The sequence below is a fragment of the Acipenser ruthenus genome, chromosome 24 (genome assembly GCF_902713425.1).
Source record: "Acipenser ruthenus chromosome 24, fAciRut3.2 maternal haplotype, whole genome shotgun sequence".
Classification (NCBI taxonomy): Eukaryota; Metazoa; Chordata; class Actinopteri; order Acipenseriformes; family Acipenseridae; genus Acipenser; species Acipenser ruthenus.
Genome location: NC_081212.1, coordinates 23,052,937 through 24,008,015, shown reverse-complemented (window position 1 = coordinate 24,008,015; position 955,079 = coordinate 23,052,937). Strand labels below are relative to the sequence as shown.

Sequence of the window (955,079 nt, the reverse complement as noted above, 5' to 3'; positions counted from 1 at the left end):
TGTGTGGGAGTTATAAAATGGTTGAGCATGGCTAGTGCTCAGACTAGTCCTCATTTTAATTCAATGTGTGTCTTTGATCACAGGTGTCTTTTTCCGAATCCGGTTCCTTGGGTAATTCTTCTGGCAGTGATATCACTTCTTTGTCCTCCCAGTTACCAGACACTCCGAACAGCATGGTACCGAGCCCCGTGGAGACGTGAGACCGAGCGAGGAGCAACAGGTTCTGGACCCAGCATGTTCCCACTGCCCCGCATGAGAACAGACCAGTCTTAGCTCATCACAACATCAAAAAAACGTTTTTATTTTTCATTTGAAAACAAAGAAGATGTGACTTGAAAGCTACCACAACATTGAACATTGTCCTGGAAACTTGAGACACGGTCCTGCATTGTTGGGATGTCGTTGTCTGTCTAGAACTTGGTTTAATTCCATTGGACTCCAAGATACAGGAAAAAAACCCAACTCTTCTGAAGGATATATAAACCAGCCTTCCTGAAATTGGCGGAGAGCCAGTGACTCATCTCGACTGAATCTTGTCATTCGGACTATCTTTCATCATGATCGCCATTATGTCTTGTTGCTTCAACACGTGACACTTGGTTTTTGTTCATCCCGTGCTCTTTCCTGACTTCAGAAACCCTTCCCCGTGTTTGTCTTAATTCGCATGATTGCCGGAGATGATGTAAAACAGACTATTGTTGTAAAATATTTTATCTTATGGATTGAGGACATATTGTTTGAGCCTCTAACGAACAAAAGTAAGTTATTGTTATTTATTGTCAGAACAGCAGTTTCGAACAACAGGGATTGATATTTGATCTTTAATAAAACGATGTAAATGCTGCTTAGTGTCGGAAAACTTGATTTCACACACACGGGGCTGCCGGCTGCTTTTTGCACTGTCAATTCTAACTGAGCACTGAAAAGCATTGTGTTAAACTGATCAGCAATGGGCGAATGGGTTTGGGTTGATTAGGAATTCTACAACGCGCACCGTTGAAAGATGGAAGTCAGACCCCCCAATAGTTAATTAATCTATTGACGTCCCGCCCACCTCGTTCAATTGAGATACAATTTAAAATAATTACATGCATTTCTTCCCAGTTCCATTCTGGGGCTAAATTCACAACGCATTTACCGCCATGATATGTGTGCACGTTTTTTACTTTTTTTTTTTTTTTTTTAAACAGACTGATGTTACTGAACTAACAAGAAACAGCAAGATGCACGCATAAGCTCCTAAAATATAATATTTTGCCACCAGACATTTAAGTGTGTGGCCAATTTTTAAGCTAAGACAAGAAAATGTGTCAGATTAAACCCATTTGAATGGTATAAAGCTACACGTGAGGAGGCGGTTATATCTGCTCCAGTGTCTTGCTGGTTTTATACCGTTAACATGGTCATACTCTGCTTTGTGCTACCGTGTCTATTTAACACAGTTCCTCCACACAATTGTAAGTAGTCAGGCTTATTCAAATATGTTATGGAAGTATTAACATACACTTTCATTTGCTGACGACTCATCTCTTATCAGATTTTAATATGCATAACGGTTTGCACTGTCTACAAGTCATGAACCGCAGGCTGCAAGAAACTGGAACCTGTACCGCGATTACTGAAAATATGCTCTTCAGTGTCTAAGTATTGCGCATATAAAGTGTGGGTTATAACAGCGAATGTCCCAATAGAAAGGCACGGGTTCAGAGGGAAACCTGTGTGGAAATAAATTAACAACGTAACGTAATACCTTTAAACAAGGATACCCGATTACAAATGCCGTGTAGAGAATTCAAAAAAAGATTACAGTACATGCTTTTTAGTAATACCTGTGTGGATATTTGGTACCACATTAAAACAGGATTTCAATGTCCCCCCATTTTTTATACATTTTGATTTTTTCTTTTCCTAACAGTGATATTATTTTCTGAACTGTCTTGCATCATGCTCAACCCCCTGCATTGAAATATCACCACTTATTTGTGGTATTAGGTGTATCTCGATTCTCTGTGTGGTCGAAGGTTAAATAAATATTTAAAAGGCTGGTGGAAGTGACTATATGAACTCATCTATTGTTACAAAATGCATTTTTCTTAACAATGCCAAATCTGGTTCACATTGTTGACTTTTCAGAACCATTTCACTTATAATTGGGTAACATACATTTCGTGTTGGTTGGAGGTTCGGTTTGATTTGACATATGGCATATGTAATATTTTAAAAACAAAGAGAAATGTCTGTCTAGAAAGAGGAAAAAATGGAACATTTTAACTTATAAATAAGATCAGCTAAAATAAGTATAAGACTCACCCAAACTAATAACACATGGCCAACTTAAAAACGTACTGGCCACAACACACAATTCTTGGATAACCATAAGTGCACGTCCAAGCTTTTCATTCGTAAATCCGTTTTAAGCATGGCTAACCCTTTAAGTGCCGGTGCAAATAAAAACACCGGCGGCGATGAATTTGGTGGTATTGTTGGTCCTTCAACCACCTCTGCGGATTGCGATGTGATCAATCCAGTTTCACTTGTTACGTCACAAGTCTAGACAGCGGACAAGGATCGGCGGCTCCTTATCTGTGCTTGGCATCACCTGCAAACGATACATTGAATGAAGCCACAACAAACCCGCTTCTTTCTTTCACATGAGGTTGTATTGAAGGGAAGTCCACCTCCCAGACCCACTCTGGCGTGTCCACGGTTTATTTTCATTCAATCGCAGGGTTCGGGCTGGGAATCGCCGCTGGCCACAGAATGCCCAGGTCAACCCGGATTGACATAGACCTCAACAATTTGTTTCTGAGGATCGGCTTTGTGATCGCAGGAAATAACAGAGTTACTTGAAATCTCCAACAGACTTCGGGGCATAGATGGAAACTTAAGACTGGTGTTTTCATTCAACGAATTATTTAACCCGTTCGCTTCCAACAACAGGGCCATAAACAAACGACCTTTGTTTTTACGCATACACTATCTATCTATCTATCTATCTATCTATCTATCTATCTATCTATCTATCTATCTATCTATCTATAACGTACTTATAAAAAATACATGTATAATATTTTTGTCGTTTTTTATTTTATTGAACTCTTTAAATTATTTAATATATGCAGTAGTTAGGATATACAATTGATTTCTGAGAATGCCATCTCATTGATTGCTTTGTTTCAGAGGATGCGTTAAAGATCGGAAATAATCCAGACACAAGTTCTAACGGCAGATGATCACTTTAAGTCTTTCAGGGTCTTCAGGAAACATTGCAGTGAGTTAAGAGACGAGCGCGGAGAGCAGGCGGGGCGCCTCACGAGTAGCCTACTACTGCCTTCACACCACACAGACTGACCCAAGCCCAACTTTCATGGAGGACCAAACCGCCGTGACCTTTGCATTCAAATCTGATACGCGAGACCCTTAAATAATAACATAAGAGTGTGGGTGTTATTAGAGCGGAGGCATGGCGCTATCCCCTATTCCTGATTAATATAAATTCAGTGAACTATTTAAAAAAAAAAGTTATTATTATTATTATTATTATTATTATTATTATTATTATTATTATTATTATTATTATTTATTTCTTAGCAGACTCCCTTATCCAGGGCGACTTACAATCGTAAGCAAATACATTTCAAGTGTTACAATACAAGTAATACAATAAGAGCAAGAAATACAATAATTTTTGTTCAAGTGTGACAAACCACAATTCAATAATACAGCAAATAATAGTGATAGTTACATCAGGATATGATTAAATAGTGATAGTTACATCAGGATATGATTAAGTACAAAATACTACAGGTTAAACACTTGGCAGATTACAGTATTCTGAAGTACAGGATTAAATGCAGTAAAATAGGGGGCAGATAAGAGCAAAATAAAGCACATTTAAATGAAGGGTGATAGTGTCCCAGGATACAAACAGAGGAGTTCTACAGGTGCTGTTTGAAGAGGTAAGTCATATATACCATTAGGTTTAGACAATAATCTCTGACATTTTAAAACTACAAGCTGATATTTAATACAGGTATATATATATATATATATATATATATATATATATATATATATATATATATATATATATGTATATATATATATATATATATATATATATATATATATATATATATATATATATATATACACCTACCTGTATTAAACTTTTCTCGAACAAATTTAGGTGTTTAGGCCAGAAAGCATAGACTATGTTATACCCCTATCTATCAATGATAACGTGGGATTCAATGTGTGAATATGACAATATAAAAACAGGGAGGGTTGCTACATATCTGATAACACATGCTGAAACATGCAACAAAATGTTTACTTTCCTATAGCAAGAACCATTCAAACACGTTTTTATCACAAATAAGCATTAATCATTCGCAATGTATCGTGGCTGATTCCAGTTAGTATGGGTTGAAAGGAACACCGTCTACACTTCCACGAAATCACCTATTCCTTGTTATTTATTTAACCAAATAATCTGATTTTCAAACACGGTCGTTGTTTTTTCGCTCTCTCTCACCCAAATCTCACAAGGGGGCAATTGTGACAGTTACAATAGTACATTGACCCCGCCCCCTCTCCACCCACCTCGGCAGATCTCAATAGAACCATGTAGGGATTTAAAAGTAAAGATTAAAACAAGATGTTTGTATACACCTGGGAATCAAAAGCTCCCACACTGTGGAACGCAAAAAAAAGAAAGAAGTGGTAGGTCATTCTTATCTACAGCGTTATGTATGGCACACAAGTTTAAGATCGTGATTGACATTAGGGGCACACTAAGAAAAGCCTGGAGGGTCTGTTGCAAATGGTTTATGAAAAGGGGATTGGCTAGAACGGGAGAATTTAAACTGGGTTCGTTGGAACGTTCTGAACCATTTCAAAATACTCGTCGCGATTTAGGAACTGAAATGTAACTGAAACGTGTAAACTCTCGAAATTATTATTATTATTATTATTATTATTATTATTATTATTATTATTAATAGTAATCCGTTTATACTAAAAAGGAGGTTATTTATAACTTTTTTTTTTTTTTTAAATTAGTCACAAAATCCGGCGGGTTTAAAAACTGTATTTATTTATTCACTTTTATGAAACAGTGCTGGTATATAATGAGAGATGCATTTAAATATATTGTGTTATTTTTAGTTTATTTTTTAATTATGTTGTGCACTCATGGTGTAGTGGTCCAGAAATAATCTTAGGTCTGTATTCAAGAGGCAACGCTTATTATATTATTAATGAAATATGAATAATTGCATACTATATATATATATATATATATATATATATATATATATATATATATATATATATATATATATATATATAGTGAGAGAACAGCCAGATAAACAGTCAATTATGTCTACAAAAGCAAGTTAATTGTACGACTTGGTATGAGCATCAGACAAAACCAACAGACGTCGATGCCAAAGTGAACTCATCACGAATACCATTCAATTAAATATTTTTAAACGATTAAATAAACACATTTTTCACTTAACACCACACACAAACCCAATTTAAGCAAAAACGGGGAATTATAAATATTTGGCATTTGCAACAGTGTACCGTCTTTAGTAAAATACATCTTAATTAATACATCTCTGAAACAAACAGATTATCACAACTTTGCTTCCTTCAACGACACGATTTAACTGAGCAAATCAGAGCTTTAAAATTAAATTCACATGCCAAAGCTGATTCATATTTTAGAAATAATTACAATTGAGTACATTTGCTGAGGTATGATTATGTATTCTGGTAAAGCTATATTACACTGTGTTGTTATTAATTCTCATTAGGGTTATTGTTTGAATCCACTATCATAAATCCCTACACCTTTACACAGCAGCCAAATGGCCTTGAGGTTATAGGCATCGACATGGAATTGTAAGCACTGGGCTTTTGTTGCCAAAACAAGTATATTGCCAATATATCTGAAAAGCGTAACTGTGGTTTACTGTGGCTATATAGACTATACTACAAAGTAGTCCAGACTACTATATAACTCATTGCGGCAATAACTACAAAGCATTGACCCCTGTGCTAAATGTGCCCCAAGGAAAATACAATTTAGGGTTTATTTTAATCTCAAGGATTATTTGAAGATCACACCAACGTTTGGTTAATGTTTAAGAAAAAAAAAAGAAAAAAAACACACCATTCAGCAATAGGTTTAATTTTATTTGAATATCGTTCTATATCGCGCTGAATCGCGAACCACGTTGTCAAATTATATTTTTATTCTGATGTTTATTCTCTTTCTGCAATGGATGTAAGCCATTTTTATAGCTATTTTTTAATCGCTGTAGTCCCTGCATTTCCTTTTATATCTTCAACATGAACACCTTTTAGTACGTCACTCTTTACATTTAAATTGACGTTCAAGTTTCATTCATGGATTGCAATTCCCTGTTCCACGTTTCCTTCACTTAAATACACGGGGTTGGGTAATATAGGCTCATTATATTTCAGTTCAACACCAGTCCCAGGCAACTCTGTATTAAGGTATCTCTGTATGAAGTTTACTTTACAGCTCTACGCGGAACGGCATATCTCTGCCTATCATAACATATAGCTGCTTCCAAAAGCTTAGTTTTATAAACAGTAATTTATAAAAACAATATTGAATGATCGTGAAAAAACCAGATCATATACGTCACTTATTCTCGAAGAGCTCTACAAAGCAAAGCAGACAGCATCAGGTTATTGTGTGGATAGTGCACGGCAGGCATTTGAGTGCTTGTATGAGAAATCCATCAATGCCATGGCAGATAATGGATGCGTACAGGATGACAAATTAACCTTTGTGCTGACACTGTAAATATCCAAATATTTCAAAAGATGTTCAATGTATTAAAATAAAATGTAAACTCCGCCACTGTGAGGAGTACTTTATTCTGTAAACATTTCTATGTTGCTAAAGAGGTATCTTTTATTAATTTGAGGAAAGTTAAAAAGTAATAATTCTACTTTTTACAGCAAACTGGAAATATATATATAAATAAGTATCTCATTAAAATTGCTTAAATGATAACCAATGACCATTGGGTTTTGTAACAAGGCAATACAAATAGGCTATTGAAAGTGCAACTTACAGAGTTAACCACAGTATTAATCAATAATGCGAAAAGGTAACAAATACAAAGACATACTTTATCCTTAAATATCATATGCACATTCACCCAGATTATTATTTGCAGTATAATCAGTTCCAATGGGATGCTCAATTTAGGCATCTCTTCTTATCAGCATTTTCAATATATCGTTTCTAGGCTGGTCATAAGCAGAAGAAAAAAACAAACAGTGCGATAAACTTCTCCCAGGAGTCTGATAATATACAGAGCTCAAAGCAGTAGCATGAACATAGACGGTGTAATCCTCATCAGAAAGGCACTTCAGTTCTGCGCTATTGCAGTAATAATTAGTCTGTCTAATTGGATTGCATTTCCTGTCTCATTTACCTCATACAAGTATCTGATTACAGAAGTTTAATTATATGAACTAAATATACCACATGGGTCTGATATATCTGTATAACTTGCAATTGTAACAAAGCCACAGTAATATGTCCCTATACATACTTCTGAAAGCAATTCAAAACTATTCAAACTTGTTAAAAACCAAAAAGAATATTAACGGCACATTTTGAAGAGCAATGCATTATTTTATTACTGGCACATTCACTTCTAAATAAATATTATTATGTTGTACAGTTTCACACAGGGTTGCTAAACAGCAGGTAGGAAAACAAACACAATGTACGAAAAAACACAACCGTTCATAAATACAAAAAGGGAGCATGTTATATACAATAAATACAAGGATTGTGCAAATTACAGAAATTAACAAAAAAAAACCAAAAGGTCATACAAAACATCTTTTTTTTTTTTTTTTTTTTTTTTTTTTTTTTTTTTTTAACAACAGCAAAATGTGCCCAGGCTGATTTTGGTGACACTTTACATTAAAAGGAAAAACATACATTTTTTAATTCAGAATTTACTGGGAATGGCAACAGTTCCCAGCTTTACAAAGCAGCTCTGGCTTGCGACATTCTTGTTTTTATTCAATTCATTTTAGAATTCCTACTGCAGCATTTTACTATAAGCAGGGAAAAGGATAATACATGAAAGAGTTAAATGCATCAGCTTTATTCACAATTTGCTGCAGTGCAAAGTCTGTACTATGCCAATGTTACAAAACGTTTTTGCTCTTTTACATAAAAACGGGTGTAAACGCTGCACTCTTAATGAATCCATCCCACTGTACTCAGAGCCTGCGGTGCTCCTATACTTCAATAATATATTTAGATGTCACTGTAGTGTAAAGATTTTTCTCTTACTACCCATTCACCCCACTTATTCAGTTAATAAAATAATATTTACAGTCCATTTAACAAAATCAATTGTCTTGCTTTTTAAGGAAAAACTGCAGGGCTGCGTCCCATTGTTCTCTGGGGAAACGATTTGACAGCTCGAGGTAGTCCAGAGACTGGGAGACTTTTTCTGAAAAAAAGAAAATAATAAATTAGAAAACACATTTACACACATCTAAAGAGCACAGCTATATGACTTCTGTGACATGTCAAAACTCATACCTTTATTACCAGTGAAAATGCGTACCTTAAAAAAAACGAAATATATACAAGAGGTTTGGTTTTAATATTACAAGTTGTTACATCTTACCAAACATTTAGAGCAACATTTAATGGTATGACCAGGTACGATTTGACCATTAACAAAGAGAAACAGTGAAAAGATACCTGCTTGCTGAGACGTTCTGTTTTCAGGCTGGCTTGAACTCGGTGCAGAGTCCTAAGAAAGAAGGCATTGTTATTTAGCTTTAAAAAAACAAACAAATACCCTTCGATGTATGTACATGAGGAGGTGAATATACAGTCAGAATGTTAATGTCTGCAATAAGGACAGAGAGACATTCTATATCTGTATTAACAGGCTATTCCAAAACATAAACTTATTCACCCTCATGCCAGTCAAGCTTTGGAAGTTCCCCTAAAGTAATCACTGATCCATCAATGACAAGCACTCTGCACTCTGTTTCACTGGGCTGCTCATTGGCAAGCACGGTCTCAGGGCAAGCTCTCTGTTAGAACAGCATTGCACTCTCAGCGAGAGAGACTGCGTGGAAGGTGGCGAGGGTCTTCTATAGCACAGCACAGAATACCCTTTACACATTGGGCTGGACTATTTACAGTACCCATAGGCACACACGTCGGTATGGTTTTAAACTGTTATGGAAAGTAAGGGTGATTTCCAATCCAGTTTGCACTAATATGAAGTAATTAAATTATAGTCTTCAATCTAAGGATGCTTTTATTTGAACTCTTCTGAATACAACCAATGATTCTAGAATGAACTAGGTTTCCAAGGTACATATGCACAAGCCTGCAACTGAATCTAGTACATGGAATTCTTTTATTTATCATTAACTCTATACAATAGAATCTAATAACAAATGATTGACTTGATATTCATATTTAAGAACAACTGCTATCTTCTAATTTTCTTATCTTTTTTCATCTGTCAGGTAAAAATGAAGCTAGTAATTACATTTAAATCGTTCCAGTCTAGGCTGGAGTTAACTTGCAGAGACAACAACTGTAATATGTGAAAGCTTAGGTTACAGGAAAAAAAGGAGAGTGCCAACATTTCTCATTTAGAATATCACGAGAATATGACAAGTGATGTTTTTTATAAATTGCGACAGACAGGCTTATGAGAACTTTTTACCAAAGTTATGAAAATGGTGTGAAAGAAAGGGCGAAGTGATGTATTAGCAGCCCACAATACTTTATATTTAAACACAGACCCTTTGTTACCTAGCTGGCACTCCGTATAAGTTAAAAACAGAAATATACCAGCCCCCCATATATCTTTTCATTGTTTGAGTAATGTGACATTTTTTCTCTCTCAAAATAAAAAACGAATCTTAAAATAATTAATCTAGGTAGCAGGGCAACGAGAGGCCTGAGCAGCAAGGAAGATAAAAGAGATAACTTGTGTTCTGGAGGGCTTGCCAGTGGCAGGTAAAGCCGGCATAAATGACCAGCAAGTAATTTGTTTGCTAACAGCATCAGTAGCTGTATTGCAAAACTATGTAAAGGAATGTGTTCACTCTTTTCCCTTAGACACAGCTGTGCCAAAAATGAGTTTTCAGTACAGGTTACAAAATACAGTTGGAAAACTGCAAAGAGGCATGAGGAGTGATCTTTTGTGGTTTCAGTTATGTGAATTATGTGTTGAATCCTTCAGTACATAAACAAAATCAAGTATGTATCAAATATGGAAAAAGCTAAGAATGTCCAAACAAGTACGCAGAGAGCTGTTCTCTCCATATACTCGTGTTCCCCTAAGACATTCCACTGGTACCTGAATAAAGATCTTCTCCTTCACTTTCACCACATCTAACCAACAATCAAACCAGCCGTAAAGGACAAAATCTCTGCTTTTCAAGAAACTAGCCTGTGGCATTTGACCCTCTCTGAGATGAGTATCTAATTTGGTGGAAAACCAAAAAAAAAAAACAAGCCAGGATGTGGGTTGTCAAAATCAAACAGCAAGTGAGAGCAAAGTTTCTTTTGATTAACAGATTAGTGCTAAACTGTTGAACAATATCATGTTTTGGTGTCATTCTTCGCTATTGGACAATGCTGATCAACTTTTATTTAAATTTTAAAGCTCAATTGGCTTTTATAGACCTGTCACATCCATCGTGCTACACACAGAGGGTGTGAATTCGCTCTTCATCCAGCTGGCTGTCATAGAATTTGCATTTGGCAGACAATGCTGTACACAAATTGGCATACACGTACCTGTATGAAAGTGGCCAGTAATATACAGCTCATTTCTTGCTCCAGGATGACCTTGTTCTGGCTGTTGTTGTAGCAAGCTGAGATGAGAGTTGGGAAGAGCACTTTGATCAGCCTCGGATCGCTGAAATACTGGAAAGGCAGTTGACACAGTTTCTGCAGCACACTGGGCTGGCGGCCAGACTGCACGATTACCTGGAACACACAGAACAAAAAACACATTCGTGTCATCATGTTAATAGATACGCAATCGTACAGTTCAATTCAAATACAAAAACAGCTGAAAAAGATGAAACACACATATAAATGGAAATGATATCAAACAAAAGAGGAAAGTAATAATGTATGATAAATCAATGTGTGTTTTGCGGCAACCTTTATCATCTGTAGGCCAATTAGATGCATTAAAAGGGGATAACAGCATTCCTTCTATGGGCAATCCATTGGCTCTATGGGCTTATGCTACTGCCCAGTTTTGGCTCTTTTCTGAAAGTGCCCAGGTAACTCTAATATCCATTAGTTTTTACCTACTCCCGAGTGAGACAGTTAACCAGCCCCCAGATATTAATTTCTGAATTCTGTTTGTAAAAACCCAATCCAAGGACTGATACCATAGCCTCTCACTCCAAAAACCACAATATAAATCTATGGTGTTCAATATAGAAAAACATTTGCAGCACTTTGACATCTCTACAATCCACAACTGTTCAAACACCATACCATCACAGTCAAGACAACCACAGAGGAGGAAATTGTGTTCTAAAAGCAGACCCCCCCCCCATCTGTGCTACTTTATCAGGGAGCTCGATCAGTGTAGCCGGGCCCCAGAGAAGGGCTGTTTGGATAAATGAGGCTCTCGTCATAAAGCTGGCCCCGTTTACAGAGTGTCATCGGCACATTAAGAAATGAAGCAATACCATTAATGGAATCCTCGCTGGGCTCACATCCTGCTAGCTTCACCAAACCCTTTCAAATCAAGGCATTAAACCCAGCTCACCAATATTAAAATCAAATCACTCCCAGACTAGTTTGATTACAAAGGAACAAAACAAAAGAATAGCTTGACCTACCGTTGGCTCTTCCTAGAGCCTGGGAGGCAGGCTGCAGCAGGCTTAGCAACATTGTAAAACTGTACGGCATGATTGTAAATTGTAGCTGGAAAAACACAGCTTTACAGGTGTGCACACCCAGACAGAGTGGAGCTCAAATTGAAACCAGAAGGGCAGGGTGAAGCTCCTCAACTACAATGACATAAATTACTGGGATTTACAAGATTTTTAAAGCACTTTTAACAATACTCTTAGAATACACTCACTGTTTAATAATGCACTTTAGAGTTTAATAGCATGACAAACAAACTAATAATTCACATTTTTATCATTTCAAGGTGAAGTACTTCTGGACCATGTTCCACACCAATTCTCAAAAGGAAATAAAATGGACATCGTGTCAAATTAAGATCACTTGACGTTTTAGTGTGCAAAGTCTTGAAAATAAACACACAACAGAGTGGAGTAAGTAATGGAAGAAAAGCATGGTCCAACATCTTTGATTTTTCAAAAAAACATTGCCTGAAATGCAAATATGGACATGTTATATAACTTATACATCAGTATACCAAAAAGCTATCGTGCATCTTTTTATGTTATATACACTTTGTTGTTTTGATAATAAATGCTTATGGAGCTTGACTGCAGAACGTTTCTCATCCCAGTGCTTTTTGTTGATAATCAGACTGCGAGGGTATAGGGTACCAGACACTTCAACAGAAGCATACTCACATGTCCATCATTTTCAAGTGGCTCTTGCGCCCACAACAATGACTCTTGTAACACACAAAGGAGCTTAACATGGGTTTCACTTTTGACGCCATGTGAATCAAGCCACAGTTATTAGCCCCGATTGCTGTACAAAGAAGCACGAAAGGCAGATTTCCATCGGCTGCCATAAAACAAGGGCAAATATATAAAGGGGGACCTGTCTGTGTTGCTTTCAAGGAGGTAAGGGTTAAGTTGGGTCTCATAAAAAGAATTGACATCCATTTGAAAGTATTTGATGCTTCACTAAATATAAATCTCTCCACTGACAGTCTGTTTAAAAACCAACCAGCAAAAAACGCATTCAATACATTTTAAAATGGTTTACTGAGAAAATGCATCTTTCAACAGGGCATCAAACATTATAAGCCATAAAAAATAAAGAATAACTCTTTCCCCCTGGGAACATCAGTGCTAGGCCTCATAAATGTAAGCATTCAGAAGTAGCAGGACTTAACACAACTGGTGCCTGTGCTAGAGGAAGAAAAAAAAAAAAAGGTTCACTGAACACTATTCCACAAATCACTGAGCTATCTCATAATCCTACAAGATTCAGTGCAGGACCTTCAAGAATCTAAACAAATTGTCTGCTCTGAAGTGAGCACTGGAGGGGAGACAAGAAATCCTTCCTGTCTGGAAGGAAGAAAAGCAGAGGATTCCTTTAACCATCTGTGTGCTGATTTTCAAAAATATATAAATCTCCCATGTGTTCAAACAAACCATACTAAATATAATTTGGCATTATCTATCTATCTATCTAACTTCAGAGTTTTATCAATTCCACTGAGTGTTTTTTTTTAATGGGCTCCTCACAGGCTATGGAAACAAGCTCTTTACACCCTCAATACACTCAATACACTCCTCTGGGTTTAAAAGTCCTCTTATGCATGTCATGCAGCTTCTGCAAAACATTTCCCAATAAACGTTGGTGCCGCTATTAAGGAAGCCCAGTCAAGTTAATGATAAGAAAAAAAGCAAACATCATGAAAGGAAGTCACTGCTTGAAGTACTTATCTAAACGCATCATCAGGGCAGCCATCGATGGGTTTATGTGTACTCTATACTTAAAATGCCCTGATTCAGGCAATCAAGAGGCCTCTGTTGAAGGCAATTCAAGATTACACTTTTTGTTTTTTATTGAAACCTGCATACCTATGTTCCTTTAGAAAATGTTTTACAGCACTAATTAGATCACAACAAAAATGTGGCTTCAAGGGTTGTAGCTGAGCCCCTAAACTCTCACTTGTAGCTACCTGATAGCACCCAAGAAACGTACAGCAGCTGCCAATAACCCTGCAGTCAGAACTGCTTTTGATTATATCCGTACTGTGTTTATTGTCAACTTTTGAAGTGTTTTGAGCATAACCTTTCTAGTAAAATACGATAATCTATTGGCTCTGGTCTGCACAAGTGATATTTAGCTCCCGGATGATGACTATTTGGAGGCCTCTGCACTAAACGATTAGTAAAATATGTGTATTACAATTAATGAGGATTTACAATACCGTCCAGGCTATCGATCATAAAGTCAAGAAACACTAATCTGAAATTAAAAAAAATAATAATAATGAGAATGGTTTTGTACCTTGGTGTCATTCACTTGACTGGATTTTGCAATTCTTCATTGTTTTCTTGCAACAGCTGCCCTCTGGCAATATGTGGTGTTCTCTCACGCTGGAATATCTTACAGTGCTATCTGGCAGTGAATGCTGCTTAGTACCAAGGGTATCTAATAATCATTATCATGAAAGGGGACACTTTGCTTGATTTTCCTTAGTGTTTTTCAATTTTGTTTGGCATGTCATACAGCCTAAATCAATATCATGAAAGTCACAGATAGAACCAGACAAAGAACTTTAGATTTGCTACTTAGTGCCATAGTATGAAACCAGAAAAGAGACACATTTAATCTATTCATACACAATGAATTGATATATTACGGTAGCAACATCTCCAAAGTATCTGTACAAGTGGATATGTGTTTCAAATTCACAACACCAGTTATGCCTCTTTTCTGGAAATAATCAAGAGACTTTAAAACTGCAGGAATATGCTATATAAACGGAAACATGCCATTGTTATTGTTTAAATTAGGGTGTAAATAGATTTTGTGAATTCAGCGTATTATTTATATCCTCAGAGAAGGGGTATTTTTCATTGTGGATAGTAGTCTCCCTTTAAAGTTTTTTATGATCTGCATTATTTCTTGTGCACATACATAAACAAACCTCAAGCTGCCAGCACTGAATCAGCAGACTATGTCACCACTTGGGCCCTCAGGTCAATGCTGCTTTCTTGTGCCGCCAGTGCTTACATTAAGTATGTGAAAGGCTAAAGCTGTTCTAAATATTCCTTCTAAACATTTATCCTTCTTAACCCCCCCCCCTCGACAGCAGCATTCCAGGAACAAAAACACTACCCAGGATCATCTTTCGTACCATTACAAAATATAATTCATAAAGATTTTTTTACGCTTTCCGTACTCCGGTTTTGTTAAAGATTCACGACTTTGTCAGCTTTCAATCAATCTTGTTAATTTAAAGCAGCTTATAAACTTAACATGTTAAGGCTGTTTAAGGGGTAAACATAGAGGATGATGTTAACTGCCAATCAAACATATTAAAAAAATATAATAATAATAATAATAATAATAATAATAATAATAATAATAATAATACTGTACATACAGTAATAATACTGCCTGTGTTGAATGAAAATTAGAAATCTATAGACTCCTTATAATACATAATAAGTAGTAAACATATCTGTGTTGATTAAACATTATAAGAATTGTATTTGGACTCTTAAGTATGAATCATTATTAACCTCATTCATATTAGGTCGTGTTTACACTTGTCTCTTCCATTGTCAGGAGCAATCGACTGAGCTCACAGCGGCTGCTGTTTAGACTGTAGGGTTTCTGTTTCTTTAAGAGTCGGAAGTGTACTGTAGTGACAGGCCTGTAATTGGTGGGGTTAATCATTCTAACAGAACTAGTTTCGCTAGATTTGTAAGCCGTCACATCAAATCACGTAGGGTGATGTTGACAATTAAAAAAAAAAAGTTTCGTTTGTTTGTTTCAAATAAACCAAAGCTACTGTGTAACTTGTGTGGAAATCAGTAGTTTTCTTTAAAAAAAATTAAATAAATAAAATGTAGACAGCCACAACTATCAGTGGGTTAATTTGGGGGCAAGTAAAAGTCATTAATTACTCAGACTACCACCTGCCTGTTAATTTCAGAAGTCATTGGAAAATGAGATAGGGTTTCATTTTGACAGACAGTTCTCTGCGTTTTTTGATTTGTGTGGACAGCAGGAGGCCCTCCATAAGCCTTGCATTAAATAATGCTTGAATCATGCACAGGCCCCACATTGATAGGCTGTGTTTACATTATAGAAATCTCTCTAAAATGGCTGGCTCTGTAGACGTTCCACCCATCTTGCTTTTTTTGAATGTGTTGTATATTGGCAAGAGCAAGCCTTTTGACAAATACACCCACTGTGAATGTCTCAACTGAGACACAGCAGACAAACAAACAAGTGACTCAGGTCATTTTATTTTAATAAACATAAGAAAGAATGTGTTCTTCTTATGATTTTTTTTTTCCCCAACAAATACATCTGCCCAGAAAAAAAAGCATTTCTGCCGTGTCAATGCTAAACAAATTGATCACACAAGTTTTATACTTTTTTTTAACCTTGGTATTGCATACTATAAGTAAGAGGAGACAAAAGACAGATATACAGACCTATATTCTCTGTCATCAATGTATAATATATTAACGATCAGGAAATACATCCCAGTCTAGTTTTAGAACTTGAATTAGAAATATTAACACATATATAAAAAAGTAAAATCAATTTGATTTAAAGAACCATAGCTGCGCTTCCTTGAAAGTATTTTATTCCTCCTGTCATTCTGCTCACTTGTGTTGATGGCATTTTTAATAATATCAGCTGAAAAGGGGCCAAGAATGAAGTAACACAGCAGCATGTGTCCTGCAGCTAAGATCAGAAGTTTAAAGACTACTGCAACAGATTTTTATAAATTAACAAAATGCTTTCGGATTAAATGAATATGCAAAAGCAGCTATTCCCAACGTGGTCATTCAGCTAACTTTTCTGTGTATGAACAAAGCTGATTCATCTGTCATCCCCACTAATTTAATCATCAGCTCTCATTCAATTATCCAATATAATATGCAAATGAAATGAACAATTGCCAGCACATGCTAATTATGTACATCAGAATAATTAAATTGGATAGGAGTGGTGGAAGGGAACTGAACTGTCATAAAATCCAAGCGGATTCTTTAATTAAGACTACAAAAATTTAATTAGAATCTGTAATCTGCCCGTAAATTGTTGAATGGCTTTAGTATGTATGAGGACATTATTCTTATTACAAAGTTTTCCCTAAAGGGTCCACCCTTGGCATCATGGGACATGCTTCACTTAACTAAAGAACGGCCAACTGTGGCAGATTGTGAACCAGTGCCAAATCTATGGACCATGCAAACAAGCCAGTTAAGACCCAGTGCCCAGCAGAGTAATCCGCTTCGGCTACACGCATTCAGGCTCTGCTACCTTAGAACAAACCCAACACAGGCTGCCTGTTCAACTGAAAACAATAGATCACTTTGAGATGCCGAGCAGACAGCACACTGGTGGACTGGACTGGTGGTGCCAAGGCATTTAAAAAATTTAAGAGGCTCCTTTTGTTGCTTTTGTGTTTCCTTACACAAAACCTTGCAGTGCTGTTCCCTTTAATTAGTGCATCTTCATGGGCTATCGAGAGTATACATATACCAAAGGCGCCGCCAAAAAGCTCTCTACTGAACACACACAGACAATGAAATAAAAAGCAGAAAAAAAACACTAAACCTGTTATTTTTGCAATAAAAAAAAAAAACTAGCTTCTCCAGCAAAAGCATAACTGCCCAGTTTTAAGAGTTACCTGGTTGTCTTGGTGGTTGACTGTGAAGTATCCAACACAGATGATGACCTCATGAAGCAGGTGCTCGCAGGTGTGATGGGAGCAATACCACAGCAGGGAGCTGATAATGTGTCGGAAAGCCAGAGAGAGGCCCTCAGCTCCTAACACAGACTGACAAGAGAAAGAACAACCATTTATACACCATTTAACAAAATAACGCACTATATATTCTGGGGCAGAATGATCTAAACAGAGGCGTATTTAAATTCCACCTCCTTTTAACTACTGTTGCTATTTTTTCCCAGTAATAACTTATTTAAGCTTTTTTTATTATTATTACCATCACTAAATAAATACAATATAAATGCTATGAAAACAGGGTTTGTGGATATTTAGACACTGTTTAGATCGTAGACCACATTGGAATTGGCGTAAGTACTACAACCTCAAAGCTGCTGTCGGCATTCCACAGAACTGTGCTGACCTTAAGATGTTCAGCAGCAATTCAAAATGTTTTCATCTGTCAGATTTGTCGACTTGGTACTTCCATTGCCTGCCTCCAGTCAGGAAGGTCCACTAAGATATGACTCCTTGTTCACCCTGACCAATCCTGCTGATGGATTTCGGCTACCGTACCGTAGCTGATGTTTCAGGCAGGCAAAAGCTTTTCGCAGAACACTCAATTTAGTTTCCATTAAGGGCTGGCACATTTTAATTAGAACATTGTTTTATATAAATATGATATAAAACTGAATCTGCTTTTAATTACAGATTAGAATCCACCTATGTCAACCCCAGTGAAGTTATGCTTGCCCTTTTGTGTAATAAATGTTTTATGGATGCGTAAAAAGATAATAAAGTCAGTCACATCATTTTGTATTTTATTTTTTCTAAACTATTTTATAGATCAATAGTGAGTATATATTTTTATTACCAGAATATAAGAAATAACGTAAGAAATAAATGTTATTCAATAAGAGTCAAGGATATTCACAATGTTGCCTTAACCAGAGAGAGATATTTTTGTCCATCAACAGCTTTGCTTATTTTTGGACATAAAAAAAAACAATGACTTCACCAAATATTTTTCAGTTATCCCGAATATAACTGTGTTTCAACTAAATGTATTGTATCAATGAATTAAAACACATCTTAAAAGTACAAACTAGAACTGCTTAACCATGCTCCTTTATGACAAAAAAAGAGTTTTCCTGCAGTACTTTTACAGATTGCTCCGAGATGTTTACGATCTTCACTGACTTTAAAAGACTTTTGTACAATGAAATCCATTATCATGGACGAAGCAATTGCAGGTCTCTGTTTGAGGATGCAGTCACAGTGCTCTAAAGATCAGATTGTATCTGAAACCCACAGCCTGTATTTACTAAACATGTCAAAGTGACAGAGCAGCAAAGGGTCAGGAGAGAATCGAATCAAACCAAGAGGGACATCCAAACAGCCTCACAAACAATAACACCTGAGGAGCTTTTATATAATCTTCTACGCAGTGAAATTCTTCCTTTGGTTTACATTCCAGTCCCTGCCATACATACTGTCCTAATTAAGCTGTTCCTTCTTATAAACTTCTGCAACTACCTTCTTTACAAAAACCAACCTCAGATCTCTGATAGGAAACCCAATTACAGACTGCACTGCTGAAGCACTGGAAGCCAGTAGAACCTCAGGCGACGTTGCTCATGAATAGAAAAGTGTTAAACAAGTAAAGGATTCACCTTTCCTAGTATCTATTAGTCACCAGCATGATATCATTTAAAACACAAGGTGATTACAATTTTAGTTAATAAAGTGTTTAATTAAAAAAATATACATAAAAACTACTAAGAAACTACCGCGGCAAGCAGATGTTTCAAATACACTTAAAACAAAAAACTGCTGGAGATCATTGCTAGTAGTAAAAAATGAATGATGTCAATATGTCCGCCTCTGTGGTTGGCTGTTTGTCACTGATTTAGCACAAGGGATTTGCATCTACTTCTCATCGGCGGTGCAGTTGGGACTGGCTCCTATACTAATTGTACATGATCACCCATGTTGTGACCTAACGCTCTGTGTCTAACCTTAACAGATTACTAAAGGTTAGAGGGCGCACAAGTTTATGTACAAAAGGTCAGCTTTGTTCTGAAGGAAATGTTGCTTCCCAATGGCAACTTTGGCGCTCCAAATGGGCAGCTGTCTAAATGATTTGCAGACTATGTTTGTATTTGTCTGGGCATGTTTGTTTGTTTGTTTGTCTGTTTGTTTGTTTGCCAAGTGGGTGAGTGCAGGCATCTGAGGACTGCTTGGCAACAACTTTAATACAGTGGTTTGGAAAAAACACACCTTAAATTGTGTCGGTCTTTATAACTGGCATGACAAACATGCTGAATACCGATCAGTAGTAGTCTCTGTGGACATTGCCGTTCCTTAAAGATTTGTGATACAGTTTCATTTCCCAGCTTCAGTCTTGCTGTGCACCCATATTATCATTCAAACTGTTAACAACAACTGCTCTTCATGTGCATAACATTGCCTAATAATGAACCTTCTTTATATCCAAAAAGATTTCATTTAAAGCCAGCGGTTGTCAACTCTAGTATTCACAAGTAACCCTAACTGGCTAACTTTTCATTTTCCAGAGCACTGTTGGAGGACCAGGGTTGAACACCATCGGTAGAAAGGATCATGTTTACCTGGAATGCCGACAGGTCCAAAAGTGCAAAACTATTCAAGAAGCGAATGCTGTGGATGGCAACTTGGATGACGCTTTCTGGGTAGCCCTCGACAGGACTGGCTGTGTTGGGATCTGGGGTAGACCCGTGAAGGAGGATGCAATAGAGCATGTGGAGCACTCCCACCAGATCAGTGGACTGAAGCAGGGCAGTTAGCCCTGTGGGATCCTGGCGTTTATTGTCAAAAATGCTAGGAGACCTGTCAGAGAAAAGGAGAACTAATTAGAAAGCCTGCCATTAGGAGGTCGGTGGGGTGTGGCAGTGTTAATACCCAGTATTGGTTATTAGTCAGGATATAGTTAAATACCAATGCATATTACTGTCAGCATGTAGGTATACCTGCTTTTTAAAAGATAAAGAGGCTTCCATGTCTTGTCAAAATACATCACAAGAAACACTAATGCAGTATGAAGATGTCTGGCTCCTATGACTGAGCTGGGTTAGTTTAACTGACTTGCTCGAACCTTGTTTCTTTATGATGTAAATGGGAACTACTTGTGTTGCTTCTTAAACAAATTCCATATTTGTTATAACATGTATTCATCCAAATACACAGGTTAAAAAATTACACTCTGTCACTGGCCAAACTCTTAAACAAAATGGTATTAATTCACAAGCTTATGTCTAAAGTGGTATTGCAGTGAGGCTCCCAGCCCTCCTTCAAAACTTCAAATCCACGCAATCCTTTACATCTTGACATGACCTTCTTTGCATAATTTATATCAGCTACGTCGTCTGTGTCTTTCCTGAAAATTATTTCCAGGTTCGTTTCTCTTAGTGGGTAGCTCCAACATAAAAGTTTGTCTAATGTTACCAGAGACAGTAAACTAGAAATGCCACTTATAAAACCGCAGCTCTGAAAACAAAGCAGCAGTTATCTACAGTATTAGTATATTTTCTTCTCCTTCTTGGCTAGCAGATTTTCTAACTATGAAAATAAGCACACCACACTACTATTTTCTAGATAAAAAAACCCAAAAAACTAATAATAAAACGCACAGATTTCAACATTTAAAAGCTCATAATGTGGATTTTTAGATATAGTTAGTAACACCTTTCTGGCAATCCTCAGTGTTTTTAAAACATATTCAATTAAGGATATTCTTCTGGCATTTAAAACAACAGTGAAGCAGTTAGCCAGGCTAACCCAAAGCAGATTTTGGTGCAGGCTCACTTCACATGCTTAGAAATGTCAAGCCCTGCAGGTGAAGACAGAGCTCACACTCAGAACTGCAAGACTGCTTGCAAAAATACCAGTGTTCATTTTTGGGGGGGGAAATAAAAACTACATTACAGAAGTTTAAATAAATCAGACTGTCCCTTTCCACTAATGAAACAAATCCTCTATAATAGAATATATATGCCTAGACTTCTACTTTAATACACCCGTACAATAAATATTATGTAAACAGGCTAATGGCTAACAGAATAATGATACTGTTGTACTAATAATAATAATAATAATAATAATATTAATAATAATAATAATAATAATATACAGATAGATATTAAAAGGCAAGCCACCACTACGAAAACAGGGCAAATTACTAATACAGTATCATACACAGTTCTGTATGTATCTACGATAGAAAAATGTGCGGTTACATATTTTTAAAGTTGGGCTCTAAAGTTTCCATTTTGTTTTGCTTTATCTTCTTTAAAGTCTGACTCCCAAACTAAAGACACAAACTTTTGAACTATTCAGGAAATGAATGAGCCTTACTTCAGCTGTCTAACAAATATTTGTGCATCTTAGAAAACGGTAAGAGTGTTTAAGTGCATGTTTTGCTTTAGCTATTGTGCTCCAACTATAGAAACTTTTTCTTTTTGTTAAATATTCTTTGTCCTAACCAATCCCTGTCTCATCGTTTGATGTTGAAAGCCCAGTGCCTAATCGGACATTGAGTCTCCCCTCCAAAAGCAGACATTTTAGTGCTGCATCAGTGACTCAGTGATCTCAAGAAGACAGTAGAAGAGAGATGACTGACCCCCACAAAGCTTCCAGCCCTACAGGCCAGCCTCTCAGGTGAAAGAGGTAATAGCATGAAAGTAAAAAAAATACTTTGCCTTTATTTACTTACATTAGACACACACACAAACTCCCTGAGAGTCTCGTGCACACACTGCTGTCAGCAATGTCAATCGCCACTCAAGAACTAAAGAGGTCAAAAGTCAGCACTTGATGTCACAATCAGAGACAGAACTGGAGACAAATGTGTCTGAATTTATTGTACAGATTCCAAATGGGCCTGTGTTTGTTTAACGTTAGAAGCCCCTAATAACTAGGTGGAAGTAATAGGAATTCTCTGCAGGTTTTGGTGTGTTCTTCAGATAAAACGCCACGGAGACCTGAAGCCTTGCACAGGTTACAGTCATTTAGCTTCATGCTTTTTTCCCCCATATTATTATTATTATTATTTGTTTATTTAGCAGACGCCTTTATCCAAGGCGACTTACAGAGACTAGGGTGTGTGAACTATGCATCAGCTACAGAGTCACTTACAACTACATCTCACCCGAAAGACGGAGCACAAGGAGGTGAAGTGACTTGCTCAGGGTCACACAATGAGTCAGTGGTTGAGGTGGGATTTGAACCGGGGACTTTCTGGTTACAAGCCCGTTTCTTTAACCACTCGACCACACAGCCATCCACCCTGCCATTACATTGTTTTTAATCACCTGAAACTGAACCAATGCTGAGATGTCAATCTCTGTCCTGCTGGGCCTACTGCTACTGCATGCACAGTTTACTTGGGCTTCTGTGCTTATTGAATGTTTGCCTGCACGGCTGCCAACTGAGAAGAAGTACATTAAAAAGACTTCTGTCCATGATGTCCAATCAGGCCGACAACTGGCCCAAAGTTTGTCACACATTAGTAGGAGTAAAACAATGGTAATGTTATAAACTAACAAGGAACAACACTGATGCGGGCAGGAGCATTGAAATTAGCGTATTCTGTTTCTTACTATATTAATAACAGTAGATAAAATGGGGACAAATTATGCCCAGAAGGTAATTGAAGTCCAAAGTCATCTATTCAGTGGCATATTAAGAAAAGCTAAACCCTATGATTATAGGGTATCTTCTTTGACTAGTTTGAACAGTTTTCCATGAGGTTTACAGCTTATAGGAGATTTTTTAATTACAGAAGTGGCACAAGGAGAAGCATAAGGAACACTTTACAATCCACTCCCTGTGCCGTAGTTATAACTGAGTTACAGAGCTCCAATAAAAATAACTATAAAAATTATGAATTGCTCCTAGTTAATTAAAAGACCTAATCTGCATACGAGTTGCTGAACACGCCACCCATGCTGTGAAACCAATTCTACCCCCCCAAAAAACTGCCAAATGGAGCTTCGTTTAAAACATTTTAATGATCAATTGGACTTTGACATGTCTGTGCATAAAATATAAATAACAAAAGAGGTCAAATAATTTGTTACCCACAACTGCATACTGGAAATTGAAATGTACAGTCATCAGCCTCCGTTTATGGAGTGCTTACAGTCTGTAACGGAATGGAATGTTGATGTTAAGGAGTCTGAATGGGGTTAGACATTGGCTTGCACTGCTGGGAAGTGCAGGTAAAGAAGACGATTCTACAAATGCAACTACTTAAGAGATTATTCCTAGCTATTGGAATGCATATTGGTTTAAGATCAACAGTTCACTGTACTGGTTCCACGTCAGCATTTGTGGATGGCTTTTTAGAGGCTGAATTACCCGCTCATCCCCATATGGGTGGTCCCTTTAGGGCAGGAATGAGGGACACTCATTACATACTGTGGGAAAGCTTTAGTCTTTAGTGCCATCTATCCAGTACATTTCAAAACCATGTGAACTCTTAAGAGAAAAAAATACAGCAGTGTTACAACAGAAACCAGTTTCTATTTGTATATTAATATCTATCATTTATACTAACCAAAAATAAACACAAATTTTATTTGTATAAAACTGCGTATGTATAACCACAAGTACTGACTGCATAAACGTATATGGTAATGCGTTTTGTACCAATATTATATGAAAACTTTGTTTAAAAGACAGCGAAAAACTAAAACTTAAAAAAAAAAAAATCACACAACAGCAACATTGAGCTTGATGTAATCATCTTTCAAGTCTACCAACTCAGGCCATTGTGACACAGAAAAGAGCAAAGCATTGAAAAGCAAGTCAGACAGGAATTCCTGTTAATCAGGGAGTCTTGTAAAGCAACAGACAGTGTATATTCCCTGACATATATGTATCATTTATCAATCATAAAACTGGTTTAGGTGCTTAAACTGGACAGGTAGGAACTCTTTGAGAATATTAGAATCAGCCACCAATAACTGACTTCTGATGGCTAACAAAGAGGATGAATTCTTAGAGTGCAAAGACCCTCTGGTGTTTTACAAACAGTGGAGAGGAAAAGCCTTTTTAGTTTTCAGAGAGTAGTAGCTGGTATGATGAAATATAAAATACTAGTTTCTTCTTGTTAGAAATGTATGGCCACATTACTGTACGACAAATTAATGACGAAAGCCTAATCCACGTTTATTATTATTATTATTATTATTTATTTATTTATTTATTAGCAGACGCCCTTATCCAGGGTGACTTGCAATTGTTACAAGATACCACATTATTTTTTTTACATACAATTACCCATTTATACAGTTGGGTTTTTACTGGAGCAATCTAGGTAAAGTACCTTGCTCAAGGATACAGCAGCAGTGTCCCCCACCTGGGATTAAACCCACAACCCTCTGGTCAAGAGACCAGAGCCCTAACCACTACTCCACACTGCTGCTTAAAGTCATGAAGGGTGAGAAAGTATTCTCTCTTCTGATACTTTTTTTTTGTAAACCTATAGGAGGCTGTATGGTCCAGTGGTTAAAGAAACAGGCTTGTAACCAGAAGGTCCCCGGTTCAAATCCCACCTCAGCCACTGACTCATTGTGTGACCCTGAGCAAGTCACTTAACCTCCTTGTGCTCCGTCTTTCGGGTGAGACGTAGTTGTAATGACTCTGCAGCTGATGCGTAGTTCACACACCCTAGTCTCTGTAAGTCGCCTTGGATAAAGGCGTCTGCTAAATAAACAAATAATAATAATAATATAGAAGTACCCTAAATCTCTAAAACACTGTGTTAATCACATTAAGCTACTGATTATACAAATTGGTGAACCGTTTAAACAGGCAATTCCTTCATTATTTGGTTAACTAATGTCAATGTATATAGAATGCCGCACTTATCACCTGAGGCATGATAAAATTGTTCTCATAACCAGGCTGTTCACAGAACAGACTTAATCTGAAACAGCAAGTCACATGACTAGACAATGAATGAACAAAACAAACAGTAAGTGTCATGTTTTAGTACACACTCTCAGCGAGTCACTGGACTACATATAGTAAATATAAACCAAACAATTAATAATAAATAGTCATAGCCTTATGTCTAGAGCTTTCTATTGTTGCAACACAGTAAAGTGTCCTCTAAATCTGTTTGTGGATTGCAACCCAGTACTGCCGGGAGCAGCCTTGGCAGGCTGATTTGTAGGTTGTCAAATGCAATCATTGCAGGTTGTTTCCTGGTACAGTAATGTCAAAAGTCATATAAAGGAATGAATGAATTCAATTCTGAATAGATCTGCGGTCCGCTGCTTTCATCTGTAGGAAACAAATCCAGTTTCATGGCTAACAAGACTATATTTATCATACCAGAGCCAGTCAATAGTAGCTGACTGGAAGAAAATGGAAGCAAAAAGACACTGCAGGTCTTTGACACCAGGGTTTTCTCTCCTTTAGGTTAAAATGTTACATCAGGATGCTCAATCTAGCACGACACACAAATAGTGACTTGCTGACTTACACTTACTCAAAAACAGTACTGTGTAATTACTAACATTTTCATGTTAACCCAGTAGGAAATGACACCATTTATTAATACAAATAAATTGAAGATTTTATCATCAGGTTCAATTTTGCTTTGTGTTTACTATGGAAAATGAGAACTGTTAAGTTGACCAAATACATATTATTTTAACATCAAGTAATTACAGAAGAAAAGTGGAGCAAACTTTGCACTGGAGCAAAAGCTTATTAAATCTAGCCCAAGAAGTCTTGGCAAAGTAAATCCAATCCATGGAGCCCATCCACTGGGCATCTTACCTGCCAGTCACAGCAAAGCACAACTTGCACATGCCATGTAAGAGCTCTGTAGCGTGTTGGAGGAAGGTTGCCATCTTTGGATTCTCATCAACAGGGCCTTGTATAGAGAGGAAGCAGCCATACAACTTGTCAATCAAGCCCATGTACACTAAGTAACTGGAAAAGAAACAGAAAGGACAAAGGTTTTCATTACAATTAAAAAGTGTTTACATACTGCTTATCAGGATCAAAGAAAACCTGTACTAACCCCATAGTCCCCCACAGAATCACTTACAGGAGATACACATAGCCAGCAGTTCACCGCCAAACCTGTTCTCCCTTCACGCTCTCAATGCAGCTACTGAACTGAGATCCACTGGGTGGGTTCTGCCATAATCCCACTGTTTGGAGGCTTTTTGGTGTCAGAAATTGTTATTATTTGCAGAAAAGAGGGATTGTTTCATTTATATAATTCCTTCACAGTATATCCTGTGGTTTGAACATTACATCCCATAACACAAATATGGGAAATTTAAGTTTACAGGCTCAGTATTTATTGAAGAACTAAACTGCGGTGTTAACTTGTTTGTTTGGACAGTAGTTACCACAATACAAAACAAAACAAAAAATGAAAACAAGTATATGAATTTTTGTAAGACAACCAAAAAAAAACAAAAAAACACATAGAACAGCAAGAAGAAAAACAGCCTTGCAAGAAAATGACAGACATATGTATAGTTTCATTAGGAATCTTCATAAAAACATTACACAGAGTGGATTCATCAGGAAATACTAAATGGGAAAATGTATTTTGAGGCTTTAATAATTTAGAAACCCAGCTAAAATATTTAACATGAACTTCCTGAGCCCCAGAAGAACAACGAGCTACACTGTAATTTGTACCCAAAACACCAAAGCGGACACCTGATACGGTACCTTGAAGGTAGCCTCCCAGTGTGACAACTTCTTATTATAATATTGCTAATTTGTCTGTTTGTGACAGGTTTGAAGAGAATTCTCTCCACTCAGTAACAAATCACTCTTATATGCACGATTACCCTGTCTCCATGTCTTTAACCACCCTGCTCAGCATAAGGCCCCTCCAGAGAGCCCCAGGGCCTGGGGCCCTGAGGAGTGCCTGGGTTTAGCCCACCTAGTGTCATATGACCAGGAGTACGAAACTATCAATCAGCAGACCTCCCACCATGTCATCCCTATTCACTTCAGAAGAAAACAGCCTTCTGAAAATGTAACTTCAAATCTTTTTTTTTTTTTGTCTTCTCAAAGAGGTGCTCTCAAATGTTGGTAATTAAAAAAAAAAAGTTCTACAGGGTACGTGTCACTAGAACTAAAGCTTATAATTCTGACTTTATCCTTTACTATACTTTCCTTAGACAAAAGGAATACAAAGTGTTTTTTGCTTTGATGACTTAAAGGGTGTATCAATGTTCTAGCAGTATTTGTGCGAGAATGTAGATTCTTGTACAGCGTGTTACTTATGTTACCAGTAAATGCATTTTACTAAAACATTTGTGCTTCTTAGAACGTTTGGACTATTAATGGATAAGATATATATCTTTTAAGATCTTTTTGTCTGTTTGTTATCCATTAGTGCATGCTTATCTTTTTGTACAGTACATAATATTTACAACAATGGTCATTTGCAGCTGGTTTTATACTCTACTGCTGTAATTCATGATATCGCTGAGGTACATAAAACAGCTCCACGTGCACCAATGTTTAGACTTTGTACATCTAAAAATCCTCATATTTTGAAAACTGAAGAAATGTATAAATCCACTGAACTGTTGCAGTGAAAAGTTGTTTATCTGATACAGAGTAGAAACATAAATGAAAGCAAGGCATGTCTGTAAAATGTAAAAAAAAAAAATAATAAAAAAAAATCTTTGACAAACAATTTGATGCGGTCTCAACACTGATATCAGTACTTAATGGGACTTAAATACTAATTGTTTCGCATTTATGACACACACTTTCCAGTAACGGCAACTAGCCATTACCAAATACTACCTCCCAGCCAAGAATATAGATAACAAATCAAAAAGGTGCCATGAAAAAATGGGTTACCTTGACCTACATCAACAGCATTTAGAATTGCACATCCAGAGATTCCCAAGATACATCCTTCACTGTGAGCAACACTCACACAACTGGAATTCATAAAGTTTAATCAAATTTGGGCAAGTGGTTTTGAAGACATAGCATTACTTTAATATCAGGTTTCAACACAGATAGATTTGTTTCTCGAGATACAGGTAAAGATTTAAATGTGACATGTTTAACTATGTACGGCCACCTACACTTTTAACCCTGTTGTAAATATTCATTTGATCTTGTCAGGTAGCAACCTTTTATGACCAATATCTATCTTTGATGACTGTTGAGCTGCTATACTAGTATCAATAGGGAAGAATTACGTTTCTAAAGGAGGAAAGGGTTCATGAGGACTTTTCTACAACTTATACATCTGATGTAGGGTTTATATTTTCATAATTAAAATCGGATGCATCAACTGACCACCATCAAGTAAGTACACAATTTTTAGGGAAATCCAAGGCAGCAGAAGAATGCTTTAATCTTTCAAAGATGCACTGAAAATGTATATGTTTTCTTTCAGTCTTTGTCCTTAATGAAACACAGACAGCCTTCACTTAAACTAGGAGTGTCACATCTTGAACACAGCAGATTTTGGCTCCACTCAATAGAAATAGAAGACAGACATAAGATTTAGTCTTAAGCTTCAGCATGAAAGACATAAACAAAGCTTTAGCATGAAACACAAACTTTAAAATGCCAGTATGAAACGTTGTTATTATTATTATTATTATTATTATTATTATTATTATGGACATTTTAGAGAGCCGCAATGTCTGTTCTGGGTCACGCTGCCTTGTATCCAATATCTTAGTTTCCTTAGAAGAAACTGATTGTCCAGGCCAGTGTGGGCAACAGTGAAACCTGATCCCATTCTGATCTCCTCCCATCCCAAGTGCCCACATATTGTCTGTATCTTATTGTGACGGGGTGCCCACCCCTTGTATATATAAATTTATTTATGTATGTATTTTCATTTGTATTGCTGTTATTATTATTATTATTATTATTATTATTATTATTACATTGTGTTTGTGTACGGACATACGAAAGCCGTCCGATATTATTATTTATTATTTTAGACTGGCGAAAAGGTTAAATCCCCACCCTGATAAAGCCAGTGGGAATGTGGCTGGAGCCTTAATAAGGTAATTGTTTAACAGGTAATTAAAGCTCCAGCCACAGTATAAAAGACCCACTCCAGGCTCAGAGCAATTGAGAATAGAGAGGAGTTAAGAAAGCAAACTAAAGTACGTGTTATACAAAATAATCATTATTGTTTGTGTTATTTTACTTTGGCCAATGTGCCCATTTGTTTTGGTGTGTTTGGTTTGTTTAATTAATGAATAAAAAGCTGAGCACCACTGCGGCTCAGTTTAGCCCCGTACGTTTTTGTGTTTCTGTTTCATTTCCTGGTCTGACGTCCCCACTGCAGCTCTCACTGCCACACTTATGTATCAATCTATTCTTCTGATGCTGCATGATTATAATGAACTGCTGTCACTAGAGACAGCTTTTATGCTTAGAATTTTCAAGAAGGAAGGGGTTAATAACAGCACACAGCCACAGTGGTATGTGTGTGTGAGCATGTATGTGTGTGAGTATATGTGTGAGTGAGTATGTGTGTGTAGTTTTGAACTCATTTTTACCTGATGAGGTCTTGTACCCTGCAATTTAAGGCCTCGTTTGGGGAAGGCTTGTTTTTCGTTTCCTGTGTTGATATTCTGGGTGTGCCGGGCTGACTGTTCCCCTCAGGGAGATTGGAGAGCAGGAATCCCAGAACTGATGCAGTGGTCTTAAGGAGTCCTGTGGTCAGCCCTTCAAATACCTGTTTGCTTACACTCCTTCCAAAAATAGTTTTATCTTCATCAGGAACATGCAACTAAAGGGGGAAGACAAAAGAAAAGAAAACCCCAAATCAACTAAACTTCTTTACCACTCTGTTAAATAGCTGGACTTCCACAGTTTCAAAGTTGGAGGCCTGTAAAGGTGTTTCTCAAACTTATTTTGCCTGTACTGGGATTTACATTTTCTGCTTCACTCAAGTCATTTTTGGTCTCAGTTTCTCTCTACTCCTGTGCTGCTTGGCTGCAGTGGCAAAGCAGTATTGCAGTATTTATTTTAAATCTTTAAACAGGATTAGCTGCTGTGATGAATTTTGGAGCTCACAGAGGTGTCCTATTCTGACAACAGTTGAAAAATGACACTTACTAATGATAATACAAGACCTAGAAGCAAACTATACTGTCTGCAGAAGTGAGAAAAAAAACAAAATAGTATGACTGTGGCCAAAAGTTTTGCATTACCCTATAAAATGAACACATTATGCTTTATAAAGTCGAATGAAACCTGCTGAATAATGTTACGTTAGCACATTGAATTACATACCGCTTTGTAGTTTTCCATATATATATATAAAAAAACTGAAAAAATGGAAAAATGTGACGAAGGAATAATAATTGTGTACTGAATAAGGATATTCAGTACACAATATCTGAAAGACACTGATGGTTCGATATAATCTTAACTGCTAGGATGCCTGAAGTTTGATCATCTACTCTGAAGCCAGTTAGCAATCATGATTCTTCAAATGATCTCTCTAATATATTTGTAAGATTGTTTCCAGTTTCTATTTAAAACTGCTTGCATTTTTTATGACTGGGATATTCAAAATATTAATAAAATATGAGCTACATTCAAGCTTTCAGGCAAGGCCTGTCAGACTGTATTATTATAATGCCAACCTGACCAAAGCTAGCTAATGCTATTGTAAATCTGTGATGATAGACCAGCAGAAAGGCTTTCTGTTTAATAGAAATTGTGCATACTGATGGGAAAGCAATTTCAGACAATCAATAGTGTTATATGTTTGACTGCTATTTAATTTCACTAATATTATATGCTTTGTCATTTCATGAAATTATGTATTTAATGCTTAGAAGTGTAGAATCACAATGATCAACTCCAAATCTCAATTCAGTGACCCCTAAAGAAAATGTTAAAAATATATATGAAACAGCAAGAAGTCCCTCCATGTTTTGCAATTGTTTTTGTATTATAATTATAATGTTGTTATCAATAGCTGCTAATTGAAAGATAAATGGTAATTTAACATGTGGTGCTTATATTTTACAATGCATTAAAATTAGCCTATATCCTTTTAATTAACACACCCCTCCCTTGCTTAGGTCATTAGAAATCTAAGTTTGAATCTTGTAACACTTGATGACAAAGAACAACATGCATGTTATTTTACTATTCATTAGCTTTGGGCTTTAAGTTGGTGGTTAAAACTCACAGTGGCAGACTATTTCTGGTTAAATGCCAGGAGTCAGCCAGTGAGAAGTCTCTGAAGCATGCACAGATAAGGGAAACCAAAAGTCAGCATAACTCAATGGAGATAACACATGTGGTTAACTGAGGACATTTTATATGAATCATCTAAATGGGAAATCAACATCCACAAAATATTGAATTAATTACTACTTCTTCTTCAACATATTTCTATAAAAAGTGTATGAAGATTCCTGGCTATTGTCATATAGACAGCATTGGTAAATAAAGAGGGCTACTCTACTTAATTGTGCTCATTACAGGGCAGCACAGAACCAGGTTCATGCAGCTCACCCACACACACTTTGACATGATTCTGCACGTGCCTCTAGCGGGTAGCAACTTCTATCAACGCAAGAGGCTTCTCTAGGTGTAGTAGACAGCCCTGCAGCCACACACCTGACATAACTAACTCAAAAGAAGGGATTTAGAGTGTAAGAGGCAATACAAAAATACTCTTCATATGTTTAATAAACAGATCGATCAGCAACTAGATTTTCGAGTTGTGTATTTTTGGTCACGTATCAAACTGGTTTCATTAGTCAACAGCAGGAATATGTAAGAAACGTTAAGTTGCACATTTCAAGAAGCATAATGCACTGAAAATGAAATGATTATTAAATGAAATGATTATTAAGATGCTTGGTAATTCCACCAGGAATCATCTACACCTGCGGCCCGGTTAAAACTCTCACAGAATGACTATTGTTTGCAGCTAAATTGGTATCTGTGAAACCAGCTATTAATGTTCAGATGCTTCCACTATATCCCCATTGCCAGGGATATGCATCCCCAGCAGGAGATAAGAAAAACACAGGAAGTATGAACCCCATCTAAACACTGACAAAAGAGCAACATTTGAGCTCTTTAGAGATAAGTGTGTACGATTCAATCTGTGATACGGGAAAGAATAAACTCAAAACAGGCAATATGTTTACTAAACAGCTCAGCTATCTAGGTTCTTATTACCTGCTTTAGGAACGGAAAAGACAAAACAGGCATGCCAGCTGGAACATAGCTGTGTGGTTCAGGTACTTACTCATTACAAGTAACAATGAGAGGATGAGGGGCTCAGGTGTTTGGCATCATTTTTGCCATTTACTGCCTGCACTGAAGGTGTTGAAGGATTTCTTCTCATGTGCAACTAGCCACACTGTGTGCTGGCTCGTTCACTGAGAAGAAAACAGGGCTGTGGCTGAACGAGTGTCTGGCATCTACCTTTCACTGCTTTTAATTCAAACTACATGCATAAGATACTTTCTACAAGAAATGTGGCGAACAGACTCACAATTCTATTCTTTTGTTATGGTTTCAAATGTAAAATGAAAATACACTGTATACATTTTTAACAACTGTAAATTGAATACATAGTTATGTTTAGACAAAATATAAGTGAGAGAGACAAGGCCCTATCTTTATGTGTTTTTTTTTTTTTTTTTTTTTAATATAACCTAGCATTTATAACAATTTTGCAAACAACATTTATATTAATTAGAACAACTCATTATGGGTTCCAAATAAATATTCCTCGAAATTTTGTGTATTGTATAGTGAATCAATATTTTTCCCCCAAAATACTTTTTTTCAGCAAAAGATTTGCCTAACGACTGATATGTGCACAGACAGATAGGAGCTGTTCAATTGAAAAAATGGGTTAGAAACATTTTAATATAGGACACATACCGTTAACTGATGAATAAGCATGTCCATTAGGAAAGTGATCTTGTTACCAAATAGAACGTAAGCGCAGTTGCTCTGGCAGCTACTGCATGCCAAGTAGTATGTATTTACAGCACTGCACAAGGACCTGTGGAGAAGAAGAGAAGATAGTGGTTAGCCAGCTTAAGACGGACGAATATAGAAGCATCACAAGTGTCTGTTTGTGGACGTTAACCTTTTCATGATAAAAGCAGCATATCAATCACAGAAGAAATGGGACTATAGCGACAACATGGAAGGACAAAAGAATACTGCAGTTCTGCACTAGGCTCAACTAAGCATCTATACTTCAAAGAAATTGTTACAGAGAGAAAGAGGAAGCCCAGGCCTTATCAGGCTTGAAATGGCATAGTATCCAGATAAAAAGGGCACGGCAATGATTGTGTTCATAATATTTCAGTTTGGCGAGGATTACTTAACTTGCTGTAAAGCACAAAAGACCTCCGCAGATCTCTGCAAATGTCTACTCTTGGCACTATCTACTAAAGTGGTCTTAAAAATAGATTTTGGAAACGATCGTCCTGCAAAGTTTTAGCATAACTATCTGCCTACTTCAAATGAAAAAGTTTTGAATTCTAACATTGGGATTAAACCATAAACAAATATTAAAAAGATAAGATTTAACTGAAGACAAAACGACTGAGTTTACACAATGCTACTTTTGTGCAAGTGTGTTCCGATTTGCCAGGCTTTCACTCCCTTAATGAGACTCCCAGGTAGGGTCCTGCAGTTCTCTGGTATATGGCCTGTTCTACAGTAAAGGGTCGTGGACATTCAACCCATTAACTTAATTGAAAAGAGAAATGTAATTCTAATTTTGTTTTGATATTTATTAGTTTTGCTCGTGGACTTGCAGGTGTATTTAAATATTATTCTGGTTAGACATCTGGTGGTAACTACAACTAGAATAGCCAAATCAGGTTAAAGCTACCTTGATATGAATTTTAATAGGATCATCCTCTAACATTCGGAAGAACAAACAGAGCAAAATCCTGACTTGAATTTTAATCATACCGTCTCTTGTTCTGGTATCGTAACAGCAGTTTTATTTCACAATATCTTTAGCATTTAAGTTTCTTCTTGACATTCTTTGAAATCTTTACAATAAAGGTATCATTACTTCTTCTACATTCTTGTCATGAAAATAACAGTTCGAAATTCAGACCCAGAAGTCTAATTAAGTTCGAGGCTACAAATATCTCAGATAAACTATAGTGTCAGAGTTTGGGAAATATTGAAACAAAATGCCATGCTACATCAATGGCACTAGTCTTAAATCAGATGAACGTCAATAGCATATAAACCCTGATAGCTCACTCAGTGTATTGGTATTCTTGTATTGAAAGTAATAAATGCCTTTATAAAGATATATGCAAAAAACTGACTGACCATTGAGCCTCTGGAGATGTGGTCTGCTCAAGCCTATCCCTAACCCTTCCATGATTTAAAAGAATCACTGGAGTATAGTGGAGTTACGATACTGCCTCCATTCAGTCAGAATACATAAGTAACGTGAGAACTGTTCCAAGCTGTGCATACTGGGCACGGCACCAGCTTTGAAAATGAGGGATTGATTTAACTGGAAAAAGGCACATTTGTATACCTTTGCCAACCATACTTTTCGGTAATGGAATTCCGTCCCATTTCAGGTTTCTGTCTGAATTGAAAAACACTTTTAAAAACAGTATTTCCAGCTTGTTTCTGTTACCGTCTCTGGATCCCACTCCATCATTTGATGTCTGGTCAAAGTGCATTTGTGATAAATCAATGTATGCTACTGTCTCACATGCAACTCTGTTTTGAGGGGATTCTGGCCACCTTGTTTGCTCACAGAAACAAGTACGTTTTAATAGTTGGACAGGAAGGACTTCAGCAAAAGAAAGAAACAGTTATGATAAGAACACTGTCATGGCACCATCAATTCGGGAGATTTTATAATGCACACAATGAAATAATACGTTTCATTTTCATACCTGTAATATTTCAAACTGGTAAAGTGAGAGCTCTTATGATGTGTATAGAGAAGGACTCTGCTTGCTCTCTGGGGTTCAGCTATACAAGAGTTCATTAGCAATGCAGAGTGTATGGGACAAGGCAGGCCCCAGGTGGCTTGCAATGTTAAATGGTAGATTAAAGAGCGTACAACTAATTTCTTTACTCTAATCTTATTAGAGGAAAAACAGCTGTCAACTGGCACCGTTTGAGCACAAACCTTCTGTGACAAGAACACAAAAGGCCCTGCATTCTAGTCATGAAGGTACAAGGAGGTGCTGCTCAAACTTGTCACTCTCTATATATTTTAATCAACTGCTTGCTTTTTTTTTCACTCAATTATTGTTATCATTTGCAAATTATTCACCTGAGCTATTTATTTTAAAGTACGCTAGCAGCCGGCTAATTCAGATAGGGGCAAAATAAATCTATTATAAATAAAGATGGAGAAATAATTAGGATTTTGCTGAACCAAAACAAATCCTGTAAATAGATGAAGTTGGCTTGGAGGCATACCTCCTACACACCTACAAACCAGTGCTGTAGGAAACCCCACTCCACTGCATTTCGTTATAGGTGGAGCGGTCATGTCCCTCCCATCACAGAAAATGTTATATATTCTATGTATATTATCTTTAAAGTGTTCAGATTTTTTGAAATGCAAAAACAAACTGGGTTTTATAAAACAAATATCAGAGTATAAGCCAATATACTTGAGCTGGTATAAAGACAAATCTGATTGTCTCTGCAACTGGTATGTACTGCTAGACTGCCTAATTGAATGAAATAGTTGTGTCTACTACTGTGCAAGTGCAGCACTCTATGCAGGTTTTATTCTCAGTTGGGATGAGATGATTCTTCATTTTGACTTATATTGTGTGTTACTTGTGGCCAATGGTAATGGTACTAGGCTTGGATGAGATGCTGTGATATTTGTGTGAGTAGCAATGCACCCACACATACACATGCTCGCCTAATAATCAACTAACAGACTGCAGCCTGGTATCCTCCCTGCTTTACTGCCACATTACCACACTTCAAACACAACCAGAATTGTCTTGGAAGAGAGATACAAGCCTCCTGCAACAGCTGTTTTTTGATGTGTTTTTTTATTATTATTTAACAAATCAGGACACGACTTATATGATTTGTTAATTATTTAAACATAGCCCTTTAAAATAGCCATCATGTGCAAAATACAGCAATATTGTAATAATATGTGATACCTAATATCACCCTTTCTAAATCCAAAAAAAAAAAAAAAAACACAGGATACCTTCACTACTGACAATCCATGTCAATGACCTGGAGAAGTATTTTGTTGAACTGACATTTCCAAGTAACACGAGAATGAAAAGTATATTTGACTAATTCCTCCTGATTCATCAGAATGCTGCATTCCTGTTCAAAGGACTGGAGGCTTCAAGCACAGGTCTTCTTACCAAGGTCTCCCTTCCTAGACCTTTTAAACTCACATCCGACGCCATTCTGGTCACAAACTTTTCCAGCACTTAGTACCCTTACTGCCAGCGACTGCCAGATTGTGCAGAGCAAAACAACAGGCATATTGTTAATCTTTTTATAATAAAGCTTTATCTTGTAGACATGGGATTAAATATCCGAGCTGCACCATGCTGCCAGGATTTGTGGAAAGAGAGATGCGGATAATAAGATGTGTAATCTCCTCACCTACTCTAAACAGCTTAACCTTGTCACCGGCAGCAGACTCACTCCCTTGTTAGAGGTGGACACAAATGGTTAATAAGTGTAATTCATGGAATTTGGACCGTGCTCTGTATTCACAGCGAATCCGAAACACTGAGACGTTCTTTTTCAGGTTTTTAAGAGAGATGTGCCAGCCAAATGGCAAGATATTGCCTAGGATTGGGAGGTCATCGGTTTCACCCCCTGACCAGGGCTGACTTTATTTAAGACTATAAGAACTTCATTCTGTATTTTGGGGCCTGCTGGCTGTTCTTCCACGTGGTAGAAAATCCACTTAGTCTTTGGTGTAGAGACAGGTGCTTGCTTGCAGAATAAGCTAACAGAAACTCCCCTATGTTGTCCAGCAGAAATATGCAGTTAGTGAGTAAACAGACAAACACATTTTACATCCTCAGGAGTGTTATGCGGATTGTGTATTTACAGAGAACACCTCTGCATACCTATGTAATCCATTCTCTGGATATACGCCCACACCCCCTGCCTCTTTAAGCTAACTGCTTACTTTAATTTAAAAGCCATTACTAAACAGAAACCCTGTTGTACCATAGCTTGTTTTTTTGCTGATGTATCACCTTTACTTTAAAAATAACCCAACTGTGCTCTACAGCAGCACCTGCTGGGGACTAGTTAGATTTCACAGAGCTAGGTAACCCCCTAACCATTCACACAAACCAACCTTGCTGTCATTACTCTTTGGAAGGCTTGCCACTTTGAACCGTGGTCAATAACAAGTAAAACAATAGGAGTATATGAAAAAGACTCAGGCCTACGCTTGATAGGTTTTCAGGTGTTCCATGTGTAAAACAACCACAAACACACAGACGCTCAAGGCAGTGTGCAGTGCCAAGGATCTAAGATGATTTTCAGCTGCTTTTTTTTTTACTCCCCCAGAGGGCAACCACTAATTTCACCACTGAAGAGAGTGAATGACAGGTAGGGGATTCAAACCAGCATAGGCAACATGTCCCTGCACTGCCCCATGTGTAACACAGTGAGGTCAACAATGCTTAGGGAATATTTGCTCAAGAGCCACACTAAGCTGTTGCAGGTAGGCATGAAGCACAGGAGTACAATGAAGAACTTGCCTGTGATATTAACAAAACTGTTCTACATGGTTGTTGGTTTCTTGAACAATTTAGAAACGACTCCAAAACGTTTTTGATTTACTGCCTCTTCTTGTTACAGTACACTCCTTTTTCTTGACCATTGCTCAAGACACTTGCATTTACTTCTTACATAGTGCTCAAACATTCTATTACGAATTAATGCTACGTATTAAGCTTTACTGTTTACACAATTTAACCTATATATAATAAAAATGATACGTATATTTTTATATTTTTGGTGCCCCTCTATTTGCCAGTACTGGCTCTCAAAAGCCTGTCTTGTTTCCTTACTCTCCTCTCATACTGGTAGAGTTCAGTAATTACTTAGAAAGAAGGGAACAAACCACGTTGTAAATCATTTTTAAATACATGGTGTATTTATAGGGGACTTTACAGGTCAATTTCGGGAAGACACATCAGTTTCATGCATATTCCAAGGCACTCACATGACAATTATTCACAGAGACGAAAGATGCCTTTTCTAACTGCGCACATCCGACCTTCATTTCCTTCAACTCTGTGCCCCAGAAATCTCGAGGGGGAACGCCACATAACCATAGCAAGATATTAAAATTGTTTTGCAGAATAATTAGCTCAATGTAATGGTAACAAGATGGAAATACACTAGGACACATCAGCAGCTGTCTTCTTGGCAAATCAGTAAACTTTTTTAAAATGAGATAATCAATATTGTTGCATCACAATATACAGACAAGCTGAAGTACACTGATGGGGCTGTCTCACTGCCCATTAGGAAATGAAAAAATCCAGATGAAAAATAATGATTGCTGCATAACAACATTTTTTAATGTTATAACAAGGTAATGGGTGGAAAATCCTCTCTGAACACTTAAAATCTAAAATTCCGGTGTTTTTACTTTCATGGTTTTCTCTTAGTTAGAAAGCTAGCTGTTGAGTGGGACTGGCTGTCTTATTACTGCTGTTCTGTATTGATGTACCTTGACAAGGTTATTGTAGGTTTAGTAGAATGCTCAGTGCCCCTCTGGAAGGTTACAACTCTAAATCAAGCCTTGCTTGATAAGTCATTGGTATATGCCAAGCACCATCTGTAGGTGATCTAGTCTAGTTTAGATTACAAAAGGATTTGTGCCATAGAGCAATACAACCAGTCAGGTAATAGCAGACCATGGTGAACTTTATATAACCACCTAATATGAAGTCACTATCTCAGATGGCTTATGAGATATGAGGCTTTGACACGGTCAGCAGCAGCATTAGAAAATACTGGGAATGAAAGGATTACTTTTCCTTGTACAAAACCCACAATCGACTATTAGTGAAGGGTGCCATTAGATTTTCCTCAGTGTGTTTCCATAACACTGAAACTATGAAGTTGCAAGATTAAATGGGTTAGTAGTTGTAAGAACCGTGGTGGGGGACTTACAGATTCATAAAAAGCTCTAGTGATGCTATAATAGCACCTAGTATATAACAAAATGTATCAAGCAAACTCTCCTAATCTCCATGATCAACTGTTGTTACCTGCCAATTTTCATTGCTCTACGGTACATGCATTTTCCCTGCCACAACTGTGAACTGGTCAAGGGACTTGTGAACCACCTTGTAAAAGTTAACATGTTGGTCAATTAAATGTCTGCTACAGATCGATTTTAAATTGCTACAAAATTACACTAATTGTAACACGGAGCTGTACTTTACTTTTTCACATGTATAGACATGACAATACTTAAGCTCTGAAAGAAGGTGACTCCAAGGCCATTCTTTCATCATTACTAAAAGGTCGATCCAGCTTTTAATTGAACACGCACAAGTAAAATGAAAGAGCTGCCTTTCAAGAAAAATGTTCTCTCTCTTTTTCCAGGCCTTACCAGACAACAGCTTTACCACATGCCAGGGAGATCTCTCGATACAGAAAGTTTCCCCAGTTACCGACCAGCCCTAGCTTGCAGAAACAATGCAATTGTCTGTAAAGGGACCACACCCTGTGTACACAGACTCTGTTCTGAGACTGCACATCTATTTTAATACAATAGTGGCTTCATTCTCAAAGAGTCCTCGGATTGGGAACCAGTTGCCACAAGACGCATCTTCCCAAAGCAATTCAAATATAATTACCATTTTGACTATAATGGGAAGAAAGGAAATACTAATAAGGAAATTACATGGCCATTCAGCCCATTAGCTTGTCTCTCCAGGAGAAAGGACTGGCTTCTAAGAATTACTTATCAGTCTGCAGAGCATTCAAATTGCAAATGGGATCAGCTAAAAGGCAGAATAAATTAAATAAAATAGAAAGTTTTGTTAATGTTGACGACATTTGAAACTTTCTTTTGTTGGTTTCCTTTTCATCTCAAAATAATTACCTTTAAAAAAAAAAAAAAAAGGCAATATCTGTATTTTGAGGAAGGGCAAGACATGTTACCTTCTTGATTCCAGTCCTGTGGTAATTAGATTATACAGGTTATAATTTTCTTTGCCCCTGCTGTGATAACTTTTCATAAAATGGGAAAGGAAAGTCCCTGGAAACTAATTATGGCATCTTGTAGGCAAATGGACAATTTCATGGCAATTAGGATCAGAGAGTGGGGTGGAATTGGAGTGTCCCCACACTGGTTTAGCCTGTGCATGCTGCTGATTCAGGAACAGAAGAAAGAAAAAGAGAATCAATATACTGTAACTGGCAAACTGTCTAAAGGGAAACCTGTTTTTTTTATTCTACCTGAGCCTCTGCTTGGTAGAATGGCAGTACTTACTTTAATGGAATGCGTGGGACTGCATTAGGACAGGAGGCTGCAGTGACTACCTGGAGAATCTGTTCCAGGGCTGAGAGCCCCCCTCCGACCTGAAATGCTACTTGATCTGCATTGTTCTGTGAGGGAAGAACAAGAAACATTGTCAGGAATACCAAGCCGAGCTGGGGTATCAAGTTATTTTCACAGAGGAAATATTTAGTTTTTACTCCCTCTAAAGGGGGAGCTGAACTGAAATCTGAAACAAAACGATCCCTAAAGAATTCCTGCACAAACTCAAAAAAGTTTCCCCTGTGACTTAACATGGTACAAAAGTTTTTTTTTAACAAAATAGAAGAGGAACAAGATATCTACAGCCATATATTTTAATATAAAATACAAAATATGTAATCTACAGGGGTAGTCTAAAACAGTGTGGCTCCTTTAATCCATTGGTAAAAAAGGGTTTAACTTTTAAAAAACTAAAAATGTAAATTCTTCTGATTGCAATCTGCTATTTGTTATTTGTAGGAGTTAAGGGAATAGTTTTCAAGATACTACTACAGTGAACCTTTACTGAATCAATGAAGAAGACAATAGAAATCTCTTGTGCAGGCAGGTACAGTAGGTGGCAGGGAGGTGCACAGACCTTATAATTAGTGCACACACACTGATAATTAGATAAAGACCTACCTAATATGGTAAAACAAATGATAATTTATCAGCCCATTAGCATAGATTTTGGGGCTAATATCACATTTCCCTTTTATAAGTGTTAGTGTTTGCATAAAAATAGCCAAACAGCTGTTTTTATGAACATTGAGTGATTGGTTTCCATAGTTTAAATGCAAGGCTTATTTCAATGACTGTGCAGTTTGCAATGTTAAACAGGTATCTATGGCTGAGTTATTGAGTAAATATCTCGACTGAGATCAAAAGTATCCACTATTTTGTTTTAATAGGGAGGGGCGAGCTGAACAATACTGAACAATAAGTCAACTGTTACAATTCCTATTCCAACATCTAAAACCCATGTTTGTTTTGTGATGGACTGATGAAGTAAGACTGGATGGTAAATAGCAAGAAGCCCTTAATTCTTTGTTTCTGTAAATAACTCACGTTCTACTGTTAGATACTCTGCAGAGGTTTGAGTTTAAGGCAAACAAGTCTGAACACATTTAGATTTTTTTTTTTTTTTTAATTTTTTTAAATAGTTGAGCACAAGCTCTGTCTGTGTCAATCATGTCTGGCACCTGTATAATTCTTTATAGTTTGGTGGCCAAGAACTATTCAGCTTCTTTGAGTTCTGAGATCAGGTTTCAAGCAATAGTGTGCATACAGGGAAGCCTTGCATTCTCCGTCAAGCTTTTAAGTGGCGTTTTGTGTAGATTAAGCAAACTTTCTCCCATCAATAGTAAGAACATGTCTGACGTCTGGCAATCGGTAGGCATGGATGTCAAGACATTCTCCGCAAGTAAGTTTATGATGCCGAATCAATACTCGCACCTACTGAGGAGGGCTTAGTTTGCTTTAAATAGCCCATCAGTGAGCGCTCGAAAAGCTTTGCAGAGACGGAAATGGGTTTATGGCAGCTTGTTAAATGGTCCTGGGAAGGGAAGGAGGCTGATGAAGATCTTGTCTTGCAGTGGGGATGGGGGCAGTGCAACCCATTTCTTGCCAGCTGCAGTGCCAGGTGCTATCTGGTCCCGCTGGGAAGCTCAGTTTGGTTTTCCAGCTGGTGTGCTGTAGTTAGGCACAGGGGCTTTGGTTGGAAAGACTACTTCCAAAGAGCCATTATTGTCTTTTTGTAAATAGAGTACAGCCTCTTTATAAAGACTTTAACCTTGAAAACATTATTGGTTAGGGTATACCCAATTGAAAAAAACAGAATACCGGTTATGGAATTCCCACTAAAACACTGTTTTATTAATTAATAATTATGTGTGTCATAAGAAAAATATATTTTTTGTAAAAGGTGAATGATTCTGCACTGTGTTCCAATCAGCCCCTGTTGTAATTCTAGCAGCCAAAAGGTTTTCCTTTCAAAAGAGAGTGAAACATCTGCCTTTAATAAGATCTTTTCAACAGCTGTATTGGAGGAAAAAAGTTTGTATGGTTTATTTAATATTTAATTTGATGTGATTTTTTTATTATTTTGTATAGAGAGCTAAATAAGGCATTGACATGTAAGTCTTTGAAAGGGATCTAAATAAATAAAACTTTAATGTAATCATTTACATTGGCCATATAGCCAACCAAATTAGATCCATCATAACCGAGCAGTAAATTATGCACAAATTAACAGATTAAGTGCATTTCAGCACACATACAGACACACACGTGCTGTAAATTTGCCCTATGGACAGTGTTTCAGTTTGGTATAAATGCACATGTAATGGAAACCCTATGTCATTTTTCATGCTTTGCTTGACATGCAGCTCATATTCAAGCACTGAAAAAAAAAATGTATTTAACAACTTGGCTGCAGGAAAATTCTGAAGTTTATTTGGCCGTGGCATGAGGATTTTGTCAAAAATTGAAGCCTGGATTAGACAAATGAAAATGGCTTGGAGCCAAGTTTAGAAAAGTGTTGCCACAATCCCTCAGGTCGGAGGCTGGTTGCTGCCAACTCTTATTATATTTGCAGAGCTAAACAGTGCTGCCTCATCCTCCACCCTGACTGACAGCTGACTAATAGCATTAGAGGCGGCCATCCAGTAACATGGCTCAACTACAGACCAGCAAAAAAGACAACCCAAACCTGAATTACATGGCCTAGGAATCCGATCCAATTATTATCTAAAGTAACTGTTATTACACAGCCTAATCAAAGGCTAAACAGCTGCTAATCTCCGGTGGGTCACTGTGTATTAGCAGCCAGGCTGGACATCCCCATCTCTGTACTCGCCTCCCACAACTAATTACTGTGCAGTGAAGCAGGGGGAAGGGATTCCCAGCCCCTCAGACCCCAGGCAACAGATGGGGAACAACTGTTTGGATGTTCATTAGAAGGGCAGGGTGCATTTCAGCAGGGCTCGGCATCTGCGACACCTTCCCACTCCCCACCTCTGATGCAAGTAGGTTTGACAGGTCAGCGCCTCCACAAAGCAAACATCTTGTGAACAGGAGATGCTGTAACTGAAGTAGATGTTCTTTAGGGGGGTTTCGTCACCGTTTGTTGTTCAGCTTCTGGATATCTGGCTCAATGTAACACTTATTAGATTATTTCTTTAACCCTTTACCCCCTGGAAACAGCAGGGACGAAACGGCTTCCATTTCAGAACGTACAAAGCAAACAGTGCCTTTGGAAGAAGCTTTGTAGAAACAGAAGTTTAAGGCAAAAGTTTTTATTTGGCTTGAAATCTTACAAAATAATGTTATCACGACGGGCACTAGCAATGTAAACCAGAGCTCTTCAGAGAGATTAATCTAAGCTTCTTCGTGCCAAACAAAGATCACAACATATTAAAGGAATGCCAGTAAAATTAAAACAAAACACTGCTGTTTGCCCTAATACTTAAAAAAGAAATCTGCTTTGGTTAAAAAATATCAAAACATATACTGTAATCCCTTAAAGTTTCAAAACATAAACTACTTCCAGGAGAAGTTTGAAAATAAGACTCTTATTGCATCTCATTGAGGTTACAGCCATGCCAGTTTTAATGCAAGCTGAATTCGACACTGTAGAGAACACCAACTTATCATTTGAGGAAGCAAATAGTAAAACCTTTGCTCTGATTTTACTGTATTTGCTAGAGCTTGCGAGGCTCAGACTCAGTAAACACATGAGCAGTAGAGCGTTTTCTGAAGTCTCCTGGCTGACTTCCAAACATGACTTACTTAAGGTAAATATTAAAGAGCAAGAGTAGATATTTAAAAAGGTAAAGAGTTTCATGATACTTATTTATGACACATTTAGCAGTCTTCAATATAACGCTACATGAAACGTAATAGCATTCTCCTCCATAGCATTTGTATGTGGTTAGTTTATACTATAATCCTCATAGTTTGCTGTTTTATGCAACACTAAAGAAGGAAGATGTTTTAACCTCTGGGTACTGACTGCATTTAACCACCACTGAAGCTGGTAATTTAAGAGCACTGGCAATTCAATTGGAATTTTGAGCTATGCTAACTTTACATTAAAATTACAAAAGATGAAGATTATGTCTTTTTAATATTACCACAAAAGCCAATAGTGGCCTGAGGTTACGCCAGTCATTGAAACCTTTTTGCCATGGCATTCGGTGCCATCTAAATCCTTAAAAGGTTAAAAAAAAAAAAAAAAAAAAAAAAAACCCTGAGATTGTACTTTCCAGGAAGTAACTCAGAAGTAAGCTTTGCAAAATGCAACAAAGCCAGCTCAAGAAAAATACAATCCGGAAAACACTGCATGCTTGTTTCTCAGAGGAGTTATCCAGGAAGTCACCAAAAGTATGGTAATTGGTGGTGTACACAGATTTACAAATATTTAGGAGAATTCTATATAGTGTACTACTGTGTTTCTGATACAAGAGATGTGTGTTCTACAGGGCATGCAGCCCTGAGGAGCTCAGTCAGTAGAGACAGCTGAACAGGGTTCACTACAGATATTACATACTCTGAAAAGGGGAGAGAGTGGCACCGTTAGTTCAGAACAGCAGGGATATATGGATATCTTTTGCTATAGCAATTACAAGTTAGCATTCGCAACAAAAGAAAACACTTTGCATCCCAGTAAAGAACAGCCCGATGTTTCTCCTTCAATATTAGTGTGCATGCTACCCTTAAAAATACAACCATCATAAACTATAAATACACTAACAGCAACGCATGACTCCAGAATAGCTCCCTGTAAATGAGTCATGTCATATACTTCTGCTGCTTTACTGTCTCTGAGCTGAGATGGAATAATGTGTGGAATAAGATACATTCTTATTGTATGTATTTTAGTTACTGAAGCAAATATGAATCTCTGCAAGAACATTGTCAATCAACTTCAAAAGTGCCAGTAGTTTTCTGAAGCAGCAGATGCTTGTGAAAAAAAGCAAAACCAAAAGCAAAAGGATGATTGCGGGTACCATAAAAAATCCAGAATGAAATGCTCACCCTTCAATCTAACAGGGAGATTCAGGGATTTCTTTAAATGTTTCACTGCCTTGGTTTTCTTGTGATTTTGCAAGCATAACTACCTGGTTGGTTTTGTTTGTACAACTGCCCTTAAACAAGCTCAAAAAGGGCAACAGACCACGCAACCTGACCATAGTAAACAAACACTTCCCGTCTCCGAGCAGTCACACTATAAAACACAACGGCCATAGGTGCATCCACATTCCTATTCTCCACATAAAACACACAATAACTGAACTTTTCATGTAAAACAGCACTGAACAATTCCTCTTGCGTTATAAAAGTAACCTCAATTGTGCAGTAATACTCTTGTAGCCCTTAGGCAGTAGTTTAGAAGAACTGACTTTAAACCCAGACATTATTTATATGACACACACACGCACACACTTGAATGGAGACTGTACAGTATCTTTCTATTCAAATACAGTAGATGTTTTATACCTTAAAACCAAACATGCAGAGAAAAGGTATTTTTTCTTACGAATGTGACTTTATTTCTAACATAAAACATTTAGTCAATATGATTATATCATTTACATCATCACAAAGTGTATTTTAAGTGCAGTGGCCGGCCTTCTTTAGGTAGTAAACACTGTCTGCTTGCAGACAGGGCAGTTAAGGAAGCTGTCAGTGCAACTCTAAACACCTCAGCTGGCACTTATTCAAATCTGTATACTGAGACAATCCTTCCTAAAACAGGTTATACAATTTCAAATTTGGGAAAGGAGAGGGCATTTAACAGGCATGTCCCTCGTTATAATGTAAGGATTACTAAAATTCCAAGAACGTGTATTACTGTTACACGAAAATAGTTAATGTATAGGAACTACAGATTTGGTGTATGCAGTTCACGATATCGTTATGTTGTCACTTTGTGGTTTATCGTACTGATTTTATAGAGTGCTATTTAGTACCCTAACTGCTTAAATACACAATTCTGCTTTCAAAAAAAGGCTCATAAACATTAATGTGTTTTGCTGCCACTTCTCTGTAAAGGGACCCAAAAAAAGGTTGCAACAAATCCACAATACAGCATCTGAATTACCTCTCCCACTTTGTCATGACAATTCAAAATGACACAGTGTTCTAATAAGATGATATCTACAGATATGTGCATTAAGGTTTTTTTTCCTTTGGTATTTAGGAGTCCCAAAACATGTGAGCTTCTGTCAGCACTGCATTGCCTGCCAAAAAAACATCATCAAAACCTTATTTCGTTTTTTTTTTTTTTTTTTTTTAATTGTTCAAAACATTTTGAATATAATAAGACATATTTTCATCTTTAAAAAATCTGTAACAAAAGGATAAAGGCAATTCTACTTTTATTTATTTTTTACTTTTGGACTGGTTTCTAAGTCATTCTCTGTTTCAGAAGCCCTGAGGTGTTACATTCAATATCAATGATATTAGCAGTTGGAGTAGCGCAGCCCGCAGCAGCTTGACAAAGGCAAAGATGATGCCCTCGCAGTGATGCCTAATAGGTCTGTAGGAACACGGACCCCTAGGGTGAAATTCAAAACTTTCTTTTTTTCTGAAGAGCAGTTTTTTTAATATGATTGATGTTACACTCAGAAGGGCAGTGGGATGATATTAATCTGCATGATATTCCAGAATGAAAGCCTCTTATCCAAGCAATATGTGGGTTATTACAAACATAAAACGTTAACAAAATGAACCCTCTCATCACTCTGTGTTTTTTAGTGGGGGTTTTTTTGTTTGTTTTTTTAAATCTGATACAAAACTTGACTTTGTCAGATTATATTTTCCAAGTATATTAAAAAAGGTATACTTTTACTGCATGGATAGTATTTAGAAAATGCTCAGAGGTGCCGAGATTGCTGCCGAGACATATGCCTCAAATAAAGTAAACTATTAGGAGTCTTGCCACCTAGTGGCTAAATCCAAAAGTGATCACAGCTTTTAACACTTTCTGCAATTCAGTGAGACTTTGTTTGGACTGAATTTGTTTATTTAAAAAGGGTAACACTAATTAAGCCAAGATTGAAGCCCTACCCCACCGAATGAACCATGCTTTCAGCAGCGATCTGAACTAGAGTAAAAAAAAAAAAATACAGTATGATGCCAATTTTGAATACAGTACGATGCCGTTAATCTGCCCCCTTGTCACTGGGTCCCCACATACATTGTTATGCTTTTAAAATCTACTAACTGGCTGAAAAATATAAACAGGATAAGAGATGTGAGCTATCTAAATCTACTGGCAGCAATCTAAAGCAGTTTAAAATTATGAAACATTAAACAGTTATCACTGCCAATAAATAGTGTGTTTAAATTAAGTTACACTTGAAATGGTATGTGCCCCTAGGTAACTCCAAACATTTCCTGCATCACATATTATAGTTTATATGTTCTTACTACAAAGAATTACAATCCCTGACCATCCCTGTGCTAGATAAGGCAAAGCAGCAGCACTGTCTTCTCAGTCTATGACTCGGTGGATTATTTGCTTACAAATGCAGTAAAGAACAAAGCTTCTTAAATAGTTTTTGAAGTGTTCTTTAGACTTGCTTTTCTAAGAGTTATTTTTCCCAATGCTTTTTTTTTCTGTTTATGTTTGCCATATTAGTCATCCCCAACCATGTTCTGTCAAAGCTTTCAAATCAGTTGATGGACAGTTTTCAGATAAGACAGCTCAGTAGGTAAGTCTTTTCTACTGGTGCATCATCTACCAGTCGGTCACAATAGCGACGTCAGTTCTGGCAGTTTGTAAATGAAAATGTAAATACTGGCCCTGCTCTGAAGTACTGAGACCAACTGTTCCTGACAGTCCTCACTGTGTGATAAACACTATCGGTCTCAGGCTACCTTCTATTTGAAAGCTATGACAAACATTTTACTGAAATGTAAATACCTGACCTCATGGCTGGTGGAACAGAAATCTGAAAATGTATCTGAAATTCAGGAAAACAAAAAATCTTGGTTGACACAAAATAAACTATTAGTGGCCACAGAGGGAGAGGCTTGCAGGGGTCAAAAGTACTGCAGACAGAAAAAAGAGCAGAAAAAAAAAAAACAAGAGATGAAAGCAAAGCAGGGTTTGTAAAATCTGTCACCCAGGGAGGGGGTGGGGGGGAGTGGGGGGGGGGGGGGAGTATAAAAACTACATTTAGTTACAGACGTCGCATTGATAGAGAGAACGTATTTTTTGTAATTCTTTTTGCTCTGGGATTAGAAGAAAAGAAGCCAGCGCAAGGCTGAGTGCTGTGTGGCTCACACACTGAAGCGCTGTACTACTGACACTCTTGGTTTGAATGTTGGGACTTCCAGCCCAGGCTCTGCTTTGCAGTCTGGGATTAGGCTGACTTTAGCGGACACACACAAGCTAAACTGCCATCTGCTGTGATGGGGGACAGTGATGACTCTTTGACCTAATTATCACAGACCATTCAAAACTAACTACATGGCTGGTGGGTGACTATCAGGGGCATACAATGACAGGCCTTGGGTGAGGGGAAGCCCTTGACCATGATGTACTCGCTGCATGTGATGCTAGGTTGAGAAACAAGGAATATTTTACAGAGGAAAAGCATTTAACTGTTGCATCTCAAAAGCTGCCCCCCCCCCCCCCCCCCGGCTGCTTTGAAATGGACACTCCTGTAGCTCTAGATTCATTGTACACCTTCACGAATGTTTGAACAGACTATAGCACACGACATTCAGACTGAGGTTACACACACACAAAAGAAGATAGAACACACACAAGCTTTTAAATAGCACTGATTAAGTTGTTCACCAATGAAACTCAAATACACACGCCTTAATATTGATCTAGACGCAGCAGCTCCCCACTGTGCACTATCAACAAGCCCTGGAAGAGGACAGGAGGCTGTGAACTCTTGTCTTCCCCTCAGGCCAATGCTTTATCCAGCCCAGACCATTAACAGATGCACATCAATGCAACAGACTCTCATTCCCCCTGACAGCTTGGAAGGTTACTGCTTCCTGGCTGGCTCCTCCTCTTCCATCAGGCTAGAGGGTTTTTGTCTGCCTCCCAGGGGAAATTCATTAACAGCCTCTGTCCCCTCCCCTTCAGTCAATGATTGACACCATCAACTTTCTATCCACTGCCCACTGACATGTGAGATGTGTCTACTGATTTCTTGACCTACAAGTTAGCAGGAAAATTACAGCTCTCCACTATAAACGACTGTATATTTCCCTCTTCATATACACAATGACAGCTACTCAAATCAATCTCACCTGACCTTATTGATCAGGACACACAGGGAGTAATGAGGCTACACTGGTGGCAGGGTAATACCTTGAAAACCTTAATGCTTTAAGTTTTAGCTTGATTTTCGCTGTGTCTATGTCCCTCAAGTCATCAATACTAATTCTACTTCCAACCTTCATATAGTATATAAGTAATAGTTCATGATATAAAAGATATTTTTCAAAAATATGAATTAATTCAATACAAAAAAATAATTAAATACAAAGAAAATACAAAAAGTTTAAAAAGGAGAGACTAGCCAACTGTAACAAATGTGCTTATACACCCTAATACAACTCTATTACCAGACCTGGGATAAACAGTTATAAATATGGTTTGTGAATTTGAAAATAATTAAATACAAATTGTAAATAATTGAAAATAATTAAATACAGGATTGCAGAAAGTAACTATTATTTGAATACAGATTGCAGAAAGTAACTATTTCAAAATATTTAAATATGGTTTGTGGAAAGCAATTTCTATTTGAAAATATTTAAATATGAGTAAAGTAGTTGAAATACTTTAAACTCTTCATAAATATGTAACTAACATACAGCAGCCTAATTATTATCCTGTAGTTTCTTTGATTACATGATGTTAAATAAATAAATTATGTTCATATAGTTCACTGGGTACAGCAGGGCACATGAACCTGGAAAGGAAATGCCATATGCAGCTGCTGCTGGCCAAAAATGGGACAGAGAGTAATCAAAAATGGAGCCTTGCCAAACCTGAATCTCATGGATGATTATCTCATATTTGAAGGTTATAATAACACCAAAATACAGATTAACTTGAAATGTAAAATAAAGAACAAACATGGGATATCTCCAGGGGGACAGCACAAATTGCCAAATTGCTACACCTTTTCTACAACATTGGATGCCCTGTGTGCTCTGCACAGAAATCATGTGTTCATTGTCACCACTGCCAAATACGACTTTGAAAGGCTGGAGAAAAATGGCTTTAAAATCCTTGAAAAACGAGTCTCTTCAATGTTTTTCACATTCTGTAGGAATTATTTCCACAGCAATGACTATGTATGTCACGTTGTGACATCTATTTTGGCAACAGGTGACAGTGAGAGGAAGGTCACACGACAGTCTCGTCTTTCTGCACACTGTTGTCTTTGGGTGCTGCACTATAAGAAGCTCAATAACCTTTTACTGTTGGCAAGAGCTCTGACATTTTTGAATGATTGTTTTTTTAGTTGGCCCATTTCCAAATTAGTCTGTGTATTCCATTTCTTTTTGACGGCTGCAGACATTTTGGAGGTAGGATAGAATAAATATGCCAGGAAAAAACGAGGCAATATATTTTTTCAATCCACCTATACCGACTACAGAACAACTATTTTCTGTAAGTTATACACCCCTTTATGGTATACAGGGCAGTTCACAAAACAGACGATTCCTCATGGTTACTCGAACCGATTACTGGCTACAATACTTTATTGTATTTGTTCATTCATTGAACCCTGAGGAAGACATGTCAAAACAATGGGATATGCATAAGCAATAAAAGAAGTAAACAAGGTACATAGAATTTGCTAAATGTTTGTTCTATGGTCATATAATTAATTTACACACCTGCTTCAATTCTATAGTCATACTATACGAAAAAGAAACTTATACAAATTCTGTGAAACATTTGTGCAAGAAGTCTTTTTCAATTAAAAAAAAACACTGAGAAAGACTTCTAGAAATGATCCTCATAGAATTTTCTTTTAGAATTCCAACATATGCCACCGTCGAGTGCTGACAAAGTATATACAGCAGCACCTAGAAAATCGGAATCTGAAACATTTAAAATAGGAATCAAAAAAGCTGCTATTCCTCTGGAAAGAACAGTACCTGTTTCTCCAAGATCCTTGAGATCTCTCCGAGTGTTCTGTCTAGGCCAGACACCTTGTTGTTTGTCCAGTGACCACTATCTTGCCCTGGGAGCTGCTTCACCAGGTCCTTTACCAGCCTCTGTAGCCTGTGGTGCAATAAAGAACAAATTGTAATCACAGGAACCAAACCAAAAACTCGCTTCTAAGATAAAGTCTAGCATTCCCCTGCACATGTTCACTATTAGGAAACCCATATTCATTTCTCATTTATTTATTTCCCTGTATATGTTCATGAGGCTTGTGAACAGTACAGCTGCACATATCAGATGGGTGCTTTACTACCTTCAGGGCTGTGTTCGAAGCTCTAAACCACCAGTAAAATTCATACAAACTGCTTTTTCAGATCTGACGTTGCAGTAGAATTTCTTAACCTTGGTACACCAAGATCCATATTGTAACCACTTAAACATTTAGTGGTATTTAAAATCAGCCCAGGATCTCCCTAAACACACCATTTTAACATTTTAGGGTTAATTGAGATGAATGTTTGTTTGTCTTTGTTTGCTGTGCATGAGATGACACAATAAATAAAAAATAAATGTACCGGTATCTTTGAAAATCAGGCGTCTTGATTGGTACTTAATTTAAAATCCCCAAACATACAAGATCCATACAGGTTAATTAACCACAAATATTCTGCAGTAATATATTCAGCACATTTTGCCTGTGAAGTGTTCAGGTGGATTTCAATAACCCAGACTAAATGGACAGCCCATGCAAATTCTAATCAGGCCATTAGAATATGTAGTTAAACAGGCTACTCACTTGGCTTTATGTGGTGAGTCAGGAACCTGACATTTTGGTTCTAGAGAGGTTTCATACTCTTTTCCCCTTTAGAAAAAGAAAAATAAAAGTTAAACAATAACTGAACACAAATCCTACCTATTCAACAAATGTAGGAGCACAAGATCATTTAGGAACAGGAAAAGGTCATTAGGCCAAACAAGCCTGTCCCTTTTGTTTGTTTACCTTATCTCCACTTTCTTGCTTGTTCCTCGTACCCCCCTGTAAGCCTCTTTCCCAAAGACACAAGCAGCTCTCTCTTAAATAGGGTTACCCTTGTACTGTGTGGTCACTTAGCGAAGCAGAAATAATGTTGCTTTTCTCAGAATCGGTTTGAGTGACAAGATTTCTAAGATGCAAATACTGTTTTCAATTAAAAAAGTGTAATTAACATCAAACCAGTCCATGCAATTACAATACATTCATAGGGCATGTAATATTTAAAAAGTGTTTGCTACACCCCAAAGCCATACAAAGGTTACAAACTGAAGGTTACAGTACAGTACAGTGCAGTACACCAAAGTCCTGTTTAGTGCAGGAAGCAATCATATTTTCTGACTATCTTTCCTGTTTGGTTGCTCTATGCAGACATTTAGTTATCAGCATTTATGAGTGTTACAAGAAATCATGAAGTTTTGAAAGCCACAGGCAGAAATTACTTCAGGATACAAACTCAGTGTGTCATCCAGTGAGACAAGCCAACAGCATTATGCTCAAAGTGGATACATTGATGGTCTAAATTCACAAATCCATAGCGCAACATATTATTCGGGTAAAACAGAATACATCTTGCAATCTGTAAACAGTAAGATGTGGATACTTTCCAAAGGCACAGAGGAACCAGTGGAAAGAACTCTGTCTGATATAAACCCCAGGACAACAGATAAGGCCAGTCAGTCAATGAGATCCTGTCAGACAGTCAGAGGGATTTACTGTCAGTGTCAAGGAGATGAAACAAAAATGTCATGTTAAAATACATTCCCGGAAAACTTCAGTATGACTGGAATCGTTTAGCCAATGACTTCGCTTCAATAGAAGAACACAAGAAGCCCAAGATCAAAAAAATGAAGAAAACGAAAAAGGTAATATCTGTATAGGAACCCTGACAAAGAACAAAAAAAGAAAATTATAGAGCTGATAGCGAGTTCTTGATGTGACAGTAATTTGCACTTGGAATGCCATGAGAAAGTAAGAATGGAGTTGAAATATGAGACAAAACAAAATGTTCTTTAATCTTATCATATTAATCTTCTAGACAGGGTAACATTACCAGCTATCCCCAGAATTATAGTAGTCTAGTTAAGATATCTTTGACCAGTGCTCACGTGATACAGAACACAAACTACCTTGGTAGCCCACAAAAGCTATTGAGCAGTGCTCTGACCTACTGACCAGGACTCAATAACAATTATCCATTCAGTAAAACAGCTTGCAGTCACCACAGATACGTGGACATGGCAGGAACCCAGCCAACAACATAAAACAAGCCGTGCGTTTCCTGCCAGCGACAATGACAATGTGATCAAACCACAAAGAACCTGCTGCTCACAGATTATTATAAACTGCAAATGCCAAGGGAACCTAATGGAGCAAGCTGTTTTCAGGAAATCTTTATGGACTGTTGTATAGAAAGAAGCATTAAAAAACAGATCCAGTTCTTTCAGTACCTCTTTCCAAACTAGCTGCCCATGTCAGGTATTTATGTACTACAATGTCTTCTACAGATGTTTTTAAATACGATTTCTTCGGTTGTGTCCAAAATGGAATAATCTTAAATTAAGCTTGGGTTAATATGAACAATGTTAATACCATCTCTTCCACCAATCCCTCTCCTCCCCAACAACAAAGCGTAATTTATAAATACTTAATGGATACATTTATTTATATGGCTCACAACAGCAGTGCATGTTTTACATTGTGCCTCTTTCCATGATATATGGTTTGCTGGTAATCACATAAACTGCAGATAAACAGCTTTTACAACTTGAACCCCGCTGGGTGTCATTTCATAGTTGTGGTTTGGTAATCCAGAGAACTGTGAATGAGTTTCGGATCTTTGTTTTATCGTGCTAGCTGAAGAAACCTGTTCAGACACTTTGGAGTATTTGTGTTTATGCTGGCGGAGAGCCAAAGCTATAGAGGATCTCAGACAGGGCTGCTCTGCTGCTGCCTACAGTGGCTCCAACACGCCTGGAAATCACAGGTGAAAGCCATCATTTGCCAATCAGCCTTAGCCAGACTTCACTACAATCTATCTGCATTAGAAACTGCTTTGGCAGCAGCACAGTTTGGTTAGAAAATAAACAGGAAAGGTGTGCGCTTTATCAGTGCTTGAACAAAAGAAATGCAGAAAAGCCTTCACACACGTAAACCATTGGGGCATTAAGATGCAAGAATTTAGTATATATCTAAAGAATATGATGTTAATTAGAAACTGGCAATTGTTTCTTGAAGGACTATATTAAAAAAAAAAAACAGAGATAATTTGATAGCTGCCAAAAGGGCCGTTTGGCTATTTAGGTTCTGCATTCTTCGAATAAACTTTAGAGGCTGGTATAGCATTTTATACATTGTCATCTATTGTATTTTAACATTCAGAAAGTTGGACAAAACAAGCACCTTATTTTACCAGTTCTGGTTGAGGAAGTTTAATACAACATGGCTTGGTTAACAATTCAATGAGAGATAACAGTAAGCCATGAACACACACACACACACACAAACCGGCTTGTTCAAATGGCACTTCTAATCTACACATTGCTGATCCGTCAGAGCCTAGGTGCAGTGCTGATTACATTTGCTATCGGGACCACTGACACTATATACAAACATACTGCAATAACATGACACAATCCCAGAGTATCAATCCTGCGTGTCATTCCAGAGTAAACAAACCTGCTTGCACCAGTTAATTATAATGCAGATTGTGGGCACTTAGATAAAGGGAATTCTTATTAATGGAGACATTTTCCTTATTAGGTCAAAACTGATGTCCTGATACATGGGATGAAACTTGTAATGTGGGAAATGAAGTTCAGCTTTCTGTAGAAATTGGTGAGAATTAAAGAGCTGCTTTGCGCACACTGCTCTTTCCATTTTGTCGGTTGCTAATATAATGAATTATAGGACAATGCTGAAGACAGCCCTCCCTTAGGGCTACGCAGTTGTTTTGCTTTGAGGAGATGTCTCCAGTGAACCCTGACTGGAAGACGCTCTGTCTCCATTACCTGGTGGGACTGGCTTGGGCGGAAACACCTGAAAGCGTCTCGTCAGCCAATTCCCATGTTTTCTTTGGGGTCAAAAGCAGGACGTGTTGGAAGGTGCCGGTATAGTTAGCAGAGTTTCTCTACCATCTCCACCTTTAACTGCAGATAAATCTACCCTATGCAACTTGATTAGTGAATTACTGCCAAATTGCTTTTATTTCATGCTTTTGATTGTAATATGCACATATAAATATGTCCCATTTCATGCATTTCGAAACTCAGCTCACTCATGTACCTACCTGATTAATACGCCTACATTATTAGGATGGCAACAATTTGCATTGCTTTAAGATCTCAGCTATAGAGATTAACCATTCCAGTGACCTCAATTTACATATGGTGTATACTATTTTAATTGTGCCAATGGTAGATCTCAAGAGACCATATGAGTAAATGGTTTAAACAAATAGTGACAAGGCAAAATGACTTTTATCACCACCCCTACTGGAAACAAGCAAGATCCATACACTCAATACACAATATAGCTTTTTAAATGGAACACTTATTGGGCTATAGATCTGGCTGGTTAAATAAATCATTCTTTAAAAAAAAAAAAAAAAGCCTCTGTTTTTATTGGTCAATTTAAAGAGCTTGCATTGGCTGGAATTGCTCCTAGATGCTTGAATTTAAGAAAGATTCTTATCCTGTTACTTTTGAAAAGAACAGACATAGAAGTTCATCTCAGCTGGTTTGTCCATCCAACTATTTCATATTTACTGTAATAATGCTTTTCACAATCACAGCATCATTTAAAAGCACGTGCTAACAGTTACATTATAAATTAAGGCAATCCCTGTATCATTATTATGCCTTTTTTAAATATATGCGTGAGCTCTAATATCTCCATCAGTGTTGTATGTACATTAAAATCAATTTCTGAGCAAATTACTGAAATTCAATAGCATGTAAACAAGGGGAGGTTTGAAGTGTAGCTTTAATTAAGACTGCTTTCATTTATATACCCTGCGCCAAATGACCAAACAGGCATGGCAGAATCCGTGACTTTGTAAACTTGAAGCTAAAAGATACAAGGCTTACACAACACAATTAACACATATACAGATGCTTACCCACTAAAGCTTGAGCCCACTGCTACAAATGACTTCAAGGCACGAAGTGCATTACTACTACTGTTTATGCATACTGGTACAGAAAGTATTCTTATATTCTTATTGCTCTATGCAAGACATTTATCAGCTATACATCACAGGTGAAATGTAAACCGCTTCAGATTTCATATAAACCTCAGACAATATTCCCCTACTTTATCAATGTAGATATTACGCTGTTCTACTGTGACAGGTTTACAGTCACTGAGGTTAAACGAGAGGCAATTGCTAAGCAATATATTACCTGCTACAGCAGGCTCAGTTAAATGGGCTTAGGTTATAAATATTAGTAATCAGTTTAAAAAACACAAAGCTACAATGCAGAACTAATAATCAATTAATCATGAACCGTCCCTTCGTTCACCTTAACTGGCTGTGGTATACAGCTAATACTAAAGGAATGCAACTTGTAAAGGGAAAATGCATTTCTTAAAAGTGACAGTATATTCAAAAACCTAAATGTATTTTCAAGGTAATCAACATTTTCATATTACCGGACACTATGGCTCAAATAGATTCACGATTTCCCTATTTTATATCTTAACAGAAACAAACAAAATAATGAATACTTGTAACCTATATGTACAAGTATAAAGTTCAAAATATGTTGTTAATCCACAAGAATGTATTAAGGTAAAAAGACATAAATATCACAAATGCTAGGTAGGTCAAGTCAATAAGAAAAAGGTGCTATAAGAGTTTCCTAAGTATTAAGTTTGAGCATTGTTCAGGGTGCAAAGTCAGCTAAGCTTTTAATCTATATGAATTTTATGAAAAACACATTTTATGAAAATAACATCCTTTTTACAAGTGTATCAAACAGCAATCTCAAGTCATGCAACAGCTTAGATCACCTTTTTGCTGAATAAACAGAGCTTCTATTGTAAAATATATCTCGAGAAATTAAAATCAAACAGTGAGGATTGTGTTAGTGCTCCTCTGAAGGACGCACACAAAGCATTGAATACGTTGTCAGCCATAAAATAAAACTACTAAAATTGAAACACCCCATAATTACACACAGGAGGACAATCAAGCAATCCCTTTGTTTAAAAACAGCATTATCACTTCTTGATAGGTGTCATCCTTGAATTTGAGAAGGATTTTTTTTCTACAGCAGCAGTGCAAAATGGTAGAGCGACTTCACAATCCCCTTGTATATTATTGATAAAATCAATAATTTACACACAGTAGTAGCCCATACAACAGGAAAGTCTCACAGCTGAGGTGAGGCTGACCACTAGCCTTTTTATAAAAACATTTTTGTACATTCATGGCCTTTAAAAGCCAGTAAGTACTTCTCACAGCAGGGTGAGGGAAGTGAATGACAGGGAATATTTTACAGTCCTGCTTTCCGCATTGCAGAACCAAGACCTGGCGACTAGCAGATTGGGGTACTGCATTAATGAAAGAAAATGTATTTTGCTTTTACAAGAGCGTTGCATTTTAGTGTGAAAGTACAAGAACAGAGCGAGTCCGAAAATGTAAGTTTCATGCTTCGTAACAGCTGAACCAAATGCACCTCAAAAACTCAATGAAACACTTTATAAATGGTCTTCCGTGTCTCTGGAAACTAGAATTTAGTGCCAATTAAAATACAGTCAGTGGGGAAACTTCTGTACTTTATTTTATGTGCAGGTCCAATTTAGGCATTTAATTATTCCCACTTGGACATTTTTGAGAACTATAAAATGAGAAAAACACAGCATTGTCAAAACTCAAAGAAAGTGTGTGTAAGTACAAGGTTGTCGGGGGAGGGGAGCCAGTGTTATTTATTTGAAAACTTGTTAATCCAAAGAGATGTCTTGGCGATGACAAATGCAGAGAGGCGCTGAAACATTATGACCCAGGAAGTGCAAACACACATAAAAGGTTGTCTATCAAAAGGTCACTTTGAATATGCCCCTCTTCAGCTTGCATTTTCACAGGCTTATTTAGCAGTCACCCGTAAAGCAACGTCTTAGTTCAGAAACTGATGGTACAATGATAAGACAAAATAAACAAAAAAAGGGATTGCTGTGAAACACTTTAAAAGAAGGATAACATGTTAGCAAGAACTTCTTGTATTGTGGAATATACTGTACCGATCCCTCATTAAAACAGGCATGATGCAAAATTTGTCATTCATTTTGGGTTGCAATCATAAAGGTTTCAATGTGCTAATAAACACTCTTAAGCCCATGAATATCTCAGCATGCTAATGCCTCTATGAATACATCTCTTTGTGTAAAAAGCCACTGAACACCGAACCATTGTATGCACAAATTTTTTTTTTTTTTAAATGCTGTGACGGTCACCATCTTTGAAGATTTATCGAGCGTTGAGGTGATAATGGCAGTCTCTGCCAAAGTTTCATATGCATATACACTGCCAACTGGAGTCCCCCCCTATATCTGTAAGTTACCTTACAGTCTCAACAGTGGATGTAAACGTTACGGTGTGCACTCAATAATTACTTACATGGCTCCTTTGAAGCAGTTGGTGCTGAAAAGGAATGTCAGGTAGACTGTATGTTTCACAGTTCAGTTAAAGATTCATTAAGGTTGTTAGACAAGTCTTTGATTCTGTCCCACTGGGGGTAACACGATACAGGACCCTCGGATGTGGTAATGTCTTAAATAGAAATAACTACAGCAGGTGACACTGAAGTCACAAAGTGACTCGAGGAAGATGATGCAATGAGCTTGGTTCAACCCAATGACAAACTGCGCATCCGATCACTCACTTTCCATTTCAAGATGTTTTCAACTTTTTTTTTTTTTTCTTGTAGTGACAGGCAACAAAATTGATTAAGCTCAGCCCTGGGAACTGACACTAAAGCACGCTGCCTTCTATTTGTTGATTACTATTGATTTTCTTTGATACTTCATTTAAAAATCAATAGCAGGGAAGAAAAATAGGCATGGTTTACACATACTTTAACATACTATTGTACACTAGAGGAGGCTCCAGTTTTGGCAGCCTGCTGGCAGCCAATTATGTGAAAAGCTCTTAACAGGTGAAAGCAAGGGCTCCAGATCGATTTTCAGTTTTCTCCCCCAATCACAGAAAGTGGCTATAAATTAAGCTCATCAGTGTTATTTTTAAGACAACCATGAAGCAAATAACTGTATGCTTTTCCTCAGCTTGTTATATGTAATGCCCTTCCTTTCTTTGTTGAAAAGCACACAAGATGGGATGGACGCGTTACCTGGAGTTCATCCGAGCTCGAAGCTTCTTCGCTTTCTTCCTCGCTTTCTGTTTCTCCTCTCCGTCTTTCAGCGTCTCCACCGGGACAGAGCTATCAGTCACAATGTCCACAATGTACTTCTTTAAGGAAAGGTGTTCCTAAATGGAGATGTTTAAAACAAATTAGAAATACGTTCCGCCTTATTTTACTTTTATTATTATGAGGATTTCCACGCTATCAAAATCTAATAACATCATTCAATTACTGGATGCTTTAATGCTTTATTTTTAAAACTAGAAAAATAAAGATATATGCACAAACATGCAGTTAAAACCCCACTTAATACAAATGCAACCAACCATGATCTCATCAAAGATGACCTCTGTCAAATTACACCTTCAACCCATGAAAGGTAGGTATGTTTGCAGAACTCTTCCCCTTATAAGAGACTGGAATCTGAAACTATTGTTTTTCTGTCTTTAGTCTCTGTGCAATGGTACAATTTTAACCCAGATAACCTGAGTTTTGTATTTCTTATTAAAAAAAAAAAGACAAAAAAAACAGTAAATCTTACCGTAGGTCATATTTTGAAGCAAATGCTAAGGCACATTTTCAGAGATGACTAAAACAGTTTTAGTGGAATAAAACGTGCACAAAACAATAATTGAAGCTTTTTCTTGCGATATCTATACTGTTTAATTCTGTTCCATTTCCCTGTCTCCAAAATAGCGCTCTACATGTCTTTCTAAAACATTACTTGTTGATACTGTGCATCCATGCATATATAAAGAAACTTTAACATGATCATAAAATGACCTTTCCAAGTTTCAAGGCCAGCAGTCTATTGCTTTGCACAATTACAGCACTTCAAACAAAGTGTGTCTTTTTGTCATTTTTCTTATTGCTGTGAACAGCTTCATTGCACCCAGCTAATCAGTATCTAAAGAGACAACAACTTCCAGAGGAATTTGCCATTGAGTAGTGCACCAACTAGTGATGGCTTCCGGTTCCAAATAAGGCTTTGTCATTTCAAATGAAAAGCTTATTGTGGAGGAATGATGTGGCAAACATGTCAAGCACAACCACCCTGCTGTTTTTTTACTATACCTTTTCATACAAGCTTCACCAAAACAGTGTAGGAATTTGTGTGAGATAGGTGTGATATCTGCAAAGCTGTTCAAAATGGATTTTAAAATTGAAAATAAACACTATAGTAATAGATAATCCGACCTAATTTATATATGAAGGTATACAACAAGATCTAATTTATATATAAAGGTTAATGGCAAACAGTCATTATCATTGCATCATTATAATATTATAGTTCTGCCAATCTCTCACTACTCACTGTTAAATGCTATTAAAACAAGTGCAACAGGTGGGTGCAACGCATTGGTTTTGCTTTTTAAACAGAGGACATAAAGTTTACCTTGTACAATTCACTTTATGTCCTGGCTGAGCAAATTCATGCTAACAAGCTTAGCATTGTTTGAAGGGGGTTGATTCTCTGGCTGGTGTCATGCCTGACTGCTCTAGTCTTTCACAGATTTTATACCAGGTATCCATTCCCATCTGGATCAGCTGGATACAGAATGGCAAGCACCTGAGCTATAAAAACAATCTGTACATGCTTTCAAAATGTATAACATATCAGAAAATAGGCAACGTGCCATCTCAGTAAAATGACATATTTCAGTGTATTTCTGTTTGTCCATCCAGCTGAGAGAGTGGATAGCACAGCGACGAGACCCTATGATCAAGGAGATGATATGGGCTGGAATATACTGGGTCAATAAAATGACAAAAAAAACATTTATAAAAAATGTGGCAACAGCAAGATCCACTGTTTATTACAGAATTGATCTGGACATATTGCACCCAGAAGGAGGCTGTGTGGTCCAGTGGTTAAAGAAAAGGGCTTGTAACCAGGAGGTCCCCGGTTCAAATCCCACCTCAGCCACTGACTCACTGTGTGACCCTGAGCAAGTCACTTAACCTCCTTGTGCTCCGTCTTTCGGGTGAGACGTAGTTGTAAGTGACTCTGCAGCTGATGCACAGTTCACACACCCTAGTCTCTGTAAGTAGCCTTGGATAAAGGAGTCTGCTAAATAAACAAATAATAATAAGGTTTGGGAGAAGTAAGGCAAGTGAACCAACCCCCAAACGAGACACCCAGTGAATAACGACTAACGATTTACCTTTGGGGCGATTGTCGTTTTCTGTCCACTGACAAAATTATTGCAAATGAACACCTTCCTTGGCATTTCAGTTCAGTCTGTTTGGGTGTGGGTGGTGGGGATGAAACGTAACCAGTCTATCTACCTGCAGGTGTAGAATACAGGGCTGTGCTTATCAGGACTACAATCTGCCCAGCAATGCCCCTTCTTGTTCCAAGTGACAGCAGAAACTAAACACGGCTAATCCCTGCCTCTGAAATATATACTACCTGAAAGACGGCTAACCAGTCATCTTCAGAAACAAGGAGCAGCCAACCAGCTGTCCGCCCTTGCCGCCCTGTGACAATCACAAACACTGTCCTCATGAGGACAAGGCAGGATGATGAATGAGGAAGCAGCCAGCGTCCCGCTACCGACTCTCATCCCCCTCTCTGATCTAATCTGGGGTTTAATAGACGACTCAAATAGCACTACAAAGTTCAACGAGCTTATTCATTTATCAGCCCACAAGGGCCTGCAGAGCTGGGAGCTGTCAGGCGCACAACAAGAGAAAGAATGCTGTGCTGCCAAAGTGGAGATCCCGGGCTCAAGGTGTTTCTCAGCGTTCTCACCTTTCATGTGCAGCAGGCTGGATTAATATAATAAAAAAAAAAAAAAAAAAAAAAAAAACTGCGGCTGTAACGCCTTCTGTTGCAACAAATAGGAAGACAAAAATGCCCTGAAGATAGACTGGAGAAATCAAAAGTGTGCTCCCCAGCTTAAAGCTGAAGTTCCATCCAAAGGACTTTGAAATACATTAAAAAAAAAAATAAAAAAATACAATGTTTTAGACTTTCCCAACACAGAAATGATTCACTGTATAGGAACTACAAGAGAACTGAAAAGTAAAATGAGAGGGATTTACTTAAACTAAAGATCGTGTATGTTTAAAAACAAACATTTTGTTAAACAGTACATGCATGAGGGAGTCTTGTCTATAGAAACAGCAGATGTCTCTGCTTCATGTAGCCTTCAGAAACACAGGAATGACGAGTATACCTGTTTATATCTGGCAGCCAATACTTGTGCATGAAGGGTTAATCTAAACTGTATTAAATCAAAATGAACCTTTTACTTGAAAGGACATATACATATTATTAAAAAATGGTTTGTCACACATGAATTATTGTTCAAATATTAAAGCCATCTTAAAACAAGTTTCATTTTTTTCTTTTTAAATCAATAAACTCGACATGGTTTTGTATAGTTTATGCATACACTTTTATGAGCTTTATGAGCTATACTTCTATTAAAATATTATTGACACTGCAGTGCCAAAATAAACGTTAGAAGAAAAAAAAGTATTATTATTGGCTAGAAGTGTTATGTAGTTTACAGGCCATTTTCTACACTGGCTATTCTAGTGCACTCCAAGGAATAATCAAATGCATCCCGGTCCACAATGCTACTTCATCCAGCCCAGCCTGACCTGACCTGACCCGACAGATGCTCTGCAATCTTCCTAAAAGGGGCAACACTTATCTTGTTTACTGTTTACCTAGACGGGATTATTTCTGTAGCACCTTTAAAAAAAATAAGCCTGAACAATGGCTGTCTTGGGGCCTTATAAACTGCGTTAAAAGGATTAGGTTTGTCCAAACCTTTTTCCTAAAAGATGATATATAAGAAGAATCTTCCTGACCAGATAATATACAGTACACAACATCTGTTAGAAAGCTGACACCACAGCGACTACAGCCCAGATGTCAATACTATTAGTATCAGAAGAGCTGTTTGCTACAAGAGGTACATTTTAATGTTGTTTAGTTCTGTATTCCATTACTAAGGAAAATATATTGCTATTTTTGAATTCTTGAATTCTCTCAAGGCAAGAAACTTACTTGTCTTTAAATTACAACTTCTGATACTGCTACATAACTAATGGCTGCAACTTTAATATTTTCGCAGAAGAAAAGATTTATTGAACAGCTTCAAATTTATTCAGTAATCTGACTAACTATGTAATATGTAACTTTTGTAAAAGCTGAGAATTCAAGAAAAAAAACATCCCCAACTGTTTGGGATTAATGGCGCTTTTGCAGGAAAAAGACAAAAGGACACAAAGAGGGTAGCCCGGGGCCGAAGAGGCTGACAATAACACTGTCTGCTTTTTGTCAGGGTAATATGAGAGACTATTTAAAATATCACACCTATGGTGGCAGTAAAACTGTCATTTTATTATCTCATTATGTCAAAATGATATGTTCACCTATCTTCTCTCTTTTGTTTCCTCACTCTGCTACAAAGGGCTCTCAAGCTGGCTTCACCAGTTATGGGAAATGATAGATTTGATGCCCCTTCTATATATAATAGGATACGGCAAGGCACAGTTCAAAGGATATGCCAGTGATGGACAGCGTGGAGAGACTGCAGTGGCAACCTGCTTACATAGTCACAGAAGGCTTCATTACTCATTATTTAAACATAACTTTTACATTATTAATATTCACTTCATATAATAGTAAATGGAAAGTATATTTAAGCTGTTTCTAAACTATCAAGTATTATAAGGGCTATTGCATATTTCTGTGGGGTTTTTTTCTCTTACATTAATACACAATAGGGTTAAAAGGCCAACTCCACACCTGCCTGCCCCACACAGCTTCTGACCTTACACCATCAACTCCCAGCTAACCTGACTGAAGCACAAACCCACTACCTTCTACACTGAAGTCTAGCCACATGACTACTGTATTCCACTAACATTTTAAACTACATTAACCATTATACATTAAATGTGTGAAACTTCAACAACTAAAACAGACTCCGCATTTGACACAACAATTGCCACCAGTAGCTGTGTTAATTGGCAGTGGATTTAAAGGTCAATCTCAGAACCGGTTTTAAAATTAATTTAAATTCTGTTTTCTGTTCTTTGCAGAGCTCCCCAATTTATATAAATAAGGTAGAGGATTTAATAAAATACACTAGATCTAAATATACCCACACGCTACAGATTAATATTGCAGAATGAGTGTTTTTTTAAAGCCACTGTCCTGGCTTAGGAATTGGTCTAATGCATGCAGCATACAGAGCGTCTGACCACTTCCATGGAATGGATTTTGTGTTGGGAAGTAAGACCTGCCCTGTGAGATGACTGAGTACCCATGAGCCAGCGGAGTGAGTGGGTGGGAACGGTTCAAGGGTTCTGCTCACACCCCGGGAATTTCAATTTAGTCTTCTATTACAACTGCAATTTATGAATGTGACCTTTAACTTGTGCCTGACCTGGATATGGAACCCCTCACACCCCCCACTTCATCAAGTGATGGCTACCTGATTCCTTGCAGCCCTTAAATGAAATGCCCTCACTTCAAAAATAAAAATGTGTCAAAGAGCACAAGAGGGAAGGAGCTGGAGTGTCAGCTTTGAGAGGTCAGTGATCATTTCTTTGTATGAGGCTAGAGGTGAACAATAAAGAATCCAATATGTCAAACACAAGGGGTCACGGGCATAGCATATATAATATTAAAACAGGACAGAAGACAAGCAATAACTGTAAGTACCAAATACATATTGCAAAGCTACGCATTCACATAAGCTGCTGTATTCTCCAGAGGCACATCCAATACTGCTCATAATAATCTGGGTTTCTATTACAAGCCTTCAAAAATGCCTGGGATCTTCAGTTGCCAAATAGCCTATAAAAAGTGAAGAACTAGGTTATGAATTCTGTATAGTTGAGCCAAACACCTCCATATCTAAAATCGTTAAAAATTAGCCATTATATTTAAATACATTTAAATTGTAGGAAGAACCGAAAATGCATGATTTTAATTTAGCTGTTTATTCACAAAATTTCCAAAACTTCCTTTAAATGGTTCATTCTTATAGGCACGATCATCTCATATGTCTGCTTTGGGCAGTGTATCACCAGCATGTGAAAGTGTCTTGCCACAAATACCGCTGTTTATTATTTAGGCCAGCAGAAAAGAGACTGAAGAACTGACATAATGAATTAAAGTGGAAGTGGAAGGCATTAGAGATTGCACATGGAAGAGGTTAGAATGAAGAAGGTATGGAGGTCAAAAGGTGAGGCATATAACACAGCAGTTGTCAAAAGTACAGGAGGGCTGTGATATGGCTAATCTCCTATTGCAAGCAGGACCGTGAAAGCTTCTCTCTGCAATTAGCGTACCACTTCCTCGTCTGAGAGCTCCCTGCCCTGGATGCTGCTGCTGTCTCTCACTGCCTGCTGGTGCCCCTTCCCTTTGATGTGGCTGAACAGGTACACCTCAGAGGTGATCTGCAATCAGAGAAGGAGAACAGGAACAGTTGGTAGAGCTGGCTCTATGGGTAAGAACATATGACCACGAGCAGGTGTGATGGCTCAATACATCAGTGCTATGCTACTGGCAGTCATCAAGGCAATTCATATGAAAGGGTGGCAGATCTCAATATATTTACAACTGTTCAAATGGGACCCTCGCTGGTATTTACGTATTTTCTCACGTGCAGGGTTAGATGTTTGACTGTCATTTTTGTTATGAATCAAACATTGGCAGTATTAGGATCAATTGTGCAATGATAGGCCAAATGGCCTGCTCATGTTCATAAACTGTAAGTTCTTTAGTTGCTTTAGATATTTGCCTATTTTTTTTATGTATACAAAAATACATACTAATAATATAGAACTAAGTAAAGTATTGCAGTTCTGGTCAACAGTGTGTCTTATCCAAATAATGAACCCCAGATAACTAGTGGCTGACAGATCCGGTTGTGAAGTTTGACAGCACTCTTACCATGGTCCTGTCTGTACTAGATCAGTGACCTTCTGATGAGCCATGCATTTCATCTTTCTCTCATACAGTTTGATAATATTGCTAGTAAAAGGTGATGGATTGACAGCATGTGTGACAGCACACCTCTTTCCCCCTACAGATCAATTAAACTGCCCAGCTGGTCCCCCTAATGGGCAGAATACCTGATCGGTAGCACTACCCTGTTTAATGGTTCGAGCAGTTTAAACTCTGTGTTCATTAAAACCTCTGGGCTTCTTTTTCAGCAACAGCTACCAAACTTGTCATGTGTTGTCATTATGAGAAGGGAAACTAACCTCACAAAACAAAGTTCACTATTCCATGCAGGACCTTGATAGGCTACAGTAACTATGCAGATTCCTGTTGAGCTTACTTACAGCTAGAAACAAACAAATAATATAATTCCATAATACCAAGATTTTTAGTATCACAAAGTGTTCTCCAATAGAAAAGGCACATTATGAAAAAAAATAAAAATAATAATTGATACAGTCTTTGTGGGGCCTGTCCATGCCACAGTAACCAATACACTGGCTATTCTCTTCTCTTGAGGTGAAACCAAAAGCATGCTGTCTTTTCTTCATCATCTGTGTTGGTAATACTCCAACAGAAATCTTGTAGTGCAATCTTTCAGTTTGAACTTTATCCAGGCCCTGTGGTGATACGTATTGGGTCTGTGACCCTTCATTCGAACAGAACTTGATACCTAAGGCCTGAATCACTGCAACCTGGCACATTTAAATTGTTCCTTTATGGCTTTATTGTCTGGATAACCCTGGTCTGTAAATGAACTGTTGCAGCTTGACTATTAATACCTCCTGGTGGCCGAGAGCCCTATAAATGTCACTTTTCTCTCATGTCCTCGGAGGAGTACTGCCCTCGGGGTTTAAGAAGGGGTAAACATCTGTACAACTGTCATCTTCTTTAAATTTGATTTAGAGTTGTTTTAATTGGAACCAGCAATAATTACTCAGGGAGACTGAGTTCCTGGAGTTTAGAATAGTTTGCTTTCTACATATTTGTTTAAACCAATATCTATGACTGCAATGTCACTACTACTGACAATGCTAAGGAGTGGACAAGTCATATAATCATGAATTTATTTGGTTTCCATTGGTGCTCCGACCCAAGAACAGCATTCCCTTTGAATAAAAAGCTATGCAGCTCTATGGTAATATGTTTTGGTTAAATAATTACCAATAATATTTTGCTTGAAGGTTTGCCCTGGGCTACATGGATCAATATTGATTATACACAGCAGTCTCTTAGTCTGTACCGGGCTCATCCCCAAGGTTTTATTTGATCTTTCTTGATTTTTACAAGGTTTTACTTCTACTTTGTTCCACTCCAGTGTTTTTTAGTGTTCACTGAAACCAGACTTTAAAAGGCTTTGCAAGGGCACTTTGGCAGGAGGCCCTTAACATCTTCACTGGCATCAGAATTCCTTCCTCAGCTCAGTCCTGAAGGTGTAAATGATCTCTCTGAAGCCTTTTTTTCTTTATCTATCGTTATCTTCCTTTTTCTGTGACCAAATACATCCTTTCTTGGAGCTACATTTCTTTGATTGCTATATTTAGTATAAACCATTATATTAAAAAAAACAGCACCTGCAGCATAAATAGTTATTTAAATCTTTAATGTATTTTATGTTAGTTGATTTAAGCCAATGTATGCATTTCAAATTCTGTTGTAAGCTTTTCTCTCTTCAGAGTACTACCTTCCCCATAGCTTTTCATATAGAACAGTCGCCCAATTATAATAGGCAACTGTAAACAATTGTAATTATTGTTATTCCTACAATGCTTTCTTAACTCTGTATAACATGCATTTCCAGTCATTCCTGTAATTCTTTATTCAACACTTATAAAGTGGATATAAAGCGTATAGAAAACTGTAAGAAAATGTACACTACAAATTACAGTTTTAAACTGTAATCAGTCTAAAAATAACCAAATATTAAATATTCTTGCTTTGTAATCAACCCACATGTTCCAGTCTTTTGTTTTGCATAAAACAAAACTGTGTATGCCGTTTGTCAAGACTTGAAACACGTATTTAAAAATGTAGGGAGTTTTATTCTGGCTTTTTCTTTCTGAATTTTGACCAGGAAGATCTATGGGGTTCGGATTAGTGTCTGTATCAGGGAGAAGAGAAGGTAAAAAACAACAACCTCAAGCTGGCCAATATCATTAAACGGAGTGCTTGCTGCTGACCTAAGGATGATCACTTGAGTCGAATGCTGGCCAAGGGCAAAAAACACTGAGAAAGGTCACAATCTCCAAGGTGCTTCTTTCTGCTTGTTCTGAAAGAAGCATGTTCCAGATAATTGGATGCTTTCAGATGGGTTTCCTTCTGCTTTATTAAGAATAACCATCTAAACATTAAACGTACTTGTGTTTAACAGTTCATGTTTTAAATGTAAATGTTACGTGTTGTATTTTGCAATGCAGATGCATACTTCACTTATCAAGATAATTTGTTTAGTTGTGTCCCAGAGCACCTGCCACCATTTGGCTTTAGCGCTTTTAAACTGGTTCCTACACACCTCCTGCCTGCTCGCACTTCAGTCTTTCACAGGAAGGCTTGCTGATCGCCACAGTGTATGGTACCCAAAAGCTATGTCATGGACAGGAAGACTACAAAGAATACAGTAACAAAAGAGAGGAAAGCCAGTAAAGCAGTACGTATTGAATAATTGTGGGTTGTACCTAAAGACGGCTTCTCTCTTACCGTCACATTACAGAGGGAACACTGTTTTTTGCGCTCATAAGGTGTGAGCTTGGGTGCGTAGTCAGTATTGGCGTGTCTTCCACTGCTCAGCTCTGCAGCCTTTTCTTTCCTCTGTTCAATCTGTTCCATGTGCCTGCGGCTGCTTTCGTCATGCTGAATTGAAAAAGGAGGATACATCTTTTTTTTTCTTTTTTTTTTTTTAAATAAAAACATTTGTAAAGAGGTAGCATTTTCATATTCTGACCTATACAGGTATGTATCCTCTTCAGTTACATCAAGGTCTGGAGGTATCTTCAGATAATCACATCTAAACAATGTCATTTTAATAATAACCTGCCTGACACGAAGGAGGGTGAGATCTGAGCTAATGAGGCTACTTAAGTTAGTGGACAGCTGCTGAAGACTATAACATGTGCTTTAAAGAGTAAATCAATCCCATTAAATCAATGTACTGTTCAATGGTACTAGTACTGCTACACGGTAGCCTTTTAAAATCATTGCCATGTCCTGGCTGACACAGCAGCTCAATGACATGCACCAGGGCTTCAGACGGTGCGAGTCTGTATTGATAAGTAGCAATAGTAGCAGTGCAGTTTAGAAGGATGTTTGTCTCCTTGAATTTAATGTTCACCTTCCTATTGACACACTATATTGCTTATGCATGCACCTTTTGCTGTATCTTTTTCTGCAGTTCCTCCATGGCTTCCTGTTGAGCTGCACTCAGGGCAGCAAGTCGCTCCTCTCGATCTCTAGAAGAGAAGAATACAGAAGACACATTTAACCAGACTATAAAAGCATTATATTAACATATTTCCTCCTTAAGAGTCTGCAACGTAAAAAATGCATGTGCTCGTATGTATATGAATGTGTATGTCTACTATTTTCATCAAGTATCAGGTCAGCCGATACGGTCTCAGAAATAACAATTTGAAGAAAAAAACCTCTGAGAATCTATCCCCCCCCATTTGTTTTCATGAGATCAGGCTATACATTCTTGGAACATTATGACATACTGAACAAGTATTTTAAATATCTTTCAATCACCAGACTACTTCTTAATAGGCATAGGTCTCAAATGGGCAGAAACACCCTCCTCTCCCTCAAGATGTTCCGATATAGAGCTGGTCTGGAAAGAGGTGTAGCCTGTGCCAGCAGACTCATTTCAAACCGAGTAAACTCAAAGTAAAAAAAAAAAAATCGACAATTTCCTAATGAAAAAGAGCCTTGGTTAACCACTACTGTTTGTCTGGTAATGCTGCCACATTACACAATTCTCAAAAGCAAAACAAACAAACAAAAAAAAGATCAGTGAGCTGCCTGGCTGCCTGTCAAGGCCACAGACCTGGCTCTTTCCCGTGCCGCATCCTCCCGCGCCCGCTCTCTCTCCTGTCTCTGCAGTTCGATTCGAGCTTCCTGCTCTTTCCTCCTTATCAATAACTCTTCCACCCGGGCCTGCCGTTCGGCTTCAAGGGCTCGTTTGCGCTCCTGCCAAAACAAAATATCTTCAGCAGTGCCCCCAGTACTGTGTCCTGCTCTCAAATGTATGTAGCCATGGTTCATAGATAGTTTGAACTATGCCACAAGCAGGGAGAAAAAGCCTGTTTTACATGAAGTAAGTTTCATTTTTTTTTTGTCCCTTGACTACTGTAAAATATGTCCCAGTTCCCAGGGCAGTGATAATTATTTTCCAGTGGGGTCTAGTAAGCCAAGTTTTCAGCACCTTGTCAATGGAACTTAGCCTCCCATCCATTAAAAGGACAAGCTGGCCAGTTTACAGCTCAGTCCCTGTCCCTTTTAGGAGGTGATCATTTGTGACCACAGTGACACCTACTGCTAGAAACATAACAGCTCGAGATGAGGGCTCTCCAATGACCATGGCAGGAGCCCGCTGCCACTAAAATATATGCAATGCATTTCTCCAGCATTTGCTCTAAAGAGAGATTATTAATTAAACAACATGAGAAATTGGCCACCAAACCTTATATCAGTAATCTGGAAACTGGCCAAAATCTGGACATTTAAAAACAGTTAAATCTATACAAAAAAAAAAAAAAAAAAAAGCAGCTTTTTAAACAACAATGCTTCTCTCTGCCTAGGGCATGTACAGTGGCATGTAACATTATATATTTGTAACATCTGTTTATTTAAAATATCTATTAAGGTAATAATGACCCAGTGAGAATTACAGGGTGACCCGTCAGCAGCTGCGGCAATACATTAAGACGACCATCAAACACACAGTATCAGAGGAAATATAGTACAGTAGTCTGATGCTAAATAAGTTCATCTTAAAGTACACTGGAGAAGGGATTGCTAAACTATAAAAACAAGAAGGTATAATGCTCCTATTAAATACCAGTGAATAATGCAATTCCCCTGCGGTACAAAACAACTCGTCTTCGGTTTTCATCACAAGGCCTTTTTTTTATGTGCTTCTGTTATAAATGTTAAAGTATTAAAACAGGCTTTAGCTCCATTTCTGGATTTAAAAACACAATATTGTGAACCACAGCAGAACAACACAATGTATGGGCTTCACTCTGGTGGGTTACGATTTAATACCATTTTGGAATTACCAAAAACACATGGCAAGCTGCACTGGATCTATACCTGCACAGCCTCATCGCGCGCCTGCTTGTCCTCCTGTCTCCGCTGGCGTTCCTCCTGCAGCTCGTTCAGCCTCTGTTCGTACTCTTTCAGCTTGGCCAGCACATCATGCCTTTTGTTCTGTGCTTCAAGAGTGTTTATAAAAGCAATCTCATTCACCTGCAGAGATACAGAAATGGAAAAGGTCACCAAGTCTGTTAGATGGGCAAGTGAAGAGGATCAAATACGGCACATTAAAGAAACACTGCTAATCGTTTAGACTTGTGCAACTGCTTTCAATTCCCCAAAGAAATGCGCATGAACGTCCACTTCTGGGTCAGTGAAGAATGTGCAGCTCAAATGTGTAAAATCTTTTCAAGGAGAAAACCAACTATATAGGCACCAAGGAAAACATTGTAAATACACTACATCTAGTTCAGATGAAAGAATTTAAGAAGTTACCAACAAAATCTCAAATTTGAAATGACGGAAACCTCTTACTACAGATGTTTTGCATTAACTTACATCAGCTAAGTTATGCGAATGTCTACCTATCAAGCCACAAAAAGAGAAACCGCAAAACCTGGGAGTCCAGAAGCCTGATGCAAGGTCTCAGGGAGCCGCCAGATTTTCTGCTCTGCTAACTGACTGGAACACATTAACAGCCAGGATTTCTCAGTTCAATGACTAGCAACCAGAATGGGAATACGAACAGGCATGCTGGGGCTAGCAACCAATGATACAGCTTTACTGCATCATACCTCAAAGCAGCTTTTGCAGTCCCACTTGAAACCAATTAACTTTGACCTTTAGGAGGCCCTAGAGCAAAGTTAAATTCAAAAGGTGGGGTGCAAACAAGGATAGAAAACATCTGCCCTGCAAGAAGACATGTCAATTCATTAATATATATGAAGCATGCATGTCATCATAAAACAGTTATGAAGGTTTAAGAAAATGCGTTAATTACGCAAGAAAATATTTTCATTAACACAAAGGTGGGTTAGCAGCATATCCACTGGTAAAAATGGCCATCCAGATACTTCCTGTGCTAAAACACGACCCTTTACTTTAACCTTTTAAGCCACATCAATAGACTAAAATGACAAACTAGCAGCTACTACAAAACAGCAACACCCTTGAAAGGAGGGTGCGGTATTGAGTGATTACAGGGAATGGAACCCAATTAAATATTGATCCTGTTATTTTCTCACCTTAGCGTCTTCCTCTTGTGCCTTTTTAACGATGGCCTGTAACTGCAGCTCTCGTTTAAACTCTGCATGAAGCAATTTCTCATCCATCATCTTCCGTCTCTGATCCAAGAGCTCCTCCTTCCACTTCCTGACCTCCTTCTCCTGAGGAAGAGAGCAGAACAGGGCAGGGTCAGCACGCTGCAGCCATTCCACAGGTACTCTCATTTCATCAGGTTTATTTTTTCCAAAGACTTGAGTTGGAAACTTCACAAAACTACCACAGAATTGTCACCAGTTGGAAACTTCACAAAACTACCACAGAATTGTCACCGGTCACCTTTGGAGGCATTCTCAAAAAGAAAGGTCAATGCTTGGATAGGCAGCAGTTAAACTGTCCCCTCACCTCTTAATTGTCATTGTCATAAAAAGTTGCTGTTTATTTATGAAATAGAGCCATGTTATCAAATGACAAATGTACTCACCCTTTCTAACAACTTCTGCAGTTTGTGAGTTTGTTCTTCTCTTAGTTTTTTTCGGAGCTGCTGCGCCTTTAGCTGCTTTTCTTCGTGTTTCCTTTTAGATTCCGCTATTGTCCTGTCAACAAATATTGAATATATTTACAAGCCTTATAGCATTGTGTTAAAAGAAACAACAAAACCTTCTCCAACTTTCAGAGGAGAGGGCATTCAGCTATGGCAGTGGGTCATTATGGACGCTGCTTTCCTAAGAAATGTTGTTCATGGAAGTCGTTATTTGCCGTCTTTTAATAAAATGGGAATTGGCAAATAATTTATAAAAAATTACAAGCATATGAGATGCACACCAAGGCCAGAAGATCACTACACGGCTGTGCCACAGTAGACTCTGCATACATGGTGCAGTATTAGCTAGGGGTGTCTTGTCCTGTTACGTCACATGTCATGAAAACTTATTCCTCGTCTAAAACTAGCAAGTGTTGTCGCAGTGCATTTAACTCTCTGTGCTCATGAGAACTCCCTACAGGTAGAAAGTACTAGTTGTCATCACAGCATGTGTTAATCATTTTTATAATACAATGAACATAAAATATCACAAACAGCATCCATTTCCAGGGGCTGTTTTTGACATGCTACATGGCTGATTTTTGGGTTAAGTCATGATGCAACCTTTGCTTTAAGCTTTTCCTCCCATAAAAACTGTCACCACAAAGAAAAACAAATTCTGAATGCTAAGTTAAGGCCTACTATGTATACGTCATTTATAGCTTTGAAACATTACAACTGAGGACTAAGCAATTCTGGGAAACTACCGTACAAAGTTATAGCTCTCCTGTGAGGTCTGAAAGGTTCAGAAGGCAGTATTCCTGCCAATAAGCAGACATTCTGAAAGTCCTAAGATCCCAGTTTTAGACCTGCTACACTTGCTAATCCAGCACACTCCACACAGCTAGAAGAGGGCACAAGAAGCAGCAGCTGTAGGTGCAATTGCAGGGCTGCTACCATCCTGCCTCTCTCAACATGTCTTTGTGTGCAGCATTGGGGTTTGTTTTTCTTAAAACAAGATGGAATGGATTTAATATTTAATATTAAAGGCAGAGGCTCACCTTTTCCGTGAAGGGGAGGAGAGCTTCTCATGCATGTGAATCCCATGGCCAGGAGGGCGGGCTGGTTCTTCCTCCACTATATCCCCCCAGGAAGTGCTCTGCCGCCATGGCTCTCGGGCTAAAGACAAGGAAATCCAATGCAACATCAACACAATGCAACAAAATGTGAACATCTTTTAGCCTTTATTATTGTTTGGGGAAGAGGATCAAGTTTGTTTCTGCATTGTGGAACGGAACAAAATGCTTTACAAATAACAAACGATAACAGGAGACATTTCTAAAAGGTGGTAAAAAATACCTTCATAATCAGCCAAGACTTCATTCCAATCCAAGGACAGGCCACAGATACTTCCACTGCCTATGCTAGCCTGTAACAACAGAAAAGAGAGTGAAAAATGGAATGCAATCAGTTCAGATGACACAATATCATTTTTACAGTCCCAGCAAAATTCTTATTTTCCCCACAGAGCACCAAAATGAAGTCTTCTCAATACTAAATTACCAAACTGGTTGAGCCTCACAAGAATCTGCTCTTTCATTAAACACAATCCCATTTTCCAAATTGAAAGAATGAAGGTTAAGATTTTTTGAAAAGACCAGGCGAGGAATTCCATCGAACACGTTTCCTTTGACGATCAAATTCTCATTTTCTCCAAAAGACAGGCAGATGTACTTACAGAGAAGTCGCCCTCACTGTCAGCCTCCAGGTTGTAGTCATTGTTCTCCTCAGCCTGGATCTCCCTCGTCAGCTGCTCCTCTTCAGCAATAGCGCTGGCGATGGCTTCCTCGTTTGCCTTCTCCAGCCGGTCTGCCAGCTCTTCCTTCTTTGCTAAAACTTCTGCCATGGATTGGGTCTGAAATTGTTTTTTTTTTAATAAAATATTGAGTGTTGGCAATGCTGCAATTACAGATAAAAATGTCCACGTGCTTGCATGATATACAAATTCCACACTGTCAAGCCTTCTTGCTTTGTTGATAGATGATTTATTTATGTATAAAAAAGTATATTTGTTTTAGAATATTGTTATATACTCTACTGGGTCAGACATGCATCAATACTTATTCCCTTATAAACACTAAAAACAAAACAAAACTGAACACTTACATTCACCAAAATACAAACCTACTTAAAACAGTTTGTTCTCATACTGAACAATACACATAAAATAAACCTTTATCTACTTCACCAGTTAAGTCTACAACAAACACATTAAAATGGAATGAATTCGTTTGAAGGAAAATCTAAAACTAAGAATCCTACTTTATCTGTAAGGTAAACACTTAGCAACACTCCAAAAAAACATCCCAAAAATGTCCGTTGGCTGCCGAGATGGAATGAGAAAACCCAAAGAACAGTTAGAAAAGTTAGAGGCAGCTGAGCTCAGAACTACAGATGGCGGCCAGTATAATGTACCAGGATGGACATTACATATAAATTTGAGCCACTCCATGCACTACTGTGAGCTTAAGCCAGTGTGAGTAATTAGGATCAAATTCCTAAGCAATTTCAATCCATGGCATACTACACTGCATTTGAATCTGATATCAAGCCAACTCTTTTTTTTTTTTGCACAACCGAAACAATAACGGAATGAATGACTTAACAATAGAACAATAGTTCTTTAAGGAGAGTGCTATGCAATGTAACTAATGAAGGAAATGTGAATGACCTTTCTCTCAACACCATGGCTGTTCATCTAACAAGCACCACTGTGGAGTCTAAACACTGCAATACTTATCTAAAGCCACCCAGAGAGGTGTCTCGGCCACTAGAACACAAACCAAAATCCCTGTTTGATCTTGGTTTAGATAACACTCCCGTACGACCATTAAAAAGCCATTTATCTCACTATTTTAAGCAGGCCTTCATATTCAAGCCCAAGTGCTGCCAGATAAACTTTGATGCTAGCCATAAAGTTGGAGGGACCATCGCTGGTTAACTCATGAAATGCTGATCATTATTAAAAACAGCAGTAAGCATCTGAAGTGTAAACTGCTTATAGAAGAAAAAACAAGCGTCTAATTAACTTATTCAGATTCTAGAGGTAGAGGTCAAAAAGTGAGGTATAGGTCAAAAAGTAACTGGAACAGGACCCAATAAACAATACAGACCTGAGAAAAATCGATTCCTCTTTAGTATACAGTTTTCCACCTGTTCATGAAAAACTTTAGTAGCTTTCAACATGAGGCAACTGGTTTAAAGGCAGGAAAAAAATAACAAAAAACATTTTTAGACGCAATTAGACCGAGGGGGAAAAAAAAAAAGAAACTCTGGAAAGTGAAAAATGATATCTGGAAATGATCATGAACAGCAGTCAGCTCAGTGTCATATGGCTTGCAAGGAACCGAGTCCTTCAATTAAAAAACTGAAAGCTCCAGACCCCAGCTTCACTAAACCCCCTCAGATACTACTGGAAACTGGAATTGACATTTTACATGATGTGAATGTTTCATATTAGTTTAAATAAGATACAGCAGTCACTATATTACAAATGGGACTTAACTACAATACCACGACTACCAAATGCCAAGCTCTCTAAATGTAAAAAAAAAAAAATGTGAACGAATTCAGTAATTAGTAGATAATATGTCTGAAGGGGAAAAGGTTGAACAAATAGCTTATTTAAAAAAAAATCTTTGAATGGCACAAACTAAATACAGCAAGTAACATTTTAATTATACAGAAAACTAGTCTCTCCTTGTGAACAATACAGCAAAGGCAGGAAACAGCAACTGCCTGTGTTGTAACCCCAGCTTACCAATCTATAAAGTGTAATTTACATCTGGGACTGGAAATTTAAGACAAGGTCCCCTCATCTGGTACGAAACCTCTTCTCCAGCAGCATACCCAACCTACGGATACTTGTAATCCCCACAGACAATGACAGCCGTGCCTGTCAGTTCTACAGAGCTACTGTCAAATCGTCTTTGAAAATGTGGCTCTCAACTTTCTGGGCATGCTATATAAAACCCACACACACAGAATCATTTATAATACCCAACTGAAAACATATGCTAACATTGTGATCTTTTTTTAAATATAGCTGGAAAAAATCTACATTACGTTATTAAGTTGTTTTTTTTTTGACAATGTGTTAGTTATCCAATAGAGAACTGAAAATTTTTTATTCACTTTGTTTAGGCAGTGGAATCCCAGTGGGACATCTTCCCAATCTCTCAGCACTCACATTTGAAAGCTCTGTGGGGTCTAGTTCACTCTCCAGTTTCACTGTTTCAATTGGAGTCTGGTTTGTACCAGATGCTGCAGGAGCCACTTCGACCCTCAGTCCCTCTGAAGGACAGACAGCGTCTGTGTGAACCTCTGGAGTTTCTGCCCAGGGCTCCCTGGAAATCTCCTGCAAGGGCAAGCTGCCAGACTTCTCTGAATCCTCGGGACTGTCTGCTGTGAACTAATGTAACACAATCCTTAATCAACCAAATGCACCAAGGGCATTCTTTAAAATATTGATATTGATTTTTGTTAAAAACCAAGCACATAGAACAAGAAATTAAAAGAAAATAAACATTTCACCGCTTGTATCTGATAAATGGACTGTAAACATCGGTCACATGACAATACAAAGAAAGGGAGTTTAATAATACACCAGGCTATTCTAGATAATAAAAAAAAATAAAAAAATAAAAGCAAGATTATAATATTTTATAAAACCGTTTTGACGAGCAATTCCACGAGACAAGAGAATGCTCAAGACAGTTTTAGGGGTCAGTTTTATAATATAAATGATTCTAATGAAGGCCACCAAGTGGCAGTGTTTTAACAGAGCAAAAATAGTGGGTCTACAATGCAGTCATGTGGTGTCAAATATTAAACACAGCAACACACGGTACAATTACGGCAGCTGGAACAGTAACAAGCTGAAAACAGTGTTTTACAGGGTTGCCTAAACTGGGTGTCTCTCCACATTGATTGTATGCTATGTGGCCTCAGACTTACATAAATCTCACAAAGTAACTAGTACCTGCATTGTGTCCTTTGTCTGGGTGTCTGGTTTCTCTTCTGTAAGTTCTGCGGTTCTCGGTTTTTCCAGATCCAGCTGTTCTCTGTCTGGGTATACTTGTGCAGGACCCCGTTGTGTATTTTCCTTATCGCTGTCATCCTTTGGGCTCTGGGGAGCTGGGGCTGCAGTCATCTTGGCTACCATAACAGCAGATCTGGGCCTCGCTGGTCTTCCACGCTGCACGGTTTCCCAGCCTTCTGCGTCTTTTTTACCTGCGTTAAAATAAACAAAAAAAGAAAAAACATTATTAGAAACTCACACAGGTACGTCAGTCTGATTGAAAAATCACGATAGTGACAAAACACAGTCCCAGACTTTCCAGCAGTATTAAAATGGTCTCATAATAAACATCTGATTCACTTGAAATACTGACAGATTTTAAACAAAAAAAAGCAGGGCACGATATAAGGACTAAGGAAAGGTTTGAATTATAAAAATATGAATTAAATGGAATGAAATGTTTTTTTTCCTTAATTATTATTTTTTTCTTTCATTAAACCCCTCTGGATCTAACCATAGCTTTAGTGCAATGGGACAGATTAAGTATCAAACCAGTAAAACAAACCAGTTCATGCATCTGGTGCTGCATGGCACTGCAAATCAGCAGGTGGGATCCAAGAAGCTTATTCAGTTTACAGGCCTGTGTGAAGTCCCCTTTTCAGAGTATCTGGCATGTAGTTAAACTGAATATGGCTCCTTGGATTTAGCCTGGGTAATCTCACTTGATTGTATGACTTGGCTACGACTTTAGGAATAATGAAAAGCAAGAAAACATTTAATAAAAAAGCAACATCATACAATTATGCATCTCAATATCCCCTTCGGTCTATTTTATTTTTTATAGAAATTTTAAAAGTCTGTGAAAACTCTATGGAGTTTGAGAAGATGCCTTATAATATGCATTATAAAATCGATACCTAGATAGTAAACTTAATATGGTACAATTATGCACGCAGCGATTGAAGGGGATATTTTCATTGCATTGCTATGCCAATTGGACCTTACCACTCTGAATTGTCAAATTTACGTGTGGGAGTCAGAGTCAAGCTCAAAGGCCACAGACTCACTGGTTCTTGCATGCGGACTGACGCTGCTTTTTAACTGTGTTAAAGAAGTGTGTGGATTTTGTTTTTGTGGTGGTGGTGTTGCTGTGACTGTAAAGCAGAAATAGTAAAAAGGCTTCACAGTACCTTTCTGACCGTGTTTCTCAGCTGGTTTCCGCAGCGTGTTCTGAGAGGCTGGCTGACAAAGCCCGGATCCAGTCCGGTTGGCTGCTGTGGCTGTATGAGCAGACTTGACCTTATCTGCCCAGCTGGACCCAGTGGGGGTGAGGCGTGAGGCTGACAGTGTGGGAGGAGGTCCCCTAAACAGGAAAATAAGCAGTTTGGGTTGTGTGGGTTTGGTGTGATGTTATAGGCTACAATAAGCAGTTTGGGTTGTGTGGGTTTGGTGTGATGTTATAGGCTACAATAAGCAGTTCGGGTTGTGTGGGTTTGGGGTGATATTATAGGCTACATTTCAGGTGGTTTAAGAGGTTCTCCACCCCCCCCCCCCCAGTTACTCCCAGTGTATTGGTAACAAGCTCACGCTTAGTAAACCCATAGTAAAACCAGGAATGGATTAAACTGCTATGCAATGGTCATCCTATTTCCCTCCCTATATTATATGCATTTATATTTCACTGTGAATAACCCGAATACCAAATACCACATAACACTGATTCTAAGGAAAAATTTTTATAAGCTCTTCCAAATGTTAAGAAATGTGTAAAGAATGTACAGTACCTATTAAATTATTACCATCAGATTAATCTAAAATATAATACAAAAACAGAGTAGAGGCAGCAAAAATAAAAAACCACACACACAGATAGACTGTGGTGTGTAATCTCCGACTGCTTCTAAAAAGGCACATTACAGAATCACTACTTGTTGACTGTTTCGTGACCTGTAAAAATGCTGCTCCCTGACTCTTCTGTAAAGGATAAATGGCAATTGTAGTCGACAGTGTTCCATTATAATCAATATATATTTCCTGCAGTGTTGAACTACAAAATAATGTACATATTGAACCAACGCTTCAGCAGTCTTTAACCACAATTATATCTGAACAGCTCTTTGTTTCTCTGTGTTTAAGGAAAGGAAATCCCTCAAAATCACATTAAACAAATGATTGATTCTCCTTTTACCGATGGGTGTGCAAATTCCACCCAATTAGTGCATGTGTAGCACTTGGAGATCTTATCACGATATTGACTTATTTAAAGTTTAATGTACTTTTGATCTAATTTGCCATTTTGTTTCCTCTCAGCAAGAATTATTTATATTGCTCTCAAAGCTTCATACTCTATAAAGTGTAATCTTTCAAGTTACAAAATAAGAAATATACAATGTTAATCTTCTTTTAATGTGAATTTTATATATTAGTTTAAACATTCGGAAGTAAAACTGTAAGATTCTAAGTGAAGTAACAGAAGTAATATAACTTGTTGGCTAAGAGTAGCAACATATTGTTGCTCCTGAAGTAAAATGAACAGCCACTAGCACCAGCATAAACCCCTAACAATGTCACATGTAAAGCTGCTAAGCATCCCCGGTGCCAGGAAAAATGAATCCAACTGCACCTTAGGCATTTCTATTGTGTTCACTGGCGAGGTAACTCTTGGGTCACACATACAATGTCATTGATCTTGTCTACTGTATTTTTCCTGCAACTCTTTGTTGGAATGTATGCTTGGGGGCTAACATTACTGCATTGCTGTTGTCACGCCTACATTTTGAAAGCCCTCTTGTCCTAGCTTTTTAATTCTCCACAATTACGCTGCTAAATTCTTGTAAATTGTTCTCAATGACAGATCAGGTTGGCAGAAACAACTGGCTTTGATAATCCTCCCAGTTTTTTGGGTTTTTTTTTTTTATGGGAAACTGCTTAACGACTTTATATTCCTTTTCCATTTCCGTGTGGAACACCCCTCAGAACTGTGGGTTACAGCAAGTTAATTAGATTGAGATAAATGCTCATGACGAAGCTGTGAAACAAAAGTTAATGATGAACCCTACCCGAAGTTCAGGGACCTGCGGGCGCTCGGAGTGGGATTAATTCTGTCTGTAGATGGACTGGAGATCACATGACGCCCTGGAGACATTTTCCTCACCTCCCACGCCAGGGATGTGGGTCTGCATTGAACCAACATGTAAAAAGTTATAGTTGGTGTTGAGCCACTCATCATTTCACAATCATGTATGAAAAGGCAAAGTCGTAAAATTACAAAAAAAAATAATAATAAATTATATATATATAAATAAACCTATAAATACCTCCAATGTTTGGATTCAAACACAGGCTCCCTTCAGAAAGATATGTACAACATATCGAAACGTCGGGCAGCTGGCTCTTTGAGCTAATATATATATATATATATATATATATATATATATATATTATAATAATACAAAATCTAACATACAATGAATTTTAATAATGTATTAAAAGTTCATTACATTACTAGCCTTTTTGGATATAAGTTCGGTCACCTATTGTGCATTATAAAACAACTTTACAGCTTTAGGACTGCTTACTCTGCTTTTTATGAGCAGATGAAGCAGCCCAAACCTGCACGCTTCTGAAATTGTAACACTTATGACTATTACAAAAACAGACAACAACAGAAACACACATATGAATAAAAACAGCCTGAACAAACCAGCCAGGGATAATCAGTACTTCTGAAAAGCTTTGAAAATGAAGTTGCTCAACACTGGAATGTGCTTTTTCATTGACTCTTAACTGACTGGTGCCGACTATTTGATTCAATTTCCAGAGCACTACGAGTATTGCTGTAGAGTATTACATTTTAATTTTTTTTGTACAGTTTCTGCACTCCGACATCAGTGTATTATACATTAGGAGCAATCTTTGAGTAATATTGGAACAGTAAGTTTGTCTAAAATGTTCCACTGCAGATCTTTAACAAACTCACTGTGTTTCTGGGCTGGAAGATATTACCAGTGCACACGCCTAACGGTAATTTTTTTTTGTTGTTTTTAATGACCTCAATACAGAAACCTTACTCAAGCTTGCTCAGAGACTGCCTCAAAAGTAAAGCTAAATATCCTGGAAACTGAGTGCAGAACTGTAGTAAGTAAAAATAAAAAATACTCCTTTATGTTAAATGTTAACTTGCTGTTAATGAAAAAGCTGGTAAAAAAAGACCACACAAGTTCAGCACAAGTAACACGATAAATACAATGGACAAAATGCAAAGATATGCTTGAAACAAACAACATTTAAAAAAAATGCTTAGTTCTGGATTTCTATCCCTGCTGTATCACCGTGATAAAGCCCACAGCTCTACCTCCACCCATCACAGCAATGACTGAATCTTATAATATTATCATCATAACATCACAACAAGACAGAGGAAGTCTCTTTTAAACTGTGATTTTAACTTAAATGCACAGATTATAAAAAAAGAGACTGTTGTTTAATGTCATGGTAAAAAAAAAAAAAAATTATTTCAGTTTCATATTCGGAGTAATACCGGATATATGTAATTGGTTTGAAATAATTATTTAGAAATTATGAGTTTTATATTTCCTAAAAGGTCATGTGTTTCTGCATCAGGTCAGTTACACAAAGCTTAAACTAGAATTCTAACTTCTCTCTAACTGACTGACTGTAGCCTCTTTGCACAGGAAGTATTTTGGATCTGTGCTGCTCCAGAGGCACTGGCTGCTCTGCTTCATGTCACTTACATTACAGATACTGTAAAATGTAATGCAAAAGAGAAGAACAAGTTCAAGGGCACAAACTAGTGTCTGTGTGCTTTGTCTAAAACGTTATAGTGGTTTAATGTCAGTTTTCCCCACTTGTCAATGACTTTTGATGTTGCCAGGTAGAAATAAGTAAAGACACATTTTGACAAACTGTAATGCAATCTTCAATTAGGCCTGCTGACAGCTCTACAAAGCAGAGAAGACGAAGACAGCTTCTAAGGGGTCTTTGCTGTTATTCCCCTATAAAGAGCTGTGATATCGCTTAGCGGTTGGTCTTCTGTTAAAGCCTTTTCTAAAGGGGAAGAGGTTAATCTAATATTAAAACAAAAAGGAAGGGGCCATGTCAGCATGTGAAGTTCAAAGAACCCAAAAAAAAAAATAATAATAATTTTTTAAAAAGTTAAATCTGTGATTGAGACGTATAGAATGGAGGAAGATACCTGCAAAGAGATAAAAACAGTTATGCAACTGAAGACATTACAAAATAGACTGCTTACACAAATCATGCTTTTCACGAGCCCTTAAAACTGCTGAAGTGCTTGGGCAATATATACTGGAATATACTGCCAGCATGGTTGTATTTATAGCTGGAAGCAAAGACAGTCTGTTAAAAGGGTTTTGTGCTTGAATCAATATATTTGTGTAGCAGTCCTTTCTACTGCTAAAGGACAAGCCAATGAACTTGTGGATTGCCTTGAAATATACTTTACCCAATTGATTTGTGACAGCTATTTCCTACTGCAAGTTTTACACAGTAGTGCTGTTGTAAGTTGTACAGGTTTGCCATGCAAATTCAAGAGTTTGCTCCCTGTAAGTGTCTGAATACATTTGAAACTTACCTGTTCAGGGCATCTGTTTTCTCCAGCTTTTCCTGCAGCTGTATCCAGTCGATTAAAGCTTTGAAATCTCGTACATAGTTATCTAACATCATAAGCACCTCCTGTGGAAAGAGGGCACACAACACACATTTGATTTTGTTGCGGTAGTAGGACATTTGCCAATATAGGTTAGCCTTGTTGATTTAGTATATTAAGTTTTTATTCAAGGTGGATTCATTCTGCATTATTTTTTCATTTTCAAAGTCAAAGCTGAAGAATTAAGCAACCCAGAGTATTTACAGAGACTATGGAACGTTTTTTGGCAGGTAATAGAAGATGAGAAGGGCACGGTTGTGATAATAATGTCAGTGAAGACGTGTATATTTTGTTGTTCTTTCTTTTCATTCTTGATGTATTTAAGGTTCTGTATTCTTACTTCCAGGAGGTCGCAGATTAAAATGTAATAAACAAAAATCATTCAACATAATTCAGCCTATATAGGGTATAATTTCCAAATAAGCACAACAATGTAGCTGTTTTATTACTTCTCATAAAACAACATGTGGAAAAAAAAACCCTGGAACTGAATCCCAGTAAAAGCTGTAGAATTATTTTTTTTATTTTCAGTTGAGTGACAATGTAATAACACACTGATGACTTTTGAAAGCAGTCAGTCTGGTATACTGTGTTTACTGTGCTTTCTAATTCAGTAGCAAAAATAAACTTGTGAAGGTTGGAAGGGTCATTGCAAATAGGGATTGCAGGTCTAAACACCCCACAACCAAAAATCTGTCAGCAAACATCTGAGCATCTGTATTTAACATATAAGATACACAGCAAAAATGCTGTGCTTAGCATCATCAAGTCAAAAGGGATGATTCTGTGTAGTTCAATATGATGGAATAAGCACTCTAAAATGTGCAATGCAAAATACGTGTGCCTATTATTATTATTATTATTATTATTATTATTATTTATTTCTTAGCAGACGCCCTTATCCAGGGCGACTTACAATTGTTACAAGATATCACATTATTTTTACATACAGTTACCCATATATACAGTTGGGTTTTTACTGGAGCAATCTAGGTAAAGTACCTTGCTCAAGGGTACAGCAGCAGTGTCCCCTACCAGGGATTGAACCCACAACCATCCGGTCAAGAGCCCAGAGCCCTAACCACTACTCCACACTGCTGCCTAACCTTGTATTTTACAGCTCAGCGATTTGAATTCATTGTTGAACTATTAAAATCCTTACTTAATGCTTTAAACGATGCAGGCTTCAGTATGGATGCAATTAAAAGCGAGACGGTGCCGTTTCAGACCTGCATGATATTCACAAGTGCCCCTATCTAAAATCAAAATGCCACTGACTGAGCATGAGGAAAGTTATACGGCCCAGGACCTTGACTTGTATTCTGAGGAAATGGTTTGATGGGATTTCAGCAGGGTGTTATCAGCTCCAATCACAGGCAGCCCGGAGTGGCCGTAACTGGAGTTGTGTTTTACGAACAAGGAAATACAAACAAGACAAGCAGCTGGAGCAGGCCCACACTCACTGGGGCGCAGCTTGCTCCCTGTAGCTATGAAGGCCATTTTGTTCAGGCAGGATGGTGGAGAACAAAAGTCCCTTAGAAAGCTCCTTCCCAGCCCCGCAGATAACAGCGTCTAGATGCACAGCTAAAATTACCAATTAGTTTACCAATTGGCTGCAACGGATTCGATTGGTTTGTAATTAATTCTAGTTACTGGCGCGTAGAGCAGGACGGATGGCGCCATCCCTTTGTCCTACTGACACACAATACGGGTGCTCTGAGCCCAAGGGGTCCTGGACATCAATAAAGCACTGCAGCTCACCTACAAGAGCTGCTACAGCAGATACGCTCTGCAGTGCTGAAGCAATGGAAACTTCAACCGCATGAGAAGGAGCTGACAAAAAAGCAGCCTTTCTCCAGCGGGCTGTGATAGTGCAAGTGCACAAGCCCCAGTGGAGGTCAGACATCTCACTGATGCCTTCTCACCCTTGAAGGTCAAGTCCAGCACACAGGGGGAAATGAAAACAGCTCGACAACAACCTCCTGGATTTATAATAGGAAGGACACAAATACAAGGATTTTTTACCTTAAGATTTTTTATTTATTTATTTTTTTTAAATAGAATTATACATTTCTATTATTAAAAGACTTAATTTGTAAAATAATAAACAATTCATAAATAAATAAATATAGTAGTTTCAAATACGTAAAAAGGCGATACGTTAATGATATCTTTCCCTTTGCACGGCTGACTAACAGCGTATGCAAATCTCTTTAAAAAGTACTTTGCAGCAGACTGGCTGGCTTACTGTCCAAGAAGCAGTAAATCCAAATTATCAAGTTGGAAAAACGACCACAGAGATCAAAACTATTGAGGCCTGATCTCCAGCTCTACAAAATTTTCCTAATTTACTTATTTTATTTATTTATTTATTTAACGAGAAAAAAACAACAACATTGAGATAAGCATCTCATTTGTAAGGGTCTCCCAGGGTTGTATGTGGACTGGGATTAACTAAAGCCTTACCATTTTTTGTAGGTGGTAATTGTAGTTAGACTTCTGTAACTCATTTAGTGAACAGGCAAATCAACGACTAACAGATGCTTTGGCAAGCCCTAAGTACGCAGTACAATTAGTTAACCACACAAGGCTACAGAGACGCATTATTACATTTGTTCGACCGGTAGAAAGAGTACTGTATTTATTACATTGCTGTGACAACCTACATACATACATACTAATGACATTATTGTTTTGTAATACAGGTACACAACACACATGTTTAAAGGATACTTACTGTACTGCTCTAATCAGAGGATCAAGATCTCGTGTACCTGCATATCAAACATGTCACTACATTCAACACTGAACTGCATTTCTGATTTCACATTTCATTTATTCTGTAATTTAACAGTGTGACCTCCTTAGTAAAAACCTTGATATCCCCCTGTTAACATGACCTCTACTGCGAGTCTTACTGTACCTCAATCCTATGCTACTCAATTACAGTCTACCGGCTTTACTGAGTCGAAGAGATGAAAACCTCTATATGAACCAGTGAGATAGTCTTCTGATAAACGACAATAAGCACCAATCCTGCTCACTTTTCAAAATGTCACCGTAACGAAGCCTACATTAATATTGCTAATTGTTAATAAAGTTAAGTGAATTTGAGCAATTGATCTGCTTTTGTTGTTTGTTTGTGTTTTCTTTTTAGATGGTACTCCACATTACAGATTACACTTCCTCTTAGACACTGCTCTCCCCTTTCTATCTCTCATTGGTTACACAACAAGCTTTATTCAGTAAAAAGAATGTTTCGGCTAATGCCTTTGTTAGCGTTTCTTGTTCCATCACAGGCCTCAGTTTAACTGTACGGCCTTGGAAGTTGCTGTTTGTGTTGTACGCAGCGTTCAAGCATATAATACAGTATTTATAAAACCCTCGGGTATCGTCAGCAAAGAGAATCAAAGCTCTCTGCTTCCCCTAAGGCTAATTTAACCATTTATCAGCATGTCCATTAGCTTAAAGCATCAGCACGGAAACAGTGGGTGCATTTGTGGTTGTGAGTACTTGAACGCTGAGCCATTAAGAGGAGTTACCATGGTACAGCCTCAGGCGGTGTCCAAATGCTGGGGGGGAAATGTACACAACAGCTGATCCTCTTACACAGCTCCGCTGTCTGCATCCTAACCGCAATCCTCCTAGCTGCAGCTTCAACCACAAGTAATCAACAGAGCCTCGGACTGCCGGCACAGAGCTGAACATTATACTCAATGACACTCCAATCGATAATCATGCACACTGCTGCATAGCATAACACAAATGTAATGGGTATATACCTGCTTAAAATAAACAAACAAGATCTCCTCTAATAGCCTACACCCTCCCATGTGTTTCACGTTACTTCAGGAAAAATGAAATAACCAGACAACACCACCTCCCTAGCTGACAACACTGGTCACAAAAGGAGTTTTGTGTGCGTGATTCATTTTTTGTTGTAAAAAAAAAAAAGTCGTAAAAACATTCAATTCAACAAAAATTCTATCTTTATCCTGGTATTTTAAGTAAGCCAGCACAGAGTTTCATTCAAAATGAGCTTGTTATCCTGTCTGTGCAAAGGTCAGAAACTGTCTAGTTCATCACATTCAAGTTGACAGTTTTGGAAGAGATTGCAATTCTACCACAGATTACCGTGATCCTTTCTCTGCTACCTGTACAATAAGAGCCAGTTCTCCATTTTATAAACACAGTTTATGATGCATTTCACAATCCTTGCAGGCATGTGTGTGCGTCGTAATGTCTTCCTCTCACACTGTACATGTACATTTTTATATATTCTTTGTTTAAATGCAGTACTGGGGCACAACCGTGTAATCTGATACTAGTTCAAGCAGCATGGCTGAGCAGCACAATGGCAGCGTGTGGTCATTTTCATTTTTAATTTCGTAAGTGCCCAACATAATACAGGAGACGAGCACATGCAATTCCTATTGTGCTCGATTGTGTGTACCTACGAGATGAAAAGGGGATATCCAGTGATCCAGAGGAAAAGCAATCACAGTCAACTATACTGTACAACAGTCTCTCAATAAGCAAGAGGTTGCCAAACATTAGACGTGAACAGGTTTTAATCCTTCAAATGACAGCAACATTGTATTTACCTTCTGCACCTTCCTAAAACGGCCCCCTGTGCGGATTACGGCAGGTCAAAACCCACATATTCATGTACAGGGGAACATGTCTATAAAAATTCAGCATTATTTCAATAGCATTTTTCTGTATGATACAATGTGTTCTTTGTACTATTTACTGAAAGCACTGTTTAATGCAGGAAATGAATAATAAACGGTAGTGGTTTTCTAAACTATACCCAAAATAAGGAAGACAAATCCTTTATTGCTGAATGAATTAAAACTAAAACCCCCGATCATACCTACAGTAGACCCACTTATTACATTCCCTATGGTGCAAAAACAAAAACCAAAAAAAAAAAAGTTATCTATAATTACAAACCACCTTTCAGTGATATCCCACCCACACACTGTTTACAGTATGTCATCAATCTCATGCTTTTACATTGTGATAATTCTCTCAACGGGAAGCATTCAAAGCTCAATTTGACATAAACCAGAAAACAAAAGGAATGTGGGGGGCGGGAGGCAGAGGACAAAAACAAAAATGATCTCAACAGCACCATCTACTGATACACAAGAAAACAAATCATGTTCCTTAAAGAGTCTTGATTTACATCCTGGTACAGATTTTATAACATAAACACAACCAAAAACGTCATCTGGAGTTTGCGTGAACTACTAAGCAGTCTAATTAGTGATCTGCTGAGAAACTAAATGTAGTTCTTAAAAGCTCTGTCCCACATATTTGATTATATTCAAAAGATAACCCATATTGTTTCTAGAACATCTTGGCAAACACAATGAAATCTACATCAACACCCCATGTAGCAGCTCTTTAAATTTGATGCTGCATACCTTGCATTCCACTACGCTCTGGTCGGATTCGCAGGTGACGTAAATTTCATCCACAGCCCTCCTCAGGTTGTCAAAGAGAAAAGCCCAGTAGCGAGCTCTCAGGTCCACCTTTCTCGGCTGCCTGGCCTTGCTTGGGCTCTTCTCTGCGTTCTTCTCCAGAACAACAGCTGCTGTCTTGCTGTCCAGGGAGGCATTCTGTGAAACAACAAAATAATTGCATTTCAGTATTTACCAGACCACCAGCAGACCCCTGTAACAACACTTGACTGAAAGCGCATCAAAACATCACACCACAACGCAGTGCCCTGTAACTCAACAATATTGCTCTTATGTACCGCACTCATGGGCAAGGCAGCCAAAATCTTATAAATGTTTGAAAATACTTCTGTTTAAAACACACAGAAAGAACAGTAAGAGATTGGAAGATGAAGGGTGAGGAAATAATTGCAATGCTGTACAGTATTCCCCCCACCCCCCAAATTCAGTTTGCAGAACTTTATTTAAACAGCTGATGCATATTTGTTACACTTTTATAAAGACATTATTAAAATGAATGGCTGGACTTGATGTTGCTTCACACTAACAAACTGAGGTTTCTTGCTATCTCCGGACTAAATAAACCCATTCTGCACTAAAAAAAAAATCCCTTAGGAACTGCTTTTAAAACACTCCACCTCCACAGCCAATATAACACCAAAGGGTCTTTAGAAACCACAAATGTGGATTAATGAAACATTGAAGCCCCACAAATTATTATTGCTACCTTACAACAAGGTAAAGGGTTGACCAATTGGCGCTTCTGATCAATAGAAAACCAGAACCTATTGATCACATGAGATCAAAGTGTACTGAAGCTCTGCTCACCGAGAGCTCTGCTGTGCTGGGGAAGGTGGGTTACCCTCATTGAACTGAATGAACCCACTTAGTGAAGAAGCACACTGGCATCAAGTGGCCTTCTCCTTGTCAATTAAAGGATGTGACTATCGTCTGGAGAGGAAAGCACGCGGGAGAGCCAGCAACCCCTCTGTGCGCGGTGATCGCCTCGCTGAGGATGGAGTGCAGAAAGCAGCAGGCTCAGGGCCGCAGGGGAGCCCCAGGCTACTTCACCCTCTCCTCTCCTAGTCGGAGGTCCCGTCAAAGCAATCTGTCCATAGGGCAAATTAGTTCTACACTAGGGAGGTTATGTGATGTGCATTCAGGCACACTGGAGACAAGGCTGTGACTGACTGAACTGAACCCAGAAAAAAAAAAAAAAAAGATTGCCAGCTACTGTCTACAATGCATAGTCAGTATTTACTTATTCATTCTTTAACCAGGAATAAACCCATTGAGACTGAAGCCTCGTTTACAAGAGTGTCCTGGCACGAGGACAGCAGTAATATCTCCATTCTTACTGCTGTGTTGTGAATAACACAGCATCTACTAAACAGAGGGGGTAAAGCAGCTCAGCCATGCGGTAGTGGTAAAGAGTACAGAGGTAGAATTCGTTTTACATTCATGTACTTTTAAAAGCATTATGGGACCAATACGAGAACAAGTTCACTGAAAGTCTAGTCAGGTCCTATGAAGCAAAAAACATGTCATTATTCCATTAAAAAAAAAAAAAAAAGTTTTTAAAGCCCAGTGGTGTTCACCACCAGCACATGTATAATCATTAGATAAAAGAGCGTTTAGTAATAATACATTCATGGCAGAATTAACCATTATATTAGAAGTGAGGTTTTATGTACATCCCGATGAAGACTGTGAAAAGTTAAATAAATACAAACATGGCACAGCAAACGTTTGAAAAATGACTCCTCTCCCAGCTGTTACTACTGAAGTATATTATGACAGCCACTACTGATTATCACATTACAGCAACAGTACAGCCAGCATATAATTAGGGCTATATCTGTCAAATCCATTTAACTAAATGTGTCCTGTATCCACACAATTACATTTTATTTTGATTTTTTATTTTTTTTAGGTACTTGACAGCGCAGTCACTAGTGGGGGAATAATTGTGAAGTAGACCAAATAATAGGAAGAACTCCAGTATTTTAATCAAAAAAACAAAAATATTATTTATTCAAATAACTTCAACCTGAAAAATCCCAGCACTGGGAAAAATCAGGGCAACCACAAACACCTTGAAAGCACCTATAAATGAGGTTATGCAGCACATTGCCCGCTCGTGTAACCCTATCTAAGAGCAGGGAGTTTGGTCGTGGCTGGTTAATGGAAAGATCGTTTGGAATCCCCAGGTAGCAGGCAGGACTGACACGGCTGGTTTGTCACAGTTCAATAACTGCCACTCAGGGGAGAAGGAGCCTGCCCCTGGGAGCAGCCACTCACAGCACAGCTGAGTCCTGGTATTTTACCCTCCATTAGCTCTTTAGAACAGGGTCACAGGAAACCTGCAGGACACCAGCTCTGTAAGTGCAATGCATGGTGGCTGATCACACACAGCATTAAAAAAACTAGAGCAGGTAATATGAAATTCAAATGGGGAACAAAAAGTTACATTTTATATTACACATATTATATATATATATATATATATATATTTTTTTAAATCACTATTTTAATAATTAGCCTTAACGTTTCAACTTCCACCTTCTCCTGATAGAATGGTAGAAATAGCTAGGTAGACTGATAATTAATATTAATTAAATTATTATACATATGTTTACTAGCATTATTAAAGATAAAGATTGTTTTTATTTTGAATCACTAGATCTGTCTCGCTTCTCTTTTCTCTTTTTTCATTGTTTCCTTCTCTCAGTCTTTTTTCCTTTTTTACAGTTCTATTGTTCCTCCTCTCTCTCAAGTTGTGACCATAGTACATTCATTTCGCATCGATCAGATTGATATACAAAAAAACATTTACATTACCTAAAGTTTAAATGAAGAAAACGGGGCTAATATACAAAATACAAGCTCAATGATGTATGCTTTTATAAATGGTAAATATTTTACAACCACAAATATATATCTTTAAACAGTAAGATTTGACCAAATGCAATCCACTGTTATTCTGTACCTTGAAATCAACAGGAAATTAAATTTAATTATTATTATTATTATTATTATTATTATTATTATTATTATTATTATTTTACTTATCTTAAGTTGTTCATGCAGTCATTTTTCCATGCAATCGATAGATGCCTCATGGTTCAGCCATGTGTTGCTTATAGGCTGCCACGGCAAAGCTGCCCTATCGGCTTTAGCACCAAGTACTATGCCACCAATTTGGGAACAAAACAGTGATTTTGTAATGTTTCTCTGGTGAATATTAGATTGACTCCATGGGGATCCAGCGAAATTGCCTTGGAAATCAGGACTTCAAGTCTCTGTCTCCCTCTGCTGGTAACTCCGGTTAGTTGCATAAATCACTCTGAAGTTCACGAAATAAACAAAGGCCTGATTTTTAAAACTTGGTCAGTGGAAGTGATTTATTTAGTTTCAAAAGTAGCAGCTGCAACTGTGAAAAAATATGTTGTTATTTATTTATGTATCTACGTATTTATTATTATTATTATTATTATTATTATTATTATTATTATTATTATTATTATTACAATGCTGACTACAGAACGAAATGCTACTGTGTCAATTTATATAATACCTGTTTTTTGTTTCTATGTAGTCCTGCAGTGATGCGTTGTGATCTTAGACTGCTTGGAACTTGGGGCTTGGCCTTTCCTGTGAAGATAATAAAATATATAAGTTACACATCGATCAAACCACATACCCAGATAGAAGAGGCTAAGGCTTTAGATGCTCTATTTGCAACCACTATGTTGGAAAAGAATGAATTCAGTAATATCCCCTATTTCTGTTAGCTAATAACCGTTGTGCCAATTACAAAGTGTATACCACAAATACTTAAAACATTTAAAAAATGAGCACAAGAATATAGAGACAATAACATAAAGACATAAAGACACTTTTAAAAACCTTACATTTGAAATCACTCACACACACACACAAAAAAAAGAAGTCAATTAAAAAGGAGCTTCTTTTAGTTTTGGTGGCTATCAGAAGATATGACTTTATGACTTTTTAGCACTGCTACTAGCTTTTGTCTCTTTCAAGCCAATCCAGCTGAGGAATTTGTTCCAGCCACGCCCTTCATTACTGAATGAAGTAGTCAGGAGGCTTGATTCATCCCAGGCTCTAGCTGGTTAGCTGAACCTACAGCAGGTGTTGAAATAAAGGAGCTGGCCAGAACAAGATTGCAGTATTACAGTTTTCCTATCAAGTCTTTTTTTCTTAACATCTCTCTGTTGCAATTTGGAGAATGTGCTGCAAGATCTCTTAGTATATAAACACTGCAGCAACGTACAGAGCCAAAGACAAAGAATACCTTTATTGACTCCTCGATAAGAAATGTTAGTGACCAGACTCCTCCGAGATCTGTTATCCCATCCCTCACAGCATGGAAATCGGCAAATAAACACAGATAATCTGACAAATATTATCTGATGCGTGGCTATAATGTACATACAAAATGACTTAGCGAAGCAAACCATCATTACAAGCAGATTCAAAGCTAGAATTGTGCTGAATTTACAAAACGACAAACCCCAGTCCCCCTGTATTGACGTTCTTGTGGTACGAAGAGCATCGACCCTTTCAAGCTCTAGCCCATCTTGCGTATTGATTTTTTTACTATTTGACCATGTAACCTGACCGCTGACAGCCCATTCGGAGGATCTACTTTCCCAATAATCGATAGCTGTCCCCCGTTTCAACTCTCAGATTTTAACACTGGACCAGCTGATAAAGTGCCGGATGGCAAACGCAGTCTCTGCAAGTGGCAGGAAAATGACTAGACAATGATAAAAAGAGAAACACTGGAAGATCAGTATACACTGCCATCACTGGAATACTAGCAACAGATAATCAGATGCTGCAGGCTTTCAACATAGCAGTGCATAAAGGGAGCCTTAAGTTACATTGGTTTTAGCAGGTTAGGTACAATACATTATATTTCAAGTAAGACTTGGGACACCCATGTGCAATTTGTTTAGCTACAGAGTTAAAGCTTCCCCTCATTCCCGTTTTCCAACCAAATCTAACATGGAGGGAAGCTAAGAAAACATGCCACTGTACGTTAATTCTGAAACCTGTCCACTAGGCAGAAAAAACACTGCAGCCCACTTCGCACCTCCCCTAGCCTCTTCAAGATATAAAAAATAAAATAAATGAAAATGTTACATGTTACATGGAAACTAAATATGCCTCAGTGTTCTAAGGAAGATAGACAGTCATGTTTAGGCTACATAGCGTCCTGTAGATTTCTTACTTTTCAACACACCTTGCCAACCTGTCCAAATTATTTAACTAAAAGTCTAACAAAAACAAGGGGCTGTCTGTGCCTGATCAAGCCAATAGCCACATGGATCTGTTGCCATGGGCACCTTCAACAGGATACAAGCAATGGATTGTATTTAGTGTCAAAATATTCTTAACCTAAACTTCCAGCACAAACTACATGAAACATATGTTAAAAATAATTAGCTAAAACAAATTTCACTCAAGTCGAATCACAGGTGTGTACCAGTTATGTGTGCTAACAGTTGCATTTGCAAGAATGACATGACGAAAGTGAAAAGCATTGGGATTGTTGTACAGCCTGAACACTCTTTGCAGGTTCAACAACTTTTTCAATGTAACATTTCAAAGCAGCAATACTGGTACTATCAATAATCTACATGAACAGATCTGAAGCTGGACATATTTAGTTTTTTTTTTTTCGAAAGAAACAAAATAAAATGTGTCTCTAAATAGGCTGTTGTTACGGTTCGTTCCAATCTGAACTTATGAATGGTACCATTTCCACCTGTCCTGCATATGATGAAACACCTTGTTCCTTACACATCACTTCTTTACAAAACCCCCAAAATGTTTTTGTGAGAATCAGAATCGCAGGGTTCAGTCTCTGTACTAACCCCCATCTTCTTTGCTTTCCAAGGGCACACTCCAGGCAATCAGATTGCGCGCACTGCGGCCTTCCTCTGCCACAATCTTCCTCACCTTGTCATGGCTGTTTGAGCGCTGAAAGGAAGTCTAAATAAATGATGCAAGAAAGCAAGTTACTATTATACACACAGCTGCATAAGGAAACATTTAGATATTTATATCTGAAAAACACATGCCATTATTTTATGAAGTTTTTTGATAACAAAAAAAAAAATGTATGCAACACAAAAAAAAAAATAGAAAGCTAGAAGGAATTTAGATTCCTAGAAATTTCAAAATGTACCATATAATAATGAATTATTATATATGGTACATCTAGCCAACTCTAGCAGAACCCCTGGTTTACACATGGCAATCACTTACTAGATCTATAAACTCTATCAGCTTTAAACACTGAATCATATATTATTAAGTAAAGTTACAGAAGAAAACCAATAAACTTCTCTTGCCAGGTAAGACTGATGTATTACCTTTGAGAGCAGCTTCAGTGCTACTGTAACAAAAGCGAAACATTTTAACTTGCACTGGATTTTACTGCCACCTAGTGTTAAAACGAGATAAAACACTTATTGAAATCCCTACAGAACCTTGAAACTGAACAACTGCTAATGTGAGAGCGAAGCTGGCCTACTATTCAATTAGTTTGACAGGGGTTCTAACCGAGTAGGCTAGATTTAAACTGGATTTCAGTAATGAAAAATGCTGTCACTGTAGCATGGCCGCTGAAGTGCATTCAAACATCCCAGCCTTAGTGATCTGATATTTTATTAGGATTTCTATATAATCTTGTAACAAACTGTTTATTCCAGTTCTGTCTCAAGGTATAATGCAAATATATTAAGAGCAATCATGTTTTATGCTACCACTTTAATAACAGCCAAGGTCATTACTTTAAATGTTTTAATGTAGCCACCATCAAAAATGCTATTAAATATACTGAACTATATAGCGATGACCAAACGTTTCACATCACCCTGTAGAATTAACACATTTTGCTTCATAAAGTCAAATGAAACCAGCTGAACAATGTTACGTTAACATATTGAATTACATACCGAGGCACTTTGTAGTTTTCCATGTACTTAACGATAAACTGACAAAGAAAAATTTGACATTTCGAGATCTAACATGAAATACTGTACTACTGTTACAGCTGCCGGTAGACTTCTGCGATATCATTTTTTGTTTCTTTGATTACATGATTTTAAATATAAGATGTAAATTATGTTCATATACAGTAGTTAATAATAATAATAATAATAATAATAATAATAATAATAATAATAATAATAATATTATTATTATTATTATTATTATTATTATTATTATTATTATTATTATTATTATTATTATTCCTCAACCCTAAAACTATAGGTGATGCAAAATCTTTGGCCATAACTATTCAAAACTGCACAGCTGTGAGCTCTAGCAAATGGAAGCAAAAACAAGGAAAAGAGAAGACTTATTTAAAGTTCAGAAAATCTTAGATCGTATATAGTTAACCCAAGTCACTTCTTCAAATCCATCTTTTTAAATATACAGGGTGTTTCTAAACCCAGGTACATTTCAGGGCTGCTGTAAAAAGAAACACAGAGAGATACAACAGAGCAATAAAACGTGAAAGACGACGCACAGTAACGCCTTGAAGTCAATCAATCAATCTTTCTTTAATATAGCACCCTTTGCAACAAGTTGCCACGGAGCGCTTCACATGGGCAAAACAAGAAAATGACATCGCAGTAAGCATTAGAAGCAGACCAACAAATTAATAAATACAATACAGAAGTACAATACAATAATAAAAACAATAAAACACAGTAAAAAGGCAATAATATAATAGACTATAAAAATGTCTTCAGCCTACTTTTAAAAGCTACCATAGCTGGTGCCTCTCTTACAGAGACTGGCAATTTGTTCCACAGTTCAGGGGTCCTATAGCCGAATGCTCTGCCACCTGTGTTCTTTTTTAACATTTTTGGAACATTCTGAGACCGGAGCGACCTGGAACACATGGGACCAATAAGTCACTCAGGTAGGATGGAGCTAACCCATTTAAGGCTGCATAGGTTAAAAGCAGGACTTTAAAATCAACCCTGTATCGTACTGGGATCCTGTGGCATCCTGTGCTGAGAGAAAGCGTCTTAATTTAGCGATATTGCTTAGATGGAAAAAAGACACCTTAGTTACGTTCCTCATGTGGGATTCAAATGAAAGATCAGGGTCAAAAATGACACCCAGATTTCGACACCCAATTTGTTTTGAAGAAGGATTCCAAAAAAATATGGTAGCATTTTCACTTCATGGCTATCTGTTAGAAACAGGCTTTCTCTTCTGGAAAGCTGTACAAAAAAATGATTTAAAATGATTTAAATTATATTAAAGTACTGTTTTACACACAGCAAGATCCCTGAAGATGTATATTTGTTTTTGATATGTAGGCAGGTGACATAGGGCCAATTTACGCTTCAGGATTCTGTTAATTCTGCCATACATGTTCAAATTATCTTTTGCATTTCATCATATGTTTCCATTATAGTATGAAGATGGGATCTGATAATCTTTCCTCTGGTTTTAAAGATCATATCAGGGAATTGCTTAGAACCTCCTACCCATGCTTCTCCATAACAAATAGATGTCTTATTTATTCTATTCTTTGTATGTTGCTGATCAAGTCTGAACAGTACATGTTTTTATTGTGTTGTTTAATTATTTAATTAGGTTTAAATCATAAAACCAGAAGATATTTTAATTCAATATATATGCAAATAAAGCACTAGCTCTTCCGGACAATCTGAGCCACACAGGTTCCTAATATTTGCTTCAGTACAGTAGTGAACTGGTATCCAGCTCAACGTGTACTTGGCATTGGAATGTTTTGGCAGCTGCTAAACTGGGTCCATTTTGTAAATCCAAACCATGTTACCACTGAGTACAATATAACGTGTTCATTTTATAGCTAAAACACTCCCTCCAAGCTCTTCAATCCAACAATTTTCAGCATTGAAACAGCCACTTTTCAGAAACAGCATTTGCTAGTAAATCAGGTCGCTTAAATTCATTGGCCTGTAAACTGTCCTTGCCTGCCTGTGGGGGCGGAGAGCTTGATATTTATAACCGACCTACTTATGAAAATCAAGACTGCAAATATTGTGAAGGAAAAAAATATTCAGATAAATACCCAGGACGTGTCTAATAAATACTCTAGTATTGAGAAAAAACTAAGTTATCATCTTGTAAACAACATGTATCCTAATTTTGCACATCACACAACATATGAATTACTATTGATGCCTGGAAGCCCAATACTGGGAAAGTAATCAGTAAACAGTGAATCGATTGCAACTCTGAGCGACTTTGCCCCAGTGTCTTGTTGTCCCTGCCTTCATGTGCTACTGAATTAACTGTGACAGCTCAGGATTAACTACAGCCTCTCCTAATCTATCAATCAGCTACAGGCCTTTGCCACCTGTCTCTTGACTCCCTAACAAGAGTTGCTGGTTTCTTAGGTTGTTTTTTTCCTCCCACAATGTCAACAGCAATAGTCAATAACTTACACAGTCTGTGTACTGTAGCTCACACAAATCTGTATCAAATACTGTGCTGCCAACAGCAGGGGTATAAAATCTGGAGATCACGTGCAATCAGGTCAACTGCAAACAACAGGAGCTCTGACACATACCAAGCAAAAGGCAGCGGGGGAAAAAAAGGTACGTACAGAATAGAAGTAGAGTCTGTAAGCAGGTTCCTCTTCACTCTCCGGTAATGACATACTTCTAATCGAAGTAGAGTCTGTAAGCAGGTTCCTCTTCACTCTCCGGTAATGACATACTTCTGCCTGTCAGACTTCAGGCAACCTGTTTCTTTGCTAGCACAGCTGCTCATACTCAACTTGGCGACACCATCATCATCATCTGACTGCAGACCAAAATAGATCTGCATGTATCCCTGGCAAGTTGTCCAGCTGTGAGAACTTTCCACCAATCGCGATGTAGTGCTTGGTACTTCACTGACCCGGAGACCTTTAACCCTGCCTGCTGGAGCCTGTGCTGTGCTGGCAGCAATCAGAGGGCCTCTGCTGCTTGTTTGCTGGCTGCTCTGCACTATCCAGTGCTCTGAAGCTCTCTGCTTTGTTTACAGCACAATACAAAGGGACTGCATTCCAAACCCTCAGTCAGAACAATGATAGCAGAACAGTCATCTGTAGCTGTCAGGCATCATCACCTGCCCTGAGGTTAGCCAAATGCTGCTGGCATGATTATCTGCTGCATGCTGTACTGCTGATATTGATATGCAAATCACACTGCATTAGTAATTTGACGGTCTTATTTTTATAATATGTATTTGTTAAGGGTGATACTGCATATAAAATGCTAGTCTTAGTACTATGCATCTTAAAATTACCTGTGTGTACGGATGCATTGATTGATTAAAACGTAGGCTACCCATACTGCAAGTGGTGAACATTAGCTGCCTTGCACAAGCTTTAAAAAGAAATTGACCTGACACACGGACAAGAAAATATTGTTGTTTTTTTTATACCCTTGAAGTCTTTGGCTTAAGCAATTTTATGAAAGAAAGTTCTTGAATTCAGTCCATCAGAACTGTCCATCAGTACTGGCTCCAAACTAGTTTTTGTTTTCTTTCTTAAAAGGAAACAGGCATTGATTGTTTCAGGCACTGAGAAAAACACTTTAACCAACGATCCCAGTTGCCTCTCCCCATTTTGGAAAAGCTGCCAAATTGCACTCTTGGCAAAAGTTGTAAAGGGCCAACATGCACAAGACTTGATGAATGGTAGTTTAACATTAATAATCACACAGCATGCACCTGTAGAGAAAAACATCATGATTATGAGCATTCATTCTCCCAGTGAGGATGCATAGTTAAGATCAAATGAATAAATGTACCTACCGTAATCATAGCAGCTATTATGGCTTTCTGCACAGGTGGACAGTGTGTTTGATGATGCAGCCGCATATAAGACTAAAAGTTAATTCTCTAACTGCTTGATCACAGAGATCTATTATTAAATGTGGGTACTGTGGCTGTAATTATTGTGAATAACACTCATTTGTTTCTGTTTCCCTAACAAACTGCATGGATGCAGCATATTTATTGATTAATAGAACAATGCAAGTGAAAGAGTATTATGGGTGAAAAGGGAGGCATTACCATTACTATGGACTTCTATTCCAATTTTCTATTCCCTTTTAAGTGTGTATCATCCCTAAAGAGACTCTCATCATTTCTGCAGTGGAACAAAGAGATCCCAAGGACATTTCTTTTTCAAAGCAGCCCAAGCAGATGTTTGCAAATGTAACAGGGTGGAGGCTGGCTGGGCTTGTCTGCATCTGTGGGGTTACAGAGCTTTTAATTTCACTCACCGACAGGACACCATTCGTAACATCAAACAGCACTGCCTGACACTAATAACTGTTGAAATAGCCTCCATCATTTTTGTCACTGCTGTCATATGATTATTGGTAAGAGCAAAAAAAAAAAAAAAAAAACTTGAACATTTATTAGGAACATTTTAGTAACATGCCCCTACATTAAATGCTATATCCCAGAAATGAGCCAAGCACTATGAAATAGGTGTGACTATAGAAAGTGTGATTATAGTTTACTGATGGGTTTTCCACTTTACTAAATAGGTCATTGTTATTATAGCACATTAGAAAATAAACCCATAGAAACAAACAAAAAAATGCTGGCATGTTACATCTGTACTTAGGTCATGGCTTGGTTAGATGGCCAATTGACAAAATATTACTAATACACATATCAGGATAGCTATGTATGAAGAAGCACTAACATTTTGAATGGCAGTACCCCTTTTGGTCTGGTTTTGAATCACTATTAGAATGCTTGCATTGTTTTCAAGCTCTAGCCTGTATTTTAAATGTGTACCTGTGCTACCAGTGGACCTCCCCTGTGAAGGAGGGACCAGTAAACAGAGAGAGAAGTGAAAAGTTCTGAATATTAAGGTTTTGCTTACAGTATTTCTTGGCTCACTCTGTTGTACAGTAAACTGTTATAAAATAATTGATATTTGATTTTAAGCAAAATGCTTATGTTCAAAGAACAAAGAGCTCTGTTAGGTAATAACCGTTGTTTTGAAGTAAGTGCAAGACACAATAAGTATCTCATTTGATACCATCGCATGTCTAAAAATGGGCCTTTGCCTTCATAATAGGGCCTGTCGTTTATTTATTTACCAGACGTACAGCCCTGAACTAAAATAAAGTCAATAGTCAGAGTCCCCTGTCTTGATTGTGCATATGTGACATAACAGGTTGCACAACAAATACAAATATGACCCACATTGTATAGCAGTTTGATGCACTCCTGGTGTTTTACTATGAGTTTAATGAGACACACCTGAGCTTGTATACACTGGGGCACATAATAAAACCTGGAATGGCTGAAACTGCTATGCAGTAGGAGTCTTATTTCCATCCCTATATGCTGTCTTACCCATTGGGACTGAAACTTGCTTGCTTACAGAACACAAGTCAGTAACCTATTTTCAGAACAAAGTAAATCAATCACGTGAGAGACAGCACACTTAAATATGCTACATGCTGCGACATGAAATTATGCAAATACACTCCTGTGCAGTTCTGAATGGTCTATAATGGCAGGTTGCTAAGACAAACGAACACATTGCAATTATTAATGACAACCCCCTTGTATAGAATGGCTACATCTGTAGCTACTTTAAAATACAATTATCGTATTTTGTGCCCTTGCATTAGTTTGAAAAACAACTGTACACTGGCAGTTTTCATTACCAACTCGAACCAGGCATTACACACAAACTAGAGCCGGGTTCTTACCTTGAGGCTAATGTTAATGGGCGTGTTCCTCCCCTTGCCTCCACCATGCGACGATCCCGAGCTGTTGCTGCCGGATCTCTCCCTGCCATCCCCGCCACCGGGGCCCACTCTCTTCCCCGCTCTCTCTTTGCCATCAAGCCCCGACCCAAGGCGGTGCTGACCGGCTCCTCGCCGCCTGCCTTCGCTGCGGCAATCATTAGACATCGGCCTAAAAATGTATATTCTTTCAACGGACACTAGATAATAATATTATTTGATTTTAGTCAAATGCAACCCTTCACTGACAACAACAGCATAGGCTACAGCTGACAGCTCAAAACAACCTAACTAGAAGCAGAAAGCGTTACAATACATTTCTGATTGGCATCAAGAACAGCCAATCACGATAGCGCTATTTCCAGTGTGGCAAATCAGAGAAGAGAAAAGGTGGGGTCAAACTGTGTAATGTTTAGGTTGGGCTTCGGCTACCAGGTAACCGAAGGCAGGACGAACAGACACGTACTTTGATTGGTTCGTTTAGACAGCGACCAATTGCGCGAAATATGTAAACCATGTTAACTGCCATTTACATTAAACACGGTTTGTAATGTAAATAACATCCGTTTAAAACTATAATATACGGTTTAACAGCGTATCATTTTAATATGAAATATTCCTGCAGAAAACAATGTTTTACACATTGCCAATACCATCAAATGAGTACATTACTTATACACTATAAATGAAACATCCTTCCCACGATTTTAATGTACTGAATGTGTACATGGGACAGTCTAATATCCTGTAGACTTGCCTGAAATGCAAACACCGCCCACTACGATTGGTCCTGCCCAAACCGGAACTGACGCAAAATGGCAGTCTGTCGCTCCTGACAACCGGTCGAGCGAGAAAACGTTTGAAATTAAGGTGAGTTTTGAATGTATTGTTATCTTATCTTACGATGGAGAAAAACGCAACATGGTCATCGTGTAGATATTACAATAAGATCGCGATTACAAAGAGTTTACCATTCCTATCTGTTAGCGGCCATTTATTAAACGTAGTTGTTTGTACAACCAAGGTAGATGGTCAAATGAAATGGTCACCGAAGTTATATCATCTCTCTGTCCAATGGGTCACGCTAAGCATGACTACAAGCTAGTAAAACTGTATAAGTTTTGGAAATTTGTGAATTATTGTCTACATTCCTCACTGCGAATTTTTTTCAAAGAGCCAGCAGGTAATTCGTTTGTAATATTAAAACACTGTTTTTCGTGTTGTGCATTTAAGATTTGTATACGTTTTAGAACAGTTTATTACAGGGTTTTCAGGATGTGAAGTTTAGGTTATCATTGAACTAATCACAGGTGTACCAACTTGATAACTCAAAAAGGATGATTACAACTTTCTAGAACCTCACAATTTGCCTAACTAAACGGAACAGCAAATGTGCGGTTTACATTTGCCAGAGATTGTATTATAAAGATCACTGGTCAAAGAGCATATTTTAATAAGACCTCAACCGATTAGACCTCAAGCTTTGCAAAATAAAGCTGAATTTAACGATTGCGCACATCAGCAGCTCCATGGAGGAAAACAGACTTGAGGGCTGTCCGTTGTAAATAAGGCTTTCGCATCTAAATCCAAGTCAGTTTTGTTGTTATTAGAGAAAGTGGTTTATGTGAAGTCATTGCCAGTCACATAACAGTAACGGTTAATGTTTTCACAATTTTAATTCCTGGACCAACTTGCAAATTAAGCAGCTGCTGCTGTAGGTCAAATCCGTGTTAGTTTCATACTGAGGCAGTACCACTGAGCATCATGCAGATGGCACCACGACACAAGCAAAAGCAAGGAAAAATGTGACTTGATGTAATTCTCTATGTTAAATATTTGTATTTTTCAGATTGCACACTTCTGTATTCGATGTTTCAGAAGATGCAGTCTATATTATATCTGACTTGTGCATTTCTTGCACTGGGTTGTGCTGACATTGAACATCATCAACAGGATTATCTCAGTGAAGAGCACTATGTAGATGGGGAGCACAATGCTGAGTATGACAGGGACGCCTTCTTTGGAGATGAGGTACTAACGTCTCAAACAGATCGTGCTTTTTAGATATTTTAGGTAGATTTCATATTTTATTGCTAAATCCATTCAGTATTGAATATTGTGCTTTACAGTATGTTTCTCCTGTAAGCATTCTGTTTTTACACACAGGAAGAGGAGGAGGAATATGCCAAGCTCAGTCCACTTGAACAACAGGAGAGATTGATATCTATTGTGAAGAAAATTGATACCAATTCAGATGGCTTTATCTCTGATGGTTTGTTGTATAATGTATTTATAGCAATAGTTTATTATTAATTATTGTTACAGGATGCTGTCTTTTTCAGTGTCCTATAACATTAAGTTCCATTTAAAGAACAAGTGCAAAAACAGACCTTAAAACTAATTCACTAGTGTGCACCTATATTAATATATTGGAAGCATACTGTACCTTTTTAAATTTCAAATATTTACAGTGTCTAAAACTGACCTATGTTTGTAAATTCAAAGACTAAGCATAAAGCTTGCATATCCCTCAAAAATGCAACTGCACATATTTTGACATTGTTCACCTAGTGATTTGGTTGGTCTACCTTCCCCTAATTTCATAATATGACAGAGAGGAGGTGAAGCACTACATACAGTAGTACATATAAATAGGCAGTTTAGTACTGAAACTTTGATTGTTTTAATATTTGTTTGCAGTTTTTTTTCTTAATACTTTGTCATGCTTGTTCCCAAGATGAGCTCAGCACATGGATACAGAAGTCTTTCAGACATTATTCAACTGAGGAGACAGCACATCGATTTCCAGAGTATGATACCAACCATGATGGAATTGTATCGTGGGAGGAATATAACATGCATATGTATGACCGTGTCATCAGATTTGATGAGGATGTCGTCCTGAATGATTCAGAGGAAGAATCTTTTAGACTGGTAAGCTTTACAGTTTCTGAAAAATATTTTTTATTTTACATTAAAGAACTTTACACATTATTTCTTTACATATTCCAAAGGAAGGATTCAAAAATATAAAAACATGTCTTTGCTTGTTCATAATGTTTGTTGCTTCAAGTAAGATGTTACAAAGTCTTTCTTTCTTTCTTTCTTTCTTTCCTAGCTACATTTAAAGGATAAGAAACGCTTTGAACATGCAGACATTAATGACGTTCCTGGACTAAACTTGACAGAATTTATAGCGTTTGAACATCCATCTGAAGTGGATTACATGATGGTAAGTTCACATGCAGTACAGCAGGTTTGCATTGTTACAGAATCACTGTTTTCCATATCTGTTTTTTAGAAGTAAAGTATATTTTGAGTACCACATTAGTTTAAAGGTTTGTCTGGTAAAAAAAAGTGAATTAATTGCAATAAATTGTTATCTGATTTTTAAGAGGATACTTGTAAAATGATCCACTATAAAAGGCATGAGACAAGCTTAGTATATCAGGACAAATCCATGAGACTGCATAAAACAAATTCTGGCTACATTTTTAAGTGGAACTGTTATTTTATCCTGTATTTATGTATGTGATTCGCCTTGATAAACACTAAAATAAAAATGTAATCATGTGTTTGAACAGCAGTATGTAAGTACATAGGGAAAGTCACTCAAAGGAATGGGGATAGTGAATAATATATTTGTATTGGGTAAAGTCTAGTCAGAAGCCTGTGATAAATGTTAGTTATGAAAAAGGTCTTTAAGCATTTGCCAAACTGCAGGATTACGTCAAGCAAGATGCATTAGAAGAACATGATAGAAATGGAGATGGGTTTATCAGTCTAAATGAGTATCTTGGGGACTACAGGAGAGATCCAGGTAAGTATATGCTTGTGACTGAAACTGTAGTTCATATATAATGTATAGCAGATAAGATGCATGCTGTTGCTTAAAAAATCTACTTCATTTATTATATATACTAATAAATAAGCATTTAGATAGAGCATGGTCCATTAAGATACAGTACAATTCCACCTAAACGTTTACACAAATGCTAAGTTCAAGATCTAATCCTGTTTAATACATGTTTCCTTGTTCTAGGTGCAGAAAATGATGCTGAGTGGACAATTGTAGAAAGAGAACGCTTTGAAAATGTTTATGATAAGGATCAAGATGGTAAACTTAGCCCTGAGGAGTTGCTTAATTGGGTGGTGCCCAACAATCTGGATGCTGCAAAAGAGGAAGTAAGTACAATGACCCCTTTTAAATTGCACTGATGCAATACAACTTTCTAATATAGCTGACCTGATGGTTTCTTGCCTGGAACATGTCACACAAGTCTTTACTGTGGTGGAACCTTGTTCTGTACCTGAGGTTTTGGGTAACTCCCCATTTCACTAAAGCATTTAATATATCTATTTACATGAAACAGTTTTTTTGTATATGCTTGTACTCTGGTATTAGTGATTGCAGTTCAGTATGAACCCCAATAATTGTAAAAAAAATCTGTTTATGACTTGGTTATGTAATTCTTTTTTATTTCTTTTACAGGCTGTTCATCTTATCAAAGAAATGGACACAAATGGTGATGGGAAGCTGACGGAGAATGAAGTTTTGAGCAACCAGGAGCTTTTCCTCAGCAGTGAAGCCACTGACTACGGCAGACAGCTACATGATGAGCATTTCTACCATGACGAGCTCTAATCCTCCATTGGACGCTTTGGACGCCCGGGTTAACTGTTTACACCCAAATCCAAATGAATTTGAACATCTGCCTTTATTAGGTTTTAGAAAAACCGACATTATATCTGCCAAATTAAAAAACATATATGTTCTAAAATATATTTAAAAACCTGGTTATAATGTTGTTGGTATTATTTGTAAAATGTAAGGTCTGTAATCTCTATTTTATTTACATGTTTTATTATTTAATTTTGAAAGCGTTGCTAAATGTAAAGGGTTTTTTTCCTCGTGTTTACAGAGTTAAGGGTTTTTGTTTTTGTTTTCTAATTCACCTTACATTCACTATACTTGCTAACTAATCTCAAACTGACACAGGACCTGGTTTTTCATTTTTTTTCCAAAATGGAAATAAATACGTTAATATTTTCGAACTAGTAATTCATGTTATTTTAAGAGTTTTTGTGTGCATGATTGATTGGAGGAAAAAAAAAAAGCAAAATCTTAGTTTATCAAGAATGCTTCTGAAAGTTGGCCAAATAATGTTTTTGAAACAAAACCTTTTAAGATTTGTTAATGCCAGTTACAATTCTCTTATGCTTTATGGTTAACCACTTACTTTGCCTAGTGTATTTTTTTATGTGTTAAAACCCAGTGTTTAAATCAACAGTTGTGGTCTTTCCATGATCAGTCTGGCAATAACACCAGTTATTTGCCTCTTTCAGAAATTGCAACAGTATTATAGTACATAGAGTAGAGTTCTAATTTTTCATCATTTTATTTAATTTGGTGCTAACGCAGTACAGGACAGTACAATATTGGATAAAAATTACCTAAAATGATGGAGATCCCTACTTGAAATAAAATAGTTTTTTTAGTATGCTAAATATACAGAGCATCAAAAGAAACTTATCACTATTATAACACATTTATTTTCAAAAAAATAAGGTATATAAATAATGGACATTGACAAAATGTTTTTGGTTTCTTTTTAATCACTCGATCATTCATCCTTGACCATGACACGCTTGAGTGACTATGACTGAAGCATATGCACTTAATCACCTAATTCGAGAGACAGTTGATTGGACACTGGCTATGGAGTGATTTCAGCTGTTGAATCAATTGCAATTAATTGCAAGCTTGAATAAAAGTAATAAAGAAAAACAATATGCCACCTCTGTCAAGAGAGCAGCGCCTTCGTGCAATCGGCATGTTGGAGACTGGACTAGGGCAGTGTACAGTGACTCACCGTCTTGGGTGCTCACAGCCAGCAATTTCAAACCTGACGCGATGGTATAACCAGACACACTCTGTCAATGACAGGCCACAAACTGCTAGACCAAGAGTCACAGCACCTACCCAAGATCGACAGATCATTTTGTAGCATCTTCGTGATGTCAGTTGTTAATCGGCACAATAAAAAGTCACTGCACTTGCTCTAAAACAGAGTTTGTAGTTTTTCGATCACATCTAGTGAATTTTATCCAAATATAAGTTTCTTTTGATGCTCAGTAATATAAAGATTAGTGGCCACTAGGGGGCAAAGTGGGACGGACCCTTTCCCCAGTGGTGACAGGCTGCTAGAATAAATAGGTAATATGTTACACAATGTAATGGCCCATCACCTGTTAAAGTTGTTTAAAAAAAATAATAAAACAATTGTAAGCATATATTATAATGGCCACACTGATCTAAATGTTTAATATTGCATTTAAATTGTTTACTGCGTTTTTCCTGCTCTCTGTGTGCAGCTAGCATGCGTCTGTGGTTAATGACATCATTTGACAGATCTAGGTTCCTCATTTTGGTAGAACCCGCTTACCAGAAGAAATCGGTCTCTGGCATGGTTCTTTTCTGATATTGCGCTCTGTCAACAAGCAATCATTCATTCTGTTTTAATAATCAACTTGTAAAAGTCAGCTGTCATAATCTGCATATACCAGTACAGCTTTGTGGTTTGTTTTGTGGATCAGTTGAAAGTTTTTGAAAATAAGAAGAAACTTGCTATAAGAAGCCCTGTTGTGTCAAAGAGGATGACAGAGTCCCATTTCAAAGATGCTTTCTGGGTAAGTGGATTGACATATTTTGCAGATAATGGTAAAAAAAAAAAAAAGATGTTCTGTTTTCATAATATCCCATGCCTAATAATGCCCAATAATACAGGGCTACTTTTTAATAGTACGGATTCATCTATTGGACTGGTGTAATTCATGCATAAACAATTGCTGCCTGCATTTGCATTTTCCTTCTTCAGTGCCTGAGAGACTGCATCTTTTGTGCAGCCATGTTTAAGAATGAAATGTGCTGATATTGTAACTTTAAATGAATGAGCTATAGGTTCTAGCGGGTGCTGAGACAAATAGCAGAGAGGGTTCTATCTGTAGTCACGTTATTATAAAGTTCACCTTTTATAGTCCTACCTATGACAGTACATGTAGTAAATATAACGGAGGTGCTGTACAAGCCGGTGTTCTAGGGTGAAAATGAGCTATACTATATTTTTATAATATATAGAGAATAATTAAACAGTATAACTAATCCTAATATGGTGTCATTTCCATCGGATACAGACTAACTGATATAAGCCATCTGGTACACTGTATCTGATACAAAGACATTTCTGAATGCTGTATCACATCAAGCTCGGGGTCTACAATGTATATACAATGCAATATTGTGGTTCGTGCTGAAATACAAAATGATGCTTACAGTTCTGTGTGGAACACGATCATTGGAGCATGCTGCTTCAAACATTCCAATGTCCTATCTTCCTGTTGAAATGTTAAATATCACGTATCATATACTCCTGAGATGTATTTACATTTTAAAACTGTAATGATAAAAGCACATGAAAGCAATCCCACCTGTAAAACTGCTTGAATTCAAAATGTTTAAAATGAATGGGGCCTGTGTTTTAGGAAGTTATATGGAGTGGGTTGATTGAAGGAAGTCTTAATAGTAAGATTATTCACTCTCTCTCATAATGTTTAGATTGCTGCCAGTTAGTAAAACTAAATACAGATAGTGACACCATGCCATTTTACTATATGATTTTACTATGGTATTAAATTGCAGAAGTTAGTTTTTTTATCAAGTGGATTCAACCAGCTTTTCCGAAGCAGCATTATAGTTATTGTAACTTACTATTGAATTTCCTATTTGAAGATTTAAAACCTGTTGTCTTATTCATCATAATGTCTATCTAACTTTGTGATGATTCTTTAGTGTAGAAACAGACCTGTCATTGTTTTTATTTTGAGTTTGCGCTTTGAAGAAATGTTCTTGCTTTGTAAATGACTAAATACGAGGCACGCTTTGACTGGTTAGAACACTAAAATGACACATTATGTAAGGACAGTGCTTGCTGTAAAAAGCCAGGAAGAAAGAACCAACAGGAATTAACCTTTTTGCAACATTTGCATGTTTTTTTGTGTTGCGTATATACATGAGATAATGTACAGGGTTGTCCAAAAGTCACGCAACATAAGGGTTTTTTCCATTGCGGGGGTGGGGGGGTATCGTTTCCTGGAAATAAGCAACTGTTAAAGAGCTTTAACTACTGTTTATCTAGCTGCAAAAGGTTGCTGTTTTTGTAACATAATTTTCTTTTTCATTACAAATAGTTACATATTTGCACTAGATTCTGAGCGTCAAATGACACCCATCAAAACCATCAAGGTTATTAAATGATGTCCACTTTAATAAATGCTGCAACCAATGCTATAAACCACCCCCCACAGTGGTCAGCATATGCTGTATTCTGTATTTTTCTTTCAAAAGTCATTTCCTGTGTACAGATGCTGTTAGTTTTAACCATTCAAGTTGAAAAGAAACAAACATTAGTAGTATTCACAAACAAGCGACAGCATCAATTATTTTCACCATGAATAGTGAGGTACAATCAATGACCCTGCCCTAATAAAAGTTTTCCACTGTATTTTTGTGTGGTATTTTTGCAGTTTTAACATGCTTTTCCCATTGTTATACTATGAATTTACCATAGTTTGCCTGTTTGCCATGTTTATTAATATGCTTTACTGTATCTTGCAATTCTTTATAAAGCTTACCTGGGCTTTACCATGCTTTTACTATGCTTCTTACAGTTTGCTATGCTTTTACCAATTTTACCAGCAGGAAAAACCCAGTAAATAACGGTGGCTTCCACGCCCAACATCTAAAGCCTGACCTGAACTGTCCTTGACTCCCTCAAGCAGAGATTGACAATTGTCATAAACTTCGTGGTAGTTTTGCATTGTGTGCCAATGTGATCTGAGCCAGATTCAAACCCAGGCCTCCCAGAGGTGAAAGACAGGAAAAGCATGAGAATGAGCTAGTGGATTAACCAGATTTGAATCAGCCTCCACTGTCCAGGGCACAGTGAACCACGGTCATGAAAACCAGCATGCTGCAGACAGGAGAAGCATGAGAATGAGCTAGCAGATTAACCAGATCTGAATCAGCCTCCACTGTCCAGGGCACAGTGAACCACGGTCATGTAAACCAGCATGCTGCATGCATGTCTCTTCAGTGAATTGTTTAACTATCCAAATTTGGAAAACATGAAGGAGAACGGCTGTGAAATTTAGACTGTGTTAAGCTTTAATGCATCAAACAAGCCTACCGCTATTACCTTTTTGTAACTTTACAGTGAACTGCATTAGTTGTTGGATAGGGCCTTATCCTTTCATTATTTAAATTGTCTGACACATTTGGCACTTTCTGTCATAGGTGGTTTAACAAGTAGACACCTCTTCTTCCTTTTTTTGGGGGGGGGGTGGACTTTGATCTGTAGTAAGTAACTATACTGTATATATGAAGTTAGATGTAATTTGATGCAATACTAAACAGGCTGCAATAGCATTCAGAGAATAATCTTTTTACTTTTTTCTATTCAGATTTCAAAGTCGAAACGCCGCTTGTCATCCACAAAACGACTATCCATTGAGCACATCTAATAAAATAAAATATATAGGAGAGACGGGTGCAACATTATATACAATAATACAGAAACACCTCTCAAACATAAGAAATAAAAAAGCTAATGAACCAATAGTTCAACACTTTACAAAAAATAAACATAACATGAATGACTGAATGTAGTTTTAGAAGAAACAAAATTAGATAATGTACAATATAGAAGAATAAAGGAAAATAAATGGATAAATAGAGTCAATATCATGATGCCTGAAGGTTTACATAGAAAGGAATAGTAGATCGTTACAGCATTAACTGTAGTAAATTACATTAAGAATTAAATCAAAATAAATATGTGGTTACCATGGCATCAAAAGCCTATAATTACCTCCGCTGTTTGTTTTCAAACACACTTTCCCTTGACAAAGACATGTTAAACATACCAAAACGTTGGGAAGTTGGCTCGTTTCAATTGCGTACAGATTATTCAGTATCACCAGATTCGTGATCAAATTGACAAGAATGATTCATTAGTTTCCAGCTGTCTCGCACATTTTAATTTCTGATTGCTTTAAACCATTTTTAGACTGACATAAAGATAACTGGATAGAGCTACAGTACAAGCCAGGACTAATTGGCCGCATCCCCTGCTCTCGTTTAAAAAATGAGTATGTGGACTTGAAAATAAGGAAAAGCAGACCTTAGTTTAACACCCAACACTTCCAAGAACTGACCGGGCTTAACTTCTCTTTGCTACAGTGTATACAGAGTATAGAATAGAGCATAGAATTAACTTCATGGATTCCGTTTCACAGTGAGTGTTAAAACATACAGGAACTGGCAGAGTACGAAGTGAGATTGAAACCAAAGTGTGCAGCGTAAGCAGCAGAAGAAAATCTGCTTTTTAAAACAATCCTATTGCTTGTGTTTGTGCAGCAGGAAGTTCAGAATCCAATGAGGAACAGATTAGGCCTGCTAGATTAAGGCTGTTGCTCTGTAGAAATGAAAGAAAGGTTATCTTTAATTACACTGTAATTCATCTTTTTGTAAAGAGTACCTGTTATCTATCATTTCTTGAGAGAAAGGGAACCACAATTTAAAGGTTTCACTTCCAGGATTTGTAGTAGTACATTGGCTCCAGAGAAAGGGTTATCTGAGATAAACTCCCATGAAGAAACTACCACATTAACCAGCTCACCACAGCACTGTGTGTGTTAACCCATTTTCTATTTTTAGGCAGTTGTAGTTGAGTTTCTTCAATACTTGTATGTGAATTGCTCTGCTTGGCTGTGTTTTTATCATACTGTACCATGCTATACTACAATGTAGTATGTTTTTGGCACAAGTTCTCGCTGGAGCTCAAGTAGCCTGATTTAAAACAGTCCAGAGCAGTTCTGTGCACAGGGAACTTCTAATAAAACAGATTTTATGAACAGGGAACTGTGCTAAAGTTCAGATACATGAACCCAGTCATGGACAGATCTAGCTAATGCGAAAAAAAACAAAAAAACACTAATGTTGTATCCTAATTTGGCGTGTCAAATATTAGAGATATTACTTAAAGGAACTGAGCCAAAATGGTGACAATAAACACAACTGCCGTGATCAGGATGCCATCAATAACTTGCATTCACTCAAATTCAAGTTTTTTTAAATACTTATTTATATTTAAAAAAAAAAAAACATTGAAATGTAACCCGAGTTATGTTGTTAACCTTATTTGTGCTTGCTGGTTCTGTGGTGTTTTACCATGTAGTCTTAGCGCAGCGTATCTCAAGCAGCGTGCATATTCAGTGGTAGTGTAACCCAGTTCTTAGATGGGAAGTGAAACTCCAGTGTAATTCTGCTTGAGGCAGGGGATCATTACCCTGGGAACACACCCTCACCAAACACTGAACACTGAAAAGAAACGTGTGTGAATTAATGGGAAATGAAGTGAAAAAGAGTTTAATAGGATTTACCTATTCCTTTCTTTTGTGTGAAAAATAGAATTGTTATTATTATTATTATTGTTATGACAGTTTGCCCTTTGATATTAACACTATGAAAGTGAACTACTTTAATATTTGAGCAAAAAATAGGCTGCATTTATCATTGCAACTACAGTTCATAAAAACAGGAAGAAGAATAGTTCAAGTGAGGCTTGTTTTGCTGTAGGTGAAAATGGAAAGCATATTTCTAGTGAGAAGGTTACAGGTATAAAATCTAGTTAATGACATGAGAGATGTCTTAATTGTGTGGATTTATACATTTATAAGAGAAAAAAATAATATCTCCCTGTAAGGAAACTTGAACAGAAGTTGGTTATGTTTTTATACCTTATGTAATGCATTTAAATCAAGGTTTAATCTTGATTTATACAAAACTAAACCCATTCATGCAGAGCTAAAATGTGCAGCACCATCATGCATTTTAGTCAAATGATATATTCTTCTCTGCTGTTTTGTTGGGAAGAAGGTTTATGGGGTATACCTGCTCTGATATCTCTGTATGGAGCACTGCTGTATACCTGCTCTGATATTTCTGTATGGAGCACTGCTGTGTACCTGCTCTGATATCTCTGTATGGAGCACTGCTGTGTACCTGCTCTGATATCTCTGTATGGAGTACTGCTGTGTACCTGCTCTGATATCTCTGTATGGAGCACTGCTGTGTACCTGCTCTGATATCTCTGTATGGAGCACTGCTGTGTACCTGCTCTGATATCTCTGTATGGAGCACTGCTGTGTACCTGCTCTGATATCTCTGTATGGAGCACTGCTGTGTACCTGCTCTGATATCTCTGTATGGAGCACTGCTGTGTACCTGCTCTGATATCTCTGTATGGAGCACTGCTGTGTACCTGCTCTGATATCTCTGTATGGAGCACTGCTGTGTACCTGCTCTGATATCTCTGTATGGAGCACTGCTGTGTACCTGCTCTGATATCTCTGTATGGAGCACTGCTGTATACCTGCTCTGATGTTTCTGTATGGAGCACTGCTGTGTACCTGCTCTGATATTTATGTTTTGCCACAGAGTTCTGATTTCACCAGCCATACTGGGTATGAAGTTGTGGTGCAGAGACTGCATGAAGGCCGGCGGGTGTGCAAAGATATGGAAGAGTTGCTGAAGATGAGGTAAGAAAACAACAGGGGTTAATATACTGCATACGCACACGCACACACACACACACACACTCACATACTCACATACTCACCCACTCACCCACTCACAAAAAAATATGTCTTAAAAATAATGCTGTTCTGCAACCATATTCAGTATCTTTTATAAATAGATTGCTAAATCGAAACCTTACGCATAGCAGCGCAGGTCCGTGTTCACACACTTCGAGAGGTTTTGTTCTTGCACTTTGCAAAACCGTTCAGGATGCACGCACTTTCTCCCACTGCCATCAACAGTAAGGGTTCTTATTTGGAAATGTTTGCTAAAATCTTGTATCAACGTGCATTAGTGGTCAAAGGTAATGTCAAACAGTTAAAAACGTTTACATTATTTTGGGGTATAGTTTAATTTCACCTTATATCTTCACGCTATACAGTTATAAGGATAGAGAACATGCTGTTTAGATTGGCTGCTGTTTAGATCATAGACATCTTTGTTCTTTAGAAACACTTTGAAATGTTTATCCTCCTTCTTTTTAGATTACTGAAAATAGTATGATTGAGCGTTTACATTGATGTTTGTAAAGTACAGTATAACATTAAAAAGGGGTTGGGAGTCAAATATCCTACATGTACATGCCTACAAAAGAAGAATCTATATTCTCCCCCCTCCCCTCCCCTCCCCGCCCCCCCAGTTACTGTAGGGAATTTTAGACGTGTTCACAGGTGAGCAAACATGCCAATCAACAATGAAAGTGCACTTAGAATTCCAACATGTAAACTGTTTGAAACGTATCTTTTTCACTGCCCCACAGGGCGCTGGCTGAAGAGAAATACGGCAAGGAGCTAGTGACGATAGCCCGCAAAGCGGGAGGACAGACTGAGATCAAGTAGGTCTTTGTTTATTGCATTCAAGAAGGTAATGCCATGATAAGAAATTCCCTGCAGCCTCAGTTTGTGAAAGATTTACTTGGGCCTTGAAGGTTCTTGGAAACTGCTTGCAACTTTATTGAGCACAAACATGAATTTTAAAATGGGCCCCATTCACAAAGCTTTAGAGATTCAGCTCATGGATTATTTAAACTGAAGATAGCTCTAGTAGTGAAAACAGCATAACCTTAAACATACATAATACACTCAAATCCAGAAACATTTAAATGACAGGGTCTAGTGCTGCAAGAGTTCATTAAAGTTTGATATTCGTGAAGTGATCCAGACTGTTTTTGGTTTCTTTAAAGCTCCATACATGTAATGTGTTTAATTAAAACAGACTTTAAAGTAGGTCTTGATCTAAAGCTTTGTGATAATATCAGTATCTATGACAGTAGGGATATCATATGACTTCATGTACACTAGGACCGTTTGGGAGAGTTCAACTCACACCCCAATACATTCTGGTAAGTTTAGTCCTGCTGTGACAGGTACCTTAGACAGGTACAACGTACCAGAATGCATTTCGATGTGAGCTGAAAAGCCTGAACTGTCCCACTCTATCCTAGTGTACACGGAGCACTGACTGTGGAACATACGCAGTAGGCTTACAAAGTGAAGCTACACCAACCACAACTCTGCTATTATTTTTTCTTCTTACCACAATTTTGTATAAATAAATAAGAACAGAGCTAAGTTAGTTACCCACCTGGATACATGAAGATGAATATAGTTCTTGAAAGGCACTGTACAAATGATGTGTTCTGGGGAAAATCCCTGGGCATGGTGTTGAAAGCTGGCTGAGGTTTTTACAGCTAAAATGATCGATGTAAGACCACAGGCTGTGTCTGAGATATGCCATGAGTCGTCTCACCTAAACTTCCCCCTTGAGGTAAGCTCTGAATAAACAGTCGACAGTCGCAATACAGGGACTGAGACCAGTGGGTGGAATACAAGCTTTCTGTTATTAATTGTTTTCGTTGTTCAGATATGCCTAAGCACATATATGTCTTATTTACAATGGAAACTGTGTGCACCCCCTCCCCCATCACATGGAAACCTGTACCACTATTACATGCTAAAAGTACCAGAAAGGGTCTGAGTACGAATAGGGAAAAGAATGATTCATTGGGAATGATTGGGATGGTGAAACTTGGAATTAGCTTGGAAGTTTAATATGTGAAAGTCATATAACTAAAAACACTGTGGGGATTCCTTTGTACACTACATGCTATCCATCTGTCTGTCACACTCTCTGCCAGTGTCCCCAGAGACTTCACATCAATGCTATAGCAAGGAATTTCAACAGGCTGTTTTTATTTTAACAACGCGTGCGGATTGTTATGCTCAGCCTGAAAAGACATGAGATACATTCAGAATTCCAGCCTCAACACCAATCCGCAAGACTGCTTCTCCACAGTGTGGTTAAAGCGCTTTCAAGTATAACAACAGAGAGCTGTATTATCCTGCTACATCACTGAGTGAATCACACAAAATGATGTTATGATTCACCAAACGAGCTCACAGCCAGCTGATTAGACAAAAATTATAATAACTTAATATTGGAAAAATAGAAAAACCAGCATTATATAATAGTAAAGGAAAGTGTAAATCTACTTCTTTGAATGTTAATTTAGGAGCTCCTACATGCATCTTAGTTATTTCTTGGTAGTTCTTCCACAACCCCATACCTTAAAAAGGGCTTGAATGATTTAAATGTGCTTACTTCTGCACAGCATCATCTTCAATTTCACACTACAATATAATTCTCTGGTTTACAACATTCTCTCATATGCTAGCCATGCATGCACGCTATTGACTGTCCAGTTTGTTTAAGGTAGTGTAAATACAGTAGTAGAGACATAACATGCCCCTTCATTGCCACTATAATGCACCTGGCACTGCTTACAGAAGTAGAATGCTATGTAATATCTTTATGCTGTCTATAATGTTTTTAACATACTGATAACATTGTATATGAAAAATATTCTTCTTAAATATGTTTTTCTTTTAAAAAGCAAAGAATAAAAAGCAAACACGTTTTGACAGCTGAGTGTGACTTATTTTAGCTTGAGTGTATAGATCACACATTGGTGAGTCAGCTTGCAGCCCTGAATGGAAACATTGCTCTTAGGTGAGCAGGAAGGAAGAGTGAAGCATGTGTGTGTAAGTCTGGGGTTGACAGCTGCTTAACAATTCTCAGAGAGCTTCTAATCAGATCACAAAGGACCTCATAGTTCCTTTCATCGCTGATTAGGCACACATTAACCCAGGAATGTACTTTTTTTCAGACATAAACTAGAATATTTATGAAACAAGACACTACCTCTTATACATACCAAACATATATAATTAACAGCTCTTGCATAATGTGTCACATATTCAGCTATCAGTATTTGTTTTTTTATTTTCACAATCTGTACTGCTCACACTGGTATGGGCTGGGCACATTCAAAGACAAGCATGTTCTGAATATAGAACTATGACTATGAGGCATATCTTTGTTAGTTATTCCAAGTGCAGATTTTATTTTTCATTAAAAGATTAGGCGGAAACAATTAAGGTAAATGTAGATGATGAAATTGAAAAAAACAAACAAGTCGAAACATTTGGCATGACATTTATTTCGTCATTACAGTCCATTCCTATCTTTTACTGAAAATGTCCCATGTTTTAATGATGGTATGCTTAAGTGTTTTTTTTTTTCCTTTGCCAGTACTCTGAGGACGTCCTTTGACACGCTTAAAACACGTAAGTTATAGTGTTCTTGTAAGGAGTGCTAAAATATTATTAGTATTAATGAATGCTTAGTATTATTCATAATGGCAAATGAGTTGCTGCTATTTTTCTAAGTTGTGAATGTATACAGAAACATTTGAGTATTTTATTATTATGCCATTTTCAACGCTGCATGTCATTTTACATAGCATCCAGTATTTCATGGTTTTGAATAGTGGGCTGAGGTGCAGAGGAATCAAATTCCAGCACTTAAAGGGTATCCAGGCAGCTGTCCCAGTTGTGGATGGCTTAATCTGAGGAAGGCCAAAGAAACCATACTGCTGCTTCAAACACTCTTGGATCGATATCAAAGTGCTTCATTTCAGAATCTGGTGATTGAGGAAAAAACTATCCCAGTACCTCCACAGTGTCTATTAATTCCATACCTCATAGTAATCTTTTTATAGATACAGTGCACTTCAAAAAACAGGTCCATTAACAGCATTAAATTATATTCCTAATCGTGTACAATGTAGCTACAGTGCAGTTCAAAAGAAAGACTGCACCCTAACCATAACCCAAACACTGATTCTACACCTTCCTCTATCCAACATCAACATGTAGACCACCAAACAAACAACACAGTGTTTCTGGTGCAAAGTGGTCCTGAATCATGCCTCTGTACACTCACAGTATGTGTCTAATATGCAGTCATTTATACTGCAGAAATAGAGAAGGTTGGGCATTTGCACATCCAGCTGGCTGTTATGTTAAAGGAAGAAATAAAGAGAATGGAGCAATTCAGGGAGAGGCAGAAAGAACAGAGGAAAAAGGTGAGAAGGAATGCTATTTTATTTTTCATTGGACGAGGTCTGATCGTGCTCAAACAAGCTCAGCTTAAAAAAAGCAACCTGGGAATGGAAAATAACTCAAGTTCACTTTCGGTTGGTTTTCAGTGTTGCCTGTGTGTGCATGTGCACGCAGTTATCAATGTGCATTGTCTGCATTCAGATCTCTGTAGGAACATTTTAAGATTAAGTTAAGTATTACAATGTTGTCAAAGCATGTAGGTGATGTAAATCTACAACCTATTTTAGCAGCATGCATAGCTTAATAGAACACCAATGATTACTACTGGTGTACAGTAAATATTTAGCGACCAAACAATTAACAATTAACCTTGTTCCTTTGCTGCAGTTTGAAGGAGTTATGGAAAAAATTCAGAAGGCTAAAGTCTCTTTACACAAGAAAACATTAGAGGTAAGCAGAGCGTTGCTTGATTTGTTTCAACTCAGTAGATATGCCCTTGTTGTAAAGAGGATTCACCACATTAAACACATTTAACACTGATGATGTGGTGAATACCATTGGGATTAACCCTAGCAAAAAAAAACCTTAGCATGACCAGTAATTGCAGCCCAACGGATCTGGAACACCAGTGCTTCTAAGCACAGTTGCTCATTTTGAGCATATTTTTACTTTACTGGGTTTGGTATTGTTCTTCCTGTGTTGACTTTCAGCTGGGCTTGCTGAGTTACTACTTGTATTTACTTCCTTGCTTAAGAATTTAAAGACTTTGCTGCTCTTCCTGTTGATTATTCATTTTATTATCAATTATTATTTAATTATTTGGCAGACGTTTCTATCCAAAGCGACTTACAGAAATTAAACAGAATATAAAAGTATTAAAAGTATTTTAGGAGCTGGAAAAAAAGGGACTTTCCACAAAAAAAAATGAGCCAGGCTGTTAATCACTACCCATCACACTGCTTGGAAATGAATTAATCACCAAGGATAGTCTGAGGATGTGTGAAGCAGTCTGGATCAACAGATAATTCAGTCTCTAGTGTGTTCTGCACCACAGACTGCAGAGAAAGCTCTATTGTTGGTAGCTAACATGATAAGGAGGGGGTGGGGGTGCCTGGATTGCCATCAATGTGTCGCAGGTGAATTACAGGGGAAGTTAGGTAAATACATCAGCAGTATTATTATACATACTGTAGACCAAATCTACTTGTCTTCTAGACTCAAGAAGACTCAAGGATGTGAAGCTTCAGTTTTGAAAACATGTTTCTGATTTATGAGTTTTAATAAAACCAGCCCTATGAATAGAGATATTATACCAGCTAGAACCACAGGGGGATCCGGAAAACAAAGGGTTAAACAGGAAGTCCCGTTCCCCCCCCCCTCTCACTAGTCATTCCCGTGAGCTGAGCCTGGTTATGAATAATCACGAACGGAAGTCAGTCATATTGTTGAACTGAAACATAACAGACTCATCGCACAGTCAGACTGAAAGCAGAGGGCTTGGTACTGAATGAGGTACTGTAGCTCATAACAAGCGGGACATATTTGTTATCACGGGGGTATAATGTTAGTTTTGTAATAAAAACATCAGCTAAATCAATACCATTTCATTGTCCTGCTAGACATCAGCACCCCTAGTCTCCAGCTGTAGCAACTAACAAGACCTATAGGCCGGGTACACAACCGGAGTCCAACACGTATTGGACTGTACTAGGATGCAGGGTATTGCTCTTCTGAATAAAAGAGGATATTAATATATTCTTCCCAAAAAATGGTGAGTGTACATCATTGCTGGTCAGTGGGCTATTATTAGGTTTCCATAGAGACATGTGTTGTGGTTACAGGACAACTAAATAAAGTTTTGAAGTGGCTGCTGTTCAGTGTATAGCTCACTGATCTCATTAACATGCTTCCTCAATTTGAGCAAGCTTTTTAGCAGCTGTGTTTTACTTTGTATAAATTGTTTTATAAATCGCTGAGATGAAAGCAGGGTCTTTATACATAAGCTACATATTTATACTTGTATTCTTGGAAAAGCTTGATCTGAGTCTCGGTACCCGGCAGTGAAACGGAACATTTTCTTTTGCACTTACATTTAGTCTATCAAAATAACAGGAAAACATATTTGAGGTTGTGACTTGTTGTGATCTCCAGTGGCAACATCACCAGGTGACAAGGCCAGTGTTTAAACTGTAGTGTGGCCAAGAGACGTCATGTTGCTGCGCTTATGGACAATTTCCTGATGCTGCACCTTAACCATCGTTTGCAATAATACACATGCTTGTCACTGGAGATCACCAGACACAATGTCAAAGAGTTTTAACCTGTTATTGAGACACAGAGAAAGAACAGCGATGTGTTGGATTCAATCTTTCATGAGATGAACTCCCTTACAAATGATTTATTTTCCAGTAAAAAATATTCCACATGTATATGAAAAAAGCATGGTTTTGTATTAGAACGTGATTCGTTTTTAAGGGAGTTTATCTTGAATTCCTGGTAACTGCGGTTCATACGCAAATGCAAAATCCAGCCTCCCCCTCTTCACTCGCAGCCAGGGTTTGGTTCTGTGACAAAGATGCCTTGCTCTGCCTGCTGCAAAAAAGTGTGGTTACGACACTGGTATCAAGGGCTCGATCTCTACATGTAACACATAGGACAGGAAGTTATTTTTTTACTTATTGTAAATTGTATTTTATTTTCGTTCTCACTTCTGTTCAGTAATTTGCTGCTTTTAGACACGTTGCTACAAACTCGATTTTTGCAGCGGCTTCCTGTAAGCAAACTGCACCCCAAAGTAGAGAGAATGTTAGTTTCAGCGCTAGTCCAGACTGGGCTAGGAAATCCTCAACTGCACTGCGCCCTAGTCACAAGTTCTGTGAACTACTGTAAGCAGATAATGAATTAGGAAATGGACACTGCTGTGGTGAGAAGACCGGTATCTGCATGAGCTTGTATCCACTTCTCAGAATAGTTCCTGATCTTCTGTTTCTAAATTAGCAGAAGACTGTACCCCACCTTTACCAGGTCACCACTAGCTAATACTAAATGCTACATGAACCCACTACCTAAGCTGTAGAATATTCTACTGATTATTGCTACAGTGATATGAATATTCATGTTCATTTAGAAATTAGAACCAACACGTTTAAACCCCCTTGCACTATCTGTTGATTTCGGGTTTGCCCACTAGCTGAGTGTTTTTCTTTGTTCATGCAGGATGCAGCAGTATATAAGTGCATATGCCATGCACTACAGTTAGTTAAGCAGATCTTTGTATTCCAGACAGAATAGCACATTCCTAGTTTGCTAATAACGCTGTGATCCGTGCTCTCTTCCCCAGTCCAAGAAGAGCTATGAACACAAGTGTAAAGAGGCTGATGAAGCTGAGCAGGCTCATGAACGGATAAACAGCACACTGACAGCCACCCCAAAGCAAGTAGACAAGGTACAAGCACATATATATACAGTCATGGATTCAGATGGGCTTGTTCTGTATCTGTGAGGGGTGGGTTTTCCAAAGTCCCTGAAGATCTAGTGTTATCCCCAAGTGAATGGGGCTCTTTCCAAGCTATTGGTACCTGTAACTGTCTCATGATAGCTGGTGGTGAAGGGGGGTAGAATGGGGTGGGGTTCTGGCACAGCCTGGTGCTGATTCTGATTCCTGCCTGTTGCTAATTTCTCTTCACCATAACAGGTGCAAAACAGGGCAAAGCAGTGCAGGGAGGCAGCGAATGAGGCAGGTAGGCACCCGAGTCTCTCTCTTTGTCTCTTTGACCGTTCTCTTTTATTCTTTATGCTGAAGCCTTATACAAATAAAGCCAGAGTACAGTACATGAGCACTGTGAGTCTGAGTGTCAGGGCTAGCTCTCTCCACAGAGGAGAGTGAAATGTCACGCAGAGCCAGACAGGTGAAGAGGGATTATAGCTCTGCTGAGGGTGTGTATCGCGTAAGAGTAGAACTATTAGATGTATATTCTTCAATAGGCAAGAGATTCTGTCAGCTTGCAAAGGGCCATAACACTTGACATATCCTCAGTTGTACGGTATGCACCTAACCAAAAGAAAGAGCAAGTAAACTGAAATGAAAGGGCAGTTGTGTTGAACTTCAGAGTGTGGATTGCAGTTCAGCAGTCAGAATGATGTTACAGCAGCGTAACTGGTGATAAACTTGCATCTGAATATACATTTTCAAGTTTTGAGTAACTAACTAACAGCTCCTTTATCAATAAATGGCTTCGCCACATGTGGTGTAGCACTTAGTTTTTAACCTGGTTTACTGAATGTAACAGAATGTGACAAACTCCTCAAGCCTCTCTGTGTTTCCTGTTGAAGTACTGAAGCATGTGTTTCAGTTGAAACTGAATCCACAGAACGCATGCTGGGGCCTGATGTGCTCATTTTAGAATAATACAGACGTGTTCTTTTTTGTTTCTGTAGAGAAGCAATATAAATCCAATATAGAACAGCTGGACAATATTCGGCAAGACTGGGAACAGACCCATGTGAGCACTTGCGAGGTAATTATGGATTTATTTGTTTAATTTGAGCTTTCTTATTGTTCTCATTTTGAATTTGACAACACTAAGGACTGAAGTCGCTCCTGTGTCTATAGAGCAGGACTGGCATTCAGTGGAAGAGTCCTCACAACCCCAGCGAGACTGTCTGCCCTGCAGTGAATATCTTCTCTTCATCGTTCAGTCGTAAAGTCGTAAAAGTCTGTAACAGCAGTTCTCAATGACTGACTGTGTGTGCTTGTGTTGTGAACCGTTAACCACCAAGGGCTCAATTGCACCACCAAGCTCATTTGAAAAGCATTCATCTACTCACTGTGCCCCAATATAGATCGTTATGTATTCTAACAACAGAGAACTTTCAAATCAGAGAATCAAACCAGCAGTGTGGAGTAGTGGAGTAGTGGTTAGGGCTCTGGACTCTTGACTGGAGGGTTGTGGGTTCAATCCCTGGTGGACGACACTGCTGCTATACCCTTGAGCATGGTACTTTACCTAGATTGCTCCAGTAAAAACCCAACTGTATAAATGGGTAATTGTATGTAAAAAAAATAATGTAATTGTATGTAAAAATAATGTGATATATTGTAACAATTGTAAGTTGCCCTGGATAAGGGTGTCTGCTAAGAAAATAATACAGTGAGCAGCCCTACACAGATAATGATTTTCAGGACTCATATCTGACAATCACACCTTGGAGAATGTGTATATATATGAACAGAATTTAGATCCTTTATTTAACATTATGTAATCAGAGAAACTACTACAGATATTGCAAAAGTCTGCCGGAAGCCAGAACAGTAGTACAGTGTTTCATGTTAGATTTCGAAATGTCAGATTTTTCAGTTGTTGTCAGTTTTATGGAAAACTACAAAGCGGTATGTAATTCAATATGTTAACATAACATTATTCAGCTGGTTTCATTCGACTTTATCAAGCAAAATGTGTTAATTCTATTGGGGGATGCAAAACTTTTGGCCATAGCTGTAGATCTCTACAGTCCTAAGAAGTCGTCACAGGATGTTCTTTAACACCTGAACCATGCTCAGCATACACACAGTTCACTTGTATTCCTGTGCTCTCGTCTCCTCCCAGCAGCGGAATGACCTCTTATTTGTGTTTCAGGTGTTCGAGCAGCAGGAAGTTGACCGGATTAACATCCTGAGGAACTCAATGTGGGTTCACTGTAACCACTTCTCACTGCAGTGTGTGACGGATGACGAGGTACACAACGCAGGATTGTAAAAACCCTGGCTAGCCACTTAAGTAGTTTGTGGTTGGACTAACTGGAAGTAACATTGATCCTGATACCATGGGTGTAAACATATCAAAATGCATGACTTACTACAGAGTATGCCGTGCAGGTTTTGACACTTACAGCAGCAATTCATGCCTCGTGAAAAGTACCTATACCAGCATTAGTGCATTTCCCAGACTTGGTAAGGATTTGAGTTTTTTCTGTTGTATAACCACACTGATATCTCTATACTGGGAGAGCCAGAGGAAGAAGTAGACATTTTAATGTTGTTGGCAGTCCTCTATTTAAACCAAGCAAATTCACTTATTTTTACCAGTAACCAGTCTTAATGCACCCCCAAATACAGAGCTCCACCGAACGACTTAGGAAGGTTTGTTTGATGGACTAATGTGTATTGATCTCTGTTGACAGATGTATGAGGAGGTGAGGAAGACTCTGGAACAGTGTGATGTAACTGCTGATATCAACAGCTTTATCCAGACAAAAGCCACTGGGACCAGTCCGCCAGGTTACACTTATTATTATTATTATTATTATTATTATTATTATTATTATTATTATTATTCGTAGGGCTATTATTACTGCATTATACCGATCGTTCCCATTTCAGTCACGTTGCATAATTTTACTATACTGTTGATTCTTAGTAATTTAAGATTCAGGGCCATATTTTCATATACATAAGTGTTTACTCCAGTTATGAGGAAATCCCTGTTTAGAACTAAACAACTTGGTAATGTGGTTAAAGGTCTGGTAAGCTCTCTCAAGTTAAACCAGGAATGTTTTTTCTTATTAAATACAGGAGTAAACACACTGAGCAGTTGTCATCCAGTTGAGAATGCTCTCCCTAATCCCTGGCACTTCAAAGATTGCTATTAGATTTTGTGAACCTGTGGAGTGCTCTTTGGTAGTGCAGCAGCTGCTAGGGAACGGAACTCGTTCTACAAAGGCTTTGTGGAAGGTACAGGAGCTCTAAACCTACACAGAATCCTGTTGACATCTTGTTGTTGGCATTATCATTCACAGCTCCAATACTTTACATTAGCTACTACGAGCAACAGGGCGTTGCTGACAGCAATGGAAGTTTGCGTTCGGCAGGGGGAGGAGTGATGAAAAGGTCAGTCACACCTTAAACTCGCATACAGTGTGTCAGCTGACCTGACGTTCAGGGACAAAGCATGTGCTTTTATTATTAATTCAATGGAACCCCTAGATGGAAATTGAGACTATTATACAGTATGCAGCTGTGTTTTTGTTTTTTTTCTGAAAGAAGACATAAAACATTAACATTACAAAAAATTTCTTCATATATTTCTTCATTGTCGTTGCAACATCTTCCACAGTTATCCTAGCTGCATAAAGCTGACTGATGCAATCATAAACCCACATCCTATTGTTTCTGTATGCAATCCCATACAAAGCACAAGACACACCACTAATTATGCAATTTTTCAAATTGACACCGGAGGGAGCTCTTTGCACAGTTTTGCCCCCAGTTCAAAATCCTTTAACTTCAAAAGCCATTTCTTTCTTTGATTATTTTTTTACATGCTTATGTGCAAATTAGCTAAGAAGGGCAGGGGTTATAGTCCCAGTTTTGGTTTTAATTCCTCAGTTTGTAATGATGGCCCTGTTCTTTTTTCTCTCAGGTTTTCAAATCTACTACCGGGACACTGCAGTGGCTCAAGGCAAGATATCAATGAAGCAGATTACCCTACAGCACCCCCTACAGGTCCGCATGCTTTAGTTACATCAGTTTGCACTGGAAGTGACTTTTCAATGCTATACTGCACATTTATTAAGTGTTTTTAAGGTGGTCTTATAGCGAATGAAATAACTCCATAAATCTTAACTGTCGCGCACAGTGATTTGCTGTGTTGATATTATATGTGCAGTTTTGAAAGAAGCACATGTTATCACAAACATTTTTTTTAAATGTATATTTAATAGACTGATATCATTCTAGATAAAGAAATCTCATCACATTCCTTACTTTCAGGTAGTTTCTTACACTTTATAGTTTCCTTTTCATATTTATGTACAGTAGGAAATGTTTTAACTGTCGTTTAGAACATGATTTGCAGATTCAAATCCCTGCTCACTCACTGACATTGTGTGACCCTGAGCAAGTCACTTAACATCCTTGTGCTCCGTCTTTCGGGTGAGACGTTGTTGTAAGTGACTCTACAGCTGATGCATAGTTCAACACTCTAGTCTTTGTAAATCACCTTGGATAAAGCAAACAAATAATAATAATAATAATAATAATAATAATAATAATAATAATAATAATAATAATAATAATAATAATAATAATAATGGCACTCAAACCCTTTTCAAAGCTTTTTTTGCAGCAGCAGCAGTGTGAAAGTATATATAATTCAATGAGTTGCGTTTTCCACTTTCATAACACAAACAGGTGTAAATCGCAATGAAGCAGCACGTCTTTTGAAAATGTTCTTCATGGTTTTCTTTCGCAGATGAAAAAGTAGACGGAGTTTACGCTGCTATACCTGTCCTTCGAGGTGGAGCGCAAGCAAACACTGATTCTCTAACAATGGGCTACAAGGTGTTGTATGAGTACACTGCACAGGTGAGACCAGGGGATAGTAACTACTGTTACCTGTACCTGCTTAAGGGGAAAGGTGTGGACCTCGGTTTCATTATTTACTGGGAACAACGGGACAATTACACAAAATAGTCACAGGCTGATTTTCATGTTCATATTTTATTAATTGCATTTACTATTTTCTTTTTTTTTTTATTGTAATTGCATATGTGTTTGTTATTTTAACAGAGTAACCCAGGCTACTAATAAATGCAATTGTCAGTGGCTGGTAATCACCAGGTGTCTCAATTTCAATCTGTGTATATATATATATATATATATATATATATATATATATATATATATATATATATATAATTTTTTCCCAATGCAAATTAAATAGTGCATGCATGATTACACTGGCTGTCTGAGCTCTTGCTCACTTTTCACAGAATGACGATGAGCTGTCCATAGCGATGGGAGACGTTGTGGAAGTGATCGAGCAAGGGGAGGACGGGTGGTGGATAGTGACCAGGAATGGAAACCAAGGACTCGTCCCGGGATCCTATCTGGAGAAGATTTGTGGAAGCCACGTGGCATGAGGAGCTTGAGCCTGCCTAAAGCCATATGTTTATAAATAATGCACTTAAGTTATTTTGAACATTGGTGCACTGGCTGGCCAAAAAAAAAAGAGAATACACATGCAATCAAAGTGCGCCATGTGATCAACTGTATTGAATGTACACTAATATCAGCTGTGTTAGAGTGGTGTGCAACTATTCAGCAACAATCATTGAAAAGGATCTTGGTGACTTCACAAGGGATGTGATAGCAGGTGCCTATGCATTGAACTACATGTCTGTCAGGACTGTCTTCAGGTGTACCTGGAATGACAGTGTCTGCAGATAACCGTCACCGGAACACAGTAGTAATGACAGATTCATCCCCAAGATGTGTGCAATTTATTGTGACATGCGACAGAAGTGATAGTGTCCCAAAACAATATAACCTTCAGCACTGGACAAGACAAGCCTGTTTCAAACAAAGCACAGGGAACTATCCACACTGAAGGCCAGTCTCTAATATTTTGGCCAGCCAGTGTATGTATTATCCATTTTGAAATGAACCTAGACCTTGCTACAGTACCATTCATGTGATCATGCACACTGAAATCAGTACATGAGGTGTTGCTTGTACAGTACTTTTTGTTGTTGCTTTCCTTCAGACGCCTGGCAGTACCAGTATAAAGAGTCAGTATTGCAGCTTCTTAAAAGTGTTTCCTCAGCAGTATACCCCAAGGTGAGTCTGCCTTTTGTTCACTGGTTCTCTCATGGTAGGGGTCTGCTGTGCCCAAGACCACTTGCAAATGTGCACCTACTGTTATCTGCATTCAAATCCAGCCCTTCTTAAAGGTGTAGTCTCGTAAAATTCATTTCTCTTCCCTTTTTTAGCTCCGGAGCCTTTTTCCGCTGCATTGTGTTTCTCCTGCATTATGCATTTTCTTAATTTTGAAATGTTAAAGGTGTAATGCTGTAGAGCAGCTCTCTATCCTCGATACTGTTCCACGCCTCTTTGAGACTCCCTAAGGAAGGAAAGTGGATTTTAAAACCTTAGTTAAAAACCCTTTGAGCAATACAATTAGAATGTGACAACTGTAGCTTTATTAATAAATAAAAACAATCCAATTATTTAGATTTTATTTAAGTATGGCTGTTTTTAGACCACGAGACTACTGTCACCTCATGCCTCCCTGTTAGTCATCTAGAGCTGTTTTAGTTAAAGGTTGATTTCAAGGTCATGAAAAGGATTTTTGGCAGGGTGGCTATTTTTTAGAATCCCTAATTAACAATCAGGGGACAATGGGGATTTTTTTTTTTGCTTCCATACCCACCCAGTCACTGGCATCTTGCACTCTGCCAGTTCAGGCACCAATCAATGGTGCTGTGATGGGTTTTGAATGTACACTAATATTTGGGCTGCTGTCATATATATCTGAACTACTGGGTAACTCATCACCCCCTCAAATACATTTATTTGGCTCAAAACACTGATTAACTAGGTCTTAGGTCAACATCCTAGAAGTATCACAAACATTTTTTCAATACCATTGTTTTTAATCCTAACAATGACCAGTCGTTCCTGTTTCATAATGTCACAAGTTGTAAAGCATCCCCACAACATATAACAAAAAAAGCTTAAAAATAAATAAATACATTGATAAATAAATATGGACAGCGTCCACCTCAAACACATAAACCTAGACATCATAATGTTAATCTGAATAGAAATACCTATTTTAGAGTAACACACATTAAGTTGGCTACAAACACGCGGCTTTAGGTCAGGCTGCTGTGAAAGCAGTTCAGTGTAGGCTACAGTATGTCACAGGATCACCACACAACCAGTGCTATTGGTTGTCTTCCCTTGAAATGTTCTGTTCAGTGTGGATGATGCACAGGCAGAACAGTGTGGTAAAACTTGGCAGAGAGTACCTTTCCTTTCCTGATCAGATTATTTATTTTAAATACTAAATGGCTCTCAGTCTCTGGTGCCATCAAGTCTTACTTTACACAGCAGGACTGTAAAAAAATAAATTAAAAAAAACCTCTATTTATCAATCTATGTAATACTCGGCACATACCCTGGGACAGCTTTGTTAAATTAAGATTGTGAAATAACTGAATACAGGCTTTCACCCTGGTTTACCACTAAATGAATGCTCAGTCTGGCTGCCGTTTAAAACCTTTTTTATTTCCAGGACTTTTGGCTTGGCATGACATGCTAATGGAGTGTGGAAATTTATTTTATTAGTTTACGTAGCTTTACTCAATACACGTTATAATCTGGTGGGTGTTTAAGCACAATTGCCAAGGGTGCCTTGCTGTTATCTTTGACTATTATCTAGCCTATACACACAAAATGGCAATTATGTGATATAAGCTATAAAATGAAAATCCTGCAAACGTGAGCTTAATAGTGACACACATTACAATACAGGAAAAAACTGTACATATGAATACAAATTCTCCATCACCGAAGACACATACCAATTCATTCCTTCTCTGGGGACTATCAATAGCAGCACTTGGATTATTTTACCTCACTGACAGGCTTCACAGACTGATCTTTGGTTATCCAGTTACAAAAAAATCTCTGTACCTGTTTGAAGAATATTCCATTAAAAACACAGAAAATGTTGGAAAATGAGTGGCAATACAAATCAACTCTGCTCTCACTCTAATCTGGGTCTGAAAAAAGCAAGATGCTTTCTGCTGGAAAGTCATGAAGCTCTGCTGCACATTGAACATATAGCAGTATAGGAATGAGGATTTACTTAACAGTCAATTAATGTGTATACACGTAGTGCACAGCTAAATGAGGCTATGACAATATTTGACTTAATTGTATTTATTTATTGGGCATATATTTCTATACCTATCGTAATATATTAGTTCTCTGGTCTTTCATTTCAAGACCTGTGTACAGGCCTGCAGTGTTGAAACGCCTGCAGTTAAAGCAGGCGCAGCATTAATTCAAAGTACAAACTCTGTTGTACTTGTCCTGCCCAGCTAGCAGTTAAAAAGCCCCCCAGTTTTTTTGTTGTTTTGTCGCCCCCTCCCCCCAATGCAAGTTCCAATGCTACAATCAAATCCACCCTCCATTGCATTCAAACATTCCTGGGAAACCAGTGCACTTTAACCCCTTCATGATAAGGATAGTATACTAGGGTGGGGATCTTGACTCCAACAAGAAAGGAACTAGACAATACATCATTGTGTGTCAGCATGCTTTGTCTGGAGACACACACACTGTGTAACCCTAATTGCATAGACATTCCTATAGACTTGATCAGCTGCAGAGAACTATGCAGTATTGTCATGTGTGTCCATTTATTCCAGCCATCTGATTCCTGTGGCTTTATATTCTGACTTGGTTGGGATACTACTTAAAAACTCACTCACAGATCTGAATTTGTGAACACCTACATTTCTATCCACAATGCTTTACATCTGTTTGTCTACGCCATTTGATAAAAAAAATATATAATAATAAAATGCAACACAGAATACATTGTAGAGAGATTTATTCATTGAAAGTTGTTTTTTAATTCTATTTACATTGACTCTATTCAGTTTGACATAATAGTGTTAATCTACATGGCTACATATTTTTCCCCAAATCAACTTTAAAACTTTTACTGTAACGGCACACTCCACATACAACTGCAACAGAAAAAAAAAAAAAAAACCAAACTACCAAAACAAAACATTTTAATACAGAATGTGTAGTGCATATTGATTACTCCCAAAAGGCCAGTTCTTTGACATCACTGTCATTAAAGAGTTGAACTAGTGGAAGATCTGATATTCAGGTACTGGACTTAACCATTCATTTGTAATTTAATTACTTTCATTGGGAGTAGACAGTTATATACAATCCTTTTTCTACATGAAGACTGTGTGTACAGCGATACTACTCGTACTTAGAAATGAAAACTGGTGATGGGTAGGCAATAATAATTTTAAAAATTCCATTTCAGTAGCATGAGGCAGCCGTATACAAAGTGATTCTCACCTTCAGTATTTACATGTAGTATTACATTTTTATATATAAAAAAAAAAATGTCCAGTCCTACACACAGTGCGTCAGACAACTGCTAAACAGAAAAACAGTTCCAAAACTTCTGGTTTGAAGAAGTACATTTTCATATCACATTTGCAACAGTTGCTCCAATGTTCATGGTATAGCAGGGTACATATTTTTTTTATTTACTTTTTTTCTTCCTTACCCCAGCAAACAGGAGAGATTTTAATATTTATTTTGCAGTTTTGGCCAGTAGCATTTAAACAGTTTAAATAAAATACCAACTTGTAAAGCATGCAAATAAATAGTATATTTGAGGCTTTACCCATCACCAGTGTACACTTCAGCAGTCCCAAATTGTGCAAGGCGTGCTTTAGCTTACTATAAGATAGGAAAGTTAGCGTGCCGGTCCTCTGACTTCCAATACAAATAAGATGTCAAGCTCAAGTATGCGTTTTCCTTTATGCATAGGTTCCTCCAGTGATGAGCAGCTCGTAGGCTGGGTCCCGACTCCTTCGGCACAGCACAACGCATGCACACAGCATACCCAGCATCTAGAAGAAAACACACACAGCTGAATATAAGGCAGTGTTTTATGCTTTGTGATATTTTCACACTCACTACCCTGACACTAAGAACCTGTCCCCATTTGCCAGAATAGTTTAATTCTATATTAGTACATTAAAATCATGTAACATGGCTTAAATGCCTCCACTATTAAAATAATGTGAATGTTAAAAAGGCAGACCACCCTTAGCATTAGTGACATAAAAAGTAAGTAAATTAAAGTTTTGTATTGCTCATCTAAAGCAAGAACACACACAAAGCTTTACTTAAACATAGGCTCTCCTTCATTAAATAAGGTTTGGTATTCCTGAAATATTTCTGAAGATGTTTGTAGAAAGGATATAGTGTTTTTATTTTTCATGACAGTCTCTAAACACAGAGAACATTTACAGTACAAAACACATTTTAAATAAAGTGAGAGTGAATAAAGCCCATGGATTTAGATTGTCAGCCTTTGAAACAGGACTGAGAAAACCACAGAGAAAGTACTTGTGGGAAATCCTGACCAGTAGCCCATGCATGCTGAGCTGTTCACACTGCCCATTGTTACTCGCATCAAGGAGATTAAATGGAGAAAACAATGTGGATAATGTTACATTTTGCAAAAGGATACCCTTTTATATTAATTTATTGACAACCTTTCCCACAGCCAGATCTCCTGAACTACTGCTGTGCAGCTGCAGGGCTTCAACTTTGTAACCTCACCAATTCCTTGCTTGATCTGGATTTTCCATGAAGTACTCTGGTCATTGTTGTACTAAACTAAAGAGGAATCAACATGATCGGATTACGACACTATACATATGGCAAGACTAGAAAAGTTTCCCTCTTATAGTCTTAGAATGCCTTCTGGCAGCAGTATCCACTGCCATCAAAATCAGCATTAATACAGGCTCCTGCACGCACTTCAAGATATAAAGGGTTAATCACAGATACTTTTTTTCCCTTAACCTTTCTAGGGGAACGTGCCTAACGATCCTTTAACCTTGACAGGAAGAGGAAATATAAGAGCTAATAAGAGTTTCACTGCACCACTACTCACTGCCATTTGCCTTTTTTACCCATCCCACAAGAAAATAAAATTACTCAGCAGAGGAAAGTGTCCCCATGCTGTGTCCTAATAAGCATTCAGGTCTCAGAGCAAGGCTTTACTTTATATTGTAGACCACATGGTTTTATAATGAAACTCATTGTAATGCTACGGTAACAGAAAACCATACTACACACTAGGTCAAAAGAAAAAATAAAAGTAACTATCATTAACTTAACAACTTTTGTCTTCCAGATGTTGGGCAAAAGAGAGTCTCTGGGTAGCTGATGATTCATGAAATTTGAACCTTTCGAACTAAAAAAGTAACTATTCATGGGTGCTTGAAAGAAGTTTCCCGAGGGTATTACTCAAATGATGTATTTTAAAGTTGTGACACAATCAGGTCAGTGTGCAAGCTCAAAGGCTCGCTCTGAAATCTCTCTGCTGACTGGAATTACTGCAGCTCTAATTCACATCCGCAAGGTCAAACCCTCACTACTTACTCACTGACAGATCAGGTCCTAAATCTGTAAAACACTGAAACAAAAATGCAGCAGTGTTTTACCCGAATATAAAACAACAAAAAATACCAAACATTCTATTCATGCCTTTCAGTATTTGGTTTACAGAAGAACATGATTTTGGAATACGTATTTTTGCTATATGAGCAAAATATTCAGCATGAGAGACAATGAATATATTCTTTTGCTGAATATATTTTTGTAATTTACCGTTTAATAATGCAACCCACTAAGTTTGTTATATAATGTGCTGCTGTGACCTGTCCTGAACACCCTCAAATACATCTAAAAAAGGGAGTTTCAGGTTGTTTTTTAAAAAAAAAAAAAAACACAGGTATATAATGCATTGACATGTATGGAGTGAACTTTGATGAGATAAGGATTTCCATCTTAATAGGACTGAGAATTCTCAGCTCACTTAATCTTACCTGAATAACAGCGAATGCCAGTGCTGCCCAGATAACGTACATCATAATCTCCTGCAGCTTCTTGACAACCAGAGCCTCACATCCCTGGAAAAAGTAATTCATATATTAAATCCTTTCATAGTCCATACAAAATACTGGTATACTGGTATGCTGGTAAACTGGTACCACCTCCCACACCACACACAATAAAAGATAATACAGGGACATGGGGGGTGCAAGACCAAAACCACAGTAATGTGATTTTCCAAGCTGTATTTGTGATACACGATTGAATTTTGAAACTTGTGTAAAGGGACTAGTGTAAAAAGCATCAAAAGAGTGATACATTAATAACACACACAAATGCACGTATACATTCATTTATAAATGGACATTCAGCTTAAACCAAGAAGAGCCAGATGGTAGTTTCAATGAAACAGTATTTCTTACAGATCAACAGTTTTGCCTCGTTTCAATTTAAAACGATTCCCGGCCGATATACTTGTTCTGCGTTTCAAGGTTATTGTGATAATTTACTAAATTGCTCATATTTTCAATAAGTGTATAATCTTACCTCTGAGTAAAGATCTCCTGGACGGTTAAGAGTCCCTGTACAATTAATAATGCTTGCTTTGCAACAACTTAAAGGGACACTGTTGTTTCTGGCTTCTATAAACCAGGTTGTCTTCTTCCAGTCGGAGTAGCTGTGGATTCCACAGCAGTGAAGCTGCGAGACAAGACATGTTTTAACAAATCATACACAAATAGAAAATATAGGTTGCATCTCTGGTTCTAAAGAAATTGAAAACCAAAATACAACTGTCCAGGTTAATTAAATATTCAAAAGGTCGACTGTGATGCAAAGCAATTTCTTGCAGTTAAACAGAAGACAATTCTTTACTACCCTGGTCAATAACAATCTGTATTTCAATGGCTCAATTAAAACTTATTCCCTGAGGAAATAAAGTGAAAGTGTGGGGAAATATTTATTTGTATTTGATTCACACATTATGATTTTTTTTTGTTTTGTTTTCTGTAAATTAAACTATGGTTATCAAACTGTAGTCTCTCAGTTAGTGTAATCAATTTTTCCAGTCATGAAAAATACACACATCCTCTCACCAGATGACACATACAGTAAAGTATATCAATAAAACAGATGGCCTCTAGTGTTACTGTCAAGCGCAAATACTTGAATACCATAAACACTTTATTAGTGGATGACGTAACCCAACCCAACTGTATTTGAATGATCTCACCTGTCTCTGTATATAGTCAATAGCTCTGCTCGCTGCATCTGGGTTTGTTCCATTGTATTTATTATACACTTTCTGAATGGAGTTGTCAACCTCATCTTCAACCTGTACAAAGTCAAAGAACAAGTTTCATCATTATCATGGAGATAAAAAATACTTTAAGATGTACAGGTAGTGCAATTTTAAAACAATTCACACTCTCTAAAGAGTTAAGTAATTGGTAGATTTACAGACTCTATAAAATTCCCACAATCACTAAATTCAAATCCAGCAGTGTATGGTCAACATTACATAGACCCAGAAACCACAATGAGACCAGTACAAATGAATCCAATTTCATTTTAAGTGGTAAACACTTGTTTGATGGTACTCACTCTTAAATTTTAAAACCACCATCACAATTTAACAAGCATAATTACACACTTACCTTTGCTCTGTAAATATATCCAAGCACCACTACAGCTACTTCCGTAACAAAAACCAACAGCAGGATGATCACAAACTGCAAAACGAAAATAAAAAAGATCATATTTACCATTAACAATGACTGACTTCACTATGTTTTTACTGTGTGTATTCTATTTTACAATACCATAAAATTGTAGTAACTTAATGGCATCTCTAAATAATTTAATTTGTATTGCTTTATTGCCTTCCTTCACTCTGGTATTACATACAAGTCTTGAAGAAATGTATTAAGACTCCAACTACCAGTTTTCTAAACAAAAAAGCAGGGCACAGTGTTGACTATTACTGCTTAATTCAGAGCAATATAAAATAGGGAAAAGCACTACATTCTTTAAACTAGATAAACCGGAATGGTAACCTGCTAGTGGTTAAGCATACAGCTATTTGAATAATGTATTACAGGAAACTAAAACAAAACTACTCAGTTAACTTACGGTTGCCAGCCCACAGCGACTTTCTCTGATTGTTGCACAGCATCCGATTAATCCAATGATAAACAGGAGAGTCCCGACAGCGATTATTATAACAGCTGGAATCAGGGTGTACACATCTTCAAAGAAATGGTCATAATCATCATATGTGATAAACACATAGGCTCCAACATAGCACAGAATACCTGCCGCTGCCTGCAAAACATTAAAACAATTCTGTTAAAAAGACTCATGGTGGAGGACACTGAAACTGACTCTTCAAACTTCTACATTAAAACCATATTCAATGTGCAAGCAGGTCAGTAACATACAACCCCTGCGAAAGTTGTAAATGCTTTACAAAAAAAAAAAATCAATCCATCGTGTCACCATGACCTACATCCACAGTATGTACAAATATGAGTGTGGCATAAACAAACTACCCCCTCCCATTACCCTCTATCATTTTTCAATACTATAAATACAATTGAGGAGCTACTGCAATCCATGGCTTCTGATTTCCCTCCAATGAATGGTTCCTTTCTTGAAAATGTAAATATGGAAAACAGATTGCAAGTTCAGCATTAAAAAGGTCACTGGGATTCTCCTGACAAAGGAGTCCTGTAGGGCTGTGTTCGAAGGTTTGTTCGCTAGCCAGGGGTTCGAAGGTTGTTTTAAACCTCCGAAGGTTCATCAGACGCCATTAAACACTTTTTTTTTTGTTTTTTTCTCTTGTTAACAGAAACTGTTTGACAATATATGAATAATATAAATCACACATTAAAATGTCACTCACATACAAAATTCGATCTTTTGATTTGTATAATGCATACTACGTAAACAAAAGTTGCTGTATTAAAATCCGCTACCTAACCATTATATCTAGCAACTCTATATGGTGCCGCTGCCATGTATGGAGCAGGGTACGGTATCCGAAGCACTGGGGCAGTACGGTTGTAGTGCTTCAGTAAAATACATAATGAATATCTAGTGTACAAGACAGTGTAAGAGAAGTGCTATGGTAGAATATGTTTGAAACATACAAAATATACGCTAACACTAATAATTTTAACACGTCTTCAATCTGTTAACACACCAAGCTACATTGATTTCCAGCACTCATCCTCATGGAAAAAGTGAACTAACAGTATTTACTGTTGAGAGTGCTGTCAGAACAACCAAGAACAATGGCGCAAAAGAAATATGATTTGAATGTAATAAGGGCTTTTTTAATTCTGTGCATTTCAGTTAAAAATTGATGTTTCACAAAAAAGTAACTTTCAATTTTTGCTCAAGATACTCTTTGGAAGACAATATACAATCATTTAGTTTAGCTGCTTTTATATCAAGTCTGCGTTAATATTACCTTTATTAGGATCTAAATCGGCACAATTCCACTTCACCTTTAGAAAGGTGAAAAAAGAGGATACAAATATAACAAGACAAGCTGGGGAAAGGGCACTTAACAATACAATCTCAAGCAGCAAATGGTTACTTATTTCAGGCGTTAAATAAAGTGGCAAATGTTTAAAGTAAGCCCTGGAGTGTGCAAAATTGTGGTAACGATCCCCTGCTGGTAACTAGTGGGGTGTCTTTCTATTCCAACTCTTGACAGACAGCTAGCAGCAGCTGGGGCAGAGTTCACTTTAAAACATTCAAATCAACAGAGGTTGGTTGGGGGAGAAGTCAGCTGATTATGTAGTGGGCAGTAGTGTGGAGTAGTGGTTAGGGCTCTGGACTCTTGACCAGAGGGTTGTGGGTTCAATCCCCGGTGGGGGACACTGCTGCTGCACCCTTGAGCAAGGTACTTTACCTAGATTGCTCCAGTAAAAACCCAGCTGTATAAATGGGTAATTGTATGTAAAAAAATAATGTGATATCTGTATAAAGTGAAATAATGTATAATGTGATAACTTGTAACAATTGTAAGTCGCCCTGGATAAGGGTGTCTGCTAAGAAATAAATAAATAATAATTATCCAACTGCTGGTTTAAAACGTTGGGTCTTATTTTCAATAGAAATTATACATGAGATATAATTTATTCCTTCCAGCTACTAACCAAAATGGCAATACAGCTTACATGTTAAGTCTTTTTAACTACGCAGTAATGCAAGTAAGCAGCATAGCTTACAAAACAGGACTTCAAATATAGCCTTCTGAAATGTTCATGAAGATGTTAAGTATTAGCGTTATTTACACTATCATACCATGATTACGAATTGTACAAACACCGCACGCCTACAATACAAACATTAGCATTTCAATTATGCATTACTGTATACACTTAGTGAAAATCATTTGAAATCCAACCCAGATAAATGACGAATCGTAATAGACGGCTTTAAATCTAAACTAAAACTCCGACTGGTTACTCGGTATCCCATTAAAAACCAATCTTTATTGATATACATTTGTTTTAAAAAGCGTAAACCAACGCGTTTCGACACATAAGCGCCTTAAGCAGGTTACAAGACAAGAGATCTACAGGAGTGTGCTGCCACAAAGGTTTGTCACAGGGTACAAGTGGACTATACTACAACCAGCTGTATCAGAGCCAATTATATTTAAATATCTATTCCTTTGTGGTAAGCACCTCGACACGTTAAACTTCTTGTGTACGAATGTCTTTATAAAATGTTTTAAATATATATATGTATTACAAAAACGGGCATAGAAAACAAATGCAATATTTTTTTTATCTTTATAAACACATGGGATATTAATACAGACCCGCTTGCCCGAGAAGGAATCAATAACACCGCAGAGGCCTATCCATCCTGACTGAATATTTGACTGCGTAGAACTGTCCTATCCGCCTGGAATCTGCAGTGCTAGGGCATTTTAAAAAGACATTCACAGCAATAGATTTTTCTTACCCAAAAGATGAGGTTAAGGAACACGAGCACGGTTTTTGACGAGGTAATGCCACACTGCCCCATGGCTGCCACTATTATGTTTAATAACTGTATTTCTTTTTGTTTTTTTTAATTTATAAAATGGCTGTCCGTTTCTCACGTTCCTGTCGCCGGTCTCTTTCTCCCTCACTGTATCCCAAAACGCCACAGCAACCAACCAGCTAGGACGAGTCACGTGACAGGGTGAGGTCATCCTTTCTGCAGCAGCAAAGCCAGTCTTAAAGAGACATGGAGTTGAAGTTATTGTCTTTTTGTTTGGTTGCTGTAACAAAGTAATATGGTAATATTAATTACATATGGTTCCCCAGTGCTTTCACCCTTCTTCCATTGTTATTGACAACATAATGTAGCGTAATCAACTTAAAAGGCAAAGTATCTCCTTCTACCCAGAGCAGTAAAACACCTTTAGAATATCTTTTACGTTTGATTTTTATTTTTTGAACCCCAGCTTTTCTTAATACAGTATACAACACTTGGTGCACGTTGGACAAGAAGTAGTTCTGCTAATGGAAGCAGGAATAGCATGTAAGATCTGTCTTGCGTGCAAAGAGGAAGCTCCATGGATGACTCGTGACAGGCTTTCCAGAAGGAATAGAATGTATTGTATATCAATACGTATTATGCCATCATACAATGCCATGACAGAAATATCACGTACTTTTCGCAACCTTGTGGACACAATTACACTGAAATACCAAAAATCTGGGATAGTGCATATATTTTAATTTAGTAGAATAATGCCTTTGTATACTGCAGTAGTTTCTGCTGCCCTCTTCTGGTTATAGGAGGTAGAACTAAAGCAGGATATTCTTCTTCTTCTTCTTCTTCTTCTTCTTCTTCTTCTTCTTATTATTATTATTATTATTATTCATCGTTTTGTATTTGAAGGAAAGGAATTTTTAATTGCTAAGTTGTTTTCTGAAAAGAAAAGCATGTTAAGACCCACCTGAACAATCTGAAAAGCAGATACAAAGTTTCAAGTAGAAGGACTTCACCAACATTTTTAATTGTAATGTAAAGCTGTCTTTTCTAAATAAAAACGCTAGTATATGAATGCTATGAATGCAGATTAATACCTCAATTGTATCCCTCTGGTGTGTGTGTGGTAAAGTATAGTTCAGATTGTATACATAACAGGGTGCAGGCAAGGAACAAACGTGAACAAATAAAGACATGGGCATATTGGAGCATCAATCCTGAAGTGATTGCAAACACCATCAAAGATAGGAGAGGAGAAAAACAAACCACAATTAAACTGTTTGCACTATAGTCCAACTTTTGCATGAACTGCGTTTATTAATTATGAAAACATTTCCAGTGCAAGTGGAGTAGGAAAGTGATATTGACCACCTTGTGGAAATACAAGCAGGTACCAGGGAGTGCACAATCAGACTCTGGGTAGTATTAGGTATCACTGGCTCCCAGCATTATTTATACCTTTACTAACAATGAGGAGCATTCAGTCTAGTTGCCTAGTTACCTATGCTGTCCTTTATCGACCGATTGCCCCTAATAACAAGGCTTTGTTCATTGCTGGTAAAGTGACATGGTCTCCACTCAAAGACTAAGCTCTCAGACTTTCAGTTCTCAGAGATGAAAGCCAGGTGTCCACAATTCACTTCAGTTGGCCACCGCTGCTTGGATCTTGGCTATAAATACCTAAAACAAACAGCTTGCAGTTTACCAGGATGAATGATGCAATGCTAGCGCCTATTTGATCATATGGTCATACAGTACTTGTGTGTAAAGTGTCAATGACCTTTCTAAGTGTTATAATATAAATGAAGACAAATCAGACTCCTTGAGAAAAGTGGAACAGGTGTGAAGGTGCATCTATATGTTTAACTGGAATGGGATTGTATTCTGCTACAGCTAATCAAATTTCAAGGGGCCTCTTGCTTCATTTGATCCTGAAACTCTGATCACGATCAAGTGACACAGGCTCCCCCTAAAACATTTATAACCATTTAATGGTACCTGATAAAGTACCTTACATTGTGCAAGAGAACACCATGGTGTCCTCTTTCTGTTGCATATGTTTTATTAGTCATAGAAAACTTATTTCCAATACAGCAGGAGCCAAACCATTAAAAAAAAGATTAAATTCACATAAGGAGAGAGCATTCTTTTTCATTGTAATGAGAACCGTACGTGTGTTTGTTTTCATGCTTCGGATGAGAAACTTCCTGTGCGGTGATTGTGTGTAATGTACATGTCTTTCTTTTTGATACAGTCTAAAAAAAAAACTGAGAATGACATTTCACCGTTTTAAGTGGAACGCTGTTTTACGAAACCGGAAGAACATGATTCCATACGGACGGTGAGTTGTACAGTCAATACCCAGCGCCTGACAGCTCGAAGTCCAACAAGCTGTAGGGAAACTCTGCATAGAAGGTAACTTGATTTCACGAGATCTTAAAAAAAAAAGATGTTTACAAAAAAAATAATGCTTCTTTGTATTCAGAATATTTTTTAACGGAACGTTGTAGCCTATGTGTTGTTTTGTTTTCCAATGCGGAGAGTAGTAATAACAGCTTTGTAGGTAGGTGCGCTGAACAACTACTTGTAACAACAAGTTTTCATAACGACAGTTGTTATAGTGTAAAAATAATGCACAGTAAAGCTTGCTAACAGCTCAGATGCACTTCAGAATCCACGAGTTAAAGTGTACTACAGCACTTTATTTAATTTTTACAAATATATACAGTACAACATGCATTTGTTTTGTTAGCACGCAGTTTCGTGATTGGGAGGATCGAACCTTTTTTCACGAAAAAAGTGGCATGACAACAATTCCATTCCTCTTATGGGAGCTGTTTTTTTTATTTTTTATAACCATACAGACCCTGCCACCTTCGTGATTGAATATCCTGCAAATGAACCAGCTGGAATTTAAATTAAAAAACATACCCTGGATTTGTGAGGCTCTTGAAATCAGATACTGTGTGTAGCGAATGCACATTCGGATTATTTGATTATTCGGATAAGATCACCACAGCTGAGGGTCATTGGTGTTGATTGGGCTGATTTACCATTCCAAGGGAAACTCTGAAGAAACAGCTGCTTGGACATGTGATCGATCATTGCACAGTCCAAGAAAAGCAGCGATCATCACACATCCAGCAAGTCTTTCTTCTCTTGTTTCATTCGGAATGCTAAATTAGCCCCATTAAACAACAGTGACCCTTACCTGATTGTCAGCGCCTGATTTCAGCGGAGAGCACATTTTTGGTGGGTACATTACAGTATCAGAATATACAGCCCTCCCTTTCTTTTAGATTAGGGAAAGCTAATCAATCTTTTCATTGATGTTTTATCAGACCAAATAAGCATGCTGCCCTCTGGTGACATTATACACTAGCACAGTAGTCCAGATTACAAAACGAATTAAACACAATTTTAACTACCAGGGCTCCTTAAAAAGACAGACTCAAAAAAGAGGTACATGAATACAGTAATTGTGTAAGCATAGAGGACTTCATTGCTTCATAATTGAACAGCTGTTAACAGACGATGAGGATTGATTTTAAGAGTGTTCAGAATTTTTTTAAAAAGGCTGATTAGACTGTTGGGAAAACATCTTTATTTACAGGGATGGAAATAAGACTCCTATTGCATAGCAGTTTGATCCGTTCCTGGTTTTACTATGAGTTTAAGAAAACACACCTGAGCTTTTTATCTATACACTGTGGCTAATCAAGCTTGTAATATAACCTGGAATGGGTGAAACTGCTGTGCAATTGGAGTCTTATGTCCATGCCTGATTTATTATGGTAATTACTTTTTACAGTGTTTCCAATGGAAAACCAAGAAGAGCCTTCTCCAGAGCCACAAACAGAAAAGGAAAATCAGAAGCAGACAGTTCTTTCCAATACCGGCAGCAACCCCACGGCTGAGCGGGTCTGTCGATTCTACTCACAGGGAAGACATTGCCACTTTGGGAGAAGATGCAGATTTCTCCATCAGTGGGTGGAAGCAAAAGGGATTTTGAAAGGAGCTGAAAACAAAACCGATAATACTTTAAGCAGCAATCCCACTGAAGATGGGAAACTTAACGATTCTGCAAATACAGTTCTTCAATACCCCGAGCAGGTTCAAAATACAGGTCAAGCGTCGACCGTCAGGCATGTTTCAAACAAGTGCGACCAGCCGTCTTTGAACAACAAAGCTTCTTCAGGTAGAAAAGAAAGACCAAGGAGGCCATGTCGCTATTTTTTGTCTGGCAACTGTGCCATGGAAGACAGGTGCCGCTTTTGGCACCCGGAACAGCTGCCTTCCCTTAAAGACGACTCGGATCAGAGAGAGAGAGAAAGAGGTACTACTGAAAGACCATGGCCTCCAATAGTGCGACCCTCTGCGATCCGGGAGGAGGTGAAGTTAAGTGAGTTCACTGAAGAGCTGTCCAAGCAGCTACGAGAAACTGAGATCAACCAACTGAGTAAAAGGTTCCCGAAGGACAGACTGATTGTCCAAGAGCGAGAAGATGGCAAAGTCACCTATTATCGAGTTACTGTTCAACCTACCGATCCAGATTGGGTAAGGTCTGCTCCGATGTTGTGCAGTTAACCTGCCAGCCCCTATATAAACTCAAGTTCATGACGGTTACGTTTCTAATTGGAATAAGAAGCTACTAATGTTTTAAAACACAAAATAGGTGTTTTTAGAAGACTTCTGCCTACATCTGGATAGTTTGGGAAAGTTAACAGCTTTTTATTACACTCAGACAAGAGTGGAGCAAACGTTGGGTTAAGCAGAACTCAGTGGTTGCTCTATCATATTTGTTTTTTCTTTTCTTTACAGCCCTTTGACTTGAAAGACATAGACATCATGGTTAGCTTCCCAGACGAGTACCCACTACAAGTAAGTGCCAGAATAATCTATATCTAATTAGGTATGGAGATATGCAGCACTACAGTACAGAACAATAAAGGATGTTCATTGAAGTCTTGGTGCAAGAGTGAGCTGACCTATTGGTCTGTGCTTTCTCATTTATAGGACTGCCTTAAAGGATTGTATGAGAAGGGGTGTGTGGGATATGGAATAAATCAAAGTCTTTATCCAAAACGTCAGGGTTAGCCCCTCTTGCAAGGCTGATAAGATATGTGAAAAGTTTTGTTTGTTTTGAAGGTGTTTTCTTTGGAAATCCCAGAGGACCAAGATTTACCATCTATTATGGGGAGGTAAAGCATTCCTTTTGATTGTTTTTGTATGTTGAAAAATGTTAGAAGCAGGAGCCTTAAATTTGAAATACACATATATCCAATCCTCTTTAGACTCTTTGTCCTGGCAAACCCTTCTATGTAAATGGACAACACAGGGATACAGCACAGACACAGTGATGAGTTTCTTGTTAACACTGCAAGTTTTTTTTGTTTTTTTTTTAACATATTCCCTAATACAGGCATGTGTGCAAAGCATCAGAGGAGTGGGTGCAAGCTAAACATGCCACTAATGAACTGATGGGGAAGGTGGAGCTTCTGTTCCGCCCATTTCTGCGATGGCTGGATCGCAATTTGGAGAAGCTTTTTACAGAAGGAGCCAGACTGGTAATCCCAGCTGCTAATTCATGTTTGGCATCATGTTTATTAGTGTATTTGTGTATTTCCTGTTGTCTTCATATTTTTGGTTTATTTATGTATTTTATTGGTGTTTCCTTCCTCTTGCGTCCGCAGCTGAAGAGAGATATCGAGGCCGAGCGATCTGGCTTAGAGTTTGTTCCATACGAGCAGCTGAAAGTAACGTCTCCCTCCTCCACTGAGTGCACAGCAGACCCCTCAGAGAGCTGCGGAGAAGAAGACAGTGATGCAGATAGCCACAGTGACTGTGAAGGGGAACAAGAGGAGAGCTGTGGGGCTGATGGTCCCTCCTCTGGGGTTGATGGTGACGGAGAGGCTACAAGTCACTGTGTGGAGAATGTGAAAAGCACTGAACCCAGGAAGGGTACGGAGGTGAAGCTGGTGGGTCTGCATCTGGGTGAAGGGACAGCCACAGTGGTGGCCAGTCGAATCACTGTATCATTACAGTGCAGCAGGTATGAAATGTACCGGCACATGTTACACACGTCATATCTGTGGTTATTGTTCTCTAAAGATCACATGTTGTTGGTTATTTGACTCAACAGAAAAATTATCAATGTCAATGCACTTCACAACCTCCAGGCAGAATGACAGAATACATTACAGGAATGGAAATCAGACTCCTATTGCATAGCAATAACCACAATGCAACAAGCTCAGCTGTGTCTTATTAAACTCAATAATAAAACAGTGAATGGATCAAACTGCTATGCAGTGGGAGTCTTGTTTCCATCCCTGCGTTGTTCAAAGTCACCTATTTTTTTTCTTTCTTGGAAGGTGTAAGATTATAGCCGACCTGACCATGGCAAGGGATCACCCCTACACAGCCCAGTGTGAGAAGTGCAGTGCACACATCAGTGCCACTTTTCGCCCCAGCATGCTGCATCATTACTCTGCTGTCCTCGGCTATCTGGACCTGAGTGCTGCCGTCCCAGTGGACCTGGTTCTGCAGGACTGTGAGCTTGTGGTGGGCTGCCTCAGCTGCTCCAAGGAGGAGCCATTGCAGGTAAGGCACATCACATATCTTCAGACTACACTGCAGTAATAAATACAATTTAAAAATCTTTTTTCCCCCCTATGATTTTTTCCTAGAACGTGCTGTACGGTCAGAACAAAGAGTTCAACTGCCTGCATTGTCACAGCAAGCTGAGTATACTGGTGGAGACGACCCGATTTCAGTACCTCCAGCCACGCTCCAGAAATGAAAGAGGTTTGCTGTCTTACAACAACCTGTCATTCAGTTAACAAGTGCAGGACGTAGAGTATTATATAGGCTACACTTTACATTTTACAGCTTCCCAGTCCATCCAGAGAACAGTTGAATTGTATTGTTTTTTTCTTCTTTGGTGACCTTTTAACATTCATGTTTTTTCTTGTCTCTTTCTTGAAGGAGACAAAGGCTCTCTTCAGCAGAGACCGAAGTTTTACAGAGACCCTGCTGTGCAGCCTGGGAAACCACTCCCTCAAAAAGGAACCTGCAGACATTATAAACAGAGCTACCGCTGGCTGCGGTATGTAAAGAGTTCACGATTGCACTCGCTTATCACGGAGGATCTGCAAGTAGATACTGGTTTTATGATGAGATTTTCAGGGTGATTCCACAGTGCTGTGTAAAATCCATCTGTGTCCCAATAGGATGATCAAATCGACCCCTTGTATCATATTTATATATATATATATACACGTTCTATTTAAATCTGCGAATGTGTTTGTGTGGAGTTACTTCAGTCTTGCAGGGTTGTAATAAATGAAGTATTCATCACTGTGTCTTCCCTCCCTAGGTTTCCTTGCTGTGGGAGAGCGTACCCTTGTGATACGTGCCACGATGAAGACCAGAACCATGAGATGGAGCTGGCCACCAGAATGATATGTGGCTACTGTGCAAAAGAGCAAGTAAGGCATTCAAAACATACAACATCGCATGGGTGTTTGGTGAGAGCAGTGCTTGGCTTCTCCCTGTGAACTTTCATCTCAAGAGTTTGAGGTCAATTAATCCGATCAGTCGGTGCAGTGGATGCTTTCTTTATCAATATGATTATTTAAGTTGGCTTTCAGTCCGTTGTTTCTTTGTCTGCAGCCCTATACCAGTGGGAAGCCCTGTATCTCCTGTGGGAGCATGGTGACAAGGGGACCTCACTCCAGTCACTGGGAAGGAGGCCAGGGATGTAGGAACAAAATTAAAATGTGCAGGTACATTCTGTAGTGTGAGCGGGGCTTTTATATTTAAAAAAAAAACAACTGTTGAGTAAATGGTTTTAATAGTAACTTGAACAAAAATAATGCAGCGAATTTAGTTATTTGGCATATGACAATGTTCATCTTGATTAGTAAAATGAAGGGGACTTTAATGTGTTATGTGTCTGTTTTGTACTTAACAGGAATGACCGGCAAAAGTATGCAAATACAGGAAAAACTGTGTCCCGTAAATCAGCAAGCCAGCAAAAGTAAAAGGAAAATGGAACGGAAGAATTCTGCTAAAAAAAAAAAAAAGTTTTTCCTGAAATGAACAATTAGGAAATGCATAATAAGAACAGTGACTTCAAATACATGTTGGTTTGTGTTCAAAATAAAGAAATAAAGAAATAAACAACGAGCTTTATGTACTAAATGTTACTGGTGGTAGTTTCTATTTAACACTTTGTGATCTCGTTTCAGGCCTGTGCCTAACCTTTCACTCGGATCTAAACAGCAGCAGATCTCAGTGCTTGGGGCTCAGTTAATCACGCTGTACATTTCCCTCTAGTGGAGAGATTGAAAATTACAGTACATTTACAGTCAGATCGAACCAGTCCTTTATATTATGGCTAATATACTGTATACGACTATTAATCAGATTTTGAAGCACTGTGCGTCCGCTGTATGTTGAAACTGTAATCTTCACAGTCAGTATGGTTCACATTCACACAGTATGAGCAGAATCCAAGAATGGGGCCACTCCTGTTTTGGGTAAAATAAGAAAAAATACTTTTTAATTACATATAATGTGCTCTTCCACGGACCCAGTAGATCTTACCTTTGTTTGTTTAAAGTTTAGACATGACCATGTCTGTAAAGTCATGCAGCTCAGAAGATTAGACTATTTACTGTTATGGTCGCATAGCGTGCCTAACACCTGCAGTAAGAAAGCACCCAATATTTCAAGGAGCCAATAATAATGGGCCCTCTTGTGGAAAGATCATGAAGTGCAGCAGATGCTCTCGCCCCTTGTTAAGAATGTTAAATATTATCACGTGCCCTCGATTTTACTGTACCGACCAAAATCTCTTAATTCCCAAATCTGTGTGACCTGTTTAAATGCAATACTGGCAGATTGTGTGGCCAAGTCTTCAATATAAAAACGGATCATCTATTCCACTCTTGGCATCATGCCAACCCTTTAAAGCGGATCAAGATTAATGTTCATTTGAACAGCACCGCTGCCTTGCAGTTTCCGTGTTTTATTAGAAGTGCCTCCTCCAATTTGATCTGGCAGGGTTTCTGGGACTACATTAAACTACGAGCCTGTGGTGAGATCCCCCTTCATAGTTTTCATAGCTTTATTGGGTAAGACCTCGTGAGTGAAAAGTTCCCCTATACCAATACTGCAAGATGCAGAAGGACAGGCTCCCCACGTTGCGCATGATGGTGACATGCTTGTGGAAGACGCTCTACAACCACGTAGTGTTTGTGTTTCCGTCAGTGATGGTGAACTACTTTAATTTTGTGCGCATCTGCTTGTCGGTGGAAGAGCACATTGGCTATGACCTGCCCTGGGCGCTCAAACACCTGACACGCTTCGGGCTGTATTGAGGAGCCGTAGCTCATGACACGCACCATAAAAAACCAAACATGAAGTTTGCTCCTTTCTTCAGACATTGGGACTCTTTTGAACCAGTGGCAGTAGTATCATTTTTGTCAAACCGTGCAAAGCATTTGTAAGATTTAAAAAAAAACTGCAAATCATCAGGTGGGTCTGTTCTTTTTGTTTCTAGAGTGTTTTGAACAAGGAGAAAAAAAAAAAAAAAAAACCTTCGTGTGGTGCCCAAAGCAGATGTCTATTCTGTTTGACATCAAAAAAGAGACCATTTTGATAGTACAATGCCCTCTAGTGGTGTGATGGTGGAAGTACCATTTTAGAACCGAATTCAAAGATGCGGTCATGTTTTTATTTATTTTTTTAATTGACCTATTGCTTTCTTAAACAGATGTGGTTAAACCGGCTTCATGTTGGCTTAATCTATAGCAGAATGTATATTCTAAATGATGATAAATGCCCTTTTATTTACGTAGCACAAATAATAAAAAATAAAAAGGTTAAACAGCACATGCAATTAAATATTTTTTTCTTAGCAACATTTGAGAAAAACGAAATAAGCATTTTATGATGAATAAAGGGTGACACGGAGCAACTTGCGTATAGCGTAGTAAGATTCCCACAAAGTGACAGGTTTACTTCGCTGTGTGACGCTAATAGGCGGATTCAACAATAACCAACCAGCCCGCTAGAAATCCTTTAAACTTTAATATACCTCTATGTTGAGAGTAATTTGCAATCTCCAGAGGCCAGCTAATTAGTGAAATAACACAGTACACGAATTTTCTATTGCATGTTAATATAGCCAGATCCATGTTTAACCCTTTAATCTACACGACCAGTCTAACAAACACTGGTTAGGAATTACTAATACAGTCTGTATGATACCCTTAAGAGAGATCCACACGCACTGCTTGAAGCTGTCAGGGCAATAGGCTTGAATTATTCGATCCTTTCAGAGCAACGGTGCTTTGTTACGTGACACAATCACTATGCAATTTGTATTACTTAACACAAAGCTATATTAAATCCTCCAGCTCTGGAGTCTAAATAACATTTAGAGTGGTTTTAGAGACTGGAACTCACACTTCTAAGTCCCGGTTGAATAATTAGATACAGCCACAATCAGGGCCGGATTAACGCATAGGCAAACTAGCAAACTAGGCATGTGCCTAGGGCCGAACTAGAAACGGTTATGCGTTTTTTATTATTATTATTATTATTATTATTTACATATACAGATTTGTGCCTAAGCTGGAAAACCGTTCATTCATTGTCATTCGAACCGAGGCATGTATCTCAAAATCAAATTGTGCTGACAGGTGTTCAGATTTCTGTACCCCATAGAATTCTGTACCCACACACATTGGCGATTTCTCTGCTCTGGAGAAGAGGTCAACCCACCCATCAACGAAAAAAAAAAAAAGGAAATATTATTGACGATTTTGCGTGCAGTAAAACTAACGTATTTGACTACACAACAATGTACAGGTATGTTTGTTTTTTACTATTTATTTTTGTGGAGCTACCGTCAGTGAACACAAGTTTGAGCATCCTTGTATATATGACTTTTTTCAACTTCATATGGTGTTCCTTGTTTGTTTGAACTGTTGCCTTTTTATTCAGTAAATCAGGAACACTCATTGTCGAGCTGTGCTACAGGATTTAACGCAGGCTTCAGTTTTTATCCAGGTTTTATTCTGAAATGTATTTAGCATTCCCCCTATAGTTTAATTTTCTGTCAGATTCATTCAGTCGTTCATAATAAGTTAAAACTGAGACTTGTGCCTGCTGTAAAAGGGTGGAGGTCTAGTCATAAAGGCTGTAGTGTATACAGAGGCGTGCGTGCGTGTGTGTGGCTGTTTGTTCAGGGGTAGGGGGCCCCAAAGTGTATGCTTGCCTAGGGCCCAGTGATGGGTTAATCCGGCCCTGAGCATAATAAGCACATGTCTTTCATATACAATTTAGCAGGTTGTGTGGCAGTAATGAATAAATATATGGTGGCAAACACATGTATATCTTGCCATTGAATGGTAAAGTTGGATTGTACGTCGCCCTGGATAAGGGCGTCTGCTAAGAAATAAATAATAATAATAATAATAATAATAATAATAATAATAATAATAATAATAATAATAATAATAATAATAATAACAAATTAATTGCAAAATGTTTAGATGCCAATTCTAATTATTATTTTTTTTGACAAGAAAGATTGTGAATTGCTAAAACTGTTCATTAAACAGAGGAGGCATAAATTAGTCCAAAGTAATACTGTATATGTTACATTCAGGTAGAAACGGAATCAGTGTATATTTTGCAAACTCTTGTCAAATGTATTTGTAAACTAAAATGATTTGACAGCCAGACCACTGGGAAACACAAAAACAATGAATTCCTTTGTATGGTCATCTTTTGTCTTGAAGAGATCTTCCATTGAGATAACATATAAAAAGAACCTAATGCCACATTTCCATAGAGAAGGATAACACATTTTACAGGACACAGTAGGATGGGTTAATCCTTCAATGTTTTTTTTGTTTGTTTGTTTTTTTAGGAATGGTTTCATTTTTTCCAACAGAACCACCTAGAACATGTGTTTATCGAACAAAGAATCTGGGTTAGACAAAGAAACGCAACAAGAACAACTTCTCCAAAGAAAAGGCACAGAAATCGTTCTTCATTCTAATCCACCTTATTGTGTGATGTCCTGTCTTCCGTTTGAACTGCAATAAGTGTCTGTGGAAGGATTAAAAACGAATCAATGCATAGATTAGTTACTTTCCTCTGTCCAAGCGCTTGATGGCAGTTTTTCACCTTGCATCCAAAATATGTGAGCCAGCCATGCATAATTGAACAGAAAGCAGCTCAATTAGTTTAGACCTTTCAGGCACTTGCAAATCTCTGCAGAAGATATTTCATTGCAGTGGACTCAAGGTAAGATTAAAAAGATCTACGTTTCCAATGCTGTCACACCAAATTAAATTCTACACTTTTGCTGTGAAACATGCGGAAAGACTTGGTAAGGTTTTCTGAGGAGCAATGCGGATCTTTGTTTCTGACACTAAACCACTTACACTAAAGTAAAACGGCTTTTTATATGGCTTTCCCTTTACAAAACAACACCGTGGCTGAACTGAGCCATATTGATGAAGAACTGGCAAACCCATTTCATTTGAAATGATTTAAGCACACGGTACCTAGAGTGTAGAGTCTTTTACTGCAGAGTAAAAGACTCTGACGACATTGTATCGGATCGAATTCAGCGGGGGTGGAGAGAATTGCGGCACAGCACAGCCTGAGACATCAAGAATTCGGGCTCTTAAAGCTTATGTCAAAATGACACCTTATACCTCTGATACACTGCCCAGCCTTCAGGTTAACATAGTTTGTGTTGATTTTTAAAAATTTGAAAATTGGTCACAGCCCGCTTGTGCCGTTAACAATGAAGTAAGCTCTATAGTAATGTGATCCGTTCTGTTTGGTTGCACTGGGACATGTGTAGCCTTTATGCACCTATAGTCCCCTTGTATTGGGGGCTGATAGGAACTCTCAAATTCCAATGCTTAGGGCGTCAGTAGAGGCTCTGTGTTGACCTTACCCTTCCATATTAAACACAGCATGCCATTTCAATAGTTTGTACTGGAAACAGGCGAATACGGCTCTTCAGTGTTTTCCAAGGGGGGTTCTGTTAAGAAGGGAGAACTGAAGTGAAGAACGCAGCACTCGCAACACCTCTGAGGTCACTCATGCAGGTTTACTCCCAGCTCCATCTCATTATTGAAGAGTGGCTGCTTTGATCTGTCGTCTTTGTCAACTGAAAGGATTAAAAGCCACAAGCAAGTGATAATATCACCTACTATAACCGAGCATGTTTTCTGACATATCTATTTCAGCTTGTAGAAAAAACTCACTACTGCCTGAAAGGAAAATTATTTTGCATTATGCGCCGTGTCACACTCACAAAAGCGGATAGCTGTGCTCTAAATTCCACTGCATAAATCTCCGAAGCCCTCCGAACTTCAATCACTCTTTTCTGTAAAAGACAGTTTGCTATTTTAATATCTTTGGTTTTCTACTCTACAGATCCAGCCAGAACATTGCACAGGGAATTGAGCAGGCATGAATTCCCATCAAACACAGAGGATGCGGTCATTTAATTAGGAACGTTTTGCTATGGTGAGCTTGTTGAATACTTTAAATCGGCTCTGGTTGTGTTCATTATTGACAGCTGGGTGTGCATTACTAACGGCTAGTGACCGATCAAGCATGAGCACAGCAGCGGATGTAACACATATGCCTATACAGACCGCTGCTCCTCATGCAAATCTGAAATTGAGAAAATTAATAGGTTACAAATTGTTTACTATTTAAAACCCTGGAATGCGTGAACCACAAAAATTGCATGCTGTAGCACAGTGGTTAGATTAACCCTTTATTTAGTAAGATAAAAAAAAAAAAGCTTTATTCTCTTAATTTCAACTTAATAACTGCATATGTTTTAACAGCATACCTGCCATTAAAGAAAAATAGCTGTAACTAAGAGATAAAGAGCATATTTAATAACTTAAGCACCCCCAGGAGCACCACCTGTAGCATCGTCTTTTCAGGCTGTACCGTTCACCTTACACCTAAGATGTTCAGATACGATTATACAGGAAGACATTATTTTGCAAGCTGCATTTCAATGAGACGAAGGATCCAATCCAGGTAACAGTAGTGGGTAAACTGGTTTGCAAGGGCAAGTTAATCACCTTGTCAACAACATTTTTGGTATTTGATGTAATTACCATATTACATGGTTTTGCCCTAATCTATGCTACCAGTTAACTTCCTGTGTTAGATGACAGGTTGCCCTATGGGTAATACAGAACACACATCTATGCTGCACAGGAAATGAACCAAAGTGGCTGGAAAAAAATGAAAATAATGTCTGTTTTGTAGATTTCTTAATATTACTTTGTCTTCAAATGAACAGGCCGACACATCTAACAGTGCTCACAGTTGTAGCTCAGTACTTCCACGGCTTTGACGTGATGGAAATTGGGATGTTGGTTGCCCACGGTAACCCTACACCCCATCAGTGGTGTTACGGCAGGAGTTTCATTTCCTTCTCTATCCCCTGTAGTTTTGATTAACGCTCCGTTAAGAACATTAATAGAGACTCTATGGATCAAACACTGCAGCTGCATTAATCTAAGAGTGCTGTGTGCTTTTTCTAGCCTCAGATCACATTAGAGTTTCACCATTAGAATTACTTAATTAGGTTCGCTTCTATTTCCTTAGCACTTCTGTTACAACTAGTAAATCACAGACGCTTGTGTGCTAGCACACATGCCATCACCTGAAGCTAAAGCTGGCGAGGTAAACTGCAGTAAATTAACACCAAAGCCATTATGGATAAAGCATTAAAATGATCCTTTTACAGGAAAATTCAAATGGGGGAGAGCTGTTTCATGCGGTAAATGATCAAACACAAAATAAGTGCACTAAAGGGACCGAGCAGTTTTGTTTGTTTTATTAAATTTTTTTATTAGGCACAGTAATACTTGAAATGTATTATACATTTTAAAAATATATATCTCAAATTAAAAGACATAAAATCTCCAGTAAGTAATGTCATTTTGGAACTTAGTAAAACAATTTTTATGCCTCCAAAAATATAATGGGTTGTATTAAAAAAAAAAAAAAAAAAAAAAAAAGATCCTGTCCACATCGCAAACTACAACAATCCCTGTTAAGAATAACAAAACAAAAAGCCTTAATGTATACTCTTGTTTAAATATTGTACAAACATGTTGGCTATTTTTCCAATATTTTCTGTGGGATGCATCTTGGTGTAGCTGATAAACTGGCGCCGCAGTTTTCGTAGCTCTGCCATGTTCAGGCTTCTGGTCAGCTCGATGTATGAAGATGTTAAGGCAAAATAAATAAATAAAAAAGGAGGCAAAAGATGTTTCAGGCATTCAGATCCTGATGTCAATTTATCAATTTGCAAAGCTCCCTAAAAGACTGATGATGCTGTGCAAATACTACACTTAAATAAAACAGATTTCACAGTCAGTCGAGCCCAGAATTGCATATAGCAGTATTCAAGTCTCCAAGTTTACAAAATAACTATGAATTAATCTTTGTCACCTGAAATAGGATCAAAATGATGGCACTCTAAGTGCATTGTGTGAGAAAATGCTCTCCTTACCATTTCTTTACAACACATGTGCAAGCAACAGCATCCTGGAAAGGAATCCTGGAAATTGGGCAGGACCCAGTCTACTCGTGGAAGAAATCCCAGTAAATAAACAGAAACTTCTTTCCTAGTTTAAGCTGTGCATTTCATCAAGATTTCACACCTGGCTGGCTGTTAAGATCGATTGAGCATCTCTTTGTGAAATTACCTCAGCAGAATGAATGCATCGCTGCTTCTCGTTGCTTTAAAGATTTGATGACAGGCAGATAAGAGCAATCTACAACATGTCTCAGCAAGGATATTTTCTCAGAGGCTTCGGGTACAGCTATAAGATCTCCAGGGACGCTTGTCTTTTGGGCATTTAATACAGCCTGAAACAGAATGGACGGCAATTACAATTAGTTTAAAAACCCTTCTGCTAATGTCATTAAATTAAGCACTTCTACTAATGTCATTAGATTTACTCAATACACTACAATAAGACTTCCCAGCCCTTAAACAAAATGACCTTTCAGGTTTACACAAGAAAACATATACTTCAAAGACACTGAACCTACCGTCACCACATCCTGGGTAACTTTGTCCAATTCGTACAAAAAGTTTGAAGATGAAAGAGGTTGCTGCAAGAAAACAGAAATGAGAAACCATTTTGTTGATGAACAGATTATTTTATAATACAATCAATGCAATACAGTAATTGGGAAATGACTCACGCTTTGTGTAGACTGGTTAGGCGGGGGTGCTTTTCTGTGGAAGATAGCATCAGAGATTGCTTCAAAAGGTAGTGTATCTTCTTTCTGTATGGTAAACAGGGGGCTGTCCCATCTGTTCCGTGAGTCGGGTGCTTCAAACCTCATAACAAGGGCATCTAAACTGCAACATGAAAAGCAGATATTGTACAGTCAAAACAATGCTGTACTTCAAGTTGTTATAGCAGAAGTAAACTGACAGTTCATATTTAAGAGACATTGTTACTGTAAGTCTAGCGTTAAATAACTAACACTTACATTTGTTGGGTGTACTGCTTTTCACATGCTCTGTTGTTGTTCCACGTAGAGCTAACGTCTGGTGATGTCAAGCAATAAATCTACACATGCAAACAAACAATTAGGCAGGGCCACTTTAAAACAAAAACCTTAACAACTTTAAACCAAGTTTCTTGTGGTTATGAGTTGAAGAGTTCACCAGTCACCATGATATTTACAAGCCCAGTGCAGACAACTGCCATGTTTACCATATAAAAATAGGGATGGAAAGAAGACTTCCATATAAAAATAGCGATGGAAAATAGACTTCCATTGCATAGCAGGTTGATCCATTACAGATTTTACTATGGAGTTTAATAAGACACCCCTGAGCTTGTTACCGATACACTGTGGTTAATCAAGCTTGTAGTAAAAGCTGAAATGGGTGAAACTGCTATGCAATAGGAGTCTTATTTCTATCCCTGAAACAGGTTTATGCATACCCTGAAAATGTAGATCAGCGACCATGCTTAAGGAGATGTATGTGAAGTGAGCTCAGGGTAAAAAGATGACAGTGTGTCATTTCTTTAGTGTTAACAGGCTTCTATTGCTGTTTTAAATAAGTGAGCCAATACTACACATACCCTTCAAATAATTCTAACACATAAATGCTAAAAGATGGCTAGTCCACATGGTTGCAACTGAAAGGCTGCTTTCAAATTCAGATCATGGCCACTTGAACTAACAGAACATGTTCATGAAAGCATCAGACTACCATTCACCAAGTTCTGCTTGCATTTACTAGAACAGAGAAAATTAAACACAACCTTCCCATAAAATGTCAGTAGGAATTGTATCACTAATTCGTAAGCAGCGGGTGATATGATGAACACACTTTTAAAAACCAATTAGGTTTTAATCTTCACTGAATCAGAGAATGATGCATATAAGCATTTACATTTACCGCAATTACTCGAACAACTGCGATAAAAATCACTGCACCATAATGTAATAACAAGCAAACCAGCTACTTACATACCAGACAGTGTGGAGTCTGGGCGTGTTTGATAAGACAAAAAAGTTCATATCTGTAACCTGAAAAAGAAAAAATACAAACAAGATAAAATACTTACGACAAAACAACCACTCACTCTGCAAATCCTCGGGGAAAATAATAAAGCAGTCAGTGGAGAACTGGACAAAAGTGTCAGTGGATATAAACGCCAACTGATTTGTAATATATGTATTGCTCTGATAGGTTTACATCCCACTTTAAATATGAATAAATCAATACCGAGTTGACTTCTTTGCAATGTTATTGTATACTAACCAACATCATGCCTTTATACTTTGCTTTATTTAACCCAGCAGAAAACAGAATTCAGATGCCTAATGAGATTATCAATTTAAAATGAATTTGAGCTTTTATCCTGCAGCTTGTTTTCACCGGATCACCCCTGCTGTGAAGGATCCCCCTGTACCTGCGAATACGTTCTTATTACACCGTGTAACAATTTTTTTTTTTTTTTTTTGTTCCTGGGTAGTAAGTGTTATTTCCTAACTGCTTATGCCTCAAAAGTATAGAAAATGGCTATTATTCCCCACAAACTTTGCTTTTGTGACCAGGACAGTGATATTTTGAAATTTACCTATTTTCCAGAACATTCCAGATAGATTCAGTGCTGAGTAAACATGGAGTAACTTCTAGAACTTTCTAGAACTTTCCAGTAATATAAATAGTAGTATAAATACAGGGGACTTAAGCCCACCAGTTCAGTTTAGTTCCAGCTGCCTAAGTGGATACATATCTGCATTTTTCTGAGATGGCATCAAGGTCATAGGAGACTTCAAAATGGTGGCATTCCTGATGGGTCTCCAAGGCGGTTTTACCAAGTTTCCCTGCTATCTTTGCCTTTGGGACAGCAGGGACACCAAGGCGCACTACCACAGGCGGGACTGGCCACAGCGGACCGAGTTCTCTGTGGGGAGGAACAACGTCAAGTCGGAGCCACTGGTGGACCCCCGGAAGGTGCTGATGCCACCACTGCACATCAAATTGGGCCTTATGAAACAATCTGTCAGAGCTCTAGATAAGGAGTCAGCAGCCTTCAAGTACCTTCAAGTCTTCTTCCCTAAGCTGTCTGAGGCAAAGGTCAAAGCCGGTGTCTTCGTCGGACCACAGATAAAGAAGATCCTGGAGAGCAATGAATTCCCCAAGAAGCTCACTAGTAAGGAGAAAGCGGCTTGGAACAGCTTTGTCGCAGTGGTTCGGGGCTTCCTGGGCAATCACAAGGCTGAAAACTATGTGGAGCTGGTTGAGACTCTGGTGAAGAACTACGGCACAATGGGCTGTAGGATGTCCCTCAAAGTCCATATCCTTGATGCTCATCTTGATAAATTCAAGGAGAACATGGGAGCGTACTCGGAGGAGCAAGGCGAGTGCTTCCACCAGGATATACTGGACTTTGAACGCCGCTACCAAGGACAGTATAACGAGAACATGATGGGAGACTACATTTGGGGGCTGATTCGTGAAAGTGAATTACAGTATAATCGTAAATCTTGAAAAACTACTCACTTCTAAATCTTTTGTAGTCATTTTTGTATTACTTTAGTATAAATACATGTTAATTTGGATTCATATGTTGTTTTTTTCTGACTTTATGTGAACGAAAAGACACAAATTCGCCCGTTTTCTCATTGGAAATAAGTAAATTTCAAAATATCACTGTCCTGGTCACAAAAGCAAAGTTTGTGGGGAATAATAGCCATTTTCTATACTTTTGAGGCATAAGCAATTAGGAAATAACACTTACTACCCAGGAACAAAAATTGTGTTACATAGTGTTATCCTTCATCCCCAAGGAAACGACTCATTAGTCATTGCAGAATTATAATTGGATCGTTACTTCCCAGCGAGTACCTCTATACAGCAAACTCAAATAAAGCTACATGCATTTCCTTCCAAATTAACACAGGTGTTAAATACAATGATGCTAAAAACATTTTCTGCCACCACTCAGTACACTCAGTAAGGGTTCTGGGATGACACCTTCTCTGGAATGGCATGTGCGGCAGGACTTATTTCAATTAGACTGATTTCACATTATATATATGTGATGGGGCAGGAGGAAGCCTAACTCTCATTAAGAAACAGTGAGTGGCAGGTGTAGTATGATTCAAATGTCATACACCTTTACTGTGATTATAGGGGAACTGTTAAAAAAATATATAGCATAATAATTTAAAAAAAAAAACACCTGCGCCTCCATTTAAACAATTTAATGATGAAGAATTTCCACCTAAATTCAATGCTGCATTGCCCAATGCTAAAGTCTGTCTCTCAGGTCTAATTTGAACCAATCTTTTATATTTATATTCTAAGTGAATGGTGATGTGTCATATGACATGAACATTGTTTTGTACTGACTTACCTTTAATGTAGTTGAGTGAATCTAGAATTACAACATCATCTTTGTTAACTTTCCTAGTAAAACAAAAAAGAAAAGTATCAACATGCAGTACTTAGGACAAATGTAATTTTGTGAATTATTTGTATAATAGACAATGCAGCATCCTATTTTTAAATACAGTTTAATATGGTCCTCAGTTTTACATTAAGTATTCATATAAAAACCTTAAAAATGTGCCTGTTTGTCATTTGAAATCATGGATTAAGGTGTTATAAATTATGGATGCTCAGTGTAAATACACCCACGCTTGTTAAACTTCATTCACTCGTGCTGTGTATATCTCCTGGCTAAATAACGAGAAGTGAAGAACGTCTTACCTTTCAACGTCAGCTCGTAATTCTCCCCTTAGGTTTTTCTCTTTCTGGGAATCTGTTGTAGAAAATATCCCTGGGCCATGAGAATGGCATTGACTCCAACATATATGTAACATCCCACACATCATTAGACACAGTCACACAACACACAAATATCGTGATGACAACGAAATGGACATGGCTGGCCAGGTGAATCATACCATGTAGAAACAACTGATTCAAAGGGCATTTGAACTCTGACAGTTATCCTTCTGGGCTTATCAGGGTTAGCTGAGGTTATTATGTGCTGTTATTCTGAATTATTCATAGAATACTTAATGTATCCTGGGGCAGATATTACCTAGGCACAACTTGTATAGACTTATTCCCAATCCTAAATGGTCAGAAGCTTAATATGGCACACAGTCCACACTGATTCCCTGGACCGTTTTTTATCTTTAACTTCATAAAAGTGTTAACCAGCTAGGTTATAAATACTCATAACAATTAGGCAGTTAGTTTGACAATGATTTACAGATTTACATTAAGTCTGAGGAAACAAAAAACACTGTTTTACTGATCTGTTTATTTAGAGAAAGGGAAAAAGGGATTGAGGCTGCGGTCCGGATTTTGAAATTCAGGTACGAACTGGAGTCCGGCCCGTATTTATACCCACCCCAACTACAGACGCTAGTCAACATTTACTGTGTCAAACTTGAGTCTTGACTATTATAAATATTATTATATTTGACCTAACCTGGGTAGCAGTAGTAGCAGCCTATAAACAACTGGAGTCAATCTTACTGACCTGCATACACAGAGTTTTGTTCAATTCCCACAGTCTCGTCTCCCACGACATAGACTTTCCTGTCCGTATTCTTCAGTATATATTCCTTTAATTCTTGTGTTCTGCGGCTCTTACCGCTACAAGGAAACCCACACATCACTACCAGCGGCATTTTCCTTAGATTAAAATGGACAACTATGCGCTGAAGTTACGAGATACGCTTCATGTGTTGACAATCAGGAAGCAGCCATTGTTACCCGGATGCACTTGCCTTCAATTTCAGCTAGTCCGTAGTAATCTAGTTAATGGAGCTACATAATAATAATATGCATTTGTGGGAGTGTGTTTATATATATATATATATATATATATATATATATATATATATATATATATATATATATATATATCCTGCTTCATTTACTGTAATAACAAAATCAAAATATCGGCAGTATTCTATAATAATAATTGATTGTTTTTTTATTGATAGTATTGAAATTCATTTTAACATTAATATCATAATTTAATCATTTTAAAATTTGTATTATATCGAGTGATGATTTTAAAAAAGTACTGCATTAACAAATATTTATTTCATGACAATTTCATTTACCAAATTTTTCTTACTTTTGAAAGTTACATTCGTCAGTGCCAAAATGCACCATTAAATACTTGGAACTGGGATGTTTTTGCAATTATTAGTAATTTAAATTATTTCTTTGCCCTCCCCCAAGAGTCAGCTAGTCCCGTTTAATTAAATTAAAATTTGATCAGCTCACTAGCTATTTTTCCACAGCTATTTTACTCATATACCTCACACAATCTTCAGAAAGGAAAAATACAGGAACAGTCAGCCTTTTAATAGTGTGTCCTGTAACTCTCGTTTCTAATTAGGGTTACAATTGTAGACCTAATTGGGGGGTTTCCCTCTGAGAAAAAAAAAAAAGAGAGCTAAAATGCAATTTGGTAAATATCTTTGAGAATCTACAATGGTCTCTGTCCAGCAACACCTATGTCTTAAAAACACACACACACACACACACACACACACACACACACACACACACACACACACACACACACACACACACACACACACACACACACACACACACACACACACACACACATTAGTAGTAGTACCTGTGACTACAATGCTGTACATATAACTAATAAGATTCCTTTGCAATCTTCCTTCATGCAGAGAGCATTGTTTGTATGCCGAAGGCTGAGCCCCCTGCTCCTCCTCACTCGCTGTTCTATGAAATAGTGAAGAAAGACAGGAGCAACAAGGCTGGACTGCTTTATTTCCTTTAGGTGACAGATCTTGAGATAACTTCTTCATGAAAGCAGCTACCGTGATCTACCAAAAAAAAAAAAAAGTTCTATTTTGAACCTATGATCCATACAGTCTTGGGTATAATATAAAACCAAAGGCTTCTTAGCTATTCCTTAATTGGATGCTGCATATTTGGAAACCCTAATTTTGTGTCCATTTGAACCCATTATATAGTCTTTCATTAGAATTTCAACTGGTTTGCCCTTTGTCTTTTCCTTGCTGCTCATGTATGTTGATTGACTGAAATCAAAGTGTGGATGGGTTTTTCCCTCTGGGGCAGATCTCCACCAGTGTTCCAGCATGGTGTTGAGGGGACTGTGTAGCTGTTGTCCTTTTGATAAGATGTAAAACTAAAGTCCTGTCTACTTTCTGGATATTAAAGATATCACTGCACTATTTTGAAGTTGAGCACAGACGTCACCCTGGTGTCCTGCTGCCACATTCCAAGACAGATTAGCCAAAAACAAGCTTGCTAATTCACTCTGCCCAGGATTATTTTATGTAAATAGTTAGATTCATTTATGTAAACCAAAGCACAAGAACAAGCACTGTGGTCAACATGATACCAGAGAAGAGCCATTGAGACAATGGAAGGACTACACTGTCCGGGCTTCAGTCCAGATGAGAACCATTAGGAAGCACTTCTTCCCTGGAGAATAACACCTCTGAGAAATGCAAGTGCAGCTGATACATTGGAATGTATGTATTTAGTTTGTGTGGGTTTAAGCATCTACACAAATTGTTTTCAATACTAATTGGAGCAGGTGCAATTTAGTGCAGTCATAATGCTGTTGTGGTTTTCTCAAGTCCCAGTGTGGCTATAGGGAATTGAAACAGCACATATTTTTTGGAGTAGTCGCACTGCAACTATCGCAAAGAAACTGTAAGATTGTATTTAAGTATTAGCATTCATTCTCAGCACCACTTCTCTGCAAATCATGTTATCTTTATTCACAGTTACATCAGTAGTAATGCGAAAAAGGTCAGAAAAATATACAGGTAATACTTGCTCCCTTTTTAATAAATTGATGATAGATATTATATAACAATATTTCAGATACAACAAATACAAAGGACAAAATGTAGCTACAATAAATGACAAATACAACTCGCTCAGAGTCGTTGCTCAGTTATAAACAAAATCCTTTTGAAATGTCTGAAATCCGCCCTCAATACCATAGGAATATATATATATATATATATATATATATATATATATATATATATATATATATATATATATATATATATAAGAATTGGGGGAGGGTGGGGTTTCCATCACTTTCAGGTGTTTTGAATGTAGCTTTCCAGTATCTTCATTAATAAACCAGTCTCCTGCAATATAAAGAATGGATTTTATTTATGAAAAAAGGAAGGCATGGACATTTAGGACAAATAAATCTTCAGTGTAGGAACTCTTTTTTAATGTTGTCATTTTTAGAATGGTGATATTGTGTAGTCCATTATCTAAATGATTAATGTTTCACATGTTCCTTCCAAATAAATGACTATTACAAAAGCAGCATACTGATGATTATCATTTGTCTGCATGCACCGATGGCCAAAGCAGCTAAAAGCGACCAAGTCACAGCCGAATGATGGAAAATATACAAGCTGCTACTTCAGAATCATAGAAAGATTTGGGGGGAAGACGACGATTGTATAAGCTAGTTTTTCACTATTAAAATTACAACAAAAAGAAACCCTATCTATTTTAATAAATCCAAATGTTGGTCTCTCTTACCTGGTCGTTTACGTCTAGTTTCACTCTAGTATCCTGCTGCTGCGCTTTCAGGGCGATTTTCAGCACCTCCTGTGTGATCAGCTCCCAGATCTCCTGCACGTTGATGTCGCGATCCAGAGCCTCCCTGAGCGAGTTCACAGACTGCTGGTCAGGCGAGTCAAGTACCGGGCTGTCCAGAACACTCTTCTTACCCATGAAATGGCCTGGAAGAGAACAATGGGTTTGTTGGACTTCAGAAGTGTTCATGAAAGTTAGATTGCATGCTTGTTAAACTACACACGACAATGATATATTTAAAATCGAGAGAATGACACATTTTTTTTAAAAAAAGGTGTTAGATACTAACCGGTTGCCCATAGGTTTCCTCTCGGGTTAACGTTAATCTTTGCAACTTTGTTTCTCAGTTCAGTTAGATCTAAGCTTACTGATGTAGTCACCGAGATGTAAGAAAACAGAAACAAGTAAGTAAGGAACCCCAGCTGGCAGATCTGGTGCACGGTAACTTCAGACATTTCTCCTCAAGAACAGTAACGGAAAAGATGTTCCTGTGGTTGATGCTATGCTGGAAACTGTTCTCTTTCTCTCTGTGGAGTCTCGATAACTCTCGAAGACCGAAGCTAATGAGAATGTCCCTGTGGCTGCAGTCAGTGGGTGCTCTCTTTACTGTCAAGCGGTCTGCTCTGGTATTTATATGGTCCAGACAGGGGTGGACTGTTTCTGCTGCATTCGAAGTGATGAAGTTCGTACGCAAAACGGGTTGCTACAGCGTTGAATATATTTAAATATTCTACAAACAACATTGAGACTAAAGCCAGGTATTCTTTTTTTGAGTGATCGATTCCGCGGTGGTGTGCAGCAATAGGAAAAAGACAAAGAAGAAACTCGGAGGACATTATTTGTTAGATTGTAATTTCAGGATGTAGCCAGCGAAACCGAGCATCATTTGTTTTTCCCGGATCAGGTCTATATCAATATAGAAAAGTAAAACATGATGTAAAATGATATCATTTCTTAAAATGTATTGCATTTATTAATACAAATTATTCCCTAACAGTGATTTGAAAGTGTAAAATGTACCTTTATATATCACACTGACAATGTTTTGGACATTAATATCGATTTGGTTAATATTACCTGTTAGTCTAAATTTATACTCTGAATATTAATTGCAATGACTATATGAAAAGACTCATTTAATTAACATTGTCTGTATTTAACAGGGAGAGAGCACATTCTCAAAGCACATTCTGTAGTGTAACACTTTATTCACGATGTTTGCTAACAGCATGACAATAATGTTTTTGAAACAACAATCAGATTATTTGAAAACACATAGAAATGCTATTTAAATGGGAAGATGACAATACAGGAAAGCTAGGACTGTGTGAGTTAACAGTCTATAAGCCACATATTAAACCTTTGTCACATATACATGATACAGAGCTGGGAGTGAGATCAGTGAGGATGATCAGAGCTGGGAGTGAGATCAGTGAGGATGATCAGAGCTGGGACTGAGATCAGTGAGGATGATCAGAGCTGGGCGTGAGATCAGTGAGGATGATAAAGAGCTGGGAGTGAGATCAGTGAGGATGATACAGAGCTAGGAGTGAGATCAGTGAGGATGATAAAGAGCTGGGAGTGAGATCAGTGAGGATGATAAAGAGCTGGGAGTGAGATCAGTGAGGATGATAAAGAGCTGGGAGTGAGATCAGTGAGGATGATACAGAGCTGGGAGTGAGATCAGTGAGGATGATAAAGAACTGGGAGTGAGATCAGTGAGGATGATAAAGAGCTGGAAGTGAGATCAGTGAGGATGATACAGAGCTGGGAGTGAGATCAGTGAGGATGATAAAGAGCTGGGAGTGAGATCAGTGAGGATGATAAAGAACTGGGAGTGAGATCAGTGAGGATGATAAAGAGCTGGGAGTGAGATCAGTGAGGATGATAAAGAGCTGGGAGTGAGATCAGTGAGGATGATTAGAGCTGGGAGTGAGATCAGTGAGGATGATAAAGAGCTGGGAGTGAGATCAGTGAGGATAATAAAGAGCTGGGAGTGAGATCAGTGAGGATGATAAAGAGCTGGGAGTGAGATCAGTGAGGATGATAAAAAGCTGGGTGTGAGATCAGTGAGGATGATAAAGAGCTGGGAGTGAGATCAGTGAGGATGATCTGAGCTTGGAGTGAGATCAGTGAGGATGATAAAGAGCTGGGAGTGAGATCAGTGAGGATGATCAGAGCTGGGAGTGAGATCAGTGAGGATGATAAAGAGCTGGGAGTGAGATCAGTGAGGATGATAAAGAGCTGGGAGTGAGATCAGTGAGGATGATAAAGAGCTGGGAGTGAGATCAGTGAGGATGATAAAAAGCTGGGTGTGAGATCAGTGACGATGATAAAGAGCTGGGAGTGAGATCAGTGAGGATGATCAGAGCTGGGAGTGAGATCAGTGAGGATGATAAAGAGCTGGGAGTGAGATCAGTTAGGATGATCAGAGCTGGGAGAGAGATCAGTGAGGATGATACAGAGCTGGGAGTGAGATCAGTGAGGATGATAATCAATTTTAAAAAGCATAAAAACGAATTGAGTGATGTGTTGACTGCTGATGGTGTATCTGTGTTTAAAGTGTTGGTGCCTTGCAGTGTGAGTTGATTTGATGTATTATAAATTAGTATATCACTTGGATCACTTCCAAACAGTCTTGGCTGTTGATGGGATGGTGTGCTCAATGGAAGATGGGATTTTATTCATGAGGATGAGATTTTAACAAATATTTAATGCACAACACTGTTGAAATGTGTAAATGTTTTGTATTGCTATTGAATTGTTTAATTTGTGATTTTTCTGATAATAAAGATTTATTTTAAAATAATGAAATATCTATCTATCTATCTATCTATCTATCTATCTATCTCTACACCAGCCTTTATTTTCAATGCAAAACGATTTAATTCATGCCAATATAATTACCACTTAGGAAATATTGATATGTATGTACTATATAAGACTACACTTGTACTTTTCAGTGATGATTATGTAAGAAATCTGAGTTTAAAGTTAAGTAGTGAAAAATATATTTCACCAATGTTTTACACAAATTGTATTTTATTACTAGCTACTATACTATATATATATATATATATATATATATATATATATATATATATATATATATATATATATATATATATATATATATATATATATATCCACAATTGGGGCATTTTGCATAAAAAAGATAGGAGGGTGTCACTATCTTTGGATAGCACTGTGGATGCACATACACTAATAAACAGGGCTCAGGTGGTAGACTGGATTAATGCATTATTTGTCTCTGACTGTCTTGCGCATAGAGTTGAATTGTGTCCCAAGTAATGTCCAGTAATTACAAAGCTATCCTAAACTTATGCGGAGCTGTCATGCATACTCAGCGGACATATTAATACGTTTTTTGCTTTAAAAAGAATTTGATGGGGTTGGTCAGGCTGCAGAAATAGATCTTGAACTCAATGCGAAATATTGAACATCTGGAGAAATGTTCTTCAGTGCTATATCTATTCTTGGTGACTTTATTGATAACAGATCAGAAATACAAGAAATACAGAAAGATGAGCAGACAACAGAAACCAGCAGGGATTCAAAGTGCAAATGCAGTCCATTATCAGCAGCAACACATGCATCTCACACTTCCACGGGAGGTTTGCCTTGGTCCTCACTGTGACAAGTTGAGATTGCAGTCTGGAGCCTCGTATTTACAATGACAACATGACTTCTGCTTGTGATGTCCTCTGGAGGACTAAGACATGCATTGACTGGCAAGCTACAGTATTAAGGAAAAGCTTTGCTGTTTTTGATTGGATTCTTGTCCTGAGGGTTTCGCTGAAGCACAAGACACCACTTGCTCTCTCTGTCCCCTTCTTTTCATGCTTTCATGTGCTAAAATAGTTTCAAGGAGTTCAACTCTAGCCTGAGTAACAAGAGCAAGAACTTTCTTTTTGGACCTCTGTTTTTTTTCTTTCAAATCTACATCCACTCCATGGAAATATTTTCATTACTTCAGCATTGCAATAAAAAAGGTGTGACCCTCAAATATGCAAATTGGCTAATTCAGCAAAACACAAGATTGTCCATAAATACACAAAGCTGCATCAAGCTTTAAGTATAATAAGATGTTAAATTCATTCAAGTAAACATACTTGGCAGACAGCTCTGAAACTGAACATGAAAAAGTACAGACTATACAAGAGAGAATATAATGCATATGTTGAACATATTTAAATACATGTTTCATATATTTAAAATAGAGGTTTGGCATAGGATTTAACAAGCCATGTAATTAAATAAAATAGTTTTCAAGCATGTTGTTGTTTTAATCACTCTAAATTGACTAAAATCTAACAAATACCAAAACGGTAACTTTAAAATATAAATATGAAATATTTAAACTAAAAGTTGCAATCAAGTTTTTTAAATGTTTCTTCAAAGCTTTTATAAAGCTGTCTGAACTAGATTTAAAAAATCTGGCAAAGAGTGCCTCCAGTTTGTGTAGATTTAATGAAATGTCACTCTCTCCTAACAAGTGTTTGATCCCCTGCTGCTAGCCCTTCTCTAAGCAATGACTTTCTGAACGGTGTGCCAGGCATATCAGCCGGTGACAGTTTATTGACACCCATCCATTTATGCACTTCAACCCAGTAAGCATGCAAGGGCATAAGAGAAGAGAAGCAACTGGCATCATTCAGTCATGTGGCAGGGTTGGTGTAATAATGACTTGATGATTGTTAATTGTTGATAAATCCCTGTATTATTATTATTATTATTATTTATTTCTTAGCAGATGCCCTTATCCAGGGCGACTTACAATCGCAAGCAAATACAAATACATTCAAGTGTTACAATATAAGTCATACAATAAGAACAAGAAATACAATAATTCTCAAGTGTGACAAACCACAATTCAATAATACAGCAGATAATAGTGAAAGTTACATCAGGATATGATTAAGTAGTGATAGTTACATCAGGATATGATTAAGTACAAAATACTACAGATTAAACACTTGGGAGATTACAATATTCTGAGGTACAGGATTAAATGCAGTAAAATAGGGGGCAGATAAGAGCAAAATAAAGCATATTTAAATGAAGGGTGATAGTGTCCCAGGATACAACAGAGGAGTTCTACAGGTGCTGTTTGAAGAGGTGAGTCTTAAGGAGGCGCCGGAATGTGGTCAGGGACTGGGCAGTCCTGACATCTGTAGGAAGGTCGTTCCACCACTGCGGAGCAAGGGTGGAGAAGGAGCGGGCTCGGGAGGCAGGGGAGCGTAGCGGAGGTAGAGCCAGTCTTCTAGTGCAGGCGGAGCGGAGAGGTCGAGTGGGGGTGTAGGGAGAGATGAGGGTCTGGAGGTAGCTGGGTGCAGTCTGATCAAGGCATCTGTAGGCTAGTACAAGAGTCTTGAACTGGATGCGAGCGGTGATCGGGAGCCAGTGGAGCGAGCGGAGTAGTGGAGTAGCGTGGGCGAAGCGAGGTAGAGAGAACACCAGGCGAGCAGCAGAGTTCTGGATGAGCTGGAGCGGACGGGTGGCGGACGCAGGGAGGCCAGCCAGGAGGGAGTTGCAGTAGTCTAGGCGGGAGAGTACCAGGGCCTGGACCAGGAGCTGGGTAGCATAGTTGGTGAGGAAGGGTCGGATTCTACGGATGTTGCTCAGGAAGAATCTGCAAGTGCGTGCCAGAGTGGAGATGTGCTGGGAATAAGAGAGGCAGGGGTCCAGGGTGACTCCAAGGTTTTTAGCTGAGGAAGAGGGAGAGAGTGTGGTAGATTCCAGAGGAACAGAGATAGAGAGATCAGAGGAGGGGGAGGAGGAGGGAAAGAAAAGGAGGTCAGATTTAGAGAGGTTGAGTTTGAGGTGATGCGAGTGCATCCAGGAGGAAATAGCAGACAGACAGGTAGAGATACGGGAGGAGATGGTGGAGTCAGAGGTGGGGAAGGAGAGGAAAATCTGAGCATCATCAGCATAGAAATGGTATGAGAAACCATAGGATGCGATGAGGGGGCCCAGGGAGCGAGGGTGGGGTAGTAGAAGGGGCATTACAGAGGAGAGGAGAGTTTGGAAAGAGAAAACTGTGTCTAGAAAACATGTACTGTGTGCTGTAAGTACGATGTGCACATCTAGTGTTAATAATCACTGAAATACAAGACAGTCAAACACCTTAGCTGTACTGTCTAGTAGTTAGGGAGGAACTTCAAAAGTTTGTAGCACTCCAAAGAAGGGGTTAGGTTTTTGTTTTGTTGTTACTTTTGTTTTTGTGACAATAAAAACCTCTGATTTATTGCAGTTAAATGTCTCCAACCTTGTTTGTGTGTCTAGCAATCTTGCACCCTGTCAGCCACAGTACCTGCATAAAACTGTTCAGTCACATATAATCACCTCTACTGTCAGGGAGCTAGGAACAGAACAAGACAAGCACACCAGCATCCTCTTTCTATTAAAACTAATGGCTGTTGATACATTTATATTATATACTGTGTGGCTCTGGGGGTGCGTTGCATTTATAAAGAAAAAATATGAAATGTTTACTAGAAAAACTGCACAACTCTGAGGGAAGTCATATTCTTTCGGTTTTTTTCTGCAGTTTTTGCAAAGTAGCCCCTACTTCATGTAAATCCTTATGTAGAGACCAATTAAAGAGAAACTGTGGCAACGGTACCCTTTTATCCATTTTAAAAAATATATAATTCAATACATATGTGTTTTTTGTTTTTTTTCAGCGACGATATGATATGACGATTATTGACTGGCTAATGAAATTGTTTTTGCACGTGTATTAAGCCAAGCATCATGCATTTGCTATTCAGAGTATTATGTGGATTGTTCAGTGTTTTGGTTTAAAAACATATTTTAAACTTAAACACAGTAAAGAAAGAATTCTGAACTCATAGTGCAAGCATTGTCTGAACAAGCACGCAGCTCTAGACATTACAGGAATCATTTTGTATCAAGAACAGCACGTTCAATAGCTGACAACTGGATGCAGTGGGAACTATGAAATATATAGATTAACAATAAAGCAGATGGATCAGATTAGGGCAGCACAATTAAAAAAGGTGCCACAGCTGTCACTGCTCTCACACGTTTCTATAATACTCCTGGGGACTAACTGCCTTGATGTAATTACGTGTATAATGAATAATACAATATCACCCACAAGCGTCATGATAACTAGAAAAGGACAACCAGCACACTCTTTAGCTGTAATAATCACCTTCATTATTGCAGTCTGTGTCCGATACAATATGTATGGCTTCCAATACAGATCGAAATAAAGCTCCTTCTTGAAAAGTGTATTTAATTTTAACTCTACGTCGGTTCTTTTTAGTACAACTGAATATGCCACTATGTTTTAAATGTACAGTAGCACTGATTGGAGTGGCGAGTCCTTCCATGGGCGTCGTCACTGCCTGACACTCACTCATATTGTCAGTCTTGGTTTGGAGACACTATGAGGTTGAATGTTCTTCATTCCCAGTTCAATGATATAAATCAAACTCCCTGAAGCACTCTCAAGTTTCTCTGTACCATAACACTGGGTAGATTTCTCTCTTAAAAATAACTTATAAAAAACATAGAAAATCTGGTCCTCTGTGTATTCATTTGTAACTTTAAAAAATGGCCACACTATGAATTCACTTGGAACAAACTGTATTGTGGAATTCATAGGAGTTTGCATCTGAAATGTCTTCTGTATTTGGTAGTCAAAGCATGTGATCCACTTTACTTCAGCAGATTCAACCCATTGGGAATGTTACAAATAACATACATTTTACAGCTTTTATTTCTCAGGTTCAGAGAATGTTGAATTTCTGCATTTCTACAAATAATTAGTCTCTAGTTTGTACATTTTTTATAACAGTGCAATGTTTATTTAAAGCGGAGCTGTCCAGAATAATGCCCCCCACATCCACAGGGCTTTTATTTAGTCAGGAACAATAAAATCAAAGAATAGGTCAAACAAATTGTAGTAGGAAAAGACGTATTGATCTTTGATCCATTCAATCCAGATTGCAAGCTCACAGGGCTTGAAAAACTGACAAATGAATCTCAACCAAACTCATCTTTCACAATTATTCTTGGATTGCCCAATTAAGCGGACTTTGCCAGACCAAAACCGTCTACTGCTGTTTTAAAAAAATCCAGAGGGGTCTTAAGTCAAATGTAACCTTTTCCCCCCACTAGATATTCTTTTGAAAAATGATGCCTAATAAAATACATGTGTAATATTTCCATGTGATACTGTGTTAAATTATTTACATCATTTTCCTAATATATTAATTAATAAATAAATAATGTGTTGTCTTTTCATCAGACATATCCCTAGCCAGTAATACATTTAGTAATATACATTTCTCTCATCAGGGTATATTGCATGTCATATGCCTTGTTCCTAGAGGTACCAGTATATTGACTCGTCTTTGGCTTAGTCTGGCACTGTGATTTGTCAAGACAAGCATGCAATGGCAGGTCAAAGTATCAGTCACCACACTGGAAGGTGATTTGCATTAAGAAGCTATAGTTTCACATGTGAAGAGGCTCTGTTCTTTTCTAGAGCATTCTTTGAGGACAGCATCCAGGTGTTCACATCATCACTTTAGCGTGACTTAAAGACGAAGTGACTCAAAATCCCGTTCACTGTTATTAGCTATACTCCTGCATTAAGCAGTAGGGGCTAGAACTGAAATCGTCCAAATCTCAGGCAGCAAAACAAATTAAATAGATCGACTAGGGTGTAGGTTGGCACTAATTCACTATCATTGCATAGCTTTTACCTCTAATGGTTTGGACTCATAACAACAGGTTTGATGCCTAACTTCAGCCAGTGTCATGACCACAAAAGAAATGTAAAAAAAAAAAAAAAAATTATTACATTTTATAAGAAATACGGTTGACTGCTAGCAAAATAAACAGACATGCTTAGAGGATAAAGCTTGGTACCGGATCCATTGTGGTACTAGGAATTCTGGGAATACATTCATTTTGGTGGTCTAAAAAAATCTTTCAAACAATGGGAAGTTTTTAGGGTATAAAAACATGAAGAAAATGTGCCATAAAAATGTACTGCATGAAAAGGATTGTTTTTTTTTTTTTTTTGCTTAAGAAAATGCAAGACAATTGTCAAAGGGATGAGCCCTGAGTCTAAAATGAAACTAAAACTGAAGTGCCGCTTGCAAAAGCATTCCAATAGCTAATAAGCATGCTTTGATTGTATAAGCATCTTTAAATAAATGTTGATGCAAACTTACAGTACATTGTCCTGACCTAACCCAATTGTAATCCGTCTAGTAGATTGTACTGTCTGTACTGTAGCTATGCCTGTGCAGATCACTGTGTACTGATCGAGGAGCTGGCATTGAATGGTTTCTCTGAGCTTAGACGGAACAAGAATAACACAAATTGCCCACAAAGTATTCGAATGTATTTTAAATATATTCTGATCATCCTTTACTATTAAACACTCAATAGCACCGAGTGTTTCTTTTCGTATATTTCTCAATGTATAATAAAAAATCATTTCTGGGTGGTTTTATATCACCCAACAGTCGTGACATGAAAATTAAAAAGGATTTGGCACACTAGTTCTAAGGAAGGAAATCTGATTTCTCTTTCCCCAGTTATATGACCACCATTAAATATTTGTCACCTTGAAACCATTGCCTACATCTTCCTTTTTCAGTCAAATAATTGTTTGCTAAATCATTGCAGCTTGAATTGAATGCACATGGAAATCAAGTCAAAGGCAGTAGACTCGTTAAGTCTCATGTTGTGGAGTTTGTACATCTTTTATTAAGTGTATACCTTGGATAAATACTATATTACCCCCATGTTTAGACCCAGAGAGGGTTAGTAACTTGTTCTAACTTTTCTGATGTATGACGGAGGGTATAGGAATTCTGCATTATTTTGATTTGCTGTCTCCTGACAATCATGGGGCACCAATCAATCAATACTATAAAAATATAAATAAAAATTCTGCATTATATCTTATTTTCTTAGACATACTTATAACTTTAACAAAATTGTTCATCACAGATTCAAGCGGAACACCATAGGAGCAACGGCTATTCATTTTAATCCATGATTTTATAAACTGGGTTTAGAATTAGATCTTATCGTGCCCAGTCCATCAGTTTATTTTTGCAGAATATTTCCAGAAGGGGAAATCATAAATAAAATAAATCTTATGATCACATTATTTTTGAACTATTGTATTTGCTATTACTGTTGAATTGAATTGATATAGTTTGGCCTGATCAGCAATGGAAGCCCTGTGCAGTGTTGCTCTTAACAGAACACTTTATGCTATACAGAAAGTATACACTCCTGCCAGTTGTTATACAAATCATTTTTTTCTCAGCTAACCCAATTTTACAAACCACATTGAAAAGGGGATTCTTTTCAGGCCAAAGGGGAAATGTGCAGGACCTGAATCAGACGACTTCATGCTACAGTACTTGCATTCGAAAGTGGTTGCAATAAAACAAAATCAACACTAGAGTCAGCAAGGCTGCAGTAGCATAAGCACCAATGGGCCAATAAAGAGCACATTACTTAAAGCGGATGGGCGTTTGATTGAAAACGAGAGAACAGGGAGATTTCTTTGAAATTAATATTTCTGATAAAAGTCAGCAAATCAGCTACACACCCCTCAATTAGTGTTTTTATTTTTGACTACTACTAGGACTACCAAGTCAGTAATCTACCAGTCGTTGTCTGAAATGTATTTGGAAAATCAAAAACACATCACACCACAAAAACAGGAAAATGTGAATTACATTCCACTGATTCACTGGGGTATATTTTAACAAACTAAAACAAAGCTGTATTACATCTTTAAATATTTCAACAGTTTGGTCATAATGTGACTTTGCTCCATAAACGACAGCGCAGACTGAATTGAAAAAATGACTTGACGGTGGTCCCATGGGGCTACTTTAACAGCAGGATATTTTCTCCTAATAAATGCCAAGATCACTATTGTGCAGGAAATAACTTTTGCCACTTGTTTTTGGGTAACAGAAAACCTACTTTTCCCACCAACAATGAAGTGAAAAAAAGAAAACAAAAACATGACAGATCACAGAAGAAGATGCAAATTATTTTATTTGTGTTTTGACTCAGATATCCGATAGCCTGGGGACACCAATGTGTGGTGCTTTTAATGGACAAGGCAGTTTAATACTGGTCTAAAGCTGCAACGACTGACTTGTATCGACAGAGTAATGCAACACCAGTGCGCTAGCCCTGAGCAGGTGTGCGGAGTATCTCCAATAAAATTCTAAACACTCTGACTTTAGCTTTTAACATAAAAACACCCACTGATTTTCAAAGAAAAAAAAAAGCATGAACTAATGAACTGATTCCAGAGTTGGCCATTTATGTACATAAGAGAAAAAATGCTTTTAAAAACATATGCAACTTAAGTTGGCAAGAGTCTGTAAATGCATAAATATTACAGGCCACAGCTTTAATTGAGAGAAATTAAGTCCCAGTATGACAAAGCAATGATTATTTATTTATTTTTGTTATTTTTTAAACTTGGGTCCGGAGTTCAAACTGCCCAGGATAAGATAGCGTAGAAAGAAGAAAAAAAAAAAAAAAAAAAAAAAAAAGACCCCACGTGTTAGGAATTCCAATAGTAAACTGAATTTGTACATTACACAAAATCTTTCTAACATGAGAGACGGTCTGCAATAAGCCTGGCAACAATGATTTGCGTCCAGATAACAGAATCCTCACTCCCGATGGACCAGTACAAAGAGCCCCAGAAGAAATAAAACTGCGTACTGCAAAAAGAAAGAATCCGATAAACACAGTTAGAAAAACAGCTTGTTTAATGTATGGGAAATACTGTACGTGAATTTCATGCAGAACAAAAAAAAAAATCCTACCTTAAATTTTGGATAGTCATTCATGAGAATAGTAACGATTCCTATATACGGCACAAACCTGTGAAAATTGTAATTAGTGCAAAATAAAGGAAAAAGATAGGTCAGTGGTATGGCCCAACACAAGAAGCATTATATTAGTAAATATTTAATTAAACAAACAAATGAACCTCTTTTCTACAGGAAGGGGCTGTGTGTCTTGAATAAATTCTGTTGTATCCAATACACAACACAAACCTCATATTCTGTTAGAATGGAACTACTTTGGGGAATTCTAAATTGCACAAGCAATAGGTGAGGCAAGCACTAGGACATAACCAGCATCTGCTGTAGTGGTATCTAAGGAAAAAGGGTTTAAATTAAATAACACCACTCATGCTGTGCATTACACCTTCCAATTAACTGATTTCTAGATACCAATAACACTTCATAGGAAATACATTCAGGGAGTTAATTAACATTCATTTCTACACAATCCAATGGGATGGAGCAACGCGAGCATACAGAATACTCAGACAGACTTACCCTCTAGCTCGTCCCACCACATCTTTCTTCTCCAGCCAGTGCTGTCCCTGCTTGTACAGACCTCTGTCATCTACAGCATTATTGTCACCTTTAGTCAAAAACTTAATGTCTCCATTTTCCCTAAAAAAATAAATTTAAAGAAATCAGGGCATTTGCAAATAGAGAGAAAATGCATAAAGGCGTTAAGATGTTTTATGAAGACAGTTTCATTTAAAACAATATGCATGTTGTATACAAGTAATATTACGTGTGTTTATTCATGTAGTTTCTCGTGTCTCTGGTAATGTCCAAAAACATAAATTTGGAAAGTATTAATTTGCCAAGGTAGTCAAAATAATTTATTCAAAAGGCATCCCTGCAACATTTTATTATAATCACATTTCATTATTGTGTGTAGGTAAAGAGGTGAAGAACAAGCTAGTAAAACAGTGCAATACATTAGGATTTCATGTAGAATAAGTGACAGAGACAAAAAGCACTGAGGCCAGTCTGACCAGATAGATTCTTATTGTGTGTACTTCCAACATACTTCTCATGCACTTTGAGGACTCTGTGTACTATTGGGATCTCTCTTCCTTCTATCCTGAAGACAACAATTTCTCCAACTCGGATGGGATCTTCAACTCTGTTGGTAAGAAACAGAAGGTCTCCTCTGTGGAAAGCCGGCTCCATACTCCCACTAGAAAGCAAGGTTAATTTAAAGCAAAGAAAAGATAGTTATTGTTTTAGGTTTTATATCAACAAGCAGGATTTTCTTCTTATAAAACAATAAAAACGAAGACAATCAGAACTAAATCTACTCACTTGAGCCCATTAATTTGTGTAAACTGCAACCTGACACCATCTTACTAGTAAATGAATTATTCAATTATACAAATTAACTTCTTACATGAAAGACCAACAGCTCAGTTTATGAGGCCATGAATATATGGTAATCAAAATATATGTAAAACTGGGGCAAAGTAAGACTATGTACGCAAACACGTCCACTATATCCCTGTCCCTAGTTATAGATTTTAATAAAAAGTGTAAATGTCTTTGGTCTTGCCAACACTTTTGAAGGATTAAAGACATCATGTCTTGAAAATGGATAGAGAGTTTTCTCCTTTGTGGTATTTATGGATTTCTTTATTAACCTACCTGAGTACGACCACAATTGGACTTTCACTGCCTGTGACCACCATTAAGCCTTTCCAGATCATCAAGGCTGAAGAAACTATCATTCCGAAGTTCAGGACCTGGTAGTAGAGCTGAAAGTTTAACACAGAAACATCTTTTTTAGAGGAACATACCGTTTGAATGAAATTCATTCAACCAGACCTTTTCCAAAAAAGTACCCACAAAGCCAGCACAATTAACATTTTTACTAGCCAAAGTTAAATGCATCGGAAGACTATTAAAACATATTGAACTCAAAGGCTAAACGTGACTATTTGTCAGCTTCTGAGCTGTTCGTTGGTTTTACTACATCAACATTTACTTATAGCATTATTTAGGCTAATTTACTTATTCAAATCTGAGCTTGAAAGTATTCAAATATGCTATAACAAAATAGTGTTAACATTGGATATATAGTCAATATAAAATTATGTTGTATGTTTATTACTTCAATGTTATGCAGATGTAGTATTAACTTAATCATCAATTGCTTTTATAAGACGTCTGATGCCGTGTACAAGAAGTGTGGTAATGTGCTGTGCAGTGGTTCCATATACTAGTGAGTAAGAAACACCTCATGTTTGCAACAAAAAACGCCTTACCTTTTAATGATAAACAAAGCAATTTAATAAATGTATGGAACTAAAGTGATAAATAAAAACGTTTTGTATCGTTCACAACTACATATAGACATACCAACAGTCTTTTGTTAAAAGCAGAAAATAAAGCCACGTATCACTAACTTAGTATGACCAAGGCAACGTCAAAGAAAAAAAAACTATATTATATACAGAAACTACACTATATAAACGGTGCATTTTATTTGTGTGTGTTTTTGTAAAACACTCATGCATGCACGCAAACCCGCTATTTTCTTATTTCTCTATCTAGAGTACTTATGCTAAGGCTACGTGTATAAATAAGACAGTGATCCCCGCTTTTATTACTGAACTCACCTGGCGTTTATTCATCCGCCGCACATCGTCTAAGAAATCCAACGACAGCATTTTGTGCAGCAGCTATACAAGGGAATTAAAAATGTGTGATTCTAATATAAAAAAAGGTAACAGCTTTGAGAGAATAAAGGCAGATAAGGAACTACATACAGATCTTCCGGTCCTTCACTACCGGAAACTCTGTATATATAATCTTTTTTTTTTTAAAACTTTATTTAAAACGTAACACAGACACGGACAGACTCAGAGCCCTGAGTTGCACGTTGAAGGATACAATGCAGTCACGGTTGAAATAGAAATATAATCTGTTATAATTCATGACATATTTAAGTAATGGCAGCTTTTCCTCCTGCTAGTTGGTGGGAAAATACAAACATGCAACATAACTGAAGAGAGGACAATTCCCACTGCGGTTTTTAGAAACCGTAAAGTAATTTTAAAACAATAAAATCACGTGATACACATTTATATATTTGTTTCTAACGTACATGAAACCCCCCCATCAAATTTCCAATTATTACTTGTTTTGTACTGGACTATGAGCGTGTTATCGGGAAGTGAACTTATTGGGTTTTTTAAAAGTTTCATTTTAGGAATCTGAAGGTATCTTTACATTCGGTTGGTACAGAACTGATACAGTTCATATAGATCATCAAGCACCCATCATCACATATTAACGTAATCAATGTTCGTAATTTAAAATAATGCTTCACTAAAGTTACACTTACAGTTTTATAACAGTAAGTTAAGTCTTAGGTCCGTAACCAGCCATGAAAAATCACCTAAGCACTTGCACCGCGCAACACCTCCCCTATATCAATTTACAAGCCGCTTCCACTAGCGGTTTAAAATTGGAATATTAATAAAACGGGTTCGCTAATCTACGCACTACCAAGGCGATTTGTTATTCCTTATTATTAGACTGATATCTTCCTAATCAACATTACCACTTTGCCTCACCCTGTAAATCGCTAATAAGCCTTGGCCTTTTGGAACCCTTTTTGACCACGTGTTAACTGCTATGGTGAGTGAATTGGGTGTAAACTGCAACGACAGTGAAATATTTTGAAGAGCGCAGACACTTGGGTATTAATGAATGCACACAACGAGGGATGAAATGCGTTTTATTTTGCAGCAAACCAACTTGTAAGAGAGCCTAAATAAATAATGATTAGTATGATTTGAATCGGCGGGTCGTGCCTCGGGCCTTGAGTAGCCAGTGTTCTTCAAATTAATGGACTGTAATCAAGTTTCCACAAGTTTGCACAAGCGGGACTCGCTATAAATAATAATGTTGAAATACGCCAGTAAATTTATGCAAATATATCCTATGGTAGTTCTGTTTAGGGTGAAACAATATCACGTTGTAATATTGTATTGTGTGATATTAGGGGCTGCTGTAAGGATAGGCATAGTGCAAACATGCGGCTGCAAAATCCAAATTGCCTGGCTGCCAGGTAATTATTTTGCACTGCGGCCTACATAAGCTTAAGAGCAATGCAAGTTACTCAACAGGCACAAATACTGAGCTGCAATCATGATCATGAGGGTCGCAATGTGTGCCGCCTGTGCATCGGGCTATGTATCAGCCACACCGTTGTTTAGTTTTTCATTATTTTAGCAGGAGTAACAAAAAATGAAAGCAGTGTACAGTAATCCGTCGCATATCCAACTGCAGTGGGACCAGAGTAAGATCTGATATGTAAAAAGCCAGATGAATGAATCCTATTTTAAATACCACTATACACAATTATTGTTCTGAGATTCAGATTTTATTCGGGAAAATTCCTTTATTTAGAAAGATACAGGGTATTAATGCTTGTGACACCATCTGCCGCGTGGTACATGTATTCACTGCTGAGTGACAGGCAGGAGATCGAGATGGCGGTTGAAGTTGATAGTCCCCGCAGGCGAAAAGGATTTACTTACACATCAACACACTCAACAGCTCACGTGACACTACCAGCAATGACAGTGCATGGAGCACATACAACACAGTGTATGAAAACTTTGGTAGGATCTACAATAACTGAACTAATCTTCTCTGTTCAATAATAAACTAACATTGCTGATCATGGCAGATAAACGGTTAGGGTGGATATGTGACGGGCAGATACACGACGGATTACTGTATTTGGAACCACTGATTCAATGTTTTTTTTTTTCTTTATGAGAAAACACAAAACAAAGCTACAGTGATTTCACCAAAATTTCAATTTCTGAATTGGAAAGAAAAAATCTATACCATATTTGAATTTTTTTTTCAATTTTATTTTGTGACATGTATGCAAAAAGATCAGTTTTATCAAAGTACATTTTTTTTAAACCACACATTTTCTGCAATATGTGTTTTATTTGCAATAATTTTAAGTAAACATAACAGCAAGGCACAAAGGCCAATGCAGATTAAATAGATGTGATGGCCTGGAAAATAGCCTTGATAAACATGTGAATCTACTAGCTATATACACTGGCTAGCACTGTACACATTATCAAAAAGTACAAATGTTCTGTATAGGTTGTATCAAAAACACTGAAATTCAAAAGTGGATAATTTGAATAAAATAAGATAAATATTTTAAATTAGCCATTCTTCAGTAAACAATAAGGGCTGGATTCTGGTTCAAAAGAAAAACAAACACATACTACATGTTCAAAATGCATGTGGGAAGAGATGCACAAGGAAGTACAGCACAAATAGAAAGTTCACATGAAAAAAAAGTCAATATGACTACAATTAAATATAAATCTCCAAAGTAATTTATAAAATTGAGTAATATGGGAGATAAGATATTATAATATTTTTATATATATATAGAATGCATGAACACAGTACAGTCATCATCCACCTTGATTTTTTGTTTCAGCAACCACTTCAGCATACTTTTAAAAACACACATTTGAATGTGCCGTTCTCATACAGCAGCTGAAGCTTACCAAGCCCTTGCACGCCATACTGGATTTATTACCAGGAACGAAACACTCCCATTCAAAAATAACCCCTCATTCATTTACACATCTGTTCTTTAAAAACCTATCAAGTTTCCAAGTCCATCACTTCTTCCCTAAATGTACCTGATTAGAATTTCTACCTTTCTGCAATACTAAGCTTTCTGATCAATGAGTATATTCTATTATTATTATTTTTATTATTAATGTTTAAAAAAGAAAACAACAATATAACCTTTTAGAATTGAGCCAACCAAATTGATTCCCAATTGTTCTCTGATTATTTTAGTTGCCTTTAACTATGTTTTAAATATTGTTATAAATATGCAGTTAATTCTTATAAAAGTTAAAGTCATTACTTGATTTAAGAGCACACCACACATTCTGAGCAGCAGCTGCATTACACTGCATTCTGAGGTAAAAGTAACAAACACACGTATGCAGACATACAGACGTAGAATCTCTTCAGGAATCAAAATATTATTAAGCTGCATGGACTGTACTTCTTGTGTGTTGAGAATGGCAGAGAACAGGAATAAAAGGGTGGCAGTATTTTAAACATTTTTTAACGTTTGATGTGTAACTAACTACACTAAGAATTTAAATTACTGGTACAAGTAACAGAGGCTTGGGAATACTGTGAATTATATCATCAACTGACATTACTGCTTTAAAGAATACATGCTACATAATTTGTAAAGAACATTTATTTTTCTATCTTGCCTTTCTTTTAAGCAAACTGATCTGTTTGCTTTGTAGTCATTCTGCAGTGCTGAATTTTAAATGATTCTCAAAAGGAAAAAAAAAAAAAAATCCTTGCAAGTACACCAGGGAATACTTTCAAAAGCAAATGCCTTCATTTTCTTCAACCACACCTTTCAACCAATCAACTCATTTTAGTTCTAAAATCTTAAAACCTGAAATTTCTTTGGGGTGGGGAGGGAGCTGAAAGAATGCGATACATGCTACAAAATTATACCATGTCTACTTTTAAAATATATCTCACAGATCAGCATTATAAGAAAAGAAAACATAGGGTGTTTACTTGTACCATACTTTAAAGCTGCTTAATTTGTTTCCGCTCTAAAAAGGGTAGCAGCTTGTCTGTTTTCACGCTTATTGTTCAGGACCTCCACTTTGCATTGTCTTTAGAAATGACATTCCATGAATCCGCATGTGAGCTACGTATGCAGATTCGTCATCAAAAGTCTTGCTACAAATGTTACACTGACGCTCCATTATTCCTTCCTCTAAGCTAGTGTTGGTCTCCCCAATTGCATCCGTCACTCCCCCTTTTTCATTGTCTTTTACGGTCTGAAAGTTTTCATCCTCCTCCTCCTCCTCTCCCACTGCCTCTTTAACCTTATGGACTATGAAGAGATGCCTACTGAGAGACATCTGAGATGTGTAACACAGGCAACAGTGCAGGCACTGGAAGGTGGAGTTGTCTGTCTTATGCTGAGGTATGTGTTCCTGGAACTCTGTAGCATTCTCTGTCGAGTAGCCACATTTTGCACACCTGTACTGTGGTTTCAGTTTTTTTGCAGGTGAGACGTCGGACACAGCATTCTCAGCCCCTTCCATATTGACATCTTCTGCGGTTCTTTTTGCCACCAACGACTACAAAAGAGCAACAGGTTGATATCAAATGATTGAAAAAAAAGTGGCATGTTAAACTTTTTAAAGGCAGCACTACAGTTTAAAGCAAAGTGCAAGAATTACAGAAACTCATGGTATTTTGCAGTTTGAACTTCAGATAACCGCGTACAGAGCACCATGTGATATGTATATACCTTTTTAACTTACGGACGCCTGCTGTAAATTAACCTGCACGGTGTTAAGAAGCTCCTCCTACGTGTACAACTAAAACTATACAGTACTACAAGTTCACTCCCACTTTTAGCAAGACTATAGCCCACTGACAAAAAAAAAATCTTAAGGATTAGGTCCAGGGTGTACTACTATGGTTTGTATAATTGATGTATTACAATGCTGACTATTAAATGTTATACGAATTAAAAACAATACAAACAAACAAACAAAAATAAAGTTACCTCTGAACTTGTTTTGCTGCTTTTCTCCGGAGGGGCTAGCCTTGACATCTGGCTGAAGTCTGGGTTTTTAATCCCATGCATCAGACTAATATGGTTCTTCAGCATGAAGTGTTTAGTAAAAGTAACCTTTTCATCGGTGCAATACCTTTTAACAAAAAGAACCGAGGGAAACATTTTTTTTTCCCCAAGTAAAGCAAATTCTTTGGCATTTGTGATATTAAAATACAAGATCAGGTTACATTTTCATGAAAAGTGTAAATAAAAAAAATCATGCTGAAATAATTTCAAACTTGTTGAAGTGCTTTATGACAGCCTTCTACACTCACCAGCAGGTGTAGTTTTTTTTCTTGCCATTGTGGTCATTGCGTATATGACGTCGCAAACTGGTAGAAGAATTAAACGACCGGTCACACTGACGGCACGGGTACCTCTTCATTGACTGTACAAATAAAATAAATAAATACACTTTTTAGTAGTAAATTATAGAAATGTTATACATACAGATATTAAACACATACAGAGTTGGAGCTCTTTGTTTAATGGAAAAAGTATAAAATACTAGGACATTTCTTTGACAGATGTATTAACAATATATAAAGTATATTATGTATTTCTTTATTCATGAAAAGTACATAACCGTGGCCGACATCCACATTATGACCTGCCCTTACCATGTTTCATCATAATTGGATAAGCTGTTCTCTAGATGCATATAATAATAAGTGTTACATATCGCGTTGAAAGCAGCAAACACCTTATTTTTATCCACCAACATGGGATGTTTAATTAACTGTAACATTTGTGTCACACCTATTTTAGTCAAATAGTTACAAAAATCAAAGCAGCATAATACTGATGACAAAGTACCATCTGTGCCTTAATTTAGACCTGCCTGAGTTTCAGACCCTTTCAAAATGCCCCAGACAAGGACTGTTTTATTGTTTCATGAGGTACAAACACGCAATTCAAAACCCATTGACGTTTATAAGTGTAATATAAAATGCTGAGAAAATATTCTACATTAATATTATAATGCAGATAAAATCATTTAAAATGTATGTTACTTCTTAAATGTGTGAGATGTGTGAAATATATGAAATATATATATATAAACTGCAAGAGACATTGCATCTTAGTAAAGCTCCTTACCCTTCCATGACTCTTCTTCATATGAGACACAAAAGTTTCCCGGTCCGGGAGCCAGTGTAGACACTCCCCACAGGTCCAGCCAGCATTCTTTAACTTGATCTTGCTCTCTGACTTATGCACAGAAGGGGTGTCCACAAGGTGCTTTGTAGTGCTGTTAGACCTGGGCTGTCCAGTTGATGGTCTTGCTTCCTGGCTCTGTGAAACAGTCTCAGACTTTTGTCTCAAAGTTTCAGGTACCTCTGTTTGCTTTGCAACGCCATGGGCACCCTGAAAAAGGGCTTAAATGTAAATACTGTAGGAAAGAAATATGGGTTCAAGTTCTCAATTACATTTAGATAATCTATATGAGCTAATAGCACAACTCCACATTTATGGCTATATTAATATGTCAGTATGTGTTTTAGTATTAAAGGTTTTTTTTTTTTTTTTTTTTTTTTTTTTTTTAAGAGTATGCAAGCTACTTAAAATACAGAAAATTGCTGAAACATTTTTTATGAAACATCCACTGTTGCAAAAAAATAAGTTGCTCAAAATTTTGTGGTAAAACACGCATTACACTACTAACATTAATAATATAATTTTTAAAACACTAATATTATAAATAATCAGTAGAATTACTGAGAGAAGTAGACTCAATCAGCATTGCTTAACTAAAAAAAAAGATTACATATAGCCACTGATAGTGTGTACTGATTCTAGTGGAGTTGCAGTCTGTTACAAACCTTGAAGTGCTGCATCAACAACTGTTTGTGCATGAAGACAAGCTGGCATTCAGGGCACTTGAACACACAGACAAGCAGCTTATTGGTGTCCTGACAGAAGTGGTGGAACAGCAGCTGCTTCTTGTTAAATACGGTTTCACAGGAACATTTATAGATCAGCCTGGAATGTGAAATACAGTCGTGTTCAGGCTCATTTTAAAGCTGTAAAAGATACATTCTACTTCACTATTAAAATGTTTAAAATGGTGATTACCAAAACAAAATCATTTAAAATAAATTAATTATAAAAAATTATTCTGGATCTAATTGCTTTCATTTGTTTTTGGAAGATATCTCCCCACCCCACCAGAATCGTCATCATAAGTAAATACAATTATTTTTAGTATGTGCTTTTTATAATTCAACAAACTAGATTTCCTAGGAGGTTTTCTTACTATATACAGTGCATTCCATACTGATAAATGGATTGCATCTTTTGAAAAATACAAATTCACATTTGTTGATTTTGTTTTTATTGTTAATAAAACACTATGGGTCAAATTTTCAAGGCTTTTTACTCCAAATTTGCTGGCAGCATGATTTTGGTCTGAAAGGCAAAAACATCAATCTAAAATAATTAGAAACAACTTAAGACCAATTACAAGCTACCACATTAACCACCCACGTTGTTTTTTTCTTGTTTGCTAACTTAATTGGATGCGTTTTCCTTTCTGAAAGAACTGTGCTAATGACAAATAAGAGAAGTAAAACGGGCCGTACAGCAGGTACTAAAATGGTTCGCAAAGCTATACGCAACTATTTCCACGTATTTAACTTACTGGGGAGATGCTTCGGGAGGCGGATGTTTGCTCTTTTTGATGTGTGAGATAGTGCTGTCCGCAGATTTAAAGGCCACTGGACAGACTGAACACTTATAGAACTCTTCACAATGTTTTTCCTCAATATGATTCTTTAGTACATAAAACGACATGAACACCACATCACAATGAATACACCTGTTGACAACAAAGCAAAACAATTTAAAAGGGAACGTGACTATCATATGCAAATCCAACTTTACATACAATTTCATAGAACACTTTACCTACTTTAAAAATGTAAATTATTGTTATCAATGTAACAGCGCATCACTGTTACTCTTGCTTAACTAAGATTTCATCCTGTTCCATTAAAATGCAAACCCTTTAATATAATGCAAACTGCATGCACGTTCTAATAGGGCTTGAGTGCTTCAAATCAAATTCCCCATGTCCTCTAAAATGTATAAAAACAAAAAAACATTAAAAGGAGATTATTCTCCAATCAAGCTGTGAATCTCATTCACAAGGTCTGTGTCCGTCATTTTGTGTCGTAAAAACATTAGCTGGAAATTGAGAATGCTCTACACAGAATCTGTTGTGGATTCAAGTCCCTGGTGTACGTCTGTAAACCTTTTTAATGTGGAGCAGGGCTAATGAACAGAAGAGGGACATTACCATGGTTGAAAATCTGAAAGACTACATTAACATTATTATTATTATTATTATTATTATTTATTTCTTAGCAGACGCCCTTATCCAGGGCGACTTACAATTGTTACAAGATTAACATGCAGTATCCCATCTTCCTGGTGTTCCCTCTAACACACCATCCAGCCCCACTTGATACTTACTTATAGCCAACCTTGCGTGCATAGTGAAGGCAATTCTCCTTGACATGTGTCTGGAAATCTGCTGATCGGCTCACAGCACCACACTCAGGGCAGGAATATGGAGACTTGTGTGCATGGGTTCGTTGATGAGCTGCGTAGCTGCACTTATTAGGTAGCATCATCATACACACTTGGCACGTCTATGCAAGTAAAAAACAGATATAGTTCTGAGAAGCAAATCTTTGTATTTATACTGCTGAATTACACAAAATGTTTTGACAACTGTAAAACAATGCAATTACAAAGTAATGGCTTTAGATATGCTAAATAAACCTTTATCAGCTTAAGTGGTTGTTACTAATGAATCCATATATCAAAGCTGCCAGCTAGTCTTTTTTTCCTAGAGTATTGTGAAACATCCCATGTTGAAAATATAAATATGAATTTCCTTTCTTAATTTGTAAGCTTGTCTGTTCATCACCAGTACTATAAAAGAGGTGCAAACTGAACTGCATCAATTTGTAGAGCAGAGATAAATACATGTGTCAAGCTACAGCTTTCAAATTCTCTAAAACAACTGAGTAAGCCTGAGAATTGAATAACTCTTAGGTAGACTGTACAAAGTTTACACCTACCAATCCTTCAGTTTCCTCAGAAAACCTCTGGTAATGACCTGCAAGTGATGGGTAATCCGAGACTTGCTTGTTACAATCAAGGCATTTGAGTCCATGCCGAACAATTTTCTCAGAGTATAAAGGCATGACTGGCTCGTTGTTTGGGGCCATCCCAGGAACAGGCAAGCCAGCTAAGACAGATGTGGGGGCAGAGGTCACAGAAGAGTTTGCAGGAGTGGATACAAACATCTGGTCAGGAGAGATGGGTTTCATAAAGACCTGGGAACACTGCATGACAATACCTTTGCTTTTGTGCTCCCTGGCATGAGCCAGCAAGCTACACCTGTTGAAGAAAAGCAGCGCCTTTGCGCAGTGAGTGCATGCCACTTTAATGTGCACACTTCTCCTGCCATAGTGCTGTGCCAGACTCTTCTCCAGTCCAAAGGAGTCCCCGCATTCCAGGCAGCGATAGCCACGGGCAGGCAAGCAGATGTTGCTTTCCGGTGGGGGGTTTAAGTTCGGCACGTAAACCGGCACTGGATTGGCACCATTCAAAAGCCTGTTTAAAGCCCCTACTGCTGCATTTGGGATGACAGGGGACACCGCTGGGGCAGCTTTCTTCACCTGATGCACCAGTGGGACTGTGCTGCACACCACCTGTGTGGTTAACTGTGGTTGCCTCTGACGCTGTGTAGTGGACCTTGCAGTCACTGAAGCAGCAACACTGTGGGGAACCAGGTTTAAGTTAGCAAGGTGGACTGCCTTTGGAAGGAGGTTAGTATTTGAGGCACTCCCCACCTGAGCAGCTGCAGCCTTCTGTTTTTTTTGCTGCTGCTGGACCACGTTTACAACCCTCATGATGGCACTGCTTGCATTCTGAAACGACGATGAAGGCAGAACTGTAGCCTTCTTCTTAACACCCCCTTCTGGTCTGACATTAGTTACCTGCTGGCTTAAGCTGGGTGAAGCAACCGTAGATGTGTTTTTGTTATTAGTTTTGTTCTTTCCATTCTCAACAACAGCCACTCCAGTACTAATGCAAGAGGGAGGTGTCGATTTAAATGTCAAGTCTTCAGAAGATTGATATTGGGAGGGTGACGATTCAGGAGACTGCAGCTCCTCTAGTTCGGAATCCGGTAACACACTAGTGACAGTTCGCTTGATTTGACCAGAGGACGTCTTGATTGTTTTGATTCTGACTCTCGGGATGGCTAGAGGTGAACCTGCAGCCAGGGAAGGAGATGCTTTGCCACTGCTGTCACTACAAACACTCATCGGACTATCTAGTTGCTTATAAGATCTCTTCACAACTTCCAAAGGACTTCTGGGACTCTTAGGTGATTTGGGTATTTTGGGACTAACCTTGACAGCTTCCTTGATAGCCACTGAAGGCTCTCTGGGGACGGGCAGTTGCTCTTCTTTTGTAACCTCAGCTACCTTTTTGGCATTGAGCGCTGCTAAAGCTGCTAGACAAGAGGACAGTTTTGAGTTTGCAGATTTGATGCGCTGGCGAGGAGGAACAGAAGAGCAAAAGCTAGTCTCAGAGACAAGAGTATTCTTTGGCTCACCCAGATTATTACACTGCAGGTCACCCAAAGGAAGCATGGCTGTGCCAAGAAAGCTGTTGTTTTTAGCATGGTCATTGGTAGTGTCTTTTGGCTTTATCTCTGTTCTGGACTGTTCTGACTTGCTAATTTCCACCTCCTTTTCCTTGCTGCTTCCAGTCTCAGTCTTGGGTTCTTTTTTGGAGCACTGATCAAACATACTGAACTCTGGTAACTTTCTCTGATTGTCCAACACAGAGTGTTCTGCAGATACGAACACAGAAGCAGCAGGGAAGTACGGTCTCTCTTCTTGTTTTGGTCGCTCCTCTTTTTCAGAATCCTCTGGTTCCGGGCTGGAGATAGGACTGAACTGAGAGAAGGGTGGCATACGTTCAGTCTTATGGTCTTCAGTTCTGTTGGAGAAACTCCCTGAGTTACCCCCATTCATGAATGAAGATTCAAATTTTCCATAGCTGTCCTGCCCCATGTTATGAGGATCAGGGGCCACTTCAGAGCTCTGAAATCCATTCTGCAAAAAGCTGTGCCCAAGGGGATTGCCGTCTTTCTCAGAGCTGGACTCGGAGGACTCCTGGCGGCTTGTATTCTTCACAATCACGCTCACAGCTGGGATGTCAGGGACAGGCACTGCATGGTGCATGGATATATTCTCCTCCATGCACATCCCTGCTGGCTTTAGATGACTATCAGCTTCATCGTTGCTTGTCTGGATAGCCTCCTTGGCATCCAAGCTAGTGGCATCAGGGATGTCAAAAGCAGCCAGAAGGTCATCGAAATCTGGGGTCTTCATGTCACCCATGTTTGCAAACCTAGAAAAACCTGCATTAAAAAAAACAGAACAAATCATTACAATATTCACATGTTTTATAGTTCAACAATTATGTACAAAAATAAACTGTAAAATAACTTTACTACCCAAATAGTCTTTTGGTTAGTTGGTCGATGAATAAAATGAAAATATACGTAACTGCATGAAGTGACGATTGTCGTCTTTGATTTTTAATTTTGATAAATCTTTTGTGTGCGTTTCTCTTTGCCAAATAAGTGAATAAGCACAGCATTACAGTAAGGGGGAGATAATAACTGTTGGCTTTACTCCAAGGTTTGTAAGAAAAGCAGGGTGAATAGTTGCCAAGATATAATGTGCTTGCATGTTTTTGCATGTTTTAAGCTTATGAAGAGCATCCATGGCACCTACTGTATGAATTCATCAAAGCTTTTTACCCCAAAAAAAATAACCCTGTAGGTAGATGTACTTCAACATCCTTAAATTAGCATATCCTGGTTTCTCCTTAGTTTTGTAGCATTACCTTTTTTAGTATTCCTTTTACAAAAGGGTCAGTGTATCATCTTCACTTCATATGATTGCTATACATTTTGATAAAAATGTGTAATAAATGGTGGCATTTGTTCAGTATTTTCTGTAATTCTATTAATATACTTGTTGGTAGTAGATGCAATTATAAGGATTTCACATTGCTTTTTTTGGTACTATTTATTACCTTCATTTAGCCAAAAACCTGATTTATGTTGTCGACTTATTTATGCATCCAACAAAAAGGCACTGCAAATCCCGATAATCATATAAAATATGTATGAATAACGTATAACGTATCTGAAACAAAAACACACGGGATATGTGACAAAACACCAAGTTATCAAAAGTACCCAGCCATTTAAAGTGGAGATATCAAAAACACAAGCCAAGTTTCAAGAAACCATTGGGGCAAGCTTGCCCAGCACAAAGCAAATAGTCATAACTGTAAAGCGGTGGGGGTCAAGGTTGCCCCAATTGTTCCTACTAACTTGGCTTGTGTTTCTCATTATTCGTATAAAAAAACACACCATTTAAATCCACTCCCAACAGGCTTTTTGCTAGGGAGCTGACGTCACAGCCCTGTGACTTTTGCTAGTGCATTGCTGCTGCCACAAGTGAACACCTTGCTGGCTAAAATAAAAACCGCTTCAGCAGGTAGATATTTAATTTGCTTTGTGTTATTGTGCAATGCGTGTGTATATGATAACAACAGTACAATATTAATGCTTTGTTTTTAATTGTTTTGTATATTTTTGTTTGTGGTGTGCAGTACAAAATAAAACGAACAGTAATTCTAAGTGCCTATGTATATTGCAGCTAAGGCATGCGCAGTTACAGTAAAAATGGGGAGCCAACTGCACGACCGCAATATATCTGAATCCACAGTATAGCGAGGGGCAATATAACGAGGGGTGGGTGTGTGGGTGTGTGTGTGTGTGTGTGTGTGTGTGTATATATATGTGCACGTTAAAGTTATGTATGTTCAATAAAATACTTTTTTTTTTTTTTTTTTTTTTAAGTTTGCAATACAAACCCTGTGTGAGAATCGAACCCAAGACATGGGTCCAATGCATCTTGCAATGCAGATGCCCTAGCTTTCACGCCACAAAGTTTATACTTCCATTTCATTTGCATTTGTATTGCAGTAAAGTTACAGTTTTTAACATGTAACAAGACAAGATTTTGTAAATAATGATTATGTCATCTGATTTTGCAAACTATTATAATAAGCTTGATAATAATATAATATCTTTATTTTTATACAGCGCCTTTCATAGTGGACCACCATCACAAAGTGTTTTACAGAGGTAGGCTGTGAACTGTGCACTTACAATAGGACATTGATTTAACATCCACAGGATGGAGCACAAGGAGGTTAAGTGAATTGCTCAGGGTCACACAGTGAGTCATTCAGTGGCAGAGGTGGGATTTGAACCAGTGACCTTCTGGTTACAAGCCCTGGACCACACTGCCTCGATCCGATTTAGTATACTATAACGTTTTCATGTTTAGGAAGAATACTCAGGGAGATGGTGTTGAATTCACAAAATGTTTGTTTTATCTGAAACTACCACTTTCAAGCTTAAACAAACCAGATTTCTTCTGCGGGCCCTCATACAGCTTTTTATGGAGTTTCCCGTGCAATAAACAGGAAATTCAAGATGCAAATTATCTGCATTTCCATGAAACAGAGACCCACTTTTATGAACTAAAAGGTATTGTTAAAAGGCTTCTAGTTCTTTTTTTTTTTAACTAATATAAATGATTTACATAATTGAAAAAATATAAAGAATAATATTACAAATCCCAGAAAGCTGTGCCAGATTTTCAACTCAACTGTGGGGTTTTTTATGTACTAACAGAAAACCCTTTGGGCAACAGCATATATAAAACAAAGATGTAAATCTTACCAGCAACCGATATGCAAATTAAGGAGTGAACTGTACATTCCAGTCAGGCAGTCACAGAAAATACAACATAAAGAGACAACAGAGAAGAAGCCACATGATACACAGCATCTTAGTTACCCAACTAAAATTATAACTGAGGAAAGGGACACATCATTTTGTTAGTATACATTAAGAAACAATGGATTTGGTGTAAACAGATAAACCTAATTACTGTTTCCTCTCCTGGCCCTGACATAGTCAAAAAACATCAAAAAGTATGGGGTTCACCTACATGCTTGGGTTTTCAAGCTAAATTTACTAAGCTATGGAAAAGAATGTTAAACATGTCATCATCTAGAAAACTTGCACTGGGCAGTCCTAAAGCAGCCACAAGAAAATCTGTTTCTGTTTCGGCTATACATGCTATAGTAGCATCACTACCAAACTACCAAACATACCACAGGGATATGTCAGCAAGTATTCTGTAAGGCTTCAACATGATGCCCAAGATGTGCCAGTTGACAGGACTTGATAGTGCACAATGAAGCCAGTATAGGCCAAGGTCAGTAACAATACAGGACTTCCTCTTTCCTTCAGCATTCGGAGTTACTCTGTATTCCGACATCTTCTCACTTGTGAGCTGCACTACAAAAGAAGAAACGCTAAGTGCAAATTGACCTTGTGTCAGAACTAAGTTTCCCATGCTTACCACAGAGAAAATGTATTAAGTAAACACTAAAGAGCAACAAACTACGTAAGCAATTGGATTTTCTACTTTAAGTTATTTTGATTGTCACTGTCACTTAATTAAAATGGGGGGGAAAAAAACAACTAGTAATTTCATATCATACCCTGCCAGCAGGATTCGTCTTCTATGGGGCCGGGTTAGTGTATGCAATGTAAATAGAACTACAAGAGAGCAATTATACAAAACCTTTACAGTGAACAGCAATTTGAATTAAAATGATAAGCGGTAGCCTATGAGAAGTAATAGTATGTGATGACAGTGTTTAAAATTCCTTCATTCTTGATCTAATAATGTAGACACACCTTAATCTTATAACAATTAGTAAAAAGTGTAAAAACTCTAAAAGTTTTCAGAATAGTTTTTAAAAGCACAGACCATGAAAACTACATGGCAATCATACTTTGTACAGTACTGTATACATTAACAAAGGCTTTGCTTTTGTCCTTTAGACATTTTTTGTAGAAACTACATGCATCGCAAATAAACCTCCCCTGCGTTGCTGTCCAAGCATGCATAGACAGCGTTTTGCTAAATTCGTACTTGGCAGAATCCCCCATGGGCCAAACTGAAAATGTTGGTTGCCAATTCTGATATCTGTACAGGACCTACCTTAACAGGACTGTTTTAGACATTTAGTTCTCTAGAAATATATAAAAAATTGAAAAGATGTACAATATTAATATTACTGTCGCTGGTCTGTTTTGTTACAGTTTTCTTTTTCACTAATTAACACTTTCCAATCAAAATAATTTCCCTTTGAAGTATACACAATGCACTGTGCTCATATAAATGCACAATATTAACTGTGTTATTGGTCCTTGACCAGGCCTCCCCTTCCTAGGCTAATTAAACTGTATTAACAGTGTTTAGTTTGTTATAATTTTGTACACTATGTCAACAGAAATAGCATCATGTAGGGATGGTCAGTTCCAGGTTTTAATATGTGCTTGATTACCCCTAGTGTATTGGTAACAAGCAGGTGCGTCTTATTAAACTAGTGGTAAAACCAAGAATGGATCAAACTGCCATGCAATAGGAGTCATATTGCCATCGCTGTCATGAAAAAGCGCTAGCTGTCCTGGACACTAATTGACTAACTAGTTAAGCTTCAGATGCCTCAACAACAGTAATAAAAGTCGCATGTTGCACTTCTCATTGTTGTGGATGCACATGGATTTCTCAGTTGACCACTTATAATCATCACTGTGCAGTCTCGATAGAAAACGCAGACAACTAAGTAACTTCTAGTATAAACAAAAATAACCAATTGACATACAGTAAAAGAATCCCAAACCGTCACAACTCTGACTCAAAACAGACTACAACAGGTTTCCAAACTTTTATAAAATATACCCAAAAAATAAAAAAAACGTAACATATCGTAAAACTGTTTAAAAACAAATAAAATAAAATACTTACTCAAAATCAATAAATCTATATTCCCTTCCAATGTATTTGCAAATACAACACACGGAATTCATTCCTGACAACTCAAAAACACAGTGCAATAAACAGAATAGTTTCCTGGTAGTGTATTGAAATGAACAACAAGTGCCCAATATGATTTAGAATAGGAAAATCCGACGTGAAAGCGTAAATTATATGAAGAAGGAAAAAAATCATAAATGTACGAACCATTTGGATCCGGAGCATTCAGCGTGGGAGTTCTGCTGGGTCACGTGATCTCATGGCTGCGCCCCAGAATCGGACGAAAACATTTTCCAGTCAACTTGAACACTATGGTTTTGTCATTTTAGTTTATTTACTTTCATATTTGACTTATTCTACAACATAATAATTAGGCCTAGGCTATATAACGATACCATTTCAGCAGTAGAAGTATATTTCCCCGCCTCTCTATCTCGTCCTGTGTGTAGGGGGGGCCCAAGCAACACAAACAGAAACTAAGTAAGTTTTAGTCGTTTCAAAGGCTTTTGTTGTAAAACCATAATTAAAACAATGTAAACAGTGTTTATTAAACACTGAATCTGTCAACCCCCTCCCACCTGCCTTACAACCCCTCAGTTTACCACACCAACTTGCAGAACACCTTTTACAAATCTTTCGTCGAAAATAATAATAATCATTATTATTATTATGAACAATAATATAAATAACGATTGAAAGCAGAAATAAATGTTAATATAATATAAAAAGTTACGTCTTTTAACTAATTATCGTATTATTGTGATTTTTTTTTACCCCTTCTCGAATCTCGGCCTTTCCTAGCGCTGTTGCTCTGCGGACTTTACCTTGTCTTTTTATATTGTCTAAGATTAACAATAAAAGCGTAACGTTGTCTATCTTGGTACTGCATGAAGTATGACTATTCTTATTTGCCTTGGAATTTTTTAAATATGCATTTTGCTCCCAGTTTCTCTTCTTTCAGTCCTTCCTGTGTGTCTGTCAGATTCGGCTCAGTGATGCTGTTTCGCTCAGGACCCCCTCAACCCAGAAATCACGGGCTGCCTGACAGCCAACTGGCAAACACAAACATCCTCACAGTTCAGTGCAAAAGACAGGTTTTACATGTGGGACGCACTGGTCTGCATACATTTAAAACGAATTATGACTATAGAGTTGTATGTGACATTGAATCTCACGACTTGTTCAGCTTATTTCACTGGACAAATCTGTGAGTGTGTTGGAATGGCTGCAAAACGGTGGTTGCTCTCTGTGGCGCCTGATTACAAATGTCTGTCCTGTAACGTTACAGAATGTCTTAAAAGCTCCAGTGCCATTTCAATTGATGAAAAAAAATAGGTGGCATTAAGAAACTGTAAATAAAATATGTTGTTTTTTTATCTTTATGCGGGTTGTTTCTTCTCTCTGGTAACTCTCGGGCATTTACAAAGTCTACTAAAACTGAAAAAACAAAATGAGACTATTCGCCCCACATAGAGAGAACATGTACGCTGGTTTAGTGCAGCGCTTCGATTTGGGTTGGAAACCGTTGTTTTCTTGTCAAATAACACTCGGTCCTTAAAGGTGTAACCGCTGATGTTTTTTTCAATGACATGCTTTACTCTGTTAGCTTTAGTTTTATTTTCACAGCTCCCCTTATCATTGTGAACTTAAACTTTATTTTATTTATTTATTTTTAAAATTTTAGTACATCAGTTTAAAAAAAAAAAAAAAAAAATGGGAGTATTAAAGAAATTTAAAGGCTCCTATAAATTAATACCCCAAAATGTCATCAACATCTGAAATAGTTTTGTGTCCAGAGGCTTAAATGATTACTTCAGTGAACACAAACTTTATAAGGGTACCTGTATGTAACTCATGAGTGCATTTTAAATGTTTACTGTTTGAGAAGATGACAAGCTGCAGCTGGGAAACTCAACAGTAGATGAATGAGCAGCTGCGCTCTACTGACTTCGAGAATACATGAATGTACCCAGTGGCTGCCGAGAACAGCTTGACAATGCCAGCATTTCCAAATTAAAATCGGCAATAAACTGTGAGCTTTCGTAAAAGTAGATGCCCTTTACTCTGAGGCCTTTAGTATTAGTATTACAATATTAAAAAGACACTTAAGACTGTCCACAAGAATGATATACAAAGATCCCTCTTTTATCTTTGCAAGAAAACAGTATGTTCTTGCTGTTTCTTAAGAGCACCATGTTTTTTTTGTTTTTTTTTTAATGTCACCTCCTTCCTGTTCAGAAGACTGGATCAAATATCTCCAGTTTTTGCAGCCGTGTGTGGCAGCACTTTAAATATAATTTATCGTAGGTGCATTTATTTCTGTTTTGGAGAGGTTTAAAACTCTCCAATCTGAATCAACTGCCAAAAAAATGAGACACTTCTGTGGCATACATTTATCGACACTGCGGAATCATCCTGGCTACTTGCTGGAGAGTTCCATCAGGTCAGCAAGCCTGCATCACATTTGTGTGTTATTTCCTCCCAAGCAGTTGCTTTATTAGTGACTGCCAACACTGGTATTAATTGAAAGTATGACAAGGTGACTAAATGTCACCAAGCAAGATTACAGTGGTTCCATTATACACTAAAACTAGTGCAAATACTGCACTGTAAGTAGAGAAGCATGCTTGGGAAGATAAACAAGTCTTTATTCCAAATCCTAAAGAAATTTGTATAGCTGAAATAAAACCCACATTTTCAAAGAAAGCCTGGTGCATGCTTAATTGCATATCTGTTTAATTCTACATTTCTTCAATAAATAATAAAGGCTACACAACTGAATTGCATTATTTGTGTATGAATGGCTGTTTTGTGGTTGAAAGTGATGTCATCACACCCTGAGTCTCATTCATCTAGTGCAAGATAAAACTAATCTGATACAGGTTAATTGTAATCGTCTTATTTCTGCTGTCCATCATTTTTAATTAAAGCTCTCTTTTTGTTATTATTTGATGCACTTGACAGGGAACCATCCTATTCAAGCATTCCACATGTCTGGATATACCCAGCATTGTTCTGCACACAACATTAGCAGATTGCAGTGATGAAACTCAATAGGGTATCTGATTTTACTAGCATCTCAACAGATTATACCTCATCTTCTAACCTTCCAAATGTATTCAGTTTTCACCCCACAAAATGAAGTTATTAACCTGGTAAATGCCTTCAGTAATGTCTTATAGAAAGTTTTTTTTTTTTCCTTAACCAAGGTCAGCACAAGTTTCTTTAATTTTTTAATAAGTGTATTAAATTATGTTCTAATTAAAATTGAAACCTTCTAGTGGAGTTTTATTGCATAAGAAAATGGTCAAATAGAACCAGATTTCTCCTGTTTTATACTGTACACCCATGTTAAAAATAACCTGATTAAATAATGGTTAAACCTGAAACTTTTAACAAAAAAATAAATAAATACAAAATACAAAAGGACTGGTGTAAATGACCAGTAGCTGAAAAATATTTAAAGCAGACTCTATATATAGAGAGAGAAAAGGGCTTGTAACCAGGAGGTCCCTGGTTCAAATCCCACCTCAGCCACTGACTCATTGTGTGACCCTGAGCAAGTCACTTAACCTCCTTGTGCTCTGTCTTTCGGGTGAGACGTAATTGTAAGTGACTCTGCAGCTGATGCATAGTTCACACACCCTAGTCTCTGTAAGTCGCCTTGGATAAAGACGTCTGCTAAATAAACAAATAATAATAATGCTAGTACATACATACTCAAATAGTGCTGGCTCAAACAGAGGGGATAATATTGCTGGTTAGTTCATAGTTAAGCATAATGTTTTTGTCATAACCATTTTTTTTCTTTTAATTACAAATATTTAGAAACCTTCAAACCGTAAGAAAGCGATTGATTAAACAGATGTACTTCAGTGAAATTTCAACCAAACAATGAACCAGCCAGTTGATATTCTCATAATATTTATATCCATTCTAGAGCACAAGATGTAATTGACCTTGAAATATTTCTGTTTACTGTTGTATCAAACAAGATCTCCATGGTAGCCTAAGAAACATTTTTTTTTAATAATTGGTTTAAAATGCTGGTCATTCAACATCATACAGTAATAATACTGGCCTCTTTAGTAAATAGAATAAAGCGATGTGCTTGCATATATATGGATGTATATTAAAATATATATAATCTACATTTCCAAAAGATTTTATTTCTGATATTTTTTAATATCCTTTTCGTGATTGTTCTTGTTTTCTGTTGTTGTTCCTGAGTTCCCTGAAAAATGACCAGCTCAAATCTACGGTTTAAAATCTATATAGAGATTCCCCATTTACCAGCCAACTGTTGAGAAGGCAGATTTCTCTGGCAGTGGGGTTTAAGAGAATGATTGCGCACAACAGAACCGGTTAGGGGGCTTTTAAAAAAGTAGTACCAGATAGTCATGATTGTATTGATTATTGATCCTCTATAATAGACAAACAAAGGTAGCTTTATATATACAAAAAACAAAAAGCCGCCGGTCACTCGGACCTTCTGGAAGACAATTAGCTGAAAGCACTGCCTCCAATTCAGATCAATTCAGACCTGGCCTGCTGGTACTTTAAATCATTCAGCACTGTGGCAGCAGGTATAAAAGAATTCAGTGACATGCCGCATTTACAGAGAGCCGTTTGGACATCAAAATAATATAATTAGAATGGTTAGTGCTCTTAAGGCCAGAAAACACAGAATCACAAATTGAACCGTCATCTATTTATACTGCCTCAGTATACTCTTGTTTCAGCATCTAAGGCCAATGCATTGATGCAGGGGTGCAAATCCATATTAAAGACAAAGAAACACTGCTGACTGTCAAACAGTTGCCCGACAATTTTATATAGTGGTGTAACAGTCTGATAAAATTGTTTGAATACACAAAGTTTCCTCTCTCAAGTGTTATTACCTCTTGCCTTATTGCTGCAGTTCCTTTGTTCCTTCCTATTGGCCATTGCTATAAGATACTGATTAGTTTAAGTAGCAGAAAAAGTCCTTTAGTAAAAATACAATTCTTTTTCAGTTTCTTTTTTTATATTACTTATCTTCTTGTTATGTTCAAAATTCCGTTAAATTAAACCACATCAGAGAAAAACAACAACAACAAGAGTTTGACAATAGCAAATTACAATTGAGAAACACAATGATCATTTCATGCTACTCTAGTGGAACATTGAATATTGTGATGTTTTTACACAATATGATTTTTTTTTTATCAGACATGATGCATTCTGCTGATCTGTATAACATGAATAAAATACAATCAAGGGACAATTCATTTAAGAAACTGCGCATTGGACTCTTTTTGTCACAATATCTGCTTGTAAATGTAATAAGTGGTTGCTTTGCTTTCACATAGATCGCACACATCACAGGGGCTAAGCTGTGATTGCTCCTGAGATCCCTATAAACATGTGCTGGAGGTCTGCAGGCAGTTTGCTCTGCAGATGAAGCTGTGCTACATTTCATTAACAGCCTGGGCAGTGTCACATTGAACCCACCAATTCTACACGTCTTTTTCTTTAGTTCTGCTTTTTGGTAGAAGGACGTCTTCTAAGTATCCAATTTCCTTGCATCTGCATTATTGCCAACTTTAATTTTACAGGAATCATGTGCTCCTGTGACCTGAAGATTGTGCAATCATTCAGCTTCAAAGGCAATTGATCCTCAGTTTCTATCAAGCATCTATATATTGCCACTCTTCTGAATCAATTGAAATCACAAATCCACTATATTTTGTAGCTGTGATGTGACACATTGGGGGCAGTTCTACTGTACATTTACCCTGTTTGACACCACAGGGAGAAAAAATACTGGTGGCTTGAAACCTGGTTCCAGGAGATCGGAAGACCTAGTTTGAGGCAGCTTTGCTGTATCAAACTTCAAGTCTTCCCTGGTGTGCCATGCAGTGGTCTGAAACTTCCAAACCACAGTGGCTTTGTGTTCCCTCAGCTTTAAACATTATAGTATCAGAAATGAAGTGAAATCAGTTTTAAAATTAAAGGTTCAATAAAGATTTGGCAACCTTAGATTATCATGTTCTAGCTAACTCAAAGATAAACAGTGAGTTATTACATTTGCAAACTCTTGCTTTGGATGACTCAATCTCTTATTAACTACATGCTTCTAGCGGCGTCAGACTGAGCCCTTCCTCCACACCAATAACTCCTCATTCACATGTCCACTGCATTACTAATTAAACCTGCTGTGACGTTTCCCATTTGGACATGAAACACGTAATATAAACCGTCAAGATTGCTGAAGCAACTACTAGCTCTTATCAAAGCTGTGCACCTTGACAGGATAATTAGTGACAAAGTTCCCTTGAGACAGCACAGTTATGCATGTCTCGCTCAATCCCTCGCTCGGGATTAAGACAGACGTTGGTTTACTTCACGGGCAAATTAGGCATGGTGGCACATTTCTTCAACAGAGTGACCTTTATTGCTTCAGCAAGAGCAAACTGACCAATCATTAATGCATTAAGACATTGTTGGTGCAAAATGTCAGTGTCATGCTGTGGTATCTTTACTTGGAGACGATAAAAGAAGAAAACTGCCTGCATTCTTAATCACACTGCTAAATGCCCAATAAAGAGAGAAAACGAATCATAACACCCATTTCGCTTTTATCTTTCTATTACGGCAAATTCTATCAGTTCATTTAATGGGACATTATCAAGGATCATCATGCCATTTGTATAGATGAAGTAGGCATCTTCTAATCTAACAGGAGGTCATTATCAACCATTGAAATGGTCTGATTACAATCTTCTAAGCCCTGCCATACTTTGAAGTATTTGTAGTGAAGTGGTTTGTTCATGATGCTGGGGTTTCTTTGGTGTTATTTCAGTGGTGTTACTAAAGGAAGCAGCAGAGGGTCAAAGGGTGTGAAAAGGAGCATCATTTTGCAGCAGATGAGACACCAAGTAATTTATATTCTGTAACATTGGCTGGCTTTTTTGTGTAAACAAAAGCTTTGACCCTTTACTGCTAGATTTATTTTATGTTGGAGGGGCATTGGTATAGCAGGGGGGCAAATTTGGTGCTACGGGGCGGGGGGGGGGGGGGGGGGGGGGTAGGGGTGCTTGATTAGAACGGGATTTGATTTCAAAATGATTTGCACCCCTGGTTTACCTTTATCAAAATGGGGTTGGATAATTCAATGTAATATACTGTAGATATAACAGATGACGAGAATCAATCATCTTCATTTACTGTTCATGCTGTAAAGGGTCAAATAAATGTCCTACTTCCTATTAGCATGTGCTACCGTATCAAAGGTGCCTATTGGATTGTGATAATCATCATCATTTAGTTCTTTATTCAGGATGAAAATATTTTACAAGTTAACAGCTTCAGATCAAATAGAAGATCAATTCACTTCACAAGTTTGTCTGATTGCAGCGACACCGTTGGACAAAAAAAAAGACAGTTAGACAGCACAGGAAGTGAAATAATGAGTAATCGTAACCAGCAGTCATTTCTAATTGTATAGTGTTGTATTTGAAATACCTGCAAAGAACCAAAAGATATAGTAAAAAGAAAAAAAAAGGATAAAGTAGTGAGACTCAATATACAGTTTCAATGAAAACTTCGGAAGATGTCTCTCAATTGAGCTTGTATTCCACTCTACTCATGTCCAACCTTGAAGCAACCTTCAAGGTGCGTTTATGGAGTTCCAGTTCTAAATAATCCATCTAATAGCTTTGCTCAAAACGATTAAAGTGATTTGTGTGTGTGCTATCATATAATTAGCTCATCCTTATTTTATTTATTCGTTTACCCTTTTCATTCGAGTGAGGGGCCAGGCTGACGGTTTTCTGATACTAATCTTAATGTCATCATTTCACCACATTTACAGGGGAAATGCTGGAACACACGGGTTGCTTTATCTTGCATGATGACAGCTTCCTTGATGCCTCTGCTGTTTGAGAAAGCCTTGCAGGAACTTCACGGATCAAAGATAAAAAGTTATTCAAATGCCAGGCACATATAGTGACATTTTACTGTATAGCATGGGGCGGCTATCAACCCAAACATAAACATAATTGCCTAATGAAATGCATTCAACATTTTTAGAACTCCATAGAACATGGAGACACACTTATTTAAAATTAATATTGTTTTATTACTTTTACTATTGCCAGCCGCTTACATACAGTAAATATATGTTTGATTGGTATAATGCCAATATAATTATTTTTAATATGTTCCTGTGCTTTTTAACAAGGCCAAAAAACATCTTATATATGGGTCCCCGAGGGGCTCATCTGGTAGAAGTGCAGCCACGTGGTGCGCAGAGTGAGTCGCACAGCGCAGGTTCACGTCCTGGCTGTGCGAAGTAGGCCAGTCTTCACTGGGGACTCCGAAGGGAGCGTCGCATTGACCCCAGGCGCTCCCGTGGGTTAGGGAGGTAAAACCAGCCAGGACTGTTTCTCCTCATCGCTCTGCAGCAAACCCTGCTGGCCAGGCACCCAGTGAGCTCAGAGCAGACACCTGCAGGACTGGCCTTTGTCCTCCAGCGCTCGGTAGATCACTGACATCCACTCTTGAGGTCCTGGGTGAAAAAGGAAGCTGGCTTGGTTGCGGGATCGGTGGACGCCCACTGAATCACTGGTCTCCATCGCCATGCGAGGAATTGCTGCAGTGAAGAGAAAAACGACTGGGCATTCCAAATTGGGAGAATATCAGGGGAAAAATTACAATTGGACACTAAATGAAATGCATCTAATATAGATTGTATTTTTATTTACTGTGTATCTGACATTCTAGATTTATTCTACGCTTCTCAGTTCAATGCAACATTAATTTCAATTACATAATAGCGAGCTCATGAGAGGAAAAACATGATACAAACGCTAGCCAGCAAAAGAAGAGTTTCAGCTGTTTCACTGAGCAGATTGTTCTGCTCCGAGCCAGCCAGTATATTTGGTATAATTATTCCAATTTAAGCACATAAAGCTCCCCAAATTGTCTTATATGGTATAAACAAGTCTGATATAAATTGCTGAGGGACCAAAGTATTATTTCCTATTGCCTTAATAGATTCAGCCAGTAGAAAATTGGATATTTCATGTATTTTGGGAATGTGCCCTGCCCTTACTTGTTAAGTGTTTGACAAATATGCCATACTTAGTTAAACATTTGTTACACATCATATAGTTTTTTGTCATTTTGCATTCATTGCTTCCTTCCTTCAGGCACTCTTCTGTTAGACAATGAAGTCTATATTTGGTTAGTTGCTGTATGTATGTATATATATATACAGCTCTGGACAAAGGTTTTCCATCACCCTATAGAATTAACTCATTTTGCTTCATAAAGTCGAGTGAAACCTGCTGAATAATGTTACGTTAACATATTGAATCACATACGGCTTTGCAGTTTTCCATATACTTAATGAAAAACTGACAAAAATTGAAAAAATGTGACATTTCTAAATCTAATATGAAATACTGTAGTACTAATATGATTTCTGGTGGACTTTTTTATTTTTATGTCTCAATCCTAAATTCTAGGTGATGCAAAGCGTTTGACCAGAGATGTAGATATGACTCAGATGACTCTAGTCTGTGCTGTAATGACTGTAGTCTGAGTTGTAATGACTGTAGTCTGTGTTGTAATGACTGTAGTCTGTGTTGTAATGTCTCTAGTCTGTGCTGTAGGACCTCTAGTCTGTGCTGTAATGACTGTAGTCTGTGTTGTAATGACTGTAGTCTGTGCTGTAGGTACTCTAGTCTGTGCTGTAGGGACTCTAGTCTGTGCTGTAATGACTGTAGTCTGTGTTATAATGACTGTAGTCTATGTTGTAATGTCTCTAGTCTGTGCTGTAGGGACTCTAGGCTGTGCTGTAATGACTCTAGTCTGTGCTGTAATGACTCTAGTCTGTGCTGTAGGGACTCTAGTCTGTGCTGTAATGACTGTAGTCTGTGTTGTAATGACTGTAGTCTGTGTTGTAATGTCTCTAGTCTGTGCTGTAGGGACTCTAGTCTGTGCTGTAATGACTGTAGTCTGTGTTGTAATGACTGTAGTCTGTGTTGTAATGTCTCTAGTCTGTGCTGTAGGGACTCTAGTCTGTGCTGTAGGACCTCTAGTCTGTGCTGTAGGGACTCTAGTCTGTGCTGTAGGACCTCTAGTCTGTGCTGTAGGGACTCTAGTATGTGCTATAATGACTGTAGTCTGTGTTGTAATGACTCTAGTCTGTGCTGTAATGACTCTAGTCTGTGCTGTAGGGACTCTAGTCTGTGTTGTACTGTATATATTCTTCTTTTTAAGTTATATTACAATTAGGATTATGTTTCTAGTTAACCTAAAAAAAAAAATAAAAAAAAACAGAACATTTTCTTCACTCTTAGTCCTAATAAATGCCACAGAGATACTATTTCTGCTTCCTGGTCTTTAAAGGCTATAACCTATTTGACACACTTTGTTGCCTGAGCATAAGTGATGCATAATTTCCATTTTTAAAAATGAATCATTTCATCCATTATATTATTCGGCCTGGGGACATTACGGCAATTGAAGTTCTAATATTAACTTTGATTTGGGTTTTATTAACTCATGGTGATCGTTACAATGCACTGGTGATGAGCTATAATTAGCAGATATATCTGTTGGAATCTAGAAGTGTGTCTGGAATCTTTATACAGTGATTAGCTTAGCAGATGGAAATAGGAGCATTTTACACTCTTCAACGTATGGGGGAGTTATGATGAGTAGAGGCTACTCAACAAGCTCAGTATTTTTGCAGCTTTACCATGGTTTTTCTATGGATTTATCATAGTTTACACTGATTTGCCATGTTTATTAATATGCTTTACCACACCTTGTTATTTTTATTTTTTTTACAATGCTTACATACAGCTATGGCCAAAAGTTGGCCATCACCTATAATTTTATGATTGAGACATTATTAAAAAAAACTATATGAATATAATTTAGATCCTTTATTTAACATCATGTAATCAAAGAAACTACAAAATGATATTGCAAAAGTCTGCCGGAAGCCAGAACAGTAGTACAGTATTTCATATTAGATTTCGAAATGTCACATGTTTCATTTTTTGTTTTTCATTAAGTATATGGAAACCTACGAAGCAGTATGTAATTCAATATGTTAACTGAACATTATTCAGCAGGTTTCAATTGTTTATGAAGCAAAATGAGTTAATTCTACAGTTAGATGCAAAACCTTTGACCATAGCTGTAGGGTGAATTAGTTCTGGTTGTCTAAATTTTGTTATCAAACACAATACAGTGAAATCAATTGTGAAAGGAAATGTGCTTTCATTCACTCTTTACATTGGATAAATGGCTGGTTGTGCAAATGGCATGTAACTGACAGCTTGCCAGTGAAACTTTGCATGCATTGATTCACTCAAGCAGACCAGCGGCAGGCCAGCACCAGTGCTAGTTCTTGTCCACCACCCCTCCCCACTTTTGTTATTGATGTCTGTTTTGATTTGGTCAGATCTGCAGCTAACTGCCTCTGCAATGCTCCGCTAAACACTTCAGCGCTCTGCAACCAGGAATGAAATTTCAGCCCTGAGTCACGGTCGCTGCCAAATTCACTGATCCTATCAAATGGCAAAAATTGCTTTGGATGTAGAACAAAATGCAATAGCACTAACTAGGTGGCTAGCAGTAAATAAGTGCTCAGTGCAGAACACAAAGAGCAATTAAGATATGTTTTAATGTTAATCAATTCAGAAAGCTGTAATTATATCAATCCGGAGTTTGAACTTCCAGCAGTGGACAAGTCACATTTATAGAATCTACAGGTAAGCCCCCAGAGTTAAAAGTAATTAGAAATATGGCTGCAGTTGTTCTTATCCTTTCACACAGCTGATTAAGAAGGCGTAGAAGAAGTAACACACCAGCCTTTTTAAGGATTATGAAGATAAAGCATTGAGATATGAGAGAAGCTTTAAAACAGCTTGCAGCCTATCATTGTGGTCTGATCCTGAAAGCTCTCAGATGCTGAGAAAGGTAGAACCGCATAACTATGTGGATGGAAAAAAAAATATATATTTAGAGTGCCCAATTATTTTATCCCCAATTTAGTATGTCCAATTATGTTTTCCCCCTCACCGCGGCAATTCCCCACGTAGCTCCAGAGAACCCACGACTGAGCCAGCTTCCTCATCTACACCCAGGAACTCGAGAGCGGATGTCAGCGAGCTACAGGCCTCTGGAGGATAAGGTCCATGGGAGTGCCAAGGCCAATGCGATTGTCACTCAGGAATTCCCAGCGAGGCCTGACGACTTTGCACAGCCAGGACGCTCCCCTGCCTCCCCTGCACTCCCCTAACTGTATGACTCACCCTGCACAGCACGCATCCATGCTTTTACCAGGCGAGCCAGACGGGGACCCCCATGGATGTTGAATCTTTATCCTCCCCACACCCCTGTATGCAAGATGTTGCATCTCAATGGATCCACCAAGCATAGTTAGGCTGTAGTACATTGATTCTATTTTCTAAACTGTTCGTGGGGAGCTGAAGGTAATTTTGACATAATGCCTGATAATAGAAAAATGAAGAAAAGTATTGCCCTTCCAAAGGTATCTGTCTTTGAGGGCTTGTTAACAGGTCACTATATCCTTTATTTTGACTTGAATTCTTTAGAGTGTGACTTTTCAACCATTTCTTCTGTTCAGGAACAGAATGTGCTACAATGAATTAGCAATAATAAGCATTCAAAATGTAATCTCCCAAACTGCTATAGGAATCAGTTTTATGGGCAAGAAAGGTCAATGTGCGCCAAGGTTTTCTCATTAGATAAAGCAATATTCCTTACAAGAATATCTAACAGAAAGATGTACAGTGCAGAAGATCTTTTAGATGAACAATATGTGTTAGCTGATTGTGTTCCGTTCTAGAGTGGAGGTGCACCTCTCTATTATTTATTGGACAGTAAGTTACTTAGTGTCTGCTTTGTGTAAATTGAAGATCCCATGGAATTGTCACCCAATATTAACCTGGGTTATGCTTCTGCTTCATGCACACCCTTATTGTGAATTCAGGAGCCATGGTGCATTCAAATCACTTCATCAGCATTTTAAGCACTACCCATTTGTCTGCTATACAAACCAGATTTTTTTTTTTTACTATTTATAACAGGTTTTAATCTCCTTTTATTTTTCATCTTGTTTTTTTTTTTTAGAAAAAGACACCAGAATATTGTAAGGCTAAAGTGCAATGCAGAAAATGTTCACAGGGCATTTAAAAAAACTAGACTTTATTTTTGTCCTTGCATAGCATTGACTCGTAATTGTCTGGTAACCTTTCCAGGTGGAACGGGGTAAAGGAGCTGACCGATTAGCAATTAATTCAGGCTTTCAGGTTTGTAGATGTCACATTCGCATCACTGATAAAAAAAGAAGGTAATTCATAAACAAGCGCACTGTGCTGTTCTCCTATCTCCACTTCTAAAACTATAGGTATGTAGAGAATTGACCTTTTCTTGAATGGAATTTTAATTTCAAATGAAAACTGAGGCAAAAAATGAGAAACAAACGATTTAATATGGCATCTTTAGGCTCTATCTCAATCAGTTTAAAGTAAATGCTGAAAAGGCCTGGTGTTCTCTCTGCCTCGCTTCGCCCACGCTACTCCACTACTCCGCTCGCTCCACTGGCTCCCGATCACCGCTCGCATCCAGTTCAAGACTCTTGTACTAGCCTACAGATGCCTTGACCAGACTGCACCCAGCTACCTCCAGACCCTCATCTCTCCCTACACCCCCACTCGACCTCTCTGCTCCGCCTGCACTAGAAGACTGGCTCTACCTCTGCTACGCTCCCCTGCCTCCAGAGCCCGCTCCTTCTCCACCCTTGCTCCGCAGTGGTGGAATGACCTTCCTACAGATGTCAGGACTGCCCAGTCCCTGACCACATTCCGGCGCCTCCTTAAGACTCACCTCTTCAAACAGCACCTGTAGAACTCCTCGTTTGTATCCTGGGACACTATCACCCTTCATTTAAATGTGCTTTATTTTGCTCTTATCTGCCCCTATTTTACTGCATTTAATCCTGTACTTCAGAATACTGTAATCTGCCAAGTGTTTAACCTGTAGTATTTTGTATTTAATCATATCCTGATGTAACTATCACTATTATCTGCTGTATTATTGAATTGTGGTTTGTCACACTTGAACAAAAGTTATTGTATTTCTTGCTCTTATTGTATTACTTGTATTGTAACACTTGAAATGTATTCGCTTACGATTGTAAGTCGCCCTGGATAAGGGCGTCTGCTAAGAAATAAATAATAATAATAATAATAATAATAATAATAATAATAATAATAATAATAATAATTCAAAGCGTTCAGAGGCATTTTTTAATGCTTAAACAATTGAAGAATATCTGGAAATACTGTTCAAATGTATCCAGTGCTACACTGTCCTTTTGATTTTCCTGTTGTTTCACTTTACATTTCCCACAGGTGTATAGCAAGGCTTGGTAGTATGTATTCATGGTGTGAAGTTGTTTCAGTTGTTAAGCTTGTTTCCTGGTCTTCACAAGAAGCTGATTATTGAAAGCAGACCTGCCTCAGCGATAGTTACAGGACTTTTTGACTCGAGATACACGCTATGAAAAAATAGACTTGACTTTGTAAATTCTTTGTGTGTACACTTTGGCTGTTTTGAGTGTGATTTTCTCCTTAGCAGCGTTAAGTAAAAACTCTACCAGAGTAAACAAGTGTTTTAAAAGAAGAATTTATTCAGGGTTGTTCTTTACATACCTAGGGGTTTTTTTTCATGCATTTGACTATTTCTCTCTAAATGAATTTAATTATCAAGCACGTTGCTTACCAACATGATATGAAACTACTGAAAATACTGAAAGCCATCATCCACAGTCATCTAATATTTCAGAATAAAACGCATGCTTCATTTATTACAGTGTTCAGTTTCTCCACACTGTAATGCCCTTCAGTAAAATGGGGCATTTTCTTCCTAAACTTTTGTTAAATGTATTTACGAAAGATAATTAGTTATAGACACAGATTATATACTGTATTAATCTTTAAAGTGCTAATGAAAAAAATGTCATGGCTTTACAAAAAAGGTAAAACCAAAGAATATGCAAATAAATACAGGATGTTCACAACTTCCCTCTGCACACTTTACATGCCTCACCAGGGTCAAAGTGGTTCCACATAGACTGCAACACAGGCAGCAGTAGGATGACTGGGTTGGACTTTCAACTACCTGAGAAGTGGATTGTGTCAGTGCAACTCACGCCTTCAGGTATGTTATTGTGCTTGTAATGGATATGGAACTCCTCAATGAAAAAGGCAGCATATATGTGATACAAACTAGAACTGATTCTATTAATAGTTCTTTTTGAACAGACAAATGTATACCACTTTCCTGCATGTTTAAATGTTACAATTAAAGACATTGAAAAAGATGTGTAATCAGAACGTTAGTGGATACATTTGTGAAGTTTCTTTTTAGTATCTCTGAATTCAGCTCTATTGAGTGTTCAGTAGTTTTGGATGTTTATTTAGTTTTTATCATCTGCTCTACTCTTTAGCACTACCCCCTTTACAGCAGTGTCTTAGAGACTAAATAAAAAGACCCAAGACTCAACCTTGAGCTGCAAACCCAGAATCTCAGCAGCAATGAGAGCAATCTAATGTGTTCATTAAATTCAGAACCCATTATGCTAATGCCAGCAATGCGGCAGTATTGTTCAGCAGTGGTATGATAGTACAACTATTGTTAAACTAAAATAGTTTAAATTACAGCTGGCATTTGCAATCATGGGTGAAATGTGTTCTTTCTGAATTTTTCTAAACCCATTTACCTTTCTCCTGTAAAGTCCAGACAACTCAGTTGCAATTTGGATGCGCATATTGTAAAACACTGCCATCTAGTGTACATGTCAGGTCATAGCTAGCGCGTGTCTGTAAAAGGATATGATAATGTAAGTTAATATGTTGTGTATAGCGTCTTTACATAAAAGATGTCATCAATCCCTATGGACGGGGTACATTTCTATTCAAAGAAAAAAAAACCCGCATCAGACCACTCCTTTCCAGTCACACAAGTCAGTTCCATCGAGTTTTGCTTTGCGTACTCTCTGTGGGTGCTTTTTTGTTTTTTACTCGTATTGCTGTCAAAAAAAAAAAACTGTCTTATTTTGAAAGTAAGAGAAACATGACTCTCTCTATTCTAGCTAGTCTGTACTCCAACTGGACCTAACGCAAAACCAATGTGTTTATTGTGCAATGAATGTGTGTCAGTAGTTAAGGAATAGAATGCGATTAAGGTGGCTCAAGGAAATAAGTTATACTGTTAATGTCAGACACAAGCAAGGGAGCTGTTGCTCAGTGGATCTTGGTTCGAGTAACACAGAGACAGTCGCGACTCAACCGCTGTGAGTATACGATGAACAAGAAGCTTGTATTTTATGTTGTTCTTTATACAGTACTGTACTTCCTTTCGTTCATTTGCTCTAAAATAAAATAAATAAATAAATAAATAAAGCTAGTCGTTTTTCATTATACATTAATTAAAAATATATATATTGACTGCAAAATCTTTGTATGGTCATTATATCATACGTCACCAATACGACGACCACTTTTAACGGTACTAAACATCAAATGTCATTATTTGGGAAATTAACACACATTTAGAAACATGATTCCATCGATTTCCCACATGCGACTCCTATCCTTTTCCGTGGGACGAATCTGTTTGTTTTCATTTTTGTGTCAGAGATGGAACAGAAACAAAGTGTATTTATTTTAACTGGCACACTCACATATTGTGTGATGAAAGTTTTTTTTACCTTGTCGCACAGTTCTCGCTCTCAGACTGTATTATAATATATAATACTATATACAGTCAGCACTCACATATCCGACCCTATCAATGTCCGACTTCAGTGATGGTTAAACCCGTGTGACGCATATCTGCTTATTTCATTTTGGCCCGTTCCAACCCTTGTATCTTTTTTGTGTTCCCTGAAAAACGAACTATATCAAAAATACATAACTGAAAGGACTGTGTTTTAAAATAAGTAGGCTTCTATTTAGATGCACTGTATTGGTTTTGTTGGTACAGTACTATATTTTTAACAGAAGTAGTATTTTAATTCAGAACGATATGATTCTGAAAATATCACTTGCCAAACCTAAAGAGACAACACGTTAACTGTATTACAGTACATACATTTAAATCCGGTACGTATTGTAGTGGTATGTAACATTTCCCATTAACGACCTAACAGAAACATGAAATCTAAATGTTATCCATGCACAGAACTGCGTAAAACGTAAAAGGCAACGCAATTTAGCAAAACCAAAAGATTTAAAAAAAAGAATTAAAACATTATCTAAAGTCAGTATTCAAAACTGCAGAATATAGTGCTCAATAAGGCCCTAATGTCACAGTTCACTTGCAAATGAAAATGCACAAAAGCAACACAAGATCACAGTTAAAAAAAAAACACATCACAGTATCAAAAACTGTTTAATAATTAACTGTGACATTACCCTAGCTTGTCTCGTTCGCTTTGTTTTGGCTGCATTTTCGTCACGTGAAACTGGAGGAAGCGCTGTGTTACTGCACAATATAAGACAGACTGATTTGGCATTAGAGAGAATTTATATATATATATATATATATATATATATATATATATATATATATATATATATATATATATATATATATATATATATAAAACAGGCTGTGACGGATATTCAGATAAATTATATAACATTGAAGAGATGGGCTTTTTATCAGAAAATTGGTGACGGAGTCAGAAATCGTGTGTGACGGGTAGGTGCAATCACTTGTTTATATATATATATATATATATATATATATATATATATATATATATATATATAATGCGGATTGATTTTATTCTTAATACAAGGGTGGTAAAACGCGACTGACGTGTATCTGGGTAAGGGATAGCGGAGTGCTGACTGTATTATAATATAACAGTTAACACTATTGCTATGTCGCATACATTTTAAAATGTTTGTAATGATGCTCTGTTAAATGTTCACATTGTTCTATTATTAAAGTACTATTCATATGGTAACATTTGTAAGTCTTGTTCAATATCCTAACATTACGTTATATCATATTTGTTATACTGCTTAAAAATGTGCAGAATAAAATACTTCTGGCCAGCCTACTTTTTCCAATCTGGCCCCCTTAAAAACTAGCTGAAGAGCCCTGGTTTTGGGGATGTTGATCCCAACCAGTATAGAGAGGGTAACGTAGTGTAGTAGGTTCCTGGAGCGGGACGTCTCTTTTAATGAGGCTAGCGCTCGCCTTGTGTGGCAAACTTTAGTTTTGAGGTTTGTTCTGTTTTCTTTGTTAAATGTGACACTAAGGCTTGGGGCCCTAGTGGCAGCACCTTTGTTGTGATTAAATCTGTGCACCTGTGCAGCGTGTCAACACCCAATGCTCTGTGTCTGCCTTATGAATAATTATTGAGTGATGACCCACACACGTAACAAAACCCCAGTGACAGGGAGTCACCACATATTGGCATCTTTAAACATGGGGCACCTAGAGTCACTTACAGTGAATGGGACTGTTTTGCAGAAGAAGAAGAAAAAAATAATAACTCCACCCTCTCCAGACAGCAGGACAGTATCTTCTCTCCTAGCTAAGTGTACAGAATCCACCAGGGGTGCACTTAAGGGTCATAAAGTGCTTTATTTTCACATTCAGAGCACTGCCATCTTTGTATTGTGTTTGCTTTTGTTATTAGTTACGTAAGCAAATGGTTATAGGTGGGCACACAAGATGGACGTATGCACCTGGAAGCTCCTTGCATTGTGATTGGATACACAGGGGTCCATTGAGTAGAGTGGAGTCCTGCAGCTGTGTACAAAGTCAAGGTCCCCTGCTCATAAAACTCATCATTTAAGTAATTACTGGCATATTCTGCGTGGGACTCAAAAGTCCTTTGGCTGTGTGTCAGATTGAGGTAGAAAGGAGACAAAGTCTGGGGAGAAAGACTCATTGGTTTGTGGTTTGTAGAGTTTCCCAGACGAGAATGTCTTAGATTTCCAATCTTACACTTTTATTGCATGCTATGTATTGTTCACAAGGGGTGCTGTGTGTATTTTACCTATGAAATAGACCTTGTTTCAATGTCTGCCCTTATAAAATGTTCCGATAGTAAAAACACAGCAAAGTGTAATAAAGCACGGTGAAAGCATGGTAGAGCATAGGTAAGCAGGAGGCTGTGTGGTCTGGTATTTAAAGGTTAAATAAAAGGGCTTGTAACCAGGAGGTCCCTGGTTCAAATTCCAGCTCACTCACTGACTCACTGTGTGACCTTGAGCAAATCACTTAACCTCCTTGTGCTCTGTCTTTCGGGTGAGATGTTGTTGTAAGTGACTCTGCAGCTGAAGCATAGTTCACACACCCTAGTCTCTGTAAGTCACCTTGGATAAAGGCGTCTGCTAAATAAACAAATAACAATAATAATAATAATAATAATAATAATAATAATAATAATAATAATAATAATCAACGTAAAAAGCCCACAGAGGTATGGTAAAGCATATTCAAAACATGGCAAACAATGGTAAACTATGGGATATGCATAGTATAACCATGGAAAAGCATGGGAAAACTACAAAAATACTGTGCAACTTTACTGGGGTAAACTTTTATAAGGGTGAGATTGTGTATTATATGTAATATTTGATTTGTATTTAATATTTTTAATGTTTAAAATGCTTTTCACTGTAAAGCATTACATTAGTTTAATTTTATGGCTTGTTTATTGCACACAGAGATAACTCAAAATGGCTTTTTACACATTAACCTTAATGAATCATTAAAAGGCATTCAGCTACATTAAGGGCACTAATCAAACTGTAAAAAGTCACACCCATAGCAAACAAAATCACTTTTTCCCCTGGTTAAGCAAAGTTGTGTTTATCCCCTAGAAATCTGTGCTCAGCCAATACTAAGAATAGTGTGATGGTTTAATGTTGTCTTAAAGCAATTCATTTTGGTGGATCTGAAAGGGCTCCATGATCTATCCACCAGCAATAAAGTGAACAAGAGTACAACGAAGAGAGAGAGAGAGAGAGAGAGAGAGAGAGAGAGAGAGAGAGATAGGGAGAGAGAGAGAGAGAGAGAGTGAGAGAGAGAGAGAGAGAGATAGGGAGAGAGAGAGAGAGAGAGAGAGTGAGAGAGAGAGAGAGTGAGAGAGAGAGAGAGATAGGGAGAGAGAGAGAGAGAGAGAGAGAGAGATAGGGAGAGAGAGAGAGAGAGAGTGAGAGAGAGAGAGAGATGATCTGGTTTTAAGATAAAAAAGATTGCTTAATAATAAAACATGGGGGTGGAGGACAAAAGCACAGTGCTGCTTGCTATCAATAAATATGTGCAAACTTGGCTTTTTCAAGCTCAAACCAAGAGGTTACAATGCAACCAAGCAGCCTCGACTTCAAGTTACGTATTGCTAAACCATAAAATGACTATTTGTGCTTACGAAAACACACCTTACCCATTACCGGTCCTTCATTACATGAAGTGTTGTAGTTCCAGCTCACTCCAATAGTGTAGCTGCAAGAAGACTGGGAGACCTGCAGCAAAGATAGAGGTTCAATCAATCAATCAATCAATCAATATTTATTACATATAGCGCCTTTCATAATGCACCACCATCACACAGCACTTTACATAGTAAAGAACAATACATAATACTTTACAAACAGGGCATAGTATATTAAATACAGCAGCAAAAAAACAATGCCAATACATTCAATAAAAGGCTAGGATGTGAATTCGAAACATTGTGGAAGCGTGTGTTATACAGACTCATACGAATAAGATGGAGTGAAAAACCTGAAATAGCAGCACTTTTATTTGAAATATTTGCATAGCCTTAATTAAAATAATACAAAAATAACAAGTAAAGAAGTCAAAAGATCTGCAGCACAATGAATATATAATAAAATGAAATCTGGTCTCATTCATGAAACATTACTACAGTAACATCTTCTAAAATCATCTTTAAGCAATTGTAACCCCATTTCTAATGACTTGACCGAAGAAGGGGTCTGATGCTTGATGATCTTATTTTAGTTGTTTATAAATAGGTTACTGTATATGAAGTAACCATTAACAAAAATAATCAGCCAGTAACTACATTTACAAACATAATATGGAAGCTATTACATTTATACACTGACATACCTACAACAAATATCCAGTATATTGAAAAGCTTCTAAGCAAATGTATGTTCCGCGCTATGCTGTAAAATAATATAGCTCTGTGGCATACAGTTCATAAAAAATCTCTTTATCCACTATAAGCCACAACTATGGAGAACAGATAAATACTACATCTGGATAGTGCTACATCTACTTTACAAACGTTCCTTCTGAATGCCGGCAAACATTGAAATTCACATTATTCTTCAAGGTTCAGTATTTATTGGTGCTTATATCACTGCTCATTGCTGACATGTTGCTTACAGGAGACCCCAAGTAAGGAAAGTTATTTACAGATTAGTGGTTCTCTGATTACCAGTAGATTAAGCTGATTCACGGAATTCATGTTCCCTGAAGGTTCCTTGAACTTTGACCAGGAGTTAAATTGTGTCAGTATGAACATTCACTATGTTTGCTCTTTCTTCTTTCCTGCTTTTAATACTAGTTGATATAAGCCCTTGTGCCTGATTGTGTCATTATACAGCACTGTACAATAGACGAATGGGCTTATGGTTGGGTATACTCTGGTTTCATATATAAATTCAAGCAACTGTGTCTGAGATCCTCCCAATAGTACTCAAAGAAATTAAAGAAGTTATTTACAAACCGCTAACCAAGATCATGCAACAGTCTCTTGACACAGGGGTTGTATCAACAGACTGGAAAATTGCAAATGTAATACTGATCCACAAAAAGGGAGACAAAACCGAACCAGGTAACTACAGACCAATAAGCCTGACTTCTATTATATGTAAACTTATGGAAACTATAATAAGATCCAAAATGGAAAATTACCTATATGGTAACAATATCCTGGGAGACAGTCAGCATGGATTTAGGAAAGGGAGATCGTGTCTAACTAACCTGCTTGATTTTTTTGAGGATGCAACATCGACAATGGATAATTGCAAAACATACGACATGGTTTATTTAGATTTCCAGAAAGCTTTTTTAGAGGAGAAACCTCAAAATGGAGCGAGGTAACCAGTGGTGTACCACAGGGATCAGTATTAGGTCCTCTGCTATTCCTAATCTACATTAATGATTTAGATTCTGGTATAGTAAGCAAACTTGTTAAATTTGCAGACGACACAAAAATAGTGGCAAACACTGTTGCAGCAGCAAAGGTCATTCAAAATGATCTAGACAGCATTCAGAACTGGGCTGACACACGGCAAATTACATTTAATAGAGAAAAGTGTAAAGTATTGCATGCAGGCAATAAAAATGTGCATTATAAATATCATATGGGAGATACTGAAATTGAAGATGGATCTATGAAAAAGACCTAGGAGTTTATGTTGATTCAGAAATGTCTTCATCTTGACAATGTGGGGAAGCTATAAAAAAGGCCAACAAGATGCTCGGATATATTGTGAGAAGTGTTGAATTTAAATCAAGGGAAGTAATGTTAAAACTCTACAATGCATTAGTAAGACCTCACTTAGAATATTGTGTTCAGTTCTGGTCACCTCGTTACAAAAAGGATATTGCTGCTCTAGAAAGAGTTCAAAGAAGAGCAACCAGAATTATCCCAGGTTTAAAAGGCATGTCGTATGCAGACAGGCTAAAATAATTGAATCTATTCAGTCTTGAACAAAGAAGACTACGCGGTGATCTGATTCAAGCATTCAGAATCCTAAAAGGTATAGACAGTCTCGACCCAGGGGACTTCTTTGACCTGAAAAAAGAAACAAGGGTCAGGGGTCACAAATGGAGATTAGATAAAGGGGCATTCAGAACAGACAATAGGAGGGACTTTTTTACACAGAGAATTGTGAGGGTATGGAACCAACTCCCCAGTAATGTTGTTGAAGCTGACACCCTGGGATCCTTCAATAAGCTGCTTGATGAGATTCTGGGAACAACCAAACGAGCAAGATGGGCTGAATAGCCTCCTCTCGTTTGTAAACTTTCTTATGTTCTTATGTTCTTATAAGAGCTCCCCCCCATGGCTGAAGATACTTGCAAATACAACAAGTTCATGTGGCAAAGTGGTTTGCAGTGCGCCGGTGTCGAGCTGGTGCAGTGCTCAAGACAAGGACAAACAACCAAGTACTGGTGAAATGGAGGTTTATTTAAAATACAAAGTCTAATGACAACAGTAAAGAATAACGAGAACTGGCAATTCACTGTTATCAATAATGTATGCAAATTTACAGTAAAGAGGGCAGTATAAAAAAGCCAATTGCCTTTTAAATACTTACATCTGGTTGTTCATTAATAACACATTATCCTTTCTGGGGTCTTGGTTTCAAAGAGAAGGACAAAGTTTACTCCATATCTAGACTGCTTGCTGGGTTTGCTGCTCTGTTACACAAGGAAGACATCCAATGAGTAAGTGATTGATTTGCATGTCTGATTTAAATACATTGGATTTTCAGGGCTGGGTATTAGTTGTGTCTGAAATAGTTTTATGTGAATTAACAGTATCTCTGAAACCCAGCATCAGGGAGATCAGTCATTTTACCATTCCAGTTCCTAGCTGTAGAGGTTTGATAAGAAGTTTAAAATATATTAAAGTATGTTTATGTGATTAAAACATGATTACACAGATCAATCGTTATATCAATGATATAATCGTATGTGCTTATTTAAAAAAAGGTGTTCACTGATAAATTCAAAGTTAACCAATATATTTCTAAGATATTCTTAAGATGCAATCTGTTTGTTAACACTATTTTTTGTTCATTGTTGTAGTTTTTGGTTTAAATATTGGGTGTTTAGTGCCATCATCACGTTATAGATATCCAGATTTCATTTTCTTCACATTTATTAATTGTATTCTCAAATCATTTCTAGTTTTACTGTTTTTCAATCTTCTGATTAGTTTTGATTAGCTTGCAGTTAGAGTTCATCACTGATTTTTTTGGATTGTTATTTGTCACTATGAGAATGGCAGATTATATCCGTGAATTGATTCTGAAACTTGTTGGCAGTTGAGTGGGGCGGTGACAGATTGGGTGATACTCAGTTTGGTAGTGTGGGTAATGCAGTCGAGAGAGTGGTATGAATATAATCTACAGCACATTGTAGATAGTTTCCCATACTGTAAAACTTATTAACATCTATTATTATTATATCAGAATTATAATACATTGGAATAATTGCCTTGTTTCATAAGGGTAAGACAGCTTTGCTTTGTTAAGCAGTTGTCATGGTTGGAGTGGTCTCAGGGTCCCACAGCAATGTTTAACCAAGAGTAACTCTGCTTCAGTGTGACCTCTGCACAGAAAATGAATATTACATGTATAAAGCACGTGCAGACGTTGTCAGTACACAATGACTTGCTCTTTAAGGCCTTATTGGTAAGTCGCACAGACTTTGTGGAGTTTAGTAAAAATAAATCTGAGCAACTACACGGTGGTCAGCAATTCTAAGCAATAAATCTGGTTTAATCTATCAAGTGCCATTGTCCTCATTTGAGGACAGGCTACTTTGTAATTGTTTGGAGCACTTTTTGGAGCATTACTTTGAACTCTTTTACTGTATTGTTATGATAACTTACTATAAGGTTGTTAATTGTAAAAGTTAACGTTGCTGTTAATTCTGGAAACATAGCCCTTCACATGCTTTTGACGCTGCTTGACTCTTGCTAATGTCTTTTTATAGTATGCTATTATATAGTGATTAGCAGTTGTAGGGGTTGTATAGTTTTTATTGTATATTGCCACGTACATAGCTAGATAAGGATATCTTAAACTACTCCCACTGCTCGAACATAGATAACACCGGGTAACAAATATATATATTTTTTTTGGTTCCTGGGTATTAAGTGTTGTTTCCTAATTGCTTATGCCTCAAAAGTATAGAAAATGGCTATTATTCCCCACAAACTTTGCTTTTGTGACCAGGACAGTGATATTTTGAAATTTACCTATTTCCAATGAGAAAACGGGCGAATTTGTGTCTTTTCGTTCACATAAAGTCAGAAAAAAAACAACATATGAATCCAAATTAACATGTATTTATACTAAAGTAATACAAAAATGACTACAAAAGATTTAGAAGTGAGTAGTTTTTCGAGATTTACGATTATACTGTAAATCACTTTCACGAATCAGCCCCCAAATGTAGTCTCCCATCATGTTCTCGTTATACTGTCCTTGGTAGCGGCGTTCAAAGTCCAGTATATCCTGGTGGAAGCGCCTTGCTCCTCCGAGTACGCTCCCATGTTCTCCTTGAATTTATCAAGATGAGCATCAAGGATATTCTACAGCCTACAGCCCATTGTGCCGTAATTCTTCACCAGAGTCTCAACCAGCTCCACATAGTTTTCAGCCTTGGAATTGCCCAGGAAGCCCCGAACCACTGCGACAAAGCTGTTCCAAGCCGCTTTCTCCTTACTAGTGAGCTTCTTGGGGAATTCATTGCACTCCAGGATTTTCTTTATCTGTGGTCCGACGAAGACACCGGCTTTGACCTTTGCCTCAGACAGCTTAGGGAAGAAGCCTTGAAGGTACTTGAAGGCTGCCGACTCCTTATCTAGAGCTCTGACAAATTGTTTCATAAGGCCCAATTTGATGTGCAGTGGTGGCATCAGCACCTTCCGGGGGTCCCAGCCGTACTCATCATACTTCAAGGCGTCCAGCAAGGTCTTGATGCTGTTGTAATCCTCTTTGAGGTGCACCGAGTGAGCCAGGGGAAGAGACGGGTACTTGTTACCATTATGGAGCAGCACGGCTTTGAGGCTCCTGGATGAGCTGTCAATGAAGGACAGTATAACGAGAACATGATGGGATACTACATTTGGGGGCTGATTCGTGAAAGTGATTTACAGTATAATCTTTTGTAGTCATTTTTGTATTACTTTAGTATAAATACATGTTAATTTGGATTCATATGTTGTTTTTTTCTGACTATGTGAACGAAAAGACACAAATTCGCCCGTTTTCTCATTGGAAATAGGTAAATTTCAAAATATCACTCCTGGTCACAAAAGCAAAGTTTGTGGGGAATAATAGCCATTTTCTATACTTTTGAGGCATAAGCAATTAGGAAATAACACTTACTACCCAGGAACAAAAATTGTGTTACATAATCAGCAACCAGAACATTTTGCTCTAAATGTAATCAAATAAAAAAATAACTTTTATATGGTTAAAGATTGTTCCTAAGAGAATCTCATACGCTGCTGATATTCTTAAAATCACTGCATTCGGTTCACCTCCTTGGAAGTGCTCTGACTGCCTCCTGGAAAAGATACCAAGGTCTGACTTCATGCCACTATGATTTCTCAAGGAAACACTGCAGTTACTGGGTACCAAGTATGCTGTGCAATGGGGATGAGGTATGCCATCTGGATATATAAATATATCATTCATTTACCTAGCAAACAAAGGCTTAGCGATGGAAGAGCTGAAAACAACGTCATTTAACAACACCGGTGGGAGCGGCAAAGACAACCCTGGATTTGAGAAAGAGGTAAAAAAAAAAATCCAATAAAATAATACAAAAGTTTTGTAAAGAAGCATTTGTTTGTTTGTTTCTCTTGAGTTGGTTTTGTAATAGTGACTGTGCTGGTCTCTGTTTTAAAGGATGGAATTGTGGACAATGGGATGAATAAACCCCCTGCAAATGCAAGCCCTTCACTTGTAAGGTACTGAAGAAGAAATACCATAATATTCTTTATAAAGAGTAAGAGCGTGGGTGTGGTGGACAGGCATATTTAGTGTCCAATAACAAGAAATGTCCCTTTCTTGAAAATGACCTGTTAGTAAAGCTGTATTTTTTTCAGTTATCACAGATTTCACGATTTCCATTAAATGCACCCATTGCCATGTAATATGTAGATATGTAGTTCCCCGTTAAAATTCAAATTTCTTAAAGATTGCTTGAACACGCTGCATAGAGCTGCATGATTTCTTTCAAATGTCATCAGCTGCATCAAATATTTCTGCTAAAGCTCACTCTGTCCATTACAAGTAGACATTTCATGTGTCTGTTGTTATTTTTACATTTACTGATGTTTTTGTTTAGTTTGAAATTCACGGATGGTGAAAATGTCTTTAAAAGTTGGACCTAAAAAACCCAAAATATTCTACAGTTTCGCATTTACTTGTTTTGTAAGTAAGTATTTAAATATTTAGGAACATTTGTTATACAATAAATATTGAGATAAATATTGATTTTGAATGTGACAATTTTTTTTTTCCTTTAATAAATATTATGTTTAATTGTGGAATATCTTGAAATACCTATTTTTATACCGTATTAATTCCCACGAAAAAAAAAAAAACAGCCCTACCCATTAGATATACATTCATCCCTATGCTTTGGGTCAATATCTTATTAAAGTATTATTTGTGGTTCATCAAGGCTTTGATTACCATGCTTTCTGTTTAAATCACAGAGCTAACAACGGCAGTGGGAGAGGCATAGAGAACACTGGATTTGAGAAAGAGGTAAAACAAATAAAAATAAAATAGCATTTCAAATAAAACACAATAAAAGTTTTGTAACCAAGCATTCGTTTTGTTTTTCCCCTGGTTTTGTAATAATGAACCTTGTTTTGCAGGATGAATTTGTGGTCAATGGGATGAATAAAAATCGTGCACATGGAAGGTCTTCATTTGTAAGGTACTGAAGAAGAAATGTGAAAATATTCTTTATAAAGAGTAGGAGTGTGGGTGTGATATTGACCTATTAGAGGTGCACCACACTCATATAGGGATGTGAGGTTTAAAGGTAATAGAAGAGTACACATACATTTCTATCTCTTGGGTCAATATATTTCTTATGTTGTTTATCAGGGCTTTTAATAACCACGTTTTCTGTTTAAATCACAGAGGTAACGTCAATCAGAAATTGTGGTAACATGTAGATTGTGATGTGTTAAACTGTATTAAATTATACATTTATTTTTCTAGCCCAGAAGCTCAAACACAGTTTTTTTTTAGTGGGTGGGGTATCATGACTTAACTTTAAAGACTGTGACAACTGACAGCCTTTCACTGAAGGGCTCAAAATGTGTGCTGTTTAAATAATAATGACATTCATGGTAAATCATTTCGTTTTTCTTAAATCTTATTTGCTTTACAGTCACCTTGTTATTGATCTATATATGTTACAAAACAGTGAGTTTAAAGCAGAATAGTGTGGTTTGTAGAGGTTTGGAATGTGCCAAAGAATGTCATTGTATACTGAAAGCTAACAGGAATCCTGAAATAACCTTTTCTTCAAGTGCTGTAAGAATTTCTGACAAAGTTAGATCCAGAGGGCAGTTGGTTGTTTTGGGATCAAACTACTGGCAGAACAATTTAGTGAACAACATTTAAGCAAACTTTGAAACCGGCTTTTTCATTAAACAGTTTGTTTTTTGCTCTGTTATCAGAAAGATTGCACAACCCTTTACCATTGCCAAGGGGTTTTGCCAAGCTCATTCCCAAGTGATTAAAACAATTGGAGCTGTGGTGCTGCTTGCAGGTTTGGTATACAGATCAATTATCTGCATGATTCCGGTCATTTGAGATAAGGACAATATTTGTGCAAATTTCCTGGTCTGAAGTACAAATGATTTCATCAATGGTCATTTAACTCATGTATACTGCACCGAATGGGCATTAGAAACTTAGTGTGCTCCTATAATAAGTATTTGGTGGTCAAAACAACATTTCATTAGCAATTGGGCTGACAGCTTGGTAGGGTACAATTCTCTTCATTGTGCTCAATTCAATTCAATCACAAATGTTGTGACGATCCAATCAAAATAAATATAAGCAATATTATACTAATTTCCCAGAACCCTTTCCCCAAAAATAAAGTTAATTCAGTTGAGCCACATTTTTGGTAAAGGAGATCAAATTAATCTCAGTAAAGGAGAGGTTTTTTTTCTTGCTACAGTAGTTCATTTTAACTGATAACACCATGTACTACAAGCCATACAGTATTAAATCCTTTGGTGTGAACCAGACTTGAACCATGGACTAAAACAGAGTACTTGTCCATTCTCAGTCATGCTCCTGTTACAGGGGTCGTAAGTTCACATTGACTTCTTTTTGGTGTCCGGCAGCTTATTGCTCCTTGTATTTCTCTGTGTTTTCCAGGCTACCTGAGTTTTTTTATTGCTGCCTGTGTGCTGGATTTTCATCGCGCCCTCGCCCTTGTGGTTATAACTGCTGTGGTTGCTGTTTTCACTGGCTATGAGCTGGTGAATAAGTTCCTAGGAGACCAAATAATAGAGTGCTTTCGACCCATAAGAAAATGTTTCAAGGCAAACATGAAATGGATGAAATGGTAGGCATTAGTTCCGTCTTACAAAGATGTACTGCAGCACTAATATGCTGCATTCAGCTAGATCATATTTATATCATAATTCAGTATATAAACAATAGAGTTTAAAATGATAACTAAATGATTCAAGCCCTTCTTTGTAACACTTTATATCAAACATTGAGTATCTGCAATTTTCCTTTCCCTTTCAGGGTATTCATCTTGGTTATATTGGGTTTGTTGGTGACATGGCTTGCCCTAGACACATCGAAAAGGCCCGAACAGCTAACTTCCTTTGGTGGGGTCTGCATGTTCATAATTATTTTATTCCTCTGCTCCACAAAACACTCAGCGGTAAGAAACAAATACCTGTCACTACTGAATGTACCGATACTGGCCGTTTGATACACCCATACCACTGTAATGTTAAGGGTTGAGGACCCCCACACACACACACAAAATATTGTTAGATTTTTCTGTAGGTATGGAGTTTTGTTTTACGAAATGCCAATGTTGTAGAGAAGCAATTTTTTTTAAATCAAGTCTTTTTCACACAAGGCTGTTGATGTTCTGTCCTCCAGGTGTCATGGCGAGCAGTGTTTTGGGGCCTAGGCCTGCAGTTTGCTCTTGGCCTGTTTATCATTAGGACAGACCCAGGATTTGAGGCCTTCAACTGGCTTGGAAAACAAATACAGGTACTTCTACATCAATATTAACCCTGTCCAGAAAGGGTTCAGTTTGACTTAATAACCTTCATTGTATGTTGTGTTATCCCCCCCAGATATTCCTCGATTACACAAAAGCTGGATCGGGATTTGTTTTTGGAGAAACCCTTATAACCCAGGCATTTGCCTTTCAGGTTGGTGCATGTCTTGTTTTGTTTTTCATCCATTTGGATGCAGCTTTAGTATACCAGTTTAATTTTCAACCAGTTTAACATAGTCTTAAATACCATCTAAATATAAAAGCATGCTGTAGAGTCTGAAGTTAAATGTGATTGTACTGCCTGCATGTTTGCACTGCGTTACTGTATAACTGTACACTTCTATGTGATAAAGCCATTGTCTTTTTTTTACTCAGGCTTTGCCCATAGTGATTTTCTTCAGCTGTGTCATGTCTGTTCTGTATTATGTGGGAGTGATGCAGTGGCTGATTATCAAGGTAAAACATTGATAGCAAGTTTATTATTATATAATAGAGGTGTGTGTAAGGAAGACGTGTGTGTGCTTTTGTGCTCAATGTTTGAAGACATTGTGACTGGCTACATTTTCATGCTGGCCATTTTTGTTTGCACTGAATGTATTGTTTTGGTCATGCAGATTGCGTGGCTGATGCAGGTGTCTATGGGAACCTCACCCACGGAGTCCCTCAGTGTTGCAGGAAACATATTTGTGGGACAGGTATGCCTTCCTATCAAGATCACCATTAAAAGAGGCTAAATTCAAGACAGTCAAGAAATGCAAGTAAAACTGCTGTGTTTTGCTTGAGTTTTTTATAACATTAAAAAATAAATAAAACATTAGATGTTGTCCTATTAATTTACCGCAGATCCAAGGGGTGTGCCTTATTTCTCCACCTCTGAATTGGAATGTAGGTCCTTATCAGTAGAATGTGAAGGAGTTTGATTTGGCTCAGGATTTTGAAATGCCAAATCACATTTCAAATAAGAAACATTTTTTAAACAAAGCGTCATACTGTAATTCCCAATTTTTTGTTCTCATTTCCTTGTCTAGACTGAGGCACCACTGTTGATACGGCCTTATTTACCAGAAATGACCAAATCTGAGATCCATGCTGTGATGACTGGAGGCTTTGCCACCATAGCGGGCAGTGTACTTGGAGCATACATTTCATTTGGGGTAACTCAGTAACTATCTAAGTATTATCAAGGGCGATCCTTTTCTGTTGAGTCTGGGACTATATAAATCAAAATCACAATGTTCACATTTTATTTATAACGCGTTTGAGAGAAGGGTTGGATTGGGACTCATTTAAGTGACTCCTCAAACTCAACAGTGATTGCCTGCACTATAACGATAACTAATAGCTCCTGTCTCTCCTTGTAGACGTTGGATCTAGATGCATTACATGGTTATCGAATGCAGTAAATCCTGATAACAAGATCTCTAGGGAGGTACTCCTTATCTTGTCTCTGTAACAGTTCTCTATTCCAGATTGATGCATCGTCACTGATAGCAGCGTCAGTGATGGCTGCTCCTTGCGCTCTCGCGCTCTCTAAGCTGTCCTACCCCGAGACAGAGGAGACCAAGTTCAAGAACAAAGACGAAATCAAAATAGACAGTGGGTATGTTGCTGCAGCAAGCCGCTAGCCACTTCTGAAATGCCACATCTTATCTGTTTTCCTTCCCTCATAATGTAAAAAGTTTAAACTGACATACAGTAAAGTGACCCAAAATACACCAGTGTCTGAGGCCGTTTTCTAGCGAGAGGATGTAAGGTTTGACGTGTAAGGTTTGACTTGCGCTGTCGAAGCGCTTTCTGATTTCCATGTTCTGCATTACGCATAGTCCTATGCTATTTTTTCACGTAAAATGTAATCCATTATCTAATTCTGTTAACTGTCTAAAAAAAGGAACCATTACAGTTACAAGTCACTGAAAAGTGTAATGAGATTACAGTAACACGTAATGTGTAATGTGTTAGTCCTCAACTCTGCCGATACCCTACAAATAGTGTAGGAACAAACACCCTGTGTCCCAATATTTGTAGAAGGGTCGTGTATGTCCTTGGTGGCCTTTAAACTGGAGTCTCTTCATTCTGTTTATAAGAGAAATAAACTTAAAATATGTGCATCATATTCGATTCCATGAAGCTTTCAAGGGAATTAGTGATCCCTAGCATTTTATCTTTAGGTTAGGCTGCCATCTGGTGGCCACAACTATAACACAACTCTATATGTATGGTAATCATCCTACAAATATGCTTTCTATGGAGTAAAATAAAGCAAGTAGTTAATGAGAACCAAAATTATGAAAGCGCAGCTGATTAATAAATACAATTTCGTTTTGCAATTTCCACTGACTATAACGTCACGATTATAAATGAGTTGCTCACAGCTGAGGGATTATTTTACTAGGTTTAGAAACTTTTTTAAAAGATAACTCATAAATTAAAAAAAAAAAAATGTTAGTGTTTCTACTTTGTTCTGAGCAAAATGTTCACGAATCTTGTCAGAAATCCTGAAACTATTTCTTTCTCTCAGAGAGCAGCAGAACATCCTGGAAGCTGCTAGCAACGGCGCTTCAGATTCTATCGGCCTGGTCGCAAATATTGCTGCCAACTTGATTGCGTTTCTGGCAGTTCTGGAGTTTATCAATGCTGCCCTCCAGTGGCTTGGAGGAATGGTTGATTCCCCTGAACTGTCATTCCAGGTACACTTATTTATTAAGATATTTCTGTTTATGTAAACAGAGCGCGTTGAATATATTCTTAAACCCTATTGCATTAAACCTGTGGGCTGGTATTATACAGCAGCAAAGCTGATGATTAACACTTGAAGATAATCTTTTCCAAGCATTATTAAGGGAATCACTTAGAACGTGATGGCTGTTAAACTGGCTGGTAATTAATTGCTCCAGTTTCAAAATGGTAGTGGTGACATATCCTCTTATTAAAGCACAGCATCTTATTAAACTGTCTGTCGAAGTTACACAGTGTCTACCAAGTACATGGCTTTCTTTTCTGCAGCTTATTTGTTCGTATATCTTCATGCCAGTGACATATATGATGGGTATATCCTGGGAAGACTCCTTTTTAGCAGCAGAATTGATAGGCACTAAACTCTTCCTGAATGAGTTTGTAGCCTATGAAAAACTCTCTGCTTTCAAGAGGAACAGGTTCAACGGCTTGGAAGAATACATTAATGGGCAAAAGCAGTGGGTTTCTGTAAGTAACAAGTTGTTTCTGTTAAGTAACTGCTATGGACTAAAAAAAATATTCATGGATTAAGTGTTTTTTAAAATAGACAGTAATGACTTTTTACAATACATTTTTCAGACAAATGGAGAGTGAAGAGAAATCATCCTCTGGTCTAATTGTAAAGTATTTTTGTCATTAACATAATTGAGTTAATAGATTACAGATATTCACCACGTGATCAATACACGTGCTTGGCATATCGTGAAACCGTTTTAACTTTGATTTGTTTTTCATCGTTTCGAACAGATGAGAACAGAAACCATTTGTACATTCGCGCTGTGTGGATTTGCTAACTTCAGTTCGGTCGGCATCATGCTTGGAGGATTGTGTAAGAGTTGGATTACATTCTGTAGGCTTTAAATCACTCACCATAAATAAATATGTGTGCAGAAAGAAAATAGTCTGTTCTGTATAACTGACTGAATAATTTAACTATAAGATGATTTCTGTGTTCACCTGGTATTGTTAGTTCACATGCACAGTCCACAACTGTATCAAGGTTTCATGAATTTCTCAAATTGTGTTTCCTAACCAAGCCTCCATAGCACCTTCTAGAAAGAGTGACATTGCCAATATTGTCATCAGAGCTCTCCTCACTGGGACCTGTGTATCCTTGGTTAATGCTAGTGTGGCAGGTAAGATCTTTTAACTTTTGCTGCAGAACCCAATGACCAGTCCCTTTTGAAGCAGCCTAACTTCATCCAACACAAAAAAAATAAACCTTGGTATTTAGATCAATAGCATTAATTGCTTCAGTGTGACTGTCCCTGCTAGAGCTAGATAATTTACCTTGTCTTTCATTATATAACCTAACCTTCTGTGTAAAACCTTTGTTTTCTAGTAGATTGCTGTATATGAACACAGTATTTTATAGTATTCTTTTTTTTTCATATCGCCTTACTTTTTGTTTGCATGCATAAATGCTTTTCCTTTCTTGTAGGGATCCTGTATGTTCCTGACTGTGTAGGTTTCCTCGCAGACAGCCACTTCAACAGCACCAGCCCAGACCTTCTTATGTGCTGTAAAGAGCTCTTTGGAAGGTAAGATTAAACTTGGTCCCCTTGCAGTTCTTTGTGTATCTGTGAGCAGCTGTGAGCATGTGTTTGTACTGTATCCGCCTCTAAATACTCAACCCTCTTGTTGCAGCACCGTCATCCTTGGAAACGGAACAGCCAGTTTTGAAGGGATATGGTCCGGAGCGGATTCCAAGTACTTTAGTGGTTGCTGTGCTCTCTATAATAACACACTATGTACTGGTCTATAAGCAGTAATATGTATATGCTGTCAATCTCACTTGACAAAATAATGTTTAATATTAAAGCTTATTAGTGCATTTGTGAGCATTTTAAATCAGTTTAAACTAACTACAGTATTTTTAAAAGTATATGAAAGTATTTTTAGTATTATGTTTACCTTATAATTTGATTAAAAGTTCTTATATTTTTTTATACACACAACCCTAAGCCTACTAATGATTAAAGTCGTTTTCCTGTCTATGCTGAGATTGAAATAGTTTACTTGGGTTGATATTATCTTTGTCGTTTATAATTTTTAACTTAAGTATTTTTTTTATCTAGATTTATAACAAAGCTGCCATAAAAATGTGTAATACTGTTCAACTTTGTTCTTTATAAACAAACATACTAATACTGCTAACATAAATCTGGACTGTGGTTGTGTAAAATAATGGCAAATAATCATACTTTATTATTAAACAGTAAAACATATGAGCTTTCATTTTTTCACTAAGGACTGCCTGGTAAAGCTGAACTCATAATGCACTATGTGTAACAGTATTAATTATCATGAATGTAAGAAATTGAACTCTTAAACAGTGGCTAATATTTATTTAACCAATCTATAATGTGTAGATTAGTATTAATGCAACTATTTTTCTGCACTATTAAAAATTAACGTCTTTGTCATTTTGTTTCAATAGCTTTGCTGCTGTTTTTTTAATTGTACGCAATAAAATGATTTGTACTCAAGTAAACTTTTTTTTTTTTGGCTGCATAAATTAATAATGTATAATAAATTAACCCATTCAAATGTAAAAGCAATACTGATCTGTACAGGCCACATGTATTAGAATAATGCATATAGAGCCTATGACTGGCCATTGTAAATCTATTCTCGTAGTGTGTAGGTTTGCTTGCAGTTGACTGAACAGGGAAAGCTGCCTACCTTCAGTGTTGGAACTCATTTGCTCCAGTTATTTTTTCTGAAAGTAAAAAAGTAACACATCAGTATTATAAAACTAGCAACACCTAGTTATTTCTTTCAAGGAAGGCAAGATATTATTGAAGATTTCTATAATAAAAATAGGGCACACTTTTCATTTGCTTTAAAACATAATCATTTTTTATTGCATTTCTGGGGTATCGGCTCTGTCAGTTAGAAGCTGGTATGTACATTTTTACAAAGACAGTAGGCACAACAACATGTAGTTGTGTAGTTATAAGCCAAATTATAGCATCAGCATATCAAGTTAGTTGTCAAAACTGACCAATAACATTGACCCCTTGTCCTGAGATTGAAGCATTTAAGTCTTTCTGTATTTTATATTACCATAAATGTGATATTATATATATATATATATAATTTCTACAATATACAGCTCTGAGCCATTCCATTTGGACATGCTTTGGGATATGTCATGGGATGTTCTTTGAAATACATCCCATGACATCCTATTTTCTTATTAAACTTACATGCAATATACTATAGTGACTCATTGAGGACAATGAATAATAATAATGAGGACAATGGACTATATATATATATATATATATAGACATAATTATATATATATAATTATCTTGTGATCACAACATAACGGCTGGTAATATCGAGATCATGAGATAAATGATCTCACTATGATCACACATAATGAATGGCTTGTAATACTGAGATCCCGGGATGAATTGTATTTGAAATGAGTGTTTTTATGACTTGACGGTAACTGGTAGTGGCATTTAGCTGTGCTATTGCTTTAACACGTTGCTCCCGGGTAAGAAACACTTTATTTATTTTTATTTTTTTTATTATTTCTCGCTTGCATTTCTATTAGCTTTAAACTACAAGCTCAGATCTTCCTTTCCACTTCAAGTTTCATCTAAATTAAAACATATGATATTGTATTTTAACTTTAGAAAAATGATTAATCAAACTGAATGAATCCGTTTCTTGTTTAACCGTTTTCCTTCAGTGCAGTCATTTTACTTTTTCATATTCCATCCTTTTTTGTTTTAAATAAACCTTGGATTTATAAGCCTGACTGATTACATTTAAAACTCAACTCTACACAACATTGCTTTTCATTGAGACGAAAATGTATACACAACAGGCATATTTAGAAATTAGCATTTTAAAATGTAATTCTTACCTGAATTAATTTATATACACTGTCCACACTGACGCTGATCACAGTGTTGCCAGATCCTCCCTAAAATAACCTCTGGATAAATGCAGGAAAACTGTTAGAACTGCCCCTAATACCTCTAGGGAAAAAAGATTTAGTACAAGGGCTCAAGGTCCTGTTTTTCTAATTGTAAACACAAAGAATTAGGCTGGTGAAATGTTCAATACATACTGAATTTATTAAGAGACACTGAAATCCAACTTTAAATAATTCCAGAAGCACATCATATTAAGTCCTATTACAGTAGAGTCTTGTTAATTGCATAGCCCAGATGCCTAACAGTTTTATGCAATTAACCACCATTTGCAATTATCAGTGAAATATACAGTGTAATACATTTAATTGTGAAGTACATTTCTTTTAAAAATGTATGTTCCTTATTCTGGTTGAATGCATAAAACTGTGAGGCACACGTGATATGCATTTCACAGGAATCTACTGCATGTGCATTTTCATAGGAAAAGTGTTTCACTTTTTTTAAAGTTAACAGGACTATGCAATTATTATGTATGCAATTCATTGGAATGCACTGCACTTGTATAATTCTTAAACCTTAAACCTACAGTGATATTATATTGGCACACCATGGCTACATTGTAAAAAAAAAAAAAAAAAAAAAAAAAAATCTGTAAATGTCGTTTTTTCTTCATTTTCCAGAATATATATTCACTGACTGGCACAACATTTAAACACGGCTCTTACAACTAAATGAATTTCCTCTGCAACAAGTACTAGACCCCCACCTGTGCCTCTCACTCAAATGCTATGCAGCACAGACTCTATGTGTGCCTAGCGGCCCTAATACCTGCTGCACATGAAGTGATCTTATACTGGGCAGTCAAAATAAATCGAATGTCTGGAGAAATTCTATAAAAATCAGAGGTTGCAGCTGCCAACAGGCATGATGTCACAGCATATCCGCCATCTTAGTAAAGGAGGGACTTGTATATTATGAATACATCTTAGAGAACAAAATGTTTTCAGACAGCAAAAATAAACTTTAGAAAATCCTCTAAAACCTTTAAAAAAAAAATTCTGTCCATTTCTTACCTCCAGATTACACTGAGCAGAAACGTGAAGCCCCTAGATCTGGAGGGAAAACCTCTGATCTGGAGGGAAAACCTCTGATCTGGCAACTTCCTTGCACGTTGAACCCTGAACACAGCTCCCCTCCCGGTAGCAGCAGATTTAGTTTATATGTGTTAACCGTTTCATTAATTTACCAGAGTATATATATATTTCAAAATAATAAATCAATTAACATTTAAACACTTTTTTTCATTTAAGCTAACATTTTAACCGAAGTCTGGACCTCAGTGACCTCATAGCTAGCTACGGCCATGCACAAGATTACATACTGTCATTGCAGAACTGTTTAACGTCTTTCAGTCTACAGACTTCGATTAAGGATGTCTTTGAAGGACACAGGCTTAAAGATCACCACACTTCAGATGAACCCCCAGTGGTTAACATCCTTCGATTGCAGTTTATCAGCCAATCGGCCTTGAGTCATTCCACCAAACACATGTACACAAGGCTAAACCTCAAATAACCTTCCGCTATCCATCTGAAGGAGGCCCCAGCCAGTGCATGGTCTGCAATAGACACCTATCTTTCACTTAGGTTTACCATACTACTTCCACCAGGGTTAAAGTTCAAATAACTGGCATCGCAAAGCCCATTGCGCACATAAAATGTATTTATTTATTTATTTATTTATTTATTTATTTATTTATTTTTGAGATACCACTTCTAACTTGTAGTTGAAGGTCTGATTGATATCATATCTCTGTTGTATTTCTGTAGTCAGTCCTGGTCAATTTTGAGAGATCTGGTAACTTGATTTTAAGACCCTGGGTCATGATTGCATGCAATATGAATAATGACTATGCTGCAAAAATGTCAAGGCAGATGAACCAGCATTTGCAATATATATATATATATATATATATATATATATATATATATATATATATATATATATATGCTGATTTCTGTCCCTGTTACAAATCTCCAATTTAGTCTAAAAACAAAGTCTACTGAAATAGTAACTAATATTGTCTTTGGTTTCTGTTCTCTCATTTTGTTAAAAAAACAAGATGATCGCTCATTACATTCTCATATTTACAGTCGTTACTATATTTGAACCAGAAGATGTCAAAAAACAAAAGTTGAACTTTTTTTTTTAACCTCGTTGCATTATACATTCTCTAACAATGAGCAATAATTATTATTATTTTGTACATCTTTCTCAAGTTCAATGATGGGTCACACAGTTCTTACAGAGAAGTTCACAGCTTGCTCAGGAACAACTCGAGGCTTTAAAAAGAACAACACAGTTTGGGGTTTGACACTGCAGTGCCACTCCACAATCCAATTGAAACACTGGGAAGAATGTTTCCAAGATGGTGTGTTTGTTGTCTCAATTTGGATTACCTCATCTTGACAGATTTGGGGATTTCCACAGCTTTATGTTTCGTTGTCGTCTTGCTGTCTCCTGAGTCTGACTTTTTAACCACCTTGGGGCTGGACGTGCCCTTCCTTGTGCCCTGAGGGCTCGCCGATCCCTTTTTCAACATCTGTGGGCTCGATGGACCCGATCCAACTTTCCTGTTCAACAGCGGGCTCCTGGAGCCCTTGAGTTTCCCTGGCTGCTGTAGAGTATCCGTGGTCTTCAGGGGCCGCAGGCTGAGCAGCCCACAGTAGCGATTGCACTGATGGAGTGTAATGAATTGCTCCAGCAGCACAGGGCAACAGTTGTCTGTTAGACCCTGATACCTGTAAAACAAGTGCAGAACAATGCATAAAAAAAACCTCACGTACACACATCACCACAACCACAACCGAGTGACTCTTACTTACTTACATCTCCCTTAACATCTTCTACAGCAAACTTAGTGCCCACCTCCATATAAAGACATGTTTTTCTATAAAGACCTTTCAATATGGAGACAGTATGAACATCTCGCACTATTTGTAACACTATTTGTAACATAAAAAATACTGCCATTTACTGCAGTACATACTGTAATTTGCAGTAGTAGTTTGCTGTAAAATGCAGCCATGCATTCTAGTTATTCAACAGCAAATAATAGAAGCATTTCTAAGACATGCTTAATGGTGGTGGTTATGGTACTGTGGAGTATGTTCTGTCAAGGTTATTGTAGTCTGCAGTAAATATTGTAGTAGAGTATCCATTACACTACATATGATTCTGTAGTGATTTTACACAAGGGCCTGTATTTCCTCAAGACCAATTTAATTATTTAATTTTTACAGACCCTTTTGATTTGGTTGCAACCCCGATATTTGTGATCTTCACTCCAACACCTGTAATACAAACACATAAACAGACTTCGGTTTTATACTTTATTTCCACCAGTTGATGTTGAATTCTGTTCTGTTTTGACAGAGGTTTGGAATTTTGGCCCGATATTCCTTTATGTGAATAAAATTACACTGGATGAATTCAGCACTGCCTAGTCCAATTCCTGCCGTTTTTAAACTAACAACAGAATCTGCAAAATTCAGTTTGTTTGTTACGATTTAAAGAGTTTAATCTGAAGCCAAGCAGCTTCCTGCCTGTTCAGCAGCTTGGCGCTGCACACTCATATAAATATCTAAAACCACAAGCTTAGAGGAGGTCAACGAGGGGAATTTCAGAAGCGTCACAGTGTATCTACATTCAATATATTTACTGTAAAGAACAATACAAAGTATCTGAAGGTCTACTTAGTGCTGCGTCAAATGATCAGCGTTTTATCACACCTTCAACCACTATATACGAGATTGTGGTGGGTTCCACTCCATTTGCCTGTTCCTGTTAACATAATAAAATTATCAAACACGTTTTAAGCTTCATCTTAACAACTGTTAACTGTAAACCGGAGAATATATTCTCGAACTATATCACAAAAAAATTAATTACAGGAATTGTTTAACTTCAGTCTTATTCTTTTTTTTTTCATCTGACCGCCACAATTGAAATTACACAGCGTCATAATAGCATTATTCTCCCTCTATATATCTATATTCTTACCTTCCATGTCAGTGACAAGTAAGTTTCCATTTGTCCACTGGTAAATCCAGTGTTGGAAAGCACAGCATTTCTGTTCAGTGTCTGTAACATTCCTCGTAATCAATTTTCCGCTTCTGTCCTTAAAGCAGAACCTCACAAAGCATCCTTTCAAGTCTTCCTCCACTGTTGCATATGGGATGGGGTTGGCAGGCCGATAGATGAGGTGCAGTGGAATAATCCTGAAAGCAGAAGTAAAAAGAAGGCTTCAAAACTCCGGGTTGGGATTTCAACTGCAGGCAATGTGAATCCTGCTCGGGCTATGGGCTCCTTTGGCTGCCTCCACTACACAGGTTATTACCTGGGATTGCGATGGCCTGTCATATTGTCATATGTGAGGGTATCAGCCTTTCAAAGAAACTGAAATAAACAACAAATTCACTTACTCAGGTGCTGGGCCAAAGTTTGCCACTACCCTTGCCTCTGCAGCGAATATTTTACAGTACTCTCTAGCAGTGTTTTGGATTTTGCACTCCTGTTAAAAAAACAAAAGCATTTTGCAGTGAAGCACAACACACAGAGTACATGTTGAATTCAACATGTTCAAATGGACTTTTCAGATATTTTAGTAGACTTTGACAGCCATGAATGGTCAGTGTTGCTGATACATCTCTCAACTAATATTTGTACTCTTAAATACTGCACAACAGGAAAGCAGTACTCACTGCCTCTAAAATAGCATTACTTTCAGAAATATAACTTTTGGTTACAGTAAAATTTGTAAAATTAGGAAGGAAGTTCTGTATTTACTGCATTATATGATTTCAGCGGTTATTGTAAATGGTTGCCCGTTATTTTTGCATGGTATTATTGCAGTTTTACTATGTTATTCCCATGGCTATACTTTGCATTAACAGGGTCTGTCATGTTTTTTACCAAACCTCGCTGGTCTTTACAATGCTTACCAATACTTTACTATGCTTTCACTAGGCTTTATTACACTTTGCTATGCTTTTAGTACAGTACACTTTTATATGGCTTGCTGCAGATTGTATCTGCTACAACTCCTCCAATACACATTCTCTAGTCAAATTGGATGCCACTGTAAATTACCACGGTTAGGTTCAAACTTGGTACAGAAGAGTGTTGATATCATTGAAATACCCCACTCCCATGGGCACAAGAATATCAGGCTTTCTTATCAACCTCCAAAGCGTGGGTGGGGGTTTCATTACTTTGACTGCTGCATAAAAATGCTGTTAAAAATAACCAAATATGCACAACTGTTCATAATGCTGTTGTCACCATTACAGTGTATTGGTTTTATAGTTGCATTTTTTTAAATTCCCTTTTACAATTACCAATTACATTACCAAACTTTTTTTTTTTTTTTTTTACCATGAATGTATTGTTATTGAACGTAATTTTGAAAATTCGATTTTTTTTTTCTTTCATTTAGGATAAGATTTATATCTCATTGATTCTGTCCAGGGGAAGACATACCGTTGTTTATTTTCCCATGTGACTGGTGAAAAGTCCAAGTTAATTTTGATTGATACATGTTATATAGATAAAACATAGGGTGTATAGGGTGTTGTATGATACAGGCTCATATCTACCCACTCTGACCTGGAGGGTGACTGAAACCAACTGTATCGTACAATAATCTATGCTATTTTTTTATAATACAAAGTTAAACAAGAATAATTCAAAAGTATAACTAATGTATATCTCTATATACCTTACCTGTTTTGTAATTTCGTGGTTTCTCTCAATAAGGTCACTTCCATTTTTGGTCCCATACGCAATGAAGTTTCGCACTTTAATGATGCAGGTGCTGCCTGACTCAAATATCGGGTCCAATCCATAGATAACCTTCACCTTGCACGCTTTCTTTGTGCACCCTTCTTCAATGTGAACTTCCTCTGTCATGATCCTTCCAAAGAACTTGTCTCCCGAGGACCCAGAATCAGCCAGTCCCTTTGTGAACACCATGGTGGTCATTTCAATCTCCTCTCCAACTAGACAATACACGAATGGAAGGGATTATCTTATCAGTGATGAGCAATCAATGCAAAGCCCTTAAAAGGGGTGTTGATATAGACAGCATGTACATATATAACACCTTTTCATAACAACAAACAGCAAAAGAAAATAAATTAAAATAAATTAACACGATTTACCTTCCGATTCTTCTCGTAAAAGGAACCCGGACAATACTGTAACAATAAAAAATAAAAACTGATTTATACTGCTATGCATTTAATTTTGCTAAAAGAAATGCCTGGTAGATTTAAGTATAGACAGTAGTAACATTTCATATACTGCACACAGGGTGCCATTTGTATTACCTTCTTCACTAAGTAGGCAATCTGTAGCATCAGTTCCATATTCATTGTTTATTTCACATTTATAAACCCCACAGTCCTTCTTAGTCGTCTGTACAATGGCAAGAGCCACTTGACCTTCATCTCCGGAGCTGGGAAAAAAAAATTTCAGTCTGTCAATATGATTTTAGTAAATAATTAAGTAATTAGAAAATAGTAGCAACATTTAACAACGATTAATGATGTTAAATATCTGGACATTAACAAGTATTACAGATTAATTACAAATAAATGAATTACTGTATAAAAAAAAATGTGATATTCAAACTTAATTATAAGATAGTTTCATACATATCAAACTTTATTTTATTCAAAAAAACACGGTACTTAGTTTGTTCATCTTTGTGACTGCACCAGTCAACCACAAGAGGTCCCATGATCATGCTTCACTGAAACCACTTACAGGACAAGTTTCACAAGCATTTGGCAGATATAGTAAGTCTGATTATGGAACCAATTTTGATTTAATGAGAAAGGAATACTGATATATGATCTAACCGGCATGAACTAACAAGCTCCTCAATACATCCTCAGGGGCCCTCTGTCGGCTATAGATGAAAAAGTCATGACCTTTATGGATCTCGACAAGCATTTTAAGTTTTAACCTTTTAAGTTTTCTCCAAACAGCTTTAAGCATAGCAGAAAAAGTCAAAAATGCAATTGGCAAGTTAAGGTGTCATGGGGCTGGTTTCACAGATCCCAATTATCACTAATCTCGAACTAACTAACATTATTTTAGGTAAAGCAGACCAAGACTACTGCTAATCTGGGTCTGTGAAACCAGCCAAGGGATTTCTTTGCATGCAGGTTACACCAGCACAGTACATTTACCTTCTCTTCAGTTCAGCAATCTGATATTCATCTTTGTACCATGTTATGGTTGAGTCACTTAGTACGTTGAAGAACTGGCACCAGAGTTTCAAGTGTCCTGAAGCATCAGAGAACTGCTCCGCACGGATCTTCCGGATCACCTGGGGAGCTGAGGAATGTGAAACGCACAGCCAGGGGAATTAGGCGTGTTTTTCAGGACTGATAACTTGTCCCTGTAAATTTGCACAGTAATTTTGCAGTTTATCACGCATTTACCGTGCTTCAGTTATGTTACATACAGTATACACACATATATTTATTTTCATTAAATCACCATACCTTTAAATGGATCTTGTTTCTTCTTAACGTCCTCTACTTCCTTAGACGTTTCACTCTTATCCACCGATTCTTCATACAGCTTGGGCACTTCCAGATTGGATGTCCTCCTGCTGACGGTCGGGGAGCGCCTCTCCATCGGCGGAGTATTCTGGGGGCTAGGAGTCTGCAAAAAGGCCAAACCCCTCCTGGACTGCCCAGGAGACACACTGGGCACCTCAAGATCTTGTGAAAGCCGCCTTCTCTTGGACACCTCCTCCTTCTTCAGCTGTGGATCTGGGACCACTGCCTCAAGTTCTTCTGTTTTGGGTTTAGGAATAAAGATCTTCCGTCGAGCCCCGGAGGCCAGTTCCTCTGGCGTGGCAGACGGGATGAGTGTCAGGCTGTCACTGTGCCTCAGTTTGGGGCTGCTCTCGCCAGACTGGACAGTCGGTAGGCTGTCTTTCTTCTCTGGCTGCTCATCTGCTTTCTCGTAGTGGGCAGCGTCTTCAAGCAATAGGCTGTCCACTCTGATTGTTGGAACTGTAGCAAGTCCTGGCTCTTCTGCATTTGAGGGACTCTTTGTTGCAAACCTTCTTAAAGTTGAAGGGCTTTGGATTGGACTTGCCATGCTTCCGAGCAAAACTTTTTTCATTGAAGGCTTATCAGACAAACCAACACCTTGAGTGGTCTGTTCTTCAGGCTTTGAGGGAACGGAGATAGTAGTACTTGATACACGATTCGGTGTTCCCAAAGCAGTCAGTACCGCCTTGCTTTCTGGCTGCTCACTGGTACTTAACAATGCAGCATCTGTATCTGTACTGGCCACAATAGGAAGGGGAGCTGCTTTGCTGTCAGATTCCTTTTTAGTACTGTATCTTATCCCAGCATCAAGATCATTCTTAACATGACGTAGCAGTGTAATTAAGGATTCATCCTGTTCAACCACAGCCTCAACTGCCGTGGGAACAGATATTACTTCTCTCTTAGCATGCTTGTCTTCCTGAGAGGCATCATCAAAGCATGTGATGGAAATAGGAGGTACTACAACAGCAGGTACCAAAACAGAAGGCACTGCTGGTGGAGGCTGTGTAGCAGAGGGTGTGTTGTTTGGGGGGGATAAGTTCTGCGCACTGGAATCAGGCTTCGGAAGGCTCTTGCTGGCATCACAGGATACACCTGCACTTGGGAATATATCTGCCTCGTTGCTGATGTCTATCTGTAAGCCTGACACATTGTCCATCGTTTGATCGTTCTCTTGCGATCTCATATTCTGTACACTTGCTTCTTGCGCTTTCTTATCCACCTCAGCTTGTGGCACAAGAATGCTGTCCTCTCTGACTGCTTCAACTCTAGTGTGTGAATCGCTATGCTTTAAAGCAACTTCATCGCTAGCAACTATAACTGGCACTTCCGGGACTCCTTTGACGTCTCTTTCCAGGACTGATTCCCCTGGTAACTCTAACTCTTGCAGATTTGCTGCCTTTGGAACACTTTCTTGTTCTACCTCCCGTATCGCTATATCTGGAATTTTTAATTCTAGAGGCACAATAGGTTCCTGAGGAAGAGTTTTGAATTCCCTATGCAGATCCTTTACCTCACTTTCCTTTTCATGAACGATATCCTCTGGAATTACATCTATCTCAATCCTAACAGCAGTCTCTTCCACCAGGGGAATAGCGACACCTTGTTTATCTAAGCCACATATTCCACTTTCCTTGACTGCATCCAACACTTCAGCCATATAGTCCTTAACATCATTTTGCTGTAGATCCATCCTTGCTAGGGGATGGCTGTTATCGAAGTTTCCTGTCGGTTTGGCACATTCGGAAGCAGCATCAACGTTAGCAATGCTTTCCGGGATCCCTTTTTGTGTTTCAGTCTCCATGTTTTGCTCAGTTTGGCCCACAGAATTGGACCGTTGGTCTCCATGAGTGTTCAATACAGAGGACTCTGTCATAAACTCTTTGACACATGCAGTTGTTTCTTCCGTAGAAATGAAAGAGGGCACGTTTACATTTAACTGTGAAGTGTCAACCACATCCTCAGTGATACGGATTTCCTTTAAATGTGTTTCCCTTTGCTCATCCGTTACCTGAAGGAATAAACAAACACTTAGAAGCTATTACAGCCCAATATAAACATCTCAAGACCAGGAGGACTACTTGTCTTTGTATTACTCACACTACTGTTGGTGTCGTTTATTTAAGCTGCAATATTTTTCAGTTGCCAAAAACATTACATCCTCTCACTCCAAATATTTACTAGAAGGGTTTACCTGTTATGATATAGATTTACGTTGTGAAAGTATTGATAAAATATATTTAACTTTTCTGTTTTTGCTACAATTTATACATATTTATATATAGATATTCCTGTTCGGTTAGTTAAGCATACTTATTTTCCCCCAGTTAAATGTGCCTCATGTTGTTTATTGATGATTATTCATAATCATAAAAAAAAGAATGTATTTGTCACTGTGAATGACTCATAGCAACTTTCTGTGTAACGTGTAAAAGGAGAAAGTTGTGAAACAGATCATTGCTAAAATGTTTTATGACTGCAGCTGTAGTTGTTTCCATAACTCCTCTAGGGTTCACCCTGAACTGATTAAGGAAGAATGCATTCCTCGATTCTTTATACAAGAATAGATGAAGAGACCAGTCAACACAACCACTTCCTCGTGTTTCACAGTTATGTCACCCGGCTGGACTTTATTCACATTGCAGCCATGCACAGGACCTGTGCTTGATTTGTTTGCCATGTAAATAGCTGAGTAGCAAATCAGTCCATCATTCTTCAACTAGCAGTTCTTTATCAAAGCTTTGGCTATACCAGCTAGATTACAGGCTCGATTATAGAGGTCCACCTAGGTCAGTGAAAGCATCAAGTCACTACAGTTGATGTAACCCCAATATTGAATTTACTTTGCAAATTTTTTAAAACCTTTGCGCTTGTCAATGAAAAGAATAATATTACCAGCCGTAAAATAATCACAGGTAGTTTCGATTGTAAATATATTAACTTTAAATATAATAATAATAATAATAATAATAATAATAATAATAATAATAATAATAATAATAATAATAATAATAATAATAATGTATTATCATTATTTGATTAATTATTTATGGACAGCTGTATTCTTATTTAAAAATGAATTTCCACTATATCCCCTGTACACATGTAAAAATGTTCAAATTTAACTTAAATGGAAGTTATTCCCAGATAAAAGAAGGTTGTGCTTGTTTGAAAGTATTCTTTCTCTTTTACCACCTTAGCACCAAACCTAGCCCCTAAATTAAAATATTAAAAAATAAACTGGCCCTCTGATACAAAAACCACAGTCAAGATAGGATGCTAATAATGACATCATTCAATAATAATTGATTCCAATAGTTACAAGAAGACGGGTACATTTCCACTGCTAAAACAACTGTATACAGCAGCACTGTTAACACCTTATCGGGCAATTCCCCCTGTGTGTAATCTAGATCACCCTTGGTATTTCAAATCATCTGAAGAAGACAAACTCAAAGATAGTGGGGAAGGTCTAGTGAAGTAGGACTGAGTAACGCATTCTTTTAACGCCATCAAAAATGTACTTTCCGAGCGCTTTCTATTTCAAATATAAACGCTGATTTCATATCTCCCTTTTTCCCCCCCCAATACTTTGAAATTAGAAATAAAATCCACTTTAGTCGAGGGATCCGTTAAAAGTGATTACGTTCAGAATGATGTAATATTGTGTATCATTACATTCTTTTAACATGTTATAGCAAACACGTATTGTAATTCAGTGTTAGAATTAATCACCTGCTTCTAGCTCACATACAACAACTTGTAACAGATCCCTGAACTGAAGTGGTACCTAATATAAATGTAGATACTGTTTTGGGTTGTACTTGGGTCTTACCTTTTACATGATTAATATAAAACATCACCACTTGGGATTGAACTAAACCACATCCATATCAATGATATAATCTCTTTGTGTATGCTAAATAAATTATAGTACTGTATTTGATCTCCGGTCAATGCTAAAACAATTCTAAATTCCTTCACACTAATCACATCAAAGGAATCACTTCAAATACCTTTCAGTATAACTCGTAAACAGCATCCAGTGTTTAGATTAGAGACCTGGTGATGCAAGCCCTCACGCAGCACATTTATGACCAGGTCTTGCTGCACACAAGGTCAGCCAACACTGGGTAGGCAGGTTAAATGGACTTCAATAAAGACAAAAAAGTCAAATGAAAAGTCAGTTAATTATCTTTATAAAAGAAGACACAGACCATTACAGACAAAATCCAACTTGTGTGGCATTACTGTGATTTTTGTTCAATCTGTACTTCAACAGAATTTCTACAATGCAAACGTGCAAAATATTTTCAACAAACCCTTAGAAAACAAGGATAGGGGCAGACAAGCTGCATCACTAAGAAGTTGTCAGAACTCATTTTAATGACAGATCTGACAGTGTCAGAGAGCATGCCTCACCATGCTCTCCACTATAATAGGTGGATAGGAGGCAACAGGAAAATCACATTCAGGAGTTGGGTCTATTTATAGCCTCATGACTCTCTTTTTCCATCGAAGCCTCCTAAACTTAGTGCACAGCAACAAGTCCTATTTATCATTCGGTGCTTTCATGTTGCCTTTTGGAAACCGTGTGTGTTCGTACAGCTGTTTGGGTTCTCTGTCGCTGGGTATGAAGCAGTCTTCATATACGTCAAATACAGAGTCCTCTTTCCCCTGCTGTGCATGAATGGGATTTCCCCTAGAAGGTGTGATCTACACTTTAATGAAACACTGTGTAATACTGGCCATGCTGCAGTAAAGCAGCAGTGGTTGTCAATGTTGCTGTCACTGCTATTACCTGTACCTGGAGATCAGGACGAAGAGGAAGGTGTGCATTATGGATATGTTGCTTGTGTTGTCTTTTTGTAAAAAAAAAAAAGGATCCACCTCAAAATACAGGTGACTTAACTCCACTGTGTTAAACTGTGCAGTTACGTTTCAGTAATATTTACTACATGTACAGGCACACAATTCTGTGACTGACAGGATGGAACTCCATACATTAACAATGTGTACCTAACAAAGTCAGTGTCCTGATCATATCCTTGTGTGTATTAAATCATTTAACAGAGGTGTAAGTACAGTTTAGTTACAATGTGGTTAATGTACCTGTATATTTATATATATATAAGTGTACACATTTTCTTTCTTTTAGAATTGTAATCGGTGTTTTTCACTTTCAGAAATTGGACTGTGCTAATATTTCTCAAATATTCTTAATTTTAATCTGCTAGTAAGATTTATTTCTTTACAACACCCAGAACCCAGACCAAGCTGAAAACTGAATATCAGACTAAAGCTTACATTGATGAATTTGTAGGACAAATTCTTATACACTCCATTTTTATTACAATTGTGTTTTGTCTTTTTGCTGCCACAGTTAATAGAACACTTCCTAATAGAACATTCCTCTCATTCTGTTCCACAGCAAAGATGGCAACTTTACACAGACCTTAAGTTCTATTTAAATCTTTGTCTAAGTATTTTACAACCACATGACTTCAAATAACTGCAGTAATCTTAGAGAAAATCCTTCAGATTTAATATAATGTTTCACCCGTTGTTAACCATTTCGAATAGCATCATATACAGTGACAGGTCTTTGTTTTTGCACACAATGTATCTAATAACTATTAGTGAGTTATTGAACAAAACAATTCCTGTGAAATACCCTGATTTCCATAAAGCCACCGCCACAAACCTCACACAACACAATTCAGTAAGCCAGAAAGTCAGTTACTGTTCCATTCCAAGTGGGCAGCCACAGGTCACTGCTGAGCAGGTGCAACCAGAGTTCATTTGAAAGCATGCAATTCATGAAGGAGTGCATCTTGATATTTATTACTAACCGATCAATCCTCCGCTCTACGATCGATTAATCAAAGACAATTACAAGTAATACAAAGCAATTTACTGTATGTTTCATAATGCCAGCTAATGTTAAGTATACATAGTTAGCCAAAGTAGTCAGTTAAACTTGTAATACTGCTGTGAAAGGAAAGCACCGATGAGCAAATGTTGCAAGTCGCAGTCTTTTTTTCTTCATTCTGAGATATTGTGAAATATTGGGGATGCCATCCAGATGCTCTTTTGCCAAGGTCTTTAAAAATACCCTCTGCCATTTTTCAAGATTTCTTTTCCGCACACCGTTTTTTGATACCGCACTCAGGTCGACAAGATCAATCGTTCAATAGGAGGCTGTGTGGTCCAGTGGTTAAAGAAAAGGGCTTGTAACCAGGAGGTCCCCGGTTCAAATTCCACCTCAGCCACTGACTCATTGTGTGACCCTGAGCAAGTCACTTAACCTCCTTGTGCTCCGTCTTTCGGGTGAGACGTAATTGTAAGTGACTCTGCAGGTGATGCATAGTTCACACACCCTAGTCTCTGTAAGTCGCCTTGGATAAAGGCGTCTGCTAAATAAACAAATAATAATAATAATCAATTATTTTGTAATCTTTCAAAGCCTGCAGGTGTGATTAATCAATTAATCATTCATTAATCAATTAAAACCCCAAGTTATTAGCATAACATTCTGGTGGCTTGCACTACATTATCACCAGCTATCATCACAAGTCTCACCAGTAGATAGAAAGGACCCTTTTCTTCACACATTTTAAATCATCAAGAAAACAAACATTCCTCCTTTATCTGACAGATGAGAGTAAAGTAGCAGGAAATGAGCAAAGGGTTTATTTTAGGATACAGTCACAAGTGTTTTTCTCACCAGACACTGTCTGGATCACTGTTATCCTCACAATGCCAATAACATACTGCACTTTGACTGCGTGACAGAAATACATTCTTGCTATTCAGGTCTTGTCTTGTTGTCTCGCATTCCATAAAAATAAAGGCAAAGGAATTACAGTCAGTAGCTCAGTATTAACAGTTAATGGGGCCATATTGATGGAACTCAGATAAAAACATGTATGCATTGTGGCTACTTTTAAATTACACTTGAAATGATTCAAATCATGTAAAAACCTGACTGGAAAAATATGGAGGAAATGTATTTTGTTGATTTGTGTTGAAGGAATAACAAGACCTTTCGCTAACTAAGAATATTAGTAAATTACGTGCCATGCGCAATAAAATAATATTAATAATCTTCAATGTTTTCTCTTCCTCTTTCTTATGTTTCCATTGAAAACAAACGTTTACAACTGTGGGACACCACCTTTTCAGTTCTTTAAATCATGTTGCAGAACCTGAAACAGTACAGAACTCGGCTGTTCCTTTTTATGTCAACAGCTCGCTGTATATTTGACCTCCACCAACTGTGTCAGTCTTTGCAGTCAGCAAAAGTAAATCCTGTCTATTAACTGGGGCCATATTTTCAAAGAAAATAAGTCTTTTTATAAAGAGAAAATTCCATGCCACAAATTGAGAAACAATCAACCTGAGAGTCCTATTCATTGTCTAAACAGTGGCAGATCTAAATATCGCTGCGGTAACCCTTTAAAATAATGGCCACAAACTCATAATGAATTCCGACTGAATACCACAGGAATAGCACCTGCATATCTTCTGCACTTCCTCTGAGTTCTGAAGTAATTCATTCTGAATTTGTACCATTATTTTAAAGTGCTACCATTGCGACTGAAATAAATGAAATGTGATAACCAAGGTTATGGACATCAAACAGATAACAGTGCATGTGAGTCTCAAAATATTTTTTCTGTCTAAAAAGATGTTATATGCCAGAGAGGGTCCTTTTCAGGCCTATTCAAGGAGAGTGGTATTCAGATCAGCCGAGGTATAGATCAACTGAATAGAGACCTTTAATGTCTCGTTTCAGATTTGAGTTTCTCTCCTTTCAAAAAGTAGAAGTTAATCAAAGACTGGAGTAAACCATTTGAAGACATGTATCAAACTTTAAAATGCTGTAAAGTCAAAAACAAATACAGATTTAAAAAAATAACAATCCAACACCGATTGTCTGATTCACATTTGATGTCAGCCTTTCAAAACATTGTGTAACGATTGCATAAGAAGTTAAACATTACGGGAAACAGTGAGTCACTCTGAAGGACTGGTGTTCATGACGTCTTCATTAGATTGGTATGTGTCCACCCACAACAAATTAATCCAGTACAACTTGTTACATTAAGATAAGGCAGGATGATAGTTATTAAAAATACATCAACAGAAAAAAAATCAAATCAGCACTTGATTACCACTGCAATTATACCCTGCAGCCCTAGAGTTTGCCAAAAGTACTGTATATTACAGTGCTTAAGTTTCATTATGATTGCCAGCTACCTCACATCATCAGTGACAACGCCTATGTCTGGAAAGGGTATGCAATCTGTCCACACATATGTGCCAGCTCTTTTAAAGGGATGAGATGAATACAGGCTAGAACACGATTTTTCCCACAAACAGGGACAATTCAAAGGGTTTTTTTTTGTTCATTTCGAACAGAAATGGTGCAAACTGTACACTGTCCGGTGCAAACTTTACACTGTCCTGAAAGATTGCTAAATCTGCCCACGCTGTGGTTGATTAAATTGCTTAGATACCCCATTATTCAAATGTTCTGGACCTGCCCCAGGGTGGTTTGGTTTTGTGCTGTACCTGCTGTGGCAATATCGCCTTATATAAAATACCATGGGGCATTTGCAACCCTGCTGGCGAGACGCCTGATCTTTCTGAAGAAGAAACACAGCTGTGGCAGTTCGGAAGCCATGCACATGTAAATAGTGAATTTCAATTTGGCGGGGTGGGGTTAATTCCATCCCTGCCAGACCCATGTGTGGAATGTGGCTGGCTGTTGATTGGCTAACTGATGGTCAATAAAGCCCCAGCCATGTGAGATGTAAGAGGAACCACATCCTTTGTTTAAGAGAGAGAAGTCTGAGAAGGCGACTGCCCAGCTGGAACAAATCAGGCGTTTTTATTTGGAGTGTTTGTTTAACTGATTTGTTTTGTTCAAACATTTCATTTGTTCCCATGTTTTGTTTGGTTTATTTTGTTGATTGGTTAATTTAAACTGAAGCTTTCCACCTCCGGGTTTGCTTCCTGCCAGTTAACAGCTGTGGCCGTGACGCAGTCCTGCCAGCTAACAGCCCTTATCACTTATTCACTTGATACAGAATGGTACATCGGTGTCTGATTGTTAGGTTTAACGAGTCTGTTAGGTTTTGTTTATACAGTTTATAAACAGATTTACAAAATGCATAAACACATACATAAATAGCTTACATCCCAGTTTGCAGGATTAAGGACCATATTTCCCCCCCAAGGTGTGATTTATTGACCCTTTATTAACAGCAGTTCATACAAACAAAGTATGATCGAGCAGATTTATGATCCAGCATTATAAAACCTTATACTCTAATATCCCGAAATACAGTTAATACCAAAATGTAATTACTTTCAAATGCTAATACTACTACTACTACTAATAATAATAATAATACATAAATATTATTAATGAAAACATTTTTTTTAACCATGTATAATGTTATTCACAGACTGTAAACCTTATATATTTATACATTTCTACCAAAGTGATCTCGGGGAACATATGCCATTTGACAAGCCAGAACATCTGTCGCTATACTCAAGTCTTGTCACACAGATGCATGCTTATACCCTATAAATAGCACTGAAGGGCCTATTGCATTACTACGTTGGCTGATATTGAAACAAAAACCCTGCATGAGCTCAGGCTACAAGAACAAGTCACTTACCTCACTCAGCATTGCCAGGGCTGGCTGGTCTTGCACAGGCTCTTTCTGTTTACTTTCAGAGACTTCCTCTATAGATGGTTGTGAAGTTCCTGGTTCTTCTATAGGATAAGACATCAGCACATCCTTTCCACATGGCATCTCCACTCCTTGCATTTCAGACATTGTAACGGCTTGTTTAGAAGAACTATTCATACTCGAGTTTTCTTTGGCTACAGAAGATTCTTGTACCTGGACAGGAGACTCTGGAATTTCTAGTTCCCCTAAAGATTGGGGGTCTGAATGCATATCCACAATCGGTGGCTTGTCATCTGCTTCAATTAAAGATGAGCCCATATCTGACAGTTTGTATTCCTTTTTTTCGTCTGGTTTCTGATCACAGCCCAAAGCGACCGAAGGGATTGATAACTGAGGAACCTTTGGTTTCTCTTCTTCTGCCTTTATGTTTTCAGGCTCTGTCTTTTCTGGGACTTCCAACAGCTGATCTTCAGTCTGGTTTTGGTTTGCAAAGAAGATGTCTCTTAAAGAAAAGTATACCGGGCTAGTAGGAGGCGGTGGGTTAGGAGGTTCTGGCTCCTTGCACTCCATTGACTCAGCATCTTGTCTTGCTTCAGAATTATTGTGAAGCTGAGTTGCAGGCCATTGCTGTTTGGCCCCCTCTGGCTCTACTGCTGAATTTGCATAGCTCGTGTCAATCTCCATAAAATCCTCAGACACTGAAGATTTTAAAGGACCTTCAGATGTTTTGGAGTTATGGGACTGTGACAAATACTGTGACAAACTCATACCTCCATCGTTCTCATTTTCATGATCAACTCTGCCCTGTCCTACATCATCACTCAGCTCTCCTCCATCTACTCCATTAGATACCTTTATCTTCTTTTTGGCAAGAAATTCTTTGTTTGGTGGCCTTGTGGTGATTATTTCCACTGTTTCATAGATATACGTGAGGAACTGATTGCCATTCTCCATTGGGCTTTTCTCAGCACTGCCTGTCTCGTTAGGACTTGTAGAAAAGCCATTGGGCATCTCGGCTGCTGATGCTGCCTGCTCCTTTCCATCAGCAGTACCTTCCTGTAGCCTGGCCTCTGCGTCCTGAATATGCACTTTCACCATGTCCTCCCTCTCAGGCAGCGATATGGGAGACTGTATGATACCTTCCGCGGTTGATCTCCGTTTCCTCTGAGATCTTTCTGGGCTCACCATTCTCAGCTGGTCCTTGATCTCCTGGAGGTTCTCTCTGCCCTTCTTCCGAGTCTCCTCCAGCTCCTTCTTTTTCTTCTGAGCTTTTTGTTTAAGTTTCGCAAACCATCTCTGATGTATTTTGAATTCACTCATGGTGCCCACCTCTAAAACACCAGAACAGGAGACTATGCCTTTGCTGTTTCTGGCTGATACCTGATAGATGGCCGCATCATCCTCCGTGCAGCTACAAGTAAAACAGGCCCAAAAAGATTTCGATTAGCGTCTCTAGAAACAGCTACTCTTAAGGTTGCTACCCCTGAGGTACAAAAAACTGGGACCTCCAAACGGAAGGGGTGTTGTTAAAAATGTAAACTCTCTATAGGCATATTTATTTTACAAACAACAAATTATATTTATATATAGTTATACAACATATAAAATAAACCCTGTTTGGGGTTTTTTGTTGTTGTTCTTTAGAGGGATTTTTTTATGTGCTAATAGATTTTATAGTTTAACAATTTCTGTTCCTATAAAAGGACATTCCTCATCTTTCTAAATAAACATTATTTTTGTATTAATGAGTGTAAAAGGCAATGATGAGGACCTCTGAGATGTTAGGTAGTCCGTGGTAATGTCTGCTAAACAAATTACAAAATGTGCAGTTCCAGTAATTGTTTTGCAACTTGTTTTGTATTTGACAGTAGTCTGATTTCACTCAATATGCTTCATTACTTACTTGTAAATGTGAAGAGAATGAGTTTTGCCGTTGCGGAAAATTTCATACTTGGGAAGGCCACAATATCGGTCCATCTCCATGTCATCTTTATACCAAGTTAGCTCAGGCTCTGGGTAACCTACACAGATTTGAGAAACAGCTTTAGAATTCAGCAGAACATTATTAGAACAGAAACCTACATCTCTCTCTTTTTTTAATTTAGTAATCGCCAATTATTTTTATTATTTTCTCCCAATTTGGCATATTGAATTATTTTTAGGCTCAGCTCACTACTACTACCCTCGCGCTGACTCAGGAGCGGCGAAGACGAGCACACGCTGTCCTCCAAACTTGTGCCGCCACCAACCGCTTTTTTTCACATTGCAGACTCACCATGCAACCACCTCAGAGCTACAGCGTCGGAGGACAACACAGCTCTTAGCAGCTTACAGGCAAGCCCGCAGGCGCCCGGCCAGACTACAGGCGTTGCTGGTGCACAGTGAGCCGAGGACACCATGGCCGACCTAAGCCCCCCCACCCCGGGCGGTGCTCGGCCAATTGTGCGCCGCCCCCTGGGAGCTCCCGTCTACGGTCGGCAATACAATAGCCTGGACTCGAACCGGCGACCTTCAGGCTATAGGGCGCATCCTGCACTCCACTCGGAGTGCCTTTACCAGATGCACCAATCGGGACCCCAAAACCTACATCTCTTAAACTGTAATTAACCTGATAAGAATATTTAAAGTGTGTACTGCGCCTGTAAGTAGCTGATTGTACTGAACTGTTTTGTTTACACCGTTTTACAAGCCCCACATGGTAAGATAGTATTGCTGTTATTAAAATGAAACGCGATATGCAATTATATGCTGTTGCCACTGAAGCTTCCTGTACAATGTAAATATTTGAAATGAATAAACCCAGTAAATACACTTTTCTTTATTGGAGGGATCATGCACCACAATAGCCAGTCCAGATCAAGGTCGAAAACAAGCAAAATAGAGGATATTTAAATTGCAATTCAATATTTTAATGCCTCTTTATAGGAAGGGATTGTATAATCCCAAGTACTTTAATAAATGTATTTTATTTAAAATATTAAACCTAAAGGTGAGTAATTGCTTTTTTATTAAAAAATAAAAAATTATTGAACAAAAAGGATGTACACTTCCCAGTTAGTTGCCCTATTGAATTTCAGCCTTTTTTTTTTTTCTTTTGAAATCATATACTGTGCTAGCATTGTATTTCCATACAGAGCAAATCCCTTTGAGACCCCATCCAGCAGGATCGGCTCTGAACACTGGGGATCAGAATTACATTTCCAACTGGCTTCAGCACATCACATAAAGAACTTGACAGAGATTCTGAGTACCCTGAGCACCACGTGTTCAAATACATGTCAAGGAAGATCTCAATTAGAATGTCTTGTCCTTGTCTGTGAAACAGGCTGTAAATATCATTGCAGTCCCTAGATATTTGTATCATGCTTAAACCATATTGCAGTGTGTGTGTGTGTTTTTTTTTTTTAATGTTTAATCCATGAACTATTAACACGTTCTTCAGACTCGATGATTATCAATGGTCCATTATCGGTACAGTTGTGTGCAAATCTATCAGAACACCCTGTTGCTTCTGTTGTTTATTGTGTATATAAAATCAAACAACTGTAACTGAAAATCTTGGAAAATTGTAAAAAAAAAAAAAAAAAAAAAGGCAAATTACTGATTGTCTAATTAAATTGATGACTTTAACAGGCCACACGTGCAATTAGTTTTAAATAGTAAGAGAAAAGGAACACATCGCCCCAAATGGTACAATGCATGACGCTTTTTAGAAGTTGTTTAAGATGCCTAATTAAAGCACAAAGCGGTCTAACATTTTCACACAGGAGTGCCTATTGTTTCTGTATCACCGATTACTGAGAGGAAATTGAGATGCTCACCCCCAGAGGTTTTCATGCTGTTAGTGTTAGGTATTCTTAGTGTTAGTGTCAGTGTTAGGTGTTCTTACACATTTTCACACCACTGTTAGTGTTAGGTGTTCTTACACATTTTCACACCACTGTTAGTGTTAGGTGTTCTTACACATTTTCACACCACTGTTAGTGTTAGGTGTTCTTACACATTTTCACACCACTGTACAAGGCTCCGATTAATCATGTTCAACTTATACACATTTCTGCGTGTGTGTGTAAGATAAGAGAAGCTGTTAAGATTCTGCGTGGGTAACGACGCAAAAATAACCCATCTGCGAGGATTGGAAAAACCTTTATTATCCACTTGATTATGCTTATGTTACACACACAGAGTCTCATGTGTCTTCTTTATTACTCCCCACGCATATCACTGCTGTTTCATGCTGTTTTCACAAGCCCTCTTGAATATTTGTTCCATGTTCTGTGGTAATACCTGTGTGTTCCGAAAATAAGTCAGAAGGTGTGATTCCAGTTGCAACACTAAAACTTTGTGCCAGACACATGTAAACATGTTATACAGTGTGTGTCTCCGTGCTTCAATCATTTAAACATTCAGCTCAAATTAAATACATTTAAATGTATTTTAAATGTCCAGGGTACAGCAGTATAACCTATTAAATACAGTTTTAAAGCTGAGCCCAGCGTATCTAAAGAGTGAAAGGATGGCTTTTAAAAAAAGAATGACACGCATCCACTTAGCATCTATCTGACTAAAACAAAAATCTCAGACCAGACTACCAGAACACTCGACAGGTCTGGTAAATGAATGACAACACAATTAATAATGTCCTTGCTTTTCTGTAAATGTGTTTGCATAACAACATTGGTTCATTGGTTGAGGTGGTCTCATCTTACACAGACATGTTTTTCATGATATAGTACCTACAATAAAAACTGTTTATATTTCTTGAGAAGACACATGCTTTTGTTTACATCCTGTAACCCACACATGCTTAAGTTGCACAAGGGTTGTTATAATAAGAGGTGCAGTGCAGCACAAGGGAACGAATGGGATAGATAAACAAGCAAGGCACCCAAATGTCTAAACCAATATAAACCAACACTATTAGTAAGAGTTATCGCTACTGTTGGAGCTAAAGGGTATTCCAAAATACCTCTCTACTCAGTCTGTGAGCAATAATGAAATAACTGAGAATCCACTTGGGAGGAAGGCTGCAGATTACATCCAAATGTGGCATAAAGCTATACCAGGGTGAACAGTAGCTATTGCAGAGGCTAATCCCATTGAACGCCAGCCAAAAAAATAACCCAGCAGGCATCTCTAGGAATATAAAATGAAAAGCTTTTATTTATTTATTTTTAGAAAATAATATTCCACTAGGAAGTCGGTTTCCAACCAGCAGTCATGTTTTTAGTTATTGTGGTTTTAAATATTCCCATGCATTCACTAACAAGCTTCCTGATGAGGTTATTAGTCCGATTTTAAATTCTATGTAAAGAAAATATGATGTGTGTATTCCTCTATATTATTATTATTATTATTATTATTATTATTATTATTATTATTATTATTATTATTATTAAATGAAATGGATACATCTATGGAACAGGTAGGACATACAGCTGGCTATAAAGATCATCCAACACCAAAATCACAAACCTTTTAACAGTACAGAAGTTAAATAGTTTTTTTAAAAAAAAGCTAATTATTATTGCAGGATTGTAAGCCTATATATCAGCAATCCAAAAATACTCATTAGGATAATTCCCCTTCTGGGGCTATATAATCATGTCACATAATGGTTTTCACATTGGCCCTTTGCAAAGGTTGTGCTGTGTTCCTATGCACAGAAAGAGGAACTGTGTTGCAATGGCTGAAACAGCGTTTGCTGGTGCAGGCCTGGCAGATGCAGTAATTACCTGACACCACACAGGAGAACTTGACGTTACAGTCCTCAGACACTGCCTTGGATTTCACGGTGGTCTCAAAGGTTGGCTGGGTTTCCTCAGTCAGCTGGGCTATAACACTGCAGAAAGTGCTCCTGCAATAAAGCAGTGCATTTAAAAGAGTCGCAAAGAAAACAGCATTCATGGAGTGAGGGTTAAGGTTACAAATATAGGTGCAGTACTCATAAACTATGTGGTTAATCTATGTCACCAGTGTTTTAAATTATATTTAAACTGGGAAAAGTATACTACAGTATGCTCAGTGTGCAATATACTACCAGAGTGTTTTTGTGATTTTTCTTTCTACTACACACCAAAATATATTTATTTATTTATTGACTTCTGTTGCTGAAACCATTTAAAGAAATATACATATTTTGTCCTGGTTATAAAATCTGAAATGAGAAATAATTTGGCTGTATATTAGTCCTAGACCAGCTAGATCCTAAGGCAATGGGTCACAATGGTGGTTTGTTTTATGTGGCTCAAATGTAGGTGGTCTACTGAAATTAATTGTACTTCATTTATAATTACTATAATAAAGCTCTGGGCTAACTCGGGTTATTTTTAACTGTATTAGGACAGAGAGAGATTATTCTTATAATAAACATAAAGTTGAAATATTTCTAAACTTATAACAAGGTTTTTATTCATTATAACAAGGGGAAAAAAACATGGGGGTGATGGAATAGTGTTATTCATTTAATAGTGGCAAAAGGGAAATTCCACTAAATACAGATGTGCATAATTGAGACGTGCACAGACATGACGATAAGCACACACATCGTTATTGAAACATTTAAAATGTAGTAATAAAAACAAAGATTGAGACCATATATGGGACTAATCTTTATGTGCTGTTAACTAAAAACGAAACAGCTAAATTATATATTGCAAGTCCTCTTAAGGTGTAATTTAAAGCATGGAGGAAATGCTTTGAAAATAAGATCCCAAATGGCTTAGTACCGTAAAACAGGCCTCCGTGACCGCAGTGCTATAGAATCCAAACCGCAACCTACTGCATTTAATAATATAATTTATCTTGACTTCCTGTACAGAAAGAGTCACCGCCCTAACATTTAATAACTCTGGTCAAATATCATTTATCTTGACTTCCTGTACAGAAAGAGTCGCTGCCCTAACATATTGAGGGTAACTTTTGTTGTGAGATGATCTTTGTCCTCTTCCTTCACCCGTTGTTTACACGTGCACGTGAGACACCAGCGTTCCTCCCTTCTGCGCTTTAATTCCACACTGAAAGACGGTTAACGGTAACAGGCTTTCCAATTTATAAATTTATTAATAATAATAATAATAATAATAATAATAATAATAATAATAATAATAATAATAATAATAATAATAATAATGTTTACATCAGTGTATACCACTTTTACGTGTTTTGTTTTCAGCGCCCGAGGTCGGTCTCTGGTATCCTATTGTGTAAACACACGGCTGAGCATCAGTAAAAGTGTTAGTTCAAAACAACTTGAAAAATATGGGATTACCTCATTGGCTTGTAGTAAGAGTACCTGTGACGTGAATAGCTAGGCGGAAAAAAAGTAAATAGAAGCAGTAAACTAAACAAGCATGTACAACATAGGCACAGACAAACAGATGCTTGGGCTTTAATAAAGAGTGTGTTATAACATAGGGGCCAGCCAGCATGTTGTAGAAACGAGAACAAACCAGCACTACTTCACACAGTAGGTCAGGCATTCCTACAATGAAGCTGACCCTTATGAAATAATAAGTCTAATACAGAAAACACATTGGCTTAAGAGACTAAGACGGAGCAAACAGCTGAAATAGTTGCATGCTGGTATTTTCCTTAATGCCAGCACACATATACAAACAATGCCATACAATTAATTACATAACTATAAAACAGATACACAATAGGATTTTTCTAAATGCCTGAGAGTAGGATCAACATAAATAGGAAAACAATGAGACGATGCCTTCATACAGGGTTTCATTGTTTTGGATAACAGCTGATTCAGGTATGATGTATTACTAGATTATTCACAAATACAAATACCACAGTAATGTATTAAATTTTGAGCAGCTCATTGCACTAAAATGTAATATTCTCAATAGATTGGTACAGTGTCATCCTGGGAAGCTTTGCTATTAAAACTAGATGTTATAAACTAGTCAGTGTACTTCAACAGAGAAAAATTAATAATTATGTAAAGTTACCTTAATTGTGACAACCTGATATGTACACATTTAAAAAAGTGAAAATATCATGGGATATTTTTTCTTGCAGGACATAAACATGCTTGGAGTTTATAAAGGCACTTTGGGAGGTATAACCTTTTAATTTTGTTTTATTTAGATAAAGGGTGTTTATTAATGACAAAGGGATTTGGTGCAATTGAAGACTATAATTACCCTGAGCTGGGTAAAAGAACTTAATCCCAGCCATAATTGTTGACCTGTGTTATTAGACTTCATTGATTTAACATGCTAAAATAGTTAAACAGCCGTGCAAATTAAAACATTGCTTTTCAATCTCAGCAACAGAGGCAGTGCTCAAGACTGGCACATTTGGACATGGTGGGATGGGTGCATCATGCATTTAGTGCAAAAACAGACAATGCAATTCTATATATAATTTGTTAATAAACACATATGTTGTTCTTAATATTTGTAAATAACTGGTAAATACCATTCTGTGTACAGGGTGCTCTAACAGAAAGGTGGAACATAGTTTCTTTATCAGAGAATCTTCCATATCACCTGCGATTTCCCTTTTGTCTCATTTTAACTTGTACATAGAAATTGTACAATCATTTTAACACTATGAAACCATCCAAATAATTGAACTGCTCCTTCCTGCAATCATCAGCCCAGTTCTCAAAATCTTGATATGAGGACTTTGAATAAGTTGCATTTATCAATTTCGAAAGTCTAAATCTGCTTTACTTTTGCTGTATTTCAACTTTGCTCAGTGAAGTTCTGTTGTCTATGTAAATATGCAAAAATATGATTAGCCTTTTCAGTCCCAGCGCTGCAATTTACCCCACAGTTTTAATAAAAGCAATGCCTTTTGCATTTGCTTCAAAACAGGGCCTTGTAAATAAAATGTAGGAACCTTAAAAAAAGAAAAAAGTAAATTTCCACTGCAATAATTTTTTTAACCAGCGTTACCTGTTTTCAGGTCTCACGTTGAGCAGGTAATTGCGGCTGTCTGGTCGAGAGCTGGGCTGAGGTGTCTCTTCCCCATTTTCAGTGTTGGAGTTGTTGGAAGAATATCTTCCGTTTGCAGAGTAAGCACGAGTGATTGATCTCCTGGAACCCATTTTCCCTTGCTAGGTTATCCAGATAAATTAAAACAAACAAAGGAAGAGGGAGTTCTCTGACAAATTGTAGGCCTTCAGACTCGACGAAACTTAATTTAGCTTGTCAGCAAGCTTCAAAACCAGATGATATCTCTTCCTATATGTACAGCAGCTGAGTGGGAAAATAAGTTAGAAATGACAACCTATTCAACAACAACAACAACAGCAACAACAACAACTTTTTACAAAACAAACTGGTTCATTTTCTTTACTGTGCTAAGTGAACAATCAAACCAGCAGCCATGGGCTTTCCTTGCACAAACTGTGCAGTGCATTTCTTAAATCTAAGATGTTAGAATCAGGCAGTTGGCACCCCATAAAAAAATCCTTGCCCAGGAACTTCAAGACTTTCAGAACTCAAGCTACAGTTTAAAAAAATAACTACATACTAGGGAAAATAAAGAAAGCAGTATTAGTTCAGCCAGCTCACCATTTCTTTCTTTCTTAATGTCCTTTTGGAAATTGCCGTCCCAGCGCAAAGCACTGCAATTGTCAGTCAAACATGAGCACGCGCTGGCTGACAGACTATTTATAGCAGGCCTACAAATAGGCACAAGTGCACATCACATTTTCCAAAACTTCTCTTCGGCTACTGGTCTGCAGCAGGCAAACCCCTGAAGAACCTAAGGAAAAGAAATTGGAAGCAGTGATACAGGAACCTGTGAAATTGTAGAGCTACATGAAAGGAGTTCTCGCTGTCCGTAATTCACTGGGACACATGGAAAATAAATCTCAGAACACTTGTTTGAGACGGGTTTGTATGCATGTTGCAAAACGGTTACATGTTTTCAAAAGCGCTGTAGGATTTGTTTCATACACATGCTGTCAAACCCTAGTTCAGAGGATCAGCATGCCTGGTATGCCTTATGAGGTCTGCCCTCTCATATGATATTGTCAATCAAAGTCAGGACAGCACCCTGAAGACTCATGTAATGTGAGCAAACATAGAAGTGGTTTGGTTACATTGACCGATAATAGAAAGGGACACTATGCACCGCTGTACACAGGAAGCAATACCCTTTCCACAAGTGGCACTGTTTACTCTTAGTAACTGGAAACACATGAGCTGCTTTTCCACATGGAATACCAATATCAATGTTGCACATGCCGATGTTGCACACAACGGTATGTAAAAAAAAAAAGAAGCAATATGTTTTTCCTAATATGAACTAATGTGATAGTGTCCCCATTTGTAAAAATGTGAGAGGATGTCACATTAGTTGATACATTTATTTAAAGGCCTTCACTGCTAAACTAGCTCAAGAAAAATGCATTTGCAAAAAGGCTTATAGCTTGTCTGACCAATTCTAATTTGTTGTTCCTTTTTTAGGGAAGTTTCATTTATTTTAAGATTGATCTTCACAAGACTCCTTTTCTGGCAGTGGTTTCACAACTAACTCAAGACTACTTTCCTGCAAAAGGCGTTTTTTATGTTTTTAGACATGAACCAGTATAGCTTTTGAATGGGCATGTCACTGATGTCTCACAACTAATGAGGGATAATAGAAGTCATGTGGTTTCAATGCGTGTTGATCATGCATTATTTTACAACTTTGAAATTACTGTAATACACATGTATACTAAAAAGGCTTACAATCTGTATACTGTAGAAAAAGTAGATATTACAGCTGATATTCTATTAAACCAACATTTATATCAGAGAGCATGGTTTCTTATTCACCAGTTTTGGGGCTAAGCAATTTGTAGCAACCCTGACGCATACTGACCAATTATACTGTAAGGCTTGCAATGCTATGAATCATGGGTAACTAAACAAAAGAAGGTCATCACAGAGATAACGTCAAATATGGTTTTGAACCAGCTTTACTCAGCTTCTGCTCCAGTGGAAAGTTTCCACAATTACTTTTTTTCTAAACAGCGATTACTTTTTCTTAAAGAGGTGAAACTTTCACTCAGGTGTGGCTGTTTGTTATTGTGTTGGCTCACGAACAGCCATCAAGCATTTTGTCTCGCTCAACCCGGGTCAAAGAGAGTCAACCCATATCCTGAGGTGGGTCCCTGGGACCCGGGTTAACCCAGGTACGTGGTTTCACACTATGCAGGATTGTGACCTGGGTAGTTCAAGTAAGGCTTTTGAGCCGTTAATTGGCAATAACTTTACTTCATTTTACTTTGTCCTTGTAATGGACAATTGAAATGTCTGCTAATTGCACGATGTAATGCCATCTGTCTGAATAACAACATTTCTTGAAAACAAGAGCCACAGATCACGCCCTGAGGGATTTCTGTTTGAATGACTTCAGCAAAGCAGATATTTAAGCACCACCGTTTAGAGCAGTTGAATGAGTATAAATCTAGAAGTCATTTGTTAATATATTGATGATATTTAGCATAATGACAGAATGGAGTCACGGATGCATGTTTCTTATCATGCTTAAAGAGGCGAATAAAAGGATACCTCCCTCCTGTAAGTGAGTACTGATTCGGAATGTGGAAACAGCAAAGAGTATTTTAGTCTGTATGGTGATGAGGAGGGAGTTTAGGACCAAGAGATGTCCCCGCGCGACCGTCCTCTCCGACAGCGGAACTTTCCAAAGAAAAAAAATAGAAGCCAGCCGTGTCAAACTTCCGGGGATTTCCCGAAAATATAATAGAATTCAGTGTGTTCTGTTCAAATTAAAAAAAAAACGACGGTTTATTGGTTCCATGACAGTATACACGTTTGGTAAGTTTACTTAAGTGTTGATTTTGTCAGTTTTGTGGACTGATTTAGTCAGATGCGGTGCCATTCACATTTTGATTCAGTTTGGAATTTAAAAATCAAGGGGAAATACGGAACGAGTCTTGGTAACAACAGTTTTCTAGCAGCTTCTATTATTATTATTATTATTATTATTATTATTTGAATGAGGTTCGTAATTTTTTTTAAGTTTGTAATGTATTGTTAGTATGGACTGAAATTGTTTGTTATTAACTCAAAGTTGTTGTATATTGTTAACACTATTTTGAAAGTACCTGTAAATGTGACGTTACATATTGCTTTTTAGCATCATACATATTGCACGCATCATATGGCACGTGTAATTTAAATTAAATCGATAAAGTAGGTAAACCTACAGGAGAATACCGACGCCGTACCAGAGTTACATTACATACCGAATCGTTATAAGTTCAAACTCCTTTCCCTGTTGGGATGACTGTACTGTAGTGAGTTTGTATATATTTAATTAAAGGTAAATATGCATACATTCGCTGTATAGAACAGGCTTGAATACTAACTTGATTGTCTACATACGCACTACAGGCAACAACTGATCCAGGATGTGTGATTTATCGACATACTCGCCTGCTGACTATTATTTAATGCTGGGTTTGTAAAATAATAACCATTAACAATTTTGGGGCCGTGTATTTTAAAGTCGTTAAAATAGCGAAATACAACGATATTTATGAATGAGCTGCTTTTTTTTCAAAAACAGATTTACCAAGTATGCAGTTTAGTTTTTCACGAATGTTTCATACAACTAATAGGCTGACCAAGTCTTTTCATTTTGTTAAAATTCAAGAGCTTAAACTGGAGTAAAAAACGTCTTAGTTGGTGTAAATTATATTGAAAAGGATATCTTTTTTTGGCTTTTATTTGGTTATATTGTGATTGGTATTATGTAGTGTATAATTGTGAGGTATGCTCTTTTATTTTCAGAACATGTACAAGGTAAAAGGGGTAATATTTCAGGTAACTTGATCTGCATCAAACCTTATAATGTTTTGAATTTTCTCCCTTGTCTTGTTTAATAAAGAGAAAACGCTTGCATAATGGAAGGTGTTTCACAGCTTTATAGTGGATGTTTTACTTTAATAAACAAAGGAAGTGTCTCCTACTGTCCCCATGTACTCTAGTTTTGTTAACTAATTTTGGAAGTCTAACTCCTACAAATGCACACGTGCAGATTAGTGAGAAAAAAAAAATACTACAGATGAGGAACCAGATGTCAGCCTAGAACTGTTTTGTGTGTGTTTATGAAGGTGTCTTTGTAATAACACACAATTTTATTTTCAAAACTATCCAAATTGTACTTTCATTTTTAGTAACTTATGATTCAGAATCAGCAGGGTTTTTTTTTTGTTTTGTTTTTTTTAATGTTTGACAGATGTTTTGTACAGGATAGTTAGGCATCTGTAGGAGACGTTTACTACTAGGAAGACTGTTATAACACCTTCTTTCCTGGCAGCCGTTTTTAATTTTACATTGTGTACTCCATGGCAAATGGCAGTCTGCTCATGAACGGAATGGGTGGCAATAGGGCAGTTACATCCTAGCGAGCCAACATGTTCAAACTAGTCTTTGAGTCAGGCCCTGTTTGTTTGCATAGCCTTTTCCAAAATACCATTTTCAACATTTTCAAGTCTGTGAAGTCTCTCTAAATAAGAAAACAACAACAACAAACTAAAACCTGAAATTGAGAACCATCTTTTTAATGTTTTTTTTTTAAAACGTGTGACCCTGAATAAAAACTTGAAATGAGGTTAACATTTATAAAGTTCAGAAACTGGAGCTCATTAATATCCTCTCCTTCCTTGCTGACCCAAATAGAATACTTTAGACATTATGTATATTTTTGGCATACTAGTAATTCCTGCAAGGCTGGTATGAACACTTCGCCTAAAGCCCCTTTTATACTGTTTAAATTCACTTGAATGTGTTTTGGTTTTTTTCCCCCACAGACTATGCAGTAATGATTGGACAAGCTGAGAAGTATGCATTCCAAACTGGAGTTCATGTGATTTAGCTGCTCTGGTTGAATTGGCTAGAGATTTGCAAATCATGATAAAGGGTATGTTTATTTATATACCGATAGTTTATATGTAATGTAAAAGGAAACTGTAAGAGGTGGATGTTGTAATACAGGTGGATGTTGTAATACTCATAGTGGGGACTGAAGCCACTGTAGTAGAAAGTGAATAAGCTGTCATGTGTTTTGGTGGCAAGATATGAAGCTGTATTGCTTTTCTGGCAAGAGGGCGTCTTAAGCTCGGAACTCTGCAGTCTTGACTTCCTGGCATACTTTTCGTTTAGTTCAATTATCCCTGTATTACTGAGAAATTGAAGTGGCTGTGTTCTGCTGTACATCTTGACAGTTTAATTCAGTCCCATGTTTTTAAAAGTGTTTCTGCTGTTCAGGAAAGTAATTTCCAGGATGAAAATTAGCACACACACACACACACTCAGTCTTGGTTGCCTTAAAATGAGTGTCATTGCAATGCATTTTATAAAGTAAATACCTGCAGAAATGTGAAATCAGATGACAACAGATTTTTCAAATCCTAATGCTAATTAAATTGATGGTAATTTCCCTTTCAGAACTTGCAATAACTGAGCATCCAGTATCTGCATGTGTGCCTCCGAATCATCGTGTTACTCTGCGTTGTCGAGCAAAGGGGTCAGGCCCCCTACAGTACCAGTGGTTCCAATCAGAAGATGAAGAGGTACAAGTTATAAGGAAGATCTATAGGATAGGTAAAACTGAGCTTGTAGGCTTAGGAACCCGTAGTTTTGGGTAATATTGCATTTCAGCTGAGGGGAAAGCGAATGTGGTCAGTCACCTTTTTGTACACCCACATAGACAACTTCATTTCTCATAACATTTTTGATGGCTGGATTCTATTTGTTATCATGGTAACAATGCTTTTAAAACGGGACAATTGCACATTGCCACAAATATTACAGACCTACTTGGTAAAACTCACCCTGGGATGGGCCCCTTAAGACTATTTACATTTTAGAGGGGGAGGGTAGCTGCAAGTCACCCCCCCGCGCTCATTTTCAACTGTTTATGCATGAGGAAGCAGACCACAAATATCTTGATTTAACCACCTGCACTGACGAGGGGACCACTCGCCCACCACAGTGATATTTTATAATTCTTTGCATAAAGAAAAATATGCGCTATTAAAGTAAAGGATGTTTTAGTGTGCAATGATCCACACTCTCATGTTGTCATATGATTGAAATTTGTTTTTAAAAGTTCTATAAGGAGTAAAAGTATTCACCTGCAGTACAAGTCAATCTCCTATTCCACCCACTCACTTATTACACAGTTGTTGAAGTTAATGGTGGGATTTTGTTAATGCATAAAATGAGGAAGTTGGTGGAACTAGTATGGTTTGTTCATTTTTTTCTTATCGTTTAAGAAATGGGAAGCAAAACTTCACGCCTCTGTAAATGTGTAATTGGTTGTTAACTGAAGAATTTTCAACCTTTTCATATACTCCCCTCCCTTCCCTAAACAAGGTTCCTGGTGCCACGCAGCCAGACCTGGTCATCACGGCCAAGAAAACCCAGGTTTACGTCTGTAGAGTGAACGACAAGCACAGTAACTGTGTGTTTAGTGAATGGGTGAAGGTGAAAGTTTGGCAAATTCTGAGAGCAGGTAAAGTCCATTCATATGTTCATTTTATATCAAAACTTGTTAGCTTTGTGTATAGGGTTCTGTGTCACAAATCTGCCTCCCCAAACAGTTCTCATCAGGTAATTTTTAATTAGTGCTGTTTCTTTGCCTTGTAGACATACCCCTAACGTGGCAAGGACAGCCACAGATAGTTGTGCATCCCAGGTCAGTCACTATAAAGCACAATGAGGAGCTTAAGTTGCTGAGCATTGCTTTTGGAATCCCTCCTCCACGCTACCAGTGGTACTTGAACGGGAATCTGTTGCAAGATCAGACGAAAGAAACACTGCTAGTAAGTATTGCTGTAGTTTTAGAGTGAAGATGTGTAGGCTTGTCAGGTGTGTGTCTTGAAATGTACCAATTAGAATACCTGTATCTCTTAGTTTGTTGGTCTAATTGGCTGAACTAACTGAAGAGTCTGATAGTTGCTTGTAAAAAAAAAAAAAAAACCCTTTGCTCCTCCTCTTTTGAAGTTGTCTTGTTAGTTTTTAATGTTTTGTTAAAGGACACCATTTTACACTATTTAGATTAATAAAACTTTATTTTTTTAATGCTTCTGCCATAAAGAGGGTGATCTACAAAAAAAACAGGTTTTACCAAGTAGTGAAAACTGAGAATAATAATGACAGATTTAAAGCTGCACAAATTCCTGTTTTTCTTCTTGTGGTGAGGTGGAAAATTTCTTTCATTTGTTTTTTTCAAATGGTGCATTGTCTCAGATTTCTAATACCCTGTTGTTTTTTGTGCCATGTAATGTAACCTGGTGGCTGTTTTTTTGTTTAGATAAAGAAAGCGGATAAAGACCATCAAGGGACCTACCTGTGTTCAGTTTCTAATGTGCTTGAGGAGACCTGGACTGAGCCAGCTGAAGTTAATATAGGTAACAGTGATACAAATTCTGTACGGTAATATGCATGACCTGTGCATTTATTCTCTTTTTATAGTTGAAAGACTTGTCTTTAAGGTTCATATTATAGTGACTTCCTACATATGACTGCCCTGGATGGGGCCATCTAAAAGTAATTGTTAGACATGTGGACATTATGTACAAAGTAGAAAAGTGGTTTCATTGTATTTAGTATTTTTATGACAACAGTCATATGGTATAGACATCGTCAGCATTGTATTGGGTAAAGTTGGGGAAAATGTATTTGGCTTCCTTTTTTAATGTAGATCAAATGACAATATATACTATACAGACAAGCTTCTCTCTTCTAATATGCCGTTACCAAATTCATACCCAGAATTCAATAAGAAGCAATATGAATCTTTTAGAAATCACACCCCAGTGTTATGATTAAGGCCCTGTGTAAATCAGGAAAAATATATATATATTTTTTAATATTCTTAAATAAAAAAATTATTTGTATTTCATACAAAAAAAATTACATTAACGAAACTGTACAGCTCTGCTGTGTGACTGCGTGTACTATTCGCCATGCACATAGTGCTGTTCAGTGATTGACTATATGCAATTTAGGTGGGAAATTAAAATACTACACAGTGTAAACAAAAAATGGATGTCTCTAAAAAGGCTAAAAATGTGTCTGCAGCAGATCGCGTAAAGCAGTATCAACATTGTATTTGTTTTGCAAGGCCTAAATAGTTTGAACATGCATCTGATGAAGAACTGAAAGCTGTCCTTGCAAACCTACAGGCTGTTAATTACAACACTGTTTCACAAGCTATTGTAAAGTGCTTGAATAACTTTGACATTGATTTTGATGTCGGTGCATTTATCTCTCTATTTGCTGTTTTTTGTTTTTTAAACTGTACACAATTTATAAAATAGTTCAATGCTCATTCAGTGAAATACGACACATTACCTGTGACACTCCCGTGAATTAAAAAAAAAAAATCCTCAGTTTTCACAAGGCCTTAGGTATGACATGAAAACATGATTTGTGATGGTGTCTTACATGTTTTTTCATGTGGGGTTGTGGATGAAGCTGGAGCAGGGGGGTGGGGGAGGGTCATGTTGGTATTTCATTTTTTTTTTTTTTTTTGGTATCAGCTTTTCTTTCATATCGGCATAGCGGGGGAAGTGTTACTTTTCCTTTAAATTGGGTACATCAGCAGGAAGTTGGCAGTTTAATCACACAGAACAAAGGACTCAAATTGAAATCAACACCATGGTGTTTTGGAGGGGGGGTTACAAACACATACAGTCCACTATGTTAATGTTGCAATGGTAACTTCACATCAGTTATTGCTTGTGAATAAAGCACCACCTGAGTAAACAGATGTCATATGCACAAAGCATTAATTCCCAGAAGGAGTCTCTTCCTTTAAATGTGAGTGGGTCTTATTTGTTTGTGGTTTTTTTTCTCTCCACTGTGATCTATATCATCACGTAAACTTTTTCTTTTAGAACCTCCTAATAAAACCACAACAGGGAGATGTTATGGTAAGTGTAATCATTTTGTCAATTTTTTTTTTATCTACTTTGTCTGATTCTCTGAGCGTGAGAATTTTTAAAATTTAAATACTTTTTTTTATTTTTTTTTTAAAGCAACAGACAAAGTAGCTCTTCTTATTGGCAATCTGAATTACTCCAATCACCCGAACTTGATTGCGCCCATGATGGATGTCCATGAGCTGGCGAATCTGCTGCAGACTCTGAACTTCCGTGTTGTATCGCTGCTCAACACCACCAAAGAGGAGATGACGGCTGCAATCCAGGAGTATGTGAAACTGCTTGACAAAGGGGTTTATGGTGAGTTCTGGCTTAAAAAAAAAAAATCATTTTTACAAAACCACCCTCTGTACAGTGGCTTAAATATTGATTCATAGTGATTAATTCCAGTTATGTAATTCTCCTCAATGGTCAGGCCCATGTGAGTAATCGGTTATTGTAAAACATTAGCAATCGTGTTGGTATATTTCCAACAATGTGTTTGTGTGTTCACAAGAGAAATACAACAATGCTGTCTATTCTTAAATAATTCATTGTTTGGTGAATTGGCCCAGGCACATTATTATTTTTTTTTTTGTGTGTTGCCTACATGTAACAAGGGTGATTTATAGGTCTTTATTTTGTGGCCCCTTGCATTCCTGAGTTGAAATATTAGAATAACCAGCATATTAACCTGTAGGTACAAATTGCTGCCGAACACAAAAAATAAAACCATCGTTCTGAATACTATAAAAGGTTTTCATTTTTCCTGCACTGTACTAGGACTCCACTTCCTGCTCGCTCTTCCGCTTTCTAAATTTGCACAAGAAGCACGTCGTGTTTGTCATGAGAGGATTCCAACTGATAAGGGGTTGTGTGTTATATGGATAGCAAAAATCGCAGGTTATTTCTCTTTTTCTGTATAATTTACTTCCCTTCTGTCCTCCTCATTGCCTTCATCACATGACGGGGGTTGTTCTGCAGAGGGAGGAGGTGGGGATCTGTGTGTGAGCTCACTGTCTCTATTTGAGTACGGACCAGGTTAACCTTAAATAGACTTTGCCCACGCCTGACTGCAGTTTCAGCAGAATCAATCGCGTCTTTCGTAATACTGTAGCTTTAGTAATACTGTAGGAATAGTTTACTCAGCAAATAATACACTGGCCGGTGAGCAGTATGATTGCTCAAATGTGTTTATACAGCGAAAGTGATCATTTGTGACTTGCAACATCATTCACTTGTTTTGGTAAGACCTGGCGACTATAAACACAGCACTGTACGGTACTTAATACATGAGATCATAGTTATGTTTGTGAGAAATGCATGCAGTACACATTGAACACATCATCCCCCCTTTTTTTTTTACCAATATGGACTTGTTGCTTCCCAAAGAATGGGAGACATTGCATGAGTAACCTTGTTGAAGTGGGTCCTTATAAATTCTCTGAATCGCTGCGTGCAAATCAGATTGGTACTTGGCACTTGCAGGGTAAAGTGGATTTCCATTGGAAACAAGGGGGTATATTTACAAGGCTTTTCCATCAGTTTCAATGTTTATTCTACTGTTAATAAACTTCTGAGTAAATTTCTAAGTTTTCTACCTATTTTTGAACATTTAGAATAAAAAAGTGTCAGTTTTAATGGCACTCTTATTTATTAATTTTTTTCCAGTGTGTTCATACAGTAGTTTGCGTCAGTCTAAAGTTACACATACACTGAAGGACGGGGGTGTACTTTGTTATTTTGGGCCTCTTATCAGCGACTGGTTTAGGTGGTAGATAAGTAGAAGGGGAGGGTCAAACGGGGGAACTGCATACTTCACTAAGTATAGCCATGACTCATTGCTAGACAGCTTCCCCATACTGTGTTAGAAATATGTTTTAATTTCTCTTTCTAGTGAGCTAGGATTCATATAGTTATATTGAAGTGTTCACTCGACTTGTAAACCTCACCATAGATGGAGCTATGCCAAGTGAACAGTGTTTGCTGTCTGGGCATTATTTCTGCTCTATTAGAACTCGATACAGTGGACTGATGCTTTACGCTGTGTAAAATTTAAAAAATAAATAAATAAAACACCTTGAAATGACATGACTTGGCTTCAGTGACCCAGGAGGCCCATACTAAAATTCCTCTACAATTGAACAGCCTGTCAACTGTTCTGTTGTTCCACTGTGTCTAACCTTGGCCTTGATCTTTTTAGTTACAGTAGAGCTGGATCACGTTGTACACTGCTGACCTAAATGTAACTTGGTTTGAATAGAACAATTCTGCAAAATGCTGCTTTTGGGGTTGTTTGTTTGTTTGTTTGATTCCGTTTTTAATAAGATTTCCCATCACAGCTCAAGAGAAAACAAACATTTTCAGACCGTTCAGTTCTCTGTAGTCAGCAGTATTATTATTATTAATAATAATGTGTTAAGAACTGAAAACCAAAAAATAAATATATAAACCATGATATTGCTCTCCCACCTTGAGATGTAATAATTTGTGAGCTGATGCACAGGAGTGTAAAGAATCCGGAGATCCTGGCTGGCAGGGGACAGTGTCACTGCTGGCTATGGCAAGGCCTGAACAAGCTACTGGGTCAGTGTGTAGTGCCCGTGTCATGTCAGGGAACTGTTTTCTATTTCTGCCTCAGCTCCGTGTTTGGTAATGAGAGAGCTGTGAGAGCACTTCTACTTCTAATTTTTTTTAGGTACGTTTTATCTCCGACACCAAGCTTTTGCTAAGTCTTTTTAATGCTACCTCTTCCCCCAAAGAATAAGCCTGGTGTGTAAAGTGAAAATAATAAAAGTGCACAGTAGTTTTATGAACCGTTCAAGCTTTTGCTGGTTTTATCTACACACCATAGTACACTAAATTAAATAACAAAAAACTGTAAAGTTAGAACAAGACTGTTGGCTAAACACAAGTACATTTCTGCTGTAGAAAGCATGTCTTCACACCCACTGGATATGCTGGATGCTTAATTTAAAAAACATATTTTACAAAAGTGAAACACCAACAGAATACTGAGTAAATCTTGAATTGATAACTGATATAAAAACCCAGCTAGCTGTTTTTATAGTTTAAAAAAATACAGTATAGCCGTATATTTAACAACCAAACTAAACATCAGTCTTGACAACTGGTGATTTAAATGGGTCGAAGTGAGGCCTTAAAATAATATTTTGCGCTTAATTTGGAAATGTGTGTAATTAAGAAGCAAAAACCTGTTTCTCAATATTTTACTGCAGTATGAATATTCAGTTTGACTAGCGCTGCTCTGTCATGAAGAAAGCAACAGCAGGTCTGCGTGTAACTGCTTTTTATTTTGTTTGATTAACCACTTTCCAGAGAAAGGAAAAGGAAACTGGAAACTGCATTTCTCGGTGGTTTGTGTGCCTTTTGTCAGTCTTGTTTCTTGCTTTTATACGTCATGCACACATCAAGGCTCTGTCTACTAGCATTAAATCACCTGCAGTGGTTTCATTTCCTTTTCTCAATAAATTCAATTATTTCCATATCTTTTATTTATTTATATATGTACATATCCATTGTTTGTAAATGCAGAATCCTATAAAATTAGTGAAATTAACATGGCTATAAAATTAGACTAATGTTCCAATGAGAAGTGTCTTTATCTTAAGTCAAAGTTAACAGTAGGAACCAAGTAGATTCAGCCTTTGGTAGTCGAGCTAAAATACTTGGTATAAAATAACAGCAAAACATATCCTCTTTCAGACCTGCTTGATGAGGTTTAAAATATAAACGCATGTATTCTTGTGTTGTGACAGCTTTGTTCTACTATGCTGGGCATGGATATGAAAATTCAGGTAGAAACTACCTGGTTCCCATTGATGCTCCCCAGCCATACAGACGAGAGAACTGCATCAGTGTGCAGCGAACCATGCAGCAAATGCAAGAGAAGCACACAGCACTGAACGTTGTCTTGCTGGACACATGTAGGAAATGGTAAGATGTTTGATTACACTTTGTCTTTAAATTTAGACAGTAGGTGCCCCTTATTGCATGTGTTGTTGTTTCCTGTCCTTATTTGAAATTATTCATTTATTTAGAACTTTTGCTTTTGGTGTAGTTTGTTATTGTGTGGGTGCTCACTAAGAAAATACAGTAAGCATCAAAGAATTGTGAGGTATTTTAATGATTATGATGTCATTGTTTTTCTTAAGGTACAACAAGGATTGTGCGCCTTCTGAAGTAAAGTCACTTGTACCTTTTGGCAACACAGTGTATGGATATGCAACGTAAGTTTTTTATAATTTATTATTATTATTATTATTATTATTATTATTATTATTATTATTATTATTATTTATTTCTTAGCAGACGCCCTTATCCAGGGCGACTTACAATCGTAAGCAAATACATTAAGTGTTACAATACAAGTAATACAATAAGAGCAAGAAATACAATAACTTTTGTTCAAGCAAAGTACAAGTGTGACAAACCACAATTCAATAATACAGCAGATAATAGTGATAGTTACATCAGGATATGATTAAATACAAAATACTACAGGTTAAACACAGTATTACAGTATTCTGAAGTACAGGATTAAATGCAGTAAAATAGGGGGCAGATAAGAGCAAAATAAAGCACATTTAAATGAAGGGTGATAGTGTCCCAGGATACAAACAGAGGAGTTCTACAGGTGCTGTTTGAAGAGGTGAGTCTTAAGGAGGCACCGGAATGTGGTCAGGGACTGGGCAGTCCTGACATCTGTAGGAAGGTCATTCCACCACTGCGGAGCAAGGGTGGAGAAGGAGCGGGCTCTGGAGGCAGGGGAGCGTAGCGGAGGTAGAGCCAGTCTTCTAGTGCAGGCGGAGCGGAGAGGTCCAGTGGGGGTGTAGGGAGAGATGAGGGTCTGGAGGTAGCTGGGTGCAGTCTGGTCAAGGCATCTATAGGCTAGTACAAGAGTCTTGAACTGGATGCGAGCGGTGATCGGGAGCCAGTGGAGTGAGTGGAGTAGTGTGGGTGAAGCGAGGCAGAGAGAACAATATTAATATTATATATATATATATATATATATATATATATATATATATATATATATATATATATATATATATATATATATATATATATATATAATATATATATATATATATATATATATAATTAATATTGGAATAAATTCCTCTTTTTTACAACTGAATTTCTACCCAATTTAAAATGTCACCTCACCTCTGCAACCAATCAGACGACCTCTAGCAAGCCAGTTGCTTTTTCGCCTGCAGAACCAAACTCGAGGCCAGTGCAACACACCAAGATTGTCAGCTCTGCACAATAATATCCGTGCTTACATAACTCATCATGCACTGCATGTTGTGATACTTTTACTAAGAGCCACTAGTTCTGTAGACCTACTGTTATTGGTATGTTGCAGCACAGGTAATTGGCCGCAACAACGCACAATGTAATATACAATGTTTCTAGCATATTTACACTAGAAACGTATCCTTTTAGCAAGTGCTTTTTGAGTGGAAACCACACTGTTAACTGTATTTTAGCATGGAATGCGATAAGATCAGTGCATGCAATGAGAGCAGATGTGAAGCAAATCTTCTTTTAATTGAACTCACTATTGTTAATTTTACTATTAATGTCTGTTAATCTTCGTTGTTCTCCAGGAGTGAAGACGCTGAAGCCTATGAGGTCCAGGATGGCAGTCGGAGTTCAGGAATCTTCACAAAGTACCTCAACAAACACATTCTGCTAGAGGAGAAAGTTACTCATGTTCTTGAACAAGTATCTGAGGGTAAGCGTATTTCTGTTTTGCTTACGGTATCGCCACAGCAGTCTCTCTGTAGATCTGTCAGTCTGGCCTACATATATTACAGATCTACACTATGGAATGTGTTAAATGTTAACGAATGTGTTTAACAATAGCATTTATAAAAATCTTATGCATGATATATACCAAATGTATGCAACTTCTTTCCGAATTACCAGCTTTGTAAGAAGTATGTATAGTGTGCATATCATACGTTTTTTGAGGAGCTTTTAAAAAAATGTAAAGGAATTAAAATAATAAGGGATGCATAATCATTGCTGGGGCTTTCCACTCTGCTTTGCCTGTGTGAGGCCTGCCCCCTAGTGATGGGGAGAGTCATTCACACCTTGTATGGATACACTCGTGGATCGGAGTGCTGTTGACAGGATGGATTAGGGGGGTTTGGTTGATGGTACTTTTGCCTAGTACTATACAGAATGTACTTATTTAAGGGACTCCATTAAGACTGTCTGTCTGGGTTGATTTCACAGTCTGTGCAGGTTTAAAGACCGCCCAAAAAATAACAAACATTTTCGAGATTCAAACTATTTGATTGTTGCTACAGCAAGGTGTTGATCAACACGAAGGGGCTGGCAATGGTACTGCTGTTTTTGTTTTTTGACTGGTCTCTTTGGTAACATGACACAGCTTTGTATGACTGATCTGCGTCTGCAGTGACCTCATTCTCTAGTAATTCACACTAGTGTCAGCTTCCAAGCGGAAGAAATTTGAGAGCGCTTGACCTCGAGGTGCTCGGCAGCTGCTCTTTTACAGTACTTGCCTGTCCACTCTGTGCTGTTTGCAATTACAGAACAAGGAAGGTTTATCCATGTCCTCCAAACTGGAGTAAATTACCAGAAAAATGGAAATGTGCATGTAAGGCTGACCTCCAAGAACTGTACTGAGAGAATGATTGAAAAATAAGGCAGAACTTCCAGATTAGAATTTGCTGAACAAACACTATATAGCATTATAAAGGGTACTTTTATCATTTAGGAATCCAAACAACTGTCTGCCTTGCCAAGATATAAGTTAGTTAATTTATTAGTGGGAAAACAGCTGAGCTGTCATACCTATGTAATTCACTTGTGCCTGACTGGTCGGCCTTTGTTTATAAAGTTTGTAGTAAAAGAAGTGTAAACAACTTTCTTTCGCTATTCATAAAAGCTATCATGCCTCCTGCTGGGAAATTCATGTTTGCATATTGTGTTGGATCAGGTCCTAATGTCCTTGTGTCACCCTCAAGGAGCCAAAAGTTCACCTAATTAGTGACTTGATTGTACACTGTCATTCAGCAGTGTATGAGTGATTCTACAAAGGCGAAAAATATATAAACTCAGTATTCAAATGCACTTTTACTACGGTAATTTTTTGTTTTATTGTGCTTTTCCTGTGGTTCTACTATGCACTTACCATAGTTTACCATACTTCACTGTTCTTTACAATTGTCAAAAACAAACAGCCATCGAGGGTACATGAATCCTAGGTATCCCTTTACTTGTAACTCGGGGGTCTGGAGCCTCTGCTTTTGAGAATAAAGTATAGTGTGAAAATATTTAAATCACCTGAGTAAAAGCAGGCTTTACAAAAATAAGAAAGCATTTGAAATGTTCTCCTCTCTGCAGATCTAGGAAGAGATCCCCTGATTATTGGAAAGCAGGTGATGGAGATTAAACACACACTAAATGAGCCCCGTGCACTAACTGACCGAGTCTGCACTACAGGACACACTGTCGAGCTCCGGGAAAGGAACCTGAACTGGAGTCGGGCCAACGGTGAGCAATCGCATTATTCAGTAATGTGCTGTAAAAGGAAGCTGTAGCCCTTGGCCCTTCCTCTATAAAAGACATAAAGGCTTTGTTTTGTCAAACTTTACAGCCCCAGGCTGTTCTGTTGAGCTGTCCAATCCAATGTGGAAATTGTGGGTTGGTTCACCTGGGTACAAGTGAAAGACTTTAACAAATATTTAACAATTATTACTATTTTGTTGCGGGCTACATTATACAGGAATATTTGAACACAGAAAAACTCCCCTCCTACATAAGTTCTTCATTGTTGACTGAAAGAATATAATGAATGCATTCAAAAGTCATTAGAGAACGAACCAGCTGTAATGTGTCTGAAAAGCTGTTTCCAAAGTAGTAAAAAACACATGGCATAGTAAAAGTGAAGTTGAAAGTTTAAAACTTTACTTGCTCTCAAAGTATTTTTAGACTTTGCAATGTTTTAATCCAGTAATTACTGTAATGGAAAGAACACCTTTTAATGTTACAACATTAGAACCAAATTACTAAGTGATATATTTTAAAGACTGCATTTAAACTGTGTCCCTCACAATATAAGTGAATGGAGGTGGGGAGGCAGTCTCTTGATTTCCTGGGAAACTCATCCCTCGCAATCAGAATATCTATCTGGTCCCAGTTTAAATCTATTGTGTAGGTTTTTGGGTGGAATCAATAACAACTTGAGATGCAAAAGGATTAAGAGAGACAGGTAGGTTTGGTGGGTTTAATAAATGCCAAATATACCACCTCAGAGCTAATTAAGTGCAAGTTAGAAGTGCATTAAATTGCAGATCAGCTGTCCTCGTAGTTCTAATCCTTACAGCCTGTTTCACAGCTTATCTGTTTGATACTCTGTTCTTTTTCAGAGCTGCCTGAGAGAAGGGTGCTGAAGTTCCCTTGTGGTACTGAAGTGGAACTCAGTTTCTCTGCGTTATTTTCTAACATGATTACAGTGTTTGCTACAGTGAAGAAGACAGGGTGGAAAACAATGGACTGCAGTGTTAGTCTACAAAGTACACCAGTAAGTACGATTCACCTTTTGGCCTGTAATATATTTTATTATTATTATTTGTTTCTTAGCAGACGCCTTTACCCAGGGCGATTTTAAATCTACTTTTCCCTCAATTTAAAATGAACTATATAGTGTTGGAAAGATTTCAGAAATATATTGTATTTATCTTGCTCTTATTGTATTACTTGTACTGTAAAACTTGAAATGTATTTGCTTACGATTGTAAGTCGCCCTGGATAAGGGCATCTGCTAAGAAATAAATAATAATAATAATAATAATATTGTTTCAATATAGTGCACTACTGTCTGTAGATAAGCTGTTGGGAGGAATTACTCCTGTTGAGGTTGTATAAAGTAGCTTGCAGTGTAGCTATTTTTCATAGACTAGACTGTGTGTGAAGACAACCATGTTACAGCTGGGGCCCATCATCATTTATGCCCCAGAAAAGTATTATATTACTCTATAATTAGCTTCCCAGATCTTCCAAGCAAATAAAAGCAAAGCCCTTGGATCAGCTCCTGCCAACTCCAAGATGAATAATCTTTCATCCAGCCACAGTGTACAGAACACATGGATCTGTTGAAGTGGAAAGGCTCTGTTAAAAGAAAGCCTACAAGTTTCTACTTGGCTAGTTACGTCAGCATCGGAATGTGGGATGGGGGGGGGTCTGTACCATTTAGCCATTTGAAAGGGGATGGGCTGAGTGTCATTGTCGGTTCATATATTATGACCTTTGGCAAATGCCAGATCATGAAAGTTCAATACGGTGTATATTTGAAACCTGGCCTTGCAGGCAGATCCATCTTTGTGTATGTACTGGGGACCCCTAGTGGTTTACCATGGAAGGGGAAATACAGTAAAGTCAATTCTACAGTGTGATCAATTGTGCTGTTCAGTGTATTACTTTTTCTGAAGCTTGTAAGCCATTGATGGAACTTGTTTGATCAAATATTTTAACAGAAAAGTAGATGTTAAAAAGGATATCATCTGTGTCAACACTGCAGACCAGTACGCTGCTCTAAGATAGATTATAACTACAAACCGGTAATCTTTTCCCTACACATTTGTATGCGTTTTCCAGTGCAAGACCAGTTCTTTCATCTCTTTTCATTAGGTGATGGAGGATGTGTTCTCAAGCAGTGACGACAGTACTGGTGGAATGGGCTCTTTGCTGCTAAGTGGTCCTGACGACACTGACTGCAGTCTCAGGCTGAGCGGTCTACAGAAACTCAAGGTGATTGCTAAAAAAAATTGCAACATAGGTTAGGAATGCACTTATAACCTACACGTCCTGTCAGACACACTCTCTCTAGCAAACAAGCAATGTTTTTTCAGATATCAGTTTTGTTTTTAATGGGAAGGATTTAATGTGATGGGAACTCGCATATCTTCCTCAACTGGGACAGGATTTTTTCCTGACCCAAGGCTTGAACCCACATCTTTTGAATCTAGCGTCACACCATAAAGTCGTGAGCCTCTGCTACTCTTATAACCTTGCTGGCAAGACACTGAATAATCACTTCATGAAACAACAGGAGCCGTTTCTTTTCCCTGATTTAATATCTTTGTTTTGCCTTTGTTTTATAGAGGAATTTGATATTAAAGGTGAATTTGCATTACACAAGCATGGACAGCAGGCAGCGAATGGTGGAGAGCAAGCAGGAAGACATTGGAAAACCTTTAGTTGCCAAATGTGAACTTCTTCACAAGTCCGCAAAGCCTTTAGAAAGACGTGAGGGTAAAGTAATGGCCGCCACATTCCAGGCACCGCCACAGCGGGCAACAACGCCATTGGGTCAGCCTTGTAGGCCATCGACACGCAAGGCAGAAAATACTCGGGAACACAATGAGCCAGAGGAAAATGATGAGAGCGAGTTACTGAACCTCGCTTTCAGGTCCCTGGGACAGAAAAGCACTTGCACTTGATGAAGGGACAGCATCTCTACAACATGATGACGTCATTTATTTGCTGAACATTTTTTATTATTATTTTGCCTAAACTTTTATTTAACGTGTATGTTATACTAAACTATTTTGGAGTTGTATGAAGAGTCAAACTTATTTTATATGGGAGATTAATTGGGGACATAATGTAAAACATCTGATGGGAGATTTTTTTTTTTTTGGTATATTGTATATTATAATAAATACTGCTTTAGAATAGACATTAATGAAACGGCAGTTAATTGCTACATGTAATGTCCTTTGCTTTCCATTAGTTGTAGAGCCTCCTCAGTAAATAAATAGCACAGTGATTGCTACTGACTTAACTATACCATTTCTATTTCTGGCATTTAACTGTACAATTATGACTTTAGTTGTATCACTTTCTGGTATTATCTTGGAACAACCCCTTTTTTTTTTTAAATCAATGTATTAGTCTAAATTGTAATGGAGATTAATGCCTGTTAATGGTTAATTGCACAGACTGTTAATGGACCGATGTCTGGTGAAACATGTAAAATACAGACTTATGAGGACTCACGAGTTATACATATAGTTACGAATGTGTGCATTGCCTTGCTGCCAATTAAAAGATAAATAACTGTTGATATTACAAAACTAGTAAGAATGATCCTAAGCACTTAAATAAAAATGTTCTCAAGTATTAGCTGTTTTATTGTAGCTTTTGAAAACGCTAGTGCAAACTTTGTGCTGGGCAAAATCCCAGCCCATTTGATATTCTTTTAAATAAATGTATATTGCCGGTAGGATCTGTAAAAAGAGTAGCACCACAGAAACAAAGTAGATTCTGCATAACCCTTTATTCTAAGAAATAACCTAGGATATTCATTTAAGACCACATTATTATTATTATTTATTTCTTAGCAGACGCCCTTATCCAGGGCGACTTACAATTGTCACAAGATATCACATTATTTTTTACATATGATTACCCATTTATACAGTTGGGTTTTTACTGGAGCAATCTAGGTAAGGTACCTTGCTCAAGGGTACAACAGCAGTGTCCTCCACCGGGGATTGAACCCATGACCACATGCACACATACATGCACCTTAGTTGTTACTTGCTCATTGTGGAACATGGCTTCAAACTTAACACTGGGTTAAATGCTTTGCAGATATGTCCAAAACTGTTGTATTTACTGGAGCACTGTAGGGTTATGTGTATACAGTACTCCATGATTTATTTGTGATTTGAATATGTGACTTTTGGGTTGATTTCATCATCCTGAACTTCACCAGGCAAAGTCACAGCTGTATATTTAGAGTATTTTACAGCACTGGCAAATTACCCTGGATTGCACCAAACATTTGTCCTGTGGTTATTCCACAATTGCCTTGAAAAATGTGGTTTATGCAATCCAGATGTGTACAGTGAAATGCTCAAATCCAGATGTGGTTTCTCCTGGGATTAACCCCTTATCTTGTTCATACAAAACATTACCATGTCCCAGGTGCACTTTGACTAAAAGGAGTTCTGTAATTGTGTAATATCAGGTTTAACAAAATATCAGTGTCTGGAATGTTTAGCTGGCACTGAATGTCTTTTACCCTGTAATCAATAGTATGATTTAAAAAAAAAAAGAAAAGAAAAAAATCAAGATTAGCAAACAGTCAAGTCTAGAAACACTGTTTTAGTTTTGATGCAGCGCAGTATCTCTGCGTATTATATCAGTTTAGAAGTTCTCACTTGTTGCATTAAATCTTGGTTTAATTGTGGTTGCACTGTTCTGCTGTACAAAACTACGTATATTGTACATGCCAGTACTCTGAAATGTTTAATAAATATGACTAATTGTGATTGTATTGTTTCTGCTTTGAACGCTACAATAATAAAGGATTTTTAAATGCTGCATATTTATTTTGATTTATCTTAATAATAATCCTAGTAAACCGTTTCTTTACTTGCCAAAGGATGCTATTTGAGTCGGTGCAGTATAATCGCACGTGGTGGTGGAAAGTATTGCACCATTAAAGATGAATCAGTCTTGGCAGTTTAAACCTATTGTCTGCTTCTGTTTTAATTGTATTCCTCTGTTAAAATGTTTAGTAAAGAAACTGCTGTTTGCATATGTTGTATTCTTTACATTTAAAAAAAAAAAAAGATTTGTGTGTGTGGTGTGTGTGTATACATATATAATATACACACACACACTACAAATTGTATTTATCGGTTTAAATTAAATGCAAAAGTGACATTTAAAACCAGAATAGAAATAGTCTTGTGGTTTCAGTGTTGACCAGTTATTATGTAGGTAGGACATGTGAACAGCAAGCATAGGGCTATGGAAACCAACAGCACATCGTTTGTATAAAATGAAACTGTTGTGGCGCCCTTTGCTTTTTATATTGCTATGAACTGATTGCAGGTGTTTATCACTAAACATTTAACAGACCTGTAAATCTGGCCGATGTATTATTCTGTCATCTGTAATGATAGCTGATCGGAAGGAATTGCTTGTAATTTCATTCATATCTTGCATTACTTTATAACATAGGCTATAGAGTTAATTAAGGGAAGAGGTTATAAAAATTAAAATAATGGCTAAAGTAAGCGGCATTCCCTAATAAAAATTAGGCAATTGAGACACAGCCAATGAAATATTACAGCGAATGTTATAAATAATAATGTACATTATTTGTTTTGTACCGCTACCGGTGTGGGTGTTTTTCACACGTGACTCGCGATTAACTTTTTCCGGTCAGACTCAATTGGTTTCATTCCAAACCATTGCAGCAGATCTCGATTATAAACTGCAGTCCAGTATACTATGCTTGTGTATTGATTTAGAGAACGCGTGTACATACACTCATAAACTCATTTTGGTTGCCTGTGCTTTCGGTGCCCATAGTAGCTCGCCGTGATCGTATAGTGGTTAGTACTCTGCGTTGTGGCCGCAGCAACCTCGGTTCGAATCCGAGTCACGGCATTGCGGTTAAACAATGTCACGGCAATTGGGTTCGTTTTTAATTGTCCTTTTTTTCCCAACACATAACAGCATCACATGGACTATTTAAATAAATATTACGTTTATTCTGTCTGGATTGTTTAACTGTAAATATTTTAGCACACAATAATGTTAGACGCTGATAGGCTGTTTCGATACAAGATGCAAATGAGGTACACACATGGCATTCTGGGTATAGTTTAAACTTCCAACTATTTGACTGTATTTTTTCATGTAAAGTTTAATTATATAGGTTTTCGTGATTATAAGCTATTTATCTGAATCAAATCACTACTATATAATCTACCAAACAACATGTTTAAAGAACACCCTAAACAGGAAATATGTTTTTATCAGTCGGATCTTTAGTTCGGCATGTCTAAAATTAAGACTATACTTTCAGGGATCATTTCTATAGTTTGTTACTAGTGAAATGCGTTTCTAAAGTGTCTGGTCTCGCTAACCATGTTGAGGAGTCACAGTGTTCTCTTCTGAGCGCGAAGCGGGTCTTGAATGCTGCTTTACTGTAGCTGTTCCTGACCATTGATGACCGTTCTGCCTTCTTTCGAGGGTGGAGGAAGAGAACACAGTCTGAGTGGTTAACAACATTTTATAAGCAGTGGAAAAAAGAAAGTGCCTCATTTTCTTGATTTGTATTGTTAAATGCAAAAGTCTCAATGTTTCTATTAATTCAGCAAATGCAAACCCCATGAAGCTTTTTATGACGTCTCAATATAAGTATGAAACTGCAGCCGAAAATGATACATCGCTTGGTGTTTCACAACCCAAAAATGATGATAAAGCTCCATAGCCCGTGTGAAATTTCACTGATCTGATAACGGGCAGTCTAACTTGACTGTGCTCAAATTAATAAAATGGGAATATATGTTGTGAACATGCCTGTCATTTTACACTTCTAAAAGACTGAAAACTGTTCTACAATAGTAGCACATTCATTTAGAATGCATAAATTACAATGAAACAGCTTGTGTTCTGATTTATCCAAAGAAAAACTAATTAGGAACTTAACGGGTTAATGAAACTAGCACATGTTACACACTTTGAAGTCTGCTATGTTTCAAATTCAACATTATCACACAGCTGTTGTCACTTTAAAACAATGGTGGTTAGGACAATGCATACATACCTACTTCCAATAAATCACAAGTTTGGGAGTAACTTAACCTCTAATTTGAACGCTGAGAGAGTAAAATGTATTTTCAGGGGGTACAATGCCACATTACCCTGAAGTCATGAGTAATCTCGATACATACTGTACAATCTTGGTGATGGGGTATGCATTAAATATAGCCTTCCATTTTAACTGCAATGTTACTTTGAACTCCCGTACAACCACGTGCGTGTTTTTTCGAGGTATCACACTGACTGCAAATTAATTACGTTACTTATATTTTAACCTTACATTTTTAAACTCAGTGAACATGTTACAACTTCAATATAAAGCCATGCAGACAAATCAACTAAGGAAATGCATTGAGATTGGATGTTTGATGGGTTGGTTTTTTCTTGTGTACAGATCCTAGTAACTGAATACATGGTATTCTGGGAGATGTAGTTGTTGGTGGAAGTTTTAGGGGGGACAGGCAAGCTATGCGTGTTTTTACGCATTGCATTTCAATTTAGTGTGTAAAGTTTATCTGAACCGCTGCCTCTACCCATAGAGGACCGACAAGGTGTGTTTATGTAATCTGATACGTTACATCTAGACTGAACTATTACGGTTAACAAAATTAGACTAAGTTATCATAACAATAGATCTATAGTTAAAAGAACATTTAAATAAGATGACAGTTAAAAATGCTCCAAAAATGACAAAGTAGCCTGTCTTCAGATTAGGACAATGGCACTTTATGGGTTAAGAAACACATTTGCAGTAAAACCCTTGAAATCACCAGCGCCTTCCTCCTCCCTCAATACTATGCAGGTGGGCGGGGACTGAAACCTCCCCCGGCTAGCTAGATAGGTGATTGGTTGTTAATTTAAATTATTCATAGAGAGGTGCACACTGGTTATTACTTAATTTCTCTTTTTTACATTATACTTTAATTGAGTGGTTATTTCATTATGTGAATGTTGTGTTTGAAACGCATTGACAATTATTTACATTAGTATGAACAAGTGGAGTACCAAAAAGGAAACTGAATTACACACCGTCACTAGGGTGATACATGCCGGGAGTAGGGAAGTTGCTTTACCCGTTTGTTTTTTAAGACTATACTTTCAGGGATCATTTCTATAGTTTGTTACTAGTGAAATGCGTTTCTAAAGTGTCTGGTCTCGCTAACCATGATGAGGAGTCACAGTGTTCTCTTCTGAGCGCGAAGCGGGTCTTGAATGCTGCTTTACTGTAGCTGTTCTTGACCATTGATGACCGTTCCGCTCTCTTTCGAGGGTGGAGGAAGAGAACACATTCTGAGTGGTTAGCAACATTTTATAAGCAGTGAAAAAAGGAAAGTGCGTTGTTTCTGTATGTGTAATTATACACAGGTAAGTTTAACGAAGATGGTACCTGTCAAAATTACATGTGTAACGTTCCTGCAATTAATGTCGCAGGCCATTCCTAAATGAATTCCCCTTTTGAAAGTGTAACCCCTATTCATACAGGGTGGGCACTCACATAAAGCAAAGCAGCGGGGTAACATCTGAAGGGTTTTACAATAATTTATTAATATCAGTTTATCAGTTGTTTGTGTTTTGTTACGACTGAATTGCTTTTTTTGTTGACAAATTGCCATGTTAATTTAATTGTAAAAAAAACAACGTGTTGTATTTATTTGTATTTTTTGTTGTCTGTATTTATGTATTGATTTGCATTTATTTTTTATTTCCACGCAGATGTACACTAGTGGGCACTGGAGACATTCTACCTTCCCTGTAAAAGAGAAGGAAGCCTTACAGAAAAATGCAGCTCTTCTTACTATTCAGTGAACCAGAGAGCCAAAAAAAAACCAACCTGTCAGCTCCTTGAATACCGAAAAGCGACGTGGCAGAGTTCCTGTTGAACTAGACAGCAGCGACTGAAACCTTCTGTACTGGTTCAGTGATTGGCTGTTGGCCAACATTATGCAAATACATTCTCACACCGGGTCTTGACTAAAGCATTCATTTCAGAGCAAAATGTTTATGATTATTTAACATTGTGAATTATTTTAACTACTTTTGTTGTAGGCACTATATAAATTAGCATGTTTAAGACATGTGGTCTGCTGTAACAGACAAGTATGCATTAGACACCCTCACCTGTGTGTTTGGTGCCAGCAACATGGCGATTGCTTTACCCGTTTGTTTTTTAAGACTATACTTTCAGGGATCATTTCTATAGTTTGTTACTAGTGAAATGCGTTTCTAAAGTGTCTGGTCTCGCTAACCATGTTGAGGAGTCACAGTGTTCTCTTCTGAGCGCGAAGCGGGTCTTGAATGCTGCTTTACTGTAGCTGTTCCTGACCATTGATGACCGTTCCGCTCTCTTTCGAGGGGGGAGGAAGAGAACATGTTCTGAGTGGTTAGCTTAACAAATTGTTAATAACAAAAGCAGTAGTGAAATAAAAACGAAGACTTGAGGCAATAAATATTAAATAATGAAGTGGTGCTGATTTCATTTGAGGACCGATTTCTTTGAAATCTGTTACTTATATTTCCTGTTGAACCAAATTTCTAGTAACATGTTATTAAAACGTCTTCAAACATAATAAATATGAAACCATTGCATGTCGTTGTGCTGATTGGAGAACAAGCTGCTTTTAAAACATATTTAGCTGCCATCTAACTGTTATTTAATTGTTTTCTTTAACTATATTGTTATGCTAATCCACTAATTTTGTCCACCTTCTACTAGATGTTTACAAAGTAGCCTGTCCTCAGATTAGGAAAATGGCACTTTACGGGTAAGACACGCATTTGCAGCAAAACCCTTGAAATCACAAGATCCTTCCTCCTCCTGAATACAAATTATACAATAATACAAATTATTAATACAAATAATTACTGATGATGGGAAAATTCTACATGAAACATTAGACAGTTGATCCAATATGTAATGTAAGAAAAGTAAACACATATTTCAAACTTTTTGATTATTATACGGATGTAAAAGAAGTTCTACCATGCATTCATCTTGGTATTGCATGTATAATCATTTCAATACTGCTTTAGAAAGCAGTGCATTGTATGTAATTTGCAGTAACCCTAATATAATTTAGAACCATACCAATGGAGATGTATGCACATACTGTGTATAGTAATGCAATACAATCGTCTCTTATTTGTAATTAACACGCAGCAACCAAAGACACAAACAATTGCAATTTGGCAGATTTTTTATTTTTTTTTATTCCAGATGCCTCACTATATTGTTTTACAAGTATTACACTGGGAACGAAATCCATCATAGAACATTATTCATAAAACAACAAAATCAAATGTTTACTTTGCAGAGTTTCTCAGTAATCTCTCTGCACCACAAAGCAGTTAATACATTTCATACCCCAATATGTATTTTGCTACTGAAACAGTATTCTTTGGGAAGCTGATACGTACATATTCTTAATCTCTGTGGTAATGGGTGTCTGTTTTAACAGTTCATTGTGCTATCATACAAGAGGCCCCTCTATGTGTGCAGTGACATTCTGAAGCAGTTTGTATTGCCTTTGCCTGTTCTTCATGATCACTTTGTGTCTACACAGGACTTGTGGATAACAACAACAACAACAACAACATATATAACTGAATTGCCTGAACAATTTTATTAATTAATTATTTATCATTTAAAATATAACTAAATAAAAATGACCTGTATTTTAAATACAGCCCTATTCTTCTTAATAAAGATATTTCTTTTTATACTCTTTTCTTTTACACACATATACAGTAGCAGTACAGCAGAGCGCCTCCTGCTGGCCACAGAGCCACAATTGTAACGAAGGCGTGGCCTCCTGTTATTGAATGCCGAGGCAGTCCACAATAATGCAGGAGTCCATTCCTTTAGCCCTGCAGACTGAATGGCGTTCTTTTTCTTCTGATGAGACTTAAATGTGGAGCTTCATAGAACAGTTTTCCCAGCATTTTAACAAAACAAGACGCATTACTAGTCATCTTGTGCAATTAAGAAATGTATTCAGGTTGGGCTCTTCTTTAAGTCAAGCTGCATGCGTTGAGTGAAATCTTCCATAGCTAAAGCTGTAAAAACATGTAAAAAAATAAATAAAAACATGCTTAATATTTATATAATAATATCACTATGTACTCAGAACTGCAGTTTTAATGTACAATAGTTTCTATTCCTTCTTTAAACACACACTGTTTAAATTGTTAGGCTATATTTGCACCTTAACTTGCACTTATCTGCTCCCTATTTTACTGTATTTAATCCTGCACTTAACCTAATCTTTAGTATCTTGTATTTCACTTGCACTCGTATCTAACCCTGATGTAACTATCAACACTGTTATCTGCTCTTGAACTGCCGCGATATCAAATCGTACTGTGGTTTGTATATGCTCTTATTAAGTCATTGTATTTTGTATCTTGCTCTTAATTGTACTGTAAATCTTGATATGTATTTTTTGTATACAACTGTAAGTCGCCCTGGGTAAGGGCGTCTGCTAAGAAATTAATAATAATTCTATATATATATATATATATATATATATATATATATATATATATATATATATATATATATATATATATATTATATATATATATATATATATATTTGGAAGCAAGTGTTACTGACTCCCACCCACTGAGATGCTTGTATTAATGCTGATCATGTCTTAATATTTACTGGTACAGACACTCTTACATCTCTCAATGGTAACACGTTATCCTTTTCCAGAAAGCTTTCATTAAGGTAGCATTCAGTGATGTGGGTGTCATCATCCTCGTCCCCTTCATTCGTTGTAAATAAAATCTTTAACTTCTGCGGAATGAAGACGTCCATCAGAATCACGGCTCCTCCAATGAGAATGCACAGAATCCCTGCAGGAAGGAAGCGCACTATGATTCTAGTGTCCTAGTCACACGAGGCACAAAACCATTTGAGACCGGAGCCATTTAAACTCAGTACTCACCTGTTACTAGTGACAGCCAGAAAGATCCGCCAAAGACAGTCTCCAGCGACACGGTGCCCAAACTGATAGTGCAATACGGTACATTGTGGATCGTGGCAAAGGAAATCAATGAAAAGATGATGAATGCTCCTGTTGTCACTATCATATAGCCCCCATACAAAATAACTGGCATGGAGAAGAGAACGTTGGAGATGAGCCAACAGCAGAATGCCGTCCTGTGGGATGGAAACAAAAAGTCATTACAGAAAGCATGTTTATTTATTTATTTAACATCATAGGAGCATCCTGGGGGGCAGTCAGCTTTAGGAAACGGGACTGCAACCACACACTCTGAAAGCAAGCTCCTTACACACTGCATGAGAAGTTAAAGAGATTTTAACTTCCTCTTACCAGCAGGGGTCAGCATTCATAACGGCAGTGCACCAAACAACAAAATAACATTGATCCTATTCAGTAACTTCTTTTTGTGTAATTCTGAAACAGGAAAATATGCTCTTCTCAACACCTCCAATAACCTCAATATAGAAAACAGCTATCTTATATGATCTTATATACTGCACAGAGCATTAGTTACTAGTGTTCCAAGAATCAATTTGCAAGAATAAATGAGTATTATGCATGCACTTGTTCAGCTGTCCAAAGAATCATATTGCACAGCGTTACTTTACTATGCAAGTATGTGTATCTTACCACATGGTAGCTGATGCGTACTGTCCCGAGTACTTGTATTGGAATAATAGACCACAGGGGCTGTCTTGAGTGAACTTCTCTGCAATGTACAGGATTGGGTTGGGAAGACCTCTCTCTAGAGCTTTAACATAGTCCTCCTCATAGTCCTCCGTCCACTGGAACATTTCATTGTAGTTTATAGTTTCATTTAGTTGCCTCACTGGATTGCCTTTTGGAAATACAATTATAAGAACTGTGCTGAGGATTGTATATGAACTGGTGCATAGTATGTCAGTAGAACCTTTTAAACATAGGTCAAGATATTTGCAATCGAGAGAGCAATTAGCACCACATGCTATTATTGTCATTATCTAATAGTTTCAACAGCACTCAAGTCAGTATCTGAGTCAGGTAAACTGGATATTAACCCAGCAATTAAAGTCTTACCTTTAAGTGTTACATTGATCCCATCAAACCCCACATGTAGTCCGATCTCAGCACTAACCATGGCATTGCTGAATGACTTATAAGTTGTGTTTGTTTTAATATAGCCAGTCGCCCAGTCACTTGTAAAATTGACAGCTAGGAACAAAAAAAAAAAGATATTTAGGTGTACAGCACACATCGTCTGGCAAAGTTCTTTTGGAAAGTTTTGTAAATGTCCATTATTTAGTTTTACTCAGTCCTGTCATTTCAATGTATAATTCAGCTTCAAAGGCAAGCACACTTGGAAGTCAATAAAACATTTTATGGTAAGCAGTCCCACAGACTACACGACAGTACTTCTGGAATGGGGCCCTTTAATTGAATAGATTTCCTTATTTCACAAGGGGGCGCTGTTGTCAGTGTCACACCTGGCAACCTGACATTTCCCTTATTTTGCAATCATACTCAGCACTCTAATCACCTGAGCTGTATTATAGGATTTCAGGACCAGGAACTGCGTGTATTTACATGTTGCTAACCAGGAGTCAATTATAACTCCCCAAACAGAATATATGCCATTTCTGAAACGTGTCATTCAATACATATTTTTAGTGAGGCAACTAATGCTTCTAAAAAGCTGAGCGTGACAAATGCTTTGTCTTAATTTAAACAGGTACTGTATATTAAATTCAAATATATTACACCATGTAACAATTATATATTTTTTTGTTCCTGGGTAGTAAGTGTTATTTCCTAATTGTGTATGCCTCAAAAGTATAGAAAATGGCTATTATTCCCCACAAACTTTGCTTTTGTGACCAGGACAGTGATATTTTGAAATTTACCTATTTTCCAGAACATTCCAGATAGATTCAGTGCTGAGTAAACTTGGAGTAACGTCTAGAACTTTCCAGTAATATAAATAGTAGTATAAATACAGGGGCCTTAAGCCCACCAGTTCAGTTTAGTTCCAGCTGCCTAAGTGGATACATATCTGCATTTTTCTGAGATGGCATCAAGAGGCTGCAAGCATCCGGCAGACACATTTTGCTATGTCTGCGGCCAATTTATCAAGACAAGAGTGAAAAAGTACTCCGTGGAAGCATCTGCTAAGATGTGTGAGGCCTACATGGCATATTTTGGCATGCCTGTCAGGGATCAAGACTTTTATCCCTTTTATCTCAGGGTTCTGCATACATTGCAGGAAAACATCTTGTTTCAAAATGACACTGATAACGGCCCTTTCATCTAGAATTTAAAATTCAAATTGAATTTAAAATTCAAACATCAATCAATGAATTGTCTACTTGAAAAGAAACTTACCAACAGTGACCACACCAATGAAAAGACTGAGGACAATTCTGAACATCCAAAACAGCCTCTATAAGGATGAAAGACGTGTCAGTGATAACACAGTGCAACAGATAAGCAATACTATATACAACCAATACAATATTGTACACAACAGAAAGAGAAATACGGTTTCAACAAATTAATTCAATAAACAGAGCATAGACTATTTTACATTTTTTTATTATGATTCAATATATATATATGATGTGATAACTGGATACATTCATATTATCCTTATTCATTTTGTTCACAATAACTGGACGGAAGACAATCCGTTTCACCGGTATTATAGATAACAAAGCAGACCGTAAATCGTAAAGTGTTTATGAGGAAACAAAATAAGAAACTCAGAAAGTTAACACTGCTGAGTTTATCCTAAAGATAATATGAAATAAGCTGACGTCATTTATATCCATAACAGTTTCATGTATTGCCGAATCGAACTCATTACTTTGGTACATAAAGCAAGCGAATCGCGGGAAGTGATCATAGCATACTGATTTCATAGTTTTGACAGGTAACCTTCTAACTAAAAAAAAAAAAAAGAAGAAAAAATTCTGAAAGCCTGCAATCTCGCAAATGTAACGTACCCCTTTCCCTCGGATTCCAGGTAGTATAACAAGGAAACTGCAAGCAAGGACTAAAAACACCAGAATGACTATGAGCTGGCTGAGGTTGAAGATGAAGGGCGTCCTTTGTTGAGGGTAAAATGGATAAATGTCATTGTAGAATGTCATCTTTCAATGAGCTGAAACAAACACGGAACAGTGAAAACAGTTATTCAGTGCTTCTCGCTGACCAGAACTCTAACATGCTGTCTGCAAACGTTATTGTCTTTGTTAAAAATAAAGACAGGAAAATCAAATAATGATTTTTAGCTGGTTGTTTTTTTCACAAGAAAGTTATAGACTAGTCATTAAAATGTGCGTCCTTAAACAGCTTCTAATGTGTTCAAACTGTATACTACTTTATCTTTAGAATATTTTTTAAAATATTATATTTAATATTATTCTAGGCAAAATATGATATACCATCGCGTTGTGGAAATCACGTGGATTATATATATATATATATATATATATATATATATATATATCACATAACACGACTAAAAACTTACCTAACTTTTAACCAGTGATATCGGTATATTGAGCAATTGGAATTTATTAAGATCTCTCCGGGGACCAGTGATGTGCATGAAAAGATGGTGAGTTTTGATCCTTTCTCTTTTTATAGCCCCCTCCCAGATATCATAAAGGATGATGTTATATTTACTTAGCTTGTGCAGGAAATATCTGGGGAATTTTGGTGGCAAGATTTATGTAAATAATATTTGCCCAGCCCAGTGACCCTGTGCCCACTTCTTCAGGAAATCCACGAGTCACTCTGAAGCAAGACCTCTGTTCAGTGTTCTTTGTCTTCCTATCGGTAGGAGCTGAAGGCTAGTCTCTATATAAAGCCTGTTGGTATGCATTGTTCTGTAGTGTCTGGTGCTGTTTTATCCAGTTGTCTTAAAACAATACTGTATTACTGAATAGATTAAGTATATGCTATTTTGTTTTTACGATTTTCTAAAAAAAAAAAAAAAAACACTCAAGAATTTTGACTACATTAACCGACCAGCCGGAGCAACGCACTTAAAGGTATTTTATTTTATTACATTTATAAATGCCGTTTGCTAATAATTTGCATTAAATGCAAAAGTAAAGATAGGTATGTTTTCAAATAGGAATTACAATCTGATACTGGCATGCTATTTTTGGGCAGCCAATTATCTATTCTGCGTGCCCATCCAAGATACTGGTATTTCCAAAAGATGGCGCTCTTGAACCTTTGCAGGTCCAGCCTTCAAATCATGAAACTATTCACCTGGAAATCCGTTAGATCGGTGGTTCCCAACCCCGGGACCGGGGACCAACTGTGTCTGCTGGTTTTCCTTCCAACTGAGCTCTTAATTACTGAACTAGACCCTTAATTGAACTGATACTTTGCGTAATTAGACCTTTTTAATTGTTTTCAGCTCTTAAACAGTTACAGGGTTCAAGTTACTTATAAACTGTCACAGCTAACTTGAAATATGCAACTGTTAAGACCGTAAAACAATTAAAAAAGTCTAATTACGCAGAGTATCAGTTCAATTAAGGGTCTAGTTAAGTAATTGAGAGCTCAGTTGAAATGAAAACCAGCAGACACAGGGGGTCCTCAGGACCGGTTTGGGAGCCACTGCGTTTGATGATGCCCACAGCTACAACATTTCAAACTATTTATCTATGAAGTTTCACCTTTTTGACACATTTGAACTGGCGCTTTTTTTCCCATCCAATTCGTTGTTGTTGTTTTTTTCCAAGGACATTTTTATTTGTGTATTATTTTAATTACATTATATCTATGTATGCAACATGTATTCTCTCAAATACGCATTATTCAGCATCCCATAGCTTTTACACTTCCTACAGACAAGTAAATAACAGAAGTTAATACTTCTACCCAACGTGTCTGCGGCGGGACAGAAAAGCACACCTACAACTTACCTGCTATAGGCATTATCTTATCGTCCCGTTTCCATTGGCTCTTCTAGTAGTCGTAAGTTTGCACATTGGTAACCTCTAGCACGGCATGCTCCTGGTTTATTTTCCTTAATGTTTCCATTACCGAGTATTCTTCAGAACATATTCCGTTTCCAAGCCTGAGTAATCCTGCAATTATGTGAAAGAACAGAAAATAAAAGTCAGAGCATCGCAAATGTTGAATCTTGAAATCCTCATCACATGTCTCATTAGGGAAATTAAAGACAGCCATGCGTATTGCTGTTCTATTTTACTTAACAACCAAAAAAAAAAAAAAACAGAGTTCTGTGTTTTCATTATAACACAACAGTGTGTATTTGCCTATAGTAAATTAACATTTCCACACGAATAATCCCTGAGTATTACAAAGTTCCATCTGCCCGTGCCTTTTTTAGGAGAAGTTTTTTTTTCTTTCCGTGAATTGCTGGCTTTGTTAAGCAGCTCGTCTGTTATCTTAAAGGGCTCCACGTCGGTGGTCATCTCTCTGCAAAGATGGGTTCGCTTCGCAGAGGGAACATATCCTTTGCCCGTGTTGTCTGCCTAATATTATCGATGCTGTATCCGGCGGGTAAGTATTCCAGGTCGTTTTTACAGCTGACTGGTGAGTTTCATATGCTAACGTGGAAAACATCTAAATTAGAGGGTTGTCACTAAATGAGAACGCTAAAGGGATTTTTGAATATAATTATTATGTCTGACAACTTTTTAGATAAGGGTTTGGATGGAATCGAGGCCGTGTAGAGTAATTCTAAAACTAAGCACTAAACAACAGCTAGAGGATAATTCTGCCTTTGGTTTGCATGCATTTTAATATCTACCTAGTATTTACCTGCGCCAGAAATCCGGTATATTCATGGGGAAAATAACACACACACACACACACACACACATTATATATATATATATATATATATATATATATATATATATATATATATATATATATATATATATATATAATATATATATATACACACACACATACTGAGCATTAGTCTACTTATATTTGAGTATTTTTAATAAATGTATTTAGGAATTGATCAACATTTCTCCAGATATGCAGCCTGGTACCACAAACGAATTATTCCTCTCTTAACTTGGTCTCTTTTTATTCACATTTCTTATTAATTCAAAAGCCACTAGGGGGCGTGGTCCTACTCTAATAATACAGCAAAGCTGTAATTGCTAATGTAAGTAGTAATGCAAATCGCTTTGAATAAGCGGCATTGTTATATACATTTTAGTGATCAAATGTACTCTAATTAACATCATTTGTCATCCTTTGTTTCTCCATTGTTAGCTCCTCAAGCTAATATTAATTGGGAGGTGCAACGCTATGATGGGTGGTACAATAACCTGGCACACCACAGTCGGGGATCAACAGGTATAATATTGGTGACATTACTACATTGTATTACAGTTACATTAATACGCTATAATATTACAGTCAGCACTCCAGATGCGGGTTTAGGTCCTTGAGTAATATACTCTCCAATTTAGACACTGTGAGTAAAATGCAACATTACCTTGAAGTTATGAGTAGGCCTATAGGTATACTTTCAATAAATACTGTGTGTACTTTAATGATAACTTATGGGTCTGTTTTGACTACAACCTTACATTTGAACTGTAATGTTACTTTGAACGATACCGAAATGTACCGATACTGCACTAATGAGAACAAGAATATTGTATTTATTACTCATCGCCTATAAAAGCAATATAAAGCTGCAATATGATTTTGTACCATGCATTGAACTCAGTTGAAATATTAGTCTCTTGTAGTCTCTTTCGCATGATCTATGACGACCAGTCCCTGTACAGGGCAGGTTGTCTCAGGTGAGCCACACTTTTTGAACAGCCTAAATATCCTATTTGGGGTAAAGTTACCCCAATATTAAAATCTCCCTATATACATGAAAGGTTACTCTTGTACTTAGTTAGGAACAGAACCTCATAGAATGTCATTCCAAATAAAAAGACAAGAAAGAGAACAAAGAGTGACAACCCACCCCGGTCTCTCCTACGAGAAGCTTGACAGCATGCAAACTCAAACTGTGCAGCAAAAGTGCTCTGCATATTCTTAACTCCTAAAATCTAAACCTCATGCGTAATTCATATATTTTTCAATGTGTAAAACACTCCTCTGGAGAGCTGATTACAGTATTGCAGTTATTACATTGTAATATTATCGTGCTGCCAGATGTACTGAGCTTTTGTGAAGTGCAAAGAGAATGGGTGAGAGAAAGAAATGGAATCTTAATATGCATTGACGTATGCAGAACACTACTGCTATGACAGTGGACTAGGGTAAGTAGACTTGATTATACGGCTGGAATAGACCAATTGAAAGAACTATACACTGGCAGTGACAACACAGAGACTTTTCAAGCCCAACCAAAACATCTTATCAATTTGAAGAATTGTGTTAAGTTTTTATGTTGGGCATAGTTAGAAATATACTCATGTGTTGTAACCTGCTCTACCCATTTTTTTTTACCCCAACACAAACATGTTTAAAAACTGAAGAAGATAACAATAAACGACAAGCCGTATTACAAGTCTGTGCTATTTCCAAACACTAGGACACACCGGGCCAATGTGTTAAACCATTGAAGTCTCTAATTACAAGTCAGTGAAGAAAGAGAAAGGAAACAAAAAGTCTTTAGAAAGAGATAAATGATAGCTTCTCATATTATGCAGCATTGTATTTCTGTAAGTGCAGTACAATGTTGTATTAATGCAGAATTACTGACCTACATATCCCAGTTGTACAATAATGTAAGGTAAACCTGTGTTTAGATCTTGATTTTATAAGAGACGGTTGAAATAAGAGCTGCTGGATTCCTCGCAAGCTGAACAAACTAAATCCAATATGAGATCTTCTTGTTGTTACAAATAAGTCGTACTGCTGTCACATCATTTAAATTGATGTATACAAGAAATATTATACAGTACTGTTTAAGAATAGTTTTATCTTTTTTTATCTACGACACCAGTATTAAATTAAGTTTGTATAAAACACAAAAACTTGAAATACTGTTATCCTTCCTTCCTCATACCTTGACACAAGCTTCAAGTATCCCCTTTCATGTTCGATAACACCCTCCAAGGAGACCCATAAGCTGCTTCTCTGTTTGAGCAGTGATGGAGCATTTGGTATGTGGTATCCCACTCCTCCACCAAGTGGTGATACTGGTCTTGCACAAAACAGCAATTCTTACAATACAAAGATGATTTCTGAAGCTATCATAAAACTAAAATATTATCCAACAGTCCGGGGCCTCAGATTTTGAGGGGACCCAAATTATTTATATATATATATGAAATAAGTAGTGTATGACTGGGCTGACTGCTGTAACTTGACCTTCTGTTTGTTGTAACTTTGATTCAGCTTTACAATTGGTATATGGCATTTAAAGAGTGGAACTGAAATAACCAAGGAGAATTAACAGCAGTGTTTGACTTGAGGCATGAGTGGTGGTCAAACAGTAAAGGGAAGTCATTGAATATGCAAAGAAGGGGCCCCCCAAAACTAGAACTGCCCCGGGCCCCCATCAAACTGAATCCAGCCCTGCCAATAGGGACACTGTGATGCAAGAAAAAAGCCTTTATGGTGAAAATAGAAATTGCAGAAATAGTGTGTTATTTATTTTTGTTTTGTGCATTTAGTTTTCCATTATAGAAATAAAATAACTGATGCTAACTTGTGCAGTGGAGCAATCGCTTAGCAAATCTTCTTGTATTTCTCTGTGTCTCTGAAGATTCTCCTCTTATGCGGCTCTTGCCTGCAAACTATGCTGATGGAGTGTATGAGGCCATGCAGGAGCCACAGCTCCCCAACCCCCGTAGAATCAGCAACGCCGTGACGAAGGGCCCGTCTGGGATCCCATCCAGCAACAACAGGACTGTGCTCTCCGTTTTCTTTGGTAAGGTCAAGTGCTGTATAGTGGAACATGTCACCTAAAACGTTTATTACTGAGAATATTTACTGTTTGTTGTATTCACTGCAGACAGATGATTCAGTGCTTGCACATGCTTGTGCTGGTCCACTTGTTGTTTTTCCACTCACTACGCTTATCCCTCGTAGATCTTCAGGTAATAAATGGGAAAGTGTCAAATTAAGCATCCTTTTCACTACTTTGATAAATAAGCGTATACGGTTAATGTGTTCATATTGAAAATAGCAAAGATAGAAAATATTGTAAAGTCAACTGTATTTCACTTTTTACTTAAGCCAAGTCCAAGCTAGCTTTCACCAGGGGTGAAAGGCATTAGAACTCTGGAAAGTTAAATGCTGAGTAGAGATACTTTGTGAGTTTGGGAAAGCCACAGTCTTTACAGTTTATAGTAAGAATGGTTTCTTCTTGCATCACAAAGAAGTAGTGTATTCTAACCACCGAAATATAGCTTCAAACAATGAGAGATTGTTCTCCGCTACAAAGCATGGTCAGCTAGAGTAGTATTTATAAACCTGGATAGCCAAGTGGTAGTCAAAAAGCCTTGAAATAAAGGTCAGGTAGGTATATTAAGTATTTTATACAATAGCCTTTCCAGTTATTTACTGTTTTTGTGTTTATATATATATAATTGACAAAAGCTACTGTTGTGTTTTTTACACTGTGGTATATCACATGTTTCAAGATGAAAATGCTTCTTAATACAGTACCACATTTAACCACACACCTAAAAAGCTTTGTATAATACACTGTGTCTGGTGAAAATGACCATGCATTCTTGGCTAAACCCTTTATAGGTCACTATAACTCGCCATATAAATACCCCAGTATGTATACGACTTGGTCATTGTTGCTTGCTAACAGTGAGTTGTGCTTCAGGGTACCATGTTGTGTTTGAGATTCTGGATGCCAGAAGACCAGGCTGCCCTCCTGAGTTTCTGAATATCCAGGTGCCCCAGGGAGACCCAGTCTTTGATCCCAGCAACACTGGAAAGGTCTACCTCCCATTCCAACGCAGCCAATGGTCCAAGGAAACTGGAAAGAGCCCAAACAACCCTAGAGCACAGGTGAAGATTTATATATTGCAGTCAATGTCCCTACTGGCCCAATACTGAATAGTAGTGCTCTTACTTTACTGTTGAATAGACTTGATATTTTAGTCGTTTTAAGCAAGTTCGACTGTGAATGTGAACGATCAGATATTGCTGCTAGTAAACTCTTATAAGGGTTGTGACTGGGTAGTCAGCCCAGCACATTCAGAGCACCAGTTAGGATCACTCAACCAGCATTGTTAGTGTGATACCAGATCTCTTCTCTCCTTTTTTGGGCTACATTTCAGGATAAACAATAGTTACAGTATAGTCTGAGACAGTGAGAAAAATGAAGACAAGAGCCTCTTTCATTTGGAGCAGTTAAACATATTTGAGGAAAACCCCAGAAATCTTTGTGTGGTAATTTACAATGGACCCATAGACTATGTGAGCTATTGCACTGTTACACAAGTCATTACACCTAGATTGAGTGGCTTCACTTAGTTGCTTCATTGTAGAGGATAGGGGCATGTATCGTATTTTCCTGTTAATGTTTTAATTTTAATTAAAAAAAAAATGTAAGTACATGAGCTTCTTGAATTACCAGAAGAAACTATTTGAACATTTCCAAAGCAATGAAGAAAGTTCTCTTGAAGAATCAGGACAGGCATGTTCCCCAGGGAGGTCACAGTTTAATGATATAATGCTAATACTTGCGTATGTCTGTCTGCAGGAACAGATGAGTGCTTTTGTTTTGCTTTACCATTTCCTAGAAAATCAATTTTTCCGGTCAGCATTTCAGTCTGAATGGTAGCTTAGCAATGAGTTTATTACAATGAAACCCACAATGACCAGCACCTACGAAAACCCAGTTACCAATTAAGAGAATAATTAAAAATATTTTCCTTTCAGCTTATTGTTCTCTGTGCAGAATGCAGGTTGTGATTTAATGAGACAGGGCTGTCTTTCTGAATGAATACTTTTTTAATCCAGATGCAGTGGGCGGTTTGCTGTAATTACTAATTTTCATCACCTCTTGCAGATAGGCAATCAAACAACCCTTTTAAAAGGAAGTCTGTTATAATAACAATAGCAAGAATGTGTCGGAGCAAGGTAAGGTGAATTTAATAGGCAAGTGTGATGGCCAATGATAGCCGTTCATTGAGCTGTGAATTTCTTTGGGATAAGCTTGCATTTCAGGCCTGGCTGTGGCGGTAGTATTTGTTTTATGAAGTGAGCCACTCGGAGCTGGATTGGACCATCAGTCCACCGTCTGGATGCAGACCTGAAATCAAGTATCAGTACCCTAATCAAGGATGCCAACACCATCCAAGCTTAATAATCCATCTTCTATAGCAGATATTAAACTTGTCAGCAGGTGATTTGGACTGCCTGCAATTCACAAAAACAGGAGCAGGGGTTTTATTCTTGGCCTATGCATCTATAATATTACCTCTGCGTTTATGCATGTGATGCCTATTAAAAGAAGATAAGATATTGGGAGCATCTGATCACAGCTCATTAGTGTAATACGGAGTGTTTATAATATTAAAGGGTGAATGTTCAGTACGGAGAGATAAATGTACCTAACAGAGATGCATTACATTGCTTAGATAAACCACGTGACCGCCTGGATCGACGGGAGCTCTATTTACGGGTCCTCTCACTCGTGGTGCGACGCGCTGCGAAGCTTTTCCGGGGGGAAGTTCGCGTCCGGGCCAGACCCAGCCTTCCCGAAACAAAGTGACGGGAAATACTTCATGTGGAACTCTGCTGATCCATCAACAGGGCAGCATGGACTCGCAGGGCTTTATGGTAAGACCCATCTGTCACCACAGCACTAATGAAGGTCTGGACTCAGTAATCCAAGTGTTTTGTTAGGAAGCTGTGACTCGTCTACAAATCCCAAGGCATAGTCGTGGAAGGCAGTGTTTTCATTTCTTGTTTTTTTTTTTTTTTTGTATTTTACTGTGATGAGAGTCGTTAACAACAATACACAGTACGTGAAATCCTTGAGGCTTTGTCTTTGGCTTCTTTAGCAGGTGGTCTTGCACAATGTTTCAGTTGCTGATGCAGGTGTTTGGGCTCAAAAATAAATCCTGGCCAGCAGTAATCATACTCTTAAGCATCCCATGAGTCATATTTGTGCTCATAAATATAGAAATCTTAAGTGTAGGTTTAGCTGGAAACAGTATTTTTAACAAACTGAAGTGTCCTAGTGCCCTTAATCAGTAGGTTTAACTTGATTCTACAAAAACCTAATTCCAAATTCATTGTACCTGAGTAATTAAACTGGTCATCTAGACAGAGCCTTTGCATCTAGATGACTAGCGGGTTCACATGGAACATCAAGCTTTTTCCTCTTGGTGTTTTCTGATACTGGCAGTAGGTTATATTAAATTGGATTTGCAGCATTTGTAAGGGAAGGCTCTTTGTGTGTATTGCAGCTATTTAATCAGGCAGAAACATTTTAAAACATGATTCAGCTTCCTGGGAATTTTTAGAATTAGCGTTGAAAATGGTAGGATTTGTGTCCTACATATGTCTAGTGTTATAATTGCAGTGTCAATGTTTTGACAGAATTTGGCAATGCCAGAGGCAACGAAAATGTCTTTATTGTAGCGGAGGGTGTTATCTGGTTTAGATACCACAATCATCTGGCTTCCATGCTAAAGGCCGAGCACCCATTGTGGTCCGATGAAGAGCTGTTTCAGAATGCCAGGAAATGGGTCATTGCAGCATTGCAGGTGAGTAAACTGTCAGCCTGTTGATATCTGTTAATCTCTTAATGGCAGGTACAATCTGGCTGGGTGCACCTGCAATATCAAGATCAAGCTAAACACGCATGCACACACAATCCAAAATGATGAGTCAAGATCATGTGCTCAGTTATGGATCACCATGACTATTCTTTAATTCTAGACTTTTATCCATGGGAATATAAACATCAATCTCTCTTTCCTACTTTCACCTGAAGAAGAGACCTTTGAGGTCCTGAAAGCTTGTGATTTAACTCGTGTTTAATTAGTCCAAACACAACTCCTTCTCGTTCTGTCCATAGCTATAAAACACACACTGGTAGAATATGTAGTATTAGTAAATACAGTGTTTTGCTAGGAAGCTTTCTCGATTTCTAGACCTTATCGATTTGATTCTTTCAGAACACATTCCATGTGTGTTCGATGATCTGGGATGGAATGGAGCCATTCATTCCATACCACCCACATATATCTTACTGAGTTAACCATTCAAGCGCTGTCTGCCTTTTACAGTGTGTTCCAGATTGTAGCATAATTGGTGGGACATGGAAGTGGTGAAGCTGCTCTTGTAACTCAGTCTGTTTGTAACTTTATTAATTATGAGTGGCTGGAGTTTCGGCAGTGTCACGTTCAGAGGCTTGTCCTTATTCTCAAACCTTCGTATGTAGAGGATGGACCATTGACTCATTGTGGCCCCCAAACTTAACCTGAAGCGCCATCATCGCCTTCTTTCATGTTAATTATTGCTTTTGAAAATAATGGAAGCTGTAATTTAAAAGTCCTATTTTTGTGGTGGTTATGTTGATATAACACTTGAGATAACCTCATCTCATTACTGAGGCGAGAGAAAAAGAGTACATCTTAATATCAGCACAAAAGTAATCCTCTTTTTAATAAGTATTTATTAATAATACATCACCAGTGGAATGTATTTTTAGATTTTTGGTATGCCTGGTCTGGTGTGATCAAATGAAAATGATATTTTTGATATAGTAAACATTTATATGCATCATTTTCTATTCATTAAGGTAGCAGCAAAATCAAAGTTTATTTATCATAACTTGATTGATGATTTTATGGTTTCAGTAAAATGAGCTGCAAGAAATCATTGTGGTTCAAAACCCTGGACATGAAATATCATATAAATGTATTTAAATTACGTTCCGTTTATATGCTAAAATATGTTCTCGTGGTGTTGAAATGTTTTTTGTTTTTTTCCACTAGAATATAGTTTTTTATGAATGGCTGCCAGTGTATCTAGGACAAAGTGTACCAGGATATCCAGGTGAGAAGATGTGTTTCCGCATTTTTATACATGAGGATATCACATTCATAAAGAAAAGGTCATCAGAATAGAAAGCTACCAAATGGCTGTTCGCCAGCGGTACTTTGCAAACCTATACAGAGGAATTAAATGTAGCTTGTAGCATAGGACTAAGTTACAATCAATTGTAGTCACTTATCACAGCAACACAGTTTTTGCTCAAAGAGCCACTTCCCAGCGTTTCGGTCTATTTAACACACCTTTGTCAAGGGAAAGTGTGTTTGAAAACAAACAGTAGAGGTACTTCTAGGGTTTTGATGCCATGGAAACTCATTTACTTATGTTTATATAGTGATGTAATTTACTACATAATTTTATTATTTTTATTTTTGTATATATAATGTTTTTCTTTAGGCTACCAGAAGTATGTGGATCCAGGGATCTCCCCAGAATTCCAGGCTGCTGCCATGCAGTTTGGTGCCACCATGGTGCCCCCTGGAGTCTATATGAGGTACTGAAAAAATAGAGAATATTAAAACATCTATGAAGTGTCACATTTCCTAGACCTCTTAAAACGTGATTTACTTTCCTGTTCCAGAAATAAGAGCTGTGAGTTCCGGGACATTACCAATGTGGATGGCAGCAAGTCTCCAGCTCTCCGTGTTTGCAATAGCTACTGGAGCAGACAGGTACGTTATGGTTACTGTTGCTTGAGGCCTCTTGGTGTGTATAGAAAGTTAAATGAGTCAGGTAAGTATTATTGTACTTTTTTGTTAATGTTTGTTTTACTGTAATTTGATTCATTGACTTGAAATGATAGTGCTTGTCGATATACATAACAGTAATTGTAACTGCAACTTCCTTGTAGTAAATTCCAGTTCAGGTGATATTTCTTCCAGGTGTTTTTTTTCATTGTCATGGAAATCCCCTGATTTTAAAGCCAAACCCAAAGATGCATTTGAAAGACTCCTGGCACCAGCTATTGCCTATCGACTCCTTTAGAAGTCATATGTTATACTAGCACAGGATTTTATTAATACATTCATAACCTTAATGGATTTCTGTGTAGAACCCTAACCTCAAAAATGGAGAAGATATTGATGATCTAATGATGGGCATGGCATCCCAGATAGCCGAAAGAGAAGACAACATTGTGGTTGAAGATTTGAGAGGTACTGCAGAGCTTGCTGTCCTTCGAAACAGGGAAGCGATCACACTGTCAGGTCAAAGATTTAAACCTGACTCTCAGCTCTTTACTATGCAACAAAATCCAGTCCTCTGACCTTAGCACTGGGGCAGCAGTGTGGAGTAGTGGTTAGGGCTCTGGGCTCTTGACCGGAGGGTCGTGGGTTCAATCCCTGGTAGGAGACACTGCTGCTGTACCCTTGAGCAAGGTACTTTACCTAGATTGCTCCAGTAAAAATGGGTAATTGTATGTAAAAATAATGTGATATCTTGTAACAATTGTAAGTCGTCCTGGATAAGGACGTCTGCTAAGAAATAAATAATAATAATAATAATAATAATACATCCATGGAGCTTTCAGGATCGTTCTTCTAGGTGGCCTTGTTGAGTCAGGCTATAGTCAGGTACTGTAGCTACATGTCCAGTGGCAGCATTTCACTAAATCTACTCAATAAAGCCAAAGGAAAGAATAAACATTCAGGTCCAGCTGAGTCCTGGAAACGCCTCTTGCACCAATGTACTGCTGTAGCCAAAAGTTTAGCATCACCCTATAAGGAACTCATTTTGCTTCGTAAGTTGAATTAAACTTGCTGAATAATGTTACGTCAAGATATAGAATTACATACCGTATACTGAATGAAAAACTGACACATTGTAACATGAAACACTTTAGTACTATGTTAAATAGAAGATCTAAATTATGTTCATATATATATATTTTTTGTATTATTTTTTATTCTAGGTGATGTAAAACGTTTAGCAATAGCTGTAGTTTGAAAACTTCATTACCGTATGCCAAACGGATCAATTTGAACGTGTTTGAGGGTGCACCGTGTAATTCTGACTCACAGGAGAGGTAGCCTTCTCTTCTTTTTCAATGTGTTTTGAAAATGTTTGTCTGCTAGACTAGAAGTCTTTTTCACGCAGATTTATTTATTTATTTTTTAGAATAAGAGGGCGACTTTTTCAATGCGTCTTTGTGGTACGTAGTCAAATGCTAAATTGTTCTCTTTCTAAATAAAACATCACCCTTGGTGTTTTCGTTTGTGCTTGACAGATTACATGTATGGACCCATGAGGTTTTCTCGCTCCGACCTGGTTTCTCTGAGTATTCAAAGCGGGCGGGACAATGGGCTCCCCAGCTACAATCGAGCAAGAGAGGGTTTTGGTCTCAAACCTATTCAGAGCTGGGAGGAGATAAACCCTGAACTGTACAAAACAAACCCCAAGGTAAGAGAAGAATACCTCGCTACCCCCCCCCCCCCCCCTTATAAAAGTATATAATCATTTGTTTGCCGCTTTTTCTCTGTACTTTTCAGATAGTTCCCAGTGATTCACACCGTTTCCATTATGCTTTGCTACATCTTGCTATGCTTTTATCCGTGCCCTCCAAAACTTTTTCCCATTAAGGGTCCAGGACTCAACTAAAAAAGCTGAAGGTCCCAGAGGAACATTTTGGGGGTCCCAATAAAGTACAAAGTAGGTGTTACCAGATTTCTTGAGTGAAAAACAGGGCGATTCAATGAATTGATGCCATAGCAACTCCTGAAGCAGTTAAAATAACTGTACATAATAACACAATCATAATTTGAAAGTTAAACATCAGGTGTATTTATTGCAGATCTTCCTGTTGTCATCTGGCCAAAACATGTTACAAAAAGCCAGGTTAGAAAAACAACATCAGCTATTACCATTTAATCGGTTGATCTGAATGTGTTAATCAAAACACAACAGGGACTAATTTAAAAGGCTAACTTGGCTGGTGGCACTACCAAGATGCAATAAAAAAAATATGATCCAGGAGTAAAATGATGGCCTGCCCCCCTGTCACCCGCAGTTGTTCCAGGAACTGGCTGATCTCTATGGAAACGACACCTCCAAACTAGAGCTGTTTCCAGGTGGTCTCCTAGAGTCCAACGGCAACCCTGGGAAGCTGTTTAGTGCCATCATTCTGGACCAGTTTGAGCGTTTACGGAACGGAGACCGCTTCTGGTTCCAAAACACACAGAATGGGTAACCATGGATACTTTTCATTTTGCTTTTAATGAATCTAATTCAACTTCACTACTCTGTGCAACTCCTGTATTCCTTCTTACCTACCTCAGTTCCTCCATGCTTTCTAAAATGACAGTAGCTATGATCAGTTTGTTTAATCTCCATCCGTTGGGGACACCCAAGTGATAAATCCCCAAGCAAGTTCCAGGGGTGGGTGTAACCAAGCTGACCTGTTCTGCTTAGTGAAGTGGCAGGATAGAACTAAGTAGTTATTGTATTTCTTGCTCTTATTGTATTACTTGTATTGTAACACTTGAAATGTATTTGCTTACGATTGTAAGTCGCCCTGGATAAGGGCGTCTGCTAAGAAATAAATAATAATAATAATAATAATAATAATAATAATAATAATAATAGTGCCCAGGTCGTCTCTGAAAACGTAACACAAACTACTGTTCTCAGTCTTTTCACAGATAAAGAAATCCAAACGATTCGCAACACAACATTTCATGACGTGCTTGTTGCAGTGATTAATGCTGGCGACGAACACATTCAAGAAAACGTCTTTCTATGGAAAAAGGGTAAGCATTGTTATTGTTGCATGGAATCTTATAACTTTTTAAGAGGTTTATTTTTCTCTTACCATGGGGTTTGTACAGTTCAGGGTTTATCTCCTCTTTGAAGAGGTTTGAGACCAAAACCCTCTCTTGCTCGATTGTAGCTGGGGAGCCCATTGTCCCGCCCGCTTTGAATACTCGGAGAAACCAGGTCGGAGCGAGAACCTCATGGGTTCGTACATGTAATCTGTCGAGCACAAATGAAAACACCAAGGGTGATGTTTTATTTAGAAAGAGCACAATTTAGCATTTCACTACCACAGTCGCATTGATAAAGTCACCATCTTAATCTAAAAAAATCTGGGTGACAGAGACTTTTTAGTCTAGCAGACAAACCTTGAAAGACTACACGGTGCACCTTCAAAAAGATTCAAATAGATCTGTTTGGCATAAGGTAATGAGGTTTTCAAACATAGCTCTGGCTAAAAGTTTTGCATCACCTAGAATTTTAGGATTGAGAAAATTAAAAAAATAACTGTAGCAACGTAATGTATATCTTGTAGTTAACATCATGTAGTCAAAGACGTCTACCAGAAGCCATACTAGTAGTACAGTATTTCATGTTAGAGTTCAAAATGTCACATTTTTCAATGTGTCAGTTTTTTGTTAAGTATATTGAAAACTACACAGCGGTACATAATAATATGTTATTCTCTCTATATAGTACATCATGTACACTGAGTTCACACAGGAATATAGCTGGCTAGTATTGTGTAATCTATAATTGTTAGGGCAGCAGTGTGGAGTAGTGGTTAGGGCTCTGGACTCTTGACCGGAGGGTCGTGGGTTCAATCCCAGGTGGGGGACACTGCTGCTGTACCCTTGAGCAAGGTATTTTACCTAGATTGCTCCAGTAAAAACCCAACTGTATAAATGGGTAATTGTATGTAAAAATAATGTGATATCTTGTAAGTCGCCCTGGATAAGGGCGTCTGCTAAGAATTAAATAAATAAACATGTTTATAATCACTTGGACCTATTTAAGTGATATGTACCATTTGTTAATCGCCAGTACAAATAAATGACTATTTATTAACTTTTAGCAGTTGTCTAATATGATGTCATATTTACTGGGCCTCTATGGCAAACACATTTCGCAAGGATGTCAGTTGATTAAACAGAGCGTGTTTCAGATAAGTTGTATTTCCTGGCTCCTTTCTTTATCAGTTGCCTGTGTGTTTCAGGTGATCCCTGTCCTCAGCCCCGGCAGTTAACTGTGGAAGTCCTGCACCCCTGCACTAATGTCACTACCTTTGATTATTTCGAAGGCAGTCAAGTCGGCTTCGGGTTTGTACTTGCAGTCCTCCTCTGTTTTCCTTTAGGTACTGACCGTTTCAATTCTCTTTGCATGCATTTGGATATATTTCAAATCGTCTTTGTGGACTTTTTACCAGTCCTGTTGTTAAATCCAGTGTTGATTTACTTGTAGACCATTTCTGAAGCCATGTCCTTTATGTATCATGTAGATCATTCTCACAATGATTACGTGCGAGTCTGTAAAAGAGGTTTCAATCACAAGATTAGTAGGATATTATGTCATATGATTTAACATTATAATGCCATTAGAATCAAAGGTAAATTTATATTATGTTGTCAATTTTATAAAATGACATAGCAGGCACTGACAACTTGTTAATTAAGGTAGTTAAACAAATGCCGGACCCTAATGAATGCAATTCTGCCATGAAGTATTTTACAGAAGGTTTTTTTACTTTTTCTGTGCTGGAGGATAACAGGTTTGTTTCTAAAGTGTCTCAGGTGTTGGGTGACACAAAGAATCATTTCATTTGCTTGGCATTCACATTCCTTTGAATACCAGCTCTATAGTGCATTCACATCCCTTTGAATATCAGCTCTAGTGCATTCACATCCCTTTGAATACCAGCTCTGTAGTGCATTCACATCCCTTTGAATACCAGCTCTATAGTGCATTCACATCCCTTTGAATATCAGCTCTAGTGCATTCACATCCCTTTGAATACCAGCTCTACAGTGCATTCACATCCCTTTGTATACCAGCTCTATAGTGCATTCACATCCCTTTGTATACCAGCTCTATAGTATTGACTTGTCTGCTCACAGGCAGCTTCCTTGTAGCCTACCTCGTGGCTTACTTCCGCAAGTCCAAGTTCAAGAAGCACCAGAAGAAGCAGGAACCCGTGAATAAGAAGGTGGAGCTCGGGGAAGGAATAACAGGTACATTGTTACAGGGAAACGTGGGGGCTGTTGCTTCAGAGTTTTTCAAACTGTATATCTGCAGCTGTTCTGGTGGACTGAAATATCTTGATTTAATTCAGTAAAGTAAAATAGGATAGTTACATAATAAATCTAGACAACTGGTGATCCGTGGACACACCTGTAGCTGTGTGGGTGAATACAGTATTTAATAAACTCACTCCTGTAACTGAAACTGAGTCATATTGTACCCTAGCAGAATTCTAAAAGCCACCCAGCTTGCAAATGTGTTCTATCAAATCCCATTTGATACAGATTCACAATCTAAACCCACAAAATCACAATATAAAGAACAGCTGGGAAGCTGTGCTCCGTTTATGGCCTGCCCATTTTATGCTGATGTGTAAAGTCGTGACCTTCTCATGGATGGATCCAACATGCTACTGTGTTGGGTATATTTCGGAGGAAACGTGGCTGCTGTCCAAACAGCCATTTGATTTTATTTCGTTTGGCAGCGTCGGAGTGGCAGGGACCCAAGGAACCCCTCCGCCAAGTCAGCCTCAGATACGATGCCAACAAATGGATCACAGTTTTGGACGCCCGGCGCTGCCCAGTCCGAGCCATGAACCTGAACAACCGGAGCCACCTGGATATCATCCAATCCAACAACCAGGGCCAGAAAGCACTGCTTGTCAAGATTCCCAAGGAGTATGACCTGGTGAGCCGTGCAACTGTATTTTACCAACTCTGTAATGTTTCCCAGGGAATAATTCACTGTAATTATGATTGTTAGGTAGGATAGTACAAATGAATACAGATGATTGACCTTATCAATGACTCTGCTATACTTGTTAATTATTGACCAGTTAATATGAAGCATGGTTTTTTTTTTTTTTTTTTTTTCTATTAACATCAGTAAGTTTCAACTTCCTATACTTTCCATCTGGTGTCTTTGTCTTGAGTGTACCGGTGTGGGTTTTAATTTACAGCAAAGCCGCCTCATTGGTCTGAATTCCTGGTATTGTCTTGCTAGGCCTGTATCATCCGGGGGCTGCATTGTATTTGTATCTGCCCACATGTATTTTTCTAGGTGTTGTTCTTTGATGAAGAATGCGAACGAGCAGATTTCCTGACACACCTCCACACGTACATGCAGAACATTGAGGTGGCTTTAAACATCACCGAGGCAAGAAAACAAGACATGCTGAAGGGGGCTGTGACGAAACAGCAGAGAAGCCAAATTCTAGACACATTTTTTAGACACGCATTTGCCCAGGTAAATTAAAACGGAAGTAAATCCTTCAATGGAAGCTTAACGCAATGCCTTCCCATTTCATTTGAGCTCTGTCTCAAAGGGAAATTGTGTGGTCCTCTGTGTTTAAGCAATCACAGCTTAGAGATGCCTGCAGTAGAGACTGGAGCTCAGATGCAGTACCTTCAAAACTAAAAAAAAAAAAAAAAAAAAGCCTTTTTTTTAAAAAAATGAAATAATGTCTCTTTCACGTTCAAATGTAATTTTACTTGATGTTAATGAAGATGTTAATAAATTAGTCAACTATTTTTTACATTTAAAAATCAATATGTAATATACATTTTGGAGTTCCTGGAGCATTTTGGCTGCAGACAAATCAACATTCAACAAATCCACACTTTCATCTTGTGACCGTTCACTTTTCCATCTCCCCGCTCTTCAGGTGCTTGACATTGAAAAATCAGATGCCGGTGATTTAAATCTCGTCACTTCAAAGAAAGCCAAGGAGGCCCTCCTGTGTGAGTTGACCGGGACTGAGCTTGCTGAAGCACTGGGGCTCAGAGCAGACTCTCTGTTTGTAGAAGCCATGTTTTCACTTGCAGACAAAGACGGCAATGGGTACCTCTCTTTCCGGGAGTTCATGGACATCATAGTCATCTTCATGAAAGGTAACTTTGCATCCAATGTTCTGAATTCATAGTGAAGAACAGTTTTGGAAAAAAGTTCAAGATCCAAGGTCTTATTGAATTAGGCTGCATTATTATTAATTTGGTTTAGCTAGTTTTTTGCATTGGTTGTACATTGAGTTCCTGTTTGCCAATGTGTGAATCAGAACTTAGTCCATACTATTAATGCATAAGTCTGCTTAGCACATAGATCAAATAGCTCTCTGTGATTGTAGGGATTGTACAGGGATTGTGTTCTCAACCCTCGAACCACACGCACTAGCATTATAATACAGCAAAGCTTTAGGTATACTGAAATGACAATTAAGCTATGAGGAAATAAAGGGTTATCATAAGAAAAGAGCCCATTAAATGTTTTGTATAAAATCCCGCACTGTTCCAGTAAGGGTTGGCCAGATCAATGTTTGCACTTTGTTAATGGAGAGATGAAGAGTTCAGTTGGGTGTTGTTGGCTCTACCACACCCGTGTAAGATATTTCTTTTCATCTTGTTTCCTCTTAACAGGCTCACCAGCAGAAAAGTCAAAGTTGATGTTCACAATGTACGATCTTGACGGAAATGGATTTCTGTCTAAATCTGAATTTTCCAGGCTACTGAGGTGAGCCAATTCATTCATTTAAAAAAAAATAAAAAAAAAGCTGATGCCTAAATACAAACCAAACAAACTACCTTCCAATGTATCCTGGCACCTGGATGGAAGGGCTCACCATGATATAATATTACAAAATAAGCAATACGGTTTGGCGCTGGTTTTTAAAAATGAACAGGTGTTTGTCTTGCCGGGGAATGTGAAATCAATAGCCACTTAAGCCACATCTGAAACATTTGATATACTCTGTTCTAGGATGTTGCTGATTTCTTTAACAGTCTAGAACAGCTTCCACCCATTCCCTTATAAAAGTATACTATAGTAAAAGCACAGAAAAGTGTAATAAAACATAGTAAAAACATGGTAAAGTGTAGGTTAAGCATTGTAAAGAATAGCGAGGTATGGTAAAGCATATTAAAAAAACATGGCAGACCAGGGTAAACTATGGTAAATGCATGGGAAAAGCATGCTACAACAGCAAAAATACTTTGGTAAACTTTCAAAAGGTTCCAACAGACTTCAAATTAATTACAAGTTAAAGCTTTGTGAAGTAGGCCCAATGGCTGACACTAAGCACCCTTCACTCCCTGCTTTAGATCCTTCATTGAGATCTCCAACAACTGCCTGTCGAAGTCCCAGGTCGAGGAAGTCATCGAGTCCATGTTCAGGGAGGCAGGGTTCCAGGACAAGGAGGAGATAACCTGGGAGGACTTTCACTTCCTGCTCCGGGATCACGAAAAAGAACTGCAGTTTGCTCAGCTCAATGTGAAAGGTCAGAGTCCAGAATAAAAAAAAAAAAGAAAGATCCGTCATTTCTAAAAGTGTTAGGTGATTGTAGTGTGTACAACTCTCTTACAATGACTCTTGTAGAAACGTATAGTGATGACTTGTGGTATGTTGCAAATCTCCAGTTACTGTTGGCAAAGCAGCTCATAGCGACCCATTCGAAAGACCCGTTACTGTTACACATGAAGGGGAAGGAGCTTTTCCTTTTGAAACTTTCCAATTCAAAGTTCAGTATGCTTTGGTGCTCCTTGTGTCTCTTTCTGTACAAAGGTAGTGATAGTAGAAGCACTTGGATCTTGGCTTTTAATATCTTTTCTATTTTCAGGGATTGAGATTCAGGATAAAAACAAACAACAAATGTACAACAGGGTCTCTTTCATTACCAAAGATAAGGACTGCAGGTAATTTATAATCATAAAATAAAGTCAAATGAAAAGGGAAATCCTTATTTTAATTTATAATGCTCATTGATAAGGGATACAAAACCACATACTAGGATCATAGACCCTGATCAGCACTACCTGATGTTATATTGGGTAATCCAGGACCATTGCTAATTGGGCTATGTGAAACCCAATGATAATGTCGTACTTTATAGTTAACAACAATAATAATCATAGAGAACTGCTGGATGTAATTTTAACCTGACTCTTACCTGCAGTACTGTTTAATTTCTGTAAATTCCAGTTCTTCCTGCTGCAACGACACAGACATGCAAGACGGTGACATTAGTACAGTGGGGCAGCTGGGGCAGGCGCTCAGGAGAAGAATGATGGGAAAGTAAGTCATGTCTGAAGCTAGGGGTGATTTTGAATTATGGTGGCACTACCTGTTGGCATTTTAGAAAAGGACCACATAACAAAAAAGACGAGAAATAGATAATTGCAATTATGTTATGCTAAAACCACTCAACCAAATATCTTGTAATATAAGACTGGGTCGAGACTCTGGGTCTCAGTAGTAGCAACTAAAATGGAAAACTGTGGTGACAAATGAAATAACTATTTGCGTGTATGAATCTGATATGCGATCTATACATTAAAACCATCAGTGCTGGTGCATGTCCCTCAAAGCAATGTTCATGGTATCTAGCCTAAGCAATAACCATCACTGGCCATCCGATACATAAAACCCATTCTGGTTCCTTTCAAAAAGCTTATTTCAAGTACCCTCCTTTGTATGTATGGAGCTGGGAAGATCGACACTGGTAGAGAGACCGTTATTGGTTTGAAATAAAAGCTTAGAATTTCTGAAACGGCTTTGCTTTCCTTCTGTGTGTTTGTCTGTGAACGTGAGAACTGCTCCAAACCTCACAGAGGCCTTACAGATTGCATTTGGTCATTATCCGATAAACTGTTGATTTTATACAAACGTATTTGACAAATATCAACTTGACTATCCTGTCAAAGTGGGTAAGCTGGAAGTGCTTTTGAACAGTTTATTGGCCGTTGCACTGAAGTTACCGACCTAAAAAAAAAAAAAATACTTGTTAAATGTTTGAATTGCTTTTTAATAGCACTGGAATCCTAAAGATTGAGTAAGTACTGTATCTTGATCTGGATTAAGTAGTGGTAACCTGTAGTTACTCCCTCAATGACGGCTGTTGCAAGAGTAAGTGAAATAATGTCTGCCGGTCTCAAGTTCTCCTCTAGAAGTAGTAATTAGTACCTGGGTCTGAACTATTAGCTTATTGAAGCCACAACAAATAGTACTCTGATGAGTGAGAAGGCTTTTTTCCGCGTATGATGAGATTATGAGGTGTTCCTGGTATGTCATTAAAAAAACTGCAAATGCTACATTTTGTAGATTTAGCAGGTAAAAGTGTTCTCATTTATTGTTTTAAAGTTGGAAGATGAATAATCGCAGGTAACTGTAGTGGCATGTCGTATTGCTTGTGGTCCCAAGAACAGCTATTTTACAGGTTGATATATTTGTAGAACATTGTAAATTGAGCTCCTGTTAAACATTTGAACACACAAGCATGTATAGCTCCTAAGACCATAAAGACCTAAAGCAGACTAGTCTTGATGACTCTGTAGTATTGTAAGAACAGTATCTTAAGAAGAACCACCATCATTAAATGTTTCTTTTCAGGCCCAATCAGCACCGTCCACACCTGTACACTGAAGCTAAGCGAGAGAAATACAACAGGAGCAAAGTTCACCACAAGATCCAGCAGTTTAAGCGCTTTATCGAGAACTACCGGCGCCACATCGTGTGTTTTCTTATTTTCTACGGCATTTCAGCAGGAGTACTTGTGGAACGATCTTACCGTAAGTGTTAATAACATCAATCTGAAGCAGCATCTTTTGAGGTTTCTAGAATCAGACCTTGTTAATACTTGCATTAGTGTCTACTTGATATTTTTTGTCCCAAATAGCACAAACCCTCCTGCTGCGCCTGTTGTTCTTAACTAATAAGATTAGTGGTTTGTCAATCTAAAATATGCTGTTTTAAGAGTCATTGGTCCAAGAAGAGCTTTGTGTCCTGTAATAATATTATGCACCGGGTTGTGTTTTAGACTATGCTGTCCAAGCAGACACCACTGGGATACCGGAGACCACCATGGTGGGCATCATCGTGTCTCGAGGGACGGCAGCCTCAGTTTCCTTCATGTTCTCCTACATGCTGCTCACCATGTGCAGGAACCTGATCACCTTCCTGCGCGAGACTTTCCTCAACCGTTACATCCCCTTCGACGCGGCGGTGGACTTCCATCGCTGGATTGCCATGTCTGCCGTTGTGCTCTCCAGTAAGATTTCCAAAGACTCCAGCTGGCTTGCATTGTTCAAGACGCAGCCAGTCTGTTTCACACATGCTTATCGTAAACACACATTGTTTGACCCCGCTGGCATGTCCCTTTGTTTTTTTCTGTTGCAGTTCTCCACAGTCTGGGCCATGTAGTGAATGTGTACATCTTTTCCATAAGCCCTCTAAGTATCTTGGCCTGCATGTTCCCACATGTTTTCTTTAACGATGGGTAAGTCAAGGTTTAACCTATCTCAGTTCTTTTTTAATGCATTCTGTCAGTGTGAAACATCTCTTGGCTTTAAAGTAAAAAATAAAAACAACAACATTAATAAGAACATAGTTTACAAACAAGAGGAGGCCATTCGGCTCATCTAAGCTCATCCGGTTCCCAGAAGCAGTTTGATCTCACGCCTTTGTCAAGTTGGGTCTTAAAGGATCAAAGTGTTTCTGTCTCATCAACATTATTAGGTAGCCCATTCCATACACTCACCAATCTCTGTGAAGAAGTGTCTCCTTCCCGCTATCCTAAGTCAATCTCCACTTAATTTTCAACTGTGGTCATGGTTTCTGTACTAAGACTGCCACGAAAGAACCTTGTTGCAGGTAAGAGTAGTAAAAATAATTGTTTATTGCTTGTGTTATACCATTTTGAAATAGTCGCCTCAGATAGCACTTTTTATTTTTTTTAAAAAAATTTTTACAGACAGCTTTTAACTTAGTTGTACTGACAACTTCAAAAGCTTTTCCAACAAGCCTTTTGCCTTTTATAGTGACTAATTTCACAATCACCAAACCAAAAAAAAAAAAGAAAACATTGAAAGCCAGATTCCTAACTCATGTTTTTGTTTTGATAACTGCAGGTCTGAACTACCTCAGAAGTTTTACTGGTGGTTCTTTGAAACTGTTCCAGGTAGGTTAAACTTTGTTTGCATTGGCTGTGTTTCCCTTTAACATAGACGAAAAAGCCAGAACAGAACAAGTCACTCCCTTTGTACATGTCCAGGTGTCAAACCTGAATACGCTGAATATGTCGGTAGTTTTTAAAGAGCAAATGATCTTGAGTCTCTTTTGTTTGACAGGATTCACTGGAGTTATCCTTCTCCTGGTTCTGGCCATTATGTATGTCTTTGCTTCCCATTACTTCCGGCGCATCAGTTTCAGAGGATTCTGGATCACACATCACCTCTATGTCCTGATGTATATTCTGGTAAATATACCGTGCCCCTGCTGCAAATGCTACATATATGAAACCATCAGTGATTCCAACAGTGCTTCACTTTCCAGTTGTGTGTCATTTAATGTCTCAGAGGCTTTTCCTAATAGTTTAAAGTTGACTCTGGTGCATAATGTTTCTGTTCCTAAACAAATAGGTTAAACAATCAGGACTACTGACTTTCAAGGTTTCTTAATTCCTATATGATAGAGGTTGCAAACATTGAGACTATGGAATAGTGTAGCAAATAATCCCCGGTGAGCTATATTTTAATGTAAGATTTTACACGATTTTAAGTGATCATATTTCGTGTGTGTTTGTTTTTTTGCCACAGATCATCATTCATGGTAGCTTTGCCCTCATTCAGCAGCCACGGTTTTATGTGTACTTCCTAGTACCTGCTATCCTCTATCTGCTGGATAAACTTGTCAGCCTGAGCAGGAAAAAGATTGAGATTGCAGTGGTTAAAGCAGAGCTCCTTCCCTCAGGTATGGCTGTTGCTCAATGACAGTTACATACTCGTTTCTTGGAGTAGCGTGGTGTGAAGATTGAAAGCACCTGGTATGGGTCTCATTTCTCCTGCAGCTCTATATTGCTTTATTCTTTGCCAGCCCAATGGCCTAGGAAACAACAAGGTGTTCAGAGCTTAATTTTCTCTGCCTGATGATGATCTCTTGATAAAACGTGAGCTTTTTTTCAGGGGTCACGCACCTGGAGTTCAAGCGCCCTCAGGATTTCGAGTACAAGTCTGGGCAGTGGGTGAGAATTGCCTGCCTGGTCTTAGGAACTGATGAGTACCATCCGTTTACCCTGACCTCAGCCCCCCACGAAGACAGGCTCAGCCTTCACATCAGGGCAGTGGGGCCCTGGACCACGAAGTTAAGAGAAACCTACTCCCCTGAGGTCATCTCAGAGCTGGGCAGCTATCCAAAAGTAAGTGGATCTACAAGGAATGAGGAACTTAAAGGTAAACTGCATTTTGTTAGTGAGTCACGCAGTCAGACTACCAATTGCATTACAATAGTGTCATGTTTATAATGCTTTACTACACATATTGTGCTTGGCAACCTTTTCTGCAAGTCATCCACATTTGTTCTAGCGCTAACCAGAGTGCTTGTCTGTTCCCTCCTCAGTTATACCTGGATGGACCCTTTGGTGAGGGGCACCAAGAATGGAACAATTATGAAGTGTCAGTGTTGGTAGGGGGAGGAATAGGGGTCACACCCTTTGCTTCCATCCTGAAAGACCTTGTTTTCAAGTCTTCCATCAACTGTAAGATTCAGTGCAAAAAGGTAAGTCTGTCATCTGCTTACTCTGCAGACACCCCCTCAAAGTAATATTGAAAATTAGGATTATTTTAGACTACTGTTTAAATGATGCAGGCTACAGCAGTTCAAATGCAAGTCGAGTTGTGAGAATTAAACAGCCACATCCTTGTTTAAAAAAAAAAAAAAGAGAATACCACAAGTCTTGAGTTTGAATGGCCTGCTGCCCTTCATCTAATGCTTCCGCATTTTCTTTCTCTAGATCTATTTTATCTGGGTGACACGGACGCAGCGCCAGTTTGAGTGGCTGGCGGACATTATCAAAGAGGTGGAGATGAACGATTCAAACAACCTGGTCTCAGTGCACATCTACATCACCCAGCTGGCTGAGAAGTTTGACCTCAGGACCACTATGCTGGTAGGTAGCAATCTGCCGACCTGTGAGGTCCACCTTGAAAGTATCTCTTAATGGATGGTTCCTTCTTCACTCCAGTTGTGGATGATGCCTCCTTCACTTTACTAGATTCGTCTGTCCTGACTTGTGATCATAAATCCAATTGCTCCATGTAGACCACAAGTCTTCCGCTAACTTCACACTCCTGTTCTCTTTTCAGTACATCTGTGAACGCCATTTCCAGAAGGTATTAAACCGCAGTTTGTTCACTGGGCTCCGCGCCATCACTCACTTTGGACGCCCTCCTTTCGTCCCGTTTTTTAACTCTCTGCAAGAAGTCCATCCTGAGGTAAGCTTGTAACTTCTCGTCAGGTAGCCAGACCCTGATACTTCGATGTTTCATTGGGTTAAAACACGAACACTACTCCAAAACTGATACATGATACAACAGTAGTAGCGTTTCATATTGTCACGTACCAATGATATCAATGGTACGAACCTATACTGTTTGATAATAGATTGTAATTGGCTTTTTCTCTTTTTTTTTGTCCCATACTGTTTAGGTTGGAAAAATCGGTGTGTTCAGCTGTGGCCCTCCAGGTCTGACGAAGAATGTGGAGAAAGCCTGTCAGCAGATAAACAAGCGGGACCATGCTCACTTCATCCACCACTATGAGAACTTCTAGACTGCAGGCTACGAAACACTTCTATGAAGTACGAAGGACTAAACCAGCCGAGCCTATTCTCAAAGTGTTTCACCGCAGCCTGTAATATATATTAAAAAAAAAAAAAAAAAAAAACACGCCTGTTTCATTTTTACAAGATCAAGATCAAACAATTTAAATGCTAGAAAACTACTCATCACTCTTAAAGGAAATGCTCCTACGTGCTTAACTGCTAGTTTCTACCATTGCAATCACTGATTTCTCTCAGCTTTCCTTTACCTTGCCTCGCCCGACTGCCTTACGAGCATTCTCAATTTCTTCACTTTCTCTTTATGCCACTAACAGGGATCTGCCCTGAAAATTAGACTGGAGGAAACAGCTATGTCAATTGAGCTTTTGTTACATAGCAGAGAGATACTGCACCAGTCCCAGCAGTTAGCATTGATGTGGATTATGCAATAATTAAATGCATATGCATTATAAAACACCATTTCAAATTGTGATGTGACACACATTTGTTGAGACTATGTTGTGTTGAGAGTTTATATTACAATAATAAAATATGGAAATTAAACAATATTAATAATAGGCAAACATGATTAAACCTTTAGCAGAAATCTGTAGAATGTTGTACTGTAAATCAAGCAGTGATGGAAGTATGCGTATAAAGATTTTTAATAGAATGTTTAGAGAAAAATAGATGTGTGTTTATATTGGAATGATTATAAACAACCCTACATTCAGGGCTATAACTACAAATACATGCTTAAATGGGATTTATTCAGATGAAATAATAAAATTAAAATATTGGGCATGTTTGGGGACAGTTTATTTTATTTTCTGCCAAATAAATCTTTGACATTTTATAACATGTTTTGTGTTTTGATTTGTTTTGTGTTGATTTGTTTCATTTTTAATTTTTATTTCAAACAGACATGACAAATTACATGAATTGCTCATCGCTGATCCTAATTGCATTACATTCTTGCAGTCGCCAAGTTTATCATTGTGCTTTTGTTATTTTCACTCTAACAGTGTTGTCCTGACAGATTTTATTTTCAGCATAAAATACCCAGTACAGAGTCTACACTGATAGCAAGGCAATTTAAAATCTCCTTGATTTATAGCAAAAAAAGAAATTCTCTTAAACCCAGTCTTTTAATTAGCAGTTTTCTCTTTATTAGGATGCAGAGACAGCTCAACAAATAATTATGTAAAGGGAGGTAGAGATTTGGAAAATAAAAACTGAAAAGTTCAAGCCCTAATTATTATTTTATTGAACTAGAGATTAACAGATATTCGCAATGTTCAACATGACATTTACAATTCTTAGTCAAGAATCATACAGGTGCAGATATTCTGCGTGATCAGAAAATTAATTCTCGTATCTGCTTAATAATGGATTTGTCACAATAAAAAAGCCTGAGTTATGTGCCCTGTCCTTGCAAAGTACACTAATTAGCAAAGCGATGAGGCGATGCATTTCTTATAACATGCAATTACATTCCTCAAGAATTAACAATGACTTTTATGAATTTAAATTTAGAAGCCCCATTTAACACAATTAGACGCTCCAGAATCTTAATCTTTACAGTACAATGAATCTGCAAAAAGCTGCATTGATAATGTTTAGGACAAGTCGATTCATTGTGACACCTAGTTTGATTTTTCAATCCATAAGCATAAAGTTATTCTAGTCTCAGGACTCCCTCTGCATTGTGTCTCTGTTCGCTTTCTACGGCGCTCCCTTCACGGGTTCTGATCGCTCTTGTCACACTTGAGCATCACTTTGACTCCCAGCCCTTTCCTAGTTGTTTCAAACGCCTCAAGAGCCTGCTCCAGCGGGAAGCGGTGGGTGACCAGGGGCTTCACATCCACTTTCTTGGAAGCAAGCATTGCGATTGCCATAGGCCATCTGAAGCACAAAACACAGAAAAATGAAAAGCCGGCAATACACTGTTTTATTTTCCCCCTCAACCACATACGCGAAAGAATGGACATCAAATGGGATGTTTGAATGGCTTATTTGGGTTTTATATCGTAATTGCCAGGTTTCAAATGTCTGTTTGTCTGGTATCAGACTTTATAGTGAAATGAAAACTATAAGATCACTGTTTAAACATTACAAAGAGAGTACATTTTATGATTTTAGGAATATGACTCTAGGAACACTGTTATTCTTGGGTGAAAAGCATTCTCTGTGGGGCCCCAGGTTTGAGGGATACAGTCTTTTGAGAATCATTTTATACAGGAAAGAGCCAGTGATGGGGTGATGACTTTGTCATTGCTCCCTGATCACCTGGTCGAGGTCTGTAGGGTCGTAGAGGAGACAGCTGAAGAGGAGGTTTGGAATCAGGAGATACAGTGATTAGTAAAAGAAGGGGGCTGTGCGTACAGAACATACAGGAAATGAAACTTTGTGGTTTTGAAGGAAAGAAGTAGGGTGGAGCAAAAAATGATCTGAGTAGCGTGGTTAGCCTTTCTCTTCCTTGGTACGACTGGATGAATCGTATGATACAGCTGACTAATGCATGATTATCATTACGGAAGGGTATTTTATGAGAGTGGTTCTTTTTATTGCTTGCGATTGTAAGTCGCCCTGGATAAGGGCGTCTGCTAAGAAATAAATAATAATAATATTGCTCGATAATAACACTTTACTGTATGTTTTACATTTAAACTATGAATAACTAACCAAACCATCACACTGGACTTCTAAAAATGATATTGAATAGAAGTAGAGAGACCACCTGACTATCAAGCCTGCATTGTGCAGAGAACACAGTGCTAGGGGGACCAGACTGTCATAGCTCAAAACTGGGACACACTGTTAAATTAGACTAATTAAACCATTTAAACACAAGGTATTTTAATATTGAGTTCAATAATAATAATAATAATAATCATAAATTAAATCATTAAAAATACATTTATGTTTTGCCATTTTTCTTTCTTTCTTTCTTTCTTTCTTTCTTTCTTTCTTTACTCACTGCGTCAGGCTCTATTTATTGACGTTGTTGATGTGGTTTAACCTGGTGGATTCGGATGAACTTCTCGCTGCTCTCTCTGGGCTAAATCCCGCCAGAACTGAACAGCTACAAAATGAGCGTATTACACTCAATTGTAGATTCATATTGAACATAAACTAAATGAAAGCGCACACAGCACACTGAGGAACAGGCACGTACGCCTGTGTTAATCACTTTATAAAAAAAATGTTCTTGATCACCCGCGTACCTTGCTTTTGTTTTTTTATTTTGTTTTCACTGCAGGTGCCATAAACTAAAAGCAGTTGCGTACGTTAGTTTCACAAAAGGTATTCAGAGTGTGACATGCTATATGAAGAGGCTGAAAACCGGGACTTTTTTTAAGATTTTGAGCAAAATGAAACACTTTGAAAGTGAACGGCTAAAGAGCATCCCTATAATAAAGTTAAAAAAAAGGAACCATTTCTACAACCTGTTGACTGCATTCCAGCTTTGCATAAATGACTCTGAGCGCTTTTGTTTTTTTTATTATGTTGATTTGGAAGGCTTTAGTACTGTATTGCAATGTGGATTTATATCTTCTGCTGTCTGTGTCTGTTTGTGGTGTCTTCCCATAGGCACAGGTTACATACAGAAAAGAATCAGTAAACTGAAGTCAAGATATGTAGACAGCAGACACGTACAGTTTTACAAATTGAATACACAATCCAAAACAATTTACACTATATTATTATGTTTTGTTTATCCAAGGCGACTTACAGAGACTAGGGTGTGTGAACTATGCAACAGCTGCAGAGTCACTTACAATTACATCTCACCCAAAAGACGGAGCACAAGGAGGTTAAATGACTTGCTCAGGGTCACACAGCGAGTCAGTGAGTGAGCCGGGATTTGAACCGGGGACCTCGTGGTTACAAGCCCTTTTCTTTAACCACTGGACCACACCACCTACTGGAATGAACTCTAGACACTTAAAATATCAGTCTTACAAGCATCTACCAACATTATTTGACCTAAGAGCATTTATACATCATTTTCTTATAAAAGTCCGCATGGAGTACGTGCTGATGATACTTTTAATCATTAACAGGATTAATCCAAGACATTTTCATGTAAAGCTAACATTGACAGTGATACAGAAACAATTGCAACAGTTTCTATTTTGCCTACAGTACACTGATACACTTCCCAGTAATCTCAATAATGGTGTTACAATGTCTACGTTTAGTTCACCTGCACCTTGTATTATCTATAAATGACAACATGCATCATGTTAAAATAATTTATGTCAAATAAAGAAACCCTCTCAGATTTTGAAAACTCTACAGTTCTTTCTGGACGTCAAAATAAAAAAAAGAGAAAAATGTAAAATATAAGATTGGATATAGCTTCCTCACGCGTACTCTCTAAAATGGTACTTGCACATCAATCCACATCTATGGTTTATCATGTGCTCGGGAGCAGCAGCCCATGAATGTGTGCTGGTTGCTGCACTGTAGGAGATGTTAATGTGTGTAACCAGAGGGCTTACGTGTTACTGTATCTAAAGATGCCTCTGATGTCCACCTCTCTCACAGCTGCGTTCACTAAGGGGACGTTCACCATCTCCGGACCCAGGCCAACCAGAACCACAACCCCCCCTGAGCGAGTCGCCTGGGAGAGAAACAAGGGGTTCAATTCAACAACCGGGCAACCTGAAGTGGAGTTCAAAGCATGACTTAGGTTACTACCAGCGTTGTTTTTAAAAGGGGCTGTTCACATTTCTTTTTTCATAGCCCCTTTTTGAATATGCACACTTAGTGATCTAAATCAGGTTTAAGCAGTTTTTCAACAACATTATCTTTTGCCCCATATTTGAAAGCCATCAGCTTAGCCTCACACACCTTTGAAAATGATGGACCGATTTGGCAACCATCTTCAGCTTTCTTATTAAACTCCAACTTAAAATCCAGACAGTATATTTGTAAGCAATAAAACATGAGAAGGTGTAGGTTGTAGTGATGCAGTTATCAGTACAACCCACACAAGTGTGTTTCTGAGAATATAAAATGGCTTACTATTATTGTGAAACTGTGATTATTTTGAGCACCCATTAGAATGAAATGAGATATGAACCATTGGTTGAATTAACATCATGACATTGGAATATAAGCAGCCAGGTGGGTTGCAGGAAGCATCCCATAAAATCCATTATATTTTGTGGATCACAGGGAGCGTAATAAGAACATTCTTGCACTGTTGACAAAATAAGAGCTAAGGGAAACAGAATATACATGAGTCTCAGAACTTAGTAAGATGAAGACAAAGCAGTTTAAAGGTCTCTATGAAGCTCTGCTTTTTAGGTTAACAGGGAGCCAGTTACTGTTAGTTTGGTCAGTTTAAGAGTGAACCACCTTAAGCGCTTACATAAATGCCAGTTTGGATACAGGATTCCGCTCCGGTACACTCAATAGTGATCTCTGGCATGCAGCCCAGCAAACCCTCCACTGTCTGGGCCAATTCCTGTGGTGCCTCTCTTTGCACCTGCACAGCAAAATCAGCCCCCAACTCTTTGGCTTTCTTCAGCCGATCGGCAGACAGATCTTGAACAGGAACAAAATACTGATGTGATCAGAAACTTGTACGGCACAGTGCTCTGGACGCTGATATAGAAAATGTAGGAATTATTTTGCATCTGATAAAGATCAGTTGAAGACTACAAGGTCTATTCAATTAATAGATCTCTACAGCTGTATAGCAATATAGTATAATATTACAAACCTTGGAATAAAAACTGGAGAAACCAACCAAATCACAATTCTTACCGCTTATTACAACTTGTGAAGCTCCCATCGCTTTTGCAACAAGCAGAGATACAAGTCCAATGGGTCCTGGGAAAATACGGAAAAGGCATTTCTCCATTACATTTCCAAGTACAGCAACAAACACAATTTGCTTAATTCTGTCTTTCCTTCTAGGTAATTAAATGACAGATTTTGCAATAGAACAATAGTGGTAAAAACAGACCCACTAGACCAGATTTAATTTGTACCACTTTTTTTGTGTGGCTGAGTTGTGTGTTAATAGTGATGTAACATAACCTGTTTGATTATAAAGGTGCAAATTGCATTTAGCTGTAAATACATTGACAAATAAGCCACATTCCTGTATCTGCGTGTCTTGATTTACTCCATGTTCCTTTAAAACCAAACTCATGCACTTCAATTTAGCCGTTTATCTTAAAAAAAAAAAACTAAAAAAAAAACTTGTGTGTCTGTGTAAAACTTGCTGCCACAACGGCTTGCTTTACTACCCCTTTCTCTGCCATTAGTCACTCAATGAAGTAGCTTTGAAAGCACAGTCTGGTTGTCACGTGATTTTTCTTTTCTGACCGTGTACAGTTTGTGTCATTTACCAAACAGCCTATTACAGGGCTGTGACAGTCTGGCCCGCAGTGGTGACGTCATGGACCAGGAAGTAGAAACCAAAACAATGGATGGGCGGTTGAAGCTGAGTGCAACGGCACTCAGCGTATTTATTAATAAACAAAACAAAAATAAAATATTTAAACAAACAACAAAACAAAAAGGCGCGTTGGCCAAACAAATAAACAGCAACAAGTATATTAAATATAGCAATTGTTTTTGCTCGCTCTCCCGTGTTTTCCCATACTCTCCTCTGTACACTCCACCCCGAGTGCAGAGAGCTGCAGGTTTATATACTCTGGCCGAGGGATTAACTAGTTGTTAATTATCTTATTATCCCTCGGCCAGAGTCTTTATGTTTAAGACACTATATTCAGTCAAGATTAGACATCAACTTCCTGGTCCAATGTCAAACACAATAAAGAGAGGGGGGGAGGGTACTTTCTTAAAACAATGTATCTGATTGCCTCTAATGCTATGTGCAACTGTACACCATCCCTGTCTTTTGTGTTTTTCCATGGACAATCAATCCTGCGTTTGCCAAACCCTCCCAAGTGCGTGTAATCCATTCAAAGAACGTTACTGTTCATTTTACAAACAGAAACTGTGAACGTCCGCTGGCTGCCAGCTCCCCAGCTCCACAGCTCCCACTTGATGTAGATGCGCATCAGTAACTCTATACCTCGGAAAGCTTTTAAAATACTGCTCAAAATGAGTCTAGTGGGCATGGCAAGAAATCCAAGGTTAGAGGGAAGAAACAATGCTTTGTTTTACCCTTTTCCATCACACTTGAATAATGTCTCTTTGAAATGTATGTATGAAGAGTGACATGGCCTCTCACTCTTATAACAGTTAGACCAATTCCTTTTGCATTCTTTGGGAGACTGACCTGTATCAAAACATGTGTAATGAACCACTCTCAGCATGGCGCCAAGAAATGTGAATATATGCTCTAATAAAATGGTAAGTTTTCCCTGCGTCTCAGCTTGTGTTCACTCTGAATAGTTGTGTCCCACCATGACCCACCTGCTCCACAGACAAAGACTGTGCTGCCCAGAGTGACCCCTGCTCTCCGGCAGGCATGGATTCCAACCGACAGCGGCTCGATCAAAGCTCCTTCCTCATAGGTCACATTGTCCGGAAGCCTGGGACAAGACAAAAGGAAAAACGGCCATCAAAATATGCCGGGTACTCCTGTATATTTTATTTAACGCATCCCTGGAACCGTTACAGAGTTACCAGTATTGCTTTATGCTGCCTAGGAGATTTAACAATTGGTTGTCCGTAGATCTGCTTCTTGTAATGTACAACCTGAACAGATTGAGCCATTCACTATCCCTAGTTTCTTTAATACAGTGCACTCCGTTTATAAGAATCACTGATATAAGAACCGACCGCACATAGTGATCAAAACCACTGGGACAAAATCATTCCTATCCTAACCAATGTAAAATAATCTGCTTGTAAGAATTAAGCAATCCACTTATAAGAATCATTGATCAAATGCAATGACGTGTACAGCCAATAAAGCCGTTTCTGAATTTGAATTTCATCACATCTCGCGTGATTAGGCACGTACGCAGCGTGGATCGTGCAATGATGTAGGAAACACTGCATTGTTTGTAATCAGACAGTGACTGCGCCACTGCATTGTGCATGTATGTTTTTTTGTGTTCTCTGTTAGTGAAAATTTGTTTCCATAAAGTGAATACACATTCATTGAACACATAATGAGTACAGCAGTGTTATTGTGTGATATGCATGTAGAGGGAGTGGGATTACGGTGCGGCACGGTGAGGAGGAGGAGAAGAAGGAGGAGGAGGAGGGGGGATTGCACAGCTTTGCATCTCCGCTTAATGAAAAACTGTGATTTTTGCACCGCAACAGAAAATAAGTAAGACACAGATGCTTAAATGCAGTGGTAGTCCTGACAGTAAAATACTGTACTGTAATGTCATTTTAATTCATAGGACATTACACATAACACCACACGGCAGTTAAACTAGGCACCCTCACGAGACTCTTGCTTCTCAAGTATACTGTAGTAAAATAGGATTCTGCAGCCTTGAATAAGCATAATTGCAATCATATAACAAGTAGCTTACCCATGAGGACTTGTTTTGATTGTTTTGATGTATTGTCCTCAGGAATTGAGCACCATTGACATTACTGTATTTAAACTGCTGACACGCTGAGACGCTTTTGTTAATTGTAATGTGATGTGGCCGAGGGCAGTGTAAATGATCAGGCTGGAGTCTTGATTTACAGTTTTAAACCAGTGTTGGTTCTATTTTTATTACACTGCGGTGGCGAAACAACCGCTAATAAAACAAACACAATAAACCTAGTTCTCAGCTGGAGCACTAAGTAAATAATACTTTGGAACAAATACTAGATCTCTAACTCACATTTCCGTTTTTTTTTCTTTCTTCAGCTTCCTTACTCCTTTATACCCCCCTTTTTTATCAAGGTGCCATTAACTTTAACAAGCAGACAGTTAACCAACTGACCATTATCCTTAATTTGTTAAGGAAAAGCCGTGGCCGTGCATACATGTGGGAAGTTGTGACATCTAGTGGTCAACCCATTGCACTGCACGGAACAAGCCTTATCAGTCTCATACTGACATACTGATTCTGCACCACAGTAATCATATCGCTCTGCTTTTAAGAATCAACCACTTATAAGAATCAAATCATCCGGGACGGATGTGATTCTTATAAATGGAGTGCTGTATGGGAGTTTTATTCTGCTCTGATGCTTTATATGTAAAGTCTTGCATTTGTCCATTTTATATGAGCGAGCTGCAGGAGTAACACATCTGTGAGAAACATACTTATAACAGAAGTTGCCATTGTGAACATAGTATCTGCAAAGGTTCCCATCGTCAGGCGGTGTGGCGCAGAAGAAAATGGTAGGAGACAAGTTGTAACGTCCGTTTTTGCAAAACTCATCGATTTCTCGAGGTACTCCCGGCTCAATGGCAACTCTATCCCCTGCAGGAAACAAAGGCCATTCTATTAGTGGAAGCTCCTCTTACAGCTCAGGGCTGGACGGGGATTTCTGGAGATCACAATCTCCACAATTAGTCTGTTTCCTAATGTTTTTATGTAGGAGGCCAAGATCTGGTAAAGGCTGTGATGCAATCTTTCTTATTTAAACCGTCAGTATGGCTATGACTATACTTCTCCATGTCTGTGACTGTGGAGTTTGTAGGACAGCAGCATCACTTCCAGTCCCACTATTTGTTTTATCATATTAATACTGGGAATTTTTAACCAGTTAACCCTTTACTGCCCAGGGTATGTTCCCATACCTATTTAATTCTAGACTATTTTCTCACTGTCAAATATGTTGGACACTGGGTAGCAAAAAGTTAATATAAAAGTCAATAGATTTGGCATAGGCACATAGCTAGTTTCAGTCATCTTAGACTACCTAAAGATGGTAATCCAAGCTCAGTGCTAATCAGGGTCTATTGAAAGCTGACTTTTCTTAAACTTGTATCTGAAAGCAGGAGTGTGGAGAACAGGAATAGAGTTCCAGTAAAGACTGACCTGGTTTGAGATGCTCCACAGCGGATCCCACTTTGAGAACCTGTCCTGAGGCCTCATGTCCCAGTACCATCGGCTTCTTCAGCACAAAGTCTCCGATCCTGCCGTGCTGCCAGTAATGAACATCAGATCCACAGATACCAACAGAGTGCATCCGCAGCAGGACCTCTGATGACACAGACCAGGCAGGAAACCATTAGTGCAAACGCTTGGTCCACTGCACATCTGTGCAGCAAACTCTAACCCTAACCCTAACCCTCTGATGACACAGACCAGGCAGGAAACCATTAGTGCAAACACTTGGTCCATTGCACACCTGTGCAGCAAACTGTAACCCTAACCCTAACCCTCTGATGACACAGACCAGGCAGGAAACCATTAGTGCAAACACTTGGTCCATTGCACACCTGTGCAGCAAACTCTGTTGTGTTTGCTTTTTTTTGTTTTGTTACAGACCACCAATTTCTATTGCTGGCTGGGAACCAAACACACATGCGCAAACTTTCACAGGGCCTTTTTTATAGCCAGTTTTTGTGTCCATATCATAAACAGTGCTGCTATTAAAGAACAGAAAACAAAAAAACTGATTTTAGAAACACAAAATGACTTATTGTTGTCCTACCATTTGGTCCTGGTTCAGGTACTGGGCGATTTTCCTGTAAAAAAACAAAACAAATAAAACAACAGAGTCTGCATTTAAAAAAAAAAAAAGTGTTTATGACAACCATTCCATGTGCTTAATTATTATTTTACTAAACACAAACCTATAGGTTCTGGACAGTCATTAGATTAAATTAATCACAGCAAACATCATACCATTACAAACTTCCAAGTGAGTCTGTGTTAACTCATCCAATTAACTCTGTGTACTACTGGCTCTATAACTACTGGTTTTAATGGTGTATTTCATCATTATAGAAAAGCAAAATGTGCCTTATCTTTATCAACAAATGTAGGCATATATTTCCTGATGCTGCTACAGTAACAGCTGGTGAATGGATGGAGCTGCAGTAAGGTTCTACACAATTACATATTTACAATGTTTTATTGTCTCAACAACTCACTCTCACGCCCTTTATTTGGAAAAGGTATCTCAATACAAAATAAGATCTTGCTGAATACAGACAGAAATTGATTGCTGCAATCTTCTTTGAAAATCATGATGAAAAGCATGTGTAGAGAAAATCTGTCTGTAGTTTACACCTTGTGGGATTGAGTCACATTTGTGAACAACCAGCTCCTCGATAGCATAAAGTGAGGAGTTGGCACTTGTGTGTGTCCGAGGCAGCCTTAGTAATAAATAAGTAACCAAACTATTCCACGTGTCAGGCGTTGAACTTTAAGCAAAGTCCCAAAAAATACAGTACCCCCCTGCGTCAGACAACCAGTACAGAGTCGGACGACCCGTTCCTGTATTCATATAATCAATTTTAAAAGTGTGTGTCTGCAGGGGGATTGATTGTACAAACTGAAAAGTTAGCTCAGTCAAAGGACAAAATTAAATTAATCGAAGTAGTGGAGAGTCATTGTTCAAAACAATAAAACAGAACCCATGGAATACATATTTAAAAAAATAACCGATATATGCAAATTACACTTGCATGTGTATTTTAATTTAATCAAAAGTTGGAGGTAGATCTGCTGCAGTTTGGATCGATTTAACAGACCCAATTTTCTTAGCTATGAAGTATTTGCTGTTGGGTGTTACCAAGTTAAAGGTAAAAGGCATGGCATTCCACTTGAAATGTTCAAAGTCTTCCAACATATTCTGCCTATGAAGTATGATTGTGAAACCTCCCAGATTATTTTACAATTGTTCAATGTTGTACATGGCAAACTGTAATCAAAAATCAAATTCGATTTAATATTTGTACAAGTCTTTTTTTAAAAAAAAGTCCTGGAAATAGATACAACTATTTGCCTATCGTGTGTATAAATAGGGTTATTACATTTCCTGTGAAAAAGCTGACACACCTCTGAAGCTGTTCAGATAACTATAATATGAGTTAAACACTGGGTATAATCATTGCAGATTATAATGCAAACGAAGTGGGTGTTACGTTTTATTTTGTTCCTGACATGAGCATTCTCCGGGCGTGTACGGTATTTATTTCTGTTGTGATAAGGACGTCGAGGATATCTTTCCCAGTATTACTGCACTCTTCTCTCAAAGAAATAAACAATAAAAAAATCTCCCGATGTTACTTTAGATTAGTGAAAGTACACTCTGTAGTAAAATAGTGTTACCAGTCTGAGGTTTCCAGCAGAATGGACGACCACGGAAAGATTGTCTTGATCCATCCCTTACGGCCAGAAAAAACCGAACAACCAAATACTGGCGTATTTAAATTTGCTGTCCTTTCTTTTGCCTGTAAAATTTTGCTGCCCTTGCGAAAACTGCAAGCGCCCTTGGCTTTACTTTCCTGTTTTGCTTAACTAGCTCGCCGGGTTTAAAGTTCATCGGCGTTTTAGTCTAGCTCTGTCGTAGTATTACATCATTTTTTCCTCCTGCTGAATAACTAGTGTTGAAAGCCAAACGATTGAAAGCTGCATATTGCACGCTGAATACTCTAAGAGGCACCGTATATATAACTCTGTCAGAGAGACTGAGGTTTGTAGTTGTTATCAGACTCCCAGCTAAATTAATTTGCGTAGTAGTCATTTGCTGAGAAGGATAACGTTACAGTAACAATCTTTGTTAACAAATACATGCAACATACACAAGAAACTTGCAGCCGCCAATTCTGACATCTGAACAAAATAGTACTACTCTGTCCAGTCTTTTGCACCCCACCGCCCCCCGTTTTTAACTTCAGTTATAAGAACATAAAAACATATGTTTTTCTGTCGTTTGGTTTTGAAACGACAGAAAAACGGATATGATTCTGGGACGGACGGAACTTAACAGGCTTATTGGTTACTATGGGAACATGAACGGCGCTGCTGGGTTGTATGCTATATTGCTTAAAATATTGTCTAAAATTACATACCTGAGATACTTTTTAAGATCGTAAGTATTTTATGATTCCTAGCCATAACAATGTAGCGTAACTATTTTTCAACATAATTGCTATGAAAGGCGCTATATAAATAAAACGTTGTTGTTGTTATTGTTGTTTTGTACAACGTCTGAGAAACATGGGCGTCCGCAGGTAGGTGCAAGGGGGGCAGTTGCCCCCCCATAATCTGATTTTTTTTTTTCTTAAAAAAAAAAAAAACAAATAATAAAAAAAAAAACCTGCCTCCATTGTGTCGAGATGAGTTACACACACACACACATTAGGGATTCTGTCTGTCTGTGTTTTCTTCTGACTTTTCACCTCTCCTTTACGAATTAATTTCACAATTGCCAGTTTCTCTGTTTTAATTCAGAAACCAAAACACATTAAACATTGCACTGGGTCTTTTTAAAAATGAAGTTACAGTTAAACACGACGAAAACAGGGATGGGGGCGAGTTAATGACGTCTGAGGAAAGGTCACGTGCGCGTGACGAATCATTACCGTTTTGCTAAATTGCGTACGTTTTGCATCATTTAGGCAGTTCTGAAGATGCCAGCGGCAAGAGTGAAAGGAAATGCTTGCTTCCAAATGTTTTAAAAACCTCATTCTGTTTAGAAAAATGTCCTCAATCACACATGTACCAGCAGAGGAAGTTGAAGTGATCACAACGAGCGATCATATCCCGTATATGCAAAAAAAGACACACTGAAAAAAATACCACTCTACAGCTGGTATAAAAGTTCTTAGCAATACTAGCCCAACCATGCATACCTCGCTTATTGCTGGTATTTGTTTTCTTCTCAGGAAGAAATCCGTTTCCTCTCCAAAGAGACTTTGAGATCCAGTGACATGATTTCTTTGATGTGCCTGTTCAATGTCTGATGAATACATCAAATGACCACTTATTCACACTCTATAATGCTAATTGCAATGTTATTCACCCGAGTAGCATGTAATTCATGTTGATAACATGTTGAAATGTTCTTGGTCCATAAGCCAGACTAGCTCCAGTTATGATTTCAATGTTTTAATATCACAGGGTGACAATACTTGTATGCACCATTGTAACATCAAACTAAAGAAATTGCATTTCTTCTTTGTTGCAGTGATGAGGATCTTCCCTGTGGAGTATGCTGGGCTGTCTTGGAAAAGCTTTAAGCCACAATGAATGCCTTGCTTTTGGAAGCTCTTTGTAAACAGTCCGAACTGTTAAACCTAAGTCATCGTGAACTTCAAGTATTGCCACCCTCCGTTTCTCAACTGACACAATTAAAAAAGTTATTTCTGAACGACAATAAACTCCTTTTGCCACCAACTGAGGTAAGAAAGTGACACTACTGGTATATATTAAATTTTTTGTGTTTTTGTTTTACATTTTGTTTTGCCATTTTTTAGTATTTAAATATTGATATGTCTTTGTTGTATCAAGGCAATGCTGACTGACTCAGTTCAGTACTAAAAGTCTTTTAGTCCTAGCTTTTTCCTGACTTTCCACCCCCTTAGTGATGACCAGTATCTTGATAAGATAGCACTAGTAGGACCATAAAGATAACAATTGTTTTAAAAACACCAAGGTTACCAATTCATACATGCAATAAATATGTAATTATTTGGAACATATTCCGTATCTAACGGTTCTGTTTCAGTCATACAGTAAACAAAACGAATCATTCAGAAATGAATAACCGCATCCAGAAAGTGGTAATTTACCAACATCAGTGTTTTCTGAGCTTTGTGAACATTTTACTGTCGCTCAAATACTTGCAAATCTACAAATGGTACATAACGAAAGTACACACAAAAAGTATTTGTAGCACGTTATATTTAGTGTACAAAAACAGATTAACAGTATATAAATTCATTACAAACAAGCATTGTGTTTCTTTGGTTTGGGTTCTGACTTTGTAGAAACAAGGGGAATTGGTTCTTGATCAAAACCAGCTGACTCTGTTAACCAGTGGCATTGGATCTCTCTGTCATCTAACCTACCTGAGCCTTAGCCATAATCCAGTCTCTGTACTCCCAGAAGAGATTGGGGAGTTGAGGGAACTTCGAGAACTATGGGCTGTGGGCTGTAACCTGATCTCCTTACCCTCTTCTCTCAGGAAACTGAGACAACTCCAGAAAATAGGAGCACGCAATAACCACATTGCCACGCTGCCCACTGAGTTTGTGCAGCTAAAAGCTCTCCAATGGCTAAACCTAGCCAACAATGAACTGAGTGATCTTCCAAAGAATTTCATGAACCTTGAAGCCTTGGCATACTTGAACTTGGATGGAAACAAATTTGAACAAGTTCCGGAATCTCTGTCAGGTCAGTGATGTCAGAAAATGTTGTTACACCTATAATTTACATATTTGTAAGTGCTTTTTAGTGATACCAGTCCCAGATTGATTTCTGTGTAATTTGATTTTGTTGCATGTTTCCTGGAAACACTACTGCACTGGGTCACACCCATTGTAGTTGATGCCGTGCAGATAAAAATGAATAGTAATGTACTCATTAAGCCTCTTGTATCAGGTGCTCTTAATAAACCACTGTCCAGTACATACTCATGAGTATACATTTAAAGTGGCTATGTAAACATTGACAATATGGCGCATGATGATGTTATTTTCTAGAAGAAAGTCATTAGTTATTGTCTTTTCTTGAGAAAGTCATTAATCATTCTATAAACAAATGCAAATTATAATTTATTCCAAAATGTGTGAGTTTATATCTCCATATTAAGTCCAATCGCCATATTGTAGCTTTTGAGTTAAGGTGAGAGCAAGCAGTAGCTATAGAATTATGGGTAATCAGGATATGCCTCCAGTGCATGTAAAAGAATACATTGGGGTAGTGTTTTAAAACCAGCATTAATGATCAAGGTGTGGAGCTGCATGCACACCACATTCTCCCACAGTCTTCATTGATTTCCAGATTTCAGCACTGCAGACCACTAAGGTAAATCTAACCAAAACAGCAGACCAGCAGTCTAATATGCAAATATGTATATCTCTACCCATTATTGCTCTCATTTGATTTATTATCTTAAAAAGTCTGTAAAGTTACTTAGTGCTGAAAGAATTGAAGTAAAATACCTACTTTTATTTTATAGACATGGCAAGTCTTCTTGTCATTTATATGAAGTGCAACTACATTAGATCACTGCCAGATGACAGGATCCTTGGATTAACAAGTCTGACTAAATTAGATCTCCGAGAAAACCCACTCACAATAAGACCTGGTCATTGGAAGGTAAGGGTATATATCTAGTTATGTCAATTGCTTATTTCTGTAATTCCTCAATAGAAGTCTTATGAAGAATACAGATTGATGGAATTTTGCAAACCCAATTAAATTGTGAGTTGTGCACACATCTGCAAATGGGTGCTTGCAGTAAACAGACAAACAGCCACCACTTTTCAATGCAACATTAGAGGTCAGGTCAGAGCACAGGACTGTTTTGATATACACAGGCATACTGGTCAGGTTTCCCTTGGGCAGTTTTAGAAAGAGTGTTTTCATATGCAGAGTGTATCAATTGCGTAGTTATATTAAATGTCTTTTTTATGTAATGCTTAGTTACCAACATGGCCACTAGGGGCTTATGGCGTGGTACAAATAATCAATGAAAGCTGTTAGGTGATCATGGTCGTCTGGTCTCAAACACAAATCGAGGTATTACCTCCCCTGGAGGCATGGGGTTGAAATACCTGATCATTTTTTCACAGAAGTTAAAAATGGCAAAAAAAATGAGTGGTATCTGATTAGAAACATTTCACCTGTACAAAAACAGTCAAGCGATACATTTGAAGTGTGTTTATTAGATTAACTGTGACAAATGCTAGATTCTTCAGTTGTCAGTGGAAATTTAAAGAAACAGGCCTATTTTAACGAAATACCCTATCAAGTGATATTTATTATATTCTAATGAAAATGGAGGAGGGGGAGTTAATGCTCATTTTTAATTTTTTTTTTTTTTTTAGCTACACACTTGTGAGCTAAGTTTGCCATTTGTGGAAGTTTTGTGAAAATAATGTTTTATTTAAATGACAGGAGGTGTCAGAAACTGAGCAGTGGAATCTAAATAATAAATCATTCATTCAGGGTTATCAATACGAAATGTAGTGTAAAAATAGAAGGCAAATTGCAAACTGGAAAGAAAAAATTGTACTGGGGTGAAAATATGATGTACATAGTCTGAATCACAAGGCCAGTCTCTCCACAACAGCAAAAGGTCACTTTTAGTAAAACAAATGTATTTGTTGTTTATATATGAATTTTCCAGAATTTTCTGGGAACCCATTGGGCAATCTCAGTACAATATTACTTTTTTATTCAGAAATAAAACAAAATGTATTCCTTCTACTATCAGAATGAAACTTTTTTTTTTTTATCCGAGATAACTGTATTTACTTTTCTAGGGTTTGGACTTCATATTACTGGGAAAAGCAAATGAAATGGTATTAACAAGTCTTGAAGATACTAATGAGGAAGAATTTATATTAGGATGACCAATACAGTGTGATAAAATGGCGAGTATAAGAATGCAGTTGCCATAGTAAGGACAGACCCTATCTTATTTGTATCACAAATACTGACTGACGAACCCAGACTTGTCGAGTGTTGAAGGTTCCTTCGACTTGGACCACTGTATTATGTCTGTTACTTTTCTGCAGGATTAAGCAGTCTGTTAATGCTATTTCAGTGTTGTTAATCTGTTTCTGAGTATTTATTTTCCAATACTGTACATTGATTCATTGATTTTTAAACTGAACATGTACATATATAATATTTTGTTATTTATTTATGGTAAGAAACTGAATTAAATGTGTTCATCCAAGACATTATGGCTGTATTTTTCATCTGTACGATAGAAGCAGTTGAGAACATTTAAACGAAAACATCTTGCCTACTTGTGAGCCAAAACGGCTCATACAGTATTGGTTTCAAATGTATAAACATTTTAAAAATAAAAATAAAAACACATAGTTGATTCAGTTAAGAAAACTTTAAGAAATAAGTACTACTGTATAAATATGAATTAACATGTAATTAGTATGATTTTAAAAAATCATCAAGAAATAATACATGCAGACTGATTTACAAATGTAATTTACTAAAACTTTGCAATATTTTAAACAAAAAATAAAAATAAATCTGCCTTGAGTAACTTCAGTTAAAATAATTGGTACTGCAACTAAAACATACAGAAAGTGAGTATACAAACTTTCCAAGACTGCAGGACTACATATTGAACACACAAACAGTTCCTGAGAATCAGTTCTGGTGCATTTTAATTGGTGTGAATTCTGTCCCTTCTGTTCTTACCAGATGGTAAGATATATTTTTCACAGTGAGCTCTGTACACTGAATATCCGGCATCTCCGGGAGTGAAATCATGCAACTCCCCTGAATATTTCTTCATTTCATCGATAAAGACGTAACCTGTTAAAGCAAACATGAGTTACATTTAATTTACTTTTGTTGAGTAATTGCTGTTATTCAATAAATTACATCATACTGTTTTAAAAAAAAAAAAAATTAATAAACTTTCTTTAGCAGAATTTAAGATACTTATGTCCTTATGTTAACCAAGTTATTTGCAAAGCTACACACTTTCTAGTAATCATTGGAAATTACTTGATTGTGCCTTTGTTTTTAATACCAACAGTGAATTAATAATGAATGAAGAGGTGTTACCTGTGACCATATTATTCACTGGGTATTGTTGGAGATTACAACACGTCATGCCTCTTTCTGAGGTTTTCAATCCACATATTTGTTGTCTGTAAAAGAAAATAACAAATTATTTTATTTGTAATTTCTGCAATTAAGTTATGTTGCCCCCCCCCGTCACAATTTTTAAATAAATAATCATTTTCTGACTTGCGCAAGTCTTTGTTTTTCTTCCCTTTCACCAGAGTCAGCCTGTCGCAGGGTACCTGTTCAAAGATAAATACAAATGTTTTGTGTATACCTTTTAAAGTTTATATTAATAAAAGCCTGCAGTACTTTGACATTACTTTCTTGTTTTTTTTATACATAAAAATGACTATACATTTCTTAAACTGCTGTAGCTAATCTGTAAATCATTATGAACCAAATGAAGAATCACAAGCATTGGATTGTTAAACATAAAACTAGCCAAATTGTACAAACACTAAAACAAAACAAGACTACAGAACACTTACTTCTTTTGTAGTTAAACAATCCTCTTTCTCCCAAATAAAGCATCCAAACTCGGCTTTTATATCTGAAATAAAACATTTATTAAAAGTGAGTGGAAAAATAACACTAGTAGGAGTACTCTACACTTTTCCTAATTTATTCATGAGAAGCAGACCTGTTCTAACACATAATGTTGTTTCTAATGATGAGGGTCTGTGTTAGAAGCACAGGGTGCACTTTATCTGTCATACCTTTAATTTCTACAACAATGTGTGCATAGGTACAAACATATTGAATATACAACATTTTGACACATCTAAGTCAGCTTCACTAAACCCCAACGCTTCAACTTAAAAATGAATACTGTTATCGCACAAGGGTCAGCCAAAAGCCCCCGAATATACTCTATGAAAAATAATTTTCAACTTTTCATAAAAGGGGTCTGTTTTTTGGTCATTTTCATTCCTGTAGATTACAATGTTATGGCATACTTTATGTCTCATAGGGTACTACTGAACTATAAAGTGGGAATTAAAAGAGTGAGATCAAAAAGATAAATAAAATGAATTAATCTCATCTGTTGATTAGAGACACACACATATTCATACAGTGACTGGCCTAAAAATTCGAGATGCGAGTATAATCAGAAAATTCCATAGTCTGCAATGTATGCGAGTATGAAGATGCAAGTGGTCATATGACATGTCATGATCTAAGACCAGACCTATAAAAGCTTTGTGAGACTTGTGTGCATCTACTCATAAACACGCATGGGAAAGCAGAAGGATCTCAGTTACTTCACAATGGGCATGATAGTGAGTGCCCATGCAATGGCATGGACCAACCTGACCATCAGGAATGGCAACTATGCAGAAAACCACCACCGGAAAAAACAACTCCGGTGGCAAGTGGGTCCTGACGAATTGAGCCTGCAACGTCAGTCAGTGTATTACACACCACTAGCTTGTTTTATTATTGTTTGTATACACACCTTTCTGAACATGGGCTGGGGGGAGAACAAAGTGACCCACAGACACAGCTCTATTGTTTTTGGATTTCTCACAGGCAGAAAGGTAGGAGGCGTGAAAAACCGTAATCCTATTTTCCACATAATCCAGACTCTGGTAAATCCTAGAACAAGAGCAGTTAACACAAACATATAGAATGCACACGTGCGTGTGTGTGTGTGTATATATATATATTGGGCAGCAGTGTGGAGTAGTGGATAGGACTCTTGACCGGAGGGTCGTGGGTTCAATCCCAGGTGGGGGACACTGCTGCTGTACCCTTGAACAAGGTACTTTACCTAGATTGCTCCAGTAAAAACCCAACCGTATAAATGGGTAATTGTATGTAAAAATAATGTGATAATTTGTAACAATTGTAAGTCGCCCTGAATAAGGGCGTCTGCTAAGAAATACATTTATATATATATATATATATATATATATATATATATATATATATATATATATATATATATTATTGCACAATATATAGTAAATAATAATAGTAATAATAAATGTTTCTTGGGTAATGACTACATTACCTTTGAGTATCAGGGTTGCAAGCATCTTCACTGAAAATATAGTCTGCTGTGAACAAGTTTGTTATCATCCCACCTTCAGCCACTGAAATGACACAAATAGTACAAAAAATATGTTAACTCAGCAGTCATTTTTATGATTTATTGAGAAACAGCTTTAAAAGTGTACTAAATCAGATTATATGTTGACAATAAATTTGATATTTAAGAAATGCCTATCAAAGATGAACCACTTACCCCACAAATCACATACGCGCCTGCTTACACTCTGAGAAAACCACGCTCTTTTGTTTTTAAACATCATCAAAACACGCCCTAACAAGGTCAATCCTATTCATATAATAAATATTCAGTGTTATTATTATTTATTGAAATTCCTTTATTGCAACTCAAATTTATTTAAAAAAAAAAATGTATTAAAAATTTAAAGAAATGCTTCCACGTTGTTGTTACTTATTTGTTTGTCTGTGACGGTCGATCCATGGCTTCAGTCATTTTTCTAATCTTCGTGAAGATCTACTGCTAGTGAATTCCGGTTAATCTGCGAACAAGTTATCAAGGTCTGAAAAGCTAATGAATCCTGAAACAACACGAAACAGACAACTTATCACAGCCTATTTGAAGTATGTGTTTTTTAAAACAGTATGGTTTTAAAATCACTTAATTATATTTTACTACAGTTTTCTGGTATTTCTTTCTTACAAAGGTCTCTCACGTCACCATCTCCACCCTCACAGGGTTGGAAATGTAGCACGCCTCGACGTCTGTATTAGTTTCCATGGTTTTAGAAATCGGTAAACCACACGAACCTTTCTACACTATTTATTTATTTATGTATTTATTAGGTGTACTCACCTCAATGAAAGTTGTTATTTTTTTTAGTAAAAAAAATCTTCACAAGAATCGATTCATATCCGACGCTCATTCATCTCGTGACACGACCCCGCAAGCGTCAGATCCGCACGTGGCTGGATTTGTGGAGTTCGCCCTTTGAATTGCAGAAAAAAAAAAAACCGCATTGTTTCCCTACTTTTGGTCTGACAAAAACAATTGCGTAGAAGTTTGTTAAGTGAATATTATATTTGTTAGGTTGCGTGAGATAAAACCCTGCATTTGTCTAGTGCGGTTGCGCGTAGTTCTCGTTGCTGTGTTGCCTACCGTATGTTCACAGTAATATAAGATTGTTTTTGTATTCAAGTTGTACACGTGTCCTGCTTTTTTTTTATTTAAAGACGATTGTTGTCTTAAAATATAGGCTTTTTAAACTTGTGTTTGTAGCAACAGCCTATGAAATATACAGTAGATATGTATCAGCAGACTATGAAATATACAGTAGATCATTTTCATGACAACTGTAAAACAGCAATTATTTGTCGTCAGTCAAATTCTGTGACACACACACACACACACACACACACACACACATATATATATATATATATATATATATATATATATATATATATATATATATATAAGAAATCACAGCAGCACTTTGATCTAGTGGTTGAGTCTTTGATGCATCCCTTAGGAAGCCTTGATCATGAAAGTTATTTAAAACTGTATTAAAATATTCAGTTAACTGTTACACTGCTGGTAATTGTGTTTGCATGATTTAAATAGATGTTTTCATAGTCAAGCCACCACCACTCAAAATGATATGGTGAAATGTAAGTTGAAAAGCAAAAGGCATTGATAAGCTGAATGAATTGCTCCATTATATTCCCAAGCAGTGTTAGTACACGTTATTATGTATGGTGCCAGTTCTGTATCGTTCTTCACAGCGATTGGGCTGCTCAGTTTAGTTGGTTCAAACTGTCAACTGCAGATTAACTCAGTTGCTGCAGATTTGTTTTATCCCATTGAAAGGCAGAATGAGAAAAGATGCATCCGTTAAATTAAAAGATCCCATATGTTCCACTGCCCCAGTGACCTCAAATCTGCTCTTCCTTTTGGTTCTGGACAGCGGGATTATAAGCAGGAAACCTAGAAGCCAAGGCCTTCAACAGGACCAGCACTAACACTATTAATCCTAGTGCATTTGATTGGCATTACCATTGGACTTTGCTTTGTTCATGAAAAATAAAACAATTCTGTTGATAAAAGGAACAGCCCCATTAACACAGATGACACAACAATGCAACCTGGAGTTCAGAATGGATTGATTTTTACTTTTTTCATGAAATTTGCCTGATTAAATCCACGTTTTCTGTGTGTAAACAGAAGAATCCTCTTCACACCTGAATCTGGAAAGATAATGTGAGTAAACAGCCCTCTCCACATGGTATTTATACATTTTAAAAATACATATATGAAGTATCAGAAGTATTTTCTTTGTTAGTGTTTAAAAATAAGATATCCTTGTGGTTACACAGTTTAGCAATGTAGCGACACAGGCAATATCAGGTATATATGTATAAAATGATAATAAATGCATTATATATATATATATATATATATATATATATATATATATATATATATATATATATATAAACACAGATTAGTGCACTTTTGTTTACACATTAGCTTCAATTTGAATATGAATATGCAGAACGGTTGAAGAAAAAACAAAGCACAGCAGTAAGGCAGTGGAATATTTAGAAAAACAGTAACCTCATTGTGGTCTTGGAGCAGTTAACAGTTTGTTGTGGGCTAATTAGAGTATTGTAATCCTCTTATAGGCTGCAAGCAGCAAGCTAACTTTGTGCCCAGTGCAGATTGACTGTGTTTCTTCTAGACGAATTGCAAGTGCAATATGTGCTGTTGGCTCTTTATTTTGGCAAAATATGCGCATTTCTCTCCTTGATGATAATATTGCAAAAGCTGAAGTGGAAGCTTTCGTTCTTTAACTGAATGTCAAAATGTTTGGGGGTGCAACTAAAATGTGGTTTGGTAAAATTCAAAAGCCTGAGAAGAAACCGTGGGGAAAGAGAAGTAAGTGGGCTGCTAAAATACTGAAGCACCAGAGAGAGAGGATACTGAAGGAACTGGATGTAAACAAGGTGCTACCATACTTGGTTTATGAGAAGGTGTTTTCCTTGGGGGAATACAAGGAGATTTTGACCCAGGAGAGCAGCTGGAAAAGGGCTGAGATGTTTCTTGAGAAGCTCTCTTCGAAGGGTCCCACTGCTTTCTGTGCTTTTTGTGTTGTGCTGGAGGAGGTGTGGCCTCATTTGCTTACCTGTTTTCTTCTGGAAGGTGATGGTAAGTTAAATGAATTCAAATCTCTCAAGGTGAAATCTGTTTGCTGTTTGCGCAGCTCTGTCACATGTAGTGTAATGCAGACTCTGTTATATGGATGTATTCCTTTCTATTTTTTCCTTAATTCTTCCTAAATGTACAGGTTTCAGACATATGATACAGCCTGAATGCGATGATGTTTTACTATTGCTGGCATTTTATTTCCATTCTATTCACAAGCCATATTTGTTTATAAATTTCAACCAGGTCATCATCAGCTGAAACTTGTGCTGATAGCATTTAGCTTATTGTATATACGTTTCAGAAAACAACCCCTCAGTAACTGTTTAACTGATTTTTAAGTAATGTAGTGTTTTTAAAAACAAAGATGGTGCGTGAGATTAAAAGAAAATGTCAGAACAAAAATTGTGTGGGAGGATGTTGTTTTTTATCATAGTAACATGCTTATTACAAATTATATAAGGCATAATGTAGACCCAATTGTAGAGAAAAGGAAATGGTCTGGCAGGTGAGATGTGGGCAGGTTTGTTGCCAGTGGACTACGCATATTTAGGGCACATCCTATACAAAGCTAGGAGAGAGATGGATTGGTCAGCATTGTTGGAAAGCAGGACCCAGGCTCAATGCAAGGTGTTCGTCTGTCAGGTGCACTCCAGGGCAGACAAACAGATCTGCAAAATTACCTATTTCCATGTAATGTCCTTACAGATTCTTTTATTATTCAATGTTTATTCTATCTACTGGGTTATCCAGAGGATTGTTTTTGTATTCATTGATGACATTGCAAGTGAAATAATTGTTTAATAGGTGTCACTTGTTTGTACTTGTAGTATCTCTCAGTGTACAAGTATTTTCTTTTGATTCGTAAAATGTAGATTTTTAGGTTTTATGTTGAAGTTGAGAGGAGGGAGTTGACGTGTCTATTACCTTCTGCCCTCTCTTCCTCGCCTTCTCTCTAGGTTCCTATGTTGTATAGTTTTGTAGGAAATTCCGGTGTGTATGAACAATACATTTTAAACTATTAATCTGCTAAACCAAAAAACAAATGGCATCAAGCATTTATCACAAGTCCTCTGTTGCTGTGATTTTAAAATAATTTGGCAAGTCTCGTGTTCTTGTTCTGCAGTTTCTTTTTTCAGATCATTCTGTATAACGGAGGCGTCTACAAAAAAAATTTGACTGATCCGCCATCTGGTTTGATGAAAGCAGATGCACTTCTAAAATTGTTTATTCAACTTGGGGAAAAAAAAAACACATTTTTTGTGGCCATACTGTTGGCCATACTCTGACAAGCTACTGAGGACATGACAAGAGAAGGAAGCCTGTGTCCCTGGATCTACAGCTACCGCACTGGCTGCTGTTACCTCTAGAAATGACTCTTGCCACTTTAAACTACCATTGCACCCTGTAATCCATTGCTGACACTATAATACAGTGTTAACCACTTTAAGCCACTGCAACCAAATTAGAACATGCAAAAAATAGCCACTGCTGTGTGGAGATTAGAGGCCTAGCCAGCCATAGAGGATGGTCAAGGTACTTCCGACTAGCTCCTGCTGGCTTGTTACTGTCTTTTTAGCCACTGAGACCTGATGGCAGCAACTTGAATTTTTTAAATTTAAAAAAAAAATTTTGCAGTTATTCTCCATTACTGAACGATTGCAAAAAAATGAAGTTCTTCTTTGGAAAAAAGAATGCACATAAAAAGAAAAGAAACAAAAGGTGTGCCCAAGGTTGTTCTATTTTAAGAACACTTCAAATCTTAGATGCTTCTGTTATTTTAAAACATGTGAATAAATATATTAAACAAATACATTGGCAGATTTGTAAAAAAAAAACACCACCAATAATAATAATAATTATATATATATATATATATACTTTTCTGTATTTCCAGATCAAGTTCCGGGAATAAAAAAATCATGTGTCAAAAATAAAAAGAGGGAAGAGGCGCGCATGGCCCCACATAATCAAGCACATGTGAGGGAACAATCTGTGGTGCAGCCACCCACTCCTACTGTCGCTCTGCCAGGGCCCTCCAGTGATCACAGGTAATATACTTCATGCATCTTTTTTATAATTAATCCCATGATGACTGAAGTTTACACTGACACTTATATTTCTATTAAATCAGTTGGGGCTCATCATTGGTCTACTTGCTTGTGCATACCGTATATTAACATAGTATTTAACTCAACTAACATGAATATTACATTTTATTGCATTCTTTGCATTGACCACATGGTGGTGCTGTGGATTGTAATATTGTAACTGTAGCACCTGGGAGTGCTTAACTTGAGCAGAAATGGGTTGTGTTTGAATTTGCACCCTGTTATTGAACATCAGCAGCATTTTTCTGGCCTCTTAGTAGGAGTGTCACCATAGAGGTTTTTCAAACATGTTTTTATTTGTATCTGTGTTGTTGGGTCTCAAAATGTCTATAATAAAATCAGGGTAAACCTTTGCAAGTTACTTTAGCCTGCTGGCATCAATGCATTAACATCTCGTCCTTTATTAAACCTTCCAGCACTTCAAGTGGGGTTTCCATTTTAAAAACAGATCATTGCAGAGCCATCTTTGCATCCTGCATGCTTGTGTTATTGTGAAGGGATGTAGTATCACCAATATTACTGGCTGTAGGTAGTGCACGTGATGGCAGGAATGTGCCTAGAAACATATTGGATAGAGTAACATATTGCAATCCAATTGTTAGAGCTTGCCATTGCCTCTGCTTATGGAGTGTGTTTCAGGAGCCTATGTACTTTAACTGGAATTCAGCTGCAGAAGATGTTCTCTCCTACCTCCAGGTCTTTATATATGTAAAGTAACAGCTGATGTCCACTCTAGTTGTGAGGTCATAACTGGACAAGGTGCAGCCCCAGCAGCATGAAGTGATTGTTCTCAGACTGATCAGAGCCAGTTAGGAGCACCTGCAGAGGGCTCTGTTAACTGCTTTACAGAGAAGGAGCTAGCTTTCTGGATAGGGAATGTTCCTTTTCAATATGAAAGGGTTTAGAAGATGGATGAGAGGATCTAGGTAGTATGTTTTTCTAATTGCAGTAAGTGGTACATATTTACCAGATTGACTAACATTCCCTATATTATTCTGCTTGATAAAGGTGGTGAATGAGGGTTCACTTCCCTATGGAACAAGTTACCAGGGGCCATAGCCATTTCAAGACATTAACGATGTGGTCTTCTCAGCCATACTAGTTTTCCCATTTTTTTGTGAAGGATTTTCTTCTTATAGTTTTAAGGTAAAAAATAAATAATAATAAAAAAAAAACAGTGTCTCGCTTTAGTCTGTTGGCTACTTCAGTTCAACATTTCTACATAGAAATAGCACTATAAGGCCCTTTTCACAAATCTCAAAGCACTGTTATGAGGAACGTTTTGTTAAAGGTTGTTTCATAAAATCAATTTTAATAAATTAAGTCAAGCCATTCATTTCTCAGCTGTTTTAGAGAGTTTATGAATTGGCTGTCTTAGTTTAATAGAACAGTCTTGAAGGTGTCTTTAAAGATTTGTGACTACGGCCTGTAGTAACTAGTAGTTCTACTTGAAAACATTACCATCTTACATCCACCATGTGTCACAGTCTGTTGCCTTTGCTCGAATGCTCTGTGATGACTTCTAATTGTGATACAGTATATAAACAAATGAACAGCAACACAAAAAGCATTGCACAGAAGTTGTCTTTCAGAACCAACACATCAGTGATACATGCTTTTAGTACAGTGCTGGATTTGTCATGAATGATGGATACCTTCGCATCCTAAGCTCTTCATCTCCAGAGAAGCACAATAGGAGGGTGTGACTTTTTAAGCCCTTTGTAATAAAATTAAAGATTAATAGGCTACTACAGTGGTCTCACTATACAGTATCACCATTTGACAATATGAGAATGAATCCAAGGTTCTAATTAAAGATGCATGTACTAAGCAGAGTAGTGAGTATAAAGCTGAAAGAACAGTATATCCGCGGGGGAAGGGCTAAGTGGAGGCATTGGGATGTGGGTTACAGTAGATGTGGGTTTCAAACACCAGCTCATGTCTCCATTTATAACAGTTGATCTAGGACACGTTCTCCTTTTGTGCTGTGAGTGATGCAAACAGCCCAAGGCATGCATCTCCCCCCAGCTTGCAGACAGGCTATGTGCCCCAAACCGTTAAAGACGCATCTTTGTATCTGTCCCCATCAGTCTTACCCTGCAGGTTGAAGAAGCATGCAGGGTGAGGAGACATGGAGACTGTGCGAGGAGCTTCAGAAAAATGATATGCAAGTAATACATATATATATATATATATATATATATATATATGTATATTATTATTATTATTTATTTCTTAGCAGATGCCCTTATCCAGGGCGACTTACAATTGTTACAAGATATCACATTATACATTATTTCACATTATACAGATATCACATTATTTTTACATACAATTACCCATATATACAGTTGGGTTTTTACTGGAGCAATCTAGGTAAAGTACCTTGCTCAAGGGTACAACAGCAGTGTCCCCCACTGGGGATTGAACCCACAACCCTCCGATCAAGAGTCCAGAGCCCTAACCACTACTCCACACTGCTGCCCCAGTGTGGAGTAGTGGTTAGGTTTGATTTGCTTTTGTTGTAATTAGCAGGACTGGCACCAGGTTTGTACAGATTGTATGCAGTATATAGTTGTACAGTTTATCATGAATATACTTCTGTGACGGGGTACTGCCCCGTCTTTATGATCAATGTTGGGACTGGCAGGGAGGGGGTTAAAATTCCTCCCTGCCAGAAAAACATGTGAGAATGTGGCTGGAGCCCTAATTGACTAATCAGTAATTATTGAATAATTGGGCTCCAGCCACAGGGAATAAAAGCCAGGGGAGAGGCCCTGGCTAGGGGAGAGAGTTGAAGGAGAGTTCTGGAAGGAGAAGAAGAGTGTTTTGTTTGTGCTGTGTTTTTCTGTTCCAGTGAAGGCAACGCCCAGCCTGGAAGCTTTATTTTGTAAGTTTTTGTTTTGTGGTTGTATTTTGTGTTTGAAACCTTTTTGTTTGGCCCTTGTGCCTATTTATTTTGTATTTTTGTTTATTAAAAACTTTATTTTGAACTTTAAAACTGTCTCTGAGTCTCAAACCTCGGTCCATCCTGTCACATTTGGTGTCAGAAACGGGATAGCGCCACCTGGAGGCTCAGAGCAGTAATTTTTTTTTTTTTTTTTTTTTCTTGCTTTTTTGGGAGTTTTTTTTTTTGGAAACCTTGATTTAAATGGGGAAGAAGAGCAGACAGCGGCAAAGGCAGGAGATGCAGCAGCCGAAGAAATGTAGGCTGCTGCAACAACAGCCACCCCAGCTGGAGGACCCAGCCAGTCTTTTCCCCTGGTGCTCATGGTGCGAGATGCAGGACCATCGATGGAGATCCTGCCCAGAAGTGCTACCAGCGGACTGGTGTGGGCGCGGTGAAGTCTATGGCCACAACTGGGCAGGACGCCCCTACGCCCTGGCCCAGGAGGAGGCAGATGACGACGGGGAGTTGTTTTTAAAAAGTCTCGCGGCAGAGTTGTGCACTGGCTGTGGGGCATATGGGCACACAGTGGCCATCTGCCCCACGCAAATAGAGGGGAGAAGAAGGAGGCAGAGAGGAAGGAAGACATGGGAGGAAGAGGAGTGGTGCACCCAGTGCATGCAGTATGGGCATGAGGAGCACCACTGCCCGGAGGTGTTATCGGACACAGACCTGGAGTGGGAGGAGCCCGAACGTCCTGCGCCTGAGTGGGAGGAGCCCGAACGTCCTGCGCCCAAGAGGGGGGAGTCGGTGCGTCCAGAGCCCAAGAGGGGGGAGTTGGTGTGGCCAGAGCCCAAGAGGGGGAAGGCCCAACGTCCAAGGTCCAGGTGTCCACCAGCAGAGGGAGAGTTCCTGCTGGTTTTGCCTCCATTACCGTCACCAGCAGAAGGAGCATGCCTGCTGGTTCCCCTGCTGTCGCCGTCCCGAGAGCCAGAGAGGGGTGAGCCGCCGTCCCGAGAGCCAGAGAGGGGTGAGCTGCCGTCCCGAGAGCCAGAAGGGGAGGAGCCGCTGTCCCGAGAGCCAGAAGGGGAGGAGCCGCTGTCCCGAGAGCCAGAAGGGGAGGAGCCGCTGTCCCGAGAGCCAGAAGGGGAGGAGCCGCTGTCCCGAGAGCCAGAAGGGGAGGAGCCGCCGTCCCGAGAGCCAGAAGGGGAGGAGCCGCCGTCCCGAGAGCCAGAAGGGGAGGAGCCGCCGTCCCGAGAGCCAGAAGGGGAGGAGCCGCCGTCCCGAGAGCCAGAAGGGGAGGAGCTGCCGTCCCGAGAGCCAGAAGGGGAGGAGCTGCCGTCCCGAGAGCCAGAAGGGGAGGAGCTGCCGTCCCGAGAGCCAGAAGGGGAGGAGCTGCCGTCCCGAGAGCCAGAAGGGGAGGAGCTGCCGTTCCCGCCTCCGCCAGCAGAGGGAGACGAGCTGCCGTTCCCGCCTCCGCCAGCAGAGGGAGACGAGCTGCCGTTCCCGCCTCCGCCAGCAGAGGGAGACGAGCTGCCGTTCCCGCCTCCGCCAGCAGAGGGAGACGAGCTGCCGTTCCCGCCTCCGCCAGCAGAGGGAGACGAGCCGCCGTTCCCGCCTCCGCCAGCAGAGGGAGACGAGCCGCCGTTTCCGCCTCCGCCAGCAGAGGGAGACGAGTTGTTGTTGTTCCCGCCTCCGCCAGCAGAGGGAGACGGGCCTCCGTTCCCGCCTCCGCCAGCAGAGGGAGACGAGCTGCTGTTCCCGCCTCCGCCAGCAGAGGGAGACGAGCTGCTGTTCCCGCCTCCGCCAGCAGAGGGAGACGAGTTGCTGTTCCCGCCTCCGCCAGCAGAGGGAGACGAGCTGCTGTTCCCGCCTCGGCCAGCAGAGGGAGACGAGCTGCTGTTCCCGCCTCCGCCAGCAGAGGGAGACGAGTTGCTGTTTCCGCCTCCGCCAGCAGAGGGAGACGAGTTGCTGTTTCCGCCTCCGCCAGCAGAGGGAGACGAGCCGCCGTTCCCGCCTCCGCCAGCAGAGGGAGACGAGTTGCTGTTTCCGCCTCCGCCAGCAGAGGGAGACGAGTTGCTGTTTCCGCCTCCGCCAGCAGAGGGAGACGAGTTGCTGTTCCCGCCTCTGCCACTAGAGGGAGAGGGGCCACCGTTCCCGCCTCCGCCAGCAGAGGGAGACGAGCTGCCGTTCCCGCCTCCGCCAGCAGAGGGAGACGAGCTGCCGTTCCCGCCTCCGCCAGCAGAGGGAGACGAGCCGCCGTTCCCGCCTCCGCCAGCAGAGGGAGACGAGCCGCCGTTTCCGCCTCCGCCAGCAGAGGGAGACGAGTTGTTGTTGTTCCCGCCTCCGCCAGCAGAGGGAGACGGGCCTCCGTTCCCGCCTCCGCCAGCAGAGGGAGACGAGCTGCTGTTCCCGCCTCCGCCAGCAGAGGGAGACGAGCTGCTGTTCCCGCCTCCGCCAGCAGAGGGAGACGAGTTGCTGTTCCCGCCTCCGCCAGCAGAGGGAGACGAGCTGCTGTTCCCGCCTCCGCCAGCAGAGGGAGACGAGCTGCTGTTCCCGCCTCCGCCAGCAGAGGGAGACGAGTTGCTGTTTCCGCCTCCGCCAGCAGAGGGAGACGAGTTGCTGTTTCCGCCTCCGCCAGCAGAGGGAGACGAGCCGCCGTTCCCGCCTCCGCCAGCAGAGGGAGACGAGTTGCTGTTTCCGCCTCCGCCAGCAGAGGGAGACGAGCTGCTGTTCCCGCCTCCGCCAGCAGAGGGAAATGAGTTGCTGTTTCCGCCTCTGCCACTAGAGGGAGAGGGGCCACCGTTCCCGCCTCCGCCAGCAGAGGGAGACGAGCCGCCGTTCCCGCCTCCGCCAGCAGAGGGAGACGAGTTGCCGTTCCCGCCTCCGCCAGCAGAGGGAGACGAGTTGCCGTTCCCGCCTCCGCCAGCAGAGGGAGCCGGGCCGCCGTTCCCGTCTCCGCCAGCAGAGGGAGCCGGGCCGCCGTTCCCGTCTCCGCCAGCAGAGGGAGCCGGGCCGCCGTTCCCGCCTCCGCCAGCAGAGGGAGCCGGGCCGCCGTTCCCGCCTCCGCCACCAGAGGGAGCCGGGCTGCCGTTCCCGCCTCCGCCACCAGAGGGAGCCGGGCTGCCGTTCCTGTCTCCACCTCCCGAGGGTCCGCTGCTGCTGCCGTCGCCTCCCGAGGGTCCGCTGCTGCTGCCGTCGCCTCCCGAGGGTCCGCTGCTGCTGCCGTCGCCTCCCGAGGGTCCGCTGCTGCTGCCGTCGCCTCCCGAGGGTCCGCTGCTGCTGCCGTCGCCTCCCGAGGGTCCGCTGCTGCTGCCGTCGCCTGGGGTTGCCAGGGATCCTGCATCGCCTGGGGTCGCTACACTATGGCCGGAGCCCCAAGGAGGGGAGTTGCTGGCCATGAAGAGGGGGAGGGAGGTCAGGAGAACAGCTCCCCCAGCTGCACTTTCGCGGCAAGATGGTGTGTGGCCGGAGCCCCGGAAGAGGGAGCTGCTGGCCATGAAGAATTGGGTGGTGCCGGACGTCCCACCATGGCCACCCCCATGGACACTGTGCTTCCCCCTCTTCTGGGACTGAGACTGAGGGGGGAGGTGGCCATTTAGGCCATGTTGTGCTTGGCACAAGGGGGGGGATATGTGACGGGGTACTGCCCCGTCTTTATGATCAATGTTGGGACTGGCAGGGAGGGGGTTAAAATTCCTCCCTGCCAGAAAAACATGTGAGAATGTGGCTGGAGCCCTAATTGACTAATCAGTAATTATTGAATAATTGGGCTCCAGCCACAGGGAATAAAAGCCAGGGGAGAGGCCCTGGCTAGGGGAGAGAGTTGAAGGAGAGTTCTGGAAGGAGAAGAAGAGTGTTTTGTTTGTGCTGTGTTTTTCTGTTCCAGTGAAGGCAACGCCCAGCCTGGAAGCTTTATTTTGTAAGTTTTTGTTTTGTGGTTGTATTTTGTGTTTGAAACCTTTTTGTTTGGCCCTTGTGCCTATTTATTTTGTATTTTTGTTTATTAAAAACTTTATTTTGAACTTTAAAACTGTCTCTGAGTCTCAAACCTCGGTCCATCCTGTCACAACTTCTTTTGCAACATTTGGGTGTGTGTTTATTTTTATATACAGGCCATGCTAGGCTGAAAAGACCTGAAGTTTCTGACCTTATGTAATGTTATTAAATGGTGTAAGAGTGGAAGGTAAACGAAAAAGTGAAGACAATGTAAGTCAATTGCACATTGTATTTGTTTATTCATTTCTGTTCTAGTAAAACTAGGACAGTAAATGCCTCAAGACGTTAGTGCTGGGATTTCGCATTCATAGTGTGTGTGTGTGTGTGGGGGGGGGGGGGGTGGATTCAAACATCTCGCTCTGTCAGCAGAACAGTCAGCACTCGTTTCATATAAACTCAGAGCTGCAGAGAAAAAACAAACCAACCCAAGATCCATAGTGGTTCTCTGCATCTCTTTCATTTTCTATTTGAAAGCTGAAATGCAGCTGTAAAGTCCCTTGAGATTCTTAATCTGTACTACACTTGTTTTCATATTTCAAGAACACTATAGGCACAAGGTTTAGCCTTTCTTAATGTTGTGAATATGCAAGTACCAAATGTCCTATGGTACTGCTTTTTCAAGGTTGGGTTGCTTAATACGGATTCAAGCTGATCGTGCGGTTCAGTTAACTTTGTTTGTTTGTATCTGCACCTGTTTCTCCAAATAGAGTGAGTAGTTCAGGAAGGAGGATTTACTGCACTGCTCATTTCACTGTGTAATTATGCAGTGAATATTATTGTCAACATGTTTACACTGGTATACAGTATTACTAGCATCCAGAAAGCAGCATACTTTAATTCCCAGACAGAATACTAAATTTAAATAAATTCGATGAAGCTTTGTTGCGCTGTGTTGCACTTAGTTGCAAATTCTCTTTTCATATATTGTTTTCGGCTTATTATTTTGATAGCAACAAATTTGTTTCCTTTTCTTTTTTACATAGATTTTGTTTTGACTTCAGTTATTTCTTTTTCATTTTGTGGCATCCATCCAGATGGATTCCACTCTAAAAAAAAATGGTTAGAATGTCAGTTCACATCGCTTAGCAACAGACTAAAGCTTTTGGGTGTGAGCCTGGCAGGAACCCCCTTCACTCCTAAATAACTGTTGTTTTGTTAGCAGTTTCAATGAACACCCTTGCTTGCTGCACTGCAGGAACTGTCTCATCCAGGTTCACAAGCTGAATGCTTCCATTGACCTTTTCCCTTGAAAAAGACACTTTGCAACGCATTTGTCAGTTTATTTATTCTTTTTTTTATTGTTGATTTAGAGAGTGCTGAAGGTGAAATCTGTTTCAACAAGCGTGGCTGAACAAACCCATATGGAATCGCATACAGTAATGTGTAAGTGAACAAGTGACTGACATTTGTCTAACTGCAGTGGAATGATAAACTGAGTAGATTCGTTCTTGATTCAGCCAGGTAGAGCTTAGAGTACAGCAGAGATGGAGACTGCGTGAGTGGGAAAGACGTGCTGACAGGTAAGGTTATACTCCACACACCCCTGTCATCCATGGCAGAAAGGATGTGCAGTGTCGGAGCTTGTGGAAGGGAGGTATCTGGAAATACACTCGTCACATGACAGTTCAGGGCAATGGGTTTGACATGTTTGTGGCAGTAGCAGGACTGTACTGTTTATTTTATGAATGCAGTGTCAGATTAGAAGTAGACAAACAAAGTCTGTCGGATAATGAAAGAAGAGAATAGCACCAAATATTACAATATTCAGGCAGGGAAATTTCGCATGGATTATTCTGTTCAAATGAACTTGTCCTAGACTAAAGAAATTGTGTTTGGCTTTGCTTAGTTATTTATATCCACTATTGTTTCTCAAATCCTTCCCCCCACTAACTACAGCTATGGCCAAACATTTTGCATCGCCTAGAATTTTAGGATTTAGACGAAAAAACTATATGAACATAACTGAGATCTTTTATTTAAGACCATGTAATCAAAGAAACTAAAAAATGATATCGCAAAAGTCTTCCGGAAGCCGTAATAGGAGTACAGTATTTCATGTTAGATTTAGACATTTTTCATCTTTTGTCAGTTTTCATAAGTGTATGGAAAACTACAGGGCGGTATGTAATTCAATATGTTAACATAACATTCAGCAAGTGTCATTCGACTTTATCAAGCAAAATGAGTCAATTAGTCAAACTTTTGGCCCTAGCTTTAGATATAGCTTTCTGATGGCTTACCAGATTTCCCAGCTCGATTTGATTGCTGAGACATGTTTCATTAGATCAAACAATTCGGTAGACACATAGCTCCTGCTGAGTTTTTTGTCCTCTACCTTGACATTGCAATTGAAGGTCTTCATCGACAAATACTGTATAAATATCTGGCTGTTCAATGATGTAGCACTGGCTGCTCCATGTCGTGCATTCATCTTTCCAGCACTTGATTAGCTCTGCATGTCAAGGGATTGATTTGAACCCAGAAGGGGCTTTCAACTCATCTGCTTTTTAATTGATTAGGAGCTGATCCAGTGTCAGGGGTTTACAGCATGCTATTTGTGATAACGTCATTCCAGCACGATTGCAGACCAACCGACTTCCTTTACGTGTTTAAAGGGTTACGAAAAAATGAAAGGAAAGAAAAACAATTTTTTTTTGGCCGCATTTACTAAGCAGCTGTGTAAATAAAATAAGAAAGTGCTTACTTCGATATCTACGATATCCACTGACTCCTAGCTCATACAGTGAATTAGCATACTGAGCAAAACACAACAGACCAGACCAATCTGTGGCACCCCAACACATCATTACCCTGTCTGGACTGACAATTTACACACATGCTTGACAGTGCCTCACCCTAAACAACATATTGTGAAACATTTGTGAACTTTTAAAATAATTGCGCCAGTGGTTCCAGAAATCTGAAACACACTGCATTTATGTTTATACTGAACTATATATATATATATATATATATATATATATATATATATATATATATATATATATATATATATATATATATATAAAAAGTATGTTAGAGCATTGTATAACCAAAGGTTTGATAACAGGAGGTGAATCCTTCACATTAAATAAACACTACAGTGCAGAGAACTAATTGCCTTGGTAATCACATTAAATAAACACTACAGTGCAGAGAACTAATTGCCTTGGTAATCTCACAGTCACCTTTCAGCACAAACACTATTGAGAACTTGTAACTAATGTATGGAGGGAACGGACTATTTTTTGTCACACAGCACTACAAGCATAGGCACTAAAAATGCATAATATATAGTCAAATGCCATTTAATATAAATCAATTACAAAATCTTTTCCTGAAATGAGATCTACTGTGTACATTAAATGCCACATTTTGCATTTACCCAACCCCCTTTAGCTGTCAGTATTATTATGGCAAAGGATAGGACGCTACCTGCACTTCCCCCTTTTCCAGTTAGGGCAGCTGTCTGGCTGTGCTTCTCTTTCTCTGGAGCAATTTATCCACAAGGAGTTTTAATATACTGTACTTCTTCTTTAAACAGGCTTATGCAAGTACAGTAAGCAGATTCCCTTGTCTCGCTGACCAGCAGATTGCCAAAGAGTTAGCAGGTAATCATTGGCAAGCGACAGATGATGGATTAAAGGGTTTTTTTTTCCCCCTTTCATGCAAGTGTATTACAGAGAGTCTGCTTTTCGACTGTGCTTGTGAGAGCTAACGGTCTGTTAAAAAGGGAAGGAACAGAACAGATTGATGCGGTTTTCATTTTAGAACTCAACTAACGGCTTCATCCATCCCAGTCATCAGGAATCGCCTCCTACTGGCGAGAGAGAAGCAGGGTTTGGTCTCTATTCTTTTCCAGAGAATGGGGGGCAATATTCTGGACTGAGACCCCTCTCGAATCATTTAACTTGTGCTGTTATGATAACTTGAGATCCTACAAACAGCTGGAATCTCAGCAAACCAGTCTCCGGGTGATCTCTTTTGAAAGGAGTTTCAGATTGGAAAGAGCAGAACTAAAACACAGACACTAAATATTTAACGCTAAAAAGAAGAGAGGTACAATATTAGCCTATTTGCAAAGATCATTTTTGGAAACGTCTCCACTCCCCCTTTTGTCAGCAGAGAAAACAATGTCCTGAGTGTAATCGAATGGATTAACAATCTGTTCTAAGAGCTAACGAGATTAGAGTGTCATTGTGTACACGGGGCACTATGGCATGGTACCTTTTGTTGAACTCCTTGGGGAGTATCTGCCCTGTCAGTTCCTCTGTGCTAGAAATGGCGTTCTGATGGTGAGCGAGGGAGACGCAGGAGAGGCGGATGCCAGGGAATAAAAATTGCATGATTACCTACACTGGCTTATGGTGTGGAATTGCAGAAGCAGTGGACAAAATGAAATATCAGAAATATCTGACCGTTCTACAAATGGCTCTGGGAGTGACAGCCTCAAACAGAAACAGTCTCCTTCCTTATAAAAGACGGATGTGGTGAGTATGCATTTCAGTGGATAAATGTGGGATGTAGAAAAATAAAGCAGCTGTTTCAGTGTTATCTAATGATGAAAGGAACGCACACAGAGTCAATCTGCCATTGTGCTCTGTTCAAACGGCTCAATTAGCTTGTTACCTCCTGGCAGCTGAAGCATCTTTTCTTCCTTTTTTCCCTTTTTGATAAGATGCAGAAAAAGCCTGCTCTGTTGTGTTTTATTTGATTATGTATTTAGATTTGGAGATCTGTTTACAGAAGACAGTGTATTTGTGTATATACTGAACGTATGGGGATTGTCAGTATGCACTGTTCTTTAAGACTGAATCAATATGTATTGTGTAATTATACTTTATATCTCATTATTTAATTGGTACCTGAAGCAAAATCAAATCTATATAATAAATTAATGTATAAAATTAAAAATCCAGAAATAATAATGGACGGCATTATACTGATAACATGTTAATTTAAATATGTTAAATGGCGCTGTATTCTAACATAAAATGTGTTTCTAAACACATTGTCCAGAAGCCTATACATTTTTATGAATGTATACTATATTGATCTTTTGTTTTATTAACACCAGTATTTAATGTACGCAACTTAAAACAAAATAAAAATAAAATAAATCCAAACAGAAATTGCGCTGCTATCTTAAAATATTAATTCATTCTGTATTTCAAAAATTTATATAATTAAAATATGGCATAAAAACGGTTTCCTCTAGTATTTTTCTTTATTTTCTCAAGTTCGTAGGTTTATCGGTTAGTGTACAACAGGTCTTGGACAGCACGGTGGCCAGACCCATTTTAAAAGTATTCATGTAATCCCAGTGATATACAGGGTCTCAAACAAAAGTGTGCATGCCGTGCAACGCACATTAAGGGAAAGTAAGTAACACCTTTCATGTTTATGTCATTCAGTGCTAACCTGAAAGCATTACCTGGACCAGTCAATACATATTTTTCATTATAGCCATTTCTGGTAATGAATTATTTTGAATGGGTTCCCTGATTTCTATTCCAAGTTGAAATAATATGTGCCCTGGAAACAAAGCATATGCTATTTCCACACACTGGTGCCTGTTACCTGCCTATTTCAGGATTGCCTAAGATACTGTTGGATGTTTTTGAGCTTTAAGCTTCAGAGACCCAGATAGATTGGGTTGTACTTCCTCTGGGCCTGTCCCTTCTGCTGAGATATGCATGTTGACAGCTTTATCATTTCGACACTTCTTTTCTAAAACTAAGATCAGCTGAGCCCTCTGGTGCTCACAATTTGTCAGAAACTGAAATTCTTATTTTTTCGTTAGTGTTATGGCTGAAGAACAAAAAATACTAAATATCTTACACCTGCTTTTGAGTAATATCTTATCAGTTGGGAATCAACTTCCTAATCATGTCCAGGTGTCTGCTTTTAGCATGCAGTGTATTATGATCAGTGCTATGTGTAATGACGTGTGAATTCTCCATTAACAGCATGTAATGATTTGTAATATCACCAAGCACAGTTATATATTGCATGTATTTCATCACACTAAGCAGTTTTTGCAGTATGTTGTGTAAATCCATTACATGTTGTATTATGTATGAGCTTATTGATGTAACTGTATGTATACACTATTACACTCCACTGTACTGCAGTATATTTTAGTGTTATACATGCCAAAAAGTAATTGATCCAAACTGGGATCCTATCCCCACCCCCCCCATCCCCAATCTTTTTGATCACCATGTTTTTCTACCACAGCTCACTTTAATCTCCTTTTAGATGGTTTATGCTTTAACATAGAAGATTAATATGTGCCTCACATAATCTGGTACCTCTCCTCCAGATGCGGTACAAATAAGCATCTTTTTTATTTTACAAAAAGTTGTCTGGAGCAGTTAGTTTCCATTCAATTAAAGATGCTATAAACTGCAGAGATGCATTAACGTATGTGATTATGCATAGCTTGGCTACCTGACGTTGCAGATGCTGAGCAGATGTTTTTTCCCGCAGCATTTCAAATACTGTCCTTTTCACTTACGATGAGTAAGTAGTCTAAACCTAGGTTAAATGTTTATAGTCCATTAAGTTTGTTACACTGCCATTTGCTCCTGGTTTATGAAAGAGACGCATGTGCCTTTATTTCAGAGAGATTTCATAAGAGTTTATTTGAGGATTCAATATAGAGATGGAGGTTTTTCCAAACACCCGTTTCTTTCCCCAAAAGTAGCAAAATGACCCTGCAGTTTAAGAAACTTCAGGAAACCATGCTATTTGCTTTACAGATGTGTCAGCATGTGTATTACAATGCTGTAATTCCATCATGGGGATCTAATGGAGAATTCATTCTAATCAGATACCAGGAATTAAACACTTTCTTATTTTTTTTTTATAATATATAGTTTTTAGCACAGACTGAACCTAATGCGGCAAAAAACCTTAATCTAGCAGTCAGTGATTTCACATACATACAGTTTGCCAAAGCATGTTATGTACAGTAGTACAGAGAATTATATCGGCTTCTAAAGCAGTGGAGAGGAAATATAGCTATAAATGATATATTAGAGAGATTAATATAAGGTGAAAGTTCATAAATCTATACATACTCTAAGTATATACTCTATGTATGATATTTTTAAGGGCTAATGACACTGCTGTGGTGTGTTACAATGAAACTCCCAAGCCAGAGACTGTATATAATATATAAAATGTATTTATACACAGTTGAATATGGTCTTTTGTCTGAAACGTCCTGAATAAGTTATTTTTAAAATCATTGTTTTGTGTGCATCCATAAAAGTGTGCAAACTTATTAGAACACCCCATTGCTTCTGTTGTTTTGATTTGCTGAGCCTATGAAATCAAACCACTGGAAAATTGTCAAAATAGGGAAATTAGTGATTGTCTAATTTAACTGATGACTTTAATAAGCCACACATGCAATTCATTTAAAATGGTAAGAGAAAAGGAACACTTTGCCACAAATGGTAAAATGCATGGGACTTTTAGAAGTTGTTTAAGATGCTTATTAAAGCACAAAGTGGTCTGACATTTTCACACATGAGTGCCTGTTGATTCTTCACCCTGAGGTTTTCATGCAGGTAGGTATATAAAGGATATACATGAAAAATCTTGAGGTGTTCTAATACATGTGCATACTACAGTCATTTTATTACATACTACCTGTTTCATAGATATCAACACAACTTAATCTATGTATATGCACCTACCGAATTATTAATGTCACAGTTCCTTCTAAAAGACTTGCTTGTGCAACAATCTCTCACTGTTCTTGTGTGCCCAGTAGTTTGCTGTTAAGTGGAGGATGACACGACCTATACTACAGTTTCATACCACGCAGACTGATTCTGCAGCGCAAGTCATCCTCCCACATCTATCAACCCTCCATGTGACTAATGCAACCATTCCTTTACATGAAGCCTTAGCGTCTGAGCGCTAGCTTAGTGTTCATTGCACAAACTGAATGCCTTTTTTATTTTAATCAAAATTCCAGAACGTGCATGCTTTTACCAGCAATGCAAAGTTCATTTCAAAGTCAAACTAGAATCATGTATTCCGGTATCAGCAGCCATTATCTTATGTGAAAACCAGTGCAGGCACATGTAGAGGGTCCTCAGAATAGCGTAATAAATGCACAGTAAGTGAAAAGCAATTAATGATATATTTTTTAAAATAATGGCTTTTGTTTATAAATCTGTAGTAAGATCCCACATGTTGAAAATGCTGTACAGAAAAGTTAGATCTGAGAATTCATTAACTTACCCCAAAAGCTCTTTAAGATGGCTGTTGTTTTTTCTTTAGTCTTCATTTTTGTAAAGTAGGCTACTCTGTTATAGGAGGGCCTCTTGTGGTTTCAAACAGTAATTACAATTTTTTAATTGCAAACATACAGTAATTAACCATATTAAGAAAGTGAGCATCAACCAAGAATCATTAGCAGGTTATTTTTGGATCAATGGTTTCCTTGGTCAATTGTACTTTGAGAAAAGCGACGACAGAGGCTATTTTCCCCTAGTTACGGTTCACAGATTTACGCAATAGGAACCAAGTTTGTACCTAACTGTATAATTCTACAAAATGTTATCCAAATTGGATCATTGGTTCTACTCCTATCGTGAGAGTGTTGAAAACAGAGAATCGGCTTGCTATACTGTGACCTTGACCTGAGCTCAAATGTCCAAGGTTTCCCACAATCCATGTATATGCCTTAGTCTACCTGAGTGACAATGTCCTCCAAAACCCACTTAGTTTGTGTGTTATGGAGTGTGAAAGACGGACGGAGGGACAGACGGACATAGGGGGCGCATAGACGGACTGACGGACAGAAAGCATCATTTTAGTGCTCTACTTTGCTGGGTGCAGATCATTATCAATTGTATGCTTTTTTTTTCTTCCCCCAAACAAATCTCAGTGCAATTAGGTACTTCTGTAAAATATGACGTACCTTCTTTGAAGATCTGTGAAAGTACCTTGAGTTACTTTTGTTATTTAGGGTACACCATTCTGAGTAATCTAAAGTTTAATAAGATAACCTTTCTTCTTACGATAAGTGAACCAAAAGGGCAGAATTAGATTCGATTTGAATTGCTGTTGTTTCAGTCTTACAAATTGACTTCTGATACCCTAGGCTAATTTATTCCAATTACTTAACATCTCATTGCATTCCCTTTTTCTTTCTAGTCAGTCACATCATTAAAATAAAGAATGCCAAGAGGCTCTTGTTTTGATTCTAGTTGTAATACACAATTAAAGTAAATCTGTTCAGAGTGTGGTGTGTGTTGATGTCAAAGAAGTATGACTGAATGGTGTGGCAGCTACCCAAAATGAAAACTAGAAAGCGGTGAATGGATGTATCAGAGGTATGGATATTTATGTGTGTCAGAGCTGCGTGTGTTGTTCTTTTTATCCATTTTTTTAACCGCCATTTCACAGGAACATTTCACCTCATTCCTGATACTTGAAACAATCTCAGATTTCCTTTTCGCCTACGTACTGTATAGGATCTGTTCTCTTAAAAACGGGTATTCATACAGTATATTTTAGCAAAGACAACGTGGCATTGCCAGGAACTGCATTGCTATATATATATATATATATATATATATATATATATATATATATATATATATATATATATAACATTGTCTTGCACTGTTGAAAGCACAGGCACTTCCTCGCTCTTTGTGTTTGCAACTTAATGAACACCAACTAAACACACAGTCTTGATACCTTGGTTTGGATTTCCATCCATATAAAGAACGTGCTGCGACTGCTGTTAACATCAAAGAAAGCCCTTCGGATGAAAACAAAAAACAGTTCTGTCCAAAACAGTTCTATCCAGCTTGAACTGACGTCTGGTCATAGAGCTGTTTTAGATAATACAGTACATGGACTTCCTGCATTTGACTCCATGTGGGTTTTCTGAAGCTGTTTAATAATCTTATGCTGGAACTTGATATGGCATGCTTTAAAAAGAAACTTTGAAAGAATAATAGGTGAAGCAGTTAGAAAGGCATGTTCTTTGCCTAGTCTGACTCTAGGCATACTGGTGACATTGAAACCAATTGTGCACAAATGCCATTCCATTCAATCGGGAATATTGCCCTTTTTAAAAGAAGGTCTTTGTATGTTTTTCATATTCTTAGTCATGCCTGTAGCATGTTTCAAGGGTCTTAATTCTTTGCAGTAAAGCTGATTTCATGCTTTTGTTTTGTCTCGTAGGGTAACTCCAAGCTCAGATACCTCCAATGCTGGTGCCTCTTCTGGAAGTCAGGGTAAACCTTCCTTAAGAAGAATCAAGGGTCGCATCCACAGAAGCAAAAGCCTAGATAGTATTGAGCTTCTTGACTCCAATGTAAGTACACTGTTGTTTAAACTGAAGCTTGAAATAAGTCACGAAGAGGATGGTTTTGTGGCTCACAATAGAAATCAGTTCAGTTGCAAAAATATGAAGAACTTGGAACAGAAAAGGCACAGAGGAAAATCACCTTTTGGTGTTTGAGTTATTTTTTTTACACTCCTTGAAAAGTGTGCTTTAAGGATCTATTAGAATTTTACAAAAGCAGTTTTTAATACTGAAAATCTTCCAGCATCCTACTTCTTCAAAATATGAAAATTGGAAAAAATAAAAGTTTGACATCTCCACCGATTTCCCACTGTTTTTAGCTGACTGTAGAATATCACTTCCACTTGATACGTGGGAATGGTTTGCTATAAATCTTATGCATTTCTGGTATTTTAATCTCTTAGTGGTAGCAAGACAGAAAAAGTGAGTAGTTAATTCTGTTCTGATTTGTTTTTTCTCTGGCAAAAGGGTGCTTGTGGAGTCATTTGCGTGACTTCTTGTTTTCTGAGGTTTGAAACGCACTGACCATATGCTTAGTGAAATTGTTATTCCGCTACAAAGTTATCTATTTTGTGTTAGACTAGTATTTTAATCGTAGAGACAGATTGTCCCACACCTACACACAACAAACACACAAAAACAAGAAAACAGAAAACACATCTATATTCACAAATTTAAGCAAGCACACACAAATGCAAATACATGCAAACATGCACACTAATACACCTATTTCCGTAATTCCATATGTTATGTCTTTAAAGCACAGGAAAAGGTAAATCTGCCAAATGAATTCTATAAACTGCAAAGAGATGGCCCTAAAAAACATAACATTGAAAGTATAGGCAGGAAAGCAAATTAATCTGGATCAAACACTGCAGGTCAATTTATGAAATCACATATGCAATCTTATCCCTAATGTAAGGATACGCATACAAGTAAAGCCTATGATTTACTATACTGCGATTCAATTGTCAGCTTGATATTATGTAATGTATCCATATGCAACAGTGCTACTGTAGTCCATTGCACAACAGTGTATGGTTCTCTGGAGTCTGTGGTGTTATTGTATCATGTGTTCTATAGAATTCATAAAACTCCTCAATATACTAGAATGTTTGACACCACCAGTTTGTTGGGTTTTTTTCGTGGTTTTGAGATTTTTTAAAACTTTGAAATGCACATTCTTTCAATTTAATATTCCTTTCCCTCGGTGGTTCATCTTCATCTGACAGATGTGTATTCAGTGCACCAGTTACCAATTGCCTCTTTACACCCAGTGACTGGAACTTGAGCTCCCGGCCTCTGGAGGGCAAAGGCCACCTGGAGCTCACCAGGCACCTGGCCAGTAGGGCCCGCTGTTGAGCAGGACACAGTTCCTGCTGGTTTTGCAGTTGAGCCAATGTGACGCTCCCTCTTGAATTGTGCCTTTACCACTTGGGGATCAATTTGTGCACGATTTGATGGAGAGACATCAATTTGTGCAGTATATACAGAGTGCCTACTATTACCTCTCTATTGACCATTGTTAGTGAAACTGATTTGCAAAAGGGAGATGCATCTTTTTATGTTATATGTTTTATATGTATCTCAAAGATGCCATCTACATAAGAAATGAATTGCTCAAGTAAAGGATAGCCCATTAACAAAATCATGTGAGGTACACACTGCATATTCATGTTTTGTCTTACCTTGTCATTGATAACAACCCAATATACTGGTTTTATTACCATGCCTCAGTGTAGAGGTCATAGTGATTTTCAGCTAGGAAAGCAACTGTGACGTTTTCTTAATCTGCATCTCCTGGTGCAATGGGATGGTTCTCTTTAATTTGTCTCTAAACTGGGAAAGCTGCTGATGTTGTTAGCATTTAAAGGGTGCACCATATGTTCCCATTAAGCTAAATTTAAGCAACCAGAATAAATGAGACAGAAAGTGCACATTAACACTGTTTTGTGCCTGTTTTTCTCCTGGTAATGAAGCCACCTTGCTGATTTGGTTATGAGACTGTATATTAGGAGCAGTAGTCATGTTGCATAGATCTTTGCTATGTACTAGACCAGCCTCAGCCAGCTACCAGATACATGAAGGACGACAGCCCCCTGCTGCTTACTGCTTCTTGAGGCAAGAAATTAATTGGACTCAGAACTCCTACTGATCATTTGAAGTTGTATGCAACAACCATTAAACACATAAATACATACATGTAGACATAAATGCAAAAAAAACCCCAAACAAACATCAGACTAAATCTTGTAAGAATAATTTAACAAATGCATTTTATTTTTAGGTACCTAGTTTGCTATGTTTCTGTGTTTATTAACATATGCACGTATAGTGTTAGTACATATTTTGGGTGCTACAGGGGGTTTTGTCTGATGTCTACATTTTCTGTATGCGTCAATAGAAAAGACTGAACAGCATATCTGGACAGAACAATGTATCAGTGCATGCTTTTCTTCGACTAGACCCAGGAATAAGGATTCTCAGTTTCCACAAGTGAACATTCCTACATTTTTGCAGCCCTAATATTCTAACACTTTTCTTTTTCGCCATGTCCAGCACTATTTGATTATTGTATTGTTGATTAGTATACATGCACGACATACAGAGGATTCTTACTTTATATCCAACACCTTATATTGCTGGGGATTCCAGCTACATTACCAAGTTTGTATTCTATACTGTAAGATAAAATGGCTTTTTGGGTTACACTATTTATAACTGCATGTAAACCAATAAGAGTATGTGTTAGTCAATAATAACTTAAGATATACAGTAGTACCAAAAATTCTCAGACAGAAGTGTAATTTGTGGTTTATAAAGAACGGCACAATGTGTGTGAAATGCACACTTTCGATCTCCATTGGAATCATCGGCCCACAAACATGTAAAAACATCTTCAATGTAAAATGTTCATTAAAACAACGAAAGCTAAGTAACTTATAGGTGTAAACCACCAAATGGTAGGCACTCAGAGCCATGTCCCATTAATCTAATTATTGCTAAACAAAGACTTTAATTAATATAGCGATCTTATCGTAAAGCATCACAAGGGATCCTTAAAGAACCTTAAAATTAATCCAAGATAATCTGCTTTAAAAAGAGAGCTGCTTCACTGGCCTTAAGAGAGGCACGTCACAGTGAGCCTGGGCTTGATGAAACTGATGTGTATGTCTGGCCTACTGTCTGACCTATGCAAGTACAAGTAAGGTAAGGATTAGAGAAGTTAATTGGCACCAACCTAAAAAAACAGCCAGGGAAATACTAGCCAGATAGGGATTTATATTTAGCCCTAATTTTCTGCAAATCCATTGGAAAACAAAAATGGAGTGGCATGTAGGCCAACAGGGCGCTTGCCCTTTGCACTGAAAAGAAAGCAATACAGTCCACACTGCTTGACTGGAGTGCAGAAATGTAAGCACGACTCCCGTTGCATTACAGTTTGACCAGTTACAGGATAACCTGCTGTAAATACTACAGCGATGGCCAAAAGCTTTGCATCCCCTAGAATTTTAGGATTGAGATGTAATCAAATCCTAAAATCAGTTTTTGGCAGTGTTTTGTTAAGTATATTGAACACTACAAAGCGGTATGTAATTCAATATGTTAACGTAACATTATTCAGCAGGCTTCATTCGACTTTACGAAGCACAATTTGTTATTTATATAGGGTGATGCAAAACTTTTGGCCAGAGCTGCATACAAACCTGCCCCAGATATCTTTATCCTACCTGTTTATATAACAGCCATTTGTGCTACTACAACACTTCTACAGCAACACTGCTTACAATAGTTGTTTGTTTTTGTTGAGGTTGAAATGTACATTTTATTCTGAGGTAGAGTGTCTAAACATTTTCTTATACCTCAAAGGAAGTCGTCTTCTTTGTTCAGCTGCACAGACACCCTGCTGACAAAATAATGAGGCATCTGGCCCACCACCCATAAAATGGAAATACAACATGTTGGATAAAATGTATAGCCAACGCCATCTTCAAAGCTGATGTAATGCAAATGCAAATGCATTTATAATGACTGAAAATGCAGCAGAGCCCACAGGTCATTTCAAAAAAATAAAATCCAAAGCAGAGTTATAAATAGCAGCTCATTACCATGAATGTGGTCTGCACAATATATAGCGCGCCTTGCATCTTTACAATAAAACCACCATGTGCATTCGGTGTTCACACTACAAAGATATATGTTATATCTGCAAACTTGCAAGCTAAATGATTCTGTTATTTGCACGGAGCAAGGGAAAGCTGTCAGCTTTCAAAATGACTGCTGCCGATGTTCACGTTGAGTGTGTGTCTGTTTGGACAGGATGTTTTACAGGAATTGTTTGCATTGTCAGTGCTGTAGCAAAAATACCTTGGAAATAATCTTTTTCATTGTGTCACATGATTGCACTATTTTTAAAGCCTGTTTGTTGTCTAGCACTTCTGTAATTTACAAATGCATCATGTCGTGTGATACGCAGTTCTGTCATAAATCCTATTCCTTGACGTTGTGAACTAGTTGCTAATATTAAGAGAAGAACAGGCTTCATTATTATTTAATTCTATACATTTCCCTTTTATTTACCACACAGAGTCAGCAATTTCTATCATTTTACTATTTATCAGTAAAAACAGTTATATTATTATTTTATTTTTTTTGTAATAAATTTAGTAGTCTGCAATTGATTTTACCCTGTTTTTCTCCCAATTTGAAATGGCCAATTGTATTTAGGCTCAGCTCACCACTAGCTTCTTTTCAGCTTCTTTTCACTCTGCAGGCCTGCCATGCAGCCAACCCAGAGCTACAGCGTCGGAGGACAACGCAGCTATGGGTAGCTTACAGGCAAGCCTGCAGGCGCCCAGCCAGTCCACAGGGGTCGCTGGTGCGTGGTGAGCCGAGGATACCCTTGCCAACCTTTTTTTCTTATTGTTGATTATAGCGTTATAGCAAGGGAGCACTGTATATCCTTTTTTATACATTCCACCTGGAAACAAGAAATTTAAGTTGAGAAACACTATCTACAGAAGCAGCAAGATAATATTTGTTCTATGATCGTGTTTCTTATTTTTTCTAATTTTCAAGATAATATATAGATTTTTTTTTCTGCAGCAGCAGCAGCAGCAACAAGGAGCTTCTATGCATGAAAATACCCCCTGCCTTTCCAAAGCTCGGCTGCTCAGAATGAATTTATCAGGAGAGGTTGTTGCAGTTGAGTTCAATTAGGATCAAATGTTCTTCTCGGGTGTCCTACCTGTGGTGGAATGTTCTGCCCAGATGTTGCTCTGCAGTGCAGCTGTGGTGTGTTTGCACATGGTTTTATCCTGATAACACCAGTCAGGTTGAGATCCTGTGTTTGTGTTTGTTTGTGCCAAAGACGTGCTTATCTGCCTATAGATCATCTGTTAAGTAGATGATGCTGAGGTTAAATGCTTAAACCTTCAACTTTGGCCTGCTGTAAAAGCCGGAAATAAGGGTAGGGTAGGTTGGTGAATTGAAAATTGAAATGAATGATGTTAAGATTTTATTACAGATATTCAAAGTCTTTGTCTGGTCTGTTTTTATTCTTGTGCTTACTATGGGATCTAAACCAATTGTTTTATTATTGACAGGCTGAATCAGGTAATTGGGGGAGGGGTGACAGCCATCCTTTTAGAAGCTGTCTAGCTAATTTACCTGCTGAAAATCTGAGTGTGCAAGGTGGCAAGGGTGTATGCTATTCACTGGGCAGTCAAGCCTGTTTTGACAGCAGTGAATGGTTGGTCATTTGAAGATGGGTTTGGATGCTAAGTAGCTTGAATAGAAGTAAAACTTTACAGTTTTGTTTGTTAGATATTTCCATATATAGTACTATGTGTTTACATGTTATGTTAAGGCTTTTGCCCACAGCCTTCTCCGGTTTAACATTAGTTACAAACTGAATTATTTATTACTTAGATCCTGCAGAGGGCAGAGTTTTACAACTTGAAAATGTATCTGCAGGTCATCTGTAGTGAGAGGGGTATTACTGCAGAACAAAGGCTCACACAGCGTAGCTCACACAGGGTAGTGCTGCGTGTGCAACTCGTAACAGACATCATCATTATATGCTACAGCCTGGTCACATGATAAGGGTGATAAATTTAGGTACTAAAACAAAGTTTATTTCATAACAATAACCTAACACTAAACCTAAGGTTCATGGGGTATTATGGTCACGTGGTAGGGGTGTTGAGGGTCAGTGAAACACTAAGAGTTGTGCACGCAGCACTACCCTGTGGGAGCTATGCTGTGGGAGCCTTCGTTCTGCAGCGATATACTCTTGTCTGTAGTTGAATGAGAAGGACATCATGATAATATTAAATAAACATCTACAAATGTGTTAAAGAAATGTATAAAATGCCATCAAAGAAAAAATGTTTAGTTAAAAATAATTCAGGAAGTTCAAATTTAGTTTTATTGAAGTTCAGCAAGCTGTTTCAAATGTTTGACTTGGTGGTGTTAATGTCTGTTCAGAACTGGGTTTATTCTTCCGTGCCACACATTTCTACTATAGATTAATAAGGAGCAGTGCTGTATCCTGGGCAGCTAAAGATGAATGTAGATGAAATTCCAAGATGAACGTGCGTTGCTTAGCGCATAATTGCTTCGGCACATCAGATGCCAGGAGATTTAATTAACTAAAGCTGACGTTCCCGTAACTGCCATAGGGTCCACTGCCAAACAGAATGGTGCACAAGGCACCTTGCTGCGGCTGCTGCTGCTGCTAATAGAGAGCCAGGTTTAGAGGAGTTGACACAAGCTGCCTGGCCAAGCTGCAGCACAAGCCAACTGATCAGCTGACCTGCACAGAGGTAATAGTGTATTTTTTAAAGGGGGCTAACGAGGGGGGCTGGAGGGAAATATAATTTAATTTAATAATGGCATTACACATTTCTGCAATGTCGAGTGATAAGCCCTTTTAAGTGATGCTGCATTGAATACCTTTGTTAGTTTTATACTGAAATAACTGGATTTTTAGTGCTAGCTTTACGTAATGTACGCAAATCTTTATGAAGTTAAATATTCTATACAGGAAAGGTTTAGAAGATCTTCAGACCCACCAGAAACAATACCTGTGCAGTCAGTCTAGTTTATTCTTAACTGTGATTCTAAATTTAAAGATTGAATGTGTTTTTTTGCCAATACTATAGTACACTGTAATGTTTTTGATATTATACTATAGTACACTGTAATGTTTTTGATATTATACTATAGTATACTGTAATGTTTTTGATACTGGTTTCTGGATGCCATACATTAGCTGAATAATATAATGTGCACTTCAATTTCATTTTTAATAATAGTCATGAAACTCATTGCAATTCATGTAATCAATGTGACAATGAGCATTGAAACAAATAAGCATTCGAAAATTATTATTTCTTTCTAGTTACTTCACACGATCACATGAATTGCAACGAGTTGCGTGTGTATTATTAAAAATGTCATTCAAGTGTAGGAAAACTTTCATTATGATATTACTGTGTCTCTGCTCTAATCCCCCCTGCTGCGGTGTCTTTTTTATGTCTTGTTTGCTAACGTGATGAGATGAGCAGTGCAGAACAGAGCTATTTCAGGAATGCCTTCATGACTTTTGTTGAGAGGGCTGGAGAAGCTTGAGCTTTACCTCCCGTTGTTTCGTGTCTCTATAAATAATATCCAAGACAAGACAGTCAAAGTCAACTACATTTCGGCTTAACTGTGCGCTGCCGGTACTGGATAACAAGGAGGCATGGCAACAACTTTAGTGCCGTGTGACAAAAGGTTTATTTCAGTAGACAACAGGGTCTGTATGGATTTGTTATGAAAGCAGAATATTTTCCGTCTTGTGTTGAGAAGGTATGCAGAGGAACAGTACATACCAGAAACGTTGCATAAGCATTTTCTAGAGAGGTCAAGCCAAACCTTGAGCTGCACTAGCTTGGTATGATATAACAAGGCAGGATGAAGAACAGCCTTGTTTTCTTTTAATTTACTGCAGTTTTTTTTGAAGATTGCACACAACACTTTGGCATCAAGTCAGTTTTGTGCAGTTGATTTTAGCTACTTCTAATTCATGTTCCAATAGGCATCAAACCTTAAAATGGTTCTGCAGCTCATGGTTGTCAATCTGTAGTTTCTTAATCCTGCACGGAGACTGCTAGAATAGATTTGTGCATTATTGATCTAAAATGCACTTATTAATGAAGCGTTTGCATACTCATAAGTGTATGAGTTGATAAAAAAAAGATCCTCAAATCAGGGGTTCCTAAACTGTGGGCCACAGGACCAATGACATTCCATCTATTTTTCATATGTATATATATATATATATATATATATATATATATATTATGACGAAAAGCAACAATTGAATACTAATGAAGAAAAAATAAGATTCTTATTATTTATTTATTTCTTAGCAGATGCCCTTATCCAGGGCGACTTACAATTGTTACAAGAAAAAACAACAATTTAGATTACGTTTAGTTACTTTGTTACAGGAACCTCTGCCTTAAACTATAAGAGGGAATTAAGACTTCAGGCAACTTCAGTACAGGTCAGATGAGGGGTGTAAAAACTTTTTTCCTTCAATGTTTGGCCAGTCTGTCACCATCTGCCCTTGACTGACTGACCTTCACTTGGGTAATATTGTTAATAGTTTTCATTCTCATTAATAATAAAGCTGTTCTTTACAATTGAATTGTGTTGATGGCAGCTGTGCCAGGTCTGTGATGTGAAAGCTCGCTTGGGATGTGGGATTAGAGTTTCAGTTATAGCACACCTGCACAGCCATCACATATAAATGATTTCAAAGCATTTGGGTCTGGGCTGAATACTGGCTCCCATGCTTCCGAGATGAAAGGCCAGTTAATTAACACTGTTAATTAATCTACTGTCATTCAACCCAGTGTATTTCCTATTACTTTGATCTTGGACATTTCTTAAAACCCTTGCCTCAAAGATTAAAGTTACTTTAAGTTAAGGCAGGCATTTTAATCCACTGCGCAACCCATTTTAGTGCTATTATCATATGCAAAAATATATGTGTTGTGCACGTAATGTTGGTGGCACTTGTTGCATGATTAATTACTGTTTTTGTATCGTTTACTATAGCTCTAATGTTTTGTAAGCATTTAACTCATATTTGGTATATATAGATATGCAGTCAGAATAAATAAGGTGTTTGATACAGAGCCTAAACACATAATTTAAAAAACATATAATTTTCAAATCATTTTTGTCTTCCATATAATGAGTGTACTACAAAAGTATATATAATTAGTAACACTGAAAGCCAAGCTAAAAATTATAGCTTCCATAACATAAACACAGTGACTCATTATTATTTGTTGCTTCTCCAGACAAATCATACTCAAGTTAGTAGCTAAAAGTTCCAACTTACTTCTTAGACCATGCTTACCATGTAATGCCAGACAATGCATTCCATTTATGGATCTGGAAGTTTTAGGAAAAGAATTTCTGTTTATAATGGAAAGAGTCAAAGCTGATGTGTTCGGTATCTCCATTGCAACAAGCATGAAAAAGAGTTTCTTTGTGTTTTCAGTCTCCATAATTAGTATTTATAGTTTTGTGGCATTGTAAGACTGTTGTGCAGCAGTTATAATGAAAAAGTCATTCCTTTTTTAACTTTAAAACATATATTTAGGATTTAAGTGTGCAGCACTGAATCTGACAATGAGGTAGGCAAGCTGGTCTGCAAGCAAAAGCATCGCTTTGGAGGTGTGCCTTCCTTCCTAATCTTGAAACACAAGTCAACTGGAACAATTGGTGACTCTTGCGAATATCAGACTAACTGCTTTGTTTTAAAGTTTGCTAAATGTCTGGAGACCTCAGACTATCATGGAATCCAGCTTTTCAAAATGAATGAAAATCCATTGTCTTGTGTCACAGACCCCAATCACCACTAATCTTGGACTACCTAACTTTACTGTGGGTAAGATAGTCCAAGATAAGTCCGGATTGGAGTCTGTGGAACCAACCTTGCTGCTATTATCTGCATGACAGCTATTTCCTTTCTTGAGTCTTTGAGCAGGCTTTGGGCAATCACATTTGGTTTATATTGAAAGCACTTACAGTTTCTCTTTCACCCCCAGACTGAACAGTTCAGTGGGCACTTCCCATACAACAAATCATTTATTTAGTTGTTTATAAATAATTCTGTTAAGTGGTGACTAAGAGCACCCTAAAATAGCACACCTATAATTGGGTTCTCATCTATAATCCCCTATAACAGTTTATCATAGCAAAAGTGTAATAATGCATAGTGAAAGCATGGTAAAGCACAGGTAAGCATTGTAAAGAATAGTGAGGTATGGTAAAGCGTATTAATAAACATTGCAAACCTAGATACATTCTGGTAAAAGCATGGTAAAATCATAGGAAAACTGCAAAAATTCAGTGCAAAAATACTGTATAAGGGATCTATCATCATGAAACTGTGCCCAGTTGTTTCAGAGATTGATGTGTATAGTGAGAATGTGATTAAACCAAATAATCACTGTTCAATGTGGATAACACAGCTCAATAAAAAAATAAAAAACACAGAGTTTAACAAGTAACACCAACAGAATATGTAAGAGAAATAGATAGAGTTCCTGGATATACTTATCAGTCCATTATCATCCGAGAGGGGACTGCAACAGCTTGATGCCCACAGCACGATTCTTCACTCCTCCACATAGAAGGAAAACAATGGTTGTAGACTGAGGATTGGATTCAATAAAAATAAAAAAAAGGTTGTGTAATGGTCTGCATTTTTTCCTGTTGTAAGGCAACATTTAATCACATTTTCCACAGGAGCAGTATGAAGTAATCCAGGGCTTAATAAATGTTGACACTTATTGGATGTTAACCTGGTAGTTTCACGTTATACTACTGTAACTGACTACATACTTTTAAAGAAAAAATTGCAACTGCTTTGAATTGCTTAATCAGCAGAGAGCAACAGTCCAGTATTCAAACAGCACAATATAAAAACTATGAGCAAGAAAGGCCATCATATCATACTCTGTCAACACCATACTGATAATTGCATGAACATTGTCTCCCACAGATGCATTGCTGAAACAAAGAAGGAATTGTGAGTGAGAACAAATGTTGGGTATCAAAAGGCTAAATATTGCTATTAGGTAAACATTCACTAGTCTACAGCTCTGGCCAAAAGTTTTGCAAAACCCCCTATATAATTGACTAATTTTGCTTCATAAAGTGGAATGAAACCTGCTGAATAATGTTACGTTAACATATAGAATTACATACCACTTTGTAGTTTTCCATATACTTAACGAAAAACTGATATAAAAGACAAGACAAGGAGATGTCTTCACGTCTGCAAAACTGCAAGCAGGTCCAGAACAGCAGAAACAGAATCTACAAGTTACTGTCTAGCAAGTAATTTTGCTTCTGGGTTGTTCAAGGAATCCTCGTTGCGAGTGGAAAAACAGTGTGCCAGTACATACTGGAAATCCATCACAGTGTCATATCAGTTCCAGTGCGCTGCAATATCTGGACCACTAAGCCTTTAATGCCATGTGATATGAGTTGGGCGTATTCCTCTTTGTGCTCTTTGGTACCAGCTTTCACAGGTAAAGTTTGGAGCACAGCTGCATTCATTTAATTGACAGTAAAAAAAAAAAAAGAAAAATATCCTGCTTTGTATGTTACCATTTGGCCAATCTTTCTTTTCATCATGGATTGTAAAACCATTACTAAAATACAAATACACTGCTAATTATTACTTTCAAGCGCCTACCCTTCAGAATCCTAGAAATTACCTTAAATTTAACTACCATGCTGTATCATTCATCAAAGGAGTTTCCGCATTGACTTTAGGGATTTTAATCAAGGTCATAAAGCAGTACCATAAATAATTGTGAGACAATGCTGAAAACCTTTTCACAAACTATGCTAAAAATGAACTGATTCTTTTAATCAGATTGCTTAGTTAGTTAGCTAGGACCGCAGGAAAATCTTCCCACAAGTTCTCAAGATCTTTTTGTACATTGGTCACACTTCTGTGAAAGGAACCAGAATTTGTACAGCGCTAAGCATGCAAATGTCAGTCGGCAGCTTTTTGGTGATGACGATTACACATTCCAGCAAGATAATGCCCTTGCACACACAGCACACACCAGAGACACTGAGCTGCTGCAACAAAGCATTCTGCAAGACCAAATGATTGCTCTCCGAATTCACTAGCTCTTCATCCTAATGACTTGTATTTCATGGGGGGCCCTCCTTAATAACAAGCATATGAAACAGCCGCTACATCAGACTGCTGGTATTCCCGCGGATGAAGAGCAGAATATTCAGCTCGTGGGACATGTATATCCATGGATAAAGTTCTGAGTACAATTATTATATACCTAATAGTTACCTAAATCAATGTAAAAAAGTGAAACTTAAAACCAGACATTTTGCAAAACCACATGCAATCTGCCATGAAGCTCCTGCCCCATTTTAAAGTTTACATTTTCTCATTTATTCATTGAATTATGGGCCCAGCCTTTCACAACCGGAATTACTTATTAACCATACCTGACCATTCCCAAAGGCATTTGTTTAGTAAAACGTCAATAATGCACTTTTGCATTAAGATCTGTGGAACTGGTCGGATGGCTAGAAATGTTTACATGGACCCTACATCATTAATCAATAATGTGACACTCATTGTATTGCAATACTGCAATTTATATCAAACAGAAGGTTCCATATTAACAATAGAATAGCAGTTTGATATCCTACACTGACATGAATGTCCACTTGCTGTAATTTACCTGCATTTTTCTGTATACTGTAGATTCAATTGGCTAGGCTTGCAATCTAGTGTCCTTATCGCTGTACTACCGAAACCAATAGTATTTAGTTGACCTGGGGGAATTCCAGGTTAATATAGAGGTAGATTAGCTGGCACAAGATGATATTGTACTGACTGATTGATTAAAGCACAATACAAGTTAAGCTTCCTCAAAACACACACATTGCAGGTTGCAGTGTTGAAGTCACCTTCTTCTGAACTTTAAGCCTCTGAACTTTAAGCTCCAATAGAGGGTTTGTTTTGTTTATATAGTTTTTTTTTTTTTTTAAATACTTACTTGCATCATACCTGAGAATGTTTTTGTCAACTCGGGTAATCTCAAGTAAAAATACTTAGGCCTATCTATATTTGTCAAATATTGTACCATAGTAAATGTTGAACTTTACCCTAGTTTTTTATTGATTTTTTATTTAAAAAAAAAACCACTTTTACAAAGTCCAATGCATGTAGATTAAAGTCAAAGGCAGTAGTATTTGCTCGCAGAAGAATGCTAAGTGCAACAATACATGAACTCTTATCAGGCACAGCAGGTATGTGGCCTGCTCAGTGTCAGTTGATCAATCAGTGATTCCTGATTCCTCCCGCTTAGTGGCTTTTTGAGTTTTTTTGCTGAGCTCATCAGCTCATCTTTTGAACGTGAAGCCACCAGTTGACTTGCAGCCTTTTCTCTTTTCAAATGGCAAAATGTGCTGAAACAGCATAACATAATCACTTGGCATTAGATCTCTTGTACAGAGTATTAGCAATAAGAATGACTGCTGGGATATATGCAAATTAGTCAGACACTAAATACCACTGCACATCAAGGGCCGTTCTGGCATTCAGAGACAGGGATTAGTGTGCTGTTGGGTTTTCAGAGGATGGCATGTGATCAGTTAGTCTCATAATCTTCATGTTAAAAAACATGTGTATGGCTGATACATATTACTACTACAACTAAAAATGTCTGCGAGTACCCCTACACTTTAATAACATTCTCACTACTTACTGTATAATTCTCACTTACTGCATTGTTGTTGTCTTTCACAGTTTTTTATATGTTTTAAGGCTCCTGCGTTGGGTCAGTAATCAAATAGGGGGATTGTTACCAAAGTGATATTGCTGCACGCTTCTGTGCAAATGAAATGACCAGGTATTAGGAATTCCTGCAATTCCACTGCTGGCACCAGATTAAACTACCCCTTCCATCTTGAACAGTATTTTATAAACATACTGTAGAAACAATACTGTATTTTATTAAGATTTGAATTGCATTTTATCACAGGAAATCCGTGTTATATACAGTAACGCTTTAAATTACAATGTATCTTGCCATAAACAAAAAAAAAAAGATTAGGACACAATTGTTTTGTTGTTTTGGCATTAGTAACCGTTTATTTAAGTTCTGATTTTTCTTGTTTAATAATCCATTTTGTAATTATCTGTAGCCGAGTTGCTCTCAGTACAGAGATGGAAATATTACGTTATTAGGAGTTATGAGCCTTGACACTTTTCTTCACTAAAGACTGAATGTTTCCAGTGCTTGTACCGTATCATATTTTTACTATCCTAGACATGTCATTTTACTTGGGATATCTGTAATGATTTTAGGTGGGGAGCACCTCAACACTTGCACAATGAAGTTAACTATTCAGCCTTTAGTCTTCAGCTTAGTCTTCTGTATGTTCTTGTTATTTGCGAAACTCAAGTTGTAGGTTTGATACATTTCACTGCATTATCTTTCTAGAATGTCACAGAGATAAGCTGTACCAATCAAAGACCAAAATTACAGCCTTTTTAAAGAAAAGTTGTCTACAATTTTCACTGTGTTTCCATAGTGTGTGACCGCAGAGATTTTAATTTGTTTACTGGCCTTTCACACAGATGGTTAGGTTTATCTTAGATGCTTATGGAATCATTTTGCAACAAACTGTATGACATTAGTCTGATGCCCACAGCTCACCTCATAAATGCATTTCTATGTAATTGTTATAATATAAGCAATGGAAAAACTGTCCGTGTATGTCCTGAGGGCAAGGAGCACCATTTCCCAACTGCTGCTCTCCAATGCTACACTTGTTATAGCTGAAATAGTGCAGAACCTGGGATGTTGCTTGCCCTTCCATGTAAAACATTACTGGCCTGGGGGTGCCTCTTCTTATGTACTGTACTGAGTGCATGTAAAGTGGTTGTCATGGGCAATGCATCAACAGCCTCGAGTCCTTCAGCTCGCTTGCAGGGACCACCTGGCAGTTGGTGATAAGACTGTTTAAAAATGATGCTTATCAGAGGTTTTTTTATAACTATCTCCTCCTCCTGTGATTGCTTGAGATGGGTTTCCATGGAAACCAAGGTCGGAGGCAGACTGCCTGTCTATACTGTTATTCTTGGCTAACACTTTACAATATACGTAAGCAAGTAAGTAACATTTTGGCAATAATTAATAACTTTAAGTATTGTACTTGTTTGGGGTTTCACACAACTGTTACTGCCCTCCCACCCACAAATTGACTTAAGGCAGACAGCTCGACCTGCTGCCAAAAAGGAAACACAAAGAAACACAAGGAAACACAAGGAAACACAAAGAAACACAAGGAAACGCAACTCACCCCACCCACTATTGGCAAGGGTTCCAATGACGCTTTGATCTTGACGGAAGCAAATATTTGGTGCCAGATGGACTACAGACCCTCAAGCAGCACAAATGTGTCCATCTGCGCTCCTTTCCAGCCTGTCCTGCTGTCTCTAACCCAACCTGTGCTCCCCCTTCATAAGTGGCTGGGGGAAAACATTTAAAGAAAGCCTTAACAAGATACATTGTCAAGAGACCCGATTTTAATGCTGTGATCTCTTGACTGGCGGGCCAGCTAATACATCCTACTATTGCTTTTAAATGTTATGCACTTGGCTAAATTGTTTTGAGATTGTATGAATGCATACCACAAATACTTGGTAAATGCTTGCCCTATAACTCTGGTTTTCCATTCAATTTGGATGCTTCCTCCAGTCCAGGGTAGACTGAAGTGCTCTCTCATCCCCTTAGAGAAAGGGTGCTTCCTCCAGTCCAGGGTAGACTGAAGTGCTTCCTCATCCCCTTAGAGAAAGGGTGCTTCCTCCAGTCCTAAAATGCTTTAATTATATGTTTTAACTTTAGCATTGTGTTTCAAACAGACCAATGCCTAATTAAATATACATACACGCATTACTTGAGATTTACTAGAGCCTGTTTACTAAGTGCATTTTTTTTTTTAAATCTCAACAGTAGGATAGAAATAAAGGTTATCTTTAAATAGAATTCACGTGGCTATAGCAAAAAGGTCATAAATGTCAGGCTTAGTTATTTGTAAATCCTACAGTAATTCTCATCTTGCTTTTTTCCGTTTCTCTGTAGATTTCTAGAACTCATTTTGTCTTTTTTCCAAAGAATTGTTTTGGGTTTTCTTAATTTTTTATTTATTTTTTTCTCCAGGAAACGCTAATTAGCTTTTGGATCATGCCATTTCCTCGGAAGTGGGTTTGCACGAATGCTAGTGCAGTTAGCTAAATATTTTGAAATTAAACTGATATATAAATTATAAGGTGATGTGGTAAAAAAAAAAAGTTGTGTCTCTTAACAATGAGGCTACAAGGCTGCTTCGATGCTGAAACGAGACTTGACATTCGCAAGAAAAGTAATCTTTGGTTGTTTTGGCTCTAGGCCTTGCAGTTCACAGTTTTCCGACAGAGGCATCAGCATCCTGTTTATGTGTAGTCCTGCAAAAAGAATTCGATGGAATCTGTAAAAAAATAATACAGCATACATATACTATGCTATGAGTTTACATACTAGCATGACAAGGAGATTGATTGACTGAGCATCTGTTAAAACATAACCTAATTAATCTATTTCTGCACTTTGTTTATGTTAATTTTATGATAATTAAAATGCATTTATTCATTCATTCTTTTATTTTGACGCACAAGATATGACAATACATTTTATGATAAACCAGCCTAGCATGTAAAATACACTTCAGTAGCTTTATAGCATACAAAGGTACCTTCTCCAGCTTGTACTGTACCATCGCAAGTGAGCCATTTAAACTCTATGAGGTCTATTTTAATGATCAAAACATTGGAAGATCTAAATATCATCACGTTAAAACCGTTCTACGTTCACTGTATTTAGTGGTGTTACTTTGAAAACACCAGCAGGATTAATATAGTTAAAAGGTGGCAGTATTAAGATACACCACTGTTTAGATATAAAAATCCCCCTTTCTTTTCCTAAATAACATGTTACATATGTTGTATTTATTTTAGGAATGTGGAAAATAAAAGCCATTAATGGTCACTTCAGTGTGTTCTATTAATTAAGCTACCATTACCCAAGTGCACTTAAACTAAGGCTTTACGCCTGCTTATCTCTTGTTTGTGTTATGAACATTATTACTGGGTCCCTTATGGTTGTGCTGAAGAACGTTTTGGGCTACATCCTCAAAGCCACTGACTCAGAATTACCATTAGCACAGCTAACTGCAGTAAAGTTACCAACCCAGAAATGAACAACTCAGACATTTAATTTAAGGGCTTGTGATTACTTTAACATTGTTCATTATTTGGCTTAGAAATGCCATTTCTTTTCTATCAGAAAAAGATGTGCTAAGGACGATTTGGAGTAAATAGCCCTTTGTTTTTTGTTTTGTTTTGTTTTTTACTTAAATTGGGGGCATGCATATTTTTCCTTTTACAGAAAATACAGAAAATATACAATTTAAATGCACTTATACAATTTAAATGCAGCCTAACCCTTAAATGAACCACATTTGTGAATTTTTGAATCGTGAAATAATTGAGGGAGCGCTGTACGAACAAAGTTTTGTTTCTGAGTACAGCCACTAAGGGGTTACAACAGCAGAGATCCTGGCTGTTTGAACTAAAGGCACTACAGCTGTGTAAATTCAAGTCAACCCCCCACTTCATACAATAGCCCATCACATGACCTGTATAGCACAGCTCCCCAGCATTGACATAAGTGAGGTGGAGACAATACTGGGGCAGCTTCCAATTGAGTCACATGCACACTGCATGCCGATGGCTGCTTCCAGTCTTGCAGCATGTGCTGTGCGAGCTGCTGTGGTGTATCATTCAGTTCTTCTCCCAGGGGGTAACTGCCTTCCCCATGCCAGTGAGATCCTGATCTGATATCTCCTCATGACTTTAAAGACACATCACATGCTAGGGTTAGGTGTATTACTTGAATGGTTTTCTCGTAAAAGCAGTATCATCTATCAAATAAATAGCGGTTAGTGCAGGGAAGGATAGAACTGCCATTTTGTACAAGGATATAGAAATCAGCAAACACCGCTCAGTAGCTCTTAGTGCTGTGGAAACTTTAGAGATAATTTCCTAAGAGGTGAATAAATGGGGTAGTTAATACCGGTTCCATAGAGTGACCAATCTGTACCACGCGTCTGTTTTTTTTTAATAAATAGATGTTCTCAAACTGACTGTTGTTTATTACAGTACTCTATGTTATTTCTACACAATGTCCAATATGAGGTATGTGTTTCTCAATGCCTTCAGTGAACAGTATTAGAATTACTGGGGTTGGGAATCTTCAGAAAGCTCCTCAGAAAAGCAGACCAATGCTGCTAGTGCTCCAGGAGTTGCTTTTATATAACAAAACATTCCCTTCACCTTTCAGGAAATTGCTGTTTATGAAAGATCTCCGAAAGTATGTTCAGCATGGTGTTAGAACGTGTCTTCAATAATGGAGTGGTATGTCCTGCTTCAGCAGTCTATGGATGAAGTGTACTGAATTTGCAAGATGGCTCAGTACTGTGCTTTCTGCTGTTGGTGGTGAGGTACCTAAGGTGTAATATACAGAGGCAGATGTCAGGAGCAATTTCTTCTTGCCTTGTTGACTCACGTGCATCCAAGAGTTGGATTCGTTCTTCAATGCTCTATAGCGTCCTTGTTTAGCGTTATGTCATCTCAGTGTATAATCACATAACATGTGATCCTTAAATATACTACAGTATACATTTTTACTCTTAAGTATAGTTTATGTAATGAAAAAAAACCCGAACCAGACAGAAAATTCTGTAAGTTAGTCAGTGTTTCCTTCCGCAGTGAATTAACCTCAAACATAGACTTTTTTGAATTATTTTTGATTACAGTTTAAAACAAACGATTTTACAAAGTGAAAGAAATGAATCATTGACATCAGCCTCAATTCCATATGCAGCTGTGTGTAAATGAAAAGCTTGAAGCAACAGCAGCATTAGACATGTCACAATGAGCACATCTTCTTTTTATAGAAAGTCTTAAAGAAAATAAAACAAGTACTTCTCAGTTGGTCCTCTGAAAGTCCATTTAGGAATGGGACATGCAGCATGCCCTTCAATTGTAAAGGCTACACTCAATACCCATGAAGCTTTGTGCTCTTCGTATCCCCTTCAATAAAATCAAGTCTTTAAAGTAAACACATTATAAATGATTGATGGCTCTATTCCTTCAATGTGTGCTGAAGCCAACAGAATTGGTTCCATCAGCTAACTATGTTTTCTAGGCCACAGTACAGCCCTGCTGTATTTGCCGTATAAGTTCAGCTGAAATAACCTTTACAAAAAACTTCTGCATTAAAAAGTCTGTTGGAGGCCCCCCCGCCCCCGAGTGGCACATCCAGTAAAAGCGCTCCGCGTGGAGTGCAGGACGCGCCCTATATCCTGGAGATCGCAGGTTCAAATCTAGGCAATGTCACAGCCGACCGTGACCGGGGGTTCCTAGGGGGCGGTGCACAAAAGTCTGTTGGAAGTGATGCGTTCTCTTAGCAGTGCTTGGATATTTTCGTACATGCTCGCTTAGCATGAATAATGGTTAGTTAAATAGCTACTGCACAGAAATGAAATGAAGCCATACAATTCAGCCATTGCCTTGGGTGGGATGTTTGGTAATACTTGCTGTGCAATGCATGGCCAAAAAAAAAAAAAAAAAGATTACAAATAGTTAATGCACAGTGATGGCCTTTGGGTAGTCGTTGTTTTCTTTTTTGTGTATCGCCTTTATTAGAAGCTAACAAGGACTGGAATGTTTGCTATTCATAGTTACTTAAGAGGATTAATCAACGTGCATTAATCTGTAATCAACTGCCCAGCTCTTTGGCAATGTTCACTGTATATGGAATAATATTACCATTTTACCAACTTTCTTGGCATACAAATACACTGAAAAATAATAAGAGCAGATTCTTTTTCCATGGTTTTAGATGAGGTCATTAGGAAAATTGTTTGCCTGAAAGGGTTTGCGAAACATCCCACAGAGGTCAAATGCAAGTACTGAATCAGCTATGATAAAACCCCAAGGGCCTTGTTTTCAAAACCTTACTTATCAATTATAAATCTGCTTTGCTTTTGCATTTCATCTTAAATGTTCTATTTTGCTCAGTTTAGTCCTGTTGTCTACGTAAATATGCAAAAATATGAACATTTACTCAACATAAGTTACCAAGGTATGAAAATCTGACAGCAAATGTGTTGTCAAAACCACACATGTAATGAACCTAGCTTTATTCATGTTAGCTAAGACACAACATCCCATGTTCACGTTTTTTTTTTTTAATGTAGTCGTTGCCAATGATTTTACCCCAGTTTTCTCTCCAATTTGGAATTGCCAGTGGTGTTATTATTATTAATCCTGGTTCACTGCTGCAACCTCCTGGCGACTCGGGAAACGGCGGCTGACACACGCATCCTCCGAAACGTGTCCCTGCCAAGCCATCTTTTTTCGCACTGCGGATCCACAGTGAAGCCATCAGACCTATAGTGCCAGAGGACAACACAGATCTGAATGGCTTCACAGCAGACCCGCAGGTGCCCTATCAGCCACAGGGGTCGCTGGTGCGCAGTGAACCGTGGATTGCCCTGCTGACCTAAGCCCTCCCTACCTGGGTGACACTTGGCCAATAGTGCGCTGCCCCCTAGGAACCCCCGGTCACGGTCGGCAATGACATAGCCTGGATTCGAACCTGCAATCTCAAGGCTATAGGACGCATCCTGCACACCATGTGGAGTGCCTTTACTGGATGCGCCACTCGGGAGCCCCCGTTTGCGTTTGTGATTCTAGTTGCCTAACTCCTTCAATATGAATTAAATCAAAAAATGTCTTATATGCATTACAAGGTTAATATGCTGCACAGGCAAGAGGGAGTTTATATTTGTGTGTGTGTTCCTGTGTGTGTGCCTGCGTGTGTGTGAGTCACAAAGTGACAATATCCTCTTGAAAGGAGGGGCTTGGATTATTTTGAATCAGTGAGTTCATCTGTAGTATTGAATTGCAAAGCAAATTAAGGAGTGTTTATTAACGGAGTTAAGATACCTCACTCTGTACAACATTTAAAAGACATAAGTACTGCACCTGCAGTTTGATTCATGCTCTTTGTGTGCCAGCCACCATTGTACTTGCCTTACCCTTGTACCTGATTACATGCATGGTGCTGCCACTTCTTTAGATTTGCTTAACTTCCCTTTAATGTATTGTGAGCCAGTTGGTACAACAACATTCCAGCTTAGCCAGTTTAATGAAACCAAAGTGTGAAGTATTTCATTGCTACCTCTGTTAAGGAAAGTGTAGCCTCTGTCAGCTTCTATTCTAAATCCACACCCACTCCAGCATCAAATACAGTGGAAAGTATGCTGTAGATTAAGATTCTGAACAAAAGTAACAAAAGTTTGTGTTAAATAATTACACTGATAAAATAGAAGCAGTTAAACAGTATAGGCAAAGACAGGCTATTACTGTAGGTGATTTGAATTCAAAAAGCTCAGTTGGAAGACTCATTAGGTGTATATTGAAAAAAATGTTATTACACATTATAGATATTTTATACAGTGAAAAAATGTATTACTTAAGCATTATGGGGGTGATGTAAGGATACGAGCAAAGTGATTTGCGGGTGCAAACCCACATAATGCTGCCGTAAATCATAAATGATTTGCTCTGCGCCCATACTTACATCTTTTAACTTTTATCTTGGGTTCACATTTATCTAAATATTCTGTGTAGTTCAAATTGTTTTAAGTTAATACATCATAAAATAATTAGATTAAGAATATTATTATTAGGAAAGGCATTACATCTCTATAGCAGTTAAAAGAACACTTTTTTTTTCAGTATTAATTAATAGTTTTTTTTCCAAATAAGAATTGATACTGAAAGAGTCAGTTGGCCACTTTGCAGGGCTGCTGTGGAAGCACCGTACAGTATCATGGGCAATACGATTCCAGAACCACTAGCTATGAATAACTCTTTTTGCATAAAATGTACATTTTTGGAGCACTATAATTATTTGAACCATTTTTTACTTGACAAAAAGTTTTAGTACGGTAAGCAACCGTGTTTTTAATTTTGCATTATCAGATGTACAAGACAAACTAAAGAAGAGCTGGTTGCTTTGTTTATTTGTTGTTCATTTTTAATACATTTCATATTTTACAGATTTACAGGTTATAAAATTGTGCATGCAACACTAAAAAACAAAACTATTTTAATATACAGGGTGTACTATTTTTGAAGAGTTTTTGCTGATGCTTTATATTTAAAATATGCATCTCCCTTTTCAAATCAGTTACAGTAAACAGCAGATCGCATGAGTTTTGATAAAGGGGTGCAAGTAGGTGTTTGGTTGTCATATGTTTCTGTGTCCAAACCTGCAGAAATAGCGAAGTTGATTTTTTCAGTGTATGTGCTTTTTTCTTTCCTTTGGAAAAACTTTGCTCTTCAATTAAAAAAATAGGGCCAACTGGACCATATCCAAACAGCAAAAGATTGTAAAAACATCAATATGTATTAGTTCTAATATGGGTGAGTTGATACAAGCGGATGCGTTTTTTTTTTCAGTTCTCCATATTCATAATTTGACTTTTTAATATAAAAATGTACAGAACAACAATTTATCATACTCATACAAAATACACACCTGTATATTAGTTGAAGCGAAGACGTTTTATAAGGTTTTTTTTAAATTTGCAATTTAGTTAATCTCCTTCGTTTTTTAATATATACTCATTCTGGCAAAAACAAAATGCTGACATGGCGTTGAATTTACATAACACTATGTAACACAATTTTTGTTCCTGGGTAGTAAGTGTTATTTCCTAATTGCTTATGCCTCAAAAGTATAGAAAATGGCTATTATTCCCCACAAACTTTGCTTTTGTGATCAGGACAGTGATATTTTGAAATTTACCTATTTCCAATGAGAAAACGGGCGAATTTGTGTCTTTTCGTTCACATAAAGTCAGAAAAAAACAACCTATGAATCCAAATTAACATGTATTTATACTAAAGTAATACAAAAATGACTACAAAAGATTTAGAAGTGAGTAGTTTTTCGAGATTTACGATTATACTGTAAATCACTTTCACGAATCAGCCCCCAAATGTAGTCTTCCATCATGTTCTCGTTATACTGTCCTTGGTAGCGGCGTTCAAAGTCCAGTATATCCTGGTGGAAGCGCTCGCCTTGCTCCTCCGAGTACGCTCCCATGTTCTCCTTGAATTTATCAAGATGAGCATCAAGGATATGGACTTTGAGGGACATCCTACAGCCCATTGTGCCATAGTTCTTCACCAGAGTCTCAACCAGCTCCACATAGTTTTCGGCCTTATGATTGCCCAGGAAGCCCCGAACCACTCCGACAAAGCTGTTCCAAGCCGCTTTCTCCTTACTAGTGAGCTTCTTGGGGAATTCATTGCACTCCAGGATCTTCTTTATCTGTGGTCCGACGAAGACACCGGCTTTGACCTTTGCCTCAGACAGCTTAGGGAAGAAGACTTGAAGGTACTTGAAGGCTGCCGACTCCTTATCTAGAGCTCTGACAAATTGTTTCATAAGGCCCAGTTTGATGTGCAGTGGTGGCATCAGCACCTTCTGGGGGTCCACCAGTGGCTCCGACTTGACGTTGTTCCTCCCCACAGAGAACTCGGTCCGCTGTGGCCAGTCCCGCCTGTGGTAGTGCGCCTTGGTGTTCCTGCTGTCCCAAAGGCAAAGATAGCAGGGAAACTTGGTAAAACCGACTTGGAGACCCACCAGGAATGCCACCATTTTGAAGTTTCCTATGACCTCCCAGCTGTACTCATCATACTTCAAGGCGTCCAGCAAGGTCTTGATGCTGTTGTAATCCTCTTTGAGGTGCACCGGGTGAGCCAGGGGAAGAGACGGGTACTTGTTACCATTATGGAGCAGCACGGCTTTGAGTCTTCTGGATGAGCTGTCAATGAAGAGGCGCCACTCATTCTGGTTACAGGCGATTCCGATTGCCTCGAACAGACTGGTCACATTGTGGCAGAAGCAGAGCCCATCTTGACAGATGAAGAAGCTGGAAAAAGGTTGGTGACGCTTCCTCTGATCTGCGACTTGCACACTTTCATCCAACAAGTTCCACTCCTTGAGCCTAGACGTCAAAAGCTTGGCACTGGACTTGGTGAGACCAAGATCTCTAATCAAGTCATTGAGGTCTTTTTGGTTGGGGTAGTATGGGTTTCTCTCCTCAGCTCCACCTCTGAAATTGTCATCTGGATCTACAATGTCTTCCTCGCTCTCTGACTTGCTGCTCTCTTCTAAAGACGGCTGCTCTCCGGAGGAGTGGGTACGGGGAGCTCATGGCAGTGTGGCACTGGGGGGATGGATGGTCCAGATATGTGATAGCAGGTGCATTCTTGCCAGTCTGACGTTTGGAAGGGTCCACCATGCAGAAGTAGCAGTTACTTGAGTGGTCAGTGGGTTCCCGCCAAATTCTTGGGATAGCGAACTTCATGGCTCTCTTTTCCCCTCTATACCATCCTACAAAAATACATTTATTTCACCCATGACTAATGTGCAAGAGATTCTCGCAACATTTTTCATATATGATATATTTTTTCAATAACATTGAAAATTGTAAAACATTTTAAAATTAAAAACTTTTACAATTTTAAAAATTTTAACAAATTTTATAACATAAAATTCCTAGCAACAATTGTCCATCTTACTTTCCAGAGTTTTTTTTGCAGTGCTCGCAGGTGAAATGAGGTGCCCAGGGTTTGTCTTGATCCCCGACAGGCATGCCGAAATATGCCTTGTAGGCCTCACACATCTTAGCAGATGCTTCCACAGAGTACTTTTTCGCTCTTGTCTTGATAAATTGGCCGCAGACATAGCAAAATGCGTCTGCCGGATGCTTGCAGCCTCTTGATGCCATCTCAGAAAAATGCAGATATGTATCCACTTAGGCAGCTGGAACTAAACTGAACTGGTGGGCTTAAGGCCCCTGTATTTATAATACTATTTATATTACTGGAAAGTTCTAGAAGTTACTCCAAGTTTACTCAGCACTGAATCTATCTGGAATGTTCTGGAAAATAGGTACATTTCAAAATGTCACTGTCCTGGTCACAAAAGCAAAGTTTGTGGGGAATAATAGCCATTTTCTATACTTTTGAGGCATAAGCAATTAGGAAATAACACTTACTACCCCGGAACCAAAAAAAAAAAAAAAAATGTGTTACACGGTAATCTGATCTGTCTATCCTTACCATTGCTGCATTGCATATCCTTGTTAAGAAAGGGACATGAGAGAGTTTCATGCCCAAAACGTAGTTAAAAGCAGCATGAGAGATTATCATGATGCTTGCCCTGGAGGATCTTCCAGTTTACAGAGGGCAACTTCAAAACAGTGCGACAAGGACAGGAAAGGCTGAACATAATGCTTAAAAAAAAAAGATCTCATCTGAAATGTCCTTTGCTCAAGCTTTAGCTCTAAAAATGTCCTGAGGATTTTAAACAAATACTCAATTAGTCTAGTGGGCCATATTAAAAGTAAATTACATAAGTGTGTGCTAATAAAGCACTCCCAAATAACAGAACATAGATTTCAACTTTTTCACTGTTTCTAAAGATTTAGTTGTAAACAGTTATGGAAACCTCAAGTTTACCTTTTGTAAAAAAAAACAAAACATCCCTGGCACTCTTTCTCACTTTTCTTTTTTTAATTTATTAGTGATTTACAAGAGGCCCCTGCGATTTGTCAGTTTTGCCTGACAAAGCTAATTTATTTTAACAGTAGGAAGAAGTTTACTTTAAGACAATGCAGTTAGAGGAGTGTTTTTCTCATTCCGTAGCGGAGAGTCAGGAAAGCCACAGGAAGCTGTCCGTGCAACAATTGTGGGCTGTAGAGTTTCCTGTGAGGCTGGCTGTTAACCAATACCGAAACCATATGCTTACTACTAACTCTGACTCTTGTACACTTCAGATAACCTTTTATTTATGGAGTGTGCGTGTGTATGTGGAACTTACACTGATTGTAGTGGCAACGCCTTCTAAGGCCAAGCCTACTGCTGATGTTAATGAGTAATCTATCCAACATTGTTTTCACTGCCCAGTCTATGACCTGCCACCACAGAGGAATGAGTTTATTGTATAGGCAAGGCTAGGACCATGCAGTGTGACTCATCGAGCTCACAAAAAGATATGTGGGAACATTTTGAACGGGAGGGCCATGTACAATCATATTTGAAAGAATAAAAATCAAACTAAAGCTTCAGGGCAATTACGTAAGCCTTCTTGTCTTTGCCTTTGCCGTGACCTAATTTCTTTCAGTGGTACAGTACAAAAAATGGATTATGCCAATAAAAAAAGGACTTTCCAAGCCTTCACACCAGCCTTGCTACATACACTAATCAGCTGTGAGCCATAAAATCAAACAGAGTGGTTTACTTAAAGGTACAGCACTTACCCAGACCATGTGTCCTACAACTTCTTTAGAAGCCTATGCTCTGTAGTGAAAGAAGCAAATACACATTGATACATTTTATTTATGTTGATAATATGTTTGGACGCCACTGTCATATTTTCATTATGTCATACAAGACTACATCTTTCTAAAATACAATACATGTAAAGCATTTGCATTCAACTCACAAACATTTAATTGGTTACTGTACATATAATCGGCGTTTTAAAGATTGCAATTTTAATTTAACAGACACATTTTAACACATAAGTTTGCCACATATTATTATAGATACATTAAGAAAGTATACACGGTACAATGTATAAATAGTTGTCCCAAAAAATGTTATGGTTAATCGTGTATCCAGGAAACAGCATATATTATATAAAAAATAAATAAACAAACGTAGGTATAAATTATATAAAAGCCGCAGGTCTGACTAGCAAAATAAAATAATTACAGCGTTTCAAAACAACAGCATTCCAGCCTGGAGTGCTCCGTTCTCAGAGGACTTTTAAAACCCTTCACTAAACTCTGATAGGCTTGTTTACCAGAGACTTATTGTTCCAGCTTTCTGGACGGCCACGGGAGGAACAAATTATTGCCAGCTTCCGTAACATAACTTTATTCGAATTCTCTCCCAGAATTAAAATAAAAAGGGAAACAACCACACACAAAAAAACAGTATTGCTTCATTTTGCTACTTGTCTACTCCAAATGTATTTACGTTTGCCGTAAACAAAACAGACGCAACTGATTAAAATTAGAGCGGCGTTACAGTGCGCACCCCTCTGTAGTGCAATGGATGCTCCCAGTCAGACATGTCAGTTGTTGCTTGGAGAGGAGGAGAAGCGAGAAGTAGGGAGATATTGAACCTGCCATTGCAGTTAGGCTGCATTGGAGCCGAAGGGAACGAGATCCCGTTTTAGTTTCTGAGAATAAACATCTTCATCGGAACCAGCGTCAAAGAAACGAATTCGCCGAACTACAGTGTAAGGACAAAGTATTTAACTTTGGACTTTATGAGGAAAAAATGTGACATGTTATTTTGGTTCCTGTAAAAAAAAAAAATTCACTGCCTGGCAGCAGGGCGAAAAAAGGAAGGAGGGATTTCTCGATTTGATTTGAGAGATATTCACACTAAACTTACTACTGTGAGTGGAAATGAACAAAATGTCTGCCAGAACTGCTTCTAGTAAGGTAGGACGTGGCACCAATTGTCATCAAAGTAAAAAAAATAAGTGTTAATATCGTTTGTTTTTGGACGAGAGAGGGACAGACAAATGTCAGACGCTGGCTGTGTGTTAGAGTTCCACTGTGTTTGGATCTGAACGGTATGCATTAGCTGCGCTACACCATTCATGAAATCTAGAAATGAGACAGTATGTAAAATATTAAACGTAGTTTTGATATGATGTGCTATGCTTTTTACAATGTGTATTTATTTTTTTTATTTTTTTTAAAATTTGTATTTATTATAAATACCAATGTAGCTCTGGAACGAACAGGCACAAACTGTCCCCTCCGAAAAAAAAAAAATATATGAACATGAAAACAATGTAATTGAGTGAACGTCATGTATGTTCAGCGTATAGAAAGACTATAACCAACCTGATATAGAGTGATTCCTGATAGCATCACAAGTACTGCGGTCAGATTGGCACAGTACACACTACTTCTAGAACTTTTTGCTGTTTGAGAAAGTAATTTACTAAGTTTGTTTATGTTTCTCACAAGTCCAGTTAGTAGAGAATGTGCTTTTGTCTCAACTTATTAAATAAAATGTGACCCTTTAAATTATATATATATATATATATATATATATATATATATATATATATATATATATATATATATATATATATATATAATATATCACATCATACCCTACAGCATTTTTCATCTGCTTTTTGACTGGCTTAAATTCCAAAAGCAATGCCCCAATTACACCCAGAATACATTGTAATAGAAGGATACTGAAAATGTGTTAATTTAAGGGCACACTGTATTAGGGCGAATACCTTTTCAGTGGGTAGAATTGTTGACTGCTGTTGGCTCTATAATCTAAAGATTAAATACCATTTTTTTTCATACTGTAAAACATGTTGCAAATTTTGAATAACCCTGATTCATATGCGATTTATTCTTATTCTTATTTCTATAGTTTTAAATTAGTTTGTGCAAAGGCTATTTCTGCAGAAAATCCAGCGTGGTGTGTTGGCTTTCCCGACATTAGAAGTGGGTCAGTTCAGTAGAAGGCATTTTTTTACACTTCCTCTCTAATACAGTTCTGTTCAATATTGGCTTCATGATATAAAAACATATGGGCGTAGGTTGCCAGCTGTTGATGATGCAGTACCTGTTGAACAGCTACTGACAGTAGTACCAGTGGTGTCAGTGGGTGGGGTTAGTATGCAACAGCTTACACTAGGGAGTTGGCAGTCCTGCAGGTTTCTGTCTATAACCATTATTTCCTGGCTTCAGTCGAAGGTGCTCTTTCTTCTCCATTGTTTTTTGTTTGATCGTATTTGTAGTGAGGAGGACAGTATGATCGACTCCTGGCTCTTCACCTGTTGGCACTTTATTAACAAGTCTGGGATTGTTTGAATCAGCCCAGGGTGTTTCAGTGCTTAAATGCCTGTATTAGGAATGCAGATATGCAGGTTGTGGTGGTTTCAAGTGAAACCACTTCCTTCATTTTCTGCGGTGATGTAATTTATTGTTATGTGTTTAAAACAATCAGATATTAATATATGTTCAATGCATTGTAGGTTCACTTTGTGTTAAGAATTTGAACACTTTATTGTAAAAAAAAAAAAAGAAAAAAAAAGTTTAGTCCCTTATGAGGCTATTTTGTATAACTTTAAACACTTCATTATAAAATCAATAAACCTTTTAATCTAGACAAATTAAACATTTTTCAATTTCAATAAAGACTTTGTGTTAGCCTTAAAATACTGTATTATTGAGTGTTAATATTTGCTCAGATATGATAGGTATGTTCAGGTGGAAACTGTAGCAATGTGCAACTGAGGGGTGTGTATTTGTTACTTCCCGCCCTGCACTTAAAGCTAAATGTGCTCAAAACGAATTGACTACTGTACTAGTTAATTAATGCTAGGGTACTTACATTGCTCCACCTCACACACCTACAGCAGTCCTGGAGTGCTTTACCACATTTCAATCCAAGGCTGTTTCCAATACAGCTATGTGGAGGTCTTGTAAGATGGACATGTACTGTACGTAGATCTGTGTGTGTTTGTGTGACATGCAGGGATAACACCCTCATTAGACACACCTGAGCTTATTTAGACACACTTGAGTTTGTACAATAGGTACATTGTGGTTCATAGTAAACCTGGAATTGATCAAACTCTTTATTCCTGGACATCTACAGTACTTATTATTTCTGTTCTTATCAGCTGTACTGAGTAGCCAGAACGTTTTAATAGTTCATTGGGATTTATTTGTTTCAGTTGACTTAAGTACCTGGCGCTGTGGTCAACCAAGTATGACATTTTCAGTTTTTAAGTGTGAAATGACATTTTCTGGTCTTTAATTCCAAAATTCTATTTTTCTGTACATGCATAGCCAGTTCATTGGTACTCTTGTACATTACAGGCTACTGTTATTTAATTATCCCAGATTGTTTTTTTGTTTTACAACCTGATTTAATTCTACAGTTATAAATATGAATGTCATAATGACATATTTTATTTCTGGATTTTAATTACAGTAAAACACTTGCATTTCCTTTCATAATGCTGTTTTGCAGTGCATGTATTTTTAATGACGGCTCATGCATAGCAAATTAATGGCTGTACATTTGTCTGCTTGCCAGCAGTGGCACTTCAGATCGAAACAGCTGGAGTATTTCAAATGATTTTGTTTGTCTAAGCCAGTAACTGTGTTGGCATGCAGATTTAATCTCCTGAAAGAAATTGAGGGCTGACCTTCCTAGCAGGAGCAGGTGTACAAAGGGATAGAACATGCCATCGGAACACCACCAGAGCAGTGCTTTGTCAATGTATTTCTCTGCAGTTTTTCAAGAACGTTTCACCAGTTTTGCTTTAAGGAAGAAGACTGTTTATCAACCCTTAGCTGTCTGCTATACCATCCTTATCCACTCATTTGTAACAATGACCATTCTAAAAAATATGCTTTGGGAGTTGGTTAATATTTGGGTGTTTCTTGTATTGCTCATTTTCATGTGAATTGCAAGTTTGTCTGAACTCTACTTTTATGTAGGCCTACTGTGCAAAACTGCACATAAACAGCAGGTATAAATAGAAAAACGAGATGATCGACTCTTATTTAAATGTGAGACTTGCACCTCCTTTCCATAATGTATTTCAGTGAAAGAGCTACCAGAGTGTGACTGAGCTTCCACACTTATGTTACAGTTTGGCTCTGTCTTCCTCATGCTGTTGACAAGCCATGTTTATAAAATTTGCCTGGGCGTAAATGCATATTCATGGAATTTTACAGCACCGAGCAAGCTACACAATGTTACACTCAACACCGATACAAACAATAGTACTTCGTTTTTTTGTCTAAGTAGGCCTACTGTTTTAATACATTTTAAGTTGGCCAGGCTTCTTTTGAAATTGTTAATGGTATTGCAGTTCTGAATTTCTTAATGCTTTCACTGTAAAATACTCTGATTTTCCTTTATTCTAAAGGAATATCAAATCAGTTATAAGTTCAGTTTCAACTTGTGTGCAGGATGTTACTGGATGAGGTTTAAACTTTATGGGATGGATGATTTGCACACATCTTTCCATTCCCACACCTTTTTTTAAAATGTATTTTTAGTAAGCACAGAATGACTAAAACCGTTTTTGTGTGTGGTTTCTACTTCATTTTTAAAGCCTTTTTTTTTATTAGCCTACAGCGCTATACTGATGGGTCAGCACTCCAGTGCTTTAGCATTCTGACCTGCAAGTGAGGAGATAGAATCCCAGCTCTGCACAATAGGCAGTGCATTTCAAGTCTTTGATTTTGCAATGTTGTAGGGGTGTTTTGTAAGAGATTAATGTATCCCTCACTGCTAGCTACATGACTGCTGGGCACTGTTGAAGGACATTGTAAAAAGGTTTGCCTGGCACTAACTCTTCTAAGAACATTTTGGTTTCTGCACCCTTGTGCCACTTCTACAAGGGGTTACTGTGAAGTGAGTCCAGGATTTTTTATCTAGGGCACCTGTTTAGGGATGAAAAAATTGACACTATCAACAGCTAGGATTAAGGGTGTATTTATGTTACAGTCCATATTTGCTAGATGTCCTATAGTATTCCAACCTAAATGCTTTTCTAAAGGAAATGTACCAATATCTCAGACTAATTCCAGTCTTTACTTTTTTCTTTAGATAGAAAATATTTGTAAAACTGTGTTTCATTAAATTGGTCTTACAAGGGAACTGTCTGATTCTAGATATTTTTATAGGATTTTTACCAGGAAGACTAGATAAGTGCCGCCTGTTATCTGACCAAAAAGTCGACTAGTATTGAAAGTGAACCCCAGCGCCAGTGCACTGTGTTGTGGGTTTCTGATAGACGGCAGCTGTGTAACTTCATCTGGTCTGCTTGCCAAAACTGGCCGTCTTGTGCAATGGACACCCACATTTATTGAGCAAAGACGATTGAGATTTCACGCTAATAAGCCATCAGGCTTACAGAAGCCAGTGTTTAAAGGGTGGCCTCATACAGCAGCACTGTTACTAAAAATAGAGGACAAAAGATCCATTCTTACGGTGATGTGACCACGTGCTAGCAGTGCTTTCTCAATAAACATACTTAAACGTAAGACAGATTTCATCTTGGGAGGAACTTTTTTGAGCTTACACAGCTTTCTGTCATGTGTAGGATGTGCATACCAACCTGATGAGGAATGAATGTGGCAATTCAGGAATTCACCTCCCCTCCCACTGAAATTCAAACCTCGCTGCTGTCTGCCTAGGTAGACGGGGAGTAGGGAATGAGCAGCTTTCAAGAATAGCTGGTGGTGTGGAAAGCTTGTGGTTGGGTAAAAATATGTAAACAGTTTTTTGTATCGTTACAAAGAATCAATATTTGTGAATCAAGCATTTACTGACAATGACACTACCACCATTTGTTTCAAGGGGGGGGGGGGGGGGTTCAGTGGTAAAACATTTTTAAGACAGAATGCAACATTTTGCTAATACCTTTAGGAAAAGTAATACAAGTAAATAGAGGAGCTTTTAAATACAGAGCTTCTTTATCCGTTCTAAATGAGTAATACAGTATTCCTGTACATTGTGATTGGGAGTAGCTTTTTTATTGTACCAATACTGCCAATTAAAGTAGGATGTGCTGTAGAGTGCAGAACATACTGTTTCCTTGAGATGCTGATTGCTTTTGGTTTATAACTGCAAGTCTTCTACCACTGCTGAGGTGAAAGGCTCCTGGAAGGGGAAACCAGTCAAGAAGTCTTCAGTTTGGTTTAATATGTCTAGCTGAACCCCTGTTAAATCTTTCAGAAACAGCTTTTATTAAGCATGTAGTAAAAGCAGCTGGCTAGCGTCAGTCTGTTGCCTGCCACCTGACTAACAGTGTGGAGCATAAAAGGATCTCCTGACTTCAAAGGTATGAGTTTTGTTTCGACTGCCTGGTTTCGGTGTAGTATTACTTTTATTTGTGTTCCTTGCAAAGGTTGTATTACCTACTGTAGGGTGCAGTAGAGCAGTGTGGGCCTGAAGCATAAACCACGTTTCATACAGTCTTTGCATGAAGCTCTTAGTTTGATGAAAAAGTGTCACACGCTCCAGAAACATCTATTTTTAGACTAGTTAATGCAGTGAAGTCATGCCGTCTGTTTTCTCTCTAAGAAATATGACCAGAACGAAGAGCATAATTACCTACAGTATTAGCCTTAAAGGGTAGATAAGGACCTTTTTATTTCATTATCATCCTGCTCACATATGTAACAGAGATGGATTTACCAGTGAACAGGAGGATGATGGGAAATGTAGTTCTGAAAGGTCCATGTGGGTACATGGGAAGCCATCTTGAGACAGGGAATGCAATTTAAAAAAAGTGGTCAATGAAAAAAAAAAAAAATAGAACAATAAACACACCTTTACGTAAACAGTTGTAGCAACACATGGGAACATGTAACACAATAAAATAAAAAGGTCCTTATGTACCCTTTAAGCACAGTTATTTCAGGGACCTAAAGCACTATGGAAAGTGACTGCATTTGTTTAAGTATTTCAGTTGGTTTTGGAATATACAGTATCTAAATATATGTTGATTGCAAACAAAATTCTGGCAAGTTTGTTTCCCATTGAGATATTTACAGAAGTTCACACACAGCTGTATGTTAATGAGTGGTTACAATGGTGTAACCCAATCTTCAAAAAGGATGCTGGATCCTATTAACATTCCATAGATTCATCTCTGTTGAGGCAGAAAGGTGTTTGTTTACCTATACTAAGTACTGTAGTGTAGGGAAAGACTTGATTTTTAGATTTTACTGTTCACTGCACCCTAAAGAAACCTAGCCATTCTAGCCTGTTTATATTCAGAAATGTAGGAAATCAACTCGTTTCCGTGCAAAAAGATGTTTAAGTCTTTTTCTCCAATTGAAAATTGATCAAAACAAGTCCATGAAAGTAGGATACCCCCCATGCGAGGAGTAGTATCAGTTTGCGTGAATGCTGAAGAACAAACAAGCCACTTTCATTCCCTTGAGGATCTGCAAATGGAAGCGATACAGGTGCAGTGAACCGCTAAGGTAAAGAGAAAGACTGAACCACTTTCGTCATCTGGATGGAAAAGGCCACTGGATTGGACTGTTTGCTAAACTATCATGGCTTATTTTCCTTTAGTGTAATTGCTTTCTGAGCGACCAGGCATTTTATCACACTACTTGCGTTTTCTTTTAACAGTATCTGTGACTCTTATCACAATGACTGTGGGCAGGCTTTTCAAAACCTGGTACTGTAAGTGAATTTTGAATAAATGTATCTGGAACTCCTATTGAATTGAATGATCTGTTTTGCCGTTAATGATGATATCTTAAGCACTCACAGTATGCACAAATATAGTGATTTGTGTTTTTCAGACATTTATAAGAGAAAAACTCAACATACAGCTGTGGCCAAAAGTTTTGCATCACCCTATAGAATTAACACATTTTACTTCATAAAGTCGAAAGAAACATGCTGATTAATGTTATATTGACATATTAAATGACATACCTCTTTGTAGTTTTCCCATATACTTAATGGAAAACTGACAAATTGAAAAATGTGACTTTTCGAACTCTTAACATGAAACACTACTACTATTATAGCTTCCGGTAGACTCTTGCAATATAATTTTTTGGTTTCTTCGATTAAATGATGTTAAATAAAAGATCAAAATTATGTTCATGTTGTCTGTTATATTTTATTTATTTTATTATTATTATTATGATGATGTCTGAATCCTAAAATGAGGTGATGCAAAATGTTTGACCATAGCTGTAAGTTACCAGGCTTTGATAGATTGTGTGTACACAATATCTTGAGTTTTATTGACGGATACAGTATTTCATTAAGAAACAAAAGTAACCTGTGGTTTACCTCGGTTGCCATGCCATTGATAAACTGGAGCTCCACAGTAGTACTGTATAGCCTATGGTTTGTTCCGGAGTTGTCGGTCTGGAATAGAAAGTTGACTCTTAAGGTGATCTAACAACTTGCCAGTTCATTTCTTTCATTTGTTTCCTTTCGTTCTGCTGCTGAAATGTCTTCTTATGGTTCTTTCTTACCGGTAGGATCTAGTTGCAAGAGCTAAAGAAGAAATGGATTAACTTCTTGGGAGTAGACTTAAGAACCAAATGTGTTTACAGTTCTCAGTTCAAAGTTCACATGTGTACAGTACTTAAGTGCTGTGTTATTGTTTGTCATGCTAACAATCTTTGTACTTTTCAAAGGTAAATGTTTTGCCGTGCTTCTCAGGTTTCCACCCTTCCAGGGCTTGACCTGTCATAACCTGTTTCAAATAATACTCTCTCTGCTTATAGTGTTGGATAGCTTAGCAGCCATAATGTAGACCAATCATATACAGTATAATAACTTGTGTACAGACCAACCTCAGTTTTGACAAGAATACAAGTTTTTATATATATATATGTTGCTTGGCTCTCCTGCATTCAATGTTTTTTCAAATGTAAATATCTCTTGTTTTCCTTCTTGGTACAGTGGCAAAACATGACCTCATTATTATTATTTATTTCTTAGCAGACGCCCTTATCCAGGGCGACTTACAATCGTAAGCAAATACATTTCAACCTCATGACATGCATAGTTTATTTACTGATGAAGTGACCACACCTTGTATGATAAAACTGGTTTTACATATTTGTCTGTTGTATTTAATGTAAGCTTGAAGATTACTGTAGCGGTCATTTGCTTTTTTTTTTTTTATATATAAAGAAAACCATGTACCGTAAGCTTCTGTGTTGTGTCCTAAAGTCTTACAGATTAGGACCCCATTCACAGTCACTTTTTTTTTTTTTTTTGCTGTAGTAAAACACTGTAATCCCTTTTACATGCTTAGGTTCTTTTAGATGTTAGCATGGCATGTGAGGAGTGGTTCAAAGCTTGGGCTCTGTTGGTGCTCATCGGCAGCACTGTTGGTGCTCATGGGCTTGGGAATGTTAGAGCTGGGATCTGGACAGGCTGCAGGTTGTTACCAGGCTCTATCTGCCATCTACTACACTGGGGAACAGAGCACTGAATGCTTTCTTTGTTTATACGTCTAGATTGTTTCAGGCATTTTTTTTTTTCCCCAGCCAGAGAATTTTGATGTGGGAACATTCTTGCAGAGGCATGCAGGGGTTGCATGCTCAAACTATCTGTTAGCAAAGACATCATTAAAGTGTATATTGATCAGCTCTCATTTGTTTACAAACTAGCAGTCTTGTTCCTCAGCTCAGCCCTCTCTTGTTACAGACTGTGCAAGTGGGAATGTAGTACTGGCATAAGCAGTGTTACTTTCCAGTGACTTGTACTGCAGATAAACTGCATGGGGTGGGGGGAAGGCAGGGTTAAAATAATGTTAAAATAATGTGGGGCCTTGGGAGCATGACTTGTTATCAGTGCATTCCTGCCACAGCGTTTCTGTTCAGATAACTATTGGAGTGCTGACTGGCTGCACATTGAGGCTGATTGCCAGTCAAACAGTGTATGGCCTGATTCAAAAGCCTTGTTATCAGTGGGTTGTCTTTAAGCAATCTCTTTTTGTAAAATTAGAATATGCCTGGAAAATGTTGAAAGGCATGATTGTTACTATATGCACTGTAATGCTTTTGGCTGGTGCCACAGTGTCACCTTCAATACTATACTGGTTGAATGAAGCTGATTTTTCTAACAGGATTTCTATAACGGGGCACATGAAGTTATTCTGGGCCAGTGATCAATGGTCTGGCAATAGTAAGGAAAACGTTAACTTTAACCCTTTCAACACTGATGACTATCATCTGGGGAAGATAACTCTACGTGATCAAGATAAAGGTATGCCCATAAACAGTATCACATTCTTATGTCAGTACAACATACTGAAACATTGAATTTTCTTAAGTTAGTGCCGAGTGGTTAGGCAGTGTTTAATTGTGGGTGTGAATAGTTTAGCATTTTTAGCATTCTCCTTTTTGGGGTTTTCAAAAATATGCATCTCAAATCTAGATGGTAGTCTGTGCAATGTTCGTTTTTGTACAGCTAACCTTAATGTACACTCAGATGTTGTACTGTAATAATTTATAAAATTGTCAACATTGTACTGGATACTTATGTTTAAAAAAATATGTTCCTACCAATCCGTCATTTTTTTGCACTGCGGATCCACAACGAAGCCACCAGACCCATAGGACAACACAGATCTGAATGGCTGCACTGCAGACCCGCAGGCAACCTATCAGCCACAGGGGTCGCTGGTGCGCAGTGAACAGTGGATTGCCCTGCCGACCTAAGCCCTCCCTAACCCGGGCAGCGCTCGGCCAATAGTGCACTGCCCCCTAGGAACCCCCGGTCACGGACGGCGATGACATAGCCTGGATTCGAACCTGCAATCTCAAGGCTATAGGATGCATCCTACACACCACGCGGAGTGCCTTTACTGGATGCGCCATTCAGGAGCCCTCTTCTTGGGCTTTTTAAGGACATACTATACTCAAAAAAGAATTATAGACACGCTTTGTCATGAAAGGCGCTTTAATAAAACCAAAATTTCTATTGTACTGTGCTTCCAAATCAGTGAATCTGTAGATCAGGGTAATCTTATTTGGTTCAGAGTGAAAGGAAAAAAATAAACTAAACTAAAAAAACAAATAGAAATAAGATATTTACATAATTTTAATAAGCAATATATCCGACTCTTCGTGCATCTCCACAGACCTGTTACCCTTCATTGCACTCTCTCCTCCCTCATTATAAATGTACAGTATTTCATTTTATTACTGGTGACTGGCTTTAACCTGATAAATCTGATACAAGAGTAACTACATGCAAAACTGTATTAATAAAGAAAAGCTGTTTATGAATCCTGCAGATACTTTTAATAAATGGTAGCAGACCTTGATGTGATACAGATATCTGATACAAAGTTTTTCAGCTGGTTGTACCAGACAGAAATCACATTGTATTAAGATTAGCATTGCTGTTTATGTATTGTTATTTAACTATATATTTTAGTAAAAACTGTATAAGTATAGAGTGCTGGATAAGATGATTTTCACCCAACTGTAATATAAAATACACTACCACTTAGATTGACTTCCATATGTACTGTATGTTACTGTATGTGGAGTAGCAGTCTGGTTCCAATATCCTTTAGATCCATTTCCTTGCTACATGTACGTCATGAGTGCCGTTTGGTCTATGTTGAAGAACACTCCATTCCTGAAGTGCTGCTGGTTTTGTGATTACTTTTACATTTGAAGGGTCATTAAGAACTAGGCTTAGAGCTATTTTGAATTTATTTTTTCCCCCCTTAAGCGTGGTGCAAGTTGTTAATCTTTGCAGGGATGTTCGGTTCTTGGTGTGTATGATTAGAGTGGAAAGATCACGACAGTGGTGGTCTATCCCTGCACTGGGTGTCCCTTCTGTGTTGCTAGTAAGCTGTGTGCAAGAACCCAAATAAAATGTATGGCTAATGTAGTCTGAGAGAGCATTTTGGAGTTGGCAGTAGTTCAGAATTATAAGAAATTAGGCACAATAGGGACACTTTAGTGTTTAGTATTGTTAAAAAATAGTAATCTTGAGTAAATAACCAAATGTGTACCAGTATTATGTTGTCTGTTTTCAGTATTTCATTGTTATAGTGTCAAGGACATTCTGAGAAAATGTAGAGATTAAGCTTTCTTTAATCCAAATGCTAGGACCTTGAGGAATTGCTCTTTACTGGACTAGAACAGTTCCTGTAGACTGCACTCCTAGAAATTCAAATGTGCCTTTTGAACAAACCATGCTTTAGCAGCAGTGTGACTCGTTGCATTAGTGCTCCTGTTACTAACAGCCCTGACTGTTTGCACTCATTCAAGGCCCTGCATACTGGAGAGGATGCAGCTGTTTTCTTGATCTTTCCTTTGGGATGGTCCCACAGGTTTCCTTTTTTGAAACTTGCTGTGGTTACACCTCTAATGCTGTGAGCTTTTGGTGTTTAAGTCTTTCTGCTGGCCAGGCCTTTAGATCTCCACAACATATCTATTGTAACTCTTTCCTTGCTGTGCCATTTAAAAGTACTGTACAGTTTTATTTATTTATTTTTTCAGTTTCCGTGGTCTGTATTGTAACCCATCAGCACATCTACAGTATCTGGGCTCCCCATCACAGGACTGTACGATTTACTTCCTGCTGTATCTTTTTATACGTTTGGAATTGATTTTAAAATGTCCTGCCAATCATCTTTTAAACACTTGTGTATTTTCTACTTCTGTATATTGTGCCTATTCCTGGCTACACCTCAAGATCTTTGGAAGTCGGTTTCATAGCTTCTCCATGTTTTGTGTATGGGATGAACAGTATTTTGGTAATGTGTTTTAAATTTGATTCTATACAGTATTTCATGTTTTGGGTTTCTTTTATTATTATTATTATTATTATTATTATTATTATTATTATTATTATTATTATTTATTTCTTAGCAGACGCCCTTATCCAGGGCGACTTACAATCGTAAGCAAATACATTTCAAGTATCACAGTACAAGTAATAATACAATTAAGAGCAGGATAAATACAATCACTTTGGTTCAAGCAAGTACAAGTGTGACAAAATACAATTCAATAATACAGCAGATAACAGTGTCAGTGATAGTTACATCAGGATATGATTAAATACAAAATACTACAGATTAAACACTTGGCAGATTACAGTACTCTGAAGTACAGGATTAAATGCAGTAAAATAGGGGGCAGATAAGAGCAAGTAAAGCGCATTTAAGGAAGGATGATAAGTGTCCCAGGGGTCTGGAGGTATCTGGGTGCAGTCTGGTCAAGGCATCTGTAGGCTAGTACAAGAGTCTTGAACTGGATGCGAACGGTGATCGGGAGCCAGTGAAGTGAGCGGAGTAGTGGAGTTGCATGGGAGAAGCGAGGCAGAGAGAACACCAGGCGGGCAGCGGAGTTCTGGATGAGCTGGAGCGGACGGGTGGCTGGTGAGGAAGGGTCGGATTCTTCGGATGTTGCTCAGGAATCGGGAAGTGCGTGCCAGAGTGGAGATGTGCTGGGAATAAGAGAGGCAGGGGTCCAGGGTAACTCAGAGGTTCTTAGCGGAGGAAGAGGGAGAGAGTGTGGTAGATTCCAGAGGAACAGAGATAGAGAGATCAGAGGAGGGGGAGAAGGAGGAGGGAAAGAAAAGGAGGTCAGATTTAGAGAGGTTGAGTTTGAGGTGATGCAAGTGCATCCAGGTGGAAATAGCAGACAGACAGGTAGAGATACGGGAGGGGATGGTGGAGTCAGAGGTGGGGAAGGAGAGGAAAATCTGAGCATAATCAGCATAGAAATGGTATGAGAAACCATAGTATGCGATGAGGGGGCCCAGGGAGCGGGTGTAGAGAGAGAACAGGAGAGGACCCAAGACTGACCCTTGGGGGACTCCTGTTAAGAGAGGGCGAGGTGTGGAGGTTGCTCCACGCCAGGTTACCTGGTAAGTGCGGTTGGAGAGGTAGGAGGAGAACCAGGCCAGAGCAGTGCCAGAGATCCCCAGGTCAGCAAGAGATGATAGTAGAATAGAGTGATCAACAGTGTCAAAGGCAGCAGAGAGGTCGAGGAGAATTAAGACAGAGGAGAGAGAGGCAGCTCGGGCAGACTTTAGTGAGTTGGTGACAGACAGGAGGGCGGTTTCAGTGGAGTGAGCAGAGCGGAAGCCAGATTGGAGAGGGTCGAGCAGAGAGTGGTTGGACAGGAAAGCAGAGAGCTGGCGGTGTACAGTCCGCTCGAGGATTTTGGAGAGGAAGGGTAGGAGGGAGACAGGATGGTAGCTCTGGAGGGAGGTGGGGTCGAGGGTAGGTTTTTTGAGGAGGGGAGTGATAGAGGCTTTTTTGAAGGCAGAGGGAAAGAGACCAGAAAGGAGAGAGGTGTTGAGAAGGGAGGAGATGAAGGGGAGTAGAGCAGGAGCAGCAGCTTGAAAGAGGTGAGTGGGGAGGGGGTCCAGGGCACACGTGGTGGGTTTGTGACCCTGGAGCAGGGAGGAGAGGTCAGAGTCTGAGAGGGGCGAGAAGGTGGAGAAGGAGGGTGAGTTAGTAGGGGATGCAGTGGGTGTAGGGGTTGGAGCAGGAGGGGGTGCGGGGGAGGGAGAGGTGTTTAAAGAGTTTGCGGATATCAGATTTTTAAAAGAAGAAAAAGCAGAATCAGCAGTGAAAAAGAGCTGAACAAAAATGTTTTCTCTAATTTACTGTAGTAGTCAATTTCACACAGTGCCTGAAAGAATCAACAGTGGACCTACAGGTCCAGTAACAGGATTTACAGGAAATCAGTTTCTAATGTTGCTGAAGTTTATGAGAACGATAGTTGTGTGTGTGTTTTTATTGCAGTCCTTTATATAATTCACTGGTTCATTAGTTACTAGTAGAGGAGTTAAGTCACTTTTTAAAATCCGATTGTGCTTTTAATGATGTCTGTCTAAAAGAATCCCCTAGTTACAGGTATAAAAGGTTTCTTTCTCACAATAACTGCCAGGTGACCTCTGCTGCTAAAAGGAAGTGTGACTCATTGTGATGACATAAACACACTGCAGTATATAAAGATGAAACGATAAAGATGCATCTCATTTAGTTGACCCTTCATGTACAGTACATAGAGCTAGTTTTTCATATCAACAGTGTATTCTTCCTCCTGGTTCGTATTTTTAAACAAGCACATGTTTGTGACTGTGGCAATGAAGTGGGAAATTATGCCACGCAGATAATTAATTAAAATTTGTATATCAAGTTTATAAAAATCACACATAGTGCAGGTGAGTTTCTTTATTGTTTCTGTAAAAAATATGTACAGTAAAACATAGACCTCAATATGCTCTGATTTTCTGCATACAGTAGTAATTATATTTCCAAATAAAATCATCATCCGTTAGAGCAAATCTGTATTCTGTCACTGTTCATAGTTTATTAACATTGAACGTTTGTTAACTGTTGCAGTATTGCTGCCAGTTTCTCAAGAAGTGTTAAAAGCAAGCTGCTTCAAGCAAACACTGTCCAGCTCTGACTACAAACAAAGGTTAGTTTCTTTCTTTCCTGCTGGTGAAGAATGTAGTGTCAGGCACATCCCTTCCTTGAATGCTGAGCAGTGTCCAGATCATCGGGGCTTCATTGATATGTCTTTGTATGTCAAATATCTGACAGCTAGACTGAACAGAAAACATGGAATTCTTCCAGAAGATTTCACCACTTGGTTGAGGGTGTAAAGGTTATTACACTTCATATCTTTTTCAGATTCAATTTCAAAGTGGTCAAAGATTAACTTTTTCTGACACAGTAAATGTATTTCATTAGGAAAACAATTAAACATGCTTGGCAGACCTGTTTCACACAAAAGAGAAGAAGATGGAAAATGTATTTACAAACATAAAATCCTCCACTCCTTGTGTATTTAAACAAACAGCTGCCTGTGTGAGTACCCCCAAAGCAAGAAGATGCCTTGATCAAACAAACAAGTATTCACTGCTTAGATGACCTTACTTAACTTCATCAGTAAACTGATTGCATCTTGCACTGGAGCTTCCTGTGGAATGTGACAGCTTCCTTAATTAGAATTCCTCCCCAATACTTCCTGCCTCTCTGTATCAGTCATCGATCTGTTTCCCTCGATATGGTGAAACACACAGACTATTCTTCAGTGTCGGTTCTACAAAGAACTGTCCCAGTTGCAGCTAACTGCATTTTCAAAGGCAGCTTCTCAAATATAAATTAAGCCTGGGATAACTACACTGCTGAGGTGCTGTTTTATGAAGTACTGGCACCTTTGTGCTCATCACACAGTAAAAAGTGTGAAGGATATCATTTTCCCCTGAGTACTTTATTGTAGTTTTACTTTACAGCTGGACTCGTGGGTCTCGGACACTCCTGCCTTCCATTCCCTCCCCCCCCCCCCATCGGCAAACTTTTATAAACATTTAATACTTTCATTGGAATGATGCTTCTTTTTTTCTTTTCTATTGTGTTTCACAGCAACACCTAGACAAGCTTATACAGCTCAGAGACTAAAACAAAGGTCCTTTCATGAAGACCAGGAGTTGAAACTGACAGCCTGCTGAAGTCGCTTTCAGTATTTTGTTGGCAAGCAGCTTTTAGAACCCACTCAGAACTACTTTTATAAATGTTTGTTTTGTTCAGAGAATGAGATAATGTATTGCAAAATACTGAGCATGTGATACATTGATTTATGATCTTGGCGGTTTTTTTTCCGGGTTGATTTATATATTTAACTGGAAATATTTAAAAAGCTGCTGTCCTGTATTGTTCTTGCAAGTCTTGCAATACTTGTTTTTCAAGTGGACATACATTTTGTGATGCTTCATGTACTGCAGAACCCACAACATGGTACCATTTCTATTGCATTAAAGAGTTACATTTGCACATGACCATTGTGCTGGTTGAGAAGGATTCTGTAGTCACCCTGCTGTAACCTCTGTGAGACCTGAGTCTATGTAATGTAATCACATGCTAGTAAAATCCCTTCATACACAGTTGGTTGCGCTTTTCTGCAGTTCGGTAATAGTCAAGGGATAAGGCAGTTAATAAACGTATATTATTGGTTCTGTTTAATCCTCCTGGGTTGGTGTGTGTGTTCTTTAAGGATTTGCTCCATACTGTACAGAAGTTCTTTACAGTAATCTACAGAATGATGATTTCTGATGCAGAGCCCTTTATAGGAAGGTGTTGCTGGGGATGCTTAGACCCCATTCACACTACTGTACTGGCCCCCGGGCCATTTCAGGGGCAGAAGTGATCGAAAATCAGGCCTAAAATGTGGCAAATTGCTTGTTTTTGGAAATGTGAGGCTGCTGCTAATGTTCCAAGCCAAGGTCACGGCTTACAGAAGCAGCGTGGCTGAAAGTGCTCTCTTCATATTTTCATAGCCTGCTTTGACTGGGTAGACATAATCACATTTGTCACCAATTTACCTTTTTTTTCCAAAACATTCACTCTGCGTGATGCATGGTGCTATTATTAAAATGATGCTACAGTGTCTGACCTTGGTTTGGTCTCAAGGGAAACCATAAAACAGGCATAGCGCAGGTGTAGTGTAGGCTAGATGCTGTGATTGTTGCCTGTGTACAGCATGGCAATCACTATGGGTACTGTACATGATTATAGCTTACTCAATTGGCAACCAGAAAATAGTGCGTCAGTTCAATAGTAATACAAGTATTATGACTCGCACTGTAACAAGGGCATACAGTACATGTACACGCTAGCGTACATCAGACTTTAGTATATGTGATGGTACAATTGTATCAGACCGTATTTACATAAGTCCCAAGTAGCTTAAATGAACCTGGAGAAAATGAAAGCCTCTTGCAGTATATAGATAGGATGTCAGTTTACTGTAATGCAGCCATTCCTACGCACTGCTTTTTCCAAACAGGAATTGAGTTTTTTTTTTTTAGTTTCCTTCCTTCCTCCCTTTACAGCTGCATCCAAGTGTTAAAATAAGAGATGCAGTGATAGGAAGACGTTCAAAGATCCATTTACAGTATGTTTTTAACCTTGTAGTTTCCCAGCAGGTAACCAGAACTATAACCACTGAATATTATTTTTAGTTATGACAAATGATTAAAAAAAAAAAAAAAAAAATGTATGCCATGCCTGCTGGCTGCCCTCACTGTAAGCACTATTTTACATCCTGTTTGTTTAAACTCTTTACAATTTCTATGCTGATGTCCTGCTGATAGAAGTTATGAGTAACCTAAATAAAAGCACTGCAGCACTCTCTCTGTACAGCACAAACAGTACAATGGGTTTGATAGAACTACAGTGGGTCAATGCTACAGATTGCAACATTGGACGCATAAAATTGCTGTTTAACATGGTGAAAAAAAAATCATTGGAACTGTACCTGGTTTGCTGGTCAATACTGTAATCTCAATTTACTGGAAACCATTGTCTGCTCGTACAGTAGTTGCTGGATTTTTGGTAGCTCAGAACCGGTGTGCCATGGATTTTTACATTAGTTGTCACTAAGCCTAGGCTAGTAGTGACCATCTCTGTGTGTCTGTCCATATGTCACACTTATGTTTTTATCAAGAGTAGTGCTTACTTGAGAGTATCAAAACTAGAGGTACTGTATGTGGAGGCATTAAGTCAGTCTGTATGCCAAACTTAAATTTTTCTTTGTGTATTGGGCTGGAAGCACTATACTGTAGGTCATGGTGGTCTACTTCGTCGTGTTACTCATGGCTCCATTTAGAATTGATAGTCGTTGCAGGGGATGTATGTCACTGACATGCTTGTTAACGACAAAGTAGATTTCCAAATGAAATAATGGATATAGCATCCTGTGACAATAGACCATAATACAGTAGTGCGTGAGCTTTATACTGTAACCCGTTTATAACAAACCAACACACGTGGGGATTAATATCCAAAAATACATTAAGGCCCCACCCCAGTGCCACAATGAACCTTCACTTTTGCCCAGCTGTACTTTTCCATATTTACGAGGGATGTGCTGTAATTGCTTACAAGAACGTCTTCTGTTTTTATGTATTTATCAAGAGATATACAATAAGATTCACTCTACAGACGCCAATCCAAGGGCAATCCTTGATCATTGGATAAAATAGCAGAAGGAATTATATTCTTTAAAAAAAAAAAAAAAATTTACACTGTAGGTGTAAAAAAAACAAAAACTCTGCAACAGGGGTAGGGCATGTGGCTGTACTGTAGCTCTGCTTTCAGATTAGCCCAAAGCTAAATCCTTACTGCAGCTTAGGTCAGATGTAATTTATGTTCTTGGCACTTTGGCTTAACGTAAATTGGTATAGTTTAAGGTAAATTGAATGTTATGTCTCCCCTAGGTAAACCATTTCAGACGAGTAATCACTGTTGTTGCTGCAGACGCTTTGCAGAGTTCCAGTAGTTTGTGGGGGGCAAAGATACACAGTACTGCTGTGATTTAAACAATAGAACAAAATATGAATTTAGCAAGATTGTTTAAGACAATTGGTATGGTTTATTCCTAGTGTTACGCAGTACTGTAGGTCTACCTCGGATGTATGTAAAATATTGTTCTTTCTTTCTTTACATTAGTGTTGTTTAATTTAACTTTGCTGGTATTGGTGCTACATTCATTGCCCCCTCCCCCTTTTCTTCACTTACTTTACCTCTTACAATTAATGATGAGGTAGGATTAACATGGTCAGGCCTGCAATTGTAACATCATTTTAATTCGCTTTACTCTGGACAAATCTCTAGAACCCAACTGCCTACGGCTGTTAGCTGAGTTTATAATTGACAGCAGCATTGATCTGCTTTGGCCCACTACAGTATATTGCAGCTTTCTCTGTCCGTGTGCTTTTACAGTAGCTTGACATGCAGATCTGCAGTTTCAGAGAAGCTGGAATTGACTGTATACTACTGTAACTGTAGGCCTGTTGATGAAGTATGATGAGATGAGCCATTTTGTTAATACTTTATGTACCTTTCAATGTGCACCAACCTTCAGTGAAAGCTACCATGCCTGGGATCTGCATGCTGCTTCTGAGAGGACTGTGTTTGATCTGCAATGACAGTGTTTAGCTTGGAGAGGCGATATTCACCTAGCCTGAACTGCAGTTCAAGTCAAGCATGACAACTATTTATAGATCTATGTACTGTTAACCAGAAGAGTCAAGAGGGATTTTAACAGCACTGCATTAGCATCAGAATAAATAACATATTCTATGCTGTCATTACATGTGTATAAAAAATGTTTTAATAAAGCAGAGTTGTAACGAGTCACCAAAATTGGGACTCGAGTTGAGTCATTGGGGAGTCGAGTCTTTGACATGGCAAGCTCGAGTCAAGTCGAGTCTTTGACATGGCAAGCTCGAGTCAAGTCGAGTCTTTGACATGGCAAGCTCGAGTCAAGTCGAGTCTTTGACATGGCAAGCTCGAGTCAAGTCGAGTCTTTGACATGGCAAGCTCGAGTCAAGTCGAGTCTTTGACATGGCAAGCTCGAGTCAAGTCGAGTCTTTGACATGGCAAGCTCGAGTCAGCATTCATATTTTGTTGTATACTACTCATTTAATCAAAGTGTAAGAAGTTGCTTGTATTGTTCATGACACTTTTCAAATCAAGTAAGCTTATTTGTGTATAAAAAACGACAATAGAGTTGCAGCCAGTGTCATCTTAAGCTGAAATTGTAAAGTAATTTAAAGTAGGCTACAAACATGTGCCTTTGTCCATTAAATGTCAACTTGACTTTTTTTAAATAACAGATACTGTTTCACAAAACATAATAAAAAGGTGTCTGTTGGAGTCCTAATGGTATAACAAGACATAATACTGTACTGAACATATACATACAACTTTAAGTTAAAGTTTTATGTATATGTATGTTAAAGTATAAGAAGTCACCAGAAAGAAAAAAAAGAAAAACGTTTTAAGCCTTAGTGAAAGTCTTTAAGACTTTAAACATAAACCTCTAGTTTCACAGACCCTGATTAGCAATGACCTTGGACTACCTAATTTTAGTTTAGGTAAACTTCCAAATGTTTATAGTTTTTATTAGTTTGCATTAGCTTAACAAATGTGTACTGTAAACAGTGTTTTATTCAGAATTGGATTTAAAGGGAAACTTAAAAATAGCTACAAAACACCAACTCCCTTGAGATATGTTGTCCATAAAGATAAAATACATACATACATACGAACTAGGGGTGGGAATTTCTAGTAATTTAGTGCTCGAGTACTGGTGTTAAATTTCAAGTACTCGAACCTAATGCCAGACAATATTTTTCTACATATGCCACTTTAACACTAGAACCGCAGCAGTTATACTCATACCTAAAACCGCCGCTGGCAGTCATTATGACGGTACATTTTAAACAACATCAATATTAAAATGAAAGACAAGTATCCGATACAACTCAAAAGTTTTATTCAAGCACATCGTATCAAACATCTTCACAGCCGAAAACACAGCATTTAAATGAACAATTACATTTTTTTTTTTTTTTTTTAAATATCGAATATCTACTACCTACTCATTTTGGAAAAATACCGCTGTTGCATGGTGCCTGAGCTTTTAATTAATTCAGATTCTCATTTTAGCTGTTGAAAAAAACTTAAATAACCTACTGGTATAAATTAGTGGCGGTTACCGGCGCTATGTTTTGAATGCAGTTTATTCATATTGTCGTTTTACTGTGCTGGCAGGATGCAGCCTGCTTGTTTCTCTCCCAGTCAACTGTATAAATTTTAAAAGAGAACTCCACCACAGCAGGTACTTTTAGTGTACTCTCTATGCTGTTTTGTTTTTTTCGTGTATGACAAAACTCAAAAATCACTGTTTTCCTCAGGATTTTCTGTGATCAGTGATCAGAAATCTATCTTTGCTTCCCGCCTACACATTTTGATTCCGGGGCTCCCTGCTGCTTGTGACGTTATGATCACAGAAGGGTGCTGTAGGCTAGAAAGGTGTTTTCTATTTCCTTAGCAATGGTAATCATAACAACCGTGGCAGGAACCTGTTTATGTGCAAAATGACAAGATGACTGTGTGTGTTAGAGAGGGGCTGCATGTATTGAAAATGAAATAAGTTTGTTATTGATTTTATCATAAAGACAGTGCCTCGAGTCAGATGGAGACTTTTTTTGCGAGTCACGTCTTTTGAGCAGGGAGTCGAGTCTTGTCGAGTCATTAAGTAGAGGAAGAGAAACCACACTGTACATGTGCTACAGTATGTGCTTGAAACTACACATGTTCTTTTAAATGCAAACCTCCTGTATTTTTTTTCTTTGTTGCAGAGTGGAGCTATGGAGGAAACTGTAATATGGGAACAGCACACAGTGGCCCTTCACAGGGTGAGTACCTTCAGTTATTGCTTCTACTGCACAGCTCCAGGATGTTGGCAGCCTTGCACACAATAGCAAGAAAACCAGATGTCAGGAAGCCAAGAAGAAGAAAATGTGTTTTGTTTTATTCCTTTGAAAACTCCTTACCAGTAAAAAGATATTGAATTCATATTGAAACAGTCATTTTCTGTTTTGTGTAAAATTATTTCTGCAGAGTTGCCAACCAAAAAATATTTGGTGTTACACTTGAAGCGAGTTATGGAAATTTATTTATGAAAGAGGTACATAGTTGTTGTGTTTTTTTTCAAAGTTGATGAAGTTTTTCATTACTCCAACCATTTTATTTAATAACTTATTAGACTTAGGCTTCTGTCATGGCTGTTTTGAAAGGGAATTGCCAGTATGAAATATCAGTGTGGGTTGGGGTGCGTTCTGCTCAGGCAAAAGACACAGAAGGCCAAGATGAAATTGGCTGAAACTCATACAGCATCATATAATCAATAAAACAATCTATTATTAAAAACGTATTTAGCAGAGTCCTCTTCAGCTTCTTGGAAACTGTCTAGATCAGATTATACATCTTGTAGGATAATCTAATTAGCTGTGTTTACTGAAGGGCCAGATTTGTCTTTGGTGAAGATTGCATTTTAAGTGTGATTTTGTTTTGTGAGCAGATCCCTTGCACGCAACAAACATAGTTGTATTCATTGTTGGTGAGATCAAATCTTCCAGTTTTGAGAATTGGCCCACGTTTCTGCTGACAGTTCTTCCCTTTGGTTAGGCCTACAGCCCATGTTTACCAACAGCACAGCTGGTAAACATCAACCCTCCAATTATCTAACTGGTGATTTGTCACACTGTTGGCTTCTTTCCAAAGTTTTACAAGCAGATGTGTTGTTTTTGATCAGTCTAAATAATGGGCGCCAGTCTTTAAATTGTATATGAAAGAGACACGTCTTATAGTATTGTACTTGTAGTTCTGTGAGCTTTTTCTATGAGATACAGTACAACTTGCAAAGGGGGTGGGGGGGTGGGGTGACCTGTGTTGTATCCTTTTATCCTATTTATCTTTGAAAATGTGTGCCTGTATATTTTTGGCTTGAAAGCAAAATCTAATGCAAACCTTTGATCAGGAATACCAATGGCTGTATCTGTGAAACCTTCCAAAAGTATTTGCTAAAAGGGTTTGTTTCTGGGTGAGAGGTTTTGGGGGGGTTCATGTTTTAAACATTGTAGATTCAGTGATGGCTGTGCAAACTTAGAGGTCATCTTATATTGAGGTCCACTTGTCTGTTACGTTTTCAGCTAGTTTATAAACAAAACACTTCCGAGTGGTCAAAAAAAAAAAAAAAGTAATATCTGTATTATTCTCCATTGTTTAGATAGCTTAAACTGAGTTTTTTTTAATTGAGAATTTCCATTATTTAACTTGCAGAATGGGCAGAAATTCAGAGTATTTGAGTTTTGAGTAGTTGAAGTGGGCACTGGCAAATAATGATCTAAAATGAAACCAAATAGAGAGCGGTAGAAAACACATAAAAGGACAATTTTTTAAGTCAATTAAACAACATGTTTTGATTTTTCTTTCTCTCCATCGTTTTCTAGGCTGCCGGGTTTGGATTTGGCATTGCAATTTCAGGAGGCAAAGATAACCCCCATTTTCAGAGTGGTGAAACCTCCATTGTAATATCAGATGTGCTGAAAGGAGGCCCAGCTGAGGGTCTGTTACAGTGAGTACATGTACTGTACAGTAGATGACTGGAAAATCAAGGATTATTACAGAGCGGGATTAGTAATTGGACTGATTACAGTACTTTCAAAAATATGAAACTTTCCAGTTCCCCAATGAATTGAGTCAGAACTTGTTTGTTTTCTAAACATTTTGTAGAATTTTTGTTAATGCATTTTCATAACTGATTTGTATGCTTGCTTCCTTTTATGCTTATTTCATTTTGTGTGTTTATTTTAAAGGGAAAATGATCGTGTTGTTATGGTCAATGCTGTTTCTATGGATAATGTAGAGCATGCCTATGCTGTTCAGCAGTTGCGGAAAAGTGGAAAGAATGCACAAATTGTGAGTAAAGTATTTTTGTTCACATTAGGAGTTGCTGCTACCTGATTTTAAATATTTGGAGTGAAGAATAATAAACTGATGTCTCTATTCACTGGGAGGAAACTATTTTATAGGCTGCTTTGCAGTTAGCTACAGTACTTCCTATATGTAGAGTGGCTGTTGTATCATTATGATTTCCATTAGAAGCATAGATGCACAGCAGAAAGTCATTTTTTTCTGTATTCTGTTGTCCCTAAAAATGTGGTTGAAACAATGCTTTGCTATTCATGTTTTTAAATTCAGATGGTAAAATATTAACCTAAAATGTAACCCGTAATATCCTACATTACTAAACACACATTTAAAAACGAGTCTGAGTGTCGCCGAATGAATTACCTAGTACTGGTAATTCATATTGCGAACAGATAAATATATCTAACTACTTTTAATGTGCAATTTTACAGTATGTGTGTTATTCCATCATGGCTGTTTTAAAGAGAAGTGTCTATTGAGGATTTAACTTTTTCTTTAAATACTGCTTTTTGTTTAAAAAGCAGTAAAAAGGGAAATTGACAGAGTGAAATAATGACTCTTCTACTTGAAGCAGCTTTTTTCATGTAGCCATGCTCTCATGTTCTATTAGTATGCATTCACTGTATTTATAGTGACATCTTCATCTGTAGTTGTATGAGTTTTTTCAGAAATTTCAATGCGAGTGAATTTCTCACGCTTTTTGTCTTGCGCCTTTTGAAGCATTATTTTTTATTAAGCCCTCCAATTTAGAATGACAAGTTCATCTTTAGCATAATGTTTCTCAATTGAGCGGGGAGCTATGAAGTAGGACAAGTCAAAGTAGGAGATTACTCCTCTTAGAATTTACCATACCAATGTGGAATGAGCAAAGCATGGCTGCTTCAGTGTACATGTAGAGGTCATTGCCTAGCATTTGTTTTATTTGATTGGCAAACACTAAACATGTTTACCAGTAAAGGAGTGCTGAAAGTCGGGTAATAGTAGTGACACTTTGTTTTTTTTGCATTGCACTCAAATGTACAATATATTTATTGTTATTTTTGTTGTTGAATTTTGTAACGCCTTAATGTTGAGTAGATTTTGCTCTCTTTTTACCATACTGAATGACTTTAACCAAAGAGTTTTTACAGACAATCAGACGGAAAAAGAAGGTTCAAATTCCGGTGGCCAGGACGGAGCGCGAGACAGTGTCGGAGCATGAAGAGGACAGCTACGAGGATGAGGCGTATGATGAGACGAGTGCGAGAAGCGGCCCCAGTGCCTACAGCAGCAGCAAGAGGAGTGAGCGTAGCATGGCAGGGAGGAGGGATCGCAGTGCGAGCAGAGAGCGCAGCTTATCACCACGATCAGACAGGAGGTCTGTGGTTTCAAATCTACCACCGAAACCTGCAAAAGTCACGTTGGTGAAATCCAGAAAAAGTGAAGGTATATGCCATCTCCACATTGCTCGCATTTTTTGAAACTGAAGGTGATTTATAAAATCTGACTTGTATGTAAGATTTGCATCTCCAATTTATAATCCTTTAAGGTCTTTGCCAAAAAACTATGCCAAGTTTAACGATAGCTGCAGGGGCAGGGCTGCTGATAGAGGTCAGTGCACCTAGGCTGAAAGGTCAGGTTTCTGAAGTGACATGTGTTTTTATTAAACTCAGTCATGCAGTGGTCATGTTTTTCTTTTTAGTCTTAGCTAAGTAAACTGGAGTAGTGCCTGCTTTCAATGTTTTTCCACTTGTCATTTTAGTTTATATATTACAACTTACTTTATACATATTTAATTATACTATGTCATTTTAAACAGTTTTTTAAAACCCAGTTGCCGTGCAGCTACAGTAGCAGAATAATGACTTGTTAAGATGACATCTCACATAGTTCACATTTTAGTGTGCCAATTAACAGATAAAATAACATGTCAAATATGTATACTTTCTTTGCAGGTTAGACTGCTAGCCTGTTGACAGCATTTTGAGTATCATGATCAGCTGTTTTTAATGCTGTCAAAATATAGAGCAGGTATTGAATAGATAAGAGACCAAAATCTGAATTATTGACTTGCTGGTAAAACTGGCTTCAGAAATTTATACTATTTTATCACTTCAAATAAAAAGTCAGTCTAGATGAAAATGTCACAGTTTTAAATTGGACAGAACTCATGATACCAGGGCAGTAGCTTCTTGGATCAAGTGTTGCAGCATCACATCTGAATCACAGTCGGGTAGGGAGGTAGGGTTAGGGTCATATAGTTTAAATGCAGTACTAAGTACATTCACATACATTTTTTTACATACTGGAATGCCATGAATCAAGAATAACACTTCTTCAATTTTACAGCTTTGCGTCTTCGCCAGCCGCACTACAGTCTGTAATACCCACATGGTTTTTATTTTTTATTGAAAACAGAATATGGGTTACGCTTGGCAAGTCACATTTTTGTGAAAGACATCTCCCCAGAGAGCCTGGCAGCAAAAGATGGCAATATCCAAGAAGGAGATGTTGTATTGAAAGTATGTATAATGTATTAATAGGGCTCTGGATGAAAAGTTATTTCCATGTAAAAGTATATTTATAGCTGAAGCCTATTAAAAATCACAGCCATTTTATCACTACATAATTCTAGCATTTTTAAAGGACAAAAGTGTCTTGCGTACTGGTAATTAAAGGAGAAAGCTAATAATATATTAAGAGATGGGCTCCCTAGAATCTTATTATGGTTTTTTACTAGGCTTCTATAGTATTATAGAACTTGGGGAGCTATTTTAATGATTTAAGAGTAGAAAATCTTACAGCCACCACCCTGAAACGCATTAACCTGCACTATCACAGCTGTTGCTTTTACTGTGTTTTCTGGACTGCGTTAACCCATCGATTTTTTTAAAGTAAAAATGAAAATAATTAAAAATATTTAGAATAGATTTATTACCAAGCATAAACTGCCTAATAAAGTGTGGTCATTCACACCAAGTCACTCTTTAGTTTGTCAACTTTACTAAGACGTCCTGCTAAAAACCAAAAGCAGGTTAAATATTTATTTACTAGAATAACCTCTTGTAGAGAATACAATCTGGAACACAGTTACACAATCAATGTATCTTAATAGTGTTCCTGTTTCATTTTTCTTGGTAGCTAAAGATATTGTTCCATTTTTTTTCCTTTCAGATAAATGGCACTGTGACGGAAAACCTCTCCTTGACAGATGCTAAGAAACTAATAGAACGGTCAAAGGGTAAGCTAAAGATGGTGGTTCAAAGAGATGAGCGAGCGACTCTACTCAATATACCGGACCTGGATGACAGCATTCCTTCTGCTAATGCTTCAGATAGAGATGGTGAGTTGAGACACTGTGGAAAGGACTGCTCTCAGTAGGGACCTCGGACTACATTTACAAGGATTTACAAGTTGGCTGCTATCTATTTATATTATTTTCCATCATGGATTTCTAGGAAGGAAACATTATGAAATTATGCAGCATGCATTTTAACCACATAAATAAGGGTTTTCAGTTTGTCAAAGCAATTATTTTGATAGGGGATAAAAATGTGTGCGGTGAAATAATACTTTTTTTGTTAAACAGTGATAGTAACTATTACAAATATTTCTGCTTTTTGTAACGTAATTACACGAACCAATCTCATTTCTATAATAGTCATCCAACATCTTGAACATATTTTATTTGTTTGCAATTAGCAGCAGTAAACCTAATTTGATGGAGATTGTCTAGAGCACTTATACTGTTAGTGCAATATACTGTAATAGCAATACTAGTTAAGCTTGCACATTGCTAAACCATCCATCATCACAGATAAGGTTTATAAGGTCACATGCACATTGGAAGCAGCAGCAGTGCCATATTAAACGCCATTTTTATTTTAACAGACATTTCAGAAATTCATTCACTGGCATCAGACCATTCCAACCGATCCCATGACCGATCGCGCCGCAGTCGCTCCCGATCTCCTGACAGGAGGTCAGAACCCTCAGACCATTCCAGACATTCTCCACAGCAAATCAGCAATGGCAGGTAAGAGTCCCTCAACAACTTGCATTCAGCAGCATAGAACTCGGGCTCTGATTTAAAAGATGCAACCATTCATGCCTGCAACAGGATTGTATAAAAGGTTAAAGTTCAATTACCTTCCTTTAGTAAAGCACATGCCCACGTGCGTATGTAGCAACTTGTTAAATCTCGAAGTTAAGGTTCAGTCAAGAATTTGTAAACCCGTTACACCAAATAAAGCAATGACCAGACTTTCTATACACAGTGCCTTGTGTCCCATAAAATATTTAGAGTGTTAATAAATACATTTAAATGTGTACATTTTAGTGCATAGCTGAGGGCTTTTTTTCTTTACTTTAGTTGTAAAATTCACTAAGTACTTTATCTGTTCTGTTTATAGAAGCATCAGTCGTTTTTCTTGTGATTCAGTTTGATATTTGTGGCGAGTGAAAGCACTGTGAAAATACTTCCACCAGTAAATCACAGTTCTTATAAAAATGCATCAGAGCCTTTGGAAATATTGATTGTTTTATATAAGAAACAAAATCTTTACTCCTTTATTAATGGAGTGTATAAATTGTGTTGTGGGTGTTTTAACCCTGAAGGATAAGTGAAGTAATGTTTTTGTTAATAATAATTTTTGGCTGGAGCAACTTGGGCATCCCAGTCTAGAAGACAGGCATTAACATGTTGCTACATAGCTAGCTGTCCATCTCTGTTCTTTAATCTGTCAGGAATGCTGTTGTGTCAAATTAAGATATCATACTTGTGACCGAAATAGAGTAACTTCCTTTCCAAATGTAAAATGTGGACATGCACAGTTCTCATGTGTTATACAGTATATTCTGGTCATTGGGATATATTGGTATTTAAGGTAACCATCCTATATCCCTGCTTATTAGCATCCTGATACAGTATAACATCGTCCCATACAGCATTCATGTGTTGATAGATTAGGAAGATACAGTTAAGACATGCAGTAGTTTACAGGTAGTTATTGATGCTGGCAAAGCTTTAGTAGTCCCTTCAGTATTGCTGACAGGGCTAATCCAGTTGAACTAGTCGTGAACCTTCTAGTTTTCCCTTGCGAATGGTTATTTAACCCCCAGAAAATCATTTATACCAGCTCTTGGATTATTATCTGATAACAAGAGTATAATGTGAACCAGCTGTGAGCTTACTCTTGCGTTGTATCAGATGTACACTGCATAGTTTTAAGTTACAAGCAGTTTGTTGAGTCATTTGAAAACATGTCTGCTTAATCCCAGGAACATTTAAAGCATGATTTATAACTTGTATCTGTTTATTATCCAATATGTGTATTTAAACAATATCTATTAATAATTGAGCACTACTGGATATTGGAGTTTATAGCAGTTTTTTCTTACAGAATGTCTACACGCACTCTGTAACAATAATATGTAGGCCTAGTTTCAGTGATAATCTTATTGGCTGATCGATGTATGTGAAACCTGCTATTCTAATGGAAATGTGGATATCACCACTGGGTTCTGGATCTGCCCTTGAAGCTAAAACTGTATCTTGCCAGTTAAATGTATGCATGATTTGGCCTGTTGTCTGTTTGTTAGATTAAATAATGCATTGATGACAGACTTCCCATTGTGCCTTAAAATGAAACTCACAAGATGATGTTATTAGCATGCAGTAACAGTGACACCATTGTGTTGTCTTTTAAAGCATGCACCTTAACCCTTTACTGATACCTAGTTATGTTTCCTTTCAGAAATGAATGTCTGTGATTGTTTTCTATCTATCTATCTATCTATCTATCTATCTATATCATTTAGAACAGCACAGTACTGTTTGAAGTAAGCCATGCTACCAAAAGAAGCATGTTCTTTTAAAGGGTTAATGAAACTCATGCCTAGTTACTGCATTTTGACGGCTGTAAGTTGCTTCATAAAAATAGCTCCTGCTTTAAACAGCTCAGGATTGGCGTGTTGCAGAAGAGGGCTGCATTCCAGGCAGCTGCCTTCACAAATGAGAAATTGGTTTCCTGCCTTTGTTGGTCGATGAAGGTGTTTCCTAACTGGGTTCAGTTAGCTATACAGCATTGTTGAAGGAAATAATCTGTTGTAAACTGATTTTTTATTATATTTTAAATAAAGGTAACATATTTGCCATATAATAAAATGGTGACAGTATTTCATATTTTAAAGACCATATTTTCAAGTTAAACAATGTTATTCCTGTGCATGTGCAGTATTGTTTTTAGGTGTTGATTGGATGAGAATTGTAATATGATTCCAGAGAACATTGTTTTTTTTGGTTATTATATCATATGTGTTGGTGGTTGTACTGTGTAGCAGTTGAATTGATCTTGATGTGGCTTGTAATCATATAGATTATATATACATATAAAACTATTACTTCACAACCCACAATGTAGACCTACAGTGTGTATATATAGCAGCTGATGGTCTCGATGGGTGACTAAAGCATGAAGTTGTAGCGAATCTCAGCATTTTCTTGGCAGTCCTTTATCTGACCTATATTATGTGTCCCAGTCCAGTTTATATTAAACTTGATTTGGACATTCTTTTAACTCAAGAAAATCTGGATCTAGGAAGACAAGGCGCTACCTCTCTATCTTAGCATTTTACATGTCATTATAGAAATAATTATAACAATGAAAATGTTACAGTTCCAGACAGTGTTCTTTCAGTTTCAGCATTTCAGTTTGGTTTCTGTTTTTATTTAGTTAGTAAGGTTATTATTTTGTTTCTATTTAGTTTTCATTTTAGTTTCAGTTGACCAAATTCAGAAATATATATTTCAGTATCTTTTCATTTTTGAGACTTTTTAGTCTCAAGCCAAGTTGCTGCACACACAAAAAAAAGTATTCTCACTTCAATTTCCAGATCTATGTTTTGACAGTGCAAACACATTCATCCACATTGTAACAATTTTATGAGTAAGGCGATTAAAGACAAACCTGTCTCACTCTGAAAAGCAATCTCTATTCATCATTTGAAAATATATTATTATTATTATTATTATTATTATTGTTATTATTATTATTTGTTTATTTAGCAGAAGCCTTTATCCAAGGCGATTTACAGAGACTAGGGTGTGTGAACTATGCATCAGCTGCAGAGTCACTTACATTACGTCTCACCCGAAAGACGGAGCACAAGGAGGTTAAGTGACTTGCTCAGGGTCACACAGTGAGTCAGTGGCTGAGGTGGGATTTGAACTGGGGACCTCCTGGTTACAAGCACGTTTTTTTAACCACTGGACCACACAGCCTCCTTATATCCCAATTAAACGACATAAATAGAATTGGGAAGAACTGTCTCTCTCCCATTTAAGCAGAAATCCTGATTTATCAGTATCCCGATTTCGGCTGCGCCGACTACAGCAATAGTATAAGAAAACCTAAATTCAATTTGCCTTTCAATAGATGCGGAACAGGAGACTTGTTGCTAGGTACTAATTGATCAGGTAGGCTCGCTCGGCACTGAGCTGTTCGGGAGGTCTGTATTGGTTGGGGGGCATGTCTGGGGAGGCTGTGCGGCGCTCAAACGGCGTGTATGCCACAGCTGAGGTGACTGCACCGCCATGCTACACAGAGGGTCGCTTTGTTGACATCACGGAGGAGAGCGTCTGCTCCGCAGGATTAACTACACGAGACCCTTCCACTCCAAGACTGTGTTTGTGAAGGCATTGCCCAGCGGAGGCCGTTTGAAAAGGCTGGAGTCGGCGTGAGGATGCCGGGACTCCGGGAGCCCAGAAGTAGGTCAGTTTAGGGGATGTTGATCCCAAACAGTATAGCAAGGGTTTGCGTAAGGTAGTAGGTTCCTGGAGCGGGACGTTCCTTTTAGTGGGACTAGCGCTCGTCTTTTTTGGCAAACTTTTATTTTTAGCATTTGTTTTGTTCTGTTTTCTTTAAGTGTGGCACTAAGGTTTCCATTGCTGGGGCACTAGTGGCAGCACCTTTGTTGTGATTAAATCTGCTGCGCACCTGTGCGGCGTGTCAACATCCCATGCTCTGTGTCTGCCTCATGATTATTCAGTGGCGACCCACACACTGAACACTTCCCCGTTACACTATATACTCACCAGGTACTCAAAATGCTACCTGATCAAGCATTCTCTGTGTGCCGCTTGTTGATTTTGCAGACATTTTTAACAGCACATAAACTAGGTACTTGAGCGTGAAATCATACCACGACCCATTATCACTATGGGGGAGGGACCCAGAGCTGTGAGTTTAGTCACATGTTCGATCATGGCTCATATTGATAACAGTAATACACAAGTGAGCCACACAGCAGGAAGCCATTGCAGCTTGGCTGTGCTATTTATATAGCATTTTCATTAAGCCATATTCATACAACTCTTAATATTAGTTTTTCATGTTTATTTTTTGGTTTCAGTTTTGTTCTAGTTTTAAAACATTTTCCAGTTTGTTAGCCATTTTTGTTTTATTTACCGTTTACTGAAAAAACACTGGTTCAAGAGTATGTCACTAGTAGTAGTTTCAAGTTCTTAAAGCAGCTTTGTTATAGCAACTGTGTACAAGGCAGAGGAATGTAGAATTTAAATTTGATAAAGGAATGGCGTGGGCATGGCACTACTGCCATTGAACTTTAGACTGCTATTTATTGGCAGTGGGTTTTGTGTGGCAGAGCTTTTGAATACCATCTTTTCTTTTTTTACAAAGTTCTGCCTGCATTGTATGCCAAGTATTTCCTGCAAATCAAATGGGATTTATTTTCACTTTTAAATCCTGAAAAACAAAACAAAGTGAGATTTTTCTGTTTTGTACAGTATTGTGTTTCTGTTTTTCTACTCCATACAGAATGTAAACTTGGCAAACATGATGAAAACCACTACTTTAGTACCTTTTTTTTTAATTCAGTTCCAAGCTTCGGCTGTCAGTGTGCTAACAAAGGCTCAAGTCAGGGTTTAAGACGGTAGTACAGACTGTACCTTGAAGTTCCTGCAAACATGCCTCTGTGGGCCAGTTAGCTTTGAGACCGAGCCAAAAACCCTTCATGTGATGTGATTGGATTGGAATTTACATTGTTCCAGGAATATATACTGAGAGTCTGTTGCTACCTGGGAGAAACCGTTTCAAGGCTACAGATGTTTAGTAGAAGTATCAAAAAAATCTGATTGATTTTGCAAAATTTGTATTTAGATTTGTTGTATAAAAGGACTTTTTACCGCAGTTGATGCTTCGCTCTATAACATATGCATGTTTATTTCATGCAAAGTATTTTAAATGCAGAACTCCTAAAGGTCCCTTCCTTTTTAATTATAACCTATTGTCAAAAGGAGCAGCTCATTATAAAGAGAACAGTTCAAATTTAAAAAATACTCTTGCAAGAACAAACTTTAGGCAGGGCGGGATCGATCAGGAGCCATGATTATTCTGCATCACACAACACACAATGCGACATGAAAACTTTTATCTGCCAGTTAAGAAAATTGTCCAAACTAATTGGCTGAAGCACAGTGTAATCTGGGCATGTTGCCTTGATAACTACAATTGGTCTGCAAAGCCATTTTTAAGACATTTAAAACAAAAAAACAACATTATACTGACATTTTAAAAATCACAGTATTCTGGTTGATTTCTCTTTTTGTACGCCAGTGTAGCGCCTATCCATGCATGTTTTATATCCTTAGGCCTTATCTCTCTTTACATACCAACTCCCAGGAGATTGACTGCAACTGGCTATGAATGCAGAACACCTTCAACCACAATCCTTCTTAAAATCTGCTATAAGAAGAATGGTATTTTAACCCTAACTCTGAATCACCACCTTGCACTGCAATTCTCCACTGTGATCTCCTGTGGAGACACAACTCCTATTGAATGTTCCTCGTGACAATTACCACCACCAAAAGACTGAATAAAAGCTTTCTATTCAGAGAGATGGAGCTTACTGTATTTTCCTAACTCAAAGCTGTCTTCCCTATTGCACAACATATGTCATACTGTAGCTCAGTTTGTGTTTTCTTAAAAAGCACACTCAAGCAATAAATCATTTAAAAACTGTAATGTTCTTTTTACAGTCACAGGAGCCGGGATGAAGAGAGAATAGCCAAACCCGGGGCGATATCGACGCCTGTTAGAATTACAGAAGAAGCAGTAATATCTAAGATTGCGGAGCAGCCTGTGGCTAAAACCTTTGAGGAGAGATCAGAAAAACAGATCCCACCTCTGCCAGGTCAGACTGTCGTGTTCCTGACTGTACATAAAGTATTTACTGTTGAGTAGGAGAAATAAGGCATACTGTTTTGATCTTGTACTATCTAATGTTCTTGCATGGAGAATAACTGATGTCAACATGTGCATTATCGTTTTTTTAACACATCAAAGGTATCTGAAAACAGCTTATATTTTTGTGTGTCAGGACCCCATGTATGGAAGTGTTAAAGGAATGGAGGTGCTGTGTTTTTGAATGGTTTTGCTGTGTGATTTTTGTTTTTTTTTCTCATGTTTTTCACTTTTTCTCCACCCCAGAGCCTAAGCCTGTGTATGCCCAGCCTGGTCAGCCAGATGTGGACCTTCCAGTAAGCCCTTCTGACGCCCCCATTCCCAGTGCAGCTCATGACGAGGGCATGCTCAGGTCAGAAAAAGGGTTACTATTCTCAAAAAAAGAAAGTTGTGCATGTCTACCCTTTGGAGCTGTATTTCTTCTTAACTAATCATACTTTAGTAACATTTTGCTATTTGTTTAAACAGTATAATAATCCCCAGGTCTGGATTAAGTGACTATCCTGCCATAATTCAAAAGTATAGCCATGGCAGCACCATGAACTTTAATAGCCTCCAGACGCCTTATTATCTTTAAAACTGTTTGACCTAAAGAAACAATTCTAGACAATGTTAATTGCATTTAATTGCTGAAGGTCTGTCCTGACCTCTAGCCTCCTTCACTGTATTGGAAGTTCAGTGTGGGATTTTACTTGGCTTTTTGTTTCAGACCGAGCATGAAGCTGGTGAAGTTTAAGAAGGGTGAGAGTGTGGGTTTGCGCCTCGCTGGTGGGAATGATGTTGGGATATTCGTAGCTGGGGTTTTGGAGGACAGCCCTGCTGCGAAAGAAGGCCTGGAAGAGGGAGATCAGATTCTCAGGGTAAATAATGATGTCGTGGTTTTAATCTGGTGGAGTCTGTTATCTAAAACAAACAAACAAATCTGCTGAAATCCTATTTCTAGACGATTAGCAAAATATGCTGTTTTCATAGTTTATCACAATACTTGGTGCATATTTTAGATCCTGTTCTTACATTACATTTTCTAATACAAACAATGTTTTTGTGGAAGGAGGCTATAAGTAATTGGCTCCCCTGCTTTTTAAACAAATTATAGATTAGCAATTCTTCACCCAAAGACCCGAAACTTCTAACATTTACTTCATTTCATTGTAATAATAATGTTGAAAAAAACAAAAAAACAATTCCACTATTCATACTTTATCTGTGGGTGTGTGTTGAAAGTAAAGTTACAAAAGCCCTTTTGAATACAGTATTTGTATTTATAGTACTCAGTATTATACTTGCAGTCGGCCAAAACTGCTTGAACACGTTCTCATTCTTTTCGAATTTAAAACCACAGACCTCCTGTAAGAAAAAACATTCTTAAAAAAACCTTTGAATTTATCCTATAAATTGCTGCCAACAAAGTAAAAATAAACATCTTATTTGGTTTAGGAAATAAGAAACAATGAACAAACCCCATTGAGGAACTTCATGCAGTTCGAACTTTATTTATTATTCTTTATTTTATTTTTTTTAAGGTAAATAATGTTGACTTTGCAAATATAATTCGTGAAGAGGCAGTTCTGTTCCTCCTTGATCTTCCCAGAGGTGAAGAGGTCACCATTTTGGCTCAGAAGAAAAAAGATGGTAAGTAAGAATGAAGGTTGTTGTTACTTATCCCTAGTGTTCTGAGGAAGAAACTCCCTGAAATTCAATAGTTATTTAGAATTTAGACTAAATGTGGGTTGTTATTTTTTGTGGAGTTCACTGTTTGTAGAGCTTTATAATCATACTAAAGATTTGGCATATTGTGTCTTGTAAATTGCAGTGTATCGCCGGATAGTGGAGTCAGATGTTGGGGATTCCTTCTACATCAGAACCCACTTTGAGTATGAAAAGGAATCCCCTTATGGACTGAGTTTCAACAAGGGAGAAGTGTTCCGTGTTGTGGACACTCTGTATAATGGGAAGCTAGGCTCATGGCTGGCAATTCGCATTGGCAAAAATCATAAAGAGGTGGAAAGAGGCATCATTCCTAACAAAAACAGGTACAAATACTCTTCGTTTCCTTTCTGATTATATTAATTTATTCACAAGTACAACTTAAAAACTAGATGAATATAGAAACGTTTATTTACAGTGTTTGGTCTAAAAAAATATTCTTTAACAGATACTAGGTATATGTCAGCCTTTTTTCCTGATTTTTTCGACCTGTTTTATTATTTATTTTTTTTGCATTAGAACATGCATACTTGACTTGCTAGATCATTTAGGGAGTTATGTGCTGTTCATCTTGCTGATTAAAGCAGATGGATAGAAATGTAATCAATAAAACATAACGATGTTGTAAGATCTGGAAAATTTATTTATTTATTTATTTATTTATTTATTTATTTATTTTTTTATTTTATTTTATTTTTTTTTATTATTTTTTTTTAGAGCCGAACAGTTATCCAGTGTCCAGTACACTCTTCCCAAGACCGCAGGAGGTGACCGTGCAGATTTCTGGCGATTCCGTGGCCTTCGCAGCTCCAAGAGGAACCTTAGGAAAAGCAGAGAGGATCTCACAGCCCAGCCTGTTCAATCCAAGTACCCAGCTTATGAAAGAGTTGTGCTCAGAGAAGGTAAAGGCTCAGAACTGCTGTGTTAAAGCTTAATAACCTGTATTTAAAACAAATCAATAAAAACAGGAGTACCTGTTTTAAGTGTAAACTCATTGATCTCTCCAATGTGGTCTACAGCTGGTTTTCTCCGACCTGTGGTTATCTTTGGCCCCATTGCTGATGTGGCTCGTGAAAAGCTGGGAAGAGAAGAGCCTGATTTGTTTGAGTTGGCAAGTGAGTACATACATTATATTTTAAAGGGGCTGCATTTCCTTCCTGAGGTAAGTGCAAGAGTGCATACAATGTATTATATTAATATATATAAAGGCAGTTATGTCCTTAGGGACTTTTCACTGGCTTGTTATCTTTATTGGTTTCTGGTCTCTTATCTCTGTACATTTTTTTTATTGGAATGTGAAGAATTTTTTTTATGACAGACTTTAAAAAGCAGAACAGCCAAATAATATATTTCTGGTGAGTAATTTAGATCATGTCCCCAAGAGTCATTATTGGCTAATCAGGAAATGGATTGTTTTTCTAACAGTTGACAGTCATTAAATCTAAAATATGATTTACTAGAAGGTACTTTGACCATTGTCCATTAATTTATATACTCACACTTGCAACGAAAGAGTTGTATATAATATTACTTTTGTTTAAGCATAAAATTATTTTAAAAAATAAAAATAAAAATAAAATCTATCATTTTTTATTTTTTTCAGGGAGTGAGCCAAGAGATGCTGGGACTGACCAGCGCAACTCTGGCATTATTCGCCTCCATACAATCAAACAGATCATTGACAGAGTAAGTATTTAGATGTGTTGGTTGTAGCTGTAAATAAGAGCAACATAACAATTGCAGTTATTGAAGTGTGTTTAAGCAGTTCAAACTGAGTTGTGTTGTATTTTTTTAGGATAAACATGCTGTTTTGGACATTACCCCGAATGCAGTGGACCGATTGAATTATGCGCAGTGGTATCCAATTGTAGTGTTTCTGAACCCAGATAGCAAGCAGGGTGTGAAAAACATGAGGACAAGGCTGTGCTCAGAGTCAAGAAAAAGTGCCAGGAAGCTGTATGAGCGAGCCCTTAAGCTGAGAAAAAACAACCATCATCTCTTTACGTGTAAGTAGGTTGAACATGTGTTTAAATAGTGCAGTCTGAGTGAACGTGATATTACAAAAAGGGGATGAGATAAATGAGTTGCAAAGATTATTTCATGCAGTTTTTAATGACATGCCTCGTTTAAACTGCTAAGCCATTTTCCAGCATGCAGATTTAGTGTGAAATGTAGCATGTTCCTAATTATTCCAGTCTTCCAGGGGCGCAAAGCTCTTCTTCCAGGACTCAGGATTCTCAACTTCCATGTGACTTTAGCTGAAATGACTCGTGTTGTTTTTAGGACAGCCTTATTGGTTCAGCTCTTGTTGAAAGTGTATATTTTTTACTGACACTTTACACCTGCAGGGGATATTGGCTATACATGTACAACAATGGCCGTGTTTAACATTCTGTTCTAGTGCATGTCAAGCCCTCAAAGTGGCACGGCCAACATCTCACAAAAGAACTCCTTTGATCTGATCTGGCTACTGCCAAAATATTAGGAAGGGCAAGTGGTGTTTGACATGTTGAGGATGCATGGATTGAGTTATTCATTACCAAATCTTGAAATATGCCCAGTGATTACATTTGTTACCTAGCAGTGGAATCACTGATACTGAAGAACCAGAACACATTTTGATTTCCAGATGCGTATACTGTGTTGTCATTTTGATAGTAGCTTTTGTTACATGGGTCTTCTTTATTTCAGCCATCATCAATATGAATTCTATGAATGATGGATGGTATGGAGCACTGAAGGAGACAACTCAGCAACAGCAGAACCAACTAGTTTGGGTCTCTGAAGGCAGGGTGAGGACCCCAATTCATATATTTTTTTGGTTAAATAAAAATACCTTGCCTTACTGAACAGTTCCCCTACTGGACAGTCGTAGATACTTTTGCAGTGATGGCATAATTTACCAGCAGCAGTTTTCACCCACAAATATTCATTTTTAATCCTTTAAGAAGACAAGAAGTTCTGAATTATGGGTGGTGTGTTTTCCTCAAGATGATAGCAGCTTGGCAGTGTGGTTGTTAAATACCTTGGTATTGATTTTTAATAAGACTTTTCTTTATCAGGCGGATGGAGCTCCGGATGATGACCTTGATTTGCATGATGACCGCCTGTCCTACCTTTCTGCTCCAGGGAGCGAATACTCCATGTACAGCACTGACAGTAGACACACATCTGACTATGAAGACACAGACACTGAAGGGGGTGCCTACACTGACCAGGAACTCGATGAAACTCTTAATGATGAAGTTGGCCCACTTCCAGAATCTGCCATTACAAGGTCCTCTGAGCCTGTCTGTGAAGATCCACCAGTAATCCAAGATGCCCAGGCTTACCCGCCCTATCAGCCCCCGGTTCAGCCCGACCCACTCCCCAGAACAAACTCAACTGGGTTCAAAATACCAGCATCTCAGCAGGTAAAACTTTAATAGATTTGATTTCTTATAGCTCTTTGATATAGTGGTTTTAAAGTATTATACTTTTATAAAATATTTAATGTATTAGGCTATATTAACTGTTCTGGTAGGCTGTATCTTGGTGTATTGTGTGTGTTGTGTAGTTTTTAAAATAACAATGAAGGAACTGTTAAACAAGTTCTTGATATTATTTGATAATTAAAATGAACATATTAAAACAACATTACATTTGTTTAATGTCTTTAAACACTACTTCCCAGAAAGCTGAGGCTGTTCCTGTCATCCCTAACCTTCCCCATCAACCTGAGCCTATTGCTGTTGTGTCAGCGCCCTCTGCTGTTGACAACACTGTATATGTAGCTGGTATGAATCATGAGGAGCGTGCTCCAGCCCCTCAAAGCACCTACAGCCCCCAGGCTGGCTCTCTTAGGAGGCCCACCCATGAACTAGCTCGATCAATGCTAAATGATCCGGAACAATCCAGATCACCTCTTGCAGAGCCACCAAAGGTACTAGTCCTGAAACATCTCTCCACAACTGCTGCCTCTCGCCATGCTTTCACTTCTTACACATTTTGACTTGCATGAATGTTGAACTTTTCCTTCTATTCCATAAATAATTTTTTTTCAAAAAAAGTTTTTTTTTAATTTTATTTTTCAGAGCTTTTTCACAGCGCTTTTTACTTTTGCATGGCTTTTAAGGCAGTGGGCATAAACACACATTTAGTAGCTTCCAGTACAGAGGTACTGAAGAGGTACATTTTTGTGTTTGGAACAGAGCTTTTTTTCTGTATTTTTATTACTTGCACGACAATGAGAAGTCGTACAAAATCAATTATCCGGGTAAAACTGGAGATGAAGCTTTTTAACTTACAAGTGACTGCAGCTTGGTAGAAAGTATTAGGATTTTCCATGGTAGGGACGAAAAAAATGGTGTAACATCTAACATGTTATACTTTTTAAGATATTTAAAAAAAAAATGGTTAGAATTCAAAGCAAGACATTTGATAATCTGAGTTTTAAAAGGGTTAGCAAATTCTCAAGGTCAAAAAGTGACTAAGATTAAATTTATCTTGGAAGAAGTTGCTGCTCGTGTTTTCAAATTGCCAGTAAGATCAATGCTTTAACTTGGTGGGTCTTTCAGTTTGTGTATAACAGCTTTTTCTGCTACATTTTTCTCGAGTGTTGGATTTTTCTCTTGTGTTCATACTTTTGGAATACTGTAAAATGACTTGATCATTTGACATTTGCGTTAATACATGTATGCATTTTATTTTTATTTTTTTTACAGCAGATGTACAAGAAAGATCCTTATGGCGTGGATGAGCCTCTAAGACAGAACCATGGTATAAAAGAGCCAGTTGTGGCTCACCCAGTGAATAGATATGAACAAGAGCCACCTCCAAGCTATGCACCACAGCCTCAGTATCAGGATGAACAGCCATATAGAGATTATGATCAGCCACCATATAGATATGAGTCTACAGGTAACTTTATGGAACAGAAATCTCGCAGCTATGACTCACACCTGCAATACGAAACCCGTGTGCCCCCCTATGATGACCAGTGGTCACACTATGATGAAAACCCCTCCCAGACCTACCCAGCTCGAACTCCGTTTGAGAACCAGCATCCCCAGGACTATGATCCAAGGCTGCACTATGAAGAAAGCACAGAGCGTGAATACACCCTGCCACAGCCCCGCTACGAAGAGCCGTCCCCTCTGGGATACGACAACCGACCCCGCTATGAACAGCCAGCGAAGAGCTACGGCAAACCAGTACAGCCCCGGTATGAAGAACAGCTCCGCTACGAAGAACAGCCCCCTATCGGGTATGAAGCACGGCCTCGTTATGAACCCGAACCACATGCCTTTCCCCCTCCTGTTTCCAGGTCCCCTGAACCCAATCCGTACTATGACCCTCCAGTAAGGACCTATACACAAGGCCCTCAAAGGGGGTACAAACCAGGACAGTACGAGCCCCCGCTTAATGCAGATGCTGCTCTGCCACCACCTCCACAGCCACAAGCTAAACCAGAACCACCGATTGCCTCCACCAAACCACTGCCCCCAACCCCAGCGACGGAGCCGGAAGATGATCCTGCCATGAAGCGACAGTCCGTGCTCACCAGAGTAAAGATGTTTGAGAACAAGAGATCCGTGTCGGTGGACAGGGCCAAGGAGTCTGGTGACCCTGCTGCTGTCCGGGTGGGTACTAGAAAGGATGGTTCCAGAGTCTAACGTGTTGTGTAATTCACAAGCCGGATTCAAAAATGTCAAAAATGTAGTCTTTTCTTCCCAGGACTATTTCCTTTTTTTTTTTTTTTTTTTTTTTTTTTTTTTGGAAATAACATTTAATTCCAAATATTAATTATTTATCTATCCTGTGTTATTATTTGTTGGCTGAAACTGTAATGCATTTGTTTTACTTCATTTAACTTTTTTTAAATGCAAAAGTGTCCGTAATGAAAAATAATCTGGTTTAGTATTAATTATATGTGTATCGTTTGTTGGCAGTCTGCAGAAGTAGCCCCCAAGCCCGTTACTGGACCAACAACTGTTCCTAAGGCCAACTCTCTGAGTCGTCTAGACCAGGAAAAGCCACCATACAGGTATGAGGAATGCTTTGATTTTCCTGTTTGTACAGGTGAAACTTTTCTCGTTTCATCTCTGGCACAGGAAGCTCATTAAAATTCACTCCTACTGTATACTGCTATTTGAACTTAGAAGTCTACATGTGCCCCCTACTGTCTGTATGAGAAAACATATTGTTCTAAATGTGACCACATGTATTCATATGGGGGGTGTTCTGTTTTTATTTTTATTGAACTTATTTTATTTTTCCCCTGCAGGGCACCTGAGCCTCAAAAACCTCAAACCAAACCCCCTGAGGATATAGTCCGCTCAAACCACTATGATCCCGAAGAGGATGAGGAATATTATCGGAAGCAGCTCTCGTACTTTGATCGCAGAAGCTTTGATAGCAAACCAGCTCCTCAGCCAACTCAGCCAGCAAATCGCTTCCCTGATCCTGCCAAACCAGTCCAGCCTCAGACACAGTCCAACTACTCCAACTATTCTTCCAGGTAACATTTTAACAGCATTCTTCACCTGTGAGCGTATGTGAATCACCCTCAAACTACAGTGTAAAGCTCAGAAAGAAGTCCAGAAAGCATTTCTTAAATGATCAGATTAGCTATTGCAGTTCTTGATTTCATAAATTAAAAAAAATAATAATCATTTATACCTGCATATTAATATTACTCCAACATTATAATAGTGTCATTTGTATTTTTTAAATTAATATACTCATCAGGTCTTTGGCATGTCACCTTTTTCTTTGAACTGTTGTTTACTGCAGTGTATAGGACATTTAATGGAATGTCTGACCTTGAGTTTCACAGTGAGAGGAAATGGTTTGAAAGAAAATCATTTTAAAAGCCACCTGGCTGGTATATTTTAAACTATAACTGTCAATAGAGAAGGATATGTGCATGTGTCAGTCCTCCAGAGATATGATCAGGCTTTAATAGTCATATTTTAGTAGGTGGCTTCTAAACAAGTTCAGAACATCATCCTTCAAACTAAAAAAAAAAAAAACCTTTTTTGTGGTTTCATTTAGAAAAATGTATAGGGAATGGAGACAGCTGCATCCTCTTTCTTGTCTGCATACCTATAAAAATGCTAGGAAGGTTGCTGGAGTCCACAGGGATATGATACATGAAGGTCACCTCCCTCTTTATAATGTGTTACTGGTCACACATGAAACAGTCTTCAAGTTATCACCATCCCTGTGAGTCTATTGTGTCAGCCAGACGGGGTCTAAATATTATCATATGGCATTTGAGTACTAATGAGTGTTCTACTATGACAGAGGTCAAATCAGTTTTATAGGACATCGTTTTTAAACTCATTGGCATGCACTATACAGTGCCCAATCGTTTTTAATTTCAGTTTATGTTTATGTTATTTTATGGGCATGTGAAACGTGTTATGAAGAAGTTCAGGCTAAAGCTTTACAGAAAAAATACACCCCAGGATCTATTCCAGTTACTAAAGCTAGTGAAAGACCTCAAGACATTGCTGAGCTCCTTATGTCAAAATATTATCCAGGTTTGTAAACTACGTTTTTATTTTTAGGAGGGAAAAAAGCAAAACAAAAAAACCTCTACAGTTGTCCTGTCCACATTGTGTAACCAGAATCTCCCCAAGTTAGTGCAGTCAGATCATAAAATGCTTTCCTAGAATGAACAAGACATGTTTTCCAATTAAGTGTGAGAGCTTTCTTTTATTTCAAGAATCAATCAATATTGGTGTGTAAATCTGTGTTAAAATAAATGCAGATAATTTCATTTTACACGTTGTTCTTGTCCTAACCTTTTTGTTAATTTCTTTACCTGCAAAGGTTAAATGATCATTCTTCCATTTTGTTTTTCTTTTGTTACATTTGCTTTGCCATCACTTAGATTTCTTGGCTCTTACACTAACTATGACTACCTGAAAAGGAATCAGAAGTGGTAAGAATCACTGCTTTCAATGTGAGGCTAGTTCAAGATGTCATCACATTGTTCATTAAGCTATATATGCACTCTAAAACAGTTGAAACATTTCTTAAGTATTCTATCAAACAAATGAATAATGGCCACTGACAAAACAGTAGTTCCAGTTCCATTGCAATATATGAAACTGTTCACTACAAGTTATTTCACTACAACCGTACTTTTTGGATATAACTATCTACTTTGTGGTTACGTAGAGTAGTCTAAGCAATTATTGTAACATGTTAAAGCTGATTGACATAGAGTAGTGCCTATGATATTTTTCTGTTCCAAATTGCATGATAGGTTATTGCTTTTAGAATTGGATTGATTTGTGCATATTTGGCCCTTTTTGTGTGTTTTCTTTTTCTTTTATATTAGTTATTTACAGTATCATGGTAGAGCTTCAGTTATTATAGGATGCTTCAAAATTTGCTTTAATTGGTAAAATGAAACAACTGTGTATTACAGTATTATTTTGTATACAGGCATGATTTGACACTTTAAAAAATAAAACTCAAAATATGACTATTTGACTAATACGAAAACATCCTATACCTGAAACTTTTTTACAAATGTATTTTCTTCATATTTGATTTTTCATTCACTCCTGAATCTGTATTGGTCTTTCTACCAGTGGCAAGTAAGTGGTGAGCATGTGTTAAACTTGTGTGTTTTTCATAGGAGTTTAGGCTATGGATCTGTTTGTACACTGTATTTATATGTTAATGAATAAATCGATGTTTTAACGTTGATACAATCTAAAATATTTCTTAACACTAACAGGGGTAAACCAGCAGAATTGGAGCCTGTGGATAAAATCAGTGTTGTGGAAAAGAGATACGAGCCTGTGCCTCAGGTTACTCCTCCTCCATCCCAGTATGGACTGCCTTCACAGACTCTGTCAAACCCATCTGTACCTCCACCCGTACTCCCCAAACCCCCGCTGTCTGAAGGTATGCATGTCCTTGAGCAGTCAGCATGCGCTGCGGCTGCATGTTCAACAGCTACTGTCTGGAATGCAAGACTGTCATTTGAAAACGTTTTAAAATTTGAGACATATCTTTTTGTATGTAGATCTGCGATATGAAGATAATGCCCCATAACTTTTTAAAGAAATGACGTGTTGTATGGCCCAGTGGGCTACATATCAAAGGTCTAGCAATGCAGAGACAATTATACCAGGAACTGTTCTAGTTTGGCATGTGAACACCAGATTTTAGTTTTTAGTTCTTTTCACATCGTTCTTAATGTATTTTATCATGTAAATGTACTTTTGAAATATATTTCCATAGTCCCAAAGCTGCTCCTGTGTCAATTTAAATTCCCCCCACATATTCAGTTCCTGTCCTCTGTAGTCAAAGGTAAATGTAATATCTAGTGTGTGTTGCATTAATTATTTCAGTACTTTTTGTACACTGTATAGCATTAAAGAGCTATATAACCAGGATTTCATAAAATGCATTTTTTTCTTCAAGCCCTAAACATTTTCTTGTTTACTTTAATTGCAGTCAGCTCACTGCAATTGGACGTACGCAGTTCCCCCAAGTCCAAACCTGAACCACCCACTCTGCAGACTAAACCGACCACAGTAAAGCCTAACAACAGAGAGGACACTGTGCAGTCCAACTACCTTCAACAGAAGAGCTTCCCTGAAAAAGCCCCAGTTAACGGAACTGACCAGCCTCCGAAGCCAGTCACCTCCAGCTACAATCGATTCAACCCAAAACCGTACACCAGCTCAGCGAGGCCGTTTGAGAGAAAATTTGAGAGCCCAAAATTCAATCACAATCTTTTGCCCAATGATACGCAGCAAAAACCCGAACTCCAGACCAAGCCCCAGAGCACCCCACCTCAGCCTCCGGTGAAACCACAGAGTTTCCCACAGCCTGCTGAGTTTGACAGTGGAATGGATACCTTTAACAGAACGACAGAAAACCAGCCCAAATATCAACAAAACAATGTCAACGCCGTGCCCAAGGCTATCCCTGTAAGGTAAGAACAGTAGAAAAGTAACTCCTGTTTACACAAATACCTTCAATTGAAAAAGGGGGGAAAAAAGGAGATTTCAGTGTGTTATTTCTTAAGAACACAGGTGATGTGTATTTATGTATGATCATCTGTTTCTACATATATATGATTTTTTTTTTTCTCCTTTAAACCTTAAGCTGTATTATCAAGGCTTTACTGTAATGACAATGGTGTTCAATTGAAGTGAATGGCAATTTAATTAAATGTACTGAGTTTTCTTTGAAACTTCATTCTGTGAGCCGGAACACTTGAACGTATAATGAGACATCAGGGAAGATTTTTTTTCCTGTGTGAAAGAGAACACTTCAGAATGCTGATTGGTCTTGCTTCTCCTTTTTCTTAATAGATACCATTTTGTCATTGTGGAGAGAATATTTAATTAATACAGGGGGGAAATGACCCACTGAATTATCAAGTGTTTACATGGGAATACTTATTACAGCAGTGTGTCAACAAAGTACACTTAATTAAAACTGGCAAAAGAGCCAATAAATAGCATATTGCCATTACATAGGTAAACAACATGGCTTCTTAAAACTACACAAGATGGATCAAATGGAGCATTAGACATTGAAGTGAATTTCTAGCACTGACTTTAAAGAACATGTTACAGAGAATCACCTCTTGTTGATGTCCCCTGATAGTAAGAGGTGTTCTTCTCTTTTAGTCCTGGTGCGTTGGACGATGATGATGAAGATGAAGGTCACACTGTAGTGGCAACGGCACGAGGAATCTTTAACAGCAATGGTGGAGTCCTGAGTTCCATTGAAACCGGTGTCAGTATCATCATCCCACAAGGAGCCATTCCTGAGGGAGTGGAACAGGAGATCTACTTTAAAGTATGCAGGGATAACAGCATCCTACCCCCCTTGGACAAAGAGAAAGGTCAGGAGTACTCGCACTTATGTGGTCATTCGATTTGTATATGGGGACTGCACGTTTTGGCTAAAATTGAACAATATCTGAAGTTGGTTCCCTGTTCATGTTGTTTTTCTTCTTGGTTCTAAATTTGACAGTACGTTTTATTTCTAGGAGAGACGCTGCTCAGCCCGCTGGTGATGTGTGGACCTCATGGACTGAAGTTCCTGAAGCCTGTGGAGCTGCGCTTACCTCACTGTGCGTCTATGACCCCTGATGGTTGGTCTTTTGCTCTAAAATCCTCCGACGACTCGTCGGGTATGCTGTCCTCTGTCCTTTTGGGGTCTTTGGGTACCTGCTTGAGAATCGCAAATTTAACCTGGTTGTGGGTCACTGTATTTAATTCCATTCCATGGTTCCCAGATCAAACTTTTGTCTTTACTGTAATTTTAAAAAAGCAGAGCAATACATGCTTGGTATTATATGTTACTTGTTTTATAAAAGTAATGATAAAGAAAAACAACGACCTTTAACATAGCTTAACATTTTTCCTATTGAAATATCGGTTTCTTTTAATAACTGCAAAAAGTAGAGCAAATTGATTTGTGTCTAAACATACAGTACTGCATGCAATTCTTGAATGGCTATACTGTGCAACGCCATGGTAGATGCACAAAAGCAAACTGACTGCACGTTTTAATATCATTGAAGTTAACTTGGTTTGTTTCTTTGCCGAGTATCTTAATGTTAATTATGCATTTGTGTAGATTAGCTTCTAATTAATCATCCTTGAAATGAACTAAAGTTGATTTAATTAGACTGTGTTCTCATTTACTTTTCACTGTCACTACTTGGCTGTAGTTTAATCCTCTTAATGCACAATAACGTAATGCTAGAAATTAATTTAGACTCTGCATTGCTCTTTCTGAAGGTATTTTCTGCTGTTGCTTTGTAGTGTCTTGCTCTGTTAATTACAGCTCTTATTTCAGACGCCTCTAAACTGACTAACTGCAAGCCTTTGTTTCTCATTTACTCCAGCATTTCACTTTCTTAAACAACAGTTCTAACATTTTTATTAACAGCATGAGCTTTAGGCTCCATCATGAATGGTATTTATTATCATAGTGCCATCAGGCCAACAAAAAGTGGATAAAATGTAATACATTTACAAGTAAAGAATGCATTAAACTAGTAATATAAATATTTAGCAAAGTATCAAGGAGTTTTGATCTGGAGATCAAATGATCCTAGCTTTTAAGTCGTGGTATATTGTATATTTGAAATCTGCAGATTATTAATAAATGTCACATTGCATTTTTTTTTTTTCATATTGATTTGTTTGAAAACAAACTTCTTCTGGAATAGTAATTCCTGATGTCTTGGTACTCATACTATAACCATCAGAAGTAGCTAGCTACATGCTTTAGGACCTGCCTATGCTGCAGTAGTTTAATATATGTTGTGCCAGTCCAACAGTATTTAAAAGTTAAAATAAAGGAGAAAGATTTCAATATTTTCTGCTATTACCATGTCTTCTCTTTCCTCCCCCTCCCTCCCCCAGGTGATCCTAAGAGCTGGCAGAACAAATCCCTTTCTGGGGATCCTAACTATCTTGTCGGAGCAAACTGTGTGTCCGTTCTCATCGATCACTTTTGAAGCGGGAAGCAGCTGGTCTGTTCATGAATGTGAAAACTGGGATTATGTCCTTTTTCAGGGACTCAACCACTTTAATTAAGTATTAATCATGTTCTCAAAGATTTGGTTACTGAATTTTACACAAAAATCAACAATGTTCAGGTTCTCTTTTAAGTGCTGTTCATTTTGGTGCTTAAAAGCTTACAAAGAACTAGTCTCTTGAACCCTTGTTCAAATGCATGCCCCATGCCACATATTTTGAATCCTGTTTTAAGCCAGGTTTCCTAGTCTTACTACTTTTTGTGAGGATTTCCATGGGTTAGAAAGGTATTGAATGAGAGATGATGACTATTTAAAACTGCAGTGTTAGCGGTTTTAATGGCTATACTTCTTAGATTGTGGAGATGTTGATGTGCTCTGCCATTAAGGGTGTTGGCAATCATCTTAAAAACACTTAAAGATGAAATTGACATGTGAAGGGTTTTTCAGATACAGCTAGGATTTGTAATGCTGTAATTTTTGCTTAGCATTAATCAGTTGACCTTATTTTACTTTAGGTAAGTGCACTGCATTTTGATTAGCATTGGAACTCTCCCATTTTAAAGGGACACTATGCATGTGCTATGACTGGTTCTGGTGCCTGCTCAACCTTGTACATTCACCACCGTTATTCTCTTAACAAGCAGGGATGCCTTACCCTTTATTTTTCACTTTCATTTTGAAGGGTTTCATGACTTAGAAACCTTTTGCATTTTTGTTTTTGGATTTATATGAATGATAAATTATGAAAATGTGTAATTTTTTTCCATTGTATAAAACAAGTACACAAGAACAGTAAAGGTTGAGAAAGATGTGCTTTTTTTTTTCTTCTATGCTTTTGGAAATTCCAGATGCAGAAAGTGTGGCTGTACATACTGCTAGCATATCACCTTGGTGCTTGGTTTGTAAATTAACTTTTTGTATGTCTTTTTTGTTACTTTGTATAAAACAAAACTGAAAAAAAGTTTCTAAAAAAGGATATCTTTGTATTCTGGTATACCCTTGAGGCTTGGAACTTGTAACCTTAGCCGTAATCAAACCAACTTTTCTACCAGTATATACACTACATTTTTAACAGTCACAGGAACTTTTTATGTTTATCTACAAAAAAAGAGCTTGGTTTAAATGAATTTAAAACTCTGTATTCAAAGGGTATGCTTTGAAAAGTGTTCCCTTCATTTATTTGTGATACTGGATGCTGTACTGTGTGCCCTAAAATGTATTTTTGTACTAATAGACAATTTATTATGGCACAGCAGTACTATTTTCTTTAGATATTATAACACTGCTTTTATCAGATATTAGCTGTTCTTCACGTGTGGCTGATTTTTTTCCCCCTTTTCTTTACAACACATTTCTAAGTATACCACTGAATTAATTAATAAAACATTTTTTAAGTAATTTTTGTTGTCACCTTTCTTTATCCTTTTTGTTTTTTTAAATACTTGTATATTTACAGAAAATACTGTTTTTCAATATTTGTGAAATACACCATTACTGATTCAATATGTTACATAAATATACCAGTGCATTTCTTTAACTATAAAATAAGTTCACATATATTTACACATAGCAGTAATTCAAACCATGCAGCTGTGAAATATAGTATATAATGAATGAGACTGTAGAACATTTATACATACTTTGGTCTATATTATTATCCAAAACTGTACAATCTCTTTTAAAGTGGTACGTTTTAAGCTATATAAATCGGATTCTTTATAGTATAGTCAATGAGGTTCTGCATGCATACCCCCCATATCCTGACTGAAATATAATTAAATGTGTGGCCCCATCCTTTCAAAGAAACTGCAGTACCTTGTTTTGTAAACTAACCATGAACAGTTTAAGTGATGCAGTAATGTATCAAGCATGGTCCATTTAAAGACCAACTTTATTAAATGCAATATGCAATCATGCTTTTTTTGAGTGATCTAAAATGAAGGAAAGAACTTGGGACACTCAAGTCCTACACAGAAATGTGTAACACAGACACCAGTTGCAAATTTGATGTCCTGAAGAAGAGCTGATTTAAGGCATTGACCGTGTACATTTGCGTTAATAAAAGCGTTACTTGGACATGCCAAGGGGATTGTGTAGTTTTTCTTATGAAGTATGCATTTGAGGGGAGATTGTAACACCACTGCTGCGTCTTCAGCAGCTCGATCTCAAGTTTTTCCATGTATGCATTTTAAGTTTTACAAGCTGTTGTAATAGAGGGGCCTCTACACAGAAAGTCCATGTTCTTATAGACTTCAAGATAATCAAACGTTTCTCTTGGATTTTCTCGAAGTACTGCTGGCTCTATAAAATAATGTAAGCAACATTTAATCCCTGCAGAGGGAGCAGTTTTATATACACCCATAACTTCAAAAACAATCATTGATTCCAAGGGAAAACTTACAAGTCAAGCAGTCAAATGTTTCAGCTTAGCTTTTTGATAATAGTTTTACAACAGGTGATCTACACACCTACACACAAGTTCAATTTTGCAGAGTAATACTGTCTTTTACTTCAACCATTCTGTGCACATTACCACAACAACTACAGCTAAATGTAAGAATAATTCTGTTTACTATTTTATTGGTTAACGTAAGGCACTAATTAAAAGTTGTGTTGAAAGTATAGAGCTGTGTAACAAATCTGAAAACCATACCTCAAAAACCAAAAAGACACATAGTCAAGATCAAAGCAGCCATAAATGAGGTCCTAGTTATATAACCCTGCAAATATGATAGTTTCAGAGTTATTGAAAGTGTAGGTGTGGAGGATTTGTGAACACATAAGCACTATTGATTTATCGTGGATGCTTAAACATTTCATACAGCATTTATTTTTATTTTTTTACCCACAATCCTACTCATAAAAAAAAAAAAAAACTTTTGAGGCCTAACTATGGATACACAAATACAAAACGGTAATTTTAATGTAGTAGTAACATGTAGTCAAATATATCTTGTGTTGTATTATTACAATGTGTTTTTTTTTTTTTGATGGTTGTAAAGCAGCAATAAATCTAGAAAGCACAAATGTGATGGTTTACAGTTGTCTGTTGTGGTTACGTGTATTGGCAGCAGGCGTCCAATCAAATAAAAGGCACGTACCAGCACGTGTGCACCCCATGCAATCATATTTCAGAGGATGCTAGAAACGATTGAACAACGTGAGTGGCAACCAATAATCCATAAGAACGCCTGTACTTCAAAAGAATGTAATATGCTTTGATAATACATACAGTAATTAAGACCATGCACTTAAACTGTGTCAACTAATCTCCAATGTAAACAACTATTTCTTCTACCTTAAATTGAAATGGCATTCAAGTAGCTCAGTTTCCAGGGGTATTTTGTGCTGCAGTTGGATACATGTGCCATGTTTTTTTTTTTTCCCATCGTTTAAGAAAGGGCTTTCTGCTCTAGAATTGCAACATAAGAAATGAACAGTAGTCTGTCTACTGTACAAATTGACAATAATGTTGAATAGACGATTGTCTATTCAGTGATAGAAAGATATTTATAGTAGTGGGCAAAGCTATACATGTACTATATTTCCGTGATTAACATAATTTGGCCTCTGATTATGAGTAGCCCACCTTTATAAAACATTCTACATTTGTCATCATAATAATTTTCAGTAGCTCGAGCTGGCAGGAAGGACTATATTTTAGACCGACCTCTGCTTTCAAAATATGAAAAGTCGTTTTTGCCATACACCATAGCGTGTGACACATCTGTAGTATCACCGTTGTGTTTGCTTTTCTCCGCACCTCCCTGTATTCACACAGCCCATCCTACGGTATATCAGCTGCACCACTTCCCTTCTTCAGGCTCCACGCCTGACTGTCCCAGTGGCTGTGCAATCCCTCACTCTGCAGCGCCGTAAACACTGACAGCCTGTGAGTTTCCTCGAGCGTATCCAGAGGGACTCGGTGTGTTTGCTGTAGTAAAAACATTCGGCTTGTGCTGCCTTGCTCCACACGGATACAGGGGTCGAGAGGTACATCAATGACAGCTGCGGCAAAAAGGGGAGGACGAGACGCGTCATTTTTTTTTTTGAATTGCAAAGAGATTTTGCAACCTTTTTTTTTTTTCAAACAGCGTTTGTAGCTCTTGTCAGCTGCGATAGCCTGCACGAGACTTTGTAAATTGCATCCATTAACACTGGAACAAGCTCGGTGGACGTTGTGAATAATTGGAAGGAGCTGTTTCCTTTCTCTTCTCTGCGAAACAACTGGACACATTTAGTTGCCTAAATTGATGAACAATTTAAGTGAAATATTGAGCGTTTTAACTGTATCACCGACAGGCTGGCAGTGGAATTCACGCTTTTCAAGGTTTGGCTTTTATTATTTTCTTTTTTGCCATTGAGTTTCTTTTTGTTTACACGTTCTGTTTCCAGTTGCAGAACCCTGCGTTTTGGAGTTGCATCGTATCTTATGGGGTTTCTTTTGAAGTTGCGTTCTGTCAAACATTTTCATTTTGGTAAATACTATTTGCGAGGTTTATTTTAACTGTCACCCCTCACTGAGAGTTGTGTACAGCAGCACAAACGGACGGTACCGTATGCAGCTTTTCTATTATTTCATTTGAATTTCTTGTTTTCACCTTGGAACAACAATGCCACTAAGCGCAATGCCCAGAGGTCAATCCCTAAGCCCCGCTTCCCTGTCGCGTAGCCTGTCCAGGTTGAGGGAATTTCGGACCCGGACTCGTATCATGCTTTCGCTCGGAGTTTCACAGATGGTTCTTGGGAGTCTTATCCTGGCTGTCAGTTTCGCCGCCTTGGCATTAACCACCTCAGCCAGAGTCCGGCATTCATGTCCGTTCTGGGCTGGATTCTCGGTAAGTCTTTTTCAATGCATTTAATTAATCTTTTACATCATTGAATACAGAACAAATATATTGCGCGGTAACATAACACAGCTAGTTATGCATTATGCGACTATGAGAAATTGGACTAAGAATATGTAGCTCAACAACACCATTCTGACGGCGCTGTACCGTATTTTGATACATTGTATTTGTACACACAGGCAGTATATGCATCTCATGTTAAAGTGATTTTGTCCATGCAATCGAGGATTTTTAAATATGACTGTACCACTATTGCCCACTTGCCAGCTTTCTTCTCTCCGGTATGCTGCTAGTAGTGTGTATATGTTTTTATTTCCAGGTTTGCTGGTCCGGTCTCACTATGTCTAGTTCTGCTGGGGTGTCGTTTAACTGTAAAACGGATTTTCATTACGACCGGTCGGTCTTGCTGGTAGAAGTTACAACAGGATGCGTTATAACAGTGCGCTTCATATCATTCTAATAGAATCGCAGCCCTGTCACGGTCCGTGTTTTGGCAGCGCTGACCTTGGCATTTTTACTATGCCAGCTTTGATCTGATGGAATAAATTGTAACGCAGGTTTGTGTTTTACAGAAATAGTAAACTTTTAGAACTAGGAATAAGCGACATATTTATATACGTTTGTGATGTAGAAATCTACTTACTGTATTGGCAAAACTAGAAAAAACAAATGCAAATCAAATGTAGTGCATAATTCATTTAGTTACATTTTAAAATTCAAAATAAAAAATGTTCATATGTTTTACAATTCTTAACAATGAGTGAAATACGAGTTTTTAAAAACCCATCAGTGTCTTTCTTCGTCCCTTGCATGGGTCTTTTGCTTTACATTTTAAATACCACCTGACTCATTTTGGATGTTGGCTGGCTGTGAGTGTGCAATGTATATTTGGAGTAGATGTATTTCTAAAGGATCCCCGTGTCCGACGCTTTTTTGAGGGCTAGTATAAATTCAGAGCTGGAACGCTGCCAGTGTTCCACTCTGGGGTCAAGTTGTGTTCTATTGGCATAAACAGAGCTCTGCTGAGCAGTTACTCAGAAGATATTCAGCAAGTGTTAGAAAGTGCTGATTAATTGATGCAGCTCCCAGACCGTCCTGGGACCAAGAGTGGTCCCCATGCAGTCCTGTTTGTTTTCAGCAGATATTTATTTATTTATTTATTTATTTATTTATTTATTTATTTATTAAAGCTGGCTACATAAAATGGAACCTGTTGTAATATTGAGCTATTTGAACTGTCTGAAAAAGGTCTGGAAGCCCACGTAGTATCGTTACATACTGTACATAAGCGCAACATCAGCCAGAACAAAAAAAAAAAAAAACATTTATAATTGAGCTATTGTAAATGTGAGATTTGTGGTTTTAGGACGGGTGCCAAGTAGTATCTTCTAAAGCCTAATTGATTAAGAAAGCCGTGATGGTGGCCAGAAACATCACGCAGACAGCAGTAGAGGTATCGGATAACCTCTTCCGGTTACCTAGATATAAGCTTAGTACCAGTAATTGTGCGGGTTGTAATAGTTCTGCTCAAGCAGGACATGCAGGACATGCAGGACAGGGGCTCTTCAGCATGTCTTACGAGCCAAGCCTCAGTAAATGTGAAAGGATGGCAGAAGCCAATCAGCGTGCAACCCGATGACCTCATAGTGGGGTTGATTGGGTGGGGGGTTGCAGCTTAAGAAAACGTTTGTCTGGTACCGTGTTCTACAGGGAAAGTGTCTACTGTTCAGACACAGCCTGGTACCAGAAATTACCTTTGGGCTACAGTTGTATCATAAATTCATTGATCTTTCTCCTTTCTCTCATTTCGACAATACTGTAAATCATTTTAAAAATAAGATTAGTGAGTGTTGCTATAAGTGAATTTATACTTCCCTTTGTGTGGTTTTGGAGCCAGGAATCTTAATGTAAGCCAGAGGGTTTGGATTTAAATGTTAAATGAGTAATTTCAGTGCTGTGAAAAACAGAAACCGAAGCACAGCGTTTGCTCAATCTGGTGCTCTTGGGGGCTGAAAATTTCATTGGGTCATACATATTTATAACAGTAAACCTTCGACTTCTCTGTAAGAACCAGCCAGGGCTTGGACTTTTAATAAGCAGAGGCTATTGGTCTTATTAATTGTGGCACGCTTGAATGAATAGTAGCTTTTCAGAGTGTTGTTATGGCGTTGTACTGTGAATCAGATTGATGAGTTCAAGACCAGATAACTGCATACTTTCAGTTCCCTTGTCCATTAATCAGACCAGGGTATAAACTGTGAGTAAAGAATTCATTCATTTTATCATGAGGCTTCATTACATGGATTGCTAAGATAAAGATGGTTGGTGCCCATGAAAGTGCTGGATTGATATCTCTCTTTATTTATCCACTGATCTGGGGAGGATTCCCTTAGTCTTCCCTTGGAAGGACCATGTCTCTATGCCCATACAGTATTATTATTATTATTATTATTATTATTATTATTATTATTATTATTATTATTTAGTCATTTAGCAGATGTTTTTATCCAAAGAGACTTGTGGGTGAACTATGCTTCACAACTGCTGCTGCAGAGTCACCTACAATAGGACCTCAGTTTTACATCTCTTCCAAAGGATGGCGCACAAGGAGGTTAAGTGACTTGCTCAGGGTCACACACAGTGAGTCAGTGGCTGAGCTGGGATTGAATCTGGAACCTCCTGGTAACAAGCCCCTTTCTTTAACCACTATACCACCAAGCCTCCTGACTTGACATTATTTAGACCTGCCTACAACGTTGCCCAGTGCTGTCATAATGCTGGTTGTGTGATACTGTCCACATAAGAGAGCCACATTCCAGCCCAGGCATCGGGAAATGAAAGGCTAGCGCTTTTAACCCAGCTTGCTATTGAAGTCAGTATTTCTTCATGTTAACTTGCGGTAGGATGCTTGGCCATGTCTAAGCAGAACAAAAAGCACAGCTGGTAACAAAGAAAGGTCAAAGGTCCACCCAAAACTCAAGATGTTACACAATAAGATAACCTTCAACAACAGCTCTGGCAGCTTCACTCATTTCCCTGCTGAGATTTTCTTTTAATGTCATGTTCTTCTAATACAGTATCTCTTATGCATTTTGAGGCTCATAGGCTCATAAAATGGTTAAGAAAGCCTATGAAAGAAGGAAAGAAACATTAAGTTTGTGATTTGAAAAAAAACTGTGTGATATTAAAGATACTGATGTATTACGATAGGAAAAGTGACTGGCTTCAGATGACTTCTGTCTTTCCCGTAGGGCGGTGTGTAAAATAGTGTGAAGTAAATAAGTAACACTGAGCCCCTTCACAGTTCTGACACGCACAGCTGTGGTCTGGTGTCAAGCTGGAGCATGACCAAGAAATCCCAGATACTATGAACCCTCAGAGAAAATTGCTGTACCATAGCGTGTTCGATTTTGTACTTCTAATTTGGAAGAACACTAATGTCCCTACTCTAGCTGAAGTATCCACATGACAGTAGTTAACATATCTACACAATGCAAAGCCCAGAGCGGTAATGGATTTGGATTGTTTTTTTTAGACAAGGAATTTCATTTAATGAGTCGAGACCCACACTGGGCTGAATTAGTGGAGAATTTAGAATGTCCCGATTTAGACTGGCACAACAGGGTGTGTTTAAAAGTAAGCCATTGCCAGACTGTTAATGGTAAGTTTAAATATGCTCTATAAGTATTATTGGGGTATTCTTTTTATTTTATTGATTCCTTTATTGACGTTTGGTCTGTTCATTAGGTTGGTGCAGCAACGATCACTTATTGGTGAAAGGAAGGGGGTGGCAGTTGACAAGGGATGTATTGACATTGAATTTGATTTATTTTTTAAATGGGGGGTCAGTGGGTGCCCTTTATCTTGGGTATGCAGTTTCTGAAAGGACTGATTTGTTATTACGTTCCAATAGCCTGAGGGCTGTGGATTTAAAGCATAACCTGCTGCCCCCCAATAAATTCCATTTATTAACGTAAATAAAGCTGGTGATTATGTCACCTTATCCACGTTTGCTGTCACACACCACAATGCATTTTCACCAACAATTAAAGCAGCCTGTCGTTCAGTTTCAGAATTCAGAACAGGTTTGTTCACAGTGAATTAGCCTCTAGTGTCAGCAGTGAAGCACTCGCTCGACAGCGGCTTCTTGTTTTTAGTGATGTCGATGGGCAAAACACAAACATCTGTCTCGCTTTTCAGTGTGTCTTGGTATGGTTTTAGGGTTCACGTTTGTGTCTGTTTCTGGGCAGGAAATATGACTACTGTAACTCCACTAGCCGTATGATTGTTTTTCACATTGTGGCAGAAATCCATCAGTACCCACTATGTGAGCATGCGACGCGCCATTTATCACCAGATTACATTGGAAGGTTATTTTGGTGACAGTAACAGTTCTTTTAATTAAAGCAATTAAAAATAATTGTCACGATAATTTGTATTGTAAAATAATTGCTTTTTTTAATTACCTACGTACGAGATCGGACTAGTGTATTGGAAAAATTGTATAAATCACATTCTAGCTATTTTCTGCTGTCTCTTTTTCTTCAACATTACCAGTCTTCTGTGTCTTATCTTTCTTGTCTGCATCTCTTCATCGCTCCTCTGTCTGCATCTTGTTTCTTGTCTCTTCTTTTTCTCCCTCCACTCTTCCCCCGCTTCCTCCTGATTCATCGTATTCCCCCTGCAGCTCATTTATTTTGCTGTTTGTCTTCTTGTTGGTTCCTTCCATTTCTATTCTATCATTCTATGTTGTTTTTTTTTTATTTTCCTTCAATTCCCTTTATCTGGTTCAGCAGGGTAGAATGTCCAAAATCTCCTTCAAATGCCGGCAAAAATCTAAAACTTCGTGCTGGAGGGCAATCATCTTCGGCTCCTGACCAAATCCTTCAGTGCGCGTGGGCATGAATGTTCTGCAGCCCTGTGGTTCAGATCTTTAAAATCCTCCCCATGGTTTAGGCATCCATCTTACTTTTCTTTATTCTTTGTTGAAGGTCTGCAGGTGTTTCCTTCTTTTCCAAATCATAAAATTCTAAGACCCAGTCTCCAATAAACCACAGATCTTTTAAATGCTGCTGGCATGGAACTAGGAGTTTTAACCTGGTTAGAGTGCAGATTTATCCACTGTATCAAACCCCAAAATATAATGATAAAGTAACAGTGGGTGAGTGTGATCCTGACGAGGGTGTTGCACCTGAAACAGTGGATGGTTCCCCTGGCCCAGGCAGTTCTGTCCTTTGGAGAGAGGCACTAAAGCCCTGGCTCTGTATTACATCCTGAGAGCAACACTTCACACACCACTTACCCCCTCCCCCACACTCCCCTTTCCCATGAAATAATAATTCTCTTTCCAAGGCTCTACTGTACAGTATGTGCAATGTGGCTGCTGTGTAATTGCACTGTACATCTGAATAGATTTCTTGATAGGCATGCAATATTGCATCCAAATATACCCAAATTGCTAATCAGATGAAAAACTAAATGGACCCGTGTGTTGAAAATATAAACAAACACACATTGTAGCAGGTGTGCTTTTTGGAGAACATAACTGTCGCTCCGAGAGGTTTTGAAATGCTTTTTTATTTTGCTTGTTTAAGGCACACTATATAATGTCCTGTGTAACTCAAGGCAGGCTTTCTACTTCAGCAATTGGCTTGCAGTCTTCAAAATGTGTTTTAAAAGGTTCAAAAGCTGCTGTAAGCAAATGTATTGTTTAGAGGAGCTTTCACAGAGTGCCTTATAAGAACGTTGGAGAGGAGGAATTTTACCCCTCTATCTGAGGTTACATGGACTGCAACAACAACAAAACAACATTCCAGCCCATTCCATGTTCTGTGTGTTATTCCATGTTCCGTGTGTTACAGCAACATTAAGCACTCTGGAAATCCATTCCATGTTCCGTGTGTTACAGCAACATTAAGGAATGTTTCTTTAGGAAGCTTTTGGCTACATAACTAGATAAATAAAATCGATGTTACACCAAGTTTTCAGCCTCCGCTTTAAAAAGAACATCCGAGTGCCAGTGATTCAGTATGTGGGGGTCTGGATTGCTGGTAGGAAAAAGTAATGTGGAAGTTGGAAGTGATTTGTTACAAATGTCAGTCCTTGACAGGAACAGTGCACTCAGTTAGCAGAGCTGCATGATTTATTCATGGTAACATGCATTAACCAGCTTTGAAAGCGCTTCTGTGATTATTAAAATTAGGAACATTAGAGCAGAGCTTGAATTAATCTTGTGGTAATCCAGGCTTTTTTTGTAAGGGTATGAGAATATTAATGTTTGATTGCAGAACATTGCAGGTTATTATTATTATTATTATTATTATTATTATTATTATTATTATTATTATTATTATTGGCAGACGCCATGAGGTTTTACTGTAATACAGTTACAGGAACAATGTGCCTCCTATTAGTTTTCCTTCTGAACCAGTGCTAAATACTGTTACATTTTCAGTCTTGTAAATAAGCGTGTTTGCGGTATGCTGTATAAACAACATTATCTACAGGCTTCTCAGTGTAAACCTCATGTTTGCCATGATTTACATTTGAGACCAACTGCTTCCAATTGTGGCTGTAGGATTTGAGCTCAATTCCAGACAGTAGATGGAAGGTATCTGTAGTTTAAGATTGTTATTACTGTACCATGCATTGGCTACTTTTTTAACTGGGGGCCTGAAAAAGAAAGAAATCCTAGAGAACCCTCTCTTAACTAAATTTGATTTACTTTTTCTTCAGCTCCATATCCTGTGGTCCTGACCTTTTAGCACTGTTCATACCTCTGTCTGGCTGTCAGACTTTATGTTAGTGTCTATAGTATGGGCTGAACAGTGAAAAAACAATATCCTGGGGCTGTCAAGGAAGGGAAAGCAAACCATAACGGCATTTAAAAATAAAGAATAAAAAAGACTATAAAAATAGCCATCTTGGGATTTTGATAGTGATCAGTTAATCCAATCCAGTTGGAAATATCTCCAAAGAGAAGTCCAAGACTCTGTCCTCTCATCAAATCCAATGGGGGTCTATTGTAATGATCTTAGTGATGGACCTCATTTCACTGTATCTTTGTATTGTATGCTATGATGTTAATACCGTGTGTGGGGAACTATATCATGTTCATGTCATTATGATTTGGTGTTTATTGTATATTCTGAGGTTCTGGTGAGGACTGCTTTGAGACTGAGGGCTTCCTGGATACACTGTGCTGAAGTGTCAGACAATAAGACCAGGAATCCTAATTCCTGTGGTATTGGCAGGTCTCCTGTAATAATGAGATAGTCAAATACTGCACATAGCTTTAAAGAAAAGCTAAGGAAACCGCATACTTCAAGCATTCGCATCTTAGGATCATTCAGAACATATCTCAGCTCTGTACAGTCCACAGGGAGTGCTGAGGTAATCTTTAAAAAATATCTTGGCTCCTTCCTAATTCAGAATCAGAAAAATACCATGTGAAACATATAGGGATTCTGTACTACCCAGGGACATCTTGCAAACTCTCTGTGTCAAGACATTGCAATATATATATATATGTGTGTGTGTGTGTGTGTGTGTGTGTGTATAAATAATATTGCTATCTGGTCCTCGCTGTTTAAAATGAATATTCTTGGCCATGTGATGCAGATCAGTGTTTTATTCTGAATGTTACAGTGTATGGTTGTATACTTCACTGAGTGCTTTCTGTCCTTCAGTGAGGTGTACAACATCTGGTATTATTTTCTATACCATTGCCTTCACGACCCCCTTTTTAAAGGCTTGTTTTAGTGTCTGCATTCCTCAAAGTCAAATCTGTTGATTTTGAGGTTGAGCCAAAACCTATTAATTTTTAGTGTGACCCATTTTGCCGCTGTCCTGTGCATATAGCTGTGCCAGTGTGATATTATTACCTGCTGTTTAACAGGTGTTAGCTGTAGTAACTATCTAAGCCTACAGCTGTCTCTGCTGTCCGGAGAGCAGCTTAGGAGAATGTTTCCAGAATTCCACCTTTGACATTAAAGTGACCTCTGGATACAGTGTTTCTGCTTGGTGTTGATTAGCACAGGTGAAGAGTCCCAGTGCATTGCCCACTGCACTGAAGCAGTGTGTTAGAAAGCCCCGTGCATGTCCTGCAAGCTGTACAATGCAATTTGTTGAGTTCATTAGACTGTACAGTCTTGGGCATATTTGGATAATTTGGTTCAATATTGAAGTCCCTTTTTTGAACACCAAGTAAGGGATCATTGTTTTGTGAGTGAACACAAGCTCTGGTAAATCATAACTGAATGGCACATGTATGATTTTATATAGTTTGTGTGAACTAGAACATTAATGAGGGAAGAAAAAAGTTAATTGAAACCTTGAGGCCATTGTAATCCTCAGGCAAACAGAAAGATGTGCTTTTGAAAAATGTCGACGGCATTTCAATAACTATAGTCCGTGGTCTCTTGAACAATTCTGGACATTTTTGAGTTGGAAAAGCATTGTGCACTTGCCTCAAGTGTTGTGGAACCCTCTGCAGATTTTAAATTTAAGATTTACGTAGTTTTCATTTCCTGAAAAATCTATTTCTCTGAATTAATTTGAGCATTGCATGATATTCTAGGAATTACCATCGCCTAGGAGGAAGTTACTTTTCTTAACTGATTCTTTTTTTTTTTTTAATTAGCATGTCAAGTAGTTTAAGGAATGAAATGGCTGAAATGCAGATTTTATTTAAACAAAACGAATAGCCTTTCACTTTTCATATATCAAGGTTGCTAAGTGAATAAGTGAATAGCACTTTCATTTTATAATAGGTAAGAATAAGATTTTTTTTTTCCTGGGAACAAAAGTGATATTAGTTTTTCCATAGATGTTTTAAAATGAATGTACAAATCCTTCTTTGCCCTGAGAAAAAGTTACCTCATGATCTCCAGTATGCAAATCTAATGTTGTCTTGAAGCAAATGATTAAACAATACTAACCCTTCTGGAAATACCCTCTTTTTGTCGGTTAAAAAAACAATTGAAATACATAGAAAAGATACAGTACTTCTTATTCGCACTAGCCACATTATCTCATCCCCTTTTCCTTTTTGCTCTTATATTTTTGTGTTCGCCCAGGGAACAAACTGATCTGTTTAGTTTTCAAGGCAGAGAGAAAGACAAGAATGAGAATGAGATGAACACTGAAGCAATGGTTTGGAAATGAGTTAACATCTGAAATGATGGTTGGCAACAAAGAAGACCAATCGTCCCCAATCGTGGGCAAATATTGCAGAACAGCTGCCCATCCTAACCTGAATTACATGTTAAGGGACTGTGATGGTTTTGAAACAGAAATATCCCCAATAATGACCAAAGAATAGAAGCATGTACATGTGGTTTGTGCAGAAGAAGAAATTCTATATTGTGGTAGTCTTTGATGCTATCGGGTCACATGCAAGAAACCACACCTGAAAAGATTAGCTTGTGCTTTTAGGCCAGAACTTGAAAATAGAAGCAGGAAAAGGATTAGTTTCCTTGTGTCCCAGACAAAGGTGACCAGAAGAGGAGGAGGACTTGAGATATGTGTGGAAGTGAGAGGAGGCTGAGGAAAGGAGGTGATGTTCCTGCAGAAGGACATTATAGGACACTGCAGAGCTGATCAAGAGAAAGGACAATGATTGCCTAGTTTTGCAGAGAACATGGCAAGTGTTAGAAAACAAAACCCAACAGCAACAATTATAGAATGGACTCTTGTATAATTATAGAATGGACTCCTGTATAAGAAACATCAGGACTGTGCATTGAATGAAGTGGTGGAGCTAGTACTTAGTAGTTCTAGCTATTGTCCTTGCTGTGGTGTTTGTTTTTAAAGGATTTAATTTTAGTATTACAATTATTTTTATTTTATGGTTGATGGCCTGTTTGGGAACTAGTTGAAAGATGTTGTCCATTTTGTTTGCTTGCCAATCTTTTGTTAATTTTGTATGACCCTAATTCATTTAGGGGGCAGCATTCTAAAGTATAGAAAGAACCCCGCTAGAACAATTAGGACTAATGACATTATTTGTTATCCTGTTAGTCTGTCATTAATTGGATTCATGTGGCATGCTCTCGTGACCCCTCTTTAAACAATATTGATACATTCTGAAAGTAGCAGCATGCAAGTTTTACTTATATCTATTAAGGTTTACATTTCTGGAATTTCAGAGTCTGTTATTTGATTGATTATTGTCTTAAATAGGATTAATTACAGAATTAATTACTATTGGAGCAGAGGGTTAAATCAGTCAGACTTTCCAGACAGATTATTGATCGATTTTTAAAAAGGATGGATTGCAATAGAAAGTTAGGGTTGTTAATCAATTCTTAACCTTGAATTGATTAGTAGATATTCTGTGCAATTACCTAATGATGAAAAGCATTATTTTTATTGTCTGGAATAAATGAATAATGTATGTTTTAAAGTTTCGCACAGGACAGTTGGTGTTCTCAAATGTGTTGAAAAGAAATGGCACAATGTATTGGTGTTTTTGCTAATCAATTTCACCCAGTTTGAAATGCCCAATTCCATTGCAACCTCACCACTGCACCACACTTGGACTGAAGACCTGAAGTTCAACGGCTGATGTCAAGCCAATGTCCTCTTCCCCTGCCTGGACCTGCTGCAAGGAACAGATATGTAAGATTGTAATCATATCACTGTGGGAGAGATGAGAGATTTAATTGCACAGGTAAGGGAAGTAATTAGGGCTCACAAATAAAATAATAAAGGTATAGAAAATTCTGCTCAAGCTTTGGGTTACATAGAGTGGAAAACAAATTCAAATTCAAGGCTGCAGAATCCCGTGAGTTTAGATGAAATGCAAATGAAAGGGGAGTGCTTCATGCAGTGATGAGCTACAGTATAATCCTGTAGTCTACCTTCACAAAGGAAATCATTTCAGGATTTTAGGATCCTTGATTGCATTAATTCAATACCTTGGAAGGCATGTGAGGAGCACATAGTTATAGCATTAAATCAAGTAGTTTTAAAATAGAAAAGCTTAAGTCATTGTAATGGATAGACGTGCTGTTTTGTAGCTTCTTCTGTGTGTCTTTCAGTTGCACCGTTTTAGTACTGAATGATGCTCCACAAGCTAGGGATTTATAGAACTTTAATAAAAACATCTTCCTTGCTCTTATTTTATCCTTGGTATTAACACCTGTTCATGAGAAGGCAAAGAACACCACATTGCTAAATGCAATATTGACACAGCTCATAATAATTGAAGGATCTTCCCAGATCCTTTTAGGATGAACAAACTGGGCTCCACAGTATAAATGGTAAATGTGTTGATGTAAAGTTCAACGCCAATAATCTGTGCTTTAGAATAACTATTATTATCCAGTGTATGTAAGCAAGGAACACTCAGTTAGTACAGTAAACTACACACTCAAAGCATTGGTATCGATATTTATGGCAGGGCAAAACTCAACATTGCAACATCATCAAAGCTGGTAGGCAAGGATAAGGTCACACAAAGAGAAAACAGCTGCTAAGAATGGCATTCTAAAAGTGACTTGAAAAAAGGGAGTATATTGCCATGTAAGTAAAAGTTTACTGCAGAATTTCATTTCATTAATTGACTTGATAAAGTTATGAAAAATGTAATCATGCCACCAGGTCCAAGTACTGTATATTTTTAAATGTTAAATGACGTAATCACATTTTAACTTGTGTGTTTAAATGTGTACATATCTACAGTATGCCAACGGGCAATGCTGAAAGGCACGTTATTTTACATGGTAGAATGCTTAGAGGAATATATCCTTAAGCGAGCCCCTGGAGTATGCATTGAAAGCATCATTATTTTATAGAACTGTGTCTTGTGACAGTTTTAATGCATTCTATCTATAAAACTTGTACTTAACCATGCTTTTAAAAACACTCCTTTTTTCAAGGAGTGCAGCTTTAGATTGACACAGACTGCACTAGTTCTAATTAAATTCCATGTATGCCATTATTAAAAAACATCTAATGATACTAAGGTTTAGTAAGACCGTACTTAGGCCTTGTGCTTTGGTGTTGGAATTAATGATTAATTATGGCAAGCCATTTGCAGGTTCCTGCATAAATAAGGCATTGTGTAAAAGAAATGAGCCCCAGTCCCCAGCACAGCAGACTTCATGAACTTTTTTCAATAAAACATGCATTATGAGCCTGTAAAGATTGCATAACCCTATTGGTGGTGCAGCTGTGGTACTTGTCCCCTCTTCCTCTTGTCCTCTGGCTGTTTTTAGTGTGTTACTTCAGGGCTATAGTTCTCTGCATTGGCGCCATTCAACCTCCACTTTTGGCAGATCAATCTTGATTTGCAATTTATAGAATTTCTTTAGAAACTATAAAACACTGGCTTCTTAGGCAGCGGGTGGTTCTTGCGGTAAACAACAACAATGACAGTAAACATAGACACAATGAAGCGTTCTTACCTTTGTACGAGTTAGTGATCAGCAGATGTGTCAGCCGCACGAAGAGCACAGCGTGTGGCTTTCACTAACTCTACTGTGCAGAATTAAAAAAAAAAAATTCTATGGGTGAATATCGGGACTTTCTTCCTATACATCGGGGCGTGAGACATTTGCTAGGAAATCAGGACTGTCCAGACCACATAGGGACTGTTGACATGTATGAAGATGATCGTGCCTTAACGTGGCTCTGTGTTTTTACTGTATCATTTATTCAAAGTTTTGAGTCCATTACAGAACTGGAAAGAACAAGGGTGATTCTGAATGCAAATTATATTTTGCTGATGTGCTTCTTTGTACTGCATTATTTTATTGTTTCTGGAATTAATAGAATTACACAAAAGAGACGGCTATCTGGAATTCATCAGCTTTCTATACAGAATTTATGATTGCCAGTATTTTTTTTGTGTGCATGTTTGTTTTGGGGAGTTAAATGGAGAAGTCAAAAGCATTATCTAAATAGGATTAAATCTTTGAATAGTTTAATGTATACGTTTAATGTATACATGCGGTAGTGCTGTGATTACAGTTAAAGCAATGCATTTTAAAGCCATTCTAGGATTGCAAGGCCAGGAGAGTGGGTTAATTTTACATAAATGCCCTTGTGTCAGCCGTCACTGTTTCATTTTCATATTTTTCAATTTAATTTGATATAATATCATTCCCCTGCCTTTTCTTTACAGAACCCTGGGTGACTCCACGAGATTGCATGTCTGTTAATGTATTCACTCAAGAGAACTACAACATTGCATTAAATATTATAACTTTTTATTGGCAGATAAAGCACTGTAGTGTTTGGCACCGTAGCATTTTTTTTACCCATGGAATTTAAGAACATATTAGGCTCTTCTACATTGTTTCTGTACTAAGTTTATACTAATCTTGTATTAGTTTGGTTATGTATGCCCTATTCCGTAAAATGTATTGCACAAAAGTGCAACGGAAAACCAATCCCTTGTAGGTAACGAATTAGCAATGCAGAAAAGTGGAATTGAAAGCTGTGCAGGAAAAACTATTTTATTCTTTTTGCAGCCTTATGATATTGTGTCATTGTGTTCATTTTGGGGAATATATCATGGCATCATTTTAAGCAGACAGAATACCCTTTTTGTTAACAAAGAAAAAATGTATATTATATATATATATATATATATATATATATATATATATATATATATAATTATACATTTTTTCTTTGTTAACAAAAAGGGTATTCTGTCTGCTTAAAATGATGCCCAAAATATAACATGACATGTGGATTACAATCAATATATATATATATATATATATATATATATATATATATATATATATATATATATATATATATATATATATATATTTTCCCTCATTCCAGTACTTTTCCCACATTTCTTTTTTGGCACCCACAAAAAAATGTAACATTAATGTAGACTTGCGGTAAAAGCCTTCACTACCTGCTCTCACATCTCTCATGTTTGATCAGTTGTGAATTTCAACCAAAAAAAAAAAATCTGGAAGGTGTTAAATGCATGGCATTTCCAAGATTCCTGCTGGCTCTCCTGCTCTTCAATATGTTCAAGTTGGCAGCTGTGCAAAAAGACCACACAGCTCTCTTTTATTGCAGCATGGGTCAATCAATGAAGAATAGCTGGCAGAGTGGAAGATGGAAGGCTACCTGAGCTACCATGTTTAAAACCACATGCCCTAATGCATGCCCCTGCACTGCCTGCATGCTCAAGTACTATTATTGTTATTATTATATCATGGCCAGGATTTCTCTTCATTTCACAACAATGCACATTTACTGGAAGTATTTTAACATTTGACAAAAGCGTGGTCTTACTTTTTGCATTGTTTTATTGTATATTACCTAAATATTGAAGCAAGAAAAAAAAGAGATCCTTGTTTAATTAGAAATGATTATGTTTGCCTTTCTGAGTAGCATATCAGGAATACAGTAGGATGAAGCCTGTTGACTTTTGCACCTGAGAGCCATTAACTAGCAGTGCTGATTTGGGTTTTGGTGTGGAGTGCTGGCTGCAAGGAATCGTAAAGCCACTCCAACCCAGGCCTCTCCCAAGGGTATCCGCTACAGGCAAGGAGAGCTAGAGGAAACAATGGAAAGAAAAAGAGACTATCATGTGAGTTATCTATACTGCAAAACAGGAAATGTAGGCAGCAGCTTGTTGCAGATATCCGACAATGAACATATTTGCGTCTTGGTTGCGTATATACATTATATATAAACTATAATAATCTCAGTGTGGTAGTCATGATCAATTCGCACATATATAATGATTTATAGTATTTATAGTGTAGTGGTAGGGTTCTGGTAGATCTCCTGGTTTATAGTGTAGTGGGGGGATCTGGTAGATCTCCTGGTTTATAGTTTAGTGGGATGGATCTGGTAGATCTCCTGATTTATAGTGTAGTGGGAGGGATCTGGTAGATCTCCTGATTTATAGTGTAGTGTGAGGGTTCTGGTGGGCTCTGGTGGGCTCTATTGCTGGAAACAGAGCTCTGAACCTCATGCCCAGGAAGTAGAAAGGGACAACAATTTCACAGCAGCCAGGCAACCATGACCATTTCAGCCCTTTTACTGAAACAACTTATAATAATAACTTTATTCATTTAAATGTTCTAAATAATACAGCTGGTAGTAGGCTCTAGTCATTTCATGCTACAGCGCACTAAATATTCTTTTGTAACTTAACCCATGGAATTGAACACACCAGTACTTCACAGGGAACGCTTCAGAATCTGTTACACAAAATTACATTTTCATAGATTTATTTGTCAAATTAGTAGAAAAAAAAAGAATTCTTGTTCCGGAGGAATACCAAAAATTATACAACATGGTCAAATGGCTAAAACAAGTATGAGAATATCAGACAGAAAACAGGCAGTGAATTGTAATTATTTAACATCCAATACAACGCCCTCTGCAGTATCAAGCCTCCGTCCGATGACTTCTCAGCAGTTTCTATTAAATTCTATTGAAGTGTTTCAGATAAGGCTATGAGACTGCACTATTCATTTCTTTTACATCCCATGATGATATGTTACAGATCATGCACAAGAGACAGTAGTTTCCAGGCACAATTTAATAAAAGCACAAAAAAAAAGCTCTCATGAAATACTGCTGGCCTAGGGCAGGCTGAGTGAGAGATGGTGGCGCCCTGGTGGGGACCAACGAGCTCCGATGTGAAAGTGCGAAGGCAGCAATCTGATGACAGCATGCTGCTGGACTCTGCACACTGCAGCTGTCCTCCTTGAGCCTGCGCTGGAAAAGGTTAAAGTTTTAATACAATAATACACACCGACTGATCAAAACATTAGAGCGTGGCCTTAATACTGTGTAAGACCACGTAGCTTGTGACATACTGTGTGAGTGGTGTGCTTGTCAAGTTTCTGTGATTTGTGCCACTGTAGCACCTGTTTCTTTATTAGTTGCAGTATAATGCAATATGAAGCGAGGCAGACTTTTTTTTTTTTCTTACTAAAATTATATTTTAATGGTCCGCGGTCTCTGGAGCAACAAAGTAGTTTGGCGGTTTTGACCATAACTAGAAACTGACCCTTTTTGATAATTTAATTCTAAGCTTCTCAAGACAAGTGTTTCACTTGTAAAATTAAGTGGACACACAAAAGACTGTGAAATGCCTAAAAAGCTGTTCAGTATATGTGTTGTAAAGGGAAGAGGTTATTGAAGCGTAACTGATTTGATGTGACGGGACGAGCAGGTGGTCAGAAAACATTGTGACACTTTTTAAAGGGAAGGAAGGAACAGTGCGGGGTTAACAGGGGTACATCTGGGATTTTGGGTTGGGCCTTTCATAGACCCTTTCTCATGACTACTGACAGAGAGTAACAAACTCAAGTAGTGAACTGACAAAAGATAAAGACAAAATATGAACATATGGTAATCCATTTCAGGCTCTATAAATTATAAAGTTGATATACTAGGACAGCAGTTAAATACACCAGAGGTATTATGAAGCTGAACAGTGATGTGTATTGATAGAGGTTTTACATCAGTCATCTGTATTGATATACTGTAGGATGTTGGACAGTATGTGCTCTGTGCCTTAAATGATTATTATTCAATAACGTGCTGTAACTTGTGCAGTCTGAATGTGGTGTTTGACTGAAAATGCAGTTGTGTGTCTCAGTCACGAAACACTAATGTCAAAGAAGCCTACGTGGATTATTCTGTCATTACCTGTGATCCCCTTTCCTGGAGAGAGAGAATCCTTTGTTGGAGCCAGATATTTTCCTTTCCCTTCCATTAGTTCTGACTAGTTTTAATTAAATCTTTACAGCTCTGAGAACAAATGTTGTCATGCAACTTCTCCTGAGATGCGAGTAAAATGAGAACCGCTAAAAGCGAGACGCTGTTTATTTCTTTTATTTAGCTTGCACTCAGCAGAGTTGGTAATAGCTGGCTAGGGTACTGTACATTTCATATATTAGGGTTTCTTAACAAGAGTAGTCAAGTAGATGGGAAAAAACAGCTGTCACTAGTGTAACAAGGATGTTTACATTCCCCAAGTGGCCTATCTTTTAACCTGCTGGGGGCAACCTTGAGGCTGCAGAACCCAAGGAACATGTGCACCAATGCTTGTGTCTGAAAGCAAAGGGCTCTTTCCTGAAACTAGTGTCATTTTGTTTTCTGGAGTGGGCCAGTTGGCTAGTTCACCAGTTCAGGAGAGCAGTTTAGAAAAGTACAGCCAGAGACACAGAGTGTATGGTGGTAGTTTGGAAGTGGCAGACTGCTCTTGTTATTCTCTACTAGAACAGGCTTTCAGTTCTGGGAAGGAAGTCCGCAGGGAAATGACTTTAAAAGGTGAAACAACCAAGCCAACACAGACATGACATCATTGTTTCAGAACAAACCCGCTTATCGTATATTCAGATTGCCCAGTCAGAGACCTCTTCCTTTCACAAAAACGCTTGGGTACCAAGATCGATGTAGTTCCAGTTTTGGCTCTCGCCAACTGCAAGGACAGCTTTGTATGTACAGTGATGTACAGTGCTTTATTATGCCTTGGCATGAACATGTCATCTGCTAGTCCCGCTCTTATCAGTGGCCCACCTTTGCAGATGCCTCCCATACCCACTGCAGTGTACAATATGCTCATCACAATTTCTTGGCAGCATGTGAAACTATTAATTATTTGGCTGTAGAAAAGGTGTTTCCCAGTCGAGGCTCCTGGCAGAGAGACCCATCTAGGAGAATTAAAACGCTGTTAGGAACATCAATTTCTATTGAAATTGACGTGCTTTCTGCTGCATGCTCCCTGGAGGACGCGGTTTAGAACACTTGGAGGTTTTTATTCTGAGTCTCAGGGGGCTTTTCAGTCAGTTCTGATTGCTATAATCACTGAGTGCCACTGAGGGAATTGCCAGTATAAGCAGCCGCAGCAGGAACCAGGGGATGATGAGAGGGGAGGCAGGTACTGTACAGGAAGCAAGATCTTAAATTTACACTGAGAAAGGTGAGTGGGGTCTTTAAAAAGTGGCATAAATAATAGGCCCCTCAGTTATTTTAGAATGCTTTCATACATTTAACATCTGCTTCTTGTTCGGTTTCCAAGACACGTTCTGAATTATTTAAAATAAACAATTTGATTGCTAAGTATTAAGATTGATGTGTGTGGCTTTTTCCCCCCTTTTTATATGTGAAAGAATTTGATCTTTTGAATTTATTGTTTGACAGTATATTCATGTTGAGACATGCATACATTTAGATAAGTTATTACAGAGCCCTCCCTCCCCCCCAATACTCTTACAGTGCACAATATGAATCAACTCTTGAAGGAAGTCACCACAATATCCACCACAGTTAGGCCACATGTTTCATTATTTTAATCCAGCTGTATTTAAGCCCCGCCCCTTTACCTTCAGAGCTAACCCGTTCATATCTACAAGTACAATACCGTTTTTCCACACTGCTGATCAAAATAAAGTATTTTCTTTGAAGTTTGGCATTTAAAGCACAACATCAAAACGCATCAAAGAAAACCTAAATGCATTTGATCAAAATAGGAAAAAAACAAAAGCAGCTGTTTGTAAGGAAGAAAACCATATATATATATATATATATATAAATGTAGTGTTACAGGGTTTCATATTGGGGGCGGGGGCGGGGGGGGGGGGGTATATTTATACAGTTCAAGGTACAAAGCACCTGTAATTTTGAACAAGCAAAACAACTTGTGTTTTTTTTTGGGGGGGGGGGGGGGGGCGGTGTGGGCGGTTGTACTCCTTTTAGGAAGTGTTTTGTCTTGAATTGAAAAATTATTTGTTATGTGTCAGAAAAATGTATATTTTTTAATGGAAAAGAACAAAAAGTGTTTTATCATTTCCTATGTGTGTTCTGGCCACTCCTTTTTGAAACAGGAATGGGAACTTGCATTACCAAGTAAAATACTGTGAACCTAAAATGGTGTCTCATTACAATTCTATCAAAATACTGTTAATCACTAATCACTGTAGAGTACTAGACCCTGAAAGACAGCTTGGGTTTAAGCTGCATGCCGACTCAATCGGACCCTCATTTTGCCCAATGGTGATAAACACATCATCAAAGGGTCTGCATCGATTCTTCTCTTTTTTTTTTTTTTTTCCCCAATCCTGTAAGCAAACCCTAATCTACTGTATGACATACAAGCTCTGGCCTTTGTTTGTTTGAGTGATAGCCAAGATTCAAACGCTGATGGGTCTTTTCATAAAATTATTTTCTGAAAAAATAAAAATAAAATGGGTCAGCTGATCCGTAATGTATGGTATATATTCTAGATAGAAAAAATATTAATTCTCATGTTGAGTCTAAAATAGAGATGATCTTAAGTTATGGTCAGATTCCGCTGTCATTTCCAAGAGGAATGGATCAACTAGGGGGAAAATGCAGTTCTGAAAGGGTCACAAAGAAATGTATTACAGCGTGGCATTGTATGTAGCAAGAAGTCAAAATCAGTTTGCTGTGCACCGATGGTCATGGCAAGATACAGCGACGGCTCTGTAACAAATGCATCACGGACGGTGTTCTGACAGGGAGCTGCAGAGATGATTCAATCATGATATGGAAATGTTTTTCATGGTACACTTCTTTAAATCACGCTTGACAGAATAAAGAAGTGTGAAGGAACGTACCTGTGTTTCTGTGTTCTAGAAAAACCTTTGGCAGTGTGTCTTCTCTGACTGTTCGCTGTGTCTGAGGGACTCCTGGATTATATAGTAACTGTGTTGAAGTGCCTTTGTGTTTTTAAGCTGTACACTAGTATAACTGTTTGTATAACTGTCTGTAAAAAGAAAGAAATACAAAAAACAGGGATATACATTTAGTCAAAAAATGTATGAAGTTTCGTCAGACTCCATTCAATCTTGAAAAGCAAATTTAATTCACTCTTGTGGTTTATCCTGTCTGCAGAAACCCTTGATGGGAATTCCTGTTTTATTATTTACAGTTAGTTCTACATTATTGTGTTTGTGGTGGGGAATGAGGGGTAGTACAGGCATCACTATGGATGAAAAGAAAGAGAATGTGTTGCCTTAACACAAAACATTAATTTACCAAGATAGATGTGGGCACTTTATAGAGGTGGTGGGGGAAAGATTGATGTAAGCAGTTTAAAGTCCGTACATAAAAGACTTGTTTTTGTTTAGGCGTGTAACGCAACAGTAGGGGGTAATGGTCGTGGAAGCTTACTGCTGATGAGCTAGAGCTTCCATGTGTGGTATAGGACAGTGGAACGAAAAGCTCCTGTAATTGGTCCTGTCATCACTGGCTTGGTGGGGAATATCTACAGGTTCAGCAGCATTAGGTTTCATGTTTTGAAGTATGCACAGGCTTAACGGGACAGCTTTGGGGGAAAGATGTTCTGTTTTAGCCCCACAAGGGATTATTATCAAAAGGAATATGTTTCTGCAGTGCTGCAGTCAGAAATGTTCAAAAAGAACATGTCCTAAGAATGTGTGTAGCGCATGTTGGCACCTGCAATAGGTATTGTGCAAGCTGCATGCAGGTCAGTTTTAAAATGGGCTCCTTCTGATCGAAGTCAGTGAGTGAGCTGGGAGGGGAATCAGCAGAGACTCAGATGGTTGCAAAGGATAACAAGAAGTGAAAGGGACCAGTGACATCCAGGCCATACTGTGGAAGCCATTATCTAAAAAATCGAAATCTGCATTAAACGTTCCTAACACAGGGGATTTCATTGATATCTCCGGTAATTCTCAGCTCTTCAATGTTTTCCTATTCTCCTAAGAACAGTTTCCAGAAGACCAAGGCTTTTTTAAAATTATAATTGGCTATGTCCAGATAAGAGAACTCAACCCCCCTGTGATGGTAATTGGACACCCTTGCCCTCATATGAAATGTGGTGAACATACAGGAAGAAACACTTTTAAGAGGCATGACCTTCGTATTGATTGGTATCCTTGCATGCAGTAAAACGGCTGTTTGAACAATGAGAGTTTTTGCAGAAGCTGTAATTGAGTCAGTGGTAGCAGGTTGCTTGAGATAAGAGAAGCATGCTGTTGAGTAGGACATCTATAACCTGTTATGTTCAACATGTCTCTGTGTAAGGTGGCATTAAAGAGCACTACTTTAAATTATTATTATTATTATTTACTTGTCCACCATGGTACACTTTATATTTTATGCAGTACAATATTATTTACCCTGAATATCGGAGGATCTGATGGATTATTTTTGCTGAATTGTAAACCAAGTCTGCAGCTAGCCAAGGTCTGTTAGATCAGCATTAAAAGGTTGCATTCTGTTCCAATCACCACCACAGTAGAGCAGGATGTGCAACTCTTAGTGTAAAAGTCTGTAATGATATGCAAAATAAAGGTTTAGGAATAAAATGCTGTGTTTCAATTTGACCACTTGAAGGGAACATCTTACAGGATTCTGCTTTATCAGGCAGTATACTGGTGTGTGTGTGTGTGTGTGTGTGTGTGTGTGTTGTTGTTGTGTTTTTTTGGGTTTTTTTTTTTTAAATCATTTTCAAATGATAATTAAGTTATAAATCCATGTCTGGAATGAAAATGAATAAAAAAAAAATCCTTCAGTGATTTCAAGCTTTCTTAAAACAACGTATGTAAAGAAAATTAGAAGATGAACCGTGGAGACGCACCATCGAATGTATTCATGTACCTTATTGAATACCAAAGGGAAAGCGAATACTGCAACATGTCCAAAACTATCTGGGAGTCCAGCAGTCTGTCTCATGCTTCCTATGTTTCTGTTTTTTTTTTGGTGTAAACTAGTGAGATCTGTGCAGCCACAGCAATGTTGCTGTTCATGTGTTTTCCCCCCCATGTTCTCTCCAGTTTGAAATTCCTATGGCACCTCACCGCTACAACCCAGTGAGGTAACATTACTCAGGAGGACTGAAGATGCACAACCTTCCATCCTAAGCAGTGAATGTTGCTGAGCTCCTAAAAGATGCAGGTGACAGGTCCGCTTGATGCCTCCTGTCCTTGTCTGGTCTCTGACAATCTCTCGATCGCATGACTGGTGAGCCATTGGAGAGCCTGTTAAGCTGGAAGAATCTAAGAATGGCATTACACTACCGCGTTGTAGGTGTTCAAATGCTCATTGAATGAATGGGGACTTTTCTAATTACATTGCACTGGAGTACTGGAGAAGAAGCTCAGGTATTGTCACTAAGTAACAGGCTTTAGACAATTGATAAGCACTAATGAGTGCTGTGAAGTGTGGAGCTGCTGTATTTCATTAAAGCTGCTGTATTTCATTACACGGCGTACACTGATACAGCCCTGAGGTGTGAAAGGAGGCGGCAGGTTCAGAGTAACGGTTGGGAGGGCTGCATCCAGCTGTCCTGCAGCAGACAGTCAGCAGTTGTGGGTGACCCTCTGAATAGAGATTGGCAGTGCTGTGTGATTGGAACAGGAAGAGTGGGTTTCTGGGAAAACCATGGTTTATGCTGCAGATGCAGTGGCAGCTTCATCATCAAGAATTTGAAGGCCGCTGACAGCTCATGAGTTTGCTAATGAGCGCTTTGAAATATGGCGGTATGGCATTGACATGTGACAGATTTGTTTAATGAGGTGATTTGAAACCAAATCACTCCTAGGAAGGAAGAACACAGTGACTGTGCTATTGAAGCAGATCCTAGTAGGGGACTGTGCCATTGTGAGAGCTGCTTCCGCAAATAGGTAGAAAATAAACTACGAAAGTAATACAGTACAGTATTTCACATACAGTACTGTAGCCTCTAGCTGTCACCAGATTAGGACCAGTGACTTACAGTAGATATGACAGGGTTCTGTAGCCAGTCCACAGAGCTTCTTGATTGGTCAGAATATTTCCTGCCTGAGAATTCAGCTGATTTCAGTGGCTGATTCTTTTCAAGAGCTGTGGTCTATATGCAGCGATAGTCGTGGAAACCATGGAAACCTTGGAATTAAAATAGTGGGTTGCTTCTGTAGGTGCTGTGTAACAGTGTAACGCAACTGGGCAATTCAAGAGAGCTTGGCACTGTCATTTTTTTTTTTTTTTTAAATCTGTGTCTTTAACAGAGTTTGTGTATTTTAATAGCTAAACATTAAGTTCAGTGGATAATTTTGAAGTTCCATACATTATTTAGCAGATAATAATAATAATAATAATAATAATAATTATTATTATTATTATTATTATTATTATTATTATTATTACTTATTGAAGATTCTAAAAAAGTGATTAAGCCAGTAAATAAAAAACAAACAAAAAACAAGTACATTTACAATATTGAATAATGTGTGTACAATATACTGTTTCAAAATATTGGAAATAAGAAACTGACTAATTTTTTACACAACCATTTACTGTATAACCTCAATGTCTAAAAAAACAAATACTACATAATGGTCACACATTGGTAAACATGGTTTTACAGTAAGATAGTGTAGGTACTGTATGGCAGTCTGTTTTAGAAACACACACACTGCAGTAGACTTAACATAATGTGCAATGTACTAATGTTCAGTTACTGTGGCTGCATATAGATTTTAAATGTTTTTACTACATTAAGCTTTATTTATTTATTTTTTTTACATTTGACTTCAGTATAAAAGTGCAGCTGCAAGTACTATTTTCCTATGCAGAAGGATAGATTTGTGTATTCAATTAACTCCACTTGCCCTTGGGCAGATCAATAGACTTGTGACCCAAAACTTTGTTTTTTCACAAAAGAGATCCAATTACTGTTACACAAATAATAATGTAGCCTTTTGCAGTGCAGATAGTCTTCATCTTTTGTTAGTGAAGGACATTATTATTGTCGTTTTTGCCATAACTCACAGTACATGTGTGTAACACACTATTACATAGTATGGCACACACTGCTACTGTATATACATGTAATTGCAGTAAACACTTTTTTTTTATTATTATTTTCAGAGCAAAACAAACACAAAAGTTTGTTGACAGACGTTGGCTCTTTATGCATGCTCTGCTCTGTAAATGATGTGAAAGTAGAGCAAACACAGGACACCTTTCTCTTGATCTCTGAAGCTACACATTGTAGGCGAGACCCCTTTTTAAGAGAATGAACTAGAGTCGGTACAGAGGGATCAGTAGTTTGTTCAAGCACTCGGCTGGAAACGGGGATTTTTGACAGCCCATCGGATTTGCATGTAATCTTTTGCACATTTGAACATTCTCTAAATGATGTTGTCTGAAGGGCAGTACAATATCAATGCATGTCTCCTGTTGTGATTCATCAAGTGTGAGCTGCAGCTCATTCTTCTGCAGTGCTCTGCTGAAATAATGTGTGTGGAAGCTAGAGCTGAGAAGAAAAGGCCATCTTTGCATTAACAGGCATTTTTAAACCTACTGTAGGCAATCATGGCATGCCATGCAGGACCAGAAATACCTTTTTTTACAAGTGGATCAGCAATGTATTAGAAAGGACATATTCGTCTATTTTGTGAACAGGCTTTTGTTAAGTGACAGGTACAAATTGCTACATTACCGCTGGACACTATAATTTGAATTTTAGAAATCTTCATGAAATCAAATTGTGAATTTGTGACAGTTTTCATTTTTGACAAATATGTACCCCATGCCCTTTGAAAAAAAAATAAAAAAAATAATTACTGAGCACAGTTATATTGACAGGATTATTTGTAATACCTCCCAGACTTTCATGCTGCTCAATAAATGCCATACCAAAAAAGATCAAATAGAAATGATATTTGATTGGAGTCTTGAGAGAAAAAGCAGGAGATGTCATTCAAGGTCACAAGTGCTGCTCCAAAGTAGATCAATAGTAACAAAAACAAAAATCAACCTTAAAAAGAATCCAAGTGAACTCAGCCACCCAAGTTTCGCACAGCATCATTAATGACCCCTTAAAGAACTAATCAGTGGGTAGAAAGACTTGTTAAAGCAAGGTTTATAATGTATAGTATGCTTTTTAGCATGATTTTAGTATACGTTTAGAATATTTTATTGGTTGTATTCTGTCTAGTCTGATTTGCAAGGCCCTCTACCAGGAGTGATTAGACAATCGCAAAGATGTCTCATCTCTCAGCATAATGCCACACACACGTGCGAAATGAAGGTAATTGAATGCATTGCTTGAGGTACAAATACATTTTGGTTGTATCCAATACAGAACAGAAATATATGAATGCTATTTTAAAAACAATACAAGACACTGCACCTTAATCATCATCAGGTTTTTTTTTTTTTTTAAATGCTTTACAAAATTGCCTCTAAGATGGCAAAACATAGCCATCCAGTGATACTGTGATTGTTCTCATTATCATATATATGAGAGAGAGTACAGAGAATTTCCTTTTTACTCATTGGTTACGTCTCACCAATAAGAATAGAAATGACAGCTGTCATTAGCTACAGGTGCAGTAGTGGGTGGAAATGTTCACACTAATCTTCTTCAGCATGTCCCGCTATGGGTTGCACTGCATTTCATATTTTGGAGGAGGGTTTTAATGGCAGCCTTTCTTCTGTGTGTGACAGTAATCCATACTTCATATTGATCTCTCGCACGACTCTGCTGGGTTAATGCTAGTTGGCCTCCAAATGAAGGATGGTTGATTCACACTGAAGGTCTGGCTGTCACACAAATTGTGGAGGCGCCTTGGAGTTCTGCTGGGGAAGAGATCTTGAAACGTTAAGATTGCTGATACCCAAGCTGTACATCGGGATCGGCATGAAATGCAATCGAAGTGACAGCCAGTGTTTACACACATACTGTACAAGGCTTTGGCTATGATACTGTTAAATATCTGGTTTGTGCTGGAGTTTAGGAAACTGTCTGTGGGGGTGTATTTATTTAATCTTCCCCCTTGCAAGCAGGGCTCCGTCTTACTGTCCTATAAGGGTTTCATCGCAGGCCTACGCTTGCAATGAGTCATAAACCTCTAACTGCAGTGAGCCCCCTCAGTTCCAAACCTCATGGCCTATGTCATTTTGTCCTGCTATCCCCCCCCCCCCCCCCCCCCCCTACTGATTTAATGTCAGGCGCTGCAGCTCAACTGCTGCCCATTCATCACTAAACCACTCATGTGTGGTCAGTGCCACTTGGAGCCCATAGACGTCTCCCTCCGCAGAGCAACCAGTCAGGGCACAGTAAAGTACTTCCACACCCAGACTGCCCAACTGTAAACCCTATTAGACACTTCATCAGTCTTACAGTGATTTTTTTTTATCTCTTCAGTATAGACTGAACATGGTAGTCAGATCAAATAATTGCTGCACTTGAAACACCTAGTACAGGTGTTGCTCCGTACAGCTTGTCAAGGTATCAACTCGAAATGTAAGCATGGCCTCAAAATTCTACACGTCTATTGCAAAAAACAAGATGTTTTATGATAATCATCTAATGTAAACACTGAATAAATATTCAATTCAGTAAATCTATACGAAACCCGTGTTAGACAGCCAGACAGTCCATATATGGTTCTGAGACAGTGCTGAATTTTATTGATCATTTCCTGGTGCTTGTATTTGGTTTCAAGCCTCTACTTCTATAAACATGCTGTGTGGTTATAGAAACAGTTAAAGATTAAGTAAGTTAAAGATACTCTGTTTAAAAAATGAAAACTATAACAATATATACATCATGTTATTGTCCCCTGCAGGATATAGTGGAGTTGCATCCCAAGCTCCCCTGTACAGATCTTTTAGAACTACAGAATACATCATTGGAATGTGGAACTTCACAGTGGTCTGCTTGGAACAGTGCACTCATCTGCATGCAGTGCTGTCGCTTCTTTTAAATGTGCCATTTATGGAAGCTGTCTGTATAGGTCTATTGTAGGCCGGGTGAAATGTAAGGGAGAAAATTACAAGAAAAATGAGCATCAAGCCAGTGGGATTGAAGTGTGAAAACACAAAGGATTCTCTTTCAGCTGGTGATCAAGCTGGCTTTAGCAGGGTCAGCAATACAATCCCAATATTTAAAATAACTGGTATCATTTATTTGTTGTTAAAGCAGTTGTACTCATTCAGCGTTTTAAGTACCCCTGCATGTATTATGCAGTCTCTTGAACTTTTGGCTTGACTGGACTGATTCACAATTTCAAAATCGCCTTGCCATTTGTACTAATCATGGTTGCCTGGTACAGTATCGACCAACATTTTATTTTGCTATGTTGATGTATCACTCACTGATGCAAGTACCAAAGATCAAAATATTATAAATAATTAAAAAAATTGACCCAATAATGAAAACAACTAAAATCTCAGTGTCATATGCAGCCATTTTGAGTGCTGCATATTCTAGCCTTCTTTTCATGTGCCTTTCAAATCTCTGCCGTCATGCAGATGCAGTCACTTTCAAAATGCAGTGATCCCACTCGCAAAGCAATCTGCATCATTTATATGTAGAGGCTCAGGGCAGAAACTTACACCCACTGATATAACAGGGATGGGTATAAGACTCCTGTTGCATAGCAGGTTCACCCATTCCAGGTTTTATTATGTGCTTGATTAGCCCCAGTGTATAGGTAACGAGTTCAGGTGTATCTTATTAAACTCCTAGTAAAACCAGTGATGGACTATGCAGTGAGAGTCTTATTTCCATCCCTGTATATTACCCTAGTAGAGATACATTAGTAGCTCAAACTTTTCAACAGTACCTTTTTCATAAAGGAAAACAGACCAATTACTTTAAAGGTGTAGGTGGAAGATGTCAGTTATGGAAAGCTAAATGTATTCCTTTTACCAGAGAGGAGGGGGTGGCGAATCCTTTTCTTTAATCTTCTGGCTCCCTGTCTTCGCCTGCCTGTCCGGGCAGTGTCATTATCAGTAACTGGCCACTCGGATAGCATTCGCCCTGTCAGCTGTTTGTTCTATTCAGCCTTATTCAGAATATCAATATGAGAACTTAAAGCAGAAAGACTGAAAGGGAGCTTATGCTGTATAAAAAATATGTGATTCTGGTGGCTTGTTTGTCCCCTGCTGCTCCTAAAGAAGACCATTACATGGTCTAATGACTGTATGCACATGGGAACGTTCCTGTGTGCTGATAAAGTTCAATATGTTTTTTTTTTCAGAAAGATCACTGATTGAAACAGGGTTGTCTTGCCAACGGTATAGCACTTTTAAAAAACAGGGTCGCTAGGTCTAGGCATCAGATAGTAACACAGGGACTGCATTTCGCCTAATTGCAATGTGTGCCTACATGGAATAGGCAGGGACCTGTGGTAACTCATTTTGAGGTCCCATGTGTGTTTTCTAGTTGATTGATCATGTTTCTTTTATCTGTCTCTAAGTGGTGCTGTGGATGCGGGTGGAGAAGGGTGTTCAAGACAAGTACAGTAACTGCCTTTGTCTAAACAGAAGTTTAATTGAACAGGAAATGACATCACGTAGGCACTGGGTTAGAAGCTCTGTGTCCAGTGTAAGCCGTCCTCCTGGGTGGCTGAACAGATACTGTATTTGTTAATAAGCTGTATGCCTGTGGCAATCGGATGCCATCTGTTTTGCCATAACAAAAAACACTGTATAATAGGAACATGGCCAATCATTTAGCTTTCTTTTAAAAGGAAGCCAAAGGGGTCTGTTCACCTCATGTAAACACGACGGATGTTGTTGTGTGTGTTTTTTTTTTTTTTTTTTTGGAACCATGTCCGGGACTGCAGAATTAATCGGGATTCACGACAGACACGTTGTTGCGCAGGATACGGAAATACAGGATCTGGTTTTGATAACTGAGAGACAGTAGCAGTAATTGAAAAGACCATCGGCTGTTTCTTTTTTTTTTATTATTATTGTATAATTGCCATCTCGGTCCTCCAGCTTGCAGTTTATTGAAGGAGACAGACCGGGGCAATCTTATTAGAGAGGTTCCTGACAGCACTGCATCAGTAATTAGACAGTGGGTCCATGATACAAACTATAATTTGAATGAGAGCAGATCAGGAGAATGTAGTTCATTTGTGTGTCTGTGTAGAATGCGGCTCGTCTAACTGCCCTGGTATTTATTTATTGAGTTTGTTAGTTATGATATGAGAAGATCATCTGCAATAAAACATTTAGAAGCTTTACATTTTAATACATCAGTGCCTCTTTATTTATTGCTGTTCATCAAGTATTGGGGGCACCCTATGAATCAGTATTATCTTGATAGTAGTTGGAGGGTAGTGTGTTTTCACATAATATTCTACGTAGACATAAAACAAAAGATTTGAAAGTGAGAGGCACATATGTAAGTATTTGCTATGTTACTCTTAAGGGCTTTGACAGAGCGCTGTGAAAAAGTAGGTAATTGAACTGTCCTATTCCTTAGGAGTGCCAGGGGACATTTTTGCTGTGCTCTTGTTTCCATGGCGATTAGGATTAGGTGAGTTAGCGCTGCAGAGTGTAAATGAGAGCGACATCACAATGATACAGCGTTTAGTCGCAAGAGACACGCTGAGCCTAATATCTGGAAAATGGTTTTGAGTCTCTGGGCTGGGTTTCTACTGGTGTCTTCACTGTTTTAGTTCTCAAATCATGCCATCAGTTCCCATGTTTCTACACTGCAACAGTGCAATGAAATGAATGTAGATTTACATTGTCCATGTACAATTACCAGGGGTGTAATGATACACTATTATTACGATACCAGCGCCATATATGATCTCTTGTTTGGATAAAGAATAGTATCTGACTACACAACAGAAGATACATTGCAAATCGGTTCTAATTGCGAGCAAAATATACAAAGCAGCAAGCAGCCACACAAAGCAGCAAGCAGAAATCCAATTTAGAATTGGTACCCCCGAACATCACACCATCGCACGCTTTCTCTCTAGCTTGAGACACTCATAACATGATGCATTGCCTCCACCTTAATTGGTATGATTTAGTATACTGACTGCAGCTTCCATGGAGGGATGGGCGGTTGGGGGTTGGGGTAACACCAACAAGAGCAGACAGCTGAACCCACCTGTTTAAAATGTCAAGGGGTTGGGGTGGGGGGATGGTGGTGGTGAACTAACCGCATTAGTCTGTGCACTTGTTAAATGCTGCATAAGACGGAACATTTTAAATAGTATTGTGATGATATTCTTTTTGGAAGTAGGTAACAGGCTTTAAGAAAGGACAGTTGCTTTGATAAATTGATGTCAGTTGAGCAGAGTTCATTTCAAGGCATTTGATTGATTTTAATGAATTTGAAGTTTTTTGAACATGCATGCTGCTGCCTGTGTTCTGTACACTTTGAGCTCTTTTTCAGGCATACCTGTATAATTTCGACTTGACGAATGGCAGTGATACATCAGAGCTCCGAGTTGCTCACTCTGTGTTAATGGGTGTTTTTTTTCACATTCACTGCAGCAGGGTCAGGGCTGTGTGTGCCAGTAAAAGAGGGAATAATAAAGACAAAATACAGGAATAGTTTTTTTTTTTTTGTTTGTTTGTTTTTAAATCCTTTTTAAATTTTTAAACAAATATTCATTAGTGCTTTTCAGAGTGGATCTCCCATACTTTATTTGAGTATGTAACAGATGGATAGACCAGAACCAACCACAAATGCCCCGAGCAAGCGTCTCAACCGGTGCACCTAAAGGCTGGGCTCGTTCGCACGAGCAGTTATAGAGCTTTTAACCTCAACTCACCAGCAGGGGTCAGAATTCATAAAGTCAGAGGCTCAAACAACACTGCCCTTTATGAGGAAGATGGGAAGAGCAGACTCAATGAAATATAGCTAAGCCTTAGCAACTGGTGTTGCTAAGCATGCCTGTCTGAAGCTAATCATAAACCAACTGAGAAAAAGCAAATCCCATTGTAATAAAACCGTGCTTTCCCTTGAGCCCCATTGAGTTCAGAATAATATACTTACTGGAAGTATAGTACTACAAAGTGTGAACGGTATGCTTTCCATATATTTGCCTTATTACTGCTCTGGGGCTATGACTTGCACCGCATGTTGCCTCTGCAGTTTCATCACATTAGTTTCCCATCACGATATATCTCAAATCTGCATATCATGAATTCATGGTGTTGGGAAATTGGGGATTTTAATATGTATATTACAAAATTCAACTGAATATTTGGGTATTCTTTCCTTGTAACATAAGAAATGTAACATGTAGTGCTGCTGAAGTTAAAAGCTGTGTATCCTTGGATGCACACAAGCCTGGCTCTTTTTTGTATAGTGGTTTAAGACGCTTGCGTGCAGTGTGTGGTGTCGCCGGTTTGTGTCCAGCCTCAACCCTGTTTTATGTATAGTATGCAACGGGTGTCGGGTAATATTTATTACTTTATAAAAGCAATTGTGATGTAGAATCTTAGTTCAAGGGTTGACATGCTTATTTTAATGGTATACTACAGTTTGTTTATAAATTACTTTTTGATTCTTAAACGGAACACAAACATGGTATGAAGGCATTATATGGAGTGTCTGTTCAAAAGTATTTGTCTCAGCACTAAAAGTGTATGATAAGTAAATGGACAGCGATTGTTCAGTAGTTCCTGTGCTTCCTTTTGTTTGTTACCTGGCATTTCTGTACATGCCCTTGGTATGTTAAAGACTGCTCAGTTGATTTTAACGATGATCCTGCTTAATCAGTAACACAGCTGTCAGGTACAAACGACTGTTACTCTCCTTAATTACTAAATAAGCCTGTTTTCTGTTACAACATTGATGGATCAATAATTTAGGCAAGCACAAAGAAAGGACTCTGAAAAAAACAAAACACAGTTGCCCACAGGCTTGAAAAAATACTTTTGAAGTGTAAATACTGTGCTACACAACTGAATTAATCTAAGTGCTGCAGAGATGGAGTATTTAAAATCAGCAGTCTATTTTGTGTTGCCTGCCCCCCATACCAGAAAGCGGAGCCGTCATCCAAAATTTTAATCATGTAGCTTCTGAGTGTGTGTTCAGGTGGTAGGAGCTGTGAAGCCTAAGGAACAGAGAAGCTTTTTAAAGCTGTTAGTGGTTCAGTAATTACAGTAGCAGGGACCGGTCCCAGGCTCGGGTAGCACTGTTGATTAGATTAGTTCCTGACGCTGCCGTCCCTCTTCCACAGCGCTGTCAGAACCTGATCTATCAGAGACGCTGCCGTCCCTCTTCCACAGCGCCGTCAGAACCTGATCTATCAGAGACGCTGCCGTCCCTCTTCCACAGCGCCGTCAGAACCTGATATATCAGAGACGCCGCCGTCCCTCTTCCACAGCGCCGTCAGAACCTGATATATCAGAGACGCCGCCGTCCCTCTTCCACAGCGCCGTCAGAACCTGATATATCAGAGACGCCGCCGTCCCTCTTCCACAGCGCCGTCAGAACCTGATATATCAGAGACGCCGCCGTCCCTCTTCCACAGCGCCGTCAGAACCTGATATATCAGAGACGCCGCCGTCCCTCTTCCACAGCGCTGTCAGAACCTGATATATCAGAGACGCCGCCGTCCCTCTTCCACAGCGCCGTCAGAACCTGATATATCAGAGACGCCGCCGTCCCTCTTCCACAGCGCCGTCAGAACCTGATATATCAGAGACGCCGCCGTCCCTCTTCCACAGCGCTGTCAGAACCTGATATATCAGAGACGCCGCCGTCCCTCTTCCACAGCGCCGTCAGAACCTGATATATCAGAGACGCCGTCGTCTCTCTTCCACTTGATACCAGGAATGTGTTGTTTTCTGTTTAGTTGCTTATATATTCTGGACAAAGCCTTGAACGCATTAATTCATGCTTATTGATTCGTGACAACTGAAATAGTTTAGCTGCTCTGTTTACCCTTATAAACACTATTACTGTGTGGCCTGCAGACTCTCACAATCCTGATCATATTTAAGTAGTCTGAAGCCTCATCAGTAGGAAAGCCCTCTGAATAACCAGGCATGAAAAACCGATAACATCATTCATATTGTAATCGAGCTGTCTGATTTGGTAGGAAAAATTAAACTAACTGAAAAATAATTTAACTTGTACCGTATGTGACTTTAATCATTTTAAGATATGTGTGTGTGTGTGTAAATACAGTATGTACACACATTAAACAAAACAATATGTACAATTTACATAGGTGTGGTCACTTTATTTGACTTTATAAAATGCCAAAGGGTACTCACTTGTCTCGTCATGTATTATACTGTAGTGAGGCCTTCAAGTTAATTTCTTCTGTGACCTAAAGTTTCTCACAAACCAAGGTCTCTGGAGGTTAAAGCATGCATTCTCCAGCTCTATGCTTGTCAGCTCAAGCTCCTGTCAATGCCATTCCTGTCAGTTACACAATTACATGTGATTCCATACCTTCTGTGCGTGTCAATGTGACCTCAATTTAATGACTAGAGATAAATATCCAGGCAGCAGTCACGGCAAGATTGATATCAGACATTTCATAATTAGTACGTCTATATCCAACTCCCCTGAGTTTACAAAAGAAAATCATTTTTTCTGGCATGTGTCCTTTCTGTAATTTGTACTGCTAACCATTCCACTCAAACTTGCAGTAAATGGAGAGAAGACGTTCATTCATTACATGGAATGCATTATGCGTTATAAAAGATATTTTCTTTTATACCACAAGTGTGGATCTATCCTTTTCGGGGCTTGTGATTTACTGGGACATCATCCTGTGGTGAATAAAAACCGTATGAACAGTCATTCAGTATCCTCTATGTATCCGTAGCTAAAATATATATTTTGAAAGGTTAGCTCATAATTCAAGCTTTTTTGATCAACCAGGAAATATATATGAATGCATATTGTTTCAAAGGAGAAATACAAGCTCTGCTTTTTGGTAGTGTGCTTTGAAAAGGGGGTACAGTATGGCTATGTCCCTCTCTTGCTCTTGCATGCTTATTATAAGACAGTAAAGATGCTGTGCTGTCTCTACTCTCCTGAGATCGTGTGCCATGTCCTGTTGCATCCGTATAGTAAGCCTGGTGTTGTCTGCTTTTGTTTTCAGGTTCTGCTGTCTGGGCTGATCGGTGTGGTGTCTTGGAAGAGACCAATCTCACTGGTGGTAAGTGACAAAACCTTTACACTTCAACAGGATGTGAGAAACCTATGAATATGTATTGTCTTGTTATTTTAGCCCTGTGCAGTGGATCCAGATAATGATCCTGAACCAATGACTTCTGGAAATGTACTTCTTACCTAAATTTGATCCCTTACACAAAATATGCATTTTACTGTAAAGAACACAAATTGTTCAGCTATCAACAAGATCTTGCCTAATGTAATATGTATCAGTAGGTATACAACATTTTAATGTCATAAGCATATGCATGCATTTTATATGTTAAGTGCTTTATAACCTTTTATTATTATTTATTATTATTATTTATTTCTTAGCAGACGCCCTTATCCAGGGCGACTTACAATTGTTACAAGATATCACATTATTTCACATTATACAGATATCACATTATTTTTACATACAATTACCCATTTATACAGTTGGGTTTTTACTGGAGCAATCTAGGTAAAGTACCTTACTCAAGGGTACAACAGCAGTGTCCCCCACTGGGGATTGAACCCACAACCCTCCGGTCAAGAGTCCAGAGCCCTAACCACTACTCCACACTGCTGCCCGAAAGCATCTTCATAGAACATAAATAAAGCGCAGTATTATACATATTTTATTAATGGCAATTGATTACAGTATTAGGAAGATACTGTATATTCCAAATGTATTGACTCCTACAGTACCTGATGCAACAATTGGGTTAATGCAGGAAAGTGTGGTTTCAGAATTGATGTGGTGTATGCAGCAGGTGTTTTTAATCACTGCTGTTTATAGAAAATACATTAAAAGGTAATTATCTATTGACGTTCCTGTTGACAAGCCTGCTTCTGGAACAGGAAACTTCTCAAACATTACATCAAACGTTTGAAATACAATATGTTGGTACAGTACTATACAATTGTTAGTCATAACTTTAGTGGTAGAATTTTAATTCTAAGAAACTGGGTGACATGAGAGGTACACACTTGGGTTAAGGGGTGTAACTCATTAATAGGAAGTGATATAGTAGCATTTATAGTTTTTTAAACTACTATTGCACTGATTCCTTCTTTAAAATAAATTGAAGGTATTTGCCTAAGGCACGATTGCATTACCAATTAATACGAGAAAGCTGTTGAAGTATAAATCTAATTAATCGTGGACCACTGGGCAGTAATTATAAAATGTAAAATGTTCTGTATTGGACCATGACTTAAATACTGGCTGGTTTACAGGCATATAATCTACATCTATTTTTTTTATTTTATTTTTTATGGAGTCATCGTCTCTTATACTTTTAGAATTGCAAGCTTGCAGAAAGACTTCAGGGAATTAGTGTGTGTGTGTGTTTTTTTTTTTTGTTTGTTTTTTACAGAGTGCATCCTTTGAAAGCACAGCTCCCTGCTCAAGACAAGTGGGCCTAGGGATGCTTTCACTACAGCAGAGTTCAGACAGAATGTGACTAGAGATTACTGTAAAGCAAATTGAGGTCCTTCTGTAAGGCATACATACTGGAAGATTGCCAGAAAAATACAATTTGAGGTAGCAGTAACAGCATTGCACACGATATGAAGAGCATATTAAACAAGTGTTGAGGGGGAAGAGGTTGTATTGCTCCTTGAGAAACATGAAGCCTCAGAGCAGCAGTGTGGCTACTGAGATACTCAGTCATCACTTACTGTGAGGTGTTATTAGCAGGAGTTACAAAGACTCGGGTTTGGTAATTGCACACAGTTCTAGACGGTGGAACATTAATTCGATCAGCCTGGCACGTCCACGTAGCTTGTCAAATGTTGTAATCCTTGAAAGATGAAAGCATCCTAGCCCAGAAATTTAAGATGCTGATTTTTAAGATTCAGAAATCTAGCCCTTAATTTAGGAAACCACTAATATTGCTCTTGTAAAGCTGTGTTCTGTCTTTTCATCTGATCAGGTTTTTGTGTCTTCGATTCTCGTTAACAAGGAAGACAGCAGTGGCATCTATTATATCATTATGGTGTCTTCCAATGTTCAATTGGTACGAACTACGCTGTGTTTTCCCCAGTCGCTACCTAGATACAGACGTGCTCAAATTTGTTGGTACCCTTACAGCTCATTGAAATAATGCTTCATTCTTCCTGAAAAGTGATGAAATTAAAAGCTGTTTTATCATGTATACTTGCATGCCTTTGGTATGTCATAGAATAAAGCAAAGAAGCTGTGAAAAGAGATGAATTATTGCTTATTCTACAAAGATATTCTAAAATGGCCTGGACACATTTGTTGGTACCCCTTAGAAAAGATAATAAATAATTGGATTATAGTGATATTTCAAACTAATTAGTTTCTTTAATTAGTATCACACATGTCTCCAATCTTGTAATAAGTCATTCAGCCTATTTAAATGGAGAAAAGTAGTCACTGTGCTGTTTGGTATCATTGTGTGCACCACACTGAACATGGACCAGAGAAAGCAAAGGAGAGAGTTGTCTGAGGAGATCAGAAAGAAAATAATAGACAAGCATGGTAAAGGTCAAGGCTACAAGACCATCTCCAAGCAGCTTGATGTTCCTGTGACAACAGTTGCAAATATTATTAAGAAGTTTAAGGTCCATGGAACTGTAGCCAACCTCCCTGGGCGTGGCCGCAAGAGGAAAATCGACCCCAGATTGAACAGAAGGATAGTGCGAATGGTAGAAAAAGAACCAAGGATAACTGCCAAAGAGATACAAGCTGAACTCCAAGGTGAAGGTACGTCAGTTTCTGATCGCACCATCCGTCGCTTTTTGAGTGAAAGTGGGCTCCATGGAAGAAGAACCAGGTGGACTCCACTTTTGAAAGAAAAACATAAAAAAGCCAGACTGGAATTTGCTAAAATGCATATTGACAAGCCACAATCCTTCTGGGAGAATGTCCTTTGGACAGATGAGTCAAAACTGGAGCTTTTTGGCAAGTCACATCAGCTCTATGTTCACAGACGAAAAAATGAAGCTTTCAAAGAAAAGAACACCATACCTACAGTGAAACATGGAGGAGGCTTGGTTATGTTTTGGGGCTGCTTTGCTGCGCCTGGCACAGGGTGCCTTGAATCTGTGCAGGGCACAATGAAATCTCAAGACTATCAAGGCATTCTGGAGCGAAACGTACTGCCCAGTGTCAGAAAGCTCTGTCTCAGTCGCAGGTCATGGGTCCTCCAACAGGATAATGACCCAAGACACACAGCTAAAAGCACCCAAGAATGGATAAGAACAAAACATTGGACTATTCTGAAGTGGCCTTCTATGAGTCCTGATCTGAATCCTATCGAACATCTATGGAAAGAGCTGAAACTTGCAGTCTGGAGAAGGCACCCATCAAATCTGAGACAGCTGGAGCAGTTTGCTCAGGAAGAGTGGGCCAAACTACCTGTTAACAGGTGCAGAAGTCTCACTGAGAGCTACAGAAAACGTTTGATTGCAGTGATTACCTCTAAAGGTTGTGCAACAAAATATTAGGTTAGCGGTCCCATCATTTTTGTCCATGCCATTTTCATTTGTTTTATTATTTACAATATTATGTTGAATAAAAAATCAAAAGCAAAGTCTGATTTCTATTAAATATGGAATAAACAATGGTGGATGCCAATTACTTTTGTCAGTTTCAAGTTATTTCAGAGAAAATTGTGCATTCTTCGTTTTTTGTGGAGGGGTACCAACAAATTTGAGCACGTCTGTACATCAGTCTTCATTGCTGTTTTCTAGTTTGAAGCTGTTGAACCAGCAGGATTAAATTATATATAGCTGCGACAATTCATATATATATATATATATATATATATATATATATATATATATATATATTAATAAATAAAATATGAAATGTTGGTATGAATGGATTTCACTTTGGCTCTGAGCTTTCATGCAGACAACCACAGCTTGTTGCTCTTTCTTGTTTTGTTTTTTATGTACATCGATGGTGGTGTGAATATTTGGGTGAACGCTGTCCGAGGTGAAAGCAGTCATTCAACCCTGGGGTCCAATCCCCAGCCCTTGGGCAGCATCTTATCCAAAGGGCGGCCATCCTAAGCCTGGGTTTTGTTACAATCATTTCTTAAATATATTCCTGTATATATTTTAAGTCTGCTATAGTTGTGGACTAAGGTATTTGTATGAATTATTGTAGGATGTTCATAATAAGTTCCGCAGTTCTGTCTTTTACCCCTGCATGCTCAGAAAGGCTGGTGATTTGCTAGGATTGTAAAAGTTCACATAGTACATTTTAGAGGCTAGTACTGGTATGAGATATTGTGTGCTGAGGAAGCTATAAAGCTCAGTGCATGTCAGTTGATAGACCTCAGCATTGCAATGCAGCATTTAAGGTGAAAAGTGTTCAGCACGAAATGGGAAGATATAAATTATCCTAAGTTAATAAGACTGATCTCATAAAATATTGAGTGAACTGTTAAGCTCTAATAGTTAAAATTTATCAAGTGAGCAGTTCCCTATAGTTACAAATGAAAACTGTTGAAAGCTCACTTGAGTAAATCAGACATTCATGTGCAGTGTCCATTACGGTCTTTTTTCTCTCCAGAACATTGCTGGTAAGCTACTAAAACCTAAATGCTACTTCACTTAATCTTTATAAAATCTGTCTTAACCCATCGGGTTAAGCAGCCACTTATTTTGAACAAACTCGGTATTGTGCGTATCATTTTGTTGTGATACTTGCAGTACGGGTTACCTAAACTCAGTGGGTACTGTTTATCGTTAAGTGGCTGGTAATCTGTTGCAGACCTTGACTTCCTTACAATTGAGAATGTTGGCTTTATTCTTGTTTGATCATGAAAACACTTGACTTCAGATAGGCTTTTGAAATACCCAGCATCAGCAGTAAGGTATTTTGTGTTCAAGAGTAAGAACTTATCATGCAGAGTCAGGGGGTTTTTCTGTGATAATCTGTGCCAGCTGCGAGACGTGTTTCATTGACATTCAAAGTGTGCTTTTAAATTCTCTGTGGCACGTAAGGCAGTCAGGTGTATTTATCATGCAAAGACAGGGGTGTCCCTTAACTGGGGCAGCTGGCAACTACAATGGCTGCAGATAATCTTTGATGCTGGTTTTGGTCTTTATAAAGGGGGAGCATTGCATGCCAGTCTCATGAATAGGGATTACCAAGGAGCAGCATGGCAGCACAGCATGCATGATGTTCTTCCATGTGTTTAGCTCGTCTCGGGCTGTATTACATTGCCCCATGTGTGTTGGTATTCAAACCTGGTGAAGGACGTAATGAATGCCCCCTTTGGGTATGACTGGCAGATGGGCATGTCTGATCTCTCATGCCACAGGGTAAAATAAATATTTGTTACTCCTTTATCCAAATTGCAAGTGCTACTAGTACTATAGGTGCAATGATTAAGTCTTACCTTGATGACATTTCTTCAATATGGGTCTTTTCTTCAGGAACAATCCCAAAGGCTTCCAGAATGGTGTTTGCTGATTTACTTTCTTACCCCACAAGCTGTGATGCTGAACACAAAGAATTATTCATTATCCCGGATTTCATTTCATAGAGGATGGGGGGGGGGAGCACAAAGAAAGAAAGAATACCTAGCATGGTAACAAATATTCACAATGTTTTTTTGGTCTCATTAAAATGAAGTCTTCATGCCAGAGGCATGTTCAGTGCCTTTACTATGAATTGTTTAATTTTACCTAGGTATGGTCCTGCTATATAAACTAAAATCACTGAAGCAAACTATTACGTGCCTGTCCAGAACTGCAGTGCCAATCACCATAAGCACACTTCCATGTGATGTACAACTATGTACAGTAACTACTACAGTTCTGAAGGAAAATGCTAGTGGCTGTTGGCAGCTGAAGCAGCTGCTGAACTTGGCTCAGTTTTCAATAGTATTTGCAGAACTGGTCGAGGTATTTTGCAACTTTCATCATGTAACTCCGTTGTTGCTGTTCTGTCACTGCTAGGTGTCGCCCAGCATTCACAGTGTTTCAAAAGTCCTGGCCCGTTGTGGGGTATACTGTGCCATGGCAGCAGTGTGGAGTAGTGGTTAGGGCACTGGACTCTTGACCGGAGGGTTGTGGGTTCAATCCCCAGTGGGGGACACTGCTGTTGTACCCTTGAGCAAGGTACTTTACCTAGATTGCTCCAGTAAAAACCCAACTGTATAAATGGGTAATTGTATGTAAAAATAATGTGATATCTGTATAATGTGAAATAATGTATAATGTGAAATGTTGTAACAATTGTAAGTCGCCCTGGATAAGGGCGTCTGCTAAGAAATAAATAATAATAATAATAATAATAATAATAATAATGGCTTTATAAACCTCAATATACTCCAAAAAATGAACAGGCAAAGTTATAAGATTCATTATTAAATCTTTGTTTTATATTATTTGTTGTTCTGATTTTAGTAGCCAAGTGATCTGCACATTTACAGACAGTGTTTAAAATGTATTGTGGATCCATGGCTCAGTTTTGCAGTGTTGTGGATTTGAAATGACTCAACTAGATTTTGCTTTTGCTCAATGGCACTGCCTTATTTATGCATGTACAGTATGACCACAAGGTGAAATGTTGTGTTTCTTCTAGCTCTCTAATGACACCAGAGCAATTAGTCAAGGGTTTTCTGTTTTCACTGCAGCTGCGACTGCCACTGGGGGCACCATTAATTCACTTTGACACGAGTCGCTGCATGGAAAGGGGCTGATATACTCTCGTTTTGTAATTAGCAGAGTAAAGCGCTCATTTTGTCAACAACACTAGCTGGAAAACAGGCAGCCGGTTACTGATAACGGCCTATTTCTCTTTCCCCCTCCCTCATCATCCTCCTCCTTCTAAACAAAGAAAGTGTGCAGCTTCAGCACTGCTGGTGTTCTTTTGTTAGGCCAGTCGCTGTTTCTGTGAATGAACAATGAAACGAGCATAGGTGGCAACACATGCATTAGGATGGTGTTCTGGTGACAATATATGATTTCATGGAGCAGAGTCCTGCCACACGTACAATTTTGAAAACATACGTTTTGCTCTTGAGTACAAAATGAAAATTTTGCGTTTTGATCCAGCTACTGTTCCTGAACCCTGACGAATTAGCTTGTAATAAGTTTGTACGACATATCCACAGTTGTTGCCTCTCTTAGACCTAAAAGGAGCCTTTAACTAATACATATGGACTGTATTTCATGACGTGACATTTGTCATTCCCAGTGGTGTTATAGTCGCTAACCCAGGAAGTGAAGTCACAGATGTACTGTGGTGAAGCACACACACAACCTGCCTCCACACCTGAGGTGTACAGTATAGTCACACCTCTGGGAAAAGCTACTTCAAAGACTAAAACTACCAGAGGTTCATTTCGAATTGCATTACAGGCAGAAAAGTATGTAACCATGTTATCAGCTCAACCGTGATTCTTTTCTTTGTCTTTACAATTGTCGTAGTCTTCCAACAGCAATTTGCTTCCATCCTTGTGTACGTTTCTAAAAGTGATTTGAATTCCAAGATAATCAAACCTACAGTAGGCTGGCTCACATGTAATTTAAAACTGTAATTTTGTGAAATAAAATGAAGCAGCAGGAATGCACGTTGCATTGGAAAGCAGTCTAGCCGAGAAGGAGCCAGCACCACATGGTCCTCTTTAATGCAGCTTCAGCTTGTTACTGTGTAATTGAAATCGCACTGGGATCTGAACCAAACATGTGCTGACTTTCAGATTTTGCATTACAGAAAAGACAATCTCCTTAGTAAAGGTGTAGGAACTTACAGAGAAGTTCAAGACAATGGCATAGTGTTATTTACTAAATGGCCAAACAAATCAAGAATGTAATGTACAATTAGAAAATGCCTTCAGTGTGTTCAGTCACTTGAACCATAGACCACTATAAGCTCTTTGAGAGTTGGCCAGTCGGTAGAATACCAATAACAAAATCATTAGCAGGTCACGGCATTGCTGGCAATGGCAACACAATGGATGTGGAACACATATAGTCTGTTCTGTGAAATGTCAGCGCTCTGTATGATACTGATAATGTAAAGCGGTATTACAAAGCATCACCACTGAATATTGGTTACCATTGTAATGTCATTGCTATGTAAAAATGAATAAGTTCTGTGGTAACAGTCTAACAATGGGTATAACCTGGTCGCCATATACAGACATAGCTGTCTTTTTGTAGTACCATCATCCCTGAATGCAGAACCATTATTTGCCACTGCAGTACTTTTGCATATGATTCAGTAAGGGAGCCTTTGTTTTCCAGAACATTCTATAAACTGACCCTGATACTTCCTCTAACAATGCAGCTGTCTGTTGAATCTGTGTGGGCAGTGGCTGGCTCTAGATTTAAGGAATGGGGAAACATCATCTTGTTGTCAGCATTAAAGCAAAATCAACAGCCTTGCTTTTTCCTTTTGTGCTTGCAGTGGAGCTGCAGTACAGAGGCTCCTTTTAATTCAAAGACTGTGACGCATTTTGTAGTGGTGCGCCACTGTAGTAAAGCATAGAGCTAATGAGAAACGACCTGTGTCCAGGTTGCCAAATTTTCATGGATAAATACTTAGGGTGCTGTATCATCAGTTCTTAGTGATATTTTCTGTTTCTCAGATTGGAATATTATTGAATCAGAATTCGGAGCGCCGCCTTCTGTGCGTGCTGGTCTGCATCTTCATGAATCATTTACCACAGTGACAGGGCATTCATTAGCCTCCTGTGCTGCTGGTGAATCATTTCACTGGAGACCCAGGAGCAGCACACCCAGCTGGCTCTGTTCAAGTTGCTCTGAGTTGCTCTCGTCACACTCTTCTACAGCGAAGCACAGGCCAGCCGTCTCAAGAGCAGGGGTTTTTTATTATTATTTGAGGTTTCCATTTTAAAACCTATATTGCAAATGATTTAACCATATTGTAAGTGTAAAAATATCAGGATACAACAATGATTCATCACCACCCCCCTTCCCTCTTTTATTTACTGGCCTGTCAACACACTGATCGTGTGCGTATGCAGCATATAAATAGTATTATTACCTGACAGGCAGTGTATTGTGTCAATATGATTCCATCAAGGGGATGTGATGACATTAAGAGTGTGAGGGAGTATATGGTATCACAATGCATGTCGATGATAATCAATTAATTAATTAATTAATACATGTTGTGACTGCTTTACTAGGAAACAAATTAGGTGCATTTTTCTTTTTCTCCACATTGTAGCAACCACCTAGAAATACCCAGTACTGTGGTAGATTTAAACAGAACAAAAAAAAAAAGAAATAAAAAAGGTAACTGCTGAATTCCTCATATTACTGCACTCACCAGGACAGACAGCCAACCTTGCAAGTGCAGTATACTCTGGATATAGAGAGATTTGACACCAAAAAGTTACAAGTTAATTGGAATAATGTATTGACTTGATTTAGACTGTTAAGTGATGATAGATAGTGGAAGAGCTGGAAAGAAGTATGAAGTGAATAAATAAAAAAATGCCTTCTTTTAAAACAAAGCAATCAAATATGGTTCTCTCAAGCTACTGTGTCATACTGGTCTTACCAATACCACATCAAATAATGACTCTAGCTGTGTTGTTGCTGTATGTGACATAAGAGAGAAAGGCTCCCATTTAAGAAATGGCTCAATAAAAGCCAACCTGAATTGATTCACACCTTAAATTGTTTTAAGAAAAGTATGAATGCAGTTACTGAAACTAAATATATTTGGGTGTAGACACTTGTTTTTATATCACTACAGGCATTTGTTTGTGATTGTGAGTTATGACAATTTGGAATTGTAAATCTGTACTTACCGGCAGAGAGAGAGTTTGTGTGTGTGTGTGTGTGTGTGTGTGCGCGTGTGTGTGTGTGTGTGTGTGTCAAAGATTTAAACACCCTTCATCAACATTTGGAGTTATGCTTGCAATGTGCGCTAAGTGTAGTTTAAGCCTGGTCAGCTATAACTGCATTTAGATCTCCCTTCATCTTGCATAGGCACACTGATTTGACAAACAGGCCAAGAGGAAAACAGCTGGATTAAAGTAATAATTAAATTACATAAGCTAACTGTAAACAGAGTATAGGATTGAATTCCAGTAGGATCTTAAGGTAAAGGGATGCGTTTTAAAAAATCTTAGGTAAAAAAAGTAAGCAATACTTACCAGCAACTTGCCAGTCCTGGAAAAGTTCAGGCACCCTGTCTTGTGGTTAGACCAAGATGCATTGTTTAATACAGTATGTGAACGAAAAATAAATAAATAAATAAATATAAAACTTTGTTATCCTTGCCTCAAAATCTGTGGTGCTACAGTCCTCCTTGTACTGTGGGATCGATTTTGTCCTATGTGTATGGTCCATATGTTCTTCATAATTCACACCTTGCAGTGTCTGAAGGCATATGTAACTGCTCAATGTATATTGAAATAAACTCTTCCTTTTGATATTACACACAGATATATGTAACTATACTACCTAATGTTACATCTCTCACTCTCTTGCAATTGCAGGACATTATGTGCTGCCAGTTGAGTCTTGTTCACTGTTGGATTGGGATGGTAAGAGCTGGAGTCTGACTCTGTCCAATGATTACTGACTAAAGAACCCTGCTTGGAGCCAGACCCTTGGTAATCATGGATTTCTTGAGGTCGGCATTCATTATATTCACTGTAACAACCCCTGATTGAAGTGCAGTAGAGCTGTGTGAGTGCAGGGTCTTATATAGCTGTACTGATGCATGCAGACATGTGGGTTACAAGCATCTTTCTAATAAAGTACTTTGGTATTCTGGGACTCTTCCTGGTCCAATCACTCAAGGCTATAGCTACTGATTGACTGCAGTGTTGACACGTGTTGCAGCATCTTTTTTGCAGGTTAATAGCGTACTTAGGCCTTTGTGATGTTTGCTTGTTTTACTGAACAATGATAACCTTCCATTTGCACAAGCACCGGCAACTCCATGAATGCTGCATAAATAAATACTGTATTAAATAACCACCACATTACTCATCCAGTGTTTCAATGGACCCAGCCACTGTCCTCAGGGCACAGTCCTTTCTCTTGTTTTGTTTTTGTGGAAAAAAAGTGATCATCTGTACTCCGGGAGTGCAAACAGTTATTGTACAGGGTGTGGCAAAATGCATGCATTTTTTATATATATAATCTTTTCTCAGGATGTCAGGAGTAAGTTGAGCACATTCGTTGTTTTACATTTGCTTTCAGGTTGTCAGCAGTCCATGGGCGTTCGATGTATACAGTATACAATTGTCCCCAGAGAAACACAGTCCAGTGATTTAAGATCCGGAGACCTAGGTGGTCCTTCAAACAAACCTGGCCTACGAACTATCCAATGGCCAGGGTGTTCATTATCCAAGTACCTCAGTGATTTTTCACTTGGGTGCATGACTTTGATCCCACCTGGTGTATATGACGTTTTCCAAAACGGATAATGTATTTGCAGTAAATGGTTTGGGTACTCAATTAAGAGACAGACATGCATGTATTCAAAATCACCGGGTGCATTAATAAGAGGGTCCTGCCATACAGTCCTGTATATCGTCTTAATACTGAAGATTGAAATAGCTCTTCCATTAGTATAGAAATTGTGCATGAAAAAAAACGTCTGCTTTTCAAGCACCGTCTCTAATGGAACAGCTATTTCCTGTATGTCGGTTTATCTTTGGCTTCAAAGATATCAACTGAAAGTAAATTGTAGAAATTACCACTGTGCTGCTTGCATGGATAAACATTCATGACCAGAGATCCTTTTTCAGGCAAGCCGCTTGTAATGAATTTGTCTTCCACATTCCAACAATGCTATTGGCGGACTACCAAAAGTCTCGAAGACTATCAGCATTGCATTTGTGTGCGTGTTGAAAAGCAGTGTCGAGTTCAGCTGCATACAGACAACCCTGCCTATATGAACCACTCAAGGGACTGTCCCAAAGTGGTATTTGTAGCAAGGTCTTGTATCCAGGAGATGCATCATGGGGACTATATTGATGTAACATAAGGGAATCGTTACTATGAATCCAGGATGGAAAGAAATGCTGTATTCTCTCCAAGTCAGACCCAATGACAAAAAATGGACACAGAATTCTTTGTGTATGAATTTAGTTTGGTTAAACAATGATCTAATTCTGCTTCATCTGTTTTACACAGTGAAAAAGGATTATTTTTAAAACGAGTGCTTGGTTCTTGTTTCTTAATATGCTTTGACATCTTTCTCTCTTGTACTGGTTCCATCTTTTTACCGGCTCCAGGTTTCACATTGCGTCTTTAATCAGGCTTGGAAGAGAAGCTTGTGTCATGAATAGGAAAACCATCAGCTTGAGCGACACAAGAAATCAATGATGTTTGTTTTACCAGTAAAAACTTGTCAATACCTTCAGTCAACAGAACTTGGGTGTCTTGCAAATACAGCAGTATTTTTCTGGGAGGACATGTCATGAATTCACAAACCATAGCAAAACTTCAACCCCCCCTGCAGCCATCTTTTTTTTCTCATTTTGTTACACGAGTGTGCCTTAAATTTGCAACACAAAGTAACATTTCTAAGAATCACTGGAGCCATGACAGATATTGAATTTCTCTTTTCATTTTGCTGAGCACGAAGTTGTAAATATAAAAACAATTAAATAAATAAAACCCCTCCTTTGCTGCCCCCTCTCATTCCAGAAAACTGTGACGAGCAGTGCCTGCCTATACTGTACACCTCAGTGATCTGCTCAAAGCAAGGTGCAGCCAAGCACAGTGCAGTAATGAAGACCTGTTTATAGTACCGCTAGGGTTAGGCTTAAAAAGTCTCTACACCGATGAGGCAGCATCCAGCCTGGTACGATCTATTGCTCTGGGAACTGTGCTGTTCAGTTTATTGTTTTCATATCAAAATCCTTGGCACAGATTGGAAAACTTAATATAATTAAAAAAAACTGTACAAGTATAGCATTGGGGCTCAGTGGAGGAGCTCTGAGGTTCACCACAAAGAGCAGAGCGCCTCTTGTATGATTATAAGATGCTGCTGGTCAATACAACTGTAAAATGGGATTTATAACCTGATTATAATTCTTTATTGATCTGGTACATACATTCAGGTCATGCTCATGAGTTTACAGAGCAATTTCAAAGGAGCAGGAACAGTGCACCATTCTTACACAGAAATCAACTTATTAAAATGATGTTCAACATATTAAACTAATCATACATAAAACAATTCGCTATTAATCGTGGTGGTTCAAATGGGACTACAATGCACAGGAAGACCATGTTTAAATGGTCAAGTCACAATTAAGTACTATAGTTGAAATATAATCCACTGTTCATTTCTAATAATTTATCATCTAAATATTGTATAGGTGGATATGCTATCTCTTGCAGTCAGTGGATTGGTCTAATTAGCATTTCTTCAAATGCATAAACCTGTCAGCTCTGGCAGATTCAAGGGGATTTCAAATCAAAGACATAAAAGCAAGTTGCTGTGCCTGTCCAAACCTCTGTCCTGTAAGTATGTATGACTGCATAGTGACTAAGAAAGAAAATAAAGTACCTCAAATGTAGAAAAGCAGAAGATAATCATTACTGAAGTGTAGCCTGACAAGGGCATTGATTGAAACCTGAGAATTATTGAAGACAAGATGCTATTAGATTTCATTGCTTTACAGGCATAGTTACATTGGAATAATGTATTGACTTGATTAGAACTTGTGTTTTAAAGATGTGTCAGTGTTTGCCATTTCCATAAAAATGTTTTTAATTAATGCAATGTGAGAAACCAAACCACATTTATTATTTCCTGTGCCCAATAATAATTGTTCTGAATCTGATAGATTATTTCTGAGAAGTCTCCCATGCTACTGAGCTCTCTCTATTTGTTTTAGGCTTTTCTAGAATGTCAGTTTGCAAGTGAAGAGTTTTGCAAAATCGTTGTTGCTTATTGGTCATAAAAATAAAGGCTACTGCAAAACTGAATGATTGTGTATACCTTTGTAGAGTACAATAAGTCTTTTCCTTGCGAGATTGTTAAACAAGGGATTTACTGTTTTTATGAATTAAAGAGCATAGCCAGCTGAGTAACGCTGTATTTTGCATGGCATTTTTTTAAAATTGATACGCAATACCCAATGTGATATAAGCAACCACATTTCTTAGTATACTGCAAATTAGACATAAAGTACAACATGATGCAATGTGTATATTTCATGCACAAGCATGTCCGTGAACATAGAAAAGGTATGTTAAGCTCACGGTTTGAACCTCTGTAGTGAGTTGTACTCTATAAAATAAATGCACGCATTGGAAGTTTGATAGATTATGGGCATGGAGGCTGAAACCCTCTAAATAAATTCACACTGTTTAGAGCCAGCAGTGTCACATGGCATAGACAATAGTGTGCATCCTACACGGGGATAGCAGCTCTGACTGGTGTACATTTCTTAACAGCAATTCGATTAAGAACATGAATGATGCAACAACCATAGAGGGACACTGACTAATAAGTTGTCACCATGGTCATTTGCTTGGAACATTTTCTCCCTGTTTGAACCTTATGCTCAACTTCTGCAAGAGCCACAAAAACAAGCGAAAAGCAGCAGCTTGCTGCAAGAAGATAGCCAGCCCTGCGACACAAGTCATATCAGTGGAGCGCAGCTTTTCTTAGTCAAAACTGCACTAAAGACCGCCTGTCTATCTTTACAACTTGCACACCCATATTGAACCTGAACAGGGGTTGGATAGAAGTCATGTGCACCTGCTATCTGCTGTCTTTTTTTTCTCCATTGTCCCCAAAAAATACATTTTACAGCATATATGACTAGGATTCATAGCAAATGAATCAGTATCGTGACTGTGAATAAACAGTATGTTTAACAGTGTGTATTTTTTATTTGTTTGCTTTAATAAAGGAAATAACCTCCTGGCTTTCAAGATAGCAATCTCCTCACAGAAGTGCTTGTTTCAATACGTTTTGACCTCCGCAAGCAGACAATATAAAACACTGCACTAAAATAAGACACTGCAGTAAGTTAATTCAATGTGCCGCTTTTTATTATGTTGGGTTTGTATTCATTCCCATTGCAGGATGCCTGGAATGTTGCTTAGAGGACATTGCAATTTCTAGCTGCAGCAAAGTCAGATGACAACAGACCCAAACTGCACCTGGCTTCAGGAATCATTTATTGATTTTCCTACATTTCAGATAATGTTTTTGACAAATGTAGTGGTGCCCATAGGTACTGATACCCCTATTGATTTCAGGGCTGAATTTGATTAAATGTTTGAACATGGGGATCAGGTAAAAATGTGAAGGTTTCTTTGTCCATAGCAATCATGAATCCAGATTGATTTGAATGGGTTGAGATGAATGGGTATTGGCACTTGTGATCGAGACTTTATTGAACTTATTTTAATTGAATTATATTTTAGACTAATGTCCAGACCGCTTTCAATTCAAACACATAATGTCTCGTTTTCAATCACTCGACAACACCCACAGTAAAGAAATGTTCATTAATGAGCAACAAAATGAGAATACATTCAGAGAAACTGGAGAGGAATGGGAAATTAAAGACATTCCTGTCAATGACTTTCAAAAATTCAATCACTCGACAACACTCACAATTTGTGTTTTTTAGGCACTTTTAACAAATCTGTCTCTCTTAAGATTTACAATCATCCTTCACCAACGGGAGCACCAACCAAGCAAGCAACACAAATCTTGTTGCAAACACATTTTCCTTAAATACATTATTTTTTTAAGTTCATTATCTATCCAGTTTAATTCACCGTTCCTGAATTATCAAAAATACAATTATATTTAAGATTCTTTAATATTGATTTAATATACGTCATTATTATTCATTAAATTAACTTGCAATTTGATCCTTAACACCAGTTTATTGTCTTTTTTTAATTACAGATACTAATATCCATGTATTATAAAAAATAATAGATGGGTTAAAGGATAATAATTCCATCTTGGGTTTCTGTGACAGTTTATAAAGTACTCCACCTAACATTCTCGTAGTTTATGACGTCACATAAACCCTAGATGGAATTGTTTTCCTGTAACTCACTTTCCTGTAACTAAGCCCTTCTATTATTATTATATATATATATATATATATATATATATATATATATATATATTCATTTAAAGTAGTGTCACTGAAAGTTAATGAGATGCCCTTATGCTCACCACTGTATATTTAAAATCTATTGAGAGGAAACTGGGTATCCATTCTACTCAATTTGTTTATGATTATTATTCTTTGACTTTCTGGGATAGAATTGTGTAGAAAATATTATTAAATGTATTTTTTTATATATATTTTTTTATTCTGTTTATTTCACACTGTGTGTTTCAGAATGATCTGATCTTCTGAGAGAGGTCACCAGAAGTAATACTCTCAGCCTCCAGGGGACTTCAGTACCACTGCAATCAATTTATGTTCGTTGCCCCTTCAGGCACAGGGGAAGAAGCTAATTACTTTTGAAGTAAATTCTGCAGCATTTATGTAACTTGCAGACAGTGGGTCTTGGAGGACGGAAAACATCAGGGTTCCACTTTGAGATTCATGCTTCAATGTGAGGGTTTTTCATCTGCTGAGCAAAGAGATTCTCGGCTTTAAGATGCATGCCTCATTTCATTTTTATTACTATATTCTTATACTATTATCTTTATTACAGTCCGCTTCTGCGGGCACCCAAGGGCCTGCTTTCAATCCCATTTGCTACCGCGATCTGTCATCTGACATCACGAGGACTCATTGAGTAGAAAGAATGGGTGCAATCTCCGGGAAACCGGCGACCCTTGACGATGAAACACCACCTGACGTCATCTGAATGTTGAGGACGTTTACTGTATGTGAGCTTGCTACATCATGGATCTCTTTTTTTTTTTTAAATAAATAAATAAAAATAATAATAATTGTAGAGGTCTCAGTACAAGCTGTACAGTTGACTATCCCAACAGAATGAAGGCTGTAGTAGATTAGATACAGTATGAATCGTCTTTGTCGTCGACAGGGCTCCCTCATGTATTTTATAATATGTATCCGAGAGTGCAAGTGCTGGTGGAATGGCATTATTTGGCAAGCCTTGCTGTAGCTGTAGTTACTTTATAACCGGCACCACAGTATAAAGAAGACCTTTATAACGAGGCAGCACTGTACTGTCATTTATAATGTACATTTAGGGTGTTATGTCAAACTATACTAGAACAAAAAAACCATACAGGTAGTACTGTAATGTTCTGTTACAACCTTGAACTATGCTTGCATATGTAATGTGACTATTGTGGCCAAAACTCATTACAGCTACAGTGGGTATCTGCTGAGCTCAATTGTGACCCTGATTTTATAAAGTTTAGGAGAACAGGATAATCGTACTGCAACTTCATATGGGTCAATCTAATGAGTCCTGAGGGAGGCTGAGTGAATTTGCTTGAGTCCTGAGCCGAGGATTAACAACTTTTCAAAAATATTGAAATGTACTCAATGCAGGAATGCAGGAATTGTGTTTAATGGTACTAAAGGACTGATACATTTGCTGCTTTTAATCTGTTTTATTTATTTCACGCTATTTATTTAAAACATGCGCAGGCTGGAAAACATTGGTAAGATAAATCGATAGATAGAGGAACAATGTTGATGTTGATACCTTTGGTATTCAATATGGATTAATACTACCCACTTTGACGTTTATGAGAGGATGTAGTCCCACAATTGGAGATGTAACAACACACTACAGTCTCAATTTTGATAACGTATCACAATAGCAAACTGCATTTATTGACAACAAATGTGATGGTCCTGATTAGACTACTTTCTCTGGTGTGTAATAAGATAATTACAATTTGTTAAAAGGCTAAATTTGACACATCTATATACGATTCATCTATATACAATTGTTTAACCCCTAAAGATTAGTGTCAACGGTGTTTTGAACAGAGGACTTCAGACACGTGGGCCATTTGAGTAAACCTTTAAATGTCTTTTTTTCATCATCTTCCACTGATGCTCCTAATGGCAAAACAGTTACTACAGATATTGTTTCATCTGGGGTTAGCTGTACATTTTTTTTTTTGAAGTACAGTATTATCTAGACTTACTGTCACTAAAAGTAAAAGCAAACCCTTTTATCTCTCAGCTTCTCACTGTTTGTGTGAGACCAGCCTTGGATACTGCACACCAAAGAAGTCAGTATTGTGTTTGAGTGCTTAAAACATAACTAAAAGGAAAGCTGATGATAATAACAAGATGAATCCCACAAGAAAAGCTTTCATTTGGCAAGTCCTCCCATATGGGAATGTGAGAGGGGTCTTTAATGACACTGTCTGCAGTGCTCATGTCTCAGTGAATGTTTGCCACATGATGTGAACAAGTTTGCTGAATGCACGAAGCACACAGGCACCAATATGCTGCACAGCTGTTATATACAGTATAAAGAAGATCCAATTTGAAGGTATTGATGTTTTAGAGACATAACAATGTGATTGTTCAACTGCTTTCATTTGAAGCTAATTTAATTGCCAAACAGTTACTTACATTTAAGTGATTAGTTGCCACTGTGAGAAGCTCCTTTTAACAGAATACCGCTAGCTGTAATTTTATATATTTATTTATTTATTTATTTATTTTAATAATTTAGTCGTTGCCAATTAGTTTTTATTATTTTCTCCCCAATTTGAAATGCCCAATCATTTTTTAGGCTCAGCTCACCACTACCACCTGACTCGGGAGGGGTGAAGATGAACACACGCTGTCCTCCGAAGCGTGTGCCGTCAGCCGCCCACTTCTTTACACACTGCGAACTCAGTGTAGCCGTCTCAGAGCTACAGCGTCGGAGGACAACGCAGCTCTGGACAGCTTACAGGCAAGCCCGCAGGCGCCCGGCCAGACTACAGGGGTCGCTGCTGCACGGCGAGCCGAGGACACCCTGACCGACCTAACCCTGCCTCCCCCCGGGCGACGCTGTACAGTGTACAATATAACATTCTGGTTTTTTTTTTTATTCAACAGGCCTTTTCAGAGGATAGTAATATAATTAACAACTTTATATCAGAGATCAAATGCACAGTTAATTGATTTGAGCATAATTCTTTCCTTTGAGACATCTGTCAAAGCAAGAAAAGACTGTAACGAGTAAACAAACAATATCAATTGAATTTATTTAAAAAAAGAAAGAAAAGAGTGAATAAAAAAAGACTATTTGCTATAACTGATTATAACTAGCCTTGCTACTATTCGATTTTAATTTTTTTGCCAAATCAATGATTAATATCGATATTTATTTTAGAAAGAATTTACCGGGTTTTTTTCTATCCTTATTTTTCAATTCAAGCAGAGAATGGGTGAAATCTACCTTTTATGCTTAAAAAAAAGGAAAAGACTTTTTATGCCATTGAAAAACGTCTCATTTAGCGAAACCCCGTTATCATATAAAACCGTGGTTACCAACATTCTAATTGAAATAACGTTTGGTCACAGCTGAGCTATACATTTTAAAAATTGTCTCAAATAAACCATAGTAAACGCAGCATATAAAAGTGTATTACACAGACCTTTATAGCATAAATTTACGAGTAAAAATAATATGCACAGAACAAAACATTAGATAGTTGAACAGAAAATAAAAAATAGAGAGTGGTTTTACCAGCGTTTTATTGTATGTAAATTTATTTCAGTGGGAATTTGACGTTTAACAAGCTTTACCGATTTAATATCAAAGTAGCAAGTCTAGTTATAATCAATAGCAAAAAAAAAAAATGACAAAAGTGTCTAATAGTCTTGTTATTTCATCATATTCTATAATTGTTAGTAGTATGATTTAATACCATGTTTATAGATTGTTTATAATCAGGGATAGCGGATACCTGAACTAAAGTGTTACTCAGAAACTTCTCTAAGTGAAAGCCACCCAGCCTGTTGTAGACTGCTTTATAGAGCTTTAGAAAGTCTTGACCTGCAATACAATGTGACATTTTGAAAAGATTCCAGGATGGGTTTCACTGCCGTCCCATCAAGTCTGTACTATAGGAAAAATTCTTGGATCATTCTTGATTTCTTCCTTTTCTTGCTGGCAAGTACCAGTTTACCGGCGAATGTGAAACGGCATGTTTTGAGGGTTTACTGGGTTCATTCACGCCTGACTTTGTTCTGAATGAGCTTTGAGGCTGCAGCAGAAATTGAGAGTGACACGTTACTCATGAAATGCTAATGATCCGTCAGCACAATAATTAGCATGTTGGTTTTGACAGAGCTGAGCAGTGCTCTTCTGCGACAGGTGTCCTGTTGGCGATTTTACAATTGACAAATGCACCTCTTCAGTTATTGTGATAAGAAAGGAAATTAGCATTTCAGTGAAAATATGCATCTGTTGTTTTTTCAGCACTGTGGAAGTAATTTGTTGGTGAAATGTTTTCTAGTTTTTAATTTTTTTATATAGAAATATTTTTATTACATTTTTAAATAACATACATGCAATCTTATAATACAAACATATTCTCAAATATATAGGTTTTGAAATGTATAAATCTAAACCCACACCCATACTTTCAGTGATAATTATTACATAGTAGTAGTAAGCTGACAGTAATATTATTATTATTATTATTATTATTATTATTATTATTATTATTATTATTTAATTCTTAGCAGACACCCTTATCCAGGGCGACTTACAATTGTTACAAGATATCACATTATACATTATTTCACATTATACAGATATCACATTATTTTACATACAATTACCCATTTATACAGTTGGGTTTTTACTGGAGCAATCTAGGTAAAGTACCTTGCTCAAGGGTACAGCAGCAGTGTCCCCCACTGGGGATTGAACCCACAACCCTCCGGTCAAGAGTCCAGAGCCCGAACCACTACTCCACACTGCTTCCCTAGCATATATCTAGTTTTCTAATTCTTTTTTTTCCCCCCCAAGGTTGTATGCTTTAGCTCCTTTTTTTGGTGCTGTATCTTTTAAGCGTTATGTTTATTGTTTAGGTGTAGAAATCTGGTGTTTCTTTTAGGCTTTGTAGTATAGCTTTCTGTCTTTGTCTGGATACATGGTTGCTTTGCAGCAGTAGCTATTGCTGAGGTGTTTCAGTATGTACTACGGCAATGCAGAACAATTGCTGTACACGTGTCAACTAAGTACTCATGCTGACCTCTTGGCATTTATTTTTTTTATATAAATAATGCTATTAGCTGTATGGTACAGAGTGTGTATTTGCCTGTAGACTGCACTATATGTATGATGCTAGAACAACAATGCTAATAATTGCCTTATTGATTTTAATGCTGTTCACCCAGCCAATCACTGCAAGGCATGCATCTTTCCACACTGTGGGTGATTTCAGTTATGTATTGTAAAGAGCCACTGTTCTTTCGGAGGAAAAAAATAGATAATGCAAAAAAGAATTGTTCTTGGAATGTACTTTTTTTTTTCACCCATTGTCCTGAATATTTTTTTTGTTGTGCTGAAGAATACATGAGAACAGGACTTTTTTTAAAAAACATATATTTATACGTTGCCTCAGACTGGGACCTAGTAGTCCAGTGAGGTTTTAATGTGATTTCTGACAGCATTTGTTAACATACAAGATAATGCAGAACCTTTTGGGTTCATACAATACTGTATTTTCTTTTATTTCAGTAAAACTTAAGATTATTTTTCAGGTTTGACTCTCCCCTAGAATAAGCCTACATGGACATACATTCAAATGTTGACAATTTCAGCATGAATTCAATTCTAGCTTACCTCTGTACAGAGCTAAGGAAGGGGAAGGTTTTCTTATTTCAAGCATTCTTCTCATGTACTGACGTAAACATGTTGGTGTGATATTATAATTGATTACAAACGTATTGCTGAACCCCACTAAATAAAGCATCTATTGTTAAACACGACATCTTCTCACTGTCTTGGCTACACTGGGAAAGTGAAATGGCAAGCCAAGCAATGCTTTAAGTACAATGTTAAATAGACATAATGTTAAATAGACATAATCTGCTACTAAAAGACTCATGCCCTAGACTAATACCTGCCATGGTCTGCCACTCTCTGTAATGCAAATGATGCAGTTATTATTTATTTATTATTGTTTATTTATTATCCAGGGTGACTACAATTGTTACAAGATATCACATTATTTACAGTTCCTGTAATTAATGACTTGCTGTTTAACAGTGATATCAGATGTCACGTGGTAATTACAATTCTTGTTCATGATGCCAATATACTTAATTGCCAGTTGCTGTAAGGACCTAGCTCTTATTAAAATTGCGTCTTCAGGCTCAGTGTTAAAAGTTATTTAATAAAACTTGTCTTTTAAATTTAAAAAAAAAAAAAAAAAAAACTGTATTTGCCCAAATATAAACCCTTAGGATTCACTTACTCTAGAAGTAAGAACATGCTAATAACTACGCATTCTGAACTCATTTCCACACCTCCCAGACTCTGATACATACAGTACAATACACGGTTCTACTGCATGCCCAGACACACGCCAGCACAGAATCATGTGCAGCCAGGGGTACACAGAGACACCAGTAAACAAACCCACATGTTCTCACATAGCCAATACATGTTCTCCCATAGCCAATTACAGCACCTGTCATTTAGGACCTACGCATGTTATAGGAAATTGCCAGGCAATACAAATTCTTGTCCCAAGAGGCACTAAAAATAGAAACGCCAACCGTTTCAAAGGATAATTGTTAATGAAGCGATGCCACAGTGAAAACAAACACAAAGCCAGCTAGCAAACTAAAATAACAGTAAACATCCTTGTGTCTATGTGAAGACAACTCATTCTAAAGAAGTGTTACCGTGCAGAATTATCTTTATTGCTGTAAAATACTGGGAAGTCTGGTATGTCATTCTGTGCAGTATTCCAGTGCAATAATTAAACTCGGCGTTGTCAAGCATAAATGCTAGATACTTTATGACTGATCTCTAGTCTCCAGTGTTTCGTAAGACAGCAGTTGATTATCTCCTCCGAAGTCAACAGGAATGTCAAGAGGCATTGCATAGATCAAAAGGTTAGTGATAGCTATTCAAGATTCTGTCCCCTGTCTATCACTCCAAAAAAAAGGTCAGCTGGAGGCTAAAGGTATTGCTGAACTGTGCTCAAGACTGCTTCCAAACTACAGTGCTGTTATATGTACAGCCCTCTCCCTTTCCAGTGCAACCTGAACTCAAAGCAACCATGCAAGATAATAAATCATTTCGAACAATGCATTGTTCTTTATGCAGTACAGTATATGAGAAAACCTTTCAAACCTGCTTGCCCCAGTATCCTTCAAGAGCAGCAGAGTTCTGACAGTTTGTTCTGCTTCATTTTATCTGAAGCGGCTTTGTGTATGTTAAGTACTGTGTTCTTGTAACTGCATTAGTTACAGCAAATCTACATGCAGTGGATTCAAAAGATAAACTAGTACCAAGTCTAATCAGAGCTAGTTATTACAGCTGTGTCACTTCCGTCCCTTATTGCCTTTTCGTTGGCACTTTGTAGCCTGTTCTATAAAATCAACCTAAATGCTGCATAATACTGTGTTCTGAATGATGCATATTTGATTACCTGCATCGTCCATGAAAAACAGGAGACACCCAAATTAAGACCATTACAGAACAATGGCTTGCATTTTAAGGTTGCTGTAAATACTTTTTTATGGAAGAATTTCACAACCGGTAGTCGGGAGGAATCCTATATTTATTCCCCAAATTGTATAAACATGTTTATAGTACCACAGCTGACATTATACAGCAAACCTGTTTATCGTCATGGTTGATTCTGCTGTCCTTTTAAAGCTGAAAGAGTGGTTTTATTTGAATTGTGAGCTGCTTTCAGAGAGAGATAATCTTTAAAGACATTCTGTAGTGCTCTATAAACCTGTAGTGGAGTTCTGTACCGTGATGTGTAAACATGGCACAATTGGAAAATATTTTAGAGGGTTTCTGTAATCACATAACCTTTTTTTTAATATATGGTGCATACAAACTCAGAAGGAGGAAACTACCCAGCCCCTCATATATATATATAAAATTGTTTTTATAGCAAGGAATAGTCTTTTCGGAAAGTCTGTGTAATAAAAAGGTAGGTTGGACTGCTTGGGCTGTCACCAGCCTGCTGCCTGCCAATTAGAATGAGGTGTTGTTAAATACACATTGGAAACACAATACCCAAAGGTTAGAAAGAGCTTTCAAGCATGAGCATACACTGTAGGAGAAAGCTGTAGGGATCAAGGAACAGCTGCCAGTAAACACTGTACCATTTTATTATTGCTCTTTATTAAGTGCACTTTGTTATTTTAAAAGCATGCTGTGTGGAGCGATAAAAACCTGCATGATAAGACGTAATCCATTTTTATACAAACTAATAAAAGTGTCACTGCTTGCATTGCTGTTTCTTACCCTTCGTTATTGTGATGTTTATTATGGGAGACCGTGGGGGCTGCTTGCTCTGTGTGTGTAGCTCATGCTTTAGCAGGTGAACTGTGACTAGCGCAGTACTTTCCATTACAGGACTGCAGTAGCATTGTCCTTAATATCACACTCCCTGTTTCTTTATTGTTTTCAGGATATAATTGTCCTTACTGTAGTCACCTGCATTTTGATTAAGATGGTATTCTATAGCAATTGCAAAAGAAAATGTCCAGTTACATACATTATACTTGATGTGTTGATGTGATTAGATGGTTGTATTTGTCCGTAGCCTTCTCAGCAGGATTATCTTTGGAAATTAGTTCTGATATATGTACATTTTTTTTTCAGTTCTTGTTGTTTGTATCAGGTTAATATTTATTTTCAGTATACAGTATTTTATGCATGGTTTTTATCATCAGCTGGCTAAAATTGAAATAGAAAAGTAGGATTCTGTTCTGGAGGTGCATTCTGCTCTTTTCTCAAATTCCCTTGGCTGCCAAAATCATATTAAATTATGACATGGATTTATGATGAGTTTCCAGGAATGATAAATAGGCACAGTTATCTGCTTTCACATTCCATTTATTATAGGGTTCTTACCTGCATGCTATGAAAAAAATGATTTGGTTTCTAAAACGGCGCATGCTTTAAGAAATAAATTAATTTTAAAAAAGAATATTTGCAGAACAAACAGTCCATGATTTCAGAAGTGTGCCAGGAGAAAATATTGAAGTAAAGAACGATAACATCCTGGTATCTTTCTCCATTTCTTTCTTATTTATTAAGCAATTTATTATTTACAGCTGCAAATAAAGAACAAGTGCTGTATTCCCATTTTAAAGCAGATTGGTGATCATAACTTGTTTGAATACAATTCAGATACAGGTACTTATTTAATTACCCCCTTAAATGTCAAGCAGTTACAATATTCTATTATTGACTACAGTAAATGTAATTCGCCCACTGGTATGTTTGTAGGATACAGTTGTAAGTTATGTAACAACATACTGTATAACATATATAACATAGTATAACATAGTTACAAGTAGCTGTTTTACTACTGACCATGTTCCAGTAATTTTCTGATACAGTAAGTTCATGTATTTAATAGTTTTAAGAACAGTATATTTGTCCTTTAAAGGAGCGTGTTCCTCTTTACAAGACAGGCCCTGGGCTGAACAGCAGGGCTCTCTCAGATGTAGAGTGGGGTCCATTGGGTGGAGCTTTATGAGGAAGCTCACAAAGCCCACCCTAAAGCACTAAAATCATAAGCTACAAAGTGTAGTATTTTTCTGTTAAATATATCTGAATCGCTTGCGCCAGATGAACCATATAAAGTTGACATGCTGAAGAATAGCTGACAGTTTTAAGAGTACCCACTTTCAGCTGAGCTATGATTTAAATGCTTGAATCTCTTGTATTGGTCTATTGAAGGGATTGCAAGCTGTAGAACGAAGTGTATGTTTTATGGGGAGAGAGAGGTCTGTTTAGTTTCACCGAGCACAAGGAAATTGCAAACCTTGAAATACAATGTCAAGCTGTGCAACGAAAAGCTTTCAGAGAACAGTGCTGATAAGTGTGCTAAATTAAAGGAAAATTGCTTCATCCACTTGCCCATCAATTATAGGCTTCCCTTTTCACACATGGGCAGGGGGTCATTCAGTAAGCATGTATGCTCAGCAGAAATGGGTCGCAGTAATCTTGAGAATTAGGGAATTTGCTATTTAAAATTAGCGCACAGTAGAATGACGATATATAATTTCTGTCCTTGTGAACGGTTGTAAAACTGATTAATACAAGAAACTGAAGACCCTTTTCTAATCACAGGCTGAGTAGAATGCCCAGTTTCTTCATAGTACTTGGCAGTGTGCTTCAATCCTGACCTTTCATGGACCACCCTTTACAGGAGGGCTGTATCATTATACTCTGTGTGGTTTCATCCCTCTGCTTCTAATGAACCGTGAATGTTGTTTGTGTCAAAGTGTGTGTTTGCATGATTTCAAAAAGAAACTAGTAAAGCCCCAGCTTTCACAGATGGGGTGGAAATTCCCCTTCATGAATCAAGACTTGATTTGTAAATGTAAAAGAATAAACCTGGAGCAAATTCCAAGTGAATTTGGGCTGGTGTTTTAAAATCCTAATATAATGTAGTGTAAAAGGTAAACCACGTTAAAACCATAGGATTGCTATTCACCATCATGTTTTAAGTATGTGATGTTTGCAGCATAAGTCGTGTACAATAATGCAATTTTTGAAAGCTACAAGGCACTGGGAATTCAACCCGTCTCAGTAAGCCACAGCTCCTGATTACCAGGATTTTCCTTCCAAATCTAACCCCTGCTTTTAAATCTCATTACCTGTTCACCATGCTTACTGAAAAAAGAAGTATTGTGGTAAATAATCATGGCGCTTCTACATAATAATAAATGGTTGCAATCAGCAAATCAGCATTCCAAAATGCTTAACAGCGGGAGATGTATGATATCTCTGTGTTATACTGTATATTAACTATATCCTTTGTTTTCTGATAGATCACCTTTTTCATGCTGCTGTCTGCTTTGTGTGTTAATAGTAAAATTGATTTAATTTAACTAAATGGTTTTTTAAATCGTATTTTCATTTCAAAGCAGAACCTCCTCTTTATTAATGTAAATACAGTCACGCAGAACGATTGTAATAAAGTGTGTCCAACATAAAATACTTTTATTTTTCATTATAGCTTTAATAATGATTAGTCGCTTATTAACATGTTGCGATCTCGTTTGTACGTCCTGCTTGTAAATCAAAAATTAAGCCTTGGCCAATTTAGTTTGTTTCACAGAAAGAAAAAAAAAAACACCTGTAAATTAAATCAATTTTACTATTAACATTATTATTATTATTATTATTTATTTCTTAGCAGACGCCCTTATCCAGGGCGACTTACAATTGTTACAAGATATCACATTATACATTATTTCACATTATACAGATATCACATTATTTTACATACAATTACCCATTTATACAGTTGGGTTTTTACTGGAGCAATCTAGGTAAAGTACCTTGCTCAAGGGTACAACAGCAGTGTCCCCCACTGGGGATTGAACCCACAACCCTCCGGTCAAGAGTCCAGAGCCCTAACCACTACTCCACACTGCTGCCCTCAGTTGTGATTGAGGTACACAAATGACTTAACAGGGATCAATTGAATTCTTAAAGGAGAGTAGAAAAGTCAGGTTAAAACACAGAAAATCAGAAGCCCTAGTTATACTGTATGTATATTAACGATGTCCTTTTTTTTCTGACAGATCACCTTTTTCATGCTGCTGTCTGCGGTGTGTGTCATGTTAACCCTGGCTGGATCCATCCTCTCCTGCCAGAATGCTCAGCTGGTAAATTCACTCGAGAATTGTGATTCGGTAAGTGCTAAACAAGCTGATGAAGAATACATGCGAGCTGGGTTCCTCTCTGGCTGAGTGAGACACACAGGAGACCAGTAACCAGACAACAAGGCTGCTATAGTAGGTGTGTGTGTGAATAGGACCATCTGATTCTGCCTTGTTAGATAGACTGTTCAGCCCTGAACAATTAATATTAAACTAAATAATAACCTACTGACTTAGCTCAGATGACAGGATGACTTGGCAGTGTGTTAAAATTCATGGTACCTGATCATTTTAGCACAGTACTTAATTGAGAGTACCATACAGCAGTTCTGAAACTCCCAAGTTCCTAGTCCTGGTCTGCCTCTGCTGTATATATCCACTCGATAGCACAGTGTGTAACATTGCTGCACTAAGAATCCTGCTACTTGTATACTTACAGTACAGGGGAATTTGTATAAACCGGGTTGTCAGTAATAATAATAATAATAATAATAATAATAATAATAATATAGTAACTTACCGTATGTGTTTTATCTTGGCGTGTTCAGTGTGTTTGGAAGCTAGGGAGTGTGTGTTGATGTGCTGCTGTATTTTACCTAGATTTTCACTTGAAGATGTTGGAGAGAGAAAATGAGAGGATGATTACTGTAGATAGATAGATATGTTTTTGCATGTTTGCAATGAATAATTCTGTGGATTTCACATTTTAAAATCGAAATGCCTCCAGTAAATAGTAAGCTATAAAGCGTTCTTGAGTTTATGGTGTCAGCTTTGCTTTTTCTCTGTCCTCTCTCAGTAACGTGACACCTCAGATAATATTTCAGCACCTGCACTAAGCCCCCCCAAGACCTGTCCATTTCAAACACGGTTTTAATGCATACAGTAGTGCATTGATTGCATTTCTGTAACGTCTGTACTGCTTTTACAAGGCTCTATAAAACAAGTACTATATAATGAATTACTGGCATTCATATTTATATAAGCCCAATCGGTGACCTTTTCATGTTTGTTTAATCTGCTGATTCAATTCTGTGGCATTTTAATTTTACTACAGTACCAGGGGTATGAGAATATTGTATTGGTTCTTTTGCTTGTAGTGAAGTACAAGAATTTTACATTTTTTTTTTTTTGTTTTGTTTTTGTTTTTTACTTTTAAAAACAGACTTCTAAATCCAAAATGTACATGTGGTATTTCCTGTGTTTTAAAGCCTACATGAAAGCGTTATGAGTTCACCCAGTCTTTGCCAGTTAGTATCTGCCCATCTCTCAACAGACTCTCAAAGAAAATGACCCCCCAGCACAGCACACTAGTGCTCTGGAATCGTGCCACATTCTCACTGTGAGTTTTGTTCTCTTGCGACACTAGAGCGTATAGGGGTTTGTACATATTTGGTATAGTTCCTAAACTACTGCTTTCACCAACAATGCTAGCAGACCTTGGTATAAAGGAGGCCTGTCCCCTGGGAGAGATCTCTAAAGAATCACTGGAGGGACTTGGACCTTCTCTAGACCTTATCTTTGTGCCAGACTTTGCCAGTGCCATTGTGGGAGAATTGATCCCTCACAATCTGCCCAAGTGACAGCTGTTGTTGCTAATTGGGAGGATGGCAAAAGCTTTACATACTAAATAACCTGACCTCACCACACCCCACCCCTCTTTAGAGAGTGTACAAAAGAGAAAACTAAACAGAAAGAATGGCTAATGCACCAAAGGTTGTGTCTTGAAGTGGCATCTTTAAGACGTTGTCTGCAGTGATGTATTTAAGGGACTCCGGCAACTGTTCTTGACTCCAGTAGGATAATCGGTCCATGATGCATTGTGTTTATTGTATGGGTGGAATGATGTGACATGCAATCTGCCTCAAATTAAGGGTCTATCCTGGACTTGAAAAAAATGTAAATAGGTAAGTAATTATATTCAGATAGAATTGCTTCTGTCCAGATTTATAAAATGCCTTGGAAATGTTGAGCATTCTGATTGGCTGCTGACATTCCAAAGCCATGTGGTTAAAACAGTACAAGCAATGGTTCAGACCTCATTAGCCTCACAACACATCTGAGACAAGCCACGCCGTCACGTGTGCTATTCCTTACAATTTCCAATAACTTTGTTTGGGAATCTTATACATTGTTACAAACACTTACATCCCAGACTAAAATTGCATTGCATTTCCTAGACTGTCACAGCTGTCCTTGGGTTGTTTGCCACATTTCCATGGTCTGACTGGGAAATCAGGAAATAAGTACACTTCCTTCGAGACCATTAGATAGATAACATACTTTATACAAGATTAAAGATACGCAAAGCTGGAGAAATATATCAATGATTAAAGAGCAAAGGTATCCAGACACACAAAAGGCTTTAAAATAAAAAAGGAATGCCATTTACTGTTGTTTTAAAATGTTAATGCTACCAGAAACAGCAGATTTCCAAGCTGCCTATTCCACATCTGTGTTTACGCCAATGGATACAGCTACATTATTTAGAAAATGGTTGAATTTAGATAACCTTAATGTAAAAACCCTTAGTCGTCGATTTGATAAACCTGATTAGATAAAGGTAATTGTCATTAACCAGCGATTCTCACTTTTTATTCCGTGACATTTATTCTGAATTCAAATGCTGAACACATTGTAGCTGCTAAATTTATCATCTGATGATGATAAAATGGCAAGGGGCATAGGGGCACAAGTTGGCACAGATTTGTTACTCAGTCTTATCCTTGTGTCCCGTGGGTTGCCATCCCAGTCCTATTGACATTCAGCAGCTGTGGCTGGGTCAGTTTGCTTTAATTACTCAAGTGAACTCCTCGGATGGGATGAGTCTTGTTTACTGAGCTGGAAATGTCAGCACACAATGGTTCTGGGGCAGAAACATGCTTGATTAATTACATTATTTAAATGGTAGGTATCTCCTGCCAGCATGGGGGCTCATTACACTGCTATGTTAATGGGATAATCCTCAGCTTGGAAGGTCACAAGTCTGAATCCACGCACCAGTGAGCAGACTGGGATCCAAACCAGAGATGTGTCAAGTCAACGTTCTGAACCGCGATCACAGGAGCTCAGTTTCCGTGGTAACAAGGTGAATTGTTGCTTTGGCAGGGTGATGGTGTGGGAGAGACAGAGAAAAATGAATGCAGCTGGATGCTGATCTTGAGCAGACATTAGTGGGAAGCCTTCTGATATGTGTGTCCGTTCTTTTGTCTCTTAAGGGTAAAGAACCAATCTTTTAAAGTGGAACATCATAGAGTGAGTAAAGAGTACACCTTTACAGTAGTTGATTTACAGTGGCTAAGCAGATTGTTTAAAGAATGTGTTTTGTTGCTGTGTTTGTTTGTTTTATTTTGATGAATAAATAAAACCGTGCAAAGAAGTGCCAAACCGGGTCTACTGATTCAAGGGTGCAGACCAGCCTTGACCAGGGGACTACGCCGCACCTTGTCATTGTCATTTCCATAGACAACACTCTGTGTAAGCACACTGCTAGCCTGTGTCTGAAGGAAGCAGAGGGTAAACAATTAACAATAAAAACAGTGAACATTACAAAGTAAACCTCATCAGAAAAATGTCAAGTAGACTAATGCTTGTTTGTGTACTTGGTTTGTTAAGTTCCTTCTAAGTTTGACCTTGTATTCCACGATGGAATGTTTTATGAAGTTATAGATTAATTACGTGCATCTTCGCAAGAGTCGCTCATCACAAGAAGAAACTGATATACTGGTATAGCATCTCTCACTTACGCCAGTACATTTCCAATGTACTTCTTCATTACCGACAGCGTTTTACTGCACTGCACGCCAGCCTCAGCTGTTACACAGCATGCAAAACCTCGACTCAAGCAAAGGTTTGTATTTATAGTAGCAGGCTTGACAGAGACAGTTGTGTTAGCCGGTGATGGGGCTTCTTTACCTCAAATGCATTCCGAAGCTGGCTCGCGCTGTTCGTTCACAAGATATCTCTCTTGTCTCTCTGTTAGGTTCATCATATCTCTGACAGTGATGGGGTGTGCGTGTGCTGTCAGATGCACCATCAGACTCTGGGCTGCAGCAGCAACCTGGGAGAAACACTGAAGCTGAACTCGCTGAGGGACTGCAACACCATCAGGCTCAGACTCAAGGTAGGTGTTCCCGCAGGACTTCAGGACTTCAGTTATCGATTACACCCAGAGCAACCCCATCTCGCTCAGGGAGCTTTTCAGGCTGGTACTGAGGGTGTATGGTTATTTCCTCGGGTAAGGATGGTTGTCATTAGACCAGACCCATCCTATCCAAGAATAGAAAAACCACACAAATGTTTTATTAACTTGAGCTTTCATTCATTTGCGTCCTTTACACCCACTCATTACTTATGCAACTGTTTGGAGCAGATGGTTAAAACTGAGGACTGATTTGGCATACTTTACAAAAGAAGAAATAAAACAGAAGTACTGAAACAAGAGTCCTATATAAATGTACATGCTGCAACGTGTGTATTATGAGATAGGACCTTGGATGAAGGACAGAAAGCCTCTTCCTGCAGGTGCATTCATCTGAAACTGGAAGGAAGCCCATTGACCAGATGAGAGATCATGGTGGGGAAAATGAAAACAAACAGCTGTGAAATCCTTCACATAAATAAGATCTCAGCTGTTACACTGCTGAGCCATGGATTTTAACATCTAGATGTGCGAGAACCCAGTAGAAGGCCTGCAATCCTTTATTCTCTTCTCAAATTCATATTATTGGTATGGAGCATTATGAAGCTATTGCCAAAAACAGTAGGCAGAATACATGCAAGTCTTTATTTTAAGAGCAGAATAAACTAGGATAAAGGAGGGCAATAGAATGAATCATTAAACTACAAAACATGGACATGGCATTTCTTTTTCATTACAACGACGACACCAGTGTGTTTTGTACAGCAAACAACATGGAAGATAACGTGAAAGGGTTTCTGTATTGGTTATGAGTATCTCACTGGCAGTAAAGCGAGGGAGATTACATTGCATTTGCACACGCGACCTAACTAGTTGCATTGGCAAATAGTGGACTGTGAGGGGACCACATAAGGGGTGCAAACACCACAGTTTATTATTGGTGCACGTTGATTGAGAAAATAGCTGGAGGAATGTGATGGTGGTATTATACCAGGGAGCGGTATAGTGGGGAAAGACTGCAATGTATCTGCTCTGCAAGTCGGATGTTATGTGATTTGCAATTTTCTGTACCGTTAGACTTCTACTATATTGAGAGCATTGTTTAAGAAACGATTGGGACACTACGGTATATATGAGAAAAGCATTTGAAGACCGACACATACCTGTATGCTCAGCTAGTAAAGAATTACTGCTGTCTGACCAGCCTCTCCATTGGAAATGCTTGGCAGTAGAATGACTTGTCAGAAAAGTGATAGATTCCTTGAACTGCACAATGGGCACAGGCCAGATGAGGCATATCTGTCAGTGATAGCATTCACTCTTTATAATTAGGAGCCTTAATGATTGGTGGGACACTCTAGATTGTATCTCAGGATCCCACACATTATCAGCAGCCCCAGATACACGGGGCTCATTTACATTCCCTCCTCATCTCACAGGCTCAGCTGTAGACCACCATACATAATGCAATCTACAGGCACATTCATACCAAATGTATATTTTAATCCTTTTCGCTGCTGCAGGCGCTAGAAGGGGTAAGCCTGGTCTGGGCTTCTTAGTAAATCTGCATGAACAGAAATCAACAAGAAGAGGCTATTCAGCAACTTTACAGTGGACTACCAAAAAGTGTTTTAGACACTGCAGTGACAACATGATCTTTTTGGCTTGGCTAGACCAGAGATGGTGGATTCCAGGGTCTGACCTGCCTCCTTGACAGCTAGGCGCCCCTCCATTCTGCCGTCTACCATCTTTTTGCAGTTAGGTCCTTCGGTTTGCCAGAAACAAGGAGTTTAGGAAGTGTTTTCCATCGACTGTGGCATGTCAAGCTTTTGTGAGATGCCATTTCATCATCCTAAACCACTGATTACCACGCACATGTGCTTTTGAGGAGAGATAAAGGAAGGCGACATGGTAGATGGTGAGGGGTCAATAGCAGTGCAGCATTTTAAAGACCATCTTAAAGCATTTCTATGCAAATTGTGACTCACGCTGTATGGATTTGCTGATTTTAAGTGGGTAATCTACTGTTTCTTTTCTTCTTGTTGCTGCTACTGTAGGCAAGATAGGTGATTCTAAAGAGAATAAAAACCTGCATTGCTCATTGTGTTTTTAAACATGCCTGTGCTGCATCACATTCAATTGATCTAAGGTCTTTTGGAATGTTAGAAACACAGAAGCAAGTCTGTTTTCTTCATCGTTAATGCTCTGGCTGTGAGATGAAGTGGTCAGACTTGTGGGGAGGGATTGGAGTTGAAACAAAGGGGTTGCTTCTTGCAGGACTCTGTTAATGAGGTGCCAACAAGTCTGATTGGTGATAGTTACAGGTGGGAAGCACTGGAGATCCCAGAAAGAGAAGCAGGAGGAGGTTATGATGTAGATCTGCAGAATACAAGTGTAGACAAAAAGCAAAGGCGCAGGATCAAGTTTTCCAGTTTAACAGGTTCATTTCTTTTTTTTTTCTATACAGTATTGTAGGGAAATGAATAGTAATCTCTGCAATACTGTATGTTAAATAACACACAATGTTATTGGGTGTTGTGCTTTTTTCAGTCACAGCAAGAACAGAACAAGGGTATGCAGTAGTATCTGCTCCTTCAGTACTTCATGGTTTATGATATGATTGCAGAGATTAAGGTGATAATTAAATTAAATCCAATATGACATGCTACTCCCACCTCAAACATTTAAATGGCAAGGTTGTCCTCTGCTTGGAGAGACTGCCATTATAAGGATTACACATTCTACCATAAATTACTGTGTAAGAATCTAAATCAAACCGTATAAATTGACATTGCTGTCATCTATATGACAGATGTAGGTTCATGGTCAGGCCCTCTAAAAAAATATTTAGACTCTCCCTGTACAGAATAGAACACTAGCGATCCCTCGCCCGTCTTTCCAGAAGACCAGAATCTAGTTTGCAAGGTTGCAGACAGCCATGAAAGATTCTATCTGCACTAAATGAGCATATCTGTATGCAGTGAGCGAAGCTGATTGACTGATAGACTTTTTCCCCTTAAACTGGGAGGTTTTGCTTGGAAGGAAAGTGCCCCCTCCTGGTAAGAAGACCATAGCTAATGAAACAAACACAAGGCTGTTTATGCAGCTCTTGTCTGCAGTCTCAGACTGCACTACACTGTTACACAGTAGCTGAAACTAAATTCATTGATGAAGCCCTGCAATAATGTTTCCATAGCAATGATTTTTTTTTTTTTTAAATGATACAACTGTGCCACGGAAGTTGTAGTTAACAGTTTCTGCGGCTCTTCCCTGCAGTGCTACATTGTCTTCAAAATCCTGCACTAACAGGGACCTGAGTTAATGATTTTTACATCACCCTCACTACCTGATTTTGACAAATGTATCTGAAAATGAAAAGAGATTGTGAATGATGTTTCTGAGCGCCAACTCTTTGTAAAGGTAACTCATGGTGTAAGGGTTCCCTATGAACCTCACTGTTGACAAAACAGTGCATTTCAGCTCCATATTATGAAGGGAATGGTTTCTATTTTTTGTATACATTTGAATTGATACGCACAGAATTAGCCTTGGGAGCTGTGGCATACAACCTGCTTTTAATTTCAAAATCTAAGAGATAAAAATAATTCATTTCCCACATGACATAAATTAATTATGGATACTTAATTTGAACAGAGTCATGATATTCCCCATAGTGCAGGCTTTACAATTGAACTGTTTCCTGAATTCTTGAGTTTTGATTTCTGTATCATCTGCTGCCTCATTTCCATTTTGTCCCTGTATTGTGTGGAACGATACATCAGGAACCATTCCTCCAAATTCACACCAACAGTTTCTTAAGAGTTTTTTTTTATGTCTAGTTTGATATATATATATTTTTTTTTACCATTAAAATACTTTTATTCCTTTGATAGGATTTGGTTTTGCCATTGCACTCATCTCTAAGTAGGGTCTTTATTGATAGTGGATTTTTTTACATGTTTATTCTCCACTGTTATTAAAAACAGAATTAAAAAGGACGGACACTTAAGATAATGGTCTTGGTATAAACCATGGCTCTTGAGTGGCGCTGAGGAGGACACAGCATGTGCAGGGGCTGATGATTAATGGGAAGCCATTAAACAAAGTGTGTGCCAGTGTCTTTTTCTTTAGATTTATGCTTCTCAGGTATGAAGGGGGTGTGCAGTCATTTCTACGCACATGAGTCTTTACTGCCTGAATAGAGAATTGGCAGTTTGTTCATTTCCAGCTTTTTAAACAAAAAATATTTAAAGATAAAGATTCATGGCCAATTAAAAAGCATAAATAATGTTACTTAGTATAAAGAAAATGTAGCCATTCCATAATGTATAGCTGTCATTCCTGTAGTGTTCTCAATATGGAAATGTTAGACACTTGAAGATTAACGGCATGAAAATGTAAATAGACAGCACATCAATATTTCATGTTTTTACATTGATGTTTTCGAATAAATTTCATATCTTGGAGGAGACCCCTTGCACTTCAGGTTTCTATTGAACGTGTTACTATATTTTATACATGTACTCCCAACTAATGGAAACTTAGATGTGCGAAGAAAGAGGAATTTCATTTTGATTTGTTGTAAAATAAGAAATCAAAGTACGCAATCATGAGTAGAACTTTTTTTTTATTTTTTAATGGTCACTTAACTGCACTTCCCATTGTAGTTTTAGAATAGTTTGAATTTTATGACATGTTTTATATTATTGGTGCATAGTGCACAAGCTACGATACCCTAGTAAAACTCTGTAATGCTACCTTCATTCTTATTCATGCTTCATTGCAAAATGCAAACCCTTTATTCCAGCCTTATAAATTCCATATATGCTTTTCTTCCCACTGCCAATATACACACCAACTGACAGTAAAATAGCTATTCTGCTAAAACCAGGTTTAAAATGGTTTTTAAAATGCAAATTGTTTTCTTTATGGCTGGAGTTTTAAAGTTTCTTGTCAGACTCTTGGCTTTATTAGTTACTGGCACACCAGTATAGGACACAGAATAAGTCATTTTGAATGCAGTGAGATCAGCTTGCATAGATCTTGATCTTACGGTAGCCTGCAGGTGATGTTAGAGAGAGAGCATGGTTAGTGTAACCCTAACCCTAACCCTAATCCTAACCCTACCCCCCAAAAGAGAAAGGAGAATGTCTGCTTCCATCCTGGAAGATAATGATCCTACACTCAGTTGTCGGGGGTCTAGTATGTGGATCCAGCTTGTTGTACTTTTTAAAATGTCGTGCTGTTATAAATGTGTCATTTATTTATTGATTTTAGTATATTGTACTTTTGTTACAGTTCTGTGCTGTGGCTTCGGATGATTAAATGGTGATTAATCTTTTATTCATAATTTCTACCAGATTCTTCACTGTCATCTGCTCAAAATACTGGACTCCAATTCCCAAACTGTCAGCCACTCACAGATGAATGTGCTTCTTTGTCATGTATTCATGGTGTTATTTGTCCTACTCAAAATAGAGATGTTTTTCGCTTTGCCTGCTGCTGCTGCTGCTTCACATGAATAGTAACTAACACGCTGATCTCATTTGCACACAGGAATTGTTGTTCAGCGTATGTGCCCTGAATGTCATCTCCACCATTGTGTGTGCCCTGGCCACAGCCATGTGCTGCATGCAGATGGTCTCTGCTGATGTCCTGCAGATGGTGAGTTGATTCTTTAGAAATGGGGGGCAGGGTTTTAAATGGCTTTTCTTTTTATAATTGCTTTTATTGACTTTTTTTTTCATCAAGGGTCAAACAGTTTAAAAATAACAATAGGCAAGACCAGACTCAGATAAAAAAGAACAATACACAGAGCAGCATATGTCAATTTAAGTATTCAACAATGCTTACACATAACTATTACTGTTTAGGTAGTAAATATCTTTGCAAACCATTAATATATTAATGCACATCTAAATAACGTAATACTGTATTTTTAATCTTTAAAAAAATGCAAGTTTCTGTCCTGTATTTGTTTTTTAGCAAGACCCCCTCTGCCCCCCCCCCCCCCACCCTGCTACTAATGATCTTTTAGTACAAAGCCATGTCACAGTACTTCACAATACAATTGAAAGGGTGTCTGTTTATTAACTCGATTTTACACTTTTATTTCTAATAAGCTGGGAAAATTACCATGGGTTTGTGATTTTTATTTTATTTATATATATTTTTTTTTACTCCTGCCCTTCACATAATGTTTTATTGCTAGAAGATTGACTCCTGTGCAAACTTGATGACCAGTGACAGTTCAAGGTAACCCCTGAGAGAGTCCTATTAAAATATGTGGCCAGCTTTTAATATGAGCCATGCTTTTTTAATGTCTCTTGAGTATTTCTCCAGCAAGGAAGCAAGACCTGGAGGATAATAAACCCACAGAGGCATTACATGTTAATATACCAGGAGGCCTTTTACATTTATGATTTGCACCATAAATTCTATCACACGGAAATGGGTGCTCTAAAGGGCAAGACTGGAGATTGATTTAGTTGAATGATATTAGCAATGGAAGTGACTGCTGCTTCAAAGACGACCTCTGATTTGTAAACTAAAGAGCCAACTCCTTCAGCTCTAGGGTAATTCATTCAACAGTTCCAGTGCCTTACACTGAAAATTAAAATGGACCTATATGCAGTATATTTGGGCATACACAAGATTAGTATTGAGTAGTTTCCGTTCCTCTATTGGATTAGCAGTCCACATTTCTTGGGAGTTTTCTTTCTTAGGCTTGTATATAGTACTGGAATGCTGAAAGAGTAAAGGCTGTACGCTGTAGGTATCAAGGTTTGGGTTTGGTTCCAGTAAATGTGATTTACTTTTGCTACTGAAATATGCATCAGGCAGTAAGCTTTCTCCAGAGATACATCTCTGTCTTCTGTTCATAGCCTTGCCCTGGTGCAGTCATAAAAGATACAGATTCGAAACAGTTATTTGCTCTCAATTGTACTGCTGATGTTTTATCTTCCGTTTTTTATCAATTTATAATCTAAAGTTGTTTTTTGCGGTTCTTTTTGTGCTTTGCTTTACTCGCTGTGTCTTTTCTTACCATTGAACCTCTTACTGTCGTGCAAACAGATGTGTTTTGTGGAACTGGTGAAACGGGAGTCGTTCGCCTACAGCATGTTGTATTAGATCATCTATTTGAATAAGCAGGCATTGAAAGAAAATGCCAGTGTTTGAACCATTTTACAAAAAAGGATTTGACAGCAGAGTCTGACCTGGAGGTAAACGAGTACCTCTGTCATTGGTGATTGGCTTGCTCCTTGATTCTTTCCACATGCAGAGCATACCGCTAATGCAAAAAGAGGCCAGCTTTTATTAGCGATCTAAAGTGGCACTGATTGCTTGTATGTACAACATTAAACTCTCTAATAGGGGGTTATTAAATCTGCTACCACCTTGTTGCCCTGAATCACGCAGTGGGATATTTTAAATTCATACCTCTGCAGCTTGTTTACCCCGTAATGTATTCAATATTTTGCTCAACAGAAAAAGTCTGTTTTAAAAGCTTTCTTCCGTTTTGTAGTGCTGAAATGGTCTCTGTATTCCTGCCAGATTTACCACTTTTTTATTTCAGATGAAGCGTAGAGAACCTAAAAAATCGATCCCCTTGTAAATGCTTCTGACAAATTTCAGGGTCAGAAGTTCTTATCTGGCTCTTGACAGAATATCTCTGCTGTGGTCATGTTTTGTAGTCTGCAGACGTGGATTTTTTCACTGGTTGAATGTTTGGGTATGGAAAAGTCTGATACAGTGCAGGTAAGTCAATGCACCTCAATCCTACACTGGACGTGAACAACAACTATTGTTTAGACTCAGGCCTCCCCAAGCAGAGGCTTGCCCACTGTGCTGTATGGTGGGGCGGTTTTGATCAGTTCATGCATTTCAAATGTGACCTATGCCATATTAAAAAAATCTGTTTAACCAACCTTTATATCAAGCTGAGTGTAAGAGTGTCTTGGTACTATCAGTAGTGTAAAGAAAATTCAAATTCACTGACAAAGTGGTGTGGAAATCAGCAACAGAGACATATCATTATTGTAAAAAAAAAACAGATATAGAAGTTCTGTAGGCTCATAGACTGCTGGAATCTGCTGAGGCAACTGTAAATGTACTGCTGTGGATAATGCAAACTGACAGAAGGACCTGTGCCCTGGCACTAATGATTTGAGAAACATCGGAAGACAAATACTGTATTGAGTGGAGTCGCGGCTTAGGGTTGGAAAAGCTACATTACTGTCTACTGCAAGTTATCTTTTCAACCCCAGGTGCAATTTGTTTCCCCACTATAATGTGAAGAGAAGCAGTAACGGTGGGGATCTTTGTATTTTCTTGCTATGATGAAAACTCATTGATTTCTTTATTTTTCAGTTTCTTCCACACAGGTCACGCTCTGTGAACCCAGATTGTGTGTCTCCACATGGCACTATTCTACACCAGACTCTGGATTTCGATGAGTTTATACCTCCAATACCACCTCCTCCATACTACCCTCCAGAGTACACCTGTACACCAGCCCTAGAGGCGCAGAGGTAACTTAAAACACTTACTGCACTCAGCCATGCATATTGATTTACTTTATATCTTTTTTTATTATCTGAGCCATAAATGCATGTTGATTTACTATCCATATGACATATGGATAGTAATATATAGTGGCTGAGGTTAAAATCTGCATTACTTTGTAGCCTTGGGATATGCATTGGGCGATATCATTCTACACAGAGCTGTAATTCAAAATAAAAAATAAAAAATTATATAAAAGGAGAAACCAAGAAAGTCAGTGTCAGTTTTGTCAGATATAAATCTGCTAAAGACTAAAGATAATGCAATCTCGGCTCCTCCCCACAGAGGGTCCCTTTTTTAATTGCTAACTAAACATAAATACGTATATGTACTTTGGGGGATGTGGTTGTCAATTTGTGTTCTTGTTAGATTTAACAGATTCTCATCATGACTCGGATGCCCACACACACAACCTTTGTCATGAGTAATCTTTGTACCTGCGCGTCATTACAAGAACCTTGTTGCCATATGAAAAGTAATCCACCAGTCCCCAGAGGTCTCGCCTGGTAAAGGCAGTGGCATGTGGTGTGCAGGGCGAGTCATAGAGCCAGGGGAGCGGAGGTTTACGTCCTGTCTGTGCGAAGTTGCCAGTCTTGCCTGGGGATTCCACAGGGAGCGATGCATTGGCTCTGACGCTCCCCATGGGTCAGAGAGGCTAGATCACAGTCACCAGTGACTGGGGGACTGTTTCTTCTCATTGCGCTACATCGGACATGCTCTGTCCTTGGTGTAAAGAGACAGTTGGCTCGGTCGTGAGGACGGCCACAGAACTTGAGTTCTTCTCCGCTGTTGTAGGGAGTAACAGGGCTGACCAAAGTTTTTCATCTCTCTGTTCTGTGATGCTTGGCCTGGGACTCTTCAGAGGCCTTCACCTGGACTTTCCTCACTCCCCCTTCAGTGCCATCTATGGAGTGCCGATCAACAGCCCAGGTGCCATGTACCCCTCGGAGCTCCCACCTCCCTATGAGGCTGTGGTGGGGCAGGTAAGGAAACAGATCATCTAATCAGATCAAATACCAATTCTGTTTATCTACCTTCTGTATTTCTGATTGTGTTGTTACCAGGAGGAAAATCCACTATGAAAAAAAAAAGTGATTCCCATAAACTTGGCCTACAGCCCAACCACAGAAACACTAAACTTAATGTTTACCTAATGTAAGACCAATCTGTAAGCTGTACTGTGAATGAGCTGGCCACAGTCCCAGAGGAACATTGACTGTATCAGCCCATGGAAATCAGTTCGGTCTGTTTTTACATGTGAAATGTGACTAGACAGCCTTGGCCCAGTCTTTTATTAAGCAGGGAGTCGGCATCCGTAGATCAAATAACTTGAAGCGGCAACCATCCAGAAAGCAGAATTCTCTGAGGTAAACGAACTGTGAGTTTGAGGAGAATTTTCTTTCTCGCAAAAATGTCCTGTTTTCAATGTGGGTCAGCTCCTCAGGTTTGCATTTACAAGATACAATGTCCGAGGAGTGTTCTCTTCTGGAGATTAAGCAACTGCCCAACAGGAACAGCGGCGCTACTGCTCCAGATATTCTCAGCACGAGGAGGCTCCTTGTAGAGACTTTGATCTTTTCATTTGGTTTGGATGACAAAACACCGATTTTGAGAAGCTGTTTTAACAGAAAGCATTGCTCCTGTATTTTTCTTCACACCTCCTATTTTACAGTTTTTCTTCAGCTACTACAATCATAGCTTTGTCATATTCGTGTCTGATTGTCACTTCTCAAGCAAGCCGACATATTTATCAGTGGTACTTACTGTGAATGAGTGTCTCTCTGAGAGCCTGTGTACACATGCTTAATATACACATCCCTGAAAATAGCCATGAATTGTATTTGGGTGCCGTAACCAGTTGTCAGTAGTTCACATTAAAGAAAGCAAGTGAACACTTGAGAAGCTGCATTGTAGAATGATGTTGGGTCTGGGAGTGCTACAGCCAAGTACGAAACAAGGGCAACTCAAAAGAATTGTTGAAAGACCACTTGAAAGTCATTTCACTAGCAGACACAGTTTATTAATTGTTTTAAGCAGGCTCTGGGAATCAAGTCTGGGTATGATGTTTTTGTTTCTCTCTTGAAAAGAGTATATGTCTTAAACTTTGTGTAAGGTGTTCTGTCAATCTGTTTTCGATACATAAAACACCACCTCAAGCACAAATGAGCAAACATCGATTCAAGGCAGATACTGTGTAATACTGTTCTCAAATCAATACCTCCATGAATAACATTTTGATTTGTTTTGTTGGAGCAGTAAGAATTATGAATTAAGTTGCATGTATTAATAATTGCATATATCAGTCAATGGAATAGAATGGAAATCTTTGTTTTCATATTGTTTCTAAATGAACAATCAGAGTATATTTTTAAACTGTATATAGCAGCGCTGCTTTCAATATACTCATTTTGATCCATACAACAGCTGTTAAAATGCTTTGGAAATGCTGTTTAAGTGTAAAATCTTTTTACGTGTTATTCATTGTGAAGGTAACTACTTGTCTGGAACAGCAAGCGTCTGAGTCCAGCTTGTGTGAGAGGAACACGACGGCAGGTTTCAGCACACAAGGTAAGGGGAAGATCATGTCGGCTTTTGTAACAAGCACTACTTGCCATGGTACGGTATAAAATGTTGTCCAATTTTGAATATCTCTACAGTATTTGATCATATTTCAGACAGGTTAGCAGTAATCCATCTCCATGCTAGTGAAGAGGCATGCAGATGCAGTTCAGCCAAACTGAAATAAAAAGTGTTGCATATTGAATATAACTGTTTTAGCCCTGGAAACAATCAGTACTATCCTGGTCTAAAAAACAAAAACACATCTTTCTGTTTTTGAGGTCTCCTGTTTTCTTTTTTTTAATAATGTAAAACAAAAAAATGGCTACAGATTAAACCTGTGAAAACCAGCTGTAACTAGTCACTTCTGTTAATATCTTCCAATAGCATCTGTGGACAGCACATCTCTGATGGTCTCAGAAATGGCTGATATCCCAGATCACAGCTGCTCCTCTGAAGACCAGTGTTCCCTGGAAGTGCAGGGCTCCCTCAGGTCTGCGGACCTCTCTCCGTACAGCACAATCCGCACGGTGGCTACAGACGGCAGCTGCACCAGCCTGGAGCACAGCGTCCGCTGCAGCCACCACCGGAGCCACTCTCAGAGCTCGCCTGGGGAGGAGGATGAGGAGGCGGCAGGCCTCAGCGAGTCCTCCCTCACCCAGGACAGGTCCCCAGACTGGTCCTCCGAAAACAACAGCGCACTGGGGAGAGAGTCCATGGCCTTGCCCGGGGAGGCTGCAGCTGCCTGTTCTCCGCCCAAGCAGAAGAAGCTGTGCTTTGCAGTCTATTCCCAGTCGTCGTCCTGCTCTTCCTCACTGCCTCAGTCAGTAGCCAGCTCGGCACACAGCAGCGCTTCATTCTCAGCCTGCGTGGAGAGAGCCAGACCCCAGCGCCACGACAGGAAATACAGGCTTTCTAAAATCATACGCTCGACTAGCGACCCCGTCTCGTGTACATCCATCTCTGAAAGTAAGTGGCACACATTTCATAACGGTCTTATACTGTGGCAACTTGCTAAGAGTTTATGTGCAGTCTGAGTAAACAAGCAGTGGCATAACATTAAAACTGATTGTTTTTTTTGTTTTTTTTTATTCCTGCATTGGTAGGTGACAGTTGTGCCGCTGCATGCAATCAGGTCAATGAAGAATCCCCACAGACGTCCCCTGAGCCAGGTACTGTCATCCTTTCCTTCAGATATTGAGTAACAGTGTTTGACATGTCTTAAAAAGTAAGTAGTGGGGTTCTGAAAATTATAGCGTTTGGCTATAGAGCTTTCTTAACCAGATGGGGGTATGTTTAGAATAAAACCGACAGCTATCTAAAGTTACGTGTATTGGTTTCTTATCAGTAGAGAAGGAGGTGTCCTAATCCCTTTGTCACTGGTGTATTCTCCAAGGTTGGCAGAATCTTAGTGGTAATGCAGTCTCTTTCTTCACACAGCACAGACTTTAAAAGCCTGTTTCAGGTCTCGAGAGAGCCAGAATGTGCTTTGCTGAGTTTAGGCAGCGTTGCCGGGTTGGGTTTTAGGGCCAAAGTTCTACAGCACTCGAGAATCCCCAGCTGAGCTGGCTCTGTGTTCTGAGAAGCTGCTAAGCTGATGAGCTGACTTTTCATTTTAAAGAGGTGCTGAAGTGCTGATATTGCCACTGGCCAGGGGGACATTTCAGACTATCCAGTTCTAGAGTTCAGAATGAATAATACAGGAAGTGTCTGACTTGTAATAATTACCCTGGGCCGGGCCCGATGTCAAGCACTTGAGGCAGGCGTATGTAATGAATACCTTGAGAGAAGTCTCTCTACCCAGGCAAATTCAGTGCAAGCCAAGTACCAGCATATGGACATAATTGTGAAACACATGTCATTTCATATACCATCAGTTAATGCAATGACATATAGTGTGGAGAAAGAGGGAGAGAAAATAAAAATGCATTACAGTAATAACTGAACTCAGAAGTCCTGTGTATTCAATGAAACCCTTCTTTTGAACTGTGGAAAATACTCAGATTTTTAATAGTCCTTCAGCAGTTAAAACCAAATCCAAAACCCACTGAGTATTCCATGTGTAATTTTTAAGATGATTTATTATTTATTTATTTATTTATTTCTTAGCAGACGTCCTTATCCTGGGCGATATGCGACTTATAGTTGTTACAAAGTATCACATTACAGATAACAGCAGTTCTAGAATACAATACAAGTGATAATACACCTTGTACTTACGCTTAATGGAAAGATGAAATCAGTTACACTGATCTAGCAGTAATACATTGCGTGCCAGTAGGAACCCATGCTGGTCTGGGTCAAGGGACTGTTTTGTGTCTAAATAACATGCAAGCACAGTAAGACTGCAATGCAAGTGAGCAACAGCTGTCTACAAGCTGTCCCATACACCCCTTCTCTGTGGAGTAGATCTCATGGATTACATGGTTCATTATTTTATCTTTAAGCTGCTTGTCCAGAACTTTCCGTCGTCGTTGCGTCCTGCCAAGGTGCTGTCAAACACGTCCTGTCCTCCAGAAGACAGAGGGACGCCAGCAAAGTGGACATTCGCTTGAAACAGAAGGCATTGCAAGCGATTTCCAAAGAGCGGCCGCGCTCCTTGGTGGACATTAAGACATACAAAGACACCAAAATACTGGTGGCAAAATTTCTCGAACACTCCAGCTGCAATCTACCTCCTGAAGTCCAGCATGTGGTCAACAGCATCAAATGTGTCATCAAGACAGATGAGCGACACATGGAGGAAGCTATCTTCAGTGCCAATGTCATTGACCAGGTGAGCAGAGAAACACAAACTAAACAGACTTTGTTTGATTTACAGCCAGTTTCCTGTTTAGCAGTATACTGTATAGAGTACAGTGGTACACATAAGAAATGACACCCTGTGGTTTGAGAATGTGCTGATCCTTCTTAAATACTAAATCACCCTTATGTGACATGCCGTATTCATTGTATCTTTATTAAAATGATTTACACACGAGGGTTAAAACATGAAACCAGAATGAACATTTACTGCATGGGAATGATATTGAAATGAAGAGAGGATTTTAATACTCAGGCACCACTGTATACAATGCATTTACGTGATATAGTTAGACTGTCTATGTTGATTCAGTGTTGAGTCAGTTAGTATTAGAAGGCACAACCTGGTTCTATTTTTTATTCTGGCTTGCAGACACGGTCTTTTTAGAACAGTGGCATCTGTTTTATAAATTTTGAAAGCTGCATAGGTCAGTCTTCCCTGCTGTGAAGTGAGCACCTCTTCTGTTTCCATTTGTCCTTTTCAGCCTTGAATAACTTTAACCAAATGGCTGTCCATTTTAATAAAACATTTTCGATTGGAAGGAAGACTACATAACAATGACTGCATTGATTCAGTGTGGATGTAGTCTGCTTCAAATCCATTTGTGATAATGTGCTTTTACACACAGGTCTATGCAGCAGCTAGACAGACATGTTCAACTATTTAAAAACCCAGACCTCTATCCAGGCCAAGGAAAGAGAACTCCACTCAAAAGAGCAGAGCACTGAACTATTATCTTAATGTCCATTTGTGTTTATTTCTTTAGTTGAAGACACTGAAATTTAATTAGGTTATCCTTGGATAGTCGTTCTGTAAATTTACTTGGGGATGAAATAGTTACTGCTATCCAACTGTTTGGTCAAGTTAATGCTGCAAGAATATAATTTGTTGGAATAACTTGTGGAAAAAATATGTTTTTCTTAGGCAATTAAACTACAATAGGCTAAGGATAAACTTTAACAAACAGAAGCCCATGGTTTTATAATGTGAAACCTCATGCTGCTTTCTCTGTAATTAACTACAAAACACCTTACACAAAACTCCTTTGTATACATTTCTTGAGATCTTTAATCTCCAGTAGAAGGCTTAAGTACCCTGGGTTTTGATCAGCAAGACAACATCTTTTAAATGTTTTTAAAAGAGTTTATTTAGATTTGCTGTTTTTTTTTTTTGGTTTGTTGGTTTTTTTAACCTATGTCTCTTCATGCTCAAAAACAGGTGATCACCAACTCCCAGCAGAATGTGAAGAGCCCACGGAAACGTCTCCAGCAGGACCTGCACCTCCAGAGCTGTGGGGACCTGAGCTCCCCCTCCTCCAGCCTGCGGAGGAGCTGTGTGCAGAGACCTGTGGACGAGGACCGGCCACACAGCCTCATCGGGGTGTGCAGGGAAACCATCCTCTGACACACCAGCCTTCAAACACATGCCAACCAGGATTCTACAGTGCAGTCCATGGAGGCTCCGTGCTCACTGCTACAGTGAACAAACTCCATTCTAATTAGTATTGTTATTATTATTATTATTATTTCATTTTTTTAAAGACAAAATGAATGTCTTCTTCAGGGTTCCATTTTTAAACTGACAGGTATTTACAATTACAGTAAATACTGTACATCCAAGAGACTGCACCAGTTCAGTTCAGCTGAGACAAAGGGATATCTTCATCTTCAAATCTTGGCTTTTGTTTTCCACCAAACTGTGAATCTGCCTACAATTGGAAAGTCCGCAATGCATTAATCTCTGTCATTCTCTTACTGCAACTGGAAAGAGCTTGTATGATATGTGGAACAGCACAGTATTTTAAATGCCAAGACAAGGCATTTAATGAACAGTGGCTACAGCTTTAAGAAGTTGTATTATTTAAACTTACCTCAGTGTGTTTCAATTCTTATCAGTGTTCTAATAAAAAGTATCATTATTTTTTCTTCTCATTGCGTCGTTGGCTGTTCATAGATTTATAATTTATTTTGCCATCATGTTGTGTTAAAGTATTTAAGTGAAGAATACAAACCCTCACTGTGGTTGGTGTTTTCTGAACAGCCTGCATACACCCAAGTGTTAAGGAAATGAGAAACCAGCATTGTTCCCTTTTGAGTTAGTTGTATTTGCTTTTAGGAAACGGACCACTACTCCAGTATGACCAGCCAGAGTTCAAATAAGTGGATTCTTTCAAGGAACATTATCATAGAACTACTGTAGTATCTAATGACTACAGAAATAACAATGCAAAGAGGCATTTGAAAGCAAACTATTACAATACATGCAATACTGGATGGATTGTAGCAGCAACAGGGAAGGGGAGATTTATTGATATATAAACAGATTTCTTATTAACTTAAAAACCGAAAATGTCACTTAACCCCCATTTTTTTGTAGCAAATAGCCAAGCCATAAAGTTACAAAGAATAGTCAATCCTCACTTCCAGAAGCTTCAAAAGCATTTTGTGGACAGAGAGGGCATTTCCCATACCACACTGAATGAGGCAAGTGCAGGAACAATCTCTGGGAAGAACACCACAATGCTGGTTATAAATGCAAGTTATTGTTCCAAGTAGTTCTGAGCTTTATCCCATTAAAATAGTTTTACTATCTTCAAAACCCTGTAAAACTACTAGAACACCACAAGACGGACAGTTTAAAAGGTAAGATTTATTATTTTTATTCCCCCAAGGATGACTTTGTTCTGTCTTTAGCTGCATGCAACGGGTAGTTGATTATTATTTTTTTAGTACAGTAAATTTGAAAGCCCTACTGAACAGTAAGGCTTCTTCAGTCACAGTGCAAATCCCCCCCCCCTCCCCCCCTCCCCCCCTCCCCCCTCCCCCCTCCAAGGCTGTGACCCAACTCAAGACAAACAAATGTTACGATCAACTAACACTTAATCCCTTAATGGGTCCAATACCTAACACAGTATGTATTATTTACACATATGCTAATACTGCTGATAGTTATGAATACACCTGAAACACTGTACATTCACAACAACATTCAAACTGATATTCTGGTCATTAAAGGGGGCTAAAATTGGGAGACAGAGCTGTAATTCACAATGTAAAAAAAAAAAAATTAAATTATTTTTATACTAAAAAGCTAAATTTAGATTTAGGCTATTTTTATTTTTGGTTTAAATTATTTGCTGAAGGGCACTTTGCTTTATAAAGGTGCAAGTAGAGGGGAGATAATTGGTAAAGGTAAACCATTGTTTACTTGTCTGTTATTTTATAAAACACAATTCTAAATACCATGGTGAATCCTAAAAAAAAAAAAAAAAAAGGATTTGAAATACAAGCTCTGTTTTTGTTGGCATGACCTCTTTGGACCTCTGTTACACAGACACACAGTAGATCTTTCACCTCGATGGTCATTGCCAGCTGCACGCTGTACCCCACACGTTTGTGTGGGTCTTGCTACGTGGCATTTAGCAGTTCAAACAATATCGGGACGTTAATGCTGTGACTTCTAACATGGCTCTATACCCTCCTCACAGGCCTACAAATGGCCTAAAATTAGTCAAACCGGGTATTTAAACTGTACCGTCCTTTCAATCCATTTCTAACGCAGACACATGCCACCACATATTAGCTTTGCTGCCATACAGCCGTATTATTTTTTATGAACGCTATGATTTAGTTTTTTCAAAGGCAATGTGTTGCAATGCACTAATGCTACTTTTAAATGTTTATCAATTCTTACCAGAGAATCCAGAAGGGGCTTGAGGAGCTGAAGGCTATGAAACTCTGAACTTGAAACCCTCCCTGCCCCAATCCTAGCAAGGATTTCACACTCTCACACCGGTACTTGCTGGTATTCAATCAATATTTACATCCTACACAGAACTTTTCTATAAATACTCTTACTGCTGAAAAGAAAAACATATATACTAATATATAAATATAAAATTAAACTCCATTCATACTAGACAATCAAGTCCTCCTTCATGTGACCAGATGTACATCCAACACACAACAGCACAAATAAATAACTATCCATTTCACCAGCCTTTCATGAGACTTTTTGTTTGTTTGTTTATACTGGGAAATTTGTAAAGTGTTAGTGTCTATGAAAAGGTGTCAGCACTAAATGAAGACTGGCATCCCTTTTGGCAAAAAAAACAATGGCTGGGCAATCTTAATTCAGGACTCGCAAGTCCTCTGGAGTTCTTCTAGTGCTTTAAGTCCTCCGCTTTATTTACCGTAATTTCTTCCAGGTACGCAGAGCCGCTGCTTGATGTGGTTTCCCTTGTAGACAATGTATCTTCATGCTAGATGTATATTGGAGTCTCTTGCCCTGTCAGGAGCCTGAACATGGCTGCTGGCATGGTCTTCATGTGGATCTATTGATCAACCAACAACAATTAGATTAACAGACCTTCATACTGCACAGTCAGAACCAGGACAGATCACAGGGTTTCCTTCTGTTTATATTGTGCCGAGTGGGATTTCTATACAGCACACACACACACACGCCACCCAGTGGCTGGATGTTGTCATTTCTGAAGACAGACAACATGGTTTCTGCTATCCATGTTGTGAAACAATAGCTGAACCTATTACCTAAACTTCCCTGCACATAACTCACATTGATGCTAACTCCCCCAAGAAGTGCTTACCTCCCCCACAGAGTTAGACAAGGCCTGCACTATCTTCTCATGCGCAGTCGCCACCACGCTCTGCCCGTTGATCTCAATGATGCGGTGTCCGACCCGCACCCCTCCTCGCTCGGCTATTCCACCTCTCATCAGGCTGCAGATCTATCAATAATTCAATCAGGACATTTATTAACAAGAAGCAGCACAGAAGGCACTCCTGCTTTCCGTTCCATTTATTTATTTTAACCAGGGATCGAAAGCCACTCCATTTCAGAGAGGTATTCCCAGAGCAGAAGTAAATTGGAATCGAGCGATTACATTATTATCATCATCATCATCATCATCATCACAGACGTGTCTTCAATCTGAAAAGTTTACATAGTAATTTAAAAGACCATTTTGAATTATTCAGCACAACAGACCCAATCAGTTCAGTGTAATGGCACTGAAGTGCTGCAACCCTGAGGTCTTAGTACTAGATGGATACACACATTTGTTACAGTAGGTCGATATGCATTAGTCTTTGTGGCTGAAAGGTGTCAAGAAGCACTTTTATTGATGATCAAGAAAATGTGAAGTGAAATTTATGATTTCGTAATGCAAGACTATACACAGTTTACTCAACTGATCCAAATTAAAATTTAGGATGGTCTTCAAGTAATGGGTTGCCTTTTTTGATAACCTGGCCCTGTTGAGCATAATAAAAGTAGTGTTAACTTTTATGTAATTGCCTTGAAAATAAGAGTGCATTGAAGCAAATTAAAGCGGCAGTTCATTTCAGCCAATGCTTAAGGGAGATTAAAGTAATTGCATTTGAACAGCTAAACCAATTTACGCTGTAATAAACCCTGTGCTAATGTGATTTTTAGAGAAAGATTGTTACTCTAAAAGGTTACTTTTCTATTTTCCCTCTCTCGAGTGGCCTACTGTAGCTGCATAGTGTGAAACCCGGGTCCCAGTGACCCACCTCAGGATGTGGGTTGGCATGCTTTGGCACGGGCTGAGCAAGACAAAATGCTTGACAGCTGTTCGTGAGCCGATGCGCTAACAAACAGCCATGCCTGCGTGAAAGTTTCGCTTCCACAAGGAACGTTTCTGTTTTTTGCCATATTTTTGTTGATTGAGACACAGCATGAGCCAGATTGCAACAGAGATGTAGATACATTTGTTCTAACCAACATATGGGCCGACGGTTCAATCCAGAGAAGTTTGGATGGAAGCGTCTGTAACAAGCTGCTTCCGGGGCATTGATACGCGTATTGTTTACTTGCGTCTGTCACCCAGGTCAACCGTGCTTTATCAAACGCAGTGTGATATCGCGTACCCAACCCGCACGACACCGGGTCCTGACCCGGGTAGGTTCTGACCCGGGTAGAGCATGCCAGTGTGAAAGGGGCTTTAGATTGCTATAAAGCAACACTGTCATTAGGAAAATTATACTACTTATATTATCCATGGGGACCCCTTTTATAGATTTTTTTTTATCCTACAAATGAAATAAAATGAATAGCTGCTAGATTTAGACTAACAGTAAATATTGAAAACTATTTACTTCATTATCTCAGAGCAAGTGGATAACAGATTAATTACTTATACATTCCATATGATATGGTCTTCTACACTACCATTCAATAAATATGTACTTTTACATTTCAATTAATTGACTTCAAGCTAACTTTGAATGACTGCCATGCTACTCGCCCATATCTGGTCTGAATCAACCTTTTAATTAAGCCATTTGTAACATTGATCATTGGTCTTATTTCAGGTGCTTGCCAATGGGTAAAGTGTGTTAGATCTATGTTAATGATTTGTTATCATGCTCAAACTAAGTAGCCTGAGTTGCAAGAAACAGAAAACAGAAACAAGTTTAAGGTACTTTATCTTCCTCAATAAATGTAGTAGTGCTGCCACTTTGTAAAGCTTCAACACAGAAGGTTATAAACGCAAGCAAGGATTTCATTCCTCACTCACACACAAACAACACAGGAAACTTGGAGAAACTGCTCCAGACCCAGGAGGTTCAAGCTCATGCTTTAAACAGGATCAATATTTCAGTAGCCCTGTTGAACTGAGTTTTAAAGCTTTTGGACAATAAGGAATAGAAATCCAAAACCAGAACACGCGTCACTGGACTGGAGTCAATTTGTCTTTCAAATGCTCAACCTGCATCATTATTTTTATTAAGATGTCTGAGTAAGACCAGTTGAGACCAAAGACCAGCAACTGCACTGCAAAACCAAGAAAATATTACAATTACATACAAACTGTAAAACAGACGTCAGGGAGTGGAGCTAGAATTGACAATAATTCAGTTGCAGTTTGGAACCAAAGGGCAAATAATTAATATATGAATATTCTGTCTCATTCAATTTAGGCAGTTTAATATAAGCCAGAATAATTTGCTTTAAAAACAATCAAGGCAACCTTGAATTCAGTCAACATTTGTAATTTTATGTCTAAGTCTCCCAGAGAAAGTTTCTTAATTAGAGCTAGTCGGTTTAGGATGAATGTCATATAGGGTTAGTTCATTTGTTTAGCAATATAATTTTATACTGAAATATTGATTTGTATTGTTTTTATTCCCTGTTTTTTATATATGTGTTTGGTTGATCATTTCTAGTGTGTTTTTCTTTTAACTATAAAAAAAAAAACCACTAGAGGGAGCAAGAGCTCCATACAATCAATTTTGTGTGTCCTGTTGGTGGACAGTCAATGAAATAAAACGGGATGTTTATAGCTGTTCGTAGTACAATATATTCCAAAATTCTAAATGACAACAATAAAGCTTTTGCTATAGAAATGCTTTACTGTTGCAAACGGAATTTGATGCTAATTCATGGCTGTTGGATTGCATGCCTGCCTGTGTCCTTTTTTCTTTTAAACACTTCAATAAAAATAAGAACAGCTGCAGGCTGTGTGATAACAGATCAGCTGGTATTAAGAAGCACATTGGATTTGAAATACCAACACAGTGTTTCTTGGACTCCTGTGAAGACAAGAAAGTAATACAAAAAGGAAGCAGTGTGGTCTAGTGGTTAAAGAAACAGGCTTGTAAGCAGGAGGTCCCCGGTTCAAATCCGAGCTCAGCCACTGACTCATTGTGTGACCCTGAGCAAGTTACTTAACCTCCTTGTGTCTTTCGGGTGAGACGTTGTTGTAAGTGACTCTGCAGCTGATGCATAGTTCACACACCCTAGTCTCTGTAAGTTGCCTTGGATAAATGTGTCTACTAAATAAACAAATAATAAAAAAAATAAAATTAAAAAAAAAAACACACCAAAAAAGGTTTAAAAAAAAAAATCACATTTAAAATGTACCATGGAAAATCTGCAGTGGGGTTTCATCAGTTTTATCACAGTATACCTAAACACACGTTTATCCTGGATAATATACTTTAAGTGTTAACTTCAACCATCTACCTGTATCCACTCATCTTCAACGGAGTAAAGACTGTTGTGAATGCCACTAATATGTATACTTACAATGCCATTCTGTACACTGAATCCCAGCTGGTACTTGAGGTCTGGCCTCTTAATGAGGACGGTGGTGACCGGGGGGCAGCTGACAATGTTGAGCTTCACCTGGATCTGGTTCTTCAAACCCTATCAAGGGATATTAAGAGAGAGTGCTGATTACAACATAAAATGCTACGCCTATCAAACACTAGGATAGAAAGCACTGCTCCGCAATTATATCCAGTCATCCGTTCATTACAGCCACATTCGGGAGGCTGTGGTCCAGTGGTTAAAGAAAAGGGCTTGTAACCAGGAGGTCTCCGGTTCAAATCCCACCTCAGCCACTGACTCATTGTGTGACCCTGAGCAAGTCACTTAACCTCCTTGTGCTCCGTCTTTCGGGGGAGACGTAATTGTAAGTGACTCTGTAGCTGATGCATAGTTCACACACCCTAGTCTCTGTAAGTCGTCGTGGATAAAGGCGTCTGCTAAATAAACAAATAATAACAATAATAATTCGTAAAACAGAGTGAAAAGTGATAAACTCGCCAGCTAATTAAATATTCACTCGCAACAGAATCGTCAACAATCATGCTGGGCACAACTGCTACTATTGCACATTTCTGAGATCATTTTTAACACGCTGGGTTATTTAAAGAATGTTCTTTTAGGCTTTTATGCCTTAAATAAAATAGTTTTGTACGCAAGTAACCTTTATGCCTTGGTTTAAAGAAACCAACAACTGCCTGGAACATTTTAATGAATACCAAACACAATGAATCAATTTAAACAGACTTTTATATAACAAAACGTATTAGGGCCCGCTGTCGTCAAAAAGGTATCAAGTTCTGAAATAATACACACACACACATACCCCTTAACCATCCACATACCTTGATTATCCCCTGACAAGTGGCGAGCGGAAGTCCAACCAAACTGGTGCCGTTAATAGACATGATCTGGTCTCCAATGCTGAGCTTGCCTGACCGCGCGGCTGGTCCTGCGTTCATCATGTTGGCCAGGATTACTGTGGGCAGGATGGAGCCCCAGCCTGACTCCACAATCACCACCCCCAAGATCTCCCCCTTCTGCTTCTCCAGCTCCAGCTGCAGGGTAGCCAAGTCGGGGGGCTTAACAAACATTTACTAAACGCTACTTAGTATCTCAATAAAAAAAATAAAAAAAAACTTGTAAGGCAATATGTCTATGTATGGGGTCTCCACCCACATGGCTGCACTATGGCAGTCACATTAGGTCTGAGGTTTTTCATTAATATGCTCAGAGTGAATGCTTTATACAACCGCAGTTCATATCAGTTGTGTGTTTTAATACCCTGGATGATTTTTTTTTTAATTATAAAAACAGGGTTGTTAACAGGTCCACTGATTGTCTTGTTCACCTGGGATACTTGTCAACCAAATGGTTAGAGCTGGTGTGTTATTGTGAATGCATTTCAAATGGTTAGAGCTGGTGTGTTATTGTGAATGCATTTCAAATGGTTAGAGCTGGTGTGTTATTGTGAATGCATTTCAAATGGTTAGAGCTGGTGTGTTATTGTGAATGCATTTCAAATGGTTAGAGCTGATGTGTTATTTTGAATGCATTTCAAATGGTTAGAGCTGGTGTGTTATTGTGAATGCATTTCAAATGGTTAGAGCTGGTGTGTTATTGTGAATGCATTTCAAATGGTTAGAGCTGGTGTGTTATTGTGAATGCATTTCAAATGGTTAGAGCTGGTGTGTTATTGTGAATGCATTTCAAATGGTTAGAGCTGGTGTGTTATTGTGAATGCATTTCAAATGGTTAGAGCTGGTGTGTTATTGTGAATGCATTTCAAATGGTTAGAGCTGATGTGTTATTTTGAATGCATTTCAAATGGTTAGAGCTGGTGTGTTATTGTGAATGCATTTCAAATGGTTAGAGCTGGTGTGTTATTGTGAATGCATTTCAAATGGTTAGAGCTGGTGTGTTATTGTGAATGCATTTCAAATGGTTAGAGCTGGTGTGTTATTGTAAATGCATTTCAAATGGTTAGAGCTGGTGTGTTATTGTGAATGCATTTCAAATGGTTAGAGCTGGTGTGTTATTGTAAATGCATTTCAAATGGTTAGCGCTGATGTGTTATTTTGAATGCATTTCCTTTTTTTTTTTTTTGCAACATTCAGTGCTCTAACACCAACATGTTTTTTCCCTCCCCGTTCAGTTTCATTTTTGGATAACTACAGTGGGTTAAAGAACTCTAACCTCTTTGCAGTTCTCAGAGTTTGAGAAATGGATAAGGTCATCATTATACATCTCCTGTGTGTTAATGATGTCGCTGTATTCTTTCTGGCTGAGGTCCTCAGGGTTGATCCCATTGGCTCTCAGGAACTCTTGGTAGGCTACGCTGAATGCCTGCCCAATGGACTGAGCTATAAGTTGTGCCTGTGGGTGGGAAACAAGTATGTTAGGCTGGAAAATAATCCATGTAAAGAAACAACCTAAAGGTAAAAACTTCCAGATGGCCAAACTAAATTTAGAGCACTGAAATAATGTGACAATTCATTTGGTTGCACTTTATCAATTTAATGAGTGTGAATAGCGCCTTGAAGCATAGCTGACTCTTCAAACCAGAAAAGTGACATTTTCTTAATAGAGATACAATGTAGGATTAACAGGAATATGCATTTGATGTTAACCTCATACATACATTAAAAAACACAGTCACCCAACTTTAATAGTCAGAATTTGTGTATTGTGTTTTCGATCTTGAATGACAAGCCATGATGTCCTGATGCAAAAGACCTGTTAGTCATCCAGTTTCACAAAACTCAATGTGAGGTCCTCTCCAGTGAGCCAGTCTTAAAGACGGTCAACATGTTGTAAATAAAATGAACACTCGAGCTGGAATTTCGATTTTGTTTCTACTCATTACAAGGTAAATCAAAGCAAAGCAAAACCTGTAGCAAGAGGATATGCAAATACAAAAGGTTTAGTGAAGCCTTGTTGAAGTTTTCAAACTTAAATCAACAAGCTGGAAGGATTGATTAAAACCAAGCCGCATACAAAAGCTGTACAGCTGTGTATTGACTCAAATATAGACACTGACTCATCAGGCATTATACATAACTGCATCGAATGAGATTGATCTAAAAGAGGACGGTGGTTCTGTGTGGAAACAGTAGATTTGTACCCAGTCCAGAGAAAGGATTAGACCAGAAGCTCTTGGACTCGTCTCACAACACAACAGACCCTGCACACAGGCTACATATTCTTCACTAAGATAGGGAAAGGAACCGACATTTATGAAGCTTCGAATTTATCCACACATGGGGCCTTACAATGCTTTACAAGAACTGCACAGCTGAGTCTGTGAGCAGAAATCTTTAGAATGAAATACTGCTTCCGTTTGGCGTCTACAAACCACACGGCAGATTGCGTGCGTGTTTTACTGAGAAGTGGTTTCGGTAGAGGTAACATTAGACCACTAAAAATCTGAAGATATTGTGCAAAAAGCCCAAGTGTTTTATCTAGCTCTTAAAATGTAATGCCTGGAATGTGTTATAATTTGAAGGCCTGATGTAGCTGGGGACACATGACCAGACCATTAAGGAGATTCAGTTAGACTAGGATAGCTTTCAACTTTATGTAGTTCTGCACAGAGATGAATAAACAGAACCTGGGGTCTTTTAAATAAAAAAAACCCTTGAATACATGAACACTGAATACAATATGTTTAGGATAGGAGACACTTTTTTTGCACAGAGTGATGAGGGTAATGAACCAATCCAAGCTGTTGATGCTGAATCACTGGGATCCTATAGGACCCAACTTGACTATCAACTAGGAACCAGACCAGCATTAATGGACCAAATGGCTTCCTCCTGTGTGTACAGTTTACGTTCTTATGATATCCTAACCCTTCTGTAGCCCTTTAGTTCCTATCGAGAGATTTTTTTATAAAGCCAAGGACTAGAACTATAGTGAGGACTTTTAACAACCTACTGCATTAGCCCACATGTTTCAGCTCCTGAAGGTACAACAGTGAAGCCTGAGAACTCTGGGTGCCTGGTTTCTAATAGAAGGGCTTCCTATACTTACGTCCTCAGACTCAAAGACGTGGCAGATCATCTTGTACTGCTTCTTGCTCTCCTGCGCGCCGGGGGTGGTCTCAATGCAGTCCTGAGAGGCGGTGCGAGGCATGCGGCGTCTGGCCATCAGAACCACGATGTTGCCGATGTCTGCGATGTAGGAGATGGTGCGCAGAGCATTGTCCATCATGGTCTCCTGCACAGAAGCAAAACAGTACAGAAAAAAATCAATCAATGAACAAACTGATCTGGATTCACAAAACTAGGGAGGGGGGTTATTAACAAAAAGCAGGCACGCACCGTACACCGTTCCCAAATAAATAATGCAATGTTTTCTTCTGCATGACAAAATCCATTATTAAATTTTTGTTGCCATTGGATCCGTCTGCAGGCTGGATGTGTACTGGAATCAGGTGTTTAGAATAGGGCAAATATGTAACATTCAAAACCCAAGTCTATGTACATGTAGATTTACATGGTGCATGATCACACTGCAATACAAACCTTCCGTCTGTGCTACAGGGTAGGAGTTTGATAGGACAGGGCTGGTTCTGGATTACTTTGAATTCAGACCCAGCAGCAGATGGAAACACGCTGGAAGCAGCACCTCCCAGCTGCTTGCCTCAGCATTACTTGCACTTAATGAATGCAGGGATATTGAGCCCATATTAATGTTTTCAAACCTTCCTAAATACATGCTCTTAAGACCTTGTACAATGCTGACACAACTTAAAATTCAAAGCATAGATCCAATTAATTTTCGTAATTACAGTCATACTTGATTCTGATTACGGTGATCCTCCGATTATGTTTTCACTCTGGGTGATGTAAACAAACTGTCAGCGTTTTCTTTTAACAGATTTGTTTACTCATCCACATCTATTACGTTTTAGTTCCATGTTCAGACAGTGCGATACCCCGGCCTCATTGTTATGAAGTTCCTGTCATTCAATTACCTCCAATGATTAAGAGAAGAGAGCTGAATAACACTGCATTGCAGTAGATGTGTCAGAGAAAGCTAGCTCCAGATAACCAGAACAGATCGGAGGAAATAGTACTGTGCCTCGCAGGCCCCATTTAAAAGGCAGTGCATGACCAAGGGTGAGAAGACTGTGTAATACTGCACTGTAAGTGACTGTTTGAAAGCAGCTGGTCTGACCAACACACACACACACACACTCAAATTCAACCACATGCATTAGCATCTGTAAAGATGATGCTATATATATTTGCTATAAGCCACTCTCTTAACAAGCAAAACAAAAAGTGTCATTCATATAAAACTACATTACATCCCTTGTTCTTTATTACACTGTATAACCCTTTGACTTCTAATACATTTGTAATTTGTAAAATTACAGACCGTGGTGGAACCTGACGATTTAAATGCAACTTACTGGCAATACCTGCTGCAGGTGGTTGATTCTGTTATTCAGCACAAATAGACCAAATACCACCGGGATGTGCTGTCATTTCAAATCTGATTTAGCAAAAAGGCTCTTGACACTGAAATTGCACTGTACTGTAGCTCTTTTTGGGGTCTATGCAAAGCAGGGCTATAATCAAAACTTGGGTGGATGGAAAAAACAAAACAAAAAAAAGATCACAGTATTTACACAGAATGGATAAAGATCAATATGTTCTTACAGAAAAAAAAAGATTAGATGGCTCTATTCACAAAACTGTTCTAAAGAATGGTTTTATTCAGCTGTTTAGAGAAGGATAGCAGTTCTGTCTCATTTTTCAGAGTGCTGTTTAACCTAGAATTATTCAGGAGGCAGAACCGCAACGTATTGCTAGAGTATAAATTAAAAGCAAACAGCAGAATGCACAGAACCGCCATATGATAGACAGATTTGACACGATCACCATTTCATTCCTTGATGCACAGAATGTTGTGAGTCAGCAGCACATTCGTTCTGAATGTCATTGGGTGTACCAAGCAGGGTTAAACCTTTAGAGCTGCAAGGGCTGTATAAAGTCATAAATAAATCCCTTGCACTGCTCTCGATGCCCTTCAGACATGTACAATGGCATACAGTCACACAATATTTCTTGTCCTTTTATTGCAGTCATATTTATGTTCCCAAAGCTTTCTGAAAAACACTTTGCCTGTAAAGAAAATCTCAGACCCATAACAATGGTCTTAGAAAGATGCCCAGCAACTGGCTAGAGGCCAGGCAACGGTCACAATGCATTCAAACATCAAGGCAGGGACGACAAATAGAAAGCTTTTCTGTGCCATAGAGAAAAGAATAACCTGTAGAGTATAGCAATAAAAAGTTTTTTTTTTTAATAAAAAACAATTATGTCAAATAGTTATATGGTTCACACAATTTGGTAGACTGACTTGAGCTTCAGGTTATTTTTTTTTTGTACTTTCTGCTTAAAAGTAATCATGATTATGAAAAAAAAAAACAAGAGGGGAATATTACTGTTAGTATTGTTTTCCCTGATTATACAAATGTATCTTAAATCTAATTCTACTGCTAATCTCCCACTATTGGAAAGTAATGCAGTGGACAGAAACAAAGTTCTAATTATTCCAACACGCTCTGTCCGGTGATCTGTGTGCAGATGGGGGTTTACCTGTGAGTCTGCATTCAGCACCTTGATCCGCTGGGTTGAGATAAACAGGTCCACCTCAGTGAGCGTCTGAGCATCACCTTCCGGGGTCTGAGAGGAAATGGAGAGGAAAACCATCAGAATATTGGAAATTAACATTGTGACTTGAACCCAAAAAGAATGGAGGATGGCAAAAATGGCTGAGACCTACACCTAACATCCCACAAAATTCTTTCTAAAGGACACCACGTGAATCAAATGCAAAGCAATGAAATGCTTCACAAGCCTTTAATTTGTAGAGATACAGAGCTTTAATAAACAACACACTGTTATTTTAAATGGGTAGTGTGTACTATATCACAGATACAGGCTTACATAAGGGCCTGTCAAATATGCACGTGCTCATCGGAACCACAACATAATAGTAGTTCCTTACAATTGTTATAAATTAAAAAAAAAAAAAGATTAATTTAGTTTTGTGTGCTGTGCATTCCTGGTGCTATGAATAACTCACACTGGTGGTTTCACTGAAGTAATGACTCCCAAGATACCCAGGTTATAAATAATACAATTGTTCATTAAGAATCACTGGCTTACATTGATGTTATTTCTACAGTACACGTTAACCTGTAAATGGTCTTAAGTAGTACTTACTAAAGAGGTGGTAGCACAAAAAAAAAAAAAACGAAACATCCTTTAAAAAAACAAACTACAAGCGCATGCAATAACAAAGAATTAGCCAATCTGACCTTGACTAGAATGATAAGTGGAAGACGGTACACGGGTGAGAATGACTGATGGAAAGTCTTTGAACCATTTTAGGCAGTTTGAGGAAGGGTCGCACATCCATGATGAAATAAACAAGTCTTTGCACACATTCTGGATATAAAAAACAAATATCCATCAGCACCCATATGGACACCAAAGCTCAAACAAAATGGTTCAAAGCTCAAATACAAAGAATGTCGGGAATTATGGAGAAGTAACTGTGGCCATTCGTTTTACACACCGCCTTCTTCTTGATTTTGGCTGCCTTCTGTACCCTCTGTGCAGCATTAAAACAGGAAACACGGCTGTCAGACTCAGGGACAACAAACACACGGGTCAAAAGCATGGCATACACAGGGCCGCCATCACTAGACCAGTGTGTCATCTATGAGAAGAACACTTGTAATTACTGATGGAGGAACTGTGTTGGGCAATAATCTGCAATTACTGGAACAGAATTGCTCTTTAAAACAAAAAACAATAATAATCATGCAGACGTACATCAATTCTGTATACCAAGGAGTCGTTAATATATGGATTTGTTTTTTATAATAAACAACAATCCATGAGTTGGGTAACACAATAGGGCAGAGTCATGCCATAACGAATGCCAGGTTTGGTCCCTGACCAGTTACAGGATAAATTACAGCCATGCATCTGTCCACTGTACACACTTAAAATGAATAATGATTTTCAGAATTATGCAAATCCTGAATAGCTATGGTGTCGGTCTATGAGCTGTTGAGACATAAATTCCCAAAGTCAAGTCAATATAACAAATAGTCTGCATGAAATACAGTACAAGTTAATCATTTCGCATGTAAGATCATATAGAGTATAAGATCCTCTGCAAAACGGAATCAACACGCCATCCTTTGAAGGCTAATTATACTAAATGTTAAAAGAAGTCTATTTACCCATTTTAAAACAGCAACGGTAGCACAATGTACACTGAAAAGGACATTATTAGAACAAAGCCAAACATGGCTCTCACTAGACCCTCCCCACACCCTCAGCCCAATTCTACAAGGACGGAATGCAATTACATCACTGTGACCATTACAATGACATCGTGTGGAGCAAAGTGGAATATTGCTTATGTACAGGTTAATCAAAAACAGACAAAAGAAGGTCACCGGGAGATCAATGCATTTGAACAGTGACATGGAATTTCCCACAATACCTGGATTCAAAATCATTTTGAGCTGAAGGCTGTAAACCGGTTACATGGGAATTACAGTGTACTCCAAGCAGCCTGTCCAAACCTGACAGTGATCTAAATTGACAAGGTAGAGGTGGAAAGGTTTTTCAATACACCGCAGGACCGCCGATTGGCTCTTAGGGTCAATGAGTAAAAAAAGAAAAAGGTCAAACTCATGTTTCTATATAATTGAGGTTGTCTCCTGTCATGCACAAATGTTGCTCAAAATGCAAGTACTGCATATATGGAGTTGGGGGATGTGTGTGTGTGTGTGTGGCTGTGTCTATCTGCGTCTGTGTGTGTGTGTGTGTGTAGTTCATCTGCTAGAAAACCAATTACGTGTATGTAATTATCTTTTTTTCCCAGCTTAATACATTTCCTAAATTACACTGATTGAATACCTACTCCCCAAGCCAGTACCAGAAATGTATTGAAAACATGAATAGATTTTGATTTGCAGTTATTCAATGCCATTCTATATACAGCACATATATTTTCATATTATGTAGATAAACTGGTAGAAGAGCCTGCACTATACAGACATATTTAATGCATGCAATACTGTAAAGCCATAAATATCTGCAAGCCTTATATTATGTGTTTTTTGGCTTTACAGTACAGGATACTATTGTAAAACACATTCTGTGTATGTGTTGGGACATGTAATTGAATTGTGTGTTTTAGTGAAATCTTAAAAGGAGTGCATCTGTTTCTTGTATTATTGAGTGCCAATAAGACAGCTTGCTCTTTTGACATCATAATGGATAGTTCTCTTTTGGTGCTTAATGCATAAGAAGCTGCACAAAACCAATAAGATTCACTCCCCCCACCCCCCTCCCAAGTTAAAAAAGGCCTGAAATGAATTTAAACAAAGGATTCTAAAAGCATATGCCAAAAGCAATTCCCATAATCACTGTTCACTCACTGATTTTTCCCCATTTGCTTAAAGCAGTCTCATGTACTATATGCTGAAATGCTGATCTAGTGTAATGCTTAGCATTAGTCTTATCCTATTTAGGGACTATGCACTGGAGGATGGATACCCCCCCCCCCTGCTGTGGAAGGGTAATAGCTTGCACCCATGCGCATTGCTTTTTTAACTGTTAGCTGAACTGATTACCTTTCTCTGAGGACTGATCTGTAAAACTACCTTTGTGATCCTGGACACAAGATGGTTGTTAACCACATCCAATGTGTAATTGGCTTTTATTGTTGGTCAATTCATTAGCGTAGACTGCAATTCTTTAAATAGAATGAGCTGTACTGCGCCATAGATAAACTGTTTGAGAAGTCTCAGAAGTGGAAACCACGGTACTATATAATAACGTGTCTATACAAAAAGTAGACCTGCTTTGTTAAAAAGATCCCCAAACTTTCCTTGAGTATTACCCTAAATCATCAATCTCACTCCAATTGAACTGACACTGCATTACCCATTAAATCATTTATGGGAAAAAAGTATCCTCTTTAAAGCCTTCCTTTGAAGACACTCAATACACTGTGCAGATGTAAGTGGTGAATTATTCTATTACCTAAACCCGTTAGGTGTTTGAGTGCAGCTGTCTGTCCAAGGCAATTACTTACTAGTGCCATCAAATTCAAAAGCCGTGCAGCTGTAAATTGAACTAATATTGAACATTTTTCTAAAATTCCTTGTTAAAAAAAAAAAAAAAGTAATTAATGGCATACCGGTATGTAATTGTTGTTGTACAGCAATTTTTTTCTTTACAAATATTTAACAAAAAAGGAATTTAAGGAAAATACAGTTGCAGTGCTTTTGAAATGGATGCCACCAGTAATTGTATCTTAAATCTAAATCTGAGCTACCAAAATATACTGCAGGCCAGGGCTGCATCCGCAGAATATATAGCATTCAGGTAATGAAAACAATTCAGTTATTATTATTATTATTATTATTATTATTATTATTATTATTATTATTATTATTATTTATTTCTTAGCAGACGCCCTTATCCAGGGCGACTTACAATTGTTACAAGATATTACATTATTTTTTACACATTATTTTTACATACAATTACCCATTTATACAGTTGGGTTTTTACTGGAGCAATCTGGGTAAAGTACCTTGCTCAAGGGTACAGCAGCAGTGTCCTCCACGGGGATTGAACCCACGACCCTCCGGTCAAGAGTCCAGAGCCCTAACCACTACTCCACACTGCTGCAAAAAATGCCAGTGACCTTTCAGAGCTTTGTTAAAAAAAAAAAAAAACGCATCTACCATGAGTACCATTAAAAGTGAGCAGGAGAGCAGACAAGCCAATGTATTAGCCAGGATTGCTTTACTGTGTTACAGTGGTCTAAAAAAAATAAGCACTATCACCAAGACCTGTCTGACAGCTAATCCTAGTTGAGTGTTACATTCAGGAATTGAGGCAGTTTTAGTGTTGCCATGGTTTCAGGGTCTTGGTGGCTGCTGAGGGACAAATTAATAGTCCTTGGTGCCTTGAAATACAGCCATCAAGTCAAGCTGCCATACATGTGGGTTCCAAGGACTGGGGTTTCTAGGCTTGTTTTTTTCTGACTGTGGTTTATTTGAATGCAGTCCTCTTTCCACAGTATTTGTATTATCAATCAATCAATCAATCAAATGTATTTTGTATAGCGCTTTCTCTCACAGAAAAGGGAAAAGAAAGGATTTGGAAAAGCAGCAACCAATCACTCCATTATAAATATGTTGTTTTTTTTGTTGACACACAGCCACGGAATATTAATAATTCACCAACATCAAAAAATGCACTGGAAAGATAACCAATGGTATATCAACTTGATTTAAAGGGTAATCTGATTTCTTTAATTAAAAGACTGGATCACACTAAACCACCTAATAGAACAGGACATGCCCTGAGGGATGCCATGCATAACTCTTTGATGAAGATATCACCATTTAAGATGCAAATGCATCTGCTGGTTATTTAGCATATGTTATTTTAAGCAGGTTATATTCCAACTGCTGTCAACTTTGCTTGAGGCACCTACTAAGCTGCTGTACTCCTATTCAATGCTGTGATCGTTCACAGCACTGGGGTCTAGAACTGGTTTAAAACTAAACGCGATGTCTCTCAAAATTACAGCATCGTTATCTGCAGAAGATAAATCGGTCCAGATAAATCTAGTGAGTGCATCTGTGAAGAGTTCTGTTTGCAAATTCAACCTAAAATATTTCTTAATTACTGTGAAATGTGAAGAAAGAATGCTGAATGCATTCAAAATAACAGGAATAAAAAAAATTCTGAAAAGCAAATTCAAACATTTTCTACTTTATTAACTTATTTTTTTGCACTCCGGATATACCAAATGAAATGCGACCCGGGCACCTGTCAATGAATGGAAGTGTTTCACGACTGGTCTGCATTGTCAGTAAGCATGCTGTACCTTCACACGGCTCACTGCTTCCTGGGCCTGCATCATGCGGATGTTCTTGGATGGGTTGCGCTCTGAGAGCAGCTGTGTGGAGCCCAGGTAATTGGCAGCAAAAATGATTCCATCAATGAGGTCCTCTGGTTCACAGGGTCCTGGAACTGGGGAAAAGAGCTGGGTTAGACTTTCACTGTACTGCATCTCATTTGATTATTTCAGCTGTACGAAGCGGTCCAGCAAAAGTATCTGCAATAGTGCAACTGTAACTGTCTACTCTTACAACTTAACCTTTTACACAGTCCGGCTATAGAAGCCATCATGGCGTCTAAATCAAGCTAGTGTCCTCCAGTAAAGGCTGAATGAAGTACAGGTTCACTGTGCACACTGAATACTCTGTACTCAACTAGCTGTAAAACATCACTTTGACCTGAGGTAGCCCCAAACTTCCAAATCTTACTACCTTAAAAACATAGGAAACACTTAATTGCTGCAAAGCCACAAATTCCAATGGCTGTTCCCACACCAATGATGCTCCATTGGAATTCATTCCTTTGGAGCCATAAAAGGTGTCAGTATAACTATAAAAGTCAAATATATAAGCCATGCCGAGATTATTCCTATGGAATTCCATTCCAAATTATACTGTACTTATTTTAAAAGAAAAGAAAAACACGAACGTGGGTGGCAACAAAATTAAAAGTGAACGATTTAGTTTGTTAAATCAGGTTCAGAAAAGACAAAATGAAGATAAAATTGTTCATGACAAATACTGTTGTTGGTTGTGTCTGGTAGAGTGAAATTCAGTTTATGATAATGAAAGGAATTTACATGAAAATACTGTAAGTCAATTTAACTGCACTGATGGTGATTATAAAAGTCAGGTCGACCACTTTCAACAGCAGGGGGGAAATATTGGGGGACGCCCTCTATGGGTCAACCTCGGTGATGTATTGCAACTAATACAAGTGTGATTGAATTTAATACTGTATTCGTCTCATGGATGGGTTCCGTCTCCAGCATTAAAAACAGTTGAAAGGACACGCAAACACATATTGATGGAACACATCTTTCTGATCAGCAGCAACAGGTTTTCATCGTAGCTGTGCAAAGTGGTCAGCCAAATTTATTATATAGAAACATTCAGTATATATATATATATATATATATATATATATATATATATATATATATATATATATATATATATATATAATAAATAAATAAATAAATAAATAAATAAATAAATAAATAAATAAAAATAAATAAATAAATAAATAAATACACACAATGTGAATCAGATTATAAAAAATACACAATGACATGTAGACAGTCAGAATGGAATGGTACATATGCACACAATTCCTCTGCATGGCGATGCAAGCAGCAGCTACAGCTATTGATGCACAGTAAATGTCAGTTCAGGTTTGGGTTATATCCTTAGAAATTAAAAAAGAAAACAGGGGCTGTTTTGTTTAGCATGTTTTTTTTTTTTTTTTTTTACTGATGCAGGAGCAAAATGTATACATTTCCAGACAGTGGCTTTCACAAGATGAAAAGCAAAATAGCAACAGGAGGAATAATGTACTGCATACTGTACCAGGAGAGAAGAAACAAAGAAACAAGCTAGTTCAAAAAATATAAGGAGGTGGAACATGTCAATACCACAGTAAGGGACAGGTTAATTAAGCATTAGTCAACAGCATGGCTTGAGATGCTATGGGCCTGTATTATTGTGAATATTAACAGGTCCTACTTTTCAAATGGAGGCTGTGTGGCCGGGTGGTCATAGCTGAGGACAGGGGAGCAGGAGGCCCTGGTTTCAGATCCAAGCCCAGCCATTCACCTACTATACTGTTAACTACATATAGAAAAACACACGTTTTGTGGGAGAATATGTGGAAATCAATGTTTCTATTAAAAAGAAAAGAAAAAAAAATGCACATCCATAGAAATAAGAAAATAAGACTGCAATACTGTAGCATGACTGGAATTATTAGAGTCCAATAAATGAGTTTGCAGAACAAAAGCCCTGTTTGTGCTGTTGCACATCAGAACAAGCAATTAACAGCCATCCCTCTAGACTGCTAAAGGTACTGTTCAGCTTCATCCATTCACAGCAACCAAATGAACGGAAATGGCTGATAAGCTGCAAAGGGAACATTACTGAAACTGTTCTTTCATTAAACACTAAAAATATTGAACTGTTGCAGACTAGTAAAACCTGTGAACCATAGCAATCTGTTCCTCCGACCCCATTCAATTCTAGCAATTAGTTTAGCTAGAAATGTATGTCTATTCTTGGAAATACATTGATAATTCAAATGCAAGACACTGTTGTACAAAAATAATGTGCATTTTATTCCACCGACAATGGCTTTGATGGACTAAATCCCTTTGCTTCCTGTACAGAACGACCCTGTCAATGTAATAGTCTTATACAGTATGCAATATGTATTTTCATTTTTTTCCCCCTAAAAAGATTAACAGTAGCGCAGATTATGACACAAGTCTGCAGAGTAAGAATAGAAAGCAGTGGCTTACCATCTACAAAGCTGGGGAAGGAAGCAGTCTTCTTTGCTTTCTGCAAAACACAAGCCGTGAATGAATGTAGGGAAATGAGGATTACAACAGCTGTATACTTATCTTGGTTTCTGCCAAAATCTTTAGAAAAGCACTGAAAAGCACTAAAGTTTATATACTTAGTCTGTATTTCAAGAAATGAGTCATGACACTGTTCATCCTTTTCAATGCGAGTAAATGTTTCTTTCATCATCAACTCTCTTCTCTTATCTTGCTATAAACACAACTTGCTCAATAAAAGCACGATACTCATTCATATTACATATAATATGAAGAGCGCTTGTTGTAAACAATCTACAGTCTAGAGATGTTCAACTTTTTACAAAACAAAGTCTTTAAATAATAAAGGAGGAAGTGACATAACAGATGGAATGTGGCTCAACTGTGAAAACAAAATCGGACAGACACAATTAGCAACCCAAAATCTATTGAAATAGCATTTCTCTTTTAAAAAAACAAACAAAAAAACAAACAAACAAAAAAAAAACATAAGCTATTGGTTCTTTTTACCAAGAATGAATGTTCCGCAGCATATTCGGGCTCATTTACATTAACATGGGTATGTCAAACAAGATAATATATTTACCTCTACTGAAAGAAACAAAACACGCTTATGACTGTAAAACAGAAAATAAGCCACAAGTTTAATTCATACTTTCTATACCTGCACTTCAAGTCAATCCTTCACTAAAAACATGAAACATAGCATTGGTTTTACACAACTGGATATGATCCCTGCGGAACAGACACCAATGCTGAAGCATTTCTTTAACGAGCATTCCATTTCAATTAAGGACAAAAGGCAGCAACCACCCATCCTTCGGGGAGGCCAGTCTAACTGGATACGTGATGTCAGTCAGGGCATGTTACATCTCAAGACAGCTTTCCGCTTGTTTATTCACTAAACTGAGCAGCAGGAACCTAGTTTGGGGGGGATACAGCTGAAATAATTGTAAGGATATGTCAAGAGCCAGTCCCAGAACAGAGTAAATGAATATCATCATGTGATCACAGTTCTAGATTTATGGTTTTCAAGGAGATCTTTAGGGTTCTGGAACAGAACTAATAAAGTGCAAAGGGAGCAAAGGACGGCAAAAAAATAGCACAGCCAGTTCTGGTCTTGATATAACAATTTATGTTAGACACATCAGTAGATATCGGAAAAGAAATATCAGCACACAAGAAAGCAAGTATAGTCATGCAAGAAGTATGAGCAAAACCATTGGTATTACAAAACTATATCCACCCCCCTTAAAAACATTACAGTATAGAAACTACACAGATCAGGCACTATGGTTAGGATCTAGAAAGAGAAACAAACAAACATCCACAATACCAATAAATACTAATGTTTAGTGTTTATAGGAATGTCTTATCAACTGATTAAAACAAACACTGCTTACCTCTGGGATATTGTTGTTTTCAGCTGGTCCGTTAAGGTCTGATCGCTGCTGTTTCCTTGGCTGATCTGGATTGTGACACACCTAGACATGATTAGAAAAAGATCAAATGTCCTATGTTTAAGAAGGTACTGTATGTGCCACAGAGACATTTTGTTTAATCTCAAACCACGATGCAATACAGGAGTTCACTGAATATTGCACATTTTGTTTGTATGTTTCAGTCCAACCAAGAGGTAGCGAACCCATCCATTCACGAACTGCACACCATCTCGCCTAAAAACCATGCAGCCTGTACATAGGTTTAAGTACTAGAGACTCATTGTTAAACACACACTTTGTTAACATCCCCAAGGTACAGAATCCTGGAGTGGTGTCTTATACACAGAATCAACCTGTATCTAGCTCTGCTTTCAAAACACCAGGAAGCCCAGGTAAATGTTGGAAGCATGTGGATGATGTCAAAGACGTCCTTTCTTCCTCCCAGTTCAGTATGGCTATTGTTTAACAAGATGGGTCAGCAATCTGACAGTACTGAAACCTGCTGCTACAGGAACCAGCCTTCAGTACAGTGCCAGAAAAAGACAATTAATAGCTTATATACACCTGCCACAAAAAATAGTTTATACATAACGTCAGGTTTCTTTTTAAATTTATTTTTAATTTTTCCAAGTGTTTTTATTTTAAATGTATTTTATTTTCTAAATATAAAAGAAGCAGGTGAAAATGCATTAGATAAAACGATTTGAAAATTTGAGATTAAAGATGTTGAGGATTAGATCTTTTTGGAGATAGAGGAGTTAAACTGTCAGCTTTTTTTATCAGACTATTTGTATTCAGGCTTTTTTATGTTATGCAAGGCAGGATTTTGCAAGACGTGTTTTTGGTTTTGTACAGTATCTGGTATAGCTGTATTTTACTTGTTCATTTCACTCAAGGAGATTGGTCTTATGGTGCTTTGTTAGTAAATTCTGATTTAAAAAGCATTCAGACACCAGCATCCCTAGATCTGGAATCAGACTGCATGCCAAATGCAAATCCACAGTGGAAATCAAACCCATCGCTACATGATTGAAATCTATTCACTCAAAGCCATTCATTTCTTTGCACCCCCCCCCCCCCCCCTTACATTGATTGATTTTATTTTTCTAATACATTCTGCTCATTGTTTTGTTTTCTTGCCATTGATGCTACCCTGTACCGCACCACAGACTACATCCTTAGCAAGACTTTCCCATTTCCACAACAGGGTGCCCTTGCGTGCCAGCCCATTTCAAATGCCATTTCTGTCCTTTGCTGGTACAGCTTTTTACAAGGTCTGCGTCTATTTATTTGCTGGCAAGGCTACACTTTGAATGGTGTTATAAAATCAACACTGTAACCCTATTGTACCATCACTGTTCTTTACACAGAGCCAGCATCGTGCTTTTCTGAACAGCTGAAAATCAGTAAGAGAGATCTCAATTGTGCAATCAGGTTTCCTTTTGTGGGGTTGCAAGGTTCTTTTCAATATTTAAAAGAGAATGCAAACTCACTACTGTTGCCGTCGTCTTTGTCTTTTATTAATAACGCAACTGTTGTTATTCAGCCTTCCTGATTTTCAATTGGGTTACTGAACATTTTATAAACCACTGTACAGTTCTTGTAGCATATTAATTGAACCCAAGGTTGACAAATAAAAGACAGCACTTGAAGCTCCCAGAACGCACACTTGATCCCATGAATACATTTACAATACTGTCGTTATTGAGATGGTTATATTGCTGTGTTTTTTAATCTGAACGACACATCTCAATTTCAAAATGACCTATTTAAAAAAACAAAACAAACAAAAAAAAAAGAATACATATAATAGATTGTTTCATAGATTGGGCATGTTTTGTTAATTATACCTTACTTTCTTTGATGTTAAACAAACACTAACCACTTCTATAATCATTCAGAATAATAATAAAGACTGGAAAAATATAAATATTGTAGCGCAGCACAGACTTTCAAAAGAAACCTCTTTTATACATAACAAAATCAAACAGAACTATGTTTTTTCATAATAAATGCAGTTTCCCGTAGTAACTGAAGTAGGGGCTGGTTTTAATAAACACGGAAGACATACCTCCCAAGCCGGACTTGAAATGAATCCCCAAGTCGGACTTGAAGTCAGATAGGTCCGGTTGCAATATTTGCAGTTGGACTTGGGAAATGGTGTAAGTTAGATTTAACTGAATACACATGATGCGGAGTGAGGTTCAGTCAGATAAGATCAATCAGGCTATTCTACCAAGAGACTACCACAGTGCATGGAGAGGTGGGCAGATCAATCAGAAGAATCGATATTTCTATTCTAAAACAGAGATTGAATCACAAAAAAAGATACGCTGTATGCATTATTCATCTTGTGAGAGTGCAGTCCTGTAGTATTTTCAAATTATTATGAATTTTACAGCCCTTTAACACACCAAACCAGCCATTACAATGCATTTAGTGTGTTAATAAAACAAACTGGGGTATAAAAAGAGAGGGGTGACATCCACAATGTTCTTAACATGTACACACGGAGCACAGGGTGCCTTGCTAAACATGATGTTTGGTAGTGTATCAATTCCAGAAGTGGTGGTATTGCCATTACTATGGGAGAGCTCCTGCTAGAAAGACTCCCACAAACATGTTCTCCACATGATGGTGCTCCTGCACACATTCTGAATAGCCCTGTTACTCATTAGACTTTCTTGAGAAAGCCCTGGTCTTTTTCCAGCTTCTTTTTCCATACAATCCTACTCAATGTAACAGGTGCAGCTCACTGGGTGGCACATCCCACTTCAGTAGGAATCATCTTTTCCTACACCTTGCCATCTGTTTATACACAGCTGAAACACTACATAAGAAGTTCATGAGAGGAAAAGATCAGCAATATGTAGGTGCTTACTGATAATACAGAATAGGACACTATTCCTTCTGGTTGCTGTGTGTGGATGAATCATTGCCACAGATTTTAATAAATGTGAAAGCACCTTTCAACATCTGTGATAAATTGACAAAGACAAATAATGGGTTCACACCAACAGTAATTGCACAGACTTTTTTTTTTTTTTTTTTTTAAAGGTTTAACATTTTAATTTGAACTCATTAATCTGTTTAAGCAATGAATTATCTGGTATTATTTGAGCTTGCTAATATCGTTTTGGCATGTGTGTAAATTAAAAACAAAGTCAAACCATGCCAATAGCATCCATCTTTTCCATTTTTCTTTTCATAATCTGGTTCATGCTAGAGAATCCTGATGCATCAGGAATGCCCTACCTGCTCTTGGGCCCACTTCTGCCTTTCCTCTGGAGTCCTGGCCCGCACTTTAAACCCCCTCTGTATTTCTGCACTGTGCCTCGAAGCTTGAGGAATGTTCAGAGACTTTGGCCTGCCTTCATGTCTGCTCCTCGTGTATGGGACAGGATCTGCTTTGAGAGCAACATCCTTGAAGTCCTTGGATCCTGTTTCAATCCCAGGCTCCTCTGGGCTCTGGTCAGTGTCACTGCTTATGCTCCCCATGCTCATGCTCATTTTGATCTCAGCCACGATCTGGTCGATATCCTCCTCCTGGTCCTCCCCCTCCCCACCGCCCTTCCGAGCTTGGTAGGGAGACACACAGACAGAATTTCCATTGGTCTCCGGGGCGTAATAGTCATGAGGATAACTTTCTTCGTTGGGGCAGTAATCATCTTCTTCTTCTTCTTCTTCTTCGTCTTCCTCCTCCGTCGCCTTGTCTTCGTCTCCAGGAAGGGGAGTTTGCATAGAAGGTTCATGGTCCCCCAGGCCTTGGTCTTGGTCTTCTTCATAGATCTGTTCCTCTGCTGTCTCGCTGAGAACCTGGCCCTGCCCCTCAGATTCTGCCCACTCCTCCACGGCCTCCTGGCATTCATCAGTCTCCAATGGCTGTTCCTCGTGATTTACGTACTCCCCGTCATTGCAGTCCATACCTTCCAGGTAGCTGTCATCCTCGGGGCAATACCTTATGTAATACGTGACCCCCTCGTCCTCTTCAGGCAGGCCCTCGTCATAGTCCTCCTCTTCAGAGGTGTTGTTGACATAGTCGGAGCTGGAATCCTCATCCCCGCTGTGGTCATGGCACTCCTGGTCCGTGGGCTCGGGGGTGGGAGGCCGGCTGTCCTTCAGGTCAGAGACCTCTTGGTGGAACTGTTGTTCCGGGGCCTGAAGGTCTTCCTGTTCCGGCTCCTCCTCTTTGTCAAGAGCAGCAGAAGCGGCAGGGCAAGGCCTCACCCTGGGCTCCACCATGCCGCTGCTTGTCCCTTGCCTTTTTCTGTGCGCCATTGCTGGCTGCTTACATTCCATTCATGTCTTGAGTACAACCTGCAAAGAAATAAGAGAGAGGATGTAGCAACTACCATTTTCAATTACTCCTGCATGTTAATTTAGGAAAGAAATAATCAAAAGATAATGAAAAGCACACTGTCTTTTTTTTTTTTTAGAATATAATATATTCCTTTGTATTCATGCATCACATCGGCTCTGCCATTCTGTTACGTGCTACTCAATATTGCTGTAGCTGACATGACATTGATTTTATACCAGCAGTTGTCAATCTCATCAACGCCCAGGGATTACGTTCATTTTCTCACAGCAAATTATTCAGGGAAAACATTGAACAAAAAGCTTCCTGTGAACTTTGCCCATAAAGTTATTGACTTGTTTTTATTAATGTACCAAAGCATTACTAATGATTGAAATAAATTATACGCTTTCATAAGAATCTCAAATGGATCCCAGCAATTCTATGTCATTCAGAATTTGGTACCATGTCTGACTTATCAATGCAATTAGATTATTGGCGCACACACAGGTTTTATATTACTACACAATGCGGCACCAGCTTTCCTAATGTTATTCTAAAACAGGAACCCAATGCACTTCATTATAATGATCTATGTCATGCTTTTTATAAACTGCAAGTATTTTTGGGGGGTGGAATTTACTCTACTGCTGCATTAGATGCAATAGATTGAATTGGATAAGAGTCAAAATATTATATTACATTTAACCATGAATGAATACTATATAAACCTGTGCAACATCTACCCCTTGCATCCCATTTCCACATGCACCGTTTAAAAAATGTCTGTAAACCAGATGAACTGTAATTAGAAGGCAGCATCAACACTGAAATAAATGAGATTGCTTTAATTTTTAATTAATGTACCACCATTGAGTATAGTAGGCCGTGTTGTGTGCGTCATATTAGAAAAGTGATAATTACTTTCACAAAAACGTCCGTCATGCAATCAATATTTTAACTGAGATTTCCAGCAGTGAATCATACAATTACCATAGATGGCATCATGATTTATAAGCGATTCGTTCATGGGTAGCTAACCTCCACATAAATCATGGGTACTTACTGACCTCTACAACAGCAGCACCTCCGAGCTAGAGTACAATTCAAAGAGAAGGGACATAGCTTTCAAGCACTGAAGACCTTCAAGGTATTGTTATGAGGATCAGCACCAACACATACTGTAGTGAGCAATGGGGATTCTTGCTGAAATATTCTGATTTGCTTCCACACAATGGGATTTCTTAACAGTCTAAACAGCAGTAGGATCTCAATACAGCCTGAAACTAAACCTTTTCTGGACTGTGGGCCCTTGCCTTGAGAGAAATGTGGCTTGATAACATCAGTTGTTTAGGTTCAGCATGTGAAGAGAGGCAAGTGGCTTGACAGCAATTTCCCGTTGATCTTCAGTCATCCTGGCCTGTAAGAGGGCTGCAGAGAGAAGGCTAAACTCCAACTGGTCATTTCAAATTGGGTACTCACCTGACTTCACTCTATAGCTGCTTCTGTCATACTGTATACATTCAAAGACATCCCTGCACCTGCCCTGCTTTTGAACCGATTTCCATTTGAACTGATCCCTCTACCGGAAAAAAAATTAAATAAAAATGTTGTAGAAATGAATATTACATTTTTATTTCAAGTTTTGGCTCCTACAGTAGAATCCTTCCTGGCACCCAATTAACCTTGTACAATTCCAATTTACTTCTGCATGCTGCCTGTTATTCCTCAAGCCTAACGCCACACAGTGGGAGGACTGGAGGCAAAACTCGGAGATGACAATACAAACCTGTGTGCCAGCATTTCTCAATCATGCATAGCCAATTTGCTGATACGATCCTACATGTTCATCTGCTGTGCATTCTAAAAACTGCGTCAGGCTGGGAGGCTCTTTTCATGACCCATCTGTGTTCTGTTTGTTTGTTTAGTTCACGGCTCATCGATCACAACTCCCTTTATTTTATCTGTTACCAATCTGAGCACAAAGGGATGTCCCTGCCAAGCACAATAACCGATTCATTCTGAAGACCTGCTGTAGAGTATACCTGTATCAATGCTCTGCAGCAAGTACCCCATAATAAATATATGTTCTTTCGCACGAGGCACACATACAGTGGATCAGCTCCATGTCAAAAGCATGACAGAGAAGCAGAGGTTTTAAGCCATGTGGTCAATTTACAGGCAAGGTGGTGTTATCGGTCTGCTTATCTTAAAGTACATTTGTTTACAGTGGAATGGTAAGTTTACTTTTGTATCGGTTTACGGTAGTGGGTCAGTAGCCTGTCATGGAAGCTGTACTTTAAAAATACCAGTTCAGGAATCGCAGATTACTTACCCTGTATGATATTGACAGACAAAGAGTTTCTAGACACCTGAACTCACACTTTGCTAAACACTCAAAATCAGTTTTTGCAGTAATATATTAATTCATTATACTGCAGTATAATATTCTTGTAGCAAAAAAAAGCATTTGTGGCTGAAACCTTTTTCTTTTTTTGTTTGTTTCGTTCACGGTTCTTCCACTTCATCCACAGTCTAAACAAACACACAGGGCTTGTCCTTCTGGGATCTGTGACCCGACATGGCAGTGGGCTTCCTCCTGACTGGTGCCAGCGTTCACTGCTGAAGAGCAGGGGCCCATGCAAAGCTGGTGACAAGAGATTAATGGTAACCAACAGCAACCGCTCGCCCCATCACGGAAGACAGCCGACCCGTGCTGTGCTTATTCAAAACTCCCCCGCACAGCTGGGATAAAACATTTTTACAGTATATTTAGTCTATAAATAGTGCGCTCATCCCTAAAGGTAGACTAGTTGTGGTTTTTGCAATAATTATGTCCTAAGTGCTCACTGCAGGATTGAGTACAGGACAGGCCAGTGTCCACCACTTGTCAATTCTGGTAATGTGCTGTCACGCTGTCTCTCTCAAAATAATAATAAAAGATGTTTGTTAAACTGCCGTAGCTTGTGGGATTTTTAATGACTATATATATCCTGGACACCCCCTTCCAACAAATCAATTAACATGCCTACAAAACATCTTAATCAATCTAAAGAAGAAAATGTGCTGCGGAACTTACACAAGCGAGATGACATCATAATAAAACCAGCTGACAAAGGAGGAGCTGTAGTTGTCTGGAGTAAAGACCTTTACATAAAAGAAGCTCAGTAACAACTCTCTGATACCATCTTCTACACTAACAATGATAACGATATCACTCAGAAGTTACAAGACACTGATTTCCACTACTGATCCTAATAAACCCGTTACCAGCACCTGCACGGAACCTCCTTGTAGAAAACCCTCACTGCAGTCGTTTCTGTTTACTGCCCAAAATCCACAAACAAAACAATCCAGGTCGTCCCATAGTATCAGCCTGTTCCTGTCCCACTGAACTAATCTCTTGATGATATCTTCAAACCCATTGTTGAATCACTGCCTACGTGTGTCAAGGACTCTACATATTTTCTACAAATAATGGACCATTTCAAAGAACACTACCACTGTGATAATCCTATTCTGTTTACAATGGACATTAAAAGCCTCTACACTGTTATCTCCAACAGTGAAGGTGCAATAGCTTTAAAACACTTCCTTGATGAATGGATAGTGAAGGAGCCCCCAATAGATATCTTTTGAGCCTAGCTGATTGTGCTCAGTATTCAACAGCAAAATACTGCAATATTTCTCAACTATGGTGCAGGGTTTTATTTCTTCTTCTGAATTGTTGTTTTCCTCTTTCATATGAAATGCTTGATGGGTAGAATTACGTTTAATTCAAACTGATATAAAATCCATCAGAACACAGGTCAACTAACTATATGCCTTTATATTGATAATTTGAGTACGTAATATTGTAATTAATTCCTCGAGAGACTGCTAAATCTCTGAAATTCAGGTTGGCAATTTGTTCTGAGAAATAGCATTTCTGTAAAGGGTATTAAATAACTTCAGGCTTGTTTGGAGACCAGGAATTGAAAGCTGATAATGAATATATGTATTTGAATTTGGGTTTTAAAAATGAAAGCAACATTGTTGTTATTCATAATTACTCATGTTCCTTATTAACAGCACTTTAAGAATTCTATGTAAGAATTCATTTCAAACCACTGGCAGGGCATACAACTATAATGCACGCATTCAAGGTTAAAAAATAATTTACTTTGGCAAAGAAATTATAGTACTAGTATTGCTTTTATTTATTTTTTATGAGACGCACGCACGCACGCACGGGTAATTAAGTAACATCATCATTGCAGATGCTGTTAAATTGTCCAGTCCAGTAGCTGTGGCAGGATATGGTTTAGCATCTTTCTCCCAAGGGATGTAGTATTTATTAGGAATTAGTGGGAACTTCCTCCATTGTACCCTCAGGTGAAGTACTGTGTGACTATGGTAGTCAACTACCTTCCCCACTGGAGGTGAGAGACGGGAGAACTGACTGTCAGATTGTTCAGGCAGTAGCTGTCCCTGACACTCCAAAACAATTTGATTTTTCAATTCTATCACAATGGAGGGTTATCAGATCGCATGAGAAAAAAAACAACAACAACACCGACACCACCACCACCAACATCTTGAAGTGTGAGAAGAGAAATGCCATTCGGCACATCAAGGCTCAAATGGGGTGGGGGGGACCTTTTATGAAATGTAATTACCAGATCGACTTCATTAGCCAATCAGGCTGAGTCGCTCCTCAAAGTTCAATAGCCCCCTGTGCTGCGTCAGACTCTAGTCTGCTGTGCCGTACCCTCGGGACAGTATTACTTTATGTGTCAAAGGGGCAAAAAATATGTGACAAGAGGCCTCACCTCACAGAAATCTCAAAGAACATGCTGTTATTTATCTGTAAGAAAATAAGTACTGTCAAATGAGGAATCCAATTGTGAGCGGAATCGCTTTCTCAAGAAGCAACCCAGACTTCAAAGAATTGTGATAAACTCCCAGTGATGCATTCTACACCCACACAGTAGCCTCGCTTCTCAAAGGAAATGGCCTTCCAAACACAAAATGCAACACGACAGCAAACACAAAAATACTGATGCTCGGACTTCACATACACTGCGCACACAAAACTCTTTTCAGAAGAAATTGCTTTTCTTTTGCTTCTATAATTGAGATTCTCCGCCATACTCCCTTGTCATGATTTACAAAGTGTGATAGGTCAAGCTGCATATTTCTATAGTAACACACACTGCTGCAACACAGATGATACAAACATCTCCAGCCATGACATTATCTGCATGATGTGCATTGCAACCAGCTGTATCCAACAGGTTGCTGAGAATGTGAAGATCATACACAGAGAGGGAAAGGCAGAGAACGCCAGCTGAACCCAGGGGGTCACCTATTCTCATTATTACTGGCTGTGAAGACTACCACGAGGGATATAAATCAGATATCCACTGGGAAGTATCGATTCCAAAAAGTCCCCCAAAAACGTAGCTTTTTCATGAAGAGATCAGATACTGCACAAAGCCAATGTGTCTGCTGTTACTGCACCACTATGGCAATGTATTGTGGGTCCTGTTTAGGAATTCTACATTGGTTTGCTGTCTGTACCAATAGTGTACAGTATGCAGTCCTGGATACCAATCGTACCCTGCCAATATCCAGAATACCTACTGGATTGAGTGGACCAGTGCCTGTAGTAATTCTGTCTTTGCAATTTCAATAGTATGACATTTGCTTACACACCTGTTTTCTAGTTGTTTAACACTTGGTGCTCAGTTTGCAACTGGCCCCTCCATGCTATTGATCACTTCAAAGCAGCAGATCTATTCATCAAGGCTTGGAAACAAGAAGCAACACATATTGCAGTATGATGCACGATTTCAATTTAAAAATGTAAAAGACACAGTACAATGTACAGTAGACTTTATCCGCTTTCAACCCTTGATTTCAGAAGATATTAAAGCGCTCCTCCTAGTATTCAAGCTTGGTCTCATAACTGCAAAGCATACAGTACTAAACACTGGCAGTCATATACATGATGCCATTTCCTTTTCATTTACTAAAATTATATATATATATATATATATATATATATATATATATATATATATATATATATATATATATATATATATATATTTATATATATATATATATATAAATAATAATTACAAAATGCAAATTATAAGTTTTTCCCTGGGAATGTTGAATACAATTTTACCAAAAAAATATGAGACACTGTATGAGGCTAGAAAGAGGGAATTTACCATGAAGATGAGAAGCTTGAGTGGGTAAATTACATCTAGTTTTTAACTACCAGTGCCTCAAAACACTGTAGCTTTTGTACCAGCTGTGCAATACCTGATCCAGCTGACAGCAACATATTTTCATATGGACAAAATCTTTATTCAAACAAGTTTAGTACCCCAGTGGATTTTGAACCATGTCTCTCATTTGAAGGGAATAGTCCTACTATACTGTATAAGGACATTTCCAATTCTTAAATGTGTGTAATGCTTTTTAAAATGATTTCTCCTGAATAGCCATCTTGAAATATCCAGTTCACATGAAATTTCATGGCTATACCTTAAAGCCAACAACAGGAGTGCAAATTGAATACATTCTTCCTACTGGGCCTCCACATGGGGCTGTGCCTCTGTAGGGTATGATGACACCTTCGACTTAAACACATATTAAAACTGAAGGGCCCCAGGGATACTCAGGGAGAATCATTACTATGCAGGACTGCCCACACAGTCTTTCTTTTTAAATTACACCCCTGAGGCTTTACATAAAGTTATCACCGAAAATGGTTAAAACTACCCAAACCTATAAGAAGAAAGTGTTTAACTCTTAGGCTATACAGGATGCAGGGTGCATATATAAAAAGTGCTACTGTATTCTGCAAATAATAAAGACCAGAAACAGAAGGTCTGGTTAGTGCATCCCCCCCCCCCAATAACAACAGGACAGAAGAGCATTGCACACAACATTACAGGTTACCACAGGTGTTTGTGGTATCTAAGTTTGCATAATCATGGTTTATTGTACTGACAATGTCGAACATGCACTGCTACAAACAGGTAATATTTTGATAGATGCATATATTAATTCAGCTAATACAAGGAAAGGGAAAATAAACACGCTAAGCACCATTACGCTTCGGCCCGAAGATCATTTTTTAAATGATGCCGCTGCATGGAACTGCACAGTGTTTAATTGAAGTAATTTGAGAACAGCTGGGGATGCTCCCTTCCGTGAGGGGAGATTTATGCATGTAACGAGCTACAGTACTGTACAGACTCAAATTAAAATATGGCACGTGCTTTTTGGCTGACAAATTGCTGCTTTACAGATTTCCCATAGCTTCAAAAAATCCTTTATTATTTCGATAAGCAGGAAAGACAGCACCCTACCAAGGAACCACAGTATTTGAGCAGATATAGGCATACGAAAAGAGATATTTCAATTTAATTAAGTACACTGTTTTCACATAACCATTTCAGATGTGCCAAATGTATTTTTTACGAATTTTCCTTGAGAATACTATTCACAGAGGCATAGTAGCCATCCCATGCCAAGTCTGTATGAAGACTGTGTCCTGATTATTATTATTATTATTATTATTATGTTTATTTAGCAGACGCCTTTATCCAAGGCGACTTAGAGAGACTATAGATTTGTTGGCTAAAACATTTTGCCCATGTCTTACTTTTCAAATAAGCTGTATATTGTACAAAAGGATACAATAAGTGAACTGCATTACTAGAGTATGATCTCTCAAAATGTAGCTATTCTGTGCATTGTTATTTTTTTGGTCATTGATGTGTTAACGTCCCATCTGTGCATATAATGCGTTTCACACCCTACGTGTCCCTCTTTGTTTTAGGGCACCCCAGCAGGTGTCTCGGCTCTTGTTGATGTATGGTTATTGCAAGGCTGACTCCCATTGAGTCTCCCTATCTTCAAGGACGTGGTTTATGAGGTGTTTGACACCTTCCCACATCAGTAATGGATGAGTTTGCCACACCAGCATTGCTTTAACCGCAAATTACATTTGCCATTATTAGAACTACTACTTGGAATATTCCCTGTAAAACCAATATTCTGAAAAAATAAAAAAAAAAGACCTGTGAATAACAGACCTAGGTCTTGCAAAGATTAAAATACCCAATTGAGTGTCGCCGTGTCTCAAGTCATCACATCTTCCCTATTATCATCACACACAAGCTGAAAAACAGCACCAGACTCTCTCCAGAAAGCAAGTGTTCGGCTTTCTGGTTTAGATTCTCCATTGTCATTTCTTCTTGGATCATTATTTCCCTTGCTTACTATTAATGCCAGCAAAATTAATTCTAAAAAAGAAAACTCCACAAGGCTGCACGGTGGTGAAGGGAGGCAGGGAAGCATATCAGTGTTGCATTTAGCCAGTATTTTTTATTTTTTTTCCTTATTTCAAGTTGCCTCCAGAAATATTATTTCATTGAAGCAATTTCGATTCAATTTGATTTCCCTAACTAGCGTAACAGTTTGACTAGAGGCAATTGGGAAAGGATGGTCAGAAATACAAGAGGGGGGGAAAAAATCCAGTAGCGATTGTAAATTGCAAATACAGCGCTCCCTCGTCATTTCACTTTTCAATAATTCATGTGATGAATTCACGGCTAGGCCATGTTTGTAGTTGTACTTGCTGTGTAAGGACCCGTCACTAATTCACTGCCCCTAACTCTACATCTGCACCTTAGCGTTTCTTACTACAGTACAGTAAGCCGTACAGCAGACACTGACACTGTTTCATTTGTCACACATGGAGAAGCAAACCTCCCATCCACTGCAACTGCTGCGGTTACAAGGGTAGAGCTCCAGGGGGCGTACAAAAACACATCAACTAATTTGCATTTGTCCAGCATTTTGGTGGGAATAAAACCACAGATGAAGCCTCAACACTGGGAAGATACTGTATTTGTTGAACTTCTGTACATTTCATATGTAGACTTAATAGTTGGACCTTAGCAGACAAGGGCAATCCTATACATTTGGGAATAAATAAACATCAATACCTGCCCAATAACCTAAAGCAGCAGTAGTGACTATAACCACAATGGCCAGTGCATTCCATTCCTATACCCTGTTCTCTACTTGAGGAAAGTAATTTGCAAAACTTTGATTCATTCATTAGGGAAAATTTAAAAAGGACTTGATATTTTGCACCTGTGGTTGGGTCCCGTATACTGTACAGTATAGATGATTTATAAGAGAGCTGTTGAACACAGTATTTCTCCTTTCAGAGTATCATATCAATCTGCTACAGACCATTATGTATGTAATAAACACTGCAAAATGTCAGTCTATTCTATTTTTACACCAATTTTCTAGCATTTACATTTTCTTGCCTTTTTTTGTTTGTTTATTGATGATAATAATCTTCAACAGAGGACAAGAAAGTAATCAAGATGTCCGTGTTCTCTATTAAACGGAGTGGGTTTTTTTTCATTAAGATTGCTTGTAACTCCCCCCATAAAGCCATCTAAGTAACAAGAGGTTGCAGAGTCAACAAGGAGGCACAAAGCACATCCATTAGCTCACTATTTATATGCTCAGCATGCCTCCCTTTTCTGTTTCCGTAGCAACCTTTTTATCTTGGTGGCAAGGCCAGACTCTGCATTGACTATGGCTCAACAACAGGAATTATCCTTGTCTTCTCTAATAGATCAATTAACACTCCTATATATATATATATATATATATATATATATATATATATACAGCTCTGGAAAAAATTAAGAGACCACTGCAAAATTATCAGTTTCTCTGGTTTTACTATTTATAGGTATGTGTTTGGGTAAAATGAACATTTTTGTTTTATTCTATAAACTACTGACAACATTTCTCCCAAATTCCAAATAAAAATATTGCCATTTAGAGCATTTAGTTGCAGAAAATGAGAACTGGTCAAAATAACAAAAAAGATGCAGTGTTGTCAGACCTCGAATAATGCAAAGAAAATAAGTTCATATTCATTTTTAAACAACACAATACTAATGTTTTAACTTAGGAAATCAATATTTCAGAAATCAATATTTGGTGGAATAACCCTGATTTTCAAGCACAGCTTTCATGCGTCTTGGCATGCGTCTGCTCTGACAATGTTCCCCAACTCTGAGGATTGGTTTTTCCAGCAGGACAATGTTCCATGCCACACAGCCAGGTCAATCAAGGTGTGGATGGAGGACCACCAGATCAAGACCCTGTCAAGGCAAGCAATGAAATGAATGATCACCTTCCGTAAAGGGCATATTGTGTAGTAAACTATCGACTGATGTAAACATTTTGAAATTCCCCAAACTATTTATATATATAACTTACTATACAGTGTGCCCTTCATGGGAGATGATCATTCAGTGCTTTGCATACAGCTTTAATCTGAACCATCACACTTAAAACGTAGCTACGCAGTGTGGCTCTTTAACTTCCAGTGAGCGGGTATTTGAATGTCATTCACGGATAACCAAGCTAATACTTCTTTTGATTCTTTGAAAAGCTCCAACCTGACAAAATGCATCTTCTTTATCAATGACGGACATTTTCAAATGTTAAAGGCATATTGCAGAGAAAGAGATCTTTTATTAGAAGGTCACAGGTGAGAGATGTTGCAGCGACAGAAATGTTAATGACCAGCAGTACAAGTACATGGAAAGCCCCGCTTTTGTGGCCCAAGAAATGTGTGTTTGAAGTAATGAGAGTTGCCAGGTACAGGCTTTGACCATGCACTATAAATGCAGCTAGCATTACTACAGTGCTCTGATACACAGTACCCCGACACATCAGTTCTATGCCTACTGTTTAAGATACTAAATGGGATGTACAGGACTTTGCACTGATGGTTTCAACTGGAATACATATTTGTAAGTATTATACAACAGCTCTCACTTTGGAGTGTGACCAATCTTTATAAAAATGTGACAGCTTTCATACCAAGAACTAGCAGTTGATGAGTGTAAATTGGAAATGTAGTTATTTAGTTCATCTCTGCTTTGCTTCCGTCTATTTCTCATGACAAGGAGACATCTTATGTATATCGCAATGAGATCTAGTGAAAAAGACAATAAATCAAAGGGGTATTTGGTTTCAGGTGTACAGCATTTCAATGCAAAGAAAACTCATCTCTGTTGTACTCAAGCAAGCAGTCTAGTGCACTGATAGAATATGAATGGTTTCTAAGGCTCCATTCACACCGGGTCTGTTTCAAACAGACTCAGGCTGGTTTGTTTCGTTTGAAACAATGTATCAATATGATTGCTTCCTATCTGCGAGCAAAGGGACTGAGTTCATTTGGATGCGCGCTAAAGTTTTTTTTGGTGGTTTTCCATTTATTTATTTTTTTCAGTACCAAGTTTGTTTGTGTTCAGAATGCAGTTTGCAAGTGCATTCGGTTTGTTAATAAGTCTCTCATCTGGAGAGAATTTTGACAACGTTTCTTCACCTTAAGCCTATATTTTTCAGTTTCTATTAAAACCCTTTTCATTTTGTCTTTGAGAAAAGACTGAATATATTTTATTATTTTTGTGAGTTTCGTCCAGTTCGGCTCATATTTTAGTGTCTGATCAAATTTCCTTCACAGCTTCATTTCCTCGCACTTTTTTGCTCTATTTGTTTCCTCAGAATATTAACTAAACTACACATGAAATGTTTACTTGTCAGGTTACCTTGTATAGGTCATTTCCTATGTGCAAAAGGACCAAGTCCAGCAGTTGTTCACATTGTGGTTTAGCAAGCGAACCAAAACCTTTAGGAAAACTCGGTACGGTTCATTTCCCAAGCAGACTCTGTTGTTCAAGTTTCAGATCAAACCTTCTAAAACGGGCACAGTGTGAACACAGCCTAAGGAATAATTCAATGGAAAAGCAACTTTGTCCCTGGTCTTGCATTCACTCTGGCTATTAACATGATCTCTTAGAAAATCAAAATCCATTACATTTAAAGAGAAATAGCTTTTGCTATGGGTACCTATTTTTCCACTTACGACAAAGAGATTTTCACATCATTTAGCAGCCCTTTTTGACATATGAGCCAATCATTATAAAACATGTTTTGTTTTAGAACTAAGGCATCTTGTATTTTTTTTTAATGCATCACAGAAAAATATGTGAATGACAACAGCAGGCGAATTCTAAGAGTAATGGGAGACAAAAAAACACAAACAAACATACGATTTCCTATTTCTTGCACTCCCATTTCCAACCTCACTACCCCACAATAAGCCATGAGGTGTCTTTTCAGAACCATTTTTTGCTGGAACAGAGTAAGTATGGAAATCTAAGCAGAACCAATACCAAATCACATATTTTCACTGCATTAGCTGAATTATACAGTAGCTCCGCAGATCACGCTGGAATCTTAAACTTTGAGCTAGAGAGCTTCCGGACCTCAGTCACACAAAGCAGATGGCCAGTGTCCTCATGACCAGCCGTTACTGGGGAAGGGAAAAAACCATGATGTTTTAATAGACTCCTTGCCACCAGCTGAAGCTGGCTGCCCATCAGGAGTTGGCAGGCAATCAATGACTGTGGAGAAGCCTGAATCTGCTCCAACCGAAACCAAAGTCACTATAAATAATGTAACACCCATGTTTGGCCTTAATAAATATCTGATTATACATTTGCACCTGTTCAAACTGTCAAGAATTCCCCGCCACAGCAGGCCCTGCAAACACTAGTGAGCTACTTTATCTAGTTCTTGGCTTCCTATCATCTGTAAAGAAAAGCCATCTGCTGCTATAGTTACAGAGCTGTTCTTCAATCCATATATTGTGCCATGTTCCTGGCCATTAGCTCTGAAGATGGAAAAAACACACAAAGTAACTCTTTACTTCTTCATTGTGACTGCCATGAGGGAAAAAAAAGGAAAACCCTGGACTGGTCCAAGCAAAGAGGAAAATGTGTGTTTCATAGCTTTCTTTGTCAAAAAGATGCTACTTTAAAATGATTGAAGTCATTAAATAAAAAATATGGAAATGCGTGGGCATAGAATTAAATTTTCTGTAAATCATCCATAACATATGCATTGCTTCTTTACATTTAAACACAGGATCATTATTCATAATAAAACTCAGCTTCAGTATTTCCGAACTCTAAATGTTTTACAATAATTTACTGTAAGATGATATCTAACTTCTTTAAGAAGTTGACAGCCTAGAATATAAAAAATAATCATTTTTAAAAAGTTTTTTTTGTTGTCGATACGCTCAATTAAAACCTGCTACCATAAAATATACTATCGTCAAACACTTTTTCATTAACATTTAAAATGAAATAAATTATACCGTATCACCTAAAAACAGACTGATGTACAATTAATACTGTTTAGCACAGCTTGCAGCAAATATACATTTACGAGCACTAGTCTTATTTACTCATGATGGGGTTCTTTAAAGGTCACTATGTAACTGACCCATTTCAGAATGGGCTGCTGATTTAAGAGCACAGGGAAATCTTCTTTCTGTTAGAGACGGCCCATCAGCTGTATCTGAGCAGATTCATTTTCCTGGATCTGTTGGAGCTCTCTGGGTCAGCAGTTCCCAGTATTTTCACCTCCCTGGTGTTCAAGGATTTTCCTGTGGACCTCTAGCTAAAACACACAGCACTCATACTATAAACTACAGGCTAAACCCCTGGACCACAAGCTGGGAACGGGTGCATTACTGTAGTACCGATCTTAAATTATTTAGTACTATTTAGTTCACTTATTTTTATTACTGTACAGCATCTTGGGATACAGTCCAACTGACTTAACATAACTTCCTTGTTCTACAAAACCTCTCGACATGTGCTGAACATTCCACAGTTAAACAAAAAAGACGACTTTTTGGTACTCTCAATTAAAACCCGCTACCTAACTACAACATGAGCTTCGTTTTCACTTTTCTGCTCAGATGCTGCAGTGGTGAAATGGATAGCAAGTACAACTGGAACTCAAGTGGCTTCTGAATAACACATTTCTTTTTTTCCTACTGTTTTAAACTATGTGAAAATATTGAAATTAGGATTTTAAAAAATGAAAAGGCCATAACTGATTAGAATTAAAAGGCTTTTGTTCCGCTGACCTGCCTGCCGCGGGTCGTTTACCAAACAAACAGCACACAGCAGTAATGGGCCTCGAGGGTACGGGATGCCAAATCTAAACAAATTACATTTGCTGCCTCCCACCCAAGTGAGAAGTCACCTAAATAATGAAGATGGCAAGGGGATGAAAGAAATGATGCATTGGGCAAAATGGAATACGATTTTTTTTTTCTTGCAGCACTAAGAGCTAGCTTTTTTTTATTTTAGTCTTAGCAGGGCTGTCCATACACTACATTAAATACAGTAAAAATAACATTGCTCCCCCCACTAAAGGCAATGCATTCCACTTGCACATACAGTAAACAATATTAAAATGACTGGAAATATACACTGAGCTACAGCACGACATCCTATCATACTTGTATCAAACCTGTAAGCTACACTTAAATAACAACTTTGTACCGGAAATAATACATAGAAATACATTTAAAAAGGCATCATCGGTCTTCTCTCATTCCACATATTTAGGGTCTGCATTCCACACAGCATCCGCACTAAAAAATCATAATACAGTACCTTCAACTCTGAAGAGAGCTGCCCCCTTGCTGCAGGCACCGATATCAAAAGGTCTTACAAGACATTCAAAGAAATTGAATCTATGACCCTCTTCCCCTCCCACCGGCACACAGTTACAATGAAGTAAAGGTTCAAATGCTGCTGATCCAGCTGCAGCAGCAGGAGACCATAAATAACACATGCTCCTGGTCACTGACAACTGGCACAGCCAGTCACAAGAAAAGGGCTATGCATTATTCATTACCCTTCACTCTGCAACACATCAGCCTGTGACGATTTAAGACATCTTACATGAATACTACTGAACAGGGATTGTAGGCTTGGTACTATCCAGACCCTCTAAATATGACTGATTTGCTGATTTGCTATTGTTTTTCTCTCTATGTTGTGGGTTTCATTTAGAAATGAGATGGAGAGTGTGGGTTAGTGTTAAATTGGTTCAGATGAATCATGTCGGGTGTTTCTGGAAGACTGAAGTGGAATTTCTGGGGCTGTGCCAGATCTCAGATTGACTAACAGCACACGTCGTCTATCAAGCACAAGAGCACCAGCCGAGGGAATTCATGTGTGATCCGTGGGATCAGAACTGAGAGGGCTTGAAGGGGCAACGCAACCTCAGCAACAGCATGGATTCATTAGGAGGCATTTGTGGATTTTCAATTATTTATCCAATGTATTATTCCCAATTCTGTCCTAATTAATAAAACAATAATTTGACTGCTGCCCTCCTTGAAATATTCTGAGAATTCAGCATAGACCAAATGTTTCTCTTTAAAAAATTTTGAAAAAAGAGAACGCAGTCAAAAGCTATATTTCACTTAGAGCTTTGAAAAAAATACTGTCTGTTCTTCACTTCTTCATTGGAAACATTTGTTTTATAAAGATATGCATCCAATAGAAAAAGAATGCATGTATATAATAAAACAAAAACACTTTGCTCCAGCTTAAATGAATTATTTCTCATACCCGAGGACCTCCCTACACACAGTGAGGTATGATTAAAATGTGAAGTGAACATGTTGTGATTTAATCTATTATTTTAATTAAAAGAAGAAAAAAAAAGTGACAAAAAACCTGCATCCTTTACTGTTGTGTGTCTCGAATCGTTCTGTTACTTCAGATTTCAAAGATACACAATACAGCCTAGCAGATGTCAGCTCAATTTACGGCTTCCGTATAATGCTACAGTTCTTTGATTTCTATTTCAATTTTTTTATGCCCCAGCTGCTCCGTATTATCAATGAAGGACTGACCCGAAAAATTGTTGACTTGACTTTCTAATACATTGAGTGTTTCAAGTTATGGGAGTGATGGATTATCTGTAATATTAAAAGGACCCAACAGCATGTTGGAGTGTTTGTACATATCCTACTGTAGTTATAGCACCTGAATAAACATTGAATGAATATAGTGTAGTAACTCCATTAATCTTACTTGCTCCCTATACAATTGGTCTGCCATTTTGAAAGAAAAGCACATGTTTACCAAAACTGTATTTTCATGGAACCTTGCAGTGTACCAAGATAAAAAAGGATTCACTATGGTTGTAATAGATTCCTAAAGTCCTTGGCTACAAACACAGTTGACTTAAAAAAGCTACAGCTTTAGACATCAACTTACAGCAGCTGTTTAAAAAAAAAAAAAAAAGGCAACAATGAAACTCCATTCTTACATGACGATGAAGAGGGCAGTGCAATCAGTTAGGTCTACATCTTCATTACTATCATATCCATCTCTCAAACTTACAGTAAGACCACTTTACTCTCCTCTCACCGTGACCATTTGAAATTAGGACTACCTTTATTACTGCACAGGGAAATTAAATCAAAAGTGAAGAGCTATATTAGAGAAAACTATTTATATTAAATATTAAATTACCACCCCGCTACTGTTTCTGTTCGTGCTGCTTCTCTTGCTAAACCACGCTCACTTATTTACTATTACACAACTGCCCTCGGCAAGACATGACTACAGAAATTGATTTGCACTGAACTGAGGAGTGTGTGCCTCTAGAATTCTAATAAGTTCCATGCAGACTGCAAGCAACATGTAGCCTATTTAGCCTATTATCTGTTGTGTTCAAAGCAAGATAGTTTTCATAATTATTATTATAAACAACAAAGTGTAGTGCGATTGCTGAAGGTTGGACTCCTGCATGACTCAACACAATGCACTACAGGATCCACACAGTGTTCCTTCTGCAGAAGTTACCTTGTATGTGAAGGTAATCTATCATAAATGATGACATGTGCCACTATTGTCCACGTGGTTCAGAAGACACGGAAATTTAAAGAGATACTTCATGCTCTCATTCAATTTGTTGATTTAGTCTTAAGGGACAAATGTTTCCACATTACTGTTACCGTCCGCCCCTCAGAATACCCATTAACCAGAAAACACAACGTGAGGTAACAGTGGTCACATTTACTTAGGAGTCTCCTTACTATTTAGGGCATTACACTACACAGCATGTCATGTACTCCTTGGAACTTATCAGTAGCAACTAAACATATACAGTACTGTACATCTATCTAAGAAATACTGAATAAAACATATTATTCCTTACCTTGCCGGTAACATTAATGAAAATGGGAGAAAGACAGAAGCAGCTAACTTTGAGTTCAAAGTTTTCAATAGAATTTCTACCATATTGGCTTTTTAAATGTTTTGGTTATATACTGTAAGGCCTTAAAGTAAAAACAAAGAATTCAAAAGATGTACAGCAGCACTCTTAAAACAAAAAGGCCACCTTGCCAAACGTATAGATATAGTATAATCGAGTGTTGAAAGAGGAGATTTTACAATAAAACTCATAAAATCAGCCCTGTTCCCTGTATATTGCTTCTCAGTACCCATGCATGGTTATTACCACCCCTCAATCTTCTAAAAGCATACTGTTGAGGATCAGCAGTTTTGAACATTTTTCAACTTGGCTGCAATATATGTGACAATGAAAGACAATTGTCAAAATGAAACCACAAATAACTGAACGATGGAACCCAGTTTCCCACCAGCTAACACTAGTGGGCTGGAAGGCAATTACAGCCTTAGTGTCAATCAAAAGAACCTTTATTTAGTTTTTTTTTTTTTTTTTTTTACAATTCAAACAAGTGAGTTGACAAGCCTTGCCAGAACTACAGTATGTGACAGCGTGATCCAAAACAAACTGTCAAAGCAAATGCACACCTTTGAGTTTTCTGGAACAGTCAGCCCGGGAGGCAGACAGATGAGCTGCTTGTGACATGCAGAACAGGAAGTGTGACAGTCTTTAGATCCAAGATGCTTCAACCAAAGCATAAAATCAGCCCTCCCCCTCCCCCATCCCCCATCCCCTTCCCAAAGTCACAGACTCTAGTGGGGTTTCTAGAAAATCTCCCAGCTACAGTAATGTGTTATTTTACTGAGGAAACACAACCCAAGAGAACAATAGATAAACAGCATGTTTAAAATGACTGAAAAGTGGAACATGGAATCCCTTTTGTTAAACTGAAAGCCCAACTATCCCAACCAATCCTACAATTTGCATAAACGTTTTCTATAATGAGTTTAAGCGGAGATGCTTCTAAAAAGGAGTTCAACACAACAGTAACAAATCCCCCATTTTGACACATTTTTCATTGCAATACCAGCGACCATTATACGGCTGCCAGTATAATTTTCTATGAGTATCACGCAGCTGCCTGAAAACTATTTTTAGGGAGATTATATGCTTCAATAAATTTAAAAGCTCCAGTCCCTGGACTTATGGGCTAATGACAATGCAGACTGGCTGTGTCACAGATTTCTGGTGGCATTAAACAAACAGCAATTGTTCAATGTAATTGTCCCTCCCGTCACAAGAACCGGTTTCCACTTCAAAGTACTTGTGTAAGAATTAGCGGATGATACAATACATAAACTAGCAGATATCCCACTAGAATACTGGTATGGAGATGGCGCTTTGCTCTTAATAATGAAACAATTATGATCTTCCACCACTATATTTTATTTTTCTTTCACCACATTAGAGAAAATTCTTTGACAAAATTTTAATAATAATGAAGCATTCTCCCAAGATAGCTCAGCTAACTAATTATATTGATTGTGGCACTTTTTATTTTGAGGATTTAGGCTTATTTCAGAAATAATAATCACAGCAGTGTGTTGTGTCTCGAAGCTTTTCCTGGACCGGCGGAGATGTCGCGGCAACTAGTGAAAGCAGGATTCACTCGCATTGTGTGTCGCTCTCACATCCCCAGATGTTACCCTGAAGACAGCACAGATTACGTCTTAGGGCTTCAGAAACAGCTGCACTTGATTTTAACTAAAAACAGACATTTTGACAATGACAGACAGAGCGTTCTTTTCTGTGAAATCTTACATGTGAAATGAGTTCCAATCTCAAGCTGTCTTACAGTATATTGCACATGAGCAGCTGTTAACACACAACTATCAAAATGGACAGTTTACTTATCTAAAATGACATAACTATGTATTTCTAATTTTGTACATGCTCCATGGCTGAAATAAGCAAGACATGTACTGGGGAAAACATTATAAGTACTACCACTGAACTGAAAATGCATAGGGCTAGCATTTTTGTATTACTATTTGCAAGCACTTCTATAAACAAATTTACCAGCTTCAGATTCTTTACATTGAGCTACATGCAACACATTTCCCAAGAGCAAAGACATTGTACTCTTCAATGACTCTTAGTAGTTTCTACATTTTGTATAGAAATGTTAGTCTTATATAAATCTCTTTGACTCACAGAAGTTGCTTTCAAAGAAGACAGCCCAATGAAGTGCTTTTCTAATCAGTACAGTATCCTCCTCAGCCACCAAATCCTCAGCTTTTTTAAAAAGCTTTATTCTGTGCATGTGATACTCAGAATAATAAATAAACGGGTTCAGACCATTTCCTCCCTTGTCAATGCCATGTGTAGCGCTCCAACTGGTTGCCTTTTCCAAAGGTTCAAAGTGTTTTAGTTGCAAATAATCTCTTCAAAGTGATTTCCCGCTGTGACGTTTCCCCTCCGTTATCACCCTACATTGCAATGCACCGGCTGTGCACCGCCACCTCATCGCTGTCGTTCTGTGCCCCTTATTCAAACAGAATGGTAACCAAGTTATGTGCAACAAGGCTTCACCGGGGAAAACAGAAAGCCTTTGACTTTTCAATTCATAGCAATTGGTTCTCCAATCTGCCTACTGTAGGTAAACATGAAGCCAGCAACAAGAGGCGGATCAGAGATTCCCTGCTGGATCAGAGATTCCCTGTCTTTCTTGGGATCTTATAGACATATAGGCCAATACAGTACATGGCCTCTACCAATACACCACTGCTACAGTACATAGTTGTTGTTTTTTTCTATGCGTCACGTTATATGTTATCCAATTAGAACCATCCTTTTGAAAAAACTTACAGCAGTCAATCTTCATAACAATGAATGCTCACCAGTGAAGCCCAGTGACACAACAAAAAAATGAATTGAAATTCACTTCCCTGTCTATTCATCTTGCACAGCCTTGTTATTGACCTATAAAAGAAAGCACCCTACTGTATGTTTCATCAATGCATTGCCTCAATTAGTACAGTACAACATCTTAACGGAAGTCATTTTTAACATTGCCATAAGTTACAAAATCTCAGCCAGTTCAGTACTGTTTATTCACCCCTCCCACAGAGTGGTCCACTTCTAAGGAAGAATTTGTACGATACAGAGGGGTCACCTGGGATCTCAAAATTAGCTAATAGAGTAGAGCTCCCTGGAATGCCAGCTACTGTAGCTAGCTGTGGGAGAATGTTTTCAACTAGGGTATGTGTGCTGGTGTGGTATAGATAAGTGTATATGTACTGTATCCCTCTCATTTTTGTGGCGAATCCCAGTGTCATTTTGGCTATACAGTAGTGTACAGTATACAAAATTATGCTCTACTCAAGGGCCCCTCAAAGTGCAAAGGTGATCCTCCTATATCTGGAAAGTCTTTAATACAAGTTTGACTGCATTGTACATTTTACTCTGAAACAACAGCAGCAAGAGACATGTTAATACAAACTCTGAAAATGAATAGCAGCTGTAAAACAACAACTAAAAAGCAAGGTGAAAAACAAGCAGGGCTCCCGTAGAGAAGGAACCCTAAAGATTGGCTTGTCTGTCCACCTGATTCTTAGTACCGGGCTCTGGGAACTGAAAGGGTGCTGCTGAGCAGAGCGAACTGAGTCATTTTACATCAGAACAGCATTATCTTTTACTTGTCAGGCAAACACAGAGCTAATGATCTGCTTGGTGTAAATTAACTTCGTCCTTGTAGCGTCTGTCCTGCACACCATCTTCATTAAACAACTTGAAATACACGACAATAAATGCCAATTGTACTCCCCCCCCCCCCCCCCCCCCCCCCGTCAGGAGCTCAGATTGTCTGGCTGCAGCAAACAGGAGTAGAATGGCTAGTCGATTGGTGTACAGTAGAAGGTATTATTAGGGTTTGCTAACTGGCAGCATCAAAAGCCATCAGTAACAGGGGTGAGCTAAACACTGTTATTACACCTCATGAGTGCTCTGAACAAACTGAGACAGACAGATTACGCAGCCTAAATCAATTTGAGATGCCCAACTTTTCACAAATGATGTGTCTGAACACAGCCGCCTTTCTTTCCTCCTTCAAAATCACTTACATGTTACAACCTCAATTGTGCATTATATCAGGATGATAATCACAATACCAGGGATGTAACCCTCACTATTAAACTACCTGGCCTCCAGCAACAATAAACGTACAGTATGTCAAAATATATGAGACATAACTACGCACGTACAGACAGACGGACAGCAACCCCTTTACATTGCTTGTGCTAATCCTATCAGGCCTTTCACTGTTCCTCTGCGGTCACTGATCTTCCAGGAAGCTTCCTTCAACGACAGGGCTGGTAATCTCGACTACACGACTGGATTTCTCAAATCTTCACCACCACACAAGAGCACAGCTGCCAGTTTCTCCCAAAAGAGCAAACTGTTCTGTGGAACTATTCCAAGGGAAGATTAATCTTAGCTGAGTTTACCAAGAAAAAAAAAGTCTTATCTTTCTATCAAAAACTAAAACACACACAAAAAATGCTTGTAACAGCAATAAACATGAAAACCACTCTGCCTCTCCGAGTCCTAAATAACAAACTGATTACTTCAAGAAATTACATTGACGTCTTTGCTACAGATGGGAAATCTAGCACCAAGATAAGCCAATATCCTCTCAAAACATGGCATTACAGCTACGCAGCAGGCTGGGGAACGAGCCCTGGGGTATATGCACCAAAAACAGGTAGACCTTAATGTTAAATCACACAAAGCTGAACTGCACATTTTCAACTAGGAGAATGTCAAATGGAATTCAATTTCTGATTAAAACATGCAGCAATTGATTAAATTGGAGAGTTTTCTCCATTTAACTTTATCACAATTCGGTTGTTTTTTTAGATTGCAATAAAACAGATATTTGGACCTAATGATTTTTCTTTAAGTGATTCAATTATTTTTAAAGTCATTATCAGTTAAATGAAACTGGCAAACATCTTCTGCAGATTGATTCTAACTGTAGTGGTGCATGCCAAGTCTACTTATTGCTATAAAATTACTGTAAGACTCCCTGCTGACCCCTTTGTTAGAGAAGTAAAGTGTAGGTGTACAGTACGAGTGTTTCATACTGTTTCTCTCTCAACAGAATATTAGATGTAATGAACAGGTGTGGCAGTCAAAACAGCAGGACTTGCCAATTCTACTGTATTAGAGGAATGTAGCTACACTACTTCAGTTCAAAGATACTATTTTGGTACCAAGCTAACTAGTATGGTTCTCTTTCACCATATTCATTAGTACATTAGCTCATTCCCAAGGGTGGGTTGGGTCAACTTCATTTTTTTCTGCTCAGTTGGATACTATAGTTCTGTTTGAAGAAAGTGTTAAAAGCTCCAAACCAAATGTCTTACCGCGGTCCAATGCGTTGCCTTGACTGACAATGTACTGTAATGTTCTATTCATGACCCCAGTGCACACAAGCTTGAAACAAGATCATGGCAAAGTATGTTTCATTAAAACACCTGATTCTATTTAACACAGTAGTGTTAAATATCTCTCAAAAGCAAAATCCATCGGCTTCTTTATATGCGAGAATATGCAATCCACAGACCAAAAAACAAACGTATTGCTTTTAGGTCCTATGGGTTTTACTTCATTGGGTTTGAGGGTGAATTACTGTGTTTTAGGAGTGTATTTCCTTGGAGGTTCCAAACTAGGCTTACTGCCTCTCATGTCTTCCACTTGGTTATGGCTTTGATATAAATACTATTATTACACCATGTAACAAATTTTTTTTTTTTTTTTTCCTGGGTAGTAAGTGTTATTTCCTAATTGCTTATGCCTCAAAAGTATAGAAAATGGCTATTATTCCCCACAAACTTTGCTATTATTATTATTAGTTTATTTAGCAGACGCCTTTATCCAAGGCAACTTACAGAGACTAGGGTGTGTGAACTATGCATCAGCTGCAGAGTCACTTACAATTACGTCTCACCCGAAAGACGGAGCACAAGGAGGTTAAGTGACTTGCTCAGGGTCACACAATGACTCAGTAGCTGAGGTGGGATTTGAACCGGGGACCCCTGGTTACAAGCCCTTTTCTTTAACCACTGGACCACGCAGCCTCCTGGTTACAAGCCCTTTTCTTTAACCACTGGACCACGCAGCCTCCACAGGATACTATAAAATAATATCCTGTGCAGTAAGGACAAACTCAAATTCCTAGGATGTCTTCCCTAATTCTTTATATTAAAAAGGACCCTCATCTTAACTTAGTGACCTTTCTCGCCTCGCAGCTTATCCACAGAATTCATCCCTCAAGGCAAAATAATTTCTGACTGCATCATGAATACTGCTGACTTTAAGCAGTTACCTACAATCTGAGAAACAGCTGCCTGAATCCCATGAAGCTTTCTTCAAAGAACTACAGAACTTACACCACATTTAGAATTTCCTGAACTGTAGCCAGCATTTGAATTTCAGCTCTATGTGCGATACCATTTGCTTCAAGACATGTTAATACAATTTTAATTGTGGTTTTAAGCATGTAAAGAAACTACAGTAAGCCAATAGGCTGCTACTGTATAGGTTTTTAGGAAATCTAACCTGAGCATTACATACAGTGCAATAGACCTGCATGGTATTTCTTGCCGTGAGTTCAAATCATACTACATAGAACAGTTTTGAATCTCAAATCTCCATCAGCACAACACTGGCTGAAAATAAAGTAAATCAAGGTTATCCATGAGCACTAAAACCTTTATACTTCACTTTTCAAAAGGTAGTGTACTATGTAATTGAGAAATCTCAATCTTCATAGGGCCATAATGCAACATAAAACAAGAGTTAGTTATTTGCTGATACCATCACAGCTTATGGGTCATTCCACGCCAACTCAACCAGAAAAGGGACATTTCGTTGCGTGTCTGAAAACCCCCAGGTGAATTTTTCTAGAAAAATCTGAGACGGACGGGCAACGGCACTGCTTGAGTTGGCATGGAATGACCCTTATGCAAGGATGAAAATAATGTCTAAAACTGAATATGCCACTGTGTGCTGTGCTGTACAGAAACATTCAACACTGATTAAACAGACTGTGGTGTCGGCTACAAAACCATCCAAAAATACATTTAACTTCTGCACTTCACAGAAGGCTTTCCGTGGCTGTGCTCTACTTACTGTACAACGTAACCACCCCACCCCCCCCACCCAAAAAAAAAAAAAAGACCTGAAAGCATACAACTTCTTATTGAAAAGGATCCATTGGAAATCTGTGCTGCATTCACTCACTTTGCTGAAATCCCAAACAAGCACTCTTTGAATTATTTACTGCTTTCCGTGTCATTAGTGTTTAGTGTATAAAGTTTCATAGAATTCCATAGCTCTCTTCTTAGCTACGGTAGAAAGCAGAAACGGTGTGCTTCAGGTGGGGGAGACTGAACAGGTGATCCCATATTGATGATAAAAAGACTGAGTCTGCGAGGTATTTTTTAAAAGAGATCAAGTAAAATGGATTTCATTCATAGACTATGAATGAGTAACCTTTAATCTCGTTATAGCAGCTTATAGACCTGAATAGCACCTGCTGACCACTTTCAAATAAATAAATACATTAAAAAAATATATAGATTATCCTACAGCAACAAAAGACGTAGTGTATTTACAGTATGTGTAGTAAGAAGTATACTGAAATGCACACCACTTGCTTTCATATCCTCTCAAATCTACTACTGTACTCAACTGCCATTTTGTCTAAAGCCCTTGTTAAAAGTTTTTTGTTTATTCAATAAGCAGCCCCAAACATCTGAAAATATGGTGTGAAAGTAGGTAACACGTGGCTAACAGGCTAATTATTTAGCTTTTGTTGTTTTCCCATTGTGGAGATACACAGTAAAGCCCATGCAGATCACAATCTCAGGATAGGAATGCAACAAAGAGATGTACAGTACCTACTGTAACAATATACTAAGAATACTCAAAAGATCCACACATTGAATCCAACCAATATTAACTGCTGCACAGAGCCTGTGATGCTCATCAACTTCAGCCTCAAGCTACAAGGGGGAGCCTTGCTGGCATGCACAAATATAAAAGCACTTGTGTTAAATGAAAAATCTTCAGTGACTTGGTTCGAAGTTTAGCATTAGAACATACTGGGAGAGTATCAACATTATTAATGTTTTTTTCCTGCTTAAAATATATTTAGAGATGTGTTGTTATGTTAACCTACAGTAGGTACCCAACATGAATATATTTACTTATGAGGTCAGCCATACAGCTGCCGTCCTAGTGGATGTTGCATTCATATTCTGTGCTAATTACGCTCAAATAAATTCACCCACCCCCTCCTAAACAGACAGATGCTGACACATTGATTACAAAATTCCATAGAAGTCGCGCGCCAGTCGAAAAAAATCTTCATAAAAAGAGGAAAAACCTTCAAAAACATTTTCAACTGTAAACACCGCAAGATGAAATAATATTAACTCAAAAGAGCCAGCTGCCCAGTGTTGTGTTATGGTTCAATACAAAGGTGGCAGTCCCAGGGATGGAAATAGAACTCCCATTGCATAGCTGTTTGATCCATTCCTGGTTTTACTTCTGTATGAGTTTAATAAGACACACCTGTGATTGTTACCTATACACTGTGGTTAATCAGGCTCATTTTAAAACCTGGATTGGGGGAAACTCCTATGCAGTAGGAGTCTTATTTCCATCCCTGCCTATCCTGTACATTGTTTGTCTACATTGATGGACACTTCATCCGACCTCACCTCTACCCATTATCCAGTTTGAATCTAATCCACCGCCACAGTTAACTTCTCTCTCAACTCCATTGTGAAGAGGTTCCAATCTCATCTCCACCCCCCTCCCTCCACAGCCTCATCCAGCACTAGTACCGTTTACAGATTACTTAAATACTACAGAGGACAACGACCTCCCAAAAAAGATTGTGCATACCCAGGGACCCTAGAATAATAATGTACGGTGGTAACCGCACTCTCTCTCTCTCAATTCAATATCTGACATTTACGAAATACAGCCAAGCTTCTACCTTCTTAAAATAATCTGCTTTATTAGTTACTCTTGCAATGAAGTATTTGCATGAAGTTGCTTGTGCTTAAAAACTTCTTTGAGTACAGTATTTGAATATTTTATAACTGGCTGTAATGACTACAGTACTGTATGTGGTTTTATAGATCTGTGATTAATGAATCTATGCGTTGCCTGTTGTCCCCCAGGGCATTTTAAAAAAGACAAGCGGTTTCATCTAAATGATACTAACCTGGGCAGATTCTATATACACTACAACCTACATGCAGTAGATATTCTCTGTGCTGTATAAAGTATACAATATAGTACAGCCATACTGTTTATTCAGGAAGTAAAATTAGTCCATAGAGATTCAAATTTCAGTCTTCTTTTCACACTTTTTTTTAATGAATGCTGTCTCCCCTGAATGCAGTTTCCTTTGCAAAAGGATCCCGAAAAATGGCAGCCCGACTCATTCAGCAGGAAACAATGGAGGCAACTCAAAGAAAGAGCTGCTGCATTTAAATGCTAATGTGCACGGATTTGAAATAACATGCTTCCTTCAAGTAGCTGAATAAAGCACAGGCAACAGAACGGAGGAGCTCTGTTTAGGTTACTTAAGGCTTAGAAAATGGAATTAAAAAAAAGTGTTCATTCTGTAAATTACATGGACACATTGGAATACAACATCCAGTAATATTAAACAAATCTGTTATATGGATGTTGAAAAATGGAGGCAAATAGAGCTGTATTTATTCTGCATTTTCTTCTGGAGGTTGATGAGGAGGAGGGGGCGTCTCTTTAAAAGAGGGCATATTGTAATATAGCAAGATATTCTAATAGTGTGCATCTGACAGGAGCTGGAGAGGTGATATTATCCATGTGAAGCAAACCTTTACCTTGATAGAGAATGAACTACCCCTCAGTCATGAAGATCACCTTTATTGTAACAGCCCTTAAACAAGATACAAATAGCTAGCCAGAAGGAAAATCCTTAATTCTTTAATCTAGATACAGTATACCCTTTTAAAAATGTGTAGCAGATAATAAGAGATGATATCCTTGCAGTTGTAATGTCAGTATCTCTTCAGGGTTCTATATAAAGGGCTCAAGCCACAACATTAGAAAAAAAGCACATTAGGACTAGCAGTTATAAATCTGTCCTATAAAATCCCTGTGAAAGCCAATAACCTGCAGTATTGAAGAGTACCTTCAGGTTTGAGTACAAAGGGTCATTCTTATTGTTGTTTAATAGGTGAGAGGAAGGAAGATGTTGATCATTCCAGATAGACTTATTTTATAAAGACTTATAAAATGCTGCGCAAGACCTGAACGTACGCTGGAAGTTATACAGTGTACTGCTGCAGTCTAGAAATGTTACATCAAAAGAGCTTGTTCTTGAACATGAAAAACATTAAGGTGCTCCACCCAGAAACCTTGAGGCTTTGATGCTGAAAGAAATGGTTTTGATTAGCATGGTTTAACAATACAAAAGGGAGGACAAATGCAGATGTGTAGCACATGAGGTACTGTAGCTACAACATGACTGATTTGGTCGGTGAAGGTAAATAAATGGATCTGCTTTCTCCTTTAATTCCTAGACATATGGGAAATCAACAGGAAGCTAGCTAACACGCCTCCCAGCTCCCCAGGGTACAAGACTACAGTGGCCACTAAAGCGATGTACACTGTGTTATGTTCAATCAAAGCAAAAACAGAGTCAAGATATTTCCTGCACCATGTTGTGTGCTGCAAACCTACACATTTTATTGTAACTTGCCTCCAGTCACAACTAACAAAAGTACACTCGGCTGATTTGAGATTTTTTTTTGTTTTGTTCCTCAACCCACGTTAAAATTATGCAGAGAAAAAATTATTATAATAATCTGGCCTGGCATCAAAAGTTTTTCAACTGATCAGCTCCTCACAGATTTGCAAACACAGAAACAGCACGCTGCTGCTTGCAATCTCAAATGTAATTTTCCTGTCATTATGAAGACAACTGACAGAATCACAGCTCCCACAGTTAAGTTGTAATAAAATATTCAACTTCATTATTGTTCCTTCTGCTTGGCTTACATTTTGCTTGATCAAAAAACATTCATTTAAATGTTTAAACATCTGCTGCTTCCTGCAAGGAGGTGGTAGTTGTAATAACGAGGATAAAGACAGACGTGCAAATAGTTTTGAGACAAAATAAATTCCTAAAATCTACCACCAGCACTCACAGACATATAGATAAACATGAAATGTCAAGCTTGGTAAAGAATTACAGTAGCTTGTGGCATCCATTATATTATTGCAGAACGGCGTCATGATTCAGGAAATTAAGCAGTACCTCTGTGTACTAATTGCTACTTTCATTTTTGAACAAAAAACATCATCACAGTACTGAATTGTCACTGTACATCGTTCACGCATGGCAGAATGAAAAATATCCGCAGCACTTACTGTACAATTCAGAAGCTGACCAATTACACAGACAACTGGTTCAGAAAAACACAAGGCCGAGAGCTTGTTTTTCTTTCCCCTGGAAAACAACAGACAACCGACTCATACTGTCCGTCTCATTAGCTTCCACACCTTTTTTTAAAAGGCTCCCTCCTTCCTGCTCGCGGTTTCCCATTAGGGATTGTAATGCACCTGCCACTTGGAAATTAATTCACCTAGAGGCAACATGATGGTGCTCAAAACAAAGGTCAATGCCCAATGTTCTTCATGCATATGACAGTAAAAACCGACAGGGGAAGACATTTACTAATCTCCGTGTTGATCAATACCTGCTGTTGGAGGATGACAGAATCCTCACAATGCAGAAGAAAGCTTACAAGTTACAAATCCTTGTAACAGCGTATGATAAAAATATAGTTTTGAAGTTCAGATAGGCAAATAATAGTGGCCCAATTTTACACAATGAATTCAACCAGCTATATAATTACTATTTAATAAGACCACACTCTGTCAGTCCCTCTCAATTTATAGGCTGAAGATCTCCTGCTATTAGGACTATTTTACACAATCCATTCTGTGTTAGTTAAGGGATTACACTATGGTATTTCATTAGGATAGTATTTAATACAGTACTTCATACACTAAAAATGCCATTCCGATAAAAAGTGCTTTTCATAACCTTTTGTGATAATTAAACGCGTAACACTCTAAGGAGGTATTTAACGAGGATGTGGAACTTGATAAAGAAAAAATTCTAACAGACTGTTACACTATCATAACAGCAGTACCAATAAGGTAATAGCTGTAATGGTATTATATGATATTATTGTATCAGTACATTACAAAAACCAGGCTTCTGTATTTCTTTAAAATTTTGCAGATGGCCAAAAATCTGTGTTTGTGAGACTATTTATACTGTTTTCTACTGTCCGCTTCTTTTTGGTGAGATTTTGTGACACAAAATAAGCAGTAGTCTTATTTATTTATTTATTTGTTGCAGGGTTGTTTTTTTTTAAAATCAGCCTTTATTGATAAAACCAGAACTCTTTAAATTATTGTTTCTTCTTGACAAAATATTTCACACTTTGACTTTAGTACAAGAAAAAGTGTGTTTACCATAATGGTCCCCCATATTTAAGGCACAGGAAACAGCAGATGACCAAATGAAATATCTGAGAAGGGATCTCAAAATAAACTGTTCCAAGAAGTCTTGCCAGGAAAGCTTTTATGAAAATGCATCGAGACTGAAATATTCTGCGATTCTCTTTAACACACTCTGACTTGAAAGGAGTGCACAGTAAAGATTGCTGCTTGCTTTCCTCTGTACTCAGATTTCAGAGGTTTTTGAAGCTGTACATCTTTAGCAAGTAGTGTCATCACAATGTAACACAAAGTACAATCAGGTTCATGGGGTTGGTAGTTTCAGGAAATCGTTACTCAGCATCACAATGCAGGCGTGTCCTTTACTATTCCATTCTGTGGACATTAAGAAAGAAATGGGGAGATAAATTGCAAGCAAGGATGCTGGTCCCAAGTGATACAGCATGGGCAAATAAGCAGTCAGTAGGCCATCATTAAACATTCAGTATAAATAGCCCCCTTTGCAGCAATGGCAAGTAAAAGCAGATGAGTTTATCACTATAAGCAGACCATTTATATACACTGCTTTTCTTTGCACAATAAATGTTTAGATTTTTTTTATTTTATTTTATTTACTTTATTAACGCAGTAAATGTATTTTGTTACTGAGCACTTTCCATCTTTGGGATGTCTTTGTCCAGAGAACAATCTGTATACAATTTGTAAAGACATTTCACAGGCACATGACAGAGAATATTTATTTATTATTTAAAAAAAAAAACAAAAAAAAAAACAGACGTCCTAAACTAACCATTTTTTCAAAGGACCCCAGGATGTTGGAAAGTGAGATTTTTTTTCACCGTGAATGAAACGCAACTGTGTCAGTGTTGCAGAAAGAAAAACTATACAGAATACTGCTGAACATAAAGGTTTGGGCTGCCATGTGTGAATAGCATTTACAGGACGCCAGTTGAAGAAAATATGAAACCCTTGATGAGCACCCCTTTCAAAGTCGCTATAGGCTGGATGTGTAGGTCCTTGGCACAGAAACACCATTGTTGTCTTGCAAGCCCATATTGTCATATTGTATGGACAAAGATGCCTGCCTTTACTATGAATTTAAACCACATTAAAGAGAGCCCATATAACAGAAAACATATCAGATTCCAGCTATTTGCAACACAGATTTGTACACTTATCAGGTGAATATTTTTTTTGGGGGGGCAGTGGTATTAAGAGCTGTAGTTTTTTAACATCATTAAAATAGACCCCCAGATCTTTAAATGCCCTTAATAAAAATATTTGCCATACAGGTGCTTTCACTTTAGATTTTCTATCAGTTCATGTGTGTTGGGCTCAAATAGTTCATGCAGAACTTTTTTTTTTATGTAAAATAAAATCAACCAATAGAAGATCTGCATTTTCTCCACTGCAGCACAATCATAAGTGAGTTGAGGCGGGACATAAACAGTTGAAGGTCTTGAGTAGGTTTAACCAAAGGGAGAGTCAAAGATCTGCCCCTTGTTATGCAGCTGTCCAATCATGAGTGAGCAGAGGCGGGACATACACCGTTGAAGGTATTTTCCATTTCAGTTGAAGGTCTTGTGAGTTTAACCAATGGGAAAGTCAAAGATCTGCCCTGGTTTTGCAGCTGTCCAATCATTAGTGAGCTGAGGTGGGACATAAATATGCCAGGGTAAGGGGTGTAAGAATAGCTGAATTTCAGGCGATATTGCCATTATAGATATTGAGAACTTCAATGTAATATTTAGAATTGCTTTTTACAAAAGTAAAACAAAAAATGTCATTAGACAACAGAGACATCGTAGTCGATTTAGTTAATTTTCAAGAAGAACTCTCGGAAAAATTGGAGATAGTTAAAACAGGGAGGTATACACCACTCATACTCTAACAGACACAGGAAGGGAAGGGATATACTCGCCACTTCCAACATTCAAATTATGAAAGGTATCCGTGACTTACCAGTAGTTGTCTTTTGTTCAGTACAGAAAAGACGACATGGAACAGCAATCTGAGGTCTATCGAAGTCAGCACAAAAACATGAGCGTTCCCAAAGTGATTTGCGAGCCACTGTAACACTCAAACCTGGATTGATGTTCAACTGGATGAGCAGAACAGTAGAGATACAATACATCACAATGAGCAAGTAAGAAAAAACCGTGAGGTTCTTAAACGCTTGATTGATTCTGCTGTTTACCTTGGCAAGCAAGATCTAGCATTCAGAGGGCACGATGAAGGCACCAATTCCTCAAAAAGAGGTAATTATGTGGAATTACTTTCTCTGATTTCTGACTATGACAACATGTTAAGCAATCGCTTGTCAATAGCCACAGTATTCTCGGGTACTTCTAACAAGATTCAAAACGAATAAAAGCAGTACAGGAAGTCAAGTATGTGTTTTCAGGCACGTGACTGACAGTGGCTCAAAAGAAGGGTTGTTCTGTGAAAATGTGTCACATTTACTAAAATAAAAATTATTTTAAAAAGACCAAATTCCCATGGGGCTTATTTTTTTAGATTCTATTTTTTAGTATTACTATGCAGGAAAGCTTCTATAAGATCGTTATCTTTATTAAAAATGTGCACGGATTAATCTACCGATTAATCAACTAATGCCCATAAATTAACCGATCAAATTTTTTAATTGAGTGACAGCCCTAATTAAAACATATGAAGTCAGTGGAAATTGTGATAGAACAAGGAAATTGCTTAGGTCTATTCCACATCAAAACAAATATGTTACAAAAAATAAATACCAAAGTTGTCATATTGCTTCATAAAGCAAGGGCTCTAAATAACGTTCCCTGAGCTATAAGGATTACGGTTATAAAGTGTTGCAATTTTATCTATCCCTCCATAGAAACAGTGTGGGAGGCATCAGAGCTGTATTCAATATAAACATCAACCGCAGTGTTTAGTGATAATTATCAATTAGCAGAAACCGTTTGAATATAAATGCTTCCTAATGCAGGTTTTCCACTGTAAAAGCCTGTCTGAATATTGAAACTGGTACTGTCAACATACAGTGCAATGTTATACTGTATAGAGGGAAAGATGGTCATCAATAGCAAAACCAATGTTCCAGCAGCACTCCAGTACTGGCACTGTACTCTAGTATAGCAAAAATGTTGGGAGGCACATACAGAAGTCTATGTTTTTATTCTTCTCTTTTAGTCATTTTTCACTGCTCCTTGCTACTAGTTTCAGCCCAGGACCTTGTTCAAAACAGATCCTCAAGGTGCTGGAGTGTTTAGTGAAATAATTCAATTTACTGGAGGAGCCACAAGTGAGTACTACTGTAACAGCATGACATGTACAATAGTGCAGACTTTGGGGTGGACATTAAACATGAGTGTTTACATGGATACTACAGATCAATCAACAAACCCTCCCACCATGCACCTACTAGCGCTTCTGTGGGCTATGCGTGAGCTCATTCATCTCTAAGAACCAAGCCAATCAAATGACACATGGCAGAGGATGACCCTGGACTTCTGTTGGAATATACAAGCCAAATCCAAGATTGCGTCTCGGAGTATCTTAAAAACGGGAATCCACATTTCTACGCTCTATATTTATTTTCTGCTGTTATGAGAATGGAACAGTCTGTCTATAGGACATTTGTATGCATGGAGACAGGCAATAGGGTCCCACAGGGAGTAATAATATATCTTTGGATTCAGAATACAATTTGCATAAGAACAAAAGGATGCTGTATAGCATTTGCTCTGCTAATTCAAGTAAGCAATAGCCGAAAACTCACCAAAAATGTAAATTTAGACAATATGTGTTCTGCAGGTTTATTCACTGAGCTAACAAAATGTGGAAAAAATCCTTGATGACGATTATCATCAATATTGAATGTGTGCATATTTTTTATTCCAGATCCTTGTTGGTCAATCAACGTTATACTGTAGTCTGTCATTTTTAAATTAACTTTATGGAATATATTGTAAATAGAAATGTACCACATGACAGTCATGTTGCTCTATAACATATACTGTACATACAGCAGGATTCAACTTGAGCGCGGCTTCTGCATTGTAAAAATGCTTTTGTGATTAACTGAACAAGATCACAGCGTAATACAGGACACTGCTGCACATTCTTTATATTGCAATTCAAATGCATTCAATCTAAACACAGATGTAATTTCAGCACCATAGGAGCTGCTACCTACACTAAATAGAACATCGCCAAATGTGTTGTTCAGTCGAAAAAAAGTATACTGTGTAGCAAAGAAATACGTATATGCAGTAAATCAAATATACAGCAATGTGTTTTTAGCATAAATAAAACGTTAACGGGCAGGCATACCGACAGGGTGACAAACGGGAACCGTATTATACATTTCTCTGTGTAGTAAATTACCATAAATACATACGAAAACGTTTAAATGAAAATAGCCATTTGACAGTGCTGGGTTTGGCCATTCTCTGAGCCTTGCTACTTGCGAGTTAAACTTTGTATGCCTTGCCAGAGCTAACGCTATGCAATAATTCCAAAATGTAGAGAATTCTAAATGAAAGTAGTCTGTTCCCTCGAGAGCTCGTTATGAGAAATAAATCATTCAGCAATTTGGATTAGGTTTAGCTGTGCTCGAGTCTAGAGAATACCACAGCACTAGAAGCCTTTTAGCTTTGCATCCAGTATTCTGTGGGTAACAAAGACAATCCATCAACTGCAATCGGCAAGATACATTAACATTTAGAAACCAGGAAACCAATTTGTGACTGAACATCGCTTAGACTCCAAGCCGGTAGTTTTAACATTAGTATTGGACTGCATTTTACACTACAGTAAAACTACTCTTGTACAGTACCAGCACGGGCATCGTGTTGTCATGTGTAAAGGGCAATTTAAAACAACACGCTTCACATTGAATTAGTGAAAAGCAAAAATAAAAAATAAACGTGTCCATTATCAAAATTAAAGGATAAAAATACATATAACCCCATATAGCCAATATCCAAAACAACAAGAAATGGATAAAACACCTGCTAACTAACAACTGACTATTATATCCTAAAGAAATGTGTTATCGCGTTCCACTACATGCTGCAAATAAATTGTATTTAGTTAAAATCATGCACTTGTGTAAGGTCTGATAAACCAAACTAAATGCCAAATACAATCTAAAACAACAACAACAACAACAATAATAATAATAATAATAATAATAATAATAATAATAATAATAATAATAATAATAATAATAATAATGATGATGATAATAAGGTTGCTACGACCGTGAAAATCAATAGCTCGCGCGAAATCCCAGTTAGTCTTTTGAGGAACAGATTGTTCAGCTAGTTTGTTTAAATTTGCACCATTTGTAAAATCACAACATTGCTATTGTAATAATGTTCTTATTTGTAAATGCAAACAAGGCAAATGTGTGCCGTAATGCAAATGGTATCCCTCATCGCTTACCTGCAAGTGAATGCGTCTTTCTCTGAGAAATGTCCTCCCTTTATTTATTGAAAGAAGGTGCAGCACCAGCAGCACTTGCTGTATTGTGTCCCAGTATCGCAGCCACACGCCGATAGTGCTAATTAACCCCAGAATCAGAATAACGCAATAACAGCCCAGCAATCTGTGTTCAGGGTACGAGCGCAGTGCTGCATTTCCAAAGAGGAGGAATGCAGAGTAACAACAAACCATCAACCACACCCGGGAATCTCAATCCCATCACTACCCTCACACCTGCCACTGGTAAGGACTGACGATGACCAATGTATTTTATTGATCACTTTTCTTTTTAATCCAGTATCATTTCGTCATCATTTATAAAAACATAAATACATTTTCGATATCAAAGACACGCTTTTTTACATAAAAAAATAATTCCCTTTTCATTCGGGATTTTGCCCTCTTTGTAGCAGATACTTGTGTGAGAAAATTAGGATTCTGCTATTAAAAAACGATGCACTTTTTATATATTCAGTACTCTGTTGTTGTCTGAAATACAAACGACGGTATAATAACAGGACGATCACATGTTGGACGTTTTCAGATACAGTAATTGTTGATACATACGGTTTAAAATGCAGTCTCCATCACATAAAGACAGTAAAAGACTTGCATAAGGCTGCCTGGCTTATTATTACATGACATAAGCTGTGGTTTATCCAGCCAACACACAGCGCTGGACTGTGGAACAAGTGCAGGACAAGCATATGAGGACACAGTGATAGAACAATGAAAATGAACGTATCACGTGGATAGTGAACTATGAGCAGCTCAAGCTCATTCATTCACCATGGTATCACTCAGTGATCACTCACAGTTAACTATCCTAGAGGGCTAAACAGCATCCCCTAAGGCAATGCTTTTCTTTATAGTGTCTGTGTAACTACTAGTACCAAAATTCAGTACTCAACTTTGGCTAGATAAAAATAATCAAGAATAATAAAGCAGAAATAAAATGAACGCTGCGTCCGTCTTTGACATGTCCCATGATGTCATTCATACCAGGAAACCCAGTGATCACAGCACGGGTTGCCTTTGCCCGTTGCTTCCAAAACATTTTCTGTAATGATGGTGATTACTCTTCAGAAAGCCAAAAAGCTGATTAATTTCTGCTACAGGCTACAGAGAAGTTGTCTTCACTGACAGAAATCCAGCCCCTGTTTTTTTCTGTTTTGTTTTTTAACAGCATGGTCCTGTCAGGTGTTTTTGAACGCTGTATCCACAGCCATCAGGTACCCAAAGCAGGTTTCGTTGTTAAGCATCTTCATCAGGGGTTTCTGTAGGGTGATGTAAAAATCATTACTGTTAATAAGTGAGCATGGAGGTCAATTACTGTACCTACACCCAGCCTCCTGGGTTCTGAAGTCGCCACAAATGCCATCTTATTATTCACTTCACTCAGGGAAAGGGCTCCGGGCCAGAACAAATGCAATTCCTTCATTAATAAATGCATCTAGGATATTGAACAGCCTTCCCGGGCTGATGTAATCAGAACATGTCTGTCGGCTACCAGTATGTGAAGCTTGTGTTTCTTCTGACTTGAGATTATGAGATTGTATTTTTAATATTCTAGTTTCATGTAACTGCAAAGGCACATGTTGTAACAGATAAAATGATTAAGCAGAACAAGCATGTCCATGACATTCATCCCCCGTAGTTGCTGTAAATACAAAACTAAACCTAAGCATATCCACTGCACACACATATAAATGTGCAGGTCTGACACAGACAGACGGACAGATACCTCAATATACCCACACATTCTGAATTCATTTTTGTTGCATATTGTAGTACTGCATTACTTAAAATGTTAATTGAAGTATCAAGGCTGACTTGTGTATCAGCATATAGGTTTTGTACATAATATTATGGTTTATGTAATCCTGTAGAAAATATAATTTGCATTTCTGTATAGTAACCGATGCTAATGCTTAATAACAAAGCCTTACACAGTTCAATGCTCATGTATATTGTATTAAATGGCAATCTAATTAATGAACTCGATTTAAATTTTGCTTTCTAAAAGGTGGCAGTGCTTAAATTATTTTGTGTGCGGATCCAGTAATCCATAATGCATGTGTTCTCAGCCGGTTCATTTCAGCTTGCCTTGTATCCATACATCAGATACTTATAAGCAGTAAAAACAGGTATTAACACCCAACAAGGATACCACAGAGAGGATAAAGAGGACTGTTATTACATAAGACTTGTGCTTACCCCACCATGGAGAAAGATATGTTCCTTATACAGGTGATTCAGGGCAAATGAAACCCACGTATGCCCAGACACGGATTTCTACAGTACAAACATAAATTATAAATATTCATTTTTGAGTCACTTGGAAAGTGTTCTTTGCTGACACAGAACTGAAACTTAGCACCAAAGCTGATTATTAAAAATAACACCATATCTGTGAATTACTAATGGTGGCATAAGAACTCTCTGTGGATTAGAAACTAAAATGGGAAGTGTGGCAGGCCTTCTTCCTTTTGGGGATCTCTCTTCACACACGAGACCTTAGGATAGAAAATAGCATAGTAGAATATAATACTTACTGCAACCGTTTTGGCATGGCTGGGCATTTATCTTCCTGAAAATACTTTAAAATCACATGTTAGGTATAATACTGTCAGTGGGTATTAAAATAGCAGCTCTGTCAGCTTCTGATGCATGACTCAGAACTGCGAGTGCATTCCTGCTGCCTGTTCTTTGCCCCTCATTTCTTACCAGAGGAATTAAAATATTAGTGTCACACTGGAATCCATCTCCTTTTTAGCAGAAGCTATAAGCTGTTGCTAACCTGTTTATCTAACCAGGCTGGATTTGGGGCTTGCATCTAGGTTCATTAGAGCCCCGCTGCACACCCACAGTCAATTCATCCAAAGGGGTCTCCATGGAAACCAAACAAATAGAACTAAACTTGGTTTGCGTGGTAGGCACATAACAGAATAATGACATGTGAATTTTGGTACTGAAGGAGTTTGAAACCCCTAATGCTTCACATGCCCAATGAAGCCTATTCTTTTCCTTGTACTGTCGAAAACCAAGCTAAGTGACCAATTGGTCTCCTCACAAGCAAATCGAGCCATAGGATTGCACTTCCCAGTCTTCAGGGGACTGCTAGTCCAAACTGATAAAACACAACGCAGTTCAGCCAGCTTGGTATGATTGATAATCTCTGCATAAAGATAGACCCTGACGACTCAGCAGAAGCACCAAGACTGGACTTTCCTTTAGCTACAGTGAAGGATGGTCACAAACACAAAATTCATAATCAAATATAATGAGGATGGCTTTCTTTTGTTTATTTAGCAGACGCCTTTATCCAAGGCGACTTACAGAGACTAGGGTGTGTGAACTATGCATCAGCTGCAGAGTCACTTACAATTACGTCTCACCCGAAAGACAGAGCACAAGGAGGTTAAGTGACTTGCTCAGGGTCACACAATGAGTCAGTGGCTGAGTTGGGATTTGAACCGGGGACCTTCTGGTTACAAGCCAGTTTCTTTAACCACTGGACCACACAGCCTCCTTTCAAACCTACAAAGGTTATGAATTGGCTTGATTTATCTATAAATCATCTATATATGGGACTTCATAGATGGGTACAGTATCTAGTTTGTTCAGTACAGTGTGCATGTCAATCCAAACTGTCTGGAGCCATGCTGCATACAGTATAATGGCTAATAATATAGAGAATACCCATTAATACAAAAAAGTTCTGCAGTGAAATAATAAAAAATAAAAAAGCATGCTTATGGAAACAGGCTACCACAAGAACTAGAGGAACAAATAAATGTGCCTGCATATGCAGTTCAATCTGCAGATTTTACGGTCCTATGCTAATCATTTTTAATAGTACAATTTGCGTAATTGATCTAATCTCTAGCAATGGCTATCATATTTTTTAACACATTAATGTATTATTTTTATAATAAACACAAATCTCTGAAATGGTTTACAGCACAAACGATAACATGTATTGAATTATAATGCAAAATATTACAACTGCATTTTACACATTAAAGTTTATAGCATTCTGTTCTAAGCGGTCATATCTACATAATAAAATGTCAGCAACTAACGCACATTATCAAGCTGCAAGGCGAGAGCAGGGCTTAGAACTACCTTCTCAAAATGACTGTGGGCCATTTCAGGAAATAGGTAAAGAGGTGTCATTTTTAAGCTTGAACGTGATTTGTTTTTTCATCAGTTGTGTCAAAATACTGGGTGGCATGAAAATAAAAAAGAAGCCTTAGTCAATAAGTAAGGCAATATGTCCAGCTTTATGACCCAGTACTAGGCACATCAATATAAGACAAATCAGTATAGTGTCTGAAATACTCACTTGACAAGTCTTTAGTACCTGTGACATTTCTAAGCTTTGAAAGTGTGATTTTTTTTTTGTCATCTCCGGTCTGACAGATAATTGATAGCTGTGTCTGTGAAGCAGCAGCAGAAAGAAAGTAAGAGTGTGCCAGCAGGTCTAAAACTGCTGATTTGATTTTGAACCAAATCATCGAAAGTGTTTGCTGAACCATACTTTATCTTGGTCAGGGACCATAAAAGCCACCAGAGCAGACATTAGGCAAGCATTGTGTTGTGTTAAGGCACCGCAAAGACTCATCTTTGTGAAAACATTCATGAAGGGTAGCTGTAGATACAGCCAAGTGGGTGTCCAGCCTTAGACAAATGACTTTGTGAATTAGGAAGCAAGGTCTATCAGCTATTGTGCATAGGTGTGTATTCAAACCAAGACTCTATTACAGTTACTATATACAAAAAACAACCTGAACAGTGAATAAACAGCTACAAGAAAATCAGGACAGAAAGCCGTTATTCCTTATGCATTATTCAGACCGTTAACCTTACTAAAAAGATCACAATAGAATATAACCTCTAAATAATTTGGGTTAAATAGAAGGGTTTTTTTTCAAATAAATTGGTGTGTAGATCCTACCAAGGTTATGTGTTAAATAAGCAATTCTCAGGCCCTTTGGGCTTTTGACAAGTGAGGTTGAACAGCATCATTTACACAAGCAGGCAAATCTGCGAGTCCAGTTTGTTGGTGGTCATTAAAATGGGGGCACTCTGATGGATTTTATGTGATTTGCATCTATTCTTTAAAAATAGTTTAAATGACACTCTAGCCTTCCACTGACTGGCGTACTGCACATCTTTATATATGGTTCCAGTTGTGTTGTAAAGCCTGTAACACACACAAGCAGCAGGCAATCTTAATACAGTCTCAAATAAATTATCAGTTTTCTGGGCAAGGGAAAATAAGGGACTTAGCAACTTGTGAATAATATGTTGGTGCAGACAGTTACAGGACCATTTTCATGGAATAACCAATATAGGCCTTGTGAGAAGCTTAAAGCTGACAATCAGAAAAGCTGTATGCAATTAGGTTAAAAAACATCAAACAGTAAGATAGGGGACCTGCAACAAGACATCAATACAAGGCACTGCAGCTCTCTGGCGCTCTCTACAGATATCTCAAAACTTTATCCACCATGACAAAAAACAAAGAAAAAGCTATATAAAGTCTGTTGCATAAATTAAAACAGAATAAAACATCAAATCCAAATAAAAGAAGTGCAAGTGAAATTATTGATCAAGGACTGTTACATCTTGTAGAGATGAAAAACTTCAAATACAAAAAAAACTGAGACGTAATCCAGTATTCTTCCATTCTTTTCTTGTTAGTGCTACTCATTCATATAAATTAACTGTATGAACACAAAAAATATTTAATGATTAAATATGAACTTGCAAAATTAATAAGTCTTCAAAATTAATTGACCCCTTAAATATTTATTAATTTTGCATTATTGCATGGTACTGCAGAACATTGTTTGAAAAAAAAACCAATCCTGTATAAAACCATTCTGCATAATTAGTATTTGTTATTTTTCTGTAGGAATGGGTGCCGTGTGGCTGTAGCAGAACAGTGCTTTGTCTCATTGACTCTGCTGCTTCATGCTTCTTCAAGCTCCACAAGAACACCATCACAGTCTTTAGGGTGAAGGAACATCACTGGTTTGCCATGTGCTCCAATGCGAGGTTCCTCTGAAAGAGTTCGAATCTTCTTGGCCTTTAAGTCTGTTATAGCTGCCTTTATATCATCCACCTGAGCGTACAAAAATAAAATATACAAAAGATTCAATGAACGCTGGACTGGTTGTGAATGCAGCAGCAAATAGTATGTTATAATGCAAAAAACAAATTAACTGATACAATCAGTAACAGCAACTGCAACAGAACTCCTTTCTTCATCAGTACTGTTTTGTATCATGATAACCATCAATACCTTTATTATGCAAATTGTTTGATCTTAGGAAATATAACATTGTTCCCTCACTAGGAGCCTTAAAACTGTTTTACAGGTTAAACTAAAACGAGAAGTAGCAGATACAGGCCTTGCTTCCTGTAGCATCTCACTCTGAGATAGGATAAGGAGGACCCTCAGTGAAATACACTATTGAAGTACTCAATAACCTGAGAAGCGTTTAAAGCAGCCCCTGACCCTGAATCTAAAGCAATTAATAAGATATTTTAAAAACAAAATACTGCTTTAAATTCATATTCTTAAATTCCTACCTCAATGCAGATGTGATGCATCCCGCCAGCTTTGTTCTTCTGCAGGAAACCTGAAATGGGGCTCTTTTCTCCCAGGGGGTAAAGCAGCTCCAGTTTGGTGTTGCCCAGCTCCACAAAGACGGTGTAGACACCGTGCTCGGGCAGAGGCACGGTGTCGCTTACCCGGGCTCCCAGTACATCGCGGTACAAAGAGATCGCTTTCTCCAGGTTTGGTACCGCAATGGCAATGTGATTCAGCCGACCTAGCTTCCATATGGGAACTGGTACCACTTGGGCAAGAGGCTTTGACAGGGATAACCTCCTGACTGTGGGTACTGCAAGGCGAAAATGTCCTACAATACCTGCAACTGCAAAAAGGGGCTTTGTTAAGTTGTGTGGCGGTATCGATAAACTGTGAAGCGCTTAGCATTTTACATTTGAATGCATCACTTTTTTTTTTCTGTACTGCATAGAATTCCAAATTATCTTTCCCTCTGAACTGAGACCTGTATTGCATTTCAAAAACATTTCATGACTTAAGCTTTTGCATCGCTTTGTGCAGTCGCCTACATTCAATGCTACACCAGAGATCAACCACAAGATCAGACGGTTAACAAAACAAACACATAAAAAACAGCCTACATACAGGAATGTAAATCTATGTGAACAGTAAAAAAAAAAAAAGAAAAAAACGAGTATAACTGGTTGTGTTCAATGTATTTGTTACTATTATATTAAACGCAAATTAGGAACGTTCACTTATCATTTCCTCTGCTTAGCGCTAGTTTCTAAGATCTTCACACAATATTGTAAAATACAAGAGAAAATACCTGCAACCTTCACCATGGAGGCCGCCATTTTTAAAATGCTTTTCAAATGCAACTTTATCTGTACTGTACCACCGGATGATAAAACTACACTGCCACCTGGTTTTTACAAATCAAATACATTATTATTGTATACTATTAAAAACATTCTGAAACAATTTAACGGCGCGTGTGCTTTATTTAAAATAGCATTTACTGTGTTAATCGTACACCTGTGAGAAGGTTTGTAAGAGACGCGTTTTAAGCTACAGGAAAAAGGACATCATTATTTTTATTCATCGGGACCGACAAACTGCCAAGCGACCACATTAAACACACAGGGATACTGCTTTAACGTAAGTTAAGAATATTTAAGCAACTGTCTTGGTCTTCTTTTGTGTGTAATTAACAAGATTTACTCTCATTTTTAGCACGGAACTATTGTTCTGGGGAACAAATTTCGACCGACTGAGTCTAGAATGAAGGACACTGTGCCTTGACGGACATGTTTACCTGGGAGCCCAAAGCTTCCCATGTGAATGAAATCATGGCTGGTGGGGTAACGTGGTCCAAGCTGGAAAGCTGTTTAAAGCTTTTAAATACAAACACTGCTCACCCGGAACAGTTTTTAAGGTAAAATAAAATGCTATATTTAAGATAGCTGATATGATTACATCTGTAACAGTCTTACGTTGTAGCTCTAAACACACGTAATTAACAGTAATCTGTAAAACTGTCATTATTTTCACTGCACTAGTAATAAGGTGCAGATGAACACATCAACTTGGTTGAATAATACATAGGATTATGTTGATTTGCAGAATGTAAAGGAGAAACGTAATTTTATTAAGTTGTGAACGGACAAGGGTTTATAATGTTAGTCTTTCTTGTAACTAAAATATATACTGTATATAAATAATATATATTTAGGTGTAGGTATATATTCCTAACTTTTGCACCGACGGGGATTCTGGAGGCTGTTAATCACACAAACACTACATTTTCACGGAATGGCACATGTGCCTTACTGCTGTAATAATAATAATTTCACTGACTTTTTAAACAGTTTGCAGGATGGCCTGGCATCAGACTTCACATCGCTCACGAAGACGCTCTATGATTTGCACAAAGCAGAAGAGACTGCTGGCGCAGTGGGCAGCCCCTTAAAAGAACTGGTAATAGGACATTTTGATGAGGAACAGATCTGGCAAGAGCTGGAACTGCAGAATGATTCGGTTCTGAGCCATTTTCAAAAGGCAGTAATGAGAGCGGCTAAAGGTGACGATATAGGCCTCCTTCCAGAAGAAGAATCAGAGGAGGAGGAAGAAGATGCTACAGGGTCAGTGGAGGATTCTGGGAGTGAGGAGGACTTGGACCAAGAGGATTTAGGCGAGGATAAGGTTGGAGATTTGGAAAACCACGAAAGTAAAGATAGAGACAGCGAGCCAGAGGAGGAGAGTGAAAAAGCAAACAGGAAATCCACAGCTAAAAACACAGCGTTTGAAAAGTTTAGTGATGAAGATTCAGATGTCGACTTTGACGTGGATGCACTCGAAAAACAGACACAACAGAGACAGAAAAAGACTGAGAGGCAGGGGGGCGGATCCATTGTGGATGATCGGTTTTTCAGACTGGCAGAGATGGAGGCTTTTCTGGAAGATGTTGAAAAGAAAGAGGAGAAGGGTGAGGGAGGAGACAGTGATATCGATTACTTTGAGGACATGCTGTCAGAGGATGAAGAGATGGAGGATGATGACATTGTTTCAACAAATAAAAAAAAGGTAACAGCAGCATAAAATTGTTACTAACTTGTACAAACTACTTTAACTACAGTTTACAGACACCTAAGCCCTTATTAGGTCTACGTATATGTGGTTCATACATTAAATGAAACCTTATAACCATCTCTTTAGACCACTGCACTGCTTATTATGCAATAGATTTTGTTTTTCTTTTGTTTGTTTCATTACCATCAAATTGTTGGTTTTCAGCAGCAGAAGAGCTCAAGAGACCTGAAGTACAAGGACTTTTTTGACCCAGAGGGTGGCCCTGCTAAGCAGGTTTCTGTCAAGGAAGATGAAGATGAAGATTTGGGCAGTGATGGAGAGGAATACGGGCAGGAAGATGAGGAGATGGAAGAAGAAATGGAAGATGATGAAGAGTATGTATTCCTAGATTATATACAATCACTTGCACTAGCTGTCCTGTCTAATAATAACAAACAACCACCCCCTTCAGAGATTGTGGTGACAACCCATTTTTAAATATAGTAATTGCACTACAATGATCTAATTAAGATTAAAGAAAAATATTTTTTAAATGTGTGTTTCGGTTCTGTTTAAACGCCACCACTGCCAAATTAACTCGTTGTAAAAAGCTTTATTTACAGTTTGGCTGATTAATTTTGGTTTTGTAGGGATGAGATGGAGGAAAATGTGGAAAGCAGGCAAGCCAAGGAGGCATTAAAGAAAGTCACCTTTGACCTGTCAGAAGACAGTGAAGGTGAAGATGTGTCGGATATCCTTGGTGGGAAGAGGAAGGAGCCGGAAAAGCCAGGACCCAAGTCCTCATTTGAAAAACGTCAGGAAAAGGTAATTCATACAGACCAAGGACCGCTTATCACTGACTGTTTCCGTATGGTATCATGCTATCGTAAATTCACTACAGCTTATTTACAGTGATGCATTTCTTGGACTACTCATTTACTGTAATGTATATGAATAAAGAACGTTGTGCTTTTAGCTTAAAGTTGCAAACGTTAAGATGAGTACTTTTCTTTTTTTTTACCACCATTAGTGCCACCATTCAAAGTTGAATGAGAGATTGTGCTGTCTTGTTTACAGATGGCAGAGAAGATTCAGGAGCTTGAAAAGGCAGCCTTGGAGAATAAGCCATGGCAACTAATAGGAGAGGTGTCGGGACAGAAACGCCCAGATAACAGTTTGCTTGAGGAGAATCTTGTGTTTGACCAAGCTGCTAGAATGGGTAAGTGGACTTTCTTGGACTGTAACAGCTGCTGTTTATTGCAGTGTCTAATGCTCATGTTTGAACAGATCATTTTTCTCATCAGTGCCGATAGAAAGACTTTTATAACTGTTGTATAGTGACATTATATACGGTAGCATACTTTCTTTACTACAAAGTGGATCATGAACATCCGGTTTGGCTGAGCACTTCAGATAAAAAGGATTGTCATAATTATACTTTGAAACTCTGCTCTCTTTCTAGCCCCTGTGATCACAGAAGAAACCACACTTTATTTAGATGATATCATCAAACAGAGGATCAAGGACCAGGTTAGTTCACTGAAGTCCCAATGGTTTTTCTTTGTAAAGTGATGCGTGCTCTTGAGCAGACTTTCAATGATTCATGATTTTAAGATTATGTGTTGAGACCTTGTATTCACAACTGTTTCTTTTCATATTTCTTGTATTATTAAAGTCCTGTTGAGACCGAGAGAACAGAACAGAAATAACATTTTTATACATTTTGTATATCTTACCTTTTTTGATCTCCATTTTAGGCTTGGGATGATGTGGTCCGCAAAGAAAAGCCCAAAGAGGATGCCTTTGAGTACAAGAAGAGACTGACTCTGGCCCACGAGAAGAGCAAGCTCAGCCTTGCGGAGGTGTATGAGCAAGAGTACCTGAAGCAGACTCAGGTAGGAGAATAATTAACTCTAGCTACACAGTTAAGTTGGAATAAGAAGTATAAAATATTGTAGCCAACTTAACCATCTAAAGCGGAAAAAAGAGCTGCTACTGCAAGATCTCAAAACAAACACCTTAATCACTGTACAAAGTGGGCGAGCAATTCTAAATTATAGCGCTTGTATGATCAGCAGGATCCGTACTGTGTTGGAATTATTTGTATATTTAAATGCATTGTCTTTATTTATTATTATTTTTACAGCAAAAAGCAGAGGAAGAAGAGAATCCAGCGCATTTGGAAATTCAGAAAATGATGGACTCCCTTTTCCTGAAGCTGGATGCTCTGTCTAACTTCCAATTCATACCAAAACCTGTAAGTAAACTGTCTGTGTTGACCCAAAACTAAAAATCAAACAAACTTGTATGAGTTTAAGTAGACATTGGTAAACCAATCATATGTTTAGTTTAGTATATAAAAGCAGTAGGTCTCTTAATATCAGGGATAACTGGAGATTGGGGACTGAATTATCTGGTCGTTAATCACAGTAACTCCCTCGGAACAAGATCTTTATTACCTGCCACATTTCAGTATCTTGCTGCTGTTCTTGTGAAAGCAGTTTTTAAAACTGTAATGAGAAAAAATGCTTTGGTTTTCAGAGACACACAGACTTACTTGCTTTGTAACAATTCCCCCCAGTGACACAACTAATATAAATTAAGAATTAACCTTTCACCATGTGGCATTTAACAGCCTGAAAATGAAGTGTTTCATTTTTGAAAAGTAAATACATGGATGCTGAAGTGTAGTGGCCTGTTTAATTACTGGTTTACCCGAGGGAGAGCTAGGCTGAGGTTATACAGCAATGCTGTTCAAGTTTTAACACCAAACTTATTACAGTTTGAGTCTTGTCAACCTGTTTAACGTTGGTGTAAAAAATAGCAAATCACATCACAGTGTATAATTAAGTTTAGTTGGCACAAGCACATTATTAATCTAGAAAGAAAATAGATATGTTGGTTAATGTAATCATACCTTATGCATACGTTAAAATTCTGGCCCAGACTCCCAGTATATATATTGGCTGTATGTTTTACAGATTGATTACAAAATGTGGCCTTGTGTATCATTATATCATTTGTTTTCCTTCCTGTCTAGCCTGCACCAGAAGTGAAGATCGTGTCGAACATGCCATCAATCACTATGGAGGAGGTGGCGCCAGTGAGTGTCAGCAATGCTGCATTGCTTGCACCAGAAGAAATCAAAGTAAGTTTTGTCTACAGTACAAAAATACTAGGGGAAAACTGCATAGATTACTTGTGGCATGGACTGCTTCTATCATTTTCATTTTTGGGGAAACAAATGCTCCTTCAGGCTGTCTTGCAACTATCCCATTTTTTTAAACATAATGTAATCATCGCTGTAGTCACTGATATAGAAGACAAAAAAAAAAAAAAAAAAGTTTTTACTTCCGTAAGGGGTACTTCCAGAGAATTCCAGAATAGATTTACAGCTAGCCAAGCACTCACTGTTAACACATGGCTGGTACTGACTATGGGAAAACTTTGCTTCTATAGATAGAAGCCTCTACCAAAGAGTATTTTGTTGAATTCTGAAGGACAAGGCGATAAAAAACAAAAACAATATTGTCCTTTAAAAACCCAGTGATTGATGGATGCTATCTTATGTTTCAGGTAAAGAACAAGGCTGGGGACATTAAAGGAGATGCAGAGAAAACAGCAACAGACAAGAAACGGGAGAGAAGAAAGAAGAAAATACTCAAGCGGCTCAAACAGAGAGAGAGAGAAAAACGGCAGAAACTGCGGGAGAAGATGAACGAAGGGAAGAACCTGAAATACACCAAGAAAGAGGCTGCTGAGAATCTGAAGAAACTCGCTAAAGACGGCAAAACTACTTTACTTAAGGTAGGAAACTATTGACGTGGTATATTTTTAAACTTCATCTGAGCTGTTAATTGACAGTAATAAACATTGTGGTTGTCGACTTAAGCAAACTAACTTTCAGAATTTCTCAGAACTTTGAAGTGTTAGAATATTCTTGAAAACAATAATGATTGCTAATTTACACTATTCAAGTTATACGATGCATTTAATATTCAAGGTTTCACAGAATAAAAGTACAAGCCAAAGAAATCCTTCAGAATATCCGTACTGCGCATTAGGTCTCGGAATAAAAACAAAGACCTTGATCTTTAACAATGCCTAAAATAAACTGCTGTCATCTTCATTGCTTCACTGCAAGTTTTATCTGACTGCAAAAGTCACTAAACATGATTCATGGACTATCTAATGCTGAGTATGCATATACCCAGTCTTGCTGACTATTAAATTGCGTTCAAGTATTAAATTGCGTTCGAAAGTTTCTTGTACAGATTCTTCAGTACTGTTCCCATGAGGTGGCAAGCTGTCAGGGTTTGTCCAGTGAACTGTCGTGTGTTTTTGCATTTCTAACTCTTTCCTGTTTTCACCAGGATGAGGGGAAGGACAAAGCGCTGCGGTCCTCTCAGGCCTTTTTCTCTGAGCTGCAGGATCAGGTGAAGAGGCAGCTCAAGGGAGCCAAGAACGATGCAGCCAAGAAAAAAAAACACAAGGAAGTTTCTGCCATTAAACTGAAACTGTAACTTTGAGTGGTTCAGATATCTTTTTGTACAGACTTCCTGTTTAGTTTGTTTTTATATTAATTGCCTGTGTACAACATGAGACTTCACTATAAATAAACGATTTATGAATGTTTTTCACGTTGCTAAAAGTTGGTATATATGCTTTTTATATGATTTACAAAACACAGTCCATGCATACAAATTCTGGTCCTTGTGTGTAACACATTGCAGTTTATTGTACGTTTAGCAATAAGCTGCTACGTAATCTTTAGCCACAAAGTTCCAATGAATGTTAAGGTAAAAATTAAAAAAGATAAATTCTTAATTTGGTAAAAAGTGCATTTGGCAATGTCTATTTAATACATCAAGATCTAATAGAAATACACTGTACATTACCAGCACATGCATTGACTTTTAAACATGGATTCCTGAGTGGTTTTCTTTTTTTGATTGCTACAAAAAAAATGTTTTATTGCCACCATTCAAAATAGCAGTGGTGAAAAAGAACAGGCGATACTTGGTTTCTGAAAGCCGAGGTATTGCCGGTCATTCTGTAGCAGGCATATTCAAACTCTTCTGTGCAAAAGCCTCACCCTGCTTGTTTTATTTGACATGTTTACAGATTGATAACCACGTTTGCATGAAGAAACACAACTGAGTTTTTTTTAAAGAAATTCAAACATATCTTTTGAGTATACTTTCTGTGATTTCGCAGACTGCAATTAGCCCTACAGTAATCCCAGACAACCTTGCACAAGGTAACATTAGTAGTCCCAAGGTTAGTGCTGTTCAGGGAAATCTGCAGAGTACATTGTGTTTGTGTGTTGCTTGTAATAGGACTCTCCTCCCTCAGCCTTACACTGGTATTCTAGGCTGCACCTGAGCTGGGAACGATTAACTATAATACTGGAATTGCATGGGAAAAGGAAGGCAGAAATTTCCATCAAACAAATACATTGTAAAGATCAACAGCAAAACAAACGGTTTATGATATATATATTTTTTTCAAATTAGGCAGCCTTCACTTATTTCCTTTTCATTCAGTACAATGGCATTAAAAGCTGTAATATAAAGATAAGATCAGGAATAGGAACTAAGGGTAAAATTATGAGCAGAGAGCAAGGATTGGCTAATCGGTCATTTCAGCGATCCTCTGGTTTAGCCTGAGAGACTGCAGTTGATTAGCACTGCCTTTGAGGGAACGCAATTCAAAAGGCCAGGATTCAGCAAATGCGGTACACATGACAAGGCATGTACTGTACATGGTTTATTTACCAAATATATTAATAAAACAGCGCTTACTATTTTTTATTTAATACTCGGTGTGCAGATATCGTATTTGCGTTCTATCTGCTCAGGAAGCATGTTTATATTGGTGTCAGCAGAAAAGTAGCGATATTGGCAATAGTTGTTCTAATTAAGCAAGAGAAATTGATTAATACATTTGTATGTGTTCAGTTTAACCAGATAAATAAACCATTGTGTTCCTCGGAATGCAGGTAATCTAGTAGTAACAAAAATAATATGCATTATCAATGTTGCATTAAGTTTAGTAGAGGCGTTGTGCTAGTGTCTCTGTGGTTTTATAATTTACTAGGTGTTTTCATCTTTAAACGTCCGATAATGAATAAAAAAAAGGTAAACTGAAGTATTTGGAAAGCTAGCCTCGTACCGTTTGACCAATAACGCGCTGTGTGTATGTTTCAAATTGCAGAATTAGCTTGATTTGGGTTAGGGCAGGTGTCATTAGGTAAACATAACTTGAGATAGAAACCCAGACCGACCTTTGTTGAAAAAAACTGTTATACAATGACAGTGTAGCATGCCAAGAAAGAACTTCATACAGTCTATTGTCAAAAACAAAACCAATTTGCATTAAATATCATTTCATAGTTGTTTTTCTCTTTCTAGAATCGCAGTCTTTCAAGAACTTGTCTATTTATTTTTTCACAGAACCTCTGAGGATGAATAGCCCAGCCCTAAATAAAAGATACATATAATTCTTGCCTATCAGAATCTTGCCTGTTAGCAGACTTCTGAAGCTGTAACACTACAGTGTCCTTGTAATGTCTGAACGAAATTCCCCAGCCAAAAAGAGACCGCGAAGGAGCCTATCGATTACCAAGAACAAGAAAAGTGGCAAAGAAGTGGCAAGACCCACAGCTCAGAAAACTGCTTCCATTGTTTCCTTTTTCAACAGTACCCCACCAGCTAAGCTTGCCTGCCCCATGTGTGGGCAGATGGTGCCGAGATTTTGGATAAACGAACACATTGACAAGCAGTGCCAGAAATTCACGAATGATGATGGTGATGATGTCATTTTTGTAAACTCTGTGAGTAAGAACGCTTTTGAGAAAGGCTCAAGCCAAGAGGCCATTTTGAAATCTCCAAGAAGCCCTGAGAAGGTCGTGGACCACAGGGCCAGTTCAAGTTCAAGTCCAAACCGAGATGCTGCCTCTGAGTGTGCTGTCAAGGATAAACAGGCTAGCCCCTATTTTAAAAATGATTTTCTTTCACAGAAAACAGAGGAATGTACAGCTAAGGTTGTTCGAACTATTCATCTAGGATGCCTGGCTTCAAAGTTATCAAGAAAGACTCAAAGACAAAACTCCAACCAACACTCCAAAGAAGCTTTGCCAGAAGCCCAAAAACAGGTTGGCAGCTCTTCAGAAGGGACTGGTGACGCCTGTGCTTTGAACAGCTCTCTGAAAGAAAATCATTGCGATGAGCCTTTAGATGTAATGCCTGGGTGCTCCTCAGAGGACGCTAAATTGAGAGATCTTGATATGATGGAGTTGCCTTCACAGAATAAAACTGAAAGAAGGATCCTAACTGAAGTGCTGAATGCTGAGGTGTCTGAGTCATCTTCGTTACCATTAGCAGCTCCAGCTTCACGTCAGCCGGTCAGTGTATCCCGATTGAACAAGTGCAAGAGAAATGCGAACAACAGTCCTGATGCTTCTGTATTGGCACACAGCAGCAGTACAGCTGAGACCAGCTGTAAAAGAGGGTGATCCGAAGCAAAACCAGCAGCAGGTTTATCTGCAAATAGTGAGTCTTAAACCTACTAATCAGGATGAAAATGCTTCTGCTGCGATATCGTCTATGGAAATCTCAAAGTTTCCTGGTTCTGCAGAAACTGATCAGTTGAATAACTTTGACACAGTTGACAGCCAGGTTGATACAGGGGTAACAGTCAAGATAGACCAAGGAGAGGGTAATAGGAACCTTGTTCAAGAGGCCTCCAGGCTCCCTTATTACCTCTGCAACTTCCTGACAGTGCTACAGGCAGTGCTGGAGAACGAGGACGACAGGCAGCTCTTCAGTGAAGATGACATCCAGAGCATCAGCTTGTTTCAGCAGCTATCAGGTATGCAGTGTTCAATGTAAATTAACGGTTAAGATTTGCAGTAAGCCTGAGTTTGGGACAGGTCCATTCATTATTGTCGGAGGATGGGGCAGCTATAAAGGAGCTATTTAATAGAGCGTTGGGTTCATTTGTAATTTCTGTGAACCCCCCGCCACCTTAAAAACACGTACTTCTGTTAAGTTGTAACACACTCCTTGAATAACTTGTCTGGGTGATTTAATGTAAAGTCTAAGTTGCCAGCATACTCTTGTAGATGCATCCTTTCTGAAACCCCTGATCTAGGGAAAGAAATATTGGAAGTGCTTGATTACTGTGAGACACATTGGAGTGAGCGTCACTTTTAGAACAAGGCCAGCCTGTAATGGTGCCTTGATGTAAACAGATGTTTTTTTATATGTAGCTGAAGTTACTGTGGGACGAAAGGAAATTTTCTGATTACAGAAAATAAGTCTTGTGTATTTTCCTGTTCTGTATTACCAGCTGCGGGACAGAAGCTGTATGTGAGGCTGTTCCAGAGGAAACTGAACTGGCTGAAAGTGAATAAGCTTGAGTACTCTGAGATTGGTTCTGACCTGGCACCTGTAATCAAAGAACTTGTACAAAATGGCTTTCTGCAGAGAGGTACGGCTCACACTGTTATAAAATTAAAAAAATATATATTTATTAGCCATCTTCTAAATGACACAGCCTGCCCTTTGATGGTTTGCTTGTGCTTGTCTGTGCTGCTAGAATCCGAGCTGCAGGATATCTCCGAAGTCCTGGAGTTGCTTTCTGCCCCTGAACTGAAGACTCTGGCAAAGGCTTTTCACCTGGCCAACCCCAACGGGCAGAAGCAGCAGCTGGTGGAGGGCTTCCTGCGGCTGTCCAGGCAACGCTCGCTCTTCAGCTTCAGCAACAAGCAGCCTGGCACTGGGGCAGTGATCCTGAGGAGGTGGGAAAGCAGCTTAACGGACTTAACATTCTGTCAAAATGCAATTCATCACTGAAAAAACAAAGGGTTCCGAAAATCTTTCAGGGTAATAATAACTAGTGCCCAAATGTTTATTTCAAGAGGGAGTCTCACAATTACAAAAGAACTACTAACAGGAAGTCTCCAGCGAGTTAATAATGAAGTGTGTGTTGATAGTGGTGTTTGTGAAGGTGAGGACTGTGCTTGTGCTTGCAGGACTAAGGAGCTGGCGGGCGTGTGTGTGCGGGTGTGCAAGGGGCCCCGCGCTGTCTTCTCCCGGGTCCTGCTCCTCTTCTCTCTCTCAGACTCCGTGGAGGACGAGGAGACGGGCAGCGGGGGCCAGGGCCAGCTCTACACCGTGCTCATGGTCATCATGGGCCGCATGTCCTTCCCAGACTACACCGTCCACAGGGAAAGCAAGGTCTTCCAGGACAGGGAGGATCTCATCAGGTGAGGGTGTGGAGAGACTGGTCAGCACTCCGGTGTGACAGCTCGAGATGTTGTTTTTCTCATCTCTCTGCAGTATTTGACCTGCTTAACGTCATGCAAAATGTAAATGGGCTATAGATTGTACTGTACTAATCTCTTTTGACTGGTTTCACGGACCCCAATTAACACTAGTATTAACAGTAGCAAGAGTTTTATTCAAGGGCTAATTCATTTTGTGTTATTATTATTGACTAACTTTGTCAAAATACAGTATTGATGAGTTTTAAAACTGGACCATGATCTGTAAACATACATTAAAAGACTTGCCATTCTTCCGTTAATGAAAAGCTAAATAACCTGTCAGGTAGCACTCATTATTTAGGGAAAGTGATGCAACTTCTGAATACACTTGGTGCAACAGCGCACCCTGCTGTCTGTACACACATCACACTCCGCTACATTCCGTAATAGAGTAAAATACTGAGTAACCACAGGAGTCACCTGAAGTGGACTTCACTGGAATTGAAAATAACGAACGTGGGGTGGCGCTTCAGGCTTAAGAAAAAATTAACTGTGCTGGTGGAAGTCTTTGCTGATGGTACACATTACATTCTAGGAATAATTATGCATTTATTTACTGTAAACATTAAAAACATATTTTTGGCATTAAAAATAACAATAAATAGATGTTGACATATGCTCTAGACCATTTACGTCTAGCAACTGGCATTGTAATTCAGATCTGAGAACGAATAAAATCATGTATGTTTAATTGAGTTCTGTTTTGGGTTAGGTATGAGACAGCAGTGCACATGCTGAATGACGTGACGGCTGCCATGCTGAACGGACACTGGGACGAGGCGAATCTGCTCTTCCAGACTGCTAAAGCTGCCTGGCAGGAACTGAGCACAGCGACTGAGCTGAGGTAGCAGCACACAGTGTGATACAGTCCTCCTCGTCTTCCACTCTGCTGGCAGTGCAATTCCTGAGTGTCAGTACTCTACCTGATGTTTGGTGTGTCTGTGTGCTCACTGCATGTACTATGAAGAGCTGCCTGTGTACCTGCGCTGCTTCACTGCCGGCTGGGTCTACACCCGCATCCTCTCCCGGGAAGTGGAGATTCTCCAGAGGCTGCGCATGAACGAGGTGGGTGGCAACACAGACCCTGCAGCACTGTCAGCATACACACTACACAAGAGTCTTTCTCCAGAATCGGTAGAGCTCACCAGATACAGCAGAACTCTTCCATCTCCAATGCTATTTAGTTACTGCTTATGTTTTATACAGAAAGGGTAAAAATGAAACCATTCACTATTTTATACATATGTTACAGTAAATATATCTAAATATTTTATTTAATGGTCTAATTGTGTAATGGATTTTTCTCTCTCTCTATATCTCTCTCTCTCTCTCTCTCTCTCTCTCTCTCTCTCTCTCTCTATATATATATATATATATATATATCTCGTGTTGGTTATGCATCTCTGGGTGATGAGTAGTAATTTCAGGAGGCTGTGGAAGAGCTGCAGAATCTCCTGTCACAGTCTACCTATTGTGTAGACAGCAGGGGGCGCTGGTGGGACCGCTTGGCTCTCAATTTACAACAACATCTGAAACGCACAGAGGAGGTACAGTACACCCTCGCTATAACGGCCTTCATTATAATGAACCTTCGGCTAAAAAATATCATATAAACACACACTGTCAACATCCCGGTCTGTACTCACGGGATGCCACCTCCGCAGTGAAGTCAACTCTTTTGTCTTGATAAAAAGTGTGCGCTGTATAACTATGCCCCCGAAAAGAAAATCATTTTATGTTGTAACACAGCTGGAAAAAAGGAGTAAGGCAGGCATATCTCTGTCATGAATATATATTTCTGGTCTCTAAGGCAATTAATTGCATCAAAGAAGGGCTGTCCGATCCACTGGTACGAACAGGGCATCAGCTGTCTCTGTGCCAGCGAGCAGTGAGGACGAGAGAGTCTCTGAGCTGCAAAAAGTTCAGACATCTTCTGAAGGATGTGCCAGCTATAGAAGTGAAGGATGTCACTCATGTAAGTGTGCTTCCCATAGCAGTCTGACTTTTTTAATGTATATTTGGAGACATTATATTGTATAGAAGTTTAAGGTGATCTTACCTTTCACAAGGGTGTGAGGTATTGCATATAGTTTTCTGTAGTTTTTGTTTGTTTTTAAATGCAATCTTACAAACAGTGTGTGTTCTTTAGCTTGAGATTGAATTTACTAAAGGCACAAGCCTTATAGTGCTGGTGCCTATCAAATATCTAACCCTATGTACATCATTTTATATACTGTATCATTTAGTTGTTGTTGCTGACGATGCATGAAAAAAAGTTTAAAGGGTCACAGCTTTGTCACTGCAATTTATGTTCTATTGTAATTATGTGAACACAGGAGTGATGCTAAACAGTTAGTGAAAACACACTGTGCATGGCTCTCTGTATCGCTGACTGGAGCCCATGTCTGTAGAGCAGCATGTGAGATGAGAAAGCATGACGCCGTGATCACTGTGAACGGAACAAACCCAACAAAGAGAATCCACTACATTGAGATGGGCGGGTTTTCAGTAGCATGGGGCTTAAGCTTCACCTCCAGGCTTAGCTTCCTCCCCACCATCAGCCCCCTTGTCTTCAGCACAGAGCAATTGAATTATTTACTCCCCTCAACAAGCTGCAGGAATTAGGACTGAAGATATGGGATAACACAGGTTGAATCAGAAGCCTGTCGGTCTGTAGTAGTTTTGATTAAAAAAAAAAAAAAAAGTTGCCCTATTGTTGACTCGAAGATCTGCCGTCAAAGATGATGCACATTAATAAATGATAAAAGTAGTTTTGCTAGTATAAAAATCCCTGACCCTAACCAACCTTAGAACTGGATTAATAATATTCTGTAGAGCAAACTGCCTCTCTACAGTCATTTCTTATTCATTCTTTTGTCAGTATTTTTTGTTAAAGGAAATTTAATAAAAAACATACCATCTAAGAGTGATTTTCATGTATCTTTTGAGACGCTTGAGGGAGCTGTTCTACTTTTGTGCCCCTGGAAAGTTTTTGTGTGGTGATGGTAAGTGAATGGGGCTGGAAAACCCAGACAAAGCATGGGGAAGCTTAAACTGCGGCTTCCAGTAATTTACAGAAACTGTTTTGCTGGATATTCCTCATTTATTGTTTGCTAGCATCTGCCTGTCTGTCTCCGTGCAGGTGACAATCCGAGGGAAGTTGTGCCCTCATGCAGGGATGGGGAAGTCTGTTTTCCTGATGGAGGGGGCGGCCCAGCCCAGAGGGGGAAGCAGGGAAGAGGGTGACTCCACTGCCACGGTCATGTGCTCCGTGGAGGAACTGGCACTGGCTCATTACCACCAGCAGGGCTTCGATCAGGGTACGGACTGTTATTGAAAAATGGGTTTGTTACAACAAAGTTATTATTGCATATGCAGAATGTAGCTTGTGCTAAGATTCCTTTCAAAGTACCGACATGTCTGTTTCATTAGGATACATTTTGCAGCTACCTTCCTTTTCCTTTCAACACATTTCTATAGATTAAGCCCAGTAAATAGATTTTGTTTGGGTGTTCTCTTCTTGTGTCACTGCAGCAGCCCATTCTGCAGTCCGCCATGTAGGAGTGGAATAGTTGTGTGGCTGACCTCCCTAGAGCAGACAGGATCTTCAGAATGTGCTAGTCCCCCCTCATTCCACAGCATACCATTAGTGAGAGTGAGCTGACCCCACAGTCTCGCTACATTGCTGAGATCCTTGTGTGACAGGTGCAGCAGCAATGCGAGGCTGCGCAGATTAGTGAAAGTATTCAAATACAGCTAGTTTCAACTACTAGCTTTTTTCAAGTTTGAAAGGCGCTTCTCTCACAAATTAAATAGATTTTTGTCTGTCCTGAAATGTATAAAAAGGAAGGCATGCTCTTGCTAATTCAGACCATTTTGGGACAGGACGCTGTTCAGATTACTGATATGTTTGGACTGTACTGATCCCTAACTTGCACCATATTTAATCTGTGCAAGATCTCTCTTGGTGTAAAAAGCCCTATATTTTTTCTAGCCACACTAGAAACTTCTCAGACTTGAATAAGAAAGTTTCACAGCCTACAATAATTCAGAGTGCTTTATTGTCTTTGTTTGAAAATACTGCTGTTTGCCTGCAGCAGCGATCCAAGAGAAACAAACTGCTGCTCAAGTGCTCATGTACTGTAGTGTGCCCAGGCAGAGACCGATGCAATCAGCCAGCAAAACACTGCCCTACCCTCCTGTTTCCTTTATTTCCAGAGTTGTGCAGGAGAACGAACAAAAACATGTTATTGTGACTGGTCATGCATTTAATGTGAATGTTTGATTTTCTAATCGTTTTACGGTCAGAAGCCTTGACCACATCCTGATTCTGTATTTATAAAATTGAGTCTCCACACATTGGATTGCACAGGAAGTGTAGAGGAGGCTGACCAGAACAGATCCAAAAACTAATCCATGAGCTGTGGTAGTTACATTGCAACACCCCCAAAAAAACCCCAAAAACACAATTGTGGTTCCCTTGCTGGTGCTTTTTAAAAGAAGTGGGATGAACCAGTAAATGCTGTAGAGGTGATGGCTAGTGTCAAAGACTCAAAAGTCCCATTCATTGATATTTATGTGTCTGAACTCAGTACATGAATGTTTCTTCCAGCTCATCAATGGGGCGAGATGTTTCTGTTTGGGCTAGAGTTACTAAATCATTACAGATTTTCCTGAGCGACTGAGCATTCCATTGGTGTTGCACAAACTCCTGCAGTGTACTGTCTCTGTAAGATTATACACACACTGAGTATCTGCTGAAACGTATTCTGGTTTTCTTTGTTACTAGGGATTCATGGAGAGGGGTCTACGTTTTTCACACTATGCAGCCTCCTAATGTGGGATATCATATTCATGGATGGGATAGCAGATGTTTTTAGAAATCCCTATCAGGTATATTAACTGTAGCAATTTATTTACTGGTAAATATGTTCATAATCTATTAATAGCCATTCCCTGTGTTTTGGTGGAACGCTTTGTTATAAGAATCTGAAATTACGTGTGTTTTGTTCTCCCACCATAAGTGGTACTAAGACTACAATAAAATATGGAAAGTAATTCATGCTTTGTTTTGTTTGTGTATTCACTCAGGCGTGTCCGCTGGACCTTCACACCGACTGTTTCTATGAGAACAGGAGAGAGTCCCGGCTGCAGCTGCTTCAGGAGGCCTCCACAGAGACCCTGCAGACTCTCATTGCCGACACCTGGAACTCCCAGCATGGAAAGGCAGCTGCGCTGGTGAACTGGGAGCGATTCTCGTCACTACAGCAAGCGCAGGTAAGAATACTGGCTTTTTGTTCACGTCTTATTTTAAATTGTGCAGCTGTTCATATAGATAGCAAATACACACATGGGAAATGTGATTGCCGTAGGGTTTTAAAAGGGTACTTTAAAAGCACATTTGGCTTATATAAAAAAGCTTTTTTATTCTACCCAGAAATTGATGGGACCCTATGCACTCACCTTTAAGTAAAGAACATTGTTGAGTGGAGGATTTCTTAAATTCCTTTTCAGAGTCTGGCTGTTTGCTTTGGAGGCCCCTTCCTGAGTGGGGTGATGAGAAGGATGTGTAAAGATTACAGGCACTGCAGAGGAGGACTCCCTGACCTGGTGGTGTGGGAGACTCAGAACAACACCTACAAGGTGAGACCACTCCTTCTGGGATCAGCGACGAAATCTGCTAGAGACTGGAAATGTTAGGACACCAGCCTGTAGAACAGCAAGTCGTACTGAAAATATTCATACAGTTTCTTCAAAAGTGGAACAATTGGGTCCTTAGCAGTTAATCTAGATTCAGTTTCATTACTGGAAAAACTGTAATCTTTAACCAGAAAGAGAGCTATCTGCACAAAATATCAAGTGACAGTACTGGCTGCTGTCAGCTCTTTCAGACTTGTTTGTGCTGTCAGGGCAGCTTGAGGTCAAGACAACGGTCATGTACAACTTTCTTCATTTATCATGGTGGATTTTTTTTTTTTTTTTTTACTTTTTAGTTGGTGGAAGTGAAAGGCCCAAATGACCGGTTGTCCCACAAACAGATGATCTGGTTGCATGAGCTACAGCAGCTGGGAGCGGAGGTGGAAGTGTGCCATGTTACTGCCATTGGAGCCCGGAGCACACGACTAACCTGAACTGCATTAAAGGAATCTTAATATAAGGGGCGCTATTACTATATATTATTGGTTATGAAATCGTATCTCAAGTTGGTTGCTGCATGAATAATAAACTATCCTTATGTGTTTTACTCTCCGATTTACTAAACCCAGTATCCATTGTAATTGTAAAAACTGCATATTTAAATAATTAATAAACCATTTAATAGTAACCACTATTGCTTGTCTAAAATCAATGCACAGTTCTTCACATTTGTTTTGTTTAAATAGGTACACCATCCAGATTTACTTTTCAAAGGATGTGGAAAGAAAAGAGACAGTTTAAGTGAATATACTTTATTCGCTTGTTTTGAAAATTCCTTCACATTTTCACCTTATTTCTTTTCCAGAAACTTAAGAGAACATCTACAAAATTACAGGCAGACTAGAGAAATCAGGCACAAAGATTTTATACATTCTGTTAAACTGAAATAGCTTGTTAGCCTTGAAGAGTTGTGCTAATGAGATATGGACAGATCTTAATTTATTTTGCTTACATTAGTTGCATTCATTACAGTTTTGAAATACTTAAATATTAGCTATGAAAATCTATTTCAATATACACTAACCTTGGCAGCCGTATATATAAAATCCAGTATCACAAATATTTAGTGATTTCTGTCTTGCTACCACCCATAAAAAAAATAAAAAAAATGTGCCCAATTCTGTGCCTAAAGCTACAGCCCCTAACCATTAAAGAATATAATTAGCTTTACTAGTAAAAATTCAGATTTTATAGATATAAAAGTGCTAGTCTAATTTATTCTTTATTACCAAATTAAAACATCCCCAGGTCGTCTATTATTATTATTTATTTACAATGTATTCTGCTGTATTAATTGTTGACATTGGTGTATTTGGCCTAACAGTGTGACGTCCCCTGGATTCTCAAAAGCCTTGTTTGTGATCTCTTTGTGGATGCTAGTGATCAGACTGGTTCTCAGCTTAACAGCCATTGTAACAGTGCTCAGCTTAGAGAATGCTCGGGGGAACTTTCAGCATACAAACAAACCTCATGGCTAGAAACACAGGAGACTCCTGCTGTTTTTAAATTGAAGGGAATCCGATATAAAACCAGCGCTGTATGGCTTCCAGTTGTTGCAGCTTTGGAATCAGCATGTCACATTTATCAGGGTCGAAGTATCAGTGGACGTATACAAAAGCCCACTGGAATTAGCATCCCGATAATAGTGAAAAAAGGAGGTCTTTTATGTTATATATATTGCTTAGAAAACCCAAATTCCCTTTTAAAAGGCACAGCGGATTACAAATGACCCAGTTTTAACCATATTGCATAACTAAATAAATATTTAGCTGTTTTACTATCAAATTGTGTTGAGCTTAGTACACAATAATCATGCAACAGCCATGAGTGCATTTTCAAAAAAAAAAAAATTAGTGGAAAACTAACCTAGCTCATACTAAAACTATATGTACATTTACATTTTTAAATTTTTCTAAAATAAAAGGCATTAATAGTATAGTACCAACCTGTTAGCCACAAATATCTATAACTGGATATATCTATAAAAACTATTCAAGAAAAAATATATTTTACAAATGATGTCCTTAATTTTATAAATGAATCCTAACCAATAATCTGGTTATGACTAAAGACGGGGTTTTCACAAAAGCTTTAGGAACTCTAATTAAAGACTGCATTAAAGTCAAGCTATTCACAACCCCTATAGACTTTTAGTACAAGGTTATCCGTCCCTTTTGAGCATATGCAAGGCTATTGGACAAATGTCATTTTCTGTAGCAGTATGACAAGGTTGTCATGTCCCGCTTCTTGAATCTGTACCCAGCATGTGCTATTTTAAACTAGCTCGAAGTGGACTCCATTTGTTCTACAGCTTCCTGCTCTGACCACAGCTCTGTTAACACAGAAAGCACTATCCCTGTGGTAATCTCTTGGTTTTGTAAATACACGTAGATGTTTCTATTCTATATTTCGTTTTCCGGGGCTACATCCTGTAGGAACGGTGCATGTTACAGTACGCTGTGCAAAATAGGCAGCCATAGCTGAAACCACAATGCATGCATGTTATGTTTAAACTGTTTTGTAGTCTGTATTGTATACTTCACATAATGCTGGTAAACAAAACCATTTAGAACATTACACAAACAGGCCAAGGTCATGCAACACCTTCACAAGGCATGTTTTTGTTTTGCTAACTGTATTTAGAAATACTAAAACAAAATGACGTTTCTGCTAGTCTATCAATGTCTTCTAATTGTACTTCTGCTCAAAATATCTGTTTGCAGAACTGGATTTGGCCAAATCTCTCTCTAGTTATTCATTATTTTTCTATTTGTGCACATTTAATGCACTTTATAAATGTATGTTTTAGATTCCTATTTTTGCATTACAGAACCCAAGTTGCATTGTTCATTATTTTTTATTTAAATACAATTAATGCATTTGAGGTTTCCATTAAAAAGGCACTTTCCTTGGGGAGTGCATCTGCCTGTGTATCATATTTACAGACCAGTTTGTCGTATGACTTAAACAGTGCAAATCATCTTTATATTAGTTCTATCTACTCAAGTGGTCTCACTGAATCACAATGTGTGTTATAGGACAATCACTATAATATTACAGTATTCAAAACTTCCTTGGCATTTTAAGGAGAATTGTGTAAAATTAAAAAAAAAAATAGGTAACATGACAGTCGGCACAAACCAACAAAAATAGCATTAGACTGTATCAATGGCAGTTTCAATAGACCTATATACTGTAAGCAATGTATTTTTGTATACTCCTAAAATATTACCTACTACCATCCCATAGTTTGTTGCCTGATTTGAGCAAAAAATAATCCTAATTTCTTCTTGTTATTTATAACGTATTTCACAGTGGCAACGCGATGCAGCAAATTACGGTCATGTAAATTAATTCATCTTTTTTAGACCCGAACAGTCGCAAAAAGTATTAGCTGAAACCAATAGTTTTGCTCCTTTCTTAAAAGGAAATCTATGAGTTATATGTGCAAACGATTAACAGATAAATTTATGTAACAGAGCATGTATTTTGAAAACAATATTCCAAAATGGTTTGCACATTTTAAACACATATCATTCAAAGTATTTAACAAAGTGTTAACATCTAAAGGAGAGCCATGTCTGAAAGGTCTAAACTATTCTGTACATTATAAATCAGAAGAATTAGGAGCTTATCTAGGGTTAAAATCAGACTTGAATGCCCTGCCCTGTCTCCTGGAAAGAAGTCCCCAGCACTGCACAGCAGCATTGCACCTCAGTTGCATTTCCAGCTCCAGGCTGGAGTCTTAATGCATCTAAAGGAGGTGGGACTCTCTTGCTAGGCAAGTTATAGTCCAGCATAATGTTGGTTTACAGAGTTTCCTCTCTCCTCTGGACAGGTAACCAGCCTGCCCCTAACTGTCCTTGCCTGGGCTTGCATAAAACAAAATTAAAACAACCAAACCCATAATATTGTGGCTACAAGCATCAACGACCATAGAATAAATGATGTAGATTTTCTTTTTCTAACACTCAAATAGCAAAACTGCAGATGTTTTATCAATTTTCCCCTCTGAAATTAAAGAATAGTAAACCAATTTAGTTCTGTCGGTTTACAATAAATATAAAAAAAACCAAAAAAAACACACCCACCCCATTGCATCTTTGGAGCCCAACCGCATTTCTTGAAATATTTTTAAAATATATACTTATTTTTTGCTGATAAAAAAGAATGCAAACAATGGCAACATATTGTGCGAATGAAAGCTAGATTCTAAATGCTTTGAAGTATCTTGTGCAAAATTAAACCACTAAAGTAACATTACTCTCTATAGGATCCCATTGGGTGCAATTTGAGCTCCAGGTTCTTGATTCCCCCCCCCCCCCCCCATGCACAACATGCTTAAAGTGTCTCATTGGCCAGTGTCTCTGTGGAAATCCATATTTTGGCACCACTTAGGAATTTGCTCAGCGGGGTCCCGAGAATGCTGCGCCTACAAAGGTTCCCGACAGGAGAAAACGGGAACGATGAGGTCAGGTACTCGGGGGTTGGTGGAGTGTCACTGAGGTTGCTTGCTCGGAAGTACATCTTGCATCGTTCTGTTTCGGGGGAGCCTCCTGGTGTAGAGGGGGTTCCTTTGTACTGGCGCAGGCGGTTCTGCAGCATCTCAATCTCGTCTGCCAGCACAGATACTTTGTGGAAGGCAGTGATGTAGCCTCCGTTGTTAATCTGGGCCTCAGGAATCCAGCGCAAGAAACACAGCTTCCACAACTTGATGTGCGAGGAAAGAAGCTGGGGAAGGATCAGACCTTGAAGGTCAGCAGGCTTCGAAAACCATTCTCGAATATACTGATCCGACGGGCTCTCCTGGGGCTCCTTCAGCAGAGAGAACTCAGGCTTCAACCTCAGCACTAAAGAATTCCTCCTGGGAATTAACTCCTGCTCGCTCAGCAGCCCGTTCCTCAGGGAAGGCATGCCGCGCAGGGTGGAGCTGTAGTTTTTCTAGGCAAAACAAATAAGTTATTATTCATTTTTAATAAAGAAACTTCTAAATCATTTTGGAAAGAAACCGATTACGGTTTAGGTTCAACTATAATTCCCCTTATTATATGTTGGTCTTTTAGAATAATTTAGGGTGTTTTTTTGTTGTTTTAATGTGTTGTTTTTTCTATTTTGTTCAGATAAACTTCGGGATAATCTGAAGAGCGTAGACCAAGTGTATTGTATTTTATAGTTCTTCATTTTGAGATACAGATGACCATTCACAGCATACATCAATATGAATATGAATATAAATAATAATCTATTTAGTATGCTTATTCATTATTGGTTTACCTTGGTCCTTTTAAATGTTTTTACAGCTCCGTTCTGTACACAGGTTGCACTCTTCCCAACATACAAAGGGTTGTTAAACAGAGCCTGATCTTTAGCTGTGAACTGCTGGGACCAATCCCAGACAGAAGGAAACTGAAGAACCTTTTCATCTCCCAGGTGGATGTTTTTACTTCTTGCAAATTCCTAGAGAAAAAACACAAAATTAAAAACAGGGTTACTGTTGTAGTAGCTAAAGAGCAAAGGTAGCTAGTAGCTAAGGTTCAGGATGTAATAATTTCAGTTTCTACAGTAGTAAGCATAATGATATGGATAAGGGCGTCTGCTAAGAAATAAATAATAATAATAATAATAATAATAATAATAATGAAACCTGAAGAATGAGAACCACGTATAGACGACTTATCACAATCAGCATACAGTACTTGAAAATGTTACACTCCTACGTTATGTAGCGTTACAAGTTCGGATATTTTCCCATAATGCTACTAATGGAATAATCTCTTTGGAGATGAAACAAAAACTGGTTAATCAAATAGAAAAACACTCACTCTGCTGTGCTCTGCCCGCTGCTGAGGACAGTTGAAAAGGAAAGTGCTGAAGACTGGGATCCATAAGCTGTCACTCAACACAGTCAGGTAGGTTTCTGTGAACTCAAAGGCTGCAGGGTATTGGTCCAGCAGCTGCCATACGCAGTCCAAGAAGAGCAAGAACAAGGGAGACTGTGGAAGGTTCACAAGAACACAGTGATCAGCTCTCATGTGACAGCTTTTAATGCCTTGAAAAACAAGCCTAGATCAGGTATAAAACTATAGCAGCCCTTATGTTTCAAACAATTGACATTTGGACTGTTTAGGCATTACATCACATTTAGGATACTTTTTTTTTTTTTTTTTAATATTACCATATATATTATGACTTTGTGCAATGGTTATTGGGGAAGGCTTACTGGTTAAGTAAATTGAGCAAAACCCAGTCTCTGGGATATAATCCATTATTTTATCATGCTGTTTATTTTCACTTTCTATTACAAAGAACTTTGAGTATGACTGTAGATCAAAATAAAGTTGAAGGTACCCAGAGTAAAGCAAATTCCACCTGAATACACAACCCCTGCCAACACTATGTTTAGCTAAAATTGTATAATTACTTGGGTGAACACTATAAAACCTGGGGCACTCTAAATGTATTCATGTCATCTGACTACTTGATTGCTTTAGGACCTGCTCCTACATAGAAAGAGGTTGGAGTATATAAAGAAATAAAAGCCACTTTGTGTCACTTTACATTTTTAAAAGAACACTGCGACCACAGCTTAGAATCTTACCTCCACTTTGTCAGATCTCTTCAAGTGGTTACACCTGTCGAGGAATCGGTACCCTGCCATCACCCACTCTTTCTGCACCAGGCTCTGGAAGCCAGCGATGCTGCGGAAATGAGGATCCAGCATCACTTGAACGAGGGAGGAAATCACACAGTTCAGGTCCCGGTCTTCCTCCTCTGCGCAGAAGAAAAACACAAGCAGGCATTAAAAGGACTGAGAGAACAAGGACAGAATGACTATAGGGCATACCAGATCATAGAACATTACTACAATTCAATATGTAGCAAATGTAACTGTTAGGTTGTAAATATCCACAACAGCTCTTTTCTAAACTACACTCTCAGCAGATCCTTTAAGTCCTGGTGGTAAGTTGGGATCACAATTTCAGAAAAAAAGTTTCAGAAGTAACTGTACATTTACAATTCAGCGTACTTCTGAAGCGGAGACTTTGCAATCAAGCAGGCATAGGTATGGCTTTACCTTGCAGAATGACAGAAACATGCTTTCCATCCAGCATATACACAAGCTCAGCTGAGTGTTTCAGGAATGACCTACAAAAATTAAACAAACATAGTATAGCAAACTCTGCTTGCGGCCAGCTCCCGATTGGAATCACATTCCTGCAAGTTCATTTTCAACTTGGAAACAGTATTAAGATCTCCCTCTATTAGGCCAGCTCTCTATTTACTGTAGACCATTTTACTTCTAATAGAAGGACTCCTTTGTAAGAGGTTTTGAATTTAAATACAGATGTATGGACAGCAGGAACCAGGCAAATATCATTGGTGTCGGATGTCAAAACAAGAAATGTCTCGTGAGGAACATAAACATTGACATATCACACGACTGACCACAATATATTGAGGCTACAGTAATATTTCTACCAACGGCGGAGAAAAAATGCTACAGAAACGGTGTCCTGAAACTTATGTCAACCTAAGAACTTAGTGATACAAGGAACCTCTTGTTCAAGTAGGATGCCATTTTAGAAACTTGTACAAACTGCATCAAAAGGTACACCAGATGTCTTACACAGAGTGCCAAGTAAAATATTTTTTTACATTTCCGTTGTACAAGCAAACTGCCAACAAATTAGAAATATTTGCTGCCAGCCTGTACCTCCAAATATCTGTACATACCTGACATACTCCAGCCAGTGTGTGCTTTCCATGGAGGACAGCCATTTCTCATCTGACTCTTCAAAGGGGTCTGGATTGACAAGAAGTATTTTAGACAGTTCCTAAGAAAATGTATAACATTTCTGTACACATATAATTACACTCCAAATTCCTGTACAAATGGAATTGTGTATATAACATTAAGGGAGACAAACGAGGCTCACCAATAACACAGATATGTTTGAGCCGGACAAAAGCAGCCTGGACGTCTTGAATGGTGGGAAGGCTCTTGTCTAAATCAGACTTGTAAACATCACTCCTTTGGGGATGGCTTCTTGTGATAGCATTACAGATCCTAACAAGAAAGGGAAATATCAAGGGCTTGATATTAGCTCCAGTAGTAAGTGAAACTCCATTTATCAGTGTTTAAATGACCTTTGGTAGCTGCCTGTCCTATTAAATACTTTAAAATAATTATAATATTGGTTGCTTTGTTAATCACTTACAAATGATGCATTTTCAAATTCTCCTATAATACTCAAATTAACAATTGCTCCAGCCAATTACAACTTTACAAGCATTAATAGAAAAAAAGGATTCGATTGGATTTCAAAGTGTAATGGGCTGATAATGTTTGTGAGAACAACAATCCTAATGCAAAATGCACACTTCTTTATTGGGAATCCTTCTACATACCTTTGGTCTAATTTTCTTTGTTGAACCATATCCTTAATAGTAGACATTCTCACCAGAGCACTCCCATTTGGGTGATTCCAGCACCACAGCTATGACAATATGAAGTAAATTACAGGGTGTTGCAACAGTAATTTAACTTTCAGCAATAACATGGAGCATCGACACTTTGGCTTTACCGAATGCAGTACAAGAAATAACCAGCACTATATTGTAATAAAGAAAAGTATTGTCCAAGCTGGAGCTATTGCAAATCCAAAATAACAGATCTCAAAAGCTGAAGTTAAGGATTTAGACTTTTTTTTTTAAAACAAGTAAGCAAAATACTCACTGGGATGCGTTGTCCAGTAAAAAAAATTGAAAACTGTTTGAGGTCCTGATCTGCCAGTGAAACCGGAACCACACAGTATTCAGGAAGACTGAAAAGATGTTCAACAAAAATTATTTTTTTCAAAAACTGATTTAGAACATTCTTAAATTAAATTCCTTCATTAAACCGGTATCTATCAATCCTCGGATATGAAATTAATTGAGATCTCGAGGTCTTTGATCAAAGACAGCATGGTTATTATTTTAGACGGATACAAGCCTTGCTAGTATGCCGTGACTTCTATCTGAAAAAGAAAAACATAACTTATATTTGATGCAAGTATTGGCTTTGAGGTTTTAATAATACGAAAGGTATCATTTTTCAGCATCACAAGGACTCTGCTGGATAATCTTTAGTTTAAAATTAAACACTGGGTGTCCCTGCTAGTTTTATGCGCATGGTTAGCGTGGTGGAACTATTACATTTGTGCTTATCTGTCAGACAACCAATTCAATAACTAAGCATTTTACATAGCCTTTTTATTGTTCATTGATTATTAATGTCACTTAAGGAGTATATGGAATTTATACAACACTTTAAATCAATTACAAATGAACTAAAGACCTCTGAATAATATTTTTTGGCATTTGAAAAGTCACATTGGGATAAAGGCTGGGGCAGAAGCTTGGGATCACAAGTTAGGATAACAGAAAATGTTTATAATTTGGATTTGGTACAATAGGGGTTAATAAATAAGAAACATGTTGGACTGGTGGAACTCTGATAAACATTCTACCCGTGTCCTCTGTAGGAAGTAAAATTATTTGGAAACAGGAGATTTCCAGCACACCAATATGAAACAGCATCGGTGTGCTCTCAGTGAGGGGCTGCTGCTGCTAGTAAAATCACCAGAGAAATCTCAGAACAGGACAGGAATTCAGGTGACAGACCTGGCTACATTTCTCCCCATCTCTACTAGCAGAAGACCCCAGGTACCTTAGCGATATGACATAGCTCTCGTTGATAGAGCACACTCTCCACTCAGACCCTCCGGTTCGTTTGATCTCTCTGTCCCAGTCAGAGGACATGTCGAATAGGGGAGTCTGCACACCCTCCACCCCACCACCACCACCTCCTCCTCCCGGGTCTACACCGTTTACTTTGTCTCCAGCTGAGAGAAGAAAAAAAAAAAAAAAAGTCACTAGGAGTTTAGTGGGTATAACAGGTTAATCTACAACACCTCGTGTTTGAGTTGCAGCTCAGCTACTGACACCCAGAACCTCCCAATGACACCTCACTGCAAGTATGTCTAGACTAGGACCCCCCCCCCCGCTGAAAACAAGATGCTGCAATGCATTTAAACACATAACAGTGACAAATGTGCTGGATTCTGAGATGGGGGGCCCCCGTAGAACTAATCCAGCCACAGATTGGATTGTTTGATAGGTTTCCTATTCATAAAGGCAAGGTATTTCTTCTGTGCACAACATTTCACCTGATGCAATTCCAAAAAGAACACACCCAGGCTTTAGCGACTCTGGTTTAAAAACCCAATAAAACAGTTATCTACTCTACCTGGATTATAATACCGCTTTCCAACATATTCAAATCCGAAGAGGAGCTGGGGATCTGCTGGCTGTGAGTAATGGGCAATAGCAAGACAAACCTAAAAACACAAACAAAATCAACTTATTGTACTGTGCAGTAAACGATCAATAGCAGATTTGGAATGATGTGCATAATTGCACTTGAATACCACGGGTTTGCTTTGTTTATTGGCTATTAGTTATGTGAATGCCAACAGAGATGCAAGTTGAGTTGGTCAGTAATGGTAATGTTTTGTCATTATACTTTGAACTGGATTACACAGGGGCTCTGGATTACACACGGGCTCCTTAACCACCCAGCCCCTCAGTACATCCAGCATACTTTTCTGAGCTCACCTGTCTCAAGGCTTTTCTTTTTTGAGCTTTTATTGGCTGAAAACTTGTGAGGGACTGGAAATATTCAATAACACTTCAAGCTGAGCCTTGGCTCAAACTGAATCTACCCGTATTTTGAAGACAATTTACGACCTGCCATACAGTACTCATACCAGCTGCAGCACTAAATCAGTCATGAGCTTTGTGCCACAAGATCAAGGAAGACAACGCTCCCGGGATAAAAATAAAAGCTATGTGTGAGCTGTACACTGCAGAAGTCCTATACTCGAAGTGTCACTGCACATGTGTGGAAATCTCCAGCTGCAGTGCACAGTATGACCACATAATGATCCCGATTCACTGGATGAACAGCTAGACACAAGGCATATAGAAAAGCTACTTCTGCACAATTACTACTCACATATTTGCTTTATATAATCAGTCATTATAGAACACTTTCATTCATTCCACTACTCAGAATGAAAACACAAAGCTGGTTTTCAAGATCTAATTATGTGGGATTGAGAATACACAATTATAACCTACTGCTGCTTTACTCCAACATCTACCCTTTTTTGGCATGTGTGGAAATGCTCATAAAGAAAGCTCCACCACTGGGATTAGGGTTCTGGTGAACTTATTTTGTGATACTTTGTATTGTGATATTTTGTAATAACTGGATAAGGGCGTCTGCTATGAGATAATAATAATACTGATGGTTCTTATGCATACTTGCCCCAGGGATTAAACGTTATTGTCTTGCCTGGACAACACCCAACACTCCACCTACCAACTTCTCAACATGATGGGTGTGTGGCACTGTGGCACTGTACCACTGCAAAAGGTATTGTCTTTTGCAGATCATGCCGCATTTCTAGAACAATATAACTTTTACTCCCTGACTGACACAGGGATAGGAGTTCTGTGGAAATGGAAATGCAGGAGCAAAACAGGTGAATGTTCATAAAGGACACAGGTATAAAATAATTATATAGTTCATGACACCACATCACTGTATGTATAAATCGATCTGTGGCGTGGTCTTTGTGTTATCAGGAGGTAACCAATGAATGGTCTTTTTGTTCTGCCTTTTCTGAACTCACATATTTACCAAAATTGGCAGGTTCCAACAGGATTTATTTTGGCACCTTGCTCGTGTCTGGCAACGGAAACTTGTTGTTCAAAATTTCCAGCAGTAACACATTTGTTTGAGAGTTTTATCCCTTGGGTATTCCCCCCCTCCTCTCCATTTTAAATGGACCCTCCCTTCTTTTAAACCATTTTGGATATACAATTAAATTAATTAAAACTAGATATTAGAGTTTGTTGCTAATGTCACTTCAGAATAACGTCTAAATTGAACCAGAAGTTATATAACCTACACATTCAGAGGTCAAGGCTACAGTTTTTTTTAAGAATTCCCAACAGATCCCCGAGATGGATTTACAGAGTTAAACACTTCCTGTCATTGTTATTTTTTTTATATAATACACTGTTTACATTAATACTTTTATTTCAAAAAACATTTTTGTAGTAGAGAACACAATATCAGTTCTATACGTACAGTAGAGATACTAGTATAAATGTGATTTACCTAGCAGAGACCTAAATATAGAGGTTATGAATTTATATTTCAGCTCAACTGTGACAGTACTGGGCTGTGCAGCAACAGCTAGTGACTTCAGGTTTATAGTCATTCCCATGAGAAGTCTATCCTTACATGCCCCAAGGTATACACTAAGGTAATCTCACACTGCTTGCCAGATGTGAAAAAAGAAGAAAATCTTGGATACAACAAGTTAAAACCACTTATCTAAAACTCAGCAGCAGGGTAGTTTGGAGAAAACACACCATGACTGATGTCAAGCCAGCAGCATCCCTCTTATTCGTTGAGCTCAACAGGTAGAAGGTTGCCAGTGGCTAAAGCAAGACTATAACCCATCAGCTACGGCCGTGTTTTCATCACAAGGAACAATAGGGTTACCTTTTTTGCACTCTCTGGCCCGGCTTCATCAAAACGAAAGCGCACAATGCGGAAGTCCTTGCAGTAGATTATTAACTCGGTGGGATTAAACTTGAGCTTCTGGTTTGATCCCAGCACCTTCTGCTTCCTCTTTGCGTCATTTACTGAAATAACACAAATAAAAACAAAATCCCAGCTAAGCACAGATTAAACAAGAGGACTGTACATATTACATTAGAACAGTAAGCAGAATAGGAAAGCTTGACAAAGATGCTTTGCCTTGCTGAGAACACCACCGTATGGAACAGGAAAACCAATGTGACTTTACCTTCTGCTTTTGTTAAGACTGATTAGGAAGTAAAACCATAGAAAAAGAGGAATGTTTGTTTTGCTTTTACTGTAGCGAAACAGCTGGTGAAGGGAGTTACCAACAAATCTCACAGAGTTACTAACAAGATAACTTATTTATTATTTGCAGCCACTATGTTACAAACAAAATTACTTTTTTATAATTCAACAGCTGACAAAAAAATAGTTCCCTATTTGACAGTCTTTAGAAAGCCTCTTTGAGCCGAGGATGGAAACAGAACTGCCGTTTATTGACAAGCGGCTTGTTGTAACAGCTCTGTGCATGAAGTGATGCCAGCCCAAAGTATGGCACTGTCTGCCGATATGCCAGTTGTGGTGGATAATGATAAGGTGGCGACTGTGTGTATTCAGTAACAAGCTACAATAAATAAACAAAGTCCATGACTTGAGCTCCATGTCAGATTCTAATAACAAACAGAAGTGACGCCTCCTGCTGTAGTCAGCAGTGGGCTATGGAAAGCATTTCAAAGAATGATGACATAGCACATGCCTTTACAGCCAGTGGGCTGTGCGACTGTTATAAACAATGCTTTCAAGTGTGTCCTATATATTAGCAAGTTTGTTAAACTGTTACAAAAACCTGCTTGATTCAGCTGTTTTTCTTTTTGTTTTTTTAAGTGATCAATGCAGTAAAAGATTGAATAACCTGTTATTGCCGTGCTGTTGTCAGTAGCAGACTCTTAAAAAAATGGGCTTAACATTGCCAAAACAGAAAGCTGCATACCTGTCACCACCTGCTCTATGCAGGTTAAGGGAATGTCATGTTCTCCTAGAAACTTGTTTCTGTATTGGAATTTCTGCAAGAAAAAACAGAAACATCATGGAACTGAGCCTGTATCATACATCTAAGATCACAGTCCTCATATGAAAGCAAATACAATAAAATAAATAAACACCACTTACCGAGATTGAGATCACAGAAAATGATACACAATGTTGCTAAATCCACAAAAACAATTCTTGTTATTTTGTACAAATACTTTTAGGGGAAGAACACATACCAGAAGAGGCACTGCATCATCAGTAATGAAGGAGATCTTGAAGTTTGTGCAGACCAGTTTCCCCCAAAGGTCTTGCTTACTTGTGTCAGTCGCAATGCATTTCCTTACAAAGTTAACTTCGTTGACAACAATCTCCCCTGGAAAAAGAATTAAAGACAAAGGAATATTGAAGTGAAAATCTGCAAAGAAGAATCACCAGACTTCAGACAAAGGCTCTAGGAAGGACATGGTGTGGCTTCTAGTCAAGGGGATAAAGTCAAGGTTTCCTTTGAACCTTTCTACGTGCAGTACTGCTGGAACACTAGTTAATTCATCCACAGTGATATTCTGATACAGTCTCCCATAAAACTGGCAGAAACATTTTCGTTTGATAAAGTTACAGTAAGAGTTCAGTGTATTAATTCTGCTGCTAGCTTTAATAGTACAATTTAAGGATATACCTATTTGTTTCACTGGGTCTATGAAATACTATCTGAGCAGCTAAAGACCGTTTAAAACCACTGGCTTCTTTCTCAGTACTGCATATTACTATAGTGCGGATTTCTATATACTACAGTTAAAGCTGACGGGTTACTTTGGGAACCAGCCTATTCTACTATACTACACAGTGAAGTTTTGTTTAGTGTGTGTATGTGTGTATATATATATATATATATATATATATATATATATATATATATATATATATAAACAATTCATAACAAATAGAGGATATTCAAGTACTGTATATCTGTTGGTGACTACTGTAGTAGGAAGCAAATACATTTTTGTCACTGGCATTTACTGAATTTAAATATTTTCTTTATTGCTGTACCTGGTTGCTTCATAAAGATTAAGTAATCTGTTACACTGTCAAGAGAAAGTATACAAATTTCAAGAGAGAATGAGAGCCATAGTTTGGATTGGGTAATGGAAACTTGTGTGGACTCCACTGTGCATGATTTAGTCAACGGACCCAACTCAAGTTTGTCTGAAAAGGGTTGAATGTGAATCCATAACACTAATTCAAGAAGTGTTTCAGCACAGTAGAAACGGTTTTGGCCACCTGGATGTTTTATATCATTAAATAGTAATGAGTCAGCACATTAAGTTTGTATGTTGACTCTGTATCTAAGGTTCACAAGTTTCCAGCCCGGTTTACAGTTTCCAAGTGGAAAACTCCTGAGCTACCTACTGGTAATGGCTGTTTCACTTCTTTCCAGATGTAGAATAATAACTTCTTTCTCTTACATCACAAAATGTGTAACAGTTCACCCTACCTCACATACTAACTTCAAATTATATTGTTTCCCTGTTTTATTAATTGAGATATTCACTAAAGTCATATTGTATTGTTCTCTTTTTAATTGACATGCTTGATAAAATCTTTCAATTAAAGCATATTAAGGAGATCAACTACAATAAGTATTTGCCCCAAAGCCAAGTTCGCAAAACAAACAAACAAAAAACAAAAAAAAAACAAAACAAAAAAAAAAAACAATTGTTACAAAACTTCAAATCAGCCTTCAAAAATAAGCTTTTACTTGCAGTTACTGTAGGTTGATTAAATTGATAAACAGTATGTTGCTTTTTAGTTTTTTGTTTTGGAAAAAAGCAGCATAAACTTCACCAGAGCATAACAGTTTCCTCCTGGCTTCGACTTATTCAATAGGGTGATTTTTGCTGCAAACGAAGGCAAAGCATCTAATTTACATATGTCACTTAAATAGTCAATGGCTGTGAACGGTCTGAATGCTGACCTCAGCTATCCATGTCTGTGTTTCCTGAGAATCTGCCCAACAATGCTGCAAGAAACCACAATGCCAGCTGTATTCCCAGTGGGCCGGTTAGTCTTACTTTCTGCAAGGTTCTTCTTGAGGAACATTAAAACACATGCACGCTCTTAAACAGCTTACACACTGTAACTAACACAATAAAGTACATTGAACAAGGTCTGTAACAGAGGGGAACTTGATGACAAGGAGTTTAGTCAACACTGGAGGGGATGCCCACACCAGCCCAGTTGCAGTCACTTCAGCCTTCACTACTTATCTGTCTTACAAGAGGCTGCTAAACAAGATTTTCTATATTCCTTTAAATCAGTTTCAGCTGCAGACTCTCAACTTTCCTCTTTCTCTGAAGCTTTCTTACCAAACAAATGCTCACCTGAATGCAATGCAGTTAAACTTATTTTCAGCATAGGGTTTCAAAAAAACTTTCCTACAGAAACAAATATCTTAAACCTGTATTACACTAGGCAGAACACCTTTAAAAAAATAATAAAACAAATAACAATGAATGAATATGGATAGAAATGGTCATAGAGGGGAAATGACTGCTAAGTTGTGGAATATGACTGAGTGAAACAGGTTCTGACTCATCCAGGGTTCAGCTGGTCCCATCTGTAAAGGAGCAATGCAAAACACAATGAGGGAAACAAGGAGGGAAAAAGGTCAACTAACCAAGCTATTTTTAGGTGGGTTTGACTATCTGGTAGACCTTATACTTTCCGTACGAGTAACTGTGTTATGTACTCCTAATCCAAGGAAAGGACAATGGAAAAAAGCAGTGTCTGTCTAGGGCTCTGCTAATAGCAGTGTGGTGTAGTGGTTAGGGCTCTGGACTCTTGACCGGAGGGTTGTGGGTTCAATCCCCAGTGGGGGACACTGCTGTTGTACCCTTGAGTAAGGTACTTTACCTAGATTGCTCCAGTAAAAACCCAACTGTATAAATGGGGTAATTGTATGTAAAAAATAATGTGATATCTTGTAACAATTGTAAGTCGCCCTGGATAAGGGCGTCTGCTAAGAAATAAATAATATAGTCGTCTTCAAAACTGGTTCTAATGCATAAATGGAGGCATACGTAATGAAAAAAAGCCTTAGCGTGCCAAAATCCTTTTTTTGTGTGGAAATAAGAGCAACATATTTTTTCTAGTCCGGCAGACTACTATTCTATTATTCCATGATAAAGCAGAACCCACATAGTAGTACTGCACAGTGGTTTTTGTTGTTACTCCATTAGTTTGAATCACAGCAGTCTGTCACTTTATATGTGATGTGTTCCTAGCTTGCACAGAATGCAGGGTTAGTATATATGGCATTAGGATCAATGATGCTTGATTCAAATTTAAAATACCAGCACTACAGCAGCTGCTTGTTGACATGTTTAGTAACAGGTGAGGGTGACCTCAGGGGTAAAGGGAGAATCTCTTACTAAGGAAACAAACAGATAGTGGCAAATCGTTCTAGTATTAAGCCCCTGTCGTCTTGAGATTTTCAACATGCTCTTTTTTAATTATCTAAATGGCGGTTACAGCAGGTTTAAAATCATTAAAATAGATTAAGATTTTGCGCAGACGGCAATACACTAAAGAAACCTCAGCGAACTGGTATATTAGTATCTGAAAGTCAAATCAGAACGAGGATGGCGATTTGCAAACTGGCACCATTTGAAACCCTATATTATGAGATCAGTCATGTCTCCGATTACTGATTAAGTGCATCAGTAATGCATTGCTCAATGCAACACATTTCGTTGATTTACCTGGCAGCTTTGAAGAGTTTCCTGTATGCAGAGCAAATATCCTGCAGCTTTAAAAGCATTCCGTATCCCAGCTGGGTTTTCACCTGTCCTTCATTAAACATTTCAACAACAAGCAGATACCCAAATTAAAGTACACAGGATTTTCTACCATTTAGCATTATGCAACATACATCTGGAAACATTTGCCTATAAGGCTTGTTAACAATATTTTTACTGAGAGCAAGGAAGAAAACATTAAACCTAGCCTAGCAGGGAGATTTAGATTTGAGCCCATGTTGTTTCCACGGCTGTTTTCCACATGGCAAACACAACTGAATGTCAGCATTGAGTGAACATATTCAAAAACGAGCTGTTTGTCAATAGGGCTATCTTTCTGTAAAGTGCTTAATCAACTGCAACCAGCTTGTTGTCCCGTATCTTATGCACACACGTCTACAGGAATCTGATTTTAGTTCCTCTTGTTCTGCACATTCTAAGCCCATATTTCAGTACCATGTTACAGTAAATTTGTGAAGATGTTACAAGCAGTGAGAGTTGTGGAGTTCAGGAACAGCAGTTTTGGATTAAAAAAGGGACACTGATTTTGTACAGTACAACCTAGTTTTGTATAAGTGAAAATGAGGGACAAATCTGTAATTCCAACAGGTTTTGATCAAGTAAATAACATTTAAAAACACGTCCATTCTTTCACAAGGATGCTTCTGTAGACAAGACATAAGAGAGCAAAACAAAAAGCATAAACAAGATGCAGCCTCAAAACCCTTAAATCACAAAGCGCACACTGCAATTTGGGACCCTGGCAAACACAGACACCTGTTCTGTCTCAAACACACAGAAGCCTGAAATAAACACACAGCCTGTATTTACTCCTGTAGCATTAAAAAATATGGTCTCTGTTTTACTCCTTCCCACATAACAGTGCAAAAATAAAATAATACTGAAATAACTACCAGACATTCTAGATTAGGTAATCTACTGACATCTTTAATGGTATCACTACTGTAAATGGAAGTCTGATTCAAGAATTGCCACACTAGCATACAAAACAAGACCCAATATTGCCCACATTTAGTAGGGCACTAAACTTGTACCACTAGTTATAAGGTATTTTGCAGAACCAGACAACCCAAAACCTAAATTCATGGATGGAATTTATACTCTCATTGCATAGCAGTTTGCTTTATTCCTGGTTTTACTATGAGTTTAATAAACTCGCTTCAGCTTGTTAATGAACCTGTAACACTGTGGCTAATCAAGCTGGTATTAAGAAATGTAATGGGTGAATCTGCTATGCAATAGGAGTCTTATTTCCATCCTTGAAATTGATACTATAAACACATTCCTTATTTTACACACGGTTGTTTACATGACAAGTCATCTATCCACATAAACACTGCATCAAGGAACAATCCTGGGGCCAAATGTGGCCCCTGACCCCTTAGCTGAGCCTGCTTGCATCTGGCTGGTATTAGCGGCAAATAGTGTACAGCCACTGGCATATACAGAAGCTTTATACAATAAAACTTAACAGGTTCGAAGTTGACGACATTCATATATGTTTAATGGTTAAGACACCAAATTGTAAAAAACAATGTGCCCTTAATGCCTAGATTTAGCATATGAGCTGCCTTCCTTTATATCCTTCTGCATTTTAATTATAAGCACTCAGTCTGATAATGATGCAGTAAGATAAGCTAGAGCACCAGCTAGGTCCTGGACTTTGTGGGTTGAAGAAACTCAGCAAGAGTAGCCCCCTGTGGAAACAGTTTTTACACCTCTGCAATCAAATTGGACATATTTCTGTTTGTACATGTACAGTGCAGAGTTCCTTTAGCCTAATGCATGCCTGCGCTGTATTCACTTGCATGCTCTCACTGTCCATTCCTTGCTCAGCTGCTCCATAAAGTGAAAGAAGCCTTCATAAACGCCACTACAGACTCACATTTGGGTAACACAGTATCACCATTATTTTCACTTTAAAAATCTTGCAGCAGCATGTACAATATAGTCCTAAAGCTACATTTGTAAATGTACAGCATGCGATATTTTTAGACAATGTTTTTAGCTGTGGTTAAATCAACCACCCAAAAAACAAGAGCACTTCCTGATTATACAGGCGCACTACTGTAGGTTAAACACTAAGCTCATTTCTGCAGCTGCAACTGTAAATGTCTTTTGAGCTCTATTTTCACATCAGGTGTACTGTATATCAGTTCAGAGCTGTGTTAGAGATGAGGACTCAGTCTTACAGCAGCTTTTTACGACTTTGCATGGAATACATGATTCTAATTCTCAATTTTGTTATTACAAATATATTTTGTTTTCACACAGCCTCAGTGCTGTACTGCTATAACTGGACAGAACCAGATGCCATGAAAGATCAGAGCAGAGATAAATACAGCCTGTAGCAAAGGGCTGCAGTGTTCTATCAGCGATGCTCTCTATACCACTCTTTGTTAAAGGAACTGAATGAAACAGTGTGCAGCCTAGCAAAAAAGAAAGTCATGGTCAAATCTCAATCTGTTTTGTTTAACCAGGAAGTGACAGTGATCTATGGTACCTTCTAATGTATTTGCTATGGTTGTACAGTGATCCATCTTTATTTCACAATGACCTGGACATCAAAAATGAGAGAAATATTGAACAATGAATAACTGATCATGCATGGCTCAATATAGTATTGTGTATACTAGTTACCTTCAGCATGGCCTTATGAATTAAACTGATTTGTGATATCAGCTGCAAGTAGAAAATTATATATATATATATATATATATATATATATATATATATATATATATATATATATATATATATATATATATATATATATATATATGTAAATCAGAGCTACTGTATCATGAAATGTATATTCTACATTAAATTGGATAAACAGAACTCTAGATATACTGTACTATATATACAGAAGAAAATACATTCATGATATCAGCAAGATACATGTTCCTTAGGCAATACACCGACGTCAGACATTAACTATATCCTTACAAAATAGATAACTACTGTAATGACAAGATTTAACACCGACTACAAAAAGTATAAATGCTAAAAAAAAGAGCATGTTTAAAACAGAACAGAACACCAAGGCATTTAAACTAAGCAAGCTACTGCTTGAGTGTCACTGTCTTATAACACTGTTCAATCTAGCCATAGATTGTAGCAAAATCAGCACATACCTTAGTAAACAATTAACTCACAATTACATTTTAGTACTGTAGCTAACCCAGTGTCATTAAACAATACAAAATGATCTGATGAGACTTTGTGAGGTGTACTTAAAAAAAAAAAAAAAAAAAAAAAAAAAAGGTTTAAAAGGTTGTCCAGAACTGTGTCATATCATCCAAATTATTTTGTGCTGACATTGCTTAATCAATTGTGTACACTTGTTCTCAAAAGGGGGCCCACAAGGCTGGATAACCGTGGATAATGAGCTCTCAGTTCTGTAACTAGGGGGCTACTCTCCCAATTCAAGGCTAAAGCAGTGTGAGAATGCAAGGCACTGCACTGTTTGCTGTACTTGCTTTTCAGGACCAGTCAGAAGTACACCCTACCCTTCAGTAACAGGACTGTGGAATCAGTCTTCTCCCATCTAAAAATAATGCAATATCTAGACAGTGTGTAAGGTAAGTGTTCAGCCATATCAATGAAGGTAATAGGGTTTACTGAAGGTCTGTCTTATTGCATTCTGAGGGTGATTTCACAGAAGAAATCACTATCTAGGAATTTGAAGGCACTTTTACTAGCCACTTTTTACAGCACAAATGTTACCCAATAAGCAATGTTGTAACATATAGGGACAATAAAAAAGAAAGCATTTGATCTAATTTAAAACTTGTTTGAGCAGTTCTAGGAGTGGGCTTGATGGGTAATTTGCCCCCAGATCCCAGGGGAGAGGTTCACATAAAGCATTTTTACAACACTGTTTGCACACAATCCATTTAGGAACATGATTTCCCACCATCACCATGTTATTTTTTTTAGCATCCACTGCACAGTGTACTTACAAGGCTGAATATGTCTGCCTCTAACTCCAAAAGCAATGCTCACCTGGTAGTAGTTTTGCTTCTAACTTCCTTACAGTTGGCTGGGGACTTTTCTTCACTTCTGTCTGTAAAGAGAGTTTTACAATCACAAGAGTTGATTATATTGCAGATTTATTATTAAAACTACAAAACATGATCTCCCTGTATACACGACGTGCCACTTCAAAAACACGACTAGTATTAGGTGAAACTTTTCCAAAGCATAAATACATTCAAATGTGTTTTTTCCCCAGCAGATGGGAAAATATTGGCTCTGCATGACTAACAGACTACCCAGAGAGACAACAGCTTTGCAATTGGTGAGGGGGTAAGGGGTACAGACTTTCTACAACTCAAGACCATTAACATTATGTCAGGAGACAAAATGTGTTACTGTTATTACTGATAACAGCCCCGAATGGATCACAAGCTCCTTTTGCAAGAGGTCATAACTGTAAATTATTAAAAGGTCGATATTATTTAATCTGTATAAACGACATGCCATTTACACACGAGACAGAAAATCCAAAAACAAATACAGATTCTAAATGTAGTCACCCCAGTTTTTAAAAATAAAATAAAAAATACCACCCCCAAATGCACCCATTATTTAACAAATAGGAGGCTGTGTGGTCAAGTGGTTAAAGAAAAGGGCTTGTAACAAGGAGGTCCCCGGTTCAAATCCCACCTCAGCCACTGACTCATTGTGTGACCCTGAGCAAGTCACTTAACCTCCTTGTGCTCCGTCTTTTGGGTGAGACGTAATTGTAGTGACTCTGCAGCTGAGACATAGTTCACACACCCTAGTCTCTGTAAGTCGCCTTGGATAAAGGCGTCTGCTAAATAAGCAAAAATAACAAATCTTACATGGTTCTGTTTACAAAACCTGGTTGTTTTTTAACCGAGTTCTAAAATATTAAAATAACAAACAGTTAACTATTATTACGCACTTTTATAGTTACCAAAGTATAAAAAGGTGAAGTTCTAGGTGTGCTACCGCGCAATTAACATCCAGTTAATAATATGAAAAGTAAATGGTTACCTGCAGAGGAGGGAGGTAGGATTTGAAAGTTGGTTTCAGAGGCTTTACGGGAAACATTCTGCCTGCCAAGCTAATTCCCAAACGTATCCAGTGAAGTGTGGTCCTCAGTACACTGTCCTGGTCCTACACAAGTTTGTCAGCGTGCCTGGGAGCAAAGCTGTTGCTGTAACCAGCCTTTTCGTGAAGCGATACTGCTCGTCAGTGCCCATCAGCATACAGTCACATAAAGGAAACTCTTCAGTCAGAGGACTTGTCTCTTTTTTTGCTGTTGGTGTACCGAGTTTTGCACAGGCTACGACAACGTCAGTCTTAAGAATTCAGTTTACAAATGTCCTTTTTGAGTTTCCTCAAAGAAGAGTGGGATTGAAAAGGCGTCTCTTTCCGCCCTTCTTCGCCCTGAACTTAGTGCACAGAGCTGGAGAGCAAATGTTTCCTGAGTTTCTACGCTTTTGCCACAGCAGCCATGTTAGACTGTCACTAGGAGGGCGTTCCAGTGTTCTACGGCAGCACAGTGCAGCCAAACCTCATTAAATACGGCACCACCAGAGTAATGCGGCTGCATCAAGCCTGGCATCTCCTCATGCAGTTGCAGTGTTTGTAAAATAAATGCTTGTTTCTTTTGCAGGGCAAATATGTTACATAATAAAATCGGATATTCTGTATTATAAAGATAATACAAAAAACAAACAATAATTGAATAAATTCAAAAATAACACTGAAAAAGACAAAACATTATGAAATAAATTATTTAAATACAGCACTTATCGTGGTATTTCCTTTGTCGAAACCACATATATATTTTTAACTTACAAAGATTACATTGTATATAATAAAGTTCATCTGTACACCGTCATCACATGGAATTGCACTAAAAATAAAACGCGGGTATTGGATGCCACCTAGTGAATAAAAAATAATATTGCAGTTATTATGCAATATATACTGGCTTAAGCAATAAGATTATTTATTGAGCTCATTTAAAGGGAACAGTCCTGAATAGTGTGTGTTTCGCTCGAGAATAGAACATTGAAGTGCAGTACCGTATAATGAATGCAGTATTCAGACACAGCCACTAAAACATGTTGCTGTACAAAGAAAACAAACAAACAAAAACGTATAGCACTAATAATAGGAAAGTGTAGATCAAATAGGTTTTTAGGTGCTGGATGAAAATCAATATACACAGACATACAAAACAGACCTAAGTTTTCAGGTTTCATATTTGAGATCAGATTGTATCCGTGCTATAACTATTGTTTTATATTTTATGGATATTATTCTCCCTGGGACTTCTGTCACATGAACTCACTTGGAATCCAGTCCTGGATTCAATTAAAATTATGACGGAACTATAGCCATTATAAAGTTTAGCTATGGCAATTAATTTGATGCGGCTAAATCTGTTATTCGCCTGCCATGAAATTTAATTCACTGTTTGTTGTTTTCATAAAACATCCAAGTTTTTAGCACATTCATAAAACACAGTTTATTAAAGTATGTTCAAACAAACTACACTTAAAAACAATGCATAAATTAAAATTCCTCTTACAAAGCAAACTATTAATACCAATATACAGTATAATTCTGCAACTAAAACGTTTCCTACTAGTGCAAAGCTAGCTAAAGCACTGACAGGTTTCTGTCTGTTTTAACTCAATCTATTTTATCATCATATAATGTTTTTCTTAATCTTTAAATCACTCTTTAGCAATATCCATAATTATCTTCATAGTTCAGGTTAAATCATTGTCTCTAAAATCTATTTACAATAAACATCTGCAAAACGTAGATGTGTATAGAAAAATCTTATTATCACATAATATCGTTGTAGATATATTTACCTAATGGATTAAAAAAATTAAGAGAAACTGAAACAGTCTGAACATAAAGAACATCTTTAGCAAAGTCCCAGTACATTTTAAACATGCTTTGCACACGATTATACTAAACAATGACTGTACTTTACAATGCTGTAGTATGCTATTGCTTAGTTACTTGCTTTCACAATGCTTTTACTGTGCTTTACTACAATTCGACCATGGTAAATGTTTTATAAGTGCTAGCTTTGTTTATCAATGCATTCTCTGTGCCCTCATTAGTCATTTAGATATCTTTTGATTGTCATCAATTTTGTCGTATATGTGGGCTTCGTGGTCAGCTGGTGCATCTCGATTGCCCTGCTGGTTACAGGGTTTGGGAGCCTCGCATAACGAAAGAGCTGTCCCTTCATACTCAGTGTTCAGCCTGACCACCGAATAGGGCTCTGCCCGCTCTGGATTCATCCCATCTCCCTTCTCCTGGCTGCAGGACTCCGGTGCCAGTCTCACCACAGAGTAAGGCTCTGAAGTGTCTGCGCCTTCAACATTATTTCTGCCCACAACAGCGTATGGTGTACCTGTAAACCACAAGGCTGCATTCAGGATTACAGTGTTAAACACTGTTACAGTACTGTTCTACAGAGCTAGGTGGTATTGTCTCTTCTTAGTCTACACAGTAAAAATGTATGTGAAAGAGTGATACACTTCACAAGTGGTATCAGATCTCATCATATAGGAATACATAAATGAACCTATAAATCTCAGTATAGCAGATGTTCAAAACTTTGTGGTGCTCTGCTGTTAGCACTGATAGCTAATGTTCATATTGTCTGCTAATGGAAAACAATCATAAACTACCTATAACAGTATCTTTTTTTATTCGTATTGTGTTTATGAAGAACACGTTACACTTACAATCAGTGTCTTGTAACTCAACCACTTGCTGGTCTCTGTAAATGATAGAAATCAGAGATTATGGCTGGAGTTCTATGGTATCTTACTGAATTATGTACATTAATACACAATGAATAAAAAGATGCATTACCTTTGCATACTTAAAGATGTAGAACCTTTAAAAACAAAAACATATCAGAAGGTTTTGAAACTCAAACTCAACAGTATACAACAAAGCTATGCTCTTGTTATGATCACTTTATATGTTAGTCTTTCTGGGGACTTACCCTTTGTGTTGGCTTTCTTTTTTCTCATCACAAGGGCAATAGCACCTATAAGAACTGCCAGTACAACAGCCCCGATAATGTACAAAGGGAGCAATGGATCCTGTGCTTGAGGGGTAGTTTGTGGTTTTGAGGTGCCTAAAAAAAGAAATGTACTTTAAACATAGAACATTACTGGAGAGAATAAAAGTATTACCTTGTTTGCCCACTTCTAAAATTATCAATATTGAGATATTTCTTTTTTCCCAGTTATATTGCTAGTTTTGTGGTTAACTGGACAGGACAGTTGAAACATGCAGAAGTGTTCATAAATAATAAATAAATAAATAAATACATCTTTAGTACTATATTATTATATATGCATGATAAACTTTAATCGTGATTAATTGTATTTTCGTTGACTTACTGACTGAACTTTTGCTGGTAGAGATGTCAATAGAGATGTTGGTTATAACCCTCGAGGTGATCTTGTCGGAGTCAAACACATTTACTATACAGACATAACGCCCCCGATCAGAGGCTCTAACGCTAGTTATAATAAGGTCGTGTACACAGGGACTATAATATGGATTTGGTGGTTCCTTGTAAATCATTCTTTCCAAACCGGTCCCCTCAACACAGCAGTGGGTGTTGTTTTCAAATAAATTAGAGGTAGCATGATTAGAATGGAGACATGTATTGCCATTCTCAGATTTGATCCAATACACTGTATAAGGAGCTCTTTTTGTCAGGTTGAATTTGCATGGTAGAGTAACATTGTCTCCAGGCTCTTTGGTTAATGGTTGTGCTGCTGCATCTTCTATTAGAATGATGGTCTTCCCTTCTGAAGCTAAAATCAAACATTATATTATTAAAATTACAACAAGAAAAGGCAATGTTCATATACATTTACTGATAACATATCATTTCCTGTATCTCCCATGTTATCTATCCACTTTGTTGCAAGAATATTGTGACGGCACAGCATGGCAACTCAATGCATTCTCTGTGTGTCACGAACGCATCATCGTTTTCAGCAGCTATAATATTTATGACATTTGGTTCTTCCCCCTTTCTGTTATTGTAGTTCAAACATATATAGAGAAATAATTCCATTACTATAACCAGCTTCACCAGAAGAAGTCTTATACATTTGATGAATAGCAAACAACCAGCACCTCTTACACACCCCAATATAAAACAGCAGCTCTCCCCAGACCTCTACTGAAGGTCACCGGTTCAAATCCCACCTCTGCCACTGACTGACCCTGAGCAAGTCACTTCATCCTTCGGATGACATGTTAAATCAATGTACTATTATTATTATTATTATTATTATTATTATTATTATTATTATTATTATTATTATTAATTTCTTAGCAGATGCCGTTATCCAGGGCGACTTACAATTGTTACAAGATATCACATTATTTATTTATTTTTTTAACATACAATTACCCATTTATACAGTTGGGTTTTTACTGGAGCAATCTAGGTAAAGTACCTTGCTCAAGGTTACAGCAGCAGTGTCCCCCACCTGGGATTGAACCCACAACTCTCCGGTCAAGAGTCCAGAGCCCTAACCACTACCCCACACTGCTACCCCTATTGTGCATATAATGCACAGTTCACAGCCTACCTCTGTAAAGTGCTTTGTGATGGTTGTCCACTATTAAAGGTACAATATAAAAATAAAGATATTATTATTTATTATTATTATTATTATTATTATTATTATTAACATCACATTACTAAATACACTACAAACACATGAAAAGAGATCTGCATTAGAGCAAGTTCACATATTTTAAATAAACTGTTATTAAGAAATGCTACTTTTTATATTATTAAAACAGACATTCGTTTTTTTTTTTTAAATATAGCACTGTGAGGCTTCCTCTCCAAATCAAATGTTTCTGTTGAAGTTAAATAATGTGATTTCAAACAGAGCAGCTCTGGGTTTATGGAAAGGACTACTGTTGATCAAACAAAATGAACATTTAAAAACTACTTACTCTCATCATCATCATCATCATCATCATCTGTCACTGCCACGATGAAAAACTCCAAAGACTGACAGTTACATTTAGTAAAAGCAGAATTCAATGATTTAGCCTTTAGACAAGATGATTTGTGCTTTGAACTGGGTTCACAAGCATACATTGCACTGTTCTCTGCTTTATGAAGTGTAATAGTGTTTGAGTTGACGTCACATTTCATCTTGTCATGGTTTTGGCATTTCACATCACATTTCATCTTGTCATGGTTTTGGCATTTCACATCACATTTCATCTTGTCATGGTTTTTTTTGAATTTCACATCAGAATCGAACTGAAAGTCAAGGTCACAATCGACATACCAAAGAGGGCTGCTCGTCTGGTGACACGTCATAGCAACACTCCGTTCTTCATTTAGTAACAATAAGAGCGTGCTTCCTTGTAGAATGTCATGCAATTAAATAAACAGAACAATACAACAGTTAAATGAGACAGATATATATACACACATACAGCTATGGCCAAACGTTTAGTATCGCCCTAGATGAAACCCGCTGACTAATGTTACGGTAACATATTGAATTACATGCCGCTTTGTAGTTTTCCATATTAAGCACTGAACGTAAAAAAAGGACAAAAACATAACATTAAATACTGTACTACTGTGGCTTCAGATAGACTTTTTATTTAATTATGTCTCAATCTGCCATAGCTCTGTCTGTCTATCTGTCTATCTATTTATAGTAGTAACCTATTGTTTTTTATGTGAAAATAAATATTGGCATTCCATAAAACTGACATAGAATAAATGTTAAGAGCAGAACTTTCCCGTTTTGAAATGATGCTGTGGTGACAGATTATTTAGAGACACTTAAAGTGATGTGCTACAGAGTTTGGTGTATTTCACGGCAGTAATGTAAATTAATGTTTGTTAAAAAATAAAAAAAAATTAAGTAACTTACCTTGCACACCACCAATGCAAAACAATAAAACCATGTAGAAAGCATCCATACTGTCGGTTTAACTTTCTTTAACTTCTCTCAGCTAAATCAAAAGATTACCTTACCACACATAACTGTGTAATATTACCATACCAAAAGAGGAACTGTAATAGAACAGGAAATATTGCTGTAACATTCCATGTGAAGTAAAACCGCCCACAACCTAAAGAAAACCTTTTGAAAAATAAATACATCAGCACCAAAATCTGAATTGGTCAAAAACGTAGTTTTATTTATTTATTGTTTTTCCAACAAACCATATGCTCACGTTATTTTAGGATGACTGGGAGTGTGAACAAGACTGTAATCAATCAAGGAACAGTAGATCCAAACAAATCAACTATATAACAAGATGAATCAATTTGATTAACAACTCGATTAACACATTAATAGCTTCAAATTAGTCACAAAACGTATTAATCATAGGCATTAATTGGATTTTTAAATGATCACACTACAAAAGGTAGTGTGAAAACGTTTAGTATAAAAGACACATGTCTTCATCTCAACTTAGCCCACAGTAGAAATGCATTACAACTCATAAGCGAAAACATAATTCTATAAACACACTTAAATTATGCCAGAAAGCATTTTTTAAAATAATGAAGGCGGAATTTCGTGAGGCGGACCGACTCAGATACGTCCAGCTTGTTCGTTGTGGAAATGGAACAGGCTTAGCAATTTATTTCCATATCTGTTCTAGCATCACAGCTGGCAGCGATTTGGGGATGTTATTTGTGCATTGTGATGATTTATTTTTAGACAATAAGTTTATTATGGCTTCCAGTAGACTTTTGCAATATTGTTCTGTAGTTTACTTGATTACATGGTGTTAAATAAAACATCTAAATTATGGTAATCTTTTTTAAAAAAAATGTGTAAAAAAAAAAAAAAATGTAGGTGATCTAAAATATTTGTCCATCGCTGTACCCTGCGGAGCTCCGCCATGTTTCACCTTGCGGAACTGTTTCTCGAGCACACCTGGCTGTTCCACCGAACGGCTTTGCCAAATCTGTCCTTTGGTCCCCCCAACGCCAGCCAGATCATAAAAAGTGCTATTGCATTGAAGGAAGGAGGTGATTTCACCATGTTGTGAAAGATATTGAAAAAGAGAACTTGTGGCGGGCAGGCCATGTACATTGTGTTTTTTTTTTAATTTTTATATTTCAGTTTGGCAGGGATGGGGTTAATTCCATCCGTAACTTTCTGCAGAATGTAACTGGAGCTTAATTGATTTATTGAGGATCAATTAAGCCCAGCCACATGCTATATAAAGTGAGCTAGATGCTTTGTTTGTAGAAGAGAGACCCGACCCGACCCTTGTTTCCGACTTTATTTTGTTTGATAAATAAGTGTGCAACAGCACCATTGAACTACAGCTTCTGCCTGGGTCTGCTTCCTGCCATTCTCCAGCCTTGGCCGTGACGCGATCCTTTCACAGAATTGCTCTGGAAAAAAGAGGAAAATATGCTCAACAGAAAATAAAAGTTGAAATTTAGTAATAGAAAAAGGCTGTAACTATATTACTATTCATTATTCAACAGCGGCATACAATCAGCCCAATACTTATTGTCGGGATGCTCCATATACTGGCCCATTTCACTCTCTTACTCAACGCTGCATTCCCACTCCTGCACAGACAGACACAAACCCCAGGATAGCCATCCCGTCTGTAAAAACATGGGCTATTTATATTCAGGTGCATGAATCGATCAATAATTCAATTAGTCAGTACCCAATAAAGACAATTAAAGGGAACCGAGTGGAGAAGCCAACATAACGTGATACAAATCAATTAATAAAGTGTGAGACAACATAAAGCGTGCACTAATCAAATCAATAAAATAATTATAAAAATAATATATATCTGTTAAATAACTGTGAACAGGGCATCCTTGACCCTGTTACAATAAAAAGCAACACACGATCTCTTCTTTAAAGGATAGCCTGGAGACTCAAAGTTCCCACACTACCAGACTTTTGATTGTTCAAAGTCTATCAGTGTTTATTGTTATATTTCTTTCTTAGCACCCCTGCTTAAAACAACAACTAAAGGTCTAAAGGGGTTTTTGTTTCATTCAGGTCCTTAATTACTGTAAAGCCATAAATATTTGGCGAATCACACCCATAAAACCTATTTTGCTCCAGAAATGTTGGCGACCTGTTGCAATATACAAAGTATGTATTGATAGTGGAATTTGATATTCGTGCCAAAAATGTTTGCGTTTATTTTCATATGTGAAAAATGCATAATAAAAGGCTTGCAAATATGTATGGCTTCACAGTATCTAATTGAGCTTAAGTGCTTTTATTTCCTGTGATCTGTGTGTTCCATTATTACCATATATAAGAGAGTGAGGTCAAACATATCAAATATTCTTCGTCTTTGTTTTGATATTTTTAAACATAGATCATCAGCTTTATTCCCCAGTTGATTCATGTCCTAGGAATAAAAACATCACAACAATCCCATGATTAAGTCTAGTTTCGTGATTAAATAACTAGTTTCGTGCTCTTACATGATAACTACTGTGCAAATATATGGGAATGGCCTTGTGAACAACAGCTTGATACCTAATGTAATTACATGGTAACAGTATGATAGAAGCTGTTCCATGTAATTACACAATGGATATGTTGGCAATTACCAGTTAATACAATGTTATTACATGATTAAAGTACATGGTTAAAGTAGTATAAATGTGTGTTTTTATTTGTATTGATTTATTTATGATATTCTACCATTGTTGCCAAATGTATTCTTTAGCACTCCTGTTAAAGGTTCTGCATTGAGGTCCCAGTGATCTGCATCCTGTAACTGGTTAAAAGCTTTACACATGTCACTTATTCACTTATTGAATTGTATTGCATTTGCATCAAATATTTACACACAGGTTTATTGCAACAATGGTTACAGTTTTTTTTATAATACAGGGTACTTTCATTAAGACATATTAAAAAAAAAGCAAATATCTTCATGTATATTTTACAAAAAGGTTTACAGTAGCTACGTACACACAACATTGATTATAAGGTAGAAATCAAGCTTTACTGAGAACCGAAATCAGTTTATAATGCATACAATGTAGTTAAAATGAACCATCTGTGCTAACTGTAACTATTACATGAAAAGAACAACTTGACATGAGTAGAACATATCAGCTATCTTTACTAATGAGTTCTTCTTTTTAGATTCACTGGACCCTTTTCTGTTTCAGTCACCACGTCCTATTGACCTTTTAAAAATGATATTTCAACACATGTGTGAAGCCAATCTATCAAAACAACCTATAAACACACACTGGTAATGAATTAAATAACAAACAGTGGTCTGGATCAGAAATACAAAACGTCCCTATTAAAGTTTCTCTGTCACATTTATTAGGTCTGCAAGCCTCCTCGTTGGAATAAACAGTTTTCTCTTCTTCAGCAGCACCATCCTTTAATTGGACTGCTGTCAAGATTTTAATATTTTCTTCCAGAAACTGTATATGGTTTAGCTATTCATGAAAGATTAAAAAGTCTGTATTTAGAATGTGACTGTTAAATTAGCACAGTGAACTCAAGATGCTAGCTTAAGAGTTTACATGTAAAATAGAAAGCAATAGTTAGCACTACTTTAAAGTGTGCTAAGCCTCACATACACAAATAAACCACAAATGAAATGCAGTGATGTTGATAAGATAATTTACTAGCATACTATACAACTTCATCACAAGTTCAGACAGGATCTTGGCACTTGTGGTAGTTAGCAGAAAAAAATATCGTGGTTGTTAGTTTCACAAAAAAACAAAAAGGTTTTATGCAGAACGGCATAGTTTTGCAGAAATCATCTCAGCTGTTCTTCTGTAACTCCTTTAAGTGTGGGGCAGGTTTAGGACATCGACTTGTGTGGCTTTTATATAAAAATATTGTTATTTTGGAAATTACAAAAAAATGATCAATTAATCAGCTGTGCAACTGAATGATGCTCTTTCTTTGAGAGGCTAAAGGGAGTTTGTCTGCGCTCTCATAGACCAGTGTGTGCTAGAACAGGCATATGTGCTTATTTATATATTGCAATAAACCTACCATTACATACATGTATGAAAGGGCCCACTTTCATATGATATACTACATTCATTTAAATATGCAACTTCTGCTGATTTTCCTGCACAGCAGACTGGGTCATCTTCTTCACCTGGTGGATCTGTTTCTGGAGTTGGTCCTTCTCCAGCTTCATTTTAGCTTCAAGTACATGTCTCAGGGACCCCAGACTCTCATGAATGGCAGCGAAACCTTGACAAGCATATAAGTAAAATACTTTAAAGAGCCTTATAACTAATGATGGTAAGGTAATGATAGTAAGAACCGGGGTTCTTTTATGTCTGAATATTCTTTCAAAATGTAAACAAATCTTCAAATATTATTTTATTTTAAATAAACTGAAAAAAACAAAAGTATAGTTTGTACCATATTACAGTTAAACAACAAATTATTGAATAGAAAGATGGTAATTTTTGCCATTGAATATTTTTCATCTGTGCAGCAGCATGACCATATTTTCTGTTCCTCTCTCTGAAAGGGGTCTGATCCCTGATCATTATATAAATATAAATACAATATACCCATATAAACCATTCCTCTGTCTCATCTAGCTGATTACGGGTTTGTAAGTAAAAACTATACATTTACTATTTGAAGGAGTTTAAACTATAACAAAATGCTTATAGTTTCTAAATGCGTTTCTAATGCATGTATGAATGTACTGTACTATGATACTATTTTTTTTCTTACCAGCGTTAGTCTCTGCTCTCATGTCCTGTATTTCTTTCCATATTTCTTTCTCTATCTTGTTGATCCGATCGTTTTCCTTTTCCTCTGCGTGTTTCACTCTGTGGGACCCTAAATTCATTTTCTGTACCTCCTCAATCTTATCAAGCTTCATGGAGAGTTGACCATACCTCTCTTCCACAATCTTGTCATTTTTATCCTGGAACACAAACATAGCAAACAATAACATGTTTGTCCCAGTCTTCCAGATATAATGAACATGAACATATATACCTACATTAATGATATAATGCATGCATTTTGGTTAGGTCTCATTACAGTGGACTGCAGATACTGCAGATTGCTAGCAGGTGGCAAAAGAAAACAGAAAATGCATTAATAATAAAACAGCAGGGCGCACTGTGTGTGGACTTCCATTAAATGCATACATTATGCTGTTCTCTTAATGCTCAGTGATGTGGCTAAATTTGTGCTTTACACAAATGCCTGCTTAGTAAATTGTAATAGTAAAATGCTTTGTATTATGAACAGATTTATATTCCAACTGTAAGAGGTAGTCTTTATCCAGTCCTGGCTGGCATCCTTACCGTTTGTTCCTTAATGACAAGTGAAAGTTGCTCAATCTTCGTAAGGTACTCTGTGACTGCCCGTTCCTGTTCCTTTTCCAGAGAGTTTTGAACTGATACCAACTGGCCCTTCAGGTCTTCTGACACCCCTTCCAACCTGAACACAACGGAAGCAGAAGAAAAGAACCAATTAAAACCACTGCACCTTTATAGCTATAGTATTATTTTCAGAGGTTATTTTTATTGGCTATTGTCATCACAGAAAAAAATCATAGAAAATATGTTGACTCAAAAGATAGTTTCCATTGACATTGGTATGTTGTACCTTAATGTCAAAACAGCTACTTACTTAGCTTCCAGTAGGTGGAGCTGGTGACTTGCTGTGCCACAGAATGCTCAATCTTACCTAAGACCCTAGATATCTGTAAAGTAAAGAGTTGCATATGGCATTCCAGTTTGGCTCCCCTATTAAATTCCTGGCTCTATGCACCTCCAGTGTTCCTTACTCCTTACATGACTATATATGTTACAGTAACAGTGAACATTGGCAAAGCGGTAAATGTTCTAAATAAACATGATAGCGCTTTACTTCTGACGTTTACCGGTAAATCTCAATTATAACCAAGGGCCTTTACCAATAAGCTTTGGGAGGTAATTTACCGGTAATACTTAAGATTTACCTGATTTTTAGTTTTACCGTAACATATATAATAAGATTCAATTAAGCTAACATTATTAATGTACTACTTGGCCACATAAACCTCAAACCAATCACAGGAGGGCAGCCTCTACAGTGATAATGCTGGTCTCATCCCGTAACTTGTAATGCAACTATGACATGCCTGTGAGAAGTGAAAGTGCTGCTTTTATTGGGTGGTTAATAATCAAATTGCTTTGGAGACCTTCCTGCTGGTGTAATAGAATCCATAGATGTATTACTATTTTCCAGTGGTTAACTTTATTACACTCTTCTTGTTTAATAATTACATATTTTAAAGGCATGCACTAAGCAATGCACAGTATTGATTTTATTAAGAAATATTGGGCTAAAGTCCATAACTAAGAGCTAATCACTAACTCATTGGTAAGCAACAGCACTTGATTTGATAGATTGATTCAAGCTCAGCTCTCTGATAGACATGCTTGTCATGATCCACATGTCTTGTCATACCTGGATTTCTATATGTTCGATTTTGCATTCCACATCAGTTTTAGAGCTTTTCTGCTCTTTGGCTAAATTCTGGATGCTCTCTTGTGTAGTCTTCACTTCTGCAGACAATCTAGAAATACTGGCGTCACACCTGTGGTAGAATAGGAGACTGTCAATGATAGCCTAAAAAAATAAACGAAGACGACAAAACAATAAGACAGCGCCCTGCCTTGTGAAGAAACGAAGAGCAGCCCACGCTTGAAATACTTTTCCAAATTCCAATACATGCTTGTTTTTTTGTTGAGCTTAATATGCTTCCAAACTGATTTCACATAACAACAAAGGGTGAGGCACATATCCATAATCACTCTGAATTGTGAAGAAGGTCTTTCATTATCTACCACATTGGTGTATTTCAATGTTCCTGCAAACTAATACCAGAATAATAAAGTACATTCAAGTTGTTTTTTTTAATTGAAGTTTATATAGTTATGCTTCCTTCCCTCTTCAAATGAAAAAAAAAATCAAGCAATTAAATATAAACAATCATTATAAAGTGGGAGGGCTGATGAACAAAAGCTGAAAAGCTTATTTAAAAAATCATATTACATCAATGCATATACAAGATTAATAGGTAAAAAAATATTTCACAGATTGTTTCTAGAGAAATATGTGAATACTGTATACGAAAGTTGAACCTTAACGTTGTGGGAAACATTTCTGGACTATTAGTTTATTTAACGTGGAAAGTATATTTTGTATAATGCTGTCTGTAGTGTGTAGTTCTATGACGTAAAATGAGTTGCTCAAAGCATACAGGATAATGTCTCTTTAAAAAAGGCTTGGATTAAAATATATATATATATATATATATATATATATATATATATATATATAACTTGAATGCACTTGAAAGATTGTTTATATGGCCATATAAACAATCTCAATTTCAAATGCATCCTTGTCCAGTATGTAAGAGTTATTACAGCATGCTAAAGGTATTAACTTGAATAGCTTCATGCCCCAGTAGTAAGATAAACACAGGATTATGAAAACAGCAAGAACAGCACCTAAAGTAAACAACCCTGAATCTCGGTCCAGCTGGGATTAGTTAGAAACTGTCCCACACATGCAATCCCATGACCAGCGAGTAAAATGAAAGGTTAGCAAAACATCGGAATACATTTTGAATGTAACCATCTGTATGACCTACATCCTATATACTGTATAATGGATACAGCACAAATGTGTTTGTATCCCTATTTAAGTTCAATGGGGAGAAAGGGGAGGGGTGACAAGTTCATTACCTCTCTAAATGAAAACCACTGCCGCAGTCATGATGTATGCCTTGCTTAAGCAGTTAAGCAGAACTCATTCTCATAGCTTTTTACACAGCTGATCAAAGTTGTTCTGTTATTTAAAGTGGTTGTGACTAACAAAATATTTACATGATCTTACACGTCACACACACTTCTGTTTGTTCCACAGGTCTCAGATGTGCTGTTTTGAGACGTGTGCTTTTATTTTTGAGTACGATATGTGATACTTTCTCTCTGTTCAAGAAATCTCTGTTTTCAAGCCCTGCTTTCGGGACATGTTTCACTTCCTTGGTCATTTGGTCACTTCCGGAAATCTGTAACTGTTTCACCTTTCACCTCAGCTGTGTCTTTTCTGGGTAAAAGCAGGATACCGGCTGAAACATGAGTCAATAGGGGAAGCAGCTGGTTGGTTAATGAGAATGAAGAGGACATTGAAGGAGTGGGGACAATTTCTCAGGGTTTGTGACTAATTGAACTTTGTTCAGGAGGTTTCCTAGCTGACCATAATGAGATCATGTTTAATAATACTATAAGATAAAAAAAGACCTCTAAAAGTCAAAACAAACATGATACGATACTCTGAAAGTACACGTGTGTCACAAATATTCCCTTCAATGTAATATAATGGAAATGTGCTGCTGAGTGGACATCTACTGGTGTGCACTCACCTAGCAATTCTCCATCGAAGGTCACCCAGGCTACACAGCTGTTGCATTTCCAGGCTCTTGAGTGCAGTATTAGTGCCATAGCTAACACCATCCCAAGCATGGATCTGCTCCTGGAGAACCTGTTAGAAACGCATGGAACATTAGAACAGCATGGCCACGCAGACCTGCATCCCATTAGTTGGAGTTTGGCCTGGATTTGGTACTGCTCAATATAAAAACAGCTCTCTGAAAATAAAATAATGGAAGAAGAATAAGAGGTGTCCGCATTTCCACTTCTAGTTATCTGTATCTTTTCAGAAGAATGGTTTAGGCCATGTAAAGCAAATTCAGACATGGTTCAATGGTGGGAAAGTGTAGAAAAGCATGAAAATCACATAGTAAGAGTGGATTAAAGTGTGCCAATTGATCTAAGTAGAGCGTGCAAATTCACTGTGGGACATTTTTCATGAGCTGAGACAAATATTCAAACTAGTTCCCTGATTTTTCACTGCAAATTTGTGCAACTCCCAGCTGCACTCAGATCTACAGATCAAATTTTTTTCAAACTACATTTTGTTTTTAATTTCATGATGATTTAGAATAAAGTGCTGATGACTTACCAATCTTATCTATTATTGTCTGTGCTTTACCATGCTTTCCCTAAACCAATACTATGCTTTACTACCCCATGTTATACTGCAGTAAACTTTTACAACACAGCAAAGGCAGGATGAGTTATTAAATGCATCTACAAAACAGCTCCTGATTTTTGCTCAAACAGTCTCTTGCCTCTATATCTCTGTTCAGTCGGCTCACAGTGGCTGTAATGGTCTGGATATGCTCTTCCAGGAGCTGCCGGGCATCCTGCTCTCCCACCCCTTTGCTCTGCGGGCCTTGCAGATTGTTTACAACCTCCTCCTTCATACGCATTGCCTGCTTCACAATGGCGGGAGATGTCTTCTCATGAATGACGACCCTGTCTTCAAGCTGGTCCACGCGGTTTACCATAGCAACAGGATGTACTGGTACTGCTGGCAGTAAGCAAGTATGCCTCAGTGAAGTTCGAGGCCTGTGCAAGGATCTTAAAAAAACAAAGCAATAATGAAGATGAAGTCTCACTCTGCATTGCTTTCCAGTGCACTTGGACGTAGCACTCACATTGACACTATATACATTAATAAACTATATGAAGCACACATTATTATATATGTATTTAGTGAAACTAAATAAACACCCAAGAGTATTTTTATAGGGTAGTAACGAGAGGTCTCTCCCTTCCTTTCCTACTGAACAAGAGCAATATTGACCAAACCTATTCAATATCATAACATGTAGCTCTGTCTTGAGTTTTTCTTTGTTTCACCACAATTAAATTACTTCATTAATACATGAATATTTCATGCTGGCTTTTTAAATTTCATACCGTTCAAAAGATGCGGGTGATGGAAAGCTTGTGCTTCGTCTTGACATTTCCTTTTTAAAAATTCATGCCTGCAGAATGAAGTTAATAATAAATTACTTTAAGACTGATAGAGTACTGGTAAAAAGGTTCCTAAACCTAACCACAGAACTAACTGAAAAAAAACAAGCTTCTAGTTGTTTGTTAATTGAATTCAGTTGTTTTTAAAGTGAAAACAAATATGACCATTTATTTAAAAAAGTAAGCCTACTGTAGTTTTATGGTGGCGACATCAGCTTTCCCAAAATTATTTTTCCAATTCAAAAGCTAACTGAAAGCGTCCTGTACTCTATCATTTTGTTTTGATATAGATATTATTCTTAACATGGCTGTCAATCATCGTGTTAGCCATATTGCAATGTAAAATACAAAGAATTACTCCCTACAACAAAGTAAACCAAGTTTTTTTTTATGTGTATGTAGTGTAGGCTGTGTGGTCCAGTGGTTAAAGAAAAGGGCTTGTAACCAGGAGGTTCAAATCCCACCTCAGCCACTGACTCATTGTGTGACCCTGAGCAAGTCACTTAACCTCCTTGTGCTCCGTCTTTCGGGTGAGACGTAGTTGTAAGTGACTCTGCAGCTGATGCATAGTTCACACACCCTGGTCTCTGTAAGTCGCCTTGGATAAAGGCATCTGCTAAATAAACAAATAATAATAATAATAATAGTGTAGGCAATGTTTGCGGGAAATTCATGGAAATTAGATGATGCATATTCTTTGCAATATGTTATAACATTAATGTGATCCTATAATGTGTTTTTACTGTTACTTTGCTGACCAAATGATGCCATAATGGATTGACTTTATCATTATGCTTTAAATATTCATTACATTTCCCGGTATACATGCATGATGTCACTTAAAAGGCAAAATTGAAAAAGAAAACCCCAAAGGTTAAACACCCTTTTAAGTTACCTGGACTGAGGTACTTTTGTACATTTTTATGTCCAAAATCTAGTTTGAAATTTCAGTTTAAATGGGGTGCAAATTACATAAGAAACAACTGTCACTATTGTATATGATGTTACAAGTCTGCAAGGTGTTTTCATTTTCTGGATGGATACCTCACTATTCAGAAATGATTACAAACTCTTATTCCTTCGGGGAGATTGGGGGTTGACGTGTTCAGTATTTTTTTGCAGTCTTGGTAACAGATGCACCTAGCAACCAAGCACCTGCTATGCATCCCCATAGCATCCTGTCCAAGTCCCTGCTGATTGTAACTTGTTTAAAAACGTAGAGAATACTCAGGAATGCATTTATATTATTAATGCTAATTAATCAGTCGTGTGAGAGACAAACCATTTACAAAGAATTGTAAACTCCTAATATATAAAGAACATAATAAAGAAAGACACAGCTGCCTCAAATATGTAAGATATTATTGACTATAAATGGCATTCACATCTTGAAGCAATAATATTTGAGGCCTGCCTCTTCAGTCGACGTGTCTGTGCCGCAGCGTGTGACGCTGTTACCGTGGCAACAGATGGTCGAGCCAAGTTGTCTGTCAGATAACAGAAGGCGTGACTTTCGCTCTGAAGAAGAAAAGTACTATGGGACAGAACAGCTACTGTGCTAGCTTTGCAAACGCACTTTAGACATCTTATCCACATTTCATTGTTTCACCTTGCAAATATTGTTTGTGGTTAGTAATCATGCTATTGAATTGACAGCCTAGCTTGTAGTACAGGTTCATACATTAAAGTACCGTATGTTCAATGAACAAAGGATCAATAATAGCTATTTACTTTTTACTTTGGAACTGTTCCTGTGAATAGATAAAACAGCGATTCAGATCATGCCAGAATGAGTACCTAAAATAGAACTAAGTTTCAGTAGGTCAGAAAAGAAAAACCACAGGGTGGCGTGTGATTTGAATACTGAATGTTGACTACAGTTTGTTCTCTTTGTTTTTTTTTTTTAAATGTTTATATTAAACATGATATTTTTGCTTCAGTAGGACAGGACGCCTTTGCTTAGTTAGGATATAATTTAAAATAGACTTTTAGACTATTTCACAAGACAGCACCATGCTTAACCTCAAAACCTGGTATACGTAATACACACCTGGTAAATTAGAAAGTAGTTTTAAATTATGTATTGTATGTATGTGCTTTTGTGAACTGTGAAGAGATATGCAATATAATATATATGGTTGCTAATTCATTCAGATAAATATATTGTGTATTGAAATGCATTTTGTTTTATTTTATTTTAATGTAAATAGATTTTTGTGTCTGTGTTTTTTTTTTTGTTTTTTTTTTTAATATAACCTGTTATCATAAACTATTTATCAAGAAACAATATAAACAAGTTGGTAAACCCCAGCACATATAAATAAACGTGGCAATAAGTGAGGGTTGGTTGGTTGGCTTTTGTCTTAATACGAGACTTAACTGGCTCTGTTTGTTCTCTTGTGTATCTTTCAAGCAGGTAATTCTTGGCTCAATGCAGCAGGTGCTACAAAAGATCTGACAATAGCATCAAATTACCAGCATAAATATTTACATATTGCAATGCGTTTAGTTTGCATTACGTTATACAAAAGGTTTTTTGCACATAAACACAGTGATTGACGTATTTAATTGCATGGTAATAAAAAATAAACTACAACTCCCAGAGCCCATTGTTCCTGCTATATTCCCCAACGAGCATGAAGTAATATTCTGGTAGGATTTCCCTTTGGAGTGACGCTGTGAGCAGCTGATCCCATTGGCTGCGGGAAAAAACGAATTCTCCATTTATGGAGTGTTTGACTGAATTGCAAAAGTGGTTACAATGGAACCAGTCTGATTTAGCACTGATCAAAGGCAAGGCAAGGCAAGGCAAGGCAAAGCCTGCCCATACTCTGAATCACGTTAGACAACTGACAACATCACAAGAGTTCTAAAAAAGCCATGGGCAGGAGCAGTCTGCCGCTGATGAATTTAACCTGTTTCAAAACTGGATTGTATTAATGCGCATGGGACTGTTATTCATTAAACGATCACTTGTGAAAAAGGGAAAGCAGAATACGCCTTTACAACAAGAATAACACACAAGGAAAGAATAAGAAAACTTTTTAAGAATGGTAAGTCAAATTTGCACTAAAAAAGGACATATATACAGTACATATATATATTTTATTTTTTTTATTTAAACGCGTATGCTTTGTATGTTTTAGATTGATGGTTATTATAACATTGATGAAAGAAAATGTTACAGAAGTAAGCAATATCAATCTTGTAAAGATGCATGACTGTGCACTAACATGATACTGCTGTTTTGTCGCTGCAAATAGTATAGTAGTCGTGGCGGGAGGCAGTTTTGTCAAGACCTGCTTGATTGCTTCCCTTCGTGCAGTACTGTACTAGACAGGTCAATCAAGATGCAAACGATTCATTTCATTTGAAAATAACTTTGTTTGTTTGTTTGTTTGTAATAAGGAAGGAACACAATTAAATGGTAGTACACACTGATTTACTATATATCGTCCAGTCTTATTATTTAGTAAAATTCAGACAGTGGACATATTGTTAATGTTCTGGCTGCAAATTAAGAAAGAAAAGCCTTTACGCATACAGTGGGTGCTGTCAGCCAAGAGCGGCGCGCGTGTAGGCTTAGTTTCCTCAGGTGTCAATCTTATATATTTAGAGTGAGTCAACCCTAATCACACACAGCTGGAACTTTTTTCTATTTTGAAGTCGTGTAAAGAGCAGAATTTTTTTTTTTTTTTTTTTTTTTTTTACCAATATACATAATTGTATTTTGTAATTCTCCTTTTAAATTTTATGAATTAATTGTGCGCTCTTAAAAATAATGAAAATGATGCACTCAGTGAAATCTCGACACGAAGAGTGTGTACAATTGTACATATAGTGCCGATGAGATTAACCATACCCGCAGCAACTGGTTTAATTAGCATTGTTCACATGCAAAAATAATAATAATAAAAAAAGCTCAACGGGAAGAAGCTGAAAAATGAGACCAAGCAGGTTCACTTGGCATCAATCCCTTGAGCCCATTGGTGTGGTAAACAATCACGGAGATATAATAACCCATATGAAAAATATTGTAGTTAAATATTATGTAGACCCCCGAACAATACAAAACATATGGGCACCGTAAGATGTTGGCATTGCTATAATACCCAAGTATGTTTTTCATATTGAATATTCTTGGTTTCCAGTAAAAATGATGCTTCACCTTGTACATGCAATGCAGCTATTGTGTTTTCTTGCATACTGGATTTTACTGGTAGGGGTGCAGTTAGAGAAGTGCTATTGTGTGTGGATGGTTCCACTGGGGCTTGCACACACACACATATCTACCCCATTGTACTAATACAGTACCACTGGTTTATGTGCCAATATGTTTCAGTGCCACACCCCACAAATCCATGTAGACCTTCCTCATTTCTGGGAGTTTAGGGAAGTGTGACTGTGAAATGCAGCCAAACACAGTTTATGTAAAAGCCAGGACCACTGGGTCAGCACAGCCTCTTTCTTCAGAATAGAGACAATGGGAAATGCAGCACCCTGCAGCGGTGCACTGCGTGCCCCCCAGTGGACCACCAAAGCCACTTCTACCAGTGTGTCTCAGCAGTCTCTCATCCAGGTACTGGCCAGGCACAAGCCACAGCTTCTGGTAGCTGATGAGAATCCAGGGTGTTGTGACTGATGATGTAGAAGTGGCCCCAGCAGAGGAAACTTGCTGTATCTCTGTTGCAAAGTAAAGTGATCCCCCTGTTCTGCATCATCAAGATCCAGGAAAACGACCCATATCTAGTTCCAGTTCCAACCTTACCAGCAAATTGGATGTTTTCCGCTGTCAAACTTCAAATAAAGACACTGTCCAACATGCAGATCTTTAAATATGTTACATCCGACTGTAGATGAATGCAGTCATAATGAGAAAAAAAATTTGAAGGAATAATATAATGTGCTTTTTTTGTGGCTGTTTGCATCTAATAGTTCACCTTTCAGGCCAGAGGATTAAGGAAATAATGATCAGTGGGTTATTGGACAGGCAAAGTGCTGCAGGATTTATTCAAGCTGCTTTTAATTTCAGGACTCTGTCTAACAAGAGTCTGTTGCAGATCAGCACAAGAGCCAACAGCAGCACAGGCAGTGTTTTCCAGGATGTCAAACATTGACTTCACTGGCAGTCTATTTGAATGGTCTGCTAGATCTATGAGCATGAGCACAGGGCTGCATCAATAGTGTCTTTGTTACCTGGACCTTGACTAATTTGACTGTTGCTTAATTTATTGAAAAAGTGGATTTTAAAGACATTAAAGAAGTTTGGTGTCGGTGACACATTTGCATCACAGCGTGTGATGTCAAAAGCCATTTCTCCTGTGTGTACTGTACACGTTTTATAATGAACAAATAGTTTCCCATTAGAAGACGTGTCTATACAAATCATTTCTAAATCTCAAATGGATTTACAAACCAGCCCTTCTGTTGTTGTTAGTGCAGTTTGCAGTGAACAAGGAGTTTCTGCCAGTTAGACACAAACATGCTTTGAATAAATCGTCAGGGCCTAAAAGGAGGTATACACATGGCTTTGGGAAATGTGTCCATCTGAGATTCCAGTTACATCAGTATCTGCTGGGGCTGACTGCAGAGCTTTTAGGTGAAAGGCAACTATTGTACCACCTGCCTTCCTCCTTTGATAGAATTTCAATGAAACCACATGAAGTCCTTCCCTTGTTCATACTCTGCATAATAAGATAAAGCATATCTCACTGAATATGTAACATACATACAGTTGTATTCAAAGTTTACATACCCCAATGGACATTTATAATTTCTAGAAATTTCTCAAACAAAGCATTTTAGGAAAAATCTTTTTCTAGCAAAAGGTTTGCTGTTGTGGGTGAGGGGAAAGAAGTTACAAGAAATAGATGTCTAGAATTATTTATTTCAGCAACTGTTTTTGCAAAACTCCAAAAATGCTAATTCAAAAGTATTCATACCCTGACAAGGAAAATGAGATTAATACCTAGTTGAGCTAATTGTTCCAGTTCATTCAAATTCCAAGGACTTCTCTTGTGCACAGCCTTCTTCAACTCATACCAAAGATTCTCAATCAGATTTAGATCGGGACTTTGACTAGACCATTCCAGAACCTTGATTTTATTCTTGTTTAACCATTCTTTAAGTAGATTTTGATGTGTGCTTTGGATCGTTGTTGTGTTGGAACATCCAGTTGCGCTTTAAATCAAGTTTTGTAGCGGACGGTTTCAGATGATTGGCCAATATCTTTTGGTATATATATTGGAACTACATTTCCTGTGCCATTAGAGGAAAACAGCCCCATTGAAGGATATTACCACCTCCATGCTTGACAGTAGGTATGGTGTTCTTTTCTTTGTACACCTCAACAGACTTTCTCCAAATGTAACGACTATCAGCATGACCAAATAGCTTAATTTTTGTTTCATCACTCCACAGAACCTTTGACCACAACTTGTATCCATCATTCAAATGCCATTTTGCAAACTAAGCAATTGTCCTTGTGACATATTCCTAAGTGGCTTTTTCCTTGGCCTGCGACCATTGAGACCTTCACCATACAATACTCGACCTATGGTTGAAATGGAAACCCCAGTCCCACTTGCAGCCAATTCACTTTGACTATCTTTGGCAGTCAATCTCGGATTGTTAGTATCCTTTCTCACAGTTGTTCTACTTGTTCTTGGTGAAAGAATCTTCTTTCTTCCAGACCGAGGGAGCGTTGTGACAGTACCATGAGTCTTGTACTTCTTGATAATAGAATAGTTGAAATTGGGATACTCATATGCTTGGAAATCTTCTTATATCCTTCTCCAGCTTTATGACAATAAATTATTGTCTGCCTAAGGTCTTCAGATAGCTCTTTACTTTTTCCCATATTGACTTATTGGTAATGACAGCAATCATACTATGCCTAAACCTGTTATACTCTAACAATGTTAAAATAAAGTCATTTTCAAAATTAGTACCTGCACTAAATGCAGCCATTCCCACTAGACGTACAAGGATGTGTATTTGCTTCAATATAATAGACATGCATATGACCTCATTCTCTGGATTCTTCTGTGATCTTGCCTTGCAGTTTGTACACTGAAGCACACAAGTTCTATTCAATATTAAGGACAGCACAGATAATTAAACTCCTCATAAGCAGCTTGTGTTTTTATCTGTGTGATGTGTTGACAGAAGTCACCCGAGGTTCCAGACAGGGTTTGGAACAGATGCTAATTGTTGTTATCAGGAGCCTTGTGTCTGCTGAACTGTCAGACCTCTTCCTGCTGCTCTTTGAGCTCTGAGCCACGGCACACAGTCACCAGGCTGTCCCTCACACTTATCATAATTATCAATGTTGATATAAGTCCAGAATCAAACTACAATAACACCCGCAAAGCCACCTGCTCTTGCTGTACCAAGACATCTTTTCTACAGATGAATGATGACATGCGTTAGATGCAGCGTGCAGAACCAGAATTAGATTGTTCATATTGCATTGTGATACCAGACCTCTAGAGAAACATCATATTAGCATCTGCACGGGGTCTTTGCAGAAGATGGTGAGCGTGACCTACTTCTGTTTAATGTATTTCCTTGAAAATCAATAGGAACCAAGCTTGTACTTTATGTGTAACTGTACAAAATCCTTGTACAGGATGAGCCCAAGTTTACCTGTGTAACAATAACCCCTGTGACCTACTTAGACTGTGAGTGACAGCTGCACTGCAGAGAGCTTTTCAGTATACTAAAGTACAGTAGAAAGTTTGCGGTTGATGAGTAGGATTTACCTGTCAGCTGAATGACTTGACTTCTTTAGCTCACTGACTTCAACCCCCCGAGGTAGACTGGGTTATTTTAAGGACAATGCATGTACTTTGAGGCAATTCAATCCCACCATTTGGCTGTTACACCATTCCACTATTGCCTAGAAGTACAGAAAAACTGTATTCAGTGTTAAGTTAAGCTGTGGATTGAGGCTGGAACTTGGCTACAGAAGACTTCACAAGTCCTTTATTTTTTGTAAAGGTTTTTGAATTTCATCAACTCTGTAAAGCTGAGAGTGCGTCATTAAAGCAGAGAATTACTGCGTCCATTTTTACAGTGTACTTCCCTGCAAGCTTGCAGCAGCATTTGCATTGGATATGCAAAAGAGGTGAACCAGAAGGACTTTTTGAGCGGGAAAAAACACAAAATATTATGAGCAACAGTGCAATCGCTGTTCATGAAAACAAGACCGATTCTTTTGTGTTTTGTGTCCTTATCGATAGAGATGCAGATTTCTCCTTTTTAACCAAGAGGGTTTCAGGCAGCATGTTCCGAATATTCTAACATTAATAAAACAATACGTCCCAGCACTGTCTGGAGTACCAGACAGTAGCATCAGTCATAGCCCTGGCCTGTGCCAGATCCTGAATAGTAGGTCAGTATGACAGCATATGGTTTACATTAGCAGCTCCTTTTTGAGAGGTGCACGCAGAGTAACATCCCGAGTGAGGAGGTCTGCACTTCATTTGCAGCACATGCTAGACAGGGTTTGGCTAGTATCACCAACCGACACAGAGACAGCCTCTCCTGACTCAAGTACTCATTAGGCAGAAGAGCATCACTATTCAGATTAGCCAAAGTGCACATAGTGTATTGATTACAAAGTATTGCTCCCTTTCTAATTCACTTTGCTCAGGGAGGGAGGTGGAGAACGGACAGGGGGAAACTTGTTGAGAGTTAAAAAATATATATATATATATATATATATCCTTTCTGGTAAGTGTTTATTTCAGGGAATATGTGACTGTTTAAAACCTTCCACAAAGATTTTGTGTGCCCTCAGTCCACAATTATTGTAATATAGGATAACATTATTATTAACTGTATTGGCAAATATCAAATATGCAGATGTTTGTAGTCCATTTGTAATAGAATTCAGTTCAATCCAACATTTTTTTTTTTTTTTTGTAAGGCCCACAAGAATTTATTTTGTCAATAGCTTCCAAATAGTTGTCATTAAAAATGTATAAAGAAACAAAGTGCTACATGGACAAACCTGAGTAATAGTGTAGTTGCAGCACTCTCCAGGTCAAATCGGAGTGACCTGTTATTTCAGTAAAATCACGGTGTGTGAACAACTGCTAACGGACAGACTCCTGAGCCTCTTCCTGAAGAAATGAAAAAGACTCAGAATCACACCCTCCTCCTTCTTCTTCTTCTTCTTCTCTATCACTGCTGTCGGCTCCTTCCAAAGCAGTAAAAACTGATTTTTTGCTGTTGTCATCATTGTGGTTCACTACAGCATGTGAGCCATGTTCAGTAAACTGAAGAATTCGGGCTGATTTACTGCTCTTTCACACATATTGAGGCCTCATGGATTTTGCTGCAAATATCCCCCTGTCCTGACTGCGGCACTTTGTTCCTCATACTTTAATAAAAGGTATTAGCACAGCCCTTTGATCTTACACCTTGAAGCTTTATAGTAGATAAAAAAGTGGGTTCTAGTTTTAGAACAGGATTAATACAGTGTGCTTCATTCTTTTATTGTAATAAGCAATAAGAAGTGTCAGAAGTACAAATACATAACATATTATGTACAGTTAAGCTTGAAGTAGAATACATAAGCTGTAAGACCCGACAGGGTGTGCAGTATTGGGCAATACCAGACCGTCCAAGGGTGTAATGAGGCCCGACGCCACAGGCTGCCCATGCTGGAGAGTCTTATTGTGCTGAGAAAATGGGCAACTGTGATATGGGGGGGGGGGGGAAGAGGCAGAAACAAGTTTTGTGATTTAAAACTTGAATACTATGTGGCTCAAGTATATCTGTCCAGGTGAAAAGGCATTTATGCTGGTACTTTTTATTTCCTGGTCATCTATTGAAAGTCAATGTACCCCCCTGCCAAGGGTATTAGCCAATGAGATGCCAGGCAATAAAAAGCCAATTTTCTAAAATGTTGTACTAAATAAACACAAAAGAAAGGAATAAAGATAATGAAATAATAATAATAACGAAGGTGTAAGTAAATAATAAATAAATTCTTGGATGGATGAAAACAGCAATTTTTTTTACACCAAAAAAACTCAATACAGGCTTACGAAAATGTTACTGTGGTTCTATTTTTATTGCAACAGGTAAAACCGACTATTATTCTAGGAAATCTGTTTGTTCCTTGTGTTCTAAAATTAAAATGTTGTCTCTGAACAGTTCCAAATAGACATAACATCCTCAATTGGACATGAAACGCTGCCTTGAGGCCAGCTGGGGTCCTGCTCTGCCTGTTTATTTAGTCTCTTGGAAGCAAGCATACCGAGAATTCCCTGAACACAGATAACAGGCTGCAGCAGTACACCCCATGGAGCACCGTCACACAGATAAATAATGAACAGGCTTACTTGTAGAGCAGTTAAGATATCACTATGCTCGCTGGAGAGGTTCAGATATCCAATCCCAAGTCAAGCTTCGTACAGGGGCTGGACAAAGAAATCAAAAAGTCCTGCAACACACAGCACACTCTTGTCTGTAAAATGGGCTATCCTCCTTGAGTAATTAGTTATACAAGTTGTATCATATATGGCATCGAAATATCTATATTGCAAGTCAATTTCAGTCAATATACAAGACATTCAGCACTTTGATAGCAGGTTGGTGGTAGGTACTGTTACAATGTTCAAAATACTGATGTGTCACAAACTCAAAAGTGATGACTTAGATGCAGGGAGTCAAATGCTGTAATCATCGAGGAAGTCAGACTCATCTCTTCATGCCCATGTTGGCCCTATACCCTGTTGATAGTGTTTCAGGGAATATGTGACTGTTTCTTTTCAGATATAAGCATGTTAATTGTATCATCTGTTAATTATGCATTAGTCCTATAATAAACCATCTTTGAAAAGGATTTGTTTTATGCTTTTCAAAAGAAATGCTGTTAATAAAGATGATATTGTGTGCTCTCTTCTTAGCAGATGTTTTAGTGATTTTTAATGTTTTATGATGCATTTTTCAGTGAAATAGTGAAAAAATGCTTCAACCTTTCCCATCACGATTCTGTAGAATCCATCTCGCACGGAAATAACTAAATCATCTGCTCAAATCCCCCCCAGACACATCTCAGCAGATTTTAATCGAGTTTTAAATTATATTTTGGGCACTTTTTTGGTCTGTGTCTGGGAGATGAAGCCAGGGCCTCTGTCCTTCCTTTGGAACTAACAGGAAAAAAAAAAACCCTCTTTGCAAACCATGGCAATTGCATTTGTATGGTATCCTTCATGTACTGTACATGCATCCCAGGGAGCTTCACAAACCAAAAGCAGCTGTACTGTGTCAATTAAACAAAAGAATGGTCTAAAAGATAAGTCTTAGAAATATAAACTGCCTCTGCACTCTGACAATAAGCAGGGAATTCCAAAGCTGTGAAGCACGAAGACTAAACGTCCGAGCTCTTCAGTCGAGGTCTAGGGACAGGCAGAAGGCCCAGAGAGCACTTGCTCATCTCAAACTATAGCTAGGCAATTAAGGAGTGGGAAGATCTATAGAATGTGTTTATCCATGGTAGGCAGTGCAAGGATATCTGTTGGGGAGATTTGGCCCCAGTAAGTAGGAGGATTGATTCTGGTTTGATTCTGGTCACCACCACTATGGTAACTTCTACTAATTTAAGGAGTGTTTCCTTACAGAACCTTATTCTTGGTACATGTACCAGACCATTGTTACAAAGGGGAAGTCTATATTAGCATCCTCAGTTAACTGAAAAATGACTAATGAAAGTTACTGTAATAACGTTTATAGACATTAAGCACATAAGGCAAAGAATCAAGAGCAGCTGAACTCAATTTAGGTAGCTTCTGTTACTCCTTTGAGTACCTTCATGAGCTCACAAATAATACTTTATAGCTTGTTTTCTATGTGTTTTGTGTTTTGATGAAAAGATCTTATAAGGCTCCATTTTAATCCTAACCTGCTGTGTCAAACTTTGGTTTGTTGCTGTTCTTCCTAAATGGTAAAGTGTATTGATTTGGTATTTACTTGAAATTTATTTTATTTTTTGTGCACCATTTGTTTAATCTTCAGTTGGTGGGAAGTTAACTGGATGGAGAAATGGTGTTTGATATACCAATAATTATTTTGGTTCTAAAACACATTTTTAGGTTGCCCTGTCAATGGTACTGTATAATATACTATACCCCATAGCTTGCTTCACAGAAATTCGGAAGCCTGTTTTCTTTAGCACTTCTGACACTGGGTGCTTTGTAATTTCAGTTGAATATGGTCTTTATAAAGAGGTCTAAATGATCAGTGAAGTAATGGAAAACTGTTCAAGTGAACACAAGCAGAATAGTTTGAAGGCTGTTACCCAGAACCCATTTTCTGTTCAGAATGTCACAATTGTATGCTGTTTAGGTTTTAAATACATTGCTCTCAGGATTTCACCTGTGAAACTGTAGCACTTCCATACACCACAGTGTACATTTAAGATGTTACTTCTGTGCTTGAAGTGGGTACCCAAAAGCATATTAAATAATATTACTAGCATTTAGCTTGTATGAAACCCCTTTGCAGTCTTTAGTTTCAAGATTCTTCACAGGTTCCCTAAACAGTGTTCTAATGCACATACGCTGTAGCTCTGGGTGGCTGCATGGAGAGTTTGCAGTGTGTAAAGACACTAAATTGGGGAGAAAACAATAATTCAAAAAAAATGTAAATAATGCAGGTCACAGAGTGCTGCCTTTTTTTTTTTTTTTTTTGATGATGATGAAATCAAACCATTTATTGGTAGATTCCGCCCTCCTGTGCGTCCTGTATAGAAAGTGCTTTGCCACAGATGGCTCTGTTTGCCTGCCTAGTGACGAAAGATAAATACCATTAACCTTCATTTGTTTTGCTTGTCTAAGTCGCTGGTCAGAGTGAATGGCAACAGGCAGGGAAATCTCCAGGTGACAAACTTGCCAGCTATTGACTTTTTGCATTTTTGTTTTAAAATGTCACTGCTTCAGTCCTCCAAATGAATTGTTGTTACCTTGGACACTACCTATTATCATTAGAGTCAAAAAAGAGAGAGGAAAGAGGGAGAAAGAATGCTCTCTGCTGACTGTGTTTTCACTGTCAACTGAGCTTTAAAAAGAACAGAATTCAAGTCCAAAATTTAAGATTTTAAAGCTACACCCATCTCTACTTACAAACCACCCTGCTCACACACGCTCTCCTCTTTGTTTTGGAATAATTCTGATGCTAAATTAGGCCAACCAAATGAATGTCGTCTCCGCTGGTTCTGCTTTTCCATTGCAGTGAAGTCAGGGCCAGAACAGTCCACTACCATCAAGAATGTCATGATTTCCTGTGGCAAGTCCTCCTCTTGCTCTTTTAAAAGGCTTGGCAACACTGGTGGCTTTTTCACTGGATCTGGCAGAACTAGACCTGTTTTTCCACCATGTGTGTGTCTGATTTTTAGGTTGCCCTACTAGTTTTAAGTCTGCCTGCACTAGCACCGTTTCCAACAAAGCTTTAGGGGCTTACAATCAGGGGCAGTTTCTAGTAGCCTGATGACTATTCCTGCTTCTTGTTGGTACATCCTGTGGCCAGACCCACAGGGGAATGCTATTGTTCCCAGGAAGTACAAATGCTGCAGAGATTGCAGCTGATCTTTCAGCCAGTGCACTGTCAGATGATCTGCTAGAGATGTGGTTGCAATGTGATGACTCATCAGAGGTAACCTATATTTAAGATTCCAGTTGTTTTTTGTTTTGTTTTTTGTTTTATTTATTTTTTTGGGGGGGAGGGTGTTGTTTTTAAGTATAAATTCCAAACAAGGACTGTAGCTCTACAACAGCTCAACAAGAGCCCACAAGTAAATGGGAGGGGGTTGTTTCTCATTGGATGAGAGCGATTCATGGAAGGGGGTGTTGGTTGAAGATGTGTGGGGTAGGGTGAACAGCATACCCCCTGGAAGACATCCTCCCAGGGCCGAGCTGACCTGGACTTGGTTGCAAACTTCTGCAGTGGACAGCAGTATGAACTAGTCTCTGATTTAGACCAGTTGGCCCCCCCCCAGCCCACCCCATGCTGAACTGGTCACACTGGTCATATTGACAACAAGGGATAACAGTTTCCCATTCTAATCAATACTGAGGCAGTAACGCTGTAAAACAATCAGAAAGGACATCCTTTATATTTCCCCCACTTTGTTCTAACTTGACATATATAGTAACAAGTGTATGTTTAACACTCCCTCATTGATTGGTTCCCCTCAGCATTATTATTATAATGGCAAGTTTAATGCCAAGTGAAAATAACTAGTTTGCCAATAATGGACCAAACCCCTACACTTCAATATAAGGCAGACCTGGGAAACACACAACCTGATTTTAGCAGTTAGAAGGGTTGGCATCTCTTGAAGGGTTAATTAATCAAGCTTTGGTATTGCCTGTTACATGCCATTTGGCTACAGTAACTGCCATACAACCCTGCCATAAAATGCTTCGCCTTTCATAAGAAACTGCAGTTTCAGTGAGTACTCAATTAATAACCCTTCTATGACTGAGTTAATAGCAAGCCCGAGTGCTTCGCCAAACCACAAAACATTGGCTGGAACATAAAACAGCTGAGGGAGGTATGTTGCATTCATCATTTCATTTTATTCAGTAATTTGATATTAATCTGTTTGTTTTTGTTTTCAGATTTAGAAAAAAAAAAAAAAAAAAGTTCTAATTGTAGAGTCTGATTAATGGGGATTGTTGCCCAGACAGTCTGAGAGTTAGAGCAGGGTACAAGCAGCCTTTACAAAGTGCTTTTCAATAGGCAGGCTCCTTCGCTCTGTGATCAGGGGACGGAAACCATTTCACATTTTTCAGTAAATTCCTGAAGTTATGAATTTTTCCATAATTTAATTTATGTAACTACTTCCGGGTGTTTGGTTTGTTTGCTTTGCTTAGTCTTCAGTTATTTTTATAACATATTATATTACATACTACTTCAAATGTGTCGTTTTTTTTAACCTTATAGAACATATATATTTATGAAGTACATGCATGTGCAGGCCTAAATATATTTAGAAGTTTAGCAAGTTTGGCATATGTGTGTGTTAATGTACATTATTGAAGATCTGGCTGCACTTACTTGAGGGTGGAAGTTAGTTTAGTCTGTTGCCAAATGCATAAAATGTTAATTAAAATGGCAACAGTGTGGATTAGTCTGTAATGTTTCTTTTAATAAGAGCAGAGGGCACAGTAATGAAACCTTGGCACTGTCTGAATCTCGTGGATTTTCACAGTGAGTGAAGAGGGAACAGCAAGTACAGTATACGACTCCAAAAAAAAATTAAACGAATGCCGCCTTCAAGACTGAATCAAAAACACAGCCATTTCCTGTGCCCTGGGCTAGGCTGCTTGCTTTCCATATATGGCAATGGAATTTGCATGAGCAAATGATGGCCTATAGATCTGGGCTGGTGCTGGAAATTCCACAGATACTGAAGGATTGCATTTTGGAAACAGTATGTTACCAAACTTGAAAAGATTAGGAAACGAATCTATGATGCCTTGCTTTTTTGGCACAGACTCTTAAAGATCCCCATATGTACTTGCAAGGGTGGTTCATGAAGTATCATGAACTATAAAAAAGAAAATAAAAAACATGTGGACAGTGCAATATATAACAAGTATTGTGTTATTAAAGAGAAAATGTGTGTATTTTATAATAACTTTAGTCATTCTGCACCCACTTGTAGCAGTCCCAAAGGGGAAAAATGTCTTCTGTGTTACCAAGTACTGTGCTAGATACCAGGCCATGTTTAGGAAACAATAATAATAATAATTGCAATAATAACTGGGTTTTGACAATTGGAGCAAGCTGGACTCTAAAACGGGTAATTGAGGAGTGTTTTCTTGTGATTTTAAGTGTACATGAAGAAATGGAACAGGCTTTTTATTTCTGTTTTGACTTATTTCTGTATGGCTTTTTGGTTGTGTATTCTTCTGTCGGAGGAAGTGGTTCCCTTATTAGAAATGCAGTCTCTGTTCGTCTTGTGGTGCGCAGGGATATTACTGCCAGCCTTCGTGGTCATAGTGATTTGCAGTCTTGAGGAGTTTTCCTGCTTTTAACTTCAATTCATAATTCATTGTATTACCCCAATCTGAACCCTTGTAAGCATCTATTAGGGAGGGCAGATGATATGTCCATGGTAATGGCTCCACAATATCTTCTTGCCTTTTAAATGAAGCCTCACCTATACACAATATATGAAGTTGAGTGGGGCCTGGTGATTTTATGTGTTGCAGGCCCTAGTCTTCTGGAGATGGTACTGTAAAGTCCCTTTTATTGGCGTGCCATTCATTTTACGTTGTACCTCTTTGCTGAAATTTATGTCGTCTAATATTGATATTCTTGAAATCTCTTAAAGGGTCTTTTTTAAATGGGGGTTTGGAGTACTGGCCTCAGTTCTGTTGCTGTAAAGCTACTTTTATAGGCTTCCTATGAGCTTCCTCATGAGCTTGGCCTTCCTTCAGAGCAAAAACAGAATGGTGATTTTGCTGTGCACTGTATTAAATTCAATACAGACTTGTGACCATACAGTTGTTTTTGATGTCATTCCAGCCTGTTAGACACAGCATAAAGACTGCTGGGGCCAAGCAATAGTTATTTTAGAGAAATAAGGGGAATAGGTAACGCTTAAGAAATATTATCATGCTCCAAATCTGTGTTTCTGATATATCAACAAACTATTTGGTTATGGTAACACTTTGGGAGCTCAACCAAGAACCATTTCCATCCAGAATGTACAGGAGAAATGATTAATAAATACAACTCCATCTGTTCATACGCTACTGTCCGTAAAGGAGGTCACTGTGTCTCAGTACTGTCCTAATACTTGTTAAAGCTAGTGCAAGCACTACGATGCGTTGTGGTGTTGCTTATACCTTTATCATCTAGAAACTGTTCTGAAAATTCCCAGTAGAGCTGTAAGCCTCCACCTTAAAGGAGTATCCATGGCAGCCATCAGCTGTGTGTTTTTGATTCTGAAAGGCCTGCTCTAGGAGTCTTCATAATGAAAATGAATTAATGAGCCAAGCAATAGTACTGTAGTAGCAGTGTCATAACATGGGTTATTTAGTTGGAATGCATTTGTAGTGTTTACTTTACAGTGGCTCAAACACATGAAAGTCAATACCACATGTACACAACATCTGGTCTGCGCCTGTTTTGTAGAAAAAACCTGAAGAGATGAAGTAAAGCTGCCATTTACTTAGGAAATTGTATTTTTTGCTGGTTCCAAACTTGACATACCAATACATTTCCATCTAGGAAGTCTACCATACTTGTAAAAATTCTACACTCTCATAAAAGTCTATAATGCATCATACATATAAAATACTACAGGTTTTTTTCTGATCGACAGCCATCAAGAAGACTTTTTGTTAGAGGAAAAAAAACGTATACCTCATCAATTGATGGTATGTTTGAATGCTCAACCACACAGTGTTTTGATTTTGAATTAGGCTTATTTTGTGTTTATTATGTGAATGAATACGTGTGCTTGAATGCAGACTGGCCACATGGTCACATGATTAGGGGAGGTCTCATTGGTTGTTCAATAAAGCGCTTGCACATCCTGATTCAGTCCAGTATTGTCATACGTGTGTTTATATATGTTACCAAAATGCATATTTGTTCATTTCTTTGTTTTGAATCCCCTGTCTTGCATATTATGTGAGTTTCGGTTTGACTACACTACTGCGGCCTGTATAAAATAGTACCAGAACGGAACTCTGGCTCGACTACACCACAGGTTACTGCTGCTTCTGTTCGCTTTGAACGAGAACGACTTTCTCTGCTGCTGCAAAACATCTGGTAATGGAAGTAATGCCTTCTTCGTTAGTGGGTGCCATATCGGAGAAATCTTATCTAAATATTATACAACTGATTTGCATGAATCCCAGAAGTGTTTCAGTCAACACCTACCCCTCCTTTATAACTCAGTCAGCTTAGCCCTGACCTCATCTTTCAGGAATCTCACTGGTTTGCTGGCAGCACAAGAGAAAACAGATGTTTACACCTTGTAAAACCTGTTAATCATTACTGTCTGGAAAGGAATTTTAAACAGGTATTTCAACATGCATTCCATTAAACAAAATGCACAAAGAAACATTCCTTCCTCTACCAGCTAAGCATTCCCTATACAATTGATCCCCACTTCCCCAATTCTAGTTGTAATATATTAATAGCTTGTAAATAGATGTACATGTAATGTATGTGAGTGTTTTCTATGGCTGGTCATTGCGGTGAACATTTAGCAATGCTGCTTCACATTGGAAACCACTTCTACTTCTCTGGAATTTGGGGAGGTAACTGTAAACTTGTGAACCAGTCATAGGGTAGTGCTACAGGGAATGGCTTTAACTCATTGGTCACCAAGAGCACATTTTAGAAATATTCAAAAAATACAAAATACTAACGTACAGTATTATGATAGCATGTGTAAGAAGGCAGAGGCTGTGTGTGAAGCAATGCGCACCGCAAGAGAGCGTCTGAACCACTGTGCAAACGAACTCGCCTGCATTTGTGAGCTTTTAACCTCCTCTCGTCTCGCGACATGCATTGTATGTTAGTTGTTGTGTACTGTTCATGGTTCAGTTACTAAATTTGACAAAATACTTTTTTTTTTCTCTAATTTTCATATGAAGCGGAACAGCCTCTCAACCAAAGCAGCTTCTAAATCAAAGCTGGCAGTGTCCTACAGTTGATTCATGCAGGTCTTTTTATATACATTGCTGACTGTGTCTCACAGTCGCAACACGTCACCCCCATGTAACAGCAGCCTGACCCAGAAGTCTGTGACTCATGCACACTATGAAACATGAATCAGTGACCCTAGAGGGAAAAACAAACATGTTTAGACTGGGGAGAAAAAGAAAAAAAAAAAAAGAAAAGCTGAGCAAGCAGACTTCACAGCAATGTGTGCTCAATGTGAGATTGTAATACTCATGGTGCGGAGTTACCTTTCTGAGCACTTTGGAGATTATTAAACATAATTAGCATTTTTTTTTATTGTACCGTAGTGAAAATTCCTTTGCGCTTGCTTTAAAAAAGGGCACCGAGTCTAGGAAATAGAGCTCATTAGAGACATTTCAACAGTTCAGTTGGCTGTCCTACAGCCTCCCTGTGGTGGTATTTAGGTCCACAGCTGTTTAGATCAGATAAACAGACCCCCGTCCCGTCCGTCTCGGATTGTCTAATTGTTTCTGTCGTTTCCTTGTAGGGGAGCAAAGGCCACCGGTACCACTGGCAGAGCCACAATGTGAAGCACAGCGGCGTGGATGACATGGTCCTGCTGTCCAAGATCACAGAGGACTCCATTGTGGAAAACCTGAAGAAACGCTACATGGACGATTACATCTTTGTATCCTTTTCAGAAGCTTCCAAAATCCATGCTCATCTCCGACATTAAGATGAACTGCTGCCTTATTCAGCCGAGCGCTCAATAAAATGGCATTCTGAGCCGTCGGTTCTTATAATGTCATTCTTCATCGACCGCTTAGTTCAGCAGTAAAAACAACAGCAGCTGCAGACAACAAAGTGGGGGGAGCGGCTCTGTAAGAAAACTGCAAACCTCCAAAGAACCCAAACCAATGAAGGCGCAGTGAAAAGTGCATTCAAGAAAATAACAGAGAATAGCTGTAAAAACCTTTTTTACTCCTCCTTTTAAGATGTGGTTAAGTAACCAGTAAGAAAATGGTAAATGATACTGAAGGCCCTGTTGTTTTAATCCCTTTGCACAAAATAGCTTTTCTGTGGAAGAATAATTGCCAATTCGGCATCAAGATCTGCTGTTGGCGAGAAATAATTAATCTGGTTTAGTGAAGATATTTTTAAAATTGCTGAACAAGACACCAGGGAACTTTTAAAAGCTAAAGTTGAATTCCCTGGCTCCCCAAACGTGGCTGTGGAGCAGCTTGTCAAAGACCCATTAATTACTCTGTGAATCTCTTCCCACGTGCAGGCTTCTGTCTGGGACAAAGGGCAGGAAGTGAAGCAGGGCATGCTGGCCTCCGTTGGGCTTAATGCTGCCCACTGTTAGCTTTTCCTTTGGTTTTCAAGAGCTTCTTCAGCAGACATGGAGATCTGGAAAAGCATTTAATTGCTGGATAAAAAACCTAAATGTACCTGCATTGCATGAAAAACGAAGTAGCTGACACTCTCAGTAGCATGCAGTAATCTCTCTCTCTCTCTCTCTCTCTCTCTCTCTCTCTCTTTCTCTCTCTCTCTCTCTCTCTCTCTTCTGTATATTTTAAGTTGTGTTATTCTTGTTATGTTTCTAACTTTTGTTCATTGAGACCAACTGAACCTTGTCACATGTAAGAAAATATATTGAGGCGTAAATTGAATGCATCTTAGCTGTGACACAGGAGTTTAATCCATTAATCAATCCCCTAATTGTTGTCAAAACAGCAGCAATGAAAGTGTGACACCCTGTGCCACTTCAGCTGGGGATTACTGCAGAGGCCACTGAATGCAGCCTTTATTAGTCAGTCAGGGATTGGAATTCCTGCTGCTCATTTATACCAGCGTGTTCACTGGCTGTGTCTCTAAGTGGCTTTTCAACCCCAACACAAACGGGGCAATGTCTTTGAGTTGATCTCATTTCCTCATTCGAGGGGAATTAGATCATTTATGATGCACACATCTTTAGCAGCAATATTACTGCATTTAAAACCCAACCAAATCTGAAATCTTAAAAAAAAAAAAAGCTACTGCAGAAAAAAAGCATAGGAGCTGTTGTAAAGTTATTAGAATTGTGTTTTTCAAAATGAAAATGGAAATGTTGTTTCCTTTGATTACTGAATACAAGGGGATTGTGTTCCAGAGACACCAGTATGTGAAACACAGGAAGCAGTTTTTGTTACAAACCAAATGTTCATTTCAATTGCAACTTCAGCATTGTAGTAACACTTTCATTGCTAATAACAAAAACTATTAAATCATTTTTGTGGGATTGCCGCACCAGCAATGTAGTGAATTCTTATATGCCTGTGTCAGGATGTGATAATGTCCAAACAGAGATGTAAGTAATTGCTACCCGCTACCATCAATGGTATTGGGGACTTGAAGCAGGCACTTCGCATCCCAAACAAAAAACAAACAAAATAGGGTGCAGGGTGCAGCGCGGCGCCACGCTCTATCCAATCACCGCACGCAACACAGCTGATCACAACAGAGTCGTTCAGTAGTCTTACAGCTACGCCCTTTCCCCAAGATGGCCGACTTCCCTGTGAAGGCGTACCACCAACCTTACTTAACACCCTTCCTGGTCGGGTAGATTTGCAGCTCAGATTCATTCTCTCCCGTTCACAGCCTGTTATGAAGGATTGTGCACAGTGTAATGAAGCCTTTATTAGGGTTATTATGAATGCTGCATAGTGGTCAATTCAATTAAAACTAATAATCTAAAGAGCACCATGTTATAGGCTTGAACTGGTGATATTTCAAACTGTTAGTGTAAGCACTTTGATCAGCCCACTTTGAATTGTCTGACAGGCTGGGATTCTAATAAGAGCAATGGCGGTTGAGTGCTCCCAAAAACACTGCAGCTCAGAGCACCTTAAAAATGCTCCGTCGAAGAAAAACAAGTGGTGCCTTTGAACACTAGTTAACGTCTGTTTCTGCATATCCTGCTGTGCAAAGAAATGTATGTATCTTCAGAAAATTGACCTTAACGTTGGTGGCACAGACATACATCGGGCCTGTGCTCATCTCCGTGAACCCATTCAAACAGATGCCTTACTTTGGAGAGAAAGAAGTGGAAATGTACCAGGGAGCGGTGAGTAGAGTTCAGAACTATTTTAAAGACAGTTCTGCCTAGTCCTGCGGGGGAAAGGCAGGAATAAACTTCAGATATGAAGCCTGGGCACGCAGCTGGGTTGTCTTTTACCTGTACTTGGGTGTAGTTTTTTTGTTTGTTTTTTTAAACTGGGTGCCACGAAGGCACACAATGGTAAAATTGTGTATTGTGTAATTCTGTAGACTTCTTCTACAGAACTCCTGGCTCTCAGTCCTTCACATTGGCCAGAACAGCTAATTGGCTCAAAGGCTGAAGGAAAAATAAATATCATTCATATCTCTTACAGCTTGTACTTAAGACCTCAGAAGCTCCCTAACAGTTATTATGTCACATCTTTTCTGATCCCAGAAGACCCCTTGTCATCAGAAAGCACATGTGTCTGGCTGTTGAATCCTGGGAAGCTGCCTGCTGCTGGCTCTTATTGTTTGTTTGTGCTGCCAAGACCTTAACTATTGAATTACAGGCTTCTGTCCTATTATTAATTTTTTTTTTTTTACATTATTTTCATTTTCTGTTTTTTGCCGTTTAGGCCCCGTATGAGAATCCTCCTCACATCTATGCACTAGCGGACAACATGTACAGAAACATGATAATTGACAGAGAAAACCAGTGTGTCATCATCAGGTAATTGGAGTCCACTCCTTTTGTGTAGTCAGAACTGGGTGTTGTATAAGGAGCAGCCCATGAAAGTATATTTCAAAGTGCTTAAGGGAACACAAGCAGATTATCATTGTCTCCTTCATTGTTGTCTCATGTGTCCCTTGGTATGCACTGATTTATATCAGTGAGAGCCTCACAAACATATACGATGTGCAGTGTGTTTTTTTTTTTTCTTGATTTATGAACATCCAGTTTCACAATAGAGTAATTACCTGCACTTCCTGCAACTGTCTCATTACACACCAAGATGCAGAGGAACCAGCTCACTCATGTGCTTATGATCTTGTTTCCACTGGTATTAATCACACAGCATCACCCGCAAGGGATGGAAGGATCATTGCGTCATATTTATCAGGAATTGCGTGACAGTAAATGTACAGGAATCCTGTGTAATTGCTGACATTCTAATGGTTTATGCATAAGGAATAATTGGGCTCTTGTAACATTTCCACTAAGCATTTAACCCAGCGCTGTGGTTGCACCATTTTAGTCTAAATGGAAAAGCGGAACTTTAAATAAACTTCAGTGAATTAATTCAAGGGCCCTGATGCACACCATGGTTTTCTGGTACATGCATTTACATTTCATCAGAATAGTAAAATAGACACTTTGTCACGAAACAGATTTCTTATGATAAATATCCTTTGTCATGTTTGTCGTGCTCACATAGCTGTAGTTCCAGCTCTATGCAGCAATACATCATTGTTTCATGTGATGCATCGCAGCTGCTGTTTCTGTGTGTTTCAATGGTTCTTCTTGTTGTGATGTGCAGCTTGCTTGCTACACAATACAGATGGAACAACAGCATTGTTCTGAGGATTTATATAAAACAAGGAAAGAACATCCTTCAGAGAGCAGAAAACCTCAAGCCAATATAAAATAAAAAAGAATATGCAACTTTCTACTCCAAACGACTTGGCTGGTGAACCAAGATTCGCTGCCATTACTTCACAATGAATCACAATGACAAGGAACAGTGAAGCTGTATTTGCTGATTCTGCAGTTTGGTTGGGTTTTTAGTATACATATCCTATTCCTTTATAGCAAGGCAGCGTGCATATGGCGCTGTGGCGCTACAGACTGAATTGCTTTGACATTTGGGTTTGATTTGCACAAGAGACAGCCACGGTTTGGATTCCTGATTGTTACAGCGTATTTCATTTCACAAGGTTGTGTTAGAGAATGAGAATGAGAGACCACCCAACGAGAGCTAATGTGCAGTACAGAATGGTGCAGATGTATAATTCTAGTGCTGTTGCATCGGAAGCTTATTCAGCTGCAGTTACAGATATGGGTTATTAGAAAAGTGCTAAGAGCTCTGAAACTGATGCCTCAGTCTTATCTTCCAGGAGGTGCTGTGGCTTGGCGCTCAGACCTTGCCTTGTGATGAATCGGTCCTAATTCAGCAGTTTTGCTTGTTATTGCAGAGTAAGCAGCTGTCTGTAGAGTATCCCGCATAAAAAGAATGGACGTGGCATAGTGATGAAGCAGATTAGCAAAACAAAGCTGCGCGTGCTGCTGCCCAGGATGCGGTCAGCATAGTGAGGCCTGTATAGTGAGGCCCTCTGTGAAATTAACAATTTGAGATGGTTAACAGAGTTCTGTTTGTTCTGTTCAATTGTTTTTTTCTGCATTTCATGCTTAGGAGTGGATTTAAAACAGCACATTTCTAACCCACATGATTTCCCTTTTTCAGTCACATTTCCAGACACAGGGGCATGGCACATAGCGACACACCGTGCACATCCCTGTGATGTCAAAATGCTTAATTCTGTTCTTTCCTTAATTGAAAAAGCAATGAATACAGCCACTCTGGAAACTAGTACATAAAATACAGAAATAACACTTCTCATAAAGAAACTGTGCTTTAACAGACTGGAGGATCTCAAACTGCACAGTCCGTCAAGTAAAGCATGCCAGTGACTGCCAGCTGATTCGGAGTTATTTCCCACACTTTTCTGCTTGGCAGTATCTGAAAAGATACCACAGCATGGTATTCATCGGAAAAAAAATTTTCCCCCACTTGTAAATCTGACACTTGTGTTTTAAGTCTCATGAGAAACCAGGCATTTCCTTGGAACTCTGTCGTAAACGAACTGCTTTTAAAAGTACAATGGAGATATTTCCATGCAGAACGGAAACACCCTTCTGAAAAACCAAACTACGTCATGATTCGCTGGACAGTTTCATTATTCTAATTTGAGCTCTATCATTTAACACATGTACAGTGTAGGGTGCTGTAAGACGCAATCTGATTTTTAGCCCATTCAGGGTCAGAGCATCCAGAAAGCCCATGATTGGGCCGCTGTTCTGACCTCTTTTGGGGTCGAGATTGGCTTGTATTATCCTTTGTCTCAGTTCTTTCTGATTCTGAAAGATCTTGAAGAGGAATTTTGATCCAGGGAATGCTGCATTGTTACAGTAAGTAGATGACATCCCTGTCCAGGCCTGACAGGAAGTAAACAATGTGTCTGCTGTATGACTACTGTGTAATTCTGAGTCTACCACATTAACCACCTCTGCGCTGTCATAAAAACTGAACCATTAACTCCTCTTCCAAATCTCACGAAACAAACCACTCTAGGCTTTTCTGAGGTTTTTATTTCTACTGCAGTTACTGAGCAGAGAGCACAAACAGCTTGGACTATTTATTCCAGTGAGTGACTACAGAGTAGCAGAACAAGAGCTCTTAACGGGCAACTAATTGGCTAAATTAAGAATAGTAGTCCTAACAGCTTTTCTGCTGTTTTATACACATAGACACTTTCAGCATGTATTCATTATCTATTAAAGCAGTTGGAAATGTATGTAAATATACGGGATAGTTAAATATGTCTAGTTTACTACAGTTATATTGTAGACACTTTTAAAATGGAGATATCAGTGTATATGAAGTCCTTATAGAAAGTAGTAATAAATTGGAATTCATGGTGGATATGTGGTCTTTGTTTAGAAGTCTCATTAACTAAAACATTATGTAGGAGGAGTTGGGGTCGTTGCTTGGGAGCAGATAACATTGGTGTTCTCTGTGTGTTCCCCTTTTCCCTCTCTTATCTTTTACATTGGGATGTAATTCTTCTTTTTGATTTCACGTACCAACACTGCCTCTTCAGCAACAAGTGCATGGGCAAATTGTCTGAAAAAATCTAACTTTAATGTAACAACTTGGCTGCAGCTAGGAGCATTTGTTCGAAACAATTTGTTGTTTGTTTTATAGCATTCTATTCTTGTTCAAGAAGGACCCTTGATGTCTGCAGGTTACTCAGCTCTGTGTTTAAGTAATCGCTTTTTAGGAATATTTTTAACTTTAAAACTACCATGCCAAATATTAAAGCATTCTGTTTATAATACAATGAAATCTCTCTCCTTAGGGCCAACAAAGGGACTGTGTAAAACCAGTGTTAATACAATGTTGAGAGATCTTCAGGTTGTCTCTTTATTTGAAAGGGACCGACAGGGAGTGGTCCCATTTGAGGATTTTGTCACAAGGATGGAGTTTACTGTATTGATAGTCTGATGATCTAAAGCAGGCATTTAGCCGATAGGAAATAGCCTTTGTCTTGTTCCATTTAAACATCAGAGCAGGCATACCCTACTGTGAAATGCATGGCTTAGACCTTGCTGGGTAGTGAGATGCAGTAGCAGTGCTTGCGTGAGCAGATGAGCATCAAATCACAATGCCCAATAGAACAGGAACAGATGACATCCGATATATTTAGAACGTAAGTAGGAACAAGTGAGGGAAAAAAAAAACATAGACCACAGTGCTGTTTCTATTGACATACAGTGTGCAATATAATGCAAATGAGTTTGTTGTGAAGTCATGTTTCTAAGTACAGGAGGTAAGTAGTGACTGTTATATATTTAATGTCTTTTGAAGGTAGACCCAAGCTTGAATTATTTTAAGCTAAAACAGCTTGCAGACAAGTTTGTGGTTCCATTAACTTGTGTGTGTTTCTAAACCACATGTTTTGCTGTAGGGTCAGATTCTTGAATGTGAATGATCCGTTCACTATGGTGATTTTAATAGAAAATGGAAATTATACAAATAATGATTATAGTAACATACAAAAAAATGCCCACAAAACATGTGGTTTGATTGAGTTATGCAGTGGATACACTGTCTGGACACTTACCAAGTAGAGCATGTGTATTTTGGTATTGGATATTCTGTTAGATAATTGAATAAATGAACATGCAGGAAATCTACCAAAGAGAAGGAGAGGTCCATCCTCCTGGGTCATGGAAGTTAGGGTGTAATAGTTGGACAAGAAGTGGGCTGTTTATTTATTGACTATCGATCAGGTTAAGTGCCTGGGCTATTAAACAAATACAGAAGACCTTAACAAAATGCTGAACTGTCTGTATTTTTTCTGATGACATACCCGATTCAGAAGCAATTAAGGAAGTTGTATACTTAATGTAATTGGCTTTCCTGTGACTGCCCCATCTGATTCGGAAGCAGTTTTCTTTGTGACGGAGTGCCAAGGAAATGCCCAGTACAGGAAAGTGCTAGAACATGCCCATGTTCCACTGACCTTTCTTATCTTCCTTTTATTCCAGCGGTGAAAGCGGGGCTGGGAAGACTGTGGCTGCCAAGTATATCATGAGCTACATCTCCAGAGTTTCAGGGGGTGGGCCCAAAGTTCAGGTATGACTCCCTTTGCTATGAACTGAACTGAAGCATTTAATAATAATAATAATAATAATAATAATAATAATAATAATACTAATAATAATAATAATAATGTTATTATTATACAGCCTGGTTTGATTGTTGTTTATAACCTTGACCTCTTACCAGTTGCTTTTAACCTTCTATAAATGTATTCTCAATTTTGGAAAAGTATGTCCACGCTACTTTAAAAAACTTCTGTTAATTTGAATGTGCACTGAAGAGTTAAAAAACAGAACAAAACAAAAAAAATCCTCTCATTATCTTCAGCTACTGTTGGCACTTGGACTGCTGGAGAAGAGATCAATGTCACCCTGTTCACTGCCATTGTCACCCATCGGGACCCATGCAAACATTTCACTTCAGGGTCTTGTCTGTTGTCTTCCCTGCCTGCACTGTTCAAGTGCTGGGCCCCCGTTCTGACACCAGTCCTGACCATCTGTTCTCAGTTCTGCAGACCAGATGTCCTGTCCAAATTAGTGCCGCCTGATGGATTGAGCCCTTTTGAAGCTGTTAAGATTTTACAATCAATCAGAGCACGATGTCTCCAAATTGTTTAGCAGCTTTGAAAGTTTTACATTTATGCTCTCTCTTCCTCTGAAAATTGCCTTTCTGTTTATTACACTATTAGTACAGTATAAGTAACTGTGTGGGGGTGACACGTGAAAGGTGTAATATAGACCTACAACTAGTATTGGGACAACATTTGGTGGAAGTTAATGTACAGATATACACAGTATAGATATACACCTGCTGATAACCACCTGTGTCACAGTAGTTTGAAAGACAAAACAAATCGACAGTACTAACTTCTTTTTTTTTTTTCCAAAAAACACTCATAAGAAACATTTTTTTTGAGGGGGTGGGGTGGGGTTGCCAATGCTCTCCAGTGCTCTCTTCTGTTCCCCTTGCTTCTAATATAGCTGCTCATTTTGTATAATAATATGAACTCCCCATTCCAGGATGGGGTTTCCCATTGACTGGACTCAATGTCACATTGTTTAGTTCCTCAAGTATATTTTAGAAGTTGCAATGGCTATGATAGTCATTTATCTTTATATTGGAAAACTGAGGTTGGCATCACATGTACACTTGTGATCTTCAAGAAGTCTCACAGCATGGTCAGCACTATTAGTAAGATGCTTGCTACTGGTTCCATTGGTTTAGGCCAATGATATTTGCTCTGTGAAAAGTTTCTTATTGAACACAGAACACTATAGCTGCAAATCAAAAGCGGGATTAATGCCAATATGCTGGTCACTGCCAAGCTATATCTATGGCTAAATATTATTTGAAATGTGACACAATGTTCCTACATTCACGTGTTCTGAATTATAATATAATAGAAACCTTAGGCTGATTTGAAATGAGTAAGACCAAGTCTATTACAATAATGGATTCCAGACCAGAGCCTTGCTTTGGATAAGAAAGGCGGTATACAATCAGTGAGTCCTACTGGATATGTAAGGATATACAATGGCATGTTCTTGCTCACTCTGTGTTATAGTAACCGCCCTCCCTCTCTATTCTCCCACTGCAGCATGTGAAAGACATTATTCTCCAGTCTAACCCTTTGCTGGAGGCCTTTGGCAATGCAAAGACAGTGAGAAATAACAACTCCAGCAGATTTGTGAGTGTTCCATGTTTGTTTTTTGTGTGTGTGTTGGTAATGTCCTGTTTGCACTGTCACATCCTGTGGCTTTGGCTGGAGAAGCTTGGGGGGGTGGGGGGGTTCAGATGCTTTCATGTTTGATTTGCATTTCTGTTTAAGTTTGAATTTGGTTTCCATGATGTATAATCTGTAGAGTTATGCTCTTGAAATGTAACCACAAACTAAATTTGTAAGAGTTCATGTTTCCATTTTTGAAGGCTTGTGGCTAAAAAAAGTGAACAGTTTGTCCTCCTCCTTCCCAGGCTCTCCAAGTTATTTATTAAACTGTGCAATAAAAAAATCACATTTGTTTGAGAGCACAATTGTATTCTTTTTTTTTTTTTATTCCGAGTCATTGGAAACTTGTTAAAAATAACCCTGATGTGAAACCTGAGACCTCCCGTCTCCCACTCCTGAATCATTGCAGAGCACACACAGTGACCAATAGCTTCTCTCTCCTCATCTGATAAGCTTGCAGCTTGTTCTCTTTGCTGTCCTTGAAATTTCACTGGTGTTTGGTCACATGGGCTGTAGCATGATAAATCCGTCCATGATAAATGATCCAAGCGTTTTTTACCCTTCTAAAAGTTGACTGCTTTATATTGTGGTAAAAGCATATCAAAGTGTATTTTAGCAAGATAAAAGCATGGTGAAAGCACAGGTTATAAAAAGTAATGACCAGAATATTAAGAAGGAATAAGTGTTCCTGCTCATTCCTGTAAAGCAGGCGCACCATGCAGATGAATCGCAGGTGCATAGATAAACAGTGACAGCTGCACGGTTGTTGCCCAGGGAGGGCTGGTTTTTTAGTTCAGTTGCCCTCCTCCAGTATTGAAAGCGCTGCTCCTTGTCACAGGGAAAGTACTTTGAAATCCAGTTCAGCCCAGGAGGAGAGCCAGATGGTGGAAAAATCTCCAACTTCCTGTTAGAAAAATCCAGAGTTGTTATGAGGAATCCTGGCGAGCGCAGCTTCCATATATTTTACCAGGTAAGAAACCAGGGGTCTGTGAAATGAATCTTACTCATCCCTGCTTTTATATTATAGACATTATTGAGGTTCCTGGACATTTCATTTACATTTATATAAACATTACTACTGGTATATTAGTAAACCAAACAAAACAGATAAGTTAAATATGAAATGGAGAGACTGGAAAAAGCCCATTTACACCACCACCGTGTCACTACTTGATGAAATGTGCTTGTATCTGTGAATCATCCAAGGCGATTAAAAACATTAAACGGTACCTAACAGAGTCAGGTAGTACTTCTGTTAAACTGCAGCATGTTCTCTCTGGCTATTGACTCTCTGTTTGTGTTATGCAGTTAATTGAAGGGGCCAGTGCAGAACAGAAAAGCAGTCTTGGCATCACCAGCCTGGATTACTACTATTACCTCAATCAGTCTGGGTCTTACACGGTCGACGACATTAACGACAAGAGTGACTTCCAGGAGACTGTGGTAAGTACTGTGTGGGGTGTGCCAGGTCTTCTTGTACAGCGGCTATCGTAGAATACCTTCCAATCTGAAGGGGTGCTCCTTTATAAAAGATTCCCAGAGTAAAAGCATAGCAATATAAAGCTCAATGAAAGCATGGCAAAGCTTAGGGAAGCATTGTAAAGCACAGAGAGCTATGATAAAGCATAGGGAAGCATTGTAAAGCACAGAGAGGTATGATAAAGCATAGGGAAGCATTGTAAAGCACAGAGAGGTATGGTAAAGCATATTAAAAAACCATGGCAAACCAGGATAAACTTTCTTATGCCACATCTGGCTGTGGCAGTTTTTAAGGGCTTGGTCTTGAGGTAATTTATTTAAAAAGGTTAATTTACATTTTCGTCACGAGGGGGTGTAATGGTGATAAGCAAACAAACAAACCTTTGGTCTCATTAAACATGGATCTCCTTACGGTAAACAAGTTGCGTGTCAGTGCAGTGGGGCTGTCTGCCCGGAGTGTGAGTGCAGTGGGGGTGTCTGCCCTGAGTGTGAGTGCAGTGGGGTGTCTACCTGTGAGTGCAGTGGGGATGTCCACTGACTCTGGCTTCCTCTCTCCTGCAGCATGCCATGAATGTGATTGGGATCTTTGCTGAGGAGCGGGCGCTGGTCTTGCAGATCGTGGCTGGGGTCCTGCACCTGGGGAACATCAGCTTCAAAGAGGCCGGCAACTACGCAGCTGTGGAGAGTGAAGAGTGTGCGTAACCCTTCCCATTACCGCTGTGGCACCAGGAAGCAGTGCCACCTTGCTATAACACTGAGCTGCCTGCCTGTACAATCACAAGAATTCAGTCCATACAATCCTCGGGGTGTCCTCCAGACCCAGCAGAGACTGCAAGGAATAGTTACCAGCAGGGGAATCCAAATCCTATCTCAACAGCAAGTCCCCAGTGTGGCTTGGGGAGTGTGTTTATGTGTGTACAGTGTGTACAGATCAGCTTGCCATTTCCTTTACTAATTCATCATTTCCCAATCTGAATGTCCTATCAAGCTTTCTCTCAATCACCATTGAAACAGAGAAAAGAACAGCATGGCTTGTCATTTGAAAGTAAATATAAGCAATGAACATTCATTAGCAATACTGTATGCATTTAGATTTTTTTTTTTGCATAGCAAAGTATCCAATGACTTCACAGTGCATACCAGGAACTCATTTGAAAGTGGCAAATACATTTTCGGGGAATGTTGCTTTAATAATCACTGTCTGTCTACAACCAATGTAAATGAAGTCATTTCTGTTACACAGTGGCTGCAATATGACCTTTATAAACAGATGACCATTTTTAGGAAGAGAGTACAGGCTAAGTGATTTCATGGGGTGTGGCTGTGCAGTTCATGAGTCTTAATAATTAATAATAATTATCAAGGAGTTTTCTTTAAGCTCCGATTCCTCCCTGCCACACTGCACTGTAACAATTGAATGGAGATAACTACTGTTTGCACATGGGTATATTTTTATAGCAGTTCCAGGATTTGTGGTCATGTGCTTGATAAGAGGAACACTGCTTTGTTTTGCATCATTGTTTGTTATGAGTGGAGTTGAATAAATGAAGCCCTGTTGTTGTCAGGGTGTCTCTAGCTGACTACCAGATTAGTATGTCTTATATTTCTTTTGCAATGAAAAATTACTACGGCTGGGATTAAATAGGTTTCTGTAGTTCTGTAGCCAAACTTTGGAGTTTCAATGATGATATCGAGCATATGCATTTCTTAACGCACAGGGCTCGCAGTGTTACATCACCATGCAATGTTTCCTGTTTCACCCCCTTTCTCAAATATTTGTTTTTGTCTCTTTGGTCCTTGTGGTATAAAGCAGCTCTCTGTTCTGTTTGGATGGCTCTTTGGCATACATTTCTGTATTTCCTTTCCCCATTTCATGTCCTCTCTGCAGCCTGTCTACAGCTGTCTACATCCTGGTATCCAACATCTGTGTGCCGTCTCTTTGCTTCCCTGCCTGGCTCCCTACCTCCCTGCCAGCCTGTCCCGGCACTAGTGGGTCAGAGCATTCCCTGGTCATATTTATTTATTTATTTATTTATTTATTTATTTGATGAATAAATAAAATGGGGATTATTTAAGCAGTCTAATTTACAAGGCTTACAAAGCTTGACCCTTTTTTTGACCAGAAACTTGATCACCGGTCAGTCAATGGCACAGTTACAGGTCAGTCCGATAGAGTGTCCTGGAGGATTGTTTGCAGCTCCTAACGCCCTGTGCTGTGTCTCCACAGTCCTGGCTTTCCCTGCCTTCCTGCTGGGAATTGACCAGACCAGGCTGAAGGAGAAGCTGACCAGCAGGAAGATGGACAGCAAGTGGGGTGGGAAGTCCGAGACCATCAACGTGACTCTTAACGTGGAGCAGGCCTGTTACACCAGGGACGCCTTGTCCAAAGCTCTCCACTCTCGAGTCTTCGACTACCTGGTTGACGTAAGTGAACGTTTCCCGTCCTCCTACCTTCCCCATTGTGCACGATACCTTTGTAATGCTCTGTCACAGTACTACAATGAAATAATACTGCAGTACTACAGCAAAGACGCTCTGTCCAAAAGAATATATATGGTAAGTAACAGATCATGTGTTAACATCTGGCTAACAGGCTCAACCAAGGCAATGGAAGCTTGGCTGAACTGATTTCAAATGAATGATAGGTAGTGTCAGTGTCCAAGACGTTTTAAAAGAGCCAATGTCAGCAGCCTTTTATAGCGTGAGAACAAACACAGTGTGAGCTGAATATCACACTACATTAGGGCTTCAAGAAAGGAATGATAAGAAATGGTATGCACTGCTTTTGTGCAGCATATACAAATGAAAGTAATACAATATTGCACCCTCTCTGATGTATATCATATTTTTCTATATGTAAATATTTATGTATTTTCAGCTGAATACAAATGATGGTTCTAGTTTTGGGGAACCCTTTGTTATAAACTCAATTAATAACAATGTAATACGATTAGAATGTAATACAATTAGTAATTGACATTTTTAATTCATATGAAGAAACCCTCTTTACACATGAACCACCACAGTGTTGCCAATAGGCATAAATGGGTGCAGCACGTCAATGTGTTGTGTTTGCTTTTCAGTCCATAAACAAAGCGATGGAGAAGGACCATGAAGAGTATAACACAGGGGTGTTGGATATTTATGGGTTTGAGATTTTCCAGGTAAGGATGCTCAATTTGGAATACGTGTCAGAGGACTATAGGGCTTCTGTCAGTATTGCTTATGTATCTGAATCCCTGTGCAGTGATTGTTAACTATAGAAAAGTATACAATGAAAAATATCCATACAAATACAAAAAAAAAGTTTCTATTATCTAAATTCAAAGATATGGCATAGATGAAATATTATTTTTAAAAATCCATAACCGGTGTGGTTTGCAGTCAATTGCATTCTAATTATGACAGCTCTCCAGGATACTGGTTTAAATTAGTGGAAAAAGGAGGGAGAGACATTTCAAAGATAAAACAATGTGAGTCTATGTTCTTAAACCTAGTCCTAATCCTTTAGTTCCAGACAGATTAGACTCAATCTATTTATCTAGTAATTTATTCTCTTGAATTAGGATTGTAGTTTACTCTGTTGGTTTATTCTGGGGTCACTTTAGTAAAAAAAAAAACTTCACTTAAAAAATCTCAACGAATACATAGCCTGTGAAGCCTGTGTTAGTCCAAACCGAAATGTAATCTCACTTCTCTGACAGTATAGGAACACTCACAGCTTTCAATGTAAAGGGCCACAAATGTAGCATGGTGAGGTCTAGCAGCATTGATCTGATCCACAATATTGACTCTGTCTGCACACCAAGCATGTGTCAATCACTGTTGACATCCTTCCTCTCCATACCTCAATATCAATCTTCTTTTTGTGATGCAAACCAAAATCCTAAACTGGGGATCCGGCTTAAAGCTAAATAATTCCCTCTTAAATTTATGAACATTCATTAAGCCTGTCGGGTGTGTTGCTGTTTGTGCCTTAAATCTGATGACCAGCGTTAAAGCTGATGCATTAGCTAATAGGAAGAATCTCTCAGTGCTGCTGGTAACTCCCAAACACTTTTTATCCAGCTACATGAAACGCCACATCCCAGCATTGTAAAGGAAGCTGAATTTCAGATAAGACTGCACCACGTATAGGTCTTAGGTTAGAGCAATGCTTCACATCGTATAGGTCTTAGGTTAGAGCAATGCTTCACATCGTATAGGTCTTAGGTTAGAGCAATGCTTCACATCGTATAGGTCTTAGGTTAGAGCAATGCTTCACATCGTATAGGTCTTAGGTTAGAGCAATGCTTCACATCGTATAGGTCTTAGGTTAGAGCAATGCTTCACATCGTATAGGTCTTAGGTTAGAGCAATGCTTCACATCGTATAGGTCTTAGGTTAGAGCAATGCTTCACATCGTATAGGTCTTCGGTTAGAGCAATGCTTCACATCGTATAGGTCTTCGGTTAGAGCAATGCTTCACATCGTATAGGTCTTAGGTTAGAGCAATGCTCCACATCGTATAGGTATTGGGTTAGAGCAATGCTTCACATCGGTATTGTTTCCCTTCACAAAGACAATGTGACTTGTAGATAACCTCTGTATAAACACGGAGAACACAGGAAAAACAAAGGATATCCATATTCCACCAGAGGACCTGTCTGCCACCTGTTAGTGACTCTCGGACTGTAAACGGCTTTCATTTCTCAAAAATGTTAGCAGGTGTTCAGTTTTCATAAGAATGTTATTTGAGTGAGCTGGATGTATTTAAATATGTTTATTGTGTTTTATTTAACTGTATGTAAGCCAGGTTTGCTTCCTCATAAGATATTGTGGTATTTTAAATATTATTTCCCCTTACCCTTTTTAATTACAGAAAAATGGCTTTGAACAGTTTTGCATCAACTTTGTGAATGAAAAACTCCAACAGATTTTCATTGAGCTCACACTGAAAGCTGAACAGGTATGGTTTTGGTATAACTTGCATTTTCCAACAATTGACATACTATTTAAAGGTATTGCTATTTTATTTAAGAAAGCAAGCAGCACATTTTCCCCAAATGCAGAACTATTCAGTTATATAGACCATGTTTATTATTTGTGCTCTTCCTGGGTTATTGAACTGTCCAGCAAGCACCTTTTGTCTATTTTACTACATGTACATTCACATATTTTGCTGCCAAACTAGAGGGTGGGGTTAAAAGATGGAATTCCTCTCATTGTTGAAATCTCTCCCTACAGGAGGAATACGTCCAGGAAGGCATTCGATGGACTTCAATAGATTACTTCAACAACAAAATTGTGTGTGACCTGATAGAAAGCAAAATTGTAAGTATTGTACTTTGTGTGAATTCTCTGTGCTAGACTTGGGTACAATGAGATAAAGGGAGCTGGGATTCTCAGACCTCTTCATGGTCTCTTTACAGTGCATAAATCCTTTTGTATCCCATGGTTGCATTTCTTCCCATGACGTTTAGCCAAAGGTTTGCACATGCTTTAACTTTCACCCTACTGATAGAAGTGGCAATGGAAATCGTCTATGAAATTTCAAAAATAACTCCAACAATTGATTTAGTTCTGTCTCATTCTTGTATTTCAGGTTTGTTTGAATGCAAACCACATATGTACAGTATATTGTGAAGCAGAATAAATCATATTTATATTATTTTTAAAGAGCAAACTAATCATGTGAAAAATGTGGGCTGACCTTTCAAACAGCTGGGGCAAGTCTTTTCTTTTTTTTTAATGGATTTTTTATTCAATAAGGCGTCAGCTGTGGTTTTGACATGCATAATTTAAGTAAAATGAAGGTGGCAACTCCCTTGCAAAACACACTGCTTGTACTGCACATTCCGGCCTTAGGGATAGGCTCACTGGCTAATTACTCAGAAGATTAAAAAAACATCAGTATTAGATTAGAAAGTCAGCGTTCTTATACTTATCTAGGAAGATATTTGAGGCAGTTTGTCATTCAGCCCCTGAAGGACCCGGCATTTTTTGCTCTAGCCTTGGATCCGAAAAAATGGCTAGTCCAAGGAAAATGCATCGTTCCAAAATAATACCAAAGTTTAAAGGATCAAAATGCAACAGAATAGAAAATATTCCTCTGGGATCGGACATGCCACCTTAAAACACGTGCTGCAGTGCTGTGCTGGTTCCAGTCTAGCACCCTACATGCTGTGTATATAAGCACAGGCACATACTTACTGTTTCCCTTCTTTCATTGGCTACACAGGTCACAGCCTTAATGCTGACTGTCTGAAATAGTGTGTACCAATGTCTCTTGCTATATATAGAGACCCAGGAACTGAGTCAGCCCAGTCACTTTTTTAACAATGCCACGCAACTACATGCTTAAATAAGAAATTGTTGTCTTTCGGCAATAAATTGTATCTATACAGACATTTGCATATTTATAATGCAATGCCTATTACCTACTTGTGCCATTTTAGTATAATTGCAGATACCTCTGGTTTCGCAGGCCCTTGGACTATGTAGTGCCGGGGTGGTCCGAGTTGGCCCAGTCTATAATATAAAGTGTTAATCCGGATTTCCTCGTCTCCTGATTTCTCCCAGAACCCCCCTGGTATTATGAGCATCTTGGATGACGTCTGTGCCACCATGCACGCCGTGGGAGAGGGAGCAGACCAGACACTGCTGCAGAAACTGCGCATGGCAATCGGGACTCACGAGCACTTCAACAGCTGGAACCAGGGATTCATCATTCACCACTATGCAGGCAAGGTAAAGGAGCAGAGAGAGCACGGAGTGCACAGAGACCCGTCTGAGAGAATCCTGGGGAGCGATCACTGCCATGGATGGAGCCGCACAGCACAAGGCATCTCTTCTGGGTCACAGTCATCTTAAGGATTATATTCAATCCTAACCCTGACCCCAGCGGCCCCTTTTAGAGTGGAGGGACCTGCTTGGTTATTTTGCAATTACAGATTTGCTCATATATTAAAAGAAAAGAAAAATATCAATAATATTTAGTACTGACCAATTCAATGGAAATGACTGCGGTTTAGACCAATCAATGTAAAGAGAACGTAGCAGTTTGTTACTTATTATAGTGGAGGTGAGAGTCAGTCCATGTAGTATGTACGTATGTCACACTTGTGTGTTTTGCATATATCTAACTGTTTGACTTGCTAAAGACCTTTTTATTGTATCACAATTTAGGATACATGGAGGCTGTTTTTCTCCACGTCCGATTTTTCTTTCTTTATCTCGTTTTAGTGTTGTGTATTTCTAGAGAACTGATAGTCAAATTGTGAAGAAACCTCTTCCTCTCGTTACCGACCGGCTTGTTTTATTAACCTCTGCTTCTCTCATTCTAGGTCTCGTACGATGTGGAGGGATTCTGTGAAAGAAATCGTGATGTCCTGTTCTCGGACCTCATAGAACTCATGCAAAGCAGTGAAATGTAGGTGACAAAGGTCCAGGTTTCAGTTTCTAGCATGTCACAAAACTCAACCGTGCATGTAAAGGTGGGTTTTTAAATTTGCATTAGGAATGCTAGTTGATTTGAAGCTCAGTGTGGACTGCTCTGGAGCCACAGAGACTAGTGTGGGTCGTACATGACATTGAACCAGCTCTAGCTATTGACTGTTCAGTGTGTCCATATGGGAGAGCTGGATGAAAGATGGCCCCTGAGCAGCATTGTTAGCATGTCTCAACTTTGACCTGGAGACACCACCCTCCTGCAGGGGTGTGAGGGAAGCCCTGTCTCTATTCTAATGCATCGTGACGTCTCTATTGATCTGAGACTGCCATCTGCACAAACACGCTGCGATTAATGTGTGCCGTTTGTGTCGTGGGGCTCCAGTCAACAGGAGCACCTGTTAGCTGAGCCTCGGCAGGCTCCAGAGGTGAGAGGTGACAGGGCTTTAGCCTAGTGCTCTCTCTCAAACTCTTTGTCAAGTTCACTTAAACCAAATGAGAAATAGATTCAAATTAAATGTGAGTTAAAAAAAACTCCTATGGGGGGCATATATATTTATAAGGCCTTTGTTAGACAGCCCAGTCTTGTTAATTTAAATCTTTGTTTATATTTTTTAAAAGGTGTTTTAAATGAATGATTGAATGATTTTTCCTCTCCATCATCATGTTGGCGTGTTTCTCCTTTCAGCACAGTGCATCCTTGATTCCTGCTTTTGTCCGGCCTGCTGAACCCTCTTTAATCGTGAGCTGCTGTTTTTGTTTCCTTGTTTCCTCAGACCTTTCATTCGGGCCTTGTTTTCAGAAAACCTGCAAGCAGAGAAGAAAGGGCGCCCAACCACCGCAGGCAGCAAAATCAAGGTGATTCACCTTTGAGGGCACCCTTTTTAAATCTGCCCAGGCCTGTCTTCAGTCTGGCACCAAGTGAAACTATAGAGTGCCAGGGCTGTCGGGCAGGTGCAGGCCCGGGTGAAAAATACATTTCTCATTGACTTCATTGTTGTAGCTGGGAGCGTTTGTGCTTTGTGAGCCCTCAATGTATGACATTATTGTTTTGTTGAACAGGCATAGCTTAGTCACTACTACAAGACTGGAAACTGATACCAGTGAATTAGAAATCCCCCAACAAAAAAAGCAAGCAAATGGATATGAAGTTTTGAGGGCAGAAAATAAAATTTCATAAAATAAATAAACGTCTTATCTTAGGGTAGAGCCACAGTATCTAAATTGTTTAGAGTTAATGTAAGTTATTATCTAGACCACCGTTGCCAGAAACAGCACCCACCCTCTGCTCAGGGACACTGGGAGAAGCTAAAGCTGGTGTCCATGGTGATTTTATTCCTGTGTTTCCCATATGAATATGACTAACCCAGAGATCCCTTGGAGAAAAAGGCAGTTGTAAGGGTGAACTTACATCACACATTCACATTTCTGAAACTTGTACTAGACATTTAGCCACTGTAATGCTGCCCACAATTTCAATTGTGGTTTTAAAGCTCTTACCTATGTTATTAATGCTTTGTGTGCACAATGTTGTGGTTTTTGTTCTAAGACTAAAATTAGTCATCATGTTTCTGTAGTGCTAGCTTTCCTTTACCGGTTTACCAGTGATTTATTGTGTGGACTGCTGTAGAAGGCTTCCTTCTTTCGTTTTGTGGCCTTCTCTTTTCCTGCAGTCTTTGCTATACCAAGATACAGGGATACACAAATAATACAGGGTATGTTTTGCCTTTTGATATGCTTCTACCACAGTTTGCCCAGTGTCTGCCTGTATCTGTGTTACTTGATTAATGGGCCCAGTTTTTGACAAGGAGAAAAATGTAAACGTTATAAAACTAGTAAGAAACCACCTGTGTAATCTCTTCTAATATTTCAGAAACAAGCCAACGACCTTGTGAGCACTTTGATGAAATGCACCCCTCACTACATCCGCTGTATCAAACCCAATGAAACAAAGAGACCAAAGGACTGGGAGGAGAGCAGGTAAAATGTGCAATAATTGAGAAAAGTACAGGCCCTGACAAGAAATGTCAAACAAGTAATTGTTCTTCCTGCTGTTACTTTTTGTGTTTCTTTTTCTTCTAAGAGCCAGCTAAGGTACATGGTGTACTAATTTGCGGCCCTGCATTGTTCATTAATCATTTTCCTGTTGTGCGCCACAAAAGTAAAACGGACAGGCTTCAAGAGAAATAAGAACTGTAATACAACAACTTTCCCAGAGGAAGTGTGTGTTTGAAAACTGCTTCCAAGTTTCTTTTAGTTTGTTTGGAAATATCCTGTAAGCATTTGCCACAACATCGCTTACTGAGCTGAAAAACCTTTATATGTACTGCCAGGTTGCTTTCACTAATTCTTGGTTTAAAACTATTAGAAAGTAGGAGTGTATACTGAATATTCACTCTGTAGGTCCACTTATTTTAAGGACTAAAGAGAATGTATCTATTGAGCTCTTTTTTCCTGGTTTACATCTAGAGTGAAGCATCAGGTGGAGTATTTGGGCCTGAAAGAAAACATCAGAGTGCGAAGAGCTGGCTACGCCTACAGACGAATCTTCAGGAAATTTTTAAACAGGTATGACCCTGAGAATCGGCTTTAAAAAAAACAGGGCACACACATGGCAAGGGTCCTCAAAATGCAATATAAAAAAATGCTTCCACTAAAACTACATATCGTTAATTTGTCAACTAGTGTTGTGTTTTTTTTTTTTTTGTTTTTTTTTAATAGACCATGTCTAATGTGTATTTTAAGGGTATGTGTACAGTGCAATGTACACCTTGTGTAAAGTCTGTATCCTGGGTAACTTAGGAGTCATGCAAACAGACCTGGTGGCGTTACTGTTCAATTTGTTTGAGAACAGAATTGAAATTGGTACTGCTTTTTTTGTGACTTGGTGGAGGATATTGGCTTTCAGTTGCTCAATAGTTCACTACACCTGCCTGACTGTATAAAGTGTGCTGTGTAGGTATACATAGTTTACTTCGGTAAGCACTGCTTTTTTGGGATTCAGTCCTCATATAGCACAGACAAAGCCCCTCTTCCCCATAGCCAGCCTTCGGCTCACGACAGGCCCCTTGAAACTACGAGTCAGTGCAGCACCAATGCATGGGAATAGATAGAGAGAGGAGACTGTCTCTGTTCAGCAGAGAGGCCGTGCTGATTCCTCCACAGTCCAGCCTCTGTTCTCTCATCAGGGTGAGGACAGGGATGCCGGTATGAGATGACCAGGAAGTGCACACTTTGCTGTTGTTTTTGTTGGCTGGCATCTGAGAACAGCCTGTTTAGGGAGGAGTGAATAGGCCTATAGGAGAGTGAGGGTGGGGGGTGAATGAGGCAGAGACTTGGGTCTGTGTGGTTCTGAAGTCACTCTCCAGCACTTCCCTAGAGAGGAAAGGAGAGGGGGCTCCACCCCTGCTGCCCTCGTCTGACTCTCTCGAGCTGGAATATTCAAATACCAGACACAACTCTGAGCAAGGAAACCGGAGCAGTGCTTCCTGTATTACCACAGCCTTACTGATTCACAGTCCGCATGCATCCCTCCCTCTGTCTCCGCCTTGACTCTAACCTCCCTTTTTGTCTATTTAAAGACTGGTGCGGTGACATTTTAAGTAAATGCTCAAATCACTGTGTTCTCAGTTCTCTACCCACTGAGCTATAAGGGACCTCAATTTCACTTCTCCAGAATGTGGAAGCTAGTGCCCTAAGCCTGGCTCAGTGTGACGGTAATTCTTTCAAACACTACCAGGTATGCTATTCTCACCAAAGAGTCATGGCCGACGTGGAGAGGGGATGAGAAGCAGGGGGTCATGCACCTGCTGCGCTCCGTCAACATGGACGCAGACCAGTTCCAGCTGGGCCGAACCAAAGTCTTCATCAAGGCCCCCGAGTCGGTAAGTCGGTGTGCGTGTCAGTAATGTTTTGCTATGACTGGTATGTTTTGGCACACAGTGCCACCGAATGGTCAAATGCTGTCATTGCAGCAAGGAAAAGGAAAATCCGACTTACTGTCCAGACAAGGCTTTATCACAACAATTAGAGATGTTATTTTTTTTCGCTTATTTTAATTTTATATTGTAAATATAAATGTTTCAGATACTGGCTGTTCTTTTTTTAATTGGTGACACTGTACATCTTAAGTCAAATGAGAAATTACACTCTCCCAAGCTTTAAGTGCGGCACAATAAGACATGTAGCTGTTTCAAAGAACTTACTGTGTAACAAGGTACTGTACAGTATGTGGAGTCATGAGCAGAAAGCTGACCTGGTAAATAGGACCCCTGGTTGGAAATAAACTGTGATATTATTGAGAGTGGTGCAGACACTGAGGCTGCAGTTTGCAATGAAAGCTGCTTTTAGTGGCCTCTGACGTCCGGATTACCTCAGTTGTTTACATTTCCAGCACACACCTGAATAAACCGCTGTGCCCTGTGAATGCCAGGGATTATAGGGTGGTGTGAAAATGCTAAGCTTGCTCAACTTCCAGCCCGTGCTATTTTGCTGTTAGATACAAAATCCTGCTTTTGAGCCATGTAGCCTCTTCCAATATAGCGGACACCTCAAGATACAACACAAGTTGCTAAAAGTAAAAGACTCTTTTCTGAATTAGGAATTCTGGCGTTAACAAGTTGTTTTTGATTTCAGGAAAAAATAAACTGTTGTAAATCCATCTCTCTGCTCTCATTTCACTCTTAATAGATCTTCCTGCCTCTCAAAGTTATTTTATTTTTATGTAGTATTTTTTTCAGATGAACCATTAAATTCGTAATCTTAACTTGCAGGTTCATTCCCAAAGACCGCTAATTAGTCACGACCGCTGTGGTTTTCTGCTAGTCCTCAGCTGGGAGCTGGAAATGGGACAGGATGTTTAGTCTCTTTTGAAAGGGTGATTTTCTGCCGTGTTAGCAAGTTGGCGCAGGAAATAGCAGGGTGCTGGCAAATGCCAGCAGGTCTCCCTCTGAGGGAGCCAGGCTGGGGAAACTGCTCAGGCTGCTGCCCGAGAAGCTTCTGACTCGGGGCAGGTACACACTCTGTGCGCTTAGAGGCTGCACTTGTTTAAATAAATCTTAGATCAACAGTTAATGTGTTCAGTGTCTTTCAGCAGGCAGTTTATTAGCTTATTCTGCATAGCTTGACCTTTCCCATTGCACTAGATATTAAAAAAACAGAATAGAATCTAATTTGTTTCCAAAGGTCGGGTGGTTGTCAGCACTGGCTTACAATTTGACTTCTTCCTTTTAAACTAATGTCAGTTTGTAGATTACCGATCAGTTGTCATTTAAGAGGCACTGTGCTGCATGTGGTGACAGTGACCTTTTTTTTCTTGATAATGATGGGATACATTTAGATCTGTTACTGAAATGAATTTAAATAATTAAGGATTTGAGATGCATCGCCTGTTAGTTGTAAAGTATCTGAGTTTCAAAGCTTTCTGTTTGCAGCTGTTTTTGCTTGAAGAGACGAGAGAGAGGAAATACGATGGCTACGCTCGAGCGATCCAGAAAGCTTGGAGGAAATACACAGCGAGAAAGAAATATGTGCAAATGAGAGAAGAAGGTACTGCCACTGTAGAATTCATACAGGCTTTGCAGCTGCTTTACAGTGTTGTGAGCGCCTTCAATGTCAAAAATCCATAGGGATGTGAAAATGTGATACTGTAGAAAGTCTTCCGTACCAGGTGTCAGTGTAAAGTAATGCAACATATTCTCTGATGTAAGGATACTGCACTGCAATACATTCGATAAAATCCCTTTAATGCAGCACACACCTCCCAGTAAATATAGGCATGACAAAGTGTGTTTCCTGTGACCCTCTGGAGGTGGAAGTGAGATCAGTAATAATGTGTGGTCGGTTGGGGGAACAGGAACAGATGTCGCACCAGCAGGACTGATCCTTTTAATAGTGTTTAGTGGTGAGGAAAAAAACAAATTGAGTTCTCTATTGGGTAACTTGTTCCTCCTTTATAATCACGAGAAACAATAAGAGCCGACTGTTAGTTTTCTGTCTGGCAGGTGTCTTGCCTATATACAGTTTAGACCATTTCCAAATTGCAAACCCCCGACTGAACAGTAAATCAATGAACGAACCAACTAAACAATCAAACATGCATGTGGGAATAAGACTCCTGTTGCATAGCAGTTTCACCCATCTCAGGTTTTAATACAAGCTTGATTAGCCACAGTGTATAGGTAACAAACTCAGTCGTGTCTTATTAAATGCATCGTAAAACCAGGAATGGATCAAACTGCTGTGCAATGGGAGTCTTATTTCCATCCGTGAATATGTACATTTTTTTAACCTCTAGTTTCCTGTTTTCCTGCCCAGCCTCTGATTTGCTGCTGAACCGTAAGGAGAGGCGGAGACACAGCATCAACAGGAACTTCGTCGGTGATTACATTGGGATCGATGACAGGCCGGAGCTCCGGCAGTTCCTGGCCAAGAGGGAGAAGATTGACTTTGCTGACAAAGTCACTAAATACGACCGCAGGTTCAAGGTATGCAAGAAGCAACACTGCAGGACTGTATTTATTTATTTTATACCTGTGTATTAAAGTACAGTAAATTCTCTGAGGGATATTATTGAGTGAAAGGGATTCGCAAAGAAACATTACTGTATATTTCACTGGAACTAATAGCTGTTCAATTTGCCCAGTATAGCAGGGGTAAGACTGTGTGGTCTAATAAGGGGTCAACACAGGTATTTATAATGGAAATGGGGGGGGGGGGGAACTAGGGTTGCTTATCCAACAACATGTAGGTGCTTTCTGGGGTTTGAGATTCAAATGCTTGATTACATTACATTGTGTGCATTATCTAAAATGTACCCCGAGTCAAAGTTCATTTTCAGGCAACAGACCTGAAATGAAAGCATTTCAGTCATTTAGATGATTCAAGTATTTCATGAACATTAAGAACATTAATAGAACGACTGGTTTTTTTGGTTCTTTAGGCTTTTGATATATTAAACTTAGAACACACCAGAGACATATCTAACTTGTCTAAGCAAATTCTTGTAAGTATTAGCAACAATGTTTTTACAATCAAGCCAGTGTGCCTTTTTACCACAACCAAGAGTGGTTTCTAAGAAGGAAGTGGGTTTAACACGGCTGTTCGATAGTGAAACCTCAGCTGCTGCTTTAAAAACGATGCTTTCTAATGTTCAGTTTTAAAGCAGACAAGAAGCAGCTCCTACAGAGCTGACACTTTCACTACCAACAGCAGTAATTAGTAAGGCGTTGTGTCTCTCCGAGTCGCTCTGTGTCTTCTTGAATGCCATTCCCATGTGGGAGTAATGGTCACTTGCCAGTATGTGGTTTTCAACACTGCATGTTAGGGTTATCTAATATTATACAACCCTGCTTCCCTTGGTTTCCAGGATATAAAGAGAGACCTTATCCTGACTCCCAAGAGTGTTTACCTTATCGGCCGAGAGAAGGTGAAACAGGGTCCTGACAGAGGCCTAGTGATGGAGGTGCTGAAAAGAAGGGTTGAAGTGGAGAAGATCCTGGCAGTGTCTCTCAGGTAAGCAGTGGAACTACCAGCCCGAACCTCTAAACTAAACTACCAGCCCGAACCTCTAAACTACCAGCCCGAACCTCTAAACGACCAGCCCGAACCTCTAAACTGCCGCTACAGATTCTGCCTCCTGTCAGTGTAATGAGATGAGAAGCATGAATGCAGACGAGCCTGGCTCTGTTGCATAGCGGTTAAGGTGCTTGCTTGCGGTGTGTGAGGTCGCCAACACTTCACATGCTCCTAATGATTGGCTTACCTTCCATCAAACAAGCTACGTCTGCAGCAATTCAAGTATGTGGATGTAAGCTATGTATGCAGCAACTTCATTTTGCGTGTGTAGAAAGGACTTTTTCCAGCAAAAAATGTTTGGGATCTTTGGTTCCCCAAGTAGGCCTACAATAGCAGCCTCAGTGTTTAGCACTGATACCGATTATTTTTTTCTTCAAATCACAGGCCTATACTTTGGCTGACCTCATACCTGCTTATTTGCCCGCTCTTGTAACTCTGCTCTTCCCTGTGGTGTCCTACAGCTCCTTGCAGGATGACTTCTTAATCCTCCACGAGCAGGAATACGACAGCCTGCTGGAGTGCACGTTCAAAACTGAGTTCATCAGCCTTTTGGCAAAGAGATTTGAGGAAAGGACCCAAAGGAAGCTACCTCTGAAGTTCAGCAATACGTGAGTAGCTGTGACACTGTGGCGTAACCAGTCCTGCCTCAGAATATATTGTTGCATCTGTAGGCCTTATTAATTAGCAACTGAAATTGTTAGTACCGTAACACTTTTATGGCGTGCAATGGTTGTTCATGTAAATACAGGATCTCTTATGAATTTCCCCTTGTTTTCATTCGTTGTCCTTCTTGCACTCAGACTTGAATTGAAGTTGAAGAAGGAGAACTGGGGTCCCTGGAGTGCTGGAGGCTCCCGACAGGTCCAGTTCAGCCTGGGTCAGGGGGACATGGCGCTACTCAAACCCACCAGTAAAACACTGCAGGTCAGCATTGGACCCGGACTGCCAAAGAACACACGTGAGTAACTTGCATCGAGGTTTTATTTGTTTAATCTATGAACACACAGTTAATGACCCTGTGTTACCTCGTAATTCATTCTTTTAATGTAAAGATTTCCAAAGCGACCTGTTTACCATTGTGTGTGGCTCCATCACAAACCATACAAAATATGACCACGTAACAGGACCCACAGTCTTCAGAGGCACATAATGGACTGATTAAAACTGCACAGAGCAACACTGGGCCCCTTTTCTCTGTAGATTACCAACATAGAGTAGTAGTGCATAGACTCTCATGCATGCCAGCAATGCATATTAGTAGCAGGCAGGCCTTCTAATGCAGATGAGCCCAAACCATACTAAATCAATAAACAAAGTGACACATTAATAGCCCACACATGTACCTGTATGCCTGTACCGTATCATCATGTGGCAAAGCTGCCAGATATGTGTAATCAGTTATTATGCATAAAACTAGATGACAGCTACATAGGCATAAGGAGCAACAAAAAAAGTGTATTCCTGAAGTTTGTGTGTGCAATCTGCCTTTTGAAAGGTAATCATTTTCAACTGACTGCTTCCAGGCCCTTCCAGAAAGAGCTTAACACAGAGCAGAGGCGTTTCAAGAAAGCAGCAAAACTTCCCTGCCCGAGCCGCCCCAGCACCTCCAGGTAAGGGTACCATGCTGTTCAATAGAGCATTATGACAGGGTGATGATGTCATAGCGAGGGAGCAGCCATCAGACCAATCTACCTTCTAATCCCTGTGTTGTCTATAAAGGAGTGCTGACAGGCTGAAATGTGTTCTAGAATACAAAGAAGCCCCATTTAGAAATCCCCCTGTTGTCATTTTAATACTTTAACAGGTAACACAAAGGCAGGTTCCCACCAGAATGGAGTGCTGCAGTCCGTATATAACAACTCCCACCATCGGCCGGCCCCCGGAAACCACCGAACCAATCAGCAGAGAACCTCTTCCGGCACGATGGAGAGACCCGCCCTGCCACAGCCAATCAGCCTCGCCAAAGAGAGGAACAACCGGCAGCAGCCCAACCTGGACTTCCTGCGGGTACCAGAGCAGGGAGCAGCAGGGTAAGAACCACGCCCCCACTGTCCAGGGCAGTCACTGCTCTCCGCTTCAGTGAAGGGACTACTGTAAAAAAACAGCTTTGTTGTAAATTAATGTGGTTTTTTTTGCCTGTTGGTGGATACCGCTCCCCTACAATTCCATACAGTGTGTTATATAAGCAGTGAACTATTTGTTTACACCAGTAGAAGCTCACAGAAGTCTTGCTGGATTCTCCTATTAACATCCCTTTGCTTTACAGTACTTTTCTTGTTTCAGGAGCGTCATACAGCTTTAAATGTACAAACCAGTATTAATCATCTCATAACTATTTTTTATCAAACTGAAATTATAGCGTTATACCATTGTACATGTCCTTTTGGTATAATCTACTTAGATGAAGAATCTTTTAGAATGTTATTCCTGTTGTTCATCTACAGTGTGTATTAGTGCTACTACTGAGTTCTGTTGAACTGTTGGTAGGGGACATTGAGTGAGCTCGGTCTGAATCCGTGAAAACATACGCGTAAAAAAACAAAGCCCCTGTTTCTGCTGAGCAGGCCTGTAAGTTTAATTTTGGATAAATCTGTTCCTTTGTAGTACCCGAGCTGGACAGGCAACGTCAAATGGAGGAATGTGAGTCATGATGAACATTTCTGTTGGGTGGTGGTTGTGGTCTAGCAATTGTAGTGTGCAGTAGCATGCCGTAGTCTCTCTCTCTCTCTCTCTCTCTCTCTCTCTCTCTCTCTCTCTCTCTCTCTCTCTCTCTCTCTCTCTCTCTCTCTCTCTCTCTCTCTCTCTCTCTCTCTCTCTCTCTCTCTCTCTCTCTCTCTCTCTCTCTCTCTCTCTCCACTAGCTTTCTTTTTTTTAAAACTACTTCTAACTACCAGTGGCACGACAAGAGCAGGGTTTTACCCATCCTGGTAATTATCACAAACCCTGGGACTCATTTAAAGACACAAAAAAAAAAGTTAACACCCATGTTTGGCACGGCAGGTTTCATAACAAAACGAAGGAGGCAGAAAGTAAACTTCAAAGTGACAGTCAGATAGGGATTAGGCTGTTGGCTCCAGCTAAACTGAATTGAACCAGCAGTCAGTTAAGTTAGACCCGGTTGAAGACGCTTTCTCTGGACTCGTCTGTATTTTAGAAAGCGGCTGAAACAGATGGTAAGTAAAGGGTCTAAAATGCCATCCGTTCTGAGGGAGGTTTAAAGAAACAACATTTCTAACACTGAAGGCTGGCTCACTTCCAGTGATGTTTCTCTTGTATTAGCCCATTGGTTTCCAATTCTCTCAAGCAATTCTCATTAAACACTCCTATTATCTCAATTTCAAATGTATTTTGTTACAAAAATGGAAGTAAAGCCAACAAAGAAATGTGGACAGACATTTGGATCTGATTATACTAAATTTACCAATTTCCTTTATTTAACCTGGATAGAACACTTGTTAATTTCAAGAGGGTCCTGGCAGGAGTGGTGCTCGGTACTTCACAATGTGACTCCAATGGGTTAATTAGAAAACTACTAACTCTCTTTAACTCTGGTTTAGTTGATCGCTCTGAGATGCTGACGGTGATCCAGTTAGATGTTGGAAATGTTTTCTTTTTTAGTGGCCACATTCCTTTTATAATGCGTCACCACAACTCAACAAGCACTGTTCATTGATTGAGAACGTTGATACATGAACTTATTTTCTGGGCTGTTAACTTTTTTTTTTTTTTTTTCAATGAACAAAGCGTTTAACAAACCAGGTGCCTGTGTACCAATACTTTTAAGGAAGAAAAAAGTTGGTTTTAATGTTTTTTTTGGGGTGTCTTTATCTTTTGGTTTTGTTTCTGATCCCATTTTGTTAGTCCAACTAATAGATTGAGTAAATAAATGAATTTGCATACTGTACTTTATAACTAAGCAAGGCTTTTGATAGTTAAGGTAATGCTGTTTCCAAAGGGTATAGTGCCACCTACTGGCTTAAAATGGAATTTGAAAATGTCATTTAGTATTGAGATACCAAGCCTTCTATGCTTCACTTCCAGGCTTGGCTGAGACTTATTCATTATGCACCCTACTTCAGTTTGTCCTTGAACTGAACTTGAGTATGGATTTTTTTTTTTTTTTTTTTAATTTGGACCTAAGGTTGAAAGCATTGATATCGTATTTTGAGTGTTAATCCAACTCTTTTTCGAAATCAGTAACCATGTAGCCATCCAGTGATCACAAACCGTGGTTTATAATTAATATATATGAAAGATTTCTGAAAGAACTAGAACCAATAGAAGATATGGAAGTGCTTGTGATGAAAGAAAGGCCAGTAGAATGTCTCGTAGATCTGCATTTTAAAGCTTGTCCTTGACATCTGGGTAATCATGCTTAACAGTAACTGCTACTTCAAGTTTGCTACTCCTCTAACAATAAAAATCCTTTTTATATAAAAAATGACAAGACAGTGCAACACTCTAATCAAAATGATGCATTTTAATCTGATCTTCTTTTTATTTAATTTTATTGTTTGGACTTAATTCCTATTTCTCCCTCCTCTCGCCAGCGCTCACAGGCAGATGACCAGCCGCCCCACCCCTGGCGGCGGCAGACCCAAGCCCCTGCCCAAACCAAAGCCCCAGGTGCCCCAGTGCAAAGCACTGTACGCCTACGATGCCCAAGACACAGACGAGCTCAGCTTCAACGCCGACGACATCATAGAAATCATAAAAGAAGGTGGGTCTGTTTTCTTAAACTTCTGTACCTCCTAGCCTCTAATTGCGTCTAGAATCGAGAAGATGAAAAAAAAATGTAGAAATGAGTTTTGTACTAGTTAATAACAGTATTGGATATAGTGATTTTCAAATCCTGTATAGCCAGTTCCAATGGAAAAGTGGGTGAACACGATTTTCAGAGGAATGGTCAATTCTGTTTTGTTCCTCCTCTATCAATTCTGTTTAACTGCTCTGGTGGGGGGTATGTTTTTCAATGTCTTTCGTTGTTTAACAGATGCCTCAGGATGGTGGATGGGGAGACTACGAGGAAAACAGGGGTTATTCCCCAATAACTACGTTACGAAAATATAGTGCTGTTCTAGACAGTACTAGAATCCAATGAAGGAATGTCAACCGTCTAAACCAAGAAGAAAGCGAACATGTGGGATATCTGTTTTACCTGCGCAAAGCAAGCGGTGCTTGAAAACTGTTCCAACAGAAAAGTACGGCCGGCTCACGGGCTGAGTCTGAGGACAGTTCATCAGACGGCCAATTCCCTCCTGGACTTAGCTTAGCTACACACCTGCTGTGAGCACTGAACAAAACTATTTATTGTATTTATAGCTTCTTCTTTTTTTTGTTTCCGTCCAAATATAATGAAGGTATCTTGAGTTATTTTCTTGAAATATCTGGGACCATGATTTGAAGGTTCTTTTTGGCATCTTTACGTTGCCTGTCGTATTGTTCCTATCCAGATTTCTAGACAAAGAAACGATTGAATATATTTGCTGCTATACTTGAAATGATAAATAGTATTGCCAAGCCAAAGTGAATACTTGGTATTTGTGCTACCAAGCTTTACCCTTGACATTGATAGTTTTCCCGTAGATCTTGTAAAAAAACAGTAGTCCTGCAGTAGCTGTCGTCACTGTAATGATGTTGAACTTATGTACTCTATTTTCCTTGAACACAATGGAATGGGGAACTATGGTTGTAAACTTACTGCTTTTTTTATGCATCATTAGTGTATCAAATGGTATTTATTCTGTTATAATAGGAAGAAAAACTTAAGGACCAATATACTATGCAGACCATTTTTTTTGGTCAATGACACTTTCCTCTTTATTCCATCGACCATGCCTATCAAACATTCAAGAAACACTTATTTTCCCCCTGCATGAGGAGACACTCCAGCTGTTTATACTACCATTATACTTTACTAAGCATCTCCTGTTTGAAGGTGGTGCAAAACTCCCGATTTGAAGAATCGGGTTGCACTGCTGAACACCACTTGGTAAACATGTGTATAAGTGAACTTGCAGTCTGGTTAGGGATCATGGTGTCCTATGGAGCCTAGCTTGACAACCTCACCTAGTGTGTGGAGGAACGAGACACTGAAAGAAACCATGGAACGATTGCTGAAGCACTTTATCATCACCTCTCCCGAGGGGGGCAGAATATACCTTTTCCTGTAAATAACTTGTATGTGTTAACTTTGGCCCATTGACTTTTGAAACTGCTTCAGGAAAAACTCCTGCAATGCAACAGCAACTCGCTTTTTCAAATATCATCGCTCTGGATGTGTTTCTTGAGCCACTAACAATTTGAATCACAGTTCGGTTAACTGTTCATGTTTTGTTCAAGGGGGAAATGCTTTCAGATTTGTAGTTAAGGCGCTTGGGAATTGAATGTGAGCAAACCCATTGTGGAGGGTTCCTGAAGAGAACAGCTTTGCATTAAAATCTATAGTCGAGTCTCTCCAACTGTTTAACATATAGAAGTTCCTGCCAAGAATGATAAAGTGACTCCAGTCTATAAATCCTCCTGTAAGCTTTGTAGAGAGCGATGATGGTTTCCTTAATTCCAGTGCTTTTAAAACTATCATGGTACATTTTTAGAATCGATTTCTAATGCAGGAGAGAACACTGGAGATATTTGAGACGCACAAGCCCAAAACGTAAGTGGTTAATGGAAGAAACAGATTTATTTTCATCGCTTACTACAAAATATGGTTTAGCAAAATGAGGAAGAGTTCCCAAGACACTGTCTCATGACGTTTATGAATCCAGCGTGAAGGCACCATTGGGAACCCATAAAGGTGCTGCTCAGAATACAAGTGCCTTTTTCATTCAAAATACTTTGATATGGCTGGTCCATATTTTTGAAATCTGATGTGTAAAAAGCCATTTGTCTCTTACTTGTACATTATAAAATATGATCCTTTATAAAAATGTTATATGCTAGAAATGTATAATGCAGTACTCATTGCACTTATTCTCTCTAGTTTTGTTTGTTTTTGTTGGTAGAATAAAACCTGGTACGCAAGAGGCGCTATTCCATAAAGCAGTAAAAGCTCACTTGTTACACAGATATACAATTTAGGAGGTGTGCTGACAATAACATCATAAATAAATGCATCACATTATTCACTCTGGTATCTTATTTAATCAGTTATGGTGCATTACAGATATTCATAGTCTCCAGCAAAGGGTCATCTGTCTTCAAGATAATTTTGTACTCCATTTCCAGTATGTGTGCTTCTTTGGGAAATGCAGGTCTACCTACATGAACCATCCTATCTTAACAGACCAACCAACCCTAGTTAGATTAAAACAGCACAGTAAAAATTACCATTTTAAAACCAAACACTAAAACCATAAAAGGGCAAATCTAAAACAGGGTGTGAAATGTGAAACTAATCGACTTACAAGGACAACTGAAGTGACCTGCTATACTGATCCTTAAAACATAATGCTTTCCAAAACTGTAAATACCTCTTTTCAACCTTATAGTCTAATCAACAGCAAACAATTGCCATGCACTACTAAAAACTTAACATGATTACAGATATTGTAAAACTGAAGTTTACATATATATAAAAAAAAAAAAAAAAAAAAAAAAGCCTCCATTATTGAACTCAGTTGTTCACTATAACAAGTTCCCTAGAATCCGCAATAGCTCTTTCCTAGAACACAAAAGTAATCTCACCACACCATTAAGAGAAGTGGCTCAGGCTCATGCTTTTTTAAAAAAAAAGTTAACTTTATTTTTGTACAAACAAACTTAACACAATCCAAGACCTGAATTAAAATACATAAACAAATTTACAAAGCAGCATTGCCCAGTTAGGCTTTTGGGTTGACAAAGTGCAAACAGTAGTTCATTTTACAGAGTATCCTAGCAGATGTTACCAAGTAGTGGTGCAGCAAGTGCCTTGAGGGCAGGGGATTTCAGTTGTGAAATTGCACTGATTCTCATTAATTTGCTACTTGCGTATTTGTTCTTGATAGCCTGCAAACAAAGGGGGGGGGGGGGGGGGGAAGGAAGAGAAAGAAATTAACATGTGAAAGCCAACCCACACATTTGACAGATCCACTAGGAGCAGAGTGTGTCAGTTACTACGTAGTCCTTAAGGAAGGGGGCTGGCACTCAATCATGTGTTTTGCAAGCAAAAATAGATATCCCACCAAGAGCCATAGCATTTTAATTATTTTATTTACTTACTGTATGCTTTGTCAAGCCTTCATTAACTTTCACCACATTTTTAGCCATATGCTGCATTATGGACTTTAAATCATCTTCCGAATAACCAGTGTAGCACTGCTGGGCCATGGACTGAAAACAGCAAAACAGGTCAATATGAATTTCACCAGGTACAACACCTGGTCAGCTTTTCATGCAAATGGTGTGTGGTGTGGGTTAACAGGTTGAGTACACTTTAAAAGCAACTGTTGACCCCAGTTGCATTTACAGATGGGTTTGAGTGCAAATTAAATAAAATTACCCATTTGCTTCCATCCAAGAGATTCTGAGATAGGCAAAGGGCAGCAGCTGCTATCTCAGAAGGGTGTCGGTGCAGCAAGTCATAGTCCACCAGGGTTAGCTCCATCAAGTATTTTGCTAGAGTATGTTTCTCAGCATCAGCCTGCAGTGGAAAAGATATTAAGCCACAAGTACACGCTTCTACAAATCAATGAGTTTCTAGATGGACTTGCATCAGATTACACTGTACTTGGTATTTTATGTTTGAGAATGTCAGGACTACTGTTAGTGAAAACAAAACCACAACAGTAAACTAGGCAACTGCTTGAATGAAAAAAGCAGGATGGGAGCAATTGCCAATTTGTCATTGTTTGAAAACTTATCAAAACAGAAGGCGCAGTCAAGATATGTAGGAAAAAACTAAGCGACTTCTGTAGTCCACAGCTTTTGAATTGAATTAGGAACCAGAATCTTCAACTGAAGGGAAGTCAGTCATGTAATCAAGCAAAACCCCAAAACATGAAGCCCTAACTATTCTACACACTTACACAGCCAGCCTTCGAAGCCCTCCTGAGAAAGTGCAGAGGAAGTGGTCGTCCCAACTCAAAGTTCAGCTCCTTCAGAATGAGCATTTCCATTTCACGGATTTGAGATTTGGAGAAAGCATTATCTGTGATGTAGACAAAGTCTCCTATCTCAGGAGCATACATCTCTTCATACTTTGAAGCAACCAACATGGCTGTCACACCAACCAACTGAAGCTTCTTGCGAGAAACGGGCTGGACCTGGTGAAAGAATTTCATTTTAGCCCACAGCAATTTAAATGAAACAAACCCATTTTCCTACAAGCTAGGCCTCCTTTGGGATCACTATACTGATGTCATTCTTCAGGATACATTCACTGCCGGGTCTTAAATTGAAATACAATGCTTGCCCCAATATGAAGGCTTTAATCCCCAGACTATAGGTTAGCTATTTATTGGAGACTAGTTTTCAAAATTCATATAGCTCTTAAGCCACAATAGATAAATAACAAAAAACACTTCACCTGCAAGAACCTGTCAAGTACAGCAATAGTCATGTAGAGAGTTTCCTGCAGCAGCTGGAATCTTGAGTGGACCTGAATCAGCCAGTCAACCAAGATGGCACGCATACGATCATTAATTTCCTGACCTTCAAGATACCTGGCACGGATCGACTGCTGCACCTGTAGGTTTATAGATACAATTAAAAAAAGCTGTTAAGTGCTTTACCAGTTAGCATTTATATTACATATATATACATGTAATATGTAATATGAAATATGCAATATGCATATATATATATATATATATATATATATATATATATATATATATATTTTAGCTCAAAGAGCCAGCTGCCCAACGTTTCGATATGTTGTACATCTCTCAAGGGAGCCTGTGTTTGAATCAAAACATTGGAGGTATTTATAGGTTTGACAGCATGACAACTACTTGTTATCGTTTTGAAAAAAAAAAAAAAAAAAAAAGCTACAAGTAGCAGAAACAAAATTAGTAAATGATATACCTCAATTTGCCTTAAGTACTGATAGATATCCTTTACATATGCTGAACAGAGCTGGGGGTTTTCTGCATCATCAGCATCTATGTCATCTACATCCAACATGGCATCAGAGAAAGCCTGGCACAGTTCCTCCTCCTCCTTCATGGAGACATCCATTGGGGGTGGAGAAACCTTATGACAAACAATTTACTTAATTACCAGTTACCCATCTTGACAGACATATGCAAGCTATATGCATGGCTATACCAGGAAGCTTCCTCCCATCTTGCATGTATAGAACTCCCACCCTACCCCTTAAAACCACGACACTTACCAGGATTAATAACTGCTCAGCCACACTCCACAAATCCTCCTAATGCAGAACATGCAACTACCAGTAGATTCTGCAGAGGATCTTGGAGTATCAATCCACAAAATATATCCATGTATTAGTATACAAGGCTATGGGCATCACACATTTATAAACCAAATTATAAAAATACTTACTGGAACAACTCTCTCCACTGCAGCAGGTTGTTTCCGAGGTGCAACATTAGCAGGCGGCTTGGTTCCTGCTGGCCTGGTTGCTTTTACTGCAGGAGCTTGGAAGCGCTCGGTTTTCTAAATACAAGGACAGACAGGACAGCTTCAGCAGGATGTTACTTTATGAAAGTAAGAGGAGATACCAATGATGCTGAAATTGCAGATACCTTGATGAGTGGTGCCTTTGTTGCAAACTTGTTACTCGAAATCTCTTCCAGCGCTGGCCTCCTAGTTCCCATGGGAGCCTTGGCCTTGGTGAGTAGGGCATTCTCAACATCCCTGGTGTTCTATCAGACAAAAAATTGTTACACAATGTAGCATTTAAAAAACACATCTGAAAGTCTACCGTTGACACCCGTTCCAACATAACCAGTATGGGCAGGGCTGAATGTTTGCCAGGTATTGCAAATATGGACTAGTCAGGAAAGTTTGACGGCTACAGTGAAACACATTTGGATCCAAATATGTACCGTAATGCCTGTGCTACAGAGCTGCCCATCAAGATTAGGTGCTCATTATTTTAGTATATGTTTACGACTGTAAGTCGCCCTGGATAAGGGCGTCTGCTAAAAAATAAATAAATAATAATAATAATAATAATAATAATAATAATAATAATAATAATAATAGGTGCTTCGAGAAAATAGGCATGAGAGTTCTATTTAAACAAGAATTCACAAACTCAACCCCCAGTAAGCTCGGTCCGCATAGCAAACACGGTCTTGGGCCAACCTGTATTTACTGCAGGAAGTTACTCTGCTAGAAACAAGTGCACCATAACCACTTTAGACTATAAAAAAAAAAATCGAAGGCGTTTGTGTAAACTCAAACCAGCTCATTACAGTCTGTTTTAATTTTGATTGTAAAAACGATAATATTAAGTTTTAACTATGTACAGTAAACTTCAAACACAATTCCACTTACAGCAATGCGACGTGCGAAAGCCATCTTCTCTGCGTTGGCTTTGGGCAACGGTAAGAGAACTGAGCAAATAAAAACTGCTTTACAAGACCTAAAAAAAAAGCTTTAAAATGATTACTCTAATCTTCCAAATTTAACCCACTGCGACTTCCACACTGTCTGTCTAAGCAAGCTATATGCTCACAACACACGCTCCACCATTCAAATACCGCTCCGCGCGCGCTCATTGGTTACAACTTCAGAGGATGCACTGCCTCTATTGGCTGGCGATAATCACTGGAATGCGTTGTCTAGGAAACAGTGATCGCCAACATTGTTCGCAGAGCGTTCGAATTATTTTTCTCGTCTCTGTTCTGTCGTACACGTAATTTGCATGTGTATAAATTATAATCATTTTTAAATTTCACATTTGTTTCGCAAAAAAAATACAAAATTACAAACATAAAGTACTATCGCGAGACGTTGAGAAGATATGGCTATTTAACAAAGTGCATTCTGGGAATCGTAGTAGTTGTACCTTAGGTGCTGGCATCTACTCAACACATCAAAGGTAGTTAGTGTTAGTTATTAAAGATAGTTGGTTTACTATTTTCCAATCTATTATGATGTCTCCCCTCCTCCTCCTCCAGCGGGCAGAGATATTTATTACACAAATGCACGGTTCAAGTTCACCTCTTTCAGCATATAGGGCGGTATTTTCCAGTGAAAACTGCAGGACATTTTCACCATCCAGAGGAATAAGGGACTCCTCGTTTAGCATTGAGGGGTGGACTGAACCGCCCAGCTCAACAGTCAGGTACACACATTCGATCTTCTAGGGATATGCAAATAGAAAGTTTTCATAAATACCACTGGCTGTCATGAAGGACCTTGGTTTCATTTGACTGCTATGGGAAGTTACGTTGCAAAGCCCCTCCCAACACATGCAGTTGTTTTTTTTTTCTGACTGTAGTCCATACACACCCAACCCTTATACAGTGAAACCAATGCCAAAAGGACTGGACATTTGAGACTGCTTATTGTAGATGCTGCAGTCAGCCACCTGAAATGAGCAAAACGTGTGTTCTGGGGTTTACTGGTAATCTGCTTGTTGTGTGTTATATCAAAATACAGGTTTTACTGGAGGCCAGTTCTAGTGTGCTGCCAGTGAGACATTTATTTATTAAAGAATGAGAAGAATTAACTATTTTGTTTCAAGCACTTGAACTTGGCAAGATGCTGTACACAAGCTTCATTTTAACAAAACCATACTACCACCAGTACAATTTTATTTTGCTTCAGGTTTTTGGTATTTCTGGATTCATTTTCTCAACCAAATGGATTGTTTTGGGCATTTATGAACAAATATATTAGTATTCATTCAAGCTGGTATACATTAAATTTGACAATCTCCTTATATATTTTGATTTTCAAAAAAGATCATTTGGCTTCCATATTTAGTGCGAGTACAAAAGTAAAGCATTTGGGAGTTAGAGGGGGAGCCATTACTGCTGTGCATTTCAAACCAGCTGGCAGGGCATGTTTCATAACGAAATTCAAACCTACTGCAGAACTGCATATGCCATGATGGAAAAAAGCAATATCTGCACAAACATTGCTTACTTAGAGGCGTTGAAAAATAAAAACCAGAAAGCAACCCAACTTTCTTGAAAGAAGAACTAGGACTGCTTTTAAGTGTGCTACATGACTCACCACATCACCCAAAATCAAATCCCCACTGTACTGTTCTACAGTTACAAATATTTTTTACTGAGGTACACAGATGGTAAATGTTTTTGAAAATGAGACACAGATTATCAGGAGTAATTTCTTATTGATTTAGTCAATATTTTTCTTTCTGATAGTTTACAATTTTAAGGTGTGGGTGGAATGATGTTTGTAGTACAGTAGAATCCTGTTATCTCAGTGTTTTTGCCAGCATTCATATTCAGCTAATTAAATTATTCAACTAACATTGAATTGATTGAGGCATTGGAAATGCTGTTAAACAAACTGTCTACACCATGTTGTACTAAATGGAGAGTTGCACTTCTCTCTCTTGGAATGTGTGTATACTAAATAGACTTGAGAACGGAATCATTGCTCACAGTTGTGCAAAACCACATCTTAGGAGAATAAATGGATATAAAGTAGAAGCATTCCCATTGCTCATGGTGCCCAAGAAGATAATTCAGGTAAACAAGATGCTTGCATTTAAGTGTCTTGTATCCCATTACCTGAGCTTGACTAAAACAGAAAACTCTGTATCCTAAAACAAGTAAGACTAAAGTGTGATGTTAAATATCCATCATGAAAACACAAGAGTGACACAAAGCAGACAGAGACAAGTAAGAGTTACTTAACTTTATTTCTTTTTTATTTTATTTTAAACTAATATAAATCCCTTGGAAATGCATCCTGGGGCCATTAAAAGTCTATGAATGCATGGATACCTGCCATTAGTACTCCATTCCAACACTCCATTTATAATGTTACAATTTCAAAAATTCTGCAATCCTAGCGGAAATACATTACCTTGACGCACTTTTTTTTTTCCTTTCACAGGTCTCTTGACAGTCTCTTTTTTTCACCTTTATGTGCAAGTATATGCAATTTAGCTAGTTGAGATTAATATTAGTGTTTAAGAGTTGTTCACGGCAGCAAATGTGTTTGTTGCAACATTACAGAGACAAAAGGTAAATTTATGACAACCAGTACTAAAAGAAAAAAATATATATACACAATCTATGCAGACCAGTCAAGCCAGCAGGAGCAGTGAACATGTCTTAGCTGTGTTTGCCAGACAAACCATGCAAAGTATAGCTGCAATTAAGTTGTTTATGTTTACAAGAAGATTACAGGTCGAAATGTAATCTGCCCACGCCCAATTGAAAAAAATCAAAAATCACAGCTTCTGAAACCAAGCAGGGAAACGTCTGAGCAGTGGTCCTAACAGCTATTTGATAGGATCAACTCTGCCTGCATCCCACTGCTCAACTACGTGCCTATCAGTTAAAAGAACAGTCAAAATACATAATTATTTGACATTCATATATTGTGTTAAATTTAGCATGGAAAGTGAACATTTAAATAAAGGTGTGTGAAGAAAGGGAAATGACTTTTGTATGCATTTCCTAATTACTGTTTACAACTGATGGTTCAGTCTTTTCCCCACTAGGCTGACACTGAATGACACCGTCTACCAAATTTAATACAGCAGCTGTTCTTCCTAATGAAAAAATCTCTTGATTTATATTTCCTTTACTAGTTGATCACAATCGCTATACATAAAACTAATATACAATGATCAATTAAATTAATCCTGTAAGGTTAGTAATGGATGTTGACATTCTATTCCAGTAAAGCAAGGCATTTTGTAAAAAATAAAATAAAAATCTTAAAAACAAATGCTACCTTTCTAGAGCAGTTATTCTTGCCTGCAAGTCTGAGGACGTGAAGCCCATTATATGTGCAAATAAATGCATTACACAGAACCATGCAAAAATAAAAATGACACAGAATAAAACAATTAAAAGCTACATAAAAAAGCTTTATAAATACAATAAAATTTTAAATCTATACTGAATGTAGTTCTAGCATTAACGGTACTATGTGACTTAGCTGGCACTCTAGGTTCAATGCTTTTTTTGTTGTTTTATTTTTGAATCTGCGCAGGTAATTCATGCCATCTTTGGTTGATTACAGTACTGAGAAAAACAAAAATGAAAGTTCTTGAAAATAGCATCAACTTTCAGCCGAGAGCTGGGCCTCGATATCCACTCTGCAAATGGGACATTTCTTATTGGTGGTGAGCCACTGATCGACACACAGTTGGTGGAAAAGGTGCATACAGGGAAGGCGTCTGTAAAGAAGAAAAAAAAAAAAAAGTAAATTAACCTGTGTTTTTACTGATGTGTCATTTCATGTTTAAACACTAGAGGGCACAAGATCTTATTCATTCCATGAACAGCCAAGATCTTTAAACAGTGCATGCATTGTATTTCTCTGTATTGGTCCAATTATTATTATTATTATTATTTTTTGGAGATCCTTTGCTCCACCTCATTTGACCAAACATTTACTTTGAATTTATCGTTAGCTTTTTAACACACTGTTCCCCATTACAGCTGGGGAAAAAGGATGCATGTTAACTCCAGATGAGGCCGAACAAAGCTCCTAGGGTTTACCTGACATCCTCTCCTTCCTCGAGCATAGAAAGACAGATGGTACATTTCTCTTCAGTGTCTTCTTCTACTCCCTCGTCGTCGTCCTGTTTACCGTGCAGCTTTCTCTGCAGAAAAAATAAAACCTACTTGTATTAAATTGGATGTCTATTAAGTTTACAGCTCCTTTAAACTGCACAAAAAAAACCAAACGGACAAACGGACTGTTATTTTAATGAACGGTCTGCTTATAAAGCTACAGTAGTCTCAGCAGCAGCATTAGGGGTGTCTGCACCTTTTGTAGGAATGATTTGAGGCTTGAAAATAAGTTTTAACATCTATGAATAATGCACTGCATCTATTAAATGTGATATTTATAAAATAGTACATATATTTAAAAGCCATTACTCACTGTGGAATGCTACACCTCCCCCACAATAAAAGTATCACATAAATGCTTGTTTATACGGTGTTCTTGCAGTAGACAAATGCATGCACAAGGGTATCTGTCTCCCACAGAGTAATATATCAATATGATGTACTACAAGGATGTATTTCTATATAACATTCCATCTTCTGGCTTTATTGTAATTAACTGACTTTCAAACAGGTACACTGGAGTAAAAAAAAAAGAAAAACAGCAAATTAAAACTACCTAACCTATTTCAACAAAGCATTGATCATGGGCCATACAAAGGTTTGTGTGTTAAATATCCAGGCTACCCGTTTGACGTCCGTTCCAGCAGTTCTCACCTTTTTGTACTTGTGTGGATAAGTGCACCTCTCAATAGTTCCCTGAGAGGCACCCCGATTGACATTTCCTAATCTCTCTTCTAAATGAAGCAGATCCTACGGGAAGAAGAAGACAGACGTGTGAGACTGACAGAGACCGAACCATTCTTAACATGTGCTAATCTACTGGCACTGCAGCTGCAACAATGCAAAGTAAATCAGGGATTGAAGGAGTTAAATGGCTAAATAAATGCACCAAGGACTTTGCCTTTTGGCATCTCTAAGCTGCTATAACATTGCGAAAGAAAATACCCACCCCTTCCCCAGCAGTCTACCATGATGGATTTTATTGATTTTTAATGAAGCCTAGCGTCAGTACAAAAAGTCAGATTAATAGCAAAACGTGTTATCAGTACTTACTAACTTCTTATACGTACCTCATATGTTCGGCCAAATCCAGTCATTCTTGATGAAATATACCGAATGTGTGGGTAGGTTACTTCTGACATACCGGTATGCTGTAAAAAGGCAAATGCATTTAATTCAAGTAAAATCACATCCTTTCTAATTTAGAAATCCTAGAAACAATGCTTTCTTCCCCAAGACCCCCACATTGCAGGTTGTCATTCATCCCCAATATAAATTGATCTTTAACAAGGTAATGTTAACCTTTATCTACAATCAGCGCTATAGATAAGGTTTTGGGTCACCGAGTAAATTAGCCAGTGAGTAAAACGCAACTTTACCTTGAAGTCATGAGTACTTTCAATAAACAACTGTACATACTTTAATGCTAACTTATGGGTTATGCATTAACTACAGCCTTACATTTTAACCAATGCTACTTTGAACTACTGTATACAAACAAATTATTCTTATTTGCTTATTGACCACAAACAATATGGCTGTGAATCAAATAAAACAGAAAGAAATTATTTTGTTTTATTCCAACGCTGCAGATGGGATATACTTAACAAAAAGGCCTGCATGCACATACCATATATATTTCTGAGTGGATCAACTATACTTTTTTTATTGAAAACTCAAGACTTATTGGTCATGTGTTTCTTGCAATTCCCATGTGAGGCTACTGCATACAGTATATTTACAATTGACCATTGAGACGCCGGGAACCAACGACGTACAAGAAGCTTGATAACATGCGAACTCAAGCTGTGCTGCAAAGTTGCTCTGTGTATTCGTTACTCATTCAATTGAAATATCATTTGTAATTCACTGTGTTTCAATCCCTAAAACACCCTTCTGCAGCTTATCTGAAGCGCTGCCTACAATGACCTTTTATTTGTATTAGTTCATTCAACGAAAGAAAAATCATTTGTATTCACTGTATATACTACTACAGCAATTTCAGTGTGGTAGTACAAACTAAAGCCTGAGCTCAATCCAATAACAAAAAACACAGCATATTTGGACTTACCATAAATGGAACAATAGGGAAATGATGAAGTCGAGGAGGGGCGTGGTAATGTGGCAGGTGAGGATGCAAATGGCCTGGTGGATAAGGAGCTACAGTCACTCCAGCTTCAATCCCCAGTTCCCTAGAAAGAAAGAAAACAATCCAAGTTAAAAAACAAACAAATATAATTCTGTAAACAGATGACATGCTGCATGGTCATGTATCCTCCACAGAAAGTTGTACCACTACTCATTTTGAACTTTACGAGCCATTACAGTGGAAGCTCAGAATGGAAACAAAAGCCATCAGGAATCCCAATGAACAGCACTAACCAGGCTCTCTGGTCCGGTTGTCGTGGGTGGGAGGACATAGTCTGCGGAACATGAATATGGTGCCCATGCCCGTAGTTAGGGTGCATTCTATGAGGGTGTGGTGGAGGACGCTCGTGTGCTCGTCTAATTGGAGAAAGCACACATACAAAAGGTTAGTTAAACACGGACTACATACATGGATTTATGAACACTGTACTATTGAAGGGAAAGCTGATCTATTTCCTGCAAACTAGAAAAATCCCTTCCACCCCCTCAAACAGGAAGGAGACCAGAAATTTGCAGCCATCTGTCCTGGCATCACTTTTTAGTTGCTATGCATGATATATTTTATATATATATATATATATATATATATATATATATATATATATATTTTTTTTTTTTAGAAATAAAAATGTAGGACTCTAACCATTACACGGTCAACCAGTCCTTTTCTGCGCTACATATACATTTGCAATCCTTTGTGCCTGTTATAGATGAATTTTCCCACAATATGAAATTAATCTACCTTTATAATTGCTGTGAATTACATCAGACCAGAATCTCTTATGGAGCAAAGTTCAGGACGAAGCACATGAACGTTACAAAAGCTATCTCCCTAAAGCAATGACAGGAAGAATGTGGACTTACGTTGGGTGCTGCATCATGCGTCTCCGCTGGACTTCCATCCTCTGCAACATCTCGTGCTGGTGAAGTCTCTGTACGGAGGGACCCATGTGATGTGCAAGGGGCTGGTGCTCATGGGGTATGTGCTGTGGTATAGGTGCTGCAGAACTGGGGAGGTGGTGGGAGGGAAGGGTGGGGGGCGGTGCTGGTGGCACAGAGTGGCTCGGTGTGTGAGAGGGGAGCTGGGGGTGAAAGGGGTGCACAGGGTGAGGAATAACATACTCAGTCTGTGGTGGGGGCTGTGGTGGGAGTGGGGGATTTCCATGTGAGTGAGGGCAGGAGGAAGAAGTTTGGTGGTGAAGTGATCGTGCCAGCGGGCCATCTATACAACAAACAAAAAGATTAGCGTTAGTTTAAAAGGCCGGTTCAGATCTAAGAAGCTTCTGCAGCAAAATGGGTTTTATAAGAATAGCTGCAGAAGGACCATGAGATCCTCTTGCACAGGCACCTTTACAGATTAAGAGATTCGATTAAAATTGCCACTTTACAATTATTTTAAAATCCAATCACTGCACAGAAATGTCTGAACCAGCCCCAGCATTACACAATACTTCTGCAGCTGTTTAAGCCAATGCATACCAGTGACGTTTTTATTTTACTACTTAAAAGCTTAATCGTTACTATAAAAGAGTTAAAAAAGACCAATACTATTTTCAGTTTAAATAAATAAAAATGATCAAATTCTACTAAGCAGTCAGCAGACCAGCATAACCCACTTTGGCATATAGGCCATGAAAATATGCTGAGCTTATGCATTTTCATAACAGAACAGTTCCCTGGCGTGTTACTATAGATCTGAACAGAGACATTGAAAAAACCTGACTGACAAACTAAACAGCAGTGAATAAAGATGCCAATTGTAACACTCATCACAATCCATTTGTGTTGAATTTTCTGAAGACAGACACTGCTGCTACTACACTTAGAAACTTAATTATACAAATGTTTATATATATATATATATATATATATATATATATATATATATATATATATATATACACACACACACACACACAAGACATTTAGCGGAGGGTTTAGTTATATTTCCTGACATCTGACCACCTTATTATAACGCGACTGTTTTCATGTCGGTGAGCCCATGCCTTGTAGATAGGTTTGCAAATGTTCCAATGGTGTGTACAACTAACTGACAGTATGTCTCTGTGCTACTCTGCGTACTGTATTATTTATTTTCACATCAAATAAAAATGTATACAATTTTAACATCAGCAAAAAACATATTGTAGTTAAAAGGTCGTTAACTATTTAAATGCATTCAGGAAATGTCATCTAACTGTGACAGAGAATTATTTAAGGTCAACGAATATATCATGGCAGGTAACAGGTTTGACAAATACTGAGGTCTATTCAAAACGACAGCACACTTACAACATATTGCAGAGAATGGCAGTAGATTTGTATGATGCACATTTCACATTGATCCAGAAAGTTTCAACAATCCATTTCGATCTAGTTATATTCTTATTATTCACAGTAACAAATAATAAAGCATGGTTATATTCGTAGTTACAATTCACCAATGAATGTAAGAACATAATTTAAACAAAAACATTGGCCAACGCTTCCAGAACAATTCATATAACAATGTACTACATCATAGATTTAAAACACACCCGTAAACAAGATGAGACGGTTTACTGCAAAAAGTATAGAACTGGTTTATGACGATACAAAGAAATCTTCACTGAAACCTTTGTGCAGATCGGCCTACAAGGATAGCACCGGTATTTTCCTGGTATTGTCTACTCGAATCCATTTTGAATACGGGCATTATATTTATATTATATATATATATATATATATATATATATATATATATATATATATATATATATATATATATATATATATATAATCTCCAGCTTGCAAAATCGATTGCTGTAACAGCATCACAGTAACAAAATAACACACAACGAACTTAAAACAATTCAACTATAGTACAAGGTTTCCCTACTGCTTACCGTCCAAAATAAACTAAGTAATTCAAAAAGCGAATAATTCCACATACGTGGTACGTTAATAATTTAAAAAAAAAACCGCGCTGGATGCTACAAATTAAACCAGGATACCGCAGTAAAGCCACCACGGGACACAACACACAAACTTTCTTAAAGCACTTTAATAATAACAAATACACTACCTATGTATATTTCATAGCCGCAAAAAGGGTAGTACATGCCGGCCAAATCCACTGAAGTCATGTTTGAAAGTGTAAATGCGCTGGATCTTAGCGATATTTTAGTTAATTTGAGTAGCAGACCACCTCAAAACAAAAAACATTTTGGGCAAAACCAGCCCCAGAAATCCAATCAAATCTGGCAACGCTGAGGACGTGAAAAGAAAAAAAGACCAATCGGAAAAAGCGACGTTCAGCTGCACGCATCTCCCGGCCCCAGGGGAGGTGGGGCTTGTAGAGGGATAACAGTTAATTAGCATAAAGCGTCCAGCCAGCATATCGCACCCCGCGGCCAAAAGGAGAAAGGGCTAGATGTGGAGAACAAAGACTACACCACCATTGTGTTCTTGTTTTTTTTTTTTTTAAATCATGTAGTTTTGATGATAGCTTCTGTTAATGCTCCCTTTAAAAAAAAAAAAAAAAAAAAAGAGATAAACTGTTTTCATCTGAGTGTCCAACAACCACATTGCTTGATACAAACCACCCCAAACAGAATGTATAGAATGACTAAATACAAAGCATTTCTGTTTCTTCTGCTTTTTCAATAATACAGCTGCTTTTTAGTGGCCCAAACTCATAAGCTCAGGGACTACTGAGAAATATTGCAAAATATAATGGTGAAATGCGAGACTTGCACAGGTGTAATGGGCAAAATCCTTACCCACAGATTTAAGAAAACGGAAGTACTAGGGAAGTTATTTATTTATTAGTGAAAAAAGGCCTGGCAGGTCTACAAAGCATTGTTAAAGAATGGTGTGTCTAGTTATTTACTTTGTTTATTAGAAAACACAAATATGGCTCTTCTTGGTGTTATACGGTTATTCAATAAGTAAATAATGCAGTATTTCATTTTTTTTTTAATTTAGTGTGTCCAATTATAAATTTTCCATCAGATTTTCTCCCAATTTGGAATGCCCAATCGCTTCTCTCCTCACCGCAGCAATTCCCCACATGGCTCAGGAGACCAGTGATTCAGTGGGCGTCCTCCAATCCCACAACCAAGCCAGCTTTCTTTTTCACCCAGGAACTCCAGAGCCGATGTCAGTGAGCCACCGACCTCAGCCCAGCCCTGCAGGTGTCTGCTCTGAGCTCACTGGGTGCCTGGCCAGCAGGGTTCTCTGTAGAGTGATGAGGTGAAACAGTCCCTGCCTGTTTTCCCTCCCTAACCCATGGGAGCGCCTGGGGTCAATGTGACGCTCCCGTCGGAGTCCCCAGTGAAGACTGGCCTACTTCACACAGCCAGGACGTGAACCTGCGCTGTGCGACTCACGCTGCGCACCACGCGGCTGCGCTTCTACCAGGAGAGCCCCTCGGGGATCCCCTAACACAGTATCTTACACCGATTCTGTTAAACCAGGCGCTAGACCAAAATGACCACAACTTTGAGGCAGCTTGCCAAATATATATAATCTGTAGTCATTTCACCAAAACCCTGAAATGTAGTCATTTGGTTACATGCCTGGCTTGACAGATCAGCTAACATATACACAGTAGGTATCATTGTGGCCTACGCTACAATATGTTCATGTTATTTAAACTTGGCTAGCACAGGCTGTATTAATTACTACACAAGCTGCATTTAGATAATGTATCTATTAATATCCATATTCTTTCTTTTACTATTCCCATTTACTCAATGTGTTCTCATTGACTTGCAAGCTGTTTTTTCTTGGCGATTCCTCATATGTGTCTCTGGCTGGCATCCCAGGGGTTGAGTGGCATATATACCTGTGCTAGAAAAGCTTATGAATATGAATTTATTGCAATCGAAATAGAGCATACAGTCCTCCTAGAAACATGTGTGAGCCAAGTTTGAATTTGGAAGGGGTACTTACATGTGGGGTGCATATAATGTCTACAGGAGGAGAGCTGGGGCTGGGGCTGGAGCTGGGGCTGGGGTTGGGGCTGGGCGACCATGGCTGATCCATAGCTGTCCACGGTCACTTGTTGGATGGGCCCAGCAGTGTTCTGAGGACCAAAAGCTGTAGTTCTTGACGAGGAGCCAGGGCAGCAAGGATCAAAGGCAGAGGTTCCATGGAAACTGCTGCTCCCGTGGCTTCTGTAGCCATTGTTGCTTAGATCCACAGGCAGGGTCTGCTAAAATACATATATAGATTTAAAATAAAATATTTAAAACACATTTTGTTGTACATTGATTTCCTGGAACTCTAACCAAAAGAGGAATTAAAAAAAAATAGATGAATAGTTACCAACATTGGCATATCATCTATATATTCCAATGTTGGGAACGCCCGTAGATTGGGAGTATTTTATGGGCAGTATATTACTTAGGAGTAACAATTAATCAAAACCAAATGTAATATCCAAATAAAAAGCTAAAGCACATCCCTGTTAATCTGGTGCTGATGTCACAGAAAAAGCCCAAATACTGTATTGCCTAGCAAACTGTGGATGAGCAGGACAACTTAAAACTAAAAGAATACATTCACAAGAGCTAGCCGCTAAACCTAAAAGAAGAAAGAAGTATAGAGTACACTGCTGGGTGACCGAACACTAGACAATGACTGCCTTTGATCTTGGAATTGACTGAATATTGTAAGGAGCTGTCCTCCCTGTAAGCCACTGAAATACGTACGTTTCTAGAAAACATTGCTGGATTAGATACATGAAACAATTTACTGTTGGACCTCATCCACAGCCCTCCAACAGTGAGCTGAAAAACCAACAAAAAAAAACTTGACATATCCAGTGAAGTATAGTTCGCTCTGTATTCAAAGAGATATCAGTTCCGTTTTAAACAAGGTTAAAGACTTTGATGTATTATACATAACCTATTCTGGGGATGTGGCTTGTGGCTGTACGTGTATCTGTAATATCAGTCACTGCTTATGGGGAGTTTATCAAAGTGTGAAACAGCTACATAAATGTGTATAACAAATAACCACTTATGTTCAAAAACTAGCATCTAATTGTGAACACAGATCCACCCATCTTGTATCTTAAATCCATTGAAATTTAGACTTGCAGAAAATAAAATCTCCAAATTCATGTATTTATTGCTAAAATGTAACAATACCTCATTGAACCCCCAGTCTCAGTTGTACACATAGGTGCAAGAGCAGGAAGTGAGCTTTGGGACCTCAATTAGAGCAAACCCCAAACATTACTGAACATGTTTTCTGAAGAAAGGGTTCTGCTTTACAAACCGGATCTTGTGTCAATCACCTGCCCAGAGCATATGCTGAAAAAATCTAGTCACAGGAATACATTCAGGGCATTAGTGACTATAGTGACTGATGCACAGATTCATATGTACTTTAACATATATACCGTAAACCTTTGAATTTAAGACGCAGCCCAAATTTCCCTCCCTCCATTTGAGGAAAAAAATAAAACATAAAATAAATATGCATTTACAAAGATACAGGGGTCTGATCAGCATTTCCGATCTGTCCAGGCTGGTACGGTTTGTTAGAACTGAGCCTAATAACGAAACGCTGAAATTGTAAAAGCTTATCTTTGAATTCCTCAGGAAGAATGAAGCTTTTTTGAAAATGGCTGCCTGTACGTCATGGATGATTCGAGATCAGATTTTTGTTTGTCTTTTCTCAGCAGTAAGTCACGATGCTGCGTGTGTATTCAGTCAGTGATGTCTTTGTTAGTCTTTTCTCTGCAGTCAGTCACATTGCTGTTTGTCTACTCGGGTAGTCATGTCTATACTGTACTCGAATTTAAGATGCAGGCTATTTCTGGAGAAGAAAAAAATGGTTTAAAAAGTGCGTCTTCAATTGGAAGGAATACGGTATATTTGTGCATGGTTGCACAAACAAGTGCATTCACTCTCCTCTTTGAGCCACCTTTGAAGGGTTAGAAAATAGAAAAATCATTATTTGCATTAATATTTGGTAACACAGTCTATTTGTTTTTTTCAGTTAAATAAGGATGTTATCTTCTGCCTTTTCAAATTAATAATCCCGAGCTATGCAAGGATAATATATAGTACAGATCAGAATGGGAAGGCTTCATGGTTTTACAAAAACATAATGCATAATTGTTGAACTTACCTTGCAATGTACTACACAGTCTGTGATTAGTTGTTACAGTCAAATATAAAAATCACAATCACACACACAACTGCTTATGTTGTATTTTTATTTAAATGTTTTTGCAACCTTTACTCGTGGTTTGAGTGGTGGAGCAAAGGCTAAACTTGACAGCAGTCCGCTTTAAGGGATCCTAGACCTGCCTTTCCCAGCAACATCTGTACTGCAACTGGGTTTACAAAGAAGACTTCTGGGTGTTGGGTCCAGACAGTGTTATTGAGAGTTGGCATGGCAGCATTCAAAACCCACAGGCGTCTTTTACTACTGTGCCATTAAGTGTTCAGCAGCCAGCACGCGAGATGAAGCTAGATGACATTATTTATTTATCTAAAGGGGTGTATGCGCAGCACTCCCCTCCCCCATTCCGAGATAAAGGAGTGAAGCATCATAGAGAAATCTGGTCATGGTAATGAGGTCAGCTCCTTTGGAAACATCGCTAGGGGATTGATCTTTAAAGCGATGCATACATGCAATCTCACAAAAAGCTGCATACATAGATATTAGAAAGTCTCTATTCTCAATTGAAAGCCATATGTGGCTTTATTATAGGGTTACCGTCAATCGACCTCTACAAAAAAAAAAAAAAAAAGTCTATAGTTAGAATAAAACAAACTGTTAAGAAAAAAAAGGGAGTCTATTCCCTAGCCCAATTTTCAAGACTGTGGGAAATGTAGCTAAAGGAGTAAACAGCTTTAAAAGCTATTTTACTTATATGGTTACCTTTGGCTTAATCATTCTGAGTTCTGTTTCCCCAATACATAATTTTTCATCAATGACCCTCAGACGCAATTGACTTCTGTGGGTATGGGACTTACCTGATCGTGATATTGGCTGCCTGTGCCGCTGCTGGCGCCGCAGGGTGCTGGCACTGCCGTGGGTCTCTCCAGGGGGCAGCTGGAGTCGGGGATGGGCAGCGGGGGCTGTGGGCCGGCTGAGTGCACATTGTGGTGGTGGTGATGGTGGTGGTGCTGGAAGTGGTGGGGATGCCCGTGCTGCTGCTGCTGCTGCTGGAGACAGCTCGAGTGGCCATGGCCCAGGGAGGGGTGACCCTGCGAGGGGCCGCTGCATGGAGAATGCTGGGGGCAACAGGATGGCAGCCGGGGCATGGCCGTACCAGTATTCCCAGCTACCGAGGCTCCTCTTCTAGCATCATCTTTAAACAAGGAAATAAAAACAAATTAAACCCCAGCGGATGAGCTCATTTCTTTCTTTTTCTAAACCACTGCAGCATGTAAGAAAAGACACTGGGATCTCTTGCACAACAAGGTGGTCTATCTTTGATGGGAGGACTCTCCAAATTTTCTTGTGATTATTATTGGTCTCTCAGCCCTCATCATTTCATACTAGCTACTGCCTTCTCCTGAGTGGCATTGAACCACGAGCAGCCCCATCATTACCAGTGAAACACATTCTTACAGTACAATACTTAATTGCACTTACCCCCTGCAGTCAAACCAGCTGTGCTGTGTGAAGACACTCCCACAGTCACTGGCACAGAGGCATGGCCGCTACTGGAGGGGCCCAGGGCAGCTTCTGGGGGTTGTTCTGAGGTAGATGCATTATTGGAAGTGGAGCTCACACACTGGGAGTTGGCAACAGCAGATGTACTTGGCACTACTGTGGGATCTAATAAAACAAAAAATAAACCTGTGAGAATGTATTGTACTCTGGTAATAATCACCACAAAATAGATGAGCCATTTCTCCTTCCGTGGAACTTAGTAAAAAGAACAAAAATCAAGGGGCATGAAAAGAAATGACCAATTGTAAATATCACCCACAATATGATAAGGACATTGTTAAAACGGGCACGCTATTGCCTTGAAGCATCTAGTTTGAATTTGAAAACAATAAAAAACCAACAGCTCGGCCCTGTGCACTCACCAGGATAACATGAACAGTACTAGGGGGCTGCTTCCTGCTGCAGCACCAATGTTTACTAAAGCATTCATTTTGAATGCCATGCCTAGTGTGCCTTATGCAGTCTACTTCCTTGAAAAGGGATAGTCCTCATTTACAATGCAGAGTATTTTTGCACAGCTCTCTCACAGCCTTGCGTTACCAATGGAGATGTTCTTATTTCTGTACAGTGCTCAGTACATGAATGCCAGTACTCCTGTCCTCTCTAAAGCAATACAGTGCTGGAGAATTTGAAATATTTATAACCCCCTCCCCCATCACTGAAGAAACATGTGCTCACTTGTATGTGTTTCAATGCGGTTTTCATCTGGAATCTTTATCCCTGATAAACGTCCTCCACACGATAATCAATGCAAGAGGAACTTAAGCAATACTGTGTGATTATGTCTATATCAGTTCTTTGGCAGCCTGATCGACTGTCCCCTGGGAAGATGATAATAAAAATGCATTGGAAGAGATTTTGTCTCGGATGTACGCTGGCAGGGAATATGTCTGCCACAATACGCTGCCAGGAAATACACTGGCCTTCAGTGGACAAGTTTGTTTTCTCAAAATAATTCTGATCTTTGTCAAGATCTACATATATCTATATACCTAGCCAACTGCTGGTAAAGGTTACAGAGCAAAAATGTCCATCCATTCATGTTCTACCTCTTTTAGAAGCCAAGAGCGATATTCTGCTGATATAAAAATACATTTCTTCTGTTTTTCTTACATTTCTTCTGTTTTATCTATCTGTCATGTTCATCAATACATTCTAGAACACCCACGCAATGTTCTGCTCTGTAACAAAGACAGGAATTCTAAAAATAGTTATTATTGTTTTGGTTTGTTTGCAGGTTAACATTGCTGTGACTGGTGGTGGAATGTGCTTTGAAGCTATAGGTAAACTACAGCAAGCACTGCAACCAGTTGTCTAGTGGGTTGTTAACGCTGTTTCTCTGTGGCTTGTATAGATCTAACTGGCACAGTGTTAATGGAGAAGGACGATTGTTTAGTAATCCATACTGCCTTCTTTGCTGGAATAATAGAAATACTAATGGGTATTCATGGTTTTAATAGCTTCCACAAAGTATGGTATAATCACTATTCACATCGTAAAGTTAGTCATTTTAAAAAAATGTATTTTAAAAGAAGACCATTAGCTGTTGTACGATGCTTTACCCAGGGTCTAAAATCCTAATGGCTGTCGGATGGAAAGCAGCTATCATTTGGGGTTTTATAAAGGGTAAAGGATTGATCAGATGACTCATTCTCACTTTCAATTTGTACGTACAACTCTACAATGTTAATTACTTTAATCGAAATGATACAAGAACACATTGGCATGATACCTGCAGTGCCACACCCAATCCTGTAGGGAGATAGAATTATTACTACAATTAAAGAAAATCATAGGATTTAAGAGATATCAAAAAATGAATATTTCATGCTGTGCAAAAATAGGAATAAGATTAGCATCTTAAGATAAGGTGAAAAAAAATAATTGGAAAACTGCCTCACACAGAAGTAATTTCACTGTTGGAGGTATAAATCCAATCTTATTTTTCAATAGAAACAATTGACTGCATCTTCAGAATGTGCCTAATCTTCATTTAAAAGAGCTCCCCTGGCTTTGTATATAGTTTTAAATAGACAAGTAAAACTGTGGGTTATTTTGCTTTTTTGAATAAATCTATACAAGCTGAAGGAGAAATGTAGCTATTGGCAATGAATTACTGCAATATTTCGTAATTGTTCTTTTAAAATGTGCCAGGTCCAGAATGGCTGGGGCTCTGGCCCCCTATCAATAACTGAGCAGTTGCATGTCTGTTTCAATTTACAGTCATAAAAAAAAAAAAAAAAAACACCAACAGGCACCGTCACAGAAGCAGACGCTAATATTTCAAGTTTGTGTGTTGCTCAGATACCGAGAGGAAAAAAAGGCATTCATTTCTTAGAAAAGAGATCTTATCAGTGTTATACACTAGTGTACTGTGTGCTGAAATGTAGTGGACAAGGGTTCAATGTAGTGGACAAGGGTTCAAGCAAATGGCTCTGGATTTGAAAACCAGATGTCATCTTTCTTGACAATTCACTGATCTGTCACTTGGCTTTATGTTTTCATTTTTGACAAGGTAGGATTATAAAGCTTCAAGGAGATGTCACCAGTCCAAACCCCTGTGATCTTGACCTGCAGTGGAGCAGATGGAATCTCAGATTTACACCTCATTTTAAAGGATGGTCCTGTTAACCCAAGACCAACATGCCACCGCACTATTCGGAGGTGCTGTTACCACTGTAGATAGACAAGATTAAGGTTTTCTTCAATAAGTGTTTTGAATCCTGTGACCTTTGGGTCACATGTTTCCCACCTACTGAATCACAAACACCTTGACATTACTGATTCCTACAAAATGGGCCAAGCACAAGACTTTCCTACAATGACAACTCAACTTGCCTTTCCTTTCACATGTCAATGTGTTTTGCTTTGTAATTAAAACTTTCAAAAAGTAACTTGTTCTTATTGGATTCTCTGCAACTTACACCTCACTGTGTTTTGTGGTACAAATTCAAACTTTCCTAACCAGGAAAAACTGCGGAGGTTAAAACCGAATAAACTTGATCTCACAGATTTCTGTTGCTTCACGTGGTTCCACAGGGGTTTAAATGGATACAAAGAAGGTTACAGCCTTCTAACAATGATTGAGCTTTGGTATTACTTCCCAAATATAACAGATCCCGAATATTTTTCTTCAAAACTGTTTTTTTTTTACAACAATCCCCTGCCATAGTCCCGTAAGCCCTGTAGTAAGGTACACCTACCATCTTCATCCACTGTTAGATCGACCACCTCTGCAGCGCTCTGTCTCAAAGGCTGGATGACTGTGGAGATCCTGTTTCGGCTCCGCGGTTCCTGAGGTCGATTCTGAGAGCTGGAATTGGGGCCCCAGTGTGATCTGGAGTGGCTGGCTCCCGATCGAGACCTGGAAACACAAACCACAAGGATCAGAGGAGGAGGCCTCGGGAAGCGGATCAGCATTGATACAAAAGACAGACCCATGCATATACTGTAATCCTACCCAAGCAACAAAATATATAAATATGGATTGCCCTTCACATCTCACATGACTGGTTAATCTGCCATACAAATGTCATTACTGATCGTGTTGTAGTTTCAATCACGATGGGCTAGACAACAAAGGTGCTTTCGAATCAAATGCAGTAAAAAACACTCCACTTTGCTGTACATTTCCACCCCAAAATTCTTTAAAACCCGATAGGTAATGTATCCACCTGGAACAATTCAAACATTTTGCAGACTGGTCATGTCTGATTGTTGACAGTGTTATGGTGTTTTTTATTTTTGTGTCCTACCCTTGTGCAGAAACACCCCCTTACCATGATGGTAGTATTGCTGTTTGCAAGAAAACAGTGTATTTATAATCTCATGCCACATTGTTGACTCTCTCTATATTTTCACTTGTTGTTAAGAGAAATAAAAGGGCCATCTGGTATGTTTTGAAGCCTGTAGGTAATCTGACTCCCAGCAATTCGCTGCAGCCTTGAAGTCCTGCTGCACTCTGCATGCTAACCGTACAGTTTGACTTTTGAAATTTGGAGTCTTGTTCCTAGCTATGGGAAACAATGCCAGCTCCTATTATTCACTGCATAAGACCAACAGTATATGATGTTATTTTACTCCAAGGTGTAAGCACAGATTCTCTGCAAAAACTGCCTCCTTAAGGAGTGTGAAACAGCAGTCACACATCTTCTCTGCTAAGTATTAAAAAAGTAGTTATCCTTCCTTACTGAGCTTTGTAAAAATAATTAAGTGTGGATTTTCTGATACACTGGATAGCCTGCATTTGACAACATTATTAAAGTTCTACACTAGAGATCAAGAAAAGGTATTCTATGAATGGACAACTGGTTTATATTTTGGGCAGTCATTACCAACATACAGTATCTGCCTCAAATTGTATATTAGTTAAAACAAATACTAGTATATTTAAAAGACTAAGCAGCTTCAGTGTTTATTTATTTTAAGTTCCATACTGTAATGGCCAATTTCATTTAAATCTGCTGGTCCTGAAAGATATGACGGGGGCACATTTCATACAGTAGCAGTTCAGAATAGTGGCCAATGCATTTAACATATGGGAAATATTGTTTTTCCAGATGGGCACACAGCTAATTGTGTGCCTTTAGAAACTGTTTACAACATGCCATTTTGTGAAATCTCAAGACACCTAAACCAGCCCCTCGCCTTGTTCAGTATGGTCATGCTCATTATGTCTCAGTTGGCTTCAGCTTAATCAGAGGAAGGTGAATTAACTTCCTCACAAGCCAGTCACTCCGTGAGTGAGGGACAGGACTGAGAATTGATCCCATGGCTCCCAAAGCTTCCTTTTAACCCCTAAACCACAGATTGCATCATTAAGACATCATAACAAAATGATTAACAGAGGAGGGATTCCTCTGAGACCAGAACATGCCTTCTGGTATCATTCTGCAAGTCTTGCTCACTCACTTTAATTACAGCAAGATCCTTTTTTTGCCTTGTGTATGCAAGAAAAAGAAAAACTGCTTGCAGTGATGCAAATTACCACCTTTATAACTGCAGGCAAATGAATGCACAGAAATATCTGGCTAAACACTGCCAGCATTAGCACCTGCACAGCCAGTTTGTCAAAAAATGAAACCATTTTGCCTGTATATGGTAGGAAAGCAATTAGCTCCCCACTGCTTACTAAGTGCATTTTACACCAAGCTGCAAATGATTGAATCCAGTGGGCAAATGAAATGACGGAGTCAGGCAAACTGGGGAGATTTGATTTCATGTTATCTGCACAAACCAGAGGACTACAGAAGGAGCACTGCCCTTACACCAGCACTACAGACATTCAGAGAATGCAGCTCTGCCTCGTTGAAACAGATCCATTCCACAGCCAGAGTCTGATCCAGCTGAATGTCTCCCCATGTTGCCTACTCCCTTTTCACTAACAGACTGGCCTAGCAAATGCTTACTTGGTAAACATCCACACTTCTTCTAGAACACAGCTGCTCCGTTGCCACTACTAAGGTGATGATACAATTACTGTAACTAATACAGCAGAGCTTTAGGACAGATGAGATTGAATCAAACTGAATGCTATACTGCAGGAGTACGAGCCCCAAACACCCTCCCTGTACTACCAATACAAAACAAAAACCTCCTGTGTTACATTCAAAAAATCTTAATTGAAAACACAAGTATACAGACTATGGAAGATATGATTGTGAGTTGACATAGAAATAGCACAGGGTCATTAAACTGCACTGTATTAGGGGTTCAAGCAGCTCCATCGTTAGAGTTGAAGCCTCAGAACAGTGACCTGCCCTCGTTCTAGTCTGTGAAAGATGCACCTGAAACCAGGCTCTTTTCCCAGCATCAACACCGCAGGGATAACCTTGACACCCAGCAGTAAACACTCTCCACTGGGGCCAAAATACCCCGCGCAGAAGAACGAGGAGCTCATCCTTAATTGGTTCTTGTTTGTTTCTTTAGGCAATGCCGTATACCCACGAGAAGAGCTCCTAAGTGCCAAGAAGCAGATGCAGGATTATTTTGGAATACCTGTTTACCACAAGTCTTTAGGAAGTGAAGTGAAAAAATATAAGCATACCCAGCCAGATGGAATTCAGCGAGCTACCACACCTACACAAAGTGAGCTCTAGAGATCCTGGCAACTCTAGTCAACAGGTGGGCTGGACCAGTCTGCAGGTATGGACTCACTACACACAAGAGGGGACACTAAAGGGAGCAGAAGAAATCCAGTGCTGCCCCTTCACAGGGCGGAAGATACAAGGGATTTGATCTCGGATTCATAAACCACATTCATAGTCTTGTTTTTTTTTCCAAGATTTAAAAAAAAAACAAAGCAAAGAAAACACCCATATACAAAATGTGCATAATACGTATTTTATTATTATTTATTTTTTTAATGTAAACCTAGAATTCACAAAAACATTGCCCCCGACAGGCCCTCAGGCCTCATTACATCATCTGTAGTACAAAACCTGATTAATACACACTAAAATAAATGGTGGTGTCAGTCCCAACAGGTAAAATAAATCAATCTTACTAAATCAACTTCTTTTGTACTTGGACACTGGAAATAACCCTGGGTGCTGCTCTGGTTCTAAAAGATAAATAATAACAAATGATCATTCTACAGCAAGAAGAAGTGGAAACCGAGTCATATATCAAGCCTTACCTTTAAATAAACAAAGAGCTGATAAAACTGGATGAAAGGATGATAAAGGCAGTAAATGCAAATCCTGTGAAGAACATTATTATAATGTTATTCTATTTAAAAGAAAACATTTAGCCTGTACAGACCACTCTCAAGGAGGCGGAATTTGAATTCTGACCTCTAAACAATTAACTTTGCTTCCTATGGGAGTGAGGAACAGACTTTCCTTGGTCTGAGATACAGAATGTGAAACCCAGTAATTTGCTTGGTTTTGCCTCTTCAGCCAGACAGCAGAGGGGTTACTGGTGTCAAAATAAGTTCCAGTGGATGGAACTGAACTATGTTTATCTTTCCCATCTCTCTTTTCTGGTCTGTTTGAACTCTAAATAATGTTATTTAAGTGAATACAGCATTGCTAATGCTGATGACTTATAACCTAAATGACCTTAAAAAGGGTCAGGAAAAAAAATCGACAACCAGGTCTTTCCCAAAACAAACTAGGACTCCTTGTGTGAGGTAAAGTTAAGGCCGCCTCCCTCTTCCACTGTAAAGCCTACATTTGTTTCCAGGAAACGCCTCCCACTAAGTGCACTAGCTCTTACTAAACACTACACAGAAACTTCAAAGAGGTCCTTTATGTAACATGAGCTAACTCATCTCAGCCTGTAAAAATGACTTTTAAACCAGAATGCTTAAAATATTTCTTCAGGAGTTATTTACCAATTTAGCAGCTAATTGGAGTGCAACACAAGAAAATGAAGTGGCCAGCCCCCAGCCAGGGCCACACAGTAAATACGTCTCTGCTGGGCCGGCCAGCTTGAAGCCCTCCTCTCAAACCACTGTGAGGTCTCTCCTAAGATAACTTTTACTATTTTATAATGCTCTTTTTAAATAAAGTTGTTGATTATGTTTCAATCTCCTTTGGCTCTTATTTAGTCTATTTCCTGTCTCTGAACTGCCAGGGCAGATATGACTTCAGGAAATGGATATGTACCAATGCCTGGGATTGGCTGAGATGGTGGAGCAAGAATTTTTAAACATACCAATTTAAGGTTTTGGACTATATGTATCCGGAAGGTGGGTTGGTGAATAAGAAAAGCACACAAACTGAACTATAGAGGTCTAAAATAAACAGCAAGCCGGTGCAATACACATACAACTATGGCACTGAAAATGTTTTAGTTGCCTTCAATATGTACAACATCTGGGTTCAGTTAATGGAAAATGAGGAGGGAAGACGATCAGCTGGCAATGCAGTGGAACGGCTAAAAGCAGCAGCTTATCATTTTCAAGGGCTTTATTTCATTTTCAAGACACGCCATCAGCAAAGAAAGTAAACATGGAAATTAAAGTGAAAAAAAAAATAAAAAATCCATCACTGTGACAGGGTAGCCGAGCAGGGACATTCCCAGACCAGAAAGCTGACAGACACACACAGGCAGGTACTATGGATGAAAAGCGCATTGGTGAGATGATTTTATTCACACAAAAATAAAAAAAATATTTAAAACAAAAACAAAACGCTCACAGAGTAAAATAAAAGTTTAAACAAAAACAGATCTTGAACACCTACACCAGTAATAACAAACACAAAACATTGTGTTTTAAATAAACACAAAATACATTTAAATCATAACACACAAATATCACCAGTTTAAATAAACAATACATTTCTCTTTTAAATATACTCACAAACCATTCTATTAAATACATAATACATTTCTATATGTTGAAGAGACATCTCAAACCAGATCTCACTCCAAACGTAATGTCTGGTAACAGTTCTGCTGACCCTACGTCGTCACGCCAAATCCATGCCATTTTAGGGATGATTTCATTAGCTTGTTATTCTGAATATAATTGTCACAAAAAAAACCTTTAAAGCATGATAAGCTCTACAATGAACACAGTCATCGGTATGCCAAATTAGCAAGAGGGCAAAATTCATTACAATTTACGAAGCGAGAGGGCAGACGAGACACAAGGAGGTATGGTTTACTGTACAAAATATGAACAGTGACTCAAGTCAACAGATAAATGCACCTCATTCTTTTCCAGCTTGTGACTAACGTCACTACCTTTCCAACTGCATACATCTACCTTAAAACACTTGACTCTTAAGTTTGAAAGAATTTGTAATTGCTACAGTAATATGTATTCTATATAGCTCCTACCTTTTTTGAAAGTTTCTTGTTGGATTCAATACAGGTCACAAGATATAGATCTAGATAGCTTGCATTCTACACACATAACATGTCTCTCCAATGTAAAATAATTGGGGTTCACAATTCAAATGATCCAAAATGCCCTTACTGGCACTTATCCTTCGATAACTAATTACTTGCTGCCCATAAACCGACCTGATAAACTGACTTCTCCTTTAACCCATGTCTGTGTGACAGACATGTAGAAAACAGCTGGGATTTTTCTCTTTCTGTAGCAGAAGTTTATAAAAGGGAAGAGGGTGAAATACAGTAAATCAGGCTGCATGAAACAATGCAGCACCTTGTCTTTTTGCATTTGCAAATTACTCTACCAATTTCTTTCCACGCTCATCCTTTGTGTATTTACACATCAGGACAGGAACTCATCACCATCACTTCCTCTCTTCCCTGGTTTTTGCAGTACAGAACTGCCCTAGATTGTTTATAAATGACAAAGGTGAGACGCCAACACCTATATCTAATCTATACCAAGGCACAAGACCCTTGTTTTACTAAGAGACCAATTATATTTTATAGACGGCAATTACAAAAAGGAGGCTGCAAAATATTTCATTTTTATTCTTTCAAGTTACACAAAATGTCTTTTTGCCTGAAAAACAAACTGTGACCTCTTTTTTAACTTGCATGCGTTCTTCCTGGACTCCATAACAGGGAAGCAGAGAGCTCCACTTGCTGTTTTACAATAGGTGAGGCTGATGAGCTAATCACCTTCAGTTACTGTGGGTCTGTTACGATGTAGCAATCTGCTTCCCAGAACACGTGTAGAAGTATACCTGTGGAATACAACGTTTTTCCTGGAGCATGATTTATCAACTCATGCACACTGTTGCCTGGTGATTTTGCCACTGCAAAATAAATTGGGGAATCTACCTGCCATTTATTCCATTACCCAATCATTAACGTAACAATACAATGATACAAGAATATAATATTTTATAATATTTTAGACATTTATTAATTCAAGTGGGAGTACCTACTGTAAATACCCTTTCCAGTACTCCCTTTACCCTCTCATAAAGTAACCATTTAAATTTCTATGAAATTGTAAAATCTTTAAAAAGGTACTACTGTATACTCATCTTTTACCTCCATGTTGTTCTGCAGGCATTAACACAATCTCTACCTTCATCAAAAAAGTAATTATTTTTAACAGCACAAAAGGTTGCAATGAGAATGATAGTGAAGCAAATTAAAAGGTATGGAAAGGGATTAGAAAACCCTGACACCTTTAAAAATCAGCCCTGTAAAAAGAAGGACAGATGTGGCTCGATCGCAATTCTCCTTCATATGTGAAACATGAGGAAAATGCTTTCACTAGCAGATGTACTGGGATATGGTTTCACAGCAGGGTGCAGGAAAAGTAACCGATTACCAATTCCATTATGGGTCATTTCAGCTTGAAAACGGGACTGGTTCAAGCGGAAGACGCGCATGACAAACAGAAAGCAATTCATCTGGGCTGACAAAGTGACTTTGCTAGCAGGCCAATTCGCCAGCCCTGCTATTTTTGGAACCACTGAGCAGGATAATGGAATCAAGCCATTGGAACTGATTCTGAGCACCATGCACTGAAACACCTCAATAGCAATTAATTAAAGGATGAAAAAAAGCCCCCCTGAAAGCGATCGGACTGCAAATATCAACATTGTGTGATTTCAGCAGTAAGTTCCAGAAGTGAGCTCCCTGTGAAGCTGCCTTCAGTTATGTTGTCTCTGGTATGGTTAGGATATAATAATCATCATCATGTCTCTGAAGTATCCACACAAATAGTAATCAAAATTCAATACCCTTGCCTTAATGTGCCTTTTGTCCGAGGATTACTGTTGTGAAAAAACAGTGCTAAACTGTATGGCAAAGCTAAAATCCTAAAAAAAGTGATACTACACTATATTTTGAAATACCAGTCGTGGATCCTTTTGCTAATACTGTTTTACTCTGAGCTTCGCTGTAGGGTCATTATGCTGAAAGAGTTACAAACTGTTTAAGAAAACAAAATAACCTAAATGAATAGGTTAAAATCCTGGTTGTGTTGAATAAACATCTTTTAACACTGTATGTTTGTAATACACAGGTCTGCACAAAATATCACTGCAAGCCCATCCAACTGTAGTCCAGAACTCATGCATAGCCAGATTATGATAATTTTCAAGAACTAAAGGAAAGAGCATACTGTATATAAACGTGACAAACATTATGTATGTACATGAGTATGTATACATAGGAAACTCCACTGTATTCCCTTTGCTATTGGATGAAAATAATTACTCAAAGAATATCCAGCAAGGTGTACAGTGAAAAAGCGAACGCAGGAAGGAAACGGAAACATGATTTGAAACCAAAATTAAAGAAGTGTTGAGAGACCGTGAACAGAAATAATAGCCCAACCACCCTGTGAAAGATCCAGACTCTTTTTATACCTTCTAGTCAGTTAAAAGGAGTCTGCGCCTGGTTGCACCCATTCTGCCATGAGCTCGATGGACAGTCCTGTGTGAGGAGCGAAGCCCAGTCTTACCTGCAGCTGTCCCCCACAGTCACAATCTCCACCTCGCTGTCAGTGGAGGTCACATTGATTTCTTCATTGGCAGTGGCTGGGGGGGCTGGCGTGGCCTCGATCACCACCACGTCCTCATCAATGGTTCCTGTAACCAAACAAAAACAGTGTGCCTCAGTCACTAAATCAGTTCCCTCCTCTACTGAAAATGTCACTTGTCAAGGAGACTTGAAAGTTTTGTTCATTATAATCAAACTGTTAAAGAGGAGTTATGTGTAACAAGAGGAAAGGTTGTCCTGCAGCAGTATTTTAAACATCTGATTAAAATATAATCTCTAACTCGCTTCCCCCAAATGTGGTGCTACTGTATAAAAACAGAAATCCTAGTGGATACGAGCAGAAGGGCTTTTCACAGATATACAAGAAATGCTTTTTTGCAATTGTTTTAAGTTACTAGGTAACATAATGATGACTTCTTTGACAGCCTCCAAATCAAGCGACATGTGCAGATGACTACAAGCGCAAGCGTTTTAATTTGAATGCCTTTAAGTGAAGAGTTAAATGTTTGTATACGTTCTGGTACCTAATTGTCTTCATTCCATTAGAACTGAACTAACCTTAAGTTTCAACTGAAAACTGTGTTATGACACATCTCACTGAAAAAACATTTTTCAACCTCTATAAAACTGTCTTCTGCTCCCTCAAAATAAAACTACTGAATCAACTGTAGACCCTCTTCTGCAACTGAAAGCACCTACACCCCTGGTTTGGTAGCTATTCTTAGACTTACTCCCACATACTTCTCTCACATTGGAGGTCACAATGTTTCCAAAGCTCAGATTGACATGGCTGTACATTCTGTAACTGCATCTCATCAAGAAGCTTTCCCCAGCCACCGCTAGTAACACATGCAGGCTGAAAGGAGCCTGCCTCTGGAAAAAGACTGGCATACAGCATAGAAGCAAGCAGTTTACTTTGCTTATCTCCTCCCTTTCCTGAGAATCTGACTGAAGGACTCAAGAATATACCCTAAAATATCCCCTCAATTTAGCATGTCAGATTTCGTACAAAGAAAATAATTCAGGTTTCAAACCTTTCAATAGTATCTGTCGCACGTCTGCATGCTGTACACCAGGTAAGGAAACTCTTTTTGTATGTGTTTTTATCCTAAATGTAGAAGTAGTTTTACGAGGTAAATTGCTTCTTTACCGTTTACATCTCGTCAATAAATCTCCATCCATTTAAAACCATGTATAATTAAAATCAATGTTAACTCTTAACACTAGGCAGCAGTGTGGAGTAGTGGTTAGGGCTCTGGACTCTTGACCGGAGGGTTGTGGGTTCAATCCCCAATGGGGGACACTGCTGTTGTACCCTTGAGCAAGGTACTTTACCTAGATTGCTCCAGTAAAAACCCAACTGTATAAATGGATAATTGTATGTAAAAATAATGTGATATCTGTATAATGTGAAATCTTGTAACAATTGTAAGTCGCCCTGGATAAGGGCGTCTGCTAAGAAATAAATAATAAGAATAATAATAACACTAGGTACTAAATCCCCATCCATTTAAAACCATGTATTATTAAAATCAATGTTAACTCTTAACACTAGGTACTTCAGAACTCATTTGCAGCCTGTTCCAGATCATTTCTAAGAATCTACAACAGGAAGCACTTACCAAAAAAAAGAAGAAAAAAAAAAAATTGCCAAGGATTGCTGAAGACCTTCTAACCCTATTAACTCAAATGTGGTGAGATTTCACTGCCTGTGGGGATGGGGGTGGTAATCACAATTACTTATCCCCTCTGACTGAACTCTTTCTGCTGTCTTTTGTGCTGCCTCAAACAGTAATACTTACTTCAGAACATGAATAAATGAAAGCCTTGCTGTTTTTAGTGATGGATGAAGTGGCACGAATCAGCACTAGGTTTCAAGCTCACAAGCAAAGTAGCACATCCTGTAATTGCGTTCCAGAATTTGAGAGACACTTTGTTATTCTAGCAGTGAGGTAGCCATGGTATTGAGCATGACTAATGGATGTGCAGCAACATGCTATACTGCTCTTTATTCACATTCACTGAATTAACTTTGGCTAGTAATAAACTCAAAGGTTTAATGACTCAATTGTACCCAAGATGTTTCAAGTTCATCAACATTAATAGTTTTATTTTCCTTTTGCTTTCTTTAGACCCTAATAATTCTGGTCCCGTATTGTTAATACTATAAATCTTGTCCTACACAGCTCCCAAGGCTTTCCCTCAGAGCACGAGGTCACAATGCATTCTGCTTACCCGTGAGTGCACTGCACAGTCGGCTCCACTTATACGGTTTTGCTGTACGTCACAAAACTTGGTCGATGAAAATGTCTCTTATCTACATGCAGACTCTTTTACATCCAATAATTCATTTGTAATGCTGCCTTGTGGCAAGTCTGTCTGAGACACAAAAAAAACTAGTCAGCAGACCTTTTTTTGTTTTCTTCAAAAGATGCCCTTCAGCACTGCAAATCATGCAATAGCAAATGTCCTTCCACATAACAGCAGCAACCCCTTTCCTTGTGACTGCAGTGAAGGGAGACCGTGATCGATCATACAGAGATGAAAACAGCTACCCCTACTTCAGTGCTTCGAGACAGACTCCAGTCAAACACAAAGAGTCCTAACGGCTTCCTGTCAGTCATTCTCCAGTCCTCCCCAAAAAACACCGCTGCAGACACTACAGTGTCTTTCAAGTTCTTTCTGTGACACAAAGGATAACTTGCACCTTTTACTGAACCAAGCAAGTTTTAAACTCAATAGTAACAAATTAATAGGACCATTAAAAAAAAAAATCCTTTTCTGTTTATTTATTTTTTAATTTTTTTAACAGTGCTGGTTTGTTGTTGTTGTACAGCAGGGTTCTGATAAATTGCATTTTCATTGTTTCGATTACAGGAAAAGGAACATCTTTCTTATGTCCTGGATTACAGCAGCTTTAGTAAAACACTGGCAGTTCGAAGGAAAGGGGAATTTTCTGAAATGCCATGGTAACAAAGTTCGTCATTCTCCATAGAAACCTGTGAGGTAGCAGAATTCTGTCCATTTAGGGCAAAGACCATTCTTAGTGAGACTGTGTGACCTTCCAAATGAATCTCAGATTCATTAAAAAGGACCAATTTCCTACACACTGCTGGTGGTGGACATAAAATGAAAAAGTACTTGAACTTAACCAAGATTTCTATTTTAAATTGAATATGTATGTCCTGTCCCACAAAGCACTCGGGCTTCTGCTGCAGTACCATGTTTTTCTTTAAGCAGCATACCTGCTCATTTGAGTTATACAAACCGTTTTTTCAGCTTTTGCCCATTTCAAAAACTGCAGAAGATTACGAAGCTAAAAACATTTAAAATGACATTTTACTAAACAACCCCATGGTTTTCAGTTACTCTAGATACAGTACTTTGATAGATTTCTAACCTACAGACTAATACTTTTGTTTTAAATTTTTTTTTTTCACTTAAATGCACTGCAATAAAGAGGAGGAAAACACTGAGTGGGTCACTCTGTAGAAATGTGAGAAGTACTTCTGTAATTGAAGGTTATTATCTAGTAGTTAGCTGAAAGTATCTACTCCTTTCTACTGTCAGGCTGTTGGTATTGAGCCACCCAGAAATATACTAGAGTCAATTACCTTTTAATCATAATAAAATGAAACAAACTAAAAACAATTAGGATGGCCACAAAACACAACTTGTTTATACTGTAGGCCTGTATTTTAACATATTTACGTGCTGTACAGGGTATGATATTTGGTAAATGTCCAAATAGCTTTTTGTAAACAAATCCACAGTTCATCCATTCAGCTCATAGAAGCTTCTGATTTAAAAGATCCCACATGTTTTCTATTGGATTAAGATCTTCAAATTATTCAGTTTTGCTACAACAATTTACTGATATATCAAAGTGTCTCACTACTAAATTCCACAATCCTAAAAAAAAAAAAAAAAAAAAACCAATGATAAAAGATAGGTGCAAAAAGGAAAGAGATTTGTTCAGGGCAGATAAATAAATCCACAAGTCCAACTTCCAAAGATCTTTGTGTAGTGAGATCAATGTTCAACACAGCCCTAAAGTCATGCATGCGTTTAAATGGGCAGTCTAGTTATGTCAGTCTCAAGAAAATAGACAGCAAATGAAAGCATGGTATTACCATTTCCCTATGAAATTTGATTAATCATCGTCTGAAACAGCATAAAAATCGGGGCTTAGCACTTTTGTGTTTGTAAATACTTTCACAAATTGGTTTGACAGCACAACAACTAGGGCTGTCAGTTAAGCTTCCAAATAGCATGAGATTAATTGGGCACACAAAATCGAATCGTTCAAATAAATATCGATAATTGTACCGCCAACATACATTTTCGCTCCATTCCTCTCCCCACGGCGTTATTATTTTAGTATCATTGCTGTTAAGTAAAAGCTTGTGCACAACAATTGAATGGAAGGGGTAATTACACCTGGGTAGAGTCAGGAGAAGAAAAAAAATAAAAAAACACCACATTCACAACAAACCTAAAGCAAGTTTCACATACTACAGGGGTGTTAAAGTATTTATTCCAAACAGATTACAGTACTTTGTAATGTAATCTATATAAACTAGACACAAGCGCCGTCCGGGTGGGGAGGGCTTAGGTTGACCAGGGTGTCTTCGACTCACTGCGCACCAGCAACCCCAGTAGTCTGGCAGGGCGCCTGCGGGCTTGCCTGCAAGTTGCCCAGAGTTGCGTGGTCCTCCGACTCTGTAGCTCTGAGGTGGCTGCATGGAGGGCCTGCAGAGTGAAAAGAAGCGGACGGCTGATGGCACACGTTTGGGAGGACACGTCTCTCCCGAGTCAGTGCGGGGTGGCAGCGGTTGAAACAAAATAATTGGGCTTTCCAAATTGGAGAAAAAATGAGAAAAAATAAAATTGGCGATTCCAAAAAAATAAAATACTGTACTACCTAACTTTCACTATCTGTGAAACACACAATGCGGAAATCCCTGCCTAAAACCAATTCCAACATTGCTTAAATTGAAACCCATCTTTAGGCCATATATAGCAAGAGATTATCTGACAAAAAAAAAAAAAAAAAAAGAGAATTATTAATATACTTTTTTTTTTTTTTTTTTACATGAGGCCACCTGCTTAAAACTGAGCTACCATAGTAAAGGCACTCTCTATTCAGCTAGCACATATCATACGGATTACGTGCTATACAATTTTATAAACAGAGTGTGACTGCACCAGTTTTGTTCAGAATGGCATGGGATTCAACATATAATCCACAGAGAGCTGCATCAAAGAAATACCTTTTCTTTATCCAGCATCAGCTCTCATGTCACCTTGTTGACAAACCACATGCACTAGGCCCGGGCATGTCATTTTGCATATATAACTAGGTCCGGGCACGTCATTTTGCATATATAAAACTTAGGATTTTGGCTCAGTCCAACATCTTTCACTTCCTCTTTATATCTAATAATAAAACAAATAGTATGTGACATCCACCGATTGCAGATAGGATTTTAATGTGGGTAAACTTGAGCCTATAATTCCCTTAATACAGGCTATTGAGCAGGAGTTACAGGAGCCACTATTACAGTGTGGACACAGCTCTATTTACAGCCCTGCATTCCACAGTGGTGTTGCACAACACTTAAACCACAGTTTCTCAGCCTACTCTTTTCCCATGGTAAACTGCCTAGCTCTCCCAGTCTACATCCCTAGGTCCAGTATTTCTGGCCTGACCCCCACTCTAACATTCACTGGGTGTTGCAGTGGAATAACAAAACCATTGTATACACAAACTGGTAAGGAATTTTTTTGTGGAATTTTGAGGGGAAAGTCCCAAATAGTGACTCATGTTTTACTAACGCAAAGTATGCATTTTAGCAGTATTTAAGCACGCTCCATGGGAAATGTGTACTTCAATAAGCTTTTCTCCATACTTTACTACTGTTTTTACCATTGCTGAATTCTCACACAGAAAACATTATCAAGTCAGCAGACAGACTGGTATGGGAAGTTGCGTTGAAGCTCTACTTGGGTGAAACCAGTGGTTGCTCAGTATAGGTTGCCCCATTTGCTCTCTGCCTATTTCTTTCTTTTTTTAACATTCCGCTGCTGGCCCATCTCAGAGCTGTGTGTGTAAAGGACAAAGTGGACGGGGCTGAATAGTAAAAGGTTTAGAGGAGTGTTTCACAATATCATGTTAATAAAGACGCTCGGAGGGAGGGTGTGCTTGCACAACAGGAAATGAAGACACATAAACACATAATTCTCTAATGTTAATAGAGCTTACAAAAGTCTGCCAATAGTTCTTTCAACTAACCAGGAAGGCACAGAGACAGCTGCTCAGGATCTAGCTTATGTTCAGATGTACTGTTCTTCTACTAAGCCAAACATCACAGACTAGAACATTAATAAAACATGCATTCATTCTTAAATTTGAACTCTCCCCAAATATAGTACTGTATGTTAAGACACTTTTCTGAGGCTTGTCTAGTGTTCTGTGCATCATTACAAGAGCTGTGAATATAAAGGAGAATGTGGTTGATTTAGAAAAACAAGATATTTATTTTCTACAAACTGCTTTTACTCATCTGGAGTTTCAAAATCAAGAAATGTTACCAAAAACAAAACAGCAGCCAACAACTTTCTTGCTCAAAACAGTACTAGCAGTTATGCTATGAATCATACCAGTGTAGGCTACACTATGCAAGCAGTACCTGGATGACACAATGTACTAAATGAGAGGCTCCCAGCTGTTTTAAACACTACTGATCTGGCCTTCACTATAACATGCCAAACATGCCATCTGCTAAAATGCGAGTCAACCATAGCAACAGAACGATGAGCTGCAAGCTGACTTTCTCTAAATGAGCTGTGCTGGGTTGAGGAGCCTAATTTGTTCCCTGGAGTTTGGGCCTGTACTGGGTCTCTTAATAAATGGACAGGTTTTGTTGCCACCTAAATGGCTCACTATGAATCTGGGTTTGGTTACAAAAGAGCCCAAAACAACAATATTAATTGCATACATGTTTAAAAAAAGAACTCACGTCACAGCATCAGAAAATAAAATCCTGAAAGCTGGCCTACCCTATAAAAACAATTTACCAAAATATAGGGTCTGCCAATTGGATAAAATGTGCTCTTCTCAAAGCCTGCCACCAATTTTTCAGAAAACATTTTTCACCACTGTTATACACACCTCCCTAGTTCAGACTAAATCAAAGTTATGATGACCACAGGGGCATTGCCAAAAGTGGAGAGTGTATTTTCTACATTCATTACACTTATAAGACTAATATCTACTGAAAACGCACAGGTTTCATTTTTCATCTCAGTTTGTGCCTTCCTATACAGTATTTGTATGTTAATATGGGATACAATAAAGTGTCTAAAATGGAAAATATATTTGTTTAAAAGTCTTCTTTGCTACCACAGATACTGGATGGAATGTTCTATTCATATGAGTCCAGGTCTGTTAGTACCAGATAGGTATAACTGCATATGCAAATGCATAAAGAGCCTCATCCAAGTAACTAGATATTGATACTATGAAATGTGCTCATAATAGGATAAATACTGTACCCGTTGCCTGCATGTTTTAGTAAAGTTCACTATAAAAATCTGAACTCAGCATCTGCTAGCAAAAAAAGGTTTTCTAAAAGTCTGACAAAAGGATAATGAAACATTTCTCAGAGGCTTTTTTTATGTTCATGAAGAAGTGATCAGGGTTAGAGGTTAACAGATCTCAGAAGACTGCTGGCTGCAGCACTTCTAATGAGCGCAAACCAGAAAATGACTCATGTAACAGGTCCCCTGTGCTCAGACCACTAGATACAACTGGACCATTTCCTGGCGAGTGGGAGATCTGATGAATAGGAGCAACTTTAAAAAGAAATGGCTCAATTCTGACTAACGCTCTGAAAGCCCTACTCATTTCCCTGGTTGGAATGTTCCATTCATTAATGACTCATGAGGTCCGCTTAAATCAATTAATTGAGCTCTCAGCACTCCCATGCAACTTAACACATTGGTAGTGCTGACACTAATGCCAGCTTTCCCCCAACTACTGTGAGTGGGGGGGAAAAAACAAACAAACATGGATTTCCTACTTTCTAAGTAAAGCAATAATGTTGATCAGTGCTAAGGAAACATTCCCACAGTACATGCTAGAACAAGGCCACAAATGCAGCATGGCCCTCAGGCACCACTAGGCCAGCTAAGAAAATGTAGAATTTAAAAGCCAAATATGCACAAGCCAGAGCCCATCAAACCTGGGCTTCTTGAAATTCAACAAGCTTAGACATCAACAAATGTCAGAGCCATCCAATTCTCCTATAATTATGTATAATTAAAACCGAGGTTCTACTTTCTTTCCTGTTTTTACAAATACAAACTGTTAACAGTCAAGAACAGTTTCATGGATATCAAAGAATTGTATTCATTAAAACAAACTCATGAGTGAAAGCTTTGTGAATACGTTTTTAATTAACTATCGAGTGCTTTACTTCAAAATGAAGTCACTTCTCCAAGCCCTTTAAAAGCCTTTATTTCTGAATACAGTATCAGGGTCTTCAGTTAAAAACGAAACCCCATATTTGGAGTGTGTAAACAGCCTGAACGTCTCCTGTATTTGCACAAAGTGCTGTAATACAAACAAGCACCCAAAAGCGAGCCTGTTTGGATTGGGTTGATCATGTGTTTTGGTTGCCCTGGGGATCATATTCACAAGATCACACGACACTGCCAATGTCATGACGGCTTTGAAAAACCACACAGCTGAAAAAACCAAGGCATGTGGTGCATGGATATCCAATAGGGCGACATTGTACATTAAAGTAAGTGGCAAAACTGAAATGTAATTGGATATGAACTAAAAAAGTAAATTCCACATATCTATAATGAGTCCTATTCATATGAAGAGCCACGTGTTGTATGGTGTGTGTGTGGTGGTGTGCGTGGGGTTACCTGGGGCTCCAGCGGTGCTGCTGGGTTGGCTGCTGCTGCTGCTCACATCCACGTACAGCTCCTCCTCTCCGTCAGTGGAGGATGTGGAAGAGGAGTGGCTAGTTAGCTCATTCTCACTGGAGCTGCTCGTGCTCTGCAGCAGGGCGTACTTTCTCCGGGCAAACACCTCCCGCTTCTTACGCTGCAGAAGCAGCTGTTCCTTCTGCTTCTGAGTCCGCTGGGAGGAGCCGGCTGCTTTCACAAAGTGCTTCCGCTGGAGCGTCCGGCGCCCGTGGAGGCAGGGCCGCTTCATCAGCACCGCCTCGGGCTCCGGCCGAGGCCACTTGTGTGGTCTGGCTCCTCGTGTCCTCCCCAGCACGGGCCGCACCGCACCCGCCTTGTCCTGCTCCTCCTCCGAGGAGCTGATCGTGTCCGAGTCCCCGAACTGGAGGCTGGAGGAGGGGGAGGAGGCGCAGTCACTGAAGGAGGATTCGTTGTCCTCCTCACTCCGACCCTCCAGCCCATGTCTCGGATGTGGGGCAAAGGCTCCGTTACGAACCTCTTTTGTGTCTGAGGGGCCAGCCTGCTGGCTCTTTCGCTTCTTTCGCCCCGGGAGGCCCTTGTCCTGCTCCCGGCAGCCGCCGTTGACCTCTCGCAGCTGGCGGTGGCGGGCCTCGGCCCACAGGGGTGCAAACTCGCTGCCCACCTTGCTGCTGATCATCTCCACGTCAGCCGGGAAGCTCTTGGCCGCCTCCATGGGCTCGGGGTTGGCCAGCGCCCCCTTCAGGTGTTCGTGTCTCAGGGAAGCATTAGACGGGACCTCACTCTTCATATCGGCTCCGGCAGGGCTCTGGGGAAGCGGCTACACTCTGGAGTCCATCGGGGGCTAGGAATCGTTCAAGGGAAAAAATAAATAATGTTAGAAACAGAAAGCAACACAATGGATAAGTCCAGCCTCTAGAGGGAAAAATAATAATGCTATCTATTTCAAAATTCAGCCTAGCTACTCTTTGATAAGTATATCCGTAGTTATATATTCAAAAACCCTATTTAATACTTAAATAACATACAGCAATACAACATACCAAACTAGAATTTGAAGGATTACATACTACAATTACAACTTATGTTAAATACATGGTTAAAGAATGCCACTATATACACTCTTTACAGCAGAGTTTTGCTGATGCCAGTTTTATAGTGTAGTGGGACTAATGCCCCTTTTACACTGGCACACCCGAGCTGAGCCGGTGCCAAGCCCAGCCAGCCTGGTACGGCTCGGGTACCTTGAGATGCTTTTACACTGAAGAGCCGCGCTGACTGAATGACGTCACGCGTAATGAAAGTGCCGAGTCGCAGAGAATAGAGAGAAGAAGGCGTATGGCAAAAAAAAGGGAATGTTTTTTTTTCCCCCTCATGCTTTGTCGTTCAAACATTTGCATGCAGTAGCCTAAAATTAGTAATCATGATAATAAAAAACCATGAAGTCATGCTTGAATATGTTGATTATTATAGCTCTGTACAAAGATGGTTCTTACTTTTCGGTGTTTACGATTAACTTATTTATAAAGAGACATTAAAGCTATATGTCTTATCTAACGTAAGATAAAGGAGTTTCATTATTTCTGTTTAATACTTAACAGAAGGGCCCAAGTTAAATCAAAACACTGACTCGCTCATCAAATAATTACTAACTGTTAATGTATGTATAATCGACAAAAAAATAAAACACAGTACAAATGCATAATACTTTAGTTTTGCCGTTGTTAATCTGTGAAAAGACAACTTCAATGACAGTATACACTGAAAAAAAGAAACTTAAAACGTATAAAATAAAAGGCAAAAGTAATAAGGTTACAGATGCAACAGTTAAGATGCACCAGCGTCATGACGAAAGTCAATAACCCCACCCATGGCCTGCTTCGGCCCTGAGCCAGATTCACATATGTTATCGGGTCGGGTTTATTGCCAGTGTAAAAGCACCTGAACTGTGAGGGTCCCAGGCCCTCATGGGTCGGGTATGCCAGTGTAAAAGGGGTATAGACCCAGGAATGTCAATGTCTAGCCCGCAGACCCAATGCTAAGTCTCTAAAATGCTCCTCAGTTGCCATATAGCTGTTGAAGAGGTACGCTTGTGAAATTCTGTTCTCTTGTACAGGAAGGAGCTGAACCCTTTCTGAAGATCATTGCAAAGGAAATCAAAAACAAAACCCACCTGTCCTTTTTGGCAGACAGATCCTTCTAGCCTGGTAGGCACATCAAATTCTAATGACTTTAAATATATTTTAGGGTATAGGTCACTTATGCTCAAGAATAAGCAAGGCCATTACACAGGGAAATTGCAGACCTTACAGATGCTATTTTATTTTAGTCATTTGCAGGCATCAGCTGGCTGATAGAGAAATTCTGAATGGCAATCACCACTCCCGACAGTGATCAGGTGGTGCTTGGATAATAGAAACAGAACACTAAATTATTATTACAGGAATTTTTAAAAGCTGTGTATATGGTGGTCCTATGGTAATGAATATATATACCAGCTTTCAATCCCTTTCTCACTTGTGACCAATGGTTTCAATGATTTTTGTTAGCTTGGAAAAATGTTTTATGGGAAAATACAATTTAATGCATTTCACCCCCCCCCCCCCCCCCCAGTTAAATAAATGAACTGGGCTTATGCGTGCAGACACACAAACTACACCAATACATCCTGGTTTCATGTTTGTTGTCCAGTTCAAAGTTTATTGTTGGAGGTCCAGTTCAAAATCGGTCTTCAATGTTTCTTACCTATTCCAAATGGTTTAAATAATGTATATATCTATAGAAGTTCTGTGACAGCAAAGCAGCCTCTTAAAGACCCTGCACCTCACACCTCCTGAAATAAAAACAACCATCTGCTAGAGAAGCACATCAGTCTAAATCATTCGTCTTGTTTAGAGCAAGAGCAGAATTGCTTCTCTGCAGCTGTTCTCTTAGGAGGCGGGCAATTTTGGTGCCTACTGGAGAATACATATTTTTGGTCATTTACACAAAGGCTTCTGAAGAAAATCTGCAATGATCTGCTTAAAGTCTATTGGCGTGCATCTGAATTGGATTAGAATATATAAGTTCTAGGTTTGTTTGTTTTTTCCAGGTGAGGAGTGTTAATGCACTCCCAGGATGAAAGGCAGGAGGCTGCAGAAACTCACTATATAATTGTATAGCACATAGCTTAACTACTGTACAAGTGTGTAACTGGCTGTCACAAAACTGCAAGCAACCAATGCAAAAATACTTCATTAAAAAGGAGGAAAGATATGCCAAGAAATATGGAGAATTGTGACAAGACAACATTAAATGTGCATATCACAACAGATGTTGCTTTTCACACAAATATGCAAAACGTACATGATCTGTACAGAACTAAATTACACTGCAGTTGCCAAAGGGCGTGCAGTGCTCTATGGAGATTAGTTATTTATGATGTTCGGAACTAAGAATCTAAGGTGATAATGACTTTTCCTAATTCTAGAAATATGACATACGCCTTTAACTATGGTTGTTACAGTATTTAAGCCTATCTTCTGTGCTGAACAACTGCCAGCAACCATCCAACAGCCATTATTAAACAAATCCCTTCACACTAACCCTTCCTAAAATAATAATGAAATAATGAGGGGCTTTGTTTAGCATACTGTGGAAACGGAAACCAGCACAGTCGGAGGGTTAGAACCAATGCATTAATGATAATTACTGCCTTTCATTAGCATAACGTTATTTTCACAAGTTCCTTATTGTCTTGGTTTCTGGATTGTGGCCATTAACAGTGGCTGGAAAGGGCATTCCTGCTCAACACACAAAGCCAGGTCTGAAACTTTCCATAAATGAACTCTGAACTCATTCAAAAGCTGTGGTTTCACAAAATCCATGCATTAGCCTAAAGCACATTTTATATCTACATAATATCATGGCTGTTTTATGTTTTTGTATCTGAAATAGGCTTATGCGACCCGCTGTATTCCTATTAAAATCAGAGAGAAGAGTCTTCAGGGTTGTAGGTTTTACACAATTCAGTTAACAAGGTTCACCTTTATATTAATATAATTAAAAAGCACATTCTTGTAATACTGGCTTGAAACAGGACTTGCACAACATTGTATTTTTGTTTAATGATTTCTTTGCATTCTTTCTAACTTATCTGCCTGCGGCACAAAAGCTCTGCAAAAACAACCAACTGCCTCAGCCAGCGTTAATATTTGCTTCTACCAAGCACAGCACTGGGTCCACTGGACAGTGCATACGTCAGCCTAATCGTCATTAGCCTTGCAAATTCATCCAACAGACCTGCATGGGAGCACACCAGAAAGAAACAAAGCCGTACTGCGTTTTAGGCATTCTGCTGGAATGCCAAAGCCTGGAAATGTACTCCGTAGCCCTTGGGGCAGAAGCCTTTCACAACACTTCTGCTTTGCTATGCATGTCAAACCCAAGTGACCCACATTAGGTTGAGCGTGCTTCAACACAAAATAAAATGCTGAATACCTCTCTTTATCTACAATCAGGCCTGCATGGAGGGCAGTCCCATTGGCTCTTTGTGATTGGATTGTGGTATGCAGATCCTGATCATAACATTCTTTATAAAAAGAGCAGGAGGACTCTGACATTTACTGTATACTGAATATAAATGGGTTGGGTGTTTTTTACAACTTTAAAATGTCTGAAATCATTTCAGATTTCTATTGTTTAGATTCGGACCTAGAGAATGAGTTTAGCCAGGAAATGCCAATTACGGATCTGTCTGACTTCTGAACAGCCTGTTGTCCCTTCATTTACACCGGATAGGGTAGGAAACAGAGACTGGATTCTATCTAAAAGACGGCTACAAAGAGGCCATAAACAGGGTTCCAAATGAATCCAGGTCGAAGTATATCTGTTGAAAATGAAAATAAAAAATCAGCCAGGTAAAATAATCCCTGAATTAACCGATTTATTTATTTTTAATTTATAGATTGTATTGCTATTTATTTAAATATACTCGTGGTATAAACAGAATACTGAATGACACTGGTATACAGATTTTATTCGCTGCAGGAGGATGTCCCAGTAAACCACGAGCCCGATGAACGATCAATCAGCATGCTCTATAACTTTAGGATATAATTTCAGAGGAATTAATATATTGTAAAATATGGTGCAGTATTACAAAAGATAAACATTTGAATATTCAAATCCTTTCCAAGCACTAATTGAAATGCAAACACCTTGTTCACGGGGGACACGACAGAAGGTATACTGCTGTTTAAAATCTCCCCATCTAGAATACAGTGAGGTTTTAAAACAGCAGGAATTCCAGTAGCCATCCTAGACAAAACATCCCTGTGTAATAAAACACACTGCAATGTTTTGAAAGCACCCTGTCAGAAAGCAGCAAGGCTTTGATTGCGATTCTCCCCAACACTGATCACAGAGAGACGTATCATTTCCACAGTAGTGGCTGCAATAGATTCTTGTCGGCACTCTGGTTATTATTATTATTATTATTATTATTATTTATTTCTTAGCAGACGCCCTTATCCAGGGTGACTTATAATTGTTACAAGGTATCACATTATACATTATTTTACATTATACAGATATCACATTATTTTTACATACAATTACCCTTTTATACAGTTGGGTTTTTACTGGAGCAATCTAGGTAAAGTACCTTGCTCAAGGGTACAACAGCAGTGTCCCCCACTGGGGATTGAACCCACGACCCTCCGGTCAAGAGTCCAGAGCCCTAACCACTACTCCACACTGCTATGGTTTGTACCATGGTTGCATCAAATGGAGGTTGCCTGAAGTGACAGAAGTAGTTCCTTCCCTTTCACTGAAATGAAGGCCCTGCTTCCTGTGTGTGCAGGCAGGGAGAACTGCTCTAGGCTAAAATGCTTGTTTGTTCTCTCCAGTACCCTGGCATTCACATACACAGGTAGAGATAACTGCGTGGAGTGTTATGTAGAACTGCTTGCATTAGAAAAGTGAGAATGTGTGGTTAGTTTTTTGCTGGATGAAACAGCCTCGGAAGGTTGTAATGAACAGCAATCAAACCACCTACTTAAGGGCAGGTGAATACCACAAACCCCACGGGTGTCGGCACTACAGTTTCACAAGCTGTGAATCTCATGGGTCCTGCTGCAGAGGAGATGCCAGCAGGGAAGCCTTCCCAGGCTCCACTTGTGAAAGACTGATGAGCTCCTGTGCCACAGAGCGGATAGCATTAACAGGTACGAGCACAAGAGCGTTATTAAATGGGCAAATAAGGTGTGGAAGCCCCCTGGCATTTGTGTAGATCACAGTACATATTTTGGCTCAGGGCTAAAATGCTGGATCCAGGCAAGATTCCCAGGGCAGAAACCCTGCTGAGACCAAGGAATACAAAAAGACATGGTTCAGAGGTTTTATTTTTCATCAACAGACTTAAATGGGTGCAAAAACACTACCTACTATCGACTCAATGTATTTTTATAAAAGTTATCTCATACCATCCATAAGGCTGGCCCATGCTGCCATCAGTGAGAAACTACTATGTAAGCGCAAATAATTATAACATGTATGAGGTGTTAATCAAATCCTAAAATATGCCTTTTATTGCATAAACAAACTGCATAATTTCCCCAAATTATCTTTTTTTCTTCAGGAAACAATAACTCCCATGTTAGATTCTCTAACTGCTTCCTTCAAATCTTCAGTTACTGTAGCACTATTTTTATTTTATTTTTAAAGACAAATGCCAATAAAATGAACAACCTTTTTTACTTAGTTTTGATTTAAATATTCTTGCCCTTATGTCTTTATTATTAAATGGTTGGTGCTTTGTAGAAGGCTTATAAAGACAACGCCTATCACTAGACTACAAGTACTGCTCACTGTATTAACAAGAGGCCCTGAAAAAAACACATTTTAGTCAGATTGAGAGCAATCACAGGTGATTAAAAGCACAGATGTGCCTGTGATCATATCAGACACAATAACTGTCAACTGTCAACAGAAAGTGGAGCGCAATGGAAGATACTGCAATAGGAAGACAACTCACAAAGGTGGGTTCTAAAAGTGTGGCAGAACCCCCCCGAAAACACTTTCTTTATACAATGACAGGAGACAGCAAATGTACAAAACAGATGACCTATATCTCTCTGTTGACATTGAAAATCCCAAAGCTCAATGTGCTCAGAAACAATCGCTATGCTTTAACGCAGTCAGTGGCAATCCCTAAATCTTCTACTAGTGATCAACATACTGCAAACATTTCCAGTAAAAGCCTAGACAAGTGCATACTCAGCGACGGTGCACTAAAAAATTTAACAACGTCATCCTATTAAAACTTAGCATTAAATCATCAATCCTAATAGCCACTCTGGAATGAAAGCAGTGTACTGTAGGCACATGTCAACTCCTATTATCACTTATGGTTGTTATCAACAAGAGAAAACAGAAGGCACCTATTGTGAAGGGAAAACATATATAATGGCATGCTAATCTCAAAGCTGCTTGGCAAGGGGAAATTTGTCACAAGAGAAAGGGATGATGCCAGCGTTGTTTGCCATCAAATCCAGATTCAACAGTTCAACAGCATGGACAGCAATGAAACATACAAGGTTATTACAGTATAAAGCTGCATCCGGCCACTTTGAGCTGTTTCTGTGGAAAAAAACTAAACTGGAGGATAATGTGCTCCTTTTTAATGTTACCCCCATAGTGGAAATTAGATATCATTCCGATATTTGATACTACAATTACAGTACAGTCAAAGCTATGTTTTTAAAAACAAAACTGTTTTTTAATATCACATAACTGTACTGTATGTGGCAATTTGGTGGTCCTAGTTACCTTGGCAACTCTACTCTGTACAGTCAGCATTTCACTGAACACAGGAGCGTTTACTTATTAGCATCTGAAACATAAACAGCTAAAGTCAATCAGTCTGTTTAATAAGGCATTTATGAATACAATCAATGTGACAAGCCAACTGAAAAACAAAGAAAAAAAGGCATTTTAAAGATTATATATACACACCACATAGTGTGCATTACCTAATCTCATGTGTTCCTGGGTTTTTCAACATCACTTTATTCGCTTATTTAGGAATTCAAGGAAGCCTAATATGAAGACAGCTTAAGTCAGCCCTAAGCGTTGTGTTTCTAGTAATAAATGAATTACTAAACACTTGTGTTTGACACAAAACCTTATTATACAAAAAAAGATCAACAGTGAGTACGGTAGCAAAATACAAACGATTTTAAAGAAAGTTAAGCTGGTGAAATGTCAATATATAAAACTCTAGGAGACTGATGGTGGGCTGTTTGTGTCAGGCTGAAGTGTAATAAAGTAATGCATTCTACTTTATAGTACCTTGTATAACAAAGTTCAAAATGCGTACTCTTAGTGCTACTGACGAACAATCATTTACGAACGCAGTACATTCCTTGGCTATAAGTTGCAATGTTACACATGTTCACAGCACCATAAATATTTAAAGGGCAATGGTTTAATAGAGGCGTACAGTGCTTCATACTACGGTACATGTTTCATTCAAAACATTTGTGAATGCAAAACAGGGCGAGGAATAAGCCCTGCTTTCTGAACAGGGTAGTTAAAGACACAAGAACATTTTATTCCGCCATGCAAAATTGAGACACTGCAATTTAAGTCTATCCCCGCCCCCATCTTTTCAAAGGAAATGCAAGGTTCTTGACAATTACCTATGGTATATATATAAAATTGCCTATTGAGAAAACTGTGTTCATCCATGCATTGCAGTTCTGATGGCACAGAGAAAAGTAACTGAACCAAATTCTAGAAACTGAAAAGCAGTTTCACAGTGCAACAGCATCAGATTTCAACCACAAAAACTGTATCTGTACCCTGCAAATGACTACCTCTAATTCAGCCATGACATGTGAGGAATTGATGCTATTTTGAAATGGGGGGGCGATGTGGAGCCCACATATTTGGTGTTAATGGAGCCAATAGCAGAATATAAGAGATGTTTTAGATTACAAAATACAAACCACAATAAAAAAAGACAGTCAGGCGTAATCATTACTATTGTATTTTTTAAATTTAAAAACAAGAAACTGTGCATTTCTTATTGTCTAATAACAGTGTGTCCTTTTTCTCTCTGGACACAAGAGTGTTATTACTGACCTAACGAAACATAAAATTGAAGTGGGTGCTTTAGGATACAATTACACAGGGTGACAACTAACTCATCAAGCTGGCTCTGGCATTAACATTTTATAACTGGCCATTTAAAAAAATAATAATAATACAGTCCCTCAATTATGATGATCTAAAACATCCAAAAGGTCTGTGGTCCAGGCATTTACAATTTGATTTCCATCACATCAGCATACTAAAACACAAGTGCTCTATTCAACTGAACTAAATACCACCACAGTTTAGATAATATAAGGCCCTTTGTATACCAAATTTATGAAATAAGGGGTTGGACGGTGCATTAAACTAGTGATAAGTGTATCATTTCCTGTGGTGGTGGTGATGGACTAATTGCTTAACTTAGAACACTATTATTTGTCAGACTACATGGTGATCGGTAGGTGATCTGGTGGATCATCATTAACAGGACAGTATTCCACTACCGAACAACAAGTCAGATTACAGCAGGACAAACCATAGTATACATATTATCCTATAATAGGTCAAAGACATCTACATGTGACCTCCTTTTCACACTGCGGTCTCATATGAACATTTCTGCAAACTGTCCCATTCCAATGCACAGCAAAGGAAACCAGAACAGGGACAGAATGGGGTTATGCGTCACAGTGTGGAAGCTGAGGAACAAACAGAACTATTCCTTTCTAATAATGAGGATAGAACGATATGGTTAGGACTGACGTGGGCATTTCAGAAACATATCTTACTTTAACACAAACATGGGCTATAACAAAATAACCAAACAGAATGGAGTGATCATTTTGAGTGATCAACAAAGTAACAATTAAAAGTAATATAAAAAATGTTACAATGATACTCATCCCAGAAAGGAACAGAAACTATTACTGGGGTGACATTTGTGACTTGCATTTGACCAGTTGAGCTGGTTTATGTGAGATGTATTACTGTATGACAGTTCACTGTATGAAAGCCAGACTAACCTGCTGAGCAACATGTAGACATTTTGGGGCGAAAGGAGATTAACATTTCGATTTTCAGACTATCAGGGTCCCACTATACCCTGCTCTGCACTCAACGTGAGGTGGTAGGTGCACTGGATTTATTATCTTTCTTATGCTAATGTTGCAACTTTGCCTATAATGGCATTTTAATGCATTGTGTTGTGATTCTACAGCATGTGTTTCAAATTGACTGAAGTAATGTTACCAACATGAGTATCTTCTGTTAAGAGTTGGTCTGTATACCAGTGACTACGAACCTGAAATTATATATATTTCACAATTCTGTTGTTATTGACAGACTACAGCAGATCTCCATTCAGTTTCATTTTCCCCATAAACCTAAAGTAACTGGAAAATAGAATTACATACAGGAAGCAAATGTGCTAAGTAAAATTATTGTTACTCTTTAATGATTCAGAATGACTTTTACATACATAATTAACTACAGTTTGTGTGTAGTTCATTTAACAGTAAAAAAAAAAAAGACAACCATGTTCATTACAAAATAACACTTACTGATACTGCACACCAAAATCATGAACGTCTGCTTGTCTATTTTTTACATCAATTCCTCAGTACGAGTATCAACGCAACACCGAGCAAATGCAAAACCCAAGACAAACGAAAATTCAAACCTCACCAATCCCTCCCTAAAAAATACAAACAGTGCTTTTTTTTGTTGTTGTTGTTGAAGTATACAATATAGATGCGTACTAAATCTTTGAGAGATACAAGTAAGGAATAAAGCATTTCATAATTCAGCCGTGTTTGTCGCGACTCTGAAATAAAATAATCGTGCTCAGACAGGATCTACTTCACCATTACTACTTCTAAAGCCAATTAGCATTCAGAGCCGATATACTCGATCACCGATCAAACAATTAACACGAACGTAATGAAGAAGAAAAAACACTTACCTGTTAAACATGCAGGCCCCAAACACTTCAGTATTGCCCTACAGAACCTTTACAAATGAAAAATGCAGTAGAGAGGAAAACGAGGGCAGTCACTGGAAGTAATCTATAATGTAGAAAGGGCTCGGAAGCCAGCAACGCCGGACTATGAAAATGACAACATAAGCCCAACAAACCCAAGGCCCGGATATATAGTGAAGTTAAGGGGGGGGGGGGTGTTGTGAAATTTTTTTTTTCCTTTTTGATTGCCAAATATCACGAATTAACGAGGTAAGGGCTTAATTAGGGTTTCGAGAAAGGTGCTAATTCGGTTCGATTGCCATGGGGCCCGTGATGAAGTTGTCATTCCAGCCTTGTTGAGACGATCGCCGTTGTTTATCCAGGCGAAGCTCCTCTCCGTAGCTGCGCTCCGACCGATCTGTTTGCTGCGAATCCCTCAGAGCCTCACTCCAGCGAGGGCCGCTTCACGACACTTTCCGACAATAACGCGGGTTGGTGATGATTGCAGGCAATGATGGCCGATCTTATTTAGCTTTTTCCTAAGCAAGACGTATCTTGCCTGCTAGTGGTCGTTCGTTGTAGTTTCATCATGACACAACTTTTTCTTCACAAAGCCTATAGTACCTTTCTCTGTCTATATATAATGATTTACAAAACTATCATTTTTATAACTTAAATAATAATAATAATAATAATAATAATAATAATAATAAAAAATCTGGCCTACTACATAGCTTGCGCACTTCAGAATCCTGCCAAGCATAAAGATGATTTTAAAAAGGCATTAAACAAAAAAAACTTGACAGTATCGCCAATATTTGTTTTTCATGGCTGCCTTGATTTAAATTTATAAGAAAACAAAACAAAACAAAACAAAAACTTGTAATTGTGATCAGTGAGTATTGTACGCACAAATAAAAACATTTTGAAGTACCATTGAACTTACTTTGTATGTATTTTGAGAGTGGACAATTATATTTGATACCAAAATATTTAAAATAGAGGATCTGAGTGGGGTAGGCAACAAACTAACCTGTCTCAATACTTTAAACATCGTCTTCATTGTGAGTACTGTATTTTAAATAGTTGTTCATTTATATTAATATTTCTTTCTTAATAAACAGTAATTTCACATTCATGAAATAGGCCCTGAATTCCAAGCAACATTTACTAAGTTACTTCAGACAAGTTATGACTAAACATAACGTCTATCATTGTGTTGATCTTGATTTCCATTTGAGACAATCATGTTTATTTTTGGTTTCAAAAAGAAATTCAAGTGAGTTTGCTGACTCCTCCTCGTTCACATGAGACACTGTAAACATCCGGGAATTTTCACAGTGCCATTAACACAACAACATTCTCTGCTGTGCTCCGTTTGGGCAGGCAAAATGGCGTCGGCAGGAGTACTTACCGAGACCAAGAAAATCACAGAATTACGTGTTATCGACCTCAAAACTGAGCTGAAACGGAGAAATTTAGATGTCACAGGAGTCAAAAACGTTTTGGTGGCGAGACTTAAACAGGTGCGTTGGTTACTAAACACTAAAACTGTGTTTTTTTATATATATAACATTCGCAACCACGAACCATGCAAGAAGGTATTTTCCGTGAAGGCCCAAGTCGCTTCTACGTGTGTGTTTTGGGGGAATATTGGGAATTGTTATTGTTTCCATAATTAAATTAGTAGTGTATGGTTTGGAATGCAATTAAATGCTGGATTAATGGTATATATTATGCAGTATATAAAATGTTATGCACTTAACATCTCGTGAGAGTGATGTGTTATGTGAGACTTTTATTTCTCACAAATGATACTTGCAGAGGTCGTTACATTATTAATTGTTAAAAAGTGAAATACTATGGTACTGGAAATGTAGAACATCGTGCATTCAAACTGGAGAATACGTTAGAGGTTTCTTGTACTAGGCCTAATATTATTTGGAACATGGCTGCTGCAGAAGTGGCAGCAGAGCGTGGAGGTAAATGGATACATTTGTTTTTAGAATACAGTGCATTTTTAAACACTGTTTAGTGTGTAAGTTATGCTACTGAATCAGGTGTTGGTTGCGTAATTTAGGAATGCAGTGCGAGTGGAAACGCATGTTTGATAGGATTTATTTATCCTGTTTGTCGAAACTGGTCAATTTGTACATAATATACATTGAGTTTTACAGCCTAATAGTACATGGTGCACACAACTCGTTAGTGGTGTTTTGTTTATTTATCCTAAAGTGTTGATTTGGTTCAGGGGTTCAGAATCCCATACATTATATCGTCAATTCAGGTTATGCATGCAAACTTTTTTCCCTTACAGTTTTGAGTTTATACTGTGAATAATTAAGGTCTGAGTCAAACTGTGCATTGGGTTTTTGTCCCGATCGTGCCACATTTGTAACACATTTGCAAAGCTCTTGGTGGGTACTGGTCAGCTGCTGTTAAAACACGATTGGGTCAAAGGCTATGTATTGATAGTTAAAGGTCGGTATATATATATATATATATAGCTTAATGGAACATTTTAAGCCAGCAAACTTTGATAAGTAGCACAATTGTAGTAAAGTGATTGTTGGATATTCGGTACACGACTGTATTCCAACCCTTTTAACGCTTTTCTTTCAGGCCATTGAAAAGGAAGGCGGAGACACAGATAACATAGAAATTACATTATCTTCAGACACCCCAACAAAGAGAACTCCGAAAGCCAAAGGTAATTACATTGGTCTGTACAGGTATTGCTATGCATATTTTGAAAATGTCAGTGTTTCTTGAAATTGTATTTTTTTTTTTAATTGGTTAAAAGTAATTGCTTAATAGAACTGTGTTTTTATGTAGGCAAAAAGCAGGATGCTGATGCAGATGCCACAATGGAAGAAGAATCTTTTAGCAAGGTAAGCTTGTGCACGATTTTGAATGTGCTTGGCAATATACACAGTATTAACAAATTGGTTTCTACTTTTATTAAGACCAAGGATGTTGCAGTAACCTGACTGCTCCTTTAGGCTACATAGGTTCAGGTGCCAGACGGAGACCAGTCTAGCTTAACTGTCGTATCAAGGGTTTCAGTAGTTTAGCAACATCCACTGCTTAATCAGTTGGGGCTGAAATACACAATTTAGCACTCTAAATTTATAAAATAAAGACCCAAAAAGAAACAGGTACCAGAACTTGTGTTTTAATGTACAATTACTAGCTGTAATGTATTAATTGTAAAAGGCATTTGGTTACTTAGTGTAACCAAAATTGGATTGAAACCAAATAAGTTTGGTTTTAAACCTTTTGCCTTAGTGTTTATAATCTGATCCATGTATATACATTCCAAGAGGTATATGCAAGATTTAAAATAGCAGGGAATTGTAAGTTAACAGGAGGGGGTCCAGACAGGTCTTTGTGAAGCTCTGTAAGGCTAAGGCAACCTCATTTTTGCTGTTGAATCTGTGGCTCAAGTTACTTTTTTTTTTTGTAATTGTTTGGGCAGGTAATTCAGCATATATATAATATTTCAGTATATTCTGATTATGTAAAACCCTACTCTTGTGTGGGAATAAGTGTTTTTTTTTATTATTTTTTTTGATCAATGCTCATTTATAGTAGTATTAGACCAATATGGTCAGTGGTGAAACATACAGGGATGCCATCAGCGGTATAGTATGCTTTAATAATATCTTCAAGTAAAATATTTATTTTAGGATTTTGCATACTTTTTTAAATAATAGTCATGTTGATATGAACATGAAACTCACCAGTGCAATGCTAATCATACCTCTAATGTCAAAAAACATCGGCAGGCTTTTTATTTAAATTTTTACACAGTTCTGTGTATGCAGCAGCATTACCAAAATTAGTGAATTCGTATTGTATGACAGATAATCAACAATCGTTTTTTTCTTCCTTGCATTGTCTTAGCCACAGAGACAGAAGAAAGGGAATAGTTTGTGTTTTTCCATTACCTCTCATGACAATAGCTGGGTATTTTATGAAAATAGCCATGGATTTTTCCTGGCTCCCAGCTCTCCTCTACATCCCTGCTTTCCAGTACATTCCAAATAAATAACTTTGACACAACACACAGGGTATACAAGTGTCTAGGCTTATGTGATTTTGTAGGGATGTTCAAGCAAGAGTGCCTGCTATTCGACTAAGTATTCCATTCGCTAGCCTGGTCTGTTGCAATGCTACATGAGAAGTTGGGGAAGAGTCAAGATTTAAGTTTGAGTATGCTCTACACACATGTCTTTTACAATTGAATGAAACACAGTGCTAACAACACATTGGAGCATAGTTCTTCAGGGCCTATATTACATCGCCCTTCTTAGAGTTGTGACGGAGCTAGACTTGTAAAGTGCTCTGGCTGCTGCATCATCGAAACTTGATTCTGTTCAGTCAGACTTTCTTGTGATTTAATCACTTTTTGTGGTGTTTTGGAGGTGGAGGGGTTTTCTTGATTCCATATATCAATGTGTGGGATCACCTTGGGCTCTTGGCAGGTGCCCCATGCCTCTGATGCATCTGTTCTGCACCCCACTGACAATGGATTTACTGTTGACTGATGGAGAAGCATGGCTTATGCTTTGGATAGGCTAGGGGGTTATATAGGTCAGCTGGATCATTTGTTTGGCGCGTCTCACTTTTTTTTTTGTCTAATATAGGATATGATTTGGCAAAGAAGCTTTTATGAATGTTTTCCTTGTTGGTAGTTACAGGAAAATACTGAACTATATGGGTCATCTTATAACATTGGTGCTTTGATGGTAAAAGTAAGTTTAAATAATGTCTTGTTTGTCTATGCAGGAGGCAGAGAGTCTAGATCAGAATGGTAGTGATGACCCAAAAGACCTAGAAGATTCAGGAGACGGTGAAGATGAAAATGTCAATTCTTCCTTTGAGATACTTGAAAGTAATCCGGATTCTGATGCTTCTGAATCTAAAGTAGAGATGGAATACCTGGTTAAGGTAATTGAAGAACATGTAAAAACAATTTACTTTTTCAATCCAATAAACTTTCCTGTTTTGAATACACAAGTTTTGATTCTTATTCAGGAAGTGGATGAAGAAGAGTCTAGGGAATTGCTTTCGGACAACGATGGCCATGTCATTACAGATGTAAGTTTGTATGTGGTGGTGGGAGCAACTGTGTGACTGATACATTATTGAAGCACACAGATCTGCACAATATTGGATTCAGGTTTAAAGGATGCAAGAATCACAATGAACATTGAGTGTTTGTCTGCTGTGTCTGTATGAAGATTTGTTTTTTTTTGTGAGGTAGATGGCTATTTAATACAGTAGGCCAAAATGTTGACGTGTCATGGCTGAAAGAAGCAATCCTGTTTAAAAAAAAAACATGCATTTTTAGATGTTTCCCAAGTTCTTAGGACCTGAAAATGTTCACACCACAATATGTCTGAAATTTCTGGGATTGACTGTGACCATATTTACTTAGTCATTTTTTGTTGTTTGTTTGATAGGATAGATTTGAAACATGTGATAAATACATTTTAATTGTTAGTCGTTCATTTTTTTTGCTCCAGGCCTTTTAAATAACATTATTTATGCAACTAACTCTGAAACTGAAAAACAATATTAACATGACTGTTCATTTGATTGTTGGCAAGTAGACTTATGCATTCTTTTTTTTATATATAATTTAGGAAGCGGAAGATGAAGACAATGAAAAAGGTAAGTGTTGTACATTAATTTTAGCAGGTAATCAAATAACTCAAGGTTGGAAAACCATTATGCATTGCCTAACAGCCGCCTTTTAGTTAGTGCCTTTCTTATGGCACTACATAAAACATCTCCCATGTTTCAACTGGTTACTGCCACCCAGGAGTGTATACGTATCAGTTCCTGTGGTGGATGTTATAATGTTAAACTTGGGGATTTGCTATGATCTAAAGGAGGAAAATAATGGAGGTAAAGTTTGTGACACACTAACTGAAACGATGCACATCACAGACTACATCTGAAATGAGGAATGACAGTTGTGGCTCAAATGCTTTTGGTAAAACTCCTCGTTTTCATCCACAACCAGAGAAACCTGGTCCTGCTATTCAATCTGAGGGGGAAATGTAATGACTGAATTAGAAGAATCATCTGTGTGCATACATCTTTTCATGAAGTTGCAACTGTTTGCCATCTTGGATCCAGATGATCAGAGAGACCCAGCTCAAGTTCAGCAAAGTGTTCAGGACTACAAGGGACATACAACTGAGAGTGTTCTGAAAATGATTTGGAGACTTCAGGGACGCAACAGGAAAATCGATCCACCAAATTAAACTTGTGTTGCTTACAGCAGTTGTTATATTCAAGGATGTGGACATGGAAGGGCTTTGGACAAAGTACTTTTGTAGATGGCTGAACTATGTAAATCTCTTGAAAATGTATATAATGAAGGGAGAGGCTGAAAGTAAAATGAGGAGATGGCCATAATCTGAACTTGAAAAATGTGATTTATGGACACACATACAGAAGCAATTGGAAAGTTAACAGATGATGGAAGCGGAGTCCATTAAAATCCTAAAGATGGTTTTAGGATTTTTCTGAGAGGAGATTTTTCTTTTAAAAAGAAAAGAACTGAAGACATTGGGATAAGGATGGATCTATCATTCTAAGATTTGACCAACTCTATCTCCTGGTGAACTGGTTGTGCTTATACATCGGTTTCAGCAGTATTGATGATGACATTGAAGGTATTTGGTTAAAAGAAACACCAGGAAGATTCTGTTGAAATCCACCCGTTTCAATGAGGAATGTTTGTATTGTACACCTTTTGTGGTTTTCTAACTTTCAATGAGAGCTAATACTAAACTTGCTTTCTATTCTACTTTTTTAGGTCGCTTAGCTCATAACTGTAATGTTAAACCTATGTTTTGCCATGTTTATCCTTGTTAAATCCCTCAGATATAACAGATACTGATGATGGTTCTTATGAAAAATCTAAACATCTGCCTTCAGAAGAAAGCCTTGCTGAGGCTGAACAAGCAGCTCAGGCTGAAAGGGAAGCCACTGCATCTGGAAAAGAAGCAGAGGATGATAACATATCTGTCACAATCCAGGCAGAAGATGCCATCACTTTGGATTTAGATGGCGATGACCTCTTGGATACAGGTAAAAATGTGAAACTTCCAGATTCAGAGGCAAGTAAGGCCCATGACGAGCCCAGTGCCTCTGCCCAGATGAGTGAGGAGCAAGGCAAGGATGTGGATGCCAAAGAGAAGCATAAAGATGGTAAGAAAGATGACGGATTGAAGGCTGAACCTCCCAAGAAGGAAACCAGAGAGGGCTCAAAGAAAGCTGAATTGGGAGATAAAGAAAAGGATTCTGTGAAGAAAGGCCCCTCATCTACTGGGGCATCAAGTCAAGCAAAGAGGTTTGTTTTTCTATGTCAGTACTTTACGATACCAAGTTCCAGCATTCACTAAGATCTCTGAATTTGTGGGTAGCCTCAAGATTTTTATTTTTTTTATTTTTTATTGTACCTAACGATCCAGCCTTTTGTTTTAATCCTATTTTTGACCACCATAGAAGTAACTATAAGGCATGAAAGCGTCACAAAACCTGCTTTTTATTTATTTTCAAGTTGTCAGCACTTTGTATTGCCTCCCCCCTCCCCCACCCCCATATTAACATGGGTAGAATAAACCCTGTGATGTCACTGAATGGCAAAATCGTATGAAAATTCAAAATGAAGTCAAACCCTACTCCTGAGCTGTGGAGAAGATTGCCATGTCCACTGAATAGAATTGGCAGAAAATCTAGATCTTCAATCATCTTTGGAAAAGCGGTGAAAGAATCCATTATGGAACAGTTCAAGTACAAGCCATGGCAGTCCTGTATTTGTACAGTACAAATGCAAACTTGCTTTATCAGGAACTTTTGTTTAATGGGATTTTGATGTGTAGATTATGCTGTGGGTGTTTTTATTAATTTTGCTTTTTTTGTTGCAATGTGTTGTATTTGTAGTTCTACAAAGGACAATAAAGATGGCAAGGCAACTACAAAGGATGAAAAAGGTAATGGTTTTTTTTTTTTTTTTTTTTTTTTGGCACTCCAGTTGGTAATAGATGAAATGTGCAGTGGCAAACTCGGCTCCTCCAAATAAACTTTATTCACTGTACAAGGCAAATACAGTACACCCTTCTTTTCATTATAACAAATCTTCAGCTATAATGAACCTGGCCCCTGTACCCCCAAATATAAAAAACAAAAAATGTTAATATAAACACTCACTGTCAACATCCTGATCTGTACGCATGGGATGCCACCTCCACAGTGACGTCAACTCTTTTGTCTTAAGAAGCACAAGCTGTCTAACTGCCTCTGAAACGAAAACTATTTTATGTTGCAACAAAGCTGGAAACTATATTGATCGTTTGAAAAAAGAAGTAACACAGGCTTATCTCTGTCATGAACATAGGTTGCCAAAAAGCACTCTTGGCTTGTTCAGAAACCATGCGGCAAAGCAAAATTGATTGAAGAAAAAAAACAACGAAAAAAACTTGAGTATCTGAACTTTTCATGTCAGGTTGATTTGGAATAAAAGCAGAGTGTTGGATTCTTGAATGTTGGATTAAGATTAGGTGCACTTTGAAACAATTCATGTTTTGAATTTGAATAAAAATTTAAATTTACTTCGGGATTTTTGCTTTTTGTACTGCGTTTTAATTATTTAACGAATTGGATAAAGCAAAGGCAGAATACTGCATACATGAGGTGAACAGGTACATGTAATTCTACTTTTATTCACAATATCATCTCATTAATTTTCACAATAGTTTATCGTTCATTTTGATTGTCCTTTTGCTATAACAAACCCCTTGATATAATGAACAAAAGATTTGGACTCCAACAGGTTAGTTATAGCGAGGGTGTACTGTATAGTAGAGAGAACCCAGCAAATATCTATCCAATTATGAAGCTTGTCACTGTTCCATGGATTAAAACCTACTTTCATGGTATTTACACCTGACTGACAGCTGCAAGGGATGTATATTAACTTGCTGTTTGCTGCATGCCTCAACACATTACATTTTTGGAGTATTTGCTTTGTTCGATGAGGTTGCATTTATAGAATTAGACTTAATTATTGCATGCCTTTCCCCCACACTAGCAGGAAATGTCTACTGCTGTGTATCCAATTTTCAAAAAGAGAATGCTGCCAGTGCTAAAGCATAAGAGTCCACATTTTATATTAAGCGAGGTTATCTTTATATTGAATTCCTCTACTGTATTGTTATAACTTATTGTTCAAGAGACAAAATGCTAGAAAAATCTACTTGTCACACAAAACAAAACATTTGCTAGTAAATTTAAGTAACATACTAAGTGCACAACTATAATAAGCAATACTTTATTCAAATATAAAAATTAGCCTGTTTTTTGCACTCTTTCTTTAAGCTGAATTCAACTCTGGATGTACAGGTGTTTTTAGTTTGCATCACAGATCCGCAATTATTGCCAACTATTACTGCTGCTTTGTGGAATTCAGATTTTTCTTGACATTCTTTTAGGACTTATGTATAACCTGTCAAGTTTCTCTGCATTTTTTACTGTTTTTCTACTAAAATGCATGCAATATTTACACTAGGCTCCATCTGACTGTGCAAAGACAATGTGTATTTTGTTTTTCTATTATATACATTCTTTCCCTGCACTACTTATCACTTTTCTAATTTTGCCAAAAATGTAAATAAGTTTAAAAGATTAGTCTGTGCCTTGCCAGAGGCTCTCTTGGCAGCCATTTCTGGGTTTCTTTGTAACCAACAGAAGGTCAGCTTTTTCCACAGCTAGCCAATCAGAAGTGATAGGGGTGGTATAAATACTTTTTAAAATGTTTGGTGTAGGTGCTAGACTTCTGCAATTGAGTTTACAGAAACTTGCGTGGCTCTCTAGAAATATACCCAGAATGTTTTTCTAGCAACAGAACAAACATAGAAAAAATAAACTATTTGTCCAACAGGCAAAATGTAACGGCAATACTTGTGGTCACGGGTGTTGGGCGATATGTATTGCACACCCATGGGTTAGTATCTATCTCATTTCAGTCATTCCACCCACGTAATCACTTGTAGGGGAGGTGGCTGGATTGGTTAATTTATAAAAGTTGTAGTTTGGAAATTTTACAAACAGTAAATTAAACATTTTGTTTTGTTACAAGTAGCCAGCAATGGTGTTTTTTCCCCAGGTGTATTGTCTTAACTATCAACGTGGTGTTGTCAATTTTCATTTGGTCCCTATTTAAGTGATATTAAAAGAGTTTGACTGTTTGTATAGAAAAATAAGGTGACCTCTGATTCTTTAGGGGGTACAAGTGGCAGTGCTGGTGGAAGCAGTGGGAGCACAAGTGGCTCATCCCGCAACCTGTGGGTAAGCGGTCTTTCCTCCAACACAAAAGCAGCGGATTTAAAAAACCTCTTTGGAAAGTACGGAAAGGTACAGTGGCTTTTTTTTTAGTTATTTGATTGGTTTATACAATATTCTGAAGTGAAAATAGTTGTACTGTATGATTTATGGACCACTTGCTGTGCTTCTTTCAAGCTTTGTTCAATTGTGTTTTTAGGTTCTTAGTGCCAAAGTGGTCACCAATGCACGTAGTCCTGGAGCTAAATGCTATGGGATTGTTACAATGTCTTCTAGTGCAGAGGTTGCCAGGTGTATTTCACATATTCATCGCACTGAACTACATGGACAGCAAATTTCAGTTGAAAAGGTAAGCTTTATAAGTTAAATCATTGCAATTAGATTTGTTTAAAGTATCGATTTTCATTCTGGAAGGGGTTTGCTTACTGTTGTGTTTTGTTAGTAACATCCTTAAAATTCAAAGCAGAAAACTAAGCCTCTGAACCCACACACTAGGACCAGATAAACTGGAGAGCTTCGGCTACTGCAAGAAAAAGAAAGTATTTAACTGTATAGTCCAGAAAGTCTATACTGTTGGATGTGATTTGTTTTATTTTATTTAGTTACCAAAAATACCTTTTGTACCTTTTTTAGGTTAAAAGTGACCCATTCAAAAAAGAATCAGCAAAAAAAGAAAGTGAAGACAAAACTAGTTCAAGTAAAACATCTGGAGAGAAGAGGACAACTACCAATGTTAAATCTCAAACAAAGTAGGTTCAATCTTTTGTGGAATGATGTACAATAGGTACATGTGATGGTACAAGTTATTAAGTATTTGTTTCTTTTAAGAACACAAGTATCGTCTAAGAAAGAAGAGAAGAAGTCTGAAAAATCAGATAAGGAGAGCAAGGAGGTCACAAAGAAACAAGAAGCTAAAGATGAAAAAACTGAAACTAAATCTGGTTCTGGTCAAGCCTCTTCCAAAAAAGATGACAAGAAGCGTGGAAGTATGTATTTGTTTTGAATGCTGGGCTACATTTTGGAGAGACTGTTTAAGCAAGTATGTAAGGGGAATGTGTCAACAATTGCTCAATTTCAAACCTTTTGATATATTGATTTCATGTCATTTGTTTTGGAAAAACTGGTCTAACTCTACCCTTCACTGATCTGTGACATAATACAGTGGTTTTTGGCTTTAGGATAAAAGCAACACTTATGTTCTGTTGATCGGCATGTTTGTCGGTTATAGAACCCAGGTCTGGCAGGACACCCCTTGTCAAGGGTTTTGTGGCAAGGTTTTACAGTGCCGATTTATTGTAGTAACTGTTAATGTATAATCGTGATTGTGGGTTTTTTTTTAAGGTACCAAAAGTCCTGGCAAGATGGTGGTGATTGATCAAACTAAAGGTGATCCAGTTAATAGACAGAGACCTCCGATGAGAAGAGGACGATTTGACAAGGTACCTGCAGTTTAACCCTCAGTGTTAATTATTCCGTTGTATGGATGTACACGTTGTGTTTTACCTGCATGTAATTAATTTTTTTTCTTTTAAATAAGGTTCACCCAAATATGATGCCCAGACGAACCAGAACATTTTTTCCTCCTGAAGAGGTTTGTTACATTTATTTGTGGTAAAATCACTGTTTGTAACTAATTGACTTTAAGAAGTACGTTTTGTTACTCCTCCTGAATTTGCAAATTTGACTCTTGTAGGAATTGTAGTATTATTTGTTTGTTTAGCAGACACCTTTATCCAAGGCGACTTACAAAGACTAGGGTGTGTGAACTATGCATCAGCTGCAGAGTCACTTGCAACTACGTCTCACCCGAAAGACGGAGCACAAGGAGGTTAAGTGACTTGCTCAGGGTCACACAATGAGTCAGTGGCTGAGGTGGGATCTAGGCTAGGCTATTTTCTATATTACTGGTATTGGCTACATTTTTTTCTCTTCTCTAGGTGGCAATACTGAGAAACAAAGGGAAGTTCTTTCCAAACAACTTTAGAGGAGGGAGACAAGACATTTTGCCATTTGAAAAGATGAAGGAACAAAAGATGCGTGACCGCCTGGTACGACTGGAGCGCATTCACCGTGCGGTTGAATTACGAAGGTATTTTATATGGAGAAAAAAAAAGTATTTTCTTTTTTTAATTTGTCTTCTAGAAGTCAAAGTTTCTATGCATTTAAAAATAAATGTTCAGGAACTGAGGCACCACAATCCCTCAGTAAAAGATGATCGAGAGATGCTGTCCAACCATGCATACAACAGGGAAATGAACAAGGTTAAACTGACCAGATCTGTTTAATTCTGTCCTCAGACGACGTGAAATAGCTGAGCGAGAGCGCCGTGAGCGTGAACGGATTCAGATGCTGCGGGAGAGGGAGGAACGAGAACGCTTGCAAAGAGAACGGGAGCGGCTGGAGATCGAGAGACAGAAGCTCGAGAGGGAAAGAATGGAGCGTGAGAGGCTGGAGAGGGAAAGGATACGTATTGAACAGGTACCAACAGCAGGAACAGACAAGAGACAGCACACTTACAAACATTACACATGGCAGAGAATCCAATTTCATGAATAGCAACTGGTGCATTTTATCATTTAAATCAAGCTTCATGTTGCTCAGCGTTAGTGCAAGACATTGGTGTTATTCACATTTTAACAGTAATTTGTTTGGGAATGAAGGGCGTGGTAAATCTTGTGTCCTTTTGTAATTGCAGGAACGTCGTAAAGAGGCAGAACGTATAGCTCGGGAGCGTGAAGAACTAAGACGCCAACAGGAACAATTGCGTTATGAACAAGAAAAGAGAAACACTCTGAAAAGAGCACGAGATGTAGACCATAGGTAAGTCTGTTGTACAGAGATCTCCTGAATGCCACCTGTGTAAAAGACTTATCGTAAGGCAAGCTTGTGCAGATGTCCAATGGGAGCTATCATGTACATAACATTGAAGTCTGGGTGGCAAACTTTTTTTCTGCAAACTACAAACTTGATTGTTTTATAAACTTTTTTTTTTTTTTTTTTTTTAGGCGGGATGATCCTTACTGGAATGGTAATAAGAAGATTGAAACAGACACAGACGTCCGCTTAAATCATGGCTCTGAGTATAATCGCCAGCAGAACCGCTTTAATGACTTTAGTCATAGAGAGAGGGGCAGATACACAGAAGGCTCTTCCGTACAGCCTTCTGCATTTGAAAGGTAAGCATTCAACTGCCCCATTAACTTCTTTCCCCCCCCCCCCCCCGTACCGTCCCCCAACCCACCAAAGGAATTTGATATTTGGTAAACTTAAGCTAGCAAAGTCAAATGATTTATATTTAGTCATTCTGGAGAATTTTCACCGTAAGATTTTATTTCCAAAAAACTCTGCAGACGGGACCATTTTGAAAGTGAACAAGATGGCAAGAAGAGCCGCCCTGCTGCCCGACGAGAAAGCTCTGGGTTTGACAACAGATACACTAAGAATTATGACGCCAGAAGAACTGAGCAGCCACGAACAGAAATCCATGATACTGACCGGAGAGTGATACGGGACAGAGATGAAAGGAGAGTTGTTCCTATTCCTGAGAGGCCAGCAGGCAACAGGGGCCACCCTACAGAGAGAGGCAGAATAGCAGAAATTCCTCATGGTCGCTCCACCAGAGAGTCTGGTCCTGGAGGCTGGAAAAATGAAGTAATTGGTGAAGCCAAAGGAGATATAAGGTAGTTGTTTAAGCATTGATTGGATCTATGGGTTGAATGAAATGGAGTTTTACCCATTGCTTGCTCACCACCTTTATTTCTGATCTCAAAAGCAAGTGTTCCTGCTATGTAGTGTGAATAATAAAATAATTTAGTTGCTTTGTAAATGGTTGAGGATCTATCATGCGAGTATCATTTTAGACCCTCCATACATTACACTGTTCAATATAAAATGCATGCCATATGATCTCGATATTAGAAAAGTTTATCCCAAGTTGTAGATAGTTGTGGTAGGCTATTCTGCTACGTTAACTATAAGCTAAGGATGTTGCTTCCTGGTGAGTTTTTTTTTTTTTTCTTTTTTTATAGTGAGGTTTTTTTTTTTTTTTTTTATAGTGTTTTTTTTTTAAAATACATATATTTGACTTTCGTTATTTCAGAGCAGCTGTTCGGATGCGCCCTGAGAGATCAGGAAGAGATGGTCTTGGACCTAGTGTAAGAGGAGGAACCTCTGCTACCCGCAGCAGAGACGGTGGAAGAGGAATGGTAATTGGGGAAAGAGTAAGCAGTTCTACGTCTTTCAGACCCACTCAACAAAAGGTTAGTGTTTATTCTGTGAACTTCGTACAAAAGACTAACTTGGCAATCTTTCGTTAAACTAATTGCAATTTAAGAGGTATTTGCTTACTGAAAAGTAAGCTGTTTGAAGTGTCACTTGGAAGGTGTTCAATATTCAATGCCATACTATCTGCAATATTTAGAATATTGGATTTTACTAATTTTTCATTTAGCAAGCCAAATCAGAGTAGTAACAAGCATTCAACCACCATTGGCTTTTATGCATGGTGTATTACTTAATTGTATATAACCTTCCCAACAAGCGATTTGCCACATTTTAGGCCTGCTTTTCAGTCACGTGAACGCGCAAAGGCGCCTTAATCCGCAAATGTGAAGGGGGTTGCAGACTTAAATATGTGGCGGGCCTGGGCCAGCCCAGTAGTGTGAATGAGGTCGAAGTCTTTACATAATATCTTTCTACTCTTACTGTAATTTTGTGTTTCATTTTTTAGAATTACAGTGAAGGGAGACAGGTTGTGGTTGAACGTCATGGCCGTGACCAAGGTCCAAGAAAAGACTGGCATGGAACTGGTTCACAAGGGAGTGGCTATCAAGGTACAAGAAGAATGGGGGAAAGCCGCGGAAGCATGATGTCTCAGCACTCCAGGTACTAGAAAGAAGACTGTAGCTTTTCCAAAAACATCCAGAACAAATAAGAACTTTAATGTGTCTCTTATTTTTACAATCTTGATCAAAAGTTAATTATCTTTTATTTAATATTTTTTTCAGCCACTCTCCACCAGCAATGAACAGAATTGTACAGATCAATAATACCATGCAAGGAGGAAGTGGTTCTGGGTACAAGCCATTTAAAGGTGGAGCTCCACGGAGGTTCTAACCACTGTGCTAGTTACAGCTTTCAGGACAATGTGAGCCTGAAGTCGTCTTCATTCTGTCAAAGACTGAACATTCTTAAACAAAACACAATATTACTGTTTTTTTCTTTCTTTTGTTGCTTTTTCCAGTAGATGTTTTAATGACTGATTTGAATTTTCATACAGCACTAAGTTTTATCTAAAACTGGAATTCAACCTCTTTGGGTTTTGAATAAATTTGCTGCTGAAGATAAAGCAGGCTGTTGTATCATTTACCAGCAGTGGATACAATACAGACCTGTGTTGGTGCACATAAGGATCTTAACATCTATTGAAAACTTGTACAGCTTTAGTGTTTGTTTAGTTTTTTTTATTTATAAATTCTGACATACATTTGGTAGAAAAGACTGCTTTTTTTTGGGGGGGGGGGGGGAGGACAGGACATTACTCTTGTACTGTTAAGTGTGCTTGTGATTTATTTGACCAAAATGTATTTGAAGTAAACCTCAACAATGTGTACAGTTAATTTTGGTTTCCTTTCTACCAATCTTACTTTTTCCACTTCCATATGTGCTGCATTGTTGGGAGTGACTTTGCTGTTTTATAGGGGGTGGGAATGTGTAGGCAGAGCCGCAAGCTGTATTTGTATTTTTCTTGTGTCCACAAATGAACATTTAAAAATTCTTACAAAACCACTGTTTTTGGGAAGAGGCCTAGGGCTGAGTGGTAGTGTGGGAACCAGATCCTGCTCTTAAACCCAATAACTGCACATGCCACTGAACAACTATGCAGTTAAAACACTGCTTTTCCATCTACCAGAGCCTCTGTTTAAACAAGATGATGGAATGAATACCTTTTGAAATGAATGAAATCAGATTCCATACAAAATACATAAAGCATCAATTTTATTACTGAAGCACATCTGCGAGAACACAGGATTTTAATGGCACAATAGGCTACTTCAATGTTTATAGAAATAAAGTAATGGCGAGACTTAATGTATCTAATGTAAAAAGACAATCCACAATGCCTAGCTCTTGCTCTACAAATGAACAATATATGTATGTTCTTACAATTTTATTTTTTCATAGGGCTAAATGGCCGTCGTCTACTAAGGCATTTTGTTACCAACTAGGTTAGCAAAGGCTAGAAAATGTAACCTCATAAAATGCCCTGCACCAACACAACATAAGCTAAAAGCTACATACATTTGGTCACAAATATTGAATACATCTGATATATTATAAACATTCTTCAAACCTTAGTTGTACCACAAAGTATTTTAACATAATCAGAAAAGTCATGGTTTATTTAATGTATGTTCAGAACAACTGGTGCTAGATCATAACTGTTTGTGACCACTTGGTCCTGTACCCACTTAATAGAATAGTTGGCATAGGTAGCTTTTTGTTTCATATTCAGGGGTTTGTTGTAGCCCCATCATTTGCATTGAGCTTGTTGATAACTGAACATGGTATAGGACAGCCGGTGGTGGTGAAGAAATCCTCAGAAAAATCTGAAAATGTGGTCACAGCATTTCTTAAACTCAATTTACTCTGCAAATAATTTACTTATAGGTGGAAAAAAAAACAGTAACAGGCATAATTGTTTAAAGTTTTTTTTTTTTTAAATAATAAATATATTCAATGTTAAGGGTACTTTGCATACATTTCCTACATTAACTAAAACAGATCAGTAAATCTTTCTGGCAAGTGCTGTGCCCACATATTATGAACATGCATCATGGGTCCAAGAAAATGTAATTCCTAGTGCCATTCCTAACGGGGGATATATTTATTTAGGCAGAAACAGGTTTCACTAGTATGAAAACTACAGGGTACTGGGAATTACCAGGGGAACCAATGGTCTTTGCATTAGTTATTCACACCGACAGCAATCCTTCCCTAAATTGATGCAGGAAGGAGTATTTTACTTGCATACTGTTATGACCCCATCATGCCTTCTCTTAAATGGTCATTGTAGACACAGAGATAGTACGTTTTAAATTCTTAACCACACATTTTCTCCTTGATATTAAAAAGTTAATGTTGAAAGCCTCAGTTGTGATAGTAGCGCATAAATCTACATAACCAGGTCCACTAGCAAAGCAGTCAGAGGCTAGGTCATACCATATCGCACAATGCTGTTTACATTTGTCGGAGTAAAGACCACACTGCCGCCCTTCAGTCTGTGAGTAAGCATCCTTCCTAGAACACACAAGTAATCTCTTGTATGACTGTATAAAATGAGGTATTTTTTTCTAGTGCAAAAACATTAGAGGGACTGTAGTTTTCTTTTGAGATTGCCTTTGTAGTGAGAAACACATAGTACAGATATGGGATAATGCATGTTGACATTTGCTGGTAACCACATGCCTACAATCAATATTGATAACTAAAGGAAGATGCGCAGCAAATTCATAACCTATTAAAATGGAGGGGCTCTATACCTTAATATTAAGAGTTTACAAACCACAGTCTGCAAACGAGACGTAGCTATGCCAGTTCAACGGTGTGTGGCAGATTCTCTGATCACGCGACTGCTCAAGTAGTGTTTTGCACACAGCTTCCCACAAAGGCAAGGTGCAGTTATGCTGGCGGAAAGTGGTTTGGAAAATCTTGAATATCACAAACAAGAAATACATACAATTTATGTTTTAAAACAAGTTCAATAGCAGTGTGACAACAGGAAAAATATCAGCATTGTACAAAACACCCTTCTGCTGTGTATTAGGAACTGCATTTACCCCTAATCATTTTGAGCACAAGCAAAAACAAAGACCTTACTGATCTGACACAGAACAAAGGCCGCAACTTTGTATCATCCAGCCAATACAAATATATGGAAAATTCCTTCAGAATTGAAGTTTTCAGTACAAATAAATACATATTGGGATTTTTTTTCACATAAAAAATGATAGCAATTCATTCAAATAAATATTTTAAGACGTAATTAGTTTTACTTCACTAGTGTGTATTTTTGCTGTTTCTCGAGGGGGGTATATAATTAAGATTTCTATATAAAAAAAAAAAATCTCAAGATCTTAGCCACCTTAGTAGAACACTGTGATGCATCAACAAATAGTTGCTCTGCAGGGCTTTTCAATGCAGTCTTCACACAGTAAGAGAATTGAACAACTACTAATGCAGGAGTTCTCAAAGCAGTAACTTTGGAGCACTCCACACAACTGACTTCTACCAATCCTATTGGCACACACCTAATTACCGTCAGCTATTTTAAGATTATGTATACAAAACACCATTCCTATATGTCAGAAAAATAATGCCTGTGCTTAAATGATCACGAAAAGGAAAAATGGGTCAGAAAATGGTTTCCAGACATGCATACCCATGGCCTAAAAGTCTATTCACTGAATGCTTCATTCCCATTAATATGGTATGGGTTCATTTCGTCAAGAGAGTGACATCTCTTCTACTAGGGCTTGTAAGTCGCCCTGGATAAGGGCGTCTGCTAAGAAATAAATAAATAATAATAATAATAATTTGACGCATTGTGTGTTTTTTTGAGAACTCGTTTTAGGTTGCAGTAATTACTATTGTGCTATCATGCAAGTGCCATGTACTTAATGAGTATTAGGCAGTGCACTATGGGTATGAACAAGGTATGTCTGGTAGACCTAAAACTAAACTAAAACGTACCAAAAACCTTCATTTAATCAACTTTAGTAATCACGTTTTATTAATACAAAAAGAGCATATACCAACACTACGAGTACTGCAAGAATCAAGCACTTGCATGTCAGTACAACATTAATGTTTTGCATAGTACATACCATGCAATTACTGCCACTTCAAATTGGTTTTGAAATCTGTATTTATTGTTTTTATAAAAGTAATTCATTTGGGATGTTAACACTAGATTTCATAACACAACATACCTCTACATACACACACACACACGTGCACTGTCAGGAATCTGAAGAACCAAAATGAAACAAGAGATGTCTTTCATCCAAAGCTTTTTATCTCACCAGCTGATCTTGTTATAATAGTTTTTACAGAGGCTAAAACTGAAGGCAATGTACAAACTTTCACAAAAATGTAGTGCTTGTCTGAAATCTGATGATGCCTAATTAGTAAAACTGAGTTCTGCCGAAGAGTGAAGAGAAAGACACAGATCTCAGGGTATGTCCCTTCTGAAAAGAATTGGATGGAGTTGAAACCTAAAGCTTAGAACGAGAGACTAGAGATTGTCTTTATTTTGTTATCTTATATATCCTGTGTAATATAATGATGCAGGTGGTTTTATAAGGCTTTAAATGTAGTCTAACTTAGGCCTCCACACTCAATTACTTTTCATATCTTGAAATAAATACAGTGCTGCGTAATCATAATAATCTTCATCATAATAAGAATACAGAAAGATAGGTAAGGTTATAGTGTATTTCCTTAATGGTTTGTCTGAGCTGCAGATTAGTTATAAAATAGACATTCTCATGTTAGTAAAGGCATTCATTTGGAATGTATTGAGAATCTTAAAACTATAACAGTTTGAAGAGGATGCAACAGTAAGTACAAGGACTCCTTCGCTAGAAGATTTTTAAAGATGTTAATGAGTGAAGCCTAGACAACTCTGTAAAATACATTCCAAATTACAGTAGGGAGTTTATGAACCTTCAAATGGCAAGGCAGTGAGGCCTGCACTTGCCTGACCACTGACTCATTGCTGTAATTTCAAATGGAGAAGTCCTACGTTACAGGTCACATTTCTAAACATCACCCACACAGGGGTCAGAATACCCCACGTTGTTTTTAGGTCTTACAGAAGGCTGGCACTCCCAGAGCCAGAAACCCATAGAAACCCAGACAGGGGCTCTCCAAATGAACAACTCCAAGCCTCCGTGATGCTACTGCCAAGTTGTGTGCTCTTGGATTCTCATAATCAGGGATGTGATTTTGTCACAGTAAAAATATGTACAAATCACGGCACGGTCACGGCTACAAAGATTTTAACTTAAATATATTTATGAATGTAATATACTGTAATATTTTAGTATTTGTGCAAAGTAAACAAATTGAGTGTATTTAATGTGTTTTCTTTTAACACACCTAGTCAAAAGTAAACAGATTTTTTTTTTTTAACAGTATCTATGTTTACTTTTAAAAAACAATCGTAACAAGAACATGCTTAACTTTTAATTTTAACATTACACTGAAATGTAATTTTTGTTAATAAATGTTCTGCTTGTAAATTGAGCACTTTACAAGATCCTTTTTGTTAATGTCTATTCAAACACAGCTGTGGTGTTGGTATAGCATGATGTAAATTAAAAGATCAGAAGGATCGTTCTCATTTACACTGTTGACAGGTTAAGCACCTCAGAGGAACGACTGCAAGAGCTTCAAATCGGGGTTCATGCTTCTCCAGGACTGTAAACCGTCCTCCCTTTAGGCTTTGCATTATCAAGTGTATGCAGAGGTGTTTTTTCTGCACAAAAGGCTTTGATTCATTTGAAGCTTGTTTCTCATTAAAGCCGCTCCCTCTGCTTTCATGAAATTGTTTGGGATATTGCTCTGCTAGTTGCTTAGAACTTCATTTCGTCATTTTTATAGTTCTCTGTCAGTATTCACCTTTATTTAACGTTTGCTAACCGCACTGAAACCAGTTCAAAAGACGTGAACTTCTCCTTTCCTATTTTCACGCTGAACGGAAACAAACGTGACCACCGTGACAAAATGACATCCCTATTCACAATGCAGTATTCCTCATACCTCCCCAAGGCACAGTGCCATTGCACGAGAGGCTGTAGTTAGCAGTGTTTATCTTGAAATATGCACTGGTCAATAGATCTTCTGATGTTGGCAACAAACTACTATTGTCATATTTACATTATACATTTAAGTAAAGATTACATTTAAGTTCCACAATTCTACAGTTAAAAGGTATGTTTTTCCTGTAGAATGCTGACTGATCCCTGTTTCATTTCTTGATCTACAATGGAGCTTGAAGATACAATTTATAACCACCTGTTGCTGTAAGTCGTTAACTAAAACATGAATATTTGGCTCACAGACTTATTGTGGTGGAAGCAGGTTTCAGTTGGGTGGGGGGAGGGGGAGAAAACTTTAAAAACTGGACTGGCAACAAACTCTGTTTTCTTCCTACACTATGGGAACCAGCCTAGTAAAAAGACACTAGGGATTTTATTAGTGTAAAACTGACCAGAATTGTGGGTCACTGCAGCTTTAAGTGCTACCAAACATTAGTGTCAAAAGGTACACCCTAGGATGATGTCAAAATAAGCAGGCAACGAGACCGTTTGAATTAGAAACATAGGTCGCCTTACTCATTCTTCTACATACATACACACACACACACACTTATATTATAAATAGAGTTAACAGTGCCTAGGCAGTTAGAATAGGAGCAACACTTAGGGTGTGTCCTAATAAGGCAAATTGGGGTTAGGATACATTAAAAGGTAAGTTTGTAACACTGCCCCCAATCGTAATTTGCTGTTTGCTCAGCCAGGACCAGTGACCTGCAAGTCATGGTAGGAAGGCTGCATCATTCTGTCTGCCAAGGACAGATAGTTTATAGCTAGTAAACATGTGGCAGCTTACCAAGACATGCTCCTCAACACTTTGTATCCAACACATTACACACTGTAACTCTTAAACATTGAATAACTTGTAAACAAATGATGAGACCTTTAAAACCACAGATAAGTAACAGTGAAAGGGGCGACTCATTCTTTTCCATTAGCCAATGGGGCTAGGATTTTTTCCTTTCGTAGCCACAAAGGTACTATTGGTTAACACATTCTCTGCACCCCTTATCTTATAATATCTCCGGTACCACAGCCTAGCTTGGGAGAATGGCCCCTTGAACCGATCATTTTTGCTGCTAAAAAGTATCAGCATAGTAGTGTAGTTGGTTTCTGATTCAGCGACTATAAATGAAAGAGAAAACGATAAGTGAAACCACAAAAAGGGTGTCTCTATACGTGTATATATATATCTATATCTATAAATAAAATAGCTTATTAACTGATTCAATTAAAAAATAAAGGGATGTGATTTCCTCTTCAAAGTAACACGTTTCGTTATTCCAAGACGCAGTCTTTACCACATTTCTTTTTGTTTGCTATAAAAACAATAGCAACCCCACATACCCTACAGAACTTCCATCACAAATATAGTGCACAGTGCAACGTGTAACAAAGTTTGGCCGACTGTATCAAAGTAGTTACCCTTTCTGTCCTCCAGTTAAAAAGACGAAGAAGGGAAAATGAAGATGGGTGGGAAATCAGGCACAGGCGGCATGTTAACGGGTTTGTTATTTTTGTTTGTTTTGTTTTTTCCAGGGCATGTACTTGGCTCCAAGCGAAACTCATCCCCTGTTACAAGAGAACGCATCTGTCCTTCTCTCGGTCCTTCTCTTTGTCCTTTGCCTCCTTCTTGTGCTTGCGCTCGCTGCTCCCCGACTGTTTCCCGGGACTGGCGGCGGCGGCTGTGGCAGCAGCGGCTCCCCCTCCCTGTGCTTGCTCTTCTCCCTGCCGTTTAAACAAATACAAATGAAAGAGAACACAGCCGTTAACTCCACTTCCTGTAAATGAATATCAGTAGAACATACATAGGCCTTTACTCATGATCATCACAACTCTTTAAAATGATTTTACCACAGAGTTTTGCCTCCCTTACCCACGGGAGCGCCAGAGCCAATGCAGCCCTCCCTCTGGATTCCCCAGCGAACACTGCCGACTGCCAAACAAACTTTAGATATCTTGGGTAAATGACCTTTTAAAGAAAGTTAAACCTGCAACAATCACCACATTCAAAGAGAGCTAAAGAGTCTGAAGTGCAGATGAACCTGTTTTATACCAACTCGCTTAATATCATGCCCCGTTTATTATCACGATTTTTCAAAAACCACTCGCCATGCACCATAGGTTCTTTGAGAAATGACCTCTCTTAATATCATCTCACAAACTCACTTATTGTCACGTTTTGTGCAGTCTGTCAAATGCTGCGTGGCCGGACTTTACTAAGTAACCACAGGATAGAATTAATTTCCAACACAACGAACAACCAATAATCATCTCGGCTGATAAACTGACATTTTCTGCAGCCTGTCAAATGCTGCTTGGGTGGTCTTAACGGGATACAGTTCAGTTACAAAACACCAACGTCACCAAATTTTACTTTAACATAGTTAAAAAAAAACACCAAGTGCATCGCCTAATTGATAGCTCTCATCAGTCAACAATTCATGCCTTTTTTTTAGATAATGACACAAACTGTTTCGTTCCAGTTAATGATACAAAACGTATTTGTCCTGTCGTAAACTTTATGCATTTGTTTAAATGTAAAGAATAACTAAATGTGCTGCATTAAAACACTGCTCTTTAATTAACCGTTCATTTTCTTTGTTTATAGTTTGGACTCGTAACGTGCTGTCATAAGCAAATATGAAACCCGGTTTATATCATGACCCCCTTTATATGATATCAAGCGGGTCCACCTGTATTACAGTGCTATAGGACAGAATGGCGTAGGAGTGCCTGACAGTGATAAATTCCCCCTTTGATAAGAGAGATGTCCTTTTAAATGAAGGCGCTGCTGAATTACATTGCAATTGGTACGAGACAGAGTGCTTTATCAGACATCTCCAGCTGGGACTCATTTATGCCCTGGATCCACAAATGAGATAACAGCACTCTATCTATCTTTGACGTCATCACCCTGTTTTAAGCACAGTGCTTCTAAACACAATTTTCTTCTTATTCTTCATTCTAATATTGGTGGATATGGATGCCGCTAACGCTTGCTCAGTTACAGAGAGCAACCCATTTCAGAGTAAAGACATTTGCAGGCGAGTGCCCAGACTAACAAGCAGCTCTTCTCGGATACACGCCAAGGGATCCGAAATAAAACAGCAGCTTGCTGTTTACACCGCGGCATAGAAAAATATGAAGATGTTTATTAAGAAGGTTTAAGTGTGTCTAAGCCATGTATAAATTGCATTGATATCTTCATTTTTAGTTGGATACTTAGCTTATGGGAACTGTTATTTTTTTTTCACACCTGAACACAAGTGTAATATAGAATTATCTACAATGCCATTTACACTGTCTGGATAATATTTGGTGCCACTGCCTCTCGCAGTTCTCAGAACACACAGGAATTCCAGCCCAGGATCCTTTGGCTTGAAAGTGTGAGAGCTGCCTCCCCTCCGCCTCACATAACCCGAGACATGAGGGCCGCAGGGCCCCAGGATGGGTGGTTTTCCACTGGCTATTTGTCAAGCAGAGCGAGAGCCAAACCATGAGACTCTGGCCCCACAACACAGCTGAATCTGGCTCTGAGCCTAAAAAAGCATTCTGCTCCTCTTTGCACCTGATCATATACATGCGACTCGGCGTGTTCATTGCGCGTGACGTTGGTTGCGCGGCTCTGGCTCGGCAGTGGAAGAACAACCAGGCTCCTCCTAAGCCGCTTGTTTTTACAGTGGAAAAGAGGTCACAGTGTGACAGACTGACCTGGGCCTGGGCCTGGGCCGCCGCAGCCTGCTCCTGCTCCTGGTAGAACTGAGAGGCCCGCCGGTCCTCTTCCTCCTGGAGCTTCTTTGCCAGCTCCAGGTCGCTGACTCCCTCTGGGAGCTGCTCCCAATTTAGGTCCTGGCTTTGCTGTTCTTGCTGGAGAGAAAGGGCCATCATGTAATCCTAATCAAAATGAAAGAATCACACAAGAAAAGAAAGACACAGCATTATCCTGTTGATCTCTGTCGGGTTGCAAGCGCGTTTTCAATTACACAAGAGCTCAGAGTGGTTCTAGAAATCATAAGCCTCAGAACCGTCATTCACCAATCAGGAAGCTCTCCACCAGAAGGCACTAGCACACAGCAAACCAGCGCAGAATATCGAGCTTGAGTATCTAGCTATAAAATGTAAAATACAACAGGACAGCAAAACATTGAAAAGGTAAATGAATCTGTAACTTCAAGACCTACAGTTTAAAATAACACAAAGTACGGTTTACTTGTTTCTAATTGCAATAAAACCCTTATTATTGGGCACTGCCTTGGTGGCTGACCTTATCTTACCTTCCTAAGACAGTTAATTACTAGACGCTAATGCTCTCTAATCAGGACTCTACAGCTTAAGTAGGTGTTTTGTGGTTAATCATTGTGAAGGTCTGATGATTTGACCAGTCAGTCAGCCAAAGCAGAGAGAAGCAATCTCCCTATAAGAAAGTGAAGTGTACTGGCTGGAATTGATATTCTAACTACACCCAACACAAAACCCTACAAGTTAAAGTTCTTTAACAGCAGTAAAGGGGAACAAAATCTGATCTATTGTGTTTTTGTTGTGTTGCAGTCTAATAGCAACATTGTCATAATGATATAAAAAACTCTATAAAGAAGATACATTATTAAAGTGACAACACACACACACACGTCTGAAATGATTTACTCCATTAAGATGCCAGTGACAAGAGCTACAGAAGCAGGGAAGAATAGCTGGGGAAGCACCGAAGGAAAGAAAGAGATTCAAACCACAGCGGGGGTAGAACTATTTGTTTGCTTTTTAAGTTTCTCCAGACTAGCTCAATTGGCATTTTCCTTTGGCAGTGGGAGGAGGGTTATCTTGTTTTAAAGTTAGAGGGAGCGAAGCACAGAAAGAGGATTGGTTTGCTTTTCTAGTAATTCACTGCTGCATGGGGTCAGGCACTCGCCTGGTCTATCTGGTCCTGCTGGCCCCTGTACACGGTCTCGGGGCCCGACGGAGGCCTCAGGTGGAATTCCGAGTCACAGAAGTTCCCGTCTCCGTCCACGTTGTGTAAACTCTCCCAGACCACCTTCTCCTCCGTCAGGAAGCCCTGGTCTGTTACCAGCAGGTACAACTGGCCCTGGAAAGGAAGGAAGGAAGCAGGGAAGGCTTGAGAAAGGGGCAGGCCACAGGAGTCTAGATCTCTAATATCTTTCACCAGCGCAGCAACAGCTTTCCCCCAGAACAAGGTGTACTGACACAACTGAGAGCAGTGGGAGGCAGGGTTGGGGTCAACACTGTGAGAAGCTCATTTCAACAGAATACTGCTTTTGATCAACAGTGTGTTGGAATTGATTAAACAGGAATGAGAATTGATTTTAAAAAGAATTGGAAATGGAATTTGAATTGAAAAACAGGAATTTACTCTAACCCTGGTGGGAGTGAGTATATAATACGACTGTGACAAATTTCAACTGGAACTTTAAACAATCAGTAAGAAATGGCGAGGTACAAATATAATAAGCAAGTCGACAATGTGATTTTTGTCCTAACATTTTCTCTGTTTCACTTAGTTTCTTAAGGTTTTTACATCAGACTTATTAAACGTGACAAGGACTGTCTTTAAAAACACCTGGAAAAAAAAAGATCTAATGACAACTGAACTTCGCATGGCAGTAGTCTGAATTAATTTTGAAACTAAAAACTAAAAGAACCTCAACTCTCAACTCTTTTTAGTGCTTTCGAAAGAACTTGACTGTATTAAGCCGAACCATTGAGATCAACCATTCAACCATCTGGTGTATACAGTTTAAAGGAATATAATTGTATCAATATTTTCCAAAAAAAAATAACAAGAAGTTTTTGTTTGTTTTTTTTGATTGAGGGGAACACGGGCGGGGGATGCTGGTGTTTTTGGAAAAAGCAGAAATTAAATTTTCCATCATTAGAATACGCGGGAACTCGCACACCACAAATGTTCATATCAACAAGGGGACAAAGAAAGGCCAGCTCTTTTTTGTATTCCTCTGCCTTTGGGTCATGAAGACCTCTTGTTTCACTTGGCACAATGAATTGGGACAGGGCTGTTTGTACAAGCAGCCTGTGTTTCCACTAGCGGAAGATAACAGGAAGCGCACTTCCCCTCTGGAGAGTGAAGTGGTATTTGTGCTGTGCAGGGAGCCGTGCTGGGATGCAGTCCTCTATAAACACAAACCTGGGTCACACTTTACAGTACAGTGTGCAGCTACTTCTGTAAGGAGATGTTAACAACAGAGTCGAACCACGTGACGCATCATTGTTTGATTGGCGGTGCCATTTATAGGATAAATCTACCGATTGAAGTTTGTGGATTTAGTTGGATTTAACAGAAATAGAGTGGAATCTGATCTACTATTACCTATGTCCTTGCATCGTACTTTATATGTAATTGCTGACTCTTTAAACACAGCAGTACCTATACAGGATGTCTATTTTCCCAGGAAGGAAATTAATTTTAACATCTGTTGCATCTGTGGTGGAACTGGTTTAATAACCTGTCAGAAGTCAAAAGTCTGCAGGTTGATTTGGAGGGCCTTTGAAAAGAAACATCAGAGAGACAGTGCCAACAGTCTCACATCAATGGATTAAAATTCTCTTTCCATTTCCCATGCCTCTGCCGAGAAACTGCTGCAGCTCCTTGCTGATTGATTCCTGAAGTCTCGATTCATTAATGTTTTTTGGTGAATCCGGGATTGCGCTGTTTTTCCTGGTGTCTGAAAGTTACATACCGCTGTCTAGTCTCTTATTGATCTGCCGCTCTTTACCAAGATGATTTCTGACCTGTTTTGATGAGTATTTCCAGCCATCTTTCTCTGTACTTCAGAGAGGAAACTCCAATGTAAATACCAAATGGCCAACTCAAATATCAGCCTTTTAAACAGACCTGCTTGCTGCACCCTTTTCCTCATTTAAGATCTAGCAATGATCAAGGACGTTCTGGCTGCCATCAACACTAAGATCAGAAAATAAATGGTATGCTCTTGGCAGGACGCAATGCATTTAAAACGATCTTCCCTTCATGGCAACCAGAATGCAGCACCCAATGCTTTTCACAAGTTTTATTAATCCATCAATTATTATTAATTATTAATATAACTACATTTTGTCTTTCCAGATGAACAGGCTCAAAATTGTATGCTTGCAAAGTTGAGAATTGCACAGGCTGTTTCTAAGCTCCAAGCCTTAATGAGGAGGCATATCTCTGTCATTCCTATGGTATTTGAAAAGCAATGGACTGAGTTCAGAGCTGTATGTTGAGTTTGGGCTCGCCAGATGGGTTTCATTTGTACCTCCTGCAAAAGTGTGTATTGAGCAGTGATGGGTGATGTGAGTGATGGATCACACTTCATTACCACACTGTTTGCAGTCTCAGCATTGTGCTCATACTACCACCTGAACAAACTTATGAACAGGGATATACTATATAAGAACAGAAGAATAAAGTCTGGCCTTTTCTCATTCCCATTCGGTCCATCAAAGTTCTTCCCTTGTTAGCATACCATTCTCCCCTTGGGGGGGGCGGGGGAGGAGTCTAATTTAAAAACAGAGTCTAGTCTTTTTATGTTTTAGATTCTACTATGTCATCTGGTAGGCTATTCCATGCATTTATCTTCTGTTCTAAACTTTCTTTTACTCAGCCTCCGTTTATGCCCTCTTGTTCTACTCTGTGCTAAATTTGAAGTTGTGTCTTGAGTTAACTTTATCTAAACCATTTATGATTGTATAGACTTCAATCCCCTCCTTCCCTTCTTTTTTCTAGGCTAGAGATTACGTTATTTTAACCTTTTCTCATAGCTCATGTCATTAAGTCCTCGGATCAGCATAGTTCGCCTATATCTATGGCAATTAAAGACTGGATTAGCATTTGGTGGCTGGCTACTTGAGTGTATAGATGTCAGATTAATTCAAATAAACACAGAAAAAAAAGAGAATTGCTGCACTAGCCTCACATTTCAACATGACCTGCTGATGAGGAAAGAGGCCCCACAAGCCGGCAGCACGCCACCAGAAAACAGACTGAACTGGTCACAAATATGTAGATGCACCTACAATGCTATTCAGTCTTAATCCACTAGGTGGCCTGTACAGGCAAGACGAGTATCCTGCCTCAATGTAGTTCTTCCCAGCAATGCCCTCACCTTGTATTTGGTCATGGTACTGAAGTGGTTGTTCCTGAAGAAGACGCAGAGCTCCCCCTCCTGGACAGTGGAGGTAAGCTCACACAGGCCGTGGTAGGTCAGCTGGGTGGCTGTGCTGTTGAGGAACTGTTCTGCCACGTAGCCTGTGGGTCACAGAGGGAATGTTGGCTTAGTAAAGTCTGCTGGAAGACTGTGCTGTGCAGTCCTTGGATTTAACAACAGCTTGTAGATTTGATTAGTACAGCTCCATTCTGTTTATCAGTCGTTTCTGAAATTCCAGCCTGTATGCAGACCGTTGTGTTTTATAAAGCAGCACCAGCTTGTTTTCAAAAGTTTTTCATGGGAAAAACACAATTCTGACACAACCATTTCTATCATTCATCTTAAAAAACAGAGTCATTTAAAATAAAAATCTAAACAGACTGTGCTTGTGTCTTCAAGGAAAAATGAACTGAATAGCCAGATGGAGGAACGCAATCAGAGATAATGATCAATTACTCAGGGTTTAAAAGAAAACTCTGTTTTTTGTTCCATTGCAGTCAGTGAAGTACCGTTGACCTACAGTATGTAGAAACAAATTTTCTGACCACAGGACAATGGAACCTGCAACTTAACATATTTTCAACTGCACATGACCTTCAGCTTAATGACATGGTAATACTGTGAACCAGCCAGCTAATTAACCCTCACAATCGCTTGAAAGCTGTTTCCATCTGTTGCCTATTGAGAGCTGGGTTTTGGTTCATGAAATTATAAATGAATTAAACGCAGCCCAACCAGAGTGAGATAGCAGATCTCCATGCTGCAGGGCTCCAAACCAATTTAAAGCTAAGAGACCAAAAGCACAAAGCTGTCAAGTACCTTTCCACCACTCAGGGGCCTATTCAGAGCAGTTCTGTTGGGTGGGAGGTCAAGGATGAGATTTGGACAGTGGACAATATAACACTTGGATAGGCCAGGCAAATAAACTACAGAGGTTGATATATGACAATCTCAATGGAAGAGTGTGTGTGTGTGTGTGTGTGTTTGTGTCTGCCTGTGTTTGTCTCTGCCTGTGTCTGTGTCTATGTCTATTTCTGTGTGAGTGTGCGTGCGTGTCTGCCTGTGTCTGTGTGTTTGTGTCTGTGTGTGTTTGTGTCTGTCTGTATGTCTGTGTCTGTAAGGGGAGTGCAGGCACCAAGTTTCTGGCTGCCAGACTGGTTCACAGACACTGTTCATTGTCTCAGAAAGGAAATGGAGAGTGAAGACAGAGTCCTGCCTACCTTCCCCAACCAGCTCGCTGCGATTGGACTGTTTACTGATGATTATCTTCTCCACCAGCTGGTTATAACTGCAGTTCCCCACCGCCTTCACAATGTCATTGATCTGAGGAACAGAGAGTCCATTCACCTTTATCACGTCATATAGGAACACTACCTTGTGCATCTCCCCTCCACACTAAACTGCAAACCCAGCCTTTTTACAGGAGCTACCAGCTGACCACCACCATGCTCACTGCAGCATGCTGCACAGTTTCCTGCGCACTTGACTCATGGTTGATACAGTTTGCTTACTACCGTTCTTGCAATCAGGGTTTTGCAGCAGCTGTGACACAGTGATCCTTGACTTCCAAGCCCCACGACTGGGTTCTCCGATTAGTCAGGAAACCTTTGCAGGCTTCTACACATTTTACTGCCAAAAAATGAACCTTCTCTAGGCCTTAAACACTCTGTAGAAGGTCACATGGTTCAGCTCCTCTGTCTAGCACTACTGTTCTGGATTCCCTCGGCGCCCCTATCTTTTGATACAGGTTCCTTGTTGTTTGGAGGTGGGCTGTTTTTACTCACCTGTGGGTCCACTAACCAGCCGTGATACAAGGGTATATCCAGCAGATCGAAGACGATGCACTCCGGGGTGTATTCAAACACTCGAACACCCGTGAACTTCACGTTGACATCGAGACCCGTCTGCAGCTTGTGCAAGACCGCCATGGCATCACTCATGTTCTGGACGAACAAAACACAACAGCAGCACAACATGACGCCAAGGAGCACACCAGAAGCCTACACAGAACTAGGTCTGGAACATTATTAGCGAGCTTTCCTTTCACAAGGACGGTGGCCATTGAACCTTTTTATATATAAACACAACTTCAGTTCAGGCGAACAATGTGGAAAGCATTAGCAATCTTACTGAAATGTTTAGTAGAAAAGCATCTTTTAAAGGTTTGAGTTTTGACGATATACATTAACGGAACTAACAGCAGACATGAAACCCTCAGCTCTCTGTTTTTTTAAAGGTCAAATTCCACTGAATCACTGTGATGTGTTTTCCTTTCGCAAAACAGAACTGGAAAGAGAAGCTTTGATAAATAAGGGCCACGTGTTTTTATTTCTTCTGAAATAATTTATGTTCTAAAAACTGTATCTATTACAATGACAAAAACAAAGCAAACAAGCTCCAAGAGACGAGCAGTTTGTGTGGGCAGATTAGTGCTGGAAAAGACCAGCTCCTTACAGCCTAATGAAGTTAAATGCAAAAACTGTCTTTGCATTCGGATGTCTTAATGGTGTTGTTTTTAGAAATATTCTAGCACTAATTCTCATCAGTAAAATCACCACCAGACAGGCACGCGGCCAATTGTGCGCTGCCCCCCTATTCCACATTTGGCAGTGGAATAGCCTGGACTCGAACCGGCGACATCCAGGCTATAGGGCGCATCCTGCATTCCACGCGGAGCACCTTTACCGGAAGAGCCACTCGAGAGCCCCCACCTCAGTTTGTTTTAAAGTACAATTGATTGATTTTTTTTTTTTTTTTACATAGGCTTACTCGTAAAGGACACCCACTTAAATCAGAGTTCTCGGTATATCCCTAGTAAGATAATAGCACTAATGCTGGGACTATTCATAAGGCAAGCCTATGTGGGATACAAGTAGCTACGTAGTGCTTCTGGTATTATTACACACTAACCCAGCCCTAGTTCAGAAACCCAACCCTGGTTTGACAGCAGCAGCTTTCTCTTGGTTCAGTTATTATACTGTACAGTGCTTTCCACTCACAAGGGAAGGAAATGTAATTAAAAGCCTCAGGCAGCATCAGTAGCAAGAAGTCAAGACAGAGAGGATGGTTCATGAAAAACAACGCTGATGAAATTTAAAAAAAAAAAAAAAAATCAAGAAATGCTTAAATGAATTAAAGCATAAGAGCAAGCATCTGAAAAAGCAAAATCAATACAAACAGCTGTGCAGTTCGTCTGGTCTAATCTACAGCAGCTAGATCAAGGGTTCAGTAATTACAGGGTCACTTTAATACATTAACTGCGCTGCCTCCGAGCTCTGCAAGAGGGGAGGCACCGGACTGACAGCTTCTGGAAACTGGGTAACCAAGTAAATGTATGAATGATCTTACACTGCACCCTCAGAAAAGTGGAATCAGAAAGGTAGGAAACCAGAACAGACTGCAATACCTTGATACAAGATTGTTTGTGTTGCAATGGTCTCAGTACACAGACAGGCGACGCAGTCTGACTCAGCTGCCAGTGATGTTTCTTATTTTACAATCTGTAGGTATTTACATCCAGGTCATTGTGTGGTCTGGCTACTAGTCAGTCTGAGCTTTACCTCAGCAATAATTTAGCAATACTTGAAACTATCAGAGTTAGTAACTGGTTATAAAATTGTTTCTTGCTCTTTGATCAGCCCCTCAAGGATTAACCATACAGTAGCTGGATTTTTTTAGAGCCATTTACACTACCAGACCAGCACTAAAAATACATTTTAAAAAATCCAGCTGTGGCTGAAGTCAATCTCTAAGTCTTACCAATGGAAGATATCTCTGTACAGTACATGCAACTTCAGTTACAGTGTATGCCTACCATTTCATTTAAAGGACACGTGCTGTACTGTGCTTGCACAACTTCAATTCTTAAAAGACCAATGTGAATCCTTGCCTTAGTTCACAGAGGTATTTTATTAAACTTACAACCTTAAGAAAATGATTTGAAAAGTAAAGTCAACAGCCATGAAAACAACAGTCGCTCTGACAAACGTATTCACAAACTACCAAGTCTATTTAGACCAGTAAAGGGTTAACTGTCCCTCATGAAAAAAAAACATTACATGAGCACAAATCACTAAGGACTTAACTTTTAAACACCTGTCCAAATAAAATACATTTTTTTCTGGCCAGTATAAAAATAATATCCTCCAAATCTATCAGAAGATTTTGCGTAAAAAAAATAATGACTTGTAATACAAATATTTGATGAAGGGTGCCTTGCCCTCTACAGCCCAGTGATCACAGCTAAAGGTAGTCAAGTTCAGCACACACAGACAACTTCACAGATCACATGAACGGTGTTTTCTGTTCATTCCTAAGAAATGACATCTTGTGTGAATGACTTTAAAAATGACCGATTTGCAAACTGCAAGGGCTACTCAGCAGGTTTAACTGCTGATAGTTTGGTTCTATCACGACACACACCCAATTCTGATTTGCATGAATACTTAAATGAAGCTATGCCACTTCTACTCCTATCTAACACAGACATACAGCCCTCAGAGAACCGTTTTACTATTTAGCATGCTTTGTCATTGGCACTGTGAGTGCGAGATCCACACTCAGTGATATTAGAAGTGTAGTTGCTTCTAACAGGGTCCAATGGGGAAGAGTTTTATAATATCATTCCTAACCAAAACCAGACTTTAAATTTGGCTAACACCAACATTAACGAGGCACATAATGGGTTTGTTCTGCCGTTACCAGTGATGACACAAGCCCACATGGTCCCAGTATTGATTTGATATTTTGTTTCCAGTTCCACAATGTATTCAATGCATTCATTTCAGGGACTTTCTTAATACGATGATGCCTTTTCAACATAGTGATGCTACATAAGGCTGCAGGAGAGTGCATTCGTGTAAAAACATTGTATGCCCATTTTCAATATACATGTATAATTCATAGATAATTATTTCTGCTCAACTGGAGAGTCATTTTAAAAAATGAATGGACCTTTAGCGGACCAGTTAATTTACTCTTTATGTGCCTTTCCCTGTCACACGGTGTTTGAAAGGTCACAGCTGACTGGGCTTGAAGCTGTGGTACATAACCTGTTCATTACACTAGAAGCAGGTCAGCTCAGAGCTCCTCTGGCTACTGTGTTCTCCCACCAGCACGGTCAGTCTTCCACTAAAATAGAATTTGCCGGTGTTTGTTTAGTAAATAGTCTCTACTTCATCGGAAACAAACACTTGACGTTCTGTTCTTACATTTATCAGGGTAGTTTTACATACAGCATCTAACCCACAGGGATAAGCCACTGCAGGATTGTTTTAGAGCATTTTACAGCACTGAGGTGGAAAAAATGATGAACTTAAGCAAATAAACATGGTAAGCAAACACACACGCACCCATCAACTACTCCAATGCAGGGTCATAAAGTCCATGTTACATTATATTCTGATAAAGCAAGCTGATCATAATTCATATTCTGAATTAGTGTCATCTCCCATTGTACTAAAGAATGAAAGAGCATAGCATCTCTCGGACGGATAATCTTTCTAAACCAAGGAAAGGGTAAACGGAATATTTATTTCCCATTATTTTCATTCTTCTTTTTATTACTGTTAAATCTGAATCACTTTTAAAAGTCAGGTGAGATAAATTGTATCCAACAGCAATTAACCCAAATGGTAAGTTACCAATATCTACTGGATTTTATTTACAGTGAATTTTGGCGGCTGTATCAAACTACAAATGAATTAACAATATATCTGCTTATCAAACATGATTAGACCACAAACGTAATTTAAGGGGGTTATGTTTATTAATGCTGTAAAGTGACATTGACAGTTTAGCTAATTCGAGAGATAACACCCCTACAGAAAGTGGAGTAGTCCACCTTTTGTGGAACGTGACTACAGGGACAATTTAAGTTGGGCCAGTAATAGTTAACTTATTAGTTTCAACCCCCTTTCATAAACACCTATGCTGGAAGAAAAGGATCAGACCATTAATAATGTCTACTTCCACTAACCCCCTCTCAACACACCCCACCCCACCCCAGATATCCTGGATACAGACAACGCAATTCTGCAGGCTGTGAATGGATCCCATCTGTGACCTTCCACTGCACCACCCTGCTTTTAATTACAACTTTCAAAACCCAAATCTGGCCAACTTGATATACTGCAATAGTGTGCTAGCGGGCCCCAAACCTCCTCCTTCTTTCCAAATATAGCTGTAATAATAATGTACAGTTCAAATGAGACTGCAAGTCTGACCAAAAACAAAATCTTACGAAAGCAAAAAAAAAAATGATGGTGTAGGAAAATTTTGAAAAACAGCAGCTAGTTCATTATTCTGCCCCGCTAGGGATCCATACAGTGGAGGCAAGCATACGGCCATAAGTCACGCAGTTTTAAATATACTGGATCTAGAGAAGTGCTTCAACAATTGTGATGAAACTTGCAAAGGGCTTTCTTCAGGACAAGTTATTTATAGCATCAGGAGGTACATGGAGGCTCACTGTGTGTACTTCCAGTACACTTTGAAATATATCTCAAGAACCACTGGTCCAGTTGTAAGGAAACTTCCTGAGGACATTCTTTATCAAGACTTCTTGAGTACATCACAGTCTGGTGGTTTATGGGGTCTGTATGTCATACGTAACCTATTAAGTGCCACTATCCTCATTTGAGGACAGGCTACTTTGTCAGTTTTTGGAGTATTTTTCACTGGCATCTACCTGTTATTTAAATTCTCTCTAACTATATGTTATGACAACTCATTTTGTTAACCGCAAAAGTCTAAATGTAACTCTGTAATTCTGTAAGTATAGCCCTTGAGATGCTTTTATGACGCCTCAATATAAAAGAAACTGAAGCCTAAAAATGATCAATGTTGTGGTGTTTTCCTCCCTACAGTGATGATAAAGCTCCATGTTCTATGTGTTGAGCTTCATAGCCGGTGTGAAATTTCACTGCTCTGATTACGGGCACGTCTAACTTGACTGTCCTCAAAATAGGAAGCTGGGAATATATGTTGTGAACATGCCTGTCATTTTACACTTCTAGCAGATTGGAAACTTTTAGAATGGTAGCATATTGATTTAGAACGTATCAAATGACATAAATACAGCTTGCGTTCTGATTTTTACAAAGAAAACTGTATGTGGTACTTCATAGGTTAAGGTGATGAACTTTTTCCTGCTTCGGATTGCTTCCATTTTATACATACAGCTGGTGGATACAGGTCACAGGTCACTGACAAACTTGTTTATTTAGTAAGTCGCGTAGTAACAATAGAAATACTACAGAGTTTGATGTGACAGCTATACTACCCATCAAGTGACCCTACAGAATTTCAATTCTAAAACCTTTCGTAACACTAAAAGTATATGTAAATAAACATGGAGTGGTCTGTGCATAGCCTTGTGCAGCCCAGGCCCAGAAGGATTCGATTGGTTCATTTTCAAAACTGGCGTGCCGTAAATAAAGCAGCGAGCATGAATCCGATCACCTCAGGACCACAAATGTATCGGCGTCAGAGGTAAAAATGAAGGAATTCTGCATGGGAAAGGAACACGCATCCGGTCCAAAGTGTGCAGGCATACCCCACCCTTCCATATTCTTCAGATTGCAGAGATAAAACTGCCAATACGGTTCTTAACCAATCCCTAAAAATCAATGCACTACAACAGCTTTGACTGGACAGTATTCAATTCCTGCTGCAGAACAGCAACAGCCCTTCACTCCCAGTCCGGAGGTCTTTCTAGGAAAACCGGTGTGAAGGGTTACTTTACATCACCTCCATTTCCTAAATACTGAACTTCTTAGCTGTTTAATTTTCTATTGTGTTCTGTACGATTCTCTATTGCTGTTCGGATTATATGTTATTCACCATACCTACTTACTTACTTACTTACTTACTAGTCCAGCAAAAAATGTAGGGGTGGAATTGGCTCATTCCATTTAAGCCATGTGATTATAAAATCTGTAAAAGGTTAAACCCTCATGCCTGTAGTGCTACTGCACCATGAGGCATGATCGGTCTGAAACGTACGGCACGCTACGCACTGAGCAGCACAATCATCCAGTGAAATCCACACACACTGGCAAACCCTTCATCGCAAGCCCTTTGGGGAGAGTTTCAATGTGAATGAATAGAAACTCTCTCTACCAGTTGCAGCCTCATTCTCCCCCCCACAGTCAACCGGAGAGCGTTACCTGCTCATAGTTCAAGCGCTGAATTTCAGAGATTTCTTTTGGCTTGGCATCAAGAATGTAGTCTCCTGCAGAACAAGACAAAAACAGTGGAGAATACTGTGAGGAAAGCTTGTGTATCTGCGACTCAAATTCCTCTCACAAAGGAGACTTTTTCTAATATTGACTTTCTTACCTGTTTAATATCCTTCATTTTCTCCATCCTTTTCTATTCCTGTTTCCATCATTATTAGATTCTAGCAAATACAGCATTTAAAAAGAGTTCCTAAAGGAACGCAAGGGATTTTGAAATTGATGGTTTCTGTTAACCTATTTATTCATAAGCTGGACATGCTATTGAATGCTACTTGTAATTGTTAACCCTGAATTGAATGGTCTGGATTGTACTGTTTCAATTATTTTGGAGTTGTGTTTTAATGTATGTACTGTATTATGTTGTTACACCAATACTGCTTGAATTATTTTATGATGGATGTTAATCATATGTTGTCTGTGCTGCAATTTGAGCTTTCTTGGCGAGGTCATCATTGTTAAAGAGAACTTGTTCTAAACTGGGTTTAATAAATAAAGCAATTCACTGACTGATTGAGGTGTAGGTGGGTAATGATTCATTGTGACACTTTCTTTACACTATATATTGTATCATAATAGAGGTATGTACTCACTGTGTACAAGACCAACGGCACAGAGGGCTGTACACTAAATAGATATTTAAAACCAAATTAGGGGTCTGGAAATGCACAAAAAAAAAACATTTCCATTTCCTCAAATCCAAAACAGACTTAGTCCTTAAACATAGACAACAAACAGCTGCCTAATAAGAACAGTTTGAGAAGGCTTTAAACACAGCTGTTAAAAGCACTCTTTGGAACGGTCTTCTCAAGCTGTCAGGAACTGCTAATGAGCAAGATTCAGAGCTTGTGAAAGCATGGCGGGCTGCGTCTCAAACAGAGTAGCTGTGAAGTCTGTTGAAATGGGAATTGAATCCTAAGAGCCCTGCATTCCACAAAACACTCGTCTTATTTGTTACTGCTATCGTTTGCATTATTATTTTTGCATAGATTATATTTTTTGCCATGTAATACGTAAGGAAGAATAATTGCACTGCGAGTCTATGCGTGGATTTTGAGCACAGCAAGCCTTTTGAGAAACAAAACGAGAACACAAAAAAAGAAAATCTGATAAAACAGGTGCATGCACTTACATTTGCACAAAAGCGTTCTACATATGGAAGCCTGCCTGCATCCTAATACTTTGGAGAATTGATTCTCAGAAGCTCATAATGTTGATGGAAAGGTCAGGGATGTGCATGCTGAAGTGGAAAGCAATGTCAGCTGAGGAGTATTCTGGTACAATGCCGGAGCTGGGAGTGAGGAAGAGAGACACTTGGGGCTCCAGTTTCAGTCTCATCAGCAGGACAGTCGTGGGGATTTCCCAAGCTTGTGATGGACGGACTGACTGACCAGCTGCTGTTACTGCACTTGTAAATGTTTTCACATTAGCATGTCAATATCCCTTACGCTAATACACAGCTCAGTCCCGTAGCAGAAAACGCAACATGAAAATGTAAGTTTTAATAGATTGATTTTGAGATTTTGGTTTATTTTCTTAATGGCACAAGGATCCAGAATCTCCCATTGACTTGGTTCTTGGTGAAATACGATACATGAAAATACATTATGGAGAGAGTGACCTGGTGTAATGCGCAATACATTTGCAATCATTTTTGGAGGAAATCTATATATATGTTAATGTTTAACCATATCCTGTACTGAATTCAGAACACATTTGATTAATCATATTGTAAGCTTCTATTTAAATACTATAATGTAGGACACACAGCTGGATATAATTACTCAGTTTTATCATTCCTGTTTTGTTATTTCTGGTGTGCCACTGTCGGAATAATGAAGCAATGCTTCGCTTCAAACTAACAGAAGAAAAGGCAATTGTCCAACTGGGGGTAGGGAAACATTAACCTGAGATTCCTTGCTGCAAATAGTAAGTCTCCTAACCAGGAGTTTTATGAATTATAAATATACTAAAAAGAATGTTTCTTTTTTTCTAATTATGAGCCATTTTATATATATATATATATATATATATATATATATATATATATATATATATATATATATATATATTTCCAGGATGAAAATTAAAATAATGAACTAAAATATTAAAAAATATATATTTTTAAACACTAAGAGAAAAAAAAAAATTCAGTTAATTTTTCTTACATATTTCGGAACAGTGAAATAGTTTATTATTCAATTCTCATTGCTGTTTCTGAATAATAAATCAAAAAGGATGCACCCACAAACTGAAGTACGTTGGACTGGAGCATAATTACAGCTTGTAATTAGTGGCAGCGAGATCAGCCTGCTTGTTTGAACTTGCTCAAGTAGCAAACAAGGACAATTTGCAGCTAGCAAGAAGAAACACGAGTGTATACAGATGGAGCTACACGGATTTTAAAGCAACATGGCAAATTACAAACAAATATAATACAAATAACATTGCTTTCTACAGTCCTCTGTGCCCAGGCAACAGACTTCACAACTGACTTTCATTGTGACTTCATCAACAAAGTGTGTGCAGAGGGGAAGGAAGACATGAGAAGTACATCTAAACATCTGATTCACAATTAGTCTTGCTCAAAGTATATGTAATCACTGATTAATGAGAAACATGTCTGATAACCAGCGATGTGAAATGTGTATTGGTCTGCTTTGTTTCCTGCGTAGCAAACATTCTTCAGATCCACACCTGTTAAATAAGACTCCATCTGGACCCTAATAATAATATCACTTTGGAATACTTATCACTTATCATCCCATCATGCTACACAAGTGACACCACGGCACTTCCTGTTCATACACGCTCTCGCTCTCTCTCTCTCAGCACTGAAATGCACTAACCTAGATATTCCATCAGCTGTTCTGCAGTTATCATTTCCATCATAGGCGGCATCTTCACCTAAAAAAGAACCAAAGGTATTATTTTAGTGTTTGCTATTAATAATAAACAAATAATAATATAATTTTGACAATTAAAAAAATACAATTTATTGGTCGTGTTGCAAGTGGTTTTATTCATTTTTTTCCCTAAATAATGTATTTGCTCAAACATTAAGTATATACTGAATGAGAAAGGTAATATCATGGAGGATGCCATCTAGATTCATGTATTGCTGTTTATTAAATGCAAACTGTAGGCCTACATAAAAATGTTGAGTCACTGAAAGTTTGCTTCATAAAAATAAAATTAAAATTAAAAAACGGTAACACAGTATATTGCTTTAATATGGCCCCCGGGATGAAGTCACCCCAAAACACATCACACTTAAAATCCTTACTGGAAACTTAATGGAACAGAACATGCATAATGATCCTGCACTCCCTGAGTACTTCACCAAGTACCCCTGGACTGGACTAAAAGCCAAGAAACTAACAATACATCCTCATTTTCCAGCTGTTGAGCTGTTTTTGATGACATACTCTCCCCACTTTGTAGAACGAGAATACTAAAATCAACCTTTCAATTGCAGTCATGATAGAGATTCATATTGCTTATGATGACCACAACAGACTTCTAGCTTACAGGAATTCATCAAGGTGATTCTTTATATTATATATATATATATATATATATATATATAAAAGCTGTGTGCAATACTGTAGGTGGTGCCGGAAAGCATAATCAACACAGCTGGTAGTGAAAAGTGCAGCATGTTTAAATACAGGGAGTGGCTCATGAAGCATCTGAGGGAGTCATCATAGAAAACCTTACTTCTCCACAGACAGCAAAATGAAGAGACTCAAGATATTTTTTTCAGTATGACATTACCAGTGTAATACTGTTCTGGCTTCGGATATGAAAATATTTTGTACACATTTTAAGGTTGTTTTGTTCATTGAAATACTAGTGTTTTGAAAAAAATATTTGGATATTTGTTAGCAGAAATTGTCTGATAGCATCCCTTCCAATTGCTGTGTGTGCCTCCTATGAGCATGCAAAGCATTGGACCAGCTTATAGTAATAGTATTTTTGTAAAAAAATAAATATTGGAGGGCCTGGGTGCACTGTAAATAGTTGTGCTCATAACATACGGTATGTTTACACATTCCAAAGCTGGGTTGGTTGCTTTTTAGACTTTACAAGTGCAGAGAGAATGCAAGTGTTGTGCGTAAAAGAACTGCAAAAAAACATGTACTGCCGCTGCTTTACTGTTTTATCAAGACTGCAGAGAGTATAACAGTTTCTACAGAGCTTGTTTATAAATGACTGGGATCACAATGCCAGTTTCACCCCCCTGCCTCCCCTTGCGTTGGTGATCAGATCAGAGCGTACTTGTTGGTGATTCTGTACTAAAAACAATCCAGGAGGACTAGATTTACAGACCGCTTGAAGTTTCACCACGCACAATAAAGGACCCCTATCGTATATTGGACATTTCTGACAGTGGCGCTTATATTATTTCAAACCATGCTTCACTATTTACCTTCCACGCCAGTAAAAGAACATTCATGATTGCAAGCAAGGGGCACGGCCCGTTCTCATTCTGGGTGATAATCGGCGTGTTCTCCTCCTTCCATTTTATCCACTTGATATGGTAAATGGACTGACCCTTGATGGATGCAGCCAGTTTAGCATCGCCCCCTGCGCTGTCGTATTCATCGGTTTGGAGAGCGAGCGCCAGCACCCTGTCATCGGCTCCCTCGCTGTTGTCGGATTGGTTCAGGTTCGAAAAGGACTCCAGAGAGGTGATGCTCAGGGATTCACCTGGGGCGCTCCGGTCACTCCCACTCGGCTCCTCGGCCAGACTGTCACTGGACGCTGCCGCTTTACTCAAACTTGTTGATGACGGTGGTGTCTTCTCGTCCTGGCAAGTTCCAGACGCTTGAGAAATCTTCTGCTGCCCTGTCGAGTCCTCATTATCCACAGCTTTCATGACATCTATAATCTCCGCTGCCGTTTTTGCAGGAGTCTCGATCGTCTTGTTTACTAACTTTGTCGTGTCACCAACATCACCACCACCATCACCACTACCCGGTTGAGTCTGTCCCATCCCATTACTTTTCACGGATCCTGACTGACACACACTGTCTTTAACTGGCAAAGAGGAGCAATTTGCAGAATTGTTATTAGATTTTTGATTATCCACACACGCTGCGGCACGACTACAATCAACAGCAACAGCAGTTGTAGCTTCACTGTTTTTGCAGCTCTCGGTTGTGTTTTTCAGACCGCCGATCGCTTTTTTCTCGCTCAATTCCGCGGGTCTGGATGAGCACGCTGTCCCCCCTGCGAGGTCTTGTTGCGGGTCTGCATTGTTCTCCATGTCGATCCCTGCTGTCGCTCAATCTTTATCTGGTTTGCTGCTTCTGCTCTGACTCCACAGACGCCATGACATCTCTACCTATCTGACGTCACGCGTTGAGGGACGCCTCTAGATCAGGTCAAGGAAGGGCAGTATAATAAATAATCGGGGAGGTACGAGAAACCATGAATTACGTCTTACAGAGAGATTTAAAAATGAATAAATAAACCAGCTACCATATATTTTAAGTTATTTCTATTTTTTTTTTCTTTTCGGTGACATGAAATAACACGAATACAAAAAATATAACAATCTAAATCTTTTTTTTCTCTCTCTACAGTTTTAGGAACAGAAATCTTCAAAACAAACAAGCCTAACTGGGGAACAGTGATTACAACGAGATTGGTTATCTTTTACCAATATTTTTTTTTTTTCATAAAACCTAAAAAAGCTGAATATCTGTCTTGCATTGGAATCATGCTCAAATCAGGAACACCCAAAATACAAAGCAAGCAGCCCACTTTTTAGCAGGAAGTAATTCTCAGGGCACTAAGCCTGCGCAGATCACAGAGACCGCGAGTTCTTAAAGGGCCAGTGAAATGAATTGATGAAGCAACTGATTAGCAATTAGCAACATTGTCATTCTTTTGTTATATATTTGATGAAAGTTATATTTATTCTTCTGTTGTTTTTGTGTCGGGTTTTGTTTGTGCTTTAATTGGTGATATACCGATTTCTCAAAGGCCCCACGATTACACAATTTCTTCCTGGTACTCTTTCACTTCCTGTGGTGACACCATGGTCTGATCTCACTCCCATGGTCCCAGGCCACTGGTGATAGTGAGGCTGACAGGGGAAGTAGCGAATGTGTTTTCTATAAAGCAAAATAAAGAAAATAATCCAAGTTAAAAATATACAAATGATAGAAAATGATGAGGTGCGTTCAGGAAATAATTCAGTGGTTTTAATTGATAAACAGTATGGTGAATTTATTTTTAAGATTGTTATAATTTATGAGCAGTATGGTTAATTTATTTTCAAGATGGTTAATTTATAAACAGTGTGGTTGGGACATTAAATGGCACTGTGAAGGACACCCTTGGGGTCCTCACTGTCATGCCATATAGACACTTAAATAAACGCATAGTCTTATACTCGGATGCTCTTTCACATGTACCATATGAGTATTAGCACACTCCGGTGACGAAGATGATGGGGCATTATTTTAAAACTGCAGTGTTTTACAGATTTGAAGGATAAGAAAGCTAATCACTTTACTTAATAATAATAATAATAATAATAATAATAATAATAATAATAATAATAATAATAATAATAATAATCTAAAGTACATCTGTAACATTTTCATTATTTTTATTCCTTAGCAATCATAGATTATGATTTGGGTCTGTTCTACTCACATGACCCATCCACACTCATCCACATACACAGGAAAGAAGCTTAGTGCCGTGTGGGAAGTTTAACTGCAGAAACTGGTTGCAAACGGGGGGCGGGGGGGCGGGGGGGCTTGATTAGGGTGGGGTTTGATCATTTAGCACCAGTAGGCACTCTGGTGCTAAACTTTCAGATACAGATTTATTGTACACATACAATCTCAGAAAATATTAAAGCGAACCTCTTTTGAATTTAATGAAGCAGTAAATATTCTCTAAGACTGAGCTGTTTGTTTGCTTTGTTTTCCTTTCAGACTCCCTGTTTTATGCTCAGTTAAATTCAAGTATAATAAGCTCATTCAAGTTTAATGTTTTAGTATTACCTCCCCTCCTAGCGCACCCTAACTATGTATTGATAGTCATAGATTTGTGAAATGTTTGAAGAATCCTGGAAGATAATAAGGCAAAAACAAGCAAAAGCTAAAAACGAATTTGATATAGTGTTCATGAACTTCTAATAACAAAAGCAGTCCTGATGGAAAGACATTGCCTTGTTGAAAAGTGACATGTATTTATTCATCTTCAAGGGACTGTGCCATGCTAAATGGGTTACTAAACTGTAATTTAGGTGGAATGGCGATGCACCTGTATGTTTCTGGAGTGTCTTAGCACTATATGTTTGTTATTATAGAATTTTTTTTTGCTGGAATAGTTAGTAAGCAAGGCAAATATCTAAGCAGAAACAAATATACTCTCACATAACACACATAATGGGATATTAAAAAGGTGTAGAATCCATTTCATATTAAGGTGATTGTTAACTCTGCATGTAATCTATTAAAACACATCTCAGCCATGTCTTTCCACCTAATAATGCTTTTCCAGTTGTTATTTAAAAAAAGTTGTTCTTATCAAATTTAAACGGCTGTTTGTTATAATTGTATGTAACTGTAGTAAAACCACCTCCCTATCTAGGTTACTGTTCATTAGTACAGATGTTCCACTCTGACACAACATATTTTTAATGGTGGCTGTGGTCATGCTTTCCTGTGACAGCCGGCCTGCCTCCCTCTGAGTCTTCACATCCAGGCAGAAGGCAGGCCATCTGTATAGGCACCTTGCTGTAGCCCCTAAGCTGTTAGTATGGTTCTGTTGCACTGCCAAGTTATACTTGGAATAATAAAAAATAGCTTGCATTCATTAGGCTTGTCTGAGCGAGTGTAAAAGAAGGATTTATTTTTTTAAAAAAGATGATAAACAAAGCATGAAAGAAGCAGGAACAGCTTTCGTCTGGCAGTGAATAAAGCATGCTGACATAATGTGTGGGAGCATTAAAAATACAAATAAAAAAATATCTATACAAAAGAATGATTCAATGTTGGGCATCACCTGTTGAACAAGCCTTGCCATTCTTTGTTGGAAGAAAAAGAAATCCAATTGCAGCCTTTTAATAAGATCGTTTTTGTCTACATCCCTTTTACAGTACTGGACGTACCCTTTTTAAAACAGCTAGCATGCTGCTAAAATGCAATGCATTCATTCATTCCCTTGAACCGTCTGACCTTTCATATATTTCGATTATCATACATATAATGGCAAATACAATTACCCAGTACAATCAAAGGCAGTAGGACTGTATGAGTGCAGCTTTGGGATTGATGGGTTTTATTGTCATTTTATTCAGTTTCCATGACAACATAGATTATTTTAGTTCAGTGTGAGTTTTCCCAAGGCGAACGGGTCACCATGACCTCTTATAGTACACTTAGTGCTCTTCACTGCTGAGGAGTTGGGGGTTGTTATGTTAGTAACACATTGACAATTATCATACAACTTGATAAAGGCAATAGAGGTGATATTATGTATTTGGTTTCACAGCACATTGTTATGGTGTTATGGTCATTCTGAATTGTTGTTGTAATTGTAATAACATTGTTATTCAACATATGGACATTACAACAACAATTTAAAACACCATATCAAAAGAGAATTGGATTGTATATTGATTCCGTTTCTCGTTGTGACGGTCTATATAATACGCGAATAATAGGGTTAAACGTAATAGAAGAAATGCTACAATATACATTTTATTGATAACATCCTAGATAGTTTATCAGAATGGTTCATACATTATGTACCACATAGATTTATTTGATGCTAAACTTGTAAGCTCTGTCTTAACCTTCATAATTCTCTGGCCACATTCAAACCATTGGGTTCGACACCAATTGGATTAATACATGACGAGTATTCTGTGTGGTTTCAAAGCAAAAATAAAGCACTAAATGTGCAATACAAATGGAATTAAGGAGGGAAAGAAAACACATAACCCTATTCATTTATGTTGGTCACAGCTTCCATGTTAGCCGAATAATAACATTTAATAGGCATTTTGAAAATAAATAACAAGGAAATATAACCACCCCATCCCTTTGGAAGCCTTTTGAAAATAATACCAAACACATGTGGAAGGAATCAGGAAAAGATGTAGTCCATGTAAATTTCAACAGAGACTATGAGATAAACAAAGACAATACCAATGTTTAACTATAGATTTTGTGTTGTAAAAGTGTCTTTATTTTTGTTAATTTGCATACTATTGTCTTGGCTGTAGAAATGTTTTTATAATTGCAGCAGTAAGTCCAAACAGAATCACCGTCGAGCCCTCTTGAGGTGTCGTGGGCTAGTCGACGAAACACTGAGGATGGAAGGTGCCCACTTGAAAACCCCAGAGATGTACCCTACTTAGCTCAATCCAGACGGTTGTCATGCTGATGCGCTGGGGAGGCCGCACTGTGGTTGATCCCCGGAGCCAGCATCGCAGCCATTGTGTGTGCTGATGCGCCAGGGAGGCAAAATAAGCTGACCCCTGGAGCCAGCATTACACTTCAGCCATTAACACCAGACAGAAGGATATCTACATCATCATATGGAAGGAAACGTAAATGGATGGAGACACATATGGATCACATTAGTTTACTGTAAAGCTACGTCTTAGTTGGTGCTTATCTTGGCGAGAGCCGAGTTCAAATCAGCATGAAGTTTTAACATCCTACTCTCGTGTAATGGAAATCTTGACGAGGGCAGTCGTGACATGCATCCTTAACCCTAAGCAGTACTGAAGTGTGGTTGCTTATGTCTGCAGTACCTTGCTAAGCCACTATAGGGAGCAGGCAGCACGGAAAGGAAAGGCAACATTAAAAAATAACAAATACCTGTACACAGTGACCCCCATGTGCTATTATGATGTAACATTCTGGTTTATTTATTTTGTAGAAAAGAAACTGGTAAAACTCCTTGACAAATGTTTTGACTGGAAGTCTTTAGCAATTTATATGTGAAGACACTGATAAAATATTCTTAGTTTAAAAGAAGCTTCTTTTATTACAGCATTTCTATGTCTCACAGCTGAGTGCTTTACAATTATGGATGATTCATTTATTTAAATAACTATAATGCTTTTAAGAGCAGATGGAGGACTAGGTGCTAATTTCATACTAGGAGATATGTTTGTTTTCCCTGTGGATGAACAGTTATGCTGACAGAAACAAATAGACGTGATATACACCAGCTCCTAGCAATATATACAGGTATTGTTATCTTAGCAGTCATAAGTGTATCTTAGCAGATGTATGTTTTGCGTTGCACTGTGGCTGTTATTTCCTACAGCTAACACTTCTACCACGGCATGGACAGTCCTAGGTGGCATCTGAGCAGCTCAAAATTGAAACCTTGCTTTGCATTAAGAATATGCTGTACATCAAGCAGGTTGGCATTCTGATGCACAATTCCTGTTTGCAGTCACTTGAAGCCACATCTACTGTGGTTTGCTAACTCCTGCTACAGTATATGATAGAGATGGAACTGCATACAATCCAGGGTTACGCAAGCTGTCTGTCAGGCCATCCGTCTGCATGCAACAATTACATTGTTACACATATCTACAGAACCAAATTATGCGTATCCAAATTAATAAATGTGATTAAACTTTCTAAGGTGCTAATATTTAAAAATACTACACCAATAACGCGTAATAAAGTGTCTTCACATCTCCGATATGCTGCAGATTTTTCTCCAACACTTTGATTGTGTTTGATCTAGACTGATGACTTTATTACTGATATGCCTAAATGCATCAGAGGTTATCACTGTTCTGTTGGGGAGGTAAATTGCATAGGGAAAGATCTCCCTGAAAAATATGTAAACAAATAAATAAATAAATAAATAAATAAAATAATAATAAAATACCAGAAAATTTGAAATATGGTACAAGTAACCATTTTAAAATAGTCAGAAAAAAAATCACATGCTTTATTTACAAAAATAGCAACATAATTAAGCATGCATTTCCAGCATTTTCTTTGCGCGTGCAGTCAAAGCAGACCTGTTTTCTGGTTTACATTGAACAATCACGCTAGCAACGGGCTATTTAAAGCCTAAAGCCTGTCTGTGAGCATGGCGTCATCTTCTATGTGAACTGAAAAAAAATGCAGGTTAAAACAATAATTAGGTTCTGGTTATAACAAAAACCTGGATTACAATAGCAGTGGACCTGGAGCTTATCTGTAACAAATGAATACTCTCAGCCAGTAAACAAGAGATCATGTGACACAGCTATAAGGCTGCTGGGAGATGGAGTTCTTAGCCAATGTGGTTCGTTTCTTAACCAAATATTTGCGATAACCAAAGCTCATAGAGCATTTCAAGGTGAGATTTCAAGGTAATTCACTGTATCTATTTACACATTAGATACAGTCCTGTAATAGCCAGACCCCACGTACAATTATTAAAGTGAATTAACACCGTATAACGTTCTCGTATATTATTTTAAAATGAGATTAATTGGTGTGCCAACAACATACAAGTTCTTACAACCGAAACTGAAGAGAGTAACTTAAAAAAAAAAACACCACCGGATCGGGTGAATGTCAATTGCTAAACTTCATTTGCTTGGTTTGGTAAGAAAAATAACGGTCGCTGACCCTTTAAACTGACTAGGACACAATTTGTCAGCAGAGTTTGATATGCGCGAGTGGGGCAGGGCGCGTTCGGGCCAGCCTGCGCATGACGTCACGCCGCTGAAGACGAGCGAGAGCCACAGAGGGAGCTGCAATAAACAGAGGGCGAGTGCGCCTTTAAAAGAGGTGGAAAGCGAAACAATAAACCATTGCTGTGTCAATGTTCTAACAATGAATTTAATCGACATGGTCTTCATAAAGCTGTTTGTTTTCTTGTACTGCGCGACAAACACCGGGGGTAAGTTGGATTTTATTTTCCATTGTACATGGTATTGTATTGGAAGTATTAAAAACGCAATATGTTTAGTGGGACTGTGCGATCGGAGAGCTAGTAGCTGCTTGTCTTGTTGTGTTCGGGACTGATTTTGACAATGCTGAAAAAAAACCAAAAAAAAAAACCAAAAAAAAAACTTGGCTTTTAAATCGTATAATTAAATAGAAACGCGACATCCGCTTACTTTAGTTCAGCGTTCGGCGGTTGTAAATAAGTCGACATTTGTTTTGAAGAAAGGATTGTAGTTATTAAAGATGGAGGTACTAAGTGTGCTTTCTGACAGGGTAGGTATCATCATCACACAGACTTGGGCTTTGTGATTGTACGTTCCTTCCTGGCAATATTATTGTTCCACACGTTTGCATTGATATCAAACTTATATTGTAATACGGCGGTGCACTAGAGGAATGAGGTCGTGAGATACCACAGGACATCAAAAATATTGTGGTATTGAATTGAGGGAAATGAGGTGTTTATAATTCAAACAAACCGAGTGTTCGCTGCGCCCTTTCCTTTGCAGTCGTCTCTAGCGTGTGTACACTTGTTCTTACAACCCACTTAAACTTAGTTAATTCTGGTAAATCCTGGACATGTTTAGCTATTGAAATGTCGGTTGAAACATGTTTGCTATGTATGCGTTCAGTGTTTAAACGTCAGACGAGGGAAGTTGTATTGCACATTTAAATGATTGTCGCGGTAAATTAAGATTTTTTTTTTTTTTTTTTAAAAAGACCTGCTTAGTGTATATATGGGGTGGTTGACCGGGATGAATAAACCCTTTTAGATAATCTGTAATGTTCTAAATAGGGACACATCCTACTGTTAATAGATAGTACTTGTGACAGCAGACTAGTCTGCAATGGGCCTAAGACTAGCCTTACTATCGATTGAAAAAAAAAAAAGCGGGCAGCTTTTTATGGCATTTATTAACGAATCAAGTTAAAATTAATTGTGATAATTTTTAAAGTGCGAGTTTATATATATATATATATATATATATATATATATATATATATATATAATTTAAGTTTTTAAAGACGCAGTGTCATTTTGAAATCCGAACTGTGCCATTAAACAAAGGAATATTAATTGTAGCTGCATATCGTAGATCGTGTACACTGTCACTAGACTGTATTAACACATGATGTGATGAATTTATTTTACAGAGTGGAAGTAGGGCGTTTTATGCAGTCGATTTTGTTCAAAGTAGTTGCTAACGTCAAACCTGCACAGCAAGTTAGCCTTGATTTGGACATGTAATGTATTGTTCGCCAGACTGTTGCAGGGTCTAGTCTCCCCCACGCAATCGTGGGTTAACTTCATATTTGGCACACTTGGCTAAATAAGTAGCATTGAGTTTCCTGACTAATAGTAAAATAACTCATAATGTAGAAACATGTTGCGTAATTCAGTTAGCTATTCAAAATGACCCATCATTTAATACAGGGTTATTATCCCCCAGCAGGTCATGCTGATTACATGAGTGTTGCATAATTGTGTGTAAACAAATAAAATTAAACCATGTCGGGGCCTAGAATGGGGGTACACCCCCCAAAAAGATACATTCTTTCATAATTGAAAATAAACAAAACAAGGTTTATTTATAAATATTAACAAATCTGTTGTATTTACCTCTCATGAAATGCTGTTCTGAGTTGTTGGTCCTGGTCTTTGATAACCAGACTTATGTCAGAATAATGCATGCTTCTTTCTGCATACTTTTATATTTGATTTTTATATTCTAATATATTTGAGAGAGAACTGAAATGAATATTTATGATTAACTTTATTTCTTGATGCCTCTGCAGTAGTAGCTGGACCTGAGAGAGTCCCCTTGCTTGTATTTGTGTCTAAACGCATAGTATTATTCTTGGTGGCTGCAATGAGTGCTATGGTCTGGAATGTGATCAAATCGTGGATTTCTGGTCTTGAACCCTGTATTAGACCTGCTGGTGTTTCCCAGGTGTGATTGGTGGATCATCAGATCCAACAGGTCTGGTCCCAGGCAGCCAGTCGCAGTAATCTTATTTATGGGCTCAATGCAGAAAAGCTGTTGAACTACCAGCTACATAAATACAGGTAGCACATTGTATTTCATACACACAGAAAATAACATGTGGTTAATCTGTGGTGAAACATTGACTATGTCCAGTGTTTGTAAGCTAGGGATAGTGGTGTGTAAACAGAACAGGATCTGGGAGCAAAGGTGTCATTTTGCCTGCAGCTTTTATATTGCAGCATTGTACTTCTGCAGATGCACTTTCAGATGTGTGTCGCCTGTGTAGTTGTTTTTGTAGTATTGATACAGAAGTGTTTGCTAGAATATTAAGCCGCAGCTTTCAAGCTAGCCGTGTTTAAACTATAAGCAGTGCATCTCCTTTCCTTTCTGCTTAACATCCTTCCCTTGCTGTTGTGACGTACTGAAAACCTGGAGTTCTGAATTACTTAAGTAAGCCTTGTAAAGTAAAGAACAACTTTGTGCCTCTCTCCCCCTTGTTTCTGCTGCAAGTACTGTAGCTTCATCTCGGGCAGCAGAACACAACCGACAGTCATGAAACTATAGCCTAGTTGGTGGCAAAGAGAATAACAGGAAATGATCAAGGGGTGTATGACATTTGAATGTGGTGTGTATGTGTGTTTATATTCTTTCATAGAGGGTAGGAAAAAGGATAGTATATATATATATATATATATATATATATATATATATATATATATATATATATATATATATATATATATATATATATATATATATATATATATATATATATATTTTTAAACAAGACTACACTAGGCTAACACCATTGATTTTGCCTTTGTTTACTCTAACTCTTACCATTTTACTACCTGTTACTGTTGACTCTTGTGATAATCGATGCTTGTATAGGGTGGGACAGCTACATTAAAGCACAATACCTAAATGTTCCACGTGACTTAGGCACAACTGAAAAGGGCTATTACAGTCATATAGCTGTAGGGTAGAATGCAAAAATGCAACTCGGTGTGTGTGAGTCATGTGGGGCCACAAACACCCAGTCAGGTAACAAGTCTGGCTTTTTGGATAATCTTGGTTCTTCTCTCCTACAGCATGGGCCTTGTAAAGGTGAAGGGTAGTGTACCTGTAATACTCCATTCTTTTACAGGCTTGCAAGTTGCTGAATGATGAAGAGTAGAAAATGAAATTGCAGCTGGCTTCTTGCTTCAGAGAACACAGCACAATAAACACATTGCTACGTGGGCCTGTCACATGCGTCTGATTCATGTTGGAGTGGTTGGGAGCGTCTTGCATTCTGAAGACTGTGGCTTTATTATTGTACGATTCAAAGGAAATTGTAGTCGTTTTTTTTTTTTGGTGAGTGTGATGGTAGAGGCATGATTATATTTATCATAAAACAAACAGAATATTCCCTGTCAAACATAATAAAATATTCAAGGGAATGGCTTGAATATTTTATGCCTAGAAATCCTCTTAGTACAGTAAGTGTAGAGGTGCTTGAAAGAGTAATGGTGGTCTCTTCCTAAGTGACTATCTTGGCACTTGACAGCTTTATTTTATGAGAAACAAATAGTCTCCATGGGTCCTGAAGAAAATGATCAAGAATTTTGTTGCCTTGGTAGCCAAAGCATTCTTTCCAGCTGATTAGTTTAGTGCAGCTGTGCCATTAAACTGGGAGATTTACTGTATGCCTTTCAGTGGGAGAGACTGGGAGAAACTTTAGTGTAAGGAATTGGATGTTTTATAGATGACTCCAGAATTGGGAGTTGCCATGACTTTCTCTGTCATCGAAATGATAACCCTGTTGAGTTAGTTTGTTATGCATACTTGACTTGGTTTAATACAGTAATCGGTAATTCCACCTACTGTACATGCCACTGTTAGCAGTTTAATAAGACATTGTCTGCGATAATTCCAATTTTCATAGGCTTTTGGTCCATGACATCAATGGACTAACAGTGAGATGTGAGGATTGTCATACTTGGGCTTTCTGTTAGCTCCGTCTTCAGAAAAGGCAGGTTAAAAAACAAACAAAAAAAAAAACAACTGAAATTCACAAACTCAGTCTCTCGTCCCTATCCTAATAAGGTTGTGAATTCTGTTTGTGTACTGTACTCCAGTGGCTGTGCATTTGGCAGCAGTAGATGTTTTCTTTAAGCAACACTTGATATAAGTCTTATTCCAGACTCTTTTTTTTAAAAAAATTTGGAATCGCTAATTGTATTTTACCCCATTTTCTTCCCAATTTGAAATGCCCGGCTCACCGCTGCAACCCCCACGCTGACTCGGGAGAGACGAAGACGAACACACTCGTCCTCCGAAACGGGTGTCCTCGGCCGTCCGCTTCTTTTCACTTTGCAGCCCGGCCATGCAGCTACCTCAGAGCTACAGCGTCGGAGGACCACGCAGCTCTGGGCAGCTTGCTGGCAGGCCTGCAGGCGCCCGGCCAGTCTACAGGGGTCGCTTTAGTTTAAATGTTTGATAAACTAAACTGAAGCATGAACATTACATTTAACACCCACTCCTTGGTTTTCAACCCTGACAAAAGCTAGAAGTATTGTCTGAGCACCAGTTTTGTAAAGGCTGACATTTTAATAGTACATTGGCCTCAAAACACGTATGTACTTGTCTAAAGCGTCGGTAATGAGTAGTTAAAGCTGTAAGGACACTCAAAACCCAGCCAGGTAGTAACTTGGATATCTACATCTTTCATAATTGGTGGAAGTGGAAAACTAGACTGAATGGGTGGGAAAGAAATCAGAGTTCAAACCACAGCTGTATAAATAACCCTGGTTTTGATCAAAAAGCTATGCGTTGTTTACTTGTGATATAGTGATGCACAGAATAGGGGTTTGACTGTCTGTCAAAGGATGTGAACAAGACAGATGTACAGTGGAAGGCAGTGCAATCAAACATTTGTACTGAGGAAACAGTTTTTTTTTTTCCCTCCTGAAGATTTAATAACATAACGCTTGTATAAGCAAGAATCCACTTTTTTTTTTTAAATAATGTAATTGTCTTAAATGGATAATACAGTATAACTCCAGCTAAAACTAGTACTGAAATTGGCTTCCCGGCAAAAAAATAAGGTGTGCCGTGTTTATTGCCCTGCAATCAAAACTTCCTGTTAGTGTGTGGGTCTCTCTCTCGCTCTCTCTCTCGCTCTCTCTCTCGCTCTCTCTCTCTCGCTCTCTCTCGCTCTCTCTCTCTCTCTCTCTCTCTCTCTCGCTCTCTCTCTCGCTCTAATCCCTGTGGTGTTGATGGTTTAGACCTGTTTTTGGGAGGTGTGGTTCTGTTTTTTTTAAGTGGGTCAGGGATAGTAGAACAAAGAAATGTAGTTTGGGATTCTGTTGATTTAAGTTAGAGTTTTAGAACATCAAAGGTTGCTATGCATTGACACAGTGTGTTGTTTTAGGAGAAACAGGACTTGTATTGAAAGTCGATTCCAGGAGTGAAAACTTCACCATGCTGTACCTTTAGGGCTGCGTCTCAGTTATTCAGTATGTGTGCATAAAAGTGCGTTCATGGAGATGTTATCGTCTAGACTGGAACCTAAAAGCTATAGTTTTTGTAAAAAAAAAAAAAAAAAAAAAAGAGCGGTTATTAAAACTGTCTTTCTTTTATCTCGAAGTCTGGCATCTGGGAATTCTTGGATGTACTATTCCAATGCTACGTTTGTCTACCTACAGTAGTATATCGGTTGTTTCCCAGTAAAGGTCACGCCAGTACTGTAAATAGCCTTCAAGTCAACTTGTAACACTGCTGGTCCCTACAAAGGTAAAGCTGGCTTTGTAATTCTGTGGGAATGACTGGAGAGAAGAAGCTGGGTGCTTCTGTCCACTGTATGGGCTTGTTGAGGGACATTCCCACATGTTTTAATGTACGATCACACTGGACTTCAGGAAATGATTCATTCGTGCATCTCTCTCAACCTTCTCAAGCTGGCTAATGGATGGAATGGGCATGTCACAAACACCGTGAGATACAGCACCAGGTTACCTCTGGTGGGATCTGCACAGTTCCACTGACTTGTTTAAAACCATGGTGACACTGCTGTAGAGTACAGAACATAGAGTCGTTGATTTGGAGAGGCCTCCGTGACTTAATGCTGTGCTTGTTCCTGGGTAATAGGCTTTCGTTTCAGAAATACGTATTGTTGTGGATCATGACTCCTGTCCCTTCTGAAGCTTGAGATGGGGGCGCTCAGTTTTTTCTGGATGCTTTCATTCATAATTACTTTGAAATCAGGTGTTGGCCAGGGTTGGGGTCGTTTTTTTTAAATTTTATTTATATATATATATATATATATATATATATATATATATATATATATATATATATATATATATATATATATATATATATATATATATATATATATATATATATATATATATATATATATATATATATATATATAAATTTTTTTTTATGTTCCCTTTTATTCAATTCAAATTCCTTCAAGTAATTCCTTTCTTGTTGGCATAAAGAGTAACCATTTTACACCATTAATTACTGGATCTACTAACTAGGGATGTGCTTTTGGTACATTTTTATGAACATTGAAATGCTATGCAGGTGTCAGCGTTTAAACCATATCCACACACACACACACACACACACATTCTGATGTGTACTGACAGTCCTGGTTAGTATTTTATTAGCAAAGAAACCCTGAATAAGCAAATAACGTTTTAACATTGCAAAGGCTTAACTACAAAGTGCCAAAAATTATAAAATGTGCTCCCCAAAGTATATATTGAAATGTTTATTTGCATGTCCTCTACAATCAAACAAAGTAAACACGCATTTTTGGATAGTATAATGTTTTTAGAATGGTTTGTTTCTTTAAAGGTTCATTTAACAAAAAAATAAAATAAACAGGAACCTATTCTGTTTTGTTTGTTTATTTATTTTATTTACGTAACTTTACCCAAAATGAATTGGTTGTTGTAAATTAATAAATACAGTTTTAAATAAAAGATGAACATGATCAAGCTCTTCAGCAATGTAACCCACTGTACAGCGCTAATGCAAAATGGTTACTGGAAAGCAAGTTGTGCTGACAATCTGTTGGAAATATTTTCACTTCTGGAAAAGGTATTTACCAGGGATAAAATATCACAAGATTTTTTAATTGGAAAGAGCATTGTGGTTGATATTAAAAAGTCTGCGTTGGAGATTAAAGTTTGCGGTCTTTGATTTTGAGAAATCTATTGCTTGAGCATTACAATTTTAGAGTACTCAAATCCAACGTCACTCTCCTCTACATACTAGTGTACATAAACCTCCCAAACATTGCCACCGGTCCTGTTTTTAAATGCCAACACTATATATTAAGTAATTCATAGAATTGTATATGGTCAGGTATTACTAAATAACATAACGTATTCAAATTCACGTATTCACACAGCTTTACATTTAAATTGTTAGAGATGCCTGCATTCACAATTCACCTCATACTAAGGGATAATGTGATCACGCCCTGTTCGGCCCACTCTATAGCAAATGTTATGGCTGTTTTTTGCGTTTTACTGCCTTCAGTAGCTCCATCCATAGTAATTCTGAATGTTTTCATTTCAAATGGTGAAGCATTAAACTTGTGTTTTTTGTGGTACGCCAATTTTGTCATAATTATTTACATACCACGATTTTCTCGTCCAGTTCCTGGAAATACTTCCAAACATGGCTTCACCTTTGTTTAGAGATGCCATTTTATTAAAAATATAACAAACATCGGAAAAAACACTTGTCATTAACTCTTACCACGTGTACTGCATACCATACCACGCCTACTGCAGCATGAACACAGAGTGTGCCACTGAAGATCGACCGAGAATAAAACCCGTCTGTGTCAAAGTTTCTATTGCAGAAAAACTACTTGGAGGCAATTGCCAAACCCCATCCATTTTATAATATCCGCCCTTACTGTGGCACCACAGCAGTCTGCGACAGGCTGCTGTATATGATGATAAATTACTAAAATGAATACATAGAAAATATGCGTTTGAAATCTGTCACGTGACCGGTTATACGTCTAGCGTATTTTTCAACATTTAACCACTTCTAGAGTTTTAAACGTTTAAAATTCCCATCCCTACTACTAACATAGATCTATATGTTGTGTTGGTTCCTTATTACAGTACATCTTATTGATCTAGTTCAGATACACAGGCTTTGGCGTTCTGGCCATGATATACAGCTGCATTTCTTTAAGTGCGTGTGGTGATGGAGTTTTTAAACTGTTTGAACGTGCTGAGATGAACCATGGACTAACAGGCACAATGTACACAGGGCTGCTGTGGGCTAAACATCCTCTGCTGGGGAGAGATGTACTGTAAACGGTATACACAACACATGTGGCAGTGAACTGTGTGTTAAGTCATGGAACTGTCTGCAGTGAAGGTGAAAATAAAAAGATGTTTTCTGGAAGTACAGTTCTTGAATAGCAAGTTCATAATGTTGATAGGAATGGTCTTTTGAGAGATTGAGATAACAGTTCAGTGCCATCTCATGCACTCTCCCTAAGGGAAAATGTATTGGGCTTTCTTCCTGCATGGAAATCGCTGGCCTCAATTTGTGACAACCTCCTGCTATCCTCTAACATTATTATTATAATTTTATTATTATTATAATATATTGATAAAATTCTGACAAATATTTACTGGCTCTGAGAATTCTCGTTTAGAGTCTCTTGTAACTTCACCTTTTTTAACACTGATTGTGGTGTGCATTTTTTTTTTTTTTTTTAGCACTTTCCTGTACCTAATTGGTCACTTTTGTAATCAAGTCATTTGTTCAAGCTTTCTGTCTGAAAGCTTTGAATACACTACTTTCTGTAAGTAGACTATTGATTTTGGGTGCACAATGCAACTGTGACTGAGTTTGCAGTCTAAATGGAATGAAAATTACTCCAATGAAATGGTCACTGGAATTGTGATCAAAATTGAACAGAATTCAAGGTTATATGCCATTGGCTGTAATTTGCACATTTCACCTGAACAAGGTTATTCATATGAATACAGCACCTGCTTCTCTTTTTGAGCTGCTGTTCTACAGCACTTTCTGTGATGTGCTTTTATTACCACTTTCTAAATGAGATTGCCTAAAAGAGAAGCACTGTCTGTGGTAACCGCTTACTCAAAGCAGCATAGCATAAAACTATATTGGTATTGTAACACTGTTTATGACAATTGACCTAAACAGGTCTGCCCAGTCAATGTCCATGCCTATAAGAACTTTACATCTGCATATTTTATTTGGCATGAATCTAATAGTGCAGGTCCCTTTTCAGTTTCGTCTGCAAGTTATATGTACCTCCACCCCAATACAAACCCGCAGAGTATTAGGGTGGAAGAAAAACAGCCACACCCAGCTGTCTGGAGAATTTTCACTGGGCTGATTAAATGTTCAGAAGAAGAATCAGGTGGATTTTGAATGTTTTTATTGTTGTTTTATTGCTTGAGGAAAAATCAATACAACAAAAAGGGTTTGCTTCAGTGGCCTGACCTTCTCTGACACAGCTGGGCGCTTGCTTTGGGTTACTCGTTAGCGCTCGGTTTCCTGGGTGTTAATGAGTACAGTAGTTTTTTATTGCTTTACTTTTTGGAGGATATTTCTTTTAATGGTGTGGTGTGTTTTATTGCTGCTGCTTTTTTATTTTTATGTATTTTTTTTTTTTTTTTTTAAACACAATCTGGCTATATTCCTGTACCCTCCTATAGAATTCAAGATTAATTGATGTATGGGATGTCTGTGTTTTTGCTGTGAAACCATGAAACGTCAGTTCAAGTCAAACCCCCTGTTTGGTTTCCTGAGGTTTGTTTAATAAGATGCCCAGGTCACACAGAGTTGTGCTTTTCACAATTTACCCCTTTATGAGCTACAGTACGAAATCTCTGTTTTGATTTTGAAAGCTGTTTGTGTCTCTGATCTCTGTACTGCACAGGACTTCAATGACCTATATTGGTTTCTTTACCAAGTGAATTGAGTGTGGAAGAAAATTGGTTTCTGATTACAATTCCCCTGGTGGTGGTGTGTTATCGTCTTACGAAAAAGGATCTTGGTTTGCCTGCTTGTGGGGCATGCCTCCTGTTGGAACTCCAGATTAAAAAGTTTTACAGATTGCACCAGTATCTCTGTTCCCTGTTTTTGAACAGGGGAAAGTTTCATTACAATTATTGAGTATTGACTTGGGTTAAGCATGAAGTGGGTTTGACCCACTTCAATGATTAAAAATTATTGCAAAACAAATAACTACTGTAGGAATATGAATTGGGGAACATTAACAGTTCTTTTATTTTAACAACCAGAATAAATAATGCAATTTAGGTGTAAAGACCTGTTATAGATCGGGCCCAGTACGGTGTGTGGAGGTATTTAGTTTAACAGCTGACGTCCTAGTGGATTGGTTTCTCTCTGTGCTGTTCTCTTTTGGCTCTAAAGAACAGGTAGTAGTTGATAATGCAAAGCGCCAGTATTGTGTGAGCTGCTTAATGACTACCAGATGCCAATTATATTTCAGTTCCCCTGAGGAAAGGTTCGAAGAGTTCAGGAAAAAACAACAAAAAATGAAGTGAGCTGAAACTTTTTATTTTTCTCCTCCAAACTTGCAGCTGTATTTATTTCCGGAGCCTGGTTAGTTATTTTTCATCATTGCAGTATTTCTGTACTATAGTTGTCTTATTCTGTAGGGGACAGACTTCTTAAAACGGTGATGATATAGGACTTTACCAATTTTTAGGGGGGAGAGTGTGTTTTTTATTTTTTAACTTTCAAAATATCCTCTTGGGGGAATTGAAGTTCTCCCTAAAAAAAGATTAAATTGGATTCTGTTATTGTTCACCACCCCCTCCCTAGTGACTGGAATCACAGAATATTAGTATTAAAGAACTCCAGAAGCTGAATAATGTTTTTTCGCCTCTTGCCAATGCCAATACAAAACTGAGCAGCAATTCAAAGTATCGGCAAGTGGTTTATTGTAACTGGACAAAACATCTGGCCTGGGGGGTGTGGTGGAACCCACCATTTTTAGTCTACAGCTTCTGATTGCAATAAAGAACACACACTTACACATGTTTGCATTGTTTGTAGGTTCCATCAAAGGCTTTGGCCCTGTAATGTTTACCCAGATTCACAGACTGCAGGCGAGAGTTTGTGATCTCGGTACTTGTCATTCTTCACTTTGACAGTCTTGGAGTCCAGAGCCAGTCTGCTCTCTTGGACCTGATTCACTCTCCAGTCATAGAACATATTTGTCTCCATGAAACTTTAGACATTTTCCTGGGTCTAAATATCTGTGTCCTGCATAGTTCATTAGTTTATCCTAGTCATAGCCAGCAAACATGAGTCATTTCCATCCCATCAGGGATGCGGTTAAGTATACCACACTTGTTGTTCTAATAGTTTTTCTACGAACAGCAGATTCAATTCAAATCTCACTCAACCTTCTAACTTTTAGGCTATACTAGGATTCCATGTTTGTTAAGCAGGAATTTTGTGATACGTGGGATTGCAGGGCAGCTGTCTTGTACAGTCCCCTTATTCGGATAGGAACACACACAGGCGTAGCATAGCTGGGGGGGTCTTCACAGTCTGGGCCTGCTAGAGTACACTTTCTTTCGCAGTGGAGTCTGACAGCAAAATATCTGGATCAGCTGGAAAGAACTTCCCCTGAACTGTATCCACCCACATGTACTGTCAAATAATGCCTTGCATTTGGCAAACCCCCTATCCCATACAGTTGGAGGCAGTGATACTGTCTGCTTATAATGTTAGCCCTTGTATCAAGCTGAGGGAACATGAATAATGAAACGCTCTATAGCTTGTTCATAAGACTCTTCTTAAAGGCCACCATATGGCCTAACTGTAGATTTTGATGCAGTCCCTGATGTTTCTAGAGTTTTTTTTTTTTAATCCTTTGAAAATCTAGAGGTACACTTAAAATACAGACTGGTGGTATAAAAAGGGATGGCACTCCAGGGCAATATATTGTTTTAGTGAGGAAAGTGGTATTTTTTTTTACTATTAGACCTGAACAATAAATACATTAATATTAAGAATAACATTAACACTATTAAATATCCTCTTGCGTGTAATATGTTTTCTGTATACCGTGATGAGAACACAAGCAAGCGTGAAACATTAGTCACTATAGAATACATCGGCCCTATGTTTCTAATGTAATCCTTAATGAGTAGGTACTTTTTTTTTGTTTGTTTTCAGAATCTTGCCCTAGGCTAACGGTCAAAGACGAGATTACATTCCAAATGTACACTTCGTAGCACGATCATTTTATGGATTTTAAATTAGCGTCTGTTTTTCATTTGAATTAAGTAGACTGTTGCAGAAAAAACAGTCCCTTTCCTAAACCATTACCTTTTGTTTAGCTCGTTTTTAAAATTCAGACCTAGTGAAATGCCACTTAATAACCTACTTGGGTTATCGATGCAGTGTTTTTTGTAAACTAAGAAATCTGCCCCAAGTTAAAATGACATCAAGACATATTTTAACATAAACTGACAGGGTTAAAGAACATGTCTAACTGTGATGCTGATCTGGGATTTTGAATTCTCACAGTGGATCTGTAATGTTTACTGCATTACTATGAAGTCATGTAGAAACCTCCGATCAGGTAGGTCATTCAAATAGAACAACTTTTCTCAGACAGAAATCGGTGTTTTGATTCTATGGATGAAAAATGCATTGCTTTCTGCACAGTTATTGAGGAATTAAAAGCCTGTCACAGTCTCATCCCCCTGCAGTAGCTACTTCTGATTTGAGCCTCTTAACACAGGGGTTTCATTTCCGAACAATAAGACCTGCCGTCAGTGCTGACAGAGACTGGAACTAACTGGCACACAGTTTTTGTGATTGCTATTTTGCGCGGTTTAGTTTTAAATCATGAAAGAGGTTTTATTTCTGCATATTGCAGCGAATACATTTCCAGGAATGCACAATTAGAAATCGAAATGTCGTCCCAGACATCTATGAAAGACTGCCTGTCTGTACTGGCGCTCTGACCGTATAATTGCGTATCTTTTGAAGACTCCCTTTGGAGGCTATGTGGAACAGTCATAAAGCAGGGAGATGAGTATGTGGAATCCAGGTGAGTGTGGAATAAAGTGCAGCTTGTAAAAACAGTTGATCCAAAGTGTCTGCTTTTTACCACTTCCATGATGCGTTTATAGTGTACAGTAATTTCTTTTGTTAGGGTGGAACTACAGAAGGGCAATTGGAAATCGTACAGAAATGCTCAGAACTATTTCCTTTTGAGTCTCTGGAAGCACCTGCTACCTACAGTATGCAATGGTACAGTACTCTAGTGAGTGAGAGAGGTGTGTTTTTTTTTTTTTTTCAATTTGAGATCAGTCAGCAAGCAAATTGCTTTACCTTGACAATAGTTTCTTATCTGCATATATCGTAATGGAAGGTTTCTCAGGTGGTTGAATACTGTATTCATGCGGTGTGTGTAAGTTGGAAGCTATTTTAAGCATTTGTATTAAACTGAGATTGTATCAAGAGACCTACTCTACAAGTACAGTAGTACTATCTCTGCTGACTTTTACTTGTACACGTGGTTTCCCTTATTCATGGTGTCTCATATCTGGCTAGTTCTATTCATTTCTATAGGTAAGGTAGTCCCAAGAGTAGTGCCAGTGGGGCTCTGTGAAACAAGCCATGTGTTTTCTGTTTTGTAGTTTGGACAGTCACATGATACTATAGTGTCTGGTACTGTAGCACTGACAAACGCTTTAATGATACAACTTCAATGTACATTCCTCCCTCCCTGATCGTTCTCAGGTAGACTATTTATTGTAACTGAGTTAAACTTTGGCTCCCAATATTATCTTTACTGGGGAGTTGAGGTTTACAAAGACCATGTTAATCGCACAGAGTTTTAAAGCTTTTAATTTATTCTGACAGGTCTAGGCTGTGTTTTGAAACACTTCTGAACCGCACACCTCCATCATAGAGTACTACAGAATTCCTGTGCATGAATTCCCAGAGGGAGCTGTGTTCAAAGGCTCTGCAACATTTTGCTTGAATATCAAATGAGGCTTGATGGATGACCCAGAATTAGTGTCCTGCTAATCTACGGTGACGTTCAGGACCAAGGAGAATCGGTTTAAAAAAGGATCAGCATCTTCGATCCCATTGCTTGAACCTGTATTTTTATTTTTATTTTTTTTACACCGGTGAAGTTATATTTTAAAAACCTAATTAACGTTTACATTTGCTTTCTTAAAACAGTCTGTGTGGTTTAGAAATAAGTTCTGTCAAGTCTTTGCATTTTGACAAGATGTATAAAAAGCATGCTGAAAATGCTCACTTCCAACAGCTTGGTATATTTAACAGGAAAAATAGACCTGGTCTGACAGGCTTCCATTGGGACATCAAAACACACACCAGTTAGCTGTAATGTGTATAAAGCGTGGAAAAACTAAAAACCTGTTTTAGTCCGAAGTTAGTGCAATTAAGATTATTAAAGCACAAGCCTTCTGCTGTAAACATATTTGAATTAATGAATTGATTCTTGCACAGTATTACTAATACAAGCAAGAAACATGACCTATAAGTGTGTGTGTGTGTGTGTGTAGTCATTCATTTTTTAACTGGAATATTCATTATGACATGCATACCGTAGTAGATGGACTTGTTTATTCTGGGCAGCATATATACTGAAGGAATACGTGTGGTAATAGAAACTCCCCAGGGCAATGCCATTGCAGGTAGATTCATGGTGGCAGCTTAAACAGCAGCTTTGCTAGCCAGCTGAACCGCAGTGGAGACACTTTAGTCCTCTGCCACCCATGAATCTACCTGCAGTCAGACTTGTGTGTGGGACAAGCCCGCTACAGCATGGTACTGCTGTTTTGAATGGGTCTGTCAATTGTGTTCAGTCACCCTTCAATATAAAAGCCACTCTGAGATTGCAGCTTCATGTGGGGATGTGTGGTTTGAAGGTTTTAAGAAATATGGGCTGCTCTTCTGGAGGTGGAAATCCTAACATCAACCACACTCTAAGCTGCTGAATCTCCTTTCAGTAAAGGAAAACTTGACATCTGAACAAGCATTTGTGTGTCAGGCTGTCTGTTACGAGAAATGATGTACATTTATCTGCACTGAGCGAGGAGACAGGATGTGTGCTAAACAAATTGCAATATAACCCTGATGGATTTGTCATAGTTTCGTAAAATAGAAACTGTCTATGTGAAATGAGTTCTGCATTTGAGAATCGCAAACTTGCAGTGAGTTACGATACCTCCTGTATTAAGAAGACATTCTCAGTTTTATAATTAAATAAATAAATGAGTCGGTCTGCTAATTGTATGAGCATCACCTCGCATAAATTAAAACCATCTTGCTGTAAACGTTCATTTTTTTCTTTGTTGCAACAGTATTTTCTTTCTTGCTAAATAAAACTATTTCAATATCAGTACCAAGTAAAAGGAGAAATACAGAGAGCTAAGAAGAAACAAGGAAGGTAGTCTGTTTTTAAAAACGGAGGACTCTAAAGGAAGTGCGACTGGCTGGTGGCAGAACACTTAGTTATATATGCAATGTACGTCACTGTTGTTGAAATGGTTATTTTCAGAACATTCATGACAATCTCTACATTTCAATATTGGAGCAGACCGCGCCTAAGCTTGGGGTTATTGAATTGATCTCCATGCCCCCCATACATATTACCACACACTCGAAATGATAAGGAAGGGGAAGTTGCTCATTTCTGGTTGGTTTGCTATTCCGGGAAACAAAAATTAATTCTGGTGATGGTTTCATAATTGTTTATAGGTGTGGTTTTCGGTCTGTTTTTTTTTCCCAGGAAATGAGACATTTGAAATGTGTGAACTCTGGTGTACAGTAGACTGATGGCACTCACTGGACACATTTGGCCTCCCATTCTTGCATGTGATTTATTTTTTTGGCAAGCGAGTGCCTTTAGAAGAAGGCGTTGAATGCGTACCAACTTTGTAAAAACATGCTGCTTTTTTCTTTCGTTCAGTGTTCTGTTTTGCTGATCAGCATTGCTCCAGTACAAGGTACAGCTTGACACAGCTAAACCCTGTTCGTATTGGATCCCAGGTCTCATTGGGTCTGGGTAGAATGATCCCACATTGCTTGGCATGGTTTTCAGATGCATTCAGACACCCTGGCTGGAGATCTGCAGTAATCTGTTGTATTCTCTTGTTAATCCCTTGCTGTGGTGACTTCAATTCACATACCTACAAAATGGAACACACTTCAAATGACTCAAGTCATGTATGCATCTTATTCGTACCTCTGTGCTGGAATGAATGCAGAGGTTTTATCAAAGCACTTCATTAGGAAATGCTGTGCTTTTCTGGTTTGTCAAGTTAACTTTTTCCAGTATGCAGTTCTCTCGAGTCAGGGTTTTATGAAGGCAAAGTGTATTTACTAAGGTGCAGCCCTCACAGCCAGAAGGTTTGAACTACAGGCTGTTAGTGTGTCAATTCAAATTAGGATGCTAATAGTTGACACAGTGTTAAACATTTAGAATTCAGCCTAACAGTTGTCTGAATTGTGCATGCCAAATATTGTAAAGGTGACATTTAGTTTATCGTTCCACCCCTATTAGAAATATGGTGTGGTTTGCCACATTTATTTTACCACATTCCCTCATCTGAAGAGGATGGGTTCCTGAAAACAAAGTACTTCCCAGCCCCTTTCCAAACAGGGCTTTTCAGAAATTAGGTTTTAAACCGAGGAAAGAAAACAAGAAATGTCTGTATCCTACCGTTGTTGTTGGGATGGGTTGTTGATTAAGACTGGAATAAATAATATGACCCTCTTGCTGCCACACATCATATCTCTGTAAAAACACCTTGGAGTTTGCCTTTTTTTATTTTACTTTATTTATTATCGCTTGACGTCTAATATTTCACCTCCCTGTGAGAAGCACGGTGTGGGGCTGGGGAAAAATGTGTGCCACATTGAGCCTTTTCACTCTATTTCCTGCCACTGTGTAAATGCTTAAAATAGGGCTCTCCCTGGTGTTTTACTGTACATGTGTTGAGTGGCAATCTGTCTGGGTTTTTCTATACAATAGAGAGAATTTTTCCTGCTGGCTCGTCTGGATATTAGCAATGTTGTAATCAGGCTCAAACAGTGAACCAAGGTCACGTTTTGACTCTGGTTCTCTGCCCTGGTTTTGTTCTACTACAAGCATAGCAAGGACACAGTGCATGACGTTACTGAAGCTTGAGTAGCCCAGGGTACACAGTTTCCTCTACCCAAACATACATCTGCAGTATACTGTACTGTATCATCTTGCATTCTGTGGTCAGGCTGCTGGTTTCCAATTGTGGTTGCTATGGAGTGTATTCCTGTTGCTAATTCTCTCCTCCTTTTTTATGTTTGCAGGACAGTATGGAAACCCTCTGAATAAATACATTAAGCACTATGAAGGCTTGTCGTACGACACTGATCTATTACATCGGACGCACGAACGTGCCAAAAGAGCGCTTTCCCCTGCCGATCAATTTGTGCATCTGGATTTCCACGCACATGGCAGGTTAGTCATTGTATTCTATCACAAGTACACCTTTCTCTCCAACTTAGGTACAAGAAGAAAAAAAATCAGAGATGGGGAGCCTGTAGCCCTGCATGCACAATGCAGGATTACCGTTCTGACGTATTGCAAACTGTCTGTATATTAATAACTAACATTAGGGCACCTAATTATTAGGCCTAATTCATGCTGTAATCCTTTCTTTGCCATTGCAGACCTACAGTGAAGTCAGGATGGAGCTCTAGATGAGTGGGGAGTGGAGAGTCAGTAAGGGGGTGCTATGACTACAAGGGACAGATATGGAAAAAAAATTTTTTTTAGAACATATTAAATAAATACATAAATGTCAGCTAATTCGTCCATGTTCTTGCCTTTCAAATTAGCCGTTGATCACTGTATGGCTTGTAGAACCGGAGAAATTATGTTTTGAAGTGGTGAGTGTCAGTCAAACTGCAATGAACAGAGCTGAAATGGGGTGACCAGTGTAAAATAAATAAAAAAATAAATAAATTACAGATTTAGCTAAATATATAAATGTTAACAAACACATAATAACATTTCAGGTTTATCTGTTCGGTAAATATTGAATCGCCAAGTTATAAATACATACATCAAATGTTTTCTAAATGTTGACTTGCCAGAAAAAAATAAAAATAAAAATTAAATTCACATTTATGTTAGAAACCTATATTTAACGTGTCTGCTAAAATGTTCGCTCGCTAAGTGTACAAAAAAAAAATGTTGATTTTGGGTATGCATATGCATTTAGCTAAATATGGACTCGTTTGTGGTTAAATCTAGGAAAAAATATGCAATTTACATTTAATCCGGGGGCGGGGGGGGGCCCCCCACACAACAAAATGTATGCTTAGAAAAGGGGGCGTTACAAAAAGTTAGCGTACCACTGCTCTAGATGATAGAAATGGATTTCTTTTTGTGCTGTTGTATTTATGTTTGCTAATAAAATGTGTGTGAACTACGTTCAGAGTTAGTCACTGTAGTATCTTATCTAAGGGCACTCCTACAGTACCAGTAAGTGTCTGTACAGTTGTTCTTCGGTGGTTCTTTACTGCAGGTAGAATGTTGGCTAGATCAACTTCCACAACCCTTTTTAAAAGCAGTTGGATTTTTTATTGGGTCACATTTACTATCCAAAAATAAATAAAACACACTCAAAGTGGCCATCTGCTTGTGGCAGCAAATTCTAGTGCAGGTTTTGTAACATTAAGGTGGAATTTTTGCTTGGAATTTTCACTTTTGGTGGGAAAAAAATAATTTTTTAAAGCCTAGTGCCCCAGTATGTTGAGTATTGTTATAAGAATCTACAAATGATAGTATAGGGGCAGCCATTTAAGAGTTGGACGATATTTAGGGAAATGGATCCAAAGGAGTTTTGTGTTCAATTGGCTTGGCTGGTTTTCTGTCTGGGAGTTCTTGAGAATTATTATATGTATGAAATTAATTCTTATCTCTAGTGATGAAACTAGTGCGCTCATTGCAGCCTGCCTTTATAATGTATGTACCAGCTGCTTCTTCTAAAGGCATCTGTTCTGCTCCTTGTCTGACATTTCCAGGAGATTTGCTTATTAAAAAGCTGATTGATCTGATTCCAGAAAATGAGAGCTTTTAAACTGGGAAAATTCAGTAAAATGGATTAAAAACATATAAAGGTGTTTGAACTCGCAGTAAATTGCCTAGCTATATCCTTTTCTTGGAGAAAATGTTAATGTGTTTTTTACGTATATGCAGGATTACATTTTTTTTTAAATTTTAGTAGTCGGCAATTGTTTATAATTTTCTCCCCAATTGGGAATAGCCAATTATTTTTAAACTCAGCTCACCGCTACCACCCCTGTGTTGACTCGGGAGGGGCAAAGACAAACACATGCTGTCCTCCGAAGCATGTGCCGTCAGCTGACTGCTTCTTTTCACACTGCAGCCCCACCATGCAGCCACCTCAGAGCTACAGCGTCGGAGGACAACGCAGCTCTGGGCAGCTTACAGGCGAGCCCGCAGGCGCCCGGCCAGACCACAGGGGTCGCTGGTGCATGGTGAGCCGAGGACACCCTGGCCGACCTAAGCCGATATCTACTGCTGGAAAGCAGAACTCTGGCTGCAAGGTGGTCGTTGCAAACCGTTTAAAGTTTCTGCAACAGCAATGAATGGGAAAGGATAGGTTTCTGGATCCTCATTGTGTGCTCTAGTCGGGAGCACAAAGGGCATTGCTGGATCCTTTCCTGCTACTCTATTGTACTTCCAGCTGCTGTGGTTTTTTTTTTTTTTTTTTATCGCAGATTTGTACAATAGTTACAGGAGTTTGACCTTGAGGTTTGGTTTAAAGAGTCTGTGAAATGAATATCATTATGGATGCACGAAATCCTGGACAGGCACCCAAATGCACTGTATAGAGGGTGGTGGATAAAAATGTTCGCTCAAGTAAACCAGACAATAGCTGTATTATGTTTGGATAACAGAGGTTCTGCTTAGTTTCCTCCTTTTTCTACACCATTGTAATTTGAATAGCTGCAGTTTAGATGGTGCTGTTTACTGCTGGTCTGTGTTAAGTGAATACATTTCTTCAACTTTACAAGTCTGGTGTGATGAAAGAGGTCATTTAGTCACTGTAATCTTTGTGTTTTAAAGAATAATACAAACATATATCGTTTTTATTTCTCGATTGTGGCAGTAACAGAAATGTTTCACACAGGTGTTGGGAATGTTCTCTGGTTCATTGGGTTAAGGGAGGGAGCCTGGTGGAGTGCAGATAAATTCAGCCTGGAGGAGGTGACCATGGCTGTGTTTTGACTGACACCACTTCTCCACTTCTCGTGGCCATCCAGTTTAGCAAAACATCTGTCGTTAACACAGTTCCTGTCTGAGCTATTGTGAAATGTGCTTATCTTTAAAGACAGGCCTGTGTTTTGAAATGTGGTAAATGCTGTAATGTGCCATTTCCCTAGGTGCTTCGCGGTGCAAATAAAGCAGACATTTTAAACTGGAGCAATGCAATTGTTGCAATCTGTATTGCATGCACAGTTCTGTAATCTAGATTCAGTGCACAGACAGTCTGGAAGTAGCAGAGAATGATGAATAGCAGATGGCACAAAGGATTTTTAAATTTTCCCCTCGAGCTCAAATGGTAGAAATCTCACTCCTGATGTGCAGCTGCAGTTTAACAAGCTGTATCTCTGCAGTCAGGGCAGACTGAGGGTCTCATGATATAAACGTACTGTACTGCTGCTCTCCAGCTTGGAAACGCGCTCCAGTGTGGATGTGGTGTTAAATTTAGTGATGCTGATGAATCATCTGTGTCAAAGAGCAGGTTAGATCATCATGCAATAGATGCAAGGTACTTACTGTGAGTGTGGAATCGTCCATAAAAATCTGAAATAAACAAAACCAAGCCCGTACTGTGCTTCATATTTCAAAACTGCTGTTTGAAATTCTATCGGTAAATGTCAGTTTATAAATATGAATACGATTTTCAATGTAAATCCTACGATGCACTACTGGGATGGAACATAAGACTCATTGCATAGCAGTTTGATCCATTCCTGGTTTTACCAGGAGTTTAATAGGACACACCTGAGCGTGTTACATAAACACTATGGCCAATGAAGTGTGTATTAAAACCTGGAATGGAAATAAGTCTTTATTTCCACCCCTGCACAGTTTTACCATACAAGTAAACATGATGGCAAACCTTGTAATGCAGTGTCATGTCTGTTTTGTATTTCTTTCTGCTTTGTTGTATCATGTCATTTTCCTTCAATCAGTCTGTCACTGCTGACATGCACATTACCACAGACCAGTTATACTGCTCCTGGCTCACTCTCTATTTTACTCCCTGAACGGCAGCATGGTCCTAAAAATAACATTTCCCCCAGAGCTAGCTCGCTTCTCGAAGTGCAGCAGCAATTGCCTGTGATGCAGAAGTGAATCCGCTCAGCACTAATAATACATCTGAGCAGTAATAAACAAATACATTTTTAAAAAGTGGTTATATAGTAAGAACATAACAAATGCCTATTTATTTTATTTTATTTATGTATGTATGTATGTATGTATGTATGTATTTTATTTATTTATTTAGTTGTCGCCAATGGTTTTTACCCCAGTTTTCTCCCCAATTTGGAATGCCACTTATTACTTTTATCCTGGTTCACCACTGCAACCCCCCGCCGACTTGGGGAAACAGGCTCTCAGCCTCTGCTAGGAAACGGAGGCTGAAACACGCGTCCTCCGAAATGTGTTCCAGCCACTCCGTCATTTTTCGCACTGCGGATCCACAGTGAAGCCTCCAGACCTATAGTGCCGGAGGACAACACAGATCTGAATGGCTCCACTGCAGACCCTCAAGCGCCCTGTCAGCCCTATGCATGGTGAATCATGGATTGCCCTGCCGACCTAATCCCTCCCTATCTGGGTGGCGCTTGGCCAATTGTGTGCCGCCCCCTAGGAACTCCCGGTCACGGTCGGCAATGACATAGCCTGGATTCAAACCTGCGATCTCCAGCCTCCTTTACTGGATGCACCACTCTGGAGCCTTTACAAATGCTTTTATTAAATTTGACACTAATGTTAACACTGATCGAGTGTGACATGAGACTGCATCCTGTCTGAATGGCTTTCTTGGAAAATGCTCACAGCTGGTATTTCCTTGGTAGTCCAGTTGTACTGACAGATAACCACCTTCTTAGGTTTTCTTTCTCAGTGGTGATGAGCAGGTTGGTGGCAAGGGCTCTCAGCCTGGTCAGCAGTGTAGTTGCTTCCAGGGTTCAGGTGAGGTGGGGGTACACTGCTGAATCAGCTGGAATCAAGGGACCAAAAGCTACAATAGCTCTGTGGTGCAAAACAGTCTTCTCTTCCCCATATCCTGCATTTGACCAGTGCAATTCATTGTGAAGTCCTCCTCGGTTTCAGTAATTTTTTGTATTGTATTCTTGTCCCTGCTCCTGCTCCCTGCTGCTGGTGCAGGTGTTGAATGACCCTGTGGAACTCCTGCATTCTGCAATTTGAATGATATCCCAAGGATGGGAGCCCTCTTCATGATGAATGATGGCCATATTGAGCAGTTAATGCAATTAACACTCACAGGCGTATGCTGCAGTCTGCATGTGCCTCCACATGCCAGCTTTCAGTGCTCTGGGGTGGCTGGGGATGCAAATCACTATACCTCCTAATGCTACCCTATACGATTGTTGGCAAACTGAAGCAATACATGTTGCTTCCTTGTAACCAGTCTTGCCTTGTCTTTTCATTAAACACATGGTTAATGAAAGAAATTGTCTACAATACCTAATCATTCATGCCTTAGTTTCACTGCAGACTAAACCGAACCCTGTCTGTTCCCATCCTACTTACTACTGCGTCTGCGCAAATGCGCTACGTTTTCCAAAAAAATGTAATTCATGTGCACAGTTGATTTGATCAGAATTGTAATTTGGAGTATCTGTTCAAAGTCAGGTAAACACAGAAGTGTCGTTCTCAGAACACCAATTTTCTGATTTCAGTTTTCCGAATGCTCGATCTCATGTAACCACAGTGACTGACTGTGTGGTGTTTGGGGAAGGGAAATTCGACTGACTGGCACTGCCACTGCGATCACACCCACTCGGCCTTCTCTGCGCGCACACACAGCTAAGCCAGTCTGTTGAGGAGGAAGCTGCATATGTTTTCTACTGTGCGCCTCTTCAGGGAAAACTATTATCGGTTCATCTGTTGGGTCAGGTGCGTTTCCATTTGCGTCCCTGGCAGTTTTACAGAACCTTGCTAAATGTTGAACTGCTATACCATGGGGCTTCACACTATAGCCACCCTAGTGTGGGTGCAATTTCCTGCTAACTGAATTGTTAGGAGTCCATGAATCACATGCTTGCTGAAATGTATGTGCGTGTACACTCGCACGTTCAATCTGACTAGCTCACACCTGGATTCATACACACTGTAACATGGCTTCTCATTTACAAATGTTTTATTTTATAACCTTTACATGCTGTCCATTCCATCTTTTTTTTTTAATCGGAAGGGCATTGCCTGTTTCACTTCCAATTTTATTTAATTACCCATGTGGGTGACGGCTTAAGAAATTAAATGTTTAAGCACTGAAGAATGTTCAGTTAATGGTAAATTTAATAGAGCGATTTTTATATTTAATATTCATCTTCCTGGTTGTTTTAACTAATACAACCTTCACTGTGTAAACTTTACAAACCTTTTTATATTTCTCTTAATCTAATCTCCTACGTACAGTAACCAAAGTGCCTTGAAATATATGGAAAAGTTTTTAAAAGGTAAACCTATACAGTCTACAGAAATGACAGTTTTTGCATCTTGGGGGATCTGAAGGGTTAATAATTACCAATTCAAATCCTTCTCTCCTGGTTTCTTCTGGTGTCATTGCATCATAAGTCAATATCTCTACATAAATAGATCAGTTTGTGTCCTTCACAGCATAAATAAATCAATTCAAATGTGACAGACGTCGATTTTTGAAGTGTCAAATTGTCATCAAACTTTTTTTTTTTTTTTTTGACAAATCAGACAGTCAAGCAGTGCCAATCCATTATTTTTGTGCTGCTCTTATCCAATCTAACTTACAGTAGCACGTATGAAAGAAATTGAAATTATGATTCTAGCTGCATTAGGCTACATGTCGTTCTGGAATAGAGAAGTCAAGAGGCTGTGCCATTGGATAGTAGTCCTCCGCCATTTGTAAATTTAGCTCAAGACCAGCTACAGGCAATTCTAAGTAAAATGAATATCCTGTGACTCTGAGATTCAGTATTGTTATAACCTCATACTGTAGCAGGAGTGGGTAAACTTAATATGCTACTCTGTGGTTGTGGTTAGTTTTATAAAGATGTGAACATCCAGTTTAATAAACCTCTAATGAAACTCTGAAGGAGAAATACCAACTGCTATTCATGTGTCCAGCACACGGGTATCCATGTGTATCGCATTTATCTGCCACGATCAGGATTAAAGTATTGAATTAGGGCAGCCAGCTGGACTGCATGCAGAAGGTCATCTGAGATGTAACTACAGGTAATCTCACAAAGAACTGTGTGGCTTTCTGAAGCACACCCTATTTAACTGTTTGTGGTCTGCATGTAGTGCCTAGGTATAGTGCAAGTGCATTTACACATGTGAATTTGCAACTCCAAGATACAGTGAGGTTAGCCTAAATACCTACCAACGACACGTACAGAATGAGCGAGGAAGAGTGTTAGGATGAGCTTTTATTGGGAAGATTTTATTAAGATTTCAAAAGTGTTCGATTGACAGAGTCTAGTGTAACAATTTAATGGATCGGGCGTTTCTTGCACAGTAGCTTCCACTAGCTATTAAAACTGAAATTTTTTCCCGAAAAATGTTGGTCTGCCCAAGTCTTCAAGTACTGTAATTGTAATAGTGTTTTTTTTTTTTTTCTGTCACCCAAGAGCTACAGTGGGGTAAATGTCATATTCAAATATGCATTGTTTTTCATAAGCACATAAAAAAGAAAAAATACAAACGGATATAAAAACAGGCTTTTTGTTAAATCTCATTTTACAGTAATACCAGGTTAATGCTTGCTTGTACTGACAACCAATTAATACCACGGTAACGGATAATACCAATTGGTGATTATCATTAATTTTTCCCCCTTCGCCCCACCTCCCTTGAAGTCAAGTTGCTGTGTACTGTATTTACCAGACCCTGCTATTGACCACAGGTAGAACCTGCCTTCTCAACCCCGTGCCTGAAATCCATTAAATGACATCCTACCTGACAAAGTGCCATCTACTTATAATGAGGAATTACAAGAGGAAGCTGTAAATCTGTGGCCCGCTGACATCACTGCTCAGGTGTCTTTCGCCTTTCCATTTGGAAACTTTTGAAGTTATTAATAACTGCCTTAGTCCCTGATCAGCTGAGGAAGAATTACCACCTCTCCTGGATTATATTATAAAAGCAACAACCTGGTCTTGCAGTACAGTGCAGGATGGAGAAGGCACTCGCTGGTCTCTGTCTCTATGTAGATATTAATTATCCCAGACTGAAAAGCCACAGAAATTCTAAGCTGTGCCAAGGCAAAAATGTGAATGGGCCAATGAGGTGGAATACATGACCTTGAATTGAATTCTGTGAGGCTTTAGCAGATACAGTAATTCATTCAAAAACTTAGAATATAATTTGAAAACTCCAATTGAACTCCAGTATCTCAACACTGAATGCTTTTATTTATAGGTTTGAACTGTAGGGACAGAGTAACTTTCACTTGCACTGTGCCACTGTGTTGAATACAGTTTCTGTATATTTTAATGCCGTTTGGCATGTTTATTGTATTCTCTCAATAAACCACTGTAGAATTTCTGAGTGCTGGGACTTATGTTCTGCTAGGATATCCGCAGTTGCCTCGGTTTGTTTTCGTCTTTGTTTCATAATTACAAGACACAGATTTCGGCTCGCTGTTTTATATAATCTGGTTTTGGAAGCAGCTAATGTAGGAGTTAGGCAGTTGAAGCCTAACCTTGCTTAACCTTTTCAAATGACTTTAGACATCTTCAGTCAGCAGCCTGTCATGTAACTGGCTGCAAAGGCAACTGCAACTTCTTATAGCTGGTGCTGTACTTTTGTATTGGTGGGTTTGGAAAAATGTTGTGGGCTAATTTGAAATTCCTCCATTGACCACATACAAATTGCAGATTGTTACATTGGCTTGCTCGATGTTTTGGCACAGAGCAGAACTGCAGTATCTGGATGAGCTTTTTAAATGATACTATGATATTATAACGTAGTGGATTCTGTCTTTTCCATAACCCCAGTAATAGAGTAAAATGGTTAGATGGTGAGGCAGTGCTTTGTAGTTCAGTCCTAATGTTATGGATTTAGTTGGCACTGTAACTTGTGTGTGTTGTCACCTAGGGCTCCCTTGGAAATGAAACACAAGCTGAAATCATTCAAACTGCATTGAAGCCTTTCCTATGTGACTTCAATATCAACACATTTGTCATCCAAACCCAAGATTTCAATTCGCACTCCTTTTTGTTTTGTGGACGGACGGTACTGTTGCGCTTGTGTAATATGGGCAGCAGTGTGGAGTAGTGGTTAGGGCTCTGGACTCTTGACCGGAGGGTCATGGGTTCAATCCCCGGTGGGGGCACTGCTGTTGTACCCTTGAGCAAGGTACTTTACCTAGATTGCTCCAGTAAAAAACCCAACTGTATGAATGGGTAATTGTATGTAAAATAATGTGATATCTGTATAATGTAATATCTTGTAACAATTGTAAGTCGCCCTGGATATGGGCGTCTGCTAAGAAATAAATAATAATAATATGAGAGAATGAGTAATGAATCTACACTAGGCGTGTTTACACTGCCATTTCTGATCCGGATCAGATGCATCGGTACATTTTGATCACGATCAGTGGTGTTGCGCATGCGCACTTGCAGCGTAAGGCCGAGCTTCACATTATTACGTTGTACGTCATCCCGCTGAAGGATGCAACAAGGAAGAGGAAGTACTACAGTTTTCTACTCCTGTCCTCAAGAATTTCAGTATTCTGTTACCTGCTCCTCTGATGCGCTGGAGGGAATGTTTCAGTCTGGCGCCCGCCTTCAAAACAAAGGATGGCAGAACTTGAGCCAGTCGAGCGTTTACACTGGCAGGATCAACCATCTGTACCATCTCCCAGAGAGGTACATTTGATCCGATCGACAAGCGTTTACACTGGATCAAATACTACCGATGCATTTGATCCGGATCTGAAATGGTAGTGTAAACGTGCCTAATGACTGCCTAGCTGGAGCTATGCTAGTCTTTTCTGAGATGCCTGCTATTGAAGTGACACATTTCCAAATGTTTTGGTTCCATAGGCTTTCTGGACGAGCCACTCCTGGCACCCTTGCCAGTTAAGACAGGGCTGTATTGCTTTTGCTGAGCTCAAGAGTATCGCATGTGGGACCCAGCCAGCTGTTGGAGCATCTTGCATCAGCTAGGTCCGATGTAAAAAGCAGGGGTCAGGTGAAGGAGGCTACTTCGTTACAAGTGTATTCATGCTGAATTTTTTTTAAACCTTTTCTTAACCTTCAGCGAAACACCTTGTGGAAGATTAAGCACACGGCTTTCTGTTTAATGTGGGTGTCCCCAGTGGCTTGCCTTGCAAAAGCACCATGGAGTGCAGGGTCATGCACAAGTTTTTCGAATTCTGTTTTGCCGATTCTTGGCTGGGGGCCCAAAGGCAATGCTACACTGGCCTTTGCTCTCCTGCTGGTTAGAGAAGGAAATAGACTGGGGGTAGTTCATTGTATCGTGCTTAGTGACCCCTGCTGGTTAAATGTTTGTTTCCAAGCATAGATTTTTCTAAGATGAGCCAGTAGCTTGGTAAGACCTGCTGCTTAGAATCGGTAGCTGGAGACTGATTTCATAGGAGTACTGGAGGTTGGCTGTTGCTCTTTACTTTTCCTGATCCCTACAGTATGTGGGTAACAGCTGGGAGGAAACCTGAATTGAGCATTTCAAATGCCCCGACACGCACGCACCCCTAAGAAATAAAATCTGCTAATCTTTGTGGGAATCATGACACAGGAAGTTACAGTAGGTCACATTCAAAGTGAATCAAAGCATAAAACAGGGGCGTGACTTTCATGAAGTTAATGTTTGCTGATGGCACAGTAATTTTGATTTATTAATTTTGAGCTTTACTGATAAGAACCCCATGTTTTTCTCGCTGTACAAAGTCTCCCTCCCTAAAGAAGGGGAGATTAAAAGTGCACCACGATACAGCATGTGATATCTTAAGGAAAACTTCACTCTGAGCTTTAAAAAAAATCTGCTAATGAAATCAGCCTTTTCCACAACATTAATTTTGTATTAGAAGTTGGCATTACAGAGTGCGCTGATCAGACCCAGAAATGTAATTCCACATTTACAATTAAGCTGCTCATAATCTTGGAGAATAGGGATGTCTTAAGCCTTGCGTATTTTATAGCTGTAGAATTATTTAACCCTCCTATTAGGTTTCGGGTCTGTTTGACCGGACTCTAGTTTCCAATTAGCTTAAATGAGATATTTATAAACCAAAAAAACTAAGAATATATATATCTACAAGGCAGAGTCTAATTTTCTCTGTCAGTATTGCAACTGCATCTCCCTGGTAAAGACTTTCCAAAATAAGGAGCTCCCAGGTTGGCAGTCAAATAAGTTTTATCACAGCTCCTGGACTAAAAGAGCATAAGAGTACAACCTTTGCAAATAAAAACATTTAATCAATTTAAGGCCGTTTTAAATTAGTTGGAAATTGCATCGGTTCAATATGACCTAGATATATAACAGATGCACCTAAATTCTGAACATAATAGGAGGGTTCAAAGGGTATGCGGAACAGTACAGTATGGCTCAGTGGTTAGATCACACATGTGCAGAGAGAATATGGGTTTCAATTCCTCTATAACTGACCACATACAGAAGCAGGCTTATTCACTTGACCAGGTGTTTGGGTGTGACATGATCTGTGATATTTACTGTTGTGGTGGAGGATTGGGATTTTTTTGTTTCACAGCCTGTGTGGTATTAATAATCCGGTGTGTTATTTTTTCAGGTACTTACAGTAAGTGCTGCTCATTTTGCTGGCCTGGTGGAGCGTCGCCAGTAGAATATAAACCGTGGGCTTGCAAACCCTACAATATAAATTATCTTTCATACTGAAGCAGGAGATTTAAGTGTGTTCTTTTAACAGCTGAAAGAAACGTGATCAATAGTTTTATGAACCAATATGTAATATACGGTATACAGTAGGCCTACACTTGAGAGCCTAAAATAAGAACCTAAAATAGAAAAAATGTCGCTAAACTGTCCGGATACATAAGGGTTTGGTGTCGACTCCTGCCTGCTGGTAAGAGGGGGCATTGAAAATCCCAGTACGAACCCTGTTGAGTTAGCTTGCTCGGCTAATCCTGTGTGGGTTGATGGTAGGCGATCGCGAGCCAAAGCCAAGCCGGTTCTCAGTGGTGTGCATTTACTCTAAAGCTGGAGGCATCACAAGACTCTTGTAAGAGCTTTCTTTATGAAAACCAGACACAGGCTTGTAAGTTGTGACCAGCTTGAAAGAAATATGTATGCATGAAATAAGAGCCTTTTCATTGATTTTATGAGATGTTTGGTGATGCTAGCAGCCTGGCATGGTCTTGATCAATTAGCTTTTGTGGGAGTATAAAAATGATGGCTGGGAACACAAACTGTTTAGCAAAGGAGAGCTACTTTTTTTTTTTTTTTCACGGCATGGAAAGTTGCAAATGGCAATGCGCTTAATGGAAATGTGCTTTGCAATTACATGTGTTACCTGCCACTTCTGGTAATAGGCTGGTTGTTTTTAATGGTGCGCTCTGTCTCAGCAGACCATGTATTAAAAGGGTAGTGCTGTTGAGATTGATGGTGAAGTGTGATCGTGACATCTCCGGCATGAAATTGCAGAGGTAATGAGTGCTGTAAAGAGACTGACTGTGCCTGGCAGAGGAAAGAGGGGATGGTTCTGATGCATCATGGGAATGGGTTCATCCTGTGCTGGGCTTGAAGCTGGTACTGTACTGACCTGAAGGGAGTTTTATTGTGCTAGTTTATTGCAACTGCTTCAAACTTCAAGCTATGTAGTTCAGTATTGAAACGTATCCTATCCATAATATTAGATAAACTGAGAGAGAGAAACCAAGTGGCTAGGGTTTTCATTGGTCTAAATTAGAAGAATTCTCTGTGTTCTGATCGGATGAGGATTAAGGAACAGAACAAAAAGGAACCGCAATGCGCCAGAACAATGAGGTTAAAGACTTGTAGGCTTGAATGTCTTTGAAAACGGGCTGAAATAAACACACAGTTTAGACAGTAGAAGTGGTGTTTCAGGATCATATTCACGACCGAGGCAGGAGGTTGACATTACTTTGGAATACCACCTGAACGGGCTGCTGCTACCAAAGCACCAGCATTGCGTGTGAGGTGATGCTGGGCTCGTGGTCCTTCAGGTGGTGACTTTATTCATATGCTTGAATGGTCCAGTTTTCAATGTTGCTGTCCAACATTCCATCTCTGAAGTTGCACACTGTAATGAATTCCCTACAATAAATAGTAAAATACTGACTGTGCTTGTGCAGAATTATTGAGCTGGTCTACAGTAGTTCTCCAGGCTGCCAAGTGGCCAGCCCTGTCTATCAGGGAGGAGAGGGATGTAACAGAGCATTTTCATACTTAATCTTTGATATTTTGGCTCCTGGGCAACTCTCCTGTTCAGAATCTGTTAAGAGGCACCGCTGAGCCTTGGGGGGAGTGTTGCTTTCTGCTATCAGCAGGCCCGGGAGGGTAGAATATATGTAAAACAGGAGCCTGACATTCTGTTCTAGGAATTCTGCTTTTATCAGTCTTGACCCAGCTGTTAAAGCTGTGATGGTTTTATCTGAGAACTAAACTTTGCAGCTCATCTGAAAATAAGTGGTAAATGGGAGTAGAACATCTTCTGGCTCTTCAGGGTCGACCCCAGAAGTGAAGCTGAACAGCAGTCGGGGAGCAGTAATAGCGTAGTTTCACAGTCCCTGTATAAAGTGTTCATTCTTCTAGTGGAACCTTGACTAGTTTGCTAGTAAGAAATATACTCTAAGACCATTGGTGTTAATTTCTCATGTACTTCCTCATTCCAGGTCAATGATGTAGAAATCTCTGTGGCATCTCCATGGCCACCAGATATCACCATACAGTGAGCGAATAGATCAATGTAAATGTCAGTGCCTGCTCTTCTAACTATATTGTATTCTTCTTGTTTTATTGCACTTGGTTCAGTCACCAAATCCTGGTGACTTTTTAAATTATGATTTGAATGCATCCCTGTGGCCTCTCTGAATCTCCTGTGTACAAGATGTGCTGTGGACATGATTTTGAAAGCTCGATTTTGAAGCCGCCAGGGTGCTTTTAAACTTAAGGTCCTCAGGATGTGATAAATGAAACCGAAAATGTATAAACTGGATTCAAACAAGAATAATATCACAAGATCCCTCTGCTGCTCAATAATGTTCCTGATTTATCACATGAGAGTAGATTTTATTTACATGCTATTATTGGACTCCACTCTCACCAAGGTGAAATGAGATTGTAGCTTCGCTGTAATGCATCACCCTTCAGCGCTTTTCCTCCAGGTAATATGGATTTCCTGTTGGCTCAGTGTTGATGGCTGGAGTGTAATGCTGGCCCCAGATATCAACCTTTTGAAAGTGCTCACTGCAAAACAATTAAACAGAGGACGGTGTCCAGTGCTTTGTGTGGTGTTTTAGTTTTGCCACCTTTCATTATGAATTGGTTAGATCTCAAGTTATTTTGTTTCCTTACCAGAAGCTTCAAAAGTAAACACTCCAACCCCTGGCTGAGGTTTTGGTTGTGGTCAAGTTCTTTTGACCTTGTCCTGGAAATCATTTGAATAATTTTTTTTGTATTTCTTATCGGGCAACAGCATGTAGTACACAGCATAAATGATAGCCTCTGTACTTCTGGTATGCAGATGTACTGAATCCAAATGGCAGTGCTGTGTTTTTTTTTTTTTTTTTATTATTTATGCTCAGCAGGCTGTTACTTTGGAGGAAAACTGCCTTGAATGCCAAAAACAGCCCTAATCCGTGATCTGGAACATTTGCTGCCTGTTTCTAGGAGCATTGTTTCAAATATTCCATAGCAGATGATTGGCACTCGCTTCACACACTTGATTACAGCATGCAGTGTCCTCTTTTAAAGGAGGGTATTGCATTCAAGTTGAAGGGTGGATGTAGTATTTGGGGAACCATCAAAAGTCAGTACAGTAAGGACGTCTCAAACCTCCAGCAAAAATTCTCTGCTTGGAATTCCCACAGTGATGATCCCCTGTGTAATCTCATCAGGATGTGCTTGTTTAATGTGAACCAGGAAACGCTCTGCCTCTGTGGCTTTAGGCTGTGGACACAATAAATGTGCAGTACTGATGCTAATATTAGATCTGTTCTTTTTTAAAGTGAGCAAGTAATAATGTGTAGTGGAAGCCTTAAAGGCTTTCTGTCATCTAAAATGCAATCTTTTAAATCTCTTCTCCATGTTGAAAATAGAATATATATCTAGAGTACATCTGTCCTTGAAACAAATAATGCAGCTCTTCCTACTTTGACTAATAGTTTAGATGTACCACTGGCTGTTTTATTTTTTTTATAGTCGTCCGTTTTTTTTTTTTTTTTTTTAAAGCAGGGTTTAACGGGAAACGGCAAATTCCATATTAAAGCGTGGTGTGTACAGGAAAGTATTCCAATGCTAACATAGATTTCGATCTGCATGCCGATTGGCCTGTAGGTAAAAACTACAGATTTTGCAGTAACATCCTTTACTGTCCTTTGAGGTCACCCAGGTACGATGTTGGATTCTTATACCCTTTCTCCATGTTGAATGTCATACTTGGTTAAAATAAACATTTTCTGGTATTGATTTATTTTCACCAGCTGCTCCCTGATTTTGTTCATACTGTGACATATGCCACTGGCGTTACAGCAGACAATGTTAAAATCTTACCTTGAGAGAACAAACCCAGTCACAGGACATTAAGATTCCAAGGGCGACCAGTCCCTCTGAAAACCCTTCTGTACAATATCAATGTATATGTTTAATGATATAGGACTTGCCATCTAATTTGTATAACCAGTACATTTAGAAATGATGCCTGACTTCATTAAACTTTTTTTTCCCTGATCACAGTCTCTGCCTTTTTATTTTTGCACCTTGTAAGGATTTTGTTAAGCCTATCCCAGCGTTCTAATTAAACTACAAAGTGTGCTGTTTTTATTAAGGGCATTGACTTTGTGTGTGAAGTTGATTTTTTCATTTCAAATCCCATCAAAAGGTACCAGCGGGAAACATTGCGATGCTCATCGTTTTTCCCAGTTGGCTCAGTCGGGTAAAGCTGGCACGTTACCAAAATGAGAAGGGCAGCTTAGGAACCAGCTGGCGCAGCAGCACTGATGCCCACATGCAGATTGGATTGAAACGTCTATTGCTTTGCATAAAACGAAACGTCATCCTTTCCGTTTCCAAATGTGCAGGCAGTAGTAAGGATTTGAATATATCCAAAAATGAACAGCCGGGACCTGAAAGGTGGCAATTTTAAATTCCTATTGTTTTACACTGGGAGACCTGGTGTGTACAGAGGTTTTTTGTTTTTTTTTAATTTAAGGGATTCCTGGTAAAGGGTTTAAATGTGTGGCTCTGTCGTTAGGATACATGGTAGGTGTTTTTGGAGACCAATCCTGTTTATTGGGTTAGATCCTGTTGTAAAAAAGTACAAACAGTATATTTTCATACATCCCTGACACAAAGGAAACCACTCCTGAAACCCCTCCTAGTAGAAGATTAAAAATAAAATTATCTTGTTAGCACATGTATCCCCCTGCTCTTGTGCTGCTTGCCAAAGTACTGAATGTGGGAGGGAGATGCATGCCTGTATTAATGTGGGCTGAAGAGTGCCTTTTCTGATGTAGGTTTTACAGTAGCCAAGCTGCTCTCCCGTAGGCTAATCTATGTCCTGAATGTACTGTATTTCAGTAGGTAAACCCTGTACATAAACAGAGCACTCATCAGCTCTTGAAAGTGGAGTCCTCGACAAGTCCCAAATATGGAATTCTGATTCAGAAAAATACCTTTTGGAGGTATATTTTCAGTTCATTATTTAAGGTTTAAAGCCTATATTTTTGGGGGTAGGGGGAAGCAGTCACTTTGTACTATTGATTTTAGGACTTGAATGTTGTTGATCTGAAATACTTTATGCATGATCATTTACAAGTGCTCCTATTTACTTCCAATTAACCCTGATGGTGTAACGTTAAAGAAACGACCACGCTTTTACCGAGGGAGCCATTCAGAGACCCTGCCTCGTCTTGTGGTGTTTAAGGGTCAGAAAACTTAATTGATATGTAATGTAGAATACAATAGTTTAATAACATCTTGCATAACACCTAAAGAGGCATTTAGTCAGAGTGGTCTTTTCTATGATGTTTTACATAATCTGGCTAAGTATATTCACATTTCACATCTTGTACAACAATTGAATCGAGTGGATACTTTGCAGTTCAGTAAATTTAAAATCGGCAGCGTTGTTTGTCTTTTTTTTTTTTTTTTTTTTTTTTTTTTTTCTCCAAGGTATTCTGAGGCATCTGCAAATGTTTGTTTTTTTTCTTATTGACCCAGTATGATTAAATGAAATGGAATCAATTCAATAGATTCTGCTACTTGTAATGACACTGGCCCAATTCCCCACTCCCCACGTTCTCCTTTCTGCTCTCTGCTGCTGGCCTGTGGTGTAAGCAGTCTGGATTGACTCGGACTGCATGGAGGCCTCCGCTCCAAACAGTGGTTTAGTTTCTAAATAGATACCTCTAGGTGTCCTTAAACTGCCAAATGCCATGCCTTTCATTGTGTGTTTAAAAAAAAAAAAAAAAAAAAGTATGCTCAAACATAAAATGCACACACAACTAAAGTTTGGATTACGTGCAGGGTTCATTCTAACAGGAAGAAACTGGATTACATTGCACAATCCTTTTGTTCTCAGAATGAAGGAATGCACATTTCGGGTGCATTGGTCTACCTGTAGCTGCTTAAGGCATACTATTACTATTTTAAGATACATCCCACTACACCTAAAGAAGTTGGTGCATGGAATGGTTTTGTTTCTTTTTAAATGTTCTTGAAGTAAAGGTGTTTTTTTGCCATTTTGTAAAATGATAGACTGTCCTCAGAACATGAATCTTGTGAAAATATATCCTGGTTACCAGTATGCAAGAAAAAAAAACTACTTTTACAGTATATAACCTTAATGGTCCTGTTTTTAAATTCCTGCTTTAAAGAAATATCTTAATTTAGAACTAATAGTGTCTCAAACAATATCCCCCGAGAATGAATAGTCTTACATTTCAAATAATAATGTGGGCTAAAACCGAAGTACTAAATGCCTTATTGTTTCTAACTTCATTTCCATTGTGTTCTTCAAGGTTAAGTATTAGGATATTCGAGTAAGTCTTCACGGTCTGTATTACCAGCCCTCCAAAAACCGACGGAGCTAAAGTAACACAAAGACACATTAGCATAATGTAACTTGATGACATATTCTCAGATTAAGAGAATGGAATATTTTAATGTACCGTGTGAGGCTTGGCGCACTTTGGCACCTGTGTTGTGCATTGACACAATATACCGACTGACCGACCAGGCGTAAAATATTCTGTAACAATTAAAATACAATATCTGTCCTGTTAATAACATTGGGCTACAATTTTAGCACGGTCCGCTTTTATAAAATTGCAACAATTGTTCCTCTCAAAAGCTGCTTTCCTGTAGACTAGTACCTAATTACAGTCTTGATCTGCTCAGGAGAATCTTCTGACACATGCTGGAAGTTACGCCATCTGCACCAACGTACAGAACAGCTCTGTCTGAAAGTGCTGTAGTTGTAGCATTAGCCACTTAGTAGAGATCTTACACTGTGAGAACATTGTAATTACCATGTCTCTGAATGAATGTACAGAGGGTACCAAGGTAGATGTGCTGTAGGGTGTCGTGGTCCTGGTTTGAAATAGTCTATAACATGAAGATTATCAGCAAAGTAAGAATATCTTTTATTACACCGCAAATGGGTTATAAACAAACACACAGTCTCGCTCGCACACTTGAGTGGAGAGTTAATGGTGTACGTTTTTGCCAGATGGACTGAGCAGAGACTTGGATGCTCAGAAAACAACGGTTGGCCCTTTCAGACAAAAAACAAACCGTTTTGAGATCCTTTTTTTGTAAGCGTTTATTAGGATTTGAAAAATCGGATATGGATGAGGAAACAGAAGGGAACCTGTGTGTTTTAATTCTAGATTTTAAATACAATGCAATATAAACAAATACTAACTTTAGTTTCTTTCACATCAAAACATTTATTGTGCGGATACCTTTGCTTGTGTGTAAAAAGTAATGTTGTAATGAGAGTTATCTGAAACCGAAGCTGCTTTGCTTCAAGAATTTACCCTTTCAGAGAAAAATGAAACAAATTGTTAAACTTTAGCAGTGGAATGGCAGTGGTTTTTATGTACGAACAGGAGACTGGGGCAGCACTGAAATGAGACCCATACAGGTTCTTAGTGTGCAGTATATCCCATCTTGAACAGGTCGCTATCATATACAACTTAGGGTCTGCAATGTTAACAACCCTCCTCATGACAGTGCTTGTCTTCTGTTTTGCAGACACTTCAACCTCCGAATGAAGAGAGACGCCTCCCTATTTACAGATGATTTTAAAATAGAAATATCAGGAGAAGAAACCAATTATGACACCTCCCACATTTACACTGGAGAAATCTTTGGTAAGTCCATTCATTGTTTTGAAGAATTAAGCACTTTGAAAATCAAACCCAGAAATGTGATAAGAAAGAAACACACAAACAATACTGTGTTGATTGTGTTTGTGAAAAGTACATGCTCTGATTTTAGAAACTGCAAGCGTAGACTTCATTGATTTGTAGGTATATGATTTTTGTTTAGGTATTTGAAAAACTGTTTACACTCTCTGTTTGACGCTGTGCTAGAACTGGAGATCGGATTCTCACCCTGACTATTGTACTGTTCCAGCTCCCTAAATAAGCTCTGTGTTTCATTTGGCTCGCCTTTTATTTTAAATTCCTTCCCTTCCCCTAAATGAATTCTTACAAGGCATGAAAGATTAGTTTCATAGTCGAGTTTTGTGCAATTTCTTCAGCCCGTCATTTCTTTTGGGAATTCCCTGAACAGGTGCTTGAGCTCCTGCACTGCACTCACTGATTTATTTAAGTAATTTGGTGGCTTGAGTGTGTGCTTGTGTATACTTGTATCTGTGTGGACGAGGTTGAACCCGAGCATAAGAATGCTATGCACTCATATCTTCCCTGTACAGCCCAGAACTGGGAAGGAAAGTGTAGGTCTGGGAGAGATTTGGAGGAGGACATGGGGTGTGTCCAGTGCAGCACTGCCAACTAAATGGCAAGCAATACTGTAGCAGCAGTTGTGAATTTGACACAGTATTACATTGCAATACCACAGGCTGCTGGACCAGAATTGTACAGTGAAGCAAACTGATATATAGCAGTCCTGGGATTGCTCTGCATACATGTCCCTCCAAGGCAAAGCTTCCAACCGTTTAGCTTGAAGAGCAATACAGATTTAAAACTCACTCCTCCTTACTTCATAGAACAGCAACAAAGGCCTTAATGGTAACTACCACATACATAGATAGACATGCATACATACATGCATACCATTCTGAAAGATGTACCGAATTTGTTTGGTCATCTTGATAAGTTCATTTTATATCAGCTGTACAGGGTAGGGGTGTAGCTGGATAATTGTATTAAAATACAGTAGTTAGCACATTTTGAAATATGCACTGTACAAACTGCAAAGCGTTTTCCCTTGAACCAAAATATCCAGGTTTACACATACAATACAGTGTTTTCAAAGGTTTACTGAAAGCAATGTAGAAATGAGTCATTTTGAATCTCTCCCTTGAGAGACGACTCAGCCAATGTGCTACTACACCTTCAGCTTTCAGCTGGCAAAGCTTTCTTTCACTAGACTAAGGCTAAAAATCGATGCTAACGGCCTTGGTTTTATGGTAACTGAAGGGCTTTGCACTTTTGCTTTTTGCTAATGCAAGATGCGAATACATACATACATACATACATACATACAGTTCAATACATACAGTTCCATACATACATACATACATACAGTTCAATACATATTCCAGTGAATGTATTAAATGATCTGGAACTTAATAGATGCATGAGAATTATTTCTTATTGGTGTGCTTCTTCTCAATTATTGGAGTCTCCTGTTCCAAAGTGCTGTACTACCAGTGCTGGGTTTTGGGTAAATGGACTGTTTCATTATAACTGAACTGACCGACTATACTCCCCACTCCTCTCTATGGGAACATGTCTTCAGTTCTGTACCGCAGTCATATTTCTCCCACGGCATTTCTGCATGTCTTCAGGCACTGGCTTTGCACAGATAAATGTGATTGCTTAAAGGCATAATGCTGAAAGGCATAAAAAAAAAAAAAAAAAAACCTTGTTAATTTTTTTAAAGCATGTGATGTTTGATTTCCTTTCAAGTGAACTTGATTGCATTTTACATTACAAATAAATCCGTATTAAATAATTATCATATCACAATAATCCGCTTCACATCAAGAATTCCTTTAATTTCTCGGCGGGATTCTTTTGTGGAGCAAAGCAAAAATTGCACTATATTGTTAAGAGTCTTCCATAAAAAGAAATAAAAATAAAATCTGTGCAAAACAACATAGATACTGTGGTTCTGTAGCTGCTCCGCATCCCTCTTCTGGTCTTTTGAAAGCCTGGGTCAGCCCTTTAATCTCAGGCAGTCTGGAATCGGCTAAGATCTTATCTGCAGGCTGTTTTCTGTTTACTTATTTATTTGTTTATTTATTTATAGCTCAAGGAACCAGTACATGAACCAGTCACCTGTGTCGTCTAACCATTTCTCTTTTCAGCGTTGAGCTTCCAGCAGCTCAGTCATCCCTCATTCTTCAATGTTCTTGAAAGGCTGTTTGTCTGTGGTTTAACTCAGACACAATTTCAACATGTTACATTCTGTCGCAGAGGTTGGTTACTGCACTTGATGCTGCAGATGGGCTGTGTTCAGCATTCCTCTTTGAAACACGTTTTAAGTTTTGCAAATTGATACCTTGCCATCTGTAATGCAGGCATGTTATGGAACATTTAAACGTTGAAAAAGGGAAGCAGAAATACAGTAGTATCAGAGCTTGTATTCATTTCATGCCTCTGAGGACCAGGGAACCTCTTGATTGCCATCATTAAAAATCCATTGTGTCGAACATTACGAGAGCTGCTATTGAACTGACCCGTAAGCCTTTTTAAAAAAGAAAACAAGTGGTAACAATGCCTGTGGCTGTCCATTCAAATAGGTATGAGCTCTGAACAGATTGACTCCAAGCAAAGCGTGATTATAACAGGGAGGGTCTGGATGTCATGCGCTACATTCCTACATCATTTATTAAATATGAGCAGTGGAAATGGTGGAAGTGTATAATAACAGTTATTTGCATTTCAGAAGCTCTTTAAAACACTGACAGTGTATTACAGTTTAAATCAAGCTTAAAAAATCAAACCCCTTCCTTTTAATGTCTCTGGATTGCCACCTCGGTGCTACAATTCAGTGTCCCCCACGCTTTCAGGATGCTCAGATGAGTTGCTTCTGAAAAGGCTTGAAATTAATTGGAGTGTGACTACCTCTGAACAATTAGAAAACGCTTTGTGTTGCCGTTTTTGATGTTGATTCCATTGCATTTGTTTCCACGTGGGAACATCTGTGAAAATTCAAAATTATTTGCAGTTGCTGCTTGAAAATAAGGTTGCAAAATTTAAAGAGAAAAAGGAACTTGTTGACATGGCTCGCACTGTACCTGCCAAATAAGCAAAGAAGATTTCCCCTTTTATTAATTCAGTAACAAAATCAAACTGGATATATGGCAAAGGCTTCTTGTTTAAATGTTGCTATCTTATTATTTGGTTTGTTTTTTTTAGTATTACTGTTGCTGCAACAAGACAAAATAAACTATACTATGGACCAGGGCTATATTCTATGATGTAGATGAAAGTTCAAATCATTGCAGGTGAACCTGTACGTAAAAACATATCTTGGTGCCAAATTCCTTTTTTTATTTTTATTTTTTTAAAATCTGCTCACCCATCACCCATCTGCTGTCCAGTCGATGAAAGCTACAGATATTGTACACACCTTCCAGAATGTTCCTACTGCTACACACCCCATAATATTTCAGTATCTCTAACATTTTCTTTTTTTTGTCTAGTCTGATAGAATCATGTTGGTTTGGGAGTGGCAGGAATTGTCTGCAATGCTGGACTGAAAAATATAAATGTTCCATAATTCCACACCCCCCCTCTGCAGCCCTTTGCTGTGGAGGCTGGGAAGGGATATTAAGACAAGATAACAAGAGTTTCCCTTCCTGCGATGACTTTGATTATTGAAGGCTGTACAGTTCAGTCCCAGGGTATGTTTTAAATGGTTATGCCTACGATTGTAAGTCGCCCTGGATAAGGGTGTCTGCTAAGAAATAAATAATAATAATAATAATAATATGAAGCCACACAGCTGACACCAACCCCACCCCTCCCCCAATACTGCCTACTTGTAATTCCTGAAGCCTTGGCAAATCGTGTTGGACTCGTAATGAATGTTGGAACAAATGACAACCTGAGTTTATCTCCTGTCTTGCAGGTGAAAAGGGCAGCATGAGCCATGGCTCTGTAGTGGACGGCAGATTCGAAGGCTTCATCCAGACTCACCAAGGCACCTTCTACGTGGAGCCTTCGGAAAGATACTTGAAGGACAGATCAGTGCCTTTCCACTCTGTCATCTACCACGAGGATGATATCAGTGAGTAATTTCACTTCTGCGGGATTGCAGCATATTTTCAAAGCTACAAGTCGGGTATGAAACTATTGCTTCTTAAGTTAGGCGTCAAGGCGATGACTTCAGTTGTGTCCACGGGTACTGGGGAGTGAACCAAATGCTGTTGTGCTTCGCATGCTGTATGTGCGTTTGGATTCAATCATCATGGGTTATATGGGTTGACTACTGCTTGTTAATGAATGTGTTTTATTTTAAAGAACAATCCAGTTGATGCCTTACTAATATGTGAATTTTGAAGGTAAGGCATTATTTGCTGCACGGTGGTCACAATGCAAGCTTATCAATGCTGCAGCTGGATCCCCAGCAGTAAAGCAATGAAAGGGGCTGCTGCACTTTACTCGTCAGGTGAAGGATACCAGTGTTCAGAAACGCATGGGTGGCTGTAATACAGTACATTATGTGCAGCAGCCCTGTGGACCTGAAAATGGTGCATTTAACAGTGTATGCTTTAACCAGAACGTCCCACTTTACTTATGAAAGTACATTGGACACCATCAAAAGTTTGTGTTTCAATATGAAGAGTCATGAAATGTATTGCATGTTGGGCAAGAAAGGAAACGTGTGTTTACATACAAAGCAGATGTGGTCTCAGTTTTACACTGCAGTAGTAAAGAGCTGGTGTGGGTTGTCCTGTGATCATTTATTGTTTAGAATTTTAGTTTTATTTCACAAATTAGTTTTATCTGCTAAAAATGTTTTTTTTGTTATTACAGATACACATTAATAAAATAACTAAAATAGATGTACCGGTATATAAATAAAAACAAAGTATACATTGTGTGTTAACAATATACATACTTTTTATTTAGCATTATCTGCATTTTTTTAAAAAATGTATTATATATATATATATTTTAACATTTTGACAGACTAGCACAGAAGAATAATTTTAGTTACCATAATTTCTCATTAGCGGCAGTAACGGTAACATATGTGAAGTCCCCCCTATTTAGTTAACTGCCTGTTTACAGTAAATACTGCCCATGCCCTCTATAAAAATACAATAAAAATAATTATTACTGCACAGTATAATTCAGATCAGCATGAAGGATATTAACTCAACAAACACAAAAAATGGCATGCTTCAGAATGTTGTACAGTTCAGCATTAACTCAAAAAGCAGGTTACAAATTTTAAAGAATTAAACGCAAGCATACAACAGAACTCTTAAGTTTTCTTTTTTCATGGTTTGTCGTCACAATTTGAATTGCCAAAAGTGGGAAAATGTATACATTTGCGCAAGTCCTAGACAGCTTCAGATTACCTTCAGACCGTGTCTATGGTAACGGCTGAGCTTTGACAACTACGATTGCAAGTATTTATTTAAAGTATTTTTTGTATAAACCTCCCAATTTAAAAATGTCATTCTGTGTTTGGTTTATAATTTTGTTTTATAGTTGGTAAAAACACAGGGCTCCAGTTGTAAGGAATGACTTGCCCTCAAGGCAGAGAGGATAATCCTAATTTACCTTGTAAATACAAATCGCTATAGGTAGTGGGTATTGTATTTCCTACTCTAGTTGAAAGGTGGGATAGATCTTTTTGTTCTATAGATGAAAATACAGTACAGAGATACACTTTAAGTGTTGAATTTCTGATCAGACTTCCAAGCTCGTCTTGAGAACAGACCTCCATTTACAAGTCACAAACCAAACAGAGCTTCGCTTAAAACAGACAGCCAGTTCAGACGTTGCATTAAACAAAGCTGAGGAAATTCATATGGGCTTAAAGCTGAGGGTACACAAAGCCACTTTTTTTCCGGGAACAGTGGCTTGAAACTTGGTCCAGGAGATGGGCGACCAAGTTTGAGGCAACATTGCTGTACCAAGCCCTAAGTCTCCCCAGGGAGGACATGCAGTGGCCTGAAACCTAGTATCGTGAAACCAAGTTCCAAGTGGCTTCATGTTCCCTCAGTTTAAGAATACAGTGTGTGTGTTTTAATTGTACTGTACAATACAGCACTGCCTTTGTTTTCTGAGAAAGCATTTAAAATGTGTTCCTGTTACATTAGGTCACTTTCACATGGTGTTTTGTGATTTGCATGTGAAGCGTGTGGCATTCAAAGGTTGAAAAAAGGAGATATCTTCAGAACCTGTTCTGGTAATCCCTGAATAGTATCTGTGACTCCAGCATTATTTCAATGCAATACAGTGATTACATTATCCGACAGACCCATCTATTTGAGATGCGTTTTTTTAAAGCTTTTCTTCCAGCAGCAGATCCATACTTCCCAGAACACCATTTTAAATGTTTGGCAAGAATTCTTGGCAAACCCTAAATCTTACAGCATTAATCATTTAGCTGAGTTTTAGAATTATAAGTGTGAGGGAGGTGGTTAGAAAACATTGAGGCACAGCTTTGCTGGTAGTTATGTGTGAAATGTTCACTGCCGAGTTCTTTAATATTTCAGTTTAGTTTTAATGCAGTGTCAGTTCTCCAGTGGACCAATTCTCTAGCTTCAGCCTTTAGAAAGGTTCTGTCAAAACTCACAAATTGATTGGATCTTTGGACTTCCTATTAAACTGTATCATGGTGTGGATTTATACTATTTATGCATGTTGCTATATCCTGCCTGTTTTGGTTGTCTGATTTTATTATGTTATTTTATTACATCCGACTGGAATGAAATGAAGAGAGTGTCATGAGCTGTAATAAGCTGTTTGGCAGAATGGATAAGATATAAGACTGCTTTTAAACTGAATGACTATTTAGCCGTGGCATTTCTTACTTTACCAACCCTGCGCAATTTCAGCTGCTGACATGAATGTGGCAGTGTATTCCACAAGGAGGCAATTGACAGAACTTCATGGATACAGCTAGACATTGTAATGTTGCAAGTCTTCATGAATTTCCACTTTTTATGATTATAATCATTTTGAATTGCTCTATTGCTCTTTTGCTCCACCTATTAAGATCTTTTTGGTTTCTATCGCTGTTTAACTTGTGTTTGTCTGGCCTTGTGGCTGGATTTCCTTATTCTAGAAGAAAAACATGTGATCCTTGACCTATACCACACATCATTGCACAGAGTGCAAGTTTTTTAAATCGTCAACGGCTAAAGACCTGGAAGAACACAATCGGTTGAATTAAGTAATTAAGAACTCGGGTGGAAGGAAAGCCAGAAGACCCTGCCGCTCTCAAGGCCCAGGTTTGGCCCCCCCTGCTCTAGATCCATGGCCAGGTAGCAATGCCTACTTGCCAGCTTGAAGCCAGTTTGACAGCTGTGTGGAAACGATGCATCTCAACAGAGCTCAGAACCACCCTGAATAATTCTGATCATAAATGGGTAAGGGGCCCTTTAAAAGCAGCAGCTATTTATGTCCTGCTGTGTGTCGGAGTCGTGCAAAACAAAGCTATTGACCAGTGGTAGATGGGTGAATTGTGCTGCAGGTCACCTGATAGACCATCAGTAAAGATAAAGCTACTTCATGGTCTGATGTTGCAGATAAATCCTTTTGACAAGTTTCTTTTTTTTATCCATTGACCTTGCAATTGACAGGAGAAATACTGCAGTTAACACACAATAAACCGCTACTGTATACATATAATATTGTATTAATGGAAAGGTTATATTTAGAAATATAGAAATATTTTCAAACCATATGTTTCAACAAAATGCAAATATTCACAGCACATTGTCATGGTATCTCAACCTTGCAAATTGCTGGCATTTGCTTTTTAATTTCCAGTCCACTGACTGCCTGCGAGGCTGAAGACAAAATTCAATAAAGTGATAATTACAAAAAAGTTTTGCCTGAGGAAGCATTAGACTAGGACATATTTTTAATGTAAATCTGTACGCCGCACTTAATGTTGCACACACATTGTGTATTTAAAACCATCTTGAACTAACTACAGTAGCAGGGAATTTTAAAATTCGATATACTGTATTTAAACACGATTGGACTAAAGCGTGAAATTGCACACAGTGCATTCTAAATATAACCTTGAATCTAATGTAATATGTTTTAACTGCAGCTGTTATCAGTTAGCAATTGAATGAGTCATCCGTGTTTTGGTTTGTTTTTGTTGCCAGTTATGTATAAATGCTTTTAAGAATTCCAGTGATACTGAGTTATGTTGAATTAAGTGCTTGCGCAAGGCAAGTATGAGTTGATGGCATTAAATATATTTAGCCCATTATCTGCACAAATACTATGTGAAATGTGACCCGCTTCAGTGCTTGGCTTCTCTAGTTTGACCTGTATTTTGTGGGAGAGGAGGGGAGTGGAGGAGAGGATTGTCCCATACTGTATGTTTCTGCTAAATTGTAGCACGATTTGTAAATGACAACAAACCTGATGTGACCTAAACGATATTAGATCTCGTGCGCCCTAAAGGTAAAACCAACAGATTGGCCAATCTCCCTTAAGGTATTCTGATATAGGTTGTGTGCCTTTCTCTCGTATAATGACAGTCTCTGCTGTCTAACTGTACATTCAGAGGGGCTTAATTATGTAAGTCAGTATGCAGAGCTAGCTCTTTGTTGGTTTATCTTGCACCTGATGTGATGATTCTCTTTTTTTAATTTTGCAAACTTGGTCTGTTAGAGTTTCACATAGCACACGGTGCCATCAGGTGGCTGAATTTTGCAGTTGCAACCATCTTAAGAAAAATCTGATATTGGTTTGCATTTTTGATGACATGCATGTTGCAGAGTTTGTCCTTCAAAGTTTTTCAAGAATATATTTACACGACACATTGAAGTCACAACTGCCACAGTACCTTATTTACAGGTACAATTCAGGGATGGAAATAACACTCCTAATGCATAAAAAGTTTCACCCATTCCAGGTAAAACCAGGAGTGGATCAAACTGCTATGCAATGGGAGTCTTATTTCCATCCCTGAATTGTACCTGTAAACATGGATTTACAATAGTAAACCGACCTGTTGGTTTACTAAATCCTTGTTACTGGACACTTTATAGCTAAGTGACGTGTCTGGTATGTTTTACACTGAAAAGCAGAATGGGGAGGTGTGTGAACCCAAAGTGTCTACATAATCATGACAGATTAATCAATGTCCTCGGTATTGCTGTGATACTTTCATGGTGGTCTTTATCAGGATGCTGATTAAAGCCAAGGTGAAGTACAAACTAACCTACTTGTTACTGTAATCCAATGCCCAGCCTCTTGTCTGTCATCATAAAGGTTCATAGCGAATCACTGCTGGCTGTAACACACAACGACGGCACATGATCTTTGGTTTGCCAGGAATCATTCCAGTCAGACAGTGGCACAGAACTTGAGTGCAATGAGAGCTGAATACTGTCCCCAGGCAGGGGAAGGCCAGATCACACCGCTGAACCGAGAGGAATGTAGCTGTAACTCTACCGTGCTTGTAGCCGTGGTTGAAATAATCCCATTGAAATTCCTACCATGCATCCTGCTTTTAATTGGCTCCAAGTACTGGAAAAACATCTAATTCTATCCTTGGGATGCAACTGATCAATAGGATTAGACCTAATTGAATTTATAATGGATAGTAACCTTTTTCAAGGACAGTGGTACCAAACTGGTAGTTTAATAAACTAATATCACTATAAATAGGTAACTTTTATGCTGAAAAAACTTGTGGTGTGGCGCTTTATTCGTGTCAATCTACTGTACACTACTGCAGTTTTGTTTCTGATATGCAGTTCTCTCTAGCCACCTCTTGTGGAGAAAACTAGTATTGCTGTTAATAATCTACTACAGTAATGTACTTTCTGTGATCTGCAGACTTTTCCAGTACTAAACTCTTTATGGCATTGTTTTATGTCTGTTATTTAGCAGACTGCGATGAAGGATATCCTCCTGTTACTGTTATACCCAGTTTAGCCATTTATAAAAGACATTTTATAAAAAGCACAAAGCATTTAATACACTTCAAGTAACTTTGGATGCCTTTGTGCAAATGTCTCCAAAGATAACCCATTCATTTCTTACTCTGTACTGTATGTGGGCATGTCCACTACATTTGGTCCCAAGAAAAAGTTAAATGCAGTAATGAAAGAGAAATTTATTACAGTCTGCAGCTTTCTAAAATGCTTTTGTACACACCCACACTTAATTAATTTTTCTCTTGGTGCCTTTTCATTGGTGACAATCTATGATTTGCATCTCAATGAGGTGGCATTCAGCGAACAGACAAAGGGAGCTTTTTGTTGAAATGGAGACCATATATTGTCAGCGATTTAATAAAATGCCTTTGCTCCCCGTTTCCAGTGAATGCAGTGACCAGCGCTGGGCAGTCTCCCATTAGTGACTTTGAAACCAAACAAACAAAAAAATAAAAAGATTAGCAGTTTCAGATTCCTGAATCCCTGCAGTCAGGCGACTAGTTACGTGATGACTCATCATCCAAAGCGCTTGATGTGAATTAGCTACAGTAATTGATTTTAAGGATTGCTCTCTGTTTGAAAGCCAGCTTTACCAGGCTCTGCATTTGATTTTGCCAATAAAACAGGGAATCCTGCTGATTTGTTTCTGGGCTTAAGTTGAAGGCCTGTTCCCATGAATAAGGGGTGGGGGTACTGTTTTCAGGAGTTCAAAATTTAGTGAAATTAGCTTTCTATTGTCTACAAGCACAAGTCAAATTTTTATTCAGCATTAGATGAAGACTCTTCTCGGGAGTAAAGCATTTGTACTCTGCTGTTGGTGTAGCTCCTTCAGAATGTTATTAAAAGTCTATACCTGGTAGGAGGTGAATGGAAACCTGTAATACAATTGCAGAACGCAAACGCTTTTAAAACTGTGCTTTTAGAGTTTGAAGGCTCCCAAATCCGTCTGTAAATTATGAAGTATTCTGAAGTACGCAAGAACAAAATAACCCTTTCAATAGCGCGTGTCCTCATTCTATTGGGAGTTTAACCCCTCAGTTGAACACAGAAAAGTCAGCAGTGTACAACTTCCTTTGAAGCGTAATCTTCCTTACATCACTTTTATTGTTTCTTGGTTTCAGGACACTCTTGTCACAAGGGGTTAAGGGTATTGGTGCTGGCTTGGCTTTTGTTTGGGTGGCTGTGATCTCTGTATGGGTGGCAGAGCTGCATGACATTTAGAGAACTCCTCTGCATGGCTCGCCTACCCTAGAATATTTTATTTTTACAAGGAATTGCAAGTTTGTCTGCAAATGCTAATATATTAAATTTCAACTTGGCAAAACACTATCTCAAAGCTAACTTCAGCTTTGAAGATATGTGCTTGTAAAAGTGTGTCTTGCTGTAAGCTTTAGGATTCTTTATTTAATGCTGTGGTTTTTCTTTTATACCATAGCATTTTGTTTTTCATTAACTTGATGGATTTCTGAATATATAAGCTTCCTTGGAATAGTGCAGCCAGATGGCTGTGTTTACCTAGAAATCACTACAAGTGAGCTATATTATATACATTTGGGATCATGGGGGTAGTAGAGCACTTGGCATTTTAATCTCCTTGGAAACGCAGTCAATTTACAATTAAATGAATTTAGACTTTTTCAGTGATTTTATTCTTAAATCCTTCATCTGAGCTTTTAACATTTTGAACTTTCTAACTGAGGTTGCAGCACAACAAAGGAACTTAATTCTAATCAGTACTGTACTGTGTAAGACTCTCTGCAGATATGAGTGTACTGTATTCCACTGCCCCTCTAAGTAATGGGGCTGTGCAGCTTTCCTATTTGTCCGTTAATGCAGTATTCTGCCTGGAAATCTGGAAGTTACTAGTGTGTGTCTGTGTTGTTTTATTTCAACACGCATTGTTGGAATATAATGTTGCTAATGAGATTCATGTGATTTACACACCCTTCAGGCATTTTATTTCTGGGAACATCGTTTTTGGTGATCTGAGTCACTAGCTCATTCCTGCTCAGATCTGAGATTCTGATTGCTCATGATTGAATCACTCTAAATAGCTACAGTTTGGAAGACGGACAGCATTTGGATTCACGTGTTTAAGTATTGTTTCTGGGTCGAGGTTTTTTTCCCCCACTAAGAATACATTTTTTTTTCCTAAATATCCTTGCATATTTACTAACAATCCTGTCTCGTTTCCAGTGCCAAACGGCAGTTTAGTGAAAGGTCTCTCATCCACCACTATCCATTGGAAGGGAGGCTGTTGCATCATTTGTATCTGTCCAGATGCTTGGTTTGAATCAAATTCACCAATTACTGATGTTTTTGGATTAATGAAAGTTTACATTTTGGTGTTTGGCAAACACAAACTTAAATTTATAATCCTCCCCATGTTTGCATAGTGTGTGAATTTCAATATAATAAGCCTGATATCGGAGCCAGCAGATCAGCATGCTATCGACAAAGGTATTTTGACATGTTTGCCTGAAGGACTCTTATTGTCTGCCATGTTGGTGTGTCTCATTTTGCCCAGTAGTTGCAAGCTGTACATCACACTGCCTTGGTGGCAGTACTGTACACCACACTCAGGCATTTTTATAATTACTTCAGTAGGACACAAGGGCTTTAGGTGGCCAATTAGAATGCCAGAATACATTGATACAGTATAGAATGTTTCTCTGGAGGTAAGGTCCCCTTTTTGATTTAGGTTGGAGTCTGTGCTGGAGACACTGACATTGCAGAGCTAGACATGGCAGCCTTGAAAATGGCACAGCTGGCTGATAACACGTCTATATTGTTAAACTGTTGAGCCACAGAACTACGTAATGGGGGAGGGGGAGGGCATTCTTAACTGGGTGAGATACAGATTCTGTACACTTATTGGCAGATGAAAGGGTTTCAGTAATGTTGCTATGACTTGCCTGTTAACAACGTGTGTGTTGTGTAGATTGATACCCCACCTGTATATGTAATGAATAATGTTGTCATTCACAGATTAGAAAAAATGCCCCATGAGTGTTAGTATGCTGGATGCTTTGCTGCCTCCCTTGCCTTGGCTTGTTGTTTAATAGCTTCTGATTCACCGAACAGGTTGATTATTTTTATAATCACCCAGGGGAGTGGGAATAATGTTGATATTATCTCCAGCTTCTCTTCAGCTGTAGCTACAGAAAGCCTGAAGTGATGCGTCTCAGTTACACACTAATGTGAGCGAACAAACAATCAAGTTACCTGGAACTGGGAATCGGCTGGATACCTTATCTTGTAAAAATACAAATGATAACAAAACTAAAATGCATCATGTTTGCGCAAAGTGCAAACAGATCTAGTAGTACAGTATTGAACTGAGATCCCTCGCTGATTTTATAAAGGCTCTCAAACCCAATTATAACCCAGTGCTTAGCCAAGTATGGATCAGCACACTGCCATTTACTGTAAGAACATTTCTGCTATAGGGATGTCTGGGATGTGATCAGCACATACTCTAGTGTCTCATGTAGAATTCAATATACGTTTGTACAAAAAAAAAAAAAGATATCCTCTCCTTTGAAATATGTGCCTGGCTAACACAATCACTATGTTGCTGCAAAAGGGAGCATTTCAGTTTGACTTGGAAGTTGTGGCAGGGGAGGAACTGGGGATGTTACAGATGTGTCTGCTGCCTGAGAAATGTAAAATAGAAGTTTAAAATTCACAAAGTGAGACTATGTACAGTTCATGGGAATATTGTTTTGACCTTTTTGAATGCTATGTTGTGTACTGATGATGGCAGACACCATGTGATCATTCTTGCCTCCAATAAGCTGTTGGTCACTGTGCCCTGTAAGATTAGTGCGTTAGTGGCATTGGAAGATGAGAAGCGATAAATTGCTGCTCGGAGGAGTTCAGAACAATGTGGAAATTAGTAGTTTTGTCATTACCCGCTTGTGTTAGAAAGATCAGTAAATAAAAAGCACTGCATGTACTTTTAAAAGTGTTTTTTAACGGCTGACCAAGTCCGCTGTACTCTGTTGATGGATCTTGTGTAGCGCATGGTCCATTCAGAGTTGAATCTCAGACTGTATAAAGATGCAGTCATCAGTCACCCTTTTCTTTTGAATTCAATCTGTTTTAAGATTGGTTGATGTTCTGAATGCAGTGAACAGAAAACAGATTTGCAGTAAGGCTGCTCTGCAAAGATTAGAGAAATTAGTGCTGTCAGTTCCGCCATGTTGTTAGTGGCTTTTTTTGTGCCAGCGGATAATGAGTTCTCTCATCTTGTACTTAACATCCATTTCACTGGAAGGTATGCACATTTACACAAATGTTTAGGATTTATTGAGTATTTTATTTTATATATATATATATATATATATATATATATATATATATATATATAGCCAAGATTTTCAGCCAATGCTGCTGCTTCTGAAAAGTTCTTAAGCCTATTCCAAGGAAATGTTGAAATGTTAAAAAGCTATAGGGACAAATGCAAAAAAAAAAAAAAAAAAAAAATGTAATTCTTTTGGTGATGCTGTATGTTCTGAGTTTAATCCTTTTGGATGCAAATTTTATGTTTTTAATATAGTATTTTTTTTTACAATTAAATTAATAACTTAAGCCTATAGCACTTTTTATCGTTTATCACCAGTAATATGTTTAAGTGAGCTTTGCACTGCTGTACAATCAATGCCCATAAAGCAGTGAGACGCATATTGAAGTGGACTGCTGTGATGCTACATGGTTAAGTTCTTAATCTGTGGAGAGTCTGTCCATAACCCTCAATGTCCAAATCCTGATGATTTCTTCTACTTCTGGAGAAGAAAACAATTAGTCAGGAAACTCCTGTGAACACTTCTGATAAACAGGATCCTTGCAGAATTCTTTTGGGAGATACTGTATATCAGCATTATCAAGCCATAACTCCTCTATCATTATCAGTAAAAGAAGTTTAGGGGCACTGAATCTTGTGTAATATATAATGTTTTGACACTATAGTAGCATTAGTCAATAAAAAAAATTGTCTTCGCACCTATTTGTAGTTCTACTGGTCCAAAAAAGTAGTTTTATTGGCTTTAAGACTTTTTCTTTTTCCACTACTGAACTCTCACTGCAGTCCGACTTTTATGCATTATGAGTGTGGCAGAAAGAAAGGAGCCAACAGGTAGTCGGACTCAAACTCCAAGAAATAACCCCGTCGTATCTCTTGCTATTCCTTCTAGAGTACCCACACAAGTATGGAGCACAGGGAGGCTGCGCTGATCACTCTGTGTTTGACAGGATGAAGAAGTATCAGTCTTCAGGGACTCTGGAAGAGAATCCAAAGGTAAGTAATCGGAAAGGTGGCGGATGCTGGCTAGAATTTATTTTAATTTTATTGAACACTAAATTATTTCTAGTCAGTTCTGCTGCTTGTGTCCAAACCTTAATAAACTAGCTATAATAACAACTGATGTAGGCATTTTAGATTCAATATTCAAACTCTGTAATTTGGACATTTTGAAATGGTAGCATCAGTGGTAGCATCAGCATTCGTTGCATTCAAATGCCTGCTGTGCTGTAGTCATCAATCAAAAATCCTGGCCAGACAACAATACACACATATTAATGCAAACTGCTAGTCTCTCTGGGTTACACATTCTTCATGGGTAATTTATTCGCTTTCCTTTCCTGTCGTGAGTTCAAATCTAGACCTAGAAAGCAAATAAATAACCCAACACCCATAGGTGAATACAAGTAATGATTTAGAATTGCATTCGTGTCCATTCTTTGAAATGTGTTGGCATGGCATTTAATTAGGGACCCAGAGGTTATCTGCAATCGCTACAATACGTGTTTGGTTATTAAAACTGAAGCAAGTGCCAATATTCAGATTTGCTGGTTCCCTCTAGGTTTAGTTGATTCCAAATTAGAACACAAAGAAGCATGTTAATTTCACCTCAGGAATTGAAACTTGAAACAGAGCAGGCTGGAAATTATTACAGTCTGTAGGTAGACTGTGTGTGTGTGTGTGTGTGTGTGTGTGTGTGAATGAATTTATGAAAGCAAGGAAACATGGTGTTTTGGAACGCTTGGAAAAACTGAAGCCAATTCATCATATAAACAAAAAACAAGATTAGAAGCCTGCCCATTCACTTACAGATATAGAGGCCCTTTAATGCATTTTGGAGTTTTATACAGTAAACTTTCACATTTAGGTCATTTTGGACATGATGGCTGACAGAGTAACATTGCCACAATTTAAGATTTATTTGTACTTTTTTAATTAGTTTTATTTTCTGAAACCCTGTCGACTTGTCCTAGTTTGCAATGCATGCATTGCACAGATTATTTTTTTTATTTTTTTTATATACTATACTCCATTAAGTAGTAAATGTCTGAATCCAAACCAGATTCTTTTACAATTCATCTGAGGTTCAATTGGCAAGTCCAACTAAACCTAAAACAAGGATTTTTTTTTTTGGTTTGTATTCCTTAATTTAGTATTGCAGTCAGTCATTTATATACACAAGTGCTGTCCCTGCCTGTTTGTGTGTGCGTGTCCAATTTAGATAAAGTATTGCATTGGATTTTTCCAGCTTTTGACACTTCCAGTTTTGTATTCTGCATTTCCACTCGGTAACCTTGATGCTTACCCATACAACTGTTTTTTCCTGCACTCAATTAGCTATGTAATTTAACAAACAAATGTATTCAAATTGAATCCAAAGTTTTTTGAAGGTTTTATTACATATAAAGATCTGAATTTCTTGTTCAGAGACCCCTCCTGATGATGAAAACTAAGTGGGGGGTGTAAAGTTTATAGTTCCTCTTTTCTTATCCCACATGACTGAACACACAAGTGTTTAGATAGATAGATAGATGGATATAATTTGAATTCACAATGGCGGTCTGATGTTTTTGGTCTGTACTAAGTTTCGATCCCTCTGGGATCATGAAGCCCCCATGCACCTGTCATTTCCAGGTGAAGCTGAAGGCTAACCCTCTTCCTTTACGTGTCTTCGCAGGAGACGGTAGTGGAGGAGCCCGCGGATGGACCTGTCTTACTGAGGAAACGCAGAACAACCCAACCCCCTAAGAACACCTGCCAGCTCTTCATCCAGACAGACCACCTGTTCTTCAAGTACTACGGCACGCGGGAAGCCGTTATAGCACAGGTACACAAGAGACGCCACCAAGCCCCTGACTTAGTGGAAATGAAATATCGCATTTTACTGCTGTGATATTTTATTTATTGGTCATGTATATTTCCAAATACATTTTTAATTAACCCTTTAGCTCCTTATCCCCCCCCCCCCCCCCCCCCCCCCTCTACTTTCTGTGGAACAGCAGCTGGCTAATGTTCAACATTGGCCATGGCCTTCTGTCTGAATGGCAGAATTGCAGCAATATATATTGCTACTGGACAAAAATTCGAACAAATATTTTTTGACATGTGTTCGGATACAAAAATGAGATGTTCGTATTCGCTACAAATGACAAAAATACCTTGTACTTTTTTACCGTCTCATCAGAAATGTATTTTTAAATTACCTGACCTGCTATTTGGCATCCTTTGTTCTGTAGCTAATTCACTGGGGTAAAGTAAGTCCTACACAACTTATTCTTTACTCTTGGGATATTTTTCTAATTTAACGTGTTACATATTGTAAGGTCTTGCTGTAAATAAAGGCACACACAGGGGCCATGGCCACGCCCCCTGTCTCTGATGCTATGCTGTCTCTGCCTGCGTTCAGAGCAATATAATGGCTTTTATTACTTTTTGAAAAACTAACGAATATCCAAAGAATATTTTTAATTTTAGCGAATATCCGAAGATGAAAATCCCGTGTTCATCCCAGCACTAATATATATTGCAAATTATGGTAACGATAATTCACAAAATGCTTTTATAAAATTTGTCCATTAGGGACTATGGGTCCAAATGGGTTAAGAGTCCTTGTCAAACTGTGTGTTTGTTCATCTTTTGTGTTTTCAGTATGTTCTGAGCATCAATAGCAGGCTTGATTCTGAGCTGCTATAAATAACATCTGCGTGTATGAACAGCTCATAATTGGTGGGGGGAATGTCACAATTATCTGTACCATTACAAGAGTGCTGTTTGCTGGATACAGGCAGATCTGTCTAATTGAAACCCTTGAGTACAGGCTGTTTGCCAGGTTCATAGTGGTGTATTACAAATGATTTATGAGCTCTAGAGGAGACTGCTACCCTTGGGATATCAGTTTATAAAAAAAAATCTTCCATCATTCTTAAAAATAACATTTTAAATTAAAATCTGATTCTTCCTGTATAATTTCATTTGTGGAGGAAATGCACTAATACAGTAGAATTTTACACTTCGGAAAATCGTGTTTCCTTTCTGATTTGCAGATCTCCAGTCACATTAAAGCGATTGACTCCATTTACCAGAGCACAGATTTCCTGGGAGTTCGAAATATCAGTTTCATGGTGAAGAGAATCCGAGTAAGTGTTTGTTTTCTATTGATTATTATATACAGTATTACTCTCTAGAGAGCTTTAGAGCTAGTGGCCTGAACATTTTCTACAGTTTCCAAATCAATAATCATGCAATTAGGGTAAATGATAAATTAATATTGATAAGAATTTTTATTTTGCACACTTATTTACCTTTCTATGATGCCCCCCCCCCCCCCCCCCCCAACCCCACAATCCAGTATTTCACGTATAAATGTGTTGACTTTGTGTCCATATTTTTGGTCCCGTATTTCCTTTCTTTCCCAGATCAATACGACGCAGGATGAGAGAGACCCTTCCAACCCCTTCAGGTTTGCTAACATCGGAGTGGAGAAGTTTTTGGAGCTGAACTCCGAACAGAACCATGATGATTACTGCCTGGCCTACGTGTTCACGGATCGAGACTTTGACGATGGTGTTCTTGGACTGGCCTGGGTGGGAGCACCAGCAGGTAAAGTCTGATTGATACGTCACACACTGCGGTTTTACATACCTCTTGAGGAACCGCGTATCCAGTTGTGACCTGCTTCAGCACAGTAACTGAATCTGTAAATATAAGGAGATGCCTGCCCATCTGTCTTTACATGTGTATACATGTCACACATTTACATTTTTACCAACTAAAATTTTGCATCACCTAGAATGTTAGGATTGAGACATTCATTAAAAAAAATGTTTTTATTATAATAAAAAAAAAAAAAAAAAAAAAAAAGTTAACACAATTTATTTAACATCATGTAATCAAAGAAACTTCAAAATGATATTGCAAAAGTCTACCGGAAGCGATAATAGTAGTACCGAAAACTACAAAGTGGTATGTAATTCAATATGTTAACGTAACATTATACAGCAGGTTTCATTCGACATTTATGAAGCAAAATTAGATAATTCTATAGGGAATTTTTGGCTATAACTCTATGGAACTGCTTTTCCAGTTGTGATTTTTGGCTATGTGGAGGAACCTGTCTGATTTCACATTTCCATTTAACAAGGGGGGGGATGCAGGTCATGTGCTCATTTAATTCATCCAGTTTCAGGTATTTAAAACGCTGTGGTTAAGGCCAAGTCTAAACGCAAAGGCAATATGCTCAGTTTGATGCACTGCCAAGGTAATGGATAAAAGTTTTGAAACTCAATGCAAGCTGCTGCAGCCGAAATTGAAATTATTTCTGCAGTCCAGGCTAAGCAATTTAAATAATAATCATGAGGCACAATAATCTTGCCTAGTGAAAGCCAGCGAGATGTGTCTCATGAGTCCGAGCCAGTGATGGGCCCCCTGGACTTGTAATCCACTTAAAAGCCCTACGCTGTTATTATTGGAGAATCATACAATACTTTCATATATTCCAGTCCCTGTCTTTAATTTTTTTGTATAGATTTTGACACTGCCCTTTTAAAATTCATCACGGTTTTAAATTATTTAAGTGCAAGTAATTAAATTTGTTCTCGCTGTGCCCTAATGTGTGCTGATTTGATCAATTGCAATTTAAAGTGGTAAAAAAAAACTAAAAGCACACCGACAGTGAAAGGAATATATAAAATATATAAAAGTTTGCTTTATTATAGTGGCCGGTGTCCCGCACTGTCTTGGATATTGCTGAGTTCACAGCTGGGTTGGAGCCAGGCCTTGAACCCCATAGCCTTCCATAATAAGTGGTTTTGAGATTTGGATATCAATTCCATATTGGCCATTACATGGTCTAGTATAACAATTCTTCACAAGCATTAGTTTTCTAATGTCTGATTCTAGATTTTGACTTAAGAAATCAGTCCCAGACTTTAAACAAGATGCTTTGAGGAAGCAAACTTGTGTTCTGTATCATTTTGTAACCTCCATTTGCACTGAAATAGTTTCATAATGAGACCTAATGATGATCTATGTACCCTGCAGTTGTCCAAGGTGACTTTCCTATGTGAGAATGGGCTGGGTTGTCTCTGGAGTGAGTTGAGATATTTGCTCAAACACACAGGGCTTGTCTTCAGAGTGTTTAAGTGAAATGTTTTCATGAGTAATCGCCCTGACGCTGCAGTTCTGATCAAGCAGTTCATTTGCTTCCTCGGAGTTGGAACCTTATGGAAAACTGTAGCCACTGCTTCCATTTGTATTCCAGCGGCAGTGCCAGCTGAATGCAGGTCATTAATGTAGAAAAGAGAGTACCGAGTCTAATACAGAGAGCAGAGAGCCCTGTCCTGCATCCTAACAGTGTAAAGACTTGAATTATTTATCTGCACTGCTTTAGAGCCATTGGATACTTCCCATGATGAAATAGTAAAAATCTTTGAGTTTGTCGATTTTTGAAGACACCAAGTTTACTGTATAAGTGGCTTTTCCTTTGTGTTTTGATTCTGTCTATTAAAACAAACCATAGGTTTAAACTCGTGTGTGTGTTTTTTTTTTTTTAAATACTATGACATTTTCCAGGATTACTAATATTTTCAACATGGGCTTCTTCGGGGGAAGTAAAAATCTTCTTGAATGTGTTCATGTTAATTTTAATACAGTATGGAACACTGAATCACTGAAACTGCAGTAACTAATGCATACCTTTTAATCTGTCAAACTCACTGCAGTAAGTGCTGGAGGCTTTACAGATGGATGGCATTTCATTTTGGCTGCTTTGATCTGAAAAGGCAGACATGTCAGAAAGGGCTGGAGGTTAAGGTGTGCATTTTAGGTTGAATTAGCCCTACAGAATTTATATGTCAATTTCAAGAAGCAGAGAGCAAGAGGCTGTAAGCAGAGAGCAAGAGGCTGTGTTCTTTGCTTGACTAATATTTGTGTGTGTGTGTTCTGCAGTTCGGATGATATTTTAATGAGCAATTTATTTGGCACCTTTTTTGTTACGCTCTATCTGATGTTGAGTAGGAATTATAATGTAGTGTACTTACAGCTTGCCTTAACATTAGACACCATAATACTGTACATGAAACAAAATCTATATACAAATTGACTGTGTATTACAGTTCATTAATATATAAACCATCAGTTGCTGAGGATCTTGTCAATAGCAAATCCATTAGTTGGAATGAATTGTGTATTGTCAGGCACTAGGGCACTAGTATTACTATAAGTAAACATGCTCGTGTGATACAGTATTCTGTAAGAATGTAATGATGGTAAGAAAACTCAATCAGCTTTTTTCACAGAATTGATTATTTAGTGACCAGCTGGAAATGACATTACATTGTCTGCAGACTGAATGAACCAGTTGTGTGGTCTTTGCTGGAAGATGGAAAAGGAGATTGTTTTCAAACTGCACATCATGCTGGAGACTGCACACCTTGGAAAGCATGCTCCCACAGTGAACTTGCTAAAATAAACGTAAAATTAATTGTACACTTTTTTTTTTTTTTAGAACCACTAGAAAATCTAGAGGCAGCAGTCTTTTGGGGGGTTCCAATTACCAGTACAGTTTCTGCTGCCAGTAAGAAAAGACTACTGCCAGTAGTTTAACACCATCAGGGCTGAAGGAGGAGAAATACTTACTTATATTTTATGGACCTCCTAAGTTTGTTTTTCAGCAGATAAAACCAGAACCCAATGATCCAGTAATAAATATCCCCTTCTCTTTTACAGGCAGCTCGGGAGGCATCTGTGAGAAGAGCAAGCTGTATTCTGATGGCAAGAAGAAGTCCCTGAACACTGGCATCATCACCGTTCAGAACTACGCCTCCCATGTGCCACCAAAGGTCTCCCACATAACCTTCGCTCATGAAGTCGGACACAACTTTGGCTCTCCTGTGAGTAGAGCCTCTCTGTCTGACTGTGCAAGGCTGAACTGTGCACCGTGAAGTCTGTGTAATACCCTTACATGACCTGTTACAAGGTTTCTACCAGCCACAGTGCTGTTTTTGTGTAAATTACAGACTGTTCTCTTCTGAGTGTGTGTTTGCACTTTTGACGTATTTCCATTATGTCCTGTATTGATTCCATTGATTCTTTTGGAACCCGTAGCATGATTCTGGAACAGAATGCACCCCAGGGGAGTCCAAGAGCCAGAGCCTGAAGGAAAAGGGAAATTACATCATGTATGCCAGAGCAACTTCCGGTGACAAACTCAACAACAACAAGTTTTCCATTTGCAGTGTCCGCAACATTAGCCAGGTGCTGGAAAAGAAGAGAGGAAGCTGCTTTGTTGGTAAGTTTCCAAATAAAGAACAAAAGAATCGCAGTAAAGCAGGACAGAATCCACAAAGAACTGTGTGCTCCAAATGTATTTGGTGGTGCAGGGAGGGGGGTGCATGCTTTTCAATTGAATTATTTTTCTTGGATGCAGGTAAAGTAGGCCAGGAGTTCAACCCCACGCTAACCTGCTTTCAATTGGACCTCAAATTGGATATTGTAGCTCCATTTAGTGTGTGTTTTTAATGTAACCAGCAGTGGAAACAGCCCCTTTTGAACACCTTTTATAATTTCTGCACTTCTGTGAGAATGGACTAGTCTAACTCTGAATTGGCATCCAGAGTGTCAGCTTGTCCATTTGAGAAAGATTCCCCTTTAAATCTGACACGAGGGCAAAGTAATGCACAAAATTCTGTGTCTCATTATTAAAACAGCTGCTTGACCTCTCCACAGCCATGAAGTGGAATGGGATTTAAGTGGTGCAGGTCTTTGCTTAGCATCAGTCGGAATGTAGGTTTAGCAAAACCTAAACATCCATTGGCTCCGGGGTAACTCTTATTTTGGGCGGATAATCGTGTTTAAAGGTTACTCCATTAAGGCCGATGTTGTATTTCCCCCCTCCAGAGTCTGGTCAGCCCATCTGTGGGAATGGATTGGTGGAGAACGGAGAGCAGTGCGACTGTGGGTACAGTGATCAGTGCAAGGATGAATGCTGTTATGATGCTAACCAGCCAGAGAACCTGAAGTGCAAGTTGAAAGAAGGCAAAGCGTGCAGGTAAGTTAAAACAGGTGTTCAAAACTTCTAGTTTTAAACGCTATTTGAGTTTTTTTGTTTCTTTTTTAATACTGCGGTGCTGTATATGGTTTTAGAGGTGATCAATTTGGGGATTTCTTTTATTATTGGTGCACATACAGCTGGATCAATAAACTATTTGCAGCTGTTCCTTAGCTTTACCTTCTGGCTTCAGTGATCTGCTGTCTTAACGCAGTTCCCAATCTGCATACAGCTCTATCAAAATTGAAATCTAGGCAAATACTAAGGATGGATTTCATTGCCTAAATATTCTTCATTTGTTCACATATCTCAATGAGAGAATGATTTGCAAGTAGGAATAAAATAATAAGGTTACTGGCACTGGCTGTGAAGATACGTCATAACTGAAGCTCTGTCTCTTTTGAGATGTATCACTTGTATTGGTTTTTACAGTACAATGTTTTGCAACAACTTGTTCGGGTGTCCTCTGGGAGAAATTGCATCTGTCCGCTCAGCTGCAGCATGAACAGGAAGCCTAATCCTTTGGTCTTTGTGAAACATATATAGAACTGTTGGCATTTGTTGTTTCATTGCCAACAGTTATGATGCTTAACTAGATTGAAACTAAATTGCTGTTGTGCATTTTATTTTTTCCCCAGTCCCAGTCAAGGTCCCTGCTGTACAAAGGAATGCACATACAAATCTACAGCTGCGAAGTGTAGAGAAGAGTCTGACTGTGCCAGCGAAGGATCGTGCAATGGCATGCAGGCTATGTGTCCGATATCGGCGCCCAAAACGAACTTCACAGCATGCCACAGGGGAACACAAGTCTGCATCAATGGGGTACAAGAGACGATTCTTCTGTGTTTTTTTTTAATTTTTTATTCTCAGCTAAAAGGGGACATAAACAAAAAGGGGTTACCAGTTGCTTAACATACCAGTAGTTAACATAGCTTTTTTCAAAATGTTCCCTGTGCAGTATGTTTCCATTTAGTTTAGGAAAGATGACTGATTTCCAGCATCTGTGGCGTGCAGTGCCCAGTTCCCCACAGTTTAACTGTACATATGATATAGAGTGTACAAGAGAGAGACCTGTTTTCCACCCCATAAGAACTTTTCATTTGCCAGATTCATTACCAAGTTCGACCTGGATTTAATATCGAGGTGTAAAAGGTGATTTTGTTATGTTTGTGATGCCCTTTGTCTCCTGTAGTTGATTGACTTCTCTCTCCTGCAGCAATGCGCTGGCTCAATCTGTGAGAAGTACGGTTTGGAGGAGTGCACATGTGCAAGTACGGATGGGAATGATGACCGAGAACTGTGCCACGTCTGCTGCAAGGAGAAAAGTGAGAAATATTCCCTTAAAAACCATAGATCTAGCGATTAGTGTTGCCTTGTTTGGTGTCTAAGAATTCCCCATGTTCAAAGTGGTGTATTTATTTACATAAATGGCATATTCAGGGCAGTCCATGACCAAGTATTTCGTATCTCCGTCCTTGAGAAGCTAATCCAGGCATCTCGCTGCCATGGTTGCTAAGAAATACCATTGAGTTTAATCCAATAAAACCTTTATGAACAGGCATGAGTTTGCCTGATTTTTTTTCTCAGAACAAAATAAAATATTCTAACATTTAGTTGTGATAATGTGTGTGTGTGTGTGTGTGTGTGAATTTTTTTACATATGTTACACACACTGCTGAAAGTCAGTCCACCTTAGTCTGTCCTAATACAGATACTGTTCATAGTCAAGTTGTCTAATATTGATTTTGAACTCCCTGTGGTAATTTAGTAAACGGTGAACAGTTGCAAAAAGCAGGGATGTCTTTTATGGATGGACTTGGATACACGGCCTTGGATAGATACTGCACAAGTCTGTCCCTTTCTAAATCTAGTTCTTCATTTCGGTTTCCCTTTCCTTATATAGCAGACCAAGGAGTTTGCAGTAGCACAGGATCAGAAATGTGGTCAAAGTATTTCTCCGGCACAACGATCACTCTGCAGCCTGGCTCGCCCTGCAACGACTTCAAGGGTTACTGCGATGTCTTCATGAAGTGTCGGCTGGTGGACGCCGATGGTCCCCTGGCCAGGCTAAAGAAAGCAATCTTTAATCCGGAGCTGTATGAGAACATTGCTGAATGGATTGTGGTAAGTGTTTTTTGTATACCTCACAGTATGAAGCCGTACCATGCTGCGTCATTCCGTATGTGCTAATGTGTTTATTTTTGGTTAGGATACAACCATCGTCACACAAATCTTAGGCTTGCCATTCATATCGACAGATAAATCAGTCACGTGTTTAGGTGGGACAGTGTAGCTGGTGTTTCGTGGGTAAATGAAGCTGGAGGGGGGATTTTTATACAGGATGCCATGGTCTTTCTAAAGCAGGTGATGAGGGATCTTTAGTAGTTTAAAGGAGACTTTGGTTTTACACATTTGACACAATGCAGTATCAGTGGTTATAGAGAAGGATTATAGAAATCGTATAATCTCCAGGATCCGTTGTTTTTAGGTGGGGGGGGGGGGGGGGTGGATATGCACACACGTCTGTTTAATTTTATTTCTACGTGATGTTTAGTTCTTGCTGCTTGTTTCCAGGCTCACTGGTGGGCAGTGCTGTTGATGGGGATTGCTCTCATCATGCTGATGGCTGGTTTCATTAAGATCTGCAGTGTCCACACCCCTAGCAGTAACCCAAAACTCCCTCCTCCAAAACCACTACCAGGTGAGAGCCCTTTAATTGAATTGCTATTTTTCAATTAGATTTTGAAAACTGTAACAAGTTGGTGAGGGTCATGTTAAATGAGCCAATAGGTTTTGGGAGGGGAGGAGGCCAGATGCCTTACCCTCCCACCCCACCCCCCCCAATTTCCGTTGAACCCCCAAACCTCATGACTGACGCTCTCCGATTTGGCTGTTCCCCCACAGGCACTCTGAAGAGGAGAAGAGCACAGAATGCCAACCCCCAGCCCCAACGCCAGCGGCAGCCACGAGAGAACTATCAGATGGGACAGATGCGACGCTAACAGGAGCTTTTTGCCTTGGTTCTTCCTAGTGCCTACAGTGGGAAAACTTCTCTCCAAAGAAAACCTGTAACAGTCATTGTCCAGAATTCAGCAACAACAACAAAACAAGAAGATCTAAAATAGCAGCTCTCGGGCCCAGCAAAACTACAGAAGTCACACCGCATTTATTTTTGAATGGCTTTAACTGTCAATGAGGAACGAGATGAACACAATCATTAATTTCCGTTACAATGTGGTCTTAATTTTCTTTCAAGCAATGGACAATTTTTTTTTAAATAACCTATTGGCACGAAGTCTTTTTTTAAGACTGGTATAATGTTCTGCCCTGCTTCACCCTTTTTTGTTTATTTTTTTCTTTTAAAGAAATGCCCTCCTTTTTGCAGGCAAACCATGACTGCAGGTGAAAGTTTTTTGCTGCCATTCAAGGCCAGGAAGTGAGACAACCTCAAAGTCAAAGAGACTTACTTGCCAATGTAATTATCATTCTTTTTACACAGGCCTGTATTTCTAATGCATACCCATACTCACTCATGCGTGCAATTGTACAGAACAGAAATTGCAATACAGATTTTTTTCATTGTAATTATATATAAAAAAAAAAAAAACACCTTTTTTTCCTGCTGTTTTAATGAAGAATTTACTGTTTTAATTGACTCTCTCAGGATATAACAAAGGAAATGGTGGATTTTGGTGGGATTGAAAATTCTTAACATGTCTGCAGTGGCTGTGATTTCTTCTAGCTAATGTTAAGTTGGGCTGATTTTTAATGTTTCAAAGTACTATGTTGCCTGAACTGAGCAGCTGCTAGGATGTACATTGCATAGATTGTGTGTGTTGGGGGAGGGGGGACTCCTCTTTGGGCAGGGGGGTGGGGAGTGGGGAGGGAAACTGTAGACGAATGATGCACATAGGTTTCTTCTGGCTTGTGTTTTATGGTTGAATTACACCTTGCAAGATTGTTTCAATATTAGATCTTCTAGTTTGCTACCATTTTCATATGGAGTCGTTTTGTGTTGACCTTACAGGAATGTAGTGGTTGCAGATGTGATTATGTGGGAGGAGAGTGGTGTGTTCTTTTTCCTTTTTTTTTTTTTTAAATCCATTTTTTTTTATTTTTGTGATTCGATTTTCTTTTTTGTGCTTATTTTACAAATTGCTGTGCATTTGCAATTATAAAAATGGACAACCACTAAGCAGCAGATGATCAGCTCTGCGATCGAGAACTATCAGAGGATAGGCAGAATTTATTAAAGTTTCCAGATCAGCAGCTTAAATAAGTGTGTGTGCTGAATTAATTAACAGACCACTTTATTAGAAACACGTTTGGGGTAATGATAAAGGCAGACCTAATGAGGAACGAGGGTCTGCTATTGCTGGGCTATGTTATTGTCTCCATTTAATGGTAAAACAAATTATCTGGTGCCACGTGGTAATAAGATAACTGATTTTGAAAGCTTGACAAATGATATACTTAATGCACACTAGCTGTAAGACTTGAAAGTGCTGAACAAAATGAGAAAATCCGACATGGACGATTCAGCCTTCTAGGCTACTGTATATTGTTTCAATTAAAATCCATGCTCCAGTGTCTTTGCTTCAGGTCTAAGGTTACTGGCAATTCATTTATAATGTCTGAGAGGGATAGAACTGAGGCGGTCAACTGTAGCCGTTTGGACAAGCCTCTTGCAGTTCTAATTTATCAACTGAGTTTCCAGATTAAATACCAAACTGTGTAACAGTTTGCATTTATTATAACATCCATTGGAAGAGGGGGAGGGGGGAGGCAGCAAGATCGAAGGGTGAGGTGTCCTGCCCTGTCCCTTTTTGTATAAATCATTGCTTGTAAATTTAAGACAAGAGGAAACTCAGTAATTGTCTGTATTTTGTTAAGCTAGTAGATTTTATAAGATTTGAAAACTGCTTCATACTAGTTACATTCTAAAAGTTTACATGGATGTAATCATTAAGCGATCCAGACCAAGAAGGTTGGTTCACAGACACTAGCGAGACCTTGTAAACGTGTACAGTACATGAAAATTATAGCTTTTTTTTTTTTAAACCTGTAAAGAGGCAGATTTTGTATATGAAAACCAGACACATAGTCTTATACAAAATAACATTTCAAATGAACGTGTATTTGGGATTAAATGAAAAACACAGCATCCTTTTTTTAAATTCTTAAGATGTATCTGTTGATTGTGCAGGTTGAAATGGGTTTGTGGTTGATAATAAAACTTTCTCTTTACCCCAGCATTAGTGAACCTCTTTTGAGCGTGAGACATTACAGAACTTGTAACCCTTTTTTTATTTTTTTGTCATTTGTATTCTTCTGTGGTAGAGTTCAGGCAGATGTGAACTGCCTCTGGGTTTTATTTTTATTTAGTCTCTATAGAATAAAGTCTTTGCTGAAAGAAACGTGCACTGAACTGTCCAGTTTGAGTTGAAATGTGGTAGGTGATGTTTAGCTGAAAAATCACGAAGAAAAAAAACCTAATACTACTGTCCGGTTTTTAATGTCCGCTGTGTTTTATACAGTTTATTTTTTTTGGTTCACTTTGGGAAATTTTTACTAAAGTTGCAAAAAGTATTGTGCAAAAGAATATGTAAGTACTTGAAATGCATTAATAAAATAGACTTGATCAAAAATGGTTTTGATGGGCATTTGTTCAGCAGCAGGTAATTCAAGCTTTCAGTGGTTGAGTTTATGGTGCACTGTGTTGATGCAGTTTTTGTCCTCCATGGCTCGCCTAGTTAACGCAACATTGCTTGAAGCGATGAGCGAGTCATGCGCGCGTGGTTTGAATCCTGCTCCTGCTAACTTCACAATCTTGCCTGGGAGCTCAAAAGAACTGCTTTGGCCTTTAGGCTCCTTGGCTAGTTCAGTACATGGAGATTCAGCGATCACAACTGGTCAAGTGACCAATGAGTCCATGCAGGGACTGGGTTCTCTCCCAGTGGAAGCAGTATAATGCTACATCTTAATTTTGTATGGGTTTGCGTTGAGTGGACAGGTTTACCTGCATTGAAGAACATAATAATGGGAGGGGCAAACTTTAGTTCAGCTATTTGTATAGGGTCAGGTGGAGCCCTTCCTTCATCAGAGGGTTACTATTTAAGGGGTTCTACACCATCCTAATTAAATTAAACAAAGTACACATTTCAATAAAAAAAACTTTATTGGGCATAGTATTTCTAATACTGCAATACATATAGGTATATATCTTTAAAAAAAAAAACATTTCTTTAAAGGAGAACTCTGAGCTTTTTTTTTTTTTTTTCTTAAAGCTTATCATTAACATTTCATTGAAGATGGAGTTCGATCCTCCTTCAATTGTTGTTGAGTAGCACACTCTGATTGTAAGGGTTTGGGTCTCCTATTTCTCTAGAACAGCAACATCACATTTAAAAGACCAGCAGGAATGACCCCAATGACATAAAAAGGCTTTGAAAATTGCTCCTGCTGCATAACATTGCTGCATAACAGGACAAAAATTAGGATAGATTGTGTAAACATTTTACACCATTCTAGACAACATCCAAGTTAACTGGAATCAAAGAATTGCTAGATTCAGAGCGGTTCTATAATAATGCACTTGTATTTGGGGTGTGTAGCAGTAGCCAGAACAGATAATGGTTCTTTGGAAGGACATGGCGGATCAAAGCCTGCAGGCGAGGAAGAAGACACCTGCATCTGTGAAAAGCGAATGAACTGATGAGAGAACTTGGACTGGGCAATCCACGAGCAGCCAGCCTTGAGAGTGTTCAGCCAAATCTGTTTCAGCTATTGTCAGAGAACCTCGTCATATGACTATCCACAAAATACATGTATATCATAAAACAGAATGCCCCAAAAAGTATCAGTAACCTTTATTATAATAATAATAATAATAAAAGGAGTTCCATAAAAGTTTTAATTGTAATATTTCCCAGTCACCAAGTGTAACAGACCAGTCGGTTTCATCATGCGAGTGTGATTTTCTTCTTCCCCTTGTTGCTGTTTCTCTCGCATCTCACAAAGGTTTTCTCTTGAGCCGGCAGTATGTGCGTGCTGTCGTCGCTCTGAGAGCAGAATGAGGTTCTGCAGAGGAACAGGAGAGTCACTCAGTGTTGGGGATTGGAAATACAGGGGTGTCACGTGTTGCTGTCTGTGAACTGCTATATGTCCCAGTCTTTGGTGAAACAAGTCTTTAAGGTGGCACTATTAGATTTGTATGACTCCAAGTAGAATAATTCATAAGGTGTAGATGCAAGGTGAAGTTTGTGGGTATTCTTAAGTCTTATTTACTGTCTCCATTTTATTTAAGTGTACAACCTAAATGCATCCTTTTAAAAGGACTTACCAATAAACTAGTGTTTTTTTTTTCTACCTTCAAAAGACACATGAAATCATAACACTTTTACCAGATTTGTTTGATGCCCTCATACTGTAAGATCTAACTTGCTTAGAATGCCCTCAAGGTGAAAGAAATGGCTGTTGTATAACATGTTGTACACTAGAGGGGGCTGTACACATTCAGCATTAAGGGGCTGATGTAAGGATGGGCACAGTGCAAACAATTGCGGCACCAAAATCCGAACTGCCAAGCGGGCAGGCAGTTATTTTGCACTGCGGCCTATGTAAGCTTAAGAGCAATGCAAATGATGAATGAGCTGCAATCATGATAACGAGCGCCGCCTGTGCATTGGGCTTCTTAGCGGCTGCACTTACAGCCCGGAGGTGAGGGGAGTTAGGAGTCCAGAGAGCACGTCAAGTACATCTCATTATAATGTTTGCACCCGCTTAGTATTCCAGATCCCCGCCCAATTCCTTGCGCTTTTCTTTATTTGGATACATGTCAAGATCATTTAAATGGATTCATGATGGCAAAGTGCTAATTTGGTAACGGGTGCAGAATGCCAGGTGAAAAACATTCTTTACATACGGTGCATTTTTAGTGACCGCTAAAGTCTCACTTTACGCCAGTTAAACACGTTTTTTGGCCGCAAATCACATTGCACATATCCTTACATCGGCCCTTAAGAGCTTCATTTTGTACAGGATGATTAAAAATGAACGCAGCCTCCTTGCAGCACCTTTTGAAAGGTTATTCATCATCTCTCTTCTTTACTGCACATTGAAAGCTTGCCAAGAAACACAAACCACCCAAAAGTACAATATATTTAATGTGTTGAGCACTGTTGCCTGTGATATCTCACAACTACTTTAAAAAGATTTGAATCCACCCCTTTAAAATTGTTATTAAAAACCAGCTGCACAACGTTTCTCTATGCTTAACATACACACACTACCCTTCAACAATAGTGTATGCATAAGACTTTTTTATTTATATATATATATATATATATATATATATATATATATATTTAGCTCAAAGAGCCAGCTGCCCTATATATATATATATATATATATATATATATATATATATATATATATATATCTTACAGTACAGACAATGACGATTAATTTACTACAGCTTCAAGACTCGGCTGTTTAGTATGTTTGTTTTCTTTATGTTGCTTCTGGTACTAATCGAGCTGTCTGAAAAATCCTGCAGTTTTATTTAGGTATTATTATTATTTTAAAACCTACTTTTTCTGTGTCTCTCCAGCCTTGACCCGGATTCTCCCCACAGTGAGCTCTGGGCCCTTCCTTCCTTTTCTCCAAGGCATGATAGTCTGGACCTTGTTCCAGATGTTGGCCCAAACTGCAGAGCCTTCCCATTTAAACTTGAGAACCATCAGGTCGCCGATGTCTGTGTCCAGGGTGATTAGGAAAGTGTAGGTTTTGTTGCCAGTTATTTCCTCAACTCTGCAAAACAAAATCAACAACACATGTATCTATAACTATAGCACCATCCCCAATATGTAAACATGTATATTTTTTGTTTAATAGACCTGCATCATAAACACTAAAACATTCTTATATATATATGTATTCATCAACCTATGATAATAACCAAGGCGCTCAGCTTTGGAAGTCAGATTTATGTAATGTCAGGTGTTTGTTTCTTACCAATTTATTTCCCAGAATTTCTGCTATACCGGTGCAAGATAAAGAAAGTGTTTTTGGCACATCGCCTTATGAGAGCGAGCTATTCCAATTCAGACAGGGTGGAGAATTCATAATGATCCCCAGATGTAAAGGCTAAAACAGTACATTTCTAAAAGTTTAAAGCCAGTGCATACCTTGGATATTATGTGTTTGACGAGCAAAGGGCCCAGTGCACACACACCATCTTGTTTGATGGGCAGGTTTATTTGGATCCAATTAATATTACAAGATGTTTGACATAATCAGCAATTCTTATTTTCCAAACACAAGAAGAATGTCCTGTAATGATTTTCAATCTCCAGCAACCACGGGACAGCCTTTTGCACTTTATTGATTTCATACATTAAACAAAGGCAAGCACTACTGCCTGTGATTCTGAGAAGGATTAATGTAATGTCAGAAAACACGAGAAGCTGCTTGCAGTTAAACCCCTCCATACGGAGTGGTTGTATTCACCTTAATCTTAGTTTTCTTTGTGTTTTGCACAAATTAGCAAGTTTTAATTGGTCCCCCGATCTCAAGTTGGGTCACCCCTCCTGCACACCTGCAATCAGAGCCAGTGTGATATTGACTGTGGAAACACGAATACTCACAGAGTGATTGGCAAGTTTTGAACATCTTCTTTTGTACCCATCAGAGATATAGTAAGCATGGGTTCCAGCTGTGCAATTTGGTTGATGAATTGGATCTTGAACTGGTAGTGATAGACTGCAGCATAGACAGAAACATGAAAAGGGTTCTTAAACATGTCATTTTTAAATATACAGGATACAGCTTGTTGCAGGTCTCCCAATGTACGGTAAAATGTAAAATTAGAACATAATTACCAACTTATTAACAAGCAATCTGATAATTGTGATAAACTTGAAAACATGGTTTGATTTTGCAGCAACCAAAAGTTATTTTACTGTTGTGCCATTGGACATGGAAGCTTTATGATTGATTTGTAGATGACTGGTGTTAAGACTTACTGTACGATGGCTACCTTCCTACAAGTTACTGAAATGTCTTTGTAGCTTCCATTTGCGTTAGCCACATGTAGAGATCTGAAGTTCAAACCATAGTGCTGTAACACACTATTACATCCCTATGGTATTGGGAGAGTGCTGGAAAACTAAGTGCTTAAAAAGCTTACAGACAAGCTTTCAGTCAGCAACATTCATTGTGATCAGCTGGTTTTAGTCTTTTCAATCACCAGTAAGTTTCAGATTTCTAGACACTTTCGCTGACAACCAGTGGTAAGAAAATGAATTCCCTTAAATACAATTTTAGCGAGACTCTCCTTAAGGATATACTGATTTGAGAAGGAAGTGTGAATGATTGCTGCAGGTTACCTTTGTAAGGCATGTGGGAGCGTGTCTTTAGATACAGTCTTTTGCTGGTTCCGGTTCGGACCTTCTTGATGTTGTAGCCCAGCGTGTTGCAGCGGTTCTTGCGGCAGTCCAGGCAGATGCCCTTGTCAAAGGAGTTGTTGTCATTGCACCAGTAGGCCACGCTCTGCTTGTCATCGTTCAACAGAGAGTCAATAAAGAGGTGCACAGATCTCTCGTGTGCACATTTCACATTCTGTTGAAAACCTAGGAGAGGTCAAATTAAAGTGTTTCAGTAATTCATGAAATGCACTGCTGCAAAAAATGAAGGGACATATTAAGCATTACATATTAAGCGTTATAAATCCTGTATTCAAATAACACATGCAAAACCAGTATCATGTGAGGAGGCTGTGTGGTCCGGTGTTTAAAGAAAAGGGCTTGTAACCAGGAGGTCCCCGGTTCAAATCCTGGCTCACTCACTGACTCACTGTGTGACCTTGAGCAAGTCCCTTAACCTCCTTGTGCTCCGTCTTTCAGGTGAGACGTAGTTGTAAGTGACTCTGCAGGTAATGCATAGTTCACACACCCTAGTCTCTGTAAGTCGTCTTGGATAAAGGCGTCTGCTAAATAAACAAATAATCTGTAAATATTGGACGTTGCAGTCCATGCTGGGAAAGGGGGTCTTAATTGTCCAACCTTCATACCGGCCCTATTGTCCTGGCATTGATCATGCTTACTGAGAATGCCTGTGTACACATGCTTAATCTACACATCTCTGAATATCCCTTAACTGTTTTGATTAGTGTATTTGGATCAAATAATCGGAAGCCTAACATAATATGCAAGTGTTTGTGTGCAGTGGATGTTTTCCATACCTGACAGTCCATATTGAGACAGGTGATCATACAAATTCTTGATGTGACAGCCAGGTTGGAAGGTGCCTCCGTTCGGGTAGAAGTCATAATGGGCGACCGGCTGCTTGATCCCCACACTCAGACCCATGTGCTGCTGCGTGAAGGTGTGAATGGCATCAACAAAGTTGGCATCATCAGGAGACAGCCGGTCAGTGTAAGACATTCCTTCGAATAGTGGACCTGCAGGGTCCAGGCCTGTGTGGAGACATTGTTACATTCACACAGCGCCCTGTCTTATTGGAGCCCACCTCCCCGTTCCTTTTGAGGATGGTGCTTTCTTCCCTTGCCTCCCCTCTGAGATGGAGTGGTCCTACACCTGATTGGTCAGATGACGGAAGGAGTTGTGTCCCATATCTTAGTTGTATAAGCAGCCTCCATGATGGGCAAGCACCTCGTTTATCTGAACTAAAACTAGAACACAGTAACCAGGACCGCATGCACCTAATGATGAAACTAAATGACATAATGAAGCTTGCTGAAGAAATCTGATTCATAATAATTCAATTAAATATGTGCAGTGTTTTATTAATGGTGAATAATGATTTAATGAAATGTAATGCATTGTATAAGATTGGTAAGGCAACTGAAATGAATATTTCTTAACAAACTAAATATTGTAAATGTGCCACTTTTTTAATACTTTAAAAGAGGAATGTAATGTTATCCTGCTTTTACCCTGCCTGGCATTCCCCACCTGAATATGCATCAAATAACTTTGAATTGAAAGTTTCACATCAAGAAGGTTAAACAGAACGGACGCAGCTGGCCCTTCCACAGTGTTGAGTGGCAAAGCCTCCTGTGCTGAGTTTCCCATTGCTTTCCGTTGTACATGTTAATGAGGATCAACGTGATTCACTGTACCTGTAATTCTTCCAATGTTCTTGGAGCCGCTGACATAACTACCAGCAAATCCTGAGACATGCGCGCCAAGACTGTACCCGATCAAATGAACATTCTCTGTAGAAAACTGGTGGGACTCCTGGAACAGGACAAAATAGCAATTGTTTCTGAACAACATCCCCTAATGAGCACATAGTAATATTAAAAAGCAGACCCCTAAACACAGTATCAGAACACAGACCACTTGTGTACAAGTTCATTCTTGTTGTTTCTTCCCCCGTCTCACCTCCAGCCATTCCAACAAGTCTGCGATCTCCTGGCCGACCAGCCGTGTGTTCTGCACTGCTATTGCATAGTGCTGATGAGCGAGGGAGAGCCAATCAGCGATGACCACGTTGCTGTACCTCAGCTTTGACTTCAGGGCCGCTGCCAGCTTCGTCACCCAGCTCTCCAGCATCCCATCCACCTGCACCAACAGCCTGGTTAGCCTCTATGTGTCAGTAGAATCTAGCAGTGACTGGGTCATGTGGTGTGTTCTATCATAAAGGAGCTGCAGTTCAGTCTCCATGCCCATGAAACATTTGACCTCTCTTTGCTTGGAAAGGTGTCGTGGACTCCACTCCAGACTAAAAGTTTATTTTGTAATTTAACTAGGCTGAAGCCCTATGGGGAAGGGTTTGCCACCTAATATCTCTAATTATCACACAACTAACAAACAGTCAAACATGTTGTGTTCCTATTTAGGGTGCAAGCTTACTGTATCTCGTCAGAGTTTACTTTGGGTACAATCCTTTTTTTCTTTTTACAGACAAACATTTTGCGATGCAGGTACAAAGCCTGAGAAATAAGAAGTTCTTACCGACCATCCGTGAACGATGATGATCAGGGGGGCAGTGCTGTTGAAGCTGCACCGGTCCAGGGTCCCTGAGTCGAAGGGCAGGATCGTACAGGTATCATCCATGGCATCCCCGCTGGTGTACAAGCGGAAGTTGGATTTTGGGACATAATGAACTTTTTGTTTCGGAATTGGTTGAGATTTGTCTTTTGTGTCTGTAACATAAAAAAAGAAAAAAGTCAAAAGCAATTACTTATCCCTCGCTCAAGATAAAACTATTACAAATGTATTAGTGTACTTTTTAAATATTTTTTCCCCCTAATAAGCTATGTGCTGTACCACCATATTAAGAAATGTTGAAAGCAGCATAGTACCAGCATATATATACCCAAAGCAAGGGCATTGAATACGCTTGTGTTAACAGTCGTTTTGATGAAGAGGAGCAGCAATGTCAGTGGTGTGGAAGTCCTCCAGTTTGTGGTTTGTAGGAGGGATTTCAGGGAATGTATTGTATGCTATTGGATATTGGTTATTGCTCCTAGGAAATAAAAACAACCTTCCAAATGCACTCATTTGCCTTTAGATAGGGTGTGTTCCATTATACAATGACCTTGGCTTGCTCAAATGAATGTAAACAGAGGATTGTTGCGTCCCAGAGATTTCAGCAGGGCAATGAAATGGTCAACACTTTGATCTTCATTAGTTACGCATGAAGTAATAGTGCATGAACAACTGATGAGTTCAAGGGGCTATTCTGATCACACAAATGAATTCCGATCATTAAATATGTAAGATTGGTACTGGTTAATGGCGCACCCTTTGAGAAATAAGGAATTCCTTTGCGATTCTCATGTTATGGTTGTTCTCTGTGCTTCCCACTGAACCAACACAAAGGACACATTTATTTTATAGGTTCATTTCATTTTATTTGTTAAACGTTACACAGTTCACTGCTCATACATCACTCACCGTTAGTTAATATGTAACTCGTGAAGCATGTTTAAAAGTGCTAACTCACAGATGCTGATTGTTATAGTCGTGGTGGAGGCGGTTTGATTCCTATTAATCAAGGTAACAGATCACATAATAATAAATAACTTATTTTTCCGCTTCTGTGAGAACACAATAATATTCCTTCTTCTAGAAAACATAAAATCCAAACATGCATTACATGTTTGCATTTTATGATAGCTCACCCCATGAATACTGAGTTGCTGGTTATACTCTCTTCTGTTATAGATATAAATGTTGTAGCCATGATGGGAAGGAAAAAGACAATAGAGTTGACAGAAGTTTATATGGAATGACACAAAACTTGAAAAAACTCCATCCCTGAAGATCTTATACAGAAAACCACATGAACAGTACTTCAGAATGTTTACCCTAGCCTACAAATGCATCAGAAATATGATGCATAAAGCTATTGCACAAGGGAAATCAAAAAGACCAATGTAATGTAATGCAATGCACTAACTTTTGGCAGGAAATAAAGTTTGCCCTGCAATGATTCAGCCTTGGTGATCTTTTATTCTCTTGCTAAACTTTAAATTCCTGCCAGGTTTTCTGGTCACGCAGCCTTGTAGTGGGACATGGCTTTGTAACTCTAGAAAAGAACAATTGCATAATAGTCTTGGCTCAGACACCTGAGAACCACTAATTTGTGAGAGAACATCATAGAACATCCCTGATAGCTCTGAACCTAATATGTGGAAACTCCTCTGGTCAAAACTGTTGGGATGGGTAGCTTGTACACATGCAGTAGGTGAAAGGGCACTGTTCCTTTTGCAAGTTGCCCAACAGGTCATGTGAAATGACAATACAATATACCCTATGTTATACTGCCTATGTTATACTTCCTACAGTAACTGCTATTGGACTCTTATACTCTTGTCCCAACAATAAAAGAAAGTCCTTTGATCAATACTAGTGGTGTGTTTTTGGGTTAGGATGAAACATTAGTACAGTATCTTCTTTGTGATGACTGCAATAAACTCTGTGGACTTACAGTACAAGACGTCAAACTAGACGAGAATAGATTCCAAACAGTTTAATATCTGTACTTGTTTTGTTGGTGAGCAGTGAAAATACTTAATATGTACTCAGCCTTCGACTGTCCACAGAGACTTGTCTTCATGATATAAGCTTAATAATTAGCCCAAAGGTCTGTTTTTACCAATACAGTCAGTGCTATTTATTTACCCAAAGCAGACTGTACAGATGATGTACAGATGTACAAGAACACATTTTAATAAACCAGCCTGACTAACAGTAAAAGCATTGTAAGAAAACTCCAAGTTTCGTTTGGTAGTAGCAATAAAAGATATTGAAATGTATAGGTAGGATATTAAAAACAAACTCTGTTTTTAACAAACCTTGACGTGACCTCCTTTCCTTTTCAGTCGCAGAGTTTTATGATTGGGTTAGGAAGCTCTTAGATATGGTGCATCCATGTATTTTGCTGCCACAGTTTATAAATGCCTATTTCTCTCCGTAGTCTGCAGCATGTCAATTGCCATTTTAGTTACGAGGATACGTAAATAACTTAGCAGAGACCGTCATTTGTAAACATGTTTTATTTTAAAATATTTTGGCCACTTACCAGTTTTGTTCACCAAAAGCCTCTTTGCGTCACTTATGTGATAAATGAACAAGATGAAGACAAGCCCCCTGACAATGCCCATAGTGTGAGATCCTAGCAGACAACTGAAGCCGTGAAATATTACCAACCAGCCAGCCAGCCAACCAACCAAAGAACTGTAAAAACACAAACAAAAATTAATCAATTATTAATCGGGACGGGTTTTTTTTTCATAATAATGTCAAAATGTTACAATATTTGGCAAAAGTAGATTTTCTTGCAATATATACAGTACCTTGGCAGCAGCAGCAGCAACCAGTCATGTAGCACAGATCTGGGGTGAGGTGCACTCTGATCACTGTATTTGCAGCCTGGCTGAAGGTCAGAGAGGGCTGGCTGGGCATGTGCCATTGACTTCAACCTGATTGGGCAAACACCCCGTCCGATCACATTGCGAAAGCATTGCAAAAATCAGGGCAAACAATGAAATAAAATGAAATAAAAATACTAATTTGCTTATCGATCTCTTTTTAGATAAACTTGGATCTCCCATTTTTCATTATATGTTGAGTCAGTCATGGGCCATGCTTACCCCAGATCATATGCAGAACTGTAGTCTGTGGCATTGTAAACAATGAAGAGTATCATAACTTTCTTAATGAAAAGCCAACACAGACTCTGGAATCCCTGCTTATAGCATTGTGCTTCACCAGTGATGGAAGAAAGATCTGGACTGGAAGGAAGCAGGCTCCTGACCCCTGTGTTACACCATTGCTTGGTTCAGTATACAGTGGGTGGTTAGATGATTAGCTTAAAGAGGTACAGTCATTATTTGTCTGTGGGGGGGTTAAACCTGCAGATGTATGTTGATCTGACCACTGGCATACATGTTTGTAAAAGCTCTTCTGTACGATTCAACAAAACTAAACTCTTTGCCTGTCACAGCATTACTGACATGTTGTATTTACAAACCCAGTTAGCTCCCCTTAGTTAAACATCCCTGCTTTGGCCAGGACTGTTTTTAAGTTGGTCAGAGATGGTTATGCTGGTTTCAGTTGGCCATACCAGTTGAATAACTGGTTATGTGAGTCCAGGAAAAGCAATACATTTTCTACCCCTTACTGAGATGGTTCCACAATCACGGTTGAGTATTTCTCACAGTAAAACGGACTATAATGTTTGTATGTGCTGTAAACCATTACTGCGTTTTCATAAACCAGTAACTTTTGACAAGGTATAGACCCAAGACCAGGTGGAAGCTTTAACCCAGCACACATTTATTTTAAAGTGTACAGTTTGTAAACTGCAATAGAGCTCCTGCCCAGAAGGTGCTGTTCTGTAGGGCAGCAGACCTACCTTTACATGCTTGCTGGCGTTTATCTACAGTTGTGATTCATAGCATTAAACAAGCAACAATTGTCTCAGATCTCAAAGCAATATACATTTTATTTGCAGTGCATAATTATTAACATCCTATTGTTAATAATTATATCAAGAACAAAATAATGAATACAACTATTGGGGCATGTTTATCTGCCATGATCAACCTCTTCAGCAACGTTAGTTTATTACTGAACGGAGATTAGTTCAGTTATTGTAGATCCTACCAGTTTTAAGCATTAATACCCTGTATCTTTCTAAACTCCCTAATAAAATCTGAATCTCAGAACAATAATTGTCTGAATGTAGTAATTGTTACAGTCTATTTAAAACAGATTCATTCATCCGGCTTTTTACATATCCGCCCTTACTCTGGTCCCACCGCAGTCGACGGATTACTGTATCCATATATATACATATTATAAGTCATATGTAGTATTTCTTCATACAGCCTCTCCATGCATCCGATTTTGTAAAATCCTAGAGCAATGTACAGATTCGAGATTTAGCTTTGTCTGGTTTCCTCTGTCGCCTGTCTAATGGATCGCTGGAGTTGATAGTCAGTGTGATTCTGAAAAGAAAAGAAAAGCTCACCATTCATTTTACTTACGACAGCGCAATGTAATTATGAACAGTTACAATGTACTTAATGTGTAAAGCATTTTACATGATATATGTAAATACACAATTGTATCAGAAAAGGGTTAGGGTTATATCGTGCAAAAAGCTTTACACATTAGATACATTGTAACTATGCATAATAACATTGTAATTGTGAATAAGTACACATGTATTTACTAAGTAACTACTATGTACTACGCTTGGGGTGTGGCAACTTCCCCATTGTAATAAGCAAAATCTTACTAGCTATAACATTTTAACTCACACCATCTGTCCATGAGGTGAAATTAGTTGGCCAGGGTGTCCTCGGCTCACCGCGCACCAGCGGCCGCTGTAGTCTGGCCGGGCACCTGCGGGTTTGCCTGTAAGCTGCCCGAGAGCTGCGTTGTCCTCCGATGCTGTAACTCTTGGGTGGCTGCATGGTGAGTCCACAGTGTGAAAAAAAGTGGTCGGCTGATGGCACACGCTTCGGAGGACAGCGTGTGTTCGTCTTCGCCCTCCTGAGTCAGCGCAGGGGTGGTAGCGGTGAGCTGAGCCATTTCAAATTGGGGAAAATAATAAAAAATAACAACTAAATTATTAAAAAAAAAAAAAAAAAAAAAAAAGTAACTCAACACTAACAAATATATGGTACTTGGTATATTATATTTATGTTTATATACAATATGCATTTTTGCTGGAGTGGTAAGTAAGCATGGCAAATAACAATGAAAGTAATAGAGAAGCATCTAGAACTCGAATGCTAGGATATTAAAAAGGTAGCCTAAGTAATGATATATTAAGAACATGTGATCCTTGTTGCGGTTTATAAAGAGGAAGGCTCTGTGCTAAAGAGCTTCCTGGACATACCGTCTCATTGGGAAGAGGGAAGCTCTGCTTGCGTGAGTGGGATTGCTGCAAGGCCACGTTGTGCTTAATGGTGTCCGTCAGTTTACCCAGGATCCTCTCCCTGGGAGCCTCAGATTTCTCCTAAAACAACAACCGAACAAAGACATGTGTTCATGTTCAAGCAGTGCAGTTGGGATACTACAACCTTCCGTCGGACCTATTCAAGCTGACTGTTGTTACAGTTTATTATGTGATACTGTTCTAAGTGAAACATAAGGGTGTCATTGCCTAAAAAAATATAACAAATCTGTAGGTGAAATGTCCTTGGAATGCTTCTGTAATCTAGTATAGTACCAGATACAATTTGTTCATTGATAATGCCTATCAGAAAAAACTAAGTGCAGGCAGATCCGTCTTCACTGTATGACATTTCTGTTATAAGTATAATTATTCATGTCCCATTACTTGTTAGAGAATTATGTATATTGGTCATAAATAGTATGATTGAATGTCCAGTGGTTAAAGTCCAGGGCTTGTAACCAGAAGGTCACTGGTTCAAATCACAGTCTACCTCTGTAAAGTGCTTTGTGATGGTGGTTCACTATGAAAGAAGCTATATAAAAATAAATATGTTATTATTATTATTATTACATACTTTGTTTCTTTCATGTCTTTTAACACAATTAAATTAAACCAACATATATGCAAATTAAACCAACTTATATTAAATTACATCTGCAGGCACTTTCATGGCAATTAAAAACTAATTGACAACCCCTTGCTTTAATAAAATCCTTCACTGTAAAACCATCGGTTCCCCACTGTTGCCATGCCAACGAAACATACTTCAATAAAGAAATCAAGCCATAAGGTAAGACTCCAGCAGAGAGGTAATAGGCAGAAACAAACTCCAGAGGGAAACCTAGCCAAAAGTAATCTGACCATGTGAGTTAATAAATGGTTCCTTATTCTGTAGTTTGGGCAGTTAGATCAACTCCTAAAAGGTCATTGTGGCACAGGTTTGTGAACCAGAGTTCTTGCAAAGCAGCCCAGGTTATACACATACTGACTTTTACAAGTACCGGAAAGGTGACATAGAGAATACAGGAATGGAAATAAGACTCCTATTGCATAGCATTTTCACCCATTCCAGGTTTTACCACGAGGTTGATTAGCCACAGTGTATAGGTAACAAGCTCAGGTGTGTCTTAATAAACTCATGATATCCATTCAACCTGGCTGCTCTGACTTTGAGGGGGTGAAAAGCAGCTTGTATCTTCCACAGGGTCCTATAGTACATATTTAAAAATATACAGTTAAATAAGAATAACAACACAAGGGCACAGCTAATTAGAATGTGATGTCATTGTCATCTGCTACAAACTGTCTGATACAAGCCCCCTGATAAAAACTCATACAGACATTTAAGCTGGCTGGATCACATCAATATTAGAATCTACTAAATATTATATTGAAATATCACTTGGTTGAAAGAGGCATTATCCAGAACAAAATTATTATATAGAAATAATGTACCCCCAACACCTTAACACTGAATCATAGAATCTGGGCAGAACTAAAGAATCGTCTTAGTCAAACAATATGACAAGCTCCTTTTTCAATGACGTTAAAAAAGCTGAAAATGTAAATGTTTGCCTACCAGAATGAGGCAATCTTTCATTTTAAAGAGATACTGAGTGCCACTTCCAAAGACTTAACACAGCCTTTCATCATCAACGCACAGTGCAAACAGATCCAGCAAACGGAAAGTACCTTTGACTGTCCAAACACAGCCAGTGCTTGTTTGTAGTAAGCTATGGCTTGGTCCATGTTGCCAAGGCAGAACTGAGTAGCTCCTAATCCTTCACACATCTGCCACTGCCCATGCAGATCACCTAGAGAGTGATCGGCACAATCGCCAAGAAGGAGATTAGAATACAAAGCAAGAATGCATTCAACAGCAATTCACACTGTGTTTGCCCTGTGAGGCTGGTAGTGCACCTTGCACTATAGAAGTCAATACGCTGCTCTCCCTGGGAGGGTCATTTTGTGTATAACAGATGCAATCCTGTGCAGTTTGGACAACAGAACTGCAAAGCTCCTTCAATTGTGCTAAATTACATCTATTAATATTATACAATATGAGCCACACTACACACAATTTAAATCACAAGAAATGGCATCAGACTTAGTGATTGCTCAGAAACATGGTGACGTGTGTACACAACATTATAAGTCACAAACCTATTAGCAGCAGCTACACTTATGGCTGAGTGTAGATGTCAGCGACTATGAATACTAAGCGTTTGAACTGTAAAAGGTTCTATAAAGACAGATTAAGCATGTTAATATCAGCATTGCATCTGTTTTTATTTAGATTTAATGACTTGTAATATGTTTATAAGTGTTTGGTGGCTACCTCTGATGAAGTTGAGAGTGTATTTTCTTGACAAAGTAAAAAGTGTTCAAGAAATACACCATCAACTTGTTTAGATGTAGCCATTAAACACAAATATAAACACACAAAAGATGCACTGACATTTGGACAAATCAAACAAATTGTGATTGTTTTGTTTTTGTATACATGGCTTACAATACAACTAACAGAATCCAATGGGTGTATAGATTAATGGTTTAAAACCCCACTCATACAGAATGAGTAGCTGTGAAATCAATGTATTGTACAGTAGGTTTGAGAGTTCTTCTGGAGAGAGATCTGCTGTGCACTTTACAGTTCTCTAAGTGGCTTTTCATTTTAATACTCTAAATATTAGTAGTAGTAGTAGTAGTAGTAGTAGTAGTAGTAGTAGTAGTAGTAGTAGTAGTAGTAGTAGTTTACTTTAGATATAGCTGTAATTAAATTGAAATTCCTTCAAGTTCTGCAGTATGAATGGTGATTCCAGCAAGCCCCTGTACATTTAATGCAATTCAGTGTAATGTTCTGGCATTGACTCAAACCAGCTTATTCTTGGATTTGTGGTGCTAGTAATTGATTTGACACTGGGGGCCTCACTGTTAGCCAACAGGATTAATTTCATGGTTTCCTTCGAAGCAACCTAGAATTTTTAAATGAGAATTCACTCTCCCTGTGTACCCAAATACCATCAGAATGATATGCAATTAATTCCATATCAATTCTGACAGTGAGTCGTCACTATGAATTATTCCCCAATTCCAATTGCAGTTGTATAGTTCTAGTAAATGCCCATGGCATTCCTGTACTATATAGTTTTCATAGTGGGGAATGAACAGGTGCATTCAACACTTCAATGCACACAGCTCAGTGTACTGTTTACACATTCATAATTGAATCATGCTGACTTTATACAGTCATTAAAACACATCTCCACGGTGTACTTGGAGGCATCAGATTAAATAAGACAGTTCTAATAGGTGTATATTTAAGAAATACAATTGCAAACAGCTCCTGAAAATCTTTTGGGTACAATCAATTTTATTATAGCGACCTCCGCAATAGAACTGTCACAGAGCGCTTCACAGTTATGAATAAAAATCCCAGTACATTGTCAATTTAAAACAGAATCCTTCAGGAAACCAGAATAGAAAGTTATAATAAAACACTAAGAAGAGAACAATAAAAGGTGCAGACAAGTCATTTTTAAGATAAACAGGCCAGACTATAAAAATGTGTCTTCAGTCTTGTTTTAAAAACAGCAATGGTTGGTGCTTCCCTTATGGAATGAGGTAGTTTATTCCCAAGTTTAGGAGCCCTAAAGCTGAAAGCTTTCCTGTCTGTATTCTTTAATGTACTATACATTTCATAGATAATAAAACTATGATTGTAATACTTCTTGTATGTCCTAGATTACTCAGATAATTTTCTCAGTTAAAGACTCCTAGATTTAACTGATCAATAATATCATCCAAGAAATCAGTTAGTTATTAGTAATTATTAACTTTAATTAGCTACATTAATACATTAATAACATCTCAATTATTTGACTGCTTCACATTATATTGAGGTGTGGCTTACTAATAATGATTTTTTTTCACAAGCCAGATAATATAGGTACAGTATTCAGCTATACTAAATAAATAATGGTACAGTATAAGCCACACCCTTTGTTCCTTTCACATTTTTGTGTGTGGAAGTTTTAAAAACAGGACATCCCTGCGCCTTCCTTTACTCTAGGGCACCTATAGACACCCACATGTACACAGCACATTCAAATTCAATGAACAACACAACCATGCTTACTTAAAAGATCAGAACAGATAAGACCTTGTTGCTGGGAGGAAAAAAAATAATCTGAAGCATTCCAGTGCATACTGTAACATTAGGGATTATTTTAATGAAAAACAATTGCCACCTTGTGTGCTGTCACACTAACAGAATAAATGGGATATTTTATCCACGGTTACCACTAGAGGGCGAACACTACCTTAATCAAACCTACCAAACCTGCGAACCTGACTTTTAGATGCAGAGACTATAGAGCACAAACATTGTACTTTTGGGGCAGGGTTTTCATTGCATATTAAAGAAATGTCCCTGTTAACGGGGAGTTGTATACTATAACAGGATTAACTGTAAAGTTGGTCAGTTGAGTGGCACATCTGAACAGTCGAGACAAGGAAACCTACATGTTAAAGTTGTTCCAACACCACGACCTCAAAGATTTTCCAGACCCCTGCATCTTACCGTACATGTCAGCTGCCTCAGCGTGATACTTGAGTGATGTCTCGTACTGGTTCATTGCATTGTGGATCGCCCCTGTGTTCTGAAGAAGCACCGCTCTTTTCCTGATGCTGAAACTCATTCCAGAGCAGCTGCCCAAGGCTTCAGTGAAACACTCTTCTGCTTGGTTGAAACTCTTCAGCTCTGTGTAATGTAGGTCAATGTCATTCAGCAGCTTTCCTGGAAGACAAAATGATAAGTGACAGGCGGCACTCAGCAATGCTTTCGTGTCAACACCAATCTCGGTCAGCAAATCATAAAAAAAAAAAGAAAAAGAAAACACCACTTCACCAAGTGCACCAAAGGTACAGGATCTGCCATCGTAAAGTTGTATTGAGATGCAAGCCATTTGAAGCCATCAGTGTAAATGTCATCTCAAGCAATCTCAGTCTTGCAAGTGGATTAAACCGTGGGTATTGAAATTGAATTTCTCAACAGACTCACCCTGAAGTGTTCAGATGCTAGCCATGACTCTAGATTGCTTTTGCAATATACTATTCACAAAATTGGATGTTAAGGAACGTTTGTAACTCCCTAAGCTAAGAGAGTCTTATTGAAGCACAGGAAAATTAATTTAAAAAACACTAAATCTTATTTTATGTAGAAATCTGTATATAAATACATACTTAAATAAAGCGGGAGGACAATAACCGGGACATATTCTTAAAATCACACTAGATGGAAATCAAATTTAACCCTAAGCCTATGGCATTCCACTATCCTATAGGAATTCCAAAGAGGACCCAATGGTGGGAGAAGAGATACCTTTTAGGCTTGAATGTGATATTCCTTTACATATCTGATGACACTCCTTGAGAACCTGCTGCACTCCTGCTTTAGAGAACTTCTGGCTGTGGATCATGTAGCTGGCACATTCCCTCAGTGCCATAGCTGCGTAGTCCCACCTCCCAGCCTGTTGGTAGGACTGCCCGGCCAGCCGGAAGGAGTGTGCTGCCGATGCAGGGTCCTTCAGGTTCACGGAACAGTAAGCCAGCTTTATCAGGGCGTCCGCGGTGTTGTCAGCCTGGTGAGCTCCGTAGTCGTTCACAGCCTTCTGGTAGAACTTGACGGCCTTGGAGTACTCCTTCATTTCTTCATAGGCGATGCCGATGTTGAAGTACATGTCTGCATCCCTCCCCTCGGGCTCCTTCAGCTTGCACTTCATCAGGCACTTCAGGCCCTTCTTGGCTTTGCCCACGGCAATGTAGGCAGCACCCAGGTTAAACAGACAAGCCTTTTGGGCCTGGCCTTCAGGAAGCTTTAAAGAAAGCAGGTAGGCTTTCTTGAAGATGGACAATGCTCTTTCATGATGGTCATCTGCTAAAACCTGGCTGCCAGACTTGGTAAGTTTCTCAATATCGGCCAGGATGGCTGCGGCTTCAGTTTCACCCGAACTGTTCATGGTCACTTTGGAAGCCATTTATGAAAGCAGCAGAAGAAACTGAAAAGAAATGCCACCCAGTTTAAAAATGTTATGCACCGTTATCTTGTGACATTAGCTAAGGTTTTAGTTATTGCTGTTCTGTTGATTTAATACTTTGTATTATGATTTGTTTTATCTCAAAGAAATAGTGATGGGTTTGCCTTATAGCAGGTACAGCATAGGCAGTGACAATGCAAGTGACTTTAAACGCTCCCAAGATTTACAGAAGTTTCAAAAACAACACATGAAGACATAGATTCTCTACTTTGACAGTAATATCTTCCTAACAACGTAGTGTGAGCATGCCTCTAGTCTGCCCGGGAGGGACTGTCCTATGTGATGAGCAGTACAGTCAATGTCAGGGCTGCTATTGGCACCCTTTTGACACAGCCTGCAAAGGTGTCAAATGGCAATAATGTGCTTGTTTTGTGAACTACTGTATATCGAGTGTTAGATAACAGATCACTATAATCATCATTATTGCAATTTGAACCATTTAAGACAAGTAGAACTAACAATTGTATAGTTAATAACTATAAAACACATAGTTATTGTTACCAAGTCAATCGTTCCGAGTTGAAAACACTGTATTGTATTGTAACAAAAGATTACAAGTGGCAAAATTAGCGATCTTGCTGTGGGTTTCGTCTGTAAGAGATAAAAGTTAAAAAAAAGTTCACAGTATTTAAAAAAAACATATACATTTGTATGCATCTTGGGTTTCAATAAACCAAATGAAATGTATAGTTCGGAGATAGTAATCTTAACAGCAAGTAAATTACAAAAACAATTACAGAGTAATTAGCAAAGCCTAGAATGCAATTTAGAAAGTGATCCAAAGCTAGTTTATTAAAGGCTAGTCAAAAGGTTTTTCTTTTAAGCAAAACATTGAAAGTTTTTTTATGCAATTGCAGAATTTTGACTTACCGATAAGAATATTATATTGCTGGAGAGAAAAATAAGCCCATCTAAAATTTAAAAGTTTTAAAAATGTAATTTCTTCCTTCCCTGTATACCACAAAGGTCTTCTCCTTCAGTCTAGGAAATGTTTATGGTAGCACTCTTAGATACTTTTGTTTGTGTTTCACAATCTAATAGGAAACACAAGACACAACATGCCCATGAATGAATGAGGTGTGTGCGGTCCAGTTACTGTACACCCAATGCACATAGCTAATGTCAATTATACTTAAACCAGTTTCACTTTCAATGCTGTCAGGATAAAGGATAAAGGAGGGATGGAATTGGATCTTACAGATAGGATCATAAGCCATTCCGCACCCTGAAAATTGCAGCATTCCAGGTTTATCTCTAGTGCTATAGCTTTGCCTAACTTCAATTTGAAATATCTCGATCTCAAAGTTGAAAGACCCTTAATAAAAGCATAGTTGTAACACAATGCAATATGTGCCTGTACATAACATTTAAAAACGGTGTTAATGTGCACGAATCACACATGGACTGAACATGCTGTTCAACGGCAACCATCAAAAGTGTGTGGTAGAAATAACAATTTTGTGGCACGCTCACACAACTCTAATACAGTAATTACATGAAATCTAGTCATGCCTTTAGCGCTGAAATATTCAGGCTGCTCTGCTGATTGCAAACACCATAAACCAGTAAGGGGAATGTACAAATCCACATGCTATACAAGCACTGATAACATGTGACGAGAAACATCTGTACACAAATACATTTTAACATGGGACTGGGAGCTCAAACTTCATAAGTATGTCAAAATGGTTAATAAAGACGATGTAATAAACCATGTAGCATGACTTTATGATTCAACACAAAGAGGGGTACAGTAAAAGCATAGCAAAGTGTGATAAAAGTGTGATAAAACATGGGCAAGCATCGTATATTATTACGAGGTATGATGAAGCATATTACAAAACATGGCACACTATGGTAAATGCATAGTATAACCATGGGAAAAGCATGGGAAAACTTTATAAGGGTAGAGTTCTGTGTTCACCAAGGTAAATGCATCCAATCTTTTCAATATGCCCTACTGCAGACTGCTCCCATCACAGCCACAGACTTTGCTAAGAAATACAAAACACAGTACTCATGCATATTTATCTTTTAATGTTATACAGTCAGTTTTAAAAATGCATGCTAATACATGAGGGGCACCTAAGAACAAAAAAACAACATAACCATAAATACTAACATGGTGTCTTAGATACCTTCACATGTGCTTGTGTTTCAAAGCACAGGGATCACCAGATCAATTTTATTTGATGCTAAAATAATAACCTGTGCAGTTTAACAATAGCTTGGTTGTGCTCCTCACAAGTCATGACATGTCAACCTGATAGTTCCTAGTTCAGTTCTTCAGTTCCATCCTTTCCAAGCATACGAGTTTATAATTCCAAGTTCCTTCAGTTTCCCTTGCGGGATTCTCTTCTGGTCGGCGGCTTTCGCCGCTGAGTTTTTCGTAAGTCGTTGAGTCAGCTGTTTCAGTTCTTCAAGTTTCAGTTTCCCGCAGTGCACATTGTTGCCACTAGGGCTCGCTGGAATGCATTGCTTGGATTTGTCGTTTTTGTGTAATCGTTCTGTAACCTGCTGTATTTCATAGCTGTTCATTTTTTGGTAGCCAAGTGGGAAAGGGGCCGCTGTAATAGTCCCCCATTGATTCTTAGACATCCTAATAGGATAAATAAAAAGTAAAAAAAAAGCGTAAATGCCAAGGAAACATAAAGATGATATGTCTCTGGCTTCACCGAAATTGTAATGTAAATCTAATAGGGGAGTGAGGAATACACTTTTTAAAACCGCACCACGATGTTATACATTCTGCTCTTTTTAGTATTCTCTCGACAAAAGAAAAAAAAACTTTATATTGACAAATAGGCCACTAACAAATGTATTTAACAAGTGTGTTTATACGTAGCAACATGTATAATACGATTATGATATTAAAGCTATTAAATAATGTTTTCTCAGCATCTATCATTTCTTATTTGATGGCCACACAACTTTAATTTAATTTACAAATGTATTTTAAACGACGGTTGAAACGTTCTTGTGTCTAATACAAAGTATAAACAGATAAACACATACACAAATAAATAAATACATGCATAAATATACATATACCGGTATATGTTACTTACATTAGCCCTACCTGTAGTTGATAACGATTAGTTTAGCATGAAGAAAATGTATTTGACAAGATGGGAACAGGTGAAAAACGTTAAAAACATAAATACTGTAAACTTACCTTGTTTGTGTAATGCTTATTGCTTATCAAAAACTGAACTGAGCCAATATTTTCACACGTTTGAGAAATTTAAAACAAAAAAAAAAAACTAACCAAACAGCTGTGCTCTATTCCACAAGCAAAATGAAGTTAGGTTTGTAGTACTTGCAAAACTATTCCCATAGTAACAAACGAGCTCCGTGGCAACTAAATAAACAACATCGAAATGGTGTTGGAGTGCAGCATATACCCGTCACCTGTGGTGGTTTCTGTGAAGCAGTGTTACAGGTATCTGGATACACGCCTGCCCTGTGCACTGTTGGTGTCTACCTGTCCAGACTACATTATGACGTCTGCTTGTGAGGGACAAATGTTAGTTTACAATGGTAGCTTTGCATCATATTTTATTCAAATAATATACTACAATTGTATAATTGTCTTTAAAAAAATAGAGCCTATTTATCTTTGGGACCATAGGTTTTGATGAAACAAGAAATAGACTGGATAGATCTGGAATAATCAAATATAAATGTAGTGGTACTAATATGAATATCTATCTATCTATCTATCTATCTATCTATCTATCTATCTATCTATCTATCTATCTATCTATATATATATATATATATATATATATATATATATATATATATATATATATATATATATATATATACACACTTATATATACTACAGTAAGATATACAAGATGAATATTGAATGAAACCAATGAGTAACATGATTTGTGATTTTTTTTTTCTTCAGTGCTTTGTTAATTTAAAAATGTATTTAAACTTGATCTTCTTTGTCATTCACTGAACAAATCTAACAGCAATCAATTCATGTAAAATAAGAGTTACAGTAATGTACACAAGTAGAAAACAAGACGAGTGCTTTTTGTTTTGAATGGCATAACTCAGATTATAGTGCACAAACAAAGATGGGTGCATTTTACAAAATCACACAGTATCTTTTAAAGCATGCATTCTACTTAATATGATTTATACATCACCTGAAAAACTCTCTTTTTTAATCAAGATACACAGCACAATATGAAAAAAAAATCATTAAAATAGGTAAACAATAAATAAATCTATATCTCGTATGCTAATATACAATTTAAATTAAACATTTCTTTGTAACAGAAAATGGCTCTAGGACATTTGTGCTCACTCCTTTAAAAAACACACAAACAAAACTAGAGTAGTCATATATAAAATGTGTACCTTCTATGAAGTAGTGGCATTACAAAGCCAACCATTCATTTCAGCTGCCACAGTGATTTCCTACCCTGCATATTACTTGTATCTGTAAATCAACTTTACATCAGCTGGCTCCCCTGCTGTATTCTTCACATGGTGCTTGTTGCCAGACAATGAGCATGGGCAATGGCCAGCGATATAAAGCTGCAGTTCAAGACTAAGATATAATTCCCTGGTGTTTGTTTACTGCATTCTTCCACAGTCTGAGCTGTACAGCAGCAATCACACATTGCTGACAGTTTGCTTACGAGGGATGAGCTGCACCAGCTTCCCCACCCCTTGAAACCTACCGCACCTGCCACTAACCAGTATGCCTTGCTGATACTTCAAGTCATTATCAATGAATAACGGTTATACTATACTAATAACATTTCATAGGAACAACCTTAGATTTTATATTTTATTGTTTAAACCATATGTGACACTGTATTTTTTAAGTTAATAAAGCAGATTCTAATACACTACAATTGTTTTAATTTATTGAAAAACAGCTATGTTTCTTAATTTAAAGTGCTATTACAAGAAAAGAAGCGGACAGCCAATTTCTGCTGATAATCACTAACTTCGAAAAGACTTTGGGTTGTTCCCCCAACATTTCTTCAAATAAATACAACAGAAGCAGTGGAAACATTGCAAACAAAACAGCACATTGTAAGCTCTATATACACAGATTCACCTGCCAAAAAATGAACACCTTGTGCTAGTCCCTTTTACCAAGGTGGGCAACCTTTGCAGCGATAACAGCTGAGATACAGCGACTGGACAGTGCTGGACTGGGAGGCAGTGATACTGGACTGTGTTGGTAGATGCTGTTCAGCCTGCAATGCTGATGGGAATGAGGACATTCAGGATTGGGTTAAATTCCCTATGAATCAATTCCAGTTCCATTTACGGCAGAGGCTTCATTGAGCAAACACACGTTATTGTGTAATTCCATGTGCTGTTTACAAGTTGCACGTGTGTTTGTCAAGTTGGATGTATGTTTGCTCAATAAAGCCTATGTCAAATTAAAAGGGAATTGACCTCAACCCTGATTAAATTTTTCCCCTCCAACAATGCAGAGAGCAACTGAGAGCATAGGCCAGGGGCTCTTAATGCACAGACCAGCTCACTCACTAGATCTCAGTCCAATCAAGCTAATATTTTGTCAGATAAATCAGTAGAACTAGGCTGTTGTTTGTTTATTTATTTAGCAGATCCCTTTATCCAAGGCGACTTACAGAGACTAGGGTGTGTGAACTATGCATCAGCTGCAGAGTCACTTACAATTACATCTCACCCGAAAGACGGAGCACAAGGAGGTTAAGTGACTTGCTCAGGGTCACACAATGAGTCAGTGGTTGAGGTGGGATTTGAACCGGGGACCTTCTGGTTACAAGCCCGTTTCTTTAACCACTGGACCACACAGCCTCCTATAGACTCCCTTTTTCTCCCCAAGTGTCTCTGGCAGCAGGATAAAGGGAATGCTATACCCAGACTTGTAAAATAGGGGACAGTGCTCACATGAGGATGAACCTGTTTGTTATGATTGTCACAGCTGAATTTTCCTTGGGTCTGATCTTGGTGTCTGGGGAGTTTAGCTCATTGCAATCATTTCATATTTATCCTTCATGCTGTTTTCTGCTTCTGGAGTCTTCTGAGGGTCCGCGTGGTGAAGCTCGATGAAGAGCACATAGATCACAGCTCCGACCATCCCTCCAACCAGCGGCCCAGCCACAGGAATCCACCACCAGTGGCTTCCAGCGCTGCCAAGGGAGCAAAGAAACAGTCAGCAACACAGTCTAGACATTACTCTATAATGGTAAGGACAAGGGGGAAGATGAACAATACAGATTTGTAACCAAAAAAACAGCAAATATCAAAAATATAAATGCTAGACTTGCCTATTCATATCTTTAAATGAATTCCTCTCCATAGTAATACACAGCCAACATGGATATGTTAGCTACAATCTATAAGACTCGAGCAGTAGGTGCTGCAGTGTATATATATATATATATCTTTTTTTTTTTTTTATTGATAACGTTCCCTTTTTAAAGTTTACTGTGGTAAATTTGCACAGTAATTTTGCAGTTTCCCACTTTTTGTTTTTATCTTGCTTGTAATTTGCAATTATCAAGCTTTACCTGTGATTTGCCGAGTGTGTCTGTGCCGAATCGTGGTTTCTGGCAACAGCAGGTCTCAAGGTACAGTAAAATGGCTCTCCTGCAGACTGACGCCATTTTGTATTCACTCCCCAAGCAATACGTACTGGCCAATATTTGGGTTTTCTGAAGCTGCTAGATGTACCTGAAAACTTCAGTGCCCCACCCTGCTATGGCAGTGAAGAGCCTGGGGCCGAGATCACGCGCTGGGTTGATTGGATAGCCGCAGTTCAGGCCCATGGAGACCCCGATAACCATGATGATGAGACCAATCATCAAGGGCTCCATTCCTTTCGGGGCGCCCTTGTTCTTGTTGTCCAAGATGGCAAGGATGCAGAGGAGCAATGCACCAGTTCCTATAACCTGTGTATCAGAGTGAAGAGAAAACTGCCTTTATTAAGCTATCAAATAGAACTTTACAATGTGCCATCTTAATACAATCACATAGGCAACACCCACTGTTGACAGTTTGAGATTTGTCACTACTGTATGTTGGGACTTTGTAGCCTGTTGTACATTGCTTTATTGCAGCTCTTTGTGTACATGTGCATGTCAGACCTAAAGCTATGTACACAAACCCACTCCCCTTTATCTAACAAAGCCTTTAGTGGTACTGTTCCATTCGCCTTACTTGTCAATAAGGCAGACACAGCTGGTATAACTACATCCGTTTGGATCAAACTGTCTCAGGTGTTTCATTGATGGCTGCCTGCATTAGACTATTCAGGCTCTCTAAGTGTTTTAGCTAAATTAGGACACTATTGACCAACTTTATTTTTCTGCACCTGAAAGCAACTGAATAAACAACCCCTTTACCCTCCAGCTGTTCAAGACTGACGTACATTAGACAGCAGAGATTCCAGTTTATTATGCTCACAGAGGGCAGCCTCTCTCTCTCCCTCTCTCCCTCTCTCTCTCTCTCTCTCTCTCTCTCTCTCGATCTCTCTCTCTCTCTCATTTACAGAAGCACTGAAAACATCACAGAAGCTGTGCAAATAAAATCCTTGGAGTTACATAGCAATGTGCTGTTAACCTTTGGTTTAAAGTCATTGGCTTGTTCGTCTGTTCCTCTGCTGTCTGTAACTGTTGAACAGTGTAGATATAATTCATTTATTTAAGCAATAATATCAGACACAGAGGATGGCTTGTTTTTTGGTTGCTATGCGTCTGGTTATTCCCTGTGTGGAGGGTATTGTTTAGATTATAGTGTTTACTGTGTGCTATTTTTATGCTAACTAATTCCATGTCCATTTAAGTGACTGCTAATGATGTCTATTCTTCTATGTATATTATATACAGTTATGTTCTGCTGTATATTAATATATAGTTATGTATGCTTCAGCAAGAATACAATACTTTGGTTTCATAGGAGTATTATTTCCAGTTTCTGATGAAGTTACTAGAAATGATGCAACATTTACTGTACATAATGTATAATTATCTATATAGAAATCTAGACTATAAAGGTACCTAGAGTAATATACTTACCTGATCTATAAATCCATTTAAGATTGAAAGATGTTTACCAGGGTAGGATGAAAAAATGTGTGCTGTTGCATTGGGGCCAGTAACTGTCAGCACTCCACCTGTATAATCCAGGAAGGCATCTGTATGAAAAAAGTAATCGTTGGACTATTTCAGTATAAATGCTGTGTAGAACTCTGCCATCTCACAGTGTCAGCAAAAGACAGCAAATAGTACTCAGCATAAGGGTGAATGCCCAAAGACTTCCTAGAGACTGAAATGTCCTCCAAAGTTATATCAATTTCACAAAGCAACCGAATCCTAGCAAAGCAATGCCTGTGGGGTGAGTAAGTGTTGTGGTGAGTAAGTTCAGACAGAACCACAGCAAGTCTCAGTCCTATCTTCTCTTATTAACTGTACCCAGACAGTTAGCAAATAATGTCTTTTTTGTTCTTTTTTGGTAATGCTGGATAATTCATGCTGTAATACCTACCATAATAAAGTCCATAGACTGCTGCGGCACCAATAAAAGCACCAAGGAACTGAGACACGACGTAGACTGGGAATTTACAGAGGCTCAGCCTCCCCAGCACACACATCGCCAGAGAGACAGCAGGGTTTATGTGAGCGCCTGCAAATGAATGATATATAACAGTAAGCACCATTTTTGGCATATATTATTATTAGTTTATTTAGCAGACGCCTTTATCCAAGGCGACTTACAGAGACTAGGGTGTATGAACTATGCATCAGCTGCAGAGTCACTTACAATTATGTCTCACCCGAAAGACGGAGCACAAGGAGGTTAAGTGACTTGCTCAGAGTCACACAATGAGTCAGTGGCTGAGGTGGGATTTGAACCGGGGACCTCCTGGTTACAAGCCCATTTCTTTAACCACTGGACCACACAGCCTCCTACATATACCTTTTCTAATGTAATAGGTAAATTTTTTGCACGACAGAATCTGAAAATTCATACAGCAATAAGCAAGCCACTTTCAACCTCCTATAATGACTGCTCCGACTTTACCATCAACTAAGCGGCGTCTTAAGGTTTTGATATGATGATGGATTTCAAGAACCATCATACCATGGATCAGTGCATTAGGTCCTATTCAGAAAGCAAAAGCATGCTAGGTAATGCATAGGACTGCAGTGCACTTACGTGTGGTCTGCTTCAAAGCCTGTGCATTGTTACCAGGCCTAGCTTTGTCAGCTGTGCTGTGCTGTGTGGAAACTGTTTTTAAAGAGTTGTATGGCCAGTTCGTCAAACTCCTAACTCTGCCAGCTCTCTGACATATTTGCAGACAAGTTCAGAGAGTGACGTGTTCTGCTATTTATTTACAATGTATTTAACAAAATCTATGAGTATCCAAGCTAAACCTTGTTTCACTTGCCATGTTCACCTGTGCCTTTATGTAAACCAGATATTCATGTCGAAACAGGACATACCTATGTGCAATAGAGGAGCAAAACGCATCTTGTAAAATATTAAATAGCAGATACTGAATTGGTATTGTTCCTCTAAAAGAACAAAAAATTTTTTTTTAATTGTATCACCCAGATTTACAAAACAAGATTAAAATGTACACGTACTCTCCCCAAAATTTCTCTGGACAGACCGAAAACAAAAATACTGCAGTTAAAATATTTTAGGACAGGAGAAATCTTAGTAATATTGTACAAGTAATATTGAAAAATATCAATGTAATATTTATAAATGACCTAACATCAGCCAAAAGTCAGAACACCAGTTTTATTTTCAAGAACAGGGCAAAGATCAAGTTCAAACACTGAACAGAATGTTCAAAACAAAATAATGTCCTTCTATGCGCAATGCCTGGCTCCTGCTGGTACTTTGATTGGTAAATGCCTCAATTAAATAGGCCATGTACATCTTGCTGAGAAGTCTTTGAACCCAACTGTGCTCCTAGTGCCATTTTTTAAAGTATTAAAATGTGTTACTTTTTTCAATTCAGTGAGTGTTTAACACTCAGTTATGCTAGGATTTACAAGTAACCTTCAGGATATGTATAGTACAGTTGTGGTTTGTTATTCATTTGGATCAATTACACTTCAATACGTTCTTGTAAACACAGTTCGTTTTGGCAGATACCTTTTCTAGTACAAGACTTTCATTTATTCCATAACAGAATCTAAAAATGAATCTCATGAAGTAATGAGCAAGTACGTTTTAACCTCCTATAATCAACTGAGCAGCGACTTTTTTGTTGGATTTCATTGCTCTCTTTACAGTGATGTTTTAGCTCCACAGTCAATTTAACGTAAGCCGCTAACACCCAAGGTCACATATGACCTCTGTGTATGTCGGATTAACTCCATGACAACGTCATAAGGCACAATGGGAAAGAATCCATACTCTGTTCAGAAATAGTTCCACGGGGGCAGACTGAAAAAGTCAATCTGGACTGAGGCTAACATAATCTGAGTGGATTTGCTTAAGCACCCTCTAAACTGAAAAGTGACCTGGTTAAGAAGTGTTACAAAGGGATACCGGCGTTAGTCAAACCGAAATTAAAATGAAATAAATAAATAAATAACATTAGGCTTTTTCCACACACTAACTACTTTAAGAAACCAGAGCTGGGAAAAAGCCCAACACCTGATTCCTACACAGGCATCTCTATGCGGGAAGTGTGCCCCAGTAAAGCTCATTAGTCTGATATCTCAGACAATCGTCACTGATGTAATTTAACAACATGTAAGCCTCCTGTGGTCGTGTGGGGAGGTGAAAGGCCCAGCCATGCAGAAACATATGCAATTACCCTTGCTGAGTTTATTATTTTAAACAGAGATAACATTGTGCTGCTTTCGTTTCGAAACTTGGCCAAAGAGAACTCTGCTCTTAGATATTAGGGGGACTAAGGGCCCATTTCAATCTCACAATCTAACCTTGCTCTTGGTATGTTCCGCTGCATGCTATATTTGATTGCTTGGCGTTTGTTTACTGCATGCTTACATATCTGAGTCTTCATTTTAAATAAAACAATCACTCAATACTTACCCGCTCCCATTCGTATAGTGTAGGAGGATTCCTATTCTATCATGTAGGTATGCTGGTCAACTTTGTTTTTGTGTCTTCTCCTTTTTCAGTAGATTTTTAGACTGTACTGTCACATTGAATCAGGCAAAGCCTGTTTTCACAACACTGAAGCAGCAGGTATTAGGATCCCTCCTAACAGCACTGTATGTGCAGCAAGGGGGTTTTAAAGTTTAAAATGGGGCACTTATACAGTACCTGTTACACAGGGAGTAAACTTGTGGAGGCGGGTTAAACAAACTCCATCAAAGAGAAAATAAAGTCTGGAAAACGAAATGATTTCACAGAATAATTAAAGGGACTTGCAGGAAAATGGTTTAGCTAAACAAAAAAAAAAGTTTACCTTTTTTATTTTTGAAAAACATAAAAATACAAATACACCTGCACAGTACTTCCGTCCATGGAAACAAAATGTCCACTACTTTAATAGTTTATAAAATAGCCCAAAGCATTTCTGAAGTGGGCGTCTGATAGTGTTGGGGGAGACTGATTTATGTTTAACATGCAGTACATCTAAATCCTCTCCGATTGAGCTTTTACTGCGTGAGACTATTCCTTCTTTTTTTTAAAGGCTGAAAGGTCATACAAAGCTTTTGTACTCCTGTTTAAGATTAACAATTGAAATGCCTTTATGGAAATTTTCCTTTGCTTTATGGGATATGTATATGCTTTAATTAACAAATCTGACCATGCCTACTGTACATCTGCATGCTTCACATACTTTCTCTTCTGATTTTTTTAAATATCAGGGGCAGCAGTGTGGAGTAGTGGTTAGGGCTCTGGACTCCTGACCAGAGGGTTGTGGGTTCATTCCCCAGTGGGGGACACTGCTGTTGTACCCTTGAGCAAGGTACTTTACCTAGATTGCTCCAGTAAAAACCCAACTGTATAAATGGGTAATTGTATGTAAAAATAATGTGATATCTGTATAAAGTGAAATAATGTATAATCTTGTAACAATTGTAAGTCGCCCTGGATAAGGGCGTCTGCTAAGAAATAAATAATAATAATAATAATAAATATGCTCACACATTATATTTTACCATATTTCACAACGCAGGGTTATGGACTCAAGTACTGAGCCCCCTGTTACACCATTCTATCTTGGCTCATCTTCAAAACAATATTTTGACCTTTAAAACACTGACGTTGTTATATTGCGTTCTGACTGAGCACAGGCGCTGGAAACTGTGCCAGTTGAAGTGTTGTTTCTCAAGTAGGATTCCTGCCCATTTGAAACAGAGACAAGAATATTCAAACCCAATCACATCAGAGTGTGACAAAAATAAACTCCAGGATCATGCAACTTTACAAATATAAACTGCTGTATGATCCAGTGTTTTAGAGACAGAAACACTGCAATGCGATACAGTATGGGTAATTGTGGGAGTTATGCTGGCACTATGGGTACTCTGCAATGCTAAAGCATCCAAAATGTTTTGTAAGGGAAGCTGTTATTGCTTCCAGTTTTGAACAAATCACCCTTTAGTCACCAAGGGCGATGTAGCTTTAGAAATACAGTAATGGATGAAGCTAGGCTGTCCACACCATGTCTTTGGAAAGGGCACTCTGTGAATGCATTAGGTATGATTAGAGGCATTAGTTACAGTACCTGAAACTCCTCCCGCCACATACACAGCCATGGTGACTGCGAGTGTAAAGCCAATGTGTATAGTGAGTGGATCTCCCATGGAACCTCTGCTCAGGACAGTTTGGGCAACTGACCCGACGCCGAAAAGCTGCAATCCAAAAATACGAATTAGTCTTTTTAATTGGGCACATTAGTACACTGGGAATTGCAGTAGAGCCAACACGCTTAATTAGAAAGCTTTAGGACCGGAGCTGCTAGTGGATTCCATTCTTACGATTTTCAAATGCATTATATAAAAAATAAATAAACCAAAAATAAATGCTTGGGGATCATAGAATAATAGCAGTGGCAATGCTAACATAGATTTTCTCATGAACCCAAGTGCAGCTGTTGTTAAAGCCCACAAAGCATGAGACAGGGTGCTATTAAAGCACAAGTGTCCATGCGATCCTGTGTAAATGCACAGGGTGACACAGAGGTGTGTTGTGCTTGTTTGTTTGTGCTGCTGTCTTATGTGTGCTCAAATCAGTAAGTAATCCGCTTGCTATATCTTTAAATACCTGCTCCTCTCCTCTGCCGGATGATTGGATAAATGCAGTACACCAGGTCAGTCAGTATTTTGTTTAATTGCACAAATTAGGATAATATGTCAGACATCAAACAACTTTGGTTTTGAATCCATATTCATTGTTGCCATGCCATTAAGTGTAAGAGGATGTCAGAAAGATATGCCTAAAATGTCATTGTTCTGATCAAATGTATTTAAACTGATGGAAAACCTTCTGTGTTTCAGATGTAATTGAAAATGTTAAAAGAATTAGCCAGTCTGGCATTGCCAACCCTCCTGCTATGAAAGTAAACTTACTATTTAATGTAGCTGATTATACAACATGGCTTTGTATACCGTTAGGTTTCAATCTGTACAGCATTTTAAACCTAGAAGTGACATTATTATATTCATTCAATGAAATTAACCGACCAACAAACAAACAAACAATTAAATAAATAAATAAAATAAAAATACATTTTAAAAAAAGTTAATAAAAGTGTCCAGTATGTCAGGACTTACAATGAGCAGAAATGTTCCAAGGAATTCTGCTAATGCTTCCTTCACCAGGCTGTTCCTCAGAGCAAACCTCTCTTTAATGCTCTTCTTGTTTTCATTTTCCATGTCCTCCCCTTTGCGGATCAAATGTGCCTCCTGTCCTGTCGCTGCTGAGGCAGTGGGAATACTGACTGGGTCCCTACGTTGAGCTGCGCTGCATTTTAACCTTCGGCGCATTTATCTTTGGACACTAGTTGAAATTCTGTTCGTCACTTAACTGATAAGGAAGGGATTGTGATGTACCTGTTAGAACAGGAGAAACACCTTCCCGGATCTAGTGTCTGTACAGCCAACATAACTTATTTTGCACCATTTTAAATTCAGCTTTTTGTTTTGTTCCGCTTTCATTTTTTTAAGTTTTTTTGTTTAAATAATGATCCCAAATAAGATAAAACTCGAATTGACAAAAAACAAACAAAAAAACCGATACTCATGGTTTAATTATTACTTCATTTCAAGGCAAATGTCTTATCTTTAAAGTAAAACAAAGCAAACATTGGTTACGTGCTCGGCTACAATAACACATCATTTGAGAGGTGCTGACTGTGGTTATAATTTCTAAGTCTATTAAAAAGTGTTGCTTTAAGACAACATCGTGTAAATTGTGACACGAGTTGAGGCGTGTTGTCCTTGTTGAAAATGTGAAAGACAGCGTTAACAGCATAACAGCAACATTATAATATGTATTGTGCATTTGCATGTAGGTGAGGGGGGTATGTTACACTTTAAATGTTACATATACTGAATTTAGAAAACTTCTTATCTAAGGGGATGTGAATGCGACCTAAGAAATATGTCAGAGGCATCCAAGCAGGATATTGATAGCACATGCATATTAGGTCACATATGCAGAGTCCTTAGCAGTCCCCTTTATTATTTATTTATTTGGCAGACGCACCCTTGCAGCAATGAGAGCGACAGTCCCGTCCACAGCACATCCCACGTGTCAGGTAAGGAACACAAAGACAGGCTTCGGAAACATTACAACGTGCCAAAAATGTTCAATGTTTTTACTTTAAAAAATTTCAAGCAAGGCGTTAGCTGTTTGTATGGATTTTTGCATACATATTTTTCATAATTATTGCATTGGCGAGGCGATGACTGTGAAATTGTGTGTCATTAGGTGGTAATTGCAGTTATTCATTTTTTTTTTTTTTTTTTTGGTTAAGTCTGCGTTAAGGTGCTTTCACTATGCGTTCAGTCTCAGTTCTTCAGCTTCCTGTTACCGCTGTCATGCCAGATTCCGCAATGTGCCATGACGTCGCCAGGTATGTATATCGACTACATTAGCTAAAATGCATTTTAGAAGTAGAACCAGCGCCATCTAGTGGTGTGCTACTTTGGATCAAATTTCCTTTGGCTGAAGTTTATCTTTTCTGAGTACAGTATACAATAATAGTGCACGGGGTGGGGCGCTTGCTAACATCTCTGGCTGATCTGGCTTACATTGCATATGGCAATCAATGCACCTTAATGAAGAGAAACGGTTCAAGAGATAAAGGAGAGGAACCTTCATGTAAAATAATGATAAAAAACAGCATAGGGGAGACGGTAGAAGATACATCTTTAAACATAGCGTAGTGAAAGTATTATTTACTAGGCATCAGGCGAGCACTGATGGGCCGAATAGCGTTCTCTCGTTTAAAATAAATATGTTGTTCTTATATTCAGTTCGCTTACATAACATTTATTAAATCAATATAATCTTACACAAGTAGGCCTACCACGTTTTCTAAGTGTGGTGCAAACGTGTGTTAGCCGAAAGTACTGTTGCACAATATAATATGACGACATTTCTATTCATTGTTATGGTAGAGATGACCGGATAAATTGTTGTATTTGTTCTGCGAAATAATGATGGCACTTTTAGTGTTTCTCAAATGCCAATGAATGGCTTACTTTCCAACTCACGCTGTTTATTCATTGTGAGGCTTCCATGACAGTTTACATTTCTACTGATGGGAAGTAAATAGTGGGGAAAAAGTGACACTCGTGAACAAAAAGTGTATTTTATTTTACAAGGCAGATTTGTAAAAGTACCAGTATAACTCTTAATTGTGTATAAATGTATATTTGTACCGTATGCATGTCCATAACCGTTCATCTCAATAACCTGGCTTTCTTCGGACCATTTGTTTTAGGTTCTATAGCAAACGATTTTAATACAACACGCAGCCCATATCTCTTTGTCCTATCCCCACAAAACCACATCGGTAGTTCCAAATAGAACCATTGGGGTTATATGGTGGAGGCTTTGAAAGAGTGCAATGTCCGAATTTCCCAGCAGAGGGAGCGCCAAGCACAGAAACTCAGATCGCAAAAGTTTCATGAGTAGTTTTGCTAAATGTATAGCAAAGTCTTCCTTCCCCTCTGCCTTAAAGCAGTGTCTGGGAAGGGAAGGGAAGTGAAGGGAAAGGGGGGGGGGGGGGGGGGGGGGCATGTTTAGATTGCATTAATCAGTGTCACGCTTTCAGAATTGCTTTCTTTGATGTCAAAGAAAATAGACATTTTCAGAACGTCATCCATGCTGTGAAAAAATGTAGTGAGGATGGAGGAAAAACATTTCAGGAGGCTGTAACACACTGATTTACAAATTACAGCACGTCGGACAGTTTTATTATCTTGTCAGTGAAGTTACTTTGTAATTTACTCAAAAAACAGTCCTGTATATTGACAACATGTAATTGTTTTCTTTTATTCCATTCTTTATGAACAAAAATGTAGTATGAAAGAAAAAGGAAATATATAAAGATATACAATGTATAATACATCCTACAAAATGTATATGCAAGAAATATATATATATATATATATATATATATATATATATATTCAAGTATAGTTATACAAATATATTATATAGTAGCCCATTGTTGCAATACATAGAACATCAATTCTCTAAATATTATATAACATTACAATATTACTTTTTTAAAAGCACAAACTACAATAAAACAAATACAATAAGGGACGCTGGAAACGATGCTGCAGTATGCTTTCATTTCTTCAGCTTCATCTTTATTTAACACCAGCAGGAAACAGTAGACCACTGTGATTGCGAACCTGAATGTTGTTTGAGAAGTGAAAACGCCCGGGGGGGTTCTGTAAGTCTGAAATGCTTGTAGCAGTGTGTACGCTGTGTGTAACTCTGGCACCTCCACGTTTCTGTTTAATCCTTATGCAGGGAATGCGTATTCAAAACGCAATTCTTGATTAACCGAAGGGAACACGTTTAGGCGAGCTTAGCACCTTAGAATGATCAACACAGAAAAAGAGAACAGAAAAGCGTTTGATCACTTGCGATGTACACTTGTTCAATTAAACATCCCAGACTATGTCTGTGTAGGAGGACAATCTATCGGGGACACTGCTGTCTGGCAACACTGGGGACGATCACGAACTGTGACTGAGATTTGACGAGGTTAATGATTCATCTCACTTTTTAAATGCACAATGAGAGGTCGTGATTGTTGGCGATTGTGCTGTAAAATTGCCAACATATAACAATGTGTTACAAAATATCAAATATTGTTGAGACAGGTTGACAGAATATATCAAATGTGCTTGTTGTGTTCGATTTTTCTCACAGGCTGTAACAAAACAAACCAAAAAAAAAACAAGTTACTGCTGTAAATATATACTACCTGTTAAAAATCTGATTATAAAACAAAAAAATCTTTCCTGCGCCTGTGATAAAATACAGATCAAGTATCTAATGCCTTTACTTAACAGCTAATATATAATTAAATTCACAGGTTTAGCTGTGTTGGTGCATTTATAAAACGTTTTGTAATGATTAGAAACTTCTCCATCCGACAGATCTGAGCTCACACCCAGGTGTTAATTCTTCTTTAATTAGAACGTGGCACTTACGCTTTCCCAAAGCCCTCTGCTAGGCTTCCCAGCTGTTGTTAAGCACTGTAACTGTATCAGGTAATAAAAAAAATGATAGGATGAAATAAACAAGATGACATTTCATTCTGTGAACACCGGCATGGTTTCTGAAAGAACGGGTCTACTTGGGTATAGTATTAGTCACTCCAATGGTTTTCTGAAGGGCCGAGCTGAGTGCTTTATGTAAATGTGACATTTTAATTATATCATCCCTGGGAGGATGGTCCAGCCCCCTGCCTCTGAACAGACCCAATAAAAATGGACCATGAGTCTGACACCTGGCTTATATACACAGGAAGGAACACAAAGTCCTAATCAGAAATCAAGTGGAAAAATCTCAGGTCAGATCGCAATCGACAAGACAACCGCGGCACGATGACTTCCAGTAAAATTGAACTCCCAGGAGAAGTCAAATCAGACCCCGCCGCGCTCATGGCATCGCTCCAGCTCATCCCCTCGCCAGTTCCTGACTTGGAGATAAAGTACACCAAGGTGAGTGCAGAAGGAAACACTGTTACACTGCAATCTAAGACACGGGTACAATGTTACGCTGGCTTTACTGCAGTTTAACCGGGGCGGTGGAAGTAACTGGTTTCATTATGCAGTATTTTACTGTACTTAAAAGTATGCCAATTGTTCGCCAATTTGAATGTGTTATTCAAACGAGGGAGGTCATTAAAAAAAGAGAGACTATATTTATTGATACATATAAAGAACAATGATAAATAGAGTATGAGATTTCAAATTGTGCAACCGCGTATTTAGGTCAGTTGTGTTACTGAATGCAACTATATAAATAACACAGCCTATTTAACAGGCATATGCAATGTTTTTTTTTAATTTTTGTTTTTAAACAGTAAAAAAAAAGTTAAAGTTGTTTGATAATGCTTTTTAGTTTTTACTTTCCTTTTACAAAACATGTGACATAAAGTTGTCCTTTACAGCCTAGGTGTATTTAACTCTTGCTAATACGATGTGATACATTCATTGTTATAAAGATAGATTACGCTTTTCAACTCATTTTCAGTGACTCGTAACCATGCATTTTTTAAAAGTAAATGTAAGGGTAATGTTTAATGGGCTACTGATTTGTCTGAGCCAGATTCTTCAGATAATGCAAGTGAAACCGTGCGAAGTATGAGTTAAAGTCTTGGTTGTGAGTATCGCAGGATAGGCGCACAGTCTCCCCGGGGTTAGGGGTAGCTACGATTACAGTGGCCATCATAAACTGTGTGCTGGTGTCGTTTTACTATTCCAAGAGACGGTTTTAAGAAATCTATTCTCTTTGTATTAAGGGATAGTGACATGTATTTTGATAGTTTCTTTTATCACAGCTTGTCTAGTGATACTTCATTTTTACAAGCTCTGATTATACTGTATAGTATGTATGAAAAACAGTTAACTTTGTTAAAAATACATTGGAAAAAGGGCGATGTCATAAATAGAAATGAGTCACAGGGTTCTATTTGGCGGAAACGTTTTTTATTGCATTTACTGTATATTAAGACAAATGAAATAAGATAGCAAAGGAGTCTGTAACTACAGGTAAAACGTAAGGCTTTACACAGCGCAGTCTCTGGAGGCGTTCACACAGGTGTCTTTTTACATGCAGGTGGTGTCAGAGCAAATATGGAAACCTTTTAGACTTGCTTTAGAGACACAATTGGGGGGGGGGGGGGGGCACATGGACCCATGAAATAAATAGATAATCTGGATTTGAATGAATTAATTGACATCATTGATAATCTGAAAATATAGTGATATTAGAGGGGCTACAGTCAGCACAAACTATATTGATAAGACCCTTTTTACTGCTGTTTGCACCTGTTTCTGCATACTGTTATCATACTAGGAAGCTCAAAGGCAAAAGCACACGTTTTTTCTAAGAGGACCCTTTTTAAAAGTTGACCACAGTATTTGCGCATGGTATTCTTGCAGTTTTCCCATGCTTTTCCCATGGTTATGCTATGCATTTGCCATAGCTAACCATGGTTTGCCATGTTTTTGTTATGTGCTTTACCATACCTCTCTGGGCTTTACAGTTCTTACCTGTGCTTTACTATGCTTTATCACTATGCTTTGACTGTAGGAAACCTTTATACAGGGAATGCAACTATTGTAACAGTATAAAACTGTCAAGAAAGCCTAGCTGTCATTGAATGATTGTCTGCGTTGCTGGTTCTAATGATTTTAATTCAATGCTCTGGCCTTCACTCAGGTTGTTTCTTGGTGGTTTTATAATGTTAGTATTGTTTTTTTCTCTGCAGAAACAACAGTGTAAGTCTGTTATGTGTGCACCCAACTTCTCCAGACATCATGTATTTAGTTCAGCCCCTGCCCCTACACAGTCTCCCTCTCTGCAGGGAGGATATCTGATTTATTGCTGGTCGCAGGCTGGGGTGTAAAGACTTGGCCACTCTTTTAAGCCTGGTTCCATTTTCCCATTTATTACCATGAAAAACAGGAATTATAGGCTTGTAAACTGATCCAGCCAGTATAGGTCAATTGAAATACTTCATAGGATTGTCGTTCAGAAAGATACATATGTACATAATATATGTACATAATATATGTACATTATATATATATATATATATATATATATATATATATATATATATATATATATATATATATATATATATATATATATATATACACTTACTTTCATTGTTTTCCTATAATGGAAATATTTGTTTTTTTCATTTCAACTAAGCATGAGGAAATACAGTAGTCTCCGTGTACAGGACCTCCTAAGAGAACACCCGTGTGGTGAACCAGATTTTTCCCATTGTAAATGCTCCGCCTAAAGGTACAGGAACTTCGCTTAAAAGAACACCTTTTTGCCATTCGTTCACAGCTGATACAGTACTGTTTTGTAACCTGATAACTCATCATCATTAAACTTAAATTAAAATGGCTTATTCATTCTTTTAAAATGTGACTTGGTTTGTCATCGCGAGTGTGTCTAGAGGCACACTGATTGGTTTATTAAATTCCAAATTCCAAATTCCAAATTCCAAATTCGGCATCCTATCATTGCCTCGTTTTGTATTCCGATTTCCACGAGTGCATCTCATCGCTACACAATGGCATGTAAACAAACGGCGAAACGTGCCGAGCAATTTGGTGTTTTCCGTTCTGGTGAGTTGCTTCACCGTTCTGTTAAATCATTTTCTAACATGTGTGTAGGGGTGTTTTGTTAATTTAGTTTGGCAGTTAGTGTATTAACAGTAGTTTGTCCGTTACTTTATTATTATAGTTTATTAACACTTGCCTATTGCTTTTCTCTTACTTATTCTATTCACTTCATATATTGATACACGTACGTCATGACAAGTAATACATATTTATTTATTGATTGATTCATATTGTGTCTGGTGGTCAACTCCGTCTTAAAGAACACCTCGGCTAAGAGAACACTTCGCTTGCTTCCAGAGGGGTGTTCTCTTATCCGGAGACTACTATAACAGCAAATTTAGCTGTGGGTTGACATTAGTATTATATTTTGGAGGGAACCCACATTTTACAAAGCCTAATAAACAGAGGTACTAAGCAATCTCCTTTCCCAACCCATGCCTGCCCATTCCGCTGTGGAACTGGATGGGATCTTAACCCCTCCGCGAGCATGACTCTCCCTAGTTTTAACAAGTACAAATTGGCTCTAATTTTCTTGGTGTTTCTGTATCAGTGAGTGGTCTCTTTTCTCCTTTATCAAAGAAGTCCTATTAGCCAAGCAAAATGTTGATAACTGAGTTCTGGTCAAAGGGTCTCTTTACCTCTTTACTCCAGAAGCGTCTTCCTCTTGACTGAGGCAGCTCTTTTGTAGTCAACTCCCCCAGCTGTTTGCCTAAACGGTCCTGAGGGAGAGTAAGTGCTTTGAACCTTAAACAACAACATTAGGCTTCGACTGGTCCCCAGAAGAATCCAATCATTGCTTAAGGAATCAGATTGGGGAGCTGTAGTGTTTCAGATCACCGCTGAGGTATGCAGTAAATTAACCTCCACTGATGGGTATTATTATAGGTATTTGTGCCGCCCGGCCAGGTGAAACTCTTCTCAAATTAAAACCTTTCTGGTGATTGCAGCCATTTAGTGATTATGTGTCACTGAGTTCAGCACCTTGAGCATAAATGTTGCCCTGTAAACAGCAGAGAGGCTAACAGGTTTCACCCGCATTCTCTTAGCATTACAAGTGCTCCAGCTGAGGTAAGGGGATGTGCACACCGGGCGTCCACAGAGAAGCAAAGGGGCAACTATTCAATGTGGATGCACCGTGGTTGTTTAGATGGTCACTGATTTACATCCACCATCCCAGTCCCAGGTTTTCACCATGTGTAGATGGCAGATGTGCCAGGAAAGGTTCAGTGTGAACTTCATACGTTTTCAGAAAATGCTTACCCTGATTAGACTGCAGTTTGCCCTGTGTCCAGAGGTAATCTGATTGCTATACTGACGGGTGTGTGGATCAGTGTCACTTAAGATGCACCCTGCACAAGACTATATGTCAAGCTGTATCCTTTATCCACATCTAGAATCATCTAGAGCTACAGTATTGTCATTCTCTTAGTGATTGTAGAGGTTGTTTTTAACCAGACAAGTATTTGAAACTGAAGTTAGGAGGCGGTTCTGTGGATCATTATTTTTTTATTATTTCAGATACAATCCTATTCACATATTTCTAACAAAACAGGCTCTGCCAAGGCTAGTCAGTACCTGAAAGCCAGTTTGATCAGAAAATACTGATTGCAGATTATAGGCCATTCAGAGTTAATGATAAACTAAATGTAAAGCACATTTGCTTCTGTTGAGTTAAAATGTAACCTCTATTTTTTTTTTTTTTTAAGCCAGTGATTTAACTCTTCAGCTGTGAAAAGTCTTTGACAGCAACCAAAACAATCACTAACTACCCCAACATGGTTTAATCCCCCTTTTGTGCCTGTTTGTGCTTTCTTAGATTCTTTAATTTATGCTCTTATTAATATTTAATTGAAGTCCTGAAGTCCTCTTTCAATCTACTCAGCTGAGAAGGGTCGGAGATGATGATTACATTGCTTGATGCTTTTTTATGCAAGTATTTAAAGTGATTGAGATTCTACAGGGACAGAGTTTTCCAGAAGCTCATTACCAGCCACTTGGGTCTAATATATGGTCCTCCACCACTGTGCGGGTCAGTGTCTCTGCTATTCGTCTTTGACCTGAGAGATCTGGAGTTCTTCACTTCAAAACCAAGTCTTGCTGTGATAAGATCAAGCGTGCGAAGGTAGGGGTACTGCTGGTGATTTATCATGCCAGGGAGGGCGATCAGACCGAAAAGGGGCCCGTTGCACATGAGCTGACATTCCACCAATTTCCCATGTTTGATCATAAGCTTCCTTCTGCAGCCGAATAAGAAAGCCACCCGTGTACTTGAAATACAGAGGACGATTTATGATTGCCTCATAAATTAAAATACTTCAAAAAGTAACTTTGTTCAAATGATCTGTTTTCAAACTAAAAAACTAAACTCAAGTTGGTGAGGAGAGTGTAAGCATGTGGTTCCAGATAATTATACAGGGTAATTTAATGTTATTCCTGGCCACTTTGCTCATTACCCTCAATAGCATATGCAGAAAAAAACATATAATGATGAAAGCGAAAATCCTTTGCAGTTTAGCTAAGCAGTTTTCTTTGGAATGTATACAAGGGCATCAACATTAAATCTGACACTGGAATTTTTGTATATATTCAGGGATCCAGAACTATGATTTCATCCACAAATATCTCATGAAACGACATTATACTGTACAAATGAAGATCACATTCACGCAGTCATGTATTTGGTTAAAGTTTTTTTGCACACTGCTAATTATAAAACATGAATGGCAAATCCACTGCTGTTCTGTGTGGCTGTACTGGTGAGCACTATATTAGCAGGGAAGCAGGGATACCCTTGATTACCCAAACTAATTAACCATCTAATCCCAAGTCATATAAACAAAAACAGTGCTTTGTGCTTTCTTCCTCCATTGCGTCCCCCTACAGTAACTAGGAAAATAAACAGACACCTCCTTTGATTGCTGGGCTGCCATTTGCAAATGAAAGGCTTAACGCTTCGAAAGGCTCTTCCTAATTAAGGGGGTAAGAGAATACACGGTGCAAACATTTGGTAGTGGTGGTAGTGGTGGTGGGATGGGGGGGGTTGCTCCATAATAACAAATCCAAGTAGAATGCAGGCCCCTTTCCCCTTTCGTTAGATTGATCCGCGATAGGAAGGCCCAAGTGTTGTCTCCTCCTACTCAGTTAAGGCTGGACAGACTACCCACTGAGCTTCCTCCCCCCAGCACAACTGCACTTAGCACTCCCACACTTTCAGTCTGCACTTACCCAGCTAAATGGAAGAGGACCACATTAGCGTTTTCAGTTACAGTATGTAGCTTAAATATAAACAAATGTAGTTAAGGAACTTTCATGTTCCCTAAACAATTATGGATTTTTTTTTTTTTTTTTTAATGCGAAGGGACAGAAAAGGGTTAACAAAAATTGTTAATGGTAAAAAATATAGTTGCAGAAAGTTTGTAATGGAGCAAAAAAGCTTATATTGCATTTAAGACTGATCTAATGCTGTGCAGAATAAAAATTGGGGTGTGACGTGACAGTTACTGGAGGATGATGGGTTATTTTTTGAGTTGCCGACAGACCAGTTGGCACCACAAGACACTAGAAGTAAAAGAATAAGTGTGTCATGTGCTCCTATTTTTAAAGAAAGTTAAAGGTTTGTTATATCAGTGTTGTAACAAGAAGAGAAAAACACCAGCTGTGTCTGTTTCACATACCCTCTCCTAGCCTAGTTACAATAATAATTATAAATCCTGAAAGAAGGGAGCGGAACTGAAGTTCCTGAGATAGGGAAGGATATGGAACTTCCTGGCCAGACTCAGGCACAGGTGCCCAGTTGTATCTCTAATGTTATAGAATATTAAGCTCCAGAATTTTGAGCATGCCCCTGAAATTATCAAGAAATTAGTCTCATTATAAAATCCGCAATTCTTCTGATGCTGGGGGCCAAACAGATGTGCTGTTTCTCCAGTAAATATTTTGGCATCTTATGCCCTAGGTTTTGCAGCCCTGTGGGTCTCCAAGGAGAAAGGCGCATATGAAAAATGGATCAGATTTGAGGAATGCTCCTAAATAAATGGAACTAGAAATTCCCATTCATTTCTCAATTTACCCAGAACACTTTCTCCCATGGGATGCTATTATTATTATTTGGATGTTAAAATTATTTTCCTGTGCGCCAATCCCCCCCCCCCCCCCAAGAAACAAACATTTGCAAGACTGTAAAAAACACGTCTGAGTGTGAAAAACAGAATCAGTACTGACCTAGATTTTAATGCTAAAGCACAATTATTGGCAAGAAAAGGATGTGTAATTATGATATCACTTGTCATCCAGTGTACAAGCATACCAGAACCACTACTTAACTTAAACGTGAGCTTTGCTAAAATGTGCTCAACTTGCGTGGAGGCTTGCAGCTGTGCTGGGAATAGACATAAACACTTTGCTAAATTATAATTAGGATAACCCATTTCCAACATTTAGAACAACAACAAAAAAAAAATTGTTCAAAATGTTTAGGGAATAATTTACAAACATCTGAATCCCCACAATGCTTATGTATGAAAGCCGAGATGCAATGCATCTGTAAGCATTTTATCATAAGCGTTCATTTGATTCATTATATTTGGACAGCCAAATGAAAAAGTAAACCATATGAAATAATACACTTTTTCCACAATCAACATTCTTTCCTGACTATATCCAGTGTCTGCCTTAATAGATGCACAAACACACAGTAGCAAGCAAAACAAATATAAAGTCTGTGAGCTTGCCTTAATATTGAGATTAATTCATTATTATATACAGCAGTGTGAAAATTTATTAGAACACCTCAAGTTTTGTCATTTTTATCCTGTATATACTTACTTGCATGAAAACCTCTGGATGTGAGAGTTTCTATTTTTCAGCCACTAATCAGTGATATAGAAACCATAACCACTGGTGTGTGAATGTGTCAGACCACTTTGTGCTTTAATTATCTTAAACAACTTTTAAAATGTCTCATGCATTTTACCATTTGTGGCTATGTGTTCCTTTTCTCTTACTATTTAAAATTAATTGCATGTATGGCCTATTAAACTCATCAATTAAATTAGACAATCGCTAACTTGCCTATTTTGACAATTCCCCATGCTTTTCAGTTCCAGTGGTTTGATTTCCAACACACAAGAAATCAAAACTACAGAAGCAATGAGGTGTTCTAATAAAGTGCATCAGACCATAGAAAATAAAGTTTAAAATACATTTCTGAAAAGCCCAACAGTCCCCACTTTACAGTAATGTGCACATAGAACGTAGACCCATTTTCTGAAGCATTATGAAGACAACTTCCCAATGTCAATACCTATCAGTTTTAATAACACCACGAACAGCAGTACATTATTCAGAGGCTTGAATAGCAGCACTGCTAGTTGCATTGAAACTGTACAAAAGAAAGTGCACATAACCCCCTTGATATCTGCACTTTAACATGTTAGGATCCAATTTCCAATTTTGAAACCTTAAGAGCTGATTTATTGTCCAAGCTCCCTATCTTAATCAGGTCACTCAATGGGGATAATAAAGGTGAAAGACATTCAGTGCAGGGATGGAACAATGAGGGCCCCAAGCGTTGTCCATTTCGGAGCGTGATTTAGATGGGACTCCAGAGCTCTTGTTTTCGAAGGTTATCTTTTCTTCTCCCTTTTGCAGCGTGAGAGGGGTTAGACAGAGCATAAAGCTCCCTGCGGATTGCATTCTTACCGAGACGTTCGGGCTGTCAAAGGGCTCCTCTGATTTAAAGCGTTCCTCTACAGTGGGTACTATAAATTTAAATCTAATTTAGTGCTCTGTAGGGTTTTCTGTTTTTGCAGTGTGTCATCAGTTGTCTTAGCCGTGACATTTTTATGAAGTGCCTTTAATGAGAGTCAGACGGAATGGGTCCAAATGTATACATCTAGTGAGCAGGTGATATCCCTTTGAAAATGCAAAATGGGTTCTGTATCAGTGTCAGCCTGTGTAGCCCAGATTAATTGGAATGGAATGGAGTGTAGGTGGTGTGAGTGTCTGTCGAAAGGTACGAGCTGATACAGAACACCCCAAACTTTCAAAAGTGAGTTATTTAAGTGTAAGGTTTTCCTTGTAAAAAAGCCAGCTGGGGGATTCAGTCTTGAAACGCTTCCAAAAGAACTGGTATTTAATACCTGCACAAAAGTAAACACTCTACATTTTACTGCCAATTAAAAGGTCCTTAAACCTCTAAGATAAATATGCAGAGGAGTTACTAAGGTCTGGGGAGAATAACACGGTGTGGTTTCCTCCCATGTTACATGAGTTGTTTTCTATGCTTCTCATGCTCTTGTGCTCAAAGTAAAGTGTAGTATTTAAACCAGCAGATGTGCTAAACACGAAGGCCCTTAGATACAGCAGTAAATTAAAAAATCTATAATGAAAACTCCCAGTTAAGTTTGTTAGTTAATCTTGTCAGCCCTTGATTTGTGTTATGCTTTTCATGTTAGCTTGGAAAGTTTTGCTTCCAAACATTTGTGCTTCTTTAGTGGATTAACTTGTCAGTATAAGAATAATGTAGATTTGCACTTGCCACAAAACCGTGAAAATTGATTATATACTATTTAAAAGCAGTAGTAAGACTGTGATCTAAATACAGTTCACTAAAACAAGGTTTTGTTGTACAAGCCTGATAATTCCGAGCAGCAGGTTCTTAATGCATGCTAGCAGTATTTAATGAACTGCTTCTTTTTACACATGACAAAAGCAAGCAAGCCATGTGTTTTATGATCTAATAAAGGAGCAGTGAGTTGTGAAATGTGTGTGTAAGGTGTCTCATCTCCGATAGGGAGATTCCTCACTTTCACTGCTTGTCTGGACTTCCAAGGGCTCCCTAGGGAGGAAAAATGAGTATTCAACACTGAGGCAGTTTCAATAAGTTGCTCGTTAACTCAGGAGATGGTTGCCTAACACCTGCCTGAATCAACTTTCACACTCAGAAAGCTTTGGCGTAAAAGCTATATTTTCACATTGAAGACTAACTAGAAATTGGTTCTGGGGAGGGAGACTGGTATCGAGCAAAATGAGCAGCTTTCTTCTGTTTACTAAACCCACATACTCATGTTTGGGGACTTCTCCTTTCCAGTTCAAACACGAGACTTTGGAAATAATGCAAAGTCTATTTAACAGACTTTTAGGCCCCATACACATGCAGCCTAAATGTGATTGCAAGTTCACCTTTTGCTCTTAATATAGTTTAAGTACACATACAGTTCGGTTGCAAAAGGCAGCGACAACCACACTAGTTAATCCTGTTTGGAACAAGTAGCGAGTTTGATTATTAATTCAGTTTGGTTAGTTAAACAACCGCAGTAGGTGCTCGGTGAATTTCTGCGCTAGTAATGATGTCATCGTTTATCAGACATTTCCGTGTAATAAATATGACTAAGAAAAAAATATAGGTGCCTGATGAGCCAAGCTGATTTTGTAATATTGATGAATAGTTAATTCATAACAATAATAAATAATGCACACATATATATATATATATATATATATATATATATATATATATATATATATATATATATATATATACTTTTTTTATTTAATCAAAGTACAGTTGTATAATATTCTGTTGTAAGAATTGTATTTTTGGTTTTACAACTTAAATTAAAACAATATGGGACAATTCGTGTCCCCAAACGCCACAGTGCGACCGCTACTCGTTTTTCCACCGATACCGAACGTTTCATCTGTGTGTTCTGGCACTTCAGGAAAGGTCTCAGTAAATGACAAAGACGCATATACAACTCCTTAGACATGCGTACATGTTTAATCCAGTCATATGGAGACCACTCAAGTCGTTCCCACCAGCCTTCTGGTTGGAAGATCGCCCAAATGTTTCTATCTACTGTCATGGTACTGCAGATCGTCACCACTTTTATTTAGCAGTGCAGAAAAAGCAAAATGGCGGTTTTGAAGAAAGGAGCATAGCTGCGCTTGATGAGTTCTTGATCGATTACGTACAGTACTTTCTTCTAAAAGCATAAACAAAAACACAGCCTCCATGCTGCCGCCACACAAACCTCACGAATGTCGTGTAATGAGGGTCCGCGTCTGGGACCGCAGATGAGGATGCCTTGTTGAAGTGTCAGAACACATTTGTGTTATTATGATTCAGTTGTAAGGCTTTAATACAAGAGGAAACCTGCCGTACTATGGTAAGCCAAATTATCATTTAGAGATATCTCGAAATGCATTTCAAGATATCTTAAATTGAATTGCAGATATCTAAAACTAACTCAATCTCAAGATATCTCAAATTCAATTCGAGGTATCTCAAATTGACTTCCTGTCTAGTCTGATATATATCAAATTGACTTCCTATGAAAATGCTCTATGTTTTGAATGGACTTCTGGCCCATTTCAAGATACTGTATCTCAAACTATACAGGAAGTCACTTTGAGATATCTCTAATTCAATTTGAGATATCTCAAACTGGACAGGCAGTCAAAAGATATCACAAATTCAATTCAAGATATCTCAAATTCAATTTGAGATATTTGAAATTCAATTTGAGAGATCTCAAATTGTATTTGAGATATCTTGAAATCGGGGTTAATTTGAGATATCTCAAACAGGACAGGAAATTCAATTTGAGATATCTCAAATTGAATTTATATTTTTACTTAGAAGGCGATGTCATTTTAGATAACAGTATTGTAGTAACAGTTCGCTTGCAACCAGTGTGAAATGATCTGATTATATTGTCATGCCCTGCTAAACTGCCCTGATTTTAGAAGTCTTTCAACTTGTATGTTTGTGCTTTGTGTTTCAGATTTTCATAAACAATGAATGGCAAACGTCAGTAAGTGGTAAAACATTCCCAGTGTATAACCCATCAAATGGAGAGAAAATATGTCATGTTCAAGAGGCTGAAAAGGTAAATATATTTTTTGTAAAGTTTAAAATAATTGGACATTACTAAATTGGGGAGAAAAACTATAAAAAAAATAATTGGCGACCACTAAATGATAATAAAAAAAAGTTTAAAATGCTTATAGAGTTAACAGTTTGCTGTTATATTCTTCTGCAGAAATTCCCAGTGGAATTGAAACCTCTGTTAATTATTTAAACAAACGATGGGGCACATGTTGCTCGTTGGCCACAGTGCTGGCTGGTGCAGAAGATTGCGGTATTCAGGGCCTGGCACCGCATCATTAACACCACTCCAACAGTGAATGTCTGGAGAGTAAAAAAAACAAAAGGTTTAGTCTAATGTGGTTGGGCATGCAGTTATTGGGAGAAAGCACATGGTTACTCCACCCCACTCTAGATTTAAGGATCAACACGGGGAAAAACTAAAAAAAAAAGCATAAAACCTGCTTGATATTGTGTGTGTATGTTTTTATTCAGTTAAATAATTATTTACATGTACTGAGAAACATTGTATTGCTTTATTATATTTCAAAATGTATTTTGTTTTTTGCACCTGTTCATATTAGGGTGCCTGCAGGGGTTGTAAATAGCAGATCTTGCAATTAAGGAAGAGGGATAGCATTTTTGTTTATGCATTCAATTCATAGAACAGGAATTATGTATGTATATAGAATTATTTTTCACAACAACAACATTTTTTTTTTTATATACGGTTCATCATTTGCAAACTGTACAATCTGGTGCGATCCGGCACAAGGGAACCCGTTGGTATTTGAAACTCGGCTGTTGCTAAAGTACTCGGCTGTTATGACCTGTGGGGTCTGTAATATCTTCTGTGCTCTCTGTCTCTCCTCACAGGCAGACACTGACAAGGCTGTGCAAGCAGCTCGGCTGGCCTTTACTCTGGGCTCGGTGTGGAGGAGAATGGACGCCTCCGAGAGAGGGAGACTGCTGGACAAGCTAGCAGACCTGGTGGAAAGGGACAGGACGATACTCGCTGTAAGCCTGTGCATATTTCATTGATCATCTGCTACCCAAACCAAAGCGGTAGACATTTCAAATAAAATAATCAAAAATGTATTAGGTAAAAAGAAAAAAAAAACAGCAAGAAACAGTCTATCCTTAAAGTAGCTTTACAAGAATTCCATGTAACAAGAACTATTGCTAACAGTGCAAAAAATGCCAAAAAACATCACTTATCTTCTTTTTTTTTGGCTCAGACAAAGCTGGGCAAGGAATGAAGCTAGAAGGTCATTAAGTCAGGATTCAGATTTCTTCTGTTGCTTTAATAATAAATATACCCTTGATTTTTTAAACAGTGCCCACAACAGTGAAGGAAACTGTGAGTTTAACACATGGCTGTTTCCGTGATAAGAATTGTGCCACGGTTGACTTTGCATGAAGCACTTTCATGTTTAGCCTTTTATTAAGGTTCCATACATATGCTTTTAATAAATCCAAATGTTTAAAAAAAAAAACTCATTATATCAGGGCAGGATGATTTAAAAGTTTCACAGTCAGTGATAATCTCTTGGAACTTTTTTTCTTTCTTAACCAGGATGAGACCTAGACATTGTGGAATTCCATTCTGTTGGATCTATTTGTTTATCATCCTGTGTGATAAGCCTTAACCTCTTTCTTGCTGATAAGGATTCTAAATAATGATTTAGATATTTGTCGGAATGTCCACGTCTCGCTATCATAATATCATATTTTTTCATTGACAGCACATTAAAATGAATGTTGCTTCACCAACATAAAAAGAGATATGTCAAAGTGTCCTGGGGGCCAGATGTTTCTCTTATATCTAGAATATCAATCATCCTTCCCATAATATACAAACTATCTTCATATTTTCCCTTGTCTCACCCTCTCCACCTTCCCTTTCAGACTTTGGAATCAGTGAATGGTGGGAAACCTTTTCTCCAGGCTTTCTATGTGGACCTTCAGGGAGTCATAAAAACACTCAGATATTTTGCAGGCTGGGCTGACAAAATCCATGGAATGACCATTCCAGTAGGTATGTTTACAAAGCAAAGGATCCTCGATGTGACAGCTGGAGGATTCAGACATCGATAAAACAAAGGCTAAAGGTTATTCCAAGGGTTGTTTGGTAAATTATACCAATATATAATAATAACCACAAACCCGATGAAAAGCAACACCATTAGCTGAACCCATACTCCAAACCTTTTGTGATAATGGACTGTTCTATAGCTTAGCTTTGCCAATACACTGACGGCTCAGTATACAGTGGGTGCTATTCAGGATTTTTAAAAATCCAAATGCTTGAGGTTCTCAAGAGTGGCATTAGAGAAAACTGATATTTTTTTATTAAAACAGATTGACAACATTTCTCGCATTTCTTCACTAAAAGTTTATAAAAAATAAAGTTTTAAAAAAAAGAATAATCTAAAAGGTAAACATGTGCAGTCCCTATGGTGTTGTAAATCTGAGTGCTAATGGTCAGTCCCCCACTGGCAATGCCCCCTCGTGAGCGCTGGAGCTCAGCTGTGACAGAGGACTGGGGTCCTGTATTTGTTGTTCTGGCTAATGTAGCTGTTTGAAAAAGCCCTGGTAGGAAGTTTGCCTGGCAGCAGGGTGCCCCCAGCTAGTGGACAGCAAGATCATCTCTCACTTCAAACAGGTGGCTTTAGTAACAGTGGCTCATACAGAGGAACAGAGAGTTAACTTTCTCCAGTTAACTGAAACTTGGGTTACTACATTCCTGTAACCTTACTTCAAGCCTAACTAGCTTTCTGCAAAGCTTCAACTGAAAATAAGCAGTGCATTCCTATGAAATAATATCTTTTCACAAGAACATTTCAAATCGCTATATTAGATTTTTTTTGTTTTTAATACATTTAAATTCATTTGTAATATTTTTTTTTCTTCAAAGCCCTTTTCAAAGAATTTTTAATTACATTTTTTAATAGGCAAACATAGTGAAGAAACAAAAAAAAAAACGCTTTTTGATGTTTCGTGCTCCAGTGCCATAGATAACGAGTCGGTACTAAAATGCACCCAAAACACCTTTCAAGTGTTGCCAAGCTGAACTGGACTGCTGAACAATAATGTTCTTCTCTTACAGATGGGGATTATTTTACATTCACAAAACATGAACCCATCGGAGTCTGTGGACAGATCATCCCCGTGAGTATCTCAGAGCACTCGCTGTTTATTTTTATTCAAATCAGCTCCTCTTTTGAAGATACATTCAACTTTGCCCTCACAGCTGCATTTTTTTTTAAGGAGAAAGAAAATCAGCTCCCTTTTTTGTTCCTCACGGAGCAAGTTCACTGGAGATTTGGGCATGTTTCCGTGTGGTTAGAGCTTTGTTTTGGAATGAAGCTGCTGATGTTTCTCAAGTCCCTGTATTTGCGAAGCGTGATAGCCGCGGTGTTCATTTTGACAAAGGAATTATCACTCTGTTACCCTGCTTAAAGATTTTAAAGATTCACCTTACGCTCTGTTTAACTTTCTGTTGTTTTAAACCAGTAGTGCAGTAAGAATATGCTTAAGAAGTATTACCAGGGGGCGTGCCTGCAATTTAAATAGCTTATTGTCAATTGCATTAGTATTGAAAGAGTGTAGTTCAGTTCATGGAGCGAATGGTGTGCAAGTGAAAAGTCAGTGTACCCCTGCCAACCCTTTTCCTTTCCTTTCCACAGTGGAACTTCCCATTGCTGATGATGGCCTGGAAGATCGCCCCGGCGCTGTGCTGTGGAAACACGGTGGTCATCAAACCCGCTGAACAAACACCACTCAGCAGTCTCTACATGGGGGCCCTCATCAAAGAGGTAACCCCGTTTTTTGTTTTTTATATTGTTATTCATTTCAGTTCATCTCCATTGCAGGAGGAATCTGACCAAGTCGGTATTAATTCCACCTTGGTTTGGTTTGGCACTTTTCTCTAAACCTTGTTTCCTCTGATATTGTTTTGACAGGCTGGGTTTCCACCGGGAGTTGTCAACATTTTGCCAGGATATGGGCCAACTGCAGGGGCTGCTATAGCCTTTCACATGGGCATAGACAAAGTTGCTTTCACAGGATCAACTGAGGTGATTAAAAAAAAAGATACCTGCAAGAAATATTTCTTTACTGTATGGGGTTCTTTTCATCTGACGGTAACAGAAGGAACAAAGGTCCCAGGTAGGCTGATGTCATTCATACATCATGTGCAATGAAAAGCTAAGAGAGGCAGCTAAGGGGAAAGCTCTCATTTGTCATCGCAGCAGAACCAAAGAGTTAAAACTACAAAACAGAAACAGGTCGATTGAGCTGTTCAGCTATACTGTAGCTTCTCTGACAGCCTGCGTGTGTGCTCGGCATTAAAGCATTGAGTCTGGCTATTAGTTCCAACTATGTAGCAACAAATGCACAACTGCAGTGCCATAGTGCCTCTTTCCAGCTCTTGTTATGTTGAGAATCTTGCACTGCCTTGCAAAAGAAAATTAAGAGTTTCCGATCCATCTTAAAAAAGCAACATTTATCTGTGTGTCTGTCTTAAACTGTACTGCAGTTAATAAGCCTTACTTAAACAATGAACATGAAGGCAAACCTTTTATTGTGAGGGCTGTATTTGCATATTGCTTACTTACAAGAAAAATAAAAAAAAAGCTGTACCGAGAGGGGGTCAAGCTAGAGGCAGCCTTTCATCAGGTTAAACAAAAGCAGACAGTTTGTTTTTACTGTAAAGTGATTGTAAACTGCTTCCTGGTGCTTTTGGATTTCCTGCAACAAAATAGCAGTAATCCAGGCACAAGCGGCAAATCCAAATTATAACCCAGCCGCCCCAGGATGATAACCCCTTAACATGTCTGTTTCCGAACAGTTGTTAGTATCAAAATCTGTTTACTCTCTCCTGTGCTTGTATCAAAGCTAGGCTTATCTCCCTGCCAGGGCAGTGCTTGTCAGCCCCCAGTCATAATTAAAAAGATTAATTTTTACATTGAAAAAGTTAATAAAAAACCTGAACCAGCCAAACACTAAGGTCAAACAGCACCAAGTGCCTGAAGCGCTCACCAGAAATCATGTTGCCATGTCTCGTGAGCGCCCATTATAGGAAACACATTCAAGTGAACTCGAATTACCTTTTTTCTTTTTGTAAATCAGTATTCTAAACAATAGGGCTGGACAGTTTGTCCTGGTGAAACGTGCTCAGTATAATTATTAAAGCCCATAAATCTCAGAATTGTCTGGCCAAAAGCAGTGACTGTATTCAATTGGCTTTTACCCATTGTTAGCTATGGGCAATAACGTCTTAAAGACAGCTATTCAGAAGTTTTAATTTAGAAGTTTTAATTTATAGATACCTGTATATATAGAAAGAGCAGCTTGCTTATTCAGCTTTTGAATAAAAGGAACATTGTGGATTAAGTGGCATTCAAAAGCACACCAGGGTCCAGTTTGTTAATTAAAAAAAAGTTATGTGGAGTTTCAGACTAAACTGACCTTTTTTGAGTTCATTAACATGTTCACATATGTTGTTCATTTCATAGTTAGTTAATATTTATGAACCTATTTTTAAACTGTTAAAAAAAAGAAAAATTAAAAGTAATCCTAATCTATTTTGCTAAATATTCAAAAATTGGTTTCATACAAACAGTGTTTGATCATCAAAATGAAACCTCTAAAACACTCCTAGCTTTTGGTACAGGCATTGCATGGAAGGACAGACTAGGTCCTCTCTGGAAGATCTTGTATTTTTATTCAGTTTAGACATGATTGAGATTGATGTTTAGAGTTAAGAGCAAAAAAATCCATTTGCAATGTAGCCTGACACAGAAACAATGTGAAGACAAAACTCAATGAAAACCAGATTTGATCAGATGCCAAGGAAGGCAGTTCATGTTGATTCTTTTATGGCTGCTTCTCATGCCACTTGCAAATATAAGACTTTCGTTTTATCATAAGCGGTTAGAAAACTTTTCCCTAAAAAATACCTTTTTTTTTTTTGTTCCTCTCAGTTCTTAATCTGGAGTCAATTAAGGAATAAAGCAGCTGTAGCACCGGAGCTTTGAAATATACAGACAGTGAGTCACAAAGCTTTTGTTTATGGAAAAAGGGACTATCCTCCTTTTATTTTAGGAGCCGTGGCACTGGTTGCATATTGGTAGACAGCACACTATATTGCTTCTAAACACCCTCCAGTAAAGCCAAACACGCCAGACCATAGATCAGGTGGCAAATTGTTTTCTTTATTTTTGTTACATTAACATACCATGAACTAATCATTACTCAACTAGATACAAGAAAGACCATCAAAGCAAACTACAGGAGAGCTGGGAATGATTCATGCCAAACAAATGTTTTCGGCCTAACAGCTGTAGTACCACTCGTCCTAATTTACTCAGCAGGCTTCTCTTTTCATTTCCGAAGTGAGATTAATGCAGACTTGCAACTTATTTAGGAAGATAGTTGTCCAGTCCTTACTACAGGGCTAGTCGCATAAGTAATGAGTGTTTGTAGCTCTCTTTCTGTCAGTGTTAATAAGTCGTTAAGCTTTTGTTCTAGAAGCAACTGTGAACAATTGTGTGTCTTCAATTCAGCAAAGAACCTCAACATGCATGTGTTTTCGGGTCAGATTTCAGTTAGCGTAAGATAAACCAATTAAAAAAAAAAAAAACTCAGCACACTTGTTAAGAAAAAGAATGGAGTAAAGTCTTGAGTTTTAGTCATTATAAATCCTGTACAAATAGCAGGTGTGCTGTATTTGGCTACCCATGTGACAGAAACACTTGGCGGAAATCCTTTGAAACAAAATAAAAGACACCTAAGAAGATAAGCCAGGATGGGAGTCTTGCAATGCCTTGCCCGCATTCCAACCAGTTATTCAGCCAAGCCGTAGTACTGAAGTTGGGAAGGACTCCAATAACACACAGACCCTGTTCCAGCTCTGCCCTAGAGTTTAAGAGTCAATACCTTGATTACATGTTCCTCCGATAGCATCATCAGCATCTCCTTTTTGGTGTTTAATTGATATTGCGGATGTTGGGTCTCCCATTTCGGTGAGCCTCCTTAAGTTACCCTTGTCTCAAGCTGCACAACCTGCTAAGCTATTTAATGGGCATATCCCACTGATTTACAGAGCTGAGCGTTGGAGTTAACTGCATGACTGCGTTGTGTGTAAAATGTTTCTCCATTTCCTCCAAGGTTGGAAAACTGATCCAAGAAGCAGCTGGAAGGAGTAATTTGAAGAGAGTAACGCTGGAGCTGGGAGGGAAGAGCCCCAACATTATTTTTGCAGATGCAGATTGTAAGTCTCAGAGCCTTTTTGTTTTCCTTAAACAATGTGTAAAAAGAAAACAAATAATATTTGTGTTTAACTGAGCACTGTGGACTCGTTACAGTTTTTGCGAGCAATTATTTTAATATGACATCATGTCCAGAGAAGGTGAAATGAAACTGTATGCTCTGTCTAGCTTACAGTTTATAGAGGATCTGACATTGTATATGCAAATAATCTTTACATAACAAATCATTTAGCAATGTGAGTCTTTTTATTTGAAATAATAAAAGTTGCCTCATATATCTTGTATAATATAAAAAAGACCCACATCTTATAGTTGCTCTTTGCAATTGCACATTAATATACACATTTAAAAGCCGTCAGTCATCAATGGTCATCAAATTCATCCAGGTCTCCTACTTTCTAAACTGAACGACAGTGAACTCAGCCACGGTTGGTCTATATCTTTAGTGGTTACTGATAATCTTTCTTCGGTCACACTGCGGACACGTTCTAGATAGCACTCAGCAGGTGTTATAAACAACACTGAGCAGTCAACACTTTATCAGGAGAATCGCAAGAACTTGTTAAGTCAGTAGGACAGCAGTGCCCAGTTTAATTAACCATGTAAAACTGTAAGATGTTATGCTTACTGCTAATTGCAATATTATACATAAATAGACTATTTGGTCATGATGTGAAACTAGTGTATTATTCAACTATTAGTAATTACTGACATCATATAATAGTCAAAACATATTCTAGTAATCTCTAACAAATTTGGATTTGCTTTAGAACTGGTCAAGTATTATGTCCTGTACAGCATGTGCTTCATTCAGCAATTAAGTCCTCTTTAACTCCACGGTTTTGCGTGGTGCCCAATTGGTTTTCAACTGCAGTAAACACTGGCCCTTCTAACAATACACTCCCCTGCGATTCCCTCTTTGCAGTGGATTATGCGGTTGAGCAAGCCCACCAAGGAGTGTTTTTCAACCAAGGACAGTGCTGCACTGCTGGATCCCGGGTTTTCGTGGAGGAATCCATTTATGATGAGTTTGTCCGGAAGAGTGTGGAGCGAGCGAAGAGGAGAATAGTAGGGAACCCCTTTGATCCCACCACTGAGCAAGGACCACAGGTAAAACAAAAAAAAATCAGTTAATAAGTACAGTAAGATACTGCCTTTATGCTTATTGCACATAGAATACTCTTTCTGGTGCTTAGACAAGAGCTGCTCTGTAACAGCCATCAAGAATGAAGATAGAACAGCAAGAGCCAACATTGTGGACGTGGCGTGCGTGCAGTCTCATAGCATTCTCGACTGTAGCCCTGGCAGGCTTTCAATTTGTTATTCTCATTTTCTGTTGCTTAAAGAATTTGTACTTTTAAGCTGACTGACTAAATCTTTTTTTTAATATATTATTTTTGTTTAGATTGATAAAGAGCAGTACAGCAAGATCCTGGCACTCATACAGAGTGGGATCAGTGAAGGAGCCAAACTTGAATGCGGCGGCAAAGCCTTGGGCAGAAAAGGATTCTACATCGAACCTACAGTGTTCTCCAATGTCAAAGACGAGATGCGAATTGCTAAGGAAGAGGTATGATGCGTTACACCTCAAAGCAGCTGACCTGGACATGTCTGTTTTAATTATATTTTACAATCCTTTGCTATGAACTTAACATGGTATAGCACAGTAATCTTGTGATAGGTTCCATTTGATTAAGGGCACGTTCATTTCTTGGTATGGGTCTTTGCTGTTTCCTTAGTTTGTGCAGTATTTTTACAAGTAGATTGGTTTAACTGTGTCATAATTGACCATTACCCTTGCAGATTTTTGGACCTGTTCAGCAAATATTGAAGTTCAAGACCATGGATGAAGCCATTGAGAGGGCCAATAGCACTGAGTATGGCCTTGTAGCGGCAGTCTTCACCAGGGATATAAACAAGGCCATGACGGTCTCTGCAGCGATGCATGCTGGGACAGTATGGTAAGATTACTCAGAGCTTCTACTTCAGTATACATTAGAAAATAATTCAGTACTATCAGCCAATCAGCTTCTAACTAGCAGGCTTCTATCAGACAGTAGATGCCCACTGGAACATCACATCAAACTCAAAATCAATGTGCGCAACTGCTAGCTTTTTCATTTTGATTTGCCTTAATGAAAGCTCAGTTCAATTGGACAGCAAATACTAACACACAATTGGTCCAAATTGATTTTATTAACCACCAAAACCAGCCAATCAATACTTTGCACTGACCATGACACATAACTCCAGTCACGGTCAACTACCACACAGTTGAGCCTTCATCGTCGGGCACTATCGCTTAAGTAGAAACTGTCATATCCCCTCCTGTAAGATACAATCCCCTCTATTAACCGATGGACTTCTGGCATGTGTCATTTACACATGCTGGGACCAATTGAACGGTACTGATGGAAACTGATCAATGCACATTTTATATGGGTCTGAAACAGTAAATTCAGCTCTTAAGCATGACAGAATAAATTCAGTTGCATATAAAAACGAGGCGCTAGAAAAGACGAGAGGGGCATTGCTGCAGACTCGCAGGCAGTTGAAAAGACGGTGTGTCTGGGAATGCAGTTTCACCTTTTACATGCCAGCTGTCACTAAGTTCACATAAAACAGAGCAAGAAAGCAAGACTTTAATATAATTGCAATATTTTTTCACAACATCACTGACATCCCTATCTCAGGTTAACACACTTTCGGTGCAAACAAAAAAAACTAAAACTAAGCTGTCAGATTACTTTGGCATGTATGGTAAGAACTGTTTTGGAATGCTGTTTTGTAAATTGCCAAATACTGTATTACAGTACTTTGTTTTTAATTCTGCACTTTTCTGCAGTAATTTTTTACTTATTTTCTTTGTAAAGTATAATATATATATTATAGTACTGTACAGTTGTGTTTTAGACACACTGCTGTACCTCAATTTGTTAATTTATAATGTCCCAACATTAATAAAGCAACTACAATCAAGTATAACAATTGAGATATAATATTTTCACATATCCAATGGACCCCTGGAACCAGTTAAATGGGATGCGGCAGGTTCTATTGTATTGTAGAAAGCAGATGTTACCTAAAACATAAGAACATTTGAGGGATTTTTTTTTTACTGCTAAGCTATATTTATTTTTTTCAATTTTAAACTGTTCTTACTCTTTTTATGTTCTTTTATCATATTTTGAGTGTAAAAAGTTTGTCAACACGGAAGAATAACATGTGTCATTGCGTATTCTGTAGGATAAACTGTTACAATGCACTGAATGTACAGAGCCCGTTTGGAGGATTCAAAATGTCTGGAAATGGAAGAGAAATGTAAGTATCACCATCACAAGCTTTTGGCTTATTCAGCTAAGTTATATCCTCCTACTTTATATATATATATATATATATATATATATATATATATATATATATATATATATATATATATATATATAAAGAAAATCAATTTCGACTGTTAGTCCGACAGTAGACAACGCTCTTTCTAACGTGATAGTAATCTATGAATTTATTTAGAAGTCGTTAGTAAATTCAAAGGAAACCCCACATTATTCAAGCTGTACATATTGTACATTGATCTCTACAGTCAACACACTACTGCTTGAAGTACATGTTCAGAATTCAGCAAACTGTTGTAATGTTTCCTCTGTTTATGTACTGCAATGCTCACTGGTAGAGACAGCGGAGAATGGCAGAGCTATTAGACAGCTCCTACACCTGGATTGCTTGTGTTTCCTAGTGTATGTTTAGATGGGTTCGCTGGCTACCTTTAATCAAGTTCAGAGGGTGTTTTTCATGCACTCTTTGCTGTGTCAGGTCTGTCATAAAAAGAGTGCAAGAGGAAGTACACTCTCGACTTGATCAGAGGTAGCCACTGGACACTTAGAAACATATTGTAAGTCATTCAATTGAAATACAAAACAAGTGAAATGCTGATATTAACATATTGAATGTGTTTATGTAGATTCTGTTTAAATATTTAGAATTCTCTGTCATTGACATTCTGAGTGCGAGATCTACATTAGAAGTGTAGTTGCTGCTTCTAGCTTTCAATGGTGACCTATAATGACTGTCCAGTGCTGAGAATGGCCGCACTGTGACACTTGTTGACGCCCATAGAACAGTAACGACTCTAGCTCATCTCACCTGAAATTCGTCTTTGACTTTCCCGTTAAAATTCTCTCTGGAAACATCTGTCCACTGTGAATAATAACCCTACTTGAATCAAAGACCTATTCAGAGCTGTTGAACGTTACTATCACCAAGAAATATAAAGCTAAACATGTCCTTTGTTTACAGGGGTGAATACGGATTGAGGGAGTACTCTGAAGTCAAAACTATTACAATGAAGATTCACCAGAAGAACTCTTAGAAGCTTGGTTAGCCTCCAGTGTAACACTGAGTGCATTCCTAGCCTTTAATAGATAAAGCACTCATCATTGGGGTGTGTAGATCCCAGCAATGATGCACCCCACTACTAGTTAATAAGACACTAAAGCAAAACGGAGTAACACTACTGCAAACTGTTACACTTTTTCATAAGCATAGCCTTAATCCCCTGCAATTAAGTTATTTTTAATGTGTGGGTTGGGGATTAGGAAATGGGAAGGCGTATTTAAAACTGTAAATACAATACTGCAATTTTATATGTATCTGTAATACCTTTTAATATTCATGAAGACTTATTGATTTTGTGGAGTAAAATCAATAACATTGGTGCTCCCATTAAATCATACCATGAAAATGTTACCACTATTTTTTTTTATATGACCACTTACACTGTATATTATCTTTCATGAATATTGTTTAATTTTATTGTAGTAGTTAATGTAAAAAATGGCTGCCTTAGTATCCATTTTTTTATAAAAATGTAATAAAATAAAAAGTCAATGCATTGTTATACAATATGTAGATTGTTTTATGATTTTACATTGATGTTCAGTTTAAATTATGTATATACAATTATGTACTATGAAAGTATGAAGATATAAAAAGTATTTTCTATAGAATTTTTTCATTAAAAATGTAAAAAGGAGTTTGAAGTTCGTTTTTGTTTTTTATTTTGATTTTGTTGTCAACACTGTAAAAAGATATATAGTATGTGCAATTAAAATCTCTACATGAAGAAAAAACAGCATGGAAGGTGTTGAACAGCAACTCTGCAATCTTTATATACACTGCATTTAGAGGTCTGTAGTAAAATCTTCATAGAGAGAAGAGCAAGAAAACAATAGGAGCTGCGTTCGTGCTGTGTGCAATTAGCCACCACATGGCATGAATAACCGTGCAGGGGGATATGAGCATGAACTGTCCAGTTGCCTTTCTCTCACACACTTAACTTTTAACCACAACTTTCTGTGACTATCCTACAGGACAATTTTGAATGGAAATTACAAACACAATCTCCAAAGCCCGTCCATGTTCTCATGCATAAAAAGCATTTCTACCACATTATTTCACCCTGTTAATAAATATAAACAGGTTCATAAATACTGTTGAGGCGCCCGTTAATGCAGCTAAGCGGTTGTGAACATTGGATCATGAAAACCTTATACCACACAGCAAGGAGGAAGCCTCTGTGGGGTAATAGAGTTAATGAGTCTGGCAATGCAATAACTGCAGTGTTTGTGCAATAAGACATATGGGTTATCCATCCAGCGTAGGTGCCTTACTTCCATATGCCACACATTATGTCATAAGTGATTATATATATATATATATATATATATATATATATATATATATATATATATATATATATATATATATATATATATATATATATATATATATATATCACTTATCCATTTGTGATGAAACACTCATTAGCACAAATTATTGAGATTATCAGAATCTGTGGGTAGAAGGGCATTCATATGAGTACATCACACTTACATTTTTACTTGTATCTAGAGAACCACTTATCTAAGTCTGATAAAAGCTTGGTTGCAACATTCTTTAAAACAAGTTATTGAGAGGTAAGAATCTGGAGATGTATTATAGAGGAACCTGTCTTTCTGTCCAAATGTCTGTACTCTTACATTCCTACATGCTTGTAGAATTTTTCATTGAAATCTGAAATCTCAAATTTAGCATTTACAGCCGAGGCAGAAGATATATGTTTGCTGGATTATTCTGTGGTCACCTTATAACAACTATAAATCTCCCATGCACTGCAGGTACTTTCAGCTTTGTTCTCAATGTAATGTCAACGGAGCTGTGAACTGATTCTATTGCATTACACTGAAGGATCTTGAGAAGCAGTAATTGATAGACTGGTTGAAGTTAGGACAGTGACTGGTTAGCTTCCTTTGTGATTTTTACTGATCAGTTATTACACAGTACAATGTAGGAGTTAGGACTGTGGTATAACCATGTGTAGAAACATGGTTGGAAACAATCCCATCATTCCAGAGAACCTGATCCACAATCAGACACCAGAGCTGCGCCAGACTCTTCCATGCTGTTCACATCAAACATGAAATAGTGGGCACTGGGCACTGGACGTTGAAGCTTGCCGACTGTCTGTTGGCATTTGTTTTCTTTGCGTTTGACTCCTTTTATCTTGAAAATAGTATATCTTATCATTATCTCTGCTCATAACTTGTGCCTCCACAGTGACGCCGGTTTCACACAGATGAATCACCAGCATGTTTCCTGGCTGGTCAATACACTTGGTTTAAGATGAATAATCTGATAGCTGGGACTGGGCTGCAGCTCTGGCCAAGCATTCTGTCCAGCTGGCTTTCAACACTGGTCTGATTCTGCAGAGCAGAGATTGTGCAAGGCTTTCCTGAAGCAGCACATTCCTGCAGCTATTCAGGGAAACTTCACTGAATAATTTGAAGATCTTGCAGGGTTTCTTTGAAATAGCCAGGGATGTGCGTAAGTAAGGGAAGCGATAATATGAATAATGCAGAACATGAATTAAATAAATAAATGAAGATTAGATCAGATTCGGGTGAAAATTCCCCAGCTAGCTCATCTTTTGTTGGTAATTGTACGTTAGTAAGAGTGAGGTCAGCTTTTTGATGAAACATTCAAGTCCAATGAGTTGGGTAATGCAGGGGGAGATGAATGGGGAGGAGGGATCTAGATATTTATATTTACCAGGTCAATTCTGATGAAAAATAGGGTTGTTTTAAAATGTAACCACCTTCCCTTAATAATGAATTGGTATATATGCATGTTTTCTTGTTTAAATACTGTAAATTGTGTGAGATAAATACGGTGCATTAATAATACAAATAATAAAACTAGCTACATTTATTAGGGTGGACCCACAGAGATGCAATGCCTGCATTTGTATTGTATTGAATATCTGAATGGAATGTGGGCAGAGCTCCAGAACACTGACATCTTTAATGTTCTACAAGGTTGTCCAGACAGCACCTCAGTTTAATGACCCAGCCAAAGGACCACAGCTCCAACCTTGAGATAGTGCCCCCTAGTCTTATTTTGGGGGTCCCCTCTTTTCCTCTGTACATATCATCTGAGATCTGGCAGGATCACAATCCAAGTGGGTATGGCTGTATGCCACAACAATACTGAAATCATATCAACATGTGGGTGATAACATTTGAGACTATTACAAAATACATTCTTTAGTGCTGATGATTTTTGTAATACACTTAAGCAATTCCAATAGAGGTTGAAGCGATGAATCAATCATCACATATGAACTAAATCTGAAAGACGATACCAACTGGCTATGATTTACAGCTGTTAGCTTTTTTATAGGAGGCATTTGCCTTTTCTATGGATCCGAGCTTTAATATGAAGCTCTACTGACACCCTGTGAAGAGAGAGTTATGTACAGCCCTCAACCAAATACTAAGAGCTTCCAGGTGCATAGCATGAAAGACTTGAAATTAGACAGAATTTTTATTGGCTGACACAGCCAGAATAGACTTCAGAATAAAGCCCAGAGATAAAGCACATTAAAAAACACAGAAAACTATGGTGAACGCCAAAGGAAAGCATAGGAGTGTGGCAAACTTTTCTACAGGATTTGTTACATGTGGCTCCAGTAACAACACAAACAGACAGGATACAAAGATACCACACTCATGAACACTAAGAGTCAACACACTTTTAAATCTTTATATCTTTGGTATTGCATCTAAATGTGTGTGACGGAGCGGTCCCAGACACACAGTTGTTTTTTTGTGGTGCGTGGGATTTACGGTATCATTACAAGCGTCTGTGTCTGGGTGATGTTTAACGGTCAGATCTTCCGAGAATCGCAGCGTTTGTTTTCTGATCTTGCAGGAATGCTCCCACTAGTCTGGTCAGTGTTGCAACAGTGACCTGTTTTGGAACCTGTTTTTATTTTTGGAATTCTCCTGGACAGCTGGACTTCTTTGCTTAGACTTCTTTGTTTAGCTGCTTTCTCAAGACATTGAGAAAGACTCTTAGTCAGAATGTTTGTCATCGAATCTACAGTTTTAAAAAAGAAGAGATTAAAAGAAGTTTTATCTAGAATAATTCCTGTCCTAGAAGTCTCTTGTTTCTATAGATCGTTCAGTTTCCGCCTTTAGTGACACTGTTAGTATTTTAGAAACCCACTTGACCCATCCTAAATGTCATAGTAATGTTTTATTAAACACAAATAGTCAAATACTATGCAATAACGCATTCATTAAGCATGAACTTTTAAGCAGAAAACTAACTGTAATAATTCATCCAAAAAATAGTAAGGTGTCTTAAAAAAAGGAAAAATATCCCCATACTAAGATGCTGCCCTTTAATTTTAGTTTTGGACATAAATGCTAAGAGAATTCCTCAGAGAGTTATGACGAGGATAGCGCCCTCTTGTGGCTCCACCATAGACCTATACATTAAGGGATTCAGTGGTGTAACTAGACCTTGAAGAAACGAGACACCTGCGCAAGGCTTGGGTAGATTCGGTTTCTGCTGCACCCCGAGGGCTTCATCACTTTTCTTTTAAAACAATGAAGAAAATTAATTAGTATAGAGCAGCTAGCTCCACACATGGTGGCCATGTCATTATTGATACTCCCAGCTTATCACTAACTCTGGTAGCCTACCTAATATCATATTATCATGATGTTTCATCTGGTAACCTATACTGTATAGAGGGGTATATAGCAGCAAGAACTGTCATTGCTCCTATTAAATAACACCCTGTCACAAATGTCAAACACATTTTTTCTTGTTTCTTCATCTGTTTCATGAAGCAGGACTTATCAAGCACTTTTTAGCTTCAATTATTAATGTTTCAATTATTTTTGGAGTCGCTGTGTAAAAATATATACTGAATCTTAGACACGCAGACTGTGTTTGTGTAATTTCTATTTGTTTTATGCCTGGACGTCCGGCTCTGGTTAAGATGAATCACAGGTCTCTCTTTGCACATCAAATGAAACGAACTGGTATGGGAGCATGGGAAAGGCCTGTTTTTAACGGCATGTGTCCTACTTCCTTCACATGTATTTTTCTTACATATTAATTGGTTATCAGCCAGACTTGAGGCACTGAATGTTCCCCTCAGTCTTGTCTGTTGCCTTTGAAGTGATTGCTGTTTGGATAACATTCCCAAGTTCAATTTATCTATAACAAAGAGGCTGTGGAGCACTTTTAATGTAAATTCAAATTGAAAAGTAGACCTTTGTACAGTAAGTCGCCTGGCTTCCTTGGAAAAAATCCTTTGGTGAGGGCTGGCAAAATAAATGATTCATATCTTTAATAACAACCATTGTATAAAACGAGCCACTGCTGCCATCAGTAGAATTAAAGAGAGCGTGTTGTTATTATTTCACTTTTATTTTTTAATGTTTTAAATCACAATTTTTTAAACCATGAATGTTTGCCTGAAAATGTGAGAATTGACTCCACATTCCTGTCATCCCTCCTTTACATGAAGCATTAGTTTTTAACGGGTATATAAAGACTCCTTCAGGCTAGTTGTGGGAAAGTGAGGTGGGGAAGCATATCAGTGTTGCACAGGCTTCAGCGCTCATGCTTCACCTAGTGCGCAGCTAATATTCTTCCCAACCTTACATCCTCAGGGGGGTTGACAAGCAAGAGAAATAAAGTTCTTGTTTTTCTTCCCCTGCTTTCTGGTAGGGTAGTGTGTTGTTTCACTTTCCAGGCCATTTAACCCCAGCAGCGTCTCCGTGTTAAAGCAAGTGTTAAACTGGCTGCATTCGAGGCCTTCCTTCAGCTGGGATTTATGAAATTATTTTCTTAGCCACAACCATTGTAACCAATGCGGAATATGCATGTATCAGCGACACTTTTTAAGTGTCTATATATGTTTTACTCCCATCGGGGCTTATCCTATCAAAATTAATTTTATAAAAACGAGCCTGAGATCTCAAGATCCCTTTTTAAGCTGGAGGGAACTATTATGGGAAATTTTAAAAACATTTTCCGAATGAATGATTCACAGTTTTTGGACAATGATGGAGTGACTGCTGCGTTTACATATTTCACCACATTCCTGGCTAATGAGTTGATTGAGCTTACTATTTTTACTTCATTTTTTTAATCAGCGAGAACAGATTGTCATTATCGGCTTCATGGACAGCAACTTATTAAGCCGAATATTATAAAGGGTAAAAGTTTGTAGTAATTTAGTAGCTGCTTTTGTAATTAGGTTCCCAAGACAGATAGCAAAGCTATAACAGATTGGGAGAGCACTGGGTCACTAAACAAAGGCTCTCTGTACTGTTGTAAAGATATATGTTATTTATGGTTGCCATAGCCAAGTAAAAAGGAAGACTGTGTAGTAGAGTGAAAAATGAAATGTAAGTCTCAAACAGTATTAGTATAAGTGATTTAACATTGCATAGGAATCCAAACAAAGTGCAGTGGTTTGTTTGGTGGAAGAAAAAGTAAATTCTTATCTGTTATGGAACTCTGCAATGCTTTTGTGCCAGACAAAACAATAATGGTGATGAATGTCAGGTTTGTGGAATTAAAAAACGCTAGGGACTGAAGCCAAGTTTCTATCCATCGGCACACTGTACGTGCAAAATAATTCAGAACGGTGCCAAGATTCTCCACTCAGCTCCTTGACATTGATTTGGAGGGTCCAGAGACTTGTTGGGAGGGGAGCTCTCTCTACACTTATTCACTATGATTCATTTCTCATGATAATGTATGTGTGTGCTGTGGATGGGTACACACTAAAGACCAGGTCACCAAAAATTGGGTATACTCATTCTTGTTTTCTGTTAATTATAAACCCAATGGAAGAATGCATGATTAGCTAAGAAGTGGCCACAGCTGGGAATGTACCAGTGTACCGTTTACGATGTTCAAACTAAACACGATGGATAAAATACACAGTTATGCTTTCCCTTTCCGCAAAACCTTCAAGTTTATTAACATGCTCCGCAAATAAAACATAAATCTAGCCCCCAGTGCACAAACACCAGGACAGGACTGACTTCCAAGTCAAGCCAGACATACAGGGCAATCAGAAAAAAAAACAAGAAAGAAAGAAAATAAAGCAATTCAAGACAGGTCCACTGGGATTTAGTTATAGATGAAAAGTCTATCGGGTTGAGCCACATTTACCCATTACAAAGTGCTATAGCTAAAAGACACCGATGTACACAGAGTAGTAGTTTATGGCTAACTGTCTACTGGTGTCAGAAGTCACTGATAAGGCACACATCCGGCCAAGTAAGCAATAAGAAGGTAGTAACCTCAGGGTTTTATCTAATTATGATATCTCACTCGAGCTTGACTGGCAGTCAATGGACTCAGAACAAACAGCAACAATACAATGAACTTCCTAGACTCCTGCATCTACCACACCTAGGGTAAAGATTTATGACAGGATGCAGGGAATACAACCTGATTCAATTCATTACAATTAAAGATGGGCAAAGTAAACAAACACTTGAGGAATAGAAATCCATAAATCATATCTACCAACCCTTCACCATTACGGCAGTCTGCAAAATAAGGCATTAGAAGCACATTTAGCGGAATCTTTTTTGATAAAGTGAAATGTGATATGTTTGACGGAGAACCATTACTCAGTCCTAATAAATTATTGCTATTAGAAAAACATAAAACAGGAAGTATATCTTTTCTGCTGTGGGTGGAACAGGTTTTTAAGCAAAGAGAGGGAATAGCTTAAGTCAATCTGGTCTGCGTCCAACACTAATTTAACCTTTGGTCTGTTGGTTGGGAGTTAGCTAGTTTCCTCTTTCCTCTTACATCACTCTTAGGGATTCAGAGAAAAATAATATGGCCCCAATTGCATGACATTACAGCTTCCTTAAATGCACATGGGAGGATACTGTTAAAAACCCTTTAGAACCAAATTACTACACCAGCTCAGTAAACCAACAGCTGCACAACTGCTATTGATAAGGGAGTGAGATGGGTTGGTGAACTCATGCATCTTTTTTTCATTTAACTTGTGTTTGTATTTAGCCAAGGACAGACTGCTGCAGGAAACGTGCACTACAGAGCCTTGTTCGTATTGGATAGTACTATAGGATTGTGTATTGTATAGGCTAATGCTTTAAGTGCCTAAATCAAGCTAATATACACAAATCACAAAGGCATTTAGAGGCTTTTTACAATAAAGGTAGCATGTAGAATTAGCATGGCAATAAAAATGAATGACACTGCTGAATGCAACCCTTAGAATTTACAGATCCTAAATCTTCTCCTTAATGTTAATGACTGTTTTCATAGTTAAGTTGCACTACTCTATGTTGGCAGGTCATTTTTGCAGCAGCAGCAGACAAAAAAAATAGACAAAAACAAAATGCAAGCATTTCTTGCCAGAAAATATCTACAGAGGTACATCGGTAAAATCTCGATGCAACAAACATTTGTGTCTCTTCAGTGTATGCACAGCTCTGTTGGGTATATTATTAATGATCTGCTAGCTGAATGGGGGAGACCAGGGGATTTTTCAACGAGTTTCACAGGATTATAGAAGCAACATTACTACAAAACAAATTGATTTTAGATAACACCTTTCACATCAAATTGTCTTTACACAAAACAAATTTAAAAAAAACTAAAAGCATCTTACAGCAGGTAACTATTGCCTCTGACATTGCTAACACGATTAATAACTTAGAACCTATTTTATGTTGCTTAGTACCAAATCTATAAACCTCTGTAAGCTACAAATTAACTCCAATGTCTAATGTATGAAAATCTCTGAGTATCGGATTTTGAGATTTTAGATAAATTGCTGTTTGAAATCAATGTTACTCACCAAGTCTCACATTATAATTTGTTGTTCTCGTCTATTTAAGAAATAGGAGACAAATTCTAAAACACACCCACAAAAATTGCACCTTGTAAGATTTTAATAGAACCCAGATGTTAATCAACTCTCTAAATGCAGGTGATGACAGCATTATACTGGTATTTCACATGGACTGAATTGGTTCCAGTTTTACTGTTGAGGTCATAAATACACTTTGCAATTCTGAACTATTTTTAGTGATATTAGCTGGTTAAACCCTTTAAGTCAAGTAAATCTATTCAGCCGTAGGCCTGTTTCCTTTACTGAAATCTTACCCCAGCAAAACCAATCATTTATTTGGATACAGCTTATTAAGTCCTTGAAAATCAACAGGTCAGCCAAGGTGTTAGTCTTCTTTAGACTCGGGGGAATTTTCCATTTTCTTTCCTTTACCACAAATTGGATCATTAAATTAGGTCCACTGATACCTGAAATAATTATCAAAGATCAAGTGAAAATGTGTGTCTGTGTGTCATGTATTTATGGAATCTATTAAAGCCATAATCTAGAAAAAGGATTACATTAGTTGCATGTCCAGTCATTATTCTAATTCCAGTTAAAAGTACTTTAATTATACTGTCAGTAAAGTGCTCAAACCTTTGTACAATATAAAGAATCAATCCAGACACAATGAACATATTTTGAGTTGTCTGTATACTTCTGCTCAGGTTCCAAGTATTGTAGAGTAGTCATTATCCTACTGCAGACGTAGAAGCTAACAGGACTTTAAATCACTTTAAAAGGTCATGTTTCAAGCAGCCTAAAAGCTAAACTAAAAACACATTTTGCAAATGTCTTCATATGCCATTTTGGTTTATTATAGCACTGATATCCTCTGCAGCGACCATTAGCAGCAGCTAATTGACCCAGTGTCCTCATTCAATTCTTTTACATAGCACCACTCTGACACCAGAATGTTTGCTCAAGCATAATACACGATTACTTTTCCACATCCAGCAAATGGTGATCCCCCTATCCACAGCTCCATTTGGAATGCCTGGTCCGTGGCATTCTGCTGGTAAGCTGCTTTTTGCATATGCATGGGCATGCTGCAGGGGCCACTCTGACGTGTAAAGAAGCGGCTGATCTGTGCTTTTCCCCAGCAGGCAGCTCTGCAGTCCGTCACCTGGGGCTCCCGGGGGGATGGAGGTGTGAGGCCGAGTCTGGCAGGAGCGAGACCAGCTGTGCCTCGGAGTACCAGGCACAGCAAGGAGCTGGCTTTCCCAGCACTCGGCTCAGCCAGGGGCGCTGTTTGTTAGGGAAGGAGCAGTGAGTGTTTAACAGGTCTGCTGCAACAAAAAGACCAGCCTCTGTTTTTTTAAAAAAAAGAAAAATCATATTCTGTTCAATTTACTGTTTTCTAACCAGAATTTAAAAAAGAAATAAAAATAAGTACACTTTACTTGTGTACTAAACATAGGGGCATATTTTGAAACTGTTTAATTACATTTCTTGAAAGGAGCACAATGCCTCTTCATTTTAAAACTAGAACCAATCAAATAGTAACTAATTCAAGGGGGACTATCAATTCACTCTAAATACTTCCATGCTTTAAAAATAAGGGGACCCCCTCTCTGGCGTGTTGATATTTGTTTTAGACAGAACTGCGCTAAGGAGATTGAAATGCAGCGATTCCCATAACCATAGTACACTAATCAGAATCAGTATTCTGCTCAGATGGTAATGAAAGGTCACCAAAACAACTTGCATTCATGCAAGAATCAAATACCGAAAAAATACAATAAATAACAGAAAATGTTTACACATAAAATTCTAAATAGAATTTAAAAAGATTGTAAAAGTGTGGACTGCGTTTGGACATGGACTCCAATACGATGTCACGAACAATAGGATTGTTGTAAAGAATCAGGGCCACTGATTCCATGTCCTCGAGTGACATTCAGACATCAAACAAAGATAGATACGCAGGGGCTGTTATAGGGTTAGTTTTCAATCTTCAGTGCTGCTATACATCGGAACATGTGGGTAGTCTGGGTTCTGTAGTGATGCATGTAAAATTGATGTTGTAAGATCTGGTTTGAACAAAAATCTGGACAATAATCAATACATATTAAGACACACAACATTGTATTTATAGCACACAGCAACCTATGGACTTGTTTTGCACCTAAGCTTTACAACAGGCAATTGTATGAATGTGTTTTGCAATGGTTAAAAATACTTTTCTAAAATAAGTGGACTGGAAAATATATTCAAATCATACTTATTAAGTATGGATATTTGAGATAATTTGTCACAGTCCAAATGAGTCACTATTTCAGATTACGGTAAAGTCCTAATTGTATCCTGTTTACAACTAGTTAGACCAGTGGACTAAAATGACAATGTACGTCAGAGTACTAAAATCAGAAATGGCAGTAGGATTGCCTGCTTCGTCCATGTCTGTAACCATCTCTGAATGCCTGGATATAATGAATAAATGTGCAACAAAAAGGTTTTTTAAAGGGCAGGAGTTCAAAACAATTTTAGGATTGAGACATAATTAAAATTATATATAAACATCATTTAAATCTTTTATTTAACATCATGTAATCAAAGAAGCTACAAAATGATATCGCAAAAGTCTACCGGAAGCCATAATAGTAGATTTTGATTTTGAAATAGCACATTAGTTTTGTGTGTGTCATTGTTTTTGTGTGTGTTCTTTTTTTTATTTTCAATCCGGGAAATTAAAACTGAGTGACAAAATGCACCACATTAATTTCCTTATCCTGGAGAGTTAGGGGAACCCATTCTTCATGCGTATTCAATCAAGCACCCTTTTAAATCATTGAAACTGTAAAGTGAGTCAGATTAGTTCAAACTGAAAACAGTGTTGTGATGTGTATGCTTAGACTCCAGGGACTAGAAAAAGACCACCTCAATTCATATGAATTATTATGGGATGCAACCAGCTGCAGGGTCTCAAATATTTGTTTTTACTTGAAAAAAATTAATAGGCTGTTCATCTTATTCTTGTTTGCCTTATAAGACTCATAGCTGGTGGCCAAATATCTATTTATGTTTGTTATAGTTGTAGGATTTTCTAAAGTGAATGTTAAATACCAGTATGTAGGTTAAGTAGGCCTAAATTGATCATTAAAATCATGTGTCCAATATGTTTAAAATGCCTTTCATTAAGCTAAAGAGAAAACATATTTCACCTTGATGTCCCATGAGAAATGTATAGCACTTTAATAACACAGCACACTTACCTAGTGATTATAAAGAGGGAAGCGACATTAACATGCACTGAAATATATGTGGAGGATTTTAACTGTTTAAATGTATAATCTTTGTGATTTTTATGGCAACCTTTTAAATGGGCAGTCACTAAAGAAATCTGCTATGGAAATTGGGATGTGCTATGATCAAGTTGGTTGAATTATATCTCATGTTAAAGCAATTATAAAATACATTCTACCACTGATAGGATATTTTCAACACTTTTGATCGCTGTATCTTTTGGAAGCCACCATTATCCCATCAATATGCATCCTTCCTCAACCTTTCCATTCCAAAGCAGTGGCTGGAATGTGGTGGCGTTTCAGCACCCAGTGTCTGCCTGAGTGTTGAAAGCCATCTCCCCTTGTTAGTTAAACACTTGAGAAGTCCCAGTTGTGAAGACATTACCAGCCTGGGCACACGCGTTACTGCTTGGAGCCATTTGTTTTGCTAACTATCTGTGAATGTTACAAAGTGATAATCTAGCTGCCTCACAGCTCTCCTGGATAAACATGGGGACCGTCCACCTTGAACTTCTGAAGGGGCCCATCAGTATATCAAAGGCAGAGCCAAGTTCATTTCCATTTTTGGAGCCCTTTGAGGGAGTTGTGTATTGGGGTTTCAGTCTTAGACCAATGCTAACACACATGGGACACTAATGTTCTAAACGGTGTTGGGTCTAATAGTGCCACTGTTTAAATATTTAAAATAAGTGATACACTTCAAAAAAGAGGTACATTAACTCCACTGTACTAGTTACTCTTTACAAATATATACTACAGTACATGTACAATTCTGTGATTGTGAAGATGGACTCCATTGAAACTGTGTTGAGCTGCTGTATGAGATATGTCAACATGGACGTGTGAAACAGCTGCTGTCTCCCTGGGACCTACTTGAAAACGAGGACTCGAGTCTCACAGAGACTATCCTGATTTCATAATGACATTATAAATAAAATAAAGCAACATTTGATATGACAGGATTGATCCCTGGGTGTATTTATGGATGTCTGATGTGTGATGTCATGTGAAAAGTGTTTGTGTGGGTCTGCTGGTCTGTTTAAGAAACTCTGGGTTATTAAAACATGATATGCACATACAGATGTATAATTACTTCTTTTGCTTATTGCTGTATGGATATTAGTGTCAAATACATATATGAGGCTAACGCAGGACATTATTGGAAGCATGGCATCACAGTTCTGTTTTAATGATCTCTCAGCGGATCTATGGTAAATAACATTATAATAATGCTAAAAACCTGTTCTGAAACAACAACGCTCAGTGGGGACACCTGCTGAGAGAGCATTTCAAAATCTAAACCGAGTGCAAATTAGTTCATAATCACAAACTTTCTTTGTAACCAGTTACATATATATTGTATTGTGGCACAGTACTAAGCTGAATTAGGTTATCTAATTATACTAAGGTCTGATATTTCATTTACTTGCTGTACAATTTGAAAATATCATTTTAATGGCCTGGTCTGAATAAACTAGTCTGCACAGCCTGTTGACATGTCTTTGGCAAACATCATTCTTATAGACATAACTTATAGCTGTTGGAATTCTTAACTGGCTATATATGTATGTATGAAAGAAGCATTTATTTATGGCTAAAAGTATAATCTATACAGTCTATGTGGGCTATGAGAGCAGTAGGTGGGGACCAATGTAAAAACGTAGGTTGGGGAGAGGGGAATTGATCAGCAAAGTGTTATACTGACCAGTGCAAGCAATATTGACTCCTACTAGGAGACCTGGGTTGCAAGGCCAGGTGGTAGTAAACTAATCACACTGCTAACATCATACAGGCATATTTTATACATTCCAGGTTTCGATATGGCCATGGACGTAATTCATTGTTACTCGAGGGCCTTCCAATTCACCAAGAGAATTAACTCATATAATTTCGGGGTTATAGGTTGGGATACAGATGTGGCCCTAAATGACAAGGTATCACTCAATTCAATGTGTGAATACGGTAATTAGACACCTGTAATGGGTTATCCAAACTGACAAAACACAGGGATATGACATACAAAGAAACACAGCTAATGAGTTGGGATTTAAACTTAAACCAAAAGAGAAAAAAAAAAATCCATCATACTATATACGCACTACTATAGCAAATACATAATTACAAACACATTTTTAAACATCACCTCTAGAGGTCTATAGCTTACTCTTTTTAAAATCTAGCACATTTGCAAACCAGCCTAAAATTCATCAGCATGAACATAAAAATATGAAATATTATCTGTGAAATTGTAGCTGAAATGGCCCCAGGTAATATTAGGTAACATGACACATCTGTTCTTTGCTCTGGGCCTGCATCCATACCACATTGACTTTCTAATTCCTGTGCAAGCACTTTATTTATAAATTACCCATGCACAGTATTTACTGGTAACCACTATAATTAACTGGAAGTTAATTTCCGAGAGTGCATATTATTTCTGTTTAATAAATTACAATGCTTTTCGACTAGGAAACAATTATTTTTCCAATGGGAATAATCAACATTATTTTGTAATATTATGTTTCTCTTTCAGTAAAATATATATATATATATATATATATATATATATATATATATATATATATATATATATATATATATATATATATATATATATATATTCATCACAAACCTACAGGGCTCTTGTTCTTGAACACCCAAGTAAGTATTGCAAATTACATCAATGGTATAAACTAGCAAGAACCGACCAACTTAGTTGCTGGTAGGAGCTTTTCAATCCTTGTTTTTTGCTTGTTGCTAGGTTTAAACTCTGTACCCATAAAACTATAGTTTAAGTGACATTTTAATTTTATTTCTAATTCTGTCTCCAATGATACACATAAAGATATATAATAAAATATAAAACATCCATGCTTTGAGTAGCCTGCTTTCATTTCCATGCTGTGTTCCTTTAGAATAAATTAATGCCATTTGGTTCCAATGAAAACAGCCTGCCAGATTGCATATTCTTTAATCTCCTCAGCAGTCAATCAAGGACACAGACAATAAAAATGATCAAAAGGAAGGATGCTGTGTGCTTTTCTATTCAGTTTTATTTTAAGGTTGTTTAACAGGACCCTGGGTTGTTTCAGCTAGATCTCAATGGAAGATCTATGTCGTTAATGTATTTAGCCATTAAGGGTATTCAAGATGAAATTCCAAGAGTCACATAAAGTGTAATAAAAAAAAGGGTAGCTCAAAAAAACGAGTGGCGATGAATCCAAAAGTAAATGCTACCTGTCAGTGATCTACCTTTGACATGTATTCATAGTGCACATGTTAATTGAACATTTGTGTTAAAGCACAGAAAACATGATATAGCCAACTATATGTGATGGCCAGGCTCAGTGTTACAGACATTTACTAAATGAACGTCATGCACCAACACAGATCCAAGTGTGGAACCAAGCAGCTGCACTGTATGTTAGTGGAACAGTGGGGAAGCAATGTATTGTTGCCTGGTTCCTGTAAAGCTCCCTGACAGATCCCAAGTACTCCATGGTTCCAGTTTAAAAGTACAGGTGCCATGCAGACTGCATGTATATCATAATGCAGGCATTATGAAGTTGTAAAGACTGACACATGCTTCAATGTTAAACAAAACGCTGAGCATCAAAACTGAATGAATAACTGGTGGGATTGAAATCACCTGTATGCAGTGGTGTAGTCGAGGGGATACGCAGGTAAACGGTGTTTATTCACTTTTAATTTGGCAATATAGCGTTTACTCACTTCTCATATAAGGGATACAGCGTTTACTCACTTCTCATATAAGGGATACAGAGTTTACTCACTTCTACTCGCCTGTGATATGCATATCCTGGGTTAAAGACAAGATATTTTGATGGTGAGTGTCTGTGTTGAATTGCTGGGTGCGAGACTGACAACTGAGCACGCTCAGTTAGAACTGTGGCATGAGCAGGGGCGGTGCGTGGCCACTGGACTGCGTGTTCTGTGTGTGTGTGTGTGTGTGTGTGTGTGTGCGTGTGTGTGAGTGAGTATGATTGGTTGTATATGTTCTGTTAATGTTATGTTGTTAGGCATACTGGACCTGCTGGGTGGTGCTAGTAGCCTTCATCCTAGCCCATGAAAGGACGCTCACAGAACTGTTCAGTGAAGCGCACCATCGGCACTGTGACTGTTCACGTAAACAGCACGTGAAAGGGTAAAGGACTGTATGGGTGGCTCTGGTTGGCTGAGGGCCACTGACAGTGTATCTGCTCATGTTTATCTGCTCAATCTATCTGTTCAACTCTGGAAATGCCAGATTTGTTTTATCATAGCATTTTGTGCATGGGCATTGCAACACTAATATTAGCATAATGGAAAGGTAAAAACATCTGTTTATAAAAGGCTTTTTTTTTTGTGGGTTTAGAAGAAACAAATCCAGGACATATGGCGGGGAACAAGTTGCCTGAGGGTGGTTTGTGTTATTAAAACTAATGCAGCTGGGAATAATTAATAAATAGGCAAACAACTGTAAGCACTGCAGTATTTCAATGATTAATGACCAGATCAGACCACTGGATATATAGATAAGGACCTGCAGTACACTATGTTCTAAGCCAGACTGGGTAAGTGGAGCACTTTGAGCAGAAAGCATTTCCGGCTGACTACCTTCTGATCTGGAGCTATTCAAAACAATCTGAACTTGACTGAAGACTTTTTAGCTGTTGATATTTTTTCACCTGCTTCAGTTTTCTGCTATTGCACCTCGAGTGTAAAACCAAATGTTTATAGAATTCAAGATTTAACGCAACAGGTTTTCAACACACCTTGGTGTTTATTTTCAATTGTCTGAGAATACTTTCAGACACACAGAAAACACCTAAATAAGCATCACAGTGTAAGGAAATACTAAAATGTGTTTAAAATCTGTTGCACAGGATTCATGTTTATATTCTTTTACAGTACCCCCTGGTCTCTATGGTAACCAAGTTTCTTGAGCCATTCATGTTTTTATTTATTGCTTTTTTTATTAAAAAAAAGCCTTCAAACACTGTTTGTTATAATGACATAAGGCTAATACATCAATTTAGTTAAATGTACCATTAATATATCTCATAGAAGCATTTTAAACTCCCTATCCCAGTGTCTCACATGAGTCACCGATTAATTTGATTCCCATGATTCCTAGCAACAAATCTGCTGTCTGTACTTACAAAAATCAAATACAAATGGTGAATCTGATAAAACCCATTCTTCAGTCTGAAATTGTCATGCATATTTTTTTCTTATCACTTGTTCTGACTGTAGATATTACAAAATTAAACAAACTACAGTGTAGTCCAGTGGTTAAAATCCAGAGCTTGTAACCAGAAGGTCACCGGTTCAAATCCCACCTCTACCACTGACCCACTGTGTGACCCTGAGCAAAGCATTTAACCTCCTTGTGCTCCATCCTGTGGATGAGATGTTAAATCAATGTCCTATTGTAAGTGACTCTGCATGTAATGCACAGTTCACAGCCTACCTCTGTAAAGCGCTTTGTGATGGTGGTCCACTATGAAAGGCACTATCTATGGACATATACTAGCTATAGGCTAATGCATACTGATAAAGATGCATTGCAGGCAAATATATTTACAAAATAAGAAAAGAAAGAAGAGAATGAATGTTGTATTTGAGTAAAGTTAGAAAGATTTTAGGAGGAGGGAGATGAAAGTAAATCGAGACTAAAAGGTGAGAGAGCCGAGTTCAGAGGGTAGAATCGGCTGGGTAACATCTGTGTCGATGCTGATAAAACTTTGATACAATTACAGCCATCACAATGTTTTTATATAACGCTGTTATTTTTAAAACTATTACTTCTTTAGGCATGTGTACTCAGTTCTGGAAGAGTCTTCACAATCGTTCTACTCATTGTATGATGATTGATAAATTGTGCATTTCCAGAGCAAATAACACTTCCTTAATTGGACATATTTAAAATAATCATGTGCACTCCCTTTTCCTAAAGCTCATTCCTCACACAAGCTATAATAAAGGAAAGATGTTGCCAAATAAAATGATTAATTGGTTAATATTTGCTTTCTCTTTCCTTCTCTGCTACTTAGAAATGGGAGCACCACAGGGCAGATTGCTTGCAACATTATAAACCTTTAACTTGTTAGTTATTTAAAGAAGGTTTTTTTCAAAATGTGTTTTATGAATAAAACAGAAGTTTGATATTCATCAAACTGTTCAAGACTACCGTTGTCTTATTTAAAAACAGTCTAGGACTTTTGTTCATGAATATACAACAAAACTCAGATCTATTTAATACAAAACAGACATTGAATAAAGATTTTTAAATAACTTACATCTGTAACATACTTTTGCGGTAAAGGAATGGACTTCACATGGTTATTTTGCTCTGCTGGGCTCCGTCCATGTATTCTGTACCTATCTAAAACACACCTCAGATTTGCATGTCAGTTTCAGTCAAATATGGTAAGACAGTGAACCAGGGACTCAGCAGGTCTGAACGGATTGCTGATTTCCATCTCCAGTTTCTCAGAAGGAAATATAGACAGAGGGTTGGCCAAGTATCCCTCCAGAGTAAATTATTCAAAAAGAGCAATTTGCAGACTAATCATGTGAAATCAGTGCATACAGTGGCCTTCCTCACTATCGACAGTGTCATGGCAAGTGTTTCTCATTTTTATACAACCCCTGTGTCTTCAAAACACCGTCCTTATTGAAAAACAAAAAGAGTTTGGCTGTGCATGAAATACAATTTGAAAAGCGCAACAGCTGGATGGTGAGATAAACACATAAAAAAACATAAACATTGCTGTCCCAGGGTAGCTATGAAAACAGCTGTACAGAACCCATACCCTGGGAGAATCAAAGCCCCCAAAGAACTGTACAAAACAGCAGCAAAGCCTAAGCTTGCATCCTGAGGCTGGGCCTGAGAATGAGCAAACAAGCAGGACTGCCTCAAAATATCATACAAAAACTACATATTATGTGAAAAAAGACACATGTATTTATCTAAAGGTTAAAACTAACCTCAAAACGGTCTTACATATTTACCTAAGGCCAGAGTGAGGTTAGCTTTATCCTACTGATGATGTGTTTTTGTATTAGTCTGCAGAGTGTGAGAATTTGATTATTTTCTTATAGCAACAATGCCAAAAAAAGGCTGTTTACACAGTGACAAATACAAACTATATATATTCAAGCTGTGCAGTTTCAACTCCTGTGTGGCTAGTTGCGTGCAATCCATTGCTCAATTCACGGCTGTTCTCACAAAAAAGCAGGGTATGAAAAGTATATTCAAAAGGGGAAAGATACCACAAGAACACATTTAAAAGCAGAGGTAACCAGATCTGGCAGGGCATATGGAGCTAATTAGGAGGTTGCAGCCTGGTGACATTACAGTCACAATATACTTACAAGGATGTTTTTGGCTATACAGTATTGTCTTTCTCTGGGAATCGGCAGATACATGTTTTATTTCAGTGGAATATATTAATACATATGCATGATTGCAGCATCAGCACTGCATTACCTCAACTGCTCTCTGGGTTCCTGTCCTAAATGAGTTGATATGACTGTAAAATTAGACTGCATGTTATAGGGGCTCCCACACAGTACCGGATTGATCACTTTCTGTTACATGTCTAATGCCAGAACCAATTGCATTTCAACATCAGATACAGGGATGGATTTCTCAAGGATTTTAAGTGGAAAGTAAAACTAGGAAATGTTACAAAACAAGAAACAAACAACTTCGGCATTTCTTTTATAATCCCTTAAATGAACTGTCTTTGTTGCTTGTATGCTTGTATTTAGTTTTCTGTTAGAGCTGGTATTTGTTTTTTGTTTTTTGTTTTTAATCCAAGTTTGTTTTAACAAGATTATGTTTTAATATACAGTGAACACAGGGGCTAAATTTTTGTTCCTAACTAATCTTATTTTGAAATGTGGTTTTGTTTTCTTCACTCTGATTTATTCTGGACAGGGTATGTACTTCATATGAAACTTAACAGAAGCTACCACTACTATACTGCATAGTAAACATCTTTATAAAGAAGCAGAATACAGCACATTAAAAAATGTAGGCAGGGCAAGTAATATCCGAATACACTTTTTTAGAAGCCACAATAGACAAGACAAATGCAGAATATCAACACAACTATGTACTGTATATACCCAAACATTAAAAGCCTGGTATTTCACACAGCTATCAGCTAACAGCCATGCATACCACTAACAGTGTATCTTAAAACCAATGCTGCAGTAACTAACCAACCTCTAGAAAGAGATTTAAATTCAGAAACATTGGCATCCATTATATATGTTGGAATAAATCAACATTAACCCTGGTGAATTTCAATCCCCCCAAAGGGAGATGGGGGGGTGGTCCTTTTAGGTCAGTCTTGCAATAGATTGGCAGAAATAGTGTTGAAAAAGACTGGCATTGATCTCACTCTCTGTTATTGATCTCACTCTCTGTTTAACCCGATCTCTGGATTGCTACGAGTTTCAGTTCCTAGTTTTGGCAAGCCTTGCCCTCAAAGAACAACTGATGAAAAAATGGGGTAAAGGGGTTCCATTTCATCAGTTTAACAGAGTTCTTTTTCCACAGTCTTCCTGAATCTCGTCCATTTGGAATCGGTTAGTGGCTGCCCATTAAACTCAATGGGCTGACAGATTCATCCTATTTTGTGTGGCGTGTTAACAGCTTGAATGTAATATGGAGGAAAAGGTCTGCTCCAGCACCAGAGGAGTGCTGTACCACATCCGCGAAGTGCAGATGCTTTAAGGTACTTAAATATTTGCTTCAATAAAAAGCAGCATGTTGAGAGATTAAAGGGGACAAATTATTTTAATTTCAACTTCAAATCTGCTGTTCTCACTCATGAATTTCCCAAGATCAGACAGTTTTAATTTTTCATGAACCTGGCCCATGTTTACACTGAAACACACAAAAGGCAAACAAACTAGCTGAGAAAGTGATGGACGATGTGAGGTCCCCCAGTGAGCTAGAGGGTACAAAACTTCAAATAACTACAACATCCGAAAGCACAGTGTTTCCTCCATCATTTACAATGAAAACACTTGAGAGTGTGGCCCTCCAGCCCTTCATCCTTCATGTCCCATTGTAAAAGCGGATTAAATAGCTTGCAGGTGTCAGGGCTAAAGTATATTCTTTGAGAACCAAAGCACAGTCCCAGCTGGGTCCCTCGTTTGCCAGGTCTCGTTGCTTTAGTATCATTGAAAATATTCCTCTGGGCCTGGCCTGAGTAACATAGCAAACAGGATGAGTAAGAGAACAGATGTAGCCTCCTCTCTGGTCGTGTTTAACATACCTGCCTCCTTGAATTACACAACATAACCATCATACAGTGCTTGTTGTTTATTCCCTGGCACGTTTTCGTGCCAAAGATGCAACATAGATAGTGAAATTGATTAAGATTTCAGACAGTTTTCCAGCCTTTAAGAAAAACATTGAGATGTATATTAAATCTACATGAGACTATACTAGAGGTGCCCATTGTGTGTCTGTGGAGACCAGTGGAACCTCTTCCAACCAACTCAATCTTATTCAAAGTTTTCAACTCACTACTGTGCTCCTTGACCTGGGAGATCCTGCTTTCTGTGGGAACGTTCCACAATTCACAGTACACAGGGTTTTTTTATTTTTTATTTCCAGAACATTTATTTCTAAAGATGTTTTCCCTTGCTGGCTTTGAGTCCTTCTTCCAGCACCTCCTTGCTTTCTGCAGGAAATGGGATGAATATGAACGTAGAAAGAGATGTCACCAGTAGCTGTGACGTTTGACAAACAAGGAATTCATGAACATAATAGAATCAATTTAAACAGCCAGGACTATAATAAGATGTAGTCCAGTGAACCATAATGTCTTCAGCAGGCTCTACAGTCAACAGAAAGCTTCTCGATGATGGTGTGGCATCAATGTGTTCCACAGATGATTTCATTAAATGCAGGCTAGAATGACCATTAACTTCAGATTGCAGCCACAAAGTTCACACATGTCTGCCACCATGGAAAACAGTGATACTTTCACTGTATGCAACTGAGTCACACTTAGGGATGTGCAGAATGAACTAATTAATACAATAACTGCATACTGTACATGTTGTTCTGAGTAGTATTTCTGCTAGGTTTTTGCTGATACATTGTTTTAGCACTATCTGGAAAATTACCCTTTATCCAGTTTCTTTAAAAAAGGGACCCTAATGTTTGTTAGAAGTCTCTATGGCAGTAAGGAATAGATTAAGGTCTGAGAAACCACTGAGATAATTTAGGCGATTTCTTACCCTAATTAAAACTTACAAATAGTACTTTCAAAATGCCAACCTAGGCAAGCACAGCCTAATTATACAATTTGTGTAAACTTTACTAGTAAGGGGTGAAAGGGGACACCACAGTGTAAGCATTATACAGACGGCAATATTTAACAGAACATAATCTCTAATACTACTTGACCCCTCTTGTTGCTAAAGTGCTAATTCAGGTGGATTGAGAAGACGGGAAAGCTCTCCTGTGGCTGATATGATAAAGACCATATTGTTCCCAGAACAAGATGATCGACGTTGTCAGGGAAATCTAAGAACCCTCTGGAGTATTGTTAAGGGCTGCCAGAGTCAGGATCAGCTGAGATGCAGTTTGTGAAATCCTTTCCACCACGAGCTGGGAAGTGCCAGACTGAAAGAGATAGCCACTCAGGTTGTCTTGTGTATGCAAATGTTTTACATTTTGAGATTTATATCATGAACAGATGTAAGTTCAAAATGAATCGTTCCCTGTGGTAACACTAATCCAGCGGGGCCTGAAGATTATGTTGTGCTGTTAAAAGTACTTCAGTAACTGTCAACATTGACATATTTCTCTTCCTGAAAAACCAAAAACCTGAGCAGTCGTTTTTTAAGAGGCTGCCATTGCCTTTCTGTAAATATTTTATTTACCACCTGACAAGAAAAAGGACGGGCACTTAAGTTAAAATTTCCCTTTTGCACGGAAACCAAAGTGATTGAGATTTAATGTGGAAAGATGGTTTGCGTGTTGAAGGCAAGGTGGGTATAGGAATGAGCTGGCTGCACTCATATAAATCTTATGGGTCCTCTGCTGTCGGGATTTCATTGTCAATATGATTTCAGCAGAACATTTCAATGGATGAGTTCATATTACCAGCTGCCTATGGAAAACTAAACCACAGACTCCAGGACTGGAGGACAGGATGTGTTGAGTGTCTGGGGGCTCCAGTGCTATTCCCCATTGCTGCAGAAGTTTTTAGTATAAGTGCTCTGTTTCCTAGAACTATACTTCATGACACCTGTAAAAAAAATGTTTAAATATAAAAACCTTATTTTGTACAGTGAAAATGTGTATTCAGATTTTGTATTGGGGATGAATAGCAAGGGGAATGTCATTAATAATAATTAATAATCAATTTAAGCAGTTTGGTGCTAAATATAGTTTTTATTTTCTTTTTCAAATATTTTGCAAGATGTGTTAGAATTAAACAATCCTGTCTTTCAAGATAGCACAGTCCTGTATCTTTGTATCTCAGTCAAGAATAAAACCAGTCCATTCATCAGCCCACAATAATAAGGAAAGGATTATTCCCCCTGATAATTAATTGATATCTGAAGTGCTGGTAAGTGGTGTCAGTGAACTTCAACCCCTAGTGGTACACAAATTTAAAATATTGATGTGAGTATTATTCAAGTGGCCTCTGGACATAGTTCACTACCTGTGTGACTTGGGTTGACACTAAGTGCTGTTAAGGATTCACGTCTTTGCTTGCTAATGTAGTTTTGTGCTGAAAGCTCCTGTTATCCACCCATCATTTCAGCGACTGGCCATCACTTCTTTAAGTCACTGAGGCTAAATCATTAGAGTGCATGCCAGCAAGGACCAGTCAGAGCCACTGAGTCATTGTGCCATAAAAGACATATGAATAAGTAAGTTTATTGCTCAGACAGTTTTTTAACATTAGCAAACTTTATAATTGCAAAAATATGTTCTAGGTTTTTGGCAATGTACTGTAGGAAAGCCTACAACATTAGTATTTGCCCGCCAGTAGTTTTGGCAGACAGCATTTGAACAAACAAACAAGACACACCCCTATAAACTACCTACTCAAGCCTGCAGTCCCTGCTATATACAATTGTATATATATATATATATACATTTAATACAAATGTATAGATCAAATATATTTCAAATTCATATTGTGATGTGTGTAGTACATCTCTGCAACAGTTATACAATGAGAGTCTTGACAATCATGTATAGACACACTAGACTACAGAACCCTTTATAGAACGAAAGGCAGCTTATCTCTTACAGTAGTCAACCAGGGAGAGGTGTGTTATAATACAGTTGATCTATTACACAGGACATAGGAATCTACATTTCCCTGGCAGGCTATTGTTTGATTACAGTACAAAGCAGGAATATTTGTAGCTAGCAGCTGATTTTCTGTCCCCTGTACAAACATTTGCAAAGACAGGAAGTTTGCTATGGCACAATGAGCAAGTTACTTATTAATAAAGCATTTTATTTATAAAACATTGCATTATGAATGCCAAAGACTTTAGGACTTAATTCCTTTGGCTGAATAGCATTTTAACTAAATTTAAGCAAAACAACTACTCCGACCAATAAGAAGACAGGTCTATCTATCTAGACATTTGTATGTGTCAGATTTATGAAGGGAGTCTATTCTAATGCTGTAAAGAGTAGCAGATCTAAATAGGGGGTCTATTCTAATGCTATAAAGAGTAGCAGATCTAAATAGTGCTGCCTTTTAATTCTGTATAAATCCCACAAGTGTTTTCCCACAGGGTTGATTTATTGTCCTACTTTTTGACATCACTTAATAGTCTGGAGGCCTCAAAAAGGACAAAGTACCCATTTGATATATTGCTAGCTCCAGTTCAATTGTATGTAGTGAATAATGCACCTTTAACTGGAGATTAGCACATAACTTATCTGCATCACCATCGTCTCTCCATTTTAAATCTGTTTAAAGCTAACCTAACTATAGTAACTGTTACTGCCACTGACTTTTCTAACTCTACTTTTCAGATGTTGTTTTTTCAGCCAGCTAGCAGCATTGGAACATCTAGTAATGTTGTAGCTATGTCTGTAGCTGCTTCGAGGAAATAGATGGCAATGGTCATCTGGAATAATAATAATAAAAATAAAATAAATAAGCACTCCTATTCGACTGCAGGTGTCTTTAAAGAGTGCTGCGCAGAGGGTATGTTGACTCTAAATGATGTTTTGAATTGAGCTGGCAAACTTCCCAGTAACATTCTCACAGATTTTACACCATGGTAAATATGCATAGATGCAAAGTCATAGAAAATGTAACCAATAATAGTATTGGACGCTTTGCCTATTATATTACATGAATTGAGTGCTTTAAATTTGTAATGTCTGGCTTGATTCCCTGAGTAGCTGCAAATTTACACTCCTGGTACTTCTCAAATCGCATGTAACAAAACAAGGTACTGAACATGATTTCATTTCGGCTGAATGCCAATATTTACAAATCATTTTCTTAATCTGATTGAAGAATGCATATTTATATTTTAAACAAGAACAAAAAACCTGAATGTATTTAAAACAGTGCATGTAAGAGGCATGAATGTTTCGTTACTGTATTACAAGTGTAAAATGATTTGGTTTATTGATTAAATATTACCGTATACATCATGTAATTTAATTAATCAATATATAGCATTAGGAGATCAGATCCTACCTGCCTGTAAGTCAGTATTAATTCTGCTGCACGTTTTTTTTTTCACAGCAGTGATTTATTTTACTCTCATTAAACTCACTCAAGATAATAAAAACAAGGTGGAATGAATTTCACAAAATAATTAAAATATTTAGGGGATAAAGATGGGTTACTTTGGATCATTAAAATAGAACCCCATGTTTATGTAAACACATAAGAGTATCTAAAACTTGTTTAATAAACATATTCAGCTTTTGCCAAGAGAGACAGAACAGATCATAAGTGAGCAGGATCTTGGTGACTCATGAGATTGGCAATGTCATATGAAGCATGTCATCTCTAGGGTCATCAGATCAAGAGTGTTGCGACTGAAAGCCATTTCCATCTGTTTGGAGGCCTGGGTCAGGTTTTGGATTGCCCTGCAATTTTAACAGCGGTTTAAATTACAAAATGATCAGTTTATCAAAAAGGTAGCTATAGTATTATTTGTTTATTTAGCAGACGCCTTTATCCAAGGCGACTTACAGAGACTAGGGTGTGTGAACTATGTATCAGCTGCAGAGTCACTTATAATTATGTTTCACCCAAAAGACGGAGCACAAAGAGGTTAAGTGACTTGCTCAGGGTCACACAGTGAGTCAGTGGCTGAGGAGGGATTTGAACCGGGACCTCCTGGTTACAAGCCCTTTTCTTTAACCACTGGACCACACAGCCTCCTATCATAAGGAAGATGAAACTGAACTAACCTATCAATCTTTGGAAGTAGATCTTAATAGACGAAGATACCTGGAATGATTTTATTTTATTCGAACATGTGTGTCTATTGTGCGCTTTATTTTCTGGGTACAGTGTCTATGTTTCAGGAGAGGCATGACTAGGGAAGCTCTCTAGAGCGTTGTCTTGGGGGTGTCTGCAGGTAAATGCAGCATTTCAGTATCAGGTGTTTACAAAAAAGGCATCTTTTTCTAAAACATTAAATCCAAAAAAAAATAACTGTCAATTGTTTGATTTAATAATTTTCCACCTACATTTTATTGTCTGTATTCAATTCTGTAATGTACAGCAAATACAAAGGGTGCACATTTAGCGTATTCTGGTATGATTTTGTGTTGCAGCAAAGAACCACATAAACCCATTTCATTTATGAATGAAAACAAAGGAAAAGCCAAAAATACTACCAATTAATACAAAAAAAAAAAAAAAAAATACAAAATACAACAACAGATATTGCTGCTATTTTATGCAAAATTAGAAACGGGAAGTTAAAGATACTGTTATGTCAATACTGTACTGGACTATAATCAATACAGGATGTATTCTGTTGTAATAAACCAAGTTCAAGACTTGCATTTTTCTGTTTGTAACATACTATTATAAAATAATACAAAATATGGTAAGTCTTTAGTTTCTATCCCCTGCCATGCCTTGGCAGAGTCTCAGTGGCCCCGCGATGCCGGCTTCCTTCAAGTGATGAGGTGTTGACAGTCATGAAACTACGTTGCTTAAAGTTGTGCCAGCACAGACAGGGGGCTGCTGGGATGTTGGCAGCTTTTTGGCTTTTAAAGGTTGAAAATCTCTGTTGCTTTAACCTGTTCATAATTGTCGTGCATAGTAGAAAAGTCTGCTTGACAAAAAATATATAGTCATATTTATACACTGCTCACAACCTGTTTAAAACATCGCTGTGCACCTCTTTTCACTTCATGCATGCCAGAAACACAATGCATGAGTTAAAAGGTCACAGCTTAACATGTTTTTTCTGGAATATATCCCATAATGAATTCCATATGAAAGGTGTGAGCATATAGTATTTGAATGAGGCAATAAGATGTTGAAGAGTGTTAATATTGTGCGATATAACCAACAACCAAAACCTAATATAGCGAGCATGTTGCATATCCAAGACAAAACTAAAACTCAAAAGCTAGCAAATTGTTCTGAGGTTATTGTTGTTTTGTGTTGTGCCCACTATATAGCTATGCATGCAGGTATACTCAAGTAGAAACTAAATGGGGAATATACTTGCATAGGTACATGCTTAAAAGTATAGGTTTCATCACTTGGTTCAGAAAGCACAGTGATTTCAGGAACATTATCGCCATCTGCTGAGTAACAAAGTAACTGCACAACCCTGCTGTTGTTACCAAATACAGCAGTTAAATATAAAACCAAAAATACTTTTTACTTGCTTAATGGTTTCCTTTTTAGCATGTCACCTATTTAGCTTATGTGAAAAAAGTCGAACACTCTGTGCTTTGTGCTTTGGGTGTCCATTATTGTTGAGTTCTTTCTGTGTTTTCAACTTGTAAAGTTGCATGTAGGTGACAATTTATTTCAAGGTTGTGCAAAGAAAATACAACATGCCCTGAAACAGTCTTGCGTATGAACAGAGCATATGGAGCTGATAAAGATACAGCTGTTTAATGATTTCATTTTCACATGACCATGAACTATGTGACCTCCATACTGAAGACATTATGAATGATACAAGCAAAATGCTGATCTTTATTTCGTTTTATAATTCAGTGTTTATATAATATGTCACTTAACCACCCGCTGTTAGTATTTCAGGCACAGTTTTATTTCGCAGAACTTTTTATGGACAGATAAGACATCTGTTTAGTTAGTAATTTCCATTAGTCTACAATCTTTAAATTCTGTCAAATTCAAATTTAAATTAATTTCAAACTAGAACTTACATTGCCTTGCATGTTAGTTTAGCAATTAATCAAAATATTTTAAAAAGTGTGTTAATTCTAACTTTAAAAATACATGGCCATGCTAAGAATCAAATCTGCTATTTACCATATACATGACTCAGACAAAAATCTTTTCTGCCTAAATTTTCACATTATTATGAAATGCAGTAGTAACAATTATAATTTCATATACGTATGTTTTAACCAATACTGCCCCAAGAATAACTGAACATGTTATTGAAATATCAAACATGCAGAGCAAAAAAGTAGCAAGTCAGTGACATTAAAGTACTGTATCGACCCAATGGTTAATTGAATTAACCCAGTGCTAAGAAACCAACAGCCCAGATAAGCCTCCATAAATTAAGATAGAAATGTTAAAGGCTAGCATGACATTAATCGGAATTATGACTAGTTAGGATCTTCACCTATAAATTACCTCCTGATGTAAAAGCAGCAATATTACTTAAACATGATCACACTGGCCGGATGCTAGAAGCTTCAAAAGAAATGTAATACTTAAATTTGTATCAGTCACCATATTTATATAAACACGATAATTAAGACCAGTATTGGAGGCAGATCCTTTCAGACCTTGCTGAAATATTTATTATTGCAAGTCCATAAGATATATCTGGGTTCTGTCACCAGAAATGTCTAAACAGTGTCCAGATGTTTATTTAAGCAGCTCCCACAGTTCTTATGTCAATTATCAGGGGTTATCAAAGAGCATCACTGGGTATCTCTTCTGACTTCT

General features: G+C 38.3%; 37 protein-coding genes, 1 long non-coding RNA gene, 4 other non-coding genes and 1 pseudogene across 105 annotated transcripts in view; 22 read left to right on the top strand and 21 right to left on the bottom strand.

Moving 5' to 3' along the window:
• The window catches only part of LOC117429469 (insulin gene enhancer protein ISL-3), a 9,222-nt gene extending 8,378 nt beyond the window's left edge, over positions 1–844 (top strand). For 2 of the 3 annotated variants that reach the window (XM_058998850.1, XM_058998851.1), the window contains exon 6: positions 84–844. In XM_058998850.1, coding sequence (XP_058854833.1) covers positions 84–200 — 117 coding nt within the window. In that variant the 3' untranslated portion in view covers positions 201–844. The remainder of the gene's footprint in view (positions 1–83) is intronic. The other variant, XM_058998852.1, reaches the window with a different exon arrangement.
• A 6,825-nt stretch (positions 845–7,669) lies between these two features.
• Positions 7,670–104,117, bottom strand: LOC117429196 (S phase cyclin A-associated protein in the endoplasmic reticulum-like). Of its 4 annotated transcripts, none has more exons than XM_058998843.1 (31): positions 103,759–104,116; positions 96,889–97,006; positions 94,560–94,636; positions 90,947–91,141; positions 85,440–85,540; positions 82,885–83,001; positions 81,016–81,188; positions 79,787–80,037; positions 78,995–79,216; positions 76,484–76,660; positions 76,105–76,174; positions 75,807–75,924; positions 74,707–74,818; positions 74,246–74,386; positions 73,059–73,214; positions 71,791–71,933; positions 71,116–71,197; positions 70,449–70,601; positions 67,097–67,204; positions 60,764–60,900; positions 53,181–53,246; positions 52,375–52,501; positions 41,200–41,315; positions 33,606–33,729; positions 30,239–30,471; positions 26,496–26,651; positions 20,297–20,534; positions 17,628–17,777; positions 10,856–11,047; positions 8,786–8,837; positions 7,670–8,528 (listed from the first exon to the last, which is right to left on the bottom strand). In XM_058998843.1, exons 1-31 carry the CDS (start codon positions 103,960–103,962, stop codon positions 8,425–8,427), a joined length of 4,413 nt encoding a protein of 1,470 aa, XP_058854826.1. In that variant the 5' UTR covers positions 103,963–104,116; the 3' UTR covers positions 7,670–8,424. The 4 variants fall into 4 exon arrangements, with proteins under 4 accessions (XP_058854826.1, XP_058854827.1, XP_058854829.1 ...); XM_058998844.1 differs by having other exon boundaries at positions 96,889–96,994; XM_058998846.1 differs by lacking the exon at positions 103,759–104,116 and adding an exon at positions 100,635–101,122.
• A 430-nt stretch (positions 104,118–104,547) lies between these two features.
• On the top strand, positions 104,548–108,856 carry LOC117427988 (reticulocalbin-2-like). The gene is made up of 8 exons (XM_034046465.3): positions 104,548–104,664; positions 105,644–105,825; positions 105,961–106,066; positions 106,532–106,728; positions 106,913–107,026; positions 107,518–107,614; positions 107,837–107,979; positions 108,287–108,856. The coding sequence occupies exons 2-8, from the start codon at positions 105,664–105,666 to the stop codon at positions 108,437–108,439; spliced, it is 972 nt and encodes a 323-aa protein (XP_033902356.2). The 5' UTR covers positions 104,548–104,664; positions 105,644–105,663; the 3' UTR covers positions 108,440–108,856.
• Positions 108,857–108,993: 137 nt separating this feature from the next.
• LOC131700581 (proline-serine-threonine phosphatase-interacting protein 1-like) lies at positions 108,994–130,910 on the top strand. 2 transcript variants are annotated; one of them, XM_058998847.1, is made up of 15 exons: positions 108,994–110,484; positions 116,351–116,451; positions 117,252–117,326; positions 120,083–120,117; positions 120,811–120,917; positions 121,282–121,344; positions 124,235–124,339; positions 124,589–124,634; positions 125,332–125,411; positions 126,531–126,629; positions 127,075–127,171; positions 127,690–127,780; positions 128,313–128,395; positions 129,144–129,256; positions 129,664–130,910. In XM_058998847.1, exons 1-15 carry the CDS (start codon positions 110,452–110,454, stop codon positions 129,811–129,813), a joined length of 1,278 nt encoding a protein of 425 aa, XP_058854830.1. In that variant the 5' UTR covers positions 108,994–110,451; the 3' UTR covers positions 129,814–130,910. The 2 variants fall into 2 exon arrangements, with proteins under 2 accessions (XP_058854830.1, XP_058854831.1); XM_058998848.1 differs by lacking the exon at positions 121,282–121,344.
• A 2,368-nt stretch (positions 130,911–133,278) lies between these two features.
• LOC117429479 (tetraspanin-3) lies at positions 133,279–141,558 on the bottom strand. Its single transcript, XM_058998849.1, has 7 exons — positions 141,332–141,558; positions 138,479–138,670; positions 138,004–138,078; positions 137,580–137,681; positions 136,895–137,047; positions 136,342–136,425; positions 133,279–134,349 (listed from the first exon to the last, which is right to left on the bottom strand). Exons 1-7 carry the CDS (start codon positions 141,392–141,394, stop codon positions 134,257–134,259), a joined length of 762 nt encoding a protein of 253 aa, XP_058854832.1. The 5' UTR covers positions 141,395–141,558; the 3' UTR covers positions 133,279–134,256.
• Positions 141,559–143,657: 2,099 nt separating this feature from the next.
• Positions 143,658–149,539, top strand: LOC117429272 (uncharacterized). 2 transcript variants are annotated; one of them, XM_034048600.3, is made up of 12 exons: positions 143,658–143,764; positions 145,161–145,906; positions 146,171–146,230; positions 146,498–146,550; positions 146,772–146,916; positions 147,043–147,401; positions 147,724–147,952; positions 148,039–148,156; positions 148,337–148,457; positions 148,728–148,839; positions 149,024–149,136; positions 149,325–149,539. In XM_034048600.3, the coding sequence occupies exons 2-12, from the start codon at positions 145,169–145,171 to the stop codon at positions 149,392–149,394; spliced, it is 2,118 nt and encodes a 705-aa protein (XP_033904491.3). In that variant the 5' UTR covers positions 143,658–143,764; positions 145,161–145,168; the 3' UTR covers positions 149,395–149,539. The 2 variants fall into 2 exon arrangements, with proteins under 2 accessions (XP_033904491.3, XP_033904494.3); XM_034048603.3 differs by lacking the exon at positions 149,024–149,136.
• A 207-nt stretch (positions 149,540–149,746) lies between these two features.
• On the top strand, positions 149,747–150,864 carry LOC131700639 (cholesterol 25-hydroxylase-like protein 1, member 1). Its single transcript, XM_058999180.1, is given in 2 exon segments — positions 149,747–149,792; positions 150,512–150,864. Coding segments are annotated over 2 exon segments (399 nt in total).
• Positions 150,865–156,424: 5,560 nt separating this feature from the next.
• LOC117429350 (protein KTI12 homolog) lies at positions 156,425–162,731 on the bottom strand. The gene is made up of 9 exons (XM_034048731.3): positions 162,466–162,731; positions 161,682–161,733; positions 161,326–161,378; positions 158,931–158,986; positions 157,934–158,013; positions 157,640–157,799; positions 157,484–157,546; positions 157,229–157,297; positions 156,425–156,644 (listed from the first exon to the last, which is right to left on the bottom strand). The coding sequence occupies exons 1-9, from the start codon at positions 162,614–162,616 to the stop codon at positions 156,501–156,503; spliced, it is 828 nt and encodes a 275-aa protein (XP_033904622.3). The 5' UTR covers positions 162,617–162,731; the 3' UTR covers positions 156,425–156,500.
• Positions 162,732–164,987: 2,256 nt separating this feature from the next.
• LOC117429108 (bombesin-like) lies at positions 164,988–166,560 on the bottom strand. Its single transcript, XM_034048307.3, has 3 exons — positions 165,874–166,560; positions 165,528–165,730; positions 164,988–165,118 (listed from the first exon to the last, which is right to left on the bottom strand). Exons 1-3 carry the CDS (start codon positions 166,037–166,039, stop codon positions 165,068–165,070), a joined length of 420 nt encoding a protein of 139 aa, XP_033904198.1. The 5' UTR covers positions 166,040–166,560; the 3' UTR covers positions 164,988–165,067.
• A 10,100-nt stretch (positions 166,561–176,660) lies between these two features.
• Positions 176,661–180,294, bottom strand: LOC117427886 (signal peptidase complex catalytic subunit SEC11A). Its single transcript, XM_034907065.2, has 6 exons — positions 180,103–180,294; positions 179,129–179,238; positions 178,518–178,667; positions 177,989–178,108; positions 177,467–177,524; positions 176,661–177,361 (listed from the first exon to the last, which is right to left on the bottom strand). Exons 1-6 carry the CDS (start codon positions 180,151–180,153, stop codon positions 177,311–177,313), a joined length of 540 nt encoding a protein of 179 aa, XP_034762956.1. The 5' UTR covers positions 180,154–180,294; the 3' UTR covers positions 176,661–177,310.
• A 2,057-nt stretch (positions 180,295–182,351) lies between these two features.
• LOC117963137 (zinc finger protein 592-like) lies at positions 182,352–197,379 on the bottom strand. The gene is made up of 9 exons (XM_034902059.2): positions 196,373–197,379; positions 189,242–191,601; positions 188,628–188,806; positions 187,795–187,971; positions 186,977–187,136; positions 186,255–186,521; positions 185,432–185,544; positions 185,106–185,250; positions 182,352–184,671 (listed from the first exon to the last, which is right to left on the bottom strand). Exons 2-9 carry the CDS (start codon positions 191,579–191,581, stop codon positions 184,168–184,170), a joined length of 3,885 nt encoding a protein of 1,294 aa, XP_034757950.2. The 5' UTR covers positions 191,582–191,601; positions 196,373–197,379; the 3' UTR covers positions 182,352–184,167.
• Positions 197,380–213,856: 16,477 nt separating this feature from the next.
• On the top strand, positions 213,857–231,190 carry LOC117429314 (sodium/nucleoside cotransporter 1-like). Its single transcript, XM_034048665.3, has 20 exons — positions 213,857–213,961; positions 222,711–222,802; positions 222,916–222,977; positions 223,731–223,782; positions 223,896–223,957; positions 224,712–224,803; positions 225,424–225,613; positions 225,802–225,943; positions 226,171–226,284; positions 226,371–226,448; positions 226,670–226,750; positions 226,909–226,989; positions 227,323–227,448; positions 227,764–227,894; positions 228,813–228,981; positions 229,298–229,495; positions 229,775–229,856; positions 230,065–230,163; positions 230,469–230,568; positions 230,675–231,190. The coding sequence occupies exons 2-20, from the start codon at positions 222,728–222,730 to the stop codon at positions 230,790–230,792; spliced, it is 2,052 nt and encodes a 683-aa protein (XP_033904556.3). The 5' UTR covers positions 213,857–213,961; positions 222,711–222,727; the 3' UTR covers positions 230,793–231,190.
• A 1,913-nt stretch (positions 231,191–233,103) lies between these two features.
• LOC117428141 (alpha-protein kinase 3-like) lies at positions 233,104–260,088 on the bottom strand. Of its 3 annotated transcripts, none has more exons than XM_058998837.1 (15): positions 259,810–260,088; positions 259,189–259,491; positions 257,541–257,579; positions 256,006–256,127; positions 252,174–252,291; positions 250,256–251,681; positions 240,501–242,571; positions 240,183–240,330; positions 239,316–239,443; positions 239,148–239,183; positions 238,711–238,985; positions 237,411–237,499; positions 236,989–237,206; positions 236,231–236,279; positions 233,104–235,727 (listed from the first exon to the last, which is right to left on the bottom strand). In XM_058998837.1, the coding sequence occupies exons 2-15, from the start codon at positions 259,338–259,340 to the stop codon at positions 235,382–235,384; spliced, it is 5,217 nt and encodes a 1,738-aa protein (XP_058854820.1). In that variant the 5' UTR covers positions 259,341–259,491; positions 259,810–260,088; the 3' UTR covers positions 233,104–235,381. The 3 variants fall into 3 exon arrangements, with proteins under 3 accessions (XP_058854820.1, XP_034763093.2, XP_034763095.2); XM_034907202.2 differs by having other exon boundaries at positions 259,189–259,349; XM_034907204.2 differs by lacking the exon at positions 257,541–257,579 and having other exon boundaries at positions 259,189–259,349.
• LOC117429531 (mucosa-associated lymphoid tissue lymphoma translocation protein 1-like) lies at positions 257,285–280,577 on the top strand. 3 transcript variants are annotated; one of them, XM_058998840.1, is made up of 16 exons: positions 261,841–262,065; positions 263,044–263,076; positions 264,066–264,175; positions 264,703–264,827; positions 265,633–265,771; positions 265,906–266,081; positions 266,573–266,669; positions 268,161–268,196; positions 268,302–268,505; positions 271,964–272,141; positions 272,360–272,434; positions 273,821–273,948; positions 275,589–275,738; positions 276,614–276,768; positions 277,875–277,994; positions 278,348–280,577. In XM_058998840.1, the coding sequence occupies exons 3-16, from the start codon at positions 264,166–264,168 to the stop codon at positions 278,684–278,686; spliced, it is 1,932 nt and encodes a 643-aa protein (XP_058854823.1). In that variant the 5' UTR covers positions 261,841–262,065; positions 263,044–263,076; positions 264,066–264,165; the 3' UTR covers positions 278,687–280,577. The 3 variants fall into 3 exon arrangements, with proteins under 3 accessions (XP_058854824.1, XP_058854823.1, XP_058854821.1); XM_058998841.1 differs by lacking the exons at positions 261,841–262,065; positions 263,044–263,076 and adding an exon at positions 257,285–257,303; XM_058998838.1 differs by lacking the exon at positions 263,044–263,076.
• Positions 280,578–281,582: 1,005 nt separating this feature from the next.
• trnah-gug (transfer RNA histidin (anticodon GUG)) lies at positions 281,583–281,654 on the top strand. The gene has a single exon. It is a non-coding gene; the product is annotated as a tRNA-His (tRNA).
• A 405-nt stretch (positions 281,655–282,059) lies between these two features.
• Positions 282,060–282,272, top strand: LOC117430030 (small nucleolar RNA U3). Its single transcript, XR_004548519.3, has one exon. It is a non-coding gene; the product is annotated as a small nucleolar RNA U3 (small nucleolar RNA).
• Positions 282,273–283,637: 1,365 nt separating this feature from the next.
• On the top strand, positions 283,638–285,197 carry LOC131700580 (uncharacterized). Its single transcript, XR_009308432.1, has 2 exons — positions 283,638–284,180; positions 284,529–285,197. It is a non-coding gene; the product is annotated as an uncharacterized LOC131700580 (long non-coding RNA).
• On the top strand, positions 283,902–284,114 carry LOC117429973 (small nucleolar RNA U3). Its single transcript, XR_004548464.3, has one exon. It is a non-coding gene; the product is annotated as a small nucleolar RNA U3 (small nucleolar RNA).
• On the top strand, positions 284,985–285,197 carry LOC117429962 (small nucleolar RNA U3). Its single transcript, XR_004548453.2, has one exon. It is a non-coding gene; the product is annotated as a small nucleolar RNA U3 (small nucleolar RNA).
• Positions 285,198–286,325: 1,128 nt separating this feature from the next.
• On the bottom strand, positions 286,326–292,945 carry LOC117429736 (dual oxidase maturation factor 2-like). Of its 4 annotated transcripts, none has more exons than XM_058998827.1 (8): positions 292,744–292,945; positions 290,803–290,960; positions 290,183–290,240; positions 288,881–289,015; positions 288,455–288,662; positions 287,765–287,979; positions 287,479–287,672; positions 286,326–286,868 (listed from the first exon to the last, which is right to left on the bottom strand). In XM_058998827.1, the coding sequence occupies exons 2-8, from the start codon at positions 290,947–290,949 to the stop codon at positions 286,863–286,865; spliced, it is 963 nt and encodes a 320-aa protein (XP_058854810.1). In that variant the 5' UTR covers positions 290,950–290,960; positions 292,744–292,945; the 3' UTR covers positions 286,326–286,862. The 4 variants fall into 4 exon arrangements, with proteins under 4 accessions (XP_058854810.1, XP_058854813.1, XP_058854811.1 ...); XM_058998830.1 differs by having other exon boundaries at positions 287,497–287,672; positions 292,744–292,943; XM_058998828.1 differs by lacking the exon at positions 292,744–292,945 and adding an exon at positions 292,082–292,186.
• A 59-nt stretch (positions 292,946–293,004) lies between these two features.
• On the top strand, positions 293,005–318,203 carry LOC117429209 (dual oxidase 1-like). Of its 2 annotated transcripts, XM_058998823.1 has the most exons (33): positions 293,005–293,347; positions 294,080–294,163; positions 296,544–296,708; positions 297,618–297,805; positions 299,383–299,584; positions 300,350–300,516; positions 301,753–301,813; positions 302,207–302,303; positions 302,391–302,481; positions 302,862–302,964; positions 304,035–304,207; positions 304,815–304,990; positions 305,435–305,553; positions 306,774–306,911; positions 307,672–307,785; positions 308,280–308,482; positions 308,855–309,040; positions 309,459–309,684; positions 310,207–310,300; positions 310,888–311,063; positions 311,403–311,478; positions 311,765–311,857; positions 313,172–313,350; positions 313,599–313,829; positions 313,958–314,057; positions 314,689–314,738; positions 314,908–315,035; positions 315,376–315,529; positions 315,742–315,974; positions 316,175–316,333; positions 316,569–316,724; positions 316,921–317,049; positions 317,264–318,203. In XM_058998823.1, exons 1-33 carry the CDS (start codon positions 293,272–293,274, stop codon positions 317,384–317,386), a joined length of 4,650 nt encoding a protein of 1,549 aa, XP_058854806.1. In that variant the 5' UTR covers positions 293,005–293,271; the 3' UTR covers positions 317,387–318,203. The 2 variants fall into 2 exon arrangements, with proteins under 2 accessions (XP_058854806.1, XP_058854807.1); XM_058998824.1 differs by lacking the exons at positions 299,383–299,584; positions 300,350–300,516.
• A 316-nt stretch (positions 318,204–318,519) lies between these two features.
• LOC117963130 (sorbitol dehydrogenase-like) lies at positions 318,520–330,704 on the bottom strand. 2 transcript variants are annotated; one of them, XM_058998826.1, is made up of 9 exons: positions 330,553–330,704; positions 327,933–327,966; positions 327,314–327,478; positions 326,593–326,752; positions 324,783–324,901; positions 323,157–323,222; positions 322,759–322,934; positions 321,884–322,005; positions 318,520–319,280 (listed from the first exon to the last, which is right to left on the bottom strand). In XM_058998826.1, exons 1-9 carry the CDS (start codon positions 330,556–330,558, stop codon positions 319,115–319,117), a joined length of 1,014 nt encoding a protein of 337 aa, XP_058854809.1. In that variant the 5' UTR covers positions 330,559–330,704; the 3' UTR covers positions 318,520–319,114. The 2 variants fall into 2 exon arrangements, with proteins under 2 accessions (XP_058854809.1, XP_058854808.1); XM_058998825.1 differs by lacking the exon at positions 330,553–330,704 and adding an exon at positions 329,558–329,980.
• A 1,285-nt stretch (positions 330,705–331,989) lies between these two features.
• LOC117429737 (leucine-rich repeat-containing protein 40-like) lies at positions 331,990–335,060 on the top strand. Its single transcript, XM_058999178.1, has 4 exons — positions 331,990–332,013; positions 332,221–332,626; positions 333,414–333,553; positions 334,723–335,060. The coding sequence occupies exons 1-4, from the start codon at positions 331,990–331,992 to the stop codon at positions 334,810–334,812; spliced, it is 660 nt and encodes a 219-aa protein (XP_058855161.1). The 3' UTR covers positions 334,813–335,060.
• A 21-nt stretch (positions 335,061–335,081) lies between these two features.
• On the bottom strand, positions 335,082–371,337 carry terb2 (telomere repeat binding bouquet formation protein 2). Of its 6 annotated transcripts, none has more exons than XM_058998834.1 (8): positions 338,871–339,388; positions 338,469–338,595; positions 338,019–338,100; positions 337,461–337,600; positions 336,493–336,554; positions 336,188–336,243; positions 336,002–336,087; positions 335,082–335,746 (listed from the first exon to the last, which is right to left on the bottom strand). In XM_058998834.1, coding segments are annotated over exons 2-8 (579 nt in total). In that variant the 5' UTR covers positions 338,470–338,595; positions 338,871–339,388; the 3' UTR covers positions 335,082–335,594. The 6 variants fall into 6 exon arrangements, with proteins under 6 accessions (XP_058854817.1, XP_058854814.1, XP_058854816.1 ...); XM_058998831.1 differs by having other exon boundaries at positions 338,253–338,595; positions 338,871–339,387; XM_058998833.1 differs by having other exon boundaries at positions 338,253–338,556; positions 338,871–339,387.
• Positions 340,571–437,579, top strand: LOC117429450 (tight junction protein ZO-1). 18 transcript variants are annotated; one of them, XM_058998804.1, is made up of 31 exons: positions 340,571–341,222; positions 343,117–343,270; positions 360,438–360,570; positions 409,580–409,636; positions 411,233–411,357; positions 411,599–411,701; positions 412,844–413,138; positions 414,111–414,214; positions 414,867–415,035; positions 415,584–415,728; positions 421,753–421,907; positions 422,204–422,309; positions 422,667–422,817; positions 423,481–423,589; positions 423,771–423,990; positions 424,382–424,566; positions 424,684–424,779; positions 425,268–425,350; positions 425,460–425,670; positions 426,356–426,456; positions 426,727–427,077; positions 427,338–427,586; positions 428,371–429,285; positions 429,595–429,689; positions 429,930–430,163; positions 431,544–431,594; positions 432,402–432,571; positions 433,127–433,610; positions 434,314–434,531; positions 434,679–434,822; positions 436,066–437,579. In XM_058998804.1, exons 1-31 carry the CDS (start codon positions 340,880–340,882, stop codon positions 436,158–436,160), a joined length of 6,051 nt encoding a protein of 2,016 aa, XP_058854787.1. In that variant the 5' UTR covers positions 340,571–340,879; the 3' UTR covers positions 436,161–437,579. The 18 variants fall into 18 exon arrangements, with proteins under 18 accessions (XP_058854787.1, XP_058854788.1, XP_058854786.1 ...); XM_058998805.1 differs by having other exon boundaries at positions 428,368–429,285; positions 434,679–434,783; XM_058998803.1 differs by having other exon boundaries at positions 428,368–429,285.
• Positions 437,580–439,932: 2,353 nt separating this feature from the next.
• On the top strand, positions 439,933–522,626 carry LOC117429707 (protein ENTREP2-like). Of its 3 annotated transcripts, none has more exons than XM_058998796.1 (13): positions 439,933–440,511; positions 440,854–441,019; positions 474,841–474,897; positions 502,553–502,663; positions 506,610–506,750; positions 512,325–512,432; positions 515,139–515,299; positions 516,232–516,316; positions 517,823–517,901; positions 518,280–518,861; positions 518,999–519,064; positions 520,340–520,668; positions 521,914–522,626. In XM_058998796.1, exons 1-13 carry the CDS (start codon positions 440,435–440,437, stop codon positions 522,097–522,099), a joined length of 2,148 nt encoding a protein of 715 aa, XP_058854779.1. In that variant the 5' UTR covers positions 439,933–440,434; the 3' UTR covers positions 522,100–522,626. The 3 variants fall into 3 exon arrangements, with proteins under 3 accessions (XP_058854779.1, XP_058854778.1, XP_058854780.1); XM_058998795.1 differs by having other exon boundaries at positions 439,935–440,511; positions 516,196–516,316; XM_058998797.1 differs by lacking the exon at positions 440,854–441,019 and having other exon boundaries at positions 440,408–440,511; positions 516,196–516,316.
• A 698-nt stretch (positions 522,627–523,324) lies between these two features.
• On the bottom strand, positions 523,325–584,486 carry LOC117429706 (amyloid-beta A4 precursor protein-binding family A member 2). 7 transcript variants are annotated; one of them, XM_058998788.1, is made up of 14 exons: positions 584,209–584,486; positions 548,004–549,065; positions 544,710–544,790; positions 543,268–543,307; positions 542,480–542,584; positions 540,742–540,887; positions 536,386–536,457; positions 535,401–535,487; positions 532,822–533,007; positions 530,986–531,165; positions 529,635–529,847; positions 528,769–528,888; positions 525,305–525,445; positions 523,325–525,028 (listed from the first exon to the last, which is right to left on the bottom strand). In XM_058998788.1, the coding sequence occupies exons 2-14, from the start codon at positions 549,045–549,047 to the stop codon at positions 524,957–524,959; spliced, it is 2,487 nt and encodes an 828-aa protein (XP_058854771.1). In that variant the 5' UTR covers positions 549,048–549,065; positions 584,209–584,486; the 3' UTR covers positions 523,325–524,956. The 7 variants fall into 7 exon arrangements, with proteins under 7 accessions (XP_058854771.1, XP_058854773.1, XP_058854772.1 ...); XM_058998790.1 differs by having other exon boundaries at positions 536,386–536,421; positions 584,209–584,485; XM_058998789.1 differs by lacking the exon at positions 584,209–584,486 and adding an exon at positions 563,637–563,742.
• Positions 584,381–598,036, top strand: LOC131696581 (U3 small nucleolar ribonucleoprotein protein MPP10-like). Of its 3 annotated transcripts, none has more exons than XM_058998799.1 (12): positions 584,381–584,490; positions 592,067–592,268; positions 592,702–593,416; positions 593,627–593,796; positions 594,052–594,226; positions 594,479–594,620; positions 594,864–594,931; positions 595,159–595,296; positions 595,548–595,658; positions 596,442–596,549; positions 596,978–597,208; positions 597,775–598,036. In XM_058998799.1, exons 2-12 carry the CDS (start codon positions 592,141–592,143, stop codon positions 597,922–597,924), a joined length of 2,136 nt encoding a protein of 711 aa, XP_058854782.1. In that variant the 5' UTR covers positions 584,381–584,490; positions 592,067–592,140; the 3' UTR covers positions 597,925–598,036. The 3 variants fall into 3 exon arrangements, with proteins under 3 accessions (XP_058854782.1, XP_058854783.1, XP_058854781.1); XM_058998800.1 differs by lacking the exon at positions 584,381–584,490 and adding an exon at positions 591,899–591,991 and having other exon boundaries at positions 593,630–593,796; XM_058998798.1 differs by lacking the exon at positions 584,381–584,490 and adding an exon at positions 591,899–591,991.
• Positions 588,975–592,829, bottom strand: LOC117429709 (methylmalonyl-CoA epimerase, mitochondrial-like). 2 transcript variants are annotated; one of them, XM_058998801.1, is made up of 3 exons: positions 592,691–592,829; positions 590,851–591,197; positions 588,975–590,380 (listed from the first exon to the last, which is right to left on the bottom strand). In XM_058998801.1, exons 1-3 carry the CDS (start codon positions 592,719–592,721, stop codon positions 590,228–590,230), a joined length of 531 nt encoding a protein of 176 aa, XP_058854784.1. In that variant the 5' UTR covers positions 592,722–592,829; the 3' UTR covers positions 588,975–590,227. The 2 variants fall into 2 exon arrangements, with proteins under 2 accessions (XP_058854784.1, XP_033905412.3); XM_034049521.3 differs by lacking the exon at positions 592,691–592,829 and adding an exon at positions 591,660–591,836.
• A 1,007-nt stretch (positions 598,037–599,043) lies between the features above and the next one.
• On the top strand, positions 599,044–609,065 carry LOC131700638 (fanconi-associated nuclease 1-like). Its single transcript, XM_058999177.1, is given in 15 exon segments — positions 599,044–599,152; positions 599,857–600,829; positions 600,831–601,273; positions 601,754–601,894; positions 602,003–602,204; positions 602,439–602,672; positions 603,445–603,576; positions 603,659–603,797; positions 604,160–604,279; positions 604,543–604,707; positions 605,875–606,052; positions 607,522–607,625; positions 607,824–608,009; positions 608,247–608,375; positions 608,726–609,065. Coding segments are annotated over 14 exon segments (3,171 nt in total). The 5' UTR covers positions 599,044–599,152; positions 599,857–599,969; the 3' UTR covers positions 608,864–609,065.
• Positions 609,066–609,969: 904 nt separating this feature from the next.
• Positions 609,970–631,542, bottom strand: mtmr10 (myotubularin related protein 10). Its single transcript, XM_034049507.3, has 16 exons — positions 631,008–631,542; positions 629,991–630,051; positions 622,401–622,537; positions 622,124–622,196; positions 621,052–621,194; positions 618,721–618,811; positions 618,142–618,316; positions 617,167–617,254; positions 616,839–616,927; positions 616,367–616,497; positions 616,164–616,233; positions 615,505–615,575; positions 615,028–615,200; positions 614,252–614,422; positions 613,704–613,886; positions 609,970–613,370 (listed from the first exon to the last, which is right to left on the bottom strand). The coding sequence occupies exons 1-16, from the start codon at positions 631,062–631,064 to the stop codon at positions 612,771–612,773; spliced, it is 2,313 nt and encodes a 770-aa protein (XP_033905398.3). The 5' UTR covers positions 631,065–631,542; the 3' UTR covers positions 609,970–612,770.
• A 932-nt stretch (positions 631,543–632,474) lies between these two features.
• On the bottom strand, positions 632,475–637,044 carry LOC117429428 (uncharacterized). Of its 2 annotated transcripts, none has more exons than XM_058999260.1 (7): positions 636,941–637,044; positions 635,997–636,416; positions 634,409–634,831; positions 634,006–634,140; positions 633,870–633,894; positions 633,740–633,774; positions 632,475–633,402 (listed from the first exon to the last, which is right to left on the bottom strand). In XM_058999260.1, exons 1-7 carry the CDS (start codon positions 636,987–636,989, stop codon positions 633,107–633,109), a joined length of 1,383 nt encoding a protein of 460 aa, XP_058855243.1. In that variant the 5' UTR covers positions 636,990–637,044; the 3' UTR covers positions 632,475–633,106. The 2 variants fall into 2 exon arrangements, with proteins under 2 accessions (XP_058855243.1, XP_058855244.1); XM_058999261.1 differs by having other exon boundaries at positions 635,997–636,412; positions 636,941–637,003.
• A 2,634-nt stretch (positions 637,045–639,678) lies between these two features.
• On the bottom strand, positions 639,679–647,312 carry LOC117428093 (protein FAM81A-like; annotated as a pseudogene).
• Positions 647,313–649,635: 2,323 nt separating this feature from the next.
• Positions 649,636–699,135, top strand: LOC117429550 (unconventional myosin-Ie). Of its 2 annotated transcripts, XM_058998785.1 has the most exons (29): positions 649,636–649,967; positions 666,125–666,265; positions 668,594–668,683; positions 669,234–669,328; positions 673,928–674,015; positions 675,580–675,669; positions 676,547–676,678; positions 677,017–677,151; positions 677,749–677,881; positions 679,415–679,611; positions 680,271–680,351; positions 682,049–682,135; positions 682,414–682,500; positions 683,749–683,916; positions 684,513–684,598; positions 685,392–685,473; positions 686,489–686,595; positions 687,085–687,183; positions 688,355–688,499; positions 690,048–690,162; positions 690,931–691,100; positions 691,982–692,127; positions 692,652–692,798; positions 692,991–693,148; positions 693,714–693,800; positions 693,995–694,220; positions 694,795–694,830; positions 696,741–696,910; positions 697,184–699,135. In XM_058998785.1, the coding sequence occupies exons 1-29, from the start codon at positions 649,965–649,967 to the stop codon at positions 697,258–697,260; spliced, it is 3,378 nt and encodes a 1,125-aa protein (XP_058854768.1). In that variant the 5' UTR covers positions 649,636–649,964; the 3' UTR covers positions 697,261–699,135. The 2 variants fall into 2 exon arrangements, with proteins under 2 accessions (XP_058854768.1, XP_058854769.1); XM_058998786.1 differs by lacking the exon at positions 694,795–694,830.
• A 774-nt stretch (positions 699,136–699,909) lies between these two features.
• LOC117429551 (G2/mitotic-specific cyclin-B2) lies at positions 699,910–703,827 on the bottom strand. Its single transcript, XM_034049175.3, has 9 exons — positions 703,642–703,827; positions 702,885–703,004; positions 702,682–702,795; positions 702,199–702,366; positions 701,699–701,857; positions 701,199–701,435; positions 700,673–700,813; positions 700,393–700,503; positions 699,910–700,179 (listed from the first exon to the last, which is right to left on the bottom strand). The coding sequence occupies exons 1-9, from the start codon at positions 703,663–703,665 to the stop codon at positions 700,066–700,068; spliced, it is 1,188 nt and encodes a 395-aa protein (XP_033905066.3). The 5' UTR covers positions 703,666–703,827; the 3' UTR covers positions 699,910–700,065.
• Positions 703,828–705,966: 2,139 nt separating this feature from the next.
• On the bottom strand, positions 705,967–750,433 carry LOC117428242 (E3 ubiquitin-protein ligase Arkadia). Of its 7 annotated transcripts, none has more exons than XM_058998778.1 (15): positions 750,103–750,433; positions 739,044–739,908; positions 730,066–730,192; positions 721,916–722,076; positions 718,632–718,817; positions 718,007–718,344; positions 715,724–715,801; positions 714,963–715,224; positions 710,892–711,249; positions 710,262–710,384; positions 709,951–710,071; positions 708,950–709,030; positions 708,534–708,629; positions 707,805–707,926; positions 705,967–707,479 (listed from the first exon to the last, which is right to left on the bottom strand). In XM_058998778.1, the coding sequence occupies exons 2-15, from the start codon at positions 739,852–739,854 to the stop codon at positions 707,362–707,364; spliced, it is 2,982 nt and encodes a 993-aa protein (XP_058854761.1). In that variant the 5' UTR covers positions 739,855–739,908; positions 750,103–750,433; the 3' UTR covers positions 705,967–707,361. The 7 variants fall into 7 exon arrangements, with proteins under 7 accessions (XP_058854761.1, XP_034757913.2, XP_058854762.1 ...); XM_034902022.2 differs by having other exon boundaries at positions 707,805–707,908; XM_058998779.1 differs by having other exon boundaries at positions 714,963–715,221.
• Positions 750,434–750,517: 84 nt separating this feature from the next.
• LOC117429664 (SAFB-like transcription modulator) lies at positions 750,518–765,806 on the top strand. 4 transcript variants are annotated; one of them, XM_034049441.3, is made up of 23 exons: positions 750,518–750,590; positions 751,486–751,625; positions 752,722–752,809; positions 752,935–752,990; positions 754,891–755,052; positions 755,140–755,202; positions 755,751–755,778; positions 757,003–757,471; positions 758,065–758,114; positions 760,403–760,533; positions 760,661–760,810; positions 761,095–761,210; positions 761,290–761,447; positions 761,803–761,900; positions 761,999–762,052; positions 762,399–762,550; positions 762,759–762,939; positions 763,157–763,281; positions 763,467–763,637; positions 763,812–764,141; positions 764,561–764,720; positions 765,191–765,345; positions 765,468–765,806. In XM_034049441.3, the coding sequence occupies exons 2-23, from the start codon at positions 751,491–751,493 to the stop codon at positions 765,574–765,576; spliced, it is 3,141 nt and encodes a 1,046-aa protein (XP_033905332.3). In that variant the 5' UTR covers positions 750,518–750,590; positions 751,486–751,490; the 3' UTR covers positions 765,577–765,806. The 4 variants fall into 4 exon arrangements, with proteins under 4 accessions (XP_033905332.3, XP_058854760.1, XP_058854758.1 ...); XM_058998777.1 differs by lacking the exon at positions 751,486–751,625 and having other exon boundaries at positions 750,519–750,590; XM_058998775.1 differs by lacking the exons at positions 750,518–750,590; positions 755,140–755,202 and having other exon boundaries at positions 751,436–751,625.
• Positions 765,807–766,441: 635 nt separating this feature from the next.
• LOC117429665 (ubiquitin carboxyl-terminal hydrolase MINDY-2) lies at positions 766,442–793,477 on the bottom strand. Its single transcript, XM_034049443.3, has 9 exons — positions 792,173–793,477; positions 790,590–790,647; positions 787,672–787,736; positions 781,288–781,446; positions 780,724–780,826; positions 779,462–779,604; positions 776,251–776,424; positions 775,056–775,238; positions 766,442–773,069 (listed from the first exon to the last, which is right to left on the bottom strand). Exons 1-9 carry the CDS (start codon positions 793,010–793,012, stop codon positions 772,917–772,919), a joined length of 1,878 nt encoding a protein of 625 aa, XP_033905334.3. The 5' UTR covers positions 793,013–793,477; the 3' UTR covers positions 766,442–772,916.
• Positions 793,478–799,374: 5,897 nt separating this feature from the next.
• On the top strand, positions 799,375–864,962 carry LOC117963203 (disintegrin and metalloproteinase domain-containing protein 10). The gene is made up of 16 exons (XM_058998774.1): positions 799,375–799,641; positions 817,064–817,214; positions 836,466–836,584; positions 840,540–840,698; positions 851,754–851,857; positions 853,539–853,688; positions 854,905–854,997; positions 855,277–855,460; positions 858,587–858,750; positions 858,965–859,148; positions 859,757–859,907; positions 860,546–860,729; positions 861,124–861,232; positions 861,811–862,031; positions 862,482–862,608; positions 862,812–864,962. Exons 1-16 carry the CDS (start codon positions 799,410–799,412, stop codon positions 862,907–862,909), a joined length of 2,430 nt encoding a protein of 809 aa, XP_058854757.1. The 5' UTR covers positions 799,375–799,409; the 3' UTR covers positions 862,910–864,962.
• A 1,799-nt stretch (positions 864,963–866,761) lies between these two features.
• Positions 866,762–875,890, bottom strand: LOC117429085 (hepatic triacylglycerol lipase). Of its 2 annotated transcripts, XM_034901436.2 has the most exons (10): positions 875,737–875,890; positions 875,463–875,617; positions 872,888–873,078; positions 872,315–872,494; positions 872,050–872,167; positions 871,150–871,383; positions 870,296–870,538; positions 869,555–869,669; positions 868,500–868,718; positions 866,762–866,987 (listed from the first exon to the last, which is right to left on the bottom strand). In XM_034901436.2, exons 1-10 carry the CDS (start codon positions 875,850–875,852, stop codon positions 866,870–866,872), a joined length of 1,689 nt encoding a protein of 562 aa, XP_034757327.2. In that variant the 5' UTR covers positions 875,853–875,890; the 3' UTR covers positions 866,762–866,869. The 2 variants fall into 2 exon arrangements, with proteins under 2 accessions (XP_034757327.2, XP_034757328.2); XM_034901437.2 differs by lacking the exon at positions 872,315–872,494.
• Positions 875,891–875,899: 9 nt separating this feature from the next.
• Positions 875,900–885,828, bottom strand: LOC117964329 (tetratricopeptide repeat protein 24-like). Its single transcript, XM_058998773.1, has 7 exons — positions 885,320–885,828; positions 884,951–885,040; positions 883,735–884,410; positions 882,934–883,149; positions 878,292–878,411; positions 877,708–877,972; positions 875,900–877,392 (listed from the first exon to the last, which is right to left on the bottom strand). The coding sequence occupies exons 3-5, from the start codon at positions 884,387–884,389 to the stop codon at positions 878,401–878,403; spliced, it is 882 nt and encodes a 293-aa protein (XP_058854756.1). The 5' UTR covers positions 884,390–884,410; positions 884,951–885,040; positions 885,320–885,828; the 3' UTR covers positions 875,900–877,392; positions 877,708–877,972; positions 878,292–878,400.
• A 330-nt stretch (positions 885,829–886,158) lies between these two features.
• On the bottom strand, positions 886,159–898,563 carry LOC117428515 (aquaporin-9-like). Of its 2 annotated transcripts, XR_009308431.1 has the most exons (7): positions 898,195–898,563; positions 897,147–897,273; positions 892,967–893,104; positions 892,498–892,616; positions 891,155–891,372; positions 890,369–890,610; positions 886,159–887,048 (listed from the first exon to the last, which is right to left on the bottom strand). XR_009308431.1 is itself a non-coding variant. In XM_034907522.2 (6 exons), the coding sequence occupies exons 1-6, from the start codon at positions 898,405–898,407 to the stop codon at positions 890,442–890,444; spliced, it is 984 nt and encodes a 327-aa protein (XP_034763413.2). In that variant the 5' UTR covers positions 898,408–898,563; the 3' UTR covers positions 888,482–890,441. The 2 variants fall into 2 exon arrangements, 1 of the variants encoding a protein (XP_034763413.2); XM_034907522.2 differs by lacking the exon at positions 886,159–887,048 and having other exon boundaries at positions 888,482–890,610.
• Positions 897,625–926,452, top strand: LOC117429112 (retinal dehydrogenase 2). 2 transcript variants are annotated; one of them, XM_034048309.3, is made up of 16 exons: positions 897,625–897,731; positions 899,123–899,180; positions 899,400–899,498; positions 902,420–902,616; positions 914,052–914,156; positions 915,011–915,151; positions 916,043–916,172; positions 917,244–917,305; positions 917,824–917,952; positions 918,100–918,213; positions 921,308–921,410; positions 922,334–922,518; positions 922,814–922,978; positions 923,212–923,369; positions 924,655–924,729; positions 925,717–926,452. In XM_034048309.3, the coding sequence occupies exons 4-16, from the start codon at positions 902,500–902,502 to the stop codon at positions 925,787–925,789; spliced, it is 1,557 nt and encodes a 518-aa protein (XP_033904200.3). In that variant the 5' UTR covers positions 897,625–897,731; positions 899,123–899,180; positions 899,400–899,498; positions 902,420–902,499; the 3' UTR covers positions 925,790–926,452. The 2 variants fall into 2 exon arrangements, with proteins under 2 accessions (XP_033904200.3, XP_033904201.3); XM_034048310.3 differs by lacking the exons at positions 897,625–897,731; positions 899,123–899,180; positions 899,400–899,498 and having other exon boundaries at positions 902,401–902,616.
• The last annotated feature ends 28,627 nt before the right edge of the window (positions 926,453–955,079 follow it).

Coding starts and splice junctions, on each gene's coding strand:
- LOC117429196 (XM_058998843.1), bottom strand. CDS start 103,962: ATGTCTAATGATTGCCGCAGCGAAGGCAGGCGGCGAGGAGCCGGTCAG. Junction 76,175..76,483: donor ACAGTGAGGGCGACTTCTCT/GTAAGTACATCT, acceptor CTGTTGTTACAG/GCTAGCATAGGCAGTGGAAG. Junction 8,529..8,785: donor CAGAACGTCTCAGCAAGCAG/GTATCTTTTCAC, acceptor TCTTTTTTTCAG/AAAAAGTCTCCCAGTCTCTG.
- LOC117427988 (XM_034046465.3), top strand. CDS start 105,664: ATGTTTCAGAAGATGCAGTCTATATTATATCTGACTTGTGCATTTCTT. Junction 107,027..107,517: donor CTGAAGTGGATTACATGATG/GTAAGTTCACAT, acceptor GCCAAACTGCAG/GATTACGTCAAGCAAGATGC. Junction 107,615..107,836: donor GGACTACAGGAGAGATCCAG/GTAAGTATATGC, acceptor TCCTTGTTCTAG/GTGCAGAAAATGATGCTGAG.
- LOC131700581 (XM_058998847.1), top strand. CDS start 110,452: ATGACAGAGTCCCATTTCAAAGATGCTTTCTGG. Junction 124,635..125,331: donor GGAGGCAGCGAATGAGGCAG/GTAGGCACCCGA, acceptor TTGTTTCTGTAG/AGAAGCAATATAAATCCAAT. Junction 127,172..127,689: donor CACTGGGACCAGTCCGCCAG/GTTACACTTATT, acceptor TATCATTCACAG/CTCCAATACTTTACATTAGC.
- LOC117429479 (XM_058998849.1), bottom strand. CDS start 141,394: ATGGGGCAGTGTGGCATTACCTCGTCAAAAACCGTGCTCGTGTTCCTT. Junction 138,671..141,331: donor TCCTTAACCTCATCTTTTGG/GTAAGAAAAATC, acceptor AATGTTTTGCAG/GCAGCGGCAGGTATTCTGTG. Junction 138,079..138,478: donor GTCGCTGTGGGCTGGCAACC/GTAAGTTAACTG, acceptor TTCGTTTTGCAG/TTTGTGATCATCCTGCTGTT.
- LOC117429272 (XM_034048600.3), top strand. CDS start 145,169: ATGGAAAACCAAGAAGAGCCTTCTCCAGAGCCACAAACAGAAAAGGAA. Junction 146,231..146,497: donor CAGACGAGTACCCACTACAA/GTAAGTGCCAGA, acceptor TTTGTTTTGAAG/GTGTTTTCTTTGGAAATCCC. Junction 146,551..146,771: donor TTACCATCTATTATGGGGAG/GTAAAGCATTCC, acceptor TCCCTAATACAG/GCATGTGTGCAAAGCATCAG.
- LOC117429350 (XM_034048731.3), bottom strand. CDS start 162,616: ATGCCGCTGGTAGTGATGTGTGGGTTTCCTTGTAGCGGTAAGAGCCGC. Junction 161,379..161,681: donor TTACGAGCTGACGTTGAAAG/GTAAGACGTTCT, acceptor TTGTTTTACTAG/GAAAGTTAACAAAGATGATG. Junction 157,800..157,933: donor AAGCAGTACACCCAACAAAT/GTAAGTGTTAGT, acceptor TTCATGTTGCAG/TTTAGATGCCCTTGTTATGA.
- LOC117429108 (XM_034048307.3), bottom strand. CDS start 166,039: ATGTCTGAAGTTACCGTGCACCAGATCTGCCAGCTGGGGTTCCTTACT. Junction 165,731..165,873: donor AGGAAACCTATGGGCAACCG/GTTAGTATCTAA, acceptor GTTCTCTTCCAG/GCCATTTCATGGGTAAGAAG. Junction 165,119..165,527: donor AACTAGACGTAAACGACCAG/GTAAGAGAGACC, acceptor TTTATATTGCAG/GAGACTGGTTTATTAATGAA.
- LOC117427886 (XM_034907065.2), bottom strand. CDS start 180,153: ATGCTGTCGTTGGATTTCTTAGACGATGTGCGGCGGATGAATAAACGC. Junction 178,668..179,128: donor CCAATTGTGGTCGTACTCAG/GTAGGTTAATAA, acceptor CTTGCTTTCTAG/TGGGAGTATGGAGCCGGCTT. Junction 177,525..177,988: donor GTGGTGGGACGAGCTAGAGG/GTAAGTCTGTCT, acceptor CAATTTTCACAG/GTTTGTGCCGTATATAGGAA.
- LOC117963137 (XM_034902059.2), bottom strand. CDS start 191,581: ATGGGTGACATGAAGACCCCAGATTTCGATGACCTTCTGGCTGCTTTT. Junction 188,807..189,241: donor CTGAGGAAACTGAAGGATTG/GTAGGTGTAAAC, acceptor TTACTTGCATAG/ACGTGCCAAGTGTGTATGAT. Junction 186,522..186,976: donor TGTTGATGCAGCACTTCAAG/GTTTGTAACAGA, acceptor GCCCTTTTTCAG/GGTGCCCATGGCGTTGCAAA.
- LOC117429314 (XM_034048665.3), top strand. CDS start 222,728: ATGGAAGAGCTGAAAACAACGTCATTTAACAACACCGGTGGGAGCGGC. Junction 227,895..228,812: donor GAAATCAAAATAGACAGTGG/GTATGTTGCTGC, acceptor TCTTTCTCTCAG/AGAGCAGCAGAACATCCTGG. Junction 228,982..229,297: donor CCCCTGAACTGTCATTCCAG/GTACACTTATTT, acceptor TCTTTTCTGCAG/CTTATTTGTTCGTATATCTT.
- LOC117428141 (XM_034907202.2), bottom strand. Junction 239,444..240,182: donor ATTGCTGAACTGAAGAGAAG/GTAAATGTACTG, acceptor TTTTTTTCCCAG/CTCCGGAGATGAAGGTCAAG. Junction 239,184..239,315: donor TTGCCTACTTAGTGAAGAAG/GTAATACAAATG, acceptor TTATTGTTACAG/TATTGTCCGGGTTCCTTTTA.
- LOC117429531 (XM_058998841.1), top strand. Junction 264,828..265,632: donor TCCAATCAGAAGATGAAGAG/GTACAAGTTATA, acceptor TCCCTAAACAAG/GTTCCTGGTGCCACGCAGCC. Junction 266,670..268,160: donor GCCAGCTGAAGTTAATATAG/GTAACAGTGATA, acceptor TTTTTCTTTTAG/AACCTCCTAATAAAACCACA.
- LOC117429736 (XM_058998827.1), bottom strand. CDS start 290,949: ATGACATTCTACAATGACATTTATCCATTTTACCCTCAACAAAGGACG. Junction 287,980..288,454: donor TACGCATCAGCTACCATGTG/GTAAGATACACA, acceptor TCCATCCCACAG/GACGGCATTCTGCTGTTGGC. Junction 287,673..287,764: donor CTGGCTGTCACTAGTAACAG/GTGAGTACTGAG, acceptor TCCTTCCTGCAG/GGATTCTGTGCATTCTCATT.
- LOC117429209 (XM_058998823.1), top strand. CDS start 293,272: ATGGGTTCGCTTCGCAGAGGGAACATATCCTTTGCCCGTGTTGTCTGC. Junction 313,351..313,598: donor ACTTGTGGAACGATCTTACC/GTAAGTGTTAAT, acceptor GTTGTGTTTTAG/ACTATGCTGTCCAAGCAGAC. Junction 313,830..313,957: donor GTCTGCCGTTGTGCTCTCCA/GTAAGATTTCCA, acceptor TTTCTGTTGCAG/TTCTCCACAGTCTGGGCCAT.
- LOC117963130 (XM_058998825.1), bottom strand. CDS start 329,611: ATGGATCAAGACAATCTTTCCGTGGTCGTCCATTCTGCTGGAAACCTC. Junction 326,753..327,313: donor TGTGGAGCATCTCAAACCAG/GTCAGTCTTTAC, acceptor TGTTTCCTGCAG/GGGATAGAGTTGCCATTGAG. Junction 322,935..323,156: donor TTCACAAGTTGTAATAAGCG/GTAAGAATTGTG, acceptor TTCCTGTTCAAG/ATCTGTCTGCCGATCGGCTG.
- LOC117429737 (XM_058999178.1), top strand. CDS start 331,990: ATGAATAACCGCATCCAGAAAGTG. Junction 332,014..332,220: donor ATAACCGCATCCAGAAAGTG/GTAATTTACCAA, acceptor CTGACTTTGTAG/AAACAAGGGGAATTGGTTCT. Junction 333,554..334,722: donor TAAGACCTGGTCATTGGAAG/GTAAGGGTATAT, acceptor TTACTTTTCTAG/GGTTTGGACTTCATATTACT.
- terb2 (XM_058998831.1), bottom strand. CDS start 338,319: ATGATGTTTAAAAACAAAAGAGCGTGGTTTTCTCAGAGTGTAAGCAGG. Junction 336,244..336,492: donor ATTGTTTAACTACAAAAGAA/GTAAGTGTTCTG, acceptor ATCTTTGAACAG/GTACCCTGCGACAGGCTGAC. Junction 336,088..336,187: donor AAAAACAAAGACTTGCGCAA/GTCAGAAAATGA, acceptor TTTCTTTTACAG/ACAACAAATATGTGGATTGA.
- LOC117429450 (XM_058998803.1), top strand. CDS start 340,880: ATGTTTGGGGGTGCAACTAAAATGTGGTTTGGTAAAATTCAAAAGCCT. Junction 415,729..421,752: donor CAGCAAATCAGCAATGGCAG/GTAAGAGTCCCT, acceptor TTCTTTTTACAG/TCACAGGAGCCGGGATGAAG. Junction 422,818..423,480: donor AGGGAGATCAGATTCTCAGG/GTAAATAATGAT, acceptor ATTTTTTTTAAG/GTAAATAATGTTGACTTTGC.
- LOC117429707 (XM_058998795.1), top strand. CDS start 440,435: ATGAACAATTTAAGTGAAATATTGAGCGTTTTAACTGTATCACCGACA. Junction 474,898..502,552: donor AGAGACCAATCTCACTGGTG/GTAAGTGACAAA, acceptor TTTTTCTGACAG/ATCACCTTTTTCATGCTGCT. Junction 502,664..506,609: donor CACTCGAGAATTGTGATTCG/GTAAGTGCTAAA, acceptor TCTCTCTGTTAG/GTTCATCATATCTCTGACAG.
- LOC117429706 (XM_058998788.1), bottom strand. CDS start 549,047: ATGGAATGTAAGCAGCCAGCAATGGCGCACAGAAAAAGGCAAGGGACA. Junction 544,791..548,003: donor AGAAGTGGGCCCAAGAGCAG/GTAGGGCATTCC, acceptor AATCATGTCTAG/GTGTGTCACAATCCAGATCA. Junction 540,888..542,479: donor ACACAGCCTCCATTTGAAAA/GTAGGACCTGTT, acceptor TCTTTTCCCCAG/TTCCAGGACCCTGTGAACCA.
- LOC131696581 (XM_058998799.1), top strand. CDS start 592,141: ATGTTTACCTGGGAGCCCAAAGCTTCCCATGTGAATGAAATCATGGCT. Junction 594,621..594,863: donor TGACCAAGCTGCTAGAATGG/GTAAGTGGACTT, acceptor CTCTCTTTCTAG/CCCCTGTGATCACAGAAGAA. Junction 595,659..596,441: donor TCCAATTCATACCAAAACCT/GTAAGTAAACTG, acceptor CTTCCTGTCTAG/CCTGCACCAGAAGTGAAGAT.
- LOC117429709 (XM_058998801.1), bottom strand. CDS start 592,721: ATGCCAGGCCATCCTGCAAACTGTTTAAAAA. Junction 591,198..592,690: donor TCCTGCAAACTGTTTAAAAA/GTCAGTGAAATT, acceptor CCCTTTTTGCAG/TTGCAGGTATTGTAGGACAT. Junction 590,381..590,850: donor TGCATCACATCTGCATTGAG/GTAGGAATTTAA, acceptor TTGTACGCTCAG/GTGGATGATATAAAGGCAGC.
- mtmr10 (XM_034049507.3), bottom strand. CDS start 631,064: ATGTTTCCCGTAAAGCCTCTGAAACCAACTTTCAAATCCTACCTCCCT. Junction 616,234..616,366: donor CAAACATATCTGTGTTATTG/GTGAGCCTCGTT, acceptor TTGTCAATCCAG/ACCCCTTTGAAGAGTCAGAT. Junction 613,371..613,703: donor AAACATTTAAAAGGACCAAG/GTAAACCAATAA, acceptor TGTTTTGCCTAG/AAAAACTACAGCTCCACCCT.
- LOC117429428 (XM_058999260.1), bottom strand. CDS start 636,989: ATGGATGCTTTCTACATGGTTTTATTGTTTTGCATTGGTGGTGTGCAA. Junction 636,417..636,940: donor TTGCATTGGTGGTGTGCAAG/GTAAGTTACTTA, acceptor ACATTCTACAAG/GAAGCACGCTCTTATTGTTA. Junction 633,775..633,869: donor ACATCTTTAAGTATGCAAAG/GTAATGCATCTT, acceptor TATCATTTACAG/AGACCAGCAAGTGGTTGAGT.
- LOC117429550 (XM_058998785.1), top strand. Junction 679,612..680,270: donor TCTTCGACTACCTGGTTGAC/GTAAGTGAACGT, acceptor TTTGCTTTTCAG/TCCATAAACAAAGCGATGGA. Junction 690,163..690,930: donor TGTGCAAATGAGAGAAGAAG/GTACTGCCACTG, acceptor TTTCCTGCCCAG/CCTCTGATTTGCTGCTGAAC.
- LOC117429551 (XM_034049175.3), bottom strand. CDS start 703,665: ATGGCTTTCGCACGTCGCATTGCT. Junction 702,796..702,884: donor CAAAGGCACCACTCATCAAG/GTATCTGCAATT, acceptor CCTTGTATTTAG/AAAACCGAGCGCTTCCAAGC. Junction 700,814..701,198: donor GGGCTTCGAAGGCTGGCTGT/GTAAGTGTGTAG, acceptor TTTCCACTGCAG/GCTGATGCTGAGAAACATAC.
- LOC117428242 (XM_058998778.1), bottom strand. CDS start 739,854: ATGAAGAGTGAGGTCCCGTCTAATGCTTCCCTGAGACACGAACACCTG. Junction 730,193..739,043: donor CAGCACCGCTGGAGCCCCAG/GTAACCCCACGC, acceptor GTTTGGTTACAG/GAACCATTGATGAGGACGTG. Junction 710,385..710,891: donor CGCATGATGCAGCACCCAAC/GTAAGTCCACAT, acceptor TTCTCCAATTAG/ACGAGCACACGAGCGTCCTC.
- LOC117429664 (XM_034049441.3), top strand. CDS start 751,491: ATGGCGTCGGCAGGAGTACTTACCGAGACCAAGAAAATCACAGAATTA. Junction 760,534..760,660: donor TCTTTGGAAAGTACGGAAAG/GTACAGTGGCTT, acceptor TTGTGTTTTTAG/GTTCTTAGTGCCAAAGTGGT. Junction 763,638..763,811: donor CAGCCTTCTGCATTTGAAAG/GTAAGCATTCAA, acceptor AAAACTCTGCAG/ACGGGACCATTTTGAAAGTG.
- LOC117429665 (XM_034049443.3), bottom strand. CDS start 793,012: ATGGAGAACAATGCAGACCCGCAACAAGACCTCGCAGGGGGGACAGCG. Junction 781,447..787,671: donor AGCGCTTGAACTATGAGCAG/GTAACGCTCTCC, acceptor TTGTTCGTCCAG/AACATGAGTGATGCCATGGC. Junction 776,425..779,461: donor GTACCATGACCAAATACAAG/GTGAGGGCATTG, acceptor CTTCCTTTCCAG/GGCCAGTTGTACCTGCTGGT.
- LOC117963203 (XM_058998774.1), top strand. CDS start 799,410: ATGCGCGAGTGGGGCAGGGCGCGTTCGGGCCAGCCTGCGCATGACGTC. Junction 817,215..836,465: donor GATTTCCACGCACATGGCAG/GTTAGTCATTGT, acceptor TCTGTTTTGCAG/ACACTTCAACCTCCGAATGA. Junction 836,585..840,539: donor TTACACTGGAGAAATCTTTG/GTAAGTCCATTC, acceptor CCTGTCTTGCAG/GTGAAAAGGGCAGCATGAGC.
- LOC117429085 (XM_034901436.2), bottom strand. CDS start 875,852: ATGGCACATGCCCAGCCAGCCCTCTCTGACCTTCAGCCAGGCTGCAAA. Junction 871,384..872,049: donor GAACATTGGAAGAATTACAG/GTACAGTGAATC, acceptor GTCTCCACACAG/GCCTGGACCCTGCAGGTCCA. Junction 870,539..871,149: donor GTCTCAATATGGACTGTCAG/GTATGGAAAACA, acceptor GACCTCTCCTAG/GTTTTCAACAGAATGTGAAA.
- LOC117964329 (XM_058998773.1), bottom strand. CDS start 884,389: ATGGCTTCCAAAGTGACCATGAACAGTTCGGGTGAAACTGAAGCCGCA. Junction 883,150..883,734: donor ATCACATTCAAGCCTAAAAG/GTATCTCTTCTC, acceptor TTTGTCTTCCAG/GAAAGCTGCTGAATGACATT.
- LOC117428515 (XM_034907522.2), bottom strand. CDS start 898,407: ATGCGCCGAAGGTTAAAATGCAGCGCAGCTCAACGTAGGGACCCAGTC. Junction 897,274..898,194: donor TTGGAACATTTCTGCTCATT/GTAAGTCCTGAC, acceptor TTTGGATTGCAG/CTTTTCGGCGTCGGGTCAGT. Junction 892,617..892,966: donor AGTCTATGGACTTTATTATG/GTAGGTATTACA, acceptor TTTTTCATACAG/ATGCCTTCCTGGATTATACA.
- LOC117429112 (XM_034048309.3), top strand. CDS start 902,500: ATGACTTCCAGTAAAATTGAACTCCCAGGAGAAGTCAAATCAGACCCC. Junction 902,617..914,051: donor TGGAGATAAAGTACACCAAG/GTGAGTGCAGAA, acceptor TTTGTGTTTCAG/ATTTTCATAAACAATGAATG. Junction 917,306..917,823: donor TCTGTGGACAGATCATCCCC/GTGAGTATCTCA, acceptor TCCTTTCCACAG/TGGAACTTCCCATTGCTGAT.